Source organism: Saimiri boliviensis, chromosome 13, assembly GCF_048565385.1.
Source record: "Saimiri boliviensis isolate mSaiBol1 chromosome 13, mSaiBol1.pri, whole genome shotgun sequence".
NCBI lineage: Eukaryota > Metazoa > Chordata > Mammalia > Primates > Cebidae > Saimiri > Saimiri boliviensis.
This window is the reverse complement of record NC_133461.1, coordinates 64,153,791-65,298,934: the sequence shown is the minus strand read 5'-3', so window position 1 is coordinate 65,298,934 and position 1,145,144 is coordinate 64,153,791. Positions and strand designations below refer to the sequence as shown.

General features: G+C 40.5%; 1 protein-coding gene, 1 long non-coding RNA gene, 2 other non-coding genes and 1 pseudogene across 15 annotated transcripts; 2 read left to right on the top strand and 3 right to left on the bottom strand.

Moving 5' to 3' along the window:
• Positions 1-193,056: 193,056 nt before the first annotated feature.
• LOC101042962 (E3 ubiquitin-protein ligase COP1 pseudogene) lies at positions 193,057-195,215 on the bottom strand (annotated as a pseudogene).
• Positions 195,216-200,263: 5,048 nt separating this feature from the next.
• PTPRM (protein tyrosine phosphatase receptor type M) lies at positions 200,264-1,036,367 on the bottom strand. 12 transcript variants are annotated; one of them, XM_074383756.1, is made up of 35 exons: positions 1,035,786-1,036,367; positions 827,551-827,673; positions 713,636-713,907; positions 695,914-695,992; positions 679,927-680,042; positions 652,292-652,466; positions 646,572-646,865; positions 537,851-538,159; positions 531,072-531,181; positions 522,172-522,373; positions 519,189-519,291; positions 492,166-492,439; positions 491,091-491,127; positions 483,209-483,283; positions 461,085-461,217; positions 459,644-459,724; positions 361,190-361,341; positions 356,944-357,018; positions 356,687-356,713; positions 351,482-351,669; positions 307,060-307,147; positions 289,307-289,383; positions 286,220-286,256; positions 259,430-259,527; positions 235,074-235,190; positions 234,283-234,333; positions 230,313-230,467; positions 229,888-230,023; positions 228,129-228,278; positions 227,206-227,379; positions 226,095-226,226; positions 222,205-222,330; positions 219,690-219,853; positions 213,309-213,444; positions 200,264-201,111 (listed from the first exon to the last, which is right to left on the bottom strand). In XM_074383756.1, the coding sequence occupies exons 1-35, from the start codon at positions 1,035,856-1,035,858 to the stop codon at positions 201,058-201,060; spliced, it is 4,593 nt and encodes a 1,530-aa protein (XP_074239857.1). In that variant the 5' UTR covers positions 1,035,859-1,036,367; the 3' UTR covers positions 200,264-201,057. The 12 variants fall into 12 exon arrangements, with proteins under 12 accessions (XP_074239857.1, XP_074239859.1, XP_074239858.1 ...); XM_074383758.1 differs by lacking the exon at positions 234,283-234,333 and having other exon boundaries at positions 1,035,786-1,036,366; XM_074383757.1 differs by lacking the exon at positions 356,687-356,713 and having other exon boundaries at positions 1,035,786-1,036,366.
• Positions 616,122-616,337, bottom strand: LOC120361768 (small nucleolar RNA U3). The gene has a single exon (XR_005577887.1). It is a non-coding gene; the product is annotated as a small nucleolar RNA U3 (small nucleolar RNA).
• On the top strand, positions 958,403-958,537 carry LOC120361777 (U4 spliceosomal RNA). The gene has a single exon (XR_005577894.1). It is a non-coding gene; the product is annotated as a U4 spliceosomal RNA (small nuclear RNA).
• A 62,859-nt stretch (positions 1,036,368-1,099,226) lies between the features above and the next one.
• Positions 1,099,227-1,102,525, top strand: LOC141580943 (uncharacterized). The gene is made up of 4 exons (XR_012513368.1): positions 1,099,227-1,099,349; positions 1,100,241-1,100,476; positions 1,100,644-1,100,830; positions 1,101,532-1,102,525. It is a non-coding gene; the product is annotated as an uncharacterized LOC141580943 (long non-coding RNA).
• Positions 1,102,526-1,145,144: the final 42,619 nt, after the last annotated feature.

Genomic DNA, 1,145,144 nt, shown 5'->3' with positions numbered 1-1,145,144 from the left:
GGGAGTCAAAATTATACACAATTTTTTGCCTGCATGGGGTCAGCATTCCTATCCCTCACATTGTTCGAGAATCAACTGTAGAACTACTATGACAATATATACTGTAGTAGCAGTTATGTGAAAGTGGTCTCTTCCTTTCACAAAGTATCGAATTGTACTGCACGATTCAGTCCACAGTGCTCCAGCGCCTGGAACTGTGCCTGACACATGGTACAAGTTAGTAAATATTGGTGAAATGAATGAATTAATGAAATTTTTATAGCTATCTGTATCCAAAGATATCCATTTCATAGATGTCCATATAGAACATTTCATAGCTTATCCACAAACTTCATTGGCTCCTTGGGCTCTTAAATCTGGACATCCCATATCCTGCTTTTTCCCAAAACAAAACAAAACAAAACAAAACAAAACCCTCTCTCCTACCATTTGATAAAGTCCCCTTTTATCACTGTCTTCACTTTAACATCATCATCACCACCTAAGGTGGATGATATGGTTTGGCTGTATCTCCACCTGCTTCTCATCTTGAGTTGTAACTCCCATAATTCCCACACTTTGTAGGAGGGACCAGGCAGGAGATAATTGAATACTGTGGGTGGTTTCCCCCATACTGCTGTCATGGTAGTGAATAAGTCTTACAAGATCTGATGGTTTGATAAAGGGTTTCCCCTTCCACTGGGCTCTCATTTTTCCCTTTTGCCTGGCACCATGTGAGATGTGCCTTCTGCCATGATTGTGAGGCCTCCCCAGCCATGTGGAACTGTGAGTCCATTGAACCTCTTTTTCTTCATAAATTACCCAGTCTCAGTTATGTCTTTTACAGCAGCTGTGAAAGCAGGCTAATACAAGGGAGAAGTTTCAGGTATGACAAAGGCCAGAACCAGAGGAATATGTAGAGTAAGAAACAAAAGGTGAAGAACAGAGCTCCAGGATCACCAACATCCAAAAGGTAAGTAAGAGAATCGAAGCTGGAAAGAAAACTGAGACAGGAGGGAGAGGATACTGGAGATAGTGGGGCCATGAAAAAACAGGGCACAATTGTATTTCTCAAAGCTGGGAATGATCAAAAGAGCCCCATGTCACAGAATGGTCACATAAAATAAGTACAGGCAGTCAGAGATTTGCCAGGTAGTCAGACACCATAAAAATCATTGTTTAAGCTCAAATAGTACAAAGCGATCTTAATAACCAATGGGAAAATTATTATTATTATTTCGTGGCCTTTAAAATTTTTATCAAAACATTGAGAATGCTCCAAGTGTTGCTGTAAGTGTACATGAAGAAAAAATTCTAGTTAGTGTTTATTTAGGATACTAATATAAAATGCCAGAAACATTGGAGAATTAAGTGTTTTTTGTTTTGTTTTGTTTTTCCTGTAAAGATACTTATCAAGAATAGTTTGGGTCATGTATGGTGGCTCATACCTGTAATCATAGCACTTTGGGAGGTTGAGGTGGGAGGAACACTTGAACTCAGGAGTTCAAGACCAGCCTGGGCAAAAGAGTGAGACTTTGTCCCTATAATAACAACAACAACAACAACAAAACTATAAAGAATAATTTGAACAGTGCTTGTCTTCTTCTTGCCATATAACTTAATTCTTTCTTTCTTTATTTTGGGACAGGGTCACTCTGTTTCCCAGGCTGTAGTACAGTGGTGAGATCTCAGTTTACTGCACACTCGACCCCCCAGGCTCAAGCAATCCTTCCACTTCAGTCCCCAAGTAGCTGGGATTACAGGCATGCACCAGTACACCTGGATAATTTTTGTATTTTTAGTACAGACGGGGTTTCACCATGTTGCCCAGGCTGGTCTCAAACTCCTGAGCTCAAGCAATCCACCTGACTCAGCCTCTCAGAGTGTTGGGATTACAGGTGTGAGCCATTGTGCCCAGCCTATATAACTTACTATAAGAAGTTAACATCTTTTTTTTTTTTCTTTTTTGAGACGGAGTTTTGCTCTGTTGCCCAGGCTGGAGTACAGTGGCATGATTTCGGCTCACTGCAACCTCTGCCTCCCGGGTTCAAGCGATTCTACCTGAGACCTTCTCAGCCTCTCTAGTAGCTGGGATTTCAGTTGCGTACCACCACGCCCAGCTAATTTTTGTATTTTTAGTGGAGACAGGGTTTCACCACATGTGGCCAGGCTGGTCTCAAACTCCTGACCTCAAGTGATCTGTTCGCCTCGGCCTCCCAAAGCGCTGAGATCACAGGCGTGAACCACTGCACCCGGACTTTTTTCATCCTTTGAGCTTTCAATGTCATGAAATAGCTCTGAGGATTCCTTTAATGTTAGGTTTTTTTTTGCCTGTGCCATTTACGCAGGGCCACCTTTGTCCTTTTCATCACAGCCACTTTTCTCCTTATGATGGCGACAAGCTCGCCGTTACAGATTTCTTGATTGCACATCCAAAGCCTCCCAGTGCCAGTAAAATCACGTTTCCCACAGTCAACTATTTCCTTTACTATTCCACTTATAGTAGATTCAGATTTCACCTCCAGCATTATTACTTTTTGTTTCTTTTTATTGTTATGAAAATGATTTTGAACTCACAGACTCTCTGAAAGGATCTTAGGGACTTTGGGTCATTCTAGACCACACATGGAGACCTGCTGCTCTACGGATTGCAGTCTGCATCCTGAACTCTTCAGTCTTCTCCAAGTTCATGTTGCAGCACTGCTGGTAGCACGCAGGCCACTTGGAGCTGCATGAGTCCACCCCTCATCCTTTATGCTGACATTTTCGTATATGTTACATCTACATGTTATAAACCCCACAATACAACTGTATAGTTTTTTGCCTTCAACAGTGTGATGTGTTTTAAAGACATTAAAAAGAAAAATGTATTTTGTATTAACCTGCAAATTTATCATTCTCATTATTCCAGCCGGTAGCACTGTTCTTTCATGTGATTTCATTTCTCTTTTCTCTGAATACCTTTTTTTGTTGTTGGCACTTTTTATAGTGTAGGTCTGCTGATAACAAAATCTGTTTTCTTTGATCTGAAAATAGCTTTATTTCATCTTCGTTCTGGAAGAATGCTTTCACTGGAAAAGCATTTCTATTTGTTTATTTATTTATTTATTTATCTTCAAGACACAGTCTTGTGCTATCACCCAAGCTGGAGTACAGTGCATGATCTTGGGTCACTGCAATCTCCGCCTCCCAGGCTCCTGTGATTTTCCCACCTCAGTCTCCCGAGTAGCTGGAATTACAGGCACACACCACCACACCTGGCTAATTTTTGTTATTTTTTATAGAGATCGGGTCTCACTGTGTTGCCCAGGGTGGACTCAAACTCCTGAGCTCAAGCAATCTTCCCATATTGGCCTTCCAAAGTGCTGGGATTACAGGTGTGAGCCACGATGCCCAGCCGGGAAAAGCGTTTCTGAGTTGACTTTGTCTTTCAGCATTTTAAAGATGTTCCACCATCTTCTGGCCTATATTGTTTTTCATAAAAAAACAGTGACATTGAAAACGTTGTTCTGTGTAAGCAGTGTGTTCTTTTTCTCCGGCTGCTTTTAAAATTTTCTCTTTTTCTTTGTTTTTTAGCAGTTTGTCCATGATGTGCCACGGCATACCGTTCTTTGCTTTGAGTTTTACGGTGCTTCTTGAATCTGAAAATAGGTCTTTCACCAAAGTTGGGAAATGTTCAGCCATTATTTCTTCAAATACTTTTTTCTCCCTCATTCTCTCTCTACTCTCTTTCTGCCCCAGAGCTTCTTTTAAAGAACTTGATTCTCCTTTCAGCATGACTGCAAAGATGTCTTCTAGGATGGCCTAGCCTGGGTTCTCCAGTTCCTGTCCTTCTCAGGACCAGAGGACAATCCTGTCCACCATGGGCTGGTACACAGACCCCAGAGCACGGCCCCCCACAGCATCTCCATCCATGGCTGCCATGTGGCACATTTTGTTTCTTTGCTGCGCTTTGATCTTTGCTGGCCAGTTTCTTCTTTTGATTTTCCATTTTTGTGAAATGTCACATGGGGTTAGCACTGAAAGGCAGTGAGGCAACACTGCTACATGCTTTGCTCTCTGTGCATGAACTGAATGATTTACACAGAAATCAGTCATCATAAGACTTTGAAACAAATGGTGGTGTTGTAATAAAGAATCTAACTCTGTTTTTTTTTGTTTTTTTTTTTTTTGTTTTTTGAGATGGAGTCTCACACTGTCACCCAGGCTGGAGTGCAGTGGCACGATCTCCGCTCACTGTAACCTCTGCGTCCCAGGTTCAAGCAATTCCCCTGCCTCAGCCTTTTGAGTAGCTGGGATGCTAGGCACCCCCCACCACACACAGCTAATTTTTTGTACTTTTAGTAGAGATGGGATTTCACTGTGTTGGCCAAGCTGGTCTTGAACTCCTGACCTTGTGATCCATGTCTGGGCCTTCCAAAGTGCTTGGATTATAGGCATGAGCCACCGCACCCAGCCTAAGTCAATTTTTTTTGATGTCTGACTGCTGAAGTCTCACCTCGCCCTCTGCACCTTCTGCCCTGCATTTGGGCAAGCTGATAAGAAAGACTGTGTGCTTCTTCCTTTGGTGCTAGTGAGAGATTCAAACCATGGAAGTCTGTGCTCATGTGTAGAATCCTCCCCAGAGCACAATAAATACACCCAGCCAGTCTCCCTTCCTCCGTTCAAGCTATTTTCAAACCAGCTTGGAAGGGCTGCCCTTTCTTCCCAGAAATAACAAACCAATGTAAAGAACAAATACACCTTCTAGATGTGTGTGTGGCGTCATCAGTCTTGACATCCAAACCAAAAATTTTGGTGGGAGTCAATCCTGTTCTTCAATGTGTTCACAACAGAAATCATTGATCATTAATTATGATACACATGTTGTTAATTTATGTAGTGATCTGTGAACTAAAGAGCTAACTGGGAAGTTTGTACTTCTGCAATTACTCATAGTTAATATACCATGGTAACTGAAATCTGAAATGCTGGGGAGCTCGTGTTATTTAACTAAGCTGTGGTAACTGAAATTTCTACCTTGCAAAGAGGACTGTCCATATTTAAAACATTTATTGCAATGAGGGTTGGGAGTGAGATTGCACAAACTGAGAAAACACATGCAAAGTGAAGACCAGAGACACAGAGAAGCAAGCAGGTCTTAAGCTGGTTCCAGCCAAGATGTGTTTTAGCCATTTTCATCCCACATTTCCATAGAGACGTACCGCATTATGTGCCGTTCCTGTTGCTCTAATTATACCTTAATCCCTTTGTTCTTCCTCAAGAAAGCATATCAGAATGCCAGTGAGCAACTGCAGCAACCACTGTTGGTTATCCGTGCAACAACCACTTCCTTGTTTTTCTCCATGCTAGCAGAACCATGACTTTTGTTCAGATACCGACACTCCTCTGTGAAATCAAATGTTTCAGGCAGAGCTTGCTCAAGCATCAGGACTGGAAGCCAAATGTTGATTTTCTAAGTCAATTATTCTGATTCCATTCTCCCTATCAGTCAGTGGCTTAGGAAATGGTATATGACCACACTCTGGTCAGTGAGACATGAAGGGAATTTTTAGGAGACTAAAGGCTTCTGATAAAATGGCTAAGCTCTTTAAAAATGGCCATTTTGTAAGGCCAAGACAGGAGGAGCACTTGAGAACAGGAGCTTGAGACCAACCTGGGCAGCATAGTAAGATTCTCTCTCTACAAAAAAAAAAAAAAAAAAATGGCTGAGTGTGATCACACTCCTGTTCTCCCAGCTGCATACACCTGTACTCCCAGCTCTGGAGACTGAACGGAAGAATCACCTGAGCCTGGGAAGCTGAGGCTACAGTGAGCCATGTTCACACTACTGCAGTACAGCCTGGGTGACATGTGAGACCCCATCTCAAAATAGTAATCATAATCATTTTAAAACTACCAGGCTGGGCACAGGGGCTCATGTCTGTAATCCCAGCACTTTGGGAAGTGAATGCAGGAGAATTGCTTGAGCCCAAGAGTTCGAGACCAGGCTGGGCAATATAGTGAGACCTTGTCTCTACAAATAATTAAAAACAGGCATGGTGGCATGCATCTGTGGTCCCAGCTACTGGAGATGCTGAGGGGGCAGGATCACTTGAGCCCAGGTGGATGAGGCTACAGTGAGCCATGCTTGTGCCATGGCACTCCAGCCTGGGCAATAGAGCCAGACCCTGTCTCAATAAAAAAAAAAAAAGAAAAGAAAAGAAAAGTGAACAAAGGGAGAGATAGTCACCCCCCACCACCTTTTTTTTTTTTTTTTACCTCAGAACCTTTGTGTGCAAGGGTATAACTGTTACAGTTGCTGTTGCCATTTGCAATGTTGAGAAAAGCTAGTTAATAGTTTGTAAACAGTAGAGTAAAAAGATAAAAACCCCTCAATTTTTGATGTAGTTGTAGAGTCACTGAATTAACCAACCATGAAGTCTCCCATCTAGCGACATTCTTACCATGCAAGGTAACCAATTCTCTTCTAGGATAAGCATTTGAGTTAGGTTTTTTCATTATTTGGAGCTAAAAATGTTGTAACAGATATATGAATGCATCCTTACAAATATAATGACATCATAGAGGTAAGCTTGAATCACTCCTAATCTTTTAAAAAGAATGTAATTGGCCGGGCTTGGTGGCTCACGCCTTTAATCCCATCACTTTGGGAGGCCAAGGTGGGTAGATCACTAGGTTGGGATTTCAAGACGAGCCTGGCCAAGATGGTGAAACCCTGTCTCTACTAAAAGTACAAAAAAAAGTTAGCTGGACATGGTGGCGGGCATCTGTAGTCCCAGCTACTTGGCAGGCTGAGGCAGAGAATTGCTTGAACTTGGGACGCAGAGGTTGCAGTGAGCCAAGATCACACCACTGCACTCCAGCCTGGGTGACAGAGTGAGATTCTGTCTCAAAAAAAAGAAGATAATTGACAAATGTTGTTACTTTAGTGATCAGTAACAAGTTACTTGTGCTGTGCCTTACGTCTGATCAAGTGTTTGATAGTATTGTAGTTGAGAACTGTACTACATACTAGATATGAGGGAAGACAACAGATAGCAGCAACTAGAGAATGCTGAGTTCAATGTATCTCCCAATATTGGAAGTCAAAGTAAAATCTAGTGACTATGGCAACTGATATGAAAAAGCATCATCTATATACTTAGAGTGGATCCAGATTCGTGGGGCTCGAAGCCTTTATAATTTGGGAGTTCCTCTTCAAGAAAAGGAATTTCAAAATACAAATGCAAAACTGCCAAGAACTGTGAATGGTCTGAGATTTTGCTCTACTCACAAGCTAAATAGCCTCTCAAAGTTTCATAGATGCTAGTGAAAAACATGAGACCCCTGGGTCTGAGACAGAGACATAGGGAAGCAAGCAGCTCTCAATCTGTTTTTGCCAGGATGCAATTTATTAGTTTAGCTGGTTACTTTTTACAGTACAGCAAACCACATGCGCTTCATATCTACCTCAGTTCCTTTTGTCCCCAAGTCCCACGCGGTGACACAGGGCTGCACCCAGGTGAATGTTGCACACACAGTGGGTTTGCATCACAGCAGAGGAATCTCGAGCTTAGGAAAGCCCAGTTTTTAAAGGGACTGCAGCTAACGTGCCCAAACTGCCCAAGAGGGAGACATTGTTATACTGCTCAGTAGACAACTCTTCCCTCCATCCTGGAGGGAGACAAAATCTCTATCTTCCGAAGTTGTTTACTATGCAAACATTTCTAAAAAAATCCTCTGGAACAAAAGCAGTCAGTGCCCCTGCTCACAAGATGTGCAGAAACATGAGAGATCCATGGAGGGTTGTCTGCCAACCAAAAATTGGGTAGACAGTGAATAGTTATTTCAAATGATAAAGTAAATAACAATTTGTATATTTCAAAGAGCTAATAAAACTGCTAAACATAATTTTTGAACTTAGTAGTTGTATTAATTGCCTGGATCATTTCTATTATTATTATTATTTTTTTTTTTGAGATGGAGTTTCGCTCTTGTTGCCAGGCTGGAGTACAATGGTACAATCTCAGCTCACTGCAACCTCTGCCTCCCGGGTTCAAGCAATTCTCCTGCCTCAGCCTCCTGAGTAGCTGGGGTTTCCGGTGTCCACCACCACGCCTGGTTAATTTTTGTATTTTTAGTACAGATGGGGTTTCATCATGTTGGCTAGGCTGGTCTCAAACTCCTGACCTCAGGTAGCCTGCCTGCCTCGGCCTCCCAAAGTGCTGGGATTACAGGTCTAAGCCACTGCACCCAGCTCTTTTCTATAATATTTTTACTACATTTGCTGGTTGTATACATTTAATCATATGGCAATGATTTTGCAATATCATCTTTTATAGAGATAACCGAAATGCTGTCTTTCTTTTAGAATTGTTGATTGGTTTTTTGTTTGTTTGTTTGTTTTTAATAGAGGCAGAGTTTTGCCATGTTGGCCAGGCTGGTCTCAAACTCCTGACCTCAAGTGGTCTGCCTGCCTCGGCCTCCCAAAGTGCTGGGATTACAGGCGTGAGCCACCATGCCCGGCCGTTGATTGGATTTTGTGTGTGTGTGTGTGTGTATGACTGAGTGTTGAAATGTGTAAATCATGTCACTTCCTATTCAGACATACTCCCTGTTTATTACCTCTGCCTTAGGCTTGTGTCTACAAACATGGGAATTAGGATAGATTTTTTTCACATCATTTTCATCCCAAAAGAAAACAAAATGTACCATTGCCTATGCTTCATCATAAAGGTCATCCCTTATGGAGAGAACCCCACTTTACTTAGACATTGGTGAAGACTGATTTTCCATTTGAACTTTTATGTTCCTGTCTGATGACTGGAAGAATTTCCACAGATGAGTTTCCAGGTCCATATGCTGTTTTGCATTGCCCGCACACCTGTAGGACATGTTCCAATTGCAGTGCAGCTTCTGAACATGACCCTTTGTGTCACGGTCCTGGGTTCGTTGACACTGTGGGCAGAAAGCTGGTTCTTACCTGGAACTATTAGCAGTAATTTGACTATCCATAGAAGTGACTATGAATGACATAAGTATATTCCATTAAGCCTGAACTAAAAGTATCCACAGTTTAATTTCCCCTTAGGTCTGGCCACTCAAATCCCACCTGACACAAGCGGAAATGTAAAGACACAAGAAGAGACAGTGTCCTGAACAAATCTCAGTCAAGGTACTTTCCTACGATTTTTTTTTTTTTTTTTTTTTACATAGTCTCACTCTGTCACCCAGGCTGGAGTGCAGTGGTGCAAGCTTAGCTCACTGCAACTTCTGACTCCCGGGTTCAAGTGATTCTTCTGCCTCAGCCCCCTGAGTAGCTGGGATTATAGGCGCCCCACACCATGCCCAGCTAATTTTTTTTGTATTTTTGTAGAGATGGGGTTTTACCATGTTGGCCAGGCTGGTCTTGAACTTGTGGTCTCAAGTGGTCCCCCTGACTCAGCCTACCAAAGAATTGGGATTACAGGTGTGAGTCACCACACCTAACCCAAATCTTACAAAAATGCTTGACCACAGAGACACAGTGCTAGAACCCTGCCCAGGCCTCGGAGGGACTTCTGCAATTGCGGGGTTCTGACGCTTATGCTTCATGGCTTGTGATAAATCTGCATAGAACCAAACTTTCAGTTGCGTATTAGCCCAAATAAAGTAACCTTTCTCTCCTCATGACAGTTAAGGTGAATAAATATCTCAAATATGAATCTATAAAATGTATTTATGCTAAAAATAACTCATCTGTTTTGTAGTTGGGAAATCTATATAAGAATTCATGCTTGTTGGAAACTTGATGGAGAAGTGAAAAAGAAAAGAGGCCGGGCGTGGTGGCTCACACCTGTAATCCCAGCACTTTGGGAGGCTGAGGCTGGCAGATCACCTGAGGCCGGGAGTTTGAGACCAGCCTGACCAACATGGAAGAACCCTGTCTCTACTAAAAATGCAAAATTAGCTGGGGGTGGTGGTACATTCCTGTAATCCCAGCTACTCAGGAGGCTGAGGCAGGAGAATCGTTTGAACCCAGGAGGCGGAGGTTGCGGTGAGCCAAGGTCCTGCCATTGCACTCCAGCCTGGGCAACAGGAGCAAAACTTTGTCTCTCTCTCTCTCTCTCTCTCTCTCTCTCTCTCTCTATATATATATATATATATATATATATATATATATATAAAGAATTTTTTTGGGAGGCCAAGGCAGGAGGATCACTTCAGCCCAGGAGTTCAAGATCAACCTGGGCAAAATGGGAAAACCCCATCTCTATCAAAAATAGAAAAATTAGCTACTCAAGAGGTTGAGGTGGGAAACCCACCTGAGCCTGGGTAGTCAAGGCTGCAGTGAGCTGAGATTGTAGCAGTGCACTCTAGCCTGGGTGACAGAGTGAGACCCTGTCTCAAAAAAAAAAAAAAAATTAGTGCACAAGAAAAAGAATTTGAGGGAAGAACCGAGAGAGCAAAACCCTGGAAGAGATGGGAGGGCTCTGAGGAGATAGAAAGATGCCCCTTTTCTCAGAGGAAAGAGGGGTGGTGAGTGGTGGTCAGTAAGCTTGCAAGGAAGGAAATGGGACTGTGTGTTAAGGATACTCAAAGCCCCCAAAAACCATTATGTTATCATGTCTGTGAAGTCCCAGGGTGGCTCAAGACCCCAAGAAGGCCTAAGTCATGAAGAGGGTGTCCGTAGAGGACACAACCACTACCTCCCTGTGTGTCATTCCAAAGAAGGGACAGTAGAATTCAATATAAAAGTGAGAAGGGTGTTTGTTAGGGGTTGAATTTTGTCCTTCAAAACGATATATTAAAGTCCTAACCCCTGGCTCTTCAGAACGGAACTTCATTTGTAGGTAGGATCAACACAGATATAATTAAATTAGGACCAGGTCACACTACAGCAGGGTGGGCCCCTCATCCAGTGTGACTGGCGTCCTTCTAAGAAGGAGACCCAGAGACACAGGAGAAAACATCACGTGATGATGACAGAGGCAGAGGAGAGACTGAAGTGCTGCAGCTGAAAGCCAAGGAAATGCCAAAGTTCGCCAGCAAAACACCGGAAGCTGGGAGAGGAAAGGAAGGGTTCTTCCCTGCAGATTTCAGAGCCAGCATGGTCCTGCTGGCCCCTTGATTATGGACTTCTGGCCTCTAGAACCGAGAGAGAAAAAACGTTTGGTGTTCTTGGCATCCTTTCTGCAGTACTTTGCTGTTAGCAATTGTAGGAAACCAATAAAGGGCCAAAGAATTCCGCTGTTCGTCCTGATAATTATTCCTTGATGGAGTTCTTTCTTTACATCTCTCCCTGCCCCTCTTTTTTGGTGCCTCTGTTTTCCTGGTACTCCAGGTACAGGCTTGGTCAACTGGTTGTGTTTCTCACAACAGAATTTCTTTTCTCTCTGCCCCTGCAAACTGTTTGGTGATCATCACGAAGACCTATTCCATGTTCTGCTTTTAGGATCCAGCTCTAATGAAACCAGAGTCAGCACCTTGGAGTCCCAGAAACCAACCTGTCACTAGGCAATAGCAGTGCCTTCAAAAACAGGAAGCCTCTGTCAAGGGACACACTAGGTTCTGGGAAGGAGACTCACAGTGACGCAGTCGGGCTAAGGGAGCACCACAGACAGCAGGTTACTTGTGAAGGTCACGTGTCTTCTCCTTCTCACTGCCCCCATAATCTTTGTCAGTAGCCCGACATCTCCCTACACTTATTTATTTACTTTTTCTTTCTTTCTTTTTGTCTTTTTTCAGGTTCTCACAAAATCTAAGTATATTTATTTATTTTTGAGATGGAGTTTCGCTCTTGTTACCCAGGCTGGAGTGCAATGGCATGGTCTTGGCTTGCTGCAAACTCCACCTCCTGGGTTCAAGTGATTCTCCTGTCTCAGCCTCCCAACTAGCTGGGATTACAGGCATGCGTCACCACACCACTAATTTTTTTGTTTTTAGTAGAGATGGGGTTTTACCATGTTAGCCAGGCTGGCCTGGATCTCCTGACCTCAGGTGATCTGCCTGCCTCAGCCTCCCAAAGTGCGAGGATTATAGGCGTGAGGCACTGCGCCGAGCCCCTACACTTATTTTTTAAAAATAGGCTTGTTCCCAGAACCAGGCTGGATCTGGCTGTGTTTTCTCGAGGCCCAATAACGACAAGCAGACAAACTAGGAAAGAAGGGAATTTATTTCTGTAACGGGATTCAGGGAGAAGGCCGGAGATAATTCCATCAGACCAACTCAAAGTGTTACAATTTTCTTCGTGGTTATATTGGTTGGGGTTATGTGCCTGCATGAAGTACAGTATTTGCCCAAGTCTATTAGTAACTAATTTTGTTTCAACTAGAAGGTCACAGCCAAAAAAATGCTTGCCAAGTCCGCTTAAAAGGCCTGTCTACTCTGGTACCAGAGTGATTAGTTCTATCTTATCTTCATTACAGCTTGGGCTGGAGAGCTGCTTTAGACTCTCCGGTGAATCTATTCAAACAGCTGCCTCTGCTGCCTTGACTCAGATTCCGTCGACCCGAGATGGGCCCTGGCACTAGGAATGTCAGACCGTATCTATTATTCTGACTTGCTCCAGGTTAGAGAGAAGCTCATGCAAGGAGCCTACTGTTCATGCGTTACATTTCTAGCTTTGATGTCTGGGCGCTAATTTCCCTAAGGTTTAACTATTTGCTCAATGTTAAGGTGGCTCTGTGGAAATCTGTCTGGGTAACTGAAGTGCTATGCAGGCTTGTCATGCAGGCCTGTCTGTATGATTGTCAGAGAGAACTGGCCTGCCACAGGCTTTATTTTGTAGAGCAGTTTTAGGTTCACAGCAAAACCGAGCAGAAGGCACACACCTTCACGCATGGCAACCTCCCCCATTAGCAGCATCCACCATCAGAGGGCAATATTTCCTGCAACTGATGAACCTGCATTGATACATCATTATCACATTAGGATTTGCTCTTGCTGTTGTACTTTCTATGGGTTTGTAAACCCATAGAAATAGGCATCTATTTGTCTATTCCTTTGCTGATACCACACTCCTTGATTACTGTAGCATTATAAGTCTGAAAATTGGGTAGCTTCAGTCCTCCAACTTTGTTCTTCTCCTTTAATACTGTGTGGCTATTCTGGATCTTTTGCCTCTCTCTATAAACTTTAGAATCAGTTTGTCAATATCCACAAAATAACTTGCTGTGATTTTCATTGGGATTACATGAATTGATAGATCAAGTTGGGAAGAGCTGACATCTTGACAATATTGAGCTTTCTTATCTAGGAACATAAAGTATATCTCCATTTTAAAATTTCATATTTGATTTCATTCTTCAGAGTTTTACGGTTTTCCTCATATAGCTCTTATACATATTTTGTCAGATTTATATCTAAGTATTTAAGTATTCATTTTTTTGGAGGGAGTGCTAATGTAAATGGTACTGTGTTTTAAATTTCAAATTCTACTTGTTCTTTGCTGGTATATAGGAACATAATTCATTAAACTTTCATCCTGCAACATTGTTATCATTGCTTATTAGTTCCAAGAGTTTTTATTTTTTGTTTATTTCTTCAGATATTTTGTAGAGATGATTATGTCATTTGTGAACACAAGCGGTTTTATTTCTTCTTTCCCAATCATTTGCTTTTTGCTTCCCTTTCTTGTCTTATTGTATTAACTGGGACCTCCAGTACAAAGTTGAAAAGCAGTGGTGAGAGGGGGACATCCTTGCCTTGCTCGTGATCTCAATGGGAAAACTGTGAGCTTCTCACCATGATGTTAGCTGTAAGGTTTCTGCAGATATTTTTTTATCAGGTTGAGGAAGGTTCCCTTCTATTTCTAGTTTGCTGAGAGTGAATTATTTATTTATATATTTATTATGTATGCATGCATGTATTTAAATTGGCCAATAAAAGCTATATATATTTACCATGTACAATCATGTACAACATGTTATAAAATATGTATAATTGTGGAATGGCTGAATCTAGCTGATTAACATTACCTCATTTGTTGTTGTTGTTGTTGATTTTAATGGTGAGAACACTTAAAGTCTACTCTCGGTACTTTTCAAGAATACAGTACATAGTTACGAACTGTAGACACCATGTCATATCTAGTTTACTGACAGTTTTTTTTTTAATCAAGAATGGGTGTTGAATTTTGTAAATGCTTTCTCTGCATCTCTTAATATGATCATGCGATTTTTATTATTTAGCTTCTTGATGTGATGGATTATATTTAATTGATTTTTAATGTCACTGTTCACACATGGAGTAAATTCTACTTCATTGTGGTATATAATTCATGTCAGACATCGTTGTTTTTGATTTGCTAATATTTTGTTGAGCATTTTTTTTTTTTTTTTTTGAGATGAAGTCTCACTCTGTTGCCCAGGCTGGAGTGCAGTGGTGTGATCTTGGGTTCAAGTGATTCTCCTCCCTCAGCCTCCTGAGTAGCTGAGATTACAAGTGTGCGCCACCGCATCCAGCTACTTTTTGTACTTTTAGTAGAGATGGGGTTTCACCATGTTGGCCAGGCTGATCTTGAACCCCTTACTTCCAGTTATCTGCCTACCTTGGCCTCCCAAAGGGCTGGGATTACAGGCATGAGCCACCACACCTGGCCATTGAGCATTTTTATATCTGTATTCATGAGACATCTTGATCTGTAGTTTTTCATTCTTGTTATGTCTTTTTCTGGTTTTGGTATTAGTGTAATGCTGGACTCAGGGAATGAGTTAGAAGTAGTCTCTTTGATTATCTCTTCTGAAAAAGGTTGTAGAGAATTGGTGTAATTTCTTTCTTCAATGTGTAGTAGAATTCACCAGGGAACCCACCTCGGCCTGGTGGTTTCTGTTTTGGAACGTTATTATTTATTGATTCAGTCTTTAAAATAAATATTTAGATAGTTTATTTAGTTAGTTTATGTCTTCTTATGTGAGTTTTGGCAGGTTGTGACTTTCAAGGAATTGTTCTATTTCATTTAGGTTATCAAATTTGTGGGCACAGAGTTGTTCACAGTGTTCTTTGGTTATCCTTCTAATATCTAGGGGATTCATAGTGATTTTCCCTCTTATATTTCTGATAATAGTAATTTGTATCCTGTCTCTTATTTTCTTAGCCTGCTTATAGTTTTTACTGATCTTTTCAAAGAACCAGTTTTTGGTTTCATTGATTTTCTCCATTGATTTTCTGTTTCAATATCATTTCTGCTCCATTTAAAAAATTTATTTTCTTGTATTTACTTTGGATTTTGTTTGCTCTTCTTTTTCTAGTTTCCTATAGTGGAAGCTTCGAGAATTGATTTGAGCTCTTTCCTCTTTTCTAATATATGTATTCAATGCTATAAATTTCCCTCTAAACACTGCTTTTGCTGCATCCCACAGATTTTGGTAGATTGTGCTTTCATCTTCATTTAATTCAAACTGTTTTGAAATTTCTTCTTTGACCCATGTATTATTTAGAAGTGTGCTGTTTAATTTCCAAGTGTTTTAAGCTCTTCCAGCTCCCTTTGTTATTGATTTCCAGTTTAATTCCACTGTGGTCTGAGAACAGACATTGTGTGATATCTATTCTTTGAAATGTATTAAGATGTGTTTTATGGCTCAGCTATGGTCTATCTTGGTGACTGTTATGTTTGAGCTTGAAGAGAATGTATATTCTCTAATGCTGGATGAAGTAGTCTATTACATGTCCATAGTATCCAGTTAATTGATGATGGCGTTGCATTAACCAAGCCCTTATTTATTTTCTGCCTGCTAGATGTGTCCATTTTTTCTATTCAAATATTAACCTTTATTTTTCCTTGAAAAGTTAGGTATTTTTCCAGAAAATTACACTTAACATCATAAAATTTAGAAAATGTGAACCAGAGGGTGACCCCTAAACACCTGTGAGGATGGCCTTCAAGAGAGCAGGAGTGCTAATGATAGCATTTTGGATTTGGCATATGACATGGGAGCCTGAATATGGATTTCAATTGAAAGAAAAGGAAGCTTTGAGAAATTTGAGATCAATTCAAAATGAAAATTTAGAGAGAGAATTGCAAACTGTTTGTCTTTAACATTCACATATATAAAGACAGTATTAACATTTTTGAACCTTACATTCTGGAAAAATCACAGAGCCACTATTGCTAGAAGGGTAATTATCTTTGTGAGGAATTGTTTCACTGTCTGGAGCTGAAATCTACTTACATTATCACAAGTCAAAAGATAGAGCTGATCCTATATCCCAAGGATATGAGGTGTAACCAGGTATATAATCAGGACCTGGAGAGTCAGAAGAGGAGTGTTATGGCTAAGCTGTGCCCCCTTAAATCCAGAATGTGACTGTATTCGGAGGCTAGTCCTTTAAACAGTTGATTAAGATAGAATGAGGTCATATGGGTGGGCCTTAATCCAGTGTGACCAGTAGGTTAGGAGAGAGACATGGACAGAGGGAGGACCATGTCAGCACAATGGTGGAGGCAGCCGCCTGCAAGCCAAGGAGACAGGCTTCAGTAGAAATCAACCTGTTGACACTCTCAGACTTCCAGCTTTCAGCACCATAAGAAAATAAATGTCTGGGCCGGGCGCGGTGGCTCACGCCTGTAATCCCAGCACTTTAGGAGGCCGAGGCGGGTGGATCACGAGGTCAAGAGATCGAGACCATCCCGGTCAACATGGTGAAACCCCGTCTCTACTAAAAATACAAAAATTAGCTGGGCATGGTGGCACGTGCCTGTAGTCCCAGCTACTAGGGAGGCTGAGGCAGGAGAATTGACTGAACCCAGGAGGCGGAGGTTGTGGTGAGCCGAGATCGTGCCATTGCACTCCAGCCTGGGTAACAAGAGCGAAACTCCGTCTCAAAAAGAAAAAAAAAAAAAAAAAAAGAAAATAAATGTCTGTTGCTTAAGCCACATTGTCAGTGGTACTTTGTTACGGTGGTTATAGCAAACCAGTACACAGAGGTCACAAAGTGACAAGTCCACCTCTGTGGAGCCAGGACCCTTCTTTTCTGCCCTTCTTGGCTCATTTGTCTATCTCTCTACAAACTAGCGTTCTTTGACATGGAACACATAGGACAAAAATGGTCTCTCCAGCCTTGAGTCTAGGTGACCTCTCTCAGCTCCAGTGCCTCAAACCTGCCGTAGGAATTTCCCAGAAGAGAGAATCAGACCAACTCAGTTGGGTCAAATGTCCATCCTCATGTAATAGGACCTGTGGCAGTTGGGAGAGGAGCATCCTATGGTAGAAACATGGAGACCTGGCCTCCGGATCTGCAGGAGATGCTGGTAATGAGTGACTCACATCTGGAGGCTGGGACTAGGCAGGCATCTCAAAGGGTGATATACTACAGTTATTTTCAGCAAAACCTTAAAAAAGAAATTATATCTCAGACAAAGCTAACACAGTATGGCCTGTTTGGGCAGGACCAAACTTCTTCTATCTTCTTCCTTTCCGCTGGTTGATGGATAGCAGAATGTAACAGAGGGAGGAAATGGCTCCAGCAGCTTATTCCAAAAGGCGTGGAGACCATTAGGCAGCTAAGAAGTCAGTGATGACTTTAACCACAGTGGGAAAGAGGAGGAATGAGTGTCTCACACACAATCCTCAGCTGTTGTTTTGTGATTTTTCTTCCCTCTTGAGTACTATTATTTTATTTTAAACCCATATAAAATGCATACACATGGAATAGAATAAAAAGGAAATATCCACTGTGCTTTTTTCTGCCTTTGTCCCCTAAGAGTGGACACAGAGCCCACATAGAAATAACATTACTCTGATGTCTTTGGAAAAATTTAGGCTGGACATAGTGGCTCACGCCTGTAATGCCAGCACATTGGGAGGCCGAGGCAGGCATATCACTTGAGGTCAGAAGGTAGAGACCAGTTTCACTGTGGCCAACATGGTCTACTAAAAGTACGAAAAGTAGCTGATGTGGTGGTAGGCTCCTGTAATCCAAGCTACTTGGGAGGCTGAGGCAGAGAAATCGCTTGAACCTGGGAGGTGGAGTTTGCAGTGAGCCGAGACTGTGCTACTGCACTCCAGCCTGGGTGACAGAGTGAGACTCTGTCTCAATAAGAAAAAAGTTGGTCTAGCAAGGAAGTATACTTTTTTATAAAAGGAAAATTAGATTGGGCGCGGTGCCTCACGCCTATAATCTCAGCACTTTGGGAGGCTGAGGCAGGTGGATCACCTGAGGTCAGGAGTTCAAGGCCAGCCCAGCCAACATGGTGAAACCCTGACTCTAGTGAAAATAAAAAATTAGCTAGATGTGGGGGAGGGCATCTCTAGTCCCAGCTCTTCAGGAGGTTGAGGCAGGAGAATAGCTTGAACCCAGGAGCCAGAGGTTGCAGTGAGCCGAGGTCATGCCATTGCACTCCAACATGGGCGATACAGCTAGACTCTGTCTAGAAAAAAAAAAAAAGGCAGCTCTGACGTAACCGGTTTAATGGGTAGGGTGGAGTAGATGTGGGGAGCGAATCCAGAAAAGTGGAGAGGGGTGGTCGAGAGGGTGTGGGCGTGAGCCAGAGAGACAAAATTAGAACTGTCTGCTTCCACCTATAGGCAGAAAAGAGGGTGTAACCCATAATCGTACCATTAAAGAGAACGCTTGAAATATCTGAACATCTTTTTTAGCCCAGGGAGGAAGAACATTGTTTATACTTTAAGAAAGAAATCATAGTAGGATTGTGTGAGCATTTTTGAAGTTTTCTTTTTAACATTTTAATGTAGTTTCTAAATTGTCTACCACGAATCTGCTTTTACCATTTGAAAACAATGTGTATTTAAAAACAAAAAGAGATAATTTTGGAAGACATCACGTTTTCAAAGTTTTAGTTCTGTTTTCTGAACACTCATAACGTGTGCATTGAGCAGACATGATTCATGAGCTGCCGTTCTGAAATCATTTTATTTTATCTGTCACTATTCTTTTAAATGGATTCAGCAGGGCCAGTTTTTCCCTGTCCCTGGATAAGGACTCAGGCAGTCCTTTAACATTTCGGGTCACTGATATGTGATACACAGTGTCCCACACAGAAACAGGCATTTCCAGTCCCCTGCAATATTCTAAACTCAAGACTAGGGTAAGAGGAGGTGTCTCTCTTCCATCATTGAGGGCAGCTGCAGGTGGGGAGCCTGCTGTGAGCGGGCAGGCCAGGCAATGGGTACTTCTCTCTCTCCCTATCCAATGTTCTGCGCCTCCCCCAAACCCTCCGTTTGCTCCCCATAGTTTGCAATGCCTGCGGGGTTGCTGGTTTCGTAGGGAGTAACTGGGAGACAACAGAGGGCCGATAGGATTGAACTGTCTCTGCCACGAGTTACCTTCTTGCTCTCCAGTCCTGGCAGATGTTCACGGCCGAAGCCTTCTCTGGTGAAGGTTTGTGTGGGTTCCTCAGAGCCCTTCCTCCAGACACCCACGTAGGTGGGCACTTCCCGCTGGAAGTTCCCTAACGGGGAGAGGTGCTTCTCCTGTGGCTCACTGTGGTTTGCCCATGGCCTTGGGAATCCAGCAACGCCTGCAGCTCTGTGCCCCTCCAGCTGGCCCTCTTGGACAAGACCTAAAGTAATCCACAATGGCTTTCTCACAGGTGCAGCCCCATCGCCTCTGCCCCAGTTCCTGGGGGAGAGGCCTCCTCCCCTCAACCATCAGCAGAGCTGCCACATGGCTCACCCTTTCAATTTCTCAAATGGGAGTCACGCACCAGCCTCCTGGGCCCCCTACCACATGGGACACACAGCTGCTGCCGTCAGTGCCCCTCTTAGCAGCTTGAGGACAAGGTCTCCGCTTTTCCTTCTCGGGAGATGGGACTTAGAACCGATCAACAGCTCTCCCTAAAAAGTCCCTGCACAAATTCCTCCCATCTCCACACGTTCTGGCCTGTGATGTAGGCGAGGGTTATAGCTTCTCACCAAAGACTGTCAAAGCTAGCCTCCTTACTTGGAACCTCAGGTTAGCACATGACCTTTCTCGTCTGAGGGTCTCACCCAAAACTTCCATTTTTAAAAATGTTATTTTTATTTTTGTGTAGAGACAGTGTCTCACTCTGTTGCTCAGGCTGGGGCACATTGGCACAATTATGACTGCAGCCTCAAACTCTGGACTCAAGCGATCCTCCTGCTTTAGCCTCCCAAGTATCTGGGACCGCAGGCATGTATCACCATACCCAGCTCGGTGTTACATTTTTTGCAGAGATGGTATCTCACTATGTTGCCCAGGCTCATCTCAAGCTCCTAGGCTCAAATTATCCTCCAGCCTTGGGCTTCCATAGTGCTGGGGTTATAGGCATGAACTATTGTACATGGCTCAAAACTTCCATTTTTATATCCTATTTTGTACTACATAATACCTCCCAGAAAGCCAACTGCAGCCCCACCCAACCATAATTATTACTACATAATACATATTTTTATATTTATTATTAAATTTAATTTTAAAGAAAATAATATTACTTCATCCTTGAAAACTGTTTTTTGTTTGGAAACTTAAACAATGCAACTGTACTTTGTTTTTAGTCCATCCACTTAAAGAAATTAGGTGGTCAGATCTGGCGGTTCATTCATGCCTGTAATCCTAGCACTTTGGGAGGCTGAGGCTGGTGGATCACCTGAGGTCAGGAGTTCAAGACCAGCCTGACCAAATACGGAGAAACCCTGTTTCTACTAAAAACACAAAAATGAGCTGGGCATGGTGGCACCCTCCTGTAGTCTCAGCTACTCAGGAGGCTGAGGCAGGAGAATCGCTTGAACACAGGGGGCGGAGGTTGTAGTGAGCTGAGATCGCGCCATTGCATACCAGCCTGGGCAATAAGAGCAAAACTCCGTGGAAAGAATGAATGAAAGAATGAAAGAAAGGAGGGACGGAAGGAAGGAAGAAAGGAGGAAGGAAGGAAGGAAAGAGAGAGAAAGAAAGAGAGAAAGGGAGAGAGAGAAAGAGAGAAAGAAAGAAAAAAAAGAGAAAGGAAAGAAAGAAAAGAAAAAGAAAAGTAGGGATTGGAGGGGTTACATCACTCTACTTTAGAGTTAAAACTGGAAATGATAATATTCATTTATATAGCACTTTAGAGTTTAAATAGGAGTGTGTTCAAATTGCTTATTTCACTACTTGATTGTTCAAAATGAGGAGACATGAAAGAACTGTTAAGAAAAGATGGAGCCACAAATCAGACAAATAAGGCATCCCTTTGTGTCCGCCTCAAATCCATGAGCAAGTGAGGAAGCACACAAAGAATTTTAAAACTTTGGAAGAAGATGTGTACCTCCATCAAGATGACAGTTTTATTATTTCTCTCAAATATTCTTCCTCATTGATGATCATGCTATTTAAACATTTTTGGATTTTTCTTGTTCTTCCCTGGAAGGAGGCTTTCAAACTTGCGAAGAGTTAACCCATGCTCGCTGGTGTGAGTGGTGTGAAATGACTGCTGTCCAGTGCTTCCCACAGGCAGCCCCGAGACTGGGTGGGGCTCCCCAGGTGGGGGTTTGCGGAGAATGTCGGTGCCTAAGCCACTCCATTACCCAGACAATGCACGCTTTTTGACTTGCTGCCTTAATTTCATCTGCAAAGTGGAAAGGGACTGCTCCCCAGGGGGGTTAGTTCTTGTATTCGGGATAAAGCCTTGTTAATGATGGAACTACTGCTTTCCGTCACAAAAATAAAAGGTAACTTTAAAAATTCTTTCCACTTCCTGCTCCTCTTGCTGCTGCTGCTCCTCCTGTCCTCCCCGTCCCCCCGTCAACTTCTCCTCTCTCCTCCTCTCCCTCCCTCCCTCTCTATTTTGCTCTCTACCTAAACCTTCCTCTCCAATTTTACTAGCGCAGCAGACATCTTAGCACTTGCCTGGCGACTGAGTTATGTTTTCCCCCTTGGGGCGAAAGAATTGGCATTCATAAACCAAAGTCCTCTACCGCCCATACCAAGTTCCTCCTTGTACCTGGGCATGAGGTGCAGAGAGCCTCAGGGAGTCACCCAGCCTCTGTGAGGAAGTGGGCTAACCTTAGACCCTGTCTCCCAATGACTTCAACTCTTAGCTCTGTCTACCTGTGTAAGACATTTGATGAAAGCAAATGGGTTTCCCTCTGAGTAACGTGAGGACTGTCGAACCCTCTTAGGCCCAGAGCCCCTCAGCCGCAGTGCTGTGCTGCTTCCTGGTCTGTGTTGGGGGACACTCCCACTGTCCATCACAGCCCCCCCAACCAACGTCTGCACTCAGGCATACTCAGGCTCGCCTGGTTTCCCAGGGATACTTTGCCATTTCAGGCTTAGTAGGTGTGGTGAAATCTATCTTTGCCACATCTTTTAATGTGACCTGGATTTTTCAGACAGGATTGGGATGTTCAGGATGGTATGGCCATAGACACCGCGACTTGGATCTTTCAATACAATGTTGACTTATTGTTTAATTAGTTTCTTAGTTTTTGCAGCCAAAAAATGTTTGTTGAGTGCTTCTACCCCTTTGAGTCCTGTGCCAGCTGCTAGTAGGGGCCCAGGAAAGGGTTCCAGCCTACAGAGACTGTCAATCCCACAGAAAATCCCATGTGTCTCCTTCTGTCTCTGCCTACCAGCCTGCTAAGGATTCAGTGTACAAGATGCCTCTGGGGCTTATTCAGATCCTCTGAGCCTCACTCATAGATTGTCCAACTATAGCTGCAGCCACTGGATAGTGCAGGCTCTGACGGCTTTGTGAAGGTGCAGCCTGGTGGTGCCTTGCATCCCAACAGGCCCATGTCAAACACGTCTCACGTCTCTCCCCAGGGCTTCCTGGATGCCATCCATGGCACCTGCTTAGCACCTGTGCATTTGTAACACGAAGGGGTTAACCCCTGTGGGGCATCCTTGGCCAGTGGATGACAAGAGCTTCCTTTTTTCATTGTTTTGTCAGGACAGTAAATCAGAAGCAATATCACATCCTGGGAGATACTGCAGTGATCAGCACCACCATCAAAGATGAAGGATGTAGGAGGTGTGAGCCCCATCATATCCTGCTAAATTCTCTGGGTGGTCCCCGCATACCCCAGATGGACATGGCAGATGCCAGTGAATTATACAAACATAAACAATTGGTAGCTTATGGAACCAGCTGTGCTGGATGTGATGTCTTTATGGGAGCACATGGTCTCCTGTTTTGGCATGTGGCATGCAGCTATTGATCTGGCAAATGCATTTTTTTCAATTGTCATCAATAAAAAGTATCAAAAGCAACTTGCTTTTATAGGGAAGTACTCCAAGACTTTGTCAACTCTCCTATTCTTTGTCATAATAAAATCTATAGGAACATTGATGATCTAGACATTCCGCAAGCCACCATGCCAGTTTACTTTATTGATAGCATGCTTAGTGGACTTGCTCAGCACAAACTGGCAAGAACTCTAGATGCCCTAGTAAAACACGAGTGGCTGAGAGTGAGAGAGATAAACACCATGAATATATAAGAATCCGTTACTTTGGTAAAGATTTTAGGGATCATGTGGTCTGGACAAAGAAAGAGAAGTGGTTGCACCTTGCTTCCTCTACCAGTTAAAAAAAGACAAGGCACTTCATGAGGCTCTTCTTTGGGTTGTGGAGAGACTTGGAAATGCCACTGTCACCCATTTGTAGGGTGGCTTGGAAGGCCACCAGCTGTTCCTGTTTTTGTTTTTGTTTTGCGACAAGCTCTGGCTCTGTCACCCAGGCTGGAGTACAGTGGCTTGATCAGGGCTTACTGCAGCCTGGACCTCCCAGGCTCAAACAATCTTCTTCCCTCAGCTACCCAAGTAGTTGGGACCATAGGTGCCTGCTTGCATACCTGGTTAATTTTTAAAGCTTTTTGAATAAATGGTGTTGAGGGGACGGATCCAAGATGGCCAATTAGTAGCAGCTTAGGATTGCAGCTCCCAGTGAAAGTGTAGAGGGCTAGTGGACGTTGCACTTCCAAACGGATCTTTATTGCACACAGACCAGAAGATTCCTAGGAGGAGAAGCCCCATGGGTCACTAGCGTGGTTGTTTTGGCCAGGACGGCTGTTTTGGCTGGTGCCCCAGCATGGCAGTTCTCCGTACGAAATACAAGGGTCCAGGTGCTGTGTTAGCTGGTGATTGGAGCACTTGGGAGACAGTCGCCCATTCAATTGATAAAAAAAAGGGGACCAAAACAGGGAACTAGGCTAGGAGACTCCCAGGCAAAAAAGCGCCATGAATCTCAACGCAGCTTTCAGCTGCCGTGGTGAGTCACCACATGGGTATTCACACAGATCCCGGCACCTTTTCAACAAGTAACTGGAACACCTGGGAGACAGAGTTGACTGTTCAACTAAAAAAAATTTTTAAAAAAGGGGGCTCTGAGGCAGGGAGCCAGGTGATCAGGCTCGGCTGGTCCCACCCTCAAGAAAAAACAGCAATCAGAAATGCTCTGGATTGAGAGTTTCACAGCAAGCACAGCTAAACCCGGGATGGTCCAGCTCTGTGGAGGAGGGGCATCTGCCATTACCGAGGCAGTCCACAACTACAGAGGTAGTCTGCCATTGCTGAGGCAGCCCACTATTGCCGAAGCAGCCCGCCATTACAGAGAGATTCCACCATTACAGAGGTGGGCTGCCATTGCCGAGACAGTTCTTACCATAAACAGGACTATAAACTATATTAACTATAAATCCATATAAACAGGACTGCAGGGAAGTTCACACGGCAGCTGGGCAAAGCCCACAGCAGCTCAGCAAAGCATCTGCAGGCAAACAGTGACTAGGCTGCCACCTCACTGGACAAGGCAGCCCTGAAAAAAGGCAGCAGCACAACAGGAACTCATAATTAAAGCCCTAACTCCCTGGGACAGAGCACCTGGGGGGGAAAAAGGGAGGATTAAGAGTTCTGCTGCAGCAGACTTAAACGTACCTGCCAGCAGCTCTGAATGAATAACGGAGCTCACAGCTCAGCACTTGAGCTCCTATAAAGGATAGACTGTCTCCTCAAGCAGCTCCCTGACCCCTGTATATCCAAAGAGTCACCTCATAAAGGAGAGATCAAACTGACATCTGGTGGGTATCCTTCTGGGACAAAGATAGCAGAAGAAGAAATTGGCAGCAACTCTTACTGTTCTGTAGCTGCAGCAGGTGATCCCAAGGCAAGCAGGGCCTGGAGTGGACCTTAGCAGTCCTACAGCAGAGGGGCCTGACTGATAGAAGGAAAACTAAGAAACAAAGAAATAACTTCATCATCAACAAACTGGAAGTCCACTCAGAGACCCAATCTGAAAGTCAACAACTACAAAGATGACAGGTGGATAAATCCACAAAGATGGGAAGAAACCAGCGCAAAAAAAGATGAAAACATCCGAAATCAGAATGCCTCTTCACCTACAAGGGTTCACAACTCCTCACCAGCAAGGGAACAAGGCTGGATGGAGAATGAGTGTGATGAATTGACAGAATCAGGCTTCAGAAGGTGAGTAATAAGAAACTCTTGTGAGCGAAAAAACATGTTCTAACCCAATGCAAAGAAACTAAGAACGTGGGGGTGGGGAGGTGGGAAGAGATAGCAAGGTGAGAAATGACCGATATAGGTGAGGGGGAGGAAGGCAGCAAATCACATTGCCATGTGTGTACCTATGCAACAATCTTGCATGTTCTTCACATGTACCCCAAAACCTAAAATGCAATAAAAAAAAAGAAACTAAGAACGCTGAAAAAAGATTTGATGAAATGCTAACGAGAATAAACAACTTAGAGAGGAATATAAATGAATTGATGGAACTGAAAAACACAACATGAGAACATTGCAAAGTATGCATAAGTTTCAACAGCCAAATTGACCAAGCAGAAGAAAGGATATCAGAGGTCAAAGATCAACTCAATGAAATAAAACAAGAAGACAAGATTAGAGACAAAAGGGTAAAAAGGAATGAACAAAGTCTCCAAGAAATATGAGACTATGTGAAAAGACCCAATCTACGTTTGATAGGTGTACCTGAATGTGACGGAGAGAATCAATCCAAGCTGGAAAATACTCTTCAGGATACTATCCAGGAAAACTTCCCCAACCTAGGAAGGCAGACCAATATTCAAGTCCTGGAAATACAGACAACACTACAAAGATATTCCTCAAGAAGAGCAACCCCAAGGCACATAATTGTCAGATTTATCAGGGTTTAAATGAAGGAGAAAATGCTAAGGGAAGCCAGAGAGAAAGGTCAGGTTACCCACAAAGGGAAGCCCATCAGACTCACAGCAGACCTCTCAGCAGAAACCCTGCAAGCCAGAAGAGAGTGGGGGCTAATATTCAACATCCTTACAGAAAAGAAATTTCAACCCAGAATTTCATATCCAGCCAAACTAAGCATCATAAGTGAAGAAAAAATAAAATCCTTTGTGAACAAGCAAGTACTCAGAGATCTCATCACCACCAGGCTTGCTTTATAAGAGCTCCTGAAAGAGGCACTAAACATATAAAGGAACAACCAGTACCAGCCACTCCAAAAACATACAAAATGGTGAAGAGCATCAACACAATGAAGAAACTGCATCAACTAATGGGCAAGACAGTCAGCTAGCATCAAAATGGCAGGATCAAATTCACACATAACAATATTAACCCTAAATGTAAATGGGCTAAATGCCCCAATCAAAAGACACAAACTGGCAAATTGGATAAAAAGCCAAAACCCATCAGGGTGCTGTATCCAGGAATCCCACCTCACATGCAAGGATACACAAAGGCTCAAAATAAAGAGATGGAGGAAGATTTACCAAGCAAATGGAGAACAACAACAACAACAACAAAGCAGGAGTTGCAAATCTCATCTCAGATAATATAGACTTTAAACCAACAAAGATCAAAAGAGACAAAGAAGGACATTACATAATGGTAAAAGAATCAATGCAACAAGAAGAGCTAACGATCCTAAATGTATATGCACCCAATACAGGAGCACCCAGATACATAAAGCAAGTTCTTAATGTCTTACAAAGAGACAGATTCCCACACAATAATAGTGGGGACTTTAACACCCCATTGCCAATATTAGACAGATCAACCAGACAGAAAATCAACAAGGATATCCAGGACTTGAACTCAGACCTGGACCAAGCAAACCTAATAGACATTTACAGAATTCTCCACCCCAAATCCACAGAATGTATATTATTCTCAGCACCACATCACACCTACTCTAAAATTGACCACATAATTGGAAGTAAATCACTCCTCAGCAAATGCAGAAGAACGGAAATCATAACAAACAGTCTCTCAGACCACAGTGCAATCAAGTTAGAACTCAGAATTCAGAAACTAACTCAGAACTGCACAGCTTCATGGAAACTGAACAACTGGCTCTTGAATGTTGACTGGATGAACAATGAAATGAAGGCAGAAATAAAGATGTTCTTAGAAACCAATGAGAACGAAGACACAACATACCAGAATCTCTGGGACACATTTAAAGCAGTCTCTAGAGGAAAATATATATCAATAAATGCCCACATGAGAAGCAAGGAAAGATCTAAAATCGACACCCTATCATCAAAACTGAAAGAGCTAGAGAAGCAAGATTTAAAAAAAAAAACAACCCTCAAAATCTAGCAGAAGACAAGAAATAACTAAGATTAGAGCAGAACTGAAGGAGATAGAGACACAAAAAACCCTTCAAAAAATCAATAAATCCAGGAGCTGGTTTTTTGAAAAGACCAACAAAATAGACAGACCACTAGCCAGATTAGTAAAAAAGAAAAGAGAGAAGAATCAAACAGATGCAATAAAAAACGATAAAGGGGATATCACCACAGATTCCACAGAAATACAAACCATCATCAGGGATTATTACAAACAACTCTATGCACACAAAGTAGTAAACCTGGAAGAAATGGATAAATTCCTGGACACTTGCATCCTCCCAAGCCTAGACCAGAAAGAAGCTGAAACCCTGAATAGACCAATAACAAGGTCTAAAGTTGAGGCAGCAATTAAGAGCTTACCATCCAAAAAAAAGCCCAGGTCCAGACAGGTTCATAGCCGAATTCTACCAGACATACAAAGAGGAGCTGGTACCATTCCTTCTGAAACTATTCCAAGCAATCCAAAAAGAGGGAATCCTTCCCAAATCATTTTATGAGACCAATATCATCCTGATACCAAAACCCGGCAGAGACTCAGCAAGAAAAGAAAACTTCAGGCCAATATCCATGACGAACATAGATGCAAAAATCTTCAATAAAATACTGGCAAACCAATTGCAACAGCACATCCAAAAGCTTATCTACCATGATCAAGTAGGCTTCATTCCGGGACTGCAAGGCTGATTCAACATACGCAAGTCTATAAACGTAATTCACCACATAAACAGAACCAAAGACAAAAAACACATGATTATCTCAATTGATGCAGAGAAGGCCTTTGACAAAATTCAACAGCCCTTTATGCTAAAAACCCTCAATAAACTAGCTATTGACAGAATGTATCTCAAAATAATAAAAGCTATTTACAACAAAACAACAGCCAATATCATACTGAATGGACAAAAACTGGAAGCATTCCTTTTGAAATCTGGCACTAGACAAGGATGCCCTCTCTCACCACTCCTATTCAATGTAGTACTGGAAGTTCTAGCCAGAGCAATTAGGCAAGAAGAAGAAATAAAGAGTATTCAAATAGGAAAGGAGGAAGTCAAATTGTCTCTATTTGCAGATGACATGATTGTATATCTGGAAGACCCCATCGTCTTAGCCCAAAATCTCCTGAAACAGATAAGCAAATTCAGCAAAGTCTCAGGATACAAAACCAGCGTGCAAAAGTCACAAGCATTCCTACACACCAATAACAGACTTAAAGAGAGCCAAATCAAGAATGAACTGCCATTCACAATTTGCTACAAAGAGTATAAAATACCTAGGAATACAACTAACAAGGAATGTAAAGGACCTCTTCAAGGAGCATTACAAACCACTACTCAATGAAATAAGAGAGGACACAAACAGATGGAGAAACATTCTAAGTTCATGGTTAGGAAGAATCAATATCATGAAAATGGCCATCCTGCCCAAAGTAATTTACAGATTCAATGCTATCCCCATCAAGCTACCAATGACCGTTTTCACAGAACTGGGAAAAACCACCTTAAACTTCATATGGAACTGAAAGAGAGCCCGCTTAGCCAAGTCAATTCGAAGCAACAATAACAACAAAGCAGGAAGCATCACACTACCAGACTTCAAACTATACTACAAGGATACAGTAATCAAAACATCATGGAAATGGTACCAAAACAGAGACATAGACCAATGGAACAGAACAGAGACCTCAGAGGCAACACCACACATCTACAGCCATCTGATCTTTGACAAACCTGACAAAAACAAGGAATGGGAAAAGGAGTCCCTGTTTAATAAATGGTGTTAGGAAAACTGGCTAGCCATGTGCAGAAAGCAGAAACTGGATCCCTTCCTGTCACCTTACACTAAAATTAACTCCAGATGGATTACAGACTTAAACATAAGACCTAACACAATAAAAACCCTAGAAGAAAATCTAGGCAAAACCATTCAGGACATAGGCATAGGCAAGGACTTCATGACCAAAACACCAAAAGCATTGGCAACAAAAGCCAAAATAGACAAATGGGACCTAATCAAACTCCACAGCTTCTGCACAGCAAAAGAAACAGTCATTATAGTGAATCGGCAACCAACAGAATGGGAAAAAATTTTTCCAATCTACCCATCTGACAAAGGGCTGATATCCAGAATTTACAAAGAACTAAAACAGATTTACAAGAAACAAACAAACAAGCCCATTCAAAAGTGGGCAAAGGATATGAACAGACACTTTACAAAAGAAGACATACACGAGGCCAACAAACATGAAAAAATGCTCATCATCACTGGTCATTAGAGAAATGCAAATCAAAACTACATTGAGATACCATCTCACGCCAGTTAGAATGGCGATCATTAAAAAATCTAGTGACAACAGATGTTGGAGAGGATGTGGAGAAATAGGAACACTTTTACATGGTTGGTGGGAATGTAAATGGGTTCAACCATTGTGGAAGACAGTGTGATTCCTCAAGGAACTAGAAATAGAAATTCCATTTAACCTAGCAATCCCATTACTGGTTATGTATTCAAAGGATTATAAATCGTTCTACTACAAGGACACATGCACACGAATGTTCATTGCAGCACTGTTTACAATAGCAACAACCTGGAACCAACCCAAATGCCCATGGATGATAGACTGGACAGGGAAAATGTGGCACATATACACCATGGAATATTATGCAGCCATCAAAAACCATGAGTCTGTGTCCTCTGTAGGGACATAGATGAACCTGGAAACCATCATTCTCAGCAAACTGACACAAGAACTGAAAATCAACACCACATGTTGTCACTCATAGGTGAGTGTTGAACAATGAGAACACATGGACACAAGGAGGGGAGCATCACACACTGGGGTCTGTTGGGGGGGAAATAGGGGGAAGGGACAGCAGGGGGTGGGGAGTTGGGGAGAGATAGCATGGGAAAAAATGCCAGATACAGGTGATGGGGAGGAAGGTAACAAATCACACTGCCATGTGTGTACCTCTGCGACAATCTTGCATGTTATTCACATGTACCCCACAACCTAAAATGCAATAAAAAATTTAAAAAATTTAAAAGCTTTTTGTAAAGATTGGACCCCACTATGTTGTCCAGGCTGATCTTGAACTCCCAGGTTCAAGTGATCCTTCCACCTTGGCCTCCCAAAGTGTTGGGATTATAGACATGAGCCACCTTGCCCAGCTTAGGCCCACCAGTTTTATGTGGGGTTCATGTCAAGAGAGGGCTCTGCAGTGGGTCCCTGCTACCCTTGCATTCAGGTGATATGAGCCAGCAGAAACGAAGCTGTTGGACGTGTCTGTGGTGATGAGGAGGCTCTATGCCAAGTCCTTAGTGTTCTGAAGTCATGCCGTCCTGCAGCAGAGAACTACTTGCCCTTTGAAAAACAACTCCTAGTGTGTTCCTGGCCCTAGCAGGGACTGACTTCTCCAGAGCACCAAGTACTTCTGTGATGGAGCTGATCATCGTGAGCTGGAGATACTCACCTGTGCCATGTCAGAAGCTCTGAAGGTAATGCTGCATTCAAAGTTAGTCCTGAGCAGGCCTAGCAGAGGTGAGTATTAATTACATATACAGGTGGCCTGGAATCCCAAGGAAACAATCTGTATGGCAATGATGCCTCTGCCTCAACTCAACCCTGGGGCTTCATTGGGGATTGGGGTTGGTGGAGGGAGGAGCGTTTCCTCATGAGCTGGGAGAGGTAGACAAAATTCCATGCTGGTTCACAGATGGTTTATCATGCTATTTTGGTACTGGCCATAAATGGATTGCTGCCACTATTGGAAGTGGCCTTAAAAACAATGCTGGAAGAAATTCTTCCAGTGGTGCAAGTGGTATTCTCAATTGTACCCCTATGTGGAAAGTGGTCAGAGGTACAAGTGTCCATAGATTACTGGGCAGTGGCAAAAGGCTTGGCTGGTCAGGGGCCAGACAGGGATATGACTGGTAGACTTGAACTCCATGTAATTAATGAAATTAAATGCAAGAAACATAGATGGCCTATTTTAGAAATACCTTAACCTTGCACAAAGAGGTAAGAGCTGGTGAGGTCTATGAACTGTATACTTAGAAACGAGATCCAGGGTTTGATCCATAAGCAGTCCTGTATCATAACTGCCCGTGTGTTAGTAGAAAATTCGGCTGCCTAATATCTACTGTCAGGAAAATGAATTCCTGCTTCTGAAAAATTGTTGCATCTGCCTCAAGTGATCACTTTCCTGTAGGGTGGTAGTCAACTTGGGAGTTCATAGAACTTACAAAAGAGATTTTATTTTCTGCTTTGTGCCTGCCTATTAATAACTATTTATTTATTCCATATTTATGCATGTGTAAGAATCCCGTTTGAGACATGCTTTCTTCTTCTTTCCTTTTTTTTTCTTTTTTTTTTTTTTTCTTGAGACAGAGTTTGCCCAAGTTGGAGAGCAATGGTGCAATCTTGTCTCACAGCAACCTTCGCCTGCTGGGTTCAAGTGATTTTCCTGCCTCAGCCTCCCTAGTAGCTGAGATTACAAGGCATGTGCCACCATGCCCAGCTAGTTTTTATATTTTTAAAAGAGATGGGGTTTCACCATATTGGCCAGACTGGTCTCAAACTCCTGACCCTTCACAATCCACCTGCCTCAGCCTCCCAAAGTGCTGGGATTATAAGCATGAGCCACCACGCCTGGTGGGACACGTTTTCATGATAGTTTAGCACTAACTGTAGGCAATCTTGACTCACTTCAAATATTTTGGTGGCTACCATTATTTGCCTAAGAGTCCTGCATGCCCACATTAGCTTAAGAAGCTTGCAACACAAACAACTAGGTGTGGGTTAGAGTCTTGGTCCTGATCCAAACAAATATCAAATTAATTATTACAGCAGAAAAGTAATTACAACAGTGCAGTACTGTTACAGGGATAGATTAACAAACAGATCAGGAAAAAGTTCCCAGAAACATAGATATTGACATCTGGTTTGTGGCAGAGGTGTACCATGGAACAGTGAGGGAAAGGCTATATTTTTAAAGAACAACTCCAGGAAAATTGGGCATCCATATGGCCAGAGAATGAAATTAGGCCCCCATCTCACGCCATCCATCAGAATAAATTCCAGGTGGATTAAGGCTTATATATAAAGACAAAACTATAAAAGATTTACAAGTTTGTTTGAAAGAAAATCTTCATGATTTGTTGTACAAGACAAAAAGAGCTCTAGTCATATAGAAAAGTGCAGTAAGTTGACTACATTTAAAAAGAAGACTTTCTGTCCATCTAGAATATATAAAGAATGATCACAAATTAATAAGGAAAAGACCACCCAGGTTTTTTTTTTAAATGGGCAAAATACTTGAACAAGCATTTTACAAAAGAGGAATTCCAAATATCAGTTATCTGACGAAAAGGGGCTCAACCTCCAGTGAAATACAACTTGACACTGATCAGATGGGGAAAAGTGGAATTGCACTGCAATGCTGTCTCTGTCATAAATTCAAACACACACATAGCTCTTTCTGGACACTCAATTCTGTTTTAGAGACCCTCCATTTTAACAGCTTGGAGAATAAATCCCTGTCTTATGTTGAGATGGAAGAGGGGGAGTTTCTACTGCATAGAATCAGAAGGAGGGTTGGGATTTTTTTTGTTTTTTTGAAACGTACAACCAATTTTCCTATTTATCTCTCACTTCTAGTGGTATCTGGGCTGCAATTCCTGAGTCCTTTGGTGGCTTTTGTGCTAGCATCTTGCTTCTCAGCTTTCTCTACTGCTGGCTTAGCTAAATTTTCTTAGGTTACTGGGTCATGTATAACTCTTCCATCTGCTTCTAGTATCTAACTGTTGTCTCCTTTCCATCCTTATGGGATTATTTTCTTTTAAAAACCAAACCCAAGCCCGTTATTATCCTCTTAGTAGGATTTCAGGAGGAAGAGTATGTCTACAAATGTGCACAGATTTATTTCCTGTCTCTGAATTAATGTTATTTAGATAAGTGTTTCTAAAATAAGTTTAACAAGAATCATAACATGGAGCTGCTGATGCAGTTTGTCATGGTTAACAGAATGCAAAGAGCCGGACGAGAATAAACTTTTTTATTGATTGGTGAAAAAAGTTATCCACATCAAATAAATGAAAGCAAAATAACAAAACATAAATGGTCAATAACAATAATTAGGTTCTTCAAGTCAGAGTTGGTTGAAAAATCTCTGCATTGAAAATCTGTATAGTGTTTCCAGTGTGTAATCGCTCCCAGATACCAATTTCTAGAAATGCTCACTAGATTTTGTAGTGACATTGTAGACTTTGAGTAATTTTTTTTTCATTTTAATTTTGAGAAGCTGTGTTCCCCACAGGTGACTGAAACATACATTGCTGGCCAGGTGTGGTGGCTCAAGCCTGTAATCCCAGCACTTTGGGAGGCTGAGTTGGGCAAATCACTTGAGGTCAGAAGTTTGAGAGCAGCCTGACTAACATGGTGAAACCCTGTCTCTATTAAAAATACAAAAAAAATTACCTGGGCATGGTGACACATGCCTGTAGTCCCCTGTAGTCCCTGCTACTGGGGAGGCTGAGGCAGGAAAATCACTTGAACCCAGGAGGAAGAGGTTGCAGTGAGCAGTGACCATGCCACTGCACTCCAGCCTGAGCAACAGGAGTCTCCGTCTCAAAAAAAAAAAAAAAAAAAAAAAAAAAAGCTGCTGAAATGTATGACGTGAAAGTTCAATTTGCCTTTTTCACTTAATATTGTATATTATTTACATAGTTCCATGTCCCAACCTGTAGATCTACCTAAATTAAAATAAAATATGCCTATTCAAATAAATTTATTGATAAAATAAGAAAATCTTTACAAAATAGTATCACATGCAAAATGATGAAGCAAAATCGTATGTAGAATCATTTCCCAATTATGCAAATATATGGGTTGAGTGCATAGAGGCATTTAAAGCAATGAAAAGAAAAGAAGATAGACCAAAAAGTTTAAACAGTGGAAATTTTGTGCTAGAATGATATGGATGCATGCCTATTTCTTTATTTTTTTTCCAATAAATGTTCTATGCAAGAATAGTTTTAGATTTACAGAAAAGTCATGAAGCTGGTACAGCTTCGAGTATCCTTCATTTCCAATTTTTCTGTATTTACATCTTACAGTAGCATGGCACATTTGTTACAACGAATGAATCAATGATGATGTATTATTACTAAGTAAAGTCCAATTTTATTCAAAATTTGAAAACAAAGCAAAGCAAAAATGCTGAGAAATGTGCCTGGTAAGTTATCGCTGCAAATACATTGCAATTCTTCAACAGGGTTCATAGGCATTGGAAAATCACGGCTGGGCACGGTGGCTCATGCCTGTAATCCCAGCACTTTTGGAGGCTGAGGCGGGTGGATCACCTGAGGTCAGGAGTTTGAGGACAGACTGGTCAACATGGTGAAACGCCACCTCTGCTAAAAATTCAAAAAATTAGCCAGGTGCGGTGGCACATGCCTGTAATCCCAGCTACTCCGGAGGCTGAGACAGGAGAATTGCTTGAAGGCAGGAGAATTGCTTGAACCCAGGAGGCAGAGGTTGCAGTGAGCCAAGATGGTGCCATTGCCCTTTAGTCTGGGCAACAGAGTGAGACTCAGTCTCAAAAAAAAAAAAAGAAAAAAGAAAAAGAAAAAAATCACCCAAGTTAATTAGTTCTTCATGTCAATATTCTATTACTTTAACATTCCATGCCATGTTTATCCACCAATTTCAACTGTAAATTTAACTTAGATGTAGAAATTAATGCTTATTATAATCTTCAAATTATGAATGACTTAAAATTATAAGAACTATTACTTAGCTTTATAATATTATAAAACTTTTTTTAAGGATATTACTGTATTTAATATGAGAAAAATAATTAATTTTGAAATTTAATGTTGGGTCATAAATTGTGCAACCTGTAATCAAAATGAGTGTTCTTCCTCCTTTTTCTAGTATTTTCTACATTTGTAAAGTTGGTTTCAGTGTCAGAACACTCTGCAATTTGTTTCACCTAAATAACATATTTTTCAAAATAAATATTACTGCGTTTTTTTCTTCAAAGAACTTCTCAATTCCTTTGATGCTTTCATGGTCACTAGTACATTAAATTTTTGTTACTGCATCACTTTGCTTATAACATTCATTTTACTTAAAACATGATCCCAAATAAGTACTGAGCAAATACAACTTAAAGTAGGTATTTTTAAAAAGTGTAACTTTGGCTTGCATTCTAGAATATGCATCTTTATTTAAATTTTCAAAAATTTATATGTGGGTTAATCCGAGGCCTAATGTCATCAACCTTGCATTCCATTGAGATTTAACGACATTATCAAATTTATGCTTGGCAAATGTCTTCTCTCTCTTTTTTTTTTTCTTTTTGAGACAGGGTCTTGTTCTGTTACCCAGGGTGGAGTGCAGTGGCATGATCACAGCTCACTGCAGCCTCAACCTCCCAGGCTCAAGTGATCCCCCTGCCTCAGCCTCCCAAGACCAGGGACTACAAGTGCCACCACCATGCCTGAGTAATTTTTCATTTTTCTGTAGAGATAAAGTCTTTCTATTTTGCCCAGGTTGGGCTTGAACTCCTGGGGTCAAGTGATCCACCTACATCAGCCTCTCAAAGTGCTTACAGGTATGAGCTACCGTGTACCATCAGGTGTTTTTAATTCTTTTTTTTTTTTTTTTTTCCTTTTGTAGATAGAATCTCTCTCTGTCACCTAGGCTGGAGTGCAGTGGTGCAATCATAGGTCACTGCAGCCTTGAACTCCTGGCCTCAAGCAATCCTCCTACTTCAGCCTCCCAAGTAGCTGACACTACAGACATGAACACCACACTTGGCTTATTTTTATTTTCAATTTTTAAAGCTTTTTCTAGAGGCCTGGTGTGGTGGCTCACACCTGGAATCCCAGCACTTTGGGAGGCTGAAGCGGTTGGATCACCTGAGGTCAGGTGTTCAAGACTAGCTTGGCCAATGTGGTGAAACCCCGTCTCTACTAAAAATACAAAAATTAGCTGGGCGTGGTAGTATGTGCCTGTAACCCCAGCTACTCAGGAGGGTGAGGCAGAAAAATCACTTGAACCCAGGAGGCCAAGGTTGCAGTGAGCTGAAATCACACCACTGCACTCCAGCCTGGGTGACAGAGACCTGTGAAAAAAAAAAAAAATAGTTTATTTGAAGAGATGAGACCATGCTAGGTTACCTAGGCTGATCTTCACTGCCTGAGGGAGAAGGATCACCTGAGCCAAGGTGATAAGTCTTGAGTCTTTGAGATAGAATAAAACAACAGTTACAGACACGAAACACTACCTGGCCCAAGCATGTTCTTATGACACCCCAATATTCACAGCGAAGTAGTTGTGTAGTTCTCAGATATTAACAGAAATTTCAGTGTCACAAAAAAGTTTTTGCTGCAATGTTCACTGACATGTTTTAAAATGTGCAAATCAAGAAATATAGGATGCCCTAGAATTTTTTGAGTGGTTCTGCTCTTGCAGTCTATTTTATTTTCTAGGCATATTTATGGCCTATTAAGTATTTACTAATCCAGTTTTGGTATTAGTCTTTGAAAAATGATGTAAGTTCTCATTAGCTATGTCATCTCCTGGGCAAAATCCAACAATGTGCTCACATGCAGAATATTTGCATCTTGGAAATCCAGAAGTAAAGCAATAATTATCTGCTCTGTGTGGGTACATATGGGATTTTATCTAAAACAAATGTGTGGCATTTTACACTTCTTACCTTACCAAACTTAGTTCATTCACCACTTCTACTGCACTTTTATGTGGTTTTGTGTTTTATTCCCTAAAGTGTAATTTTCACATTGATCCTTATATTCTGTGTAAATGTTCAGTTATAATGTTATTAAATTTTACTATTGTTGCTACCAAATGGAGAAAATTGCCAGTATCCTATTTATAAAAGCTCATAATCCTCTGAGCACTAGACATCGTCTGCAGAAAAAAACTGTATTGTGTATATTGTGCAATTGCCAATATATTTTTCATTTTCTGCCCTATGGCTTAGACTGTCTTTTCCCTAAATTCCTACTTTTATTATTATTATTATTATTGAGATGGAATTTTGCTCTTGTCACCCAGGCTGGAGTGCAGTGGTGCGATCTCAGCTCATTGCAACCTCTGCCTCCCAGGTTCAAGAGATTCTACTGCCTTGGCCTCCCAAGTAGCTGGGATTACAGGTGCCCACCACTGCACCTGGCTAATTTTTGTATTTTTAGTAGAGATAGGGTTTCACCATGTTGGCCAGGCTGGTCTTGAACTCCTGACCTCACGTGTTCCACTGCCTCGGCCTTCCAAAGGCTGATATTACAGGCATGAGCCACTGTGCCTGGCCTACTTTTAAATACTTAATATTATTGAAGATGTACATTTCACTTGTTTCATGTTTACCATGCACATGTGACAATTGCTGATAATCTTTACATCCATTCTCATACTTCAGTGAACTAATTTTTTTTTTTTCCTAGAGAGTCTGCAACACAGACAATACACAGAGTCTATGGGATAGAATAAAATAAGGGATATCTAATGATATCTTTCCTCCATTTGGGAAGAACTTGTGTATAGGAAGCTTCTGAATATTTCTACCTGTACTACTTTCAGAATGTTTCTAGTAAAAGTTTTCAAAAGAGTCTGGCTTTTAATGTTCAGTCACATGTCCATGTACTTGGCTGGGCAGAAAACACATTTGGTTTAATGCATTCTCTGAAAAAAAAAATCTTCCTCTAGTTTTTCTGGATATTAATCAGTTATGATTGACATGGAATCAAAGCGTTTTATCACATGCTTCTCATCGGTGATACAGCCGTATTATAGTCTTCTCTGGAGTTGCTTCATTTTCTTACATTTTACTTGCTTTCTTCAAAGATTTACTTAATGATCAAAGTACTTGTAATCGTTTGTGGTTTTGTTTTCTGTTTTCTGACCCTGATGATTACATTTCTGTTCTTGCCATCTTGGGGGAAATGTTAAAATAGTTTAGTTTTTCATATCAGGGTTTTTTTTTCTTGAGTGTTTTTTAAAAATACTTTAAGTTCTGGGATACATAAGCAGAACATGCAGGTTTATTGCATAGGTATACATGTGCCATGCTGGTTTGCTGCACCCATCAACCAGTCATTCATGTTAGTTTTTGCCCATTCAGTATGAAATTGGCTGTGGGTTTATCATAAATAGCTCTTATTATTTTGAGATATGTTCCATCAGTGCCTAGTTTATTGAGAGTTTTTAGCATGAAGGAGTGTTGAATTTTGTTGAAGGCATTTTCTGCAACTATTGAGATAATCATGTAGTTTTTGTCATCGGTTCTGTTATGTGATGGATTACATTTATTGATTTATGTATGTTGAACCAGCCTTGCATCCCAGGGATGAAGCCAATTTGATTGTGGTGGATAAGCTTTTTGATGTGCTGCTGGATTCAGTTTGCCAGCATTTTGTTAAGGATTTTCACGTAGATGTTTATCAGGGATATTGGCTTGAATTTTTTGTTCTTGTTGTGCCTCTGCTGGGTTTTGGTATCAGGATGATGCTGACCTCATAAAATGGGTTAGGGAGGAGTCCCTCTTTTTCTATTGTTTGCAATGGTTTCAGAAGGAATGGTACTAGCTCCTCTTTGTATCTCTGGTAGAATTCGGCTGTAAATGTGTCTGGTCCTGGGCTCTGTTTTGGTTGGTAGGCTATTAGGTACTGCCTCAATTTCAGAACTTCTTTTTGTTCTATTCAGGGATTCTACTTATTCCTGGTTTAGTCTTGGGAGAGTGTTTGTATCCAAGAATTTATTCATGTCTTCTAGATTTTCTAGTTCATTTGCATAGAGGTGTTTATAGTATTCTCTGATGGTAGTTTGTATTTCTGTTGGATCAGTGGTGATGGCCCCTTTATCATTTTTTATTGTGTCTCTTTGAATCTTCTCTCTTTTCTTCTCTATTGGTCTGGCTAGTGGTCTATCTATTTTGTTAATCTTTTCAAAAAACCAGCTCCTGGAATCATTGATCTTTTTGAAGGGTTTTTTGTGTCTCTATCTCCTTCAGTTCTGATCTTAGTTATTTCTTGTCTTCTGCTAGCTCTTAAATCTGTTTGCTCTTGCTTCTCTAGTTCTTTTTATTGTGATGTTAGGATATCAATTTTCGATCTTTCCCACTTTCTCTTGTGGGTATTTAGTGCTATAAATTCTCCTCTAAACACTGTTTTAGTGTGTCCCGGAGATTCTGGTACGTTGTGCCTTTGTTCTCACTGATTTCAAAGAACATCTTTATTTCTGCCTTAATTTCATTATTTACCCAGTAGTCACTCAGGAGCAGCTTGTTCAGTTTCCATGTAGTTGTGCAATTTTGAGTGAGTTTCTTAATCCTGAGTTCTAATTTGATTGCATTGTGGTCTGAGAGACTTTGTTATGATTTTTGTGTTTTTTTTTGCATTAACTGAGGAGAGTTTTACTTCTAATTATGTGGTCAATTTTAGAATTAGTGTGATGTGATTCTGAGAGAAATGAACATTCTGCTGATTTGGGGTGGAGAGTTCTGTAGATGTCTATTATGTCTGTTTGGCCCAGAGCTGAGTTCAAGTCCTGAATATCCTTGTTAATTTTCTGTCTTGTTCATCTGTCTGATATTGACAGTGGGGTGTTAAAGTCTCCCAGTATTATTGTGTGGGAGTGTAAGTCTCTTTGTAGGTCTGTAAGAAATTGCTTTATGAATCTGGGTGCTACTGTATTGGGTGCATATATATTTAGCTCTTCTTGTTGCATTGATCCCTTTACCATTACTTAATGCCTTTCTTTCTTTTTAAAATTTTTGTTGATTTAAGGTCTGTTTTATCAGAGACTGGGATTCCCACTCTTGCTTTTTTTGGCTTTGGTAAATCTCCCTCCATCCCTTTATTTTGAGCCTATGTATGTCTTTGTATGTGAGATGGGTCTCCTGAACACAGCACACCAATGGGTCTTGACTCTATTCAATTTGCCATTCTGTCTTTTAATTGGGGCATTAGCCTGTTTACATTTAAGGTTAATATTTTTATGTGTGAATTTGATCCTATCATTATGATGCTAGCTGGTTATTTTGCCCATTAGTTGATGCAGTTTCTTCATAGTGTTGATAGTCTTTACAATTTAGTATGTTTTTGCAATGGCTGGTACTGGTCGCTTCTTTCCATATTTAGTGCTTCCTTCAGGAGCTCTTACAAGGCAGGGCTGGTGGTGACAAAATCTCTAAGCATTTGTTTGTCTGTAAAGGATTTTATTTCTCCTTCACTTATGAAGCTTAGTTTGGCTAGATATGAAATTCTGGGTTGAAAATTCTTTTCTTTAATAATGTTGAATATTGGCCCCAACTTTCTTCTGCCTTGCAGGGTTTCTGCAGAGAGATCCACTGTTATACTGATGAGCTTCTCTTTATGGGTAACCAGACCTTTCTCTCCGGCTACACTTAACATTTTTTCCCTTCATTTCAACCTTGATGTTGACACATACTGTCTTGGGGTTATTCTTCTCAAGGAGTATTTTTGTGGTGTTCTCTGAATTTCCTGAATTTGAATGTTGGCCTGTCTTACTAGGTTGGGGAAGTTCTCCTGGATAATATCCTGAAGAGTGTTTTCCAACTTGATTCCATTCTCTCTGTCACTTTCAGGTACACCAATCAAACATAGGTTTGGTCTTTTCACATAGTCCCATATTTCTTGGAGGTTTTGTTCATTTCTTTTCATTCTTTTTTCTTTAATGTTGTCTTCCTGCTTTGTTTCATTAAGTTGATCTTCAATCTCTGATATCCTTTCTTCCACTTGGTTGATTCAGTTATTGATACTTGTGTATGTTTCATGAAGTTCTTGTGCTGTGTCTTTTAGGCTCATCAGGTCGTTTATGTTTTTCTCCAAGCTGGTTATTCTAGTTGGCAATTCCTCTAACCTTTTTTCAAGGTTCTTAGCTTCCTTGCATTGTGTCGGAACATGCTCCTTTAGTTTGGAGGAGTTTGTTATTATCCACCTTCTGAAGTCTACTTTCGTCAATTCATCAAACTCATTTTTCATCAGTTTTGTTCCCTTACTGGCAAGGAGTTGTGATTCTTTGGAGGAGAAGAGGCATTCTGGTTGTTGGATTTTTCAGCCTTTTTGCCATGGTTTTCCTCATCTTTATGGATTTATCTACCTTTGGTCTTTGATGCTCGTAACCTTTGGATGGGGTTTCTGTCTGGACAGGCTTTTTATTGATGTTGATGCTATTTCTTTCTGTTTGTTAGTTTTCCTTCAACAGTCAGATCTCTCTGCTGCAGGTCTGCTGGAGTTTTTCTGGAGTCCACTCCAGACCCTGTTTGCCTGAGTATCATTAGCAGAGGCTGCAGAATAGCAAAGATTGCTGCCTGTTCCTTCCTTTGGAAGCTTTGTCCCAAAGGGGCCCCCACCAGATGCCAGCCAGAGATCTCCTGTTTGAGGGGTTTGTCAACCCCTGCTGGGAGGTGTCTACCAGTCAGGAGGAATGGGAGTCAGGGACCTACTTTGGGAGGCAGACTGTCACTTAGCAGAGTTTCAGCACTGTGCTGGGAGATCTGCTGCTCTCTTCAGAGCTGACAGGCAGGACCGTTTAAGTCAGCTGAAGCTGCGCCCACAGCTGCCCCTTCCCCCAGGTGTTTTGTCCCAGGGAGATGGGAGTTTGATCTACATGCCCTTGACTGGGGCAGCTGCCTTTCTTTCAGAGATGCCCTGCCCAGAGAGGAGGAATCTAGAGAGGCAATCTGGCTACAGCAGCTTTGTCATGCTGTGGTGGGTTTTACCCAGTCTGAACTTCCCAGTGACTTTGTTTACACTTTGAGGGTAAAACTGCCTACTCAAGCCTCAGTAATGGTGGATGCCCCTTCCCCCACCAGGCTCAAGGGTCCAGGTGAACTTCAGACTGCTGTGCTGGCAGTGAGACTTTCAAGCCAGTGGATCTTAGCTTGCTGAGCTCCATGGGGGTGGGATCCGCTGAGCTAGACCATTTGGCTCCCTGGCTTTAGTCCCCTTTCCAGGGGAGTTAAGGCTTCTCTCTCACTGGTGTTCCAAGTGCCACTGGGGTATTAAGAAAAATTCCACAGCTAGCTCAATGTCTGCCCAAACAGCCACCCAGTTTTGTGCTTGGAACCCAGGGCCCTGGTGGCATTGGCACCAGAAAGAATCTCCTGGTCTGTGGGTTGCAAAGATTGTGGGAAAAGCATGGTATCTGGGCTGGAGTGCATTGTTCCTCACAGCACAGTCCCTCACAGGTTCCCTTGGCTAGAGAAGGGAATTCCCCAGCCCCTTGCACTCCCTGGGTGAGGCGATGCCCCACCCTGCCTTGGCTTACCCTCCATGGGCTGCACCCACTGTCTAACAAGTCCCAATGAGATGAGCCACGTACTTCAGTTGGAAATGCAGAAATCACTCACCTGTGCTGGTGTCACTGGGAGCTGCAGACTGGAGCTGTTCCTATTTGGTCATCTTCATTAAACTGATAATCCTAGGTTTTTAACTTTAAGAAATAACATGTACTTAACAAACCTCTCAATTTTAACAACACTTTGTTTTTTACTAACAAGATTTTTATAACAGCAAATTAAACAATTGAAATATGAAGTATAAAGTTTAGTCAGTGTACTGATAGCAATAAGGGTTTTAAAAAGTGTTTAAGATGCTCACTGATCAGTATATCAGACCAAAAACAGCTCCTTGTTTAAAAATACATATTTATTTTAATGCATTTGATTAAAAGGTTTTGATTATTCACTGATTCCCACTTCATAAGTCAATGAAGAGTCATTATATTCTACAGTATTGGAGAAAGCCATTTTTTCTTCTATCCATCAAAAATGATCAAAGTATACTTATTTTGGTAAAACAAGATATGTTATTGGCATCTCCTAGAAAATTGTCATCATAATTATACAAACTCTCCCCCACCTGCCACACACACACACACACACACACACACACACACACTTTTTTTTTCTAGACAGAGTCTTGCTCTGTCATCCAGGCTGGAGTGCAGTGGCATGATCTCGGCTCACTGCAACCTCAACCTCCCGGGTTCCAGTGATTCTCGTGCCTCAGTCTCTCAAGTGGCTAGGATTACACACATGTGCCACCATGCCCAGCTAATTTTTGTATTTTTATTAGAGGTATGTTTCACCATGTTGGCCAGGCTGGTCTTAAACTCCTGGCCTCAAGTGATACACCCGCCTTTGCCTCCCAAACAGCTAGGATTACAGACATGAGACACTGTGCCCAGCTTAAATTGCTCATTTTTAAGTGAATAAAGATGTAATATTAAAAATCTGCAATGATAAAGACTATCTCATGTGAATGATTCTCTCCTTATATGTGGCGTTCTTGTGCAGTGCACAGCCTGAACATTCTGCTCTTACCTTCTAGGTCCACTCATAGGGATTTTCTGGATACCTTTCTTCTCACAAGGGAGATTCTAAGGAGAACTTGGGTTTCCCTCTGCCTAATAACAGTCATTTCCTCCAGATTTGAAAATAAGAAGTGAGCAGTTTATAGATAGAAAGTAGGCAGATATCCTCTGACCTTGAGTTATAATATGTGTCACCTGCATGTTCTAAACTCTCCCCTCACATGGGTTGGTCTCAAAGAGGAGGTGGTGAGGAGGATCAAACAGGGAGCCCAAATGCTTGCCTTTTTCCTCTTTCCTCTCCCTTTCTCTCTCTTTTCTGTGGTTCTGTGAGTCCAATAGAGGCAGGGTGCTCTCTTATTCCCTGCACCATATCCTGCCTCTTCTAACCACCGAGGCTTCGAGGTTGCCAGCTTCCCAGGCATGAGAGAAGGTCTAGATCTTGTCACTGTGGCCTTGAGATGGGAGCTAAAGGAATATAGTCAGCCTTATCCAGCATCTGGCTAGCAAGGCCCACAGCTGGCCCTCCTGTGCGGAGGAGGCCTCAGGGGCTGCAGTGGGGCATGACTTAGAAACAAGTCTCAGGGCGTCAGTGTAGTATCCCTGCTGTTCAGTATCTTCAGAGGATGAATTACGCCCTGTAATTTGGAAAGGTAAGAGCAGACCAACTTCAGTTTTGTTTTGGATCAAGACCACCTGGAATTTACACTTAAGTCATCATAAGCTTTAACATAAGTTACATATCTGGCCACTCTAATTTGTGTACCAGAAATCTGCAGGAGCTTTTAAAATGCAGAGTGGCCATCAAGTCTGGACACATCGATACTGTTATTTATCATGTGGAATACGGCAACAATAAATTATTGCTATGTATTTGACCATTGCATGTATTCCTACTGCTGCTGTAACAAGCTACCATGAACTTAGTGGCTTAAAACAATGCAGATTTATTATCTTATAGCTCTGGTGATCACAAGTCCAAAATGGGTCACACAAGGATAAAATCAAGCTGGCAGCAGGACTGTGATCCTGCTCTGGGGGAGAATTTGTTCCTTGCATTTCCCAGCTTCTAGGGGCCACCTGGATTTCTTGGCTTGTGGCCCCTTCCTTCATCTTCAAATTGCATCACCCTAACCTCTGTTTCTGCATCACATCTCCTCTTAACTTTGACCATCTTGCCTCCCTATGAGGTCCCTGCGATGACATTGGGCCAACTCAGGTTATCCAGGAAAATCTCCCCATCTCAAGATCCTGCAAATGTGTACATACCCTTGTATGACACTCGACCTCTGATCACCAGATGGGACTGCATGTGAAACTTCAGCTTGCGTGGCTCAGGTGAGGAGGCTGCCCCTCTGTAGCTGGGCCTGAGCTCCCCTTGGCTGGCCTTCCTCCCCCAACCCTGTCCTGCTTTCGTACATATCTCCCTGCAAACCGATCCCTGGTACATCACTTGCACATGAAGCTTCCTTGAAATCTACTTCTGGGGAACCTGACTTGGGCACTCTCTGACTATTTCATATGAAAACAACACATCAATAGTTAGGACAGATACATGCGTCTCAGAGAGGCAGAAGGATGTTCAGGCCAGTGACACCTGACTGTCATGCTACTCTACTTAATCATGTGTCCACAGCAGTGCAGTCCAGAAAAAACCAAAGGTAAGATAGAGGTGTGATTCCCAATTTTCTGAGAGCCACTTAGAAAAGTGAAGAGTAATAGGTGAAATTTATTTTAATGCTATTTTCCTTAACCCAATATATCCATAATAGCATTGTTTCCATGTCCTTATAAATATCAAATATTAAGGACTATTTCACATTTGATTTTTCTTATGAAGTCTTTGAAATCAGTGTATATTTTACACTCACACACACTTCATTGCAAACTAACCACATGTCAGATGCTTGGTGGCTGGTTGCAGGTGGCATGGGTCACTCTATTGGACAGGGAGGTGCTAGAGCATGAGCATGAGAATCAGAAAGAAATTCAGAAAATTAGCGAGAAGAGAAGGGTTTGGAGGTGAAGACTGCCTGTGCCACCCTAAGTGTCTGGCAGGGAGGGCATCTCGGCCACAGGATGCCTGCATTCTTCATCTCCTGCTGGGATTGCGGCTCACTGGACTTCCCTTGCCAGTGTGCCAACAGGGAGAGGCTGGCCTGCTCATAACAGCTCCCTGTGACTATTCCCATGCTTGTGAATAAGTAGCATGGTTAACTGAGCCTGTCCTTGAGAGGGCACCTACGCTTGGCATTCAGATCGTCAGGCTTCTAATCCTGCAAGGAAGAGTGCCAGCGCCTCACGGAGGAGGGCGGGTGAGCGTGCAGGGCTGCCAGTGCCTCCCCCGGTTACTGCATCTGCTTATCAGTCCTGCGCCCAGCCTTGCCCAGAGCTTGAAACATGGCCTGCTCTGCTTGGGCACTGACTTATCTAATTTCTACTGTGGCTTCACAGGCGAATGTCCTCGATTTACAGGCCCTTCAGGGTCCAGGCTTGTCTTTCTTTCTCCTACTCTTGCCTCTGAGCCTTTGCACATGCTAATCCCTTTACTTGGAAAACTGGTTTTTCTTTCCCTTGCCTTAAAACTCCAAACTATAAACAGATCTAAATATTTCCTTTTAAAAATTTGATTTAATTTTTATTTTTTATAAAAGAGATGAGATCTTGCTATGTTGCCCAAGCTGGTCTTGAATTCCTGCCCTCAAGTGATCCTCCTGCCTCAGCCTCCCAAAGTGCTAGAATTAATAGGTCTGAGCCACTGCCTCCAGCCACAGATCTAAATTTTTAAATGTTTTTTTTTTTTTTTGTATTAGAAATAAAACATCATACAAATTGTGAACAAAAGCCTCTAGCTTCCAACAATTTCTGTAGTGAAGGTGTTTTTGGCAATCCAAAACAGCTTTTGGAAATACAATGAAAAAAAAAAAAACTTTTGGCAACATGTACGTTAATTCTGAAATAAAGAAAACTCGATTGTTATCTGTACTGAGTATATAGTTTGAAGATCAAAACATGAAGCAGCCTACTGGAGCACACACTGGCACAGTGACGCCCAAAGACCCATATACGGCCAACTTAATTAGCAGAGGGCACTGGGCTCCGAGCCCAGGAGAAATTAGGCCAAAGGAAGCCACACTATGGGAAAGTAAAAACAATTCTGCAAACCAATTATGACCTCCTGCCCGAGCCATCATTAAGGCATTAACTACAGTCCTCCACCCTCGGCTGCAGCCTTCCTGTCCCCGGCCCTTTCCTGGCATCTCTGTGGCACTGATCTGCCCAGTGCCAGTGACAATTTTGCAATTTACTGACAATGGGACCTGAAGGGTTTAGTTTGTTTTTTTAAACTTATTTTTAGGTCACAATACATGAACCAGGTCTCTTATATTTTCAGAACTGGTATCAAACTGAAAAGGTGACTGACTCTAGCACAAAATATTAGGTGGTTTGTATCAGTTGATTGAGATCAATTGCTGTCCCACTCTTTGTGCAAGGGTTTTGAGGCAGTCTAATGCTTTCTATGAGGAAGACTCACAGGATTTTGAATGTCAACTCACGGTCCTCGTAGAACAGTGCTTGGAAGACAGCAGGAACCTCATCAATACATGGGTGGCTGGGTGCAAGGACAACTGTGCTCCTGAAATTCACACATTTAAGGACAACACATGGTTGACACAGGCCACTTGCTGGTGCAGTGCCACGGACTAAGGAGGAGTGGCATCTAATGAAGGCAGAGATCCTGCAAATCCCATGGCAGCCCAGGCATTCACCAGCCCTGGGCACGGTGCCTGAATGTCACGGGGCTGCCATGCCAGTGTGCTAACAGATTAGAAGTAAAGAGATGGGAGCGGACAGAAACTCTGTCTCTAGGCAGCACATTTTCAGGCCATATCAAGTAGCAAACAAGTAGAAAAATGAACCAGTAGAACCACTGGAAAAGGGACAGAGATTTGCAGTCAGAGGACCTCAAAATCTCCCTCTGCTCCCAAGGCCTCTGGCAGCTCCGTCGGTCCCTCCAACTCTGCACTTGGGTGGCTTCAGTTCTTCTCCCCACACTCCTTTGCTTCCTTTCTGCTTTAAGTAACGTTATTTCATTGCTTTAAGTCAATGTAACACATTTTTGGTAACAATATTATAAACACTAAAAATATTTTTATATTCTAATTAACGTAAGAAATATTAGCTGGGTATAGCGGCTGCCACCTGTAATCCCAGCACTTTGGGAAACTGAGGCTGGGGGATCACTTGAAATCAGGAGTTTGAGACCAGTCTGGCCAACATAGTGAAACCCCGTCTCTACTAAAAATACAAAAATTAGCTGGGTGTGATGGCGAGCGACCGTAATCCCAGCCACTTGGGAGGCTGAGGCAGGAGAATCACTTGAACCTGGGAGGTGGAGGTTGCAGTGAGCCCACTGCACTCCAGCCTGGCCAACAGTGGGAGACTTTGTCTCTCTCTCTTCATATATACATACGTACACACATACATATATATATATGCATTTTTTGGTATTTTTTATAGAGATGGGATTTATGTTATATACATACATATATACACATATATAAAAATACATATATATGTATTTATGCATATAACATAAATATATATGTATAGTATGTATGTATATAAGACATACCTCCATATATATGTATGTATATAACAAACACCTAATGACAAATGCTCAGAGTGAAGGAGGATTGAAGGAAGGGAGGAAAAAGAGGAAGAGGGTGGGACAGATGCAGAGGAAGGGAGAGAGAAAGAGAGACTTTCTTATTTAGAATTTCTGCATGTATGGGCTGTGACCGTATCTATTCACCCTCTTTAATCAGGCTTTAGTGTTTGAATAGCATCTCTGCTTCACTTCCCCCCTCTTCATCTTCTCATTCTACATTTTTTTTGTTAAAAATTATACAAAATGAGTTTGGTTAAATTATACTTTAATTTTTGATATCCTGCCTCTCCTGGTCTTTCTGCAATCAGCCCCGAAATCCTTAGATTCTGCACACTTGGTGTGACACTTTCGCCATTCATTCACTCGTATTCAGGAGGCTTTCCAGGAAGTGTTTCTTCACGTACTGTATCTGGATGAGTTTTAAAAATTCACTCAAGTCATAAACCTGTCATTTTTTAACCTTACAGTTGAAGAAGAACATTAAATATCAGCATATCAAAACTCTTGGCAGGCACAGTGGCTCATGCCTGTAATCTCAGCACTTTAGGAGGCTGAGGTGGGAAGATCACGAGGTCAAGGGATCAAGACCATCCTGGCCAATATGGTGAAACCTCATCTCTACTAAAAATACAAAAAAAAATTTAGCTGGGCATGGTGGTACATGCCTGTAGTCTCAGCTACTTGGGAGGCTGAGGCAGAAGAATCGCTTGAACCCAGGAGGCAGAGGCTGCAGTGAGCTGAGAACACGCCACTGCACCACAGCCTGGTGACAAAGTGAGACTCCATCTCAAAAACAAAAACGAAAACAAAAAATTCTTTGCCTAAGTAACTTATACTAATTTTGCCCCCTATATTAGAAATCATGCTATCCAGCCCTAGAGTGGTTCAGAATATTTGAGATCCTGTCTGCACTGCTGAGCTATATTATTGAACTGGTAGAATCATGGAACTGGCCTGTACTTGCATTAGCAGTTTGTGAAGAAACTTTTGGAAAATCACATTCCTTTTTCAACAGCTGGACAGACAAGGAAGAGCAAACAGTGTTGGTTTTGGTGCCTGAGATCTGAGTGCATTCCCTGAGGAATGGGTGTCCCTAAGGAGTTGCCAGAATGTTGGGCCCAGAATGATGGGCCAGAATGTTGACTCCATACCCTCCCAGCACCCAGACTCATTTGCACTGGAGGACCCTGAATGACAATATCCCATCAGCTGAGACTTTAATGCACATTTTCCAGCCTGTATTATGACTCACATTACAACAGTTACCTAAACAAAGATCTCGGCTCTTTCTGGATGAGTTTTCAGTGATAAACAGAATAAAATGGCATGAAACAACTCCCCTTCCTAGAGGTGTCATGTCTGTATACATGAGCTCGGATTCACCCTCTGCTCATGAGTGGTTTTGTCCAATTGTCAAGCACAGTGTCTTCTAAAAGGGACATGTGATAGTAATTGCTTTTCCACATTATCTGCCATTGACACCAAGTCACCCTCTATAGCATCCTTTGATAAAGGAATTCTTCAAGTAGTTTTTCTTTCTCCTTCTGAACATAACAATTTTCATTAACTTTAACACTACTTTTCCCAAACTTTGAAGAATCCTGTGACTTGCACCTGCTTTTGCTATGGGGAACGTGAATTTAAATGCAGTTTCAAAATGTTGTTTAACAAAACAATTGATTTTTTTTTTTCTAGAAATCATCATTGCCCAGGCACAGTGGTTTGTCTGTAATCCCAGCACTTTGGGAGTCCAAGGTGGCTGGATCATGAGGTCAAGAGTTTGAGATCAGGTTGCCTGTAATCCCAGCCACTCCGGAGGCTGAGGCAAAATAATCGCTTGAACCCAGGGGGCGGAGGTTGTAGTGAGCCAAAATTGCACCACTGCACTCCAACCTGGGTGACAGAATGAGACTCCATCTCAGGGAAAAAAAGAAAAAGAAATCATTATTTTGAGATTTTCCTATGGCAAATTCATGGAGTTTACTGAAGGGATTTCACAGGGCCTTAAAAAATGATACAACAGCTTCAGTGGTTTTGGACTTTCCTTTGGCAAAGTTTATGACAGTGACAGACTCCCAGCCATTTGCATTTTTCAGTGTTGGTCTTTTAAGCAAGACAACCCAGTTGGAGATTCACTTGTTCTAATGCATACAAATTTACTAAAGTTGTGCTCAAATTTGTTTTCACATTATTTTGAGATGTATTAGCATTATTTCCAACGCTAGTTTTTGTTTTTGTTTTTACTTTAGGTGCATACTATATCTAGTATTTCTCCCCATATTATCCCTCCCCACTCTCCTCTCTCTCCCCACCCGCCTCTGTCTCTCCCCTACCCCACCAACTGCCAATACTAGTTTTACACCTGATGAACCACTTGCAAATTACTGCTCTACATCTGTGAATTGTGAATATGAGATGCACTATGGAAAGAAATGAAATTCTTCAATTTAATGAACAGAAACAATCCAAATAGTGTGGAACTTTGTTAGCAAGGACAAGCTATAGACTGGTAGCTGAGATACCCTGACCAACAATTCTTGTAGCCAAGTGATTTTTAGACTACATGGGATTTCTTTGAAAAGTCTAATTTTACACTGAAAATTTATATTAACAACTTCTTTCCTCAATGTTGTTCTTTGAAATTGCTCAGCAGCCTGTGGAGTCACTGGTAGACTACCAGGCATGTCAGCAACCAGTGCTGAGGAACACAGCTCTGGGCCAAAGTAAGCAGCTGCCTGGCACCAGAACTCTTTAACTCCTGCTCTGCTGTGAAGACTGGAGCCCCCATGACAACACCAGCCCACTTTTTCAGCAGGTACTAAAGGCTCTACACAAGTCCTCTCAAGCATCAGCCAATCAGCAAGAACACATTCTCTCAAAAGAAACCAGACCTCAGCCAGATTCAGGAGAATGGACTATGAGCCAGGAGGACCCCATTCTCTGAGAGACTTCAATCTCTCCAAACATCAGTTCCCTCCTCTAGAAAATGCAGATCATAATGTCTCCCTAATAGGACTGTTGGGAGGAACAGACTAATTGAGATGTCAACCATCATACACCAAATACAGGGACTGGCACATACCATGGACTTCGTAATTAGTAGTTGTAACTATCTTCTATCTTTTTATTTCCCCATAGTATTTAGGAATATAGGATATCAAAAGCTGGGACACAACTCCACAGTAATAAATTTATACTTGGTAATTCCAACCCACAGGGGCAGAGGACATAGTTAAATAACCTGCAGAGGCTGGGCGCTATGGCTCATGCCCATAATCCTAGAACTTTGGGAGGCCAAGGCTGGTGGGTTGCTTGAGTCCAGGAGTTTGAGACAAGCCTGGGCAACATGGTGAAATCCCGTCTCTATAAAAAATACACACACACACACACAATTGCCAGGTGTGGCAGTTTGTGACTGTAGTCCCCAGCTACTTGTAGGCCTGAGGTGGGCCCTTGAACCCAGGAGGCAGAGGTTGCAGTGAGCCAAGATTGCGTCACTGCACTCCAGCCTGGGCAACAAAGTAAGACCCTGTCTCAAATAAGTAGTTTCCAGAAACAATACACAGAAGCCTGAGAAACAGCAGAGGCTCATAAGCCACACAACACAGAGCTCAGAGCAGTGCTTTCATTCTCCTTCAGCCTCAGAGTGAAGTTTCACCATCACGAAAAAGGCTGACCACGCTGTCTCATTTGTATGTAACTAACCAATACAGACAATCAACCCTTATTTTTTCTTTCTTAGAGATGAAGTCTTGCTCTGTTGCCCAGGCTGGGGTACAATGGCATGATCATAGCTCACTGCCATCTCCAACTCCTGGGCTCTAGCAATCCTCTCACCTCAGCCTCCCAAGTGGCTGATACTACAGGCCATGATCCTGCTTAAGGATTCTGTGTTTGCATTTCTCTGTTGCTGGTCATTTATGGTGCTGATCAGGTTCATGAGTGAAGGGGAGTATCAATAGGGAAGAAAGGAAAAGGTAGAAAAAGCACTGAGAAGGCAGGAGGAAAGTTGGAGGTGGGAGGAGATATGGGGAATTGAAGAGAGTCATTGTGAACTGGGAATTTCGTGGGTAAGATAGGAACAAGGCTGTGATGGTTGCCTTGAAATTGGGGACTTCAGGGATTTGGATGGATAAACCAGATTTTAAGGAAATGTTGCTGCTCTGTGTTATATATTTAATGTCTCTTTTTTGGGGTTTGGACTTATGTTTCTTTTCAATGTGGCATTGTGCTAAAACAGGCAGTATGGTGGATTGTAAACATTGCCACAAATTCTTCCCATTTATGTTGGAACACTCCACCACATAATTTTGCAGCTCCCCAGTCAAAAAAGAATGTCTGTGTTTTCACCTCTTGAACCTGGGCTTGGCCATGTGACTTAGTTTGGCCAATGGGACACTAGCAAACGTGTAGCACGCAGAGGCTTGCAAAGTGCATGCATATCGGAACTTGCTGCTCTTGGAGATGCTTGAACCATCACCCTCTGAAGGAGCCTGCCTAGGCTGCTAGATCAGAGGGACATAACCTGGTTTTCTCCATGAGCCCTGCTGATAGCCACTGCTGAACACATCAGTAAGGTCACTGACTGGCGACTGACAGCACGCTTTTGTGAGCACTGCTGCAATCCCACAGAGCAGAGACCAGCTGTCCCAGCAAGCTTAGCTCAAAGTGCAAATAAATTAATAGTTGTTTTAAGCTATGTTTTGAGAGTGTGTGTTATGCAGCAAAAGCTAACAGATACAGGTAGGAACAAGAATGCCAGTATTTCATAGGTTTGTTATGTGGTGGTGCTGTGTGCCTGGGGCTGAGTTAGTGCTCAACAATTAGTAGCTTATAAAAGAGCAGCTGCTGTCAACCAAACAGTGGGCCATCACTGGAGCACTGAGGCGATGTGAGTGTCCCTGGGGCACGTCGACTGCAACCTGCCTATGATGCAGGGATCTCTGACACCATGCCGAGATGGTCCTGCTGTGCCTGGTGGCTTCTTGTGGCAGAGACTCCCCTGGCTGGCCATCCCGCCTAAAGAGTTGGGATTAGTGACGTTCTGTCTGCTGTATTTAGTCAAAAGTAGCAGCATTGCAAGTGAGGAACGAATTTTATTTTCAGAGTAAACCTGAGTCAAGAGACATGAGGTGAAGGAGAAAGGCCAATATTTCTTTGAGTTCCCCTTTGCCTATACCCCATCCTCTATCCTGAAGACATCTTCTGGAGTTCTGAACTCCAGCCTCTTCCCTTGAAATGTCCCCATTAGTTAGCTGGTCTGGGGTGATTTAGGTAGCACCTATCCAAGGGTGTGAAGCCTCAGAATCTGGGTCGAAGGGGGCTAAGAAAGGAAGACCAAAGATGTGGGCATAGGAGAAGTCAAGAAAGAGGCACTGTGCCATGTGTGCAAGGTGAGAGGCCTATGGAACGAGACAAGGTGTGCTGTGATGTGTGGCAGATGCGCGTGCAGAGGAGATGCCACACTCAGTAAGTGTGCTACGGCATGATTTTCTGTGCTCAACGGACAATTTGCCATGAGCTTTGTAGCAAAAGGAAGTCGACCTGGAGTAAGGTCAACTAGTGTCCTCAAGATTAAATAGCTTATCAGTCACTCCTTCATTATTCATCAACTATTTACTGAACTCTAGGTTCTGGGGAACGCAGTGACCAAAATGTGAAAAGTATCTGAACTCATGTTCTAAAGGGGGAAGTCCACAATTAACATCTTATTACACAACATAGTTTTGGGTGCATAAAGCAGGGTGAGGGGTTGCAGAATGTTTGATGCCTCTAGATGATGGGATCAGGAAAGATCTTTCTGAGGCGATGCTGTTTGAACAGAATCTGGAATTGGTGACAGCACCTCAGGCAGAGAGTACAGTGCGTGCAAAGGCCCTGAGAGGCGATGGTGCTGCGGAGGGTAGAGTCAGTCCCTGATGGGACAGTGGTTGGTGGGAGATGCCTGCCCGTCATATACAGGTGTCCCTAGGCCATGGACAGCACCTTTACTTGGTTTACAGCAAGTGGGCTGGAAGCCTTTGAGGATAGGAAGCAGGGGAGTGACTTGATCTGATTTTCATCCCTAAAGGATTCTCTGACTGTTGCATCAGAACAGAAGACTTGGGAGGCACCTTGGAAAGACAGAGCTGGGTGTGGAAGCTAGAGCAGTGGCTCCACTGCTGGGTGATCTTGACATGTAGGTCAACCTCTCTGAGTTGCAGAGTTCTTGTCCAAACACTGGCGACAACTATTAAACCATTTTCCTCCGAGCATTGTTAAGCAATTTAGCAGACATTGTTTTGAGGCCTGGCTCTGTGCCAGGCATGTGGTGAGGCCCTGAGCTGTGTGGAGGACTGCCTAAGTGACATACATGGGCCTAGTATGCTTCTAACACACAGCAAAGTTCAAGAATGGTGACCATGCCAGTGCATTATCAGTCAGTGAGTGTTTTAGCCTGATGGAGGAAGCAGCTCTTGATGTCAGATCAAGGGCTACAATGAAGGGTCCATGTGGGTGGTCTCTGTCACTCTGGAGACCCAGGCCAAGTGCTACAGAGACCTCACAGCACTCTCACATAGTTTATTGGTGGCTCCTACCTGCCTGCCATTTTGCTTCTTAAATTCTATGATTTCTTTTTTTCTTTTTCTTTTTTTTTGAGACGGAGTTTCGCTCTTGTTACCCAGGCTGGAGTGCAATGGCGTGATCTCGGCTCACCGCAACCTCCGCCTCCTGGGTTCAGGCAATTCTCCTGCCTCAACCTCCTGAGTAGCTGGGATTACAGGCACGTGCCACCATGCCCAGCTAATTTTTTGTATTTTTAGTAGAGACGGGGTTTCACCATGTTGACCAGGATGGTCTCGATCTCTTGACCTCATGATCCACCCGCCTCAGCCTCCCAAAGTGCTGGGATTACAGGCTTGAGCCACCGCGCCCAGCCAAATTCTATGATTTTTTAAGTGACTTGCATTCATTTGCCTTGTTTTGGCATATCTTATCCTTTTTTAGACTTTGTTTTTGGTATATTAATGATTCCACTGAGTCAAAATCAACTTCCCTATAGTTTCAAATATAACTCTGCCTTGGTTTCCTCAATGTAAGGGCAGCAACAAGAGCATTTTGTGTCTTATTATTATTATTATTACTATTATTTTGAGATGAAGTTTCACTCTTGTTGCCTGGGCTGGAGTGCAATGGTATGATCTCAGCTCACTGCAAACTTTGCCTCCTGGGTTCCAAGCAATTCTCCTGCCTCAGCCTCCTGAGTAACTGAAACTACAGGCGTGTGCCACCACGCCTGGCTAAGTTTTTTGTATTTTTAGTAGAAAGGGGTTCACTATGTTGGCCAGGCTGGTCTTAAACTCCTGACCTCAGACGAACCACTTGCCTCAGCCTCCCAAAGTGCTGCGATTGTGGTTTCGATTTGTATTTTCTTCATGACTAGTGATGTTGAACATTTCTTCATGTGCCCATTGGCCATTTTACATCTTCTTTAGAGAAATGTCTATTCAGATCCTTTGTCTATTTTCTGATTGGATGGTTTTATTGTTGTTAAGTTGTAGACGTTCTTTATATATTCTGGAAGTTCTTTATATATTCCTTATCAGATGTATACTTTGCAAATATTTTATCTCATCCTGTGGGCTATCTTTTCACTCTGTTGATTGTGTCCTTTGATGCACAGAAGTGTTAAATTTTCATATAGTCCGATTTATCAATTTTTTCTTTTGTTGCCTATATTTTTGGTTTTGTATCCCCAAAATAATTTAAAAATTGTTCAACAATGCTATGAGGGAAATGGTAAAATCCAATGTCGGGAAGCTTTTCTCAAATGTTTTCTTCTAAAAACTTTATAATTTTAGATTTTACATTTAGATCTTTTAAAAAATTTTAATTAATTTTTGTATATGATGTAAGATAAGTGTCCAACTTCATTCTTTTGTATGTGGTATTCAGTTTTTCCAGCACTATTTGTTGAAAAGAGACTATTCTTTTCCCATTGAAAAGGGGAAACAAGTCTTGGCACCCTTGGGAAAATCATGTCACTGTATAATGTGTGGATTTATTTCTGGGCTTTTTAAAATTTGAACAGGTCTTGTTCTATCACTCTGACTGGAGTGCAGTGGCATGATCATGGCTCACTACAGTCTGGACCTTCTGGGCTCAAGCAATCGTCCTACCTCAGTCTCCCAAGTAGCTGGGACCACAGGCATGCACCACAACACCCAGTTAATTTTTTAATTTTTATTTTTGTAGAGACAAGGTCTTGCTAGGTTGCCCTGGCTGATCTTGTATTCCTGAGCTCAAACAATCTTCCTGCCTTGGCCTCCCAAAGTATTGGGATTACAGGTGTGAGCCACTGCGCCTGGCCTGTATATGTCTAGCTTTATGGCAGTAGCAGGTTGTTTTGATTACTGTAAATTTGTAGTAAGTTTTGAAATCAAGAAATGTGAAATCTGCAATTTTGTACTTCTTTTTCAAGATTGTTTTGGCTCTTTGGGGTCCCTTGAGACTCTATCTGAAATTTAGGATGGATTTTTCTTTTTCTGCAAAAATGTCACTGGGATTTTGGTAGAGATTGCATTGAATCTATAGACCATTTGGGTTATATTGGCATCTGAAGAATATTGTCTTCTAGGCTGTGAACACAGGATGTCTTTCCATTTATTACTGTCTTCTTTAATTTTTTTCAGCAACATTTTGTAGTTTTCAGTGTACAAGACTTTTGTTTGCTTGGCTAAGTTTATTGCTACGTATTTTACTCTTCTTAATGCTTTTGTAAATGGAATTGTTTCCTTAATTTTCTTTTTGGTTGTTAATTGCTAAAGTATACAGACAAAACTGATTTTGCATGTTGATTTTATATGCTACAATTTGGCTAAATTTGTCCATTAGTTGTAACAAGTGTGTGTATGTCTAACAAATTTTTTTTTGTAATAAAGGAATTTTATTCTATTCTTACTTTTTCAGATTTGGGGGCACATGTGCAGGTTTGTTACTTGAGTATACTTCATTCTGCTGAGGTGTGGACTTCTAATGATCCTGTCACTCAAGCAGTGAACATAGTACTTGATAGATAGTTTTTCAACCCTTTCGCCCCTCTCTCCCTCCCCCTGGCTTATTTTTAAAGCACTTTCAAAACCATCCTCTCCCTAGCTATTAGGAGGTTATACATGAATGCTCTTTGCATATAATGAATACCGAATGCAGATGTGTAGAGAATCCTGACCATGGCACACTGGCACCTGTAAAGATAGAAAAGTAGGTGATGATTGCTAAGGTGCTTTGAATCCCCAGTTACACAAAATCAAGAGTAAATGGTTGATATTCCAGGTTAAAAGTGTTGACAGAAGAGAGGTGCATTTAAGGATCTTTTCAGAGGTTTTCACTTTGCTTAGTGTTAAAATCTGACCCCTGAATAAATTTCAATTGTCCTTATGCTGGCATGTTGGAACTTCACAGAAAATGGTAAATAATGTTGAGTAAAAAATTGCTTTGATTTGCAAGATCTGCTGCCACACCATAAATGCGATATAAATAGTTTTCTAATTTAGGAAAACCAGTGAAAAGATTTTCCTGCTTGAGAAAGGCAGTTGCACCTACTGTCAAAGTAATTGAAAGGACTTACTGAAAACATCGGAACAGGAGAAGGCAGAGGTCAGAGAGTTTCTTGAGTGTCCAATTAGAGCTACAAATATAGGATGTGTGTATTGCGGCTATACATATAACTGCGAGGAAAAGGATGTGACTCAAAAAGTGAGATAACTTGCAGCTGCTTCCACTGTTTAGGGGCTTGTCCTGGGGTCAGCTCTCCCCTCTGCTGGGCCCTGTCCTCCAGGTGATAAAAGGGAAGGGAACCACATAAGCAGTTGCTGCCTATGGTGTGCAGAACCAAGACACCTTCACCTTGCCGTGCCAGGAACCCAGGACACCTACACCTGGACTCCGGAAATGTGCTCTTCAGCCCTGTCACAGATTATCTTCCCTCCAGATGGGGAGGCTGGGATTACAACAGGTGGGACCATAGGCATTTGCAACCCTGAACCTCATCAGGGTCTGTGAGGAGCAGACAGCAGAACGTAGCAGCTCTCTTGAGTACACGGATTCAGTAAGTCAAAGCCTTCCCTGTTCCTCCTTCACCTGAGGGACAGATTACTACCTAACTCCCCTCAGACCTTGCACGGCCCTGCCTGTAATTACTGTTTCCTTTAATTGCTGGTGGTTCACCTCATTATAGTCCATGAACATAATGAGAGGGTCCCATCGCCTGGCAACGAGGGATGAACAGGTTTGGGTTAGACTCTGACTCATTGTGTTCTGTTGATCAGCCTCCAGTTGTGTCTGCTCCTGGTTACCTCACTTCTGTGGTCCCAAGAATGCAAACTGCCGCCCGGTTCTGCCAGGCTCTGCTCCCCGCCTCCACTCCCCACCTCTCCTAACTCTGGCTGACCTACATAGTCTTTCCTGAGTGCACTGAAATCACTGTTTTCATTCCTGCTCATCCATCCTGATGGTTTTCCCTTTCTCAATGCAGCAGATTCCCCCTCCCAACAATATTGCGCATTTGGCATCAATTCCACTTACCTCACATGACTTTCTAGATGGTTTTATTCCTACAAAAAACAACTGATTAATATTGTTCCTGTCTGTTCATGTCATTTTACTTATATTATTATCTTACTTCTTTCTTGTGTGATTACAAATCATAAGAAAAATAACAGCACTCTGGGAGGCCAAGGTAGGAGGATCGCTTGAGTCCAGGAGTTTGAGACCAGCCTTGACAACACAGTGAGACCCCTATCTCCACAAAAAATTGAAAAATTAGCCAGGTGTCATGTTGCACACCTGTAATCCCAGCTACTAGGGGGGTTGAGGCAGGAGAGTTCCTTGAGCTCAGGAGTTCGAAGTTGCAGTGAGCTCTGTTCACACCACTGCACTCCAGCCTGGGCCACAGAGTGAGACTGTCTACATATTTAAAAAAAGAGGGGGCACCAAGATGGCCGTGAGAAGACAACACCAGAATGCAGCTCCCAGTGAATGAGACACAGAGGGCTAGAGGACTTCACGATTCCAAACGAGGTGCTGGGTTCGTTTAGCTAGGACTGATAGGTACTGAAAATAGCCCAGGGAAGAAGTCACAGGGAGAGAGCTGCCCTGGGGGGGAAATCAATACGGGGGGTGGGTCATGTCCCCACCTGAAACTCGCAGCCAGCTCGGACTGTCAGGGGGCTTCACCACCTCGGTGCTCCAATTCGGATCCCGTGCTTACCCCATCACTCCTACAAGCCACGTCCACAAGAGCCCTGCCAGACTGTAGGGTGCTGTGGGTTGTCAATGCAAATCTGAGCAGCTGCTCCCCTCCAGTGTAGCAAGTTGTCACACAGACCTGGGCGGATGTTTGGACTAACACCAACAGGATGGACCATCCCACAGAGGGAGGCAGAGTTGAAAGCAGGGAAATAGATCATAAGGCTTGGCAGGCCTCACCTCCACAGAACTCAACTTGAAGCTCTCACTGGAGAGCTTGGCAGCAAATACACCAGTTTGACCCCAATCAGGGAGATCGAGCTCTGGGAGAGACGTCATTGGGAAGGTGGGGCCAATCTCACCTGCAAACAAACCCCAGGGAAGGACCACCCATCCAACAACCTGACTGAACCTGAGAGAGTCCAGCAATGCCCTCTACAGGCCAAAAAAGATATAGCTCCAACCTCAACAGAAAAAAGTCCACTCAGACTCCTCCTGAAATCACCAACTTCAGAGATTAAAGGGAGATAAATCCACAAAGATGGGGGGCGGGGGGCGGAAATGCAAAAGGATGAAACCATCAAAGAACAGAACACCTCTTCTTCTCCCAGGGATCACAACTCCTCACCATCAAGGGAACAAAAAAAGAGAATGAATTTGATGAATTGACAGAAGTAGACTTCAGAGGTGGGTAATAACGAACTTCTCTGAGTTAAAAGACCATGTTCTAACCCAATGCAAAGAAACTAAGAACCTTGAAAAAAGGTTAGACAAAATTCTAACTAGAATAACCAGCTTAGAGAAGAACATAAACGACTTGATGGAGGAGAAAAACACAGCATGAGAACTTCACGAGGCATACACAAGTTTCAACAGCTGAGTTGATCAAGCAAAAGAAAGGATATCAGAGATAGAAGATCAAATCAATGAAATAAAAACAGAAGGCAAGATTAGAGAAAAAAGAGTGAAAAAAAAAAACGAACAAAGCCTACAAGAACTATGGGATTATGTGAAAAGACCTAATCTATGCTTGATCAGCGTACCTGAATGTGACAGGGAGAATGAATCCAAGCCGGAAAATACTCTTCAAGGTATTATCCAAGAGAACTTTCCCAACCTAACAATGCAGGCCAATGTTCAAATCCAGGAAATACAGAGAACACCACAAAGATATTCCTCAAGAAGAGCAACTCCAAGGCACATAATTGTCAGTTTCACCAGGGTTGAAATGAAGGAAAAAATCCTAAGGGCAGCCAGAGAGAAAGGTCAAGTCACCCACAAAGGAAAGACCATCAGACTTACAGAGGATCTCCCAGCAGAAACCATACAAGCTAGAAGGGAATGGGGGCCAATATTCAACATCCTTAAAGAAAATAACTTTCAACCCAGAATTTCATATCCAGCCAAACTAAGCTTCATAAGTGAAGGAGAAATAAAATCCTGTACAGACAAGCAATTGCTGAGAGATTTCATCACTATAAGATCTGCCTTACAAAAGCTACTGAAGGAAGTACTACACAGGGAATGGAAAAACCAGTACCAGCCACTGCAATAACGTACCAAATGGTAAAGAACAATGACGCAATGAAGAAGCCACTTCAACTAACGGTTAAAACAACCAGCCAGTAACAAAATGGCAGGATCAAATTTAAACATAATAATCTTAACATTGAATGTAAATGGCCTAAATGCTTCAATCAAAAGATACAGACTGGTAAACTGGATAAAAAGTCAAGACCCATCAGTGTGCTGTATTCAGGAGACCCATCTCACATGCAGAGACTCACATAGACTGAAAATAAAGGGATGGAAGAAGATTTACCAAGCAAATGGAGAGCCAAAAAAAAGCAGGGGCAGCAATCCTAGTCTCTGATAAAATGGACTTTAAACCAACAAAGATCAAAAAAGGACAAAGAAGGGCATTATATAATGGTGAAAGGATCAATGCAACAAGAAGAGCTAACTATCCTAAATATTTATGCACCCAATGCAGGAGCACCCAGATACATAAAGCAAGTTTTTATGATCTACAAAGAGACTTAGACTCCCACACAATAATAGTGGGAGACTTTAACACCCCACTGTCAGTATTAGACAGATCTGCGAGACCGAAAGTCAATGAGGATATCCAGGACTTAAAAGCAGATTTAGACCAAGTGAACCTAATAGACATTTATAGGACACGCCACCCCAAATCCACAGAACACACATTCTTCTCAGCACCCCATTGCACTTAATCAAATTAGAACTCAGGATTAAGAAAAATACTCAGAACTGCCCAATCACATGGAAACTGAACAAATTACTCCTGAATGATGAATGGATAAACAATGAAATGAAGGCAGAAATAAAACTGTTCTTCGAAACCAACAAGAATGAAGACACAACATACCAGATCCTATGGGACACATTTAAAGCAGTGTCTAGAGGGAAATTTATAGTAATAAATGACCACCCATGAGATACAAGGAAAGATCTAAAATCAACACCCTATCATCAAAATTGAAAGAGCTAGAGGAGCAAGATAAAAAAAAAAAAAAACTCAAAACCTAGCAGAAGACAAGATTTCTTCTAAGATCAGAGCAGAACTGAAGGAGAGAGAAATGCAAAAAACTCTTCAAAAAAATCAATAAATTCAGGAGCTAATTCTTTGAAAAGATCAACAAAATGGACAGACAGCTAGCTAGACAAATAAAAAAGAAAAGAGAGAAGAATCGAATAGATGCAATAAAAAACAATAAAGGGGAGATCACCACCAATTCCTTGGAAATACAAACTACCATCAGAGATTACTACACGCAACTCTATGCACATAAACCAGCAAATCTGGAAGAAATGGATAAATTCCTGGACACTTGCACACTCCCAAGACTAAGCCAAGAAGTTAAAACCCTGAATAGACCAATAACAAGGTCTGAAGTTGAGGCAGTAATTAATAGCCTACTGACCAAAAAAAGTCCAGGTCCGGATAGGTTCACAGCTGAATTCTACCAGACATACAAAGAGGAGCTGATACCATTCCTATTGAAACTATTCCAAACAATACAAAAAGAGGGAATCCTACCTAACTCTTTCTATGAGACCAACATCATCCTGATGCCAAAATCTGGCAGAGACACAACTAAAAAAGCAAACTACAGGCCAATGTCTATGATGAACATAGATGCAAAAATCAAGAAAATACTTTCAAACCAAATCCAACAGCACATCAAAAAGCTTATTCACCATGATCAAGTAGGCTTCATCCCGGGGATACAAGCCTGGTTCAACATATGCAAGTCTATAAACATAATTCACCACATAAACAGAACCAAAAACAAAAACTACATGATTATCTCAATAGATGCAGAGAAGGCCTTCAACAAAATTCAACAGCTCTTTATGCTAAAAGCTCTCAATAAACTAGGTATTGATGGAATGTATCTCAAAACAATAAAAGCTTTTTATGAGAAACCCACAGCCAATATCATACTGAATGGGCAAAAACTAGAAGCATTCCCTTTAAAAACTGGCACTAGACAAGGATGCCCTCTCTCACCACTCCTATTCAATACAGTATTGGAAGGTCTAGCCAGAGCAATTAGGCAAGAGAAAGAAATAAAGGGCATTCAATTAGGAAAAGAAGAAGTCCAATTGTCCCTATTTTCAGATGACATGATCGTATATTTAGAAGGCCCCCTCGTCTCAGCCCCAAACCTCCTTAAGCTGATAAGCAACTTCAGCAAAGTCAATGTGCAGAAATCAATGTGCAGATATAAAATCAATGTGCAGAAATCACAAGTATTCCTATACACCTATAACAGACAGAAAGCTAAATCATGAGTGAACTCCCATTTACAATTGCTACAAAGAGAATAAAATACCTAGGAATACAACTAACAAAGGATGTAAAAGATCTCTTCAAAGAGAACTACAAACCACTACTCAAGGAAATAAGGGAGGACACAAACAGATGGAAAAACATTCCATGCTCATGGTTAGGAAGAATCAATATTGTGAAAATGGCCTTACTGCCCAAAGTAATTTATAGATTTAATCAATCCCCATCAAGCTTCTTCACCATCGACCTTCACAGACTGGAAAAAACCAGTTTAAACTTAATATGGAAGAGCTCATATAGCCAAGACAATCCTAAGCAAAAAGAACAAAGCTGGAGGCATTACACTACTTGACTTCAAACTATACTACAAGGCTACAGTAATCAAAACAGCATGGTATGGTATGGGTACCAAAACAGAGATTTAGACCAGTGGAACAGAACAGAGGCCTTGGAAGGAGCACCACGCATCTACAATCATCTGATCTTTGCCAAACCTGACAAAAACAAGCAATGGGGAAAGGATTCTCTGTTTAATAAATGGTGTTGGGAAAACTGGCTAGCCATATGCAAGAAGCTGAAACTGGACCCCTTCCTTACAGCTCATACAAAAATTAACTCCAGATGGATTAAAGATTTAAACATAAGACCTAACACTATAAAAACCCTAGAAGAAAACCAAGGCAAAACCATTCAGGACATAGGCACAGGCAAGGACTTCATGACTAAAACACCAAAAGCAATGGCAGCAAAGGCCAAAATAGACAAATGGGATCTAATTAAACGTAAGAGTTTCTGCACAGCAAAAGAAACAATCATTAGAGTAAACTGGCAACCAACAGAATGGCAAAAAATTTTTGCAATCTACCCATCAGACAAAGGGCTAATATCCAGAATCCACAAAGAACTAGAGCAGATTTACAAGAAAAAAAAACAAACAAACCCATTCAAGAGTGGACGAAGGATATGAACAGACACTTTTCAAAAAAAGACAAAAACGCAGCCAACAAACATATGAAAAAATGCTGATCATAATTGGTCATTAGAGAAATGCAAATCAAAACTACATTGAGATACCATCTCACTCTAGTTAGAATGGTGATCATTAAAAAGTCTGGAGACAATGGATGTTGGAGAGGATGTGGAGAAAAAGGAACACTTTTACACTGTTGGTAGGAGTGTAAATTAGTTCAACCATTATGGAAGACAGTGTGACGATTCCTCAAGGATCTAGAAATAGAAATTCGATTTGACCCAGCAATCCCATTACTGGGTATATACCCAAAGGATTATAAATCGTTCTATTATAAAGACACATGCACACAAATGTTCATTGTGGGGCTGTTTACAATAGCAAAGACCTGAAACCAACCCAAATACCCATTGATGATAGATTGGACAAAAAAAAATGTGGCACATATACACCATGGGATAGTATGCAGCCATAAAAAACGACAAATTCATGTCCCTTGTAGAGACATGGATGAATCTATAAAGCATCATTCTCAGCAAACTGACACAAGAACAGAAAATCAAATATCACATTCATTCATAGGCAGGTGATGAACCATGAGAACACCTGGGCACAGGTAAGGGAACAACACTCACAGGGCTAGATGGGGGAGTGGAGAGGAAGAGAGGGGAGGGACAGCGATGGGTGGCAGGGAGAATGGGGAGGGATAACACCGGGAGAAATGCCTGATGTAGGCGACCGTGGTGGGGGGTGGGGATGGAGACAGAAAACCTCCATGGCATGTATGTACCTATGCAACAATCCTGCAGGATGCAGGATGTGCACATGTACCCCAGAGCCCAAATACAATTAAAAGAGAGAGAGAGAGAGAGAGAGAGAGAAATAAACTATGTAAAATATTAGCTGTCTTAATACAATTTGCCAAATGGAAAGATGCTCTTAATTACGCCAGCCAATGCATTGGGAAAGATTATCTTTTGACCGTCATAGATAACTACAACCTGCTTATTTAACCCATTATGCTAACCGTGCCACGTTTCTGTTGCTAATGCATTTCTTTTGTCTTGTTAAATATGTGGAATTTTCAAACTTAAAGGAATTTTTAAACTTAGAGTTGTGAGTACACTACACAATGATTTTTTCCTAAGCCATTTGAAAGTGATTGCCCGCGTCGTATCCCAACTCCCCCCCCACCCCGCCCACTCCCCAGTTTTTAGGATGTATGTGCTACAAGGCTATCTCCTACATAACCACACTACACCATTCCAATCAGGAAATAAAAAGACACATAACCACTATCTCATCCTCAAACCCCCTTTACATTTTGCCAATTATCCTGAGTGTTCTATACAGCAAAACGATTCAATCCAGTCTTGTATTGCCTTCTGTCCTCTCTCTCTCTCTTTCTCTCTCTCTCTCTCTCTCTTTACAAAAGCATTTTTTATTTGAGGTTAAAAAAAAAAAAAGCCTTGCTGCAAGGATTATAGTTCCAAGCAGTCGAAACTCAACTGTCAGTGGCACTATTTTGACTTTGCAGATTTCGCTTCTCCTTGGTCAGAAAAGGGTGATCAGGTTGTACTTTCTTCAGATGAGCAAAAAGGGCAAAGAAAGTGGGAAAAGAATTCCACTCTATGGATGCTGCTCTTCAGACCTGACATCAAGCTCGACAAGCCCTTGCTGGTCACTCTGCGGATCGCTGCCCCACTACCGAAGGATACAGGCCATACTATATTCGCAAGAAAACAATGAAGTGGGAAAGCCAGGTGTAGGTCACTTGAGGAAGAGCAGACATCCATAGCTTCAAACCTCTTCGTGGAATGGGTGATCCTTGGGAGAGGCTCAGCTCACCAAGGCACAGACCCTTCAGTTCCTGTTGCAGCTGAGTAAGGAGGTCATATCCTGGCTGCTCAGTTCAGTCAAAGACCTTGAAGTTCTCAGCAATGCGTTCCAGTGTCACAGATGTGGGAATCACCACCAAAGTTCCTCTGCATGAAGAACTAGATCAGAACCTGGCTATAGTTTCATTGTTCTTGGCTGCAATCCCTTTGATCCTGGGGTCCTCCAGGAGGGAAGGGTCCTTTGGCCCTGGGCCTGTCAGGAGAGCCAAGGAGTCTGTAGACGGTCACCATGCTGCCTCTGGACTGACAATACTGGGTTAACTTCTCCTGTGTTAGGGACCTACTGGTGGTGCTCAATCTGATTAACCATCACCAGCTTACATTTTAAGCCAGATTTGTTTAAGGTCCTCTCAGCCTGGAGATGGTGAAGTTGGAGATGCCAGTAGCTTTCACCAGCCCCTGGATGAGTTGTCTGATTCATCTCACAAGGAAAATTCCTTCCCAGGCTGACAGCTTGTTGGCCAGTGAATAAGGTGGAGGAGGTCCAGGGATTCAGCTCCAGGCCTCTGAGCAGCTTCCAGCAGGATCCTCTCACCAGGGACTTCTCATGGCACATGCCCCATGGCTTGCTGATTAAAGAGCCACTTGTCACCACCTGCTCCTTGAGCTGCTCCTAGTTCTCATTCCAGTGCACATGGGTACAGTCAATGTGGCAGTATCCAGTGTTGATTGCTACTTTCACAGCCTCGGCCACCTGAGCTGCAGGGGACTTCCAGGTGCTCAGCCCCAGAATGGCCATCTTGGCACCATTGTTGAGAGTGACGTGGCTGTCATGGCTGCATTGCATTACAGACCCCTGCCTGGAATGTGCCTCAGTTGTTCATCTCTTTGGTATTCTTCAGTCCCGAAAAATTTTAGTGTTTCCTCGACTTTCATTACCATGACTTTTCTTTTTGTTTTTTTGAGATAGAGTCTTGCTCTGTTGCCCAGGCTGCAGTGCAGTGGCACAATCTTGGCTCACTGCAACGTCCATTTCCTAGGTTCAAGTGATTCTCCTGCCTCAGCTTCCTGACTAGCTGAGATTACAGGCATGTCATTTTTGTATTTTTAGTAGAGACAGGGTGTCACCATGTTGGCCAGGCTGGTCTCGAACTCCTGACCTCAGGTGATACACTGGCCTTGGCCTCCCAAAGTGCTGGGATTATGGTGACCTTGACTTTTGTAGATAACAGGCTCGTTATTTGGTAGCAAGTCCCTAGATTTGTGTTGGTCTGATGTTTTCTCATGGCAAAATTCAGATGATGCCCCTTTGCAGGAGTATCATGAGTGTTGTGTTCTCACTGAGTCCTTGCATGTGACACATTTCCATTTGCCTCATTTGTGGTAACATTCACTTCCACCCCCTGATTAAGGTGGTGTCTGCCAGCTTCCCTCCCTAAAGCTATCCTTTCTTTCCCTGAGTAAATGACAAATATTTTGGGGACAGATTCTCTGATCCTTTGTAAATATCCTGTTCCTCATGAAACTTTTAAGTTACTCATTTATTTTCTTCATATCAACATGGTCCTGTGGATTGTAATGTCACTCAATAGGTTTTATCTATTGCTATCATTATCTATCTGTGAGCTTAAAAATGTCCCAGGTCTGGTGGCGAGAGACCCTTCAAGCCAGTTCTGTGTCCCTTTGCGAGGTCCTTTTGTTCCTGGAGCACTGCCTCCCTTACTGGCACCAGGAGAGACTCCAGGCTCATTTTGTGCATTCCCTGCTTTTGCCCCAGAATCAGCTACTTCTCAAGGTGCCTTGGTTCATCGTAATGGAACATGCTGTTTACAAACTAAGCTGTCGGCACCATGTGTGCTCATTGCTATTGGATGCTTGATGTTCCCAGGCCTGCCAGTGCACAGAACCCCGCCCCCCCCCCACACACACACACCACACCTGTATCTATTTCTATGTCTATCCCTCTGTACTGAAAACCTTGATATCTCCAATTCCAATCAGACAACAGTGTTCATGCTGGTTTTCTCCATTCCCACTTGTCCCACAGTGAGAAATCTGCCTCCCATTATCCTCAGCATATTGGCTTATTTGATCAGTCTCCAGGCTATACCCAATCTTCCATTATTGCCATTCCCCGGCCACCCTCCCTCTGCAGACACCCTCCTTACTCCACCAGGGAAGGTCTGCTCACCCCACACAGGTTGGTCTGATCCCTGTGCCAGGCCACCCCCCCACGGGAACCTCCTTACCCTCTGCAGGGCTCCTTTCCACCTCTCGCCATCCAGGCAGACACCTAATTTTCTTGGCTCTACCTGATGCTCTTTGAAATTTATTGTTCAGAAAGGGAAGGAATACAAGAGGGTGAGCCCAGGGCATATTAAATGTAGTGCCCACCTTCACCAAATATAAGCCTTTTTGCCATTTGGCTACCTACCCATAATCTAGAAGACAACTTCCATTGCTTACTGTTGTATTGTGGATCACTCTGGAATATTAAGGTTACCATTCTGACCAGACAATTAAACTGTCTTATATTACCTGGAAGAAACAGAAACCACCTGTGGGTCAAAAATATTGTGATGAACTGGCTCACCTTATTACAACTTTATCCTTGCAGTCCCTGCCAGCATTGCCCTTCGACTCAGGCAAAAGGACTCTCTTTCCACCTGGTCCTTCAGAGTCACCCACATCGCCCCTCCTCCAGCTATGGCCCCCAGAGGGAGTGGAGTTATGGGGTCAAGAGGATGTGCCCACTGGGGCCCATGCGTCCCTCTCCCAAGCCATGCTCTGAACACTGGGGTCCCTGGATCTCTCCACTCAAACATTCCTCGAGCCCACATCTAGGGCCTGCACCAGCCTCTCCCCAGATCAGGGTGAATGGCATACCGGGTTCATGCACACTTTAGCTGGGGGGCAGCCAAGCAACAGCTATTGGAGACAGCGGGGAAAGGCTGGATGTGCAGGTTGGAGCACCGAGACCAGGCGTCCACTGGAGCCTTTTTGGTGCAGAGCGAAGCTGAGGGTGGAAAGAGAAAGTGGGTGGCCAGTTGCCATGTTTTGGTGCAGAATTCCAAGGAAGCTGAACATTCTACATGTGAAACTGGCCTTCCAGATTGTTAGGAAGAGGGATAGATTGTCTTTATTTTCCAGCCATTAGCTTGACGTATAACTTTACTTTCTTGTTTCTCTCTCTCTCTCTCTCTCTCTCGCTCTCTCTCTCTCTTCCCCCCTTTCTCTTTCTTTTCTTCCTTCCTTCTCTGTTTTTCTTTCTTTTCTTCTCTTCTTTCTTTTTCTTTTTCTTTCTTTCACTCTTTTTCTTTCTTTCCATCTCCTCTCTCTCCCTCCCTCCCTCCCTCCCTCCCTCTCTCCCTCCCTTCCTTCTTCCTGTCTTTTAGGGACAGGGTCTCACTCTGCAGCCCAGCCTGGAGTATAGTGGTGTAATCTTGCCTCACTGCAGTCTTGACTTTCCAGGCTCAATCAATTCTCCCACCTCAGCTTCCTGAGTAGCTGGGACTACAGGTATGTACCACCACACTGGGCTAATTTTTGTATTTTTGTAGAGACGAAGTTTCACCATGTTGACCAAGCTGGTCTTGAACTCCTGGGCTCAAGCAATCCACCTGCCTTGGCCTCTCAAAGTGTTGAGATTACAGGCGTGAGCCACTGTGCCTGGCCATAACTTTCAAATATCTAGATATATAGTATATGGATCTACATTTGTATTCTTGCTCCAGGTCAGTCAAATATTATAGACAGGCCTGGCCGTTGCATGCAGTAGGTTCGCACATTGGTGAGTTTTCTTTTTTCTTTTTTTTTTTTTTTTGAGACGGAGTTTCGCCCTTGTTACCCAGGCTGGAGTGCAATGGCGCGATCTCGGCTCACCTTAACCTCCACCTCCTGGGCTCAGGCAATTCTCCTGCCTCAGCCTCCTGAGTAGCTGGGATTACAGGCACGTGCCACCATGCCCAGCTAATTTTTTGCACTTTTAGTAGAGACGGGGTTTCACCATGTTGACCAGGATGGTCTCGATCTCTCGACCTCGTGATCCACCCGCCTCGGCCTCCCAAAGTGCTGGGATTACAGGCTTGAGCCACCGCGCCCGGCGCGGTGAGTTTTCTTTATGTGCCGCACTTACACAATGTCCCTGACATTTCCTCTAACAGGGCATATTCTAACTTGCTCTCAGGTTTGTGCTATGGTTTGTGACCTATGCACTCACGAAGCTTGTTCTGGACATCCTTAGACAAACTGCCCTTGCACTCATGTCCCTCTTGCCCACCCTGGAGAGGGCTGTGCTGGAGACCTGCTGTTTGCCTGTTGTGAGGGGCTTGGAGAGTAATGATGCTCCTCAAACAGCAGTGGATTTATCGATATCTATATGCTGTACCTCACTAGTAGATCATCAAGATCATCTGAAAAAATAGCTGCCTTTCCGCATTAACATATGTCACTGTCATTTGACAATTCTTATTTTCCAGCTTTTAAAAAATGTGATAACAGCTTGCACTTATGTATTATCTCACACTTTCTAAAACACTTCACATTTACTATGTCACGGAAAATTGAATTTTTACATTAGTAACTTACTTATACCACTTGAAAAATACCTTTTTTGTGTGTGTGGTGAGATATCTGATATGTTCCTAAATTTAAGGCAATCTGCATAATCCCTTATTCTCTCTCTCTTATTTTGAGACAGGGTCTTACTCTGTGCCCCAGGTTGGAGTGCAGTAGTGCATTCATGGGTCACTACAGGCTTGACCTCCCTGGCTCCCTCGATCTTCCCACCTCAGCCCCTCAAGTAGCTAGGACTGCATGCTTGGCTAATTTTTTATTTTTTGTAGATATAGGATCTCATTATGTTGCTCAAGCTGGTCGCAAACCCCTGGGCTCAACTGATTCTCCCACCTCAGCCTCTCAAAGTGTTAGGATTACAGATACAAGCTGCTGTGCCTGGCCAATTTATATTTTTTTTGTAACTTACTGTGAATTTTTCCTAACCTTCTTTCTCATCTGTCTTTCAAAATAAAAGACAAAGGGTAATGCAGGGTTTTACCTTCTCAGAACCACTTATATCTACAGCTTTTCATCCTCTTTAAGTTCCTGCTTAAAACACAGAAGGAAACAAATGAACAAAAAAGCCCTGTGGCCTCTTCATCAGTCATCTCTTAAACCAATACCTAAAAAAAAACTTTCAGAAATTCTGTTTTGATCCCCACAACAAGCGATGTGACTCACGGCAGAGTCATTATTCACAAAGATTAGGTGAGGTTTGGTTTGGTTTGAGGAACATGATGAGACCTGAAGGCATCTTACCAATGACTTGCAGCTCATTATAATCAATACTGGAACCACAAACCAGTTCTCCTGGCTTTAACCCACTCTACCAAACTTCCAATTTTGATAACATGAGCACAAATCAGTTATAATCCCAAAGGGCTGTTACATTATTTTAATATTTCTACATTTTTTTTCTTTTACCTTCATATGAAACTGAATGTCTCTAGAACTTTGTAATCCTAAATATATCTTGGAAAGAAATCAATACATAGCAAAAATTTAGTTGACATTCATAATTCATAATTTTATTTATAATAATATAATTTAAGATATTAATTGCTTAAAAAATTCAACAGGGTCCAAATAATAATTTACAAATAGATGCAGTTATTTCTAGAAATAAATTTAAGAACAAAATTATTTATATGCAAAACTCTGCTAAAAGTGGTAAAAATAGGAACAGAAAAAGGATATTCTTTCTAAACACGTATTTGTTTTCTTCTATTTAAAAAGACATCTCAATTTTGGGCAGACAATTTTATTATAACTTTGAAAAGTGTCAGGGAATGGTGATTTGTATGAGTTCACACTACCTTTGACCATTGCAATTTCTTGGAGGTAGATTTACCTGCCCTGAGCAAAGTAAGAGAATTGACCTCAATTAAGAAACCAGAAGTTAGACAGCTGGGTGTTCCCACAGCAAGACGTGCATGGCGGTGGATACCATTTAGGAATGAATATAAATAGTCAGTATCCAAAAGACATTTCAGTTGCCTGCAAAAGGCACCAAAGCATACTTAGTTATCTTTGTGATAATAAGCCTTCAGTCTGGTTTCAAATGCATAGTTTTTTGATATACTACATTTGAAGCATATTGCAATTCTGCCTGGACTTAAACAGACAGGTCATCTTCATTTTCATTTTAGTAAAATAGCTCCCCCTAGATTTATAAAATATCGGATTAAATTAGTCTAATGAACAAGAACAAAAGAGGCCTGAACTTCTTTTATTTCTATCTCTAGTAGTTATAATTAATAAAAGGCATTAAATATGAATTTTCAAAACCCAGTTTCCTTGAATGACACATTGTCCTGCTTCATAAGTATACATGTCTGCCTTTCAGGGTGATTTCAGTGATTATTCAACAGTGAAATTGGCTAATTTTGTTTCATAAGGCTTATTTTGTAAATTTAGAGATTACATATATAATGCCTAACAGCTGGTTAATTAATTCTGGAAAAAATCAATTGATGACTCAATTATCTTAGAAACAGATTAATTTTTTTCCACATTAACCCACTGATTAAAAATCGGAAGGCACAATCTGGTCCTAAAATTGTACATCCTATTAAATTATGCAGAAAAAGGGGGTCACTTTCATCACCATTTTCACCCACTTAATAGTTTGTCCATCATGTTTTTTCCTTTTCTTTTTCTTTTTCTTTTTTTTTTTTTTTTGAGACAGAATCTTACTCTATCATCCAGGCTGGAGTGCAGTGGCGTATTCTTGGCTCACTACAACCTCTGCCTCCTGGGTTCAAGCGATTCTCCTGCTTCAGCTGCCTGAGTAGCTGGGACTACAGGTGCCCACCACCATGCCCAGCTAATTTTTTGTATTTTTAATAGAGATGGGTTACACCACGTTGATCAGGCTGGTCTCAAACCCCTGACCTCAGGTGATCCACCTGCCTCAGCCTCCCAAAGTGCTGGGATTCTAGGTGTGACCCACCGAGCCCAACCCATCCACAGTATTTTTTAATTGGATCTGGACTCTGTGTGCCTGAGCTGATCCCCCTGAAATGCCCCCCTCCTCTTGCAGACTCATGGTCTGAGCTTAGCTTCTGCCGTGAGAACACTATCCAGTGGCAGAAGGCACTAGCCAGTTGCTGTGGTATGTGAAAGTGACTGAACTCCAAGGTAGAATACTATAAAGCAGGCGTCCGCACACTTTTTACACAGGGGGCCAGTTCATTGTCCCTCAGACCGTTGGAGGGCCGCCACATACTGTGCTCCTCTCACTGACCACCAATGAAAAAGGTGCCCCTTCCTGAAGTGTGGCAGGGGGCCGGATAAATGGCCTCAGGGGGCCGCATGTAGCCCATGGGCTGTAGTTTGGGGACACCTGCCATAAAGCATTTCTAGAAGGATTCAGGACTTGTGATGGACTTCAATCACTTGTCATATGTCAAAATTAAAGAAGAAAACATCAGTGGCCACTTCATGGGAGGGTAAGTCTGAAGGTAAGAAGGTGGCAACTGTAGCCTGCCTGATGAAGGGTCAATGTAATTGAGCAGTGATGTCTGTGAGCCACTGTGGCCTGGGACATTCATAGTATTGCATAGGACATATGTATCTGCTTGAAATTCACTTTCAAGTGGCTGTTAGTGTGAAATAGTTCTGCCACCTCTGAGGCACCACTGCCAATGCTGCACGTGCTGCAGTTGTCCCTTGAGCCAGAGAGATGTTCATTTGTTATATAACTTTCTGGCTCCTTCACTGAACATGCCTAGTCCGATATTTTTCCCAGTCATATCCTGGCATTCAGTGTATAGATCCAATATCGCATGCCTTGTTCCAAAGGATCTTATTTTGTGAACTATATATATCAGTAGTTTATATTACCATACAATGTAAAAAGATCTACATATAAACAATGCAACCAACTATCCAAGTGTTAAACCAACTAAAATCTGTTAGTGATGGCTGATCACTAACAGCTCGGGATTGTAGCTCCCACTGAAAGCGCAAAGAATGAGAGGACGCCACACCTTCACATGAATTCTTGTTGCTCACGCACCAGGAGATTCCCAGCGGTGGAGCCCCACGGGTCGCCAGCGCGACTCTTGTGACCGGCGAGGCGGTTTTGCCGGCGCCTTGGAGCGACGGTTCTTGGTGCAGAGTCGGAAAAGCACCATCAATCTTAACGCCGCTGATTTGGTCGGTGCAGTGGGTTGCTCAGATTTCGGCGCTGAGAATCAGTAAGTTGGACGTCCACTCAGAAACCTAATTACAAAGACGGTGAATTCAAAGACCACAGATGGATAAATTTATAACGAAGGGAGGAAAACGGCCAAAAAAGGCTGAGAATGCCCAAGATCAGAACGCCTCTCCCTCAGCGGGGGATCACAGTTCCTCATCAGCAACGGAACAAGGCTTGATGGAGAACGAGTGTGTTCCAATTACAGAAGCAGGCTTCAAAATGTGGATAATGAGAAACTTCTGTGAATTAAAAGAACTTGTTTTAACCCAATCTAAAGCAACTAAGAACTTCGAAAAAAGATTTGACGAAATGTTAATGAGAATACACAATTTAGAGAGGAATATAAGTGAATTGATGGAGCTGAAAAACACAATAGGAGAACTTCGTGAAGTATGCACAAGTTTTAACAGCCGAATTGATCAAGCAGAAGAAAGGATATCAGAGGTCGAAGACCAACTCAATGAAATAAAACAAGAAGACAAGATTAGAGGAAAAAGGATAAAAAGGAACGAGCAAAGTCTCCAAGAAATATGGGACTATGTGAAAAGACCTAATCTACGCTTGATAGGTGTACCTGAATGTGACGAAGAGAATGAATCCAAGCTGGAAAATACGCTTCAGAACATTATTCAGGAAAATTTTCCCAGCCTAGTAAGGCAGGATAATATTCAACTCCAGGTAATACAGCGAACACCACAGAGATATTCCTCAAGAAGAGCAACTCCAAGGCACATAATCGTCAGATTCAACAGGGTTGAAATGAAGGAGAAAATACTAAGGGCAGCCAGAGAGAAAGGTCAGGTTACCCACAAAGGGAAGCCTATCAGACTTACAGCAGATCTCTCAGCAGAAACCCTACAAGCCAGAAGAGAGTGGGGGCCAATATTCAACATCCTTAAAGAAAAGAACTTTCAACCCAGAATTTCACATCCAGCCAAACTAAGCTTCACAAGTGAAGGAAAAATAAAGTTTTTTGTGAATAAGCAAGCACTCAGAGATTTCATCACCACCAGGCCTGCTTTACAAGAGCTTCTGAAAGAACCACTACACATATGAAAGGAACAAACAGTATCAACCTTTCTAAAAAAATTATCAAAAAGAGCATCAATATAATGAAGAATATACATCAACTAATGGACACAATAGCCAGCTAATGGCAGTATTAAACTCACATATATTATTATTAATTCTAAATTTAAATTGACTAAATCCCCCAATCCAAAGACAGGCAATTTGAATAAAAAACTAAGACCCATCAGTATGTTGCATCCAGATCCATCTCACATTCAAGGATACACAAAGACTCTAAACAAGGGATGGAGAAAGATTTACCAACCAAACAGAGAGCTAAAATAAATAAATAAAAAGCAGAAGTTACAATTAAGCAACAAAGATCAAAAGAAGCAAAGAAGGACATTATATAATGATAAAAGGATCAATGCAACAACAAGAAGAGCTAAAGATCCTAAATATATACGCACCCAATACAGGAATACGCAGACATACAAGACATAAAGAGACTTAGACTCCCACATAATAATAGTGGGAGACTTCAACGTTAATATTAGACAGATCAATGAGACAGAAAATTAACAACGATATTCAGGACTTGAACTCAGATCTGGAACAAGTAAATGTAATTAACATTTATAGAACTCTCCACTTTAAATATACAAAATATACACTCTTATCAGTACCACATCATATCAACTTAGAAGTGTAAAAGAAATCTTGGTTGGCTCCTTGTTTGCTATTCTCTTCCCTCATTTTCTTTCATGTCTCCATTATTAAGGACAATTATAGGCATACCCATATTTAGACTGCATTCTAGCCCAGGCAATAAAGCAATACCCCCATCCTCTCTCCCTCTTCCTCTTTCTCTTTCTTCCTCTTCTTTATTCTAAAAAAAAAAAAAAAAAAAGAAATTATCATGGAATATTTTATTGAGTAATATGATTTGGTTAGCTATTTCTCCTGTAATTATACATAATATAGGACTTACTCTTGGATTTTACTACTACATATAGGGCTATTTTAGATGTCCATGTCACTAAGGTTTTGTCATATTTGGATTATTTCCTATTATTTCCTTAAGATAATTTGCCAGAAGTGGAATTATTAAAGAGGCTCTACATTGTTAAGTTTTTGTTTCATAATGCAAAGTTGATTTACATAACTTACTGTGCTGCCAACAAGATAGGTAAAAAAAAAAAAAAAAGAAATTCACTTTCAGTTCAGCCGTGTATCAGTTAGGATCAGGCATCACTGCAGATAATAGAACACTCTCAACTAAAAAATGGCTTTTAAAACAGCAAAAGTTGATTTTTTGCCCTGGAGTTAGGTAACCAGGGCCTTTAAGTCATTAGGGACAAGCTTCATCCCGTTCACCATATCTTACTGTAAGAAGGGCTGGGAAATGTAGTCTTTTAGCTGGGTACGTATTCACTCCCAGTGGTATGCTGGTAAGCCAGCTTTCTCCTCCCCCAACCCCAAAGTGGGAGAGGGGGACGGAGAGAGAAAGAAAATCACAATTATAGCATTTGCTAATTTCTGCCATATAAATACTACCACTGTAGTTAATTTCAAGCTACCAATGGCTTAATAATTAGTTTACACAATTCCTGCAAATCTAATAATTGGCCCTTGGCAGCTGGTACAAGCTTGCTCTAGTAGACCACTGGGCTGCAATGCAAATATCAGAGTTTGGTTACTAAGGAGAAAAGGTGGGATAGCTGATGGGTAGACATCAGGCAGTCTCTGCCACAGATCCCAAATGGAACACAACTATGTGTTCTGACCAGAAGTAGGGTTAGAAACATGTGCTCCACAATTCCTGCAGAAAAAGAACACTGATTTCTGATGAAACAACATAAAAGGCAGAAGAAAACACGGGCTGGAGAGGCTGCTGATGTTTAAAGAGCTGCAGGGCCAGGAAAACCCACCCTTAGTTTAAGCCGGTGCCACAGGCAGAACATATTGGAATTCATCCCTTGAGAATGCAAAGACCCCAAATTAGATGATGAAATGGAACTCCAAGGTAGAATACCGTAAAGCAAGGCAACTGGGATCATCTGAAGAGTAGGAGAAATGGGATAACGTTTAATGATGCATCTTCCCTTTAGACGAAGGTTTCTGGGGCTTGGGGCCATGTTTTTCCTGTTCATTGTATTATTTTCGGTGTGTACCCCAATCTTTGACACCTTCATTCATTCAACAAACACTTAGGGTGCTTACCTGTGGCAGGCATTGTTCTCTGTGGTGAGGGAACAGCAGTGAACAAAACTGGCAGACGTCCTGGCCCTCGTGGAGCTTACACTCTATTCGGAAGGCAGCAGGGAGAAAATTAAATAATTTATACAGTGCTAAATGCTATGGCGATAATCAGGCAGGGAAGGAGGATTGGGAGGGTTATAAGTGCTCAGTCGTTTAAGAAAAAACATTATTTTTTAAATAATGTTTTAAAAATTATTGAGATGGGGTCTTGCTATGTTGCCCAGGCTGGTCTTAAACTCCTTTGCTCAATTGATCCTCCTGCCTTGGCCTCACAAAGTGCTGGAATTACAGGCATGAGTCACCATGCTACACATGAAAAGTGTTTTTAAACTAAATGGTGTTTTAGGTTGGGTTTCCTAGAAGCAGTTCCTGAGATTAGAACTCGTGTGCCAGTGATGTGCTAAGGATGTACTGGAGACACCAGCAGCCTCAGCGTTGAGATTGGCTATTAGTAACGTTTGGGCCAGGGTCCTCTGAAAAGCAGAGACCAAGCAAGAATTCGAGTGCCAATGTTTTATTTGGGAGGTTCGAGCCCTGAGCAGTGAGAATGAGGAGAAAGACGGAGCGAGGCGGGGAAAATGCGAAGTGATGCGCTGTCTTGCCACGTTGGTCAATGCACCCTGTGAGCTCGCAGGCAGGCCTGGGCATGTGCCCGGCGTGCTGGACCTGTCTGGAGGTTTGCACAGAGAGGCTACATGTGGAGAGGGCAGAGGGAGAGAGGGTGGGTGGGCTCCATCTGTTTACTTCTCTCCCAAATCCTCTTTCCAACTGGTCAAGACACTCCGTGGGGGCCACTGCCCCGCCTTCTGGGGCAGCACCTGGCTCCTGGAGCCTTCTCCACCTGGTGCTATGACATCGTGTGAAAACCTGGAAGGGAAAAGGCAGCCCAGCTAGCGGGGTGAAGGTGTGGGGACTGCAGAGGTGTGGCTAGACCAAGAAGAGAAAGAAGGCAGCAGCAGAAGGGAGTGAGGGGATGCCCAGCGTCCCTTTCCGACACGGCGGGCGGGCAGTCCCTGCTTGGCTGCTAACCAGCCTCGAAACCTTGGACGCGTCAACCGGCCTCTCTGAATCTAGTCTTAGCAAGAGGGTTGGGGTGGGGTGGGACAGTCTTTTGAGTCCCTTGGGCTGAAACTGTCTGTCTCTGCGGCAGTCAGCACCCTGCCAGCTCCTGGCAGCCCCTGGCGAGCTCGGAAATGGTACTGAACGCCAGGCTTTCAGCAGTCACAGCTGCTGGCAGGAAAGGGAGTCCACTGGATTTAAGCAGAGCTTTTGAGAAAGGGTAGGAGGGAGTTTTCACCCCTCTTCTTACCCCAGGGGAAGTATTTCTTTCACCCTGTGGAGGGGGAAGGAGAATTGGCTTCAATGATTTCTTTGTCCTTGGACAAATTTGCTGCTAACAGCCCTTCAGTAGTCAGCGGGGGCCCAGTCAAGTGAGTTTAAACCGAATTTACAGCATAAATAACTACAGCTAGCTGCAAAGGGAATATAACAATAATTTTTAAATCCCTCAAGTCAAAATACTGTGATGTGTTTGAATCCAATTGCCAACAAAATATAAGCACGAACTCCACATGGCCATAAGAGCAGCGGGGACTTGGGGTCGGGGTGGGAAGAATGTGGTCCCGGAGGAAACTGAGTGATCGCAGCTACATTGTGCGGCTGTTCTTGAAGTTAGACCAGAAGAAAATTATTGAAGCATCCCAACCACACATAAGGCCTGGAATCACCCTCAGCTCCACTGATGCCTGAAGGACAGATACAGGATGCTCTATAGCAAGTGCCAGCAACTTCCTTGGGCGATGCCTTTACCAGCAGGACCGCCTCCTGGCAATTCAGCTGTTCTAAGTCCGGGGCACTGCATCCCACACCTCCAGCGGCACTGTGCAAATGGTATCCAATGTGCGAGTGTGTGCTTGGCAGGGGAAAGGGGGTTATTGGTTTCCTTTTCTGTGTGTGTGTGCATGCCATTATGTTAAATTTTTGAGAATAGAATACTGAACTGCATATCTGATTACATATGTGAACACTAAACTTCATCACCTCAAAGTAGGATTGCCAAATTTAGCAAATATCAACACAGGTTTCCCAGTTAAGTTTAAATTTCAGATAAAAAGGAATAATTTTTCATCCCAGACACTGCATGGAATATAATAAAAATTATGCATTGTTAATTTAAAATTAAAATTTAACTGGGCATCCTAAATTTTATCTGACAGCCAAACCTCAAATATCACATTTTCTGCATAAAAATATTTGTGTGTGTCTATAAATACAAATATATTTTATTTTTCACACAAATGATAGCATATTGCACACACTATTCTGTGTCTTGATTGTCTTATTTAATAATACATTATACATGGCTGGGCATGGTGGCTCCTTGCCTATAATCATAACACTTTGGGAAGCTGAGGCAGGAGAATTGCTTGAGCCCAGGGGTTTGAGACCAGCCTGGGCAACATAGTGGGATCCCATCTCTACAAAATATAAAAAGTTAGCCTGGTGTGGAGCCACACACCTGTGATTCAGGCTGCCTGAGAGACTGAAGGGGAGGATTGCTTCATCGCATCACTGCACTCCAGCCTGGGCTACAGAGTGAGATCCTGTCTCAAAAAAAAAAAAAAAAAAAGATACATCATATAGATTATTCTTTATTGGTGAATGCGTATCTGCCTCATTAAAAAATTTGTTTTAGGTTTGGGGGTACATGTGAAGGTTTGTTACATAGGTAAATGTGTCACAAGGGTTTGTTACACATTTTATTACATCACCCAGGTATTAAGCTCAATACCCAATACTTATCTTTTCTGCTCCTCTCCTTTCTCCTACCCTTCCCCGTGAAGTAGACCCAGTATCTATTGTTTCTTTCTTTGTGTTCATAGGTTCTTATCATTTAGCTCCCACTTGCAAGTGAGAACATGCAGTCTTTAGTTTTCTCTTCCTGTGTTAGTTTGCTAAGGATGACAGCCTTCAGCTCCATCTGTGTTCCTGCAAAAGACATGATCTCATTCTTTTTTATGGCTGCACAATATTCCATGGTGCTCATGTACCACATTTTCTTTATCCAGTCTCTCATTGACAGGCATTTAGGTTGATTCCATGTCTTTGCTATTGTGAATAGTGCTGCGATGAACATTCACATGCGTGTGTCTTTATGGCAGAAGGCTTTACATTCCTCTGGGTACATACCCAGTAATGGGATTGCTAGGGTGAATGACAGTTCTGCTTTTAGCTCTTTGGGGAATTGCTATACTGCTTTCCGCAATGGATGAACTAACTTACACTCCCATCAATTGTGAATAAGCATTCACTTTTCTCCACAACCTCTCCAGCATGCCATTTTTTGACTTTTAATAATAGGCATTCTGACTGGTGTGAGATAATATCTCATGGTGGTTTTCGTTAGCATTTCTCTGATAACCAGTTATATTGAGCTTTTTTCATATGCTTGTTAGCTGCATGCACGTCTTCTTTTGAGAAATGTCTTTTCATGTCCTTTGTCCACTTTTTAATGGAGTTTTTGCTTTTCTCTTATAAATTTGTTAAGTTCCTTCTAGATGGTGGATAATAGACCTTCGTCAGATACACAGTTTGCAAGTATTTTCTCCCATTCTGTTGGTTGTCTTTTTACTCTGTTGATAGTTTCCTTTGCTGTGCAGAAGCTCTTAAGTTTAATTAGATCCCATTTGTCAAGTTTCGCTTTTTGTTGCAATTTCTTTTGGTGTCTTTGTCATGAAATCTTTGCCTGTTCTTATGTCCAAGATGGTATTGCCTAGGTTGTTTTCCAGGGTGTTCATAGTTTTGGGTTTTACATTCATGTCTCTAACCCATCTTGAGTTGGTTTTTGTTTATGGCATAAAGAAGAGGTCCAGTTTCAATCTTCTGCATATAGCTAGCCAGTTATCCCAATACCATTTACTGAATAGGGAGTCTTTTCCACATTGCTGGTTTTTGTCAGCTTTGTCAAAGATCACATGGTCATAGATGTGTGGCCTTATATCTGGGCTCTCTGTTCTGTTCCATTTATTTTTATTTATGTGTCTGTTTTTATACCAGTACCATGCTGTTTGGATTATTGTAGCTTTGTGTAATAGTGTAATGTGACTTCCTCTAGCTTTGTTCTTTTTGCTTAGGATTGCCTTGGCTGTTGGGGCTCTTTTTTGGTTCCATATAAATTTTAAAATAATTTTTTTCTAGTTCTGTGAAGAATGTCATTGGTAGTTTGATAGGAATAGCATTGAATCTGTAAATTGCTGGGAGAAGTATAGCCATTTTAATGATATCGATTCTTCCTATACGTAAGAAGGGGATGCTTTTCCATTTGTTTATGTCTTTCTGGTTTCTTTGAGCAGTATTTTATAATTCTCTTCATAGAGATCTTTCACCTCCCTGGTTAGCTATATTCCTAGGTATTTTTTTTGTGTGTGTGGTAGTTGTGAATGGGATTGCCTTTCTGATTTGGCTCTCAGTTTGGTTGTTGTTGGTGTATAGGAATGCTAGCGATTTTTGTACATTGATTTTGTATACTACAACTTTGCTAAAATTGTTTATCAGCTGAAGGAGCTTTTGGGTTTTCTAGGTACAGGATCACATCATCTGCAAACAGAGATAGCTTTACTTCCTATCTTCTGGTTTAGATGCCCTTTATCTGTTTCTCTTACCTGATTGCTCTGGCTAAAATTTCCAATACTATGTTGAATAGAAGTGGTGAGAAAGGGTATCCTTGTCTTGTGCTGGTTCAAGGGGAATGCTTCCAGCTTTTGCCTGTTCAGTATACTGTTGGCTGTGGGTTTGTCATATATGACTCTTATTATTTTAAGGTATATTCCTTTCATACCTAGTTCATTGACAGTTTTCGACATGAAGCAATGTTGACTTTTATCAAAAGCTTTTTCTGCATCTATTAAGATAATCATGTGGTTTTTGTCTAGTTCTGTTTATGTGATGAATCACATTGATTGATTTTTAGTATGTTGAAGCAACCTTGCATCCCAGGGAAGAAGCCTACTTGATTATGGTGGATTAGCATTTTCATGTGCTGCTGGATTTGGTTTCCAAGTATTTTGTTGAGGATTTTTGCATTGATATTCATCAAAACTATTGACCTGAAGTTTTCTTTTTTAATTGTGTCTCTGCCAAGTTTTGGTATCAAGATGATGCTGGCCTCGTAGAATGAGATGGGAAGATGTCCCTCCTTCTCAGTTTTTTGAAATAGTCTGCATAGGAATGGTACCAGCTTTACCTTGCACATCTGGTAGAATTCAATTGTAAATTCATCAGGTCCTCAACTTTTTTTGGTTGGTAGACCATTACTGATTCAACTTTTGAACTTTTTTTTTTTTTTTTTTTTTTTTTTTTTGAGGTGGAGTTTCACTCTTGTTACCCAGGCTGGAGTGCAATGGTGTGATCTTGGCTGACCACAACCTCTGCCTCCTGGGTTCAAGCAATTCTCCTGCCTCAGCCTCCTGAGTAGCTGGGACTACAGGTATGCGCCACCATGCCCAGCTAATTTTTGTATTTTTAGTAGACATGGGATTTCACCATGTTGACCAGGATGGTCTCGATCTCTTGACCTCGTGATCCACCCGCCTCAGCCTCCCAAAGTGCTGGGATTACAGGCGTGAGCCACCGTGCTCAGCTTCAAGCTTCTTATAGGTCTGTTCAGGGAATCACTTTCTTCCTGGCTCAGTCTTGAGAGAGTGTGTGTGTCCAGAAATTTATCCATCTGTTCTAGGTTTTCTAGTTTTGTATGTAGAGGTGTGCATAGCAGTTTCTGATAGTTGATTTTATTTCTATGGGGTCAGTAGTAACATTTCCTTTGTCATTTCTAATTGTGTTTATTTGGATCTTCTCTCATTTCTTCTTAATTTGTCTAGCTAGTGGCTTATCTATTTCATTAATTTTTTCAAAAAACCAACTCCTGGATTCATTGATCTTTTGCATGGTTTTTCATGTCTCAGTTTCCTTCAGTTCAGCTCTGATTTTTGTTTCTTGTCTTCCGCTAGTTTTGTGGTTGACATGTTCTTACTTTTCTAATTCTTTCAGTTGTTAAGCCAGATTGTTAATTTGAGATCTTTTAAACTTTTTGATGGGCATTTAGTGCTATGAATTTCCCTCTTAATACTGCTTTAGCTGTCCTAGAGATTCTGGTATATTGTATCTTTGTATATTGTATCTAATTATTTTCAAATAACTTCTTGTTTTCTGACTTAATTTCATTATTTACCCAAAAGTCATTCAGGAGCATGTTGTTTAATTTCCATGTAATTGTATGGTTTTATTTTCATTGTGTTGACTTCTATTTTTATTTTGCTGTGGTCTGAGAGTCTGTTTGGTATAATTTTGATTATTTCACATTTGTCAAAAGTTGTTTTATATCCAATTATGTGGTTAATTTTCTGCTTCCAGGATCTGTCTAATACTGTCAGTGGAGTGTTGAAGTCTCCCACTTTTATTTGGTGGGAGTCTATGTCTCTTTTCAGGTCTCTAAGAACTTGCTTTATGAATCTGGGTGCTCCTGTGTTGGGTTCATATATATTTAGGATAGTTAGGTTTTCTTGCTGAATTGAACCCTTTACTATTATGTAATGCTATTCCTTGTCTTTTTTGATCTCTGTTGGTGTGAAATCTATTTTGTCTGAAATTAAGATTGTAATACCTGTCTTTTTCCTGTTTTCTATTTGCTTGGCAGATTTTTCTCCATTTCTTTATTTTGACCCTATGAGTTACATTACATGTAAGATGAGCCTCTTAAAGACAGCATACCGTTGGGTCTTTCTTTAATCCAACTTGCCATTCTGTACCTTTTAAGTGGGGCATTCAGCCCACTGACATTCAAACTTAGTATTGTTATATGTAGATTTTATCCTATCATTGTGCTGTTAGCTGGTTATTATGTTGGCTGATTATTATGTTTGTGTGATTGCTTTACACTGCTTTACAGTGACACTACTTTACAGTGTGTGTTTAAGTGTGTTTTTGTATTAGCTTATAGTGGTCTTTCCTTTATATATTTAATACTCTTTTCAAGATTGTTGTAAGGCAGGTCTGGTGGTAATGAAGTCCCTCAACATTTACTTATCTGAAAATGATTTTATTTCTTCTTCACTTAGGAAGCTTAGTTTGGCTGGATATGAAATTCTTGGTTGAAACTTTTTTTCTATAAGAATATTGAATATAGGTTCCCAATCTCTTCTATTAACAGCTTGTAGGGTTTTAGCTAAGAGGTCTGCTGATAGCCTGAGGAGGATCCCTTTGTAGTTGACTCGCCCTTTTTCCCTAGCTGCCTTTAACATTCCTTCATTTTGACCTTGGAAAATTTGACAATTATGTGTCTTGGGGGTGATCTTCTTGTGTAGAATCTTGTAGGAGTTCTCTGTATTTCTTAAATTTGACTGTTGGCCTCTCTAGCAAAGTTAAGGAAATTTTCATGGTTGATATCCTGAACTATATTTTCTAAGTTGTTTGCTTTCTCCCCCTCCCTTTCAGGGATGCCAGTGATTTGTAGATTTGGTCTCTTTACATAATCCCATACTTCTTGTAGGTTTTGTTCCTTTCTTTTTATTCTTTAAAAAATTGTTTTGTCTAACTGTCTTATTTCAGAGAATCAGTCTTCAAGTTCTGAGACTCTTCCCTCAGCTTGGTTTATTCTGCTGTTAATACTAGTGATTGCATTGTGAAATTCTTGTATTGTGTTATTCAGCTCTGTCTTCTGTCAGAACCATTAGGGGTTTTTTTATGCCACCTATTTCTTCCTTCAGCTCTTGTCTCACTTTATTGTGATTCTTATTTCCCTGGATTGGGTTTTGTCATCCTCTTGAATCTCAATGACCTTTGTTCATATACATTCTATTTCTTTCATTCCTGCCAGTTTGACCTGGTTGAGGACTCTTGAAGAACTGGTTCAGTTGTTTGGAGAATATATAACACTCTGGCCATGTGAGCTACCAGAGTTCTTGTGGTTCTGGTTCTTTCTTTTCCCTGCATGCAGGTGTTCCTTTAACTGCAGTGTAGGTTGAGTACAGTCAGTAGACATTTTTTCTGGTTACTTTCACCAGGCCAAAGCTTTGCATAGGGCTTTTATTTGTTTCTTATCACTGGTTTCAGAGGGTGGTATGTTGATGAAGTATTTTTTGTGTTCAGGCTTTGGAGTGTGATCCAACAGGTGGCACTTAGGTATATTGGTCATTTGGTTGACTCTTGCTCAGTTGTGTGGCTACCCTATGTTTTCTCACCGTCACAGCTGTGTTCCCTCTCAGTGCTCTGAAAGTGTGGTTTTCTCTCTCCCTTGAGTGCTCACTGTAGATCACAACTTGGCACTCCTGGGCTTCCCACTGAAGCTCTGGGGCAATCTCAGTGTTTATGTTCCTTCCCCAGCTTAGAGGCAGGAGAAGAAGAGATCTTAGTAGTGATTATGGCCAAGGATCTTTTGCTTGACTCCTGGGGGTTCCACCCCAGAGAGATGCAGGTCAGCAATTGCTTAGGGCAGTCAGTCCTAGATGGAGGATCTGTGCCGTGGGCCCAAGCCAGGGGTTCCCTGTCTGGTGATGAGTCATGGGGTGTGTGTGGGACCTATGGGAGGCAAATTGGCCCCCTCTTCTTGGATCAGTTGCAGCTTGTTGGAGGTATAGATAAGGCACTTAAGCTCTTTGCTCATTCGTCAGTCCAAGGGCGACATGGGCAGTTCCACAGCAGAGTCAGTGGCCAAGAGGCTTTCAGTTACTCCTGGAGGGTCCTTCCAGGGAGTTGCTGAGTTGGTGCTGGCTCAATAGCTCTGGTAGCAGGTGGCTGGAGGTCCAGGCCTAGAGGACCTGCCTTGTGAGAACAGGCACATTCTATGTGGATATGGGAACAGGCACCCACAGTCTGGCCACTTTTCCATAGGGCTGCTGTGGTATGCTTGGGACCTGCTCTAGTCCCTAGTCACCTTGGGTTTTCCAGAGCCTGGAGGTGTCACCGTGAAGGCTGTGAAATAGCAAAGATATCAGTCTATCCCTTCCTCTGGGAGCATTGTCCCAGAGGTATGAACCTGTTGCCAGCCCAAAAGCATCATAGGAAGTGGCTGGAGACCCTGGTTGGGAGGTCCCACCCAATGAGGAGGAATGGAGTCAGACACCTCCTTACAGCAGCAGTCTGGCCACATTTTGGTAGAGCAGCTGTGCTGTGCTGGAGCATCCCTCCTGCCCTGGGTTGGCTCACACTCCAAAACCTGAAGGCTAGAACAGCTAAGTCACCCAAACAGCAAAGATGGTGGCCCATCCCTTCCTCTGGAAACACCATCCCAGGGGGAATTCAGATCTCTGTCAGCTGGAGAGCTGCATTGGCGCTGCCCGGAGGCCCTGCTTGGGAGGTCCTGCCAGTGAGGAAGAACAGGGTCAGGTAACCGCTTAAAGCAGCAGTCTGGCCACATTGTGGTAGAGCAGCTGTGCCATGGTGGGGCATTCTTTCTGACCCAGGTCAGCTCAAATGCTCCAAAGCCCAAAGGCTGGAATGGTTAAGGTACCTAAATAGCAAAGATAACAGCCTACCCCCCCACCCAACCGCCACCTGGGAGTTACTTCTTAGGAGGGACAATGATGCTACTGGTAGCTGGGTGGAATTCTAAACCAGTGTGTCTTACCTTGTGAGGTGCTGTGGAAGTGGAATGTGCAGGCTACTGCTATTCAGCGTCCTGGATTCAGCCTCTTTCCTAGGGGTATGTATAGGAGTCTAACCTCCCACTTTCCCAGAACTGCAGCTACTTTTGCCAGAAAGCCCAAGTATGTAAGGCTCCAGGGTCTCCATGCATGCCTAAGTGGCTGCTCTGCTGAGACTTCACGTAGCTCTGTCTGTCGGACTTAAGACGTAAGGCCTGGTGGAGTGGGTTCACAGGGTGATCTCCTGACCCAAGGGTTGCAAAGATATTTGGGAGAAGTGTGGTTTTCCAGGGTGGCTCATTCACTCACCACATCCCTGGGCTGGGGAGGATCTTCTGGCTCTGTGTTGCTTACAGGTGGGCCATTGTCCTGTCTTGCTTTTCCTCGTTATCTGTGGGTCAGGTTGTTTCCTTGATTAATCCCAGTGCAAGGACCTGGATGTTTCAGTTGAAGGTGTTGTCATTGCTTGCCCCTTCTGTTCCTCTCTGTGAGAGCCATGCACACTAATTGCTTCCAGTCAGCTGCTAAATGGATGGACTATAGACATTCAACCATCTGTATAGACACTTGCCCCCAACTTAGCATTTTCATGGTTGCCAAATAATGCAAATTTTTACATTTCTGCTCCATTCTCTGGGGCTGATCTAGGTCTCTCTTATGCTGATGGAAATGCCTTGTGGGACTTCTCTACTGTATCATTCAGCACACAGTCAGCAGCAATCATAATTGCACCCTGGAGGCCCTTCACATTCTGAGTTCATTGTGGCCTGGTTGCTCGTCAGGCATATACAGATAATATTCCAGGTCTTGTCTTCACTGCTATTTTGGGTTTAATCTATTGTCTCCTGGATTCCATGTTTTCATCTTTCTTGGTTTATACTCTCATGTTATAGGAGAACATTCTCTTGGAGTTTTCTTAGAAAGACAGTTTAAGAAGTAATAAGTCTTTGTGTGTTTGAAGATATCTATTCTGCTCATAGGTTATTGCTAGTTTGGCTGGTTATAGAATTCTTAGCTACAAATACTTTTCTCTTAGAATTTTGAAGACCTTATTCCATTATCTTCTAAATTCTAGTGTTACTATTAAGAATCCTGAGGCCATTCTCATTTGTGTTCCTTTTTCAGATAACCTATGTTTTTGGTTGTTTTTTCCTCTTTGGAAGCTAATAGAATTATTTCTTTCTGGTGATGAGAATTTTTTTTTAATTGCCTTTTTTTTTTCTTGATGGTACTGGGTTGATAATGGATACAACAATTCTAGAGATATGTATAGTTAAAGCTCATATTTTTGTATTTCTTGGATAGTTTCTTCCTAGTAATTTTCTATGTTCTCTCATTTAGAACACTTATATTGGCTTTTTTGTGTGTGTATTGAATCTCTATTTTTAAAAATCTTGTTTATTCTACTTTCCAGGAATTTTCTTAAACATTTTTATCTCTCAAACCTTTTAATGAATTTTTTAAATGTTGCATGTTTAAACATTGACTATTGTATCAATTAGCATAGGCGAGGCTATCCTGGGGCAATGACATGACAGCACAGATAAAGGTGGATGACCATAGTACATCTGACCATCTGACCATGTGTCATATTTTTAAGTAGCAAGACTGTGTTCTTGTTTTTTTTTTTTTGAGACAGAGTTTCACTCTTGTTACCCAGGCTGGAGTGCAATGGCACGATCTCGGCTCACCACAACCTCCACCTCCTGGGTTCAGGCAATTCTCATGCCTCAGCCTCCTGAGTAGCTGGGATTCCAGGCACGCGCCACCATGCCCAGCTAGTTTTTTGTATTTTTAGTAGAGACGGGGTTTCACCATGTTGACCAGGATGGTCTCGATCTCTCGATCTCGTGATCCACCCGCCTCAGCCTCCCAAAGTGCTGGGATTACAGGCTTGAACCACCGCACCCGGTCTTGTGTTCTTGTTTTTAATGCATCCATTTATTGATTTAGGGGTTTGATATCATCTTGAACCTCTCTGAGAGTATTATTTACATTTTAAAGTTTTTGCCTGCATGACTTTTGTTTCCTCTAGTTCCTTTTTTCTGTGTTTTTTTGCCTGCATGTGGCAAGCTTTCCCTGTCCTTATTGTACCCTGGTTACCCATTCAGAAATAAGAGTGAGTCACTTAGAAGCAGATGGGAAGTTGCCTAGCAGGCCTCTCTGTTGAGTGGGTGGTGGACAGCTTGTCAGGGGACCAGCAGTTATTGGTGTGTGGAGGTTGTATCAGCCCCCTTCCAGTCGGGAAATACGTGGATGCTCCAGACAGGGCCAGGGAGAGAGTTGAATAACGGGACTGTAAGGGGCCAAGGGGACCGGTGAGGGACGTGAAGGTGCTCGGTGGTGACTGCCACAGCCAGGAGCTATGACCACCTGAGATCTGGAGAGACAGAAGTTTCTGGACTCCAGTAAATGCTCCTAGCTGTGTGAGAGGGGCTTCTCAATAGGAACCATTGTCATAGGTTGGGAAATGCAGCCCTGGCTGAACTACAGCCTAGCGTGGAAAAAAGGGGAATAAATATGCCAGCCCTCTGTGGGCCCCCAGCCCAGCAGAACCCACCCTAAAGCACAGGAAGAGAACCCAAGGGGCACAGTATATGGGTCACCTCCTGGAACATGGGCACATGGGTAGAGAATGGTGGACAGCAGATCTGAGGGGCTATGGGGAGAATGTCCCGTACAGAGAGCTTTCCCTAGGGGACAGTACAGGTCTCCAGAGAAGGTCTTCTGAGAGCCTTCCAGGGCATTCTGCACACGGGGAGAGAAGGGGCTGTGAGGCCAGCTGCTCCATGTGAAGCCTTTCATCAGAGCCCCACTTTCTTCTCCAGCCTCAGCCCAGTCTCCGTGGCATGTGCTGCCCCAGCCTCTGGCTGTAGGATGGGCCACTTCCTCTTCTATGTGTGATTTGGAGCACATACTTTAGGCTGTAGCTTCTTCTCTGCTAAACCAGTTACCATTCTCTTCCAAGAATCTGTTAAAATCCCTTGATTCTGTTTACATTTCCTTTTTTCTTATTCCTCTAATTTATTTTATTAGAACATGAAATTGCTTTACATTTTTATATTTATTTTCACAGAAGGACATGTGTGAATTATTTACAGTTCTTTCACATTATCCATAATGTCCTGTACAAATATAACATAATTGATTAAAGCAACTTAAAAACAGCACTCTGGTAGTGTACCCTCAGGGGAATATATTCTAAGGACAAAAAAAGAAAATTAAGAGGCAAAGACAGTATAACCTTAGTATTGGATGCTTTTTTAAAAAATGGTGTTGGCACTTTAAAACTAAAACTCTTGGGCGTGAACTATAGATTAGCACAATGAATCAATACATCCCTGTTTTGGGAAGCAGGGTTTTCACCGTGGAAGAAGTGGAGAGAAGCTGTGGAAGAACCCTGTGTAACTGGATTTGATGCTGTGGCTTCAAACACCAGCAATACTATGTGTTCCTGCTGCGAAGTAGTGAGAAGTTTAGAAATGCGCCAAATCGTGTTCTCGCCAGAAATGTTTCAACCTAAAGATAGTCACAAGGAAAGGGAGGAATATGGAATGTGGGATGCTTTGCAGGGACTCTTCAAAGGACTCATTGTCAGGAAGAACAGAGTGAGGTGATGGGATTGTTTTAGATTAGGGAAGAATAACAAGGCGCAGCACCCAAATGCTAAAGTGTGAGCCTTGATTTCATTCTGAATTGAAAGGAAAATGAACTACAAAAAACACCAGTGGGACAATTGGGGAAACGGTGTTATATTCTTTTATTGAATTCATGTTAGTTTCCTTAGTGGTGGCAGAAGGATTGTAGCTGTGTCTAGGGGGCCTGTCGGGCACCTGTATCCTCCTTCCCAATGGTTCAGCAAGAGGGAGATATGTACAGGGAGTGACAGCATGGGAGGGGTATGGTGTTAGCAGTTAGTGGACTTGAGGCAGGCTTGCTGTATTGCTGTTTTGAAAAATCAAAATTAGGCCAAGTGAGGTGGCTCATGCCTGTAATCCCAGCACTTTGGGAGGCTGAGGTGGGTGGATCATTAAGGTCAGGAGTTCAAGACCAGCCTGACCAACATGGTGAAACCCTGTATCTACTAAAAATACAAAAATTAGCCAGGTGGAAGTGGCACATGCCTGTAATCGCAGCCACTCTGGAGGCTGAGGGAGGAGAATCACTTGAGCCTGGGAGGCAGGGGTTGCAGTAAGCCAAGATTGTGCCTGGGTGACAGAGCGAGACCCTATCTCAGTAAGAAAGAAAGAAAGAAAAAGAGAGAGAAAGAAAGAGAAAGAGAGAGAGAAAGAGAGAGAGAGAGAGAGGGAGAGAGAAAGAGGAAGGAAGGAAGAAAGAAGGAAGGAAGGAACAGAGGGAGGGAGGGAAGGAAAAATCAAAATTAAAAAAGGAATAAGTTGAGGCTGGGCATGGTGGCTCACGCCTGTAATCCCAGCACTTTGGGAGGCCAAGGTGGGTGGATCACAAGGTCAAGAGATCGAGACCATACTGGCCAACAGGGTGAAACTTTGTCTCTACTAAAAAAATACAAAAATCAGCTGGGTGTGGTGGTGCTTGCCTGTAGTCGCAGCTACTCGGTAGGCTGAGGCAGGAGAATTGCTTGAACTCGGGAGGCAGAGGTTGCAGCGAGCCAAGATTGAGCCACTGCACTCCAGCCTGGCACCTGGTGACAGAGCAAGACTCTGTCTCAAAAAAAAAAAAGGAATAAATTGTCAAAGCGTGTTGCAAAACTTCAACCTTTAGCATTTAAAAAATTCTTGTGAGAACATAGCAGTCCTTTTTTTGTTTCTGTCGAAGTGCAACTGAGCTTTGCTTTGTGACATAAATGACTGAGGCACGCTGAACGAAAGGAAGATGAGGACATCCTAGAGAAATCTCTCCCAGTGAGGAATGCAATGCGCTCTCCTCCAGGAGAATGTTTGCTCAAAAAAATGGCTGTTTTTTCTTGAGTCTTTATCCTGTCACTTCCAATGGCCAAGTACCCAAACCCAGCCACCCCAGGTCCTCTAAAGGAGGGGGTAATCAGATACTCTGTGAGAACCGGCAACCCTAAGGACGTGACTCCTCTCCTCAGTGGCACAGCTCCAGCAGAGGTTCCATCTGAAGAAAAGGCTGACTTAAGATTTGAAAACAAAACTCTTCCCAGTTGCCTGGGGAAAGAGGGGAGCTGAAAACCTGACATGGCTTTACTTCTGCTGGGCACTTAGGGGCAGACGACAGCAAGGGATGAGATCTCTCTCTCAGATACATTTTGGCAGCATCCCAGAGAAGTGAGGAAAAATAAAAGAAAGAGAAGCAATGAGACCTCCTGATGCTTGGGCTATCCGGCTGTGGGAGTAGCAGTGAAACCTGCTCTTCTAAACTTATTTCAGTCATAGGTTTTTCTACTACTTATTTCTGAGCCTCTCCCTTAAGAGGATACGCAGACAGCATGGGGTGAAGCCAGTGGCTTTTCACAGGGATCTAGAACACCGTGTGGCAGCTGACCTAGATTGCTTTCACGTCTGGATAGGTCATACATACTACACGTGTGCCACAGATAGGATGGCAGTGCGCACACATGCAGTAAACATGTTAAAAGCATGTACGCAAATGCCTTGGTTTGTTCCAGCAGAGAGACAGTTTGGGAAGTTTGACGCTCCCTCCCATCTCTGATCCTCCTGAAGGTATGCCCGCTCCCTTGTTTTTCAGAAGTGTCTGTGATGGAGCTGGTGTAGACACGTATGCCAATTTGCAGGAATAGATATGATTAAAATGTGCATGGTCATGTATGCACACCAGCTGCATGCTGATGTACACACATGTGTGTGCATCATTCAGGACCATACAGAAAGGTAAAAGTTTGTAGCTCTTGGATATTTGTCTCTTTTTGGGGTAATCTGACTCAGCACTTCCTCTTTTGATGGCAACAGTCTAGAAATGCATTCTTCCCGCCCAAAGATTAGAGGGAACAGGAAGGAAAATGTGGGGAGGGGAACTGGAGAGATGAGTAGGGGCCTGGAACTGAAGGCACTTTCACCTGTGATGGGCTGTAACGCTGTAGGGAAGAGCGAGGGACTTGGTCAAGGCTGGGTGACAGGAGGAGCCAGTCCCAGAGGGACAATTTGTTCGCCTCATCAGTTTTCCTTCCAGGAGCAGACAACGGAGGACCCTCTCTTCCGTCATCTCCGAGTTGAGTCTTTCTACGCCTCAAGGGTTGCTGTAGGCTTTCCCAGCTGGGTCCGTGCCACAGTGAGTGGGTGGGTCCCACGATGATGGAAAGATCTTGGTCTCCACATGGAAGCAGCACCTAATGGTGGGGGCTGAGGGTCATCAGCAAACAGGTGTTCGGTCTGCCTGCAGTGATGCCTTCTCATGGCTTCCACAAGGTGAGGCTGGGCTCAGAGTAGCAGGAGGCAACTCAGAACACTCTCCACATTCAAGACAGCCTTCTATCCAGCCAACAAGGCTACATCCGGGAATAGATGGACATGAGAGAGTCCTCATTTGGAACGTGCAAAGCCTCACAGAGAGATGGGGGTCAAGGAAGGAACTCTCTGGTAGTAAGTTGTTTCTCTGGAAACGCTGACCCTTTTCAAGATTACTGCGTGGTGCAGGCATGCAATTATGCTGTGTTTTGTCTTTAAAATTGTCTGTTTCAATGCTTCAAAGCATATTCTGAAAACGATTTATCACATCCAAGTTCTCTATATCCTCTTCTCATACCGTCTAAGAAAAAAAAAAGATGGAGTGGTTAGGTCATTATGTCTCTGTAGCTACTGGCAGGGCATTGGATGAAGCAATCCACAGAACTCTTGCACAAGAAGTTACTAGACCAATAGATGAGAAGATTTGTTCTGGATTGTTATCCTGTGTCTTCTGTGGAAAACTTCGTTTTTAGGGTCAACATACTGCTTTGTAAAGACAGAATGTTCCTCCCGCTTCTGCAGGAGGCGTCTTCTCTCCTATTTTCTTGCAGTGTCTGGACAGGCGTCTTCATGTCATGTGTGGATGGCCCTGGCCAGCGACAGCTGCTGTTTGCACCGCACATTAGTGTTGAACAGGGAGGAGATGTCCACATTTCCCCAAGTGAGGCTTCTCTCCCAGTCTGATTTCCCAGTGATAAGGGTGGTAATAGGAATAGTGGGAGTTCCTGCCATTTGGGAAAAGAGTTTCTCAGGCATTTATGTCTAAGTTTTAAGATAGCCAGTCATGGTGGCTGGGCTTTATCATTTTCTTGGCTGGCATTCCGAGGTGCTAAAATTGGACAATTTTGATTTCACCGTCAGCTTGTTGTGGTTTCTGGAGCTGAGCTGAAATGGCTGAACACACTTAGAATTCAAATTTGAAGAGAGAGTAAAGGTCTTCATTTTCATCATAGCCAATATCTCAAAATTCATTAGGGAAAATCTTGAAATTTAGAGATTCTCCTTTTTCCAGAAAGAGAGTGCCTCAACTTCCAAGAATTTTTTAATGAAGTTTTTAGTAGTTCACCCAGGGCAGAGTCCTATTTTCTGTATACAAGGTAGGTGAGTAATGATGAAGCCTGGCTGTTTAGGTCAACACATCTCTAATAAGGCAAGCACTAGAAACAAACATTCCACAACTCAGAAATGCAGTTATATATTGCTGTGGTTTGAACTTATGTGTCCCTCCCAAAATCCTATGTTGGAACTGAAACCCCAATGTGACCCCAACTGAAACCCCAATGTATGGAGAGGTGAGGCCTTTAGGAGGTGATTAAGTCATGAGGGCAGCACCCTCATGAATGGGATTAGTGACCTTATAAAAGGACTTCAGGGAACTAGCTAGGCCCTTTTTGCCTTACCATCCTCTGCCACGTGAGGACACAGTGCTCATCTCCTCTAGAGGACACAGCAACAAGGCATCATCTTGGAAGCAGAAACCAGGCTCTCAGCAGACATCAAACCTGCTGGTGCCTTGATCTTGGACTCGCAGCCAGCAGAACTCTGAGAAATAAATTTTTAATATTTATAAATTATCCAGTCTGTGCTTTTTTTTTTTTTTACAGGAACATGAATAGACTAAGACAAAAATATATGCCCCTGAAGGTTGAATACTTCCTGTAAAGAAGGCTTGCTGCTTTCAGCAGGCATCAGTAGGAAGTGGGACAGGAAAGGCATTCGTTTCCTAATTGCTGCTGTAACAAATCTCAACAAATGAATTGGCTGAAAGCAACAGCAGTTTACTCTTAGAGTTTTGAGGTCAGAAGTTTGAATCCATTGTAGTGGGCTAAAGTCAAGATGTTGGCAAGGCTGGCTTCTCCTGGAGGCTCCAGGGGAGAATCTGTTTCCAGGACTCTGCCAGCTGCTAGTGGCCACTGTATTATTTACCTGGTCTTTTCTTGCATCTTCAAGGTGCACTCCAATCTCTGCTTTGATAGTCACATCTTCTCCTCTGACCCTGCTTCCTCTTATAAAGAGCCCGTAATTACATCAGGCACACCCAGCTACTCCAGGATAACCCCCAAATCTCAAGAACCTTAACTTAACCACATCTATAAAGTCCCTTTTGCCATATAGCACTCATAGTTTCCAGAGATTAGGAAATAGACGTATTTGGAGGAGGGACCATTATTCAGCCCTTCACAGGAGGTAAGTGGGGCAGATCAATGGGTGACTCTGAAAAATATCCAAGACCTTGTGCCCAGCAGTTCAATCAGTCTCCTTCCCTACTTCTGGTCTTACCACCCCCATCTTAGATTGAAATTACTTTATCACACAATTCATATGTAAATATTTATCTTTTTATAAATGGAAACATTATGAATAGAACTAAGTCCTCTGACCATCTTCCACAATCCTGATCTTCTCTTCATTTCCTTCTTCCACCCCAAAGTTCAGCAATGTTCTTTGCTTGATATACATCAGATGTGTTTCTGCATGTACATACATTTATTTGTTCCCATAGAAAGCATAATCTTGTTTGTGGCTTCCCTCAGTGTAAGTGATATTGTAATGGATGTATAATTCAGCCACATGCTTTTTTCATGCACCAGTGTCTTCAAGATCTTTTTATGACAGCACATATTGGTAGACTTCATTCTTTTAAACTACTGCACAGTATTCTAAAAAATGAGTATACCATGGTGTATTAGTCTTCTTGGGCTACTGTAGTAAAGTACCAGAAACTTGGTGGCTTAAAACAACTAAAATTTATTTTCCTGAAGCTCTAGAGGCTGGAAGTCCAAAATCAAGGTGTTGGCAGGGCTGTGTTCTCCCTGACAGTTCTAGGGGACAGCCTTGCTTATTCCAGTTTCTGGTAGCCATTGGCATTCCTTGGCTTGTGGACACATCTCTCCAATCTCTGCCTCCATCTTCCCATGGCTGTCACCTCATGTGTGTCTCTGTCTTCTTCTCTTCTAAGGGCATTGCCATTGGACAATGACAAAAGGAGAAGGAGAGGGCATGCTCCTTCCCTTTAAGGGAACATCCTAAAAGTTGCATAGTCTCTTTTCACATCTCATTGGCTGAAACTCTGTCACAGGGTCACCCTTAGCTTCAGAGGAGGCTGGGAAGTGTAGCCTTTAGCTGGGTAGTGAGATTGTTATGACAAAGGCAATGCGGAATGGATGTGAGGATGACTGGTAGCCTCTGCCACCCTAAATGTTTCTCTAGTGTGAAGACCCAGAGAAGACCCAGACTGGCCATGAGGGCTCCCTTTAACTGTGGTATTGCCAAACTGTCCTCCAATGCTGCCATGTAGATTTATGCTCCCACCATCAGTATTGAGACTATCCTTTCCCATTTACTCACCAACCATTAATATAAACACATTTTCATTTTCTTGTCATTTCAATTAGCAAAATGGCATCTCATTTTTTAATGTTTTCATTTTCATGATCCCTAGTGAGGGTGAGCATTATTTCATATGTTTATTGGCTATTTTTCTTTTTTTTGGGGGATGGAGTTTTGCTCTTGTTGCTGAAGCTGAAGTGCAATGACATGATCTTGGCTCACTGCAACCTCTGCCTCCCAGATTCAAGGGATTCTCCTGCCTTAGCCTACTGAGTAGCTGGGATTACAGGCACGCGCCACCACCCCTGGCTAATTTTGAATTTTTAGTAGAGACAGGGTTTCACTATGTTGGTCCTGTTGATCCTGACCTCAAGTGATCCACCTGCCTCTGCCTCCCAAAGTGCTGGGTTTACAGGTATGAGCCATCGTGCCCAGCCTGATTGGCCGTTTCTATTTCATCTTCTCTGATTTACTTTTTCTTGTTCATTTTTCCTAGTAAATTGTTTGTCTTTTTCCAGTTTATGAGTTCTTTACAATATTCTCAGCATGAATATTTGCCTGTCGTAACTATTACAAATATTTCTCCCAATTTGTCATTTATCTTTCAATTTTGTTTAAGAATATATTTTGTCATAATAGAAATTTTAGATATGTTTTATTTTTATCATCTAAAAGCATTAATTTTAAAAAAGAAAATGTTGGTTCTAAGCTTTTTGATCTGGGAAGCTAAAAAATTCAAATATGATTGACTGAAAAGCATTATATGCCCTAGTCTAAGTAATAAGGGTGTGGAAAGCCAGCTGGTAACTTGTGGCACCATCTTACAAATCTCAAAGGCATCTGCTTCTTCCAGGTTGTCTACAGAAGGCCCTCGCCATCAGTCAAGTGAGTGACAGCTTTCTGGCAACCGTGTGCACACTCTGGCTCCTTGGGAAGCTCAGGCATGTGGCTGAGAGCAGAAGGCCTTCCCTATTACCTATTAGAGTCCATTTGGGGTGCAAGGCACTCACAAACACAGCGCCATCCAGGCGTCCAAAATTTGCTGTACCCCTTGGTTACTGAGGTATAATAAAAAAAGTGTCGGTGTCAGAGCCTATTTGGGATAAAATTAGATAGAAGAGAGTGGATCTAAGTGAACTCCCTGAAGACCCATAATCACTATCCCTAGATTGGAGGGGAAGGGGAGATTTTGGAGAGCTTAGATATTTTACACCACTTCCAGAGTGGCCATGGGTACTCAGAGCCTGCCTGGGATCTGCTTCAGAGAAAAGCTGCTCCATCTACTTTGCCCCCAGGGAGTTTGTCCTTGCTCAAGAAACCTTGTCTTTAAAGCCGCAAGAGGCCAGCTTGTGCCTACACAGAAAAGGGAATGGGTTCTCAGATCCTCTCTTGTAATGATGAAGGTGGCACATCTCTTTGGCCATGTATCTACCCCTTGTCAGACTTTTAAAGCACATGCTATTTGGATAAAATATTGACTGCAACATTATCAAGGCATCAGGCATCTGGTTCCAGGACTACCTCCCCCAATCCCCCTGGACATCTCACCACCTCTTCAACCTCCCCTTTCTCCACATAAAAAAATAATTCAGAAAACCCCTTAAAAGAAAAAAAAAACTATTTTAAAAAGAGCAATTCATGCTAGCGTGGTGGCTCGTGCCTGTAATCTGGCACTTTGGGAGGCCAAAATAGAAGGATCACTTGAGGCTAGGAGTTTTTGACCAGCCTTGGCAACATAGAAAGAGACCCCATCTCTACTAGGAAAAAAAGGAAAATTAGCCAGTTGTGGTGGTATACACATGTAGTCCCCCTTACTCAGGAGGCTGAGGTGGGAGGATCACTTGAGCCCAGGAGTTTGAATTTATACCAAGCTGATTGAACCACTGCACTCCTGCCTGGGCTGTTTACAGAGCAAGATCCTATCTTTTTTTTTTTTTAAATGGCAATGCATAGCCTCTCTCAAACAGCCTCCTCCCCATCTTTACCTACATCCAGAAAAAGAGGAGTGGCTATTTTTTCCTCTCTGTAGAATGTCAGAAAATTTCTTGCTGAAAACAGTGAACCAGGCTATGAGCTCGGGCCTCCCTAATTACTAGCAATCTAGGGACAAAGTGATTCCTAATCAAGGTGAGTATTATTTAATACATTTATTGGCCATTTCTATTTTATCTTCTTTGCTTTTCCATTTTCTCTCCTTTGTTCATTTTTTTTTTTTTTTTTGTTCTATTAGATTGTCTTTTGCTTGTAAACTGAAGCAAAAGAATTCTATCCAGTTCTCCAACCCCTAAAATAACACCCCTGTCACCTAAAGCATGTAGTGGAAATCAAGATGACATAGAAGAGATGCATACAGGGTGACTTGCAAGGGACAAGAAATAAGAGATCCAGGTTTGGGTCCGGCTTCGTTGCTTACCAACCAATCGGCTTAGCCCGCTTCCACTTCCCTTCCATGATTGAAGAGGTTTCCATTTACATTTCAGGACCGACAACATCTGCTAACACTAACTGCTCTTCATATCTGTGGGCATAAATTTGGGTATCTAGTTACTAGACTTCTTCCAAGACTGGTAAACTGTATTTTCTCTTGTTGCCCTTTCCTCTATAAAGTTTCAGACCACAGAAGTTTATAGCAGGACACCCTCCCTGCTCTGGCTCCAGGGTCCTGGCCCACCCAAGACAGAGCCCAAGCCCACCTTCCTTACACTGTCACTTGTACTGAGCTTGCTTCTTGGGGTCTGCTCCCTCCTCAGATCTGCATTCTTTTCTTGTTTTTGTTGTTGCTGTTTGTTTGAGAGAGGGTCTTGCTCTGTTGCCCAGGCTGGAGTTCAGTGGCGCCATCACTGCTCACCACTGCCTTGAACTCCTGGACTCAAGCAATCCTCCTACCTCAGCCTTCTGAGTAGCTGGGACTATAGACATGCAGTACTATTCCAGGCTAATTTTTTGAATATTTTATTTTTTGTAGTGACGAGGTCTCACTAGGTTGCCCAGGCTGATCTTGAACTCCTGGGCTCAAGTGATCAGCCTACCTCAGCCTCCCAAATTGTGGGGTCACAGGTGTGAGCCCTTGTGGCCGGACTTCACCTTGTTTATTGGCAAATGGTGATACAAGCACACATTCATGTTAGCAAGGGACTGGTTCTCCTCTTTCCTTTTTAGAGAAATCGCATATTTGGTAACATAACGACTTCTTTACAGATAAGGTCGTCTTCAGATGTTCTCTCCTTCCTGTTTCTTGACAGGAGGTACAGCTCTCCCAGGCACCAGGGCTGATGCCCAATAAAAATGGGCTTTGAGGATTCCAGCCCCAATTGGAGAAGGATCCCATGTCAGTGCTTTGCCTGGATTACCTTGGTTCTCACTATTTTTCAAATATGCAAACGGTCTCTTACGCTGAGCATGGTGATTGATTATCAGATAGCTTCCTGCAGCACAGGAGCTTGCTCAGACAAGGGACAGGCTAGAACCTCTGGGAGTTCAGAGCCCTCAGGAACAGCCCTCAAGCAGTCACAAAGATGCGCTCCTTGCCCTTCGGTGAGGGGACATTGCTGACGCATGGTCTAAACCAGGTCAGCACACTTTTCCTGTAAACAGCCAGATGGGAAATTTTTTGGTCTTTGCAGCCCATGTGGTCTCCGTCATAACTGCTCCACTCTCCCATGCTAGGACATAAGCAGCCATTGCGTGGAGAACACAGAAACAGGAGTGTGGCTCTGTTTCAGGACAACCGTATTCATGGCTCCTGAAACCTGGATTTCAGTAACTTTCATGTCATTAAATATTTTTCTTTGATTATCTCTCAACCATTTAAAAACATAAAGACCCCAGCCTGGGCAACATGGTGAAACCCCGCTCTACTAAAAATACAAAAATTAGCTGGGCATGGTGGTAGGCACCTGTAGTCCAGCTACTTCGGAGGCTGAGGCAGGAGAATCACTTGAACCCAGGAGGTGGAGATTGCAGTGAGCCGAGATTGTGCCACTGCACTCCAGCCTGGGCGACAGAGTGAGACTCTGTCTTAAAGTAAAATAAAACAAAATAAAATATAAAAACATAAAGAGCATTCTTAGCTTATAGGCTATAGAAACCCAATGGGCTGGGTTCAGCCGTAGTTTGCTGACTGCAGTCTAAATCGTCTCCCAGAGATCCCAGTGGGCTGGAGCCCTGCTTGCCAGCAGTGTAATCTGGAGTGACTGACTTCTTCTCTTCCCTGGTTTACTTTGTCTACTCTTCTGGGGTCACCTTCCAAATAAGCTATTTGCACTCAGAGCCCTCTCAGAGTCTAGTTCTGTTCTTAGACTTCTTCCCAGGCTGGTCAATTTGATTGTTTGTTTCTCCATCCCGCAAAGTTACAAACCAAGATGTCTAGAGCACGGCAACTCTATCAGTAGCTCCTGGAGCCTGGCCCTCCTGAGTCCACCTGCCCCACCCTGCTGGCTACCCCACCCTGGACTGTCACATCAAGCCAGTTTCCAAAGCGCTTGACTTTATGTTCCATTTCCTGAGGACACTTCAGTGAACAAGATCGCCCTTGTCTCACAGCTTACTGCTTTCATTCTACTAGGGATGGGAGAGGGTTAAGCCTCAATTGTAGTGCAGCGTGATAGCCAGGAAGGATGGCAGGCTCTGCCATGGGAGTCAGGGGATTTGAATCTCAGCTCGTCCTTGTAATGAGGAAGAGAACTTGCCCAAGCCTTGTTTCCTCATTTGAAGAGGAGAGAATCTGAGCTCAATCCTTATGGGGCGGGGGCAGGGGAATGAAATACACATCCAATGCCAGCATGCATTTTATTGTGGGGCACACGGTAGGGACTCAGTGATCAGAGGTGACCACTGTCATTAATAGACAAGTACTCTAGGAGCCACAATGGGAGGGTCCGTGAGGGCCAGTGTCATCATGGAAGAGGTGGCAGTGTGTGGGCAGGCTCCTGAGCAATGGCAGATGTGGATAAGGGGCCGAAGGAAAGGAGCACCTCACACAGAAAGACAGCACGAGCAAAGGCATAGCCAAGAACCCGACAGGAGGAACTTGGGTAATGAATCCAGCTTTTATCTTGGCAACAGAGGCCAAAGAAGGTGGCTCAGAAGCACCTGAGATATGCTTATTTTTTGTTAATTTTTGAGTCAGGATCTCACTCTGTTGCCCAGGCCAGAGTGCAGTGGCATGACTATAGCTCACCACAGCCTCCAACTCCTGACCTCAAGTGATCCTCCTACCTTGGCCTTCCAAAGTGTTGGAATTACAGGTATGAGCCACCATGCCTGCCCAGGGTAACACTGAACATCTGCTGAGACTCTGTGGAGATAGCAGGCCATGTTCTAAGTACTCTATGGGCCAACTCATTCATCCTTACAACAATTAGGTAAGGAAATGTTATTATATATATTTTGCAAGAAAGAGACCAAGGCTCCAGAGAGGTTATGTTGCCAGCACAGAGATTCCAATCATGTCCATCTAACTACAGCACTTCTGTTCCTACCCACTGTGCCATGATGATTCTGTAGCATGTAGAATAGAGACTGAGCTAGACTTGGGGTTCAGAGAAGCCATTCTGAAGGAAGTGACATCTATGATGAGATCTGAAGAATGAGCAGAAATCATCCCTGGGAAGGCAGACAGAACATATTCCAGACACCAGCATGTCCTGGGGTTCAAGGACAGGCTGTGAGGCTCTGGGAGTAGTGTGGTCTGGCTGCAGCATATAGAGTGTTAGAGAAGCAGGCAGGGGGATGAGAGATAAATTCACAGGCAGGAGACCAACCCATGAAGAGCCCTAGAAAGAACATTAAGGCATCTGGTGTTTATCTCAAGGCAATAGGGAAGAGTTTTGAAGAATAAAGAATAAAGATTTCTTTCAGTTTAGATTTTTCTTTTTTGAGATGGAGTTTTGCTCTTGTCACCCAGGCTGGAGTATAGTGGCAAGACTTTGGCTCACTGCAACCTCTGCCTCCTGGGTTCAAGTGATTCTCCTGCCTCAGCCTCCAGAGTAGCTAAGATTACAGGCACCCACCACCATGCTGGGATAATGTTAAATTTTTAGTAGAGACAGGGTTTCACAATGTTGGGAAGGCTGGTCTCGAACTCCTGACCTCAGGTGATCCACCTGCCTCAGCCTTCCAAAGTGCTGGAATTACAGGCATGGGCCACCGCGCCCAACCCAGTTTAGATTTTAAGACGGCTCTCTTGTTAGTGTGCAGGATGAACTGGAAAGGGGCAGAGCTGGAGACAGGAATACCAATAAGAAGGCTGCTTCAGTTCTCCCGTAACTCAAAACGCACAGGTCCTAGGTGTGCAGGTGTTATTCCTTAGAGGGAAGACATGGCCAATGATCATATTTTTTGTTACAAGATACAGTTCTGGGCTTTGGAGGGCATGGTGGTAGTCGGGGAACAATCATGTAATTACTGAAGGTCAGGGACTCCACCTCAGTTATCTCTTCTGTCACGGAGAGCCAAGCTGGGCTCCTTCCTGGCATCTCTCATCCATGAGTGCTTCTCAGCTCCCAATCCCTCTGAGCTCATCTTCTCAACTAGGACTTCAAATGTATCTCCTGACAAGCTCAAATATATGTCTTCTGAGAAATCTGTGTATATGTCTTCTGGCAAAGTCTCATCTGTGGCTACAAGGCATAGTTCAATGATGACATTTTCAACCCACAGATTCTCCGTCCTATACAGGGGGGTCTCTGGCCATGGAGGGATCTGGACTGGTCACTCTGATGTGGCACGGGAGTCTTCTGACTTCACACAGCTCCTGCAGGGGCCCTGGCCCAGCATTGTCGACCACTTCCAGGAAGTCTCCGTCTGCAAACAAGGGAAGCTGGACTGTGGCTTTGGTTCTGGCGTCACGTTAGGACTTCAACTCTGCATAGCTTACCTTGAATTTTGGCAGAAACCACGCCCTTCTTCAGAGCAAGGAAACACTCATTGGCTGTGAATGATGAAATGGCTTCACATGGGAAGTGTAGTCTCTGGAGGACTGGAAGTAGAACTGTACTTCTACTTCCTGGCATAGCCCCAGTGATGTCAGAAACCGAGTTAAAATACAGACCTCTCCCAAGGACCCTGCCCAGATAGGCATATGGAATGAGGAAATGCCACCTCTTCTTTCCTTGGGAAATCTCCACGGCAAGGAACTCTTTCACTTTGTTGGTCCGGAAGATGGTTAAGAGCTGCCTGGACTTGAATGGAAAGGGCTTGCTTGTGCCTGTTTTAGTCTCTGCAAGGACCACATTCATTATGTTGATTCTCAGTGGAATTTGCTTTTTTCCATTTGTCAGTTTTAAAGGGCAGACTTCCTAAGCCTGTGATATCAGTGATATGTATGACCTAGACAGGTCAGAGGGGCTGGCAATCTGGATTGTACCTGTGGAAGTGAGGAGGGGACGATTAGTAGCTCTGAAGGTGCAAAGGAAGACAGCAGAACCCAGGTGACATGGTTTGGCTGTGTCCCCCCACCAAATCTCATCTTGAATTGCAGCTCCCAAAATTCCCACATGTCCTGGGAGGGACCCCATGGGAGGTAATTGAACCACAGGGGCAGCTTTTACCATGCTGTTCTCATGACAGTGGATAAGTCTCATGAGATCTGTAGTTTAAAAGGGGCTGTTCCTCTGCACATGATCTCTCTTGCCTGCCGCCATGCAAGATGTGACTATACTCCTTCTTTGTCTTCCGCCATGCTTGTGAGGCCTCCCCAGCCATGTGGAACGGTAAGTCCATTAAACCTCTTTCCTTTATAAATTACCCTGTCTCCGGTATATCTTTATTAGTAGCATGAGAACGGACAAATACACCAGGTGATGGATGGGAGCTTTTCACAGAGGGACAGAGCTAACTGCAGCAATTTGGTCAGGAATATGCACTCTGTTCTCACTGTTCTCTGACCTCTGAGCTGTGGGAAGCCCCCTTTCTTGGCTGAACTGGATCTGTAGCCAGGCAGCAAGGGAGGGGGGTTGATGCCAGCCTCACAGGTCAGCTTCAGCCTCTGGGGCAGGGCACAGGGCAGAATGGAGAAGGGGTAAATGAGGGCTAGGACAAATGGAGGGTCCCGTAGAGAGGGGAGAAGTGACTTGCTTGAGGCTGAGATAGGAAGGAACAGATGTAGAAAAACAACTCAGGTCTTTAGACTTGTTTAAGTGCTCTCTCTATACCGCCGTATGGGGGCGTGAGTAAGAGCTCATCAGAGTGCTAGTGTGGCAGCAGAGACCTCTCTTGCTTAAATTCGCTTTGAAGATGAAAATTATAACACATTGCTATTCTGGCAGTGATTTTAAGAATATCTCAACGTGGTCATTTAAGCCTCAACATTCTAAAATGGAAAATAGCCCTAAGCAAGTGATGAGAGAGCCAATATTTATACAGCATGATGAGCTGGCAGCTGCCCCACCATCCATCTCTTCATCTTTCCTTTCAAGGTTTCCAATCAAAAATTAAAAATTTAAAATGATTATAAGGAAGCTTAAGTGTATGTGTCATTTTTATGGCCAATGGAAGCAATAATTCTCTCTGAGCTGGGCTATGTCTGAAGGCTACAAACTGACATGGATCCCCAAGTCTTCCTGTGCATATAAAGCTATAGTAGGATCGAAGTCAGCTGCTGCAATGGAGACCTCACTTTAACTGGGGAGAAGGACTTACCCTAAAGTAAAGTATTGGGAGTCTGACTATGTTTGACTGATTCCTAAAAACTGAAAGTGAAGCCCCATTCCTTTCAAGGGATACCTATATATAAACGTGCACCAGAAATGACCTGTGGAATTACTGCACCCAGATCAAGAACGCTCATCGCCAACGGTTTTAGGAGTAGCTGGGCAGGGTTATTGCAACTCCTGGAGAAGGAAAGAAGTTGAGAAGGCAGAATTTCCTTAATAAAATGCAGAGTATCAAGTTACACGTGAATTTCATTTAAGCAAAATATGGGGCCAGGCATGGTGACTCACACCTGCAATCACAGCACTTTGGGAGGCAGGGGCTGGAGGATAACTTGAGCCCAGGAGTTGGAGACCAGCCTGGGCAACACAGCAAGACCCTGTCACTACCACACTACAAAAAATAAAAATAAAATAAAATTAGCTGGATGTGGTGCCGCATTCCTGTAGCCCCAGCTATTCGAGAGGCTGGGGTGGGACAATCACTTTAGGCCAGGACTTGGCGGCTACTGTGAACTGTGATCATGCCACTGTGCTCCAAGCCTGGGTGACAGACAGTGAGACCCTGTCTCAAAACAAAACAAAACTACAAGTAAAAAAGAAAAATATGGAAAGCCATGAAATGGATATGGGTTGTTGCAAACTGGATCCAGGATTCCTGGGAGGTGACTGAGCCACTGAAACAAAAACACGCCACATCAGGTTGAAGGGGTAAACTGAGAAACGAAGACCAGTCTGGGGATACCAAAGTCTCCAGGTAGGAAGTGTGGCCCGTGACATCTGGTGATTAGACTTGCTACTCCCTAGCGGTGACACCTCAGGCATGTTATCTAACTAATCTAGGCTTTATTCTTGTTTGTAAAATGAATAAAAATCACTTTTTCTTTTTCTTTGCTTATCTTACTAATAACTGTAAAGATCCAATGAGATCATGGATGTGAGAGTGCTGTGCAAATTGTTTTGGGCTCACAAAACTAAGGGTTTTTTGTTTTTGTTTTTGTTTTTGTTTTTAAATTCAACTAAAATATCTTCCTCAGAAAGTGTAGAAACGTGCACGACAAGTAGGAAATTCCTTAGTGATCAAGTGTTTAGTAGCATGAGTGCAGCTCCCAGGGAGCCCTCAAATTCAAGGTTTCTTGTTATCATATGTGGTTTAGGAACATTTTCAGCAGCCAATGCACAATGCTTCTGAAATCTAAAGTAAGCAGAGACTTATTGCCTATTAGTGACAGTCTTTAGGGGCTAGGGAGCTAGGACAGATGCCCCAACTCCAGTTCCAGATGATGAAGGACTCCAGAGCTAGAATACCCTAGCAAGGCTGTTTGCATTCAAAAGAGGTGAGGCCAAGACACCTGGAAAGAGATCTAGACCCATTAGTTGGTGCAGAGTGAGAACTCTGGATGGAGGAAACAGCAGTCTCCACAGTGGATGTGGCTAGGCGGGGTAAGCCCCTGGTGTGGCTCCAGTATGGTGGACCTTGGGTACCCAGCCTTCTGCCACCTTTCCGGCTATAGCTTGCCCTGTTTCCTCAACCAACGTCCCAGCCAGTCAGTTGGTCCAATAACTGTATCCCCGATCCAGCCTTGACTGGGGACTGAGAGCCACATAGATCCCTCCCTCACCAGATGGACCCTGCCTGACGTCTACACCTGCGCAGCCTGCCTAGAGCTTCCCCACCCACAGGGGACCTTGCTTTTTGCTCTTTTAGCCTCATCTTTAATGTGAGGAATAGCAGCTCACTCACACAGAAGCTGTCCCAGAGATCAGCCTACGGAAAGGCTCGGGTTACTCTTCCCATCCCTTCTTCTAGTCTTTCCTTCCCATTTTCCGTCCAGACACTGACTGGTCTACCTTGTTGATCCACATGTGTGCTTTGCCCTCCCAAGCAGGAAACTCAGCATGAATTGGAGGCATGAGTGTTTGGAGGGAGTGTGCCGGGGTGGGCTGGGGCGCAGCTTTGCGTCTGCCACCTCCCGCCAGGAACTGGACAACAGCCGAAGCCCCAGGAGTGCTGGCAGAGGCAGGAGGCTGCCTTTGGCCAGAGGAAGCTCAGCTGACATCCCGGGAGAAGAGCGTCTCTCCTCTAAGTGAGTTTTGTGGATTTTAAGGTTTTAGGTTGCAGTCTTATCATGCCCTTAATTTAATAGAAGATTTAAAAGGCTGGTCCAACGCAAGTGTATGCTTTGCCTATCAATGTCATTAATCCAGCGTCATATTTTCAACAATGAATATATTCATTCTTCTTAGTACCAATTGTTGCAGCCCATATGGCATGTGTCTGAAGCAGGAGCACAAACAAAAAGAGAAATTATTCATTGAGACTCAATTAGGAGAAAAAAATAAAACCCATTTTTTCCTTTTTTTTTTTTTTTTTTTTTTTTGAGATGTAGTTTTGCCGGAGTGCAATGGCATGATCTCGGCTCACTGCAACCTCCGCCTCCCAGGTTCAAGTGATTCTCCTGCCTCAGCCTCCAGGGTAGCCAGGATTATAGGTACCCACCACCATGCCCAGATAAGTTTTTGTATTTTTAGCAAAGACAGGGTTTCACCATGTTTCCCAGGCTAGTCTTGAACTCCTGACCTCAAGTGATCCATCTGCCTCAGCCTCCCAAAGTGCTGGGATTACAGGCATGAGCCACTGCACCTGGCCTGAAACTCAATTTTGGATTCACATGTCCCTGTTCACAGAGATGTTTCTGCAGTCAACAATGCGTGCAAAGTACCTGGACACAGGTGGGTGATCCACTCCTCACCCTGCAGCCTGCTGGGAATGATGGTGCCATTGACTACTGTTCTCATCACTGTTGTCATCATTATTCAGAAGATAGAGCAGCATGAGAAGGACAAATGGACATGAGCTATTGAGATATGATGGATTGAGGATTAGGGGATGATCGGTATTGTCTGAATACAGCCAATTAGCAAAGACATAACAGGGCAAATCAAAGCAAGCCTTCTACCAGAAGCTTTGCTAATGAAAATATGAACACTCTTGCCCTGCCTTGAAGCTGAATTAGATTTTTAAAAAAATAAACATTGCCTCCCAAAAGAGATCTGGCAAGCTAATTACTAAGCCTGCTATAAATTTACACCTCATATAATATAACATTTCTTTTCTGCAAAGGAAAATAAAATGATTCAGTCCATGAGTAGATAGAAAAGTGAATTGGAGTTTGGCATTCACGTGAACTACAGTCATAAAATTAATGTGTGGTAAGAGCCTGGCCTTTCTGATAGCATATAAGAAAATGCACCAATAATAAATTTGCTAGAAGGATAAGCTTTTTTTCTGCCTGTAGCCCTTCTGGCTGTCACCTTGAAATGAATATTTATTAAGGGAATAAAATTAAAGCATTTTAAGTCTACTAAAGGAATGTGTTTAAGTATATATAATGACAAAAATATAATAATAAATGATGAGATGGACTGAATTTTTAAAATAATAGAATAAATCATATTCTTCAGGAAGAATGTGTTAGGAGTATGTTTTTTTGGCATCTAATCGTTCTTCATAAATCAAGATGTGAAATCAGTGAAGTAAGAGATGAACAATTTCTGGAAATGGAATCTCCACAGCTACTTCTGGACACACTCAGCGCATCGATCAACAAACCTCTGCCCGGCACATTGTCCAGGCTGGCCCCCCAGCCGATGGTGTACTAGGAGTTCCCTTACATGCCTGCTGGGGGCGACACCCTTTCTCACACTCATAACAGTGAAACAGCAAAACAACAAACATGACTAACTCCATTATTGTTTGAGTGGCCTTTATCTGTGTTTAGATACCCATTCCTGCATGTGGGCTAGGATAATTTTAGAGCACTGGGATGAAACACCACAACAACAGTTGTACAGTTTTTGAAACGAACTCTAGGATTAAAGGGGAGTATGTGAGCAACCAACTATATTTTGTTAAAGATTTTTAGGAGGAAGATGCATGGCGACCTGACCAGGAACAAAGGAATTCTCAACTTCCCTGGACCCTTGCTGGCATCCAAATGTCTATGGTCATAGGTTATGTGTTGATCCCAACACCCTCCTCTTCCCCTGTCCTGAACATAAAAGGACACTGAAATTTGTGCCGACTTGAGATGGTCTTTGTGACACCAGTCCACCATCTCCCTAGCTGGCTGGCTCTTGAATACACCTGGTTTTCCCTCAGCTAAGTCTTGTCTCTCCAGTTTGGCTTTCGAGTGGCAAGCAGTTGAACCTGAGTTTGGTTACACATTGACGGTGAAACAGCTCTAAACCACTTCCCCATACTCACGTGGCCAAAATGCCATCACCAAGAAATAGGAATGCAAAACCAAATGACCACCAAAGTTCTCTGGAATCAGGGCAGCAAGACTCAGGCAATTCCCACCAGCACCCTGACATGCATTTCCTCCCTGCGAGCAGGTTCCACCCTACAATGCCGCGGATGGACTCGGGCAGGCCATCCTGGTGCTCTTGGATCCCATCCTAGCAGACCATGGGGAGGAACAAGTTTAGGGGGATCTTCTCCCCCAGGACCTCACATCTTAGGAGCCTCTTCCCTCGACTCTCCTTAATGCCAATTGAGGACAATTTTTCTCCTTTCTTGAGCACTGTGGATAACTCTGCTGTGAAGATGGGGACCAAGTTCTGGAAGCAGAAAGGGCTTCTGCGGGTCTTGGAAGTCCTGGCACCTACATGCTCATTCCTGGGCTTGGTGGTGTGAGGCCGGAAGGCGCAGAACCCCTGTTGCCACGGGGAGCCCTGGGAACTGCACTGGAGGTTCCCTGGAAAGCCTGAGAAGGAGGGTATGGAGCTCAGACATGGATGCTGCAGGAACTGAGTCCTAGATCAAGCTATGCCTGAAACCAGAATTGATCCCTGGACTTCTTCAGTTACGTAAATCAAAACCTGCCATTGTAGGCCACAGCCAGTTACAGCAGGCTGGCCAATCAGGGTGGTCCAGCCCTATGGCCCTTTCAGTGAATTCGTTGGGATTTAGGATTTCAATTATTGGGATTGTCCACTAATTCTACATATGCTACAGCTGCTTATGATGTCATCTAGATGCATACAGAAAGTTATACACAGTAGCAGGGAAAGAGGCCAGTGGGTAACAGGAGATCTAAAAGCAGAGCCAAGAAACAGAGAGAATAAAAGACACAGACAAGGAGGGCATTAGTCTGTTAAGGCTGCTATAACAAAATTAACATATAAACAGCAGAATTTTTTTTCTCACAGCTCTGGAGGCTGGGGATTTCAAGATCCAGGTGCCAACAGACATGGTGTCTGGTGAGGGTTCATGTCCTGGTTTGTAGTTGGCTGTCCTTCCTTGGCAAAAGGAACAAGGAACGGCTCTGGGGCCTCTTTTGTTAGGGCACTAATCACATTCCTGAGGACTCCGCCCTCATGACCTCATCACCTCCCAAAAGCCCTACTTCCCGACACTATCAGCCTGGGGAGTAGGATTTCAACATGTGAGTTTTGGGAGGACACAGACATTTAAACAAAGCAGGAGAGGAGGAAAAAAGAGGGCGAGAGGAAAAGAGAAGTAATTGATATATAGTCTCTGGATCTAGTAAAAACCTCTACCTTCCCCCTCAACATTTTGGTGACAAAAGTAAGTGAATAACCCTTTTGATCTGTTATTTTAAACTGGTTTTCTGTCGCCTGCAACTGAGTTTTTACTAATAAATATGCCTCTCTTCTCACTTAGGACAGACAACTCCAGAACTGACAACTACTTGTATTTCAGACTCTGGCTGTGTCTGACACATTGTCAGTGAACAATAAATATTCAGTAACAGCAGCAACTGTTGTTTAACTATAAGCCAAGTCACGTGACTGGAACAATTGACTATTTGGGAGTTTTTGTTTAAAAAAAAACTATTTCTAGGGCTATAATAAGAATACCTAGCAACTTTATTTTTCTGTTTGATTTTCACAGGTAGGCGCTTTTTTGTTTGTTTGTTTGTTTGATCCTTAAAAAGCAATAAGCAGTTTCTCCCACCAAAAGCACAGGCAACAAAAGGAAAAAGAGATAAATTGGGCTTCACCAAAATTAAAAACTTTTGTGCATCAAAGGACACTATCAAGAAAGTGAAATGACAACCCACAGAATGGAGGAAAATATCTGCAAATCATGTATCCGATAGGGAATTAAGATCTAGATTATATAAAGAACTGCTACAGCTTAACAAGTTAAGATCTAGAATATATAAAGAACTCCTACAACTCAACAACAACAAAACAATCTTACTAGAAAGTGAGCAAAATATTTGATGTTCAACTGGTAAGTGTAATGCAAATATTATAAACTCTGAAACAAATCCCAAATCCAAAACACTTTTTTCCCCAAGCATTTCAGATAAGGGATACCCAACCTGTATATACATACCATGGAATATTATCTGTCCTTAAAAATGATTAAAATTCTTTTTTTTTTTTTTTTTGTTTTTGTTTTTGTTTTTTTTTTTGAGACTCACTCTGTTTCCCAGGCTGGAGTACAGTGGTGTGATCATGGCACATTGCAGCCTCAGCCTCCCCTGGCTCAGGTGACCCTCCCACCTCAGCCTTCTGAGTAGCTGGGACTACAGGTGCATGCCATCATGTCCAGCTAACTTTATTTTTTGTAGAGATGGAGGTCTTACCATGTTGCCCAGCCTGGTCTTGTACTCCTGGGCTAAGCAATCCACCCACCTCGACCTCCCCAAAGTACTGGGATTATAGGGGAGAGCCACTGCACCTGGCCTAACTCTGATGCATGCTACAGTGAAGATGAAGCTTGAAGACATGATGCTAAGTGAAATAAAGCCAGTCACAAAAGGACAAATTGTATGATTGCACTTGTATTCCTAGAAGAGTCAAATGCAAAGAGACAGAAAGTGGCCAAGTGGCTACCAGGAGCACAGGGCGGGGGGAATTACTATTTAATGGATACGGAGTTTCTGTTTGGGGTGATGAAAAAGTTCTGGACATGAGCAATGGTGATGATTGCACGACAATGTGAATGTGTTTCAGGGTGCTGAATTACACACTTAAAAATGGCTAAAATGGCAATTTTTATGTTATGTATATCTTATCATCCCCTCAAAAAAAAAAAGCAATTTTTTTCAAGGCATATCTATAGAGATGGATAAGTGGCTGCCTAGGGTAGGAGGTGGGGGCAGGGGTTCACAGTTGATGGGCACAGGGACTTCAGGGGTGCAATGAAAATGTCCTAAAACTGATTTAGAACAGTGATTGTACAACTCAGTAAATTTTCTAAAAATCATTGAATTCTACAGTTGAAATGAATGAATTATGTGCTATGCAAAATATCCTTCAATAAAGTTATTTTAAAAAACCAGCAATATTTCTGGAAACGCTTCTCAGAGGAATCCCAGTTCTGCGATGTGTTAACAGGAGTTCCTGAAGAAAGGAGCTGTATAGGCAGGCATGTTTGGGAAACACTGTAGGTAAAGCCTGTGGAGATATTGACAAGGCATTGAACACCACCGTCTGAGAAGGCGTGCAGGAAAGAAACCTGCTCCGCCTAACCTGGCTTCGAATCCCGAGTGCCCTTAGCATGTAGCCTTTCCTCCCCATGGCTCTTATTTACCTCCCTCCCATCCCATGTTCGACGGAACACACTTTAGTGAATGCTAATCCAGAGTTTAGCAGGAATCACTTCACTTGGCAGGCAGCTGCCCAGGATCATTTTAATTGCTCTGTCTGAGCCCCTGAAGTTGTTTACTTGGCATTGCCTGGGGTGTAACCAAAGGGAATGATTCGGCTCAGCAAGTGGGAAGCTTGCCTGAGTGCTCTGCCAGATCCTGTCTGTCTGCACCACCAAAGCCAGCAGTTTGGAGGTTGGTGAGGCACCAGACCCCTTCCACAGGGAGGAGGGAGGAAGGGGCATGGACTCAGGCAGACTTAGCCTCGGGCTTCCCTGGGGAACTGCCCAGCCCTACCACTCATTTCTGCTTCAGTAATATATAGCTCTTATTAGGAAAAGACAAACTTTTCTTAGTTTTCTTGATAGAAGGTTTGATCCAAGGTGAAATCTTAAATAGCAACTTCTAAAGGGTCTTATGAAACTCACTAGGTAGTGAAGAGCATTTCTTAAGCACCCACCATATGCCAGGCACCACCCTAGTTGTGTCCTATGTGTGTCCCTATCAACTCATGTAATCCTCTCTGCCAGCCTCTGTGGCAGGAACTGTTCCACTGTTTTGCAGGTGGCGAACATGAGGTGCAGAAGTTAAGTCACGTGCTTGGGTCGCGTAGCAAAGCCTGGGTTCAAGTCCAAGTTTGGCCTTTTCATGGCTCATGTTCTTCCCATATACACCACACGTTGAAAACTTGGTCAAACACAACTCAAGAAAATCACAGACGGTGGGAGGGAAACAAGGCGTCAAAGGTTGTATCAACAGGGCATCATTCAGCAGAAAACCCCAGCTAATGATGTGTGAATAACACTCACACTCACACACCCCATTAGGCGGTTAGGGCTGTGAGCAGGGAGTCGGTAGCCTGGGACACAAAAAGACAGGAGAAGGGCTGGACAGTACAAGCCTTCAGCTGGTAGTGTGGGAGCCCGGCCGCATCTGAGCCAGGGCAAGTCCCCTGGTGAGTCTGGAAGAGGCTGGGAGGCAACCACAGGCCCTTATCTCTCTGGCTCAGCAACTCAGAAGGCTATAATTCACAGAAAAGCCAAGAACGCCCAGTGTGGAAAGCGGCACACACTGACGTCAGCCTGTAAACAGGCCATCAGGGCTCGCCAAGCCAGGGAGAGGGTGGCGTTTCCTGCTCTGTTTCCCTGGCCAGTTCAGTGGTCCTGCTGCCCTGCAGGAGGTCATTAGTTATCTGCCCTTCCTCCAGGAGGCCAAGTTCAAAGTGATCTCAGAGCCCCGAAGTCAAATGCACCTTCCTGTCTCCCAGCAGACCAAGGTGGCTAGGCTGAGAACCACAGCTCCGGTGGTCCAGCCCCTGCACCTGCACGGTTACCACCTGTGCTCAGAGCGGGTCCCTGGGGACACCCCTAGATGGTCATGCCACTGTCATCATCTTGTGACTCTCTGTAAGTGAAAAAACTGACAGCACTTCACACAATCCGCCTCATTCAATGCACACGTCGAAACAGCTCTGATGTAGGTAGCATTGATCCCTTTTATGGAAGCAGAAACAGAACACACAGAGATCCAGCAATGTGTCTGAGTCTCAGAGCGAACAGGTGTGCAAACAAACCCAGGCCTCTGCATGGAAAACCAGCGCTCTGAGCGATTTACAGACAGGGCCAAACAAGACCATGCACTTTACTTTGTCAAGATGTTCACGTAAGATCGAACTCCAGAGCACCTGTTGCAAACGGGTTCTCAGGGTTCTCAGTGTCGGAAAGAAATCAACACAGACTATGGATTGTTTAGCAAGGTCAGTTTTACTTTCTGCAGAAAGGGAGCCGTCGCTAGCAGTCTTGCCACGAGAGTACACTGGACCAAGGGGACAGGAACGTTTATAATCTGAAACATTCACCCTACTGCTGTGTCCAGTTCCCATGGGCTGAAACACGACCTCACATTCTATGCACGACCCAATTGACTAGTAACTTAAAACTTTCCTAAACAGGCAAGCGGGGAGAGAACAAAGAAAAAGAGGAAGCTAGTCAAGAGACGATCAGGAGGGGTTTCCAAATAAGGAATGATGTGAACTATGACCTGGGCTTGCCCTGGCTTGTCCAGACGTGCCTGCATAAACTATAGCTGCTAGCGAGGTTACAGCAAGCAAGGAGTTTTAGTATCTGGAATGGCTATTCTTTAGTGTTTAAAATGAAAACTTTGAAGAACTTCTCTATCTTTTACAGCACCTAAGTCAGTTCTTACCCCTGTTTTGAGAACCGCCCATCCAGCTTCCTGGATGCTTCTGCACTAGCTCTTATGCCTACCGCGTGCTACTCACCCTGCACGAGGGTCAGCCAGTCCCAATGGGCTGGCTTGTCATGCTCTGTGGGTGGGGCCACTTCTTCAGCCCCTCATCTGTCCAAAGCTCAGATGCAGTGCTTGGCACATAGTAACTGCTTAGTAAGTACTTGCTAAACATCATGTGCTCTCATAAAGCATCCAAACAGAGGAACCAAAAGAGAAAGGTAACAGTCACCAACTGTCACAACTTCCAATCAATAGGTACCAGGAAGCCAAGTGGGCCACCAAGTCCTGGGCTTGTCCAGTCTATGAACCTTCCTCACTCCCCTGCCTTCTTGCCTTCCACAGGGGCTCCTGAGTGCTTCTGCCCGAAGACCTGGCTTTCCTACATAGCAACAGGCTATTGTGAAGGTCTTTTTAAAATGTATATACATGTGCAGCTGACCCTTGAACAACGTGGGTTTGAACCGTGCAGGTCCACTTATACATGGCTTTTTCCAGTAAAAGTTACACCGAGTGCGCCTGCCTCTCCTGCTTCTCCTGCCTCCCCATCCACCTCCTCCACCTTTCCCATCTCTGCCACTCCTGAGACAGCAGGACCAGCCCTTCCTCTTCCTCCTCCTCCTCAGCCCAACCAATGTGAAGAACAGAATGAGGATGAGAACTTTATGATGATCCACTTCCATGTAATGAATAAGAAATATATTTTTCTCTTCCTTATGATTTTCTTAATAGTATATCCAGCTTACTTTACTATAAGAATATAATATATGATGTATACAACATACAAAATGTGTATGGATCGACTATTTATGTTATCAACAAGGCTTCTGGTCAACACAGGCTCTTAGGAGCTAAGTTATTGGGAAGTGAAGTTATACTCAGATTGCTGAGTAGACTGTGGGGGGTAGGGTTGGCACCCTGACCTCCCATGTTGTTCAAGGGCCAACTGCCTAAATACCCTGTACTGTATATGCAAAATCTCTATTGCTGTCTTTTCCATACTGGAAGAGTAATACCTCATGTTCATTGTTTTTTTAAAAAAAAGTAGGGGAAGGGCCAGGCATGGTGGCTCGTGCCTTTAATCCCAGCACTTTGGGAAGCTGAGATGGGCAGATCATCTGAGGTCAGTAATTCAGGACCAGCCTGGCTAACAGGGTGATACTCTGTCTCTACTAAATACACAAAAATTAGCCGGTGGCAGGTGCCTGTAATACCAGCTACTGGGGAGGCTGAGACAGGAGAATCGCTTGAACCCAGGAGGCAGAGGTTGCCGTGAGCCAAGATAATGTTGGTGCACTCTAGCCTGGGTGACAAGAGTGAAACTCCATCTCAAAAAAAAAAAAAGTGGGGGAAAAATGGAAATAAGTACAAAGAATAAAATTCATATCACCTGCAATGCCTCCTTTGAGCAATAATGAAGGCTTTACACTCTGAAGCAGTTTTTCTCTAAGTATTTATATATAGTTATAAAAATGAGCTCATGTTCTGTTTTATAATCCTTTTTGAACCTATCGATATAGCGAATATTTTTCCATAACGTGGCATGTTCTTCTACAACCAGACTTTTTAATGTCTGCCTTTCACCATGGTGGAGATCTCCTTTGATGTTTAGTTTGCTTTTACCTTTTTCACTATCATGGAAAATTATTTAATTATCATTCTTGTAACAAAATCTACATGCAAATTAGAATATTTTCAAATAATAAATTATCAGATGAGAAATTCTTGGTTAGAAAAATTTTAAGTACAATTTTAAAATTTTTAAAGATTTACAAAAGCAACATAGTCTTATTACGTAAAATACAAGTGAAAGTTGAAGAGTCACTATTGCCCATAGTGACAGCTCTTTCAAAACAACCATGGATAATACTTTCTTTTACTTTCTCTGAGTGTTTTGGGTATGCATTTTAAAAAAAGCATTATAATCAATCACTTCCTACAATTTTGCATTTGGTGGTTTTCACCCTACGGCGTTTCCCCTATTCTTTTTGTATTCCAACTCTCAACTTCAAAGATTTTCCCAGAGGAAAACTGAGAGCTGCTTAAACACTACGGATATTTAAATAAGCGAACAATCCCTGGCCCCAGACGCTTTTGCGTAGCTTCTGCTGAATGCTTCGAATGCCAAGGAAGAGCCCAGGCCTTGGGCCTTGGCGGGAGAGCTGGAGCCCTACCCAGCCTGAAGGGCGCAGGGAGTATGGGGTGAGGGTGAGGAGGGTTCCCCATCCTGCTCAGGGGCAGCTCCTGGGAAGAGGATGTCACCTCAGGGATGAGTTGGCTCACCCAAGGCACCAGCCAGGGGCCTTCCTGCCTCCCCAAGGCTCCCTCAGCCTCGGGCATCACAGAGAGGTTGTAAAGCACTTGGGCCAGAAGGGACAGACAGAGCTGGCTGGGACCCTGAGCATATTGCAGGGAAATATTTATCCAAGAGTCATTTCCTGGTGATGTGTGTCAGGACCGCTGTAGGTACCAGGAATTCACTGGTCACAAGGTGCACAAGGGCCCCTTTCTCCTTGAGCTTATAATCTAGTGGGGGAGATGAGAAATGAGTGCACGAAAAAGAACCCTAGCATGTTCTGAGAACCCTGCCGAGAATCAAGAGCAGGTGAAGTGATAGGTGTGACCTTGGCTGAAATGACTCTCAGGCTGAAGAGCTGGCCATGAAACGATGCCAGGGAGGCCATCCCAGGCAGGGGGCAGCTGGTACAGGGCTCAGGCATGGCCAAGTTCGGAACGCTTGCAGAACAAACAGCGGGCTCCTGCAGAGAGGGCAGGGAGAGCGGAGAGTGAGGGTCACAGCACCAGAGCCAGGAGGGCTTTGCCCGCTGAGATGGGAGGTGGGACGTGCCTCAGGTAACAGGCGACTGGAGGAGGATGTGGGCAGGAGTACAGAGTGCCCTGCTGGAGTCTTCTGGCTGCTCTTCAAAGGCTTCAGAGGAGTGGATGGAGTGGATGGGCCTTCAGGAAGGCCAGTTATGGACCAGTCCAGGGTGGTAAAGGGGATGGGTAGGTTGGGACTCGGAGGATGAACAGACTGCCAGTGCGCTTAGCGGGTGTGCACCTGCTGATCCTGGGTGTGAGGTGGGAGGCAGAGGAAGAGATGGCAATCTAGGAATGTGAATTGAGTTTAGATTTAAGCAGCTATGTGGTGGGGACATAATTTACTGAACTGGAAAAAGGCGAGGGAGGAATAGAATATACCTGGGATGAAATTTCCTGCTAGTCCAGGGAGACAAAGGCTGCATTTGGATTTAAGAACATAGGAAATGAATATTTAAGAACATAGGAAATGAATATTTCTGTCTCCCCCCAAGTCTGTGGATTGGTTCACTCCCCTGCAATCACAACATGAGCATGTTTATTACTGCCATTATCAGTTAATATACTAGTAAGTGACTGGAATCTATTGAAGCACTCATTGGAACGAAACAAGGTGTAACTAATTCAATATTTTATCACTGAACATTCAGTTACTGAACAGTTTGATTGTCTTCCATTTCTCACAATAAATAACTACTAAATTAACATTTTTGTGTTAATTTCCTATGATTACCATCAGATACAGTTCCAGAAATGGAATTATTCAATTAAATTTAAGGGTACAAACTCACATACATTGCAAAGTTGTTTCCAAAGCAATCTAAACCATTAACAGAGAATATAGTGCAAGTTTCATTTTCGCCAGTAATGGGTATTCTGGTTTTTAAAAATCCCCATCCTGGACTCTGCTTCTAAGGAACCAGACTTAAAGTGTTTGTTATCAGGAGTAGTTGTAGAAGTAGACTCTAGACATAGGACTCTTGCATTGGGTCACCCACTAGCTCACCAATAGTGAGGACCCAGCACTGATGGCAGGTGGAGCAGTGTGTGGTGCTATGGCCCCTGGTATGCCAAGGCCACTGGGATACCACAGTCCCAAGTTCTCTTCAACCACATAACTAAGATCGCCCTTCCTCCAGCATGCAATAATGAATCCCTTCTTTCTGCCTAAGTCCTCACCAGAAGCACCTCTAACAGTCATCTTTCTACCAACAGCCACTTCAAGACAATCTAGGAATGCGCTTCTGCAGCCACTTCAAAGCTCTTCCAGCCTCTACCTATGACCCAGTTCCAAAGCCACATCCACATTTTTAGGTATTTGTTACAGTAGCAACCCACTTCCTAGTACCAAACTTCCAGCAGCAGCTGATAGCTAGCAGGAGACTGAGATCTCAGTCCTACAACCATAAGGACCCCAAATTCCGTCAACCCTCAGGGAGCTTGGAAGAGGACCTCCTGGTCGAAGGACCCCCAGAGCTTTAGCAAAGAAAGAGGCTTGGAAGATGACCCCCTTGGAAGAGAACTCATCCTGCTGACACCTTGACTGTATCCTGGTGAGACCCTGAACGGAGAACCCAGCCACACTGTGTTCATACTTCTGACCGGAAACTGTTGGAAATGGAGATAAAAAATGTGCATTGTTTCAAGTGCTAGTGTGTGCTCATTTCTTATGCAGCAATAGAAAGAAAACTCAGACAGGCCAGGTGTGGTGGCTCATGCCTGCAATCGCAGCACTTTAGGAGGCTGAGGCAGGAGGATCACTTGAGCCCAGGAGTTTGAGACCAGCCTGGGCAACATAGCCAGAGCCTGTCTCTACAAAAACATTTTAAAAAAATTAACAAGTGTGGTGGTGCACATCTGTAGTCCTAACCACTTGGGAGGATTGCTGGAGCCCAGGAATTTGAGGCTGCAGTGAGCTGTGATGGCACCACTGCACTCCAACCTCAGTGCCAGAGCAAGACCCTGTTCAAAAAAACAAAAACAAAAACAAGAAAACTGAGAGAGTGTTGGTGAGAAGGAAGTGAGTACTGTTGCAAGGCTCAGTACAGTTGTTTTCCTGCAGACTAGGGCTTATGGAGGAAAGGCTGTTAGAGATCTGGCTCTCTGACAGCAGTGAGAGCGATAGGCAAGTGACATCTAGAATGGGTGGTGGAACCGGGGAATGACAAGCATCAGTAGCAGCCTTGGGACCAACTGCTCCAGTAGGGCTGTAGCTTGCCCCTTAACTCACAGAGTTTTCCCAGAGTCTGGACGCTGTGGTAGGATGGGGGCTCCACAGCTGAGAAGCAGGAGGATCTGAGTGGGGCAAGAGGTGGCTTGTAGCAGGTGCTATCATGTTCTGCCAATGCCCTGGGGGCCCTTTAACCAGCTTGCTTGGTATGCCAATCTCCCAGCTGCTTTGGCTGCTGTGGCTAATGCTTTGCACTTGTGACCTTCTCCAGAGGCTTGCCCCCAAGCCATCAAAACTACCTCTCCTGTTGACCAGGCTGGAGGGCAGTGGCACCATCATGGCTCACTGTACTCTCAAACTCCTGAGCTCAAGTGGTCCTCCTGCCTCAGCCTCTTTAGTAGCTGGGACTACAGGTGTGCGCCACCACGCTCAGCTAATTTTTAAAATGTTTTTTTGTAGAGACAAGGTCTCACTATGTTGTCCAGATTGATCTTGAATTCCTGAGCTCAAGCAGTTCCTCCACCTCTACCTCCCAAAGTGCTGGGATTATAGGCATGAGCCACTGCACCTAGCCTCAAAGACACCTCTCTTCTACTGCCCTGACTTCTGCCTCTAGCAGCCCATGACCCAGGACCAAAAGGTGTAGGGATACAGATATCTCATTCACCTGCCTCAAGACTCTGTGCTAGAATTCACACTCCAGAGCAGGGTAGAGCTGAAGCTAGACTTTGTCTGACACCATGTTCTCATGTGGCTTCTTTCCCTCCCCTCCCGGGACTCCCTTACCATTTTCTCCTAAGAATACACTCTCAATATATCATAGGCTCTGTGCTAGAGAATCCAGGTTACAACAATGTCTCTTCCTCCTTTTCCTTTCCAAGTGTGAATGTTCTTAGGTGACAGATTCCTCTCCAGCCTGGACTCTCTCCTGAGTTCATGACTTAACCAGGCACTTCCCTCCTGTGACCCTGCATGGGTGTGGCTCTTCCTCTTGGGAACTGTGAGTAATAAACTCTCTTTTCAATGGCAGTTGTCTCCTGATTTGCTGGCCTCATATAGTTGAATAAAACCCAAATCCCAGGCACATTTTAAAACAATACGTTAATTCATTGAGTTCCCACAAATAACCAACCCAAGGTCACAGAGATAGTAAATGCAAAGGCAGAAAGAGAAGCCAAGTATGTCTAAGTCCAGCTCTCATATTTCCCAACAACCATTATTGTGCATATATGATACAAAGCTGCACTTAGCTAATTTGCTCTATGCAACTATTAAAAGTGTTTTATGTATATTTGATAGCAGGACTTCCGAGGCAAGTAATATACTTTCTCCAGCCCTAAACTTTCAACTTAAAATTAATTCAGCAGAGCAAAAATGAAAATGTCTTTTCTGCATTCATGGCCTGTTACTGCTGTAACAAATTATTACAAATCTAGTGACTTAGAACAACACAAATTTATTAACTTACAGCTTTGAGGTCAGAAGCCAAAAATGGGTCTTACTGGGCTGAAATTAAGATCTTTTCAGGTGTGTGTTCTTTCTGGAGGCTCCAGGGAAAAATCCATTTCCTTGCCTTTTCCAACCTCCAGCATCTTTTCACTTGTGGCCCCATCCTCCTCTTCAAAGCCAGCAATACATCCTCATCACTCCATCTCCCTCTGACTCTGACCACTGCTTCTCTCATCATATCTTCTTGCTCTCCAATCTTCCTGCCTTCCTCTCATAAGGACCCCTATGATTACATAACTCCCCATCTCAAGATCCTTACTTTAATCACGTTTCTTTTGCCACATAAAGTAACATATTCACAGGTTCTGGGAATTAGGACATGGATATCATAGGAGATCATTATTCTGCTTACCACACATTCCAAGAAAACTTTTTTTTGAAATCCAAAATGCTTTCTTAACCCAAAATTTGCTCATTATAATTTCCCTACTTCTTTTCCATTTTAATTTCACTCCTTAGAAGTATTCTTTCAGTAATTTCCCATATGTATCCAAACATAATTGATTTATTTCTCTATTTCTACCAAATGACAGTATATGATACCCAATATTTTTCTTACTTAAAAAAAAAATTGGCTGAGAATGATGGCTTACCCCATAATCCCAACATTTTGGGAGGCTGAAGCAAGCAGATAACTTGATGTCAGGAGTTTGAGACCAGCCTGGGCAACATGGTGAGATCCCCACCTTTTCTAAAAATACAAAAAGTAGCCAGGGATGGTGTCATATGCCAGTGGTCAGACCTACTTGGGAGGTTGAGGCAGGAGAATCTCTTGAACCCAGGAGGTGGAGGTTGCAGTGAGCTGAGTTTGTGCCACTGCACTCTAGCCTGGGTGACAGAGTGAGTCTCTGTCTCAAAAAAAGTTAATATATGATATAGTTTAGATATTTGTCCCCTGTAAATCTCATGTTGAAATCTGATTTCCAGTGTTGGAGGTGGGGCCTAGTGGGAGGTGTCTGGGTCATAGGGGTGGCTCTCTCAAGAATAGCTTGGTGCCATCTCCATGGTAATGAGTTAGTTCTCAACCTATTAGTTTTTACAGGAGCTGGGTGTTTAAAAGAATGTGGGCCCCTTCCCTGTCTTTCTTCCTCCCTCTCTTACCTTGTGATGGCCTGTTCCTCTCCCGCTCACCATGACTGGAAGCTTCCTGAGGACTCACCAGAAGCAGATGCTGGTGCCATGCTTCCTGTACAGCCTGCAGAATCGTGAGCCAAATAAACCTCTTTTCTTTATAAATTACCTAGCCCCAGGTATTTCTTTATAACAACACACATGGACTAAGACAATACAGCTGAGATTTTTCCATGTTACCATATGTAGATTACCTTGTTCTTTTCAATGGTATACAAATTTCCATTTAATGGATGCACCATGAATATATTTAATCAACTCCTTATGGACACTGAGGTTGTGAGATGGACACCATTGGTTGCCTTCCTAACATCATCCCTTCCCTCCTTCCATTCAAACTTCCATTCTAAGTGTGTTAAATTATTTACCTCTTCCCCCAGCTCCAGAAGGGAAGACTGACTAACTTAAGCACTGTAGAACCTGCTTTACCCAGGTGATAGCTGTTGTCTGGGAATGTATACCTAACCTAGGCTGATCAATTAGACTGAAGATTAGGGCTTAGAGTGCATACATAGATAGGGGAGAGGAGTTACACTCTGCCTTCTGTCTTCTTCATCTCCCCTCTAGAGAGACACCAGGAAATGTGCAACCACCTTGCAACTGTGAGAAGAGGTGCTGATCCCAGAAATGACAGAGCTGAGCCAGGAAAGACCTAGCTCCTTGGGGGCAGCTTTGAGTTGTTTCCCATACCACTTCCAGGCTTCTAACCTCTGGACCAGGCGTCCCCAAACTATGGCCCTCGGGCCACATGTGGCCCCCTGAGGCCATTTATCCGGCCCCCCACCACACTTCAGGAAGGGGCACCTCTTTCATTGGTGGTCAGTGAGAGGAGCACAGTATGTGGCGGCCCTCCAATGGTCTGAGGGACAGTGAACTGGCCCCCTGTGTAAAAAGTTTGGGGACGCCTGCTCTGGACTTAGAGTTATATGACAGACCGACTTTACTATTTTCTTAAGCTAGTTGGAATCACAGTTTCTGAAACTTTTGTAGCCAACTGGTATAAGACTTAATCAGTTTATATTTGTAAAATGCCTAGAATGATGCTTAGTACATAGTAAGCACTACATCAATGTCTGTTGAATAAATAAATAATACAGGTTGGTTTTTTACCTTTCTTCTATTACAAGTAATTCTATCATAAAACTCCTGTACATATATCTTTGCACATTTCTACCAGAATAAATATAGGCTAAATGATCAGAAGAGAAATTGCTGGATCAAAGGGTGTCTGAATTCTAAATAGGAATGGATATTGACAAATAGTCCTCCAAAGAAGTTGCTGGATTTACACATCCACCAGTAGAGTATAAAAGTCTTTATTTTCATATGCTTTCATCAACAAGTCAGATTATCAAGGCTTTTAATATTTGCTAATACAATAAGTTAAAAATGGTAAATTATTGTTTTATGTTGAATTTCTGAAGTTGTGATGGTATATCCTTTTTATTTGTATTGGTGATCTGTATTTCCTTTTTTAAATCACCATTTATAAATTATAGTTTCAAATAATCAGGACCAACTAATTTTCAATATATTTAATTATGTAAAAAATAAAACATCTATATGTTAAAAAGCCAACAAAATACAACCATTAAATACAGAATATAAAAGACAGTCTCTGAACAGGAAAAAATCATTGTAATATACATGAAAATTGATAATATAAATATCTTGTATAAATCAATAAGAAAAAATAAACACTCAACTTTAAAACAGGCAGAGAGTATAAACATTTTGTAGAATTCAAATAACCAATAACTACATGACTCACTAAAACTCATTAAAAGATCAAAATGAGATAATCATCATTCAGCTATCAAATTTTTTTCTTATAATTCTGTATTAGTCTATTCTTGTACTGCTATAAAGAAATGCCCAAGAAGGGGTAATTTACAAAGAAAAGAGGTTTGATTGGCTCATGGTTCTGCAGTCTGCAAAGAAAACAGTGGCTTCTGCTTCTGGGGAGGCCTCCGGAAACTTACAATCATAGCAGATGGCAAAGGGGAAGCAGGCATATCTTACATGGCCAGAGCAGGAGCAAGAGAAAGGGCAGGGAGGTGTCACACATCTTTAAACAACCAGATCCCAAGAGAACTCACTGCCATGATGACAACACCAAGGAGGGTTGTGCCAAACCCTTCACAAGAAACCGCCCTGATGATCCCTTCACCTTCCACCAGGCCCCATCTCCAGCATTGGGGATTACATTTCAACATAAGATTTGGGTGGGGACACAGATCCAAATCATATCAAATTCTTAGTGTTACAAGAATTCTGAGGTACAGAAACTTTCATACACACTGGTAGAGTATGAATTGGACTACTCTTAGGTAATACTTAACTTGCCTTTAAAATGTGGGTAACCAAGGATATTGGGGACAGTAAAAAACACAGTGGAAAACACACATCATTATACATTTGTCCAAATCCATAGAAAGTACAATACCAAGAGTGAACCCTAATGTAAAGTAGGAACCTGGGGTGATGATGATGTGTCCATATAGGTAATCAATTATAACAAATGCAGCACCCTGGGGGTGAACCTAAAACTGTTCTAGAAGATAGTCTATTAATTAAAAAGAACTTCAATGTGTGAAACATACTCAGATGTACCCATTCTACTTACAGAAATTTTCCTTAAGGAAGTTATCAGAGATGTAAACAAGCTTCTTATGTACAGATTATTCACTGCACCATTATTGTAACTGGAAAAAATACACACTCAATGTTCAGTAATCTGGGAATGTTAAGTAAACGCTGTTGTGGCTATATTAAGTAAATGCTGGTGTGGAAATACTATGTAGAAGTTAATACTCATAAGCAGACAATGAAATTACAAAAGAGCTTGTTCATGATCTATTAAGGGGAAAAGGTCACAGGCAGTACTAACAATGGGATCTCAATGTTGTGTGTATGGGGTGGACTATGTTTGTGCTGTGGAGGGCACAAGCAGCCACAGAGAAAAAGACTGTGAGTGTGCACATGAAACGTTTACCATGGCCATCTCCAGGTGATCTGATTGCAGATGATCTTCATTTCCTTTTGTACTTTTGTATCATTTCCATTTTATTTTATAAAGATCATGAAATATATCATTTCTCCAATCAGTAAAGCTATTCAAAGTATTTTCTATTATATTAGTAATTTTTGTATAACTTGTAGTATTCTAGTTTGCAAGAAACTAAAATAATGCTGAACAATTTTATGCAACAGAAGTTGGATATTAATTCTTTAAAAAGAATATCAGTTATTTGCATGAAAATACACTCATTTATATCAGCTTCTGATAGATTGTTGGAAGACTCACTAATCCTCATTTTGGAGTGGGAAACTATATATTATTCTGCTGGACATAATATAGCTGAGGTTGTTTTTGAATAAATAATTACAACTGCACTTTGTAGTGTCTGAAAAAAAATCTCAATTAAAGTTTCTTTTTTCACAGTCACAAATGATTAGTTGAGACTCACAGTAAGAGGACTTTCCTGAAGCTATCGGGTCATGTTTTTTAGAAACATGCAATTTGGAAATTAAAATGATCTTGTTCATTTTCGTTTAGGTAGCAGTTTTAAAAATTAAATTGTTTAAGATGAAAGTGCATGAGTAAGCACCATGTCTTCTTTTTAATCCTATTGTTGTTTCTAAATTTACTTCTAATATACAAAGAAGCTGGAAATTAGCCTGATACCCAATGGGGCAGAAAACTTACTTATCTTGATGAGAAAAAGAAAGAGGCAGGGGAAGCGGCCCAATTTTACATTTAAAAAATGACAGCAACTTGCTTGCTGTATGAATGACTCCATTTGGGCCTGGACTCACCTTTTGAGTTTCATGCTTTCATATTCACTGCCCACTTTTCTCTGAACGTGGGCAAACTTTGCCCTGAGCTTATGTTTGGTACTGAAGAATTATTAGTGTTTTTATTATTATTACCATTTATTTATTTAGACACAGGGTCTTGCTCTGCTGCCCAGGCTGGAGTGCAGCGGTGTGATCATGGCTTATTGCAGCCTCTAGCTCCTGGGTTCCAGTGATCCTCCTGCCTCAGCCTCCTGAGCAGCTGGGACTACAGGTGCATGACACCATTCCATGCTAATTTTTTAAAAAAATTTTTTATAGAGACAGGGATCTCACTATGTTGCCCAGGCTTGTCTCAAACTTCTGGCCTCAAGTGATCCTTGCATCTCGGGCTCCCAAAGTGCTGGAATTATAGGTGTGAGTCCCTGCATCTGACCCCCTGAAGAATTACTGAGTCACAAGTAAGCTTCTCTAATGGCCTTCTTCAGAAGGGATGATGTTTTCTATCATTAACTGTTTCTCTATGTGTCACAAACACATTCCACCACAGAGTTAACCACCAAGCTGTGAAATCAAATCTTCAATTTCCAATGGTTTTAATGGACAAGGTCTTTCTTTAGAAAACCTTTCCTTGGAGTTTGGAGTAGCTGATGATTTAACTGTGTCACTGTCCTTACAGAGGAAGTCATTTCCTGGTTGCCGAAGGCTGGGTTTTAGGTAATAGTTGTAGTCTTCGTCCCTACCAGACACGCTCCACAAGTTGAGGGAAAACTTGAGTCATTTAAGTCTGAACAGGTATTCTACTGCTTTGCCCACCTTCCTCCAGAGTGCTAAAAGAACAGGAACGATTAGGGTCTTTCTCGTCTACCTGACCTCTGAAAGCTGGGGCTCCTCAAGGCTCAGGCGGTCCAGAGCCATCTTCTCTTTTCTTCCCATACTTTCTTCCCATATGATTGCTTAAGTCCCCCTGAATTTATGTATCAACTTCGTGCTGCTGTCTCAAGTCCATGCATTTTAGCCTAGATCTCTACTCTGAGATATGAGTCAACAGGTCCAACTCCTGGAAAGAGACTGGCCTAGACCAAGTGTTGGAATGAAGGCTGGTGGGGTGCGGGAGGGGTAGATTGAGATGATTTTATTCAGCCTTTTGATTTCCCAGAGGAGTATCCTGAAACCCCCAGGGTTCAGGGTTATGTCCATTTGGTGTTCTCAGACAACTTCCTGTTGTATCTGTCTGAAACACTGCAATTGATCTTGCATGTCTTAAAAATCTCTTTATTTCCCCCCAAATCACCTCTCCATGACCCAGCTTTGCCTCTGACAGTAACTGGCACCATGAGTTTCCACTTTTTTAAGCTGGAATTGAGGAGTCGCACCTGATTCCCCACTTTCATAACTAGTCCATCAGCAAGTCCTATCAGTTCTCCTCCTAAAATAAGCCTTGAATTTTCCCACTTCTTGCTATGGCCACCACCTCTACCTGGTCCAAGCCACTATGATGGAGGCCTGGACAACGGCAGTGGCCTCTTTCATCCTTGCCTTGTTCCAGCGCATCTCCCAAAAAGCAAAAACTGTGACCATCCTAAAATTAATTTGAAACCCAAGAGGACCTAAAAAAACACCACATCAGAAGCTCAAAGCCGCAGAGCTGACGGTGAACTTGCAGAGCCCAGGGGCCCCGGGGTGGTTGGAAGGCAGACTGTGAAGAGCTGATGAGGCACAGAGTTACTGCCGAGGGAGTCAGCCAGTGCCCTGTGCATAAAGCTGTGCATCAAGTTCTGGGAGCCGGAGAGCAAAGCATATGGGCAGTGGGTGCCGTCCCTCTACGGTGGCACTAGTTGCAGCCAGGACTGTGCTCTGTGAACCGAGACGTAGCCCTGAAGCCCTGAGCCTGGAATGAAAGAGTTGGATGCATGATCACTGTGGTCCTTTCCAGCTCTGTCACTCTGTCATCCTGTGACTTTAGACAAGACTTGATCTCTGTCTTGCTGCACTTCATACGGGGGCCTGTCCTGGCGGCTGGACCATCTGTGATTCAGTACGTTAGTTTTACGGAGGTCCTGGCTCACCTAATGCCCACACTGAAGTACAGTTTTTCTTTGACAATCTCTCTCCTTCCTTCTCTCCCTTTCTCTTCCTTCCTGGCAGCCTTTATCCTCCATGAAGTTGAGTGTTCAGGCTGCTGCTTGGCTGTCAAGGGCCTTCCTGATTTCGAACATGGCTCCCCACTCTAGGTGGACGAGAACTAATGTTGTAAATTTCTGTTGTTTATAAGGCACCCAGTCTATGGTATTTTGTTATAACAGTGTGACTGAACCAAGATAGCTAGCCAAGTTTCCAAATCACAAATAAGAGTAGGGTAAAAAGATTTTAGACCTACAAGATCTTAAATTTCATTCTTCATGTACTCTTCTAAGGAAGCTACTGGAAGACATCCTCCTCCAAAATAAGTGAGTGAGTCAAGAAAAGGAAGATGTGGGATTTATCCAGGAAGACAGGTATAGGGATGTCAGGGTGCCAGGAAAGCAGCCAAGGTTAGAATGGGCTGGATACCAAGAGAGAAGTCTTAAGAAAGAAATGAAAGCAATCATGCATTTGAAGAGATTGCAAGGAGATACTGTAAGTGGTAGAGAATTGAAGATAAATTAACAATACATACAAAGAAAACAAAAATGAAAATTTGTAGAAGGGACATTTAATTACTGTACCATACATGACTCAGCTTTGAACAGTATTTAATTATAATAATGTAAACCTTGATGTTGGTGTGTGTTTATGTGGGTTGGGGTAAAAAAATAAAAGAGCTATATATTCATTTTCTATAGCAGAAACCAACAAACACTATCTAAAAGTTTTTCTAAAAAGTCAAAAAACAGCAGCATTCCCATTTATTTAGAAATATGGAGGCAAAAACCAGAAAGAAAAGTTAACAGAGTGATTGCTTTCTAAGAAGTCAGAACTGGGAGTGAGGAAGGGTGGAGAGAGAGAGATGCCTCTTTTTTTTTTTTGTTATAAGCCTTATAAAACTGCTTGACTTTTTAAAGCACTTATGTACATAAAACTGCATGAAAAGGAGGAGAGGAAGAAAGAAAAAGGGGGAGGAGGGAGAGGAAAAAGAAAGAGGGAGAAGGGAAGGGCCTGATAGAGGAGCTCATATTAAGATAATTATGGTCTGAAGCAGTTTAATGAATTTTCTTTCCCAAGAGCACTCATATTTTAAAAGCTGACAAAAAACACCATTTATACTTTAACTCAAAGAAATGAATCAGGGCTGGGCACAGTGGCTCATGCCTGGAATCCCTGTACTTTAGGAGGCCAAGACGGGTGGATTGCTTGAGGCCAGGAGTTTGAGACCAGCCTGGCCAACATGGTGAAACCCTGTCTCTACAAAAATACAAAAATTACTAATAGCTGGGTGTAGCAGGAGATACCTGTAGTCCCAGCAACTCGGGAGGCTGAGGTGGGAGGATCACTTGAGCCTGGGAGTCGAGGCTACAGTAAGCCATGATTGTGCCACTGTGCTTCAGCCTGGGTGAGAATAACACCCTGTCTCAAAATAAAAAAAGAAAGAAAGAAAATAAAAGAAAGGAAAAATATCAGGCCCTGGAGTGGTTGAAAAGGGGATTATGTGTGGGAACCTCATAGTCTGAGATTACACAGTGCCTCGCAAACCACAAGCAGAACAATAGGAGGACGCTGGACTGCTGGAGGAAAGAAGAAAGTCATTCCGGCAGGCATGAGAACAACACAGCAAGGACTGCTGTGTTAACCCCCAGATCTCTGGAGGCTCCAGCAGGGCCTGAATGTCAGAAAAGGGGAGCTGAGCACAAGCTTGGGAAGCTTCAGGCGCTGCCTTGTTGACCCAAGAAGAGGAACGGAGTACAAACAGAAACAAAGCCAGAAATGACGCCCATGTGCTTATTTCTTTGGGGTGCAGTAAGTACCTATCATGAAAGGTGTGGTGTTCAAGCTCAGGACACCTCCACTACCACCAAACCCTGGCAGAGGGTTCATTGACTGAAGACAGGGTGATGATGATCTGGTCTGTGGCGGGTGGGCTTAATTCTGAATCCTTTCTTAACATCATGCATTTTATGCAACAGACACGGGTAAGGTAAATATTCTCAGATACCGTTTGTGGAAGTGCTAGTGGGTACCTGCTGTGAAAAGCAAGATGGTGATAGAGGCCTGTGAACATGTGGGTGCTCTTCGATGCCATCATTTTACTTCTGGGATTATTACCTAAAGTAATAATTCTAAATCTAAGCCAGATGTGGTGGTTCACACCTATAAACCCAGCACTTTGGGAGGCCGAGGCAGGTGGATCATCTGGGCTCAGGAGTTCAAGACCAGCCTGGTCAACATGGTAAAACCCCATCTCTACTAAAAATACAAAAATTAGCCAGGTGTAGTGGCATGTGCCTGTAATTCTAGCTACTTGGGAGGCTGAGGCAGGAGAATTACTTGAACCCAGGAGGCGGAGGTTGCAGTGAGCCGAGATCACACCATTGCACTCCAGCCTGGGTGACAGAGTAACACTCTGTCTCTCAAAAAAAAAAAAAAAAAAAAAAAATCTAGACAGATGTTTGCACAAAGACCTGCCCTGCAGCATTATGTATAATAGCAAAGAATAAGAAACAATCCCACTTTACATATTTGCTTCTCTTTCAGAAGGTTTTTTGTTGTTAGGAGATAAAATCTTGCTCCGTCGCCCAGGCTGGAGTGCCATGGTGCAATCATAGCTCACTGCTGCCTCAGACTCGTAGGCTCAAGGGATCAGTCTGTCTCAGCCTCCTGAGTAGATAGGATTACAGGTGCACACCACCGTGCCTACCCAATTAAAAAAATTTTTTGGCAGTGATGAGGTCTTAATGTTGCCTAGGCTTTAGGGATTATTTTGAATAATAAGTAAATATATGTCTGTGCATAACTTTTTGTCTATATTAGAACTGTCATGCTTTTATTAAAATGATGTTTATAAAAAGTTTGCTAACAGAGACATAATGTTAGAGGAAAAATGAAATAATGTGTCTATTTTCACAAGCCATACTTTAAACACTACTTAAAGCAGTGTATGAAGTATTAGCAGTAATAAAAATATGAGTCACTTATCTTCTTTTGAAATGTATATGTTTTCAAATTTATATAATGTACATATATTGCTTTTTAATGGAAAGTATAATTAATACTTATAAGAAAAATTCCTATAGCATCAATAGATTTATATCACTGAAATCTGGTTGCTACTATACAACCTCATGAAACATATCCCAAGGTTCCAGTACCTTCTAACATATTTAGCTACTTTTGCTTCCAAGCACCTATATCAATATTGAATTTTTAAAAATTAATCAAAAAATCCAATCTTCATAATATCTATCTGTGGATAGCTGTAGAGTTATTGTAGATCTCGTTATTCTTCAGCTTCTCTGCTAGCAGTCTCAAGCTTATCCCAAGTGTTTCAGGACGTTACTATACTATTCATTTTAAATTATTTGATAAAGATTACTAGATTTTCTCCAGGGTACATAGCAGTCATAATTAACAAACCCAGCTGTCATTCAAACTGGAACACATCAAATCAAAAGACCACAGAGCGTGTTTGCAGACAGGGCTGTGCACATCTCCCTGAAAGCAAGATAAGGCCAGGCGAAAGGGAGCCCTATAAATATTGCATCCCGGAACACTGACATTGACCTACACTGTTTGACAGAAACATTAAAACACGGAGAGATCTGACACATCCTACGGAAATGTCTTTTCCCAGAGGTAACTGGGCTTCAGGCCTTGAGAACTGTTGAAAATTCTGAAAGGTCTCATATCTATTGTTACCGTTTCCTTGTCACATGGAAAAGGCTAGACAGCTTTTTCTCCTGGCCTAGCCAGTAAATCGGTTGTGTAGGACCACGGATAGATGAACCTGTTATTCCTTAAGCTACAGATTTCCCAGAGCTCAAGTTCTTGTCAGTTCTCAGGCCTGCCCTCCTCTTTTCCTGTTCTTTTTGTATTACTCACCTCCCCCGACGCAGGAGGGCAGCGCACACACTGACAGGGTGTTGCGGGAAGGAACGGATTTTATTGATTACAAACAAGAACCTGTACCAAGCCGCGTTTTAGGTGCTGTTAGACTGAGAAAAGCCTCGTGCGGGCCTATTCCTTGTAGCTGATGTTGTGCAGAACCACAAGATGGCTCTGTAGCCACAGCAAAGCTTGTCAAGTCCCAGGCACGTTTTCTATCAGGGTATCCGCAGCTGACGGCCAAGATTCACCAGGCCTCCTGGTTATGGTCTGAGGCAGGAGTGCTGTTTCCCTGCTTCTTTAATGGTTCCTTAATTTGTAACTAGGTGACTTCAGTGTGTTAAACAGGATACTAACACAGTAGAAAAGTACATCTGTAAACATATTTTTTGACACAGTTGTTCCGAACATCACCATTTTTTTTTCTTGCAAACTTCGTGTAAATGGGGGGAAAATAAGCCGCACTTAAAATCGTGGAACAATTTTTGTCCTATAAATCCCCAAGAAGACATTTCCCAATGCAATTTTCAAAATGGGTTGGTTTCTGCTATTAACAGGCGAGAAGCACACTGTTCCCTATGCCTGATTCCATTGAAAAGCACTTAATTCAAGGCCTCCAGGGCGAAGGTAATTGGTGGGGGCTCAGGTAGCTCTCCATTTTCACTCACAGGAAACAGTGCTTTCTGGAACACACTTAGTGCAGTGCTTCGGTAATATAAGCAGTCCTGCTCGTGTGCACATTTGCTGGGTTGTTCTTGGCAAAGACACCTTCGTCCCACATCACAGCAGTGAGGTCTCACACATGTGCACTTGTTCCTGGGGAGGGGCCGGCGCCGGAGTCGGCGGAACGTGAAGCATGCCCCGACGGAGCTACGGGACTGGGGTGGGACTCGGGGGTCACCTCTCCAAAGCGAGACATGAGAAGTTCTGCAAGGCCCCAACCTACCTTCCCCACCACCTTGCCCAGGCACCAGCTTCCTCTGCAGGAAGTTGGGAGCGCATCAGATTCACAAATAGCAAAAATAAAATAGCAAGATTAGGGTGGGCATAGTGGCTCACGCCTGTAATTCCAGCACTTTGGGAGGCCGAGGCAGGCAGATCACGAGGTCAGGAGTTCAGGACCAGCCTGGGCAACATAGTGAAACTCTGTCTCTAGTAAAAATAGAAAAAAAAAAAAAAAAAAAAAAAAAAAGTAGTCTCAGCTACTTGGGAGGCTGAGGCAGGAGAATCTCTTGAACCTGGGAGGCAGAGGTTGTGGTGAACCGAGATCACACCACTGCACTCCAGCCTGGGCAACCGAGTGAGACTCGGTCTCAAAAAAAAAAAAAAAAAAAAAAAAAAGCAAGATTAGTAATCCGATGACTAGATTTACAGCCTGGGCTGGAGATGGACGGTGACACGGTGAAAACTGCCCCGGTTGATGACAGTGTGCAGGCAGGATGGAGGACCGTTGGGTTGGTGAGCTCACACGAGAGAAAGCACTGGAGTAAGAGACACACCTGTCACCCAGCCCTCCACACACACACACTTAGCACCTGAAGGAATTATTTCAAAAACTGTCCTATAGCACCTCAGAACCTCCGAAAGATACAGAGGATGAGGATTCGTCATAGCAGCTGGGGTCATTAGAGACAGGGCAAGTTCATTTCTAAATGAAGCATTGGACCCCAGCCAGCCCTGCATGTGGTGCAAAGGAGAGAGAAATGAAGCCAGGGGTTGGGCTCTCTGATGGGCCCCGTGTCTGCATTTATGCCACTTCATTTAATCTCACCACCGTCCTGCAAGGTGAGTATTATGCTGTTCATTGCAGATGAAAATATTACGTGTCACAGTGATTGTCTGCTTTGCCCAGTGTCACACAGAAAAGAGGTAAAACAATGAGGATTCTGCACCATAGACGGCAAGCCAGGATGAAGGGAGAAGAAAAACAGGAAGGGAGACCTGGAAAACAACTGAGATTGGCACTGGCAAGGGCTCCAGAGTCCAGCAGCAGCCAGACCCAGGCTGCACCACCACAGACGCGACTTGGCCTGGGAGTCCAGTGAGCCCTACCATGCCTCACACCCATGGCCAGGATCCCATTATCCGCACCCGCCATGCCTCACACCCATGGCTGAGCTCCTATTATTCTCACCTACCATGCCTCACACCCACAGCTGATTATCATTGCTCCCACTTGCAGATGAAGAAGCGAGGGCTCAGAGAGGCTAAGTAACTCTCCCAAGGCCTCATGGCAAAAGTGCTGCAGAAGTATGGCCCTAGCACCTCATCATGCTCTTTCCCGCCCTTCCCCGCTGTACTGTGCTCTCTTCATTGAAGACCTTCCACTTGCCCCTGGAAGTTTTGCTTTGCTGCACTGTCTCTGCATTTTATGCCTCTCTACCTGCTGGCTATGCCTGGAACTGGACCTCCTTTACCCTGCAATGCCTGGACAGTAGGGTCAACATTCTCCTGCTCCCCAGACCTGTACCTGAGTAGTTATCTTGACCCTATTCAAAAACCTCTGTGCACAGCATTTGCCTTTGATGGTCACTGTGCCTTGCCAACTGCTCCTCCCAAACGTCTTTGTAAGACTGTGTCCCTGGGCTCCTTGCCACACACTCTGCCTATCACAAGTCCCACACCACCCGAGACAATGACAAGCCAGCTCTCCAGCTCCCCAACTCCCCGATCCCTGATCTCCATTGGCCTTGCTGTGCGCTTCACGTCAGCCACCTGCCCCATCCTGTTCCTTCCTCACACCCATGCGACTCCAGCTCTGAGCATCCCAAATGTCACTGCTCCCTCTCAGATCTGGTCAGCCGGTGGTTCCCCAACTCTAGGGTACATCAGCATCTCCCAGGAGCCCCACTCCTGAAAGTTCTGGGTCAGCAGGCCTGGGGTAGGGCTCATGAATTTGCATTTCCAAGAAATACGCAGTACTGCTGCTGCTGCTGCTGCAGAACCACCCTTAAGAAGTGCTGCTTTGAGCTGAAGCTCAGCCCTGACTGCTTATTCCAATCACCTGGAGGGCTTTAGAAGGCAGCAAGGTCCCAGCTCCACCCTAGTCTAATTAAATCAGAATCACGGGATTTGGGCACCCCTGGAGTTTTTCAGAGCTCCTGGGAGCTCTGATGTGCAGCCAGGATGGAAACCTGCTCTAAGGATCTCCCCTGCACCGTCCCCACCATTTCTTCCTGCTATATCTGATTCTTCAGTCTCTCTCTAATCAATACCCTCAATGTCCCTGCCTTGCTTAGCAAAATCACAATCCTAGGTCAATCCAACTTCCTGCTGCTTTCACTGCTGAACCTGGGCTGCTGAACACACACAGTGCATAGACTGGGACTGTTATAAGCACGGAGTTTCCAGCCTCTGCTGAGCACTCAACGCTGCTCAACTATCCTGTGATGGGTCCCTCACCACCTCCCTACAGGCTCCTCAGCCATGGGCCTGGCACCAGACATGCCCCAACCAGGTCACAGCACCTCCGAGCCTTAGTTATCCTACCTATCAAAAGGCAAGGGCAACCACCAGGCAGAGGATGTTGCAAGGGTGAGAGAGAGTCTTACATGAGAGGAGCTCATCAACGGTCTTGTTACCATTTTGTTGTTATTGTTTTTTTAAATTGACAATAAATTGCACATATGTATGGTGTATGACATGTCATTTTGAAGTATGCATACATGTGGAAGGGCTAAAGCAAGCTAATTAACATCAGCATCATCTCATATACATTGTTTTGTGTGTGTGTGGTGAGAACATTTAACAAGTACTTGGTGGTTTTCAAGTTTACAATACATGTTGTTAACTGTGGTCATTATGATGTACACTAGACCTGGAACTCCCTCCTGTCTCACTGAAAGGTGCGTCCTTGAGCAGTCTTGTTATTATTGTGTTGGTGCTTGACACTTACTCCCAGCAGATGTTCCCACTACGAACTGCACAAATAGCCAGGAACCCCTCAATTTCTAATTTGTCTACCTCCCATGTTTGTGAAAGTGTCAGTGGAAATATTCTCTTTATTCTTCATTCCTGCCTAGGTCTATTAAATAAATAAATACCTTACCCTTCTGGAAAAGTCCAGAACCTGGGAAGAACCTCACTGTCCCTCTCTTCACTTCCTCTCTCACTTCCACCAGCAGGTAAGTATGGGAGGAGGAAGGCGACAGGGGCCCAGCCCTCTTCTCGCTTTCTCTTTGGCATCTCCAGAAAGCTGAACAGCCCTCCTTGGCCACACATAGTAAGTGGTTTCCTCTAGCACAGGATGCTGTGATCTGTGGCGTGTCCTGTGTCCTGTGCCCTGGCCAGCAATTAAGTGCTGGAGTCAGAGGGGTATGTGGGCTGGGGTGGAGAGAAGAGTGAGAGGGAAGGCCCTGGGTACAGAGGTGAAGCCAGCTCTTTCAGCAGCTTCTAATCAGAAATCAGACTGCTAGATCTCTGGCTAACTTCTTTCTTAGGTTCTAAAGGTGGAGGGAAGAAACACAGGGATGTGATTAGTTATCTTCTCCAGACACTGGAGAAGTTGCATTTCCTGGTACCTTCTCTAAGCCTGTTTTCCATCTGTGCCTGGGATCCAACCCCCACCCCCTCACTAAGGAACAAATCACACCCTCCCCCAAATGCATCTTCATCCTCTCCCTTTCCCCAGGCTCTCTCTTTACACACACACACACACACACACACACACACACACACACACACACACATATCTTTTCCCTCTTAGGAAAAAAAAAACCCAAAGACAACTTCTGTCGTTGGCTGTCCCTCTCTTGCTCTGAGACCCGGTGTCCTACTGTCTACACTCACCCTCTTGCCTCCTCCCCCTTTTCCCTCTTCCCCTCACTCCTGCTTGCAGCTGACCACGTGCTCCCCAAGGCCAGTGCTCCATGTAGCTACGACGTTTTGTCTTCCTCCATCTACAGTACTCAATACTGTTTATCAAATCCATTTTCTTGAATTTGTTTTCTTTTGAAAACTGCTTGACCACTCCCTCTCAGACCCTGCAGAAGCCTGTTCTGCCCCTTAAGCCCACGTGTTCCCCAGTAAGTGCATGTCCTTTTGGTGGCATCCGTCCTCTCCTCCTCCCACTGTTTATTTTTCCCTACACGAGTTTAGCCTATCCATGGCCTGACACCATAATGAGGATGCCCTCCTCCCAGAAAACATGCTCCAGCCCCAGGATCACAAATCCGGTTACTCTGGACAATTCTCCCTGGAGTCCCAGAGCCTCTTCAACCAGACTCCGTAAGTGGCCTTGTCGGCTCCCACCTGCTCCCCAACCCACAGACCCCAGCAAGAAACAGAAAGCTTCAGGGGTGACCGTCACTCACATCAGCATAAGATGGGATTTGAGGCTCTTCATAACTTGCTGTCCGACTAGCTTTTGGCCTCATTTCCAGCCACCCCCATATGCACCTTCACACCCTGGAAAGCGGAGCACCTGTGGTTCAGCTACAGGCCAAGCTCTTCCAGCCTGTCGTGCTCCTGTGGTTCACCCTGCCAGCCTGGGCTTCCCTCTGCAGGCTTAAGACTCGGTGTGCCATCCATCAACTCCTCTATGAAGCTTCCCTGCACCCCATTCTGCCTGGGCTAGGTGCTCCTTGTGTATTCCGGTAACACCGAGGTGCATGGATCGAGCACATCACTTAAAGCATTGTATGGTAGACTGCTGACATTGTGTATAGACTAAACTTCCCTCCCCACATACAGGGCTGTGGCTCCTTGAGATCTCTCAGCTTGGGGATTCAGTGTCCCCAGTGCCCAACACGGAGCATCGTATCAGGCAGGTGCTGAACACGTTTGGTCTCACAAATGTTTGGGTTTCACTCAAGGGCTTTGGGGGCCAGGTGGGAGTAGCACGTAACCCTGGCTCAAGACCTTGGTCTTCATTTGTGTATCCATGGGTTGGTGATCTTAAATGGGCTAGTTCGTTCCTGTCAAGTGATTAAGCAGTGGCTGGTACTCTGCATATTTTATTGTTGACAGTGTATAATCTAGAGTCCAGGGGTAAGATCTCTTTATGAAGCTGTGGAGGGGAAGTGGAGAATGGCTTTGCTCTACAGGTGGAGGGAACGGGGAAAGAGGAGGGACAGGAAGGGGCAAGGGAGAGAGGAGGATAAGGTGAACTTTGGGGACGTGAGTGAATAACATGCCTTTGTTTAATCAAGAAAAGCAGAAACTTCCATTTTTTTCTTCCCAATGCTGTAATGTGTGGGTAAAACTGTGTGTGCGTGTGTGTGTGTGTGTGTGTGTTTGTGTGAGTGTGTGTGTGTGTGTGTGTGTGTGTGTCTCAATGGCTCAGTTTGTACTCTGAGCTTTTTGGTATCAGAAAGTTGACCATGAGTCTATAATAGGATATGGCTTGTTCTTTAACTACTTAATTCTAGATTCCTCATTTATAAATCAGGAATTATAAATCTCTTTTATAGAGATACCATAAGAATTAAATTATGGTTTTAAAGGTTTTCTCAATCTCTTTTGGAAAGGTGTTATATAAGGATAAAGCATCATAGTGATATTACCATGAGTCAGCCCTATAAACCTCAATCCATGCATCTTTAAAATACATTTTAATCCTTTTTCCCACTGGCTATCATAGATGCCAGGAGAACGCTAGAATATAATGAACAATGGCGAAAATAAATAAAAACGGAGTCAAATATTGAAGCAAATTGTAAGAAGTCATTACATAGGCTCTGCTGTAAAATACATCAAAGGTACACAGAAGTTATTTTATTTTATATAATGATCACTTAGCGAATTATTTTTCAGACTAAAAACATCCCAGTACAACAACAAAAAGTAAAAGCAGCTTTCCTGTCTTAAATTCATTAGACCAACTTTCAACAGACCTTGACTGTCAGATTCAGGCATGTAGTGCTGAAATTACTGCAAATTTCAGTGATAGACTCACTTCCCTTGGTTTAAGAGGATAATTCTGAATTCTGTCAAAATACCTCCAGTTCTGTTACCGTCTCCATGAGGCTGGGCCACAAATTAGGCCATTCCCAGTTTTCCATGAGAATGGCTCATCTTATCTCACCTAGAGAGGTGGGATCTAGGAAGCCACTTGGCTCATCACTGCCAGTGACCACCCCTGAAACTTTCTTAAATGTGACAAAGTCTGTGGGCTCATCTTTTCAATCACAGCACAAAATAAGAGTAACATGCTGTTTCTAACTCCTCAGCCTTTATGGGTTTGTCAGGAGAACACCAGTGACGACTTTGGCTTTCTTCTCAGGTCATCGGGGCCACGCTCATCAACAAGGACCAAAGGAACTGGGATTATCTAGAGCAGAGTGACTCAAGAAAATGGCATAAAGATGTAAGGCAATGAAAGGGAAAGGAGAGTTTGGGAGATGCTCTGCTTTGGCATGGAGGCTGGATCTGCGTCACAGACCAGCTGCGGCGGTTGGTCAGAGGCAGCCGCCCTGACCTGGGATTTGGCCTATTAGGTGGGCTACATGACGGAAGACTGGAGCATCACAGGGCTGTGCTGTCACTAGCAACATTTGCCCGTGAACTTGCTGTCTAGGTGTGAGCTTCAGTGCGGGGAGGCATTGACGTGGTTGGCTCTGTGTCTGCACGCATGTCTCCTGTTCAGTCATAATCCCCAGTGTTGGAGGTGGGGCCTGGTGGGAGGTGGTTGGATCTTGTGGGCGGGTTTCTCATGAATGGTTGAGTGTCATTTTCTTGGTACTGTGCTCGTGAGAGTGAGCGAGTTCTCACAAGATCTGGTCATTTGAAAGTGTGTAACACCTCCCCTCCTCAGTCCTGCTCCTGCCATGTAAGACACCTGCTCCCACTTTGCCTCCCACCGTGAGTCAAATCTCCCTGAGGCCTCCCCAGAAGCAGATGCGTCCATGCTTCCGGTCCAGCCTGCAGAATGTGAGCCAATTCAACCTCTTTGCTTATAAATGACCCGAACTTCGGTATTGCTTTATAGCAATGTGAGTATGGACTAACACAGCCATTTCACTATTCATCTATTTACTCCTTCATTCCCTCAACATTATTCAGTTCTGCCCCATAAGGATTAGCTAGGAAAAAATAAAATAAAATTCAAACGCATAGGCTGTTCTGGATAAACCCAGTAGGCAGTGTTTTGTCCTGGGATCTGCTTTTTCCCTGCTGCTACAGCTCTTGCCCTCCAAAGACTCAACCTGGTTTTCCAAGATGATGATCCTGGCATTGAGGATGCAAATATTCGCAGCCCAGCGCCCTTAGCAGACCAACCTGCACATTTGAAGGTATAATATCACAGCCTCCAGCCTCTGATTAGCTTAATAAATCTAGGCTTCTGATGACTCTGAAGGAAAATGTGCTCCCGAGTACGCAGGATTATCAGTTTTCATTACCTCCTGGAGGCCGGGCGCCCATTTGAGGAAGGCTGAGCCCAGCGAAGAATTCCCTCCTGAAGAAAGGAGGTTTAAATGGCCTGACATGATTTTTGTCAGCAAAGGCTCTAGAAAAAGTCGATATGTAGCCACATCCTCAAAATAAGTACCCCTAAATTTACCAACTCATTCCTGCCCCCCTGGATAGTGATAGCTAACTGGTACCACCTCTTATCTTTCCTACTTATTCCACCACTGAAATAGCTCCATTTGAGCAAACTCCAAGTACAAATATCATCTATTCTAAAATGAAGGCCAATTTCTCAATTTTCTTTTTTTTTCCTTTCTTTTATTTTCTCTTTTTTTTTGAGACAGAGTTTCACTCTTTTTGCCCAAGCTAGAGTGCAATGGCACAATCTTGGCTCACTGCAACCTCTGCCTCCTGAGTTCAAGTGATTCTCCGGTCTCGGCCTCCCAAGAAGCTAGAATTACAGGCACGTGCCACCACACTCAGCTTATTTTCTGTTTTTAGCATAGATGGGGTTTCACTGTTGTTGGTAAGGCTGTTTCGAACTAATGACCACAAGTAATCTGCCTGCCTAAGGCCTCCTAAAGTGCTGGGATTACAGGCGTGAGCCACCATGCCTGGTCCAATTTCCCAGTTTTCTATAGAGAACAATGTGGCTTTTGTAATTAGAAAAAAATACATGAAATTTTAATGTGAAAAACGGAATAGAAGATTTCCTGATAGAACAGAGCAGGACATACTTCAATAAGCAACATGAATGTCCCTTCTAAGAATCTTACTTTTTTTAGTGATGGGGTCTTGCTATGTTGCCCAGGTTGGAGTGCGGTGGCTATTCACAGGCGCAATCCCATTACTGATCAGCACAAGACTTTTGACGTACTCCACATCTGACTTGGGCTGGTTCACTCCTCCTTAGGTGACCTGGTGGTCCTCACTCTTAGGAGGTCACCATATTGATGCCAAATTTAGTGTGGACATTCAGTCAGCACAGTACATTACAGCACAGGGCTCCCGGGCTCCAGCGGTCCTCCCACCTCAGCCTCCCAAGTAGCTGGGACTACAGGCAGGTGTCACTGCACCTGGCCCTCTCTAAGAATCTTAAAATTGCTCACTTTTTTGTCAATAGCAGCACCAGAAAGAACTGTGGTGGTTCATGCACCAGAGACAGCTGTATTGATGCCAATGGAAGGAAGTGGCACACATGCATAGCATCTGAGGAGAATGTCAGCTGAGCAGAGACCAGCCTACATTTTTATCAAAGGACGTATTATAGGTTTTCCCTTTAGATAGGTCAGGCTATTGGCAGTGACTGAGCTTCCCTAGGCTTCAAAGCAGCAGTGACTCGTTGGACCGTTCGGTTCTGCTGGTGGGAATGGCCAGGCCCACCAGCACAGGTCACAGGAAACATCCATGTGGTTTCTTTGGACAGCCAAGACTTCTCAAGCTTGGCAAGTCTTACAAGATGGCATGGGTCCACTAGGATAGCAGTATTTTTCCTTCAGGGGAGAATGGAGTTTTTGAAAATCCTCGTGGTCTGAATCAGCCTCTTTAGACTGTGGGAAAGGGTGGTTCCCTCTATACACACAGACTAACAGCTCTCCCATTTAGTGAGACCTTCCCATGCATCTACGGCTGTATATCCGTGGGACCCTCCCCAGCACGCTGTGAAACTGGTGTCCTTGTCTAGATCAACAGGTGGAAACAGACTTTCAGAAAGTAAGTGGCTAAACCAGTGATGTGCTGGTAAACCACTCCACAAATCTAAAATAAAATAAGGTGACCCTGAAATAAAATAAGGTGACCCCGATGGGCAGTGTTTGTGAATTTCCATGGTGTGATACTCCCTTCCTGGCCAACATCAACATAAGAAATACTTAACACTGGCTCACAAAAATCATGCCCTCCCCCCACTTTTTTTTTGACAAAGCCGTACTCTGTTGCTTAGGCTGGAGTGCAGTGGTGTGATGTTGGCTTGGCAAACTCTGCCTCCCGGGTTTCAGTGATTCTCCTGCCTCAGCCTCCTGAGTAGCTTGGATTATAGGTGTGCACTACCACACTGGCTAATTTTTGAGATTTTTAGTAGAGACAGGATTTTACCATGTTGGTCATGTTGGTCTTAAACTCCTGAACTCATGTGATCTGCCTCCTTCGGCCTAAAAGTCATGCATATTTAATCATCAGCTCTCCCTAGCTGATGGAGCCAGCTCCAGAATGGCATGGGCTGAGGCATGAAGGCATTTTAAATAATCCCTGGACCATACTGCTGCCCTTTAGGCAAGTATATGTGAGTTCAGAAGGGGAAAGTCCAGTATTTGGAGGAGCTCCCAGCTGGAAATATGAATGAAGGCCTAGAGAATCACTAATTCATAAGGCAAATATTTATTCTGTTTCTGCAGGTTCATCTGATAAATAAGGCTAACAGGATTTTGTCTCCTGTGAAAGGAATCTGCCTCCTGGACAGCACCCCACAGCCAGGAACAGGATGCAGGTGGCTGCCGGGCAGGGGAACAGAGGAGGCGTACGAAGAGGCCTTCTCTCCTCACTCGGCACCTTTCCCACTTCCATCCTGCGACCGCATGTTCTCTTCTGCAGAGTCAGTGTCATCTCTCAGTGTCTGAGGGTCATCCCTCTGGCTGGACTCACGGTCTTTGACAGGACTCGGAGAATCAACCCTCTGAGCACCCAGCTCAGCACCTTGCACAAAAAGTACATGCCCAAAAAGTATCTATGGACCAGTCGAAGTTCAGGTACTCATTTCAACATGCGTACTTCCAGTGCTGACAGTGGCCCAGACTGTTTTGTGATGGAATTAATTTTCCAGCTAAGAAGCATCGTGCTCAAAAAAACTCTTCACTATAATTCATGGTGGATCACAGAATTCGGACAATCCTGGCCATGAGAGAGCTTGGGTAGAGGTGACTTTACCAAGGATTTGCAAGTCCCCTGCCCAGGCTGACCCAGGAGCTCAGATGTTCTTCCCTGGGAACTACCCAGCATAGCCATAGGCAGTCCCCAGATCAGAGCCAAAGTATTCCTCATCACAGAAGCAGGAAGTCATATTCTGCAACTTGGAAGAAAGCTAATACAATTAGGACTGAAAAATTAGGGGAGAGCAGAACTCTCTAGATCCTCTGCCAACTGCTGGATCGGTTGAGCTTGGTGTTGAGGTGGGAGAATGCTGAAAACACAAGTGGCTGCAGCTGGTCTCCATAGAGATCATGGAGGAGCTTTGCCGCTGGTTCAGAAGAGAGCCCGGGAAAGGGATGCACTGATGGAATCGCAAACCCTCGAGCCCTAATGTGCCTCTGTTTCTGTGGCAGAGCCCAGGTGGCTGCATCTTGCGGGATTGGCCTGTTTCATGTCTTTTCTTACCTAGAAGATCACATTCTTCCTCCTGCTCAAATGACAAAGCTGAGCCCCCTTTGTTCTGGTGACAGCATCTCGAGCGGTGACCGAAGATGCAGAGCTGAAAGAGGGGACAAAGGCTTGTCTCTCCAGGAGACACTGTGATGTGGGAAAGTCCATTAAGCCCACATACCAAGTGGACTCTATTGCCAGGTCAAAGTGACAATTCTTACAGACAGAACCCGGCCACAGATTCTGTAACGCTTCGTCTCTCCAGCATTTCATTTGCCTCATAACCCAGTAGACAGAAATGTGGGGAAGACAGGTTAGGCTTGCCGTTCACGTGAGTCTCCTGGGATGTTAGCAAGCAGAATGCAGAACGTGGTGTTGGTGGCTCTTCCTGAGGAAAGTTAGTGATTCAGGGCAAAGCCGAGCGTTTCTTTTTTCCTGTTTGTTCTATTTAATGCTGCCAGCCCATCGTGACCCCATCGAGCGCTAGACCGCATGAGAAAGCATGCCGAATCTGGTGGGGAGGAAAGCAGCTGTGATTGAGTCATTTATCACGGGGACGACCCTCTGTCAAGGCTGGCATCCTGCCTGCCTCTGTCAGGGAAGCCGACAGGGTGCATAGAAGGGCCAGCTGCGTGTTCGCTTCTGAAAATTTCAAGTCCTTTCTGGAGACCCCATGGTGTTCTCTCTAAGCTCTTGTTCCTCTACTTTTCCTTGGGTCAGCGTTTGGATCTCACAGGGAAACAAATCATCAGTGTCTTATTTCCAATCTATTTTATCCTCTCTCCTTTCAACTTAAATGAACAATTTCAGTGACAAGCCTGTCCCCAGCACTCCCCATCAACCTGCACTCACCTTAGAACACTAGCAGCAATGCTGACCAGCTGCTCCTGGACTCACCATCACGAAGAATAAAACATAAGGCTCTGCTCCCTGACACAGACTTCCAGGCCTGAAACTTTGTGAACAGAAAGCTGCTGCATCCCAGACCCGTGACTGTGGTTTTCCCCTCCTCATTCCACAGCTGCGTGTACCTAATGGGCACTCTGGGTAGATAAATGCCCTGTGATCCAGAAGAGGCCAGTCCAGTGATAAGGCTAATATTTTAGTGTGCTGCAAGGAACGTTTAGTCACTTCTTGGTAAGCTCTCCTTTCACCTGCTGTTCTATTTTACAGTCCACTTACATCCTATTGCAATCGATAGATGCATCAGCACGTTCCGCTGCAACCAGGCACATCAGCAATCCGGGAAGTGGGATCCCAGAGGTCCCTGGCATGGCGCATTAAGCAGTGGGCCAGCAGGTTCCCTTCCGAGGAAGCTCTCCATCTCATTAGTTTCTCCCCGTACGGCAAAACTCATGGTCATCTAGGTTACAGCAATCAGGGCAGAATTGCTTGCAATTGTGATGGGAGATGCACTAGATTTCAGACTTGAGACAATGCTGTTCTGTGATCTGTGGCGCTTGAACGCAGGGCTAATGCAGAGATGGGAAGTGGGTTTATCCAGCTCAGAGGTTTTGGTTCCCACTCCTTTGTTCTGGAGGGGAAGCTGAGAAATGCTTCCAGGTGTCAGCCTCAGATCATCAACAATCCCAAGGAAGCTCTTCTCTTGGCTGAACAGCAAAACATAACATGCTCCAGGAATAAGCAGAAAATATATTTTGCTCTGCTTCAAATCCTAGTAGGGGCTTTAAAAGTCAAATAGGATTTGAGAGCCGAGAAATCTTTTTATCTGTAAAGTGAACAAACTGGGCCTGAGACTGAAACATTGCAATGCCCCTGGTGTCTGGGCGTATGTGGACGGATAAGGGATAAATTGCTTCACAAGGCTATTATTGATCTTACCATTCATTCAATTTTCAGTGGATCATTCCTTTTCTTAATTGGAAGAAAGCTGGGGAACCAAACGAGTAGATGACAGTCGGGCTTAACGTTCATGAACACAGTAATTGATTTCTACGAATTCCTCGGTTCAACTCAACACATTGAGAACGTACTAAATTGCAGCCACTGTGCTAGGTCTGAGATTGGTCCTTGAAACCTCCTGGATTATGACTTGGCAGGCAGGGGGGCAGACAGGCACTTAAACACATGATTTAAACATATGGAGAAATACGACTGTGGTGTGAACAGCTTAATCAGTCCTTATCTGGTCTGGGGCTGAGGGAGAGCCTCCTAGGTGAAGTGAGCCTTAACCTGAGTCTTGGTCTTTATCTGCAAAGGTTTCTGGTCATGGGACGGTGGCTTTCTGGAGTTGTCTAGTCACCTCTCCTACTGGAGGCAGAGCAAGTCAGCATCCCACACACTTAGCCCAGCTGCATGGAGCTGGGCACAACGGCCTCTGGAACTAGACTTTAATCAGCTGCAAGATCTGGGGCCTGGGGCTGGTGAGACAGTTCTGGAGAAAACTACAGGGAGTGTGAGGAAATATTATGAGCTATGGGAAAAGTCAGTACATCAAGACGAGACACCCACTATGCTCCGGGTAGCCTGCCTTCTTCCCAGTTAGAGCTTCCAACCTTGGGGATACGAGTGAATGCTTTGAAACCTTGAAAAGCCTCATGCAACACTTGAGAAAGAGTTTGCCTTTGAGCTTTTATAAAACATGCTTGGATGACGCCTGACCTGCTTGGCGGGGGTGGTGGAGGTATTTGGAAGTGGGGATCACTTCATCTGTCCCAGTCCAGGCTCTGCTTCTTCCTATCGTTCCTCCGTCTGGGTTTTCTGCAGAGACAGCTTCTGGGATGGAAACCTTAACCCCAGGAGGCCCGAGGGAAGGGACCCAGGGTCCAGAGCTGCCTCGCTGCAGGAAGCTGCAAAGCACATCTCAGTGGTCAGGGAGGAGCTGGAAACCATGGAGGCCTGTGGGCTGCTGATCGCTCTCCCTCAGCCTCCAAAGCCAGGGAACCGCTGAGTGTCCCCCATTCTTCCTTTGCACTATTTCTTTCAAAGGGCCAGGCCTGCACTTTCACGGAAGGGGGAGACGGCAGCAGGAAGGGGAGCAGCAGCCAGTGTGGCTGTGGTGCGCATGGGGGATGCACAGGGAGCCCAGGCTGGGGCCGGGGTTCAGGTGGATGGAGGGCAGCACCTTACATGAAACTCCCGCACATTCAACGGGAGGGAAAGAGATTATTTCTTTCCATTAGGATACTTTGGAGGCAACAAACAAAAGGCCCATCAAGTCAGTTTAAACAGCAACTGGGCTCTACTAGCCCACGCCAAGGGAGTATGGGGCTGGTCTGGCCACGCTAAGGCTTTGCTCTGCCCTCTGTGGGGCCTCACTTGTGAGCAGGGTGCCCCCAGGGAGAGGGAACGTCTATCTTTCTTTCCTTTCTCCCTCCTTCCTTCCTTCTTCCCTCCCTCCCTTCCTCCCTTACTTCCTTTCTTTCTTGCTTCCTTCCTCTCTCTCTTTCTTTCCCTTCCTTCCTTCCTTCCTTCCTTTCTTTTATATATATGAAAAAAAAACCCTGCACATATTTAATTACACAATTTGGTGAATTTGGACCCATGAAACCGTCACCATAATCAAGGTAATAAACAGATATGTTAGGCTGATCTTGCATTGTTATAAATACCCAAGACTGGGTAACGTATAAAGGAAAGAGGTTTAATTGGCTCATGGTTCTACAGTCTGTCCAAGAGGCATAGTACCAGCGTCTGCTTCTGGTGAGGCCTCAGGAAGCCTCCAATCATGACAGAAGCCGAAGGGGGAGCAGGTGTGTCACATGGCGAGCATTTGGGGGTGAGACAGTGAGTGGGGAGGTGCCACACTCTTTTAAACAACCAGACTGCATGTGAACTCCAGAGTGAGAACTCACTCACTATCACAAGGACTGCACCAAGCTGTTCACAAGAGGTTCATACCCATGACCCAAACACTCCTCACCAGGCCCACCTGAGACATTTGGGGTCGCATTTCTTTCTTTCTTTTTTTTTTTTTTTTTTGGACAGAGTCTCAATCTGTCACCAAGTTGGAGTGTAGTGGTGTAGCCTTGGCTCACTACAACCTCTGCCTCCTGGGTTCAAGCAGTTCTCTTGCCTCAGCCTCCCGAGCAGCTGGGATTACAGGCACGAGCCATCACACCTGGTTGATTTTTGTATTTTTAGTAAAGACCGAGTTTCACCATGATGGCCAAGCTGGTCTCGAACCCCTGACCTCAGGTGATCTGCCTGCCTTGGCCTCCCAAAGTGCTAGGAGTACAGGTGTGAGCCACTGCACCAGGCTCAGGTCTCATTTCAGCATGAGATTTGGAGGGGCAAACACCTAAACCATATCCACAGAGCCGTCACCTCCAAAAGCTGCCTCGTGCCCCTTGGGTTTTGTGGTTGTTCTTTGTTTTGTTTTTTGGTGTGTGTGTGGTAAAAACACGATATGAGATCTGCTCTCTCGACAGATGTTTAAGCACAGGCTTGGCCTTCCTTTCAGAGCCCTTCACGATTGTCCCACACCTCTCTAGCACCTCCTGTCACCTGGTGGCTTCCGCTCAATCTCTCTCCTCCCTGATAAGGCCGGAGATGATCATGGCCTGCATGTCCATTCAGTGACTTTCCTGGAATCCAGTCCCCACCACCCACTGCCCCTTATAGGATAACCAACAACCCCGACTTCCCTTGGCCTGAGGATATTGCCTGGATGGGGAAACTCCAGTGCTAAAACCAGGAAGGCCCCCAGGCATTGGGACAAGTGGGTCACCCTACTTCTCGATCTCCCTGACTCCAATTGCAAAGTAGACGCGAATGCCTGTCTTCCCTGTAGCCTGGACAACGGCAAACTTCACCTTCAAAGGCAGATCTTTCTGATGCTAACCCCTGCTCTTTTGACTATGTCATGCGGCTTCCTAACTGCCTGGCTCAGCTCTCAGAGCACTGAGGATGAAAGGAGATGCTGGAAGTAGATCCTCGTTTAGAAAGTCTCACACGTTGGAAGATATTCAGAACTCCCTACCATAGACTTAATCGCTGTTTTACTCAAAATGTGGGTATGATTTTAACCATATTGTTAAACTCATCCATTTTCTGTCGTGCTGAGGAAAAATGCTATATGTTGAAACTAGCAAGAGAACAGCATGAATGCTTTTGTCAGTTTATGTACTGACAACCATGTGGTCAGATTGAAAACAGGGCCTAGGCCTCAGTTCTAACACCCCCTGATAAGCAGAATGGTTGTGCCATACTAAAAAGTGTCCTTTAAGACACCCCAAAATGTGGCACTGATGTGGGTGACTTGTGTGTGAGACACAAGTCTATTAAGGAGTGCCAGCTTTTTGCCAAGAAATCCTAAGAATGCAAATAGCATGTTGCTTTACATAGAAATTGCATGTTGAAAATTTAATATCATCACACAACCCTCCTTACTTTTTCCACTCGATGATGAGGAGAATTTTTGTGCCTCCCAGTATGGGGCTGCCTACCATGGAAGGGGTTGGACATTTGTTTGTCCCATTCCTCAAAGTGATATAAAAATAGAAAAGGCAGTCAATAGGGATTGATCAATTTCAATAACATAAATAATGGTTGTAATTGCAATTGAAAGAGAAATGCTTCCCACGTTGATTAGTCTGACCCTCTGGCTACCATTAGAATGCTAATCAGAAAATAAATCCAGAGAGACAGACTCAGCCCGGCAGGTGTCCAGCTCCGCCTGGTCTTCCCCAGCCAAGCCCCTGCTCTCCCTGCCAACCCTTCTGTCTTTTGCACCATCAACTAAAACATCCCTCTGTCAAATAGGAAACATCACATTTCATTCCCCAAACCTGCTTGCTCTTTCGAAGCTCTCAGCACTGGAGAAACATCCTGGCTGGTACTGTGAACATTGCCCATGGTGATTTAAAGCACTGTGTGACCCTTGGTGGCTTGGTGAGTTGGCTACATGGCTGGATTATTATCCCCATTTTACAGATTATTGGGTAGAGACACTGAGAGGGAAGTGGCATCCCCAGCCAGCTGTCGGGAGGCAATCGTAGAAGCAAATGTGCTCCTCGAAATCCAATCTCGCAGCTGTGTCTCTGGCAGGAATTGCAAAAGCACTGTAGGGACACCTCCCCTGCTCTTCCTTCTTTTTGGGTGGCCCTCAGGGCTCCTGGGCTGCTCACTGCCTCCCCTGACCCACTCCCTGTTCCACCTGTCTCACCCAAGCCTATAGAACCACTGCTTTTGATCAGCCATTCCTATTTATTTAGTTAGTTATTTTTGAGCCAGTCTTCCTCTGTCACCCCGGCTGGAGTCAGTGGTGCAATCATGGCTCACTACAGCCCATACTTCCTGGGCTCCAGTGATCCTCCCACCTGAAGCTCCTGAGTAGCTGGGAGTACAGATGTGAGCCATCATGCCCAGCTAATTTTCATTTTTTTTTTTTTTTTTTTTTTTTTTTTTGTAGAGATAGGGTCTCACTACGTTGCCCAGGCTGGTCTCGAACTCCTGGGCTCAAGCTCTCCTCCCATCTCAGCCTCTCAAGGTGCTGGGATTATAGGCGTGAGCCACCATATCCTGTTGATTAGCCATTTCCAACTCTGCAGCTCCGTGTCCTTTTGATACTACAGTGGGCAGATCTTGGAGTCTCAGTGGCAGGGACAGAGACCAGAGGACTGACCCAGGAGGCAAAGCCTGGTGGAAACACAGTCCTATTTCCCTGCTGTGGTGAAGGCAGCACCAAAGTGCAAAGTCGCCCAAGAGAGGGGAAGCAGGTGAACTGGGAAGAGCAGACTTGCCACATGGGGGCCTCCCGCATGCCCTCTGGCTCCCTCACAAAACCTGTCCTCAGAGCTTCTAGTCATCAGGCACTGACAGCTCAAGTCCTATGGTAAAGGAACAGATCACTCAACGAGAACATTCTGCACCTCAGTAGAGGAGGGGTGCTGTGAAAAGAGAAAGGCAGGTTCCATGTTAAACGTGGGAGAGCGGGCTGGCCATGTGACAGGCAGGACTAGAGGGATGTCACCCTGGGGAACGCAGGGGCCTCCTGCCTTCCAGGTGCCCCTCAGATCTAATCCCCAACCGAACCCTGATGCTGGAAATGTTTTTCCAGGAAGCAGAAATACTGTGTGCAGAGATGAAGTACCAAGACAAGGTGTATAGTCCTTTTCAGGGACTCCATGCTGAAACATCTTCAGCTGAGTTCTAGGAGAAGTGGGAAACGTGTGGCTTCTTAATCGGTGGACAACGCCTAGGGCCTCTGGATCCATTCTTAAAGGAATGCAGAGGCTGCGTGAAAGAAGAAAAGATCCTTCTCTACCTAGTCAATTTTCCTTACATCTATTTAGCAGTCATAGTTAGTTGTGTTAAATACCATTTATGGGAGGTCATCGGTTTGGGCTCAGCTCCTGCACCAGGCCCAGCAGACCAGACCAAATGGGGTCACTCCTGTGAATTCCACACCACCAAGTAGAAACTAAGATTTTTAGCCGGCTGAGAAATTAGGGAGAGAGATAATGGTCAAATCCCCAAACAGGCCAGTTTTAACGGTATAAGGAAATTCCCTCTGCTGGAACCTCCACAAGAAAAGTAACTTTGAAACTGCCAGTCTGCAGTCCCCGGTTCCTGCTTTCCTCAGCCTGTTTCTGTCTAGAAAACCAAGCTCCTCTGCCTAGCTCTTCGGAACACTTTCTGTCTCATAGAACAAGGTGTTTCCCAACTCTAGAATCACACAGCAAAGCCAGTTAAGCTGTTCCAATTCATTGTAATGCTGTCTTTTGACAGTAGTCCTGTGTTAACATCTAAGCATTCTAACTTTTTATTAACAGCCATTTAAAATGGCCTTTTGGTCGTTTATTCAAAATTCAGTGCCTTACACATTCTGGCACCAACCAGCCGGCAGCTGACACAGACCCTCACTTGATTGCAGAGGGGCAGAGGGATCCTAGAGCGGGCAGCCGCCTACAAGTGTTACCAGACAGGGCCTTGGGAAGGGCTTTAGCTCAGGGGTGCTGGAGCTCCCCACATGCCCAGTTCGAATCACGGCTCCCTTCCAAAGATGAAGAGAGAAGACTCCCACACTGCTGTGCTTTTGAGCATTAGGCTTATGTTGAATCAGTTTTTGTTTGCTTTTCTAAACAATAAATTCTGACAGTCCCACCAATGTATGTGTCTGTCTTCATCTTTCTCAGTCTGCGTCTGAGGCCTCCGTGCCTGAGCTCATGCTTCCTCCTCGTCTTTCTCTCTTTATTTCTACCTCCCATGGCCTCAACACTCTTCTCCGTCACTCTTAACTGATCATCATATAAATATGAAATTCATTTAATCTTTTAATTTTATTTTACATATGCTTCCTAAGTTACAATAGACTAATGGAATATTTTTATTCCCTTCTATCTCAAAAAAACAAACTAAGCAAAACGCCACCAACAACCCTCCCCCTGAGCTCCAGGGTCAATGCGGCCCCGGATCAGTCTTTACCACAATGAGCCAGTAGCTTTCTAAAGTCTGCTTCTCCGCATAGGAACATCGGCTGATTAAATCTATCATGCAATCGAAAAGATTTCAGGGGTTCACAGATATGGTCATCTCCAGGAGGAACACTGCGTGTGGGAGATGTCCTCGTTCTGATGCCTCCGTGCCAAGAGGCGCTTAGAGCACCATTCTCGGAGCCCGCCTAGGACTGAGCAGTCAGCCTTCTGGGCCTGTCTCCCTCCCTGGAAAATGCCCATTTGTGACTCACTTTCCAGTTAAGCCAAGTTCCAAATGGTGCTGTGGGTAACATTTTCATGAGCCTGACAAAACTAGCAAAATTTACCTCCTCTTCTCTCCCTGCACACACATATTTATACTCCACAAAAGTTCTCAAAAGCTAAAATGGAATATTGTATACTTCACCTTCATAGTCAAGAGGTCTATTGAACATGCCCAGAGAATCCTCTCCATCATTCACTTCTGCTCTGAGAGTGGAGGGTAATTAGGTCAACTACTATGATTGATGGTGTCCCCTTTGGAGAATCACAGACTACTGTAGTGACCGTGAAAGAGTTAATTTGCTTGGAAACGTTTTCAACGGCTTAAGTTATATTCCAACATTTGCATCTAGTATTTCTATTGGTAAATGACAATTTTAAGAAAAAATACGGTTATTCAAACTTGTTAAATGTAACTTAAAGACAAATGGATTCTCAAGAGCGAAAACAGAAAAAGACCACTTTTTTTGGTAATTGGATAAATCTAAATCTTTTATAAAGAGGCAGAATTTGAAGTATATCAGGATGTGTAATGCATCTTACATTTAAAATGATTTTCTTGCAATAAGTGACAATCATGATTTGTCATGCCCAATGGGCAGAGTGGCCACTGCCATCATTTTCAGCAGTCCTCCGCATTTTTTCTGTTATAACATTGTAGAGAGAGTGTTGGATGGTTTTCTGTTGCACAGGCAGATTCTCATGAAACATGGGAAAAATGCCTACAGCTTTGATATGATTTTTTTTTGTTACTATCAAGCCAACAAAAGACAATTTTTCAGAATCATGCTTATCTATGCCTTAGATTTTGTGTGTCAAATTGCAGGAATTTCTTCCTTTCTTTCTTTCTTTTGGAGACAGAGTCTTGCAATGTCGCCTGGGCTGGAGTGCAATGCTGCAATCTTGGCTCACTGCAACCTCCGCCTCCAGGGTTCAAGCGATTCTCTGGCCTCAGCCTTCCAAGTAGCTAGGATTACAGGCACCCTCCACCATGCCCAGCTAATTTTTTGGATTTTTAGTAGAGACGGAGTTTCATCATGTTGGCCAGGCTGGTCTCAAACCTCTGACCTCATGATTTGCCCACCTTGGCCTCCCGAAGTGCTAGATTACAGGCATGAGCCACTGCACCTGGCCCTTGCAGTAATTTCTTAGCAAAGTAAAAAATATTTGCTGCTCGAAAATAACACTGGGGCGGGTTTATTTTCTTCCCTTCTAGGCAATCACTATACTTCAAATAGCCACTAGTGAATAGCATCCCTCCCCAACCTCCTGTCAGATTTTTAAAAAACTCAACATCTTCAACTAGCAGGAAATATGACAGCATACTCTGCATTTAAATTCAGGCAATGAGAAAATCTAGAATGTACATTTCATTCTGCCCAGGGCTAAGGAAAGTACCATAGCAAATCAATACATCTTCCATAAACAGAGCACTTTTTGTTTCTTTTCTAATACTCTACCATCTTGGGAAAAGGAAAATGTTCTCCTAAAGTGGTGTTGTATTAAAAAGAAATAAGGACAGGGTATTTTTAAGTGAATTCATTCCAGTGAAAGGACAGTCAATTTTTCACAGCACAGCATAGTTTTGAGGTGATCTAGAACACAGACCTCCTTCCCCGGCTCCTATTCCTGAAGTCCCACAACAAGGAAACTTAAGCAAGCTCACATTTTTTTTTAACCTGAAAAAGATTCCCCTGGCCACCTCCACTTGTCTAGGCAAGGAGTTCTAGTTTAAGGAACTAATGTAAGAATTCCAAGTTTGCTCCATGGCCACTGAGATGTTTTTCTCCTGAACGACATAGTCAGCACCACTTAAGGATATACACTGAGAGCAGAAGCCATCCCTGTCAGCAGGTAATCAGCTGCATGACCCTGATGGTGCCCATGATAGGGAGAATGTGAAAGCGGCCCGGCTGGCTCAGGAGGAGTGCTCCTTCACCCAGTGATCCAGGGTTGGGAGGGGCAGGACACCCACTGATCATCTGGACAATGCTCTCATTCAGCTCTTGGGAAGTGTGTTCTAGACCAGAGTGTCCCAAACTCTAATGTGCCTGAAATCACCCAGGGATCTTATTAACCTGCAGACTCTGATTTCATAGGTCTGAGTGGAGTCTGAGCATTTGAGGCTGCCAGGTGATGCTGATACTGCTGGATTTAGGACCACTCTTTGAGGAACAAGGTGCTAGAGATGTAAGTGCAACGTGACCACATCTACCCAAAGTGTGGCCTGCAGACAGACAGCATCAGCATCGCCGGGGAGCTGGTCAGGATGCAGGCAATCAAGCCCTGCCAGACCTATGGGGTCAGGATCTCTGCATGCAGGGTCCAGAAAGCTGTGTCTAACAAGTGATCTGGGGGATCCTTGTGTGTGATTAAACTTTGAGAAACTGCTCTAGAGCTGGGGTGCTCATGAGCTCTCAGAATGTGGTCTTCAGATGAATCATCTCTGTCTCCTAGAAGGTGATAGGGAAGTGGAACCTCAGGCTCTACCCAGGACTTTCTGAATCAGAGTCTGCATTTTAACAAGACCCCTGGTGATAGGTCTGCACATTAAAGTCTGATAAATGTTTCCCTACAGAGCTGTTCCAAAGAGTGGCAACAGCCCTGAGCATTTAGCGGGGACACACCTTAAACCTGTGGGTGGCTGCCTGCAGTGTAGACCCCTGTGTCTGCTGAGAAGGTGTTCTGCCAGCACCCATACCTCTCAGAGCTGAGTATTCCCACAAGGCAAGACCAGGCCCAAGACGGCCACCTGCGTGCTGCGCCACAGCCCCCACCAGCACCAGCATTCAGCTACCAGTCACTGGGCCTTTCATTCAGCTACCAGTTACCAGGCCTTTAGGACTGATATTTTTTCTTCTTGATTTATTGAAGAGCAATACATGTCTATTGTGGGAAATTAAAGAGTAAAGAAGAACAGTTCCCCATAATCTTGTGATCCAGAAGGATCCATCATTTACACTTCGCTATCTTTTCTTCCAGTCTTTTTTCTACATTCTCTTAGAATTCTACTTTTTGGTCACTTGATATTTTTTAGGCTTTAAAAGAGCTTCATAAACATAATTTTAATTCCTATACATGCTCAACAGAAATAGCATAAATTAATAAACTTTCTCATACTAATGTTAGACATTTGGGATGTTAAAATATTCTTTCTATACATGCAAGGAAGATCTTTATATTCATTTCTTATTTCTTTTGGATAGAGTCCTACAACTGTAATTACAGTAATTACTGTGCAAAATGGTTTTATTATTTGCAAGACTTATGTTATCTATTGCCAACTTGCTTTTCAGAAACTTTTAAGTAATTGAAATGCTCACTTGTACACCAAGGCGCCCATCTCTCCTGCCCCCACCAGCTTTGAATACTACTGTTTTTGGAATATTTGCTAATGTGATGAAAAATAATATGTTGTTGTTGCTTTCATGTTTCTTTATGTGGTGATGGGCATTTGTTCATGTCTGTAGCCAATTATGGTAGGAACAGAACTTGTAAGAGTCGTATATCCTAAGGAACTTGACTGTTTTCCATGTCTCCCCTTGAAAAACTCCCTCCACCTCTGGGCATCCTGTGGCCATGTCCAGTCTTTTTCTGTGGGTTCCTTGAACCCTCCAGAGCATGCCCTTGGGCAGTCCTATATCTACCTGGCTCTGGTCACAGGCAACTCCTTCCCAGCCTACCCAGCTGCTTACTGGCCCAGCCCCTGCAGCCCACCTCTTCCCTCAGGACTTTGCAGTTTCAGATGAATGTCAGCAGGACCCCTGATAATCCCATCAATTGCATGTGTATGCACTCCAGCGCACAGATTAGAAAAAGATGTGTGGGGTGTGCAAGGCTTGGTGAGGGGAACTGGCTGGATTTCAGCCCCCACCTACCTGTTGGCCAGGTGGCTTCATGCAGTGTCTACCAGCCCAAGAAGAGGCTCTCTCTGTGGGTTCTTTGTGAAACCTCTCATTAGGTCCGAGTGAGGAAAGCACCTCCCCTCTCCCCTAGTGCCAGCAATGCTGCCGAACAAGAAACCTGTTCTCCAACTTCTGCATTTCAACAACTTTTACTGTGAAGTGGGCACTAAGCTAAGCACCTTCTTTTGAAATGAGGAAGTTACTGAACCAGACACTCACGGAAACCTCCTGCTGCACGTGTTTGCTCTCTAGTCACTTGCTCCATTCTAAAGCCAGGTTTTCTGTCATTGTCTCTGGATGTCCCATCCCCTCCTTCCTCAGCTGTTGCTTGTGGCCTCAGAACTGGCACTAGCCCATGTCTTGCTCAGGGAAGAAGCTGCAGTGGGACTGTGACTATGCAGGTGTCTGCTTTGAGTCTGAGAAGAAGAACGAAGAGAAGAGGCAGGAGTGCTGGCTTAGGGAGAAGAACAACCAGTGAAGACAATCTACTTGTCTTGGAGTAACACCTGGAAAAATGGAGACGTCAAGAACCATCAGATCTAAATGACAGTCTCCTAAGAGAGGAGCTCAATAGCAGAGCTTCTTGCTGGTGTTAAACATCGTTAACAATCATCAGAAACGACAGCCAGTGTTCCCAACTCTGCCACCAAGCCACCACCATCTGAGAGGCATGCATCTGAGACCAGAGGATCTAATAGTGGTGAAGTCTATTCTACTGCCACTGGTAGGTAAAAAATATATGTAGACAATAGTTAGGATGATGCTTTGTTCTATACATGTAGCTTCTAAATGAATTGCCATGCTGTTTATAATCATCAACAAAAGTAACATCCTCTAAATAGCAACCTCATCAGTCTTTTGTACACATGACCCCAGGTAGGAGGCGGGTCTGCTAGGCTCCGGTGTGAGAGAAGTGGGAGAAGCTTCCTGGGGGAAACAGAGCACTCACCTTCCCGAAACCACTTTGAATGTTTATTCCAACTTTCTCCTAAAGGTGGCATCAGGTTTCTGTGTTGATGATTATATCAGAAGGCTGAGGGGGAAAAACATCTCTTCACAAACTTCCTTAACACTGAACATAAACAGTTCACTCAAGCAGCCATGAGCCTGAAATATAAGCCCAAGTCCAGAGAGAATGCCCAGAACCATGCCCACTAATGGACACAGTCTAACAACCCAACACAAAACAAGGAAACTCTTAATGGGAAGGATCAGGTAACTGAGTTGATCCTTTTGGTCACTGCATGCCAATTTCTTTCTTTATGGGAAGCAAATTTCAATCAAATAAAAAAGATATAAGTTAAGTAATGAAAGTGAACTTCGAGCCCTGTTTTTTGGCTGAATTGTACCTGGATATGAGTTCTGTAAGTGTGGATTTCCTGCATAAACCAAAATTCCTTGCAAATAAAACAATATTGTAAGTGATAACTATTTTTATCAAAAAAGAGTTCCTTATAGCAAAGTTGTTGGTTTCAAAATTTTCAACATAGTCCAGAGCTGGGTGTCTTATTTGTGTTTCACATACAGTATTGTCCGTTTTATGCTTGACAATTATAATGATTTCTATTCACTGTATAATTCTCCCTCACCAGACACAGGCATTAAGTATAACAGAGAATTATAGGAGAGCATAGTAACACAAGCAGAGTGAAAGATTCGTCAATCACAGAGTCATTGAAACCACCATCTTTGAGGAGTGTTTAAGTTCTGTGCGGAGGTGTTGGGGTCTTTTATGAAAAGCAGAGGCCCGGCCAGAAAGTCAGGATGACTACTACCCATGTCCTGAGAAAGTTACCCAAATTCACTCACCCCAGGGTATGTCCAGAGAGATGTGATCTGCAGAAACTCATGGTGTATGAGCATGGCAAGCATGGCCAAGCACTGGGAGCAGGTCTGTATGATGGCGGCAATTGCACGTCCGCCTATAACAAATGGTGTACGGGATTGTGTAAGGTGCTCCCATGGGTGAAAAGCCCAACCTTTCCATCTGACACTTGGTCAGATTTCACCCGTGCGATATAGAAGTCTCAACTGCAGAAAGACCAAAGGAATTAGGTGATAAGACATCCCAGAAGCAAATGACACATCAGAAGTAAGATACGTTTCCACCTTGACCAAATTTAATTCCAAGTCCTGAAGGCCTCGTGTAAAAGGACTTTGGACCGTTCCGAGACCTGAAGAGGGTCTGAGGAAGCCAGTCAGTCCCACAGTCTGTCTGGACCCTGGAGCAGGGAAGGGAACCTTTTTGGTCCCTAGGCCAACATCATCCCCACAGAAGGAATCACTGCTCTTTTATTCTGGACACTGGTGTATTATTCTTACAGAAACTGTGGTTACCAAACACTGTGGCTGTTTTCTGCTCCTTTTCCCTGTGGGAAGCCACTTTGCTCACGGAAGGCGGCCAAGAGGAATTCTTGCCTTTTGAAGGACGTTGGGGGCGAGGAAGGGCCATGTGACCCAGCTCTGGCCAACGGGATGAAAGGGAAGTCTGTGGTGGGAATGCTTGGGTTCCTGCTAAGAGGCAGCTTCTTCCTCTCATGCTCCAACCTTGCGTGCGTCTGGGGCAGCCGCTTGTGAATTCGAGGCAACAAACGAAAACGAAAAGAACCCAAGGCTAGCGGAGCCCAGAGATGGAGCCAGCCGAAGGCCTCGGTGACACCACTGAGCAGTTGAACCCACACCCAAGCTTCCTGATTCCAATCTTCTTGTTAAAGATTAAAATAAATTCCTCTTTAGCCAGCAGTTTGTCAGGCCTTCTGTTGTTTTTGGCTAAACACACATGTCTAAATCAATTACTAACTCTTGAAATGCTGACTTCACTTCATACATGTCTATCTCCACATAGAGAAGTACGTGGAAAGATAGAAATCAAGCCAATAACTTTGCTGGTATTGGAAGTATGGGGGAGATTAAATGTGGAGGGAGAAGATAAAACAGAAAAATAAAATACTGTTAAAGAAAATTTTTTAATTTAAAAAATTTTGAAAGAAAATTCTTTTTAATTTAAAAAATTTTTAACGAAAGTTATTTTTGATTAAAAAAATTAGAGAAAAAGTTCAAGCCAATTAAAAGTAAAAATTAAAAATTTTAAAAGAAAATAAAAGATAATAAATTACATATGATTTTATTGGTAACACTGTTGATAATGATAAAAAGTTGGAAATAATTGTTTGGCTAAAGAAGTTTGGTACTTGCAAAAAATGAAAATCTCTGAAGTCATTAACAAATGTTGATGTATATATGTTGTTAAAGGTGTGTGTGTATGTGTGTGTGATAAGTATGTATATACATATATTTTATATTTATGTTTTATAGCAACAAATATAGTAGGATCCTATGTTTACGTCTGAGTGCAGGGAAGCAGCTTGGTTGGATGGATGTGTGCCAAAATGATAATAGTGCTTTCTTGGTTGTGGTGTTTTGGGTCATTTCCCCCAACAGCTTGTTTGCCCAAATATTCTTGTTTTTCTGCATTAGCTTGTATTACTTCTATACTATGGGAAAATTAGAAAAAAAGTCAAACATGACCTCTAGACCTCTAGAAGAGAGCTTGTTCCTTCAGCAGAGTCCAAGCTCAATAGGGGCGGGGAAGAAACATGAGGGGAAGCTGTGAGTACTAGAGATGCAGTCTCTAGAACTCAGCCTCACACTGCTGAGCAGAGAAGGCCCATGCAGAGACCCCATCTAGGTACTGACCTGTCAGGGATGATGACAGGATTAATCGGATTTTAAAATTGCCAGGTAAAACTCTATTAGCTCCTTAGAGATACTCAGGATGTAAATTTAAGGTGTTATTACATTATTATGGCTTTCCCATCCTGGCTGGGGCTGCAAAATCAAGGCTATTAAATATTATAGGCCTTACATTCTATTTTTACTATCGAAGTACCAGGTAATAAATTTAAAGAGGAGAGACTGACAAGTAAGATGATCTCTTTCCTACCAATTGTAACAGTTGAGAATTCAGCTCTAAACTTTGAGAACTGTGTATCTTTTTTCCAAGGGAGAAAAATGACTTAGAAATTGAGATTCATGTAGAAGTGTTTCTGCAAAAGTGGTAAAAATAGCCTGTTTTGGAAATTTCATTCAGTGAAATTTCCCAAGGAGGGAAATTTCACTGAATGAAATTTGATGGTGGCTAGTCTTAGCTGAACTTGAATTTTTTTTCCCTGTCTCTTTCCATCAAGTCTAAGTACATATCTGTCTTTTTCTTACCTATGACTTTTAAATATTGGAGAAATATTTCTTTCCCTTTAAAGCTACTTGTTTCAAGTGAAAGCCTGAAGCTTTTTCCCCAGCATTTAATCTGTAATTTTATAGGTTAGTCTCATTTGCAGATTTTAGAAAGTGCCTTTTATTCTTCTCTAAGTGTTAAAGCAATTTAGATTAATGGGCCTCGGACTCTTTGATACTCATTTTTAAGGCATTTTAAAATCCATAGAAGATGCTACCCTTTCATATGTGGTAAGTGAAAATCTTGGCAGATGAAAGACTTTTTTTTCTTTTTGTTTTTGCACAAAAGAAATCCTTGGAGCCACAGAAAAACTACAGAGGTGAGAGGGAAAATCTTCATATTGCGGTTTTCTTTTTCCCCCACTTCGACTGCTTGAAGGAAGTAGGAAAGGATGCAGGATAAGTCCAGCTCTGCAGGCAGGGGCCAAAGGAAGACAGGCTGGCCTCATGATGACGCACAACCCACCACCTCTGTGCCTCACAATCACCACTGCTGCTCCCCAAACCAAACATTTACTGAGCATAATATTCTATGTGATAGTTCATCCATCAGCTCATGGGGACTCTATGAGCACGAACGTTATGGATGGCTCCTAAAGGGTGATGCAGGCCCCTCGAGGGTAAGCTGATTCTGAGAACCCTGAGTGGTGCTGACCGTACATGAGGCAGGTCCTCCGTGGCCCTGACTCCTGGGTAGGAGCCCCGAGCTGGGAGCACAGCACGCGGGGTAGGTATGAGACCATCTGTTCTTATCACTTTTTTTGATCAAGGCCTCTCAGATCCCCCTGATGGCCTTTGTGCTTGGAGGAAAGGAAAGGGAGGCCTTGCTAGTCTGTGGACATGGCTCCAGCTCAGGGTGCATGTATGTGTGAGTGTGTCTCTGTGTATGTGCTTGGGTTCACTGGTCTGATTTAGCAGTTGTTGAAGATGGTTATTGAGGGCAAAACAGAAAAGACTCAAAGAAGTCACATAGTGTTTTCCTGCACTTGACCACAGACTCAATCATTTTCTTATCTTTGATTGAGACAAATGCCAGGATATGGGTAGATTTCATGCCTATATGGGTGGAACATCCCTCAGCCAACACCCAAGGAGGGCTATAATAAGCCGTGAGTGGGGGGCTGCTTGCTGGAGAGGGAGAGCTCCTGAAGGGGCCATGTTTACCCCTCCTGGCTGAGGGCCTAGGGCAGGCGTCCCCAAACTATGGCCCGCAGGCCACATGTGGCCCCCTGAGGCCATTTATCCGGCCCCCCGCCGCACTTCAGGAAGAGGCACCTCTTTCATTGGTGATCAGTGAGAGGAGCACAGTATGTGGCGGCCCTCCAATGGTCTGAGGGACAGTGAACTGGTCCCCTGTGTAAAAAGTTTGGGGACGCCTGGCCTAGGGTGTCCCCCATTAGTGTCACTGTGGCTGTGACCACAGTAATGAGATTTCAGAATCAGAAAAGTTCACTCTAGAAGTTCCTGATATTAACGCCATCAGGGACATATTTTAATGTTTTTCCCTCCAAGGACATCACATTTTGAAAGATTCGGCTTATCCAATTGCACATCAGAACTAAAGTCACCTTCCAGGACCTCCAAAAAGGGAAATTAATTATAATGCATTTAATTTTGCTGGTAGGTTTTTGAATTTTAAAACGCCAAGTAATTTTTTTTTCTTTTTATGTTAATAAAAAACATGTAAAGAATTCTAGGGAGTTGAAGTCATAGCATCTGCATAAATCTGAATCGCCCAACGTATCCTCCAAAAATCAATAGACAAGAACAGGAAGGGCAGATGGGGTGATGTGAAGCCCAACTCTCAGCACAAGTGGGAGATGGAGAATTCACAATCTTTCAGCCGCTGGTGAGTGGACCAATGAACACCAAATCTCAGCAAGCCATTTTCCACATGCTGGGCTCCAGGCAGTGGAAAGCAAAGGGCGGGATGGGAAAAAGGGAACGGAGGAGAGGGGCCGCCTGGCCGTGGGTCTGAGATTGACTGAGGATAGGCTCCTACTGCAAAAATACTGAGTAAGTCAGCAGTCTCCAAATGACATCACGTCTAGGGGAGAAGCCAAAAGAAGGAAGATTCTTAGGAGGATAAGTCGTAAGTGGGAAGTTTTAGGGATCTGAAGGCAAGAGAGAAGCAAAAAAGGTTCACATAACCCCTTGCCCATGTCCCCCAAAACAAGCCACGCATTAAAGAAACCACACTTTCCTATGCTGACAGAGAGATGCCCTTAACTAGTAGTCTTGTAAGCTGGCCCATAAAATGAATAGGCAGAGCAAACTAAAAATATATAAACCTAATTTAACAACGAGAACCCCTCAGCACATCAAATTCTTCCTCCCGCAAATGATCACAAAGCCAAAGACAATTGCCGTATTACACTCAAAATTCAGTGAGATCTCATCAAACAAACACTTCAGGATAGAAAACGTCATCTTCAATCAGAAATTAAAGAGCTTAAACTAGAAAGACAAAAATAGAAAGAAATGAAAAGAGAGTTGATTGATCTCAGGAAAGAAAATGAAAAAGGCAAAATGATCTCAGGAATAAAAAATGCATTCCCAGGTGCAAAAGGGATAATAGACAAAATGAAAATTTAAGAAGTGTTGAAGAAAGGCAGGAAAGTAGCTAAAACATAAAAATAAGCTGAAGAAAGAAGAAAAAAGTTCAGAGAGAAAGCAATTGAAATGGAAGAAGCAGACAAAGTATGTAATTGAGGACCATGCAGAAGAAAAACAAAACTCTGAAACAAAGCTAATACATGAACTACTATATTGCAAGAAAACCATCTGGAGATACGAGAAAACTGAAATCTTCTCAGAGGGCCACTGAGTACCTGGAAAAAACAAAAACCATCAATTCTGAGAAATATCCCAGTGAAACTAATAGAATTTAAAGATAATGAAAAAATCCTGGCCGGGCTCAGTGGCTCACGTCTGTAATTCCAGCACTTTGGGAGGCTGCAGCAGGTGGATCACCTGAGGTAAGGAGTTCGAGGCCAGCCTGGCCAACATGATGAAACTCTGTCTCTACTAAAAATTCAAAAAATAAGCTGAGCGTGGTGGCGAGTGCTGTAATTCCAGCTACTCAGGAGGCTGAGGCAGGAAAATCGCTTGAACCTTGGAAGTGGAACTTGCAGTGAGCTGAGATCATACCACTGCACTCCAGACTGGGTAACAAGAGCAAAACTCCATCTCAAAAAATAACACAAAAGAAAAAAATTATTAATTCAAGCAAAAGGAATTAAATCACTTTCAAGGATAAGAGAATAAGACTGTCACCAGAGTTCCCAAAAACGACATACACATATGCCAACAACTGAGCAGTATTTTCAAACAGAATCATGGAAAATATGAACAAAAGATTTTATATCAAGCCAAGCTATGCTAAAAGTATGAAGGTTATAGAAAAAGAGTTTTAAACAAACAAAAATGTACAGAATTTTCTGTGAGCCTCTCTTGAGGAATCAACTACAGGACGCACTTCATTCAACCAACAGCTTCCATGATCAAAGCATCTCCCATCAGGGCCAACCTCCAACACTGAAGGTTACATTTCAACATGAAATTTGAAGAGGACAAACATCTAAAGCATCCCACATAAGAACTGTGAATTAAAAATGGGTGTTGATCTAAGCCATTAAGTATGTGATAATTTATTACATAATTAAGTATGTGAAAAAAATGCATATGCCAGATAATTGGGAAAGCTTGAGCTAGAGGTGGGAAGATTCAGTAAGGGACCGTGTGGTATTCTCTGCTCCTCTCTACAGAGTGGTTAGAACAGCACTACCTCAGCCCGAGTGCTCCTCAAATAGTCACCATGATGACGATGGCCACCACAATGACACAGGAACCTCCAGCCTGGTGTGAGATCCTCAACCTGTAGCTCTTCAGTCTGCAAAATCACTACGAATTCACCTCATCAGCCCTTCTTCCCATGTCAATAATTTCAGTAACACTCCACTAGTCAGTCAGGAAAATTCCGGAGTGTCCCTGGGTGCAGGGCCTTGTTGGAAAACATTCAGGGAGAGGGCCTGGGGAGGCTCAGAGAAATGGAGCCACCAAGGCCTCCCTGTATCTGGGGCTCTGTGTCTGTTAAGGTGGCTGCTGAAGTGTGATTTTTAATTTTAAAAAAATTACATTGATTTTTATTTATTTTGAAGTTGGATCAAAGGGAATATGTCATCAAAGATATGGGGGAGGAGTGTGCATGTTTTATGACTGCCAAAGGTCATAGGCCAACAAGTGTCAAGGATATTGCATAAGGTCTCTTCAGCTGGTCTGTGCAATGCCTTGGCTCCCACTTTGTGTGAGCTCTGCAAGACCACTGTGAAGTTCACTCAAGCGACTTTAGAGTCCTAGGCCTCAGTGTCCTCATCTGCTGCTATGGTTTGGCTGTGTCGCCACCCAAATCTCATCTTGAATTGTAGCTCCCATAATTCCCGTGTGTTGTGGGAGGGTCCTGGTGGAAGATAATTGAATCATGGGGGTGGGCCTTCCCCATGCTATTCTTCAGATAGTGAATAAGTCTCGTGAGAGCTGATGGTTTTATAAAAAGGAGTTTCCCTGCACAAGTTCTCTTGTCTGCTGCCATATGAGACATGCCTTTCACCTTCTGCCATGATTGTGAGGCTCCTCCAGCCACATGGAATTGTGAGCCCCTTTAAACCTCTTTCTTTTGTAAATTTCCCAGTCTCAGGTATATCTTTATCTGCATCATGAAAATGGACTAATACGTCTGTAAAATGGGGAGGCGGTAAAATAAAAAATTTAAGATTTTTTTTTTGATATTTAACCTCTGTGGTTTCTGTTTTTGGCCAAAATGTCACCCTCTACATCCTCATTGGTCACCAGGTCTGTTTCTGGTGTGACCAGAGGGTAGGTCCTGTATTACAGCCCCATCCTCCACTCTTTGCTGTCTCACTCATTTATAAGATCTTTCTTTGTTTCTTCTTAGTGAGCAAATAGGTAAATATCTTTGTGGCCTGGGGCAGAATCCTGACCACAAACTTGGTAGAACTGATTGTGAATTGATCTCTGGATCTCTGAGGTCTCTTCCAGCTTTCAGATTTATGACTCGTTCTTTCTGGCTATGAATGGCCAACTGTTGGTGTCAAAAATATGTTTCAGAAAGAACAAGCACTCTGGACAGTTTTAATGCTGAATTTAATGCTTGATTCTAGCTGTATAGAGCCCATTTGTAAATGTGTTTTCAATGTATCTATTTTTTTAAATTGGATCATATAAACACACATCACATATATGATGTGTGTTGAGTGCCTGGTATGCAGGCTTTCATCCCTGATGGTTTCCAAAGAGTCACTGCCACGCCATTCTGGGGAAGAACTGCACCCAGGTGGGGTTTCTTCAGAGCAATTCATTTGGGTCTGGAGATCTCCGGAGCTGAAAAGCTAAGTTGGGAAGGTCAGGCACAAAGGGCTCATGACTTCAGAAGTGACTGGTTATTAGTCAGGGTCCAACTAGGAGATCGAAATCATACAGTAATTTGAAAGTTTAATATAAAAGGTATTAACGACCTCAGATGATTACATAATGGGAGATTGCCTAGTAAAAAGTCGGGAGAACTCTAAAGACTGCAGGAATCAAAGGCATAAGAAGCAGCTATTGCTCTGGAAGCTGAGATAAAACATCTATGTAAGAGGTTCTCTGCCCCTCAGGGCTGAGGTCCAGACCTGTTGAGAGGGCGTGACAGTGACTTCACTGCTGGGAAAAGAAGTGACTGTGGTTCTGCAGTCCCTGGAATCTGATGGAAATCTGCCTTCTGGAGAAATGGGGGAAGCTGTCCATAGGGTGGAGCTGCGTTTTTTGCTGCAAAGCTGCCCTTAGGCAGGCTGGGGAGAGCAGCTGCTCCTGCTAGCCCCTGGACACGGCAGACACCAGTGCTGGAGAAGCTCCCTGCTGTTGGGGCCTGGTGAGATGCACACCAGGGCCAGAGAGAAAAAAAGCCTTTCTAATTCAGTACCCCTCCAGCGCCCTCTACTGAGAAGGAGTAACACTGCTAGCTGCAACAGGGCCCCACTCCACTTTGCAGAGCAGGCAATGAAATTTCAGTTTGGAACTGAGAGGCAATAAATTGACAACTGGCATAACTGAGTTAATTGAACTCCCATTAGTCAAGAAATTTGAGGTTCTGAAATAACGTCTTTTGCAACAACTTGGATAGAGCTGGAGGCCGTTATTCTCCACTCAGTAGTGAAGTAACACAAGAAAGAAAACCCAAAAACCATAGGTTCTCACTTCCAAGTGCAAGCTAAGCTCTGAATACACAAAGGCATGCAGAGTGATATAATGGACTTCAGAGACTTGAAAGGGGGAGGTTGAGAGGGGGCTAGGGGTAAAAAAATATATACATCAGGCACAATATGAGCTACTCAGGTGACAGGTGCACTGCAATCTCAGAATTCACTGCTATCTAACTCATCCATGTAACAAAATCCACTTGTACTCCAAAACCTATTGAAACAGAAATTAATTTTTAAAAATCATGATAAACTTTAAAAAGAAGAAGAAGAAAGGAAGAAATGTGAAGTTCTGGGAAAGGAAGAAGCACTTTTCCTTTCTCTTCCCTCCAGAAACCAGCACAAAAAGAGGAGATCAAGATCATTAACAGGATCACGGCTGCTGTGTATGGCTACCGAGTGTAAGTGCCCCATAATTCTGGGGAGTCCTTTGACAAAGACCTCATTGTGCCTGGCGCTTGGCATTGTACAGCTGTTGGCGGCCCTAGAGGTAAGTTATATATGGCAGATGAGCACCAACTGTTCCTACAGTAGGGATGGAGTTAGTGGCAGAGTAAAGACATGGTCACAAGTTCAGCACTGCGAGGCTGCAGTCATGACATCCTAGGACAGCCACTCAACCTTGGTAAGACTTTAAGCTGTGTGTTTACAGAAAAGCTACTCTCTCCAGTCCTGGTTTCTACAACTATAAAAAATAACATAGGACTTGATCATTTTTTTAGGTACTATAAACTCTAAAATGATACACCTTTGTACCTTGACTATTTATTCATCTACTCATTTATTTATTGACCCAGAGGCAGATTTACTGTGAAGTTGATGAAGTTGAAGCCTCAGGGTGCCCCACTGGCACAGGCCCCTTGCAAAGCCCTGTCTTTTATGTCTCCGTAAGTTCAAGTGGATCCTCCACATTGTGTAAGCTTCAGGTCCCACAAAACCTGGGTTCACTCATGCCTTCTCCAAAGCTTTACTAAGCACCCCTGTTCAGACACTGCACCAGGCTCAGGGTGCTAGCTCCTGCGTGAATAGCTGCACCACCTTGAGCAGCTCACTCCCTGCTCTGAGCCTTACCTTTTTCATCTGCCAAACCCAGGCTGTTGTGAGGATTCCATGAGGAAGCACGTGCAAAGGCTCTGGTTCTCAGGGGGCCCTCCAGCACAGCTAGCCTGTCCCCATCTGTCAGTGGAAGGGAAAGCTCTTGGAGAAGCTGGTTTGGGAGCCGCAGCATTTCTATGTGCAATGTACACAGGGCTGCAGGAAGCAAGATGCAGAGCCAGCACCTGGTGAATATGTCAAAGGGTCCTGGAATTAGCAGAGGACAAGGGTGGGTGGATTTGGGGGTCTGAGCACCCCAAGTTGAGGGCAACAGAAAATTCCTCAGAGGCTAATATTCCCTGTTGAGACAGGAATCCTGGAAGGAGGAATAGAAAGTGGGAGGTCAGGACACCCTGCTAAGGTGGACAGTAACCCCCTGTCGCCCTCTCATTGATGATGCATGGAGCCACACCCTCATCAAAAGAGAAGACACAGAGAGGTGGCAGCCAGAATAAAGAGGAGGCTCGGGCCAGCAGCAGTGCTTCCCAGGCACAGAGTGGGTCCCTGGGTCACCTTTTGGGTGTGAGAGGCCCTGAGAAAATATTTTGCTGGGAGTCACTGTCTGTATGAATAGTATGATTAAAATGTATTTAGAAATTCATGGGTCCATGTAAGGTCTAATGGTTGGCTAATGAAGATCTGGGATGATGGGGGGAGAAGGCCTATGTACCTAGGTATTTATTGTCTTCAGTGCACAAGAACATTCTCTGAGGTGTCCAGGCACCACCTCTCCGTGTTCTTCATTGTCACATGTGTCATTCCTGGTTAAGGTCACATCTCCATGAGACGAACGCAGTAACGCTGTCATCACTCACCACACGGTGATCTTGGGAACCTGTTTGCACTGAAACGATGTAGACCCGGGACTCTTCATGGGAGGCTGGTGCATCATCGCTCCTGCGGCTGCAGCTTCCAGGCACTGCCCCCGTGGTAAGGGTTGAATTGTGTCCCCCCCAAAAAAAGTCACTTTATTTGAAGATAGGGTCTCTACTAAGCTAAAATGAAGGCATTGGGGTGGGCCCTAATCCATTATGACTAGTGTGCATATAAAAGGGGAAATCTGGACACAGGTTCCATGTAAGGAGAACATTAGGTGAATGTGAAGATGTTCTACGTAGCTCTGAGGGCTTGGGTAAGTTAAGCTCTGCGTCCTCAGGTAAGTTACTCATTCCCTCTGAACTCCAGGTCCTAATCAAGGAAAAATCCAGAGGAATAATCTCACCGTTTAGTGCAGGGGCTGAGAGTGGACTGCCTGAGTCCGAATTCTGCTGTCACCTACTGCGGATGACATGCTGGCATGCCACCTAGCCTTTGTGGGTCTCAGTGTCCTCGTCTATAAGGATGGAAGAACAATAGTATCTATATACATGGTTTCTGAGAACTCAATAGTTAGAACAAGTAAGAACCAGACACATAGCACACAGCAAGTATGCATTTAAAAGGCGTCAGTGACTTTTACTGTTAGGTTGGGTGGTGTGCGGTATTCCAGGCGCTCTGCATGCAAGCGCTTGTCACAGTGCCTGGCGCATGGCAGGTAGGCAAAGGGTGAGCCTGGAAGGGCCTCTCACCCACCCCTCTTGTCTAACATGGTCTCCCTCCATGGGGGGGCTAGAGGGGGAGACCAGGCTCTTGAAGTGAGCTTCCCAGGGAAGATCATCAGAAGTCTAAAAAACAAATCTAGTGAGACAAAAGTAAGCAAAGAACAGAAATCGATATTCAGAAACGGCAACAAGGAGAGAAAAGCATCTACAATGTGTCAGATGAGTGGATGGGATGAGAGAAGACGGGAGATGAGGAGAGGAAAAATAAGGAGATGGGAAACCCACATAGCTGCCATCAAGGGGCCTGGAAGAGAGAGGACAGGCGAGCCGCTTGCCGCCTGCTGATTGAAGGCTGCACACTGGGTTTGCATTTTCTGTTCTGCCTGGTGAAATGGGAGGAGTTCCCTTATTCCCCTGGCAGGGCTTGCGATGGGGGTGTGGCTCAGCTCAAACCCCTATAGGGAGCATGCTGATGAACAGGTCGTGGGGAGCCTGGGCTCTGAACCACGGCAGAATCTAAGAGTGAGTGTTCACAGCTGCCAAAGCCCCAGTGGGCATGTGTTACAGGGCACTCTTTCAGCTTGGCCATCCTCAGGCTTGCATTAATCAGCTCAGTTAGACCCTCTGCCTTATTGAAAGGACAGAGGGCTTTCTGGATCCCGGGGTTCTTGCCCTAGTGTACCGGAAAAATCGGATCACATGTGGGCTTGGAGAATAAGTGCAAGGTTTTGCCGAGTGGTGGAAGTAGCTCCAGCAGATGGACAGGAACCAGAAGGGATGGAGTTGGGTAGGTGGTTTTCCCCTGGAGTTGGGCCATTCAGCAGCTGGACTCTACTCAGACATTCCCCAGCCGAATTCCATGCCATCCACATGGTTCTGCTGTCAATGGCTTGCCAAGGTCTGCCAGTGTGTTCTTCTGTCCGTGTGTTCTTCTCAACGTCCAGCTGTTCGTATGTGTGCCCACTAGGGTCTTGGGGGTTTTATAGGCACAGGATCAGAGGAGTGGTGAGCCAGGGTGGTCTTGGAAAATGCAACCTTTGGGCATGAAAACAGGAGTGCCTGTCCACACCTAGATCCATGGGCACGAGCAGGAGGGAGCCCTCATCAGGGAGCTTGCCTTTCTCTACCCAGGACTTCCCTGTCCCTTTCCCATATCACTGGAAGCTTGCATCAATTCCCTTGCCCTGGTGACCTCGCTAAGCGGGGGATAGGTGAGCCAGGAACTGGCACTTCAGAGAGAACCTGTAAGGTGGGTCTGGGGTTGGCTGCACCAGGAGGAGATGAGGATATTTGCCCACACCTGCACCTGGAGAAACTGAGTCTGTCTTTTCTCAGGAGTCGCATTAGGGAGGAGCCAGCTGGATGCAGGGGTTGGCATTGCTCTGGCCTCCCTGAAAGAGAAGCATATTCCTGCTTCTGACTTTCTCTTGTGTCATTTAGGATATAACAATATGAGCAGGTGTATCATGCCTGGCAGTGTTTTAAACGATTCACACAAATGAAACCATTTCAGTTCCTCCGCAACCCTATGAAGTAGATGACGCTCATCCCCATCGCCAGAGGGGAAACAGAGGCCCAGAGAGGGAAGTACCTGGCTGAGGTCGCTCAGTCAGCGGCAGAGCTAGAATTCAAAGCCGGTCACTGGCTCTGCACCCCTGCCTACCGCGGCCATCCTTCCTCAGGGGCACGGCCCTTTAGCTTTGTTATTGCTGTTTTTTAAAAATTGTATTAGCAGTTAATTTATTTTACACCACAATAAATTGCTTCTATTTGATGGGCAGGGAAAAGGGATTTCTGTGCCTCTGCGGTTTAGGACGATTACTTGTTTGATTGAGATTTAATGAGTGGAAATAAAAAATGCTTTGTGTATATACATTATCAGGTAATATATATTCAAAACAGGATATTCAAAGTTAAACATCTGCTAAGATACATTAATTTGTGTGGGAGCGTTATTGCCTCATTCTGATATGAATTTACTGACAATCCATCACTCTATATTTACAAATTGGCTTTGATGTTCTGAGCAGGAGCCTCCCCCCAGAATTGATGAAATGTATTATATGGCATCAGTGGGCTAAAACACCATTAACCATGAGGAAGATATGAATTGTAGCAGAGCCCTGGGTACAATGATAAAGTCGTGAGCATGTTTTCTGCTTGTTGATGGAAGAATTTATACGGGCAACCTGTCCTTTACAGTCAGCTCAGCTCGGCTCTGCCAGCTGAAGCGCCTTCCCCACTCAGAGCCCCCCAACCTCAGCTTGCTCCCCCTACTCTCAGGAATTGGATTTCAGGTCACAACACCTATGTTGTGACAACTGGGTGCACACGGAGCGTGCTGCTGTGATGTCTATCACAGCAGGCAAGCTCACGACGGAGCTAGGGGCCACCTTCCATCACCTCTAAGGTGGCAGGGCTGGGGCAGGAAGAGCCCTTTCTACCACTGCAAAAGCTGCAGGAATGCCACCCTTGTGCTCCAAAGGCACGTGGTGACCTGGTGGAGGCACAGGAGCTCTGTGGTCCAGAGTTGCCTCAACCTCTTTGCAGGAGGCACTTGGCCGCCCGGGGAGGGCCAAGAAGGAAGCTTGGGGCTGCTCTTGCTTTGCTTCCATGAGCACAGCCATGGCCAGACAAGGAAGGTTCAGAAGGTACATCCTGATTCTCTGCTTCCTGGAGACAGCACTTCCTTGGGAGGATTGACTTGGCTCCACACCTTCCTGCTCCTGAGTCAGAATAGGAATCCCCTTTTAGGGGCTTGTGGCCCCTGACCAAGCATGGAAGTAAAAGGATGTTCGAAGTTCCTTCAAGAGAAATTCCAGGCGCCTAGCTAGCCCTGAGAAGGAAACGAGTAACTTGAAACCAAGAAGATCAGAGTAGCCTAAAACAGTAGCCAAGGAAGTTGAAGTCCAGAAACGTGGACCTCCCCCCACCCCTGCCGCGGAGGACCCTAACCAAATGGATCCACTGGCAGGCAGACCTCGGATGACAGGGAGCTGAGGACTGAACTCTGACGGCCGTTCTTTCTTCTAAGTTTCTTCCTGGGGGGCTGGGATGGAGTCACTGCCTCCTTCCTCAGCCAGTTAACATTTTTTCTGCTGACCCTAAAATTTAAGGCAAACTTCACCTCCTGAACCAATAGCTAAGACCAGTGTGTACCCTCCACTTGTTGATTCACGACTGTGCCCACAGCGTCCGCTTTCCTGCGACGCACCCCTGCCTGGCAGAGCCCTTGCCCACAAGCCATTGGGGAGGCCAGGACTGAGCGAAGGCTGCTGGGCCTCCTTGCGTGGTGCCCTGCAAATAAACGTCTTACTTTCTACCGGTGCAAAAGCTCAGCGTGGCTATCTGGTTCTACTATAGCAGGTGCATGGACCCCAGCTCAGTTTGTTAACACTTGGAAGCAACAGGCCCATGCTTCTGCGCACACAGCAAGGGCGTGTGGGGCGAACGTGGCTTCTGTGAGGCCTCCTGGTGCCATAGGGCAATGTGGAGGAGCAGCAGGTTTCCTATTCCTTCCACTTAATTAATCTAGGGGAGTGTATCAAGATGGGGTTCAGAGTCAATCTTTCCTTCTTTTTTTTTTTTTGAGATGGAGTTTCGCTTTTGTTACCCAGGCTGGAGTGCAATGGCGCGATCTCGGCTTACCGCAACCTCCGCCTCCTGGGTTCAGGCAATTCTCCTGCCTCAGCCTCCTGAGTAGCTGGGATTACAGGCACACACCACCATGTCCAGCTAAATTTTTTTTTTTTTTTTTGTATATTTAGTAGAGACAGAGTTTCACTATGTTGACCAGGATGGTCTCGATCTCTTGACCTCGTGATCTACCCACCTCGGCCTCCCAAAGTGCTGGGATTATAGGCGTGAGCCACCGCGCCCAGCCTTGGAGTCAATCTTTCTACCACTAAAAGGGATTTCCCTGAGTTACTTACTTGAATGTGGAAGTGGGACATGTTCTGGTTGGTGGAGTGGAGGCTATGAGTTCTGCGGTGATCATTTACTGGCAAAATTCTAGAAGAGGGCACAGGGTTTACCTGCTGCTACAGAACAGGTTCACTTGGAATGACAGATATATCACTCATTTCCCTCATTTCCATTATAAATTTTAAACACTTGAGTTGATAGCATAACTACTATCTGTTACGTTCTTATTAAATGCTTTTCATATTGGATCCTTTAAAAATGTTTTTAGCTGCAAATGATAGAAAAGACACTTGAAATGTGGTTAAATAAAGTAATTGGCTCACGTACCTGAGTCACTGTAGGGATCAGATGTGGTTTGACAGGGGCCCTGAATTAGTTTTCCTCCTCTGTCCCCCTGATCCTCCTCCAAGGTCAGACTCTTTTCTGGGGTGGCTTCTTGGTAGCCAAGAGCTCCTGGGGTTACAGCCTTCATAGATACAGTCAGCCCTCTGTATCCACGGGTTCAGCATCCTGGAATTCAACCAAGGATCAGGAAAAAACAAAAATCAACAATTAAAAATAACAATCTAACAATGAAAAGTAATACAAATAAAAACCCAATACAGTATAGCAACTACTTACATGTCATTTACATTGCATTAGGTATTATATTACAAGTCATCGAGAGATGATTTTAAAAATACAAGAGGATTATTGCAAGTTATTTGCAAATACCACCTTATTTTATATCAGGAACTTGAGCATCTTTGATTTTGGTATCTTCAGGGGTCCTAGAACCAACCCCCAGCAGATATCAAGGGATGGCTATAAGATACCGCGGGGCAAAAAGGAATTTCGCTTCCCCAAACCATCTGAATAAGAACTGAGCTTTACTCTGACTAGACCAACCTAGGTCACATGGTTGGGATTAAGCCAATCAAGCCTGACCTGGTCAATCCCACTCAAACTCCATAGTAGCTGCACTTGGGAAGGATGCCACAGAGGCAGCTATAATTAAGAGGGTCTGCAGTGCACACACTCTCTCATTTAATCCTGCAACAACCCTGTGACATAGTGATTCCGTTCTTCCCTTCTCAGCTGAAGCAAAGTAACATGTCCAAGGTTACCCAGCTTACAAGTGAGAAAGCTTGGAGGGAATCCATGTCAGTGACTCCCCATCACATGGCATGCCTTGAGTTGCTGAGACCAGCTAGGTCATGGAGACCCCAACCTGGTGGCACTGAAGGAATGAAGAAGCAAACACAAAGATAGAGTGCAGAGTGGGATTGGTGGCTAACAGCCTTCAGAGCTGAGAGCCCTGAGTAGACTCTGATCGACGTATTTATTCTCTGTGAACAGGTGATTATTTGTAACAAGCAAGTGTTCTGTGTTTTTTCATAGAATAAAGGTAACCTAGGCAGGCAGCTGGTGCCTGTTCACTACTGATTAAAGAAACATTCTTTATGAAGAAGCAACGGGGGCAGAGTCAGAGTCCTTTGTTTAAATTACTGTTTTAACTAGTGTATGATAGGTATACATTGTTTACTGTTTTAGAATGCCCTAAACAGTTTTCTGCTTGGGACTGGCTCGGTTTTCCTTGCTTTCATTCTCAGTAAACAATGTAATCCATCACACACGTTAGGACTTGTCCCCAGCATTGAGTCTCTGTCTTATTGTCTCCCATTTTAGAGATGAGTAAGCGTGTGACAGATTGAAATTAGGGCACCTGTTGGGCAGTGTGTGGTGGAAATAGGCTGCAATTACATGGAAAGAGGCGCCAGATACAGGTGATAGGGACGGAGGCAGCAAACCACATTGCCAAGTATGTACCTATGCAACAATCTTGCATGTTCTTCACATGTACCCCAAAACCTAAAACACAATTTTATATATATATATATAATAAAATAAAATAAAATAAAATAAAAAGAGGTACTGTGAAAATAAGAAGTGGCCGAAGAAAGACTGAAGGTTGATCCAGGGGAGAAGAGCAGCAAGACCTATCAGGATGGGGCTGGGTGAGAAGGTCTGAGAGCAGAGGCCAGTGCCAGAGAATCTCTCCCTGGAATGGAAAGGCCTGGGAAGGGAGTGCCTATTGGCATTCTCAGAAAAGAAGAGAGCCACAGTATGGGAGCCCGGATGGCCTGTGCAACAGGCAAGTTAAGTCAGAGTGCTTGAATTAGATCCGGGAGCGAATGACCATATTTCTCAAAAACTAACAAATCATCAATTCTAAGATGCACCCATTTTGTGGATCACTACGAAAAGCATTTCCAATAAAGCTGAAACAATGCCTTATGTCACCTCAAACTTTTCTTTATATTTACCGAAAGATCTCTTTTTGAAATTCATAGACATGGATTTTATCATGCCACTCTTGTACTTACATAAAATTGAATAAATGAGTGAAATACATTGGTGAGGATATGTCTAAGCGCTTTCTCTATTCTGCATCTTTATGCAACTGTATGGCTCCTGTTTTGGGCTCAAAGCATGGCCCTGTGTTTCCCATAGCCATGCAGTGCAGTAGAGCTGTACGTCCCTTAGAAAGATGTTTCCGGGATTTGGTGATCTTTTAGCCTTTGGGTTGCGTTTTTAGGTGTGTGATGGACAGTTCTTTCTCACGGATCACTCTTACGGTTTCTTTCTTTGCCAGGTTCTATAAAGCCCTTGGCTATGACTTTGCAAAAACCCTATAAAATGGCAATGAGAAGTATTTGCTTCAGTGACATCAAAAGTATGCCCTGATGCTCTGTGCCCATGCTCATCACACAGACAATATTTTTTCATTTCAAGGCCAAATTATAGTGTAACATTTTTGAGGATATTTTAAAATAGCAATTAAACTCTTCATGTGTTGTCCAATAGTGCCCATTAAAGTGACAACCATATGAAATACTTTGATGAGGTAAGCACATGCTTCCTTAATGATGACGGCAGCTTTTTATACCTGTCACCTGCCTGACAGTGATCGTAAGGAATACCCTTATCAGAATCCTAAAATGTGCATCTTTCAGTGGATTCAGTATTGGCAGTTATCTGCCTTAGCATAATCAATCACGTATTTACCAAAGATGGGTGAGACCTTCCCAAGGGGAAAGAAGCAGAGACCATCAATGGGTTTAGCCTGCACATTAGAATCACCTAGGGACTTTAAAAATGCCCAGGGCTCAGGCCGCATTTCCAGAGAGTCTTAAAATGATAGGTTTGGAGTGGGGTTTCCCACATCAGAATGTTTTCAAAGCTCCCTGGGTTATTTTAAAATGCCACAAAGGTTAGATGTCAGTTGGCCATGAGGTTCCAGAGTTCCTGGGAAAGGGAAGAGTCCCCATCAGGACTGCCCTGAGCGATGGCTGCATCTCGACCAAGTGCTGCGGCAAAACCTCAGAAGGATCAATGTGGCTGCAGGCCCTTGGGAGTCCCTGACTAAGGGAGAAGGGAGATTGTCCTTGTCCCTCACTCTGTGGGATACCTGGGAGGATTGGCTGCCCCAGGCATCCCGTGCTGCACAGGCCCTGGGACAGGAGGCTTTAGGTTTTGCTCTGGAGCTCTGCCCTCTGCCAGGGACCTGGCCCCAGACACTGTGCAGTCCTGGTCTATTCCCCTCTCAGCACTTCACCCTTCTACACACACAGAGGCCTGTGTCCACCCCCAGCTGCACACACATGAGGACCCATGTCTCCCAAATGCATCACCTTCTGTAAAGATGCCTGAATATCAGGGCATCTGTCCCCCAGCACACCTCTGTACATGACATCTCAGTTGAGACTCAGCCTTCTGCTCTGTGTTAAATCCAGGCTGACTTAAATATTTCCTGCTCAGATATGGCAAATTTATCCAGACACTCCCCATCTTCAGTAGACAAGTCTGGCTGATCTGGGGCTCTTGTAGCTGAAGCTGGATGGCAGCAGTCTCCACGGCTTGTGCAACTGGAGCTGCCCTGGGGTGGAGGTCAGCTGCCACCCACTGAAGCCACTCTCTGGGCAGTGACACACATTCATGTGCAGTCAAATTGGAAACTATGGGCTCCTGGCACCCTGAATGATTCCCCATGCTGGGACAGTGGGAGAGTGTGTGTGTGAGGCTGCGTTAGGGTGGCCTGGGGCTAGAGCTGCCAGCAATCAGAATGGTCAGTGTGCAGGAGGCAGGTACAGGGAAGGATTCTCATCTGGAAGGAGGCATTTCTGACTCTTTCCCCAGCATGCTCTCCCCTGCATGTCTAGAGTCACCAATCCCCTCTGCAGCCAGAAGGAGAGTCCCACACTCAGCTCCTGGCCTCCCATGCTTTTTGGAGACACTGTGTGAATGTACTTTTTTTCTTTTTTTTTTTTTTTTTTTTTTTGTACTGTCATGTTCTACACTGGGAAAGTTCCAAACACAGACATTCCACTTTATATCATTGTCAAACTGGAAGTGATTCTGTGTTTTATTCAAGCATTTCAACCACGGTCTGATTAGAAAACTTTTGGCTTATCACTTTCTGGGAAGAAATGAATTATCTAGAGCAGAGATAAACCTGTGGTCTAAAAATGGGTCTCAGGGGTGTCCACAGAGACTGTAAAGGTCATGTTTGTGTGAGTGCCTGTATAGTTTTCAAATGGGAGCGAATTCAACACTTTCTCAGATTCTCAGATGGATCAGTGACCCCGCAGTGGTTAAGAACTCTTTCCTGTGTAGGAAAAGAGTTCACTCATTGGCTTTTGGAATTTCATCTCCCTCATTGCTCAGGTGGTTTAATAGAATTTACAAAGGGGCCACAATGGAGTCTAATGTCAGCCACTGAGGAGTAAAAATTAGAAGTAGATGAGAAAAGACCAGGTGCAGTGGCTCACACCTGTAATCCCAGCACTTCGGGAGGTCCAGGTGGGCAGATCACCTAAAGTAAGGAGTTCGAGACCAGCCTGGCCGACATGGTGAAACCCTGTCGCTACTAAAATACAAAAATTAGCTGGGTGTGGTGGTACACACCTGTAATCCCAGCTACTTGAGGGGCTGAGGCATGAGAATCACTTGAGCCTGGGAGGCGGAGGTTGTAGTGAGCGGTGATCACACCACTGCACTCCAGCTAGCCTGGGCAACAGAGCAAGACTCCATCTCAAAAAAAAAGGAGGCCAGTAATTCAATTCACAATTGCCAAAAGATGGAAACAATCCAAGTGTCTACAAATGGATGAATGAATACACAAAATGTAGTGTATGCATACAGGGAAATATTGTGCAGCCTTAAAAAGGAAGGGAATTTTGACACATGCCACAACGTAGAGGAACCTTGAGGGTAACATGCGGAGTGAAATACACCAGAAACAAAAGGACAAAGTTTACGATGGCACTTATATGAGGTACTTAGAGTAGTCACAGTCACACAGAAAGTAGAGTGGTGGTTGCCAGGGCCTGGGGGAAGGGAGTTGTTGTTTTCTGGGTACAGGGTTTCAACCTGGGAGGGTACAAACGTTCTGGAGATGGTGGTGATGGTTACACAATAATGTAAATTTATTAATGCCCCTGAACTGTGCATTTAAACTGGTAAATTTTATGTCCTGTAAAGACAATAAAGAAAAAGAAAATAAGAAAACAGACTCTGGAGGCCAATGGCAAAATACTGGAGTGCTACTCACGGGTTGCCCCTGGATTGCAAATCTGGCTCTGAGCAGCCAAGTCTCCGGCATTCCTCCTTGCAGAGCAAGGGGCTTACCTGGCTTATGAAGCAAAACACTCTGTTATAACGGCCACTTAAGTGCCAACAATTAAAACCAGTACCTATTACACGGTCATTTAGACATGTGACAATTTGCTAATGCTTTTATCAGCTAATGAGATTGGAGAGAGAAGAAGGATTATGTTCTAACTAATATATATAATTTTAAATGAGGGTAATAACCAAAAAATTGGTGCTTTATGAAATAGAGATGCTGAGATACTGTGAGGAAAAGGGGAGATGGGCAGATGGACGCAGACCCCCCAGTGAGTCAGCAGATGAGAGGAAAGCAAGCACTGTGACCCAGGTGGGTCATGCGCACCCCAAATCCAATCGGTTTCCAGCACCAGAAAAATCTCTCGGGCACTGCTAACCAGACAGGAGCTGTTAGGTCTGACGTGTGGCCTGGACAGGTGCAGCTGCCCACATGCATACCCATGAATCTCACATCCTCTTTCCAGGCTATAGCAGGCCCCAGAAAGCCTGCACGCTAGCCCTGCTGGTGGGGATTCCAGCACTGGCCTGGATCTAGCAGTGGGGTCCCTGGAGAGTGAGAATCCTTCAATGCCTGGGTTGCCAGTCCTGTAGTCCTGGTCCCCCGATGGGGTCACTAGTAGAGGCAGCTGTAGGCCGGTTGATTTCCAACATTGCCAGCTTATGCTCCTTGGAGGTGGCAGGTGGGCCTGAAATACCCTCCTAATGCAGCAGTCATCTGTCCTCCCAGGGAGGTCCCACTTAGGACGAGAAATGGCTGGAGTGCCTCCTCATGCCCTCTGCACTCCCTCCAGCCCCCGCCTCCTGACTGGACCTTCATCCTGGTTCAGTAGGTGTCTGGCTATGGCTGTGTCACAAAACTCAACCCGAGGCTCCATGGCCAAGGCCAGGGAAGGATTTCCCCACCACAGAGGAGCTGCATTCTGCTGGCCTGTGGGTAGCGGGCCCACCTGTCACTCCTAGGGAGCATGAGTGTCCGCAGGGCGTGAGCTCAGTTGCTGGAGCAGGTGACGGAGGGGCCGACACAGCCTCCCTTCCCTGAGGAGGCCCCTTCCCAGCAAAACCCTTTTCCCCACAAAACCCTGCATCTCCATCCTTCTCCAGATTCAGGCAGGAGTGCTGGGGCAGGGCAGGTGCAGCGGGCAGGGAGGGCCTGCAGGTGCTGGAGGGGCAGCTGCCATTCAGCAGGGGACTGTTAACTCTGAGCAGCTGCTGGGACCTGAGAAGGCAATGCCAAGTGTGAGTGAAGCGTCACCAGTTCCAATGCTCCCTCCAGGTGGCCAGGGGCTCCATCCAAAGGCCAGGAACACGTGGGCACCCTGTGCGTGTCACACATGTGAGGGTCTGAGCTGGCCGTGAGAAGTCCACAGTGGTTCTGTTCCACTCCGCCTCGTGACTGCTTCTGAGTCTTAAAACAATAACGGGCATCAGTATTCCATGCTGGGATTGCCAATCCTGTCCTGCGGTTTCAGGCTAGTGGATTGCCCGAGGCTGCCCTGAGTCAGGCTGGAGAGTGCTTGCTGCAGCGAAGGTACCCCCGGCATTCATCATCCACTCCCAGGCTCACTGATCTGTGCCGCCTCTGCCTTTGTCCCATGAATTAGCTGCCAATGTGCTGTCTTCCATGTGGGAGGAGGTGGAGGGAGCCACCTCCACGGAAATGTGCTGGGCAAAAACTGCCAAGGCCACACGTGTCACAAGGTAGTGGTTGGTTTTTGGTAAGGGGAGAAAAGTAAAGTAAGGAAGAATCCAGGCACGTTCTCAAAATATGCAGTATGTGAGGAACAACCTGAGTTGATGACATGCAGGAATTAAGATACAGAGATTAGATAAACTGACCAAGATCAGACAGCCCAGGAACCGGCTGCTGGCTGCTGGGACCCAGGCGGTTGGCCCCAGAGCCTCAATACCCCAGGGGTCAGTGGGCTTGCAGGTGGAGTCAGCCTGAGTTCAAATCCTGCAGCTGCCCCTGTGCAGCACTGACACCTCAGGGAAGCCCCTCTCCCTCCCAGAACATCAGTTTCTTCACCTGTAAAATGGGGCTGACTACGCTGGATTCCTGGGGTCCTTTCAGGGAGGAAATGGCACAGTCTACCATGGGGCTGATGACAAGTGGCTCCAAATCTGGTCTTCAATACACCAGGAGCAAGGGGCAACTTTCAGAAATACTTTTAATTGAGTTAGCTGTAGCAGTTACATTTTCATTCTATTATTTGTGTTAACAGAGAGGGATAAAGGGCATCTTAATGAACCAACAGCAACCCTCCATGGGCTGCCGAGCAGCATGTAGACTGGGCTGTGGCATTGCTGCTGTTTACAGGGCCCCACTGGCCGCTCTTGGCGTCCAAGGGTCGAGGGCCCTTCCAGCTCAAGTCAACACCAGCCTCCGGCAGCCCAGACACAGCAGGGAAGAGCCTGGCCCTCTCTGCCTGCCCATGGTGGTTAGTTATACTAGCTACCATTTCACTTACTGCACTTTTCATTCTATCCACGTGAATGTCCTCTTTTTTTTTTTTTTTGACAGTCTGGCTCCATCGCCCAGGCTGAAGGGCAGTGGCACGATATCTGCTCACTGCAGCCTCCACCTCCCATGTCCAAGCGATTCTCCTGCTTCAGCCTCCTGAGCAGCTGGGACTACAGGCCTATGCCACCATGCCTGGCTAATTTTTATATTTTCAGTAGAGAAGGGGTTCCACCATACTGGTCAGGCTGGTCTCGAACTCTTGACCTCTGGTGATCCACCTGCCTCAGCCTTCCAAAGTGCAGGGATTATAGGCATGAGCCACCGTGTACCCACAGTGGCTGCATTTTACATCTGCATAGCTTTTTAAATTTTCACCACAGCTTCCTATTTCATTTTGTTCCACACCACACACATCTTTGTATGTGCCTTCATACAGGTGAGGAAACTGAGGCAGGAGGGAGATCCCCAGTTGGCTGTGGCGTTTGGTTTCTTTTCTGTTTGGCAGAAGGCATGGGGTGCTTGGAAATACAGTCTCTGCTTTCTTATGGGAAGAGAATGCGGAGCGAGTCACTGTCTTGTTTTTGTCCCAAATATACTTGAGAAGCACCCAGTGAAAATGGGTTTCTAGGGATCACCATGACTTAAGTGGTCCATTTAGATTCGAACAACTAGAGAGGGCTGAGGGGCTGGCCTTGTTTCTCTTACAGGAAAAGGTGAGCAGGCTCAGGTACTCCCCAATCCCAGCAGCACCTGCTGCAGCAGTGATATCACATGGCTCCCCTAACTGAAATCTTTCATTCAGTGGGCTCCAGCTCAGGCACTGGCACAAGAGAAAGCATTGGAAGTTCATGCCAGGGTCAGAGACAGAGACCTGGTGCCAGCCCTTTCACTGCAGAAGGCTCCTTACTCTTTCCTAAAGAGAGGCATCATGGAAGAGACAGCCCCACAGAGAAGGAAAGGATTTGTAATAGGGGCTGTTACCCGGGCAGTCTGGGGTTGATGCTCACATATGCTGCCAACACAGACCCAGAAGTTTCCTGAAGGATGAGTTCCCACCGAGAGACAGGGCAGGCCCAGGGGCTGCTGTGGCCACGGTGAGCTAGGATGATCCAAACTGACCAGACGGGCTTAGAGATTTCCACGAGCAAATGTCCCATCCTGTCCCTGAGTCATCGGCGTTTCTCTTCCTGGCTGACAAAAATCCAGACACTTCAAAGTCTACCCAGGCAAATTCTCAACCCATGAGACTTACATGCAGAGGAAATCCAAGGCCCAGGGATTTTCAGACTGTTTTCCCTAGAGCCAGAGGGCCCTGCAGGGGCAAGGCTGTGACTGAAACCGGGCCTGGGGACAGTGAGGAGAGGGGACCTACTAGGGAGGCTCTTGCCAGCGCAGAAGGCCACCTGTGAGCTGTGTAGGCCTGGGGCTGGGAGATTACTCCTGTACTCTAAGGCACTGACTTCACCTGAACAAGAGGGAGAAAAGTGTTTTGTTTTATATTATTGTGCTAAAATACACATAACATAAAATTGATCATTTATACCATCTAAGTGGACACTTCCGTGGGATTAAGTAAATTCACACTGTCATGCAGCTGTCACCACCATCCATCTCCAGAACTTTTTTATCCTCCCAGAGTGAAACTCTGTACCCGTCAAACACTAAACCCTCTAGACCCACCATCCCCAGCCCCTGGTGGCCACCGTTCTATTTTCTATCTCTAGGAATGCGACTACTCTCAGGACATCATGCCAGTGGGATCAGACAGTATTTATCTTTTGTGACTGGCTCACTTCACTCAGCATAGTGCCTTCATGCTCATCCATGAAATGGCAGAAGTCACAATTTCCTTCCCTTTTAAGGCTGAATAATAATAATGCTCCATTGTATGTGTATCCCCCCACTTTAGAAATCCGTTCTTCCATCCATAGAAGCTCGGGTTGTTTCCACCTTATTGTGAATAATGCTGCTATGAACATGGGTGTGCCAGTGTGTTAGGCTGCCCTTGCATTGCTATATAGAGGAATGCCCAAGACTGGGTGATTTATAAAGAAAAGAAGTTTGATGGGCTCACAGTTCTGCAGGCTGTACAGGAAGCACGGTGCTGGCATCTGCTCAGCTTCTGGAGAGGCCTCGGGGAGCTCTGACTTATGGCAGAAGGCGAATTGGGAGCAGGCACGTCACATGGTGAAAGCAGGAGCAACGGTGGGGTCTGGGGAGGTGCCGCACACTTTTTAAACAACCATATCTCATGCGAACTCACTCACTATCTCCAGGGCAGCACCAAGGGATGAGTGATCCGTCCCCATGACCCAAACACCTCCCACCACCAGGCCCCACCTCCAGCCCTGGGATCAAATACCAACATGAGATTTGGGTGGGGATAAACATCCAAACTCTACCAACCAGTATCTGTTTGGCTCCCTGCTTTCAGTTGTTCAGGGCAAATACCCAGAAGTGCAATTGCTGGGTCAAGTGGTGCCTCTCTATTTACTGTTTCTGAGGAAGCACCACACCGTTTCCCACAGCAAGGGGACCACTCACCTTTCCAGCGGCAGCGTGGAGGGTTCCAACTCCTGTACATCTCTAGGCGCCCAGTCGGGGCTGCTCTCCCCCGACAACGTCACGGAGACGGTCACCAGACCCCTCATCTGAACCTGGCTTATGTCCTGCATGTGCGCCATCCCTACAGCATTCCCTGTGACCTGTAATTTATTCACTTCTGAGGTTTTAAAATTTCTCCTCCAACTAGATTGTTCATTCCCTGAGGGTGGGAACTGAGATTATTCTGCTCATTGTTGTCAAATAAAATACAGAATGCATACTGATGATCAAAAGAATCTCAGGCAACATTCAAGTGACCTCGAAAAATTATTCTGAGTCTGTGTTTTGCTCTAAAAAGTGAGGAGAGAATACATATCATGGGCTTATTTAAAAGTTAAGGAGAGTAGGCTGGGTGTTGTGGCTCACGCCTGTAATCCCAGCACTTTGGGAGGCTGAGGCGAGTGGATCACCTGAAGTCAGGAGTTCGGGACCAGCTTGGCCAACATGGTGAGATCCCGTCTCCACTAAAAATACAAAAATTAGCCAGGCATGGTGGCTGGCACCTGTAATCCCAGCTACCCGAGGAGGCTGAGGCAGAGAATCACTTGAACCCAGAAGTTGGAGGCTACAGTGAGCCAAGATCAGGCCAGTGCACTCCAGTCTGGGTGACAGAGTGAGACTGTCAAAAAAAAAAAAAAAAAAAGGTAGGGAGGGTAAATATGCACAAAGAACCCAATCTTGATTTGGGTATAGACAGTCGCACAAATGGAGGAGGAAAAGAAAGTAGCATTCTCACGGAGCTCGGCCTCCACTCTCCCTGCACGTGATGTTGAGGTCACTCTGCAGAGTGAAGTTGGAAAATCTCTGAACTAGCCTAAAACCCTTATTTTATAGGTGAGGAAACTCGAAGTTAGAAATAACTTTCCTCTTCCAAACGACCTCTCCACTCTATTTTCATTCTTATCAGCCGACCACCCTCAGGTTGAGATTCTGTCCTGATGACGAAAAGGAGAAAGCTGTGGCCCCTGTGGTCCAGCCCAGAGGCTGAAGATGGGCTTGAGGCCTGTGGCATGAGCCTGGGGCCCACATGGAGCCAGGACAAGCATCCCTCCAACCCCAGCAGCCTCTGCACTTGCTGACCTTGAGTGAAGGGCAGTCCTAGAATGTGCATCGGGCCACGGCTGAACTCTGCTTCCTGAAGGCCTGTTGTTGCGGGTTGAATGATGCTCCTTAAAAAGCTGCGTTGAAGTCATCACCCCAGTGCCTGTGAATGCAACCTTATTTGGAAATAAGGCCGCGTGGATGTCATTAGTTAAGATGAAGTAGGGTGAGCCCTTCATCCAATGTGACTGGTGTCCTACAAAAGGAGAAGAGACACAGAAACGCTCAGACATGCGAGGGGAGGCGGCTATGTGGTGATGGAGGCAGAGATTGAAGAGCCGCAACTGCAAACCCAGGACTCCAGGGACGGGCAGCCACACTGGAAGCTCAGAGGAGGCAGGGAAAAGGGCTGCCGACAGGGTTCAAGGGAGCAAAGGCCCTGCTCGCACCTTGACTGTGGACTTCAGCCTTTAGAGCTGAGACAATACATTTCTGTGGTTTTCAGCCTGCGCCTCTGATGCTTTGCTGTGGCAAACCCAGGAACTCAATCCACCGAGCTGCACGAGATGGTGGCCAGACCAGTACGCACGTTCAGAGCTTGCTCTGTGGGCGTTGCTTAGCTTCACTCATTCACGGTTCACACTCAAGTTGCTTGTCACATTCCAGTACTGCCTGTACTATGATTTGCAATGTATTTTTACATTGTCTCACTTTTGGATGTTAAATATATTTGAAAAGGAAAGTATATCTCTATAGCACATCAGTCTTAGAGAGAATATCTTGGTGGTTGGTGGACTCATGCTATTAGAAAGATCTGCTAATATAATCATATACCAATTTGGATAAGTTAAAGTGAAGATATGATTTTAAAAGAAATGACAACTCTGTTAGAAAAAATATTCCAATCGCAACATCAGAAACAGCATTTTTCCAACATCACAGTTCACACATGTGCCTGGGGACCCAGAGTCTGGTCTCTAACATCATGCTCCAACTAAAGAAAATAAACTGTTGAGGGTTGATATGATTTGGTTCTGGGTCCCCACCAAATCTCATGTGGAATTGTAATCCCCAGTGTTGGAGGGGCGCTGGTGGGAGGGGATTGGATCATGGGGCTGGATCCTTGGCGAATGGTTTAGCACGGTGCCGTTGGTGCTGTCTCGTGATATGCATGAGTTCTCAGGGGACTTGGTTGTTTGACGAGGGTAGCACCTCCCCCAACTGCTCTTCCTCCTGCTCCAGCCATGTGAGATGCCTCCTTACCCCTTTGCCTTCCGCCACGATTGGAAGCTTCCTGAGGCCTCCCCGGAAGCAGAATCTGCTACTTGCTGTACAGCCTGTAGATATATTTAGGGGCAAGAAAAGAATGTCAGGACAGGTAATATTAAGTATTAAAAATGGAGTGCTTTAAAGAAAGAGTGAATTTACTAGAATATGCCTCATCCTTATTCTCTCAGTACTGGGAAAGTGCTGCTGTGTATGGGTGTCTTGTTTCTTTGGTAAACACGTCTATTTAGCAGATACTGTTACGGACCAGCATGCGCAGGAAAGAGTGACCTGAAACTGGTGAATCAGCTAACATAATCTCAGCATAAAAAGGAACGGTGTCATGAACAGGAACGTGTGGATGGCAGATGGAAAGCACCCCAGCTGTTGGTCAGCCTCACTGCTCTCACACAGTAACCAGTTAAAGAGTAGTCGAAATCCCAGCACTTTGGGAGGCCGAGGTGGGTGGATCACAAGGTCAAGAGATTGAGACCATCCTGGTCAACATGGTGAAACCCCGTCTCTACTAAAAATACAAAAAAATTAGCTGAGCATGGTGGCACGTGCCTGTAATCCCAGCTACTCAGGAGGCTGAGGCAGGATAATTGCCTGAACCCAGGAGGCGGAGGTTGCGGTGAGCCGAGATCGTGCCATTGCACTCCAGCCTGGGTAACAAGAGCGGAACTCCGTCTCAAAAAAAAAAAAGAGTAGTCAAATATGCGTTGCTGGATAACAAACTGGTCAAATGTCCTTAAAAGAAGAATGAGCCAACTCCAGACTTACTCCATCTTTTCTGCAAAGGATGAAACCTCCAGATAACTCTGCTAATTATAAAGAGATACTAATAAGATACATGCCCATAAGCTTCCAATTATGCTAGTAGACCAGAATAATAAACCATAATTATTGGAAAATAAGGAGAGGTCATGTACAAAACTTAAAGATCATTTCATTCCTGGGGAAGACAGCAAGTCTCCAAAGTTACCGTCATTAAGGAAGACAGGAACATAGAAGATCCAGGGCATAACCAGTGCAGCTTCTTTGTAATAAAAAGAAGCTCATCCTGATGACCAAGCTCAGGTTTGAATCAGTTTGGTTTGTATAACTATGTCCTGATTAAAAATTAACCATTCACCCATATGAGACCTGCCAAGTCCCAGTGGGATCAAGAAAATATTCTCTTACTTTGGAGTCTGGTAACATTTGTGAAATTCCAGAAAGGTGAGAAATAGGAATTACTGAACTTATAGTTACTGAAATCTTAGGACAATGTAAAGAATGTAACAGTTGGAATATACAAAGAGAAGAGGATCAAAAAGGAACACTTATTAACGTCTTGGTATCCACATTGTTGTAACTGCTTTGGAAGTAAGGGTATCAGTCAATTTTGTAATCTATTTTTTTGTGTGTGTATAGGACCAGTTTGCATTTGAAGGGTCTTAGAACATTGAAGGCAATTAATATGTTAGAATTGAGATTTTAATTAAATGCCTAAAAGTGGTGGGTTAAGTTTGCAATCCAGGTTTTTACTGATTGGGAAAATTTGTTTTGTTAAATCCATAATTTTTTATTTATTAGTTGTAAGTATAAATATTTAGGGCAATGTTGATTAATATCTCAAAGAAGCTTAATTATCTAATAAATTCTGAAGATTAATAATTGGTACATTGCCTAAATTACAGTTACTAGTGAGCATTCCTTTCCCTGCACAAATTCCCCTTAGACACTAAGAAATCCATCATTCCTCCAAAGTGAAAAAACAGCACTTTTCCAATACAGAGTAAAAATTCAGAAGTGTTATGAAAATAAACGTTCATCTTTGCACCATCGACAATCGTCTTGTGTACCACACTTGGGGAAATACCCCATAGGTCGAAGGTTACAGAACGCGGACTATAAGGAACTTTGACCTACACCTTTAAGTTTCTAGGCTGTAAGTACCTCTCTCTGGAACCTCCTAAGGGTTGCCAGAACTAGAGCCTAAGTCAGAGGTACAGAATTACCCCCAAAATTTCACAGCTTAAAATAACAGATGTTAGTGATCTTGCACAGTTCCGAGAGCTGGGAGTCAGTGTGGTTTGGGTGATGGTTCTGGTGCAGCATTTCTCATGGAGCTGCAGTCAAGGTGGAGGCTGGGGCTCAGGTCATTGGATTGCCTGTGAATTGGAGGATCCACTTCCGACTCAGTCTGTGACTGTTGAGTCCTTGCTAGCTGTGGTTGGAGACCTCGGTTCCTCATCTGTAGGGCTTCTGCAAAGGGGCGGTCACCTCTGTGCCTTCTCATGACGTCATCATGGTATTGTACACCTTCATTCCACTTTGTCCTCCTTGTTACAATTGAGTCAATCAGTGCAGCCTAATTCAAGAACATGGAAATTAGTTTCCATATCTTGCAGGGAGGTTCAGCAAAGAATTTGTGTACCTGTTTTAAAGCCACCACCGCTCCCCCAAGCGTGAGTGCTGGACCGGAGGTAAGAGTTGGTTTTCTGATGTGAGACGCAATAAGACTGCGCAGTGGTTGCTCCCACACTTCAGATTTCCCTTTACAAAGTGTGTGTCATCTGGGTCGAGACACTGTATCACCGCAGCCATTTAAATGCCATTAGCTGGAGAAAAACAAGTGACATCGACATGCTGTCTGCTGTTTGCCTGCATTTTAAACTCCCCATCCTTTAAAACAGGTACATTTCCTTTGGTTTTCCACAATTTTTTATATCAGAATCAAGACCCGTATCTGACTCTTTTTTCCTTTCTAGCCTGGGCTTTACAGCAGTTTCTTAAGAAAGAGCAAGCATGTTTCTTTCTGGGTGTTTCAGAGTTTGTCAAAACCCAGAACAGCTTCTCCAAGTATATAGGTTTTGCCCATGCATAGAAAAGGGCCAGCAAGTCTTCTGTTTGTTGATTCTTGCCTTCGTCCACTTATTCTCCCAGTACTAATAAACACAAAGTGGCAGGTGCTGTGTGAGGCTCCGGGCCCTACGGGGCTTCAGTGTGGTGGCTGACTCAGACATTGAATGTGGATGCGGGTACACTGAGCATTAGAAAGGGGAGAAGAGTCCTAACAGACAGATCAGCATAGGCTGTGGGGCCGGGGAAGGCTCTGCAATGAGGCAGGATACATTTTGAGCTGTGGTTTCCTTTCTGTTATCACTTCCCTTTCCCCCTGGAAGCAGGAAGTGAGGCTTTCTGCATCTGAGCTTCCAGGACCTTTGCCAGTGGGAGGAGAACACACGGAAGTGGTTGTTACAGGTGTCCCCAAGGGGAGGGGGAGAGACAGGAAGAAGTTGCACGAGAGAAACAATGTCTCAGGACTGTGGAGAGAGAATGAATGAACGATGCAGCCATCTGTCTCTGCAACCCCATGTGGTGGCAGGACCCCGGAGGGGCTGGCTGGGTGGTGCACACAGAGGGCGGAGCTCTGGCCACCCAGCTGCTCCACCTTCCCAAGTGTCCTGTTTTCAGGCAGCTCCAGGAGGCAACGGAGCCTGCAGGTCCCATGACCACAAAGACTGGACAGGGGTCTCCAGGCAATCACAGACAGAGGCAGACTGAGGAACACTGACTGGACACTGGGAACTCCCTGGCATAAGACCCCGGGATTCTGTAAAATTTGGAGGATGGGTTAGAGTAAAAGTCTCAGGAAAGATGGAAATCTAATTTTCCTCCAGCCTGGCATGATAGGGCTGGAGTCAGATATAAATTGACTAGAAGAGAATTTTGAAAAAACTTACATCCCCTGTGTTTGCCGGGTAAGTCATGCCACTAAAGCCAGAGGATGGGCACGGGGAGGAGGAGAGAGGGTGGAGTTGCTTTCAAGGCTGAGGGCAGAGCATATGCCAGTGTTTTGAGATGAGAAAGAGCTGAGATGTGGAGGACCTGAAGGAGGACTGTGGCCCCTAGGAGCAGGGAGGCTTGAGTGGGATGAGGTGACTGGCCACATGAGGCTGGCTGAAGAGCCAGAGCTTCATCTCAAAGGCAATGGGAAGGCAGGAGTGGGAAGCATGGATGAGTGACAGGTTCACATTTGGCTTTCTAAAGGATCAGTCTGGGTGCAGACTGGAGGGTGGATTGGAGGAACAGGATCAAATACTAGAAGGGTTTGCCAGTCAGGTAGAGACCAGATAAGTGAGGCTTGGAAGCACCCTGCCAGTGGGATTAGAGAGATCAGAGTGGATCTATGAGATGCTAGGAGGTTGTCTGAAAATGCTCAAGTTCCCTGATCAAGCGCCTGGGTAAATGGGGTGGGAAATACAGAGGCAGAGAGACAGACCGCACAGGGGAGAGGAAACGACCCGTACCTCCTGTCCCCGTGGCAGTTCAGAGACCATTCTTGCTCTTCAGAGTTGTCTTTTGAAGGAGGGAAATGATTATTGTTTCTCTGAATTTGGCAAAAATGGGGTGAGGATGGAGGTGGAAATATAACAGGTATGAGGGTAAACAGCTTATTTTTCCTGTGGAGTAGGGAATAAAGTCATTGCTATAGCATAGGTAGCTTGAGTGCGGAGAAGCCTTAGATTATTTGCCATGAGGAGTGCAAAAGGAAAGATGAATTTACAGCAGCAATAATACGCTCATTTGTGTTGTTTCTTTCCTAGCTGCTCTTAGCAGCTTGGTGTATCGAAGAAAGCAGTTGGATGGGTTTCTTTATTTGTTATTTGTTTTTTGTTTTTTTTTTTTTTTTTTTTATGTTTAAAGTGGGTTTCTGGTACGTAGCATATAGTTGGATCTTTCTTTTTATTCAATCTGACAGTCTCTGACTTTTAATTGGGACGTTTAGCCCATTTACATTTTAATGTGATTATTGATATAGTTGAGTTTAAATCTACCATATTGCTATTTGTTTTCTATTTGTCCCATCTGTTCTTTATTCCCTTTTCCCTCTTTTTCTGCCTTCTTTTGGATTAATTGAGTCTCTTAGATTCCATTTTATCTTTTTGTTGGTTTAGTAACCGTAACTTTTTGCTGTGTTATTACAGTGGTTGCTCTAGGGTATATGTATACATCTTAAACTTATCACTACTTACCTTCTAGTGATATTATACTTCACGTATAGTAGAAGAATCTTAGGGCAGAATACTTCAATTTTTCCCCTCCCAGCTACCATTATTATATTTTTTACTTCTGCATTATGTTATAACCTACATATTATTTTTATGTAAAAATTATCTTTTAAAAATATTTAAATAAAAAAGTATTATATATATTTTTTCATAGATCAATAACTTTTTTGTTATTTATTTGAAAGAATGTGTTTCCCTGTCACAGAAATTAGATAAGCACAAACACACCAACGCTAGCAATGTCTGTGGAGAGTGCACTGATGCTGGAGCGTTCACCAGGTAACCTATGATGACTTTGGGGAGAGACGTCACATGATATTTTCTGTTTCTTCTCTCATTGTCAGCTGCAGATGTATTTCAGTAGGATCAAGTACAATTGTACTTGAGTAAACCCTTCATACCAATTCTAGCACCATAATTGTGCCCTCGCTGTTAGCAGCAGTCAGCACATGGAACTCTCCCTCTGGTCGTGCCCTCCAGCACACGGAACTAACACATTCCTCTGCATCTTCTTTTCCGTCTTCGTCCGGAACACTTTTGACTGTATCAAACTTAAAAATGAGCAAAGTCTTAGAAAGTCCTTTATAGCACAGGTTGAGACAGTTGTTCTCACTTCTGCAGGCTATATAATCTCCATGGGAAGCAAGGCCTACAAAGTTTGTTTCATTGCTGTGACCTTTGAGGGAATGTAGGCAGTATTTCCTACATTCCACAGTGTTAGCTGGGTGTGTGTTGAGGCAGAGACAGTTTCCTCACCACTCACAAACTTTGCATAAGAGACTGCTTGTCTGTGTCCTTTGAATGCCACGATTGGCTGCTTAGTGTCATGAAGATCACAGTGGTGGACACAGTGATCTGAACAGTCAAAAGCCAAATGGCGTCTGGAAGAGGGGCTGAATTCAACACAGCACACATCAGCCTTTGTCTCAATGCTTGACACTGAGTTGTCTACCCTGGTAGATCATAGCTTCACTTCTACATCATCAGAACCCAAACCCAGGAGTTTAGGATCCATCAGATGAAACACTCCAACACCTCTTCTCATGCTCCTGTTACAGACCTTTGACCTCTTGTCTCGTGAATCCATCCCATAGGATAACAATGCCTTCATAATCACTGATAGCTAACGGGTTCTTATGGTAACTACTCTGACTGATACAGCTGATTTTGGAACTGAGGTCATTTCATTCACAGGGTAATGAATATCCACTGCATCCTGGATGACTGTGCCATATTCATAGACTTTAATCTTCATTGTTACCTCAGCAATTGCAAAATAGTCACAATTCTGGTCAAATTCAATACCAGAGACTATGCTGGCATCATTATAGAGATCACTAGGGTTTGACAATGTAGCTAAAGTTTGTACTAAATTATATTGAATAATCTTGGACAAGTATTTCTGAAATTCATCCAATTGGCTTGCAGTTCATCGGAGATATGCGACATCCTGGTACAAAAGTAATACTGCTCCAGGTCTTCAAAATGAGCAGTGGGCCATTTTCATTTTGATGCTAATGTGTTGTTATATCAAGGCTGTTTCTTGTCTAAGAACTGCCAGTGAAATTTGGATGCTGGCTATGTTCTGTGGAATCCATAATGCTACTGCATGATGCAGGAGGAGCTTCAAGTTGAGGCACTGTGCTATCCTCACTGACAGGAGAGTGTAAGTCACTCATTTTTTCCACTCTTTTAATATCCTCTTCCAAAACTCTTAGCTCCTGGAACTGTCCCAGTTGCTCTCTCTTATTTCTTCTTGCAATCTTGAGGAATTCTGTAAGACTCTGTAGTTGGGCTGTGTGTGATTCTGCTTCCAGTTGTTTCATCTTCTGTACTAGTAACTCCAACATGAGGTCGACATTGACCAAATCAAGGTTACCTTGGTCAGTTCCCCACAAATATTGAAATATTTGCCACTTATGGCCACTGGTCCTACTCACTGAGTGGTCCAATTTGAGCCTTTTTTTCTTCAGATCTTTGTTTCTGTTTGAGAATGAGCTCGTTGATCAATAAATTAGGATACAGATGATTAGTATTGTCCACAATATAGTTACACTTGGTAACCTATTATTGTCATCCAAACTATGATGAATATACTTGTAGCAAAAACTGTGGCCACATTTTGTCATGGATGCCTCTTCAATCATATCAAAGCAGATGGGGCATATGAAGTCATGGCTGTTGCCCATACATGAGTTGATGAGCCTGTTGCAGAGGGGAGGGGCAAGGAGAGGTTGCTGCCTAGGCTAAATCTGCTGCCTCTTATACCAGCACTGGGCCTGGACACACAGCTGAGCTGGGGCAGGCCAATGGACACCCTACCCCACCACTGCCTGACATAGTAGGCACCACCAACACAGGCCACACTGGGCCCCAAGGCTGTCCAAGCTGGTGGCCTGGGCCACCCTGCCAGACAGCAGCACCACTGCTGAAGCTACCACAGTGGTGGTCATGGGGAAGAGGATAAGGACAAGGAGGCAGAAGTCACCAAAGAGGGTGAGGAGCAGGGACTTGTCTCAGTGGAGTCTGACCGAGCATGGTAGCTACCAGACATTATGACTCCCTCCCATCTGGCCAGGCACTTGGAGGAGAGGGAGCATGACCTTTGCCACCTCCCTTTTCCTCAGCGTTAGGGTATCCTGAAAATGCCTGCTGGGCCAGGAAGTGGAGAGAAAGAAGTATTTTATGTTTATCCATTTAATTACTCTTTCCAGTGCTCTTCAATCCTTTGCATAAATGCAGATTTCTATTTGAGATCATTCCCTTTATTTATTGTACCATGGGCCTTTTGGGGATGAATTCTTTCAACTTTTTTATGCTGGAGATTTTCTTTATTTTACTTTTACTTTGGAAAATATTGTTTCTGGGTATAGAATTGTTGGTTGACATTTTAAAAATTCATTCAGAACTTTAAATTGTTGTTCTACTATCTTCTCACTTTCAATGTGTTTGAAAAGTAGTCTGCTGTCATTCTTATCTTTCTCTGCACACAGTGAGTCCTTTCTGGCACCTTGTAAGATTTTCTCCTTGTCGTTGGTTATAAGCAATTTGATTATGATGTATCTTAGTAGTTTTCTTCATGTCTCTTTTTCTTGAGGGTTTTTTTTTTTTTTGAGCTTATTGGACATGTGGATTTATAATTTCCACCCAGTTTTGAAAATTTGGGACATTATTTCATCAATTATTTTTTCTGCCCCTTCTCCCCAACTTTAGTGATATTCCAATGGTTCATTCATGTTCTTTTCTTTCTTTCTTTTTTTTTTTTTTTGCCAATATTGTCTTTCTGTGTTTTATTTTAGATTGTTTTATCAATGTCTTCAAGTTTGCTAATTTTTTCTTCTTTGGTGCCTAATCTGCTGTTTATTATATTTAGTATATTTTTCTGTCTCAGGCTTTGTAGCCTTCATCTCTTAAAGTTCAATTTGGGTCTTTAAAAAAATTTTCCATGTCTTTGCCATACGTGCTAAATCTTTCCTCTTTTTGATAATCTGGATGGAATACAGTTATAAAATAACTGCTTTAATGTGCTTTTCTATTAATTCATTTGTATTATTTCTGAGTCAGTTTCATGTATTGATTTTCTGCTCATCACATGTCATGTTTTCCTGATTTTCTGTGTGCCTAGTAAGTTTGGATTGGATGCCAGACGTTGTGAATTTCACTTTCTTGGGTGTTGGATATTTTTGTGTTTTTATAAATGTTCTTGAACTCTGTTCTGAGGTGCAGTAAAGTTACTTGGAAACAGTTTGAAACTTCAGTTATTGCTATTAGACAGGCTCACAGTTGTGCTTGGCCTAGAGATAATTTTGCCCCACTGTGGAGTCAAAAACATGGTTGTCCTATCCAGTGGAAACAGGAACTATTCTGCCCTGTGTGAACTCTGAGTATTGCTTCTTCTAATCTTTTTGGGTGTTTTTTTTTTTTCTTGCTAATTTCCTCACAAGCTTGTTGTGATCAGTATGTAGCTAAAGATTTGAGGGGGACACAGAGATCTTTAGAACTCTTTCTCTATGTAGCTCTTTGTCTCATACTCTGCGCTGCAGACCTTTGCCACTTTGGCCTTTCTTTCAGTCTTATTTCCTCAAATAAGAGAAGCCTAGATCCCCCCTCTCTGTACCCATGTTCTAGAAGTTCTCTCAGGCCATAAGCTGGGGCAATTCTAGGGTTACCTAATTTGTTTCCTGTTTCTTGGAGATTGTTATCCTCCATTGCCTGATGTCCAGTATCTTGCACACCATTTTAAAAAATATATTTTTCCCAGTTATTTGTTACACTTAGGAGGGTAAATTGGTTTTTGTTACCCCAGCTTGTCTGCGATTAAAAGTCCTGTAAGAGTTTCTCTGAAATTAACCATTTGTAGAGTGGATATGAGAGAAGTATGAAGTGTCAAGGGCATTGAGAGGGTGTTAGCAAAACTGGTTAAAGGGATACATCATGGGGCTTGGGCTGTTCTGTGGGAAAGATAGGAAAGGGTGCAGCACTCAGGATTGGACTGGAAGTTTTCATAAGTACAAAGAACAAGAATAAGGGAATAAGGCAAAGACAAAGCTAGCAGTTGAAGAGGTTGGAGTCAGATTTTGGCATGTTTAAGATTTCAGAGGTCAGGCTTTTCAAGGTGGCAGGCTTCAGGGTTTGGCCATCCGCTCAAGTGGAGTATAAGGGTGGTTGTTGAAACTGATTAAATGTTTGAGATATGAAAGAATGACTTGCCTCTAAGGAAGTTTCAGAGGGGGCATTTTTTATGGAGTTTAGGGAAAGAGAGGCTTATGAATCAAGCCTGTATTAATCAAGTTTGTTTAAAATGGAATAAAGTTTCCTTAGGGCATACTACAAATGACTTGGAGCAGTGTGAGCAGTGGAAGGTGGTAGGATGGAAATGTGCAGCAGGACAGACGGGATGGTGTATGGGAGGAGCCTTGACTGGTAGGCCAGATGTTCCAGGGATGAGACTTGCTATGCTCTGGCCAACCAGCCTGAGGTGCTGGCTGATGTGAGAGGTCTGAAGCTGGCCAGTAGGTGGTGGCTAACCTCCCAGATAGCTCCAATGATCCCCATGCCCTGGTATTTGTGCCCTTATTCAGTCCCCTCCTATAATGAATAGGACTGACTTTTGAAACTATAGGATATTGTGGCAATGACAGCATATGATTTCCAAGGCTAGATCATAAAATAATTGTGGCTTCTGTCTTGTTCCTTTCTGAATCCCTGGGAGAAGCCAGTATCATGCTGTGGGGACAGTTAAGCAGCTGTGGAAGTAGCCCACATGGGGGGAAACTGAGGCCTCCCATCAACAGCCAGTCGCAATTTGCCAGGCCTATGAGTGATCTGCCTTATAAGTTTATTTCCAGCTCCAGTCAAGTTCTCAGATGACCCAACATTTTGATGGCCACCTCATGAGTGATCTTTGAGCAAGAATCATCCAACTAAATCAGTTCTGAAATGCTGACCCACAGAAATGGTGTGTTCATTATTAAGTTTACAAATTTTGAGGCAGTTTGTTATTCAACAGAAGATAACTAATGCACATTTCAGTCCTGGCACTAGGATACCTTAACAAAACCTAAAAGTGCAGGCATGAGTTTTGACCCAGTGAGTAGAGGCTGGGAGGGCCCTTTGGAGCGAATTAGAGGATCTCACACCATGGTCACTCACCTGCTGGGCCCACAGCTGCTCCACCTTCTGAGTGTGAAAACAAGATGGTTGCTGCTTCCCTTCTGCCTCTACGTCTTGCATCAAATGACCCCTGCGGCACACCCCATCTGAAAACATACAGAGAATGCAATTCTGGAAACGCTGCTCAGTCTTGCTGTGCTGACACGTTACAAAAGCATCATGAGGTGCTGCTGTGAAGCTGACTTCAGTCCCAGGCATTGAAGTGTCTGTGGGGGCGGTTCCGGATGCCACAGCAGAGGGGAACCCAGAGCACTGCAAGAAGACAGAGAAGGACTCTTGGCCAACAGGGTGGTTTCTCTTGCTTGTGAGGGGCAGAAGCTTTCTCTGTGTATTGGAAATAACAGGTCTCAACCATGCTGCGAGGCCTCGTGGGAAATCAGAAAAAGCCACAAAATGCCTGTCCCTTTCCTTCTATTACCATTTCTGCTAAGAGGCAAAATAAGTGAAAGAAAGATAAAAATCCAAGAGATTGAAAAGTCTAGAGGAAATAACTGCTCCCGTGTGAGGCCGGGGTATTACCACGCAGGGAATGACGGGGAAGTGGGCTGTGTCATTAGACTCGTGCATCTCAGGTCACTTCCTTGCCATGCTCAGATGAGCTCTTTTCACCCAGGCAGAGGGACTGGAGCCCAGAGCCAGGCTGCCACCACAGAGGGCCAAGGGCTTCCCCACACTCTCCTGGTCAGGGCCCAACTCACCCACAAAGGGTGCAGCGGTCCGTGTCTTCATCTCTATTCCTATATCCTGGAGGAATCATTTTGAAGAGGGACAGACATAAATTAGGAGCTTAGCAAAGAGAACGGGGTGGGAGGGCGAGGGGCCATTCTCCTGAGGAGTCTGCGTGTGAGGCACTGAGGGCAGACTTGAAGCTCTGCTGCAGCCAGCGCTTCCTGGGGAGGACAGGGTCCCACCCACCCCATTTAAGGAGGGTTCTAGAGAAACTGACACCAATCGGGGTGTATGGGTTGCTCAGGGTACAGTGAAGTAGTAAAGGTCTAACATGCAGATGTCCAGGTCAGTCCTCTGGGACGGCAATCTCCGCCCTTTAAGTCTTTGGCCACCAAGATCCCCAGAGCAGGCAGGAACAGTGTCCTCAAGCCTCTCCACTTCCACGGAGTGTGGCAGGCCGGAATCTGTCTCGGCACCAGCGGACTCTGCTCCTCTGCCGCAGTGAGGGTGCTGCCCCTCCAACTCCCACGGCTCTGGAGGCTTCCGGCACTTGCTGACGGGTTATTCAGTTCTTTGTTAGCTGGAGTGTCTTCACCTGTCAGGTGGGTTTCCTATCGTACCTGGGTTGTTTTGAGAGCACGTGCTACCACATGGGATGGTGCTCTGCACGGTGTCTGGCTCACAAGTGGTGTTCGACAGAGCTCTTGGTAATCATTAACACAGCCTATAACCCAAGCTAAAGGCAAGCTGCGAGGCCGCAGTGCACCTGCCTCCTGTGTCAGCGGCCGGAGCCCAGGTGGCGTGGCGCAGGAGCCCTGCGTAATCTCTCCACGTTCAGCCATCTTTCCCTTCTGGCGGGAACTTGTTCAGCTCCATGTCCTTACATGCACTCTGATTCTCTAACCCTTTAAAAACTGTTTTCTCAGCCAGTCTTAGGTTGGCCTGAGGCATGGAGAGGACAGACACTATCCCCACAAACTGAGCGGAAACAGGAAGAGGGTGCCTCAGTCAGCAAGTCCCCGCCATGGCCCCTGGCCCAGCTGCCCCACCAGGTCAGGATTCTAGCCCGGGGCAGGCTCATGGCTGCACCTGCTCGGCACCTCCACGGGCCGGTGCTCTCACTGACGAACGCCCTCTTAAAGAGCTCTCCTGTACCTGCTCCCGCAAGGTCCCAGCGCACGCTCTCCCCCGGTGCGCTGGTGTGACGGGTGCAGCCTCCACCGCCCGTGCGCTGGGACACCAGGAACACGCCACGACTGCTCACGGGTCATCATTTATTGAGTTGAGAATTCACAGAAAGTAACATCATACAGAAAATAGTTTCCAGGCCTTAAGAAAAATGATTGTCACTCACTGGGCTTCACAAAAATTTCTTTTAATGAATAAATAATTTGATGAAATCAAAAATATATACAATATAAACAAATGGAAAAGCTCTGGGTCCATGAATCTGATCGTCACGTTTTGCATTTTGTGAACCGAGACCTCCCCCAAGCTTTTCCCTTGGAAACAATACAAATCTGATAGAAACGATGACTCATACAACATCTCTTTGTTCATTACACATTTATCGGTTAGTCCTGGAAAGCTACATAAGCATATATTATGCAACATGTTAAAGTACAAATATTACCTAAAATAATATATTATCATAATGCCAGGTAGCATTCTCCACAGAACAAAAACATACACTCAGCTGGAACAATCACGAAGGATCACGGGCCACAAAATAATACTCCAAAGGTACAAATTCCTTCATAAGAATAAAGTTGTGCTCTTCGGTTGACCAGATGCCTACGCTGCTCTAGGAAGCCAGCGGCGAGGAGTACGGGACTTGGCGACTGTAGCTGTGTGTGTGTTTCTGTCAGGCAGCAGCATTACTGGGATCAGGCAGTGCAAGCAGTTTTAGAAACACTTTCTTAGGCTCTTAAAAAGAGCCAATTATGCAAAGCAAAATAAGCATATTGAGAAGTCTTCATCTCTTCTGCATAAATACCATGGAACGTCTTGGCTTTGTGGTACGAAAGGGATTGTTTGCAGAGCTGTTTACGCCATCAGCCAGAATTCAAGTATTCCAGGGCCACCTCGTAGCAGAACTTGTACTGATCCTGGAAAACAGAAGGGGAAAGTGTCAGCTCAAGAATATCTCAAAGTGCCCTAGTCTGGATGAAGTATATGGCCATCCTCACTGGGACTATCATAGTGTAGGGTCTTAAGGGGAAGATATCAATCTGGGAAGGATTTGAATTAGAAATGAATCAGAAAGTCACATTTCTGAACTCCAAATAAATTCACTGTTTGTAGATGCTCCCCACAAAGCTGGATGAAAGGTATTTTGCTACCTGTACTGGCAAGAATTCCTGGAAGGTTCTGGACACCTGGAACTCTAAATACGTTTGTCTACACATGTTTTCCAGGATATCAACACACTGAGCTTTGTGCAGGAGGGTTGGGGTAGAAGAAAAGGTAAGGAGTGCTGGAGGAAATGCCTTCGTGACATCGTTCCCAAGGCCCTTGGTACCTAGATGAGGCCTCACACATGACCCAGCTTTACCTTTGACTTTCAGTCTGTAGGAATTCCTCAATCTCATGAGAATTTCATAAGCACCTCCTGAATACCAAGCCCCTTGACTTGGTCCCTGATTTTGAGAAGTCCATGATACAGTGAGGAGGATGAAACAGGTCACCCAGTGACAACACAGGAGGTGGAATGGTCCCTAACGTGTGGTGGGCTCGGCAGAGGGCAGGTCTTCTTAGGGAGGATGGCAGTGAGACGTAGGCGAACAGCGCCTTCCCCAGAGGAGAGAACTGATGCACGGAGTGGAAGCAGCCTTGGTTTGCCCTGGACGGTCCTGGCATGATCCTTTTTCACTCTCAAAGTGCCCTAGTTTGGATAAAGTATATGGCCATCCTCACCGGGACTGGAGTTGATTAAAACAGACATTCCAGGCAGAGGCAACAGGAAAAGGAAAGGCACAGACGGGGAAATGTTCAAGACCCTCTGTGAACCACAGAGCAGTTCTTCATCAGGCAGGGAATTAATTTTTCCCTCCTTTTTTTTTTCTTTTTAAGAGATAGGGCCCTTTGTCACCCAGGCTGGAGCGTGGTGACACAATCTTAGCTCACCGCAGCCTTGAACTCCAGAGCTCAGGTGATCCTCCCACCTCAGCCTCCTGATTAGCTGGGACTGTAGGCACAAGCCACCGTGCCCAGCATGGAATTCATTTTTCTTGATCTCAGCTTTCCTGGATCATGTACCTTGGCCTGAGCAAGCCTTGAACAAGGTCCTGGCTGAGGTGTGCTCTCGGGTGGCAGGGGAGAGCATTCTGCACCTGTGTACATGGAGTATGCTGATAGAACCAGGAGTGTTCTCTGAACCCAGCAGAGGGACACAGGGCTTGAGGAGGCCTCTGCCTACCACCTGGCAGGAGCTGGGCCCTGGACAGGGCCTCAGGAACTGGAAGGCTCTCTTCTACTTCTGGAGGAGACAAGCTTTCACACACTTGAGTGAAGCTCAGCACCACTGTCTCTATCCATCACAGCCACAACCAAGGAAACATATCTATCTTTTTTTCATTTTGCCAAATTAATTGAAAATGTCCAGTATTTCTTAAATATCTCCTACCATGTCACTGAAATTTCCTTTCTTCAGCACCACTGTCTCTATCCATCACAGCCACAACCAAGGAAACATATCTATTTTTTTTCATTTTGCCAAATTAATTGAAAATGTCCAGTATTTCTTAAATATCTCCTACTATGTCACTGAAATTTCCTTTCTTCACCTACACTCGGTCCCATAAATACCTTAGTAGTCGAACCTATTTATTTGAAGACAAGGGCCACGGCTTATCCCTCTTTGTATAATGTAACAATCTCTAGCACAGAACTGACACAGTTGAGAGTCAAAGTTGGCTGCATGTATAAATGATGACAAGCCTTGGATTTAGCAGCATTTGATCCAGCTCAATACACATGTACCGCTAGAGACGGGGGATTGCATGACACACTCAGTCCTCTGGGAGGTCATGATCCAGAGGCGAAGACAGAGAACAAAGAGGTCATTTCAATCTACTGAAGGTGCCACAAGATTAACACTCAGTCGGAATAACACTCATGAGGAAGGCTTACATAAAAAGAAAATAACAGGTGTTGGTGAGGGTGTGGAGAAAGAGAACCCTCATACACATGGCTGGTGGGACTATCAAATGGTGCAGCCACTTTGGAAAATGGTCTGGCAGCTCCTCAAAAAGTTCCCATATGACCCAGCTATTCTACTACTAGGTATACACCTAAGGAAACTGAAAACGTGTATCTACACAATAACTTTGTAAACAAGTGTTCATGGCGCATTATTCATAACAGCCAAAAATGGCAAACAACTCAAATGTACATCAATAAAATGTAGCATAGCCATAAAGTGGAATATTACTTGGCTATGAAAAGGAATGAAGTACTAATACGTTCTACAACATGAATGAATTGAAGCATGGAGGAATCTGGTGAGTGAAAGAAGTCAGATTCAAAAGGGCACATATTCCTTTTTTACGAAACATCCAACATATGCAAATCTATAAAGGCTGAAAGCCGATGAGTGGTTGTCAGAGCCTGGAAGTGGGTAATGGGAGAGATTGCTAGTAGGTCTGTGATTTCTTTGAGTGGGGTTAAGGGGGTGATAGAAATGTTATACATTTGGATTGTGGTGATGATTGTATACTCTGTGAATATACTGAAAACCCGTGAATGATATACTTTAAAAGGGGATTTTTTTTTTCATCTGGGGTACATGTGCTTGTTAATTACATGGGTATTACACACGTAATGGTGGGGATTGGGCTTCTAAGGCATCATTCCCCAAATGAATGTTCACCGTGCATTACAGGGCTGGTAGGAATGTAAAACACTGAAAACTGATTACAACTGAACAATATACCCAGTAGGCAATTTTTAAACCCCCCCTCCTCCCTGCTTTTGGCGTTCCCAGTGTCTATTATTTCCATCTAAAAGGGGAAATGTTATGGTATGTAAATTACATCCCAATAAAGTTTTATTTCAAAAAAGTCACTAGTAGAAAAATGCTTATTCCATGATGTGAATCCTACCTTTAATGTGTATCAAGGGCTCAGGTGGGGCTGGAACTGGGCAGACTGACATAAGAGACATGAATCCAATTGTTCTTTGCTTTCTAGGGAGTCATGGGTCTGAGTGCTCCATGCTGACAAGGAGCCTCAGGTCCTGTGAACTGTCTCCGAGATCCTGGCCAATTCATTCCCCTCTGGTCATAAAACAGGGGGTTGGATCATCTTTAAGGTTTCCTTCCAGCTTTCTCAAATTAGAACTTTAGGACTTGGTTTGCCTTTAAAGTAAGTCTGATGACCTATGAGAAGGTGTTCCTTAAATTATCTCCTAGTGCAAATAACAAACATTTTACAGCCTGTGATTTCCCTTAACCAGACCACTTTTTCCATACACAATGCCAACAAAGGTAAAGTATTTCTTTTTAACTGGAAAAAATTATTACTTGCCCTAGGGCAAAATTATATTTCTGATTATTTCTGATTCATATTCTAGCATTTATTATTTCAGGGTTTGATACTTTTATTTTTAGAATATTTAAAAGAGATAATTTGCATTTCAAAATTCCAAAAGGCCACGTTGTCAGATCACCAGGCAGACATATTGGCTATGAAGTGCTCCCATCATTTCTGTGCTTTTGTGAATCACAGGAACAATTTTTTTTATAATGGAAATCTGCATGATCCAATCCCTTACTGCATAAAAATGATTTTATACGATCCTAAATGTGCAATTAATTTCAGTGACTACTTGGAGCCATCCTTTTAACATATTAAAATGTACCTAGTGGGGAGATGTGGCTGCTGCCTCAGGCCACAACACAGGCTGGAAACTCAGGAGGGATTTTGAGCTTCGCTGCTAAGGAGCTGCTGCTTAGAAGTCACCAAACCTGCCCTGTCTCAGGCATGACTATAATTTTCAAAACCAATTCTCCCTCTCCCGCCTTATCCTTCCTGAGCAAGCAGCCAGTCCCCATAGATTCTGTGATGACTGGTTTCTGAATCAGAAAAATAAGGGGAAAGAGAAGGAAGACCATAGATTGCTGTGTCCCCTCCCCCAAGCACCTGGGTAAATGCCTGAAATCTTCCTACAGTGGAACCTGATTACATTTGATCACCAGGTACAGGCCTGTCTTCTGCAGTTTCCTCTCTTAGCTCACTCGCTTTTGAACAGTATAATTAAGCCACATGAGCCATCCCTGTACTTCAGGGCAAAAAGGAACATTTATGCCTTGGTCCTGAGTGCTCCAATTTGGGAGACATTAGCTGGCTTCAGGCATGAAGAGGCTTCCTGAGCAGGGGCTCAGATGGGAGCCTGGCCGGGTCCTCCTCACATCCTCAGGTCAGACTGTAACCAGGGCAACCTGCTGCTATTCCTCGCCAAGGCCCCTGACATTGGCTCCGCTCCTGATCAGACTTCCTATCCGTATGAAGGGGAGAAAGCAAAATCTGCAAGGGAGCTGGAAACTGAGGTTGGCTGTTAAAAGCCACTGGCTTGCTTGGTGAGGGCATCACGAGGCCTGCACACCACCCGGCGGTGCTGGGGGCCTCCTTCAGGGGCCTGAGCCCTGCCTTTGTGCCAGCATGGGCACACCAAATACCACATCAATGGCCTCCGAAGATTCAAAGAGAACAGCCTCCACCACTGACCTAGGGTAAGCCCCTTCTCCCCACTGCACCTGCTTCTGAAACTAAGGCAGGCTCTCCGATTTTGGCTGGACCCTGTACTGACAGATCTTTCGGGCTGGAAAAATCCTTCTGCCAGGAAGGCGGGGTGGGCCCATGACTGTGGCGAGATCCCTCAGTTCAGTGTTACCAGCCAGGTCGTGGCCAACCAATCTGTGCCAAGGCGACCAGTAAATTCACATCCCTGCTCTACGGGACGGCAGCCTATCTCTGGAATGATGAGTGGGTCTTTCCTTTCATCTCTATCTTTAAAATATGCAGGTAGAACTTTCTTCACCAAAGCCCCATGCACAATCCATGCCCAATTCCTTATTGAGGCCCTGCCAAGCATAGTCACAGCCTCCCCTAGGATGGAGAGAGCAGCAGGGGGTGACTCAGGTTGGACTGAGTTCTCGCTGCAGAGAAGAATGGTTCAATCACTCAGCAAATGTTTACGGAGCAACTCCTGGGGCCAGGTGCTCGGCTGGTGCTGAGTGTGGGAGGCAAGCTGGGCAAGTGGAATCTGGGGTGGGGGAGAAGGGATGGGGTATTAGCAAAAATTATCACAAACCTTCCTCAAGAGTGCAGGAAGACTGACCATGGGAGGGTTCAAGGTGCTTGGAGTGTGGATCGGGGACCCGAGCTCACCCCTGATTCCCATTCAGCTCCTGCACTCACCACCTCAACACATGCACACACACGTGCACAGCCTGTTAGCTAGCCTGCAAATTTCACAGCGAGAGCTACTGAGGGACAGCCCATACACATCAGTTGGTGGCATAAGGGGGAGAGCTGTGGGCCCCACATTACATTTTGCAGGTGAGTCAGTTGCTGGCTTATTAAAGGGGAGGTAAGGCTGAGTCTTGAGGGTCAGTTCTAAGTTACAGAGGGGGCAACTTGAAACTGTACAGCAGGCCCGCAGATCGGGACGGGGCCTGGCTCTGGAGGGGCAGGGGGTGGACGGGCTGTGAACACAGCTGCAGTGGCACTGCAGGGAAGGGAAAGGTCTACTGACCCTGCCACACCAACTTTCTCAGCCCTGTGGAACGTTCATCCTCCCTGGCGGGGGCTCCATCTCAGAGCCTCTGGTTGAAGTGGGCTGGGGCAGGCCTGTGCACTGGTATTTCTGAAAGCTCCCCCGGGGAGGGGGGGATTCTCATATGTAGCCTGAGCTGAGTGAGAGTCTAGAGCAGACATGGTTCTCAAGCTGCGCTGCACATGAGAATCACTGGGAGCTGTCAACACTCAGCTGCTGCGGCCAGGCCCCTGACCAATTGAATCAGTCTCCGAGTGGGCCCAGGGGTCAGAATTTTTCTAAAGCTCCCAGGTGACTTCAATGAGCAGCCAGGCTTGAGAACCACTGAGGACACATTCTTTCTTTAATCCTTTTTTTTTGTGAGACCAAGTCTCACTGTGGCACGAGCTCAGCTCACTGCAACCGCCGCCTCCTGGGTCCAAGTGATTCTCCTCCCTCAGTCTCCCCACTAGCTGGGACTACAGGCATGTGCCACCAAACCTGGCTAAATTTTTTTGTATTTTTAGTAGAGATGGGGTTTCACAATGTTGCCCAGGCTGGTCTCGAACTCCTGACCTCGTGATCCACCTGCCTCAGCCTCCCAAAGTGCTGGGATTACAGGCATAAGCCACCACACCCAGACTCTTTTCTGAATCTTACAAAGCAATTGGCAGTGGGCGGGGCTGTTCCTGTTATGCCTGGTTTGAGACGAGGCTTGCACACACACTGATAGGGCTCTGTCCTATTTCCAGGTCCCCTACACTAGCCTGTGCCCGCTTTCTCCCATGGCGAGAGCACACACTGCTTTACAACCCTTTACCCTGGATTTCTCCCGGCAACTCAGTAACATATCAACCCAGCGAGGGGTTCCGACCATAACCTTCCTACTGGCCCCCACCCTTTCAGACTCCCAGGCAGGTTGGGACTGCGTGACCAGCTACATTCTATCTGAAATTTTCATCCAATGCCTTTTAGTTGTCGCTTTTTTTTTCCTTGCCTTTTCCATCTGTCATGAACCCTGAGAGCCCATTGATGTCTAGCCTCTAGGCTGGGAAACAGCTTGGGGGGCTCCTTGTGGGGTGGTTGAACATCAGCAGGCTTGGAGCTGGGAGTCGGGATTTGTATATCTGGAATTGGCTTGCATGGATGATGAAACTCTAGACTTATCTGTAAAGGGAGTGCAGCGGCAGCACCTCCCCCAGCTTTTATGAAGGTGACTGAGTATAACAAGATCACTCATGGGATGTGTTCTGTAAACAGCAGAGTCCTGTAGGCTGCTATGAACAGTATTCTTCTGTGTTGTTTTTAATGTGGCTTTTTTAAAAAATTACAGTTTTATTGAGATATAATTAATGTACCATAAAATTGGCCCCTTTAAAGGATACAGTTGTTAGATAAAATTCATGAGAGGGCACTGTTTGGATGAGGCCCCGACACACTAGACCAAACCAGCACGGAGTCCCCTGTGCTAGGTGCTGCATCCCCATCCAGCTGAACTTTGAAATAGGGCAGCTTTCCAAACATCAAGAGATGTGCGGCAACCAGTCAGAAGTGGCCTGTTTTTCCTCAGCTGCCATAATAAAGAAGTCCCTGGCCGGATTCGGTGGCTCACGCCTGTAATCCCAGCACTTTGGGAGGTCAAGGCAGGTGGGTCACGAGGTCAGGAGATCGAGACCATCCTGGCCAACATGGTGAAACCCCATCTCTACTAAAATACAAAAAAATCAGCCAGGTGTGGTGGCATGCACCTGTAGTTCCAGCTACTCAGGAGGCTGAGGCAGGGGAATTGCTTGAACCTGGTAGGCAAAGGTTGCAGCGAGCGGAGAGCATGCCACTGCACTCCAGCCTGGCATCAGAGCAAGATTCCGTCTCAAAAAAAAGTCTCCTCTGTTTTAACTCTATGATGGAAGGAAGTTTGAAACACCAATTTGCTTTTTGTTCCCTGTTTCTGCCTTCTCCAGCTCTTTTCTGCCTATAAAGCAGCCTCCTCTGCTCAGCTCATCGGAGCACCCATTCTATTTTACAGAATGACACGTTGCCGGATTCTAGGATCACTAACACAAGCCAATTAGATCTGTAAATTAAAGTTGCTGTAATTTTGTCTTTTAACACAGTTCAGTGGTTTTCAGTATATTTACAGAGTTGCCCATAATCTAAGTTTAAAGCATTTTCATCACCTCAGAAAGAAACCCTGTGCCTATCAGCAGTTACCCCTAACTCCCTACCCACCAGCCCTCAGCAACTACCACTCTTACCACTCTGCTTTCTGTCTCATGGATTTGTCTGCTCTGAACATTTCAGACAAGGAATCTTAATCTTAAAATATGTGGCCTTTTCTAACTGGCTTAATTTTTTTTTTTTTTTTTTTTTTTTTTTTTTTGAGTAGCAGTCTTACTCTGTCTCCCAGGCTAGAGTGCAGTGGCATAATCTCGCCTCATTGCAACCTCTGCCTCCTGAGTTCAAGTGATTCTCCTGTCTCAGCCTCCGAAGTAGCTGGGATTATGGGCATGTACCACCATGTACGGCTAATTTTTGTACTTTTAGTAGAGATGGGGTTTCACCATGTTGGTTGGCCAGGCTGGTCATGAACTCTTGACCTCAGGTCATCTGCCCACCTCGGCCGCCCAAAGTGTTGGGATTACAGGCATGTGCCACCACACCTAGCCAGGCTTAATATTCTTATTCCCATTTTACAGATGAGAAAACTGAGGTTTAGGGAGGACTTCTGAATCTCCAGTGAGTTCTAAGCTCCATGAGGGAGAGACCGTATCTTCTACTTCTCTTACATCATGGCCAGTGACGCTGCACATAGAACAGAGGCTGAGAAATACCTGCAGATGGCATGGAACTAAGATAAGACACAGGCCAGGCACCGTGGCTCAGGCCTGTAATCCCAGCATTTTGAGAGGCTGAGGCAGGAGGATTGCTTGAGGCCAGGAGCTTGAGACCAGCCTGAGCAACACAGCAAGACCCCATCTCTAAAAAAATAAAAATAAAGAAACAGCCAGGCATGGTGGGGCATACCCCTGTAGTCCCAGCTACTTGGGAGGCTGAGACGGGAGGATGGCTTGAGCCCAGGGGGGTTTGAGGCTGCAGTAAGCTATGATTATCCCACTGCACTCCATATTAAAGTGTGTAATTACCTGCAGAGGCAGCTTTGCCAGCCCTGCCCAAGGCATTTGGGTAAATGGTGGGGCCAGTTGCTCACTTCCTGGGCAGTGCACTAGGCTGTGGAGGGAGTCTTCCAAAGTTCCAACCACCTCCCAGGGGACACTATGTTTCTTTAGGCAAGATCTGCCCCTAAAGGCCATTTCTATGTTAAAACAGAGGCCTGGGAACTTCAGAACCATTAAGGAAGGCAAAGGTGAGAGGGGTCCTGCCAGCATGAAGAGAGGAGCTGCCGGCCTGAGGCAGCCGCTTTCCTGCAGCCGGAGTTGCTTCGAAGGAGCTCAGGTGCCAGGAGCCCTCTGAATCTAACTAGGCGAGTCGTAGGGAATCTCAGGCTGCATTGTCCCTGTCCTCCCTCTGGGGACCCAGTTCTTTGACGGGGACTTGAGGCTGGCTGAAAAGATGGATAACTTAGAAGCAGGGCTGAAAAAGGGGTCAGGAAAAATGCAGCTGCCCCTGCTGGATACAGAAAAATCTAATCTTGTATTAGAAACTATTTTGCCTCCCAGCAATCCACTGTCTTCTCTCCAGAGCCCCCAAAGCTAAAAATTTGCAGAAATACATCTTTAGGGTTTTCTGGATCTCCCCGGAGAGTACCATGCTTCAGCATGAACTGATGAATCTTCCCGCTCAGAAGCAATTTAGAAAAATCAGAGCTGCAAAGGGAGATGGAGAGAGACACAGAGCCCTTCTCTGTGCATTCACCTGCCCTGGCAGGGCGGGCAGAGCTGTAGCATTTGCCTGTTTTGAACAGGAGGGACCATGCGGGACGCAGCTGTGCATGTGATGCATGAGACCTGATAGGGTGGGTGAGGGCCTCGACTGCACCCCAGCCTGCCTCCCCACATGCTGGGAAGCACCCCCAGGGCTGTCTCGCACATACATGCTCATCATCCTCTGAAGACGCACCTGAGACGACTCAGTAGACTGCCCTTTTCAGCTGCTGGCACAACATTTTGTGCTTAGGACACACTCTGGCCTCAGGTGGCCTGTGATGCCCAATAAAACCATGCCAGACTTTATCAACCTGACCTAAGTTAATTAACTCTCTCAGCCAACACACACAGCTATTAACACCAAACTAAACAGACGCCGTATTTACAGGAAAAACCAAGTGACAACAAGTCCTATTCAGTTCTAGAAGCTTCAAACCCCCCGAAAAGAGCATGGTGACATTTTTCTCTGTCACCAGATATTATCTAATCCCTGCTAACAGTCACTGTGACAGATATGTCACACAGTTTTCTCAAGAAATCGCAAAACTTTCCTACATTTCTCAGACCCTGACCTTATCCTTCACCTGGGGCTGACCTTTGGAGAGCTGGACACTCAGGAATCCCATCTTCTCTATTAGAATGACACATAACTACACAAAGTCCTAAGTTATTACAGGACTGTGAGCTGGGACCACAAGCTCCCTTCTGGTTTAGCCACCTAAGCCTCCATTTATTTCATGAAAAATCACCCCTGTCCTGTAGCGTGCACCACTGATTTGAAAAAAGCCCCATCACTCCTGCCCATAAAACCTGGTGAGTGATGAAAGCCGCAGCCGGAGCCATTAGAGGAAAGGCCTGGAAGGGTCTGTTTCTAATGATCTGCTTAATTCAGGCCGCTGTGAGAAGGAAGTGACATTTTTTTTGATCAAGGTCAGCTGTGCCCAAGTACCAACCAGAGTCTCGAGGCTGCACACCTGTCCCTGAATTAGTGAGGTTAAATACCGCATGCAGCCACAGTCACATTATTTCACTTGTACATTTGTTTCTATCCTCTGCCAGCCCAAACTTAGGCCTCTGCCGACAGCATGGATACTCTCAGCTCAACTGCCTCCATCCTGGAAGATTGGGACTTCCCTGGTGGTAGAACTCACTACCATTCAGGTGGCGTTGCAGGGAGGGAGATGGTCCTAGTGAAGCCCCACAGCGGCCTTTCAGCTCACGCACAGGAACTCCGTTACTATGTCCAGGGCACTTAGAGCCCTTGTGCCAGGCCACTGATGGCATCATGTCCAGCAGACTCCTATGCTCTACAACCACCTTTGCGATTTCCAAAACACTTTCACATCTCTCTGCACACTGGACACCTCAATGAGCTCATGGTATCCCTTGTTTACAAAACTAAAACCTAAGGGAGTTAAGTGACTTGCTCAAGGACACTTAAATGACAAAGCTAATGTGTTTGAGGTCACCTAACTAGAATCAGTAGCAGAGTTGAGACAAGAATTTGAATGTCCATGGGCTCCCCGGAGGGTGTGTGGAGGAGAGTAGTCTGGGGAGCCTGGTCCTCTCTGCCCCTTCTAGAAGCCAACATGCTAACAGCTGATGGGTGAGAGTGTGTGCCTAGCCAAGTGTGTGTGCCGAATTCCCTGACCAGCAGCCATGTTTCTTGGAAATGGAGCAGCCCATCAGGCATGAGACATGCATGTGGGGAAAATGGATGCTCTGGAGAGTGGTTCGCGCCAAGTGGGACACATTTAGGAGCTGGCTGTCATTGGTCACTACTGTTAGCCAGCCCGGAGCACTGCTATTACGACTTCTTAAACTGCATGGGGACCACAGCTCCTTCCTCAGCTTTAGCTTGACTCTCAACTCCCTCTTTAGTCACTTTAATTTTTAACATTAACCCCAGCGCTGTGATGCTGCGGACCCAGAAACACTGGCTTTGGAGCTTGCCACACTGACCACCTCCCTCTCCTGCCCCCAAGCCATTTTCCAACCTTGGATTAGTCCTGCTGTCTCCTTCAGATCCTTCCTCCACTCACAGAGAAGTGCAAAACCCTAATCTAAAAGCTTCCTCCTTTAAGTTGTTCTACTATTCTTGAGTCACGGTGGTTGGCATTTCAACAGCTCCACATAAAAAGAGATTTCATAAAATACTCTTAAGAAAATAATTGCACATAGTCCTTTGTTTCCCATCTCCTTTAATCCTTTTCTCAGATATGGCCACTATAATTAAATGCAATATTCTGGATGTCAAACTGAAATTCACAGCTTTGATAAATATTAGGCGATTAAGCTATTTATAAAATATATAATTTGAAAATCTGGCATTTCACCTACTATGATTATTCCTTCTCCACGAAGACTAAGTGCTTAGCCACGTGGAAGGCGCTGCCAGGGAGGGAAGTTAATAAGGATGCTCACTTGTGAGTTTCAGCTATTTCCGCATTTCAAATGAGATGGAGACAAAGTCTCCCCATGAGGAACAAAGAGAGGAAGAGGCAGAAAAAGAAAGAAGGAAAAAAGCCCTACACGCAAAGTGACTACATTGTGCTTCTGAAAATGGGTCTCTTCCTCTATGCATCAGTTTCTCTGCAAAGCTGGGAGCTGGTGTGGATTCTAATGCTAACGGGGTGTCTTGGAACAGGTCAGAGGGGGTGTACTACCAGGAGGTCGACCATGTTGGGCTTGTTGTTCCTCAGCGTCTTCACAGCATGGAAGACGTCCACGGTTCTCTGGTGCCGGAGCATCTCGCAGACGATGCTGATGGCGCAGAATGTCCCACTGCGGCCTCCCCCGTTCCTGTCATGAAAAAGATCAGATGGTTCCACTGGGTTGGTCTTTACACTGCATCTCGCAAACACTAGAGGAAACAAGCTGTGGAAACCCTGGTGAACCAGTAACAACAAAGACCTCTGAGGCTGAGGGACCTCTTACCTGGGCAGATTCTTTTAATTAAAGCAAATAGAGTGAGTCATCCGCAATGTCTGGCCACAGGTCACCTGACTGGAGAGCCTTTCCCAGCTCACCTCAGCCCTGATCATTCTCTGATACAGCACTTCCTTCATCGTTATGGGCTCATGGTAGAAAATTTTCCATGAACTTCATCTAGGGTCTGCCAGGAAACTTGGTATGACAAGTATGGGTTATGTTCAAAGATGTAACTGACCTTTAAAAACATCCATTTGCATTTCATTATTTATCTATAAAACACAGAGGCTCTTTTTAAAGAAAACTTTTGACTTTGAACCCATTTTAGATGTGCAGAAATGTTGTAAAAATATCACAGAGAATTCCCTTGCATATGCAACTTCCCTGACGTGAACACCTTACATGAATACAGCACATTGCGCAAGCCAAGAACGTGGTGCCCGCACAATACTATTCACTAAACCACAGACTGTGGCCACATCTCACTGGTTCCTCCACGGACGTCCTTTTTCTGGTCCCGGATCCAATCCATTGTTGCATGCAGTTGTCCTGTCTCCTTAGTTTCCTTCCATCAGTGACACTTCCTCAGTCTTTCCTTGACCTTTGAAGAGCACGGATCGGTGATTTTGCAGAATAGAAAGAATGTAGAACGCGGAAGGAGAAAGTGGCTGTCGTCCCCAGCTGCAATCTGAGAAGTGATTACAAACTACGGCATGTAGACCATCCCTTCATTTGGGTTTGTCTGATGTCTTCTCATGACTGGAAACAAGGCCATGCATTTCAGTCAGAAGAGATGAGAGGGGATGTTTCCTCCTCCCAGCGGTTCAGGATGTCCGTCTGTCTTACTACTGGTGATGTTAACTTGCCCACTTAAGACTGTGTCTGCCAGATGTTCTCACCGTAAAGTCATCATCTTTCTCTTTGCAGTCAATAAATATCTGGAGGGAAGATATTTTGGGACTATGCAAATACCTTGTTTCTCCTCAAAGTTTTGCCCACTGATTTGAGCATCCGTTGGTCGATCTTGTCTGCAACAATTAATTATCACTGTGGTGTTTGCCTAATGGTGATTTCCTGTTTCCCTCTCTTTCAACATTCTAGCCTAAGAAAGAGCTGTCTCTTCTTCCCCATTAAATTATGTATTTGCTTATTTATTTTATGAGTTATTTCAGTGTGAACTTATACATATTAATTTTATACTATGAGCTAAAATCCAGTGGTACTAATACTGATTTTGTTCACATTGTTCCAGCTTTGGCCAGTGGGAGCTCCATCAGGTTGGCTCTTGTGTTCCTTTCTGACAAGCCCCCAATCTTTTTTGAGTATTTCTTTACTTTCTGCAACCACATGATGTTTCAGGTTCATCCTGTACTGTCCCTGCACCAACTCTACAATCATTCTCTCCTCAAGGAGATAAGGGGCCTTTTTTGTTTTTAAACACAGTATAACTATCATACCTAAAATAGTAAACATTACTGTTTTAAAATAATCAAATTTCTGGTCAGTGCTCTAATTTCCCAGATTGTTTATTACAGCTGCTTTAAAAAAAATCCACATCTAGGCAAAGTCCACATTGGAGTTGGTTGGTATGTCTTGCAAACTTATTTTAATCTGTGAGTTCATCTTTGCTCTCTCTTTTTTCTTGGGAATTGATTTGTTGAGGAAACAAGGTCATTGTCCTGTAAAGAGTGCCACATTCTAGATTTTTCTCATTTATCGGATCTCTGTGATATGATTTAACATGCTGCTTTCTAACCCTGTATTTCCTGTAAATTGGTAGGTCGTTCCAGTGCTTGATAAGAATTCAAGATTTATTATTTATACAAGGATGCTTAAAGTGTACTTTTATTAGGAAGCAAGCCAAAAATATCTGGTTGTCCCTTGTTTTGTGGTTTTAAGTGTGATCACTATGTCCAGATATCAGCTTGAGTGCCCATTATGAAATTCCAAATCAGCTTTTTAACTAAAGTATAATATATCTACAATAAAGACCATGAATGGTAAGTAGGTATCTCATGTCAATTTTTACCAATGCATACACCATGTAACCACCATTCAGAACAAGATAAAAACCATGGTTAGTCCCTAAGAGGCTCCCTCACCAATATCATCAGTATCAAAAAAGATAATCCTGTTTTTGTTTTTTTTTTTGGTTTTTTTTTGAGATGGAGTTTTGCTCTGTCACCCAGGCTGGAGTGCAGTGTCGCAATCTCGGCTTACTGCAACCTCCACCTCCCGGGTTCAAGCGATTCTGGACTACAGGCACACAGTACCACACCTGGCTAATTTTTGTATTTTTAGTAGAGATGGGGGTTTCACCATATTGGCCAGGCTGGTCTTGAACTCCTGACCTCATGATATGCCTGCCTCAGCCTCCCAAAGTACTAGGATTATAGGTGCGAGCCACTGCTCCTGGCCAAGATAATCCATTCTTAAGTCTAGCATCATCAATTGCTTTTGCCTGTTTTTCAACTTTGTGTAAACGGGACCAGTCTTCTTCTGAGACTGGGTTATTTCATTCTGTGTTGTCTATGTGAGAATCACCCATAGTGTTGTAGCGGTAGTTTATTCTTTTATATTGCTAAGAAGAATTCTGCTGAATGATTACTGTACAAGTTATCGAACAGCTGATGAATGTTTGGGCTGTTTCCAGTTTTTAAATATTACGAGTAAACCTTTGATAAGCTTATCTTTTGGTAGATGATATATTTCTGCAGTCATTTATCTAAGAACAGAAGAGCTCAGCCTCAGTGTGTGTATACGTTTAGCTTTAGTAAATGCCATCAGTTCCCAAATGGCTGTACAGTATTTACTTCCTTCTTACTGTGTATAAGAGTTCCAGTTACTCCACAGCTTCACTAACACTTGGGATTATCATTTATTTGTCTTTAAAATTTCAGCCATTCTGGTGAGTACATAGTGGCATCCGATCCTGATTTGAATATGGATTTCCCTAAAAACTAATAATGTTGAGTAACTTTGCTATGTTCATTGGCTATTTGGGACATCTTTTTTTACTTCAATGAAGTACCTGTCAAGTTTTTTGCCCATTTAATTAGCTGAGTTGTCTACCATTTTCCTTTTGGCTTGCAGTACAGCAGTTCTTAGACACTGTGGCCCAGTCCTTTGTCAGACAGATGTATTATGAAACTCTCCTCCCACCCTCTTGCTATTTCACCCTTACTGACGTGTTTTGATGAAGAGAACAGCTTAATTTTAATGAAGGTCCAATTTGTCAGTATTTCTTTTAAGGCTAGTGTTCTGTTGAACAAATCTACCTGTGGTCATGAAGATTTTCTCCTATGGTTTCTTCTAGAAGCTTTGTTGTTTCACTTTCCACTTCTGGTCTACCATCCGTCTGGAAGGGGTTTCTGTACACAGAGTGAGGGAGACCACTGTGTCCAGAGTCTTCCCCACCCGCTGCAGTGCTGTGTTGCAATCTTTGTTGTAAGTCAGGTGACGCTGAGGTGTGGATCTGTTCCTGGACTGTCTCTTCTGCTAATCGGAAGATCAGCTGTTTTCTATCCTTGCACTAACATGACACTGTTTTTCCCATCAGCTCTGTACCTAATGCTTTTAGCAGCTGTTGAAGACCATTATTTTCATCCAGAGTTGTAAAGTGTGAAATCTTATTTCTATCCATTTAATCTAGTTTTATTAGCTGGGAGACATGTATAAAGAAAAACACTCCCTATTTGCATACCTTGTGTATCTGTGGCTCAAGGAACCATCACTTCAAAGCACCTCCAAGTCTCGTCTCGGGTGGGAACTCTCCACCCACAGCCATTAGGTGGCGCTGCACTATGCTGAATGCCATGCTCTTGCCTCTGAGAGGAACACTGGAGTGTTTTCAAAGCATTCTTTCCTGGCCAATACTGGGGGATGCCAGTGTAAACTCACTTTGTTCCTTATAGCTAAAAAACCCCCTTAGATTTAGACATATAAGTGTAAACAAAAATAAACATTCTCACCAGGCCTGAGTCTCATGCCCACCTTGATGCTATGAGAGCAAGAGGCAGCTCCGCTGGTTTTAGGTTTTACATGGAATAGCAATGTCGCTGTTTAGTTCCGTGGTCACAGCTGTCTCTGGGAAGAGTGTTGTTGACAAGGTGCAGTGATTTAAGGGGTCTTTAAGTCTTCCTCGTACGCCCGTCCTGGTGCCTCAACTTCTTCTAGTCTCTAGTAACTTGGTGCTATGGGTTAAAGCACTGACCCTTTTAGAAAGCCACTAATCCCAAGGGGGGAGATGCATTACAAGTCTAGCTCCAGATGCTGGAGCTCTCCAGATGCAGGCATGGGTATCTGCAAACTCTTTTTAGTATTTTAGAAAAACCTGACATATCTGATACAAACAAACTACAATGCCAATATTCTTTGCTGGGATTGTCTCATCTCAGTGTGAGCCTTTTATTCTCACCAGAAGTTGGATCTGGATTGAAAAGAAATAAAAATAGGGATGCGGACTGCTAAGGAATTCTTTTTGTGATTTTCTTGATAGCGATTTTCTAACGCACTGGGTTCCTGAGAATAAAGGGGGATGACAGCAACTAGAGAAAGCGGAGGTTAATAAACTCCTTTTTAGAGGACAAAAGATTGGCCAAGACCATCTTAGCCATGGTGAAATCCCGTCTCTACTAAAATACAAAAAATTAGCTGGTCATGGTGGTGCGTGTCTCTAGTCCTAGTTACTCAGGAGGCTGAGGCAAGGGAATTGCTTGAACCCGCGAGATGTAGGTTGCAGTGAGCTGAGATCCTGCCACTGCACTCCAGCCTGGCAATAGAGCAAGACTCAGTCTCAAAAAACAAACAAAAAAAGATCGTAACTTCTGGTTGAGGACAAGTCTGGGTGGGTAGGTTCCCAAGGGAGTATCAGTTTCCTGCAGGATCAGCCACTACCGCGTTTTGATTGTTGAGAGGCAGGCAGAGTCCTGGGCTTCCAGGGAGACCTCCATGAAGACCTCGCAGGACTGGGGTAGGAAGCCACATTGCATCAGAGAAGGGCACTGACTGGAGAGTAACCCACACCCTGAGCCAGGCCTGTAATTTTAACTAGGCCTGATCTACCCAGAGTAAAACTTTATTTTGCCTTCAATTTAAGAGAGATCTCATTGTGTACTTCTAATGTTCTTCACTGAAAAGCAACATACGCTTATACTTTAAATTTCCACAAATTCTCTAAACGTCTTCTTAACTGCTATGACTTTTAAATTGCCTGTTCCATTAAGCCGATTCCAGCTGGTTGATTAGCTACATATCATTGCCAATGAGAAAATGCAGGTGAAAGTGCTTTGAGAAGCATGGCATTCTCTGTTCAGTGGCTCTCAACCTTATTATCTCAACACATTGAAACCACTGAGGCATTTCAAAAACACCCATGTCTGGGCCCCACTCCCAGAGATTTTGATTTAATTGGTTTGGGTGTGGCCTGGGTGTGGGCTTTTTTTTTTTTTTTTTTTCATTTAAAGCTCCCCAACATCTCAACGTGCAGGTAAGACTGGGAGCCATGTGTAGCAGGGTGCCCACATTTAGCACCTGCAAAACCTGCTGGCCTGGAAGCCCCATTTTGGGGACACTGGCTGTAACCAAATCCTCCCAATATACACATTTTCCTAAAAAGAATGTGCAAGCGCGCACACAACAGTTCCTTTAAGACCTCTGATATGATTTCCAATAGAATAATCAAGTAATGTGATGGCAAACTGGCTTTGGCTGGTGAGAAGGAGTTCTGAGTTGTAGCATTTGTTGATTTCCATGATGCAAATCCTACCATGGATGAATTCAAGTTACCAACAGTTGAAGACCCAACTCAGAAAATTCCTGAAAACGTCACAATTGGCTCTCAAGAACCAGTGATATTTTTTTTGTGGGGGAAGGGGGGCCTAATCAAAAAGGTCAGTGCTTGCATATACAGCAGTGACACACTATCCAAAATGCAAAACGTACATATCCTGCTTCCTGAAAAGCCAACTAATCTTTCACTGAGTGTCATGATCACCCCTTTACCAAGATCTCCTTATTTCTTCTCCATTTCTAGTGAAACAAAAGACAGAAATCGGAGGCGAGAGTGAGTGTGGGGTCTGGCCGTTCTGAAACCAAGAGCTGTGCCAAGCACTTACAGGCAGTGCACCACGGTGCGGCCTTCACCGCCGTTGTACTCCTCCTGCCACTTGTCCACCTGGCGAATGAGCTTCAAGAAGGACCGCTTGGACACCGGTGTGTCCCTGTACATTGGCCAGCCCAGGAACTGGAATTGCTGCACCATCCGATATCCATCTTGGGGCTACAAAGAACCAGACAACAATCAGGGAGTGGAAAGCAAACAGGCATTACTGACTGTACTGAATTCCGGTGGGCTGATGCCACCTACTTGATCTTCCCATTATTAAAGGCGAGTCCTGCCTACAAATTACCCAGGTGGCTTCTGCTGGCCTGAAGAGTTATGGTTTTTAATCTCGAGCAGTTGAAAACAACCAGGTGTTTTAAATGACAGGCCAGACAAATACGAGTGAGGCAGAATGCTTCCCATTCCGCAAAAGCCAAGAGAAAAATAACACAGCATAAGAACTGACCACATTGTAATGTTAAGTGGTAAAATAACTTCAATTACAGGTAACAGTTTTTAACCTGGAGATGTCTGTGAGCTCAGTGTGAAGACATAACATTGCTTCCTGTGAGCATAATATGGTTTTGCTTATTGATGTTGAATCTTGCTAAGATAGCAACAGTTAATTAATCCTTAGTCATAATGAAATGGAATTGCAGAATTCAAAAAAGTGTTACTTAGCTTATGGTAGAAACATAAAAACAGCTATACTATGGCCATGGCTAAATCATTTGGACTGAATCTTCTGTGGCCTTCAGTGGCATCTGACATGAGTGACACTCTCTTCTTGTCAACACGCTTTCCTCATTGGCTGGTTCTTCTCCCGCAGCAGTCCCTCCCTCTCTCTCTGCCTTAGTCTCCCCTTCTTCCAGACCTCCTGCTGACAGAAGCCCCCAGGCTCAATCCTTAGGGTGCTTCCTCTTCCTCTCATTTGATTTCATTCAGGCTCATGGCTTTAGACATCACCAGTGTCCCAAGAAGTCATAAATTCGTATCTCTGGTTCGGCCCTTTCTTGAATTTCACCCTTCTATTTTCAAAGACCCACCTGATATTCCCACTTAAGGACCTAACAATCATTCCAAACCTACTGTGTCTACAATTGAGCTCCTGATCCTCTGTCCATGATGCTCCCACCCCCAAACAATCCTGTTACACCGGCAGCCTGGACAACAGCTCAGTCAGTGTCCACTCCATCATCCTAGCTCTCAGGACAGGAACCCTGAGAGTCCCCTCCACTCCCTGGGATCATGCTGGCTCTACCTGCAAAAAAGATCAGAACCTCCCCCTTCTCACGACCTCCACTCCTGCTCTCTCGCACCTCACCCATGATGTCTTCTCCTATCACTATCATTTCTCACAGGCATTATCCCGGCAGCCTCCTGATGCCTCTCTCCTCCAGTCTATTCTCAATGCAGGTGCCAGAGTGCTCCTTTTAAAATGTAAATTACACCATAGGATTCTGGCACTCAAAACCCTGTAATGGCTCCTTATTTCCTTCAAAGCAAAAATCCAAATGCTAACAGTGACTGCCAGGCCCTTCCACCTGGGGCCTCCGAGCCACTGTTCTTCCACGTGAACTGCTCACTCCATCAGCTACTCTTGCCTCTGCTCACTGAGCCTGGGCCATGCCACCTCCTTGCCATCCTAGCACTTACATGCAAGCCCTACCCTGGGGCCTCTGTGCTGACCCTTCCTTCCGCCTGGAAAACTGCCTCTCCAGAGAGCTGTGATGCTCCCTGGCCTCCTCCGTCTTGGTTCACAGGGCGCACATGCTTACAACAGAGCTTCTCCTGCTGAGAAAGGCCCTGGCACTTTCTAACCCCCTGACTCTTTTTCCTGCAGCATTTGTCACTTCCTAACTTACTACATCCATTATTCTATCTGTTATTTATTGGCTGTTTTCTGATACCAGTTCTTTGCTTGACCAAATTTTCCCCAGGCTCCTGAACCTTCTCCTAGGCCCATCCATGACCTTCCTTGTAAAATCCAGTTTTGGCAATTTCTGCTAAGTCACTGTGGCAAGAATCCCCCACCTTCAGTATCTGATCACATTTGATATCTGATCAGGTTCCTCATCCTCCACCATCACCCAGGTATGTCTGGTCACCTTGCCTGCCTTCATCGGGAATCCCGTTAGGTCCGTTTAGCCAGAACCCATCTTACTCTTGATGCCTCCCCTTGGTAATTTTCCATCCACGTCCCCACCCTGCCTGTTGGCCATATACTCGGAGCTGAGCCCACTCTCCCTCGCCCACTGCAAGGTCCTGTGACAGAGGTCCCGGTGCCTGTTGTGATGGTCCTGAATAAAGTCTGCCTCACTGTGCTTTAATAAGTATCATTACTTTCTAAACATTGCTCCCATTAGAATGCAAACTCCGTAAGGTCAGTAATCTATGTTTTTTTTTGGTTCACTGACATATTCCAAACTCCTACAACAGTGACTGACACGGAGTGAGTACTCTAAACATTCAGTGAGTGAGAAAATAAATGAAACCATAATTGTAAGCATGATAGGCTCGTTTCTTACTCTGGCTGCATTGTAAATACGGAATATCCTGCTAATGATGTCCTCTTCTAGGTCAGCGGAGACAAATTCCACCTGGATGGGGCCGTGTCTGTGTACTCCATTTTCTGGCCAATACTGTGGACACAACTGAATTCAAAACAAAGAAACAAAGGTTAATTATCAGAGGAAATCTGTTCCTAACAGTTTGGATAAGGGTTAGTATTGACATTCAGTAATCTTTTTTTTTTTTTTTTTTCAAGAGACAGGGTCTCACTCTGTCTTCCCAGGTGGAGTGCAGTGGTGTGATCATGCCTCACTGCAGCCTTGCACTCCTGGGCTCAAGTGATCCTCGAACCTAAATCTCTCAAGTAGCTGGGACCACAGGTGTGCATTACTATCCTTGGCTAATTTTTGTATTTTGGGGGAGCCAGGGATCTCGCTACATTGCCCAGGCTGGTCTTAAACCCCTCTTCTCCAGTGATCCTTCTGCCTCGGCCTCCCAGAGTGCTGGGATTACAGGTGTGAGATGCTGTGTTTGGAGAAATCATTCAGGAATTCTGAGGACTTCACCGACTCCCTTTTTCTTTTCTTTCTCTCTTTCCTCTCAGCAATGTAGGCTTTGAGACTGCCTTTGAGGCTGACACCTCAGCTCCGCTTGTCCTTGTCCTAGGACTTTTTCCTTCATTTTCTCAGAAAGAACCTTTAGCCATGAGCAATTCTGCTTTCCAAAGAGGTCATGTGGCTGGCAGTCACCATGTGCCCTTTTGCATATTGAAAGGAACTCTCCTAAGGCCCCGGGAGAGGTGCCACCCCAGGATGTAAGGTACTCAAGATGGCTACACACCTCTTAATGCCCAAATTTCCATGCTCTGCTAGCTGGGCTTGTGTGGGGATTTAGAATCACCATCGAGAATAAGGCTATTTTGTGACAAGGTTTGGAACTGATAACATTGTTGGGTTGCATTTTCATGTTCCAGTCCAAGCCCTCACAACTCAGATCTAGCAAATCTGTTGTAATAAGACTAAATGCTTTGCTGTTTTACCTGGAAGGAGCCTAACTAAAAACCCAATTTCCTAGAGCCTCAGACTCTAGGTATTGGTAATACTGAGTAACTAGAACTTTCGCTAGAATATAAATGCACAACTCAGTGCGGCAGGAGTGGTACTGGGCATGGTGGCTTATTAACCAGCACCCTACAAAATTCCTACCCTTGGAAACAGGAAGGAAGAACTGCTAAAACCTTTTCTCTTCAAAAACCCTTCTTAAAGCCCTGAAACTTTAATAGGCATTTAAAGTTTGAAATTACACTTCCTTTGGGACTTATCCCAATGACTTTTTCTGAGTAGCATCTAACTTTTATCTTTCTCATTTAGCTGAAGGACATTTGGCCTATGGAGAGGCAATGGGACAACTACTTTATTATACAATCTGTTTCTATATTGGGCCAAGAGCAGAGGAAAAGCACCACCTAGTTTTATGCAGAATGACATGCCAGAAAGGGAGAATCCACTGGTTAAATTTCTTTTTCTAAATGATTTCTGTTTTCCAAAGGATCTAAAATCTCATTGTCAAAGATTGCAAAGGTTGATTTATACCTACGATTGTAGGATAGTTTTCAGTTAGCAGTGCGTCAACCAAAACAGCAATCTCTCTCTCTCTATCACAGAACAGTTAAGGTTGGGATTTTATAAGCAAGAACGAAAGTAGGGTAACTAAGGGTGTTTTTTTATGTTAGCTAAGCTGATAGTATTTTTTAAATTACATTTATTTATTTTTAAATAATGCGTCCATGAAATTTTTCCTTCCTCACCAGCACTTCCTGGTGACAGGTTATAAAACTGCCTTGTCAAATAATAGCATGCTGCTGTTTATTTTCTTTTTGATGCCCCAGGGTACCGACTGTTAAAATTAATAGGCATGTGATGGGGAGCCGAGATGTTAATAAAAGCTGTAACACGTACATTTGAACTGTTCTGCCCATTTTTCTACTGCACGAGCTTACTCTGCTTTCTGCTTGCTTTCTCCATTCAAGCTCCTGACCAAAAGCTCGCCGCTTACACCAAAGAAATATGAATGATGTGGGTTGTGCTTACCTCTTAGCATGCTGCATTCCATGCTCTGCCTAAGTAAACCATGTAGAAAATGGCTTAAATGGTGCATAACATGTCCATGAACCAGACTTATAAATACTTAAAATAGTTGAGTGCTATTCTTGTACAATTGCAAAGACTTTACGTTCAATGCTCAGTTTAGTGTTCACTAAAAGACTGAATCCCAGGAGCCTCTTTTCTCTCACTCTGAAAATCAGCTCTGCCTGCTGAATAGAACTGGAGTCTTTTTGTCTCTCCTGCCCACAAGCCAGCCAAGGCTTGGTTTGAATCCAGATAGTTCGGGTTGAAAATGCAGCTTTAGAATTCCAATGCAGTTGCTCAAAAAGAACACACTAGAATCACTGATGTCTTGTTCACTAATCTGAACAAAAATATCATTGCATTTCAGGATTTACATTAGGAAAAAAAAAAAAAACCACAGCGATTCGAAATAAGGAAGAAGCCATTATTCTATAAGTGTCTGTGACTTAAGATTCTAGAATTAGTGAAATTTCAGTCGTGCCACTGTAAGTTAGAAAATTGGGATCCTTGGTTCTATTCTGAGTTGGGTCTTTGAAGCTTCTCAAGTCATGGTGTCTGCTTGTCTTTACAAATGACTGTAATCTAACCTTCTCAGAGCATCAGTGGGGAAGAGTTCTAAAATATTTAAACTTCTTAAGCCAAAAGGACTGGATAAGAACAAAGATTATCATTATTATTTCATTAACCAGCTTTCAGGTGAGAACTTCGGCAATATAATGCAGTGCCTCAGACATAATTAAAAACCTTATAGAATTCAATGTCCATGCCATTTATGGATGGATGATGGCAAGAAAACAGATTATAGCAAGGAAAAATCCTGCCATCATGTCCAGTTGGGATGCTGAAATGCTTCAGACCTTTTTTTTTTTTTTTTTTTTTAAAGAAAAAGAAAGAATTTGTTGTGGCTACTGGATAGGAAATTAATTCAGTTCCAGAACAAGGTTTTTTGTAAAACATGCTAAGGTCAAATTTCCCAGAATGCCTACTGTCATGGTGGTTGTATATGATTGGTATAGGCATATCCCAAAGCAATAAATTCATCTCCTAAAGGGCCACTTGCTAATGCTTACCTAACAACTTCCTTCAAGAAAATGCGTCTAACCCCATTACTAATATTGAGTCATCACTGTCCAATCTTTCTATATTTAAGAGGAACTACGCAAAAGCCCCATTTATCATTTCAAACTTCTCTTATCTCCAAGTTCCAGTTTTATTTCACTTTAATATCTTTATCAAAGCATTGAGGAAACTAATTCGTGTGTCTTAAAATTGCTTGCCTATCTCTGCTGTCACCCTGACACTGTCACCCTGCATGACGATCTCTACATGTAGGCTCCTGGTGAGCCATGCCAGGAAGCACACAGTCACTCCAGGAATGTGATCAGCGGCTGTGTCAAATGCTATCTTCCCTTCTGCACTGTCCTCTGGTTTGCCTGCTTTGCTTTTGGCTCTGCAATGATCAGGTTCCTGCTGAGCTTTGACTCAGTCTATGACCTTGTAAACCTCCAGTGAGTATTTCCATCTTTTAGGAATGGTCCAACTTCTGGCCCTGTCTTGCCCTGTCACCTCAACCATCTATGGTTTCAACCTGTATTTCTGGTTTCAACTGACTTTCTAACCCCTAATTCCATCTGATTTTTAACCTTTGTGTTTAACATCCCCAGTTCTCAACTTCAACTAGCACCAGGGCCTGCGTTTCTCAGGTGCAAACAAACTCAGTGTGCAGACAAATCTGACCATCTGGCACTAGCTCTGACTGTAAGAAGTCCGGGTCTCACCTGGGCAGGATCCACATCATTTAGCATAACTACGGATGTGCAGTGATAATCCAGGACCAGTCTCCAAAAGTCTTTCACTGTGTTTGGCAAAGGATGCTGGGTGACTATAAAAGCTGAAGGCTGTTTATAGCTCTGCAAACACAAACAAGAATGCTCCAGAGATACTCAGGAAAATGTGAAGAGAAGAAGCTAGGTTATTTCATGCGGAAGGAAACTTGTGGCACAAAACACTCAACATGTTTAACAGTTGTCGAATTCTGTCACCATTGTCAACACCAACATAGACGAAATATAAACTTCTCTGCAGAAAAATAGCGACAAAAGTCTTGTTTTGATACCAAGAAAACTTAATTAGTATTTCTTATCAACTTTTAAAATATTTCTGGTAGAAAGGCAATATCTAATCTATACATAATTATCTTGATGGAGAAAATTTAACTTTACTTTTAAAATTAAACATAATGAAAAGTTCTGCTTTTTCTAAAACTTGGTTGCTAGCAACTTGTATGTGTGATGGTGTTCTTACTTTTGGCATAAAGAATACATGTACTTTTTACAGCTCTAAAGAGCTTCAAACAAGTTTAGGTACCTTGTATGATATGACACCAATAGAATTAACATTTTCCGTTTTTTTTTTTTTTTTTTTTTTTTAAGTACAGAACACACCCATTCACTCTTTCCATCAACTGAACAGCAACAAGTAAACAGACTGACAGGAAGTAATGAGCTGTGCTTTCCCCCATGTTAACTACAGGCTACATTACAGGAAAAGGAACTAAAATAATGCTGCAAACCTATTAACCCACTTTCCTGCCATGGTGACGTCACAGCTGTCCCCTGCTCCCTGGCCAGCAGGTTACAAGTCTCAGCATTCAGAGGGCAATTGTGCCATGTTGCATTTACTGACACTTCTGGCCTGCTGGTCTCTGAGAAACCAAGGATATCAGCCCTGACACAAAAACGCATGTGGAATCTGAAATCTATTTTTTTGTTGGAAAAAAAGTTTGTGTCTTGAAAAACCAAAGAGTGAGAGAGCAGAAGGGAAGACCCACGCCTGTTCTGCGTCCCCCGCTGCCCCAGCCATGGGCCCGCCCGGGAAGCAGGCACTCACGTCCATGAGGGCGGCGTTGATGTAGTTGCTGCTCTCCCCGTCGATGGTGATGAGGAAGGGCAGGCAGCGGTCTGGGGGCAGGATGTCCATGCACCGGTTTTTCTCATGGTTCCGGGGCAGCAGAGCGATGCTGCAGTCCTCCACTCGCAGTGTCGGCGTCACCATGTTTAGGGTCTACGTGAGAAAAGAAAGGCACAGGCGGGCAAGAAGGCTTGGCGGCGGCCTCCTCTCATGTGCAGTAATGGGAAGACACAAACTTCCTGGGGCTGACTGCAAGACCATCCCTTCCCCTCCCCTCCCCAACCCTCCAGTGTTCGAGTTTTATTTTTATCGTGTGTCGGATTTTGTCCACAGACAGCGCCCATCACACACAGGGGCCAGAGGCAGAGGCCTAAGGGCCACTGTAGGTCCACAGGATTAAGAGTCCTCAAGTCCCACTGGAGTGGGACACCTGGGGATTTGCGAGGTCAGAGGTGGGGGAAGGGTCTGGCCTTGAGTCAGGTACATTTGGACAAAATGCAAATGTGAGGAAATACAATGGAGAGCTCTTGGTCGGAAAGTCTTCTTAACACACACTTCCACGGTATGACTGAGCCATGGTTCTGCCGTGAACACGGAGTAGTGTTGGGGACTACTCAGTGTCTGCTTTCAGAGAGGAGGGGTGGAAATGGTTGTTAAACTAGTGGCTCTCACACATGCTTTTGTGTGGTGGTGATGTTGTAGATGTCTCTTGGAGCTCTGGGCTGCTGCTCAACATCCCACAGAACAGCACATGCCAGCAAGAGTTACCCAGCCCTGAATGCCAACCGTGCTGTGGAGGCTGAGGAACCTTGTGGTTCCAGGGCTCACTCAGGTGCTGACCTTGAAATCCTCCTTGAGGAGCAAGTCACTGTACAGTGCCCCTCCCTCAGGCACCAACTTACCCGGAATTCCTCTTTAATCTGGCTGGAGTTTGTCTGTGGATCCAGTTTGTTCATGTCATAATACAGAGACCTAACTTGGGAAGCAGGCACAGAGGTGTCTCCACAAAGACAGGCTTCCAGGATTGCATCGTGGATAAACACATATTGCTCCTGGAGAAGGAGATGGAATGAGTTACTAACTTTAGAAAACCAGAGGAGAAAAGAAGGTATCCATTTCAGCCTCACATCAAGAAAGTGGAGACAACTCCTCCAGAGAGAAACAGTGCAAGGGCTCGAGTGCTGGAAGGCTAGGGCACAATGTGAAAAATTATACAGATTAAACCCAATCAGAGCCAATACAAACCACCGCACATACTGCGGCGTCATGAAAACGGTGGTGAAAGACCGCTGTCATTCTGATCCTACTCACTTGTAACTCAATATTCCTCAAGTGAGGAATGAGCAGAATTTTACCTATTTATGATGAAGAGAGGATTTGCTGATCAAAATAATAGTAGAAAGAAGGTCCAGAAAAACTTGGCATTAGTATGAAGACAAGAAGTTCTGAAGCTCTGATATCGGAACATAAAAGCTAATATGATGATTATGAAAGCTCTTAGAAGTGCAGAGAGGTGTTGTCATATAGACGTTCCGTGAGTTCACAGTGTAAACATGGGGTGTCTAATTCTGATTTGGCACTGACTTTTCTTAAAATTCATTAATAGAGTCTTACCATGTTTATTATTATTTAGTTATATGAAAAGTCTAAAAAGTCTCTTATTACAGTTAATTTGGTTGATTTCTATACATAAATAGGACTTTTAATTCATTTTTTTCAACAACCTCTTATCCAACAGATTAATTCCCAAAAACAGCACACTACCACTAAACTCCTGGAAAAAGAAGATCAAAGTTAGGAAATGGGAGTGGTAACATTTGATTGACTATAAAGTACATTAAAAGATAAATTATTATGATTATTATCTTTAAAACACAGTATCCCCTTTCTAAGGAGAAGAGTGCATGAAAGCAGCATTTACGGTTTCTGGTATTTTTACGTTAGCTAAAAAAAAAAAAAAAAAGGATTAGGTTTCCCAGAGGCTTTCATAAACTTAAATGCACAATCTAAATGTAAGGACTTCTTACATCTTCTTCACCTCACTTCATGAATCATTTTCCGGGTGGTGGGTGTGAAGCCTACTCAAAACAATCAACTATGAGTAAAATATGAATGTCCTAAGAGCAGGATGTAATACTGCTCCTGAAAAATGGAAATTCCTGACATACCTTGAATTTCCACTTACAGAATTATTAGGTAGTATAGAGCACTTCTACGAAATGGGCAAATCCCCATGATGCCAGACACTGGGCAGAATTTTTAGGGTCAGGAGCCTTCTATTCTTCTCAGGACCCCGTGAGAAGAACAAAGTGCAGCGAGATAACCCTTTAGCCACTATTCTCAGGAGTGGTCTTGCTCTAGTTTCCAGCTCTGAGCATTTAACAGAGACTTTTTCGGGTCCCTTAATAGAGAAAAATGTGCAAATTTAGGTTCTTGATTCTGTTACCTGGAAAACTCCTGGCTTTCTTTGGTTTATGAAAGGAAAAACAAAAAGGAGGAAGAGAGGGATGGAGGGAGGGAGGGAGGGAGGGAAGAGGAATGCTAGGTAGATCACTTGAACAGATAATTGCTTGGATTCCTTGTGCCCTTGGCCCTGAAAGGGGGAGATGCAGGGAAGACCCCAGGGACCAAGGCCCCAGGCCAAGCGGCGAGCGGGAGTACCTCTGTTTGCACCATGTTCACCCTCCGTGACCGCAGCTCCCTGACGCAGTTGTAGATGTCTACGACCCCTTCCCTTTCAGCCATGTCCAACATGATGTCAATGACGATGAAACAGCCAGTCCTCCCTGCACCAGCACTGAATGAAAAGAGGGGTCTGTCAGTGGAGGAAGAAGGACCACACTGCCACTGCTGCTCTTTAAATTTTTTATTAGAAGAAATTTACATAATATAAAATTAAACCTCTTAAAAGGTACACTCCAGTGGCAGTTACATAATATAAATTTAAACCTCTTAAAAGGTAGACTCCAAAATGTTGTGCAGCCATCGCCACTCTGAAGTTCTAAAACATACTCATCATCCCCAAAGGTGGGCCTGCACCCATCACCCGCTGTGCTTCCTTCAGGAGGCTCTGGAGCCCTGCTTACCTGCAGTGCACCACCAGTGGGCCTGCATTGGGCGGGCTCTTGGACTTGACCTGCCGCACAAATCCCAGCAGGCCAGTGGCATGGTAGGGGACCCCATGATCCGGCCAGCCAGTGAAGTGAAACTGTCTGATCTCTCGGATTTCATGCACACCTCTCTGCAGTTGGTCAGCCACAACAAGGAAGAGAACAAGGGAAAACAAATCATAAATAAGTCAGGGTAGCTGGGGAAGTGGAAAGAGTCCCCAGGTAAAAAGTCTAGGGCCAGGAAACAGTGGACTGCTGGGGAAGGGTGCCATCCTTAGATCTTACACACAATGTGGAAGGCACTGTACCCTTACGAAGATGTCTGGGCATGAAAGGGAGATGGTGTTTGGGGAAAATGCTAATTTTCAGGTGCAATTCCAACAAATGGATGGATTGGTTGGGTTCTTTGAAATTCCTGTCTTAAAAGTAGACCTACGTTAAAAGTTTGTCTCACTTAGATCACAAGGTGTTTGGTGAGCTGAGAGTCTATAGAAAAAGAGGCACAGAAGATGGGCCTGAAGGAATTAAAGGATGTCTGTGTGCTCAATACTAATTCCGTGTTGGGGCTCTCTGGCATCCTGGAACCTCTCAGAGCAGGGAATGGAGTGGTGCACACGCACTAAGCATGCTCAGATGATGCTTGCAGGAGGAATAAGTGAGGACTCCTTTCCAAGGAGACAGGTCAGAGAATTCATTTGCATTTACAGCTCTGTTTGTTAGGTTTCTCTTTTAATGTGGGTAAATATTTAACCCATTCATCCAATTGATAGCAATCTGAGTGACTATACTGCCCCAGGCATTATGTGAGGTGCTAGGACTACAGAGATAAGTTTTCGAGTGGCCACCACAGTCCACTTGTGGGAAACAAGCATGTAAGCCAATATATACCAGGGGAATCAAAAGATATTTTTGATGGAATTCTATGCCAGGTCAGTAAATTGAGGGAGAGCTGTCTGCTGCTCAACTGGAGTGAGACGGAGACTTTACGGTTTGCTTTTGTTTTTAATTTACTTTTGTTTTGAGAATAATCAAGGTAATTTATAGCTGTTAATTTTGTTTTCTAAGTATGAGCCTATATATGAAGACTGTTTTAAAGCAAAAGACTGTTTTGAAAACAAAACCAGAATCAATTCTGCATGTACGCCTAGGATCAAATTAGACTTTCTTCCTTCTCTCACTCCATGATCATTTTCTGAACCATGTCTGCATTTGGTTTTATTGTATCTTAAAATTAAACACTATTAACCTTATCACTTTCACTATCAATCATTGTTCACACACACTAGTGAGCAAAGAAGAAATTCAGAACTTTTGTATGCTCTGAAAGACCGGAAGAGGCAAACACCTGCAGATTTTGAGATAAGACTTGTCTGGCATCCATGTGTTAATATGTCTTCATTTAATAACCCACAAATGCTGAAGCTTTATTTCTCTTTGAAAATGCCATTCTTTACCAGAGTTTAAGTGTTAAGGAACTAAGCAGTCAGGGATTCACAAATCTAAGTCAATACTGTCAACTGCTAAACTGGCTCTGTGGATCCCACAGTAGTATGGTTAGATGCTTAAGAGCCCAAATTCCTTATCACTAAAACCAAGGTAATGTTTGCCAGTCCTAAGGTCTCCATTAGAAAACATACAGCTGGGCCTGTGTCACCTTCCAAACCCCGAGAGAGATCCCCCAGCTTTCTGCATGATGAGCTGCAAAGGGCTGATTTGATTTTGGTGGTATGCGTTCCCATATAGCTTACTGACAATAAATGTTTTATTCCAAAGGGGTAAAAAGGGCATATCTTTCTCCATATCCTGGTGGTTTTTTTGGCGGGTGGGAGCAGTGGGGTGCTTCTCTAATTTTGTTAGATTTCAGTTCCCAGCATCCGCAGGTCCTGAACTACAGCTCTTAACTGATCTAAGACTCTTTCTCTGAGCAAGGTAAATATCAGTTTCTGGAATGTAGAAAACATTTCCTAAAATCAAACCCTCACCCTTGAATATGGTTGCTATTGACGAGTAGCAAAGGAAATTGCTTCTGATCCAGCTTTCATTCTTGTTCACTGGCATAGCAGTGTCTCCTTTTTTCTGTTTTGCAATGTAACATATTTGGGGAAGAACATCATAGATGTCATCAGTGATCACAGCCCAAATACCCCCCAATTTGATACTATTACCTTTTTTTCCCTTATTTTTCATTATAAAAAGCATGAATGTTATATACAAAAAAAGTGACAGTCATTTAATCTTTTTTTGACACAGGGTCTCATTCTGTTGCCCAGGCTGCAGTGCAAATCACAACCATGGTTCACTGCAAGCGATCCTCTAGCCTCAGCCTCCCAAAGTGCTGAGATTAACAGGCATGAGCCACAATACCCAATTAGTCACTAATTTTGAACCAAGTCATACAATAGTGCCTGGCCCAAAGTGGGTGCTTAGGAAATATTTGTGAAATGAACAGTCACAAAGTACATGTCCTGTCTTAGAGACAAGAGGATCATCTTCTCATGCCCTCTCTGAATCCTAGGCAGCTCCTGGGTAGCGTGAATTCAGTGGCCACTGTCAACTTTGTTTCTCCCAGGATAGGCAGGGATAGATTCACCAGACAGCCTAAATCCATGGAGACTTCTGGGGTGTTTTCCTTCTGACTCTGAGTACTGCATATTATTTAAAATCTGTTTAGCTTGGAATCCTCAGCTATGTGGGAAACAAAAGACAACAATCAGATGCAAAGCAGGAATTCACGGGTTCCAAATGGCATTGAGTCTGCTTGTTTGGCAGGGCAGAGCCCAAATCCATTTTCACCTTTAGGTCCCTTGATGCAACATGCTCTCAAAATAGAATCAGAATTGCAGGCATCTCAAAATACATGCTTACCCATTTTCTTCTTTACTTTCGAATGAGAAAGTTAAAAACCTACAAGACATGTTCTACAAAAGTACTAATGATTTGTTTTCCTTAAAGATTCCAATTGCCCAGTTAAAATCACTAACATGTCATTTTGATTTCCCCAAAGGCATTAACAACTTCCTTCTTCCTTCTATTCCCTCCGCAACCTCTTCACTGGTTTTCAAATGACTAAAATAACTGGGTATTTCAGACACATTTCTGTGCAGCTGGGAATTCAGGCGAGTACAATAAGAGGTTAAAAAAAAAAGAGCAAAGAAACAAACAACCCTTCCTTTAGCTACAGAGATGCATTTTCAGCTTCTTAGAGAGCTGACTATTGTTCAAAGAACTCCATGTTTAAGTGATGGCTTTTGGATGACTTTTTTTTAAAGAAAAAATATTGAGGGTGTTTTTATCGCTGTTTTAACGCGGTTATTCATGAATGCTCTTGCCAACAGCCATACAAAAATCCTCCATGTGTTTTTTTCCCCAATACTGCCTAAGAAGGAAAAAATTGACATCAAAGTGTGAGGTTCAGAACTTGAAGAACTGAGTCAACCAGAACTCCTCATTCTTTGAAGTCTCCAGGCTTTCTGCCTGCTTATTAAAAAAGACAGGCTAAGAAAAAAAATGCTAAATAGTATGAGAAACAGATTAAAATAAAGTCTTTCCAGCTTTGTGATTCTATGACAAATTTGGATCTGCAAACCAGGAAAGGTACTTCAAAACATCAGAGTAGATTAGCCAATAAGCAGATGTCGCAATTTCCTTGATTTCCTAAAACTGGTCTTGTTAATCTAAAAAGTGCATTTAGATGCAATGAGAATACAGAGTGGAGAGAAGGCCAAGATCCAACTCCCTAGCAATATGCCTATAACCCAAGTCTTCCAAAAATACCTGCTACTATTACATGAGTATAAGCTGAACAAATTCACACCAAGATCCCTAAGTCTAGTGCAGCTGTGCAGTGCTCAGTTATGAAGAATCAACTCTGGATAGAAAAGTCCGTGGATCTTTGGAAGGCAGAATGTTTCTCAGCCACATCACCTCCACTTTCCCCAGAGCCTACCTGTGACACTTCTCTGGATGGACTGCAGTGTGCTTCACCTCCGGCCCCTCCCTATGTCAGCAGAAAGAGGGGGAATAAGGAAATTCCCTGTTATGCCCTACAGTGCTTCCCAGAGAAGAAGCCCCATCCATGCACATGGGATGAGGCAGGGCAGAACCAAAGCAGAGCATTCACCGACCCAACACCAGAGACTACAAAAGGGGAAAACCAGTATGGCAGTGAGCATGAATGAATGCGCTGCTTCATGCAAGAGTGTCCCATGTCTAATGGAGATCACTTAGGTTTCCAGGTAGGTTACTTCTACCCGGAAAATCAATCAGTCCACATTAAACTAGAGCTTTGGAAAGCCACAAGGAAGTGAAGGATTTCAGGAGGAGTTAGGACCTGTGTCTCAACACTGATACTAACTCCCTACTGAGAAATGCATAGGGACATACACCATGAAGGAAATTTACCCAACTGGAAGGACACTTACTAAAATTTAAAAAACTTTGTTCTGTGAACAAAGAAAGAGATGGGCAGAACAATATTAACCAGAAAAAGAAAATAAACGAATAAACTTGTGGTTTACTTGCGAAATACAGATTCTTATGAAATGGGAATGATTTGTTTTAAAGATGGAACTGAGCTATTATAGAATCAGAGGGCAAATGCAATCTTGAGAAACCATCCGATAGAGCCTACCTGCATTCAGGTATGAGCTTGTGTAAAGTATCCTAGATAACTTAATGAGGCTATTATGGTACCACTAGTGTCTGACGATAGCTTTTAAAAGCAGGACGAAAACTTACCTTTTCAACAGCAAATGTTCTTATCACATATTCTGCCAGTAGTTCTGTTTCTATTAGGGTAACTTTAATGTCTTTATATATCTCTGTGTCATCTGGCCAGTATTTGCAGCATTTGACCTTTAGAAAACACAAAAGAAATTATGGGTTTAGATTTTCTTTTTGGAGTTCCCCCAAGGATGAATCACACTATGATTTATAGGGTAAAATCTGCACACAAAAACAAACACAAGTTAACTGTATACTCAAGAGCAAGGTCTTTTTTTTTTTTTTTTTTTTTTTAAATGAATGAGAGGTTCTTATGTTGCCCAGGTTGGTCTTGAACACATAGCCTCGCCTCCTCAAGCACCAGCACAACTGGCCCGAGCCACTGTGGCTCCTGCAAGGTCTATTTTTTATAGATCATCTGTGTTTTTATTTTTTCCTCAGAAGCAAACAATATTTGAGTTATGGGAGAAGTAAACCCTAGAAAAATGGTCTAAGTTTTAAAAATTGTATTTTTACCACAAACATCCCAGTTACAGTAACCATTCATTTCCTGTGCTTCTCTACTCAGAGAACAGCCTACAAAAATAAACTGTGAAGGAAGTCTACAATATTTTAGCTCTTCTTTTGAATTCTTTCTAGTTTCAGAAAGTGATTGAAAACTTTTTAGGAGGAGTGGGCAGAAAATCAGAATGAATGCTAAAGATTAGAATTATTTTTTTCTGAAGAAGGAAGTAGCTACGTCATTTTCCCAAATTAGAACTACAGATTCATTTCAATATAAGTAAATTCGATAAACTAAACTTCACAAAATACAAAACTGTCTTTCTATATCGTCTGAAGCCTCTAACTTCATCTCAGGTGGAATAAATTTGCTGGACTTGGCTTCTCCTAGCAAATCGTATTTTTTTTGGTGTGGGGGTCAGAATGTTCTTCTAGACATCAGGATGAGGGAGAACAGGCTCAGAGGCTGGGCAGGAACACCAGGCCATGCCAAGGGTTTCTCCTTGGCATCTTCTGCCTCCCCAGGATTCCTCGCAGTTTCACCTACTCCTGTCCCTGCCCTTCCATGGATGAATTTCTATTCTGTAACTCTAGCCCTGTTTCTCCATTTGGTGAATTTAATGTTTTTTGTTTGTTTTTTGTTTTGTTTTCTCTTTTAGAGACAGGGTCTTGCTCTGCCATCTAGGCTGGAGTACAGTGGTGTGATCGCAGCTCACTGTAATCTTGAACCCTTGGGCTCAAGCGATCTTCCCTCCTTAGCCTGACAAGTAACTAGGACTACAAGCATATGTCACCATGCCCAGCTAATCCTTTTATTTTTTTGAATACAAACGGGGTCTTGCTATGCTGCCCAGGTCTTGAACTCCTGGCCTCAAGCAATCCTCCTGCCTTGGCCTCAAAAAGTGTTGGGATTACAGGCATGGGCCACTGTGCCCAGCCTTCTGAATTTGATTTCTAACTTCTTTCGCGAGCATCTTCCCTTGGAGGTCCTGCCAACACTTCAAAGACCAAAAGAGACTTCTTTGCCCCATAGCCATTGCTCTCTTCCTGACTTCCTATGTGACTGCTATGATTCCCTTAATCAACCATTCCTTCTCCAAAACCCAACCATTTGCCAAGGCTAGGAGTGTCTTTGAGGTAGCTCTCAAAGTGCGTTTTCCAACTTCTTAATCCCTCTGCCACAATCCTAAATTCAGAATCTAGTGTCTTCCTGCATGGGCATTCTATGTATCCTGATACTAGAAAAAACTCTCTCAATGTATAAACCCAATGCCATTGACTTGTTCTGCTCCAGAAGCTCCTATTTTTAACTACTTTCTGAAACAAAATAAAAATTATTTGGCCAGGCATGTAAGAACCATTTTTAAAATATGGCCCCAACCAGCATTTCCAGCCTTATCTTTTACAGCTCTCTTCTCTATGCACATGTATTTTATGTTCAAGGACGTGTTTGTCCTGATCCCCAAAACATACCCCATGATCCCAGCTCCTACTTGCACCATTCCTTCTGTTTAGAATGTTCTCCTCCCATCCATTTCCTCCCAGATGAATATTTTTTGCATTCTTCAAAGTACATCTCACACGTCGGTCCCCTTCAAAGCCCCCTCCTTAGATGTGAGCTTTTTTGCTGCCCTGATGAAACATGCTTGTTCTGAGCCTGGTATGATGCCTTTCTCCCACTGTTTGACTGTAAGCTTATTCCTGGCCAGCACATAAAAGGTGCTGTTTTGCTTATTTCTGTAAACCCTGCCACATCTAATCACTGTGTTCTGTGCACACTAAATATGCAATGTATATATATAAAACTGAATTTCATGCCGAAAGTCATAAGATCAGTGTAGGAAAAAAAGTCCAAGACTAAGTTTATAAAAAGAAATCTGAGCTGAGAGCACCTCTCTCAGAATGCCAACCCCCTAAGGTGCACGGATGTTCCCCATGAGCTATGTGGCTCATTGTTATTTTAGCTGCTTCCTTGTGAAACTTTCTGGCCTTGGATTCAGTGCCCTTCCAGGGAAGCCTCATTACTTTAAGTTGGCAAGATGTAAACCAGACACGATAGGAGTTGCAGATACTGTGGAGCAGAAGACAATACCAGTCCCTGCCCTCAGTAAGTGTGTCTTTGGAATCTCCCCACACTCCATTATGGGAATATTATCTGTGACTTTATAAAGGGCTTATCTATAATATCTCAGAAATTTACATCATGGATACCTTTGCTCTATCTAAAATATCCCAGAGTAAGAGAGAGAGAGAGACCTACAATTTCTCCTTTCCCAGATGTAAAGTCAGTTGGAGCAGATAAAGTATATTTGTGGAGATGTGTAATTTGACAGTAACAATAATTTCATTTCAAGTGTGTCTAGCACCATACTTTGAAAATGTCAATTAGCCAACATGCTTATATGGGACATATTAGATTCTCCTCTATACTGGGGGACTTGTGTTTACCTTTTTGTAACTTCAGTTATGCAAGCAGAAAGTGGTGGGATAGATATAAAACTACATATATGGTATACAGGTGCACTTTAAAAATAATTACTGATGGAATAAATATACACTTCAAAAATTCATATATTTCTCTGAAAATGACAACTGAATAAAAAACACACCTGCAACGTATGTTATGCCAGGTTTATCTTACCTAATAAAAACACCGGATCAAGATTTATCTTAATAAAAATGATTTTACTAATTATAAGATGCAATTGATGTATGTTATTTTGGATGGTCACCTAGAATTCCACGTAGACTCCTTAACCTTCCTGTTCTTGAATTTTCAAAAATATGAAAGTAGGGTGCTTCAGTGCCAAAAATCGGGGACACCAAAGGCCCCTTGCATGCACTGAAAGCTCAGTTTCTTTGGGACTATTGAGAAATGCATTCCCAACGCCTTCAACTCCCTCGATTGAGCTCTATTTACATCCGAAATCCGACCCTGGGCCCTTCCGGACGGACTCTGTCCCCCTCACCCAGCTCCACGCTCTCCGGCTCCTGGTCCCCCGCGGGCCGGATGCCGTCGGGCGCCCCCGCGCGTCGGCGGCTAGCAACTTCAGCAGCGCTACCGCAGGAACAGGTGCCGCCGCTCTCCCAGGGAAGCCAGGGAACAATGAAAAGAAAACGCGCTCTGCTCTCAACCGCTCTGCACGATGCTGACTCCGCGCCGCCCGGATGCCTCCGACCCCGCGGTAGTTGGGAGGGAGGAGGTGCGGGGCCGCTTCCTTCCACAGCGCGTGCTGGGCAGGGCCCCTCCCGAGCACAGGCACCTGGAGGGGCGGGCCCAGAACAGGCGGCCCAGCCATTTCGAATCCGGTCCTCCCCATCTCATCTCCCAGAATATCCCGAAATGGTTTGCCACATCTGTTTTCAGCCTACTAAAAGCCCTTCTAAATTGGGTTTCTTTTAGTATCTTTTTAACTGCTTGGACTTGTGTCAAGTTATTATTTTGCTTAAAAAAAAAAAAAGGAAAAAGAAGAGAGAATATGCTTCGTTCTCACTGTATTTAGACTTTTCATGTCTTTAGAGTATGGGCTTGCAGTCGACTCCTGTTCTCTAAGGTCTGCATACCGAGATGCTGGAACTACTGGTTTGGAGGCGTCCGTTGGAGCCCAGGAAGCAAGAAAGTGGAGGTTCCTCTGCTCTGATCCTGCGCTTGGCTTGACTGCCTCCTGCAGCTCAGCGCTACCTGCACAGCTTCTAGGAGAAGCTGTGCCTCCCAGACATCCTAATCACGTAAGGCAGTACCTCCAGCCAGAAAGCGAGATCCGGAACCTGATCGTCTAATTACCTTAGTGCCCTGGCGCTGGTTCCATCAGGCCATCAATCAGGCAAACAGTCCTGAGCCCTGCCACCTGCTCATTACTGCTGGAGGGCGCAGGAATAGATGTGTGGTCCCTGCTCCAAAGGGGTGATGATCGTTGTTGGCTTTAAAACTCACAAACATGAAACAGCACAGAAAGTGCTGTAACTCCTTTCTAACTTCCTGAAAAAAGATCTTTGAGATGGGTCATTTTTAACCAGCAGCCCAGATAATACCCAGGTGAATTAAAGTCAGAGGATGGCTAGGGGCCAGCCTGTGGCTCCCTAGGCTGGCAGCACTGACTGTGACCTTTAGGGCATCTGACATGACTACAGCAGCCGTTATCAAACTGAAGCAGGCATGAGACTCCCTTGGAGGGATTCTGAACCAATTCAGCAGGTCTGACTTTGTGGGGCCTGAAAATGTGCACCGTGGACAAGCTCTCAGGTGACACTGTGGTGTCTGGACCACACTTTGAGCAGCAAGGATTGAGACAGCACAGCTGCAGAGTCTGGCCAGGCTGGAGTGCCAGCTCTTATGCAGTACTGACGTGAGCTTGAGGGGGTCACTGGAGTTTGCTCAACCACATCTGTAAAGAGGGCATGGCTATAGGTCCTATGGCAGAGAGTTCTAAGACTAAGTCAGTGGTTCCCAAATTTGCCTGCATGTGAAAATCACTTAGTTGAGGGGAAGGGAGGTCTTAACAAATTCTACAGCCCAGGCCATACTCTAATTAAGGCATAATTTCTGGGGTGGGTCAGGGGTGTCAGTAGTTTATTGAAGCTCCCCAGGCCATTCTGAAATGCAGATACATTTGGGAACCACTGGATTAAGTGATATAATGTGATGAAAACATTCAGCCATGTGCCCAGTTCATCCAAAAATGGAAATTGAAAAAATGAAAATTCAGACTATTAAGTGACAGTTTCATGATCTTGACCATAGGTGTCTACAGGAATTCAGAGGTCAAGGAGCCCACAGAGACCTGGAGAGAGGAGCAGGGTGTCCCGGAGAAGAGAAGGGCAGAGGTGAGTACTGACAGCTGTGCATGGCTTATGATGGTGGAAGAACGGCAAGGGGAACCTCACATGCTGATTCCTTTCTCCCTCAAACATTATTCCACAGACTGAGAAGATTTGAGAGAGAGAGAGAGAGAGAGAGAGAGAGGAAGAGAAAAGAGAGAGAGAGAGAGAGAGAGAGAGAGAGAGAGAGAGAGAGAGAGAAAGAGACAGGTTACGTCCATTTGTCTATCAGTATGGTTTGATTAACTCCTAACACAAAGAGGTAGTGTCTTGGTTTTGGGGAAGGAGATTCAAATCAAATACAGTTGTGAGGAATCCCAGAGACAGTCAATTTCTAAACACTCATTTTCAAGATCATCACAACTCTCATCCACTGAGCAGTTCCTACTTTGAACTGGACACACTGAATAGTTGCATTCTGACAATTGTGGCCTCACTCTGGGGCTGGAAGAGCATGTGATTTGCCCAGAAGAGAGCTAGCAAGGACCAGGCTGGACTTGATCCTTTTCATTCCTTGTATTTCCTCATGCTCTAGAAGGAAGAAGCAACAGGCAGGGCTAGGGAGGGCAAGTGGCTTGCTCAAGCAATAAATTAGATGGTGGTGAAGGAGAGGCTGAAACAAAGGCTGACTCCAGCTGCAGGGCCCTTTAGGAGGATGGAACTCAAGGTGCTTTATGCTTTCCTCAGTCTTATCAGGAGGCTTGGCCTCTGGAACAGAAACCAAGTAGGAAGCCTTGAAGTGACTTCAGCTGCCTTTTTGGGGACAGAAGAGGAGATGGGTGGAGGGGTGGGGCAGGAGAGCAGAATCCACGCTCTGAGACCATCATTCTCCTTTGTCCTTTAGCACAAGCTGCTGCGTTTCTGCTCTGCCTCCTGTGTCAGCAACTTTCCCTATCCGCAGGAAGCAAGCTGGGCAGAACTGAAGGTGTGTTTATGGGCATGCGCATGAGTACTCATTTCGCTAAGGAACCCATGATGAAGAGAGACTAAGACATTATCTGTTAGCTCTTAAGTCGAGGCCATGATAATGTGATCCAATTAACACAACTTTAAAGGCGAAGAAGGGAGGAAAAAGAAAAAGGCAGTTACAAATTTTGATTTGTCAAGAGTTTTAAAGAGATTCTTCTTTGTTTTAAAAGAGATATCCAAACAGAGTAACCATACTTCTATTAATAGTTGTGTTTGGGCCACTGAGAACAGGTTTGATGGATATTGGATACTGAGAGCAAAAAGACTGCCATGAAGCACAGCTACCACACGGAGCCCCGTCAAGAGCGGCTGCCAGCTTCCAAAATAACAGACTTATTGTCTCTCCAAACCTTTTGGTTTAGAGGTCTCACAGGAATAAAACATTACTCATTGAAATACACTGAGAGCACGGACTGCTCTGGTCTCAGTGTGATGGAGTAAGATGGACATGAATTTTTTTTCCACCTGCCTTGTGATATGTTGCAGCAAGTGACTTACACCCCGAGCCAGTTTTCTCATGCATGATAGGAGACAATGTTATTAACTTCTTAGGGAGGGTGTGAAGATTAGATGAGATTTTAAAAAGTGTATATACAGTTGCTGATTGAGTACCTGGCTTATCATAGCTTTCCTAGATTCTTCCTTCCAGACTGGCTTTACTTGGCAGGGTGACCTTCCTTGGGAAACATCCTTGAAGATTATGTCAAAACTGACCCTAAATCAACAGCTTCTGGAAGTCTGGATAGTTTGAGTTTGGGAAAATAACTTCATATCATAAGTAAATCCCTCTTTAATGCCTTTACACTCCTGCCTAAAGTAACCCCTACTATGCTTCTGTTTTCCAGTTGCATCTATTAATCAATGTTAGCATTTAATGGGCATACAATACACATAAGCACAAGGTCACATCTGTATCCATAATACTGGTTTTCATCAGCTGTGAAGAAACATGCAGCCTGGTCCCCTTGTGGAATTCTAAGTGTTAGCCTACAAACCACATGAGAAATCTGTCCTGTTACTTTCCTCTTTTACCTCATCTGGATAAAAACTTAATCAGAAAGCAGTATCCCTCAAACTGCAGCCAGACTTCCAAGAGACACAGTTATCTCAACTGCTTGTTCCCCATCTTATTCAAGAGATTCAACTTGACTTTCAGCTATTCCCCAAATCTAAGTTCTCCTGCCAGGGGATGGAGATTTGCCACCAGCAAGGGCAATAAACAGAGAGTATCACTTAACTACTCTACAGATTATTCTGAAATAAGAACTTCAGAAATCTTTCAAGCAATGACAACATTATTAGAATACATACATATGCCTCAAGGTACATCAGAGAGGACATTTATCAGAGTGGTACAGGATATATCTGTTGAGAAAAGAAATCCATATTTTCTTTCATTGTCAGTCTTCACATGTTTCAGGGTCACAGTATGGCTCTACGACCTTGTGCACATCACAGAACTGTCCTGGGCCTCAGTTTCCTTATAAGACTGGATCACACATTGGTGAAAATGACTCCAACTCCTAACACTATCTGATTATATGCCAGCTCACGTTAACTTTGTGGGGTACGTACTGTTATCCCTATTTTACAAACACATAGTGTAAAGCTGGGAGAGATTAAGAGACAGGAGACCTAAGAGACCAACACTGTGGCTATACTGAGGCAAACCCTGTGCTTAGCTCAGGGCTGTGGTGTTCAGGCTGTCCTGCCAGTCATTCAGACAGCCCTGAAAGCCCATGAGAAGCAGAACCCGGACTAGGCGTTGCTGGAGCTTCAGAGAGGAAGGAGACGTAGTTCTAATAGTCATGAAGAGACAGATGTTTCCTCAACTCAAGGCAGAATGTGGGGCAAGTTGACTGGTCAAGAGCACATTCCCTAGAGCCACACTGTCTGGCTTCAAAGCCAGGTCCCCTTTATTAGCTGTGTGACCTTGGGCAAGTTACCTAACCTCTCTGGGGCTCCATTTTCCCATTTTTAAAATGGGATAAGAGAATTGTTCTGAGTATCAACTCAATTCTTTTTCTTGTAAAGCACCTAGAACATGCTAGGCACAAGTTAATGTTCATTAAAAGTTTTAAAATGAAAAGCTATTGGCAGTCAGAAGCATGCTAATTCCAAAGGAAGGTACAGAAAGCTTTATAAGGGAAACTACCTTACAAATGAGACAGAAATACAGAGTGCTGTTTCTATGGGTGGATACGGAGGAGGCAGACATTCTAGACTCAGGGAGTTGGCAGAGGGCAGCTGGAGTGGTCCTGAGGCCCTAGTGGGTGGGGGCTAGGAGGGTACGATCTTCTAACAGCAGCAGGAAGCAGTCTCTGTTTTGTGACTGTCAGCTGCTTCTGAGGCCCTTCTCACTGCCCTTTGATGCTACACTTTGAAATAAAGGAAATCGCGTTGGGAAGGAAACTTTGTATTCAACAGGAGGGGCGGACACAGGAATGAATTTTCTGCAGGAGCAGCATTTTTAAAGGGTACCTAATCCCTTTGTGTAGTAGGTACATGTAATCACTACCACCACCACGGGGCTCTCTGCAGCTGAGCCAGCTGCCCTGCCTGGATGGAACTCTAAGCGCAAGGTGAGAGCTAACTGCTACAAGGGGTCTGTGAGTAGGTCGGGTAGGCACAGCTGGGAGCAGTTGATGGGGCCGGGGATCGCCCAGGACGACGTGTCAGGCAATCCCATCACCAGCTGCTTGCTTACATCCTTCACACTGCCTGAGAAGACGGTAGCAGCTTCAGGCCTGGGGTGATCAGTAGAACAGGCACATTTCAGGGGTCCAGAGGCTGGTGAGCTCAGGCACTGGGTCTCCTGTGTCTCCCAAGTTGCCAGGATGTGACCTCTCTGACTTAGTCAAGACCTGAGAAAATTCTTGAAATACACATATGATATTCTTTTCTTCTAGGTAGAAGGATAACATTTTATTTTGAAGAACTTCTGATAAAGTTTTTATAGCCTCTCTTAAAAATGAACATTTAATGCTGACATAGTGTGCTGTAACAGAAAGAAGACTGGCAGGCAGGCAGGAGGGCTTGGGGCTAATCCTAGCTGGGCTCCAATCTAGCCCTGTGATCTTGTACAAGTCACTGAACCATTCTGGTACTCAGATTTCTTTCTGCCAAAAGAGGATACAAGACCATATGATTATTAAAGGTATTCTGAGTCCTACAATTATCTGATTATGTGATTCTAGAATGTGGTTCTTCGGAAGCCTTAGGAGTCAGGAGTGTGGGTTCCAGAGTTCAAATCCTGGGTCCTACATTAACTAACTGTACAAACTTGGACTAGTTTCTTAATGTCTTTAAGTTTGTTTATTATCTGGAGAATAGTATAAAAATCATGTCTATTTCATAATCACTCTGATGAGCTAAAGACTCACCACACTGACTTACCCATAAGAAATGCCTCGTAACTGTTAGTGGAGGTCACCATTACGCCAGTGCTTCTGCTATCAAGAAGGGAACAGCTCTCAGTATAGAGCTCCAGGTGCTCCATTTATTGTGACACCCAATGCTTTATGATCTGTATCAGTATTAGGAAGACAGCGAACTTTAATTTCAGAGACATTGATCAGAGCTAAATGCCTCTGAGACAGTCTGATTTGCAGACTTGTCCCAGTTCATCTCTTTGAGGAAATAAATGGCTTTAGGGGTGAAGGAAGGGAGAAAGGAAGAGGAATTTACAAAAGACACAGGTCAATCTGAGTCTCAACACCCTCACCCTCTTCTTTAAGTTATCACAAGGAGATACTAAACCGATCAAATGGCAGAGAAGGATGGAGTGACATGACATATGACCTGCCCAATCCCGGACTGCACATCATAAGCAGTCCTAAGGGTGGGAAGTACAGTGCGACAACTGAATGGATTGAAGCTCCTACACATACACTGTTGGTTTCAGATTCTCTACCCCATAACATCAGAAAAGCATCTATTTTTGGTAGATAACAAATGTGCTATGTTACTCTAGAATAAAGACATCTGTTCACCTACAATTTTAAGTGATAAGGTTTCTGCTTCTATTTTATAGTAGATAATCTGAAGCGAAAAGATGTAAATCCAAACAGTGTCAGGTGTTGAAACATCGACTCCCCCCCACCCCGCTTCCTTTCACACCTCCTTCTGCAGCCAGTTCATCTCTGGTCTCCTGCAGTGTGTCTGTTTCAGACTGTGCTTTTTTATGTAAACTCCTAGCAAGTAATCCAGTGCAACACCTGGGCGCTAACTCGCCTCTGCTTCCTCAGCTAGTATTGGCCAAGGTGACCAATCTATTTCTGGAATTTAGCAGCGCCCCCCACAATTTTCAAATCATGTTACCCAAATGTTCCTTGTCCTGAGCCCTACAAACCTGTAATTCAGGCATAGGGAAGTAACTGACACTATCTTCCTGTCAGGTATGAACGGGGTTCTTTGCATGGATTTCACAGCAGAGGCATGTCCAGACCTGTTCCAGCTTCTCACTGCTAGAACCCCGGTCCCAGAGATGGGGAGTGGGCCTTATGCATGAGTTGCTGTCTTTCTCTGGTCTCAGACATATGGCAGGCACTTTCAGTGAAAAAGTTCTGAGGCAGTGAATTCTGGTTGTTTGTAGCCTACTGATTTAAATTTCTCCTTGTGCATTTCCTTAAGTTCTGAAACTAAAGTGGAGATACTGATGTCTTGCCACTTTGTGAATCTGAATGCAGTTGTGAAAAGGCTCCATTTAAAACCAGTTACTGGATTATTCTGTTTCTTTGGTCCTGTCCTCCTGGGAGAGGCCCCAGTGGTTACTCATATATTTACGTGGCCGGACGACCCTAAGCCTTCAGGGAAAGGCAGAGCAAGGGCTCAGATTAAAGAAGAAGATTTGGAAAGTAGAGAAAGGAAAAAATCATTCTGCCTTCAAGAAAGGACCTCATTTACTGCTCTTCAGCAAACTGTTCAAGAATAGGATATACCTGCTGTGCGCAAGGCAGGAGAAAAATTGACTTTCAAGGGCTCATGTGAGCAACAAGGAAGGAGGGCTATTGCAGCTCTGAGACTGTCCCATATTGCATCCGATGATACTGCCAGGAAACTCCAGCTGTGCACGCCCGAGCAGGTAGGAGTGTGCTGAAGCCACGCTGTGAAAGCGCTCAGGTTGTGATGCACTTGTCCTTCTGCTACACATGCAGGCTCCCTGCCCTCTGAAGCACTTTCTGGACACAAAGGCAAGTGAGCACCTGTATGTACTCCAAAGACTGTGGCAGACAAAGTTAGAGGTGACAGAGTGACACAACAGAGGCTCTAAGCCCAGGTCAGTAAAAGGGCAAAGAAACAAGAAGTCCAGGCAGAGATGCAAGTGAGCATTTTCCAGGGTCAGTCAATTATGGCAAAGCAGCAAAAGTGTCCACTGAAGGTGAGTGTCCACTGACGGGGCTCCACAAGGGTGACTAGGGAGGCAGACGCCCCAGCACAGGCGTCTCCATGGGCTCAGCTAGAGAATGTTAAAGAGCTGATCTGCACGCAGCTCTGTTACCTGGGGAGCCGGGAGAACGTGCTCAGAGCAGCACTTGTTATTCAGACCTGCAAATTTGCTTTGATCCTGTAATATCCTGCCACTGTGGTGGTATGAGAGAGGCTGACACAAAAGTGTCAGATGACTTATAGCACATAAAGAATTGTCTCTGAAGCCTAATTTGTAATTCATTGATATTTGAGTAAAAATGACTTTAGCTTTTTTTTTTTTTTTAAAGGGACATAATGGATTAGGCTGAATTACCAAGAATTTAATACAAAAGGGTTAACTGGGTAGGCTAAATGCAGGTACATCTCTGTCATTTCAAACAGGTGTGGTGACCTTCACTCACATCCTCAGTGAAAGTATTATACATGCTTGTGTGACTTTAGATTCAAGTCTCTTCTTCCAATGTAGAAGAAATCAAGGAAAGGAGGGTAGTACACAGAAATTTCCCCTGTATGAATGCAGTTATTTTGCGCCAGCTTACATGTTCCTCTGTAATTTTTCAATTCCCATCTCTCCCAAAACAGTCACCAACATTTCTCTGTGTCCAGACTTTCGGAGTTGTGCTCACAGAAGCCTATGGTCTATCAGGGAGGGCAACCTGGCAGCTGAAGGCGTGTTGTGTTGTTCCTTCTTGTGTGCAACCTCATGTAATACCTCAATGATTGGATTGTAACTGTCTTGAAGAATCCTCTTTCATTCTCTGGCTTTTGCCTAAAGCAGGCTGAGAGGTCACCTGAGACCTGCACAGACACTAGCTGCACACATACCAGGGAGCAGAACCAGCAAGAGAGATGAACAAAGACTCCAAGGGGTTAAGGTTTCTAACACAGGCAACAGCAGAGACATAGGAGGTGTGAGAAGCAGACAGGAGGAGATCCTGTCTTCCCCACAGGGAGTTCATTCATTCACGGTGACAGCTCACCCAGAATTCAGCACAAGAGAGACCATGGTCTGCACTCAGAACAAACAGCAGCTTGCTGCTTCCAACAAAGCAACGAACATTTCCAAAAGGGAGACACGGATGTGTGTGTGTGTGCATGTCCATGTGTATGCATACGCACCTGTGTGTGTGTGTGTGTGGGGGTGTCGTGTGCATACATTTGGGAAGAACCTTTGATCAGATAGATGTAGGGAATGTGAAAGATGGAAAGTAGACCTAGTCTGGTTATTCATGCAGGCGAATGTATGTGTGTGGCAGGGAATAGCTAGCCTTAAACAAAAATGTGTGTGTGCGCAAATATGTTTGTGTATGTATTTATTTGCATGAATACTATCAGAATAAGGAGGTTGGGGAGAACATATGATGTGAAGTTTTATATAAGAAACCTCATTACTCTGTTACAAAATGCGGAACTTAGTATTTAATTTAAAATATTTAATAAGCTTTCAATAAGATTGGAGAAAAAAGTTACATGGTTTTCTCCTTGCTTTAGTCTGAGTTTATGTGTTTTCTTTTAGTCTCATATTTTTCAAAATCATTACCCAATTTGTAGTCAAATAAGTGTTTCCTGGTTAAATGAAGCTGTTTTATAATTGTATATGTTTTTGTATCTCCTTTTTATACCATGGTTTATCTTTAATTAAATGGATTTGCTGTCCAAATTGAATTGATGGACATGAAATGATGATTCTCTATTGATTAAACACTTTGAGTAAAATAGCCATGTCTGTGCATAAGGAGACCTTCCAGAGGTAACAGTCACACTTGCAATTATACAGAACACAATGGGGTGTGCGTTGATATCTTCATTAAATGATTGTGAGAGTCCTCCAAAGAAGTCACATTCTCTCCAAAGACTCCCTCCCTATTGCAGGCAGAAACAGCTGCAGCTCTGCTGATCACTGGGTAAAAACACAGAAATGTGCTCGCCGGGTAGTTGATAAATTGGGGGATTGCTATAAGCAATTGAGAACTTCTGAAAAGAATATATTTCTTCAAAAATCTTAGTTTACTGTAGTTAGATTAGATTATTTTCAAAAGAAGATCTATAAATTAGAGAAGAGACTGAATATCTTTTACGGTCTGGATAAATTAAAATACAGATTGATCGATCACTGATGGAATTTGTCTCACTGGTGCCTAATCACACCACGACATTCCGTTCCAGATCCTCTACACAATTCACGTGAAACAGTGCAGAGGACATGGGAGTGGAGGGCTCTCTCCTAAGGAAGTGACGGTCCTCATGTCTTTGTCCTGAATCATTCCCCTTTAACAATCCACACTTAATCGTTTTATGCTGTTGGTGGTATTCAGAGAGGACAGAAAGCATCAAGGGCTCTGGAAGCATGTGGATTAACCAGATCTGGACGGCAGACGCTTTTGTTATTCAAATGGATCCCTCCACCAAAATGTAAGTAGCAAACAGGAAAATATCCTTCATATACACATGGAATTTTACAGTTCATTTGGATAATTCCCTTCATTGCAAGTTTGCAAAAAGTAAGGTGTGTGGTAAGAATGGGTTGGTTTTCAGTTCACCTAGAAATGCTCACAACACCCTGTTCTCCTTGGAGTCACATTCCCCTGCCGCTAGTAGTACCTGGAGGACTCTGGCTATTGGCTCTCCTGGGATTCCACCTACATGTGTCCTATGGCCACCAACTGGAGTCCCGCTTATATCTGCCCCATGCTTGCCTTCTCCTACAGAAGAGGCCTCTCCCGCTCCAGGTGAACCCCTTCACCCATGTCCCTGATGTATCCCTAAAATAGCTACTTCCCTTTTCCTCCAGCTTCTTAGCCCATGGCCTTGCTCCTTACCACACTGGGAAAACCAGTGTTACCAGGAGAGGGTGCCTTCCCAGTGTGTTTCTGTTTGGTTCAATTTCTTTAAGTGTGCCCACGCCTGTCGCTGCTCCACAGGCTCAGAGGAAAAGATGTCATCCCTTGTAAGGCTGAACGGAAGACCTGTGCTCGGGGTCCCTTCCCTCCTGGCTCCCTGGCAAACACTGTCAGCCGTCCACTTCCCAACATCAGTCTCTCCCTCTCTCCCGATTCTTTTCCTTAACACGTAAGTATTGTCAAAGGTCTTTTGCCTTATAAATATCCTTTGGCAGGAAATGCTCCTCTGTTTACAGCTGCAGTCTCTCTTTTCCCTGCACAGCTAAGTCTACACTCTGAAAAGTCTACACTCAGTCTGTGCGTCCTCATTTCCTGCTCTTGCCTCAGTGCCGCAGGCTGGCTTCAGTGCTTGCCATTTGTACTGAACGCATCATTTGGTCTGTCAACATCCATTTCATCCATTCATCCTTCCTAATGGATCCTTGACTTCCTTTTAGGGAATTACTTCTTCCCTACGGGGTGGCTTGTCAGTTATAGGACCTGGACAGCGAGGGATGAGCACATGAACCTCTGGGAGTCAGAGTTTCTATCCTTGTTATTAGCATCCTGAGCAGATGGACAAAGAGACCAGAGGGCTCATCGTCTTAGCCTCAGCGCCTTGATCAGACTCTCTGCCTGTGAGACCCAACTGGCTCACTGGCCCTCTGGAGCTGTTGCCTTCTTTCCTGCCTTCTGCAAGTCTTACTGTTCACATCAACATTTCGAGCTTCTAATATTCTTATCCCTTTTGCTGAAATCAGCCAGAAGTGATTTCTGTTGCATGCAATCAAAGAACTCTGATAGGGCATTGCCCTGAAACCACTGAGGCAAAAGGTTGCCAGTAACCTTTTCCTTGTTTGGTCTGATGGTGATTGTTCAGCCTTTGGATCACCCACTCTGTCTCTGCAGTATCTCCAGTGTGGCCCTTTCCCCTTGTCACTTCCGAATCCAAATCCTTCGGGACTTTCTGTTGTTCATGAGCTGAAGCCCAGTTCCTGATGTGGTATGTCCATGACAAGGCCTCAGTTCTCCCCATAACCCCCACCCCCATCTCCCCTGGTTCATACTGAATCGTTGCAGCTTCCCTCCAGGGTCCTGTGGTTGCCTCTGCCTGGATCACCTTCCCTCCCTCCCTCATTTGCCAATTAATTTCCATTTGCTCTCCAACTTCCTGCGCTCAGCACCAGGTACCACTTGCTCTGAGAAGCATTTATTGACAAACTCCTCCAACCTCAACTCCACAGCTGGATAAGATGCCTTTTTCATGAACTTCCACAGCATGCTGTGAAACCTTGATCACAGAATTTCATCCCTTTGCTTGACACCCTCTCCCTGTGTACAGGGACATGCTTAATTTATCTTAGCAGCCCTGGCTTTCTGTGACTCCACATTGAGTGGTATGAACGCAGCATATGCTTGTGAACTGAAGGCATCCCTTCTATCTTGTCTGTAATTTTCCTCTGTCACTTTTCCCCTTTCTTTACTTGTACATTTAGTTTGAGATTGCAGTGACATCTTCTTTTCAGATGCCCAGTGACTCTTCTCTCTATCACTAAACACATACACTCCCAGTCATTATAATCACTGTCTAGACCTTGTTCCCTTCTAGGCGCTGCTCCATCTCTCCTGTGACTCCCTGCTCCAAGATCAAACTACAGTTGCCTTTTTGCTGCCTACGTAGCCGCTGTTCCACTGCTGCTGGTTTCCTGGTTCTATCACCCCGTGGGAACTTGGTACATACCAAAAACCTCTCCAGTGCTAATGGGGGGCACTATGAAATGGAGAAGAGAGCATGGGCTTTGGAACTGGACAGACAGAAGTTTCCATTCTAGCTCCATGCCCTTGGCCAAATTATTTAACCACACCTAGACTTACGTACTTAATTTGAAAACAGGAACCTTTAAATGTACTCAGAGGGTAGCTGTGATTAAAGCAGTAGGGCTTGTGAAATATTTAGCTGGATGCCTGGCTCCATACATTCTTTCTCTCTACCTTGCTCTTGGATTACCTGGCCTTTCTGTAGCTCGTGACCTGGTTGCTGCCCCCTTCCTGTTGAAATGCTGTCTTCTCTTCATTCTCACGACCCTGGTCTCTTTGTTCTCACCCGATTTCTTCTGCAGACTCCATCCAGCTGTTCTTCCCGACTGCCCCCAGATACAGATATTCTCCATTGTTCTGTTGTGAGTCCTCTTTTCTCTCTCCACTTTCTCCCAAGAATGCTGTTCTGTTACAGTGGTTATCACTTTGCATTATACTTTTTTTTCTTTGAGACAGAGTTTCACTTTTGTTGCTCGGGCTGGAGTGCAATGGGTGCGATCTTGGCTCACTGCAACCTCCGCCTTCCAGGTTCAAGTGATTCTCCTGCCTCAGCCTCTCGAGTAGCTGGGATTATAGCTGCCTGCCACCATGCCCAGATACTTTTTTGTATTTTTAGTAGAGATGGGATTTCACCATGTTGGCCAGGCTGGCCTTGAACTTCTGACCTCAGGCGATCCACCCACCTTGGCTTCCCAAAGTGGTATGATTACAGGCGTAAGCCACAGTGCCAGGCCACATTATACTTTTTTTTGTTTGCTTTTTTGTCGAGTAGTTTTTGCCATGCCCTTTCATCTTCATATCCCCTGTGTAGCCCAAAGCCTAGCACACAGTAGATGCTTGTGAGTAAAGGGGGACTCTAACATTTCATAATTTATTTCTGTATCTCCAGCTCTCATCTCTCTTGAGCTTACTGGAAAGCACAACATTATTGCTCATTCAGCTTTTTAAACTCAGCATGTCCAAGATTAATCACATTGCCTCTCCCTATACCTGCTTTTATTTGGGGGTGTGTGGGGGTAGGCTGGAAAGAGATATCCATTCTTGGTTAAGTTTGGGCAGAAGTGTTGGGAATTTATGGGGAGTATACAGTTTGGGTGTTACGTGCAGCCTCTATGAGCTGCTGAAACGGGCTTGAGGTCTGCAGCTGCTTATGAGGTAATAGTGCTTGCAAGGCTGGTCCTCTGTCCAATCAGAGTTGCAGTGGTCTGGGTTGTGACTCAGAGCTATAGCTCCTACTGGTAGGGAGTTTGGCCATAGGAATTTAGAGGATTTGCCATGTCAGGCCCTGAACTTTCGACCTGTAGGTAACTCTGTTTCCTTAACCTTTCTGTCTTAGTTAATGATGGGCATCCATTCTGGTCTCTGAGACCACAACAGCACAAGGTGACCAGTGTGGACGCTGCTGCTGGGGCTGATATGAAAGACTGTGAATTCCCAAGCTGCAGTGCAGGCACCATGAAAAGAGGAGGCAGGTGTGCTGTTCACATGGTGTTTTTATGGCTTGGCACTGGATTGGGCTGAGTACAAAATGAAGTTTGTTTTCAAACCTGCATGATAAGAAGAGGTAGTGGGGACCAGGAGTCTGAAGATGAATGGACAAGCTGAGTTTCTGAGGTGCTTGGTTTGTGCCAGTTGTGGGACACAGAGGTAGACATAGCCAATGAGCAGTTAAACGCCCAGGTGTAACACGCAGGAGGGAGGTAAGGCTTATGTCAGCTTCAGCCCTATGACAGGTGAAAGGATGACAGAAGATCAAGACGAGGAGTGTTTGTTGAATGAGCATCAATTATTCAAAGCCTAAGACTGTAATTACACAGGTCACAAAATATCAATCTTAAATACCAGTTTATGAAAAAGGATCGATTAAAGTAACAGTGAGCACTCAAGACGGAAAACTGTCAGCAATGTCTATAAGAACAAATTCCCTCTTCCCTTTCTTATGAGTTTGATGTCTGGGAATAACTCAAAAGATTTTGTAGTAAAAATGATTACTAATATTTTTATTCTTGTAATTAACCAGTATTTTCATGCTTTTTATAAAAGAGCAACCTTGCCTCTTTCTTGCTTTCTCATTGATCCTGGGTCTGGTTGCTGTTGCAGAAAAGATGTTTTTTCCTGGATGTGAGAGGGTTACTTGGACTCTTAATATACCTTCCTTGTATGCGAATTAGAAAGTCGTTAGTTCTGACATCTAGTGTTCATCATAAACTTTTCCTTTCATGACTCTTTCGGTGAGAAGTATTGTGAAAGGAATTTTAGGGCAGGCTCCTTGGGTAGATCAATATGCAAGAATCCATGTCGGTGGTTTCTTCCCATCCCCTACTGTGATAGAGGTCCACAGCTCCGGTCCCCACTTCTCTCAGCTCCAAAACACTTTATCATCTGTTATCAGAACTATTTACAGTGACTCAACAATAATTTTCCTAAATGACTGTGAGACTTCATTTGGATTTTTAATAAACAGTCACATTCTAATGAGGTCTTCATAAAACGGACTAAATATGTTTAGAAATCATTAGCTTAAATTACCGGTGCAAAAGTCTCCTTTGGGAGTCCTGCAGATTTGGTTATAAGACTTCTGGCAGATGGAGTAGCTCAACACCACAATAGAGTTTTTGAATCTCCACACAAATGGTATAAATGGGAATGCCTGGGAAACAGGCGACTGGATTAAAAAAAAACCTAAATATCCCTCAGGTGGGTTCATTAAAGAGGAAAACAATCACAACACGTTCCAGCGCCATTTCAATGCCAGGTGTGCAGCTAGCGTCAGGTGCCAGGAAAACTGACAAGGGTCCCTTCCCAGAACAGGCGGACTAAAAGGGGAGGCATGGTGGTGACAAGGAAGTCATAGATAATGACAGGTCCTGGCAGATGTACTGGGGACCCCGCTGGAGGGAAGTGCAGCATCTGTGTCTTTTGCACCAGGTGCTGCGACAGGGAAGGTCTCCCTGCGGCTCCAGCACCAGCAATTAGGGCCGCCTAATGCAGAGCGCTTCAGGGCAAAATGGGGGGAAGCAGGTCCCCAGTTCTGCCTTAATGAATCAGCAGCAAGTCTGTGTAAACAAACACATATTCGCCTAGCTCATGCTTAATTCATGAAGGACGCACCATGCACAGTACACATCTTAAGTAGGTAGCTATTGCCCTTAAAAACCATGTCATTTTGATTTCTTGGGTTGTTTGTTGTTGTTTTTAAGCAAGGAAAATGGAGGCGCTATCTGTAAACAAAAGTGCAGGATTAATAATGGGAAACAGCCCGGAACAAGGCGAGTGCTTTTCCCACGAGGGAATATGACCTCTTGATGAAACCCCAAAATCATGCCAGACATTTCAAGGACAGGCCATCATTTCATTACTAACTGAAGTCAGGCCCATCCAAGGGGCTGATGGCAACGAGGTGTGGCCTCTTCAGAGCCTACCCATGTCCCCACAAACCTGCTAAGGATTTGAAAGGATTTCTTTTTTTAATAAGCTTACCAGACCTAAAATGATTGAGTTACTTTAAATCTACAGACAGATTTATGGGTAAAACCAGAAACCTAGTTACCACCACCCCCTTTGGCCACACCTTGTTGGAAACAAACTTTCCATGGTTATTTGTCAGAAGGAATAGTTGCAGTCATAAAAATCAACAGTGACTACCCTCAACGTGACGAGTCCAAGGGCCTGACGGAAGGAACAGCAACCACCACTGCATGGCATTTTTATTCCTTTTCTAAACCCAGGCTGTTCTGAATGAAACCTGCAAAACGTGCCATGTCGCAGACACAGTGGGCTTTGGTGTGTTATTATTACTTTTTGCTGTAGTAATTTTACAGCACAATCTTCTTTTGACTTTTCAACCAAAGAGTATGCTGTCCTCATGTTTCTTTAAAGTAAAAGGGTGTATCATATGAAATCAGCTTAACCTCTTAAGCCACTAAGTCCAGACACAGTGGTGTGTGCTTTGGAATTTCAATTAAGCAAAAAATACATGTGCCTTTATTTTTAAAAATCCAGTAACAGTTATTTAACAATTATCTACTTTTCAAAATAATTCACTTAGGGCTGTCTTGTAAGCAAGCTCCAGTGCAAATATTTAACATGTGTGTAGGTGCACAGCTTTCTGGGAGTGCAGGGATTGTGAAGGGAAGGCACACAAGAGCCGGCTCTAGGCACCTCTTTCTCCCCATCACATGTGGCTGGCCAGCAAGGATGTGTGAAGTGAATGAAGGAGTGAGATTGGAGCACAACTTTCAGGGAAGAAACACAAGCACATGAAAGAGAATGAAACATTTAGGCTACGTGAGGTGGCTCTGGTGTGCTCCTTGACACTATGGCGAGGTACTCTCTTTATTCACTTTGCTGGGCGTTTGCTCAGGGCCCTGAGCCTGGAGGGAGAGGCCACTGAGTAAGGCCATCTCTTCCTTTCAAGCAGCTTGCTTTCTGGTGGAGTTGGCTTCCCCCCTGCCCCCCAGTAGTCATTAATGTTTTCATAGTAAAAGTAGGTAGATTTGGTGTGCGGAAAAAAAGTGTCTTTTTCTTTGGTCTTAGGTTTTTTGGTTGCTGTATTATTGAGTCCTCAGAATGGGCAAGAACTTCTCTAAGCTCCGGACATGTGGAAACTCATTAAATCTTTACGCATTAAGCAGGCTGTTATGGACTGAATATTTGTGTACCCCCAAAACTCATATGGTGAAGCCCTAACCCCCAAGTGTGCCTGTTTTTGGAGACGGGCCTCCAAGGAAATCATGATGATTAAATGAGGTCATTAAGGTGGGGCCCTCACCCAACAGGATTCGTGTCTTTGTAGGAAGAGACACCACGGAGCTTGCACTCTCTCTGACAGGTGAGGTCGCAGGGAGAAGGTGGCCACATGAAAGCTAGGAAGAGGGCCCGCACCAGATACAGAATCCTGCCAGACTCGGATTGGGATTTTGCAGCCTCCAGAACAGGAAGAGAGTAAACGTCTGTTGTGTAAGTAAGCCTCCTGGCTTGTGGCATTTGGTTATGGCAGCCCAAGCTGGTGAACACACAGTACTGCTAGTTCCCTCTTTCCAGAGAGGTCCATGGAAAGAAAGGCCCAGCATCCTGTACTAGTTTGGGAAGGTGGCCCTCCCTGCCATAGCCGGCTCCGTGCCAGCTCACCTGTGTTCCCATGCTGGCACCCAGCAGAGACATCATTGAAAGAAAGAAATGGGTTTTATACTTTTAGTATATAAAATATTACTCTGGAAGTTTTTAAATTTTACATAGTAGCCCCATAGTACCGCCCCGCTTGTCTGGTCACTTATTGTATCTTTTGTCTTACAATTTTATATAAATCCTACTGTCATACATTTTCCTATCCTATTCCTTAATATGTTGTGCCTTTGGTGTCTTACATCTGGCCTTTCTGACCTGTTAGTCTATTCATATCCTCTATCTATGTGTGGCCCCTATAATTTTACCTTTTCCTATAATCTTGTCTGGTTTTGATATTGAGGCTATACTAGCCTCTTAGGATGAAATGGGGGAGCAAGCTCTCTTTTCTCTTAGTTTTTACAAGATTTATATAATTTATATATTTGCATGTATTTATACAATTTTATATATTTATACAATTTACAACATTTGAATCATCTGTTGCTTGAATATTTAGTACCTATAAATATACTTGAGTCTGGTACATTTTCATGGGTCAATTTTTAACCAGAATTCAATTTTAAAATAATTATTATCTAGTCAGAATTTCTGTTTCTTTTTGAGCCAGTTTTGGACAGTCATATTTTTCTAGAAAATTACCTAACTCATCAAACAATTCATATTACTGTATTGCAGTAAAAAATCTCTATCCTATTCCTGCTATTGGCTATGAGTGGTTTTTCTCCTTTGAGTTCTGATCTCTTGCCAGAGGTCTATTTTATTAACCTTTTCATAAAACCAGCTTTTTATTTTGTTGACCTTTATTATTGCTTCTACGGTTTTTAGTTAATAAATTTCTATTCATGCTTATTATTTCCTGTTTTCTTTCTCTGGCTTTTTCCTGTTCATCTGTCTTCTTGAATTAGATGCTTAGTTGGTCTTTCTTCTTTTCTAATAACAACATTTAAAAACTTGTATTTCGTTTTCTGGTACCATTTTATTTGTATCTGACAACTTTAATACTATAATGATACTTTGTAATTCACAATTCTAAGTATTTTCTAATTTCATTAAGTGTTTACTTTGATCCTGGAGTTGCTGGAAGTGCTTACCCCCACAGATCCTACCTAAGTGAAGATGGAGTCACTTCCTTGTCAATTCCCTGGGCTGGTGGGTGCTCTTCTCTCTTCTTCCCCGTCCCTCCTCCTCCCGCCACCTCCCCAGTTTGCCCTTTCTCCAAGGGTTTACTCTTTGTGGGTTTTGATTTTATGTGTCAGTCGACATCCAAATTCATAGCACTGTACATGTTCACATTATTTCCTGCCCTCAGTGGGCTTTAAAACCCAAGATCCAAGATCACAAAGATTGACGCTACCCACCCTCCCCCAAGACTCACATAGATCCTCCTGCCCAGGCACCTACGGGTGCATGCAAGTGCTATGATCTCTAGGATCTCTAGTCCTCACTTTGTTTCTGGACTATAGTGCTGCTGTCTTTATTAAAGGCTAATCTAAACATTTAAAAAAATTTATTTACATACTCATGTGATATACATATAAACAAATTAAAACACTCATTTATATTTTTAATCTAGAATTTCTAGATGTTTGTAGGAAGATTTTTCAGGTTAATGTGCCATTTTTGTTAGAATTGTATATATTTTCTACTTACTGAACATTCTCATTATGAGAGAATTTATAATGTGTTTCTCCTTCCTAGTTTGTGCCTCCTGAAACCTGAGAATTTTCTTTTATCATACTTTAAGTTCTGGGGTACATGTGCAGATTGTGCAGGATTTTTACATATGTATATACATGCTATGTTAGTTTGCTGCATCCTCCATCCCCGTCATCTACATTAGGTATTTCTCCTAATGTTATCCCTCCCCAATCCTCCCACTCCCTGCTATCCCTCCCCTAGCCCCACCACCCTGCAACAGGCTCCGGTGTGTGATGTTCCCTTCCCTGTGTCCATGTGTTCTCATTGTTCAACACCCACTCATGAGTGAGAACATGTGGTGTTTGATTTTCTGTTCTTGTGTCAGTTTGCTGAGAATGATGGAAACCTGAGAATCTTAAGAGATAACCCTTTTATGGCTCCTGTCCCATTATTTCAATTCTAGGATAACCTCTAGGCTGCTTTTACTGAGGGCAAATCTCATGATGCCAATTTCTCTTTGGTTAGCACAACCATGGAATTCAACTTACTGTAAATAAAGCAATTGTACTGTGTGTTTGCTCACTTTAAAATTTCACTTTGGAAATAATCCTAAAGCATATCACTACTGAGATTACAACTATATAACAGTTTCCTGGTTAAATAAAAGTAGTGCTCATAAACAGTTACTACTGACAAGGTAGCACAAGACCTTCGGAAAGATTACGCTTTCTATTCTACAGGTTTGAGAAACTGAGACCCAGGAAAGGCCTATTAAGAGAAGATGCTGGAATTCTAATCTAAGGATTGAATCTAGAGCTGCACATTGTTTTTAGAGCCAATTTTCTTGAGTTTTGGAATATAGTCGTGTCTAATGCAGCACCCATTGAGTTTTGACACTCAACAATCAGCATTCATGCTTAGAGGGATTTTGGGGCACTCAATATAGCCGGATAACAACTGCTTTTAAATCTTGAGTGCCTTTCCTGTCTGTTGCTATCGCAACAAATGAAAGCAATTCAGGCTATGTTTACTGATAATTTTTAAGCAACTGGAGCAAGCAATAGGAGGAGCTGCAGTAGTTAATGTTTTGGGGAGTACACATAATACTTCAAAAGCTTGCCTCATGCCTTACTTTCTGTTACCAACTACGTGAGGAACAAAATGGCCATTTGCAGCAGACGGTCCACTCACCCTTCCCACTTCCACAAGATTGGTCACCATGATGATGCTTGCAGTGTTTTCGTGCCACACCATCCTCCAGAAGTCATAGATGGTCTCCTGCATTGGCCCTGCAGCAAAACACAACAGGGACTTTTTGTTGTTGTTGTAAGTTTCAACTGGAAAATTTCCGGGGTTTGCAAATAAATCTAATACCCACATGCAGTTCCCTCACTTTTTAGTTGGACACAGGCCTCTAGTGTCAATGCAAAAAGAAACTCTTTCTAAAACTGCGCCTATAGAAATATCAAACTTTTCATTCGTGGCTGAATTTTCTCATGTCATCAAATACCTGCATTTGAGCTCTTTTTACCCCTCTTAAACTGCTACTGTAAAAGAAAGTTATTTCTCCATCATTTAGCTATTTATCTCCATAGTTCTCAAGAGTGAAATTTTAAAAAATAGGTAACATTACTCTTTCTGCTAACAACTGGCAGATATCCCAGGGAAGTGGTATATAGAATGAAATGAGCCTCTATAGGAAAAATGTCCTCTTCTTGTTTCTAATATTTTTCTTATTCTGTGCTATCTGTCAAATTAATTCATTTTTTTCCATCTGACTTTCTATAGTAAGGGAGAGAAGTTAAGAGTTTTAAGCAGTGGCACTTCCTCTCACTGAACATAAAGATTCCTGGCAGAACGCGAACAGCCATCTACTTCCTTAGCTCTTGGGATCTGAGCATGAAAAAGCTCTTTCTTATGGTGTGGAAAAAAAGAGGGAAATATATATTACAAAAGGCCAGTGCTATAGATAGAATCAGGTCCAGTAAGCTGGAATTTAAAATTTCTTTTAATCCAGATTTTTAAAAACCCCAAACTTGACTTTATGCCCATGCATACTTGAGGATATAAATGTAACAGCAGAAATCTTTATAAGAAATGTAGCGAGGCAAGGAAATGAGAGACATGCAACTTCAAAGTCTTGAACAGTCACACGCTATATGTGAAATTATACAAATGTTCAGGCACATCCAGGACCAGAACCCAATTGTACTACAGTATCTTGACATTTCAGATTGCCAGAATTGGAGCTCAAATATTTGAATTTGAGATTTGCTTCTGCCTTTTAACTGGCTGTGTGATTTGGGGCAAGTTACTTCACCTCTATGAGTTTCAGTGTCTTTTTTCTTTATATACTGATCACAGTAACACCTCTCAAGGTTATTTTGAGGATTCTTGGAATTAACGTATACCCAGGCATTTAATAAACAGCAAAACAACAGAAGGAAAACAACGTGCATTTAAAGATGTTTATTAATGGCTGTCCTTTTGCTGTGGCCTGGACACTGAACAACAGTGACACATCCAAGGGGCCCTTCAGTCAGTCCCCATCCCTCTTGACCAATAAGCAATCTGTTCTTGTGTAATTTTTCTTTTCCTTCCTCCCTGTCCAGGCCTCCTTTTCTTCCCTCCACAACACAAATTCCTATCATTTCTCTCTTGCTGCTTCTGACTACACTGTTACGCTCCCCATAAAAGTTGACTTGGTTTCCTGATGTCTCTACATCTAATCCCTTTGGGGAAGTGCACACCACCTCCCACAAAGCTCCACCAGCCATTTTGGCCACGTCCCTTGGCATGTGCGTGCCATTCTCCTGATGTAGAGGCTGAATATTTCAGTGACTTTAATCTAAGGTTACAGAGGGGACAAGCAAACATCGGATTCCATCAATCACTACAGTTCTGGCTTGCAGAGAGGTACAGTCATTGTGTACTTAACGGCTTGTTACTTATTCACAAGGGAAAAAAAAGCACTGAGTCCATCTTTGCGCAAACAGCCCAATGTGACCCCTGAATCAAAGAGGGGCCTTCACTAGGTACACAGGCCTGTGCCACCTACTCAGAAACTTCCAGAAATAGTTCTGATGACAATGGCTCTAATGGATGAATCAGAGGTCCCAGCATCACGGTAGCTTGTGCCTGCAGGAAGAGAAAAGCCACCTCCCTTCTCAGGGTGCAACAGGGGTTTCTCAGAGACACTCTAGGCTAGAGTGTCTGCCTCCAACATATTCCTTACTCCCACTTCCTGCCAGTCGACATCCTGGGATTGCTCAGCGTAAGACCCCCTTGGAGGGGAACTCAGCCTTCTTTATTTGCTGCTGTTTTCTTAGACCTAGGAAATGCCTGGCATGCAGCAGGAGCCCAGGGAATCAATGAACGGATGGTAAGTCTGTATGCGTGTGTGTAAACCATATTATTATGACAGTGTTATATTAAACACATACTAGGTACTGAGTAATATTAAGATGTAATGTTTGTATGATTCCCTTTCTCAACTTATATTTCTAAGATTATCTGGAGAAACGTGAAAACACAGTTTTTCCTCCTCTTCTATTCATGGAAAGGTGACACAGTCTGCAAGTATTTCTTCAGAAGGAGCATGATTATCACTTTCTCCTCAAAGCACGGCTTTGGAGTGATCTGTATAGTGCTGTTCCCAAGCACTATACAGATAACTCCTCTCAGTTTCCCTGTCCAGGGCTCTGCTTCCAGCTTAGCTCAATCCATCACCCTAGGTAATCACAGTGCAATCCTAGCTTCCCAGGGACTGTTCTCTATGGGAGGGACTGGTTCTCAACTCTAGCTGTGTATTAACATTACTGTGGAGATTTTAAAAATTCTCATGTCCTAACGCAAGAGACTGAACTGGGTTGGGGTGGGGGTTGGTCTGGGTGTGTTTTCAGATCTCTCCTATCTATAGCATCAAGGACATCAGCTCCACCTTCCAATCTAACCATCAGGTGCTCTCCTGTGGAGTTATAATTGTGAAATGCCAAATATTTGTTTATTTTGAATCTTCTGACTAGTCTAACCTTGCCTACTAGCTCTGTGAACCACGGAATCCTGTTTGCTCTGATTTAGAAGGAACTCCATTCATAATATGTCACCTGCGAACATGAACATGCCACCTCACCTTTGGGGCTGGGCATCAGTTAAGATGGCCTGGGTTTTTAAATGTTTATATAACGAAATTCACATTGTCTTGAAAATAAAGGGTGTTTATAAGCACTAGTAGCTCACGTGGCTGGTAACATACACTTACTTTCTGTGATTTTCTCATCATTGACCTACACTAAAAAAGATTAGGATACAAAAATAAACTAGGTGAAGTTCTTTTCAATGCTACAATTAGATACATGGATCCAGAAGAACAAAAAGAATTTGGTATTAAAATCTAAAAATGAAACTGAACAGAAAGATTATTCTGAAGAGATCCCAGAAAGAAAAAAAAAAGTGCAGGCAGAGACATCTCCCTGTAGTGCAGCTGGCCTTGCTCTCTCCTGTCTCCGCTCCTGCAGGTGCCAGGTGCTGTGCGGACAACGCTTGGCGGCCACTCCTTCTGCCACACATGTGGCTCCCTCCCTGACCCGGCCACTGTGGTGGCTTGACAGTAAAATTGCTCAGGGGTGGGCATTGGTGATTTGGGGCTGATGATTCAAGATACTTTTCCAAAGGTTCATTCAAATCCTGTGTGTGTATGTGTGTGTGTGTGTGTGTGTGTGTGTGTGTGTGGAAAATGGAAGAAGGAAGGCATCCAAATAAGGTTTTTAATGAAGAATGTATCAATCCTGTTTTTCTTTTCCACATATTTCAAATTATTTCCTGAGATTTCAATAAAATATTACTCAGCTACCTGTCTCCTGGCAAAATCAAAAAGTGCCCTCCAGGCCAGGGGAAGGGTAGACCTTTCTGTCACCAACAGCTACTTCATTTAGATTTGGCAGCTTTTGGCGGGGTCTGAGTGACCATGAGCCAACATCACAAATCCAAGGATGTGAGCCTAGTACATAAGGAGGCTCCTCTTAGCGCCCATACTCTTGAAGGACTGAAAGACAGGGGAACAGCATGGGAGGTCAGTATCGCTTTGCCTTTGACCTCTGACTCCCAAGATCACCGTGGATTGCTCACAGAGTGGACAAACAAATACATTCCCAAGATAAGGAACCCCAAACAGCAGGCAAGGAGCTCTGAAAAGCCTCCCTCTCTCAAGGTGTGAACAGGTGTACCTGCAAGATCGGGCATTTGATTTCCGCAGTTTCTGGCTGGGTGGGAGCCACTGTAATTGCTGTGGCGGTGCATTTACAGATGTTTGCACAATAGGCAAGACAGTTATTCCCAGCAGTTGTTCGCCCGTGGGACTACAGCACTCGAGAGGTAACATCTAGACATTTTAATAATATCTGGCCAGTAATCCATTCCATCTCCTCCAGCTGGCAGGGACACAGAGACCTCTGCTGAGAAGGAAAGGTGCAGGGGGCCACTCTTGTCTCCACCAAGCCCCGAAGGAACAAAAATAAAGGCAGAAATTTTTCTTCCAATAAAAAACATTAACCATTAGCAAGCGATGAAAAGCATAAATGAAAGACATTCAAAGATGGGCTTTATTGCATAAGATGAGTTCTCTAGTTCATGGAAACTGAGAGATATCAAAAATTATTGTTTCAACAATGTATAATATTCAAGTGATGGGTGCCTTTCAAGTAAAAGCCCACACTTCACCGCTAAGCAATATATCCATGTAACACAACTGCATTTGTACCCCTAAATCTATAAAAATGATTTCAAACCTTGATGACTTGTACCCCTTCTTTTCACATTTAAATTTCCATAAACTATATTTTCCACATTAACTAGAGCTGCTGAGGAGTCAAGGTCTCTTAAGCTCACAGTGGTATTTTTCAGTTTTTTGAAGTAAAGAAAGATAATATAAATACAAATTGGCATTCCATCATAAATAGAATAATACCTAATGTCCCTTAAACACTTACTACTTCCCAGGTCCTGCCTGAAGTAGTTTACATGTACTATTGCGTTAAATTTAGAAAACACCATCCTATGAAACAGGTCCTATTACCCCCATTTTACTGATGGAGACTGAGGCACAGGGAAGTCAAGCAAGGTGCCCAAGGTCACACAGCTAGTGAGCTATGCAGCTGAGTTTTTGAACCGGGAGTCTGACTCCATTGCATCATGCTGCTTCATTTGAACATCAAAAGCAACGCAGAAGGGCTCTAACATGCAGGTGTGTACCACACAGTCCTCACAATCCCAGCAAGAAGAAAACAGGAGAGAATCCATGTTAACCACACTGAAACCACCTCTTTAAAGCTGTTTTGATCTCAGGTCTCTTCCCTCCTTTAACACCTCCAAAGGCCTCCCACTGATACAGAATCAAATTCAACTTCATGAGCACAGCCAGCCCCCAAGCATCTCTGCTCACCCCACAGGATTACTTCAAGAGCACAGCACACCCCATTTTTCTCCCCTCCATTTCTGTCCCCTCTCCAAGTCCCAGCCACCATGACAACTCACCTACTTACCAAGTGGATGGATACAACTCCCCAAGCCCACATGGGGCCTCCCCCAAGTCCATCCCTTACCCGTCCGCCAGGGCTCATCTGTGAAGACTGTAAACCCAGTCTGTGCCTGGACCGTGTCAGGGCGCCTGCCCCTTGCTGACCACCTATCTCCCTCATACTCCTCCCCAGCGTCCTCCCACAAGAACTCCCTCTGCCGATGTGTCGATGTGTCGGTTAAAGCCTGCTTATCTCCTTGCTGGTTTCAGCTTAGCAGTCAGAAAGTCACTTCCTCCGGCCACTCTTCCAAGACCCAAGTCGAGGCTCCCTGTTTCTTCATGATGTTTAAAGTTCGTTGTTGTTCATGGAAAACACACTGGCACCACAACTAACTCGAACATCACGGTGAAGTGTGGGCTTTTAGGGCACCCATTACTTGAATATTACACATTGTTGAAATAATAATTTTTAATATCTCCCACTTTCCGTGAACCAGAGAACTCATCTTATGCAATAAAGCCCATCTTTGAATGTCTTTCATTTATGCTTTTCATCGCTTGTTTTTCATGGGTAATGTTTTTTTATTGAAATGTGGCCTCATGCCTAGCTAGCTTTGCTCCCTGATACCACTGGTCCTGGCCCCAGTGGGTGTGAGTGGCCACCCCTGCACACCGCAGTAAAGCACTCAGCCTAGTGTTAAATGCCAGGCATTCCGTGAGGAATGGTGGGGATGCAACTGTGAGTAATATACGCATGGTCTCCACCACCCAGGAGCTTGCAATTTTCTAAGGCAGAGATAACGCAAGAACAGCCTACACTCACATGTAAAGTGCAGTAAGGCAATCATCCTGAGACATTTAAACCTCGAACCTATGTAATCCCAGCTACTCAGAGGCTGAGACGGGAGGACTGCTTGAGCCCAGGAGTTTGAGACCAGCCTGTGCAACATAGTGGGAACCTGTCTCAAAAAAATTTAAAAAACTCTTCAAACTGAGCTATGCATACCCTTGGAGATACAAAAAGATGATCTAAGGCATATATGAGTAGTTCTTAAAGTATTAATTTCCAGATACTTAGTATCTATAAGAACTCTGCCAAAACTTATTTCTTAGGCAGGAGCCTCCAGCTTCCATATGCAATAGTTTTTCTTTTGTTTGTTCTTATTTTATTTTATTTTATTTTATTTATTTTATTTTTTGAGACAGAGTCTAGCTCTGTTGCCCAGGCTGGAGTGCAATGGTATGATCACGGCCCACTGTAGCCCTGACCTCCTAGATTGAAACGATCCTCCCACCTCAGCCTCCTGAGTAGCTTGGACCACAGGCACTAAGCCCAGCTAATTTTTGTATTTTTGGTAGAGATGGGGATCTCACTATGTTGCGCAGGCTGGTTTTGAACTCCTAGATTCAAGCAAACTGCCTTTCTTGTCTGCTCAAAGTGCTGTGATTACAGGCATGAGCCACAGTGCCCAGCCTCACAACAGTCTTTCATAAACTTGAAAAACCCACCTGTGTCAAATATGACCACGGGGCACTGCCCGGCTGTAAAAATCAGTATTCCTGCCCAGGTTTGGGCAGGAATACTGGCTCCAGAAACTCACTTCCCTGTCTGAACAGTTCTGTTAGGAGTAAAACTTGGTATTTTGGCTTATGTTAAGATGTTCTGAACTTAGAACCACTGAAACAGTTGAGGTTGGTAGTATTTATTACTTTTTAAAATTTCTTTTTATGAGACAGAGTCTCTCTGTCACCCCGGCTGGAGTGCAGTGGCACAATCATGGGTCATTGCAACCTCTGGCTTCCAGGTTCAAGTGATTCTCCTGCCTCAGCCTCATGAGTAGCTGGGACTACACGCATGCACCACCATGCCGGCTTAACTTTTGTGTTTTTAGTACAGACAAGGTTTCACCATGTTGGCCAGGCTGGTCTCCAACTCCTAATCTCAAATGATTCACCTGTCTCAGCCTCCCAAAGTGCTGGGATTACAGGCATCAGTGCCACGTCTGGCCATATTTATTCTTTTAAATAGAATCAGAATGCTTTTTAGGAGAGCCAAATTTTCTTGAATGAAACCCGTAAGTGAAAGTTTCATGAGTTTTGTTTCAGGTTTGATATGCTTGAATCTGTAAGGCAGTTTAAAAATGTCACATATCATAAAATATTTATTCAAATTATATCATATTGTCTCTTATTAAGAAATACAGTTACATAAACATGTGATTAAAATTTTAGGTATCAAGCTGAAATGTTTAGAGCGGGTGCATAATTTCTTCAAACTTCTTTTGCGGATACACAAGAAAAGTCTGAAGGCCAGGGTCAGTAAGTGATGGATGAGGATGCCTGTGAAGTCAAAGTCAGGAAGAGCTTAGGTCTGACTGGCGAGGCAGCAACAGGACTAGCACTGTTGAAGTCAGGCACCTGCCATGGGTCTCAAAGGATGGGGTGTGACTCCGAAGCAGGGAGAGGGGAGGGAGAGTGGGGATGGCAGGAGCCACTTGTTGCCACTTGGGAGGGGAAGGGGACTCCCATGAAGCCAACTTGTAGGAAATGTAAAATTTTGTAAGATTTGCAAGTTCTGATTTTAGGAACGGAAGACGATGATGACAGATACTAAAAAACACGACTAAGGAAATTTCCAGTTTTAGAATCAAAGCTTGAGCAAGTCAGAGGAAGAAAACAGAGGAAGAAGTGTCTGGTTGTCTTAACAGACTCTGGGGAGCAGGGGGCACCTGTACTGCAAGGAGGTTTCATCAGGTGTGGGCTCAGCCTTAGGTGTGACCAGGTGTCAACAGGCAAGGTTGAATGAAGTGGGCCTAGGGGAGCCGGGAACAGTGGGCTGAGAGAAATGGTAAACTGAGCCCAGCTATCCATAGCCAAGTCCAAAGGCTCCCACTGAGCTCTCTTGCATATTCCAGAGAGATGCCAGTGTCCAGAGGAGAAGGGTCTACTCTTTCCATTGAACAAAACAAATCCTAAGAAACAGAATATGTCGAATGTGAACAGTAAAGAAAAGTGAAGAAAAAGATCATGGCCTGTATTATTAAGGAGAGGGAAAATTTAAACATTTTATAATTTTACAATTATCGTGGCAAGAACAGATCCCTGGGCATCCAAAAGGTTGGTGGAGATCTGCAGCAGAAATGTCCAGGTGGTGATGGGTCGGGAATCCAAAGGACAGCAGCAATGTGGCTGCAGGTGATGGCTCAGCACAGGGAGAGCCTGGGACAGGAAGGTGAGAGCTCTCGCAGGGCAGGGGGCAGACACTAAGCTGGCCTTCTGTGACTGGCATGGCCAGCGTGGGCTCCAAGGCTCCCCAGTGTGGCAATGAGGCTCAGGTGGGCTCAGGAACCAGGAGATTGGTGGATGGGCTGACCTCTTGATTCCAACCAGGGAAGACTGGACTGTACTAGGAAGACAGTGTTAAAATCATGGGGGACTCTTGCTGTCCCTAAGGCTCTGTCAGCAATAAAAGAAGCTGAAGCTTCTCGGCTGGAATGAAGGGAACCCAGGACAAGGGTGTTGTGGACAAATAAATAGGTACAGCTAGACAGTCCCCTCAGGCAGGGCTGTATGCTGCTCTTTATATGCAGGATCTCATTATTCCCCACCACAGTGGTGTGAGGCAGGAGCCCTACTCCAGCACAAGAAACAGGCTTAGCAGATGAAGTGCCTTTGTTAGAGCTTGCGGGAAATAGAAAAGTTCCTCTTCAAAGTTTCCTTTCTTGTTTAAGAAAAATCGTGTTAGAAATAATAGTTTTGTTTTCTTGAGACAGAATCGCCAGGCTGGAGTGCAGTGGCACAATCTTGGCTCAATGCAACCTCTGCCCCCACCCGGGTTCAAGTATTTCTCCTGCCTCAGCCTCCAGAATAGATGGGACTATAGGCATGCACCACCATGCCCAGCTAATTTTTGTATTTTAGTAGAGATGGGGTTTTACCATGTTGACCAGGATGGTCTCAATCTCTTGACCTCATGATCTGCCCGCCTTTTTTCAAAGCCTTCTTGCTTTTTGCTAGTAGCTCTTTGTTAAGCCCTATCCAATGTAGCTGTTAGACATGCTTACAGGCACGTAGTACATTCTGCGCCCTTGTACTTAAGATGATCTGTACGTACTCACAGGCATGTCCCAGCTCGCAGCCTATGCCCCTTCCTCATTTGGACTCCCTTTTTGTTCTCCATTGCTTTTATCTGTTTAGAAAAGTTTTAAGTTGTTAGTCAATCAGGTTTTAGTTTAGATTGTGAGGTCAGGCTCCAGTCAATTGAGATCAGATGCAGCAGTAAGGACGACCCCAAACGCATAAGAGAGAAACATGTCAGCTGTCCACTTTCCTTTGTTGGTTTACTCTATGGCAAGATTGCTAACGGGGGTACCCTTTCTGCAGGAAGTAAAAAAGAATTGCTTTGCTGAGAGATCCTTTATCCCAGTACTGATTTTTTTCTTTGCAGCATCAAAAATTTACACATAACAGAGCTGCACAGTCAGTATGTGGCAAAGCTGGGATTCCAATCCAGGTCAGCTGAGCAACACTGTTCTGACTACAGAACGAACTGAACTGCCCGAGACCGGGGCCCCTGTTGGAGCGTGTCACTGGAATGTTTGTTTCTAGTGTGGTCCTGGGACCTGAAGGAGGGAGTGTGTGGTAGGGGTACACATCAAATGGCAGAAGTGCAAAGGGAAGGGGAGGGACCTTAAGGCAAAGCAGCTGCCGGAAACCTGGGCTGCCCCCTCAGGCACTGGCAGCCAGTTCCCTCCATCAGCAATGAGGCGGGACTTGAAGGTGGAAGACGATGAGCCTGAGAGTCAGGCATTTATTTTAAAGCTCTTGCTACATGAATAAAAGTAGTCCTAAATTTTTGATCCATGATTGCTCCTGTTGTCGTTGGCAATAATCTATAATAGGGGTTATGAAGTCAGTTACTCAATGTTTAGAGAACTAGGTGCCCCTTCAGTGGTTCTCTAAGTTTTTATTATAAAGCTTTATGTGATTTTTCAACACGATGTTTCCATAACACTTAAGACTATAATTTTACATTGAGTAACTTTTCGTTTTTACAGTAGTGAGATGTAAATGGTAAAATATGCCACCATGCTTTACAGACTGAATCCGCCTCGTGTGTTACAGAAGTGGTAACAGTGACACAGAAAATAACTTGGCTTCAGCATTAATAATCTTTTAATATCACTTATTTGATAGCTGCATTTGCTCTCCCCTGAGGCTACTTATGTTAAAATCTTGGAATTTTTATCAATAACGTTTTGTTTCAGCTGCAGAAAAGGAAAAGCAAAGTTGAGATGGGTGGGACAAGGGATGTGATATGCTCATTTTCCTGAACCGCTAAGAGTATCCCAAGAAAATTACCATTGAAAAGAAACAATAGAAATCAGCTAATGAACTACAAGCAAACACACTAAGAATTGTTCTACGATGGGGAAAACTGGGAAATATTTTATTTAACCTAAAATCAAAAATACAACTGGCCTGTTAAAACAGCATTTTCTATGAATAACTCTCACATGAAACACTCTTTATGTCTAGAATTACAGGGTTAGACATGTTCACTGATCCACTGGAATTTTAATTTGGTGACAGTAAAAGAAGAGAAAAGCTATAATAAAATATATCGTTGTATAAGTAGTGTTCAAAGTAATGACTTAAATAATAAATGTTAAATAGTGTTTTCAGTTAATAAATTCCAGTGGTGCCACACAATGACACATCTCTTCTCAACTGGAGTAGGTTTTCCTGTGACAAGTCTTTTCCCTTTACCTGGCCCTCTCTGGTTGGCAGGTACTTGCCATTTGCCCAATTTCTTCTAAATTGACTTGCAGGTATGTGCTCTTCTTATATGTAAATCAGGCATACACTTTCTTTTGTATCCATGATTAGCCTATTCCTCAACACATAACCCATATATTGATGCTTACATTTCACTCATCCCATTCTCCAAAATTCTCCTTTCAGATTGAAATAAGAAAATGTGACAATATAAACTATGTGACTATTTGTGGCTTTCTCTACATAATTAGTTTCATGGAATGTTTGCTTCTGGGTATATTTCTAGAACATATGAAATCCTGATTGGACACCAAAAGGTTATGTCCAATTTAATTAAGAGAAAATAGGTATAAACCAAACATTAACAGACAGGTTGTAAATAAACACTAAAATAGTCTAGGAAACCTCTGTCTATAACAGGCGTCCCCAAACTATGGCCCGAGGGCCGCATGAGGCCCCCTGAGGCCATTTATCTGGCCCCCCACCGCACTTCAGGAAGGGGCACCTCTTTCATTGGTGGTCAGTGAGAGGAGCACAGTACGTGGCGGCCCTCCAACGGTCTGAGGGACAGTGAACTGGGCCCCTGTATAAAAAGTTTGGGGACGCCTGGTCTATAATATGCTATAACCCTTCAACCATCATCTCTTTTCTGGTTAATAATCTTTTCTTTTAATCATGTATTTGATTAAAATGATTACAAAATGTTTAAAAATACATAAAGGATAATTACATATTAGATATTTAATATGTCTTAATAAAGGTAAATTCAATCAATAATTATTTTCTTCCTAAGAAACACAAGGAACTTACTATGTTTTAATTTCATGTTTACCTTCCCATTTTCCAAATTATTGTTGTCTAGAACTTAGTTCTAATATGAGTTTATCACACCTTGATTTGTTACGATTCTAATTCCTTTATTCTAAGTTTTGCACACCTTCATGGTTTTTATTTTGGTTTTCCTGAATTTATTTTTACTAGGATAAAGTTCATGCATTTCCACACTACTTTTATGTCTCCAGTTATAGCAAAAATAGATAAAGAAGTATTTTTTTGAGAAAAGTCAGTTGAAAACAAAATGACTCAAGTGTTCTGAGCACTTCCGTTTCTCTATCCAGAATTCCAAGATCTTTAAATAAGAAAATGAATGAAATATTAGTGGCTTTGAGACCTCATTTTGTCATCTCTTAAAGAGGTTTTCTTTTTTCTTAAAAACATTTTAAAGTTAACGTGAATGAGGCATAGAGCAGAAAATCAGACACCGCATATTCTCACTCATAGGCGGGTGTTTAACAATGAGAACACATGGACACAGGGAGGGGAGCATCACACACTGGGGTCTGTCAGGGGGAAATGGGGGAGGGACGGGGGTGGGGAGGTGGGGAGAGACAGCATGGGGAGAAATGTCAGATATAGGTGAAGGGGAGGAAGGCAGCAAATCACACTGCCATGTGTGTACCTATGCAACAATCTTGCATGTTCTTCGCATGTACCCCAAAACATAAAATGCAATTAAAAATAAATAAATAAATAAATAAAAAATAATAAAAAAATAAAATAAAAATCCACAAGATCATCCTTAAAACCTTAAAAGAGATAATTTCTGATGTACATACATACATGAGATGGGTAGATGCAAAGAACGTGATTTGCTCATTTTCCTGAGCTGCTAAGAGTATCCCAAGAAAAAAAACCATTTAAAAGAAACAACGGAAATCATCAAATAGAAAATAAATATTTCTAACCATTTAGATATATGTGCTAACATAATTTTAAATAAAAATGTAAAAATAAGGCATTTAAAAAACACCCATGGTTGCTTTCATACCACGTATACCATATGATGATTTAAATCACAATCATGGGTTTTGTAAAACAACAACAACAACAAACTCATCTATAAAAACACTGGCACACAGACTTCAAAGTGACACAAATTATCCTAAAAATTAAGAAAACTTAAAGAATACACCCTATTTGTAAAATAGAAGCAGAATAAGACTGGGCTGATCATGCTGCTAGAAAATTTGTTTTGGAAACTTGTTAATAAATTCTTGGTGAAAATTCTTAATGTCCATTTTGCTTTCCCTGTGTGAGCAGTGAGTGAGATTCTGGGCATGGGTCAGGGTGGGGAGCCACCTGCAAGTACCTGAAGCCAAGAGCATGACTGCTCACTAGTCATGACTGCTCACTAGTGTAATGTTTATGCTTTATTGCCAGCATGTAAATGTTTCACTGGGTTAATCCTTTTTTTTGTAAAGCATATAACTACCATATGGTAGTATTACCCTAAAAAGAACAATAATTCCCACAGAACTCTGCAGTCTTTTTCCTAAACTGACATCAGTACTCAGCTGCACATGCATTTCTCTATATGAAGTTGCTTTCCCAAGTGGCCTGGAGAAATTCCCTTCAGTTCAACTCACTCTATCTGCCACCTCCTTGATACAGAGCATGACTGGCATTTTTAGGCAGCTGGTCAACCTCTAGCCAAACAGAAGATGGAAGCTGCATAGCCAGCCCCATCCAACACACACAGGTTGCAGGAGTAGGCCAAGAGTGCACACCTCTCCCCTGGTCTCCCTCTTATTCCCCGCTGCCTTCTGCTTCTCTGCCATTATTATTTTCCTTCCCTGAAGATCATGTCTCTATCCTATTTTGATCTCCAGAGGCTTCTGAGTCTTCCAAAGCTCTTCGGTAAAACATTACTGTATAATTCTTATCTCAGGAACTGCTTTCAATGAAGCCTGTTAGGAAGAAACTTGTCTGAGTTTTGGAATTAAGCTGTTTTCACTCACATGTCATCTGACTTTAAGTGTGCACCAGGGAAGCCTTCAGAACACCAAGATGAAGAGCTGACACTGCTATCAGAGCTGCTCCTGCTCAATTTCTGCAAGACTTCAAAAACAGAAGGGAAATATGCTTTTCCAGCTTATGATACAGCTGTTGTCTTTCCAACCTTTGTCTGACTTCAGTTTAACAGTGAACCGTGATGGCACACTTTGTACTCTGGAGGGAGTACAGGATGTTGGTGCACACTTAAGTAGCTCCATTTGATACATCCTTCTGGAAGGAAGCATTACCAGGTGTAGGATGTATCAGCTTTTATGAAAACTACAGGAGTATACACTACACAACGGTTAAAACCTGAACTGCCTCTCTGCTATTGAGAGATATGTCTTTTGGAACACACAGAATGATAATGACAATAATAGTAACTGTAGCTAATATTTATAGAGAGGTTGCTTGGAGAGCTAGTATCTGATCCTAGGCTGTGCAACTGTAGAGTCCGTACTTTCATTAACCATTCTGCCTATTGTCCTTTAGTGGGGAGTGGAGAGTCCAGGCCTAATTACTGACATAAAACATGGTTGTATATGGAAGAAATTTTAGGGCCAAGTTGAAGAGATCTGATTGTGACTATGTTGCATAAAGCAAAGAAGTATCTATGGGTAAAACCAATAATGGGGTGGTTTGTAGCCTAGCATGACATGCTTTTGGAATTGAAATGTTCCAAAGCATTTCTGGAAACTCCATCTACCTAAAGAAACCATTATTTGAATTTTGCTCTTTTTGACTCTGTTGAGTCCTCTTCCAGAATGAGACCTCTCTAGCAGTTACGTAAACTTTTTCAGGTTGCAGTGGTATCACTGTGAAAGGGAATGCAAAGTTTTCTGTTCTTCTTAATATGGAAAACAGGTTGGGAAAGGCAGACACATCAGATTTGAGTGATGGGATACAGTTTAGGGATCCAAAGAGGATCTCTAATGTAGACAATAAAATGGGAGTAGGTGGTGTGTGGCAACAATATGCTCTACAATGCAGAGATAGAGACACTGCTTCCAGAGGGACCTTCAGTCCCTGATCCCTGAGACAGGCTGAATGGCAGTGTGCATGGGGAGCTGAAAAGAGGTGCAGGAGAAGGTGCTGTGGCCTCGGAAGGAAGGAACAGGACAGATGTCCACAGCACAGGGACGTCCTGCTGGCGGAGGTACAGAGCATTCATCAGTGTTGGTCTCCAAAGAGAATGCTCAGAAACTGAGCTTGGGTACTTGTGTGTGCCGTAAAGAGGGGAAAAAGAGAAGGCAATCAAGGAGAGAAAAAAACGAATTGCAGCCTTCAGAATGCAGGGGTTTGGTGACCCAGAGGATATGGCTGCCTTCTGTCAGGGAGAAGTACAGCAAAGGGAAAAGCCTATATTCATTTGCTTTAGGGGCTACTGCCAGAGAAATAAAAGCTTTCATTAGACTCTATCTTCCTTAATTAAACTCTTCTTAGCACACAAGTGGAATCCTCTTTTATTTAAGAAAAAAGAGAATAAATCTAATAAATGAATGAAATAGAGATAAATTGGCTCCCTAGACATAGCTCAGTGCAGGGAGTCTCAAATTTTCCATGGCAGTGAAGGGTGTTGCATCAGGAAATTTCCAGCAGCTTCCTTTGGAGTGAGAAGGCAAGAAACAAAAGTTACTGGTTATAGTCAGAAACTTTCTAAACTGTTTGCTGCTTTGAAAAACTTGTCCTAAACTATGCCCATAAATGAAAAAGAAACCTGGTGTCCAGATTCTGGAAAAGTGGTTTTAGGTCTGCACTGGGTCTTATTTTTTCATCTGCAAAATGGGGTAGGAGTGGAGGAGAAAAACAGCTTAAAGAAGTTCCCAGTCCAGGCGGAACGCCTCATGCCCATAATCCTAGCAATCTGGGAGACCGAGGTGACTGCTTGAGGCCAAGAGTTTGAAACAGCCTGAGCAACATAGCAAGACACTCTCTCTACAAACAATAAAATAAGAATTAGTCAGGCATGGTTGCTTATGCCTATAGTACTAGCTACTCAGGAGGCTGAGGCAGGAGGATCCCATGAGCCCAGGAGTTGGAGGCTGCAGTGAGTTATGATCATGACACTATATTCTAGCCTGGGTGACAAAGTGAGACCACGTCTCTTGAAAAAAATCTAAAAAATTAAAAATAAAAAAGGAGTCCCCAAATCTGTAGGTGCATTAAAATCACAAATCAGTAAGAGTTGAGTGTCATTTATGCATACCTCCACACTGTGTAATTCTGACATCACTGCTATATTCCTGACCCTGTGCTGATCCTGGCAAGTGGCAGGTACACAGACACCTTTGTGCAATTTTGAATGAACCAGGCTATAAAGGAGTAGCTTTGCCTTGTAGGGGCTTGTGGTGCTGGAGGCCCGGGGAAGCCAGTACTTTGGAAAGTACATGGGTATTAGTTTCAGCTCTTTTCTTTTAAAGGGCTTAACCTGGTAGAAAGATGTAACCTCAGATTTCTTCCTCCTGATGAATGAGGAAGAAATGTTCCCCATAGGGGAACAGGTCTATCTAAACATAAAAGGTTTCTCCTAGGTTGAATTTTGAACACGCTCTATTAAATAGGAACATTAGTCCATGTAGTTTGCAAATACTTTTGCATATGTGACTCACTTGAACTTATGTGGATGAACGTCTCTTAAATACAGTTCTGCTTTAAGTGGTGTCAACTGTTTTAATTACAAAACAAGGAAACTGGACTGTGAGCTTCTTAAAGTTTCCAACAGCTCTAAAAGATTCTATAAATTTTCTACTTCAGATGAGGAACACCTCTAAATTCCTCTTGAAGGTTTAAAAAGCATTTGTTTTAAGACATCCTATGTCTGGATGCCTGCTTAAGTACATCATTTATTTTCAAATTATTCTGTATTAACTTAGGTTCTATTATTAGAGGGCCACATTTTCCTTATAGCATCCCTAACAACATAGGTGAATGTTACCTAACATGCTTTATTTTTGACTCCATCTTTTAATTTTAACTCTTTCTTTAAATGTTTTCATTGCTAATGAGCAAGTTTACTTATAGCACAGGGATGAGAAATGTCTATGAAAGTGACCTTTTGGCTAATTGGCCACTATCTTTTGAAATTAATCTAGTGAAGAGAAACTATTGTTTAAAAGGAAGTTTCTGGATAAGCTGTTAATTACAGTTGTCTTTCTCTCTTGGAAAACCACAGATGGTTGGTAAAATGCAGGCAGGTTATGTATAAACTTGGCCTTGGTTAGCTGGAATACTTATGACAGTGACTTTCATGAGGGGGTCACTGTTTGCTTCTATAAAAATCACATTTTCTCAAAGCTTCCCTATTTAAATTTGGAAACCAGAGAATACTCCACTTCACTAGATAATACTTTAAAATTAGTCTCAAATAAGACGTAACAAGTGAATCCAAAACATAACCTACAACCCGCTGAAAATGCAGGAACAACTTTGCCAGGAAGCACAGTGTTAGCTAACACAGAATTTGCACTTGAAGTGCAAGCCTCACTGGTGCTTAGAAGAATAAAAACAAAAGTTGTTTACTGAAGGCTGAGCTTTTGATTAAAAAAAAGTTCTTTCAGTTCTACTGAGAAATAATTTCAAGTGCTCATCTCCATCTGGAGGACAGAATGCAAGAGACAAAGGCTTCTTTACAGAGCGTGCAGAAGTTACACTGACGCTCTGTGAACCCTCCACCACAAGAATGGTTTGCCCAGGAAAGTAAGTGCAGCATTCAAAGCATTATTATTTATTGCTTCAGAGGCCTGAAGGGAATTTTAAGCTGGAAAAATATAAACCATATTTGTCATTTTGAAAAATCTTTATTAAAAATATACCAGAAGTATGTGGAAGAAATGTAGATGAAAAGCAGATTGACAGCAAATAGAATGAAGTCACTACAGCAAAGTTTTAACTGTTGTGCAGTGTTTGAGGCTCTGTAAATATTTCCACACAAACCTTCACTTCCACATTTTTATTATTTTCACACAAAAGTTTGTTCCTAGCTGAAAGTATCTGGAGAGAACTTTTTAGGCTTCTCTTTTTCAAATTATGCACAAATTATAACTACAGACAAAACTGATTATATGTATGGGTCGGGGGTTGCACAAACAGGGTCAGGGTAGACCCAAGTGAAGTTAGTTTAACAAGATAGACTGTCTCTAAAGATAGGATTTGATTTACTGACATATGAAAAGAAATCCAAAGAATAGAAACTGACCAGCCTTTAACATGAAACGGAAATAGAGATGTTGGAGATAATGATGCCAAGATCCACCCCAGGAAGTAGATACTTTACCAGGTCAACATGAGCTATCCTTTCTTCCTGGCTGAAATATTCTACTGTCTAAGTTGTGTGTGTGGCAAACAGTAATCCCCAATCCATTCATTTATTCATTCATTCACTTATTGTTGTATTCTTACTGAGCTTATGCTCTATGCCAACTCACTACCAGAAAGGTGGTGCATACTTATTGAATAATGAATAAACTCTGCGACCCCTTCTTCTGATGCCCTGGTCATGATGAAGTGATCTTCTGCCTACACATCTTCTTCACACAGAATGCTCCTGCCTGATCTTGGGCAGTTCTGTCTGATGGATGCTTACACTTTTCATTGTAAATGACGATCTGGTATCTGGTTGTCTTTCTTTCTTTTTTTTTTTTTTTGCTTGAAAACTTTATTAAAATAAGGTTTAAACCTGAAAAAAGAGTGATAAGAATGCTAGCCCTTTGTGTAAAATCAGCAAGAAAAAGGAAACAGGGAGAGAAAGAGAGGAAAGGAAGGAGGGGAGGGAGGGAGGGAGGGAGAGAGAGGGAGGGAGGGAGGGCAGCATCTGGTTTTCTATATCAGTTCCTGTGGTCTTTGCCAATGTGACCTGGCATCCTCAAAGATGACACTGAGCATCTGGATCCTCAGCATAAAAGGAAAACAGTGATGGTGGTGATAAGGTCAGTGGCATGTGATAGGGGCCTATCTGGATGGCCAATTCCCCACTGGGCACAATCTCTATGAATTGCTCCAAGGCTTCTTAACTATGTACAGTTTAAGTTCATTCACATGGGAGAAATGAAAAGTTCATGTCACTAGCTTTTTAGGGGTTTACATAAGACTATTTAAATTTTGAAATGTGAGCATATGCAATTAGTAAGACCTATGCTTTTTTGTCTGAGTATATTCTCAAGGTCAGCAAAGAAGGACGTTATTTTGTAAATAGGCACTTACTAGGTATTAAAAAGAAAATGCCTTTGCTGGAGGCTATCAAAATGCTATTTCCTAGGTTATATTCCAGGATTTTTATAGTTTGAGGTTTCACATTTAATTCTTTAATTCATCTTGAGTTGATTTTTGTATATGGTATAAGGAAGGGGTCCAGTTTTACTCTTCTGCATATGGCTAACCAATTATCCCAGTACCATTTATTGAATAGGCAGTCCTTTCCCCATTGCTTGTTTTTGTCAACTTTGTCAAAGATCAGATGGTTATAGGTGTGTGGCCTTATTTCTGGGCTCTCCATTCTGTTCCATTGGTTTATGTGTATGCTTTTGTACCAGTTCCATGCTGTTTTGGTTACTCTAAGTATCGTTTCAAGTCACATAAAGTGATGCTTCCAGCTTTGTTCATTTTGCTTAGGATTGCCTTGGCTATTTGGACTCTTTTATGGTTCCATACGAATTTTAAAACAGGTTTTTCTAATTCTGTGAAGAATGTCATTGGTAGTTTGATAGGAATAGCATTAAATCTGTAAACTGCTTTGAGCAGTATGGCCATTTAAACAATATTGCTTCTTCCTCTCCATGAGCCTGAACTATTTTTTCACTGTTTGTATCATCTCTGATTTCTTGAGCAGTCTTTTGTAGTTCTCATTGTAGAGATCTTTCACCTCCTCAGATGCCAAAAGCAATTGCAACAAATACAAAAACTGACAAATAAGACCTAATTAAAGAGCTTCTGCACAACAAGAAAAACTATCAAGGGAGCAAACAGACAAACCTACCGAATGGGAGAAAATAATTTCAAACTATGAATTCAACAAAGGTCTAATATCCAGAGTCTATAAGAAAGTTAAGCAAATTAACAAGCAATAACCAAATAACCCCATTAAAAAGTGGGCAAAGGACAGGAGCAGACATACTTGAAAAGAAGGCACCATGTGGCCAGCAAGTATATGGAAAATGCCCAACATCATTAATCGTTAGAGAAATGCATATTAAAACTGCAATGAGATACCATCTCACATCAAGCAGAATGGCTATTATTAAAAAGAAAAAATAAGAGATGTTGGAGAGGTTGCGGAGAAGATGGGCTGCTTTGTAAATTAGTTCAGTCATTGCGGAAAGCAGTGTGGGAATTTCCCAAGGAACTTACAACAGAAGTAACACTTGACCTAGCAATCCTATTATTGGCTGTATACTCAAAGGAAAATAAATCATTCTACATGATTCATGCATGATTCAGATACATACACATGTGTGTTCGTCACAGCATTATTCATATTGGCAAACACCTGTAATCAACCAAAATGCCCATCAGCAGTAGACTGGATAAAGAAAATGTAGTACACATACATCATGGAGTACTATGCAGCCGTAAAAAGGAACGAGAGCATGTCCTTTGCAGCAATATGGTAAAGCTGAAGGCCATTATCCTAAGCAAAACATCACAGCAACAGAAAATAAAATATTGTATGTTCTCACTTATTAGAGAGAGTTAAACATTGAGAACACATGGGCACAAAGAAGGTAGCAACAGACACTGGGGCCTACTTGAGGGTTGAGGGTGGGAGGAAGGAGAGGATTAAAAAAGTACCTGTCGCGTACTATGTTTATTACGTGGGTGACAAAATAATCTGTACACCAAACCCTCATGACATGCAATTTACCTAGATAACAAAGTTACACATGTACCCCTGAACCTAAAAGTTAAAAAATAAAAAGTAGCCCCCTCCAAAAAAGAAAGTGCCCTAAGTGATTTAGAAATATTATCTTATTTAAACTGTACAATAACCCTACAGGGTAGACTATTTTCATCTTCATTTATGATGAGTGCAGAGAAGTAAAGTAACTTGTCCAAGGTCACCCAAGTTACCAATGGAGGAAACAGGGTTGGGGGTTGAGTTCAGACAATGTATTTCCAGAGTCCGTGTTCCTAATCATTAAGCTTTGCTGGGCTGTTTCTCACAAACAGTAACAGGTCACACATACATGGCATTTGCTCCATGCCAGGAACTGCTCTAAGCATTGATACATACTCACCCATGGGAGGCAGTACAGTGAGTTAGGGAGGAACATTGATGCTGGAGTTCAACGGCTGCACTTGAATCTGGCATTTGCACTTTTAGATGTGTGACTTGGAGCATGTTATTTCAAGTCTCTTTGTCTCCCTTCCTCTCATTTATAAATTGGGGACAATCACATATATGCCCCATATTTGTGGTAAACATGAAATGAGATATGTATGTGTGAGTGCTAAGAACGCTGTCTGGCGCATGATAAGGTCCTGACTATTATTACTCTTTACCAAACACCAGGGCTCTATCTTACATAAACAAAGGAGGTTCAAATACCTTTTCTGACACAGCACAAGAATCTGGACCCCAGCCTTCTGGCTGTGGTACATGTGCTATTTCTACTACATCCTGCTTTTACAAAATAGACATCAGCTGTGGGACCTGCTACTCTAGTCTCTGGTCATTGAGATAATTTTCTAATATAATTGCTAAAATTGTTGAAAAGTGAGCAAAGGCAAAAACTTTTCAGGCACAAATGCAAAATAACGCATAGACAGAAAACCCAGCCTGAGATGAACAGTAAAACCCAAACTGACCGTGGTTCAAAATACTAACGAATATAACAAAACTCTAGGGTCTTTTAGTATAAGGTTAGGCTAGTACACATTTTAGTAAGAGTTTGTTAAAGTTAGTAAAAATTTTGATGCTTTCAGGAGTGTACTTCATGTAGTTATAAACGACCTATGACATTTTGTTAACCCTAAGAAGTATGGTTTTTTAAAAAGTAGATTAATTAAGTCTATGGTTTCTGTCTTATCCCAAAATAGCTTTTAATGTTTCTGACCAAAGTGAAGTTTGTATCCTGAGGTCCACAGAATTACTGTAATTCATGAATAAAATTGTGGGGTGGGGGTAATCCATGAACAACCTTAAATGAAATTTTCTTTCTGGGGAAAGAATCTCAATATTTCATTAGTTTCAAAAGAAGTTTTGTGTCTTCCAAAGGTGAGGAACATTTGACCCTGAGTGTACAAGGCTGGGCAATTCTCTGGAAAACACTGTTGGGGGCACAAGGGTCTCCTTGTTCTCATGTGGTATGGAGTGTCTGTTTGGAGATCCTCTCTCTAGTCCTGGACTCCACCAGGTTGCTGTACAGAGCTAATGCTGATGGAGACAAAAAGAAACTGTATATGGCAAGATGAAGGCTACGGTCAGAACCCCAATCAGGTAGCCAACCCTGTTGAATGAGCAGTTCAGAAAGAAAGAAATGATGAAATGAGCATCAAGGCACCTAAACTTAAAAGAGTGATGTGTGCATCTCAACAATCTGTAGCTCAGGTTACAACATCGAAGACAATAATAGTTAACATGTGTTTTCAGACATGACTGTATCATGGAAAATTTATTTTTTTATTGTGTTGTCATGAGAAACATCATAACTTAGACAGCAGGGGCTGGATCTGGATTAACCATATGGTTGTGGAAAGTGAGCATGCAGTACATAGAGAAGAGCACGTCAGGCCTGAGCCTCTTTCTTGGGGGACCCCATGCACAGATGACTCTGGAAAATGCTCACTTACAAGTGAGGAGGGATGCTCAGGGTTGGGCAAGCCATGTCTAGAACAGACTCACAGCACTTTATTCAGTACCAGCCCTGCATGGTCTCTCCATGAGTTATCTGAATCCTGAAGTCAGTTTTAAAATTAAAACTAAACAGGAGCTGAGAGTAGTGGCTCATGCCTGTAATTCCAGTGCTTTGTGAGGCCAAGATAGGAGAATCCCACAATACCAAGAGTTTGAGACCAGCCTGGGCAACACGGGGAGACCCCAATTCTACAAAAAATAAAATAGAAAAAAATAAAATATATTAGCCAGGCATGGTGGTATGTAACTGTGGTCCTAGCTGCTTTGGAGGCTGAGTTGGGAGAATTACGTGAGCCCAGGAGTTTGATGCTTCAGTGAGCTATGATCTCACTGCTGCACTCCAGTCTGAGTCAAAGAGTGAGATCATGTCTCTAAACAAAACCAAAACCAAAATCAAAAGAACACGTATTCAGGGCCCCCGTGGCTGGCACCATGAGGCCAGCAGGTGCTCTCCCCAGTTGGTTCTTGTATGTGTGGCTTTATCCCGCTTGTAGGTCACATAGTCTCCAAGGTTGTATTTTGATTGTGAAATATGATCACTTCTGGGCAATGCTACCCACCTGCATGCTACTCTGCCCTTCACTTAAGCCTGCTTTTGAAATCTCCACTCTGCCCTGCCTGACATGCAGTAGCAGACATGACTTCCTCTCCTTTGAGCCCCTGGTTTTCTAAATCATAAATCTTGAATGTTACTGTTGTATTAATGTCTGGTCAGTCAGACATGACGAAGTTAATATTGGGTCATCACATATTAGTGGCCAGACAGAAAACAATAAAACCAAGGGGAGATAGGAAGAACATATTAATACTAAAAAAGCAACAGGTCTGGCTTGAATGGGATGCCTTCAATTTGCAGAAACATCACCTGTTATTATCAAAGGTCAAAGTCAGTTACTGCTAGAAAAATCAATAAAATTGAGGGTGGGTGGGAGGGAAGAGACCCAATAGGTAAATTTATAATATGTCCTTTGTATTGAAGGTTCTTGGTGAACATGTGTGCATTATTAACTCTTGGAAATAAAATTGGTGGTCAGCAAATTGGACCATTTGAAGAGTTTCAAAGGTTCCTGCTGTGAATATATTTTAAAGAATTATGTTAGTGCAAAACAGGAAAAACAGAGCAAGAAGACATTTAAAGATTGCATCTGCCTGTTGGTCATCATCACCCATTTTATTTTGTTGGCCTCTTGGGGGTATTAACGTTTTTTTTGTTTTTCAGCAAAGGTGATCCATGAACATATTCTACCTGTCCAAGCCAATTAGTGCAGATCATCAGTGATCTTGATTACTGGCTATCTAAGGCTATTAGTCCATTATGCTTGTGGCATATAATAGAAAGAAGATTCTAGCTTTCTCATCTGAACATCATGGTCTGAACGTATTATTATTAATATGATATGTATAGTCTTGACTGCACATTAGATTGAAAATATTCATTCATTTTCCCTCCTCTCCCTGCACCACCACCAGCAGTGATGTTGGTACTGCCCGTTTGAGAAGTCCAATCTGCAGCCCACCTTGTTGAGGGAAAGGCTGTCATGACGTGGTAAACAGGGCATTAATCAATGCCCTTCTCCATTAAGGGCAGACTGGTTGCCTACTGCAAACTGATTACATTTGCTATTTCTTATCTGCTTACAAATACATTTGCTCATTAACACTTGAATGCTGCCAGAGAGGGTTACTGAGCTATTAAATACCATTCACACGAATTCTGCAGAAACTGACTTCTCTAATGGCATTCCTCTTTAAAGAACAATCTCCTGCAGCGGGAGAGGGGCAGAGAGAATGGACAAAGGGAAGGAAGCCTGGTGAGGGGCCATGTATAGACTTGGGTGGTTTCAGTCTCTATTTTAGCTGTCTGTTTAGTCACATTAATCTAGAGGTCCTCAATATTGAAAATACGAGTAAGAACAACTTAATGTTCTTCCTGTCTATTAAAGCACAGGTTGCTAATCAAGTTATTGGAGAGGTAAGAAGCTCAGGAGTATTTTGAGATTTTTACAATCAAATTTTCACACGAATTTACAAAAACTGTTCATTTCAAATTATCATAAAACATATTCAATCTGATGTTATGATGCTTACCTTAGAACATTCTGAAGACCATTAGAATGAATTTCAAACCCCTAACAACAGGTCTCTCTAAAGGCACTGATGAATTCCATTTGGAAGCAACAGGGTTAGGAGGTGTCTAGGACCAGACTCTGACATGTGTCCCATATGTAAAAGCTCAAGCCGAGCCTACCTTCCTGAAGACCTCAGCAATCCCTATGTAGTGGGGCCTGCTTTGTGCCAGGTTCACACTGGAAACTCTACAGATGACTTTGCATCTGGCTAGCAAAGTGACCTTGGAAGGAGCCATTACCAACTTCATGTCACAGATGAGGAAAGACAATGGGAGCTCCAGCAGGTCACCTAGACCTGGGTGCAGAGTACCCCAGTGGTAATGTGAGACTGTGGACTCTGTGTGGTGCCACCCAGGTTCTTGGGGCAGCTGTGGGCTTGGGGCAGGATCAGCTTCCACAGTGGCTCCATTTCAGTCATAGCTGGAGTTTTCCACCCCAAAGCTTTGCTGTCCAATGCTGCCACAGGGAATAACCAAATGTAGCTATTTCTATCAATATGACAATTTAAAATTCAGTTCGTCATTTGTAGTAGCTGTATTTCAAGTATGCAGGAGCCACATGTGACTTGTTACTACAATACTGGACAGCACAGAGAGAGAACATTTCCACCACTGCAGAAAGTTCCACTGCACTGTGCAGATCTAAGTGTTGGAATTCTGCTCTCTGGCTACAACTGCCTCTCCTCCTAACCTATGACTCATCAATGGGACCCAGCCTCACTCCACTAGCTCCTTCCCTCTCCACATGGTTCAGTGGACACCCGACTGCTCTTCTTCCAAGCCTGGACTTTCCAACCCCAGTTATCTTGGCATCCTTGATTCCCTTGGTCATTGACTTTCTGTGTACAGCCACCCACCCCACCCCATGCCTAACCTTTGGCAGGTCACATCCTTTTGACTTCCCTGCTACTGTTCCTGGGATGTAGCCTATTGCTGCAAACAATGATCACATAATAAAATGGGGAGAACATGTGCTGTTCGGGCTTCACTGGGTCTTCTCTGCTTCTTACTCCTTCTTTAGTTCATCCCATATTGACTCACTGACTCATCCCTTAGGATGCCTCATTCTCTAAAACCTCAGCTCCCTCATGACCCCCACCCTCTGCTGATGGCCCATTTCGTAGGTTGGGAAAATCACCCAAAAACCATTGCCTTGAGCTTCCTCAACATGTCCTCTAGATTTCTTCTGTTTACTTTAGCCAAGGTGGCCCACCAACTGCTTTCCACCTGAAAGTACTAATTTCCTGTTCCCAGATCTTTGCTCATGATGTTTCCACACTTAGAAGGCCTTTTCCCAATCTCACCTCTGCCACAAAACTGTTTTTGGGTCACCCCACCTGAAAGCAACCCCTTCATGCTCCAAATTTCCCTAACATTTTATCTGTATCTGTACCTCTCACAGATGTCACCTGGTACTGTACCTACTAAAGTACATACAAGTGTATGTGTGTACACTTGTATATACATACATACTAAACACGCTAAACACAACCACTGTGAGAAAGGGGTGCTTGCTGGATTCAGCCTGGCTCCCCAGCAGGAACCAGCACAGTTCCCCGTGTAGAGAGTACCTGGTGCATATTGATTGAATGGCTATCTATATATCTACTTTTGCAAATGTCAGACTTACTCCTAATGTAGACGGATTGAATTCAATAAAGAATTGATGGACACATTTCTCCTAATGATCTCAACATGAGGTTCTAACTAAATGATGACATGACCAGAACATCTGATGGGAAGACAAAAGTGTACCTGTTGATGGCTAGAACTGTAATAAATGTGCAGTATCTTCCTGAGAGAGGGTGAAGTGGGTATAAAACGATAGGAAGTGGGCAAAAGAAACAAAGAAAGACATCAAAGTAGAAATACACTTACCTTGGGTAGCAATGTAATGATTGGGTCGATGATAACCCTAAAAATAAATAAAACAGAATATTTGATATACATAAAATCAATAAACAGCAGAGAAGTCACACGTCAACTTTGCCGAAATGAATGTGCACACAAACGCCAACAGTTTCATCACCTGAAAGTTAAATTGGCAGATGCAGCACCATTGACTTTCTCTTAGTAAGTGAAGGTACATCAAATACAACAGTTCTGATGCTTGCACCGAAGGTGTGGGTAACTTAATCATAACTGGTTATGAGATGATGGATGAACAAGAAATACTAACAACTTATGGATCCTCTGAAATAACATGAGCATTACTCTCATGAAGTGTGAACAGGGTGAGAATTTGCAACAGAATTGCATGTGTTTGGGATGTTGTTGGCAACGTGCCAAGGGTTTAACACATATTCTGTCATATTGGTATAGATAGTTATATCAATAGTGATCCTCGAAACCATACTTAAACACTGCTAATGCCATGATATGCTACTGTAGCCAGGGCCAGGAAGTTAGGGAGGCAGACGTTCTGAAACGTGTTTCATCCTCATTTCCTCTCTAAACCCTACCCGAATCTGTTCCACCCACCGTCTTCTCCTCAGCATCCTGGACGCCTCTCTCCCTCCCGCATCCCGTGGCCAATCTGCCAGCAAATCCTACTGGCTCTACCTTCAACGTAGCTCAATGGTCTCTCCAATTCTCACCTCCACGGCCACCTCTGACTCCCACAGCCACACAGCAGGCTTCTCTGCTGCCTCTCCTGCCCACCTGCAGTTCATTTCCCTCCTAGCAGCCAGATCACGTCATGCCTTTGCTCAGATCCCTCTAACGACAGCCATTCTCACTCACAGAAAAAGCCGAAGTCTTTTCAACTGTGTACCTGACCTGGTCCATGACCTCTCCCCCATATCACCGGCACCTCCCCAGGCCCCTTTACACCATGCCGATGCCGCCTTGCTTCCTTTTCTTCAAATTCGCCAGGCAAGTTCCACAAGGCCTTTGCTTGGGCCATTTCTCAGCCCAGACGCCCTTCCTCCAAGCATCTATGTAGCTCAACCCCTCGCCTTCCTTACTCACTTGCTACCTTCTCACTGGCAGTGACTACAGCCACTCGATTCAAAATTGCTATCAGTGCCTCCAGGTCTGGTGCTCTGAGTCCCCCTTTATAGCTTTAGTTTTCTCTGCAGTACATAAGACTTTCTAATTCACCATATAGAATTAACTTTTTAATTTATTGCCTATTTCTCCTAATTAAAACAGCAGCTCCACTGGGTCAGAGGTTTTTTTTTTTTGGTTTTCGTTTGAACTGTTCACGATTTTCCTGCTAGCACCTAGAAAGGTAACTAATGCATGATAAGCACTCAATAAGATCTAGTGACTAAGAGAATAAAGTGGCCCTCAGTATTGACTCTTCTCTCTTAAAATAAAATTCAAACTCGTTAATCCAGCTTTTTCATTATTTTATAGCCTTGCTCATGTAGGTGACTTCCTTGAGTGGAATGTCTTCTCTCCTGCATCTCCACTGACTCACTGGTTAAGTCTTACTGAAATTACATCCGCTATGATGCCTAATATGATCACAGTGACTCCTTCATTCAGTGGTTCATGAAACACTTACTAAGAGCTCTCTATATTCAGGCATGTGCCAGGTGCAGGGGATATAAGATGAGTAGGACACTGTTCCTGTACTCAAGGACCGGGTAAGGACTGCAGGAGCTGGCACTGCAGGGGCTGGGACTGGAGTGTGAGCAGTCCCCCCTGGAGCCTCTCAAGGGAAGGTGCGCTGCCGCTGACCTAGAGGTAAGTGGATTGGAGACTTGCATTTCAGCTTCTCAGCTTCTGAGCTGGGAGACTGTCGAGAGGAGATGACTTGTCTGGAACACCTGAGTACTTCCAGGAGATACTCACTAAACATCTGCTGATTAAAGGAGTAAGTGCAATGTGCCTTATGAAGAAATCTTGCTTTAATAAAAAATAAATGAAACCTGCAACGGGTATGGTTTTGGTTGTTATCAAAATAGCCAGGGGTCTTCATGTGATGAATGAGATATGAACTATTCTTTAAATAATCATATCCCAGTCCCCACCCACAAATCTATAAATGAAAATGTCAAATCTGTCCAATTAGCACTAAGCACAACATTCTCATAGTTATTTTCAGGTAACTTTCTTAAGAGATTGTGATGCTATTTACTTTTAGTAGCATCTGAGTAATATTCAACCAAGAAAGCAGAACAATCCATATATATACATCAATCCTGTCTATGAAAGTATTAATAGACTAAGAAATAGCGTGATAGCCAAGCATAGAGTATGCCTTTGGAACCACATGGGAGCAGAAATCTGTTTAATGTAAACTTGGGCCTTAGAGGTAACAGCAACTCTCCCTTGATTTTTCAGTCTACTTTTGATTTCATTCATTCTTTCAACTGAAAACATGCTGTCTCCTAAAGAATTTATTCTAATGTAAAACATTAAGTTAACATGATGCAGAATGAACAAAGAGGCAGTCTTCAATAATTAAACAGCCTACATATTTAATGACATGTCTTGCTTGCATTAGAAGTCCTGGTGAACAGCTGCAGACTACTTTGAAGACAACTTAAAAGTGCAGTGATGACAAGGGATTGCAAATCACCGTATTAGGAATTAGAGAGTTTTGTCCCATTAATATGCAAACAGATTTTTTAAGTGTCGAATAATACAAGTTGTTGACAAAAAAATGGAAATAACATTTTCTTAGTCCACATAAGCATGCGATGGCAAAGAAAGCACAGAATGTTACAGAGAAAGTCACAAACAAATGGGCTGCCTTGAGAAAAGGAGTGACTGTACCTTTACGGTTAAGTTCTGTGGTGTGTGGGGCAATATTCATGTGTTTGCTTTTAGATTCAGCCCAATGTATGTCCAACAATCGTACAGCAGACACAAGATCTGGTACAAGCCAGAATGGTTGAGTTTACTGAGTTTTATACTCTGATTTAATCATTATGCATTGTATATAAGTATCACATGTAGCCCCAAAATATGTACAACTATTACATATCAATAAAAAAATGATAAAATACATACGTCAATATAATTGCCATTGATATAGTCTGAGTTTGTGTCTCCTTCTATTGTCTGCAGCCTCACCCGGGAATGATCGTCTGCAAAAGGAAAGAAAGTAACAATTTATAAAAGCAATCTGGTAGGTGGCTCTGAGCCCCAGAATGTAAGCATATTACATAGAGATCACTCACATACACCCTGCTTTAAAGATAAAGAATACTTCACACCTTCTACTTCTTATTTTGCTATTAAGACTGAAATGGATTTATATTTTTTTACATTTTACAGTAAATTTCATTAACTCATTCTTTGGTCATTGATGGGTCTAAATCACTGGCAAAGGTTTGAGACTTTTACATACACTCCTGTGAACCACAAACAGAATTAGTTGGAAGTTTGAGCAACTTCACTAAATCACATACAACCCTGAGATGTTGAAGGTTTCCTGTGACACCTAGCTTGACAAATGATTATAAACTCACAGCACAGGTCTGGGATGTGCAGATATGATCCTAGCCTTAGTCACTGGTGAGTTCCTTAAGTCCTGTCTCTGTATCTGTGGGCATCAGCCAGCAAGAGCAAAGCTGTCGCCATTTACCATGTGACCACACGCCAGGCAATAAGGCCACCAAGACTCAGCCTCCTCATCTGGAGAAGGGGATGACACTATCTGCCTTAAAGTGGGCTGTGTCTAGGATTCAATGAAAACACAAATTGTCACAGAAGTACTACAGAGGATTCAGATTTATGGTATTAATTAACTAAATTATATTTAAATATTTCTTGAGTAAAAATATTTATTTGCAAATACTGCTGATATATCTCAATTATTTCCTTGAAAATGTATACTGTATTTATTTGTTACTTTAATTTTTTTTGGCAAAAACGGAGTCTAGCTATGTTGCCCAGGCTGGTTTCAAGCTCCTGGCTTCAAGCAGTTTTCCTGCCTCAACCTCACAAATGCTAGGATTATAGGTGTCACAGCACCTGGCCCCAAATCCACATTTTCAAAAGGCATGTGCTTCATATGTTGTCACTCATAAATGGAAGCTAAACTAAGAGGACACAAAGGCATAAGAATGATAACAATGAACTCTGGGGACTCGGGAAAGGTGGGAGTGGTGGAGAGGGATAAAAGACTACACATTGGGTACAGTGTACACTGCTCAGGTGATGGATGCCCTAACATCTCAGAAATCACCACTAAAGAACTCATTTCAGTAGGTTTTGGCGGGGACAGGTGGTGTTATAAACAAACAACAGCACCTGTTCCCCACAAACCTATTGAAATAAAAAATGAAAAATTTTTTAAAAAAAGAAAGGGATGTACTAACGACCCCCTAAGGGCTGAATTTTCCAGCACTGATCGTTGCTCTATCCCTGGCCCTTAGATTAGAGCCTGGAACATAGCAGGTTTACCCTCAAAATATTTTTTGAAGAAATGAAAAATGCATTTTGTTTTTTAAAAAATATGTCCTTTAAAAAGTATTTACCTAAGTTACTGTTCCCTTTAGCAGAGGGACCCTTCTTTCCAATTAAAATGTATGCTAAAACTCAGTATTCAGAATAAGTAAAAGCCAGCTGCTCTGAAAGGCAAGCACAGAGGGGCCTGATAAGAACATTTTGCAAAACTTCACTTCCAATGTTGCTGGAGCAGTGGAAGACCCTGCTTCTAAACTGCTACAGTTTTTTTCTGATGCTAACTTTACTCAACATTTCATTTGCGTTGGTCAGTGAGAAATGAAGTCCACAGCTTGAGACACAAGTCAGAAGAGCTGCAGACGATAGACCATTTTATCCCTCCCAGGTCACTGCAGCAAGTATTGGCCTGGATCCATTTCTTGAAACGCTAATGGGTGAAAGTCAAAATTTCACATTGGTTTCTGAAGTTTAACAATGTGTTGAGTAAATGTTTTGTCTGTTGTCAATAGTAAGGGCAGAAGGAAATTGGTGTCAATTTTCTAACGTTCCTTCCTGGATGGGGCTTTTCACTTCATGACAGATAGTCACATTATTTCATGTCAGTGCCTCACCATTAGTCGGGGTGCAGTAAGTTTATCTGGAATGTGGTGACAAGCTGGGCCAGAGAAGAAGAAAAGCTGAGAGGAGGTCGTGTCTTCCTGCTCTGCTCAAAGGAGACTATGGGATGCTCAAAAGAGACTACAATGAGCAAGTTCCAGGGTCGACTGTGTGGGTGAGAATTGCTGTTGGTGGGTTAGAATCCTCCACGTGTGGTTTTGGGCCAGTTACTTAATCTTTGCTTCAGTTTCCTTAGCTGTAAAATAGGGAGGAAGAGTGCCTACCTTGTGGGATTACTATGAGCATTAAAATAATACACATAAAGAGATCAGAACAAAGCCTGGTATATAGGAAGCGATGCATAGATGTCAGTTATTATTATCATGTGCCATGTAGTTGACATCCACATTTTCCTTCTTGCTGCTTTTACACACGATGTCCAAGCAGGTAACAGCAACCCCAGGAACAGACTCACTTGAAGTCAGAATGTTTCCTCAAGGCGACCTGCTTTAAGAACCAATTTCCTAGGACACATTTTGCTGCTTAAAGCCAGTGGTTCCCCATATATGCTTTGCCCCTGCTGGGGACTGGGGGAGGTGAGCTGGTACACTGGACATGTGTAGATTGTTATGGCTTTTGTGTTTCTTAGGAGAGCCAGTGCCTACACGCAACTACTGCACAGAAGGGTGCCACAAGCACTGACAATGCTATTTGAGCTTCAAGATGAAAGATGCACCCTAGAACTGAATCACGGCTACTCCACAAGGTTCAGCTTCCTGGATACTCGGGCTTTCCCTACGCAGGCTTTCAAAAGGCAGTTTACGGACCGCATTAGAACCGTCCGATCTCTAGAAGCAGGCCTGTCTTGAAGATCTATTGTACTCCCTCATCAGAATCCCCTCTCTTTTGTGTTTTATTTCTCTAAGTGCCTCAGGATGAGTGCTGCTCATTCCCAGTGATTCACCACCCATGGGCTGCTCAGGCTATCCTGGAAGGTTCTCTTTAGGGATGTCGATTTCCACCGAGACTGAATTCCTATCTCCTATCAACAGAGCCTTTGAAGTAGGCTTTTACCATCATTTCCTACAGTTCACTCAGTTTACCCCCACCCCAAAATTCACCCTGGTTGTTATTTCTCCAGATTCAATTGCCCTTGCTCCCCTCAGGATGGAGAAATCTATAAGACATAGATACAGCTGACTTCATAATAGAATGAGTTGGTTTTTGCCTTTATATGCATGGTAGTATCTTTTTTCTTCAAAATACTGATTTTATTAGATGATAATGTCTTCTGGTCAAAGATGGTGTCATATACATTCTGAACATCCCTAAGAATACCCTTCCCCAGAGCCACATTCCCAACTCCAAGAGACTCCATTCGCAGCCCAGAGGCACAGGCTGCAGTCCCATGTGCAGGAACCCTGCCTAACACACAGCAACTGAGCAACAAGGATTGACTGAACTCTTTCCCCATGCTAATGAATGGCTGGTGGGCTAAAATCACTCAAGATACCTTGAATGAGTCCATAGTTTAAAATTTTTAAGTTTAAATTTCAGTTTTTTTTTTTTTTTTTTTTTTTTTTTTGAGACAGAGTTCTGTTCTTTTTGCCCAGGCTAAAGTGCAATGGCATGATCTCAGCTCATTGCAACTTCTGCCTCCTGGGTTCAAGTGATTCTCCTGCCTTGGCCTCCTGAGTAGCTGGGATTACGGGTGCACACCATCACACTGCTAATTTTTATATTTTTAGTAGAAAGGGGGTTTTACCATGTTGGCCAGGCTGGTCTCAAATCACTAACCTCAGGTGATCCGCCTACCTTGGCCTCCCAAAGTGCTGGGATTACAGGAGTGAGCCACCATGCTCAGCCTAAATTTTAGTTTTAATACAGGCTTGTCTAATATTGTCAGAATACTGAGCTATTTCATCTTCTGGAAATCTCTTACCTACTCATTCCTGCCCATCTCTTAACTGTCCAAATTGTGCCCATTTTTCAATGTTCAACTCACATGGCCTCTCCTCAGTAAGGCCCTGTCATTTATTCAGTGTTGTTTTGAGTATCTGCTATGTGACAAACACCGTGCTAAGTACTGAGGATATGTAGTGGTAAGCAAGTTATATCCATGGTCCTTGAGTTCATGGGACTTAAGGCAATGGAAAAGACATTAAACAGTCATTGTATAAATAATGATTTAAATACGATTTTGACAAGCACAAAGTTGGAAAGGACAGAGAGCTGTGAGAGTGAATGGCATGGGTCCTAACCTACTCTGAGGAGCTGGCAAACAATTCTCTAAGAAAGAGATACTGAAGCTGAAACCATGAAGACAGAAAGAGGGGAGGGCAGAGCTCCTAAAGTTCAAGTCCAGGAGATAGTGTGTGTTCAGGCCAGGAGGTGGGAAGGATCTAGCATGTTCAGGAAACCAGAGAAGGCTGGTGTGGGGAATGTGCTGTCAGAAGCTGGGGAGAAGAGTGGTGGGAAATGAGAACAGAGAGGAGGGAAGGCCAGTTTATGATCTTCATCCTGAGCACTGTGGGAAGCCACAGGGAAGGGCATCCTTCATTTCATCAGATGCCTGCTATTGTGGAGGGTGAACTGGAACGGCTCCAGTTGGGTCGGTGGGTGTGGGGAGACAGTGGGGAGGCTACTGCAGCAGTCCTGGGGAATCAATGGTAGCTTAGCATAGAGAGAGCTAGTAGACAGGGCCGAATCTGAGGGGTATTCAGGTGGGAGGACTGACCACAATGATCAGTTCGCTTATTGTGGATAGGAAGAGGTATCATGATGACTTCCAGGATTCTGACCTGAGAAAAAGGAGAGGATGGTGCCTTTGACTAAGATGTGAACCATGGAGAAAAGCCAGCTTGCGGCTGTTGCTGGAAACTAGGAGCACAGTGTTGGATATATTTAATTTGAAATCTTTACCATCTGAATAGAGATACAGAGCAGGTGGTTGGGCATAAGTTCTCCTTCCTTAAATGTCAATAATCCTTTGATTTTACTTTTTGCCACTCTTATACATGGTTATCTATAGATATGTTTTATTTCTCCCACAGATCAAACATACTTTAGCTGGGTATAATAGCATATGTCTGCAGACCAAGCTACTTGGGAGGCCAGGGCAGGAGGAGAGCTTGAGCTCAAGAGCTCAAGACCAGCCTGGGAAACATGGCATTATTATTATTATTTTAGAGACCTTGTCACTATGAAAAATAAAAATTGAAAAAAAGAATTAGCCTAGCATGGTGGTGCACACCGCAGTCCTAGGGAGGCTGAGGCAGGAGGATTGCCTGAGCATAGTGGTTTGAGGCTGCAGTGAACTATGATTGCACCACTGCACTTGCCTGGGCAACAGAGCAAGACCCTCCCTCTATAAAAACAAAAACTATTTAAGAGCAGTTGTGTCTTATATTCATCTTTACCTCCTGTGTGCATACTTCTATGAAAATTATAGTATAAATATATATTGGTAAATATATAATCAATATACATTTATTTTTATGAGTAAGTGAGAAAAAGCCCAGCTTACAACGAGATACCATCACATATTCACTAGAAAGGCAAAACATTTAAGTCTGAACACCAAGTTCGGGTGAGGATGTGGAGTAATATGAACTCACATATGCTGCTGATGGAAATCAAAATTAGTACAGTCACTTTGGGAAACAATTTACTATTTAGTAAAGATGAAGACATCTACACCCTACAACCCAGCCATGAGGAAATGGATGCTGTGTGCATCTTGAAACATATTGAAGCAATATTGTTTATAGTAGACAAAGTATAAACAATCCAAATGTCCATCAACAGAAGGGAGATACAAATTATATTAATAAAGTGGAATGCTACTTAGTAATGAAAATGAACAAGCCACAGTTACATACAACTTAAATCATACAAACATAGCTGAACAAAAACAAAGCAATACACAGAAGAGTATATGCCAGTGCTGTCCAGTAGAACTTTCTGTGCTTATGAAAACATTCAGTACCTGTGCTCACCAGTACAAAGGCCAGACTAGTCATTGAGCAGTAAAATGTGGCTGGAGTAACAAAGGAACTGAAATTTTAATTCAATATTAATGAATTTAGATTTAAACAGTTACATGTAGCTAGTAGCTACAATAGTGGATAACACAAATATATGTTACATTTATATTAAGTTAAAAACCAGGCAAAATATAATTATATCCTCTAGATCTGTAATGTCTAATAGGGTATCTGCTAGCCACGTGGGCTAATCCTAATTGTGCTTTAAGTGTAAAATACACATCAAATTGGAAAACTTAGTATGATAAAAAGAATGTAAAATATCTCATTTATGTTTTTATACTGACTACAGGTTGAAAAGTTGACATTTAGGACTTACTAGATTTAAGGCCTATAAAAGCCTGCCACTCACACTTCTAGATGTAGCTCTCTGAACCTCTTCTGTTTCTGAGGCTGCCTGATTCATGAATTGGTCTTTGCTCAAATAAACTTAGGCTAAATTTAATTTGCCTAAAGTTTTTCTTTTAACTTAATGGCACTTAACTTAAAATGGTTAAGATGGCAAATTTTATGCTATGTATATTTTTCCAAAAATAAAAAAGTCCAGTTTTTCATCTGTCCCTTGTATAACATCTCCTCATGTTCCACGCAAGTCCCTGATATCCTAGGAAAGGGCATTCATGTACTTGCAGCCTAGAGCCCTGTGGGTTCTTTTGCTAGGCAGATTTTCCTGACATGGGTGTATTCCCTTCCCCTGATGAAATCAAGGCAGGGTTGATGGGGAACCCACCTTCAGGGTTCAAGCAATTCTCCTGTCTCAGCCTCTTGAGTAGCTGGGATTACAGGTGCCTGCCACCATGCCTGGCTAATTTTTATATTTTTAGTTGAGACAGGGTTTTACCATGTTGGCCAGGCTGGTCTCGAACTCCTTACCTAGGTGATCTGCCTGCCTTGGTCTCCCAAAGTGTTGGGATTACAGGCATGAGCCACTGCGCCTGGACTTTATAGCTTTCTAATAGAGAATAACAGTCATACATTACATAGTTTCTGAAGTATTTTTGTTTCAGTGATAAAATAGGTGAACACTGATTAGTGAATCTACCTCAAGCCCAGAAGATACCTGTTGTTAGTAGTGAGAATGGGGTTAGTCTCTAGAAGGTATCCACTTGGGGTAGAGAATGCAGGACACGTGCTCTGCCATGGAAAGTGGGCTGGTCATCACATGATTGCACTTCCTGGCTGAAACAGGTCAGCACTTCTCAAGCTAATTCCTCTGCCTTCCAGAATACAAGATATGGGAAAGTATCACCATCACCCACATTAAATCAGTGAACATAAATGCTATAGAAGTGAAATGACTGGCTCTTCCAGCCACAGAGTCCACCCTATACTCAGCTGCTTGTATGTTTAAGAATGACTCAGCACAGAAACTGCAGATTTTTATGTGTCTTCTTTTAGACAAACCTCTCAGATCACTATGGAAACAACAGATAGAGACTGTTGGGACAAATGAATCAGTATGTGGATGCCCCTCACCATATGTTCTTTCATTTACCTTGAATCAGATGCCAATTACAAAGACAAATATGTATCAACCATTCTTTTAGGAAAACTCAGTTATCCTCTTGGGGTACTCTTGAGGCTAAATCATATCAAATTTTTATGAGGAAATTCCTCATGGACATTTCTGGCATCTGGCAAATGTGGGAGTCACTGAGACAAAGAATCCAAAGAAATACCAATTGTCCACTGACAAGCCCTGTTCTGTAGGTTTGCTTTGAAGGCTTACCAGCTGGGAAGGGCCCTTTCTCAGGACCAGAGTCTAGCCATTGGGGTTGAAAGGAGGAAAAAGTTTGGAGAACTCAACCGCCTAGGCCTAAGATTTGTAAAATCCAATCAGCTTTGTGGTTAACAGCAGGTCAATTACCGACCATGAAAGCCATGGGGTCAAGACTATGAGGACCTGGTATTTCTGGGGGACACAGTCTGTTAAGTTTGAGAAGACCTGAGCTGTAGTTACTAATTACCATCTGTATTTCTCTGCCAGCATGATTTTTCCTTCATTATTCCAAAGCCATTTCACATTCACATTTTGCAGGAAATGAACCTAATAGGGGCTTTGATATCTTGGAGACCATGATTTGATGCTGACTCTACAACTTACATGCATTCTACACAAATCTGGAGTCCTGCTGAGCTTCATCTGTAAAAAGGGGTAACAATGGGCTACTTTCCTAGGAGGGCTGGGAAAACCAAGTATGGTAATGCATAGTATTATCAGGTACCTGGAACATAGTACAGTTCATTCCCCTTAAAAAAAATGCCCCCTTTTCTGTGAATTAAAGCAACATCCTTGTTGAAGTTTACCAATAAAATCTCCAAAGCACAAAGAGCCAGTATACTTGCTGGGGAGCAGCAGAGCAGGCAGAACTGAAAACTTGAAGCAGCCAATCTTTCAGGGAAGAGGAGCTGGAGGTATTTTAAAAAGGAAACAGGAGAAAGGTTTGAAGACATGCTGAATGCTCTTCAATAATGCCTACATTTTAATCTCCTGGCATCTGCTCAACAACCTATCCCTATTTCTGTATAGTGAAGCACAGAGGTTAGGATCCCAGACTCTGGAGCCAGAATCCCTGTTTCAATCCCAGTTCTGCTGCTCTGTAGATGTGTGGCCTTGGACAAGTTACCTGACCTCTCTGTGTCTCAGTTTTCCAAACTGTAAAATTGGAATAACAATACTGCCTGTATTAGACAGTTTTGTAAGGATTGAGTTAATATTAGTAGTAATCATTAGTAAGTAGCTGATATATAATAAGAAGTGAAAGTTAGCTATCATTTGTCTTATTACTGCCAATGACTTAATTCAAGACCTGATCATTTTCATCTGTGCTATTTCACTTTTGCCCCTAAATGCTTCCCTCAGTAGTGAATCCATGCTGAGTGCTGCATTTCTAAAACAGATTTTTTTCCCCCTAACACCACCTTGGTAACCATTCAATGATATAAAAAAGAAACTGATCAATGGTGAGCAAACAAGCAAAGAAATCTGATACAATCATTCAAAAAGATTACTACGTCTTTAATTTATTTACTTGGAAAGATCTCTGAGACGTATTACAGAGTGAAGAGGAGCAGGCTACAAGACAGCGTGTCTACTAAGAGTCTATTTACATGAAATAATTAAATGCATTGGTGTACGTGTAGGTATGCACTGTGGGAAAGCTGGAAGAATGAGGTTTCTGCTGGGGATAGAATCTGGAGTGATTTTTATTATCATTTTTATGACTTTATGTACTACTTTAATGGTCTAAAAGTTTCTATTATCTTTGTAATCAGAAAGAGAATAACACATCTATTCTCACTGAAGAACAAAGACAGCAAAAATAAATAAATAAAGTCAATAGCTATAAGAGACAGAAAAACAAGAAGAACGGAATGAAACAGAAAAAAAGAAAATGTTAGGGTTTGAATCTGGATGGTGAGATTCTAGGCTATGTTCCCCGTTTTCCACAGTGTACAAAGTGTCTTTAATGTGTACGAATTGGAGAAAAAGAAATCTATTTTCCATGCATGACTGGAATATGATCAAAATTAAACTTATGTTTATATCATAATCACAACTCAATGTTATCCCATCAAGAAATGTAACAAACTCTGCCACTTTGAGAAACTCCATCTGCATAAGAACTACTTGCTATTCCTCTCATAGCTCTCAAAAAAAGCCTTTACTAGATGAAACAGAGAAAAGCTGGTATTTTGGGGTAAGAAGCAGGCACATAAAGACCTTGTCACAACAAACTACTGCTTAGTTTTGAAGAACTGTAATTTGCTGAGACCCCCCCCCCCAGTCCCACCCTACCCCACCCCCAATACCACGTACACAGGCATGCATTGGACTGGGGTGATGTGAGATTGAGGGCAGGTCTATGCTCCACCCTAAGTCTCTAAAACATGGTACTTATGCCCTTTCCATTAGGGAACACTACGTTTAAAAATATCTCCAAGTAGCTTCAAATATTTTAACACTTTCATATTAAACATGACAGATATTGGCAATAGCCATGCAATTTTAACTTGTGTGTGATTAGATATTCCCACAGCAGCAGAAATGGACTTATGTCACTGATAATCTTTCACCTCTAACCAATTCTTTCTCTCTGCCACATACTGATGACATATAAGGTAAACTGGAATCACAATGATCTAAGTAACATTTGGCCTCTGAGAGAAGGCTGGAAATTCATTTTAATTACAATTGATTTTTGCAAATAGTGGCTTTGCTTCTCCCGTGGCTGCATTTAGGCCAAGGATTGAAGCTGTGCTTGTTTCAAGGTAGGATCCGCAGGAGACCCAGTGTGCCTGCAGCTCAGGAAGTGCTTGGCGCCTTAACCGGTGGAGATGCCACTGCCAGCCCTGCTTGTTTCCACCTGGGTTCCCAGCCCTGCCATGCAGGTTCTGAGCAGGAAGTTTGAGTTTGATGCCGGTGGCTCTGAGTGAACCCTCCTCTTCTGTTGGCTTCACTTGGGCCTTGCCTTGTTTTCTGACTCTTTGTTTAACCTAATCCCTGTGTCAGAGCTCTCTCTTTATTCTTCAGAATCCTGGCAGGAATTTGGTTTTATTTATCCTATGCCTTCCTAAACATATTGTGTCCATCAGCTTCTCTCTTACTCGTGCTCACCTGAATTTAATGACAAAAGCTCGCCCTGCCAGTCCATTCTTACCTTACTAAACTCTAGTTCCCTCGCTTCAAAGACACTGCTGAAGTCATTCAACTAGCAGAGGGAAGCAAACTGCTACCAAAAAAAAATATATATATATATTAGAAAAGTGAAGCCTTCAACCTGAGCAACCAAGATTGGCTCACTGGTTAGAAGAATGTGGCAGGCTGGGGTAGGTCCAAAGTTCCGGTCGCTGATTAGTCACACCTCCTGTTAGGAAACGGAGTAGGAGGGCATGATGACCCACCTCAGAAGGGACCCTGTGTCCTCAGCACTACATCAGAGTCTCTGCTGCACTATCTACAACAGGACACTAGCAGCAGCCCTTCTCTCCATGTGACAGCGCTCCCTGCTCCAGTAGAGCAGTTCTGTCTCAGGAAGGCCTGTTCTTAAAGTCCCTTTAGCTGGGTCCTGGGCTCTCTACACCCTCCTCGCTCCCTCCACAGATCACCTCCTCCTGCCAATGGCTTCTACCACCACCCATATGACTCGTGAAATGGGCCATTGGTTTATATTCGAGCTCAGACCCCTCTCTTTAGGGTTCCACAGCAGTCTACAAAACTGTCTGCCTGGCATCTCATTTGCAGGTTCCAAAAGCATCTCAATAGATCCCGAAATCAAACTCATAAGCTGCTGCTGACCTCATACCCACCTGAGCTCTCTTCCACATCTGGTTCCCTTCCAGTATTGTCCATCTGACTAAATGGCCCATTCTTCCATCTGTTTACCTGTCCAACTGTCCATCATCCATCTATCCATTCATCCTTTGGCCAGTTAGATGTGCAGGCATCATCTCTGGCTCTTCTGTCTTCCTCACCCTGTGTCCTATCCATCTTTCGGTTGGGTCCATTACTTCTTTTGAATTCATCGACTTATTTTCTTTCTAGCCAACATCATCATCATGTCACACTCGGGCTACTGGAAATTCCTCAACAACTGTCCCCTTAGAACCTATTTTTCTCTATAGTCAGATTTAAATTTTCCAATGAAATTTGATTAACACCCCCTTCCAACCCCTTTAATGAAGTTTCCCTTGTTCTTACAATAAAGATGAAAGTCCTCAACCTGCCCCAGAAGGCTCTGTACGTCTGGCTTCCACCTCCCTTCTTCCCTCCCTCCAGCTGCCACCGCCATCCCTTCAGCTCTAGCTACGAAGCCTTCCTTCAGTTCTTAACACCCAAGGGACTCCCCCACATGACGGTGTCTGTTCACATGACCCCTGCCTCCCAATTCTGTAGCATCCTACCTGCTCTGTCCCCTCTGTTTGGTTGTTTTCCATGTCCTATCCTCAGGGAGGCGTTCCCATACGTCTTCACTCAGTCCCCATGTTGTGAATTCTCATGGTACCATGCTAACTCCTTCTGTGCCCTTAACTTGAATTTTATTTTGTAATCCCTTACATCACCCCCTCCTCCACCGCAAAATCTCCCAAGACCGTGAGAGGGCAGGGGCTCTGTCAGCTCTTGCTCCTGCGGTCACCCCAGAGTCCCTGCATCTCCCACCTCTGCCCCTACTCCACCCCCACTGCTCCAGCAGCACAGGCTTTCCTGCTGTCCGGGCCACCTGGGTGGCCACACTACTCCACTTTCTCACCTGCTTCAAGTCCTGGTTGGCATCACCTCCCCTCAGGGAGGCTTTTCCTTGACCACAGTCTAAAAACATCACCCACTCTGACCCATCTCCCCTCCCTGCTTCATTTTCCCTGCTGTGCTCACCTCCTAACACAGGTGTCACACCCTGCACTCAGCGATTGTTCCTGTCCCCCCTCAAGAAGGTGTAGCATGACACCAGCACAGCATCCTGTCTGCTTTGCTCCCTGCTCTGTCGCTGACACCTAGAAGAGTGTCTGGTGTATAACAGGCACTCAGTAAATATCTGTTGAAAGAATAACTGTGGTTTGGCACAGTGCCTGGCACATGGCAGATCAATACGTACTTATTGAATAAAGAACAGAAGACAGGAAGAAGAGAGCCTGGGAAGCTACTGCAGATTCTGGCTCATTATCTCCAATTGCCAGTCCCTAGAAAGAGGAGTCGGCTGCAAGGGGGCTGCCGCTGCCTCGTTAGCAGGGAGATTTGGTGTGTGCCTTAAGCTTAGAGTTAATTATAATTAGGAACTGTTGAGAGTATTAGGAGGACTATGCTTTTGTGTGGAGGAGCGGTAATGGTGGATAGGGTGTTGGTTTGTATTTGGAAGGGACTAGCTCAGCAGATTTATAGTGTAAATAAGGGAAAAGTTAACTTACTTAAGAGCAAAAGCCAATAAACAGTTTTAAGGACCATTACAACTATTTTATATGCAAACACTGCTGCAGAACAATGAATGTGATCATTACACCACTTCTGCGTTCTTTGAAAAGCACTAACAATCTTTCTAAGATATGCTGCCTGAATCCCAATTCCTCATCCTAGTTAGTGGTGTTATCCCAAGTCCGAGACTCTAGGAAGCAGACTTCCCAGGAGTGGAACTTTACAATTACATAATTTTTAGGAGGGGGATGGTAATACTATTCACTATGCCCATAAAGAAACAGCCATTATGTACATGTGAGTCATTATGTTTGTGTGGGTCATTCTGTGCGTGCGGGTCATTATGTGTGCAAGGGTATAGGAAGCAACAGGAAACCAGAGGAAGGGCTATGCCCAGGAAAAGGCTTCAGGACACCACTAAAGGTGAGAGGAGGATTAGAAGGCTGGACAGAGAAGTCTCTTTTTGACGCTGTCCCAAGAAAGATACAAAAATAACACAACCCAGTAAAGAAATCCTAAAAGAGTACCAGGAAGGGATAGGTTGGAGGGCGGTGAGGGCTGGAAAATGTAGCCTCAGAGGTCATGGCTAAATGACAGCTGAGCACAATGCCGGGAAACGGAAGCAGAGTCCCGCCTGGGCAGAAACGGGCCACTGCACGAAGAAGTGCTCACCAGTGAGGAGCAGGATGGTTCCTGAATTACCGACCGGCTCACTGCTTGGAATCTGAGACTTCAACATGCTGATTTTTTTTTTTTTTTCATTTTAAATGAAGTAATGAATCTGCGAAACTCAAGAATAACACGGAAGTAATGAAGATGTGGGATTTTTTTTTTCGGGTAACAACGATCAGTGTTATTTTAGTGTGGCATTTCTGTTCATTTCCACAACACGTGATCTTGTCAGGAAACTCTGACATTGAGAAGGCTCACGATTCACCCAAGGTCACTGAGCCAGTATGCGGTAGGACAGGACTCCAAGCTGTTCCTCCTACCTCCAAACCCTATGTCCTTCTCTTTTGTCCGAAAGGTCTTTCTTGATCAGTCTGCCCCTCATCCACTCACCCGTCTCCTGGATGTCCCCACAATATGTTTTTCATTTATTTATGGACCTGAGATCTATTACTTCATACATGTCTTAGCCGGATCTGGCAACAGACTGCAAATTCATGGTGGTAGGAAGTAGATTTAAACCCATCCCACCTCTGACAATATTGTGTAAGACACACAAATCACATTTGATACCTATATTTGGGGTGCTGAAAAAATTGATCCTAAGTTCAGGATCCTGAAAGTTGAACATGATCTTGGAAGTAGAAATGTACCCTAGAGGGTAGGGATAAGCTGCCCTCATGGAATCTGTTCTCCACTAAAACAGGAGTCAGGAAACTACCGTTTGTGAGCCAAATCCAGCCCACTGCCTGCTTTTGAAAAAAAATTTTCCTGGAACATAGTCAGACCCATGCATTTCTGTACTGTCTGTGACTGCTTTTGCATGAAAACAGCAGAGCCAAGAAGCTGAGCTGAGACTGAGATTGGCCTGTCAAGGCTAACACAGTTACTACTGGACCCTTTACAGAAAAAAGCTTGCCAACCCCCTGCACTAAACTGTAAATGCTAGGAGGGCAGTATCCATTTGTGTTTTATTATTATCTTTTTTCTTTTTTTTTTTTTTTTAAACCTTTGGAGTCTCGCTCTGTCACCCAGGCTGGAGTGCAGTGGTGTGTTCTCAGCTCACTGTAACCTCCGCCTCCCAGGTTCAAGGGATTCTCTTGCCTCAGCCTCCTGAGTAGCTGGGATTACAGGCATGTGCCACCATGCCCAGCTAATTTTTGCCTTTTTAGTAGACACAGGGTTTCGGCTTGTCTCGAACCCCTGACCTCAAGTAATCCACCCTCCTCGGCCTTCACTATCTTCTTATAGCACTGCCTCCCACAGAGTCTGGCAAAAGAAAGGGATTAATAAATATTTATTGAATGAAGAGATGGATTACTGGACCCTTTTAAGCACATGCTCTCTGTCCAGCTATGATGAGGAATGGATAGAGGAATAGAATTCAGTGGTCCTGTGACAAATAGCTGTACATCAAATACCCACAAGGATCAAGTGGAGACAAAGTGGTCAGAATCTCTGGAGGTTTAAAGGAGAAGATCTGCTTGGAACATGGTGGGGGGCCTGCAGACATTTTCTAGAAAGGAAACCATCAATATAGGGCCATCCCCATATTTGCCTGCCTCGGCCTCCTGAGCTGGGACTGCAAGCAGAAGCCATCATGCCCAGCTATTTTTTTTTTTTTTTTTTTTTTTTTAGTAGAGACAGAGTCTTGCTTTGTTGCCAAAGCTGTTCTCCAATTACTGGCCTCAAGCAATCCTCCCACCTCAGCCTCCCAAAGTGCTAGGATTATAGGCATAAGCCACCACACCTGGTGAAAACCAAGTTAGTGGGACCAATCACCCTAGCACCCACTAGGCAGTGGTTATGACAGCTGCTCCTGGGTTGGAATCCTGCCTCCATAGCTTAGTAACTGTGAAACCCTTTACCTCTCTTTGTCCTTCAATTTCCTCAGCTATAAAATAGATACAAAAATATTACCTATTTCGTGGTGTTGTTATAGGAAGTGAGCAAGTTCATATATGCAAAGTACTTAGTGTGGGGTCTGGCATATGTAAGTGCCCAGCAAATGCTAGCTTTTTTCACTCATGATTCAAAAATATATCTCAAATGTCTCTAAGAGGAGGTATTAAACTATACACTGGGAAGAAGCGGACTCAGTGTTATACTGGGCAAAGGCCAGTGGGATCTCTCAGCATACCCAAGGCTACATCCTTTAACACTGCATTCTGTATGCTCAGCACAAGGCCACATCAGTGATGCTACAGCAATGAAGTTTAGGCTCAGCAATGTCCCTTCCTTCCACTTGGTTTGGCAAGGGGATTCCCTGTTTCACTTCCAAGAATCTCTGTGAGTTTGTTGCAGAGCTGAAGGGACTCCTGAAAAGGATCCTGTAAGCCACCAGGAGAAATCTGGATTCTTCTAACAGTGCAAAGCTTCAGTGGGCTCCCAGGGAAAATGAAGGAACTTGGAAGGGTCTAGATGGACCAAGAAACCATGTTTTCCTTCTCTGAGCCTCGAGTACTGTGTACCAGGCACTGGACTACTGCCACCGCGATGACTCTGCCTGGTTGGGTCTGTCCTGGGGGAAGGGGCACTAACCATCTCATCTCCATGACCTTTGTGTCCTCAGTGCTCGTATCAAGAAAGCATCCCACAAGTGTTGATGGAATCCACTGAGGAGTAATCAATCCTAGACCTCAGGACAGCATCTCCTACCTACAAAGGACTGTGACATGACCACTCCAGTGCTAGTAAATACAGCATGCTCTAAAACCAACCTACAAAACACATGAAGCTAGCATTTGCACCTGGCAACACTGGCGATCTGGCTTTCTTGATGGCCAGAGAGAAAGCGGCACGTGCTCAATTGGGACGTTTTGTGTCATGTGTAAGCTCCACTCTACCACCACTGCCACCCCCACCCGGCCCCACCGCTCCATTTCTTTTTCTAAAACACATTGAAATCTGTGCTAACTAGATTAGCAGCCACTAGCCTCATGGACTATGTAAATTCAAAATAGTTAAATTAAATAAAATTTTAAATCCATGTTGTCAAACTCTTGAACAGCAAAAACAAGATTCAGCTTCTCAGTTGTACGGAGACATTCCAAGTATGCAGTGTGGCGACTCCTGCGTAGCTCATGGCTACAGTCTGGGACAGCACAGACACAAAACATTTCTGCAGTCACAAGAAGTTCTGTGGGCAGCACTGCTAGAGAATCTGTGCTGTCACACTGAGCAGTGTGAACTCAGGCAAAGACAGTTTAACGGCACTTTCACAATCAATAAGGCTAATAGATCGCTTCCCTGGAATAATCAAACCGTCCAAGTCTGTTCTCTCATAAGAAATGAGACACGATGAGCGAAATGTTCTCTTGGCCTAATCTGCATTGCTCTGTTGTTTTTTAAAAATGTATGCATCTTTATAAATAGTATTAATTCTGACAGGCGACTACAGAGGGCCCAGTCAGTGCCTTGATGCAGCCATGGATGACAGATAGCAGTTTAACGTGGGGGATGGATAGTGCAAGCCCTAGGAGAAGGGGTTTCATCAATCCAGCATGCATCTCAGCATTGTTTATGGAACGTTAATGAGGCTGGGCTTGACTTAAAAACCATCCAAGACATTATGGATTGGTTACATTTGGTTTCACAGGCACTGGGAACTTCTAAGCTATAATCTTAGCTCTTTTGCTAATGAGTGTTGTGTTATGGGGAGTATCATTTAACTTCTGAGATTCAGTTTGCTGTCCTTAAAATGGGGCTGTTACTGACCTACCTAACCCAGTGTCCAGAGGATTAATGAGTTAATGTTTGCAGAGAACTCCAAGCTCCTTGCATGAAGGCATGTGGTGCATCATTATTTCCATTCATTCTCACGTAGCAGCTGGGAAGCATTAGGACTTTTATGTTTACTCCATCCAAAATGCATTTTCCTTCTCGGTATTTTAACATTACCTATGTTACCCAAACGTAAATCTAAAAGTAAAGCAGGGCCCACAGCAAGAGTACAATGATGAAGTGGGGGTATCCAGATAGTTATTCCTTTCTTTAGCATGAGTGTAACATCATTCTAGAAGGATGAAGGCGGTAATTGCACTGTAAATTTCCTCCGTATTAGCCTGTTGGTTAATCTTACCAGATGCGAAAAGGAAGTTCTACAACAGCACAATGACACTGTCGACACTTACATGCAATAATATTCCCATATCTGTTCTTCATTCTGTTCTCATCTTTCTTAGCCGAGTCCCATGGTGCAGACTGCCCTTCAAAGAAGCTCTAGAAGGAAGGCAAAGTGACACTGAGAATTACAATTTGACGCAGTGAACAGAGGGATTTTTTTTTTTTTTGAGACAGAGTTTCGCTCTTGTTACCCAGGCTGGAGTGCAATGGTGCGATCTCGGCTCACCGCAACCTCCGCCTCCTGGGCTCAGGCAATTCTCCTGCCTCAGCCTCCTGAGTAGCTGGGATTACAGGCACGCACCACCATTCCCAGCTAATTTTTTGTGTACTTTTAGTAGAGACAGGGTTTCACCATGTTGACCAGGATGGTCTCGATCTCTTGACCTCGTGATCCACCCGCCTCGGCCTCCCAAAGTGCTGGGATTACGGGCTTGAGCCACAGCGCCCGGCTGAACAGAGGGATCTTAAGAATGGATGATGGTCTTAAAAATATAGAACAAGGGTCAAGAAGGAAAGAATTTCTACAAGAATGAGATAAAGGATTATTATACTACATTATATTCTAAATATTTCAGTTAGCTTTTCCTATGCTTTGTTTTCCTTTACTTTCTTACAAATGCAGAGATGGAAGCTAAAGAGTGAACCCATAATTTCTCTGTACAACCCAGTAAAAATGGTCACATGTTCATCCCCATCCCACCTGAATATTTACTACAGAAAAGTTAACATTTCTCTCAATTTCTTAATGACATTATAATTTTTCAGTATTCTTGTAAGAGATATGATGATGTCTTCTTCTCTCTATTTCTAATTGATGAAAGATTATTTTTGGTTAAAACATGAGAGTAGGTAAAGCTGAGACGACTTCATAACTTCCAGGCTAAAATCCTGCAATAATCTCTGCCTGAGCTTTCATTTTTAATGGAGTTTAGATGTCCACTTATTTAGGGATTTGGTATTTTGATGCCTAGGGTCTTTTATCTTTAGGTTATTCATTTTTTTTATTCAAGTTGTAATGAAAATGTCCTCTACTCTCAGTGGACAAATAAAAAAATATGTGGGACTTTTATTTCCACTTTACTTCACATTACATTTTACCTTTATGTGGTCAACTATGTGAGGAGGTTATGAGAAAAGGATGCAAGTGAAGAGGATTCGGTAAAACTATTTCTTGTTTTGGCCACAGTACTCGTATACTTCCTGGCACCCACTGGGAAGGAAGAGGAAGGGAAAGAAGAGATGAAGGGAGACCAGACGAATGAGAGCACCATTCAGGAATGCTCTGCGGCCAGAGAAAATGGTGTTAGGGGCTCGTGTCCTCAGATGTGCCCCAGGGTGGCTTTCAAGTTCTCCCACAAACAGGTCTTCCTTCCTCCCCAGTCTCCACCTCATCTGTGGACTTCAGTCATCTTGGCCATTTCCACCACTTACAATATTTTGAGATTAGTCTGTTGCTAGGCAGAATGTATTTATTCCTTTTTATGAGTCCGACTCTCCTTCATGAGGTAAATTGTCGCTTAGCATGCTGCAGTAGAACACACTGCTTACAGACATCATGGGGTATCTGTGCCCCCTATGCCCAACTGTGTGCTGCACAGAATTCTGACCACTAAGTGGACAGTGCTTGGCATCCTCTGTTGTTTCTATGTCTGTCTCTGCCACCAGGCTGTGGGCTGTGTGGAATCCAATAATTAGTTACTGAATGAATAAATAATTGTGGTGTCTGGTTATAGTATGTTTTGGCTTTGTTCTCAAAATGAAGCTTTATTTCTGCAGCTTAAGTGTACCAGAGGCTCTAAGGCTTAGAAAGCCTTCCTATCCACAGCCTGCAGATTTCACTCTGGCATAGTTTGTTAAGTCCACACCTTTTCTGTGGCCTGCAGGGTATGGATACTGCTGTTACCATACTACTGAGCTGGCATCAGAGACTGGCTGGAGAAGAGCCCAGCCCCAGGTCTGTCCTGCCCTCAGGCTTCAGATCTTGTCCTCCATACATCCACCCAACAAAACAGCTGATCAACACCATTTTATAACACAACACAGAAGAGTGAAAAAATAACACTACAAACTAAGAGTTAAGAGGTTTAATCTACTCATCTTAATTTAAGGTCCCTTAGTTTTGTTCATAGGTGACACCTTATTATCATATTTAATAATTTTTACCTTTTTATCATTTCAAAAACATGGCAGGATCAGATGTACTATATATGAACGGCTGTATTAATAGACTCACACCATGCATCACTTGCTGAAGAGTGATATGGTTTGGCTGTGTCCCCACCTAAATCTCATTTTGAATTGAAGTTCCCATAATCCCCATGGGCTGTGGGAGGGACCCGGTGAGAGGTAATTAAATCACAAAGGTGATTACCTCCATGCTGTTCTCCTGATAGTGAGTTCTCATGAGATTTGATGGTTTTATAAGGGGCTTTTCCCACCCTTCACTCAGCACTCTTCCTGCTGCCACCGCATGAAGAAGGACATGTTTCCTTGCCCTTCCACCACAATTGTAAGTTTCCTGAGGCCTCCTCAGCCCAGCAGAACCATGTGTTGATTAACCTCTTTCCTTTATTTATTTATTTATTTATTTATTTATTTATTTATCTATCTTTTTGAGACGGAGTTTCGCTCTTGTTATCCAGGCTGGAGTGCAATGGCACGATCTCGGCTCACCGCAACCTCCGCCTCCTGGGTTCAGGCAATTCTCCTGCCTCAGCCTCCTGAGTAGCTGGGATTACAGGCACGCGCCACCATGCCCAGCTAGTTTTTTGTATTTTTAGTAGAGACGGGGTTTCACCATGTTGACCAGGATGGTCTCGATCTCTTGACCTCGTGATCCACCCGCCTTGGCCTCCCAAAGTGCTGGGATTACAGGCTTGAGCCACCGTGCCCGGCAACCTCTTTCCTTTATAAATTACCTGGTCTTGGTTCGTTCGTTCGTCCGTCCTTCCTTCCTTCCTTCCTTCCTCCCTCCCTCCCTCCTTTCTTTCTCTTTCTTCCTTTCTTTCTTTCTTTCTTTTTTTTAAATTTGAGGGACGGTCTTACTCTGTTACCCAGGCTAGAGTGCAGTGGCACAATCTCAGCTCACTGCAATCTCTGCCTCCCAGATTCAAACGATTCTTGTACCTCAGTCTCCCAAGTAGCTGGAATTACAGGCATGTGCCACCATGCCCAGCTAGTTTTTGTATTTTTAGTAGAGATGGGATTTCATCACGTTGGCCAGGCTGGTCTCAAATTTCTGACCTCAAGTGATTCAGCTGCCTCAGCCTCCCAAAATGCTGGGATTACAGGAGTGAGCTACCGTGCCTAGCCTCGGGTATTTCTTCATAGTGGAATGAGAATGGACTAATACCAAAAGTAAAACACTGTATGGTACAGGGCAGATACAAATAAAAACATTTTCAGGTTATTAATAAATTAATACAAATACTATCATTAAAAATTGCTAGTTAATTCCATCTAGAACAAGACCTTTACATGTTCAGGGGATTTATTCAAACATGTAACTTCTATTCTGCTATATAACATGCATTTAAAAGTAGCTTCAGGGATTTTAAAGTCAGATACTCTTTTTTTGAATAGTGTCTTTGTTACTCTATGAATGACAATAATTTTATAGTTGAGTAATAACTATGATTTGACTTCCAATAATTTAATTCTACTTTGAGTTTGTCATGATTAATTACCAATTTCACTTCCCTCTGCCTTTTCCGCCCACCTAAAAAGTTCTCAGATTTTTTTTTTTTTATAGGAAGATGGAAGAAGAAAATTGAGAGACACCTTGAAGTCTTCCAGTAAATCCGCAGCCTTAACTCATACAGAAAATGCCCCTAGGTGCCCTGAGCTTTCACATGGGGACCTGAGCCACATGACAGTCCCTGCCCTCTCTGGACACACAGAGGCTCCCTTGTGGGGAACAAAGCTCACATCACAGCTGTGTTTCTTTAGCATTTGTGTGGTTATCACAGGACTGCCAATAGCCCGTGTATTTAAAAACAGTTATTTTAGTTGTATTATTTTCATGTAATTGGTGACCAAGAAACAGACACAACCCACAAATGAAATAATAACCAATTGTACTGCATTTGAGCACTACAGTTCCCAGAATGTTTTCCTATGGATGGGGCCCAAGTGTTATTCATCTCTGACTACTTATTATGGGAGCATCAACAAATATGTGCAGATGAGTGAGTCCATCGTCTCTCCTAGTCTTCACCAGAGAAGAGTACATTAGCTGTCCCTTACAGCTAAGGGACATGAGATGAAGACAGGCACCTCAACAGCTCCTAACACAACCTATGTCAGAACTCAGTGTTTTCTGACTCTTTATCCACTGCTTTTTCTCTACCACCCTCACCCTCAATGACCTTGAGAAGAAAACAGTAGTAGTAAGTCAACTTAAATACATATGGCCAACAATTGTTTTCCATACCTAGATTATCTCTGCTTGTCTCTGAAAGAATGTCTACAACAAGAGAATATAAAAAAGTCAACTAAATTTTACTGATTACTTTTACAAAACAAGAATTTTTCTTCTCATACATGACGTGTGTTCGTTCCATGGAAGCTATTGCAGGAAAAGTTCAACTTCTTGCAATAAGACTCCCACCTTCTTCTTCAGGCATTATATGAATCACTACAAATGTCCAAATGTATTTTTTAAAAAACAAAACAAAACACAAAAACAAAATTAGAGGTGGACTGAGGAAAAGATCAGGTAACTAGTGCCTCCACAGATAAATGGCAGAGTCTCTTGACTCCATACAGATATGGTGACTGTGTCTTGCATTTTCTGTAAGTGTTGCTTATATAGCCGATTTCCCCATGGATACATTTGTATTATTAAGACCACGTGTCCTCATGCCTGGCTTAGAAAATAGGTAATATATCCATGGGAGCCCAGAGAGAAAAGGGAAGGCTTTCTAGATTGATGGCCTTGGATTTTATTTCCTTTTGTTATGGAGATTAAAAATGTTTTTTCCTAAGATGAATCCAGTTTTGAATGTTACGGCTTTTTTCTAGCATATACCTTCAAGATATCTAAGAAAATATTTACCTTACACTTTAGACTCCCTCTTGTGCCTAAAGTGAGACAAAAGTCAACTGATTAAATTTTTAGTTAGAAAATAAAACTTTAGGCTGGGCGCGGTGGCTCACACCTGTAATCCCAGCACTTTGGGAGGCCGAGGTGGGCAGATCACAAAGTCAAGAGGTCGAGACCATCCTGGCCAACATGGTGAAACCCTGTCTCTACTAAAAAATACAAAAACTAGCTGGCCATGGTGGCGCATGCCTGTAGTCCCAGCTACTCAGGAGGCTGAGGCAGGAGAATTGCCTCAACCCAGGAGGCAGAGACTGCAGTGAGCCAAGATTGTGCCACTGCATTCCAGCCTGGCACCTGGCAACAGAGCAAGACTCTGTCTCAAAAAAAAAAAAAATGAAAAAAGACAATAAAACTTTATCTGTAGCTCTGGAGCCACTGAGTATTCAGAGAAGCCATGATACGATACATGGATCTCTCAGACTGTGTGCCTCTGGTTGCTTTCCTGGCTAGCAATTCTCAGAGCAACTATAGTAACTGGGATAGAAAGACTGCCATCGGTGCCTCAGAATACTGCTTCACGTCTAGTTTGCAGCCAGGACTGCCACAGATGTGCAGCTGCAGAGGTGGCAGACATACTTCCTTTATTCTTCCTTCCCTAGAAAGACTGAGGATTCTCTAATGGCTCTGTGAGTTCACCCTACTTCCTTTTGTTTCTTTTTCTTTTTTGTAGACTGAGATGGGCATAATCGCTAATAAACGCATCAGTAAATTGTGCCTGAGGAAAATCAAGTAACATTGGGTTATGTGTAACTTTGCTATGCAATTATTCTATTATGTCCCTTTTCACATACTTTTTCTACTTTTAACTATCTTTTAATAAATCAAGCAAAGTCAATGCATGTTTTATAAGATGTTCTCCTGTGCATTTTTCTTTGGGCAAGAATAAAAGATTCTTTACCTAACTTTTACGAGGTCAAAAGTTACACGTGCTCTTTTAAAATTACATAAATTGAATTACTGAATGCTTTAAGAAGAATTCTATTCTAAACCAATATTCTTGGGAAGTAATCACCACATCATTTATATTGTAGAAAAGAAAGGTTCCTCTCAAACTTGCTTAAAAAAAAAAGACAGTCAGGTTTTGAATCCTCCCAGTGCTGATAGAAAGAAAAGAACTTTGTTCTTTGGAGAATGGATTTTCAAAGCATATGCCAACGAGTGCTTCCGGTCTCTGGGGGGAAATTTTGCTTATCTTCTACTTGCGTCTCTCTCTGCCTGAGACAAATCCCTACGTTCAAGTTTAAGCACAACCTCCAACTCCTCCTCTCTCTCTCTCGCCTCAGAGTCTTTCCTTGACAGAATTATGGGCAGGCTTGCTAAAATCAAATCTGACCAAAGCTCAGGCATAATTTTGAACAAGTGGCTCCATGAGAGAGAGCAGAAGGGATGGCTGAGAGAACCAAGGCTAAGAGCATCATTCAGCCCCTGAGGATGTCCCATCTGCAGAGCAGCAACTTAAGGACAAGTGTGGGAGACAGGCAATGACGGCCCCTGCTCCCAGCACAAGTTTTATAGCTGGGATTTTGAATATAATATGCACATTTAGGTAATATTTAGTGTTTAGGGCAGATTTTAAACATGCAGGTATAATTTAACACACTAACTATGAACTTTCTATTATGAAAAAACCACTGTATGTATTTTTGGGATTTAAGTTAATGGTCTCACTGCACCTTCTGTTAGAATTTTCATAAATATACTTATGCTTTTATTCTACTTACAATGTAATTAAAGTGTTTCCTCTGACTACCTTAGCTCATGTATACTGCAAAGAGGTAGCCGACCTGGGAGCCACTCTCAAAGAGTAATAAGTCTCCAAAACAATAAAAATGAAACCAGGCAAGCTCCAGTGAATACCAATGACTTCCCAGCTTTAAGACGCTGCACTCTCCATGGGCACAGAGCAGAAGGAAATTGAACATCCTGCATACTGTCATTTTTTTCTGAATAGAAAACATGTTTTTGTGATTCAATAACCTCCTTCCCCACCCCTCATACCACCATCATTTTCCACAGGATATAATTATACATCTCAGTTGCCCACCTCAAGAGAACATTACTCCAAAATGATGCAGTCTGTTAAAAATGCCACAGCTCCTAGATATTAAAAAAGGAGAAAAAAAAATCCTATTCAACAGAAAAGCCTCCAGAAAGAAAGGGATGCAGGTCAAGGCTGTACATAATGTGCAGTATGTTTTCAGGCAGTGCAGGGGCAAGTTTTTTAGATGCTTCTGAAATAGAATTTTTCCTCCCTTTCTCATATAATAAAATTGTGCACGTAAAATGATGAAAATTGTCACCCTGAAAGAAGGAAGATGAACTCACTGGGGCATGCAAAGTCTGTGAACTTTCTTTGTTTTCTGCTCAGACTTCTCTTCTGGTGCTTTGAAGCATCACATTTTATTAGATCCATATAAACTATTTATTGCTATAGCACTAAAGCAACTGAAGACACCTAACTTTGCCTGATGGACCACAAAGCAGACTGTCCCAGAAGTTCAGGCACAGTGGTGGCAGTGGTTGCTGGTCACTGTCATTCGCCAGTGTCCTGAACAAAGGCAGTCAAAAGGAACATGTGATGCTTCGAAAGAGAGGTGAGGATTGGTTGAAAACAAGAATCTAGACCCATGAACTAGGTTTTTAAACAAACTGGAATCTAAATGTGAACATTCCTTGATCTTTTAAAGAAGTTGCTAATCTCTGGCCACTTTTCACTGCAACTTAACACAATTTGAAATTGTGCAGAATTTTTCTATTTTGCAGGATTAAGAACACCCATCCATGATCTTGGCAATATTTATCATATAATTACCTTCCTTTACCTATTATCTCTTTCTCTTTTGATAATGGGATTGAGGTTTGCAGCCTCAAAATACATATATACAATGTTTTCATACCCCAAAACAGTCCCCATGATGTCTGACTGAGTTTTAGAATATGTTTCCTAGTCTACTGAATATTACTCTGAATGAGGGATTTTATGAGTGACTTTTCAGAGCAATGCCATCAATTTCCTGTTGATCAATACATGGCTTATGAGGTTTGTGAAGCTCTGTCACAGGTGAGCATTTTAATCCTGTTCCATAGATAAGAAGATTTAGTATCAAAGACATTGAGTGGCTCCTCTGAAATCACACAGCTGGTAAGCAGAAGAGCTGGGACCTGAGCCAAGGCCATTCCACTCTGAACTCAGTGCGCCTCCATTTGGCCACAAAGCTGGCTCAGAATCTGTGGCTTTGTGCCCACTGCATTGCACAGTGAATGTGGCATTCTGAAGTCACCCGAGCCATGGGTCTTAAGCCCCCAAGTATTTCTGGTTACCATGTTTTATGGAACGAGCCAGTTTGGTGACACAGTCCTATCACCATTTGCACAGTGATGCTTCCTGGTGATGTGAGTGTGCACACCCTGGAGGGACCCTCAATTAACTTGCCTTTCTCTTCAAATTTGCCCAATTTCCAAAGTCCCCTTTCTTTCCACCTTCAGAATCACTGCAGTAGTCAGCTCCTGCTAATGAAGTGACACAACCATCAAGGGCACTGGAGCAGAAATAAGTTGAAAACCACTGATTAAGTGGTAAGAGTGAAAAAACATATCCCTTAAGTGAGTGACAAGGGAAAAGAGTCATGAAAACAGTAACTGCAGGGTGTTCATGGCTGCTGAACATTCCATGGACAAGGCTAGTGTTCCGTGGGACCATAGAGACTGACGCTGAGAGGCGTGGGTGTCAATGGGGCGTTAATTGTAAGAAGCAGAGGGTGGGTGTTAGGGGATATTCAACCCTTTCTTGGCCTGCACTCCTCTTTTCTTTTGTTCCCTAGAAACAGTTTAATAACAGAGACCCATCCTAAGCCATGCCTGGGGCTCCCCCTTATCTGGAATGTCTTCTTGGGGCTGGGTGCCTCTGTCATCTTGCCCATGATGAAGTGCTCAGTTGCATTTCAGGGAGTCCTTGTTTCCTTGGCACCCGCCTTCAGGTGCTCTCAAGGGCTCATCACAAGAATATTTCAGCAGTTTGGAAGTCAACGGCTGCATTTCCAGATTCCTTCTTCCTGTGAGAGTCTCTGCTGCTTCTTACGGAATAAGGATGGTCCCGGAGAAGCTGGACCGAAGGGTTTCTACATGTTTAGATTTATTACATAAAACTTGGTCAAAGCTGACTTTTTTTGGAGGGGGTGGGGATGGAGGCTGGAGTGCAGTGGCACAATTTAGGCTCACAGCAACCTCCACCTCTAGGGTTCGAGCAATTCTCCTGCCTCAGCCTCCTGAGTAGCTGGGACTACAGGCACACACCACCACACCCAGCTAATTTATCTATTTTTAGTAGAGATAGGGTTTCACCATGTTGGCCAGGATGTCCTCAATCTCTTGACCTCGTAATCCACCCTAAGTGTCTAGGCCTCCCAAAGTGCTGGGATTACAGGCATGAGCCACCACACCCATCCAAAGCTGACTTTTTCCAGTTACCTATCTCTTGATACCCATGTATATCAATGAAATCAATCTTTGAAGATTCTGGAACTTGGATCTGTCCCTGTCCTCACTGCAGTGCCCTAGCAAACCCAAAGAGGCCACGGCAATTTAATAAGGTGTCAAAATAGTGATATCAATGAGCAATCTGTCACAGGTCCCCCAAAGAGGATGGCTCTGTTTTAGAGGCAGCTGAAAGTATCTGTGTTTCCAGAAGTCATGCTAGGCTTAGGTCCTGTCTCCAGGATTGCCACCCCACATTTCAGAGAGATAGCAATTTTCATTTTGCCTCTGACACAGATATTGCCAGAGTTTGGGATGCTCACACTACTCAAGAGCTGTAATTTCCTCCATCTCTGCATCTGACTTTGACAGTGAGCCTGTGCAAATACACCCAGATCCTCAGAGAGCAGCAAGAATACCTCCTTGGAAAAGGCATCATCCATCTAGAGAGCAGATAGATGTTTTTGTGGAAATTCAGCTGCTCCTTCCTTTGGAGAGCAGCCTCCGACCCATCTCTCGCCTGCATTATTGCAGTAGCTTCCTGACCGGTCTCTTTGGTACTCTACAATTTATACGCTTGATCCAGAGTGACCTGTTGAAAACGCACCAGGGTAGCTGTCACTTTCTCATTTGAAAACTGAGCAAGTCTCCCTCCTGACACCATGGCCAAGTGAAGGGTGTTAAGACTCAACACGTGTGAAGCCCAGCATGCAGCCAGTGCTCCGTCAAGGCCACCTGTTACTTTCTCATTCTAATATGAAAACCTGAGACGTTGATGACACTACATCCTTACTGACTTGACTACAAGTTTTTGTTGTCTCCATGATAATTTTTTCCAATTTTCCCCCCCAAGACTCTGTATTTCTCCTTCGCTGACTCGACACAGTATTTAGAAGTTGGGTGGAGGTTTTATTACTGTCCCTTTTTCTTTTTTTGAGCAAACACCCTCTTCCTGGTATTTCTTGGAGAGCTGTGCAGTTTAAAATGTCCTCACCTCAGAAATCACAGCACATCAACTCCACCAAATGTGACTGAAAATCTAAGGATACTTTTTGTTTTGTTTTGTTTTAGAGATGACAGGCTTGGAAATGAGTAAGTATAGCAGAAAAAGGAATTTTAATGTGAGAGTTGTGACTCTTATTTTTGACATCTATTAATTTATAAAACCTATCAGCACAATTCCCAGGCTCTTCCTGCAATACCTAAGTCATGGCGACTAAAGATCAAATTTAGAATGGATAATTCTTTTAGAAATTTAGAAAATAAGGTTAGAAATATCTTTTCAAACAGTTTAGTGAAAAATTATTACATCTCAATTTACTCTGCCAGAAAGTTCAATGCCTTTTCTTAAAAGCAAACACTTCTATGGAACATTGTAACCCAAAGTTATCTGTAGAGTCATAGAGGCTCTCCTTTTATTTAAAGACTGATTTTGTTAGTCAAATGTCATATCTTATTGAAGAATGTACATACTCTCACTTTAGATCACATGGACTCCTTCTTGTGAGGGAAGTCTTGGCAGTCAGCCTTAGTCTACAAGAATAAAGATGAGATTCTAAATAAGTAAAACAATGAGCCTGCACCAGTATGGAGTAGAAATCCTGGCATGGCGGAAGCTTCCACATGGTGCTGATCACTCATCTGCAGTCAGAAATGGGTACAGTCACCCTTGCAAATCCTGGAAGAACCAATTCACTTTTCAAAATGGAGAGCTCATCATCTCACAGTAGATCTTAGGTGAATGCCATAGTCATCTGAATCTACTCCCCTGAAATATTACTCATCTCATTAACATCCTTTGGGATTGGGAAGTTGCAATTAGCAGGTGGGAAGGAGATAATGAGAATCCCAGGCAGCAAGTGACAAAGGCAGTAACAAGAGGACTCAGCAGCAACTCATGAGGTTTTTCCAAATTTTAGTCACTCAGGTACACCTTCACCACTTCCCTCTGTTATTGAATGAATAAATTCAACTCTTGTATACGTAAATACATTTACAGTACTTGCAAATAAAATTTTACATCATTTTTGAGGCAAAGTCTCACTCTGTTGCCCAGGCTAGAGTGCAGTGGTGTGATCTCAGCTCACTGCAGCCCTTGACCTCCTGAGCTCAAGTGATCCTCCTGCCTCGGCCTCCCAAAGTGCTGGGACTACAAGTGTGATCCACCGCGACCGGCCAAGCCAAGAACTCTTACCTCAGGTAAAGATAATAGAAAAAGTTGAGACAACAAAAATGAAGGAATAGTATTCAATCCAGCCAGGCAGTGCTGTGTGACTATCTTGGAGCCTGAGGCTTCTTCTACTTTGGCTGAGAGAGGTGCAAAGAATGCTTGCCTCAAATCAAGGTTCTCTGATGAATCCAAAGCACTGAAAGACACCTAACAGGAAAGCCAATCACTCTCTCACCTGTGATTCGGCTCAGTTTATTCCCTATGAGTGGGCCTCCTAAAAATCACCTTGTACATTGTCAGTTGTTTGCATCTCACACTTGGGGAAAACTGGATTCACCATCTATCCTGGCTTAAGTGCTGCTGAGGTAAAAGAATGAGACGTAGGACCAGAAGATTCAGGCTTAAATCCCAGCTCTGATTGATTCCTAACTGTGTGACCACAGGTAAGTTACTACATTTGCTTTTTAATGTTTACAGTAGAATTTCTATAATTAAATTATTTAACAGGGTCGCTCTCTGTATTAAAACTAATGAATGTCAGTGGAAAAACCCATGTTGGCTTGCACATTTTATAAAGTGCCATTGAATTGGTATGTTATTAGTATAAGGTGTATAACTTGTAGAATGTCTATAGAATGCACAGGTCAGTAGAGTCAGAAACACATATGTCCTCCCCAGACTACAAACTCCACAAGGGAAAGGGCTGAGTCTCTCACATCCTCAGTAGCTGGCATCTACCTGGAACATATGAGGAGCTCTGTATTAGGAAAAATACATGATAATTATATATCAGAAGATTCATGCATCCTGAATGCATTCAAATTTAATATTTTTGAGGCTTGGTTCTTTAAAACTTTTTTTTTTTTTAATTTTATACCCTAGTCGAGTTTTAAATAAATTACCATCATGTTTCAGAGAGTAATACCGAAAAGAGACATTTTACATGGAGGGCATTATACTCAAAATCTTAAAAACTCCTCTAACGTTCTATAGTTAGTGTTTCTTCCCCCTTCAGAATCACAATCTGCTAAAAGGATAACAATTAGTTTAAGTGAACCAAGGTCAGAAGCTAAAAGGAAGTGGCCCAAAATTGTATTTAGAATCTGCTGATGCTTTAAAAAATGAAGAGCTGGCCCCAGTTCAAAAAAACCAGATATTGGATTAAAACCTTAGGGTCACATGGTTCAATTTTTTTTTATTTAGAACTACAAGGTTTGGGATTAAACGAAAAGTAAGATGCTTCACGCTTATTAGATGTACTGCCTTAAACCATTTTCAAGAAGGCAACAGAGTTGAAAATAAATGAAAGTAAACTCGGGGGTCAATTTTGAAATGCAAACAGCCAAGATCGAATGCCCTTGGAGGACCCACACTAGCAGAATGGACTTTCACACAATAGCTAGGTATTTTTGCTTCAGCAAAGAAAATTCCTGAAAGGGAATCTGAATTTTTTCCAGGAAACATTATAAGAAAAAGATGCAGGCTCAAATGATTTTGATTACGTAAGAATTCTTTTAGTGAAATCACAATAAATCATCAATTCAGTAATATTAATAAGAACAATGGTGGCCAGGTGTAGTGGCTTATACCTGTAATCCCAGCACTTAGGAAAGCGAGGCAGAAGGCTTGCTTGAGGCCAGGAGAAAGAACAGCCTAGGCAATACAGTCAGACCCCGCCTCTACTAAAAATAAAAAAATATTTAGCTGGGTATAGTGGTGCATGCCCATAGTTCCAGCTACTCATGCTCAGGAGGCTGAAGCAAGAGGATCTCTTCAGGTTGAGGCTAGGGTGAGTTACGATTGCACCACTGTCCTTCAGCCTGGGCAACAGAGTGAGACCCTGTCTCAAAAAATAATAATAATACTAATAATAACACAAGACAACAAATGCAGTTCTCTGTGTTCCAAATACTATGCTAAAATTTTTACCCAAAATATCCCATAGATGTAAGCCTATTAATTGACACAAATTCTTGCCTCATTTTGTCATTACAGCTGTAACTTATGCTCATGAAAAGAGACACCAGCATCTTTCAAACTTAAGGTTAACCTTATGATTAGGATCGTCACCAGTGAGTTAAAGAATCATTATGTTGGTAACTGATAACTTTGACATAAATTTTAAATTATATTAACGAATAGTTTTAAAAAAGCTTTTTATTTTGAAATAATTCTAGATTCACAGGAAGTTACAAGGACGGTATGGAGAGCTCCCATGTATTCCTCAGTTTTTCCCAACGATCACACCTCATATAACTGTACCCCAGGAAACTGAAGCTGGTCCAGTGTGTGTGTATTGTTCCATGCCATTTCATCTCAAGTGTAGATCTCCAATCAAACAGAGCTATCCCATCACCACAAAAAGCTTCCTTGTCGAACATCTGAACAGGCACCATATATTCCCTAATTCCTGGAATCCACTAGTCTTACTGTTCATCTTTATATTTCTGTAAAATTTAAGAAGGCCCTACAAATGGAATCATGAAGTACTGGCTTTTTTTTTTTCCCTGAGCACAATGCCCTTGAGATCCATCCAAGTTGCTGTCTATATCATTAGTTCATTCCTTTTGACAGCTCAGTAATACTCCACGTTATGGGTGTATCAGAGTTTGTCTAGTCATTCCCTTAGGGAGGAACAATTTGATTCTAGTTTTTGGTGATTACAAACAAAGCTGTGTGGATCTTTATTTACAGGGTTTCATGGGGATAAAAATTTTCACATCTCTGTGATAAATGTCCAGCAGTGCTACTGCTGGGTCAGGTGGTAAATCTCTTTCAGGTTTTTTTGGTTTTTTTTTGAGATGGAGTTTGGCTTTTGTTGCCCAGGCTGGAGTGCAGCAGCGTGATCTCAGCTCACTGCAACCTCTACCTCCCAGGTTCAAGCATTTCTCCAGCCTCAGCCTTCCTAGTAGTTGAGATTACAGGTGTGTGCCACCACACCCACCTAATTTTTGTAGTTTTAGTAGAGATGGGGTTTCACCATGTTGGCCAGGCTGGTCTTGTACTTCTGATCTCAGGTGATCTGTCTACCTCAGTCTCCCAAAGTGCTGGAATCACAGGTGTGAGCCACCATGCCCGGCCTCTGTTTTAGTTTTTCAAGAACTGCTTAATGATTTCCTAAAGTGGCTGTACCAGTTCATACTCCCAGCAACAGTTCAGGAGAGATACAGTGTCTCTCCATTCTCACCGGCATTTGGTATTGTCTCTGCTTTTTATTTTGGCTGCTCTAATATGTGCATGATGATACCTCATCATGGTCATAATTTTCATGTTCCTATCACCTGATCATGTTGACTTGTTGACTTCTTTTCATGTGTTTATTTGTCATCTGTACATCCTCTTTGGTGAAGTGTCTTTTATGTCTTTGCCCTTTTCAAATTGGATTTTTTAAAACTAAATTTTTAGAGTTCTTAATATTTTTTAGATATGAATCCTTTGTCTGATATGTAGTTTGTAAATATTTTCCTCCAGTCTTCAGCTTGTATTTTCATTCTCTTACACAGCAAGAGTTTTAAATTTCAATGAAGTCTAACTTCTTGATTTTCTTCTTTAATGGAGAGTGCTTTAGGTTTAATGGCTAAAAATTCTCCACCAAGCCTTGAGCCCTGAAAAAAATAACTTAAACTTGATATGAAATACTGCAAGTATCTGTAATGTCTGATAATTAAATGACTAAATTAGATGATATCTAATATTGAATAATAAACATTCAATCAGTGATCTCAGAGTTGGTATCAATACTGGCTATGTTAGGAGGCACCTTCTTCAAGGAGTCTGTGGATGTCAATCCACTTCTACCTCTAACTGAATGAAGAGGGAGGTGGCACTCATTTCTTAGGGTTATTGAAAGTTTTCTCTATCACTAGAGAAAGGTCAGGGTTGCTGAAAGAGGTGAAGTAAAAGAAGCTGCGGTTCTTTGGTTATGGTGCAGTCAAGCACCCCTGCTCTATTCCTCCGTCATCACAGCCACTAAGTTAGCTCAGACCCACAAGAGCAGTGGCCATCCTATTGCGTGGCACAGATTTTTGTCACTGTAGAACGGCCATGCTCAAGTGATTTTGGAGTCCCCAAGGTAATCCCTGCAACAAGAATCCTGCTGCAGGTGGAGGAGGAGCGACCAGGACCAAAACGCTTCTAAAGGAAGAGAGCACAGTGGAGGAGATCCCGGTGGATCTGCCAGGATGTCCAAGAGCCCAAGGCGGCACCAATAAACGCACAGGGAAGGCTGAGAAGGAGCAAGAGACACTAAAAAGTGAGGAGAGATGAAGCACAACGTCATTGTGTGTTTCAGATAAAGAGCATGACAACACTTCGCTTCTGTACCTGCTGTGTTCCAGCTCCCGTGGGATATGATGTTCCTCAAGCAGGGGACCCTTCCTTCACTTCCTTTGCAAAGTTGGTGTAACCATTACAACTCAGCTCTAATCTACCTTTTCCATGTATTTTCTACTTTCGTTTTGGTTGGTCCTTTTTCCTTCAACACTATCGTGGGTATTAATAGGTGCTACTTAAGTTTTCTTCACATATCTAATATGTGAGGTTTAATGTCATTTTTACTGGCACAATTAGACTGTGTTGCCTTAACAGGGGGCCCGTGTCCCCATTTGTAACTTCCACAGCACAGAGCTGGGCATGCTGTGTGCTTTAGGCAGCTGCAGGGTGCTTGCTGCGGAATTCCTTTAATCGCTGCACAGCCATCGTGCGTGGCCCCTCCAGAACAAGAATGTAAGGGCAGTTCTACATTGACAGAAATGTTCTAGTCTGCACTGTCTAATATGACGGCTGCTAGGTCTACCTGTGGCTATTGAGCACTTGCAACAAGGCTGGGAAGACTGAGGAACTGAATTTTAACATTTAATAGAAATTAATTATATTTAAATAGCCACAGGAGCCTTGGAGCTACCACTTTGGGCAGCTCAGGTGGTGATTCACAGGGGACCCACCAATGAGGCTGATGCCTTGCCTGGCATAACTTTGGTTGATTCTCAAATTGCAAGATCTCTCAGCATTCCTGAACAAAGAGTATGATTTCTTAGTGTACAGGCTGAACTGTGAACCCCCTACAACAAATTCATATCAATATGTTGAAGTCCTAACCCCCTGTACCTCAGAATGTGACTGTATTTGGAGACAGGGCCTTTAAAGAAGTAATTACATTAAACTAAGGTTATATGGGTGGATCCTAATCCAATATGACCTTTTAATAAAAGGTGAGTAGGGCACACAGAGACCCCGGGGCATGCATGCAGAGCTGACCACCTGCAAGTCAAGGTATGAGGAGAGGACACCAACCCTGCTGCACCTTGATCTTGAACTTCCAGCCTCCAGACTGTGAGAAAGGAACTTCCTGTTGTGTGAGCCAACCAGTCTCGCAGCCCTAGCAAACGCATACACTTCCCACTCTTAGAGATGCATCATTTCCAGTCATGGCTGCACACACATTAAATGGAAGTGGCTCTGATGTGTAACCCTGAATGCCAAGATACAAATTTAAAATGGGGAGATTTTCTTTCCAAGTGTCTGTTGTGCCTGCTGTGCCCCAGCCAGGAGCACTATCTAGAAAGCCAGATGCCTGAGCTGAGACAGTGTGGTGAGCACTGCGTTGAAGTAAACGAAGCAGAAAGCTTTCCAGGGATGTCACCTCAGGGCCAGGAGACTGCAAACTGCAGGCACGGCTCTCCCTCTGCAGGCTGAGAGTCAGTGCTGGATACACACAATCTCTGCTTCTCTGAATGTCTTCTCCACAGTGAACATTCATATGTTTTATTTCTTTTGGAGGTGTTGGTTATCACTGAGTTCTTAGTCAAGCCACAGTTCATGTGAGCAGGGAGACATTCTGTCTCACTACTATGGACCTGTGATATGCTAATTAAAACAGGCCTGCTTCTAGAGGCAGCTCCACCCCACTGCCAGATCCTTCAAGACAAAGCATCAAGTGAAAGAAAATGCAGTCCAGGGAGCTACCACAGCTGTTAACCCACTCTTCAGGTAGGGCTTACTTTGTAATGACACAGGTAGAATTAATTAAGAATATATGGGGAGCTAACAGCCAGCAGCAATCTGCAAAGTCCCAGCATTTAATTAAGGGTCAGAAAAGGCCTCTCCTTATTTCTCCAGCCCTGCCTGCTACATCAGGCCTGAGAGCTATGAAGTCTTGCGCGGATGCCGACTTCATGCCTTTTCCATTTCACGTTCCTCACTGGGGGAAGATGACCTTGGCAGAGGTCATTATTACATCGTTATTCTTTCACAATGCTCACATTTAGACCAAACTTGATGGAAGAGAACATTTTCTAGGATATATAATCTTCAAAAAAGAGGATATCACAACCTTCCAAAAGAGTCTGTCAATTGAGACATGCTTTCAAAGAGGCAGTTACAAAACCCCTTTAGAAAAAGAAGTAAACAGTGTGTGTTACACACATAAATACATGTCTGGGTGGAAAAACAAATCAAGAAAACAGGTAAACATTTCAATGAGTTTGGGCTGATTGGGATATGCAGACTTGTAGCACAGCATCCAAGGTGACCCTCCCTCTTGCCCTCTGTACCCCACACATGTGACAGTTAGATTCTGGGTTCACAAGGATGCTCTGTGCCATGACCCGTTTCTGATTTTCAGCAGCTACATGCAATTTTGCACACACCTAAGAACTTCAAATGAACTTCTAAGCAATTACATTTCCACTGAAATGTATAATGTGATCAGGTCTTTCATTTATTTATTTTTTCATTTTGCCTCTGCTTTCACTGATGACTTGCAGCAATCCCTCAATCAGAAGTGAAGGGTAAGGTTTAATGACTTCATGTATAATTTAGTTTTCTGCAAAATGCTTGCTTCTCCACTTTCCATTTTGCATAAGCTTAGGTGTAACATAGCTAGCCTAAAGTTAGAACCTGAGCAACGCCATTTTATACAAGACAAAGCTGTTTTCCAAAATTAAGTTGTAACGGCTGCCCCATTCTCTCACAGTAACTGCTGACCTTGGCTTCTGTAAATAAAACTGCTAGTTTGCTCTGCAAAATAACTACTATGTAAAGCTGCTTACCTTTGCTTATCAGTAACTGCTCTCTGTGACCTTAATGTGACAGGCAAGCAGTCCTAACCCACGCCATCCTGGCTCCTGCGACTTGTAATAAGTAACTAAGATCTGTGATTTCCACCCTACCTAGATAATGTGCAACCTAATGTTTATCTTGACTTCTGTAAACCACTTAAGTAACAATCGGAATGACAAAAGTCCCCTGGCCCTTGGAATGTCTGGAGCCCCCTCACCCTCGTCTCTGCCCAGTAGGTGATTTACAGAATCCATAGGCCCTCGAAATGTCTTAAGCCCCATCCCTGCTCCTCACCCCAACTCCCAAGGTGGTTTTTTGGGTAAAAAAAAAGTCTTGGCACCCTCCTTTCGACGCCACGGGTTGGAGAGACGCGAGTCCTCCATGGCCGCCGGCAATAAAGACCCTGTAATTTGGCATACTTTTGTCTTGGTGTTGACTTTCTATGCTTGGTCCAGTACAACATAGGAAAGCATGGGAGTGTATCAGATCTACAAGGATACCAAGGATTTATATACATTTCAGCTCTACCTTTTTATACCACAACTTCCTTCATTGGAATTGTGCACTCAAGTTAAATTAGCTGCTGTAAAATTATTAGAAAAGTTCAGCTGCGGAGACAACAGATGCTTTAACATTTTGCATTGCTCCCCAAATAAAAACCTTAAAGCAACTTTGCCTGCTGTATAGATATTATTTTTATAAATAAGCCAGGAATCCCTTCCTCATTAGATGCATTTGACATCAATTCAGATAGTTTCTTAGGCGATAGGTGGGTAGGGAGAAATAGCTATATGGTGTTGGCCAAAAAAGAGCTAAAGAAACAGTGTGTGACACCCGTTCACAGTCTGGAAATGAAATAACATTAAAGATTGAGAAACCAAAATCCTACTTTGTAGATATGCTTATGTTTTTCCATAGTTATTTTTTCCTTCTAGCCCACTTCTCTCCTCACTTGTGTACTTACAGATACACAAAACATACTGGCTTTTCCATTTAAATCATGGTTATCTGAAGTCATTAAAGGTACTTCACTGTGTTAGTAACAGAAAATATGTTTAATGTATAGCTCTTCTAGTAGCATAGCTTTAATAACCAATGGAATACCTTCCATGAATACCTTCATGTTATGAGAACATGCAATACACAGAAATACATAAGCACAGAAAACAAACTTTAAAAGAAGTGCTCATTTTCAAGTTTCATTTCTACTCTAAGATTTTTAATTAGATTATAAAGTTTATATAATTGTAATATTAACTTTTGGAAATGTGTTTATTTCTATATATCAACCATTGATAAAGAATGTCAACATCTCTTCTCCACTGTTCCTTTATGTGATCACATTGCACTTATTGCAAAAAAGTAACACGACGTTTAAGTGCAAAAGGAAAATACACTTTGCTCTCCTTTGGCTCCCTTTTATAGTGACTCTTCAGTGTTAACTCCAGAAAATTTGTGCTCAGATCTCACTTTCAACACTAGGTAAGTCTGACTTCAGCTAAAGTCAAAGTTATACAAGTAACACAAATAAAACTAAGCCACTTTACATGATGGAGCTCCTAACATCAGTATCATATAGTTGTGCCATCAGTAAACTCAATTTTCAACATTTCTACTGTTTCTTTATATCTTGGAAAAAAATTAAAAAGATTACAGCTTTGGAGCACTTTGCGAGGCCAAGAGGGGCGGATCGCTTGAGGCCAGGAGTTCAAGATCAGCCTAGCCAACATGGTGAAACCCTATCTCTACTAAAAATACAAAAATTAGCCAGGCATGATGGCGCGCACCTGTAGTCCCAGATACTCAGGAGGTTGAGGCAGGAGAATCAACTGAACCCAAGAGGTGAAAGCTGCAGTGCAACTCCACATCACTGAACTCCAGTCTGAGCAACAGAGTGAGACTATCTCCAAAAAAAAAAAAAAAAAATTTACAGTTTTGGCAAATCTCTACAAAGCATCCTTTTTTTTCTGTCATTCACAATTAGGAGAAAGTTGTCAGGCTGCATTTTGGTATCTGATGTACATAGAAGCCCTGTTCCAAACTATCCTCCACCCCTTCAGGTCTCACAGGCCCAAAGCATAGGGAGGATGAGGATGGAGATTGTATTTTTTGCTGTAAAATGGCATGAACCCCAGAGTCAGCTGTCCTGGTATTCAGATCCAAGTACCTCTCATGGGTGTGGCGACATGCAAATGGGATGGAATCCTCTAAATGTTAGTTTCCTCAAGTCTGCTGAGAGGAGGGCTGTGCTGACCCTTAAGTGAGATCACACTTGGAAGTGATTAACTCAGTGCCCAGCCCATAGTTTATAGTCAATAACATCAACTGCTGTTAGGATAATAATGTTGATTTCTCTGTCTACCACCATGAGGAAGTCCACTACCTGGTACTAAACGTTTTCAAAACCAAGAAATTATGATCAGTTGTTAAACTTCAGCATTACTGGTCTATGTTGACCTATCATATGATAATCTTGTCAAGAGCTCCTTGTTCAAAATGGGCAGTGTGGAGATCACATCAAAGAACTGAAGGCCTCCTACTTAGAGAAGATGCAGTCCAATTGTAACACTCATGAAACAGGCAGCAAACAAAGAGGTAGCAAATAGAGACTGAATTATGCTGCAGGGACTCCAACATGCTGTGAAAGTGTGGAGAAAGGAGAAATAAGTGAGGGATGGATGGGTTGGGTGAGAAGACTTCAAGGAGGAGGTAGGATTTGAGCTGGTCCTAGTGGAACCAACCTAAAGAACTTGGAAAGGTAGAGAACAGAAATGGGCTTCAAGCAGAGGCAAGTGATGCCTGCAACAAAGACAGTGGCATGGAAATGAGGGAACATGGGGGCATGATCCAAGCAAGAGGCTTTTATCATAGAGCAAAGGGATATAAGGGAGTGGGATGAAGCTCACTGATGAGGGGTTATAAACACTCAGGGCTTTAGGTCCTGTGAATTTCTAAGCACAGGGAAGTGAATAAATATTTCAATGTGACTCAGGAAAGCAAAGCCTGGTGATATAATGACTGAATTGATCAGACACTGGCAGTGATTCAAGAATGAAGGGACCCAGTTCTAGAACACAGTGAAAACACTTATTGATATATTGATGCATATGTAAAGATGTATATACAAATTGTCATTCTCGCAACAGTCCTATGAAGTAGAAATAAATCCCTTTTCTCCAGGAGAAGTTGGGCGTTTTGAGAGGTCCACCAGGAGGGAAAAGCAAACTGTAGGCAACGATAGCAGAGTGTGCCCTATGTCAGGCAGCATGAGAAAATCCTCAGGAAAAGGCTTAAGATTTCTGACCTCATTCATGCCTCAAACAGCAGAACAATCCCTTTACTTACCTATAAAGCTCTAAACACAACAGAGTTTCCTGGAATCACTGAAGTCTTTTTGTTTGTTTGTTTGTTTTTTGAGACAGGATCTTACTCTATTGCCCATGCTGGTGGTAGGTGGTACGATCACAGCTTATTGCAACCTCAAACTCCCAGGCTCAAGCAATCTTCCTACCTGACACTCCAAGTAGCTGGGACCGCAGGTGCACACTACCATGCCCAGCAAATTTTTTATGTTTTGGAGATGGGATCTCACTGTGTTGTCCAGGCTAGTCTCAAACTCCTGGGCCTCAGCGATTCCCTCCACCTTGGCCTCCTGAAGTGCTAAAATTATAACTACCATACCTGGCCCCATTGAAACCTATGCTTCTATTTTTAGCCTCTTTATAAATCAAATGGATAGAACTGAAAGAGGGATGCTTTGATTTTTATAATCCTTTTAATAACAATTTTAAAATCTAGCACTAATTTTTTATGCAGTTATTTTCTTACAGCACCTACCAATTGCAGGTTGCAGAAGAAACACATTTCCTACAGTGACTGCAGGCTGAAGGATAATCACATATGTCTCATAAATTAAGGGGAAACCCTGCTAGTGATCCTTCAACATGCAATGCTGGAATGGTATCTGATGTCAGTCAAAATCCCAGTGAATTCTTCCTCGATTAATTATGTAGGCAAGCTCTTGACAAGGACATTAGAGGGATGTTTCCTGAGGACAGAAAGCTGTGACTCTTAGCCACCCTAGCTCAAACTTTTGAACTTTGCTTAACAGAGTTCTGGTACTTATGGCTGTGCAAAGGGCTGTGTCCCTAAGGCTCTGCATGTCTAACAGAACTTCTGAGAGTCCTTGTGGAAAGAGTTTACAGGTCTAATTATTTAACAAATGCTTAGGGGGATGTCATTCTGAAAAATGGCCTACCAAGAGCAATGCCAGCAAAGCTCAGGCACTGATTAAATGGTCTTGACATAATTGCCAGTTCAGAAGAATCATGACAGCCACTACTCAAACAATTTTGGAGTGAAAACTATTGAAAAGAGTCACATGGGAAAAGGACTAGAAAAGCAATTATGAAGAATCATTTATTTATTTTATGGGAACGCTGATGTCAAATATTGGCAGTTTTTTAAAGAAGCATTAGAGTTATTTGACCAATGCAGCAGTCATAGCTAGAATGCAAACATATAAATTTAAAATTTTTATTTAGTGAAAAATAGATCAAATTCCATGTTCTGCGGCCTATCTGAGGCTCTTTAAAATGGTTAAGAGGTCAATAATATTAATGAGATCTGAAGTCCAACATGGAAATTGGATATCAAGACCCTAAACAAAGCATAAACCACTAAAAACTCCATGCAAGATTTACTACCCACCAACAAAGCACGGAACAGCATAACAGTGAGCAATACTGGTGAGCTTAATGCTCCATCTACTAGGAGAAGTACTAGCACTATCCGGTGTTTTTGGGTACAGTGACAATGGTTTCAAGCACACTGGAGCAGGTCAGTTGCCTCCCCACTGCAGAGAGCTGCAGTATCGAAATGAAAATGTTACTGGACTGCATGCTGACAGTCAGAACTAATGTTTAGAGGAATTTCCAACGGGCAGAGGAAAATGAACAAACCATATGGAGCTTTTGAGCAAGCTGTTTTTCCATCAGTTTTGAATTGTGTGGCCAGCTCCATTTTCTCCTCCTTTCTGCTCATCAGACTTACAGGACAAGTTGTATTGTTTCTAAATGCTGGCAGTCTTGAAACACAAATATAACTTATAAAAGACCCACATACACCAATGATTCCTACTGTACTGCTGAATCCCCACAACCTCTGATTCCTGAGAATATGATTTTACTGGGAGGATCTTGTTTAAAAATTAGAGCTTTTAGACAAAGCTCTGAAGGTTCAGTAGTGGAATGAAAAGAAGAAGGAATAGGAGCTGCAGGCACCTGGCTGAAGTCTAGGCTTCAGGGCAGTGACAAAGGGAGAAGATGAATGATGAGCTCAGGGCAGTACCAAAGAGGAGGTAACTGAGCAGAAGGTATGGAACATATAACCCCATCTTTCAGAACAACTGCAATTCATAGAAGGGAAATGAGTCAGCAGTCTGGGGCTCACATAAAGATCAAGACTAGAGAGATCCATGGAATCAAACGAAATTAGAGATGTTCACTCCATTTTGCATGAACTTCCTATATAGGGAAGAAAAGGTAGGGTTGGGGAGAAGCCTAAGAACAAATGGAAGAAACATGTCTTACAACATAAGGTGATAGAAATGCATTCAAATGTATCAGTAATCACAATAAACTAAAATGTACTAAGTGGAAACATGGTAGAATTTAAAGGCAAAAGCTGTCAGACTTGATTGAAATAATACAATCTAGCTATAGGTTATTTATAAGAGATACCACTAAAATAGAGGGGTTGAAAATATATTCTAGAAAAAATACTAACTAGAAGGAAACTGGCAAAGTTACATTGAAATTAGACAAAATAAACTGTAAAGAAAAACATTACTGAAGATAATACTATCAGTGCTTAATGATAAAATGTTGGATTCACTTTAAAAGATAGCAATCCTATACTTGTATTTACCTAATAGCTTCAAAATACATTACCACTTTCAACAGACTTCTTTCAGTAGCTGATAGGTTAAATAGGCAAAAATTAAGTATACAGATAATTTGAACTTTTAAAAGCTTGATCTAAAAAATATATATAAAACACTGGGCTCAATATTGTTTTTAAGAATACATAACATATTTAAGAAAACTGGCCACATAATAAGGCTCTAACTAAGGTTCACAAATTGCAATGGATTTTCTATGATTGTACATAACATAATCAAGTTGGAAATCACTAATAAAAATATAAAAATCTCCCATGCACTGAGAATTAAAACACACACTCATAAACTCACATGCTTCTAAGCAACTCATGGGTCAAATAAATCCTAATAAAAACTAAAAACTATCTAATAGCCATTGATGATAGAAATGCTCTCTGTCAAAACTGATTGGGTGCAGGACAACTGTTACTTAGAGGAAAAATCAGTACTCTCAAGTCAATGTTTATATTAGGAAAAAAGATGGCAAGTTAATGTGTTAAGCACCTCGTTTAAGAATAAGAAAATAATAAACTCAAAGAAAGTAGGAGGAAAATAAAGAACGAAATAAAAGAAATTTTAAAAAATGTAATATTAAAGATCAACAAAGTCAAAAGTTACTTCTTTGAAGACTAATAAAACTGACAAACCTCTGGCAGGACAAGGAAAAAAGACAGAAGGCACAAATGAACTAGATAGTGATGAAAAAGGAATAAAAAAACATGAGTAACATAGGTATACACATGCCATCATGGTGGTTCACTGTGTCTATCACCCTGTTATCTACATTAGGTATTTCTCCTAATGCTATCCCTCCCCAGTCCTCCCACCCCCTGCTACCTCTCCCCTAGCTCCCTAACCCCTCAGGCCCTGGTGTGCGATGTTCTCTTCCGCTTCAGTGTGTTCTCATTGTTCAACACCCACTTCCCAGAACTTAAAGTGTAATAAAAATAAATAAATAAATAAATAAATGTTTGAGATGATGGACATGCTAGTTACCCTTATCTGATCACTATACATAGTACATATAAAAATATGTACCCCATGAGTATGTAAAATTATTTAATAAAAAAAAAATATTGAAAATTAAAAAAAGAAATGAGTAGAGACAAATTAAAAGATAATAATATATTAAGAAATGTATGCTTCTAAATAAAAAAGACAAAATGTAAAAATTCATGCAAAAATATTAACTACTAAGATTAACTCAAGGAAAATGAGAAATCTGTAACAGTCCTGTTAACTGTTGAAAAAATGTAGTAATCTAAAATTTTAGCATAAGGAAAATGCCAGATCTACCCAGTTTTATAAGTGACTTTTAAACACTTAAGAGAAAGATAATTTTAAGAGAATAAAAAATACGGAATGTGATCCCATTCATCTTAAAAAGCAGGTATTATTTTAATTCTAAAATCACAATATGAAAAATGATATAATAAGGATAATTAACAGATTAGACTCACTTATGAACATCAATAAAAAGCGATCAGTTAACAGCATATATCATGACTAAGTTAGTTTTATCCCAAGAATGAAGGGTTTGCTTTTTGGTATATATAATAATATTAATTATATAAATTACATATATATTTACTTGCTATGTTAACATACCAAAGAAGGGAAATCAAAATTATTTTGTATATCAAAAAATGCTAAAAAGTATCCTATCAAATTCAATATCTATCCATGGGAAATAATACAAATAAACGAGGAATGGAAGGGAATTATCTTAACCTAATCATAACCGTTTGTTAATCAATTAAGGGTACTTGCCAACCTAAATTTTTAAAACATTTCATATAACATAAATAGTGAAAAGATGACCAGAATCAAGTTAGTTAACACATCTTATAACCTCATTTAGTTACCTTTTTTGTGTGTTTGGTGGGAACATTTAGGATCTACTTAAGTCTTAGCAAATTTCAGGTATATAATACAGTATAATTAACTATAGTCACCAAGCTGTACCATGCTGTACATTAGTTTCCCAGACCTTCTTCATCTAATAACTAAAGTTTGTACCTTTTAATCAACATTGCCATTTCCTCGAATCCCACCCCCTGGCAATTATCATTCTATTCTGTTTCTATTACCTTTTAAGATTCTACATGTAAGTAAAACCATACAGTGTTTAACTTTCTCTGACTTATTTCATTTCACATAATGTCCTCAAGGTTCATTCATGTTGTTGCAAATGGCAGGGTAGACTTCTTTTTTATGGCTGAATAATATTCCATTGTATATACATATCATAATTTCTTTATCCATTCATCTATTTATAAACGTTTAGGTTGTTTCCATGTCTTGGTTATTGTGAATAATGCTGTAATGAGCATAGGAGTCCAGATGTCTCTTTAAAGTAATTCTAATTTTAACCTTTTGAGGAATTTCCATACTGTTTTACATAACGGTGGTAACAAATTACATTCTCCCCAGCAATGCACAAGTGTCCCTTTTCCTCCAAATCCATGCCAACACTTGATTTGTCATTCTAACAGGTGTGAGGTGATATCTCATTGTGGTTTTGATTTGCATCTCCTTGATGATTAGTGATGTTGAGCACCTTTTACTATACCTATTGATTATTTGTATATTTTCCTTAGAAAAATGTATCAGGTTATTTGCTCATTTTTAAGGATTTTTTTTTTTTTTTTTTTTGCTGAGTTGTATGAATTTGTTATATATCTTGGCTGTTAACCCCCTTATCAGATATATGGTCTTCAAATATATTCTCTCAATCCGTGGGTTGCTTTTTCTCTTTGTTGATTGTTTCCTTTACTGTGCAGAAACTTTTTGCTTTGATATAAACCTTGCTACTTTTGTTTTTGTTGCTTGTGTCTTCTGTTTCATATTCAAAAAGTCATTGACTGCTTTGTAGTGGGTGCTAAAAGAACAAACAAACAGAGGAAAAAACATTGCAAAGACCAATGTCAAGGAGTATTTCCCTAGGTTTTCTTCTAAGAGTTTCATTGTTTCAGGTCTGATGTTTAAGTCTTTGAACAATTTCAAGTTAAGTTTTGTGAGTATAAGACAGGAATCGAGTTTCATTCTTTTGCATGTGGATATCCAGTTTTCCCAACATCATTTATTGAAGAGATTATCCTTTCCCCATTGGGTATTCTTGGCACTCTTATAAAATATTAGTTGATCATGTATCTGTGAGTTTATTTCTGGGCTCTTAATTCCATTCCATTGGTCTTTGTGTGTTTTTATGGTACGATCATACTATTTTGGTTACTGTAGGTAATCAAATTATGGTAGGTAGAATTATAATCAAATTATGATTATGGTAGGATCATACTATTTTGATAATTATTTTGATTATTGCAATATAGTTTGAAATCAGAGAGTATAATGTCTATGGTTTCATTCTTTCTTCAGATTGCTTTGGCTATTTGGGGTATTTTGAGGTTCCATACAAATTTTAGGATTTTTTTCCTACCTCAGTTAAAAAATGCCATTGGAATTTTGATAGAGATTGCACTGAATTTATTGGCCAGTTTGGGTAGTATTGGCATTTTAATAACATTAACTCTTCCAATCCACGAACATGGGATATCTTTCCACTTATTTGTACCTTCAATTACTTTTATAAATGTCTTCTAGTTTCCAGTTTACAGATCTTTCACCTCCACGGTTAAATTTATTCCAAGTATTTTTATTCTTTTTAATGCCATTATATGATTTTTCCTCTTATTTCATTTTCAAATAGTTTACATATAGAAGTGAAACTGATATTTGCAGGTTTATTTTGTATTACTGACTCATTTATTAGTTCTCACAGTTTCTGGTGGAGTCTCTGAGATTGTTACATATAAACAGAGACAATTTTGCTCTTCTTTTCCAATTTGGATGCCTTTAATATCTTGTTCTTGTCTAACTGCTCTGGCTAGGACTTCTAACACTATGTTGAATAGAATTGCTGAGAATGGGCATCTTCGTCTTGTTAGAAGAAAAGCTTTGAGCTTTTCATTGTTGAGTGTGTTAGCTAGAAACTTTTCATATATGGTCTTTCATATATATTGAGGTATATTCCTTCTATACACAATTTGTTGAGAGTTTTTATCATGAAAGGACGCTGAATTTTGAGAAATGCCTTTTCTACATCTATTGAGATGATCATATAATTTATATGCTTCATTCTCTTAATGTGGGGTATCATATTTATTGATTTGAATATGTTGAACCACCCTTGTACCCCAGGTACATCTGATTATGGTGTATGACCCTTTTAATGTGCTGTTGCATTTGACTTGCTAGTGTTTTGTGGGTAATTTTTGGAACTACATTCATTGAGGATACTGGTTAATTCTCTTTTCTTATAGGGTCCTTATCTGGCTTTGGATCAGGGTAATACTGGCCTTGTTAAATGAGTTAGGAAGTGTTTCTTCTTCTTCCATTTTTTTCGAAGCATTTGAGAAATACTGGCCTTAATTCTTCTTTAAATGTTTGTTAGAATTTATCAGTAAATCCATCTGGACATAAACTTTTCTCTGAGGGATATTTCTGATTAGTGATTGAATCTCCCCACTTGTTATTGCTATATTTGAATTTTCTGTTTCTTCATGAATAAGTCTAAGTGGGGGCTGTATGTTTCTAGGAATTTATCCAGTTCTTCTAGGTCATCCAGTTAGTTGACATACTTTAATCTTATCAAACCAAAAGATGTATAAGATTTATAAAGAAGATTTTGAAACTTTACTGAAAAACATTAAAGAAGATCCAAACAAATGGAGGCATAAATCATATTAATGAATAGGAACAGCCAATGTTGCCAAGAAGACAATTCGCCCAAGATTTATAAGTGCCTCCCATGCAATTTCAAATAAACCTATACAGACTGTCTGAATTGCCCATCTTTCCCCTGGACTAGTGATTCTAAAATTATGGAAACACAAAGATTTTGAGAATTAACAACATGTTTCTACAGAAGAAAGGCAAGGTAGGCCACAAAAGAGCTTACACACATTATTAGTAGGAGACAAATAATACTCTAGGAGATAAAGACGCAAAGGATATGAACAATTTACAAACGAAAATTTTCACATGGTCAGTAAACATATGAAGACATGTATAGATTCAAATGGAACAAGAAGGAAATAACTTTTTCACATATAAAATTGGCAATTTTTTTTTAAGTTTGTCATTTTAGCATTTTAGTAATGAACTGAAGTAACCATTCTTACAGAGTGCTGATGGGAATGTGAGCTGATGCCACCTTCATGAAAACAGGCTGTCAAAACAGGAGTATGTAATGAATCTTAAACATTTTATATACTTCAAACCAGTAATTTCATCTCTTGAAATGTATCTTTAGAAAGCAATGGAGGTAAATCTAAAGAGTTATTCATAGCAGTGTTCACAGCAAAGATAAAGGAAACATTTGGGATATAATATTAAGTGTAAATATAAGAAAATATTTACATTAAGATTCTAATGCCTTAAAATACTAAACAGAAAATTATTGAAAATTGATAGTGAGTTATAGGTAATTTTTCTTTTTTTAATGCTTTATTTTGAACTTTTTTTTTTAATTATCTTTTTCTTTTTAAACAAAACAACAAAATTGGGCCTGGAAAGCTTTAAAAACAAATTAAGTACTCTGTACTCTTACAACTGTTTTTCATCATTAAATAGAGAAAAAAAATAAAAGCAATCATTCTCCTTAGCCAGATAAATTGTGTTAATTGGATTTATAGTATATTCTTTTCATGTTTCAAGAAGTAAGCTTAAAATACACTTAGTAATCAGCCAAGTAAAATATTTTGGCCATAAAATTGGAAAGGAACTCAAATGCATAATTACCTAAAGCACATAAATACAATACACATAAAAACATATGTTGTATATTTATAATTAACACTGAATACATTACAATTATTCGGTATCTCATATAATTTCCCTGAAGTAAACAGAGAAAAGGTTTTCCATGTCTCCCTAATGGTCAATAATAGAAGATAAAGGGAGTGAAGAAGTTTTTTAAATCTATAGCACAATGAATAATATGGGTAAATTCTAAAATTTTTTTTCTTTTTTTTTTTTTGAGACATAGTTTTGTCCTGTCACCCAGGCTGGAGTGCAGTGGTGTGATCTTGGCTCACTGCAACTTCTGCCTCCCTGGTTGAAGAGATTCTCCTGCTTCAGCCTCCCAGGTAGCTGGGATTACAGGGGCTCACCACCACAACCAGCTAATTTTTGTATTTTTAGTAAAGACCAGTTTTGCCATATTGGCTAGGCTGGTCTCAAACTCCTGATATTGTGATCTAGCCACCTCAGCGTCCCAAAGTGCTGGGATTACACGCATGAGCCACCGTGCCTGGCCAATTTTATTATATTTCAATCATGGACATAAAACTATTTCAGAAGACACAATAGAAGAAATTGGAAAAGTCAGCATGTTCCCTTTGTGATATGACAGGTCAAAAATACGGCCTCGAATTCAATATTACTGTGGTCTGAATGATACATGTAGCAATTACACAAATTTACACACTGTAAAATTTGAAACATTATTAAGTGATTCAAAACATTTAGTTCATATATTTCCTTATCATTCATGATTCTTAAGAGCTGGGTCAGTAGGGATTAGAGACATCATGGAATCATAACCACGTTTCAGAAGCTATGAGAACTTGATACAAAAGTGTGCTAATACTATTACCATATCATCTCAATGCAGACTTCATAGTGCTTTGGAGATGGAGTCAGGGTTAGAAGTGAGAATGGGAAGAGGCTGAAATGAGGGGAGAGATAGGAGGAAAAGATAGTAAGGGCATAGCAGGATAGAAACGACCTCATTCAGAAACTTGGAATAAAATCAGAACCAGCCACAGAGAACCATAGAGGTGCCTGGGGATCATACGTGATGGCCATGTCCCCACACAGGTATCCAACAGCCAGTTGGTTTCGCCCACTGAAAAACATTTCATCCATGAGAATACGCCCATCAAACTGGAAGTCCAGCATCTCTAAGGAGACCATAGCCAGTTAGTTTCGCCCACTGAAAAACATTTCATCCATGAGAATACGCCCATCAAACTGGAAGTCCAGCATCTCTAAGGAGACCATACTACTGTTAATATCACAGACATTTCATGAGTAGTTGCTGTCACAACTGATAGAAGTTGCTCCACGAAAATTCCGTGATTTCCACAACGTTTCAGTGTTAGAGAGTTCACAGAGGGGAACCATGACCACATCTGCCTTCTGATTCCTAATCCACTATCCTTTCTATAACACAGCACTGTTCTTTGAAAAAAAAAATTGACTTTTCAACTGGTTATTTTTTGTATCATTTAACCAAAACATAAGGTGTTATTTTGGCTCTGCCAAGGGGTTAATAAGAGTGCCACTGTATTTTGTATTATTCCATTGAAAAAAGATTCATCAACTTCCAGAGAAGATTTATTAGAAAACCTTGGGCTTTCAAGCACAACTCAGGTTTACAAACTTGTCTTCTCCCTCTCTTCTCCCTTCTTTCAGCTGCAGGGTTGGCTGGTAGCCACACAATAATCCGGGAGAGCAGCACATGGAATCTGTGACTCTCAAGAGCAGCAGCTTGATTTTAGCCTAGAACTGGTCATGTCAGATGAGCCGGACTGGCGGGTACCTTCAGAATGATTTTCCTGCATTACTCAGACAATGAGAAACTAGAGCAGGGAGGAGCAATGTTGCAGTGACCTCATGTCACAGAGCTAGGACCCTGAGTGAGATTAATGGGCAGCATCTGCTGCTGCTGAGCTGCTGAAACGCACCAGAGTTGGCGCTGTCAACGGGGCCCCAGGCTGGATGGGTACTTTGCCAAAGGACAAATCGCTGTTCAAAGCAAACACAACAGCAGACAGGAAAACTAACATTCCTACCATGAAATCATGAGTCACATCAATAAAACACAAGGTTAATTTCCATAGGTCTGTGTCTCCATGGAGTTTCATACAGAAGTAATGTGCTTCAGTAGAAAGAACACAGGCTTTATGATGCTACAGCCTGCCTGCAACTCTAGACAAGACTGCTTGGGGCAAGTCACTTCAATTCTCACTCATTTTATCATCTGGAAAATGGGTTTGATAGTAACGTAACAGCATTGTCGTTAGAAGTATCTATCTCTTATGTGCCGTGTGGTGTTTTATTTTATTTACTTTTATTTTTGAGATGGGAGTCTTGCTCTGTCATCGGACTGGAGTGCAGTGGCACAATCTCAGATCTCAGTTCATTGAGACCTCTGCTTCCCCCTGTTGAAGTGATTCCCTAGTCTCAGCCTTCCGAGTAGCTGGGACCACAGGCATGTGCCACCATGGCCGGCTAATTTTTTGTATTTGAGTAAAGATGGAGTTTCACCATGTTGGCCAGAAAGGTCTTGATCTGAGCTAGTGATCTGCCAGCTCTGGCCTCCCAAAGTGCTGGGATTACAGGTGTGAGCCACCGCACCCGGCCCGGTATGTGTTCTTTGCACACTGCTGATATAGTCGGTGTTAGACAAGGGCAGGTACCCTCAACATCATCAACGTTCTAGCAGCCAAGCAAGACTTATGGAAAGTCCAACCCTCAAAGACTCACTTTCTTCTGAAATACCTTTACGAGCTGTGAAACTGTCTATGATGATACAGAGTTTCTTTTCTTGGAATAGTTATGTAATGAAATGCATTGGAGTCGCACCTAAATAATTCTACATTGCTTCTATTAGGAGTCGGCAAGAGATAGGGAAAGCCAAAGGGCTTTTCCTCCTCTCACACATTCTGCTCAGCACAAAACACTGCTATGATCAGATGTCTGGGATTTTTCCACACCAAGCAACTCTCCAGTGGACACCAACTGGTCACTTTCATTGTGACACTTTTACCTGGAGTCAAATCCTACAGGCTGAGGGCTCAGTCCCGCAAGATGGCTCCCCGCTTCAGATGCCATTCCCCAGTTGTAGGTTGTCTCCTATACTATAAATCAGGGTTCCCACGACACTCTCCTTAGGTTTAATTAATTCGCTAGCACAGCTCACAGAACTCAGGGCACACACATTTTATTATAAAGGATACAGGCAAGCAACCAGATGAAGAGGTGTAGGACTGGATACGGGGCCAGGACACCAAGCTTCCATGCCCTCCGTGGATGCTCCACCACCCAGCACCTCCATACATGCATTCAGCAGCCCAGAAGCTCATCACAGCTTGTTGTTCAAGAGCTTTTAGGGAGTGTAATCTCTAGCTGCCTCTACCCTCCTTTGCTGGAGGTGGGTGTGTGGAGCTGAAAATGTTCCAACCCTCTAATCAGTAGGTTTTCCTGGAGACCCGCCCCATCCTGAGGCTAGCTAAGGGCTCCACTCTAAGTCATCATTAGCATAAAGTTAGGTGTTAGTAAAAGATGTTCTTATCATTCATAAAATCCCAAGGGTTTTAAGAGCTCAGTGCCAGGAACCAGGGACAAAGACCAAATATATTTCATTTCTGCCACAAGGTTAAATAAGAAGTGTAAAGCAAACATGTATTAAAAATGTCTATCCTCTGCTGGGAGTGGTGGCTCACGCCTGTAATTCCAGCATTTTGGGAGGCCTAGGTGAGTGGATTACTCGAGGTCTGGAGTTCGAGACCAGCCTGGCCAACATGGTGAAACACCATCTCTACTAAAAATACAAAAATTTGCCGGGTGTGGTGGTGCATGGCTGTAGTCCCAGCTACTCAAGAGGCTGAGGCAGGAGCATCTCTTGAATCTGGCAGATGGAGATTGCAGTGAGCCCAGATTTCACCATTGTACTCTAGCCTGGGTGACAGAATGAGACTCTGTCTTAGAAACAATTTTAAAAAGTCTATACTCACATTTTAAAACATAGGTTGGTTTTCAATAAGTAAAATGACCACATGGAACATCCACCACATGCTTCCCATTTTTAGGTGATCAGTACTGATCAGGTTCAAGTTGGCCAGTACAGTGTTTTTGACTGGATACTGCTAGCCCAGTTGATCAAATATGACGATTTGTAACATCCTAAGCTTGTATTTTTTAATAGTTCTATCCATCTCTAGCATTTCCCCATGTATACGTGTGTTTAAATACACAGAAATCAATTCATCAAATATGAATTACAAAGTGTAACTACGTAGAAATCAGTTCAGCACATACACAGCACTGTTTGTCAAATATGTACTGAATAAATCAATTAATATATTGCCTACTATACTATCAGTTAATCTACTGCCTACTATATTATTCAAAAACAGAGCTGTGAGACTGGCGGGGGAACGGTTGTTTTTGATTGGGATCAGGGACAGCTTGGGGGGCAGTTACATCTGAGCTGTGTCTGATGGGATTTGATAAGTGAAGGAGGAGCGGAAGCCATGCCAGGCAGAGGCCACAACCTGCAGCATGGCCCAGAGCCCTGGAGGCCTGGAGGGTGGTGAGTTGGTAAGTACATCAGCAGAACCAGAGCACGGCTTGCATTACAATGAAAGCCTGAAATACAGGGTGAGGTCGTGACACAGAGGGCTGAACATGCTATGCGAGGTTCTTATTTTTGGAAAGAATCAATAGCATAGTTTTGAGCATCAGTTAAACATGATAATATCTACGTCTTACAAAGAAAACTGGTTGCAGAGTCCAGGACAGATCTGAAGGAGAGGGACTAGGTATCGAGGTAAGTCATGGCACAGACAAGTGATCGGGGCAGGCCTTAGGGGAGGGAAAAGAGGGAGCCACTGAAAATGGGGAGGAGAGAGAGCAATTGGAACTTGAGCCTGCTGGTGTAGAGCTGAGGGAGCGGCAGGGGCGATGGCAACCGTGAAGAATCAAGCTTGACCATGTTAGTGGGTGGTGACAGCATCAAACTAATCAAAAGCAGGACCGATACCAGACACACATAAGGTCCGCAGATGCTGGCACACAGGCGCGTTTGCTATCCCTTCTGGGCCAGGTCCTCTGAGAAGGCACTTGTGGCTAATGGCATCTGACACTAAAAGCATGTTAACAAGTGGGAAAACTGCTTAACTTCTCTCGGGTTAGATAAAGAAAACTCTAAGAAGCAGCTTCAAAATGGAAACCAGACAGTTGACAGTTGCCTAGAAGTGCTTCACACAAATTGGAAAATGTTGACTGCCATGAGTTATTATCAGAAGCAGCACAGACAGTTGTAGGAAATAACAATTTTCGATCTAATTTTCTGAAGTTTGAGGTTGTACATGATGTCATCAGAGGCAAGGGCAAAAGAAAACTGTATAAAAAATTAGCTAACGTGAAAGAGGTCCCAAAAGCAGGCGGACTGAGTAGAGCAGGCAACACATAAAACACACTTTTTTGTTGGCACATTAGAAAAAAAATAAAACTTCATCTCAAAACCAACTCTCTGTATTGCATTATTAAAAAATATGCAGAAACTTTCACCCACTAAGAAAGTACCCATCAACACACACACCTTACTTGCCCAAATAGCTTGAAGCCATCTCAAAATTTCAGAGAGAAGTGTTACCATTTTCTTACAGACCTGGCTCACCAGCACCACAATAATTAAAGGAAAAAAATCACTTGGCTGCTGCAGCCATGGGAGGCACAGCTGTGGTGATTCTTAATGCATTTGCAGTGCCTGCCAGTGCCTCCCCACCCCCAGCTCCCCATCCTTAGCCTTCAATCGTTTTGTTTTGTTTGTTTTGTATTCTGTGGGACAGAAAATAACCTGCACTGATCATGCCAATTGATTGACTCAGCTGGTGCCTCAGAATTTGAAGCGGGAACTGAAAAGCACATCTGAAAAGTGTGTGGGCTGGAGGTGAGGGAAGGGGCGCCTCCCCCTCTGGACTGCACACAGAATCTGTGAACCAGCTGTGTACAGGCAATGTTCTGTCAGCTGAGTAACACAAAGTGCCTTTGATTCCACCTGCCCCTGCTTCTTTGTGCAAAATCCAGCAAAGGGGCTGCTGTGTACCATTTTGAAAACTCTTCGACAAGTATGTGCAATTCTACCTCTGCTGACCAACTCCAAACAAGGCAGAGACCAGTGCCCAGGGTGCCCTCCTCCCACACCCTGCTGCTGGGCTGGTCTCAAAATTCCAGGGCCTGTCTTCCCCAGCTCAAGGCCTTTCCCATGGAAGAGCATCTGAAGGCAGGGAATCAGAACTGAGATCCTTGCAGAGAGCAGGTGGCTTTCTGGGAGTGTTTTTTATAGGATATGCTGGTGCTATGATTTGGATATGGTTTGTTTGTCCCCACCAAAACTCATGCTGAAATCCAGTCCCTGGTGTGGCAGTGTTGGGAGGTGGGGTCTACTGGGAGGTGTCTGGATCATGGGAGTAGATCATGAATGGGCTGGTGCCATCCTCATGGTCACGAGTGAGTCATGCTCTGGAAAAAGTGGCTTAGATACCACAAGAACAGGTTGTTACAGCGCAATTCCAGGCAAGGTGGTTCATGTCTGTAGCTCCACTACTTTAGGAGGCTGAGGTGGAAGGATTACTTGAGACCAGGAGTTCAAGACCAGCCTCAGCAACATATTGAGACTCTGTTTCTACAAAAAATAAAAAAAGTTAGCTGGGCTTGGTGGTGCGTACCTAAAGTTCCAGCTACTCAGAATTCTGAGTGGGAGGATTTCTTGAGCTGAGGAGGTCAAGGCTGTAGTGAGCTATGATCATACCACTACACTCCAGCCTGGGCAACAGAGTGAGACTCTGTCTCTTAAAAAAAAACAATTCTCCTCCTGTTTGGTCCTCTCTCACTGCATGTGTCCTCCTCTCTTTTGACTTAGCACATGGCCCTCAGCAGAAGGCAGTGCCATGCTTGTCTCCTTCCCAGCTTGCAGGACCTTTTTTCTTTACAAATGACGTAGACTCAGGTGTTCTGTTGTAGCAACATTAAATGCACAAGAACAGCTGGCTTCACTGAGGAGGCAAGCAAATAAGAGTGAGATTTTGGGCCAGGCACGGTGACTCATGCCTGTAATCCCAACACTTTAGGAGACCGAAATGGGCGGACCACCTGAAGTCAGAATTCTAGACCAGCCTGGCTAACATGGTGAAATCCCATCGCTACTAAAAATACAACATTAGCTGGGTGTGATGGCATGTGCCTGTAGCTGCAGCTACTTGGGAGTGAGTTGGGAAGATCACTTGAACCCGGGAGGCAGAGGTTGCAGTGAGCTGAGATGGTGCCGCTGCACTTCAGCCTGGGCCACAGAGCAAGACTCAGTCTCAAAAAAAACCAAAAACCAAAAAACAACAACAAAAAAACCCCGCAAGATTTTAGAGGACAGGGGAGGTATTTTGATGATAAAATATAGACAAAGGCAAAAAATAAAACATTGAGCTTGCATTTAACAAAATTAACTGTTTTACTTAGGAAATGGGAGAAGGATTGAGGGGGGATATACAACTTACATGTTTAAAAGAGACCTAAAGGGAGCTACAAGGACATGATGGTTTAAAGAAAATGTAGGCTCCTCAGAAAACTTCATAGGCTGTACCTAATCCTGAAGATTCTGGCATAATGTCTTCAATTCCCCAGTTTAAACTGACCTAAAAAAACAATCTTCATGTTCATTTATAAAATTAATCACCAGGGTTTGTGCCTCAGAAAGAGGCATAATATAAGAAAAGTAGGTGGGGGTGAGCGCAGTGGCTCACGCCTATAATCCGAGCATTTTGGGAGGCTAAGGCAGGCAGATCACCTGAGGTCAGGAGTTTGAGATCAGCTTGGCCAACATGGCGAAAACCCGTCTCTATTAAAAATACAAAAATTGATTGGGCATGGTCATGTGCCTCTGTAGTCCCAGCTTTCAGGAGGCTGATGCTTGAGAATCACTTTAATCCAGAGCTGGAGGTTACAGTGAGCTGGGATTGTGCAACTGCACTCCAGCCTGGGTGACAGAGTAAGACACTGTCTCAAAAAAAAAAAAAAAAAAAGAAGTAGGTGGGATAAAGATAATGCTTTTCTAAATATATTTATATATTTAGATATACACATGTACACACACACAGGTTTTTGTTTTGTTTTGTTTTGTTTTTTAAGAATAGGATGCAAAGAGTTACTTCAGCCTCTGAGAAATTTCAGCTCTAGTAACTGGAAATAAATGTTTGTGCCCCAGAGTGACACTATTAACTAATAAAACAGTACCATCTGTGTTTTTCAGAGCATCTCTCTTGCAGTAGCTTTCAAATGGCATCCTTTCTTTATCTTAATTTTACAGTTATAGCAAAACGTATTCTTTCAGAATAACTTGGCTGTTTTCCTACATAAGGTTGTCTTTCTGCTTGAACTCATATTGACTTAGAATCAGTTCAAAAATCGAGGCATAAACAATGTCCTTTGGGGACTACAGTGGGGGAAGGAACTCACTCCCCACTCGCACAGGGTCAGCACCACGTTGGGCCTGACATGATATTAAGCCACTTACAAGGGGTGCAGCACACCCTTGTCTAGGGCTGGGTGTCAGGGTTCAGGGCAGAGCTGCAGCATTATGGCAAATCTCCTGGTTCAACACCAGCTGAGAAAGGCCCAAAAGTCTGCATGGGGCAGGGTGGCTGAGTCTGACCTGTCTGTCCTTGAGTAAAGCACTCTCTCTTCCACTTTTCTGGGAAGCCCACAGGAATCCCGCAGGGGCTTAGCACAGACTGCCCTTTGCTTGTCAGAGGAATCAGGCAGCTTTTCTCTCACAGCAACATAAACAAACTTGCCCTTTCCACTCCGTCTTTCTCCAGAGGTCTCTGCACCACTCTCTGTTGACAACATGCCATTTTCTGTTCAATTCAGCATGTTTACTTCTTTATTGTGATTCATGTCTGAGTTTCTTTTGAATCAAATTATTTCATCTCCCTGGTGAGAGGTGCCATATGACTATCTTGTTAGAACAAAATCAAATAAAAAAATCTGCACTGAGCTCTGCTCCATCTCCTCCCCTGGCATGGTATGCTCTTGTTTGGACACACTTCTATCGGCTACTTGATCAGTAATGAATCCTTCCGGTGTTTAGGCCAACTTTGAGACACTGCTGTCTTGAAAATGATAAAGAAGAATTGGTTGAAACCTGTTCAACAGAGAGAACATCACTACTTCAAAAATATTAGACAGCGTGGACGACTGGCTTTCCCTGATATGCATAGACTGAAGAAGACCAGAAAGGCTGATGGGATGATTACACAGAGTCACAGGAACAAACAGTTATACTTTAGATTTTATCCCCAAAGATACTTCAGTACTGAAGTAATTCACTGCTTCAACAATTGTTGAAGCCAAGCATTTCTCAGCAGTTTGAATAGAAATAGAACAATAGGAATTTTCAAAATATGCTTTACCTCTCTCATTTACTTTTTTGGGGTATTACCTTTTAAGAAATTGCCTATGTATCTCATACAAATAATATTTTTATACTGAGCTGTTCAAAGTAAAGAGCTCTCCATCCAAGTATGGGAATGAGACTCAGGCTATCTGAGTCTTTCCCTCCACGCCCCCACCCCTTTTGTTTTTGAGACAGAGTCTTGCTCTGTCACCCAGGCTGCAGTGCAATGGTGCAATATCGGCTCACTGCAACCTCCGCTTCCTGGGTTCAAGCCATTCTCCTGCCTCATCCTGCTAGGTAGCTGGGACTACAGGCAAGCACCACCACGCCTGGCTAATTTTTTTTGTATTTTTAGTAGAGATGGGGTTTCACCATGATGGCCAGGCTGGTCTCAAACTCCTGATCTCAAATAATCTGCCTGCCTTGGCCTCCCAAATTGCTGGGATTACAGATGTGAGCCGCCGCACCCCTATGTCTTTCTTCCCTTTTAATGCTTCTATAATGATGTCCAAACCTCTCAGTATGACACATGAGGTGCTTTTGGTGACTGGAGACCTGACCACCCTTATCCTGCAGCCCAGTCCATCCTGGAACTCAGGCATATAGAACTCCTGCCATTTCCCCAGAGAACTCCAGTCTCCTGCTTTTGCATCTACCTGGACAGCTGTCCTCTTTCACCTTCTCCTACTCAACTCCCACTCATCTTCAAGGAGAGAAGTCATCCTTGCTCTTGGCTGGCTCAGGTGACCCCACTGGCCTTCAGAGAACCCCTGTGCATCTCTCTTTAAGAGTGTGGGGTTTGACTGGACAAACTGTAGTCACTACCCGGCTGCCTTCTCCTGCCCCATCAGCTTTCCCGTCAGGGACAAGGAGAAGCAGTTCTCCTCTGTATCCCTGGTGCCACATGCAGTGTACGGCTGGTAAAATTAAACTCTTTCCCAAATCCTACTTTGCCAAAGACACCAACGTAATCAATATTTTTTAGGAGGATTATGCCATCTAGAGTTACAGTATTCCTTAGGACTCTCCAACTTAGATATGGAAATACTATCACAGCAATAAAACATGACAACATATATTTTTAAAAATTTATTTTCTCAGTTCTTAAACTCTTAACCCATAGAATCGAATCTACCTATTTATTTGTAAGTTACTTGTTAATGGGAATTTTTGATGATATATGGTGTATGGTAAGAAAATTATCTAGCCCTGTAGATGAAGCAAAAGTACTAACCCCTTTCCATAACATGTGGCTCACTCATCCTCAGATTGCTATGCACCAGAGATGACAGAACTTTACTGAAACCTCAGTATAACAAAGTTTTCCTATAAAAAACATGGTGTCAACTTCTGCTCTTGGATCTTATTATAAGTTAGTATTTTTTTCTTCTACTAGCTAAACACTTCAAATGAACACTTACCATATGCCAGATATAATTCTAGCACCTACATTAAAATAATTTATTCCTCACAACAACCTTTTGAGGTTGATACCATAATTATTCTATTTACAGATGAGGAAACTGCTGCCCAGACAGGTTAGAGAACTTGTCCAAGGTCACACAGCTATGAAGCAGAGCTGAGTTTGACCACAGGCAGTCTAGTGCCAGAGCCTGTGTTCCAAACCACAACCTCTCAGTATCTGTTGGGTGGGATGGGCCCACTGAGAATCACAGAGACTCCCACTACACCAGTTAGCGCTCAACACTCTTGACTCTGAGCATGTGTTCATGGAAAGGATGCAGACTTTACAGCATGGAAAGAGGTCTGTTTCGTTAGATGTCTAAAAAGTAAGTGAACTTCAAAAAAATAACTGTTTAAGGATTTTCCAGATTCTCATTAGAATAACATCTCCCTGGGGCTAGAGAAAGTGGGGCATATGAGTACTTGAAGTCTGGAAGCTTTCACTCTACTACCAGTTCCCAGAAGCCTGGCTGTGCCTCCATCAAGACCAGAGCATGCCATTCTGTGACACAGGCTTCTTAAGGGGTGTCCCCTTCTCCTTGCCCCAGTACATGCACACCTGCCCACCATCACCACTCCTCACTTCCCTGTCATCTGCCCCCCTAGATGACAACATCAGCATCCCTCCGGGAAGGCGGCACAAAGGGCACGGTACTCGGTGACGGGATTATTCCTCATAGAACTGCCGGTTTCCTATTTCTCCCAATAGCTCCTTTCCATTTGTTCCTGCTTTCACCTGTGGCATATGTGTTTTGTTCATTATTTCCTTCCTTTCCTTCTTTTTTTTAAACAAATAATGGTTTTAGGCTTTAAAAGTATTCACTTTTTAGCAGTCCTCTCTGATCACAGAAGCTAAAGTGAGAAAAAGTTTTCTGAAACGTAGTTAGTGAATGCACCATTTTATTTTGGGAACTAAATTAGCAGTCAGTTATAATCTGCTTAAAATGAGTATATAATATTTCAGTTTATACTTATAAATCATATTTATTCAGAAGATCTGAATGGGAAATATTTTCTACATCTTTCAAATATGCATTGTCTACAGCACATCATAAGAAGCAGGTATTTTTAAATAGTCCATGAAAAATTGGGCTCAGGTTATTTCATGGATTGTTATTTGAGCCTAAAACTAATCTCTTTGACATTAACATCTTTAATAAACATTTGAGCAATATCTGCATTCAGAATATTGGATAGAACTTAGACATCATCCCTATTCATTAGGCTTATATTTTCTCAATAACCTAATTTTGTCTTTCATACGATATTAAGCTTTTGGAAGTCTTACTCTTAATCCTATTAATTCCTAAGCTACACTTTAAAAGTGCAGAAGGGAATGTGCAAAGGCAGTCAATTTCACTGAATTACACATTGAATCGCTAAAGCTAAATCTAAGAATTTCAGGGTTGCTAAAATGCAGAACTTCAACAGAAAATATTTTCTGGACTTCAGTCAAATCCCAGGGCATGGTGTGGATGGAATTCTCTGGCTTCACAGTCTTCTGAACTGAGGTCATTGGCAATACACCAGTACACACATGTTAGCACAGCAAAGTATTATCTATGTCTGCTTGGGACCAAAGCCTTATTCCTAAAAGAAGTGTAGCAGTGGCTCTGCCAACAGTGGTACCATGTGTTGCTTTGACTGCTGTAATGAATCTTTGATGTTCAAGTTTGGAAAAAGAGCTAAAACCAAGACAGTGCAGTATCTGGGGCATAAAATGAAGTGTTGTGAGCCTGTCTACAAGAGAAAAAAAACAGAGTTTGAAACTCACAAGCTATCCAGGTGGTAGAAACAGATTTCAAAAATACTCTAATTCCAGGCAAGATGTTTCCCAACTCTGAGCTAGTTAGACAGATACGAGATCAGAACCACATTTTAAGATTTAAAAAACATACATGTCTATATAATCCTATTTTTACTCTGAGTAAGCATGCTACTTTATTTTCATCAATGACTGCAAATTAATTTTAATAACATAAAAAAGCAATTCAACTTTTCTATTCTGCTCCCTGAGCCCCACGCCACCCACTTAAGGGAGGGCATATTTCAATCAATTAATTTTCTTTAGTTCTTGAATGACCTTCTGACAGTATTAACTAATGGTATAGGGTGTGAAAGGGGTAAGCCCTATATTATATATATTCAGAGAACATCATTGTTCCCAGAAATGTCCCTGACAGCTACCCACACAAGTGCCCAAGACAGTGGCATGCTCTCTGGGCTGGCTGGACAGTAATGGTTGTCACTGCCATGATAATAGCCAGTCCCTACACTGCTCTCTGATCTCTACCACGTGACATTGCTGATTGGTCTATAATTGCTTTAAGTGGACAGTTTCTTCCTGAGATAATGACTACAAAATCATTAGAATTTAATAGCATAATTACAGGAAAAGCCAAGGAAGGTGATCAAGAATGTGGAAGGAGACATGAACTAAAACTTAATTCTGACAGAGGGAAGAAGAAAAAAAGAGGAAAAAACAGGATGGGGAGGGGAAGAGAGCCTAGTAAATTTCTGTTTTCATTGTCTATTTATGCAGAATAAGGTAAAAGGCAAGGTGCTCTTCCTTTTTCCATGTAACGCATGTGAACTTGGTAGTAAGTTTTACTGTCAGATAAAAGTGGATCCACGGATAAAATACAGTCGGCCTTGATATTCCAGGGCTCTGCATCCGTAGATTCAATCAAATGTAGATTGAAAAGAATATACATAATATCCTTGGGACGCAAAACCCATGGATCTGGAGGACTGGTTTTTTGTACCCTCAGGTTCCACAGGGCTCACTGTGGGATTGGACATAGGCTGGGGTCCTGGAACCAGTCCCCCGGAATACCGAGGGACAACTGCACTTCGTCTCTTTCTGGCATCTCTCATAGGCTGGGGTTTCCTTTACTTTCTGATTGACTTGGGAGCACAGTACCTGGCAAGGAGTCCAAGAAGGAATGGGAAAGCCCTGGCACAGAGCTTGTGCTCACCTCGTATTCCTCCTTGAAGCCGTAGCCCTCGGCACACTTCATCTGCGTGATGTGCTGAAGGAGGTCTGCCACCCGGATGGCGGGGTGGAGCTGCCCAGTCTGGTAGGGCACGTCAGCCGGCTCCCGCTTCTTGTAAGTATGGGACTGCACCAGGCTGCTGGTATCGCTGGCCATCGTGTGGGTTTCATCTAGGAAAAGAAAGGTCAGGGAGAAAATGAGGGAGAGCCAGGGAGCTAGGTCGGCATCACCGAGAATGCTAAGAAGCTGGCTCCTGGCATCCCCTCACCTAGGGCTGCAAAATTCCCTACGATGGCTCAGCAAAAAAGAAAAGTTAAATGTTTAGAAATTTAAATGGGGTTGGCAATACTGATAGGAATGCGCAGAAATCTTTGTTTTTACAAAGCAGTCCAAACGATATATTGCTTTCACAAAGCTAATTGAGAAGAGCCCTTTAGCCTTTCAGTGCTAAAGTTTGTGAAAGTTTCAACCTGAAACTTCGTCAAGACCTGGTGCAAAACCAGTCTTGTATTCTTTGAAACATTAGTTCAGTAGTTCGTATGATGACATAAATAAACTCTGCACAAATGTTCTGTGAGCAAAATAAAAGTGCACAAAATGGTGTGGCTTATAAAGCTAGCAATGGAAATGTGGACTTAATACATGAAATCAAAGAAAAGTGGAAAAATTAAAGGGAACCTGGTTTGGGGGTAACGTTTTGATGAATCACTTTGCATGCTCCAGTATCGGAAAGCTTGACAAGATATTGTGGACCAGCACATCACACATGGAATGTTCTACAAAGGCAAACATGCAGGCCAGCACAGAGCAGCACCAGCTGGCTTCGTCAGGATCTACCAGTAAGACACACACTCCCACTCCCTCCACAACTCTTCCATGGGGCGAATCGGGGAACTTACCATTTATTGGCACTTTTAAGAAGATACATATCAGGAGAAAAAAGGAGGAGAAAAAGGAAACAGGGCATAAGCAATAGTATTGCGTGCATAATTACAGGTAGTTTTTATTTTATGCTTTCACTTTCCACTTAAGTTTTCTATTTCAGAGGTGGTCAGAGGGCAAAGCCTCAATTCTCCCATCACGTTAGGATGGAGGTGTTGAATTTAAGTACTCAGTAACAAAAAGGAGGTTAAAATTAGTATCATAATTGCTTTCATCCCCCATGAACGAAGTAATGTCTAAATAAGTCTTATTTGTATTCAACACATTTTCTCATTTAAATTTCTTGAACAAGTCAACCAAATTGTACTACAAAATTGATGTCGAAATTTGGTCAGATAAGCCTAAAGAGGCTATACTTTAATGGAGGCCTACTAGTAAATTATGTTAATGAACTGCAGAAATGGTAGCTATTAAAAATGTCTTATGCAGGAAAATGCTATTAGATTAAGAATTCCATATTCTACAGATTAGCTCATTATAACGCTGAATCCCTTTAGTGGTTTTTATGATTGAGGATGGATATTGTAAAAATACAATGCTAAAGTCACTTAAAATGAGAGTATTATAGAAATCATATAAAAGATACATTCAAGTTTTAAAAATTACCAGATTGTAATCAATAGGGAATTCAGCTACCGTTATTCAAATGTTATTTATTTTTGACTGAGAAGTTCAGCTCTGAAGAAAATTTAGTCCAAGGGTGCTTGATTAGCAGGGCCTGGTTTTGAAACCTCACTCCTATCTGCATCGCAAAGCACCTGGGGATGCATGGTATGAAAGGTGGTACACAAGTGTGTAGCTATGTTGCTGTTGCTGAAATGGCACCTGGATCACTACAACGTGGCTAAAGACACAAAGACAAAATAAAAAAGGGTGGTAAGTTGATTTTATGATTTTTGTTTCATTTGGATTTGCTTTGAAATTTAGCAATTCATATGTTCCCATTTTAACAGTCACAAATAAACCTGGAAATTTTCACATCAGATTTGCTTGCTGGCAACTGCCAACCTTTATAAACTGGGATACAGGAACCCTGCTGAAGTACTGAATCCCTTGAGCTTTGAGTTACTCCAGCAGGAAGTTCTGTTCTTTATACTAAAATAAATGGAACATTAATTAGTTTCCCCTCTGTGCCTCTCTCGTTCTCTCAGTTTTGTACCTTATGGGATGAACATAATTAACATGCCCTCCATGGTGGGCTGACCTTCTAAACTTCCCATAAATGATTTGGGTCTTTCACGTGGCTATACCAGCAACCTAGCAATGCTCTGATCCCAGGGCTAGGTATTCTTGGAAGTTTTAAATCCACAGAGCTACAATCACTGTCACTGTTTTATGTAATCATCCTGTGCTGCGTTATGCCATCCTGGCCTCATTACTAGTGTGGAACATGTCTTCAAGCATTTAAACACTACCAAGTCCATCAAAGAAGAGCCCTATTATCTAGTACATGCATATGGAAGAGGGAATAGAGGGTTTCTTGTGTGCTGTTATAAAATTGGGTCACTTATACCACTAGACATTCTTAATTTCACTAAAATTAGTGATTAATTAGTTCTAACTTAAAAAGGAATTATTACTGATAAAATATATTATTTGTCATTAATTTCCTTTATGTGTTTAAAAATCACCCATCAACAATTTTTTACTTTTTTCTTTTTTTTTCAGAGACAGGATCTTGCTCTATCACCCAGGCTGGAGGTCAGTGGCGCTATCATAGCTCACTGCAGCCCGCCTCTTGAGTGGCTGGGACTACAGGTGCATTACATCATAACCAGCTAATTTATCATTTTTTTTGAAGAGACGGGAGTCTCCCTATATTGCCAAGGCTGGTCTTGAACTCCTGCCTTCCAGCGATCCTCAAGCAATCCTGGCCTCAAGCCTTGGCCTCCCAAAGTTCTGGGATTACATGCTTGCACCATAGTGCCTGGCCTCAACATTTTTTTTAAGTTAAAAATAATGCAGAAGAGCAATTAGAAATAAATCTTCTCATTGATAGTTCTGATGGTTTTCTGAGGACTGAAAATTAATTCTACCTATATTCTTTATGCATTATCTTGAATTTTTAACAAACTAGCTGAAAAACCTTAAGCTGAAATAGATGTAGTATTTTTGAGGTAGGGTATGTTCTGTCTGCCTGTCTTTCTACCTATGTATCTATCTATCATCTATCTATCTATCCATCCATCCAACCATTTAATCATCTATATTTTTGCAAGCAAATGAAGTAAAGATGTACTCCAGCTCTATACATTAGGGCTGGGCATCTTAGCATGAGAGAGGTGAAGCTTAAAGTGCTAGAGAATTTAATTGCGTTGAGCTCTGATTCACAGCAAAACATTTCTTCTTGTCTTTGTGTAAATTGTAACTGATACTATCCCCCCAAAATCCCAGAGTAGATACGTATCTTATATTCTTATTTGGTTTCAAGTGATAACCTCACCAATCCTTATTACTCAATATATAGATTCACATTTGCACCAAGTAACATGTAAGGAATGCAGTTCCCAAGTACTGCCATTTGTGATGCTGGTACCTATATAAGCTATACATGATAACAGTTATTGGACTGTCTGGCTTATTTTTCACAAGGTACAACAGTTTTGCTACTTGAATTATCTGTCCAAGTGATTCCCTCTCAGTAAAGAAACCTAATCAACTTTAAAAGATGTCATTAATGTTCATAATAACAAAGCATCGACTTTAAAGAATGATATTTGTTTAATAAGCTTATCTTAATCCTGCTGTGAAATCTGAACATTTTCTTCCTTCTGACAATGCATGTCTTAGCCCTCCACACTCACAGCTCCCCCAAGGTCAGAACATCTACTACAGGAACCTCAGAATGAATGCCACAGCACACAAAGAAACCGCAAATCTTCGCCTATCAAAAGATTCTGCAAATGTCATTTGCATGTAGATTACATTGTTCTGGTGCCTAAGATTAGCCTGTGCCCCTCACTTAGGAAAAGAATAAAAATGCAGTTTTCTTTCCCTTTTAGTTGGTATTAAAAGTGGGAGGAGGGTTTAGTGGGCTTTGTTATCCATCAGAATGATGCAAAATTTAGAAACTCTGTTTTTATATCCATTCGTAAACTTCTTTCTTAATTCATTTATTCCTTAGGCAACAAACTTGCTTAAGCCCAGAGAACACCATTAGGAAAATAAAAATTACCTTCCATACAAAAATCGTAACAACTTAGAGAAAGAGAAGCAGAGGGGAAAAAAATTATGTTGCAAAGATATAAACCCTTGTCAAGTGAATTAGGAAGGAGAAGTTGAACAACTGAGGATGGAACTCTTGCTACAATGAATTGTTATATACCTTGAAGTCGTTTTTGTTGTGCTCCTTTTCGGAAAGGTTAGTAGTAGAAAGAGAACACAGCCGTGATACACTCGGGTTATTTATGCGTCTCAAATGCAACAGCAGCTCATGCTTGTTTGCTTATCACAGCCAGGTAATGCCATTTTTCTCCTCACCCTTCTTACATTGGACAAACGGGATTTTTTTCTGTAACCCCCTGCTGGGAATATTTCATACTTTAAATGCATTCTGCCCCACTGGGCTAACATCTTAGTTCATTTCTAGTGACATCTGACACAAAATAAACCATATGATTATAAGTGCCATCTTGTCATTTTGCTGTTCAGATCATCAGCTCCTTTGAAATTCCACTGTGTGACAGACACTTTGGAATGCTGGGGCGGGGGGGTGCCCTGAGCAGCACTGAGGATGGGTAGGGGGCCAAAACTCCATTGTGATCATTTTTCTGCATAACATTTGGGATAATTAGAAAAATGCTATTTTTTAAATTGAAGTTTTTAGTGCTTAGCAATAAGTGAAAATAATGAGAAGATATTTTCACTTTTATGACTATCACACAAGACAGAATTCGGCTCTTGGAAAGTACACAGCTGAGTGATGACACCTTGTTTTTTTCCCCTGGGATCAGATCTAACTTTAAATTCTGAACACAGAAAGGGAGAATACTGGAGCTGGGATTGTTCATTTGAACTTGTTGGTATCATTCCCAAGATACATGCAGCAAACCCCTCTTATTAATAATGACTGTTTAGAGAAATTCTTTTCTTACTTTCACCCCATGCCCCAGGCCACCCACCTCCCCCATGTCGTGCTTATAATCACTGCATTATACAGAATTAAAACTCCAATCTCCTACAGAGTGGCCGCTGACTTTCTAAATTACTCCTGCAACAAACTGTGGTAAAGGGAAATATTCTCACCTAAAATTGCAGTTGGCACAAATGGGTCTGTCATACACCGTAAGCAGGTCAATGCAGAGAAAGTAAAAAGAGAAAGAACAGTAAATGATTGATGAACAGCCCGCCCTATTTTCTGCATAGAAAGCTGTAGAAAAGCACTGGGTTACAACATCTCAAGCACAGTAAGCCCTTCAAGCACCACAGATAGCAGGGACAGGGCGGACTGATTCTGACTGCCAAGGAGAGAGCACAGAGGAGACCACGGAAAAATCTGTTACCTGGGTAATAGGAATTAGGCACCGACGTGCTCAGTGTATTTGTTTTCATTGTAAAGGATGATGGTGAGGACACAGCTGTAAATAAAAGAGAGGCTGGTCAGGGGTAGCAGACAGGTCACACACTCTGAACACAAAATGCTCTGAGACCACCCACAGCGACTCCATGCTACCCACGGTGACTCTGGGACTCAGTGATGTCTATGTGGGAAATACCATCATTCCCAGTTGTTTCTGAGTAGTTATTGATCTTCTAGAAGACAAGCAACCTTTTGTCACTTAAAGACTTTTCTTACCCCGCAAATAAAGAGAAAACCCACAACCACAGCCTCCATTTTGGATAGGAAAATTCAGACTTTACTTTGACTGCTGGCCTTTGCTTATAGAAATCTGCTCTCAGGCCAAGCTGAATTTTACAAGTAAAAGCAGAAGAATGTGTCTGCACATGGCTTTTGGAGAATATCCCCAATGTCAATGTTCCTGTAGTTTGCTAAATCCTCTCCTTCCTCATATTTGGACATGCAGAGAACATTCTACAATGCTTTATGAAAAATAAAGGTGAAGCTCCATGCATGTTCATTAGTCTTTTAAATCCTTACAAAAATGCTTTTCTTTAAAATATTCCTCTGAAATACTCAGAGGAATTAGAACCTGAATTAGAACCTTCTCTTCCTCCCTTTTATCAAGCAGGAAAGTCAATCCCATCCAATTTAGCTGATTTCATTAAAAATGGGGATTTCCTATTTTTTTTTTTTTTTTTTTTTTTTGAGACGGAGTCTCGCTCTTGTTACCCAGGCTGGAGTGCAATGGCGTGATCCCGGCTCACCGCAACCTCCGCCTCCTGGGTTCAGGCAATTCTCCTGCCTCAGCCTCCTGAGTAGCTGGGATTATAGGCATGCACCACCATGCCCAGCTAATTTTTTGTATTTTTAGTAGAGACGGGGTTTCACCATGTTGACCAGGTTGGTCTCGATCTCTTGACCTTGTGATCCACCCGCCTCGGCCTCCCAAAGTGCTGGGATTACAGGCTTGAGCCACCGCGTCCGGCCGGATTTCCTATTTTTAAGAGACATTTTAAAACTATCTTCATGGATGACAGTGCATTGGTAGAATAATTTTTTTTAAGGTAAAAAAATCCTCTTCAAATATATTAATTGATTAGTGTTTTTAAAACAGTTTAATTTTCATTAAAGTATAAAGACTTGAAAGTTGATCCAGGTGGTTAAACTGAAGTCTAAATGGTAACTCCTCTGATGTAGTCACATGATCTGTTTGATGCTGAGTTCTTGATCAGGAGACTAATATACAATTATACCATTATCTTTATGGGAAGCATGACCAAATCCCTGTGCATACTGGGTAATTATTCTGATGACATATTAATATATTTTAACTCTCCAGGAGTTAAAATACATTTAACTCTACCTGTGTTAATATTTTTAAAGTGTAGCATCAGTACATGACAGAACAAGGGCCAGAACTCAGGCTGCCTGTCATTTTACAGGTGTTTTTATAAAATAGAAACATATCATACTTATAATGCATGTTTATGGGAAGCTGCCTTGAGAAAGAGCACAATGGATGAAAATAAGAATGAAAAAAGTCAGTACCAATAAAATATGCCAGGGTCAGTGAGAATAAAGCCTTTTTATTACCTGCAGATATTTTTATGTGGTTGGCAGGATGTTCACAGCAGATATAAAATAACTGTGTTTATTTTCATCTTCCTGTTAAAATATTTTATAAATTCTTTGGTCTTTGAGTATAAAAATTAAACCCATTCCCACTACCCATATCTATTCTCCCCCTTTTACAGCATATGAAAACAGATAGTGCAACTCACACTTGCTTTGCTGGAGAGATTAATCCCCACTCTCATAACTGTGGTCATGCTTATTTTTAAATTCTCCAATTTCATTTTTCCCTTTCTCTAAAAACTGTTCACTTCACAGCTTCCAGCACTTTCTCTCAACCCCGAAAGCTCTCATGCATACCCACACTTGTCATAGGTGTGGTGCTGGCAGCCTTGTGGTCTAATGAACGTCTTTCCTGAAGCTTCCGTCCCCAGGAACTGCTGTCTTATTTCAAAGGCATCAAGAGATTATTAGGATATCTACCTTTAGGGTCACTCTCGACAGATGAGATCTGATGAGAACTCATTGTTCAAGTGGGAGGAAAAGGAAAGTCTACTGCTGTGTTCATTCTGTTGGTTTTATTGAAGGGAGGCAAAAGATCATGTCTACTGGCTGATGAGCTGTGGAAGCTCTGTTCACCTCTACAGCAGTCCTTTGTGCACGAACATTTTTGGATTTCCGCAGATACATTTACTTTCAAAAAAGTAACTACCTAATTAAACTTCCTGTCCAGAAGGGAATATTCTCTGTTGTTCAAACTTCAAATACCTAGAACTACTAAAGAAGGTTCCTGCTTTTGGGGTGAGTGATTACAAGTAACCTGACTTTTGAGGAATTTCATCATGAAGTACAGGATTTGGAACATTAATGGGAACATTAATACTGGAGAATTAGAACTATCTGTGTGGTCCCTTCCAAGGAATACCTGCTATTACAAAAATTCTAATCCTGTGTGTGATCAAAAGGACTTTTCCAATTCCAGCCCACAACAAATGCATCATAGGTTGCTTTCTTATGGCAGTTGAATAAATTATACATATGTATTTTTAAATGAAAAGCATAATATCTGCTACAAAAAAAAAAAAAAAAAAAAAGCAGAGAGGGCTGGGCGCAGTGGCTCACGCCTGTAATGCCAGCATTTTGGGAGGCTGAGGTGGGTGGATCACCTGAGATGAGGAGTTCAAGACCAGCCTGGCCAACTGGGAGAATCACTTGAACCCGGGAAGCAGAGGTTGCAGTCAGCTGAGGTTGCACCATTGCACTCCAGCCTGGGCAACAAGAGCGAAACTTGGTCTCAAAAAAGAAAAAAAAAAAAAAAAGCAGAATTCTATGAAAAAATGGAAAGGAGCTTGGGTACATTGAGACCCCACAGCTTCTATTACCTGAACTGAAAATGACTGGAAAGGGTAAAGAAAGAAGGCCAAGAATGAAAGCAACAGTGCTGCCCCGGCCACTGGTGCCAAAGCAGCGCCTGTGCATGCTCCGCTGGGCCACGTGTGCATGTAGTACAAACGGATATAGGAGGATAAAGTGGGACAACTGCAGCCACTACCAGCAGAAAAATAGAAGAGACTGAATTCCAGAGCTTAGCAGCACGTAGGAGAACGCGAGGCTCAGGGGCGGGCACGTGTGTTGACCACACTGTGATCTGGAAGAGGAGTGGAGGGGAGCTGCAGGCCCACACTGATCACAGTGAGTATCAGGACACCAGCCCACACTGTCCAAACTCCTCCCAGTCACTCCCACCCCAGATACCATTTCTGTGCTCCTCACAGCCAGAAGGCCCACCAGCCTTTACGAATATTATTATTTTTGGTAACAGGAACAGCTGCACTTTAATTCCATCCCCATGCTGACCAGCATCCTGGTTATGAGCTCGGGTCTGATATAGAAACCCCCGACCTTGAACTCACCAAAGTGTGCCCTAAACCACAGAATGAGGTACCTCCCTCTGGTTTCCGAGATGATCACCAGGGATAAAGCAACTGCTCCTTTTGTGCTTGATATAATCAATCTAATTGTTAGTTTCCTGAAATAATGCCTTCTACCTGGATCACAGGTAGCAGTATGGGAAGGCAGTAGCTGAAGTTAGTTTATGCACCTGGTGTGAAACATAAGACTTGTGAAGCTGAAAGAGAGTTTAATTTATTAATTGCCACTAATAGCCCTATAATAAAGGCAGAACCTGTCAGCTAAACAAATAAACAATTAACTTGTTACTGCCAGTTAGTGAACTGTTTTTATAACAGGCTTCCTGTTTGTAATTCCACACCTGGATAGTTTACAAATGGGATCTAAACAAGATGAGAAGCAGGTGCCTTCTTCCACTAGAGAAGGAAAGCCTCGTGTCACTGCTCTCTAAATCTTTACAGAAACTTCACTGTGGTTTTCTGGAGTCTCTGCCTGGTCCTATCACCTTTAAAACATCTCTGCTAAGCAATTCGTGGCACACAGAGTTTTCAGGATCACTGAAAATGACTGGAGAAACACATATGGCATAAAAATTCTTAGGGAAGCTTTTTTTTTTTTTTTTTCCTTTTTAATCCCCTTGTACCACCTGGCTTTCTTGGAAAACCAGGGCAATGTATTAAAAGCCAAGAAACATATGCACTTACATCTCCCATTCAGATTGTGCGTGTCCATGAATGAGAAAGCCTCATCGCAGTTTGTGCCCTGCTCAGCATAGCTCTTGTCCATTGAGTTCACCATCACAGTCATCTCCTGTCGGGTGCTGCTCATGGTCTCCTTCCGCTTCTTGGCCAGTTTCCTTAGGATAAAGAGTTCAGTTATGTAGGTATGCATTTGAATGGGATACGGAGCTTCGGCATGTATACTGACCGATGTTCAGAAATAGCATCTACTGAATTAATCTTATTCATGATGCCTTCTTTGTGGCAAGCACTCTGCCAGGCTGCAGATACAGAGATGAAAAACATGTACTATCTTCACAAAATAAACAACACCCTCAAACAACCAGAAAGACAAAACATCATTATGTTTCTCCTACTATAAGCTAGATTAAAACGACCAATGAATCTACTACAACACAATCATAATCTGCTGTTACACCCCTAGAGTTATTAAGTTTTCACTAAATTATTATCTATATCACCATATACAATGTCAAAGAGAAGACTCCCCTGAGTAAATATTTTCCAAGCAAAAATGAAATGACAGATGAGTCTAAAAGGCACATTGTTTAAAGAACAGAACTAGGCGAGGAGTCAAGAATGTGTAACTGGAGTCTGCATACAGGGGGCAGAACCTGACACAGAATCCTGCAGAGCTCAGAGAGCTTAGGCTGTAGGAGGATCAAGGGAAAGCACTGAATTCTCAGAAGGCTATGACCCTGTCCCCAAACCCAAATGAACCCAAATTTGTTCCCATTAAGCTTTGTCAATCCTTACAGAGCAGAAGATTAAAAAATGTCATGTTGCTGGGTTCCCTGCAAAGTTCAGCAGGAGTAAGACTTCATTGTTCCCTTTGAGTGGAAGAGAATGCAAAAAAGGCAGAGAGATTTCTAATTCTTTTGGAGACACAGGTTAATCCCAGATTCTGCATCCCGCTTACTGACCACCAAAAACTCATCATCTAAAATTATTGACACCAGTACAAAAGCCATTATGACTTTAAGGGAAACGAATGTAAATAAACAGGTAACACAAATTTTTGCAGATTTTACTACCAGAAGTTGTTTTATGCACCCAAGACAGACAAGATTAGAATTAGAGATGCTTAAAGAGAAGGTGCTAAACACCCACAGCACTGTAATACCAAAAACACTGTGTCCTAAAATATTTTAATTGTGCCCAAGCACCTAGCAGCATCTATGAAAGAAAACCACAACTCCTTCTAGTAAATCATCTTGACACTGATTGACCTAGAACACAGTAGAATTTAAAATGAGCCACATAATCAAAATCACAACCATATTAGATGATTGCTAATGCAATGTAAGGCACTGACAACATAAGACCATACGGATAATCTTTATTATCATTTCTAAATGCCACATAATCCAAATGCTTTCTTGCCTGTAGTTACAATAATATTTTAATTTCATACTTTGAAGGCAGAAGGGTTTCATTAATAAGTTGCCTTTTTATTGCTAAAAGTTGTTAGAAAAAAATACATTTTTAAACAGAAAAATGAAAATCACTTTTAACATCTCTGACAGTGTTAAAGTTACACAGATTTTTTTTTTTTTTTTTTTTTTGAGACAGAATGTCGCTCTTGTTACCCAGGCTGGAGTGCAATGGCACGATCTCGGCTCACCGCAACCTCCGCCTCCTGGGTTCAAGCAATTCTCCTGCCTCAGCCTCCTGAGTAGCTGGGATTACAGGCACGTGCCACCATGCCCAGCTAATTTTTTGTATTTTTAGTAGAGACAGGGTTTCACCATGTTGACCAGGATGGTCTCGATCTCTCGACCTCGTGATCCACCCGCCTCGGCCTCCCAAAGTGCTGGGATTACAGGCTTGAGCCACCGCGCCCAGCCTAGTTACACAGATTTTGAAAGGTGAGCCAGCATGACTCCTCTGGGCACTGACACCACCCCTCTCTAGCCTTGCATGGATCATGATCACCCCTCTAGGCCTCTGTCCTCCCAGCCAGCCATGCTAGTTGAGCCTGGATGTTCTCAGCACATGTTCTAGACAGAGACAGCTCCGGACTCTATCTCCATAGCTACATTTAAACAATTTTCTCTCCACTTCTGAATCTGCCATATCACTGGAAAAGCATTCTTAGGCCAGGTTTCCCCAGGAATTCTGAAGTGGAGGACTGAGATAATTAGCTCCACAATTCAGGCAAAATGCCTATTTTTGCTTGAATTTCTTTGGACTGATTCATGCCAGTAATTGCCTCAATATTCTTTTTTGTTCAGCCTGTAAAGAGAAGCATCGTGAACTTTACGAGGCTTTCCTCTCTGCCTTTTCTTGCTTGAATTCCTCTAATCCTAAAGGTTAGGAAATGATAGCCACTGCACTTCTTATGCGGTTGGCCGGGAGGGATATATGCATCAATAAACGTTATGCTTATATGGGGAAAAAAATCTCCCTTCTAATCCTCCACATGCATAAACTAATTTCAGTGATGTCACACTAATCACTCCATTGCAGATCTTTAAGCACAAAAGAAGCACAGTAAAGACGGTGAGAGCATGCTCAAATCAAACAGAGGTCCAGGCAGACACCTGCCACTTTAAGCTCATATCCATAGGACGTATGTCCATGAACCACCTTCTAAACCCAGCTCTCAATGTCTTCTGCAAGCCTGCATACATTAACCCTACACATTAGCCACCTTTTTACTTTCAGCAGATGTCACAAACACGAATGTCTCCCTGGGGCCAGGCAAGTCATGTAACCTCCCAGGTTCAAGTGATTCGCCTGCCTCAATCTCCCAAGCAGTTGAAACTATAGGTGTGCACCACCACGCCCAGCTGGTTTTTTTTTGTATTTTTAGTAGAGGCGGGGTTTCGCCATGTTGGCCAGGCTGGTCTCAAACTCCTGACCTCAGGTGATCTGTCCACCTCACAAAGTGCTGGGATTACAGGCATGAGCCACTGTGCCTGGCCATCAAATTGCTTTCAAATACACATCATCTATCACCCCTGAATTCAATATACCTCTTTGAAAAAGTTTACTATGCCTAGCTAATGCTTTATGCAAGGCTGATGACACAGGGACAGAAAGTGAGCAAGTGCTATAGGGAAAATGATGCTGACAGACCTGCTCCATGCAGCGCTGCCACAAACTTTCAATTTACAAAAAATGCAATATTTGCAAAAGAGCAATAAAGTGAAGAATAAATCAAGGCACCCTGTACAGGTCAAATGCTCTTGTCCATAATCATAGATGGCTGAAAAGAGTTACATCGAGAAAGAGACTCATCACTGTGGATAAAAAGCAGTTTCTCTCTTTTTCTTTCTCCCTCTTTTGAGCCTTGTGTTTCAGATCTTACTTTTTTCAAGTGAAAACTTGGAACACTATCAGAAAAGCTTTGCGAACTTAATGATCAAAGTCTTTTGTGTAGGAAAACTGAAGTTGAAACAATTTTCTTTGCAATCTTATATAAAAACACAGTAAATTTATTTTCCATTTTGACTTACAACAAATAGTTTGCCTAAAATATTTTAATCTCCAATCTCCAAACTTGCACTGCATGAATCTCAAAGGCCCTTAGTAATTAAAAAAAAATAAAGGTTCTTACCAACATCTATAAATAGATCATAAAAAATTAAAGAAATGACTTGGTGGTTTCTAGTCTGGCATGAGAGGAGCTGGGCATCATTTTTTTCCTAACAAGTCACAGCTGAAGAAACTGAAAATCAACAATTTTTCTTAGGTGTGTCAGAGAACTGAAGTCACAGGGCAAACCACTGCCTCTCAAATTGATGTGACCAAAACCTAAATACAGAGAATCACAACTTACCGGAGCTAAACTTCAGGGGCAAAAACCTCTGAGAGAAGCAGACTTGGCCAGGAAAACCTAAACTGTAGCTGACAAACTGCTGGAGGCTCGGTGTGGACGAGTCTCAGAGGTAATAACTCCGGGGGGAATTAGTCTTAAGGGGGCCTGCGCATTTCTGTGAGTTTTACTTCCAGGAACCCTACCAGGTTTTCACAGTGAAGGTTTAGACAAATCCCCTCAGGTGTCCAGGAAGAAGCAGTGGAAAGTAGCCACTTTGAAATACATCAGCATATGTATATTCTATTCTTTTTTTTGAGACGGAGTTTCGCTCTTGTTACCCAGGCTGGAGTGCAATGGCGCGATCTCGGCTCACCGCAACCTCCGCCTCCCGGGTTCAGGCAATTCTCCTGCCTCAGCCTCCTGAGTAGCTGGGATCACAGGCATGCGCCACCATGCCCAGCTAATTTTTTGTATTTTTAGTAGAGACGGGGTTTCACCATGTTGACCACGTTGGTCTCGATCTCTTGACCTTGTGATCCGCCCGCCTTGGCCTCCCAAAGTGCTGGGATTACAGGCTTGAGCCACCGCGCCCAGCCTGTATATTCTATTCTTAACAAAGCCTGCTCGTAAGGGAAGCTATGTTTACCAGCGCCTAACCTGCCAGTTTTCTCAGAGCCTAATTGACCTGGGGCAAGAGAAACACAACTCCAGCCCACGTTAGCCATCCTATCACAACAGTGGGGTGAGGGATACTGAGAAGTATTTGTGAAGTCCGCAGTCCAGAGGCACAGGTTCACTATCGACTAAGACCTAATCATATGACTATAGAGTGCCTCCTTTCCCCCCACACCTGACACTATGTTAATAAAGGCCTATTTACCACAGTTCCTGTTATTGAATACATCATGTATAGCTTCACGAAACACACACACACACACACACACACACACACACACACACACACTCACACAGAGCAAACAATGGAACTGGACTCCTGATATGGCAGAGGTGTTGGAATTAACAGAGTGGGAATTTAGAACAACCCACGATTAGTATGCTAAGAGCTCTAATGTCTAACAGATAAAGTAGACAGCATGCAAGGACAGATAGGTGATGTAAGCAGAGAGATGGAAATTCTAAGAAAACCAAAAAAGAAATGCTAGAGACAAAAAACACTCTAACAGAAATGAAAATGCCTGTGACAGTTCATTAGCAGACTGGAAATGGTTGAGAAAAGAATCTCTGAGCTTGAAGAGTATCTCTGTAAAAAGCTCCGAAACTGAAAAGCAAGAGAAAACAAACAAAACAAAACACACAAAACGTCAGAATATCCAAAACCATGGGGTAACTACAAAAGATGTAACTTACATGTAATAGGAATACAAGAAGGAGAAGAGAGAATGGAACAGAAGAAATGTTTGAAGCAATAATAACGATTTCCTAAAACTAATGTTTGAAGCATGTCACTTATCTTCCAAGCATTTTGGATTTTTTTCCAGCTATCTTTCTATTATTGATTTCTAATTTTACCAAATCACAGATCCAGGAAGCTCAGAGAACACCAAACAGGAAAAATGCCAAAAAATCTACACCTAGTAATATCATATTCGAATTGCAGACAATCAAAGATAAAGTCTTGAAAAAAATCCAAGGGGGAAAACCACTTACAGAGGAGCAAGAATAAAAATTACACTGTACTTCTCCTCAGAAACCATTCAAACAAGAACTAAGTGAAGTGAAATATTCAGTATGTTGAAGGAAAAAGCTGCCAATCCAGCATTATGTATCCTATGAATTTATCTCTCAAAAGTGAAGGAAAAATAAAGACTTTCTCAGATAAAATTGGGGGAATCTGCCAATAGACCTCCCTTGCATGAAATAATAAAAAGTTCTTCAGAAAGAAGAAAAATGATAGATCAGAAACTTGGCTCTACAAAGAGAAAGGAAGAACATGAGAGAAGGAATTATTAAAAGTAAAATAAAAGCTTTTTAAAAATTATTAATTGATACAGCTGAAAGAAGTGAGTTCAAAATAATAATAGCAAGAAAGTATCTGATGATCATAGCTATGGATAAGTGAAATGAGTAACAGCAATGAGATAAGAGACAGGAGAGGAAAATTGAACGCTTTTCTATTTTAAGAACTTTTACTACCTGTGAAGTGGTATAGTGTTATTTAAAGTAGACTTGGACTTGCTGTAAATGTATGTGAACTCTAGGCAGCCACTGAAAAAAGTAACAAAACATTAAACTAATAAAGTAGACAAAATGGGATAATATAAAATGCTCCATTAAAACCAAAAAAGGCAGTAAAACAGTGGGAGAAATAGGAATAAAGAAAGAATAAGAGAAGCAAATAGAAAATAGTAAAAAAAAAAAAAAAAAAAAAGATATCCAACATTATCAATAATCATTTAAATGTCAGTAGTCTAAATATACCAGTTAGGCCATACACTAGGTGGCTTAACCTATAATCCCAGCACTTGGGGAAGCCAAGGGAGGTAGATTGCTTGAACTCAGGAGTTCAAGACCACCCTGGGAAACATGGTGAAACCTGTCTCTATCCAAAATACAAAAATTAGCCAGGTGTGGTGGCAAACGCCTGTAATCCCAAGTACTTGGGAGGCTGAGCTGGTAGGATTGCTTGAGCTCAGGAGGCAGAGGTTGCAGCAAACCAAGTTTGTGCTACTTCACTCCAGCCTGGGCAACATAGTGAGTCTCCATCTCAAAAAATAAATAAATAAACAAATTAAAAGGCAGATTATCAGATTAAAAAAATTCAACTAAGTATGATCTATAAGAAACTTATTTAAATATGAAGACACACATAGTTTAAAAGTAAAGAGATGGAGAAAAATGTACCATGCTAACACTAATCAAATGAAAACTGGAATAAGCTATATTAAATTCAGAACAGACTTTAGAGCAAAAACAATGACCAGGGATAAAGAAGAACATTATATAATGATAAAAGTGTCAGTGTCTCCAAGAACACATAAACTTTTTTAACGTGTATGCACCTATAACATAGTGTCAAAATATATGAGGCAAAAAGTGATAGAATTGCAAGGAGAAATAGATGAATCCACTACTATAGTTGGAGACTTCAAACCCTCTGACAGTAATGGACAGCTCAGCAGGCAGAAAATCAGTAAGGACATGGTTGAATTCAAGAGCACCATCAATCAACTGGATATTACTGACATCTTAAGAATCCTTCATCCACCAGCAGCAGAATACACATTATATTCAAACTCACCAGGTACATTCACCAGATAGACACATCATGATCCATTAAACACAGCTTAACAAATTAAAAATAACAGAAATCATACAATGTCTGCTGTTACACCACAACAGAATTAAATTAGAAATCAGTAACAGACAAATGGCTGGAAAGATCCCTAATACTTGGAAGATAAAAGATGCATTTTAAATAAAACATAGATCAAAAAAGAAATCTCAAGAAAAATTTAAAAAATATTTTGAACTAAATGAAAATTAAAATATAAATTATCAAAATTTGTGGTAGGTAGCAAAAGTGGTGCTTAGAGTGAAATCTTTAGCAATGAATGCATATATTAGACAAAAAACATCTAAAATCAATCATCTAAGCTCCCACCTAAGGAATCTAAAAAGATAAATCTAAAGAAGGCAGAAGAAAAAAAAAATAGTACAGAAATCAATGAAATAGAAACAGAAAATCAATAGAAAAATAAAATCAACAAAACCAAAAGGTGGTACTTTGAAAAGATTAGTAAAATTGATACATCTCTAGCCAGGCTGAAAAAAAAAAGAGAGAGAGAGAAGACACAGATTACTCGTATTAGAAATGGAAGAGGGGACATTATTACAGATCCCACGGACATTAATAGAATAACAAAGAATAGTATGAACAACGTTATACCTACAAATTTGATGACCTGGTTGAAATAGACCAGTTCCTTGAAAGGTATAATCTTCTAAAACTCACCCAAGAAGGCACAGACAATCTCACTAGGCCTACAGCTATTTAAAAAATTGAATTAATAATTAATAACTTTTCAAATCATGAAGTATTAGGATCAGATGGTTTCACTGCTAAATTCTACCAAATACTTAAGGCAATCATAACAATTTTCTACCATGTCTCCCAGAACATAAATAGAGAATACTTCCTAGCTCATTCTAAAAGGCCAGTATTATCCTAACACCAAAACCAAATACATTACAAAAATGGAAAACTGCAAACCATAATTTCTCATGAAAACAGATAAAAATCTTCAACAAAGTATAGCAAATGGAATCTAACAATTTATAAAAAGAATTATACACCATGACCAAGTAGACTATATTTCAGGTATGGAAGGCTGGCTCAACATTTGAAACTCAATAAATGCAATCCATCACACTGACAGGTTATGGAAGAAAAGTCTCATGGTCATATTAATAGATGCAGAAAAAGGATTTGACAAAATCTAATACCGAGTAGTGATAAATGTTTTCAGCAAAGTAGAAACAGAGGCGAACACTCCTCAACTTGATTAAAAAAGGTCACTAAAACCTATAGCTAACATTATACTTAATGTTGAGAAAATAAAAGCTTTCCCATAAATATTAAGATCAAGGCATGAATGTCCTCTCTCACCAATACGTTTCAGTATCTTCTTGGAAGTCTTAGGTAGTTAATGCCAAAAGACAAGAAAATGAAACAAAACATCAACAGTTTAAGGAGTGAATCAGTCTTTGTTCACAGATGACATGATTGTCTGTGTAAAAAAATCCAAAGGAACCAACAAAATAAGCTCCTAGCACTAATAAGCAAATGTAGCAAGGTTGCAGGATACAAGGTTACTACACAAAAGTCACTACTTTCCTATACATCAGCAATGAACAACTGGAATTCGACATTAAAAATGTAATACCATTTTTATTAACATCTCCAGAACAGAAATAATTGGGCATAAATCTAACTAATATGTATGAAAACTCTATGAGGAAAACTGCAAAATTCTGATGAAAGAAATCAAAGAACTAAATAAATAGAAGATTTAATATTGTCCACATGTCAATTGTTCCCAAATAGATCTGCAGATTCAGTGCAATCCTAATCAAAATCCTAGTAACTTATTTAGCATTATTAACAAACTGATTCTGTGTGGAGCGGCAAAAGACTCAGAATAGCCAACACAATACTGATGAAAGAAAAGTTGGAAGATTGACACTATCTGACTTCCAGACTTACTATAAAGCTACAGTAATCAAGACAGTGTGGTGTTGGTGAAATAAGAGACAAATAGATTACTGGGACAGAACAGAGAGACCAGAAAGAAACCTACATAAATACAGTTAACTGACAAAGGAGCCAGGGTACTACAGTGGACAACAAATGGTGGTGGAACAACTAGACATCCACATGCAGAAAAATGAATCTGGACACAGGCCTTATACCCTTTATACAAATTAACTCAAAACGGACTATAGACTTAAATGTAAAATGCAAAACTATGAAACTCCTAGAAGATAAAACAGGAGAAAATCTAGATGACCTTGGGCATGGCAATGACTTTTCAGATAAAATGTTAAAGGCATAATCCATGAAAGAAATAATTGGTAAGATAGACTTCTTTCAAATTAAAAATTTCTGCTCTGTGAAAGACATTGTCAAGATAGAAACCATAAATTTGGAGAAAATATTTGTAAAAGACACATCTGGTAATGATCTGGTATCCATAATATACAAATAACTCTCAAAACTGAACAATAAGAACACAAACAATAGGATTAAAAAATGGGCGAGAGACCTTGATGCCTTACCGAAGATGTACAGATGGCAAATGAGCATATAAAAAGATGCTCTGCACCATATGTTATAAGGAAAATGCAAATGAGAACAACAAGATACCACCACACATCTGTTATAAGACCAGAATCCAAAACACTGATATCACCAACTGCTGGCAAGAATGTGGAGCAACAAGATCCCTCGTTCATTGTCGGCAGGAATGCAAAAGGATATAGCCACTGTGAGAAACATAGTGGCTTACGCCTGTAATCCCAGCACTTTGGGAGGCCAAGGTAGGCTGGTCATTTGATGTCAGGAGTTCAAAATCAGCCTGGCCAACATGGTGAAAACCCATCTCTACTAAAAATACAAAAATTAGCCAGGCGTGGGAGCACATGCCTGTAATCCCAGCTACTTGGGAGGCTGAGGCAGGAGAATCGCTTGAGCCCGGGAGGCAGAGGTTGCAGTGAGCTGAGCTCATGCCACTGCACTCCAGCCTCAGTGACACGGTGAGACTCCATCTCAAAAATAAATAAATAAAAATAAAGAAAAGAAAACCAGTTTGGCAGTTTTCTATAACAATAACAAAGTTGGAAGATTGACACTATCTAACTTCCAGACTTACTATAAAGCTACAGTAATCAAGACAGTGTGGTACTGGTGAAATAAGAGACAGATTACTGGGACAGAACAGAGAGACCAGAAAGAAACCTACATAAATACAGTCAACTGACAAAGGAGCCAGGATACTACAGTGGACAACAAATGGTGGTGGAACAACTAGACATCCACATGCAGAAAAGTGATCTGGACACAGGCCTTATACCCTTTATACAAATTAACTCAAAATGGATTATAGACCTAAATGTAGTATTTTATGATTCCAACTACGTAACACCCTGGAAGAGGCAAGACTATGGAGACAGTGAAAGGATTAGTGATTGTCAGAGGTTAATGGGAAGGGAGGATTAAAGAGGCAAAGCACAGAGAAGGTTCTGGGCTGTGATCTTATTTATCTGATACTATAATGTGGGATGCATGTCATTATAGAGTTGTCAAAACCCACAGGAGGTGCAATGGGAAGAGTGAACCCTGATGTGAACTATAGCCTTTGGGTGACAATAATGTGGCAATGTAGCCTTATGGATTATGATAAATGAGGAGACTGTGTGTGTGTGTTGGCAGGGGGGTGTAAAGAACTATATGGGAACTCTGTATTTTCTGCTCACTTATGTTGTGAAACAAAAACTGCTCTATAAATAAAGTTTATTAAACATTGCAATACAGTTCAGAAAAATAATTGGAGGCAGAAAAACCTGTCATAGCTCAAAAACTGCAAAGTAGAATAAAGGTAGGAGAGAAATGTGGGGTGACTTCAGATTAAAGGAATGGTTATTACACTTCATGCTTATTATACTCTAATATTTCCTGAATATTTCTTTTCTAGAGTAAAAATTTTAAAAAGTATTAAATAGAAATAAGGGAAATGGAAGAAAACTTCTTGGCAAGTTATTATGTTTATGATGAGTATGAATCACAACGGATAAAACACGGGGAAGAATGAACTCTTCAGCAATGGATCCTATGGGAGAGCTGCAGGACAAACTACCGCCAACTAGGAGAAGAAAGTGTCACATGGCTGGAAGGAAGAAGAAATCACTTCTCCTCCAATTTCCCGCTCTGAACCCGGTCTGAGTGGCAACTGGGGGAGGAGCAGGATGGACAGGCCCGTTTGCCATAGGTATCTGTGGATTCAATATGGATGCTGCTCACAGTCCTGGCTTACTGGCTGGCATTCTAAGTCACAGGCCATGGTTCGCCAGAGCCTGATTGCCCACACCCTCTGTGACAGATTCTCCCATGCTAGGTTATGTCAACAGATTGTCAATGAGGAAAGACTTATTAGCACTGACCCAAAGATCACCGTTGCCCATAGAAAAGATGTTTTTCAAATTATCTTCCTTTCAAATACTACACGGCATGGCAAAACTCAACAGAAAGGTAAATCACATATAGGCTAATAATGAAAGGGTAAACAGCTCTCTGGTCCTGGCTTCTACAATTAAGTGTGTGCTTAGACTTAATTAAGGGCTGCAATAGGAGCTGGAACTAAGAATAAGTGTTTATTTTCTCTTAAAGAAGAGATGAAATTATTGTTGGTTTAGTCAAACAATGCATATATTATACCAAATTACAAGATCTGGTTAAATAAACCAGAATGAATAAGAGGTTGTCACGTTAAAGATGGATCTGTAAGAATTATCAGATCATGTTGCATTTAAAGGTAAAATTTTAAGAAAAAAACATAGTGGTCTGACATTAATTATTTCAATTCAAAAGTAATTATTTCAATTCAAAAGCACTAGAACTGTAACAGTTGACAGAAACACAATATGAAAATAATAATTACAAAAATGTAGGTAGGACTTCAGACTAGCCACGCCAGGTACTTTATGTTCACTAATTATTTTAACTCTTATAACAGCCCAATGAGGAAACTGCTGCTATTATCCCTATCTTTACAGAGAAGGAAACTGAGGCACAGTGGTACTAAGCTGTCCACGGCCACGTGGCTACAGAACTTTAGACACATGACATTGCTTTCCCATGTTGAGATAAAATGATCTCTATGAATCTGTCACTGGCACCACTAGCTACACTTATGGCTGCTTATGTCTGCACACTGTCCATAAAGTTTCCAGGTTTCCAGCTGGGACTTTATAGCTGTTGATCAAGGTGAAAGTGCTCTTCTAACATCACTAACTGTACCATCACTTAAGAAGTCCACTCTCTTACAGACAACACACTATGGAAGGTGCACACTACCTACCCACTAGTCACTCTCTGTTCTTCATTCACTAGGTAACAGACATATGTTTATCACAAAAAAGTTTATTTTTTTTTTTAAGACAAGTCAGGGTTTTTTTCTTTGTTGGGCTTCTGTTTTAGAGTTTACCTCTTCACACCATAGAATGAGATCAAATGACAGGACTCTAATAGGCTGATAGGCTAAAAAGAAACCAGAGAGGAGGACTTGGATATGTATCTTCCCACCTCGCCAACTGAGAAACGGGTATGGATTTTATTCACATATCACTTTACGCTACAGCCTTATTTCAGATGACCTAGTGGTAACGACGTCATACGATGAATCACTGGTGAGTAAGGGTGTCTGCAAATGAACTTGCACCAGGGCAAAAGCAGCAAAGAGCTGTGTGGATCTCTCCAGCAAGTAACTGTCACGATCCCTTGGTACATGCGTGTATACACACATCTATTACCACGTGTACTTCACATTGGAGAGGTTCAAATAATAGTCATATTATACAACTATAAAAAAATCAGTCTTTCTCAAACTTACAAGTTGAAAATCAAGTATTTGGAAAAGGTTGGCTTTCTTTTAAAAAAGTTGAAATTACATGTATTACCATCTATGATCACCTCAAAACTATGACACAAATGTCTTGCATGATTCTGAGATAACAGTTGTTAAGTTATAATAAACAAGAGAATCATGATGATGTTATTTATGGCAACAAAATTCAAGGAATCATAAGTTAAACCAACATGTGAAAGAAAACTATATACCCAATATCCTTATATATTAAATAATTTTTATTTTTGGAACTAAAAATTTAAGAATAGAGCCCGCTATTTTCTGGAGAAGGCAAAAGTGCCTAAAGTTTTCTAACAGTAGAGCGTTCAATGGATTAAAAGGAAATATTTTCCTACTCTTTAATTTCAAAAGAATCTCTGGTCAATAAGCACTATCCTTACATACTTGGAAGCCACTGTTTTTGTTCTTAGCCAACAGGTATTTTACTATGCTCCTGGGCAAACGTCAGAAGCCAGCTGGGTGAGGACAGGGCTTTATGCATCTTCTATTCTAACATCTCTGTGGGATTGTTAGAAGGTGCCTGGCCTGTGGTAGGCGCTCACCAAACATGTGTTTGCTCTTATTCTGCTTGCCTGATTAATCTTAATACCTTATCTCTTCATCATAAAAATATATGATAAACATAATTATGCATAAGAGAGAGGCATCACAGACAGACAGACAGACAGACAGACAGACAGACACACACACACACACACTGACTGATGCACGTCTAATGACCCTGAGGGTTCCAGCTCAGTGCTTGGTGACAACTCACACATTTAATGGCTTAATCCCATGGTCTACCACTTTTCAAGTGATTGAAAGAAAAAGGCCTTGGAAGTTGAAAACACCTAACCATTTCATAGGTATATATATTTTATTTCTGAATTTTTCTTTTTCTTTTTTGAAAGAGAGTCTTGCTCTGTCACCCAGGCTGGAGTGCAGTGGCAATCTTGGCTCACTGGAACCTCTGCCTCCAGGGTTCAAGCAATTTTCCTGCCTCAGCCTCACAAGTAGCTGGGACTACAGGCACGTGCCACCATGCCCAGCTAATTTTCATATTTTGTGTTTTTTGTGTTTTTTTTTAAGTAGAGACAGGGTTTCACCATGTTGGCCAGGATGGTCTCGATCTCCTGACCTCGTGGATCTACCCGCCTCAGCCTCCCAAAATGCTAGGATTACAGGTGTTAGCCACCATGCCCAGGCTATTTCTGAATTTTTCTAAGTGATAAAGAGGAATATAAATATATACACACACACATATACATATATTTTAAAATAACTTCATTTATAATTTGAATTTAACATTATTCATATAACAATTTAACAGCCTTGGAACAAAAGCCTTTAGGTCGATCTTGAAATGTACTTAATCATTACTGTCTCTCATTACATACCTGGCTGGGCACCTTCCTTACATCCCTCGGATATCGTTCCCACCAAGGAAAAACCTGTAAGCTCTGTTTCCTCCTTTCCCTCTCATTTTCTTTTTCTTTTCTTTTTTTTTTTTGAGACAGAGTCTTGCTCGGTCGACCAGGATGGAGTGCAGTGGCATGATCTCGGCTCACTGCAACCTCTGCCTCCTGGATTTAAGTGATTCTCCTGCCTCAGCCTCTCAAGTAGCTGAGATTACAGGCACCTGCCACCATGTCCAGCAAATTTTTTTTGTATTTTATGTAGAGATGGGTTTTCACCGTGTTAGCCAGGATGGTCTCAAACTCCTTATCTCGTGATCCACACACCTCAGCCTTCCAAAGTGCTGGGACTACAGGCGTGAACCACCATGCCTGGCCTTTCCCTCTCATTTTCTGTCAGTCCCTGAGCCTGGAGCAGGAATGCTCCATGTGGATCAGTTCTACCATGTTTTCAGCTGGGCTCCCTGAACACACGCTGCAGTAAGGCCTGCACATCTGACACATTCTGCCCTCCAAAATCCACCTGTAGATAGATCCCTCCTGAAGAAACACCTTCCACTTGGGAGTAACTCACAGCTCATGTGAACACCTAACGCCATTCCCCAAACCAACTGAAGATCTTTAAACACTGAAATAAGTCAGCCATAAAAATAATAGATGTAGTATCTGTCATCCTTAGTAATATTTTGTTTAGTTTTATTTCTCACATCACGGCAATATGAATCTAGAGGGACTTGGAACCAGTGACGGTACAAGAAGTATGAAACTGGTACAATCCAGTCAAGCAAGATGGGAATAAAGTGACCTTAGTGATAGTGGCTCCCCACTCACAGCTGGCTTATGCTGCTGAATTCCACATGTGCACATTATCTGGAAGTTTAATGGCTTCAAAAATGTCACTCTGCAGCAAGATTAAATTGGTATACTGTTGATCTTCTATCAGACTATAAATATAAGTGAGAAAGAGAGGAATTTTTAATGCATGTCATATTGGAATACTACCTCCACTTTCCTCTTGATGATGTTTGTTAAACTCACTAAAAATTCTGGAACGTCTCTATCTAATAAAAACAAGGCAAGCCACTGATGTCCACGCATAGGAAAATAGGGGTCCAATAAAACTGCATATTCTGGATCCCACATTAAGCACCGACATTATAAAATCCAAGTGACCCCTTGAACGTGCAGAATTAATTATCCAAGAATCTAATAAACACAAAGGATGAAATTTTAAAAAGAACTTTCTATTCCAAGTTAAAAATATAGCTGTCCTTTGGGAGGCCAAGGTGGGTGGATCACCTGAGGTTGGAAGTTCAAGACCAGCATGACCAACATGGAGAAACCCCATCTCTCCTAAAAATACAAAATTAGCCAGGCGTGGTGGTGCATGCCTGTAATCCCCACTATTTGTGAGGCTGAGGCAGGAGAACTGCCTGAAACCCCAGGAGGCAGAGGTTGCGGTAAGGTGAGATCACGCCATTGCATTCCAGCCTGGGCAACAAGAGTGAAACTTCATGTCTGTCTGTCTGTCTCTCTCTCTGTATGTGTATATATATATACATGTATATATGCTGATTAATTTATGTTCAGGCAAATACCACCTGTTTCTCAAGAAGTCCTGGTATCTGGCACGGAAAGCAGTAACTAAGAGAAGGTTTCTTCAGGTGTGTAAATGATAGCCCAGAAAGGGATGTCCCTCGGTGGAGGACCCAGATCCCATTCACTGGGCAGAATGGTCTCCTAAAGGCGTCCACCTACTAATCTTGAAACCTGTGAACATATTTTATTAGGTTGGTGCATAAGTAATTGTGGTTTTGCCATCAAAAGTAATGAAAAAATCGTAATTACTTTTGCACCAATCTAATACATTACTTGGCAAAATGGAATTAAGGTTACTTAAAGCTAACTTTGAGAAAGGAAGATTGTCTTAAATTATCCAAGTGGGCCAGCTTATCACATGACATATTAAGAGGCAGAATGGAGTATGAAAAGCATTCAGCTTGCCCTTCCTGCCTTTAGAGATGAAGAAGAGGCCACAAGCCAAGGAATGCAGGTGGCCTTCAGAAGTGGAAAAAAGGCCAGGAAATGGATTCTCCCTTCAAGCCCCAGAAAGGAACATAGCCCTGCTGATACCTTGACTTTAGCCAAGCAAAACCTGTGTCAGACTTCTAACCTACTCAACTATGAGATAATTATGTTGTTTTAAGCCACCAGGTTTGTAGCAATTTATTTATAGCAGCAACAGGAAACTAATACAAGGTATATAGTCAAACAGTGTTCAGAATTTTAATATTTTATTACCTATATGCATTTCTGTGGGCATTTGACTAATCATTTGGCTTTTCTAAAACACCTAGCTATTAATAATTTTTACCAACAAGGCCTACATTTTCTTATTAATTTATCCTAAACAACTGTCACTTTATTGTGAAAAAAAAAATGCCTTTTTCTCCTAGGAAAAATATAAAAATCCACTTTAAAAATCTTTAGCTCTGATTTTGAATTTCTTGTTTCACAGATATAGGTCTCAAGGTGAACTAGCTATACTGCAAAACTTGAGTTACACTGGTAGTGAAAGGTTCTTACTTGTTAATAAGAATGTGGAAAGCAAATAATTTGGCCTTTAATGCTATTTATTTGTGTTTGTATGTATGTGTTGGAGGGGATACTGGGGGTTAGGTGGGAATAATGGGGAACAGAAGGGATCTTTTTTTCAAAAATTAAAATGAAGTCTCAAAAGTATAACCAAGTTGTGTTATGTCAACACAGCTGATGCATTTTCCCACACATTTGGCATTTGCTATCTTTTACAGAAACATTCATCAATCTGATAGGTGAAAAGATGGCATCTTATAATTTGTTGATTTGCATATCCTTGATTATAAGTGAGGTTTCATATCTTTTCAAATGTTATTCAGCCTACATTCCTATTCTGTAGTTGTTTATATATTATAACCCTTTTCTACTGGGTTATTTTTTGTTGATATCTACATATTAATTATATTTAGGCTACTGATACTTTGACATATAAACATTAGAAATGTTTTCTCTTAATCTATAGCTTGTTTGAAATTTTGTTTATGATATCTTATGGTATACAGAAATTTATAATTCCAATATACTCAGATGTATTAATTATGTCTATTATGATTTTAGGACTTTCCCTGCTGAGGTCATAAATATATTCTCTTATATTTCACTATATACCAATGGCCTTTCTCTTCCTAGTGGACACAGACAAAGGGGATGAGTTAGCTGTTGGCATGTCAGGGAAGCAGACAGCAGGGCTACCGATGGTGGAAGTGGCTGATGTGAGCCTAGAAGCAATTGCTGACCCACTTCAATAAGCACACCTTGTGGCCAGATTATGGTCTCTAAATACCATTTTCCAGTAAAAGAAACCAGGGTTTATTAGAGAAATGGCTGATTCCAGTCATGGGGCAGACAATACAGAAGATGAGCTGAGAACATCCTGTTGTACCATAAACTCTCCAAAGTTTTGGGGTTATGTAAAAAAAAAAAAAAAACAAAAACAAAAGACAACTTGAATGAACTCCTATTGGCCAAAGGTGAGATACTTTGAACATCCACATAGTAATTACTCTAGAATATTCAAACATATCACATATATTAAAATCACTGAATTGATGACACTACTGGTTGACTTACAAAGTCCTATGGTACCAACTGAATTCTGAAATTGGTAAATAAGAGGAATGAACTTCAGATATTCATCTTGAGTTTCCTATATGAACTGCATTTCACAGTAACCTGGCAGGTGAGTAGAGAATGGCACTTTAAATAAACAAAGAAGGAATGACAGAACTAAGATGTCATCATTTTGAAATCCCTAATAAAATAATGGATCAGGCAATCATCATCAGTAGCTTAAAAAACCATTAAGTGAAGGGCTGATGTGGTACTTTACAGTGGATGGATGAGGTGGGCAAAACTGCAACTCACTAATCAATTTCAACCTTATATGCTTCCTAATGTAATGCAATAGGTAGTACAGAACACTACTTAGGAAAGATTCTTACCAAAGTAAGAAAGCTGAATTGATTAATCCTCTAGTGCTAGCCCCAGTTCACAGGAAATGCAGATAACCAAGGGACATGTTAAATGACACCATAAGAACGAATCAGTGAGTTAAGAATGCAGAGAAATTCTACAAGATGGAGAGTTTATTCAACAAATAAGTAAGGTAGGAATGAACCATATTATTCCATATAACAAGGAATCATATATAAAAGGTTATGTAACTTGCTCTGGGTCACAAATGAATCAGGTGTGGGATAAGAATAAAAATCCAGGTTTCTGCTACTTTTATTCATTTTTTTTCCCAGTACATTCTGACCAAGATGGCTGGCTTGATAGGCTCAGAGTCAGAATCAACTTTCAAATGGGTAATCTGGTTTTTCCAAGTTTCAGTGGAGATTTGTAGAGAAATGAATTGAGATGCATATGCCATATGAAGCCATTGAAGAGACTGTTCCAAATGTATAGTTCAAAACATAACAATAAGGCTGATTTTTGAAAACAGAAAAATAGCTTCATTTGTAATTGAGTGTTTCATCCTGAAAGAGGGTTCTCCTTTTCCTCATTAACTGTCTTTCCCCTTTTCTTGTGATTGAAGAGTCACATGATTTAAATAAAAAGAGTAAACTGGAGCCTACTCAGGTGATTGCTGCATGATTCTTAGAAGCAAATAACACAGACACAAAAGACATTTCCTGAAATGTACAGCAGACTTTCAAATCATCTTTCTCTAACTAATTAGCACTGTAGAAAAATTGGGTTTCATCATTAAAGAAGCCATCTGCTGTCTGGTCAACAGTGCTGGCAACTTTCAGGAAATACCAACCCAGCAGGTATTGCACTTTCTTTTGATTTCTGAAGTGAAAAGAAAGACTCTACCATACTTCTCCCTAACCCAAGGAACTGAAACACAATGACCTAGTCTGCCTCACACAACGGATGAAGCTTTTCATTCACATCAAAGACTTAAGAGAGAACAAACACTAGGTAGAAAGTACAGGGTACTTGAAAGCTAGCCTTGTATATACTATATACACCAAGAGAAAATTCATGGTTTTGCTTAGTTTCTAAAACACCTATCGCTCCCCCCACCATATTAAACATTATGAAAGCTGACATATATTGGCATTCAACATAAACCACAATTCCTAAATTGTGTGAAGTGTTATCTTGAGCAGTCTGAACAGGTCAGAATTCTGTGGGGAGGGGACAGCAAAACTGAGCCCAAAGCATCTTCAATCAGATGCAAATTTCTCTTTCAATCATGTAACTTTGGATTGCGCTGGTGGCTGGGGATAGGCTTGTTGTACTGCAGAAGGGTCTGCCTGCTCACTTTGTCACAAGAAGAGCATTTCATTCTGCTCATGATGCTTGAATACATAATTCTTTGAAAGTAATTCTTAATCTTTTAAAAATAAATAGTTCTCTTAAAAAAATCTGTAATATTTGAGGTTGACTTAGATGAACAGAAAATAGAAAAACCTTTTGTTAGTCCATCCAACTCTAGGCCACTGACTTGACACCTCCTTATCAACATTTCATTTCGATAAGACACAAGAATTAATTCTTTACTCTTAGGATTACTACCACACAGCTATGCATTTCAGTTTATTTATAATTAGTCAACCAGTTATTTATTTATTATTTATTTATTTTTGAGATGGAGTCTCGCTCTCTTGCCCAGGCTGGAGTGCAGTAGCACAATCTCAGCTCATTGTAACCTCCACCTCCCAGGTTCAAGCAATTCTCCTGCCTCAGCCTCCCAAGTAGCTGGGACTACTGGCATGCACTACCACACCTGGCTAATTTTGTATTTTTAGTAGAGACAGGGTTTTGCCATGTTGACCAGGCTGGTCTTGAACTCCTGACCTCAGGGTGATCTGCCTGCCTCGGCCTCCCGAAGTGTTGGGATTACAGCCGTGAGCCACTGCTCTGGCCTATTACTTATTTTATTTTTAAGATGGGGTCTCACTATGTTGCCCAAGCTGGTCTCAAACTCCTGGGCTTGCAATCCTTCCGACTCAGTCTTCTGATTAGCTGTGATTAAAGGTATAAATCACCATGTCTGGCTCAACAAATGCTTAGAAAACCAAATAAAGTTTAAGTTGCCTATAGTGAAATGCTGGTGTGATTCCGTGGAAGGTCTTGGAGGTGAAGCTGAGAAGTGGGTACATAATTCTTAGACAAGGAAAGTCCTGCTGAGCAGGAGAACAATATGATGGACATTACATTTTAGGAAAACTGATTTTCCCTTTCTCTTTTCTCCTACCTCCATTAACCACTCTTCCTCATTGAGATGAAAACTTATTTCAATTACTAAATAGCAGAAATCTGAAGAGATCCTGTCCCCAGCCCCCATTATCTATCAGTTCCAGGTTTCCTTATGAAAGGCATGGAAACTTTCTAAAATCTTGGTTTGATGGACAAAGCATGTCATCTACTTTGTAGGGGGTTGATGAAGATGAAATAAGAATACATATAAAGCACACTCCCTATACCTGGTAAGGACTCAACAAATAGGAGGGAAAAATGAGACAGAAATTTTCCCTTAATTTTGTTTTAAATAGCACTGTGATTTCTTCTTCGATATCAGGATACCCATGAAATGTGTCTTTTCCACTATTCATTCTGTTAAATCAAACTAAAATCTGGCCTGAGAAAGCCTCCAGATTGCATACTTGAGTTCTTACAGATGAAACACAACCTATCTTAGTAGGTCAGTGTTAAAAGCAAATCTTTAGCCAAATTAAACTTAATAGAGTTTAATTATCAAAGAATGATTCTTGAATCAGGCAGCCTCCCAAGCCAAAGCAGGCTAAGAGACTCCAGTGTAGGCACATGATGGAAGACAATTTACGGACAGAAAAAGAGAAGTGATGTACATACAGAAAACTGAAGTGAGGTACAGAAACAATCAACTGGTTACAGTGTGGTGTCTGCCGTACTTGAACCCAGTTTGAGCAATTGGCCACCTTTGGCCAAAACTTGGTGATTGGCATAAATGGAGGTTACAGTCTGTTTACCCTTCCATTTAGGTTACAGTTCATGATGCACACAGAAGCCTGTATGTCAAACTTAAAACATGTAAGGAGGAAGGTTTAGGCTAAACTTGATTTAATATCAGCCGACTGAAAACCTAAGCTAGAAGTGTGCTTCTGTAACAATAGCTGAGCCCCAGCCAAACCAAGCACTGGACTTCATCCACTCACAGATGAACAACTGTTCAAACTGTATTCAAGTAAGTTAAATGCCATGCTGTAACCAGTCAGGCTGTTGTACCTCACTTCTGTTTTCTGTGTGTCACTTTCCTTTTTCTTTTTTTTATTATACTTAAGTTCTGAGGTACATGGGCAGAACATGCAGGTTTGTTCTGGTATACATAGGCATACACATGCCATGGTGGTTTGCTGCATCCATTACTCCCTCATCTACATTAGGTATTTCTCCTAATGCTATCCCTCCCCAATCCTCCCAACCCCTGTTATCACTCCTCTAGCCCCCCAACTCCTGACAGGGCCCAGCATGTGATGTTCCCCTCCTTGTGTCCATGTGTTCTCATTGTTCAACACCCACTTATGAGTGAGAACATGCAGTGTCTGGTTTTCTAGTCTTGTGTCAGTTTGCTGAGAATGATCGTTTCCAGCTTTATCCATGTTCCTGCAAAGAACATGAACTCATCCTTTTAATGGCTACATGGTATTCCATGGTGTATATGTGCCACATTTTCTTTGTCCAGTCTAACATCAATGGGCATTTGGGTTGGTTCCAAGTCCTTGCTATTGTGAACAGAGCCACAATAAACATAAATGTGCATCTGCCCTTATAATAGAAAGATTTATAATCCTTTGGGTATATACCCAGTAATGGGATTGCTGGGTCAAATGATATTTCTGTTTCTAGATCCTGGAGGAATCACCACACTGTGTTCCACAAAGGTTGAACTAATTTACACTCCCACCAACAGTGTAAAATCGTTCCTATTTCTCCACATCCTCTCCAGCATTTGTCGTCTCCTGATTTCTAATGATTGCCATTTTAACTGGCGTGAGATGGTATCTCACAGTGGTTTTGATTTGCATTTCTCTAATGACCAGTGATGATGAGCATTTTTTCATATGTTTGTTGGATGAACACTGATGCAAAAATCCTCAATAAAATACTGGCAAACCGAATTCAACAGCACATCAAAAAGCTTATCCATCACGATCAAGTAGGCTTCATCCCTGGGATGCAAGGCTGGTTCAACATGTGCAAATCTATAAATGTAATTCATCATATAAACAGAACCAATGACAAAAACCACATGATTATCTCAATAGATGCAGAGAAGGCCTTTGACAAAATTCAACAGCCCTTTATGTTAAAAACTCTCAATAAACTAGGTATTGATGGAACACATCTCAAAATAATAGCTATTTATGACAAACCCACAGCCAATAACATACTGAATAGGCAAAAGATGGAAGCATTCCCTTTGAAAACCAGTACAAGACAATGATGCCCTCTCTCACCATTCCTATTCAACATAGTATTGGAAGTTCTGGTCAGGGCAATCAGACAAGAAAAAGAAATAAAGCATATTCAATTAGGAAAAGGGGAAGTCAAATTGTCTCTATTTGCAGACAACATGATTGTATATTTAGAAGACACCATCATCTCAGCCCAAAATCTCCTTAAGCTGATAAGCAGCTTCAGCAAATTCTCAGGTTACAAAATCGATGTGCAAAAATTACAAGCATTCTCATACGCCAGTAACAGACAGGGAGTCAAATCATGAGTGAACTCCCATTCACAATTGCTACAAAAAGAATAAAATATCTAGGAATACGACAAACCAGGGATGTGAAGGACCCCTTCAAAGAGAACTACAAACCACTGCTCAAGGAAATAAGAGAGGATACAAACAGATAGAAAAACATTTCATACTTATGGTTAGGAAGAATCAATATCATGAAAATGGCCATACTGCCCAAAGTAATTTATAGATTCAATGCTATCTCCATCAAGCAACCATTGATTTTCTTCATAGAATTGGAAAGAAACACCTTAAACTTCATTTGGAACCAAAAAAAGGGCCCGCATAGCCAAGATAATCCTAAGCCAAAAAAAAAAAAAAAAAAAAAGCTGGAGGCATCATGCTTACCTGATTTCTGACTATACTACAAGGTTATAGTAATCAAAACAGCATGGTACTGGCACCAAAACAGAGATATAGGCCAATGCAACAGAACAGAGGACTCAGAAATAATGCCACACATCTACAACCATCTTTGACAAACCTGACAAAAACAAGCAATGGAGAACACCTATTTAATAAATGGTGTTGGGAAAACCGGCTAGCCATATGCAGAAAGCTAAAACTGGATCCCTTCCTTACACCTTATACAAAACTAAACTCTAGATGGATTGAATATTTAAACATAAAACCTAACACCATGAAAACCTTAGAAGAAAAACTAGACAATACCATTTAGGACACAGGCATGGGCAAGGACTTCATGACTAAAATATCAAAAGCAATGGCAACAGAAGTCAGTCAAAATAGACAAATAGGATCTAATTAAACTAAAGAGCTTCTGCACAGCGAAAGAAACTATCCTCAGAGTGAACCAGCAACCAACAAAATGGGAAAAAAAATTTGCAATCTACCCATCTGACAAAGGGCTAAAAATATTCAGAATTTACGAAGAACTTAAACAAATTTAGAAGAAAATCACTATCCTTTTTCTATCTATAAATTTTCTCTGGCCTCGAGGCAGCATTGGGTCTCTGAATCTGCGCTCATTCTGAGGGCTGCCTGATTCACTAATCATTTTTCCTTGCTCAATTAAACTCTGTTAAATTTAATTTGTCTAACGTTTTTCTTTTAACAATCAATTCAACATTGCATAAGCACTCCTTGTGAGCTTAGCACTGGGCTAGGTGCTTGGGATACAGGGTATTGATGACAGTCCTGGTCTCTGAGAAACTCACAGGTACTGGGATAGATGGCATGTGAAACCACCCACCACAGTGACATCAATACAGGCTCTATAAATTGCCAGGGAACACAGGGAAATGAATAAGTAAACTCTGAGCTGTAATTTGGATAATGGGTTTCTTCATGACCATTGCTCTCCTAGTCTTCCTTGACAAATCCCTCCAATTGTAGTTTGCAAAATAAACACTCTGTCAAATCTGCAATAGTTCAGTGGGAAAAAAAAGAGCGAGATAAAAAAAAAATAGTTCAAGTCTAAGTTGTGTCAAGTGCCTCTATTTTTCAAAGGCAATCACTTGACTATTATTTCATCTGATTATTCTCATTTTGTTCACTGAGATCTTACTTCATAAGGGTTTTGTACAGTCTGTTGATGAAGAAACTGCCCTCACGCTGATGGTTCTAAAGAATGATTATGAAGGAGATGTAGGGTTTAATAATATCCATTAGCACATAAATGCTTGCATTTAGTTCAAAGAAAACTTAGGTATTAAGAGCATCAATTTAATGCAATTCAATGGTAACTGAATTAAAGGTAATTCAATGGATGACCAAAGAAAACACCCTTATTACAAAGTAAACCAGCAACTGCAGTCACAGGTGCCAAAACAGTTATCCAAGAGTTAGATTAAGTCTTGGCTCTTTTTCTCAAAGGAGTCTTATTCAGGAAGAGCTACAGCTCTCCTAACTCTTTCCTAATAAGCTTTCCTCATTTAGTGGACCCACGCACTACACATTGTGCTTTACCTTGATTCTTTCCCTGACAGCTGGTTGTAAGTGGGACAGGTACACATAAAGAATGCCCCAATCCTGCTGGTGGAAGCACAAAGTATAAATTTCTTAGCCTTTTCAAAACAGCAAAAGAAAAACGGATCTTTTGGTGGGATATATGTATGTATATGTGTATTGAAAAGTAAGAGTATCTTATGACTGTTCTGTGCTATATAAAAGAACTCTGATAAATGGCTTGCATTATGTAATGTCTGCATGCTCAAAAAAGCAACTTGGTACACAGTTTGAAGGACATAAATTCAGAAGCGCTAAAAATACTTTAAAGTTCGGAAGTCATCACTCATAGTTTCCAGATTTTTTTGGTCTTGCTTTTCCCTTCTTCTCTCATATTTTATCTCCTCTTTTAGTTCTCACCATATTTCTTCAGTCATTTCATATTGAAATGTGCAATTCTTTTTAATGATCTAGTGATTGTACCATGCTGTAAAAGAAAATCCTAAGCCCCTCACTGACTTGTAGCCAAGAGGAACTCAGAAAAATCTTAAAAACCGAGTTCCTGGCTGTGATGGGAAGGTAGGTCAGATACACCTCATTATAGCACCCCCACCCCCTTTTGTAGTTTAGGTGCAATAACTGACCAGGATTAACGTCAAAATAGAGATCATTAGATTGACAAAACATACTCTTTGTAGTAATAATATACTAAATTATAAAGAATACTAAGGCAAGGGCTAAGTCATGCCGGCAAGCCACTGATTTTGCTAAACAGGTCATATTGTGGCTGACTCTGACTTAGCATGCTTATCTTAACTTAAAACATTCCTTTCTGCTAACTCCAAGTTTTTAGACAAAACTTTGTTCCTTTAACCAACTGCAAACTAAAGAATCTCTGAATTCATCTATGCCTTGTAAGCTTCCACTTCAAGATATCCCAACTTCATGGGCTAAACTAATCAATACCTTCCATGTACTGATTCATGTCTTTGCCTGTGATTCTTGCCTCCCTAAAATGTAGAATACCATCACCTGCCTGTCTAGACTTTGTCAGAACTTCTTGAGACTGTGTTTCCTTGGGCCACGGTCACTCATACGGGCTCAGAATAAGCCTCTTCCAAGTATTTTAGAATTTAGTTTTTCCATTAACAGTGCACTTCTTCCTCAGTACACTCCAAGGTAAGCATCAGAAGATTAGAACTTGCAGAAATACTGAAGCTAGAAACAATGCTTTCACTGGAAGCAAAGGGACGTCCTATGTCCTGCAAGTCTCCATGACGTACTGCATGAGGCAGTGGGGGGGCTCCATCAGTTTCCCTCCACACTCTTAGAACTCCCAGAAAGAAATCCTGGCTATGATCATTCATAGAGAGTTTCTATCTTCCTGAGTTCTAAGAACCAAAAGTCACTACTCCTTTCCGAAGAACACCTTCTGAAAAAGTAGCGGAAGAACCTAAATTCAACTTATTCTTCACGGGGCAGCACCCCAGTGTTCCATGCAAGAACTGTCAAGAGAAATCTCCAGGCAGGCACTTCTCCTTTGTGTGTGTGTGTGTTTTATACACGTGGAAGGTTCTGACAACCATTACCCATGTTTCATGCACAAAGCTAGGAAAGAAGAAGACAGAGGACAATTGAAAATCAAAAAATCTCTTTCCTTTGAGCTCTACACTGTCCCTCTCCTATGGCTCCTCAGGTCCCCACGAGAGTGCAACAGCTAATCTGCTGTTTATTCAGAACCACCTACGGAAGTTAATAGACAGTTATAAACTAATTGAGTGCCTCTGCAGTGCTGTCTCCCCATTCATCTTGCTTATTCGATTTAACTCCCTTAGTCTTCTATAAGGCACAGTGTCCCTGCTGCTCTAAACAGTCGCTTGCTGCAAGAAAGGCCCTAGAACAACAGGAAGCTAATAGTTTAACCGTTCCTCTAAATTTGTTTGACAAAACTGACATTTAGTGCATTATGTCACGTTGTTGGTAATCTGCAATTTACCCCTGGGCGTGCAGTGGATGCTCATTTTATTTACCTCTCATAGTTAAAAGCGTAATTAATATTCCACTCTGTAACAAAGATTAGAGACTTGACAAACATTGTAATTTAAATTCTCCATTATAGCAAACATTAAAATCAAACATCTTACACACACCCCACTGCATAAAGGACACGTGTAGCTGTAATTTAACTTTTTAGTTTTTAATACCACAAACTAATTTCTGCTGTCAGTTTAATGAGCTAGAAAACACAAATCTTGTTGCTCTCTGTGTGGGCACGGGCTGGGAGAGCTGAACCAATTGGAAACAGTGCACCGATTTCTTTTAAAATATATTTCTAAATGTGCCAACCAAATTGTATTTCTGTAATCTGGTAAATACAATGTGATACTATGATACAATATGATAGCATGTTAATGGTTTGTTAAAAAGTGCAAAAATACAACATTTCAAGAAAGAAAAGAAATTAACATGGCATTTTCTGAAGTAAGGGTGGTATGTGTAGTGATGTACAGAAATATACGAATACTGACCGCAAAAAAACAAAACAACACAAAGCCTCAATGGTGCATGCTGAGACTCAGCTCTGAACAAGGTGAACTTTATGATGCACATTGGTGACAGGGAGCCATCTCCAGGGCACTAAAGGTGGAACAGGGTAGCCAGCCTGCGGAAGGAGTTATCAAAGAAACAATACAACCATTCTAATTCATGCTAATTTTCACTGGAATCTCAGCTTCATCAATTTTATATGACTGATTAAAACTGCTATGTAGAATACCTTCAGGCAACTAAAATGGTTCGTTAAACAAGGAAGCTAGCTGGGAATTACCAGTAATGTAACAAATTTGTTTACAGGAATTTGATGTCTTTAGAAAGAAAGTAGGTGGAATATTTGTGTTTAAACACCCCCATCCCCATCGGAGCTGGGCGCAGGGGGAAGGAAGAAATGCCTATATCTCAGGAGCTCCTGTTCCTCTGCTATTCCTCCTTCATAACGCAGAAACTTACTGACTTGCCAACTTCTGTACAAGACTTCATTTGTCACTGCCAACTTCAATCTGTTTCAGTTATTTTACATTCAGATCCCAGGAGGAAGCGTACTCTCTGCTGCAGTTTCAGGCTAAACCAAAGATAAACTGATTCACTTTAGAAAACGAGAAGTCGGCATGTTCCAACTACACTAACATCTCACAACACAGAAGAAAGTATGTGTAAACATTATTAACCTTGCCACAGTATTAAATCAAAGAGATAGAAATTTCTAAGGAAGAGGGTTTCAAAATGGCATAAGAGTCACTCTAGACAAAGTATTTCTTTTTTTTTTTTTTTTTTTTTGAGACGGAGTTTTGCTCTTGTCACCCAGGCTGGAGTGCAATGGCGCGATCTCGGCTCACCGCAACCTCCGCCTCCTGGGTTCAGGCAATTCTCCTGCCTCAGCCTCCTGAGTAGCTGGGATTACAGGCACGCGCCACCATGCCCAGCTAATTTTTTGTATTTTTAGTAGAGACGTGGTTTCACCATGTTGACCAGGTTGGTCTCGATCTCTCGACCTTGTGATCCACCCGCCTTGGCCTCCCAAAGTGCTGGGATTACAGGCTTGAGCCACCGCGCCCGGCCGACAAAGTATTTCTATAAGCAATATGGTTCTAAAGTTCAGTACCTCCACTTTCTTTCAACCAGCATATATGCAAGAACCCTTCCTCAATAGATACTCCAGAGAGGAAAACCTTGTACTCTCTCAAGAATCCCATCAGCTTCACTGGACAAGTTACTTGATTACTCTTGCTGAATATTAATAGTATATTAGTTAATAGCATTTAAAATAAAAATCTGGCCAAAAAGAGAATCCACTTCTATGAAATACATGCAATTTCTCATAAAATGCCTAGGTATGCCCCATGGAAATAGTATGTTATCATATGACTCAGAGACAGTGTGCCAACTGGTTGGGGAAAAAGCAAAAATATTTTTTGAAAGGGGTAACCAAATGAAGGATTTGGTCTTTCAGAAAAACAAAACAAAATAGGAAAAATGATCAAAAATAAATTAAAACAGGTATATTACCACCCTCATCACAATGAATGAGAGAAAAAGCATCAACAAGAAAGGTATCAGCAGAATGTGTTTTCTTTGCCTTACAAGATGAGCAATAACAGGATTTACACATCTGAACTGCTATTACTGCTATATGTAGATATGACAGACTGTGATGCTAGAAATGAACAATTTATTTATTATTGAGATTAATTAAAATAGGATGCCATGATCCCTCTCAAATAAAAATTCTTGTTATTCAAAATTTTAGTGCACAAAAATTCGTATCTCCACATATTTGAAGTCACTGGGACAATTCCAGATACAGAGGATATGCATAAACAGACAATCCTATTGGAAAAAGTAAAAAGAGAGAGAGACAGCGAGATCTGGGGTTAGAAACAGAATGACCGGGTTTTTATGACATCTGTGAAAAGAAGGAAAAACATTTTTTTAAATTAAAGAAATACAGGTGTTTGCAACAAAATCAATTAATACAAAGGGACAGCAGAAGGGAGACAGAGAGAACTGCACTCTTCTGTGAGCAGCCCTTTGGCATGTGCTTCAGCGGAAAGGAATCACAGCTAGCGCTCAGGCTAGGGAAACCTCACTATTGACAGAGACAAGGCTGGGTGAAGTGCAGTAGGTTAAATAATGGTTACTCCAAGCCTTGATTCACTCAAAGCAGCCAAGTTACTCTGCTTCTCAAGGAACCAGATAAGAAGTACCAGTTGCCTGGTGCTGTGATCCTGTAATCCCAGCATTTCAGGAGGCCAAGGCAGGAGGATCCCTTGAGCCCAGGCGTTCTAGACTGCGAAAAAAAAAGAGTAAAACCTGGCATGTACAAAAAATGAAGAAAAAAATTTAGCTGAGCATGGTGGCATGTGCCTTTAGCTTCAGCTACTCAGGGGACTAAAATGCGAGGATCACTTGAGTACGGAAGGTTCAGGCTACAGTGAGCTGAGATCATATCATTGCACTCCTTACCTGGGCAACAGACCTTGTCTGAAAAAAAAAAAAAAAAAAAAAAAAAAAAAAAAAAAAAGCACTAGGTAGGACTTAAGGAAAGAATTAAAGCAAGTAATGAAAGAATAACTGAGTCTGAAAACCAGAATGGCTCTGAACAATTGTCTATGAGGCACATGGGAAAATGGCTCTATTTTAATAGGCATATTTCCAGAAATAAGGAAGATGTTTTTAGAAGTATCTTCATGAAATTTTGGAAAAGGCAGCTCTTGAAAAGTTTCTGCCAAGAGGAGATGGTAAATAAGAATTACTGCATAAAATTTGTTATTACTATTTTAAAATATGTTTATACAATTGATGGACTATTCACATGGTACTTCACCTTTATTGTATTATGTGGAATGAAGAGAAACTATTTTAGGGTTCTCACCGGTCACTTATTGCTATTGCTTCCCAATGTTGTTCCTCGACCATGAATTTTCCTATTCATTATTTTTCAGAACCAGTTCTGGATGTCAAGAAGGTATTTGTTAAAAGTATAACTGTTATATTTTATCCTGTTTGCTGGGGTTAATAATGTGGTCAAAATGGTGTTAGTCAAAGATAGTCAAGCTTGGTCCTATGGAAAAGTGGATTTAAATCATTTCCAAGGATGGCCAGGTGCAGTGGCTCACACCTGTAATTTGGGAGGCCAAGAGGGACAGATCACTTGAGGTAGGGAATTTGAGACTAGCCTGGCCAACATAGTGAAATCCCATCTATACTGAAAATACAAAGTAGCCAAGCATGGTGGTGGGCGTCTGTAATCCCAGCTACTCAGGAGACTGAGGCAGAAGAATCACTTGAACCTGGGAAGTGAAGGTTGCAGTGAGCCAAGGTTGTGCCACCACACTCCAGCCTGGGTAACAAAGAGAGACTGTCATAAATAAATGAATAAATAAATAAATTCATAATCAAAGTTGTTCACAATTTCATATTAGAAATACAAACCAACTACTGAAAACTTAAAAGTCTAGATTTAAAACTTCAAAGAGACAGGGTTACTACAGGTAAGAAGAAAAACCCATTAATCGATAAAACACAGAATACTATAAAATACAAAACTATTACTTAATGAAACCTAAATGTTCTTTGCCATCATGGATAGTAACTAAACCTCTTTAAAAGAACTTAACAAATGAAACTGGAAACACTAACACTCAAACTTTCAAAGCTGTGGTTCAGAAAATGCTCCCTAATACTGTCACTGTGTTGCTGTAGATACACCACCAAACAGAAGCGGACACTTACAGGAATCGAGAGTCATAACTTTTAAAATTTTTTCTAAAATTCAAAATTAGATTTCTTACCAAAAAAAAAAAGTTTTTATCATAGCTTTAGGGCTACAAGTGGTTTTTGGTTACATGGATAAAAATGAAGTCTGGGATTTCAGGGCACCTGTCACCAAAGTAGTGTACACTGTCACTTTCGGAGGTCCTGGGGGTTAGGATTTCAACATTTTTTTTTGGTGGGGGGGACACAATTAAATCCATCACAGATGTCAAAGAGACATTTCAAATTTCTCAGTCCCCAAACAAATCCCGAATTCTTAATTTATCCTTGTCTCCCACATGGACTTCATTTTCCTACAGTTTCCTTCTCAGAAAATGACAAATCCATCTTTCTAGTTGCTCAGGCTGAAAACCTCAGAGACATCCTTGATTTTTTTCTTGACACTTTAATCTGTCAGCAAACCCTGTTGGGTCCTACCTTGAAAATACATCTGAAATCTGCCCACCTCTCCCCTGCTAACACTCGGGACCAGCCACCTGAGCTGTCGGCACAGCCTCCTGTTTTGTGTCCTTGCCTCCTCCATTGCCATCTCTTGGTCTGTTCTTTTTTTTTTTTTTTTTTTTTTTTTGAGACGGAGTTTCGCTCTTGTTACCCAGGCTGGAGTGCAATGGCGCGATCTCGGCTCACCGCAACCTCCGCCTCCTGGGTTCAGGCAATTCTCCTGCCTCAGCCTCCTGAGTAGCTGGGATTACAGGCACGCTCCACCATGCCCAGCTAATTTTTTGTATTTTTAGTAGAGACGGGGTTTCACTGTGTTGACCAGGGTGGTCTCGATCTCTTGACCTCGTGATCCACCCGCCTCGGCCTCCCAAAGTGCTGGGATTACAGGCTTGAGCCACCGCGCCCGGCTTCTTGGTCTGTTCTTAACACAGTAACCACACTTAGTAGTCCTCCAAAAGGAACTGGAGACAAGTACAGAAAACGCTTCTGTTCTGCAGTAGAAAGCAGACTATGTAGCTCCTTTATTCAAAATCTTCCAGCAGGACTCCACTGCACTCAGAATAAAAGCTAAAGCCTTTTGCAACAGCCCCTACGCCCTATCTGACTTCACTGGCTTCCTCACCAGCCTGGACCTAAACTGCCAACACTGCTTCCCCCGCTTATCCTGCTCCAGCCACACGAACCCCTTGCTGTCCCCTCCCATAGCACGCATACTCATGATCTCATCTCATGCTCTCCTGTATGGACTGCCGTCTGCTCCCTCTGCCTCCAATTTCTTTCCCCTGATGACTTCAGGGCTTCCTTCCTCTTTATGAATCATGTGTTCAAGGTGCAGTGATTCACACCTGTAATCCCAGCATACTGGGAGGCCAAGGTGGGAGGAAAGCCTGTGGCTGGGAGTTCTAGACCTGCCTGGGAAACATAGTGAGATTCTGTCACTACAAAAACTTTTTTAAAAATTAGCTGAGGGTGGTAACTCACACCTGTGGTCTCAACTCGGGAGGCTGAGGTGGGAGGATCACCTGAGTCCAGGAGTTCAAATCCGCAATGAGCTATGATGGCGCCACTGCACTTAAGCCTAGGTAAAAGAGTGAGACCCTGTCTCAAAAAAAAAAAAAAAAAAAAAAAGGCCTTGCCTGTCCACTCTACTTACAAGTCTCACTTACCCCACTCCCTATGTACCTTCCCAGCTTTATTTTTCTCCACAGTACAAATGAGCTACTTATTTTCATTACATTCTCTCTCCTCCCATCAGAAAGCAAGCTCTACAAGAGAGAGATTTTGTGAATTTTGTTCTCCAAACCTTAGAACCTTGCCTGGCTTATCACAGCTGCTCATTTGGAATTTGTTAAATGAATGAAGAGACACATATTCAGCATGCACCTGTGCAGCAGCCATAGTGAGGGTGTTTATTGTGGGATGTCGATAGCTCACTTGCACTGAAATGAACTGTGCACAAGTGACGTGGCTGCACAGGAGGGCACGCACCAGGTCAAGGCCTGCAGGGCGTGAAGGAGCTCGGCTGACGGTCACAGTGCTGACCAGCCTCGTCGTTTGTCGCTCCCCGGGGTTCTAGACTCAGCGCATTTCCTCTGACCTCAGTACTTCCTGTTTCTCCTACTAGAAAGAATGCTTAAAGTTTTATTTTTTAAAAAAAAAATATAACGCCTAATTTCTGAATATTTGTTGGCAAATACATTTGTCTCAAACTGCCAGACATTTTTCCTAGCTTTACAACACACTAACGCACACACACATACACTTTTTTTTTCTTTTGATACAGAGTTTCACTCTTGTTGCCCAGGCTGGAGTGCAATGGTGTGCTCTCGGCTCACCGCAACCTCCACCTCCCAGGTTCCAGCCATTCTCCTGCCTCAGCCTCCCAGGTAGCTGGGATTACAGGCATGTGCCACCATGCCCAGCTAATTGTTTGTATTTTTAGTAGACAGTTTCTCCATGTTGGTCAGGCTAGTCTCAAACTCCCGACCTCAGGTGGTCTGCCTGCCTTGGCCTCCCAAAAGTGCTGAGATTACAGGTGTGAGCCACCCTGTCTGGCCAAACATACTTTTTTATTTAGCAACTTCATTGCTGGTCCAAGAATAATACTGGCATTTACTGATTCATAAAATGCTCTCTTTGGGAGTTCACCCTACCTACCTATTTTATATTTTCTGTCTCAATAAATTGTTAAAATACAAGAACATTTAATATAATTTTTCTAAATAATTCATTTTCATTGCATAAAATCTAAAAAATACAGAGATGATCGAAGAAAATACAAACCATTATTTTACTATTCAGAATTGCTACCACTTCAGAATATTCTTATCTAGTCTTTTATACATTTTTATTTTAAATGACATTTGGATTTTACTCTACCACTTATTTCATGATTTCTCTATGTCATAAATTCTTTTTCTGAAAACATAGGTTTTAGTGACTAAAAACACTTAATGAAATGTGTACTAACATTTCTTCATGTCACCATCATTGGAAATTTAAGTGGTGCCCAAATGTTTCACTGTCATATACAATCCTGTGACCACCAATCCTATCTATAAATCACTGCACCTGAAAATTCCCTTAGAAGAAATTCTAAGTGTATTAGAGTAACTGAGACTCATGCTTAAAAGAGTAGTAATACAAGCTATAAATTGCTCCCCCTGCACAAATTGTACCGATTTCTATTCTCAACAGAACATACACAAGGATGCCCTTTTGCACCCTAACTGAAGTTCAAAAGTTGTCAATGTGATGTGATAAATAGCATTTTAAAATTTGCATTTCGTTGCTTATTAATGAAGCTGTGCAGCTCTTAATACATATATTGATAATCTGCATCTCCTCTTTTATAAACTGATGGTTCATGTCCTTTGCCCATTTTTCTGTTAAAGCGTGTGAATTTGAACCGATTACTTTGGAAACATCCGCCATTTGTTGTTTACTAAAACATTCAGCCTTGACAAAGTCTTTTTGTGCCGCCACTCTTCTCTCTCCGCTCGTCTCACTCTGCATTTCTCTCTACTTCCGCTATTGCAATAGCCACTTCTTGGTGCATCTTCATTTCTTGTTCATCTTCCTGCATCTCCTCTTTAGGTCCATGTTAACCTCTCTTTACTCTAAACTCCAAAGCAATCATTATCCTCAACTCATCCTTTATTTTAAATTATTCTCCTTTCAATATGTGTATGTTCTTACGAGATCCATTACGTTACAAACCATTTCGCAGGCCTCACACACTGCCACCAAAGAACAGTGGTCTGAATCACTGGGCACTCCAAATATGCCATAATGCCAAAATATCAGCCCTGGCTTTAAAAATGTTAGCAATTTTCCTCTCACTAAAATACATGTTCTCTAAGAGGGAAAATGCCATCAAATATAAACAACTCTCAGATAATAGAAATTCATTATGAAACTAGATAAGATTATTTTATATTACATAGTACAAGCTGACACTATGTCCTGAGATGAACAAGTAAGTAATTATGTATGAAAGCTAGCAGTGTGTAAATGGAAATATTTCTGGCAGATATGATATCCACTGAACATGTGTTATTGGTAGTGGATGTGTCAAATTATTTTTCTAACTCAAGCATAACATTTCATTCCAAATATAACTGTATGTGGATTACAGCAATACAGCATATTGCTGTACTCTAAAATGTCAAAATATTGAAAGTTATAAAGTACATGAGCAATTAAACATATAATGAAGGAACAAAAAAGCAAACCCAAAGGACTCAGTATAGTTTATTTTTAGTGATGAAAACCATATGCATGTTTGGTATACATCTCCAAAAATGAAATCATATAAATATAACCTAAGGTCATACCTGTGTATGGAAATAATAGGGATGTTTGTTTGGAAAACTCACATAGCAGGATTTTTTTTTTGTATTGAATTGTTAAACTTCATATATTTTCCTTTTATGTGTAGAAATAGAATTTATAGCAGTGAGAAATGACTGTTTCTTTGCAGATTAAGTGAACAGTTTTTAAAGCTTTCTGTTAACGAAATGTTTTAATATTTCAGTTTTGAACTTTAGATCACATTCTTAATTTTTTTTATGATGAACATATTTTGTTCCTAAGGCTAGAACGACTGTCTAATTGTCAAGCAAATTAGATAAGCTGAAATCATTTAGCCATACAATATTTTGTTTAACAGTGTAAGAGAAACTCTATAAAGAAAATCTAAGCACTTAGCAGAAACTTAACCAGTAAAATATCATTTTATGTCTCCAAATGCATATGAAGCAAACAGAATACGGCATGTGCTGATAGCCCAAACTCTTCCCACACCCTGACCAGAAGAATCACAAACCCTGACACTAGAGAGAAGACACGAGCCTGTTAATCCTCAAAAAATTTTGTTTTTTGATGGGAAGTGTTAGGGTTTTTTTTAAGTTACCCATATACGGCTTACTTAAAAAGAAGGGCTCTCAATGCAGTCATTTTCTGTATCAAGTCCAAATGTGATTTCTGAACGCTCCTAAGTGATGCGAAGAATGGAGAAAATGGCCCTCCTAGCACACGGCTCCCCTTCTTACACTAATGGGGCTCCTTGTGGGGGCAGCTGTCATCTCCCTTTAAGTCAGAATCTGTTTTCTCCCCCAAAGCTCTGACATCAAGGTACAGTCTTCATTTTTCTTTCCTTTCCTTTGGTGTTTTCTAAGATGGCATTGTGCTTTCAAAACGAATCTTCTTTCTATTTATATTTCAATAATAAAACCTTACCAGAGTATTTCACTAAATGACTAGAGGGATTTAAAAAGAAAACAAGCCTCTTTTACTTCGAAATGTTAAGTCTCAATTCACTTCCCCACGCAGTTGAATACACACACATGAAGAAGAGGATACAATACCTCCCAAAGTATGCTAAGTGATGACAAGTAGAAGTGCCACATTTGGGGGGAAGCTAGGCTGCTGTTCATGAAACTGCAAGCAGAAGAGGTGTTCAGTAATGAGAGCAATTTCTGCCCCCCTACCCCAACCTCATTCTGCTCATGAGCCAGAGAGCTACATGGCTGAAGTCTGCAATCTCTGTTTAGATCGTTTGACATCAAGTGATTTGAATTTCTTGGGTTTATGTTTCCAAGAAATCTCAGAGAAAACAATCCTGCAGTTAGCACGTGGTTTAGCTGAATCCTGCACATACAGAACCAGTGATTTTGGAGGTCACTGGGTATACTGTTAGGATGTATTTTCCACCCTTTCCTCCACAGGGAAGGACCTAGGTGGGCCTGCCTCTCCCATTTAGTTTTCCTGACAGAGCATAAGAAAAATATTTTATTTATTAGTAGGAAGGCGAATTTAGAAACCTATCTTTTACTCGCTTAGAAGAAATAAGGAATGAAAAAATGATTCTATGTGACTTCTATTTTTCACTGAGAGAGAGAAAGAGAGAGAGAGAGTGTGTGTGTGTGTGTGTGTGTGTGTGTGGTGTTTACTCTCTCTCACACACACACTACATGCATATATACATACAGATATACACTTATTTTGCCAAACCATTTGAAAGTTGAAGACATTATGACAATTTCCCCCTAATACTTTACCATCCATGTATCACCTAGGAACAAGGAATTCTTCCATATAACTGCAGTATTATTATTCCCAAGAAATAAAACATTGATACAAAAATATTATCTAACATATATGCATATCTTCATCTTCCAAATTGTTCCAATAACATCCTTTAAAGTTTTTATTTTGCTCAAGAATCAAGGATCAAGCACCACATTGTCATCATGTTTCTTTAGTTTCTTTAACCTAAAATGGTCCCCGGCATTTCTTCCTTTAATGACACTGACCTTTTTAAAGAATGAAATCCAGTTGTTCTACAAAAACTCCAAAATCTGTGTTGTTGTTTTCTTTTCTTTTCTTTCTTTTTTTTTTTTTTTTTAAGACAGATTCTTGCTCTGTTGTACAGGCTGGAGTGCAGTGGCATGATCTTGGCTTACTGAAACCTCTGCCTCCCAGGTTCAAGGGATTCTCCTGCCTCAGCCTCAAAGCAGCTGGGACTTCAGATGCGCACCACCACGGTCAGCTAATTTTTGTATTTTTAGTAGCGATAGGGTTTCGCCATATTGGCCAGGCTGGTCTCAAACTTCTGACTTTGTGAGCCACCCACCTCAGCCTCCCAAAGTGCTGGGATTACTGGCATGAGCCACTGTGACTGACCATTGTTTTCTTTTAATACAACAAATACCCAGAAATTGACTCTGGTTTGTACCATACTTCTCTGATTTCCAGCTATTTTAACAGCCAAGGAACTCTATGGATGTCTGTTACATCGTGTTAATCTTCAAAGCCTACATTGGTGCAACCCTAGAGCTGTTTCATATCATTAAATCAGATGGGGGTCCCTCCTTGCATTTCCCAAGCATAATCTCAACTACCCATATATATGTTCAGTTATATAATTCAGTAATTACGCAGATGTAAATCAGTTTAATTCACTGTAAACAAGTAAATATATATTTATAAATTAAACTGCAAACTCATTTTTGGGAGTGATGAATGGGAAAGCCATCATAGCCCTATGTTGCCTGAGCTGAGGTTAGCAGGTCCTTCACAGAAGAAGAGACCTGTAGGGACCTATGCACTGGCTGGCAGGGAGATCAGTCCACAAGCTAGGCTGGGAAACTTTTCATATAGAAGAAAGAAAGGTCTATGGGCTCTGTATGAGGCATCAGTTATATTGTATTAAGATAAGGTAATTGCCTAGGAGGTGGGAAAGAACAGGACAATAGAGACACAGTCAAGGAGAAAAATACTTGAAAGGATGATGGTCTTAATCTGTGAAGATATAGAAAGCTGTGATGAGATAAGGAACTGAGATGGTGAACAATTTACAAGAATTATCAGCAGTATGGTAAACACAGGTGGTTCAGTGAGAAACCTGCCAATTTCTTACCATTCAAAAAACAAAAACAAAAACAAAAAAACAGAGGACAAATGACGGTAGGGAAGAAGAATTAAAAATGTAACTGAAACCAGACAGAAACATCTTAATCTTTCTCCCCTCTCTCCATTTTTTTGCATATGAAGAAAATTCTGGATGCCATAGGCAAAAGTAGACGCGCTTACTTACTGTTCTTCAGTCCTCTGGGCCTACGTTTAGCACAGAATAAACAGAAAGATGATAACTAGAATACGGCAGAGATGCCCCTCTTCTTTCTAGCACCACTTCAAAATATGCCTATTTACTAAAAAATAGGTTGGTATAATATTTTAAAATGTGACCACTAGGTGTTGCCAAGGGAGGGCTGAGAAAATGGAATTTGATTTCTGGCTAATCTCTATGTTCCACTCCCTTCTCTCAAAATAACTGTGGTATGAGATCTTAAATAATCTAGACTGAGAAACCGGAAGCTCTGCAAGTCGGGAGACATGAAGGTCAAGCCCATGGTATGCCTTACCTTGAAATTCAAGCACCAGCATAAAATCTGAACAATGCATTTAATATTCAGAATACTTTTTCCAAAGTTCTGTTTTTTATTGTATAAGGAGGAAGAAAACTTGAAAAGCAAAAGGAAGTTGACAAACATGTGGAGAAGAATCCATGATAATATGTCTGTCATGGGTTCACCGCTCCTTTAAACAGCAGAACACATCAGAAGAGATATGATGTGCTTGAAGGTGTTCCCCAATTATGTTGAAATGAAATGACAGACCATGTGCACTATTGACTGAATTGTGCCCCTCCGAATCCCTATCCTCAGTGTGATTATAGTTAGAGATGGGGTCTCTAGGAGGTAGTTAAAGTTAAATGAAATCTTTCACGTGGGCCCTAATCTGATAGGATTGGTGTCCTTATTCAAAGAAGAAAAGAACTCTCTTCTACGAGAAGGCACAGCAAGAAGGTGGCCATCCATACACCAGGAAGAGAGCCTTCACCAGAAAACAAATTGGTCAGCACTGGGATCTTAGACTCTTGGCCTCAAAAACTGTGAAAAACACATGTGCATTGTTTACTACCCAGTCTTTGGTATTTTGTTATGACAGCCTGAGCAGACTAATAAATAGAGAGATATAGTAATAGCACCATAATCTAATTTTGGTGCAGTATTCATAAATGTTTTTAAAAGGACATGAGTAATAATGAGCCATTCGCAGATTTTAAAAAAAAAATCATCACCTGGAAAAGAAACAATCATCAACATATAGGTAACTAAAGATTATATTTTAGTTTTAAAATCTTGATTGATTTATTTATTTTTTGAGATGGAGTCTTGCTCTGTCGCCCAGGCTGGGATGGACTGGTGTGATCTCAGCTCACTGCAACCTCTGCCTCCCAGGTTCGAGCAATTCTCCTGCCTCAGCCTCCCGAGTAGCTGGGATTACAGGCACCTGCCACCATGCCCAGCTAGTTTTTGTATTTTTAGTAGAGATGGGGTTTTCCTATGTTGGCCAGGCTGGTCCCAAACTCCTGATCTCAAGTGATCTGCCTTCCTCAGCTTCCCACAGTGCTGGGATTACAGGCAGGAGCCACCGTGTCTGGCTTTAAATCATGATTTTTCTAATCTCCATGTCATAGTATTATTAATCATATTAACAGAATAAAAACCTTATTTTACCATTTAGAGTAACAACACAAATATACTTTATTAAATTATTTAAAATTATAATCTATGTATTGCAGTTATGCAAAGAAATGTGTGTTTTATTTTTTAGGAATTACTCTCAGGTATTTAGGAGTAAAAAGACATTGTGTTTTTTACTTTCTCACACATATGTGAAATTTTAATAAACACAAATATGTGAAATTTTAAAAAACACACAAATGTGAAATTTTAATAACTGGGGAATCTGGGTAAAAGGTATATGGCAATTTTTTGTACTATTCTTATAACTTTTTGTGAATTTGAAATTATTTGAAAATAAAAAGTTAAAGTTAAAAGACTACAACTTGCATGATATTACTACAACTTGTAAATGTTAATGTTGTAGTCACTGGAATTAGCGATTACTGTTCACCAATGTTCGTGCTTCATGGGTCACCGCACAGGCCAGATGGGCTGCGGTGTGTTCACTTCCCCGGCACAGAGATTCCAACTTCCTCTCTCTAACACTCAAGAAAGAACAACTAGATGGAGCGGAAAGGCCTCACAGGGCCAACCCTGAGCCTGACAGGTGAAATCAAGTCAAATGTGTCAAATGTCTTGTGATTAGATGCCAGTCACTTGCCCCAGCTTTGGGTTAATCCAGCAGGGTCATACCCCCACCCTGGTTTTGCCCCACATGGCTGCTGAGTCACATCCCAGCTCCCTCCCACCTCCAAATTGTCCACTTGGGTTTCAGTGGGGACACAGCGATGGGATCACAGAGAGGTCCCTTCATTAGGGCAATGGCATCTGCCATCCCAGACACTGCTTTTAATTCCCCAAACTTGCTCTACTTTGTAACTTCTTAAGATCTTGTGACCGTAGAAGTTTATATTCAGTCCAAAGACACTGCTAGAAGGTCAGTTTCAGAGCCTCCCGAAAGCTCTGTGAGTAGTCTGTAGCCTGTAGACCAGTCATTCATCTAGTACAGGGATAGTCGTAAAGTCTCTTTTTGGGCACGAGTATCAATATTTATCATATAATATTCATATATTATTTAATAACAAGATTTTTTTTTCTATTTGGAATTGGGGCTTTGATTCAGAAAACTGGGATACAGTACTAATTTCTTTTCATTGTAATCTTTAAAAACACAGCATCAATATAGTCTGAATGAAACAAAGGTAAGAGAATCTTGCTAAGGGAGAGAAAATGCACTCTTTGGACTATGTAGGCATTGGCAGATGCAAAAATAAATCAATCACTGCTCCCTCTCCAGGGAGAATTTGTAGGATTTATTTGGGCTCATTGTTTCCCTGTAGGACAGTTGGAAATGAAATACCTTCACTTCAATGAATCTTGTCCCTGTGATGTATTACTTAAATAAATAATAAATGAATCTTTCTGGGTAACTAAGCTGTAGGCGAAAACAGAAATCCATGCTGTAGATCTTTCTTAAGGAGACCCAGAGCATTCCCTATCTTTTGTTATAGAGCTGTGCTGACCTCAGCTTTACTTCGCTTAGCCATCTGCTACTTATATCATCAAAGAGCTCCACTGACCGGCAGGTGCAGTGCACTGCCCTTTGGCAATGTTATTCACGGTGTAAACTTTCTCTTTTTCTTCCCAAGAGCTGTGAAGCCTGAGGCAGGATATGAGTGAGGAGCGCAGGCTCTGTGTCACACTGCCTGGCTGTGGGTGCCCAATCCTCTGATCACCACATCTGTTACCTTGGGCCAGTTACTTAAACTCCATGCTTCAGTTTCCTCAGCTATAACATAAGGATAATACTAGTGTCTCCTTCACTGCACTGTGGTAAGGCTAAAATGTGTTAAGGCATGTAACAGCATAAATAGCTGACACTTACAGTAATGTTAGTACTCAAGGGATTTTAGTGTTATTATTATACAGAAAATCAAGAGGATCATGCAGATGGGGGAGAGAGAACGAGAGTTTGCTGGGATGGAGCACGCATGATCGGATCTCTCTTTATCCCGATGCTGTCCACTGTACATCTGAGGAGGGTGGAGCCGGCCAGCCTCCCCGTCCAGGCTCAGGCCCCAGAGAGGCTTTTGGTGCCATCACTACATGACTTTATCTGCCCAATAATAATTGGCAACATGGACAAATTAGCCCAGCCAACCCAGTTAAATATATCGCCTTAATGATTGAGTGGTTTAGTTTATTCTGGAATCCAGCATTTTGGGGGGCTGTCGGTATCTTAGCCTGTCTAACAGGTCACTGTTACGTCCACCATGTCTAGACAAACAGAGCCAATAAGGCAGCAGTCAATCCACTGGTTGTAGCCAAAAGGATAAGGTAGAAAGCACACTTGGTTTGTCATTAAGAATGACAGATGTGGCCCTCTGCTTTACTTTCTGTTTAGATCCTCTCCTCACTACAGAACCAGCACTGAGCAGAGAGTGGAGCACAAGCAGGAGCTCCGTGAATACCTGGTGGGATGATGATCCCATCTGATTTCTTATAAATATAGAGGTATGGCTTTAATTTTAAAAAGATACAACTTCAGTTTAAAATCATGATTCAATTTCTAAAAAGGGCAAAATTTTGGCCGGGTGTGGTGGCTCATGTCTATAGTCACAGCACTTTGGGAGGCTGAAACAGGCAGACTACTTGAGCCTAGGAGTTCAAAACCAGCCTGGGCAAGATAGGAAAACCCTGTTTCTATCAAAAGTAAAACACAACAGTCAGTTGGGTGTAGTGGTACACATCTGTAGGTCCCAGCTACTTGGGAGGCTGAGGTGGGAGGATCACCTGGGCCCGGGAAGTGGAGGATGCAGTGAGCCATGTTTGTGCCACAGCACTCCAGCCAGGATGGTGGGAGTAAGACCCTGTCTCAACAACAAAAAAAGGCAAAATTTTACTTTACTGAAATGAATGCACACCATCTCTCTAGTTCATAGCCTAGCAAAAGGAACAAATCTTTCAACAGATACCCAGTTACTAAAAATTCCAGAGGGAGAGTGTTCACACAGGAGAAGGTGTGAGAGAGCAAGGGTGGCCTGTTTCTACCCATCAGACTCAGGTCACTCATCCCACCTTCTCCATGATCCCTTCGAGGCTGGGATTCCTGGAACGAGCTTCTAATGACTGGTGAAGTCCTACATGGAGTTTCAATAAGGGTGTGTGGGCTCTATTTTCCTATCAAAGAGTTAGAGAACATTATCTTGCTCAGCAATAATGACAGAAAAACTAAACTTCTCTTTCACTACGTCTGAACATTTGCCTGCTAGGACTGCTTACCCACTGCTCTGTAAGGCTTTTTGTGTGTGGTGTAAAAGAGAAAGTGCTGATGTGACTGAGAGGTATATTAGTGAAGCCACAGGACAGCATGTGGCCTGATTAATCCTATGAACTCTGCATTAACATATCACTGGAACGCAATGCAGATTATAAATTTATAAATGGTCAATACTGACTCCCAATAAACAGAAAAGCCTACTCCTAAGCAACTTCTTAATTCCGTTTCTCTTAACCTTGTCCTATGAACAGAAATTAAAGTTCTGAACTAGTGACTCATGAAATTCTAAGTGATAAAAAAGATTCTAAGTGATAAAAAGTAACAGTTTTTTAGTTTTCCTATCATTTAACTATAAAAAACTGAAGTGTTGATGACCACACTGAAATTCGTATGTAACAGTCAATTGAGTGATTATAGTGTTTCATATGTGTTTAGCTTAGTAACATGGAATCTGTATAGCACACTGTTTTCCAAGAAAAAGCAATGAGTAAATAGCAACATTCTTACCTAAAATAATACATTATAAGAACCTTAAATAATTCAACTCATTACATAGAACACTGGCCTAATGCTCATAAAGACCATGACTACGATGTTATTTAACACCTTGTTGTTCACTCACATACTCAACAAATATTTCTGAATACTTCTTATGGGCATAAACTAATCTCCTAAAACAAACCAGAATTAAATATTGCCCTTTACCTTGAAGTGCTTGAAATGAGCATTTATTTGGCTTTCTATACAGTGCACTCCCAACTGACTACCCAGAAACAGTCCAAACAGCATCCTTCCTGGTTCTTCAGTTTGCCTGTTTGATACCTTCAAGTCAGACATTTGCCCATGGTATGATACAGATAGACATCCCACCATGCACTTTGTGCAATTTTGAATTTCTAAGTGCTAGCAGACTGCTCGGAGGTGACATCAAGGTTCAAAAGAACAGTGACTTCTAACCCAAGCTCGTAATGGGGGAAGTAAGGACCATACTGTGACATATGGGAACATGTCAACATTGCACACCATTCAGAAACACCGTGACATATGGGAACATGTCAACATTGCACGTTCAGAAACATCGGCGCTGGGGTCCCTACAAATGATAACCTTTCTTACAACTGCTTTTTGACATAATCTAATGGTCTTTCTTAGCAGAGTTTGTGTCGAATTTGAAAAATAATTTGAAAGCCAGATAAAATGAGTGTTTTTCTGCCAATCCCTCTACTGGGCACTAGTCCTAGACAGCTGAATATTGTAGGCACATGCTATGTGCAAACAGGATAGTTTCTGAGTTGTGCAAAACCAGTATGCTGGTGTTCTGCTGACCTGCACAGCAACTCCATGCTGGCACAGCACTTTTCTTCGAGGAGGTAAACACTGCTCATTTCACTCTCTCCTGCTCCTATCTCTCTAACAGTGATAGCACTAAGTAACACAGGTATAGGACTTTACCTGCAAACAAAAGAAGGCATCTGACAGCTCTTGTTATATCCATAGTGACGACATTCTCTTGACCTAAGGCAGCCTAAGGCAGGCTTACCTTGGAACTTCTGAAAGGGATTAAGGTGACAGGCCCCAATCCCAGAGTTCTTAAGAAATGCTGATGCAAGAAAATCCCACAAAACTTCCTCACCGCCAGCTATCTCCAAGCCAAATTGTGGTTCACACTCTAGGGCAGGCGTCCCCAAACTTTTTACACAGGGGGCCAGTTCACTGTCCCTCAGACCGCTGGAGGGCTGCCACATACTGTGCTCCTTTCACTGACCACCAATGAAAGAGGTGCCCCTTCCTGAAGTGCGGCGGGGGGCCGGATAAATGGCCTCAGGGGGCTGCATGCGGCCCGAGGGCCATAGTTTGGGGACGCCTGCTCTAGGGGATGGCTCATTTGATAGAAGCAGATGCTCAGTAATTTTAGTTCTTTAAGGCCTTTCTGAAAGATTGTCACCACCAGCCAGCTGCTCAGAGTGCTTGAGTGGAAAGGAATACCAACTAGTAGCATGAATTTTACCTAAGTTTAGGTAAGGAGTCAACTGTATTCTTTTCATTTTTTTCTCATAATATATGAGGATTGTTTTTTTTTCCTTTATTTTTAATTCATGTAACATTTAAGGGTACATGTGCATTTTTGTTACATGGGTATACTGCATACTGGGGAAGTCTGGGCTTTCAGTGTAACCATCACTCGAACACTGTATATTGTACCCATTAAGGAATTTCTCCTTCACCCCACTCCCACTCTTCCACTAACTGGAGTCTCCAATGTCTGTTATGCCACCCTCTATGACCATATGTACACATTATTTAGCTCCCACTTTTAAGTCATAACACTTGGTATTTGACTTTTTGTGTTGAAGTTGTTTCACTAAAGATAATGGCCCTAGTTCCTTCATGCTGCTGCAAAGATGTGACTTCTTTCATTCTTTAATGGCTAAATAGTATCCCATGGTGTACAGATACCATACTTTCTTTATACAATCGTCCACTGATGGATAGGTTGACTCCATATCTTTGACTACTCCGTAAAGGTAGTGATTTTTTGTAGCTATCTTGCAGTAGGATTTTATATTTCTTTTTTACTGTTCCCTAGCTCTTTCAAAATGGTGGTGTGGGCTGAGTCCCTCCACACATCCATCCTAACAGTTGCGAAGCCTTGTTAAAGGCAGCCATCTCTGTGTTCACCTGATACTAATTTCATGTGAGATGGAACCACCAAGCGAATATATACTTAGACCCGAGGTTAGAGGTAGCCACTGAAAGCCTTGTGAAAGGTCTTTGTAACTTGCTTTCCCAGAACATTTTTTTTTTAAAAGAACTTCTCTAAGGGCTGAGAACTTGGACAATTTTGACTTAATTCCACCCTGGCTACTTTCCCAGTACTCCTGGCCAAAGTGTGGATGACAATACCACAATCCTGAGAGGTTTCTGTGCAGAATGTTGTCCTCAAGGTGAATGTTGTTTGCATGTAGAGTTCTGCCTTGGGGCAGTGGGGCCCTCAGGCGCTGGGGAGGAAGTTTCTTAGGAGAGCCTTCTTCAACGCCTGAGAAGAAAGATTTGTATGCCCAATCCTTACAATAGTAAAACAGGCAATTGCAGCTCAAATCTGACAGAACAGAGATAACCACCAAGTCTTGGGCTAACACTATATCATTCTAAGTGTATGACATCAAACAGGAGTACTCAACAATCCAGTATTTCAAAAGCAAGAAAAATAAAAAAGCAGCACAAAAATGTCATTAAGAAATAGATTTCTACATTTCCTTTGAACAGACAGGCTATGTTGGATATGTTGGATGAATATAACCACGGCTGTGCTATTTTGCTGTTCCTGTTATTTCCAGACTGCCTATGCCATAAATCACTCTGATGCTGCACTCACATCAGTAAGGCCTAATGAATGAGCACCCACAGCTACCATGGATGGAGCAGGAGCTCCTATTCATAAAGGAGGCTGCCTGTTTCCAGTGTGGATTTCAGGGCACCCCCTCAGTCCTCACATGGAGCTCTGAATACAGCGTTACTCAGTGGACAACTTTGCACACACTGGTCTTACTAGTGACAGATCCATCACTTTCTAGTGACAGTATAATAATGCTTGTTTTCCACATGTCAGCTCTTGTTTTGAACACCTCACTCATAATTTCTTTCCCACCAATCTCAAAACTCATTTGGCTAACATAACCAGTGTTCTCAGCTATCATAAGTTAACACATTTACTATAAAACCATTATAAATACAACTAGCTTTTCAAACAGTCAAGTTGCCAAGGGAGATGATTGGGATGAAGACAGAAATGCTAAGAAGAGGAGACGGCATTAAAGTTTTAGTACCAAATTAAAGATTCTAAACATATTTTGAACTGTGGTGTTTAGATACATCAAATAAGGGAGAACAATTAAAGGACAGATGACTGGAAAGAAAATTTGTTTTCACAATGGCCTCTCAAGGTCCCCTGTGTGACAGGGTGGATCTTTGTAGGAGTGTGACATTACAGAGCGTAACTAAGATAAAACAGTCAACGTCAACACAAATCAGCCATGTCAGATTAATGTGGCCTGGTGCTTTTCTTAATACGGCATCCATGAGAACTGGAAATTGAAGACCCAGTGTGTCTGAAACAATTTGGAAAATCCACAGTACTTTAATAAGACAGGCCAAGGTTCAGCAACACATAGCAGAGTGGGCTGGGGGCTGTCCCTACAGCCACTGTGCTTGGAGTGGAGACAGAGGCAGCTCTTTCTCTTTAATCCTTGGTCTATGGCCCACACTCACTCTAAGCCAGGAAGCCCTGGGTCCCTCAACACTTCCTGCATCTTAATCAAAGCAGAAGGCTGCCAGCTGTGCTCTCACTACTGTGCTCTGCTCTCTGCTCCACACATGTTGGGTCCAGGTGACACGAGCTCCCTGAGTTTCACAAGAGGCCCCTGTGGGGAGGGCATCTGGCCACAGGCTGCAGGACAGTTGATGCTCATTATAGCTGACCATAGCTCACTGGGGGAAGAAAACCCTTATGGTGTCATTTAATCATATATTTTAAAGTGCTCCGGGAGTTACAGACATTTTGTTGAATTTTATACTAGAAAGTATAAAATTGGAAAGAAGAGTAAAAACTACAAATAATCAATTTGTAAGCACCTGGAAGAGAAAAGCAGCTGTATTGCTGCTCCTTGATAGCTTTTTTCAACACAGCTTCTCATGCCGGACACCCTCCCCTCCACAGTTCGGGCAAAGGAACAGCACAGTAAGAACCTGAGTACCCTTCGCCTGGTTCCAGCAGTTGTTAACATCGGCTTTCTCTTGCTCTTTCTTGATATTTCTCTATCTATATCTAACATAGAATTTCCCCTAACCATTTGCAACTTAGTTGTAGATATTATTTCTATCCCTAAATATGACTTCAGCATGGATCTTCTCTATAACCACAATAACGTGATCGACAACTAAGAAAAACGATGATTCTACAATATCATTTAATGGGAAACATACATTCAATATACCCAACTGCCTCCCATTGCCTTCTGTAGTAGCTGCTTTATCTTTTCCTACATCCACTTTCAAGGACATGATGTGACACTGTACCACTACTGGCTTTGCTAAATAGCAAGGTATTGACTACCAGATTCTTCTATTTGTTGTTAAGGCTCAGTTTTCCATCACAAATAAGATAATTAAGTAATCTATAGGTGACACTTGAAGGTCATGTGAACATTCTGACTCCCAGGATTTCTCTTACCTGGTCATTTTGACAAACACTGACAATTCTTACATTTGATATTATATTGGGCTTTGCAAAATAGTCATTTTCTAATCTTATCATTTCTACATTTATTTCCTAGCATTACAGTATACTGTAAGGAAAAATATCCCTTATTCCTTCTATTTCTTTTTAGCATTTTTGATTTTTTAAAGTGTACCATAGATACATACATTTGTTTAAAAAATTCAGTGTGTTATAATCAATTCCTGTCATTATTCTTTGGGTAATCAAACTGTCCCTAATTTGGCCTGTGGGAGCCCTTTCACGCAGGCTCTTGTGTCCTTTTGACATAATCGCATTAGTCCTTGAGTACAACGTTGATTTTTGTCATAAAATGCTGTGGGTTCAACTGGTTTATCCTTGACCTAGATCTAAAATTCATTAGCAATTTCTTCAGAAGTCCTGGTTTCTTTTATTGGAAAGTAGCATTTAGAAAGCAAGATCAATGCTGGGAAGATGGCCGACTAAGAACAGCTCAGGACTTCAGCTCCCAGTGAAAGTGCAGAGGGTGAGTGGACACCGCATTTCCAGATGAATTTTTATTGCCGACAGACCAGGAGATACCCAGGCAGAGGGGTCACCAGTGCCGCTGTTCTGGCCGGTGCGGCTGTTTTGACCCCCGCGGGGCTGATTTGGCCATGTGGCTGCTTTGACCACGCCCTGTTGTGGCAGTTTTCTGTACAAAAGCCACTGGTCTGGGAGCCCTCTTAGCTGGTGAGCCCTGAGACGGCAGAGTTGCCCATTCATATGAAATAGCGAGCCAGGCCAGGAGATTCCTAGGCAAAAAAACTGCCAGGAGCCTTGGCACCGCTCTTTGAGCCGACTCTGTGAGTCGCAGCATGGGAAATCCCGGCGCCTTTTCAACAAGTGACTGGAACGCTGGGTCGTTCAACTTAAAAAATAAAAAAAAAGACGCTGAGTCAGGGAGCCAGGTGATCAGGCTCGGTTGGTCCCACCCCCCACCCCCAACAACAAGAACAACAACAACAAAAACAGTAATGGAAAACACTCTGGGTTGAGCGTTTCACAGCAAGCACAGCTGAACCTGGGACGGTCCGGCTCTGTGGAGGAGGGGCGTCTGCCATTACTGAGACTCTCCACCACTATGGAGGCAGGCCGCCGTTGCTGAGGCAACCCACCATTGCCGAGGCAACCTGCCACAACAGAGCATCCGCCATAACAGAGGCAGGGCCACCGTTGCCGAGGCAGTTCTAACTATGCCCATATAAACAGGACTGCAGGGAAGAGCACACGGCAGCTGGGCAGAGCCCACAGCAGCTCAGCAAAGCCTCTGCAGGCAGACAGTGGCTAGGTGGACTGGTGGGGCAGGCCTGAAAGAAAAAACAAAAAGGGCAGTAGCACAATGGAAACTCATAAAGCCCTAACTCCCCGGGACAGAGCACCTGGGAACAAAAAGCGGTTTATGAGTTCAGCAGCAGCAGACCTAAACGTACCTGCCCAGCAGCTCTGAATGAACTACGGAGCTCACAGCTCAGGACTTAAGCCCCAATAAAAGATAGACTGTCTCCTCAAGTAGCTCCCTGACCCCCATAGATCCAAAGAGTCACCTCATAAAGGAGAGAACGGACTGACAGTTGGCGAGCATCCTTCTGGGACAAAGACAGAGGAAGAGGAAACTGGCAGCAAACCTTACTGTTCTGCAGCTGCTGTAGGTGATCCCCAGGCAAGCAGGGCCTGGAGAGGACCTCAGCAGTCCTACAGCAGAGGAGCCAGACTGTTAGAAGGAAAGCTTAAAAAATAAAAAAAGAAGTAACTTCAGCATCCACAAACTAGAAGCTCACTCAGAGACCCAATCTGAAAGACAGTAACTACAAAGACAACAGGTGGATGAACCCACAAAAATGGGAAGAAACCAGCGCAAAAAAAGATGAAAACTCCCGAAACCAGAACACCTCTCCTCCTAAAAGGGATCACAACTCCTCACCAGCAAGGGAACCAGACCGGATGGAGAAGGAGTGTGATGAAATGACAGAATCAGACTTCAGAAGGTGGGTAGTAATAAAACTACAGTGAGCTAAAAGAACATGTTCTAACCCAATGCAAAGAAACTAGGAACCTTGAAAAAAGGTTGGACGAAATGCTAACAAGAATGGACAACATAGAGAGGAATATAAGTGAATTGATGGAGCTGAAAAACACAACACGAGAACTTCACGAAGCATGCATAAGTTTCAACAGCCGAATTGACCAAGCAGAAGAAAGGATATCAGAGGTCGAAGATCAACTCAATGAAATAAAAAGAGAAGGCAAGAACAGAGAAAAAAGCGCAAAAAGGAATGAACAAAATCTTAAAGAAATGTGGGACTATATGAAAAGACCTAATCTACGTTTGATAGGTGTACCTGAATGTGATGAAGAGAATGAATCCAAGCTGGAAAATACTCTTCAGGATATTATCCAGGAAAATTTCCCCAACCTAGCAAGGCAGGCCAATATTCAAATCCAGGAAATACAGAGAACACCACAAAGATATTCCTCAAGAAGAGCAACCCCAAGGCACATAATCGTCAGATTCACCAGGGTTGAAATGAAAGAGAATATGCTGAGGGCAGCCAGAGAGAAAGGTGAGGTTACCCACAAAGGGAAGCCCATTAGACTCACAGCAGATCTCTCAGCAGAAACCATACAAGCCAGAAGAGATTGGGGGCCAATATTCAACATCCTTAAAGAAAAGAACTTTCAACCCAGAATCTCCTATCCAGCCAAACTAAGCTTCATAAGTGAAGGAAAAACAAAATCCTTTGTGAACAAGCAAGTACTCAGAGATTTCATCACCACCAAACCTGCTCTACAAGAACTCCTGAAAGAGGCTCTACATGTACAAAGGAACAACCAGTACCAGCCACTCCAAAAACATACCAAATTGTAAAAGAGCATCAACACAATAAAGAATCTGCATCAACTAACCAACAAAACAGCCAGGTAGCATCAAAATGACAGTATCAAATGCACACATAACAATACTATCCCTAAATGTAAATGGACTAAATGCCCCAATCAAAAGACACAGACTGGCAAATTGGATAAAAAGCCAAATCCCATCAGTGTGCTGTATCCAGGAAACCTATTTTACATGCAAGGATACACAAAGGCTCAAAATAAAGGGATGGAGGAAGATCTACCAAGCAAATGGAGAACAACAACAACAAAAAAAAGCAGGAGTTGCAATTCTCATCTCTGATAAAATAGACTTTAAAGCAACAAAGATCAAAAGAGACAAAGAAGGACATTACATAATGGTAAAAGGATCAATGCAACAAGAAGAGCTAACGATCCTAAATATATTCGCACCCAATACAGGAGCACCCAGATACATAAGGCAAGTTCTTAATGACTTACAAAGAGACTTAGGCTCCCACACAATAATAGTGGGAAACTTTAACACCCCATTGTCAATATTAGACAGATCAACCAGACAGAAAATCAACAAGGATATCCAGGACCTGAACTCAGACCTGGAACAAGCAAACCTAATAGACATTTACAGAACTCTCCACCCCAAATCCACAGAATATATGTTCTTCTCAGCACCACATCACACCTACTCTAAAATTGAACACCTAATTGGCAATAAATCACTCCTCAGCAAATGCAAAAGAATAGAAATAATAACAGTCTCTCAGACCACAGTGCAATCGAGTTAGAACTCAGAATGCAGAAACTAACTCAGAACCGCACAGCTTCATGGAAACTGAACAACTTGCTCTTGAATGTTGACAGGATAAACAACGAAATGAAGGCAGAAATAAAGATGTTATTCGAAACCAATGAGAACGAAAACACAACATACCAGAATCACTGGGACGCATTTAAAGCAGTCTCTAGAGGGAAATATGTAGCAATCAGTGCCCATATGAGAAGAAAGGAGAGATCTAAAATTGACACCCTATCATCAAAATTGAAAGAGCTAGAGAAGCAAGATCAAAAAAACTCAAAACCTAGCAGAAGACAGGAAATAACTAAGATCAGAGCAGAACTGAAGGAAATAGAGACATAAAAAACTTCAAAAATTCAACAAATCCCGGAGCTGGTTTTTCAAAAAGATCAACAAAATAGACAGACTACCAGCCAGATTAATAAAAAAGAAAAGAGAGAATAACCAAATTGATGCAATAAAAAACGATAAAGGGGATATCACCACAGATTCCACAGAAATCCAAACCATCATCAGAGATTATTACAAACAACTCTATGCACATCAACTAGTAAACCTGGAAGAAATGGATAAATTCCTGGACACCTGCATCCTCCCAAGCCTCAACCTGGAAGAAGTCAAAACTCTGAATCGACCAATAACAAGGTCTGAAGTCGAGGCAGCAATTAAGAGCCTAACACCCAAAAAAAGCCCAGGTCCAGATGGGTTCACAGCCAAATTCTACCAGACACACAAAGAGGAGCTGGTACCATTTCTTCTGAAACTATTCCAGACAATCCAAAAAGAGGGAATCCTTCCCAAATCATTTTATGAGACCAACATCATCCTGATACCAAAACCTGGGAGAGACTCAACAAGAAAAGAAAACTTCAGGCCAATATCCATGATGAACATAGATGCAAAAATATTCAATAAAATACTGGCAAGCCAATTGCAACAGCATATCAAAAAGCTTATTAACCATGATCAAGTAGGATTCATCCCAGGGATGCAAGGCTGGTTCAACATACACAAATTCATAAATGTAATTCACCACATAAACAGAACCACATGAAAAGACAAAAACCACATGATTATCTCAATTGATGCAGAGAAGGCCTTTGACAAAATTCAACAGCCCTTTATGCTAAAAACCCTCAATAAACTAGGTATTGACAGAATGTATCTGAAAATAATCAAAGCTATTTATGACAAACCAACAGCCAATATCATACTGAATGGGCAAAAACTGGAAGCATTTCCTTTGAAATCTGACACTAGACAAGGATGCCCTCTCTCACCACTCCTATTCAATATAGTACTGGGAATTCTAGCCAGAGCAATCAGGCAAGAAAAAGAAATAAAGGGTATTCAAATAGGAAAGGAGGAAATCAAATTGTCTCTCTTTGCAGATGACATGATTGTATATTTAGTAGACCCCATCCTCTCAGCCCAAAATCTCCTGAAACTGATAAACAACTTCAGCAAAGTCTCAGGATACAAAATCAATGTGCAAAAATCACAAGCATTCTTATACACCAGTAACAGACATAAAGAGAGCCAAATCAAGAACGAACTGCCATTCAGAATTGCTCCAAAGAGAATAAAATACCTAGGAATACAACTAACAAGGAATGTAAAGGACCTCTTCAAGGAGCACTACAAGCCACTGCTCGACGAAATAAGAGAGGACACAAACAGATGGAGAAACATTCCATGTTCATGGTTAGGAAGAACCAACATCGTGAAAATGGCCATACTACCCAAAGTAATTTACAAATTCAATGCTATTCCCATCAAGCTACCAATGACCTTCTTCACAGAACTGGGAAAAAACACCTTAAACTTCATATGGAACTGAAAGAGAGCCCGCATAGCCAAGTCAATTCTAAGCAAAAAGAACAAAGCAGGAGGCATCACACTACCAGACTTGAAACTATACTACAAGGCTACAGTAATCAAAACAGCATGGTACTGGTACCAAAACAGAGATATAGACCAATGGAACAGAACAGAGGCCTCAGAGGAAATACAACATATCTACAACCATCCGATCTTCGACAAACCTGACAAAAACAAGCAATGGGGAAAGGATTCCCTGTTTAATAAATGTTGTTGTGAAAACTGGCTAGTCATGTGCAGAAAGCAGAAACAGGACCCCTTCCTGACACCTTACACCAAAATTAACTCCAGATGGATTAAAGACTTAAACATCAGACCTAACACCATAAAAACCCTAGAAGAAAATCTAGTCAAAACCATTCAGGACATAGGCGTAGGCAAGGACTTCATGACCAAAACGCCAAAAGCAATGGTAACAAAAGCCAAAATAGACAAATGGGACCTAACCAAACTCCACAGCTTCTGCACAGCAAAAGAAACAGTCAGTAGAGTGAATTGGCAACCAACAGAATGGGAAAAAATTTTTGCAGTCTACCCATCTGACAAGGGGCTGATATCCAGAATTTACAAAGAACTAAAACAGATCTACTAGAAAAAAACAAACAAGCCCATTCAAAAATGGGCGAAGGATATTAACAGACACTTTACAAAAGAAGACATACAGGAGGCCAACAAACATATGAAAAAATGCTCATCATCACTGGTCATTAGAGAAATGCAAATCAAAACCACATTGAGATACCATCTCACACCAGTTAGAATGGCGATCAATAAAAAATCTGGAGACAACAGATGCTGGAAAGGATGTGGAGAAACAGGAACACTTTTACACTGTTGGTGGGAGTGTAAATTAATTCAACCATTGTGGAAGACAATGTGACGATTCCTCAATGACCTAAAAATAGAAATCCGATTTGACCCAGCAATCCCATTACTGGGTATATATCCAAAGGATTATAAATCATTCTACTATAAGTACATATGCACGTGAATGTTCATTGCAGCACTGTTTACAATAGCAAAGACCCGGAAACTACCCAAATGCCCATCGATGATAGACTGGATAGGGAAAATGTGGTACATATACACCATGGAATATTACGCAGCCATCAAAAACAATGAGTTCGTGTCCTTTGTAGGGACATGGATGAACCTGGAAATCATCATTCTCAGCAAACTGACACAAGAGCAGAAAATCAAACACCGAATGTTCTCACTCATAGACGGATGTTGAACAATGAGAACACATGGACACAGGGAGGGGAGCACTACACACTGGGGTCCGTTGGGGGGAAATGGGGGAGGGATGGAGGGGTGGGGAGGTGGGAAGAGATAGCATGGGAAGGAATGACAGATACAGGTGAGGGGAAGGAAGGCAGCAAACCACACTGCGATGTGTGTACCTATGCAACAATCTTGCATGTTCTTCACATGTACCCCAAAACCTAAAATGCAATAAAAAAAAAAGAAAGCAAGATCTAGGTGCAATATATGCTCACTGCTACTGAAGGTACATAGCTTCTAGCTCATTCCCATGAATAAAACTGAGAATATGTATGTGGATATATATATATATACATATATATTCCTTACTTTTAAACAAAGTATTTGCATCTCTTTTCTTACAGTGATAATTTAGATTCTTAATTACATTAATATACTGGCTTATTTAATCAGTCCTACTATATGTAAAATAATTTTAGAACAATAACATCAATATTATTGATAACATAATAAATCTAAATAAAGTTTAAGATTTCATTTTAGTTTTTTGTCCTCAGACTACATCCCACAAAAATGTATAGAAAATGAGATTTCTTCAGAAGTTACTTGAAATCTTTTTTTCCCTCTAGGTTGGTAATACTGTCAATTTGCTACATAGTCAGATTCATCTGTTTCCATCTATATACAATCTGAGAGTGAGCTTGTTTCATATTTTTTATTTAATTTATTTCTGGGATATGAAAAATATTTGGTTTTAAAGTCAAAACTGTATTGAAAAATATAGTCAGAGAAGTCTCCTGTGTACCACTCGCCTTTATTCCCTCCTCCCCATTCCCCTGCCCACCCATCCCCATAGACAACCACTTTCCATTGTTTTGGGTTTATCCTTTTGGGGTGTGTGTTTGGGGGGATGTGTGTGCACACGCATTTATGTGACATAGGTGACAGACATAGACATACATTTACTCATATCCCCTTTTTCCTCACACAAAAGGCATGGCTCCATGCACAGTCATTTGCACCTTGTATTTCTCAGGCCTTTTCAGCTTGGTAGCTTCCTAGTCCCTTGGCTCTTCCACATTTTTAGCTGGCCTCTTTCCAGGAGGAAGAGATGATTTTCCTGCATGTCGCCCTCTCTGGAAATCGGTCCATTCCTGTTCAGAGAAGTCCTTCCCCATCTCTTCTGTAGCCTTGCAGTACTCTAGCGTGTGTTCCCGAGGCCCCTCAGACCCATCTGTGGTCTGCCAACCTCTGCCTTAAACTAAGTATCGAATGATATAGCCCACATTAAGAGTTTGCAGGGCACGTTACCAAGGCCGAGGCCACAGGCAGCTCAGGGTGGGTATCCCGGGCTGGCTGGGCAAGGTCATAATACAGGCTCTGTGTGACTGCAGCTTCTCTCATCAACCCTGCTAGCTTACAGCTTCCCTTTCCTACTCCATGCCCCTCCCCATTTCCCCAACCTCTTCCTCCTGGTGACTCCTTCTTGGGCAGACTTCTCCAGAGGCTCACCCCATTTCCCAACTGTGTCCTTAGTAGGCAGCAGGCTTCCAACTGATAAGATATTAATTAATCTTTCCTGTGCAGGTCTGTAACTGCTAAGGTATGACCTATCCCACCTGACATTCACTCCTCCCCAACACACAATTTTTTCCATTAAGAGGAAATTCAGACTCATTATAATGCCAGAAAAAAACTAGCCATGACAAAGTCATTTTTTTATTTATTTCCCTACATATAGTCTCTGAATTGCTACTATCTTCACTCAATAAAACCATCATCTTGTGTATTACTTTTACATTTATGCTTTGAAATCTAATTTATCTATGTATTTGAAACCTCACTTACCTATTCAATTAACTGTATTTTATATGAAATTACTATAGATAAACAGAATATAGACTTATATTTCTAAACAGGGTGAGGTAAAACATAAAACATTCAAATAAAATTAATTTAGTCCCTGATTCTTGAACACATTGTATGACCTCTGTCTTTCTGAAAGGGAAGGAAGGCTAAAACAGCCACTCAAAAAGTGATGTTAGCAGTGTAACTGTGCTATCATTTAGAAAAATGGGATAAAAGAAATGAAATCCTGTCATTTGTGGCAATATGGTTGAACTTAGAGAACATCGTGCTAAATGATGACAGGCACAGAAAGACAGATGCCTCATGACCTCACGTATATGTGGAATCTGAAAAACCCAAGCTCACAGAAGCAGGGAGAAGAGAGGTGGTTACCAGAGGCTGTGTGGGGAGGGAGGTTGGAATGATGTTGGTCAAAGGGCACAAAATTTGTTAGGAGGAATAATTTCAAGAGATTTATGATACATCATGGTGATTTTAGTTAATAACACTATATTGTATATTTGAAAACTGATGAGAGTATATTTTAAGTGTTCTCACAAAAATAAGCATAATTAGCTTGATTTAGCCATTGCACAATGCATACATATATCAAAACATCATATTGTAAATCATAAATATATATAGTTGTTATATGTTATGTAAACAGTTTTAAAAGAGCAAGTAAAAAAGTTAACTCAGTCTTATAGAGTTGTCATTGAAAATGCTGTTTTCTGTTTTGTTTGTTTGTTTGTTTGTTTGTTTGAGACGGAATCTCATTCTGTAGCCCAGGCTGGAGTACAGTAGCTCAATCTCAGCTCACTGCAACCTCTGTCTACTGGGTCTCGGTTTAAGCAATTCTCCTGCCACAGCCTCCTGAGTAGTTGGGATTACAGGCACATGCATCCATGCCCAGGTAATTTTTGTATTTTTAGTAGAGACAGGGTTTCACCATGTTGGCCAGGCTGGTCTTGAACTCTTGACCTTGTGATCCTCCCTCCTTGGCCTCCCAAAGTGCTGGGATTACAGGCATGAGCCACTGCTCCTGGCCTGAATATACATTTAAAATATAGCATTGTTTATTTTAATTTATAATCAAGTAAAGTAAAAAAGTGACTGCAGAGAAAGACTGATATATTCCTAAGAATTTTAAATGCAAACAAATTATATGTCAATAAAATAAATTTACAAACACTATCTTGTTGGATCTTGTAAGAGGGTTCCTTAACATCTCTGGTGATGGGTAACCCAGCAGTCACTCAGGTATCCCAGATGGAAGTCTTCCCTGGATATACCAGGTCAGCTGAGGAGGGAGACCTATGGGCAGTGCCAACCCCAGGCTCCTCAACAGGTAAGCCATCTTCCCCTGCACTCCACCCCAAGGGAATAAATTAATAAAAACTTCACATATCAGCTCTGAAGGATGACAATTCAGGCATTGATAAATCATTCCCCAAACTATCTAAGGCATTATTTTCACTTTGGGCTGAGGTTAAAATAAAATAGGCTTAATTAGCAGTGGGAACTTTTTTGCTTTTATAAGGTGGATCAGGCTGACAAAGCAGCTGTCCATGGAGATGGAGAGTGAACAGAGAAGGACATCAGTATGCCATTCCCCTGACCACTCAGAAGCAGCAGAACTCTCTGTGAGCTGATCTCTCCAAAAACAGGGAATGTTTCCTTTATTTACCTTTCAAACCTGAGAGTTTTTTTTTTTGGAGACAGAGTCTTGCTCTCACCCAGACTGCGGAGTATAATGGTGTCAGCATGGCTCACTGAAGCTTCAGCCTTAGGCTTAAATGATCCTGCCTCAGCCTTCTGAGTAGCTGGGACCACAGGTGCACATCACCATGCCTGGCTAATTCATTTTTTGTAGAGATGGTGTTTTGTCATGTTGTCCAGGCTGTGAACTCCTGGGCTCAGGTGATCTCCCTGCCACAGCCTCCCAAAGTGCTGGGATTATAGGTGTGAGCCACATGCCCAGCTTCAACGCTGAGATACATGAATGAAAAACATACAAAAATAATTTACACCCAGCCATCTCTGGAAAGACATTTTCTGAAAAACTGGTTGAATGTGGCCACTGTTATCTTAATGATCCAGTGGCTTATAACTTTTATGAATACCATAAAATTTCAAATATGCATGCTTTTACATCATCCCTGGTGATGCCTGGTAGGTCTTAGGTCTGCGGTGGATTCTGGATCTCTGTATTAAACATAACTCCCTTACCCCCAACACACACACACACACAAACCCCTCTAGGTTCTTCTGAAGCGTAGCCTCTCATTTTAAGAGAATTATATTTTTCTCATTAATCAAGTTACAGTGAAACTAACAAAAATTTTACAATAAAACCATCAAATTGATGGTCTTCGCCAATAAGTCATTTGCTGCCTAGCAAATTTAAATGATCAGGGCATTATTTGGCCATCGTCTTTCCAGGGCTGGGCGTAGGCAGCAGGCCTGAGCCTGAGCTCTATGTGTGTCCTGTCACAACATGGGACTAGTGGTTCAGATGGACATTTTCTCGGACATCATGGTAATGCACCACCTGCTACATACAGGAAGCGTTCAGTCTGTGCTTCATTATAGAGCAGCATTATTCACTTAGATACTTCCCGGAGAATTTGCTTCAAAATTATGGGTTGGTTCAGTATTGTAGAATGTAGCAAAATGTCGGCTGCTGCCACAGGGAAGGACTAAAGGTTTCACCTATGTACATCCTTTGTCCACAGTACAGGAGGAGCCTTTCCTCTGACACCTGATATTCAAATTTTACACACAACCATGGTTAGCTTTATGCTGAAATACATCCTTCTGGGTTTTTGTGTTGTTTTAACTTTCAAAAAATGAGATGTTACTGAACATTTCCTTTCCGCCTCTCCATTAGTATGTGAGAAACAATTAATGCAAGTTTAATTCATTTGTGAGATTTAGGAACCTACAATTTCTGACATAGTTTCTTCTGTTTATGGAATGAAATATATTTTTAGCTCATGGAATGAAAAGCTTGCATGGTTTTAAGAATGACTGGAAAGAAACAGAAAAAAATATGGTGTTTAATAAAAGCTTTGCAGTTGCCATCTGCATACCAATCTCCAAAAGGCGAATGGAATGAGCAAGATGGATTATGATGCGCCTAGTGGAGCTGCTCTTCAAGGTTAAAGCAGCTCCTGGCTGGGCGCGGTGGCTCAAGCCTGTAATCCCAGCACTTTGGGAGGACGAGGCGGGTGGATCACGAGGTCGAGAGATTGAGACCATCCTGGTCAACATGGTGAAACCCCGTCTCTACTAAAAATACAAAAAAAAAAAAAAACCAAAAAAACTAGCTGGGCGTGGTGGCACGTGCCTGTAATCCCAGCTACTCGGGAGACTGAGGCAGGAGAACTGCCTGAGCCCAGGAGGCGGAGGTTGCGGTGAGCCGAGATCGCGCCATTGCACTCCAGCCTGGGTAACAAGAGTGAAACTCCGTCTCAAAAAAAAAAAAAAAAAAAAAAAAAGCAGCTCCTAAAAAACATGACATGTGGGAATCTTATGAAGCCAACCCAAAGCCTGCACTCTCTGCAGTGGGCCAAGGTTCCAGACCCCATGGCTGCTGTCACTGCCATTCCTCCTGTACAGCTGGCTCTACCCAAGTCCCATTAATTTCACCTCTTAAATCTCCATCTCTTCCGTTGTCAACTGGTCTAGTCTCTCACCTACTCTTGCTATTGTTTCCCTGCTGATCTCTCTGAAGCCATACTGGTCTCCGTGCTGTCCATGCTGTTACCACAGAACATTTTGAACACAAATCCGATCACATCTTGCCCCGACTTAAAACACAATGGAGGTTTCTACTCCACTCAAGATGGCATGGAAAGTCTTCAACCTGCAGTCTAGGCCCAGCCCACGTCTGCCACCCCTTTGCCCACCAGGCTCTGCCCCTCTACCAGCGGCTGTTCTCTTGTTGGCCTTTCTGCAGCCCCTATCTGCACCGTATTCCCTCCCGCCACAGAACCAACACAGATGTTGCTTCCACAGCTTAGAATGCTCCACCTTCCAGTTCATCTCATTAACTCCTTTCCACCTGTAGCTATCAAGCAAATCCCTTGGTTGGGCATGGTACCTCACACCTGTAATCCCAGGACTTTGGGAGGCCTAGGAGGGTGGATCACTTGAGGCCAGGAGTTCGAGACCAGTCTGGCAAACACGGTGAGACCCCTTCTCTGCTAAAAGTACAAAAATTTGCTCAGCATGGTGGCAGGTGCCCGTAATCCCAGCTACTTGGGAGGTTGAGAGACGAGAATTGGTTGAATCTGGGAGGTGGAGGTTGTAATGAGCCAAGATCATGCCACTGCACTCCAGCTTGGGCAACAGAGAGACACTCTGTCTTAAAAAAAAAAAAAAAAATCTTCCCAAGGGAGGCCATCCTTGCCCACTCTAAGTCAATCTCTTACAAGGTTGCCAGTAGAACTACGCACTCCATTCCTTTGTTATGTGTCACGGTGCATTTGTCCATTTACCTTTGTGATTATTTTATTAGTACCTGTCTTTGCAACTCAAATGTAAGGCCTAGAAAGGTAGGAATGCCTCTGCCTCAGTTTCCCCCATGTTGCCCTGCACTGTGCCTGATGCATGAGTGCAACACAGTGGCTGGACAGACATGGTAGAGTCTCTCAGCCTTGGTTCAAATCTTAGTGCTACGTGGAAAAGGAGGTGAGAGCTGGCCAGGGAGAACAGCTGTGAGGGCCACGCACAGGAGTGTGCAGGGAACTGCTACTGTGAAAGCAGAAACAAAGCAGAAGAAAATCCTGGCAGCTGTCCACATTTCTGTCAAAAAAGGATGTTAAAATACGAAGCCACAGTCTAAAGGTGAGGTAGATCAATATATCCTGGTTAACATGGAAAGAGCCCTCAAACATATTAAGCTAAATAAAGTCACACACTATCAAGATGAGGTGACTCAGCTCACAGAAAAACAAACAAAAAACAAAATCCTTTTATTTTAAAAACCTTCTGAGTTATCTCTCTTTTTACAAATGAGATATTCTGCATAATATTCCTTTCCTATCTCTTCAGAAAATGTCCAACAAATAACAAGTAGAAGTAAGTATACCCTTTTCCAGATTTAAAAACCAGGTTCCCCCCAGAGAAGGAGACTGTTTATGGAGCGGGTAAGGGGCACCATGGGGAGACACTTCATTTTCTCACGTTATTTATGTCTGTGCTCACTGATTAATTATTATTATTTTATCTACAAATGAGCCCATTTCATGTGAGGCCTGAAACTGCCATGTACTTAGCTACTTTTTGTTTCATGTTAGTCTGATCCCAAGTAGCTTGGTGCTTCATTTTCCTTAGTTGAGAAAAACAAACAACAGAAAAGAAGTTAATGATCATTTCATTTATACGTTAACACAGTACCAATGTATTTTATTTTGTTTTTCCTCTGTAGATTCTTGCTACCCAGGAATCCTGTCTCTTCAGGTAAAGGCATTAGGCCACCAGTGGTCACATGATTTTCACACTCTATTCCATAAACCTGCCTAGAGAAATTTTTCACAAAAGGAACATATGTTTTTATGCAACTCATATACTCTCCGGGAAACATCTATGTTAACATCTATATGTTAACAAAACACACATAGATGAGTCATAAAGATGAACAACCCAAATTGCCCTGTACGGTGGCCACAGACCCAGAGCCACCTGAAGACACTGACACCCAGAGGCCCTGTGCCAGACGGAAAGGCTAGTGAGAAACCTGAATAGGGAGAAAACTACCAGGACGCAGGCTGGTCAGGGCAGAGGCCCAAGCACCACGCTGCCTGGCTCGCAACCCCACTCCTACTAGTCACAGGACCCTGGGCAAGGTGGTCAGTTTCTGTGTCTCAGTTTATGTGTGTGGAACATGGAGATCATGTGGTGACTCCTGGTGGGGCTCCTGGTGGGCCTGATGGAGTGTGGCCTGCACAGCACAGGGTACAAGAATATCCGGCCAGCCTTACCATAGAGGGCAAAGAGTTGGACCCTACAGGAGAAATGGACATCCAGATGGTCAAGTACAAATTTTAAAAGTATGTGGCCATGAAGAGAAGGATAGAAACTAGCTTAAAATACAAAAACCAAAAAACTATTAGTAATCAGATTAATGTGTTTCTTTCTCTGCATGTAAAATATACCATTGTCCATTCATTGGCAAAGTATGTTTGCTGCTAATATATCTCAAAACTGCACCATGTAACTCTTTACTCTTAAAAAAAGAAAACCAACAAGATTGTTAGATCATGCTTGGTAAAAGAAAGTGGTAGCCTTTTAAAGTCTTCATTAGAATTCAAAGCCCATGGCAAGACCCTCTCAAGTGTCTTACCTCGGCAACTGCTATCTGTGAGGTTAGCCTGGACCTAAGACCAGAGAAACAGGAGAGAGGGACAATGTAGCTGACAAATTTTAAAAATTTAAGAGCTGAAAAAAATCTAAAAAGGATTAAACATCAAAAATAAATCCTAAATATACAGGGTAAATCCTCATATAACGCTTTCCTAAAAATGATATTTGTTCTGCTTTAGGCCAGTGTTCTAGATTAGGACAAATTGTCTTCCTTAGATTCTTGGTATACAGTAAAGTAAAATAAGTCATTAAATCTTTGTCACTTGTTCGCAGCATCACATCCACATCTCAGCCTGTGATATGGGCTCAGGCTGAAGCTCCCCTTCTTTTCTCTACCCAAGGGTCCATAAACTTGCCTGCTTGAATACTGTGTCCATGCAAAGAAATGGAGGGGGCAGGTAGAACAGAAGATCTGATTGGGGTGGCAGTGTGGGTGTGGACCTGGGTGGAAACTTTGGGATGAGGATGAGGATGCAGTACAGGGAAATTCAAGTTCAAAGTGCTTACCTGGTCATGATGAAGAGGGAGACCCAGGCATCTCAGATCAACTTCCCCTTTTCATTCCTAAGACTGTAAACTGAAACCCTTTTCATATGTAATTCCTAAGACTGTAAACTGAGATGCTTTTCATATGTTAAGCTATAAACCTAAGATTCTTCCACGTGTAACATCTACAGTATAAGCCTATATAAAGAAGGAACCTTCTTTTGTCAGGGGAGGTTGGATATTAGGCAAATACGCCACATTGCTCCTGGATGAATAAACTCCTTCCTCCAATATTCTGTGTCCGAGAGATCCCTTTCCCGCGGCCGCTCCTGCTACAACTCTAGTATCTTGGAAGATGAGGAGAAAGACAGGGATAGAACAGAGAAGTCTAAGTTATCCTTCACAGACCCACAGTGGACTCCTACTCATGGGCCAGAATTGGGCACCTGTGCCCCATGTCAGATCTCCTGAGCTGGAGACAGCCTGGGGCCCAAGTGGCAGGCGGGCTCCACCTAGACCCAGGACAAATCACCTCCGAGCTTGAGGACGCAAACACCACATAATGCCCTTTGTCTACTTGTTTACTTTCGGTGTCCCCAAAACTGAGAGTTTCGTGAGGGTGGCAACTTCGGCTATTTTATTCCTCCCACTGCTTAACATGGTGCCCGGAATGTGACAGGCACTGAATACATCCAGCCCCGCTGAGGATAAACGAGCCTCCCTGAGCGGCTCCTGGAGGGTGAATGAAGGAGGAGGAGGGCAAAGAGAGCAGGAAAAAGCATCCAGGAAACCTCTCCTGAAAGCAAAATGAAGCAGATACTGTAGGACAAACAGCGCAGCACGCTTAGCTGCTCTTCCTTTATGTCATCACAAGTTCACCACCTTCCTGCCTCTTTTTTATCTCTCCCGAATGATTATGTTATGAGCAACAATGGTGATTCTGATAAGAAATTCACAGCATCACATGTTTGGAAATAAAATAAAACATAATGATTTGAGCCGTAACCGAATTTAGCGATATTTAAATAACTTGTAAGATTAAATATTTTTAATCAAGAAAAAAAGTGGCTTACTTTAGAAGGCTTTTAATGTTTAAATCCATTTAGAAGCTATGGTTTGTTTTGTTTGGGTTTTGGAAACAGAACAAAGAAAGTTTTGAAACAAAAGTAAACATCTAATTTTAAGGACTGTGTGACTACAACTTTTAACTGTAGCTGAGTCTGGGGAGATTATTAATAGTACATTGCTAAATACAACTCTTGGTGTGGCAAGATTTGTGACACACTTTGTGAAAAACAATGGGCTATCAAAGGCACATACAGCACTGTTCTTCCAACAGGGAGACAGACTGACAGTCACATACCTGTGCACGTCCACAGTGCTATACAAAAAGAGGGTCATCAGAGCAGTCACAGAACTTGGGGCAGGGGAAGATGGTAGATTATTTTACTTTTTTCTTGGCACTTTTCTTCTATGATTCAAGATTTTATAATAAACATGTATTAGCTTTCCAAAGACAAGAAGCCATCAAAGTTATAATTTAATAATGGTAATTTTATAGCTGCAGTATGTATTTTTGAGTAGAGTACAACAATGGTCTGCAAGTAGGAACCATGATGCTTTCTAAAAATAAAGATTCCTCGTTATTTTCCATTTGGCAATTCAGAGTGTGGGCTAGACATCTATATATCTGGAAAGTCTTTTAGGTAATTCTGATTTGGAAGTCAGCTTACCAAGTAAGTGCATGAGAAAAGGGTACTATCACTAATATGACATTCATCACAGGTCACTTTAGTTTAAAAATATTTAAAATGAACTCAAGTTTAGCTTGAGTAATGTCTCGATTGTTTTAAAATAAATGGGATATACGAGATTCTTGAGGAGGGAGGGTGGGGAGCAAGGGTTGAAAACCTACCTATTGGATACTATGCTCGCCACTTGGATGATGGGATTACTAGAAGCCCAAACCTCAGCATCATGCAATATACCCAAGTAACAAACCTGCACATGTACCCTCTGAAGCTAAAGTAAAAAAATAAAATAAGTAAAAATAACAATTCAGGACAGTTATCATATAAAAAAGAAATTGTTGTATATATTCAGCCACTACAAATATATTCACACTCCTCTACTCTACAGTGAACAATATGATGGGTTTATGAGGGAGTTTCCTTTCATAGTACAAAAATGGCACAGGAAAAAAAATAGTTAAATTAGAATAAAAACTAAAAACATCAAAGGCAGCTAGCTCCTAAGGTGAGCCACAGACCAGTGTAATTATAGACCCCCAATAAATGCTACTCATCTTCACCTTAAAATTGAACCGTGATATTTTAAAGAAGGGGTTTTGAGTTCCACTTTTTCTTTTTTAAGGTATTTTCTTTTTTTTTAACATACTAAAAAGCTAAATATTTTAAGAGGCCAAGAACTAAGAATTATTTTGCAACTTTTTCAGCACTGATGAAGGAAAAGTGGGTTCTGAACTTTTAACCTGGGGAAAACCTGATACAGATTTATCTTCCCTCAGAGACCCTCAGCTTGTCTGACTTACTGAGTGTCATGAGAAATCACGGGTGGAAATATTTCACAAAATGATTTTACTCCTCTAAGATGCACAAGCAGCAGAAAATGCTATCAACTCCGGCAGAAGAACAGCTGCCCAAGACAGGCGGCTTCTGGCACTTGGTCATTTGCTCCACGGAGTCTGGTTTAGCCTCATATCCTTTTTTGCCCCTCAGTCTCGGGACGGACAGCTCCTCTACTTCTAGAGGAATACAGGCTTCCAGTGAAGCTGGAAGATTTGCAGAGGTCACTGCCTTCTGTGATAGGCTCTACTCTGCCCACTGAAGTGGTCTCCTCAGAAGTTGGCTCCAGCAATTGCCACGCATTTTATGGCCTGGTTTTAGGAGACACTGTTAATTTAAACAACACTACCCAAAATAAAAAAGATGGGAGTGCACTTGGAGAAAGATGGAATTACTCTCAACTCTCACTTTTTCCTCTTTGATTATTGCTCACAGTAAAACGTCTGACATAGATTTCAAATCTCCAGAAGGGCAAATATTTCTTTTTGTTTTCTTCATTGTTATATTTGCAATGTCTAGAACAGTATCTGGCATGTAGTAGTTAAACTAAACTAAATTTTGCCTGAGTATGCCTCCATATTTGAGTCCTTTCCTAACCAACTACAACAGAACTTAGCAGTAAACTAACAGAAAGCCTAACTCAGGAGTGCCACACCAAGTAACTAGTCAGACATAAGCAGGGCAAGAGAGAGTGCCCACCCCCCCATCCAAGCCAAGAACATCAGGCGACCATCAGGTGATGGTCAGGAAGCAGTTAAATGTCTCACTAAAATAGTAATTCATCATAGCTGGCACAAGGGAATGGAGTCTCCCAGTAGACAGCAAAAACCTGAAACTGGTGATCAGCAGCTTCCTAATAAGAACTCAGGAACTGGGCAAGTGGGCTCAAGAATGTGCACTAAGAGGCAAAATGGCAAAGTTGAACTGGTATATGATCTTCCTCTAGGAACAATGAACTAAGGGAAGAAAGCCTCAAGTGAACATGCAAACAACCCCGGTAAAATGCAGCCCCTCCCAAGTGCGAGCAGGCCACTGCGCATGTAAACAGCCTACTCCAAGGGAAGAATCAGGGAGAAGTAACACAAGACCTGGAAGCATGCCAGTGTATAAAACACCCAATCAAAGGTCAAACCATGCACTTGACTCTCTCAAGTTGTCTGCCTGGTCCTTTTCCAAGTGTACTCTATTTCCTTTTGTTCCTGTTCCAATGCTTTTTAATAAACTTTCACTCATGATCTAAAACTTGCCTTAGTCACTCCCTCTGTCTTGTGCCCCGTGGTCAAATTCTTTCATCTGAGAAGGCAAGAATTGAGGCTGTTGCAGATCATTACAGATTTGCCATTGCAAACTGGTGCCACATGACTTGGATACATTCTCTAGTGGTAACATACTTTGATGCTGCATGACTCAGATATATTCCCCAGTGGTAAGGCACCTCTACACCTTGTCTTACTTAGCTGCAGGTGTTCAACCTCCACACGTTTTTCTTTTTTTTTCTCCCTTTCACTCTTCTGCTTACCAACCAACCCCAGAATGATTCCTCTTGGCCACAGTGGTTCTGCTCCCCCATGCTAACTTTTCAGGTCACCCCAACAGGTGGCTCACGTTAGCAGTCACAGTAAGTAGATAATGTCCTCATTTGCTTTCCCTACACAGGACTCACACCAGCAACATGCAGAACAAACCATTACTTCCTAACAGAAGGAAAATGACTTTTGTCTAATTCAGAGGTTATATAGGTAAAGAAGTTTTGGTAAGGAAGGTTATAAAGAAATTTTACATGAGAAAGATATTGTATGGTAAATTCTTGTCCTAAAGTAAAATGACTGGTTATTTAAAAAGAGTGATATTTAGGACAAGTCGGAAAGTCCAAGAATGGATATCAAGCACAACAGGAGTTAATTTTATAGACTAAACTAATAGAAGATTGAGATAATCCTTCCATTTAGAGCTTTTAATAATTGAGTAAAGTATTCACCTATAAACAAAATTTGAAGCTTATTTGTTTCTCTGTACCTGATTTATCCAAAATCTGGAAACTATTTGTGAGTATTTTTAACTTGTGGCAAGAAAAAGTTAACTTAGATTATTTGCATAAGTGCAGTAAGAATCTGTTTTCTTTTGCAACAGGACACAATTGGAGAAACTGGTTATTTTACCAAGGCTTTGACTGGAATGGCATGCTTTCCTTTAAGGAATCAAATTTGACTTGTAGGGACAATAAAAGTCCCTCATACCTTCTGTACACAATCCTTGTACAGTGTTTCTGACCTCTGGTAAATAAAGAATATCACTTTCTGACAGGCCTAGGAGCACAGTAAGTTATCTTGGGAGGCTAAGAGGAGAGGAATTTAACCAACTCATACAGGTATTGGATGTTACAAACTCACAGCTGGGCTTATGGCTTTAAAACATTTTATCTGAGATCCTGAAGGAAAAAAGGTCCATCAAAGGCAATTTTATTTTTTATTTTATTCATTTATTTTTTTAAGAAGGAGTCTCTCTCTGTTGCCTAGGCTAGAGTGCAGTGGCATGATCTCAGCTCACTGTAACCTGCACCTCCTAGCTTCAAGAGATTCTCCTTTCTCAGCCTCCGGAGTAGCTGGGATTACAGGCATATACCACCACACCCAGCTACATTTTTTTTTGTATTTTTAGTAGAGACAGGTTTCACCATGTTGGCCAGGCTGGTCTCAAACTCCTGACCTTAGGTGATCCACCCACCTCAGCCTCCCAAAGTGCTGGGATTACAGGTGTGAGCCACCATGCCCAGCCCATCAAAGCCAATTTAAAAAGGAGCCTAGAGGGCACATAATTATTCTTGCTGTGCTTTATGCAAATAATCAGGCCAAATATAACAAGACTAAAGCTTATTTTACAAACAAATCAGTCCCGTAATGATTTGGTTTTAATAAAAATGGAGGCTGGAGGGAGAAAAATTATGTTTCAAGAAGAATGCACTCCTGTTATTCAATTCTAGTCTCATCAGTTCTTTTTGAGTTTTTGTCTGCAGTTTAGACTAACCCTGCTATTTTTGTGAACAAACCAATGATCTCTGGCTACAGGTCAAAAGAAATAATAGGATGAGTAATGTAAAAACTTGGATTAATATTCTAATTCCAGGCACATGCTAAAATCAGCTAGCAACCCCATGCACCCAACACCTGAAACTAGTGATCAGCAGCCTCCCAATAAGATCTCAGGAGTTGGGCGAGTGGGCTCGAGCATGTGTACTAAGAGGTAAAGTGGCTGAATTTAACAAGTATGTGACCTTCTAGAAACATTCAACTAGTAAGGGAAAAATACCTCAAGTGAGTATGTGCCCAACTCCAGTAAACACACTGTGAATGTGGCCCCTCTCCAGTGCTGGTGGGCCACTTGTGCATACAAACAGCTCATCCCAAGGGAAGAATCAGGGTAGAAGAGACACAAGACCCCGGAAGCATGCCAACATATACAACCCCAGGTCTAAGGTTAAACCGTGCACTTGACCTTCTCAAGTTGCCTACATGGCCCTTTTCCAAATGTACTCTATTTACTTTCCTTCCTGCTCTAAAGCTTTTCAGTAAACTTACTCCTGCTCTAAAATTTGCCTCATTCCCTCACTCAGCTGTCCCTGGGTTGAATTCTTTCTTCTGAGGAGGCAAGAACTGAGACTGCTACCGACCCTTACTGATTTGCTGCTGCTAAGAGCAGTATACTTTTGTAACAAGTGTAACAAGTCTTAGCTAATCACAGCAGTTGAGCTTCAGTCAATCACAGGGACCAACTAATGAGATCACTTTCAAGCAAGGGAAACACTGCTGTAGCCAGCTCAGCTTTTCTGTACCTGCCTTCTGTCCCACCTTGTGAAGCCGAGCTCTGTGAACCTCTTCTGGTTCTGAGGGCTGCCAGATTTGTGAATCATTCTTTGCTCAATTAAACTCTGCTAAATTTAATTTGTCTAAAGTTTTTATTTTAACAGTAAGTTCTCAAAAATGTGCTGAATGAATAAACAAAGAGGTATGGAAATTGTAAAGAATTACTAAAGAAACTACTTACTTTACTAGTTGAATGATGAGTTGGGAAAGTGTATAGTGTGACTCCAAGAATATGCTTCTCATACTTTTATACAGATTAAAAAATACTTAAGTCATTGAGCTTGTTCCAAAAGGTATCAGTATTTGAACAAGTAATAAGAAAACACATCCCCTCAGAAAGGCAGGAGAAAACTGTGTTGATAGAAAAAATATTAAAAAAGTGAAGACATAATTAAGAAATCAGTGCACATTTTTTAAAAGGGCAGAGAAAAAGGAGGGTCAAAAGAAAGAAAAGAAGCAGATGTATTTCTGCTCCATCTGATCCAAAAATAATTAGAACTAAAACTGTCAACAGGGCTTTCAAGCCACAGTGAAGGGTATTAGTCATCAACTCTGCATGAGACTGGAGTCCTGAGAGAGTGGCAGCCTTTATTACTACCGAGGTTAACTTCCCTTTTGGAAGGTCACTGACCTTTATCTTTTTCCCTGACTGGCCTTCAGTGCTTTGCTAATCAGAGCAAAATCCTGCTTTAGTACCAACCGGGTGCACCTGAAGTTAATCTTCCCGTGACCTTTCTTCCAACCTCTCCTGCAAGTCATGTGAACGTTCAAAATACATCACAAATTGCCATCTTGTTGGGTATAATGTGCACTTTGGTTCTCTTTATTTAACAGAGAAAGCTCTTTGGGTTAAGCTTAATAATTGATAGCAATGTTCTATAATGGGAGTACTGAATCCTACATATGTATATATATATTTTTTCACACAGGGACATTGTGAATAAAGAAATCAAATTGTGTTTGTAGCTGATGAATAATTAAGGGAATGAGAGATGTGGAAGGGACTTAAGAAGTCACCAGATCCAACTCCCTGCCTCCAGGCACATCCCTCTGAAATCACTGACGATAGATAGATGGCTATTTGGCCTATTTTTTGAAATTGCAGTAGATAGAGATTACACAGACTCCCTTGTTAGCTTGTTTCCAAAAATAACTTCTATATTATGTCTAACTGTAGTCTCTCTCTCTATTATACTGCCATACAACAAGCCATTCATTAAGCGCTCCAAATACTGGATGAATTTTCCCTCAGGAAACTATTAACAGTATAAGCTCATAATTTTTTAAATTTCCCAATTTGACCTTAGATGGACTAAATCTTTAATTTTTAATACTTCGTGAATATTGCTTCTCTCAATTAGCATGCAAAACCTTTAACTCTTTAAATGCTGCTTTCTAAACCACTTTTTAGTCCTAAGAAGAGCACATGCTTGTTCTTTAGGCTTCAACATCTAAGGAATGAGAAACAAGTCAGAAAACACAGCAGCATAGGGCAGACAGTTCATAAATAAATCTACATTTTCAGCTAGAAAACCTAATTCTCCGCCTGTGAGACAATTCTCATGCTAAAACATGTAATGTTTCAAGGCAGTATCCTTGTTATAATTCTAAACTATGTGCAACCAACAAAATTACCTTCAAGGTGCCTATTGGACTCAGCACACTGAGCCAGGCCACCCTGCTTCAAGCTATTTCCCTGATATAAGCAGAACATAACCAGCTCCACTTCATTAGCTTTAAACATTTGGCCTAAGGGATTCATAGGTGAAGACTTTAAAACAAGAAAATTATATACTGCTGAATTAAACTCCCATTTAAATGCTGAAAGTTGGGAAGTGTGTATTTATAGATTGCCGGTGTGATTATATTATAGCACTGACATATTAGAAAGCAGTGCCTTCTGGAAATAAAACAAAAATAAAAACAAAATAATTATACACTGAAGCTTCTACATGAAGTTTGGAGTCTTTTTTGTCTAAAACTTCAAATATACAGCTTTAACCTCTAATTTCCTCGAGGGGTAAATATTTATTCACTCCAATTGCAGAAGTCTTCCTTAAGCACAAACATCACTTCCTTATTTTAGAGTATTGCAGGTCACTGAAAAGCTGAGTAATAATATCACAAATTGGCCGGGCGCGGTGGCTCAAGCCTGTAATCCCAGCACTTTGGGAGGCCGAGGCGGGTGGATCACGAGGTTGAGAGTTCAAGACCATCCTGATCGACATGGTGAAACCCTGTCTCTACTAAAAATACAAAAAATTAGCTGGGCATGGTGGCTCGTGCCTGTAATCCCAGCTACTCAGGAGGCTGAGGCAGGAGAATTGCCTGAACCCAGGAGGCGGAGGTTGCCGTGAGCCGAGATCGCGCCATTGCACTCCAGCCTGGGGCCTGGGTAACGAACGAAACTCCGTCTCAAAAAAAAAAAAAAAAAAAAAAAAAAATAATATCACAAATTAATTTTTCTTGGCTATAGCAAAAGAACCATAATTAGTGGCAAATCCTTTTGCTCTATTTGCATGTGCTGAGTTTTCCTTAATTAGTCTGCAGTCTAATTACAAAGCTCAATCTAGAGAAGAACTCACAGAAGCCAGTGATGCAGAAAGGAGAAGACAGCATATTCCACCTCCTGGATTTAGTGCTCCAGAATCCTATAGCAAACCAGTTGGAACAGACTCTATTTGTGAGAGCATTAGCATGTAAACGGTGTCAGCCAGAAGACACATGGCAGCAACCGGCCATGCTAATGGAAAGTAATATTGAGTTTACTAATTCAGATAAGGGTGCACAGAGTGTCTTTTCTCCAAAGCACAGGGACTGTCAGAGAGACAAATGCATGGACCATGTTGCAATTAATTTGATTCTTGTTCTTTTAAGGCTCTACTTGTAGATTTAATTAAAACTTTCACACACTGGGCACATTCAGGAAGTATGTGAGTTTAACGGCTTCTCTTGAATGAAAGCAGCAATGGAAGTTATGATTCAAACAGTAATAGGCAATCATATGACAAAGATGTTTTTAATAAGAAAGTTGTGCATTCTTACTCAGGTAGCAAGGCATATTTTTATTGTAATAAGAGATAGCAAATTGCACTTTCTCCATAGATTTTCCTTTCCTCTTACTGCAATATTATTTCTTAGCTCAATACTCCTCCACACTTGGTCAGTATTGTGAATTATCAACTACTTGGTTGATAATTCTTTCATCAAATCAGCTACATTACCAGTTCTTATGTTGTAAAACCCCAAGCCCATATGTCTTTGCTCTGCTCTTTCAGTTTTAAACTGCCTTTGCAAAAATTGTAACAGTGAGGAAATTATAACACTGAAAGAGATCTGATCTAACCAACTCCCATCTTGCCTTTAACCTGTAAACTGCTCTTAATTATTCCTAGACTTAGGCTAAGCTAACTTTGGGAGACATTTCCTTTATAGTTTAAATGACAATAACCCTTTCCCCAAACTAAACCACTTTTGTAAAGCTAATGAAAGACCACCAGGTTAGGAGGATGAAGAGCCAGAATTCTGCTAAAGTGTAGAGGAAAACGGTTACTAGCTATTATCTGGAGGTGACAAGATTTGCAACTTCCCCAATTACCTGTGGATAACACCACTACTGTAAAATCTAAGATTGGCCTCTTTTTTTTTTTTTGACAGACTCTCGCTCTGTCACCCAGGTTGGAGTGCAGTGGTATGATCTTGGTTCACTGTAACTTCCACTTCCTGGGTTCAAGAGTTTCTCCCGCCTCAGCCCCCCAAGTAGCTGGATTACAGGCATCTGCCACCACACCACATTAATTTTTGTATTTTTAATAGAGATGGGGTTTTGCCATGTTGGCCAGGTTAATCTTGAACTCCTGTCCTCAAGTGACCCACTCACCTTGGCCTCCCAGAGTGCTGGGATTACAAGGGTGAGCCACCGCACCCAGCCTAAGATTGGCCTTTTGAGATGTCTTTTGAAGTTTTTGCATTTCTGGCAACCCATGCTCCACCCAGATCCACCAACAGGTCCTGTGGCCCCACCCAGAAGCAGACTCTGTGGCCTGCCAAGCTATCCTTGAAAAACCCCAGCCTCTAAATTTCTGGAAAGGTTGATTTGAGTAACTCCGTCTCCTATGTGGCGTAGCTGACCTTGTGTCAGTTGTGTTCTTTCTTTATTGCAATGTCATCATCTTAGTGAACTGGTTTTATCTGTGCCGTAGGCAGCAAGAACCCTCTGGGCAGTTAAAAGTTTGCTTCCAAAGTCACATTTAATATTTTATTTGTTTTATAAATTGACTCACATTCTTTGTCTGAAAGCAGTACTTCTGCCCTGGCCCGATTCTAACACTCAGCATGAGCACTTGAATGAAATGAGCAAAATAGAGATGCTCTGCTGATTTTACCAAGTGTTAAGAAATATTGTGAAAATAATAATTATTCATATGCTAGTACTTACTCCTCCAGCATATATATCATTATCATTATATATGAAAATTTCAACATAATTGCTACCACCTTCCTGAAGTTTTCCAAATTCTTCCAATTGAAAGCCAGTTTTCCCTCTGAGCTTGCAAAGCCTTTACCCACACATCCTATGGTGTTTTATTAGTTTGAATCTAAAATTGCCTAGGTACATGGTTAATGGTTTCACTTAGACTATATTACTCTTGAGATTGTCTGGTTAGTCTGATATTTATTGTCTCTGCGGCACCTAGCTTAGGGCTTGGAGTAAGTAGTCATCTCAAGTATTCTTTGAATGAATCACTTTGTCTCTCTACCACTCCTGATCACTGAACTGAGTACAGTTCCTTATTAAGAATGATGAGGCCGGGTGCGGTGGCTCAAGCCTGTAATCCCAGCACTTTGGGAGGCCGAGGCGGGTGGATCACGAGGTCAAGAGATCGAGACCATCCTGGTCAACATGGTGAAACCCCGTCTCTACTAAAAATACAAAAAATTAGCTGGGCATGGTGGCGCGTGCCTGTAATCCCAGCTACTCAGGAGGTTGAGGCAGGAGAACTGCCTGAATCCAGGAGGCGGAGGTTGTGGTGAGCCGAGATCGCGCCATTGCACTCCAGCCTGGGTAACGAGCGAAACTCCGTCTCAAAAACAAAACAAACAAAAAAAAATGATGAAAACTTAAATAAGCACAAGAGAAACGTATGTGTTTGTGTGTACATATAAGTAGACATACACACACACAGTGACAGTGCCAGGTGAGTCAGTTCATCTGGGACCCTTTCAAGACTAAACCATGGTGTTTGCTGGTGAGATGGTCCTAAAGCAACAGCAGAATCAGAACCACAAATTTAGGTTTCTCTCTGCTTCAAATGGGCTGAGGTTAAGTAGAAGTTTTTTTTTTTTCTCGTGTTTACACTAACATTCTATGGTTAAGAACCTTCCCCACAATTAGGACACAAGGGATGGTGGCAGCTGGCCCACCCCCCTGGAACAGTGGTTGTTAAACATCAGTGAGGATCCCTATCACTGGGGGAACTTGTACAGATTCCTCCCATCCTGCATTCTGATTCAATATGCCTGTGGGTTTGACCAAGAAGTATGCACTGTTGTAAGTACCCCAGATGATTTTGAAACAGAGGTTCCTTGGACGATTGAGGAACATAGTTCTGGGTCTTGAAACAGTGCCTTCTGGCACAAAGATAAATTTCCCAGTGCATTAAAGACACAGCTACTAATAGGCTATGAATTGCAACAAGATCGTAAGACAAGGCTGGGATCACCTATACCTTGAATAAGTTGCAGAGAATAGTGTAAGATCTGACCACGTGGTGGACGGCATGGCGACCTCCATGAACCACATGTACACCTATGGAGGGCCTTCTGGAATCAGAAAACCTGAAATGGCTGTAAGATCATGGAAAGAGGAAGAAATGATCAACTCCTGCAGCACCTACTTAACTCGGAGACATTTTCGATTGTTTCTTATTCAGGCCTCTATTAACGAAGCCATTGGACTTTGTAACCGACCTTGGCCAACACCCTTGATGCCACACCCTACGATTCACTCCCAGCTTGGCCATCTCATGACTCCACACCCTACGACCCCCTCCCAGCTTGCAACAAACCACCCTAAACTTCTGTAACTTTTCACTGCCTCTCCCACAACCTATAAAACCAACTCCTATCCCACTGCTCTTTGGGCCTCAGCCCGCCTGCACCTAGGTAAATAAACAGCCTTGTTGCTCACACAAGGCCTGTCTGGGGGGTCTCTTCATTCAGTGTGCGTGTTTTAACAAATAGGTTAGTTTGTAAAGTTAAAAAAAACAAAAAAAACAAAAAAACGGTCAAGACTTGAAATGTTATGCAGGAATAGTGCTTTATTTGTGTCTTTGCCATCTTTTGCCTTCCACTATGATTATGAGGCCTCCCCAGCCACTTGGAACTGTGAGTCCATTAAACCTCTTTCTTTTGTAAATGCTCAGTATTGGGTATGTCTTTATGTTGCTAAAAACAAGACTACAGCAAAACCAATTGCAGATGGTCCCTCACTTAAGATGGTTTGGCTTATGATTTTCCGAAATTACGATGGTGCTAAAGCGATCCACATTCAGTACAAACTGTATTTTGAGTACCCATACAACCATTCTGCTTTTCACTTTTGGCACAGTATTCAATGTAGTTACATGAGATACTCCACACTTTATTATCAAGTAGGTTTTGTGCTAGATGATTTTCCCCAACACTAGTGTTCACAGCACATTTAAGGGAGGCTAGGCTAACCTCTGAAATTGGGTAGGGTAGGTGCAATAACTGCATTTTTTACTTATCATGGGTTGCTGGACAATAACCCCTTCAAATCTGTATAGGGCTGTTCAGAGGATTACCACTGGACAACAAGAAAGACTTGGAAAAACCTCAGCCCTATTTAGCTACCTCCAGATTCAGACAATTTTTTTTCTGGATCTCTGTCCTAGACCCAGCCTCGCATTTTAAATGAATACAGGACATGGACATTGAAACAAACACATTTACCCCCAAACTGCCATGTTTCCTCTTGGTTGTGATTCTTTTTCACTAAGGACACAACTTTTTCCCCTACTCACAGAGGTCCGAGCTGTTCACAGAGTGACATTTCCTCATTTCTCACAGTCCCACATCTATGGCAGACCAGTGGCATCTGGTTCAATATTTCATTAAATCCTCCTGAAAACTAACAGTTCAATCTATTAAAAAACTACAGTCCCTGAGCAACATAAATTACCTAGCAGGCTATGGTTGTAGCATGCCACACAGCCCATTTGCTGCTGAGACATTTATAGCTGTAGAGTTTCTGCACATTCTGGATGCAAGAAGCATAACCTTTATAAGCCTCCCTCAGACAGTAAACACTGAAACTTTTTTAAAAAGTTCTCTAACAGGAAAAGGTTATTTAGGTCCAGAATGAATGAGTTTTGTGTTTTGCCTTAATTATCCATGAATCTAATGTAGAATCTTTTCTTGGGAACATTTCAGTTTTTAGCCACTCCTACAGCCCGAGGGTCTTCCCCTTTTTTCTTAGCCCTCAGCAAAACGACTGAAGAACATTCACATGAGGCCCCATCGGAAGACTGCGCTCAACAGAAAATTTATAGCTAATTTATTTTTGCTGCAGGGCATCTGCAAATTATGTGGCAAAAGTAAGTATGAATGAATGGTTTCATTTTGGACTAGTTTTGACAATTAGTGGTCAGTTCACGCGATCTTCAACTGTGGTTGTCACTTCAAAAGTAAAAGAAGCCGGTCACCTTTGATGGCTATCAGGACCTATGGAGAAGCTATGATCTCACGGCCTTCTACTCAGTTATAATAATAACACCAGGGCCAGATACAGTTAAAGTGCCTGGACTGGCTCAGAGACTGATTCTTTAGGAATCTTCCTGCAATTTGCTCCCTTAATGAGTTTCTCCCCCTATTGTAGGCTATTAGTCTTAACATTTATTTATAAGAATACAAGAAAGGTAGGAAAATCTTTGTATATTACTTTTAAAAGCCACAAAGAGATTACCTATAGACCCAAGACTGCCTATATACAATTTAGGGATGCTTTTTTTTTCCCCTTGAGCAAGTACAATGCTAAATGCTTGGTACATAGTGAGAATGGTAAAATGAAGTTTTAATAACAACAAATGCTCAGCTCATTTACAAATTTACTGCCTGATAGTTTGAAAGAGCAAAGACTGTGACTATAATTGTGCAGCTAGCACAGCCATCAATCACACTCAGACTTTTTCTGGCCTGAGCACTTTTCTGGAGCCTCTCACAGATTAAGACTTCTCTCTTAGAGGAGCTCACCTAGCTGTACTAGAAAAACACAGACGTCCTCAAATTCATTGTGTGGACCTTGTACTGTCACTGACACGTCATGAAATTAGCATAGCTGACATCGCTCTGTTAAGCAGTCATCAAAAAAGTCACATTAAAGCAAGGTGTGCAGGAACTGTAAATTAGGATTAATAGCTGTGGGTTTTCCCCTCACCTGAAAAAAGCATTAAACCTATCCAGGTTTCTGTTTTTTCATCTATAAAATGAGAGGTTAGCAAGAGATAAACTCCGAGTCTTTCTAGCTCTTGAAATTCTTTGCATTATTTAGTTAGAACAAACTTGTGCATCAAATGCATTCCAAAAGACACAAGTGTAAAGTGAATACTTGCATACTAAAGCATGTTTCCAAATTACTTACACTACTGTTTCAGAAATGAGTGCTGACAGAAGAAAAGATGGACTCAACATTAAGGAAAAAAAGTAACACCTCAGAAAATTTTTATCTATTGAGCATATATGAATATATATGCTTGGCAGTTAAAAAACAGTCTCATCAGCAATCAGTCCATGTGATTCCTGAAGACTAAGTAAAGGTACACACATACACCATGCTAAATTCTTGCCGTGGGTGAAATTATTACCAATTCTATGAATTTTATGGAATCTCTTACTGGATGGCCATGAATTAGACAATTAAGGTTTTTTCTTCCTTGTTGTTGATAATGTTTGTTCGTCTAAATCACTGCTATCTGAAAAGGCTATGTGGAGTTACACTTTATGAAGCGTTCGGGGAATGTACTCAGCAATGGGGGAAGTAGACCTATTACTTTTAGACTTATTATCTTTATTTTCCTTCACTCCCACAATTACCGCCAGAAAAAGAAAAAGGTTTGGTCTTACTAATTTGTTAAAACATTTTTTTGCCCAAATCAACATGGTATTTTTAAAGATTAAACTTTTGGGCAGTCATTTGTTAATATGTGTCTGATATACTGCAATAGGACCTTTTAAATGCACTTTTTGAGGGGAAGAGAAAGAAAATGAATATACAATGGTTGGAGAAAATAGGACTCGGGTCTCTTTTTGCTAGCTCTGGTGTTTCTCATTGTGATATGTCGATGACATTTATCTTTTTTCACCTTCATTTGCCTTCCACACACTCACAAGATTTCTTTATCTAAGGAAACTCTCTCCTAGGAGCTTGATAAGATATTTATAGAGAAATTTAATTCTAAAGTCAAACAGGAAGGCAATATATTTAATTTATTCTATTGAGTCTTGGCAGAGCTTATGTGGATAACATTACAGTGAATCTGGATTATGGGTAAGCAAATATTCCTCTTCATAAACTATCTACCATGGCATGGAGTCTGTGCTGTAAGTGAAGGTGTGAACACACCATGAGAAGGCCCAAAAGAGGGGCATTCCATTGCAGTGATGCTTGTCACTATGTAGGTTTGAGATGGTTAAATCCTGTTCCATAAAATACATAGTAAGAGAGGAGTAGATGGTCCACAAATCAGTTTCGTTCCACAAAATTTAGCACTTTTTTTTACTATCTAAACAATCTGTGATTGTCTATTGTTTTATTTGGATCTCTTTTCTCCTCTAGTAACACAAATAATTTAGTGTTCATTCCACTTACAAAGAGAAGTCTAGAAAACAGTTATTTTAAGAAAAATGAATATGGAACTAACTTTGTTTTCTCACAAATGAAGAAGAAACCATCTACAAATTACCAAATTTAACACACTTGCTAGTGAGAGAGAAAAAAATTAAAATAAAATCAGGCGTACCACAGGCTCCAAATGTAATCTACACATTTTTGCTACCTTTAATTTTACATATTGATGATGATATTTCAAAGCATATTTTGTAAGAATTACAAAAGATGTTATAAGGTCCTGCCAGTTTCCTATTACTTTGTTTTGGATATAAAATGGCCTGGAGCTGCAAGGTTTAATGTGAAAATCAGAAGGTTTGGTATAAAACTAAGATTAGCTGTGATTAAAATGAAAACATGTCCTTGTCAAATTTATGTAAAAATACTTAACAGCTTTCGGGAACTCCTTTTCAGACTAATACTAATACTGTTGTAAAATAATGTTGAAATAAATGAAAAAAGGGACACTGATAAATATTTTTAACTAGAGTGCTAGAATCGTGCTCAGCATTGTCCAGGGTTGAGAAACAGAGACCATTTCCTGCTTAACAGAAGACAATGCTAATGAGAAATACAACTGGGAATACACAGGCAAGGGCAGAAAGCTGGGATGAAAATGAGTTTAGAGCTCTAATGCCAGCCAAAATGGCAAGGTGCAACAAATCACTGTAAAGGTTTAACATGCCACTTCCCAACACTGCTGGAAGACAATACTTATCTCAGTATCAGGGGCCACACTACATCGTCAGGGGCAAAGAACAGGAGCTGCAGTATCACATTCAACTTGCCCAACTGCTCCGATATCAGAACCACATACCAACCCTGTCTGTTTCTGAAGGAAGGGTTCACAAGCCCACAATGAGAGCCTATATTTTACTTGCTAAAGTGCAATTCCTCCTGCTGCATGGCATCTTTTTAGCTCAGAGTTGAAAATTCTTGCCTTTGGACCACAGATGTTTCCAAGAACACAAGCAAGAGACTCCTCATTAGTCTTCAGAGGTCCAATTGCAATGAAAAGGGCACTGGAGTCTGCTCCATCCACAGACGACCAGCCTTATTTACTTCTCTCAGAGTCTAACAAGTGAGCATGGAAGAAGTAATAAGAACACAGAAGAAATTTCAAGTCCCAGTCTTTGCTGTGGGTTGGAAATGATGTTAACTGTGGACTCTTGAGTCACCAAGGTGAGCCAAACCAATAAGGGTGATGCTGAGAAGCGTGGAGCCTAGCCTCCTGTGACAATGAAGTGTACACAAGGCAATAACGGGCTTTGTTTGTGGTAGTCTCTGGCCTAATGCCATGTGGTAACAGAAAGGAGGAGGGGAGGGATCACTGCATGTGGGTAAGAGAGGCTGCTGCACCACTGTGGATTTTACGACATGCATACACACCATGGGGACTTGAAAACTATCGGTGCAGGAAGGTGGCCATTCATTTGTGGCACATTTCAAGCCTACTCAGATGCTTCATATGCCAAAGGCTTCCAAAGGAGCCAGAGGCACCCATGTCTCCTCCCTGCTTCCTGACCTTAAGTGAGCAGAACCTGTGTCCAAGGGCAGCTTGGAGCCTGCGTACCTGACTCTGCATGGTGCTTCTTTCACTAAGTGGGTGAAGGGAGAGATATGAGTATCATAAAAATTCAAGTCATGGGATTTTCAGCTTCTTTCTTTCCAGCTCAATAGGTAGATATTGTGTCTATCTTTTTCTAGGTCTATTTTATTTCAACCAAAGAACCATAATGGCTCAGAGTGGCAGCTCTGGAGACCAGTGGCCTGGCATCACCCCTTGGTTCTGCTGCTTACTGACCATGCAACTTTCAACAACTTAAGTTTTCTCAGTCTTGGTTTCCTTCAGTATAAAACAGGACAAAAAGAAACAGCCCAACTGTGATCATTCTCAAAAAAAACTCACAGTAGTGCTTAGTATGAGGCAGATGCTTAACACTTAATATATATCAGCTTTTATCATCATCACCAATAAGTAATAAATAACGCAAGTGGCAAGACATTCATTCACGGATGTGTTATTATTAACTGAGAGTATTCCAGGGAAATCTGACTTTTATTCTTTATTGAGTCATTGTTATCTCTTCTGGTTAATAAACTTATTTGGAGGAAGGATGGGCTCTGTAACAGGTTTCTAACAGATGTTACACATAATAAACAAAAGCATACGTGGCTCTCACATAGGGGACACAGGCAAAATTCTACCCTCTCGGCATGGTCTTCTTCAAGGTGACAGCAACTACAGAAAAAAGGCTGCAGCCCAGAGAAAGGGGGTTGCAGGGAAAAGTGGGAAGCAAGAGTATGACGTGTTCCTTGCCTGGGTAATGACATAAAGTGAATAGGTTGGAGCCAGTCAAGCCACTTCTCGGAGCTGGTAGGAGAAACCACACAGTAGGCAGGGCACCAGGCACTCCCATAGGTAGGATCTGCTGTTGATCCACGCATTTATGCAGTGGATCAATAAATATTTCTCATGTGTCTAGTCTGCTTTGGGAAGGGGAGAGACAAAGATGATAAAGCCATGGCTTCTGCCCTGTCTGAGTTTCTAGTTCACAGAGAGCCACAAGTGTACTCTGAATGGAAAGGCTACTTAGAAACTAGAGAATAAGTCAAGATCCCTATTTAAAGCTTCATTTAACTGAGAGGGACCCGAGCCCTACGTGTCAGGTAGCAAATACTGAATTTCTTTTCTTACGTTTAAAAAATCAAGTCCATGAGGGGGAAACTGCACAATTCTGAGACCTGCACTTGGGGAGCTGCATGGATTTGATTTGAAGCACTATAAGCTTCCAGCGTGCCGGCCACATTCCTATTCTGTCTGTGGATAATTTGTGCCACCCTTACTGTTACTAGTAAATAAGATCAAAAATTGACAGCCTGGAAGCGACTGGCCTAACTCTACCCATATTTCACTCTGCCATTTCTAAAAATAATGCAGCAGAACATATTGCTTTCTTCACTTGATATTGCAAGAATCCAGGCATCACCAGTGATGTGAGCCCATGTGTTTTGGCTGGTACACGCTGCTGGCCACTTTGCCCAGCTCCGAGGTATTGTGGGAACAACTTAGGAGGTCTTTTTCAAGCAGTTTGGTTTTCTCACTCTCACCACTGTCAGTAATAGTGCTGGAATACTGCCAGTGACATGGTTCAAATGCAGCTTTGTGCATTTCTGTAGCCTCAGGTAGACATGTACCAATCACATTCGTATTCTCTTGCTATCGACTGGACAATAATTTTCGTAGCAGTCCTTGGCCTAATAGTCTAAAAGGAAAACACCTGATGACAAGCCACGTATACAAGTACCCCTGAGTGCTCTGACACTCCAAGGCTGACCACCGATTAGAATGATGAGCAGTTCCAAGAATTCAAAACCTGTCTAAATCATTCTATCAGTATTAAAACTGTTTTTTTTTTTTGAGATAGAGTCTCACTTTGTCACCAGGCTGGAGTTCAGTGGCACAATCTCGGCTCATTTCACCCTCCACATCCCAGCTTCAAACGATTCTCCTGCCTCAGCCTCCTGAATAGCTGGGATTACAGGCATGCCACCATGCCTGGGTAATTTTTCTATTTTTAGTGGAGATGGGGTTTCACCATGCTGGCCAGGATCGTCTCGATCTTTTGTAATGTGATCTGCCCTTGTGATCTGCCCACCTCTTGACCTTGTGATCTGCCCACCTTGGCCTCCCAAGTGCTGGGATTATAGGCGTGCACCACAGCACCCGGCCTTAGAACATTTTTATTGTTATAAAATACATAACTTAAAATTTACAATTTTAACTATTTTTAAGTGTATAATTCAGTAGTATTAAGTCATGCACGTAGTTGTGTAACTATCACCACTGTCTGTCTTGAGAATTTTTCATCATCCCAAACTGAAACTTCCAGCCATTAAACGTCAATTCCTCATTGCCTCCACCACACTTTCTGTCTCTATGCATTTGACTACTCTAGGTACTTCATATTAGTGGAATTATACAGTATTTGTCCTGCTGTGACTGGCTTATTTCATGTAGCATGGTGTCCTCAAGGCTGATCCTATCATAGCATGTGTCAGGGTTACCTTCCTTTGTAAGACTGAATAGTATTCCATTGTACGGAGAGAGGGCATTTTTGCTTATCCATTCATCTGTCAAAGGACACTTGGGTGCTTCTAACTTTCAGCTATTGTGAATAATACTGCTACGAACAGAGATGTACAACTATTTGTTCGAGTCTGTGGTTTCAGTTCTTTTGGTCATATACCAAGAAAGACATTTTTGTAAATAAAGGCAGTAGGGCTGCATTTCTGGGTCCCAGCACAGTACCTTTTCACTGAATGCACACCTTAAAAAGGGATTGCATGCTGCTAAAGAAAAATGTTTAACAGACTATGTTAGCCAAATCACAAAATTAACTAAATAAGAGATGTCTTGGCTAACACAGCCTCATGCAGTGAGGTCAAGTTATGATAATAAACAATGTTTTAGAATAAAAAACTCTATATTTTTCTATATTCTTCTTAGTTGCTCTCTTAACTTATGTATCTTTCATAATGGCTATTTCATTTACCTTGGCTTAACTAGATTGTTATTTGCTCAGAGCTCTGGTTTAGTCGTTGCAAGTTCCTCACATATTATCACTAAAATGAGCAATGTAACATTTGAAAGAGAAATGATTGCTGAGTGCCCTTGATTTAAATAGAAAGGGCTAAAGCTGACACAGTGGTCAGGATAGTAATTAAAGATGCTTTTTGAGAATTCAAAATTGTATAAGTCATAGAACACATGGTATTTAAATAATTATTGGTAATGTCCTTTATGCCTCTTGTGTTAGGAAAAGTACCCCAAAATCAATGGAGCATTATTACACTGTATATAATCTGATCTGTAATTTTGACCATTGAAACTGTCAACTTGTTAATGGTGCTCATTAATCAATCACCCTCTTCACATAATGAATTATCATTTTACTTAGGTACTCATAACTTTAGTTAAATTTTAATGCTGTTATTCTTTTTATCAGTGTTGATCATAAAAGTGAAAGAGGTACACAGGATAAGAACCATTTATTTATGCTGTGTTTCTTTGGTAAAATATTGTCCTCTGCACTTGGCAGAATTCCCTTGAGAGACATCACTGACAACCTGGGTATTGGCTAAGGAGGACAGGGGACATGTCCAGGGGACCTCACCACTGGCAAGCTGAGGAATGGCGATCATGTTTCTTAAAGGAACATTCAACAAACTAGACTTAATCCAGAATCAGGCAAAATTTAGAGAATCAGGCTAGCACCCTGAAAACAAATCACAGTTTTCGAAGTTAGGAAGAAGTTTTGGAACATGAATTAGAAGTTGTTTGGACATTCGAATGGACAGGTTGTTTAAGTCCAGGCACCAGCACAGCAATTAGGACAGCAGAAAATTAAATTGATTCTGAAGCTAAGCCTGTTCAACTCAGGCACTTGAGCAGTTGCCTGCCAAGGAGTGAAACTGGACTGGCTCGGCCCTTGGGAGCCAGCTGTGGTGGGGACCGTGGGGCGTGTGCACAGTGGTTGCAGGAAGGGGCTAGAGCCGGCTGAGGGCAGGTGTGTGGCTGAGGGCAGGCTGCACTAGATGTGCCCTAAGAACTCCCATATTTGTTTTGGAGAGGGAGCAGAGCATTTTTACAACTGTAGTCTGATGCCAAGACTATGTCAGCTCGCCAGGCAGTGGACTGGACACTGGGCAGTTTAGAAACTTCAGGGTCCTAGAGATTGTTTAAATTTATATTCCTTACCCCTTGAACCACATGTAAGGATGTGTGTATGGGTTGGAGGGAGGAATAGATGGATATACAGGGAAATACACTGTGTTCTTATTGTCAGGTTATAGCAGTTGATAAATCTTATTCCTCAAACCCAGCATAAAAGGATACATAAATAAATCAGCAGCCACGTGTTAGCAACAGCCCTGTTCTTATATAATCTCTGGCTCTCCTGCTTTGATCACCCGGGCTGAGGAGCTCAGTGCTCAGGATGAGGAGCCATGCTGGGGTGGGCTGGCTTCCCTCCTGGGAACCATCTGCAGGGGTGGGCACAGCCAGGGTCACCCATTCCTTTTTCCTCCACTGGTGGAGTTGTTTTCAAAGACCACAAAGACGATTCATGTGAACAGAATTTACAAAATTTAACTGTAGGTGGGTTATAGTAGCTCACACCTGTAATCTCAGCACTTTGGGGGGCTGAGGCAGGTGGATCACCTGAGGTCAGCAGTTGAAGATCAGCCTGGCTAACATGGTGAAACCCTACTTTTAATAAAAATACAAAAAATTAGCCAGGCGTGGTGGCACACACCTGTAATCCCAGCTGCTCAAGAGGCTGAGGCAGGAGAATCACTTGAACCCAGACGGCGGAGGTTGCAGTGAGCTGAGATCGCGCCATTGCACTCCAGTCTGGGCAACAAGAGGGAAATTCAGTCTCAAACAAACAAACAAACAAACAAACAAACAAAAACAAAATTTAACTGTAGTTTTATGAGAGAAAATATTCTAATAGATATTGCTATATTCGAATAGATATTGCTATCTGAGGCTCATCAAGAGTCCAGAGGACTTCCAACGCAAACCATCTGGGCGTACCACCTACAAGATAACTGACGCCTTAAATTCTCTTGGATTTCTGAGCAGGAATCAGCCATCACGAAATAGGATGCAGGCCAGTTGTGCCACGTGAAGGCATCACAGGGTACAAATGAACACATGGGTAAAGGGGTGATGTGACCAGGAAATGATCCATTGTCCTTTCCTGGTTGGTGTAAGACAACCTGTGTAGCCAGAGACATGCAAGTGATAGAAGATTTTTATCATGTGGTAATTAGCATGTCTCCTGCTTGGTTTATCTTAAAAACAGAATTAAGAATCACACATGGGTGACTGGATATCTATTTTACTTAGCCAATACATAATTTAAAAATGATTCATTGACAACCAAAAAGTTAGAACACTTAAAAAAGAAATCAAGATTTCTCCCTTCCCTCGGAGGAGACGGGAAGATTTGTGACACTGTAATATACTTGCCTGAAGCTGAAGCTGGATAGTGGGTGCCTTCTCACCAAACTCTCTGTATCAGGACCTGTACCCCGTCAGGTCAACTCTACTGGCCCCCATAGGCAGTTAGGATTTTAACCCTTAACTGTACCGTCTATGACCTTCAAGATCTGAACTCAGAGTCAATCTTAGCCCGACAAATTATTAAAGAAAAATCTTGACTATTGTGACTACAAAACTGCAACCAACAGATGCAATTACAATTAGGCAATTCTCAGCAAAGACACCCTCAGGCATCTCCATGTGTCCCCTAAGAAGCCAATACCACTCCCGCATGACAGCTACTGAGTTGAGTTAAGATTTTCAGTTTGCTCACTCATAGGCGGGTGTTGACAGTGAGAACACATGGACACAGGGAGGGAAGCACTACACACTGGGGTCTGTCAGGGGGAAATAGGGGAGGGACAGCGGGGGGGTGGGGAGTTGGGGAGAGATTCATGGGGAGAAATGCCAGATATAGGTGATGGGGAGGAAGGCAGCAAATCACACCACCATGTGTGTACCTATGCAACAATCTTGTATGTTCTTCACATGTACCCCAAAACCTAAAATGCAATAAAAAAAAAGATTTTCAGTGAATGCTATGTCACCTGTTCATGTTGAAGATCTTAATATATTTCTGAGATTTTCTTCCTTTCCTTTTTAATGAAAGTTAAACCTAAGAATTAGTCACTGATAGCTGAATCTCTCTTTAGAGAGTGGCCAATTTCTTCAAATTCTGACCGCTGACTCCAAACCTCCAAACCAGGCTTTTATACAAATCAGGTAACAGGATAAAGAACAAAGAACATCTGATAGCTCCCAATAACTAGGCACTTACACTGAGTGGCTTTTTCCTGAATTTGTTCTTATTAATGCTTGCTTTCTGGCAATGGGAACAATGAACCAATGTTTATCACAAATTTTTATCAAACACCCTTGGAGGAATAATGCCATACAATGATGGAGTGAGAGAGCTAACAGGGAGAAGGGCTGCCTGGAAATGGAAAGTCCTGAATAAATTACTGAGAGCTCAAGTCTGGCCACTGCAGATGGAAGTCTAGATATTTCTATTATAAAACCACTGAATGGAAGATGTGAAAAACTAGATATTTTAACTTAAGATGCCCACGGTATGAATAGAATTCATCCTGGTTAGTCATAGTGGTTTAATGCCTGTAATCTCAGAACTTTGGGAGGCTTAGGCAGGAGGATCACTTGAGGCCCTGAGTTCAAGACCAGCCTGGGCAACACGGAAAGACCCTGTCTCTACAACAACAACAACAACAACAACAACAACAACCAAAATTATCTGTGAGTGGTGGCGCATGTCCTAGCTACTTGGAAGGCTGAGACAAAGGATCGCTTGAACCCAGCAGTTTGAGGTTGCAGTGAGCTATGCTTGTGTCACTGTGCTCCAGCCAGGTGACAGAGCAAGATCCTATCTCCAATAAATAAATAAGTAGACAATACATGAAAGGAATAAAGTTCTCTCCGACTTCCCTTTAAAAAATTTCATCTTGAGGAGATTTATTCATTTTTTTCGAACAAAGGACTTTTTAATCTAAATTGATGTTGGTTATAAAAATGCAATGGAGTACATGATTTATAAAAAATATTTCATAGGTGGCTTAAAAATGATCGTTTAAATAAATGATAGTGATGAGCCCATTTTTCTTTGAATTAAGCTGTATCAGAATTTAAATGTACTCATATTCACTTCAACTATTTCAATATATTACGTTTTTAATTCAAAGAATTACTATTCAAACTTTAACAAAATCATACTATTACATGTAAGGAATCTGTCTGCTATAGTAACTATACTACAGAAAGATAATAAAATATCTTATAATATTATGAAACTTACATCTCTGAAAATTAAAAAAAAAAAAAAAGGAAAGCTATTCAAAGTCCAGTGTTGCACTGAAGGACCTGCATGAAAAAAGCACATTTTTCTTTACTGACAGTATACTCCATGTCTTCTATGGAAAGCACTAGACTACATGTGAGAGTAGGGTGTTGAAGATAATTAAAAAGGATCAACTCATAGCCCTTACCATGCTGTAAACTAATAGAAAAGACAGATGGTGCCCAAATCATTCAGGTGTGTGAATGCAGGGAATGTGTACAACAGTGCCAATAGGCACTGTCAGGAGTGGGGAGTAAGGAAAGCACTAAATCCCAGGTGTCCAAATTGGAATTCTGGTACTCAGGCAGGTGCTACCTAAGTCATCATGGAAACATAATAAACACTCAAATGAACACTGAGTCATCTTTAGACACGATAACATGGACTACAGTTTTGCCAAATTTTGTTTTGTTGGAATTTACTAAATGAATCCATTTTTACTTGCAGTAAAACTCACAAAAAGAGTTTCACTTTAGTCCCACACCAGTGCCATAAGGAAACAGCATATATAAATATAACAATAATAAAGACATCTTCCAGGGGATCCAATGAAGCTTTATTCACTTTTAAAAGCACAGTCTTTGAGGACAACAGGCAAAAAGCCTTTCCTATTAAAGTAAACATAGTACTTAATATAGTACTACATCTTGTAGTGCTGAGATCCATCCAAAATATTCCTCCCTTAATCAACACAGTGGCTCATCTGTATCCTTCTTAAAAATTAATTTTATGTAATTTTCTATAAATGAATCTAAATTAAAATTTGGTAACCCATTTCTCTGTTAAAAAGAAATTTAGATTCATGTTAGAAGAAGAGAGGTCATGAATCTTGCTTGATATGGTTTGGAAGATCTTTGTCCCCTCCAAATCTCAAGTTGAAATTTGATTTCGAACAATGGAAGTGGGGCTGGGTGGGAGGTGTCTGTCTGATAGGGATGGATCCCTTATGATGGTTTAGCACCATCACTGGTGATAAGTGATTCCCACTCAGTTCACGTGAACTCTGGTTGTTCCAAAGTCTGGGACATAGTCTCCCTCATTCTCTTGCTCCTGCTCTTGCCATGGGACATGCTTGCTTGTGCTTTGCCTTTTTCCATAATTGGAAGATCCCTCTCAGGTATTCCTTTCTAATAACACAAAAATGGACTAATACATTGCCCACATAAGTCAGGTTAGAAATTGGACTATTTTCTTCTTAATGGATATGGTTCCTTCCTTATACTCTTCATGGTTTTACTTACTAGTATAAAACAAAACTGGAAAGAGTTGGAGAAGTTATATTATTAGGTTTGAATTCCTGGATTCACTAACCAAGATACAGGTTTAAACAATCATCCCAAGAAAATCCTGCTCAGTTTTTATGCTCTCAGTGTTTCCCATTCCACAAACTAGAAAGTGAAGTCACATCAACATGAATCAAGACATACACCCTGTAAAGATCATGAAGCACTTGGGTGGGACTGGGAATGTCAACACACGCCATCTGGAGACATTAATTGTGAAGAATGATCAATTTTAGTAGTAATTATGCAGCCCTCTCTCAATGCCCTTCTATGAACTCTAGGACTTGAGTTTAGGATTTGAGAGACAGAGAAAGAACAAGCTTTAATAAGCTATGCCAAAGAGAGACGTTAAAAATGAGTGGAGTTATCAGGCATTAAAATGAGGAATCAGGCCGGGTGCGGTGGCTCAAGCCTGTAATCCCAGCACTTTGGGAGGCCGAGGCGGGTGGATCACAAGGTCAAGAGATCGAGATCATCCTGGTCAACATGGTGAAACCCCGTCTCTACTAAAAATACAAAACATTAGCTGGGCATGGTGGCGCATCCCTGTAATCCCAGCTACTCAGGAGGTTGAGGCAGGAGAATTGCCTGAACCCAGGAGGCGGAGGTTGCAGTGAGCCGAGATCGCACCATTGCCCTCCAGCCTGGGTAACAAGAGTGAAACTCCGTCTCAAAAAAAAAAAAATGAGGAATCAGGAGGGCAACTGTGCCCTGAGATGGCTGGTAAGAACAGCTCTGCTGATCATGGTGCAAGTTCAGGGCTAGTGCCTGGTCACAGGGCCCACAGTTCAGTTGTTCAGACTTACCCTGTCCTATTGCAATTGTAGTAGTTGAACAAGCAGCACTGAAGAGAGGCTCAGGGAGTCCATACAGATGCATGACAAGGTCTTTATGCACACTGAAGACAGGGATGCTGTCCTTTTGTTCCCACCCCAGGTGGCAGACCACTTGGCACTTTGCTGGGTCTGGAAGGTTTTAATACCTAAAGAATTTAATGCCAATGCCATGCCCATTCACAAGCATTTGGGGCTTAGAGGCTATTCCCCAGAGATGGTAGTATTGGCGCCCCAGGACCTTTGGTTTACTTATCTTCAGGGAACATTTTTTCCTATGATCCAGCCCTCCACTTAACTGAGTAGGAGCCTATGCATAAGGAATACTAGTGGCTGAGCATGTGTGAAGAATGATTATACTTTATGCTATCAGCTTTGGCACCTTCACCAAGGCATGGTCTTAAGGTAAGGAGACAATGACCTGTCTCATTCCAGGTAGCTGTGTTCCTGGCTAGCTTCATAATTAAAGAGACCCATCCTGTGTGTTTCCTTGGATATGAAGAAATGGTGCTCTCCATGGGAAAAAGAGAGAGGACCCCCTCTCAAGGGAGACAGCTCTGACCCTTGCTCTTCTCCTGTGTCTGAACACAAAGACTTTGAGGCATGTAAGCCATAAGTATTGAAACTAGAGAGGCAGCTACAGCTTGTATACTTGTATATAATGTATATTATCAGTAGAGTTAGTATTTACTGGGGCCAGCATTTTAAAGTATTGTTTTCATGCCATAACATTTTATGAAGTAAGAACTATTACTTTGCCCTTGGAATAGCTGGGGAAACGGAGGGACACCAAGCTTGGTGGCTTGTCTAAGGTCACATAGCTAGTAAGGCAGTTGTCCCCAGGGTCATCACTCTCACCATGGAAGACCCCAGCATTTGTCTCTGAGGAGGAAAGGTGCAGCTAATGCTCCCTTGCTTTATGGCTTCCTCTGAAACTTAGCAAGTTTCTCTTGTTCAGTAAACCAGACAAGAGGATACAGCATCCTCACCATTGAGAATTATCAGAAGTAAACTCAGGAGTCAACGAATGACACAAAATATACCTATTCAAAATAATTCTAAAAACACTTCTGTAAAGGAGGATACAAGAAAAGCATTTATTTAGCTATTCTCCAATGATGGCTCAAGGAAAAGAATAAGACTTGCTGGCAGAATTTCAAACATTTACAGACTTAAAGCAATGGTAAACTGCAAGAAGCTGATGACTGCATGGTGTTGTCAGCTACAGAGTACCTGAGCTTTACAGAGTAAGGTGTATGTTTGAGTTTTACTTGCCTCAGCCAGGGTAGCAGAGTAGTTAAGAGTCAGACACATTGGCTACAAGTTCCCCAACTGCTGGGTTCTTAAGCTATTATTTATCAAAGACCAGCTATGTACACAGATTATTGCATTTAATTTTTACTGTCTCCCCTATGCAGTACATATTATCATCACCACATATTACCTGTGCAAAATAGTTCAGAGATGTTAAGTAACTCATTTAAATTTATAGTGCCACAAACAGCTGGGGTTTGAGGTCAGATTTGTCAGGTTCTAAAGCCACGCCTCTTATCATTCTCTGTCACTTTACTTCTAGAAGATTAAAAAATGGTAGCTATGTTCCCCACATTAGTTTCTTAAAATAAAATCTTCTTTATAAAGAGCTCCAGGCTGGGCACGGTGGCTCACGCCTGTAATCTCAGCACTTTGGGAGACTGAGGTGGGCAGATCACAAGGGCAGGAGTTTCAGACCAGCCTGACCAACATGGTGAAACCCTGTCTCTACTAAAAATACAAAAATTAGTGGTGGCGCCCGCCCGTAATCCCAGCTACTTAGGAGGCTGAAGCAGGAGAACTGCTTGAACCTAGGAGGCAGTAGTTTGGGTGAGCAGGGATCGCATCATTGCACTCCAGCCTGGGTGACAGAGCGAAACTCCATGTCCTCCCATTAGGTTGAGTCAAGAAATAGGGGTTACTTTAGGAACTGTTCAAGTAATCACATAAAGTCCAGGTCAGAAGAGGCCTTTTCAAAGGTCAGTTTGTTCAACTTACCGTTGTACCTCAACTCTATTCAATTATCTGGAAACCTGAAGAACAGCAGCTAACTGATAGACTGAGATGACACATACATACACGTTTGTGTGCATATATGGCCTGTTCCAAGCATACCAAAGCATGTGCTAGGTAGGATCTCAGCATCTGGTTCATACTTACAGGACTGCATATTAAGGCCACATATTTTAACTAATTGCCACAAAGAAACATCTACATGTGACTTTCTCAGTGTAGTCTCAGGAAACGTGATTTTGAAATAAGAGTTTGAATAATGGATCCAGACCTGAGCTATTTTCCGCTTACAAGTCACACTTACTTATAGTGGGAAAGAAACTACCTCCTATGTAAATGGGTAGGCCAGGGGGACTATAGTTAATGTCAACTTGCTTCCAGCTGCATGCTGCAGGCATCTCTTTGAAAACAGGGCTTTCATCAAATTTTCTCTCTTATCTTTTTTGTTTCATGTCGTCTTCAGAAAAATTTCCCATTTTTATTGTGATTTTTCTTGGTAGTGCTAGTGTTGTTTGAATATTAACACTATCAAGTAGTTTGGTATAGTATTTGGTATTGTATTTGATAATACAATAGATGCCAAACATTTGATAATATGCTGCATTTGCAAAATGTGCATCATTTAAATGTCTTATGGAAAAGAGATGGAGGCATAATAGTTCAGAATTAAAATAGTTATATTTACCTATAACAGGTATTTATGTAATATAATAGCTACTGCTTGCTATTTTGCCCCAGAATGCGTAACTCTTTAATTACTTTCAATAGCTACAACTTCTGTGATTTCTATGTACCACAGTGGCTGAGACAGAAATATTACTATAATTAATACAAATGTTTAAAAACTCCTGAAAGAGCTATAGCAATTTTAGAAACAATAGTAAATACAATTAATCATGGTAAAATTGAGAGTGCTTATATACTAAATTCTGTCAAACATGTTATTGAGATAAATTATTCCTTATGAAAAATGTTAAAAATGCAGGTATTTTCATTTATACAAATATTTAATTATACATGGATGAAACATGGTAAAAAATAAATACATCCTATTCAAGTTATTTTATATTAATTTTGAGAGTACATTGCCCTGTGGTTCTGCATGAAACATTTATCTTGTAGAAATTTACCTCACACTGTTTCTTAACATTTGCTGAATCAAAATGTAAAATCCTTAAAGGAACACATAATTTGGGGGAAGGAAAATAAAAAATTGTTTTGCTTACAGAATAAAGTGAAAATAGGTGTATAAATTTCATAAAATTTTTTAAAGAAAAGAAGGTTTCAGATGATATTAGTCCAGGCAAAGGCCAAATGAATTAATATACACGAACAAAAAACCAGTCATTGTTGGCCAGGTGTGGTGGCTCACGCCTGTAATCCCAGAACTCTGGGAGGCCGAGGTGGGCAGATCACGAGGTCAGGAGTTTGAGCCCAGCCTGGACAATATGGTAAAACACTCTCTCTACCAAAAATACAAAAATCAGTTGGGTGTGGTGGTGGGCGCCAGTAATCCCAGCTCCTCGGGAGGCTGAGGCAGGAAAATCGCTTGAAACCGAAAGGTGGAGGTTACAGTGAGCTGAGATCGCACCACTGCACTCCAGCCAGGGGCAAAGAGCGAAACTCTGCCTCAGAAAAAAAAAGAAAGAAAGAAAAAACTAGTCATTGCTTTGTGATAGGTTTGTAGCACATCCTAAAATAAAGCTGATGGTCATGTAAGTTTTTAGTCATTTTTGCCTATATGTTAAATAATTCCATGTGTTAGTATGAACTGAACAGACTTCACATTTTCTGATAAAGGCCCACCTTCAGCAACTGTGATTTTTTTATAGAAAATCAATTCTTCAGAACAGAAGACAAAACAATCTTAACTAATAATTAACAATGCCTCCCAATAAAATGTCAAGCAATTATCCAGTGTTTGAATTTGCTGTCCTCCTGCTGCCAAGCTAGCAGAGAAGCTGGCCTGGTATGTGACAAGTACAGATGATGGCGGCTGGCTCATCCTCCACAGGACAGAATTCTCACTGTATTTCTAGAAGGACTGATGAATTTGTTTCACCCACACTTTCTCTTGGGCCCAGTTTGTCTTTATGACCAACAGCACATATTTGAGTTGGCCGACTCAGAATGCTGTGGTAGAGGAAACATAGGCTTTCCAGGCCATAGAGGAATGAGTGCAAAATTTTATAGCATTTGCTTCTAACTGACAAAAATAACTAATAATACACTGAAATCTATACCTGAGGCAGTTCCTTTCCTTCCTTCTCTCTCATTCCCTTTTTCCATTTCTCCACAGCTTCCCTTCTAATTGAGGTCCTCCTGTGTGAAGCTGGAAAATGTGGCTGGAAGATAAAGCACTCACCAGCCATCACCTCTGGGCTTGAACTGAACCAAGAGAGCCTGGAGAAGAGCTGCTGCAGAGGTTTAAGTAGGGAAACACAATAATAAACCACGCAGGGTAGCTTCTAGAATAGTAAATGCATAGTAGTGTCACCAGTGGCTGCTACCTACTAGGAAACCCGATACTCTGGAATTGAGAAGGGCTTCAGAGATCATCTAGTTCAGTTCTCTCAACTTACAAATGAGGAGACTAGGGCCCAGAGAAGTTCAGAATCACAGTCAGTTAAAATACAGATCTCAGAATTCCACACCTAAATTTAGTGTTCTGACCAAACAATGTGGTGATTACCTATCAATAACACTCTGATAATTTATCTGTGATTAATGTTATGCTTTAACTTTTCTGCTTAAAAAGACTACTTTTCAAATTTAGGCTTGAATTTTGGCCCCAAACCCTGGACAATTAGAAGTTTTAAGAATTTCTATGAAATGTGATAGTTTGTACAAGACTGCTCAAATCTAAAGATAACAGCAAGTTTTGTATTTATGAGCACAGCTAATTTGTCTGACAAAGAACATACTCTGTTTTTCAGAAAAAGCAAATCCAAAAGTGATACATGCTGTGAAAACAACCGTTTTAAGATTATTATCTAGTAAATAACCATGTAAATCTGACACAACTTACTGGCATTTAGTCTAAAGTTGTATCCAGGCCATATGTTGCCAAAGGCCATCTCTTCAATGCATAATTTATAACATAACCTTAGTGACTACCTGAGAGACCCAGGTAGAATAATGAATTAATATAACAGAAACAGATCCTTGGAGGATTAGTTGACATTTAGCTAGGGTCACAAGGGCAACTGGATTAGTAGTTTCAGGTTATTTCTCACAGAGAACTTGTCAGATGACAAAAAAAAAAAAAAAAAATCCAACATATTACCAGAATTTAAAATAAACCTCTTCAAAATGTGTAGTTTTGATGTCCAGGCATGGAAGGGCCTATTGTTGCTTAGGACTTACACTGAGTCATATGTTTTTAAAAAAGTACAAACTACTGGTGCCAAAAATAAGCTATCTATGTAAACACTGAGGAAGGGAATGGAAGAAGAACATCTAGGAAAGGCCGGGAACAGTGGTTCAAATGCCTGTAATCCCAGCACTTTGGGAGGTGGAGGTGGGCAGATCATGAGCCCAGGAGATCAAGACCATCCTGGCCAACATGGTGAAATCCCACTGCTACTAAAAATACAAAAATTAGCTGGGCATGGTGGCGCACGCCTGTGTAGTCCCACCTACTTGAAAGGCTGAGGCCAGAGAATCGCTGGAACCAGGAGGTGGAGGTTGCAGTGAGCTGAGATCATGCCACTGCACTCCAGCCTAGCAAAAGGGCAAGACTCCATCTTAAAAAAAAAAAAAAAAAAAAAAAAAAGAGAAAAGAAAAAAAAAGAACATCCAGAAAAAAAAAATCTGAAAGGTGAGGCACAAGATAAAGAGGAAGAAAAAAGGAAATATGAAGGGAAAAATGAAATAAAGAGATAACTAAGTGAAAAGAGAGACAGAGAGGAATAGAATGAAAATAAAAAATAAAAAATGAACATAGGAATAAAATGATGGGTGAAAAAAGAGCAAAAGAGATAAAGGGCATGTGGCAAGTGGGGAAAAAGGGTTGTAATGATGGAGACCAATGACCATGGATGTGCACAGCTGTGACAGACCTGTAACAGTCTGTCTTGGGGTTTGACTAGAACAGAAGTACAAATGGAGGGAGATGCAAAAAAGGTGTAGATACATGTATCTGTATTGGGATATTAACTCACCCTGAAATATTGCTGTTATCCAAGGTTTTACCTTCATCCTTGATATTCCTTCTTCTCATTCTACAAAAAGCCTGAGGAGCCTCCTCCAAACCTATGGCTTCAGCTCCAGAAATGTCAATGACTTGCAGACTATGGAAATTATTATTTCTAGTCCACAGCAGCACATTCAACTTCCCAGTGAACATCTCCATTTAATTTTAAAGGAGTGCTGAACTTAAAATGTGCAAAGCTAAACTCTCCATTTTTACTGTCCCCACCCCCTTTTTTCTAGTTCCTATGTTCCACATTTTGGTGAATAGAAATATCTCCACTAACTTGCCCAAACCAGGAACTACTGTAAGTTCTTTCTATATTGTCTGTTTTCTCTCCAAATGGCTACTAAAATTTAACTCTTACCTATTTCTAAAGTTGCTTCTTCTCTTCATTCTACTTGGTCTTCCTGATTTGAGCTCTCTCTCCTCCTCACTGTGTCCAATCCTAACAACAGAGTTATATTCCTAAAAATTAGATCATGTTACTACCTGCTCAAAGGCCATCAACAGTCTCAGACCCAAGGCTGACCTCCTTCCATGACCAGATCGGACTTCCTAGTCCTCTCTCTGCCAACCGCTCCATCTTTACCTTCTACCTTTCATGAACTCACTCCCACTGCACGACTACAACTGTTTTGAAACTATACAGAAAAGGAATAAGACCTACATATTGCCTCTACTTGGAAAAATTTATGCCATCGATTCTTACTATCTGTATTTTTGTACTGATTTTTATATAAATCAAAGATTTTATTATTAAGCAAGATTTTACTTGTTTCCACAAAACAAGACACTACATATGTTTCAAGTATGGGAGGTGAAGATCACTAATCTCTTCTCCCAGACTATCCCTTGGCTCTTGTAACATACAACTTTGTTTGTTTGTTTTTTGAGACAGGGTCTTGCTCTGTTCCCCAGGCTGGAGGAAAGTGGAGTGATCACAGCTCAAGTGATCCTCCCATCTCAGCCTCCCCAGTAGCTGGGACTACAGGTGTGTGCCACCATGCCCAGCTAATTTTTGTATTTATTGTAGAGACATGGTTTTGCCATGTTGCCCAGGCTGGTCTTGAACTTGTGGGCTCAAATGATCAACTGATTCACCTGCACCTGCCTCCCAAAGTGCTGGGATTACAGGCCTTGGCCGCAGTTCCCAGCCACACACAGCTTGCTCTGTAACTTGTTCTTGTACGCACTTCTCCATCTCCCAAAGTGCTGAGATTACAGGTGTTAGCTGCAGCACCCAGAGCTATAGAGACACACAACTTGCTCTATGATTTGTTCTCACAGAGCTGCTCTGCACTTTTCTGTCGGGCTATTCATGCGCATTCTCTTTCTCCTGGATGTTGTGCTGATTACTCGCCCTAGCGTGATGTCTGCATGTACACAGGCCCCATAAATTCTGTCATCATCATCATCTTCACTATAAGAAGAAGGAAAGTCTTCTCATGTCCTTGTGATTACCAAATGTCTTAATATGTTGGAAATCAGTACTAAACATTTCCTAGTAAATACATGGCTTTTAAGACTTTGCAGAGCTTTATCTACCACAGTGTGGGAAGACAGAGGATGCTTACGTAATTCTGGCATACTATGCTTTGCATATTCACACAGCATCATAGCCATTTACTCTAAATTTTTGTCCCATAACCTTCCATGCCACATGATGAAAAATGTTAACAATCACAGACTCACAGATGTGTCTAGGTTATCAAAGCCAGCTCAGTAACTGAGTATTTTCACACACACGAAATATTCCAGAAAACAATGGGATATAACTGCATTTTTGGCAACAGCTAGGAGCTCACCTTTTCTTCATTACCAACACAACTCCAAGAAATATAATAACGAACAGCAAGATGCCCGCAATGACTCCAGCAATTTTAACTGTATGGTCTGTCTGTTTCTCGGGTTCTGGGACTGGTTTTGGAGTGGCAGCACCTGAAGATGAAAGGAAACGAAAAAGGAGAGAAAGTAGGTAAGAGAGAATAAAGATGTCATATTTTAAAAAATTTTGCTGCATTTAACAGAGTAATAAGACTTATCAGAGCCAGCAGACAGACAAGCTTTGATTTTTTTAAACAGCTTTCATATGCACTGAAAGGAGCGTAATTGTTCACGTTATTCTTCAACATTTTACTAAACCATAACACAAGCTGGATAGTACATCCATGCCGGACCCTTTTCTAAGAGACTCTTCTCAAACAGTTTTTTTTTTTTCAAAAAAATGTATTTTATTATCTCTATTGGCTCCTGCTCTTTCTGCCATTTAAAAACTTAATAACACCACAATAGCTATCCTTAAGCCTTTATCCAAATTTGATTTGCTGGAACATTTTCCTCAATTATTTTTCATAAATGAAGCAGTAATTCCATAACATATTAGTCCAAACACCTGGAAAACTGAGATAAGCTCATTTGCCATGCAGTTTACCAGCAATTTTTCTTTAACACAATAGAGGTTTTCCCCCTGCCTTTGGAAATCTAAATCTAGGTCACATCTGGTAGGCAAAAGACTCCTTCTAAGCAATTTATTCACAAAGTGGGAAGCTGCTGATGATCACACCACTGGCACCCACATTTACTATCTGTTTAAATGAGATAACCAGGGTCTTACAGTGGTGGTGGCTGCCTTAGCTCCCCTTTCTCATGTCTAAAACATGAGACATGTTTGTCCTGTTTACTGTATAATGTGATGGAACGTCAAATCCATGTCTGATGAAATATACGTTTCCTCAGCTAAGTGCATTCAGGATGAAATAGGAATGTAATATTCAATTTCCTAAAAAGACTCTTTTTTAAAAGGGCTTGTACTTTTTAAATCAGAATGTGATAATGCTCTGAGCCATCACGCCACCCTTACTAGGTGACAGGTCATTCTGAGAGCAGAAACTTCATGTCCAAATTTTCCTCCTTAGAATTTTCTTTTTGTGTTGGCAAAAAATGTAATTAAAATGGTGTGTTTGTAAACCAGCTCTTTCTACTTTATGTCCAAATTTTCCACCTTAGAATTTTCTTTTTGTGTCGGTAAAAATGTAATTAAAATGGAGTGTTTGTAAACCAGCTCTTTCAACTTTGTTATGGGGTTTTCCACTCATGCGTCACCTGACTCATGAAAACCTTAGCTGTCACTACGTCTGCGCCCTTGCGCAAGGCAGATCAAGACCAGGTGGACAAACTCCAAAATGAGTCATCACTGAGAAAGGGAGTGCTTCCAGCTGTTTTGTTGTTGTTGTTTCCTTTAGGAACATGTAAATATTGTTTATTTTCAAAGTTATTTCTATTAAGATTTTATATGTGAGGCTCTGCCTCCTGAACATGGCTGTAGTCATTAGATTGACCCCAGGAAGTAAGTCAAGGTCAGGGGAATAAAGAGTTGGAAGATCATCAGTGTTTCCATGACAAAGCATATTCTAATCATATGACAGCTGCAATGACAGCAGCCATGATGCAAAAAGCACACCTTATGAAATAAAAACCCTTCTGAAGAGGGCTCTACAGGCCAATTTTATTTCCGACAATGTCAAGAGGAAGTCAATGAAAATCTCTCAAACTAGCTGTCCAGTTAAATCTTTGATGTATTAATGTTAATTATCCTTTAGGGTAATTACATCTGAAATATACCACTCCAATATTCTACTGGAACATATCATCAGGTGGTCGACCAGAAGAAAATTGTTACGTTAAATAAACTGCTAGGAAAAACCTAAAGATAAAATGCATATGTGGATCAAAAAAAATTTTTTTTAAGTTAAAAAAGCAATCCATACAAAAAGAAGTAACATTTGAAATTCACAAAATTGTAAAAAGTCTGTTTATCCATTTTGATTTTGTGTCCAATTAAAACAAACTTTTAAAATAAAATCAAATTGGTTTTATTCTTCCAAGGGTTGACATACTGGAAGCCGTTCTATTTATTTCACTATAGTTTATTTTATCTATAGTTATAGATAGCTGGTTATCCATGTATATTTCCTAAATAAAAGAGTTAAAGTATGCTTTGTAACTAAATTACATCGGTAAATGCAACACTTGGAGCCAAAAAAGTTTAGAAAAACTTATTTAACTTAGGACATTTTAATATAAAAAATAGCACAGATGTAATGCATACATTGTGAATACTCAATAGAGGAAGACCTGGCTCTACGGGAACTGGTGAATGACTCTGTTCTGCTTTGGGCCAAGGAGGAGTGGTTATCTGCAGCCTTTGTCCCCTTTAGGAAGCAGCATGCACATTGCTATGCAGCCTATGTACACTCATATTAACATTCCTTAGCACTGACTTTTAACTCATTTCACATTGCAGGTTAAGAAAATGAAATGTTCTATGATGGCCTGACAGTTGCAACGTGATGATGGTAGCAATCATGTTAAACAGGACACTGACTCAGAAAAGGTGGGAGGGCTGCCTGGGACTGGCCATCAGGTGGGTTCTAGTGTTCGGGTTTAGGACTCTACGGAAGCATCAGTGTAAACACAAACAGCCCTCTGATAACCTGATGGGTGGGTGTCACTGACTCCAGGCCCCCTGCCCATGAAGTTCCTGCCTGTGCCCTGCCCCTCTATCCCTGCCTGAAATGAATATCTTTAGGTTCTCCTTAGACAGGATACTTCTCTCTCCCCTTTTATTGCTTTGGGAACATGTGGTTCTGGTTATGACCTGTCAGCAGGCCTTGGACAGGGGATAATTTCGACAGAGTATGGTTGCAACTGATGGTAATTTATTTTTCCTCACCCAAATCTATGAATTTAACAGTATAATTTACAAACTGCTTGGCAAAAGTGTTGTTTTCATTCTATTTCCCTCTCTGTCTTGTTATTTGTTTGCCAGGTTTCTAATGGTATAAACTTTTTTCTTTTTGGCATATATTTTAATCATTTATTAAAAGGCATTTTCTCTTTTTGTGTGCATTCTGTTAGGACAGTGGTGTGCATTTAATTCTTTTTGAAGAGAATAAACTTAGAAGTGTCCATTTATCCGTGGAGACTATCCAGGCCTGCTACTGTATTACATTCATTACACTGACGAATAAGCTACATATTACAGCGAGGCTGAAAGACTGCTAGAGTCATACAGCACAATCCTCACAGATGCCCACTCCACTGACTCCTAGTGATAGCTCTGGTTATTGTTTTTATAATGGCCAAGAAAATGAAAAGGAGTGGTATTTCAGCCAAATGGCATTGCTGAAGATTTCAGATATGACATCTAGCCTGTAAGAAAAACTCAAAAGAAATAGAATGATTATCCAATGCAGTATTTAGCTGGTTTTCAACTTGGCAGAAAACAATTCGCTTTGGCCCAGTGTTCAATGTTAAATTAAATAACAGCAGCAAGCCAGGCCGAGAACACGATGTACTCAGCCACTGGCTTGCGGTCTGGGCCCAATTTTGACTACTGAACTGGCTGCACAAATTTTCCCAGAAGATCCAAGGGTACAAGCCCAGAAGGCCATGAAGGCTGTCAGTGATGTCCAGAGCTACTGACCGTGCTGCCCACAGCATGGGCTTGTTTCACCTAGAGTGACTGGGAAGTCTTCCCAAAAGGAGGGGAGTGGCAGGATCAGGAAGGGCCTCGGGGACAGCTTGGCTGCAGAACTCTGTACAGTGGTGACTAGTGCAAGGCTGACCCTGAATGTGGAGGAAAAAATCCGGCAATATTCTTAATTTATTCAACAAGTGTTTATTGAGTACCTAACTACATGCCAAGCACTGTTTAAGGAATACAGTGGTCAGCAGATGGACAAAACAAAAACTTCTGTCCTCTTGGAACTTAAATCCTTGCGGGGAAGACAGACAACAATGTAAACCAATGCTGTAGGCAGTGTCTCACTAGGCTAGCTCTAGAGAAACATCGAGGGGAGTGGGCTGGTGGGTAACGGCAAGGCAGCTGCTAGGATGGGGGTTTGGAGAAGGAATTACTAAGAAAATAACATTTGAACAGAGACCTGAAAAAGGAAATGGAGTGGGAGAGGCTGACATCCAGGGAGGAGGAAAAGGGGGAAAGGTGCAAATGAGACTGAAACCCTGAGTGTGACCGGAGCACAGTGAACTGCGGAGAAGGTGAAGCATAATTTTGGGGTAGGAACACCACCTTGGATTGCTGGAAGGACTCTCTCTGCTTGAGAAGCCATGGGAGGATTCTGAGCAGAAGAGGGACTTGATGTGGTTTATATTCAACAATACTATCCCAGCAGCCATGTGTACTGCAGGCTGTAGCCATGGTGGAGAGAGAGACTTCAGTTATGAGGCTATTACGAAGATTCAGGGAAGACAATTATGGTTTGGAATGAGAAGGCAGCAGTGCAGGTGGCAAGATGCTGTCCAACTTGAGACATGCTGTGACGGTCCAGCCATGAGTTTTGCCGACGAACTGGATGTCAGGTGTGTTAGGATAAAAACGAGGTCTCTGGCAGGAGTCACTGGAGAGACGCAGCTGCCACTGACTGACAAGGAGAGACTGTGGGAGGAGCAGATTAGGATGGATGGGTGGGCAGACCAAGAGTTTAGTTTTGGACCAATGAGGTTAGAGATACTAGATGTCCAAAAGAGATAGCAAGTAGGCACTTGGATGGATATACAAGGGAGAGACCCAGGTATAGAACATTAATTTGGAGTTGTCATCAAAAAGATAGTGATTACAGTCATGAATCAGCCTGGGAGCACTTAACAAGTGAGCAGAGGAAAGAAGGGTGGGTCAAGGAGGACAGAAATCAGCCAGAAGGAGGAGGAGGATGTCCAGGTGAATACAGACACAAGGAACATTCACAGGGAGCAGCCAGATGGGAGAAATGACAGCATCCCTGAATGCGAATGCTAATGATACAACAGAGAGGGGAAGTTGATGATGCCGGAGGGAAAGGAGCTGCCTGCTGGAGGGAAGCCCTTGTAGAGGCGCGAGGTGGGACCAGCACACAGAACCAGAAGGGATGAATTTTCACCCAGAAGAACAGCGGAAAGCCATGCATGCAGCAGCACACAGGCTCTCAGCGAAGTAAATGCGCTGGTCTGGGAGTGAAGCATTTGAACCCAAAGGTGGGGAGGGGAGTGACCAGTGGTCAGATCAGAGATATAGAAGCATGCCTGCGACACTCAAGACATTCCCTTTAAATATAAGGCATGCAGCTGTGGGCGCAGGCTAGGCGATACTGTTCATATGCTGTAGCTAATCTCGGCTTCCACAGCCTCCGAATTAACAACCCCTTATCTACTACCTTTTGTGCTCGAGGTACTGGAACCAGGCTATGCAGGGGAATTAGAGTTGAGTATGAGCCTCTTGCTTCAGGGAGTTGACCACAGTAAGCAAGGCAAGAAGCCTTACGTGTCAGAGGTGAGCTACAAAGCCCAGCTGCCAAGAGTGAAGGGAGATGAGGAAGGGCTCCTTGTCAGAGGCTGCAACAATGAAGGGCTGGAAGGAGAGGGAGGGGTTCAATGCTGGATGGGAAGAGTGCCTTGTAAGCCAGAACTAAGGGGCCTCTAGGGTTACACACTAGCTTCATGAGCAGGATCTGGGGAGGGGCTGGGAGTGGTTTGGGAGAGGGTTTGGAAATGAGGCTTTATGGTGCGATGGGTATTGCTTACTGGGTACGACAGCCTGGACTAAATTTAATAAATAACCACAAAGAATAACAGGGTGGTGCCTTGAAAACAACTGGGCAGCAATATACAGGCTCACTGAAGAAGGGAAGGGAAGGAAGTCGGGAAGCCATGGAGAAGCTAATGCCCCACCCAAGCCCGGAGCCTCCCCTGCCTGAACTGGAGGGTGGCTGAAATGAGCAGGACACAAGACACTCACAGAGGTAGTCAGCTGTGTACAGGTGACAACACCCACAATGGCTCTGGGACTACACGGCCAGCCTCCTGCTGGGGCTGTGTGTTGGGTTCAGTGTCTGAATTGAACCTGAAAAACCCCATTCACACAACATGCAAAAGGTTTCAGTGGCAAACCAAATACCACAATGTCACTCTTGGTATTTGAGGGAGAAAGAGAAAAAAAGGGGCTAAGGACAGTAACAACAGTAACTGCTGAAAAGAAACGCTGAGGAGATTGAAAAATCTTAAGAGATGAGATAGGGAGAAGAGCTAAAAGAAGAAAATAAAATGGAACCAGTGGAAATATGTAAAAATATTGTTTCTTCAAGTGTGTTTCAAAGAGCACTGGTCCCAAAAGATATTCTAAAATTTAAATTGAGTACTTAATCACTTTGTGCTAGCATTTTTATGACTTTAATGGAGTAGAGACTATTTTAATTAATTTACATTTGTGTGTGTGTGTGTGCATGCGTGCGTGTGCGTGTGCGTGTGTGTGTGTGTGTGTGTACCTATGCCAAGGTAAATTTCTATACTTTCTCTTAAAAATAGCAACATCCTTGTTTTAAAGATCATTGTGAGACAGTTCATTCGGGTCTTGCTGCCCAGAGAAGTAAAATCCCTTGCAGTCGTGTTGAGTTTTTTTCAGCTGTTCCTTCTTTACATTATACATAATCACAAACACCTCCTAGATTTTTCATTTAAATTACATATCATTGTTTTTCTTCTGGGACTGTGAAGTCAATCACACTCCTGGAATAATCTACAATCACACTTTGTTTATCCTTTGTAACCTGACTGTGCTTTTGAATTTATAACTCTTGCTCTGTCCCTAATTTCTACTGTAGGCCAAACAGCATACACAACATACAAGTAATAATCAGAAGCATAATTTTTCATATAACACTGTGATACTGGATGCTTTGATATATACCTTCTCTAAAAAAAATCTATCTACTTTTTTATTTTTATCCTAATTTCATGACAGTTACTGCTCTCATTTATTGACTGGCTGACACCCTATGGAAAAGATGATCTATCAGAGCCTTATTACTTACCATCTGGACACTAAAAGTCCACAAGAATTATTACTGTCTTTTGATGAAATAGTTTTATTTTTTCCCTTTGAATTTCTCAAATCATTATTAAGTAATAAAATAGGGAAACAAATTGTCAATAGTAAGTTATCAACTGTGTGCACTTTGAACATAAAGTGAATAATCAAGAAAGGAAGTGGGGGTGGCTGCTTCTGAAATAGATGATTCTTGAGGACGGCATAATTCAGAATGGAAGTTTCCAACCATTCACTTGAAACAACTCTGAAGGAATTAAGATGGAAACCTACTGTGTCCCTCAAATTTTCTTCCAGATTTGTATTTTAGGTCGTAGTCTAGATCTCATATTTATCTCCTAACATTTTTTTCCTGTGGGAGAAAGGATCACCACAGCTTCCTGCACAACGCAGTTGCTGTTTGCAAAAGCCCCTTAGAGCTTTTCCTGCTGCCTGAACTTTGTCATTCACCATCTCATCAAAAAGTATACCTAGTCCTAGTCTATTCTGTATGCTTGCTAGAAGTATCAATATTTCTGAGGTTCAAAAAATGTAGAGCCTAACAAATTGCATGAGATGTATGAAAGGTCTTTCACAGGGCCTAAGAGCTACACACACAGAAGGTGGCCTTTTAGAATTGTGATTAGGACTCACAGTCTTAAGAGAGAGTGAAAGTCATCTACTCTCCAGACTCTCATTTAGTAAACACACAATATCACCTCAAGCAATAAAGGGCTTTAATAAATATGGCTTATATTAATTATGGCATTCTGTTTAATATATTTTAGAACAGAGGGTCTCCAATCATAGGAAGTTTAAAACTCAGGCTGGGCCAAAGAATCATTTGGAGAGCTTTTGAAACATGCAGATGGCTGGGTTCCCCATGGATTCTGGATCAAAGGTCTGAGGTAGGACCCAGGAATCTATTTAACACCTTTGGGGATTCCCTATACAACATGAAGAAAAACCCCACTCTAGAACCATGGCTCCAAATTATGAGTGGGGGAGTTTTTCAGACTATGGCAAAATGAGAAAAAAAATGTAATCGTGTTACTATTTTTAAGACATCTCCTGATATAATAATATCTTACTTTCTCAGCAATCCAATTTCCATCATTGCACTGTTTGAAAAGATCCTTTTATACAATGAAGAGGCAAGCCTGGTGGAATCAAATCCTAGTTTATAACTAGCCACAGTATGTAGAGATTGGAAGACACTGTGAATTGTAAAGGAATTTAACATGTATTGATCAACTGCCTGCTGCTACTAAATTAGATAGGAAGGAAGAAAGGTAACCTTTTTGAAGACCTACTTTATATGCTGGGTACCTTATATAATTTTTATTTAATATTATTCCATGAAGTATAATTAATAACATTCTACAAATGAGAAAACTGAAACAACAGAAGCCATCAGGATAAACAGCTGGTCCTAACCTCAGTGAAAGAGAAGGAATGGGGCTACACCCTGAACCCAGGGTGTCTGACTGTGAAGCCTACTCCTATTTCATTGCACTACAGCGTCCCCCAATATAATACAGAAAACTCGGGTGATTATTGCTCATGCTATGGAATACAAGATTCAAGTTTAAAGTGATCTTGGTCAGTTGTAAAGAAGAGAGCCTAACAAAATAATGAAAAAGAAAAGTGCAGAACAATGCGATAAAGAACTAATAATTCTGAAAAAACAAACAAACAAACAAACAAAAACAAGAGGACAAAGGACTTCTTGGCCAAAGTGCAGAAAAGAAAGATCTGGTAATATAATCAGTACAATTCCGAAATGTACTAGAGTAAAGGCACGCACATAATCTTGGAGCATGATATACTAGTCATCATGTGGATGATGAAAAGGAATCAAAGAAAACAAACATAAATGATTGACAAGGCAGAAAAGAAGGACCACAAAGGAGAAAATGTGCCTGCTGTTGGAGCTTCCCAAGAGTAAGGATCCTTTCTCATCACCTTTGCTGTTTAGCGATTAATAGTCTCTTTAACATGGTGGGCACTTGACAAGTGTTTACTGAATAGATATTGTAAAAGATGCAGGAAGCATTTGTAAAGACAACAGTAGCCATGAGAGGTATGTGTACAGATGGAGAAAAATATTTTTGAACATATAAACTTAAAAGCAGGAATTCAAGTTCTTACAGAGAAACGCTGAGAGAGGCTTTCCCCTGTCTATGCACAATGTAGTCAGTGTTCAATAAAAGAGCAAGTAAATGAATTTTGGTTGTATTCAGTTCATAAAATGGGAATAAATTACAAAGGAGGCTTATTCTGCCCTTGGGTTAAAGAATAGTCACTTGGCACGAGACAGGTTAGTTATTACTGTCCTTCCCAATCTCTAACAAGCCTAAAAATGCTTTATTTTTCTTTTCTTCATTCTCACTGCCATGACCCTGGTCTATTTCTCTTCTGGATTTTTATACCTGACTCCAAAGTAGGCACCTTAGCTAGTGTGTTTAACATACTGTAGCCATATGGATCATCCTAATAGCTCCAATCGAGTCACTCTTTCATTAAAAAAACAAACAAACAAAAAAAAAAAAACCCATAGAGCTTCTAAATGATAATTTCAAAAGGCCTTCCATGAGATAACTCCAACCGCCTTTCCTAATATTATACCACCCATCTTTCTGAAAAACCAAATGGAAATGCCCAATTTCCCCATACCCTCAGTATTTCCCTTCCCAAGGCCTTTGCTCCTGCTGTGTAGGAGCTTTCCCTACTCAATTTGTACAGGTTTGAATCCTTCCCATCTTCAAAGGCCACACATCCCAAATACTGCTCCTAATTGCTTTGCAGAAAAGTATTCTCTCTCCTCCTGAACTTCTAGAGCACCTTGCTTCACCCCTCTTGCACAGAACTTACTATTTTCAACCTTGAATTCAGTTATTTTGGTAAATCCTTTATGTCATATACTAAACATAAATTCCTTGAGACAAAATTAGTCTTACTCATCTTTGTGGCTGTCACATGACATGGCTCATATCTTATCATGTGTCCACAGTGCATGTGACAGCATGTTTGCTGAATCAAAGATCTCTCAGGATAAAGCTCATTTTAGTTTTCCTGTCTTTCTCATTTGTACTCTTTTTTTTTCTATTTAAAGTCGTCAGACATTGGGCAATGGGCATGATGGGAAACAAAAAGGAGGAAAAAGTAGAAGTGAAAAGTGAAGAAAGACAACAAGGAATCTTATGTCATGGTCTCTCCTCCACAGATTTCCAATATTTATAGAGGGTTTATTAAGAGAGGCATCTGTGGCCACCTCTGGATGATCTTATATGAGCAAAAAGACAACATGCTAAGAAAGAAGGAAGATGTCTGAACATGAGCTTCACTGAGGATGACAAGAGATGGCTAGTGCAGAAAAGAAGGATTTTTCTTAGTATGGTGATGACAGATGAAAGTCTACTGTGGTTTGAATGCCCTCTCCAAAATTCATGTTGCAAATTTAGTTGCCATTGTAACAGTCAGCATTAAGAGGTGGAGCCCTTAAGAGGTGACTAAATGATGAGGTCAGAGTTCTCATGAGTGGATTACTGTTGTTATTGTGGGAGTGGGTTTCTGATTCAGTTTGGTCTAATTTCTGCTGTCTCATGTGCTTGCTCTGCCTTCTGTCATGAGATGACCCTATCAAATACCAGCACAATGCTCTCGGACTTCCCAGTCTCCAGAACCATGAGTCAAATAAACTTTTATTGTTTATAAATGACCCAATTTGTGGTATTCTGTTATAGCAGCAGAAAACAGACTAAGACAAAATCCTTACTAGAAAATTTGCTGGCCAAACTTTCATCAATGATAAAAAGAAACTAACAGAAATTCAGAGCATGGAAAGAAATACGAGTGGCAAAACATATTTTCAGCACTCAAAGCTGTGAAATATATATCCATCAATGAGTACAATGTTAACTGGGTACATAGCAGAGAGACATGAAGTGAGTATCTGTCAAGAATAAACTGTTATAAACTCAATACTTGTAATTAAATATAGGTCATTTGTCATGATCTTATGGAATTTGTTTTAGAAATCTTTAGCCAAAAGTTCTGCTATATAGTCATTACAATGGTCCGGGGCTCTTCAGAAAGTAGAAAAACAGAAAAGTGTCTAATAAGATGTTAGTAGGATTCAAATTATTAAAAGTAATTTTATATAATAAAATGGCTATCCCATTCCTATGAGCATTTTCTGACTTCTTTGTTACTCAGAAAGCAGAAATATAAATAATTCCCATTATTAACTCCCTAAATTGGCTAAAAGACACATGTCACTTCGATGTGGTCTTTACTTATGTGCATGTATGTGCATTTGTACATAAACATATACTAATAGCTAAAGAAATTATTCAGACATATAAGGAGAACCCAATGAATTGGTAGTTTAATCACAAAGACTTTTGTTTGGTTTTATATTAACTGCGAAGAGATATAAAATACAATCCTGAGTAAAAAAGACGAAATTAAATCACTGTAAGGACAACACCTATACCAAATCTCAGACAAAAGTTGGCATGCCTGTATGTGTTTTGACCGAGAGCTCTAACTTGAATATACTATAATTAATAATAAGCCATAATTAATAACTGCATCATTAGCAACACCAATAAGTAAATTACACATACTAAATTGAACATCAATTATACTGCTCAAGTGATGCATTGCTTGGATATTTACTAGAGTGAATGGAAAAGCTCATCAGAGATACTGATCAATACGCTAAGCAGATGCCATTTATTAACTCCTAGGCAGGTGCCAAGTTTATTTTCAAATAGTTTCTCAGAGATACTTATTCCTTTAAACAGGAAAACAGCATGTTGAAGAAAATTCATGGCTAAGACCTACTTCTAAACAAGGCCTCTCATTCCCTTGCAAATAACTTTCTATTTGTCTACTTTCATACCTAGTATCTGAAAGGTATGAAGGTTATTACATGACATAATCTATAATCCATATTAATAGAGTTCTATTAAAGTGCATCCCCCCATGCTCTCTTGAGAACTGATGTTGCTGAAGGATAAACATAAAGAAATGCATTCTCATTTAAACTAAGGATACTGAGGGACAAAGAAACCTCCAATGGCCAGGAAAGGGACCCTGGTGTTCTATTCAGTGTGCTGGGTGGCAGCGAAGTACAAAATAGGTTTTGCTCTGTTTTGGGCTATTACTATTTGAAATAAAATAGCTGTATTTGAAAATGCAGTAAGCTTTTTCATCAGCATCACCAACACCAGCATTGGTTGTCATTGCCAGCAGCAAGATAACAGCCTGAGTCATGCTGATGCTGCTTACATCCCAAAGACAGGTAAATGGAAAATATCATCAGTGGGAGATTCATTACAGGTCTTTACATGTGATAGAATAATAATGTCTCTCTCTTGCTTTGGTGCTCTTGGAGATCACAGCATCCACATGGTGTTCATGCAGATAATACCTTACAAATCATCAAGAAATCCATTCATTTTCCCAGAAGTTCAATTTGAACATCTCTGAAGAGCTACAGTGTTAACTTGGGATTGGCAGTGGCCTGTATTAAATATCGAGTCATCTTGAAAGCCTCATGGGCCATAAGACAATCCTATATTAGAGTAACAACAACAAAGCCACATAAGAAGCACCAGAACTGCTATTTCTACTGTCTTACCTTGGAGCCAGCTTTGTGCTCTACTCTATGTATGTTTTTGCACTTGATGTCTCACCATTATGAGGTAAAGAAACAGTATGCTCCCTGTTTTACAGATATGGAAGCTGAGCTGTTGAGAGATCAAGAGATTTGCCCAAGAAGCCTGGACTTGAACCCACTACTTGCTGTGTACATGCTTTCTAAACTGTGTGCATTGGGTTCCAGAGTTCCTGTGTGAACTTCCCTTTTAAAATCACAGTCAGGAAAACCGTTAAGTACACATTCCTAAGTAACATATTGGAAAACTGCCTGAGGAAGTGGGCCATGTGGGTTTGAAGATGATCTGGAGTCTATCCCTGAGGGACACTTTCCCATCATCTGTACCAGTAGGGACAGGAGAAGAAACAAATTCCAGCAGGAAGCTCAGCTTTATCCTAAGTGGCCCACTGTGAACTTGACATTTTTTTTTTAAGACTTTTGATCTCTCTAATAAAGCTTGCAAATGTTGCATTTTATTCCACAGTACATCAATTTTGACAACGAAAGTTTTTGCATTATTTATCATCAAAGAAAGTGATGTTCTCCGAAGAGGCACCGTGCTTGGGCTTGCAGCTTCATGGAGCCCTGGCTTTCCAGCCAACAAGCATTTGAGATGGGACAGCAGCTGGACAAGGGCTCTTGCTCAACAGTTCAACCATGGAGAGTGATCTCTACGGCCCTTTTCCTAAGGACAATCTCCCCAGACAGAGATTATTTAAAGAATATAGGGTAGCTAAGCTGAAAAAGCCTTGACTTGAGAATCAGAAATGAAAGCCAAATCCAAGATCCCCTCACATTAAAAACAAAAATGGCAATTCTAAGAGTAGAAGAGTAGTATGTGCATGTTGTGGATTGGGGAGGCAGGCAATATTTTTAGCATGCTAGAATCTTAGAAGCCAATTTTATTTTATTTTTCTCTTTTTGAGGCAGAGTTTCACTCTTGTTGCCCAAGCTGGAGTGTACCTTGGCTCACGGAAACCTCCGCCTCCCAGGTTCAAGTGATTCTCCTGCCTTAGCCTCCCAAGTAGCTGGGATTACAGGCATGCGCCACCATGACAGGCTAATAATTTTGTATTTTCAGTAGAGATGGGGTTTCTCCATGTTGGTCAGTCTGGTTTCGAACTCCCAACCTCAAGTGATCCACCCACGTTGGCCTCTCAAAATACTGGGATTACAGGTGTGAGCCACCAAGCCTGACCAGAAGTTAATTTTTAAAAGACTTTAGGCCTCACTCTCAGCCCACTGAAGACATGGAAGAACATGTTTCAACATCGATGCTGATGAAAAGGCAAATGAAGTGCACCTGCTCTAAGGACTGTGCTTTTTCTCCTTTCATTCACTGGCCTGAATTCTCTCTTGATTCTTTGACAAGGTTGGTGGAAGTATTTAAAACAAGAATACTTTCTCCAAAAGGGGTGTTGTTTATTCTAAATGTATCCTTGATACTTTCTCGATCTGCTGCCTCCTCTACATCCTGCTGTCTTATGATGATGAAAAATATTCTGACTTCCTTCCCATTCTGAATGGATCTAATATATTGGATTACAACCATAAATATTTTCAAATAACTCTTGCAAGTACCAGGCATTTTATAATAATTTTAATCTTAAAGTATTTATTTACAAGACAGCCTAAATCCAAAGTCAACCACAACATCAATCACATAGCAGTATAACACAGCTCTTTCCCTACAGATGCTAATGGACATCACTGGGATCTTTAAACTTAAAGCTGTCAGACAGAATTTTGATTCCTTATATTTTAAATTGTAATAATAATTTTCTAAAATAAAGGAATGAAAATCAAAATATCACAACTGGTGTCTATCAACAGTATAGCCGGTAAACAGCAACTATGTGTCTAGTTAGTTACTGGAGTAAAGAGAAAGAACTAGTGACACAGATGTTGCCATTCAGTTTTGATAAATACTTAAGAAACATTCAGGCCTTTCTCATTTGTATTAATATCAAGAATAAACTGGTTTAATTTTACTTAAAGGCTGAAATATTTCCTTATCCAAAAGGCAAGGACAATTTAACTATCAATATAAAATCTTTCATACAAAAATCTTCAAGTGTTTTTTAAACCACAAGTACTTTCTTTTTCACAGTATTTTGTATCTTCTACCAAACTCTTGGCTAATTTTGAGCTCAAAACTTTCAGTGTTCTTTTTAGATATGCAAATTAATATCAAAATTAAAAGGTAGGTTTCCTAAAATATAAAATTTCAATATATGTTGTTGAAGCCAGAAAGCTCTATGCCTTAAGCAAACAAAAGGCAGTATAAAATACTGTTTTGTTTTCCTTTATCACACTGCTGACAGAAAGGAAAAACACAAAACAATATCAAAAAGTTAAACTGTTCTTATACATTGAAAATATTTTACACAGAAATTATTGGCCAGGTGCAGTGGCTCACGCCTGTAATCCCAGCACTTTGGGAGGCCAACGTGGGTGGATAACGAGGTCAGGAGTTCAAGACCAGCCTGACCAACATGGTAAACCCCATCTCTACTAAATATACAAAAATTAACCAAGCGTGGTGGCACCTAGCTATAGTTTCAGCTACTCAGGAGGCTGAGGTGGGAGAATCACTTGAACCTGGGAGGCAAAGGTTACAGTAAGCCGAGATCACACCACAGCACTCTAGCCTGGGCAACAAGAGCAAGACTCCATCTCAAAAAAAAAAAAAAAAAAAAAAATCTTAAGTTTACATAATAAAAATGGAAAATCTTGGGAGGCCAAGGCGGGCGGATCACAAGGTCAGGAGTTCAAGACTATCCTGGCCAACATGGTGAAACCCCATCTCTACTAAAAATATGAAAAGTAGCTGGGCGTGGTGGTGCGCGCCTTATTCTCAGCTACTCCAGAGGCTAAGGCAGGAGAATCGCTTGAACCTGGAGGCAGAAGTTGCACTGAGCTGAGATCGTGCCATGGCACTCCAGTCTGGGAGAGAGAGTGAGACTTCGTCTCAAAAACTAATAATAAATAAATAAATAAATAAATAAACATGGAAAACAAATTCAGTGCAATATACAGATTTTAAAATATATCACTTCTGAAATCAAATACTTGATATTTGACTCAGTATTTCATTACAAAAAATGACAAGAAAAAAGGGACAGCATCCTCCATGGTATGCCTGTATCCTCTCACCATTTTCTTGTAGCTAGATTGTTTTATAGATGAAACTGCCACAGCAACACATAAAAGAACAAAAAAGGGCAATAAATCAACAGTGACACTACAGCCCATTAAAATGCAGTCAGCTGGTATTGCAGTAAGAATAAAATTTTACCCTCATTTTACATTCTTTCTAGCTAGAAAGGAAATTTCAGAATCCTCAAGCAGCCCTTAAAAGAGAGGCTGAAAATTAAACCACATTCTCCTCATGCCAACCCTCTATATTAACTTCCATAGCCAAAACACACAGCACATATCCCCCTGTGGCATTTAATATGAAATGCCCACAACAGTGTATATGAATTGTTAATCATCTATATTTACAGAATACTGCATGACAAAAAAAACGAGATACTAGTTAGTTGGAAAATGGTAGTTTTAAATTAGCCACTACTTTCAATCAGTTGGTTATCTGCTTAAATGAAGAGCTTAGTCATTTTTTATTTGCAAAGAAACCTAAAAAAGGCATTTTATTCCCTTAATTTTTATCCAAAATTCTCTCAAAAGGTTAAATTCAAACTTCTGACACTAAAAATGACTCTGGTATCATATAGATAGTATGAGAGAGTATGTTTTCAAGTGCAACTGAGTATGTGTTAGTTCATTACCCACTTACCATTATTACAAATAGTTTAAGATGTTGGTAAGCTCATGGAAATGGAGCATTTATTGAACTGTTTATGCTCGTCTTAACAAAGGCCCTAAATATAAGTTCCTGCAGAGCAAACAGCATACCCTACACTTCCATGAATGTTCCTCCTCTCTAACGTAGAGCTCAAAATATGGCCAGCTCTCCGAGGGGGTGAAAGTTCATCAATGGAAACAATGAATGAATGAAGGACTGCTTCTCTAGTACAGTAGAGGACAGTGCTCACAGAAAAGCTCCCTAAAGCTACATATTTCAGGGACTGAAAGCTGCAATTTTGGTTTCTGTCAGAGCTAAATTGCATGCACTCTTTGAAGGGAAGCTGACCAGAGGAGGTCTATGTATCTCTCGGTCCAGTTGCACCTGCTGAAATCCCATTCACCCTCACTGCAGTCACAGCTGGTAGTGCGACTGTAACAGGGATGTTATTTTTTTTTTAAAGAAAAGCAGTGTGGAATTTAGTTCACCCTTCAAGAGAATTTTACCTTTTGCAAATAACTTCATCCCATCCAAATATATATACATATAGCTGGACTCTGAGTGCTGTTCATATGCCAAGCACTGAGTGCCAAGCTGAAGAAAGTTTACAGATACATAAAATATGGCCCCTGGAAGGGATTCTAAGCATTCCTTTGTTATGGCTGACCCTGCCCCTTAAGTTCCCTAGCATGTGCTCCACCACACTGGCTGCAGCTGATCCATTCTCCATGACCAGCATTTACTGTATTAATTTCCTGGCTTTTATCTCTTCTATTCACATCTACTTACTCTGTTCCTTTTTTTCCAGTGTGTTGGACAGTTTTCATTTCTTATAGTTTTACTTCCATTTCTTATAATTTTACTTCTTTTGGCCTTTTTCATCTCTTCTCCAACGTTTCTGGTGTGGCTGGAGTATACAGTGCAAACCTGATCCTGTCTGTCCCCCTGAAACACTTCAACTGCTTCCCACTGCTCCTGGGATCAAGACCAGAGTCCTTAACGTAAGGTACATGGACATAGTTGCCTTGATCTTCCTGTACAACCTTACTGCTCACCCCACATATCCTTTTTGCTCTCTGCTCTCCAGCCATGATGAGCTTTCTGAAATTATTCATATCTGACCATGCTTCATCGCAGCACAGGACCTTTGTACCTGCCAGTCCTGCTACTGACTAAGCTAACATTCAGTGAACAATCCCACCATCTTCAGTCCATATACTATCCTCCTTGCTACTCAGTGTGGCTAAGATCTGATCAGTTATATCTTCTTCTTACAAATAGAGAACCGTGGGTCCACAGAAGGACAGACATTATCTACCTGCATCTTAGCTCTGCCATAGCTTACTACAGATAAAGAGAAGTTAGGATGTGAGGTGGGGTCTGACAGGTGGGAAGTAGAGAAGTGGACAGACACAGCAAGCAGAGTAGGAGAAAAACAGATAAAATTGGTGGGTGTGGGTGGGCCATTCTCTTAAAAAATCAATTAACAGTCAATCTTTTTTTTATGGCTCTTGCCGAAAGAAACGGCTGATTGAAATTACACTTCCATAAGTAGGTCGAAAAACCATAGGTTTATTTTATTTGCAATGGTAAAGTTTATTAAATTTGTGTGTGTATATATATATATATTACATATTTTGTGATTTTTCATAAAGTGACATAAAATCAGTCAAAAGAAGACAAACCAATTTCAAAATATTCTTTCCCTCAATCAAAATGTGTTTGAAATTTACTCACAATAATAAATGAAAGCTAAAAAATACCTAGGAATAAATTTATTAAGCAATGTCATCAACTGTTATTCATCCAGTCATTCAGTAAACAACTTGAAACATCTTCTGGGTGCCTGCAAGCTACACTGGGAACAAGACAGACAGACAAAGCTGTTTTATGCTTTTGTGAGTTGAGACACCTAGGGTTTGTTTGCAATGGAAAGGTCTAACGACTTAAAATATATATACATAGCATTCTCCATAGCATGTCAGAGTTGGCTGGGTTGTTAAATTATAAACAAAGTTACCTTAATTTAAAATAAATAGCCTAGATATATGTATAAAAAAGTTTTAAAAGAGAAATTCTTAGCATGTATAGCTTTCTATTTTCTTTCCAACTCATTTCTGTATTATGAACAGTGAAGCACAAGATAAATGGAAGAAAGAGACTAGGGGCGTTTCCAATTTCTAGAACTTTCTCTGTGTGTACTCCTTAGAGTAGGATTTCTGAGGTAGACAGAATCTTCATTCCAATCCGACATTCTACTCCCCTTTACTATCGCCTAAATCTAGTTAGTAACTTAGCAAAGCATTTTTTTTTAACTGTGGATGACAACTCATTAATGGGAAATGAAATCAATTTAGAAGGTAGCAACCATAATTTTTTTTAAAAATGAAAACGAATAATATAGAACAGAATACAAAAATCAAGGTATATCTTATGTATGCATTGAATAGTGTTGGAAGTACAGTTTTAAAAGTTTTTGTTGCATTTAAACTTACAGGTATGGATATGTGTATATACAGTACTGGGTGATAGTGTATTTCTTATTGATTGGGGTCAAGAAGTTTAAGCAACACTCCCTAGTCCAATAACAGGAATGCTCATGAAATGTCCTACCCTTCCACAGACTCCTTCTTTGGAACCCTGCTGACATATGGGCCATTCAATGAACTCAGTCAAGAATTATTTATGAGCACTTTTTCTCTGAGACAGAGTTTCATTCTGTCACCCAGGCTGGAGAGCAGTGGCTTGATTTCAGCTCACTGCAATCTCTGCCTCCTGGGTTCAAGCAATTCTGCTGCCTCAGCCTCCTAAGTAGCTATCATGCCTGGCACAGTCCTAGGTGCTGGGGTCAGATCACCAGGGTTCTTGTTTTCTTTGGTGTTAGAAAAGTGGGGGAGGGCCCACCTACACCAAGAGAAACCTAACGAGCAAGCACTGCATACCAGTACAAAAGGAACAGCAAGGCGAAGGACTCATGATCTCACAAAAGCTTTCCAGTGCAAGCACAGCATCAAATAGGATTTGTAGGGGCAAGATGTCAGACAAGTTAAAATAAAATGAACAAAAAAGAGCTGAAGGCACTTCAGAGCGTATACCTCCTGTATTTTCTATTGGCTTCTGGAAGGGACAGGATTGATCTACTAAACACAACTGTTCAGTGGGTCGCAGATGTAAAACATTTGGAGCTATCCCACTGGCCATTTCCTAAGCTGTTTACCACAGTGAGAAATGGTTTGAAATACAGGACCTTTGGTTCTCATGAGTTATAAAACTGCTGTCTTTTCTTAGCTTTGCTAAATAATAGGTATGATACTAATTTTCCACTCATCTGAGTATGCACATGTGTAGGTTTTGGAGTTATTAATGCAAATGTACTTGATGCCAGGGTGTCTAGGCAACCATACAAAGTAAAATTCCTGAAGAGTCAATCCATACGTGGCACATATAAGGTACTCAATAAATGTCAAATAAATGATTGAATGAATTAAGTGTCAGGCTTGCAGTCTGACTCATGAATAAATCTCTTAAAAAAGACAGTGTTACTGCTATCAAAGTTGATGGCTGATGCAAATGGAAAATGCAAAAGAAATATTACTTGAGTGTGAATTTATCTGGGTAAGATTAACCATCATTAAAACCGGCAGTAAATACTGAAGAAAGAACAAGAGTAGTTTTTTACTAGTTTTTGAGGCTTATTCTGATACTTCATCATTTTAATCCCTAATAAACCAAAGTAAATGAGGTAGATCACCTGCAGCCCTTAAGAGGAATGGCAGCCACACACTGCAGCTGTGTGTGTCCTTCAGACTAGCTCCAAAATAATGACACTCACTGGATCAGAATGCCTTATGACACGGGCTGTTTTATGAAGTATCTTCTCAATCAGGCAAGTTTTAAAGTGAAAGCTGTATTCAGAAGTGCCACTTATTTCATTCCTAGTAAACAACATGTTTCATTTGAAGTTAGTGGATTACAGGTAAAGCTTGGGAAAAGGACTACTGATTTACATTTTGTAAGTACTTGTTTTATGAGGTGGGAACAACTCATTTTTAACAATGTACATGAGTCTGCTGCCGGCTCAGATACAATGTGTGGTCACAGTTGCTGAAGGATCTCAATAACCTTCAAGATGGACTCCTAAGCCTATGCAGAGTGTCACAGGCCAGTCCTGAAATGTGAAGGTTTTAGAGTGGAGGACTTATGTTAAGAAAGACACTATCCCTCAAGTATTTTTACTCATAGGAAGAACAGTTCAGAAATCCAGGAGAAGGAATAGTCTGTAACAAGTAGAACTTTAATCAGGAAAAGAAATATCCTTAAAAGAAATGTGAAAGCAAGGAAAACAGAACTGTCAATAAATTGATAGATTTTCGGCCATGTAATAGAGAACTGAAAATATATACAGAATTCCAATGGAGAAGGAAATAGAATTATTCCATATTTCTTTACTTTATAACATCAGTCTATAATTTTCCTGAGGCTTAGTTTGCTTCATTGTCCAAAATAATAAGTTAACAACTTAAACATTTATAATTTTTTACCATGAGTTAAGCTTTACCATTTTCTTAAATGTTAGGGGACATTGCCTAGTTTCACACACAAAAAACAATGGCTGGAGTGAAAATTATATAGAAAGTAAGTCTGTGCTTCTTACTTGGATTTCATCAGACCTAGACTGTATGCAGGTGCTTCTGAAACCAGAATTTTGAGTCCTGTGCATGTAATTGTGTTAGAAATCTTGACAATGACTTGCTTCTGTTGCAGCAAAAAAGTTTGTCTTCTGGAGTTCACTAACTACTCACCTTCAATGTGAAGTAATTTACTGGACTCTTTTCCTATGTGAATGTATAGAGAAGTTACAAGGCTTTAGAGGGAAGAGTGAACAAGCTAATTTCTCTTGGTATAAAGAAGCGAAGTTCAACTCTATGACTCTAAGCCATTCAATTTTTCTAAACTTTCCTAAATTATTCAAAGCATTTGACTTGCAGATATGCCACTGTATGATTTATATAAATGCTGTGCTTTAAAACAAGGATCTATAAGGAATGCAATCAGCTCTGCAACTATTGTACATACATGCAAAGCTGTTAGAACACTGTCACCCTAAACGCCTTTGGGGGCCTTCATTTAATAAAACTGGCAGCCAACATTGTGTATAGCTAAATGTATGTGCAAACTAGACCAGGCAAGGTAAAACACGAACCTCTTGGACTCTTAAATCTCAACACCATTTTAGACTACTTTGGAAAACTAGTAATAGATCTTTACATATTTTGTTGGAAACGCTGTTTGATGTTATTGCTATTTCAAGTCCAGCAAATTTCATTTCTATATAACAGTAGGCTAGAAAGAAACATACCAACAGACCAAACACACAATGAAAACATGCAGTGGAGTTGTACTTAATGCATGGATATAAATGTGCACATAGAAGAGGCCAAGCATGTCACTTAATTTAATACAAGCAAAGGTCTGTACCAAGGTTCTGAAACACTGTAAACAGGCCTTAAGCAAAAGGAAATGTAGAGGGGAAACAAAGCTGAGAAAAATGAGCAGGAAATGGGCAAGATGACTCATCTATACTTGAACATCTGACCTGTTAGTTGGCCGTCGCCTGCAGCGGGGGCGATGCGAATGTAAGGTGTTGTAAGCTGAGTCACGATTATCGCAGCTAAGGCAAAGGAGGATTTCCAGGTCAGCATGCATGAGGGAAAAAAAAGCCAGACTGAAGCTAGGCTAGCAAGAAGAATCCCCATCAGTATATCAAATCGTCTCAACTTTGTTCTAACAACAACAAAAAGAAAAGGAAAAAAAAAGAAAAAAAAAGCATAGCAAGGTGTTGAATATTCTGAATTCTTTTCCCTTAAACAGGCTCTAGTCAGGCAGTTGGATTTCTAACTATGACACAGTTGCAAGCTTTGGCTGAGATCTTAGATAGATCAACTGAGGAAAAAAAAAGGAAAACAAAACCAAAAGCATTCACCTAAATAAAGCTGAAGACTGAGTAGTGTTTCCAGTTGAAATTGAGTGTGGTGCTTGAAGATTCATTGTTAATTCTGGTGATCCAAACTTTAGGCTTTTAGAACATATTAGGTTATTTAACATTCTGTTGTTGAAGTCACAATATCTTCTCTTTTTGCTAAATCACCTTTGTAAAGGATATTACCTTCTTTCACTAAAAACATTTTTATGTAGAAAAATCTCTCTCATAACTAAATTTCATGTAGATTTCCAATTAGGAACTTTATTTTTTCACTTTAAGAGAAGAAAATAAATGCATCTCAAAGTATTCGTTAAAAAAGAATAGAAACTATGAATTGCCTTTGCTATAGTTAACATGGCTAACATGTGAACAAAGAAATGATTATGAGTCTTGAAGCAGACCAGGCTGGCTTCTTAGTTTGCCTGCACAGCTCAGCAGTTATGTTTAAGTGGTTAACATTAATGACACACAGATATTAAAAAAAAAAAAAAAAAAAAAAAAAAAAACAGAAAATTAAAACATCAGTTCTAACATGATACAGCTGGAAAATGATGCAAAGAAAAAAATATTGGAAAATTAAGGACAGGCTTACATGAAAGATTACTAATTTACATGGAACAGCCTGGGTACTATTAGAAATGTGGCAGCGAGTAATGAAAATAGATCATCTACCATCTGCAGACAATTAAACCCAAAACTGCTGCTGCATACTATTTTGAAGTCTCCCTCTGCACCATGCAAGCAGTGCTGCTTACAACTAGACAACTGCAGCAAATGAGTTAAAAACGGTGTAATAGTCTTTCACACATTACTAATGAAAATGTTCTAGTTTTGCTAAGTAAGATTAACAAACTAACAGTTTGGTCAGAGACCCAGACAGCTCCCAATGCTTTAATGCATTGGAAAGATAATTTTCTTGATAGGACATATTATGCAATTTTGAATACTAATATAATAAACTGTATACAGTAAAATGTTATTTCTAAGATTGTTACAGAGTTGGTACCAATTCCAAGTTTTATATACATAACATTTCTGTTTGGTCATAGCCTACTGTTGCTCCAACCAATATTCCTGTGCAGTCCTGCATTATCTGTAGGAGAGTCCGACCTGTTCTCCTTTTGAGAAAAATGAAATTGTTTTATAGAAAGATAGAGCAGGCCGGTTGCCATGGCTTACAGCAGCAATCCCAGCACTTTAGGAGGCAGAACCCAAATTCCAGCACCTTGGGAGGTGGATCCCTTGAACTCAGGAGTTAGAGACCAAATGAGTAACATGGTGAAACCCCATCTCTAAAACAAACAAACAAAAAAATACAAAAATGAGTCTGGCATGGTGGCTTGTGCCTGTAGTCCCAGCTACTTGGGAGGCTGAGGCAGAAGGATTGCTTGAACACAGGAGGCAGAGGTTGCAGTAGTAAGCCGAGATCGCACCACTGCACTCCAGCCTGATCAACAGAGGAAGAAACTGTCTAAAAAAAAAAAGAAAGAAAGAAAGAAAGAAAGAAAGAAAGAAAGAAAGAGAGCACCTAATATCCAAAAAGGTAAACTATGAACAAAAAGTTACTCGAAAATAGCTATGTCAGTCAGCCATGTATTCACAAATAAAAAGGAACTCAAACTACAGTCAGAAGCTAAGTCTACCATATAAAAAGTATATTATAAATATCAGGAATGATTTTTATATGATCTCTATGTTCTGCTTTGTAAAGTGTTTATTTGTAACTATTATTTTTAATTATGAAGAAAAAATTTGATTATGCTATACATTATCTTCAAATGGGCCAGCAGGCCCACCACCTGCTTTTCCAAATAAAGTTTTATTGAAACACATGCTTAATTGTTTATGTATCGCCTATGGCCGCTCTTGCCCAGCAAGAGAAGAGCTGAGTAGTTGTGACAGAGACCAAATGGCCTACAAAGCCTCAAATATTTATTATGTGGCCCTTAACATAAAAAGTTTACTGACTTCTAACTTAAAATTTTAATAAAAATTATAATAGAGAATTATCACTAAGCTTGGAGATATTCCCTTTTATAATGAAAAAAAAATAAAGAATTTATCAGCTCCAGGTATTGTCTCCAAAGTATACAATTGGAATAAAGACAGAAATTCCAGTCTTATACTTTGAAGACAATATCTGGTGCTGATAAATGTAAGGTCCCTGTGGATTAGACTTCTAAAGGGTCATTTCCGCTACGTGCAGTGAGATCTTCTGAAACTTGCTGAGCCAGCATTTACCTGTCTACATTTTGCATGACTCCTTAAAAGATGAATTTGGATCAAGTAAATTTGGGAAGCAAAAAGCTTTTCAGGTTTCTTTTCTTTATGAACTTCTCAGGGGGCCTTAATATACTCATGATGTACATTATAAAGATCATGAAAAAATACATTTTCTCTATAAAATGTTGAATGATGAATGTTAATGTTCCTATTTCTAAATCCAAAGCATAAATAACAGCAGATTAGCATATATGAGTGGTCTTGATATATAATTTGTTTTCTCATGTATAGAATATGAGTAATTAAAAGGACTCTTAATTAGCTTTACATCTCAACAGATATTCTTTTCAGTTCTTTTATCAGCGCCCTTTCATTCTGTACCATTACGGCCTACAAAGGATGATATTTCATTGAACAAAACAATGAACAGAGAAACAGTCTGTAGAAACTTCTCAAAAAGCTTAGTGATTAAAAAAAGAAACATTCAAATTTCTGAATACAGAATTCTATCAGAACAATGGAAATCCTTCAAAGTTTCCTCAAGGTCTTCCAGCAAGGCATATTAACATTCCATTACAAATTTAAGTTCAATAAAACGCTAAACTTACAAAAAGAGTCAAATCAATACTTTTTTCATGAAAAAATTCCTTAAAATATAACATTAAAAATGATTTGTTTTCTTTTTGTTTAAGGCTTATAGTCTAATTTCTCTAATAGTTTTGGAAAAGGAATTTAGCATGTATTTACGTGAAGTTTTTGTTTTGATTTCTAGCTAAATAAAGGTGTCCTATCTTTTGATTTCCCTGGGTCACACTGGAAGAAGGAAGTGTGTTGAGTCACACATAAAATATACCAACACTAACAACAGTCAATAAGCTTTAAAAAGAATGTCCATGCATAAATCTCCTATTTATTTATTTTTTTGAGATGGAATGTCACTCTGTCATCCAGTCTGGAATGCAATGATGCAAACTCGGCTCACTTCAACCTCCGCCTCCCAGGTTCAAGTGATCTCCCTGCCTCAGCCTCCCGAACAGCTGGAATTAAAGGCATCTGCCACTGGCTAATTTTTGTATTTTTAATACAGGCAGGGTTTCACCATGTTGGCCAGGCTGGTCTTGAACTCCTGACCTCAGGTAATCCTCCTGCATCAGCCTCCCAAAGTGCTGGGATTATAGGCGTGAGCCACCATGCCCAGCCAAATCTCATAATGTTATAAGAAAGCTTAAAAATTTGTGTTGGGCAGCATTTAAAGCCATCTGGGGCTGCATGTTGCCCATGAGTCACGGGTTGTAAAAGCTTTAGCTAGACAACAGCCAAATAACACCAAGGAGAGGATTGAATTAATACACATGACTGCTCCCCATGTACCAAAACCCCCCAAAACCCCTAAGCACTTTCACAAACCTAAAATCTTCAAAATTTAAACATTTATGCATTAATTTAAAATATTTAAAATATTTATGTATCTATAGTTGAAAGTCTTGGAGATTACACCTAACGTACAGGAGGCACACAAATAGTTTTTAAATGGAAAGCAGGAAAGTTCCCAAATGGCTATACTACCATGGACAAACATGTAGTGCCATCACATTATGGAAGACTTTTATTTAATGGAAGATTAATGTAACATACATAGTGTAAACTGATTGTTACATCAATTCGAATGAATAGATCTCATTCAATGTAAGAAATCTAATTTACTAATAAGACATTTGGATTTGTTTAGTGCATTCTACCAGTTTAGAATTTATTATCAATGAAGCCTTCTCAAACTAGCTGCAAAAGAGTTTCCATCCTACTAGCTATCATGAGCCCACCATAGTGAATATGAAAGCTAAAGAACGCAAATACACTAATCACTAAAACACATTTGGACCAAGTGGTCATAAAAACATCCTACTATAAAAATGTGAATGTGACTAAAAACCAACACAATTTCATAGATGTTAAGAAATATTTAAAAGCTACTTTATTCACTCTACTATACAATTAAAAACAATCCCTTGAATTGGGCAGGTAACACATAAATATCACGTATACCTTGGTGTATGGTGTCTTTATCTTTTAACTCAAGAGAGAATATTCTGTGATGAGTTTGCCTGCAGCTCACATGTACCTATAGGAAACTCATCTAGGCGAATAAATGAAGAGGATACATAAAATACAGGCAATCCCCCCACACATATGAGGATATACAATAACACAACTTAGATTTTTTTCCTGTATAACTTTTATGAAGTTGATATTTAAGATGAGTGTCAAAATATACCTTTGCAATATGATTAAAATAATCACTACATTAAATTTATAAATAGTATGAAATATATTTTTAAGAGGCATACCCTTACTTTCAATTATAACCTAGCTCTTAGTGAAAACAAATCCACCTCCATACTTTCTCTATAAAGATACTTGTCAACAGTTGTTTCAGGAGAACATTGAAATCTTTGTACATTCAAAATGTTGCTTAGGAAAGCAATTCTGTATGTGAAAACTCAATTAAGCCATCGCACTGTGAGCAATATGTGGCAACTCACACTCAGGATGTTTGAACTCTTTTACATTTTAAACGTCTTTATGGTACCAACGCAGTTAATAGATCTTCCTATTTCTCTGTTTTGACTATGTAGTCAAGACAGAATGGCTTCCCACGTTGCAAGACAATTTCTAGTATCAATAAGGGCACATTTTCTGACTTAAAGGTGGTGAAACATTACATTGTGCTAAAAGGAGGGTTGCTAAATCTGTCCACGTAGAATTCAATAAAATAGCTCAAAACAGTGTAGTTTTGCCTGGAGGGAGAATATCTTCCAAGTTTTCCTCCTGTGCTATGATTTTATGAAACAGAAATGACAATGTTATGCAGTAAATATTAAAATTTGTTTCCCTCTTTCTCCAAAAGAGGTTCTTGGGATAGAGTTTGTTGCTGTGTAAATGTTTGCAAATGACTCAGAAAATAGGAGTGGAGAATATTTAGTCAATCAGGTCATCTGATTGCTTAATCATTCTTTGGTGAACTGGAAAACAAATTACAATACTGATGAAATCTAGCTGATAGAAGAAAATGATCCAAATCGCTATCTAATTCAATCTATTGTGGAAACAGCAAACTTGTCAGGTTTCCACATTTAATAGTGTATTATTTATATAATTATTTAACTATGTAAATGAGCATGATGACAGATATTTTGTTGTTTTCACAGTAAATTGGGCAGTGACTCAATCCTCACAAAGAGGAGGTCTGATGCTTACACTACACAATACTGTCACTGGCCAGAGGTGCTGCTGGATGAAAAGCCATGAGCAATGGTGAAAGAAACATGGGCGCTAGGAGTGTAAGCCTTGATCCCCAGATAATCAACTGAGTGACCTTGGTGAGTCATTTTTTTCTCCAAAAATACACCTTTTCCTCATCTTAAAAATAAGAATAGCAGTACCTGTTTCCTTTTTCATAGTAATGAAGAAATAAATAAGAACACATGTATGAAAGAGATTTCAAAACTTTCAGCGTGACATTGAACATTAGGCATTATAAACTAGGGGCCCGGGAACAGGATTTATTTTTTCAGACCTTAAGAGTAAGTGAAATGTGATACAAGAATATTTTGAAATTCCTGTTGTTGAGCATGGACCATAACCTGGAGATCTAAGAATGTCAATGAATACCTTGCTCAAGGGCTTCATCGTACTGTAATAATTAATAGTTGATGGCATATGGCAGTTTAGGGAATGCATAAGCAGCTATACCTTTAGCAAATATCAATTTATTCCTTTAAATAAAGTCACTTAGGTACAATATAAATATAAAAATTGAGTGTTTGAAAATTAATATAAATAGACTTTTGGATATAGAACTACAAGCCCATGAGGACAAACAAGATACAAATGCCTGGCACAAAACATGTAACTAAGGAATATTTGTTGAGTTAACACTGAATTAAAAAGTCGTGTATGGTTCACAAAATAAGAATTCAATGAGAATTTTGAAAATGCATATGTACATCATGGTATATTCAAACTATGTTCACCTGAGAGTTAAATACCAGCAAAAAGTTATTTTATCCAACACAACTCATCAAGTATGACCTGATTAAATCTTCTGCTACAGACCTAATGATGTATTTTTATCATCATCTCTAAATCAAATCAAACAGAACTTCCCACTGTACACATGGTTACTCCAATGGTCTGAAGGATTGTATTTAACTTTGAGTGTTTTAATTTTTTTTGGAGACAGAGTCTTGCTCTTTTGCTAGGCACCAGGATGGCGTGCAGTGGCACGATCTTGGCTCACTGTAACCTCTGCCTCCTGGCTTCAAACAATTCTCCTGCTTCAGACTTCCAAGTAGCTGGGACTACAGGTGCGTGCCACCATGCCCAGCTAATTTTTGTATTTTAGTAGAGACGGGATTTCACTATGTTGGCCAGGATGGTCTCAATCTCTTGACCTCATGATCAGTCCACCTCAGCCTCCCAAAGTGCTGGGATTACAGGTGTGAGCCACCGCACCTGGCTAAGTATTAATTTATACTTCCTCATTTTAAGATGACATTTTAAATTTCACAAAGCCTTTTCTTTTATACTTCCATAGTGATGGTTAAAACAACACTGTCAAGTTGACCAGATATGATAGCTTATGTTCACAAACACATGTCTGCACTTGCTTCTGTAACAGTGCTGTGTGTAAAGAGCTCAGGGTGACTTGCCCTACCCACTTCTGCAGCTCATCCTCTATCACATTCTCTCAGAGTTTTAACCAGGCTTGGGAAACAGAAGTTCCACAGTAACATAACCCGGTTAATAGGCTCAGAGAGACATGCACCACCAGTGAAAAAAGCCCAGATAGACTCCACTTTCTACTGCTATTACAACTAGATCACTGCTTAAAAATAGTGGGTGATATTTTACTCCTTTGCATATGAAGATTCACTAGATGTGGTACTACCAGGTATGACACTATGGTTTAATAAAACGTGTACTGAGATCATATAAAAATTAAATTCATTTGAAAAAAATAACTACTGAAAACTGCTTGGAACAAAGCAGTATAGCTTCTTGTTTTAAAAATTATCTATATGAGTTACACTCAGTCAATGCTAATTAGCATCAGATCCTAATACACACATGCATTCATGCATATATATATGTATATATAACACATATACACATTTATTTTCAATCAAGTTATCGTTCAAAAAGTTTTGAAACACAGGTTAAAATAAACATTAAGGAACATGAACTAGGAGAGCATCCCACAATTTCAACCTACCTTTTGTGGCCACTCGGACACAGTCTATTTTGGTTTCCTGTGTCAAATAAAGAGAGGGAAAAATCATTATTCATGTTTTATTTAAATCAAATAGAAATGTCTGTAGTTCTATTTAAATAACAGCAATAAGGAAGGATCTCACTGTCCCCAGTGTGTCTTTAAGCACACAGCAATTTTTCTTTGAACCACATTCAGATACATTTTCTGGTTCCAGTGCTGGCGATGCTGGGCACTTCCAGACCAGACCTTGCTATGTACAGCAAGGAGCTATACATAAAATGTCTCTGCCTGGTGGTCCTAGACCTCCTTCACCGGACCTGTACTTTCCCCCTGAGCAAGCAGTACTGAAGAGGTATGCTGCATCTCAGATTCCCCCCTTTCCACTGGCAAAAGTTAAGTTGACAATGATACCTAGACCTATGCTGTGAAGGAGGGACCCACTGTGGTATCTGCAAAACATTTCCTTCTGTCTAAGGAGACTTTCGAATCTTATCAGAGCTCTGGGTTGGTCTCAACAGGAAAGGGAAACAAATTCAGAAATGACTCAATGATACTTTTTATTTTGTTTCCGTCTCATCTTTCTATTTTCTCTTAGTGGAAAAAAAAAGATACTGAATTTAGTCACAGTTATAGAAAGGAGAAACTCTTATGGAACTTCTTTAGTTCCCATTTCTTTAATGGGACAGACTATGCTGAAAAGACAGATGCTGTGAATCTCCCAAAATTTTAAATGAGCTGAATATATGTGTTGGAGCTATACTGTCTTCCTGTAAAACAGTAAGCTAAGCAGAATTGCCAGCCAACTTTTGGTAACAAGAAAACTGAAAATAAAACGCATCATGTTGATGATACACTCCCCAAATCAAAAAAAAAAGAAAGAAAGAAAGAAAGATGAGTATATTCGTTTCTTTCTAAAAATTTCTCCAGACAAAAATAATTTTAGGAGAAGAAAATCACATTTGTTTACAAGTAGAAATGAAGAAAAGCATGACTTCAATTTTAACTATTATTTTACTTAATCTATGTTCACATTAACAACCCCAAATAGCCTAAGTTAAACATCTGTACAACTTACCCCATTGGCTCTACTAGCAGCTTGGAAATAAATTCTGTAGCTTTTATGGGGGAGAAGGGGAGTGTTCCAGTATCCATTGTATGTCTTATTATCACCAATTGTAAAAGGCTGTGCAGCTTGGAGGCTGTCTGCAGGGAATTCTGCAGCAAAGTAATACTGTGAGTTCAGCAGAGAAGCATTCTGGAAGTGAATTGGCACTGGGTAGCACTTTAAGATTTCTGTCGTCTTTTTAGTTCTTCGAGGACGTTCTTCCTCAACAACTATTTGATAGACACTAGAAAAACAAGAGTATCATCAATGATATTTTATGAACTGAACTGATCCACTTTGCCTTCAACTGCATGGACACAGGACACTCAAAATAAAGACCACATTGGACATAGTTGACAGTAAGTTCTTGGTATAAAACAGACTTTCCTGCAGCACTTGCTCAGTGAGAGGGAGGGTGCTTCAGTTCTTCTTCAGAACTCTCCCACTCAAAATAAAACTATTTAGTGAGAGAAACAAATTTCACCATAATTTAAAAATTTTTAATATAATCTCTACTGTTTATGTGAGCTGAAGTAGTATTTTTCTCACATGTAACAGAAGATGATTTTACAGACAACTCAGTTTATCTAATAAATAAAATTAAATTATACCAACTCTAAATTTATTCTAAAAAGCAATGCATTATTTTCTTTAATGACAACACAAGTAAAATTTTAACAAAACACAGTATGTAGTGATTCCTGTTAACTGAGGTTTATCTTTCTAGGTTTTCTTATGTTCCTTGGCCCTCACCATATTCAGTCAGTGGAAAGAGATGCATAAGAAAAGCAGAGACAAGGGACGACAGTTTCGTTTTCTTTTTTTTTTTTTTCCTTTTGACATCTTATCTTTTTATAAGTATCTTTCTTAAAAATTTATTTTGAAACTTATCCAGAAATCTTTTTTCTTTGCTACCCACTTACCCATCAGCTTAAAAAACTTATCTGAGCACATTCTCTTCTTCTCAAATTTTATTAAAAGTCTCCCTCATATAACCAAAATACCTTTTTCCAAAAATGTGTTTTTTTATCTTCATAAAATAAATGCCATATCATAGGTTATTTTTTTTAATTAAAGGCTTATTTGTTTATTTTGAGAGGGAGTCTCGCTCTGTTGCCCAGGCTGGAGAGCAGTGGCATGATCTTGGCTCACTGCATACTCCTCCTCCCAAGTTCAAGTGATTCTCCTCCCTCAGCCTCCCGAGTAGCTGGGATTACAGGCACCTGCCACCACATCTGGCTAATTTTTATATTTTTAGTAGAGACGGGTTTTTACCATGTTGGCCAGGATGGTCCTGAACTCTTGACCTCCAGTGATCCTCCCACCTTGACCTTCCAAAGTGCTGGGATTACAGATGTGAGCCACTGTGCCTAGCCTTAAAATACTTTTAATTTACTACTGATGTATTACCCATGTCATCAATTTATAAAATAGCATTACTACTCATTATTTGCAGGCTATGAGCTAAACAGTAGAAATTAGAAAAGTATTACTCTAGAGTGGTTTTAAATGAGAAAATTGATATATAACACAAATATATATGTAGTGTAGAGTAAATGATGTATATGCAATAGCTACACAAAGATGAACCAAACTATAGTAAATTATGAAGTTCTAATTGGTGGTAAATTCAGAGAAATTCAGAAAACAACAGACTACTTTTAGCTAAAATAATAGTGGAAAGATAGGTATTTCTGGCAAAAATAACTTTTTTTTTTTTATGAAAGAGGTGGAGTTAGGGAAGTACAAGGAGTGTGTGTGAGAGACAATAATCAGATAAGGATAATGTTTTGGCAGTTTTTCAGGGAGCAGAATTAATCAGAATCAGTGTATGAACATTTTGTGGACTCACAGTGATGATCTGTGATCTGCAAATAATGGGGGTATTGCTTTGTTGCCCGGGTTAGAATGCAGTCTAAATATGAGTATGCCTGTAATTGTCCTTAATAATGGAGACATGAAAGAAAATGAGGGAAGAGAATAACGAACAAGGAGCCAATCAAGATTTCGTTTAAACTTCTAAGTTGATATGATGTGGTACTGATAAGAGTGTATATTTTGTATATTTAAAGTGGAGAGTTCTATAAATGTTAATTACATTTACTTGTTCCAGATCTGAGTTCAAGTCCTGAATATCGTTGTTAATTTTCTGTCTCATTGATCTGTCTAATATTAATGTTGAAGTCTCCCACTATTATTATGTGGGAGTCTAAGTCTCTTTATAAGTCTTGTATGTCTGCGTATTCCTGTATTGGGTGCATATATATTTAGGATCTTTAGCTCTTCTTGTTGTTGCATTGATCCTTTTATCATTATATAATGTCCTTCTTTGCTTCTTTTGATCTTTGTTGCTTAATTTTAACTTCTGCTTTTTATTTATTTATTTTAGCTCTCTGTTTGGTTGGTAAATCTTTCTCCGTACCTTGTTTAGAGTCTTTGTGTATCCTTGAATGTGAGATGGATCTGGATGCAGCATACTGATGGGTTTTAGTTTTTTATTCAAATTGCCTGTCTTTGGATTGGGGGATTTAGTCAATTTAAATTTAGAATTAATAATAATATATGTGAGTTTAATACTGCCATTAGCTGGCTATTGTGTCCATTAGTTGATGTAAATTCTTCATTATATTGATACTCTTTTTGATAATTTTTTTAGAAAGGCTGATACTGTTTGTTCCTTTCTATGTGTAGTGGTTCTTTCAGAAGCTCTTGTAAAGCAGGCCTGGTGGTGATGAAATCTCTGAGTGCTTGCTTATTCACAAAAAACTTTATTTTTCCTTCACTTGTGAAGCTTAGTTTGGCTGGATATGAAATTCTGGGTTGAAAGTTCTTTTCTTTAAGGATGTTGAATATTGGCCCCCACTCTCTTCTGGCTTGTAGGGTTTCTGCTGAGAGATCTGCTGTAAGTCTGATAGGCTTCCCTTTGTGGGTAACCTGACCTTTCTCTCTGGCTGCCCTTAGTATTTTCTCCTTCATTTCAACCCTGGTGAATCTGACGATTATGTGCCTTGGAGTTGCTCTTCTTGAGGAATACCTCTGTGGTGTTCTCTGTATTACCTGGAGTTGAATATTATCCTGCCTTACTAGGCTGGGAAAATTTTCCTGAATAATGTCCTGAAGCGTATTTTCCCGCTTGGATTCATTCTCTTCGTCACATTCAGGTACACCTATCAAGCGTAGATTAGGTCTTTTCACATAGTCCCGTATTTCTTGGAGACTTTGCTCGTTCCTTTTTATCCTTTTTTCTCTAATCTTGTCTTCTTGTTTTATTTCATTGAGTTGGTCTTCGACCTCTGATATCCTTTCTTCTGCTTGATCAATTCGGCTGTTAAAACTTGTGCATACTTCACGAAGTTCTCCTATTGTGTTTTTCAGCTCCATCAATTCACTTATATTCCTCTCTAAATTGTGTATTCTTGTTAACATTTCGTCAAATCTTTTTTCAAAGTTCTTAGTTGCTTTAGATTGGGTTAAAACAAGTTCTTTTAATTCACAGAAGTTTCTCATTATCCACATTTTGAAGCCTGCTTCTGTAATTGGAACACACTCGTTCTCCATCAAGCCTTGTTCCGTTGCTGATGAGGAACTGTGATCCCCCGCTGAGGGAGAGGCGTTCTGATCTTGGGCATTCTCAGCCTTTTTTGGCCGTTTTCCTCCCTTCGTTATAAATTTATCCATCTGTGGTCTTTGAATTCACCGTCTTTGTAATTAGGTTTCTGAGTGGACGTCCAACTTACTGATTCTCAGTGCCGAAATCTGAGCAACCCACTGCACCGACCAAATCAGCGGTGTTAAGATTGATGGTGCTTTTCCGACTCTGCACCAAGAACCGTCGCTCCAAGGCGCCGGCAAAACCGCCTCGCCGGTCACAAGAGTCGAGCTGGCGACCTGTGGGACTCCTCCGCTAGGAATCTCCCGGTGCGTGAGCAACAAGAATTCATGTGAAGGTGTGGTGTCCTCTCATTTTTTGCGCTTTCAGTGGGAGCTACAATCCTGAGCTGTTAGTGATCAGCCATCTTGGATCTCTCTCCAATTTATGTTCGGGACGACAGTTTCAAAAGCCAAAGCCTTGGAGTTCCAAGTGATTAGTAGGAGTAACTCATGACAAAGCCCCTCAAATCCCATATAAGAATGGGCTGGGCATGAGCATCTTTGAAGATGCCTGCAAGGATGACCACTCAACTAAGGATTAGATCTCTGGCACCTGCTCACCCTCTTCCAATGTCTTTGAATTCTGAAGTCACCTTAAGGGAACCAGAGAGACCTTGAACTGATGGACTTCTAGAAAATTAAGATATTTATTTAATACATTTTCTAGAGTGATAAATGTCGTGTGCAGTTTTGTGGTAAAGAAAAAGTTTCTTATGCTGAGAAAAACTAAAGCCTGACAGCAGTTTCCCTGAACTGACTCCAGATTAGATTAAAAGTCCTCGGGCAGGGAGAGAGATCTTTTTCTTACTGTATCAGAAAGGCACCAGAGTTCCTAGGAATCAAGAACTGCTCAATATTAGAACCCATTAATGCCAAGAAAAAAAGCACAGAAGAGGCCTGCTTGCCAACCCCACCCATGGGGGGAATGCCTTAGAGAGGTTCCTCTCTATTCTCATGTCTGTGTGACCTTTGAGTCTATGCTCAGTGGAACCACCTGTCTTTGTGGGTACAACCATTTAGCACCGTTTATTACAGTAACGAAATGTGTGCTGCTATTCCATTGGTAATTCTGTCTAAATACAAATCAATTATTTTAGAATATCAGAGTGATTTCTCAGTATACAGGTAACCAGCAGGTTTACAGGGCAATGATAAAGTCAATTTTATCAGTGACAAAAACTTTAAACAAAGGAGTACAACTCTTATTTCCTACAAAACAGAGACTTTCTATTGGATTGAGTCATGAAAAATGCTCCACATCAGTGGATAATTCCTACATTAGTAAAGGTAAAGGGTCAAGCTCAAAATAGGAGACTAAATGCTACCTACTCCGTAGCACAGCCAGGTGACAGCTGTGAAAGAAGTCTAACCTGGAATACCATTAAAAAAAAAAAAAAAACAAAACAAAACAGTGCTAAGGAAGTGTAACCATTCTCTTGAAATTGCTTTTGTAGGGGTAAAGACAATGCACTGGTGTGGGCTCTAATCCTAATTCTGCTAAAAACGGGCTTTAAATGCATTTCAATGAGTTTGAGTCATTTTCTCCTATGAAATGGGAGAATTACGTGAATCTCTAACATGAATTTCATATACCTAGAATTTTTATTCAACTTGTAAGGACTGATCTCACAAAACAGAGTAACCAAAACAGAGTAACCATAAGAATTATTCTTTTCTTTACAAAATGATTCTCCATTTAATAAAATAATTTTTAGCATCACTTCCTTCAAAGAGCTTTTCCAGTTCATTTGCTGTATGACATGATTTTCAAAACTTTAACTTAAAAACAATTTCTGGGAAATCCATATACAAGATACAAGACAAAGCAGAAAAATAAGGATATGTGTGAAGAAAAAAAAGTTGCAGATATTCCATACTGGAAATGTGAGGCCAGGTGCCCAACACACAGATTTTATTTTTCCCCTTTTTCTAATGTGAAAAGTGAGGTCTAGAGGTGAAGTGCCATTCTACCAGGGCAGTCTGTTGAAGTAGCAGAGGTGGCAGAATGGACAGCAGAGCCTGTCAGTTGGTTAGAGTTCTCCTAACCAAGAGACCAGGCTGTGCTGGCATTCCTTACTCACAAGTCCAGTGAAGGCACTCATGGGAACCATCTGATCTGGCCTGAAGGGAATTTTCACCTGCTCCTGCAGACACAACCAACACATAAGCCAGTCTCCATCGATTTTCCACAGTCGATTTCTTTTGAGTATTGTAAAGATTCATACTTATCACATCAAGTGAATTATAGATGATAATGTTGCCTTTGGCCTCAATTCCTTCTGTCATCTGTATCTGAGTCATTAATTACTTTCAGGGAGGATGTTCTCCTGGGCTTCACAGTGACTTTAGCACCTGGCTGGTGTCCTCTAAGCACCATGATCTTCCCACCTCTCTCAGGCTGCAAAAAGCTCCCTCCTGTTATAATCCAGCTAGATAAAAAAAGCAGCACAGCTGCTCCTAGACTTTCCACGTCCCAAGATTCTAGATTCTCCTACGGCAAACATCTATTCCTTCACCATTGCCTGGACTCAAGTTTGCCACTTAAATGTGGTTCTCTTCAAGGCAATGGACTCTAGGTCACTCTCAGCAGATGTCCTATATCCTAAAACACTGAGACTCTCAATGACTCTCTCTCAAGGGCTTATAGTCTGTTCCCTCATTTTCATGTTCTCTTGCTCTGCTCCAAACTCACAAAAACATGTTTTCTGTGAAAACACAGATATTCTGTGTCCTTTTATCATTATTTTCATAAGCTTCTGAAGGAGAAGGGCAAATGTTTGATCACTTTTGTGTCTCATGACACTTTGGCTGTGAAGTACATATTTCTGAAAGCATGCTATAATCCTGAAGTTGCTTCTATTCGGTTTGGGGTATATTGCACATGCTGTGTACCAGGAGGGAGGAAGTACACTGATAGTCACAATGATGCTTTGCCTCATTAAAATTTAATGTGAAGTTTATTTTGTATTCATTTCCCAAATACACAAGAGCCAAAAGAGAAAGCAATGACCAAGGGAAATGTTTTATGGTAAGAGGATGATAGGTTTTAGTTTATCCTGGATAATCCACAATTAAATAATGAACCTAAGGGAATCAAACGCTGTGCCTCTTTGTGCTCCCCCACCTCCATCTCTCACATCCCACTCCTCTCTCTTAACCCTGCTCGTAGGCAGGATGTGTGAGTGTGTACACTGATCTATCATTTCGACAAATATTTTTTGAGTGCCTAACAGGTGTCAGGCACTGTTCTAGTTTACCTTAAACAACACAGTGTTTGACATTCTTTAATGATACAAAAATTTGCTTTGTAATATAAATATCATCTAAGTGACATTAAAAAAATTTGTTTCAAGCAGCAGTTTTATGAGGATTAGGTAAAAATTTAAGAATTAAACGACCATTTGACGGGCCTCCCTGTTAGCCAGTTGGCATCAGTTATGTTATACACTCTACTCCAGACATACTGCTTTTTAAATGGCTACCATCCACTCATCTTCAGATATATTAAAGGAAGAACTAAGTTGACTGGAGCAATTTCAAACCCAAAATGTCTTTTCATCCTTGCTCCACAAGACAAATTAGATTTGCAAGCAACCAGACCTCAAATCTATTTGCTCTTTAATAATTTAAGCGCTGAAAGGTCAAGCAGCTCTTTTCTATTCCCCTTTATCAAAGTCCAAGTACTAATGAAAAATAGCTAAATCCTATCTGCTGCCCAATTGCTGTAATTTGCTGTTTCCCTGATGGAAATTAATATATTATTAACACCCAGGTCAATAGTACCTTGACAGAATTTTACAGCTGACGTATTTTTCATCTGTACAAGTAACATCACTTTACTAATTAATTTCATAAAATTTTTCCATCTACATTCATAATCTCAAAACTAGTTTTGAAAATCTCATTGTTGGAATGGTGTTTCTAGAAAGAGTTTTAAAAAGCAAATTTCGGAGCATAGAAAACTGATCAGAAATTTCTAGCTTAATTTAAATTCTATTATCATTTTAATGGGTTGCCCATGCTGCCTTTGTTTATTAGAGTTGCACCATCCTAGTCCTGTCCTACCATTACTCTGGAATTTAAAGTAACATCAAATCTTCCTACTGCATGTGCAATATTAAAAGCACAATCCACAGTGAAGATGAATCTGCCAAAACTGTGACATCACTATATCAGAACTTTCCTATGGAATGAAATTTAATTCAAAGTTTAATTTATGTTAGGCGTTTCTATAACAAAATTCTAAGGCCTTTACCAGGAGAATGAAAAATCTGCATTTATATGGAATAGCACATGAAGTATAACCTAGAAAAGAACATCTGAACATCTTTCATCTACTTTTTTAGACTTGAAAGTTCAAATGTGATAAAATGTTTTTAGTTTTTTCCTAACTTTGAGTTCTTGGAGAGGAAGCCTCATATATATGTGAAATTGACTTAAAATTTTTTGTCCTAATTTATTTTGAAATGAGTTGTAAATCCACTTTTGTTATTCAATTATCATGTTTCTTTTCAGCCTAAGATACTAGAGGGTGACCAGTTGGTTACAGAAGGTAGGGAGGTGGGGAAGAGAAGAGAGAGAGAGAAAAGTTATGACACTTTCATTGTTGCTTTTGCTAATCCTCTAAAACAGGACTTCTGATCATTTCAGGGACTTAGAATATTGTTCATTTTATTGTATTTAATAGTGACTTTTGGCTTGATATGCAATTTTTGGTAAAACTGTCCATTCTATATGTATAAAAAGAATGGAAATTAGTATTGATGTCTTCCTGAAGATTAAATATGGGGGAAGATGAAATAAAATGAAAATATTAATTACATGCAAAGCATGAAAAATAAATGTATAACTAAGGTTTACTTCAATGCAACCACAATGAATTTATTTTCCTCTTGTTCTTTGCTATGACATTGTCTTTTCCTAAATCTGTCAGCATTTACTGAAATGACACCCTAATAGTCCAAACAATCTGGTAAAACTCAGCTCAGTTTTTAAAAGCAAGTCACCAGGTTAAAATTAGTGGAAAAAAAAATCAGAATTCAGTGTTTGTCATTAGGGCTTGGATTCCTTAGAGTCCTGCCGGTAACGCTGAGAGTAGCTGACCTGACACACTCCTGTTCATTAAATTATCAATGATAAATGGTAACTAGTTTTATACAGACAATTGGCAATGGGGAACACACCGCACAGCATAAACAGACCTGTGGGGCTGAATATTCTGTGTTAGCAACTTTAATTTCCCTTTATCTTGCTCTGATGTAGGTAAGACTGACAAGAAATTGCTGTGGAATATTTGTGAGGCAGCGCAAGCATTTTTTTTGCTCTTTCAGCTGTAACTCATAACAAGGAGCTCGCCTGGCATCAGTAAGTTACTACTGCTCTGTGGGTGTGTGTCTGTGCGCACACACCCACACTCCATTCAATATCCTGCCGCTCTGCTAGTTAGTGATAAAATCTGATATAATAAAATATTAATTACAGCTGAAAGGTTGGGTGAGAAATATGAACTCAATTACAGTCCCATATTATGAACAAAGGGCAGGGTGAAAAAAATTCTTTAGTTATGGAGGTTTGGGATAATAAAAAGAACAACTAGAACATTAGACTCAGGCTGAGAAACTCTGTAAAAGGCCACCTATCATTAATCTTCACAACAGGCACCACACTTCGAGTAAATTAGTCCTAGACAGAACATCTTTAAGAGTGATTTCTCCTGGTTTTAACAAGTGAAGACATTTTCCTTTGCATTTCCTTTTTCACATAATTTTAACACAATTTAATCATCTCAATTTCATAAACACATGACTACAAAATTATACTCCAAAATCAGTTACTATTACAAAAAGTATGTTCTCTTAAATAGCCCTGATGATTTAAACAAAAACAGAAAGTGGCTGGGTACGGTGGCTCACGCCTGTAATCCCAGCACTTTGGGAGGCCTAGGTGGGTGGATCATGAAGTCAGGAGTTCCAGACCAGCCTGACCAAGATGGAGAAACCCCATCTCTACTAAAACAAAACAAAATTATAAACAATAAGAAAAATCGGCTTGGCACCGTGGCGCATGCCTGTAGTCCCTGCTGCTCTCGAGGCTGAGGCAGTAGAATTGCTTGGACCCAGGAGGTGGACATTGCAGTGAGCTGAGATTGCACCTCTGCACTCCATCCTGGGCAACAAAGCAAGACTCTGTCTCAAAAATAAAATAAAATAAATAAAAATATATTAAGGCCGCACCAAGTATCTTCATTCTTATATGTTTTTATTATATCCCATTCAAAAATCTTTCAGTCCCAAAAAGTTCCAGTGCTTTGGGCCAGATGAGCTGGAGTAGAAATAGAGGAAGGCAGGTGTGCACAAGGGGCTGCCTGTGAGATGGCACTGACTTGGGAATCACTGTTCACAGGCAACTGGCTCCAGCTTTGCATCTCAGTCATTGACTGACCACTAAGGTCCTTCAGGCTCTAATATTTTATGACTCTAAGCACCAGATCTGGCAAGTTGTGACAGCAGCAAATGAGAAGAAAATTATTTCATTCATGTTTCCTCCATCCTTTCTTTCCAAAATATTCACCACATATCAAGCCTCATTACAAGCACAGGGGAAGAATAAAAAGAGGAATTAGGCACAGACGGTCCGTCCTTGAAAAGCCTAGTCTAAGAGTGTTAGAAATAGGTCACACCAATGAAGAACTCCTGTGTCAAGGATCTGATAAGGGTTTGTACAAAGTACAAAGTAACAGGACGCAGGGACGTATCAATCTCTACGTTAAAATCTCTTCTAGTATCTCCTATATTGAGGGCATCTGGCCTGAACCGAGTGTCCAAACGTTCTCACCCTAAAACTGCTTATGCAATGCTACCATCACCAACATTCTCCTGGAATTAAAGATAATGCAACAGCAACAAAAACAAAAAAGTCAACGTGTTTATTAATAGATCTCCAATGGAGTCTCCATTCACTCCAATTGCTTGCAAACACCCTTCATCAGTAGCATAGAAGATGGAAGGCAATAAGCTGGGCCCCACCTCAAATACTGTCCAGGTCTCGGCAGGTATGCCCCAGGAGTCCCCAGGAGTCCCCAAGAGCTACCCAAGAATGGCGGGGTCTCCCTCACTCATGAAAAGCAGGCTTCCTAGTCTTGGCTCCTCTACTAGGCACCCACATAGCCTGAGGTGAGGATGAAGAAGGAAGTACCTAAGGGTGGGCCGGGAAAGAAGCTCGGAGGCAGGCGTGGTCTTGGTCTTTTTTCTCCTCTTTCCAAAATCAGGCAAACTTGTAACTATTCTCTGCCAAGTCTATAATCATTCCTCAGGCTACAAAGGCCTTAATTTCCTGTTTTTGGTATTTCCTTGGATATCTATTTTAATCCCTAAAGTTATATCAAAATATTACATAAGTATTTTGTTGGTTTTTCTGTGTGTGTAGGGAGGGTAGTGGCAGTGGTTTGAGAGCCATCCTGGCCTTCCCTATCTACAGCAGCCTCCCTGCACAGCCTCCCACAGGTGACCTGGTATTACTGCCCTCAGAATGGGGGCCTGGGAATGAGACTGGAGGTCTGATCCAATGCACAGAATCCTTCGGAAGAGATTATGCTGAAGAAAAGCAGATGTGAAAATTAGGGGAGGGAAGGCTAGGCAGCATATTTTCATGCGCAAAAGCAAGTCTGAAATGGAGTTTGAGGGAAAGTTAAATTAAGTTTCATTGTATAAAAGCTCAAATACATCTACTCTATTATTATTATCTTCCCCTGCCATTTTTAAAGCTTCTTTTCAAAGGTTCTTAAGGAACAAACTTAGTTTCCAAAGTGAATTTTCAAAGAGATGACTGACATTGTCATCCTAGAAGCAACATTAATAAAAATGATCCTTGTTTTCTGGCAGTAAAGGAATCCAGGGTACTGTTTTGTAATACAATAAAACTCACTTAAAAGCAGGCAGGGTGGTAATAGCGGTGGTGGCGGTAGTAAGGGATGGGGCATCCTCTGCTAACCCTCAGTGTACTGACTCAGCAATAGTAAGTAAGAATAAAACCAAGCTTTATAAAAAGCAGGAATATAGACACTGAAATTTTACCACTGAATGACATTTTGATCCTATGTGTACTTCAATAAAAAAAGAAAAATTATTAGAAATCACTCTTTCCCTAAAGAATTTTAGCCACAGATAGAGCCTTTTCAAAAGGTTTGAAAACTGTGACAAAAGCGCATTTAGCCCCAAGGTTTAAGATGCTCCTGCAGTCTGCATTTCTCCAATAATAAAAGGGAAAAATTAAAAAGACACTTATAAGCATCTCAAAGTACTGATGCTTAATTTATTGATTCTCTGGAGACTAATAAAAATGGTGAAAGGAAAAAGAACATAAATACCAGCGGAAAAACACTAATTAATTTGATTAAAATCATCCAATACTCTAAAACAATTTCATTTAAGTTCTTCAAGTTCTGAAAATTACATGGCTAAACATTTAGCAAGGGCTGGGTGTGGTGTCTCATGCCTGTAGTTCTAGCACTTTAGCAAGCTGAGATAAGAGGATTGCTTGGGCCCAGGAGTTTGAGACCAACTTGTACAACATAGTGAGACCCTGCTCTATAGAAATAAGAAAAACTAGCTGGGTGCGGTGGCAAACACCTGTAAGTCCCAGCTACTCAGGAGACTGAGGTGGGAGGATCACTTGAGCCAAGGAATTTGAGGCTGCAGTGTGCTAAGATCATGCTACTGCACTCCAGCCTGGACAATGGAGTGAGATTCCATCTCTAAAACATAACAAAACAAACCAAAAACCCAAAAATGTTTCAGTTTAAAAATAATAGCAAGGAAATAATGAAGAAAACAAAAGTATTGCATCTAAGAATTAAGCAAGCAGTAGAGATAAACCTCAGAGATTCCAATGATTACAACACAGAAACAAAGGTGTAATATATTTTCTTAATAAAGGTGTATCTAGCTTAATAAGGCACTTCACATTGTTGTGCTTCAGAGATACTGAAGTTTTTATAAATTGAAGGTTTCTGGCAACCCTCCCTTGAGCAAGTCTGTCACTGCTGTTTTTTTCTGACAGCATGCACTTACTTCATGTCTCTGTGCCACATTTTGGTAATTCTTACAATATTTCAAACTTTTTCATTATTATTACATCTGTTATGGTGATCTGTGATCGGTGATCTATGATGTTACTCTTGCAATTGTTTTGGGGTGCTATAAACTGTGTCCATATACGACAGCCATCTCTCTCCCTGGCACTGGGCCTCCCTATTCCCTAACACATACCGTATTGAAATTAGAACAAATAACCATACAATGGCCTCTAAGTTTTCAAGAGAAAGGAAGAGCTGCAAGTCTCTCACTTTAAATTAAAAGCTAGAAATTATTAAGTGTAGTGAGGAAGGCATGTTAAAAGCCAAAACAGTTCAAAAGCTAGGCCTCTTGCACCAAACAGTTAGCCAAGTTGTAAATATAAAGGAAAAGTCCTTGAAGGAAATTAGAAATACCACTCCAGTGAACACACACATGAATGATAGGAAAGTGAAATGGCCTGACTGCTGATAAGGAGAAAGTCTGAGTGGTCTGCATACACTATCAAAGCAGCTTGAATGGTCTGGATAGAAGATCTAACCAGCCATTATACTCTCGTAAACCAAGCCTAGTGCAGAGCAAGACTCTAATTTTCTTCAATTCTATTTAGGCCCAGGGAAGTGCGGAAGCTGCAGAAGAAAAGTCTGAAGCTAGCAGAGGTTGGTTCATGAGGTTGAAGAAAAATGGCCTTCTTCATAACATAAAAGTGCAGTGAAGCAGCAAGTGCTGATGTAGAAGCTGCAGCTCGTTGTCCAGATCTAGATAAAGTCACTGATAAGGGTGACTACACGAAACCACAGATTTTCATTACAGATGAAAGGGCCATCTATTAGAAGCAGACACCATCTAGGACTTTCATAGATGAAGAGGAGAAGTCAACGTCTGACTTCAGTGGACAGGCTGACTCTTGTGTTAGGGGCTCTCATGTTAGCAGCTCTGCTGCTAGCAAGTTTAAGTCAAAGCCGATGCTCATTTACCATTCTAATGCCCTTCAAAATCATGCTAAATCTAGTCTGCCTGTGCTCTAGAAATGGAACAATAAAGCTTGGACAACACCACATCTGTTTACAGTATGGTTTATTGATTATTTTAAGCCCACTGTTGAGACCTACTTCTCAGAAAAAAAAAATTCGTTTCTAAATATTACTGCTCATTTGACAATGCACTTGATCACTCATGAGCTCTGATAGAGACATACATGGGATGAATGCTGCTTTCACACCTGCTAACACAACATTCATTTTGCAGCCTATGGGTCAAGGAGTCATTTCAACTTCCACGTCTCATGGAACAGACTTTGTGATGCTATACCTGCCATATATAATTATTCCTCTAATGGGTCTGGTCAAAGTCAAATGAAAGGAGTCGCTATTCCAGATGCCATTAAGAACATTTGTGATTCATGGGAGGAGGTCAAAATATTAATATTAACATGAGCTTAGAAGAAGTTGATTCTAACCCTCAAGGGTGACTTTGAGGGGTTCAACACTTCAGTGGAGGAAGTCACTGCAGATGTGGTGGAAAGAACAACTAGAATTAGAAGAGGAGCCTGAGGATGTGACTGAATTGCTGCAATCACATGATCACACCTAATGGATAAGTTGTTTCATATGGGTAAGCAAAGAAATGGTTTCTTGAGATGAAATCTACTTGTGATGAAGATTCTGTCACTGTTGAAATGACAACAAATGATTTAGAGTATTATAGCAACACAGTTGATAATGCACCAGCGAGGTTTGAGAGGACTGACTCCAATTTTGAAAAAAGTTCGACTATGGATAAAATGCTTTCCAATGCATCCCATGCTACAAAGAAATTTTTTGTGAAAGGCAAAGTCACTGATGTGGCAAATTTCATTGTCTTATTTTAGGAAATTGCCACAGTCACCCAAACCTTCAGCAACGACCACCCTGATCAGTCAGCAGTCATCCACCTCAAGGAAAGACCCTCCACCAGCAAAAAGATTATGCCTCATTGAAGGCTCAGCTGATCATCAGTACTTTTAGCAATAATGTGTTTCTTAATTAAGGTAGACACATTTCTTAAGACATAATGCTATTGCTCACTTAACAGACTACAGTATAGTATAAACATAACTTTAATATGCACTAGGAAACCAAAAATGTGTGTGACTTGCTTTATTATGGCATTCACTTTATTGTAGTGATCTGGAACTGAGCCTGCAATAACTCCAAGGCATGCCTGTACTAGAAAAGATAATAAAGAAAGGATATTACTTTGCAGAACAGTCCATGTCTGCAAAGGGAGGTAATCATGTTGGTTCTGAAGAGCCAGCAGGAAAGACATCTTCTGATCAACAAAAGTGGGGGACAAGAGAACAAGCACAACTCCCAGGAGGAGGCAAGGTCCTGACAGGTCATGTGCCCTGTGGTGAGCACAAGATTAAGTGTTACATGGGAAGCTCATGGCTTTGAGATTATAGTAAACAAGTCTGTTAACCTTCCTGAATCCCAGTTCTTTCAACTGTAAGGTGGGAATGCTGGCATCTAGCGAGGAAGCCTGCTCTGTGCCATGAGAAATTACTTCATTCAGAACCAAGCATGGGCTTGGCACATCACAGCTCCTCAATCCAAGTAATAATGATTATTCATTTTCTATTGCTGTAATTATTATTCCTCTATCACAAGCTGCTCAGAAGAATATAACTGAGGCTTAGGAATACAATACTAGGACCCAGAAAATCTCCCAAGACATGGGCAGAATAAAAGGGGCTACCGTGTCATCTATAAGTTGTTTCTGTCACTACAGAAGTCAACAATAAGAAAAGGTTTCCTATACTGAACAGATAACATCTGTGTTTGATGCTGTCTTGACTGCTTTGCTTACAGGTCACCAATTCTCCCTAATAATAATGAGGTAAAGACAATAAATCTTGGCAAATAAGAATTTAAACCCAGAAGCATCAAACTCCATGCTATGGTGGCATTTTTTATGATTCTTAACAACACTGCACTTGTACTCCCTGGAGTAAGCTGTTATCTATAAATAGTCCTACCAATAATGCCTTCTCTTACTGCTGGGATATTTTGATGGAAGAAGAGATCTAAAACATTGATGATTTTACCAAATGAATGCACAATATTAATGCCAAACACACATTTCTTACAATTTTCCTAAAAGTATCGTCAAATATGAGTTACTGTTAAAACATAGTTTCTATGCAGGTGAGAACCACAGCATATCAGGATAAAAATTAAAATGATTAGAAATTTTAACTATACTACTAAAAGCAGAGTATAATGGGAATAAAGACTGAACAACAATCTAGTCAACATTTTTAAAACAAATCAGGATGTTATAACTTTATTATCTTGAGCAATTCAGTTTGCAAATAATTTTCACTGATCATAATCCTCCTGATCAGGCTGTGAGACAGGCAAGCAGCATAGTTCATACCAATTTTACAAATGAAGAAACAGAGAATTTACAGGGTGATATAGTTTGGATATCTGTCCCTACCCAAATCTCATATTGAATGTAATTCCCAATAGGGAATTGGAGGTGGGGCCTGGTGAGAGGTGTTTGGATCATGGGGTCAGATCCCTCCCTGTTGGAGATAGACACCCACCCTGTTAGAGGTGGGACACCATCCCTGTTGGAGGTGGGATACCCACCCTGTAGGAGTTGGGATACCCACCCTGTTGGAGATGGGATATCCACCCTGTTGGAGGTGGGATACCCTCCCTGTTGGAGATGGGATACCCTCCATGTTAGAGATGAAATACCCTCCATGCTGAAGATAGAATACCCTCCATGTTGGAGATGGGATCCCTCCCTGTTGGAGATGGGACACCCTTCCTGTTGGAGGTAGGGCCTGGTGAGAGGTGTTTGGATCATGGGGTCAATCCCTCCCTGTTGGAGGTGGGATACCCTCCCTGTTGGAGATGGGGCCTGGAGACAGGTGTTTAGATCATGGGGAAGATCCTTCATGAGTGTCTTGGGCCATCTCCTTGGGGAATAAGTGATATTTTACTCTGGAGTTTGCGTGAGATCTGGTCTTTTAAAAATGTGTGGCATCTGGCTGGGTGTTGTGGCTTACACTTGTAATTGCAGTACTTGGGAGGCCAAGGTGGGCAGATGACTTGAGGTCAGGAGTTCGTGACGAGCTTGGCCAACATGGTGAAAACCTACTAAAAATACAAAATTAGCCAGGCATAGTGGTAGGTACCTGTAATCTCAGCTACTTGGTAGGCTGAGGCAGGAGAATAGCTTGAACCAATGAGGTGTAGGTTATAGTGAGCCCAGATTGTGCCACTGCACTCCAGCCTGGGTGACAGAGACTCCATCTCAAAAAAAAAATAGTGTGTGGCATCTCCCTCCTCACACTCTCTCTTGCTCCTGCTTTCCCCATGTGACATGTCTCCTGCCTCTTTACCTTCTGTCATGATTCTAAGTGGAAGATTGGAGGCTTCTGAGCCCTCCCCAGAAGCGAAGGAGATGCCAGCACCATGCTTCCTGTAAAGCCTGCAGAACGCTGAGCCAATTAAACCTCTTTTCTTTATAAATTACCCAGTCTTGGGTATCTTTATAGCAATGCAAGAATAGCTTAATACACAGGGTGACTAGGTCACACAATTAATAAATGACATAGCCTAGATTCAAACCCAAGTCTTCCGAGTCTGTGCCAAGTGTTCTCTTAATTTGTGATACTACTTTTCTAAACCATTACGTTGTATGAATTGTTTACCTCAGAGAGATTATATGTCAGTTCTTCTACTAAATAAAACTTCAGTTATTTGGAGAGAACTGGGAGGTGGAACCACTGAGCACAGCCTGCTCCATTCAAAAGCTTTTGTGTTTGCAAGAGGCAGTTTTGATGTATCCATCCACGGTAATCTGTTAACTTTCCACCATATGGGTCCATTTACTTCTCCAATGTCCCAGCCGGCCCCAGTAGTTGATCTAATATGCAAACCCAGTCATATTTCTGCCTCAGTAAAAAATTCTTCTACAGTTTGTTTAAAAATGAGAAACAAATATAAAAACAAAAAAATAAACAAGTAACTGTGAAAGGCTGTGCCTGGCACAGAACCATGATTGGAAATACAGAAGTAAAATTACAGAGGAAAGGCCTGGCTCTGAAGGAGCTGGTAGGTGGCCAGGACAAGCAGTCACCAGCCAGTGCAGTAAATCTAGGGCTGAGCTCTCTAGGAGAGCTGCAGGACACAGATGGGCAGGGGCCAGAGTGGGCACTCCGAGGAGGTGACATCTGGGGCACAGCCAGGAGGGGAGTGGAAATAGTGAGAGAAAAAGAGAAAGAGAAAGAGGCGAGAGACAGAGAGAGAGAGAGAGAGAGAGAGAGAGAGAGAGAGAGTGTGTGTGTGTGTGTGTGTGTGTGTGTAGGCAGGACAGAGAAGGGAAGGTAAAAGAGAGAAGATTCCATGAAAGAAACATCAATTACAAAATAAACAAACCCACAAAATGGCATGGAACCACCCACTATATTCTCAGGCATATATTTATAGGTGGAAGAGAGGCTGCCCCAGGAAGTGAGTAAAAGCCAGAAAAAGCCAGAGGCTTCTCCATTAGACAAAGTCTGGATTCATGCTGAGGGCAATAGGGAGACACTGATGGGTTATCAAACCAGGGAGGGAGGATCCTGCAGCCACAGTATGGAATGAATTGGAGATCAGAGAAAGACCAATATGAACTAAGACAGTGATTGTGGGGATGGAAGGCAGCGAGAAAAGGAGAGAGGAGGGTGTCATTACTCACCCCGAGAGGTGAGAAGACAAGTTTTTGCAAGAGTCAGTAGAAGACTACAAGTTGGAGTGACCTTCCTGATGGGATCTGAATTTATAGCAATGGCTTATTTGAAATAATCGTTCTCAATTACTCTTCTTACTAAAAAAAAAAAAAAAAAAAAAAAAAAAAAAAACCAAAAAACACAATAAATTGTTTCAAAGGTAAAGACAGGGTGTTCCTTCATAGTTCTGTATTCTACGGAAGGGTCATGGTATTTAACTTTCATTTAGGGATGAAAATGTAATTTAAAACTCCACTTGTTCCTGATAGGTCCCACTAGTTAAACAAAGGTCTCAGGTCTTCTTATCTATAAATGTTTCAGGTGATATTACTCCTACTGGCAAGAAAAAGATGAGGTTCATTCAATAAACATTTATTGCACTCTTAATTAGGTTAGAGGTATTGAATGATATTCAAAAACTAAATTATTAGAATCATTTTGTGATCAAATGACTTTTGCATTTCTGATTACATTTATATATGTTTTATGTAATGTTTAGCCTAGGAAAATGCTCACTCTCAACATTAAATAGGGTCATGAGTCATTTAATGACAGGGATATATTCTTAGAAGTGCCTCATTGGGCCATTCTATCTTTGTGCAGACATCCTAGGGTGCACTTACCTAGATAATACAGCCTACTACACCCTAAGGCTGTATGGTACAGTCTATTGCTTCTAGGCTACAGAGCTATATGGTATGTGACTGTACTGAATACTGTAGGCAACTGTAAAACAATGGGAAGTATCTGTAAACGTAGCTAAATGTAGAAAAGGTACAATGAAAATAAAGTATTATAATCTTACAGGACCACTGCTGTATATGCAGTCTGTTGAATGAAATGTCCTTATGCTGTGCACAACCGTATGGCACAACTATATGTAAATCTAATTAATGCTCCTGAGTGATGGCCAAACCTTGTGTGTGTGTGTTTTCAATTCTACTGACTAGGATAACCACTGTTTATGTCTCTTTAACTTCTTTTATCTTAGGCTTTTCTACCTACTGCTCTCCTACTTGGTAAACCTACCTCCTCCTCCTCAGGTTTCAGTTTAAGTAACACATTCTCAGTAAGACAGTCCTGATTCTCCTGTTGAGATTTCATCCTTCTGTCATATACTCTTAAGAGTACCCTGGACTTTTCTAGACAGCACTGATCACAACCCTAGCACAATTAATGACTTGAAGATAATAAGTGTTCAGTAGGTATCTGGTGAATGAACAAAAAATGAGTGAATAGTAGCCAACTGTCAATCCTAACATTTCCTACAACACTTTTCAATGTCATGAAGGACCAGGATGTTAACTAGGTACTAATAACTGGAAAGAACTCTTATTACTTACTGAGCAGAAAATACATTGACACAGGACAGGAAAGCACTTAAGAGGTTAAAGTAGGGATAGGAAGGAACTGGGCCATATATACATGTCAAAAGAGACATGATTACCTGGGGGAAAAAGAACACCAAAACCACCCCCTAATCTTTCTACTATCTAACAGATTGAAGAACTGAATATTAATTTAATTAAGTTGCAACCAAATACAGGTAAGCATCATAAGCATAGCACAGTATACTTAACACAAAAGTTACGGAGGAAATAGAAGCCATATTCACACTTTTGTGTACTCTGGTATTGTTACAATAAACAGCTAAATTGTGTATATTTATAAGGGCTGGTAGATAAAATGCTCTGCTGAAGAGAATGACGTAAAACAGAATTCCTTCTGTATCTGTGCCCCCATCCCTCTGCCCTCCACCAAAATAGGACGAAGCAGCAGTGTAACTTGAGGAACGTGGTCAGGGCCTCTGAGTTGGCCCTCGGTTCTAACAGTCTAGCAGGCGTCCCCGAACTTTTTACACAGGGGGCCAGTTCACTGTCCCTCAGACCGTTGGAGGGCCGCCACATACTGTGCTCCTCTCACTGACCACCAGTGAAAGACGTGCCCCTTCCTGAAGTACGGCGGGGGGCCAGATAAATGGCCTCAGGGGGCTGCATGCGGCCCGTGGGCTGTAGTTTGGGGACACCTGGTCTAGGGCTCTGAGAAGCATACCGTGTTAGTGGTCACAGATGATTTTATCAGTCTTTTAGAACTTGCAACCTTCCTCACAAAGATACGTGAAAGGGAGGCATCTATAGTCAAATCAGTCAATCTTTGTCAATATTTCCAAGATTCTCTCCCAGAAAGGCTATCAGCTTTAGCTTGGAACACCTCTAGAAGTTCATCCCTTAAACTCCCTAAATCAATAACTGTGATTAAGAAGACCCAGGGGTTCCCAAGAGCAAATGGCAGAGCAGCTTTACAATTTGTAAAGTAATATATTGTTCAGTGCAGCCATTTGCAATCTTTTAGTGCTCTGAATTTATAATTGAAATGATTTCTAATTTATTCCACTATTAACATTTAAAGATGGTCGATCTAGATAAGGGAAAAGAAACACCATGTAACTTTCTCTGCAGTCAAGGGAAAATGAGCTAGACTTTAATGTCTCCCTCCTTCCTGCTGAATGGCTTCTGTGCAGCTGGTCAGTAAGAGGGGAATGCACAACACAGCCCATCCCTCACCTCCAGGAATGTGCAAGGTGTGGCCTCCACGGTGAAAGGACACTCGAGAGCTTTCATGGTGTCTGTAGCTAATTAATTTAGAGCAAGCATTATTTAGATCTGGAAACCATATATTGATTTATTTTTACTGTTTTAAATTTTTTAAATTTAATTATAATTGAGATAGGGTCTCGATTTGTTGCCAGGGCTGGTCTTGAACTCCTAGGCTCAAGCAGTCCTCCCACCTTGTCCTCCTTAAGTGCTGGGATTACAGGCATAAGCCACCATATCTAGCCCATATATTGATTTATAATAGGCTAAGTTAAAATAAAACCACTTTCAAATTTATATTACAAAACATTTACATCTTTTGCTTTTTGAGACAAGGTCTGGCTCAGTCGTCCAAGGTGGAGTGCAATAGCATAATCACAGCTCACTACTGTCTTGACCTCCTGAGCTCAAGCAATCCTCCCACCTTGGCCTCCCAAAATGTTAGGATTACAGTCATGGGCCTCTGTGCCTGGTCAGAATATTTATGTCTTAAGGAAAACTTTGCATTGCAAGGTTTTATGCTATACATTTTTTGTTTCTCAAAATAATATTGTCATTCCAGCAGGAAAATACTATAAAGGGATAAACTTTTAAAAACAAGTGATAGAAAACATTTTCAAATCAGTATTTAACTGACTCCTCTAAACCAGGATCAAACTCTTGAACAAACCTATTCTGATTAAAAGAACAAGTTCTGGAATCTGGGGAGTAAATTCTAACATAATTATAAGGACCGAGTGGTTACAAAATGGCACGTGAATCACAAATACCTTTCTTTTATCTTTCTTTTAATAAAGTGGAAGAAAATGCATATACTTAAAGGGTGACTAGAACATTAAACTTTGCTGAGTTACATAAGTAATATGCCTCACTAGCTCTTCATACCCATGCCACATTGTGAAATTTACTATGTTGCAGACTGTTTCCTTTTAGAGTAGTTATAAGCCGAAGACCATTTTGTTTGTTTTATGGCTAAGTTTATTCAGTTAAGCTGATAATAACCACAATTAGGAAATTATTCAGGGATCAATAAGGAAACACATCCATTTTTTTCCTGAGTTATTATATAGATTTGGGGTCAGGGAAGTTTGCTAATTATTTGTAAGATCAATTCCTGAAAAACATGCCGATCCATAAATAAACAGGTAGCTCCATGCAATCAAATTTAAAATGCATCAGAGAAATACCAATTTATGTGAATTCTGTTTATGATTCCGTTGATAGAGGAAATAATTACATTTTTCATGTAAAATTAGATTTTTCATGATATTAGAATTGAATAAAATGAGACAAACAAAGGAAATTGCTGGAGGACCAGGGGTGGTCTTACGAACAGAAACGTGTAACGTGAACTATTGCTAAGGCAAGAGTCAACACTTCCATGGCAATATGTGCAAAGCATGATTTGAACTTTTAAAAAATATCAACTCATTTAGTTTTCACAAGAACCCCATGAGGCTGGCATTCTCAAAGGCTCCTTGCATGGAGAAGAGAATGGGATGTTTAGGAAGGTAGTGTTAACAGAGTGAACATCTCTTCCCTTGGACTTACAGACAGTGAGATAAACAAATGGGTTGCTGCTCTTTGAGAAAACACACACGCCTTGATTTATACTTCATAACCTTCAACTACTAAACCATAATCATTTGTATGCCAACAACCATAATTTCTGAGAAACTTTTTTAAACGAACATGCATGGTTATCTCCTGTATTTCTTTAATTTTTTTTTTTTTTTTTTTGTAGAGATAGGTCTATGTTGAGTCTCTCTATGTTCAGACTGCTCTTGAACTTCTGGGCTCAAGCAATTCTCCACCCTTAGCCTCCTGAGTAAAGGCACACACAGCCATGGCCAATTTGGAACTACAGGTATATATCCATGCTTAGCTATGTGTTCTTATTTTATTTTATTCTATTTTTTGTAGAGACAGTGTCTTGCTACATTACCCAGGCTGGTCTCAAACTCCTGGCATCAAGTGATCCTCTCACCTTTGCCTCCCAAAGTGCTGGGGCAGTCTCACTAATACTAATAATCTGTCTCTGGCTTCACTTCCACATTTGAGGTGCCCTGGTTTCCAAGTTGAACACTGCTGTGCTTTTATGAAGGGTCGTGTCCTATTAGTGAATATGCTCCTTGAATTTGCCAGGGGCACTGTGCCTCCTTGTCTCTAATGTCTATTCTGGAGGCCGAGGCAGGGGGATCACTTCAGCCTCAGAAAGTCAAGATAGCACTGAGCTACGACTGCAGCACTGCACTCTAGCCTGGGCAACAGAGGGAGAACCTGTTTCAAAAAAAGAATAAATAAATAAAAGAAAGAAAATAAAGTTTTTCGCTATCTTATTGATGAAAAAACTTTGAATCCATAAACAGAAATTAAAATTCCAGGTGCTACTATACTGGCTGGAATGATGGAATTTGTGTTCTTGGCCATCTCAGGATTTAAATAATTTTATGTGACAAAGCTAATGTCTTGATCAATAAAAAGACAACAATCATTTACATTGAGAGTTTGGTGCAATTTCAAGAATCTACATGAACCAAGCTGAGTGTTTGCAGTGAAATCAATACATGACCACCTTACTTAGTGAAGTGCATAAACAAAGTTCGACTGAATTTTCAACATCAATGAATATGGATTTTAAAAAAATCAAATCAATTGAAAAAAATGGGTTTTGGAAATCACACAATGACAGTATTTTTGAACACACAATACTGTGCAAAATCCAGGAAAGAAAACAGATGTTCACTTCCATTTCCATCCTCCTAGTATTTATCTTATCATTTGGGAAAAGCTTTCTTTTATTGCAGTTTGATTACATGTGCATTTTGCAGATTTCCAGATGTGTTCAAATGTTTTAATTTACATTATGGCTTTATATTTAGGTCCATATAATTCCCTAATCAGAGTTCTTATTTGTCTAAATATTACACGAAATTGAGAATTTTAATATACCCTATTTAGTTCAAGGGTACTATACACATTTTTTCCCCCAAACTAGTCTTTCTCGCTATATTGGTCTTCCATCTATTCTACAGATAATCAGTCCCATTATGTTATACTATATAATTCATCCCTTGAAGACAGCATTCACTTTTCTGCAAGAAAAAAAAAATCTTTTCGACAGGTGAGGTTGAAATAATTTCCTCTCTCAAATTTGTGCCAAGACAATTTACCCATTTAAGATCGGCATCCTTCCAGTAAAGATGATGTCTACAGCAAGTTTCCCTGTAATGCTTACTGAATGATATCCCATAAGGATTGGTCATGGTTCTAGGATTACAGATTTGAATAACGAACATGGATACATTTATTGATTTCAAGATGCTAACATGGGAAGAAGGTATTAGAGACTGGATGCAAAGTGTCCCTGGCAAATTCAAGGAGCATATTCACTAACACTGGATGACGTTTCAGAAAAGCAGAGCAGTACTGAACTTGGAAACACTGCTTGACAAAAACTTGGTGCTATGACAAACATAAAAGAGGGTGAGACAACACAAAGCAAAATTTTCACAGACTTAGAGAACTGGGCCTGATGAAATGATGTAACGTCTGCAGTCAAAGTTATGTATTTTGGACTCTGACAAGCATTTGGATCTGTATTTTTATAGACATAAGAACAGGAAGCCTGAGGACACCAAGTACTACTAGTAAGGAATCAAAGCCTCCAAAAAACAATTAGAAATGTGTAAAAATAAGCAACCATAAAACAATGTCTTAGTGAGGCCAATGATAGAAAAAGGAACAGTAGTTTGAGTGTGCTCGGCACTTAGTAAAGACAAGGAAAGAGGGCAGGGAAAGGGTACAGGTATATTGCCCAAAAGGAAATTATTTTGAAACAGTCTTGGCTGGTCATGGTGGCTCACACCTGCAATCCTTGCATTTTGGGAGGCCAAAATGGGCAGATCACCTGAGGTCAGGAGTTCAAGACCAGCCTGGCCAGTATGGTGAAACCCTGGTACCAAAAATACAAAAATTAGCTGGATGCAGTAGCAAATGCTTGTAATCCCAGCTATTTGGGAGACTGAGGCAGAAGAATCCTTGAACTTGGGAGGCATAGGTTGCAGTGAGCTGAGATAAGGCCACTGCATTCCAGCATGGGTGACAGAGTGAGACTGTCTCAAAAACAAACAAACAAAACTTAGTCTTAGAAAGATCTATACAAAGACGTGAATGAAAATCCAACCAAAAGGGTTTGAAAGTAAGATATAAGAACAGAAAATATCCAAAAGGTGTCCATATAAGATCAAAATACCATAGAATAACTGGCTGTTTTTGAAAAATAATTAAGCTTTCTTTCAGCTTCCTTCGGTTTGGAGGCATTAAGCTGAGTAAACTCTTATTCACATGATCGTGATTCTTTGCAGAAAACACCAAGTTCTGTCCCAATGGCCCTTTATTGCTGAGTCTGAGCAACTATTAAGTGGGTCAGAAACAAATGATGCTCCCAAGGCCATGGTCAGAGCATACATTTTCATTCGATAAAAATTCAGCTTTTAAAGTCAAAAAAAGTCTGACCCAGGGCCATGGATACACCTGAGTCTTGGAAAGCATCTCATGTGTGCTTTGGGTCCACTGGATTGGTGCAGCCTCTCAATGTCACCCACAGGGATCAACCCAGACGGCCTGGGCAATGTCAAGCACATCACTGGAAATATAGCAGGAACATGATACATGATCTCCAATTTGGAATAGGGCTTTTGTATATTTCATAGTATTCTCACAAACCACAGTTATGAACAACAAGCATAAAACCTTACATGAGCTACTGTGTTTCATAATTCTACAGTATAAACTAAAAATTGTTACAAAAATTTTTGGAGATTTTTTCAAATAAAAATTTCTGTGACTCTTCCCTAATCTAGCTTCACCGAAAACTAATACCACTCTGGTTTTACTCATGACTTTATGAACCAAGGCCTCCATATATATTTTACTGAATAGAAAGAAATCCAACTGATTGCCTTATGATACTACAGTGAAAACATAATCAAATATAGCCAGGTTTCAAAAAATTAATTAAATCAAATTCTACAAAAGGAACATGAAAACAAACCCTATAATGCCTTAGTTGTCAATGTAAATGTTTCTTCCAAGTACTCTACTCAAAGTAACAGATGACTTTGTAGGGAATCTATTCTGATAATACAAAGGTAAAACATTTAAATCCCTCTGAAACAAGTAGAAATTTCACTTATATAGATTAATGAGCTTATGACAAGTTGATATTCCAGAGTTATTCAGGCATTCTTTTGCTCTGTCTTGGAAATAATAAATTTATTTTATTCAGTCACTGTGAAAGTTACGCTTTATAATTGCTTAGCTATATAAATCATCATGGAATAAGATGCGGGCCTACATGTTGGTAATTAACTCAAATCTGTTCAACTAAAGACTTCACAATGTTCTTTCCAATCATCTGTTTTTTGTTTTTTGGTTTTTTTTTTAAAAAAAACAACTATACATCCCATATTCAATTGAGAAATTAGCCAACTTACTAAAAATTAAATGACACAAAACCCAAAGTAAACATACAAATAAAAAAAATCCAAACATCCATTCAAAGAACAGAGCTGAAAACAAAAGTGTCATCTGCCCTTGGGTAACCAAATTGCAGCAAGCAGTCACCTTTTAATTTAAAGCTACCTCCTCAAAAAACTGGGGCTTTGTTCCTTATCTTCAAAAGAACAACCCACTTGCATCAGAAGAAAACCCTTTAAACAATACTTGATCACCTTACATCAAAGCCCTTTCATTTTCCTCAGTCATTACTTTTAATTAGAGCTAATAAAGACATGGATTTACATGCAGGCTGAGATTTGCAGCAGATCCCTAGAAAACACATTGGGGGAATTAATCAACTTGATTTAGTTTTCTTCTCTAGAGCTGGCCCACCCCTCTGTTCCATACCTGACAGGTGCTCCTCTGCTGTGTGCAGGTTTCAGCATGACTGTCACGGTATTGTCAGTTTGATTCAAAGGTGTCTCGAGTTCATAAGCTGGCATAGAGGGTGCTAGGGAAAAAGGCGTACGATGGGAGACTCATTATTTCTGGTTTATCTTCTCTGTTTAGTTTCTACTTTCTTTTACAAAGAACATTAAGAATACAGTGCATTTACTTTACATTGTAGCTACCAATGACCATGAGCAAGCTTCACATATATTCCCTACCCAGAGTCCCAGGGACAGCTGTGATCAGACGGCCCATACTGCCCTCTGTGATCTTGAGTTGAAGTTGGGAGATGGTATGAGGGAGGCTTGTAAGGTTTGAATGATATTCTGTTTCCTGATTCAGATTCTGGCTAAATTAGCATAGTCATAGTCATCTTGTGAAAAATCATAGAGCTGTATACTTATAATTGGTGCACTTTTCTGTACATATGAGTTCTTCAATAAGATATTTATGCTAAAGGCATATTTAAGAATCACTGAACTTTACAGTTACTATATCTAAGTCAAGGCTTTTCATGTACCAGAGACCCATTGGGGATTTAAAGAGGACAGTGAGAGTCAGAGAGATTTATTGGAATTAATTAGTGACAATCTGTGGGCTCTCTGAAGAGCATGACAGTGGAAAACACATAGGAACTGGAGTAAGAAAGGCTTGGGTTTGACTTTTAGTTGTGTTTTGCTTTAACCAGCGTAAGAGCTTTTATACACCTCTCAAAAATGTGGGAAACTATCCCCTAAGTTTGTTATGATAATTAAAAGACAGAACAGAGAGACAGAGCCAGGCAAATATGATTCTACAAATGTTAGTTCTCCTCCCAGTGTAAATCCTATTTCTAAGGCCTTTTCCTGGCATCTTCCTTTTCTAGACTGTTAAGTCTTATATGTTAGCAACACAGCTCTCCAGTAATCACAAACAAGACAAACCATTACATGGAGCTATGATGTGGGAAGGCATACCATATTTTCACAGCCCCACAGGTAGAGACTCCCGATGAGAAAGCCAGAGGTCCTTTTTTGCAAATACAGTTTTTAAAACTGTCTCACATACAAAAAAGTTTTTTAAATAAGAGGTATGAGTTGCTTCTGAGTTCCATTTATTGAATTATCTCAGCATTAAAAATTCATTTCAATTTTCTTAAAAATTAACTCCAATTTATAACATAGAATTACATTTTGTATACAAGAGTGGTTCCCTCTCTTAGGTCCATGAAAACAGAAAATACAACCTGTAAACTGTCACTGTTTTAATGCTATAAAAATCAAATACTTATTCGTGGTGAGCTGCATAGGATAATGGAAATGTCCAAGTTTCTTGCTTTTCAATAAAATTATTTGAACTTGGCATGCTGAAAATAGTCAAAAACATTGATTACAATCTGCCAAGATTATAAGTTCCCTGAGGCCTCCTCAGCTATGCTGAACTGTAAGTCAATTAAACCTCTTTCCTTTATAAGTTACCTGGTCTCAGGTATGTTTTTATTAGCAGCATGAGAATGAACTAATACAACCATACTGATCAGAATTCTTATCTAATAAAAATAGCAAAAGTGTTATTTTATTCTAAAAAATACACTCTTTATGACAATAATCTTTGTAGTATAACGTACATGGGAGAAATTTCTTTAAACATGCTTTGAGGCGTATATATATTGGCATTTATTTCGTCTTTAAATCCCCATGGTAAATTCATGTACTAGATAATATAATCTTAATTTGTACACAGAGCTAAATTTATTTGATCAAAATCAGAGAGTTAGCCTGGCAAAATCGTAATTAGAACCTAGATTTTTTTATTTCAAGTCTAGTGGTCTTTCTTCTATCAACTCATTTTCTCCAACCTGTGTCAGTTTTCTAATCTCTAATTATTCTGACTTTCCAAAGATTTATTTTCTCTTTCCCAACTCTCCATACTGTTCCTATAAGCTAATTCTATATACAGAATATCAAGTGTATTAACTTTCAAGTCATTTGTGCTAATAAGATCTTATACAATGAAAAATTATCCCTTAAGTTATAATTGCTTAAAAACAAAATTCTAAACCCTCCCTCAAAACCTAGCCGATCACTTAGAGTACTCTACTTGTGACTATTCCTTTCCTTCAACTCCAAACAATAACTTTTATTTATACAAAATAAGGAATGAGACAAAAGATATAAAGGTCAGGCTAAATATTACTGACCTAACTATGGCTGATAACAAGAGTTAGCTCCTTCCCCCACTTCCACCCGACCTGCGCTACCCCCAAACGAAACAGTTAAAGCCAAAAATCAACACTTCCACAGTCATACCTGAAGGGGAAAAAAATGGGAAAAAAATTCATGGGAATTTTTTTATTGCTGTTATATATCCCATACCAGACGGCAGCTTAATTTCCTCTAGTCTGAAGTACAAAGACATTTTCTGCACAGTTGAACATGCCTAGAAAAATTTCTCAAATTATGTCTTTTGTTAGAGGGCATAATTGAGTCTCTAAAAGCAAAAAGGCTGGAGGCCCTCAGTGCCGTCATGTATCTGCCTCTCTCCTCAGGACCAGAAGCTACTTTTGGCAGAGGTCCCAAGGAGGCTGATCCTTCAGGAAGCAGACTCCATATGACTATCTTTCTGCTGAGCTATGGATGGTTCATTAAAGAGATTTTTCCAACATTACTGGTGTGGCAACTTGGGGTTGACAAGGGGATGAGAGTGTCTCAACAGAACCTGCCTTGTGCCCAAGTCCTCCAAGGTGCCCTGCTAAAACAATGGCCACTTCCTAACATGAGAATCTTAAGCTCCCAAATGAGTAGTACTTCATTTCATGCCACGAGTCTGAGCCTCAGGCATCCAGGGGTATTCCTCTGGATACAATGTTAGTGTGGGTGAGCTTTGCATACTTGACAATGGGAATAAAAAAGGGCAAAAATTTTACTTCTGATAAAAGACACAACTCACGAATGTAGAGTACCTGATATTTTGGTGGTGAACTGGTTTGTTGCTGGAGGCCCAAAACCCTTAGCTGTGCTAGCTCGGATGGTAAAGGAGTATGTGGTCCCCGGATACAGTCCAAAAAACAGAAAATGGGTTTCGTTTCCCAGCTTTGAAACTCTTCCACTCTGATTGGATAAATCTATTTCTGGGTCAAAGGAACTGACTGCTTTGTAGGTGATCTGCAAAAGAATAAGAAAGTGATAAAATATCTGGAGCAGATGGACTCAGATTGCATCTTTATCCAATAAACCCTTCTGATGTATGCACTGTCAGACCCTTTATGATAAGCTCCTACTCAGACTCTTGAAATCCAGTGAAAGGATGAAGGAACTCCGCCAGAGCTCTTGAGTTATTACTTTTATAGACAGGGGAACGTAAGCCAGTAGATTAGAACATACAGGATGAGTTCAGGGTTAAGCTAATGCTTTGAAGTTGCCTGCTTTCAAAATGTCATTTTGTAAAACTACATTACAATGGGTTTAAAACAAAATAAGAAAATAAACAACTAGCTCAAACAAATAAGATACTGCAAGGATAAGACCTCATCTTTAATCTAGTGGCTATAATTTGATTTAGGATTATTGTCTATTGGGAACAAGGGCACTGAAGTGTTTTTATCAATATGGGCAAGGATATCTGTTCCAAAACAAATCCTAGACAGATTCCAGTCATTCCTGACGCACAAATAGAGTAATAATTAAGGGTCATATTAATTTCTTTTCTTTAGAGCAATGTGTTCCAATAGAACTTTCTGAAATGATGGAAATGTAGCCACTAGCCACATCTGGCTACTGAGCATTTGAAAGATGATTAGTAAGACTGAGGAACTGAAAATTTTAGTTAAAATATGAATTTAAATTGCCATCTGTGATTAGTAGCTGCCATATCAGTTAGTGCAGTTCTAGAAGTGTTCATGATATTCGTTACATAACAGATATTCAAAGCATGTTGAATGAGTCTGAAGTGTTTGAAAATAAATATAACATAGGTGCTTTTAAATCCTGCCCTTCCAAATGATTTTTAAAAGAATTTCACTGAGTAGTTCATCAACTATTCAAGAACATGCACTTTAGTGGTGATTACTAACTTCTACTGGTTGTAATGACATAATTTTAAAATGTGGCATATTTGAAAGTTTTAAATTGCAAAACTGAGCATTTTTCTTGCTTTTAAATAGGTAAACTTACTTGTAATTTATGTGCATGAACACTAACACTGCCATTATACGAAGTGAAAATTGACCTTCTTTCTTCTTATATTTATACCATGTCATTACAATTAAGAAGACCTCTGAAAGAATATTTAGACTGAATCAACTAAGCTTTAGCAAGAAAACTGTTTGCTGTACATATTAATCACTGCAGTACATGACACTATCGGAGTCATGCAGAGTATCTTGTTAACCCTCTAGCAGACTTCCTCTACAAGGTTAAGGAAGTCAAGAAGAGACAAGGTCAAATCTACCTCCCAGGCAGCTGAGACAGGCACGTTCGCCACCTACTCACTGTGTGCTTATTTGGTCCTCCATTTGGATACCTGCAGAGAACACGGCAGTTCTGAGGACATGGATCTAAACCTCGACTATGACTACGTAATTGCTTCCCAATGTTTACTCACTAATTCACCCATACATTTAAAACATATTCATTGAGCCCCTCTCACGTGCCAAGCACTGTGTTCTGAGCTGGGGGGGGGGGGTCTTACACAGTGCTTCAGGAATCGTATCTTTCCTGAAGGAAGTTATCAGTCTGGTAGGGGAAGGGGAGACATGATCCAACAATTATGACAGAGTATAATTGAAATGAGGACTGACATTGTCCACTGGAGCTAGCTTAGTGTTCTCATTCACTTTATTGCCTGACTAGAAATGTTAAGGAAACATAAACGGATAGAAGAGAAAGCCCAAACTCGTTAGTTTTGTGTTTCAGAACTGCTCTCGCCATCTCCAAACTTACTTCTGAATCTGTCATACTCCTCCATTATATTCCCTTCTCTTCTGGTCAGAGGATAAAGACTAACCGCCCTACAAACACCGATGGGGCTTTTCTGACACTACTTTTGCTCATAAACTTTCACCTGCCTGGAACATGAGACAGATAGCCCTCTTTCCACATTCTCTACCTATTCAGATTCATTTACTCTATTCAAACATTGACGGACACTGACTGACACTCTGTGAGCACCATGGCCAGCAGGTAAACACACGCTCTGCTTCAGAAGCTGAGAATCTGGACTGGGTGGGAAGGAGCTGGGGAGACATCAAAACACCAAGTTCCATGGAAGAAACAAACAGGGTGCTAAAATAAGAATTGTCAGGGAGAGAGGTTATGACACAGCCTCTTAGAGTGGTTGGGGAAGGGCCCACTGAAGTGTCAGTTAAGGTGAAGAGACTTAAATTTCTGAAGCAGTCAGTCATGCTGAGAGTTTGGGGAACAGCAGGAACTAAGGCAGTGAATCAGGTGTGAGTGGGCACAGTACATGAATAGAAAGGAGGTCGGTGTGGTTCCTTGGGAGCTGGAGAAGTGGGCAGGATCATACTGTACAGTGCTTTGCACCCCAGGATAAGAAGTTTGGATACATACAAGAGGAAGCCCTTGAATATTTTTAAGCATGAAAATAAAATGATCTAATTTCCCTTATAAAGAGTTCACCTTGACTGCAGGTAGAAGGTTGATTTAATTGAGGGCAACTGAGGTAGCAGGGAGGGCACTCGGAAGTATATCAGAGTCCAGGGGTTACAGCTATAGCACAAGGGAGAGAATAGAGGGGCTTGGAACAAGGTGGGGCTGGTACAGACAGCAAGAGAGGAAAAGGACTGGGATCTCCTAGAGAAAAATGGACAGAACTCAGTGATGGACTGGATATAAGAAAAAGAGGATGAAATCAAGGATACATTCCAACTTTTGGACTTGATCAGAAGATGGTCCCATGTACTGAAAAGAATGGAATGTATGAGGAGAAATTTACAGACACGGGTGGACACATCAAGTTGGAAAAGCCCATGGCAGTCAGGTGGACACACATGTATGACATGAAGCTGAGACCGGAGGTGACTAGGCTGGAATTGAAGACTGAGGGTGATGAGCATTGAGATAATATTCAATTCTGGAATGGAGAGGGCACTAGGGAAGAAAGTTTAGAAAAAGAAGGTAGCCTGTTACCACACCCTAATGAATATAGACATTTAATACAGGATAGAGGAGGAGAAGCCAACAGAAGAGCCAGAAATGCAGGAAGAAAGTCAAAGGAGAGAAAGCTGTCATAGAAACCAAATGAAAAAAAGCAGAAAGGGAAAGAAAGAGAAAGGGAGGGAGGGAGGGAGAGAGGGAGAGACTCTCTCTCAAAATGAGACTTTTTATCCCTCTCAAAAATGAGACTGGGATAAAAAAAAGTATCCATGTATGTCCCAGTCCAGGTTCCCATTCTGCATATCTGCAAAGCCTTCCTAAACCTGGCCTAACAATCACTGGATCTACTGAATGCTTGTGTTGTGACTGTTCATACAATTCATTGGGCAATGAATCGTGGAGTGCTGTGAAATCTCTTCTTTGATCTTAAATCATGATTTAAATATGCCAGAGGAACTGGAACATTTCATGTAATTATATCTTCTTTCTGAGGAGTGGCTGATGTTTTATTCTTTTTTCTGATCCCATTGTGATCAGTAAATTTTTGGCACTATGTTCCTAAAACTACTGGGGAGAGCAGGTGTGTGCATGCATTCCTGTAAACACTCAGACAAGGGATCTTTGCTTCCCCTGCAGAGACTACCAAGGAAACCCTTTACTAAGGGACTTGCTGTTCCAGCGGTGCTGAGGGGCTTGGACTTGCCAAACATTGTGGTTGCAGAATAAGCTACAATGGGGTTCTTAGCTGGCTTCCAGACATGGCTCTTTGACAATTTGGTACAAGTTTCAGCATTTACTTTTTCACTTGATCATTCAACAAATGTTTATCAAGTGCCTATTAAGTACTTCAGTACAGCAGGAAACTCCCAGAAGGAAGTCTGGAAGCTTCTGCACTTGTACTCTGTCCCTGGCTAAAGGTCCAGGTCACTGTAATGAAGCCTCTGTAAAGAACGCTGCTGCCACAGTGTTGGATGTAGGTAATTTTACGGGATACATCAGGTCAAAAGCAAACTGAGATCTCAACATCATGTGTGAGAGTTAGATTTGGGCGAGATGGAGTAAAGTGTTGCTTCTGTCTGATGATTTCTGATTTGCAGTTAAGTGTCTGAAATCTTTCAAAATTGTCTTCTCCTCCTCTACTTAAAGCCTCAAATTCTAAACTGAAAGATTCATGGGAAACCAAGATAGAATAATGTGCAATCTTTGACTTGCATATTAAAGAAGAGGGGAATCAAAATCTTCTTGTGACTTGATGGTAATTCCAGCCAGCATAAAACACCATCCTCTAATTGAGGTTTAAGCAATTATTCTGAGAAAACAAAGAAATGAATAATTAAATCCGATTTCAGGGGAGGAAAGGAGCTAGGAGACCTCAAGAAGAAGTACAGCAGTACTTGAATAGAATACTGAAAGGAAACAGAGCTGCTATAGGAGGAGAGCGATGGGATGGCACGGGCAGAATCTAAGCAGAAGCAGGGTGTGCGATGGCTCAGAAGGCTCTTGGAGAAAAGACAATTCCATATGCATGGCTCATTGAGTTCCAGAAGAAAAATAGTGGGAGACGGCATTATGAATACAGAGTTGAATTAGATCACAGAACCCCTTAAGTATTGAAAACAAATTTCTTACCATGGCCCCTAAATTCTTATTCTCTCTACATAACCACCTATCTCAGCTGATGGTGATTAACAGCCTAGTTATCCAGGTTCAGGATTTGAACTCTAGCTTCCTGAATGTCCCCATCAGCTAGCAGATCCAGAGCATTCTACTTGTTTAAAGTGCGCAACCAAAACTGCACCTGATACTCCAGTCACACACTCATGCGTTCAGTGCCTGAGACTGGAACTCATTTCATTCTTTTCATACTTGGTTGCTGATGGGGCAGTTACTTCAACAGAGAAGGAACAGTACCTTTTCTACTATTTTCCTTTTCCATTATCTTAGACATACTAAACCTTTTTTAAAAAAATCCATGTGTTACTCTCGTGACCAGGAGTCTGGTATTTACTCACTAGAAATACATAAAGTTAGTAGGGTACAATAAAAATACTTGGACAAAATATCCTTGTGCATTGGGGATTATTACTAATAAACTTCTAGAAATAGGTTTGGCACGCAATGTTCACATTTGGATAGATTCTCCCTAATTGCCTACAAAAAATGTATGTTTCCATCAACAGGCTATGCATGTACACATTTCTCCACATCACTGATCAACACTTGATATTACAGAAACTTAAACTTCTGCAGCACTTGCTTTACTCCATTTCTTAATCATTAGGAAGGCTGGGTAGGTACTTTACCATATGCTTATGTGCTGCGTGATTTTTTTTTTTGAAGTGTTATTGTCCATTTTCTTTCCTAATAGAATGTTTTGTATTTTTCTTATTACTATGTATCAGGTCACTGTATATGAGAGCCACCAGCCTGTTGACTGCTGTAGGTGCTGAAAATAATCTCTCCAAGTCTTCGGTTTGCACTCAGACCTCCTTCATTGTGTCTTTCATCATTCAGAGGTTTAAAATTTTACATACCATCTGTCAATCTTTATTTTTAATGACTGCCGAGTTTTATATCAAGCTTAGAAAAATATATAACAAAAATGTCTTCCTATATTTTTCTTAGAGGGTTCTTCTAAGTTTAACTTTTGTGTTTAGAGCATGAATCTGGTTATTTATTTTTGTATGATGTAAGGTGAGAGTCTCAGATGGCATTTTATTCATGTAATAAAATGATGGGTTTGATAACATTTATTAAATTACATCCATTTTATATTCATTAATGAATTTGCACTACAGTGTATAACTTGGAAAATTTTGGAAGGACATGTATCTAGTTGTTAATAATAGTTACCTTCGAAAAGTAAAATTGGGAAGTGAGGATATTTTATTTTGAATACTTATGTACTTAAAGTATTCTTTCAGGGGGCAGTATTAAACTGACAACTCGACAAAATAAGAGATTTTGATAGCTATTAGGTAAAGGTATACTGAGTGCAAGAAGATGACTGATAAAATTAAATGGCTGAGATGGAGGGGTAAGTTATGAGAAGGACTTGAGCCAGAATGAAGACAAGGAAGTCAGAGAAGCAAGGCTAGTGCTGTAAGGCTGACAATGGAGTTAGAGATGTACAAAGGAGAAGGCAAGGAAGAAAACCAGAAGAATCATGTAAGGCTGTCAACTGCGTAACTCCTGGAAGAAACAATGCTGTCAGCCATTTTCAATCATTAATGCTTTTGTGTATCTTTCATAATAAGCAAAGAGAGACCTAAGAATAACCTAAACCCACAGCATACCCATGTCCAACACTGGTATGGTCAGGATGTTTGTCCCCTTCAAATCTCATGTTGAAATGTGATTCCCAATGTTGGAGGTGTTTGAGTCATGGGGGTAGATCTTTCATGAATGGCTTTGGGCCGCCCCCTTGGTGAAGGTGACTCCTTGCTCTGAGGTCACAGGAGAGCTGGTCATTTAAGAGTGTGGCACTTCCCCCACTTTGCTCTCTCTTGCTCCTGCTCTCGCAATGTGACATGCCTGGTCCCCTTCACCCTCCACCACAATCATAAAGTTCCTGAGACCCTCGCCCAGAACAGATGCAGATGCCATGCTTGTACGGTCTGCAGAAGCATGAGCCAATTAAACCTCCTTTCTTTATAAGTTTTCAAGCCTCTGGCATTTCTTTATAGCCAAGCAAGAATGGTCTAGCACAAACATCAACAATATTCCATCTGTTTTGTCTCCTTTCCTTCAAAAATTATCCCGTGTGCTGCCTTCCCTAAAGAAACACCTGTGTCATTGGTTACTAAACTTTTTTCCAACCATGGCAATTTATCTCACCTTGTTTTTACCAATATTCAAATGTGATTCCATGACAGAATACTCTGTTGCTATGGTCCCTGCTTCTTTGGGGGCAAATTGTTTTTTTTTTCTTTAGCATGATTTTGTCTCAGAAGTCTGTGATTCTTCAGAGAGGGACTGAGTCTGATTCAACATGAATCTTCAGCTTTTGGAGGAAGCTGTGTGTGCCTGTCGTAAACTCTGGCATAGGCTGGGTGAGTCATAGCTCAGAGGTACATCTCAGCTCAAGAAGAGCTGCTTTTGAGACTCCAACTAAGGCCTACCCGGAGGAAGCTAGGGACTCCCTTCCTTCACACTTGTAGAAAACGTGAGGGAAAGAGAGAAAGACTTGTTGGCCAGAAAGCTTATATTTAATCACTACAGCCTAGATCACATTTTTCTCCTTTGGTCCCTAGAAAACTCAACCAATCTGTTCTCCTTACACATATCTGATTAAAGCCCTGATTTATGACACATTAATACATTCCCATTGTAATAGTGTTTAGATCAGTGTTCAACAGGGAGGTTCTAGCTGCAGAATCAGAGAGATCAATAAGTTTTTCCTTTGAATTGTTATTATTCCCATTGTTTTCATGTTAAAGTGACTTACCACACAGAGCTATATCTCTCATGGGTTTAAAAGGAAAGACTCTTGATATTATTTTCTGTCTGTCTAGATAGAAACATGTGGCTTTTAGGACAGGTGACCTTATTGCTTGGAACTTAGAGCTGATTTCAAAGATTGTATGTTTCCTAGTTAAAAATCCTGTTACTAGGTAAAAATCCCAAAACTGCAAGACCTAAAAATGGTGATGAAGCCAAAAATAAAAACTAAAAGATTCTCATCACTGAGAAAAAAAATATGAACTTATTTGATTTGTTTACAACACTTAGCTCTATAAAAGCTGAGCCATGAATTTGCACACTATTCAATTCTTTTACAATGAAGCAGCCAATGAACAGGATCAATAACAGCACAAAATCAACTTTTTCTTTTATCTTTCTTTACTTAGCTTTGAATTAACTTTTTGTGTGTGTTTCAATACCAATTTTCAAAAATTATAAGGAAACATAAACATGAGGCTAGTAGGGCTGGGGAAGGGGTTTACCGGTGATCGCTGTCTGACAGCTCATCTGTACAGTCTTTTGTCAGTAGTTCTGAAAGGTATTCAAGCAGAGGTTCCATATGTGGATCTGCCATGATTTTTAGAAACTTTACAACATATAATTTTGTTGAATTTGCATTCGAATAAATGCTAGCTTTAAAAAACACACCTGCTTGTTTCTATGACAATAGGCATAGTGAAATGATGCTCACACAGATGTGATAATGAATGTCACCCCGTTATTGCTGTTATTTTTTTCCTTGAACAATTCATCAAATTCTTCTCTATCTATCATTCAACCATTTGATATGCCTCAGTAGACAAAACTATGTCACAGAAGTCAAAAGGATGTTTTGCTAATACTAAGAAACCAAAAGACATTATTCTATTGCTACCCCTGAGACAATTTTTACTGACCTTATTAACTGGATAATCAGTGTCTTTCTATAATTCAGTATTAAAATATTTAATAGCTAAGCAAGAATAGGGTTCTGTGGTTGTCTTATAATCAATGCACGTTTCAAAATACTTATTGTTTTTAATAAAGATAATTTTTAAATGTAACGCTGTGTCTTAACATATAACAACATACAATCTGGAAATGTCAAACTCATTGTAAAGCTAAATCCTCAAATTATACATAATTCAAAAACTTATTTTTACAATATTCTTCCATATAACAACCATTGTAACTATTGAAAGCATTAAACTTCTTAAAATATATTATGTAACTGTGCATTTTTAAATAATAGCCTATATTATCATGATAATTTCTAATAAAAATTACTAACAAACATGTATACTACCTCATATAAAGTGATTACACCATAAGTTTGAGTTGGTTCTCTCCATTGAAGAAATATCTTCTCTTCAAAGGTACTTCCTTGTATGGATTCAGTGGGAACAGCACCTGGGACTAAAGGAGGGTGGGAGGAGATAAATGTTTAAGTAATAAGCAATTAAAAAGTAGATTTTTCTAGACTTGGTAGGTTTTCACCTTCAATTGAAAGATAAGATTTTAATAGTCCACACATATACTTAAGTTTTCTTTAAAAATCTGAAACCAAAACCATTTTAGTTACACTGTCCTGATTAAAAGAACAATTTTATCACCTTTTTCTTAAAAGTTTTAATAAATTAGACAGAGCTCAGTTTCATCTATTAAATAAACGTTTTTATTCTTCCATAAGAAATGAGGAAGGATTTGAAGTGAAGAGAATTCTCACATACTCCTTGTCGGAGTGTAAACTGGTAGAACCACATTAGAAAATCATTGATTGTATGTGGTAAAGCTGAAGATGCACAGAACGTATGACCCAATGGTCCCACATGCAGGCATATTCCCTAGCAACATTCTTGCATATATGCACCAGGAGACATATACAAAAATGTTAACAAAGCAGTGATTTTTTAATAATAATAAATCAGAAACGTATCAAATGGTTAGTAAGTTATGTTATACGATAAAGTACTGAAAAGACTGAAAATAAATGACAGGTATATATCACATGGATGCAGGTTATAACCATCACACTGAATGATAAAAGCAAGCCAAAAATATATATGAACTATTGTACTGGTATATCTATTAAAATACATACAAAGTAGATGCTTATGTAGATGAAATAGCAATTTAGTCTTTAAACATTATTTTATTCGTTAATACTGTACATTATTTGAGGGAAGTTTGATGCCATTTTCAAAACTTAAAATATGTAACACCTTATAAGTTTGCAAGAAAATCTGACACAAGTGAAGATGTTACTTGCCAATTTTCTATAAAATAATATTCAGTATTATTATAAAATATTATTTATCCCATCATCATTTTAAATGTAGTTTTTTTAGTATGCTTCATGTTATATACAATTTAGTGTATTAGTATGTGTATGCTATTTACAGAATAGCTATATTGTTTATAAATATGTGTATGTTTTAGGGTGCATGATCAAACTGTTTGGTGATGAAGTGAATGACCAATAAGTGGTCAGAGAGAACTCACACATCCCAATTTCAAAACTTACTGCAAAGCTACAGTAATCAAGACAGTGTGGTGTTAGCATAAGGAGATATAGATATATAATATAATATATATATGGAATAGAACTGAGAATCCCAATACTCAAGAAGCCCTTATATTTGCAGTAAATTGATTTTTAGTAAGAGTACCAGGAAAATTCAATAAGGATAGAATAATCTTTTCAACCAATGCTACTGGTGCAACTGAATAACCACACACAAGAACAAAATTGGATTTCTAACTCCCACTGTATATAATGATTAAATCTGAATAGTTTAAAGATTTAACTGTAAGAACAAAAACTATAAAACTCTTAAATAAAGCATATATGTAAATCTTCATTACCTTTGCTCAGGGAACAATTTCTTAGACATAACACCAAAAGCAAAAGCAACCAAAGAAAATCTAGATAAACTATACATTATCAAAATGAAAACCTTTTGGGCATCAAAGGGAATTATTAAGAAAAGACAAGATACAGAATGGGAGAGGGTTTCTGCATATCACATATATGATAAGAGATTTGTAATGTAGAATATGAAAGGAACTATATTAAAACCCAATAATAAGGTAACAAATACTACAATTAGAAATGGGCAAAGGACCTGAATAAACAGTTCTCCAAAAAAGATACACAAATAGTCAATAAGCAAAGGAGAAGATACTCAGTATCATTAGCTAGAAAGAAACTGTAAATCAAAACCCCAATGAGATATCACCTCATACCCACTAGCATTACTATAATGAAAAAAACACGATAGCAAGTGTGGCAAGAAGGAAGAGTAATCAGAAACCTCATACCCTGCTGGAGGGAGGGTAAAGTCAGGCAGCTACTTTGAAAACACTTTGGCAGTGCCTCAATTGGTTAAATAGAGGTAGATTTACAACATAACCCAACAATTTCACTCCTAGATATGTACTCAGGACAAGTGAAAAAATGTCAATTGAAAAACTTGTTCATGAATATTCATAGCATTATTCATAACAGCCAAAAAGTGAAAACAACCCAAATATTTATCAAATGGTGAATGATGGACAAACATATCTCAATATGGACAAACGTATCTCAATACTTTTTAAAAAGGGGTTGGAAATAATGTTTTAGATTGTGAGAGGATACGAATAGCCTTTTAATGACTGCTAAGACTACCACAGATTGGAAAGACCGCCTAGAATTTCAAAAGGACTCATAGATAGTATGTCTTTTTTGAGATGAGGAGCTACTTTTATGTAAATGTAGAACATTTACAGTTATTCCAATTAAAGTCAAGTGTTGTTTGGCAGAAAAGAATACTGATTCGTAAGGGAGGCCTGGGTTCTGATTTAAGACTATTCAATGATTACATTATGCAATTTGAATAAATCATTGAACGTCTTTAGGTATCATTTGCCTCATTCTTAAAGTGAAATTGAATTAAGTTGATTTTTTGTTTTTTGGAAACAGGGTCTTGCTCTGTCATCTGGGCTGGAGTGCAGTGGGGCTGTCATTGCTCACTGCAGCCTCAACCTCCCAGGTTTAAGTGATCTCTCACCTCAACCTTCTGAGCAGCTGGGACCACAGGTATGCACCAGCATGCTGGCTCATTTACTTTTACTTTCTGTTGTGACGGGGTCTCACTATGTTTCCCAGGTTGGTCTCCAACTCCTAGGCTCAAGCAATCCCCTCCTGCCTTGGCCTCCCAAAGTGCTGGGATTATAGGCATGAGGCACTACACCCAACCAAGTTAATTCTAATATTCAAATCCTTAATAGCACATAAATATAAAGATAATTGTTAGTCCTATGTTGAAGAAATTTATATACGACCACATTGAAGCAACAAAAAAAATTAAAAATGACAACACTCGTGAGTTCTAAGAAAATTTGGATTCCAAGTTCCGAGACTAAAATATTCATTATAATTAGAAGTTGAACTAAAACAGGCCACGCCTCAGAACACTCGACTAAGTCTCTTCCTCCTAACCTCAACAGTGTGTATGATGAGGTCATCCTCAGTTTTCTCACAGCATCAAGATAACTAGGATGAGTGACTCTGTGACTCTATTTTGTGATAATATTTCTTTTTTTTTTTTTTTTTTTTTTTTGAGACGGAGTTTCGCTCTTGTTATCACCCAGGCTGGAGTGCAATGGCGCGATCTCAGCTCACCGCAACCTCCGCCTCCTGGGTTCAGGCAATTCTCCTGCCTCAGCCTCCTGAGTAGCTGGGATTACAGGCACGCGCCACCATGCCCAGCTAATTTTTTGTATTTTTAGTAGAGACAGGGTTTCACTATGTTGACCGGGATGGTCTCGATCTCTCGACCTCGTGATCCACCCGCCTCGGCCTCCCAAAGTGCTGGGATTACAGGCTTGAGCCACCGCGCCCAGCCGATAATATTTCTTATTTGAAAATATTAATCCATGTGCAGATGTAAAGAAGGTTATGAGTTAGAAAAAACAAATCTTCATTTCATTTAATTAGTATAAAAGAAAATACTAACTGTACTGTGACATAGAAGGTATTTAAAATCATGTTAGGCAGAGGATATCTTAGAAGGATGAACTTATTAGAATGTATTGGTGGAGACCCTGTGACAGACGGCAGTGGGATAGTTGACAGTAAACCCTAACAGGGATTCAGATAATCACTTTAAGTTAGGAAAAGACAAAATTAAAACAATATTAATAAATAATTAATAGACTATTAATGAAATTAGAGAGGACAGTACCTCACAGTAACTTAGGTCTAGTACCTATTTTTAGAAGTTCTGGGAATTAAGGATCTGGGATATAAAGCCATAATATCAAAGTTTGTACAACTTATCCCTGGGCTGTATGGGATTTTATTAACATTAAGAAAATGTAATTTTTTCACCCACACAATTTCTGATGAAATAAACTATATTTCTATAAAATTACTATACTACAATACAACTCACAATGTTCAATGAATTGTAACCTTTGGTAATGGATAAACAAAGTGATTCACCAATTCTTCTCTCTTCAGACTTGGTTTGCCAATTACTCTATTTCTTTCATCTCTCTGCCTTTTCTGAAGTCTTGTTTTGGGGGGCAGGTTAGAAATACAGCTTGAAATTAAAAATTTTCCTAATTAACGAAATGCTAGCGTGCTAGGGAAACAATAGATTTTTATTTGGAAGTAATGTATGCTCCAGCTTCAGAGACTAGCAAGATAATTGAAAGAGTGATTCTGTCCTCATGTTTTGATGGAACTTATCAGAATTCCTAGCTCATAACAGTTCTCAATTTGAAACCAATAGTGTTCAATAGGTTCATGTTTTAGCAATACATATCTGGAAATGACTGTATTTTATTTATCTCACTGATGTAACCACTGTTGTTTATTAAAACATGAATTAAATGCTTATCAACAATACTTTATTGTTTCATTTAAATACAAAGTATTTTTGGGTGTTTATTACTCAATATCATACACGTTGCCATAGAAGAAAAACAGATGATACTTCTTGTCAAGAAGTTTACAATAAAAAGAAAAAGTATATGTATATAAATAGCATAATGAGAGAGCAAGGAAGAATCATAATGAGTGGCTACAAATCATTACAACACGAAGAAAAGTCCCTCTCTGGCAGCTACAACCAGCTCTCCATGTAAATTTCTCTATCTCTAATGTAACTAAGAATTCTCATTATTCTCATTTCTCAGATCAAGAAATTGAGGGTCAGAGATTTAAGGATCTTATGAATACAAATAAGGTCAGAAGGCTGTGTGTAACATGGACTAAAGAGCTGGAGACAGCTTTGTGAAAGGACCTGAAATGTGAGGAGAGCTTCAGTGGGGAGCAGAGTGGGTGAGCCTGAGAAGCCCCCAGGAGAGGCCCTGACTGGCTGAGGAGAACAATTAGGCAACCACGAGGAGCCCAGGACGCACAGAGTAGGACAGGGACCAGCACAGGGATGGCTTTGCAGAACAAGCTGCTGTGAAGAAGTTATTCCTCGTAGAATATGAGCCAACAATATAGCAAACCTTGACAGCCAAGGCATTGGAATGAAGATTAAGTGGAAGAGCCACTGAAGACTCTTGTAGAAAGAGACCAAGATGAAAGTGTATTTTTCAGATTAGTTAGTGAGAGAGTGGGTGGCGGGAGGGACATTAGAATAGAAAAAAGCTAGACCCACAAAGAAACGGTAGAAACAATCATAGAAATTTTGGCATAAAATAATAAGGATTCGAACACAGTGGAAGTTGACAGAAAAGAACAATCTAAAACTTTGGAAGTAGAAACATCAGAAGTTAGGACAAGAGTCAATAGAGAAATGTAGGGCAGGAAGGAGCCAGTCGTGACTGGCTGACAATTTGGGCACCATCTTCTCCTCTCCTGGGAGATAAGAGAGAATTGGAAGAAACAGAGCTTCTCATGTCAACCTTGACTGAGGGGCTTCCATCAAACTTAGACTCCCTCTCAAACTACTGCTTGAGAGAAATCAGCACAAACAGGACTGGAGGGACAATAACAGAGGAAAGAGGATGTGCTGTGAGCGCCTCATTTCCTCTAGCTAATTCTGTGTTTTTCTTCTGTAGAAATATGCAGGTGGTGGGTAGGTAAAAACACTCAAAAATCCTTTTTTAGTTCTTTTAATGAAACAATAAAGTATCATTCTAAACATTTAACTCATGATGTAATCATTGGTCAAAATTACATTATCAGTTACATGAAGAAACAAAAAGCTAAACAACTACTTTTCTTAGGAATAGTCCATTCATTCATTTAATGGGCTTCCCATATTCTTTGTCACTTACTTTAATGCTTGAAAAATAATTTTTAGGTCAAATGTATGATATACTATCACTGTATTTTATGTACTATATGAATACGTTATTATACACAAGGGTTCCCTGTATCATCTGTGCAAAAGAACATTTATATCCATGCTATGAGATTCAAGACAAAACTTTACTATTTTAAGTTATTGGAGAAGTTTCCTATATATTTGCCTTTTTGATGAGTTACTGGTGACATGCATGGTTTATTTGTTAAGTAGTAATTTATTAAAGTAATATCTAGCTTCAACATTGTTCCTGTGGAGAAAAATGATCTATTTCATGACCACCAACTCAGTTTCTCAAGACTGTGTTAAAAAGCAAGGACAGCCTTTATTTCATACTGAATTTTTATCTGAACTATGAAAAATGTTTCAGAATGTGATTTAACTATATTTAGATAAGCATTTAATATAAATAACCTAATACCCAAAACAACAGTTTTTCCATCCAATTATTTTATATAAAAAATCTAATACCCAAAACAACATTTTTTCAGTCCAATGGAATAAAACTTGAATGAAGAACTATTGAGAGCAATATGGAATGATTATATACAGAAAAGTAACTATATGAGTAATAAAGAATGACATTTCTACATCTCTACTCCCTTTTCCCTCTTTCAATCAGTGCTTAAGAATAAGGAGTACAGATACATATTTGTATTGTTCAACAATGTAAGTGGTTCTTTCTTCCATCTTCACTGCAAAGATCTCAAAAGAAACAAAAGTTGCTTTTTGAAAGAACAGGTTTCACATAAACATATCATTCAAAGCTACTCACGGTCTTCATCTGTCTGCACTATGAGTTCTTGGCTTTCCTTCCGGCCCTCTGGGTTCATGAGGATCAGTTTCACGCTGACATTGGTGTATGGTGACAGGTTAGTGATCGTGTGTTGAGGGTGTGAGTTTTCTGTATCCCAGCTTACTTCTTCTCGCACTTGTTCTTGTCCTCCAACTTGGTAACAGTAGTGGACAGTGAGATTATAACTATGGCAACGAGTTACATTATATCCAAATGGCTCCCAACGGATAGTGATTTGCCGAGATTTGACCTCCACTACTTCTAGTTTTCTTGGGCCGCGCATGGGATCTATTAAGAAAATAAGACAAAAGAAAACATGAGAGAGAAGAAAGATAAAGGTTCAGGTCAAGCCCAAATGTCACATAGATTCCCACTTGTTCTCAACACCTGGTCTCCTCTTCTTCCTGGATAATAACATCCCTAAGTCTTGGTTAGGCATTTGGCTACCCAGAGTAAAGATGAAAGTTTCCATTATTTTCTTCAGACAGATGTGGCGATGTGCATAAATTCTGATGAATGGCATATAAGATGAAATGTCCAAAACAGTTTCTGAGAGGTGTTCTTAAAAGGCAGGGGTCACCATCTTTGGTCCTTCTTCTTTCCTTTTAGCTGGATGGAGCATATGATGTTTGGAGCTCAGGCAGCCATGGTGGACCATGAAGCATGCAAATGTTAAGAATTCAAAGCAATGATGAAGGAGGAGCCACGGTCTCTGATATCACAGAACTACCATACCAGCCCTGACCTTCCTATTTCCAAACATTTCATTAGGAAAAAATAAATATTATCTTATTTAAGCCTCTTTTCCTCTGGGTCTCTGATAAAATAAACCAATCTTAACACTGATACATGTGTTTTATCTTTAAATGTTAACTTATAATTACTTAATCGAAAAGCATAAGAGTAAAAGCTTGATAATTGTGCATGAAATCATACGATTAGAGAATATAAACTTCTGAGCAGAACAGGTGTTTCTGAATTTCAATGTGAATAGAATTCCACACATCTAAAGTATTTCTTGCCTATTCACAACAATTTCTTGGTATTCCTATTTTAGCCCAAGCTCAAGGTACAGTTTCAAGCTTAGAAATCTAAATGACATGGAGAGAATATAAGCATTTTGGCATGGTTTAAAATAAAATACAAACCACTGCTCAAGAAAACAAGGGAGGACACAAACACATGGAAAAACATTCCATGCTCATGAATAGGAAGAATCAATATCATGAAAATGGCCATACTGCCCAAAGTAATTTACAGATTCAATGGTATCCCCATCAAGCAACCATTGACTTTCTTTACAGAATTAGAAAAAAACTCTTTTAAATTTCATATAGAACAAAAAAAGAGCCCATATAGCCAAGACAATCATAAGCAAAAAGAACAAAGCTGGAAGCATCATGCTACCTGACTTCAAACTATATTACAAGGCTACAGTAACTAAAACAGCAAGGTACTGGTATCAAAACAGATATATAGACCAATGGAACAGAACAGAGGCCTCAGAAATAACACCAAACATCTACAACCATCTGATCTTTAACACACCTGACAAAAACAAGCAATGGAGAAATGATTGCTTATTTAATAAATGGTGCTGGGAAAACTGGCTAGCAATATGCAGAATACTGAAACTGGACGCCTTCCTTACACCTTATACAAAAATTAGTTCAAGGTGGATTAAAAACTTAAATGTAAGACCTAAAACCATAAAAACCCTGGAAGAAAACCTAGGCAATACCATTCAGAACATAGGCATGGGCAAAGACATCATGACTAAAAGATCAAAGGCAATGGCAACAAAAACCAAAATTCACAAATGGGATCTAATTAAACTCCAGAGCTTCTGCACAGCAAAAAAAAACTAACATCAGAATAAACATGCAACCTATAGAATGGGAGAAAATTTTCTCAATCTCTCCATCTGACAAAGGGCTAATATCCAGAATCTATAAGGAACTTAAAAAAAAATTACCAGAAAACAACAAACAACTTCATGAAAAAGTGGGCAAAGAATATGAACAAACAGTTCTCAAAAGAAGACATTTATGTTGCCAACAAACATATGAAAAAATGCTCATCATCACTGGTCATTAGAGAAATGCAAATCAAAACCACATTGAGATGCCATCTCACACCAGTTAGAATGGTGATCATTAAAAAAATCACGAGACAACAGATGCTGGAGAGGATGTGGAGATACAGGAACACTTTTACACTGTTGGTGGGAGTGCAAATTAGTTCAACCATTGTGGAAGACAGCGTGGCAATTCCTCAAGGATCTAGAAACAGAAATACCATTTAGTCCAGCAATCCCATGACTGGGTATATATCCAAAGGATTACAAATTATTCTACCATAAAGACACATGCACATGTATGTTTACTGCAGCACTATTCATAATAGCAAAGACTTGGAACCAACCCAAATGCCCATCAATGATAGAATGGATAAAGAAAATGTGGCACATATATACCATGGAATAGTATGTAGCCATAAAAAAGGATGAGTTCATGTCCCTTGCAGGGACATGGGTGAAGCTAAAAACCATCATTCTCAGCAGACTAACAGAAGAACAGAAAACCAAACACCACATGTTCTCACTCTTAAGTGAGAGTTGAACAATGAGAACACACTGACACAGGGAGGGGAACATCACACCTCGGGGCCTGTCACGGGGTGGGGGGCTAGAGGAGGAATAGCATTCGAAGAAATACCTAATGTCGATGACGGGTTGATGGGTACAGCAAACCACCATGGCACAGGTATACCTACGTAACAAACATGCATGTTGTGCACATGTATCCCAGAACTTACAGTATTTTTAAAAAACTGATAAAAGCTTGGGGTTAAAAAAATAAAATATATGCAGACAAAGCTTAAATTTCTTTATGAAATAATGATGAAAATAAACACTACTACATAAATAACATTTACCGAGCACTTATAATGTACCATGCACTGCTACAAAAAATTTAGTATTCAGAAGTTTAGGAAAAGCCTAACCTAAAATGTTCTGCATTGTACATCCGTAGATCATTTGATTCATAATTTTGATTTTTGCTTGTCTGAAGTGTGCTCACCAAATATGAATGTAGAGATATACAGTTGAGAAGAGACAATAAACTTGATATAAAAGCTACAGTTTATTGCACACTTACTATGTGTAAGTTGCTTTCTATATATTCCCTATTCCTTAAAACAGCCCTGTAAATATTTTTATTTCTAATATATAAAGATAAAAATTGTGACCGAGGTAGGCTCAATAACTTGATCAGGGTCAGGGTTTGCTGTGGCACTTGAATTTGGATCTGACAACTACAAATAATGCTGCTCCCACTCTACTGTTGTTCTCTACCAAACTAAAGAGAATCCGGTAAAAAGAAATCGGGATATTGAAGATACTAAGACTCTAACTGAAACATGCCCATAGAATGTACAATATCATAAAGATCCAATGTATTTAAACTTGAGACAAAGTGCTGAGAGGAATTCTTCTCCCTTTTCCTGCTAATTCATAGAAGCAAGGATCAAGGCCATATTCCCCAGTTCAGCTGTACCAGAGAGCATGTCCTGCACTTCCAGGTGCTGCAAACCTGTCTGGACTATTGTTGAAGTTCACTTATTGATTCCTATTTGTGCATAAATTTCTTGTGTCTGTTTTCTCCACCATTTATGCCATAGAGAGAACTTAAAAATCTCCCCTTTTTACCTACAACCTCTGGCAAATGAAAATGTTTAAAGTGGAATAATGTTAAATATGCAATGTAGAATTTATCAGATACCTGCTGTAATCATAAAATGGAATTAATAAAGATCATTCATGCTACCCTGTCCTGTAATAAATCTAAGAACCAAGGATGAAAATTCCACCAAGAAATCGTGAGAGGCATTCTCGTGAAATGTTCCTTATTATAAAATTAATATTTTATATTTAAATTACTTCTGTAGGGAAAATGTCATAAATAAATTATTTAGAAATAACATTGAAGGTTTTTTTTTCCAGATTAGTAACTTTTACAACTTAAAGGAAATGTCTAATTTTCTATAATGGTTCATTATTTGAATGTTCACAAAAACTTCTAGTAAGCTCCAGATCCCGTATACATAAACAGATCAACATGTGTCCCTTCTCGCTTTTCCTTCTTAATCACAGGTCTATTCATCACAGGACTGTTCTAATGCATTTTCTTAAGATTTTCATCAATTTTACTGAATAATAAAATGACTCAAGTCTTCAGATATTAGTTTAAGTAAGAAGCACAATTCTAACTTAATTTCAATGGAAAACTATTTTCCACGTATAAATAAGTCTGCATCATTCAGTATTCCTTAGCCCAGAAAATATATACTTAAATTAAGTCCCAGCATTAAAAACAAAGGCTTCTGTTTGTCTACTGGTCAAGTTTTCTTGAAACGTGCACTACTTTCCTCTGTGAGTACCTTTGAGAATTCCATCACAGTACAATTATGTCTCAAATTTCCCATACATTTGCCAAGTACTATAGCTAAGCCTAACACAAAACAATCATTTATATGACAAAGACTCTAAATTCCCTATTGTCCTAAGTGGTAATCAGACTGGAGACAGAGGCTGTATGAGGTTTAAATCTTAGATGAAAAGAGGGTGGCACTCACTGCCTTGCATCTTGACATAAAGCAAAACTACAGTCAACCAAAGCAAAACTATCTTACAAATACGCGCTTCTGCAGAATATTTTCCTTTGTGCCCTCTGTGAGCTTTTGACTATGGCCTGTAGTTCTGCTGTATCTACTAATGTGTTGCTATCAACATGGCAGGGTCAGTATCAGTGGGGATAGGAAGGGTCACATCAACATAGGATAGGGATGAAGACCTCTTTGACTCTGATTGCTAAACACTTCTCCCATTTGTCAAAAGCTTACAGGAGAAGTTGAATCAACACCATGACACAGGGACAGATGGAGTACTGTCATTTTCTCTTACCAAGGTCCAAACGCAAAGTTAAGTGAGTTGGGGAAATGTATGGTAAAGAAGATACATACAGTAACATAAATGAAATTCTGTGTGCTACCATGTACTTATGACAGCAGCCTCCTTTAATGATAGTATTGATAGGCTATGCCCAATGACTAAGGAAATCTGAAAATTGTTTTAACTCATACTAAGCAAACTGCTTTCAATGTTTCTTTTTTGTTCTGCCATTCTGCAAAGTTAAATTCTGATCCAGCAATGGATTTATAATAATTACATCTTAAGTTAGTGTTTATAATACCTTTGTTTTCAGTGTTTCTGCAGAACGATTTCCGTTAGTGTGCTGCTAACTGTGAATGAGGCATTCCACAGGGACATTTACTCTAGTGAGTTATGCTGATGATCACTAACACTCTGAAGGGCATCATTTTAGAAACATGACACACTGTAGGAAACAAATGGCAACTTCATAACCAGAAATGTGTAATTTTGGTAGGCTAACTGGAACTCACACTGCATTTCTGGGAGTAGAAGACAAACACTGCCCACAGAAATACTGGCATAGCGTTATAAGCACTCTGTGTACAATATAAATCTCTTACAGTTAGACAGGGCAATAAATTGTTTTCATGGGACCACTAGTTGTAGGAAATTTCTCCTCTTTTCTCACAATCCTGAAGATGCTACTGAGGATGGAATCGATTCCAAGGTCGTATTTCTTCACACTCACACCTGCTGGCCACACTGATGCCTCTCCACTTCCCTGAAAGGGTATCATGACAGGCCCAACTGGCATGAATCTGAGGCCAGGCAGTCCACTGTGGGCCACTGACTCATAATAAGAGATGAGAATGGCTTCCCTATGGACAAGCGCACTGGCTGTCGCACCGGAAGCTCAGTGAGCTCTTACCAACTCACCCACTGATGCCTGCAGCATTTTTCATTCTGTTCTTTTTCTGCCAGCTTGAGTCAGGCTGCCAGCAGAGAAGTCTGCCAGTGCAGTCCTGACCTCAGGGACCAGCAAGCCTACTTCTAGCCTCCAGCACTTTAGCATCCTATTTAATCAGTGATCCTGGCTCCTTCTACACTCGGTCCTGTTTTTCTATGAGTAAGGGCAAACTGACTGATAGGATCAATTTCCATTGCAAGTTCAATTCACAGCTCATTTCTTTGGAACTCTGCACTTTACCTTCTATTACTACTACAGTGCTTTTTCAGAAACTCAATTTCAGAACCTGTGAGAAATATTTGGGTGTAATTTTAGGATCCTGTCATGGATAATAAAAAACACAGATTATAACCATGCTCCTGCTAACAGGTTTCTCTTTTCTACTTCTCCTTGCACTCTACAGAGGTCCATTACAATAAAGAGAATAACAACCACAATGGCACGGTGGGCCCCTTCAGGACCTCCAGCTATTGTACTTCTGCCTCACCAGTCACACTAGAGGGTGACAAAATAATAAAGCAATAGCTCCCTTTAATTTTACTCTTTAGTGAAATTAGAGCAAAGGCCTGAGTAACTAATATCATAGTGGCCTACCTCCAAATTCAGTATTCCTAAGCAGTAATGATTCCAGGTACATGGCCTTGTTTTTAGGTGAGGTAGCTAAAGGTTTTCAACTTGTCAATGCTTTCCAGAGTTTAAACACTATCTTGTCAGTCAAGCTGAAATTGCTGGAATACAACAATCTTTCATTTACACTGCCCTACAGGCATCTATGTATTTGTGAGGTAACTGAATGAATTCAAACTTATCCCAAGAACTATATAAATTTGAATAGTTTTTTTCCTCCAGAATACTTTTCATAGATATCACATTAATAGTTTTCACATTTTATCATAATTAGAATCCAAAAATTCCCTTGGAAACAACCTGTTTTTCTTAAATAAATCATAAAATCCTATATGAGGGAGAACAGCATCTTCCAAACAAACAGGCCAAATTTCAAAAACAGTACTCATTTAAGAGAAGGAAAAAAATAGTCTTATAGACTAAATGAAGGAAAGGGAAACAATGCCAAAGTCTACGCAAAATCATTCTACTCTATTTCTTGGCTGAACATGGACATAGTTTCACGATGTCTTTCATGTTTTCTAAATGCTGGTTTGAAAGCGGCCTAAAATATAAAGGTAAGTAAGCTACTGCCCCATCTTGCTGGGAAATAGACTACTCACATAGCAACTAAACCATTTAAATTTAAATTTCCATCACATTAGAGAGCTAGAATTCCTATTCACATTTTATGGCAAATGTGCAGGATTATCTTACAGATAAAACGTCTAGGATATACACTTATGGTGAAAACCCAGCTCTCATGTAAGGGAGAACACAGTCCACAACTGACAGCCTAGATAGAGGGAGCACTCTCTAGCGGTGTTAGGTAATGCTGAAGAGCGGTGTGTACAAACACTTTGCTTAGTTCTTGGTTTGGCTTGCACATTTAATAAATAAAGTAAAAGAATACATACCGGACCCTGGGCTAGTCATCCAAGGTACCTGGTTTCAAAATAATTCCACCAAGTATTTCAGGATAATATTTTATTAAAATATATTTTATTGCACTTTAGGTTCTGGGGTAAATGGGTAAAACATGCAGGATTGTTGCATGGGTACACACATGGCAATGTGGTTTCTGCTTCCATCCTCTCGTCACCTATATCTGGCATTTCTCCCCATGTTATCCCTCCCCAACCTCTCCATCCCCAGCTGTCCCTTCCCTATTCCCCCACAACAGACCATAGTGTGTGATGCTCCCCTCCCTGTGTCCATGTGTTCTCATTGTTCAACACCTGCCTATGAGTGAGACCTTGCAGTGATTGATTTCCTGTTCTTGTGTCAGTTTGCTGAGAATGATGGTTTCCAGATTCATATATGTCCCTATAAAGGACATGAACTCATTGGTTTTCATGGATGCATAGTATTCCATGGTCTATAAGTGTCACATTTTCCTTGTCCATTCTATCATCGATGGGCATTTGGGTTGGTTCCAGGTCTTTGCTATAATAAAGAGTGATGCAATGAACATATGTGTGTATGTGTCTTCATAACAGAATGATTTATACTCCTTTGGATATACACCCAGTAATGAGATTGCTGGGTCAAATGGAATTTCTATTTCTAGGTCCTTGAGGAATGGTCACACTGTCTTCCACAATGGTTGAAATAATTTACACTCCCATCAACAGTATGGAAACGTTCCTATGTCTCCACATCCTCTTCAGCATCTGTTGTCTCCAGATTTTTTAATGATCGTCATTCTAACTGGCATGAGATGGTATCTCAATGCAGTTTTGATTTGCATTTCTCTAATGGCCAGTGATGGTGAGCTTTTTTTCATATTTTTGTTGGCCTCATAAATGTCTTCTTTTGAAGTGTCTGTTCATGTCCTTTGCCCACTTTTGAATGGGTTTGTTTGTTTTTTTCTTGTAAATCTGTTTTAGTTCTTAGTAGATTCTGGATACCAGCCCTTTGTCAGATGGGTAGACTGAAAATTTTTTACCCATTCTGTTGGTTGCCAGTTCATTCAAATGATTGTTTCTTTTGCTATACAGAAGCTCTGGAATTTAATTAAATCCCATTTGTCTATTTTGGCTTTTATTGCCAATGCTTTTAGTGTTTAAATAATGAAGTCTTTGCCAACGCTTATGACCTGAATGGTTTTGCCTAGGTTTTCTTCTAGGGTTTTTATAGTGTTAGGCCTTATGTTTAAGTCTTTAATCCATCTGGAACTAATTTAAGTGTAAGGTGTCAGGAAGGGGTCCAGTTTCTGCTTTCTGCACACTGCTAGCCAGTTTCCCTAACACCATTTATTAAACAAGGAATCCTTTCCTCATTGCTTGTTTTTGTCAGGTTATGTCAAAGATCAGATGGTTGTAGATGTGTGGCATTGCCTCCGAGGCCTCTATTCCGTTTCATTGGTCTTTATCACTGTTTTGGTACCAGTTCCATGCTATTTTGATTACTGTAGCCTTGTAGTATAGTTTAAAGTCAGGTAGCGTGATGCCTCCTGCTTTGTTATTTTTGCTTAGGATTGTCTTGGCTATGGGGGCTCTCTTTTAGTTCCATAGGAAGATTAAGGTGGTTTTTTCCAGTTCTGTGAAGAAGGTCATAGGTAGCTTGATGGGGATGGCATTGAATCTATAAGTTACTTTGGGCAGTATGGCCATTTTCACAATATTGATTCTTCCTAACCATGAGCATGGAATGTTTTTTCATCTGTTTGTGTCCTCTCTTATTTCGCTGAGCAGTGGTTTGTAGTTCTCCTTGAAGAGGGCTTTTATATCCTTTGTTGGTTATATTCCTTTATTTGAAACCAATAAAGATGTTCTTGGTTTCAAAGAACTTCTATTTCTGCCTTCATTTCATTGAGTTGCTGTATTCCTAGGTAATTTATTCTCTTTGTAACAATTGTGAATGGTATTCTTGATTCGACTCTGTTATTGGTGTACAGGAATGCTTGTGATTTCTGCACATTCATTTTGTATCCTGAGACTTTGCTGAAGTTGCTTATCAGTTTCAGGAGATTTTGGGCTGAGACGGTGGGGTCTTCTAAATATACAACCATGTCATCTGCAAATACAGACAATTCAAATTCCTCCTTTCCTAATTGAATACGCTTTATTTCTTTTTCTTGCCTGATTGCTCTGGCTAGAACTTCCAATAATATATTAAATACGAGTGGTGAGAGAGGGCAGCCTTGTCTAGTGCCAGATTTCAAAGGGAATGCTTCCAGTTTGTGCCCATTCAGTGTGATATTGGCTTTGGGTTTGTCGTATATAGCTTTTATTATTTTGAGATACATTCCCTCAATATCTAGTTTGTTGAGAGTTTTTAGCAAAGGGGCTGCTGAATTTAGTTAAAGGCCTTCTCTACATCTATTGAGATAATCATGTGGTTTTTGTCTTTGGTTTTGTTTAAGTGGTGGATTACGTTTATAGACTTGCATATGTTGAACCACTCTTGCATCCCTGGGATGAAGCCTACTTAATCGTGATGGGTAAGCTTTTTGATGTGCTGTTGCAATCAGTTTGCCAGTATTTTATTGAAGATTATTGCATCTATGTTCATCATGGATATTGGCCTGAAGTTTTCTTTTTTTGTTGAGTCTTTGCTAGGTTTTGGTATCAGGATGATGTTGGTCTCATAAAATGATATGGGAAGGATTCCCTCTTTTTGGATTATTTGGAGTAATTTCAGAATTAGTGGTACCAGCTCCACTTTGTATGTCTGGTAGAATTCGGCTGTGAACCCATCTGGACCTGGGCTTTTTTTTTGGTTAGTAGGCTATGAATTGCCCTTGTTTTTGGTCTATTCAGGATTTCAACTTCTTCCTGGTTTAGGCTTGGGAGGATGCAAGTGTCCAGGAATTTATCCATTTCTTCCAGGTTCACCAGTTTGTTTGCATAGAGTTGTTTATAGTAATCTCTGATGGTAGTTTGTATTTCCGTGGAATCAGTGATGATATACCCTTTATCATCTTTTATTACATCTGTTTGATTCTTCTCTCTTTTCTTTTTTATTAGTCTGGCTAGCGGTGTATTTTGTTGATCTTTTCAAAAAACCAGCTGCTGGATTTATTGATTTTTTGAAGGGTTTTTTGTGTCTCTATCTCGTTCAGTTCTGCTCTTAGTTATTTCTTGTCTTCCGGTAGGTTTTGTATTTTTTTGATCTTGTTCCTCTAGCTCTTTCAATTTTGATGATAGGGTGTCAATTTTAGATTTTTCTTTGCTTCTCACGTGGGCATTTATTGCTATAAATTTTCCTCTAGACACTACTTTAAATGTGTTCCAGAGATTCTGGTATGTTGTGTCTTCGTTCTTGTTGGTTTCGAAGAACATGCTTATTTTTGCCTTCATTTCATTGTTTATGCAGTCAACATTTTCCAGTTTCCATAAAGTTGTGTGGTTCTGAGTTAGTTTCTTAATCCTGAGTTCTAATTTGATTGCACTGTGGTCTGAGAGACTGTTTGTTATGATTTCCATTCTTTTTCATTTATTGAAGAGTAATTTATTTCCAATTATGTGGTTAATTTTAGAGTACGTGTGATGTGGTGCTGAGAACAGTGTATAATCTGTAGATCTGGGGTGGAGAGTTCTGTATATGTCTATTAGGTTTGCTTGGTCTAGATCTGAGTTTAAGCCCTGGATATCGTTGTTAATTTTCTGTCTTGTTGATCTGTCTAATATTGACAGTGGAGTGTTAAAGTCTCCCACTATTATTGTGTGGGAGTCTAGGTATCTTTGTAGGTCATTAAGAACTTGCTTTATGTATCTGGGTGCTCTTGTATTGGGTGTGTACAAATTTAGGATTGTTAGCTCTTCTTGTTGCATTGATCCTTTTACCATTATGTAATGCCCTTCTTTGTCTCTTTTGATCTTTCTTGGTTTAAAGCCCATTTTATCAGACTAGGATTGCAACTCCTGCTTTTTTTTGCTCTCCATTTGGTTGATAAGTCTTCCTCCTTCCCTTTACTCTTAGTCTTTGTATGTCCTTGCATGTGAGATGGGTTTCCTGAATTCAGCACACCAGCAGGACTCAACTTTTTATCCAATTTGCCAGTCTGTGTCTTTTGATTGGGGCATTTAGCCCATTTACATTTAAGGTTAATATTGCTATGTGTGAATCTGATCCTGCCATTTTGATGCTAGCTGGTTGTTTTGCCCATTACGTGATGCAGTTTCTTCATTGTGTTGATGCTTTTTACCATTTGGTACTTTTTTTGGAGTGGCTGGTACTGGTTGTTCCTTTCTATGTTTAGTGCTTCTTTCAGGAGGTCTTGTAAGGCAGGCCTGGTGGTGATGAAATCTCTCAGCAATTCCTTTTTCATAAAGGATTTTATTTTTCCTTCATTTATGAAGCTTACTTTGGTTGGATATGAAATCTAGGTTGAAAGTTCTTTTCTTTAAGGATGTTGAATATTGGCTCGCACTCTCTTCTGGCATGTAGGGTTTCTGTCGAGAGATCCACTGTGAGTCTGATGGGCTTCCCTTTGTGGGTAACCCAACCTTTCTCTCTAGTTGCCATTAGCACTTTTTCCTTCATTTTAATGCTGGTGAATCTGACAATTATGTGCCTTGGGGTTGCTCTTCTTGAGGAATATCTTTGCGGTGCTCTCTGTATTTCCTGGACTTGAATATTGGCCTGCCTTGCTAGGTTGGGGAAATTCTCCTGGATAATATCCTAAAGAGTGTTTTCCAGCTTGGATTCATTCTCTCTGTCACATTCACGTACACCTATTAAATGTAAATTAGGCCTTTTCACAAAATCTCACCTTTCTTTGAGGTTTTGTTCATTTCTTTCACTCTTTTTTTCTCTAATCTTGCCTTCTCATTTTATTTCATTGAGTTGATCTTCAGTCTCTGATATCATTTCTTCTACTTGGTTGATTTGGCTATTGAAACTTGTGTATTCTTTGCAAAGTTCTCATGTTGTGTTTTTTAACTCCATTAGGTCATTTATATTCATCTCAAAGCTGTTTATTCTCGTTAGCATTTCATCAAACCTTTTTTCAAAGTTCTTAGTTTCTCTGCATTGGGTTGGAAGATGTTCTTTTAGCTTATAGAAGTTTGTTATTACCTACCTTATGAAGCCAGTTTCCATCAGACTCATTCTCCATCCTGCTTTGTTCCCTTGCTTGTGATAAGCTGTGATCCCTTGGAGGAAGAGAGGCATTCTGGTTTGGGGTGTTTTCATCCTTTTTGCACTGGTTTTTTCCTATCTTTGTGGATTTATCTACATGTGGTCTTTGTAGTTGGTGACTTTTGGATGGGGTCTCTGAGTGGATGTCCTTTTTGTTGATGATGAAGTTATTTCTTTCTATTTTTTAGTTTTCCTTATAATAGTCAGGCCCCCTTGCTGCAGGACTGCTGGAGGTCCAGTCCAGACCCTGCTTGCCTGGGGATCACCTGCAGTGGCTACAGAACAGTAAAGGTTGCTGCCAGTTTCTTCTTCTGTTATCTTTGTCCCAGAATGATGCCTGCCTACATCAGCCTAAGATCTCCTTTATCAGGTGACTCTTTGGATACACAGGGGTCAGGGATCTGCTTGAGGAGTCAGTCTGTCCCTTATAGGAACTCAAGTGCTGAGCTGTGAGCTCTGTTGCTCTGTTCAGAGCTTCTAGACAGGTATGTTTAAGTGTGTTGCAGCAGAATTCATAATTGCCTTTTTTCCCAGGTGCCCTGTCCTGGGAAGGTGGGGCTTTATTTATAAGTTCCTGATGTGCTGCTGCCTTTTTTCAGAGCTGTCCTGCCCAGCAAGGAGGTAGCCAAGTCACAGTCTGCCAGCAGAGGCATGTCTGAGCTGCCGTGGGCTCTGCCCAGCTGCTTTGTGAACTTCCTTGTGGTTTTGTGTTTATAGAGGTATAGTTAGAACTGCGTTGGTAACAGCAGTGTGCCTCAGTAATGGTGGACTGCCTCTGTAATGACGGATTGTCTCGGTAATGGCAGACTGCCTCGGTAATGGTGGACTGCCTTGGTAGTGGTGGACTGCCTCGGTAATGGCGGATGCCCTTCCCCCAACAGAGCTGGCCCGTCCTGGGTCCAGCTGTGCTTGTGTGAAACTCTCATTTCAGATCATTACAGATTGCTAGTCTTTGTGGGGGTGGGGCCCACTTAGCCAGATCACCTGGCTCCCTGTTTCAGCCCCCTTTTTTTTTTTTTTTTTTTCAGTTAAATGGGCGGCTCTATCTCCCAGGCCTTCCAGGCACCAGCTGAAATGGCCACCCAGATTTGTGTGAGTTTTTGTGCAGAGACCCGCTGCGCCAGTTGCCGTGCTGGGAACTCCTGGGGCTTTTCAGCCTGGGAATCTCCTGGTCTGTGGGCAGCAATAACTCTTTTGGAAATGCAGTGATCACTCACCCTCTGCATTGTTCTTGACTGGGAACTGTACTCCAGAGCTGTCCCTATTTGGTCATCTTGGATCTGCCCCCTTCAGCATAAATTTTTTAGAGAATTTTTTTCAGTTTAAATTTTTAAGTAAAAAGCTTGTTGAATGCTAGAAGTTCAGACTTCATCACTATGCAATATATCTGTATTGCATGAGAGTACTTGTACCCCTAAATCTATAAAAACAGCTTTATTGAATAGAGGTTGGAAGAAGAGGGGTAGAAATTTACTGTTGATACCTTCCAAAATAAAGAAATGTGGGTATTGATAAGGTATTCAATGACATGTCATTTTATCCTCCCTGAAGATGAATAGTATAAAATAAGGTTAGAAGTGCCAGAATGGTTGAAATAAGTTTTGATTTTAAAGACAATAATTTTGTGTTGGTATTTAGGGTTTTTGAAATTTTAAATAATAAAATCTTTAAAACACATCAAAAAGTACAAAATAAAACAATCATCTGTGTATCTACGAATACCAAATGTTAACAGTTTACATTTTGTTTCAGATCACTTTTTATTAGAGAAATAAAATATTACTATGAAATTTTTCTACCTTCCTACCTACTATTCAAAGATTATTATATATTATTCCCAGACAGGTTTTTGTACTTTCATTACATATATCTAGGATGCTTAAAAATTCACAAAAATTGTACCATTTTTTGCAACATGAGATTTCATTCAATATAGCCAAGTTGAAGCTATGTTAGCTTAACTAGTGTCTAAAATTCCATTAAATAATGTATTTTACAGTATACTTATCCATTCCACTGCTGTAGAAAAGATAGCTGAGTCTACCTTTTCTCTATTACAGGTAGTGCTACTAGGAGCATCTTTGTCTATATGCCCTCTTGGTCACAGTTTTTCTTACTGCACACTAACAGTGAGACTGTTGGCTTATAGATGCTACACATCTCTAAGTATACCAAATAATAACAAACTTCTCTCCAAAAGAAAAACAATGTTCAGATGTTCTATTTTATAAAAGAGGTTGTATTTCAAGGCTATGGGCCTATACTCGCTCTGAAGGAGAGATCTTAAAAGTAATGGTTCCAGTTAAATGTAAATAAGCCAAGTTTAATGTGTGGTTAGCCTTTTTTTTTTTTTTTTTTTTTTTTCTGAAATAGTTTCACTCTTTTACCCAGGCTGGAGTGTAGTGGTCATTTCTGCTAACTGCAACCTCTGCCTTCCTGTTTCAAGTGATTCTCCTGCCTCAGCCTCCCTAGTAGCTGGGATTACAAGTGCCTGCCACCACGCCCGGCTAATTTTTGTATTTTTGGTAGAGATGGGGTTTCACTATATTGGTTAGCCAGGCTGATCTCAAACTCCTGACCTCATGATTTGCTCACCTCAGCCTCCCAAAGTGCTGAGATTACAGGTGTGAACCATTGCGCCAACCCAAATGTGTCATTATCTTATGAGTTGCATCATTTATTTGGCATAGTATTTGAAATAGAGATTTACAATACATAGAACTATTTCTTTCTTTGGCTATAGCAACTGTATTTGAGAAAGGTTTATGTTAAGAATTTCTCCTGGCAGGGTGCAGTGGCTCAGCCTGTAATCCCAGCACTTTGGGAGCACAAGGCAGGCGGATAACGAGGTCAAGAGATCGAGACCATCCTGGTCAATATGGTGAAACCCCATCTCTACTAAAATACAAAAACTAGCTGGGCATGGTGGTGCATGCCTGTAGTACTAGCTACTTGGGAGGCTGAGGCAGAAAAATTGCTTGAACCCAGGAGGAGGAGGTTGCAGTGAGCTGAGATTGCGCCACTGCATTCCAGCCTGGCGCCTGGTAACAGAGTGAGACTCTGACTCAAAAAGAAAAAAAAAGAAAAAGAAAATAATTTCTTCCAACAACCACTTATTATATCACATTATTATTGCGTTTGTATGAAAAAATAAAAATTTTAAACTCCTCAAATAAAGAATTAGATAAATTAATAAGTAAATGAACAATACATCCATAAAATAATTTTTACAATTTCTGATTACAAAAGAATGGCATATCATTTACTCTCAAGGACTCTCCCATTTGAAAACAACTAGATCCAATACAGGACAATTTTTTAAATTGCATAGGATGTTGTGTGTCTCCAGCAACACCTTACACCATGTTCCTTGTCCAAAACAAAGGGTAAGGTGGAACTGCAGTTGTTTATATCAGCACTGCCACTGAATGATTAAGCGATGGACCAGGGGCAGGGCAGCCAAATATGATGTTCCCATGCTAATCTCATACAAATAACACTGTGTAAAGTATCCAAATTTAGTACCATCTCCTGATTCTGGCAGACACAAATACAAATCTTCCATGAACAAACTTATCTGTAAATACAGGCCTCCTACTTTCACCAATAAATCCCCCCCAAATATAAGCTCCCTAGTAAAGATTATCAAAAACACAAGAATGTCCTAATGGAGAGTCAACAGAAATAAGAAACAACAGATTCCAATCATTCAAATTACCGGATTCAGAATGTAAAATTTGTGTGGCAGTTCCAAAATTAAAAGTGTAATTACAAAAATGAACATGTAATACATCACTATGAAAATGACCAATTTCAAAAACAACTAACATAACCTTTAGAAAGAATAATATTGTTGAAATAAAACAAAAACCTCAATGGATAGCAAATTAATTATGTACTGTCTAAAACTAGACAGCAAGATTGGACATAGCTTAAGAGAGAATTAGTGAAGTAGAGCATGGATCAGAGAAAATTATCTAAAATACAGCACAGAAAAACAAAAATAGGAACATAACAAAATAAGAAAGAAAGATGGAGGGCAAAATTAGAGGGTGTACCTTTGTCTAATTGGCATTCGAGAACAGGGGGAACAGAGGAGAGGCACTAACTGAAGACATAATGTCTGAGAAATTTCCAGAACCGACAATAGATATCAGACAAAAGATACAGATAGTATAACATTTACAAAAAATAGAAAAATTAGATTAATTCCACATTTAGACATAATGTAGTTAAACTATCAACACCAAAATCATCAAAGAGATCATCTCAAAAGCATCTAGAGAGAAAAAGCACATCACCTACAAAGTAATGGCAGATTGACCAAAGAGTTCTCAACAACAGTGGAAGGCAGAAAACAAAGGAACAAAATATTCAAAGTACAAAGAGAAAATATGGATATATCAGAACTATACACATAGCAACTATTATTCAAGCATCAAAACAAAATAAAGCTAATTTCAAAGAATAATACCAGAGTGAATTTACTACCAATGAACTTGTAATAAAGGATAACCCTCAAAGAGAAAAATGAATTTTGAAAGAAGGTCTGACATGCTAGAAGAAATGGTGAGCAAAGAAACATAAAAACTTATGTTTGTAAAATAACAATACTGTCTGATTTTAGAGCTTTTTATATATACATAACTAGACTGCCAACAGTCAGAGAATACACACAGGTAGGGCAATGCTCAGAGTTGCAGTGTTGTAAGATCTTTCTATCACTGGGAAAAGAAGTTTAAGATATCAACTCTAGACCTTAAGTATGCAAGGCAAACTCTCCAGGGTAATCACTATATGGACAGCCATAGGAAAATACCTTCAGTAACAAGTAACTTATCTAAAGAAAAAATGTTCTTTCAATTATGGAAAAGAAAAGAAAACGGCAAGGAATAAGGGTAGACATAGAAAAACAGAGGGAAAATTGGAAAGCAGATAGAAAAGTGTTAGACAGAAGTTCAAATATACTAGTAATGACAATACATGTAAATAAAATCTTGTCTATTAAAATGCCCAGATAATTAAAAGTAAAATCAACATCCTGCCATAACCTATTTACAAGAAACAAATCTAAGCTGTTTCACTACAACATTTTCCTGGAGGTTCTACTCAGTACAGCAAGAAATTAAAAGTATAAGAAAGAAACAAGAAAAAACAGCACTTGAATTATACATAGACAATGTGACAGGCTTGGCACAGAAGAAGGACCTACAAGTTATACAAAAATAGCAAATATTAGCAAGGTGACCAAATATAGGATTAATTTTGAAATCTTCTGTTTTTTATGTATTATCAGACTGAAATATTACTTAATTTTTTTCATTTATAACAGGATCAAATGATATAAGGAGCTTGGGAATAAATCTTACAAGACACCAATAACAGATAAAAATCCAAAACCTCATTGAAACACCTTAGTGAGGATCAAGATAATTGGAATTATACCGTATTTATGAAAGGGCAGACTCAATATGGCAAAGGTGTCAGTTCTCCCCAAGTTAATCTATAGAATCACTACCATTTCAATTAAAATCTAATTAGAGTTTTGGAGAACTGGATAAATTGATTCTAACATAAATAAAAATGTGCAAAGGTCCCCAAACAGTCAGAAACCTCCGTTAAGAAGAATGAGGTATGACAATTGGTTCTATCAGATACCAAGTGTTATTTAAAAGCTATAGTAACTACAGAGTGTGGTGTTGCTGAAAGAACAGACATGGGCTGGAACAAAAATCTTGAGTTCTATATGATAAAAGTGGACTTTCTGATTCACAAGTGGTGCTAGGAGAAGTCAATTCCTACTCTGCATCATATACAAAAATCAATTCTGACTCAATTAGAAGCATAAAAACCCAAATTTAATTTTTTTAACTAAAGAATGTAGGGGATTTTTTTTTTCTGATTACAGGGCAAAGAAATAGTTCTTAAGCACCACCTATCAATGAAAAACTCAATATTTATGCTACATCAAGAACATATTTACCAAAATGAATCATAAGAAAAGTAAAAAGCTAAATTATAAACTTATTCTTGTGAAGAAATGAAAACAACCAAACACAATAAAGAGAAAAGACATAAACAGGCATTTAATAGAAAAGTAAAAGGCAAACCACAGAATAGAAGACATTGGCAACCACTGAACACGTGAGAGATATTGATTACATACAGAACATCCACCAATCACAAGAAAAACATGACAGTTTGAAAGAAGAGTTAGTAAAAGAACAGGACTTTTAAAGAAGAGTATAATTATAGACCACAAATGTGAAAATATGCTCAAGCTTAATACTAACCTGGGAAATGTACATTAGAGTCATAGTGAATTCCATTCTATACCCATCAGATTCACAAAAATGAAAAAGTTTGGTAATACTGATTGTTGCCAGAATGTACATCAATGCAATGTGTTATACATCATTAATTGGAGTAGGAATTGGTACAGCCATTATGGAACACAACTTGGCATCAGCTTGTAAAGCTAACATTAGAATACCCTGCAAGCCAACTGTTACATTCTTAGGTATATATCCTGGCATAGTACTTCCTCGTTTAGAAGAAATTTTCAAAAAATAGTCATGCATCACCCCAAAACAACGATACATTCTAAGAAATGCATTGTTAGGTGATTTCATTATGTGAACATCACTGAGTGCACTTACTCAAACCTAGATGGTACAGCCTATTCCACACCCAGGCTATAGGGTGCCCCTAGGCTACAACAGCTTGTTACGGTACTGAATACTGCAGGCAACAGAAACAGAATGGTAACTATTTGTGTAACTAAACATAGAAATGGTACAGTGAAAGCATGGTATTACATTCATATGGGACCCCAGTTGTGTATGTGGTCTGTCATTGACCAAAATGTCATTATGCAACACATGACCCTATAAAGCTCTCTACGTCTCATACCCAGAGACTTAGATTTGTTGGGCCTGCAATGAAGCCCCAGAATATGTACCATAAGAAGCAGCCTGGCTGATTTTTGTCATCAGAGAAACTTGAGAAACAGCCTAGAGCCCGGCTATTCAAAGCAGTGTTGGTTCTCACACCAGCACAGCAGCAGCCCTTGGAAGTTTACTAGGAATGCAGATACTCAGGCCCCACTTTGCAGCTCCTGAAGCTGAATCTTCATCTGCACATTGACGCTGGAGAAGTTCTGGCTTGGAAGAGTGCTTTTTAGAGTGTAGGCTGTGTCCCTAGGTCATATCATACTGGCATTTGTTTTAATGAAAGAGAATAGAAAAAGAAACATAAAAATGCATTTTACGTTAAAATATATGAATTGTATCATGTAATAACTGTGTAACAATGAAAATATATTTTAAGCTGCATCTAAAGGGTTTGAAAAATACATTTCTAGAGAAATTCTTCCCAGTAGGCACCAGGAGACATGAGCAGAAATGTCTTTACCAGCATTATTGTCAAAAGAATAAGAAAGGAAAGCAAGGAAACAACCCAAATATTTACAGAGCCAAAAACAGATAAATATCCCCACAATGGAAAGTTAGACTCCAGTGAAAATGAATTAACTATAGCTATGAGCTATAATGCATTTCAGACACATAGCATTGAACGGAAAAAAAAAAAAAAAAAAAAAAAAAAACAAGTCCCACAGGACTACTACGAAGCAATCTTATAAAACTGAAGAACATGCAAATGGAAATGGTTTAAGAATACATACACATGTGATAAAACTATTTTAATAACAATGTAAGAAAAGAGCAAAGGAAAAATTTACATAAAAATAAAGATATTGGCTACCTCTGTCCTGGAGACACAGGGATAAAATGAGCAGAAGACTACAGTTAGGGGAAAAGGTTCTAGAAATATTCTGTTTTTAAGATGGGAAGTTGATTATTGTTATGCTGCACAATTTTTGTAGGTTACATATGTCCTTTTGTTTGTATCAAATATTGCATAACCTCAGAAAACATTATCACAGGAAAGGCATGAATATCCTAGAAGATTGTTGGCTCTTTGAGATTTCCTTCCTGGAGAACAATGTATGCTGGTTCTTCTGAGAGAAGTGCAACGGTTACTACCAGTCAGACTTAACTTAAAGGAAGCAAGATCATATGTCATTAAAGATACAGCAGTTCCACAAATACATCCATGGGATGGAGTCCTCAGACTTGAAAAGAATTACATAGCCCCATCTTTCCTAAGACACAATAATAGGCGTCATACCAGTAACATTCTTATCCCTGAAACTAGACTTTGGTTCCTAAAAGCTGAGCCTCCGACCTGAGTGCAGCCTGGCTCTGACACTTAGGGTACAGTTGTTGCTCCCCGTCCCCTCACTAAACTTCTGCATCTCATTCATGGATACTTAGCGCTAGATCTGAAATGGTCACATAAGGAGGAAGACAGCAGTCAAGAAGGTAACCACCCAAGGCCACGGCTAACCCATGTGGTACCTCCGTGCAATTAGAAAAGAGAGCTCCTTTCCTTCTTCAAGACACTTATTTTCATCTATTGGAAAACTACCATAAAAATACACAAATCTACAAGGTTTATGTTTATGTAAGTTTTATGATTAAAAAAAACATGCTTTCTACTTGATATATGTATATGCAGTGCACACTGAAAGTCCTTAGAGAATACATCTATAATTAACAATTTCAGAATTTAGGGTGAACCAGGCCTGCAAAAGTGAATGTACTAGGAGGGATGCATGTTGACAGGAATGTTGTATGAGTGTGTGGAGGCTCCGCATCTCCAGGAAACTAAAACCATTTACTCATTTCCAGACTTCAATATTCATATTCGTATTCATACTTAAACTGCATTTTCTCAAAGGTTCATATTCTAGCTACTCCTCCCTCCTCCCTATCTGTCCCTCCTGCCACTGCCAGAATGCCTTCCTGATGTGACAGTTCATCTGCATCAATTAAAAGACTTCTAATTCACGCTCTTATCATCTGACCAAAACAAAAAGTCTTCCCATCAGTAAGTCACAACTATCAAAGTGATCGCAGAACCCTTCTTGCTTTTCATACCAGTCAAGCAAATCTATCTGCTGTATTCAAATAAGGTTCTCCTGCTAAAATTAATCTCTCTGCTCACACTGATCCAATATGCATATGGTGGCAGCTGCCTTTTTATCTGCCAAAAAGTAGCCTTCAATTTCTTTCAGTCTTGGTTCAAAATAAAATCCTTTTATGACTATTTCTTCTTAGTTGCAATAAAAACTCACAGACTTGGCCAGGTGCAGTGGCTCATGCCTCTAATCCCAGCACTTTGGGAAACAAAGTGGGGTGGATCATGAGGTCAGGAGTTCGAGACCAGTCTGGCCAACATGAAATCCCGTCTCTACTAAAAATACAAAAAATTAGCCACCTGTGGTGGTGTGTGCCTATAAACCCAGCTACTCAGGAGGCTGAGGCAGGAGAATCTTGTGAACCCAGGAGGCAGAGGTTCCAGTGAGCCGAGATTGCTCCATTGCATTCCAGCCCAGGCAACAGTGCAAGATTCCCTCTCAAAAAAAAAAAAAATTAAAAAAAAAAAATTAAAAAAAAATAAAAAAAAAATAAGAAAGAAAAGAAAAGAAAAGAAAAAGAAAACACCTAAAAACAACTCACAGACTTTCATAGACTCACACGGTCAAGATCCCAGTGTGAATGTGTATGTGTATGTATATGTATTTGTGTGTGTGTGTGTGTGTGTGTGTGTGTGTTGTGTGTATTTGTGTGTTTGAGTTTATGTTTAATTATGTTTATGTCTTACTGCATTCTGTAACAATCAAGTGACATGTCTTACCTCATTAACATGAATCTTTATCCTGGAAAATGCCTACATTTGTTAATCAACATATTTGGTAAAAGGATACTAGCACAGAACAATATATAAGGAACATTCAGATCAGTTCCTTTGTCTTATAAATCAACTCTAGAAATACCTCTTTTTCTGCAGTATTTACCTATTTTCTCTGAAAAGCCCTTCCAAGTTTCTGTGTTGTGACTCACATCTGTGTTGTGCTTTTCTGCTTTAAGGAAGTCACACAGGCTCTATAAACAAGGCTTTCACTCACCACTGGAACTGTTCAGTTTTCGCCTGAGCTCCTTGGTGACATTTCCAGAGTGTAAAGATTATCACTATAGAAGGAGCACTACTGTTACACTCAAAATTAGAATCTTGAATTGTTTCTATACAGTGGAACAAACAGACTGCAATTCATCCTATAGATGAACTTTACAAGGAAACTGTTGTATGAAATAAAAATGAGACTACAGTAAAAGACTTCCTTGGTATTTATTTCAGACTATATAAAACAGGAGGAGGCAAAATGATTTTCACAGAGTTTTTCAGAACTGTCAGAAATGGGCTTGGAATGGATTTTGACCTTTTGTAACCCTCATAAAGCTATAATATCCACAAAAAGTCTTGGAAGTTTGGAACTGATATTTTACCCAGGGCAAAAGAGAACCCAAACCATTTACTCTGTGCTACAGCAGTAATGTGATTAGTGATGAAAAAAGTAAATCAAATATAATTTCAGTTTTACCTATATATAACTCTTACCTCTAGTTAATACTAAGCAGATTCATGTTATTAAAATATTTTTTACCTGTTTATAGCCCCCCATTTTGGTATTTACAATCTTCTTATGATTAGATAGTTTTCTGTTTGAAGTTGTTTACAAGTCTGTGCACATGGTTTCACAAAAGATCACACTCAACTCTGCTAGATTGATGGCTATACTGTAATTATTCTTCTGTGTTTTCATCAACAACTTGTTTTATTTTTGTTTGTTTGTTTTTAAAAAGAGTTGCTCAATTTAAAAGAGCATATGATTGACAAGTTAGTTTTTATTTAAAACCTCGGTTTTATATCCTGCTAATCTTCCAGGGAAGCTTGGGGAATGAGATGACAGAAAACCCAGTTCTCAGCACCCCACCGACAATCGGAATGGCAGGGCAGGAAGAGGTATGCTAGGAGAAGATGAACCCAGCACTTTTATTTCAGAAAGACAAAAAGAAGGAAAACACAGGGTCTAATTTGAAATTATTAATGTTCCAAATAAAACAACTTTAAAAAAAAGAGCTTGCTCCTTTAGTAAAGAGCAGTTTACTTCTCTGTTGGATTGTCTCCTTATTTTGATACCAATTTAGTTCCATTTTAGTGTCAATTTTCCCTAAATGTAGTTTTTGTGTGGGATCAACACCATTTTCCCAACAAAGTCAGATGACTTTGCAATACGTTTCTATACCTCTCAAGCCTAAGGTAACCTGAGTAAGCTCAATTTGATGATTTAAAAAATACAAAGGCAATGTAGATTTTTTTTTTCATTGTTTTCCTGGAAGCCAGGGAATTAATCATTTATTTACTGAAAATAGATGGATTAATACTCACGTATTCTGACACTCTTAGAGGCCTTTCATCTGTTCCAGAGACCTTCAAGAAGAGTCTATTACATGTATTTATGAATGGCTACCCCAAACTTCCTTTCCAAATTAACTTTGGTCTCTTGATTTTATAGCACTCAACTAGAAAAAGTTCCAGACATCCTTGATCTCCACAGTCCAACAATATGAGGAGAGTGTGGGTTGCATAGCCCCAGGAGTCCCTGGCCAATTCATCCACAAACCACACCTATTTTACCACGCTCCCCCTGGGTTATGACATTCAGCTATTATTTGGGGAGTTTGGGGAGTGCTGTTGGGATGAGGGTGATGTGGAGTTTTATAAAGCTCTTCAGGTGACTCAGAGACCACCATCATTCCACCTTGTAACAAATCTGTGAATTATAAACATGTACATACATATACTGTACTACTAATTTAACACCTAGAGTGTGACTGATATAAAACAGCACGTTTTTGTTTTTTGGTGCTATCCTATTTTTTTAAACTTGCTATTTTTGCAGGTATTACTTTCTTAAATAACAATGTAACTGTCACAAAATAAGAATTATCATATAGCTAATTCATTAAATTTATAAAAATGAATCACAGTTCACTGATGTGCATAACTTTCATTTTTAATTATGTTTATTTGCCACAAAACTTATTTTTTTTATTACGAACAAGTATGTTTCCTTGAAATGTTCCTTAGAAGTGGCTTAAAAAGTATGGAATAGATTGAATCATCTTAATAATGTAGCGCATTCACTTGCCAGCTAGTGTTCCATTTAGTTTAAAAAATGTTCATGATTCTTACCACATTGAAAATTAACTAAAAATTATCATAAGGATCCACAGCTATTAATTCTAATGGGTTACTGATATGATAAATAATTTAAAAAGTCTTAGTTTCATTCATTCTTTCTGAAGTTGAATTCTTAGGAAAGAATCAAATCTTTCAAAATTGAAAACAACTTTTATTTGGTTGTTTAGCGATCATTTGAAGTTCTAGACGCCACCTATTTATTAATACCTTGTCGCAAGAGTACATGGTGGGAAGATGAAGCAGGGAACACTCCTTGAGCAGCTGTGCGGAGGTAGTGATGCTTAGCTTTGACTTGGGCATCCAGGAGTATGGATCTGGAGGACAGCCACATAATATTAATATCTCATTTATACCTTGAATGATGCAACTGCACAAAGTTAATCTGACCACACTGGGAATACTGGGAAATGCTGGTCCCTGAAACTAGATCTTCTTGTGGGGAAGGGGAAGGCAGGGAGAATAAATGATGTCATGGAAAAAACATAATATATTCAAGCAAGGAAATCACATCAAGGAGGACCGAGAGACACACAGACTGGGGCTCTGGGGAGGGGCTGGGATAGGGAATCACACTTCTTACCTGACTGCCCCCTCACTCCCTTGCTGCAGGTTGGGAACTGATTTTAAAACATAAACACAAAAGTGCTGACAAAGGATGAATACAGGATAGAAAATAGATGCAAGATAGATACAAGATAAGTGGTATTCTCAGCTATACATTAATATGTGGAGGTTTTAGAAGGTCAGTAATAACTGTCTTCTCTTTCAGGTTTTCAACAAGAGATATGTACCTACTGATTGCAGACAAGTGAAGATTTCACTAATACCGGATTTATTACTGTATTAGTCTGTTCTCACACTGCTATGAGGAAATACCCAAGACTGGATAATTTATAAAGGAAAGAGGTTTCATTGACTCACAATTCTGGATGGTTGGGGAGGTCTCAGGAAACTTATAATCATGGCAGAAGGCACCTCTTCACAGGGTGGCAGCAGAGAGAATGAGTGCAAGCAGGGAAATGACAGGCACTTAGAAAACCATCAAGATTTCGTGAGACTCACTCACTATTATGAGAACAGCACCAGGAAAACTGCCTCCATGATCCAATTACCTCCACCTGGTACCATCCTTGAGATGTAATGATTTTAATGCAAGATGAGATTTTGGGTGGTGACACAGCAAAACCATATCAATTACTGACATAGGTGACTGAAGAAAAATAACTTGATCTGTGGAATTGCTATTACAATCATTCTTAGTTTTCCTCACTTAAGTCCTTTTTTACAACATATTTTTGAGCTATAGATAATGTGTCATAAAATCCACCCATGTAAAATGTACAATTCAATGGTTTTGGTACATTCACAGAGCTGTGTGACCATCACCACAATCTATGTTTGGAATGTTTCCAAAAAAGAGACTCCACATCCATTAGCAGTCACTTCCAATTCCCACAACTGTCACCACCTTGTGCCCTTGCAATAACTAATCCACCTCCCACGTCTACAGGTTTCCCTACTCTGGGAATTTCATATAACTGGAATCATACAATATGTGGTCTGTTGTAACTGGCTTCCTTTTACTTAGCACAATGTTCTCAAAGTTCATCCATATTGTAGCATGTAGCAGACTTCACTTATCTTTATTGCCAGGTTAATATTCCACTGGGTAGATACACCATGTTTTTTAATTCATTTATCAGTTGATGAGAACTATATGTTGTTTCCACTTTTGGCCATTATGATAAATGCTGCTATGAACACTCATGCACAAGTTTTGTTTTGAGATGGAGTCTCACTTTGTCACCCAGGCTAGAGTACAGTGGCGCAATCACAGCTGACTGAAACTTCTGCCTCCCAGGCTCAAGTGATCCTTCCTCCTTAGCCTTTGAGTAGCTGGGAGCACAGGTGCACACCATCATGTCCAGGTAATTTTTGTAATCTTTTGTTAGTGATGGAATTTCACCATGAGGCTCAGGCTGGTCTCAAATTTCTAAGCTCAAGCAATCCGCCTGCACTGGCCTCCCAAAGTGTTGAGATTACAGGTGTGAGCTACCATGCCTGGTTTATGTAGAGGTTTTGTATGGACATATGTTTTCATATATGCTAGGCATATTCTTGAGTATATAGCTAGAAGTGGAATTACTGGGTCAGATGGTAGTTCTGTTCTAACCATCTGAGGAACTGTCAAGACTGTTTTCTGAAGTGGATGTATTATTTTACATTCCTACCAGCAATATATGAGAGATTCAATTTTTCCACATCCTGGTCAACACTTGTTATTTTCCATATTCTTTGATGTAAATCCTAGTAGGTATAAAGTCGTATCTCACGATTTTGGTTTTCATTTTCTTTATTTTTTTTTATTTTGAGAGGGAGTCTTGCTCTGTCACCCAGGCTGAAGTGCAGTGGTGCGATCTCAGCTCACTGCAACCCTCGCCTCTGGAGTTCAAGTGATTCTCCCGCCTCAGCCTCCCAAGTAGCTGGGATTACAGGCATCTACCATCACACCTGACTAACTTTTGTGTTTTTAGTAGAGGCGGGTTTCACCATGTTGGCCAGGTATTTTTAGTAGAGACCAGGTTTCACCATACTGGCAAGATTGGTCTAGAACTCCTGACATCCAGTGATCTGCCCGCCTCAGCCTCCCAAAGTGCTGATATTACAAGTGTGAGCCACTGCACCTGGCCTGGTTTTCATTTTCTAACAGCTAATGAAGTTAAGTATATTTTCTTGTACACAGTGGCCATTTGTATGTATTTTTTAGAAAAACATCTACTGAAATTATTAGCCCATTTTGAAAATAGGTTATTTGTCTTTTTATCATTGAGTTTAAGAGTTAATTACATATTCTAGATACCAGTACTTTATCTCATATATAGTCTGCGAAAATTTTCTCCCATTCTTTAGGTTGCCTTTTCATTTCCTGACAATGTCCTATGAAGGATAAACATTTTACGTTTTATTTTGAGTTTACCTATTTTTATATTTGTAATTTGTGGTTTTGGTATTAGATCTAAGAACCATTGCCTAATACAAGGTTATGAAAATGTGTGCCTATGTTTTCTTCCATACAGTTTATAATTTTAGCTCCTACATCTAGGTCTCTAATCTATTTTGAGTTAGTATTTGTATATGATGTGAGATAGGTGCCCAGCTTTACTCTTTAGTACTCAGATATCCAATTGTCTCAGTGTTGATTTTTGCAGACTATTCTTTTCCCATTGAATGGTTTTGAAATCTTTGTTAAAAATCAGTTGACCATATATGTAATAAGGGTTTATTTCTAAACTCTCAGTTATATCCCATTTATCTATATGACTGACCTTTTTTTTTGTTTCGAAACAGAGTCTTGCTCTGTCATCCAGGCTTTAGTGCAGTGGCATGATGCTAGTTCACTGAAGCGTTGGCCTCCTGGACTAAAGTAGTCCTCTCACTTCAGCCTCCCAAGTAGCTGGAACTATAAGTATGCACCACCATGCCCAGCTATTTTTTTATTTTTTGTAAAGACAGGCTGTCACTATGTTGCCCAGGCTGTTCCCTAACTCCTGACCTCAAGTGATTCTTCTACCTTGGCCCTGTAAAGTGCTGGGATTACAGGCATAATATATTGATCACTGTGCCAGCATGTCTTAATTAGTGCAACTGTACAGTGAATCTACTCTTGAGTCATATTTACACATCCTCCATTCATTCCTAAATTAACTATCCCTAGGTGATCACCTAAGCAGTCTCCACTCTCACCTAGGGATGGTTAATTTACCTCTAGTTGCAGAAAAGAGCATTTGTGTCCTGAGGACAATGCCCAGAAAAAAACTGAATATCTTCAGTTTCCTTTTCAAATGTCATCTGTTCGATGAGTCATTGTTCTCACAGGAAGAAGTGAGAGCTTACCAAGATTCTCCCCTTGAACAAGCTCTTGTCAGTACCCAATGAGCTCTCTTGTTGACTAGGTCTCAACCCTGGCCTATAAAGACTTGAACAAACACTAATGCAGTTTCTAAAAGCTCAAGGCTTCATCCATAGGATGATTCTAGCCCCTCTGAAAGTATCTGCCTAAGAAAACTTCAGACCAGAAAATGTGTTGTTTGTTCCAGCAATCACATGAAGATAGGGCCCCGTCTCCCAGTCTTAGAGGGTGCAGGAGGCCAGTCTCTGCCAAAGAGTAGAAACCTAACTTCCATAAGCACCAGCTAACAAACCCAGATGGTTTCAAATGAACCAACCCTTCCTTTCGGGTTTTTTTTTTTTTTTGAGATGGAGTCTTGCTCTGTCACCAGGCTGTAGTGCAGTGGCGCAATCTTGGCTCGCTACAACCTCCGCCTCCTGGGTTCAAGCGATTCTTCTGCCTCAGCCTCCCGAGTAGCTAGGACCACAGGTGCATGCCACTATGCCTGGCTAATTTTTTTGTAGTTTTAGTAGAAACATGTTGGCCAGGATGGTCTTGATCTCTTGACCTCATGATCCGCCTGCCTCGGACTCCCAAAGTGCTGGGATTATGGGCGTGAGCCACCGTGCCCAGCCTCCCTTTCAGTTTTTTATGATTTTTCACTTCCCTGACTCTCCTGAGCCTCAGCTTACGCTCTCCCCTCCCTACTCCCTCATTCTCCTTTATAAATCCTCAATCCTCTCTGCACAAATCGAGGTTGACTTTAGATCATGTGGGACTCTTTTCCCTATTGCAATAATTATTACTGAGTAAAATCTGTCCTTGCCACTTTAACTAGTTTCCAGCTTTATTTATCTTTGATACAGAGCAAGACAAGGAAGAGTGTTGGGGAGGCAGTCCTTCCTTCTCCATGGAAGCATCAGGAGTGTAGGATAAGCATTCCTCCCAACATGGAGAACAATGTGAAAAGGAAGTAAAAAAAAAAAATACCTAATAGCATACCTCAAAAAAAAAATCAGCATCAGTACACTCAAGCCTCGTTTCTAATATAAACTCAGAATAGCAAGTATATAATAAAGACACTACCACAGGACCAAATAACTGAAAGAGGGAAGAGACATTCCAGGTGGAGTGGACCGTATCGATGAAGATATAATGTCAGGTGATCACACAGCCTGCCTGGTTAGTAGACTAAAACCGTGGCTTCAGGTTAACATTAAGAAATTCTACCAGTGACTAAGAAGCTTCCAGGCATGGACACTAGAATCTGGGGCACATACCAGATAATTACGAAGAAAGAGGGCCAGGTACTGCCATAGACAGGTATCTGGTTGCTTGGTAGGGCTGTAAGTTAGGATCCGATCTCCTCATGCATCATCAAGATAAAACAGGCTATACATGAACTAGAAACAAGGGATAGGAGCTGAGCTGTGTGTTCTCTTCAAATCTCCTCTGCAGGAGGTCAGCAAAGGGCCTGGAGACAGTACAGGATTATGCCTATGTGGTGGGCCCAGTGTGGCCAGCTGTGGGGAACAGAGGTTTGAGGACCTGGGAAACAGACACAGTAAGCAGCCTGTAGGTGGTGGAGACAGAGTGGAGAGGGAAGCCTGCAGAAAAGGTGGAGTTGGAGGGTCTGCAGGGGGAACTGTCTTGGTGTTGGATACATAAAGCCCAGACCAGGAAAAGGACAACATGAGAAAGAAACCATAGGCTATGACTGATTAGGTGGGCAGGTGTAATGCAGGAAGGTGGGACAAGGGACAGGAAAAAGACATATATAAAACTAGCTCAAACTGAAGGCAGTATTGCCAGGACAGGGGACAAAAGCAGAAGAGCTTACACTGAGAGGCCTCCCACTGCCTGCTGCTTGAGAGATCCACGAAGGACACCCGTCATGTCATTTGCACCCGGCATATCACTTACACTAGATCTGAAGCTCAAGGGTAGGGGAGAAGGAGTCGGAGGTTATGTGACTGTTCAAGCCAGCAACATAGATGGGGATCCCAAGAAAAGCATTTAAAAAGAACAGAAGGAAAATGAAAAAGACCCCATTTGCTGTAATAAGGTGTAGTTTATTTTAATTTTGTTTTTCTTTTAAGATTCTTCAAGGCATCTGCCCTCTTGTATGAAACTGACAGTAATAATATATTAAGAGCTATAATTTTTAAACCATTCATTCTTTGATGTATGCCATTTTCAGTATATTACTTTACAATACATTTTACTTAAATTTTAAATGAAGTTAAATACGTTTTTAGTCAAGTGAAGAATTTTCAACTCTAAGCTAAAGCCAACTGCTATTTAGATTTTTATATTTGGTACATATTTAATAGTTACACATTTTAGAGAATGCCTCATTTAAATTCTAATGTATTTTAATAAGCAATGAAAAAAATCACCCAGTATATATTTTTTCTTAAATTATCCCTAGTGCTTGATTACTCCTCCACAATCAAAATCATGTCTTAAATATGAATGATACAAAACAAGACTACAGCCTGAATGTCTAACACAGAGATTTTAGCTGCTTGTTTAAGATGACATACCTAGCTATTCAGTAATCACTTTATAATAACCACTTTCATTTCCAAATCTACTTAGCCATCAGCCAGCAGTGAGGAAAAAGCTGGCAGCAGTTTTTACAACTGCACATTAGTTTTACATTTCATGACAAGCTAATTCTAGAGAGTTCTAAAGAGAGACAAGCATGGGCCCTTGTGATTTTCTTTCCTTTGCATGAAGGAAACATGCGTCTAGCTGATAAATGAAAGATAAAAGAGTACAGATATATACTTTTCACTTCACTCTTATGGCAGCGACAGTTGGCCCCACTGTGCCCCAGGTGCCATGGTTCAGATCTAAGTCAACAAAGAGTAAATGGGTCTGACAATTGTTCATCTGCTGATGCCAACTCAAGCTCTTTGAATTCCAACCACAAGTGGACTTAATCATAGTATGGCCAGCTTTTCATAAGAAGTCCTGGGTGTCAATGCTGCACAAACACACTGAAGAACATTTCTTACACATCTAATAAGAAAGAAGATATAACCACATTATAGAGAAATGACAAATATGCTGGGCCTTCTTTTTTTCTTTTGGTCACACATGGTGCATCTTACCGCAGACTTACTCAAAGTGATACCTTTAATGACACCTGTGATTAACTTCAAAGCCCCCCCAAATGCCAAGTTTGTGTCTATATACCACCAAGGAGCTGAAAGAGTGAAATGGCTTTCAAGGCACTATTTAATCCAATCTATGATCCATACCTGAGCAATACTTTAAGCTCTTGGTTTATACTTTTAAGGTTGCCATGAAAATAACCTGGCAAAATGATAAACCATGGTATCAATCTTCACAGATTTTAGTAGCTCCATCCTTGAGCAAAGCCAGGCACAGATGTTGTTTACAATGTTGTACAGAAATAAATGGGATATGCTTTCATACATCAGTCTCAAGATGATGTAGGACGTTCCTATCACTGCAGTCTACTGCTGCTGACAAACTGCATTAATTCCAAGGCATTATCACCAACAATGTTAGCTAAATGGAAAATGTGAGAGAAGACTTCATTGAACCTAAGTGGCAAGACTGTATGGTCATATAAATCTATGCTAAGGAAATTTTATCTATTAATGTTGCATGGCTAAATAGCAGAGTTAATTTTTTTTCTAAATGGATAGATTCTGATAAGTGAAATCAACTAGAGCCAAGGAATATAGAATGAAATCAATTTTAGCAAGTTAACTCCCAAATGCAAGAACTGATAAATGAACAACATTCTTCAAATAAACTTTGAACTGCTCAGTGCATCTGGGCCCAGAATGAGCAGAAACATCTCTCTCATCAAGCAATTATATGTTTACTGTTGACACATCTGGCAACAAGGCACAATAGAACACAGATCTGAAAATTATAAAACTTGAGATTAAAAGATAACAAATGAAAGGAAATTCAGTTTTATTTTTTTTACGGAAACTTCTTTTTCTAGTTCAGAAGGTAAAAATACATATCACTGTTTACAAATTTGTGATTCTGTTCTTTAAATCTTACCACTGTCAAGACCTTGAACTATACCTTATTCCTTTCCCTTCAGATCAGCTTTTGATTGATTCCACATATAACTTTAATAATCGCATCCATACTGCAAGCCCAGTGCAACCATACTTTGGTCATACCCAACCATCCTACGGGAAGTAGGATTAATGCCCCTGGACCCAGGTAATCACCCAAATAGAAAAATAATTCTCAATGGGAAGACGACTAGGATGATCATAAGAACAACAGCCTTCATAATTGGCTGCCACATATCAAAACACGTGTAGATACTTCAAGAAAGCATGCCAGCCAGAACTTCTTCACTCTGCAAATGCTCAAACACAACCCACTCAGAAGACTCCACATGGGATGCATCCAATCCTTAGCTTCTGGGGAAATCATCCATGAAAGGTTTCATTTCTTCCAGATCATAAAATGACTACTTCTTTGGTAAAGCCAAGAATGAAAATAATTTTAAATGTCTAATCCTAACTTGTTCTATTAGTTTGTAATATGCTGTTTGCAATATACCTGAAAAGGTTTCTTCTTCTTTTTTTTTGAGACGGACTTTCGCTCTTGTTACCCAGGCTTGAGTGCAATGGCGCGATCTCGGCTCACTGCAACCTCTGCCTCCTGGGTTCAAGCAATTCTCCTGCCTCAGCCTCCCAAGTAGCTGGGACTACAGGTGTGTGCCACCATGCCCAGCTAATTTTTTTGTATTTTTAGTAGAGATGGGGTTTCACCATATTGACCAGCATTGTCTCGATCTCTTGACCTCGTGATCCACCCGCCTTGGCCTCCCAAAGTGCTAGGATTATAGGTGTGAGCCACCGTGCCTGCCGGTTTTTGTTTTCTTAATTGGGGTTTTCAATTATTTTTTAGCAAGGCCTGGGTATCCATGGATATAAAAAGGTCCTTCTCATAATATCAAAGGCTTAAGAACTTCTCCAGCCTTATCTATGTTGCCTGTCACCTCTAAAAATCATCTATCCTGGAAAATAATAAATAGGGATATAAAATTTTAGTTAAACATGGGCAATAACTGCAAGAGATCTACTGTACAACATAACAATTGTAGTTAATGACAGTGTGAGAGTAGATATTAAGTATTCTCACTATTAAAAAAATGATGTATGAGAGGTGATACATGTTATTTTGCTTGATGTAACCATTCCACAATGTACACACATTTCAAAGCATGTTTATACCCTAAATATACCATAAATTTTTATTTTTCAATTTAAAAATGTTTAAAATAAATAAAACCAAAAAAATGAATCTTAACAGGTATCAAATACCATATTTTAAATAATCAAGATTATCTCTACCATATTTGAATACTTATTATATAATCAAACAGTATTCTAAACAGGTGTACTTAAGTATTTTTAAGAAAACCAAGTATAAAAGGAATGATTCTAAAATAACATATAAACTTTGTGATAATATTAAGATGATTCTCCTTTAATTTTAATTAAGAAACAAATCTGAACAAGTATTATGCTGTTGAGGAGAGAAATTCAGAAATCTATAAAGGTTCCTAGAATTCTTATGAAGCTTCATTTCCTATGCATGGCTTATATGCATACAAAATAATATATAAGATTTAACAAGTATTTGCAATTTTGACAACTGCATTTTATTAACTTTCAAAGGCTGGTTTATAGTAATAAATCTGGTATATTCTAATAATGCAAGTATTAAGAATTTCTTACAGAATTATGCATTTGGTAATTACTTCTGAGTTGCATAAAATCATAAAATGCATCAGGTTTTCTCTAATATAATTCTGGCAAAAAAAAAAAACAACCCTAAAAATAGTGTCAGTTATTTACTAATATCAAGACCAATTCAAGTTGTTACAAAGGCATATTTTACTATGGATTATGCTCCTAGCAAATATCCCAATTCTAGCTGTATGCATACTTCAATCATTCTGCAGTTTCCAGAATTAAAACTGGGAGTAGGAAGTAAGACAGAGACTTGCATAATAAAAACCAAGAGGCTGGACTAAAGGGCTGCTGGAAATACTATGAACACTGTGACTGTAAGATGATTAGAAATATGGCTATATGCTAAAAACCCAAAAAGCTGGCAAGGCACAGTGGCTCACGCCTGTAATCCCAGCACTTTGGGAGGCCGAGGTGGGTGGATTACTGAGGCCAGGAATTGGAGACCAGCCTGGTCAACAAGGTGAAATCCTGTCTCTACGAAAAATACAAAAATTAGTTGGGCATGGTAGCACACAACTGTAATTCCAGCTACTTGGGATGCTGAAGCATGAGAATTGCTTGAACCTGGGAGGTGGAGGTTGCAGTGAGCCAAGACTGTACCACTGCACTCCAGCTTGGGTGACAGAGTGAGACTGTCTCAACAACAACAACAACAACAAAAACAACAACAACAACAACAACAAAATCCAAAAAGCTAATTGAGGAAAAAACAAAACCAAAACCCAGAAAGCTCATACAGAGAATGTTTTTTAAAACTGCACAGGTTCCTGTCTTCCTCCTACCCTACCCTCTCAACTGTTGCTCACTAAAACCAATGAAAATATGATTAATATGACAATTAATTTTGTTCTAAATTCCCAAGATCAAGGCCATTTCTGTGGTAAATCTGAAGATACCAGGGTTATAGCACAGTCCAGTGGAAGACAGAGATAGCCATGCGTCTCTATGCTAAAAGATTCACAAGTAATATTTGGGGAGAAATCCTAATTCACTCAATAAATAATAATTGAATATGCACCATAAATCAAGAGGTGATATAAAGATTGAAAGGCAAGCAGTTCAGTGTATATTGCTGCAGTCAAACATAAATAATTTTAATACGCCATAAGAACTGCAAAATTAGAACCGTGTTCAAGATCCAACAGTGACACACAAAGAGGAGGAAAACACCAAAATCATTAGCAGATAAACATCACTGATTAGGAGCTAACATAGAACAACATTATGGCTCCCACCTCTGCACCCTTCCACATGCTTTTTGGGCACGTGGGTTTCTCGCTAGTCAAAACTGTCTCAGACCTCCTTTTCCGCAGATTAGCAGAGTACCACCACCCAATCCGCACTCAGCCTTTAGAGAGCACCCCAGAATTAACTTAAGAAAATAAAGTCATTTAAAATTTTACAAATCGGAACTGGACTGAGAAAAAAAAAATCAGAGGATTGGAAACTAAAAGATTTGTGAAGCTAGGATATTAGAGAACGTATACTTACAGGAATTCAGATTGTTTTATTTACATATACATTTGACTCATTTCTCAAAATGAGACATTTAGTACCTCAAGAGAAATGGGTATTTCTCAATAACTGCAGTTAACTAAATATAGGCTTCTCACATCCAAGATGTTGAATCAGCAGTAGAAGAAGGAAAGTATGCTGTCTTACTAATTAAATAGTAAAATCATGTCTAAAAAAGAAAGGGAGAATTTTCAAACATCTAAAGAAGCCATTATCTGAAGCACAAAATATTTTTCCTTGCAAGTACATTTCTGAGAGTTTGGAAATTAGTAAAAGATAAAAGAAATTTATTTCCTGTAAAGTAGATGAGAAAAAGATGTGATAACTGTAACTAATGAAGGTATTAAATGTGAGGAGAGGCTACAAAGCTACTATAAGAAAAAGCACAGGAACTTGGATGAAACCTTTATTTAATCTGAGAAGATAGCCCTGCAAATGAGACTTTTCTCCTTAACTTAGACGATTTACTCAACTTCATATGTTACTTATACACAACACCCATATTTTGTCCAGATCCCTCATTTCTGGCTGAGAGACTCTTTCACTTAGGGAATGATTTCTTTCATAAAACAAGGAGCCCATAATCTCAGTTCAGAAGCAGAGGAAGTTCATTAAGTGCAAACCTTAGGACTGATAAACACCCAGTAAACAGTAACTTTCCTGCATTTAAAATTTATTCCACTATAGACATGAGAAAAACTATATTTACCTAATCACTTGTAAATACAGCCATCCTTGAGCTATGACAACACATATCCAATTTGGATAAACCCACAGTACACGTGCACTCAAGTGAGGCATCCAAATTAAGTCTTCAATGTTGCAGGAGCTCAGGTCATGGGAGGAAATGCGCACAAGTCAGAGAGTGCCTAAGAGATTTGCTGGTTCTGCGGTGGAACTGGCCTTAAATCTCACTATGGTTAACAACATCTCAAAGCATAACTTTTAATCCATGTATAGCTGAGTGACCACACATTACATTCTGTCCGCAAAAATTCATTTTTGAAGTCAAAATAATAAAGTCACTTGGGAACAAAGTACTTTTTATTTACTACTTTTGTACCTTAGCTAATCCTCCTCCCTTGAGGAATGTACATAGCTAGAGAAACTAAGTAGAAAAAGAAGTCTTTGACCTACAGCCTGGGTTCCCACTGTTTTAGTGTTAAAAAGGAATGAAGGACAATTTAGTACAACTATTTACCCAATGCATAAGTCCCTCTATAAAAATATCTAAAAGGTTACTTTGCCTTCTGTCTCAGCATGCAGTAGTTGCTGTTTGGGACAAATAAGACTGCAGAACATTTTCTATTGTGCCAGAACAGCCTCCTTGAACCAATCCATTTTTCCATTGAAACCAAACAAAATAATTTTTATCCTTCTCTTCCCCAGAGGTACCCTGACTCATTGCAAGGGGCTATCATGATCCCCCAAATTTTCTTCACATAAACACTACTGGTTGATCCAACCTTCAGCATGATGTAGCCACTCAACCTCAAACTATCCTTTTTTGTTGTATTTCAATAATATTTGGAATGTTTACTTCATTTTGGCACCTCATTCTTACTGAGACATAGGTGTTTTATCTAAGATACTCAATGAGGTATGAACTGAGGCATAATACATATGTTAATATTCTAAAATAATTTCAAGTAGCCTATTTCCTTAATCACCTTGAACCTCAATTCTTTTAAAAACAGGTTAAAACATAATTGAGATACAAAATACTGTGCATATTTAATATATACAGTGTGATGAATTTGGATATATTTATGTGCCCCTGTACCACAATCAAAGTAATAAACATATCTGTCATCTCCAAAAGTTTCCTTGTACCCCTCCAGTTTGTGTTTCTTTCTTTTGTGGAGAGAACATGTAAAATGGGATCTACCCTCTTTTTTTATTGAGACGGAGTCTTGCTCTGTTGCCCAGGCTGGAGTGCAATGGCACAATCTCGGCTCACTGAAACCTCTGCCTCCCGGGTTCAAGTGATTCTCCTGCCTCAGCCTCCTGAGTAGCTGGGATTACAGGCACATGCCACCATGCTTGACTAATTTTTTTATTTGTAGTAGAGATGGGTTTCAGCATGTTGGTCAGGCTGGTCTCGAACTCCTGACCTCATGATTCACCCTCCTCAGCCTTCCAAAGTGCTGGGATTACAAGCGTGAGCCACCGTGCCTGGCTGGGATCTACCCTCTTTTTAAAGACACAGTCGGCCCTCCATATCTGCAATTTCTGCATTTGCGGATTCAACCAACCTCGTGCCAAAAATATTGGGGGAAAAAACAGCAAAAATAATAAAATTAAAAACAATATAGTGAAACAACTCTTAACATAGCATTTACATTGTGTTGGGTATTATAAGCAATCTAGAGATGGCTTAAAGGATATAGGAGGATGTGCAAGGGTTATATGCAATTAGCATACCATTTTATAACAGGGACTTGAGGAGCTGCAGAGTTTGGTGTCCTGGTGGGGAGGAAGGAGGCAGTCTTGGAACTAATCCCCCATGCATCCTGAGGGATGATTAAACTTTGGCTGCATGATTTGCAGGTTATTTTTCTTCACAGAGAAAATAAATCTAAGAATTGTCCTCTTGTTTTTGTTCTGTTACCTCTTCATTTTATCCTGTAGATTTCAAACAGAAATGCACCTTATTTGTTCTAGATCCTTACATAAACTTTCTAAGTTGCTTCTCTGTCCCCTCCTTGCTAATGCTTACAGTCCAAAAGGCAAACCACAAAAACATGTACAAGCACAAGGACTGGAATCAGAAGACCAGGCATTGACTCATTTCCAGTTGGGTGACACCGAGCAAAGGGTAACATCTCCAAATTCCAGTTTCCTTATTTCCAAATATTGAACTCATCATTCCTTCAATGGCTATTTTAAATGAACTAAAGTCCTTCCTACTACCAGTATAGTACCTAGCACACAGAAAGTTATAATTATTCCTAGATATCTGCAACTGTTTTTCCTGTAACTTTTGATGCTGTTACAAGAACAAAGTCATTGTGCCAAATTTTGAGGTACAGATATAAAAACAAAGGAAAGCCAAAATGTGAACTACCTAAAATCTTGCTGCTACCAAATATTCAACTGAATATTTTGGGGAATATAATCTATTATTGTTTTTATGTGTAGATAATTGCACAAAATTGAAATAATTCTAAATCACATATTATAGCCCATTTTTTGTACTGATAGAAATGTTCCATGTCATCAAATATTTAAAAGAATATTATTTTAAACAGTTAGACAGTATTCTACTGAAATATACACACCATAGTTTATTTAATCAGTTCCCTACTGGTGGGCACTGAAGGTACTGGCAATTTTGAATAATATAAAATTTATTAGAGCAAATATTCTTGAAGTTCTCTTGGTCACCATGAAATTGCTCCCCCTGACATCATCCCCTTAGGATATATTTCTAGGAATAGAAATGTTCGGCCAAAAGATAGTAAATATCTAAGAATTTCACTATAAATTACCAAATGGCCCTCCAGAAAATTAATCAACTTTACACTTTCATAACAATGTATAATAGTGTCTTTTCTCTAATATTAGGTACTGAATTGTATTGAATGGTGGCCCCTAAAAAGGCATGTACCTGTCCCAGAGCCTGTGAATATGACCTAAGTTGGAAAAAGAGTCTTTGGGCATGTAATTAAGAATCTTCGAATGAAGAGAACATACTGGATTATGCAGATGGTCCATAAATCCAATGAAAAGTGTCCTTACAGAAGACACACAGGGGAGACTTGACAGACAGAAGAGGAGAAGACCACGTGAGGATGGAGGCAGAATTGAAGCAATTCAGTCACCAGTCAAGGAGCCACCAGAAGCCGGCAGATGCAATGAATCGGATCTCTCCAGGAGCTTCTGGAGGAAGCAGAGCCTTGCAGCACCTTAGTTTTGGACTCTGACCACCAGAAATCTTGCTTGAAGCCACAAAGTTTGTTGTAATTTAGTAGAGCAGTCGTGGGAAAGAAGAATGTTGCTATGGCAAATATCTAAAAATGTAGACCCACCTGTGAAATATGGTAGTGGGGAAGAGGCTGAAAAATTTTTAAGGCATAGAAAAGAAAAAGACTACATACTGCTTTGAAAAAAAAAAATGTTGTTAGAAATGTGGTAAAGACATTGCTGGTGAGGGCACAGAAGTAAATTAAGAAGATGTTACTCAAAGTCTGGAGGAAAGACAATCCCTGTTGTACACTGGCAGAAAACTTGGTGTAATTGTGTTCGGCAGTTGTGTGCAATGCAGAATTTATAAGTGATAAACTTGGAAATTTAGCTGAGATTTCCATGCCGAATTTTGAAGGTGCAGCCTGGTTTCTCCTTTCTGCTTATAACAACATGGACGTGAAAAAGAGACAAACTGAGAAAGAAACTATTAAGCCAAAGACATTAGGGCTTGATAGTTTGGAAGGTTCTGAGCTATCCAGATTGCAAAGTATGTTAAAATTAGGCTGTCTACTGTGGGGAAAGGTGCTCGGGAGAAAGGGTCAAGGGAATGGCTAGGCAGCCATTTACTAAAGGGATTATGTGTGTGTGACTCATGGACTTAACCATGTCAGCAGAAGCCAGGAATAAGAATGGGGTTATTCTCAAAAATTCCATGGAGGCCTCTCTTGTCTAATGACCTGGATCTTCTAACATGCATAGGAGACCCAGTAGGTTTATGAAAATGTTGCATCAGCACAAACACTACCAGGTTGGACAGAATTAGGACAGAGACAGGATGAGATGAAGGAAGGCTATTAGACTTCTGGAATCCTACAGGTAGAAAACAGGCTGATATTACTTGGCTGAAAATATGTACTATTGTTCAAGGAAAAGGAAAACAATCCCCAGGGCAGACCCTTGAGCCCAGGGGCAGAAGCCAGCAGAACTGTGAGCTCAGAGTGGAGCACTGGGCCACAGAGTATTATTTTTAGGCTCTGAAATATAGTGGAGTTTGTCCTGCTGAATTTCAAAATTGCTTGGGTCTTGTGGCCCCTTTATTCCTTCCAATTTTTCCTTTGTGGAATGAGATTGTCTTTCCTATGCCTGTCTCATCACTGTATCTCAGAAGCAGGTAACTTTTTTTTTTTTTTTTTTTTTTAGTTTCAGAGGTCTACAGATGAACAGGGATTTTGCCCACAGACAGATCACACCCAGAAGCTCAGCCACATCTGATTTAGATGATTTAGATGATGAAACTTGGTACTTTTGAGGTAAAGATATTTAAATGGGATTTTAGACTTAGATTTGACACTATAGTGGGTTAGGGATGTTGGGATAGTGTGACTATTTTACACATGGAATGAGGGATCACATTTTGGGATCAGATGGTGGGCTGAGTAGTGGCTCCTCAAAAGATAAGTCTGTGTCCCAAAACCTGTGAATGTGACCTAATTTGAAAAAAGAATCTTTGCACATGTGTAAACATCAAGAGATGAGGAGTTCGTCCTAGATTACATGGGTTGGCCTTAAATCCAATAATCTGCACTTTTCTGGAGACACACAAGGGATTTGAAAACCAAATGAAGTGAAGGCCACATGAAGATGGAGGCAGAGACTGGAGTGACGAAACCACTAGCCAGTGGATGGCAAGAGCCACCAGAGGCTGGAAGAAGCAAGGGATGGAATCTCCCCTAAAGCTTCTGAAAGGAGCATGGCCCTGCCAACACCTTGATTTCAGATTTCTGGCCTGCAGGCTGTGTGGGAATAAATTTCTGTTGCCTAAAGTTAGAAAGTTTGTGGCAATTTGTTACAATAACCAGTAAAAGGTTATCAGTCCATACTTTTCAATTTGATAGACATCAACAAATTTATGCAGTGATGAGCCACAGAATGATGTTTTTGCTAAATGATGTACTGTGTATAAGACAGTGGTTCCATAAGATTATAATACCATATTTTTACTGTACTGTTTCTACACAAATATTTACCATTATGTTACAGTTGCCTGCAGTATTCAGTACAGTCACATGCTGTAAATGTTTGTAGCCAAGGAGCAATGGGCTACGCCATATAGTCTGGGTGTGTAGTTGGCTCTACCATCTAGGTTTGTGGTTGTGCACTCCACGATGTTTGCACAACCATAAAATGGCTAAAGGCACATTTACACATTTCTCAGAGTATGTCCTTATTGTTATGTGAGACATGACTGTATAGTATTTACATCTGTGCTTAAAACTGGTGCTGCTTTTAAAAATGTTTAATAGGTATTTTTATCTCTATTTTCACAAATTGCCTGTTACAATTTTTTGCCCAGTTATATATATATATTATATATATATATATATTTTATTTTTTATTTATTTATTTATTTTTTTCCTCAGATGGAGTCTCACTGTGTCACCCAGGCTGGAGTGCAGTGTCATGATCTCAGGTTACTGCAACCTCCGCTTCCTGGGTTCCAGCGATTCTCCGGCCTCAGCCTCTGGAGTATCTGGGACTACAGGGGCGCACCACTACACCTGGCTAATTTTTGTATTTTTTAGTAGAAACACGGTTTCACCATATTAGCCAGGCTGGTATCAAACTCCTGACCTCATGAACCACCTGCCTTGACCTCCCAAACTGCTGGGATTACAGGCATGAGCTGCCACACCTGGCCCTATAGTATTCATTTTTAATTGATTTTTTTAAGAGCCCACAATAAACTCAAGTTATTTTTACTTCAAAATTTAAATATTTTCTCTAGGTTCTCATTTGTCCTTTTTTAAAAATAATTTTTGCGTTAATAGATGTAAAATATGTAGTCAAATTTGGCAATCTTTTATTTAATGGTTTTCAGTTGTGAGATCATGCTGAGAGGAATCTCAGGCTTCTCAGTGTCCAAGACTACAAAAAATATTTGCCTCTCCTTTTTTTAAAGTAATTCCAAGGCTTCATCTATTTCAGCTAAACCTTAATCTGTGTGGGGTTAAACATCTAACTGCATTTTTCCAAATGTAATTCTGCTGCCCCAAACCAGTTAGTAAATAACTAATTTCTGATTACCTATATAAGAAGTGCTTTTATTATATAAATTTAATATGCTTGTATATTCTGTTTTCATCCCATTGAACTGGAACATATTTAAATATGTGATGGGGCAAATCATCCTCTCCTGAATACTTCCGTTTCAATTTATTTTTTATTAGTTTCACATGCCTATAATTCTCCAAATAAACGTTAAAAATATTTGACATCTCTAAAATATAAAGGCTTCCTCCATTTATTGTAGTATTTCTAGTTAGATTTTGTCCTAGGTATTGTATATTCTTTATTGCTGCTATAAATGAAATCTTAATTACATTTTCTATGAAGATTATAGGAAAGCTAGGAATAGTAGTGGAAACAGCAATAAGAGGAAACATTATGTTGGACTAACTGTGTAACAGGCAGTTACAAGGTTTGATATATAATAATTTATTTCATATGCATAACAATCTCAATTTTTACACATAGGGAAACTGAGGAACAAATGTTAAGAGATTTCTCTAAGTTTGCATAACTGATAGGTAGTAGGGCCAGCATAAGAATCCAAGTAATGAGGCTCCAGAGTTACAGGTTTTTATACATGTTACTTTGTTACTTTGTAACTATGTATTTGCTGGACTCCTTTAACAGTTTTAATTGATTTTCAGTGGATTCTTCTACATTTTTCAGGAAGAGAATACTATGAACAACAATGACTAACAATTTTGCCCCCTTTTTTCACATTATTTTTCCCCTAATTTACTGAATGGGCAAATAATTCCCTAATACTGAATAACAGTGCATCCTTTCTATTGTAGGACAGGGATGGTTACTTGTATCTGGCAAGTGTTTTGCATGTTACCAATGTGTCTTCACTTGTTTACCCCTTGCTTCTTCTCTCTTCTTGACTAACTCAGGCCTTCATCACTCTTCACCAACTCCAGAATGAGGTCAAGCTTGACTGGCCTAGAAAAGACTGCTGATTTGCTTTGGTTCAGCAACTTCCAAATTAAATCACAGCACTCTATTACACCACTCACCACTTCGCCACACATCTGCCAGACACTTGGGAGAGTCCCTTTGAGCAGGGTAGCATGGCTACCTCTTACTCCTCTGCCTACTGTTTCCTCCTTGTGTCAGACTCCATAGTTCTGCAAACATGCCTTCATTTTAACTCTACTTCAATGTCTTTCTGTAATTCATTCACTTAGGATGCAAGAAGGAAGATACATTTTTGCCCTGAGTTTTTTGCAGAACTAGCTTGCTGTCCAGACTGCTTTGTTTCTGGCATTTTCATTAATTCCACACATATTGCATCTGACAGAATTACTGCTGTGTTTGTTGACAAGGCCCCTCTGGCCTCCAAATATCAAACGCATGATGTCCCTATCAAACTTGACACCTGTTTTTCATTCCCAGACATTGATTTTCCACCCACTAGCCAACATATTTCATAGAAAAAGCTGTTAGCACTATCTGCAAAGTATTGATTGCAGTAACACTGAAATCCCTACCTGAAAATTTACAGCCTTAATTTCCAGTAGGTTACATCAGTTATCTTCAAGTGGGTGAAGATTTAAGAGTGTGATCAGCATGTGCTAACTAAAATGTTTACTACCGAACAGCTCATACAACACTAACTTACACCAAAATTGCAATGAGAGAAATAAATATTAAGTAATTTCTTTTAAGTTTCTGAAATATCAGCTGAATGGGCAACTGTTTTCCAAAGAAGGTGTAAAATAGAAACAAAGCGTACACTCTTCCAAAAATGGAGAAAAAGTTCCAAAGGATAAAGAAAAACACAAGTATTTGACGTTGAAACTTAGGAAAATTTGGGGTAGTACACAGGCATTTTACTCTACTATTAACAGTTAAAACTCATCTTTTGTAAGATTTTATGGCACAGAATTTGTGACTTCTTTTCTTATATAAAACAAAGAATCTTTCTAAAGTTGAATAACTGTCTCATTCATCAGTCAAAATATTGAGGACCTACTATATACTTGTCACCGTACTAAGAATCTCAATTGAATCACCTCATGTTGTCCTCAGATTATTTATAAAGTTGATACTATTTCACATAGTGTTTCACAAAGTAATTAATATTTTGAGAGAAGACACCTCATTTTGAGGATCCCATCTATGTTCTACACAGAACAGAGAAAAAATAACAAAAATGGAATTGAAAGAACTTAGTATTTCAAAATGTATTATACTAAAATAGACAGATGAACTTCAAAATAAGCCCAAGGTCTAAACACTATTATCAGAACATGCACTAAGAAATGCCACTAACATGGTCACTTTGATATAGTATTACTTACATGTGGTTTTGAGCAAATTCTCATACCGAAGGACCATGGAGAGAGAAGAACTATTGGACATTCACTTGAAGTTATGTTGAGAAACCACTGTATGAGGGCCTAGGCGCTCAAATCACTTTCCACTCTATTCTGCCTACAACAACAATTACTTGTTGCCCAGCTTAAGGCCTCACACTATGTTCAATGCTGCTCGGAAAATTAAAGATGTATAAGGTACAACTTTTATGCTCAAAAAGTGTCTTCTTTTGTGGTGGGCATGAATGTAATCTACATGGACTATGTGAATAAAGATGGAATATGATGGACACACTGTACTGTACCAAGCAGTATCTTCTTTGAAGGTTCTGAGAAGAGAGACAACACAGATTGGCATCAGCTTATGTGCTTTTTAAAGATGGTGGCACCTGTGCTCTTGCTTAAAGAAATGGATTAGTCTGCACTGTTCACTTGGCAGGGGAAAAGAAGGAACATATCTGGGTAAGGGCAACATCACTAGCAAAAGGCTGCGGTGCCCAGAATGCAACTGGATCACATGGCCGAGGCATGTGGACAGGCCAGCTCAGCCACACAGACAGTCAGATCAAATAGGGATGCATGAATGTTTCAATTTCATCCTTTGGACATTGAGAAAACATCAGGAGGAAAACTCTCAATTCAGCCAGTATTTGTTGTGGGTTCACTGTGTGCCAGGCACTGAATTGATCCTGGAGATACTAAACTGAGTAAGTGTTTAAGACAGAATCTCTACTCTGAAGGAGCTCACATTGGTGGAATGACTGATATGTAAACTGCTGAGAATGACAGATGTTTATCAGGACAGTAATAGAGACACATACAAGATACAAAAGAGTATAAGGAGGGAAGGAAGGAATTCTTAGTGGGGATGTCAGGGGATAGCAGCAGGGAGCCAGTGCAGGACCATTCCCCCAAAGAGGTGACACTCAAGCTAAGACTAGAAGAATAGACACAAAGTGGCCAGGCAAGCATGGGGAGAAGTCCCACCAGTCAGGACAGGTGTGGGGGAGGGGCAATCCAGGCAGGACAGGTGTGGGGGAGAGGGTACTCTAGGCAGGACAGGTGTGCGGGAGAGGGCACTCCAAGCAGGACAGGTGTGGTGAGGGGCACTCCAGGCAAGACAGATGGGAGAGGGGCATTCCAGGCAAGACAGTTGGGAGAGGAGCACTCCAGGCAGGACACATGAGGAAGAGGCACTCCAGGTGTGGGGGAGGAGCACTCCAGGCATGATAGGTATGAGGGAGGAACTCCAGGCAGGCAGGTATGTCAGGGGGGTCAAACTGACCTTGAGGTGAGAGAATCCATATGAATGAACCAGACAGGAAGTTACAACAGCCTCCATGTAAGACATACAGGCAGTAAGCCATTGCATAGGGAAGATCCAGCCCCCGATGTGAGTGATAAAGAGAATGAAGGACCTACTGTTTCCTTGTAGGTTATTTATTTGTAGGTTATTACCTATTTAACCTATTTACTTGTATGTTATTACCCTGAAAGTAACTGTAAAATCATTTCCTGGGGTATTCGGTGAGATTAGAATGCTCTACAAGTACAAATCAAAGAGTATAAATTAAAAGTCATTGATCTTGCCAGCATTTCAGATGTTACTGCCACTATTAAAGGGCACAGTGGTGAAGGAGACACTGTCATGACTACATTCCTCATCTGCTTTGCACTTCATCTTCCTAATGTTCTCTTAGCAAATGCTATTGTTATTCAGCCAGATGATATGCTAGTGAGGCAGAAATGGACACTTCTTTTACCCAGACTACTATAATGACCCTCTAACTCCAGTTTCTGATATAGTAGGTACTTAATAAATATTAGTTTAATTAACAATTTATTGATTAAGGCAACTACTAAGTCAGGCTCTGAGAGGCAACATAGACAGTATTACACATATGGTTACACATATGGTTTTTAATAGGCAAGTCCTGGACAATGGTTCATATTGAAAATGCCCATGAATTAAAAACATGCTCAAGATGCTAGCTCTAAATAGAAAAATACACATATTGTATCTATATGTATTTAATAAATTTTCTGGGAGTGATATTAAGGGCCCAAGCATTATGCTAGCATCCACTTCATCCTTTCCAGGAAGAAAAATCAGGTTATCAGATTAGAGATCTACACACTGAAGAATGATTGCCAGGATAGATAATGAGACTGGAAGGTGTCTAGAAAGAAACAATGGGCCAGGCACAGTGGTGCACACCTATAATCCCAGCACTTTGGGAGGCCAAGGTGGGGGATCACTTGACGCCAGGAGTTCAAGACCAGCCTGGCCAACATGGTGAAATCCCATCTCTACTAAAAACACAAAAATTAGCCTGGTGTGTGACATGTGTCAGTAATCTCAGCTACTTGGGAAGTTGAAGGAGGAGAATTGCTTGAGCCTGGCGGGCAGAGGCTGCTGTGAACCAAGATTGTTATCACTGCACTCCAGCCTGGGCAACAGAGCGAGACCCCGTCTCAAAAAAGAAAAAAAAAAAAAAAGGAAAGAAACAATGAATGGTCATGTGCATAAAGGCAACTAACCATAGGGCAGTGATAGGAGATAATAGAGAAGGGATGGGGTAGATGGGGCATGGGAAAGAGACAGAAGACAGGATTTGGGGCTAGAGATGGAAGAAATGGCTGACAGATGAAAAGTGACCCAGTGATAAATTCTACTTCTTTATTTGCATTTTTAAAATATAAGACCTGCCTTTGCATTTAGTTAATCGTTTCTCTAAAACTGTAGTAAATTGATAGTTTTTCACTTGGTTCTTTAATCTTCCATACTAATTCAGCAATTATGCTCTTCTTTAAAAATCAACTTTTAAAGGCTAAGGATCTTCTTGTTTTATGTTGGTTTGTTATTTTGCTATATGAGAAGTCTCTTTAATATCTAACTGATAAACAAGTATTTTTATACACATATATATCTGGCTATGCAATATGTTAGCAGAAATGCACAGAATCCGATTGACTAGAAATCCCAAATGAAGGTTATTACCCTACAAGTGTACACGATTCCACACAAAAGAGATTCTAGAGGAATATAAAATCCTAATAACTCTCACATGCTAAAGCAGCAAGGACTTCCATTATTTTAAAGGATATGTTTCTCATTTCAGAATAAGAATTAAATATCAGGCCATCTCACTAAGTAAAAATTTAATGCAACTAGGATCACAAAATAATTGTCAATCTAATTTATTTATATTAAGATAATAAAAAGATTAAATTATAAATCACTGAAATCTTGAATGTCTAAAGCTTAAATGGATAAATCAAGACTTAATTAACTTTGACAGCATTTCAAAATGCTTTGTTAGGAGTGAATTTTGTTTTATGATTAAGGAAGGAGTATTTTCAAACTTGGGGAAATGCTCTTTATTTCATACACACAATACAGAAGAATATAAGCCAGTAAAATGGATATTTGTGTACTTATAAATATTAATAACTTGGGTGTCCGATATCTGTATTTTAAAAAGATTCTTTGAGAGAGGAAATGGTCTGTTTGTGAATATATCACCATCTCTGGAATTTAACACCTTATTGTACAAGACCACACCAAATGAATTATATATATATATATTTTTTTTTAATGACATGTTTTGCTCTATTTTAAGCATTTTTGTTTTGTTTTGTTTGTTTTTTGAGATGGAGCCTCACTGTTGCCCAGGTTAGAGTACCCAGGTACAATCTTGGCTCACTGCAACCTCCGCCTCCCAAGTTAAAGTGTTCTCCTGCCTCAGCCTCCCAAGTAGCTGGGACTACAGGCGTGTGCCACCACACTTGGCTAATTTTTTGTATTTGTAGTAGAGATGGGGTTTCCCCATGTTGGCCAGGCTGGTCTTGAACTCCTGACCTCAAGTGATCCACCTGCCTCAGTCTCCCAAAGTGTTAGGATTACAGGGATGAGCCACCGTGCCTGGCCTAAGCATATTAATATTTGAAAATATGTTAATAACTAAAATGCTGTTGAAATAATACACAACATACTAGGATTCGGCATGAAGTAAACAAAACTGCTATTATTGTTCAACGCACTTCTCTTAAGACTCTTAACACTGATTTTGTATCCTAGTTTCTTGCAGTTAACATATTCTTCTGTTGCTACAGGTGTCACTTTAATTCCTTCAACTATTCAACTTACTATTCTGGCCCAGGTCAAAGGCTTCATGGCCTTGGCTATGTCTATGAAAATGGAAAAGAGCCTGCTGTTTGATACCACCCGCTTCCACTTCTCAAAATTTATCGCTGATTACCAAAATGTTCTCAGACTTTCCAAGGAAGCAAGAAAGTCTTATAAACTACACCGAGAGGTGAGCTGAGAAATCCTGCCTCTGAATTTAAAAAAAAAAAAAAAATTATCTTCAACCCAGCACTCTGATCTAAGGGTGCCTTTCATTTGAACCCAGCAATTTGTCTAAGGAGTTTTGGGTAGGTGGATATACATTTGCTCTTCGGGCTTTGAGCTCTTGCTCAATCTTTGTCTTGATGAATCTTGTGACTGCTCAAGTATACTGGGGCTTCACAGACATTCACTGAAAAGGCACCTCTATCCTTCTGCTCTCCCTTGAAAATCTCTGACACAGGCATTTACCTGTGTAGCACACACCACTGAAGTTCTCAGGGAGTAGACTGGAAGGGCTTCATAATAGACAACTAAATACTGAAAAGAAATCCTTGGAGTTTTTATTACCTTAAAGCTCAGTCCTATCTCCTGTTATTCCTCCTATCTTCAAATCCCCGTTTTTATCTGCAATGGTTTAATTACTTTTGTTCCCTTGTCACCTGAAAACCTTTGACCTCAGGTTCTAGATCAAGACAGTTTTCCAAACAAAGTTCTCTCTCTAATATGGTATCAGCTGTTGAAATAATTCATTTCTTATGTTTCTGCTGCTGTAAATACCTCATATTATATAAAATACAGATATAACAAAAAAACACCCAACATAATTGTTAAATGAATCAACAAACACATTCCTTAAGCGTATTCACCTTTTACCAGAAGGTTTAAAGACAAGACATTGAGTAACACAAAGAAGAAACCTCTCCAGGAACCTAATCAGGCAGATTTTTAAGAGAGATGTGAGGCTCCAGTGGTCTTCTCCATCCCCCCAGTTATAAACTTTATGTCTATTAGACAAAAGAAGAGCAGCAGGAATGTCCAAAAGTTTTCAGAGCAGAGTTAATCAGTTTTTCTCATCTTCAAAAGGTATGGTCACTTAAGTCAGCTCTTTTCAAAAATGTAGACCAAATTATTACTTTGCTCTAACTGGAGAGAAACCAGAGAGGCCTGGGGATGCTCTCTCAAGCAACTTGCTACAAATGTGACATTTCTCTGAAGACCCAAAATGTTATCTAAAAAACATGCACATTTGGGGTCATGTTCCATTAAAATATGTCTAAAAAAAGAGTATTGCACATTATTTATTCCTGATTAAAACTGCTTTTCTACAAAGGCGCCTCTTCTACTGCTTAGTTCTGCATATAAAGTAAATGGCTAGGTGTGGTCACTCATGCTTGTAATCCCAGCACTTCGGGAGGCCAAAGCAGGAGGATGACTTGAGGTCAAAGCAGGAAGATCAATCCAGTCTAGGAGTTCCAAACAAGCCTGGACAACATGGTGAAACACTGTCTCTCCTAAAACTACAAAAATTAGCCAGGCGTGGTGGCATGCATCTGTAGTATCAGCTACTCAGGGGGCTGACGTGGAAGGATCACTTGAGTCTGTAAAGTCAAGGCTGCAGTGAGCCAAGATCATGCTATTGCACTCCAGCCTGGGTGACGAAGCAAGACCTGTCTCAAAAAAAAAAAAAAAAAAAGACTTGGGTTTCCAAATCTTTGGAATTCGGTGCAAGAAGTACAGACTTATGTAAGAGAGTGATTTGCTGAAACACGGACAATTTAAGACTCTGAACTGCAAAATGGTCATCTGTTTAAGTAGACTGCCTATATGTCCTGGTTTGCAATGGGTTAAGCATGTAGTCCTGGAATCACTGTTATTAGCTGAAAGCACCTTTGTTCGGATAACAAATTACATAGTCATCTTGCCAACAAGCCATGAAACTGCCACTATATTCTCAATTCACAGTCCTCTTTGAAAGAAACACCCACAGCCATGGGGCAATAAGAATGACAGCCAAAACTGAACAATCAATCAGGCCCCCACAGAAACTAATGACGGAGATCAACCGACTGATATGGCTGTCAGAAATGTGATATCTAAATTTTCAGTTACTTGAAATAAAGGAAAAAACTCAACTAACAATGTTTAAATCAATAAATAAGATGACTAACTGCTAAAAAAAAAAAAGCAGAAATTAAAGAAATGAAACCAAAACAGACCTCATATCATACCAGATATTAAAAATCATTTTTGTACTCATAATACACAGACCAATGTGAGATTTCCTAAGAGCAAGTATAGTGCCTTCACGTTTTCTGCCCCTATGAACCCATGACACCAACCTAAAGGCATCCATGTAGCCCATGATCAGTAAGTATATAACAATTTGAAGCAATTACAGGAGTATGCAGCACTCTTTCTGTTGACTAAAATACAAACTTAAAAATGCCTCATTAAAGACAGGATAAATCCAAAGACAGAAAATGGTTCACTCATAGGAGGGGTGTGTGTGTGTGTGTGTGTGTGTGTGTGTGTGTGTTCTGATAATTTACCGTTTTCAATTGGCAAAGAATTATTATTTACATTGTATATTATCCATAGCAATTTAAAAATTGTTCAATTCCAGTTGGCTTCTATAATGTTTTTTAAAAAGTATTCCTCTGCTGGCAAATGATGAGCTTCTTGAAAATTGCCTAACACTGAACTTTTTCATGTAATATTTTAAGATTCCTCTCACATTACTTAGTCCAATTCTCAGGAAGAACAATAGAACATTCTAAAATGATTTGTGTACCAATTGGCTGTGATGAACTTTAAAGAGCAAGTTTAGTAATAAGTTCTTAAGATAAAACACTTCATGCCAAGTTATGAATGCAAATTTATACTACTTAAAATGAAAACTATATCCAGTATTATTCTAAGTTGAATATAAACAATAAGACCAATATGGTCTGTTTTGAAACCAATCAGCCTATATATCTCTCTTCTACATTGGTATATGATATCAGCAACCCCTGCTCCTGAGAACACACAAGAACTTTATACAAGTACTTTATTATTATATTACCCAGGATTAATGTCCTCTCTAAATTCACTTGACGGAACTTTTAGTCTCTTTCATCAGTTTGTCCATCTCTCCCCAGCTATCAGCCCCTTTCCTTCCTGACATTTCCCTCTTTTCCTCCCTAGCGGGAGTAGCCTGGCTTATCCCATCCGTGATCCTCATTGTCACTTACAACGCCCTGGCTCTTGTCTTTCCATTGTGTCCGCAATGTGGACCTCACATTGCTATATTAGAGGGCTAACCTTACATAGTGATTTCTCGCTCCCATGTAGAAGACTTTGTAAACCACTGGGTGACTCTGAATAAAGAGAACGTTGCTGTAACAGACTGATGATACCTGGTATTCCTGGGCTGAGGTGTCCTTAGAAAGATTTCACTTCTCTTCTGACCTCTCCCATTTCCTTAGAAACTTGTCTAGTTGCTATTCTCAATGACTGCCAAACATTTTAAAACCTGACACCCATAGCAATTAATCACTGCCCAGTAAACATTAGGCATTTAAGAATCTTTAAGTGAATGACAGAGTGACTTCTTACATACTCAGGAATTTAAAGTCACTGATAAGGACAGGCTTTATTCTGTACTGCTGCAGAGGAAAGGCATGCACCATGGAGGAAGCTACAGAGGAAGGGACCTAGATCAACAGGGGTGCAGTTAGGAGCTGTCCAGCCATCACTAACTTTGCAAGGCAAGCACTTCCTAACCATACACATGATTTAATAATGGTGGGTATAGACCTGCTAAGAGTTCTGTCTAGGTGACTGTGTCTGAGTGATCTTCAGAGGTCCCTTCAAGATTTCGACTTAAGACTCATGTGCCAGGAGCTATGAAATAAGAATTATATACAAAGAGTAATGAGCAAAAATTAAGGGTAGCAGAAAAGGCTTAGAAAATGCTTCCCAAGCTTCCATGCCTTCTCTGCAGGGAGCACCCTAAATAGTTCAGTCTTGTGCTCTTACTCCTGTGGGGTGTAACAGGGTAAAATAAAGAATTATCAAGAGCAACAGAAGCGCCACATGATGGCTTCAGATATTTCTGATAAATTCACAGTGAGTCTTTTGAACTGACCCTCTCATCTACAGAAGTAAATCCCAGAGATTATTTTATTTAATGCGTTCCTGTCCCTGGTACAGTCCTCAGAAAAAAGAAAAAATGAAGGGAGGCAGAGATACTGGGGGCAGGGGCAGAAAAAAACTGCCTTAAGATAGACTTCCAAGTCCTAGGCCAGTCCGCCCTATGAGCCAGGCCTGTATTCTTTTCTTTTTTTTTTTTTTTCTTTCTATTGAATTTTATTTTTATTTTCAAATGTAACACCACGAATTTTATTCCACAAATCTATAAATGTATGTGCTCATAACATTAATGGAATTTATATTTTATCTGAAAACATCTGCTGATTAGTCACAATTTAGTAAGATGTTAGAACAAAATTAGGCCAGGCACGGTGGCTCATGTCTATAGTCCTAGCATTTTGAGAGGCTGAGATAGAAGGACTGCTTGAGCTTAGGAGTTCAACACCAACCTGGGCAACACAGTGAGGCCCTATCTCTACCAAACAGACTGGCTAAAGAAAATGTGGTACATATACACCATGAATACCATGCAGCCATAAAAAAGAATGAGATCATGTCCTTTGCAGAGACATGGTTGAAGCTAGAAGCCATCATCCCCAGGAAACTATCATAGAAATAGAAAACCAAACACCACATGTTCTCACTCAGAAGTGGGAGTTGAACAATTAGAACACATGGACACAGGGAGGGGGAACAACACACACTGGGGCCTTTTGTAGGGTGGGGGCCAAGGGGAGGAAGAGAATTAGGACAAATACCTAATGCATGTGGGGCTTAAAACCTAGATGATTGGTTCATGGGTGCAGCAAACCACAATGGCACATGGATACCTAGATATCAAACCTGTACACTCTGCACAGGTATCCTGGAACTTAAAGTAACATATATATATATATATATATATATATATATATATATATATATATATATGTATTCTTATTTTCTATGTCTCTTTTACGCTTAAGCACACATCACTTGCTTTCCATTACTTGGAGTTAAAGAAGCTTAACTAATATACCACAGCACCTACAGGACTGTTTGAAGCTGCCAAGTCATAACAACACATGCCTGGCTCAGAAAGCCTTAATTGTTACCAAGTACACAAAGTATTTTCCAACATAATTTTCTAACACAGGACATAGCAGGTCAGTCAACAGGTACTGCTACTCAGAAGACACTCAGACTCTTAACACCTTTTCTTGAAGTCTTTCTGACCGGTGCTTCCAGCCAGAATCCCATACATTCATCATCAGTTTAGTTACAACCAAGTTCCATTACTGCAGTGGAAACAAAAGGCTTGGAGTGTGCCACTGAAACTGTGTCTGCGAAACTGTGGTGAATTACAAGCGCAGGGGCTTTACAGATCGGAGTCCCACACAGAACCACCCTCAACAGTACTTCACTGAGCATGTTCAGGCTCTGTGCTCACCTCTACTGCACAGAAATGACATGAAAAATGAGTGTTGCCTGTTTTGGTGGCTGGCACTTGTTTTTTTTTTCTTTCAACATCACCAATGAACCAAATTGTCAAACAAACATGGGAGGAAAAAAACTGGAAAGAATAGTGTGCAGCACAATATCAACAGGCCATGACTGGGCAGTAAAGGCACCAAGCCAGTACTGGGAGACCAGGAAGTGAGGCAGCTGATTAAGCAGAGACACCCAAAACACTCCAGTAGCATGGAGAATATTTTATGTTTAAAAAAAATTTTTTAATTTTTCATGGATGTATAAATCCTTTGAAAGGTATTTTCACCTTGCTAAAACTTCATGTGAAAAACAATCTGGAGCACTGAGGAAGTCTTAGATATTTTTCCGCCTCAGATTTTTAATAGTCACAGGACTAGGAAAACTCTTCTTGACCACATGCATTATGCTTCAGACACAGTGTGCAGAAATCCTGGAAACGCTGTGCCTGGACTCTCTCTTCTTTACTCCATACCAACCTGCGGGCCCACAAACACTGAGCGTCCCACTAACATAACTCAAAGTAAATGAATGGTTATTTGGACAGAGGACTGCGTATATCCTCTGCCACATGCACACACACACACACAGAGAGATGAGGGTGAGGGTGCAGTTTTATTTAAGTGGAAAGTAATAAGCACAAATACTTCAGATACTTTTTGTCACAACTACTTCCATAAAAATAGCTAAGGAGCATTAATGCCAACAGTTAACGATAAATGAATGATTCATATATACTAACAGGCATCATCAAGCCTTCTTCTTGGCAGTAAAACTCTGTAAGTGTCAATTCTTGTTATCCTAAGATTTTTGAAAAGAAGTAAAAGGTCCTCATTTTTAAAATTTAATGATCAACTTTCTCAGGAGGATCTTTTCCTAAGTTACTCTGGGTTGGCAGGAATTTAACGCATGAGAACCCAAGAGTTTTGGATTAAATTTATATATTAAGTAAGTTAAATTTATATATTTAAACAAGAATATAATTATAAATTAATACTATTTATATTACATTATGAAATAATGTTAGTTTATAATTACTAAAGATAATAAAAATAAATGTTTATTATTTATATGTTTATATTTATAATGAACTTCAAGTGCATTTTACAAAGGTGAAGAACCACTCCTAACCCTCATTGTTTAATTCCAGGTAATAAAAAAAGGAAAAGAAACAAGAGGTGGATATAATTGAAGGGTTTACATTTGAAAAAAAAAACAGGAGGAAAATAAAAAGTGTTTTCTTTTCCACTGCTGCATAGTTTTAAAAACTACTGAATAAAGACTAGAGAGATGGGAGATATAAGAAATAATGACAAGCTTAGAAACATGACCAATTTCACACCATTTTGCTAACTGTGTAGAAGAACACTGCATTTTACATATGTTCCCACAAGGGCCAAAACAAAAAGAGAAATTTAGGTAGAATTTTTCTGATTGTGAATGAATTAATTTACCTCATTTAATTCTTGTGAGTCTAAGTAATGCATGCTATCAGTACTTACAGATAAAATGAATTCACCAAATTAAGTAACTTGCCCAAAGTCACTCAAATAGTAAGTGACAGTCACTCCCAAAGTCTCCCTTCCTCCTTCGCTGACCCACAGGATTGACACTGCACAACAGAGTCTCAACTCTGTTGATCCTCTGTGCAGAATGCAGTGAACTGATGACATACTCTCTGTAAAGTTTTTCTGCTGCTCTTTTTATTCAATGCTTTTCTAAGAAGTCCAAAGTCTGTCACAAGTATCACCTTATTAATCTTCACCATTTATCTGGGTATACTGGTTTGGGATGTTATTACTATTGTTACTATGGATGGGAAAATTAACCTGAGCACAAATGTCAGCAAGTGAGTGGCAGCTTGGACTGGAAGTCTTGCCACCTAATACATAATCCAGGGCCCTAGCCACTAAATCTTGCTTTTTGTGATACAGCAAAACACACAAGGCCATACTACTATTAATCTTTAATGAAACCGAATGTCAACTATAGTATTCCGAATCATCACTCAGTTTCTAGTATAATATTCAGTATATAGTCGATCCTAAGACCACACATTCATATATAAAGGTTAAAAGAAAATTCAATTTACTTTCTAAAATTACATAAATTATGTTTAACACATCACAACAATTTTACATAAGAAAGGGAAACTAATTTGCCTATTAATTTACACTTGGATAATTTTCCTCTCTTTAAGGAGCTGATTCTCTATTATTGTGGATTATTTTCCTTTCCTTAAAGAATTCTTAAAAATAATAACATCAATGTGATAAATGTTTCATTTCCTGCCCATCAGCAGCAGAAGCTCCTTCTGCCCAGAGGACAAATCGAATGCTCTGTGACAACAAGGGGTGCCTAACAAGCAACTTGAGGCTCTGCTCAAACTGGGTTCACCAAGCTGTTTCTTCTTTTTACAAATGCACAGCAAATACAGCTGCCATCTAAAAAGGTTCCTAAGGCTTCCTCCAAATACCTAATATTGTTGAACTCTATGTTGCCCAGGCTGGAGTGCTGTGGCCATTCACAGGCACAATCCTAGCACACTCCAGCCTTGAACTCCTGGGCTCCAGCAATCTTCTCTTCCTGCCTCAGTCTCCTGAGTCTCCATAAATGCCATTACTTCAGCCTGGAATACTCTCCTACTTTTCTTCTTTTCTCAAGCACAGTCTTAGTTGTCCTTCAAGGCTTGGCAGAAAGACCACCTCCTCAGCTCAACCTTTGCTGACAATACTATCAGCTTAAGCACTGGCCCATTCTCTTGGGTCATGTAATATTTTAGTCCTTCCTCTATTTAGCAAGCAGTTCCCATTTGTACCTGAGTTTCTATGCTCATTCTTTTTAAGGCTGTAAGCTCCTTGCCAGGTGGGGCCAGACTTGTTTTATCTCTGTACTTCCCAAGCATAGCTCCCTATTTAGGTCCCAGGTTTTCCATGAATGCTTCACAGATGTAGTGCAGAGATTTGAGCTATAAAGTTCTTGGGTCTAGTCAAAGCAGCCGTGACCTTTGTGATATCACCTACCTCAGCTACCTCACTTATAAAGTGGACTCATGATACCCATTCCTGAGAACTTGTTTTCCTGCCCCCAAAGCACAACTGGAAATACACTTTGTAAATTGTTTTTAGTAAAAAGTGTGTTTATACAAAACACTGAGGACCCTCTAATATTTTTATAATATACGAGTATAAAGTGTCATACCTATATGTGTATGTGTTCAAGGATAAAATGTCACATACTGTGTAAAACACTTGAAATAATTAATACATGGCACACATAATAACGTATTTGATCCCTTTCAATTAAAGACAGGCTTAAATAAATACTCTCAAGAATTAGCAAGAAATAGAGCTACCCCATTCCAATGTAATTTATAGATGAATGTAGAAAAAAATCTGTATCAGTTTATATAATAAACAGGCAAACTCTTTCCTATAACTATTACTGTATTATATAAATATTAAAACAGAAGTGTAACCAAAATCTATCAATGCATGAATATTGGTCAGCCATGTAGATGAAAGAAAATGAAGAGAAACAGAGGCATCCCCTCAAGCCTTCACTTCAGCTCTCTACTTGGAAAGTGTGATCATCTCCAGGTTATTTGTAGAACAGATAGATGTTCTTTTAAAAATAAATGCTGCATTTCTAGTAATCAAATGAAATTAACAGCAATGTTAATTATCTGTTGTCTGCCTTTTATAACTCTTGTCAACTCTCTTGTCCTTTTACTTCTGTGACCACACACTTACTTTCTGCTTTGTCCTACATCAATCTGAATGTAGAAATCAGTTTCTTTTGGATGTAACAGAAAGAATGTGTTTATACAAAGCACTGAGGACCCTCAAATATTTTTTTCTTTCTTTTTTTTTTTTTTTTTTTTGGAGACAGAGTCTTGCTCTGTCATCAAAGCTGGAGTGCAGTGATGTGATCTTGCCTCACTGCAACCTCTGCCTCCCAGGTTCAAGCAACTCTTGTGCCTCAGTCTCCCAAGTAGCTGGGATTACAGACATGTACCACCACACCTGGCTAACTTTTATATTTTCAGTAGAGATGGGGTGTCACCATGTTGGCCAGGCTGGTCTGGAACTCCTCACCTCAAGCGATCTGCCTGCCTCAGCCTCCCAAAGTGCTGGGATTACAGGTGTGAGCCACCACTCCTGGCCTCTTAAGTTTTCTTTAGGTAAGGCTAATTAGGATGTTTATATAAAATATTCACGAGCAAAAACTTGATCATCCACTTTCTTCCATCAGCCAGCAGGAGTTCAGGTTCTTGTTTCTTCATGTCTACCCATCCACCCCTTGTACCAATTATATCTTTCTCTAGTAACACAGCACTTCAGGACCACCTCAGGTTTATTCCAAAATTTCATTTCAGTGTTTATACAGGAAGAGGAATCCTAGTTAAGAGACTATACTTCTTAAAAGACATTTTAGAGACTATCTTTTGTTACTTGATATTTCAAGGTCTCATACATCTCAGGAGCTTTTCCAACTAACTTTAGCATTCACTCCAAGATTAATTCAGGTAAATGCAATTTTTTCTAACTCTAAGTGCCTAAAGAGTTGTGGAGTGTGTGTGTGTGTGTGTGTGTGTGTGTGTGTGTGTGTGTGTGTAGGGGGTAGGGAGTGCATTTTTCATTATAATTCCAATTAAAGTGATTTTAAATGACTTTAAAAATGACAAATGATAATTCTACACTTATCATGAAATTCATTAGTAATAATACACTTTCAAAGTTCAGGAGAAATTTTTCCTTCTTCAGCATTTAAGTATTTAACCATTGTTGTCACAGATCCCTCGGAAAGGTTCTGCTCTAAATTAATTTTAAAACTATTATACTAAGTATAGTAAACCCTATCAAAGTAAGCAAGGTTGTCAGTCAGAGTGGCCAGCCTTCCAGGGACTCAAGTTCTCAAGTGCCATTCAGAGTTATCGACATTCCTCTTTGTTGGATCTGAAGCTACGTTTCATATTTCGAATTGCATATGAACAGCTTTAAATGAGAAGAAGACTTTACTTAATATGAAAAAGGCAGAGATTTGAGAAGCATATTTAGTTTTTGTCATCTTCAAAATGAAATGAAATAGAAAATCTAACTAGAGAGATACAATATTTATTTTAAAACATGTGTCAACTAACTATGCTATCAGTAAGGCTTCTGGTCAACAGCAGGCCATTGCAGCATGAACAGCAATTTTTCATTTTGCCATAAGCCTGTCCTTTAGCCTTTGTGTTAGGGCAGAGGCTGGCTGGGGTCAGTGATGGAGAGAATCTGTTTCCTAATATTTTTGGTCACGCAGACATGAGATGCCCTTTCTTGCTATGACTGAGTCACTGGTAGGCTCAGTAAGCCACATGCACTCCACAAGTGTGGAGTCATTGAAAGAAGCTATTCCTGAAATTCGGTGAGCTTATCAGAATAAGTTCCACTGGCGCAGCCAAACAATACTTCCAAACACGATCAGTGAGGGACAGAGATGAGCAACCATTTTCTCTGAGATACCACGCAAATACTGGATCATGAAAAAAAAAATCCGTAATTGACAAACTCCTCTGGATTCACAGCAATGGATTATTGAAATGCAACTTAAAGAAAGAGCTGTTACAAAGGATAACCCCACTGGTTTTTCAACCCATATTTTTGGCACTAAGTATGGACATTTCACTGTATTTGGTGTGTGTGTTCACATATATGAGATACACACAAAGATATGAATGAGTGTGTATATATATATCCTTAATTTATGCTTGTTGATTTAGATCTATCTACAAATTTTCAGACAGAATGCAATATCCTTTGTACTTACATCTATTTTGTACATTATTCCTTTGTCTAATATACGCTTTTACATTTCATTTAGCAGTAAACAACTGATGCATTATGTATCCTTAGAAGGCAATTATCCTAACTGTACTAATTATCTTACAACACTTGTACTTTTTTCCTTTAGTGTGTGAGTATACAAATGTTTGCTTTATTCAAGAAAGGGAAAAATGTAGACAGAAAGGAAGTACTTTTTAACAATTCACTAATCCAGGGAAATGTCACTTCTTCAGAAACAAACAAACAAACAAAAAACCTGTGAAATAACAAAATAGGAAAAATAAGATTTTCAGTTAAAAGATTCATTACCATGAAAAAACCAAATCATTTCCTTAAAAAAGGCTTTCTAAATTGTGTTAACATTTACATGTTATTTTTTAAAGTGTAATTGCCTAAATTCCTTGATAGGTATTTTTTTTAATTGACCTAATATTAATTTTTATATTCTAAAGGTCATGAAAAAAGTTACCTAATTTCCTGAAACCGTAATTAAATAAAGCAAACCAAAATAAGACCTCATTAGTTTTACACTGTCTCTGTTAAAAAAGAGAGAGAAAAAACTGGAATTGATACTAAAAACCTTACATTTATTCATTTTAACTTGAATTTGTTGTTTATGATGAAATCTTGAGTTTTAGGATGATAATGTTTAGATATAATTTTCACTAATGGATGTAAAAGAACTCTGTACCTAAAACGTGTATTCATACTTTTTTCTTAAAAGGTCTAATTTCTTAATGCAAAGAAGTATATTCTCTGTAAGTGGAGTTTTATAACTCCTACAGGTTGATATTTTTGAAGCTATAGAAAAACTTTTACAAGCTCAAATACATTTGCTTCCCAAAATAAGCACATGATCATTTCAAATTGACCCTGTTATTCTTGAACTAATGGCAGTCCTTTCACAGTGGCCAAGAAAGGGAATGGTATGTACCCCAGGAGGCTGTGCAACTGACCCTTGAACAACATGGGATTAAACTGTACGGGTCCACCTTCATGTGGATTCTCCTTCATCTCTGGCACCTGAGACAGCCAGGCCAACCACTCCTCTCACTCTTCAGCCCACTCAAGCTAAAGACAACCAGAATGAAGATCCACTTCCAATTGATGAATAGTAAATATGTTTTCTCTGCCTTAAGCTTTTCTCAGTAACATTTTCTCTGGCTTACTGTGTCTTAAGAATATAGCATGTGAAACACATAACATACAAACTATGTGTTGATCTACTGTTTATGCTATCAGTAAGGCTTCTGGTCAACAGTAGGCCATTAGTAGTTAGGTTTTTGGGGAGCCACAAGTTAGACATGAATTTTCGACTGCAGTGCCCCAACCCCCCACATCGTTCAAGGATTAACTGTATTTCCTGAACTAAAACAGGTTGGTTCACAATGTTTTCTGAACTAAAACCAATTCTGATTGCTACAAATTGAAAATTTTTATTATTAAATACTATTTTCACACTGCTTTTTGAAGTTTTTTATGCTGGTGAAACTGAACCTGCCCTTATAAACACGAACTCCCTACGAACAGTGTTTATAACAAGATAGGGGACTTACCTAGCTGAAGTCCTCCTACACTACCCCTCCCTTCTTGACAGGAGCCCTCTGGGACAAGGCTGAGGCTGGCGAACAGCCTTTTGCTATCACACTCTTCCTCCTCCACCCTCCCCACCCTAGGAGGCCACCGCCACTCACTCTTGAGAGGTCTAGCTCTTCCGTGTGTTTTCCACTAGTCTACATTCTGGATGTTAAAAAATACACTTCATTTGAAAAATAAAAAATTCAACGAATCATGATTCCTTTTGCTAAGAAAGAGCAATTCAAAATGACAGGATTTTGACAAAATAATATGTAATATATAATACATATGTATACATATTATATTTATGTATATTATATATTGTTATATATATTGTTATATATTAATATATTATATATAATTGTTATATATTATTTTATATAAAATATATTATATATGTTACATATTATAATTATATATAATGATATAATAAATATATAAATTCATATATATAAATATATCATATATGATTGTATATTATATATAATTGTTATATACATATATAATTATATATTTATATATAATTATACATTATATATGTTATATATATAACATATATAATGATAAACCACCATCATATGTGTGATTCATCATTATACAGCACATGTCTGCATATATAACATATAATGTATGATATATTTAACATAATATACAATATAATATAATATACTAAATATATAGTATTATATATATTATATTATATAATATATATACAAATATGTACTGTATAATGATGAACCACACAAATAATGGTTGTCCCAAATGAGATGGTACATCTTATTTTTATTGTACCTGTTCTATGTTTAAATACGTTTGGATACACAAATACTTACTATTGTGTTCCCAATGCCGTCGGTATTCAGTACAGTCACGTTATTGATCTGGCAGCCCAGGAACCACAGGCAACACCATGTGAACTGGGTGTTTAGTATGCTCCACTACAGAAATGTGTGTATGTGCATGTTACAGGTGTTCATGCAGTGACAAAATAGCCTAGCAACACATTTCTCACAAGGTAACCTGTCTTTAACTGAGGCACGATTGTAATTAGAAGGCTGGAGAAAGCCAGAGGAAGGTCCTGGCAGATGCCAAGTTACCATTCTAGAGAATATCTTCACAGCCTGTCAATCTGTCACAGAAATGAAAATCCTTTAGAGTCTGAGGAAACAAAAATGGCATTTCTAAAGTAACTTTAAGTTTAAAATAAAAGCAGATGTACTGTTTTCCAAAGTTGTATGGAATCAATAAAGGAAACTATGTACTTGTGTCTCTGCATAACATCCCATTACAGAAATCACAACTACTATAAAACACTTCTAAAAATAGATATTCTAAGATTTTCTACTTCGTTTACTTCAGGATGGAACAGATAGTTATATATAAAAAATACCCATCTGATTCTAACCTATACATCTGTTCTTAAATTTTAATTCCCAAATAATTTTGTGTCTTACTATTAGTAGTAATATAAAGTAAGTTTACATTCATGTATTACAGTTCATTAAAAAAAAAAAAGTCGGGGAAAAAAGGGGGAAATAGTTTACTGTTTCCAGTTCTTGTTTCTCTCATTCATTATAGCAAAGTAAATTTACTGTATTTCCAAATGAAAGGTACACTAGGTATCATTTAGTCCAACCAACACACTTTACATAAAAGAAAAGTGAGGTGTAAAGCAAAAAGTGACTTATTTAGTCTCTTAGCTAGCTACTGGCAAAACCAGGACTCTAACTTAAGTAGGTAATTGGCTCTTTCAGGCTTCCAGGATTAAAATAAAAACGTTATGGAAGCTAAGAAGGTGGAACTGCCTTATTCATTGTCTTCCGAAGCCTCATCTTTTAGCCACATCTTTCAGAATGACAGCTAGTATCAACTGAGCACGTCACGAACCAGGCTTCATACTCCACACCTTACAGACAGCACTGTTAATTCTCACCCAGCACACAGATCAAGCTGTATTGGAGAAGTTCTTCTGTTTGCAATGTCCTTGCTCTCTCCTCCCCACTTACTTAAGAACTGTCTGCCCTTCAAAACTCAGCCTAAGTTTCCAACCCTCTGTGATGCCTTCTCCTGTGGCCTGATAACTAAAGCATCTCCTCTGCGGGCTTGAGCATAAAACTGGCTGCAAGGCAGGACCTTCAGCCACCAGATTTTGAGCCTCCTCACAGTGTTATTAAGCACTTAATGTTTACTCAGCGTTTCTCTTTCTAGACTCTGAATGCTGAGTGGTCAAGATTCAGCTCTTGTATCTTCTCATGTTCCTATGCCTGCTAAATAATATCTGTACTACAATCATGGTGTTTGGAGGGAGTGAGGTCAGTACGGATCCCTAAGCACATACATGTTTCCCTGGAGTTAAGCACGAAAGAGCTGGGCTTCCAGCAACAACACATTTCTTCAAGCAAGCCTCCAAAAAGTTTAGAGAAAAGGAAAAAAACATTCACATTCAAAGCTACAGGAACAATTCTCTGTCAACCAACCACATTATTAAAACATGTATCACCCAAAGTACAAATAAATAACATCATTAGTTATTTAAGTTTTGAACCAAGGCATTCAAGAGCTGGGATGGGGAACACTTTTTTCCTTTCATTCTTTAATTATCTATTCATAAAAACAATAAGACCTTTTATTTTAAAATATAAAACAAAAAAGTGGATTTTTCTGTTAAGATTTTTAAGCTGAAAGATCAAACTTTTCCCCGACCTTCTTTGTCAGTCTTTAATTTACCCATAGTTAGTCTTGTCAGCTGCTGTTTATTGATTTCCCAGTGATTTATTCCACATTGTGCAAAACTGAACTGCTGACCTCCTACTGTACACAGCTGATCCTCTGCAATTTTAGGGTAAGTGGTAGGAGGAAGCTGTGATATGGGGCTGGTAGCAGGGCAGCTACATTAGCATGTGATTACACAGGCGCTAACTCCAACACAATGCCACTTCAGTCGATTTTCCATTCTTCACACAGCAGCCAAACTGCAAATACTTCATAGGGATTTCAGGAATAATTTCTGCAGAAATATTTCTCAGGACTTCAAGGGACCCTAAAAAATAGGCAAAAATGTGCTGTCACTTTAAAAATAAAGACAGCAACACAAGCTGGAAGACACCTTCCAGCCCAGGCAGGAAGGCAGTTACTAAGGGGAATTCAAATGAATAGAAAAGATCGATTCCTCTCCTAACATCTTTTTCTTTTAACTATTAGATAAGAATCTCTACCTCCAAAAACAACTGCCACGTATTAAATAATTTAACATATAGTTTTCTATCCAATGTTATCATTCCCATGTTTGGAATTAAACCCTCAGTGATCAAGAGCGGATTCAGTACTGACTCTCTAACCTGGAGGCCCCTACCAGTGACTCATCCCGTTAGCTATCTCTACGCTTTTCAACGGTGGATCTCAACCATGGTGTCTCAGACACTTGATCAATTCCAGTATCTTTCTGCTTATTAAATTGGGATGAACAGTGGTCAGACAGCTCGTTTTAGATCTGTTACAACCTGATGGCTTGCTGGGCACTGTTAGGAAAGTAACTTGACTTTGCCGTGCTTTAATTTCATTTGAAAAAGAGATCAACTATTTACTGTGACTGATTCCAGAATGTTCCCTGGCTACACTTTGTAATTTGTAAAAGGCGTTAGTAAATAAGTAAGGTTTCTCTGGATTGTTTCCCAGATTTTTGAAAAGGACACGATCTGATGCATGTGATTCTCTTATGGGCCTGCAAAAAGGAAGATAATAATAATAATAATAATGATAAAGAATGTTCCAATATTAGAGATAGAATGCAGGTAGCAAGTGCTTTGAGGAGCATATATTAGTGGGGAAAACTGAAGGTAGTATTTATGTAACAAATATTTGTTCATGAAACAGGTCCATTACCCAACTCATCTGATCATAAAAACCACTAGCACTTGTGAAACTGCAGATTCCTAGGCCCTACCCCTGAGACTCAGAATCAGCAAGTGAGAGGTTGGTTTAGATAAACTGTGCAAGGCATAATCATCTGGGGGGAGTGATGCTGTTTAACACTGAGAGGGAGGAGCTCAAATCTAATTTTTCCTTTTGGACAGAGTTGACAAGTATCCTAACAGAGAAGTGAAATAGAAATTAAACTCTTAGGAATTTTGAGAACAAAATAATATTTATTTGTTATCTAACTGAGGTAATTTCCTAAAATAAGACTTTGGAGAATCTCAAATGGAGTCAAATGACTTTTCAGAGAATATCCACATTTAAATCCACAGTTAGAGGCAAAAAGTGGCCACTTTGCCTGTGCATCTTTTGTGAACCCACATGACTCTTCTGGATGACAGTAGGGAACTGCACGACTGTTCTGGATGACAGTAGGGACGATAAAGAACCACAGCACTATTTGGTGTGACTCAGAAGACCTGGTGCTTCGTTGTCAGGGACCCAGGACACCACAGCAGTTCTAAAATCTTGAATCCGTCTGGGGTTTCCATGGTTTTGGGAATACAAGATCCTCCCACTTCTACCTATGGTTTCCTGGAAACAGGGCCAGAAATATGCCAATTCCACTCCTAGGAAAAACCAAAAGATGAAAGAGAGAAGCAGGGGGAAGAAGCCTCTTTTACCTGTGCTGTTTTGTGCATGGATGTTTTGGTGCAAGTATTTTCTAACAGGGTTTGTGATAAATTATACAGGAAGGCCAGAAAGGAAGCCTCATAATGTAATACGCAAATGCTTCCTGCTAAACATTTATTATGCAAATAGGACCACTGTAACTCATGTGGATCTCACTCACAGAAACGCTGATCATGGTTATGAGTTTTTCCTGCATAGCATACATGCCCATTATTCTTAAAATGAAGTTTTATAAGGAAATTTAAATTTCACTGAGATGTCTTCAAAGTATTTATAAATGTTTACTTGGGACAGAAGATATGAGCTAGTAATCACAGAGCAGTAGCTATTAGCTATGCAAAAATAGATTTATCTTAATTACTAACCAAAACACATATCAACCTGAGCTGGCAGGCAGCAGGCTTAACAGCAGCAAGTTGGAAGGTCTCAAGCTCATTTGCTCCAACAAACCCTCACAAGGACTCCAGCAGCCTCAGGCAACCCATGAATCCCCCTTTAACCTCTTGAGCCTCTAAGTTATCCTAACGCCAAATAAATTAGGTTCCTACTTAACACGTGGAGCTCCACAGATCAGAATTTTCTGAAGGCTGTCCCCATCTCTAATATAGTTCCTAAAATTACTTTTAATAAGGAAAAAAGACTACTTATTCCACAATTAGAAATTAAAAGACTTAAAATACCAAAGACAGATTGAGGCAATATCTAAGTACAAAATGAGTGTCAGCTGTGTAATAATAGTAATAAAATGACTTTTCAGAACTGTAATCAGAGGAGGGGGAGAGAGTGAGCAGCTGAGGAACATTAGGCTCTTGGGACAGGGGAGGTCACCCCTGAGGTAATTTAAAGAAAGGCACCACTGCACAAAGAAAAATACTGCTGGATGAGGGACCAAGAGTCTTGGATATGAATCTGGGCCCTGCTATTCACCCACTGTACAATTTAAGGAGACTTCAATTTTCTGATACAGTTTACCGGTCTGTAAAATGGGCATATGTCAACCTCAACCACTGATCTGAGAATTAGATGGGATTACTTACGTGAAAGTAGTTTGAAAAAGATAAAGCTATGTATCAAAGTGAAGCAATATTTCTGCATTAGAAAGCTAGGACTAGAAAATAAAAACTTCCCAGAGATGTGACTTTGAAGAGAGTCTGTTTGCTTCCTAATAGGATAAAGACAGCAAGAGGTAATATGTGAAGATATTTCGATTATACAGGTATAAAAATCAGGTGGCTCTACTTGAGAGGACATATGAATTTTTTGGTTTCTAACACAGTTGACTTGAATATCAAAGAGCATTCCTTAATTGAGACAGACTTTTTGTTTTGTTTTGTTTTGTTTTTTGAGACAGAGTCTTTCTCTGTCACCAGGCTGGAGTGCAGGATCTCGGCTCACTGCAACCTCCAATTCCCTGATTCAAGCTATTCTCCAGCCTCAGCGTCCCAAGTAGCTGGGATTATAGGCACACTCAACCACGCCCAGCTAAGTTTTGTATTTTTAGTAGAGACAGGGTTTCACCATGTTGGCCAGGATGTTCTCAATCTCCTGAACTTGTGATCCACCCGCCTCAGCCTCCCAAAGTCCTGGGATTACAGGTGTGAGCCACCACGCTTGGCCAAGACATACATTTTTAGCAGTTTCATTGCCCTTCCTTTAAGTGTATTTTCCCATGCAACCATTCACTGGCCATGCCCAAAGGACCATTCTTTAAATAAGTTCTGAAATAAATTTAACACTTAGCTATACAAGCTTCAAACATGCTTTTGGAAAATACAATACAGTGTATGCTCATCATTTCCATAACCAGACAGCTGGCGTCTACAGAAATCCAAATTTTGTCATCTCTTACATGCACTGAAAACATATTCTTCACTGAAATGCATGGGTGAGAGAGAAGCACTGAGGGAAAGGAGTTAGCAATAAATCCAATCCTTAAGTAAATAAAAAAAAATTCAAATTTTATGTAGAAGTGGGGTGGAGGTGATTGCCTTGATCTGATTCTGTGTTTATTCCAACTTGTGGCATGAGCCACATGGTTCCCCATAAGCTCTCCTCCTGGCTCCTTCTGGTTTCATGCAGTCTACGGCAATTACTAGGTTGGTGCAAAAGTAATTGCAGTTTTTGTCATTACCAATTAGTTTTGCACCAGCCAAATAGCTGTCGAAGCATTTCTCCCTTTTCTGAGGCCATTGGCTCTCCCTCATTATGTCTTTCATCCCTCATGCCAGAGGTCAGTCATCTTCTGAACTGAATTACTGGGAGCTGCAAGCAATACTAACTTGGGCCCATCCTATCTCTGCAAACTCAGTTCCAAGCCTGTTAGAACATTTTCTTTTTTTTTTTTCAAAGTTCACTAGATAGGCAGGCAAACAGCCAGTCAAAATATGAGAACTCATGCCAAATGCTATCCATTTGAATTGCTTGAGTAATTACTCTATCCAATTCCTTATAAGGCAGGTATCAGTCACACGGTGCACATACACAATTTACATAAAAACAAAGGATAGATCCACAAATTGCAAAATTACAGTGATTCTATGGTTCCCTTTCATAAGGGACTTATCTAACATACCCTCCTCAACCCTTACTGTAAGTGGCTGCTTTCAATTTAGTTTCAAAACAATTTTCAGTTAACTCCCCATCTAAGACAGTGACTTTAAGTCGAGAAATTCAGTGCACAGCTGAGATTTTCACTCTGTCCTGTTTTCTTAGGCCCTATGAAATTCCTGAATAGGTCAGTCCACAAAGAAACATTTCCATTTCTTTTTAGAGACATGGAATTTCAACACAGACAACACTGGGCCTTGAGAAAAGTTAAACTACCTGCTTCTGAGGGCTGGAAGAGTGTGCACTCAGCTCCCACCAAAACGAGTGACTGAACTTGGTGCTCCTATAGCCAGGAAAAGGAAAGTGAATATTTATCTTCTTTCCTCCCTAAGTTTCTTTAAATAGGATGGTCACAGACAGAAGGCCAAGACGCAACACAAGAAGAACATAATTAAGGAATGCCAGCTTGTACGTAATAGGCCCTCAAATGTGTATTAAATGAAGCTGTTGAACTAATGGTGCAATTACACAGATGCAAAGAAATACACAATCTCTTAAAAGCATTAATGTCTATAATGTAATTAACTCCCAGAATTTAGTTTAGAGTTTTAAGCCACAGTTATGACTTTATTTTTGCCTAGTAATCTTCAAGATAGCATGAGGGCTGGAGCTGATTTTTACTTCATTCAGCAGATGTGATACGGTGCTCAGACCAACTTCTACAAGTGTAGACACCAGGCGATCTGGCTAAGGCACCTTCCTCTCTCTTTCTAAATCTGGGGAACAGTTCTGTTCTCTATATGGAAATAGGACGCCCAAATTTTCCAACTGTATTAGTCTGTTCTCATGCTGCTAATAAACACGTATCTGAGACTGGGTTACTTTTAAAATAAAGAGGTTTAATGAACTGACACATGGTTGGGGAGGCCTCATAATCAAGGCAGAAGGCAAAGGAGAAGCAAAGGCATATTTTGTCTTACATGGCCGTAGGTAAGAGGGAACTTGTGCAGAGGAGCCACCATTTATAAAACCACCAGATCTTATTTACCATGAGACTTATTTACTAGCATAAGAATAGTATGGGGGAAACCACCCTCATAATTCAATTATCTTCACCTGGCCCTGCCCTTGACACGTGGGGATATTACAATTCAAGGTGAGATTTGTGTGGGGACACAGCCAAATCCTATCACCAACTCTCTCAGCCATGGCAAAATGAGAAACACTTTGGGTAACAGCACAAAAGCAAATGCCAGGCTGCTCTGTCTATTTCATTGTCTTTGTTGTCCTAGTAGAGAATTTTAGAGAATTCTTTGATATTTCAGTTTTTACTCAAAATGAAATATTTGAAATTAAAAAAAAAAAAAAACAACTTCTAAAACCTGTTGGTCTCCTGAGTTGTCAAATCAGTGGGCAGAGATGCATCAGCATTTCTTGTCCTTCATCTCAGCCTAAGAATTGTAATCATGGAGAGATGTTCTGTGAAATTCACTTACTTTACCTCTGTTAGGGGATGATACTTCAATGGTTCTCAAACTTTAAAATGCATCAGAATCACCAGTAAGACTTGTTAAAACAAGATTGCTGGGTCTTGCCACTCAAGAGTTTCTGATTCAATACATCTGAGTTGGAGTCTGGGAGCCTGCATTCTCCAGGGTGCTGATGCTTGCTGGTCCAGAGACCACTCTGTGACAATCACAGACACAGGAGAATATGCAGGGCTGGTTCTCACAAAGGTGGAGAAAAAAGGGACCCCAGCTTGTCCAAGACTCATGGATCTTTTTTGTCATTGTTCTGCACTTACATACCAGACATCCAAGGATGTGACATTATGTTTTCTCTGCCTGTTGTTCTGATTTTTGCCTTGTTCCAGATCTTGCTTACTTCTAACCTACTCAGCAGTGGGTGCTGGTTGGATACTAATGAGTTAGCCTGTGTTCACATCGAATCATACCTGGCAAGGACTTGAGTTTCTACCATTCAAATGTCTTGTTCTGATGGCAGGACTTTCATTCCCTTCTGAACATTTGCTTTTAAATATTATCAAGGTTTTTAGAAACGAAAGTGAAATAACAAAACAGAAAAGCTATGCATATATGCATCTATTCGGCATCCAGACACCTAAATGTCTATTAGGCACTCGTTCCAGAGGCATTTTTCTGCCTTGGGGCAGGACTTCATAAATCTAGACAGAGCATGAATATGAGTGGATGGATTATCTGCAATTTTTCTATGATCTCATTTCACATGGCTGTCTAATGGCCAAAATAATCAGGAGGAGTTTTCCACATTTAACAATAACTCTTTTAAAAGTTCTGAAACTTAATGGCATTAGCTGAGGCAGAACTGTTCAAGGAAACCAGAGGAAAACATCAATTACGACACACAGCAGGTGCTGACAATGAATGTTGTGCTAGAAGCCATAAATCTATGTCTTAACACTGATAGAATATTATGTGTTCAGTAAGACCATTCTTATTGCCTTCTGCCTGCAGGCTTTCCAAACGCCTGACATGGCTACCTGACATTATTCAATCTTACCAGGCTAACTGCTGGAGCTCAGCAAAGAAAAGCTATCAACTGGCTTTTTATTAAGAAAGATTAGTGCAGAGAAGGGGACATGGGTTTGGGAGCCATGCAGACTTATCTACTGAATTCTTGGAATCATTTCATAAATATTGCTAGTTTGGGAATACATATCTGAGAATAACTCTATAAAGTCACAAAAGCCAGTGTGTATTTAGGCTGGTGGGGGGGCAAATAAAAAAAACAAACCTTTCACCTAGCCGTCTGGCACCAGAAAACCTTTATCTGTCTGTCAGTCCAGTCTCTCAGACCTTTCAAGCTGGATACACACCCACCCACTCACATACACCAAATTTCACTTCTCAGAAAAACCATAACTGGACAATGGCCTGTGACACACAAAACTTAGGAGGTGACAGTAATCATCCCAGCAATTCTGTCAGCAAAGACACTAGCACTTACAAGCTCAACCACACTCCATCCTGCAGTTTCTGAGAGGTCTATTGCTAACCCCTAACAGAGGACATAGGCAAGAAACGTGCCAGCCCTGCTCAGCAGAGACTTGCAACGAATCCAGACACCTCACCAATACTGTCACAGATAGCAAGAGGTGGTACAGCTGCCAGACCCCAATTTCAGGCACATGTTGAATGGAGCATTTTAGTCTGCTCTCTTTCAAAGCTGCAGTTGCTCACTCTTCTGCCTCCCATCAGACATTTCTGGTCTGTTCTAAAATGCTATTTTCACTAAACATTTTGGAAGTGGTGCTCTCTTTCCTAGGTGCCTGCAGTGTTCCACCCATGTATCTGCACCACCATTCTTTATAGAACTGGAAGTCGTTTGTTATGTTCCAAATTGAGTAGTTTATTCAAGTGCCTGCCACTGCTGGAGAAGGATACGAACAAGTCCTTAGAAAAGCACAGAAATGTTAACAATTGTAAAAACTACTTTCTTGACCTCCTATGAAGGTAGCTTGCACTGCCATCCAGAACTGATTTTTTTCTCTTTTCTTGTGACTTCATGATATATGATGTGAAATGAATGAGGCAGCCGCCATGAGGTATAACTCTATGTTTCTATCAAACACAATAAATGTAGTTTTAAAGATGCCACTTTAGACCAATGTCCATGAACACAAATATTTATTCCTAAGGGTCCTATTGTCAGCTTGATTTTAGATGGTGCTTATCTCTTTGCTTAACTAAGCACCTCTCTACAACATCAACAATTATCTTGCCATGTAAATATGAATTGAGGCTGAGCCCCGAAGTGAGAAAGCTGTTATTCAAATACACCTGTAGAAATCCAAACATACTGTTTTATATTCACTTATTGACACATAGTAAGACCATTATACATCCAAAGAGGGGAATGAACAAATTGATTGATTAATAACAGACACATGTCACCTTAATAAATGGATTTGCTGACATTTTACCTAATTGTGGACTTTTGCCTAAATAAAGCACTACATTCAACTATTTACAATTTAAATGTCAATTCCTGGCATTCATGATTGTGATAGTTGATTTTATGTGTAAGGCTGACAAGGGGAGAGGCAGCCTAGACATCTGGTGAAGGATTATTCTAGGTGTGTCTGTGAGAGTGTTTCTGGGTGCATTTAACACCTGCATCTGGGTTCTGAGCAAAGCAGACTGCCCTCCCTAATGCAGGTGGGCCTCATCCAATCAGTTGAAGGCTGAATGCAACAAAAAGGCGGTAATTCCCCTTGTCTGACCGCTTCTGAGCTCAGACATTGTTTTTTTGTCGTTGTTTTTCTTTTTGTTTTCCTGGCCTTCATACACAAATTGAATTATCAGCTCTTCCTGGGTTTTGAGCCTGCTGCCTTCACAACTGGAACTGCATCAGCACAGGCTCTTCTGGTCTCCACTTTGCCAACCACAAGTCTTGGGACTTGTCAGCCTCCATAATCATGTGGGCCAATTCTTTATAATGAGTCTCTTTGTATGTGTACATACACATACCCTATGGGTTCTGTTTCTGTGGAGAACCCTAATACAATAATTTTCCCACAGTTGAATATCCATCTATCTTGGAACCTTCTCTATTACTACTCTTTTTCTAAATAAATGCTCTATTATAATCAACATATTATATTAGATTGGTGCAAAAGTAATTGTGTTTTTTGCCATTGTCAAAAGCCACAATTACTTTTGCACCAACCTAATACCTTATCACTATCTATTAAACACTTGAAAGTCCCTCCTACAAACTGTCATTAGTACTGTCTTTTGTGCCTAGTATCCCATCCCACATGTCTCTCCTCAGAGAGGGATTTTACCTTCTTTCTGGAAAGCCCAGCTCAAGGCTTGCTTTCTCAAAGGCCCCAATCACCTAGCCTATATTGCAACTATCATCTGTATCACTGACTTGATTCCTATGGTAAGTAATGGTTGTAACATGTCATCTGGTTATAACACCGATGAGAAAAATTCAGAAATTCCCAGCCAGCACCACCATCTGTGTGAAGTGTGCATATTCTCACCACATCTGTGAGGGTTTTCTCCAGGTACCTTGGTTTCCTAACACATCCCAAAGATGTACATGACAGGTTAACGGGCTTCTCCCAAGTGTCTCAGTGTGAGTGAGTGTGGGGTTATGTGAGTGCACTCTGCAATGGAAGGGCATCCTGTCCAGGGCTGGTTCAGCCAGCTCTCCTGAGCTGCCAATATAGGCTCTGACTGCCTGTGACACTACGCAGGATAAGCAGGTTGGAAAATGAATGAATACAAATCATAAAAATTCATAAAATATACAATAATCATATAAATACACGATAAATAATGCTGTTCAGTCAGGCACAGTGGCTCACACCTGTAATCCCAGCAGTTTGGGAGGGTCAAAGTAGGCAAATCACTTGAGACCGGGAGTTTGAGACCAGCCTGACCAACATGGCAAAATCCTGTCTCTATTAAAAATACAAAAATTAGCCAAGTGTGGTGGCACATGGCTGTAATCCCAGCTACACAGGAGGCTGAGGGAGGCATGAGAATCACTTAAACCCAGGAGGTGGAGGCTGCAGTGAGCTGAGACTGTGCCACTGCACTTCAGCCTGGGTGACACAGTGAGACTGTCTCAAAAAACATTTTTAAAAAGTTGTACAAAAGTACTTGGGTGCTGCCATATTTGTAATTTTTTCACTATATGAATATTCTTTCTGTATTTAAAATATTTAATGATTTTTTTCTATTAGTTCACAAACATCTTCATGAGGAATAAAGACTTTTAATAGTGTCATGTTTTAATTTTTAAAACATTGATATAAAAATTTCACATATTTGTGGAGTACGTGTTATATTTTGATACATGTATACAATGCATAATAATCAAATCAGGGTACTGGGCCTTCCACTGCCTCAAACACTTCCCATTTCTTTGTGCTGAGAACATTCTAAATCTTCTCTTGCAGCTATTTTGAAAGATACAATAAATGATTGATAACTATAGTTATCCTACTATGCTATTAAAGACTAGAACTTATTCCTTCAAGTTAACAGTATTTTTGTACCAATTAACCAACCTCTCTCCATCCCTCCAACTCCTTACCCTTACCACCATTCTACTCTCTACCTCCAAGAGATCAACTTTTTTAGCTCCAACATGTGTAGAACCTGTAATATTTGTAATTCTGTGCCTGCCTTATTTAACATAATGTCCTCCAGGCTCATTCATGTTGCTTCAAATGACAAAACTCCATTTTTTAATGGCAGAATAATATTCTTTCGTGTATATACACTGTATTTTATTTTATCGATTCATCCACTGATGGACATTGGGTTAACTCCATATCTTCACTACTGTAAACAGAACTCAATAAATATGAGAGTGCAGATCTCTCTTCAACATACTTATTTCCTTTCTTTTCAAACATACCCAAATACCCAGCAGTGGGATTGCTGGATTATACAATAGTTCTATTTTTAATTTTTGAGGAACTTCTATATTCCTTTTCATAATGGCTGTACTAATTTATGTTCCCACCAACACTGGCATGAGAGTTCTCCTTTCTCTGCATCCTTGCCAGTATTTGTTACATTTTCCATTGGGTAATAGCCACATTAACTGTGATGAAAAGATATCTCATTGTGGTTTTGATATGCACTTCTCTAACAATTAGTGATGTTGAGCCGTTTTTCATATGCCATTTGTATGTCTGCTTTTGAGAAATGTCCATAAGGTCAGTGGCCCATTTTTTAAATCAGATTTTTGTAACTGTTGTTGAGTTGTTTGAGTTCCTTATATATTCTATATTATATTCCTAATATATAATATTCCTATTATATATTCCATATATATATATATATATATATATATATATATATATATATTAATCCCTCCTTATCTGATGGATTGCAAATAATTTCTCCCATTCCTTAGGTTGGATCTTCACTTTCTTGATTGACTCGTTTGCTATGCAGTTTTTTTAAAAACCCAAATTGTCTATTTTTGCATTGGTTCCCTGTGCTTTTGACATTTTGCCCAAAAAATATTTGCCCAGACCAATGATGTACCAAAGCAATTATCCTGCATTTTCTTTTAGTAGTTTCATAGCTTCAGTCTTAGATTTAAGTTTTTACACCATTTTGATTTGAGTTTTATACATGGTGGTGGGGGTCTAGTTTCATTATTCTACATGCAAGGATCCAGTTTTCTTAGCACTTGTATGCTCTTGAAGCCTTTACCAAAAATGAGTTGACTATAAATACATAGATTTACTACTGGGTTCTCTTCTGTTCCACTGGTCTGTGTGTCTGTTTTTATGCAGCACCACGCTGTTTTGCTTACTATAGCTCTGTAGTATATTTTCAAATCAGGTAGTATGATCCCTTTAGCCTTGTTCTTTTTTGTAAAATTGCTTTGTCTCTTCAGGGTTTCCTGTGGTTCCATATGACTATCGAGATTGTTTTTCAATTTCTGTGAAGAAAGTCATTTGTATTTTGATAGGGACTGCAATGAATCTGTGGATTGCTTCAGGTAGTACAGCCATTTTAAGAATGTTATTTAATAATTCTTCTATCTGTACACATGTAGTATCTTTTCATTTTTTGGTGTTTTCAATTCCTTTCATCCGTGTTTTGGAGGTTTCATTGTAGAAAACTTTCACTGATTTAAATTTATTCCTAGGAATTTTATTTTTTTGATAACCACTGTAAATCCAATAGGTTTCTTGATTTCATTTTCAAATTGTTTGCTGTTTATGTATAGAAATGCTACTGACTTTTGTTATGTTGATATTGTACCCTGCATCATTACTGAAATTGATTACAAGATCAAATAGCTTTTTATAGTTCTTTAGGTATTTCTAAATATAAGATCATGTCATCTGCAAACAAGGACAATTTGACTTCTGCCTTTCCAATTTTGGAGACTTTTATTTTTTTCTCTAGCTTGATTTCTCTGGCCATGACTTCCATTACTATGTTGAATAAAAGTGGTGAATATGGACATCCTTGTCTTGTTCCAGATTTTAGAGGAAAAGTTTCACATTATTCCCTGTTCTGTATGATGTTAGCTATATGTCATATATTGCCTTTATCATTTTGAGGTATGTCTCCGTTTGTTGAGAGACTTTATCATAAGGGGATATTAAATTTTATCAAAAGCTTTTTTCTGCACCTACAGATGGACATGATCATATGACTTTTGTCCTTTTTACCATTGATGTGGCATATTACATTCATTGATTTGTGTATGTTGAACCATTCTTGCATCCCTGGGATAAAAATCTCACTTGATCATGGTGTATCTTTTTTTTTTTTTAAGAAAGAAAGAGAAAAAAGAAAAAAAAAAAAGTAAATGGATAATTTCAAACATGCTTTACCTACCAAGAAAACAAAAGCTTTAGTCTCTTCACTAGCAAACCCTTCTACAAAACCTTGAAGAGAACTGAACACAACAGACTAAGCAATAACAAACTTTCTGAAAATACTACATAGAAAAAAAACCTTCAGAAATCCAGAGAAAACAAGAAATACTGGAATTAGAAAAATCATATTTGAGAGCCATGTGACAGATCAGGCAGCCCACCCCACAAAGATCCCTCCAGCAAGCAAAGAACAAAAAAACCTCTCACTTGACATGTTCTCAAAACAATCTGCCTGCTAAATGAGCTACCAACCACCCCCTTGCACAACAAAAACACTGTTCTTAGTACATAACAATAAAATGGGGAGCACTCAGACTGCATCCCCTCCATCTTACTCTCCCAAAGGAAGACAAGGACAATCATCAATGGTACATGGAAATTGCAGCAAAAGCAACACCAAGAGTCAGCGTCACGCTCAGAAGAGAACGCTGTACCTCCTCCTTATGGTTTCTAGTGCTCTACCTGTTCAGAGAAACTTCTCTAGTAATGAACTATAGAAATGATCCCTGAAATATGGTCTTTGTAACTTTTTACTGTACTGCTGGATTTACTATGTTAATATTTTGTTGGGGATTTTTACACTTACGTTCATGATGATGATGCTTGTAGTTTTCTTATTTGTCACATCCTTGTCTGGTTTTGTTATCAGGGTTATGCTTGCCTATTACAATGAGTTAGGAAGAATTCTCTCCTTTTCAAATTTTTGGAATAATTTTAGAAGAATCGGTCTCAGTTCTAATTTATAAATTTGATAGAATTCAGCAGCAAAGCCATCTGATCCTGGGCTTTTCTTTGTTGGAAGGTTTTTCATTACTGATTCAATCTCATTACTAATTTTTGGTCTGTTCAGGTTTTCTACTTCTTCTTGGTTCAACCTTCGGAGATTGTGTGTCCACGAATCTGTTGTTGTTTGGTTGTTTCTAATAGTCTATAATGATTCTTTCTATGTCTGTGGTATCAGTTGTAATGTCTCTTTTGGGTTTTTTCTGTTTTTCTCTTGGTCTAACTAAAGGTTTATCTATTTTATCTTTTCTGAAAACCAACTGTTCATTTTGTTTTCTATTTTTGTCTCCATTTCATTTAGTTCTGCTCTGATATTTATTATTTCTTTCCTTCTACTAATTTTGCATATGGTTTGTTCTTGCTTTTCTTAGTTTCTTGAGGTGTATCATTAGGTTATTTGGAATCTTTCTACTTCTTGATGTACGTATTTATGACTATAAACGTCCCTTGTAGTGCTGCTTTTGCTGAATCCCATATGTTTTGGTATATTGCCTTTCCATTTTCATTTGTTTCAATTTTTTTAAATTTCCTTCTTCATTTCTTCACTAACTCAATGATCATTCAAAAGTGTATTACATAATTTTCATATATTTTTCCCAGTTCCAACATTTCTCTTGTTACTGATTTCCAGTTTTATGCCATTGTGTTCTGATATGATACTTGAAATGATTTTGACTTTTTTATATTTATTGAAATATGTTTCATTGCCTAACATGTGGTGTAACCTGAAGAAAATCCCATGTGCTGATGAGGTATATTCTGCAGTTGTCAGATGAAAGGTTCTGTAATGTTTGCCAGGTCCATGTGGTTTGTAGAGTAGTTAAGTCCAGTATTTTTTTGCTGATTTTCTGTCTAGGTTATCTATCTAATGCTGCAGGCAAGTTTGGTGTTAAAATCCCCAACTACTATTGTAACGAAGTCTATCTCTTCCAGTAGCGCTAGTGATATTTGCTTTATATATCCGATGCACCAGTATTGGGGTGTGTATGTGTATGTAATTTATATCCTCTTGCTGAATTGATCCTTTTATAATTATGTAGTGACCTTGTCTCTTTTTATGTTTTTTGACTTAAAGTTGTAGTTTGTCTGATGTAAGTGTAGCAACTACTGCAGAGTTTTGGTTTCTTCTTGCATAAATTTTTTTTTTCTCATCTCTTCACTTTCAGTCTAATGTGTCTTTATAGGTGAGTTCAGTTTCTTGTAGTCAGGATATGGTTGGGTCTTGTTATTATTATTTTTTTTACCCATTCAGTGAGCCCATATCTTTTAATTGGGACTGTTTATATGCAAGGTTGTTATTAATAGGTGAGAACTTACACTTGTCATTTTCTTCATTGTTTTTTGTTTTGTAAATCCTTTTTTCACTTTTTTCCTCTCTGATCTTTGAGATTTGGTAGCTTTATGTAGTAATAACATTTTATTCCTTTCTGTTTCTCATTTACGTATCTTCTCTTTCAGTAAATTTTATATTGTAATGTGTTTTCATGGTGATGGATAGCATCCTTTTACTTCTAGGTGTAGCTCTCTTAAGCATTTATCTTATAGTCAGTCTGGTGGTGACAAATTCCATCAGTTTTTGTTTGTCTGGGAAAGACTTTGTATCTCCTTACATTCTGAAGGACAGCTTTGGTGAATATAGTATTCTTGGCCAGGAGTTTTTTTTTTTTTATCTTTCTTTAAGTACTTTGAATGTATCATTAAATACATGGTTTCTGCAGAGATCTGCTGTAATTTCCTTACATGTGACTTGACAATTTTCTCTATTGTTTAAAATTCTCTCTCTAACTTTTGACAGTTTAACTATAATGTGCCTCAAAGAGACTTCTGAGTTAAGTACATTCAGAGATCTTTAAGCTTCATATACTTGGATGTCTGTATCTCTTAAGATTTAAGAAACTTTTATTTATTATTCCAGATTTAATTGGTTTTTCTATGCTTTTTTCTATCCTCCTTCTGGCATTCACAATATTTGAATGTTTGTTTACTTGATGGTGTCCTATATGCCATTTAGGGTTTCTTTTTAAAATTGTTTTTTTCATTCATTTATATCTGACTGGGTTATTTCAAAAGAGCTACCTTTGAGTTTAGTAATTCTTTCTTCTACTTGATCTAATCCATTGCTGAAGGTCTCAACTGTATTTCTGTTTTATTCATTAAATTCTTCAGTGCCAGAAATCCTTTGTTATTATATGTCATTAATTATTTTTTAATTGTGAGGTGGTAGGATGGTAGGAGATGCTCATAATAACTTTTGTTTTGTAAATATGTATTGTTAACCCACCACCACTACTAACATTAACAAAGAGTCTATCCTTGGAGAAAAAAAACAACTTTTAAAAAGGCAGCATAAGGCTGGGGGCAGTGGCTCACAACTGTAATTCCAGCACTTTGGGAGGCCGAGGTGAGCAGATCATGAGGTCAGGAGATTGGGACCATCCCGACTAACACAGTGAAATCTGGTCTCTATTAAAAATACAGACAATTAGCCAGTCATGGTGACTCGCGTCTGTGGTCCCAGCTACTCAGGAGGCTAAGGCAGGAGAATCGCCAGAACCTGGGAGACAGAGGTTGCAGTGAGCTGAGATCATGCCACCTCACTCCAGTCTGGGTGACAGAGCAAGACTCTGTCTCAAAAAAAAGGAAAAGAAAAAAAGGGCAGCAAGAAGGAAGAAGGCACTTCTCTGTCTTGGTGATCAGTGTAGACTGTTTACATGTAAACCTCCTCCGTTTAAGCCTCAAGGGCAGAAGACTAAGAAATTCATCTTCATAAATCAGTGCAAATCAGCATTGTCCTCCTTTTGGGAAGAGCTCCTGAATCATAAAAACAATCCAGGTGAAACTTTCAACCCTACAATATTTTGGATGAATACTGAATAATTTTTATATTCTTATTGTTAATACTTGTAAGTAGTTATCACTCAAAAAATACTATCATTGAAACTATTTAGTATACAGCAATCTATATGTTACATTATCCAAAGTAAGTCAACATAGTCTCTTCTGATTAAAAGAATATAATCTAAAATAAACTAGCTACAATGAAGGACCCAGGAGAATCAAACCTCAGAAAATGATTCTTCCCACCGCAAAAATGAAAAGGCATTGATGCATTTTGCATGACAGTTAGTATTAGAATAGATGCAAAGAGTAAATGATCAGAAAACATCAGGAGTGGCCAGGGTGTCATGGCTCACATCTGTAATCCCAGCACTTTAGGAGGCCTAGGCAGGTGAATCGCATGAGGCCAGGAGTTCAAGATCAGCCTAGACAACATGGTAAAACTCTGTCTCTACTAAAAATACAAAAATTAGCCAGGCAAGGTGGTGCACGCCTATAATCCCAGCTACTCAGGAAGCTGAGGCACAAGAATCACTTGAACTTGGGAGGCAGAGGTTGCAGTGAGCTGAGATAGTGCTACTACATTCCAGCCTGAGCAATAGAGCGAGACTCTCTCTCAAATAAAAAATTAAAAATTAAAAAATAAAGAAAATGTAAGGAAAAAACATTATCCTGAGAAAAGAGAAAGCTTTGAAGAGCTTCACAAAAGAGAGAGCAAAGGTGAGGCCCATGAGAGGTGAAGTGAGGAGTATGAGAGCAGATCATGGCCAGTGAATAATATAGGAATCGTTTTCCTACTCTGCATACTTACAGAAAGTGTGTGGAAGTAAATGAATTCAACATGAAAAATGTTATTCAAAAGTTAAAAAAAAATGTTAATCAAGAAGAATTGAGTGGCTAGGCTAGGAAAATTGAAGTCAGTAAGGGAACAGGATGTTATCTAGCAGGATGAAGTGAAGAAATCCCATATGCATAGTGAGTAAGGAGATACAGAAGTCCTTCTTATTATGCTACATGTCCTGCTCAAGGAGTCATGGCTAAATTTTAATTCATGTTAAGAAATAAATATTAACATGTACTGTAAATAAAGCACTAGGTTAAGATGAACCAAGAGTGGTTTGGGGCTAATAATAACAATATGAAAGCAAGGTGAGTATAAATTTCAGCGGAACCCACAAGCCGCCGACACACTGCCATGGTTTGGTACAGTGATGCCATTTACTGGAAGTCATTTAATTTTTCCTGTTACTTTATTTGCAATTAGGAAATCAGGAAAAGTTAGCCACATCCATCAACACTGCTGCTCTCTCAGGCTTGTATCAGTGGTAATTAAGACAAACTTAATAGCCACAAAACAAATAAAGAATGAATTTTCAACTTGTCTATGATCAACCAGTAATAATTGACTATATATTAATAATAATGGGAAATATGTACCTAAATAAATGCACTATATTCTCTAACCTTAGCAATAGTTTTTTGCTCTGTAGGTGATTTTCCCCACTATTACAGTGAACTTGATCTCCAATCTGACATTTTCTGGGGCCTAAATCTGAAGTGTATAGAAAGACCTTAGAAATCAAACAGATATTGTACATAAATATTGATAAAACTATTCAAAATAACAAAAAGGTGGAAGCAGCCAAAATGCCCATCAACAGGAGAAAGAATAAACAAAAGGTGGTATATCCTACCAATGTAATATGACTCAGCCACCAAAAGCAAGGAAATTTTAATATATGCCACCAACATGAATCGATCTTGAAAATATCATGCTTGGTGAAGTAAGTCAGAAACACGTAGAAAACCATGGTATGATTCCACTTGTATGAGATATCTGGAATATGCAAATTCATAGAGAAAGAAAGCAGAACAAAAGTTGTCAGGGACTAGGTGGAGGGGAGAGGCAGAGGCTGTCATGTAATAGTACAGGGCTTTAGTAAGGGATGATACCAATGTTTTGGGTATAGATGGTGGTGACGGTTACACAATACAATACTGTGAATGCATTTAATGCCACTGAATTGTACGTTTACAATGGTTAAACTGAGAAATATATTAATGTATACTTTATTGTAATAAAAAATTTTAAAGACCTTTTCATTTCTTTTAATCAAAATTAGAAAGGGCCTAATTTTAAAACCATAAACTAATAAAAGGATTATGTTTATTTACCAAAAATTTCAGACCATTGAAAGCGTTTCTAAATCATTTACTTTTTTTTTTTGTTTTTGTTTGTTTGTTTGTTTTATTTTTTGAGATAGAGTCTAGCTCTGTCACCCAAACTGGAGTGCAATGGCATAATCACAGTTCACTGCAGGCTCAACCTCCCAGGCTCAAGTGATCCTTCTGAGTAACTGGGAGGACAGGTGCATGCCATCAAGCCTGGATAATTTTTTTTTTTTTTGGAGACACAGGGTCTCACTATGTTACCCAGGTCCTGGACTCCTGGGCTCAAGGGATCCTCCTGCCTCCACCTTTCAAAGCGCTGGAATTACAGGAATGAGCCACTGTGCCTGTCATCATTTACATTTTCAAAGACATATTTGTTTATGAAGATATCGAGAAAGAATGAAAAGTTTCTGTTTACTTAAAATTTCAAAATAAATCCATGAAGACTGTGAACAACAGTGAATCATAATGCTGACTCTAAGAAAATGTTTTTAACCTTTAATAATGTTTTAAAAATTAGATAATGTGATTTAATGTCTATTAAATCTACTTATATTTTATGAGTTTTCTATGAAAGCACCCCCAGGTTAATTTTAGCATCAGTCCCAGCTGTGTCCTGGAGTCTAGGGTCCCCATTCCCCATCCTCTATTCCTGTGGCCTTGGCTGGGGATGCATATGCACTGTTCTCCATTTCAGGGCACAGGTTTCCAATCCCCACCAAAACAATGCCAGCTCATTCTGGCACCAAGAGGCAATAGGAAACACTGTCCAGGCAACAGCTGGCAATCACAGATTTGAACAAGTTCCCCTGTGTTTCTCTGTATTGCTCTAAGAATGGACCAGAACCATAGAGTAGAAAATACTCCTAGGTGACCAGGTACATAAAAGTAAGGAATCTGCTTTTCTCTTTCCTGAGAAAATGAAACACATTTCAAAACCTGCAAAATGCTTTGATTCTTGTATGCATTAGTCTGGGCTGAGCTGCTTTAAACCCTGTTACGCAGTACTGAGGACTTGACTATAGGGGATCTGTTATCACATTCATTTCAAATTCTGATAAGCTCTCCAGAATTTTTCTAAAATGTTTTTAGTCCATCTATTTGAGCACTGGGCCTTAGACAGCTCTCCTTTTATCTTCAAACTTCAAAGTATAATTCTGAAATAAAGGTTTACTTTTCTGCAGAATTCTGAAAGTTTTATACTGTCAGGGACAAACGGTTAGAGATTTCTGAAATGTATCCTGACTCTGAAATAACTTTCATTTGCATCAGGGATTGTGTACACTCAAACTCTACAACTATTCCAGAGTCCACCTATCCCCTGGACACTACTTGAAGTTTACTCTTTAAATTAATTATGAAAGAATGAATAAGACCTACTATTTGATAGCACAGCAGGATGACTATCATCAATAATAATTGAATTGTACATTTTAAAATGAGTAAAATAATATAATTGGATTGTTTGTAATACAAAGAATAAATTATTGAGGGGATGGGATGGAAACTCCATTGGCTATGACGTGGTTACTATGCGTTACATGCCTGTATCAAAACATCTCATTTACCCCCACAAATGTGTATATATATATATGTGTGTATATATATATATATATATATATATATATACACACACTTTTGTGTGTATATACATACATTTGTGTGTATATGTATATATAGATAGATATTATACTTGTTTACACAAATATATTTATAAATACACATGTGTATACTAAATACCCACACAATTTGAAAATTAAAAAACCATTAAAAATATTAATCACAAAGGTAGATTTTCTAAATATTTCCCACATCTGTATAGAAATGAAATTTTTAGTTCCCTAGCAATGAAGTAGCTACATCATAGTAGAAAGAACCCGATTTGGAGTCAGAAAACATTTGGGATTGTATTGAGCTTTGTGTGATCTCTGAATAGCACTCACCCTCTTTGAAGCCAAGCTTCCCAACTTGGAAAATGATGATACTGTTATCTCCCTTGTAATCATTATGAGGATTAGACCAAAAAAAAAAATGGACGTGGCATTACCTTATAAACTCTGATGCTCTAAAGAAGGTGGTCACATTTTCTAGACTCTTCGGTGAGTATGGTGGCTTATCAGCAGTCATCACTGCCCGTGCTTTGTTAGAAACACCAGGTGCTTCATAGCATGAGGGTGCTTCCTATCTTGACCTTATTTGGAGACTATTACGTAAAGAATACTGAAACACACTGTTTTCCAGAACACACTGTGTTCTAACAATTTACATTTTCATTCATCAAGTTAACAGCATTTCAAGGCAAACTGATCAGCTACCAACCTTGATAACATCAATTTAGTATTATGGATGAAAATCTCAAATGTCTCTGGCTCTTTAGTATTAAATATTGAGTGGAAGTGGGGTTTTTATTGACAGCTTTATTACTTTGTTTTACTACTGCACGTTTTTATGTGACAGTAAAGCAGCTAAACACACATTAAATAAGTGCTGAGATAACTTGATAATGACCTTTCACAGATTATTTTCTCGACGAAGGTTAGTGGCAAAGAAGACGGGCAAATATATTACAAGTAGAAAGTAGAACTGCTCCTAGTTCTGATCGAGACATAACTAGGAGCAGTTACTTAAATGTTTAAAATATTTTCTGGGCTCCCAGGGTGTGCCAGGCATTAATGCACAAGAGAAAAAAGGTAAGATTAAGGCCTTACACAGACTGATGAGAAAGTTGGAGAGAAAAAGCATAGTTCTAGCCTATGAGACAAATGCCTATATTGAAAGTGCTATGGCATACAGAGGCAGGGCACAGACTCTGTCTGATGAGTAAGACAGGCATTCCCGTTCCTTTATTCCAATGGATCATAAGCTTTTTGGCACCAGGGTCCAGTGTTGTGGAAGACAATTTTCCCACTGACCAGTCTGGGGTGTAATTTCAAGATGAAACTATTCCACCTCAGGTTATCAGGCATTAGATTCTCATAAGGAACCTGCACCTCAGGTCATCAGGCATTAGATTCTCATAAGCATCTCTTGTACACACAGTTCATAATAGAGTTTGCACTCCTATGAAAATCAAACGCCCCTGCTGATCTGACAGGAGGCGGAGCTCAGGCAGTGATGCCTGCCTGCCCAGGGTTTACCTCCTGCTGTGTGGCCAAGTTCCTAACAGGCTGCAGATGGACGGTACCTAGTTTGCGATCAGGGGGTTGGGGACCCCTACTTTATACCGAGAAAGTATGTGTGTTTGACAAGCAAGAAAAGAGGAGGAAAAGGCATTTCTGAGAAAGTGAACAGCACTGAAGAGACACGAAGATAAGAAAGGGAATGCCAGAATCATGGCAAATGCAGATAGTACCAAATAGGAGCTATCTACAGGGCCTGGTCAGGGCCCTGAGTCATGAATTTGAGGCCTCACAGGCCTTGTAGAAGTCTCCTTACTTGTAATAACCCTCAGAGAAAGATTACCATCACACAGCATATAACAACATTTCCATCAACAACAAACCACATATACCACAGTGGTCCCATGAGAGAATACTGGAGCTGAAAACTTCCTGATGCCTAGTGACGTCTAAGCTGTCCTAAGGTCATAGCACAACACACAGTGAGGTGTTTGTGGTGATGATGCTGTAAAGAAATCTGCACTGCCAGTCATATAAAAGACTAGCACATAAGATCATATACAGTACATAACACTTGCTAATGATAATAGACAACTATGTTACTGGTTTACATATTTACTATAATATACTTTTTAATCCTTTTTTTTTTTTTTTGAGACAGAGTTTCATTCTAGTTGCCTGGGCTGGATTGCAATGGTGCAATCTCATCACAACCTCTGCCTCCAAGGTTCAAGAGTCTCCTGCCTCAACCTCCCGAGTACCTGGGGATCACTGGTATGTGCCACCACGCCCAGCTAATTTTGTATTTTTAGTAGAGACAGGGTTTCTCCATGTTGGTTCAGGCTGTTCTCAAACTCTTGACCTCAAGTGATCTGCCCACCTTGGCCTCCCAATGTGCTAGGAATGCAAGTGTGGGCCACTGCACCTGGCCTTTCATACTTATTTTACAATCTGTTCTACTTATCAAAAAAAAAAAAAGTTAACTGTGAAACACCTTCATTCAGGACCTTCAGTAGGTATCTAGCAGAAGGCCTTGTTATTCTGGGAGATGGCAACTTCATGAGTGTTACTGCCCCCTGAAGACCTTCCAGTGGGACAGGATGTGGACAGTGCTATCAGTGATCCTGACCCAGTGTAGGCCTAGACTAGTGTGTGTGTTTGTGTCTTAGGTATCACAAAAGTTTTAAAAGTTAAAAAAAAGTATAAACTTATAGAATAAGAATATAAAAATATTTTTGTACAGTTGTACAACGTGTTTGTTTTTTAAGCTAAGTGTTGTTACAAAAGAGTTAAATAATGAAAATGAATTGAAATGTTTATAAAGTACAAAAGTTTAAGCAAGCTAGGATTAAGTTATGATTAAAGACACAAATTTTAAAAAATAAATTTAGTGTAGCCTAAGTGTACAGTGTTTGTAAAGCCTACAGTAATGTTTATAGTAATGTCCTAGGCCTAGGCTTTCATATTCACTCACCACTAGCTCCCTGACACCCAGAGCAACTTCTAGTCCTGCAAGCTCCATTCATGGTGATATCCTGGACAGCTGTGCCATTTTGATCTTAGATGCCATGTTTTTACTGTACCTTTTCTATGTTTCAATGTTTAGCTACACAAATACTTACCATTGTGTTCCAAGAGTCTACAGTATTCAGTACAGTAACATGCTACACAAGTTTGCAGCCTAGGAGCCTTGGCTATACCACACACAGCCTGGGTGGGTAGCAGGCTCTGCTACGTACAATTGGGTAAGTAACACTCTATGATGTTCACACAATGACCAAATCACCTAAAGATGCATTTCTCAGAATTCAGCCCCGTTGTTTAAGGATGCATGACTGCATATAGTTAACACTCATATATTTCAGTACTGTGTCCTGGCACAGCACAATCATTCCCCTGGGGCAAGTATGGGAGCCAGAGGGTTTCAGCTGGAAGATCAGGTGGGCAAAGTATAGGGGTTGGGATAGAGAGGAGACAACCTCACACTTTAATTGATGTACGTGGCTCCATGAAGGAAAAAATAATGACCATTCATTGCTAATTAGGCACTAATGCAGGCTGAATCACATGGACTCAGTCTCCAAAATATTTGTTGAAGGCCTACTCTAGGCTAGGCGTGTGTGCATTTGTAGACAAGGCAGATATAGTTGCTGATGATTTGAGGCTTCCAATGTAGTGGTTACATTAGATATTTAAAAAATAATAAGAGAATGCACAGCTTCATCATCCAGAGACTGCTTAGGGAAAGCATCCCTGAGGAGGGGATATTTAAGTAGAGAGTGAAGAGATGGGCAAAGAAGAGTAAAGAGATGGGCAGATGGTGGGAAAGGAGGTGTGACTGAACATTCATGGTGCTTCTTAAGCAGGAAGAGAACCTTGATCTCAGGAAAATAAAAATGCTAAAGCTGTAGCTGCAAAAGCAATGAGGAAAAATGAGGGGAACTGATGGGCAGGGGGAACCAGAGCCAGACAATAGGGGAACGTGCCCCAACCAGTCATTTCCATTCCTGGAGTGCCTTCGATGGCTCAACTCAGGGACAGCAAGCAAGCCAGACAAAAGCCCCACAAGGCCGGCTCATGCTCCAGTGGAGGAAGGCAGAACAGCACATGAAATCCCAGCATCTCATATGTCCAGCTGTGAGAATAATTATGGAGAAACAGGGAGCAGGCAATGGGGAGGGGGATTAGAGAGCTGGGTATTAAGGAGTCTGTTTGCTCAGAAATGGTATGACTACATGTGCATTTATAAAAGACCTCTGATGGCTGAGCACAGTGGCTCAAACCCATGATTCCAGTGCTTTGAGAGGCAGAGGTGGCAGGACTGTTTGAGCCTAGGAGTTCGAGACCAGCCTGGGCAACATAGTGAGACCCAGTCACTACCAAAATTTTAAAAATTAGCCAGGTGTGGTGGTGTGTGCCTGTAGTCCTAGCTACCTGGGGGAACTGAGGCGGAAGGATTACTTGAGCCCAGGAGGTTGAGACTGGAGGGAGCTGCGATCACATCACTGCCCTCCAGCCTGGGTGACAGAGCAAGGCCCTGTCTCTAAAAATAATAAAAATAAAATAAAAGTAAAAGATCTCTGGCTGTAGGGTAGAGCAACTCTGGAGAGGAACAGAGGGAATATGGGTGCAACGGGGAGCCATCGTAGTGGCTGAGGCTAGGCTAGCAGCATTGCAGAGAAACCTCCCAAACACTGAAACACCTAGGAAAGAGAGTATGTGAGATTTAGTAATTGATTTAGTGCAGAGGTGAGGTAGTGAAACAAGTCAAGGGAAATTCAAGTTTCAGGACAAAATCAGTGGGCAGTTTGAAGTATTTATTCAGGTAAGAGACACTGGTAAAACAAAGTATTTTGCGGGGCTGGGAAAAAAGGCAAGGCCAAGGCGGAGAAGTAAGATGCTTGGCTGCACTATAGAGATGAGAAGTTGGAGATGCCCAGGGAATCCACGTGTGGTATCCAGGAGCCAGCACGCCAGGAGGCAGGAGCGAGAGCTGGGCTAAGGACAGAGCCCCAGAGATGCGGGCACCTGGGAGGGATCAACCTAGGGTGGGCCGGGGTGGACCCTTACCCTCAGTCCTTTTCAGGCAGAAAGAGGAAGTGTGTCCCAAGCTGCTTCACTGGAAATGCCAGTGCAGCCTGTTCCCCAGCCTCCAAGCACCATCCCAGCCTGCTCCTGTGTCCCCTCCACACTTCTGCTAGCACCCTGCAAGCTGACAAGGGAACACTTAGCACAACACAAGATGCCAGTGCCCGGGCTTTTCCAGTCTCACTTCTTGACTTCGTATTTCATTTCTGCTATTATATTCAAAATGTCATTTCCTCAGAATAAACTCCTGGGAAAAAATATGTAATGCAAATACATATTATGATGTCTGCACTACCTTCGGAAAAAGAAGGTTTAATTTAAACAAGTATTTTTCATTTGGACTAATAAATACATCATGTAACATAGTAACCATTTGTCTCAAATGAAACACCTTAGATTCATAACGTGCCCAAAAGAGATGATTAGCTTAGATCTGTGTTTATAAAAATGTTTCCAAAAGCATCCGTAAGAATTACAAATTGCCAACTATTGTAATTTCCACATCCCAAATCCCAAATGATTTTACGTACATAGAAACCTATGTTGTTGATGTCTTTAGAAGTCAATCTTAGAAACCCTAGTATTTATCCTAGAAGTGAACTTTTCTGTGTTTTATGTATACTTAGACAGGGTCAGACAAAGGTGGCCAGAACAAAGGACTCTCAGATGGCAGGTCAGTGACTTCCTCTGTTGGTTGCACACAGATCACCTGCAGAAATCATCTCTCTACCCTTCCTTTTGTTTTCAGACACTTTGGCAACAGCTATAGCTTCAATATAGCCAGCAATGAAATTAAAGGCCCAGCTTATAGATAAGGTAACCCAGGCAACATTCAATTTTCTTTGTCATGGGCCTATGGCTCAGTGAAAATACAGGTGGGCAGCCCAGAGCCAAGTGCTGTCAGCTTCCACGGTGAAGCACTGTTTTTTAAAGATTGCTATAGGCAATTCTTAGGGTGGAAAGAAATGTCTGACTTAAAAAAAAAATCACAAAACAGTATTGGAATTTATATGAAAGAACACTCTGTCACATGCTCACAGACACTTCATAATGTTTAATATCCTAACCTTAATATTATGATATAAACCTTTTTAATAATTAAAGCTGAGACTGATCATTATGGAGTAAGGGCCAGGTATAATATTGATAAAGTATAGAACAAGAGTTATGATTTCACAGTACTACAAATTCTTTATTTAAGAAAAAAGATATATGCTAAGGTAACATGTTGAACAGAGAAAGTGTTACCAACGTTTGCCTCATAAGTTAGCATGACAGGCTCACCAAGAGCTTACCTTCAGACAAAACAATTAATGCGACCACCTCACTAAGCCTAGATAGCCTCTGGGCCACGAGGCATATTTCATGGTCATATTGAGTCCATTTAGCAGTCAAGTAGAGTCCTATTTTATAATTTAAAATAAACTTCTTTGCAGCAACAAGCAAACAAAATAGAAAAATAGTGGAGATGGTCAGTTGGTTTTCCATTCTAGTTCTTAGTAGAGTTACAGCTAAGGGACCCTGACAGATACATATCTCTCAGTGTTGAACAACCCTGTCAACTTATATCTGTATGTTATATAAGACTAGAAACTCCACTTGGTTCATGTCAGTTTTATCTGGCTCTGTCTTGAAGTGAAAGATTCTTACTGTCCAATCCCATCCTTAAATCAACCCTAAGCCAGAGCTAAAGGGCAGACTGACAGAGGCTGGCTTTGTAGTGAGGCTAAAAGCAAGTGCACAGAGAGGGGCAGGCACCAGTTCTCAGATGGGGTTGGTAGCAGTGTACTGGCCAAGCACTTCTGTAAACAGACACACTGCATAACTGCACAAGTCAATTTATTAATCCCAGCCTCAGTTTCCCAGTCAACAAAATTTAAGAGTTAGAGGAAATTATGAAGAATTTTTTTTCAAGTATATTCTCTCCAGAATTGTGAGGAGTCAGATGTAATCAAGTTTCGAGCCTACAAATCTGCCTGCCACAGTTTCATGGATGCTGGCAGAAGACAGGAGACTCCTGGGCCAGAGACAAAGGACTATACTACTAATAACACAGTAAATGCATGAGCTTTGTGTTCTTGTTGGCTCCTCTTGTCCCCAAAGTCTCAAGGGGCAACAGAGAGGAATCCAAGTTGATGCTACACATGAAGTCGGTTTATAGCACAGCTAAAGAGCCCTGAGTTAGGAAAACCAAATCTTGTATTATGGGCAGTAAGCAAATCTATCCTTTGCTCCTAAGAGAGATATTATCTTTCTTATGCTGGACAATCAGAAAGCTCACCCAATGCTCCAGAGAGAGATACTCTCTATATTCCAAGGTTGTTCCTTAGACCAGAATAAAGACTATCAGTGCCTCTGCCTGCAACGTGTGTACCTGTATGAGGGACCCATGGTGAGGTGCATGGCAACATTCTCTAAACAATTCAGGTGGCCGGGTACAGTGGCCCATGCCTGTAATCGCAGCACTTTGGGAGGCCGAGGCGGGCAGATCACCTGAGGTCAGGAGTTCAAGCCTAGCCTGGCCAACATGGCAAAATCCCATCTCTACTAAAAATACAAAAATTAGCTGGGCGTGGTGGTAGCTGACTGTAATTCCAGCTACTCAGGAGGCTGAGGCAGGAGAATTGCTTGATCCCAGGAGGCAGAGGTTTCAGTGAGCTGAGATCACACCATTGCACTCCACCCTGGGCCGAAAGAGCAAAACAAAACAAAACAAAACAAACTCCAAGTATTATTAATTTTTCTTATTATAACTGGACCTAAGATGAGATCTATGCTAAGTACAAGGAATGGATTTCCAATGGATCCCCATAGTCAAATCTTCTAATAGTCCTATTAAAATCAAGCTTTTTAAAATGTTAAAATCAAGCTTTCTTTTGAAAGTTTCTTTGCAGATCTCAATTCTCACTGATAGTACTTAACAAACGAATACATTTACTCAAGATAAGAAAGAAATAAATCTTACCCATTTTCTCAGCAGTCATTCAACTATCATTATTATATTCAATTCATATCAACCTTTATACTGGCCACTGTCAGCTGCTTACTCAGCATTCATTCTCCTCTCTTCCTTCCCAGCAGCTCCCCAAATCCTTGATTTTATTCAGTGATTTAGTCTTCCACAGCTTGTGGCTCAGGGATGGCTCATTCCATCCCTAGACCCAAGGGTGAGGCTCTTTTTTTTTTTTTTTTTTTTCATAAATAAAACTTTATCTTTTAAAACAGTTTTAGGTTAACAGCAAACTTGTGTGGACAGTATGAAGATTCCCCATATTCCCCACATTTCCCTGGCTCCAAGCCTCCCACATTATCAACATACTGCACCAATGACAAATCAGCATCACACAAAGTCCAGAGTTTATATCAGGATTCACTCTTGGTGTGGTATATTCTATGGGTTTTTGGAAATTATATAATGGCATATATCGACTACTATAGTATCATACAGAATAATTTCACTACCTGAAAAAGTCCTCTGTGATCTACCTATTTATCCCTGCCTCTCCCAGCTTCTGTCAAACACTGATACTTTTACTGTATCCATAGTTTAGCCCAGGGGTCCCCAAACTTTTTACACAGGGGGCCAGTTCACTGTCCCTCAGACCATTGGAGGGCCGACACATACTGTGCTCCTCTCGCTGACCACCAATGAAAGAGGTGCCCCTTCCTGAAGTGCGGCGGGGGCTGGATAAATGGCCTCAGGGGGCTGCATGTGGCCCGCGGGCCGTAGTTTGGGGATGCCTGGTTTAGCCTTTTCCAGAATGTCATATATAGTCATGGGTTGCCTAATGACAAAGATACATTCTGAGTAAAACATCTTTAGGTGATTTCATCATTGTATGAACATCATAGAGTGCTCTTAGACAAATCTAGATGGGATAGCTTACTACACACAGAGACTATATTTTGTAGTCTACTGCTCCTAGGCCAGAGACCTATATACCATGTTACTGTACTGAATTCTGTAGGCAACTGTAACACGATGTGAGTATTTGCATATCTAAACAAAAAAAAGGTAAAGCATTATGCTATGAAATTACAATGGCTACAATGTTACTGGGTGATTTTTAGCTCCATTATAATCTTAAGGGATTACCATCTTATATGCAGACCCTCATAGACTGAAAGATTGTTATGCAGAACCTTACTGTAGTTGCAATCATACAGCTGTAGCATTATGATATTGTCATCTTTCACTTCTTAATATATATTTAAGTTTCTTCTATGAGTCTTCACGGCTTAATAGCTCATTTCTTAAATGAAAAATATTCTATGTTCTCAATGCACCATAGTTTATCCAGCCACCTACTGACCTCTTGGTTGCTTATAAGTTTTAGAAATTATGAATAAAAAGCTGCTATTAACACTGGTATGCAGGTTTCTGTGTTGACATAAGTTTTCAATTCCTTTGGGTAAATGGCAAAGGACATAACTGCTGATTGTACAGTAAGAGTATGTTTGGTCTTGCAAGAAACTGCCCAACTTTTCCAAAAGAGGCTGTACCTATTTTTATATTGTCATCAGCAACAAATGGGAGTTCCTGTTACTCCACATCCTCCCAGCATTTGATGTGTGGCAGTGTTCTGATTTTGGCCATTCTAATCGGTGTGTGGGGCAAGGATGCATCTTCATTACTGCAAATCAGTAGTTTTCAACCAGCAATATCAGCATCACTGGGGAATGTGTTAAAAATGTGGATTTCTAATCCAACCATAAACCTATTAAATCATAAATCTGATATAGGAGCCAGCCAGGATCTTTTCACAAGTCCTCCGGGTGACTCTGATGTACACTGTCATTACCGAATTACGTTAATGTTGAAGAATAAGTGCACTAAGGCAACGAATTCATGAAATTCTGCTAGTTATTATCAGTCCTTAATTGACACAAAAGATTGAAAGAAAAAATCACATTCTATGTCTGGGGAAAGACTCTTCTCTCTACATTAAATGTGAACACAGGATGTTTCCCTAGTTTCCTTTAAATGTCACCTTAACACTGCAAAGAGAGCCAGCCTGGGGTTGAGGCCAATAGACCAGAGATTTGGAAAGAGCCCATGTCCCTGGGAAGATTACTGAGACACTGAACAACAAACTGTAAAGGGTGCCTTACCTATGGACTTCCTATTAACACAGCTTAATAAATTTCCTAATTGCTAGCATATTGGGGTGTTTCTATTACTTGCAGCCCAAAACATCCTGATTAAAACAATTATTTGTGATGCTCCTGTCTGATCTAATATTTATGTTGCTGTTTAGAACCACCTCTTTACAACTGCTCTGTGAATCTCTGTAAGCTTTGCTTTATGTAAATGCGTGTACACACTGCACACCAATGGAGAACTTTAGAAACTAGAAAGCTGCGTCCAGGAGGGTAGGCGACTTGTTAGTTTTACCTACTAACTATATCCTCAAAGCCTAGGAGAATACCTCTCAGTACATTCTCAAAAATATTTGACTAAATTGTAAATGAATAAACAAATGGGGCAAACCAAAATGAGGTGTGGAGGGTATTTGACTCAGTTATGTCTATTTGGCTTTTATAGCAGCTGCCTTTTTAGCTGGTTTCTCTGTGGTCACCTGCTGCCTGCCACATTTTCAGGCACCACATTACGCAACACACAAAGGTAAGAATGGACCATTCTCCTCAAACAACATTAAAGTGGAAAGGAAATGTCCCCAGCGGCCTCCTCAGCCCTGGAGTCTTCCCCTCAAGTTTTTATTTGGCCAGAATCTCACTGCTAAAATACCTTAGTATAAAAATAATTTCTAAAAAATTCAACAAAAATGTAGAAAAATATCTTTGAAAACAAGACTAGAAAGTAAGAAGTCATTAGGAAGAAGCAATGGTTCATTTAGCAAACATAATTGCCTATCTACACATCTACCTAAACTAATAAATGTTTGAACTGATTTATATTCCGATGATTCCTTTATTGTATATTAATGAATATGGGTAGCCCTAAAATATATGATTGATAAATTTAAAGATTTCTCTATTACAAAATAAACCATAAATAAAGTCAACAGCAAATGGTAGAATAAGAGAAACATTTTGAAAACATATGACAAATAGTTAATAACCCTATTACAGAAAATAGCCCTACAAATTAAAAAGGAAAAGATTAGAAAAGCATCCTAAGGATAGAAATAGACAGTTTGCTGAGGAACAAATATAAATAGTGAATTTATATTTCATGGAAAACATGAAATGTGAATTAAAACAGTAACAAACAATTTAAAAACCAATAAACGGATTTTTATTTTTTTGAGACGGAGTTTCGCTCTTGTTACCCAGGCTGGAGTGCAATGGCGCGATCTCGGCTCACTGCAACCTCCGCCTCCCGGGTTCAGGGAATTTTCCTGCCTAAGCCTCCTGAGTAGCTGGGACTACAGGCACGCGCCACCACGCCCAGCTGATTTTTTGTATTTTTAGTAGAGACGGGGTTTCACCATGTTGACCAGGTTGGTCTCGATCTCTTGACCTCGTGATCCACCCGCCTTGGCCTCCCAAAGTGCTGGGATTACAGGCTTGAGCCACCGTGCCCGACCAATAAATGGATTTTTAAAACTTTTAAAAGATCATTAATATTTAATGCTCAAAAGCATTTGAGGACACTGACATTCTGACACCTTGCTGGTAGAGCATAACTTGATAGAACCTTGTAGAAAGGAATCTGACGGCACATCCTAAAGTCTTAAATGCATGTATCTTTGGCCCTGCAATTCTATCTTGAAACTGTAAACTTACAGAAAGAGAAATATTTGCATAAAAGATATATTTATAGATATTTACTGAAACATTCCTTTTTATTAATGCATAAAACCTGACTATCCATTCAAGAGAGGAGGGGCTAAATAAATTAGGCCATCCATATTACAAAAGAATAAACAGGTACTAGTAAGATTGGGTTATATATGTTGTATCTGGGTTATATATGTTTATAAAATATATATATTGTACCAGACTCCAGCAACTAGAGAGCTGTTCAGAGAATACTGGCAGATGTGAAATCAAGCTGATGAATAACATGTACAATATAATCCCATTTGTTAGAATTAGTAAGGGAGGGGCTGAGGACATATATTGATATTTATACACCTAAATGAGCTTAGAGATGTTGAAGGATAAACACAAACGGATTAACAATGGTGATTCCTGGCAAAGGGACTGAAAGAAAGAGAAGGGAATCTGTTACCTTCTTCATCACATACTTCTATATTTTTTGCCTTCTTATATGACATCTATGACTTCAGTGATTTTAAAAGGCCATTAACGAGATACAAACATTAACAAGTAAAATGTTATTTATCATGAATTCATTACTCAAATTAGGAGCACTATAACTGAGCTAAAGAACAGAGAAACAGCAATATGTGATATTTAGCAGAAATATATTTTAATGTGTAATTTTTCAAATGTTAATGTATTTCTAAAAATTCCTTTAGAAAGGGTTTCAACACAGACTATAAATATGTGCTTACAGTCACTTGTCTAGATCTATAAGAAAGAAATATTGCTATTTGGTCAACGGAAATATTTTACCTGAATAGTTACATTACTTCTATTACTCATTCTATAATGGTAATAACATGGATGGAGGATCAGCAATTTGGGTATCAAACAGTTCTATTATCTTTTTATTTTAATAATAGGTATAACCATGCTTCCTAATAAAATTTCTTGTATTTATAATTTAAATTCCATTTATATGAATTATTCATTTTTAAAGCATCCTATTCACTTGCAATTTATTCTAATAGGTAATTACCAGTTCTTTATATTCTTAAAATTAATTTATAAAAGTGTTACACAAAGAAACATGGCTAACCCTCATAAACTAAAATTTTGATGTATCATTATGCTTTCATAATCTGTTGTTGTCTGACAAGTTTTAGCTCTCATTTATCTCACTTCCTATTTAATTTTTAAAATCACAAGTGGCATTATCCTTACAGCTGAAGTCAGTAAGTCCTAACTGGAGGCCAGATGCCACTACGTCTCAGTAAGCCCACATTTTGTGTTAATGAGGACGAATCAACTGAGAGCTGGGTTTATAGGAAAAGAATGAATCTGGGTGTGCTGAGAGGACCATGGATAGAAGGAAGCATACAGGACATATAAGGTCAAGATAAAATCCACCTGTTTCCCAGTGCATGACAGTGGTTCCAGACACAACACATACCATACCTGGTAAGTCAAGAGTGAGTGAACTTTTCCTAAAATGTTCAGAAGACGAAGGCCATCCTAAGACTGGCTCTGCCCACTCTCAGGCCAGGGACACCAGATACAAGGTAAGTCTGGCTCAGCAGCAGCCCTTAAAGTGAACAACTTCACCTGTGTGCTTTAATTCCCTAGATCCACAGCACCAAGACCCTAGTTATCCAATCTCACTCAATACGGATCCACAGGCCTTCCTAGAGCCGTGCAAATGAGCAAAAGGGAAACTTGTTCCCCAGGACACCTCAGCCTTCTGGCTCTAAGCAAACTGCCATCAAGCTTTGAGTCCTCTGGATACACTTGGAAGTATTAGACCGAGTCGGGTGCAGTGGCGTATACCTGTAATCCTAGCACTTTGAGAGACCAAGGTGGGTGGATCACCTGAGGTCAGAAGTTCACAACCAGTCTAACATGGTGAAACCCTGTCTCTACTAAATACAAAAAAAATTATCCAGGTGTGGTGGTGCACGCCTGTACTCCTAGATACTTGGGAGGCTGAGACAGGAGAATAGCTTGTACCTGGAGGCTGCAGTGAGCCGAGATCGCAGCAATGCACGCCAGCCTAGGCAACAAGAGCAAAACTCCATCTCAAACAAACAAACAAAAAAATCCCAGAAAGATATTACAGTAAGGGCAGAACCTTCCAAAAGGTTAAGCGTCAAAAACACTCATCATGTCACTAATAATTGCAATACATCCACAACCACAGCATAATAATGTCTCACATATACATAAAGTATTTGCAATTATTCTATTTCCTGTGCCACTCTGCAGCACAGTGACCCTGGATCACTATGCTATTTTCCATCCTTACCATACCTTAAAGAGGCAAAACAAAAAGTTCTCCCAGGTTCCAGTGAACATGTGATCATTTTGTTTGATTTGGCACTACCTTGAGAATACACATACATTTTTTCTTTTGCTTAAAGTAAACTGAAACTTGTGTGTGTGTCAAATGCAACCCAGTCCATTTAGGTTAAAAATTCTACTGAAAGATTTCACCATAGGAGTGTGTATACCTGGTGGTAATAAAACTTAATTTTGTATCAGTATTTAATAATAAACCTACATAGGACTCATTCAGGAGACACCAGGTGACCAAAACACTCTGCTAACAAGTTTTCCTGCATTAGCATATGTAATTTTCACAGCAGCTTTATGAAGACAATGCTGGCACTGGTAAAACAAAACAAAACAACAAAACACCTGACCAGAATTACTAGGAAACTAGGAATAGGAAGGTTAACTCATTTGTTGAGAATTTTTTAGCCAGAACCAGCATTTGCCCACCCGAGTCAGTCAGACTGTAAAATGAAAGAAGTTTCCCAGGGAAACACTGTCTCCTCTGAATGTTCACAAAGGCAGTGACAAAAGTATAAGCCTTTATGATCATTTAAAGCAGTCAATTATGCTCCAAGTCCTTTTGAAACACATACATATGCAGTACATATAGATTATGCATAGGACCCCAGTGTAGTATAAATGCTAACATAAAGTTCATAAATAAAACCTCGCCACATTATAAATTGGATAAAGAATTAAGGCATATGCTCTAATAAAAAATTAATCGTATCATTATCAATATTTTTTTCTTGCTAAATATATAAAAGATTTGGGGGAAAATTAAGATGGCCTGGGTTTCTTTAAGAATTTTTCAAAGAAAATTTAGTAGATGTCTTCCTTTCCTAGGAGATATTGCTGTAGGATGCAGAGGCATCCTCAAACATGCCAGGGGCTGGAGGACCATGCTCACAGCTGTAGCTGGTGCTCAGTCAAGGACTCATACTAAAAACAATCATGTTTTTCCTACAGCAAATCCCCTCTGACAGGGACTGATGGCCTGTCAGAGCCCTAGAACAAGGAAGCTGGTCAAGCCTCTCACAGATAGACAAAATACAGGCTGGAATGATTCTGTGATTCTTCCTCATGTTAGATGGCTCATCAGAGGGACAGCAAGACTAGGCCACAGGCCCCCGATTGCAATCTCCAGCTCTTTCCCTTGATTTTCCTGGCCTCCTCAGTGTGTATTCAAAGCTACAAAAGAAGCCAGCTAAAAAGATTTCAAAAACAAGCCTAAAAGGAAGCTGAGGAGCACTGTTAGCACACTCATTTTTCACAGCCAAGGGGCTGACTCAACACCTTCAAGAGCTATTAGAACACTTTAAGAGTCACTGGATAACTCTATGAACAACCACCTCCATCTGCCCACACTTTTTGGAGGAGCTTCCGAACCTCTCATGCAGAATTGCTCCAACAGGTCTGTTCTATCCCCCTCCACTGCTGCTTTAGGATTCAAGCACAGGTAAAGTGCTCAATCAGTGTTTAAGGGCAGCAGAACGTGAGGTTTAGGTATCAATTTCAAAATCTCTGGGGCCTAAACACCTGTAAGGAAAGGACTGATTATATTACAATAAAAAAGGCACTGCGTTGCTGATATGTTCCTATCCTATGCACACTGTGATGTGATCCAAAGTATTTTACATCTGCAGTCTAATAGGGAAGGTACGCCTCACGCCCTTTTAATGTTCATAATTTAAAAAGGTTCTTAATGGCTTAATGTATTAAAAATTCATTAAAACATGTTGGCCTTTGGCAGAGCTGTTTTAGAATTAGAACATTTTTAATTTTTTCCCTGGTAAATAAACTTAAATTAAAAATAAATTATGCTCCATTCAATTAGGTCTTTGGCTTTTATTCCTTCTAAATAACAGCCATTGTTAAATTAGCTGCCACATGGGTACATGAGGGTCAGCCCTATAAGTCCAGATACTTATTGTAATGCCAGTGATAATTTTGTACAGAAAATACAAATCTGACTATCTTTGATTTAAGATAAAATAAATCAGGTTTCGGCAGAGTTTAATTTCAGATTATCCCCATTTCGACCAGAATGATTTCCTTTTTTCCCACAAAAAGGAACTAAAAATAATAAATGGCAGCAAGGTTGGCCTTCAGTTGAATGCAGGCATCATGCAGTTTCGGTTTCATGTAATGCCCCCCTGCCAAGGAAACTGTCACTACTCATTTTCAACATGAGAATCTCATTTAGCTGTATTTAAGACAAGTCACTCTCATGTTACCACTAGGCAAACACAGCAAATTAATATTTCAAAACCAATATGAACTTAAATCTCATGACATTTAGACTAGATCGGGTATGACAGACAGGGCATGCCATGACATAAGGCATACTGAGAGATGTTGTCAAGGTATAACATGAAAGAAAACACAGCACCATAAATCTGTAGTTAGTACAAAATTCCCAGTCAAGAATGTTGGGTCCTTACTCTGATGGAACACTAATCCTTTATTTATCCTCCATATATATGTTGCCTATATACTCCCTCCCTCCAATACCCCCAAATATTTGTTTGTTTATGTATGTTTTCTGCTCATAGAAGAACAAAGCAAGGATACAAGAAAGCTACACAAATACATCTGTTCAAGTGCAACAGTACAACTGTCATCACAAAGAATAGGAGATCCACAAAACTGCATACCACAATGGGGTCAGCCACACTGAACCTTTCACAGAGTAAAGATCGAAAGGTGAAATAACTCCAAATAGTGACAAGTATGTCTAATGTCTTGTGCCACTGAAAATACTGCAGATAAGATAGCCATAACTGCATGTTATCAAAGCATCTAAGTATAACAAAATACATTTTAACATAATACATATTCCAAGTTTTTATTATAGTTAGGTAAAAAGCTCTAACTAGGCATATACTAGGCAGATAAATACACACCTCTATGCAGACAGGTATTAAAACTCACCTCACTCTTAATCACTTAAAAGAACGGAAGTTATAAAAACACTACTACTTTTATAAAAAACATATCACATTTATAAAAGTGTGTACTTCTTACATATCACATTTATTAAAGACTTCTAACACAACACTCCTATTCCCAGCAAGCAGCAGGCTGGCGTGGATGGGATGGCCTTGCCATTCTGACAGAACACTTCTAGGATACCTGATTGTATTTGGACTTCTCAGGAACCCAGCAGTACATGCTTTACTAGTAAACATTTCCCTCGGTCATAAAGAAGGTGCATTTTTAAACTGAAAGCCAAAGTCAGGGCTTATAGACTCTAAGAGTTCACAAAGAATTACATGAAACAAATATATACAATTCAATTATCAGCATAATTAAAAAGGTACAATCACACATGTGATGACATGGATAAATCTGGAGAACATTATGCTACATGGACAAAGACAAATACTGCATGATTCCACTTATAGGAGACATCTAAATAGTTAAATCCATGGAGACAAAAAGGAGACTGGTGGTTGCCAGTGTTTGGTGAAGGGGAGTGGAGAGCTAGTGTTTAGCTGATGCAGAGTTTCATGAAAGATGCAAAGATTCTGAATGAGAACTAGTATTTGATAGCATAACAGGGTGACAAAAGTTTCACTAATAATCTCATTGTACATTTAAAAATGACAGAGTGTGACTGGATTGTTTGTAACACAAAGGATAAATGCTTCAGGTGACGGATATCCCATTTACCCTGATGTGATTATTACACATTGTATGGCTGTATCAAAATATCTCATGTACCTCATAAATATATACACCTACTATGTACTCACAGACAACAAAAAGATTCTGGAGATTGGCTGAATGTACCTAACATGATTAAACTGTACACTTAGAACTGGTTAAAATGGTAAATTTTGTTACGTGTATTTAAAGACAGTAAGATAATAAAAAACATCACGTCCTGCCTTTCTATCTCTATCCCTTCTTCTATTTTTCTTCATAACATTTATCATTATCTGACACTGTATTGCATATGCATGTGTTGTGTGTGTGTGTGTGTGTGTGTGTGTGTGTGTGTGTGTATGTGTGTGTGTATTGTTTTTAGAGACAGGGTTTTACTCTGTCAATGCTGTGGTGTAGTAGTGTTATTACAGCTCACTGTAATCTCCAACTCCTGGGTTCAAGTTATCCTCCTATCTCAGCCTTCCAAGTGGCTGGGACTGTAAGTGCATGCTACCGTGCCCAGCTAATTTTTAATTTAATTTTTGTAGTGATGAGTTTTGCTATGTTTCCCAAGCTGGCCTCAAACTCCTGGTATCAAGCAGTCCTCCTGCCTTGGCCACATGTATATATATGTTGCCTATATACTTCCTCTCTCCAATATCCCAAAACATATAAGTTCTGAAGGCAGAAATCTTGTCACTCTACCCTCAGGGCTTGGAACAGTGCCTGGAAAATAGGGATGCTCAATATATATCTTACAGATGATTTTTAAGGTACAATCATGATTTTTCAAATATTTTAATGCTAAAGACCATATTAAGTTAACCTTTGTTTTACTCTCACCAATCTTAATTGTTTAATCATTAGTTTATAATCATCCTTCATTAGCTCCTGGGCCAGTTAATTGGCAAGTCACTTAACCGCAGTTAACCTATAACCAGAATACATAAAAAGAAGTTATCTCCAACTAAAATACATAAAAAGCCCACTGTGAAAATTAATCTAACAGCATCACCCATTTCTCTGTTTCAAGTAGCTACTATTTAATTGCTTGTAAAATACAGGCTGCACATAAGATATGAAGATGTGGAATCAGGGAAGCTATGTGATTGGATCAAGGTCTCATGTGGAGAGCTTGTGCATATATTTGGAAATAATTTTCAGAAGCATAAGAAGCAAGAGTTTTTGAAGTGTGTTACGATACAATCCTTGCAGAAATCCAACCAGGTAATGAGATTGTGTCTGTAAGCCACACAGGAAAATCAATTCCATTGCACAGATGATGGGCAATAAATAGTAATCTTGCCATTTTAATACAAGAAGCTAATACAGTTTCATGGGTGTCACCAAAAATATAATAGGACAGGTGCCACTGATGCAGCACAGAAATGAAAACATAGAGCTTGGCCAAAATAAATGGATTTAACAGATGAGAACATAATGCACAACTGTGAGGAATTCTATGAGCCCACAACAGAAAACCATGTTTCTCAGATTTTAGATTTCCCAGATAAGTCATATTTCTAAAACATTGGGTAATGAGGTTGCCTGTGTCTAATTCTTCTGAATGAAAACATTAAAAGACAAAAATGTATTAAGTGGTAGTTATCTCTGATTGACCATGTGCTATATCTAAGATTTTGTTCTAGCAACTAATATGCATTAGCTCATTAAGGCTCACAACACAACAATGAAATATATATTATTATCATCACCTCTGTTTTACTGATAAGGCAACTCAGGCCCAAAGCAGTTTTTCTCTAGTCCTGTGTTTAGTGCCAGGCAGAGACAAAACTCAAACCCAGGTGGCTGCTCCCAAAGCCGGTGGTCTCAACTGCTGACTCTGGCTCTAGCACCCAAAAGCACTATTATTTCATGGATGAAGTGATATTTTAAGCCAAAAACCAGGCAGCATATCTATTTCACTGTAATAAAAACTTACCTCCCCCTTTGCTCAGATTTTTGGAAAAGTCATAACAGACCTTCACTGCCCAAAGAATGGTACTTGATAAGCATGATTATGGAGTATTTAGACAAGGATGAAATAAAAATGAAACTGAAAGACTTTCAGGATAGAAATATCCAGCAGATCATCTCATCAGAAAGAAAGCAAGAAATGAATCACAGAATTTCATACTGAAGGGATCTTCAAGGTCAACCAGCTCAATCCTCTTCTGAACACAGAAATCACTTTCTACCATGTCAGGTTATACTTTAACAAATCAGCCACAAGAAACTCACTATTCATGGTTCAGCCTTTCTTCTTCACTCCCTTCTCGGTTCTTTCCACCATTCCTCATTGGTTGAAAAAGGTTCCACACCCTTTTCTATCCTGATTGCTCTCCCCATGGGCAAAATTTATTTTGTTCTGTCTCTCTTAAAAAGCAGGAACTAGAAAAAAAGTGAGAATTATGGGAAGCCTAAACAGCACTGGTAGAGTAAGGCTATCACCTCCTTCAATATGGTCATTTTGCTTTCCTGATGCAACCTAAGATTATTTTAGATTTTTTTTTGTAGGGTATGGTAAAGCACTAACACCACAGGGATAATTAATACAACATGGGTGATATCATTATTTATTTGCCTTGAAGCCAAATCCTCGATCTCTTCTTCATATATATATATTGCTGCTAAATTGTATTACTCTAATTCCAAGCCAGTACTCTTGGCTTTTTTTTTTTTTTTTGAGACAGAGTTTCACTCTTGTTACCCAGGCTGGAGTGCCCAAACTATGGCCCGCAGGCTGCATGCGGCCCCTTGAGGCCATTTATCTGGCCCCCCGCTGCACTTCAGGAAGGGGTACCTCTTTCCTTGGTGGTCAGTGAGAGAAGCACAGTATGCGGCGGCCCTCCAACGGTCTGAGGGACAGTGAACTGACCCCCTGTGTAAAAAGTTTGGGGACACCTGCCATAGAGGAAGGATTTAGATTTATTCCTACTTATCACCCTATTAGATTCATTCACCATTTGTGCCTGGCCAACGGTATTTTCCATTAATTGCTGCAGAATGCTTCCAGTCTCTCCCAGGGTTGTGAAACCCATGACTTCCTCTTTAGGTACTCCAAATGCTGACAAACCATCTGTATAACACTTTGGAACTGATAACAAATTTTGATTCTATACTTTACAGCATCTGTCTTTTTCCCTTTAACTTCTTCCAGCTTCCCCAAATTCCACACAGATCATAAACAGTGATTATTGATATTACCTGCGGATTTTCTCAAAACCCCAGCTTAAGAAAGGGTCAACTTCAGTTCTTCCTATAGCAAGAAGTCTCATTTGACTTCACTTTCCTCACCTTTCACTTTCCTCACCCATCTAATATGCCTCCCTCTCTTCTTTCTAACTTTGACCCTCTCACCTAACATTTCCCCAGCCATTTTGTAAGGGTGACTCCATGCCAGCGCAGGGCACACCCAGACCACGCATCACGAACAGTGCCAACTGCAGGCTGCAAACAGTTAAGAGGAAAGGGTGCACTGTCATTAGGCTTCCTGGCTTAGGTGAGATTTCATACATTTAAGGCACAGTGTGAGCCTACAAATACCAATTCAAAATTGGTTTTCACTTCTTAAAAAGAACTGTCAATCTATTATAAAAAGGTACTTTGTCTCTTTCAGCATTATCCATTTACACATCATGCAGCAATATCAAAAGTCTTCCTGAAAACACAGACACATGCATTATAATCAGTGGAAATATATACAGCAATGTGTCAATAGCTGAGATGTACAGACACAAAACCAGAAGAAAAGGCAAAAATGTGTAAAAAAAAAAAAAAAAAAGGATAGGATTGGAAACATTATGTAGGTGGGGCTGCTAGTGACTAGAATCGAAACAGATCACACTCTCCAATCTAAACAATGAAATTCTAACCTGCTTTCGGAAAGAGAGAGAAACTACAGATTGCTATGCCCAAAACAGGAGTTCTTAAGATAACACTAAAGTGAAATATACCAAACTTACTTCTTACAGAGTGAGCTCAGAAGTGGACAAGAGCTCACATGCCTATACTTTCCTTATCTGTATTATGGGGATCACAGAACCTGCCCTGGAGAATTCATAAGGCAGTGGTAAAATAACTAACGAATTTGAAAGCGATTGTCTATGTTGTAGATGATATAGGCAATATTATCCGCAGCTACTGTTTTCATTGCAACAAATGATGAGATAAAATTGTTTTACAACAATAATGGAATTTACTCAACTAAATAGAGGAGATGACAAGGTTTAAAGAAGACAGGAAGAGAAAGGATTGGGAAATTCACCTTTCTCTTTAGAACCACCATTCAGGGCTGTGGGAATCACCAGTTCAAAACAGCAGGTTTTATCCAGGGACCACAGTCCCTACACAAAGGTGCCAGGAGGACACAGATATGCCGCCTGAGAAACAGATGAAAGATGTACAAAATAGCAAAGTACACAGTTTACTAACCCAGGCCAGTCCCTGTACTCAATAGCATATCCCCAGGAAAAAAAAAAAAGTACCTGTTCGCTTTTCTAACAAATACCTTTTTTAAAACACAGAATTCTCCATGAGTGTTGAACTTGTAGACATAGTAGAATACGAATTATGAAGAATATTTTTTTTAATTGGCTATAATGGTTAAGGTTTAATAATTTCTCCTACTCCTACCAGAAAGGGACTATGGTAAGCACTTTTAAAACTTAAGAAAGAAATGAAACATTGATAAATGTATTCTTATTGAATGCTACCTGAATATTTAACACCATAACAATTTATGGAATCTCCTCATCTCAGCACACAATTCAACACAGAAATTCCTCATTTACATGATAAAAGAGCATTTCAGTATCCCATTATACTGTTTCTCTCCGCTTCCTACCAGAGAGTAGCCACATAGAAACAACACAACAACCTCTAATGGGAAAACTTTCTTCAGGTTTTGATTTTTGGAAGATTTTACACATCTCTCTCCATTAACTCTACTTTACCTTAAGTTGCAGAATAGGTTTAGCACAATTAGAAATTTATAGTCTAAGAAACTAAAGACTGCACCCAGCACACAAATTATTCTTGCTTATGATACAAATAGCCCCAAGTCATTGGCCAGCAGACCCTCCATTAAACACCCATTAATGAAAACACATCTTTAAGGCTATCTCTAAGATGGAATCTGTTATTCCAGAGCCCATCTAGGCTGCAAGCACATTAACTATGAACATAAAACAAAGGGGCCAAATTAAGAGGGTCTGACCTATTAGAGGACATCATTAGAGTAGACAGTTTCTGTGAACCTCACGGACAATTCTTGTATGAACTATTGTGGTGCTTGGATTAAGAAGTATATTAAGAACAGGATAAAGGGTGAGGGCAGGCTGAGAAATACCAAGCCTCGAGGTCAATGATCCCCAAGTTCAAAGGTGTTAGTCAACTATTCACAGGATAAGGGCATTTTTCGTTCATACACAGGTTTTGACAGAGCTAGGGGAAGCATGCTAGCCATCTGATCAACCCCAGTGCTGCCAGTCAACACCTGGAAAGACAATGACAATTAGTTGCAGCATTCCTTATACTCACCAGCACACTTTGTTCTCGTCCTGAGAGCTGGCCCAGGAGAGCCAGTGCCACCCTCCCCTGGCCTGGTCAGGAGCACACTAATCTCATATTCTGTATCGGGGTCAAGGTGTCCAATTTTATAGCTTGTGGAATCGACTGGCTGCCGGTCATTCCAGCTCCCACTGGCTGTGCAGTACTCCACCTCTCGGGCGACAATGGGCCCGTCCCCATTGATGGAGTTGGCGTTCAGCTGTATCCACAGGTAGGTGGCTCCCACGGAGGCGAGCTGAGGTGGAGCAATAGGAACAGGTGGTTCTGAAAGGCAAACCAGAAAGCTGTCTTTCAGATGCTTTACTCTTCATTCTTAAAAGAGCTAAACATGCATCAACTATTAAAATGTAGAAGATATTAACATTTCAGGAATAAATTGATACAAACAATTTGTTCAGGTTAATAAGAAAAAGCATATTGATAAAGGTTTTAACAGCATTCAAAATTGTGAAATAAACCATCTTTAAACACATATGTTTGTTCAAGTAGGCATAACCCTAATTTGTTTTAGGATACCAACCATTGTGCATACTATATGCAAATTAGCATATCTGGTACTTTTTGTAATGATGAATACAGAAAATATTCTCAAGAGAAAAATGCATTAGAGTGGTGCCTGTTTTAGAATAATTGTAACAATATCTTAAATGAGTGAGCTCTCTCATTAGAGTCAGTCAGTTACCTAGATATCAAAGGAATTTTTTTTCTCTCACTAAAGTCAATTGGTGAAAGTTCTCTCAAGTATTTAAGCTCTAGCAAGCATTCATTGTCAATCTACTTATTGAGAATGTCTTCAAAATCATCAAAGGTATTAGTTTCTATATCATTAAATTGTTTCCTTATATTTATATTCCAAAGATATCATCACTTTAAAAACATGGCTGAAATTATAGTTTATCTCATCAAAATAAATCTCCAGGATGACCCATTTCCCAAAATAACAATCAAAATGGACTCAACTTGCTACAGGAGAATTGAGCATTCTGGATAATGAAGTCCACCACTGCTGCCGTTAAGGGAACTTCCAGTAATAAGTCTTACTAAAGCAGTGAATAGAAGGGAAAGCTCTGAAGCTAAGAACATACCATGCCCAGTTGATAAAACTAAGAAATCAATAGCAAACACACTTTATAACCCAAGAAAGGCCCTCTCATTGTTTAAAATCTGAGATCGACTCTTTTTCTATAGCATTGTTAATCTTATGATAAATAGTATTCCCAGTATATTAGTTAGATGCTCGTTGAAAGGCTCTCCGGGTACCAAATGAAGGTATTCCATGTGCCAGTGTCACTGTGAATGATACCACACATGATAAATGAGATCATTGCACGAAACAACATATTTCTACTTGAATAAATCTCCCTCTCAGAAAAACACAGATCTAGTGATTTTTTTTCAAGACTGTTTCCATGGGTGATTTGTGCCTTTTTGGCATGCTCTTGTTTTTAACTCCTCATTTTGCTCATACAAACGCATGGAAAAATAAAATCCACTATATCCTATTACTGACATATGCTGGTTGGCTTGCTGAAATTTCTGCTGCCCTCTTGCATGCGCTTGCATGGCAAACATAACTAATCAATCACAGCTGTGTTTCCTGCTGAAGAGGACCTCAGGGAAGCTGGCACCACATGAAGTTTGCACCTGAAATGATACTGGGTTAATTCCTAGACCAGCTAAAAACCAGCAACACTGGTTCCCTTTGTTGGGTTGGGTGTCTCAGTTCTTTTTCATATTTAAGGTGGAGTAAGTCATACCGACTTTTTTAAGTTGCTAGGGAAATCTCACTTGATTAAGTCAAAATAAGACAACAAATCGTAAATGAATTTTACTTCAGAGACTACAAACATAATGCACATTTACTAAAATAGTGTTCCTGTTATTTATAAACTGAAACTTTGTGCTCATTTTTCATTTCTTTAAACAGCTCTGCCTTAACTCATAATGATTTTAACATCAATTCATATCATTAGGCGATTCCTTGAACCAAGACATGAAATGAGCCTTTTATGGTACATCCCAAGGCATTTACGTAGCTAGGCTGAAAGAGCAGTTAATTACTTTCAAGTTGCAAATGCTAGCAAGGGTTGTTGAACTGCCATTCAAAATAAAACTCAGGGGCAAAGTCACAAAGGGTCATGAGTACACTCACTCACTCAAGACATTGTTACTAGTCTCCTAAAATAGGCAGGACTTTAGTACATTTGTTTTCTGAGAATATTTTCTATATTAATTCCCCACTGGGAATTAATATAGAAAATACCAGATGTGCTAAAGAAAAGTACCAGATATGCTAAATCAAATGAAAGATTCAACTAGAACTGGAAATAATTGGAACAGACATTCAAAAGGACTTTTGGTTTACAGAAGAATCAGTACAAAATAAGGCAACATTTACATTTTCATTTTTAGATGGAGTCTTGCTCTCTTGTCAAGGCTAGAGTGCAGTGACGCCATTGTGGTTCTACAGCCTCTGCCTCCCAGGTTCAAGTGATTCTCCAGCCTCAGCCTTCTGAGTAGCTGGGATTATAGGTATGTGCCACCATGGCTGGTTAGTTTTTATATTTCTAGTAGAGTTGGGGTTTCACCACGTTGGCCAGGCTGGTCTAGAACTCCTGACCTCAAGTGATGTGCCAACTTCAGCCTCCCAAAGTACTGGGATTACAGGCATGAACCACCACACCTGGCCAACATTTAAATTTTCAACAAATTTTCCCAAGGGAAAAGATGAAGGAAGTAAAAAAAGAAGGAGGGAGGAGAGAAGAATTTTAATCTGTACAAAGTGATAAAAAGCAATTCAAAATATTTTTTAATTCAAGTGAAAGGACACCATTAAACTAGTCCTAAATCAAGCCAGTAATGAGACTAATTACATGCACAAAGACATATATCTAATTGATACACATATGTAAATACCTGATACATCAATATGTCAATATCATATGTAACTGTATGAAATATGTTTACATATGAATATAGAAATGTAACTAAATAGGGTATTGACCTATATATGCATATAAACATGCACCATAGAGATTATATGAAATATTTGTATGTCCTTGGTTACCAACAGTGGCTAGACACGAATAAAGATGAGAGTGATGGTTAACCAACTAAAGGACTTGGTCTTTATTTGGGGGGCTGGTGGGACCTTAAAAAGTTACAAACTCTATGTACTGTAGTTTCTCCCATTTGTAAAACATTAGCACTCCAAATATTATATGGTATACAAAAAGTGTTAAGTTATACACAAGTGGTCTAAAAATGTTAGTGTATATTTTGAAGTAATTTCCTCAAGGTAATAACTTTATAAAAACTAGGAGTGTCTAGCATGTTATCTCATTTAAAAATATATGTATATACAAAACATGGCCATAAAATTATAATTGGAGAAAAACTTAAATTTCATAGTTGAGTCCTAACTGCATGCAAATTGCCATGAGCTGTGGCAGTGTGCAGAAATGGAAAGAAGTTCCTGGAAATTTTTATCACAGTGAGCCAAGATACTACTACACTGTCATAAGACAGGAAATGTGGTACAAAATATGAATAGTCCTCATTCATTCTTTCTATTTATGTTTGTTCTGGTAGACTAGAAATTTGTAATTTACTTATAACTCTCCACACATTCACTTTTCCTCATAGGCAATTTTTAGAGATACTACTAGATTTGCATCCTGCTAATCATTAACATGGGTACTGGCAGGTCACAGTGAAGCAGTGCAGCAACTGAAAGAAGAGGAAAAATAATCACAGACAACTGAACCAAGATAAAAACTAAATAATGGTAGTGATGATTATGATCATGATGAACTAGAAAATGACAAAACAGTTTGTAGGCAAACTAGTGTCCTTTTTGAACATCATGATGTCTCACTTGCCAGAGCACTTTCAACAGGGCAGGGTGTGTACAGCAAGGAAGAATCTTAGTTCTGTTACAGACATTAAACCTAAATATTAGGCTGGTTCAAGTCTCAACAAACAAAAACATGTTAAGAATCTGCTGTGGCAGATACATTATCAGAGTGGATATCTTAATGTGCATTTCCTTAGGCCAAACATCAGTCACTGCTGCAGATGATTAGTTCTCAAGGTGGACTCACTGGGAAGCACTGTCCCTCATAGGCTACATGTGACTAAGATTGGCAGTGGTAATCTCTCAACAAAGCATATGGCTGACTCATCTAGAGGTTTTATAACAGAGGCTGTGTCCCTGGATATTCTGACTCAATATGAGTGTGGCAAGAGGAGGAAGGAAAGAATAGACGGTCAGGTATTCGTATTTAAAAAAAAATTAGAAAGGTAGTTATGACAACCATTCCCCAGTGAAGACCACTGACAGACTGGACCAGAGAGAAGTTCATCCCTGTCCTCCTCTCCCTTCCCACCAAGGGCCTGTCAAGCACCCACTGCTGCCTATATACACTTGCATTTGATCTTCCTCACAGCTCTATAAAGTGAATAACATTATTATCATCTGATACTACCTCACACATAAGGAAACAGCAGCACAGTCAGGGCAAGCCACTGGCCCACATCCACATACCTAGTTCTAGAATTTGAATCCACCAATCTTTAAAGCTGCCTCCCTAGAGAAATGTGCAGATAAAAGCAATAGCACATACAAAACAGGTCAATTTTTTTTTAAGAGACAGGGTCTCACTCTGCCCAGGCTGGAGTGCAAGGGCACAATCATAGCTCACTGTAGCCTAAAACTCCTGGGTTCAGGTAATCCTCTAGCCTCAGTCTCCTGAATATTTGGGAGTATAGGCAGTGCCACCATACGTGGCAACTTTTTAAAATTATTTTTGTAGAGATGGGGGTCTCACTATGTTGCCCAAGCTGGTCTTGAAACTTCTGGCCTCAGTTTTCCAAAGTGCTGGGATTATATATGTAGAGAGATCAATTTTATGCACCATATTTAACAAATGCAAGGAAAACTTTTCTTAAAGCAGGCATCATTCTGTTCTCCTAGGAAAAACAGCAATGGCCTGCCACAGGTTGCCTAAAAATGCCTCATGGTACACCTCAAAGTCCAAATTATCCTGTCTGGGACCAAAAATTGGCTTGGTGGCTTAATGCTATCAGTTCCTCAGCCTACAAAAAACCCATTAAACAAGCTAAATAAAACTTATTTCTCCTTTCTATTTTCCCTCATCCCCCACCTTCTTAAATATAATGACTCAATTTTTCAGTCATGCAAAATATAGTAATAGAACCTAACTGGAACATTATGAATGTTAACACAGTATTATCAATATGGCTCATGTGATAGGACTGAGCATTTTTATACTGACACTGCTTCATTTTATTAACCACCCCACTATCATAAACATCCTGGCTGATGAATATTTGCATTTTAAGTGATTTTCTATCAGTAAAAAATTTTATTTCTAAAAAGAAATTTATAGGTTGTAATCTCTGTATACAGTGTTGGCAGGAGATTTTGCCAAGAGCACATTCATTGTTTTGTAAGCAACTAAATAAACATAAAATAATTTTTTCAAAAATACTGTTCACATGCAAAATTTGTACTTAAAATGCAATCCATCAAAATAGCCTGTCATCAAACCACTGTTCAGAAACAGACAAGGATTAAGTTTAAGCTTAAAAGGAATAATGAACTAACAACTACCTAACACATATCTACTTTAATAGAATATTCTGAGGTATAAAAACACATTAAATACCTTTAACTACCAGTTCTGCATAGTTTGATATTCCAACCCCTCCTTCGGTGCGAATCATGCAGCGGTACTTTCCAGCATCTCGTTTGGTGGTATTCACAACATTAAATGAAGCAATGAAGCGTCGGGAGCTGGTCACCTTGATTTCCTTCAGAGGAGCATCTCGCACATCAATGCCCTGTATCAAGCAGGGTGGGGAGGACAAAAAGCAGCACTATCAGCTGTCAGAGCAAAACAATCAAACACCCAATAGCATTTACCCATGCTATTTTCATGCAGATCTTGGTACAGTTGTTTATTACCCATGGGCAGTTGTACCAGGAGCAGGAAACTAAAATTCTGTCATGATCAACATTTTAAAGACTGAGCAATACAGCCAGGCGCAGTGGCTCACAACTGTAATCCCAGCACTTTGGGAGCTCAAGGTGGGCAGATCATCAGGTTAGGAGTTTGAGACCAGCCTGGCCAACATGGTGAAACCCTGTCTCTACTAAAAATACAATAATTAGCCAGGCCTGGTGGCAGCACCTGTAGTCTCAGCTACTCCATAAGCTGAGGCAAGAGAATCGTTTGAATGCAGGAGGCAGAGGTTGCAGTGAGCTGAGATTATGCCACTGTACTCCAGCCTAGGCGACTGAGTGAGACTCCATCTCAAAAAAATAAAAATAAAAAGACTGACAATGCAAAATTAAGTGTGCATAAATTTTTTGTTTTTGCCTCTTCAAAACATTAATTATATTAAATTAGTGCAACGGGGGAGTGAAAATACAGAAAACTTCATTACCTTGTTTTCAAACTATCAACATTTGGTCTTATAACACTTTCTCTTATTTTTATGCTTGACTAGGAAATAAAATTAGCTCACCCACTACCCTGTTACTTCTTGACCTCATTTTATAAATGAAATAATAAACAATTTATTAAGAATAATATTTAAATATGTTAGGTTTTAGAGTATTCCCTATTGAACAGGACTAAAAGAATAGTTCAACTCTTTTGATGTTCTTCCTGTGTATACAAAAACCAAGGAGAAGTAGGTTCCTAATAATTATTAAGTGACATTCATATGTAACAAGAGAGGTTCCTCTCTACATCCCATATCCCCAGGTCCACACAAAGAAGGTTCCACAGCTGGGGCAGTCTGGTGTTTTATTATCCCCATACACTAAGTAACCCTTTAGTTATGCACACTTGGAAATCCATTCTATTATTCCAATAGTTTAAAGCCTAAAAAGCAGGTTTAGAGATTTTATTTTTCTCTCTGCTGCACACGCTGTCTCTCTGTCTCCAAATATATATAAAGTTTCTCACACCAACAGTCCCCCATAGACAAATACAAATATCCAGTCCTGAAAACGTGTCTCTGTGTGTGTGTGTGTGTGTGTGTGTGTGTGTATGCGTGTGTGTTTTACAATCAGGAAAGAGGCTGTCTTTAACATGTTATAAGTATTAGTAAAAAAAAAATGGAAAAGACCTCAAGGCTAATACATGACTTTTATGCCAAGCATAATGTCCAAGCACTATGTCCATTAATCACCCAGCAACCACTCTTGGCATCCCAACCAGGTGCTATCACTGTATCAAGACACTATGATCACAATGGCAAACAAAAGAATGGTGGTGGCCGGGCTTATGGGCCTCCAGATATTGTGGTGGATAAGCTTGAAGTGAATACATAACCACAAACGATGGCCAAGGTGGTTTAGGAAAGATGAGCTGGCTAGCAGAAATCCCATTGTGAACCAGCTGCAGATACAGTGGCTGTGGGAGGCTAGTCTGAGGAAGTGACATGTGAGTTGAGATCTGAAGGGTAAACAGAAGCTAACCAGGCAAAGGGGAAGGGTGGGAAGGAAAGAGCATTCTAGCTATCAGAAACAGTACAGGAAGCTCAAGATGGTGATCAAGAGCTGCAGGTTTTGGATGAAGTTAAGGCAGCCAGTGGGGCCTGGGAGGTGTGCGGGCACCTGTGCACTCAGGGACTTGCAGGCTCTATTAATAAAATGTTTATATTCATAGCTACGAAAATGCTGGCCTACAAAAAAACAGAACTCATCTGTATTATTCAGTGATTTATATTATGCAAAGTCCTTTAAAAGCTTTTATCTTGTTATGTTTTCTCCTAAGGGACGCAAGTTTGGGAGTTAGCCTGACTAGCATGCCAAACCTATAGTGGCCATCCCGAGTGACCTACCTTCATAGAACCTCACTTTCCTAACCTGTAAAGAAGAGATGATACCACCCACTGTCAGGGTTGCTGGGAAAACTCACAGACATATGCGATGACACAGGCGTAACACCTGGCACCATGCAGCCCCTCCTGAGCTTTGGAACACCTGAGTGACGAATCCAAGGAGAAAGGCAGAGCAACTCTCAAAGTACCACCTTACTACTAACAAACCTGAAACTGCAGAATATGGCTTAAGAGTGCAGGAACAATGGGCTTGCTAATCCTGAAGCACAGAATTAAACAGACTCACCAACCCAGTCCCAGGCCACACTAGAAAACCACAAGGCCTCCCATATGTTGAGTGCTGCTGTTAAAACTCACAGGATAGAGGGACAGGGTTCCCACAGGCAGTCAGCTCCCCAAAGAAGGGGCTGGGCTAGGCATACTCAGCCCTTCCTCCCAGGCAGCTTCTGCTTGGGCAGTGAGAAGGCAGAGAGGAGTGCTGCAATAGTACAGTTCCTGCCACTTGGAAGGAAACATCAGTAGTGGGGAAGAACAGTTCCATCAACATTATCTTTAGTATTATCTGTAAAACAGTCTTGTTTATACCATAAAATGTCCTAAGTCAGAATATAAAGTCCCTCATTATGTCTGCGTGTTTTTTTCACTAAATGCCCTAAATTTGTTCTCATAGACAGCATTAAGAAGTTTAAAAATGAAACAAAACCAAATACAGCATTAATAATACAACAGGAGAAAGGTTCCAGTCTGTTTTCCATAGATACTCAGTCTCTGATTCTCACCCCACTGCAGAAAATAAGTAAATTCTAGCCCTAGGGATAATCTTAGACATGCTACTTGATAGTCTTGTTTTCAACCTAAAAAAGAACCACATCTCTGGTTTTGGAAGGGAAAAGAAATTAAGCCATAAAGGCAGATTTCATATCTGTGTTTATTAAAACAACAATGAAGAGGTCTTAGGGCTATCTATCCATTAATTTATCTGTTTACTTATGGCGTGAATCCTATAACCATAAACTTTTGTAATAATCTCCTAATGTTCTTCCTAATAGAAGCATCTCTCAAAAGAATGTTTATTCAAAAACAATTTAAAGTTTGCACTTACTGACCCCTCACAACTATTCAAGGCTGTACTGAGGGCACTTGAGTATAAGAAAGCCTCCTTTTTCACTTTATGCCTACGTTGAGAGGAATATGATTCACAGTTGTGCTGTCTTCGTGCCACAGATGTACCCTGTAAAATAACCAGCCCTGGACTCGGAGCTCCACGTACTTCTAGTGAGTCATATGGACTCTCAAGAATGAGCCTTTAAAAATTTAACTCATGTACTGAATCACATGAAAAGTCAGATTCAGCTTCATGAGAAAAAGTACATAGGGAAGAGATATCAAGTGCTAAGCAGCGATCATTTTAGCTTAGAATGTACACAGGAAGAGCAAATCACACATCTTACTCAAATCTGCAGGCCATTTTGTATTAAACCATTCACATGTGCATGGATTCAGGCATTCATTCAACCAATATTCAGTTGAGACAAGCTTTTATGGGGCACATACTCTATCATATAAGAGAGCATAAAGTTAAAAGAACCATCCCTGGACTCGGAGCTCCACGTACTTCTAGTGAGTCATATGGACTCTCAAGAATGAGCCTTTAAAAATTTAACTCATGTACTGAATCACATGAAAAGTCAGATTCAGCTTCATGAGAAAAAGTACATAGGGAAGAGATATCAAGTGCTAAGCAGCGATCATTTTAGCTTAGAATGTACACAGGAAGAGCAAATCACACATCTTACTCAAATCTGCAGGCCATTTTGTATTAAACCATTCACATGTGCATGGATTCAGGCATTCATTCAACCAATATTCAGTTGAGACAAGCTTTTATGGGGCACATACTCTATCATATAAGAGAGCATAAAGTTAAAAGAACCATCATTTACCTAATTGAGTTTATTATCTGGATAGAAATAAACAAACAAGGCAATAATTACAATACAGAGCAATGAACTACCTCCCATAGCACACAGAGGAGAAGGAGACCTGACTGGATGTCTTAGTCTGTTTTCTGTTGGTTATAACAGAATACCTAAAACTGTGTAAAGAAATTTATTTCTTTCAGTAATGGAGGCTAAGAGGCCTCAGGTCAAGTGGCCTCATCTGGTGAGGGTCTTCTTGCTGGTGAGGACTCTGCAGATTCTTGAGGCAGCAAAGGGCATCACATGGTGATGGGGCTGAGTGTGCTAGTTCAAGTCTCTCCTCCTCTTCTCAGAAAGCCACTGGTCCCTCTCCCGTGATAACCCATTAATCCACTAATCCATAAATGGATTAATCCATTATGAGAGCTCTTATATAATGACCCAATCACCTCTTAAAGGCCCCATCTTTCAATAGTGACACTGGAGATTAAATACTGATTTAATACTGGGGATTAACATTTCAACATGAGTTTTTGGGGAGACAAATATTCAAACTATGGTGCTGGGGATGGTGTCAGTGCAGGCTTTCTAGGAAGCACCGCTTGAGCACACGCTTAGGGATGTACAGAAGTTTCTTAGGCAGGAAATAAAGAGGAAAAGTCCAGTGAATAAGAGAAGCTCTCCAGAGTCAGGAGCCAAGGGAGAGCGCAGAACTGTAGGGAAAATATAGGGTCTCTATGGTGGAACTACAGGAGAACTATAAAAGAACTATAGGGAAAGTATAGGAGAAGTCTAGGGGAACTATAAGGGAAGTATAACTTATCCCATATGGCAAGAACAGAAGTGCTTCTCAGTGAAAAGGCTAGAAGGAAAAATGCAACACAGACCCCAACAAGAAATACAAAACGTTGAGGATGTTAGTGTATTCAGATGCTGGGAATGAAGGACCTTAGGGAAAGAGGTAACACAAACACCTCTGCATGTACAGTAACGGACTGGAGGAGATGGGGTGTGAGCCCAACTGATGTCAAGGGAAACTGGGTAAGTTGTTTTCAGAAATCATAGTAACAAGACACAAAGAGAGAAGACAGAGAAAGAAAGACAAGAAACCTCAAGATATCTAGAAAACAAAATCAACACAATGTGTATTCCACTACAGTAACGTCTTTCTCCTCTAGCAGACCATAAAGTCAAGGGTCGTATCTTACTCATTCTGTGTACCCAGGTGCACTCAGAAATGTCACTCTCCCTCCATCCGCCCCCAAAGGCCTTCATGTGGTAGGTATCCTGCCCTGTATCTGGAAGGCAGGAATGTCACACAAGCCACAGATAATGTGAACAAACAGGCCTGGTTCAGAGTCTCCCATTTTTTACCATCAGATCCAGCCCTGTTGTCCCCCAGTCACACTTCTGTATGACTGTCCACAAAAACACAATTTTCTCTGAGTCTTCGAGTCTTCATTTTCTGAAGGCACCTGTGTCATATAATACTTGTATTAAAGAATTTTTTATGTGTTTATCTTGTTAATCTGTCTTTTGTTACAGAGATTTCAGCCCTAGACCTTGTAATGGGTGAGGAAAAGGTGTCCCTTTGCTGCAGGACAGGTAGAGAAAGGTATGAGAGTCTTTGCCTCCACTGTCCTTTCCCCATGACAGTGACGCCTGGAGAGGCCAATGTCTTTAGAACCTTGGGTACCACTAAACATCTAGGAACTCACAGGGAACTTTTTGTTATTCTAGCACAACAAAATAATGAAAATATACATCAGGTAGAGATAGCAAAATTGTCAGCCAGATTTTGCCCAATTTTCAGAATAAGAATGGCAGCCCCACCAAGCATTGGCACTCTACATTCTTAATAGCATGACGGAAGGACCATAAAAAATGATGAGGGGTGGGCATCTGGACTGTTCTTTACCACATGAGAGTTCACTAGGAGAGAGAGACAGCCTAGAACACAATTGTTGGGAGCAAAAACCTCAGACTCCATGCAAAGCACAGTGACTGAACGTCCTGGGTTGTTAAGGAAATCACTGACCCATCTTTTGTCAACTTAGTGAAACAACCATAATGATCATGCCTGAGAGGAGATGATCTGACTGGGTTAAATACACCTCTTTATATAAAGTAAGAGTGTCTTCAAATGTGCACGTATTTCAATTTGAGTCAGCTAGAAAAAAGTACTGATAGTTATTTAAATTAGACTTACAACCTTCTTTATGAAATGGACTAACTCTAGGACTTCTAAATGAGCAGTAATTTACCAGTAAAAAGATATGTATTAAGTCTTTCAGAAATAGTTTTGCAATAATCAGAGCAATGATTGAAAGAAATTGAGGTCTGGGAAGTTAACAGCACTTGCAGCAAATTAATCAATCTCAGGTGTTTTGGAGCTGCTCTGAGTGCACAGGCATCGAAGAGCTCTGAGCCAGTCCCCCTTCCTCAGACATACAGGTGGGAATTAAATGGCACTTTTATTTCTTCAATAGCGAAAATAGTCTGTATTATCCCACTTTCAAGTACTGTATGTCCATTTGTAAGATACTGTTTGAAATTCTTACCACTGACATCACTAATAACAGCAGGATCTGGAAAAATTTTTTTAAATATCTTATGTAAGCTAAATCCAATATTAATTGAACATCTCAAATAATCTAGCCTTTATGCAGCCCACATTTTTTTATTTTAATAATTAACATAGTGTTGACCTTTGATTTCTAGACCACAACCAACTTAATCAAAATATTTATCAATTTGGAGTACTGTTCTAGAATAAGTATACTTTAATTGGCTAATGAATATACAGATAGCCAAAATAATATACAGACACCCAAAGTTGTATCATATTATTATAGGTATATTCAAGAAGAATTTGATTATGGAAGTTTAGAGCTTCATTCTGTTATCAAGACATAGCTCATTTCATGATATATTTGTAATAGCTGAATAACATTATTTAATAAACCTGTGTTTAAATTTTATCTAGAGGTTCATCCAAATAATATAGGATATAGATAATAAGTGCAGTAAGTAGAAATACTAGCAAAATTAGAAATTCTTTAGTCTTAAAACCAAATATCCAACTGTTAACTAGGCTAACTAGGCCAAATCAAACTAAGAAGCCCAACACTGATGAACATTTTCTTACATATTTAAAGGTTCAAACCTTTTCAAAGCTAGGTCTCAAGCCAGTTCACTTTTAAACTGTAATTACAGTACTCTACTATGCAGAGGGTGCCAGTGCCTGTGCTACCTAACAAACGTGACCTAAAAGACCAGGCTAGTCATTAACACTGCTGGTTAAGAACATCACTCTTAATCAGTCTATATGCCTTAAAATACACAACTCTGCTGAAAACATAGTCAAAAGAAGATAAAGATGTAAGAGAAAGGAGGTTAAAATCCCTACCGTTTTGAATTTGCATAGGAATTGTCAGCATGCACTCAGGGCACAGTTTGTCTTTAAATGTGTGTATGTGTGCATACCTAGATATCCTAGCTCTCTCCAATGAGAAGATACCCAAAATAAAAATAAACAATAAAGTAGTAATGAGCACCTCTATGCTCAGATTGTAATTTCTAATAGCCATTTCCCTTGGGGAAAGAACCAGAATTTCCTGGGAAAATGGTCAATTCTAAGTCTGAAGTAGCAAATGGAAAATATAAACCTAGAACATGTCACAACAGAAAGCAAGTAAGTTCCCTGAGATGGGCCAGGACAGGAGTCACCCATGCTGAGTAAGCCCCACTAGAGGGCTGGGGAAGATGTGAGCAGCAATGAAGACATTAAGTGCAATGGACTCAACCACACAAGTTGATGATGATGATGCTGATGATGACAACAATAATAATTATAAATGCCTTGGTCATTTTTAGGTGATGACAGCAAGTGACTGATAGAACTAGACCATTCTGCAACTCCTAAAGAATGAACCAAGGCAATAATCATCAATGACCGATCATGTTACAGGATCCTTGGGGTGTCACTTCACCACCTAGTAACAGCTGTGGCCAATGGCACATTTGCTTGAGTTTTGCTTAGGCCCACAGGCCTACTTGGCCAGGCAGGCTGCACTCAGCTGGCACTATTGGCCCGGATCCCATGTCTGCCAAGGGCAAGTGGAGAGGCACACTGGCTGTTGTGGGATGGGTAGCTCCAGGTGCTGGCCTGGGCACCAGCTCCCTGCAAGCAACTTCCATGGCTAACACTGGGGAATGTGGTGGCAATCAGTAGCTTGAGACACCAAGAACTGCAGAGCCACAAAGAGGGTGTCACACCCCTGGCTCAGGGAGCTCCCAGATCTGGGATCATTGAAAGGCTGCAGGTCTTCTCTTCTTCTCTCTTTCTTGTCATCCAAAACGTGGTAAGCAAGGAGCATGTTTCAGCTCTGCTTGTGTTATAGCTCATTCAGTCCCACCATTTGGCGTGTCCCAAATTCTTGTCCTGTATCCAGGAAGAATGAGGTACGCAGCAGTGGAGGGTGAGTAAGGCAAACAGGAGCTTTATTGAATGACAGAACAGCTCAGAGGAAACGCACAGTGGTCAGCTCCTCTCCATAGTGAGGGTGTCCGAACAAGTGTTCAACTCTCAGCAGAGAGGAGACCCTTGAGTGGGTAGGTCCTTTATGCAGGCAGGTAATCCCATTGAGTGTTTAGCTCTCGGCAGAGAGGAGACCCAGGAGTGGTCAGCTCCTCTCTGCAGGTAGGTCATCTCCAGTTGACGGCTCAGCTCTCAGGAGAGAGGAGACCCTGGAGTGGGTAGCTCCTCTCCCCAGGCAGGTTGGCCTGAGTGCTCAAGTCTGGCTGTGTCCAAGGATTTTATGAGCTTCAGAAGGAAGTGAATGCTGACTGGTTCATGGGTAGCCATGGATGTGCACAGAAAAAGCACCATAATTTCCCACTCTCAGACTGCAAGACCGACAGCCTGGCTCCCAGGTTTCAGGCCTTAAAGGTGGGGCTTCATGGGGAACTGCCCCATCTTCCCTGGAGCCTGTCTGCCTCCTGCTGTTCATGGCACCCAGGCTGTTCATGCTGAGGGGCACCTGCAGTCCAGTGCCAAGCTGCCCTCGTGCCCCGTCACCCTTCCTTACATGCACATGAGTGCTTGAAGTCAGGAAGGGGCTGAGGCAGCAGGGGGTTGGCATGTCAACAGTGCCCTGAGTGCACACACACCTGGCTGGGTTGCAGCAGCACCTGGGTTTGGCCTTAACTCTGCTCCAAAATTGGAGCAGGCACTGGGAGAGGGGAGAATCCAGGCAGTGGGAACAGGTACTTCCAAGCCTGCAAGTGCAAGGAGGTCTTCCTGAGCCCCTGAGTGTGCAGACACTCAGGTCCACAGCTGTGGCTGGGTGGCTGCAGCTGTGCCTGGGAGCGTGGGGCTCCTGCCTGATTCCAGCATCCAAGAGCACAGGGATGCTGGGTCTGCAGCCATGGCTGGGCAGCCACAGCTGCGCTCAGGGAGCATGAGGTTCCTGTGCTGCTAACTCAGCAGCAGGTGGGGCTTCCACCTGTTCTCAGTTCCTGCCCACCCCATGGAGCAGGCAGCCCCAACAACAGCCATCTCTGTCTTCCTTTCTCATAAGATAGCCTCAGATACTTGGAAGCAAGATGAGCAAGTGAACCTTCTGCCGAATATGAGAAAAGAAGGAAGGCATTCCCAGAATGTTTGGCTGGTAGGCCCAAAGGAAGCAGACCTTAAGAATAGTGGCTGATGTCTTTCTTTCTCTTCTGCCCTCCAGACTGAAACAAACTGATCCATAGTTTTAAAAGTCCAGTTTCAGACACCAGGGCCTACTTGAGGGTAGAGGGTAGGAGGAGGGTGAGAGTCAAAAAACTACCTATCAGGTAGTATGCTCACCACCTGGGTGATGAAATCATTTGCACACCAAACCCCAGCAACATAAAATCTACCCATGTACCAAACCTGCATATGTACCCTCTGAACCTAAAATAAAAGCTGAAAAGAAAAAAGTAAAAGTAAAAAGTCTGATTTCAAGTGGAGGCCAGGAGACATCAAGGTTTCTATGGAGGAAGAGGCTCTCCGCTGCCCTACCTGTTCCGGCCACATTGTGCTGCTTACATCTTTTTTTGGCTGAGTTAGATAACATCATAAAGGAAAAATTATTAATGAATTTTTTCTAGAGTATCCATAAACATGTTATATTGTTTCATCAATATAAAAGAAATCTTATTTTTAAGTAAAGGTAATCCAAAATGATACTAAGTTAAAACATACAGTATATACCTAAAGGTTTTCAGTAGCTTCAGTCTGAATGTTCAGTATGATGTTATATAAATATAGATATGGATATTTAACTGACTAAAACAATAATGGAAGTGATTTTAACTACTCAAAATTTTCTAGAGCAAATGGTTCCCATAGCAACTAAAGACAGTCGTGCTTTGTGCATCTCTAGTATTTTCTGGGATGCTAAGTGATGTTAAATTTATGCTTTAATATATATGGCATAAAATACCCAAGTTAAGCTTGCAAAGGAAACCATAATTTTCCTTCTTTTCATCTCATTTTGTGGCTTTTATATATAATAACAAAATTGTTCCAAAATACAGTTGGATTTTTGTCCTTATAATCAACAAATGAAATGAAAAGCCACCTAGAAAGGTTGACCACAAACACATATCCATAATACGAAAGCCAAGGCAACATTGCCTACATACAAAAACTATTTTAATTTTAAATTCTGATAAATATTATCATTTAAATTACTACATGATACTTATGAATTCATGATAAACTATCTACATTTTTTGCAGTACCCAAGATGCATTATGGTTAAGATAGAACATAGATAGCCTGGGTTCAAATCCAAGCTCTTGCGACTAGCAATGCACCATTGGAAAAGTCACTTTCTGAGCCTCAGTGTCTTCTTCTATAAATGGACACATAATAAAATTCCTGTAGGGATCAATTAAAAAAAATGCCTCAACATTACCTACCAGAGTACCTAGCACACAGCAGTGCTTAGTCAATGTAGTTGCAATTATTTTATTTCAAACACACCTGCTGAAGTCAGTAATATAAATACTATTCATACAATTTTTAATTTATTCATTCAGCAGTCAAATTCTATGGTATATCAGAGAAAATGTTCCCATGAAAATCATTTTAGGTTATAAAAACATCAAGGTTCCCCTCTTTTCTCTTAGAAAAGGGTCTAAAATTATCTGAGCTCAAAAACGAAATGTGAAAAATTTATTAGACTAGAGAAACACACTTTTTTCATGATTACATAGCTCATACACTGCTCGGTGGAATTCTATGTCAAATTCTCTAAAAATATATATCTATCTCTAGGCCAACAGCTAAAAAATTGTTAACTCTAAGTGAGTTTTAAAAAAAATTAAACTCCTCAAATTAAGAACGCAAATGGAATTACATTCTTTACAAAAGGCAGATGGGGTAGTTTTAATTCATCTACTACTATGACACAGGTGTTGCCATTGTGCAAACTCAAATGGAATATTCCTTATTAAAGGTATATTTCTTATATTCATGGAGCTCATGGAGAAAAATAAAGGCATATGTCTATAACTTTTAATAGAGACGCTACGGCAAGAAAGTTTTTAAAAGAAGAATTAGAAGTTTTATGACAGAAGAAAACCTAGGGAAAAAGTACAAGAAATGAAGGTTCAGGAAAGATGATATATTGACCATATTTGCTCCTAAAATTACTCTAATATATGTCTGTTTTTATTAATCAGTTTTTGCAACTCTGCATGATATTTGCTATCTGTCCTGAAGCAACAGAGACATGACTACATTCTATATATTGCTCCTCTCATCAAAGACCATCCTCTGAACAGGAGCTGTAGGCCTAAAGCAAGCATCCCAGAGAGAAATGGTTTCCTCTGTCTTGTTCTCCCGCTGTAACTACAAACTTGCTCTAAGTACAAACCTGCTTTTGATGCTCATCTGAAGGAGCTACATGATTTGTTTGGGTAGTCGGTAAGCCCCTGCATTAGTAGGTATTCATTGAGGATTTTGTTATGTGACAAGTACTAGTCTAGATGCTGGGTTGTACCAGTGTTTTTAACAGAGGATAGCAGTCCCCCCTGTTCCAGGTGAGATACATTTCAAGACCCCTAGTGGATGCCTGAAACCATGGATAGCTTCCGTCATGTCTTCCATGCACAAACGTAATGTCGTGTACATATTAACTAAGCACTTACCATGCACTGTGGCTGTAACTTCTACAGTATGAGGTACTACAGCAAAAGTAAAACAATTTTCTTTTTCCTTCTTCACAGTTTCACATACAGAAGATTCTTTCTTACTGTAGATTTTAGCAAGGAGTGCAAACAACTTTTTTCTTTCCTTATTGAGAACTTTTACCTTTCACTTAAAGGAAGCACTTTGTGCCTTCTCTTTGGCATATCCAAATTGGCATCATCACTACTCCTGTGCGTTGGGCCAGTAGGTAAGTAAAGTAAGGGTGACTTGAACATAAGCACTGTGATCCTGAGACAGCCTATCTGTCTCCTTAGTAACTACTGTGTGGGTAGTGAGATTAGATATCTGAGTAACTAACGGGTGGGTAGTGGGATTTGCTGGAAAAAGGGATGATTCATGTCCTCAATGGGACAGGATGGGACAGAGTAAGTTTTCATCGTGCTACTCAGAATCGTGTACAATCTAAAGCTTATTGATTGTTTATTTCTGGAATTTTCCATTTGACATTTTCGGACCACATTTTCATTGAACATAGGTAACAGAAACTGTGGAAGATGAAAATCTCAGATAACAGAGGACTACTTTACAGTAACATCATCTGATTTCCTTTTCTATTTGTATGAACTAATACTTATTATGGGATCATTTTAAAAGGCTATTCTGGTGCATTACTTATAATATATGCCAAGCTCTGCTTGCAAAATGGTAAAACTCTCAATTACATTATGCTATAATGGATTTTAAAGTTCTAAATTTAACACAGATAAATCACAGTAAATCTGAGACTATCAGGTTAAGAGGCTAATATTATTTGAGATGCAAGATCATTTAGTGAAGACAAATGTCCAAGAGTAAAACTTCACTCATATGTAAATAAATAGCAATATTTATACATAAATATAAAACTGTACATATATATACAGACATAAACATATTAGATACATAATACTGACATTCACTAATAAAATGGAGTTACCTATAATAAACATGAAAAACTGGATATACAACTGCACTAAAGTTTCCTACATATTCTGGGCTTCTGTTTTCTCATCGATACAAATAGAAATTTAATTTGAAGATGGCTCCAAATTCAGAAGTTACATAATTGTGTAATTAGAAAAAGTAAGATATTTTAAAATGTAGAAACCTCTAATATCTGCGAAGAGAAAGTGGTTATTTTCCAGGATTCCACTGCCCACTGCTATTCACTCAGTATGCACACATCAACCCCTGGCTTGATCAAAGATCCTGTTCATCTATTGTCGAAAAGACATCTCTCCTCCCTCTCTGACTTCTGCTCTCTGTCCTGGAGGCAGAACCTTTGTATTTCCCACCCACGCTGAATGTGATATGCTTGCTAAGTAAGAGTAAGGAATGCAGAAACCTCTACAATGATTACAAGAAATTAAAGAGTAGAAGTTACCAAAACACCAAAATGGGACCAGAGGCACGGGAAGAGAAAGGCAGTGGCCCCCATACCACAGGTCTTGTAACTGCACATGCATGAGTCATCTACAGCTTCATAGACATCAACACCAGCTAGCTTTGGTTAACACTTTAATTTACTGAAAAGCTTTATAAATATGAAATCCCGAGAGAAATAAGCAAATGTAGGGAAATAATATTTGGAATACTGAAGAAAGAACAATAAAGGTTTTAATACAAACGTACACGGTTTAAAGGTCACTGACTACATAAAACAGCAAACACAAGTTTCTTTTGTTTTGTTTTGTTTTTAAATAATTTTTTTATTGCATTTTACGTTTTGGGGTACATGTGAAGAACATGCAAGATTGTTGCATAGGTACACACGTGGCAGTGTGATTTACTGCCTTCCTCCCCATCACCTATATCTGGCATTTCTCCCATGCTATCTCTCCCCAACTCCCCACGCCCCACTGTCCCTCCCTTATTTCCCCCCAACAGACCCCAGTGTATAGTGCTCCCCTCCCTGTGTCCATGCGTTCTCATTGTTCAACACCTGCCTATGAGTGATAACATGCGGTGTTTGATTTTCTGCTCTTGTGTCAGTTTGCTGAGAATGATGGTATCCAGGTTCATCCATGTCCCTACATAGGACACGAACTCATCGTTTTTGATGGCTACATAATATTCCATGGTGTATATGTGCCACATTTTCCCTGTCCAGTCTGTCCTCGATGGGGATTTGGGTTGGTTCTAGGTCTTTGCTATTGTAAACAGTGCTGCAATGAACATTCGTGTGCATGTGTCCTTATAGTAGAATGATTTATAATCCTTTGGATATATACCCAGTAATGGGATTGCTGGGTCAAATGGGTCAATTTCTATTTCTAGGTCCTTGAGGAATTGCCACACTGTCTTCCACAATAGTTGAACTAATTTACACTCCCACCAACAGTGTAAAACTGTTCCTATTTCTCCACATCCTCTCCAGCATCTGTTGTCTCCAGATTTTTTAATGATTGCCATTCTAACTGGCGTGAGATGGTATCTCAATGTAGTTTTGATTTGCATTTCTCTAATGACCAGTGATGATGAGCATTTTTTCATATGTTTGTTGGCCTCACATATGTCTTCTTTTGTAAAGTGTCTACTCATATCCTTTGCCCATTTTTGAATGGGCTTGTTTGTTTTTTTGTAAATCTGTTTTAGTTCTTTATAAATTTTGGATCTCAGCCCTTTGTCAGATGGGTAAACTGCAGAAAATTTTTCCCATTCTGTTGGATGCCGATTCACTCTACTAACTGTTTCTTTTGCCGTGCAGAAGCTGTGGAGTTTGATTAGGTCCTATTTGTCTATTTTGGTTTTTGTTGCCAATGCTTTTGGTATTTTGGTCATGAAGTCCTTGCCTATGCCTACGTCCTGAATGGTTTTGCCTAGATTTTCTTCTAGGGTTTTTAGGGTGTTAGGTCTTATGTTTAAGTCTTTAATACACCTGGAGTTAATTTTAGTGTAATTTGTCAGGAAGGGGTCAAGTTTCTGCTTTCTCCACATGGCTAGCCAGTTTTCCCAACGCCATTTATTAAACAGGGAGTCTTTTCCCCAATGCTTGTTTTTGTCAGGCTTGTCAAAGATCAGATGGTTGTAGATATGTTGTGTTGCCTCCGAGGCCTCTGTTGTGTTCCATTGGTCTATAGCTCTGCTTTGGTACCATGCTGTTTTGATTGGTGTAGGCTTGTAGTATAGTTGGAAGTCTGGTAGTGTGATGCCTCCCACTTTGTTCTCTGCTTAGAATTGACTTAGCTACGCAAGCTCTCTTTGGGTTCCATATGAAGTTTAAGGTGTTTTTTTCCAGTTATGTGAAGAAGGTCATTGGTAGCTTGATGCAGATAACGTTGAATCTGTAAATTACTTTGGGCAGTATGGCCATTTTCACGATATTGATTCTTCCTAACCATGAGCATGGAATGTTTCTCCATCTGTTTGTGTCCTCTCTTAATTCGTTGAGCAGTGGTTTGTAGTTCTCCTTGAAGAGGTCCTTTATGTTCTTTGTTAGTTGTATTCCTAGGTATTTTATTCTCTTTGTAGCAATTGTGAATGGCAGTTCATTCTTGATTTGGCTCTCTTTAAGTCTGTTATTGGTGTATAGGAATGCTTGTGATTTTTGCACATTGATTTTGTATCCTGAGACTTTGCTGAAGTTGCTTATCAATTTCAGGAGATTTTGGGCTGAGACAATGGGGTCTTCTAAATATACAATCATGTCATCTTCAAATAGAGACAATTTGACTTCCTCCTTTCCTATTTGAATACCCTTTATTTCTTTTTCTTACCTGACTGCTCTGGCTAGTGCTCCAGTACTATATTGAATAGGAGTGGTGAAAGAGGACATCCTTGTCCAGTGCCAGATTTCAAAGGGAATGCTTCCAGTTTTTGCCCATTCAGTATGATATTGGCTATCGGTTTGTCGTAAATAGCTTTCATTATTTTGAGATACGTTCCCTCAATACCTAGTTTATTGAGGGTTTTTAGCATAAAGTGCTGTTGAATTTTGCCAAAGGCCTTCTCTGCATCAATTGAAATAATCATGTGGTTTTTGTCTTTGGTTCTGTTTATGTGGTGAATTATGTTTATAGCCTTGCGTATGTTGAACCAGCCTTGCATCCCTGGGATGAAGCCTACTTGATCATGGTGGATAAGCTTTGTGATGTGCTGTTGCAATCAGCTTGCGAGTATTTTATTGAAGATTTTTATATCTATGTTCATCATGGATATTGGCCGGAAGCTTTCTTTTTTTGTTGAGTCTCTGCCGGGTTTTGGTATCAGGATGATGTTAGTCTTCGTAAAATGATTTGGGAAGGATTCTTTCTTTTGGGATTATTTGAAATAGTGTCAGAAGGAATGGTACCAGCTCCTCTTTCTATGTCTGGTAGAATTTGGCTGTGAACCCATCTGGACCTGGGCTTTTTTTGTTGCGTGGGCTATTAATTCCTGCCTCAACTTCAGACCTTGTTATTGGTCGATTCAGGGTTTTGACTTCTTCCGGGTTTAGGTTTGGGAGGAGGCAAGTGTCCAGGAATTTATCCATTTCTTCCAGGTTTACTAGTTTAGGTGCATAGGGTTGTCTGTAATAATCTCTGATGATGGTTTGAATTTCTGTGGAATTTGTGGTAATATCCCCTTTATCGTTTTTTATTGCATCAATTTGGTTATTCTCTCTTTACTTTTTTATTAATCTGGCTAGTGGTCTATGTTGTTGATCTTTTCAAAAAACCAGCTCCTGGATTTATTGATTTTTTGAAGGGTTTTTTGTGTCTCTATCTCCTTCAGTTCTGCTCTGCTCTTAGTTATTTCTTGTCTTCTGCTAGGTTTTGAGTTTTTTTTGTTTTTGTTTTTTTGTTTTTTTGTTTTTTTTATCTTACTCCTCTAGCTCTTTCAATTTTGACGATAGTGTGTCAATTTAAGATTTCTCTTGCTTCTCATGTGGGCTCTTATTGCAATATATTTTCCTCTAGAGACTGCTTTAAATGTGTCCCAGAGATTCTGGTAGGTTGTGTCTTCATTCTCATTGGTTTCGAAGAACATCTTTATTTCTGCCTTCATTTCATTGTTTATCCAGTCAACATTCAAGAGCAAGTTGTTCAGTTTCCATGAAGCTATGCAGTTCTGACTTAGTTTTTGAATTCTGAGTCCTAACTTGATTGCACTGTGGTCTGAGAGACTGTTTGTTACGAGTTCTGTTCTTTTGCATTTGCTGAGGAGTGATTTACTTCCAATTACGTGGTAAATTTTAGAGTAGGTGTGACATCATGCTGAGAAGAATGTATATTCTGTGGATTTGGGATGGAGAGTTCTGTAAATGTCTTTTAGATTCGCTTGTTCCAGGTCTGAGTTCAAGTCCTGGATATCCTTGTTAATTTTCTGTCTGGTTGATCTAATATTGACAATGGGGTGTTAAAGTCTCCCACTATTATTGTGTGGGAGTCTAAGTCTCTTTGTAAGTCATTAAGAACTTGCCTTATGTATCTGGGTGCTCCTGTATTGGGTACATATATATTTAGGATCGTTAGCTCTTCTTGTTGATTGATCCTTTTACCATTATGTAATGTGCTTCTTTGTGTCTTTTGATCTTTGTTGCTTTAAAGTCTATTTTGTCAGAGATGAGAATTGCAACTCCTGCTTTTTTTTTTTTTTTTTTTGCTCTCCATTTGCTTGGTAAATCTTCCTCCATCCCTTTATTTTGAGCCTTTGTGTATCCTTGCATGTAAGATGGGTTTCCTGGATACAGCACACAGATGGATTTTGGCTTTTTATCCAATTTGCCAGTCTGTGTCTTTTGATTGGGGCATTTAGTCCATTTACATTTATGGTTAATATTGTTATGTGTGAATTTGATACTGCCATTTTGATGCTAGCTGGCTGTTTTGTCTGTCAGTTGATGCACATTCTTCATCGTGTAGATGTTCTTTACCATTTGGTATGTTTTTTGGAGTAGCTGGTACTGGTTGTTTCTTTATATATGTAGAGCCTCTTTCAGGAGCTCTCGTAAAGCAGGCCTGGTGCTGACAAAATCTGAGAGTACTTGCTTGTTCGCAAAGGATTTTATTTTTCCTTCACTTATGAAGCTTAGTTTGGCTGGATATGAAATTCTGGGTTGAAAGTTCTTTTCTTTAAGGATGTTGAATATTGGCTCTCACTCTTTTCTGGCTTGTAGGGTTTCTGCCGAGAGATCTGCTGTGAGTCTGATGGGCTTCTCTTTGTGGGTAACCCGACCTTTCTCTCTAGCTGCCCTTAGCATTTTCTCCTTGATTTCAACCCTGGTGAATCTGACGATTATGTGCCTTGGCGTTGCTCTTCGTGAGGAATATCTTTGTGGTGTTCTCTGTATTTCCTGGACTTGAATATTGGCCTGCCTTGCTAGGTTGGGGAAGTTTTCCTGGATAATATCCTGAAGAGTATTTTCCAGCTTGGATTCATTCTGTTCGTCACATTCAGGTACACCTATCAAACGTAGATTAGGTCTTTTCACATAGTCCCACATTTCTTGGAGACTTTGTTCATTCCTTTTTACCCTTTTTTCTCTAATCATGCCTTATTGTTATATTTCATTGAGTTGATCTTCAACCTCTGATATCCTTTCTTCTGCTTGGTCAATTCGGCTATTGAAACTTGTGCATGCTTTGCGAAGTTCTCATGTTGTGTTTTTCAGCTCCATCAATTCACTTATATTCCTTTCTAAGTTGTCCATTCTTGTTAGCATTTCATTAAATCTTTTTTCAAGGTTCTTAGTTTCTTTGCATTGGGTTAGAACATGTTCCTTTAGCTCACAGAAGTTTCTTACTACCCACCTTCTGAAGACTGATTCTGTCATTTCATCACACTCATTTTCCATCCAGCCTTGTTCCCTTGCTGGTGAGGAGTTGTGATCCCTTGTAGGAGGAGAGGTGTTCTGGTTTCAGGTGTTTTCATCCTTTTTGCGCTGGTTTCTTCCCATCTTTATGGATTTATCCACCTGTCGTCTTTGTAGTTGCTGACTTTCAGATTGGGTCTCTGAGTGGATGTTCTGTTTTTTAATAATGAAGTTATTTCTGTTTCTTAGTTTTCCTTCTAACAGTCTGGTCCCTCTATTGTAGCACTGCTGAGGTCTACTCCAGTCCCTGCTTGCCTAGGGATCACTTGCAGCAGCTGTAGAACAGCAAGGGATGCTACCAGTTTCTTCTGCTGCTTTGTCCCAGAAGGATACCCGCCAAATGTCAGTCTGATCTCTTCATTTATGAGGTGACTCTTTGAATATACAGGGGTCAGGGAGCTGCTTGAGGAGACAGTCTGTCCTTTATAGGAGCTCAAGTGCTGAGCTGTGAGCTCCATAGTTCATTCAGAGCTGCTGGGCAGGTATATTTAGGTCTGCTGTAGCAGAACTCATAAACTGCTTTTTGTTCCCACGTGCTCTGTCCCAGGGAGTTAGGGCTTTATTTATGAGTTTCCGTTGTGCTGCTGCCTTTTTTTTTTTTTTTTTGGTCAGGGCTGCCCTGCCCAACAAGGAGGCAGCCTAGTCACTGTCTGCCTGCAGAGGCTTTGCTGATCTACTGTGGGCTCTGCCCGGCTGCTGTGTGATCTTCCCTGCAGTCCTGTTTATATGGGTGTAGTTAAAACTGCCTCAACAATGGTGGCCCACCTCTGTATTGGCAGACTGTCTCTGTGGGTTGCCTTGGCAATGGCACGTTGCCTTGGCAACGGTGGGCTGTCCCAGCAATTGTAGACTGCCTCCAAAGTGGCAGAGTGTCTCAGTAAAGGAGGACGCCCCACCCCAACAGAACTAGACCAGCCCGGGTTCAGCTGCCCTTGCTGTGAAACTCTCAGTCCAGAGAGTTTCTGATTGCTGTTCTTTTGTGGGGGTGGGACTAGCCGAGCCTGATCACCTGGCTCTCTGCCTCAGAGCCTTTTTTTTTTTTTTTAGTTGAACAGTTGTCTCTGCCCCAGGCATTCCAGTCACCTGTTAAGAAGGTGCCGGAGTCTGTGTGATTTCCCGTGCGGTGACTCACTGCGCCAGCTTAAACAATGGCACTGAGATTCCCAGTGCCCTTTTTGCCCAGGAATCTCTTTGCCTGGCTCCCTGTTCAGACCCCTTTTTAATCAGATGAATGGGTGACTTCCCAGGGCTCCGATTGCCAGCTAAAAGGGCACCCGGACCAGTGTATTTTGTACGGAGAACCACTGCGCCAGGACACGGGCAAAGCAGCTGCGAGGGGCAAAGCAGCCACCCCGACCAAAACAGCTGTGTGTAGGCCAAAACAGTCGTGCTGGCGACCCATGGGGCACCTCCACCTGGGATTCTCCTGGTCTGTCGGCAGTAAAAATGTGGCGTCCACTCACCCTCTGCACTTTCACTGGGAGCTGCAATCCTGAGCTGTTCCTAAACGGCCATCTTGGTTCTATCTTGTTTTGTTTTTTAATATGAAGTCTCTTTCTGTCATCAATGCTGGGCTGCAGTGGTGCAATCGTGGCTCATTTCAAGCTCTGCCTCCCAGGTTCAAGCAATTCTCATGCCTCAGCCTCCCTAGTAGCTGGGACTGCAGGCATGTGACACAGCACCTACTTAATTTTTGTATTTTTACTAGAGATGGGGTTTCACCATGTTGGCCAGGATGATCTCAATCTCCTGACCTTGTGATCCATCCACCTCGGCCTCCCTAAGTGTTGGGATTACAGGTGTGAGCCACCACACCCAGCCACAAAACACAAAAGTATTTTTTAAAGTATAAAAGTGTACAGAATGTATAAAAAGAAAATCTCATATTCCATTTTCTCTTTTGAGTGATGTATATATGTGTATATATATATACACACACACATACACACAGTATACACATACAGACTTTGAGATGTTTTCAAAATGTGGGCTCAAAATGTGATCAAAAAGTTGATAGCAAAAATTACAGTCATATTTTGGGTGCCTGAATGATTTCCACAAATACATTTAATTTTAGTATCTCACACTGTTGCAGTCCACGTTTATAAGAATAGATTGCCATATCCGATAGCACATACAAGTATCTTCAAGAACTGCATTGAATATTCAATACAAGAAAAAAGTTTACAGATGTTGTCTTTCTATCATCTGGAGAATTTTTAAAAGTATTCTGCAGCTGTAATGATGGATGAGCTCACACACTGGGTCTTATTCTATTGTTCAGTGGTCTAGCAAAACCAATGCCACATTGGCAAACATAACCTGTGTGGTCCACAGATGAGATGAAGAAAATATAAACAGATGGGACACATCTGTTAATCATAAACATTTCTTCATTACTGTCATTGTCAGATTTATTTGTGTTATGTTATTGTGAAAGACTCTGACAGGGATTATATTTGATCTATATTTTAAACGATCAAAACTTTGGCCATTTTTCACAGGTATGGATCAATATGACATATAATACATATAAACTTTATTTTCTGTGGCCAGGATGGCACCTTGGTATTAATGATGTAATATCGTTCACACCCAAATTCTTCTAACAAAGCATATCTGCATAAGGCCTATTCACTTACCTTCCTAATACAAGAAGATGGTAGAGTGTAATTACTTAGAGGTGAAATAAAAGTAAAAAAAACTGAGTTCTATTATTGCTAGCTATGCCATTTTTCTTCGTGACCCAGGACAATCCTATACTTCCAATTCTTCCTCTATAAAACAGATAACCACCATAACATACAACCATGAATCTCTGTGCATAATGCCTATTTTGCACCTCAAAGGACTGCAATACAAGGAGTAAAAGTTATTGTAAATAGGTCAGGCATGGTGGCTCATGCCTCTAATCCCAGCACTTTGGGAGGTCAAGGCAAATGGATCGCTTGAGCCCATGAGTTTGAGACCAGGCTAGGCAACATGGTAAGAAACTGTTTCTACAAATATATATATATATATATATATATATATATATATATATATATAAAATATGTATTTATTATATATTTATATATTATGTAAATATATATTCATTATATATTTATAATATTATATTATATATTAAATACATTATATATTTATATAATATATAATTATAAATATATATATTTAATATACATTTATATATTATATTTATATATATTTATATTATATGTAAATATACATGTAATATATAATATGTAATAATATATAATAATATATCTATGGAAATATATATTATAATTATATATTTATATATTATGTTATAATTATTATATATATTTTTATATATTATATATAATTTATAATTTTTATAAATATAATATATATTATATATAATTATATATAATATATATTATATATAAATATATATAATAATTATAACATATTATATATATGATATAAATATATATTATAATATATGTTTATATATTATAATATATAATAAATGTGTTTATTCCCAGGAGGTGGAGGTGGAAGGATCATCTGAACTCAGGGGATCAAGACTGCAGTGGGCCTAGATCATGCCACTGCACTCCAGCCTGGGTGATGTGGTGAAACCCTGTCTCAAAAAATATTGTTAATGATTACATTCAAAAACACCTATGTACCCTCAAACAAAGATGTAGTATTAATTTCTAAATCTTGACTGACTCTTTAGAGAGGTTTGAATCACAGAAAAACCTCAGAATAATTTTTTTTTCTATTTTCTGCCTAAATCTCAGGATTATTTTGAGGACCCAAATGAATTTACATGCAGACAGGCCTTAGGGTATTACAACTCTAGATTAGAAAGACCTGGTCCCTAACGAAAGATTTACATCTCTCAACAACTTCTAAAGAATGGCCAGAGAAGAATGGTCAAGGGAGGCTGAGGGGTCCTGGGCAAGAGGGAGGAAGGGCTCTGCAAAATCAGCATCTGCTGGAAACCCTCATCACTATCGGAAACTGCTTTAAGCACATACAGACTAATAGAAACTATCCTTGCAGGTGAAGGACATGGGTCTTATTTCATAAGCTATTAATAAAATAAACATTTCCCCATAAAATGCCTACAAACCAGGGAAAATAAATTATTTAACAGTAAAATTATTGTAACATCACAAAGATTTGCTAACCAAATAGTGTCCTGATTCCAGGACAAAGAAAGTTTCAGGGCCGGGCGCGGTGGCTCAAGCCTGTAATCCCAGCACTTTGGGAGGCCGAGGCGGGTGGATCACGAGGTTGAGAGATCGAGACCAACCTGGTCAACATGGTGAAACCCCGTCTCTACTAAAAATACAAAAAATTAGCTGGGCATGGTGGTGTGTGCCTATAATCCCAGCTACTCAGGAGGCTGAGGCAGGAGAATTGCCTGAACCCAGGAGGCGGAGGTTGCGGTGAGCCGAGATCGCGCCATTGCACTCCAGCCTGGGTAACAAGAGCGAAACTCCGTCTCAAAAAAAAAAAAAAAAAAAAAAGAAAGTTTCAGTAAAAAAACTCAAAGTCACAACAGTTCTATCTATCTGTGTCATCTCCTTCTTGACAGTGCAATGTAGAATGCTGCAGGACAATAAACGTTCATCAAAGACAAGGGGGGTCAGAAAAGACTCAGCAAGAGACAGAGACAGGCATTAAGGGATTGATTGTGAAAACAACTACCAACAATATCATTCAAATCTAATGAGAAAAAATTCATAGATGAGTACACGGAAAATTGAACATCAGAGTCAGATTGAGGCAACTGAATACAGGTACCAGTTATATGTTATGCCTGCCTTCTTTCTTTCCTGATTTGGAATGTGTGCTGTGTTCTGCTTCACACTAGTAATTTCCAACCTTGGGTGTACAACAGAATTACTTGGAGAGTCTTTAACAAAGCACTGCATGCTGGGCCCTACCCTAGACCAATTAAATCAGAATCCAGAAACAGGCAAGACATTTGTGAAACAAAACAAAACAAAACAAAACAAAACCCTTCCAAGTGGTTCTCTAGTAGTCAAGGCTGAGAACTTTGCATTTAGACCCTTTTTATTTACCTCAAAATCCTAAACAGCCTTCTCCATACCACATGACAAATTATCTTTAAAACACAGTTCCCAGATGTGTAGGAAGTAGTGAAAGATTCCTAACCCACATAAGTGCTCAAGTTTAAGCAGGAATACACCAAGTCCAGCACATTTGCAAAAATAAAAAGAGCAAATCATGTCCTCCACAAACCCTTAAGACCTTGGGAATATCTAAGATGACTCTGTTGAGGTGAGAGCTTAGACTTAATAGAGTATTTATATTGTATTCTCTCAATAAATAGTATCATAAATACTAGGAGCAAAATATATTTTTCCATGAAAATTAAGATTTCTAGAGTTAAATCAAAGAAACAAATACTTTCAATTTTACGAGGTGTTTAATACTCTGTGGGAAATGTCAACAGAAGATGTTTGTCTCATCATTAATTACCACAGATGGCCAATCTTGATTGTGTTTAATACCAAATAGCCATTATCTGAGAAAACAATTCTGAATTCTAACATCAAGAATTTAAAACAACTGGGAAGTGGATTAAAAAGAGAAAAGAATTTAAATACTGAAAACAGTTTTCACAAGCCACAAAAAGCTCAAGTTAGTAGTTACAAAACTTTTAGAGACAAAGAAGAAAGTAAAGATGAATTTGGAATATACAATATAACCTTCTGCATACACTTCCTGGCCAGCGAAGTCTCTAACACGGATAGTAGGATATGAAAAAAAAGAGTGACACAGGACAGAGGGGTGGGGCATCTTGGCAGAGAAAAGCAACACTTTTTAAGAAGCCTCTCCAGAATGCATTCCCCATCATGAAATACATTGCTGATTAATCTTGGGACAGTACATTCAAATGTCTCCCATTTTCTCCAGAAAGAGAGCAGTAAAAATACTAATGGGCTGGGCACAGTGCCTCACATGTCTAATCTCAGCTTTTTAGGAGGCCAAAGCAGGAGGATCACTTGTGGCTAGCAGTTTGAGACCAGGCTGGACAATAAGGGAGACTCCATCTCTATAAAAATGACAAAATAATTAGTCAAGCATGGTGGCATGTGCCTGTGGTACCAGCTACTTGGGAGGCTGAGGTTAGGAGGATCACTTGATCCCAGGAGGTTGAGTGACCTGTGAAGGTACCACTGTACTGCAGCCTGGGCAAAAGAGAGAGACCCTATCTCTGAGACAAATATAGAACAAAACAAAAGACTACTGATTTACACTGCACCAATTAAAAGGAATAAAGGATGTAAAAATTACAGAGTGTCATGCAAAGTCACCCATCACAATCACGATTACACTGCAAGCCATGACAGGAGGTGGAGAGGTGGCACCTACAGAGACAAGGCTAGCATGCATGATGGAGTGCAAGCCAGTGGGGAGCACAACTGCATACACAGCAGGGTTAAAACCCGAAGGACTGTTCAATTCAGCAGCAAACTAAAAATAAATAGATAATATTTTTATTTCTTTTTTTTTGATTTTTTATTTTATTTTATTGCACTTTAGGTTCTGAGGTACATGTGCAGATCATGCAGGATTGTTGCATAGGTACATATATGGCAATGTGCTTTGCCGCCTCCATCCCCCTGTCACCTATATCTGGCATTTCTCCCCATATTATCCCTCTCCAACCTCCCTACCCCTTGCTGTCCCTCCTCTGTTCCCCCACAACAGACCCCAGCATGTGACGTTTCCCTCCCTGTGTCCATATGTTCTCATTGTTCAACACCTGCCTAACAGTGAGAACATGTGGTGTTTGTTTTTATCTTCTTGTGTCAAGTTTGCTGAGAATTATGGTTTCCATATTCATCCATGTCCCTGCAAAGGACATGAACTCATCTGTTTTTATGGCTGCATAGTCTTCCATGGTGTGTATGTGCCACATATTCCTTGTCCAGTATATCATCAATGGGCATTTGGGTTGGTTCCAGGTCTTTGCTATTGTAAACAGTGCCACAATGAACATACGTGTGCATGTGTCTTTATAATAGAATGATTTATACTCCTTTGTGTATATACCCCGTAACGGGATTGCTGGGTCAAAAGGAATTTCTATTTCTAGTCCTTGGGGAAGTATCACACTGTCTTCCACAATGGCTGAACTAATTTACACTCCCACCAACTATGTAAGAGTGTTCCTATTTCTCCACATCCTCTCCAGCATCTGTTGTCTCCAGATTTTTTAATGATCACCATTCGAACTGGCATGAGGTGATCCCTCAATGTGGTTTTGATTTGCTTTCTCTAATGACCCGTGATGATGAGCAGTTTTTCATGTTTCTTGGCCTCATATATGTCTTTTGTAAAGTGTCTATTCATGTCCTTTGCCCACTTTTGAATGGTTGTTTTTTTCTTATAAATCTGTTTCAGTTCTTTGTAGATTCTGGATATTAGCCCTTCTTCAGATGAGCAGATTGCAAAAATTTTTTCCCATTCTGTTGGTTGCCAGTTCACTCTGATGATTGTTTCTTTTGCTGTACAGAAGCTCTGGAGTTTAAATAGATCCCATTTGTCTACTTTGGCTTTTGTTGCCAATGCTTTTGGTGTTTTAGTCATGAAGTCTTGCCTATGCCTATGTCCTGAATGGTTTTGCCTAGATTTTCTTCTAGGGTTTTTATGATGTTAGATCTTACGTTTAAGCCTTTAATCCATCTGGAGTTAATTTTAGCATAAGATAATACTTTTTAAAAACGAAACCTACACAAAACAAAACAAGGAAGGATAAGGACAAAAAATCAACACCAGTCAAGATAAAGAATGAGCAGCCTCCAGATTAACCCTTAAAAGGAATAAACAAGAATGTAATTGAAGAATACTAATGGAGGGGAAAACCTCCAAACCTAGAGCTTAAAGAAGGGGGTGGCATTCTGGTTAGAAGGGACAGGTAATTTAATTCCATTCATTCTGTCAGGATTCCTGAGAGCATGGATCTATCCATGCAAGCCTCTGCCATGCAAAACACATATGGTGGAATTTGAATAATTACAAAACAAGTCACACATTTGATCATTACAGCAAAAAACATAATTTACGAACTCAAAAGTAAAATATATATTATCAATTTCTAAATTTAGCCTTATAGCTTGGAAATTCAAATGACAAAAAGGCCTATGAAGTATAGGGTGTGTGTGTGATTCTTTACATTTTTCTCAAGGGAGGACTTAGAAGAAGAGTGCTATATTTTGTAATTTAATATACTGCCCTATAAGTAAATTGACAACAAGATATTCCAAGTAACATGACTAAGCATAAGCAAAGTAAAAAAGGAGAAATTCACAAAGGGTGTATAAACAAAAATAATTAGCTTTCACAGAATACTAAGAAATCTGACTACTTATTAACAAAGAAGGAAACTCTCACTCTAGGACTTGACACTGAGTCTCTTTCTCCAGGTTTCTCCTCCAGGGTGAATGTATTCTTCTTGCTGGACTTTGATTAACTGGTGAAAATGAGTTACTGTACCTGTAACCAGAGCCTGTCTCCTACCACGGTCCTGCCGATGGCACTGCACTGGAAGGTAGCAAACCGGCCAGCGTTAACTTCCACATTCTGAATACGCAGGAAGTGGGGAGTCCTGGCTACATAAAGAAAAAGAATAAAAGATATTAAAAGTGAAGATTTGTAACTAATATATGTCTTTTTCAATCTGTCTGCAATTTTTAGGCTTTCAATTTTGTTCACCTTGGTAAAAAATAATGCTTTTGCTTATATGAGCTTTAAAGATTTCACTATAATTTTAAAAGACACCATAAAAGGTTTTGGTATGTTGTGTAAAAGAATAACAAAAAGCCAAGCATTCTGGTATAGAATGAAACAGAAAGAAGATATTTTATTGTTCCTGCTGTGCAAATTATCATAGCTCAGCAGTCTTTTGTAAGAACAGATCTGTATTAATAAAGATTATGCTGAAACCTAATTGATGTTTTGAATGAAAACATATTAGATATTTATACCCGCCACATGAAAAGAACAGTAAGAAGTTAAATGATGTTGTCAAGGAAGTTTTTTAAGCCAAGTACACAGCAGTACATAATATATATTTTACTATAACTAACTGGTATGCAGCATTACTCATGTAACATTTTTCAGCTACCAAAAGGACTATTCCTTTAGACATACTCTGTGAAATGATGCTGAGGCTGCTACAGCATGGCAATGTTTGCTGATTCTTATTTCAAATTCAAAAACCAAGAAGAACTCCAAATGGAGAACACCATTGTCTTGTAATGTACATTGCCCATATAGGACAGCTATTTAAATAAAGGATTATTCTATTTGATATGAGAAGCACAGACCAATTTCTGCATCACACTGAAAACAGGTGTCCAGGAACTAGAATGATAATTCAGGACTTAAATTTTATGACAAATTCTAATTTCAAGAAAACATTTCCTTATCATAACAATGATAGAGTGAAAGAGTAACAAAGCATGGAGGGTGAGCGCAGAAAAGGAAACAGAGGATGATCATACTTTCTGGGAGAGACAGATAAATCTGGATGATAACTAGAATACATCTGTTACCTTGCCAGCTTTCCCCCACTGCCAATGTGTCTTTAGCCATGTCTAGACAGCTTCAAAAAATGGGGCCCCAGTACTTGGTAGAAAAGATTACAAACTGATACTCAGCTAAGCCTGGGCAGAATGTAATTAGGAATGGAAGTTGAGTTACTACCAAACAACAAAGAAAAACTTAATTTAATATCATAACACACAGGAAAGCCCCATTACTAATCTGGGGCTTTATAATTTGGCGCAAAATAATTCAGACAAAGTATTCTTGATGCTCAGCATACAAAATGTCCTAAGTGACTTCCAACAAAGCAATATAAGCACAGACCACTTTTTCTTCATACTAATATATTAATATACAACTCTATGATCTCTGCTTTTCACTGACTTAATCAAATTACCCCTTGCTCAAGAATAACATCATTTTGTGGTTTTTAAAGATCTTTGTAAAAAGTCCCTAAATTGAATTTCTCTGTTAGTCTTTATTCCTGAAAAACTCAAAGACCTATTTGTTTTAGAAAATGGAACAACGTAACCTTTATTGTGTACTTATGTACCAGAAACTTTTCCACTGAGTACTGACAAATGTTCTGTGAGAGATATTTTCTCCATTTCCAAGATGGGGAACATTTGTGGGTGCTTGGCTAGTAAGTGTCAGAAGAAGAACAAACTCTGGTATATCCAGTTCCAAACCCCAGGCTTGGTTTACGAAGCCACAGTGCCTCTCCCAGACTTCCCACCATCTGTGCCTTTCCTTATCTTCATATAAGGGACATGAGCATCCCTGGATTTTTGTACTGGGGGGTGTGCTGGAAACAATCTTCCTTGGATACCAAGCGATGGCTGTATTTACTATAACCAGGATATTTGCTGTTAGAATGTAACTTACGTTTTTAATTTGGGAGTCAAAGATAACAACTGTGTAATATTCAGTCTTTCTTTGTTTACACCCAACCTTAATAAAGACATGTTGTACAGAATGAGTTATCACTTCTCCTTTGGAATTATTTTGTTCCTCAGTGTGGCTTTCTTAAGGACTTTCCATAGGTTGTTACTTCTATGCTGAGGTTAAGGGTGGGAATTTACACCTCTGTCCAAATTATATTTTGGGAGGGCCCTCCTCTGGAACCAACTGATTGCCTTTGGCTTAGAAAATAGTGTTGCTTGGTTGACTGCAAAAATGACTGCAAGAAAAAATATAATCTACCTAAGATAATACAGTTATACTTCAAATAGAAACCAGATGAAAACATACTAACCTATTAAGTACACTTTTATAAGCAAATAATCCTTCTGAAATATAAAACAATTAACATAAATGGAAGATATTAACTCATTCACAGGGTAAATAAGATAAACACTGTGGAATACAATCTCCTAGATCAGTTTTCTCCAAGAACATGCAAGTCAAACATTCTGCTAATGTTGTAAGTTTTTTCAGTAAATATTAAAGGCTTATATAATCTTCCAAACTCTTAAGATGCCTAGATTCCCCTTGTTTAGTGCTATAAATCCTAGAACCATGTTCAGGTGGCAAGCAGATTAAGGCTCATATTACTTTAAGATTTGGATTTCAGCACATTTGTGTTCAAGCATCAATACTTCCTTCAGTCCTTGACTATCTCTGAATATATGCAAAAGTTCTTAAACTTAAATCTCCACAAAATTTTTTTCTATGTAAAATACAGATTTTTAAAAGTACCTATTTTGCAGTGGTGATATAAACAATAAACAAGCTGATGCAGCCAAGGCATTCTCTGTGCCTTGTACTTAGCCCTGAAAAATGTTCCTTACTATTTCAAACAACTGATCTGTCATTGGAAACTGGAAAAGAGCCCAAGGAAAGAGCTCTACAGCCAGAAAAGTTTAGATCCCATGCTAAGCTGTATGCTCCGAGTCTTGCCATACTACTTTAATTGTAACATCAGGTGTATACCATCTTTAGAATAGAAATTTCCATCTATCTCATATTCAAAAAGAAACATTCTCTCTCTCTCTCTCTCTCTCTCTCTCTCTCAATTTATAGGCCCATTTGTCTCCTGGGTATCCTTTCAGAATGCTTTGCCAGCTTTCTTCTAAAATCTGTAGGAGATTTAAAAACTAAGTATCTTCCATGAATAACAAATAGGTTCTTAGTACAACTCTCCTATCCTCTCAGTGCTTCCATATGCTGTTGCTTCTTACTAAGAAAGAATAGAGGTTTGGGGGTATTAACTGATCTCAAATCAGCCTTTGATCCCAAAGCCAAGAATTATCATTGACCAAGATGTAAATCTTTTTGTAGATGTTTCATTATTATTGATTCTTCAAAGTCTACATAAAAATACTAGCAACAAAATCAAAGAGTAATTTGTGAGATCAAAGTGCAAACTGAAATGGAACAAGAGGACTATCTCCTAACCTCCTTTTGCTTAAACTTACATTTTAACGTAATGGCATAGGTTGAAATGTAGGGGATGTGTGCCAAACTGCCAGAATAAATAGAGTTAACATAGGGGATGCATGCCCAACTCCCAAGAATAAACAGAGTTAATATTTCTCCCTATTTGTTTTAACATATCATCACAAAAAAGGAAGCGGATTGCTACAAAAAACAACCTGGTACTGAGAACCAATATATTTTGCAAACTTTTTTTTTAATTTTACAATTGACACACAACTAAATTTCCCCATCTAGGATATCAATCATTTTTACCTATTTAGAGGTTTACCATTAGCAGCTAACTAAGTCTAGCAAGTCTATGACAGTGTAGTGCCTAATAATAACAATAAATAGCTAACATTAATTAAGTTCTTAGAATGTGGTAAGCATTGTTATAAGTTCCTTATATATGTTAACTAATGTAATCTCTATATTTACTCTGTGAGAAAAAAACATTATTATTATCTCCATTATACAAATGAGATTATAGGTCCAAAAAGGCCAAGTAATTCTTGTGATAGAAGCAGAAAATTTTTCTCTTTACATGTTTCAGGTCAAAGTTAGTTTTGTTTTCCTTAAAAGATAAGAATAGGCTTTAATGGAATAATTTTTCAAGTGGAAAAATAGATTCAACATTCTTATCAGAGAAAACTAAGGTAGCCACTACATATAAATCACTTTTAGAAGTCAACTCTATCTTAAGAATGACATTCCTTTGGAGAAATGTCCAAACTGAGCTCCTGTATGTTTAAAGTGAAAGGTCAATTCTGAGTCCATGCATCTCTCAAACAAAGCATATGAATCTGTCTTTATTTACCAGAACATAATTCTGAAAACAATTCTAATTTGTACTTTGTCACAACTGTTCTTATTTCAATCATACTGTTTAATAAATCTTCATTAAAAAACCTAAATTTGAGAGGGCAACCAATGTGTGACTACACAAATTAATAATGGAAAGATTATTTTTAAAAATAAGAACAATTTTGAATTTTAGAGGCCATATTATAAACTTTGATATTTACAGAAATTGCTGACTTATGTCCCATTGTCCAAGTACTAATACAGAACAGTCTTGGATTTTGTATTTAATTTATCCAACATATAGCACATGGATTAAATGGCTATATTATTTTATTTTTAAACTGCCATCAAAATAATGGGGCATAATTCTGTATAATTTTAAGATTTCAGAATTCAAGGCATCATATATCCAAGTTAACTTTGTATAATGTTTAATTTCCATATGGCAACATATATAAAAGATTATATATCATACCAAGGTGAGATTTATCCTAGGACTGCTAGGTTGTTTTAATGTCTTAAAATTAGTCAATATAATATGCCAGAATATAGAATGGAAACCATGTAACAATCTGATAGAGAAGATGGATTTGGTAAAACTCAACAGCATTTAATGATTAGAAAAACAAAAACAAACACTCAACAAACTAGGAAGAAAGAGGAAGTTCCTTCCTAAAAGCAAGCATTTACCAAAAAAACCACAGCCAACATCATGCTGAAAGACTTAAAGCTTTCCTCCTAAGATGAGGAAAAAGACAAGCACTTCTGTTCTTTCCACTTCTAATCAACATTGTACTGGAGGTTTTAGCCATGGCGAACTGGCAAGAAAAATAATAAAAATCACCTGGGTTGGAAAAATAGAAATCTGTATACTGTACTTGAAGATGACACAATTTTGTATGCAGAAAATCCTAAGGATCCACCAAAAAAACCCCAGTTAGAGCTAATAAGCAAGTTCATCAAGATCCTGGGATACATGATCAATACACAAAATCAACTGCATTTCTACAAGCTAGCAATGAATAATCCAAAAATGAAATTAAGAAAATGATTCTATTTAAAACAACTTCAAAATAAAATACTTAGGAATAAATTTAACAAATGAAGAAAAAATAGAACTTATACTCTGAAAACTACAGACACTATTAAAGAAAATTTTGAAAGACCTCAATAAAAGGAAAGACATCCCACATTCACAGATCAGAAAGCCTGATAATGTTAAGACAGCAATAACCCCTCACCTAAACCAGTTCAACACAATCCCTATCAATACTCCAGCTGAAATTTTTTGGCTGAAATTGGTAAGCTGATTCTCAAATTCATTTAAAAGTACAAGGGATCAAGTCCTGGATATCCTTCTTAATTTTCTGTCTTGTTGATCTGCCTAGTATTGACAGTGGGCTATTAAAGTCTCCCACTATTACTGTGTGGGAGTTTAAGTCTCTTTCTAGGTCATTAAGAACTTGCTTTATGTACCCGGGTGCTCCTGTATTGGGTGCATATATATCTAAGATAGTTAGCTCTTCTTGTTGTATTAATCCCTTTACCATTATGTAATGCCCTTCTTTGTCTCTTTTGATCTTTGTTAGTTTAAAGTCCGTTTTATCAGAGACTAGGATTGTAACCCCTACTTTGTTTTGCTCTCCATTTGCTTGGTAGATCTTCCTCCATCCCTTTATTTTGAGCCAATGTGTGTCTTTGCTTGTGAGATGGGTTTTCTGAATATAGCACACCAACGGGTCTTGACTTTTTTTTTTTTTTTTTTTTTTTTTGAGACAGAGTTTCGCTCTTGTTACCCAGGCTGGAGTGCAATGGCACGATCTCGGCTCACCGCAACCTCTGCCTCCTGGGTTCAGGCAATTCTCCTGCCTCAGCTTCCTGAGTAGCTGGGATTACAGGCACGCGCCACCATGTCCAGCTATTTTTTTGTATTTTTAGTAGAGACGGGGTTTCACCATGTTGACCAGGATGGTCTCAATCTCTTCACCTCGTGATCCACCAGCCTCGGCCTCCCAAAGTGCTGGGATTACAGGCTTGAGCCACCACTCCCGGCCCGGGTCTTGATTTTTTATCCAATTTGCCATTCTGTGTCTTTTGATTGAGGCATTTAGCCCATTTACATTTAAGGTTAATAATGTTATGTGTGAATTTGATCCTGCCATTTTGATGCTAGCTGGTTGTTTTGCCTTTAGTGGATGAAGTTCCTTCATAGTGTCAATGGTCTTTACAGTTTGGTATGTTTCTTGAACTCAGATCCGGACCAAGTGGACCTAATATGCATCTACAAAACCCTCCACCCCAAAACCACAGAATATACATTCTTCTCAGCACCCATCACACTTATTTTAAAAATGACCACATAATTGGAAGTAAAACACTTCTCAGCAAATGTGAAAGAATGGTAACCATAACAAACAGTCTCTCAGACCACAGTGCAATCAAATTAGAACTCAGAATTAAGATACTCATTCAAAGCCTGCACAACTACATCGAAACTGAACAACCTGCTCCTGCATGACAACGAATAAATAATGAAATGAAGACAGAAATAAAGATGTTCTTCAAAACCAGTGAGAACAAAGACACAATGTACCAGAATCTTTGGGACGCATTTAAAGGAGTGTCTAGAGCAGGCGTCCCCAAACTTTTTACATAGGGGGCCACTTCACTGTCCCTCAGACCGTTGGAGGGCCTCCACATACTCCTCTCACTGACCACCAATGAAAGAGGTGCCCCTTCCTGAAGTGCGGCAGGGGGGCGGATAAATGGCCTCAGGGGGCCACATGCAACCCATGGGCCGTCGTTTGGGGACGCCTGGTCTAGAGGGAAATTTATAGCACTGAATGTCCACCAGAGAAGCAAGGAAAAATATAAAATCAACATCCTAATGTCACGATTAAAAGAACTAGAGGAGCAAGATCAAACAAACTCAAAAGCCAGCAGATGGCAAGAAATACCTAAGATCAAAGCAGAACTAAAGGAGTTAGAGACACAAAAAAACCATCAAAAGTCAGTAAATCCAGGAGCTGGTTTTTTGAAAGGATCAACAAAATAAACTGCTAACCAGACTAATAAAAAAGAAAAGAGAGAAGATTCAAATAGATGCAATAAAAAATGATAAAGGGCATATCACTATCACTCCCACAGAAATACAAACTATCATCAGAGATTACTGCCAACACTTCTATGCAAAAAAAAAAAAAAAAAAAAAAAAAAACAGTAAATCTAGAAGAAATGGATAAATTCCTGGACACTTAAATCCTCCCAAGACTAAACCAGGAAGAAGCTGAATTCCTGAATACACTAATAACAAGGTCTGAAGTTGAGGCAGCAATTAATAGCCCACCAACCAAAAAAATTCCAGGACCAGATTGGTTCATAGCTGAATTCTACCAGAGATACAAAGAGGAGCTTGTACTATTCCTTCTGAAACTATTCCAAACAGTACAAAAAGGAGGAATTCTCCCTAACTCATTTTACGAGACCAACATCAACCTGATACCAAAACCTGACAGAGACGCAACTAAAAAAGAAAATTTCAGGCCAATATCTATGATGAACACTGATGCAAAAACCTTCAGTAAAATACTGGCAAACTGAATCCAACAGTAAGCACATCAAAAAGCTTATCCATCACGATCAAGTTGGCTTCATCCCAGGGATGCAAGGCTGGTTCAACAAACGCAAATCTATAAACATAATTCACCACATAAACAGAACCAAAGACAAAAACCACATGATTATCCCAATAGATGCAGAGAAGACCTTAGACAAAATTCAACAGCGCTTTACACTAAAAACTCTCAATAAACTAGGATCATATCTCAAAATAATATGAGCTATTTATGACAAACCCACAGCGAATATCATATTGAATGGGCTAAAACTGGAAGCATTCCCTTTGAAAACTGGCAGAAGACAAGGGTGCCCTCTCCCGTCACTCCTATTCAACATAGTATTGGAAATTTTGGCTAGGGCCATCAGGTAACAGAAAGAAATAAAGGGTACTTGAACAGGAAGAGAGGATGTCATATTGCTCTGTTTGCATATGACATGATTGTATATTTAGAAAAACCCCATCATCTCAGCCCCAAATCTCCTTAAGCTGATAAGCAACTTCAGCAGTCTCAGGATAATAAATCAATGTGCAAAAATCACAAGCATTCCTATACACAATAGACAGAGAGCCAAATCATGAGTGAATTCCCATTCACAACTGCTACAAAGAGAATGAAATACCTAGGTAAACAACTAACAAGGGATGTGAAGAATCTCTTCAAGAAGAACTAAAAAACACTGATCAAGGAAATAAGAGAGGACACAAACATATTTAAAAAAACATTCTATGCTCATGGTTAGGAAGAAATCAATACCGTGAAAATGGCCATACTGTCCAAAATAATTTATAGATTCAATGCTATCCCCATCAAGCTACCAATAACTTTCTTCACAGAATTGGGAAAAACCACCTTAACCTTAATTTGGAACCAAAAAAGAGCTCTCCATAGCCAAGACAATCCTAAGTAAAAAGAACAAAGCTGGAGGCATCATGGTACTTGACTTCAAACTATACTATAAGACTACCATCATCAAAACAGTATGGTACTGGCACCAAAACAGTGGTACACATATGATACAGGCCAATGGAACAGAACAGAGGCCTCAGAAAGAACACCACACAACTACAACCATCTGATCTTTGACAAACCTGACAAAAACAAGCAATTGGGAAAGGATTTCCCATTTAATAAATGGCCTTGGGAAAACTAGCTAGCCATATGCAAAAAGCTGAAACTGAATCCCTTTCAAAAAACCTTATACAAAAATTAACTCTAGATGTAGTAAAGATTTAAACATTAGGCCTAACACCATAAAAACTCGCAAGGACAAGGACTTCATGACTAAAACACCAAAAGCAATGGCAACAAAAGCCAAAATAGACAAATAGGATCTAATTAAACTTAAGAGCTTCTGCACAGCAAAAGAAACTAACATCAGAGTGAACACGCAACCTACAGAATGGGAGAAAAATTTCACAATCTATCCATCTAACAAAGCGCTAACATCCAGAATCTACAAGGAACTTAAACAAATTTAAAAGAAAAAAACAACCCCATCAAAAAGTGGGCAAATGATATGAACAGACACGTTTCAAAAGAAGACATTTATGCAGCCAACAACCATATGAAAAAAAGCTCATCATCACTGGTCATTAGAGAAATGCAAATCAAAACCTATCAGTTAAAATGGTGATCATTAAAAAATCAGAAGGCAACAGATACTTGAGAGGATGTGGAGAAAAAGGAATACTTTTACACTGTTGGTGGAAGTGTAAATTAGTTCAACCATTGTGGAAGACAGTGTGGCGATTCCTCAAGGATCTAGAAATAAAAATACCATTTGACCTAGTAATCCCATTACTGGGTAGATACCCAAAGGAGTATAAATCATTTTAGTATAAAGACACATGCACATGTATGTTTATTGCATCACTATTCACAACAGCAAAGACCTGGGACCAACCCAAATGCGCATCAATAATAGATTGGAGAAAGAAAATGTGGCACATATACATCATGGAATACTATGATGCCATAAAAAAGGTTGAGTTCATGTCCTTTGCAGGGACATGGATGAATCTGGAAACCATAATTCTCAGCAAACTGACATAAGAACAGAAAACCAAACACCACATGTTCTCACTCATAAATGGGTGTTGAACAATGAAAACACACAGACACAGGGAAGGGAACATCACACACTGGGGCCTGGAGAGTGAGGGGCATGGAGAGGAAGAGCAGGGGGTGGGGGCATTGGGGAGGGATAGCATTAGGAGAAATACCTAATGTAGATGATGGGGTGATGGATGCAGCAAACCACCACCATGGCACTTGTATACCCATGTAACAAACCTGCACGATCTGCACATGTACCCCAGAACTTAAAGTATAATTTTTTAAAAAAGGAAAAAATAATAAAGGTAGGTTTCCTAGCAAATAATAATAATAATAATAAAGCAAGGGATTCAAAATAGCCAAAACAATAATGAGAAAGGAACAAATCTGAAAGACCCACTGGTCCCAATTTCAAAATTTACTACAAAGGTACAGTAATCAAAACAGTATCATACTTGCAGAAGACCATTCATACAGGTCAACTGAATAGAGATAAGAATCCAGAAATAAGTCTTTATATTAATTAATTAATTAATTAATTTTCAACAAAGGTACCAGGGCAATTTAATAGGGAATGAACAGTATGTCAACAAATGGTGTTGGAATAAGTGCACATCCATATGCAAAAGAATGAAGTTACCCCACTTACTTATACCATATACAAATATTAACTTAAATAGCTCATAGACCTATGTGTTAGAATTGAAACTATAAAACTCTTTGGAAAAAACATAGGAAAGCTTTGTGATTGTGGATCAAATATTAGATACAATTCCAAATAACACAAGTGGAGCAAGTGATGAAAGAAAACACAGAAAATTGAACTTTATCAAAATTTAAATCTTTGTGCTGTAAAGGTTGCCGTGAAGAAAATGAGAGAGAAAAACAAACAAACAAACAAACAAACAAACCTCACAGATTCGGGGAAAATGTTTTCAAATCATATGTCTGATAAGGAAATTGTATGTAGACATAAAAAAAAAACCTCTTACAATTGAATAGTAAAAAGATAAATAATTAAAAATGGAGAAAAGATCCAAATAGACATGTCTCCCAAAAATACATATAAATGGCCAATAAGCACATGGAAAGATGCCTAACATCATTACCATCAGCTAATCCTAACTACAAACAGAAGCCACCTCAAACCCACAAGGGTGGCTGTTTTTTTTAAAGACAGAAATATTTGCAAGAATATGAAAATTTAAAATTTTCATACCCTACTCTTTGATATGGAAAATGGTGCATCCAATTTAAAAAGCAATTTCACAGTTCCTCAAAATGCTAAAAACAGTTACAAAGTGACCCAGAAATTCTGCTCCTAAGTATATTTCTAAGAGAATCATACCCAAGAGAATTGAAAACAAATACTCACAGCAGCATTATTCCTAATTATTCCCAATCTCTGGTTTTGTTGTTTCATTCTTTCCTAGCTTTGTTTGTGCATTTTGTCCAATAGCCCAAAGGGGAAAACAACCTGAATGTCCATTATCTGATGCATGATTACATAAAATGTGGTATATCAATACAGTAAAATACTATTTTGTTTTAAAAAGGAGTGAAATATTGATATACACTACAACATGGATGAACTTTGAAACATGGTAAGACAAAGAAGCCAGACACAAAGCACGTATAGTGTGACTGCATTTAAATGAATATGGAGAACAAGCAAATCTACAGGGAAAACGAGTAAATTAATGGTTGCCTGGGGCTAGAAGTGGCGGTCACAGTGAGTCGGGAGAATAGGGTCTAGAGGCAGGGAATCTAAAGCCTCTAGACCGCTGACTTCCTAGAACTAAATCAGAAGGAGAACCCCAACTTTCCATATCCAAGTGACAAAAGGACCAGAGCTACTTCCTTTGCAAGCTGCTTCCCCCAACTTTTTCTGGACAGATGAAAAATTGAAAGTACTATGACTAGTCCCCTCCCACAACCAGTCAGGCTGATCTTGAGTCAAGTTTTCATTTGCATAGGATCATAACTTTGTAACTTCACTTTAGCCTCTTGATTGATCACTTTCTGCAACCAATCAAATGTTTGCAGACGGTGGAACTTTGTAACTTCACTTCAGCCTCTGATTGGTCCCTTCCCACAACCAATTAGACTAATTATCAGTTAGTACTTTAGTTACATAGGGTGCACACCAAGTAACCAATGGGAAACCTCTAGAGGGTATTTTGAACCCCAGGAAATTCTGTCTCCAAGATCTTGAGCCACTTGCTTGGGCTGCTCCCAGCCTACGAAGTGTGCTTTCATTTTCAATAACTCTTTGCTTTTGTTGCTTCATTCTTTCCTTGCTTTATTTGTGTGTTTTGCCCAATTATTTGTGCAAGACACCAAGAACCTGGACACCCTCCATGGGTAACAAGAGAAAATGAAGAATGACTATTAATTGGTAGTGGGTCTTTGGGGGGGTGTTTAAGATATTTTAAATTTAATTATGGTGGTGGTTACGTAACTGTGAATACACTAAAAACTACTGAATTGTACACTTTAAATATGGATAAATTATGTGAGTGAGAGGTCAATAAATCTATTAAAATTATATATGGCTTTTAAGACATAAAAATACATTATCAGTACCACAAGGTAATAAGAGAAATGCCCATATATGCATAGCTCATACATAATATATTTAAAAACAGGAGACAACATTAGAAAGCTATTATAATAAAATGCTTCTTTTCTTAGCAGGATTATTGAACCAAATTCCAAATATGTTTTTAGTGTGCATACCAAATGCAAAAATTATCTGTTTATTAGAAGTGGTCGTATGCTAGAGAGCTGCTGATTCTGCACAGCCATCTCCACAATTCAGGCTGATCTTGCATCTTATTGTCACTACATTAAAGTCAATTTTATGAGCAACTGTATACTTGTATCAGAATATCTAATATTAAAAAATGTTGTAATGCCTACTCATAAACCTATATGAATCCAAATAAGAGCCTTTACAGTGAAGCAAATGAGATTCAGCAACTTTGCAGCCATTTGGAAAGCATAGTTTTAGATATAAAATATGTATGGTCCTTTAGGATTTAAATTTAACGAACATCAAAATTTCAAAATAATTGATTATTATGAAATCCTGATAAGAAATCTCATAAAATATTACCTGTAAAGCTTTCCATTTTGAGAACAAACTATTGCCTTCTTTAAAATCTTTATTTGCATGTTTTCCCCATTAACTTAGAGATTTAGGAAAAAATAACTATGGCAGAGCTATCATCAAAACCATTTAAGGCTTACAGTTCGCAACGCTGTTGTACCATACATCACCTTGGTACAGAGCCTGTTTTGCAATTCTGTGCCTCCTAACGGCAGTTTCCAAAGCCAATTAGGTACTAGCACAGGTATTCTCCAAAGGAGAGAACATAAACACCATTTCTATGGCCAGAGGAAGCTGTCTCCTATGGGAAGAATAAAACTGCATGACATTTTAGGAAGGCATTGATAAGCATGAAGTCTTTAGGTCTTTGCTGAACACAATGACTAAAATCCAGCAGAATGGAAGGGGCTACACTTGAGGAGCTATTATGTTGGCCACTGGCCAGATGTGGAAGGAGCCCAGGATATGTAAAAGAAAGCCACGTGCAACCCTGGCTGTAGCCACTGCACCTGCATTCAGTACATCCACCTTGCCGTGAGGTCTGCTTTAAGAAACATGGAGGCAGCATATGTCATTAGAGTGCTCAGCATGCAGTTACTGGATCTTTTTTTTTTAACCTCCTAGTAAGAAGTGAATCAGAGGCCATGAACTTTGTGCATATCAGAAGATCTCATGGCACTTTTGTAGCTGGAGGTTCTTACTCTAAGGATTTGGCTGAGTTCCAGCTCAGGTAATTGTATTCTGCTTCCTAAATTTGCTCTGCTGTTTCAATTAGGTACAGTCTTAATAGTTTTCCTGCCTTTTCAGGAAATGGGAGGGGACAGGGAATCTTCCTGAACTCCCCAGTCTTGCTGACAACAGAAGAAAGACAAATATAACATGACACAAAAGTAACACCTACCTTTGTAATGAACGAATGATTGCTTTATATTAACTTCAATGTTTGGCAAGCTTCAGAGCACCAAATATAGATATCAGAGAGAGCAAAACCCCTTTGATAGAATTTAGGCAACTGTGTCATGATACCGTCTTCATCAAAGGCCTTCTCTATAAAACCTACAAAGAGGGTCCTGGTGATCTACTTGAATCCATGTACTAAAAAGCTGAGCCAGTCCTGCAAATGTTTCCATTTTTATTATTGTAGATATAACCATTCTTTCACAATTTTGGATAGGGTTCATCAGGAGAGACCCATGAAATGTATAAACTAGCCAGTTTCTCTTTAATACCAGAGATCCTAAAAGCAAAGCAGGTTACCATCCCTCAGATGGCCAAAAATTTGAAGTCTGACAACACCAATTTAGATACAGGGAAAATAAAACTACCATGCATTGCTGGTGAGAATATAAACTAGTTCAGATACCGTTCATAGCATTTTGGCAGCATCCAGTAAAACTAAAAATGTGTCTGCACTACAACCCAGCAATTCAGCCTCTAAGAACACACTCCACTGAGGCTCTCACACACTGCACCAGGAGGTGCATCCACCATGCTCATGGTAGTACTATTTTAATAGAGAAAAACTGGGAGGAAACATTAAATGCTCATAAAATACTAGAAAAAATAGAAGGTAGTATATGTGATAGAACACCATGGATTAACCCCAAAAATGTAATACTAAGTAAAAAATAATTAGAATACAAAAAATGTGTATGGTTGGAAACTATTCATTAGCATTTATAAAAGGCAATCCTTGCTTTTTTGCTTTTATAAACCCATGAGGATTACGGGAAATAGCACACATGCACAGCACGCACACACCCACGCGCACACTTGCAGTGTTCAGTTACTTGGCACGGTATGTTTTTTGGTAAAAGTTGAGGCCTAGCTCCCTTGCTAGAGTGGGAAAAGCCAACAATGCACTTTCCTATTCACAGCAATTGCAAGGCATGAATGAGTACCATCTAGCTCACTCACCCTGATATCCCCCTCAGGGCTTTGCATCTAAGGCCAAAGGAGCCGACCCAGAGTCAGTGCAGAATGTCTAGGCAGGGTCATCTTTCAAGCATAAGGTGGGCACAGACACAATGCCAGCTGCCCATGTTCTCACAGCTGGCTCCCCTGCCATAGTGGTTGCTTTGGCTGCTTGCATAGCCTAACTTTGGGGGTCTGCTCATGATCTGAGTCTGGACCACAAGTGTTCTCAGGGATATCACTGTCCTCCAGTTCTCTTTCAATAAGATCCCTTTTCTGCTTCATGCAGCTACAGTCTGCTGCTGCGTCCAGACATAGAAACCATAACAGGTCCAACAACCAGCTCACCATTGTGGTGGCCCTTGCAGGGCGGGGTCTGGAGAGAAATAGATCTAGCAATCCGCACTATTTTATTTAAGAAAAAGGTTCACATACAAACATGACAAATGGTTAGTTGTTCATAGTAGATATTTTTAAAATTGTATGCTTATCACCCATTATACTTTTTTAAAGTACTAATTTTTAAAAGATGAAGAGCAGGCCATTTCTAGGGTCCCCAGGTGATTTAGGCAGGTATCTTATGTTTGACAGATCCCAGGCCTGTTTGCAGCTATAACAAATACTAAGGAACCATGCCAAAAACATACTAGACTTAGGAACAAAATGCACAGATTCTTAATACTTAACCTTGTACTCCAATTGAAAAGAGAATTCCAAAGGCCATGGCAACAATAAACAAGCTCTTCGCAAGGATGTCTGAGCATGCCAAAGAATTCCTTCATTCCCCATCCCTGACCCACACTTTAAAAAACTTAGACATACACAAACCATAGCATTTACACTAAGTATATGCTTTTGGATTTCTGGGCTGGCAAACCAAAACATACAGACCTGTCAGAGAACTTTCTTGGCAGGATGACTTCTTTGCAGGCTTTCAACCCTTCTCTTCATTCATAATGTAAATATGCCCCCAATGATGTCCCCAAATATTTACAAGTAAAGACAACTTACTACATGGATGTCCTAACACCTTCACTTCATCGATAGCGAGATAGCCTTGATGTCCAGAAGTTATCACTTCAAAAATCACCTAGAAAATTAAGAAAGATTTACATATTCATTTTGTCTGACTTTTACCAAATAGCTCCTATATATAAGACTCTTATAAATAATTTCCTTTCTTCTTTCACTAATTCATTCATTCATGTGCCTAACATCTGCTAGTCAATATTCCAGGTTTTAGACTACAAAGGTAGGTAAGACCTCACCCCAATCTTCAGGGAGGTCAACAGGTAGTGAATGGGTTAGACAGAATCCCAACTTTAAAAACCCATAGTGAAAGGATACTTCATGGGATTGCGGAGGATGACATGTACACTGTGGGAAAAGCAAGGAAGCTCACAGGCTAGTGAGTTGGCACAGATGACAACTTGATGAGTAAGCTGCCTGGGTGGGAGACAGGGACATGTTATAGAAGAGTCTCAGGGGTTCCCTCTCCAATAGTTTCAGCAAATGCAAAGGATTCCCCACACAAAGCAATACTCAAGCTTGTGAGAGATACTGAACATGAAACGAAGTCTAAAGAAGACCTTTAAGGTTACACTATATGTTAAACCCACTGCCATACCCACATTTGGATTGTGGTTGTTTTCCCTCAAGAGAAAACGTTAAGATTTAGATTGTGTTAGGCAACATTTCTGAAGTTCTGAAGGTGACTTTCTGACCACACTGGACTATGTGGGGTAGTAAGTTGAAAAATAATACAATTTGAAAAATAATAATAATAAAAATAATAATACAAGTGAAAAAAATAAGAATAAATAAAAAAATAATTTAAGTGTTATGAAGGCAGAGTGCAGGGTACTAGAGGAACATACACCAGGAGGACCTCCCATGAGGAGGTGAGAATTGGGCCAATAGCTGCAGGATGAGAAGGAACTAACAGTGTGAAGAGGACCAGGTTCAGTCTTGGGCAAATATGAAGGCCGTGAGGTGGGCGTGACCATGGCCATCAAAGGGAGAATTTGGACCTACTGCCACAAAGGTCAGTTGTGACCAGGTTGCAGAAGACTCCACTTTAGGACACAGATACCAGGAAAGATAGCCTATTAATAATGAAGTGGCTAACTGAAAATCAGATGGCAGAGCTATGAATCAAGAGGAAAATAATCTAAAAATTTCCAGTGGCAAAATCAAGCAGGCTTTAGCTATTCCTTGAACATTGGGGAAGCCAGAGAAGAGGAAAAGCCCTGCATGCCTGAAGGTTCTAAGAATGATGGACTTTACTGAGATGGTGCAGCCGCTTGAGAGAAATTAAGGCTAAAAAGAAAGAACCAGTGAAAGAGTTATCAATTTTCTTAATCTGATATATTGGCTAAAGGTGTCAGTTGTCAGGCTATCATTTAAAAGCTCCATATGAATGTTATTTTGACCTCCATTTACACACAGAATGAAAACTATCTCAGCAGGGGACAATGACTCATGATGCTAAGTCCACAACCTAACCATTGCACTCTTGGAGATTCATCCCATAGAAATGTAAACTTTCATTCACATAAAAATCTGCTCACGCCTGTAATCCCAGGATTTTGGAAGGCCAAGCCAGGCAGATTATGAGGTCAGGAGATGGAGACCATCCTGGCCAGCATGGAGAAACCCCGTCTCTACTAAACTACAAAAAAATTAGCAGAGCATGGTGGCATGTGCCTGTAGTCTCAGCTCCTCAGGAGGCTGAGGCAGGGGAATAGCTTGAACCTGGGTGGCGGAGGATGCCATGAGCAGAGATCGTGCCACTGAACTACAGCCTAGGCAACAGAGCGAGACTCCATCTCAAAAATAAAAATAAAAATCTGTGTACCTCGTGTTTATTGAAGCTTTATTCATAGTAGCCAAACAACAGAAACAGTCCAGATGTCTTTCAACTGGTAAATAATTAAATACTCTGTGGTACATACACAGCATGAAATACTACTCAGCAATAAAAAGGAACAAATTATTGATGTACCTAACGCCTTGGGTGAACCTCCAGACAACTACGCTGAGTGAAAAACATCAATCCCCAAAGATCAGGTACTCTATAATTCCATTTATGTAATAATTTGTAATGTTCAGATTTTTAAAATGGAGGACACTTTAGTGGTTGCCAGGGGCAGGAACAGAGGAAGATGAGGCAGAAGGGAGATGGGTTTGCTTACGAAAGGGTAACATCACTGCTCCTTGTGTTAGTAGAATTGTTTAGCATCTTCACTGTGGTGGGGGATACACAAACCTATTCAGGTAACAAAATTGTGCAAAGCTAATTGTACATATACACTATTCTGGCTGTGCTATTATATTATAGTTTTGTAAAATGTTAGCATTCTAGGAAATGGGGTAACATGTACACAGGGGTATCTCTATTTTTTCTTACTACTGCATGTGACTCTACAATGATTTCCATAAAAATTTCAATTTATAAAAGTAATTTTAAGTTAACATTTACTAAGCATGTATGTTACATACACTAGGAAGATATTCTAATATTTCATTAGTTCATGCAAAAAATCCATATTTTCATAGTTTCAAAAAAAGTAAAAGCTCTACATACAAAGTAATTGTCCAAAAAGTGCAATGAGTCTATTATAGATGCAATATTTAAATTCACTTTTTCGGATTCCAAATACGATGTTTTCACTTCTACACATAGCTGAAACGAAAACTTTGATTCTAGGCCTGCATTATTTTGTGTATGTGATGGATGTGAAACTGGAGAAAGCATTCAGCAGAGCCCAGAATGGAAAAGCTCACGAGGCTTCCTAGAGTACAGGGACAGAAGCCATCCCAGAAACTCTTGCTAGACTAGATGACGCTGTGCCACAATGCTATCACAATAACATGTAACACAGGGAAGAGGAAAGGCACAACAGAAAAACAGAAATGAAATAAAACTTCATCCTGTTCATAAGCTTAATGAATTGTTTCCACTGCCAATACAAGACAAAGGAAGACATGCCTGGATATTCCTGCAATGGGACCCTGCTAATTTCTCTCTCTGCTACTAGTCTATAAGAGGACAACTGAGCGTACAAAAAGAAAAGGCGTATTGAGAGCAAATAAAGGAAAAAGCATTCCTGAGGCCCTCAACACAGGCCTCCTGGATAACAGTCACATCCTACCTCCCAGGAAACAGCCACAGTTGACACTGCAGGAACCTGCAAGCTGCTCTGATGTAATGGCTACTGCAAGGGCAGCCGAGGGGTGGCTACTGATGCCACCACTATCACCTACCCAAGAGCACAGTCATTGTGGTTAGAAAAATGTATTTTGAAAACCAAACGCAGAAATGGTCATCAAACCTTCCTTCATTCCACGTACCATCCCTCTCTTCCTCCTTCCCTTATTCATTCATGCATTCATTTATTCAATGAACTCAAGGCTCTACTGACTGCCACCTCTCTGCCAGGCACTGTGATAAGTACTTGGAATTTATCATGGATAGAACAGCTGAAGACATCTTTCCTCATCAAAAGTATCTTTCACTATGAAATTTTATTTTGGTTGATCAAGTACAAGAGCTGAAGCTTCAAGCAAAAAAAAAAAAAGAATTATCCTTATTCTTTGAAGATAATGCATTAGCTTTTAGAATACAGTGTGCATGTGAGACATGCTTGTGTGGATCTACTTTTAAGTTGATCTGTATGTGTAAATTTAATCCATAGTTTTATTTAAACCTATACAGGTCCATACCCCTACCAAAGCAAAGGAGTGTGCAAAAAACGGGGCAGAGAAGATCCGAGACCTGGAAGAGCCATCTAGACTTCTCTGGATCCGTTTTTTTCATCTATCGCATCAAAGAATGGATGACTCTCAGAAATTCTACGCTAAGAAATTCTCAGTCTTTTAGTCCAAATATTTATAAAATATCTACTACATGCTCTGGAGGATCTAAACAAGGTAGACAGTTTTATAAAATGTAAGCTTTAGTTCAGGAAAAAACAAGAAACATGAATGATGAAAGAATAGAACAAGACAGCAATGGCCAAATGACAGATTCAAAAAGAAAAAAAAAGAACAGCTCATAGCAACGGGATCCTTCCCTGCCACAGAACCATGCCTCCACCTCCCCAAACAGCAGGAAACCTGTGACACAGCCACACAACCCCCAATGCAGAGCTTCAGCCTGCTAGTATCAAACTCACAGATTTCCCAGCAACTATCTGCCTACATCTATGGACTAGAGGCAGAGGGGCTCAGAAACAAGCCAATGCGACCCATATTTCCCATCAAGATGACTTGTTAACAAGGCCACAATAAAAGAATTACACACATGCTTTTATCAGCAGCTTCATTTGCTCCCCTCAGTCTTCCAAACAGAATATCAAGAGGCAAAGAAAGACAGCATCTGATTACAAGTATGTTTCCTGCCCCCTTTCAGTTTAATTAGAGATTTTAAAAAGTAAACTTCTCAAACTTGGCTAGTTCCAGCACTGACTTAAAGCTAACTGCAGAGTCAAGAAGATAAAAACACACTTTGTTGATGTGTTCATGTGTGGATGCCTACCCATACATACATACATGCAAAATTAATACATGCTATATAAACAAAAGTTTCTTAAGCCATTCATTTAAGTTGTGTCACAAGTTTGAAGCAATAACTTCTATGTTTATTAAAACCACTTTCTAGTTCTTTCTTAGAAACTTGTAAAGGGACTTATGAGTACAAATTTTATTAGCTGCTTCAATTTTACAACATGGTATACAACAGTTTCAATACTACAATTATAAAGTAAGTATGAGTTGTACTGAAGAGTTTCCTATTTTGAAAAAAATATAACTAAATGAAGCTATCTGAATATAGATCTATAGAGTGGTCTGAGATTAACTATTTTAAACACCCAATCATTGAGAGATTTGCCTTGTCTTTTTCTAACAAACAAGAGGACCAAAACACGCAACTCAGGCTGGGCACGGTGGCTCATTCCTGTAATCTTAGCACTTTGGAAGGCCAAGGTGGGCAGATCATGAGGTCAAGAGATTGAGACCATCCTAGCCAACATGGTGAAACCCCATCTCTAGTTGGGTGTGGTGGTGCAAGCCTGTAGTTCCAGTTACTCAGGAGGCTGAAGCAGGAAAATCACTTGAACCCAGGAGACAGAGGTTGCAGTGAGCCAAGATCATGCCACTGCACTCCAGCCTGGTGACAGAGCAAGACTCTGTCTCCAAACAAAAAACAAAACAAAACAAAAACCATGCAGTTCAAAAGATGAGGCTCATCTTACATAGGTTGCTTATAAACGGATTTTGAAATTCTGCTCAAGGTTTCACTGTTGTGAACTCTGGCTATCTGGTAAGTTTTCCATTATGTACGCCTTTCTAGCCAGTGCCTTTACAAGACTTCAAAAGCAAAAATAATCTTTTTCTCTTTTTGTCAAATAAGAAACTACTCCAGTAAAAATACAGATATTGCTCTAGTGAAGTATACCAAGTGTGTGTAGAACCCAGAGGAAATCATAGGAACGCTTGAAAATGCCAACATCCAGGTCAAAAAAGATTGAGGTCAGAGGAAACAGTAACATGAGAATACCAACAGTACCATTGGAAAAGGAAAAAAAGAAAGGTGTAAGAAATTGCTTTTGGGATGTGTCATGTTCACTTTTATGAAACAGAACAAAATATATTGAAAATATTCTATATTAGAAGGTTTGAATTTCTAATGGAGCTATGTACCAAGTTTTTCTCTTTAAAAAAACCAACAATTTAGTAATTAAGAAAAACTATTTATTTGTATACTTCCATATCCCAGGTATCCTTTGCATATATTACCTAATTTTCCCCCATCAATCATGTGAGGTAGGTCATATTAGCTCCCTTTCAGGGATGAGTAAGCTGACTTAGAAAGGTTAAGTAATTTTTATGAGTTCACACAAGTAGTTACAGAGTTGGGTCTAATCCTAGATCTATTTTGCTTCCAAGTCTGGACTCTTTTCATGTTGCCAAACTGCCTTACTAGCAAGTATGAGAGACTATATGTATATAGAATACATATACACACTAATACATACATATATGTCTACACACACATATCTTTTAATGCACAGATACACATGTAAAATTTTTACATCCAGATTTATAAAAAATACAGCAATTGAGAAGAGTGATATGGCATAGTTTTAATAACATCAAGTTTAATACAAGAGTTGGCAAACTACAGCCCATGGCCAAATCTGTCCCACCACCTGTTTTTATATTGCTCACAAGCTAAAGATGGCTTTTATATTTTTCACTGGTGGGAGTAAATAGAAAGAATAATATTTTATGACACATAAGAATTAAATGAAATTTAGATTTCAATGTCCATGAATAAAGCTTTATTGGAACAAGGCCATGTTCATTCATTTATGTGTTGGCTATGGCTGCTTTCATACAACAGCAGCAGAGTTGAGTAGCTGCCACAGAGAGCATCTGGCTTATAAAGCCTGAAATATTTACTATCTAGCCTCCTAGTTTTAGAGAAAACTTTCCTGCTTGACTCACCAATGCACGGTCATTACTCTGGTTAACAAGAAAGCAAATCTCAAAAGCAATACGTTATCATAGCCAAATATAATATGCCTTGTACTCCATGGGGGAGCCTCACATATCAGTAACGAAAAGACGACCCTGTCCCTGGCTTGACTTGTTTTCAATTATATTACATGTGCGTTTTTCTAAATATCCAGTTAAGTTTGTAATATCAGTATCAATTTTTAAAAATACGTATTTGCAATATACCAAAACAAAGCCAGAAAAACTAATTACTTAATAGGTCTCAAAATATTAGAAAAATTAAAATAAAAATAAACAAAACAAAACCCAACTCATTGAGAAGTCAAAAATCTTCTATAAAAACACTGAACTACTGAGAATTAGTAACACTTTAAAACCTGACCCTAAGATCTCATTTTAAACCATCTTCATTGGTGTTAGCTGAATTTGGACTAAATGGTTTCTGTTTGTTGTTTTTACTAAAACAAACATTTTTAGGAAAAATGTCTTTGCCCTATAGCCCAATCTAAACTGTAATTTTTTGAAAAGTTATGGGTCAGTCTGACAGAATCACAGAGTCATCTTATCTTATTATGAAATAATTCTGTCACAACACCGAACAATTTTATATCACTTGTTTTTGGACTTGGCTTAACAGAAAATACAGTCAATCCTCATTAGTCAAGGTTCATATTTGTGAATTTGCCTACTTCCTAAAATTTATTTGTAACCCCAAAAATCAATACTTGCAAAGCTTTCATGGCCATTTGTCGACATGCACAAAGCAGCAAAAAGTTGTGAGATGCTCAACAGGTACGTTCCTAGGTGAGGTCAGGCAGGGTACTGGTCTGTCGTCTTGCTTCAGCTTTTATACCATAAAAGACTATCCTTATCATGGTCTAGTTAGTGCCATGTTTTTCCATTTTTGTGCTTTTTTTTGGGGTCATGTTGCTTTTTAAAATGAACCCAAGTGTAGCACTTCAGGGCTGCCTAGTGCTCCTGAGGAATGAAAGGAGGCTAAGATAAGCCTTAAGGAAAAAACACACATTACAGTGCTCCAGTCAGGATGAGTTACAGTGCTGTTGCCAGGGCCATAGGTTCAAAGTTAATGAATCAACAACATAAGCAACATAAATATGGCATCTTTAAACAGAAACCCATATAAAATGAGGTTATGTATTGATCTGTGGACAAAAACATTACAAAAACATTGTGACCAGAGGCTCACAGGAACCTAACCCCGTATTCCCCATAGAAGTAGTTCAGTATTCACTAATTCGGTGTTCTCTGTTACTTTCTAGTCATAACTGCTGCAAATAACAGACGATCAACTTTATTTGTGTGATGTGGTTGACTCTGAGTCCCCATTTCAAAGCACTGTTTTGCTGATAGCTCCCAGATATTTGTGGCCCTAGGATGTAAGAAAATGTAGAATAGAGAGAATCAATATTTATTCAATCTCAACTAATAACAAAATGTTGTATCCCTACAGCCTTTGGGGACTGTGGGAAAAGCCATTTGCTTTCAGAAAGGAAACAACTGGCAAAATCAGTTGTTTAAACTGACTATTGCTCTCATTTGCTCATGAAAATCCATCCTGGGATGCTGGCCTCTGAGAGGTTTGACATCAGGCTATCCTTCAGATGTCAGCCAAACAGGAGACGGGGAAGCAGTTTAACACCACAGCTTCCCTGATCCTCCCTGCTTCAGTGAAGAGCAAAATTAGCTTTCCATGCTGCCACTTTTCCTTGCAATGTGTAAGCAAAGAAAGGGGATTTGCTTACCAACACAGACACTCACGGAGGAAAATGTGCAAGTGGACGTCATTAGTCAGTTCCCCAGAACAAAGGGGATTAAATGGCATATGTCTGTCCTCCCACATATCATCTAGTCCATCCTTCTGGTTTTGATTTAAATAAAATGCAAAGGTGGGTCACACCCATTTACAAAAACTTTATCTTGTTTGTGTCAAATGAGTTACATAAAACATACAAAGTTTCTATAATATTAAAGAGTCAAGGCAAAACCACAAAACATGTCACATTAAGAAATCAGGAGCAAAATATTCAAGCATTTGTATTTGTATTGACATGTTATCAGAAAATAAAATAAAAATCTACTTTGGGAAAGGTAAAGGCACTCAAAAGGCAGCAAAATTTGCAATGGAGCTAGTTATTGGTGCTTGCAAAACGATATTTTTAAATGACTTCACCTGTTTTTCCTAGCAATAACACAACCTTCCTCACTTTTCTTTTTGTTTCCTCCTTCCCTTTAGAGAAAAGTGTGATACGATCATAGGTCATATACTCATTCAATACCCGTGCACAGAAATTAAGTTAAAGGGGAAAAAAAAACATGACTTATAAGTCATAAAGAACAGGGCTGATACGCATGTAACAGCAGACCATGGCTGAGATAAGGATGCTAAACAACAGAAGTACTTATCCTTTATCATCACATAAGAAGTACAAGATGGTTGGTTCGGTGGCTCACTCCTGTAATCCCACACTTTGGGTGGCTGAGGTGGGTGGATCACGAGGATAAGAGATCAAGACCATCCTGGCCAACATGGTGAAACCCTAGCTCTACTAAAAATAGAAAAATTAGCTAGGCATGGTAGCATGTGCCTGTAGTCTCAGCTACTCAGGAATCTGAGACAGAAGAATCACTTGAACAAGGGAGGTAGAGGTTGCAGTGAGCCCGAGGTTACAGTGAGCCAAGATCATGCCACTGCACTCCAGCCTGGTGACAGAGTGAGACTCCGTCTCAAAAAAAAAAAAAAAAAAAAAAAAAAAAAAAAAAAAAAAAAAAAAAAAAAAAAAAAAGTACAAGATGAGAATGGAATTTAGAAATGTGGCAAGTTTTAAAAAATAATCAAAAATAAAATCTTTAAGGATGAAAATAAACCATGCAAATTGTTCTACTTCTTGAATACAGTTCTAAGTCAATATTAAACTGACAACCTAGTGTGTCCCCAGGGGTTTCTTGAAACATATTGTCTTTTTAAAGCACAAAATACAGAGTATTGGGGCACCTGCTAGACTAACTTTCCTGCTTGAGAGAGTGATATTTCACTGCCACAGCAAATTTCCCACATCCTCTAGAGGCACGAAGCAATTCAATTGTCTTGCACTTGGAATAAGAGCTACAGCCAAGGAATTTATGGAGTCAAAGTATGTTCTATTTTTCAACTGGCACATATCAGTATTTCCCAAGTATACTTCAGGGAACACTAGACTCAAGAAATACTCTGCAAAAGCCCAAATTCTGGCTCCACCTGGGCACCTACACTCACCATGTATCCTTCCTGGAGATTCAAAAACACTCCTAGCCTCTTGCATGGCCTGCAGAACTGACTCTGTTCTACTTTGTTTAACCCAGTGCCTCTTCCCATTTGGTCAATTAATGCCTCCTAACATTCCCTGGATTTGTGGAACACAACCTACAAAAGACTCAACAATTCAGCTCTAAAACACTGTCTCTTAGCAGCAAATGTATGTGGGCCTGCTGTCACTTAGCTGTGGCTTTACATGGCTTTGTAGTAAAATCAGTAGGCTGAAAGCAAATATACCAAAGAAACAGGCACTGAGGCAGCTGTGCAGGGGAATAAAGTTTGCAGTGAAATGTGAAAAGATACGTAAGATCAAGTCATCCCTATTCCCTCAACTCCTCATTTACCAGAAAAGATGTCAGACTGATAAGGGTGAATCTTGGTTTAGTGCCCCTCTCTCCTGTACAAGCTCCTTTGAGTCCTTGCTGCACAAAGAACTCCGAGCAAGGCCCAGCTGAATCCACTCCTAATCTTCTCCCAGGACCCTTCAGTATATCTAAGGCATTTGTTTTAACAAGGAGACTCTCACGAACCAACAAGGCTCTCATATTTGATAACTTTATCCTCCCACCCCCCACAGTCCCTGCCCACCCTCCCCAGCCTCACTTCCTTATAGAGAGCCATGGGGGAAGGGGATTTTCAGCTATCTATGCATTTTTTTCTCTTTTTAAAGCAACCATTTCTATTAAAGAGCACTGCCTCCCTCAGAATCACTGTCTTCTGAAAACAGAGAAGAAGGCTAAAATTCTGGGTGCAAGCAGAGGCTTCTGGGGTGCATGCAGGATTAGAATCAGAAGAAATCAATGGTTGACTCCTTTGCCTCAGGGGTGTGGAGGTGGGAAATAGGAGGCGGCAGGGACGGTGGAGGGCAGATTCAAAGCAGAGATCTTTTTCTTTTAATCAGCACAATAAAGCAAGAGGGTGAATCCATGAGGAAAAAATTACTCTTCACATGGCAAAAATGCAATGTCTAAATCAAAAGAGGCAGGTGCTCTGAGGATGGCAGGTACTCGCACTTCTCCACTGCTTCCCAACCACAGGAGGGCAGGTCCACGCAGCAGAAATTAGGAAAAACATTAAATAAGGAATTAAATATGTGTTAATCATCAAATACTTGACAATTTATGTTTTAAATAACAGTAATTAACCTGAAATTAGCTGTATTTCACGCAGGTTACCATTGTGATGTGTACCTGTGGCATACTATTTGACCATAAACAGTAGAAGCTACATAAAATGACTACTGTGGCAAAAACACTTTACTCTGCTAAGAAACTTTTCAAAACTCTATAAATGTCTAATAATGTTAATATAATGCTAGAGGAAAAAAAAATGTGAATGTAAGAGATGCCCAAAAAGACCTATCATGTTTACCAAAAGTACACAGGACACTGTGTCTAGACTGATTGAAAACTTCCCCTAGTCCAACAATTGCAAAGTTCAGACGCTGACCAAGATGAAAATTAACTCAGTATTTTGTAGCCAAAGAGAAGTGAGAAATAAACGTTCTGGAAGGAGGCCCAGGAGGTCATGAGAAGTAGCGAACTGAAGAGCCCAACACAACAGTCCCTGAATGCAACCCAGGGTCCTTGAGATGCAGTCAAACAAGTCCAGGGAAAAGTGAATTCCACGGATCCTCATAGAACCTCACCTTACACTTTTGTATGATAGCACTTCTGGAATGTTCTGATGGAAGGGAACTTGGTTCACTTTGTCTCACGCAGTGTTTCACAAAAGGATTTGTTCCTGGAAGCCTTTTTCATTTAATACCTTTTAACATTCCACTAAACACATTTAAAGCTCCTTAGCAAGGAGAAAGAAGGCACTCAACTATTAACTGGTTCCCTTTTACCATCTTCCACAAATCTTAATAATCTTAACAGTGGTTCAACAAACTACCACCACTTCTTAAGAGGCTAGCGTATCCCCAGTGTGCTTTTCCTTTCATCTTCAACCCCTGAACAGTCATTATATTTAACCCCATAATTAGGAAAGTAAGGCTCCCAAAGTTTAAATCAGTTGTCCACGCTTCTAAGTAAGTAGGGCTGATATTCAAATCCCATTCTTTGTAACACAAAGTGTATGTTCTTTTACTGGTCTCTGATGCTACTCACGTGCAAACAATTTATAATATGAAAATCCTTTCAAAGAATTCATTAATCAATTCCCATTCACATCAAAACTACTTACTAGTGTGAAACTTGCTTATAGAAATAAAGTACTATATGAATATAAAGTATTTTAACACATAAATATTTCAAGTATACGTGAACCTTATATTAATATTTTAGAATTCTAGAATCTATCCTGCAGCCTACGTAATAATTGTAGAAGCTCTGTCTAGGGGAAGCTGACTCCCTGCACCCTGAGAGAGGGTTTCTCAAAGGTGTCACCTCCTTTAGATGCCCATAGCCTATTATCTTGTCTTCAGCTTTCAGGCCTAGAAACGGCCTGAGAAGGCATCACTTGGATATTGACTTTTATGCACCATGTTCACATAAGATAATGTTACTCACATGCATCCATACACACACAATACTGGAAAAATTAATTTTTATATTTTTTGAATCAGAAAGATAATAGAAACTAGAATTACATCTTGAGGCCAGTACAGAACTCCTTATAAAGAAATCTGTATGGCAAATTATATTAAAAGTAGACAGGCTCTTGCATGACTCATATTTCTAAGAGCATCAGGCTGTAACAGCCACCTTCTCAGTACAGATGTGCTGGCCCCATGGGCTGGGGATTGGATTTGCAGCCCAAGTAAGCCCCTCCTCTGGCTCAACTTAACAACTTACTTGTTTTTTGGTTGTTTTTGTCCAGGTTTTTCTTCTGACCGTCTCTAATTAGGCTGACACCTTAGACCAGGAGTGAAAATTGGATTTGGTAGGTGTCTTCCTTTTACTTTATATTTGTGAATACGGCTTGTCCTTCTTATCCTAACTGGGAAACATCATTTAGGTCTTAATAGTGATTTTAAGGCCTGCAGTGCTTGGGAATATTCCTACTGACATTCTCTTGCCACATCTACAATGTGCCATTTACCTAATAGCTTATATTACTATTAGGGTAATGGTTTCAGTTCCTTTACTTTCAAGCAGATAAAGAGGAAATAATAAAGAAATGCTACCCTAATTCTGTCTTTAAAAATTCCAAGGCTGAGGCTTTGTTGGAGTAGTCTGGAATTATATAAACAAGTGGGTTTTCAGTAGATCTACACCCTTTACAGATATTGGTCAGGAGTTTTTAAAAACTCAGCAATACTGTATTAAAGAATCTCTACAACTCCATATTTAAATTCAAAGTATGAAGCTATTCCTAATGAAACGATCAGTGCAATGAACTCAGTGTTTGTGCACTCCCCAGGTTCATGTTGAAACCCTAACCCAACATGTGGTATTAGGAGGGGAGCTTTCGGGAGGTGATGGAGTCATGAGGGTGGAGCACTCATGATGGGAGTAGACCTTCATAAGAAGAGGTGTGAGAGCTCTTGCTTCCCTGACCTCCCCCAACTGTGTGAGGACACAGAAAGATGTCCATCTGCATCAGGAAGAGAACTTCCATTGGAATCTGACGATCCCGGCGCCCTGATATTGAACTTCGCAATCCCCAGAAATGTGAGAAATATTGTCTGTTGTTTAAGCTATACAATCTGTCATATTTTGTTACTGCAGCACAGCGGGCTAAGATAACAATGAAGCAATGAAGATATCAATTCAAAAATGAACCAAAAAGCTATGAGAATAAACTTGTAACTTAAGTTGGCAAATCATTGATTGCTCAGTAAAGTGTGAGAGATCACAGTGAAAAGTGAGAGGGCTTAAAGGTTAGGAGCAGAAGTTCACAATTAGGAAGGCAAAATATTTATCCAAAGGTACTCAAGAAAGTAGGAATTCACTGAAAATGACAATGGCCTAAAATATACAGTACCATCTTACTTTCAATGCAGTTTGGTAGTTCCTTTTTAAAGTCTGGTCTTCCAAGACTGTGTCCATAGACCACATCGTTCCTTTAATGTAGTTGACCGAGCAAAGAGCGTAAAAGGCAAAACAGAAATTCCACATCTGACTGCAGCCTAGGTCATGCTAAACCACCATACTGTGGGTCTGGAGACTGTGACTGGTCTCAAGAGAGCCCATTCTAGAGGTTTTGCATGGGCACTACTAAGGCCCAAGAGAAAAAACTCAGGGAAAAGATGAGCAGGACATATTTTCTGATCTCAACTAGGAGTGTGGTCCACTGGCCTCAATACAGCAGACACCTGGAGACTGAGGAAGAATCTAGAATAGCTCCCAGAGGGATAGTGGGAACATTCTAGGTCCCTGTCTTCCCTACTTTGGGAAAAGCTCCTCCAAAAGAAGGTTTTTAATCACATTCAGCTTCTCAGCCTAGGTCACCATAAAAAAACCCTTTGAAGCCTAGCTTGGCCAAACCCACTTCTACTGCTTGCTGTTTTTATTTTTATTTTTTTAAGACAGCATCTAGTTCTGTCTCCAGGCTGGAGTGCAATCGCACGATTTCAGTTCACTGCAACCTTCAAGCGATTCTCGTGCCTCAGCCTCCCAAGTGGCTGGGACTACAGGCGTCCATCACCATGCCCAGCTAATTTTTGCATTTTTAGTAGAGATGGGGTTTTGCCATGTTGGCCAGGCTGTTCTTGAACTCTTGGCCTCAAGCAATCCACCTGCCTCAGACTCCCAAATTGCTAGGACTAAAGGCACAAGCCACTGTGCCTGGCCACTCACTTGATTTTTAATCCTATGAAATGTGTTTCCTAGTATGTTTTAAACTACTAATTGGTCACTAGATTTACATAGAAAGAATATGTTCATTAAATAGGATATTTTCCTTCTGGGGGAAAAACTAATTTTTACTTTTTATTTTATAAATAAAAACAGTACATGTACATTGGGAAAAACTGAGAATATAACAGATGGCAAAAAAAAAAAAATCACCTGTTATCCCACTAGCTAGAGAGAGTCTAGATTCTTTCTTCCTTTTTGTCTTCTTCTTCTTGAGACAGGGTATCACTCTGTCACCCAGGCAGTAGTACAGTGGTGTGACCATGGCTCACTGAAGCCTTGACTTCCCAGGTTCAAGTGATCCTCCAGCCTCAGCTTCCTGAGTAGCTGGGACTACAGGTGAATGCCATTATGTCCTGCTAATTTCTGTATTTTTGAGTTTTTTTTTGTAGACACTGGATTTTGCCATGTTGCCCAGGCTGGTCTTAAACTCCTGGTCTCAGGTGATCATCTCACCTCAGCCTCCCAAAGTGCTGGGATTACAGGCTTGAGCCACTGTACCCAGCCAACATACCACTTTCTTATGTATTTATTTCAGAATATATTTCAATCTTTATTAGATTTTTTAAGTTTTTAAAATAGAATTTAGCATATTGCTTTATACCTCTTTAATTCATTTAACAATATAACTTTAAATGCATCATTAAATTTTCTTCCGTAATATTATTCTTAATGGCTGCAAGATAAATTTTTGTATTGAGGTAGCATAAATTAACAAATCCTCTATTGTTGTAAAAATACTGTTTCTGATTTTTCTTTGCTATAAATAAGCTGCTATGAATATTCCAGTAGTTAATGATTTGCAATTGTTCTTCATTACTTCCTTAGGATAAATTCCTAATGGTGGATTGCTAGATTTAAGCATTTCTAAATTTTCTGACACTGTTAAGACTTATTGCCACAGTATATATTCTAAAAAGAACTTAACAATTTACACATGCACTAACAGAGCTGTCCCTCTCTCTTCATTTCTGTTAAAAAATTTACTTGTCACTCATTAAATTCTAGAAATTGTTGTAGGTATATGCCTACAAAGATAAATTAAGCAAGGAATTTACAGCCCATTTATTCATCAATCCAGGGGGAGAAAAATTGGGGTTGATGGATCTTAACTCATAAATACCGAACCTGCAGAAGAGATTGCTGGATGCTGTTCATGCCCATTTTGAAGACAAGCAGCCCTTGAAAGCTCCAGCTTTCTTTCCATAAGTCTAGCCAAGCACCTCAATTAAACATGAAAAATAATCTTAGATGCATGTTCCAGTTGGCTCCTATCTGAGCCAAAGGAATTAAGAAAGAGAAAAGCAAAATATTGCAATCCTCTTTATGCCTCCTCTTAGTTAGCAATTAATTGAGTATTCTCAATACTGTTATTTTTCAAAGATGCTGTGGACAAAAAAGAAAAAGTTCTCCAAATGCCCATTGTCACTAATTTCCCACGTTGATCCTACGTCGGGATGCTCTCGTATCACAGGCATCCCCAACAGAAGGGCAGACAGGACGTGGTGTCAGGACTGCTTTGGTACCACTTCTTAACTCCCCATGGGCCTCCGCCCTTCAGTTACTTTAAACAGAACTCAAAGCAGTTACTGTGGGTCTCCACAGATCCCCCAAAATAAAAGGACAGGCCTTGTGGCAGTGCCTCTGTGACAAGGACTCAATCTACATCTGGTATTTTCTTCCCATTGCTCACATGGGTAGAAGTAGGGACCTGCCCCTCACTGGCTCATCTCTTAATGACTCATTTACTCCTGAGACCCATTTGCAGAGGGCATCTTCTTTTAGTCTCAGGTCTATGCCTCTCTGCGTCACATATGGCGTACTTAATATAGAAACTAAAATATCCAGCTGGGCACAATGGCCCATGCCTGTAATTCTAACACTTTAGGAGGCTGGGGTGGCAGGATCACTTGAGACCCGAATTTGAGATCAGCCTGGGCAACACAGCAAGACCCTGTGTCTACAAAAAAAAGTTTAAAAATTAGCCCAACAAGGTGGCATATGTCTGTGGTTCCAGCTACTTGGGAGGCTGGGGAGCAAGAATCACTGGAGCCCAGAAGTTTGAGGCTGTAGTGAACTGTGATCACAACACTGCACTCCAGCCTGGGGAATGGAGCAAGTCCCCGTCTCTAAAAAAAAAAAGAAAAGAAAATATCTTTGCAAACCCCGTAGATAACACTTCTTGCCCTGCTACAAGTGACTGCTTTTATTTTCTTAATATATGCCAGGCATAAACAAATTTTGAATTATATTTTTTACTAATTTGACAAAGCCTTAAGACACTCCTTATCAAATAGCATAGGTTTTTCTTACAGTGGTATAAAAAATTATTTACTGATTTTTTAAAATTGCAGATTTAGGAGAAACATGTGCAGGTTTGTCACCTGGGTATACTGCATGATGCTGAGGTTTGGGGGTATGATTAATCCCATCCCCCAGGTAATGAGCACAGTGCCCAAAAGTGAGTTTTTCCAATCTTGCTCCCCTCCCCGCTTTTGTATTCCCCAGTGTCTACTGCTCCCATCTTATGTCCATGTGCACCCAGTGCTTAGCTCCTGCTTATAAATAAAAACAAGCAGCATTTGGTTTTCTGTTTTTGCATTAATTCACTTGGGATAATGGCTTCCAGTTGCATCCATGTTGCTGCTAAAGACGTGATTTTTTTTATGGGTACACAGAATTCCATGGTGTGTATGTTCCACGTTTTTTAAATTCAGTCCACCACTGATGGACACCTAGGTTGATTCCATGTCTTTACTATCATAAATGGTGCACTGATAAGCATTCTACCAAAAAAACACCTGAACTCATGTCATTTATTTTTCTTTGGGTATATACCCAGTAATGGGATTGCTGGGTTGAACAGGAAGTCTATGTTCATTTCCTTGCAAAATCTCCAAGCTTCTTTACAAAAGAGCTGAACTAATTTACAAACCGAAAGTATATGATGAATGTTCCCCTGTCTCCACAACCTTGTCAACAAAAATATACCAGCATTTATTATACATTTTCTGATTATAATGAAATAACAATAATTTATATTTTTAGAAATTAGAGGTTGCTTCAAAACATGTAGTGAAAAGAAAGCACATACCTGATAAAAGTTAGGCCAGAAAGTACTAATGGCCAGTTCTGCCCTGTTCCACGTACGTGTCGGGTCTCCGGATATATTCCAGATAGGATTCCCCAGTGGCCCATTATTGACCTTCACATAGACATTGAGTAACCCCGGAGGAGAATTACTCTTGCTGGACACAAAATAGTGAAAATCAATGCAGTGGGTGTCATTTTCTTTAAGCTGAGGTAAGAGCAGGTGGGCTCTCTGCCCCTCAGGTCTCCCAGAGGCATTCACCAGCATGAAAGAACCTGCAAAAACAAAATCAGAGAGAGTCATACCCTGAAACACGACTCTCCGGTTATCTCTGAAAACCTACCATCATTTACATCATTTACATGGATTCGCAATGCAATTCCATGTCTTACTTAAGCTTAAACTGCCATTTCCTTCATTCCTATTTCATATATTACCTCCTCTTCCTCCTACCACCCACATATGTTCTCAAGGGTACACATAACATTAATGAAAAATTCCCTGGATGTTACTATAATTTGACTTCTAAATAACAGAAATGTAGTGTAATGTTTGTAGACTTGCCCTAATCAATCTAACAGTCAGGAGTCACAGGTGACTATTTACATTAAAAATTAAAATTCTATATTTAAAATTCATGCCCTTATTCACACCAGCCATGTTTCAAGTGCTCAAAAGCTGCATGTGACAAGTCGCTACCACACTGGGCAGCACAGATAGAGAGCATCTCCATCCACCAGAAAGTTCTGCTGGACAGCACTGTCCTATCATGCTAGCATTGCTCAGTAATCACTCTGTATAACCTAGAGAAAGACAACAGATTAGGTGGGCAGTGAATCTTAGGGTCATGATATTGACCCCATCATGTTCCCTGCTGTCAATGTAATAGGTTCCTCTTGTACTTCAGCAACAGTGCCCCACCCTCATTGCTGGAACAACTGAGGTCCCCCTCACAGTGAAGGTGTTCTCACAAAAGGTGATGACTTACGCAATCACTGCCCCAACTGGAGGAGAATCTTTCTAAGTCGTCTCATGAGCTCTTTGGATCTTGACCCCAATGACCCTAACCTACCCATTAGTGTTGAGGAGCTTCCAGATGGCGCTAACCTACCCATGAATGTTAAGGAACTTCAACCTTTCCAGATACCTGAGCACTTGAGCCTTCCCCATATAAATTTTATATTTCACATGGTAAAAAATAAAAGCAAAATGTTCTAAGATAAAGGGAAAATAGGTTATCATAGGTCGGCTTTAGCACAGAGAAAAAAATGTATTGAAATTCTAAGGAGAAAGTACATCTGAACTTGGAGTATAAAAATGAAAAAATAAAAATACTATACAGATGAGATATCCTCATTGTGAATCATACTGTTCAAGGTGTGCATATATATATGTTAACAGGTATTTTACTGTCTACCTACACCTATCCAAAAACACACAAACACAGTACTAGAAAATGCATGGAATTGCTGTCTTGTTTACATGCTGTGATATCCTCAACAGGAAGACCACCTTTTTATAGTAATTCCCAAAGAATTACTTGGAATTACTCTGTAATTCCCAAGGAATTAGTGGGAAAGTATTATGGTAGCTACCTTTACAGCTATGAGATGAGCCAAGTTTAACGCCACTTACAATAAACAGGAACAGGGTCACAGAGAGATCAGAAGCAGTTTATCTAGGTTTTAGGATGAGTTAGTGGACAAACCAGAACTTTGAGCCTCTGAGTTTCCAGCCCATTATTCACCCTGCCACACTCCAATAACCTCATGTTTCTTCATGTACTTTTTGAACACATATGAAAAAAAAAAACCTTCCATAGCAGTGAAGGGAAATTATAGTAGGTATTTTAAGACAGAACAATTTTTAAAGCAATGTATGTTATACACCTAGAAATACAAAAGCCAAGCCACATGGGAATCTATCTATGAAACATAACTTACCTATGAAATATATTTCAGCATTAAGGAAAAATTTCAACTGTGATTTAAGAAAGACAGGCAGAGAAAGAACAAATGACAAGAGAGTATCATTGAAATAATTCAGGTTATTACTGTTTGTTTACAAATGTAAAAAAAAATCTTCAAAACATGTAGGGTTGATGAACCCCATCACAAATCCAGAGTAGGACATTGGTGTGTATGAGATACAGATTGTGTTTTTCTGCTCTTAGTAAAATAAAAGCTGATTTATGCCAGATTCTATCACTGGGGGCTCTGTTATCTACAACACAGTTACCACATATATTCTTACTGATGGGGCTGAGGCATGACACGTTCTTGAGATCACCTCTGAATGACCAGAACCTTTAGTATGGCCATATTGCCAACAATATTGTTTCTTTCATTGTTCCCATTACTTAAGCTTGGGCAACCATGGGTGGAAAGCATGGTAATATACACAGGATGGCAAAACATGTGTTGCCCACATCCTGTGAAGCACTCAAAGGAGTCTCCTTTCATACATTTACGTAAACTAGGTACCTTTCTACCATTAGCGTTCAGGAAATCATCCAGTTTTCCAAAACTGCTATTTTCCTAGCTACACAGCCTGCCCTCCAAAGCTTAATCCACTGTGCTCCATTCCAGAATGAAATGCTCTTACACTCTTGTGTCTAAAGTACACAAGAATTTTTATGTTTATGTCCAGGTGAAATTCAGGTATTTCTAAGTTATTTCTAAGTTATTCAGAAAATCTAAGTTATTCAAGTGATCCTAGCTTTTACAGTCCTTTCTCCTCCTTTTTTCCCTGTTTGATTTTGTGAATTTCACGAGACGCTTCTCAAGCGCAGGGGCAGGGCTTTGATGGAAATATGCAGCCTTTATGCACAGTCCTCCTCTGGCAAGGGTTCAGGTCCTCAGGAGGCATTTCTGTCTGGAATGACCCCATGGTCACTAGCACAGCTACTCTCTCCCAAATGATTTGGAAATCAATTGAGCAGCACTCAAGATTTTAACACTCATGATCTTTTAAGGAAAAGTCCCTGCCGAGCACCATCCCCTGTGGTACACTCCTCTGCAAGATTCCCTTTTTTCCTTCCTCCACAGTCTTCCGATTGGTGTATCTATGCAGCCTCTTAATTAACCATGAATGCATACAAGGCAAGTGTGACAAAGCATGACACAAAGCACAAGCCCAGCAAATGCTCCTGACTTTCATTATGATGACTTTAGCTCCTCAAACCTCCTACATGTATGGTTTTTTAAAATTATGCTTTTTTTGTTTTGTTTTTGTTTTGTTTTTGTTTTTGTTTTTGTTTTTGTTTGATACAGGGTTTCCAGACTGGAGTGCAGTAGCAGGATCACAGCTTATGGCAGCCTTAACCTCCTGTGCTCAAGTGATCCATCCTCCCATCTCAGCTTCCCAAGTAGCTGGAATCTTAGGTGTGCATCACCACACCTGGCTAAATTTTTTTATTTGTTTATTTTGTAGAGAGGGATCTTACTATGTTTCCCAGGCTGGTCTCTAACTCAGATTAATGTAGTCTTCCTGCCTCAGCCTCCCAAAGGTTAAGATTACAGGTGTGAGCCACTGTGCCCAGATGGAATTCTTTACCATTTATCTCTATTTCCCCCTGTCCACCTCACAACACTCCTGGTCCTACTGTCATTCACTTAAGTGGCAATTTTTAAGTTTCCTTTCTTTATGAGAGAAGAACAGTAGTACACTGAGATAACTCAAAACCTTCAACTCAATTAATCTTGCCCTTACATTTTTGGGAGAAGGGTATCCTTATTTCAGTGTGTGGCCATCAAGACTTAACTCACAGCTTTAAAGTACAAAAAGTGATGTTTCTGCCCACACTCATGTTTCCTGACAGTGCTGCACTATTATGTGCCAATTAGTTTACAGAAGCAAATGTGAAAGTCTAACAACCTGTAGTAAACTCACAGTTGGCAGAAGAGAGGGAAGTGATGCTTCTTAGTGATACTTCTTAGTTTGCTTTTACCACCTATGTGCTGTGAGTTATAAAGTCAATTCACCAACCAATGTTTAGAGGATTACAGAATTCAAAGCATTTATATTCAATTTTAGACTATTAAGTCTGTTTTTTAAACTATCCCTATATGGCTGAATGTTTAATTTTCACCTTCTGCTTCAATGTTTTGACTGCGAGGAAATGCATTTTCAAAGAGTAATTGGGTCTCCCTCTGTAGATACTTCCTTACCTCAATTCTTTCCTCCTACAAAAAGCATTCCAACTGGGTAAATAAACTTTAAAAAAATTGTAATTCAAATTAGCATAGAAATTCTGTTTGTGTTCAGATAACAAAACACCCTTAAGTCACTAGTATACAAGTAGAAAGTATACCATTGCAGGCAAATGAAATGAGCTCTGCATGATGGAGTCAGCTTCAAAAGGGACAGACTTTAGATGCAGACTTCGAAGCTTCTTAGTAAAAATTATTTTGGTTTCCCCAAAAAGGAAAACTCTCTTATGAGAACATGCAATGTTCACATTCTCAAATCTCTGGGTGAATTAAATTTTTCTAATCATATCCATTGGCAAATGCATTTGATGAGACTATCTTCCATCATTGTTTGTGACAGCAGTAATAAATACACAGAATTAGTTACTCCTTTCTAACCCATCATTAAAATTTGCATTGGTGTGGTTGGGGCTGTAGATTCGTCGAGGCTGAGAAAACTGCATGAATTCTCTTCCAAATGTATTTGAGAAACTTTGCAAGCAACAACAAAAAAGAATATATTCCATTATCTAGCAGGAAGAAAGATTACATGTGTTCTTCAATACTTTGGCTGACAGAGAAGCAGCATCTTACGAACTTTAAAGCTATTATAAATTATAATGAAGCCAGGCGCAGTGGCTCATGCCTGTAGTCTCAGCACTTTGGGAGGCCAAGGCGACTGAATCACAAGGTCAAGACATGGAGACCATCCTGCCCAACATGGTGAAACCCTGTCTCTACAAACAATATAAAAATTAGTGGGACATGGTGGTGTGCACCTGTAGTTCCAGGTGCACCTGGGAGGCTAAGGCAGGAGAATTGAGTGAACCCAGGAGGCAGACGTTGCAGTGAGCTGAGATCATGCCACTGTACTTCAGCCTGGCAACAGAGCTAGATTCCATCTCAAAAAAAAAAAAAAAGAAAAAAAGAAAAAAAAAAAAACTATCATGAATTAGAAAATTCACTTTTTAAACTTCTTAATTTTAGCAAAAGCATACAGATTATTGGTCTTTGCCTCCCTTTGGCTGTTTTGCCTTTATTTTTTTCTTGTATGACCATGCCTTCAAATTTGTGAATTTAGGATATGAGAGGTAAACAAAATGTTAACAAGTTCCATCACTGTAGGCATATCTCCTGACTCTAGTTTATAGTGTTATCTGTACTTCTAACCTATTCAGATACAACCAGTTAAAACAATTCAGTTCACTAGAGTAGCACTTCTCAAACAATCTATAGTGAAGAACAAGTTGTTTTTTCAAAAAAATTTCCAGTGCATCTCAGACCAATTTATATAAAATACAATTAACATGAATTGCTAGAAAAATGAAATTGTTTAGACACATACTATTACTGTCAAATTCCTACACAAATTTTCTAAAGATTTGCTATCAGTTTCTGTACTGGTCAGGGACCAGAAACAATGTGTGGGCCAGCTCTGATCTGCAGACCATACTGAACAGCATAGGCTTAAAGTTACAGCAAAAGAGTAAAGCAGTATAGCATCCTTGGCACCCAAATATACAGTTTTCCTCAACAGTAGATGAGGCAAATTGAAAGAAAAGAACGAAAAAGAAAATCCAGTTTCTTAACCCAAAGGTAAGTTATAAAGTCTAAGCCCTTTGAATATGAAAGAACATTGTAGAAGAAAATGAAGAGGGAAAGTGGGAAGCAAGGGGACACACATGGTCGTGGTGAATGGAAAGTTTGTACCCAGGCTCAGGTGCCACCATCACACTAAAAAATGCTTATTTGCATCCATTTCAGTCTGATGAAATCACAGTCTCCAAACTGCACTCACATTCTGCAGACTAGAGGTCATGCATCCTTCATAAGCTGCTGTCTCTTCTATGCCCCTCCTACAAACATGAAAAGACCTGGCTTCAAGGAAAGGAGAAACCAAGAGGTGCCAGTAGGCCACGGCATGTGGAATCACCACATACATTTGCATGTCTTAAGGAGAAGAGAAGAGAGTATGGGAGTAAAATGGGCCACCAGTGACTAGGCCAGGTGCTCCATGAACTTGATCTAATTATAACAATGAAGGTCTGAAGAAAGAAACAGCAGGGTGAACCCACCAGAAGACAAGTGAAAGCATCTGATAGAGCCAAAGGTAATTCGAAGCTTTTACCAAACTCCAAAGGCAATGCTCCTAAGACCAACATTTTTCAAACATTTTGACTGTAACTCATAATAAAAAATAATATATTGTTTGTTTCTTTATTTTCTAAGATAGAGTTTCACTCTTGTCACTCAAGCTGTAATGCAAGGGTACAATCTCAGCTCACTGCAACCTTCGCCTCCCAGGTTCAAGTCATTCTCATGCCTCAGCCTCCTGAGTAGCTAGGATTACAGGTGTGCACTACTACACCCAGCTAATTTTTGTATTTTTCGTAGAAACAGGGTTTCACCATGTTGGCCAGGGTGGTCTCAAACTCCTGCCCTCAGCTGATCGACTCTTGCCTCGGCCTCCCAAAGTGCTGTGATTACAGGCTTGAGCCACTATGCTCAGCCAGTATATTGTATTTTACATACCAGTACACATTTGTAAAGTGACGTGTCTTTATGTACATTCACCTACACACACATACTCAGGATTTCATTAAAAAAATGAAATCACTATGCTTCTAACCATGTGTATATATGCACTGCATGTACATTTTCTATTCTATTTCAATTGCATTTTGCAAAATCAATCAATCAATTAATTCTGGCTGCAACTTACAACTGACATGGCAGCCCACAAATGCTTTAAGACCATAATGCAATTCCTCCCAAAAATCAAAATCGCTGTGCTCTGCTCCCTAAGAAAAGCTTTTCTTTAATTTGTCCTTTATAATTTGATCTCATCCTCTGATTATCATAATACCAAGTTATACCCCTTCTACCACTCCCTCAGCCACTACTGACAAGGCTCCTAAAGAATATGTCTCCAGAAACTTCCTGAAATAGGGAAGAGGAAGGGCTGTGGAGAAATAAATGAACTACGGGAGCAACGCTCAAAGGGAACAAAGACTCCGCAGGGAGGTGCCACATTGCTCTAAAAATGCTTATTAGCATCCATTTCAGTCCGATGAAACCAGTCTCCAAGCTGCATTCACATTCTACAGACCAGATGTCATACATCCTAAGCTTCTGCCTCTTCTATGCCCCTTCTACAAACATGAAATACTTACTTATCAGCCACTAGGGAATAGGACAGGAATAACAAAAATTCTCTCTTCTCCCAAATGACACATTTTCTTTTCTTTTTGCCCTGTCCCTTCTTGCCTTCCTTGTGGATTCCCAACAATTACTGGAAAAGACCATTTGTTAATTGTATTAATTTTTGCCCCATTCATAATATGCTGGTGAAAACAAAGTAAGATGGCAAAAAGAAGAAATACTGTATCACAGGGAAGCTGAAGTAAAACTCTCTAACCAACTGCACATCTCTTTACTCCCTGATACGGCTTTGCTGTGTCCCCACCCAAATCTCATCTTGAATTGTAGCTTCCATAATCCCCAGGTGTCATGGGAGGGACCCAGTGGGAGGTAACTGAATCATGGGGGTGGTTACCCTTATGATGTTCTCATGACAGTAAGTGAGTTCTCATGAAATCTGATGGTTTCATAAGGGGCTTTCCCCACTTTGCTTGGCACTTCTCTCTCCTGCTACCATGTGAAAAAGGATGTGTCTGCTCTCCCTTCTGCCAGGATTGTAAGTTTCCTGAGTCCTTCCCAGCCATGCAGAACTGTGAGTCAATTATATCTCTTTCCTTTAAAAATTACTGAGCCTCAGGTATTTCTTCATAGCTGTGTGAGAATGGACTAATACACTCCTTTCACCCGGAGAGCAGCTGATGGGATCATCCTGGCAAGGACCATTCTACAAATCATGTCATTTAGTTCACGGTACTCTGTTCTCCTTGAGGGAATTCCACATCAATCTGGGTGCCACAAAATTAATAAGCACAGCTCATATACCTCAGATGTGCATACAACCTTTGCTTTAGCATATTTATATTAAATACAAAAAAGATATCCAATTGTCAATTTAGTGATTCACAGCACAACTGAATGGCTATTTTTATTATTCACAAAAGTATTGAGCTGAACAAAAATATATTATTTCACTTTTACTAGTCACTTTTAGCCATGGTAGGATTCATCTAAGCACCCATTATATATTAGGGCATTTTGAGAACTACAACAATACAAATTTGGACCTATTCCTCCAGCAAGAACTTCCCAGTTTAGTTGTAAATCATATTTTAAATTTTTTGGATTCATCACCGGAAGAATAAAAAGAGATTCACAGAATTAGCAAATCAGATCATTAAGTTCACTCACACTTACATAAGTAACATCCTGAAGTGGCTGTAAACTTTATGGTTTAGGACTGTCAATCTTAAAAGGGACTTGTGAAACACTGTTATCATTAGAGACAAAGCAGCATTGGAAGAGGCTCACAGCAAAGAGAGAGGAAACACTGGGGGTTCAATAATAAGAATATGCTCTCCTTTCATAAGAAGGAAGGTTTAATGAGAACTAAATTGTATTACAGTGTGTCATTTAGACAAAATGCTTCAGTGACTTAGGCGGAAAATACTAGGTGTGAGCTTTATAAGTAAAAAACAAACACTGAGTAAAGCAAGCACAACCTTTTAACTATCTGACGACTAATGACTGTATCTCAGGAAATGAGCCACACATACAACAATCAAGCAGTGACAGGTTGACTATTTAGAATATTCTAAAGAGACTGTTTAATTTCCCATACGTCAAGTTTTTCATTGACTGATATCTTTAGAAACGGGTTCGTTTTTGTTATAAATCTCAGAATGACACAGTCATCACAATATAAGCTTCTGCTTATTTTTTCCCCTAAATTAGTGTTGATTCAGAGATCTTTTTTTTTTTTAACATGTGAAGAAAGCCTATGCTACTCAGTATGGCCTGCAGATCAGAGATATCTGGTGATAGTTTACCAGCTAAACTATGACTTGCTTTAAGAAGAAATCGTGCAGTTAGCTTTTATATAAAATGCAGGCCAAACATAAATATTTAAAAGGTGTATCTTTGACACATTCAAACACTTGCTAGTGGTACTCAAAAGAAGCTTGTTAAATAATCCTTTCTCCTATAAAACAGTTCAAAAGACTTCAAGGGTTCTGTTGACATCCCTGATTGAGAAACCCCCATATTCCTGAAGAAGAAGCCAAAGGATGTTTCATTAGCCCAACTAGGGTCAGAAACCAGAGTTATGCAGCAATTTTCACTGCTTGATCAGAAGGTGGAAAGAAGGAATTGTCAAAACTTAACAAGGTGAGTCAATGAAGAAAATTAAATGGTTTCCACATTAAACTAACAATATGGTATCAAGTTTATAAATTATCAAAAATCAGGAACTTAAGGAATCTGTTGGATTAATTAACCAGAAAAATCATCAAAATACCAATAAATAATTAGCAAATAATATGAAAAGGCAATCTTTATTAGCAGAAATATAATTAGAACACAGATGTCTGGGAAAAGAGTTATCTTACCACTAAGAAGAGAAATTTTAAGTAAAGCAAATGCTGGGCATAATTTTAACATGGATACATTTCTTAATTACATAAACATTTCAACGCTATATGCTTGTGAGGTTCTGATGAAGCTCCTTCAAGGGTTCAAGAAAGAAAGAAGCAGGGGAGTTTATCACAACGAGCATCCCAACAGCAGAAGCCACAGAGAGAGTTCACACTCCTTGCTGAGAGCAGGCTGGCAGATAAATCTCACCTACAAAACTTGCTAGTTCTGTGACCTTATGTGACTCTCAATCTGAGTCAGTTCATCCACAAACTCAAAACCAAACAATGCCAACTTTTGAAAGACTTGGACTAAGGCAAGCAAAGTACTCCGGGCTGTGCTGGGCAGGACTTGAAGAGCTTGGTAGGAAAAGCTGGGCTCTGTAGCAAAACAACCTGAATTAGGATCGTAACTCAAGCACACGTTGTCCTTGAGCAAGTGAACTCACTCTTCTCTGAAAGTTTCCTAATCAAAGAGGTGGTTGAATAAATTAAATAAGATAAATTACATAAAATGCTTCTTACAAGAGTGACTGGTATAGAGCACATATATGTCAAATGGTTCCAGTTTTTATCCAAATGTATTTGAACTAGACAAGATAGCAGAATTCTTACTCCAAGGTAGTTTCTTACACCCATAAAATTATGTGTATTAATGATCATGTGATTACACAGGTTACCATCATCCATCTTTAAATCAGCATAACAAGGTCAGTAATACAAACCAGGCATGGTACTTGGATTTATTTTCAATATCTAAACATAAATTTTCAATTACAAATAATCATTCTAGATGCAACATGGAGCAAAAAAATCTAGTGTGATTTCAATGCTTAAATGCTACCAAGTCTGCTAAATTATAAATATACATTTTTAATTAAAAGAGCAAAATGCTACAATAATTAATGGTGATTATGAAAGCTGCTAATTATATTTATAAAACCAATGATTAAAAACTTTCAAATCATTAAATACAGAACTATATTAACAATTAATATGGGAACTAACACGTATTTGATATTTAATATGTGCCGGGCATTCTTCCAAATGTTTTACATATATGAACTCTTTTACAAATACTTACCACAGTAATCCAGTTGCCTATAGTTTTTCAATAGAGTCAGATGCTATACAGTTTGCAGCCTAGGAGCAATAGGCCATACCATATAGCCTAGGTATGGAGTAGGCTCTACCATCTCCATTTGTGTAACAGCACTCTATCATGTACAATGAAAAACTTGCTTGACCACACATGTCTCGGAATGCATCCCTGTCATTAAGCAATGCACAACTTTATTATAGGAATATACACACATACAAATATACAGGGAGAATGGCCGAGATAGAGAGAAAGAAAGAGGCAGGGAGGAAACAGTTTTTACAAACAAATTTACTGAAAAAGTGGTAAAGATGGTAAAGTCCAGGTCTTTGGCAAGAATGGTACATGTTACCAAGAGTGTTCCACTGATACCCATAGTATCCTTGGATACACCATAATATATTGAACTACTGAACAATTTACTCACTGTGGGATATGTCACTTATCATTTGTAAAGAATTTGTGGTCTTTGTTTTGTTTTATTTTGTTTGAGAAGTCTCATTCTGTCACCCAGACTGGAGTGCAGTCATGCAATCTCAGCTCACTGCAAACTCCGTCTCGTGGGTTCAGGCAATTCTCATGCCTCAGCCTCTCCAGTAGCTGGGATTACAGGTGCCCACCACCACATCCAGCTAACTTATTTCATGTTTTTAGTACCTTCAGGGTTTCATCATGTTGGCTGGGCTGATCTCAAACTCCTGTCCTCAAGTGATCCACCCACCTCAGCCTCCCAAAGTGCTGAGATTACAGGCATGAGCCACCATGCCAGGCCATTTTGCAAAGAATTTCTGAATGAAGCTTTGGGTTTTCTCTTTCTCCTAGTGTTTTCAGTTCCTCAGCTCCTTGCTGTGGGAGCTACAGTTAATTAAAATAGTTTAACTCAGTGCCTCTTGATTTATTCCCTTAGGTAGGTGGTCTACAAACAGATTCATACATGTATATTTCTATCACTGTAACTCTAAGCTTGGCTGGATGGAAAGTTATCTTTATTGAGCACACTATTTCATTTTCAGGCGTTTGTTGTTGTTGCTGTTGTTAATTCAGAACCCAGCATAACTTATTACATTTCTATTAAAACTTAGATTTAAAAACTCGTCTTTCATAGAGGTCTAAAGAGGTTTCTCTTTCTCTCTCTCTCTCTCTCTCTCTCTCTCTTTTCTTGTCTCTAGCATAATCACTTTAAAAATTTCGTTTTTCAAAAGTTTCATTTGAAATATCTTCACTTAATGATGAACTGATCGATGTACAGGGAAACAAATGTGTATTAGGGAAAATTCTTTATATTAGCTCTCAGAATATAAAAACCAGATAGCCAAGTTCTAAATATCCTTGCAAACTGTCTTGTTTATATAGAAACCCAGTTCTTTCTTTCCTTGTTTCAACTTTCCCTTTCATTAAAAAACATTAACAAAAATTATATATGCCATTTTGAAATGTCAAAAAATAAAGAATTGCAAAGGAATAATTAACTATTTCTTCCTAATTTTCACTTAACTGACCAGAAACTTATCCCATTTAAACAACAATAAATTTCCCGCAGAATACTTTTTTATACACAAATAAACATATAGATACATATATGAAGGTTTTTTTAACCTTTTCTTATTTATTCAAAGAATAATAGGCTGACAGATTCCTCTGCACCTTGTTCTGTTCCTTTACCAATAATATAACGTTGACAACTCTTCAGACCAATAAGGACACAGAGATCCTAATTTACATTTTCGACACCTGCTATGACAAAGAACATCCAGTAAATAGCCACATGAACTGTTTTCATTCTACAGTAAGACAGTCCTACAAGTCAGATTTCTCGCCAAAAGGTATATGTATTTTTAATGTTCCAGAGTTTTGATTTATTGAATATAAAATTAAGCAATTGCTCCAAACATGAAAATGGTATTTTAAAATTTATTAATGATCATGGTCAGTGGTTTATATAAAAGTGGCCCTGTTACTTCAAACAAAAGAAGACTGGCTAATGTGAAAGCAGCTTCCAACCCAAAAGAAAGGAGGTTTCGCGGCATCCTCTGTTCTAAGCATAGGCTATCATCTTGACTTCCTCTACTCCCACCTTCTGGCTGTGTTGTTGTTACTGTTGCTCTTGTAGTTACTGAACCTGTGCTAAGGGCTAGCTATGTGCCAGCCACTCTGTTAAGCACTTTACATCAATCCTTCCATTTGGTCCCTTCAGTAACCATTGAGAGAAGTACTGTTGTCATTTTATAATCAGAAGGGTTAAAAAAAAAAACTTCCTGGCCGGGCGCGGTGGCTCAAGCCTATAATACCAGCACTTCGGGAGGCCGAGGCGGGTGGATCATGAGGTCAAGAGATCGAGACCATCCTGGTCAACATGGTAAAACCCCGTCTCTACTAAAAATACAAAAAAAATCAGCTGGGCATGGTGGTGCATGCCTGTAATCCCAGCTACTCAGGAGGCTGAGGCAGAAGAATTGCCTGAACCCAGGAGGCGGAGGTTGCAGTGAGCCGAGATCGCACCATTGCACTCCAGCCTGGGTAACAAGAGCGAAACTTCATCTCAAAAAAAAAAACAAAAAAACCTCCTGGATGGGAGCGGTGGCTCATGCCTGTAATCCCAGCACCACGGGAGGCCAAGGTAGGCGGATCATGAAGTCAAAAAATCAAAACCATCCTGGCAACTATGGTGAAACCCAGTCTCTACTAGAAATACAAAAATTAGCTGGGCAAGGTGGTATATGCCTGCAGTCCTAGCTACCCAGAAGGCTGACGCAGGAGAATCGCTTGAACCCAAGAGGCAGAGGTTGCAGTGAGCCGAGATCATGCCACTGCACTCCAGCCTGGAGATAGAGTGAGACTCCATCTCACATTAAAAAAAAAAAAAAGAAAGAAAGAAAGAAACTTCCCTAAGCTCACACAGAAAAGCAGATTGTAATCCAGTCAGTCTGATTCTAGAGCTGATGACTTAGTCCAACACATAATCAGGGTTTCACAGCACATCTCAGAGTCAGATAACCAAATATTAGTGCTATATGCTCTCTGGAGAAAATTAAAAATAGAACAAGAAAAGCACACTAGCAGCTATTAGGGTCATCTTCAGCTTTGAATTACAACTCTTAAAAAGTAAAATTAGTTGATCCTCAAATTACATGAGCTATTCTCTTATCAAAAAATAAAACTTGGCTGGGTGCGGTGGCTCACTCCTGAAATCCCAGCACTTTGGGAGGCCAAGTCAGGCAGATCATAAGCTCAGGAGATAGAGACCAACCTGGCCAACATGATGAAACCCCATCTCTACTAAAAATACAAAAATTAGCTGGGCGTGGTGGTGCACACCTGTAATACCAGCTACTCGGGAAGCTGAGGCAGAAGAATCACTTGAACGAGGGAGTAGGAGGTTGCAGTGAGCCAAGAATGTGTCACTGTAATCCAGCTTGGACAACAGAGCAAGACTCTGTCTCAAAAAAATAAATAAATAACAAATAAATAAAACTTAAAACTCACTATGCTTATGATGACAGCATGGAGCCAAAACAAATTCTATTATTTTTTCTCAAATAAACAAAAGCATTAGTGACAGAATGCAAAATAAGGAGATGGAAACAAAATCCATTATTTTAAAAACTACCAATGTTCATTGAAAAACATGAATTTTAAGTAAGACATTTAATATAATATAAACAATTAAATCAACCCCTGGATCTCTTCAGAAGCCCAGTGGATAATTTTTATTCTTGTTGCTTCATAATGCAGGAAAATGATATAATAACACTCATGTGGCTTTATTTAAAAATATGATTCAAAATCAAATTATTCAAAACAGATGTCCAATTCTCTTAGCTTACACAACCCTAGAGAAGACAAACATTATCTACTAAATGCTAGTCTGACGGTCAGAAGCATATCTGTGATGACTCACAGAGGCACTTCCTACTAAGTTCACTCCATCTTCTACCTCCACAGAGTGCCCTCCACAAGTCTGTCAAGAGATGCCATGAGAACCATTTCCAACATTTGCCCCTGTATAAACGGGACTTTCATTGTTGCCAATAATGAAATGAAATGAGAAGAAATGTACAAGAATTAGTATCACTGATTATCTTGGGTATTTTTATTCAAGGCTAATTTTTCTTTCATTTAACCAATATTTTTGCAAATAACTCTTTCAAGGAATCGTTTTTAATCTCGGTGAAAAAATGAACAAGCTTAACTTGGGAAGTTTCCTTGGGAAACTTCATTCATTAACAATGTGTTAAAGTACCCATAAACACATGGGGTAGAATAGCAAAGCAATATGAATAATAAATGCACAATAATATAATTTTACAAAAGCAATAGAAAATAACAGTCATTAGAGTGAATTGGCAACCAACAGAATGGGAAAAGATTTTTGCAATCTACCGATCTAACAAAGGGCTAATATCCAGAATCTACAAAGAGCTAAAACAGATTCATAAGAAAAAAACAAACAAGCCCATTCAAAAGTGGGCAAAGAATATGAACAGACACTTTACAAAAGAAGACATAAATAAGGCCAACAAACATATGAAAAAATACTCATTATCACTGGTCATTAGAGAAATGCAAATCAAAACCACATTGAAATATCATCTCACGCCAGTTAGAATGGCAATCATTAAAAAATCTGGAGACAACAGATGCTAGAGAGGATGTGGAGAAATAGGAACACTTTTACACTGTTGGTGGGAGTGTAAATTAGTTCAACCACTGTGGAAGACAGTGTGGCAATTCCTCAAGGACCCAGAAATAGAAATTGAGCCATTTGACCCAGCAATCCCATTACTGGGTATATATCCAAAGGATTATAAATCGTTCTACTATAAGCATGCATGCACACAAATGTTCACTGCAGCACTGTTTGCAATAGCAAAGACCTGAAACCAACCCAAATGCCCATCGATGATAGACTGGACAGGGAAAATGTGGCACATATACACCATGGAATATTATGCAGCCATCAAAAACCATGAGTCTGTGTCCTCTGTAGGGACATAGATGAACCTGGAAACCATCATTCTCAGCAAACTGACACAAGAGCAGAAAATCAAACAACCTATGTTCTCACTCATAGGTGGGTGTTGAACAGTGAGAACACGTGGACACAGGGAGGGGAGCATCACACACTGGGGACTGTTGGGGGGAATTAGGGGAGGGACAGCAGAGGGTGGGGAGTTGGGGAGAGATAGCATGGGGAGAAATGCCAGATATCAGTGATGGGGAGGAAGGCAGCAAATCACATTGCCATGTGTGTACGTATGCAACAACTTTGCATATTCTTCACATGTACCCCAAAACCTAAAATGCAATTTAAAAAAAAAGAAAACGGGGGGAAAAAAAGAAAATATTAGGTGGGAATAGTAGATCAACAGTAATCAAAGCAGTGATATGAGGAAGCGGGAAGGATAAATGGGATATTTTGAGTTACAATCAAAGGATTGTTTGTCTGAATGAATATTGAGAGGCTGGGGAGCTCATGGTGTTCAAAATGATTCTTAGCCTAAATTATATAAAAGAACAGTGGTTCTTTTACACCATTTACATCATTCCAGTTTATGCTGACAACTGAAGTTTATCTACCAAAAAAGCAGAAACAGTAATTTGATACATCTGTATCACTAATGATATATAATCTCTGATATGGCAGGCACTCAATTAGTTGAATTAACTACCACAATGCATTATGAACAAAAAATAATGACAGATGCATTTTTAAATCCTTCTATGTATCTCATTGGCAGAAACACTTTTTAATTTTTTCTTCTTTATCATTTACACAATTATACTAAAAAGAGCAAACTTCAAATATTTCACAAGTGCCTCCATAATACATTCCAAATTTCTGAGCAAAAAATTCACAGTCTTACCAGTCTACAATTACAACCTTATCTACTGTGTACATGTATTAAGTAATCACTGCCCAGGCACTGTGGTAAGCACCACTGATTAAAAGTTGAGTGTAACTCAAGCACCATTCTCAAGTCAGGTGTGGCAGGAAGATAGTGATGTTGCAATGGTGTGAACACCTCCCTCATTCAGCATCCACTGAGGACCCACATAAAAGTGGCACTCAAGCTAGCTCAGGAAGGTGGGTGCTAGTGACAGCTCCTTAGAGAAAGGGAACTCTGAGCTGAGTCCTCCAGGATGAGGTGTTAGACAGGGCGCAGATGGAAAAAAGACTGGGGATCCAACATTTGTTCATTCCACAAACATTTGTGTCTGTTAACAGTGAACAGACACTGACATTGGGCATGAAAAAGACATGTTCATGGCCCCTCAGAAGCTTCCACTCTAACAGAGTAAGCAACTGTGTAATTAAGTAACTAAAATACAAAGTTGTAATTGTTATGTCAGAGATATATTCAAAGGTCAAAGTGGGAGAATGGTGCTGCTGAATAACAATGGCTCACGCAAGTTTAGGATCACCATCAGGGTAAATTAAGAACTGAAGTGGACCATCACTGAGAAACTGTAAAGCACCGCAAATGCAAACTGTGACCATCAATATCTTGGAGGATGAAGATACTTTATTCACTGTCCAAACCTTATTCACTTCATTAACTGTCAATTCTTTAGAAGGATTAACCAGTGTTCAACAGCAGAAATCAAGATGTGATTTAACCACAGGAGGAACAGCATGTCCAGTTGTTGCTGGGAATCACAGTATGGTTTTCTAGGAAAGCAACAAAAAGTAATAGCAGTTCACATTAAAATGCTTTGTTCTTTACAGCTTGGTGCTTTGCTTTTATAAAACTTCTTTCAAGAGCTGCATTGCCGCCTTAAGTGGTATTCCAGGGAGGTGAACTCCCACCTTGCACACAAACGGGTCAGATACTTCAAAACTAACCATTATTGTTGGAGTCTGAAAGCTACTTTACTGCCATGAGAGTTAGCTGCCAGAGAGATGGTTCTTTTGTAAAGTGTTTTAGAGAACATCTTTAAACCTTTACATTAGACAGAATTACTTCCATAGAGTCTACACCAGGCCCAGAGGAGAAAGCTGAACTAAAGGCAAAGAATATTTATAAATTGTTGAGAAAATATATCTTCAGGGATTTTGTATTTCAAATAAAAAATATTCAGGTGATTTACTATTTTAAAATGTCTATCATATTTTATATTGATTGGTAGGCAGTGTAATGAAGAGAGGAGAGGATGGAGTACCATCTATTTAGCGTTATGCTATCTTTCAGTTACATGGAAAATTAAGTGCTAGAGAGTACATATACCAAAACAAAAACTCTGAGCAGCCAAAACAGATGTTGTCAAATCCATGCATTTATTCAGTTGACTCAGAGCCTGTACTCAACCATAGGCACAAAAATTATGTTACCTGGTATCTGCACCTTCAGAAATTCACATGAAAGTAAGAGACTGCTAAAACAGACACCCAAGCAACAATGAGAAAACTGAGTTGCCAAAAGGGAAGACACAATAAAAGAGAGCCATGGCAAGCTGCAGCACAGCAGCCAGAAGTAGTTAGGAGCGTAAGTCACTATCCTTTAGCACATCTGCGGGAAAACACTTAGTTTTTCATCACGGCCTTAATTTACCACAAACAGGTTAATTTATGTTGATTAAGGCAGAAAGGTACCTGAAAAGAGTTTAGAATGATTTTCACTAAAAGCAGTAAAACTTCCTGATGCCATATAATAGCTAATTGCAAACCATCTTGAAGATTCAGCTATCTAGACCAACTTCATCTGCTGAAGACAAAGTCCACCACGCCACTGTGCAATTTCAACTTCAGTTTCACTTTTCATTTCAGAACCATGAACTTTCATGATAAGATTGCAAAGATTAACTTGCAGGTGGCCCAATCTCTAGCCTAACAGAAGACACTGGGGCTCTTAGCCTTTAGGATACAGGCCAGTTAGGAGCTACAGAAGAGCAACATCATGTGGTCAAACATCAAGTGAGCTGATATCCACAGCCCCAAAGAAAGTATCCAATAATTACTTGCATTAAAATATGCTCAGAAAAATCAGCACTCCTCCAAAAGCCATCAGTTTAATAATGGCCACTTTCAGACCACTTCAACAAGAAAAGATCATTGCTTTCCTTGGGAAGCTTAAAAAATCTAAAAAACTTAAAGCCTGACCATTTACCTATCCACATGAAATCGCCAAACCTCACACCAGTTAAGTCAAACCCATAGTTTATAGTCCATATCCATATTTTTTTAAAAAAGACAAGCATTTAAACAAACTGATGGTGAAATTGTGAGAACAAGTCTTATTAACAGCGTTTCTCTATCCCAAACCTAATAGAAGAAAGCTACATATGATTATAGGAAGCATCACAGAGTTCCATAGAAATCTCCTTTAGCAGGTTTGCATATATTTCATTTTTTCTGACCAAAGACTCTATTATGACTTGTCATAACCTAAGCAACCGACAGAGTTGTAGACATTCCCACGTAATTTGCCCAGGCAGGCTGCATACCAACACCTGTTGACAGGGATATCAGGATTCTGTATTAATCAGAGAAGAATCATTTCCTCTTCAGATTCAAATGAAGGTAAAATGATCTGCACATTTGTTACATTTATTGAGCAACTGCACTTAGCCTGTTCAATACCATAGGAGCAACTTTCATAGTCGTAGCAGAACCACAGCAAAATTATCAAGTTCCTTTTCCACCTTCCTTCTTCCCATTTTACTTTTCTTACCCTCCATCTCTATTTGCCTCCATTATTTGCTCAAAAATTTCTTCAATGGAAGCAGAGAAATCCCTGGGAGATGTCCATGGATAAAATTCAAGGGGTCCAGGAACATGAATGATAACAAAGTTACATCTTAAGTTTCAATACTTTCTAACTGAAATTATTAAAAATATCTGATTGTGGTATTCATATTTGAATGAGGCATTTCCTTCAAATGTAATGCAGTTGACAAACCATAATTGTGTAGTATTTGTGAATTTGTCATCACTAAAAAATGAAGAGATATTTACTTCATATCACTATGTTACATTCACTACTTTGAAATTACCTGAGTGAATAGACTTACTGTTAGATATCATTATTAGGGCACTGATAATAAAGACACCTATTATTATATGACAACTTTTGTTTTAAGATTTGGATACCTTTATTTTGAATTTAACTGGTTTCATTATAATTCTATGAAATGTAATGCATTTATGCATATCATTCTGAAAAGAGGTCTGTATACCACCAGGCTGCCAAAGGTGTACATGGCATGAAAACAATTAGGAATTCATGTTCTAAATGCTCATGTCTTTCTGCGATTCCTCTTCCCTTATGACCATGTGCATTCTAAAGTGGTTTTCAAAAAACTTAGAATTTCAGGCACCTAGGTAAGATACAAATCTTGAGAGAATTTTTCCCTAACATTTAATCAAATATAGAGCCTACACATTGATGTCTACTTTGCAGGGTGGGGGTTAAAGGGTAGGTTACTGCTTGTCTATATTAGGATTTTGGCTTCCTACTTACATGAGGGTTCTTCCTCTGTCTCTGTCTCTCTCTCTCTATCACACAAACATACACACACACACACACACACACACACACACACACACACCCCAATACCAAATAGTCTTAATTCTACTACCTCTCCCAAGAAAGGCATCCAAGATTTTGTGTAAAAAGTGGAAGACCTGTGTGCTGAGCTGTGTCTTGACCCAAGAAAGAGAAAGAATAGAAGCCTCGTAACAGAAGCTTTCAAAGTCTGATAGTTTTTAGCTTGTTTTAGGGATATTTTGCAGAGTTTTTAGGCTCATTTCAATTTACCCAAAATAAGTTATAGAAAATGCTGATTAGGTACAAGTATAAATATTTTTAAATATTATGCTGTCACTTGCAAAGTCCTGCTGCAATAACCCAGATTGCATTCAAATATTAAAGACATGAAAATCCTCAGTGAGTAATTGTTAGTCTCACTTAGTTTTCATATTACTATAAATACTGAGTGTGTTTCATTTTAATCATTATTCTGTTTACTTTATAAGCAGAATCTTAAAAGCACAAATCATACATTTTTTTAAGGGTTTTACAGAGCTGCAAACCTCTAGTTAACAAAAAATAACTTGAAGGGAAGGCAAGAAAGGTTGAGAAGTCATACATTCAGCTATGTAGAACTCATTTATTAAAGGAGTAAAGAGCCTAGGCACTAGGATTCAAAAATGAAGAGGACATGGACCAGGGAAATCACGGGCTCATCCAACAGAGGGACATGCAGTATAGCTCAAAAAAGGGAGGCACTAAGGAGGAACAAATAGTACAGGAAGTCGAATCAGAAAAGGCTTCTTCCCCAGAGGAAGGACTTTTAAAGAATGCATTTGCTTCCTGGCTAACATGGTGAAAAACCCCGTCTCTATTGAAAATACAAAAACTTAGCCGGTCATGGTGGCACATGTCTGTATTCCCAGCTACTTAGGGGACTGAGGCAGAAAAATGGCTTGAATCCAGGAGGCAGAGGTTGCAGTGAGCCGAGATCACACCACTGCACTCCAACTTGGGTGACCAAACGAAAATCTGTCTCAAAAAAAAAAAAATGCATTTGCTGTCTGTGCCAGAAAATAACTGGGATAAGTATTCAAAAGGAAAGTACTCGACAGCACTGGTCGGCATAATGCCTTTGAAATGGTAGGGGCAGAAACCAGAAAGCAAGGCATGGTCTATCAGATTTGAAAAGCTGAGACAGAGTAGGGAGTGGGCCTCTACCATGCTCAAAAGCATCTCAATTCCCGTGCAAACCTGGTGCCAATCACGGATCTTTACCTGTCAAATTCTCCTCTAACATACATCTAAGATTATTTCCCTGCATACTGGACAAACCTTGTTTTTAATGTTTCTGCTAAATAGAAGTATTAAGCATTTCTGCTAAACATAAATAATCCAGAGGAACAAGATGAATGAGAATTAAAGGTGGTGAAAGAGGCCAGCAGATGATTCCTGAGCTTGGAAAGGCTAATTAGTTCTGTGACTTCAGCAAGTGGGTTTCTCAAGTGGCATACACTAGCAGGCAATTTACCTGGGATCTGAGACTGAACAAGACAATCCCCTCCCCCACCCCTGCCAACTCTTTCCTCACTGAGCACATAGATCCATTGTTTATCCAAATCCATTTTATCTCTCCCAAACTAAAGGAAGAAAAACTTAAAAAACTGGCAGAAATACTCACAATTCAACAAGGATCAGAAAATTCTTCATAAATTTTCTCAAATATAAACCTCCGCCGGGCGCAGTGGCTCAAGCCTGTAATCCCAGCACTTTGGGAGGCCGAGGCGGGTGGATCACGAGGTCGAGAGATCGAGACCATCCTGGTCAACATGGTGAAACCCCATCTCTACTAAAAATACAAAAAACTAGCTGGGCATGGTGGCGCATGCCTGTAATCCCAGCTACTTAGGAGGCTGAGGCAGGAGAATTGCCTGAGCCCAGGAGGCGGAGGTTGCGGTGAGTCGAGATTGCGCCATTGCACTCCATCCTGGGTAACAAGAGCGAAACGCCGTCTCAAAAAATAAATAAATAAATAAATAAAATAAAATAAAATAAAATAAACCTCCAATCTACTGGCCCTCCACTTCTACTTTTGCCTAGGTTCTCTGGAAAACTGAGCCTGGGAAAACACTTTCTGGCTTCCATGTAAATGGTTGAGAGGGAGGCAGGAGGGAGGGAGACATGGCTGTGAGGCAAAAGAGGGAGGCATATGGGGCAGATTGGTTACTGACCTGCCACAGTTTTCAAAAGCACAGCAGATCAGATTAGCTGTAAAAACCACTGAATCTGCACACAGTCCACCATGGGGAAAGAATTTCTACTAGCTCTGGTCTCTAACCATCAAGGTTTATATCACAGGGTACCAACCCCCACCATTTCTGACTGATTCCCTGGTCCCTCTGGCAGCCATCCTGAAAACCTGAGTTCCCCCACAGGAGTGACATCTATTGTGCAGGCCAGGGTTATAGGAACTCCAGTGGGCATGCTTGGGCCAGAGGTACCCAGGGGTCAGTGAAGCTCAGAAGCTCATGGAAGCCCTGGGTGCCAGCCAGTAATGCTGGTTCTTGATCACAAGCGACATCAGAGTTGGACGATGGGAGTAACAATGGGCCTGGCTAGCCCAGCAGAGGTGTCCTGACTACCTGGCTGCCACTAGGAAGGATCAGGGTAGAAATCTGACCTCTGTGTATAAAGAATGCAGTAAACATCAGGGAATTTCCCTAGAGGGGTGTCAGGGAAGCAAAGCAGAAAAGGATGGCCAAGAAGATCCTGGAAGTTGAATAAACTGGGTCCAGCACAACATATATGTTAATATACATAATATATATATGTATCATATATATCTATGTATCATATATATGTATATCTAACACACATATTAAACAGCTTCAGCTGTAGATGGAACTCATTTTGCGGAGGCTTACACAAAGCTGGGAATATCAGTAGAAATTAGTGAATAAGTGAAGCTGCTCAAATTTCATTTATACATGTTTGGAATTCTTATATTTCTTGCACTTTGGGGCAAAAGCCCAGAATTCACTGCCTCAGGAAATCTGTTCTATAATTCAAGGATGCACTATTTTTTAGATAGTTGCATAATTACAGTAATGAGTAAATCAAATCATGAATTGCTTTCTTTATTGAAGACTGGCCAACCATCCACTGGGATGTCAGCTCTGGAAGGACTTGTTTATAGATATCCTTGGCATCAACACACTATCTGGCACTTAATAGGTATTCTGTAAATAAAGTCAATTCAAGAATGCAGCCTACAAGGATAGTGTGAGTCTCCCTTACAATAGCTCTAGCTCTTATTACTTCAAGATTTCTCTCCAAAACATTTCCAGGCACTAATATATGTATTTTACATATATTAACACTTCTATTAAAATATATTATATTATATTGGTAATTCTCACCACAGCAATGAAACTAGATTTTTCTCCCCAAACTAATTTTCTAAAAGACAGGGTCTCACTTGCCCAGGCTAGAGTGCAGTGGCACAATCACAGCTCATTGTAATATCAACCAACTCCTGGGCTCAAGCTATCAATCTTCCCAGCTCAGCCTCCCGAATAGCTAGAACTTCAGGCAAGCCATGATGCCTATCTAATTTAGTTTTTTTAAAATAAGGGATGGAGTCTTGCTGTGTTGCCCAGGCTGGTCTTGAACTCCAGCCTCAAGTGATCCTCCCACCTCAGCATCCCAAAGTGCTGGAATTACAGGCATGCTAGCCACCTTGTCCAGCCCAGACCTTACTTTTTAATAAAGGAAAATATAACTTTGCAGTTCTCAGTGCCATATTTTAAGGGAGCATTGGCAATCTTGTACTCTTTCAAAATGTGACCTTCCTTATTCATCACCTTTATTTATCCTATTCAATAAGAAAAATAAAATATACATAAAGATTTAAATGGGCTTTGATTTAATTGCTAGAAATACTTAGGGCCAAGAAAGAGCCTTATAACCCAAGAAATTAGAAAGATTCAAATGAAAGATTTGACCTTTCTCTCTTCTAATGGCAGTTAAGAAGAAAGCCTTATTAAAATAAGTAAGTTCTTTCTTCTCTTTGCTCTACTTTTTTAAGGATTCCATCATTTGCTTCTTTATCTTTGTCAAGAATTCTAAGAAATGAACATTATGATGTAATCTTAGCTTGATTTTCACCTGCACCTCAAATTTCTATATTCAAGGGCTTTGTTCTACCCCTCTATTGATATAGAAGAAGTTGTCTGTACACACAGCCACAAACAAGCCAAATAACAAGATTGGCAAGGTAATGGCTAAAAGAAACTGAGCCTGAGTCCCTGGATGCAGGACAGATGAATGGACCTGAGGAGTGGCGATGCCTGTACCATGCTCCGTTTCCAGGAGGGGCAAATGGAGAAGAAGACAGAACTGTCCTGTCACAGGCCCACAAGCCACAGCGATCTCACAGTGAAATGTAGACACAGGTATATTCTCATACCTCTTTCAGCAAATCACCCTGCATTTGTTGCAATTGTATTTTTTCTATACTTTTCAGCCTTTGCATGAAGATTCCTTCATGCAGAATCCCTGAAGCCAACATCCCAGTTGTACAGAAAGTTTACCTGTTAGCACTTTATTAGATTACAGTGCCAGTCAGACTGCAGGCTACCTATTTTAAAACAATTTTTAAAATTTTAATCCAGTTACTCTATTTCAAAGTTTAACAATCTAGTTTCCCAGTTGCTTAAGAGATAAAGCCCAATATCCTCAACACGGCACAGGGGACCCTTCGAACTGAGCTCAGCCCATGTACTGAGTGTGACCATCTGTCAACCTGCCTATCATGTGCCCCTCTGTACCACTTCTCAGACACAGACACCTTCCACTCATTTCCCACAGCACAGAAAAGCCAGAAACTCATTCTGCAGGATTCAAGGAGCGTTTCCCAGAAGAGATGGCATGTGAGGTGGAGCGATGACAGGGAAATAAAAGGAGAGGGAGCGGGAAGACATTCTGAAGCCATAGGTTCTCTGAAAACTAGTCTCAGGAGCAAGGGCAAGAGATGTTGGCCAGGAGATAATGCTCCCATCTTGCTCTTATCTGTGAGGCATTTGTAAGTCAGTTGTTTTTGAGATGAGTATGGCCTCTGTATAAGCACAGGGAATACTGAAACTGCCTCTTGTTGCCTGCATATACTTCAGCTGTCTACAGCTTAGATAAGGAGATGACGGTAGTGTCATTCAAAGCAGGCACACTCTCATAACCCTCTTTTTTTTCTTTTGAAACAGGGTCTTGCTCTGGTGCCCAGGCTGTAGTGCAGTGGCGTGATCATGGCTCACTGCAGCCTAGCCCTCCTGGGCTCAAGCAATCCTCTTGCCTCCACCTCCCAAGTAGCTGGGATCATAGACATATGCCACCACATCCAGCTACTTTGTTTTATTTTCTGCAAAGACAGGGCTCACTATGTTGCCCACATTGGTCTTGAACTCCTGGAGTCAGGCAATCCTCCTGTCTTAGCCCCCTAACATGCTGGGATTACAGGCATGAGCAATGGCACCTGGCCTGCTGACCTTTTCAACTGGTCTAATATGGGTATCAACAAACAAAAGTAGAGATGAGTCACTAGGTAAAATTTATGCAGCCATAGGCATTACTCAAAACATTTTTAATTTCCTCTGTTCAAATTGCTGTTATAGTTGCATTCCACATCTATGAATATGTATGTATAAAATGTGACTATGCCTTGTTTATAAATCTTTGCAATCAAGACAGGTAACTATCATTTTCAAGGACAGCATGATATAAACAAGCAAAGATAACAACAGAACAGGCTTCAGAAACCTCTTCCAATCCCATGGAAAATAGAAGTGAATATAGAACACCGGATCAGTTACTTCACTAATTGCAGATCAGATATGGCTCAATATTTTAAAGGATGAGGATGAAGAAGGCTAATTCTTACAGGGACTTTTTGACATTAAATTATCTCATAATTAAACCAAGCAAATAAGCACACGTTATCATATCCATTTTGCAGAAGCTGAGAAAAAGCAATTCATCGCAGATGGCTGTTTGATTCCCTGGCACCTTCTGTTTTTACTACTGTGACCTACTTGCTATGGGGATACTGTCTGCAGCCACATTTCTGACAATGTCAAACATCTGAATTATGCTATTAATTCTCTTTATTCTGCATCTGTGTTCACTAAGATACACAAATGTCTCCCCATGTAATTCACGTGCTAGCCAGACAAAACAGTGTCTTCTCAGAAGGAGGGTTCTGTTTTCCCACTGCCAAATAATAAACTGGAAATTAATGTCATCTAAGTCTTTTGGGCGCTTAGTTACCGAGAAGCTGATTCATATTCTTGTACCGACAAAAAGCTTACTTGGTTCTCACAAACTGCAAGGTGAGTTCGGTGCTATTAGTTCCATTTAACAAATGAAGAATTAAGATTGAGTAGAGGGTGGAGATGGAATTCAAAGGAAGGTCAGTTTCTGAGTCTTTGTAACTAGGAGGGTACCACAACCTTCTTCCTTCTTTGTGTAGGTGGCATGCCCCATGGAAGTCACAAAGAAAAGGAGCCAAGAGCACCTCTGTGATGGAGAACAATCCCATCAGACGGAGGAAAGTTAAGTGGAGATGGGAATGAGGTATTTCCCAAGCTGCAAGGCATGCTAAGCCACACACCCATGCTGGTGTCTTTATGTGAGACCATTTCTCCTTAATCATTATATGCCAGTATGTCACATAATGTCTGTAATACTGCTCAGTTACAGCCAACTTTAAGTGGATACCTCATCTCACAGCATTCTAATAATAATGTAAGAGTGTAGGTACACAGAGGGTTAGTAAGCAGGGACCATGGGAGAAGAAGAAGAAAACACATTATAGCATTAGTCATTCAAAACAGATATATTCAAGAATATCCTCATAGTAAATAGAGCTGTAAATTCTCCCTTAGGAACCTTTAAATATGAAATGTTTATCTTCCTGGGGCAGTTGGTTCACATGCTCATGCCTGAGGGTAGGAGATGCTATCTAACCTCCAAAGATATGCAGTAAAATGGTAACTTATTTAAAATTATTTGCTTGGAAACAAATCTGTCAAAGATCAAAAGTCTGGGTTGGCTGGATGAAGCAATAAGCAATGAAGCTTCTCTTTCACATCCTTTATATAACAATATATTTACACAGAAAACTTTGAGGTCATTAAAAATCCCTTTTAAGAAAAATGTGTGTCAGTTGTATTTAAAAACAAAAACAAACAAATAAAAAAATCCTAACATTTCAAAAGTTTAAAAAGTAAAAATTAAAAGTCTTCTACTCTCTCCACCCTTTAATTTCATGCCTCAGAGGTGGCCAACTGCTAAAATCTGGCATGTGCATTTTCTGATATGAGATTCATCTTTAAATAGTATTTTAAGGTTAGGGAGCAAGTCAAATAATTTCTGTTCTAGTACCTGCATTTTCAAGTACCCCTACAGCTTTCCATCTGTAATGGAGTTTCAAGTAAAATGAAATTAGGCTTCATTCCATTCCACACTAAATTTTTTTGACAATCCCTGTCAAGATTTTACATAGAAAATTGACTTGATTCTTAGAAAAGTTAAGAACCTTTTCAGAAGTGTAAAGGGGTAATATACTATATCCTCATTGTTTCTACTTTAGCCAAGAGAGGTAAGAAGAAGTATGAGACCAGAATTGCAAGTTCAGAGAACTCTTTCCCTTGTATGCTCTTATTTCTTCTGTATCTCAGCAATAAGAGTCAGAGGGCACACGGTAAAGAAGAATGACAGTTACTGGAAAAATGGTAGACAATCATTTCTACGAAAGCAACTATGTCCATCATTTCCTTTAGCTAAAGGAATTATTTTCCTTCATTTTCTTATGGTACATGAAAACTAATATCACTATTTAAATTTTCTGTTTTGTGAAACTTGGGGGGAAATCCTGAAATGTACACTAACAAATGGCCAATTCTGCAACTCTCAATTCAGCATTCTAGGTCCAACAGATAAGAGAGAATTTCATGGCTCATTTTCTCTCCAACACCTGCTCTCATTAGCTCAGCTTCTTTGAATGAAAAGACAACCAGACTGAAAATATAATTCCACTAACAATTTAGAAAATCAGTTTTCATTGAAGTTCAAAGCTGTAAACCTGATTAGAAAAAACTGCTCCCTGATTGAAGCTGTTTATCTTGGTGGACAACAGCAGTTCCAAAGAGAATCAGCTTGGTATAGAATATTAGTTTAAGCTCTTTCAAGAATAGGTTGCGTTCACATTCTATTTCTCTCTTCCAAAGGCATAAGTATTATGTCTCCATCACTTCTAATCAATGGAGATGCTCCTATTAGTCAACAACTAGCTCTTTGAGAAGAAGAGAAGATTCAGAAACCCAGTGCAATTTTCCTGATGCTCACATTTTTGATCCATGAGTGAAATATCAAAGAATAAGGCAAGGTGAGATTCTCATTCTTGCTGGTATGCTTTTATTTTTCTACCTACTTCTGAAGCCACTGTACTCTGGGGTAAGACTTCTGCTAATGGCATAGAAGCAAACAGCCTTATTACCAATTCCAGATTTTACCTGAAACTCCCAAGGAGGGACACCCAGCACCAACTTCCACTCCCCCTGCAAAAGGGAGACCAAGTCTCTTCTCTCCTACCTCAAGCTAAGCCCTACATTTCCATTGCCTCAACTATGTAACTCACATAAGGATAACAGAAAACACCACACTCCTTTGAAAGGGATTGTGGAAAGAAATGACATGGTCTGAATTTGAAATCTGCAAAAAGAAGGAATCAGTATCAATATTTTTCCAATATCTATACAAAAGGTTATCTGTTCTTTCTGGCTTTAGAAAATTAGGAGAAATACCTAATATAGAAGATGGGGGGATGGATGAAGCATAGCATGTGTATACCTATGTAACAAATCTGTACATTCTGCATGTGTACCCCAGAACTTAAAGTATAATTTTTAAAAAGAAAAAAAAAGAGAAAATTCTGTTATTCAACACAAACCACTAAAATGTTAGGCAATATGCTGTCTTTCACATATTTAAGATTATGCTGTAAGGTAGAAAATATTTAAAAGGGTTGTACTTTTCAGTTATATTGAACCTCTTATCAGTGTAAAGTTTCCTATTTATGAATACTAAGCTTTTTGCCTAAAGTCAACTTTTTAAAAGCTTAGTTCAGCTATGTCAGCTTTTCTTTTGTTTAGGCTACATAACTATCTATGTATTATTTATTTTTTATTTTTTGATTGATTGTTTGATCAACCAGGTCTGACTCTGGTTAGAGTGCAGTGGTGTGATCATAGCTCAGTGCAGCGGTGTGATCATAGCTCAGTGCAGCCTCAAACTCCCCGGCTCATAGGCTCAAGTGATTCTCCCACCTCAGTATCCTGAACAGCTGAAAATACAAGTGCATGTCACCATGCTCAGTTTACTTTTTTTTTTTTTTTTAACTTTTTTGTAAAGACAGTGTCTAGCTTTGTTGCCCAGGATGGTCTTGAACTCCTGGCCTCAGGCAATCCTCCCACCTCACCATCCTAAAGCACTGGGAATACAGGCATGACCCACCATGCTCAGCTGATATAACCTTTTATTGTGTCCTTTCCACATCTTCATATTTAAGATGTCTCTTGTAAGCAGCAAACAGACGTTTTCCTATCCTTTCTTATCTGATATAACAATCTTTGCTTTTGAAATAGAGATAATTTTATGCATTTTACTGTATTTATTCATATATTGGGGTTTGAGCTCACTATTGCGCTGTGTTATTTGTTTACCTCCCCTTTACTGCCCTCTTCTAGATTGGTGTTTTTAGTATTATAATTCCCATGCCAGTAGCTGGTTCTTTATGTATTCCTTCTCTATTCTTTTTGTGATTACTGAAGAGTTACAATATAGCTTCCTGAATTATTGAAGTTGAGTATCAGTTTGTATGTATGCCATATCCTGAAAAATCTCAAGAAACTTAAAACATTAACCCCATTTTATTTTTCTTGAGTTAACACTGCATTGCTGTCATGCATTTTAAATCTCTATGTGAGACCCAAAAAAACATTATTATTTTAAATTTTTATAGTCGATTTTTATTCAGATTTATCCCCAGTAATACTTCTTGCCACCGCTCCTCATTCCCTGCACCATCATGCTTTATATAGGATCATATTTTGCTGAAGGAACTCCTTTTAGCATTTCCTTTAGTGTGATTCTGCTGGTAATTAATTTCCTCAGAGTTTTACTTTGCTTTGTTGTTGATATAAGAGTAAATTTATTTCTCCTTCATTGGAAGCAGAATTCTGGGTTGGTGGATATTTTCTTTTCTTTTTTTTTTTTTTTTGAGACGGAGTTTTGCTCTTGTTACCCAGGCTGGAGTGCAATGGCGTGATCTCAGCTCACTGCAACTTCCGCCTCCTGGGTTCAGGCAATTCTCCTGCCTCAGCCTCCCAAGCAGCTGGGATTACAGGCATGCGCCACCATGCCCAGCTAATTTTTTTGTGTTTTTAGTAGAGACAGGGTTTCACCATGTCGACCAGGATGGTCTCAATCTCTTACCTCGTGATCCACCCGCCTCAGCCTCCCAAAGTGCTGGGATTACAGGCTTAAGCCACCGCGCCCCCCAGTGGATATTTTCTTTTCAAACTTGTAGATGTCAATCCACTGACTTGGAACTTCCATTATTTCTGCTGACAGGCTGCTGTCAGTCTTACATTGCTCCTTTGAAGGTGGAATGTATTTCTTCTCTGGCTGTTTTTAAGACTTTCTCTTGTCTTTGGTTTCCAGCAATTTGATAATAGTAGGCATAAATTTTCTTTCCATTTATCACATTTGGGTCCATAACTCTTCCTTACATTTGTGGCTTGATATTTTCAGTTTTGGAAAACCTTCAGTGATTATTTACTAAAATATTGCTTAAACTCCTCTGCCTTTGGCTTTCCTGCAGATAATCCAATTATGTGTGCTAGACCTGCCATATCATATCATATGGCTCGAACATTCTTTCCTGTGTTTTCCATTCCTTTCTTCTCTGTATTTCCAGTTAAATATTTTTTTCAGTACAAATTTTGGTTCATTATCTCTCAGCTATTCAAAATCTTCTATTAAACAACTCACTGGGTTTTAAACATAGATTTTCATTCTAGAATCTCTCTTTTCACTTTTTTATAGAATTAGTTCTCTGTAAAAGTATTCCATTTGTCATTCAATTCTCTATTTTAATCATTGTGATATTAAACTCCTTTGACCAATATTATATCAAAGTTAAATAACACCAGTATATGGATCTCCTAAGGGTTTCTATTTGTTAGTTTTTGTGTTATTGATTTTCAATTAAATAACATGTTTAGGGGTACCTGGTTATTTTTAAATGAATAACATTGTAAATAAAAAAGTTACAGAGAAAATCTGAGGCTCCAGTTAATGTTACTTTCATCCAGAGAGGATTTACTTTTGTAGCTGGCAGAGGCACAGGCTAGGAACAGATTACTTCATTCTAGTGCTTGCATGATCAGAAGCCGGGCTTCAGGCACTTTGAGAAACAGGTTCTCAGATTCACACTTATTCCTACAGTGAAACTCTTGGAGGTCCCAATAAAAGCTTGAGCTATTTTCCAGGGTGCCTTCTCCTTAACAAAATATGAATTTCACAGCTCTTTGAGTTTTCCAAAAGCTCCACTCAGCTTTTCAGCTTCCCAGAAAAGACTTTTAATTCATTAAATGCCTGAATGGGAAAAGTTGCTCATTTTCTGGGTTACTTTCGCCCTGGAATATTAACCCCACAAATCCTTGCTATTTTGTAGATCTCAATACTTTCAAATTGATATCCCTCCCCACTTCCAGATTTTCTATTTGTTCTAAATGGAGAATGGTCTGAAACAAGCAAATTGGCCACTACTGAAAATAGAATTACTAGATTATTATTTAAAAGCTCAAGAACAAAGCCCAGAATCTTAAAGCAGTATTTCATTTTCTCCTAAGTTATATACATCTTCAAATATACTTTGGGACAAAATTATTGCAAACATGCATATATAATGTAAGTTCTTATTCAAGACTGACATATTGGTACATGAATCACCCACATCTAAAGATCACCTAAGTTCAAATCTTGGCTGTTACACTCTGGATAAGTTACTCAATCTGTGCATCCATTTCAATGCTTGTAAAACAGGGATAATTTTACTACCAATGGTAGGTAGCTGTGAGGAAATAAATAAAACACATGATTATGTTTAGGAAAATACATAACATGATATGTAGTAAAACATACATGCTAGCAAACTATTATGATTACTAGTAATAAAATAAATGTCAACGTAAGTAGCATCTTACATGCCATGCTGTTTTGAAGATAGTTACGCATTTTATACTGGTGGTTTCTCTGGAGGTGGTCACTTCTGGTGACTGCCTCTCTCTCATATGTTGCTTTCAACCTATGCCAAGCAAAGACACATCTCACTGCTAATTTCTGCAGCACAACTGGTCCATTCTTTTGAATTGTTTCTCCATAGTTTCCAACAGCTCCTCATTATTTTAAAGTATTTCCAAAAAGTATACATATCCGGCTGGGCGTGGTAGCTCAAGCCTGTAAACCCAGCACTTTGGGAAGCCGAGGCGGGTGGATCACTAGTTCAAGATATCAAGACCATCCTGGTCAACATGGTGAAACCCCGTTTCTACTAAAAATACAAAAAATTAGCTGGCATGGTGGCGCGTGCCTGTAATCCCAGCTACTCAGCAAGCTGAGGCAGAAGAATTGCCTGAACCCAGGAGGCGGAGGTTGCGGTGAGCCGAGATCGCGCCATTGTACTCCAGCCTGGGTAACAAGAGCGAAACTCCATCTCAAAAAAAAAAAATTATATATATATATATATATACATATATATATATATATATATATATACACACACACATATCATACCCGCAAAGAAACATATTGACAGACAACCCAATTCCAATCATTTCATTTAAACCAAAAGACACAGATTTATAAAGTGCCTCATTGTTAATACTGGCATCCCCGGAAAAAGACATAAGCATTTATTCCTCATTCTCTACTCAAGAACTGGAGCTAGAGTTAACATCTACTTTTTAGAGATCCACTTCCATCTGAATTTTCCAGTTATACTTTATGTCAACAACTCTAAAAGAGACTAATCTAGGATTCATTCTCTTTGCTGAAGATTGCCAGGGCAGGGAATGAGCACAGGGTATAGGAAGGAGCCATGGGGAGAAGTCATTAAGCCACACACCAGCCTTCTCCAGGAGAAAAACACTTTCTTGATAACCTGAAACATTCTGAGCCCCCACTGAAACTTGAGATATTTTACCTACAGTCATACACATAGGAATTTAACCCAAAGTGAAATGAGCAAAACATCACAGTTGGCCACCGCATGAAAATTCATTTCATAGGTGAGAGGGAAAGCTAAAATCATTCTGGGTGCAACATATTCCACCAAAAAAAATTAATGAGGGAGATGCCATCTCAGATCATGCCAAATTTGCAACGTGTTCCCTTGTGGCAGGAGAGAGAAAAAGAACCAAAAACTTTCAAATCTCTAAATCAGAATAAAAGCTGAGACATAGCTGTTAGTTTATAGGAAAATTTACCACATTTTCAGTGAAATCTATTTAATTTTCCAACGTTAATGTCTAACTTTATACATTAAATTACCAACATTTTCAATGAAAATTAATTTTAGAAACAGTGGGCTTACCCTCACTGTGTAAAGCAGAAACGCTCAAAAGCAAATTTTATTTTATTTTTAAAATGTTTGTCTTTCGAGGCAGTATTCTGATCTGACACACAGGCTGGAGTAGAGAGGTTCAGCCCCCAGCTTACTACAGCCTCAAACTCTTGGACTCAAGCAATCCTCCTGTCCAAGTTTCCCAAGTAGCTGCAACTACAGGCACGTCTGATTTTTTTTTTTTTTTTTTTTTTTTTTGGTAGAGACAGGGTTTCCCCATGTTGCACAGTCTGGTCTCATGGTCTCAAACTCCTAGGCTCAAGTGGTCCTCCTGCCTCAGCCTCCCAAAATAGGGATTACAGGCATGAGCCACCAAGCCCAGCCACAAAATTTATATTTGAACAATTCCTTGTAATTCAGAACTTAATGAAAACAAAGACACTAATGACAGCAAGCCACATTTTTTTCCATGTGTAATACTGAGGTCTGTCTATTCTTGCATGCGTAAGGTTTATTAGCAACATGACCCACCACACAATTTTCATACTGTTTCATATGACTACAGAAAGGCAAAATCTCTTGTAGCTGCCTGGCCAGTCTCAACTCCAAAATGTTCAACTTATTTGAGTAAGTACGCAAATAAAAGCCTTGTCATTGTAATTTCAGTCCAGCAGACTATTAGACAATACCTCCCATGGGGAGCAAAGATACACAGTCTGGTAGGGAAGACAGTGAAGGGGAAAACTAACCCAGATGAAAGGAGGTAAATGCAATGTGACTATGGACAGCCCTTTGTCCACATATTTTGAAATGTAAATATATTTGGGTGCAAATTTAGACTCATTAAGTTTGATATGAAACTTAATGTTTTGCTCTGTCCATTTCTCCCCCAAAACAGCTCTCTGCACAGTAGTACTCATTCTCCTCTTCTGTGACAGAAAATGCCTGCTGTGTGCTTAGCGTCCACCCTCTCAAGAGGACCTCTCTGATTGCACAGCATCTGGGTCAGCCTGTCAATCATGAGAAGCAGATGCCACCAGCTGGCAAAGGAGAATTCTCCACCCTTGGTAACAGTGACTACATAATTTGGGTTTGGTAAGTGACCCTCTCTATAAGATGTGTAATATAGATGCTGAGAGAGAGAGAGAAGATCCCTCCTTTTTAATCTTTAGCTACAGGGGAAAAGCCTGAGGCTGTCAGTAGTCATCTCATGCTGCAGGAGAAACTCTGCCTGAGAATGAAGCCACAGCACAGTGAGAAGTTGAGCTCTGGAAAGGGAGACAGAGCCCAGTCGTCACTGAGCTGCTGGATCCAGCTATCCCTGAAACTAAATATTATCCACTCACAACTATACAAGCCAATAAATCCCCATTTATGATTAAGCTAGATCGGTGGACAGGCATGGTGGCTCACACTTGTAATTCCAACACTTTGGGAGGCTGAAGTGAGTGGGTTGTTTAAGCCCAGGAGTTTGAGACCAGCCTAGGCAACATAATGAAACTTGTCTCTACCAAAAATGCAAAAATTAGCCAGGTGTGGTGATACATGCCTGTAGTCATGGCTTTGCAGGAGGCTGAGGTGGGAGGATCAATTGAGTTTGGGTGGCTGAAGCTGCAATGTGCTCTGATTGCACCATGGCACTCCGGTCTGGTGAGTGAGACTCTATCTTTTTTTTTTTAAAAAAAAAAAAAAAAAAAAAAAAGTCTGATTTGTGTTTCAGAAACAACAACCAAGCAACTAGAGTAGAATACTCTTCTAAATCCAAGACTATACTCTGCTCTTTGTCAGTCAAGAGGCAACTACTAGATAACTAGCTATACATTAAAATCTAAGGGACCTTCCACAGATTCCAAGTTTCAACTACATCCTTGAACATAGTTGCTATATCCTTCAAAATACAATGATACTCTGAAATAGAGAGAGAGATCAAATAAAGGGTAGATTATCCAAGAAGTCTCAGAGATAAGATAAAATAAGAGGTGGGCAAGAACACTGAATAGGGACAGACATCACAAACCCTGGTCTGATTCGGTATCAGAATTAGGAGCCGGCAGTAACTACTCAGAATAGCTGAGCAGAGGTCTGAAGACAGCAGTTAGGCAAAAAAGTGCCTTAGAAAAGGAAAGCAGGCAGGAGTCAGTTCACTAAACATTTAGTGCGTGCCCTCTAGGGCTGTGTACTTCCCTAGGCATATCAGATAAAATTAATAAAATATGGCCTAGTCATTCAATTCATTGAGGAACCCAGAAATACAAACAGTAACAATTCTATGAGGATAACAATGACGCTGTGCATAAGTCCCTGCTACAGAAGCACGAGAGAGGCCCACCAGGCCCAGATGGAGGATGAGAAACTAACAAGCACAGCATAGGATACTGGTTGCTCAGTGACACCCTAACATCCTAGAGAAAAACAGTTCTTACTCATTATAGCAAATACAGGAAAACAGTCAAACGAGTTTGAAGTTACCTATGATTCTTCTGGAACAGAATTCATTGTTTACTCACTGTACAGCAATATAAAAATTTTCCTTTACTTAGAAATGAAAACAAATCAACCAAAAATACCACAGCTGTATGTAATGAGGGATCTCGCTCCACCACATACAAATAATTTGTCTTGCCTTCTTCCACCTCATTCTATTTCAAGCATGTGAGTGGATACTGTGATGTACAGCGCTCCTCCTCTTTAAAGACTGAAAAGCTGATGCTCCCAGATGTAGCAAACACTGCAGGCCATCGACTGTCATCCTCCAGAACTGCTTTGAATGAAGAAGAGTGTATCTGCCTGAGGTAATACACATCTAATGACTAATTAAACACTGGTGTCTAAAGACTTGACCTCCTTGCGCTGACTCGGGACAACTCTGAAAGAACGGCCAAGCTTCAGCTGTTTCAAATAGGGTTGGCAGGGGCCTTTCCTGAGCCTGTATCACAGGACTGGGCAGAGAAGAAGAAGTAAGGCTGCTTCCTTCCCTTCCCTTCACCAGATACTGACCCCAAGAGCAAACCCTAAGAGGCATACTATATACTAATCTGCATCTTGGAGTTGGCTTCCCAGGGAATCCTGCCTGCAAAGGTGTGCTCTATATATGGATACAGAGGACCACCACAGAGACTCTAGAAGGAAAGATAAGGAAGTCTTATTTCTAAATTTCCTCCACTGAAATAAGAAAGTCAAAAATAAAAAGGCATTGTCAAACTTAGAATAAACAGGGAATTTTGTCTATAACAGTGAAAAGGAGAAATCAATAGCAATAGAAAAACATTTCTAATCAGATTGTTTCATTTGTCCTGTAGAATATTTAGGTTTCAGTGTACTGAAAAATATTTACAATGTAAAACTTTGATCATATGAAAATCCTGGAAGACCTTTATGGTCATGAGAAGGTGAGGTGCTTTTCACATAAATTATTACTAGTATGGTTACAACGCTTCACAAAAAAGAGACTGAACACACAATCTAACTTACATAAAGCATAAGTTGACCTGAACATTTTTCAGGGTTTCATGTACTTCTCAAGGGTATCATATATTAATCCATCTTAGCAAATGCAAGCTCATGAAATGCAACAATTTTGAATACAATTAGCCATATTCTCATTCTTGTTCAGAAAAAAAGTAATTTTGGAATGCACACTTTTTCTGCTTTAATACTCATCTGTGATAGATAATGAATTCCTCCTAGAAACAACTCTTACTGATAAAGCTGAGGGTACAGTATAAAAGCTCTTAATAAAATCTCAGAAACATGTTAAGTCAGTGCCTCACAGAACTGTTCATTCAGATGAAAGGTTAAGGATCTTAAGGGCATAACTTATATATCCTGGCTATAAACAGTACTGTCTATAAAAACCTTAACAGGGTCCTCCCTCAGCAGAATCTCAAGGGCTTATTTCAAAGAGATTCATGAATGTGACTTCGTCTAACAAAATGAAGCTCAGTAAGATTCACAGGAGATCCAATAGGATTTTTAAGAGAATTCGTCTGACACTGCCATTAGAAACACGGCCAGTTCAGACCAAAATGGACAGAGACATAATGAAAAGAGACCTTTGGACTACAAAGAGGCTAAAAGTACAACAGGCAGAACTCAGACTGGGAAAGCTATGCAATAAAACTGGCTATTTCTTAGGGAAGAGGAGGAGTGACTCAGACAGAAGTCAAGAATTACGGAGACTCATTCCTAGGCAGTAGGACTGGGACTTAGTCAAGTAATTACATCACATTCCTAGTAGTTTTTCAGAGTTTCTATGAAATAGTGATTTCTGCATGCCTTGTTTCCACCCTTCCTGAACAGGAGGCTCTACATGAAAGTTCTCCTCTGCCTGTCCTACCACTGCATGTTAGAAGGGTGGGAGGGAGATAACTTGTCTCTTTAGTTCACAGGTCTTCAGACAAAGACCTATATTTGAGAAGTTGTGCAAAACCACAATGAAAATATCTCGTCAGTACTTGAACCTGATTTAAGGGCTGAGATGCTAGACTTTGATCTGACATCCCAATGAGGATGAGATTTACAGATCCTGGGAGAAGAAGGGAGTGCATTTTACATGTAGGAGGCATATGATATGAATTCTTATGGTAAGAGGATACTGACAGACTGTATTTTCCAATCATGGCCACACTAATATATATCTGGTCCCACATGCTCTTCCTAGAAAGTTACAGACACTCCTCTACTGAGTGGTGGGGTCTACATTCCCTTCACATGAACTTGGTGGGGGTCTTTACACCTTTGGTGTAAGTGCTGTTGTATGATGTCCAAGGCTAGGTCATGAAAGGCAGTGCAGCAGTGACCATCTGCTAATTCAGGGCACTTGCCATTGGAATCGAGTTACCATTCTGTGAAAAGTCCCAGACCACATGAAGAGGCCATATGTAGGTAATCCCACCAGCAGCTCCAGGTAGTCCCCACCTGAAAATCAACATCAATTTCTAGACTTGTGAGGGAACAAGGCTTCAGATGATTCCAGGCCCTGGCCCTTGAGACCTCTAGCTGAAGCCCCATATGTGATGAAACAGAGATAATCCATTTCCATTGTACCCTATCTGAATTCCAGACAAAAGAAACTGAGAGGCATAACAATGATTGTTGTTATGAGCCATGCAGCAGTGGATAACAAATACATATATTATACAGTACCTCAAAATACTAATGTCATACAAAATTCCATATTCCATTGTGACATGAAAATGAAAGTTGCAATGCTATGCAACGTTAATTATGCAACAGCTATTATGCAACAGCCCATTCTAGCAGGTTTGGGAAACGCTAGCCAAGACTGTCACATGTGAATTAGTACTAACTCATGAAAAGAATAATATATTAGTAAGCTAGGAGTAGGTCTTCCCCTAAAACACCTATCACAAATTCTAAAAATGCACAGAAATATTCCTTCACATGCCTTGAATAAACTTTCTACAGGGGTAATTTAAAAATGCACAATATTGACCAAAAATGCTTGTGGTCCCCTATAATAGTGATACAAAATAATAACAAATGCTTTGCTTCATGATCCTAAGTTAAAGAAAACAGCCAGCTAGTTAACAAGGGAGACTCTCAGAAAAGACAGGGCCAGTCAAATGAAAAATCCTAAAAGCTTTCTCTTATGTGGTTTTGGTTTTGTTTTTAGGAGGCAATAAAGCTTAACACTAAAACACTTGACCAATGGAGTCCAAAAATCTAGTTTCAAATCTCATGTTTGCCAGTTACAAGTTGTGTGACTTTCGCTGAGTCAACTGACCTCTATGTGCTTTTGTTTTATCTGTAAAATGGAGATTGTACAAGCCAGGTTTCTCCAGAGGAACAGAATCAAGAGCACATATATATAAGAAACATATATCTACGACATGAATCTCCAGAGGAATCTGACTCATACAATCTCCATATATATGAGAAACATACGACATAAATAAATATGTATATATTTGTTTGTACATGTACATACATATATACATATGTAGAGAAAGAGAGAGAGATTGATTGACAGTTTAAGGAAATGTTCCATGTAATTGTTGGGGCTGGCAAGTGCAAATTAAGTGGGCTGCCAAACTGGAAACTCAGGCAAGGTTTCTATGTTACAATCTTGAAAATTCCTTCTTCCTTAGGAAACCTCTGTCTCTCTTCTAAAAGCTTTCAATCAATTGAATGAGCTTACCTACATTATGGTGGGTAATTTGCTTTACTCAAAGTCTATTTATCGAAATGTTAATCTCAACTCAAGTCCACTGATTTAGATTAAATGGTTAATCACATCTAAAAATATCTTCATGGCAATAGCTGGATTTCTGTTTGACCAAACAACCGGGCACCACTACCTGGCCACGTGGACACACATTAACCATCATAAGGATAAGAAAACAGTACCTACTCATCATTGGGTGGTTGGGTGGCTTAAGTGAGTTAATACCCATAGGTGCTTAGCATAATGCCAGACAATGAAAATATGCTGAAAGCATATTAGTTATTTCTGGAATGACAACCATTTTGCCCCAAAGAGTCCTGACTTATACCTACTGTTCTCAATCAATTGTTGGTATCACCCTCATGTCTCTTCATTACGACTTACAAATTAATCTTATAAATGGGAGGTTAATTTAGCCTCATATTTTTTCGTACCTTTATGTGAAAGTGGCTCTAAAAGAAAAAGGAAGCAGACATGCTGGGTGTTTCTGGGAACATGGATCCAAGTCATCATGTTCTTCAACTCCAGGTACCCTCACCTGCTCAAGGAATTGGACCTACAGTCACATTCTGTCATACTAACTAAGTCTCTGAGTTATGAGTCAACAAGAAAAGTCAAAGAGTACCAAAACAGAGATATAGACCAATGGAACAGAACAGAGGCCTCGGAGCCAATGCCACACATCTACAACCATCTGACCTTTGACAAACCTCACAAAAGTAAGCAATGTGGAAAGGATTCCCTGTTATTAAACAGGGAATTAAATGGTGTTGGGAAAACTGACTAGCAGTGTGCAGAAAGCAGAAACTGGAACCCTTCCTGACAACTTACACTAAAATTAACTCTAGATGGATGAAAGACTTAAACATAAGACCTAACACCATAAAAACCCTAGAAGAAAACCTAGGCAAAACCATTCAGGACATAGGCATAGGCAAGGACTTCATGACTAAAACACCAAAAGCATTGGCAACAAAAGCCATAGACAAAAGGGACCTAATCAAACTCCAGAGTTTCTGTACAGCAAAAGAAACAATCAACAGAGTGAACCGGCAACCAACAGAATGGGAAAAAATTTTTGCAATCTACCCATCTGACAAAGGGCTAATATCCAGAATCTACAAAGAACTAAAACAGATTTATAAAAAACAAACAAACAAACAAACCTATCCAAAAGTGGGAGAAGGATATGAACAAACACTTTTCAAAAGAAGACATATATGATGCCAACAAACATATTAAAAAACACTGATCATCATTGATTATTAGAGAAATGCATATCAAAACCACATTGAGATACTACCTCACACCAGTTAGAATGGCAATCATTAAAAAATCTAGAGACAACAGATGCTGAAGAGGATGTGTTGAAATAGGAACACTTTTACACTGTTGGTGGGAGTGTAAACTAGTTCAACCATTGTGGAAGACAGTGTGGCACTTCCACAAGGACCTAGAAATAGAAATTCCACTTGACCCAGCAATCCCAATACTGGATATATACCCAAAGGATTATAAATCATTCTATTATAAAGACATACGCACATGTATGTTCATAGTGGCATTGTTTACAATAGCAAAGACCTGGCACCAACCGAAATGCCTATCAACAATAGACTGGACAAGGAAAATGTGGCACATATACACTATGGAATACTATGCAGCTATAAGAAATGATGAGTTTGTGTCCTTTGTAAGGACATGGATGAATCTAGAAACCATCATTCTCACCAAACTGAAACAAGAACAAAAAATCAAATACTGCATGTGCTCACTCATAGGCAGGTGTTGAACAATGAGAACACATGGACACAGGGAGGGGAGCATCACACATTGGGGTCTGTTGGGGGTACAAGGGAGGGACAGCGGGGTTGTGGGGAGGTTGGGGAGGGAGAACATGGGGAGAAATGCCAGATGGAGGTGATGGGGGAATGGAGGCAGCAAACCACATTGCCATGTGTGTACCCATGCAACAATCCTGCATGATCTGCACATGTACCCCAGAACCTAAAGTACAATTTTAAAAAACACACATACACACAAAATTTTAAAAAAAAACAGCATAAATTGTTATATTTATACTGCAAAGAATAAAACTTTCAAAATATAAGTAAGTTTTTTTTGTTCTACTACTTTCCCATGCCCCACTTCTAAGCCACGTTTCATCCTATAAAATTTCTGAACATACAGATCATAATAGCATCATACAGAATGCGCAAATCACCTAGAAAAGGCCATTCAAGCTTCAGTAGTATAAGGCATTTTATTTTCTAGTTAACTGGCTAGTTTCATGACTATGCTAATGTCAGAGTATTTAAGCAACTGTGGTGCCAGATAACCTACATATACTCTCTGAATAATCAAGTGCTAATCACTTTTCACATTAAGCAATGATTTGAACCAAAAATGTCCAAACCAGTCTGACCTGAAGTTACAAAAACAACTATTCTATTCCTGTAAGGAAGCGTTATGCAGAAGTGAAACTTTGGAACAGCCCCTGTATCTTTTCTGAATTACATATTTTTGCTTAAATTATAATCACTTGCAATTCACCATGGGCTCAGCATGGCTAGAAATTCCTTGTATACGATCTGCTTTTCAGATCAAGGAACTTAAAGCAATGCCATATGACTATAAAATGATGAGCCTAATTTTTGTACGTAGCTTCTCCAATTACTTCTATTGTGGTACTTTACAAATTACATGTTGTCCTTTCATCTCAGATCAATTTGGAACACACATACAAAAGTGAAGTCTGTCTTATACTACCAAAGTCCCACTAAAATTTATGTTAGTTTTAATATAACAAACACACATTGACCAAAGCATCTTGGATTTTCAAGGGCATGTCAAAGCAAAACAGTAGCAGCTTCTGAAGTTATACCAAAACAAATAAATTCTACAGCCAACTGTTGTACCATATGTTTCCAATGGCTTTTATTTCACATAAAGCCAATTCATCCTTTGAACAAAACACAACATCACAGGGGCTAGTCACTGAAGGCGCATTTCTGATCATTTGTCAATTTCTTGCTACAGCAAGTTCTGAAGTCTGAACAGGAAGCTGAATCCTGCCTGAAAATAATAGATACATTGCCAATGGCTTTTATAGCACAGGCCCTGCCAGAATGCTAAGAAATCCAGATTAGTTACACTGTCAGTTTTTGGAGGAAGATCTATGAAGTGATTCACACAGCACCCAGGTATGATAGCAAACAAGTGCTTCAAAATATGATACCTTCAGAGGAAGAATCTGCCTAATCACCTTATGTTATATGTGTCCTCCAATAAGTAATTTACTTCTCAACTAATCACACATTCACTTTTTTTCTTGAAAAATATCTAGAATAAAATTAAAAGTTCAGACAGGTGGCAGAGCAATTGGCAGAATAGAAGGCTCCACTGAGAGTCTTTCCTGCAAGAACACCAATTAACACTTATCTACGCTGAAAAAGCACCTTCATACAAACCAAAAATCAGGTGAGTACTCACAGTATCTGGTTTTAACTTATCTCTGAAATAGGCACTGAAGAGGTGGGGGAAACAGTCTTGGATAGCTGAGGACACCACCCCTTCCCTATCACCCTACCCTCCCACCCTCCACACTATACACACACACACACACACACACACACACACACACAGCAGCAGCAGCAGCAGCAGCAACAGCAGCGGCAACATGGTGCAGAGAGTATTTCTCTGTGCTGGGGAGAGGGAAGTATGGCAACTACGAGGCACTGAACTCAGTACTGCCTTATTACAGCAGAAAACAAAACCAGACCAAACGCAACTGATGCCCATCCATGATGGGAGCATTTAAACCAGCCCTAGGAAGAGGGGAATCACCGATGCCAACAGTCCGAATTTGAGCTGGGAAGTATTCTGGAGTCCATATCCTGGAGCCCTAAATAAACTTGAAAGGCAGTCTAGGCCACAAGGACTAGAACTCCCAAGTGAGGCCTAGTGCTGAACGGGGCCCAGAGCCAATGGACTTGGGGCCACGCAACCTACTGGGACAACACCCAGGGCAGTTAAGGAAGTACTGGCATCACCCCTGCCGTAAGCTCAGGCTGCACAGCTTGTGGCTCCAAAAGAGATCTCATCCCTCCACTTGAGCAGAGGTGGGGAAAGAGTCGGGGGGACTTTGTCTTGCATATAGGACACCAGCACAGCCACAGCAGGATAGGACACTGCTCAGAATCATTAGGTCCGCTTTCCAGCCTCTAGCTCCCAGATGACATTGTTAGACTCACCCTGGGCCAGAAGGGAACCTACTGCCTTGAACTGAAGGACCTAGTCCTGTCAGGATTCATCACCTGCTGACTGAGAGGCCAAGGGTTCTGAATAGCCAGCAGGGATGCTCAAGTGCTATGTCAAGGGCCTTGTTGAGCTTCTGAGACTTGCTAGCTTCAGGTGAGACTCAGCACATTCCCAGCTGTGGTGGCTATATGTGGCAAGACTTTTTCCACCTGAGAATGCAGAGGGAAAAAGTGAAGGGGACTTTGTCTTGTGCCTTAGGTACCACCTCGGCCACAGTCGAGTAGAGCACCAAATGGGCACTTGGGGTCAGTGATTCCAGTTCTTGACTCTTGGATGGCATTTCTGGACCTGTCCTGGGCCAGAGGGGAGCCCACAACCATGAAGAGTGAGTCCAGAAATGCTATCCAAGACTCGAGGCAGCATTCACCACAAGCTGACTAAAGGGCACTCTGGGTCTTAAGAGAGCCCTGGTGCTAGGCTGGCAGTACTCCCTATGGGCCCACAGTGGCTGTGGCCATGGGGTGAGACACGTCTGCCTTTGGAAAGAGGAGGAAGAGTGGGAATGACCACGACTTGGGGTTTGAGTGCCAGCTCAGCCACAGAACAACAGTATACCAAGCAGACATCTAAGGTTTTTGACTCAAATTCCATGCAACTAGATGGCACCTTTGGACCTGCCTGGGCCTAAGGGAGCTCACCACTCTGCAGAGAAGGAGACAGGCCTGACTGGCTTTGCCATCTGCTGACTGTAGAGCCCCAAGGCTTTGAGTAAAATTAGATGATAGCCCGGGAGTTCTCACAACAGACCCTGGGAAAGACCAAGTACTGTACTGGCTTCAGGTCTGACCCAGCACAGTTCTAGTGATGGCGGCACAGGGGTGCTTGTGTCACTCTACCCTCAGCTCCAGATGGCTCAGAACAAAGACAGAGACTCCTTTTTTGGTAAGATAAAAATTAAGGAAAGAGAACAAGAGTCTCTCTGACTAGTAATCCAGAGAATTCTTCCAGATTTTGTCCAAGACCGTTAAAGCAGCACTTCTACGATACGGTTTGGTTGTGTCCTCACCCCAATCTCATCTTGAACTGTAGTTCCCATAATCCCCTCGTGTTGTGGATCCTGGAGGCAGGTAATTAAATCAAGGGGGAAGTTACCCCATGCTGTTCTTCCCATGATAGTGAGTAAGTTCACACAAGATCTGATAGTTTTATAAGGGACTTTCCACCCTTGGTTTGGCACTTCTCTCTCCTGCCACCATGTGAAGAAGGATGTGTTTTCTTCCCCTTCCACCATAATTATAAATTTCCTGAGGCCTCCCCAGCCATGTGGTACTGTGAGTCAATTAAACCCCTTTTCTTTATAAATTACACAGTCTCAAGAGTTCTTCATAGCAGCCTGAGAACACACTAATACACTCTATGAGTCTTCTCTTCAGGAACCACAGAGTTACTGGGATTAGGGTGCCCACTAATGCAGACATAGTTAAAACTATTAACATCTAAGTCCTTCAGAATATCTGGAAAACATTCCCAAGGTAGGAACAATCCCAGACTGAGAGGAATACAATAAACACCTAACTCTTCTATGCCCAGATACAGATAAGCATATACAAGTATTAAGACCATCCAGAAAAATATGACCTTACCAAATGAACTAAATAAGATATGAGGGACCAATTCTGGGAAAACAGAAATATGTGACCTTTCAGACAGAGAATTAAAAATAGCTGTGTTGGCCAGGTGCAGTGGCTCATGCCTGTAATCCTAGCACTTTGGGAAGCCAAGGAGGGTAGATCATCTGAGGTCAGGAGTTCAAGACCAAACTGGCCAAAATGGTCAAACCCTGAGCCTACCAAAAATACAAAAATTAGCCAGGCATGATGGCATGCACCTGTAATCTCAGCTACTCAGTAGGCTGAGGCAGGGGAATCACCTGAACCTGGGAGGCAGAGGTTGCAGTGAGCTGAGATTGCACCACTGCACTCCAGCCTGGTCAACAGAGTGAGACTCTGAGAGAAAAAAAGAAAGAAAGAAAGAAAGAAAGCTGTGTTGAAGAAGCTCAAAGAAATTCAAGATAACACAGAGAAGGAATTCGGAATTCTCAGAAAAATTTAACGATAAGATTGAAATAATTAAAAAGTATCAAGCGGTATCTGCAGAGCTGAAAAATACAATTAGCATACTGAAGAATGCATCAGAGTCATCTGATAGAATAGGTCAAGCAGATGAAAGAACCAGTGAGTTTGAAGACCAACTATCTGAAAATAAGCAGTCCAAGAAAACAAAAGAAAAAACAATTTTTAAAAATGAAGCACAACTATAGGATCTAGAAAATAGCCTCAAAACAGCAAAATCTAAGAGTTACTGGCCTTAAAGGAGGTTGCTGGCCTTTAAGGAAGAGGTAGAGAAAGAGATCTGGGTAAAAAGCTTATTCAAAGCGAAAATAACAGAGAACTTCCCAAACTTAGAGAAAGATATCAATATCCAAGTACAAGAAGGCCATAGAACACCAAGCAGATTTAACCCAAATACTCCCTCAAGGCATTTAATAATCAAACTCCTGAAGCTCAAGGATAAAGGATACAAAAGCAACAAGAAAAAAGAAACATAAAATACAATGGACTTCCAATACATCTGGCAGCAAACTTTTCAGTGGAAACCTTACAGGCCAGCAGAAAGCAGCATGATATATTTAAAGTGCTGAAGGACAAACCTTTATCCTAGAACAGTATATCTTGAAAAAAATATCCTTCAAACATGAGGGGAAAAAAAAAGATAAACAAAAATTGAGGGATTTCATCAACAGCAGACTTATCCTACAAGCAATGTTAAAGGGATTACTTATTACTTCAATCAGAAAGAAAATGATATAAATGAGCAATAAATCATCTGAAGGTGCAAAACGCACTTGTAATAGTGAGTACAGAGACAGAGAAAAACACAGAATATAACACTGTAACTGTGGAGTGTAAACTACTCTTATATTAAGTAGAAAAAATAAAGCACCAATTAAAAAAAAAAAAACCTACGACTTTTCAAGACATAGTACAAGAAGATATAAATAGGAACTAAAAACATTAAAAAGGCATAAAGTATTATTAGTTTTCTTTTTGCTGGTTTATTTTTTTTATGCAAACTGTCATTATCAGCTTAAAATAATGGGATATACGATAGTATCTGCAAGGCTTACGGCAACCTTAAACCAAAACATGTACAATGTTTAAACACACACAAAAAGAAAGACGCTAAATCAGATCACCACAGAAAATCACCTTCACTAAAAGAAAGACAGGAAGGAAAGAAAGAAGGAAGAGAAGACCACAAATCAACCAGAAAACAACAAAAGGCAGAAGTAAGTCCTTACTTATCAATGATAAGATTGAATGTAAAGGACAGAACTCTCCAATCAAAAGACACAGAGTGACTACATTAATTTAAATAAGATCCAATAATTTGTTGCCTACAAGAAACACACTTCACCCATAAAGACACAGATCAACTAAAAATAAAGGGATGAATAAAGATATTCCATACCCATAGAAACCAAAAGAGAACAGGAGGATCTCTACAGAGACAAAATAGCTTTCAAGATGAAAAAAAACTTTAATAAAAGACAAAGAAGGTCACTATGTAAGGACAAAGGGGTCAATTTAGCAAGAGGATATAATGACTGTAAATATATATGGACCCAATATTGAAGCACCCAGTTATATAAAGAAAATATTATTAGAGCTAAAGAGAGACAGAGACCCCAGTACGGTAACAGATGGAGACATCAATATCCCGCTTTCAGCAAAGAAACAATGGGCTTATTCTGCATCATAGACCAAATGAACCTGGGAGATATTTATGGAACACTTCATCCAATGTCTGCAGAATGCACACTCTTTTCCTCAGCACATGGATCATTCTCAAGGAGAGACCATACATTAGGTCACAAAAGTCCTAAAATATTCAAAAAATATAAATAATATCAAGCATCTTCTCTGACCACAATATAAAACTAGAAATCAATAGTAAAAGGAATTTTGGAAACTATACAAACACATGGAAATTAAACAAAATGTTCCTGAATGACCAGTGGGTTAATGCAGAAATTAAGAAGGGAACTGAAAAATTCCGTCAACCAAATGATAATGAAAACACAACATTCAAAACCTATGGGATACAGCAAAAGCAGTATTAAAAGGAAACTTTATAGCTGTAAGTGCCTACATCAGAAAAAAGCAAAATGTCAAATGAACAATTTAAAAGTAAGAACCAATCAAATCCAAAATTAGCAGAAGAAATAATAAAAATCAGAGAATAAATGAAATTGAAATAAAGAAAATAATACCAAAGATTGTTAATCAAAAAGTTGTTTTTTTTCTGAAAAGTTAAACATTTAGCCAGACTAAAAAAAAGAAAGAGAAGATCCAAATAAATAACATCAGAGATGAAAAAGGAGGCATTACAACTGATATCACAGAAATTTTAAAAATCATTAGTAGTTACTATGAACAACTGTATGACAATTAATTGGAAAATCTAGAAGAAATGAACAAATCCCTAGACAGATAAAATCTACCAAGATTGATCCATGAAGAAATCCAAAACCTGAACAGACCAATAATGAGTAATGAGATTGAAGTTGTAATAATAAAAACTCTCACAGTAAAGGAAATACTAAAACCTGATGGCTTCACTGCTAAATTCTAAGAAACATTTAAAGATGAACTAATATCAATCCTACTCAAACCACGCTGAAAAACAGAGGTGGATGGCATGCTTCCAAACTTATTCTTTCTGGTCAATATGACCCCGATACCAAAACCAGACAAAAGTGTTGTATATATGTATAGGTATATGTATATGTACATATGTATATGTGTATATGTACATATGTGTATATATACATATATTTATACACACACACATCCCATTTATCCATGGGATGCCAGGATGGTTCAGCATATGAAAATTGATGTGACACATCATATCAGTAACATGAAGGACAAAAACCATACAATCATTTCTATTGATGCTAAAAAGTATTTGATAAAATTAACAGCCCTTCATGATTAAAAAAAATCAAAAAAACTAGGTACAGAAGGAAGATACCCCAACATAGCAAAAGCCATATATAACAGGCCCACAACAAGTATCACATTGAAGATCAGGAACATGACAAGAACTCCCACTTTCCCCACTGTTATTCAAGATAGTACTGGACTTCCATCAGGCAAGATAATTGAAATAAAGAGCATCCAAATTGGAAAGGAAGAAGTTAAATTATCCTTTTGGCAGACGATAAGACCTCATATTTAGAATAACCTAAAGACTCTACCCAAAACCTATTAGAACTCATAAACAAATTCAGTAAAGTTGCATGATTAAAAAAAATCAACCTACAAAAATCAATATGCATTTTCTTTTCTAAAGACAGTTTCACTCGTTGCCCAGGCTGGAGTGCAATAGCAAGATCTCGGCTCACTGCAACCTCTGCCTCCCGGGTTCAAGTGATTCTCCTGCTTCAGCCTCCTGAGTAGTTAAAATTACAGGCACCTGCCATCATGCCTGGCTAACTTTTGTATTTCTAATAGAGACAGGGCTTTACCATGTTGGCCAGGCTGGTCTTGAACTCCTGACTTCAGGCAATCCACCTGCCTTGGCCTCCCAAAGTGCTGGAATTACAGGCATGAGCCACTGCCCATGGCCAAAAATCAATATGCATTTCTATATGCCAACAGTGAACAATCTGAAAAAGAAATAAAAAAGTAACCCCACTTAGAAAAGTCAAAAATGAAATTAAATACCAAGGAATTAACCTAACCAAAAAGTGAAACATCTCTACAATGAAAACTATAAAACACTGTTGAAGAAATTTAAGAGGATGCTAAAAAATAAAAAAAATTCTATGTTCATGGATTAGAAGAATCAATATTGTTAAAATGTCCACAGTACCAAAGTAATCTACAGATTCAATGCAATCCTTATCAAAACACCAATGACATTCTTTACAGAAACAGAAAAATCAATCCTAACATGTATATGGAACCCCAAAAGGCCCAGAATAGCCAAAGCTATCCTAAGCAAAAAGAACAAAACTGAAGGAATCACATTACCTGACTTCAAATTATACTACAGAGCTATAGTAACCAAAACAGCATGGTACTGGCATAAAAGCAGACACAGAAATGAATGAAATAGAATAGAAAACCCAGAAACAAATCCACAAACCTACAGTAAACTCATATTTGACAAAGGTGCCAAGAACATATACTGAGTAAAAGGCAATCTCTTCAATAAATGGTGTTGGGAAAATTGGATATTTACATGCCGAAGATTGTCACTAGACCCCTATCTCTCACCATATACAAAAATCAAATCAAAATGGATTAAGGACTTCAATATAAGACCAAAAACTATAGAACTACTACAATAAAAACATCAGGGACACTCTCCAGGACATTGGCCTGGGCAAATATTTCTTGAGTAATACCTCACAAGCACTGGCGAAATGGACAAATGGGGCTACATCAAGTTAAAAAGCTTCTGCACACCAAAGAAAATAATCAACAATATGAAGAGACAACCTGCAGAATGGGAGAAAATATTCACAAACTACCCATCTGACAAAGGGCTCATAACCAGAATATATAAGAAGCTTAAACAACTCTATAGGAAAAAAATCTAATAATCTATCAGCAAAAATATTTCAATAGACACTTCTAAAAAGAAGACACAAATGGCAAACAGGTATATGAAAAGGTGTTCAACGTTACTGATCATCAGGTAACACAAATCAAAACTACAATCAGATATCGTCTCACCCCAGTTAAGATGGCTTATATCCAAAAGACACGCAATAAGCAATGCTGGCAAGGATGTGGACAAAAGGGAACCCTCACATACAGTTGGTGGAAATGTAAATAAGTACTACCACTTTGGAGAACAGTGTGAAGGTTCCTCAAAAAAGCTAAAATTACAGCTACCGTATGATCCAGCAATCCCACTGCTGCATATACCCAAAAGCAAAGAAGTCAGCATATGGAAGAGATATCTGCACTCCCGTGTTTGTTGCAGCACTCCTGACAACAGCCAAAATTTGGAAGCAACATAAGTGTCCATTAACAGAAGAATGGATAAAGAAAATGTGGTACTTATACACAAGAGAGTAAGTACTATTCAGCCATAAAAAGAATGAGATCCTGTCACCTGCAATAACATGGATGGAACTGGAGGTCATTATGATAAGTGAAACAAGTCAGGCACAGAAAAGAAACATCACATGTTCTCCATTATTTGTGGAATCTAAAAATCAAAACAATTGAACTCATGGAGATAGAGGGTGGAAGGAGGTTACAAGAGGCTTGGAAAGGCAGTGAGGGGTTACGAGGGTGGTAGAGATTGTTAATGAGTACCAAAAAAACAGACAGAGTGAATAAGACCTAGTATTTAATAGCACAATAGGATGACTACAGTCAATATGAACTTAATTGTACATTAAAAAATAAAGAGTACCTGGAATGTTCATTGGAATGTTCAGAAAATATATATATTTTTTACTGACGTAAGACTGACGTGATAAGAAAGGGAGCATTGCTCTCCAAGAGATTTATGTCAAAGTAAAATATAAATTACCTTTGGCAATATTTAAGACCATTGCTCCAGTTAACAACTGCAATCTAGCCCTTACTGAAAATAAAAAGTGTGTATTTTCCTCAAAAAATAAGTGGAGTAAGATTGTGATTGTCCAAAATGTTCATAAACCTTAAATTATCTCCATCTTAAATCATAACTCTGCCTGAATGCAATTCTGGAACATCACAAAATAAATTTAACCCCTTCTCCTCCAAATCTTATCACTGCCCTCAACATTTTTAAGTAGTGAGATGAGCATTTCAAGATAAACTCCATACCATACACCATAAACAACTAAAACGCAGAGTCTTTTCTGTTCAGTGGTTACAGAAAAATCAAACTATGCTAATCCAAAAGGGAAATATATAGGACCATGTAAATAACAAGTGCAGAGGTAAAAACGCTTTTGGGTGCGTGTTGGAGGAAGGACACAGACTTACCTCTCTATCCTTCACCTTTACCCTCCACCGGCTGCTGTCTCTTTAAACAGGATGATTGGCAGCTTCAGTGGGTCTTATGTAACCTATTCAAGGCCCTTGAGAAATACAGCATATCTCTTCCTAGCAACTATGATTCACTCTGATTGGATGAACTCAATCTTTACATAGGTAAGTCACATACTACGTAACGACATTCCTGACAACAGCAGACTGCAGGTGACACACCATACATATGATGGTGGTTGGCGCAACAGGCTATACCAGTCTAGGTGTGTAAGTACATTTTGCGATGTATGTACAATGGAATTGCCTAACAACGCATTTCTCAGAACATATCCCTGTTGTTAAGTGATGCATGTCTGTAAATGTGTACACAGGGATATGGAATTACATGGACTTGCAGTATCTAAGCTAGATTCTTACCTCTGAACAGTCACATGGCTGGGGGAAACTGAGGCTCTGATTGGCCAGCCCTGAGGAGTGTCCCACTCCTCCAGCCAGAGGTGGGGCTCCACCTGAAACACATGCCCAATAAAAGGGGTGGGCCCACAAGAAATGTGGGTTTGGGAACTGCAAGGAAAGGAATGGATATGAGAAATAAATATACTACATTACTACATTTGTTATATTAAATTTACCAAAACGATGAAGTATATTGAATTAGGTTAAACTCATAAGAGTTATAATATTTGTTAAATAAGGTAATTACCACCTGAACATTTAAAAAACGAGGATAATCAATACTCAAACACTGAAATATCTGACACACAAAAAAGGCGGGAAAAGTAAATAGACAAGTAAACAAGGGAGGAAGGGAAAAAGCAAGGGAGATTCAAATTCCCAACACAGGAGTACTGTGGTTAGGAAATCCTTTTCCAAGAAAGAGCAGTCTCATTTTTCCTAAAACAGAAATGTTTTTGGAAGTACCACATCAAAGTCTTTACCATGACCAAATGAAAGAATTGCATTTCATAAGCCTCACGTATATTAACAAGTCTTGCAAATGACCTTGCAGATCCTTTATAATACTGTGAGGTTCACAGGTCCCCTTGACTTTAAGACATCTGTAAGAGCAATCTCATAGCCATGCATTTAGTATTTCAATAATATAACACAAACTTATGTTTTATTTACTTATATATATATATATAATTTTTCAAAGGATATCCCATCTGTCTACAAACCCAGGATATAAAAATTAAATTCTAAGCCAGGCAAATATGTAATTATTATGTACATGGATACAAGTTTCCTGAAAATATTATGCACAAAAATGTCTCTAACACTTACATATGTTGTTTAGTTTATTCCTTTCAATGGAAGGGCTTTGAACCATACAATATTGTTACAAATATATCATTCTTACCATCATCTATATTAAGGCTTTCATCATTTATGATAAAAATGATGCACATAGTCCAAATGACAGATTACCCAAAAATCACTTCAATTTCAAAATACAATTTGATATTTACAGTAAATGTACATCTTTGATATTGTGGGAATTAACAGCACTGAATGTAAACTATTGGAACTCACTAGAGGCCAGACCCAAAAAAAGAGAGGAAAAAAAGTGGTTCTTTATTATAATACTTATATAATGCCATCATTTATTTGTGTAAACATTTTTATCTTTTAAAACTTTTTTTCTCATGCCTATTGCCTCACTTACCTTTTCAGGACACTAAATATATGGAGCACAGGTATTATATCAGCTCTAGGACCAGTAGGGCTAGTTCTAAAATCCAGCTTTCCTACAGCTTCTAGTAAACTGTTTCCGCATTTGAATAGAATAGTCCCTTTCACTGTAGTTCTTTCCTACTTCTCATCCCAATCTAGAAAAATACAGCATCCCTTCACAAAGATGTACTGTACAATGCACTTCCGCCACTCTCAACACAGTTTCACCTCACTCATAAATGAAGCACCTCTCTGCATCCTTTCAGCAGTGGCAGGACATACAGAGACACAGCACACATAAGGGAGCATGAGACATGGCCCTCTTGTCACTTCCAGGTTTCAGTGTGCCCTCTGAAAAACTTTTTTTGACATTAAGAATTCTAACTCATTAGTTTCCAAAACTAGTTACTCATCTGAACCATCCTGAAAGCTTTGAAATTCTAGATTCCTACATCATTTGACTTTAATAAGTATGAGACAGAACCACATATAAACATTATGCACATACTTATACACATGTACAAGCACTATTTTTTAAAAACCTCACAGATGATTTGGATTATCAGCCAGTGCTGATTCAGATCAATGTGTTAGCCACTCTCACGCTGCTCCAGATGATGAACTGCCTGTGGTCATGAGCTCTATCCGGTGCCTTTCTAAAGCCCCTGAAACATCTGCTAAATAGCCTTGTAACAATACAAGTAGAATAAGTGTGTTGACTTTCTAGCAGGTAATTAATCATGCCCACAGTTGTGAGAAAACCATGCCTCTCAACAATGATGAACCACATGTCCACTATGGATATATACATACACTGACATGAGCACATGCGCTCACATGGGAAATCAGAACACAACTAGCTCAACCATGCCAAGTGCCCTTGATAAAGATAAGACAGATTCCCTGAACATTTCGTGTGTGGTCTGATTCCATTTTGGCTTCTGTTGTACAAATCTAGGTGATCCTTTGTACTCAGTGCCCAAGATCACTGATGTGCTAGAGCGAAGGCTCTCACAGGAAGATACTAACATTATTAAACATTCACTATTTTCCAAGGGCAAAAGACAGGTAAGTCCTAGTCCTTAACCTCAAATAATTTGGTCTCAAGAGAATGGGAGAGAGTCTTATAAACCAGAGTATAGCTGTGGGGGGGTGCTACAGTGAAGGGGTGAAGATACACATGTTATTTCACCTCTACCATTATGTGAATTTTAATAGAAAATCGGGAAGGGTTACAAGGCCATAGCTATCTTTAATGAAATCAATTCAACAGCTATGAGAAGAAAAATAAGGGGCAGACAGCAGACTGGAAAGTGATGTATGATTGAGGGAAAGAACTGGGTTCATTTGTTTTTAAGATGAGGGACACAATAATTTGCCTTTCCTTATACCTGTACTAACAGGGAACATATGTTTATTTTACTTTGCTCCAAAGCAAACCCTAGTGCCCCGAACACAGTCCATACACAGTAAGACGTTTTGTTTTTGGTTTTGTTTTTGTTTTTTTTGACAGGTCCTTGCTGTCACCCAGGCTGGAGTGCAGTGGCGTCATCACAACTCACTGCAGCCTCAACCTCCTAGGCCCAAGCAATTCTCCCACCTTAGCCCCCCAAGTAGCTGAGATTACAGGCATGTACCAACAAAGCTGTCTTATTTTTTGATTTTTAAATTTTTTTATATAGAGACAGGGTCTCGTTATCTGGTCTCTAACTCCTAGCCTCAACCAATCCACCTGTCTGGGCCTCCCAAAGTGCTGGGAGTACAGGCGTGAGCCATTGCAGTGGCCCACAACACATTTTTAAATTAAAAAATGGAAGCTTCCTACTTGATCATGGTGGATGAGCTTTTTGATATGCTGTTGCAATCAGTTTGCCAGTATTTTATTGAAGATTTTTGCATCTATGTTCATCATGGATGTTGGCCTGAAATTTTCTTTTCTTGTTGAGTCTCTGCCGGGTTTTGGTATCAGGATGATGTTTGTCTCATAAAATGATTTGGGAAGGATTCCCTCTTTTTGGATTGTCTGGAATAGTTTCAGAAATCAGCTCCTCTTTGTATGTCTGGTAGAATTCGGCTGTGAACCCATCTGGACCTGGGCTTTTTTTGGGTGGTAGGCTCTTTATTGCTGCATCGACTTTAGACCTTGTTATTGGTCTATTCAGGGTTTCGGCTTCTTCCGGGTTTAGGCTTGGGAGGATGCAGGTGTCCAGGAATTTATCCATTTCTTCCAGGTTTACTAGTTTATGTGTATAGAGTTGTTTGTAATAATCTCTGATGATGGTTTGGATTTCTGTGGAATCTGTGGTGATATCCCCTTTATCATTTTTTATTGCATCTATTTGGTTATTCTCTCTTTTCTATTAACCACATTGAGATACCATCTCACACCAGTTAGAATGGCAATCATTAAAAAATCTGGAAACAACAGATGCTGGAGAGGATGTGGAGAAATAGGAACACTTTTACACTGTTGGTGAGAATGTAAATTAATTCAACCATTGTGGAAGACAGTGTGGCGATTTCGCAATGACCTAAAAATAGAAATCCCATTTGACCCAGCAATCCCATTACTGGGTATATATCCAAAGGATTATAAATCATTCTACTATAAGGACACATGCACACGAATGTTCACTGCAGCGCTGTTCACAATAGCAAAGACCTGGAACCAACCCAAATGCCCAATGATGATAGACTGGATAGGGAAAATGTGGTACATATACACCATGGAATATTACGCAGCCATCAAAAACGATGAGTTCACGTCCTTTGTAGGGACATAGATGAACCTGGAAACCATCATTCTCAGCAAACTGACACAAGAGCAGAAAATCAAACACCGCATGTTCTCACTCATAGGTGGGTGTTGAATAATGAGAACACATGGACACAGGGAGGGGAGCACTACACACTGGGGTTCGTTGGGGGGAAATGGTGGAGGGACAGGGGGGTGGGGAGGTGGGAAGAGATAGCATGGGGATAAATGACAGATACAGGCGAGGGGACGGAAGGCAGAAAACCACACTGCCATGTGTGTACCTACGCAACAATCTTGCATGTTCTTCACATATACCCCAAAACCTAAAATGCAATTAAAAAAAAAATGGAAGCTTATCTATGACCAGAAAAAGAGTAAAATAAAACACAACAAGAAGTTGTTTCTTTAGATAATACAATGGGAGTTCCTTTAATTTTGTTTGATAATTTTCTGTATTTTCCATGACGAACAAATGGCACTTTCATTATTGGAAAAGAAAGTGACACTCTTATTTCACGAGTTTCATTTGTTATAACCATAAAATATTCAGCATCTTTAAGTTCTTAGTTTCTGCTTTTCAAGAAAACAACTGAGCCTCACAATAAATGAAATTAACTATTTTACTATGTTCAGTTCACATTTTCAAAGTTAACAAAGCTTGACATCCCAGGATAGCACAACTAATAAGTTAGCCGTTCTTCATTGTGATCAGAAAGTTGTTTGAGTGGCACTGCCAGTACTACTCAGCTTATACAGAAAGAGCAAACCCTAGAAAGGCATGTTAATAGGGGACATTCCCAAAGCAAGGCTTACTATTTTGCTAATGTAGCTTCCATTGATTTAAATACTTCATCAAATATGTATTTTCTTTTTTATTTATTTATTTATTTATTTTTTTTTGAGACGGAGTCTCCCTCTGTCTCCCAGGCTGAAGTGCAGTGGTACCATCTTGGCTCACAGCAATCTCCGCCTCCCAGGTTCAAGCGATTCTCCTGCGTCAGTGCCCTGAGTGGTTGGGATTACAGGCATGTGTCACCACGCCCAGCTAATTTTTGTTATTTTTAGTAGAGATGGGGTTCTACCATGGTGGTCAGGCTGGTCTTGAACTCCTGACCTTGTGATCCGTCTGCCTTGGCCTCCCAAAGTGCTAAGATTACAGGCATGAGCCACCACACCTGGCCCAAATACGTATTTTATGCAATATAAATCTCACATATGTAGATGAAAATGTGCTAGGATAGAAGTTTTCTTAATCAACACATAGCCTGTAGCTTTCTGTGAGATAACACAGAGCAGGCTCACACAACCTATCAGAGTCTCACTCAGGGACACTGAGGTTTTGAATGCTGCTTTTGTACCTAAGCTCTCAACCAATATCAGGTTGATGGGAATGATATCCAAACGGGACAAGCTACAAGGTTGCCTGAGAGTCTCTGTTAACACATGTAAATGGCAATCCTAACTATACTTGTGGAATAAGTATGGTAAGGATTAAATGAGTTAATATATGCAAAGCTTTTATAGCAATGCCAGGCACATAGGACGCACCAACTATGTCCCATTCAATATGATTCTGGAAAAATGTAAGCTTCAAGACATCAGGGATTTCCATCTGTTCTGCTTACTACCATCTCCCTACCTCTTAACATGCAGGTGATACCGAATAAATATTTTGTGACTGAGCAAATGCTGGGGTAAGAACAGAGGCAAATGCTTGGTCTGAGGGGTTTGGGGTGGTGCTGACTTCTAGAAGATGGGAGCCTTGGGGCTTGCATGTCAGGGATAACAGAAGGAACTGCCAGCCTGTGGCACCACAGGGATCAGCCAACCTCTATGCCTGGTAAATTAAGAGTCATTTTGGCCCAATTGTCCAGCTTCCGAATCTGTGTCTTCTTCTCTTTCACATCCTTTCATATCTATCTTCCACTCCTCACAACACCTGGCTATATCCTCAGCTTTTCAAACACCTTCATTATTCCCTTAGAGCAGAAGTTGCCAAACCTTCTCAGTTCATAGTGCTCTTACCTTTCAGTGATATTTTTCTCGGTACTCCTACACCGAAAGCAAGACTTATCCATTCCGTTTATTAAATGGCTAAGTCTAAACAATCTAATAGTAGTCCTCTGCATGGTGTCCAGCTGTGTTTTCCTTGAAAACGTTAACACCTACAACATGGGGTAGTTGATACAGTACTCCAGGGAGCCTTGGCCCATAGTTTGGGAACCAGGGCCTTAGCAATTTCCTCTTTAGGACAATTGCAAATAATCTGGGAATGCTGCTTAGTTCAACCTCCTGGCTGGCTCCTGGCCACTTCTTCCTAGGCAATTTCCTCTTTTAATTGTTGGACAGAAATTCTGGTAGCAGTGATGGCCACTGCACATGAAATGCAGCAAGGCTTAATGCTAGTTGAAGTAAGAGAAAAGCAGTATCTCCAAATCTTAAGACAGACAGATGTGTTTCAGCATTTGGTGTAAATCCATAAAGAGAACCTTAAGTCTGGAAAATACGATAGAGGCTCCATGCACCCTGGGAGCCCCAGCAAGTAGCCAGCACCATGCTGAGCAGTGCTGCCTGCCCAGAGAGCCTCGCTGGGGTCAGAGTTCATGCACTAACAGCCAGGACACAAACTGGTCTTAAGTCAGCTTAGGCAAAGTACACTGGGATGGTGAGGGCTTTCTCCTTTCACCACATCCCAGAAGAAAACCATGTTTTAACCACAGTTTGGATAGCGTTTTGTTGTATTATTAATGGCAAAGCAAAGCTTTTAATCTTAGTAACTGGACAGGAAAATAAAAAATACAACTGTATTAAAAATGTATCTTGCTGATAGAAATAGTCTAGTAGTTACTAATAGAAAAAATAAGTAAATAGAAAAAGAAACAAACCCTTAATGAGGGGAAAATGAGCAATAAAAGTGATTTTATAAAATACTAAAATATCTCTTCTTACAAATAAAGAAAAGGCTACTGAGGAAAAAACACAAAAATCCAACCACATCACCACATGCACCTGCTCTTGGGCTGCCTGGTGCATGTCTGAGACCCCACAGTATTTCATGTGTCCCCTCCATGACTGGTGCACACTCTCCCGACTGGTATCGCAGAACAGTGGGACACCCTACTTCCTCTAGAGGCTTTCTCTGAACAGTGATGTCCCAAATGCAGCACAGAAAAGTGGGGCCAGCTCATGACACAGTCCAGGTAATGCTCAGGCAAGAACAATACTGCTTTGACTTCAGAAGTACTAGAATGGGAGACCATGATGAGGTCCAAATAGAGACCATGGAATTGTCTGGGAGGTGACAGTGAAAGTGGCTCAGGAGTGGGGATGGAAGATATGCACATCAGAGAAGGAAGGACAAGAGGGCACTTACTCCTGTGGCTCTTGAGCAGCCAGTGCAAGGAGCCAATAAAGACAAATCTAACCAGTGAGCAGGTTGGGCCTTGGGGCCCCTTTTGTCCAAGTATATTAGTCAGGGTTTTCTAAAGGAACAGAACAAATAGGATAGATGTACAGACGAAGGGAAGTTTATGAAGCAGTATTGACTCACACAATCACAAGGTGAAGTCCTACAATAGGCCACCTGCAAGCAGAGGGGCCAGGAAGCATGTCTGAGTCCTAAAACCTTGAAAGCAGGGAAGCAGACCCAAGGGCTCCTAGCAAATCACTGGTTTAAGTTCAATCGTGCAAAAGCCAAAGAACTTGGAGTTCAATGTTCGAGGGCAGGAAGCATCCAGCACCGGAGAAAGATGAAGACTGGAAGACTTAGCAAGTCTGCTCTTTCCAACTTCTGCCTGCTATATTCTAGCAGCGCTGACAGCTGATTAGATGCTGCCCACCCAGATGGAGGGTGAGTCTGCCTCTCCCAGTCCACTGACTCAAATGTCCATCTCCTTTGGCAGCACCCTCACAGACACACCCAGGAACAATACTTTGCATCCTTCAGGCCAATCAAGTTGATACTTAATATTAACCATCACACCAAAGCTGAATTTTTATCTGTCTGCTGGACACCCCTGCCCATAGGCATCTTTCTGTTCATGGAAGTAAATGTGTGAAATGCAGGCATTCCCCTTTCCCATGTCCCCACAATACCATCTTTCTGTTTTCTTAGTCTGTACTCATGAAGTCACCAAATAACCTTTCACCCAGGGAAACAACACAGTGTCAGCCTGCTCTATTCTGTGTCTCTGCAGGGAGTGGAGAGAAGAGAGTTTCTGCATGCGGAAGCTTTGTAAGCATCCTGGGGCCATGAAATATTAAATCCTGAATAGGGCAACAAGACTCGAATGGATACAACAAATGTGAGAAACATTAGGACAGTGGTTCTCAACCAGGGGAGACTCTTGTCTCCTAGAGGACATGTGGCAATGTCTAGACACATTTCTAGTGTCAAAAGGGGTGTGCGTCTACTGGGTAGAGGCAGGAATGCTACTGAACATCCTACACTGCACAGGATGTCACAGAGACTATACAACAAACGTTCCCGGAGAGCAAGCCTGGCCCACAGCACACAGCTGCTGCAGGAAGGGAAATGCAAAAGGCGGTGTGAAAACAAGAGAGCAAGGCTAAGAACACACTCACAAGTGTATGACATCTGGGAAGCCATGGGAGGCTGAGCATTTTAGGTGATGGAAAGAAAACAGAGTAGAGTTTGCCATTTATTTAGGTGAGTTTGGTTCAGGGTCGACAGAGGCCTCAAGAGACTTCATTCTAAGGGTTGCATTGAAAGCCAAAGCAACTTGAAAATGTTTGGCTTGCTTTAAAAAACAACAATGCAGAATAAGCTGGAGATAACACTCCTCTCCCACCCACAGAACACATCAAACAAACAGCCTGAGCAACGAAATTATACCTACAAATATTCTGTGCCCATTTTATATGCAACATTCTCTGGTGACTCTATCTATTGGCAAAATTGTAAATAACAGTCCACAAGTTCATAGTATAGAAAGTACCAATCAGACCAGAAACTCTCAGGTCAAATACAAATTAATGAGTTCAATCACTAATGTTGCCTTTTATTTTTTCCATTCACTACAAATGAAAATATATAGCTAGAAAGTGTTTTGACTCAAATAAATCACAAAGGGAGGTAAGAATATTTCCACATTATAGCCCAGGCCAGGCATTCTGAAATAGACAGGATATTTTAGAGTTTGCCTCAGTAGCACTGGATATACACATACCTCCTGTGAAACTTGATGGAGGACAAGAAGTATTGAAGCTCAGGGAGAGGTAAAGCATAGTTTAAAAGTACACATCAGGGGCAAGGTGCTGTCGGTAATATAAACGTAAATGATTACTTGAGGAAGGAAGGAAATAAAACTAAATATGGAGTCACATCTCAAACAGGTATATTTATAAAGTGGCAATACAGTAGTCCTCCCTCATCTGCTGCTTAGTTTTCCACGGTGTCAGTTACCCATGATTAAATGTGGTCCAAAAATATCATGTAGAAAACTTCAGAAATAAACAATTCATAAGTTTCAAGCTGTGCATTGTTCTAAGCAGTGTGATGAAATCTCATTCGATCTTGCTCTGTCCTGCCTGGGATATGAACCATCCCTTTGACCAGCAGATCCACGCTGTAGATAGTACCTACCCTGCCCATGAATTAGTTGGTAGCCAGCTCAGTTATCAGGCCAACTGTTAGGGCATTGCAGTGTTTGTATTCAAGGAACCCTTATTTTACTTCATAATGAACCCAAAGCACAAGACTAGTGATAATGGCATATTACTGTAATTGCTCCATTTTATTATTAATTGTTGTTCATCTCTTTCTCTGCCCAATTTATAAATTAAACATCATCATAGGTATATATGCATAGGAAAAAAACATAGTATATATAGAATTTGGTACTCACCTCGGGGGTTTCAGGTATCCACTTGGGGGTGTTGAAACATACCCCTGTGGATAAGGGGAAACTACCATATTCTTTCAAAATTCTAAGTATTTGTCTTATGAGTAAAAATCAGGGCTACTTGACATAGGCATCTTTAACACATTATCACATTAGGTAACAAGAAAGTCTTTTCCATATTTCACATGGACAATCTCTATATTTTAACTGGAGAGAGGCTGAAAAGCAACTGCCCCTGCATGGTACAGCCCACCTTGGACAAGACTGTTCACGTGCTACTCAGTAAGGTGTTGTTTAACTCCAAGGAACCCCGACTATGGGGAGTGTGGTCCCTGGTAGACTATTACGGGATTGCCTTGCTAAGACACAGAGCCAGGACGACGTCCTGGGGCTGGAAGTAAGTTCTACCAGATGGGTTTTCTCTCCATCACTAACACTGAGATCAGTCCTAGGAGGGAACGAGGAAGTGGGATTTGGATTGGGGTTACAGAAGAATTTCCTTCTCTTTCTTGATTCAGTAGCTCCACAAGGTAGGCTGACTTGTGGTGTTTTCCTGGTCCTGGGGCACAGCGGGCCAGGGCCTAGGGAAGCAGGTGGGAGCCAGCAGAAGAGCCCACGTGTAGATCTTGACCTGCTGCTTTATTGTCATGCTGCATTTCCCTCCACAGTAGCGGAGCCTCTGGCAAAGGCAGGCTGCAAATGGCAGTTTGGTCTCTGTGATATGAAGAATCAATGAGATGGGCCCAGCTGCCAGGAGAGAAGCCAAAGAGAGATGAGGTCATCATGGTGCTAGCCAGGGAAGTCACCCACAGGAGGTGGCTGTGCCCAAAGGATCATCAGCCTGGCAACATAAAAGGCCTGGAACCTTCTGGGGAAACATTTCTGAACTGAAGAGGCAAGTCTCCCCAGGGAACACACTCTGGCTGGGTGTGCCTCGAAGAGGCCAGTAAAGCTGTTTGGGTATCTGTCATCATAATTACCTCTACAGTCAAAATCAGGGTCTTGCCAACAGATTCTAACTGTTCTCTCCTCAAGAATCACACAAAAAATCAAAGTAAAGCAAGTTTGTGCAAAGCGAATAGATTTGGGGGTTACTTTCTGAAGATCTGCGAAGGCCTCATTCTAAGATAAACACCTTTTGTTCAGTTGGAGGTGCCTGTTGATTGGAATGAGCTTGGGCAGCCTGAACCCAGTTATTTAACTGACCCTCTGAGCAGAACAGGCCCTCAGCCAGGCCCTCCCTGCAGTGCACAGCCAGGGAACAGATGTATCTCTGTAGATGTACACGTGGCAGGCAGCTCCAAGGACAAAGCTTCCTGCTGCCATTCAGTATGGCATCTGGCTAAGAGAGGATGCAGCTAATATGGGAGCTGGGATACAGGTGGGCACAAAAGGTCTTGTAAGAGACCCCTCCATGTCTTTCCCGGAAGATCCTGCACAGTCTCACCCTAGCTTAAGATAAACAAAAGTATTTATTAGCAACATACTTCACAAATAGGCGTTGATGACTTCGCAAATTAACATAAGACCATCCACTTTATGTATCACTTCCATGGTTCCTGGCTGCCTCTTGGAAAAAAGTCCTGCATGGAGGCGCTGCCTCCTGTTCCAGGCCCCCTCCCCTTCAAAATGAAATGGGAAAAGTTCCTTTGTCTCCTGGGGATGTGACTTGCTTCTTCAGTGCCCCAGTGCTCAAACCTCTAGGGGAGCACACAGACAAGCAGGCTGTGGGGCTCCGACCCCACAGCAGTACCTAGGGATGAATGTTTACAGCTGAAGCCCCAGTGGCATTGGACAATGAGTGCAAGGTTTTACTGAGTGGAAGTAGCTCTCAGCAGATGGGCGAGCCAGAAGGGAGATGGTTTCCCCTGGAGGTGAGCTACTCAGGCCACTCTCAAACATCAGCAGATGGTTGCCCTGGAGTGCAGCCACTCTCCTCTGCCCTGGCCAAACTCTGCATCATTCTGTAGGTCAGTGGCATGCCAGTGTCTGTCGGTGTGCTCTTCTGCCGGGGTGCTCCCCTCAACGTCCTCTCGACATCCAGTTGCTTGTGTCTTCTTCGGCTGATGTGTTCCTTTTGACATCCAGCCACGTGTGTGTCTACCTGCTAAGGTCTCCGAGTTTTCAGAGGCACAGGATGGGGTCATGGCAGGCCAGGGTGGTCTTGTGAAATGCAACATTTGGGCGCAAAGTCAGGAGTGCCTGTCCTCACCTACATTCATGGGCACAGGCATGGGGGTGGAGTCCTAGCCAGGGGCCTACCTTCTCCTCCCAGCACTCCCCTGCCCCTCTTCCATACCGATAACATCACAGAAGTATGAAACGACTGGAAATAAATTCTCAGGCCCACTGTCTCTACCACACTGACCACCTAAACAAGTATGATACTCTTTCCTCAAATCACTGCTCAGGACTTAACTCTCCCAGGAAGCTTTGTCAAGCCTAACCTTAAAAAGAATTATACTTTTCATGCCTGAGGTTTCTAGAGCTCCTTCTATAAGCCTCTCCACCCTCTGTACTCCCATGACACATTCCTATGTATCCAGCTCTGCTGGAACATGAATTCTCCATGGGCAGAAGTATGTTCACAAGCCTCACAGAATCAACACATCCTCTCTCATTCATTTGTGCATTTGCTCCACCAGTACCACTAAGAGTGGCATTTCATATGAATTAAGCATTTCACAGGCACCTGCACAGAGTAAGTGTTTTACAGACATTTAATTTCAACCACAACTCTGTGATGCAGGCTTATTATTTCCATTTTGGGGGTGCAAAAGCTGCCCCAAGATATCATAGCTACTAAAAGCAAGCGATGATTAAACACTGTCCAAGTGCTGAAGCAGTTCTTAGAATTCACTGCATATTCCACTTCTAGGGTAGACAAATAGATGAATATAACCTGAGAGTCCAGTGGGAGGACACCAGGCATGCAAGAAGCAATTGAGTATTACAGGCACTAGGACGTTAGGCTGTATCTGGCAAGAAGAGGCGCAAAGAAGTAAGGAATTAATCTTACCATAGGATAAAGTCACAACTATTCGTGAATGACCGAACAAAGTAAAGGAAGTGAATAGTTAGATACGTTTTAAAGGTCTCATGGAGAGGCCATAACACCTAGACCTAGCCAAGGAAATTAATAATAGTTTCTCAACTACTAAGCTACTTTCCAATATAGGACTAAAAGAAAAAAAAAAAAAAACTAAATTAGTATAGAAGAGAGACTGCTGTTGTACAGAATCATATTCCCTAGAAACTAAGTGACATTTTTTCCTTCACAATGTTAGTGAAGAGCTTCCTCCAAAGAGGGTGTTGGCCAAGATAAAAGGGAAGTAATTTTGCCCTGGGGGAGGGAGGTGAATAACTTGCAAAATCCCTAGGCTGCCCTGACCCAGGGAGTGTGAGGTTAAGGACAGACACCACCTTCCCTGTGTGCCATCTGCCTTGTTGCACAGCTTTCTTTTCTGGCATGAAACATTTCTGTCATCCCTCAAAGCTAAGACAGAGAGGTCTGTAGCCTCATTCCCTTCCAACTTTTGGGAGTCTTACTCCAAGTGAAGACCAGCAGTTGGACTAAGACAGCACACAGGAACACAGCAGGCTGCCTTGGGTCTGCACATCCCAAGACGTCTGAGGATCACATGGTGCAAACGCAAGTCCAGATTTACAGTCTGACCCCAATTATCCTACCAGAGATAATGCTATCTATCATACTGTTATAGGGAAACAGAACAGCCAAAGTTCATCCCTGTACAAGCATACCTTATTTCATGGAATAGTACGATAGAAAAAGAGAACAGAAATCACTTCACATATTGAGTCATTTAAAATCTTTCCCAAAGTTAGAAACCCTTTTGTAATTATAAAAAACACATTTTACATTTTATCCAAGGTACAAGTTTGTAGTGGCCAACTGTTAATTAATTACTAGAAAAGAGCAGTAGTACAGTAATAACCCCAAATGGTATCTAATATTACATGTCCATCAACTTATTTCACACAATACATAAATATTTTAGGAGGTGCCACTGTATCTTTCCTTAATGTCAGCTTTACACTGGATTATCAATATGATCTACTGATACTCATTACAGCAATATATTATTATCACTCATAGGTAAATAAACTAACTAGAAGAAGGCCAGCGTCGGTGGCTCACGCCTGTAATCCCAACACTTTGGGAGGCCAAGGCAGGCAGATCACCTGGGGTCAGGAGTTCGAGACCACCCTGGCCAACATAGCAAAACACTATCTCTACTCAAAACACAAAAATTAGGCAGGGATAGTAGCACACATCTATAATCCCAGCTACTCAGGAGGCTGAGTAAGAAGAATCGCTGGAACCTGGGAGGCAGAGGTTGCAGTAAGTGGAGATCATGCCCCTGCCCTCCAGCCTGGACAACAGAGTAAGACTCCATCTCAAAAAAAAGCAACGAAATTAATTAATCAATTAACTAACTAGAAAAAATAAAAGGTCTTTGCTTCTCAAAGAGATGCATTTCAAATGAAATTTCAGTTATTATGCTTAATTATTATTTATCAGTCCTTAATATATCTATGTTGTTCAGATCAACCGTGTGTTATTGTTTATTGTAATGAGTCAATCAAGAAGAATTTGATTTTACAACAGAACTTTATGGTAATGAGACTTTTTTTAAGTATTCTTTTAATTTATGTGTTTATTTTAGATATAGAGTGTGAGCCATAAAAGCATTAAGAAAGCAAACACATGATATTAGAAGTAAATTCAAAGGAGGACATAAAATGAAATGACTCCAAGGAAAAGAAATGACATAGCATTTCTAAATGTTAAAGAAGGACTTGATCATGATTTAAAATGAAAATAATATGCCTCAAAGTACTAAGGAATGTAGATTCTAGATTATATCTTTAGAATAATAACACCATTTAATTTTTAAATGCCAATATTTGTAATTTATTGGAAATGACATCCTTTACTCATATTTTGCAACTTACAATTCTTAAAAGCTTTGCATGTCAATTTATAAGCATATGAGGGGAGTATATTATTTACATTATTGTTTAAAAATTCTTCTAGGCTATATGCAGGAGAAAAGTTTGAAGAAACTAGTTAGAAGATCTCTATGCCAACTGTCCATGCCATACCAACTCTGAGACTCTAGCTTCTAGGGATGACCACAACAGAGAAATATTCCTTAACCAGCAGAATACAACTTTCCAGGACTTGGTGGGGAAAACATTGTATATAATCAGATGGGTTAACTTCGTTAAGCCTAGAGTAAAGGAACTGCCAAACTTATTTTATCATAGAATTCTTTGGTTTTGATAAGGCTATTAGATCTTCCAGAGCATAAACTGGGACCCAAGGCATGTATCACTCACTTGGCACTCACTGACATACTAATCACTGCTACTGAATGTTTCATTCGGGTATGTCTTATCACACGTGTTAAATTAGACTCTCTTCAAAGGGAGAGGACAGAACATAGGTTGGTGTCCTTCAAACAATGTGAATCTTGTGCTCACTACAAGAGGGCAGCTATTTCCTTATGTTTAGGAGTTCTGTTGGTTTTGTATTAGAGCCTCATTTTGCCTTTCTTTATTGATTTTCCCTCCATGTATTAAATCTATTCCCATATGTTAAACTACAATCTCTCTGAAATCTGCTGCTTTATCAGTAACCTTTCCCTCAAATACTAGGCCTCTATTTCTTTTCTTTTCTATTGTTTTTAAAGATAGAGCCACTATATATTAATATTATTATTGCCTGGGCTAGAGTGCAGTGGCTATTCACAGGCATAATCATAGCACACTACAGCTTCAAAATCCTGGCCTCAAGGGATCTTCCCACCTCAACCTACCTAGTAGCTGGGACCACAGACATGTGCAATGATGCCTAGCTTATGCCTCTATTTCTAACTGTGTACTAGACATCTCTATGAGGAAAACATATATTAATAAGCTAGAAACATGCCCCAAACCAAATATATCACTTTACTCCACAATCAAATTCCTACCTTCACGGAACTGCTACCAAAACGTCTAGGATATAGCATAGATAGGTGCCATTGCTGCCACACAGGAGGCCAATTACTAGGACAAGGCTTTATTCTGGTACTGCAGCAGAGGAGAATGGGAGATCAGTCACAAATCCATCTCCTAAACCAACTAAAATTAGGGGTTTACATGGCAGGGAAGAAATGTAACTATGTGTAGGAAAACAGGAACCAGAAAGGGGTAAGGAAGAAGAGTTAGTCAACAGGCAGCAAGTGGTGGTTTAGGCAGCCATGTTGGGTGAGGGGCCTGGTGTCTCATTGTCCTGATGCTGTGATTTGGAATGTTTCAGTTCCTTGATATTATCTGGGAGGCTTGATGGTTGATTTCCTGAAAAAAGGAACTCAGATAAGCCTAAAATGCAATTTAAAAAAAAAAAAAAGACAAATGTAACATTCTCAAGATTTAAGACTGGGAGGGTAAATTTCTGCACTTATTTAAAAGAAACCATAAACATCAGTTCTCTGGGACAATTCGATCAGTTTCAAAACAAAAGTATAAAGTAGTGAATATTTTGCCAATGACTGAGAAAACCGTGGCAGACATGAGAATGGAGAAAAGAGGACAGGTTTGAAGGACATTATGGAGAAGGAAAATCCAAGAACGCTAACTTTATGGATAAAGAGAAAGAAGAAGCAGCTGGGGCCACTCCCCAATTCCTGGATTAAGCAACTATTCAGATGGATGGTGGTGCTCGACACATACAAGTGCCCAACTGATTTCATTTGCTATTTATAGCATCACTATTCTCCCTCTCTAGTGAATTAGATGATGCAGGTTTCCCAGAACCTGTTTTTTATGACACCTGTCCTTTTGTCTATTCAGGTGCCCACACTGAAATTGCATTCCCTCATTACCTCCTGTTGAAATACCATCCATTCTTCCAGGCCCATCTCAGAATCTTGCATAAAGTGTTTCTTATTGCCCACAGTGCAATGTAATCTGTTCCGTTTTTAAAATTTTATCCTGAGCCCTAAGTCATAATTTGACCATGGTACTTATAAGCACCACCTATCTGCTTAAGGAGGTACACCCAGCCTGGTACAGTGTGTACACACAACAGGCTCTTGCAAGTTTGTTACAGGAGGCTGCTGAGACCCTGAAAGAACAGGGATCCCCACAGAACCAGCAAACACCTCTTTCAGCACCCATTTCCACAATCCCTAGAGAAAAGTAGCTGAAAACAAATATAGCCTTACAAATTGTATAATATCAGATGTCAAGCACGGAAATGTATACACAACCACAAAGTTTAACATTTACAGAAAATGAAGACCAAGAAGGAGAAGCAGCAAATACAACCAATAATTTAAAGAATGCTTTAGTAAAATAAGTATTAAAGTGAGAGAAGATTTTGAAAGGGATCTGAAAAGAAATAGACTACCATGTTTTTTAAAGCTTATTCTGGAATTTTTAGACAACTTTTATATGAGAAAATAACACTGAGTCCAAATGAGAAAGGACACAGCTGAGGAATAAATTAGTATTCTGGAAGACAGAACCAAAGAATTATCCCAAAAGGCAATTCATCTCCCACAGGAAAAAAAAAAAAGGATGAAAAAATGTGAAAGAAAAGTTAAGACAAGCAAGAACTTAGAAGTTTTAACATACGTCCAATATGAAAAAAAAAGTTAAAGAACAAATAATTAAAAGAATATAGAGAAAGTAACAGACAAAACTAAAGAAATAAGAAAAGTGTCCAGTGTTGAAGGCAAACAGCTTCTCAGTCCTGAAGGCCCATGAAGTTCCAAGCAGGATGAATAGGAAGGTGATCCACATCTAGATGATAAATGCCCTGGAGCCAGGTCCTCTGCCTTCAACATTTGAGTATTTCTTATGTGGTTACCAAGAATGGCATTTAAAGGATATTCAATAACTGAACTGTGGCATGGATGGAAAGCCCAGAAATGAACGACACATTCTGTCTTTGAGAAACAGTCTTAACTGGCTACCAGTTCCAAGCTTTTGATCTTTGTCAGTCTCAGCAATGATTCAGCTATAAAATTTCTCCATAAGGTCATAGCACACTAACGTTAATCTACTGTATTGAGATCACAACACCCTAATGTGCATCTACTGTATTCTTACATTTACATTTTCTTTCCCTCTGCCCTTCCCCTCACTCATTGATCCCTCGTACTTTGATTTCTATGGAAGAACATGGTACTGGTATATGTTTATCTTTTACAGAACAAGAGGAGGAGATACTCTAGAAGGGAAACATCACCAAAGTGGGCATAACCTGCACACAGGGAAGTCACAGGGAGCAATTCGTCAGCATGATGTCTCACAGAGTTAGGTGGCTAAGGCACTGTTAGGTGTACATGAATAGCACAAAAAAGCTATGTCCGGTTTTAGAAATACCTTGTTGTGTGCTTCTGTACTTTAGTTCAACCTCAGACTGACAAGATCCACCAAGCACCTCTGCACGCCTGCTGCTCTGATGGTATCATTTCATGCTTCATTCACACACTGTGTAGTAGCACTTAATGCTCACTCTTCAAAGAGCTAGATCATCTAGACCCAACTTCTCCATCACAAGCAAGTGTACTTTGAACAAGTATCACTGTCAAAGGAAAAAAAACTTTCCAAGTCTCAGTTTTCAACATTCAGTGGTGAAGTTGGCAACTGGATATTTTAAATTCCAGACTGATTACACAGCTCTCCTGTGCTGCTTTGTAGAGGTTTATTTTCATACACTGCCATGAAAATCATCATACTCTGTGCCCTAGGGAAGAGAAAGAGTCCATCTTTTTATAAATAGCTGCAGGAGATTCCTAGAGCAGCTCATGCCTCTCCTGTGCTAAACCCATGGAGCTTAAGATCTAGGAGGCTCACTTTCCATTGCAAAATACCATTCATCTGCAGTCCCACAAATGTGAATGGGGCTGCTTCCAGGTACCTTCATTAGAAAGAGAAAAGCAGCTTATAAAATATGCTCCTTCTTATGGAAGGAGAGAGATAAAAGGAAGAGCAACAGCAGTGCATAGTGTATCTAAGAGAACCTATGGCCTCATCAAAACCATTTTTTAAAAATGTCAGAAGTCACTTAAAAAGCTGAAATAAGGAAAAAAGCAACACTTGAAGTGAATGATGGACAGAGAAGAACTGGAAATTTGAGGAGTGTCAGTCATTCAATAATGCCTCATTCATCTAATACTGTTATCACAGAGATAAGGTTGGGAATAAAAATACACTAAATTGAAAATGTGTTTAATTCATTTAAGGGGATTTAATTCATTTTTTCTTGATTAAGAATCAGCGCACAAGAGTTTTGATGGACATAACTATCATATAAAAGATTTCAGAACCAGAGTTCAAATTCATTCCAATGACATACCCAGGAAAACTTTACAAAAAGTAATTCCAGATATTAATCTATTCAGAGTCTCTCAGAAACAGAGGCTGATATATGTGCAAACACCACCCAAATGCCCAAATACTGGTTATATTAACCCTTTCAAGTGTTTGGAATATAAACTTTCAAAGGATCTGCTTGACTTGTATAACAGTGTCACAGAGATCCCAGCCCCATGTGTCACTCTCAGGAATACCAAAGAGCAGACAACAAATCCTCCCTCCATTTGGCATCAAGACTTCAAGTCTTCAGCTGGGCACAGTAGCTCATGCCTATAATTCCAGCACTTTGGGAGGCTGAGATGGGAGAAATGCTTGAGCTTGGGAGTTTCAGATCAGTTTGAGCAACACAGCAAGACCTCATCTCTACTAAAAATAAAAATAAAAAAATTCGCCAGGCATGGTGGTATTCCCACCATGGTATTCCCAGATACTTGAGATAGGAGAACCACTTGAGTCCCAGAGATCAAGGCTACATTGAGTTATGATTGCACCACTGAGCTGTATGCTAAGCAGCAGATGAAGACTCCATGTTGGGGTGGGGAAAGAGTTTGAGTCTCGTCTCCCAAGCATCCTGTGCAAAGCCTATGCAAAGCCCCTTGCTGGGGTTGTGCAACCAGGGCAAAATGTTCCTGATACATGGAGACAGGATATCACAGAAATATTCACTGTGCTCAATAAAAGGGTGGCTCTGATGGGAATCAGATCTGGGCTTGTTGTCATGGGCTGTTGCCACTTTACTGTGCCATGCTTGCCTTTCTGCTCCTTGCAGAAACTGTTCCATGAAACCTTATTGATTTTTGCATATTTTATTTCCTATTGGCTTATTTCATGAGGCACACTGCCTGTGCTGCAATATCACTGGTGGCCATTGGCCCAAAATTGGTTGAAAAAATTACTGGACAAAAGATAAAATAAAACAAGAATTCAATTGTTCAGAAAAATATGCGAACTGTGGATGTGCTGATTTTATTCATTTAAAATGAAGTTAAATTAATAGTGTCATTCAAAATTCTGCCTATGGCCTAGCAGAAAGAATTAAAGGTACTGAAAGGGGTTTTGGTAAAATCTGTATGTTTCAACTGAAAAAAAAAATAAATAAACAGAATGCTAGGGAGAATAACCATCTAGTTGAAGGCAAATTTATACAAAACAGGCTTAATAAATGCAACACAGTTTTAAAGGTTACACACATGAGATATTTTGCTTGAATTAATCCATAGGTTTAATGCCCCCAAGCAAACTCCAGAGAAGGTACAATTCAAATCTCTGTTTAAATCATCCTTGTCCCTCCTCCCCTCCCCTGACCCCCTCCTGCCACTACCATCCCCCCACCCCCGACCCCTGTCTCTCTTTCCCTGACACACACAAGTTACTAAGTAGGTTTCTTTCAGTAAACTAAGGCTCACGTTACTTCCATTGCAACTCTAATGCTTTATGAATCAAGCACAAATGCAAACATCCACTGCTTACACACAGGCTTTGCTCAAGAAATTCATTTGTAAGCAGACTATATAGAAATCATAATAAACGTTCTTAAGGGAGACTATGTACTTCAAGTAATCTGCATCCCCAGGCTATTTATAATGAGGGCAACATAACACACTATATCCTCAGTTAGCACAGTAACACATGTACTACAGAAACCAGCTACGAAATTAAAATGCTACCAGGGGAAAATTCAGTTTGTCTTGCATTTTGAGGACCTATCTTCATCCATACCTCAACCCCAACAAGCTAAAGGGCAGTTCCCAGGGCCTAGAGGAACAAGGACTAGAACTCCAGAAAGATGGTAGGTTGGGGCAGTGGGGACAGATGAGAAAGGCAGTGGGTAGGTGCGTGGGGGTGTTTGGCTGCTGCAGATCCTTAAGCTGGGTATTTCTGATTCTAGCTGGCTCTCTCATTCCCATGTCCCCAACCCCACTTCCAGGTTCCCACCTGCCTCCTATTATTCCAGACTTACCAAGTCCCACAGAAGCTCAGGAATAATCACTCTCTCTGGACAATCTGTTGCCAAAGAATGTAATATTGCAGATTAGCCCCTGAAACAGGAACACACCTTGAGGTTTTCTTACGAATTTTATTGCTCACATATTTAGGCATTTGGGTCTTCTGTTCCCAACCCTTTTTAATCTTCTCATTCTTTCCTCCCTAGTCTACCACCACCTTCCCCTTATCATCTTAAGCTAAGAGGAAGATAAGCATCACAGGAAGGGCTCTAGTAAAACTCATCACTGTAACACTCAAAGGGGCTCAGGTATTCAGAGCATTTAATGACAACAGGGCAGGGTGTGAGGTCAGAGGATGAGCTTATGGTAGGAAATGCACAGAAAGGAGGAGCTGGGGCCTGAGCCTAGGAGCTAAGGCCAGCAGGAGAAGTCTTGGTAACACAGAAGGGGCAGTGGCCACTTGGAAGACTGAGAAACTCCAGAGACAGAGTTATCCCCTCCCCTGCACCCTGCCTTGGAAAGGATAACACATGAGAGCACATCTGGCTGGACCAGGAGGAGCATGAGTGTGGTGGTCTGGGAGAGAAGAGTGGTCGCAGCAGCTGACCATGGAAGGCATAGGAAAGGGAGACCTATGTGACTGTGAACTTGCTGAGGGCTTCCTGTGTGACTCTTTAAATCTCACTTCTTGAACTAACTCACCCTACTCAAGAGCTGGGTGCTATTATTTGCAGATGGAAAATGGGGCACAGAGAAGCAGGGTGATTTGGTCAAGCCCTGGAGAGAAAGCTTCACTCTCTTGCCCGCCGCCTCCTACCGGCATCCTGGAGGACACCAGGTGATCTAAGGGGCTGATGACAGAGAAAGCCAGGCTAGAAGCCTCACAGCAACACTCATCAGCTCCAGGGACTGAGACTGAATCCTTAGCCTCCTCAAGTCTCAGGGTCCTTAACTGTCACATGTGGGTAATGACTGCTGAGAATTTAATTAATGGGGAGAACCTCCCAGAGCATCTGATTTAGAGCAGGTACTCTGTAATCAGCAGCTGTTATTACTGTTGTTGTTAAAATCTGGGAGTTTGTACTGCTTACGTTTCTTCCAATGAGGAGTGTGCTACAAATCAGAAGTGAACATCTTTATACTCACTGTAAATTCACTTTGAATATTACAGAATATTAGAATCACACATTAAAGAAAACTTAGGAGTTAGTTATAATACTAATAAGCTAATAAAATGTTCTCTATTTTCTCATTTCTTATATTTAGAGTTAAACTTCCTATCCAACTCATCAAAAACTTTCCTCAAGATTAGCTGAGATCTTTTGATTTTGCATATGTAACTTCAACAATTCAACCTCAGTCCTTTGTCAATAAGATTGAGCACAACAGGAAAAATCTGAAGTATGTCACCAAATTGAGGCTCATTTCCTATGACTTGAATCCAATGAAGTAATAAAAATCAGGACAACTCTTTGCTTTAATCCTCACAAAGGCAGTTTCTGTAAGAAAGGCAGGCTATGTTTTCCGTATGCAGTGAAGTTCATCCATTTATATTAAGAAGACATAGATGTCGTCTCAGAAATCACTGCCTGGAATCTCATAGAAAGTAAGTTATATTTTCCCCACTGTTAAGAACAAATCCAACTTGCCTCTCCACGGATGGAGGGGGGCCTCCTATGCCAGGACTCCCATCCCTGCTTCTCCTCTGTGCCCTCAGCCACCTCCATCTGCACCACTTCATCACATGGCTCTAATTATCCAAGGGAGTGCCAGGAAACATGGAAAGGGAAAATTGAATTCCACACTGTCAATTTTGTTTCTAGTTCACAGATTTGATGAAACAGAGACGAAGAAAGAAATACTGGCAAACACACGGTTTGGAGACTTGCCTATAATACAATCCCTCAAGCTCCATCCATCACTCATAATCAACAGGGTTCAATGTGTTATGAATATGCATAAGACACAGGGACACAGGAAGAGGCATCTTCCTTGGGACAGCAAGAAACATGTTCTACTTTATCTTTAGAGTGAGAAAAAGAAGAGCTAAGAACTCGAGGATAAAAAATATAAGGTTATGTTTGTACCACCAGGGTAAATTATGTTATCATTGGTTACCACGTAACCGATGATAACATTACACAGACTCTACCCACACTGAGTCAAATATTATGAAGTCAAAATTGCATATATTCAAATATTACACATATGTATTTCTTCAAACATACAAATGTCAGCAACACAACACAGTCACCGCATCATCACATCATGATCCCAGTCTTAGCCGATTATGCTATGTTCATCTTTTATTTCTCAACATAGTGGTGCACCTGTGTCTTCACTTGGGGGCTTCTTGGATGTTAAAACCAAAAATAACTTAGATGATAACAAAAAAAAATGCATGCAATCACATAAGTGGCACAGCTATGCTTTTTTTCATAGCTGCCTTTTTGATATTTAAGTAACTTTAATTAGACATCCAGAAGTCCCTTGTTGTGGGACATATACCATGGGCAGGAGGTGAGAGGGGTTGGATAAATAGAAGAACTTGTGGATGGGGCATGAACAAGCTTCTTAAAAACCTATACATATCAGCTAATTTAAACTTAAAGCAACAACTAAAGTGTCATGTGGATGGGGCATGAACAAGCTTCTTAAAAACCTATACATATCAGCTAATTTAAACTTAAAGCAACAACTAAAGTGTCATGTGGATGGGGCATGAACAAGCTTCTTAAAAACCTATACATATCAGCTAATTTAAACTTAAAGCAACAACTAAAGTGTCAAAGAACAGCTGAATATCCTGCATTTTGATAAACTTTAGTCAAGACACGGCAGTAGACAGCTCATCACAAATCTACTCTATATCAGCACTACAAGAAAAATAATAACATCCAACACTTCCAACTTTGAAGTGTGAGGAAGAATGAACACTTGAAAGCAGACTCAGGTTTAGCATAGAAGACAAATCCAGGACACAAAATGAGAATTGCTTATTTCATGATGGGCACCACTGCCCAAGGCCAGACTCTCAAAAAGAGCACTACTCAGGTGCCACAGATGAAGGAAATGCCCCCTGCAGCTACCCCAAAGGGAGGTGGGAAAGGTGGGGAGCCACAAACCCCTGGCACAGAACACAATGCAGTCAGGGAAAATGAGAAAAAGAACAAGAAACAAAGTTTTGTCCTCTAAAAGCAATCTTCTTCCCATAGGTTCTCCCTTCCATCACTAGCACAATTTTAGGCTTCTGTATCCTTTTACCAGCTGGTGTATTACCCTGTTCTTTGTAAACAAAGATTATAAATCCACCTCCACATTACAAAGACAACAAAAATAAGGTCATCTAAATTTAAAGAGAAAGGGAGAAAACAAATGAAGAATGTGCACCACCAGCAGCGCCTTCTCTCTTCGGAGCAGCCAGGAGTTTCTGGCCATAGCCCAGTACTGCCCAGTAACACAGAATGTGGCCTTGGCTCCATCTTTCCAGCACAATGATACCCTTTTTGCTCTTAAATCAATCTACTGACTTTTAAATTTTTTTCATTGCTATATTTTTATTTGTAGACTCTCCTTCCCCTAAATTAGGCTGTAATTAATTTTAATGAACTTAGTGTTCCTCGTAGGGTGTGGTCCTTTAGTATTTATTATCTATAATTGATTAGCTAATCTTGTTTCTGTATCTACTGACTAGCTCTCACCGAGTGGATTTTCTAATGTGCTTATAATATTTGTCTATGAGCTCATAATAATTCAGAATCCTTTATCCTCATGGAGGTCCCCTCAGTAACGTGGGTTGTGGAGACATCCCTGATGAGGTCATATGGAGTGTCCTAATTTGCAGACCAAATTTTATGTTAGTTTCTGAGCTTTGTGCTTCTACACAATGAAAATTTGGCTTATAAAACAGGAAAGAGAAAGCTAGGGCCCAGTTTCCACTGTGGGTTCAGTTCAGAGTATGTCCACTGGGACTGCCATGCCCAAGTCTCAGCCCACTTCTGGTATGCCACTAGGCTGGCAGCCTGCAGCCTCCACCTAAAACTCTAGACCCCACCACATATGTCTTCTCAAGTTACTCCCCTTGCCATTCAGTGCTGTGGGCTCCCTCTTCATTTCTGATATCTGAAGAATTCTCTTTCTTGATTTTAAGCTTGAGTATGTATTCTTAAAAACTTTTAACACTACAAATACAATGTTTTTCTAGTCTTTGATTTAAAACTGAAGGGGGCTATTCATTTGAACTGATTCTGCCATTCTGAAAAAAAGACAACCCCTCACTTAACCTCAAAACTCCCTTTTATCATTTTCATAGTAAATTTACTAAGCATTTACGCTTTTATAAAGGTTAGTACTCAGTTCTGTACACACTTTGCACAGGAAAGTATAAACCATGTCTTCTGCCCTCCAAGAAGTTACAGTCCAGACTAAAAGATAAGACAGCTGCACATGGAACAAGCAAGTACTGAGACAACAATACAATCACCAAGAGTTACTACTTTAGAAAAATTGCTTCTCAACCTGCTGTCAAAAGAAGGAGTGGGAATATAAAGCTTAACTCTCAAAACTCTTCAGGCTTTAATAGTGTTTTAGAAAGTTCTTTATCTCAATTCTGCCAAGATGGAAGTTAAAAAGCTCATAGAAAGAAGCACAGCAGGTTATTGAAGAGGTTCAGAAATCTTATAAGAAAATAAATTGTTGGTAGCAATCATTCTGGAAAGAAATGGGTAGAAATTGCTAGGGAAGAAATGATGAGCCGTGGTGAGAGTGTGAGCGTGGGGAATGAGTACAGCAGAGGCATCAGAGATAATAAGGGCAGTTTAAAAGATGTTAACAAAACAGTTATAAATGTTAAAAACAAAGCCAGAAATGGAAGTAGAAAAAGGTGGCAGATTTGGAGATTTGCTTCAAGTCATCTGCAGAGATGTGTTGATGAAGGCTGAATAGTGAACAGCAGCAACTCTGAGCAGATGAGGATAAAGATGGAGAGTGACTTCAAGTGTTTCTGTCACTTTTAACATAAATAAAGCCAATCTGGGAAATAATCACACTCTTAATATATTTTCCACTGGCTCAGAAATTGTACCCTTAAAAGAAAAAGAAATGCCCCATTTACAAATGTAAAGGCACAAATGACAGAAATGCTGGGAGCAGAATGTCATCACATACTCAATGTCTAAAGAACATGGAATGATTCTAATGAACATCTGTATTTTAATGAAGATAATGTGATGGAAAAGCATTTACTGGAAGTGAGATTGAATCTGCTGACAAGGACTGAAAGAGACAGTCAGTTGCTCAAGGGAAGAAAGTGATCTAAAATAAAAGCATGATTTTCTTTCATTATTATATAAAGTTTAATTAAATATTTCCATTTTCAAAGTCAAGCAAATGATGTCAATTACCAAAAGCCTTTATGCTGATTTTAAATGAAAATTTGACATAACATAGACATGTACATCTTAAGATTTCAAATCCAGGACCATCTGTAGAGAACAATCAGAGAATAGCAATAATATGATAGATTTTAGAACCATATAATAATAACATATAACAAAGAAATTTACACAATGTCCCCCTTTGAACAGTTTTAATTGAATTTTGGTTACAAAGCTAGGAGCCCAGCTCTCAAAACACACTGCTATTTACAGAAGCAAGCTTCTGGGGTTGCCTAAATAGCAACCATTAACTCTGTCCTCCCCAACATTACATTTAACTGGCCAGTGACTGGCTCAGAAATGAACACAGAACTCAAGGTGGTCTAGTGAGGCTCAACTCTAGGACTTCTACTTGAACTACTGCCAGCCCACCCCCACCTCCTCAGTGTTGGGGTATGTGATCCAGGAGGGTAAGGGCCCATGGCTGTTGCTGACATCTTAGTTCCACAAGGGAAGAGTCCACCCTGACCGATGAAGCAACACAGAGGAGAGCATCTGAGCCTCTGGACCCTGCTATACCTAAGGGAGTACCTTTGGAATTTTCACTTACATAAACCAGTAAATCCTCTTGTGTGAATTCAGGCTTACCTGGGTATTCACTGGATGAAAGAGTCTTCGTCCAAATATTGCTCAATATTTTGAATAGCCTGTAATCAAATTATTTTCAGAATTGCATTTTTGATGTTCTGCCTACATATAAAGACATTCTTTTTTTCCTTTACTATCTTATCTCAGATTTCAGGTTAAGCTCTGACAATTCTCAGTTAATTAGCTTCAATTTATAGTCAGTGAAGTAGGCAGGTGTTGTCAGTGAAGAGCCTCCAAATGCAGGTAGAGGAAGTTTTCAATAACTCAAATCTAATTATATTAATATTATTCTTTAACAGTCTCTCTTTTCCTTAGAATGAAACTCCATCACATTTCCCTGGCTTCCTTCTTCAGCCCCGTCTCTTCTCATCTCCTTCCCCATAGGCTAAGCTTCAGCCATGCTAAATTTATTTCAGCTCTTCATTCATACTTTGTTCTTTCATCTGCAATAGCATGCAGAATAACGGCAGCCCCAATGATGTCCATGTCTTAAACCCCAGAATGCATGAAGATGTTAAATTACATGGAAAGGGGGAATTAAATTTGCTCATCAGCTGACCTGGAGATGGGGGGATTATCCAGGTGGGCTCAACATAATTACAAGAATCCACACAAATGGCAGAGCAAGGCAGGAGGTCAGGGTTAGGGATTTAAAGATGCCCAGCTCCTGGCTTTGAAGATAAAGAAGCACAAACCAAGGACAGCAAGCAACCTTTGTAAGCTGGAAAAGGTAAGGAAACTGGCTCTCCCTGAGAGCCTCCAGAAACAATGCAGCCCTGCCGACACTCTGAGTTTAGCCCAGTGAGATGCATTTGCGGACTTCTAGTCTCTAGAACAGTAAGATAAGACATTTTTTCTTATTTTAAGCTACAGTATGTGGTAACTTGTTACAACAACAACCAGCCACTGTATTTGTCTAGAACATTCTTCCTTTGCCCATCCTCCTACCATAAATCCTTACAGTCTTGGTGGTCTCAGATTGGATATCACCCCCTTTCAGAAGCACTGTATGACCACCCATGTTAGGTTCCCCTCTTTTGTGCTTCCATAACACCCTGTATTACCCAGCATTGACTTCCCATAATTCTAATTGCCATTATACAATTAGAATTAATACTATGTTCGTCTATATCCCCAACAAACTGTAATTTCCCTAAGTTTTTTTTTTACTTTTGAATAATATTCGACACAGCAGAGTGTATGAAACATAATAGTTTTTCAATAATCGTGTGTTGAGTGATGTAATCAATAACTGAATCAAAGAATCAGTAAAAAGATGTCATACTTTCTGCAGAAATGAAATATACTAGCTTTCTTATTACAGGAAAAAACCAATTTACTAGGAAATCGGGTTCAAAAATGAAATAATCACTTGCTCACATTTATCTAGGAGTCTTTTCAAATTGCAATACAGAGTAAATACCACACATTTCTACTAATGGCAGTGGGCCAACATATTAAAGTATCAGAAAACAAGGCAGAAATAAACTACATTTCCCTTAAATGGTGATGCCAATGAGTATCTGGTGGCCTATGTCAACAGGGCTCCCCTCTGCCCCCATGTCTCAGTATAATCCTCCATGAACTAACTCAATCCAACCCACCGGAGTTCCAACAACCTTGCCTAGGTGATGTGGTATCATCTCTACCATCCTCTTCCCTTAACTTTGAAAGCTCTGAAAACATTTACTGGGTTAAATAAAACAATCCCCTGACCCAGTGGTGGCCCCTTGGAAAGAAACAGCACATTTACTCCTTTCTCCAGGGACAAAGGAAGCAGCAGCAGGACCCTGAGCAAACAGTCAGAAGGTGAAACAGGGGCTGAGTGAACCACCCAAGGTGACAATCCTTAGGAAAGGACAAGTGAAGCTTCCAAGCTGCAGCAAACTGAAAAAGGTGGGTGAGAGCCTCAGAGAAGGGAGGGGGAAGAGGAAGAAAGTTCTTCTGCCCAAAGGCTGCTATTCCTAAGAGAAGGAAGGGCATAGGACATTTCTAAATGTGCTTTCTCCACTATACTCTGCAATATAGTAAGCATTAGCTACATCTGCCTATCTAAATTTAAAATTTATTAATTAGAATTAAAACTTCAGTTCCTCAGTGATGCTAGCCAGGTTTCATGTTCAATGCTCACGTGTAACTAGTGGTTACCATACTGAACAGCACAAATAAACAATCATGCACCACACAACAGCATTTCAGCCAATGATGGATTCCATATACAAGGATAGTCCCATAAGACTAAGGGAGCTGAAAAATTCCTACTGCTTAGTGACACTGCAGTCATCCTATCATAGTCACATTGCTCAGGTGTTAATGGTGTGGCTACTGCAAAAAAAAAAAATCCATGCTGCAAGTCATGTAAAAATACAACACATACATCCTGTACAGCACAGAATATTTAATAACAGTAATAAATGACTATGTTACTGGTTTATGGATTTGCTATACTATACTATTATTGTTATTTTAGAGTGTACTCCTTCTACATATGAAAAAAAAAAAGTTAGCATATAACAGCCTCAGGCATGTCCTTCAGGAGGTATCCAGAAGAAGGCATTGTTATTCCAGGAGATGGCAAGTCTATGCTAGTTACTGCCTCTGAAGACTTTCCAGTGAGTGGGACAAGATGCAGAGATTGAAGACAGTGATATATCAATGACCAATTGTAGGCAGAGGCTAAGGTGTGCATTTGTGTCTTACTTTTTAACAAAAATGTTAAAGAAGCAAAAAAATAAAATCAATAAAATTTTTAAAAATTGAAAAAAGCTTAGAGAATAAGTATATAAAGAAAGAAAATACTTTTGTACAGCTGTATAATGTTTGTGTTTTAAGCTAAATGTTATGGCAAAAGTCAAAGTTTTTTTTTTTTTAATTACAAATTTATAAAAGAAAATCATTACAGTAGGCTAAGGTCAATTTACTACTGAAGAAAATATTTTTAAATAAATTTAGTGCAGCCTAAGTGCACAGTGTTTACAAAGGTCTACAGTAATGTCAAGTAATGTCCTAGGCCTTCCCATTCACTCACCACTCGCTCACTGACACATCCAGGGTAACTTCCAGTCCTGCGAGCTCCATTTATGGTAAGTGCCCTATAAAGCTGTGCTGCTTTTATCTTCTGTGCCATATTTTCTAAGTCTTCTTTGCTGATATATGTTTAGATACATTAATACTTATCATTGTGTTACAATTACCTACAGTATTCAGTAACACGCTATACAGGTTTTTAGCCTAGGAGCAATTGAGTATACCATATAACCAACATGTGTTACAGGCTCTACTATCTAGGTTTGTGTAAGTACCTTCCATGATGTTTGCACAAGGACAGAGTTGCCTGAACCATTCATTTCTCAGAATGTATCCCTGTTATTAAAAGACACATGACTGTATGACCAACTGTAATCTTTAAATTGGATAACTAAGACTTGGAATACTTCTTTGAAAATTCTTATTCAATTATTTGATTTGTTCATTCCGTGATACTAACTCCAACCTGTCAAACTGGTAGCCTTAAATTAACAGGAAAAACTTGCTTTCTGTTGTTTTGTATTCCATGTGATGGCTACAAATACACTTTGAAACATATTAACTATATTCTCTGATGGTCTTGCCCTCGGCCACTCCCTTTAGAGTAATAAGAGCTTACCACTGCCTCAGTATCATGCACATGGTTCCAGTGCATTGAAGGAAAAACATGAATTTATAAACAGAAGATTGATAAATACATTTTCAGACATTTCCCAGAACGTATCCCTGTGGTTAAGCAACGCATGGCTGTTAACGTTTCCACCATGACCAAAGATGACACTGGGCAGTACCACAATAGATTTAGTGTATGCTTTGGGGCTCGCCTGGCTATTTAATGTAATTGCTATCAACTTAAGCAGGGAGATTTAATGCTTTCAATGTTTGTACTAATAATATGTACACTTAATATGGGCTTGCAGTAGCTGGGGCAACTTTACTGCTTAAGATACACCTAGATTCATATTTGTAAGATGCCCAAATCCAAATATCTCACAATACTGATTAAATTTAGGGCAGGATAGTATCCTCTCATTTTCACAGATACTGCTATACCTTGTGCCCCAATTAAAGGTAAGGACAGTATAAAAAGATCTTAGTAAACACTGTAATTTAATTAATAATTAATGATACTTCATTGAAATCTTTCCTTTTAAGATAAGGAACAAAATAAGGATGCTATCTACAGATGTGAAAATTCCAAAATAATAGACAGAAAAATGTATAGAATTCATAAGTGAAGGTAACAAGCCAGGAAGATACATGTTCAATATACAAATGTAGAATACATTTCTATGTATCAGCAACAGTTAAAACGTGATTTTAAAAAAATACAACATTTATAATTCCATCAAAAAATGTCAGCTACCAACAATAAATCTAACCAAAGGTGTTCAAGGAATTATAAGGTATGTAGATTATATATATTCTTTAAAAGGTATATGTCATGCCTCAATTAGCAAGAATACAGAAGATCTAAATAAAAGGGGATATCATAATCACTGATTAAAAGATATGATATATTGCAGATATTAACCTCTCCCAAATTGATCTACAGATTTAATACAATCAGTCTTACTTTGACAAGCTGCCTTTAAGATACACATGGAAATAGGAGTAGTATTAGCTATGACTTGAATGTGTGTCTCTCTCCAAAATTCATATACCAGAACTTAACCCCCAAAGTGATGGTATGAAGTGTGGCATTTGGGAGGTGATTAGGCCCTGAAAGATCTGTTCTCATGGATAAGATTCATGTCCTTATAAAAGAGGCTTCAGAGAGCTACATCTGGCTTTTTGCCCTTCCGCCTTCTGCCACATGAGGACACAGCAGCAAGGCACTATCTTGGAAACAGTGAGCCTTCACCAGACACAAAATCTGTCAGTACCATGGTCTTAGATATCCCGGCCTCCAGAATGGGAAATATTTTTCTATTATTTATAAATTACTCAGTCTTGGGTATTTTGTTATAGCAACACAAACCGACTAAAACAGTATCTGAGTACTCTTAACATGAAAAGGGACAAGGTAGGACTTGGTCTAGCACATATTAAAACACAGCATACAACCACAGTTGTCAAGACTAGGATTGCTGGTGCAAAAATGGACAAATTAATCAATGGAATAGAATGAAGAGCCCAGATTCATAAATACATACATATATATGTTTGTGTATTTATGTTTATTTATGACGGGTACAGAACAGAGAAGAATGGTCTTTTAAATTATCTGTTGGGGAATGTGAATTTCCATATTGGAAGTTAGCAGGAAGCAAGAATAGTGTTAGGAAGACATAAGGAGACAGAGAAAGGAAAAGGAAAAATGAATTTGGCCCTTATTTCATGTTATGCACAAAAATATGGTCTAAAGAAAAATCCAATATCAGAGCTGAACTGAAGAAGATTGAGACATGAAAAACCATGCAAAGGATCAATGAATCCAGGAGCTGAATTTTTTGAAAAATATAAGATAGACTGCTGGCTATACTAATAAAGAAAGAAGAAAATATCCAAACTAATCCAATTAGAAATGACAAAGGGGATATAACCACTGACCTCACAGAAATACAAATAACCATCAAAAACTACTATGAACACCTCTATGCACACAAACTAGAAAATTTAGAAGAAATGGATGAATTCCTGGACACATATATCCTCCCAAGACAGAACCAGAAAGAAACTGAATCCCTGAAAAGACCAATAATGAGCTCCGAAATTGAATCATTAATAGCCTAAAAACAAAAAAAAAAAACAAGCCCAGGACAAGACAGATTCACAGCTGAATTCTACTAGATGTACAAATAAGAGCTGGTACCAATACTACTGAAGCTATTCCAAAAAATGGAGGAGAAAGGTCTCCTCTCTAACTCATTCTCTGAGGCCATCATCATTCTAATACCAAAACCTGGCAGAGATACTACAACAAAAAAAGAAAATTTCAGGCATATTCTTGATGAACACTGATGCAAAAATTCTCAACAAAATACTAGCAAACCAAATCCAGCAGCACATCAAAAAGCTAATCCACCGTGATCAAGCAGGCTTTATCCTTGGGATGGAAGGCTGATTCAACATATGCAAATCAATAAACGTGATTCATCATATAAACAGAATTAAAGTCAAAAACCACATAATCATCTCAACAGATGAAGAAAAGGCTTTTAATAAAATTCAACATTCCTTCGTGTTAAAAATTCTCAACAAACTAGGTACTGAAAGAACATATCTTAAAATGTAAGAGTCATCTATGACGAACCCATAGCCAACATCTTACTGAATGAGCAAAAGGTGGAAGCATTCCCCTTGAAAACCAGAACAAGACAAGGATGCCCTCTCTCACCACTCCTATTCAACAAAGTGCTGGGAGTCCTGGCCAGAGCAATCAAACAAGGGAAAGAAATAAAGGGTATCCAAATAGTAATAGAGGAAGTAAAATCAACATTGTTTGCAGATGACATTACTCTATATCTAGAAAACCAATGAGGAAAGAATTTCATAAAAGAGGAACTCTAAATGGCCATAAGCATTAATTGTCTTCAACTTACTTGTGAATAAGGGAAATATAATTTTTAACCGCAATGAGATTCTACTGCATACATATCAGCTTGGTAATTTAAATTGACAATACTCAGCACTGGAATGATGTGGGACAAGAGTAACTCTTCATCATTGTTACTGGGAATGAAAATTACTATAACCATCCTAGAGAAAAACTGTCAGTACTAAAAATAAGGCAGAAGTTACACACTCTGTACTCAACCCAGTCTTTGCATGATTATGTTCATTAGGACACACATACAAGAATATTTACAGTAGCATTATTTCGTGACAGGTAAAAACAGAAATAAGCCAAGTGTCCAGCAAGAGTAGAATGGATAAACAAAATTAGGTATATATTAAATAAATAAATACGTACACACACAGAGGAATATCATTGAGCAATATAAATAAACTAATTGCAGTCACATAAAACATTTTTGAATCTTAAACAATACTGAAAAAATAACTAAGATACAAGCTAATAGAGAGTGTATTATTCCATTCAGATAAAGTTAAAAATCAGTCAAAACTGAAATAATGTTATTGTATGCATGGATATTAAAACTATGTATGTTTAGAAAAGAAATAACATTATTAATGTAAAAGTCAAGACAGTGGTTACCTCTGGAAAGAGGAAGGCAGTTATGACTGAGAAAGGTAACTGGGGGCTTCTTAGATATGAATAGTGTTCTGTTTCTTGACCTGAGTGATCATCAAGCAAAAATCAACCTCATGACTATTTATTCATATTGTATTCACTTTCAGTATTTTATATTTCACAATAAAAATACTTTATAGAAACCAAAACTTGAATGGATCACATAAATATAAAAGATCTCACATCCAGGCACCTTGAAAATTGCACACTTTGTCTTAGACTCTCTTTAAAAATTTTAAGTAAAATACACATAAAATAACAATAATGAGTAATCATTATATATGAGACATGAGTAGCACATGGTCAGGAAGTGACTGAAGAGCAGGTCTTTAAAAAGGTACAGAATGCAAAGATATAAAAGCATTTCCTATGTCTGCTCTTATCATTATCAACAAACATTATATGGTGAAAAATGATTCACATTAGAACAAAGCACATTATCAATTTAAATTAGCATAACATAAGCAGAATTGGTATTTGTTTAATAATAAGATGTGTCACAGAATCCGAGAACACCTATAATAAGCTTAGAGATAAATAATGGATATAAGAAGTTTCAGACTAAAATAGATGTTTTCATCTTAAACATATCTCTGAAAAGGCATTGCATTCCCTACTATGACAACATGAAGGGACTATTTAATAGGTTTTTAATCTAGTTTTAGTCTAGTTTTTCTGTTAATTCATTTTTTTTTTTACTGTTTCAAAAGAACGAGTAACATGAACACTGAAATCACTCTGCCACATAATGAGCTTTAAAATATCTAGTCCGATTCCCTTATTTTACTGGTTGGTTGAGTTGTCTTCCCTTTTCTGGAAATTATATTAATGGAGTTCATCTATACATTTTTTAAACAATTTTAAAACTTCAAACCGTGATTTTGCTATGACTGCACTTGCAGTATTTTCATTTTCAAGATTGAGCAATGGATTTCTGTCTAAAATAATTAATTAAAATAAGATTAATATACTGTGCCTGAATTTTCAAAATACCATGAAATCTTACACTAATTATTTTAGTGCAAATTCAGCAAACAAATAAAACTCTTATTTAAGTAAATGTTCACACAAATCACAAAATAAGGACCTCCAGAAAAATAATAAAGAAAAAGATCATAAAGAAAACTCAAACAATTCACCTTAATTTGTCATTCTAAACACATTGGTTATTTCCTAGACACTGTATATGGTTCCATATTTTTGTAGAATGCAAAAATACAATATAGTTTTGTTATCTTACTTTCCCTTAGTTAATATTTAAACCACTTTAAATGTCAATAAATGTATATTTCTAGATCCTCTTTAAAGGTTTGTGTATTTTAACATGAAGACACACTGTACAAAGTTTAACCAATTCCAGATGACTGGACATTTATATTTATATATTATACTATTACTTACATAGTAACAACTTTTAAAATACCATAATCCTAAAGATAGAGAACACATTAAATTGTCTAAAGAGTAGTTTACATTTTGTTTCAAAAATAATATTATGCATTTCTATGACATATACAGAATAGGTAAATCAAGAGAGATAGAAAACAGCTAAGTGGCTGCTGGGAGGTGGGGAAGGGGAGAGAAAGGGAAGTGACTGCTTAATGGGCATAGGGTTTTCCATTCAGAGGCATGAGAACTGTTCTAGAACTAGATAGTGGTAATGGTTGTACAACACTTTATTTTAGCACAATAAAAAATTAATATTAGAACTGAAATACAAGCAAAAAATTTCTAAAAATAAAAATATTGCCAATACACTATGGTTCACCCATATTCCTCCAGCTTTACAAATCAAAACCCAGAACAGGTACTTGAGATACTCATTTTGAATTACATTGTTATCTTGACCAGTAGGTACTTTCAATAAACTTATTGGAGACTGGCAAATAAAAATTAGATACACAAATTCAATATTAAACATCTTGAGTTTGAAATATCTGACTAGTAGGCCACTAAGAACACAAGTGTGACTGCAGAGAAAGCTACTGGTGGTAAAAGAACAATGAAGAATATTCACAAAATATTACATTATTTAATAAATTCTTACTAATATCAAACATCAAGATTATTATGAGAAAATGGCACAAAAACTTATTATTTTTTTTTTGGAGGAGGGGGATGGAGTCTTGCTCTGTCACCAGGCTAAAGTGAAATGGTGCAGTCTCGGCTCATTGCAATCTCCACCTGCCAGGTCCAAGCGATTCTCCTGCCTCATCCTCCTGAGTAGCTGGGACTACAGGTGCCCACCACCATGCCCTGCTAATTTTTGTATTTTTAGTATAGATGGGGTTTCACCACATCAGCCGGGATGGTATCGATCTCTTGACCTCAAGATCCGCCTGCCTCAGCATCCCAGAATGCTGGGATTACAGGCATGAGTCAAGATACCTGGCCAAAACTTATTATTCTTTTAGAAAGTCTCACTCTGTCACTCGGGCTAGAGTGCAGTAGTGTGATCTTGGTTCACTGCAACCTCTGCCTCCTGGATTCAAGTGATTCTCCTGCCTCACCCTCCAAGTAGCTGGGATTACAGGCACACACCACCATGCCTGGCTACTTTTTGTATTTTTAGTAGACAGGGTTTTGTCATGTTTCCCAGGCTGGTCTTGAACTCCTGAGCTCAGGTGATCCACCTACCTCACCGTCCCAAAGTACTGGGATTACAGGCATGAGCCACTGCACCCTGCCAAAAACTTAACTTTTAAAATGCGTATTGATTGATTGGGTTTGGAGAAGCACCTTCTATTACACTGAAATAAATGATAAATATGTTTTTGAATCCTAATTCATTTACTATGGGAAACCTGGGAGAGATATTGAGGTGATTTTTTAAGATATTTTGTTTCTAACTGTGATAAAATACACAAAAAATTTACCACCTTAACCATTTTTAAGGGTACAGTTCAATCACATTAAGTATATTCACATTGTTGTGCTACCAATCTCCATGAGGTTTTTTTTTTTTTTTTTTCTTTTTGTGGAGAACGGGGTCTGGCCATATTACCTAGGCAGGTCTCGAACTCCTGGGCTCAAGCTATCCTCCTGCCTCTGCCTCCCTAAGAGCTGGGATTACAGGTGTGAGCCACCAACCTCTTGGGTATTTTATTTACCCTTTCTTATTCAAATAGCATATCACAAGCTCACTCATCTCTGTCACTAAAGTAGGACACCTCTAACCCTAGGTTACCTACAACCAGCAGACCACAAGACCTAATTAATGAATCTAATTCGAGAGTCCCAACTTGAATGGGAGAGTCCTCCCCTGCTTCAATGAAAATAGCACAAGGACGTCTGAAGTCCAGGCATATATCAAGGTTAAAAGTCAAACCCCAGTGGCTATGGGGATTCTGTAGCTGGAAGGAGTGGCCACCAAGTGCTGGCAGCAGCAGCTGCTGCAGACCCTAAATTTGAGATGAGCAGCTCTCAAGACTGTGGCTAAAGAACACACTAGCTTGCCCAGAACATTGCAGGTGTCATCCAGCCTCTTGCCATGAAAAAGACAAGCTTCTAGGAGTTCGGTGTCTCAGAGATTCTGTTGATGCTGCCATTCTCTGGGTGGTGCTTTCCCAGATTTCAAGGTCAGAGGAAGTGAGATTATGCTCAATTGAGTACTTTCAGACAACAGCCTAAAAGCCCACAAGAGTTCACATCCATCTAACTAGCTGGTAAGCCATGGTAGACTATCTAGATGATTTGCATAATTATCTCTTCAACACTGCCATCTTCAACTGCAATGTTAAAGATCCGTGAAACGTTAAAGAAACTGCAGAGTCAAAGATGAGGCTATACTGAGTGGAGGAACACCCTAATCTTAGGGAAAGAAGAGGCTGGCATTAGATGAGGGCACATTAAATGCAACAGAGAAACAAATGCAGCACCATATTAATCTCCATACAAAGCAGCAAGAGCACAGAGGACAAACAGCAAATGTCTGATGGACTTCAGGACAGGACGGGAGGCTTCACAAACCAGTGTTATTAGCAGTGACAGCAGGGAGCCAGGCAAGGCCAAGCACCTGCAAGTGCTTCAGGACAGCAGAGCAAGGTCGGGAGGGATGAGGCCATGTGCACTGATTAAAGTCCAGCCGCAGACACTCGACTCAAGTATGTTTCATCTTCATTTTAGGGAACCTAGAAACCCAGTGCTCAGGGTGAAAAAGGACAGGTAGATTAGTGGAACTGAGTCTGTTGTGGACACGTGGCATCATGAAGCACTGACCTCTATCTGGTGACCCCCAGTGGCGATGTAGCCACTGCATACGTGTCACAGATGTGAATTATAAGAAAAGTCATGATGTTCGCAATCATCTTGGTAATAACTGTTTGGTCCCTAAAAGTTACATGTGTGCTATATACATGTATCCAGAGGGAAATAAGAAAATTCCTCTTTTAGGCTGGCATGCTCAGGCTCAGTGCACCATGGGACAAGGGTCCCTTGAGATGGTCACCATATGACTGGCTAAATTAAGCCTAAGATTGTGAAGCATTGTGTAATATAGGTGTGGGGGTGAATCTGAAACAATGATGTGACTGGAAGTTGACAACAGCATCCAGAGCTGCTTAGACTCCACTGAGATAAAGAGCCATTGAGCCTCAGAAGACTGTGGCATTTGGCCTGCTTCCCTGTCCCTGGGAATGGCCCACTGTATCGGGGACACCCTCTTGGGTGACACTGCTGGTATCCTGCTCATATCTGCTGTGGAGTGAGGTGAGCTCTCACCATGCTCCCCCAAGACGAACTGGCTCCAGCAATGGCAGGGTAAGAAGTATACCCATGCCCTCCTGCCTACCCTTTTTGAGCCATGTGGTCTACGTCTGCACAGTAATGCAAGTGAGTTTTGTTTAATCTTAAAAGTTACGCATGTGTGTGTTTCTTTTCCTCAAAATTCAAAGTTAAGGGATCTGTACTATGATCTGCAGCCCAGCCTGTGACTTGTGTGAGCATAAGGGGCACCTGCCATTCACAAGCACTGGTCTCTGCAGGTTCAGCCAATCACCAGTGAACATCCATTAATGTGTATTTAAATCATCTACTTGTTACTAATCACATCTGTTAAATCTACCATCTTTGTTATTGCTGTGTGGTGTTTGAGTCCAAATTCACAAAAATGAATCTTGTTTCAAAAGTGGTTTATCCCTAGCACTTTGGGAGGCCAGGGCAGGAAGATCACTTAAGCCCAAGAGTTTGAGACCAATCTGGGCAAAATAGTGAGACTCTGTCTCTACAAAAAATTTAAAAATTAGCTGGGTGTAGTGGTGCATGCCTGCAGACCTAGCTATTTGGGAGGCTGAAACAGGAGGCCAGGAGTTCAAGATCACAGTGAGCTATAATCTTGCCATTGTATTTCAGCCTGGGTGACAGAACAAGACCCTGTCTCTCTTAAACAAAAAAAAAAAAAAAGAAGAAGAAAAAAGAAAAGAAAAAATAGTGACAAAAATAGTGATAATATCTTGGAAGCAAAACTGTGTGTGACACAAATATAAAATATAAATTAGTATGTGTTCATTCAAAAATACCTCAAAGAGTAATGGTTTCATAGAGTTTGCCAAAACAGAGAAAGTACAAATAGACATGCAAATGATGAATAGCTGAAGGTCAGAGGTACCTTGACCTGTAATGCATTTACCACAACTTTTCTGTAAACCAACTATCTACACACTCTCACAAACAATGACATGACAAAAATTTTATAAGTCTCAAAGTGGCTTCTCTGGGTACTACAATATGGATCCCCACCCCCACCCCACCTCCCCAGAACAAGCATATTAATTTCTTCTATAAACCTAAGAATGTCATTAGGAAAGAAAGAGAAGAACCCTGAGTTACAGCAGCACCATTCAAAAGTGTTCTCCTCAGAGGTTTAAAAAGCAGAAGTATAAACGATGCTTTGAGATGCTCCTGAAAACAGCTGCAAGGCTGATGAACCAGGCTATGGTCAGAGAGAAAGTAGAAGAGCTTACTGAAGGAATTCCTACATCAAAAGACATCGCTGGCCATCAGTCTAATCCCAAAATACAATGGCAAAAGAAAATCACAGGCACTCGATGGACAACAATGATAATTCACAATACCAGCCAAACCCGATTGCGCTGGTGAATCAGCTCTTAGTACATCTGGCGATCACAGGGAAAAGTTGCTCTACAACTTTGTTCTTTCAACAATAGAAGAGCATGTTTCAAATACATGTGGGCCTTGCTTTTGTAAGAAGGATGCAGACTGGGAACAGTCTTCTGAGGTTGGTGTTACTGGAGCACTGGCCAGGTTTCCGCTGAGGGAGCTGACAGCCACACCTGGCTACCACTCCACATCTGACAATAATTATTCCCTGATTTATTTTGAATGGGAACAGTTGATGCAGGACATCTTGGGGTCCAAGAGTCCATTTCAATACTATTGTGAGGTCTCTGGCATATTTAATAAAGAAATAAATACATAGATGCCAAGACAATTTTTAAGTGGTATTACTTTAAATGCTTAACATATTAACACTTCAAACAGTAAAAATTATAATGTCATATAGTTATGCTACTCACCACATAACAAAGTACACTAAAAACACTAATTCTTGGTACACTGTGAGGAGTGTGATCGAGCAGGTTTGGCAATATGATGAACATATTCTACTTTCAATCTTGCTCAGTTCATCTTTTTTGGAAGATAATGTGGAAAGTCTAAGGATGAGACTTGGGCCCTATGGTCCTCTTGTCCTCACCCTCACGCTGTGCAATACCCAGGTGGAGTTCAACATCATAATGAAATGGGAAAGGTTCCCTTGTCCGCCTCGCAGGGCATGTGACAGGGGGAGTGGCTCACTTCTTCAGTGCCCACTGCTCAAACCTCTAGGTTTGGGAGCATACAAACAGGCAGTCTGAGGGGCTCTGACACCACAGCAGTGTCTAGTGGTGAATGTTTACAGCTGAAGCCCCAGTGGGCGTGTGTTACAGGTGCTATTTTAGTTTAGCTGTCCATACGCAGCTTGTGTAAAGTCAGCTCAATTAGAACCCCTGCCTTATCACAAAGAGAGAGGGATTTCTGTATCCCAGGGTTCTTGCCTTGGTGTACCTGAAGAATCAAATCACACGTGGGATTAATGAGGGCAAGGTTTTATTGAGTGGAAGTAGCTCTCAGCAGATGGGGGAAGCCAGAAGGGAGATGTTTTCCCAAGGAGCTGGGCTGCCCAGTGGCCCGGGCTCTCCTCTGACCACCCCAACCAAACTCCTCACAATTCTGTAGGTTGATGGCGTGCCAGTGTTTGACGGTGTTCTCTTCTGCCAGCGTGCTCCCCTCAACATTGTCTCAACATCCAGCCACTTGTGTCTTCTTCCACTAATGTGTTCCTCTCAATGTCCAGCTGATTGTGTGCCTGCCTGCAAGGGTCTTGGGGTTTTCATAGGCACAGGATGGGGACATGGTGGGCCAGGGTGGTCTTGGGAAATGCAACATTTGGGCGCAAAGGCAGGAGTGCCTGTCATCACCTAGGTCCCTGATCACAGACTGGAGGTGGATGGAGCCCTCTTCAGTGACCACACCCTTCCCTTCCCAGCACTTCCCTTCCATGTCAAAAAACCTCCCAATCTTGACCCACTGTTGAATAAGTAAGAATGGGGAAAATAACCAAGTTTTAGCCAAATTTCCAAATAACCGCATTTCAAGCACACTGTGCGAGTTCGAGGAGAACTGCTTTGCTACAGTGGAACAATGTCATTTAGAAGGAAGGTAAGTGAAAACAATTTAAGAGAAAACATAAGAGAAAGTACTCCTAATTGTGAGATACGGTATTAAAATGCTAACCATAAGAAAAGAAAATGATTAATTGGACTCTGGATCAGACTTTGTCCTAAGCTCTGTACACATTATCTCATTTACTTCTTATAATAACATCATGATGTGACTCATAATCTCCCCATTTTACAGATGAATAAACTGAGGCTCAGAGAAGCCAGTAACTTGAATAAGGTCAGGTAATGAGGAGATGCTAAAGTCAGAGAGCTCTTAACAACTATGCTAACAGCTACCTTCCTATCGGGCATATGACAGAACATAACTAGAAACCACACCCTAACACTTCAATAAAATGTACAAGCCAAATGCCATCAAAATAAATAGATTCTAGGAATCTATTTATTATCTCCAAGTTGAAATATCCAAATTTCCAGCATTCAATTGTGGGACATTCCTTGATTTGGCCCTTGCAGAGTCTACAGAAAGATATCTCAAGGGCCATCCATGCAGACAACTTGTAATAAAATTTAAAGAAAATTTTATTAATATTTGGGAGGCCACGGTGGGTAAATCACTTAAGCTCAAGAGTTTAAGAACAACATGGGTAACACGGAAAGACCCCATCTCTACAAAAAAAACAAAAAAAGTAGCCAGGTGTAGTGTTGTGTGCCTGTAGTCTCAGCTACTTGGGAAGCCGAAGTGGGAGGATCCCGAAAGCTTGGGGAGGTGGAGGCTGCAGTGAGCCAAAATCATACCACTTCACTCCACTGAGGGTGATAGATTGAGACCCTGTCTCAAAACAAAAAGAAAAAAAAACCAGACTTTTACTTTTGTTAATTTAAAACATAATTTTTCAAAACTTATTTTAATATTTGTGATTGACCTTTCAAAAATTTATTATATGTCAGTCATATATAATCAATGGATAGCAAAAGTCTGAGAAATACAAGGCCAAATAACAAGGGGTATGAGCCCTGGGAAGTTAAGCAGATGTTTTCAGAGGGATGATAGACACGAGAAGCCAGGCAAAACCACCCAGCACTGAATAGAGCAAAACATAGGGAAGAGATCAGAAGAGTCACAGGCTCTTCATGCACCTTCTGGGGTTTTCCTCAATGGAAAGAGAAGCCAGAATAGTTTTTACATGCCTCTAAAATAAATCACATCTGCCCAGCACAAGTGAAAATTGAATTAAATGTAGCACACAGACCACTATGAAGAATAATCTACAAAAATTATGATGATGTCATCTCTAAGTACCTACTGGTACCAATAGCTTTAAATTATGGATTAGCATTTTGGTTTATTAAGAAGCTCCTTCAGATGTATTAAAAATCTGTTTACTTTTAGTATTGATTTTTTGATAAATATATTATCCAGAGAGGTTATATGCTGTGATTTCCCTGGAAAAGCTGACATTTATTCAATGATATTTGCTTTAGTGAATTAAGTAGCAATATATGCTCATGTATCTTTGCTCTATCTGGGAAATTATCTTATCAGGGTTAATGTAAGAGAATATTTTATGGAAATATTAGGGTACGGTTTAGTAATATAAAACTCAGGAAAATACCAGCTCCCTTAAAAAGCATGCCTTCTATCACAATTTGTTTTTTATTAATTCATTTGTTTGGTGAGTTATTTTGTATATGGATTTATTTTTTTTGACCAACTTTCATTTCCAATTATTAAGAGTTAGCAACCACTCCCATGAGCTACCTCAGGAGGTTACCTTCCTTTTTTTTTTTTTTTTTTTTTTTAGACAGAGTCTCACTCTGTCACCAGGGTTGGAGTACAGTGGCATGATTTCAGCTCACTGCAACCTCCACCTCCCCACCTTCCAGGTTCAAGAGACTCTCCTCCCTCAGTCTCCCAAGTAGCTGGGATTACAGACACCCGCCAATGCACCCAGCTCATTCTTAGTATTTTTAGTAGAGATGGGGTATCATCATGTTGGCCAGCCTGGTCTCAAACTCCTGACCTCGTGATTCGCCCGCCTTGGCATTCCAAAGTGCTGGGATTACAGGTGTGAGCCATCACGACTGGCCCTTCCTTTTCTTTTTAATTTACTACAGGAAAGTTCATCAGCTTAGAAAGCTTTGGACTGAAGAATATAAAAACCAGTAATTTTTCCCAGGTGATGAGTAGAAATAGCAATAAAAGCATGAAATGCAACAAATTGCAGGACTTTCTAAAGGGCTTCACACCAATTAACATTCTTGAAAAGTTTTATTGCATTTGTCAAAGATGAGTCTTATCTTTAACACTGGTAAACTAGATATAAGTGAATCAGGGAGGAAAGAAAAATAATCACTTAAATTAGAAGACCCCTTCAAAATAAGACTGTTAATAATCCTCTTCTCTTTGTGTCAGTGAGTATGCAGAGCCACAAGCCATAGAGGAGAGCCTCTCTACCCGCTATGCAGACCCTCAGAAATCTGTGACCAAACTTTACCCTGTTGGCCGAAAAAGGATCTGACCTCTGGGATTTACTCTGAATCCAAACATGGGCAGGAAATTGCCCGTGAAAGGCTCCCATGGGATTTAAACCTGCTTCCCTGGAGCTCAGAGGATTCTCTGTTCTGTGTTTTGCTGTAAATGTCTCTAAAGAAAATATTGTTCTTATCTACTGGGGAAGGTCAGTAATGATAATGACCTTATGAGACTCAAGAGTAAATAAGAGCTCTTAACCAGGCCAAAAAGAGGAGGAAAAGAAGTGCAAAAGAGCATATTCATTAGCTCATCTGCAAAACCTGACACTGCATCTTAACTAGAAGTCAAGCAAAGTCATCTGGGGCAGAGCAGAGGTCCCGGTGAAGGAGCAAAGAATTTCACGTCTCCATCTGCTGGGGGATTTAAGGAATTACCCAAATTTGAAAGTGTGACATGGCCTAATGTTTATCAACAATATTATTAAAGATAAATTAAATGAAAAAAGAAACTACTACCTCATTTTAGGGGTAAGAAAATGTGAATGCTCATACTATATACAACTATAGACTTTTACTACTTAAAGGCTGCAATGAAATAACACCCCATTTCTCTTTTCAGTGCCAGGGTAACCATATATGAACAAAATAGAGGCATTTTATGAAAATAAGCTGTTTCTCAGTGAAGGCAACCCTTCCCTGCACAAGCACAATTATACTTGAGAAAGGAGAATGATATATCTTCAGATTCCTAAAGATGCCAGCCAGAGCTAATGAGCAGATAGTGACTTCTCACTGTCTTGATTACATCTATCAAATCTTAGCGTTCTGAACCTGCTGGGGACTCTAGATAAGAGGCCCTTTCTAAAGTGAGTTCCAGGCTTCAAAAACCACCATAATGGGTAGCCAGTTAGCAGAAGAAACAAATCTTTAGGAGGTCTATGCCACTTCATGAATTTAATTGTTTTTTCTTCCATTCAGTGCATTATTCTAATACTGGATTTTTCTGTCAAGTAAAGCATTGGTCAACTATGCTAACTTCAGAAATCTTGTACATAGATCCTCCAAGACATTATCATTAATTATTATCATCATCATCACCATCATCATTTAAAGATAGGGTCTCACTCCATCACCACAGCTGGAGTGCAGTGGCCCAATCATGGCTCACTGCAGCCTCAACCTCCCTAGCTCAAGAAATCCTCCTGCCTCAGTCTCCCAAGTATCTGGGACTACAGACATGTGCCACCATGTCTGGCTAATGTTTTATTTTTATGTTTGTAGAGGCAGGGTCTTGCTATGTTGTCCAGACAGGTATTGAACTTCTGGGCTCAAGCAATCCTCCCACCTTGGTTTCCCAAAATGCTGGGATTACAAGTGTGAGCCACTACACCCAGCCCAAGATATTCTTTATCTGGTAGGATACGAAAACAAAGCCATTCCACAGTATATAATTCATAAGTATTCACTGGGGAAAAAAAAGAACCAAAAAGCTACAGAGGTCTTCTTCCCTCGGCTTAAATATTAACTATCTATAATAGCTGGAGAAATCTACAAAGATCATAAGATTCCCTTGGTAACCTTTCCCATGGCTATATTACTTAAAAGCTCAGAAAATGTTTATCTATGATGCCTTTCAAATATTAGCAAATTCTATTTAGAAATCATATCTTAGGAAATAAATATGTTGCCTTACATCAGGCTATTGATAGGTAAATTCACCTGTGGGATTTGCTATCCATGCACATGTAACTTCCATTAAGCAGAATTTTCAACTCTTTCAAAACATGTTTAGCCATCTTTGTATCATTTTGTCACAATACACTTCATAAAAGGGGTTGGAATTATGTCATCATTACAATATATATGACAGTTTCACCATTAAAATGCCCAGAAGCAGCACCACTGAAGGAACTTAGATCTGCTCACTCATATATAAATATGTTTAAATATTTCACTTTCTCCAACCCTCTACCATCCAGAAAGCTTACACCCAATTCCAAGTATATGAATACTACACTACTCATACTTTCATATTTTTCCAGAGCGAAATATTTCATAATCTCAACCTTCATAGAATAGTTATGTGACTTCATACAATGTAATTTTATGTGCATTATTTCATTTGATACTCTAGTAAAATAGGTATTTATTAGCATAAAGAGAGACTACTTCTCAATAAAAGGAATAAATTATTTATATTGTCTTTATTCAAAAAAAAAAGAAAATCATAACACTCAGGGATATTCTTTTGCAATGCTTCCAAAATCTTTTTCCCTTCTTTCTTTTCCTCCTCAACTTATCTTAGGCTATTACTGTAAATTATCAAAGTAGGCTCATCACTTAGCATGGCCTAGGTCAGTTGTTTTCAAAGTATCTTCCAGAGATCCCTGAAGTACCCAAGACCCTTTCAGGGAGGCTACAAGGTCAAAACTATTTTGATGATCATAAAAATACATTATTTGACTTTATTATTCTAAGTTCACTGTCAATTCTGACAGGTGTACACCATTGCTTTGATGCCCAATGGAAGAGACGCTTATGGACTCTTGTGTTTTCAAACTTCTCAGTTTTAATTTCTAATTCAGAAAATATCAGTAGATATTACCAACTCGAACAGAAGCTCTGTGGATTTTTCAAAACATTTTGAGAGTTTAAAGGGGTCCTAAGAGCAAAGAGAGAACCATTCAACAACCCCAAAATCTCAGTGGCATAACACAGCACAGTTTATTTCTCAGTCAGGCACATGTCCACTGCAGTCATCTGAGTGTGTGTGACTGTGTGGTGGGCAAGGGAAGGCATTTCTACATCTTCCTCATTCAGGCATCTGGGCTAAAAGCGTCTCAATGCTTCCATAGTCACCATGGCAGGAAAGAAGGAAGAGAACAGCTTGACTCTCATCCTGGTTCTAGCAGCTTCTGCCTGAAAGTGGCACATGTCACTTCCACTCACACTCACCAGCCAAAGCACATGGAATAACATCTAAATCAAAGGCGACAGACATGCCCAACCTTCCCATGTTTCTAGAAGGTGAAAGCTGGAAGCAACCATTCAACAACACTAACAACCACAAGGGCTATCTCTTATGACAGTTCATCGCTTCCCAGCATCTTTTCCAGAAGTTATTCATCCTCATGACTCTTCATGGGGTCTAACACCAAACACATTTCAGGAAACATGTGGAGAGATATTATTTAAATATGACACATGCAAGATCACTTATTTAAATTGGGTTTTCTCAAAACCATTGAGAACTATCAAGTGCAAAGAAAATATATTATGGTGAATTCTTGCCAAAGCTAGTACATAAAGCTATTGTATAAAGTGGGCCCTCAAAAAGTCTTTGTTTGACTGATATATAAAATCAATTATTTGTAATAATTTGTGCCATCAACAAATGTTCAATACCTTTTTATAAGAGCAAGATTCAGATCAATTCAAATAAATTAACATTGCTGCCTGAACTGACTCATCCAGCCCAAGTAACAAATTCACATGCCAGTGGTGGGTTGACCCAACCACCTATCTGCTAAAAAATACAAACTGTATCATTTTGTTTCCCAAATAACAAGCATTGACTGCAGTGTTAAAAAGGTCACTTGTCATCAGTTCACTGGTTGACCTACTGGCAAATTGCAGCCTGTCACTCCACAGTAAGCCAGGACAATCAGCAGGAACTAAGGGATGTTTTGTTTATAGAGTACAATTAGGGAGGTGATACCATTTTCACAAGGTGTGTAATAAGACGCATCTTCAATTCAACGGAGAAAAAAGACATGTCATGAGAAGGCATACAATGGTTTTCATAACTTCCAAAGATGACTACCAAAACCTCATTTATTTATACTTACTTAGAAAAGCAGTGGATCAAATCCAGTCTGTGCTTCCAAGATTTATGCCAGAATTTCAATATTTTACATTTTCTATGGATAACAGAATAAATACAAAACATATCTCTTTCAAGAAAAGATACAGAACAAGGAAATATACAATTAAGAAACAACCCTATATTACAGGACCCAAAGTATACAATTAAGGACTGGTCACTTGAAAAATAAATTTTCAGTGACACCTTCTATAAAAGTGCCACTCTATTAATATGCTATCCCACATATCCAATTAGACACTTTCTGCTGCTGTATAATCAGTTGTTTCCATTTGTCTGCCTAGCAGATAGAGCATACGACTGTCCAGCAGACAATTAATTAAATATCTATATTTATTTCTCTCTTGACCACTTAACCTTTTAAATATCACTTTAAGATATAATTCATTACAATCTCCTAGAATAAAATACCAGTTAACTATGCATTAAAGGCAACTTATTTAAAATAATGATCTCTACAATCATCTAGTGGAGTTTGCCAATAAATTCTGTATAATTTTTTCTGTGTTCAGTCCCATATTATGGCTAGGATACAAATGAATGCAAGCATGTATCCAAAAATAAAATTTAATAATTCCTTATGCATTTTTCCACAAAGTTAACCACCAAAATATCTACCAATAGGATAAGAAACTTTATATTTGAGACACTCACTGAGGCATAAAACCACAGTGAGAAGCATTTGTCCTATTTTAGAAAGTCCTAAAATTACATCCTTCAAGTTAGTGGTTCCAAATCAGTGTTACGTAGGTCCATCAGCTCTACTAAACCACTCCAATAACGACCAATGATCAACATGACGTGCTCAGAAAGTGAAGATGTGGGTCAACCTGGGCTCTGTAAATAAATATTTTCAATGCAATTTGACAGAATAGCATTTTGCCTAAAACACACTAGTGGGAAAATATTGTGTTGGCATGACACGAAGTCAGTGTACCTCAATTAATGTCTCTTGTTGCCCCACATTTATACTGCAAATTTTGCTTAGCTTCAAAAGTATAGAAAAATTAAGTAATAAATACACACTTCCCTTAGACATAACACTTATTAACATCTTACCATATTTGCACACATTCTCTCTCTCTCTAAACACATACACACTTATTTTCTGTAAACACATCCTAACACATATCTTTTAACACTTTAGCATGAATCTCCTGAGAACAAGGGTATTCTCCTACATATTCATATGCTTTTTGGTACCCACTTAGCTAACCAAATTTCCTTATTACATCTTTTCTGGATACACTCTTATCAGAAATTCTGAATTTTCCTCTACACATACTCAGTTAAATATTTTCTTCTCCCTTTGCCAGAAATCAACACTCAAACCAGCCTCTTCCTTCATGTCCTTCACCAGCCCATCACCTTGTCTGGACCTCTTCCTCTCCCCATTCCATGTACTTGGCAGTCACCAGAACTACACGCAGATTCCCAGGCAGCCTTGTGAACACCTGTGCTCCCTTCCCACCCCTCACTGCCTTTACACAGGATGTCCTTCTGTCTGGTGTTTCCACCTGTTCCAGCATCATTACTCAACTTCTCTTGCCCCTCTTGAGTGCCACCACCTCCTGGAAGCCTTCCCTTGCCCTCACCCCACTGGCCTCCATCTGAGTAGCAGCCTCCTTGGGCTCAGAGCAGCCAAATGGAGCTTCCCCCAGAGCATTCACTGCAACACCACTTCTACACTGCCTGGAAGACTATAGGCTGATGTCTCACTGCATCCTTGCGCCCGGAATGGCAACTTGCACACAGCAATGCTCAGAAAGCAGTATCAATGTCAAAATTAAAATGTAGTGACAAATCTCTAAATTTAATGTTTTATTCAGGAGAAAAGAACTGCAGTTTGGGCATACATGCAGACCAGGTGGTCTTGGTACATCTGAATAATAGGAAGGTTAGAAGTTGTATAAAAAGCTGAAACATGGCCAGGCTCGGTGACTCACTTTGGGAGGCCGAGGTGGGCAGATCGTGAAGTCAAGAGATGGAGACCATTCTGGCTAACATGCACACCTGTAGTCCCAGCTACTCGGGAGGCTGAGGCAGGGGAATTGCTTGAACCAGGGAGGCAGAGGTTGCAGTGAGCCGAGATAGAGCCATTGCACTCCAGTCTGGGTGATAGAGCAAGACTCTGCCTCAAAAAAATAAAAATATAAAGCTGAAACATGGATTTGAAAGGAAATTCATTGGTACTAGAAAAGTTTGGGGAAGCTGGTAAACTCTGGTGAGTGATGATGGTGGGTAAAGCAGTGGGATAAAAGGAGTTTTAGGAGTCACATCAGGTATTTCAGGAACTATTAGATAAAACTGGTTCCAGGTCACAGCAGGCAGCTTCAGCAGCTGGGCTGGCAGAGACTGACATACTTGGAGCAATGGTGTTGTCTAGGGTGCTTTTTCCCGGCCTTTTGACTCTGTTTTAGTTAGGTATAACAAGAATGACCCAATTGTAGGATCACCTTTCACAGTGAGAAGGAATTTCTATTTGTTCTTGGTCTTAAGGTGAACAGGTCAATCTGGGCCTAACAATTGTTTATTTAAATGTATTTGGCTCTTTGACTTCCTGAACTATGGAAAGTCTGTAAGGCCACTTTTTTATGAAGGATCCTATAATGATGTGGTCTGACAGAAGCAGAAAGAGAATACAGAGAAGCAATGCCCTAGGCCACACAGAACTTCCAAGGCCTTCCTAATCCTGGTGTCAATGTGAAGGATCTTCTAATATCACCATCCACTGGCCAGTGGGCTGAGCCAGCTAGCATAGTGATGGCCCACTCCAAACCCCTGTGACTCCACAGATCTACCCCAGGTAAAGAGAGGCCACTGAGCTGGGCACAGTGGCTTCCACCTGTAATTCCAGTGCTTTGTGAGGCCAAGGCAGAAGGATTGCTTGAGCCCAGGAGTTCAAGATCAGCCTGAGCAAGACAGTAAGACCCTGTCTCTAAACACATACACATAAAAAAAATTAAAAATTAGCCAAGCATGGTGGCATGTGCCTGTAGTCCCAGGTACTCCAGAGGCCCAAGCAGGAGGATCACTTGAGCCTAGGAGTTTGAGGCTGCAGTGAGCTATGATCATGCCAGTGCACTCCAACATAGCAACACAACAAGACTGCATTCCCAGAAATAAATAAATAAATATAATAACAATAAAAAGAGAGGCTACTGTTCTGCTACCCAGAGCCAAAGCAACAAGTCTTCCTCAGGCCTTGGACTTTCTGGTCTTTAGAGAAAATATTTTCAAAAATCAGCCCTATCTCTACCCACTAACCTCTCTTGACTCTAGGACTAAGGAAATGTCCGTGAGCATTACATCAAAACCCACTGACCCTTTCTCGACTCATATTGCCAAGATGGGCTCCTCTGTCCCCGTAAATTGGCCCTGCCCCACATGAGTCCTTTGCACTATTGAGCCCGGCAGGTGGAACACACAGGGCATGAGAGGTGAGTGAATCCTCAGTGGATATTTTCAGGAATGGTGGCATAACCTTCCCATTGCTGATCGCCCCTAGTTGTCACCTCGCCCACCTCTCACCCCTTCCACCACCAGATGCTAACTAAAAGACGTGCAACATCTGTCATGATCAGCCTATTTATTCTATTACTTGGCTTCACATAACTCTTATGATGTCATCTTGTACAATTTTACAGGAAATTTAAGCAGGAAATAAAACTATTAAAACACGAATTTATAAACACAGGCTAATTTGTATACTTTTTAGCAAATATTTAAAACACAGCTAGCCACTCTTCTTATTTCTTGTAAGCTTCCAATCTGCCAAGACAGGAATTTGGAACAAATTTAAAGGAAAACATTTGTTGAATGTTAAATATAAACTAATGAAATAAGTGGTCATACATAATATAGTGGCTGACATTGGCCCCCTTGAAATAGTGTGATATTAAAAATCAAAACATTTTTTAAAGAATTACTGCTTTAATCTCTGAAAGTCTTTTTATAGAAAAACTGAATCACTGAAAACATTATGCTGCATGAAATAAGCCAGACACAAAAGGACAGCACTGTGTGACTACACTTACATAAGCTACCTAGAGTGGCCAAATTCATAGAGACAGAAACTGGAACAGTGGTTGCCAGGGCTGGGGGAGGAGGACGGAGGAGTTAGTGTTCAATGAATACAGAGTTTCAGTTGGGGAAAGACACAGAAGTTCTGGAGAAGAATGATGGTGAAGGTTGTACAATGTGAATGCATTTATAATGCACTGAACCGTACACTTAATGGTTCAAATAGTAAATTCGATACTGTGAACATTCCACTACATTTTTTTAAAGGAGGAAACACCAAATCAGATGTGTAATTCAGCTAAAATCCTTCCTTCCTTCCTAATTAACATGAAACGGATCCTCGCCTTTGGTTCCATCACTCAGCAACTCCCTCAAGGGAAGGGTCCTCCCTAACACACCCGTTACACCCCACAAGGGCCACGATGAGGCACACGCCATCCACGCATGTGGAAATGAGGCTATACAGAGCCTGTGGCATTTCACTAAATGTCCCCCATCGGTCACTGACTTGAAATGGTTTGTTTTTTCATAATCATCTAAAGGTACTTTTTTTTTAATTTTGTAATTTTGAAACTGCTGAAAGACTACAACTCCAGTCCAATTTCTTTTGTTTTGTCTCATCATTCACCATATAACAACTGACTGTAAACTCATTCTAAGCTTCACCAAGGTGGTCTGAGTGAGACCCAGGGATGACAAATGCTCACTAGTGATTATATTACAGCTAGATGTCAGACGGGAGCCTCAGCATGGACACCTAAATGAGATATTCAAGGAAGGAGAGTAACACGGTTTTTGTTTCTTGGGTTCAGCCATGGGAATTATTCAGAATCAACAAAAAAAGGCCAAATTCAATGCCTACCTCCCAAACATCTTAAGTGTTAATTTTTATTATAAAGTTAGACTTGATTATAAAGGAAATGTGTCAGATAGAAATGATGGGGCAATAACCTAAAATCCTACTATCCAGATAAAAAATACTGTTAGACACACACAAACATGGAAACGACAGACAATGGGGACTGCCTGTGGGGGATAGTGGGATGGGGGTATGGGCTGGAAAGCTACCTATGGGGACTATGCCCACTACCTGGGTGATGGGCTCATTTGTATACCAAGCCACAGCAGCACAAAATTTACCCATTTAACAAACCTGCACATGTACCCCCTGAACCTATAATAAAAGAAGGGGGGAAAATCAATGTATTTTATTGTATGCAAATTCAATATTAACTTTTTACAAATTAAAAACAATCTTGGCTCTTAAAAAATAGGCACTGCTGCATCTAAATATATGAACATTTCACGTGGGATATTAATAGGGTTTTGAAACAAATATACTGATTAAATTTTTTAAAATACTATTAGTATTTTAATAGACTTTTTTCAGCTTTGGGTGTTTTAATCCAATCAAAAACTAGGTGAAGATTTCTATCTTCTATTTCTTACCCGCTGTCATTCAGAAGAGAAAATAAGAATTCAGCAAAAGCTGCCCAATTTCACTGAGTCAAAATTAAGCTAAGAGATTAATTCATACCAAATTGCCTCTAAGTTATTTAATAATACTAATAAAAGGAATAAATCTGCTGAATATTGTGCTGGGCTGGGTTACAGGCTAAGCTCTTGGTGTGTATTATTGGGTCTCACTGGGTCAATAACGCTCTGGAGTAGGTTTTAAATGTCTTCCCATGGCTTTCAGCGTCCTATGTGGTCTGACTCCCACCCCTTCTTCCACCAAAGCACACCATGTCCTTACCTACACTGGATCACTCGGCCTCCACAACCTCTTGACCTTGACAAGATTCAAATCTTTATTCAAAGATTCATCTTCAGAAAAAGTGTCCCTGCCTGCCATGCCCATTGCTCTCTAAGCCCTTATCCTGAGTCCTCTTCAGCCCTCTTGGCACTTCCCACCCTGACAGTCTATTTTCTCCACTTACCTGTAGACTGCCTGCCTGCTCCATGGGATTAAATCATCAAGAAGCTAGAAACTATTGCCACAGCTCTAGCACCTACAGCCAGTCCCATGGTAGTCATTCCTTGAACAGTTATTACTAATTAATATTTTACAGATGAGAGGACTAAAAGTGAGAGCTGCAGAACTTGGTGAAGGTCAACAACTACACATTTGCAGAACCAGCAGCTGACCTGGGCAGGGCCTGTAGACCCATGGCCAATAGCCTGCAGGTTCATTTCAAGCAGATCCCAATGCATGCACCTGAAATGAAAGACTAGCACCTTCACAGATGCATGTTCTCATGTGAGAAGAATATGCAAGGGTACCCCAAAGAGCAAAAGTAAAGGCTGTCATTCTCCCCTGGATACCTGGAGAAATGTTGTCAACCGCTTAGTGTCATTTATATGTACATTTATTGTTTTCTAAGGCAGGCCGATCTGAAAATACTGTGCTGCCACTTGCCTAAGATTTAGACTTTTTATCTCTTTTTTTTTTTTTAAGAAGAAAGCTAAATTTGATGCTTTCATGTGCTAGGTCTGATGAACTATATTCTGGATTACCTTTTAAATACTTACCACTAGAAAGTTACTAATAAATGTGGGAAAATGTGGTTTTCTAGCACATAATTGTAAGCCCGACCAAGAATGATCTTATCAATCTAAAAATATAAGGTAGGCTAAGAAAAGGATCTTTATTTGTTCCACTTGGTGAAAAATCTCAGGCCTCTAAAACAATACATAGCACATAGCAGGTGTTTAATAAACATTTGTTGAAAGTTGACTGATTTGAAAGAATGAATAGGATAATTAGACAACTGTCTGAATATTCTATGCCAGAAACATTTCTTACTGGAGACACACTGAAATTTAAGAGGGGAAAAGTCTTTTCAAGCCCACCGTCATCTTCTCTTCATTACACTCTAAGCCCTGAATAAGCCCCAAAGTGTGAATAAATAGGGAAGTCTTCCCTAGCACAAGGAAAATATGCCTGATAAATGTATCCAAAGAGAAAACTTCAATTACTTTGTCTGTCAATCCATCTTCCTTCCCAAATGTGAAACTGACTCTAAACAAATATATATAGTCATTTTTCTATTTTCTGGGTCATCACACAGAGTGCACACTGCTGCCCCATCCTGGCATTTCCCTCTCTGTCTTTCAAATGGGCACCTACAGCATGATTCAATTCTTAGTCACAATATCTCCATGAAAATTAGCAGCAGCAGCAGCATTCCCAATTCTCCATAGGTAAAACTAAGACATGGATTGCTAAATGAGATTTATGTACTCCCATGCAATACTACCTGGAAAAATACTGAAAGAATTACGTTTTCCCAACACTGATACCCAGTTTCACTTAATTACAGCCTTTTTAGAATTAAGAAAATTTAAGGAGACAACATAGAGTATAAATAGATGTCATGAGTATCAAACAGCTATGGTTACAAGTTATTTTTACATTTTTAATATTGTAGAAGACTTTTATTATTTAATTTATTTTATAAAGCAGGGTTATATTTTTAAGTACATAGAATCTATTAAGTATCAATTATATAGAACTGGAGCACTGAAGCACAAATATACAAAATACCACATTGTCAAACTAGGTAGGTGTTTTTACATCATAAAATGCTTCTTAATGCTTCTTAATCTATGTAATAATTATAGAATGTGATACAGTATATAAAGTGATAGAATATAACAGTACTAACAAAATATTCCAGGTTACTATTTGGAATTTAATCAAGATTCTTGTGCTCAAAGTAGTAATCCTCATGCTAAAGTTCAAGAAATTTCACCATTGTAGGCCGGGCGCAGTGGCTCACACCTGTAATCTCAGCACTCTGGTAGTCTGAGGCAGGTGGATCACCCGAGGTCAGGAGTTCAAGGTCAGCCTGGTTGATGATGAAACCCCATCTCTACAAAAAATACAAAAATTACTTGGGTGTGGTGGTGGGTGCCTGTAGTCCCAGCTTCTGTGGAGGCTGAAGTAGGAGAATCCCTTGAACCAGGGCAGGACAGAGTTGAGGGAGTGTAGAGGTTGCAGTGATCCCTGATAGCACCATCTCACTCTAGCCTGTGTGAAAAAGTAAAACTCCACCTCAAAAAAAAGTAGGGGGAGGAGATGCCAGGTGTGGTGGCTCACGCCTGTAATCTCAGCACTTTGGGAGGTGGAGGCAGACAGATCACCTGAGGTCAGGAGTTCAAGAAAAGCAACATAGAGAAACACCATCTCTACTAAAAGTACAAAAATTATCCTGGCATGGTGGCAGGCGCCTGTAATCCCTTGGGAGGCTGAGGCAGGAGGCTGAGGCTACAGTAAGCGGAGATCGTGCCATTGCACTCCAGCCTGGATGACAAAGGGAAACTGTCTCAAAAAAGAAATGAAATTTCCCCATTGCTACTAGAGAAGATCAACTGATATGAAATGAATCACTTACTCACTGATAAAAGAGAAACTAGGTTTGGCATAGTTTCACCATCAAGAAAACCATTATGGATCAGAGCTAGCAGAAAAGTTTAATTTTCTATAACAGAAATGTTCACTTGAAATACAAAAATTTGAATAGCAGTTAGTATTTTTTTTGCCCTAAATATGTATTTCCAGAGCTAACGTCACTGCTCCAGAGTAGTTATCAAGCCAGCCTGCATAATGCTCCAAACTACATTTTTTTTAATGTGGTTAAAAATAACCTCATGCATGAGGAAAACAAACCTACACACTGAAGCACTAACTTTTAAAAAGACACAGAAAAAGTAAAAAGCAAAAAATTAGAATGAAATGTTAAGTCTCTCATTGCCATAACTTTCAAATTCATCTTGATAAACAATTGTTATTATTCTTTTATAAAGACAGGGTCTTCCCATGTTGTTCAGGGTGGTCTCAAACTGCTGGACTCAAGCAACCCTCTCACCTCAGCCTCCCAAAGTGCTAGCATGACAGGCATGAGCAACCTCACCTGGCCCTTGATGAATTATTTACTTATCAGAATTCCATGAATGTGACAAAGATTTAGGTACTAAAAAATAAAGAAAATCACACCACAATGCTTTTCAAGAGATAGCAAATTTAAGAAAACAAAAGATAAAATTTCTAATAGTGTCTGTTTTTCTCAACTTCTGAAAGTGAGAGAAAATGTGAAATGTTTGTATATTAATAATTCTATGAACATAGAAAACAACAATATAAACCACGGGTCCAAAACAACAATTACATGCTGATGCCAAAATGGTCTAAGACACGCATCAGCAAAATTTTTCTGTAAAGGGCCAAAGTGTAAATATCTTAGACTTTGTAGACCAAACAGTCTCTGCTGCAAGTACTAAACATTGTCACTATACCTTGAAACCAACCACAGGCACTATTTAAACAAATGAGTGTGGCTGTGTGCCAGTAAAGCTTTACTTGTGAACATTGCATTTTGAATTTCACATCACAAAATTTTATTCTTTTTGCTTTTTTTCAGCTATTAAAATACATAACAACCACTCTTAGCTTACAAGCCACACGAAAACTAGCAGCAAACTGGATCTGACTAGCAGGACAGTTTGCCAACTCTTGGTCTAAAGTGTTACGGAACCAACCTTTATACATGAGACAAATACACATATACATGAAATAATAAAATCCAATAATATTTTACATAAAGGTAAAAAATGTGCCCTCAAAAAGCTATGGTTCTATCTGATTTTTTCCACCCATTTACCCTGAAAAATTCATAAGAATCATTTGTGTTTTAGCATGGGAAAGCCAGTTTTGGAATCTGTTTTTGAAAAGAATAAATCATATTGCACACATTAATGGAAAAGGAGAAGAAGAAAAATAAGGTAAAAACTCCTCAAACTAAGTAGCATTTAACACTTATGGCTATATATACATACTGGAAACTCAGTTTAAAAATCTAGACTTTAGGACAGTACATGCATGTTTATAAGATGCTGTTTCCTCACTTCTAACAATATTGCTTTAAGAATGTAACTCCTCACTTTGGTCGATGGGTCAGCTGGGCACATCTCCACATTCTTTTATAACAAATTGGGTTTACACTGAGAAAATGCTTTTAGAATACTTTCAGTCTATAGCACACTTAATTACATATCATTTTAGATTGGTCACTAACCATAGAATCTACCTGGGGAAAAAAGTTACAAAAATATGAAAGAATCATTTCTTATAATACTTCCTTTCCTACAATAATTACCACCAGGTTTAGTATACAATGGGGCTCAAAAACAATTCCTAATTACTAAAGTTTGCTTAATGAGTAGTAAAAAAAGAAATACCAGTACTTTCAGTTCTATATTATGGCAAAAATATTTAATCTGATGGAGCAACAATAGTTTTCTGAATTCCCATCTGCAGCCATGCACGTAAGCACAGACAGAGGGGTTGGGGAACGGCCAGTCCTTCCCTTTCCTCACTCAACTACTGACACCTCAACCACTCTCAAGTCCAAACAATGAGCTACAATCTGTTTGGGAGTGAAGGTCGAGCACACCCCTTCTGTAACTATCAGAAATAAGACAGACTTGACGAAAGTGTTACAAGACATAACACTCAGAGATCTTATGCTACAAAGGCCTAATATTAATTATCAAGTATTCTATTAGTCAACAGAAGAATAAATAATAAGAAAACATATAAATGCCTCCACGTCATTCTTCTCAAGTCAGAAGAGCCTTCAGAGGCCATATATGTACAACATCACTTCCCTTTCATTCACCTTTGTTCTTTCAATTACCTAAATGGCTGTGCCAGGATACAACTGGCTTTGATCTTTATTATTATTTTTTTAATGGCCTGTGATAGAAACCTATGCTTTTAATATTTTTAAACTTGACAGCTTAGTCTGAGATGGGCCACTGAAAAAAAGAAAAGGACAAGATGAAGAAATGATTTCTTTGGCCTCATTTATCAAAGGAGGTGAGTTATCTCATGCCAAAAATATAATCAGGAGGGCCTAGAAAAGATTCCGAAATACTTGGGCTTCTTTTTAAAAGTTAATTTTTTCAAGTGAAGTTTCAATCTAAGAACAACAATAATGAAATCAACTACCTAATGTTAAATATTTCAAATTTTTTATCAAACGAGAAGTTAATAGACAAAGCAAGAGTGAGTGCACTCTTCTGGGGCAATCTACCAGGAGTAAAGCTAAGGGCCCTCCCCACTCTCATGGCCTTAGCCCACCCAGCTCTCTGGATGCAGGCTGGATCCTCTTGAGAAGGCAGGGAAGATCGAAAAGCTATCAGGGGGAGACACTTGTTTGGGAAACGACAGCCCCACAGGAGGAGTACAGCTGTGTCTTCCTCTTCCCCTCTCCCTATCACTGACAAGAACAGAAGCAGGAACTGGAATTTGGAAAAGCAACTAAAGCTGATTTAAACAGTCATAGTCAACAGCACACACACATACAAGAGAACAGGAGAGACAGAAAAGAAGAGTGTGAGCTGCAGCTGCAAGGAAATAACCAACAGCTAGAAAAGTTTTGAAGTCCAGTGAAACCATAGTGATAAAGAGCTCAATGGATGCTCCCTTCTTTGAAGTTACATGAAGTTAAATGTGGGAAGGAGAGGGCAGGAACACAGTGGGCATCATACTGTCAAAGCTTAGTGAGAAAATTAAACTCTACTTCACATTTAAAAACTGCCTTTATAAGATTACTTACTAATGTAGGTATTCCTACACTTAGGAGCATTAATGAAAAACTTGGTATGTATTAAAAAGTATAAAAATTGTGTTGCAACTGAAATCTAAATCAGAACAACACATTTCACAGTTTGAATCCTGAATAGAGTAAACTCATCACCGAATCTGCACATCTAAAGTCCTTAAAGGGATGTCCAATGTCATAGCCTGAAAGGGGGTCCACTGCACTAATCAAGCTCTAAGCTGATTAGCATTCACCAGTCACCATCTTCCTACTTTTTGCTTCCAGTAAGAAGTAGAATTCTTTTTAATGTTCAGTGGAAGACATCTTATACTCACTAGAAAATCACTAAGCATTTCTTCAGTGCAAAGAATACCCATATTTATATATTGCCACTTTATCTTCAGAACACTTTCAAGTTCACTGGGGATTCTCCCTAGATCTCCCAGGTGCCAAGTGAGCCCCTAAGGTGGAGAAAAGTTGCCACCAAGGTCTCCTATCTGTGATGGATGGAGACTGCTATTTGGATTCCCCAACTAGAGTTCTACCCCTTAGACACATTTACCAGAAGAGATGACAATCTTTTTCTCATATCTGCTGCTTGGGAAAAGATCAAATGGGTAATTCCCACTTACGTAACTAAGGTGTACTTGCAAATAAAAGAAGGATAATCTAAACTTTAAGGGGAGAGAGAGATAAAACTCCTATAACCTGTCCTCTTGTGTCACTCTCACTAGCTAATCCTACTTTGACTGCCACTTTCAAAGACCAACACCTTCATTCATTTAACCAATATCTCATGAACACATACTATGATTAAGACTCTTGTGTTCCTCTTTATTTTAAAACAAAACTTAAAACTAAAAGCAAACCTGATGGCATCCATGGATCGGAAGTTGGTTTGATCAAAGTGTTCATTTGCTCCCAGTTGAAGTCATCATCTTCAGCTTGACTATATCCACATGTGCTATACGGCTCATCAAAGAGGCAGCCACCTAAAATGTAAGAGAATAGAAAGTAATGTAAATACCAACCAGACCTCTGGAATAAACTATGATGATTGCAGGATGCGTTAGAATTGATGCCAAACTAAATGTGACTAGGTCTTTCCTCTCAGGAGCTGTGCATCCAACACTTACTGAATCCTTGCCGAGTGCTAGTGTGCATTAACCATGCCTCACCCACAACATTGTATTACGCAGCTCTTCAAAAGCAATCTAATGTTGGTAGAAGCCAACTGAAGGTAAGATCCGGCTGGGTGTGGTGGCTCACGCCTGTAATCCCAACACTTTGGGAGGCCAAGGTGGGTGGGTCACCTGAGGTCAGGAGTTCCAGACCAGCCTGGCCAACATGGTGAAACCCCATCTCTACAAAAATACAAAAATTAGCCGGGCATGATGGCAGGTGCCTGTAAACCCAGCTATTCAGGAGGCTGAGGTGGGAGAATCGCTTGAACCTGGGAGGCGAAGGCTGCAATGAACTGAGATCATTCCATCGCACATTGATGACAGAGTGAGACTCTGCCACACACACACACAAAAAAAGAAAGACATAAGCAAATTTAAAATTCGTATTTTCCAGATGTATAGGAATTTGAAAAACTGCTCTTGCATTCAAAATGTTAAGGTAACTAACTTAAATGTCCAACATGTTTTCAATGAAGGAAAAATATTTATAATTTGTCCAAAAAAACAAAAAAAAAAATGCTTTCACCACAATCCTGGCATAAGAGTAGAGTACAATAGGCAGTATAAGCCATGGACACAGCTTGCAAAATATTATCCAAAGAACTATTCTAAATCTAACAAAGAAATAGATTTTATTTAATACTTTGAAAATTTGAGGTCTCAAAATTAAAAGAGATGATAAATTCACTTACAGTCCACACAAGTTTTAAAGGCAAAAATAAACTCAAGACTAGGCATGTGGTAAACATCTGCTTAATTCTGGTACTAGAAATGAAACTACTTAAATAAATAAACAAAGATTAATAGAAAATGCAGCATATACATAACAATTCAGCTGTTTCAGCATCAATAACATTCAGTATGTTGATGATTTTGTCCCAACCCATATCCTCTTAAATGCCTCCAGTTACTTTTTATAGTATCAGATCTTTCCTCCATGTTTCACAAGGGGAAAGTGATTAATTAAATTAATCTTAATTATGAAAATTCTAATATCCATCATATAATGCTATTAATCATATTAATTAAAAAAATTATAACTGTTTGCCAATGACAACAATTAAGTGTGCTGGTCAAGAAAACATGAATTCAAGAATATTTTTATATTATATCCACAATCTGTGTCCTGTTGGCAAGAAGATAAGTAAAACAGCCCTATTGTACAACCTCAGAGTGAAAACAGATGTTACAGGTCATCTTGTCCAACTTCTATCCAAATGCTTAGGTCAATTGTACAACTTCCCAGCCCGCCAGCCAGCCAGCCTCTGAACAGATGAGGCACTCAGAATTTTGTAAAGCATCCCGACTATGTAGAACATTCCCTCTTTAAAAGGCCCAAACTCTGCTTCTTGAAATGTATGTCCATTTATCTTTGCTCTATGCTGTGAAGAAATAGTAATTTAAAAAAAAAAAAAAAAAAAAAAACCTTAGCTTTTGCACAGGAAAGCCCATTATTTGAAAAGAGCTGTCATGTTCTAAGTCTTCACTACTTCACGCAACAGGCAAAGTATGCTTTGCTTTCCATAATTCCTGCTACTAGAAGGTTTAAAGACCCTTCAACCATCCTGGCAGCTATTCAGAATTCAACAGGCTACTGCCCTTGACCCCATTCTGTTCTTAACAGTACAGACAGGATGCTGGTCCATTCTCAGCCTCTGTGAGCCTGAAATCTCATACGGCTTTTTCACACCACTGCCATCACGTCATCTTCCTACTTTTGTAACAAGATAAACGGTTTTCTGAATTCAAACTAGGACTCTCCATTTATACTTAATTCCATCTTGTGCTTTTAGTGCATCACTCCAGCCTACAACTCTTAGTGTCATTCAATTTTGGTAATAGCCATCTCACCTAGTTTTGTGTTGTCTGCAAATCTGATGAGCATGCTTTCTACTTCTGCCTCCAAGTCTCTGATAAATAATGTTAAACAGGATAGCATCAAGGAACCTCAGACTGTCTGTCCCAGCTTTCTACCTTTGTCTTAGTTGTTAGCTCCAGACTTGATGGTGAAATTAGTGGCGCTACACACCATCTTCTCTAACACTTTTAATAATGACTTGTTTCAACCAAAGGTACAGCATTAATTCAATGTCTCACTTGACAACTGGTCATTTATATTGCCCTCTTACTAAGTTTTAACAAGTCCAGAAACAAAATGGATTTGTTTAAAATGCATAATAATTTTATTTTTTTTTATTGCATTTTAGGTTTTGGGGTACATGTGATGAACATGCAAGATTGTTGCATAGGTACACACATAGCAGTGTGGTTTGCTGCCTTCCGTCCCCTCACCTGTATCTGTCATTTCTCCCCATGCTATCTCTTCCCACCTCCCCACCCCCCACCCCTCCCCCATTTCCCCCCAACGGACCCCAGTGTGTAGTGCTCCCCTCCCTGTGTCCATATGTTCTCATTGTTCAACACCCGCCTATGAGTGAGAATATACGGTGTTTGATTTTCTGCTCTTGTGTCAGTTTGCTGAGAATGATGGTTTCCAGGTTCATCTTTGTCCCTACAAAGGATGTGAACTCATCGTTTTTGATGGCTGTGTAATATTCCATAGCGTATATGTACCACATTTTCCCTATCCAGTCTATCATCGTTGGGCATTTGGGTTGGTTCCAGGTCTTTGCTATTGTAAACAGTGCTGCAATGAACATTCGTGTGCACGTGTCCTTGTAGTAGAATGATTTATAATCCTTTGGATATATACCCAGTAATGGGATTGCTGGGTCAAATGGGATTTCTATTTTTAGGTCCTTGAGGAATCGCCACACTGTCTTCCACAATGGTTGAATTAATTTACACTCCCACCAACAGTGTAAAAGTGTTCCTATTTCTCCACATCCTCTCCAGCATCTGTTGTTTCCAGATTTTTTAATGATCGCCATTCTAACTGGTGTGAGATGGTATCTCAATGTGGTTTTGATTTGCATTTCTCTGATGACCAGTGATGATGAGCATTTTTTCAGATGTTTGTTGGCCTCCTGTATGTCTTCTTTTGTAAAGTACCTGTTCATATCCTTCGCCCATTTTTGAATGGGCTTGTTTGTTTTTTTCTTGTAGATCTGTTTTAGTTCTTTGTAAATTCTGGATATCAGCCCCTTGTCAGATGGGTAGGCTGCAAAAATTTTTTCCCATTCTGTTGGTTGCCGATTCACTCTACTGACTATTTCTTTTGCCGTGCAGAAGCTGTGGAGTTTGATTAGGTCCCATTTGTCTATTTTGGCTTTTGTTGCCATTGCTTTTGGCGTTTTGGTCATGAAGTCCTTGCCTACACCTATGTCCTGAATGGTTTTGCCTAGATTTTCTTCTAAGGTTTTTATGGTATTAGGTCTGATGTTTAAGTCTTTAATCCATCTGGAGTTAATTTTGGTGTAAGGTGTCAGGAAGGGGTCCTGTTTCTGCTTTCTGCACATGGCTAGCCAGTTTTCCCAACACCATTTATTAAACAGGGACTCCTTTCCCCATTGCTTGTTTTTGTCAGGTTTGTCGAAGATCAGATGGTTGTAGGTATGTTGTATTTCCTCTGAGGCCTCTGTTCTTTTCCATTGGTCTATATCTCTGTTTTGGTACCAGTACCATGCTGTTTTGATTACTGTAGCCTTGTAGTATAGTTTGAAGTCCAGTAGTGTGATGCCTCCTGCTTTGTTCTTTTTGCTTAGAATTGACTTGGCTATGCGGGCTCTCTTTTGGTTCCATATGAAGTTTAAGGTGTTTTTTTCCAGTTCTGTGAAGAAGGTCATTGGTAGCTTGATGGGAATAGCGTTGAATCTGTAAATTACTTTGGGCAGTATGGCCATTTTCACGATGTTGATTCTTCCTAACCATGAACATGGAATGTTTCTCCATCTGTTTGTATCCTCTCTTATTTCGTTGAGCAATGGCTTGTAGTTCTCCTTGAAGAGGTCCTTTATGTTCCTTGTTAGTTGTATTCCTAGGTACTTTATTCTCTTTGTAGCAATTGTGAATGGCAGTTCGTTCTTGATTTGGCTCTCTTGAAGTCTATTACTGGTGTATAGGAATGCTTGTGATTTTTGTACGTTGATTTTGTATCCTGAGACTTTGCTGAAGTTGTTTATCAGTTTCAGGAGATTTTGACAAAAACCACATGATTATCTCGATTGATGCAGAGAAGGCTTTTGACAAAATTCAACAACCCTTTATGCTAAAAACCCTCAATAAACTAGGTACTGATGGAACGTATCTCAAAACAATAAAAGCTATTTATGACAAACCAACAGCCAATATCATACTGAATGGGCAAAAATTGGAAGCATTCCCTTTGAAATCTGGCACTAGACAAGGATGCCCTCTCTCACCACTCCTATTCAATATAGTACTGGAATTTCTAGCCAGAGCAATCAGGCAAGAAAAAGAAATAAAGGGTATCCAAATTGGAAAGGAGGAAATCAAATTGTCTCTATTTGCAGATGACATGATTGTATATCTGGAAGACCCCATCATCTCAGCTAAAATGCATAATACTTTATAATTTAAGGTATGAAATGTTAGAAGACTGCAAACACTTATGAGAAATATTTTCCCTTGGTCGCAAACTCTAATTTTGATATAGAAAACAGCTTCAGTATTGTAGCAATAAGCCCAAATAGCAACAGCACTAATAATATTCAAAAAAAATGAAATCCTCAATTTTGTCAGAGAAGATCCCCCAGTGGAAACAGATAGCACTCAGACGAAAGTCCTACAGTGCGATCTTAAACAGTGAGAAACAGTGATAAGCATCCACAAAACAACTTAAGGCTGGCTACAGACCTGGTTTGCAAAACCACTGTTGCACTAAAACAGAACCACATATAAAGCAAAAGCATGCACATGTGGCTGAGAGCAAACCCAGAAGACTAATACAACGCTGGTGAAAGGTTATAATTTTCCCATTACACAAAGCTCTTCTTATCACTTGAAATGAAACAAATAAAGTATGATATGGTTCTTTCTGGACTCATGAAGGATTATTGAGCTACTGGAAAATGGGATCAACTATGAATTTCATATTGCCCAATAAGGATACATTTCCCTGCACACCAATTTTTAGATCCACCCCTAGCCTTTGTTCAATAGATATGGGACGCCCCCAAAATAGCAAAGATGGTTTATTGAGCTAAAATAAGATGAGATTAAAGCAAATGACATCAGAATTAAAATAACCAAGTAAAGAAAGAACAAGTAAGTTTTCAGTTTTCAGGGCAGTTTTGAGTAGTAACAAAGTGTATAGGTTCTGAGTCAAACATCAGCATATCCCATTTCTTCCACTGTTAGCTTGGTGATTTTAGAGAAATCACTTAGTCTCCCAAGTCTAGTTTCTGTATCTATAAAACAGAGATAACATGTGCCTCGTGGTATTTCTGATGGTTAAATTAGAGAGCAAATGTAAAGTCAGTGTAACAAAGTCAGATATGTTCAACCAGCACAAGTTATAATCAGTTCTTAAATCCTTACAACAAGCACTCTCAGGAGTTCATTTCATTGCAGCTAGTTAGAATATATAATTGAAAACTTTAAAGTACACTTCATGAGAAGATGAAGAGTTATGAGCACTCATATAGGTAATACCCTGTGGGTGCCTCTATTAAACATGGAAGTGCCAAGAACAGGCAGTTAGTGAGGTTCTTCAAGTAAATACTCTGGGGGACAATGAAAAAAATATGATAAGGAGGCAAAGTCCCCTGAAACACAGTAAAAAGAAGCATTTCTAAAAATACAGTCTTCTTGATTTTCTGAATAACAAAGACATATTTTGCCATCATCTAATAGAAGTAATGTCAGCCACAGACTCTACCAAGTTTTCTCCAGTAATGTCACATCTGGACTGGCTCCCAGCAGCCCATGGCTGTACTATAGTCCTCTGTCAAATCGAAGTAAATTATTTCTGCTTCATAGAGGGGAATCAGGACTAAACCAAAGTCATATACAAGATGGAGGAAAGTCGATACAAGCTGGGTGGGGTGGTGGTCTGCATCACCCATTCTCTCTCTCTCTCTCTCTCTCTCTCTCTCTCTCTCTCTCACACACACACACACACACACACACACATACACAGGTGTACATGCATGTCTCCATCATACCTTGAGAAAGGCCTTTCCTTAGCAACTTTGAATACAACACACATATTCTCGATGAAGAACAAGTTACTATACAAAATGAAGTGTCAATGGATGGCAAATACTCAGGTAACTGATGACAGTGATGATTCCTGTACTACAGGGTCTGTTCCAAGACATGCAACTCAACACAATAACATAAAAATGAAATTGATTAAACTGTTAAAACTATAAGAGGCAAGGCAAGTAGAGCAAAGAAAATGGCACTAGGACTCCACCCACCCCCCATCGAAAAAACAAGGGCACTAGAAATATGGCAAGGCCTCCACCCACCCTCCACAAGAAAGAAAAATGTCATTAAGTTCATGTACCAGATGTTATCCACAGATTTCACTTTGAGTTTTGGAGTCGCCAGTGCAAAGAAGAAATTATGACTGATTACACAATTTACAGTATCTGTAAAATAACATATTAATACTAAAACTGATAAAAGGGACTAACATTTACTCAGGACTTGTTTTTCCTCACACCAACTCTATGAGGTAGATACTATGATTCTCATTTTACAGATATGGAAACCAAGGCATAGAAGGTTACACATCGTGCCCAAGGTCTCAACGCTGGAGAGTCGTGAAGCAGATATTTGAATCCACGCATCCAGTCTTAAGGGGCTCATATTCTTAATACCACAGGATAGTATCTCCCAAACTGGAGATCCAGAAGAGACACAACTACCCTAACCCTAATGTCAGAGAGAACTGTCTACTTTCCCAGAATGCTAGGAAGAAGCAATTGCCAACTTGCCTAATTTTTTTTTCTTTAGAGAGATGAGATTTCTCTATGTTGCTGGTTTTGAACTCCTGAGTTCAAGTAATCCTCTCACCTCAGCCTCCCAAAGGGCTGGTATTAAGGCATGAGTGAGCCACCATGCACAGATACTACACATTTTAGAAATCAGAGGAAATGGAGTTGGGCCCCATATTCTCTCCTGAAAATCATAGTTTCAGAACAGAAAAGTCCATAGGCAGAGTAGTAACTCTGCTCAAAAGCGATATTGATTATAACTGTATCTTAGTCACCTTGGTATTTCTTAGAGCAGGACACATGATAAACACCCAATAAAGGTTTTTTAAAAGGACGGGTAATGAATCCCCCAAATTTCTATGCAAAATGTGGCTGTAATTATTTTGCTGGAAATTTCAAAAAAGAAACATAATATACATCCGAACAATGAAAACAATCTCAACCTTCCTCCACAAACCATCTAGCCCTGTCGTGGCACATCCCAGGATGAATCAGCTGCAAAATGTGACTCAATCAATAAACTTGTTCATTTTTCTAGTATGGTTGAAAACTATAAGCAAGTTAAATGTTAATAAAGTCTCCACAAATTACAGCTTTCGATCTACAAACGTTGAACTTTTTTTTTCCTGGCAATTATTAGATAGGAAGGCTAGTTGTCCAGAAAGGTCATTCTTGATTTATGAAAATAAAATATTGTCACTTGCATAATAGAGGATATTCATCTTTTTCTTTTCTTTCTTTGGGACAGCTGAGGATGATTCAGTTGATCCAAGAGTAATATGAAATCAGTAAGGCATAAGCTATAAAGAAAATGGCCCATTTTCACCCCAAAGGAAACCTTATGTGACCATTCTACATCCTAGTGAAGCTTCAGGTCTGGAGACAAAACAAGGGAAAACAAATTGACAAGAATTAGAGTCCACCATTTAGAGCAGCATATTAAAAATTGTGTTTTTCTTGTGACTCACAGTCATGACGTCTTGACTCAGTACATGTAAATCATTTGTACACTTTAAAAACCACATTTATCTCTACTGAGATATACAAATATTTATCATTCTGTTCTAAAAGGAGGTTCTAGATCCACTAAATTGATTTCAAGATCCTTCAAGATTCCTACTTGTATTCTTAAGGTTTTAGGGTAAGAGCCATCACCCAGGACTGTTAATTTAGCTTGAAGTTATCCATCAACACTACTTTGTGTGAGCACTGCCATGCAGTCTAATGGCAACCTGTGAGTTACAAAGTTTTCTGATATCAACAGCTACTATTTCGTGAACATAGATCATGTGCCAGTCGGATTCTGCCTAAGGCATGTCATTTACGCCTCATAACCAGTGTAAGACTTTTATCTTAATATGTCTGAATCAATTCACACATTACAAAACAAAAAACGTGCAAACATACACATATATTATCTAATTTTAATTTTAAAAAATTCTAAAGCCAAGCATCTATATTCTTTGTACCAGTTATCAATGTATGATACCTCTTAGCTCTAAAATCCAATTTTCATTTAAAAAAATGTATCCAAGCCGGGCGCGGTGGCTCAAGCCTGTAATCCCAGCACTTTGGGAGGCCGAGGCGGGCGGATCACAAGGTCAAGAGATCGAGACCATCCTGGTCAACATGGTGAAACCCCGTCTCTACTAAAATTACAAAAAATTAGCTGGGCATTGTGGCGCATGCCTGTAATCCCAGCTACTCAGGAGGCCGAGGCAGGAGAATTGCCTGAACCCAGGAGGCGGAGGTTGCGGTGAGCCGAGATCGCGCCATTGCACTCCAGCCTGGGTAACAACAGTGAAACTCCGTCTCAAAAAAAAAAAAAAAAAAAAAATGTATCCAGACAGTTTAACTATGTTTTCTATCCCAATGGGCAAGAAGGTAAAGCTTTCGTCAGTAGAGGGTACAGGAGAGATCCTGCAGGAGGAAGGGGGGCCTCCCTGAGATACCTGGCAGGCCCCTCAGCACACAATGCAGGGTCGCCCTCCAGCCTGGCTCCTTCCACAGCAGCAGCTTGCAGCTGCACAGTGCCCCAGTGGTTCTGCAGCAACTGCCTCCAGCAGAACATTCCCTATGAACAGCTTTCACATCCAACCAGAGGACACACTGCCTCTGAGTCCTGTGAGTATAGCTCAATAGTAACTCCTCTGCCATCCACTGAGCCACACAGCCTTGCCCTGGATCTCAGCAATGGAACAGTCTCCTCCTTGGAGGTCTGTCTCTGCCCCAGGCTAACGTCTGCTCCATACATCCACTATTCCTTTTTTCTTCAGCTCTCCTTAGTTTGTACTATCTCTTGTATTCTAATACTCCGTTACAGTTATTTAGGCTTTAAAAATAAATATTTCCTGTTTAAATTACTATGTTGTTTCTCTCTCCTAATTGGATCCTGATCAATACATTCTTATTTTTACAAATGGCAGTTTAGAAGCGTCAAATCATCTACCCAAAGTCACAGGAGCTTCAGTGCAGGACTAGCAATTCAAACAAGGTCTGTACTCAAAGTTCTCACACATTTTCACCAAGCTCTAGAAAGTGAGTCAACAACAATTTATGGTGCTTATATACGAATTGTTCGGTGATTTGCGTTGTAAATAAGCTCTTAAAAGTGCTGTTTCTAAGAAGCCAATAGAGGACAATCAAATGTTAATTTCATAAACTTGTAAGATACACACACATTTTGAATTGCTCTGCCTTTAAAAGGTTAAACTGACTTACATACACTAGATCATTCTTCCTGCTATAATTATAGTCCATTTAAAGTTATTTTGTAAAAAGACTGTAATACTCCTTGATGAGTTTTCTGGAACATTTTGCTCATTTGTTCCAAATACAGAATGACCCCATTTAAAGCAGCCTTTATCAAATGCAAAAAGTATGAAATGGGTCTCTCTATAGAGAAGGCAGATCAAAAAATAGTGCTACAGTGCCCCCCAAAAGAATTAATGTTATATATTTTATTTTCCTAAATTACACGAAATCTCAGATGATCCTATTTATTTCAAATTAAAAACTGTGTAGAATAAATGGCCATAAACTACACAACGCGAAGGATAAACAGAAAGTGAGATTTAATAGACATAATTATTTTAGGAGTATTAAAAAAAACTATACCAACAGAGCAGAGGTCCTGCTTTCTTCTTTTAAATCACAGTGACTTCTACATTTAACTGCCTGCCAAATAGAAGTATATAATGCTTCTTAAACTTTGACTGTGCCAGTGATGTTTAGTGAATCAGACACTAAGCATTATAGAAATGCTCTTCTACATAATTTAATCTAGCAAGCAGTTTTTACACATTGCACAGGCACTTAGATGGCTAATGCTATGCTCTATTATAAGAAGTGCTATTTGCCAATGGATATATTTTATATGATACAAAGGAAATGAGCTGTCTTGTTCTTGAAGTTTCTATGATTTATTATACTTACCCTATCTTCATTTCATATCAAGCCTTGGATTCTAATTTTTTTAAAAGGCTGAATTGCAACAAACTAAGATGTATTTTTCTTATTGTTAGTAAAATTTTCATTAATAGGCAATGGTATTATTTCTATCCCTGAATATTGTAAAGATGCAGCCAAATTACTAGGAACTTTGACTATCTCGATCTTTCCAGATACAAATAAACACCTCATAGAGCCACTATTGGATTTAATTAAACCACCTGCATGAATTGCATGCATAAATGTGAATCTATCTGAATGTAATACTGGTGCTCTTATCCTCTATACCACAACAGTGAAAACGAGAGAGTGTAAAAAATGGTTGTCTGCTTCTATCATAGAAACAGGAATAACAAATGAAAACAAAATGATGAAACAGGTGCCAGAAACGTCTCAGGAAGAAGACAATCAAACTAAATCAGTATTTATGACCTGATCTCTGAAGTCACTCATGTCCTAAGTCCCAAACTAGAGCAGTGATTCTCCAAGTGGGTCCCTGGACAAGCCACCATTACCTGGGAACTCAGAAATGCAAATTATCAGACCTCATCCCAGATCTACTGAGTCAGAACCTCTGGGTGTGGGCACCGGCAGCCAGAGCTTCGACAACTCTCCTGGTGACTCTGATGCACTCTAATGTTTGGTAATCACTGTTCTGGACCAACCTACTTAACTAGAATATTCTGGGAGCAGCCCCAGGAGGAATCCATGGGTTTAAAACAAGGCCCCATAATAATCTAATCACTGATCCGGAAAGAGAGCTCTAGAGATCAGTAGTTTGAAACATTTTTCAGAAGACATCCTTTCTTAAAAAGGTACAACTATTCTATGTGTGTTTATGTATAAATTATAATCAGGTAGTAGTACTCTACATATGCAGATTATTACAAGCATGCATATACTGACCTTTTCAAGTATTACTAGAAAATACATGTAAGTTGAAGTTCAAATCTTTTCCTCCATACATCAATGAATTGTACTGTATTCCTCAAAAAGGGTGTGAAGAAAGTGATTTGGAGATCATTGCTCTAAATAATGCTTTTCGGTCATAAAAACATCTCAGATGAAAAAGGGCAACAGAATAGCACAGCTGGATCAAAGTGTTGAATTCTTTGCTTAAACGTCATGCTAAAAAAAACCCTGATCTGTAATTTTTCTCCTAAGTAGAACTACTCGACAAGAAAAGACATCCTAGGTAGAAAACAATCCTGGTTACTGGTTAGAGATACCCAGGAAATTAATTTTTTAAGAAAAGAATTTCATTTGATGCCAGTAGCACTGCTGCCAGTTTAGTATGATTTACAAATCCATCTCTTGATGATTTTATTAGCATAAAGTCATTATCTGGGACAGCTGATAAACTCCTGAACTCACCAATATGCAGTACAGCCAAACCATGCTGTTTATTCAGCTTAAAACAGCCAGCCAACTGTTTGTTTTCACTGGATATTGATTAACCTAAACTCAACTAAATGTACTTCTCTTAATGAATATTTTTTCTACACATTATATTCATTGGGTAGAATCAAATTATAAGGAAAAAAGCAAACATAGTTTCACATACCCTCTTGGTAAAATATACATTCCAATTTCCTTCTTCTAACATTAACAATGGGGAACCCAAACAGCTGAGTGTATTTAATTGGGATCACAGACCTGAGATACAGTGAGTCCTGGATCTATCAATTACATGTGTCTTGCTCTTGGCATTTAAAAAGAATATATGCAGGCCGGGCACGGTGGCTTACATCTGTAATCCCAGCACTTTGCGAGGGCGAGGCAGGCAAATCACAAGGTCAAGAGACGGAGACTATCCTGGCCAACATATTGAAACCCTGTCTCTACTAAAACACAAAAATTAGCTGGGTGTGGTGGTGCACACCTGTAGTCCCAGCTACTCAGGAGGCTGAGGCAGAATTGCTTGAAGCCTGATGGCGGAGGTTATAGTGAGCCAAGAGTGCGCCACTCCCCTCCAGCCTGGTGCCTGGTGAAAGAGCAAGATTCTGTCTCGAAAAAAAAAAAAAAGACATGCAGTCTTCTTATCAAAGGTATGTTTAACTTACATGATCTCAATGATGAAAAGGAAGGGATGTATACTAGAGAAATCATACAGTTAGTCCAGAAGCCTAACAATCTTATGCTCCAAACATGCTGAAACTAAGAAATTAGAAATATGAACTGGTGCAACTCCACCTCCACCTAGTTAGTCTCTGTTCCTTCATTCTCCAGGCTTTGCCTCCTGTGACATTTCATTGGGGTCCAAATAATTTTAATGCTTAAAGATCAGCATTTTGCCGGGCGCGGTGGCTCAAGCCTGTAATCCCAGCACTTTGGGAGGCCGAGGCGGGTGGATCACGAGGTCGAGAGATCGAGACCATCCTGGTCAACATGGTGAAACCCCGTCTCTACTAAAAGTGCAAAAAATTAGCTGGGCATGGTGGCACGTGCCTGTAATCCCAGCTACTCAGGAGGCTGAGGCAGGAGAATTGCCTGAGCCCAGGAGGCGGAGGTTGCGGTGAGCCGAGATCGCGCCATTGCACTCCAGCCTGGGTAACAAGGGCGAAACTCCGTCTCAAAAAAAAAAAAAAAAAAAAAAAAAAAAAAAAAAAATCAGCATTTTAATTAAAGTGTGTCCAAAATCCAAATCACCGATCTAATCCTATGCTAAAATGCACAAACAGTAATCTGTTCTAATGCCAAGGGGGTGCAGGGAATGACTCTATTGGATTTACTGAGAAACAGTACACTGGTCTTCAACCCAGAAGGTTCCCTAAAGGATCTGTGGATACAATTTTGACCATGAGCAAATCTCTGAGAATTTGGGCCCTATAGAATGTATGACTCCTTTGTAATTTCTATTACCTAACTCCCAGGGAAATGGGGAAGATTGAACCTAGAAGTGTATGTGAAAGTACAGTCACTGTTACAAGGTGATGAACATCAAAGAAAGCCACAACTATGTTTGGTACATGCTAGCTGAAGCAGGAAAACAGTCACAGACATTTCTTTATCTATCTTGCCTATATTGGTTGAGTTACTGCCTCTCTGCCTGACACCTTATCCCCTAAACAACTGCTTAAATTTTTCTTTCAGTCTCCTATTCCTACCATACCACCATTTGAGTTTCAGCTCATGTTTCCATTTGATTTGACCCATTACCTCATACCTGGACTCTGCCCTCTCCAGTATATCCCAAACACTACCAGCAAGCTGAATTTTTGTAAAATACACAGCTGAAAATGCCCTGTCCCTACTTAAAAAAAAAGTAATCAGCCCCTCATTATCCATGGGATAGTACTGAAATTTTAATCATGTGACATCTGTTGTTTTTCTGATTCAACCCCAGTCTACCTCTTTATCTTCATTCCTTGCCACCGCTTCCCTTTAGTTTTATACTTGAGTAATTCCAGACTATCTGTAGATTCACCCCCAATGACCCTCCTACCCATATGCTACCCCTCCGTTCATGTGGTCCCTGCACCTGTTCATCGCCTGTTCCACCCCTACCTCAGCGTCTGGCTGGAAAACTCTTGTGCACTTTTCAAATCCCAGCTCCGACAACACCTCTCCCAGGTACCTGTTGCTGACAGCTTTACACAGATAAAATCAATGACTCCTTCCCATGTGGTAACCATCACTGCCAAATACACATGTTTTCTTGATCTCCTTATCCTACTGCAGGGCAAGGTAACTGTGGACATGCCCTTCTTCTCTATTGCACTGAGAGGTCCTTGAACAACGATAATGTTCTGTTCATCTCTGTATCCCCAGTCCTAAATAGGTGCTTGCCACTCATTAAATACTTGCTAGATTTGACAGAATTTTCTTAAGTTTTCTGTAACAAAGGTAAGAATAAAAACTGTTTACTGCTCTATCTTTATTAGAAAGGAGCACTGAAGGAAAAACATCTAATGGACTCCATACACTGAACACTCTGGCTACATCAAAGGAAGAAGAAATCCTGACTCTAGAGTTTTGCTCTTTTTATCTGACTCATGGCATCTCCCTCCTTCCCCGTCACCATCATTCCTCCTAACTAAGGACTTGTGTGCCAGGCATGATGTCAGGCACTAGGGAGGAAAGGGGAGGGGATAAGAGAAGGAACCCACAGGATGAAAAAGAAGTCCTTGTCCTCAAGGAAGACAACATGTGGAGCATGGAGGAGTTAAAAGGATAAATATGAAAAATGCTAAAAGAGCCAACAGGAAGAACAAAAACTCATCCTGAAGGTCTCTTTTTCCTACATGGGCCAGTTAAAAAAAGAAAACCAGAGAGTCAGCAGCTAAATATAAGAATCTACTAAGATATCAATGGCCCGTTATTCTAAGAATCTGCATAATAAGGCTGTTATTTGGCAGATCTCAGCATAAGTAAACAAAACACACGGACTTTACGTGCATCACACTGGAACTCTGGTTCAGTGCCTCAGTCAGTGTGTCTGCGGTTTTTGTTTTAAACATGAGAAGAATGTCAATAATTACATATTACGTGTATTTCAAATTTATGAGACATACAAGTAGTGAATACATATTCAGTGTCAAATTTCAATACTCAGGCCATAAAGAAAGCATGTTTTAATAAAAAATTATTCCTTATTAATGTTTTAAATAAGGAAGCTCGATTCCATGCAATTTTACAAGTTCTGAGAAACACTTAGCACAAAAAAACTGTGATGAATCAGTTTTCCTTCCCATACTTTTCCATGACCAGTTAGTTGCTAAAATATAGGGAACTAAAAAAAACTAACCCTTCTCAAGGTCAACAGAGCTGAGACACCTTGCTTTTTCTAATTGAGTGTTTACTCAATATTCTATTTACTTTTTAGCATGTATCATTTTACCACTGATTAAATAGAACAGGTGGGCTGAGAGAACAGCCCTGGACCAAGAGGCATATGGTCTGGGCTTCAGTCCTGCCCTTGCCTGTTTGTGGCTTTGGACAAGGCAACCAGGCGGCAGAATGGACCTAGGGTAGAAAGAATGTAGATTTGCCACCAGAAGGAGCATAGGTGAGTCCAACCCTATCTATTTACAAGCTTTTGCCATCTATTCATCTATAAAACCATCTACCTTCTAGAATGATAGAAAGATTAAATAATTCTGTATATATGTGTGTGTTTCTATCAACACATACATTATACTGTGTAACTATAGCTACGCAGGATTCACCTACCTATCTAGCTACCTAGTAAATAGTTAACTGTGGGCTTCCTTTCCTTTCTGGGTTTCAGTCCTGTCTATAAAAGATACTTAGATCACTGAGTTTTTCACCCTGTGATCCTCAGAACCCTCAGGCTCTCTGAGCCCATGAAGGCGAACCCAGCACAGGCTCTTCTAAAACCCTACTTCAACCAGATATATTCAACTTTCATTTAATTAAAAGTTGGGGTACTCTGGGCAACAGAAAGATTAGGCCACAAAAAAAGTGAATATTTAACAATAAAAATACTAGATTCTTTCAGACCTAGATTATCTCTAAGGTAATATTCCCACTCTAAGATTGCACATGCTATTATATTTTCTTCTCTTTCCTTAAATATAATAATTCTTTATCAGTAATATAATTAAGGTAGATCAGGTGGATTGTTGGCTAAGTGACTATAATAGAAAAACTAAATAAAACAATGTTAAATATATAAGCAAGAAGAATGCTGTGGCCGGGCACGATGGCTAACGCCTGTAATCCCAACGCTTTGGGAGGCCGAGGTGGGTGTACCACAGGATCAGAAGTTTGAGACCAGCCTGGCCAATATGATGAAACCCCATCTCTACTAAAAATGCAAAAAATTAGTCAGGCGTGGTGGCACGTGCCTGTAGTCCTAGCTACTCGGGAGGCTGAGGCAGGAGAATCGCTTGAACCCCGGAGGTGGAGGTTGCAGTGAGCCAAGATCAAGATCATGCCACTGTACTCCAGCCTGGGCGACAGAGTGAGACTCTGTCTCAAAAAAAAAAAAAAAGAAGGATGGCCAAGCTCAATGTTAAAGAAAAGAAGCAGTAGAAGAAGAGAAGGCAGAAGAGACCCTGGTGATATGAAGATCAGTGCTAGAGCTGGCCAGGCTCCTGGTCTACTATGAAAAAGTAAGAAACTCGAGGTCACAGGACAAGGCATCCAGGATTGTCAATCCTACATGGGCGGCAACCCATTTTAGGTGACTGTTCCTATCCCAGTCAATCCAAAATGATGACATCATATTTGCTGAAAAGATCACTGAAGAAGACCTAATATTATAGCTTCCGTAGGATTCTCCTTAACCCAACCCTCTTCGCAGCCTCTGCTTACTAATGTCTAAAATTATTTGAATAAGTTTGAATTTTTCCATCTGTAACAGAGGCTTGAAATTTAAAACTCAAAAGAACATAATATGAAAATGGCTTCATATAGCCAGTCCTCTAACCACAGCTACTCAAAAAAAAAAAAAAAAATTTATTTAGACCTATTGTGCATAGGGCCACATAAACAATCCACAAGTACAGATAACTAGATATTAGATATTTTTTATTTTATAAAGATTACATAAGAATATTAGACATATGAAAAGTGGGTGGAAAATTAAGTTTCATAAAAGAAAACAGTATCAAATTCAATGACTTTATAATATGCCTGGGATGAGCCTTATATACATCCAGAAACTATTGGGATATGTCTAATATACGAAGAGAGTGGGGCATTCTGTTTCTCAGGAAGCTTTTTAAATTTTCATATGGCTGACTTGTAAGAACCTATGGATGCTGGGTTAAGTTAACCAAAGTGTCACGGTATATTTGGTTTTAATAGTCAGAGTGGGTGATTTTATATTTGATTATCTGTGGCTTGGATCTCTCTTTGAGATATTTTTGAAATACCCTTATTGTTGGCCCTTGGCCATATTGGACACTTACCTTTAACAATATCTAACCTAGTACTGTGTATGTTGTGAATAGAGAATAAACCCTTGTGGATCGATATAATATTGACTGGGCTTAAGAAATAGTAACCCTTCATGGGGCTAGAAATTTGCCTAGAGGAGGCTTCACAGACCAGCTCAATTTCTGTAAGGTTTAAACCAATGATCAAGTGTGGTGCTTAGGAACTGCAACCCCCTGCTGAAGGACAAGCTACAGTTACCAGCTGATAGCTCTGTCTCAGTCATTACCAGGAAACATACACGATCACAGAGTCCCTCCAACAGAGTTATTACAATCCATTTGCTGCACTGAATTTGCCAGTATAAACAATATGTTCATTTTACCCTGGGATTAGGGGAGAAATGAGGGTGTGTACACCACTTTTAAGCAGTACACTTCACTGATGCAAAAATTCTTGGGTTGGGAGTGAGTAAAACCAAGTTGTATCAATCTCATTTTTCCCCATATGATCTATAAACTTCAAAGAGATGTTTATCACAGAAATACAGACAAAACCTTAACCATAGGAGGGTAAAATGTGGCATCCTTACTGATAATTAGCAATAAAGACCTTCATTCTACTGAACTTTAACATATTTTTAACTTCAGAATTAAAAAGTAAAACCCAGGGGAAACCAGATTTAATTAGGTCAGGAAAAAATGTGGACTTGAAATGTTTCCCAAAAAAACCTGTAATAGACAAATTGTTAATTGCAAGAGCCACTAAACATTGTATGTCCTTTAAACACTGAGATATTAACACAAATATAAATCCTGATTTACAAATTGGGTGGTAAGCCTTCACTTCCCTAATGTGTTTCCAGTAGGGCTCCTGAAAACACCAATTCCTATCACACAAAATGTTTCTTTAAAGGTTACTGATCTCCACCATTCCTGCCATGGTGCTGCTATTCTCATTCTGGGTTACAAGCTTTTCTCTTAGCTCAGTGATTCTGAAACTTTGGGGAGCTTATGGATCCCTTTGAGGATATGAACAGAGATACCCAGGATCTACCTCCCTAGAACAAATGTGTATCTGTGCAAATTTTATAATTCCTTGGATTATAAAGTTCTTGAAGGTAATTCAACACTCACTCAAAGTGTGCTTCACTGGCCACCTGCATCAGAATCACTGGGATAAATTACTAACACATAAATCTTGAGTATCACTCTAGATTTATGGAATCAGAATTGTTGGGAGTGCAGTTAGGGCTCTGAATTTTAGGATGCATCCCCAGTGATTATGCCATTAGTTAATGGGCAGGTTAATTATGCCACTGGTTAATGCCACAGCTCCTCTGCTGTGGCCATTTTGCTATGTCATGCACTCAAAATTCCCTGAGAAGTCCAAGCTCTTTTATCTCCCCATGACTAAAGGGCATCTTCCCCATCCTTCTGCATCCCCACCCACTCTTCACACTGGGCTTGGGATACCCCATACCCACTCCCCTGAAACCATGCACATCAAGCTTATATTCTGGAGGTACTTCTCACCTACCATCCCAATAAGCTGCTGCTCACTCATCCATTAAGACCCATTGCCACATAATGTACCAGCAACCTTCTTTCTCTATTCCTGAGTTATTCACTTTTCACTTCATCCCCACAATTGTTTCCCCTTATCACCCTATACAGTGTATATTTTTACTTGGCTTCCCAAAAACAGGTGAGCCCCGCAGGCTTACTAAAGAAACACCCACCTGCTGCTGGCTGCCCAGGAGTCACTCCCTGACTATGGTAGCAAGACTGAAGGATACCCAACTTACATTTCTACACTGGAACACAGAATCATGTCATTCTCCATGGGTGAAGCTGACTTTAGGTAACACCCAAAGTACTGTGCAAATATGGAAAACTAAGGCTGATTCATTAAAGGCAACCAGTCAATAATCAAAAACTCCGGATTCATCTGACGGCACTGTTTAGCACAGTAAGAGACACCCGACACAGAATCCTGAACCTTCAGTTTAATTTAGTCAGGAATACAGGACACCCGTGTGACCTACTATAATTCAACATTGTAACCATAAGGTGACACAGTATCAGAGAATACTAAAAGGCTATACTTCAGATTAGGAAGAACAAGGAAGAATTCACAGAGGAGAAGGCATTTAAGGTGTAGCTAGGAAGCTGGGAGAAGATCTGAGGGGAACATACAGAGTATTCCAAAGAGCCTTAACAGAGGACAGGTGGCCCGTTACGAGAAGGCCATGGTGTGTGCATGGAATAAAAGCTCACTGCAGCACAAATATTTAACACACGGCTGAAGATCAAGCTATGAAGATGGATGACAGCAGTGTAGGCCAGACTGGGGTCCACAATGGGCAGGAAGGAAACTATCACACTGCCACAGTCATGATTCCACCATGGCCAAGCATAGCAACCTGGCCAAAAAAAAAAAAAAAAAAAAGGAGGGCAAAAACATTGTCCTCACTTCACAATACAAGGGAAGCCATCCGAATGATATGACTTGCCTGCAATCCCAGAGCAGACAATGGGGGAAGTCGGACCGTTGGTTTCCTAACACCTAAAAGGCACATTTTCCTTATTGTATGTATTATCTATTGTATATATAATCATTATATACAATCATAGTGGGATGACTAGTCCATGAACGCTCCTTACATATATACCACGTAAGTAAATTGCATCTCTACTGAAAGACACACATTAGATGTCATCCTTGAATTTTATAGCCAAACAGCACTGACATCTCAATGCCACTGCAAATCCTTTATAGACTTATTAAGCAAAGATGTGATGGTAACAGAAACAAATTAATTAACAAAAGGCATGGAGAAGTGAGATTTATTTTCTCAAATTGGTATCAGAGAAAATTCCTAGTATCAACTATCAATAATTCTGCCAAACAAATCAATCCTTTACAAACTAAAGCATGCTAATTAAGCAAGAGCTCTTGGAGAGGCAATACAGTGCACTAGGCATGTTTACAGAAGAATGGAAGATGCACAGAATTAACTTCTTGTTTGCTTTTCAATCTGATCAGAAATCTAACTAGAGAAATCTAACCTAACACTGAAAGCAACCACAAGGAACCATCAAGAAAACAGACACACGGGAAGGGTGCTCAGAGATCAAAATCTCTCTTCAAAATTGAAAAGCAATGCTAATGTGCTCCAGACTCAGAATTGCTGTACTAGAAAGGAAATTAATATCAAAGCTGGAACAGCATCTACTGTTCCACTCAGTAAGATGACAACAATGAAGTTTGGCCGAACAGTATAAGGAAATACAGGAATCTGATGGAACAGAGGAAATGAAGACAAATCTTGCAAAGAATTCAAAATGGAACAAAGTTGTGCAACTTATGCCTGTACAAGTGAAACACTAGAGGGAGAACAAGTTTTGTGGTGAAAACAGTATGACCACAGCAGCCTTTCAACTTAAAAGTCCATATTCTTCAAATTCTCACCTTAGCTGCCCGCACAGCGAGCAGCAGGTAAAGAACCAGTGCAAAATAGAAAATCTGCAGAACAGCACAAATATAATTAGTATAACCTATCACTTTTTGAAGGTAGGATTTTCTAAATAAAAGGCTTAGCTATGCGTTAGACCAATGATATTTAAGAAAAGCAACCAGGAAATGAGGGCAGATTGTTTTCATCTCATTTTACAGTTTAAAAGCCAAATGACACACACAGCACAAAATAAAATTCTTATACCTGTTCTCATATCCTATTTTTGCTTCAGACCCAAATTCAGTCAGCCGCCAAGTACCTTAGTTATCCTTCCATGTGGGCCACACGTGCCCCTCTCCTCTGCTGTGGCAGGAAGACCATCCTTATCCATATCCCAAAAGCTGTGCTGCCATTTCCTCATTCCTCTTCTCATTTCCAGTCCTCCTTCTCACTGTATAAACTTCCCGACTGAACAGATCACTATATCCAACTCCTTGAAGGACCTTCAAAATAAAAAGTCAAGCTTCTTTTCCACTTTGTTAAGTCCTCTAACTTTCAGCCCTAACCTGCCAAAGTCATGTTTAATAGAGCCTACTTTGAATCTTTCTAGTTCATCTTGTTTTTTCCAGGCAATCTCTATTTTGTCTGTGTTTCTAAGGATAATTCTATCCCTTACTGCAGGGCTACATGTCCCATCACTACTACTAGTTGTTTGATTTGTCTGATTACTATCTTCAAATTCTTGGCCCCAAGTATTACAAAGTATACCCTGGTAAATTTAAATAGAAGAGAGTTTCACCCCAAGGGTCACTGATAAATGGTAAGATTAGAGAAGCATGCTCTGGCAGGGGCCTGAAGAGGAGACATGCACAGGATCAGGCCACAGCACAGTCCGCTCAGGAACACTGGACGCTCACAGCCACTCATCCAGCCTGTGCCCTTTGTAAAAGCCTCACAGTGAATCATCTCTAACTAGTTCAAAGTTCACATTCCCTGCATTAAGCTTCCAGTTGGCTGTACAGAGTCACAGATCCACATTCCAGCTGCCAGGGAGCAGACAGAGGGACTATCCAGCTCCCTGTGGCCTCCTCACAGGGAGGTAAGATCTGCCTTCCATGTGCCTTGGGATTGCCCCAAAGCATCACTGTCCATTCCTGATGCTATTTCTTGAGAGAACAGACAGTGAAATGAATAAACACCACTGCTGCAAGTATGCTATCACAGGGAGTAGGACTGCCAGTTCAATCAAAGGACTTGCTACCTCATTTTCGAGTGGCACGACTGCCTGGCAATTATTCCAGGTAATACGGAAAAGAGGCTGACATCTCAATACTTAAGAGACAATGAAGACAGGCAGGGAGGGAACGTCTTGGGAGCTAGAAGGCTGGCCTATGGCGAATGATACTGGTGTCTACTGGTTTACTCTTCACATACTCATTGTTCACCTATTTTCTTGCTCTATGTGTCCATATTTATTTTAGATCCAAGTACCTAGAAGAGGATAATTTGCATTCTATGAAATTCTGCCTATAACAAGCACACAGGAAATGTTGGATAATTGCACAGGGTCTCTTTAAACTGCTCGGTACAAGATCCAGCAGAGTGCTGTGCACATTAGGATTCTTAAAAATCATTCACTAATGACAAAAGCTGTGAGGTATATGATGAAAAGGGTAAAGAAGAAATAGAAAACCAAAACACAACCACACAACACGGACTAAGACTTAAAATGTCAACTGATCTATATTTGACAAGAAGTTCTAAAGCATTTTCGCATACTGAAAATATTAGCTTGTCATTTTGAAAAATAAACCACAATAAAAAGGAATACTGCACCCATAGAGATGTATGGGGTAGGCTTCCAGCATACACATGAAGCGTTACCCTACTGGTGCCAAAATGAAATAGGAGGAAATAGGTCAAACACGAGGAAGGGGGGAAAAGGTGAGTAAAGGCAAAAATCCAACAGTGTAGCAGGTCCCAAAATGAAATAGTGTGCAGACAACCAAAAAAATAAAATAAAATTATAAATGAAGCCAACAAAGAATGGTATAACTCCACCAAAAACATTAGCAAATATGGCCAAAACAAAATGATATAAACTAAGATTAAAATGGCAGTTGAAAGAACAGTAAATTTAACCATTTAAAACTTCTTAAAGGTGTTACAGGAAAGAAAGTCTGCAGTTATAAACTCACTCTGTTGATTCAAGCCTGTTTGTATTATATACAGTGAATTGCAAAGGAATTTGATACCTATTGATCTCTTACTATGTTGCATTGACTTAACTTACCTCAACACTCACACTCAACAACCCTACCACACAGGATGTCTGTGCTCATTTAGCTAATGGACAAACCAAGACTTGGAGGAAAAAAAATATTTCTCAAGATTATATAAGCAAGTTAATGATAGTAACTAGCACTCAAATCAAGATGTGTCTGCTTTCAAAGCTTATTTTTCACTCTTACAACATGCTGCTTGCTCTTAAAATGTAGAAAATATATGTATACATATATGTATATATAGACATACATATAATTCTGACTTTACTTTCACTCAAAATGAACGAAAATATCTACCTCTATACAGTCAAAACAATACAGACACACATAGAAAAAGGGAACCCATACCACCTCAATTTTTTTCTTTCACAAATGTGGATGCAAAGATTACCGACTAGCTCTCAATGGATGATTTACAAAACTACCAGTTTTTCCAAACATGCTCAGCCAAATACGTATGGCTAGAAAGAGACCTGTATCCCCTTCCAAACTGGATCTGGTTCTCTGCTAAATCAAAGGTTTGCAAGACTGCTCCTCCCTATCTCATTCATCACAGCATTACCAGAATCTGCCCTTCCCGGCAAATCATTAAACTCCTAAATAATTTTTTATTTTAAAGAGGGGTTTTCATAAAGAATACTTTAAAAAGTAAACAAAATAGATTTTAAGCTAGAAATCTCTATCAAAGTAACTAATAAACTTAGAAAATACATTCATTCCCAAGTGCCTAACTAAAAGGCCAAAAAGCATCTAAATACGCAGTTTTCTCTGAGTATTGTTGCTAAGACACACAAGTCTATGTTTAAACTTAATAAAATTTATAAATTAATAAAATTTAAAATTAATAAAATTCTTTAAATTTAATAAAATTTAAAATTGGTCGGACGCAGTAGCTCACGCCTGTAATCCCAGCACTTCAGAAAGTCGAGGTTGGTAAACCACCTGAGGTCAAGAGTTCAAACCAGCCTGGACAACATGTTGAAACCCTGTTTCTACTTAAAAATACAAAAAAATCAATCATTAGCCGGGCAAGGTGGCACACACCTGTAATCCCAGCTATTCAGCAGGCTAAGGAAGGAGAACTGCTTGAACCCAGGAGGCAAAGGTTGCAATGAGCTGGTATCATGCCACTGCACTCTAGCCTGGGTGACAAGAGTGAGTCTGTTTCAAAAAATAAAAATAAATAAAATCTAAAATTAACCATTACTGTCATGTTTCCTACTTTTTGAGATCATAGAATCTTTTTTAAAAAATAATATATTCAAAGCCTAGCGCACATACTTTTCAGAATGTCATACAGAATAAGCTCAAATGACATTCAGAATCGTACCTCAAAGATGATCAGATCCTGAAAACACGAACAAACATTTAGCTGAATTCAACTTGGTTTAGTAACTTAGGCAGGAAATTTGGCTAATCCATACAAGATGAGATTTTCAGTAAGAGGTGAAACCAAAAAACATTAATTCTGTATGTGTGAATTGGAAAGGAAACAGGGAGAAAAAGAAAAATAAAAAAGATGTCATTAGGCTTGGTAAATACCAGAAAGAAAAGTCATTCGGTCAACCACTTTGCATGGGCAACCAAATAAGGTCTCCCTATGTTCCCATGAAACTTGCACTTCACGTTGGAGGCACTCAGTACACTTGGCATTATTTACTCAGCGTAAAAGAAAGGACAAAAACTGAGAAAGCATTTTTTTTTCTTTCTTTTGTTGGAGACGAAGTCTCACTCTGTCACCCAGGCTGCAGTGCAATGGCATCAACTCGGCTCACTACAACCTCCACCTCCAGAGTTCAAGCAATTCTTCTGCCTCAGCCTCCCAAGTAGCTGAAACTATAGGCATACACCACCACGCTGGGCTAATTTTTATATTTTTAATAGGAATGGGGTTTCACCATATTGGCCAGGCTGGTCTCAAACTCTTGACCTCATGATCCGCCCACTTCAGCCTCCCAAAGTGATAAAGATTACAGGTGTGAGTCACTGCACCCGACTGAGAAAGCATTTTCTATTAGCTAGAGAGGAAGGTATGTGGAAATTTTTCACAGAGGAAGAATTAGGCCCTCGAGAGAGAATTGACAGACTAAAGGCTTTTGCAGTAGTTTGTGTAGGACAGATATATACTAGGTGCCTGGAAGTGTGCAGGTCTCACCGCAAAGATGAATCTCATTTAATTCTCTATCAGGACGTAGCAACACCATCAATAAAAAACTGTATAATACTTTACAAGTGAAGAAACTGGAGTTTGGAAGGAATATATTTTCTACCCAAAGTCACACAACTTGGACATGAAAAACTGGATTTTCCAGACACAGGTCTAATTTTAAAATAACATGTAGAGAACACGACTCCTGACTCCTTTTGTTTTCGAATGAGAGAACATGAAATCAATTACCTGAAATGGCATGGTCGATAAAGGTAGATTATGGCAGTGGCAATGTATTTTTTTTTTTTTTTTTGAGACAGAGTTTCACTCTTGTTACCCAGGCTGGAGTGCAATGGCGCAATCTCGGCTCACCGCAACCTCCACCTCCTGGGTTCAGGCAATTCTCCTGCCTCAGCCTCCTGAGTAGCTGGGATTACAGGCACACGCCACCATGACCAGCTAATTTTTTGTATTTTTAGTAGAGACGGGGTTTCACCATGTTGACCAGGATGGTCTCGATCTCTTGACCTTGTGATCCACCCGCCTTTGCATCCCAAAGTGCTGGGATTAGAGGCTTGAGCCACCGTGCCCGGCCAGTTGCAATGCATTGAGAAGAGTGGGAATGAAGATCAAACCAAGTTAAATACGTGGGTGGAGAGAGAAAAATCGAATGAGATTCTAACATTTTAGGCTATTTAAAACAGCAAAGTGAGTCAGGAGAGGGTCCAGTGGAAATGACTGGAGACACAACCAGCAGACAGGCAGAAATGTCACATTCACCTCAAAGCTGTGGCAGAAATAGTCTGAGTCAAGGAGCACAGGTATTCTTGGGGTGAGCAGAACAGGGCAGAAAGGTAAGCTGGGAAAAAGTGATATTGAACTTGAATGTTAGGCAAGGGCTTATCGCTGAGGCCGATACTTCCCAGTCAGTGCTTCCTGGCCTTCCCCACTGCCATGGCACATACAGAAAGCAAATATCTGTGCATCTCACTGGGGCAAGTGAATAGTCCAGTGTCTGTCCTTCCAGGGGAAGGGGGGCTTTGTGAGGTGGAGGAGGGGGGTTCATCTGGAAGCCATCGGGTGCATAGAGAGCTCTGTTCTGCCACAGGCAGCATCCTTGTCCCTGCCGCAAGGGGCACTTGCTTCCGTTTGATCATTTTTGAACTTTGATGCTCAACTCTGGATGATGAAAGGCATAACCACATTGGGAGTTCAGTTTTGTTGAAGACAGAGGCTGTGAAGGAGGCAGTTCTAGGTGGGTGTGTACTCATACAAAAAGAAGCCAAATGAAGTTACCCGTGGTCATGAGATGGCACAGTTTTTCCAGATTTGTGGGGAAAAGAATGTGTGCTGAAAGTGACCGTTACATGGGGAGGATAAAGTAGGGATGTGGCACAAGAGAGGTAAGAATGTCAGATTTCAGAGTATTTAAGGGTCTTAAATGTAAAGCAGAAAAGTTCTATTGGCTCTAATAGCCAATAAAGAGCCATTCTGAACACCTGAGTAGATACTGGTGCAAGGAATGTTATTCTGCCTGCAGCTGCACAGTATTTACCAGAACAAAAAGAAAGCGAGACTAGACATAGCCGATGAGCACCCAGGTGGTTACCAACATTTAGGATGAAGGGTTAATTCCACAAAGTACCTCAGAGGAATGTGAAAGATGTTATAAAACAGTCTTTAAAGAGCTTGATTTACCAAGAGGCTTAGAAATCACTTGAATGAAAACAGAAACTGGACTCCTTCCTGACACCTTAAACTAAAATTAACTCCAAATGGATTAAAGACTTAAACATAAGACCTAACACCATAAACACCCTAGAAGAAAATCTAGGCAAAACCATTCATGACATAGGCATAGGCAAGGACTTTACGAAAAAAAACACGAAAAGCATTGGCAACAAAAGCCAAAATAGACAAATGGGATCTAATTAAACTCCAGAGCTTCTGTACAGCAAAAGAAACAACCATTAGAGTGAACCGGCAACCAACAGAATGGAAAAAAAATTTCTGCAATCTACCCATCTGACAAAGGGCTAATATCCGGAATCTATGAAGAACTAAAACAGATTTACAAGAAAAAAACAAACCCATTCAAAAGTGGGTGAAGGGCATGAACAGACACATTTCAAAAGAAGACATATATGAGGCCAACAAATATATGAAAAACTGCTCATCATCACAGATCATTAGAGAAATGCAAATCAAAACTACACTGAGATACCAGTGTGGCGATTCCTCAAGGACCTAGAAATAGAAATTCCATTTGACCCAGCAATCCCATTACTGGGTATATATCCAAAGAAGTATAAATCGTTCTGTTATAAAGACACATGCACACGTATTTTCACTGTGGCACTGTTTACAGTAGCAAAGACCTGGAACCAACCCAAATGCCCATCGATGACAGACTGGACAAGCAAAATGTGGCACATATATGTGGGGAACGCTCCCGTGTGAGACCCCTAAAAGGCGTGAGTCTCACTATACGGTGAGTTTGATCCCAAACACAGTTTCCTACTGGAGGCAGTCGAGCTATCCGGAATATAGGAACTGAAAGATGATTGATCAGTTTCTAATATCAACCACAATATCGTTTGGGCCTAAAACTATGCCTTGCTGCTAGACCGAGTGACCCCCTACCAGCAACCAGTTCCTGCTTTTTAACCTTTTTTATGACTCTCTTTTAAGAATAAGTTTTAACCTTTTCTTTACTTACCTGACTGCCTAATGGTTTAACTGTCGATATTTGCAAAGCAAATGCCACCATAAGGGATGGCTTTGATTCCTGACTCAGAGATTCCTGAATGGGGAAATTGAGTTAAGTTGAGTTAGGAGTAGACAAAGGAGAATCCGGTTAAAGGATATTCTGATGAGCAAAACCAAAAAACTTTTCACATCTCAGTTCTAAAACAAGATCAAACCGGAGATACCTGCAGCCAGGAGGAATAATGTCTGGATGCAAACAAGCTTTGTGATTACAGGAAATTCTATTACTTTTTACAACCACTGATTGTGTATCTGACTTTTCAATTGTATAGGCCATGTAAGGTATACATTTGCATTTCCTCTTGCAACCATTGTATATCTGATTTCTCTATTGTATAGGCCATGTGAGGCATACATTTACATTCCTCTTGCTATGACGTAAACCAGAGCCAAGAAAGTGTATTTATTCCTGGCATTTGAAAAATAAAATTTGCTGTTTAGGCACAGCCTATCAGCCCTCCAGACGCCTCGCTTTCTCTTTCTCTGTCTTTATTATTTTCTCAGGCGCACTCCCTCTTCCAGGTATTGGGACCCTCTTGCAGGTCGAGAGACCCCCGGGCAGACGTGCCTACCCGTCCGGACGGTCCACGACACATATACACCATGGAATATTATGCAGCCATAAAAAATGATGAGTTTGTTTCCTTTCTAAGGACACAGATGAATCTGGAAACCATCATTCTCAGCAAACTGACACAAGAACAGAAAATCAAACAGTGCATGTTCTCATTCATAGACGGGTGTTGAACAATGAGAACACATGGACACAGGGAGGGGAACATCACATACTAGGGTCTGTTGTGGGGGACTAGAGTAGGGACAGCAGGGGGTAGGGAGCTGGGGAGGGATAACATGGGGAGAAGTGCACCAGACATAGGTGACGGGGGGATGGAGGCAGCAAACCACATTGCCATGTATGTATGTACCTATGCAACAATCCTGCATGATCTGCACATGTATCCTAGAACCTAAAGTACAATAATATATATATAAAGAAAGAAAGAAAGAAAAAGAAATAATAAATTTGTTACACTGGAGGAAAATATGACAAATAAAAAATCACTTGAATGTTCTTGTTTTAAAAAAATAAAAAAATTAGAATTTAAAAGCAAAAAAAGTACGTAAACTGAAATTTAGCTTATCAAAAACTAAACTTAAACCACGGTATTTCCTTTTACAGTAATTAAAGTGATGATAGAGAAAAATATCCTTTAATCACAACATTATCCTGTAATTCTTATTTTCCTAGCAAAACCTAGACATTATGTACTTGTAGATTTATATGGAAACCATTATCAGGTAGAATACCAAATCTTAAAACCAAAAATGAGAGCCAGGCATGGTGGCTCACGCCTATAATCTCAGCACTTTGGGAGGCCAAGGCAGGCAGATCACCTGAGGTTGCAAGTTCGAGACCAGCCTGACCAACATGAAGAAATCCCATCTCTACTAAAAATACAAAATTTGCTGGGCATGGTGGCACATGTCGGCAATCCTAGCTATTCAGGAGGCTAAGGCAGGAGAATTGCTTGAACCCAGGAGGTGGAGGTTGCAGCGAATCGAGATCACACCATCTCAAAAAAGAAGAAATGAGTAAGACCTTTGCTTAGGGAGTCAAAAAATTAAGTTAATCAACATTACGTGTCATTATAATGGTAGATAGCAGGCTTCTTAACTTATTTGCAAACACAGGCTTTTATCCAACTTGCTTAAATAAATTTTGTAAATGCTTCACAAAGCAAAGACAGGTTTGGCCTTGGAAGGCAAATAACTTCACTTAAAAACAGAATTGTTTAACTCTAGGGATTCTGCGAAGATTTTTGGTTTTTTAATATCCCTAACATGGAATTGAGAATATATATCTATACCTTATAAACCACAAAGTACTGGATCCATCCGTCATTGGAGTGAGTCTAGCAGTAAGCACTATCTTTCTGTCTGTGACCTGGTAAGCACAAACCATATACTATCTCCTTGCACCAGCTCAGACAGTTGGGAGCAAATGGGGCCAGACTGTAATTACCCTTTAAGAGGGCCCCAGTCCTACCCCGGTCAGGAAATGTACTTCCCACAGGGTCCCAAGGAATACTTTTCAAAACACACCCATAATCTCAGTTTAAATAAAACCGTTAGTGGCTTACATCTCTGCCTATTCCAAATCATACAAGAAGACCAGGAAGGCTCTGGATTGCAGGGAGAAAGGCAATTAATGAGTGATTACTATTTAAAGACCAAATACCTGTCAAAACAGCTTGACAAAAAAAAAAGTTGTTTTTTTAAACACACAACTTGCAGCAGTGCTGCCAGCAAAAACAGTGGGTGGTAATTCTGCCAGCTAAAAGGGTGCTGAAATGGGGTTGCATGAGAACAACTCTGTCCCCTCCTCCGTTCCCTTTCAGCGTGACTGAGTGGGCTACCTCCCAGGCCTATTCCTGCAGTGCCCCTTGATTCCTCATGAGGCCATTCAGGGTGTTTTTCTGGGCATGTAACTCCAAAGGCAAGCATCAGAGCAGCACAAAGACTTAAGAACATGTCACAAGTAAGTGAAGCTGCTCCTCAAACGCAGTTGTCTCACCATAAAAAAACAGACCATTTAAATTGTAATCAAGAAATATCCATGGAGGAATTCTGAAATTATACTAGAGTCGAACACTGACAAATTGGTCTAAACTTTTTACAAGAGAAAAATTTTCAGGACATTTAGTCAACACTGGGGATGGGAATGGGGGTTCCTTAAGGGCTCCCTCTCCACTAATGGGAATGGAAGGCTGTGGGTTCCTAAGTCAACCCTGTTTTTCACATTGTTCAGAGTAGCAAGGAGAACTGCAGGGGGAGACAATAAAAGATTTCTCTCATCATCACTAATGATGCTGAGATTTATACTTGGCTTTTGTCTCCTATATCAATTATGATTCAATCAGACAACGAGGGCAGGGAAACTCAAATGTCAGTGGGTTAAATAAGGTATCAAAATATTTCTCATCAAAATATATTTCGTATGCGTAAGTAGCCCAGAGCTGATTTGGCAGCCCTGCTCCACAATGTCCTTAAAGAACCCAAACCCTTCCAAGCCACGGTTCCACAGTACCTGTGATGCAGTCCTCATACTGACAGTCAGGAGGGGGCTCTGACATCCATATCCCACGCAGAAGGACAGAGGAAGGGGAGGAAGAAGGGGGCACTCCCTCCTCACAAGGAGCTTGGCGGGTGCTGTGCAAGCAGGTCCACATTCATCCTACTGCCTACAACTGTGCCATTCAACACAGGGCTACTAGCCACATGTGACTCTTTAAATTCAAAGTGACTAAACCTAAATAAAATGAAACATTCTTTTCTTAAAAACTCTAGCCACATTTCAAGTATTCAGTAGCCTTGTATGACTAATAGCTACTGTACTAGATAATACCATCTTCACAGAAAGATCTACTGGACAGTTCTGGTCTAGAGCCCACACATGGCCACATCTACTACAAAAGGGACTAGAAAATATAGTCCTTGTTGGTGGGGACCACATGTCCAAATAAAATCATACAATCCCTTCCCGTAGAAGAAGGAAATATGCTGGGGAGGAGGGAAGTTCAGTCTCTCAAACATTTTCCTGAAACCTCAAAGATGTCACCTACACAGAGATAATCCTCAAATATGAGCTTTTAAACTTTTCATACATTCCTTGCATAAAAATGGCCCCTTTGGAAATGCCGAATGTCATGTGTCAAATTCTGTTCCCATCTCATGCCCCTCCAGATTCTTAGGTTGCACTTTTAACACCTTAGGACCTCAGAATCAGGTCTTATTTAAATAGGGTCATTGCAGAAATAATTTGTTGACATGAAGTCATAATCAAGTAGGGCTGACCCTTAATCCAGTGAAACTTGTATTTTAATACAAGGTGGAATTTGGACACAGAGACTCACAGAGAACAAGAGTGTCATATGAATAAAAAGGCAGAGGCAGGGGTGATGCACCTACAAGCCAAGGAACAGCAAAGAGAGCCAGAAAAACACCAGGAGACAGGACAGAGGCATGAAACAGATTATCCCTCACAGCCCTCTCCAAAGGAACCAAGTCTTCCAATGCCTTGACTCTGGAATTCTAGTCTCCCGAACTGTGAGACGATCAATTTTTGCTGTGGAACCCACTCAGTCTTCCGGCCACCCTAGCGTACTAATATACCATATAGGATGACTGGCATATGAAACAGGAGCTCATGGAGGTTCCCTCACCTTTTCTGCCCCTCCTGCTCTCTGTTCCAGTGTGAACAGACAAGCCATGCTGGATCTCCAGAGTGCAGCTGATTCCTACTTCAGTATCCTGGACACTGCCATGCTTTGGAGTAATGCATATATCTGAGAGTGGTGTTTTGACTCCTTACATGTTTCCATACTGTTACATTTAAAGAACAAAAGTAAAACTTTAAAAAGATCCTATGCTTGTTCTAGGATCAAAAAAAGCCAGAGAAAAGCTATGAGACCGGGATTCCAAAGATAGCCAAAAATCATGACCATAAGCAATAAAAAGCAGAAGGGAAACACCCTGGGAAAAGGAAGAAAAAGCTTTCGCTGAGAGTGAGAGCAGCCCTGGGTGCTCATACCAGGAGAGACCCTGGAGTAGCAGAGACCTGCTTTACCTCTCCTCTCTCCCTGGAAGGTACACCCGACACCAGGTCACCTTCCTCCATCCACCCTTGGGGGAGAGCAAGCTGGCCACAGAACCAATCGCCATCCAGCTACCATGTGGCTGGTAAAAGAAATGTGGAAGGGGAGCGTCTTGCCATCCTACTGTCAAGGCTATGATGGGCCATGTACAATGGCTCACACCTGCAATCCCAGCACTTTGGGAGGTCAAGGCAGGAAGATCACGTGAGACTGGAGTTCAAGACCGTACTAGGCAATATAGTTAGACCCCATCTCTACAAATTAATTTTTAAAAAATAAGGCATGATGGCATGTGCCTGTGGTCCCAGCTACTTAGCAGGCTGAGACAGAGAATCCCTTGAGCCCAGGAGTTCAATGCTGCAGTGAGCTATGATACCCCCTGATATGCACTCCAGCCTGTGTGACAGGGTAAGACCCTGTCTCAAAAACAAACAAAAAGACTACAAGGGGATGAAAAGGCAGCAAGAAAAGGTGTGCCAGGTACTGCAAACAACTGAGTCTGCGATTCTATACTAAGATCACTCTACACATGGGGAGGGGGTTTTGTTGATTTAAAATACAGTACTTCAGGTCTATTTAGGGCCTCTAAAGAATTTACTAGGTTGACAAAAATTTACATAGCTGAAAATATCTGAATTATATCCTTTTTTCTTTTTTTGAAACAGGGTTTCTCCTTGGAATTCCCAACCTCAGGTGATCTGCCCGCCTAGCCCTCCCAAAGTGCTAGGATTACAGACAAGAGCCACCACACCAGCCTGTATTCATGCTTTTGAAGGATATCATCATTAGATATAGAATTCTACACTGGCAGAATTCTCGCAGGACTTCCAAAAGATCATGTCATTGTCTTCTGGATTCCATTGTTTCTATTGAGAAATTAACTGAAACTCTTACTGTTGCTTCTTTGAAGATTATATGTCTTTTTTTTTTTTTAACCCTGGTTGTTTTGGCATTTTCTCTTTGCCTTTGATTTTCAGCTATTCAACCATGATGTGCGTAAACATAGTGTTCTTTGTGGTTATCTTGTAAACATTTGTAATTTTCCCAAATTTCTGCTTAATGTCTTTTATCAATTTTGGAAATTTTCAAGGATCAACTTTTCAGACATTACCTTTATCCTCCTATTCTCTCCTCTTTTTCTGGGACTCCACTTCCATACTAGGTTATGGTCACCATGTCCATTTGTCTCATAGGCTTGTTTCTGTATTTTCCATCTGTTGTCTCTTTGACTCAGTTTGGATATTTGAGTCTGTATTTTCACTACGTTTCATATGTACCTAATCTGCTGTTTAAATCATTTTTTAATTTTAGCTATTTTACAATCTTACAATTTTCAGTGACTGATATCAAAATTCTCAGCCTTGTCTTCAAATCCTTTACCATATTAATCATAGTTATTTTAAAACACATATATCTCAATTTCTTTTTCTAGATACCCTTATATCTGTTTCTATTATCTGTATTTTCTCTTGGCTTTTGGTCACTGGTTTACCATCTCTTCTATTGCCTGGCTACTGGTGATTGGCTTCTGCCAAGTACATATGCTAGGGGCACTGGCAATCCCAGTTGACATTAATCTAATTAGTAATTGAGATGAGTCAAGCTGATCTACTTCCTATTCACCCTAACACCTAGGATGTGGCCCTTGGTATCCAAAAGCCTGAGGTGTTTACCTCTTCCTTGGCAGGCCCTAAACTTCAATTTAGTTGCCTCTCCTGGAGCCTCTGAGTCTTCTAAGAGCTCTGCTCTTTGATGTCTACTGTCGGTTACACCAAAGCTCAGGCTGAGAGGCTGAGACACGCAGTCTTGAGGAAAAAAGTGGCCCCAAATGCAGGAATCACTGCTCTGGACCTTCTGGATCATGGAACTCCTCCTTAGAAGTCCTCTCGTGACTTCAAATAGCTGGCCAGATATATGGTCCTGTTTCCTGACCATACTTAGCAAAAGGATTGACTTAAAGAGTTAGCTGTATTGCCATTGACTGATAAACTGATAAACTCTTATTTCCATTATCTTATTTAATCCTTGCAACAACCCTAAGTAGTACTATTTATTAAACCAGTATAGCAGAGAAGATGAAATGTTTAGAGAATTTGGGTAACTTACTCAAGTTCACCAGCTAATAAAAGGCTAAGAATTTGAACCCAGTTCAATAAACTTAGAGATGAATTTCTTGACCACTATATATTATTATTCCTTTGATTTCATTGTTTATATAACATAAGTGATAGACTCAGAAAACGACATGTTGGGGTTCAGACTTAGTATTCTAACTTCAGACTCTCAGCCCCAGATGGTCTCTCAACTAGACTTTAGAATTTAAATACTTAGCTTTTGTTTTTTCCTATGAGAAAATATATTTGAACTGCAAACAAATGACATTTTGAGATACAGCCCTAGCTCAGTCAAAAATAAGATAAAGTCTATGAACACAATTATCCTCATAGTAGCTCTGGGAAAAATATTGGGGGTGTCCAATACAGTTCTCATTTTTCAGACAAATAGACCAAGGGCCACAAAGAACCTAGCCTCTGGTTCATTTATTCACTCAATAAATATTTATTTACTACCTAGTATGTGCCAGGTACTGTTCTAGGCACTTGGAATATATTTTAATAAGTGAAACAACCTAAACAATAAATGTAATAAGACAATTATATAGATCTTAAAATCTTTGAGAGGAAAAACAGAACCTCAGAAAACTCTCTGAGAGCGCAGGGTATGTTGCAGTATTTTACTTTTATATAAGACTTTCTCAAATACAGTTGATAATTACTCTACCTCACTCCCACTCTATTCTTCATGAAGACATGCCTCTTTACAGAATAATTGAACCCTTTTTTCACCTGCCAATTTAGTTTCCTAGATTCTATCACCTTTCAGGGCCCTAGGACAAAAATCTCAGCACTCAATATTCATTCTGAGTAACCAGTTTGCCTTTATGACTTGAAGGAAAACACACTAATCACTCTTTTGTAACAGAATTCAGTATTCACACTGTGGCCTTTCTGAGCCTCAAATCTGTAGACATATGTGATCTAGTTTTTTCAAACCTGGTTTTACTTAGTTTTCACAAGACCTCTCTAAGAAGCTCTACTAAGTAATTCTTGAAAATCTATAGTCTGGTTTAGGCTTTCCCCAGTCAGTCCAAATAACATAAATCCACGTGTGATGCTTTCCCACTAATTGCAGAAAAGCCCAAGTCAGCAGCCTGATTTCATGGTAATCATTCCCATTTGTTTGATGAATTTTGGAGTTATTTCAGGATACTCATGAAGCCTCTTAGATAAGAGCACACTAAGCTCTGAATAACAGCTACTAAATAATGCCTTCCTACTTTTATGTAAACAAAATATTAATATTGACAATTTCCATAGATATTCTTAATCTACAATTTAAGAAACAAGCATAGATTTCTCTGTAAACTGGCTTACAGACCAAATCACATGTAAAAAATAATTAGGCTATATATAAACTTTGCCTTTTTTGTTTTATGTCCTGAATATTCAAGAAAAATTCACTGACATTAACCAACTACATGTTTAATCCTGCATTGATAAAGCCCTATGTATAATTCTTAAATAAGGCAAGAGTTCCATGTGTCTAGTTTATTAAAATACCAGGTTTTAGCAGCTTTTTTAAAAGAACATACTATTATTCAAAATTTGTCATGTAATTGTCTCTATTTCCACCACTTTAGTATTTCACAATAATTGCCCAATAAACACTTAGGAACAAACTGACAACCCACTGACATTAGCTAGAATAGAAGAATTTCTCAGACTGTTGTGAAACACTCCAAAATGCAGCAGAACAAGTACAAGAATATTAACTTTCATTTATATAACATGATACATTGTAGCATGCATTTTCACATACATTATTCCATGACATCCTCACAACAGTGTATTAAATTTGATAAGAAAGGCATTGCAATTCCCATTGTGGTAGTTGACAAAAATTAGTCAGAGAAAAGCTAAGTGACAATCAGTGGCCACACAGATAGTAGCAAGTGGTAAAACTGGATAACTGGACCTTTTCCTTTTTATTGAGAACAACTTAAAGCTTACGCATGAGCTTCTAATGGATTCAGACCAAGACTGGACTCCTTAATGGTTAGGTGGCAGCCATGCATGTTTGGCCTCTTGTCATCAGTCAGACAGGAATATGATTGCTTCTTTTACAGCATTGTTATTAACGTTAAATCAGTTAAATAAAGCACATGCAGCACCCAAGTAATGGGTAAATAATCTACGCAAATCAGTCCAATTTAATTTCCAATTTTTAAATTAAATTTTTACTTTCTGGAGAAATGATTGACAATTTTCTAAATTGAGGCTTACCGCAATCTATCTTTGGCTATTTCTCATACTTCTGGCTCGTAGGATTCAGGTACATTCTCAAGTCTGGGTTTGCAGCCAGAACTCTGACCTGCTATGCAGAATTCCAGAGTCTTCTTCAAACCAAAGGAGTTATATACTGATATATTTATTTACTTTTTACTTTTTGTAGAGATGGGGATCTCTCCCATGTTGTCCAGGCTGGTCCCGAATTCCTGAGCTCAAGTGATTCTCCCACCTCAGTCTCTCAAAGTGCTGGGATTACAAGAGTGAACCACTGTACCCAGATAGGAGTTCCTTAAAAAGATAAAACTGCATATCTGAAACATACATTTTTTTATGCACTCAATTTCCTGGCACTATAAATAAAAATGATTACCAGATGGCTGGCTGAATGACTGGAGGAATGGGTGGGAGGATACTTGTGAATGGATAGGAAAAATCCAGTGCGTCAACTATTTTGCACAATCAGATTGAAGAAAATCCCAGGAGCCTAGTCACCATAAAAGAAAATGAACTGAAAGCCCATTTCTTGGCATCCATTTATCCAAAATTCTGTGTTGAAATACTTTTTAAAGTTATTAGAAACTGACAACATATTTTTTAGTCACTATAACTTAAAATAATTCTACTTTGAATGTATATAATGCCTTAAAAATAGGAAGATGAAAATTCTACGCTGAATTCCTTACACTATGCTACTATATATGCCACCTTTTCACATGTAATTCCAACATTTAAATATCCAAGTATATCTATCTTACACCCACATTGTTTCTTCCTTTAAACTCCAGGAAATTTCAGTGAGGATCAACATGTTAATGGCCTAGGTAATTAGGTTCTAATAGATGTAATGTTTTTTACAGGACTGGGAGGAATGGAAGGTGGCACATCAGAATAACAATAGCTCTTGACAAATGGGTGCAGGGCCATCCCCATAAACAGTAATCTCCCTGCAGAAAAACTTCCTCCCCTGGGATCTTCAATTTGGCTGTTGCCTTAGAGAACTGATGAAAGCAATTACAGGACAAAGAGGCTGATTTCCCCTGCATCTGCTGAGGTGAAGCCAGTGCTAAGGTTTCATTTATACTGAAGAAATTCTTGGTTTCCTTCAGAATAGAACATCCTGAAATACGAAACTAATCTCATCAGAGGCACAGGCACCTTACCGGGATGAAAACTCCTTAAGATTTATTCGCCCAGCCTTAAAGGTTAAACAACTTATTAAGAGTTATAACAGCTTTGTCAAAAACGACCACCTTCAGTGCTTCACAGAAGCCATAGAGAAACAAAGTCCAATACCTATGTGTTTTCATTAACTGAAAATACTAGTGACTGACAAATACAAAGCATCATTAAAAATAATCAAAAAAAAATTAGGCTTGGGAAGATAAATTCCTTGATGCCCATGTTTTAAAAATAATCCTGCGGATTAACCCGCAAGTCATTTGGCCCGTTGCTCAGCCGGAAAGACAAATGCCTCCGAGTAGAATCCACTCTCCTCCTGCCCCAATGAAACCACATGCCACCTTCTGGCTACAGACCCAGGTTGCTGCCTACCACCTCGTATTCTCAGGAGCAATGCCCCACCTGTGCACAACCACATGAAAGAAGGTGTCTCATTTTGAACGCAAAACAAAGAGTTACACACATTACGATTAATTACCCATTACAAAAACGGAGGCTCAGAAAACTCGGTACTTGCTTCAGGACACACAGCCAAGCAGCTAAGCTCCAAGAGTTTACACTACACACTCACTACTGGGGAAAGAAAGCACTTTCATCTGAGGAATGTGAGCCCTGACAAACTGTGAGGCCCAGAGAAGCATTAAAATGAGAACTCAATCATGCCCTACTCCCTCCTTGAGCTATGTATTCACCTCCTGAAGCAGCTTGCTGTTGCCACAAGCAGCTATAAGTTAATCTAATAATGCCACAATGGACACTATAACCCATACTATATAGCTTAACTATGTATAGTCAATCACTAATCAAGGTTATTTCTGTAAACCCCTGAGAATTCCTAACAAACAACTTTGCATCTGCCCTTTCTATCTCCCTTTTCTGCCTTTAAAAATCCACTGTGGCCTGGCTCTATGGCTCACAACTGTAATTACAACATTTTGGGAGGCAGAGACATGAGGCCAGAAGTTTGAGACCAGCCTGGGCAATATAGCAAGATCCCATCTCTACATACGTTTTTTAAAATTTGCCAGAGTAGTGGCACACGCTTGGAGTTCCAGCTGCTGGGGAGGCTGAAACAGGACGATCATTTCAACCCAGGATTTGAGGCTGCAGTGAGCTATAATCAGATCACAGCAATCCAATCTATCCCATCTCTAAAAATAAAATAAAATGAAATAAATCCACTTGTAACTGCTGCTAATCAGAAGGTATATTCAGAGCAACTTGCCTTTATGCTGCCAGGTTGCAATCCTCAAATCCGGCCTGAAAAAACTCTTTATTTATGTTAATTTTGCTTCAGCTTCTTCCTTTAGGTCATCACCACTATGCTATACTGATTCTTCTGCATAGAACCGACTGCAATTCAGGAGGGTCACAGGCCTGCTTCAAGCTTGGAACTGAGGGGAGCGGAGGGGTGGGCACGACCAATCAATGCCCTCAAGCCATGGGAGCAGCTCAGTTCAACAGAACATCCTCTGAGGATGGAAATGTTCAGTACTGTTCCATACAGTCCCCCAGCCACATGCAGCTAATGCCACTGAAGAACTACATTTTTCACTTAATTTTTATGAGTTTAAACTTAAATTAAACAGAAAAATTTGGCTAATGGAGACTGTACTGGACAGTGCAGCCTTGGAGTTTAAGTACAGACAAAAGACATTTTCTCATGTCAATACAGGACAGGAAATACAAAGTGGTAAACACTCTGAGAGACATACAGATGGAGCTACTTTCCTTAAAAGTTCAAGGAAAAGACATTACTTATAGCTGTAGAAAATCAAAGATGATGCAACCCCACCAACACAGGTGATAGAACCAGACACATTGTCTAAGCAGAAGGAGCTGTGAAAGCAAAGGCAACGGGGCTATGTAAGCCCCAAGGAGCAGGCCCATAAGACAGTAATGAGCAGAACATGGCAAGACAAAGGATAAGAGACAAACCAGGAGAACCCAGTGACTCATAAGGTGCCTGCTGTGTCCACTCCCTACTCATCCTAAAGTTGAAAAGTGGGAAAGCAAAAGGAAAATGGTTGCTGCAAAAGTAATCACAGTTTTAGCATTATTGAAATTTGCTGTTTGATACTGAAATACATTTTTAAATAAATGTGGTTAGGTTATATATCATTTTAATGCAAATTTATCACTTCACATTGTCTTGCTAATGACTTATTACTTGCTGCTGTTTATTATGGAAATGATGTTAGACCAAAAGAAAATTTGGGCAATTTTCTTAGGGGTCTTAAAGCAGCAGACAATTCACAACATCAGCTATGCATTTGTCCCAGGAACTGCTAATGAACGTACGTGTAATGGTGGTTCAAGAAGCTTTGCAAAGGAGATGAGAGCCTTGAAGATGAGGAGCACAGTGGCTTGAAGATGAGGAGTGATGGCTGGCCATCAGAGGTTGACAATGACCAACTGAGAGCAATCATCCAAGCTGATCCTCTTACAACTACATGAGAAGTTCCCAAAGAACTCAACGTTGACCATTTTATGGTGGTTTGGCATTTGAAGCAAATAGGAAAGATGAAAAAGCTCCATAAGTGGGTACCTCATAAGCTGAGCAAAAAATTTTTTTAAAACTGTCATTTTGGAGTGTCGTCTTCTCTTATTCTACACAACAATAACAAACCATTTCTCAATTGGATTGTGATGTGCAATGAGAAAAGTGGATTTCATATGACAGCCAGTGATGACCAGCTCAGTGGCTAGACCTAGAAGAAGCTCCAAAGCACTTCCCAAAGCCAAAGTTACACCAAAAAAAGGTCATGGTCACTGTTTGGTGGTCTGCTGCCAGTCTGATCCATTACAGCTTTCTGAATGCTAGCAAAACCATTACATCTGAGGAGAATGCTCAGCAAATCAACGAGATGCACCAAAAACTGCAATGCCTGCAGCTGGCATCTGTCAACAGAAAGGGCCAGTTCTTCTCCATGGTAACACCTGACTGCATGTCACACAACCAGTGCTTCAAAAGTTGAACGAACTGGGCTATGAAGTTTTGCCTTATCTGACATATTCAGCTGACCTCTCGCCAACTGGCTACAACTTCTTCAAGCATCTAAATAACTTTTTGCAGGGAAAATACTTTTACACCAGCAGAATGCAGAAAATGCTTGCCAAGAGTTTGTTGATTTCCGAAGCATGAATTGTTATGCTACAGAAATAAACAAACTTATTTCTTGTTGGCAAAAATGTGTTGATTGTAATGGTTCCTATTTTGATTAATAAAGATGTATTTGGGCCTAGTTATAATGATTTAAAAATCATGGTCCAAAACTGCAATCACTTTTGCACCAACCTAATATAATCAAAAGAAAGGCTTTATCAATGCAAAGGAATGAATAACAAAACTTTATGCTTACGGAAAAAGATCACTCTAAGAGCAAAACATTGATAAAAATATCTTTGAGAAGCATGCATTAAAGATGGTGGAGTGAAATAAAAAATAATTAATGAATGTTACATTCATTAAGCAAAGGGAAAGCTACAGTACCCTGAACTGACCACATGAAGACAACACTGGGATAGGCCAATGAGCAGCAGACAGCCACAGCCTGGGGAGAAGGAGCAGAGCCTATCAGAAACCAGGTTTTGTTTTTCAGTGTGTCTCATTGCCACTCTGCTGGGAATGCCAGATCCCAATCATGACTTGGGCCCACATTAGTCCAAAGGTACAGAAGACAGATCTAGTACAGGACACCACCATGGACAGGCCAGGAGACAAGGGACTGGCACAGGCCCCAGCACTGAATACACAATATTCCCCAGGGCCACTAGCACCAGGCAGTGGTTACTTACAGGTATTTTAACATTTTAATAGCCAGATGCGCTGATTGAATACAAGCCCTGGAGTCTTTTGTCTAATCTATAGGAACAAACTACACCTTATTACATGGAGCAGAGAAAAAACAGGTAGACTGAGATTACATACAGGTTTCAAATTCGCTGGCAATATTTAAAGATCAAAAAGCTTCCGTTTAAAAATTCCACAGTTGGGGCCGGGCACAGTGGCTCATGCCTACAATCCCAGCGCTTTGGGAGGCTGAGGGGGGTAGATCACCTAAGGTCAGGAGTTCTAGACCAGCTGGCAAACATGGTGAAACTCAGTCTCTACTAAAAATACAAAAATTAGCTGGGCATGGTGGCACATGCCTGTAATCCCAGCTACTTAGGAGGCTGAAGCAGGAGAATCACTTGAACCTGGAAGGTAGAGGTTGCAGTGAGCCGAGATCACGCCACTGCGCTCCAGCCTGGATAACAGAGCAAGACTCCTATCCAAAAAAAAAAAAATTCCAGAGTGGGATGTTTATGAAAACTCAGAAGATCTGCCAAAACTGGACCTATATTCCTACCTGGAGCTGAGCAGTTGTGACCCCTCTTATGCCCAGCCACTTAGTGACTAATGTCACCTGTGTCTCAGCCCTGAAGTCATGTGAGTGTTGACAGAAAAAAGCCAAACTCTGTAAAATATTCAGAGAGACTTATTCTGAATCAAATGTGAATACCATGACCTGTGACATAGCCTTTGGAGGTCCTGAGAAAACGTGCCCGACATAGTTAGATTATAACTTGATTTTACACATTTTATGGAGACAAAGGGTATCAACCAATATATGTGAGGTACACATTTTGCCCAGGGTTGGGTAGGGGGAGGCAGTGTTTTGAGGTCAAAGATGGATTCAAAGATTTCCTGCTTGGCAATTGGTTAAAACAGTAAAGCTTTACCTAAAGTTGAAGACAGCAGGGAAAAAAAAAAATGCCTGGCTTTAAGATAAGGGAGGTTATGAAAGCCAAGGTTCTTGTTATGTAGATTAGATGAGGCCTCCCAGTAGCAGGCTTCAAAAAAATAGATGCTAAATGCCTCTTATAAGACCTTAAAAGGTACCCAATTATTAGTTAATCTCTTCAGGATGGGAAGGACTGCAAGGGGAAAGATGTAGTTATGTTAATAGAGATTCTTTATAGATGAAAAGAGCCATTTCAAAATATGGCAGAGAGACATAGTTTATGGTAAAATATTTCTACTTCCTTCTTTATCTGTCATGTGATGTTATACTAGAGTCAGGCTGGAATTTGGTGTCTTATTGTTACAAAGAGTTTGTTCTATCAGTCTTAAGATCTCTGTTTTAATATTTGTTTACTTTTGAGACAGAGTTTTCCTCTGTTGCCCAGGATGGAATGCAGTAGCACAATCTCCTCTCATTGCAACTTCTGCCTTCCAGGTTCAAGTTTACTTTTGAGACAGAGTCTTCCTCTGCTGCCCAGGATGGAATGCAGTGGCACAATCTCCTCTCACTGCAACTTCTGCCTTTCATGTTCAAGAGATTCTCTTGCCTCAGCCTCCCGAGTAGCTGGGATTATAGGCAGCACCCGCCATCATGCTCAGCTTATTTTTGTATTTTCCGCATAGACGGTTTCACCATGTTGGCCAGGCTGGTCTCAAACTCCTGACCTCAGGTGATCTGCCTGCCTCAGCCTCTCAAAGTGTTGAGATTATATATGTGAGCCACCATGCCCAGCCAGATCTCTGTTTTAATGTTAACGCCGTATCTAAACTCCAAAAGAGGGAAGGTACAGTGAGGTATGCCTGATCCCCACTTCCTTTCATGACCTGAAATAGTTTTTCAGGTTTCTTTGGAATCCTCTTGGCCACAGGGGGATCTATTCAGTTGGTTGGGGGGCTTAGAATTTAATTTTTGGTTAACATGGGTGTGTGACCCATCCATGGAGTTTCATCTGTCCATACTATAAAGTGGCACTGAAGCTAAAAGAGGGGCTCAAGCTGCAGCAAAAATAAATACACAGAGGAAGAGAGGTAATTGTTGGTCCTAATGAATTGAAAGTTTCATTCTTTGGAGAATTCATTTTTCCCTATGATGCCAATGAGGCTACCATGGACTAATTTGAATTGAACTTAGCAATGCCACAATATCCCCTAGAACATTAAGGCTAGTACAATTTTTTCAAGGAGTAGTAAAATTCCATGCCATTTGCTCCCCTCTTTTAATTAACATATGTAATAGACCTGTGGTCAGTTTCATATCTTCCAAAACTATAACTGATAAATTTTAAATATCAACCCTACCAGAATCCAAATTTGCCTTCCCTTTCCCAAAATGTTTATCTGTTCAAAGAATTACATGATAGCAATTCTTTGATTTAGTACTCACAACACTAGCAGGGACTTAATTATAACATTAAACTCTAAAATAGACATGAAATCATAATAACATAGACAGATCCCAGATCTATTAGATAAGCAAAAACTGAATTTAAAAGCTGAAATGTCATAGATTACAGGTGCCTACCTAGCATTTGCACTGCGTCCTCATTTGCTTTTGATGGAAATAATCTACCATCATGTTCTTTCTTTTCCTATAGATCCTCCTCCATAGTCCACTGCCCCTGACACATACACATTTAACTTGATCTCTATCCTTTGTGGTACTTGACATGAAGATTACTCATTTGTCCTCTGGGCCTATTGTCCTAGTGGGCTCAGAAATGGCTTCAGGACATTTAAAGCAAAGCTGAGGTGCTCCAGCTTTACTTTTTGATGTAGGTTTGGAACATACTGAGAGTTCTGACTCCTTCGTAAGTGTGAAATGTTTAGTGTGAAGCGCTTTCTTCTCTATGGCAGGTAAGGGTATCGATAGAGGCAAGAGACAGCCAAATCCCCTAGGATTAGGGAAGGGTACCCAGAGAATCTCCAACCTGCCCCAAAAGTGTTTACACCAGGTGTTTTGTGAAGACAAGGGAACCTGTATAGGGGGCTTGCCTGGGCATGCCCGCAGTGGACTGGAGGTCCATTTGCACTGAAGGAATGGGGTGGAGCCAGCAGGAATTTGCGCCTTATACAAAGGAAGAGTCTGGCCTTTTCAACTCTTGCACAGTGGCCCTGGTATTCAATTTGTGAGGTGGAAACCTGCTTAGAGGAGTCCTCTCTTTGCTGAAAGCATTCCTTTTGCTTAATTAATTCTGCCCTTTGATTCCTCAAGGATCTAACACCAGAAATACCATTTGACACAGCAATCCTATTACTGGGTATGTACCCAAAGGATTATAAATTGTTCTACTGTAAAGACACATGCATACGTATGTTTATTACAGCACTATTTACAATAGCAAAGACTTGGAACCAGCCCAAATGCCTATCAGTGATAGACTGGATAAAGAAAATGTGGCACATATGCACCATGGTATACTATGCAGCCATAAAAAAACAATGAGATCATGTCTTTTGCAGGGACATGGATGACGCTGGAAGCCATCATTCTCGGCAAACTAACACAGAAACAGAAAACCAAACACCGCATGTTCTCACTCAGAAGTGGGAGTTGAGCAATGAAAACACATGGACACCAGGGCTTGTTGGGGTGTTGGGGGACAAGGGAAAAGAGAGCATTAGGACAAATACCTAATGCATGCAGGACTTAAAACCTAGGTGACGGGTTGATAGGTGCAGCAAACCACCATGGTACATGTACAGCCATGTAATAAACCTGCACATTATGCACATTTACCACAGAACTTAAAATTAAAAATAAGTTAAATAAATACATAATTTCCATTCTCCTCACCCTTCAATGTGTCTATGTGCCTAATTTTTCCTAGTCATCAGACAAAAACCTAGATTTAGCTGAACTAAGGAACAAAAAGCCTGCATCAGTATTTCTGGCCTATTATTGCAGTACAATGATTCCTAAACATGTGACGTTGGCTGCATAGGGAGCCCTGGAAAAGCCTGCTAGGAAAGAACTCCCAGGTAAACCTAGGGATTCTTATAATGTGGTTCAGTTACGGAGCTCGAGAGTCCATATTGTGAGGCCAGGTAGAGTGGCTCGCACCTGAAATCTCAGGACTTTTGGAGGCCAAGGTGGGAACACCACTTGAGACCAGGAGTTTGAGACCAGCCTGGGCAATAGTGAGACTCCCTCCCTATAAAAATTTCAAAATTTAGCCAGGCATGGGTGTGCACACCTGTAATTCCAGCTACTCATGAGACTGAAGTGGGAGGATCACTTGAGACCAGAAAGCAGACACTTCAATGAGCTATCATCATGTCACTGCACTCCAGCCTGGGCAACAGAGCAAGACCCTGTCTCCAAAAAACAATTAATATTTTTAAAATAAAAAATCAAAGATTCTAGTATATTAAGATCAAATAGAATAACACAATCCTGATTTTAGCTGGACTCCTGGCTGCCCAGAATACAGACTGAATATTCCAATCTTCCTTGAAGCAATAAGTATTCTCATAACTAAGCTCTAAACAATGAATGAAATGGAAGTGCAAGTATCATGTGGCTGCATAAGACACCACCTTAGAAGCTAGCTTACATTGGCCCTTCTCGTCCTACTGTTCATCACTCACATCTTCAGGCTAGCTAAAACGAGGATGTGATGGCAACCTTCAGTTGCCACATTAGGAAGATAGGGCAAAGAAGAAACCTGTGTATTCCTTTTCCTTGAAAGAAAAATAAATTCTGCTTGTTTATATCATTCTTATTTTCTGTTTTCCATCTTGGGCTGGATCAAATCCTTTAACAAAAGATATAAGTTTTTATGCTAATAATTTCTATCAAGATGTTAGAAATTTTTTTTAATTGAATTTTCTTGCTCTCCAAAAAGAAAATTTTTTTTCTTGCTTATCCAGATTTTCAAATTAACCAAGATGGCAAGACATAACAACTTGATCAGAAAAGTTCATGAATAATTTTTTTTTTTTTTTTTTTTTTGAGACGGAGTTTCGCTCTTGTTACCCAGGCTGGAGTGCAATGGCGCGATCTCGGCTCACCGCAACCTCCGCCTCCTGGCTTCAGGCAATTCTCCTGCCTCAGCCTCCTGAGTAGCTGGGATTACAGGCACACGCCACCATGCCCAGCTAATTTTTTGTATTTTTAGTAGAGACGGGGTTTCACCATGTTGACCAGGATGGTCTCGATCTTTTGACCTCGTGATCCACCCGCCTCGGCCTCCCAAAGTGCTGGGATTACAGGCTTGAGCCACCGCGCCCAGCTATGAATAAATTTTTTATCAGTTCTCTAATGTTAAGTAGGTTGGAGAAAAGCAAGAACAGAGAGTCATCTCCTTTCCCTTACTTTCCCCATCTATTTCCTCTTGTAACTTGAAACTGATATTATCAAATTTTAAGGATCTGTTATATTATTTTGCGCCACGGTTATCCTTACCCCTCTCTCTTAATCCTAAAAGATACTGATAAGACATGAGTTTCAGAGAATCCACATAGAATCTGTACGTAAAGATACATGGTAGGATCAAAGAAAAGCTATTCTGGGAGTCAGAAATCCTGCACGTTTATCCCAGCACTACTGCAAATAACGTAGATGGCCTTGTTATAACAGTCATGTACCTCTCAGAGTCCAGTTGCCTTAGCTGTAAACTAAAGGATTAAATTATATCTTTGGGTGTCCTTCTAACTCTACTATTCTGTGATCCTAAAACAATACCTCTTAAAATGTCTGAAAGTACTCCAAATTAATACCTGCAATACCACCCAAGCTTATTTCAATTGAGAACATCTAGATTCAAGGATAAAATACTATTTTATACCATTGTATCCCAAGAATACATTTCCATTGCTATAGTACTAAACTGATATTCATTGTTACCATTAAAAACAAAACTTGGGGGCAATTTAGGACCATAAAGTCTCTAAAAGGAATTTACTGGATATTGAATGTTTTAGAACAAGTTGCAAAATTTTAAACTGATAAACAGAAAGCAACAACTTGATGAAGAAGTGTTGCTCTCTTTTAGTGTGTAAATCCTGTAAGATAAAAGTTGTTCAATACAATCTAATTTACTCTGGAGTACAGTTAAACAGATTTGATGGATGGCAGGTTATCTTGATCTTTTCCATTGGTTAAATTATGACAGATGAGGAATATTCACTGCTGAATTTCCAGACAGAGTCTGTGTTTGAACTCCCTGTCTTTATCAAGAGCTTCCAATCAACAATTGTTCTAAATCCATCTCCATCAGATCAATGTGACAGTCTGCAATTATGATAAAGGGGAAGGCCAGAAACCTTACAGAATAAGTCCCTCGATATTGTGTGTGATGTGAAGAGCAATCAACATGTCAGGGAAACAAAACTGTCTCAACGAAATCTGCATTATTTTGGACTTCAAAGTAAGCTTTTTAATCATCCCTCTCCTCAGCCAAGGAAAAATGTTTCTGGATCCATAATTACTTGTCTTTAGGGAAGGAATTTATTATGACGCTGAAGTATAGAAATCTCATACTTCATGTTTCTGAGCAATACAATCACAGATAAATGATTTTTAATTGCCTGCTCTAAATTTGAACGAAGAGTGATACAGACCAGCTAAACTGTAGATAATCCAAGAATAATCATTTGGCCTTCAGGTTACCTAAATACAGGTGTTTGTTGAGTGCAGAGTGCATTCCTTGCATTTATATTTCTAATTATGTGTGGTTTAAGGTAATACAAACACTTCTTTCCTGCCTCATGAAAACACTAATTCATAACTTGAAGAGGAACCACAGAAACTCTAAAAGTACAGGAAGACATCCTTAGGGGTAACATAGAAATGACTGGCCATTAAATACTCAAATAGCATCAGACAATATTTTATGCAACAAATTTCCAAATAAATAGGTACCCAGTGCCTGGCAGAGAAAAAGTGAACATGACATAGTTCATTTTCAGCATCAATCATCTTATGGTGACATCCTCTCAAGAATCTAGAATTAAAGATTTTTTAATGTTATCATGCATTTTAGTATGTTTAGAGGCCACTTTCACTCATAAGGGCCCATTTTGACCCTTATAAAACTGATTTTATTACTTAAGTGCCAAATGTTAATAATAACAGAACCCAAGGACTGTTAAAGTGAGGCTCCAGGTGTAACAGATTTAGAGCCAAAGCAGAATTTTTTCCACAAATATTTGATACTTGAAAGGTACTTCATATAAGCCTAACAGTTACATATAGAGTATATTTTCAATCAGGAATACACTAGAGATGAGTTCAACAGCACAGAATGTCCAAAAAGCTTTACTTCATTATTTTATCAGTAGGATAAAAATGAGATTAATATTTAAATTAATGTTAGCTTTAGATGGTTCTATATGATTAGTTTTTTTAATCCTTCAAGTCAGAAGTATCCTAAAAAATAGAAGTAACTGGGGATAAAAACTGAAGTAATAAATTCAACTGTGTGCTTTGAAATGATAAGGACAAAACACCTACCAGTGGCTCCAGAACTGACAATATGGCAGGTAAAGCTAAGAGCCCCAAAGCCATTTTTAATTGCACTACTTAAATGAATGTTACCATTTTCTTTTGACATCAACTGTACTTTGACTATATTCTTCTAAGTCTATTGTAATGATTTTTTTTTCAACTTTACTACAAATATTAATGCTATTTTAGATACAATGGAAGTTCTGTCTGTAGCAGAAAATTAAAAGAACCAGAAAGAGATAATATTCCACTCAAGAACCAGCCTAAGGCAAGACTGTATAATCTAACTCGAGAAGATCATCTATTTCACTACCCAGAGGGGGTTTCGCAAGCCCTGATTTAGGGTCACATAGCACCCTGACAAATCCCTGGGGAAAACAACATTAAGCCATAAGTGAGGACCATTTCTTTACTACTTTGATGTACATCAAAGGCCAAGGCATTCCATTCAGGAACACCTCACATAAAAAGCAGGAGGGAGCTAGTGTGGTGGCTCACATCTATAATCCCAGCATTTTGAGAGTCCAAGGCAGGAGGATCATTTGAGCCCATGAGTTTGAGACCAGCCTGGATAACAAAGCTAGATTCTGTCTCTACAAAAAATTTAAAAATTAGCCTAGTCTGGTGGTACACATCTGTGGTCCCAGCTACTCAGGAGGCTGGGTCAAGAAGACTGTTTGAGCCCAGGAAGTCAAGACTACAGTGGGCCTGCACTCCAGCCTGAACGCCAGAGAGAAACTGCATCTAAAAAAAAAAAAAAAAAAGATTGGAGGAAAATTAATTTTCAAAAAAATGATAGCTAGATTCTTGTTGATCCTTCATTTTAATTATAAAACTACATTTAAATTGAAGTAGAGCTTACAAATAGTCTACGTCGTAGATTAATTATTTCTGTTCCTATCAATTACAGTGGAGAAATGCTGCTGATAGAGGCAGGGGGCAGACAAATGCCTAGGTGGATAGGGAAGGGTTCCCAGTGAAACCTCACCTTCAAGCCTAAGATAGCCTGAAGGCTGGAAGACGGATCAGACTGCTGGTCCCAGATGAAACCCATGACCCAGAGGGAGACTGTCTGCCCCTGTTTGCCTGCCCTTTCCTAACTGATTCTTTCTGAATAATGCTTTTTAATCAATGGAATGTTGTCTTTTGGATACTACCTATGGCTTACCTGGGCATGCCCACATGAGCACTGAAGAAATGAGCCACCAGGAATTCACCCCTTATGCACGGGAGGAGCCTGGCCTATTCATCTGGTAATGGTGGCCCCAGTACTCAATTTGTGAGGTGGAAGCCTTCTTGCAGGACCCCTCTCTTTGCTGAGAGCTTTCATTCTAGTAAATAAAGTCTGCCCTCCTCACCCTTCAATGTGTCTGTGTGCCTAATTCTTCCTGATCTGGGATGGAGGCAGCAAACCACCTTGCCATGTATGTACCTATGCAACAATCCTGCATGTTTTTCACATGTACCCCAGAACCTAAAATGCAATAAAATATATATACTAAAAAAAAAAGAAAGAAACCCAGATTTAGCTGAACTAAGGAGGCAAAATCCTGCATCACTCCTAGTTTGGAATTTAAATCATTATATAAAACCAGAATTAAATATACTGAAATATTATAAGTAGGAATCAGAAGTCACTTTCTTAAATAACAAATATCTGAATGTTACTGATAATTTTTTATTACAGCACAAAATAAGTAAAACTTGAAGAACTTGGGGGAGCCTTCAAAGAATAGGACTGAGACCAGAAACAAGATGATTTGGGTCCTAATCCCAGATTTGTAATTCATACTTACTGATTCCGTGACCTTGAGTGAATTACTTTAAACTGTGATGCCCTTGATTTTAGTGCCTGAAATGGAAACTATTATAATACTACAGTTCTATTTCAGGGATTACATGAGATAACATTTGTAAAGCACCTGGCCTAGTGCCTGGCACACAGGAGATGATCCCAAATAATAGATGTTTTTCAAACACTTAGCATAATTCTTTGGGGTTAAATTTCTCACATTTGGACTTGCTGCAAGATTGCAAATGTTTAACACAGCACACAGGAAAACCTATTTATCCATTCTCAAGTTACTCCAGAAATAAAAGCCAAACACATATCCACTTTCCCACATCCAAAGTTGGGAGAAAAGATAATTTGGCTGTTTATTACAACTCTTATGTCTGCAAAACAGCTTTCCAACATAAATCCAAATTTGACAAGCCATTGGCTTGCCATAAAAAAATCAGTTTCTTGGATGTCTCTCAAAAGATTTTACTAAATACAGCTGTGAAACTTAATGACAAAGAAAAGTGGGAATGCACAACTAAGCAAATTTATCTGAATATATACACTTAAAATTATTAATGATTAATATAGAGACAACATATTTTCCTTATAAGCCAAAATAATTCAATGAAGATTAAAAAAGCAGTCTTTCAAGTTAAAGGCATCTGCTTGATAAAAAATAAACTGAAAATATAATGTATGTGTATACAAAAAAAAAAAACTGGCCTTTTCTCATAAGGATTTTTGCAGATAACAAAAGTAGAGGTGAAAGAAGCTGGTCTCATGGGTGACTCAGTTATGGTCCCTCTATTCAAAAGCCCCTTCTTACAGTATCCCTGACTATTAGTCACTCAGCCTCTACTTAAATACTGTTGGTGACAGGGAAGACATCAACTTTTCAAATCATGCATTCCATTGTTTCACAGCTCTAACTGATTAGAAGTACTTTATTAAAAATAAAACCACCAAGAAACTTCAAAGAACAACAAATCAACAGAAGTTTTTCTTATCACTGAATTATATAAAATGGGTTAACTAAAAAGCCCAGGTATTTTTATATTAAATGCTGTCAAGGCTGATATCCTAAATTTCTCACTTAAGCTCTTTCTTTGACTTTTATCTGTTATTCCATGGAATATAACAACAGTTCATTTATTTGCAAAATAATAACAGTTGCACTAAAAAGTCATGAAATCTTAAGTTGAATAAACAGAAAAGCAGTATCAAGTTCAAAGGAGTTGATACCCTCGTGTACCCAAAATAGGGAAGTCACAGTAGAGTCCAATCTGGAACACCATTCTGCAATAAGGCACAATGGTGTTATCAACAGACTTCCAAAGAATGGTCATTCTCACTCTTGAAAGATTGACAGATGGCAATATTTGAGACCCAACTGAGGAACTAAGCATATTTAGTTTGGTTAGCAGTTGAGAAAGGAGGTAGATACATCATTCATTTACTCATATACCGCTACTGAAGACCTTCTGGGTATCAGAAGTGTGCAAGTAAAAGATTACTATTCCTTCTATAATAGTTTTAAAAATAAACATAAAATGATATTATCAACAACCCACAGGATAGGAGAAAATATTTGCAAATCCTGTATCTGATAAGAGACTTTTAACTAGAATCTATAAAGAAATCTTAAAACTCAATAAGAAAGAAACGATCCAATTAAAAATGAGCAAAGGATCTGAACATATCTCAAAAAAGTTTTTGAAAGAAAATATACAAATGGCTAACATGCACATACAAAGATGCTCATCATTAGTCGTTAGAGAAATGTAACTCAAATCCGCAAGTACCACTGAAGCAGGATATTTCCCCGACCCCTTCACCGGCGGTGGGGACTGGAGTCTGTGGGCGGGGAATGGAGTTCATGGATGCTGGCATGGGTGAATTCCACTCAATGACTGCTCCAGCCCTCACAGGATGGGGAGCCCATGTGAGCAGTTGCAGGAGCCAGGGTAAGCGCTTCTGGGCACTGGTAAGAGCGAACTCTGTACCCGCCCCACAGCAGCATCTAGGGGAGAATGCCCATGACCCCTGAAGCCCCAGAGTAAGTGTAACAGTGTCCTTTTAGCTTTGCTGAGGATGGCTTAAGTATTCAGTGGAGGGTCAGTGTGACAACCTTTTGCACTCATACTTGTGGCACACACGTTCTTCTGTGGCACCCAGGAGGAATGAGGTCACATGAATGAATGGAAGATGGCAAATGCAAGGGATTTTATTCCCTGGTGAAAGTGGCTCCCAGTGGGAAGGGAGAAGAAAATGGGACAGTGCAGAAAGGTAATCTTCCTCTGGAGTCCGGCCATCCTGGCCAGAAGCCTCTCCAAAGCAACACCGTCAAACTGTCCCTCAAGTTAAGCTAGTTCTCTCCAACATCCAACCATAGTCTTGGACGTCCAGCTGCTTCTCCTCTCTCTGCTGGCAGAGCTCTAGGGTTTTTATAGGCACAGAATGGGAGGCGGGGCAGGGCCATCCGTGGTTTTGGAAAAGACAACATCAGAGCTAAAACGAGAATGTATGTTCTAACTTTGGGCTGCAGTTCCAGGCTCTTTAGCTTGAGGACAGGGACTTCACCAGGGACCCACCCTTTTCTGCCCAGAATTTCCCTGCCTCCTTTCCCTATCACCACCTCATGCCCATTGGGGTGGCTAGAAAAAAAATATGGACAATAACAAGCACTGGCAAAGATATGGAGAACTGGAAATGCTCATCTGTTAAGTCAGTGAACTGTATGGTGTGTAGATTGTATCTCAAAAAAGTTGCCTTACAAAATGATCTCCCAAAATGATACTTGGTACCATTTCATTAGGGAGACCCAAACATCAATGCTTAGAAGAATGAGAAAATGAGGTTTAGGAACAGGATAAATATGACAGTCCATCAATTAGATGTCCATCATTTAGATGTGGCAAATAACCAGAATTTGTTGCTACCAGTTCAGGAGGAAGTTGAATAAGTTTCTGAACTAGCTGCCATAGATGAAATGCCTACTGTTGAGTTAAACCATTGGCAACTGTTGAGTCCTAGGGTCAAATACAACTAGAAAATACTACCCATCTATGTAACTGATACATTTATAAAGACAAAGAGCCTGAACATTTTAACCCAACATTTATTTTTCAATAAAGGAGACAGCACTACCGTAGAAAGTAAAAATTTTCTCTTGAAAGTTTCCCTTCTTATTAAATAATAATAATAATAATAAATGTTAGAAATAATAGATTGTTTTAAAGACTTTCTTCTAAGCCTTCTTGCTTTTTGCCAATAACTCTTTTCCTATGTAGCTATTAGACATTCTGACAGGCACACAGTACATTCTATGTCCTTGGACATACGTATGTTCTTGTATTCCCCTATACATGGGAATTGCATCCATCTTACGTACCAATAATGGGATTAAAACCAAGATATTTGTGCTAGACGTGCTCACAGGCATGTCCCAGCTCACAGCCTATGCTCCTTCCTTATTTAGACTTCCTCTTTTCCTTTGTTCTCCATTGCCTTTACCTATTTACGAAAGTTTTAAGTTGTTAGCCAATAAGGTTCAATTTAGATTGTGAGGTCTAGTTCCAACCAACAGGTCAGACATAGGAGTAAGGACCCAATGCATAAGGAATAAATATGCTTGCCTTTCCTTGTTCATTGTACTCTTGTGGCAAGATAGGTATCAGGAGCACCTTCTGCAGAAAGTAAAATTGCCTTACTGAGAAAACTTTTCGTTTGAATGCTAATTTTTCCTTGTAACACCCAGGAACAAGCATTCTGTCTCTAACAACTACTATAAGAGTAATTAGTTTAAAACTAAAAATATGAGTCAGAATCCCACTGCCCTATTTAAAGTTTATTTTGAATATATGAATATATCAGGAATATATGCAGGACACAACACCTGACCCTTGAGAATCATACTTTCTGTCCTCCAGGAGTTTATACCTCACATTAAAAAAAAAAAAGAAAGAAAGGAAAAGAAAGCGGGGGGCTGGCACAGTGGTTCACGCTTGTAATCCCAGCATGCTTGGAGACCGAGGCAGGTGGCAAGGTCAGAAGTTTGAGACCAGCCTGGCCAATATGGTGAAACCCCATCTCTACTAAAAATACAAAAATTAACCAGGCGTGGTAGCAGGTGCCTGTAGTCCCAGCTACTCAGGAGGCTGAGGTATGAGAATCGAGGCAGAGGTTGTAGTGAGCCAAGATCATGCCACTGCACTCCATCTTGAGAGACAAAGCAAGACTTCATCTCCAAAAATAATAATAAAATGAAATTATTAGAGTACACAGAAGACATGTGATAGTTACGTTTCGAGAAATGGTAAATCATTAGGAATTCAGAGCAGGTCACTTTTAGAGGGTGCTGGGAGCAGGGCCTGGAGGCACAGAACACTAATTTCAATTTCAATCACTGAAAGATATTTGTAAGGAAGCCTCAGAAGCAGAACTTATAACAAGGAAAAGAGTGCAGGTTGCTGATTAGGGAAATGCAAGTAGTATAGTAAGGTGAGGAGGTGACACAGGAGGAAAAGGCAGACAAGAAAGGGTGCTCTCCTAGCCCAGCTCCCTGGGGACAGGGCCTCAGGATCCTGAACAGAAACACTGGAGTGGCACAAATAACATGCCTCAAAACCATGCCTCCTGAGGCATAACAGCAACAGGAGAGCCACCAGTTGAGAGCTTCTCCCTGAGAATGTGAATTCCAGCCTACAAGCTGGTGAGTAAAGCAAACTTCCATGGTTCTATGGAAAATTCACCCTGGAACATGGAAAGATCCAGAGCACAGAGGGCAGTGGCGGGTGCTGACAGTCTCTTGAGTTTCTCCTGTTTTCTTTGAGTTTTAAGAGTCCTTTAATATTAGGTAGATTATCCCTTTATATATGATGTGTTACAAATATTTTTTCCCAATTTATGATTCATCTTTTGGTTTTGCTTATGGTATTTTTCTTCATACAACTTTTTCTTTAAAGTTTTTATGTTGTTACTGGCAAACTGGTCAGTCTTTTATTACATCTTGGTTTCAAAGGCTTTCTTTATATCCAATTTATAAGTGAATTTATCCACATTTTATTTTAGGATTTATCTGGCTTCACTTATTTTCTTGATTTTTCTTTTTTTTTTCTTTCTGCAATTAGATGTCTGACCCAGCTGGAGTTTACGATGGTGTACAATATACAGTATGTGTCCTACTTTATATTTACCTAATGATTATCTAGGTATTCCAACACAACTTACTAAAAGTCTATTTTTTCAAATAAAAACAAATGGGCCATCAAGCCAACAAAAGACATAAAGGAACCTTAAATGCTTATTATTCAGTGAAAGAAGCCAATATGAAAAGAGTATATATTGTATTATTCCAATAATATGACATTCTGGAAAAGCCAAAACTAAAGACACAGAAAACAGATTAGTGGTTGCCAGTGATTAGAGAGACAAAAGGGTGAATAAGCAGAGCACAAAGGATTTTTAGAGCAATAAAACTTGTATCCTGTATGATACTGTAATGCTAGACACATGTCCTTACCTACTTGTCAAAACCCATAGCATATATAATACAAATGGTGAATCCTAATATAAACTATGGACTTTCATTAACAGTTATCTATCATCAGTATTGCCTATACCATTACAACAAATATAATACACAAATGCAAGATTTTAAGAATAAAGGAAAATGGGTGGGGAGAAGGAATATATAGGAACTCTACACATTTCACTCAATTATTTCTGTAAACTTGAAACTTCTTAAAAAATAAAACCAAACCAAAACAATGTAGTACTGGCATAAACACAGACATACAGAATAATGGAACAGAATAGAGCGCCCAGAAGTAAACCCTGGCATAAATGATTAATTTCTGATGAGGGTGTCAAAAACATTCAGTGGTAAATGAACAGTTTTTTCAACAAATCGAACTCAATAAACTGGATATTCACATGCAAAAATAATGAATTTTCAATCTTGCCTTATATCATAATCAAAAACAATATGACAAAATACTAGTGAACTGTATACCTTAAAAAAATATTTAAGATGGTAAACATTATGTAGCATGGGTTTTACCACAATGGTACAAAGCCTATTAATTTCTTTTTTTAATCTATCATTTCCCACTGATTTGAGAAGCCACTTTTATTACAGTGAATTCCTGTGTGTTCTTGGGTCTATTTCCTACTTTTTTTCTCTGATGACCAGTTCGTATGCTAGCACCACACTATTTCATGGCAGAGGCTCTCGAGGGTGGATATTGGAAAAAGCAAATCCCCCATTACTCTTCTATTGTCAGGTTTTCCTAGATATTTTTGTATGTTTATTTTCTCTGTGGATATTAGAATCAAATCAAGCTCAAAGTAAAACCTTGCCACTTTTATTAGTATTGAATTAAATTTATTAATTTTAAGATAGCTGGTATCTTTTGATGATGAGCTGTCTTATCCAGCAACAAATTAAAACTACCGATTTGTTCAAGTCTATTTGTGGGCCCTCCAGAAGTTTAGGGGTTTCCTTAATTTTTTAAGAGATGGGTCTTGCTATCACACCCAGGGTAGACTCAAACTCTTATGATGAAGAGATCCTCCTGTCTCAGTCTAGTGAGTAGCTGAGACTACAGATACACACCACTGCACCTAGCTTTTGATTTTTGTATGTTAATTTTATATTGTGCTATCTGATTGAATTATTTTACTGTGTGTGATTTCTCATCAATTGTTTGGATTTTCTATATATCATCTGTAAAGAGGTAGTTTCACTTTCTTATGTGTAATTCTTAAGCCTCTATTTTTCCTTGTTCAATTTCATTGGCTATTATCTCCAATGTAATATTAAACAGCAGTGAACATAGTGAGATCCTTGCCATGTTTGGAAACTTAGTAGGAATGCCTCTCTTATTTTACCATTAAGTATTATGCTGACCTAGGCCCAGCATGGTGGCTCATGCCTGTAATCCCAGCACTTTGGGAGGCCAAGGTGGGCGGATCTCGAGGTCAAGAGATCAAGATCATCCTGGTCAACACGGTGAAACCCCATCTCTACTAAGAATACAAAAATTAGCTGGGCATTGTGGCACACGCCTGTAATCCCAGCTACTTGGGAGGCTGAGGCAGGAGAATTGCTTGAACCCTGGAAGGTGGAGGTTGCGGTGAGCCGAGTGAGCCGAGTCCACACTATTGTATTCCAGCCTAGGCAACAAGAGCAAAATTCCATCTCAAAAAAAAAAAAAAAAAAAGGTATTATGCTGACCTTATCTGTAGTCTAAATATTTTATCTACATCTAATGAATTAACAATTACTATTTTATTAAGTGTGTTTTAAATTTTTTTACTGTTTTTGTTTCTTAAATTTAATAGTTTTTGGGGAACAGGTGGTATTTAATTACATGGGTAAGTTCTTCAGTGGTGATTTCTGAGATGTTGGTGCACTTGTCACCTGAGCAGTGTACACTGTACCCAATGTCTTTATCCCCACTACCCCATCCTTCCCGCCAAGTCCCCCAAGTCCATTATATCAATCTCATGCCTTTGCATCCTGATAGCTCCTACTCATAAGTTAGAACACATGATATTTGATTTTCCATTCCTGAGTTACTTCACTTAGAATAATGGCCTCCAACTCCAAATTGCTGCAAAGGCCATTATTTCATTCCATTTTATAACTGAGTAGTATTCCATGGTATATACATAGCACATTTTCTTTATCCACTCATTGGTTGATGGGCATTTATGTTGGTTCCATATTTTTACAATTGCAAATCATGCTGCTATAAACATGAATGTGCAAGTGTCGTTTCATATAATGACTTCTTTTCATTTGGGTAGATACCCAGTAGTGGGGTTGCTAGATCAAATGGTAGTTCTACCTGTAATTCTTTAGAGAATCTCCATACTGTTTCCCACAGTGGTTGTACCCGTTTACATTCCCACAAGCAGTGTAAAAGAGTTCCCTTTTACCCATATCCATGCCAACATCTATTATTTTTTAATTTTTTAAATTATGAACATTCTTGTATCTCATGTTTTTAATTTGCATTCCTCTGATAATTTGTGATGTTGAGCATTTCTTCATAAGTTTGCTGTTTGTATATCTTTTCTTTTTTTTTGAGATGGAGTTTCACTCTTCTTACCCAGGCTGGAGTGCAATGGCGCGATCTCGGCTCACCGCAACCTCCACCTCCTGGGTTCAGGCAATTCTTCTGCCTCCGCCTCCTGAGTAGCTGGGATTACAGGCACATGCCACGATGCCCAGTTAATTTTTTGTATTTTTGGTAGAGACGGGGTTTCACCATGTTGAGCAGGATGGTCTCGATCTCTTGACCTTGTGATCCACCCGCCTCGGCCTCCCAAAGTGCTGGGATTACAGGTGTGAGCCACCACGCCCAGCCTGTTTGTGTATCTTCTTTTAAGAACTGTCTATTCATGTCCTTTGCCCAGTTTTTGATGGAATTATTTGTTTTCTTTCTGTCTGATTTGAGTTCCTTGTAGATTCTGGATGTTAGTCTTTTGTCAGATGCATAGTATGCAAATATGACTGTCTCCCATTCTGTGGTTGTCTGTTTACTCTGCTGATTACTTATCTTGATGTGCAGAAGCTTTTTCATTTAATTAGTTCCCATTTTTTATTTTTGTTTTTGCTGCATTTGCTTTTGTGTTTAGTCAAAAATTCCTTACTAAAGCCAATGTCTAGAAGTTTCTCTAATGTTATTTTCTAGAATACTTATGGTTTCATGTCTTAAATTTAAGTCTTTGACCCGTATTGAGCTGATTTTTGAATAAAGTGAAAGACGAAGATCTAGTTCCATTCTTCTACATGTGGCTTACCAGTCATCCCAGCACCATTTATTGAATAGGGTATTCTTTTTTTTTTTTTTTTTTTTTTTTTTTTGGGGGGGACGGAGTTTCGCTCTTGTTACCCAGGCTGGAGTGCAATGGCGCGGTCTTGGCTCACCGCAACCTCCGCCTTCTGGGTTCAGGCAATTCTCCTGCCTCAGCCTCCTGAGTAGCTGGGATTACAGGCACGCGCCACCATGCCCAGCTAATTTTTTGTATTTTTAGTAGAGACGGGGTTTCACCTTGTTGACCAGGATGGTCTCGATCTCTTGACCTCGTGATTCACCCGCCTCAGCCTCCCAAAGTGCTGGGATTACAGGCTTGAGCCACCGCGCCCGGCGAATAGGGTATTCTTTCACCACTTTATGTATTTACATGCTTTGTCAAAGATCAGCTGGCTGTATTTGACTTTATTTCTGAGTTCTCTATTCTGTTTCATTGGTCTATGTGTCTACTTTTATACCAGTACCATGCCGTTTTGGTAACTAGAGTCTTACAGTATAATTTTAAGCATGGTAAAGTGATGCCTCCAGATTTATTCTTTTTGCTTAGTACTGCTTTTGCTATTCAGGCTCTTTTATGGTTCCATATGAATTTCAGGATTGCTTTTTCTAGTTCTGTGAAGAACGACAATGATATTAAAGCAGGATATTTCCCTGCCCCCTTCAGGGGACTTGCAACAGGGGTGCCTTGTTTACTCAGCCCACTACTCTGAACTCCTCATGGGAGGGGACACAAGTGAACAGGTGCAGGAACTGGAGTGAACAAGCAGTGGAACCAGCCAGGCGCTTCAGCACCAAGGGGATTAAACTCCATTCACTCCCACCCATTGCGTTCCACCCCTTGCAGGAGGGAATACACAGGTGAGTGGGTGCTGGAACCAGCTGGATACCTTAGTGCTGGCAGGAGCAAACTCCGTGCAGGCACCATAGGAGGGCCCAGGAGGGGTTGCCTGCAACTCCTGAAGCCCCAAAGGGTGTGTTACAGTGCTCTTTTAGCTCTGCTGTCCACAGATGGCTTAAATGTTAACAGCTCAATGAGCCCTTTGCCTTTTTGCTTGAGGTGGCTGCCCTCTGCCAGTGAGGGCAAAGGGCTAGTGTGACAGCCTTTTCTATCTGCACTCATGGCTCCTGAGCTTCTGTCCAGTGTCCAAGAAAAATGAGATCACATGGATGAACTGAAGCATGGTAAATACAGAGGATTTTATTGCCGATGAAAGCGGCTCTCAGTGGAAGGGGAGCCTAACAGGGGATGGGGCAGGTAGGTAATCTTCCCCTGAAGTCCAGCCATCTCTGGCTGGATTCTTCTCCAAAACACCATCAAGCTGTCCCTCTGAAGTCAATCTGCTTCTCTCCAATATTCAGCCATAAACCCGTCTACTGGTTGAGTCTGGGGTTTTTACAGGCACAAGATGGGGTGGGGGTGGACCACAGGTGGCTTTGGAAAGGCAACATTCAAGCAGAAAAATAGGGATATAAGTCCTCACTTTGGGCCACAGTTTCAGGCTTTTCGGTTTAACAGTGGGGTTTTGTCAGGGAACCCCATTACCTTTTCCTCCTGGAATTTCTATGCCCCCTGTTCCTATCAGTGTTTTGACGGGAACTGCATTGAATCTGTAGATTGCTTTTAGCAGTATGATCATTTTCACAATATTGATTCTACGCATCCATGGTCATGGGTGTTTCCATTTGTTGGTGTCACTTGTGATTTCCTCTGAGAGGTTTGCAGTTTTCCTTTTAGAGATATTTCATCTCCTTTGTTAAGTACAGTCTTATGTATTTTATTTTATTGGCAGCTGCTGTAAAAGGGATTGCATTCTTGATTTTATTCTCTGTTTGATTATTGTTGGTATATAGCAGTGCCACTGATATGTGTACACTGATTTTTGTATCCTGAAATTTTACTGAATTTATTTATGACATCAAGGAGCTTTTAGGATGAATCTTTAGGGTCTTCTAGGTATAAAATCATTTCATCAGCAAACAGCAGCAGTTTGACTTCCTCTTTTCCAATTTGGATGCCTTTTATTTCTTTCCCTGGTTTAACTGTTCTGGCTAGGACTTTCAGTACTATGTTGAGTAGGAGTGGTGAAAGTGGGCATCCTTGTCTTGTTCCAGTTCTCAGGGGGAATGCTTTCAACTTTTCCCCATTCAGTATGATGTTGGCTGTGGTTTTTACATAGATGGCTTTTTTTTTTTTTTTTTGAGATGGAGTTTTGCTGTTGTTACCCAGGCTGGAGCGCAATGGTGCGATCTTGGCTCACAGCAACCTCCGCCTCCTGGGTTCAGGCAATTCTCCTGCCTCAACCTCCTGAGTAGCTGGGATTACAGGTACGCGCCACCATGCCCAGCTAATTTTTTGTATTTTTAGTAGAGACGGGGTTTCACCACGTTGACCAGGATGGTCTCGATCTGTTGACCTCGTGATCCACCCGCCTCGGCCTCCCAAAGTGCTGGGATTACAGGCGTGAGCCACCACGCCCGGCCCATAGATGGCTTTTATTCCTTTGAGTTATGTTCCTTCTGTACCAGTTTTATGCAGAGTTTTATCATAAAAGGATGCCAGCTTTTGTCAAATGCTTTGTCTACATCTATTAAGATGATCATATGACTTTTTAATTCTGTTTATGTAACAGATCACATTTATTGATTTATATATGTTAAGCCATCCCTGCATCCCTGGTATGAAACCCATTTGATCATGACGTATTATCTTTTTGATATGCTGCTGGATTTGGTTAGCTAATACTTTGTTGAGAATTTTTGCACCAGTGTTCATCAGGGATATTGGTCTGTAGCTTTCTTTTTTTGTTATGTTCTTCCCTGATTTTGGTATTAGGATGATACTGGCTTCATAGAATGATTTACAGAGGATTCCTTCTTTATCTTTTGAAATAGTTTCAGTAGAATTGGTACCAATTTTCTATTGACTATCTGATAGAATTCAGCTGTGAATCCACACGGTCTTAGTCTTCTTTTTTCTTGGTAATTTTTTTTATTACTGATTTAATCTCACTGCTTGTTATTGGTCTGTTCAGAGTTTCTATTTCTTCCTGGTTTAATCTAGGAGGGTTGTATATTTCCAGGAATTTATCCACCTCCTCAAGATCTTCTAGTTTGTGCAGACAAAGGTATTCATACTAGTCTTGAATGATCTTTTGCATTTCTGTGATATTCGTTGTAATTTCTCCTATTTCATTTCTAATTGAGCTTATTTGGATCTTCTCTCTTTTTTTCTTGGTTAATCTCACTAATGACATATCAATTTTGTCCATCTTTTCAGATAACCAGCTTTTTGTTTCATCTATCTTTTGTACTTTTTAAATTTCAATTGTATTTAGTTCTGCTCTGATATTTATTATTTCTTTTCTTCTGCTGGGTTGGCGGTTAGTTTGTTCTTGTTTCTCTAGTTTTTTGAAGTGTGACATTTGGTTATCTATTTGCGTTCTTTCAAACTTTTTGATGTAGGCATTTAATACTATGAACTTTCCTCCTAGCACCACTTCTGCTGTATCCCAGAGGTTTTGATAAGTTGTGTCAGTAGTACTGTTCAGTTCAAATAATTTTTTTAATTTCCATTTTGAGTTCATTGTTAACCCAAAGATCATTCAAGAACAGATTATTTAATTTTCATTTATTTTGATAGTTTTGAGGGTTCTTTTTGAAGTTAATTTCCAGTTTTATTCCACTGTGGTCTGAGAAGATGCTTGACATGATTTCTATTTTCTTAAATTTATTGAGACTTATTTTGTGTTCTATCATATGGCCTATCTTAGAGAATGTTCCATGTGTTTTAACCCTACCTAGAACCAGAACAGATTTAGGGAGTAGTTGAAATATAAAAGTAGAATCAGCAGCAGAAGTATATTTTTTAAAGTGAGAAATTGGTGTTGAACTTTACAGCATCTATAAAAAGAATTATAATAAACATCTGAACCATAATTCCATAAATTCCATGAAGTGAACAAACTTGAATGCATTTTTCAACACTCTATAATAGTTTGGTATTATTTTTGATAAATGGTTAAATAAGCAATTTTAAGCTCCTAATTATTCTATGTAAACTATTTATTATGTTTTCTATTGTTTCTATTGTAGCTAAATCATAACTGACAGAGTATTCATATGTGCTCATCTGATAAGTAAACTAAAGAAAAAAATGAGCTGTGGAGTCTAGAGTCTACCAATATAATGTAAGCTTTAAAGTATTTGATAAAAATTCTATTTCTGTACTAAGAAGCTTGTGTTTTTTTCTCTCCCTGGAGGTCAAGAACAGCAATAGAGCGCTAATCTAAGCCTATTTTAAATAATCTACACCAGTTTCAACATTCATTATGCTCTCATTGTAAAAATGTTCAGGTGAAAAGCTCATGGCATACAACAGCAGATTGAAGGCTTTAATTCAGTGGGAGGAGGGGACACCACAAGCCAGTTGTATAAAAAGCCTTTTTAACAAAGGATGTTATTCTCTTAAAGTAGTAATCTATAGCAAATTACACAGAAAGAGATTGATTATAGTTTTCAGTCTTTTAGAAAAGGATAATTTAATATGAAGTTAAAAGCTGATTCATTTTTGCTAGAGTTTACTAGCTGTCAATTATACTCTTTATGAACCATCCACTGGGTTGATGTATAGTTAAACACAGACTGGAAAACATTATTTGGTTACAATTAAGGCTCTCAACATGATATTGTAAAAGTTGGATATGGTACCAAAAATATATATACTTGAATCTCTGTTTAATTTATATTTCTAAAATCTACATACTCACTTCATTTAAAAACCTTGCTGAATGCTTTCTAAAAGCCAATCCAAGAGCAGAATAAAGCAGCTAGGCATAAATAATCAAAAACACTTTTGAGTAGCATATTCTGCAATATTCTAGTGCTAAATTCTGGATAAAGAATATTAGAAACAGTAAATAGACAAAATGTCAACTTTTGAGATCACTGTGTCTGAACCCAGAAATGGAATATTGTGGTAGCAAGGACTTTGAAGATCACTCACTAATAAATTCAACCCTCTCCCAAAAATTGAGAAAAAAACTGAACTCAAGGAGGCTGAGTGTTTTTCTAAGCCACACACCAAGTTACTGTTAGAGCCAGAACTAGTTTTGGGCTTCCCAATCAAGTATTAATCCCACTCTATCTGCTTCTCTCCCTAAACTACAGTTAACACAAAGAATATGAACATATAAAGAATAAGACAGTATATTTTTATTTATTCATTACCCAGGCTAAAGTACAGTTGCATGATCATAGCCTACTGTAACCTCAAATTCCTGGGCTCAAGCAATACTTCCACTTCAACCTCTTGAGTAGCTGCAATGACAGGCATGCATCACTACACCCAGCTAATTTTTTAAATTATTTTTAAGAGAAGTCTCACTACGTTACACAAGTTGTTTACAAACTCCCAGCCTTAAGTGATCCCCTTGCCTCAGCCTCCCAAAGTGCTGTTATTATAGGTATGAGCCACCATACTCCTTACCCTAAATGGAGTATTTTTAGATACCTGGTACTATATGTCAATTTATATTTTGGTTAAAGACCCAGAGGTGAAGTTACATTAACTCATTTTGAAAAAGATCCTATACTGATTAAATACTTTTCTCTCCTTCATGATTCTGACTTCTATAATACAAAGATAAAAGGTTAAACCCTCAAGTAATTTAATTAACGCTTTATATTTTCCTATAAAGAGATTCCTAAAAGTTCTCTTATACATGAGGCAAGTTTTAAAAACTAATTCCATTATTATCTCTATAAGAAATTCAGGCATCAAGAGTCACTAAATATCGATATTCTTAAAATCACAGCCTTAAATGTCAAGTGTTGTCTTTGTTTCATGTCCACACCCCAACTCCCCCCTACCCGCCAATCTGAAAGTATTTTTACAAGGCTGTCCTCAAAAGAAAAAATTTCTTTCCTAGAAAGGTTAAAATGTCAAAGGGCTAAAAATTGATACTTTCTTTCCATAATTTTTAAAAAATCATAACTCACCTCTAATACTCTCATAATACTCTCAAAATTCTCAATATGCATAGAATATTTAAGTGCTAATATCATAACGTAAGTAGAAGCAACTTTCTTTCTTATTGACAAGAACAGAGTATACTTTTCATTGTGTTCCTCTGGGATAGTCCATCCCTCCATACCAGAATCTTCGCCTCCAATACCTTGTAAATTATCTTGTATTGAAAAGAGACACTTTCATCTTTTTTGGAGACAAGGTCTTGTTCTGTCATCCAGGCTGGAGTGCAGTAGTGTGATCATAGCTCACTGCAGCTTTGACCGCCCAGGTCCAAGCAACCCATTACAGCCTCCCAACTAGCTGTGATTACAGATGTGCACCACCAATCTTGGCTGATTTTTTTTTTCACAGAAGTAGGGTCTCCCTATGCTGTCCAGGCTTATGTCAACCCCTTAGGCTCAAGTGTTCTCCCATCTTGGCTCCCAAAGTTCTGAGACCACAGGTGTGAGCCATCATACCTGGCCTGAAACAGGCATCTCTTTTGAGCTATTGTAAAATCTCAATGAGAAATTAAAAACTGACCCCACCCAGAAAACCCTCTTTATTGCCAGTTGCTTGTCATTTCTCACACTCTCATGCCTGTAACATATGACTTCTATATGCCATTCTCAGATGATCTGGACCCAAAGGAATATTGGGGAAAAAACGGAAAAGGCTTTTAAGAATAGAAAATCAAAAAAAAAAAAAAACTATGTTAAAAGGTAACAAATAAGAATCATTCTCTCTCTCTCTCTCTCTCTCTCTCTCTCTCTCTTTCTATATATATATATATATATATATATATATATATATATACACACACACAGACAGACATTATGTTAAATATTATAGTATGTTATATATTATACTATAGTATATATTATATATAAAATATATAAACATATATATATAGTATGCTACTACATATATGTATCACTATAGTGCTCTTTTATCATTTGGTTTTTCAAAGAAACTGTAAGAAAAACATGAAAATTATCTAGTGGACTTGAAAACATACAAATAACTTCATCTTAGAGACAACTGCCTGTAGTTCCAGCTGTTCACAAGGCTGAGGCAGGAGAACTACTTGAGTCCAAGAATTTGAGGCCAGCTTGAGAAACATATCAAGACCCCATCTCAAAAGAAAAGAGGGAAAAAAAATAAGGGAAGGGGAAGGGGAAGGGGAAGGGGAAGAAAGAAAAGAAAAGAAAAGAAAAGAAAAGAAAAGAAAAGAAAAGAAAAGAAAAGGAAGAAATTCATCTTAATCCTTAAAATCAACAAAAAAACACTATGAACCAACACAGCTGACAGAATTCTATCACCAATACTGTAAAGTCACTGACTATATTCAATTCTACATCATAACAATTACAAGAATTTCTTTCTGTTTCTCCAACATGAGATTTCTTCTCTTCTTCTAAAACATTATAATCTAATTTTAGAAAAATTATAAAACAGAGACAAAGACGAATAATATTTTAAAACTATACAACATTAACATCTAAGTAAATTTTGAGAGAAAGAGAGAGAGGGAGATAGAAAATAAACAGAGACAGACAGACAGATAGATATTTCCAAATATTTTAGATATAGATACTTAACTTGCTTTTGTAAAAGTAGGTCATGCTATTCACAATTCGTACTTACTTTTCTTTTGATATATTTATTTCATTTAACATATTTTTTCTTATCAAATGACATGTTACTAAAATTTGTTTCTAGTAATTCTATAGTAGTTCCATTACATGAATTTAACAATTTATTTCACCAATCACCCTATGTTTTACATTTACTTTATTTTCAACTTTAAGTTCTTAAAATCGCTTGGCAGCCAAATACTTAAATATTATTTTCTTGGAATATATTACATAAGTGAAACTGCAGGTTCGAAGACCTCACATAATTTTAAGGCCTTTCTTACTTTTTCTCTAAAAATGTATGTAAACCTCCCAGCTAAGTGTAAGGTGGTTTTATGTCTCAAGATCTGTCAACAAGATTGTCTACTATGTTTTTCAATCTCCCTCAATTTGATAGATTTAAATTTAAAAAAATTAAATTTTTATCTCTGAAATAATTAGAATTGATTATATTCATGGCCTACTGATCCCATGTTCCTGTTCATGGTTTAAAATGTACTCATCCTTAATCCCCAGTGATAATTTAGCTTGACACAGAATTCTACGTCAACACGTATTTTCTCTTTGCACTTCAAATTTTGATGTCTTCTGTCATCTAATGGTACTAATAAAAAGTCTGCAGGAAGTCCATCATTTTTTGGTACTTATCTGCTTACTATCTTTGAAAGCTCATAATAGTCTCCCTCTCTCCTGAATGTGCTTTATACTACTTTTTTGTTTTCTTTTTTTTTTAGATAGGATCTGGCTTTGTCACCTAGGCTGGAGGCTGGGGTGCAGTGGTGCAATCTCAGTTTACTGCAGCCTCTATCTCCTGGACTCAAGCAATCCTCCCACTTAGCTGGGACCACAGGCATACACCACCATGCCCAGCTAATTTTTGTATTTTTTGTAGAGATGGGTTTTCACCATGTTGCCTAGGCTAATCTCAAACTCCTAGGTTACAGCAATCCACCTGCCTCAGCCTCTCAGAGTGCTGAGATTACAGGCATGAGCCATTACACCCCACCTAAATTTTTATCATGAGCTTATCTTCACCAGAAAGTTTCATTTTCCAGGAGCCTGAGAGGCATTCTTTTTTTTTTTTTTTTTTTTTTTTTTTTGAGACGGAGTTTCGCTCTTGTTACCCGGGCTGGAGTGCAATGGCGCCATCTCGGCTCACCACAACCTCCGCCTCCTGGGTTCAGGCAATTCTCCTGCCTCAGCCTCCTGAGTAGCTGGGATTACAGGCACGTGCCACCATGCCCAGCTAATTTTTTGTATTTTTAGTAGAGACGGGGTTTCACCATGTTGACCAGGTTGGTCTTGATCTCTTGACCTCATGATCCACCCGCCTCAGCCTCCCAAAGTGCTGGGATTACAGGCTTGAGCCACAGCGCCCAGCTGAGGCATTCTTTAAGAATAATTTTGTGGTTGCCTCTACCTTACCCCAATGTGACTACAGACTCTCTGATGAGGTTTTACATTGGTTTCTTAGGCCAGGGCTTCCTTAGAATACTTAGAGGAAAAATTCAATTCCAGATGCATGTATTGCAGTCTAGGAGATTCGATGCTCCCTAATTTATGTTCTTTACATCTACTGCCTAAGATTCCAGCTTCTACAGCTCATCCTTTGCCAGCAGGCAGAGTCTGGCAATCCAATCACCCTTTCCTGGCTACTGAATGTATGCAGGGTACCAAAATCTTGCTCACACTATGTTCTACAAGGCATAAAACCCCAGCACACAAAGGGTTTACTGGGTCCAGTCACCTTATCACCTAGATGGATTCAGTCTGTCTCACCACTGACAGTCTTAACTTCATTCTTGGCATTTAAAGATTTTTTTTTCCTTATTTTCAGTCTCAGATATATTTATCTTTATAAAACATTTTATCTATTATTGTCATGTTGGCATGAAAAGATAGGGACTTCCACGTTAACTGACTCTGATAGCATATTCTAACAAAGAGATTTTTAAGTAACGAAACTTGTGACACATACAAACTTTTAGAAGTCCTCATTACAGTATTCTATTACAAAGGCAGCATAATACTTTATGACAACAGTGACCCTGTAGTGCAATGGGGGAAAGGATGCTCTTTTCAATAAATGGTGCTGGATCAACTGAATGTGGAAGAAAGGCAGCTTGACCCTATCTCAGGCAATTCACAAAAATCAATTACAGATGGATTGCAAATGTAAATGTGAAAAATAAAACAACGAAGTGCTCACAGAAAATCACAGAATATCTTGGTAACCCTAGCATAGGCTAAAAAATGTTAAACAGGCCACAGAGAATGTTAGCTATTAAAAAAACAACTTATAAGTTAGACTCTATTAAAATTAACAGCTTTTGGCTAGACGCAGTGGCTCACACCTGTAATCCCAGCATTTGGGAGGCTTAGGTGGGCAGATCACCTGAGGTCAGGAGTTCGAGACCTACCTGGCCAACAGAGTGAAACTCCATCTCTACTAAAAAACACAACAATTAGCCAGATATGGTGGTGCCTGCCTGCAGTCCCAACTACTCAGGAGGCTGAGGCAGAAGAATCACTTGAACCCAGGAGGTGGAGGTTGCAGTGAGCTGAGATTGCACCACTGTACTCCAGCCTGGGTGACAGAGTGAGACTCCATCTCATAAAATAAATAAATGAATAAAATTAAATTAATAGCTTTTGTTTATCAAACAACATCATTAACAGAGTGAAAATGCAACCTAGCAAGCAGAAAAATATATCTGCAATAAATGTATCTGACAAAGAACTTCCAGATTACAAAGCAACTACCCTAATGAATATTTAAAGCAGCAGTCCCCAGCCTTTTCAGCATCAGAGACCAGTTTACTAGAAGACAATTTTTCCACGGGATGAAACTGTTCCACCTCAGATCATCAGGCAATAGTTAGATTCTCATAAGAAGCACACAACCTAGGTCCCTCATATGCACAGTTCACAACAGGGTTTGTGCTCCTGTGAGAATCTAATGCTGCCCCTGATCTGACAGGAGGCAGAGCTTAGGCAGAAATGCTCCCTTGGCCCAACACTCACATCCTGCTGTGCAGCCCAGTTCCTAACAGGCCAAGGACTGGTACCCATCCCCAACCCGGGGATTGGTGACCCCTGATTTAAAGGATAGGCTATTCAATGAAAATATGTAAAAATTTCCTTGAATAGTTACTTCACACAAAGATATCCAAATGGCCAATAATATAAGAAAGATGCTTCCCAATCATCAGGGAATTGCAAACCAGCCCCATTATGTGACAATACCACATAACCACTAGGATGGATGACAGACCAACTGTTATGTGCAAAACCAAAACACTCTTACACTGTTGAGGGAGTAGAATTTGTACAATCACATTGGAAAACTGCTTGTGTTACCGAAGTTAAACAAATGCATACTCTAAAACCTATGAATTCCACATCTAGATAAACACTCAGCAAATAATGATGGCACTAAGATCTTAGAAGCCTGTACAATAATATATTTTAAGCAATTCTCCCATAAAATGAAACATTTTGTGCTTAATGAGGTAAGTTGCCATCATCCAAGAAAATTTTATTCATGTGACACATACTCCTTTTATCATGATGCTGGATTGATAAAGTAATTATATAAATGGAGATGTTTACTAAAGTGAACTATGTAAAACAGAAATCCTAAGATTAGGATGATGAGCAAGTTGAGCCAAATAGTATTTCTCTGAAAAGCTGTTACAGGGAAAAAAAAATAAAATAAAATAAAAAATAAAAAACAAGTAAATAGAAGCTTCACCTCCAGAGCAGGGTATCTATTGCTGGATATTCAGCAGCAGCTGTGGAACTACTGTATTGGTACAGAATTTAGAAAGGGAGTATCAGTACAGGGCTAGGGAACAACAGACCACATGTGGGGTTTGGTAGTAATCTGCTATTATTCCAAGAGGCGAGTATGAAATTTTATTGTAGACATCCTCAGTTCATCCAACAAGCACACTGAACTGCTCATGTCTTCCACAGTGGCCCCTCTGTCCTTGCATGTTCCTCTGCCATACAACTCACAAACTATTTGTGCACATTTTTTTGTTAACAAATCAAACTTGACTACAATGAACCAAATTACAGTAATGTCATTCACCTTTCAGTTTTTACCAGTTGGCAGTAATTAGCACAAAAAAAGCAACCAGGAGCATTTTCTAGCACTTTATTTTCCATTCAATCAAAAACTACTAGAGAATGTAGACTGGCATGACATCCTCTACTTGCATCTAAGGACAACAACATTTACTACGCCAGGTTGGTGTAGCCTCTCTAGATTACTCTGTAAATAAACTGAATAGCAAGATTATTAGAACTATAGTACTCATAAGGATTGAACCTCTCATAGTCTGATAAGGACAACCTCACTGGCTTAAGACTCTCTATTCAACCACTGAGATGCCTTCTAAAGAAAAGAGTGAACAGTAGTAATTCAGTACTACTTCAAGAAATCTGACAATCACACAGTAGTGTTCTTTCATCACCCTCCTGGACAAGATCCCTATTAAACTCCTCAAGCATGGGTGCCAAGTTTTCAGCAAGACTGAACACTGGACCCTCAATTAATATCTGATATCTTGTTTGTTAATAGCCTTCGATTCAGGAACATAAAAAGATTTAGAGAGGACTTTCCTGAAGGGGTATATTTTAATTCTAACAAGACCAAATAGCCAGGTACCAAGGTATATAGAAACCCTCCAGATGGGTGATGGGCACAATTTTGAAAATCTCTAGCAAACTGTTTAATCTAACTAAACTAAAATCAGCTCTGGGAAGATAATGTGTTAGTAGTGATCCTTTGCCGGATTTTATTCATTTCCCTTCATGCTAACACATCCCGACATTCAATAGTGATAAAATGGCACATATGGATAATGCTGTTTGGTATATGCTAACAATCTTGGCAGGTTTCCCTTTAATAAACCACTCCAGATGTTAGTTTCAGTAATTATGCCTGACATCATTCAGCTTTAGGAATGAAATACTGCTGCTACAATTTCTTATTTGTGTTTCTATGGATCATCTGCAAACATAAAGCCTGCACAGTAGAGACAGCCCCATCGACAGGCCCTGCATAAAAACGTGCATAAACAAAAACCCAGCAATAAGACAATCAGCAAGAACTGGAAGCTATGAAAACACAGACTGCTATTCGAAGTTTTCAAATAATTCTTATATGGTACATTTGCACCTCTACAGCTAATTAAATATTTCCACATTCCTATGTATGTCTATTTCAAAATATGCCAGAAAAGTGACAAATCTGATTCAAATAATTATCTGTGATACAAATACAACAGAGTATCATACATGAAAATAAATACACTCTGGAAACCTGTTTCTAGGAAAATTAAAATTTAGATATCATGCACTAAGATTTAAGTGTACCGTTAGAATCACAGAAACATGAGATTGTTTTCATTTTCTAAAGGCCTAATTTGCAAAAAGATTTCTTATTATCTTATTAAGAAATAAAATAAGTCAAAATAGACATATAACTCAGTGTCAGGAATAGTAAGTTATGATTATTTGATTTAAAGAAGAAAAAACACTGAAAAGTCATAGCTGATAGTAGAAATGAGGCATTTTCTTGACTTTAAAATGAATCTACTTGATGAAGAATGATCAACCCAATCTTTGGGGACACTTAAATGTTCATGCTAAAATGCTGACATTAACCATCAAAAGGATTAAACTGACATCAAATGATTTCTGACATTAGAATATTGAAAGTATTAATAATGCTGTCAGTGTCATCTATGGCACCCAGAAAGAAACTTTTAAAACAATAAATTTTACAACGTAGAATTTATGCAACATTTTTAACCCACTTATCTTTAAATGATTATGAGAACAATGTCAATATTCGAATCAGAATCTACTTAATTTGTGGACAATACAAAGTGGAGACGACACCTTGACAGGAGGGTGACCATCAGTTGTGGGCCACACCACCTAAGCTACCTTAACATGCAGCCTGACACTAAGTGCCACCCTTCCTGCGAACTCTGCAGAAGCCAGTAGAGCAGATAATTCTATATGAAAGCCATCTGAGGTAGATGAAAACTGAACAAGAATACCATGTAAATAGAAAATAAACAACTATATGTCAAAAGCAGACAAGGGCATTTTTAAAGCTCTAAAATTACCGAATGATGCACAGAAAGATCGAGCAAATTGTTGTGAAATTACTGAACAGCATGTGTGGCTGAATGCATTTAAAACTTGAAGAACTGACTGCAAGACACTGTACCCCAACATCCCCAGCAAACCCATCCAAGCAGTAAGTGATTCACTGATCAGCATGAGTTGCAACAGCACAAATGATTGTGAGGCAGCCCATCTCTAGTGACTCAAAGGAACCCAAACCACAGGATGCATTGTGTTCATGTAGACAAAACCAACAGCCAACAACCAGAAAGGAGCAAAGTATTATCAAAACCAGGCTTATATCTAACACATACATTTTTCTGTCAGAAATAATATAAACAACCTGGGTTTGTAGGTTTCCTTGATAAGTGATTTTACTGGCATTATGAGCCAACCCCCCACTTATAGGAGAGGTTAGTAAACAGCAGCCTGGGGAGTGAGGCCAAGCTGTGTTCCAATTCTGACTTTGCCACTGAACAGTTATACAACGTCAGTCAGTCACACTCTCTAAACCTATGTTTCCTCATCTGCAAAATGGGGATAACAACAAGCCCTGCTTCTCGTGGTGACCGTCAGGGTTAAACGGAAATGTGTTTAGAAAAGACAGCACAGGAGCTGTCCTCAGTAAGCCTTCAATAAGACTTTGTTTCTGTTTTTTTTTACTTTTTTTAAAATTTCAATTTTAAAAATATTGTTTTACATATATTGATCCTGACCCCACATTCTCTAAAAGAGCTATAAATGTTTCATTAATACAGTCACCCATTCTTATATACTGATCCTTCTCTAGATATTTTATACGACTGTGGAAAGGAGTTTCTGGCGAGTGCGATGACTCACATCTGTAATCCCAGAACTCTGGGAGGCCTAGGTGGGTGTATCGCCTAAGGTTAGGAGTTCAAGGCCACCATGGCCAACATGGTGAAACCCTGACTCCACTAAAAATACAAAAATTAGGTAGGCATGGTGGTAGGTGCCTGTAATCCCAGCTACTCGGGAGGCTGAGGCAGAAGAATCACTTGAACCCAGGAGGCAGAGTCTGTAGTGAGCCAAGATCCCGCTGCTGCATTACAGCCTGGGCAACAGAGAAAGACTCTGTCAAAAAAAAAAAAAAGAAGAAGAAGAAGAAAAGAAATAGAGAGTTTCCTAATTTTGCTACTATTGACTCCACGTGACCAAATTCAATGGCAGTATGTTCAAAAGCATTCCTCCGTATAAGCAGTCATCATTACACACCATCAGTAATTTCTTACAACATTTCATGAAATGGAAAGTGACTTAGAAACGTGAGACACGTGGAATTTATTAAGACTAATGCACTCCCCTCCTCCATTCTAGGGCTCATGAGTCCTCAAGTTTAAAAGAAGTTGACAATACAAGGGAAAGGAAACAGAAACAGAGGTGTCATTAGGCCTGGAGAAGACCACACCACCAGAATGCAGATGACTAGGCTTCTGTGATTGCTTGTGTCACATTTGATCTGGCATGGCAGAAAGCAAAATGACTCCCTCTCCAACCTCCCCACCCCCCACTGTCCCTCACCTGCTGCCCTCCAATAGACCCCAGTGTGTGATGCTCCCCTCCCTGTGTCCATGTTTCCTCACTGTTCAACACCTGCCTATGAGTGAGAACATGCGGTGTTTGATTTTCTGCTCTTGTGTCAGTTTGCTGAGAATGATGGTTTCAAGATTCATCCTTGTCCCTACAAAGGACACAAACTCATCATTTTTTATGGCTGCATAGTATTCCATGGTGTATATGTGTCACATCTTCCTTTTCCAGTCTATCATCATTGGCATTTGTGTAGGTTCCAGGTATTTGCTATTGTAAACAATGCCACAATGAACATACGTGTGCATGTGTCTTTATAACAGAACGATTTATACTCCTTTGGATATATACTCTGTAATGGGATTGCTGGGTCAAATGGAATTTCTATTTCTAGGTCCTTGAGAAATTGCCACACTGTCTTCTACAATGGTGGAACAAATTTACACTCCCACCAACAGTGTAAAAGAATTCCTATAACTCCACATCCTCTCCAGAATCTGTTGTCTCCAGATTTTTTAGTGATCTCCATTCTAACTGGCATGGGATGGTATCTCAATGTGGTTTTGATTTGCATTTCTCTAATGACCAGTGATGATGAGCATTTTTTCATATGTTTGTTGGCCTCATGTATGTCTTCTTTAGAAAAGTGTCTGTTCATGTCCTTTGCCCACTTTTGAATGGGTTTGTTTGTTTTTTTCTTGTAAATCTGTTTTAGTTCTTTGTAGATTCCAGATATTTGCCCTTTGACAGATGGGTAGATCACAAAAATTTTTTGCCCATTCTGTTGGTTGCCAGTTCACTCTAATGATTGTTTCTTTTACTGTACAGAAGGTCTGGAGTTTAATTAGATCCCATTTGTCTATTTTGGCTTTTGTTGCCAATGCTTTTGGTGTTTTAATCATAAAGTCCTTGCCTATGCCTGTGTCCTGAATGGTTTTGCCTAGGTTTTCTTCTAAGGTTTTTATGGTGTTAGGTCTTATGCTTAAGTCTTTTTTTTTTTTTTTCTTGAGATGGAGTTTCGCTCTTGTTACCCAGGCTGGAGTGCAATGGCGTGATTTCGGCTCACCACAACCCCCGCCTCCTGGGTTCAAGCAATTCTCCTGCCTCAGTTTCCTGAGTAGCTGGGATTACAGGCACGCGCCACCATGCCCAGCTAATTTTGTATTTTTAGTAGACACGGGGTTTCACCATGTTGACCAGGATGGTCTCGATCTCTTGACCTCGTGATCCACCCTCCTTGGCCTCCCAAAGTGCTGGGATTACAGGTGTGAGCCACCACCCCCGGCTTTAAGTCGTTAATCCATCTGGAGTTAATTTTAGTGTAAGGTGTCAGGAAGGGGTCCAGTTTCTGTTTTCTGCACATGGCTAGCCAGTTTTCCCAACACCATTTCTTAAACAGGGAATTCTTGCCCTATTGCTTGCTTTTGTCAGGTTTGTCAAAGATCAGATGGTTGTAGATGTGTGGCGTTGCCTCCAAGGCCTCGGCTCTGTTCCATTGGTCTTTATCTCTGTTTTGGTACCAGTACCATGCTGTTTTATTTACTGTAACCTTGTAGTATAGTTTGAAGTCAGGTAGCATGATGCCTCCAGCTTTGTTCTTTTTGCTTAGGATTGTCTTGGCTACTTGGGTTTTCTTTTAATTTCATAGCAATATTAAGGTGGTTTTTTCCAGTTCTGTGAAGAGGGTCATAGGTAGCTTGAGGGGAGATACGCTGAATCTATAAATTACTTTGGGCAGTATGGCCATTTTCACAATATTGATTCTTCCCAACCATAAGCATGGAATATTTTTCCATCTGTTAGTGTCCTCTCTTATTTCCTTGAGCAGTGGTTTGTAGTTCTCCTTGAAGAGGCCCTTTACACCCTTCATTAGTTGTATTCCTAGGTATTTTATTCTCTTTGTAGCAGTTTTATGGGAGTTCACTCCTGATTTGGCTCTCTTTTTGTCTATTACTGGTATATAGGTATGCTTGTGATTTCTGCTCATCGATTTTGTATCCTGAGACTTTGCTGAAATTGCTTATCAGTTTCAGGAGATTTTGGGCTGAGACAATGGGGTCTTCTAAATATACAATCATGTCATCTGCAAATAGAGACAATTTGACGTCCTCCTTTCCTAATTGAATACCTTTATTTCCTTTCCTTGCCTGATTGTTCTGCTATCCACACTCTAATATACTGTTTTTTAAGAATGGTTTCATACTGTCACCCAGGCTGGAGAGCAGTGCTGCGAACTCGGCTCACTGTAGCCTCAACCTCCTGGGATCTAGCCATCCTCCCACCTCAGTCACCTGAGTAGCTTGGACTACAAGCAGGCGCACCACCACGACCAATTAATTGTTTGTTGGTTCTTTAGAAAGGGCATCTCACTATGTTGCCCAGGCTAGTCTCAAACTCCTGTGCTCAAGAGAACCTCCTGCCTCAGCGTTCCAAAGTACCAAAGTACTGGGATTACAGGCATAAGCTACCGTGCCCAGCCTCACATTATGACTTTTGAAAGCTATTTAATATCCTCAGGCTTGATCAAAGGTACCATTATTGATTTTAATATATAGTTAGGACTATGTGAGATATAATATCCCAGAAAGAAAAGGCCCCGAAATACTGAATTTGGTCTTCAACATGCCAAAGTCAGTTTTTGCAATCCACTCCTCCCATGAATATTTGTAGCTCCTATTATGAGCCAGTCTCTGTATCACTTGAGATAAGAGAAAATTAAGACAAGCTCTCTCCTCAAATACCTGGCAGTCAGAATGGGGCTAGTCTAACAGAGAATTAAATCTCAAAGTATAGACACATAATATGATTCAGGTTTTTATTCAAAGCACTGCTCACAAATGTCCATGCTTTTCCCATATGTTCAACACAAAACATTTTGGGATTTTTGCTTCCAATATTTCCAAATGCAAAAGCACTCTGATTTTTATATATTTCCCTATAAAGACATTGGTTAGAAAAAGTCGAGGTCTTAAAAATACAAAAAAGTAAAATCAAAACATTTACTGAGTAATTCTCTTTTAAAAATTACTTAGTTGAGATGTGGCATCTCAGAAATACATTCAACTCTATAGTGGAAAAAAGGCTAAATATTTTTCTGGGTTATAGGACTAAGCTTTTGAGAGCTATTATAATGGCATGATTCACATTCCATTGAAATTTCAAAAAAACCCAAATAACTCAACATACATATAATCATAATTTAATCTCTCTTTGAATCAGAAAAGAAGTATACACTTGAAGAAGGCCTGCCCTGAAGCTCAATTTTACTTCTGATAACTATGTAGCTGAAGAAATGCTAGGCTTTCCCTGAAGAGCTTTATCAAGGCAATAAGAGTTAATGAACTTTAGGTAACGACCATAATTTTAAAGTACTGAAGTATATCACTTGCAAACATTCTTCAATTTATATATGCCAGAAATATTTCCTGGCTTTCAGACTTGAAATTCTGAATAAACTTCTCTCTTGAAAACACTTATTAGCCATACAGTTCTCTAGAACCTATTAAATGTCAACTTTCATTCACTTAAAAAATACCTAAGAAGTCATGTTTGCCAAGAATAGGCCTGAGCACTTTTTAAGACATACTGTCCCTGTTTATAAGGTACTCTTACCCCTGTAAGCCATTCCAACAAATAAAAGCAAGTATAAAATAATTTGATATGTATAATAATGTAAATAACACACAAAGTAGAGCAATGGAAGAACATACAATGGTTAAATATGTAACTTGAGAGCTTACCTCAGAATCTTACTACAGTTTAAAACATGATTTCTTTCAAGAAGACCATTCCAAGCAACTAACACATTATCTTACAGAAATGCAGCTTCTACTATACGCTGGGGACCACCTGTGACTAGAGAGAGGGCCATTGTGAATCTATGTGTATTTACAGGTGCTCTTCTAGATAGGAATAGTAACAGAGAAATCCAGCTTTCCGTAGTTTCAATGACATACAGATCATCTATCACAATTTAGGGTTTGCTGCTAAATGAGATTAATTTCTGTAGCTGTTATTAAAAGGTCTTGATGGTGCCCATTTGGCAAACAGATCCCTTCTTTGATTTCTGATGATACTTTTTAAAAAAAAAAAAAGTATCCACACAATAGTCTCTTCATACAGTAAAAGGCCTAAGACATCTGAATGTAAAAGATAATATAAATAGAGCAATGAGTGATAAAGCATAATGATTTTATCACTTCATGTTTAACCCTTTGTAGGAAGCCAAATTATTCAGTAAAAACACTGAGTGTAAACCACCAATATGAACTAAGAATATTATTTTTAAAAAATTAAAAGACACTACTCATTGCCATTTTAATGAGTGCAATAAATAAAAATAAAGCTAGTGATGGTAACAAACAAGGAAAGTCCATTAATGGAGCAATTATTACTTGCTGCTTATTTTTTTTTAACAGCTCATTGTTAACGTCAAGTTCCCCTTCACCCTGCTAATTCAATTAATTATCTCATGAAAGAAAAGTACATATGAACATCCTGGTTACTTTCAGGCCTGAGATCAAGTTGATTAAAAAAATGAGCAGGAGGCCATAAGGCTTAACTGTAATGCTTGGGCAGATGTCCCTGGAATTTTAAAAGCATTTATGGAGTACTCCCTATGTATGAGGAGACCAGCATCTTTCCTAGGTGAGGAGAAAATCTAAAACCTGCCTCAAAGACAGAGATGTGGGGTGGGCGAAGGAAGGGCACTGCTACTGTGCCTCCAAGGCATCAGGCCCTGTGCGCCTGATGTGCATGAGACCTTTCCAGCCCCCTGAGTCCAATCTTGCACAGTCTGAGGTGACACTGTCTAGAACACAAGGACTTCTACAACTGCTCCTTTTTCTTTAACTTCTCTGCATTGTGACATAAAGTTTTTTGATTGATTGATACAAATATTTTTTTCAGATCCCCTCAATCAGGATATAGCTCTTTCTTCCATAAATCCCACTTACTCTATATCCAATTTATATGACATTTATATTTGAATTACCTGCATACTTACCTTTTTCTTCCATATTTTAATGAGGTACTTAAGAACAGGATGTGCCATACTCCTAGCTGAGATCCTATTTGGACTATAGGCACAAAATAAACACTTAATGAGTAACTCCTGAAATTGCTTAGAGCTAGATCAGTATGCCATTTTGCATTACTTGCTGAAACTTCCCTCACAGTCACCAGAGATGATGGCTTCTTCTGGCACTAGAGAGGCAAGAAGCCACCCAGGCCACCAGGAGCACTGTCCCCTTCTAAGGGACATCTTGACAGCAGCTCTATTTCATAAATCTTCCCTGGTTGACAAAGTCAAATTCCAGGAATAAACTTAATCCTGACAAGCTGGCCACAATCAGCTATGCTAGGTGTTCCAACAAAAGTCAAAAGTACAGAATGAGAGATGCCAGAGGGGGAATAGTTGTCACCTTACAGCAAATCCCTGGGCCTGGAAAGGGCCTGGACTCCTCTCTTCCCAACATCTTGGACATAAAATCTTCTTCCACAACTCTTCTCTCTCCATCACATGCTGACCCTGGAATACTCCTGGGATTTAGTTTTGCTCCGCACTTAACCTGTCCTCAACATTTGCAGGAATAAAGGTAGAAGCTTCAGTCCTTCAACAATTGGCAAACAATACCCAAGAAAAAGCCCCAGATATTTAAGCAGCTTTTCTGGAAGGACCACCTTGTGTATTTCCCCCACAGAATATTTCCTTCTCCATTATTCTCTCTCCTTCCTTCTAGCAGAGATTTCTTCTCTGAGGAATAAAGCTCCCTTAGAGAAGCCACAGGGACTGACAGAAGAGGGTGTGTGGCACTAAAACAAGTTCAGAAAGACAAAGAACAAACCCTGCTCCTCATTTCCACTCAGAAAGCCTAATGTAGGTCTTTCAAAAGTGCTACCCGGCTGGGAAGTAGCTTACACCAGCAGATACAGGAGAGCATGACAAAATATGACACCATATGCTCAGTGTGTCTCCATGAAGGCACTACTGGAGAATGTTTTTAATTTTTTAAAAAATCTTATAGCTCTTTGTTTACGTTCCATGCAAACACAGAAGATACATGTAGTAAAAAGTAATTTTAATCCATCTCCTTTACCATAAAATGTGAAGTACAGTGTTGCTGTCCATTAAGGAAATCATCATTCTACATGAATGTAAACATCTTCTGTTACGAACCATTATAATGTTGAGATACGCATTTGAAATGGAAACTTACATTATTCTAGGGAATAAAATTATCATCAGGAAGGTTTCCTAAAGCAACTATGGTAGCAGTAATTTTTAAATTATCATCTAACAGGCTGCTGATATCAAATAAATTAAAGTAAATCAAAATAAGATTAAATGTGTAAATAATGTATTGCTTCAACCCCACCATAGGTAAAGTCATTACATTAAAGAATTTTTATTTAAAATTGAGAACATTCACCACAATTATCATATTTGAATTTCCCTGGAGGTTTTATGCCATTATTTTATTTCCTCGCCAGACCACAATCAAATCTTAAATTTTATCTCACTCACAACAAAATCCTTTTTGCCTATTTACCAATTTGGAAATCTCACATTTTAAGTATAAAATTCTGTGCTATCAAAAGTGATGATTTGCTCTTGACAAAATTACATTATCAATATTTAAAACATTTTTTGTAATCCAATAGTAAAACTGGTCAGTGTCATTCCCAAGGCACACTTTAACATTTTACTTTAAAATGTATTACAAGATTAGTTGAGGTTATAAACTAGAAACAAAATCATTCTGAATAAGTCAGAAGCAATAACCTTATTTTATACCAATTCTTTCTACAACAGCTTACATTTGTCTTATAAAACAGTCAAAGTCTTTTTGAAACTATTACTTCTTTCAGGAGCTTTCTCTTTGATGTCATTAACTTTGGCCTCTTTTTTTATCTTCAATCTTAAATTAATTCCCTGGGAAGATTGTAGCTTGTTGGCTGGTTGGAGGGATTAAATAGAAGGGTTTATGAAGAAAAGCAGCTTTTGATACAATGCTATTACAACATGATCACTTGCCCATAAACTGTTAGATACAGAGGTTTTTTTTTCCATGTAGACACAAATGTTGTTCATTTTAAAAGCCATTATCATGCAACAAATAGAATGAGGATTATTTTTGTAGTTTATATTCACCTTACAAATAAATAATCGGTTAACATGACTCCAGGATAACAGACAATGATTTTTGGCTCCTCTGTATTTGCTTACAGATTTTTTTTTTTTTTGGGCAATCTATTTTCATCATGATATGCTAGATGGACCCTTCTTATACACTAGTGAAAGGATTTCACTGATAGTATGAAAATAACAATATGCCAGAAATATTCTAACTTAACACTAGCTGCGCAGTGAGGGGTGGGGTGTACTTTGGGGTTTCTACTATTTAAGACAGCAGTTGTGTAGCAATAAAAGACTATTGTTTAAGGCAAAAGTATTTTTTAAATTAACACTGAACACATTTTTTAGAGTAGTTTTTGAGAAAGCATTTTAAATAACAAGAGATTCTACAGTAAACATCAGCTTTTTGCTTTAGAGTTTTGCCCCCAGCATCTATTCTCTCTGGTTGGTAATAGCACTCTGGGTCCTTTTGAGGGATTCATCTCTCCACGAGGTGCAGACCTGGGGTCCTTGTCCCACAGATCTTTCTCCAAAGGACTTTGGGTCTTGACTGGCATGGTGCAAGGAAAGAGACATGATTCTATTTCATTTTCTGCAACATGCCCTGAAAAGACAGGGGAGTTGGTGGGTAGCAGATCCGGCTCCCTAAAACTACCCTCCATCTTTCTCAATCTTTATTCTGAGCCCAGTTTTCTGGCCTGCCACAGGATTCGGCCACCTTCCTCATGTCCTTATAATAAATTCCTTTTCTGCTTTAAGTGAACTGCAGTCCAATTTTATTGCTTGCAACCAAAGCATCCTAAATGATACAGGTGCCCTCTTGTGAGATTATCTCTATGATAAAGTAATGGATATTGACTCCATTTTAACCATCAGGTGCTCTTTCTAGATGAATTACAGCCTGACCTTGTCTAGTGGCTCTAAGGAATCCTTAGGAGGTAAACAAAAAAATCAATAGCCTTAGGAGAACTACTTCTAATGGTTTTGCTTTTACTGTGTAGCCCTAGGACTTGGTAACTGATCAACATGGTAATGCTACATTTGCCCATTCATACAATCAACCTTCTAACTTATGACCCACAATCTCAATTTTATTTATAGAAATTCCAGTGACTCAGTTCCATAGACTCATTCTCACAACAAAATAAGCAATTAATTAACCCATATTATGTCTTTGTCTCCCCTGTAAGACACATTAAGAGTCTGGATATAAATACAAAGCTAGAATTACAATTGCTCCTTTTCTAATATATTTACCATCATCTTTAAAAATATCTCACACCCTTTGGGGCATCAAGATACAGTGATCATACTTCAGCTAAAATTTCTGCCCACAAATCCCTTAATATCAAATGAAATTAACCATCACTACTGAAACGAGATGTTCATCAGGCCAACAAATAATGGTATAAGCCTGGGCTTGTTCCAGCACAGCTCAGACAGGGCCAGGGGCACTTGGAGGAGTTCTGAGATGACCCTGGTGGTGGGTGGAATTTAAAAAATGTACTTACCCACCCCAGATCCCACATCCCGTAGAACTTGTGACTATGATCACGTGTCACTCTCATGATTATGTTTAACATCCACTCTCATGATTATGTTTAACATCATGTGCCTATCATCATAAGCAGAACCATGACAACATGATTTTGCCATGTTGTTAGATGGCAGAGTTGACCATAAGAGTGGGAGATTTGGCTGGGCACAGTGGCTCACGCCTGTAATCCCAGCACTTTGGGAGGCCGAGGCAGGCGGATCACGAGGTCAAGAGATCAAGACCATCCTGGCCAACATCCTGAAACCACGTCTCTACTAAAAATACAAAAAAAAAAAAAAAAAAAAAAGCTGGGCATGGTGGTGTGTGCCTGTAGTCCCAGCTACTCGGGAGGCTAAGGCAGGTGAATTGCTTGAACCCAAGAGGCAGAGATTGCAGTAAGCTGAGATCCCACCACTGCACTGCAGCCTAGCGCCTGGCAACAGAGCAAGACTCTGTCTCAAAAAAAAAAAAAAAAAAGAGTGGGAGCTTCTTGGCTGGGCATGGTGGCTCACACCTGTAATCCCAGCACTTTGGGAGGCCAAGGCGGGTGGATCATGAGGTCAGGAGTCCAAGACCAGACTGGCCAACATGGTGAAACCCTGTCTCTACTAAAAAATACAAAAATTAGCTGGGCATGGTGGCTCATGCCTGTAAGCCCAGCTACCTGGGAGGCCAAGGTAGAAGAATTGCTTGAACCGGGACCCGGGAGGCGGAGGTTGCAGAGAGTCAAGATTGCACGCCACTGCACTCCAGCCTGGGTAACAGAGCAAGACTCTGTCTCAAAAAAAAAAAAAAGAATGGGAGATTCTCACTAAAACTCTTGTACACTGCTGGTGGGACTGTAAACTTGTTTTGCTATTATGGAAAACAGTAGAAACAGTAGAGAGGTTCCTCCAAAAAATTAAAACTAGAACTACCATATGATCTGACAATCCTACTTCTGTGTATTTATCAAAAAAAGAAATTGAAATCAGGATCTTGAAGAGCTATGAGCACTCCCAAATTTATTTCAGGACTATTAACAACAGCCAGGATGTAGAAACTACCCAAATGTCCACAGACAGATTAATGGATAAAGAAACTGTGGCATACACATGCAATAGATTATTATTCAGCTTTAAAGAGAAGGAAATTCTGCGATATGCAATAACATGGGTGAACCCTGGGGACATTTTGTTAAGTGAAATAAGCCAACACAAAAGGACAAATAGCATATGATTCTATTTATACAAAGCATCTAAAGTATTCAAATTCGAAGAATAGAATTATAGTTGCCAGGGTAGGGGGAGAGGGAAATGGGGAGTTGCTAATCAATAGGTATGAAGTGTCAGCTATCCAAGGTAAGTTCTAGAGATCTGCTGTACTACATTGTACCATAACCAACAAGAACACATGGTACACTCAAAAACATGTTCAAAGAGTAGATCTCATGATCCCGTTACATACTCTTACTACAAGTTATTTATTTACTTATTTTATTCATTTATTTATTTTTTTGAGATGAAGTCTCTGTCTGTCACCCAGGCTAGAATGCAGTGGTACAAAGCTCCCTGCAGCCTTTAACTCCTGGGCTCAAGGAATCCTCCTGCCTCAGCCTCCCAAATAGTTAGGACTACAGGCATGTACCACCACACCAGCCTACCATAATTGAAAAAAAAAAGAACAGGAGATTCTGATCTCTGGGTCTGACCTAATCACTGGGGCTCTTCTTAGTGGAGCGCCTTCTCAGACTGGTGCCCAGGGAAAAGTCAGAGATTTTCCACTGGATAAACCACTGCAGGCCCTGAAGAGGGAGAAAGCCACAGGAAAAGGCATGCAGATAGCCTTGAAAAGCTAAGAGCAGCCCACTGCTAATGCCAGGAAGAAAACAGGAACCTCAGGCTGACAGCTACAAGCAACTGGATTCCCCCAACAACCTGAATGAGCCTGGGGGTGCATTCTTCCCCACAGCCTCCAGGTAAAAGCTAAGTCAGGAAACACCTTGATCTAGGCTTCCTGGTACCCTGAGCAGAGCAAGTCAGCTCAGACTTCTGCCTTCAGGATCTGAGAGCTAATAAATAAGTGTTGTTTTAACTTGCTAAATTTGTGGCAATTTATTATGCAACAAAAGAAAATTAATCCATCCTTTAATCAAGAAGTTCTTGATTCATTCAAATTACTTCTCACGCCAGGATTTCTAGGTCTCTTCCCACAGAAAAGAGAGTGAGTTTTGGAAGCCATTCTGCGATTTCCTATGCCAGTCTCCCACATCCAATAAGATACTTTACTTGTCACTGAAAAGGAAGAAAGAAGAAAGGAAAGGATGGCTACAGTTAACAATTGTGATCCAGGCTGGGCGCAGGGGCTCACACCTATCATTCCACTGCTTTGGAAGGCTGAGGTGGGAGGATCCCTTCCAGCCAATAGTTTGATACCAGCCTGGGCCACAAAGCAAGACCCTGTCTCTATAAAAAAGTTTGTTTTTAAATTAGCCACGCATGGTGGCACATACCAGTAGTCCTAGCTACTAGAAAAAGGCTAAAGTGGGAGGGTGGCTTGAACCCAGGAGTTCGAAGCTACAGTAAGGCATGATTGTACTACTGTACTCCAGTCTGGGCGACAGAGTAAGACCCCATCTCAAAAACAAAAGCAAGCCAATCCAGTGCCAGGGATTTCACTGGCAGTCTTCATTAAATGTGCATGACAAAGCTGATGGAAAACTGTTCCTCCTCATTGTTTAGCTAGAGAAACTAAGCCTGATAGACATGACCTCAAATACAGGCTCAACATTACCCAGCTGCAGGTGAAAAGCAAACAAGGAACAAGTTTCTCTCTTATAAACCGGCTTTTCACTCTTAAATTTGCACTCACCCCAAAACCACTGCAGGATGCTAAACCACATAGACACTAAAAAAATATCCAGAGTAGACTTTAGTCTCAGGGCCCTCTGGCCAGCACAACTTGCACCCCCACAAAGCCCAAGACAGAGAAGAAAGAGGCAGTATCAGAGCCCCATTTAAAATTTTAAAAAATCATAAAGGACTTCCCCCAAGCCACTCCAGCAAATTATTTGTGAATCTCAAATGTTTGTGATTTCTTACAAATAAATAATGTGTAACTGTTAAGCTACATCTTTTTTTTTTTTTTTTGAGATGGAGTCTCACTCTGTTGCCCAGGCTGGGGTGCAACAGCACAATCTCGGCTCACTGCAACTCCACCTCCCAGGTTCAAGCGATTCTTCTGCCTCAGCCTTCTGAGTAGCTGGGCCTCCTAAGTACAGGCACACATCACTACAACCAGCTAATTTTTGTATTTTTAGTAGAGACAGGGTTTCACTATGTTGGTCAGTCTGGTCTCAAACTCCTGACCTCGTGATCCACCCTCCTCGGCCTCCCAAAGTGTTGGGATTACAGGTGTGAGCTACCATGCCCTGCCTAAGCTACATTTTAAAACTAACTCAAAGAGGTCATAAATTTCATCAACCCTATGATTACAACACAATGGGTCTTTTTCTTTGTCATCTCTAACAAAAAGAGCAGTTTAAATACCTTCTCCTGCTAAATGCAGACTAAGTAGACACTGTACCAATCCTATAAACAATTGTCCCATACCCTAAGAAAGCTAGAATAAACCAGATATACCCAAATAAAAGTTAAGGAGCAGAAATGAGTGAAAGTTAAGATGCTAGAGGCTTTCTTATTTATCCTCTCTTTTTCTTAAGAAAATTTACAATCTTAAAGAAATGGAATGCACAGCCAAATGATTCTAAATAAAATTGCCAGTTGGTATATTTTCTAACACTAGCTTCTTCATTAAGATGCTTCAGATACCCTCTTAGACATTCCCTTGAAATAGCTTTATTTCAAAGCTATTTTATATTTAGTCGGGTATCCTCCAGCCAGAATATTTAAATACACATGAACCAGGATAAGGCTAAAATCTAGCCTACAGGTTAAGAACTGGACTCAAGAATCTGACCAAAAGAATTGTAGTCCCAGCTCTGCAATTTACTAGCTGTGCAGTCTTGAGACCAACACATAATCTCAGCTGCTGTTCTGGAAAACAGAAATCATAATCATACCTATCCCACAGGGTTGTAGAGGTGAAATGAATAAACATACACATAGCACTAACATAGTGCTCCTATGTGCCAGACACTATTATAATTATCAGCCTTCATGAGTGTTTGGCTGTGTCATACTCACAGACTCTCATCATAGCATTGATAGTACATGAGAAGCATCCAGGAGAGACTTCCGGGGACTTTCAGGGACCCCTCTCTTTACAACCACCCAATTAAACACAAACATACTTATCTCCAGCCATAGGTATGAGAAGACTACATTTTTGATACAGAAATGAAAAAAAATTAATGTTAGAACTTCAGAGTTGTTATTAAAAGAAATGCAATTGAGAATTTAGAGAGCAGTATGGCTTTGCACTGACTACGCCTATCTATCTAGAAGTCGGCATTTAGTAATTACACCAGCAGTGCATTTGGGAACCATTTCCAAACAAAAATAAGGGTTTTTGTTGGTTTTTTTTTAAAAAATTTAACACCTCTTTAATTCCAAAACACAGGAAATAAAAGAGTGCTGAGCAGAGATACACATCAAAAAACTGATACTTTTAAAAACATCATCATAAGGAGAGGACTTGATGGCCCTTGTCACAGCCCCAACACTGATCAGGCTCCACTCGCCTTTAAATCAACAATTACACATTTTCTCATAAAGAAAAAATGCTTTAAGCCAAGCCCTATAAAGTGTGGGCTACTCGCTAGCCATGCTTGACCGTGGTAAGCTATTTAAAATTCACTGAATCTCAATTTCTTCAACAACGAAAAGGATAACATCAGTACCTTCTGAAAGTTACCTAAGGATTAAATGAGATAATGCATAACAGCTGATAAAATGGACTCATTAAGTTTATCCATTGTTATTATTCAGGGAGTTCCCAGATTCATATTAATATGTGAACTACATCACAAAAGAGAAAAATATCCTCAGAACACATTAATTCTTTTCTGCAGATGTTAATCTTAAGAAAGTTAAGGGTTTCTAAATTGTGGTATCAAACCTTTCCCAGGGGCTCAAGTGATGACCTCTGCACCATTCACCCACATTTCTCTTGACAATATAAAATATCCCACTCCATATTCCAAGACCCAAACAGCCTTCAGCTGTCAGAGAATATGGAAAATGGCGACCTCGAGGCATCTGGGCAAGTTCACTATCAAGAGTCACATGCTAAGACAGGTGTGGACAAGGGTGGGGGAAGGAAAAGTGATACCCCCACCCCATAATCCACATTTAGACAGCCCATTATGGTCATGGCCTGTGCCAATTTAAGGATTAGAAAGAATGACACAAAAATATTATGTTCATAAAGTACTTTCACCAGAAAGCTGAAAACCAGTAAGCATCTGGGCACATCTTTTTCTTTTTTCCAGTTTTCCCTATCCAAGCAAAATGAGTAACATCCAGGTAAAGCAGCAGACAAACATTTCCCACACACTTAAGTCTCTGGCCCATGAGCAATTGGACAGAGGAAGTATAAAACAATTGTAGCATGTGAAACAGTTTTCCTAGGTCTACTTGAAATGTCATCCCTTACAAACATGAGGCACTATAACGCAATCCCCCTCATCACTACATGATGACAATATATTCTTATATTGTGCTGCAATGTATTGAACATCAATCAATAAAGTTTTTACAACATACTAAGGGCCTTGGAGACAGAAACCTGCCATCTTCAATAGGGCATGCTGCTGTAAGCAAGTGGCTATTCACAATGTGGCCTTGGGCTTAAGGGACAGACATGTCATTCACACACTACACAGAATCCACGCCTGGTGCAACTGCTCCTTTGCCTGCCCCCTGCATCACATTTCATCCCTTCACACTGGAAATATTTAGCATTTATAGCTTCTGTCGATTGTATCTCAATTAAGTAAGCAAATAAAACCTATTGTCAGCCAGGCATAGTGACTCATGCCTATAGTCCCAGCACTCTGGGAGGCTGAGATGGGTGGATTGTTTTGAGTCCAGGAGCTCAAAACCAGCCTGGGCAACGTGGTGAAAACCTGTATCTCCAAAATCCAAAAACATTAGACAGGTGGTGTGGCACCTGCCTATGGTTCCAGCTACTCAGAAGACTGAGGTGGGAGGATCACCTAACCCCAGGAGTAATTTGTTTTTCAAAAAAAGTCTATTGTCAAAGTTAAAAATTACATGACAAGCTAATGAAGCACAGTCTTCCTTATTGTTTTCAACTCACGGAATCTATCAGGGATCATTATAACCTACCATAAAACTATGACTACACAAATTTTACTTATAGATCTAAGAACATTACAGTATGCCCAATTATGTATGTATTTATTCATTTATTCATTAATCTATTATTTGAGAGAATCTCACTCTGTTGCCCAGGCTGGAGTACAATGGTGCAATCTCAGCTCACTGTGACCTCTGCCTCCCGGGTTCAAGGGATTCTTGTGCCTCAGTCTCCTGAGTAACTGGGATTACAGATAAGCACCACCGCACACAGCTAATTTTTGTATTTTTAGTAGAGATGGGGTTTCACTATGCTGGCCAGGCTAGTCTCTCGAACCCATGACCTCAAGTGATCCACCCACCTCGTCCTTCCAAAGTGCTTGGATCACAGGTGTAAGCCACTGTGACCGATCCAGTATGCCCAATTATTAACCTTGATCTAAAAGTTCTTTAACAGCCATACCTAGTAACCAAACCTGGAAATATGTGAAATGCTATACATGTGAAAAAAGTGATAAAACACAGGAAGATATGTTCAGTTATTTAAACATTTAAACAGTATATCTTCTTCCTACTGGTCTAAGTTTTATTTAATGAATGCCCAAAGTTAGTAAATGCTACATATCTTGGAGGTACAGAAAGCATCAAAACACTTGACTCTATGACAAAGGCTCAAAAATGTACAGCCAAAGAAAAAGGTAACCTCATTTTTTACCTGATGGATTAGAAAAACAAAAAGATCTGAGCATCCACTACTGGTCAAGATGTGAGGAAAGGACACACCCAACATTGCTGCAGGGAGGAAGAACTGTACATCCTTTGGGGAAAGCATCTGGTGATGACTGCTTAAAATTAAAAACGCGCATTTGCTTTGACTCAGCAATCCCACTCTCAGCATAAGGATAGATGCATAGATATCTTCTGTTTAAAAAAAACTATTTGTAACAGTAGAAAATGAAAATAGTCTGAAAGCACATCAACAGGGGCACAGCTGCATAAGTCAGATATATCCATCTACAGAATATTATGCTGTAATAATCATAAGGATCAGGAACGAAGGAGATCAATAGGTACTGATCAGCAAAGATGTTCTGAAATATGAAATTAAAAAGACTTTGGTAAGTACTGGTTATGACATAATACAATTTCTCTAAAAACAAAACAGAGGGGTAGACTTCATATGTATGTACATATTTATATTTATATACCTCTGTATACAGAGAAATAAGGAGGAAAACACAAACCAAAGTGTTAACCGCATATACCGCGTAGTCCTCTGAGGGCCAGCCTCGCACTCCCTCAGGGGCCTGTCCAGGTGAGGCCACAGCATGCCTGTGCTCCCAGAGTCACTCCTCTCAGTGCTCCCGAACATAGTTCTCATACACAGAACTCCATCCCTGATGCAATCAAATCCCTTAAGCGGGTGACCATATATTTTATTATCCAGATTGGAAAACTTCTAAGAATGGAAGAAGGTGCTATGAAACATTAGCTGGGAAAGCAGGTGTCAACAGGAGCCCTAGCCCATGGTAAAGGAGACATATAGTCGCCGTACCCCAGAGTATGAGCCAGGACTGGCTAACCAACCCCTTCCTCTAGGCGACCCCTCTGTAGGAAGGGGTGCTCTTCCTTTATCTGGGACAATCACCACCCACTTTCCAGGGAACAATGTCCCAAGTCCTTCCACACTTAGATGCTCCAAGGGTCAAGTCCTTCTTTCCCACCTCCCTCATTCCACAAACATACACAGAGACCCTATGACTCCTTCATTCACTCCTTCACTCCGTAACCAAGTGCCTGCCATACACTCAGGTGTGTGGAGTACAATAGTGAGGAGTACAGAGATCCTGTTCTGTGGATCTAACATTCTGCCCGGGGCAGAGACAATAAGGAAATTATAAACAGGTATCTAACAGGATACGTGATAAGTCCCACAGAGCAATCTAGAGCAGGGTAGGGGACACAGGGAACAGGGCAAGGGAGTGGGTGCTGCTCTTTACATGGGGTGTGGGCTGTCTTCTCTGATAAGGCAGCATTTAGGCAGAGATGGAAGGAAAGGGGCACAGAGCATTTCAGGCAGGAGAAACGGCAAGACCAGCCTCCAGAGCAGGATCGGGATGTCCAGGAGTGAGCAGAAGGGAAGTTCCAGGCCTGATCATGGAAGAGGGCTCTCGGTGGGACTCAGGGAAATGTGCCCAGCCACATGTACCAAGAACTCAATCATATAGTGGGCAACACCAAAGCAGCCATGCCTTAATGGAAAACACCTCACTGGGGCCATAGGTAAGACATTCATCAACAGGAGAAATAAGAGCCTTCTAAGAGAGGTGGTCTCATCGACTCTCTTGTAAACAGTGGCCCTTATGCTTCTCTTGCTCAAGGTAAGAGGAGAAAGACACTTGAGTTCCGGTGGCTACCACTTCAGGTAAGTATTGAAACTTTATAGTTACGCTGTATCTGCTGAAACATAAGGCTGTTAAACCAGTAATCACTCGTCAGCTTTGGTCGCAAACATCTAATATTACTGCCGAAAAGTAAAATAGTTCCCTTACACAACGCCCTTGTTAATGTCCACACAATTCCCAAAAGTCATATTCAGAGAAGAATCTGGTAGGATTTCGTAAACTTTTAAGAAATATGTATACCATCAGGCGGCCCAGAGCAATTCTAGAAATAACATGTGGTTTTAAACCACTGTTGCATCAGATTTGAAACAAAAAGACTTTAAGATGGAATAGACTTTAATATTACATTCAGTCTGCCACAAAGTGTCAGCTCTAAAAAAAAGTCAGAGGAAAGGCCACTCTTTGAATCCTAAACTAAATTCCCAAATAATTTTTATCACTGGACTTAGACTTGGCTTACCAGTGACTTCACTGGCAAAACGGCAAAGCGTAGAGATTTAATCAGTTCAGAGACATCTAAGCCCCTGTCAAAGAACTAAAAACATACTTACCTTTTTGAAATATCTTCATATTCACAGAACTTTAAAAAATCTGTTATATTGTTCCAGTTTTTAAGTAATCTGGCACATGCAAGTCAGCTAAGACGTTTGTCAGTAGGATTTATGCAGTTAAGTCTTTAGACTTGGGTGTCCTAACTCTCTGATCACACACAAACACACACACACACAAACACACACACACACACACACACACACACACACACTCAGAGCTAGAATATCCTGGGTGACAGAAAACCTACCCTGGTGTGACATGGACCAACCATTTGTCCTCAACAAACTACCTGAGACATAAAATTTTGGTGAGGATTGGGGGTGAGGAGATGACAGCTGAGCTAAACACGTCAGTATTATTGATTTTGGCTTTGAGCTACTCCTTTACAGCTGTCCTTTGCAAGCTGAACACAGTGTAAGTCGGGCCAAAGGACAAGTATAAGAGAGACAGGAGGTTAAAGCTCATCAACACCCTAGAAGAAGAGACAGTTACACCCCACAATTACAACTGATCACCAGCCACCAAACTGTTTTTTCTAAATGTCAGGGCTCCACAGTGGCCAATAGAGAAGAGACGAATGACGTTTTCTAACAATTGCAACAATAAATATTTTTTATTTTCTATTAAGTAAGTACACTGTGGAAACACTTAAAAGAGTAAGCCGAGAAAAATGTCTTTGCTTTCCTGGGCTTCTAAAAGTCTAGAGTCCACTTCTTGAGAATAAGAGCCAAGTCTAAATTATATCTTTATGCCTTGGTGCCTAGCATAGTAACACCCATATAGTATAGCAATTTCACAATTAAAAAAGAAGTACTGAAAGCCCAGGCATGGTGGCTCATGCCTATAATCCCAGCACTTTGGGAGGCCAAGGTGGGCAGATCACTCCTGAGGTCAGAAGTTCAAGACCAGCCTAGCCAACATAGTGAAACCCCATCTCTACTAAAAATACAAAAATTAGCTGGGTGTAGTGACAGGTGCCTGTAATTTCAGCTACTTAGGAGGCTGAGGCAGGAGAAGTGCTTGAACCCAGGAGGCGGAGGTTTCAGTGAGCCAAGGCCACAAAATTTTTCCCGTCAACCACCAAGTTTACTACAATGCCTAATATCTCCAAAGGCTACTGTATGCAAAGGGGTCAGATGCAGAGAAAAACAGCATCAATAGAACACATCCAAGTGAGAAAGGGCTTGGGGAACTTCTGAAAACCCATCCTGAGTAGTCAATGTTTATTCTGTCCTGACATTAGTGAACTCCTGATGTTTTAGACTACCTGTTTTGGACTTAATTTTTATGTCCACTTTTGTTTCCATCTAAATACACGGGCTCTCAGTGGGCTCCTCGTGAGTTCAAGCCCTGGTCTTCATGTAGTATGCTCTGGAACAAGGGCTCTCGCACAGTGGATGCTATTCAGCTTTCCCAACTATGCCCAACACCAATTACATAGGAATCCTTCTGAGTAGGACCCACCATCAGTATTTTTTTAAACACTCCAAGTGGCTCCAATGTGCAGCTTTTCCTTAACATGTCACCATGTCCTCAGCATCTATTTCAGTTTCCAGCAAGTTATGTGAGATGATTTAAAACGCAAAGTATCTATACAACTGAAATAATGTTTTAAAAACATTAAAGAAGGAAGGCCCTAACAAAAACAAAAACCTCTGATCTAAAGACTCCGCCAACAATACCCCAAAAGAACAAAAAAATTTTCTTTGTAATGTTTACGAAGCAGGATTATTTTACTAAAACTCAATTTAGTTTAGGTTTTCTTCCAAGTTAATTCAAACTGTACTTTAAGATACAGCTTGAAAAAGTCGGGCGCGGTGGCTCACGCCTGTAATCCCAGCACTTTGGGAGGCCGAGGCGGGTGGATCACGAGGTCAAGAGATCGAGACCATCCTGGTCAACATGGTGAAACCCCATCTCTACTAAAAATACAAAAAATTAGCTGGGTATGGTGGCACATGCCGGTAATCCCAGCTACTCAGGAGGCCGAGGCAGGAGAACTGCCTGAACCCAGGAAGCGGAGGTTGCGGTGAGCCAAGACTGTGCCATTGCACTCCAGCCTGGGTAACAAGAGCAAAACTCCATCTCAAAAAAAAACGAAAAGATACAGCTTGGGTAAGCACATTGTTTCAAATCTTAGTTATTACCATGTCAACTTACAACACTCTTTACAAGAATCACAGGCTAGATCTATTAATATAACAAAAGCTTCACTTTAGGGAAAGAGTCAGGGCCTAAATTAGCCCTTCCTACTGATGTGTTTGAAACACTGGGACTGCAAGTCATTTTTTTTCCCATGAGCAAAATCATAGTGTTCAGCTTCATTTCTATTTATCTAAGGAAATAAATGAAGAGGCCAGCACGGGAGAGCTAGACGAATTTAATAGAATGCACTATGTGTATTAAATTACTGATTTTATTTCTACCAGTGTCTGATTCTCCATGTCATAGGCAAAATAGGAAAATCTCACAAGTAACTAACTTATCTAGTCTTTGTTAGAAAACTTACTTCTCCACACATTATGGGCTGCTCTATCTCTACCTAGGAAGAAGAAAGAGCTGCCTCCATAAAATTACATCTCAAACCTCAGTCCTCTCAGCATTACTGCCCACCCTTTGGTTCAACACCCCTTTGGAGTTCTCCCTCCTTCTCCATAAAGATTGCTGCAAATTCACCCCTCTCCTCTCAGTGCCTGCCCATCTTCTTCCCAACATGCTTCTCCCCGACCCCACACCACCGGGCCTTCAAGGGAACACAGAAGCCATAAGCAGCAAAACTCCTTCAGCTCCCCTCTCACAAACCTACCTATCTGAAGTACTTCCATTGCTTCCTCTAGCTCCAGTGGAAGAGGAAACCCTACTCTTGGAGTTTTGTTTCATCTTTTATGAGGATGGTTTTCATATTCAACTCCCTTTTAGAATCACCTGGGCAGTTTTTAAAATCTCAACACCAACTATGCCCAACACCAATTACATAGGAATCCTTCTGAGTAGGACCCACCATCAGTATTTTTTTAAACACTCCAAGTGGCTCCAATGTGCAGCCAAGGTTAAGAACACCCTTCTCTTTCTTTACACTCACTAGGGGTATTTAAATATGTGCAGGTCTTTCCCATCTTATAAAGCACAGCCTCCCTCAGTCCCATCTCCCCGTTCAGGTCCATCCACATCTCTCTCAGGTTCTTCATAATAAAACTTTTCAGAAGAGCTATGTGTACTCTTCTCCCCTTCCTCACGTCCACTCTGCTCGCTCCATGCTTTCTCCTGGCACGGCTTTCACCAGGCTACAAAGGCCGTGTGGCTCACCCCACTGTTCCTCACTCCGGTTGTTCCCAGTGTCCTTGACCCCTCAGCAGCGCATTTCCTGGGATTCATTTTAGTTTCGTTCCTAGTAAATAGTGTGGCCTTCTGACCTGCAAGCGCATATACATCTTTCTTTTTTATCAGCAAGGCTTTATCCTGTTATACCTCTTGATTGTTTTTGTTTCCATTTTTTACTCTCTGCCTTTGGAAAAACAAGTAGTATGTGATGAATAAGCCTTTGTCTCTCCTATCTATCATCTTCAGAGAAATCCTTTTTCTCTCATCTTTTTCACTTTGTTTTGCAGAAGTTTCTTAAGTTGATTCCTGTGTTTTCATTTGCGTTTGTTACATTTGGTGGCTTCTAATGTGACTTTCCTCTTTTTTTTGGAGATAGAATCTCGCTTTGTCGTCCAGGCTGGAGTGCACTGGCGCAATCTTGGCTCACCGCAACCTCTGCCTCCTGGGTTCAAGCCCTGCCTCAGCCTCTCAAGTAGCTGGAATTACAGGCGCCCACCACCACCACACCAGGCTATTTTTTTATTTTTAGTAGAGATGGGGTTTCAGCATCTTGGCCAGGTTTGTGTTGAACTCCTGACCTCATGATCCATCTGCCTTGGCCTCCCCAAAGTGCTGGGATTACAGGTGTGAGCCACCACGCCTGGCCGACTTTCCCCTTATGGTTTTATTTTTCTCTTTCTTTACTCGGATTAATCAGCTCACTTTCCAGCACCTGTATTTCTTCTTTTCTTTTATCATATGTATCTTTCCTTTAAACCCTGAGAAAACCCAGTTTCCATTATTCCTTTGAGGTCATGAAATACTAAGATTCTGAATTCTTCTTTTGCTTGTGAGATTATTTGTCTTCTGATGTGTATTCCACATCTAGCTTTGTCTGTGTTCCATTCTTCTGTGAACTTGTCCATCTATACCAAGGTGTGGCAGGCAGAACCAAAAGGCATTCATGCTGCAATGGAGACAACCCATCACTTTATAGGAAGAGTAGCCAGCTTCAAGTCCAGCATTAATCTCCAGTTCTCTCCACTGTAGTCATACTCTATACCCTGGGAGTATTTTACACTCAACTGTAAAACTTAAGCAGAGTTGATATAGATTAGAAAGAAGCCCCTCATGTCACAGGCCCCTGGACCGCCACCTACCTGGTTAATTTTCTCTAAATCCAGCTTCACTTTGAGAAGTCCCCCACTCTCAGGAAGCTGTCCTAGACATTAAGATGGCACTCAGTCACAGTGGTGGCCTAGGTATGCCGGCAGGTGTGCATGCAGGTTGGGCTCCGACTTCAGGTCCTCCACTCACTACACTTTTACATTCCTGGGATCCCTAGAGCTGTTTAGGTTACAACCTGCCCAAATCTACACAGAAGCTCTTTTCCTCCCACAGCTTCAAGTCATCCAGTTTTCTGTGCTGCACAACTGACCTGCACAGAGAGAGTCACCACTCTATTCTCTTTATTTTGTTAGTGAAACCATTTAATATCTATAGGCCTGACTCCTTGAGAAAACCATACCCTTCCTCAAGTTAGAGGACTAAGTAAGCTCACAGCATCCTCTCTCCTTTGGTCCAAGTTTCAATCTATTTGGCAGGTATTCTTTAAAGTGTGGTTTAAAGTTGTAGCTATTTAACAGAGCACAGCATTTTCTTCTTTGTTTCTTTATTCTTTTTGTTCCTTTTGGGGTTCCAGGCATAAAAACTGAGTAAAACTAGGTTTTTAATGGTACCCTCTTTTAACTAGGTCTTTAATTTTTAAGTAGTTTAATGTAATGTCAATAAACACTTTTCTTTTAGTAAAGCCAACCAAATACTAACTATCCCAAAAATCTTAAGTTGATTAAACCATGAAAAAAAATTAACCTGAAATTTACTATTCTAAATATTTCCAAAGACTGGAATCATTTCTAAATGACAAATTGTTATTTTTGCTAAATTTCACTGTTACCTTGCATGCAAATCACAAATGCATATTTTGCTTTCAACAGATTGACAATCCCCACAAAAAAAGCACGCCACCCATTTCAGTGACTATTCCAATGCTTGTAAAGAGCTTGTGAAGCCCATTTCTAAAAATGAGATGTTTAGAAAATGATGATTCCTAACAATGCCACAGATTATCTTCCATTTAACTGAATCCTAAATAAATTCAGGCTGAGTGCTTTGAGGAGGGAGATTCTTCCCTAAGAAATGACATTTAAAAGTTAAAAAATGTTGTTGATTCTAAATGACCACCTTCCTCTCTTACCTTTGCCTAGCAGGAAAGAGTTTTTATATACTCTACCACTTGAGCATTTTTAGACTTCAGTACAACAGCCAAAAAAGAGGTTACCATATATGATACAATTCAAATCTTATCTCCATTTATGTTTTAAGTTTCCTATTTGCTTATTTTTTTTAATTTACAAACTGTGGCTTTCTCTGCCCTAACTCATCCCCCACCTGCCATGAGCTAGCACAACCCCAGCACAACCCCAAATGCAAAATCACAAGCAACGGCAATGTCCAATCTTTATTTAATTCACTTGCAAAGGAATGGTTAGTTTTCTCTAAATCCAGTTACTTACTTTTGAAAGACGGCCTTACAAACGATAATCATGATACATCCACATTATTATATATTCCATTTATACAGCTCATGTGACGTTCTGTTTTATACTTTAAACGTTTCCTTCACAAAAAGACAGTTGCCTAGGTTTAAAACAAACCTATTTCTTTTCTAACTGAGAGGGACAAAATGAGTAACTGCTGGACTGTGACCCCTGAGAAGCCACAACTATACAGTGAAAAGGAAGAAAAGAGGCAGAAGCAGAGAAAAGGGTCTCTCAGGACCAAAGCACACATCCTGGTAATGGAGGCAATTGCAGTAAATGCAACCTGACAAGTATTCAGAGACTGGAGCAATATTCCATGAAACATTTTTAAATTCAGTTTCACACAAGTCAACTCAGTTTTGCCTGGAGATTTTACCAGACATTTAGCTGGTGTGTATATAATTACCTGTCTCTCTGAATTGGGGGTGGGGAATGAAAAACAGCACAAGGTGGTGAATGATGTTTAAAGAAAGCAATAAACTAAAGACCTGATGTGAAAGAGAGCTGAACTCAGGGACTCATTCAACAATAAACATGTTTATCTTTAACATCTTTAAGCAACATTTATTGTTTTAAATCTAAAGGTCATCAACTTTGTTTTGCTCAGAAATTTAATGACAAAAATGTAATGTTATAATATTTATTCCCAATTTTTTTTTTTTTTTTGAGACAGAGTTTTGCTCATTGCCCAGACTGGAGTGCAATGGCGCATTCTCAGCTCACTACAACCTCTGACTCCTGGGTTCAAGCAATTCTCCTGTCTCAGCCTCCCAAGTAGCCGGGATTACAGGCATGTGCCACCACGTCCGGCTAATTTTTTGTATTTTTAGTAGAGATGGGGTTTCACCACGTTGGCCAGGATGGTCTCAATCTCTTGACTTCGTGATCCACCCGCCTTGGCCTCCCAAAGTGCTGGGATTATAGGTGTGAGCCACTGCACCCAGCCCCTTATTCCCAATTTTAAGAGTTACCTTCATCATCTTATCTATCATGGGTATCAAAGACCACTGCAGAATTTTCAGTGTGCATTACAACTTCTAATCATCTTCTGTAGTTAATCAAGTTACACTTACCATACCATAAGCATCCTTGAAATATTATCTTCAGAATTCATCTGAAGTGTTTAGTAGCTAAAATTCATTGGAGAAATTATAAGATATAACTCCTATATATGTTTCAGCTCAGTTTTAAAATAATAATTTTGCAACATACAAAAAAGTGACAATATATGAATTCTTACATCAGACCTCTCTATAAAGCATCACTTTAGCAAAATAAAAACATGTCCCAGATATTTATATATTTCTCAGTTCCTATGTTCTCTGCTTCTACTGGATACATCTTTAAGGCTCCCTGACTCACCAATTATTAAATGGGTAGAAATATAATGGTTACATCTATTAATTATGTTCAGGATCATCTACAGAGTAATACACATCTTCTTTTTGTGTTCCGCAGTCTGACTTCATAACATCAAACATGCTACAATCTAATTTACAAACTGAAAACATACTTTAAATCAAACTATGTTAACAAAGAGAGAGACAATCTGTATAAGAAGTATAACAAAGAGATAAGCTTTTTATGTTATCAGGTAACTCTCTATAGTTTCGTTGTCCAATTTATCAGCCACATGTGGCTACTGAGTACTTGAAACATGGCTAGTCCAAACTGAGATGTAAGCATAAAATGTACAGCGAATTTTGAAAGTTTAGTGAAATAAGGTAAAATATCATATTAATAAATTTTATATTAATGACAGATTAAAATAATAACCATATTAAGTTAAATAAAATATATTTAAACCTTACTTTTTTAAATGTGGCTACTAGAAAATGTTAACTTAAAATTGTGGCTGGCCCAGTGCGGTGGCTCACACCTGTAATCCCAGCACTTTTGGAGTCCAAGGCAGGCGGATGACCTGAGGTCAGGAGTTCAAGACCAGCCTGGCCAACATTGTAAAACGCTGTTTTACCTAAATATACAAAAAAAAAAAAATAGTAATTAGCTGGGCATGGTGGCAGGCACTTGCAATCCCAGCTATTCAGGAGGCTAAGGCAGGAGAATCACTTGAACCCAGGAGATGGAGGTTGTTGCAAGCCAAGATCATGCCACTGCACTCCAGCCTGGGCAACAAGAGCAAAACCCCATCTCAAAAAAAAAAAAAAAAAAAAAAAAAAAAATTGTGGCTCACATTTTACTTCTATTGTATAGTGTGGTTTTATAGACTAACTTTGAAATAGTCTTATGAGGCAGTTCAACCACCCATTATAATAAAGTGACAGTATAAGAAAAAAAAATAAGGTAAAAGGTAACATGCATTCTCTCCCTAACTCTCTCATCACGTGTGCCTTGCGTGGTTGGGAAGGGAACAGCAAAGCTAACCATCAGGAAGGTTACTGAAACAAAAGATTCTAATCATTGCCTTTAGCCTTATCCCTGACATTTAACTCTTCCAAAAATTTCTTCTGCTCCACTGCTTCCTGCTGCAAAAAGTTTCCAAGCAAACCATGACCCCAATCTCCCAGGCAAGCATATCCTTTATAAATCAGCTGAGCTATGGCAATCAATGCTACTCTAGCAAATGGACAGACACAAGAAGTAAGAGTTCACAAAACCCTCTCAGTTAAAAACAAGCAGGGTTTCAACACACATGTGGCCACCCCTGCTCAACACCCAAACCACATGTGTGGCTCTTCTAGTATTGTCACTCCCACCAGGCAGAAGGCATACTTTCCAAAAGACTGGTCGCCAAGAAGCCATGGAGGGATGGATTCAGTGTTGTGACAAGCAGACTCCCCCTGCTGAATTCTCCCTAAGCCTCTGAAAGCTCCCCACTGCTTCAGTGGCTTCACATCTTCCTGCCCTTCCTTTCCTAAGACTCAGGGATAACTGGAAACCCACACTGGTCATTGACAGCATTCACAGCCTGGCAGTGTGGTGCTCTCTAACAGACCCTGGGCTAGCAGATTTAGTGTTTCCATGAAGAGTTTCAGGAAAATCAGTCATTCACTCATTCAACAAATATTTACAGAGCTCCTACTATGTGCCAGGCATTGGTCTAAGACATCTAGCACACATCAATGAGCAAAATAGACAAAGATCCCCTATTCAAGCAAAGAGGCAGACAATAAACGACAAATGGAATAAAGACAAATTATATAGTATTCTAGAAGGTGGTGAGTGCTAAGCAGAAATAAAAACAGCTCAGGGTAAGAAAGTTTTAGGGTTCTGGGCACAGGAATGGCAGTTCTGTGCAGTGGTCAGGGTACCCCTTGCTGAGGTGACATTTAGACCTAAGAGGGTGAGAAAGCAGCCATGCCAGCCTCCAGGGAGGGAGGCAGCAGAGGTCCAACTGGCAATAGGCAGCTGCGTGAGGGGCAGAGACACAGAAGGTCACAGTGGTGATAGGGGCAGGCCATGCAGAATTTAGAGGTAACTGTGAGGACTGTAGCCTCTGGAATGGCAGAGGAATGATTCACTCTGCCTTGTGTCTGTCCGAAAGGAGCGCCTGCCTACTGTTCTGAGGATTCTTCTCTCGGAGTCAAGGGGCCAAGGAGGAAATATCCAACTAAAATGTGTAAAATATGTTGAATACCACTGCAGCTGAGAGCTACATAATAACAAGCAAGACAAAGATAGGAATAATGGTGTCTGATTTGGACTGAGAGAGAAAAGGCTGTGGGTGGTGAGAGAAGTGCGGAACACCACCATTACCAGAACCCAAAACAGTGGCACTGGGACCGCTCACGCCAGAGCTGGCATGGGGGACACGGAGCAGTGTCTGCAGGCACCATGGTGGTGCGGCTCCTCACCACGCACATCCTTTGAAGAAGCACTTCTAAATAACGAGAGCTTGACTTTCCCTTTTATATGAAAGAAATCGTTCTCTAAAAGCAAATACATTACAACCACCACCATAAAAAGAAAAAATGGGAACACTATGAACCCTGGGACTTCCAACCTGATTCCACATTACTCAGAACGTGCAGCACATATGTGGACTGCCTTTCGATTACCTCTCCAAGCAGGAAAATGTGAGCATGTAAAGAAAAAAAAATTATCAGTATAAATAAACATTAATACCGAACTAATTTTCTGAGTTCTCATTTCACTGAATAATTATACCTTTGGGCTAACATGAATAATTTATTAAGTAGCATGCAGTTTATATGTAGCCTTGCAACTTTTTGCCCTCATTATGCAATCATTTGAACTCTTTCCAAGGCAAACCATGGCTGAAAAAAAAGTGACTTCCATGCAAATGTCCTTTTTCTATTAGCCTATGGATAGTTTACGAAGTGTCTCTTTAGGTTAACAAGAGCTATTCGAAAAGCTGTTTAAAAAGTCCTCTTTCTAAAATATGTTCAATAATTCATTAAAGTTCTAAAAAGCCAAACTCTCTTTTTACTTAGCTTATTACGCATACTGATCCTTAAGTCAATTTAGCTTTTAAGAAATGTAAAACCATACATTGCTTCCTGGCTTCTTCACAGTTATCAAATAAACTATAATTCAACTAGAATGCCTGTTAAAATATTATCCTCATAAAATAATTGTGTGTTAGTGCTTTGGGACCTACAGGCCCTAGGGGGTTCCATTTCATATTAAAATTGTCTTCATTTTTACCTGTTGCAATTAAGAAGCTGTTGTGTAATGAAGCATCAATACATTAATTCTTAGAGCTGACCTGTTTTGAGAAATCTTACAGAACACAGAACACTGATTATCTAGACCTGAGTGGTCGTCCTCATTTTTCCTGGGGCTTTATGTTCTGTTACATGATATCATCATAAAATGGTAATCTAATTACTACAACTATTAATTATGCTCATGATTAATTTGAAATACCTGACACAAAATGTAAATGTACAGCCAGAGACAACACAGTCTTAATGAAATCCTAACACCTGAAACTGTTTGGCATCATTATCAGTCAAGTAGCTGTGCTTAATGTCCTCTCAGCTGAGCAGAGTTGTTCCCTAGTACTGTTTACTGAAAATCTCCTTCAATACAAAACAATCAGTGTGCACCTGAATCATGGCCTGGAGCAGCACACTCACTTCCAGCATCCTCCCAGGCCATCCCTAAAATAAGATCCTCTGTTCTTGCTTTTGACTTCCTCTTAATACCTTACACCCACCCCCTGCCAAATCCCTAGTTCTCTCAAGAAGTCTGCTGATTTTCTTGGAACCTCCAAGTAAAATAAGGTTTACAACCCTTTTACAAACTGCTCTGCAAATTGTTTACGTTGGATACAGTGGGGAAAATGTTGCTTGAAGAAGATAAAAACAAAAATGCTTAGACAAAAGCAGCAGAGCCTTAGTGTGAAGACTGTATTCCTGCCATACTGACTGAGAACTGGGAAGACCAGGACAGGATGATGCGTTGGGTTTCCAGAAGGCAGCCTAGAACTGCTGGGGGTGGAATTAAATCTATACAATGTCCCTAGTGTTGGGACAAGATACTATGGAGACTCGTCAGCCACTGGTGTCTTTCTGTTACATAACTAAAAGAGAACAGTTAGCCAAGACGTAAGACTGCCTCAGTGATTATGCTAGCAAAAGCACCGTGATACCTGCTCCCTCTTCAGGTTCAATTACAATGAAAGGCGGAAGTAACCTGGATCAGAGTGTTATTAATGATGCAATTGGTTTTCCTTTACATTTGTTTTTCAGTCTCCCCCTTGCAAGCAAGAATCCAGGTCTTTGTTCTAGGAAGTGAAGACGAAGGGAACAGAAAGAGAAGAGAAAATAAAGGGAACAGGAAAAGAGGGAAAGAAAGGAAAACACAGAGGAGTAAAAGGGAAAATGTTCATGGAAGGAGGAATAAAATGCTCTTTAACCAAAACTTTCATTAATAGCTTTGCCTCTTAACAAGCTTTTTATAGAAACATTCTTTATTAAATGAAATGTATTCTAATGATATGTCTTTGAAATATTTTATAATGGCATGTCTTTTTCTTAAGATCAAAACACATCCTGTCATTTGCCATCAGTCAATTTATCTCATTGTTTGAATTTGATAGAAAATTTGCTACTTATGATTCATAGAATATTAACAAAAGTTAAATATATATATATATATATATATATATATATATATATATATATATATATATTTTGAGCTGGAGTCTCGCTCTGTCACCCAGGCTGGAGTGCAGAGGCGCAATCTCAGCTCACTGCGACCTCTGCCTCCCAGGTTCAAGCAATTCCTGCCTCAGGCTCCTGAGTAGCTGGGATTACAGGGGACTGCCATCACGCCTGGCTAATTTTTGTAATTTTAGTAGAGATGGAGTTTCACCATCTTGGCCAGGCTGGTCTTGAACTCCTGTTCTTGTGATGCACCTGCCTCAGCCTCCCGAAGTGCTGGGATTAGAGGCATTAGCTACCGCGCCTGGCCAACCTCTACATTTTTACCTCCAACCCAGACTTCCCATCCATGGACATAAGCCCATAGGTCCAGCACATGCTTCTCATCTCCACTAAGGTAGTGACATCTGAAATTTAAAATGTCTAAGCGAAATTTTTGATTTTCCCCATCACACCCCATTTCCCAAACCTGTTTTTCCCACAAACTTCTACATCTCAGTTAATGACATCTCACATCCTATCCCATCCTCATCTCACATACCATCTTACAATAGCAGATTATATTTCCAAAAAATATAGCCCCAATAATATATCCAGACATCTGTACCTTATCCCCCTGAACCTGGCTGGGTCTTTGTGATTCCCTCAATGAAAGAGCTATGTCAGAAGTGACTCTATGGTTCCCATAGCTAGATCCTAAATATGCAATGCAGCTCTGCCTGGGTCTCCCAGTAGTGGTTCCTGGAACCCAGCCACCATGCCGCAAGGAAGGCCAAGCTATGTGAAGAGCAGCATGAAGAGGCCCGAACAGAAGAAACTCTATCCTCTGGAGGCCCAGGCTGTACTCCTGGCCAACAGGCAGCACCAGCCCACTAGCCTTGGGAAAGAGTCACCTGGAAGCATCTCTTCCAGCTTTGGGCCATGGATGTGAGAACAGTGCAGGCTCCAGGGCCCTCTGCTCACAAGGGCTTATGCTCAGTGTTTAATACTCTGTGGTCACTGTTTTATTTTATCTGTGAATGTGTGTTCTTTTCAGTGAAACAATGGTGCTTGAGCTGTAGACTTGGAGCCTTAGCTCCTGCATAATCCCACATCCCCAGGACAGGTCCTCAACCACTCACTACCCACTTCCCTGGCACCCCAGCCCCACCTTGGCTCCGCCACACAGTGAGGGCTGCCTCATCTGCCCCTGGCAGAGAGACACAAAGAGGGCTGAGTACACATGCCTATGATGTTTCAGAGTGTGGCATGGTGGAGCTGTCCCATCCTGGGCTAGCAGCACCCTGATGTGTGACAGGTGACTCTGTATGGGCGAGCCCTTACCCATTCCCAACGTAGCTACCAAGGTCACCAGTCCACTGTAGGTTGGGGTGCTGGACCCAAGGTTGGGCCACTCCAGCTGTCCTGGAGCTGGTGGGAGGGGGATCTGGCAGCTAGTCCCTTGGGGGGCACTGAGGCAGGACCCCCAGGTGCCCATGAAGGTCTGCACTGCCCAGCAATTATCCCCAGCCCTAAGGGAACCCATCAATATGAGGCAAATAAAAACACTATGACATGTCCAGAAAGAGACCACAAGAAAAAGGAAAAATGTTTGCTATTTCAGTATGCCCTGCTTTTCAAACAAAAGGCGCTTCTCCTTTTCATGGTACACGAGCCCTGCTCTGGCATTCGGTTGACAGCCAGTGAAGCTAGGACGAGCCTTCCCCACAGAACCCTGCCCAGACTGCAGATCTGTAAGCATCGGAAATAGCTACTATATTCCTTTATGTCACTGAGTTTAGGGGTGGCTGATTGTGCAACAAAAGACAGCAAGAACACTAACTTTGCTGTTTCTTTTCTAACCCCTGTGCCCACACATGCTTGACTGAAGCTCCGTGAAGGCACTGATTTTGAAGGGGTTTTGATCACTGCTGTATTCCCAGTAGCTAGAACACTGCCCCACCCCACTTAGTTACCCAAGAAATGAATGAAGTCCCACTTTGATGAAACTTGATCTTTAGTTAAGGCCATAGCCTTACCTTTTAACTAGTTTAAAATACTGGCAGTAACCCGTTGGAAAGTGTGCAATGACGCTGCTGGCTGCCAGTGTGCTTGGTGAGCATGTGACGCTTTCCTCTCGTTCATGGCCTGGGGGTCCTGGGGCAAGGGCATCAAGTCAGGCCTGTGCAAGCAGGACTTGCCTTCCTTGTTCCTAACTAGTCACTTAACCCTCAGAGTCAACTGGCCCATGACCAATGTGCTGCCACACAGGCCTGTCATGAGGAGCAGAGGGGATGATACATCTATTTTACAAACACAAACAGAACAATTATTCTGTCTTAAACAAGTATTCCAGGAAATGGAAAGAGATGCAAACATGATGAAGACATGGTCCTCAGCATTATCTTTTTTGATTCTTAATTTTTGTGAATACATTATAATAGGTATCCATATTGGTAGGGATACATGAGATATTTTGATCCAGGCATATAATGTGTAATAATCACAAGAGGATAAATGGGGTATCTATCACCTCAAGCATTTATCCTTTGTGTTACAAATAATACAATTATACTTGTTATTTTTGAATGTACAGTTGAATTCCTATTGACTATAGTCACTCAGTTGTGCTATCAGATACCAGATCTTATTCATTCTTTCTGCTTTTTTGCACCCATTCACCCTCCCTCTCTCCCACTTACCACTACCTTCCCAGACTCTGGTAATCGTCGTTCTACTCTCTATTTCCATGAGTTCAACTGTTTTAACTTTTAGCTCCCACAAATAAGTGAGAGCATGTGAAGTTTGTCTTTTTGTGGCTGGCTTATTTCACTTACCATAAAGACCTCCAGTTCCATCCATATTGTTGCAAATGACAGGTTCTCATTCTTTTTCATGGCTGAATAATTCTCCACCGTGTATATATGCCATATTTTCTTTATCCATTCATCTCTTGATGGACACTTAGGATTGCTTCCAAATCTTGGCTTTTGTGAATAGTGCTGCATCTCAGCATAATCTTCTATCAAGATCATATATGTGGTCTCGATATAGTGGCTCATGCCTAGCATTTTGGGAGGCCCAGGTGAACAGAACGCTTGAGCCCAGAAGTTTGAGACCTGCCTGGGTAACATGAAGAAACCCCATCTCTATGAAAAATACAAAAAAATTTAGCCAGGCATGGTGGCACCTGACACTCACACCCACCTGTGGTCCTCACTGTTCAGAAGACAGAGGTGAGACAGTTGTCTCCCTCTTCTGGGCACATCCATTGTCACTGACTTCCCAAGAATTCTTCCCAACCATTCCCTGTGGAGAATTCAGTAAGGGATAAGGTCTTTAGAACAGCAAATTGCACTGGCAAGAATCCCACATGACCAGTTTAAATACTCTACAGGTGCAGCTGATGTGAGAAACAGAATCAATGGCAGATCTCAGAAATTTAACCACATCTGTAAGAGGAGCTTCTAAAAGCCACATCACTGCCACATTAGCTGGTATTATGAATATTCTGAGTATTACAAAGCCCAATGAAGATCCTAAAGGTCATTCCTTATGAAAAGAAAAACAGCTTTAAAAAAAAATCTGTAACTTGAACAGATCTTTTGTTTTCCCTCTTCATCATTTTGCCCTGTGCAAAAATAGTCTTATTCTTCAAAATGTATTTCTGCTGTAGCCTCAAGTGATTCATCCTGTCACTAAGCTGACATTGTCATGTTAGAAAATGCTATGTTCCTTTTTTTCTTTTTTTTCTTCTTTCTTTCTTTCTCTTTTGAGATGCAGTCTTGCTCTGTCACCCAGGCTAGAGTGCAGTGCTGGGTTCTTGGCTCACTTCTCCTGCTTCAGCCTCTTGCGTAGCTGGAACTTCAGGCACGTGCCACCATGCCCGGCTAATTCTGTAATTTTTGAGATGAGGTTTCACCATGTGTAGGTGTATAAAAGGCAAAACAGGAATTCTACATCTGACTGCAGCCTAGGTTGTGCTAAACCAGCACACTGTAACTCTGGAGGCTGTGACGGGTCTCAAGAGAGCCCATTCCAGAGGTTTTGCATGGGCACTGCCAAGGCCCAAGAGAAAAAACTCAGGGAAAAGATGAGCAGGACATACTTTCTGATCTCAACTAAGAGTGTGGCCCATTGGCCTCAATCCAGCAGATGACTGGAGGCTGAGGAAGAATCTAGAATACGTCCATAGGGGTAGTGGGAACATTCCAGATCCCTGTCTTCCCTACTTTGGGAAGGGCTCCCCCAAAAGGAAATTTTTAATCACACTCAGTTTCTCGGCCTAGGCCACCATACAAAAATCTCTTGAAGCGTAACTCGACCAAACCCATTTCTACTGCTTGCTTATTTATTTATTTTTTATGTAGTTATTTTTGAGACAGAGTCTCTCTCTGTCACCCAGGCTGGAGTTCAGTGGCATGATTTCAACTCACTGCATCCTCTGCCTCCCAGGTTCAAGTGATTCTGCTGTCCTGGCCTCGCAAGTAGCTGGGACTACAAGCATTCACCATCAAGCTAGCTAATTTTTGTATTTCTAGTAGAGACGGGGTTTCGCCATGTTGTCCAGGCTGGCCTCAAACTCCTGACCTCAAGTGATCTACTTGTCTCAGCCTCCCAAAGTGCTGGGATTATAGGTGTGAGCCAGCCACTGCACCCAGCCAGAAAATGCTACATTATGGTCGTCTTTCCTCTTCGTAAGTAAGTGTAGCACCTTCCCAGGGTCCACTTTCACCCTCCAGAAGGCTGGATGGAGAGGAAATCTTCAAGCCACACTGTCCACAGAGCCCTCTGAACCCAATAGAATGAGAACACATGACAGATGACTTTCAAATGAAAGGAGAAAGTCAAAATAACTGACTTTCTAGGAAATATCTAAGGTCTCTCCACTAGATTAGGCAAGTCTACAGACTGGGCCATTTCTTTTGGCATGAGCCTTGCCATTTACCCATTGACACTTGAGTTTTCATTGCCGGGGTTATCCCAAATGTCAAAGAAAATATGTGTCACAAATATGAAAAAGATATTCAGTGGAGCTAGTGCTATGAAGAACTACATAATACTGCTGTATTGGGAAGAACAAGCCCTTCACTGATCCAACTGCTGTTTACTGAGCATTTACTATCTGTCAAGCACTGTAGTACTTGCTGGAATGTCAGTTAAGTAAGGTAAGCCAGGCCTGTCCTCATTTGGAGCTTCCTTTCACTTCAGGAAAGGAGAGACAGGTGATAGTTAAGGTAACACATAAATAAACAAGACAACTCTAGATTGAAGGTAAGTGCCTAGGTAGAAAATCAATTGTGGTGATACTGTAGACAGTGTGGGCAGACTGGCCACCATTCATTCACTTACTCAGTAGATAGTTATTGATTTCCTAAGTGCCAGGCATTGTTACAGACACTGGGAACACAGAAATGAATTCAAAGACTCCAGAGCAAAGGTGTTCCTGAATTCATGGATTCACATTCCAGTAACAGGAGACAAACAAAAAGAAGAAAATATTTAGTATGTAAGATGGAGAATAGTCAGTGAAAAAAAGCAAAGAAAGAAGATTGTGTGTGTGTGTGTGTGTGTGTGGATCTTGGAATTTTAAATATGGTCATTAAATAAAAACTCATTAGCAACCAGAGACAACTTGAGTGGAGACCTGGATATGGAAATGCTAGCTGTCTGCAGAACTGGGGAAAGCTTCAGGCAGAGGGACAGGAAATGCAAAGACCCAGAGGTAAGAAACAAGGTTGGTGAGCTAAAAGGTTGGAAATATCATCAATGTGACTGAAGCAAAGACAACAAGAACTGGGGAATGAAAGAGGCCAGAGCAGTGACCAGCACAAAAGCAACCCCAAAGACCAAAACAAAGTGGGCAAAAGAAATGGTTTCTGCTAATATTCACCATTCAATCTATTTACCAGGAAAACCTCATGTGAGAAAAACAGCACATTCTCATGTCCCAGCATGTTCTCATTCCTCAGCTGTTTACTAAGTCAGCCAATCATTAAACCTAGGACCTACCTGAGTAAGACACTGTGTGCTACACTTTTTCTGTAAGTCATGTTGGGCTTCAGAGCCAACCTTCCATCCTTGAATAAAATGTCTTTACAAGGAGGAGAAAGCAAGCACTCAAAAGCAGGGCCTCAGACATCCAACCCCTAACAGCTGGTGACTTGAGTATAATGGAAATAAGGAAGTAGAGAGAGGCTTGTCGATTCCAGGTAAGTCTGAAGCTAAAATCCTGGAGAAATGTCTGCATCAGTCACCAATCACTCTGCTACCTCCTCTACTAAACTTGTTCGTTTTTATTGTGTGTGTGTGTGTGTGTGTGTGTGTGTGTGTGTGTGTGTGTAAATCTACTTGAATTTTAGAAAGCCACAGTGTTTTTAATAGATTCTCAGGCTTTCTAGGGATCATGCTGGTGAAAAAGAGACAAATTCTGTATAACTTCTACAATTGAGTTACCCCAGAGCATTTAAGAATGAATGGACCAGGAGAGGTTAGTCAAAGGGCACAAAGCTTCAGTTGTGCAGGATAAATGAATTCTGGGGATACAGTATAATGTACAGCACAGTGACTACAGCTGATAATACTGTATTGTATCCTTGCAATTTGCTGAGAGAGTAGATCTTAACTTTCCTTTCCACAAAAAAACAGGTAAATGTGAGGTGAGGGGTGGTTATCATTTCACAATGTATATGTGTATCAGAACATCATGGTGTACACCTTCAATATATACAATTTTTATTTGCTAGGTATACCTCAATAAAACTGGGTGGAGGGTGAATGAAAAGGTGACAACACAATGTTCTGTCCCCAAGAATGTGAGTAAAAAATCCTCACTGCTGCCTGGGAAAGACACTCCTTGATAAACAAGGCAAGTGCAAGGCAGCATGAGCAAAGCAAAAATGCAACACCTTTTCATTTCACTGCTGCCTTTTTGAGCAGTGATGCTTCATGAAAATTACAGTCCATCTTGAATGATGCCCTGCCAATTAAAATCATATGCCCCTTTCATGGCTCAGCTCGTGCAAAACCACTGTGTAATTTGAGCAGAATACAGCATATAAAATGAGTAATGGAACTTGTGTGTGTGTTCTGTCATCCTGCATTACGGCTGTGTATAGAAAATAAGATGCAAACAGTTAGTGATGAGCGAGGTGAAGGAGGAAAATGAAAATGTCAAGAGCGGGAAGAAACTGTTAAATGGCACCAACTGCCTGGGCAAGGTGTGTGTCTACTCATGTGCTGCTTGTCTCCCTCAATCTATCATCAGAAAGGACAAGCCACCTCGGGAGGAATGGCTCTCCTAAGTCAGGAGGATGGAGAGGCCCCCCATTGTGGACTGCCCACGGCAATAGCACACTTGCCCTGGACTGTCAGTTTACGGGCTTCACTGTAATCTGGCTGCTGTCAATGGCAGATCCAGAAATAGCAGCACACAGAGCGTCCTGGCCTTCAAACCTTGCCGACAATTTGGCAAAATCTAAACTCAGAGGGTAAGTATGGTGATTGGGAACATCTTTTAAAGGAACAGTCAAGGGACAGGAACACAACTATTTTATCTCAGTCTTTTGTTCAACTAAGAATCCAAATTTTAGCAAAAAGGATCACTGTATGCCAGAAAGTGTAGAACTGGTAAGAAGCAGAAAGATTCCAAAGGGAAAAGCAAAGAAAATGGAGTTACCTCTGCTTGCTAAACATCTACCTTGGCCTTATAGCACTGAAAGGGGGAAAGAGCTGGGAAAGGAAGAGGTAAATAAGACAACCAGATGACTGCACAAGATAAAGCTGCTGCTACCGCAAGCTGGCTATCCACTCTCACGAGGAGGAGGACACATTGTGAGGATGGAGAGAAGAGAAAACAATCTGCATAAACGAATCCCCTCCATGAAAGCTTTTCCTAGTTCTCTCAGAGTAAAGGAAATAACAATACTAAAGCCTAGCCTACCATCTGTTAAAAGGGTGGGGTAAAGTAAACAGATGGGCCACAGGTATAGAAGGAGCCCACCTCCAAGAAGGTTCTTTACATAGGAACTATGGGTTTTGTCAAATGCATGTCACGTATCCACCATTACAAAATCATACAGAAGGGTTACGCTATCCTAAAAACCCCTTCTGTTCTACCTTATATCTCTCTCCACCATCCCGAACCCCTGGCAACCATTGATCTTTTCTTCTTTAAATTATAGGAAAACACAAACAACATAAAATTTATGGTCTTAAGTGCATTTACATTGTTAATCAACCATCCTCACCAGAACTCCTTTCATCCCCGCAAAACGGAAACACCATACCCATTATACAGTCCCCATTCCCTTCTTTTCCTGGAACCAGAATTCTATTTTCTGTTTCCAAATCTGACTAATCTTCATGCCTCATAAAAGTGAAATCATGTGGAATTTGTATTTTTCTGATTGCCTATTTCACTTAGCACATGTCCTCAAGGTTCATTCGTGTTGTAGCATGTGTCCCTTTTAAAGCTGAATCATATGACATCAAAGGAATATACTTCATTTTGTTTATCCATTCATTCACTAATGAACACTTGGGGTTATTTTCACCTTTTAGCTATTGTGCATAATACTTCAATGAACATGTGTGTACAAATTTATTTTAGAGACTGATTTAAATTCTTTTTGGTATATATCCTGAAGTGAAATGTTGCATCCAATGTTGGATCATTCTCTTTTAGTTTTTTGAGGAACTGCCATACTGTTTCACACAAAGGTTGGACCATTTACATTTCCATCAACCATGCATAAACGTTCTGATTTCTCTACATCCTCACTAATAGTCATTAGTTTCCTTTTCCATTTCTTTTCCTTGTTCTTTTGTGAGATAATACTGATCTTTTTACTGTGTATGTAGCTTTGCCTTTTCCAAAATATGAGATAATTAGAATCATAAAAGATACAGATTTTTTCAAACTGACTTCTTTCACTTAGTAGTATGTATTTAAGATTCTTCAAAGTCTTTTGGGGGCTTGAAAACTCATTTCTTCTTAGCACTGAATAATAATCCATTGTCTCAATGTACCAGTTTATACAGTCACCTAGTGAAAGACATCTTGGTTGATTCCAACTTTTGGCAAAAATGAATAAAGCTGCTATAAACATGTGTGCAGATTTTTATGTGAACATACGTTTTCAGCTAAAACTTACGAGCACAATTGGTGGATCATATCTAAGACTATGTTTAGCTTTGTAAGAAACTGCCAGACTGTTTTCTGAAGCAGCTGTTCTATTTTGCATTCCCACCAGCAATGAATGAAGGTCCTTGCCAGCATTTGGCATTGTCAGTGTTTTAGATTTTAACCATTCTAATATGTGTATAGGTGGGGTGTGGTGGCTCATGCCTATAATCCCAGCACTTTTGGAGGCTAAGGCAGGAGGATCATCACTTAAGCCCAGGAGTTTGAGATTAGCCCGGGCAACATGATGAGATCCCATCTACAGAATGTTTTAAATTAGCCGTTGGGGAAAAAAAAAAAATCTAGAAAAACAAGTATCAAGGGAAGCAAAGGACCTATTCAAAAACTACAAAACACTGCTCAAATAAATCAGAGACATAACCAACTGGAAAAAATTCCATGCTCCTGAATACAACGAGTCAATATCATTAAAATGGCCATACTGCTCAAAGCAATTTATATAGATTCAATGCTATTCTTAGTAAACTACCATTGGCATTCTTCACAGAACTCAAAAAACCTATTTAAAATTTATATGGAACAAAAAAAGAGCCTGAATAGCCAATGCAAGCAATCCTAAGCAAAAAGAACAAAGCTAGAGGCATCATGCTACCTGACTTCAAACTATACTGAAGAGCTGCAGTAAACAAAATAGCATGGTACTGGCACAAAACCAGACATACAGACTAATGGAACAGAATAGAGAACCCAGAAATAAGGCTGTACACCTACAACTACCTGCCGTTTGACATAGCTGACAAAAGCAAGCAATGGGGAAAGGACTCCCTATTCAATAAATGGTGCTGGTATAACTGGCTAGCCATATGAAGAAGAATGAAACTTGATCCCTTCTTTACACCATATACCAAAATTAACTCAACATGGATTAAAGGCTTTAAACATAAAACTCAAAACTATAAAAACCCTGGAAGACAACTTAGCCAATATCATTCTGGACATAGGAACAGGCAAAGATTTCATTACATAAATGCAAAAAGCAAAGCAACTGCAACAAAAGCAATGGGATCTATTAATCCATTAATGCCTAATGTTCCATTATTGGAACACTAAGCTTGTGGGATTTATTTATATCCTGCTACTCAAGGTAATTGCCAAAGTCTAATTTTTCACAAAAAAAATTTTGCAGCCTCCAGCATAAATGGGTTAAACTGAAGAGTTTCTGTACAGCAAAGGAAAATATCAACAGAGTGAACAAACAACCTATCAAATGGGAGAAAAAGTTTGCAAGCTATACATCTGATAAAAGTTTAATATCCAGCATCTATAAGGAACTTAAATTTATAAGAAAAAAATGAACAATCACATTAAAAAGCAGGCAAAGGACAAGAACAGATAATTTTCAAAAAAAAGACATACATGTGGCCAAAAAGCATATGAAAAAAAAAGTTCTCAACATCACTGATCATTAAAGAAATGAAATAAAAACCACAATGAGATATCATCTCAATCCAGTCAGAATGACTACTATTAAAAAGTCAAAGAAAACTAACATCTGCTTATGAGGTTGTAGAGAAAAGAGAATGCTTATACACTGCTGGTGAGAGTGTAAATCAGTTCAACCATTGTGGAAAGCATTGTTACGATCCCTCAAAGACCTAAAAACAGAAATATCACTCAACCCAGCAATCCCATTACTGGACATATACCCAGAGGAATATAAATCATTCTACCATAAAGACACATGAATATGTATGTTCATTGCAGCACTGTTCAAAACAGCAAGGACATAGAATCTGAATGTCCATCAATGACAGGACAAAGAAAATTTAACACATGTATAACATAGAATACCAAGCAGCCATAAAAAAGAACAAGATCCTGTCCTTTGCAGGAACATGGATGGTGCTGGGGGCCATTATCCTTAGAAAACAACACAGGAACAGAAAACCAAACACCACATGTTCTCACTGATAAGTGGGAGCTAAACGATGGGAACCTGTGCACACAAAGAGAACAACATACACTGGGGTCTATGGGACAAAAGGTAGAAGGTGAGAGGAGGGAGAGGATCAGGAAAACTAACTAATGGGTACTAGGCTTAATACGTGTGTAATGAAATAATCTGTATAATAAACCTTCATGACACAAGTTCACCTATATAACAAAGCTATACATGTACCCTAGAACATAAAAGTTACATTTTAAAATAAAATTAGCTAGGTGTGGTGGTGCATGCCTGTGGTTCCGGCTACTGGGAAGGCTGAGCTGGGAGGATCACATGCGCTCAGGAGGTCAAGGGAGCAGTGGGCCATGTTCATGCCACTGCACTCCAGCCTGGGCAACAGAATGAGACCCTGTCTTAAAACAGTAATAATATTAGGCATAGTGGTATATCTGTTTTAATTTTCAATTCCCTAATGACATGTATTCCTCAAGCATTTTTTCTCATAAGCTTATTTGCCATTTTCTTTAATGAGTTATCTGTTCAGACCTTTTGCCAACTTTTTAACTCGCTTGTTTTCTTATTGTTGAATTTTAAGAGTTCTGTATTTTGGGTGTGAGCCCTTTATATGTTTTATGAACATTCTTACCTAGTCTGTGGCTTGTCTTTTCCTTCTCTTAAGGGTGTCTTTTGGAGAGCAGTTTTTAATTTTAATGAAGTCCAATTTAGCAATGTTTTCTTTCGTCAGTCAAGCTTCGTTGTATCTAAAAGTGTATTGTGAAGCTCAGTCACACAGTCTTTCTCTTCTCTTGATCGGGCACGGTGTAATTCCAGCACTTTGGGAGGCTGCGGCGGGCCACCTGAGGTCAGGAGTTAGAGACCAGCCTGGTGAAATTCCGTCTCTACTAAAAATACAGAAATTAGCCAGGTGCGGTGGCAGGAACCTGTAATCCCAGCTACCTGGGAGGCTGAGGCAGGAGAATCACTTGAACCTTGGAGGCAGAGTTTGCAGTAAGCTGAGATCGCACCTCTGCACTGCAGTCTGGGCAAGAGTGCAAGACACCATCACAAAAAAAAAAAAAAAAAAAAAGAATATTCTTATTGTCTAATTTTGTAACTTTGTACTTCAAACTGAGTTTATGATCCATTTAGAGTTGGTTCTTGTAGATGTAAGGTCAGTGTCTAGATTCCATTTTTTTATGTAGATGTTGAGTTGACACCATTTGTTGAAAGGACCCATGTGTGTTTTATAATGCTTCTTAAACCGTTTCTCCTGACAAGTATCCAGTTAATAAACGGCATGTTATAAAGTGGTTCAGTTCAGTCTGCATCATGAATCTCTGTATCTCTGTGGAAGAGCCTACAAGAGTCTTCCTTCTAGGAATAAGAACGTATGGGTTGGTGGTCACAGATCAGGATAAAGAAAAATATTGTTACCTACTTCAAAAAAACTTTTAAGGCTCTTTAATCTGAAAAATTAAGTATTTTCAAACTAAGATATCAAAATTTCCTATTATTTTTTAAGTCTTTCTGCCCAAAACCACAATAAATTATGGTCCAGGGGAGATTTGAAAGTTGTATGTTGTTTCCAAGAGATACACAATATACAAATGAGTTTTCTCATTAGGAATTTCAGAATCAGGCGAAATGATCATTGGCTTCAGACATAGTGAATTATTTGTTTTAAAGACTTTTTGTCCTTTTTTTCATAAACAATTATAGGGCTAATTAAAACCCACCTTTCATCCCAAGAATACAATTGGCCCTCAGTATCCTTGAGGATTGGTTCCAGGGCCTTTTACAGATATGAAAACCCACAAATGCTGAAGTCCTGTAGTACACCCTGCAGAACCCATTAGTACAAAAAGTCAGCCCTCCACATCTAGGAGCTTAGCATCCCCTGAATATTGTACCAGCAATCTGCAAAGATATAATGGGTTTGATAACCTCAACAAACTGAATATAGCAATAAACTGAGTCACACAATTTTTTTTGGTTTCCCAGTGTATATAAATGTTATGTTTACACTACACAATACTGCATTTTATTGTATAATAGCATTATGTCTTAAGAAAAACTATGTACATACCTTAAGTTGAAAATATGTTATTACTAATAAAAATGCTAATCATTATCTGAGCCTATGCCTAGTTATAATTTTTTTCTGGTGGAAAGTCTTGCCTCGATGGCTACTTGCTAATCAGGGTGGTAGCTGCTGAAGGTTGAGGCAACTGTGGCAATTTCTTTTTGTTTGTTTGTTTAACGTCTGCCTCCTGGGTTCAATCGATTCTCCTGCCTCAGCCTCCTAAGTGGCTGGGACTACAGGTACACACCACCATGCCCAGCCAGTTTTTGTCTTTCTACTGTTTGTTTGTTTGTTTGTTTTTCAGTAGACACAGGGATTCACCCATGTCGGCCAGGGTGGTCTCAAACTTCTGACATCAGGTGATCTGCCCACCTTGGCCTCCCAAAGTGCTGGGATTACAGGCGTGAGCCACCGTGCCCAGCCCTTTAAAAAAAAAAAATAGGGACAGGGTCTCACTCTATTACCCAGGCTGGAGTGCAGTAGCATAAACACAATTCACTGCAGCCTTGAACCCCTGAGCTCAAGCGAACCTTCTACCTCAGCCTCCAGAGGCACATGCCTAGCTGTGTTTTATTTTTTATCTTTGTAGAGATGGGAGTCTCGCTATGTTGCCCACACTGGTCTTAAACTCCTGGCCTTAATTGATCCTTTTGCCTCAGCCTCCTGAGTAGCTAGGATTACAAGCACGAGCTGTCATGCCTGGTAGATAGCATTTTACCCATAGCAGGACTCCTTTCAAAATTGCAATCAGTCCTCTCAAACCCTGCTGCTGTTCTATTAACTAAGTTTATGTAATACACTAAATCATTTGTTGTCATTTCAACAATGTTATAGCATTTTTATCACAAGTAGATGCCATCTCAAGAAACCACCTGGGTCATCCATGAGAAACAACTCTTTGCCCATTTAAGTTTTATCTTAAGATTGCAGTGGGCCAGGCATAGTAACTCACACCTATAATCCTAGCACTTTGGGAGGCTAAGGTGGGTGAATTGCTTGAGCTCAGGGGTTCAAGACCAGCCTAAGCAATATGGCAAAACCCCATCTCTTCTAAAAATACAAAAACTAGCTGGACATGGTGGCACACACCTATAGTCCAAATTACTCAGGTGGCTGAGGTGAGGGGATCACCTGAGCCCAGGAGGTTGAGGCTGCAGTGAGCCATGATCGCAGTGATCACACTTCACCACTGCACTCCAGCCTGGGTGACAGAGTGAGACTCTGTCTCAAAAAAGACAAAATTGCAGCAATTCAGTCACATCTTCAGGTTCCACTTCGAATTCTAGTTCTTTTGCTGTTTCCATACCATCTGCAGTTACTTCCTCCACTGAAGTCTTTAATTCATCAAAGTCATTCATGAGGATTGGAATCAACTTCTTCCAAACACCAGTTAATGTTATACTCCTGCTGATATTTTGACCACCTCCCATTAATTACAAATGTTTTTAATGACATCAAGAATGGTGAACCCTTTCCAGGAGGTTTTCCGCTTACTTTGCCCAGATCAATCAGAGAAATAACAATGGTAGTTATAGTTTACAAAATATATTTATTAAACAATAAGACTTGAAAGTGCAAATTACTCCTTGATCTGTGGTCTACAGAATGGATGCTGTGTTCGCAGGCATTAAAGCAAAATTAATCTTCTTGTACATCTCCAACAGAGCGCTAGTGTGACCACGTGCATTGTCAATGAGCAGTCGTATTTTGAAAGGAATCTTTTTGTCCAAGCAGTAGTTCTCAACAGTAGGTTTAAAATATTCAGTAAACCATGCTGTAAACAGATGTCTTGTCATCCAGGCTTTGTTGTTCCCTTATAGAGCACAGGCAGAGTAGATTCAGCATCATTCTTAAGGGCCCTAGGATTTTTCAAAATAGTCAATAAGCATTGGCTTCAACTTAAAGTCACCGGCTGCATTTGTCCCTAAAAAGAGAGTTAGCCTGTCCTTTGAAGCCAGGCATTGACTTCTCCTCTCGACTTACAAAAGTCCCGTCTTCTTTCATAGAAGGCTATTTGGCCTTCACTGAAAATCTATTGTTTAGTGTAGCCACCCTCATCAATTATTTCAGCTAGATCTTCTGGAAAACAGGCTGCAGATTCTACATCTGCACTTGCTGCTTCACCTTGCACTTTTATGTTCTGGAAATAGCCCCTCTCCTTAAAACTCATGGGCCAACTTCTGCTAGCTTCCAGCTTTTCTTCTGAAGCTTCTTCACCTCTTTCAATCTTCATAGAATTGAAGAGAGTTAGGGCCTTGCTCTGGATTAGGCTTTGGCTTAAGGGAAAATTGTGGTTGATTTAATCTATCAAAACCACTCAACCATCCTCCATATCAGCAATAAAACTGTTTCACTTTCTTATTCATTCACTGGAGTGGCATTTTTAATCTCCTTCATGAACTTTTCCTCTGCAATCACAGTTTGGCTAACTGGCACAAGAGGCCTAGCTTTCTGCCTGTCTCGGCTTTCAACATGCTTTCCTCACTAAGCAAAATCATTTCTAGTTTTTCATTTAAAGTGAGAGATGTGACTCTTCCTTTTCCTTAAACACTTAGAGGCCGCTGTAGGATTATTAATTGCACTAATTTTAATATTGTTGAGTCTCAGTAACAGCTCAGCAGCAGATCAGTGAAAAACACATATTTATCAATTAAGTCTGCAGTCTTACATGGGCATGGTTCATGGCATCCCAAAACAATTACAATAGTAACATCCATGATCACTAGCCACAGATCACCATAACAGACATAATAATAATGGAAAAGTTTAAAATATTGTGAGAATTACCAAAATCTGAAAAAGAGACATGAATTGGGCATATTTTCCAAATATGCTATTGGAAAAAAAAGCACCAACATACTTGCTAAATGTAGGACTGCCACAAACCTTCAATTTGTAAAAAAAAGTATATTATCTATGAAACATAATAAAGCAAAGCACAATAAAACAAAGTAAACCTATATACCAACAGTTCTCTAAGGGTAGTCCAAAGATCAGCAGCATATGCATCACCTGATGATACCTTAAAAATTTAAATTATTAGGCCCCACCCCATCTTTGGAGCTGGGGCCCAGCAATCTGTCTTTTCACAAGTCCTCCTGGCAGGTGATTCCGATGCACTGTAATGGCTGTGAATCACTGATCTATATGACCAAATCAACAACTCCTGTAGTCAAGGGAGCAGGTGTTGTTAATCACCACTTGCCAGATTTCAATCTGTTCAGAGACAGGCTCCAACAGAGCTGGCTATGGGCATGACCAGGAGACACTAGGGCAGCCTTACATATGTAGAGCAGTTCTGACTATATCAGTTTTCTTTATTAAGCTACAATTAAAGTAGAACCAAAATTTCACCATCTTCTAGGAAACGGTATCTTGACATATTCCCTCTCACTGCCCATGAAATATATACCTTTATCTAGATGGCTGCCTCGATCATAATAACTTACCTAAAAACTTTCTCACTCTAACTCTTGTAAGAATTAAGGGAGAAGCCCAGAAATATATTAGTGAGAGATGACGTCGAAAAATCTAACAAGATTTCTAGACCAGATTCTATTTCAATACATCACAGAAATAGTCTGAATTTGTCCTTATGAGATTGAGTTTTTCAATGGAATTCTTGCACTTGACAGGAGACTATTGATTCACATTTCATCAGAGTTTTGTTTGGCTGTTTTATGAGTAAGAGTTTACCCTCAGTGTGCACCTTAAAATTATTTCTCATTTAATAGGTAAATACATAAGAAGACATATATTTGAATGAATTCATTTCACCTAAATTCATTTCACATACCGCTAGTATCCCTGTTACGTGTCTCAGGAACATGTTGTTTAAGATAAACAGGGCCTGCAGTGGCCTCTGGAAGTGCTAAGATACACGGCAAAAAATAGAAAAGCATGCAAATGCTAGAGCAGAAACCCATTTCTCCTCGTCAGTGCCATTCTCCCCTCCAGTCATCCCCCATCCCCCAACAAAAAATATACAGAGATCTCTCTAGACCATTCCAACTTGGAGGAAACAGGGATGATGAAGAACACTTGTGCTCCAAATGAACACAAGCCACTCACTCAGGAAGGGCTCTCAATCTTGCACAGGCTACTCAAATAACTGCCACAGTATGAAGGAGTGGCCAGTGCCACCTAGAATCACGAACAAAGTGCTCTGAACACACCACAGGATGTGGGAGCAGTCCCTGCTCAGGTAGACAAGTCCTAAGCTTAAAGAAAAGCTCAGATTTCAGCACAGAAGGCGGCCCTGGAGCAGAGAGATGCTTATAATAAAATGGAAAACCAGGTAAGAAAAAAATCACACAAATACTGAGGTTCCCAGCTTCCTGTGGGAAGAGCAGTCCTCCATTGTATGGGAGATAAGTCAAAAACACAGCTGGGGCAAGATGGGAAGAGCCTGGAATGGCTACAATCACAACAATGGTATGCAAGTAACCTTTACAAAAGACACATTAAAGGAATAGCCACGTTTATCCATCATTATCATCTTGTCATCAGTGGTGATCTATCAATACCAGCAATGTCTATCAAAGCTCAGAGGCAAGGAGAATACCCCTTCCCAAGGGCTGGACCTGGGGCTGACAGGTGTGTGTGACTCTGCAACGGCTGCCTAAGGCCATGCTAACAAAGATCCCAGGTGCTACTCTGTGGAGACAGTAATCTCACCTGCACCGCTTATCAGTAAAGACAGGACACAGACTAGGGAGGAGAACGCATTTTTGTGAATATTGACACAGCTCACTTCAGACCTCAGGCATATGTTTACAAAAGAAACCTGATGTCTTCCAATGCATTCCAATCCCTGCTTGCAGGATCACCAAGAAAAACTGGACTTTAATAGAGATTGCCACAACCCCACAGAGATTGCCAGAAAGACTGTCCTGGCTGGCTAAAGGTTGTGGGTACACAGTTTCTCCAGGCTTGTCTTATTTTCTCATTATAAATTAATAAAATACCAACATGACTCTTGTTTTGGCAGAGACCCAATCCTGGAGGACTGACAAAACCCTGGCTACTGTTTCTCAAAAGAACAAGGGACAGACTCTGGATTCTAAGACTCTCGCAAACTCCTGAAAAGATGCCACCCTCTGAGGGGATTATCAGGGTTGCTACATGGTCTATTCTTCTACAATGTCACTCCCTGGATGGACTTCTAATTTCCCAGTGTTACAAATTCGGAAGAGAATGGCACCATCACTGGTCTTTATCTGTGTTATATATTGAATTATTATTGGTCTCACAGCCAAAATGAGTAGCATTCCATAGTGGCAGAGAAGACAGCTCACACAGATACTGCCTTTGAGTCTACACAGTTTATATTAGCATGTATGCTTTTAATGCTTTGCAAGAACCAAGGCTCATTTCCCTAGCCTACAACTGAAATGGCTTTATTTTTATAAGCCTTCTCAAAATGTCTTTTTTTTTTAATGATTAGGAAGTTACCCAAACAAAAAAACCTAAAGCTTTACCATTTTGACAAAATAGGTGGGTCACGAATCAAGTTCCTATCTCAACAATAAGGATTTTCCTGGAATTGTTGAAATGGTTACATAAGTAAAATGGAAATATGATTAAACCACGGGCATGAAAATGTGCCCGATTCTGAACTACTCCCCTAATAAATAGTGTCAAATGACATTTGTTACTTCATATAAATAACACTGAAAGGTAGATTTTACATTAATTAAATATTTGATACTTAATTATTTGCTGGTTTCACTTTAAAAACTAGAAAACTACTCCAAAGTCTAATCATATAAATTTTATAGTTTTAGGGAAAAACACATTATTTTTCTATTTAACTACTTTAATATGACAGAAATGCATAACTGAAACAGATGACAAAAGTTTTATGTAGACATATTAACTGAAATGAAATCTATGAAGCAAACATATATTGAATATTTAATAGTAAGCATTAGCACAGAAGGTCTGCTGGTCGTTCAACCTGAGGAATGATTAATTGTTTAGGTAACTGGAAAGATCATGTTTCAAAATGAAAATTGCAAAATAAATAATTTATTTTGAACTTAAATGATGTAAGTGTATATCATCTTCTAATGTATGGCAATTCTTTTCAGACACAGGTGTACTGATTAGAATTTCCACTCATTTGTCTTGCATAAACCTCAACCATTTATACTTGGTCTGATTTCCTATTTAGATTTTTTCTACTTATTTTCCAATTTGTTTTCAGCTGGCTTGCTTATCCTAGTACAATAGCATTTTTTAAATAGCTCACTTTTAGTCTTTCCAAAGGATTCATCTGAGTTTTTATAGAATAACTCTCTATTTCCCATTCATATTTCTTCAATTTTCTTGACAGAGTAATTTTGTAAATTAATTAAATTACAAATATAGTTGGCAAAAAGAGAGTTGAGATATATACAACTGACTCTTCTACACAGACGAATTGACATAAAACTCACTCTTCTACATAGTAGAACTAACATACAATTCTACTGTGTTTAGCATGGGTTGGACATCAGTTTACACGTTCTACAGAGGTCATAGAGAATTATTAGTCAAGTGTGTTAGTTAGAAATGTTTCCACAGTATATAAAGATTTTATAATTTGAAAGTAAAATAAATACAACCATCTTTCACTTTAAGTAAAGGTAATAATAGTATCAATCTAAATTTATGAACACAAATAACAGGGTGTTTAGTTTGAAAACTCATTTCTCATTTTGCAAAAAAATCTCAGAGCACCTTTAGTAAGCAGAAACCTCCAAAGTATTATTAAATATTCTACTTACGGCATTTCAATTCATGTGCAACTTTTAGGGAAAATATACTCTTAATAAGTAATACCAGCACACAAAGAAATTCCTTTGAAAAGAGAAAACATTCCCATTGCACTATTATATTTAAGTATGTGCCATCCGGTTATTGCAAGTTTTCTCCCCTTTTAACCTTTTTTTAAAACTTGATTTCATCAACATCAAATTGTTTTAATAACAGAACGATGATTTGAAATTAATGACTAAGATTATCCATTCATGAATTGTGCTGATATATACAAGCACAATGGACAAAAGAAAAAGAGATAATCTGAGTAAAAATTAACAACTTTTCTTTGGGCTGCTAAGCAAAAAGCTCAGATTATTTTGAATTGTATATTTGCTTTACTATTTAAAGAAACAGTAATTGGGATTTCACAGTCCATTGAAATCACCCAAAAAATAGAAAAGAGATTCACATAAAAAATAAATGTATCTTTCAGCTTTAAGAAACGGAGATTTTCCAGTAATGGGTTTTATTTTGTGTCATGTCAGTATATAAAGTTTTGTGTTATAAAGGATTATACTAGGGAAAAACAAAGTAAAAGTAATTGAAAGAGAGTGAGTGCCCAGCCAATACCCACTGGAGGACATGTGTTTTCAGTCATGAACATCATCATCTCATGGTTTCATAAAATAATCTTACATCTTCGTTCCTGCACCAGAGCATAAGGAATATCCTTTTTAAGAGAATAAGACAATATTTAAATTCTATAAAATAGTATACTAAATATATTCCTAAGTATTGTGAAGAAATGCGTTTTATGAAAGCTGCAGATGAAGTTCACCTTCCCATATACTATCTCCCTAAATAGAGAAACTGTATTAATGCCACAGTATTAAAAGATAAACAATACAAAGATAAATTCTTTTTTTTTTTTTTTAGTGAAGTCTCTTACTGAAGTTTTGGGCCCCTTTACTTCTCAAATACATTCAGGTTGATGTGGACACAGGTAATTAAGCCAGAAGGGTGAAAAACACTCACAGTATTCACAATAAACATTAACACAACCACACCAAATAACCACATAACAAAGTCAACATGTACGCTTTCTATAATCCACACATAATGCTGCTAGGAAAGAGGAAGTACAAAGAGGAATAACAAAAAGAAAATAAAAACTAAAAAGCAGTAGCTTTAGGCAGTCTTTCATTTCCCACATTGTGGAATAATTTTTTACATTCCCCAGATGATTTAAATAGACAAATTGGTTCTTCTGGTTGCACAGCTTCCTGACCTTAAAAAGTCCATTTTCTAACTTCTGTCTCATCCAGCTGTTGATAGGCTAATGCCACCAACCAATGTAATGAAACCTCCATGGGGTTTAGGATTAGTGTAGGAAATTGTAACAAAGTAGAATAATTAGATGTGAAGTCTGCCCAACTTTTAAGACCAAATCTTGTCTCTAAAAGCGAACAAATAGTTCTCTGGAAGGAGGTAAATGTATATTCTGTTCCTCCCAGGGTCCAATGCTGTAGAGAATTTCCCAGGGAAAAAAAACTAGAAACTCTTCTTACCTAAAACACTTCTTACGAGTTGACAGAATTTAAGGGCACTCTCTATTTTTGTACAGTTTTTCTCAGAAATATTCAATTTTCTTTCCTTTACAGAACCATGAGTCAATAGCCTAGTTTTGTTACTTGCTTGATCAATCCTGAAATATTCAGGACAAGGTCTGCCATGGAAGCAGGTAGAACACAGAGTGGTTCAAAGGTCCATTGTCTGCTCTGCCATTTATAACCAGACAGTGCTCCTAAACAAATCCCTCACAGCACTCAAGAGCACAAATTCTGACCTGAATTCGCCTTAGATCATTTACTTAACCTCTCTGGGCCTCAGTTTCCTCATCTTTAAGGTGGATTCACATTTTCAATAGCACCCACTTCACAGATGCAAGGGAAAATTAATTAGAAAATTAAGTATGTAAAGCATAATGCTGGACCCAAATGAAGTATACAATAAATGTTTCACCTATTCTTTACTGCTTCTTTCTCTGAACATAACAAGTTAATGGTTATAAATAAAAGTCTTCCATTTTAAAAGTACCTTTGATTAATCACTATGTTTTCAGTATCGTATGAAATTCTTTAAGAAAGGTTAGTGATTGCAGTTATCCATCGGAGACAGAAGTATAGCTTTGGGCAACTGCCCACTTCTTAGGATTCATGCCACCCACCCTAGTTTTACATATGGATATGATTAAGATACATACATTTGTGTTACTTATTATCTAGAAGATGTGTATTTCTTTGTGAGAGAGCTTAAACATTCTGTTAGTATGTATTAGCAATCATATCTTGATATATTAACACAGTTTCTGAATTAACTAAGTCTTTTTCTGTCTCCCTCTCTCCTCTTCTTAATATTATGGGTATTTCTGATCACATTTCTAACAATTCACTAAGGATACTTAGGAAAAATCAAATGTAAAACTTAAATACACACGTGTACATACATATATACTTACTGAACATATTTAATATTAAAGACATATTAAATCTACTGGCTGAGATGACAAGGTCCCCTGAAGAAGAAGATACAGGTTGACTGGAATGTGTGAGAACCTTTAAGCAGCTCCAAGTAGCACACACATCCAGGCCCTGAAAAAAGTTTTAGCTCTGGGACAAAGAGAAAGTTGAAAAGACCTGCATGTTGAACAGATCACAGTTTATACGTTTTCAGGAGTTATTTCCATTATCATTTTCTTAATTCTAAATTTTTAGCATATTTGTGCTTTATTCTCATCTGCATTTACCATGTCACCAACAATGAATTTGTTTTATAAACTCTAACTTCCAAAAGACTGTAGCTACAGGCTTTATGACAAGGTTTTAGAACCCCAATTTCAGGGTGCTCTAAAGTGAGAACTAAATAGACAATCTTCTCAAGTAAGAGTTAAGCACGCTCTTCATTAATCTAACTATCCTAATAAGTACTAAGGTTCTGAGGTAGACGGGATTAACTTGGGAATCTAAAAGCCAGATTCCAGCAGCAATTTTTCTGCTAAATTAGGTGAGTTTATTTCCTTTTTCTGAGACTGGCTCCTACCTTTCCCCATGGTTCTAGTGGAGCTGCCAATCACCTGTTTCCCTATCACATCCTTAAGAATAAGGATATGACCTACAGCTGTAATACCCAACCCCTAATCACACCCATTGGCTCCTGCACTTCTGACTCCAAATCCACTCCTCGATTTCCCAGTCACATATATATGTTTAAGTTTACTTAAACTGGTTTCAGTTGGGGACCCTGACACTTGCAACCAAAACCTGTGAAAAATAAACTTCCTCAAACCTCATTTTCCTCATTATCATAAAACTGCAGTAAGATGATCTTTAAAGCTCCTTTCATATACTTATTTGTTTCAAATTATATAACTATCAGATACTTTGGAATTACATATATACATACATATATATATATATATATATATATATATATATATATATATATATAAAATTAGCTAATTCAATTGGACACTGGAAGTTTCTTTCTGTAGCAAGTTCTGCCTATCTGTACTGAAACAGGAAAGAAACCAAAAACACTAATCATCAGCATAATAAATTATATAATATTTTATTAACATACTAAGATACAGGAAACTCATTTAAGTATGATTTCCCCCTCACTGCTCAGTATCTGTCACTGCCAATTACCCTTCCATTCTACCATTTATTTTTGATTACAGACCATCTCTACCCCTAAAGCCCCTACCAAATTAAGTTATTTGGAAAAGAAAAGACTAGTTATGCACTTCCTTTGAATGACTTAGAAAATGGAATTTGTTACAAGTAAAATAAAACATGATAACAAGGCTGTTTCTTTCTTTAGTAATCTACTTGGTAAGATGTGGCAATACTCTTAGGGTAAGTTTTCAAGTACAGTTATATTCTAACTAGAAGTAAAAACTATTGTAAAAAATACTGTATTTGCTCACTGGAAAAAAGCCAATGAAAATACAGCAAGAAATCATGTGCTCTACAATATCAGGATAATATCTGCTTGCTCACCTCACCATATTTATGTAAGCAGCATGTGGAATATGAACATAAAAGCATGTAGAATAGTACAAGTCAATCAAATTGAAGAAAATGCTGAAAAATGGAAATGAGATCTCTAGTTTAAATTCACCACCTGGAAAACAAGAAAATTTACAAGGTAAAACACTACAGTTTGGAGAAACAAACATGGTTAAAATTATTTAAGATGACCAACTTTTCCACTGTGAGGAAAAGAGTTTAGAATAATTATTGCCTGCAGAAAAATATTTAATTGGATTTAGAAGTGTTGTGATGAAATATGTCCTGCACCAAGTAATTAAATCAAAAGAAAATAATTTTCTAAAAGACCATAAAAAATGCATCTGCATTTCTGACTACCCAAGTTATTGCTGAATCAAGAGTAAAAAGTATTAACTGGCAGGCTCCAGCCTATCTGTTAATAAGTCTAAAATTAGCATAAGAACTAACCTAATAATACTTAAATAACAAATGCACTAAAACTATAATTCTAATTTGAAGAACTCAATATTGTGATGTAGTACGTCATGATTTTGCCTCAGAAGATGGTCTATAAAACAGTTTCAACCATTAAAAATGAACTTAGAATTCATTAAAAGACTAGTGTAGACACAAAATGTGGATGCTTTCAAACACATGTCATTAGATAAATATGTCTAAGGATTATAAATCACAGAGCAATTTATGCAACACAGGGCAGGCAGAAACATGGAGAATTCTTTTTATGACAGAGTCTGAAATCTTAATCATATGCACTGTCTTTCTCCATTTATAAAACCTTGAGCGCTAGAATAAATTACTTTATTAGGAAACATAAATTTAAAAATGAAACAAACTGGATTTATCACATGAATTTGAAATTATTAGTCTTCATCTTCTGTAAAACACTCTCCTCTTACAGATATAATGCTTTCTCAGATACTTTATTCTGGACTACTTTCTACTAATATGGCTTTGCTGGGTCTTTCTAGGAAATGTGAATATCTCAGTATTTAGGGAAGAGTAGAAGGGACATATACTCTGTAAGTGTTGAACTAATTCGTCTTTAGGTTTTCTGTTTGGTTGACTGAATGGTTTTTCATTCCCCCTCAATTCATATAAGAGCTGAAATGGCCTAAAGAAATGTTAGAATTAATAAAAGTATATAGAACTTCAAATACCTGTTTCCTGGAAAAGCTAAGAATAGTTCTTCATGCTCAGATTAATACCAAAACCCCATTAGGTAAGGTTAGTCCAAATATAAAGGTAGATTTTTGAAGTGACGTGATTCGTGTGTGGGATTATTTATTACATTAAGGAAAAGCACCAGAAAAATTTCAAAAGTAGTAAATGCATTCTGTTCTAATGAAGTCCTATGAAACACAGTACTCAATATTTGTACTCAAGTCCAAAACTGCAGTGGAACTTTGAACAAATCCATCCTGCTTATTCATGTCTGAATTCCTTTCTGAGATTTTTCAATGTGCATTAATTGGATGATTATTAAGAACCTACTAGCTTTGCGCAGTGGCAGTATCGTAGCCAATGAGGTTTAGCCGAGGCGCGATTATTGCTAATTGAAAACTTTTCCCAAGAACCTACTATATCCCCAAAGAAATGTTCATAGAGTAGGAGAAAGAAAAAGAATATAAAACATACCATGAGACATGCAAACACAATTTAAAGACACTAGATACTTTCTGGCACACAGTAGAAGCCTAATAAATATTTATTGAATGAGCAAAAAAATGAATGAGGTGGCCCCAATGCTGGTGGGTAAGAGGCAGTGGGTACACAAGGAAATGAACTTGACCTTTTCTACTGTGGAGGCTGTCCAATATAACTTCAAAGAATACCACAATATGCAATTATGACTTCCTTGTTTTATCTTGAGTATGAAGAACCCTAATGCTTTAAAGACACAAAACTATAAACAAAAAAGAAAAACATGACCAAACAAAATTTTATTGTAAAGTATGTCCTATACAATATAAAGAAAAATAAAATTTATCTTAAACTTGACAGATACAGCATTTTAGCCAAATACACATGTGCAAATGAATTACACTTTTTTTCCTTTTTTTTTTAAGTCAGGGTCTCACTCTGTCACCCAGGCTAAAGTGCCGTGGTGCAATCTCAGTTCACTACAACTTCCACCTCCTGGGTTCCAGAGAGTCTTGTGCCTCACCTTCCCTAATAGCTGGGATTACAGACGTGCACCACCATGCCTGGATAATTTTTATATTTTTGTAGAGCTGGGTTTCACCCCGTTGGTCAAGCTGGTTTCAAACTCCTGGCCTCATGTGATCTTCCTGCCTAGGCCTCCCAAAATTCTGAGATTACAGGAGTGAGCCATTGCACTCAGCCTGAATTACACTTCTAATTAACATAAATTCAGCTATATAACTGTAAAGTTACCAATTACTATGCCTGTTGCTTTCTCTTCAATGTCCTCACTCTAAATCTCCAACCCAGTTCTTTGCTTTAAATCCAACATCTCCTTCAAGGTCTTGCTTAAAATGCAACTTCTTCTCTGAAGTGCTCTCGGATCCTCCAGACTATACAGACTATTTCCCTTCTCTGAAGTCCTTTACTATGTAGCACCTCCTATGTCCTGTATTGGCCATGATGTAAGCACATCTCATCTCCCACTTCGGCTGTAGGCTTTTCCAAGAAGTCCATCTTGCTTACATTTTCTCCCCACTTATTGTCCAATGGAGGGCCATGCAATTCAGACACACACAGGATTTTTGAATCATTGTGGGAATTAATACAATTCATATAATCATGACAAGGAAGACTGGTTTTACTTAGAAGTAAATGAAATAGAACAACGATATTGTAATGGTTATATTACCTATGCATTCATAGATCTGAAAATGGCTTAACTATCAGGCAAAACACTGGGCCTTGGAAGAACCAAATGGAGGCCTGCAACTGAGCCATCCACAAAAAGCGAGCTATCTCCTCCACCTGGAACATTGTCACTTCCAGTTTGTCATCTATCCATCGAAGTATTCCTTGAATGCCTACTAGATTCCAAGCATTGCAACGGTTAATGGGTTGACTTTAAAGGACGTGATCCAGCCCAGTGCCAGCTCCCAGAGTTCAGGAGCTCACATCTTCCACGTGAAGCACCCAAGCAAATGCTTTTTGAAGGGCTCTCTTTCTCTCATGTGAGTGCACAGTCAGAAAATAGAAGCTGTTGTCTGCCCTGCAGTCTCTCATTCTCTCCAATACTCTTCCTACCTTTCCCAAACAAACGGCCAAATAAGTCATTTACCATAAATAAACTGAGTAACTAATCTTAACCAAATAGGTAACTCTATCAAATGTAGTAGAAGTAGGCATTCTATGGGTTTTATGGTACCTTAGAGGTCTCTGAACATGCTAATACATCCCCTGTTAATTTAGTAGAACTGCCTCAGCAAGTAAGCTGTAGAAGGCAAATGTGACTTCTGGTTTATCCCCCGAGACTCGTTCTGTGCCCAGTGGCTTTTCTGGGATTATTTATGGCATTAACTTGTCTGTCCTCAGAAGTTTCCGCCATGTTTGGGCTCAGTATTAAGGAATTTCAAAGCTACTTAAATTTTCAAAGCCTGTTCACAAGTTCATTATTTATTCAGTGGATAAATAATTTATCAATCCCTTACAATGTACAATATTCTCTACAATATTAGAGGACACTTAGCTAGAAAAGATGTATAAAAATAATACAAGGCAATAATATGATGAATGACAAGCCAAGAAGGACTCTGAAAAGAGAAGGTCCCTTCTTTCTGAATAATAGAAGCTGACGTTTATTGGGTGCTAACTACCTATTAAGCACATAGAACTATGCTAAGCACTTTATAGAAAATATGAGTGCATTAAATCAATTAATCTGGTGAAAGGACAGAAAGGAAATGAGACTTGGGCCCTGCATTATACAATTGCCTTAGCTATTATAATCAAAAGCATTTTGACTATAAAAATATAAAATACATGTCAATTAAACAAAAAACATAAGTCCATTTTTTTCTGTTTTCCTATACTGCTGGAAAAATATTTTAAACTCCAACATACATGAAATATACATTCCAAGTATGTGGCATAATGTTGGGGGGCACAATGCAAATTTTAAGTTTTTTCTTTTTAACTAGTGATTTCTAAATAAAAATAATCATTTTCCCTGAAAGCCTATTGTTTTTACATTTGAAGAAAAAAAAAAAAGAAATAAAAGATATGCCTGTGTGATACATTAATAATTCATTCCTTATCATCTTAGGGACATTTAATATGAAAATAACATACCCTAATTTGTTGTCATATGCATGTTATTTCTTGTTCATGTAAATAATTCATACAAGAGGAAATAATAAAAGCTTTCTACACTAATTGAGATCATTTGAAATATGAACTTAGAGCTGTTTCTATTCATAAATAAGTTGGGTAAACACAGTGTAAAAGGTGATAACTAAGGATGCAATAATAGAGTTGAAATGAAAAGAAATCCATCATCAAGGTTTTTAAGAGAATAACAAAAGAGAAAGATGTTCACAAATAACTTAAAGGTCAAATGTGATAATGCTATACAAGTGGCAGCAAAGTGTTTACTGGGAGAAATCTAAAATATTTTTCTACGGGTGGAAATCCATTTGTGCATTAAAGATAAGGAATAGACCTTTAACAAGTAAGTAAAAAGGAGGAAAGAGTTTTTCAGCATGTGCTACCTTCACAGCTATGGGAACAAAGACATAGCCATAGTATAGCTGGGTGCAGCTAGGGTTTCTGTGAGTATCAAACAGTAATGGTCTAAAGACAGGGAATTGGGCATTGTGGAGAAGACCAAATACCATGATAAAGAGCCTGAACTTCATTCTATAGGTCTGCATTTCTCAAACTGAAGAGAGGCAACAGGACAATGGAAACCAAGAGGCTGGAGATGGCAGTAAGCAAAATGGGAAAAGAAAAAAAATCCTGTTCTTTTTGGAATGAACATTCTAATGGGGGATACAGACAACGAAAACAAAAACAACAACAAGAAAAACCAGAAAGGAGCTAGAAGGAGGACATATGCTTGTGTGTTTTAGGAGCATCAGGGCCCACGGCAGGAGAAGGGATGAAGCTGTAGGAGATGAACACAGAGAAGTGCTGGGAGCAGATCACACCACACCCAGCGGGTCTTGAAAAAGATTCTGTGTTTTCCCAGGTGAAAATGGAAGACACTGGAGGCTATGTGATCAGATTCATATTTTGGAAGATCAGAGGAGACCATCATGGGGCAATGTGGAAAGAGGGAAAGTCCTAGGGAAGAATCATGCCAGCAAAGACCTGCAGGAGGGCTGGGATGGTGGCTGGAAATATTCTGAAGGTAGAATCAACAGGATTTGCTGACTGGTTGAATGTGGGCATAAGAGAAACAGCAATCAGGATAACTCCAAGTTTCTCAGCTTGAGAACTAGACAAAATATGCTGTCATTACCCCCGGGAAGACGAAGGAGGAGCATTTGGAAAGAAAGGGGGGAATCAAAGGTTCCAAGTGAGTAGTGCCTGGCCACTCTGCCAGATAGAAGGAGCAGGTCAGATTTGAAATTAGATCTGTCGAAGTGCAACGACCAAACACTATACACACAGGTGACAATATGGGGATTCTACGAGGAGTAAAGGGAAGGTGGGAGAGTTCACATGATGCTAATAACATGGAAGTCAAGTACAAGGCAAGGCTCCCTGCCGGGAATAAGGGGAAGGGAAGACATTTGAGGACCTGAAGAAACCAGAAAGGATGTGAAATATTTGCTAAACAATTCTGAGACACAGTCATCCAAAGATGAATTTGAGGAAGAGCAAAAACATGGTGACTCCTCCTAAGATTAGATAACACAACCACAGAATACATGAAAGAGAGCCCATTTCATCAAGGAATCGTTGCAAAATCTGAACCCCTTTAAATTAAGCAGCAATATGTTTCTTTCCTTGGACTCTCTTATTTTTGCAACATCTCACTAACAGAACTAAAAAGCCGACTTACACACCTCCAAAGAGTTCGTGATACAGACTGCTGCGTAGTCATGGCTCATTGTACATGGCGCTCTGAATTGAATGAAGAAAAGGGAAACATTCCTGCTTTCAGAGAATTACTGTTCTACCGTTTTTCTGCTTCAATGTGCTGTCTCAACACTGCTGCTATAATGACATAGCATGGTGTGATGCATCAGTGGCTAATCCTGAGGATTCTCTATTATCTCCTGCATTAGGATGTGCAGCATCAGAAATCTGACGGATTAATGAAAGACCGTTACTGCTAATTGCTGACATAAGACTATTTAGGGTACTGAGGCAATTGCTGAATTTTTTTAGACATTTTCACTGCTTCTCAGAGCTGTACTAATCAGGCATGCTAATTCCTACAGTAAACAGCACACAGCTTTGCTGAGAGACCATTCTAACTCTCCATCATTTCATCCCAAATACCATCCCTAAATCCGCATAATATGCCTTAGATCATTTATTGGCTGTAACATGCAGTCTATCCAGACTCCTGGAACAGTTGATGGCTGGAATTTTACACATCCCTAATTAAAACACATGTGGCCAGCTCAGGGAGCCTTTTTCAGCCACCCCAACTTAAACAGTGTCTCAGTAAAGAAAACCAAAAGCTGGGCTCACAGAATCGATACCAAGTGCTAAGGCAATGAGGTTTCTTGGAGGTGATTTGCATCACTGAAGACCTATGGACTGCCCAAATCTTAGCAGTGAAGCACAAAGAGTAGAAACACAGCCTTTGGAAGTAAACACAAGTTCTAATTCTAATTCAACCCTTATTATCTGTGTATCTTTTAGGCCAATTATGCAGTATCTCTGAGCCTCACTCTCCTCATCTCTAAAATGAGCATATAACATCATTTCTTTAAATATAAAATGTCTAGAGTAGAGCGCTGCTAGACATACAGCACAGCCATTGATCCAGAAAAATACCATGGTCTGGTTTTTGTCATAGGTGTGTCACTACAATGAAATGGATACACTAGCCAAACAGCTTCAGACAACTGGCCCCTGACATCATCTGATCAACTCTTCTTGTGCTGACTTCATACTCGAGCAACCTTCTAACTTGGCTTCCTACTTTAACTAATTAGGTCTGAGCACAATGTGCCCAGCATAGAACACTGTATCACAGATTTATCTGTAAAGTGATAAGATAGCATTTGAGTTTTTATACATCTATACCCTATGATTTTGTTTAACTTGAATGAGCACAATCAGCACAGGGTATACTGACAATCAAATTTCATAACATCCATAGTTAGTGTCACTAACTACGCCTTACTATCTGACAGATCTGTAGTGCTAGAATAATTGCAAGAAATCCTCAGACTCAAAAGAGAGGGCAGTATTAGGGAACCTACCCACCTATGGGGGAAATAGTCTGTATCTCTAGACCAGGGGTGCCCAGTTTTTTGGCTTTCCTGTCCCACAATGAAAGAAGACTAACTGTCTTGGGCCACACATAAAATATACCAACACTAACAATAGCTGGTAAACTTCTTAAAATTCGCAAAAAAAATCACAATATTTTAAGAAAGTTTATGAATTTGTGTTGGGCCACAGTCAAAGCTGTCCTGGGCTGCGGGTTGGACAAGCTTGCTCTAGACCATTATCTATTTCCCAATTTGGACTCTTTAATCCTCAACAGAACCCCCAATTAATCCCCTGGCGTATCATGAAATTAAAAAAAAAAAAAAAAAACAGCCTTGTAGTTCTGAACACAAATGTGTTATTACAGCAAAGCTAATGGGAAGAAATCTATCTTATCACAGTTACTAACTTTGAGAATCACCATTATAGAAAAGCAAGCTTATTGATTCTTTAAGAGAGGATGGACAAAAACAAAGAAAGAAATTAGCACAGGTTTTGATGAGACTGGGTAATATTTTCTCAGTGGGATTCTGTTTCAATTTAAAGCTGACAGGACATTTTGAGCTTAAAGATACTGGGTGATTTGGTTAAAATTACAGAGGATTGGATTCAAGATTACTTTGTAATCTCATGACTTTAAACCCTTCTTAATTAAAGACTTACATTTGTTTTAAATAAAACAGGACATAGATGTGTAGAACAGAGAAGCAAATCAGGATGAGGGAAAATGTTTCTGGCCGGTAGTCCCCAGGGTCTTTGAATTTAATGATACTCAATTAAAGAAGAAATCAGATCCCCGGCACAGGCTCTCACTTTCACACGGCACATAAGCCAAGCCAACCTAAGGGTCCCATGTACAAAACCACTGGCTCACGTGTCCCTACACTATATGCCTGCAACCATCCACCTTCTTAGATTACAATGCAAAATGTGCTATTAATGGTGCCTGTGTTTATCTTATCTCAAGAAGAGAAAAACAAAGCTTTAGTTTTGAAAAAATTACTTCACAAGGGTTCACTTGTATAAGAGACTGACAATGTAAATCCATCATCCTCTCAAAGATTTCTTCAGAGTTCATGATAGAAAACATTTTAAAATAACAAAGATGAAACTTTAAAAGCATTACTCCAAAGTTTTTTATTTAATTCCCCCACTTACATTTCAAAAGTAAACCAGCAAAATAGCCCAAAAGGCTACTCAGTCTTTTAAAAATGTTTAAAAACCTCCCTTCCACATTTCACTAAGTGACTGCCCTAGGTCTCTACTCATCTTCCTAACCACCTCTCTCAGGAGAGGGTCTCCATAATCACTCTCTCTGGTCCTCACCCCAACTCCATGCAGCCTCCCCGCTGCACCTAAACAGCTCTTGCTGAAGGCAAAGGGACATCCAGGCCAAGGAATCAAAGTCTGTTCTTTTCAGGTCTCACCTCTCCTCCTCTCATAACTACATCACCTTCACGAAACACCCTCCTCCCTCTTTCTGGGGGCTTCCGTGGTGACAGCCGAATCCTAGTTTTCCTCCTCTCCACCACCAGACATTGAATGTCTGGAGCCCTCTTCTAACACTCTTCCTGCTCCTTCGACAGTTTCATCCACCCCTTTGGCTCCAACCATCTGACGTCTCCTCCATTAGACATGACAGAGTGGTCATCTCAGGTACCTCAAATTCCATACATTCAAAACATTCCCAAAAACCTATTCCCTGGGTGAGTAAATGCTATCCCTCTCCACCCTGAGTACCCTCTTGACCTTATCCCCATGATCGGGTCTGTCATCCAGGCCAGCTGATTTTAGCTCCCAAAAATACCTCCTCATTTTCCCTTGTCATTCACCTGGAATACTTCAATTGTCTATTAACCAAACCACTGTTTCCCACTCTACCCCTCTCCATCCATACTTTTAAGTCCATTCTCTTCACAGCCTGAGTGATTTTTTAAAATATGATGTCTATTTTGCATGTGTGGATCTGCACATTCGTGCACGTGCCCACACACACGCAATCTGGTCACCCTATGTTTCTCTAGGCTAAAATGGTTTAATCTGTGCCTAAAATCTTTAATGCAGTTCTGCAAAACCTCCAGTTTCTGGCTCACATCTATGTGTCCACTTTTTTCTAATACAACTTGCCCTTCATTCTCTTGACTACAACCACAAAGCTGGCCTTTCAGTTCCTAAAACATTTCATACATGCTTCTCAAAAATGAGCTTCTGTACATTTGTGACCTCTGTTATACCCCACCACCCTGTACCCAGCAAACAGGTCACCTATTGCGTTGATTAAAAATTCAGATATTCAGGCCCCACCCTAAATCTAATGAATGAAAACATCTCAGGGTGACCAGAACACATCCTTTCAACAAGTGGCTGGATTATTCTGATGAGCAGGTTTGGGAAGCTGATCTAAATGATCATCTATCTAACACTTGAATCCTCTTGACCACATCCACAAGGCTAAGTTCTCTAATCTCAGCATTTAATTAGGCAATCCATCCCTTCTATGGGCAGGTTAAATAGTTATTTAATCAATTCCTTATATTGACCTGAATCTTGCCTCCCAAACCCCCTACCTACTGATCTTAGTTCAATACTATCTTATAATTGCCCTCATATAACATGATTGGCATCCCCACCTCTGAGGCTGCTTCCTTGTGTGTACTATCATTTTGAAGCATACTTGCTAATACCAATGTAAGTGGTTCCATGATAATTCTCAGTGAAGCTAACTCAATGGTTCAAAGCACTCTAAAGCAACTGACTGCACAGTGGTCACGAAACTAGCATCACATAGATGGAAATGAGCTGGAAACTGAGAACCTCACTAAGCCTTAGCTTCCTCTATAACTGGGATAATAATAGTGCCTTCTTCTTTGGGCTGAAATAAGAATTAAAACTGCTCATGTATGCACAGAAAGTACAGTGCCTATCCCATAGAAATGTACACACATGAAATGTCAGCTCCGTGAAGACAGGGTTTTGTGTCTATTTTGTTAGGCACTAGTAGCATTTAGAACAGTGTCTGACAGGGTGGACCCTCAATTATCTGTTGAGTGACTGAATTATTAACAGTCATGGACAAAACTAGAATTGAAATGTTAAAATTTCCAGTGTGGTAAAAACTGAAGCTTAGTTTTCCTTTAAATTAAAACACATTCTTGAATTGACTCTTAAAATACTAATGATTTTAACAGATTATATGATGTTTTAAACATCTCATTCTTTTAAGAAAAATGGCATAAGATAAATATGATTTACAATTACATTTTTGTACGATAGCTGCAATTTTCTGAAAGTTACATTAACATTTTAAACTTACATTTCAAAGACAGTAACTACTTTGCAATGATAGTACACTAGGGAATAACAGAAAAACATTAGTTGCATTAGTTTTAAGTAGAATCATTAAGCTACTTATCATTTTTTGTTTATGGATTGTTTTACTGCTTTGATATTAGTGTGAAAAATAATGAATGCTTCAAATACTTTTAAAAATACAGTCTGGTATACGGAAATGAACAGTGGTTCACAGAATATGTATCCTGTTGTATATATTTTTTATATTACTGAAATGGTATGTTTTTCATGTGACTATCTAAAAATTCTTCAAATTATTTTAGACAAACTAAGGTGGCTTTTTGTTTTCAAACAGGTATTTTTTATATTACTTATTGAAATGATATGTTTGTCATGTGGTCATCTAAAAATTCTTCAAATTATTTCAGACAAAATAAGGTGGCTTTCTGTTTTCAAACAGATACAGGTAGAGCTGCATACATCAGGATTTTCATTTGTGCAGGGCCTCTTATTTGCAATCAATGAAACTCCTTCTGACTCTAGTCACTGTAGCACCCCACAACACCGCATTTCCTAACTAACCCCTACTGTTGGTTTCCTTGCTGCTCCTTAGGGAGGACATTCAGGCAAGAAAAATCACCTAAACTTCAGCTCTACTCTCTACCACAAAAACTCCCTGTCTGAAATGTTGAAGGAGGCATTTAACATAGGCATGGCCAAGTACCCAACTCTCATGCCTCTGGTGCCCACCATATTTTCTCATCTTCACATTCCCTTAGCACAAGGCCTGTAAAATACATCCTAAATACTTCCTAGGATGAACTGAGCCTCACCACAGGTTGCTGGGCATTCTGTGTCCCCAATTCTCCCTCCTTCCATGCACCCTAAGGCCTAGAGTCAGGTCCTGAAACACAAGGATAAAGACCTTTACCCAAGAGATGGGTGATTCCTGGGAAGGGCCAGTTCTCTGGGAAGAAAGGATCTCACACAAGGGGCGAAGAGGACAAGAACATCGTTTCAGGACACATGCCTCAGGCCAGAGAAGAATAAACTGCTACCTTGCCTGGCTGCTGGACTAAACCAAGCCTTTGAGGGAGACAGCTATAACCCTACAAAGGAAAAGGCCTGTATCCTGAGGCCCAAAAGGATGGTAACATCTGATAACCAAAAACTGTACGGAAAATGTCCCATCCATTACTCTTAATGACAGGGCAGCTGGTTGTGTAAGTCAGTGAGGTCAGGAGTTGAGGAGAAATGGCAGGGATGGAAACAACAGCTTCCACAGGAATTCTCATTCCACCAGTATTTCAGTGTGAGTCATCCCAGAGCCTTGAGAAGAGGAAGGAGACCAGGGAAGTCCCTGTGCTTGGAGGACGAACACTAAGTCACCTGCAGGGGGATGGTGCGGAGGGGAGAGAGAGCTGAGTGTGATGCACGCCTGAGTGTGGGGGCATGGACTGGATACAATATGAAATTGTGTCAAAAATCTCCCCCAACTCCAGCCCCAGCAACAGAGCGAGACCTTGTCTCTACAAAAATTTTAAATTTTTTAAATGTTTACATAGGAGCTCCAGATACTCTGGAGTAGTCCTAGCTACTCAGGGGGTCAAGGTGGGAGGATTGTTTGAGCCCAGGAGTTCAAGGTCATAGTGGGCTATGACTGCACCACTGCACTCCAGCCTGGATGAGACAGTGAGATCCTGCCTCTAAAAAATAAATAAATAACCCAGGTAACCCCAGTGTGGAATCTGCAGCAACATGGGTCAGGCTTAGAACCCGAGAAAGGGGCACTGGAATTGTACACAAGACAACCCCACTGCTAGCCTGGCTATTTGTGAAGCTACCAGCTATGTGACTGGGAGAGGGGAGAAGGCCATACCAGTAGAAGTCACCTATATGTCCCTTCCACTCTCCACACATGTTCTTCAGGTCACCCGTGTCCAGGCTGACAGAGTCATTAAAGAAGTCCCTGATAGCAGAGTTTAGGTCCCTGTGTATGAGATTATGAAATGGAAAATATTCTCTCTGCCTAAACTCTGTCCATCATGCCTGTACTCTATGGAGTCTGCTGAAGTCCAATTTAAACCCTTTTAAATGAAGGTGGGGACCACAGTCTTTGCCAAACTCAAGTGCATGTCTCATGAAGGGAAGGGCATTTCCTATGTCATATTACCAGATTGGACAGTATCTGGAAATAATCTTGTTTAAAAGCAAGCCTAGAATGAAGTCCTGGCTTGGAGCATGCAGTTCTGAAGATGGGGCTACACAGCCTTTCTTTTTCCCAGTGAATGTCATCAGAGGGAAAGGTGCTAAAATTACAAGAGCCTAGCATTAGATGTTTTTACGAATGTTAACACATTTTAGCCTCACAGTAGGAAGTATTTTCTCTATTTTAAAAGAAAATGAAGCTGAGAGGCTTTAGCAGCTCTTTCAGCTGGATGCTGAAGGACCTGGGTTTCAAACCCAGGCTCGTGGCCCCCAACATCAAACAGTGACCACTAGTACTGGTCTCACTGCAATTTTGCCCATGACTGATGGAGACAGAGGAAGTCTATCTTGGTGATCAAACCCCCTCAGCTGGGTGCAGTGGCTCATGCCTGTAATCCCAACACTTTGGGAGGCCAAGGCAGGCAGATCACCTAACGTCAGGAGTTCAAGACCAGCTTCGCCAACATGGCAAACCCCAATCTCTATTAAAAATACAAAAATTAGCCGGGCATCATGGCAGGTGCCTATAATCACAGCTACTCAGGAGGCTGAGACAGGAGAATTGCTTAGACCCAAGAGGGGGAGGCTGCAGTGAGCCAAAATCATGCCACTGCATTCCAGTCTGGGTGACAAAGTGAGACTCTATCTTTAAAACAAACAAACAAAAAAAAAAAACCTCATACTCCCAATCTTTTCATTCAAGAAGTCATGGACAGGTGATAATGAAAAGCTTTATTTTCTATTCTCTAACCTTGCAATATAATTTCACCACAGGGCAGGGATTAGGCCATATTCTTTCTTCATTTTTAAGCCAAAAATAGCAAACTGAATCAAATAGTGTGGGAAACTTGATTTTTAAAAACATCTATTTGTATCCAATTTGGTAAGAGTTGGGAAAATTACTAGCAAGTGAAAGCAAATCAGGAAAACTGGAAACCTCTGTTTATTGATAAGCTATTAGGTTGTTTTAACTACTTTCCTATCAAGAAACAAAGGAAACAGATTTGAGATGACATTCTGGTGCTTGCTTAAAAAGACCTCTGAACTTGAAGTTTTCTTAGTCTTCTAAAAGCTTTTTTCATGAAAGCTTTTATCTTATTACTCTCCCTAAATATATACGCTCCCTGGCCACTATAGGTGCATTTCAAGCTATTGCAGAGTTTCTGTAAATTTTGTTAGAGACAAAATGTGATTCCTTTGAGTTCCTTGAAAATAGTAGCTAATGGAGGAACAGCAGAGGGAATGTGCCTGGTTACTCAGCAACACCAGCTGACATATACACCAGGACGCACACCAGGCTCGCCACACGCACACCAGGCTCCCTGTACACACACCAGGCTCGCCAAATGCACACCAGGCTCACTACACGCACACCAGGCTCGCCAAATGCACACCAGTCTCGCTACATGCACACTAGGCTCGCCACACCCACACCAGGCTCGCCACACGCACGCCAGGCTCGCCACACGCACACCAGGCTCGCCACACACACACCAGGCTTGCAACATGCACACCAGTCTCGCTACATGCACACCAGGCTCGCTACAATCACACCAGGCTCCCCACACGCACACCAGGCTCCCTACATACACACCAGGCTCACTACACACGCAGCACTGTTCTAGGAGGTCTGCACAATGCACTCATGTGGCCTTCACAACAATCTCATGTGGTAGATACCACAGCTGTCTCTATCCTATAAAAGCAGAATCTGATGACCACATACAGTAACTCATGCCTGTAATCCCAGCACTCTGGTAGGCCAAGGTAGGCAGACTGCTTGAGCTCAGGAATTCAAGATCAGCCTGGGCAACGTGGTGAAATCCCATCTCTACCCAAAAATACAAAAATTAGCTGAGTGTGGTAGCATGCACCTATAGTCCCAGCTACTTGGGAAGCTGAGGCAGGAGGATCACTTGAGCCCACAAAGTCAAGGCTGCAGTAAGCCATCAATGGCACCACTGCACTCCAGCCTGGACAACAGAGTGAGACTCTGTTAAAAAAAAAGGGGGGGGGAGTGGGGGGCGGGGAGGATAAGAAGATAGGAGGGAAGGAAGGAGGGAGGGAAGGAAGGAGGGAGGGAGGGAGGGAGGTGGGAAGGAAGGGAGGGAGAGAGGGAGGGAAAGAAAAGCAGAATCAGAGGCACAAAGAGGTTAAGAAACTTGCCCAGGATACACAAGAAAAAGGTAGAACTAGGATTCAAATCCAGTCAGTCTACAGTACTGCCATCCTCGTAGTTCAGTAGAGACTGACTGATTTCAAACTAGGTAACTGGGGTAGATGTCCCTTTAAAGATGTACTCTGACCTCACTATGAATACAGAGTTCAGACCCCTAGTCCTCATCCTTTGGGAAGCCTACAGAGTCAAGCACGGAGGATAGAAAAGGAAGAGCAGTTGCTGGAAAAAGCAGTGGCTGGGAGTTAAGGACCCACTCATTGCTATAAATATTTAGTTGTACGGCCTCAGGCAAACCACTTTACTTCAGGAGACCTTATTTTTAAAATGTAAAATGCCAGAGGCAGGGGAAAGAGGGTCTGTATAATAGTTTCCAGTATATACCTGCCTGATCCAGTTTCAGATCCACCAGTATTGGCAAGTATGTTGCATCATAATAGTTTCTGATTTTCAGTAGTCCTTCTCTCATAATTTGGTCTCACAGTTCTCTCCAAGTGTGCCCAAGGCAGAAGAGAGAACCAACAGAGACCTGGGACTTGGGCCAGAAAGTCCTGTACCCACCTCCAGAGCTGACCAGCTTGCAGGCACCAGTTTGTTTTTTAGGAGGAACAATGCCATCTACCTCACAAGGTTGTTCTGGGGGAAGTAAAGTGTCAAATTCTAGGCCTCTCACCTAAACTGTTAAGCCTCATAAAAACATTCAAGCAAAGATGCTCAAGGTAACATTATTAATAATGGAAAACTGTTAGCAGCCTAAATGCCAACAACCCAAAAAGTAAGAATATATAAATTATAGAATAGTATTAAAGTCATATGCAGCTATTAAAAATCATATTTTCCAAGACTATTTCCAAGCATGGAAAAATGCTGATGATCTTGACCACTGAAAAAGGCAGGCTATAAAAACTGCCTATATAGCTATATTCACTATTATATACAACAGTAAGTATACATGTATAATACATATATAAATGCATGGAAATGTAGAAAAATACAATTGTTTAGTTTCCTTTTAATACTTTCTGGTATTTTCTAGGTTTTTCTACAATAATGATATAAGACTCATAATCAAAAAGGGGGTTAAAAACAAAGTGATTTTAACAAACACCACATATATATTTTTCAAAAAAAGGTCAGATTTATGCTAAAAGCAAAATCATTTTAAGCAGCAAAATTGTACAGTATCACTCCAACAAGACATTACCTTAAACCAAGAAGAGTAACAGAAAAAATTATAATTTCCAAAATTTAAAATAAGCAAGTTTAACATACTAAGAATTTATAAATTTAAAAGATATCATAAAAATTTTATATGAGTTGGCCGGTCGTGGTAGCTCACGCCTGTAATCCCAGCACTTTGGGAGGCCAAGGCGAGTGGATCATGAGGTCAGGAGATCGAGACCATCCTGGCCAACATGGTGAAACCCGTCTCTACTAAAAATACAAAACTTGGCTGGGTGTGGTGGTCTATGCCTGTAATCCCAGCTGCTCGGGAGGCTGAGGCACGAGAATCACTTGAACCCAGGAGGCAGAGGTTGCAGTGAGCCAAGATCACACCACTGCACTCCAGCCTGGCAACAGAGCAAGACTCCCTCTCAAAAAAAAAAAAAAACAAGAAAGAAAGCAAGCAAAGAAAAAAGACTTTACACAAGTTTGACTGCCCAGAATTACAGAAAAATCAGAAATGGAAAGTTTTAGAAAATGATTTTTCCTCTTACGCCTGGAAAAAAAATCTTGGAGGGATTAGAGGTTCAGATGAGAACTTGACTGAACTTTGTCTTGTTTCAACCACCCCAATTTTTGTTCCCTTTTTTTCTCCTCAAAAGAAGCTAGGCCTAGTGAAGTATTTCATTCTCAACTCTCAGATTAAAAGAAAAATACAAGAGCCTAGCTTCCCCTTCTCCCCAAGCAGCATCATGTACCTGCTATCTGATGCTGAAACTGACTTGAGCAGGGATGTCATTTTCTTCTGTGTCCACCTGACTGTCCTCTCCAGCCTTGCAGGAGGGCTGCAGGCCTGATTTGAGGCTTTCCATACTGTAACCACCCTAACTCCCTAGGGTTCCACAAGACAGCATCTCTTGATGACTAACAAATCTCAGCACCATCCCAAGACAGTTCTCTAGAGTATCTTTCCTTCTAATTGTTTACAGACAACAGCCCCATTAATAGCTCTTTTTGAAAAGAGAGAACAGATAAATGACGGAGTCCAGACCAAGGGAACCCCGTATAGACTACTGGGAGCCCAGTATCAATTTCTCTCATAGCAGCATATGAGAGGCCTGACCATAAACCATGGCTGCCATGGTAAGGAGAGTGTGAGAAGGGGGAGGAAGTAGCTAGAAGCTTGAAAAATAAAGGAATAGTGCATATACACAGTACAGATTTTAGGATTCTTAAACCAAAATAAAAACAACACACTACATATTTCAGAAAATGCAAGCCATGTATTATTTATTAAAATTCCATTTTAGAACACTCTTCTCACACATCTATTAGAATGATCAAAATCTAGAACACTGACACCACCAAATGTTGGCTACAATATGGAGCAGCAGGAATCCTCATTTATCACTGGAATTAAAAATGGTACGGCCACTTAGAAGACAGCTGGGCAGTTTCTTACAAAACTAACCATGTTCTTACCACATGATCCAGCAATTACAGCTTTTGACAGTTATCCAAGGGAGCTGAAAACTTAAAAACTTACGTCCACACAAAAACCTGTACATGGATGTTTATGGCAGCTTTACACATAATTTGCCAAAACTTGGAAGCAACCAAGCTACCCTTCAGTAGGGGAATCGATAAACTGTGGTACATGCAGATGATAGAGTATTATTCAACACTAAATTAAAATGAGCTATCAAGCCACAAAAAGACATGGAGGGAATTTAAATGCACATTACTAAGTGAGAGAAGACAATCTGAAAAAGCTACATCCCAACTATATGACATTCTGGAAAAGGTAAAACTATAAATTAAAAAGTAAACTATGGAGAAAGTAACAAGATCAGTGGTTGTCAGGTGTTAGAATCAGGTGATGGATGTACAGATGGAGCACAGAGGATTTTCAGGGCACTAAAAATACCCTGTAGGATACTATAAGGGCAGATACATGCCATTATGTATTTGTCCAAACCCACAGAATATTCAACATGAAATGTGGCCCGCTAATGTAAACTGTGGCTCTGGATGGTAATGCCATGTCATGTGGGCTCACCAGCTTTAACAATGTACCACTCTGTGGGAGCTGTTAATAATGGAGGACTATATACGTGTTGAGGCAGGGCTATATGGGAACTCTAGCACCTTCTCGATTTTGCTGTGAACATAAAACTGCTCTAAAAAAATCTTTTAAAAAATAATATTCTTTTAGTCTTAATTTAACAGAGTTTCAAACATTGGTTCTTTACATCAAGGATTCTACAGTCTGAGTTCAAATCTCAGTTCAGCAATTACTAGCTATGTGATCTTGGGCAAGTTTCTTAACCCCTCTGTGCCTCTACTGCGTCATATGAGTACCTACTCACACTGTTATGAGAATTAAATGCCTTAATAAACTTAAAGGCTTCAGAACATTGTCACATACAATAAGCACTGTGTAAGTTTTAGCTGCTATTATTATTTTATACAGTTGTTTGTTGGTTTGTTGTTTGTTTGGTAGACACAGGATCTCACTAGGTTGCCGACTGGTCTCAAACTCCTGGCCTGAAGCAATCTTCCCACATCAGCCTCCCAAATCACTGGGGTTATAGGTGTGAGCAACAGCACACAGCCTATTAATATTTTATTGTTGCTGTATTACTGTTATGATCTATTTGAACTGGCCTTTGATAGGTTCAAATATTTCTGCCTCTTTCAACAATTCCTATTTAATCACACTAAGAAGTGTATGATAATGCAGTACAAAGAGTGTCCATTTTGGAATGAGAGACCCTTTGGAGCTGCTTCAGTGATATAATGTCCATGTGATGATCTGAGCACACTACTTACCTTCTGTGAGCCTCAGTTCCCCATCTATAAAATGTGCATTATATTTCCAACTTCCTGGAGTTTTGTGAAGAGTGGAAAATATTTGTGAAAAGCAGATTCTCTCAAGCACCACAATGCACCTAAGGACAATAGGTCTAGAATGTGATTCCCTAGCCACCCAGATCTGGCTCTGTGAATGCATGTTAATCTCCCTTGCTTGGCAATTAGAAGCACTTTCACTCACTCTGGGGCACAGAGTTGTCCTCATCTATGGCAGAGAAGAGGGGATTGGGAGTCCAGGCATTCAGAGTCATGTAACAAAAGGGAAGAAGTTACTTTCCATGTTTGGTTATCATAAAATTGAGAATTCTCACCCAGAAACCATGCAAAGTATAGAAACAGACTTAGCAGACACAGGCAAGAAGAGAAAAAATGTTGTATCAACCTATGGGAGACAGAGAACAAGAAACAAAACAGAAAGGCCAATGCCAGGTACAGTGGTGCCTGTGTAGCAGCCAGGGGTTTTTCTGCCCTAACTCCTGGCTACCACATCACCATGGGAATTTCTCTACTCAGCCTAAGGTAAGGAAACATCCATGGCCTGCCTGAGAGGTTTTCTGCTTGAGAAAAATCTAGTACCTTGGTCAGGCACGGTGGCTCACACCTATAATCCCAGCACTTTGGGAGGCTGAGGCAAGCAGCTCATAAGGTCAAGAGATCGAGGCCATCCTGGCCAACATGGTGAAACCCCACCTCTACTAAAAATACAAAAATTAGTTGGGCATCGTGGTGCACACCTATAGTCCCAGCTACTTGGGCAGGGGGCTGAGGGAGAAGAATTGCTTGAACCCAGGAGGCAGAGGTTGTAGTGAGCCGAGATTGCAACACCACACTCCAGCCTGGTGACAGAGCAAGATTCCATCTCAAAAAAAAAAAAAGAAAGAAAGAAAGAAAACTCTAGTACCTTATAGGTTGTATTCATTGGGGCAAGCTAAGTCATGCTGCAGTAACAATCACAAAATATCAAGGAATATATCACTGCTGTGTACCCTCCATGCCCAATGGCCATGAGCTGGGGGCTCTTTTCCACGTCATCCTAACAGTGGGGCTGAAGAATTAACTGCAAGTTTCCATGGCACAGGATGTGGTGAAACATGCACAAGCTTTCCTGCTTCTGCCCAGAAGTGACATGTAATTGGCCAAAGCAAGTCATATTGCCACACCTATGTCCAAATAAACAGGAAACTGCTATCTACGCTATGCTAAGGAGGAGAGTCCAAATATTTGGGAATATTCATACATCCGATGGGTCCTCAGCACCTGCTGCCCACCTGTTCATTAGACAACACATTCAGGACGTCTTTACTAAGATCTGAAACAGATGACAAGAGTGTGAAGCAGAAGCTTCAACAGACTACCGTTAGACAAACTGTGACTACTTCTCTCTTATGTCTTTAACAAGTGATTTTTTTTAAAGCTTAACCATTAAACAGTACAGAGCTTAAATGTTACTTAAGACCCTAAATAATCATCCCCATCCTGTATTTTAAACACATACACATGCATACACACACAAACAGCAACTGCCAACCATCTGTATTGAAAATATTCTTTGTTTTAGGAATAACACTTTTCCAGGACTAGAGTCCCCAGTGAAATGTTGCTTTACAAAGCCCAGTCGATCCCAAGTGAAAGTTCTTTCTTTCTTAGAAAATGTCATCTGTAAATGTTCCCTGGGGCCAAGCTCAAGGAGGGGCTCCAGAGTTTCTCCCAGACCTAAACCCTCTGTGAATCAAGCTTTTAGATACTCTCAACACTCCTGGCATCCAGACATTCATACAATCCTGAATTATTTATTCACCAATCTTTGCACAACTTCCTAAACACCAATGGAGACCAGGATGGTTTCAGCTATTTGATGTTACATCTTCTCAAGTGGCTAAAGAGGCTATAAAGCACCCCATTGCTTAAGCCTGCCATCTCAGTTCCATTAGCAGTAAAGACCTCTCTATTCAGACTGCTAAGTAAATCCTCCGAGAGCCCGGGGACTGTTTCATGCTTGAAAGCAACTGTTAAGAATTTGACAACAACCAAACTGTTCCTATTTAATCCTTCTCCCAAGGTAAAAAGAATTATAGGTAAACATATGCCTTCATTATTTGCTTTGCTGCATTTCAATACCCAATCCCACACAAAATTGCCAGCCAAGGATTTAATGCAATCACTTCTGTATTTCAGAGCTATTGCCTTTGCAGAATGGAAAAAGCTTAACAAGGGTTATGGAGCTGGTTAGTCAGGAACCGTATTTTGTATAGCATGCATCTTAAATGTCACGGGAGTTTGGGGTGAAGTAAAAGGCATCACAAATCAAAAGGTACAAACTATGAAAAGAAGAACGAGAAAAGGTGCTGCAGAAGTTAAGATTCTTACCTGGTTGTGAAAGATAGCAGATGTGGGCAAACGGGTTTGGGGATTTATTTTTCTTTTCCTTTCAAGTTTTTCTGTATTGCTTTTTGTTTTGAGCCTTTAGTAATTTATACGCTTGTCACATCCTCAATTTACTACTCCTACTAAAACTAATTTTATTAATACATTAAATAGAACTTCCAAACTGTGATAAATCTGGGTTAAAGTGAGAGAAATACATACTCTTTTAAAATGTATTATTCAAGAAAATAAATAATCAGTAAATCAGAATAAGGGAAATGGCAGTAATGAGAAGAAGAAAGAGGCATGAGAACTTAGTTGACTACAATATCTTTCTAAGCCATTAAGCTATGATGCTTCCCTCAGGGAACATGTTTATCTCAGTGTTTCATTCAACTGTCTATTGAAATGTGCACTATTAAGTAACCACTTCCAGAAAAGTTTTTTGAGTGAGGAGGGGCTTTGTTTTGTTTCAGAATTTTTGGCTACATATTTAACAAGTTGCATGTGAAAATAAAATGTTCTTATTAACAGTGGAACAATATTTCCAATACGGGACTGTCATCAACAAGTCAGACTCAAGGCAACATTGCAGAGAACAGATTCCAGTCCACTAGCTTCTCATGAGCCCAGTCTCTGCTGCTCCTAATTCCAACAGCTAATTCTAGCAGTCCTTTTCCTCAGAGCCAATTCACACAAAACTGAAAGTCCAGGGCAGCATTCCAGATCTCCCAGACCAAGAGTACGGAAACCAAATTGAAACCAGAATGCTCCCAATTTATTCAACAATGCAGCATTCCTCAACCTCCCACTTCCCAGACATTCTCCCAAATTAACTCATGTGGTTGATGATTATCCTCTTCTCACGAAACACTTATACCAGGAGAAGAGAGAAAGGAGAAAGAAATACTTATATTGCATTTTAAAATGTATATTTACACACACACACACATCACAGTATTTAAGCTTGGTGCAAACTATCCTTAAAATTAAGTTTTTTGCTTAAGGGTTATATTTTTTCAATTAAGCAAACAACTTCTAAATTTACTCTGGAAAACTATGTTTTTTCCCCAAAATAAAAAGACACAGTCTGATTCAATTCAGTAAATCTTTATTGTGTGTACAACAGTTGCTCCAGGGAAATAAAAAGAAAAAGGGGAGGTTATGCCTTTAAGGAGCTAACAGATTAACAGAGGAGAAAGGTGTTTAAACAACTCTAACTTCTGCAGTGTATAATGGTCATATATTGCAGCCACTAGAAAATTATCAAGCAGGGGACTTTGAAGCAAGGACCTGAACATCTAGGATGATTCTAATTATTCAAACTACAGATTGATATTTCTGTCCCATCACTTCAAGTTTCCCAAATTTCCCTTTTCCAAACTCCCTTTAAAATCATAAAATCCTCTTAGAAAAAGATCCTGTGCTCAGAATAATGAGCTCGGCACTTCCACTGACAATGGGGGTAGGTGCCTTCCAAATATGCTCCACCTCGCTGCAGTATGGGGTCCTGGATGTTCTCTACTGGAAAGAGGGCATTCTGCTGTGAATTCTACTTCTAAGGCATGTACTCAAACATATTATGTTTAATACCCTTCTGTTTTTTTGTGAATACAGAAACTCCCACTCTGTACTTCTTTTGATCAAAGAGGTGCTGACGGTGAGAACAACAGCTGGGGTCGACTAACCCAGCCCAGCCCAGCCATTCATATGTGGAAATACTAAGAAATTGAGTCCTGGGCACCAGCCAGGAGAGCAGGCCAAACGATGGGCACCAGGATCAGCTTGGCCATGCGAGTAAGCACAGGCAGATCTCCCCAGGCTGCCCACCCCAAGTGGGAAGGCAGGCAGGATAGGGACCAAAGGACAAGCACCTAAAAGCTATGCTTTCCTCACTAGCGCAAACCGGTTGCAGCTTCTTTCAAAGCGCTCCTCCAGGAAACCAACTGAGGGGTGGAAGACAATGAAGAAAGGGACCCATGAGTGATGGGTGCCCAGGTTGGTAGTGGGGAACGGACCCAGTCTCTGCAGCACAATATGGACCCTTTCTGAGAGCCAGCTACACTCAGCTAGAGAGCCTCAACCACCAAAGGGAAAGGGGTGAGTGATCCCAAGTCCTTGGGCTGCGGCGCCAGTCAGGGATGAAGTGAGATCTGTAGTAGAGCATTGTGGCATGTCTGAAACACCAGGTGTGGGTGCACTCTGGGAGTATGAGGCAGGAGCATCCTTTGGGCTCAGAGGTTCAAGACCCCCAGGGCAATACTGTGAGACCCTAACTCTACAAAAATTTTAAAAATTAGCAGTGTGTGGTGGTGATAAGTCTGTAGTCGCAGGTACTCAGGAGGCTGAGGCAGGAAGATCAACTGAACCCAAGAGGTCAAGGCTACAGTGATCAGTGATCGCACCATCACACTCCAGTCTTGGCAACAGAGTGAGACCTGTCTAAAAAAACCACCATCCTAACAGGAACCCAACTGGTCTTTCCTGATATTCCTTACATCAAGGGTCCCCAACCCCAGGCCACAGACTGCTACCAGTCATGGCTTGTTAGGAACCTAGCAGCACAGCAAGAAGTGAGAGGTGGCTAGTGAGCATTAATACCTGAACTCCACCTCCTGTCAGATCAGTGGCATTGTTAGATTCTCACAGGACCACACACCCTATTGTGAACTGTGCATGCAGGGAATCTAGGTTGCATGCTCCTAATGAGAATCTAATGCCTGATGATCTGTCACTGTCTCCCATCACCCCTAGATGGGACCATCTAGTTGCATGAAAACAAGCTCAGGGCTCCCACTGATTCTGCATTATGGTAAGCTATATATTTGTTTCATTATCTATTACAATGTAATAACAGAAATAAAGGGCACAACAAAAGTAATGCACTTGAATCATCCTGCAACCATCCCCACCCCACCCTCATCTGTGGAAAAATTGTCTTCCACGAAACTAGTCCCTGGTGCCAAAAAGGTTGAGGTTTGCCACCTTACATGAAGGGAGGGGAGGACTTCTCAAGAGACAGAAGGGCACCTGTTCCTTCTGCTGCTTCCATGTACCAGACAAGGAAGGCAGAGGCCTCCCAGACGGCAGTGATGGCTCCTCAGAGACTGGGCTGGAGAGGTACTGGGGAATGGATCTAGTCTGCAGCACAACACGGGGCCTTTCTGAGAGCCAGCTACCCTCCGCTAGACAGCCACAACCACCAAAGAGAAAGGAGCAAGTGATCCCATCCCTCTTCCTGCTACAGCCTGCCCCTACCTGCTTTTTAGCTACACTAAGAACCAACACACCTGAAGAGTGTGTATGCAAAACTAACCATGATCCTTAAGAAAATCAAACACCACAATGTTCTCACTCATAGGCAGGTGTTGAACAATGAGAACACATGGACAAAAGGAGCGAAGCATTACACACTGAGGTCTGTAGGGGGAGACTAGGGGAGGGACAGTGAGGGGTTGGAGAGGTTGGGGAGGGATAACATGGGGAGAAATGCCAGATATAGGTGATGGGGATGGAAGCAGCAAACCACATTGCCATGTATGTACCTATGCAACAATCCTGCATGTTCTTCACATGTACCCCAGAACCTAAAAAGCAATAAAATATTTTTTAAAAGAGAATAAAAAATATAGAAATGACAGTGCTTTACTGATAATAAGATCATGAAAATTTTTTTCCTGTTACAGTTCCCGAACTTTGTTTATTGTTACATTAATTGTTTAAAATAACTGTATTTAAATGATGAGGTTCTTATTTTTGGCAAAATCAAACCGGATCCCCAAATTGAAAAATTATCAGAGTTAAGCAACAAAGGATTTTGAAGATAATCTTCCTAAAAATTTTCAATTGTAACCTATGGGAACATCAAAGTAAATGTTAACATATAGAAAAAAGCCACTTGGTAAATGTTATTATAATATTGTGTGTGTTAGCCAGGGGATGGACAACAGGAAGTACAGAAGTTTAATTTTCAACTCCAAACTCACTCTAAAGAGTAAAACAGTTCAAAAAACAGATCATACCTCTTAAAAACTTGATGAAACTTGTAAAATTGTTGTTAGAATGAAGTTTATTTATAGGTTCCCTGGAGAGAAAAATAACTCTTTAACCCCATGCTTTAAGAAGCCACATTACAAGATAAACACATGCCTGTGCTCAAGACTGACAGCACATCGATCCTGCGTCAAACTCATTACCTATTTGTCAACAGCAGCTGACAATTTCTTAATGAAAAATGAACAGTATACTGAATCAGGATTTCACATTAGGAAGGGGAAGGCAACAAAATGCATCTGGATGATTTGGCTGGGAATAAAACTTATCGATTATTAACCAGATCAGCTGCCTGTAAGTGATCCAATTTTCTCTAAAGAAAAAAACAGTCCTTCAGAGTTACAACAATCTATTTTGTTCTTTTTATGATTATTTATAATTAGCTTCCTACTTCTAAGCTTGCAAGAAGCTCTAATCACCTCAAACACAAACATTCCCCTGTTCCTTAATATTCCTTGGGTACCTTAATATTCCTTCTGTTCCTTAGCTTCTAAATGATCTTTGATCACACAAAATCAAACTTCTAGTATCTTTTTCAATTTGTGAAACTGACATCCAGAGATACTTTAAATACAGCCTTCCCTATACCAGAGGCACATTGCCCTGTGTGTACTTTATTACTATGGTAACCATTTGGCCTTGGTGTTTGTACTGTTTAATGCTGAGTCTGAGTTTTATGTAAATTTCCACAATAACCCTTAAATTATTTGTACAACTAGTAGGTTTAATTTGGATTCTATTTAACACATGTTCTCTGGTTCTCCTTACAGTAAACTATTCTGGAGAGGGTGGAGAAAAAAGCATTTTCCCTACCTGTGATGTATACACAGACCCCACTCCTAAAGGAGTCAAATCAGCAGTCCCCCTACTAAATTATGAATGTGTCATTTTCTTTTTTCCAGTAACTATCTAGCAGCCCAAATAAGACTATAAATGTTAAGCCTTATAAGGAAAATTCAGGTTTCCATTCAACAGGGCATTTTCTATCTATGCAACGTTATAATTTATCTACCTGGTACAAATAAAAATCATTGTGAGTTAAACCAATTGTAAGGAACAAAAGCAATCTGCTGACCCCAGAAGGTTAATCGAACAGGGTCACCCTTTTCCTTGTACTGGAATCAACCAAGTGTTTATTACTGATGGATAACTGCATAGGCAACATGGTCCCAGCTCTCAGGGTATCTTCAATTTATTTCAAGAAACAAGATCACTAAAAGCATTATTGAGTGTGTACTGCATGAAAAAAGGGAACATGACAAAATATAATTAAGGATTAAATTGTGTAGAGTAGATGAGAGAGGAGAATGACTGGGGAGGGTATTTGAACCATCTTCAACACCTCCATGCAACATTTTTACAGGATTATTGGATGCTTTGTGTTATATTTGAATTACTACAGGAACCCAAAAAATAAGTTTGAGAGCCCTCCAATCGTCCTTTGAGGTCATAAGCAAACCCATCTTCCCAGGCATATGGGGTGATATCTGCCCTCAAGTGGATAAACATTACAGTGGTAACTAAATCACAGATGGGACACTGGTTTCCTGAGCCAGGTAGGAGGGTGACTTCTGTTACCTTCCAGGTCCTGGCCTCCTGCCTATAAAATGTTCACAGAGAGAGATGGAAGCAGAATAGGAGCTGGGAGCATGAGCGGCTGAAACACATGAAGGGAACCCTCCCTCCTACTGGATGGGAGCTAAGTACATTCCACTTTGTAAGCCCAATTAGTTACATGTTATTTTACAAAGCCTTCTTGCAGTGACTGGCCTCAGCTACACAATGCTAAAAGAAATTAAATCTTCCCTGAAGTCAAGATGAAAGAAACAGAGAAATGAGTGAGAACCTTACAGAGAAGGGCATTTAGCCTTCTCTTTCTCACATATCCCATTTTGGAGGATCTGGTTCAAACTCAATGATTTTGTGACAGCTTCACTCCCATTCACTGAAGAGCTCTCAGTCCAAACATTAAGTTGGGATTTAGATAAATGGAAGGTAGACATTTTAAAGAAGAGGTCTAATATGAAGCAAGAGTCCAAGGCTGATAAAATCAAAGTGAATTCGTGGAACAACTGAGAGACAGGTCTGACCAGCCTAGTCAAGAGATGTTGGGAAATCATGGAAAGTGCAATAAATCTGTAAGAAGAAATCAGCAAGAGGAAGGCCCAGAACCTGGACATAAATTATCTGATGCAGTAAAAAAGGAGGCCATGAAGATTTCTCAAGCAGAATAAGGAACGTGGCCCAGCATCTTCATAACAGTTCTATACACATTTTGCACATTTATGCAGAAAAGAGAGCAGAAGTAAATTGTAGCATAACAGTAGACTGCCAGTCATACCCACATGCACGTCCACACACACACACACACACACACACACACATACACACACACTGCAAATTAGTTCACTTTACTTCCTCCCCCTTCTGAAAAATGAGACAAAGCAAAAAACATGTTATTCCAAAACATGTGACAGGAACTCATGTAACCTGTGGTCTCAGTTACAGTCATGTGTCAAAGACAGGGACATGTTCTGAGAAACATATAGTTAGAAAATTTTGTAATGTGTGAACATCACAAAGTGCACTTACACAAACCTAGATGGTAGAGCCTTGTTATTAGTCCACTTTCATGCTGCTGATAAAGACATACCCAAGACTGGGCAATTTACAAAAGAAAGAGGGTTTAATGGACTTACAGTACCACATGGCTGGGTAGGCCTCACAATCATGGTGGAAGACAAGGAGGAGCAAGTCATGTCTTACCTGGATGGTGGCAGGCAAAAAGAAGCTTGTGCAGGGAAACTCTCCATCATAAGACCATTAGATTTCATGAGACTTACTCACTATCACGAAAACAGCATGGGAAAGACCTGCCCCCATGATGCAATTACCTCCCACCAGGTCCCTCCCACAACACGTGGGAATTCAAGATGAGATTTGGGTGGGGCCACAGCCTAACCATATCGAGCTTACTACAGCCCTAGGCTGCTATGGCCTATTGCTCCTAGGCTGCACACCTGTACAGCATGTGACTATACTGAATACTGTAGGTAACTGTAAGACAAGTATTTGTCTATCTAAACATAGAAAACAGAGTAAAAATATGATAGAGAAGATAAAAATTGTACACCTGTATACACATGCAGTTATCACAAATGAAGCTTGCAGGACTACAAGTTGCTCTGGATGGATCAGTGAGTGAGTGTGAGTGAATGGGACGGCCTAGGACATTACTTCATGCTGTTACAGCCTTTATAAACACAGTGCACTTAGGCTACACTAAACTTATTTTTTTGAAACATATTTTTCTTTCTTTAATAAGTTAAGCTTAGCTTACTGTGGCATTTTTGCTTTATAAATTTTAAGTTTTTAACTATTTGACTTTTGTAATAATACTTAGTTTAAAAAACACATTGTACAGCTAACAAAAAAAATGGTTTCGTTCTTTATATCCTTATTCTTTGCTCTCGTTATGTAGTTTTTTCTTTTTCTATTAAAAACTATACAAGCACACACATTAGCCTAGGCCTACACAGGGTCAGAACCATCTACATCACCATCCTCCACCTCTACATCCTGTCCCAATGGAAGGTCTTCAGGGGCAATAATAACACACATGGAGCTGTCATCTCCCAGGATAACAATGCCTTCTTCTAGATACCTCCTGAAGGACCTGCCTGAGGCTGTTAAATAATAATTTTAAATATATACTTTTAAATAATAATGTAAAAGAATACATAACCCTATAACATAGTCATTTATTATCATTATCAAGAATCATGTGCTGAACAGAATTGTGTAATACTTTTATATGACTGGCAACATAGTAGGTCTGTTTATACCAGCATCACCACAACCACAAATCATGCATTGTGCTACGACCTTCTGAAGACTATGATGTCACTGGGCAATAGGAAGTTTTTAGCTTTATTATTACTGTATGGGATTATATGTGTTAGCATATATGTGGTCCACTGTTGATCAAAACAATGCTATGCAACACATGACTATACCCCAACCTATCTTCAAGTCTGTATTTCTCAAACTTGTTCAGAAAATTTTTGAAGAAAAATAATCATCAAGGACCCAAACAATGTCTTCTTAAAGGGTTCTAGAGGACACTGATTGAAGAAACACTGACTTAACATTACAAAAAAAATTAAAAACATACTTTCATAACTGATAGAAAACACTTTAAGACATCCAGATTTTAAAGTTTAAAAATTACATGAAATTCATGTTGGCTGAGAATAATCCCAGGAACCCAAGTCTGAAAACTTCATTTAGAACTACTGTGCAAAACCAGCAATTCCTATCAAATGAGTTGTTCTTGTCAGTTTGCCCTAACTTCAAGGTCAGCATAAGCTAGTTGAAAGAGTCTTTGAGACCTTTCTTAAAATGACCATTTACCTTATCAGCTTTTCAAAATGCCCAGTAGGGGTTGTCTTGTTCTTTCCTATCCCACTCTAACTAATGGGTCTCCCTGTTGATGTCTGTAATATAATTATCACTTTCATGAAAATGCCTTTCAATACCCATTACTAACAGAATAGTTTAATTCATTTGTTTAGGACCTTCCCAAGGAAACAAAATTGCCAAAACTCTTATCATCAGCAACATGGGAAGTGTCCCTCATCAGCAGCCATCATTAGTAAAATTCTCACCATCTGGTGAGGTCAGCTTCCCCTAAACCATTAGAAATCCATGGAAACTACCTTCTTACCTCTGTGGAAATACCCTCCCTAACTCAAAGCTAATGGCCATCCCTGGGCAGTAATCAGAAACCCAAGAGCTCACAGGCTTTGGGGGATCCTCCAACAAGAGTAGATCAGAAACTGTCTTGCCCTCAACTGCAGGCATGCCTGGGAACCACACCAGCAAGTGAAGAGAAGGGGGAGTGCAATGCTTGTCAGTCCCTTGGACAGTAAATTATCTTCTTAAACTGAGATTCCATAGAAAATTGGTTGAAGACAGAGCTTGACCTTTTTTTAAAAAAGGAGAGGGGCAGTTCCTGGAATGCACCACTATTCCATGATCTTATTCTATGCAAGAGGACTCTGGTTCTCTGAAAGAAGAAATTATGCCTCAAAGTACCAGGCAGTAAGCACATAGGCCTGTCCCCTAGGCCAATGCTTCACCACAGAACTAACTATGCTACTGTCCCCCTATGCAGGTCATGGCTGTGTAGTGAGCTAGGAACTCTGTCTCATCATCCAGAATCTCCCATCATTTACAGCCATGCAAAGACAAACCACAAGGACAAACTTCACTACAACGTGAGAGGACCCAAATCTCAGACGAAAGAAAGAGGGCTGGGCAGAAAAATCTCAGAAACTCTAACTAAGGACCAGACTTATTTTTAGCTTCAAATGACATTAGCTAGAAAGTATACACTAGGAAGGAATGAACAGGCATGTGTAATCATTTAATAATAGCACAATGTACCCTGGGGAAGAAAACAGGAATTATGAAGGGCATCCCAGATAGCTGACCCTGACATCTGCCTCCACCGCCTCTGATCAGTCAACCTTATGGGGTGCACAGGGACTAGCCTGCACTTTAAGAGTTTTCCAGATGTTTCTGGAGTTGCTCTCTTCTTACATCTGTTCTAACTGGGAAAGGCTACTCTTTCATCACATCTTCCCTTATCTCATACCCCACCCCTGCTCCCAGAAAGCTCTAAAATTCTCCAGGCTGTTTCAGAGCAGACAATACTATTCTAATTCTCCAACTTCCCCAAGACAGTTGTGGGAAGTTGGATGTGGTTGTCCCTGGTCATTCCCAGTCAGCATGGCTCAAGAATGAGAGCCAAAAATGGGAGCAGCCCCCTCATGAACAAAATCAGTGTCTTTAGCTCAAAGTTCAAGGGGTTAAATGAAAAATCCAAAGGAAATCTGACACCACAGATATCCCAACACCAATTTCATTCAACTTCTCAGAGCTGAAAGGGAGCCAGGTGCTTCCTATTCTCATTTTAGAGACCTCAAAAGCTCACTGACATTAATTCCAGAGATCAATGCAGAGCTTCAAAGGAAAGAAAAAGAAAATCAGATAACCAATATAGTGGCTTCTTAATGTAATCTCACAGAACAACAGGATTCTCTTTTCCTCGGAACTCTGAGAATGTTTCATAAAAATGGAATGCAAAAAATTAATAGAAACCGTCTTTGTTCTGGACAAGCTCTATTTGAATCTGTGTGAAGTCAGGAGTGTGTAGAAGCATGCTAGCCCCAAACAAAACTTGAATCAGAAAAAAGTATTCTTTCTATCTCCAGACTATCCATGCCTCTCTTTCCCAAGTCATCTCAATACTCTCAAAGTATGTCTATCCTGCCATCTCTGAAACAGCCTACCTAGAAAGAAAGGAGTTGTTCATTCCCTTGATGTGAGTATCAGTCAACCTGATGCCTCTACCAAGAATGTTTGCCTTCCCAGCATCTTGTCTAACAGGGGAATGAAAGGCTTTAAGGTTTCACTCATTACTGTAACAGGTGGGAGAGAGATCCTATAGAGCAGGAGGGTCTGGTGCCCCTAAAAGGCCACCACACAGGCAGCTGGTAAGGCTGGAGCTGTAATAAGCTGGCTACTGCCCCACTCCATACTCTTCACCCCCACACCATTCAGGATTAAATATCAGACATCGGTGCAGGACATCATGTTCGGTGTGGGGGCCTTTGATATCCAAAGAGAGGCTGAGCAGTGCTCCAAGGAAGGCAAACCAAGGAATTAGTGGCTTACCTATGGAATCCAGGACACTTATTTTAGGAAAATGACATCTTAGCACTCGGCAGCCTAGCATGTATCATAGAGAGGGCCCCACAACCCAGTCCTCTGCCAGATCAAGCTGGCACATGCAGGAGAAATCTTTACCCCTTCAGTGGTAAGAGACCACTAGAACTGTACTCAACTGCTTAACTTATTTAACAAACATTACTAATTGCGAAGCACAAAGAGGTTAAGTAATTTATCTGAGGTCACGCAGAAAGGCCTAATGTCAAGATTTGAACCCAGAAATACGGCTCCCGAGTGCAAATTCCAGCCTAACCCTAGGCTAGGCTAGCTGCCTCCCTTACTAGGAGAGAGATATGCAGAAGAGACAACTCGGCACACCGAAGCACATCAGTTGTTCTTATAGTTTATCAACAGGCTTTTCCACATGCCAATGAGTGAAGTAAGGAACCAGCAACGGGTTGCAGTGAGAATTTCTGTAATAAACACGCTAAGCTATCTATATTCTTCACAGCTCCAGATCTCAGTTTCTGCATCATTAAAATTGTGTTGATTTAAGCTTCCTGAAGAAGCTGGTGTGAATGTTTGATGAAGTAACACCAGCAACTTTGCACGCAGGGCTTGGCACACACTGAGTACTAAATAAGCAGCAATTCTTTCTCCACCTTTCTGAAGGCATTTGTGAAGTTCCCATGAAAGCCTCCCAGGTTAGGCACCTGAGTGTCTACAAGCAGGAGAAGAGCAAATCTGATAGGGTACAAGTAAAATTCTGGGAGCCTCCAGATGACCTTGGTGGAGTCAGGCAACTTCCAACAGAGCAGTTTCCACCAAAACAAGGTAGAAGGAGTGCACGGAAAATCCAAGGCCAAGAAGATTTTTTAAATCTGCTTTTGGGGAATTCAGGGAACTGAAACTAACAACTGAACTTCCTGTAAGGCAGACTAAAGAAAACAAGACATTCCTCCCTTCCCACCCAACCAAAGCCAAAGTTTGTGTCTGGAGAAAAAGAACTAGAAAGATAATTAAGAGCAAGAGAACAGCCTAGTTATTCTTTAAACAAATACAAATTGGCCAAATAATATAAAACCACCTTGCTCACCTCCATTAAGTAGGACCTGTAAATCACCATCATGCTCTATACAGTGTGCAGTATACGTGACTGTGTGCTTACGCCATGTGTGGTATACAGGGAAATCTTTACCCTTGGATGAATTCAACAATTCAAAGTCAGCCATGAACAAAAAATCAAATATGATTTTTATCTTCTCTGCTAACTTCAGAGCCCACCCCTGGGATAAGAGGCTCTCCAAATGCACATCCCTGGGAAGGGGAGAAAGAGAAGCCAAATCCCTGCTGTCTCCTCCCCATTTGGCCCCACCCATCCAAGATCACAACTATGGAAGCAACTATGGTAAGATGCCTCTTCTTTCTGGACCTGGGCAGATCCTAAGGGTCCTCTAAATTACTAGTCCCAGGGAACAAGGAGTGGCAACCACTTGATTCTCTAGCTTTAAACTGTTCACCAGAGGAGGCTTCCTCCACACACCCAGTCTAGGCCACTAGATCCACAGGACTTTTAAAGATGGTCTGAGTCTGCCATTCAGAAAGATAACAGGTAGCAAAGTGCTGAGCAGCCACTTCCCACTTCCCGCTCTGGTCCTGCAGACCAGTAAAGGGAGTGGCTGCTTTGAGAGGGACTCCAGAAAAGCTCCCTGACTTCCCAGTTTCTCATATCCTGCTTAGGCCCAGAAACACTTCCCAAGTTTCAAGCCTCAGCCTCTTTCTGTCTATCATTCTCTGCAATGGCAGGAACCAGGCCCCACACATCACCTAATCCCATGTCAGTTCTTGGGCTGGTCCCCGGGTAGGCAAGGAGGACTTGCCTGGCAGAGCTGGACTGGGAGGGCTGGGTTGACAACACTGCAGACCCCTCCCAAATCACTAGCACAAGCCTCAGATTGCAGTATGAGGGCCTGAACATCACACCCTAAGTAAAACCAGAGCTGTCCACAACAGGTAACATTACAAATAAGTAGTGTATGGTCAACATTAACTCATCCCATACAACTGGAACTCTGCAAAATAACCAAGGAACTAATTCTTAAAATAACCAAGCCAAAATACCATTTGGCTCGATCCACAACAAGAGCTTAAAAAGACGAGCTGATTTTCACCTTGCCTCTCTTATACACCTACAGGAGAAAAGAATGTTGATGTGCTATGAACAAGAATATCTTTTTTTCCAAAAACCTTTTGCTATAAAGTATGGTACTAGAACAGAAGGGGGGCTTTGACATTTTTGCTGATTTCTTAAAAGAAAATGAGAGTGATAAATACAGCTAATTTCTAAGAATTTATCATCAAAATTTTATATAAGCACAGCCTTTCGGCTTCACAATATTTATTAATACTCCTCCAGCAAGCTTGTCCAACCTACGGCTCATAGGATGCACGCAGCCCAGGAAGGCATTGACTGTGGCCCAACACAAATTTGTAAACTTTCTTAAAACATTATGAGTTTTTTCACAATTTTTCAAAGCTCATCAGCTATCATTAGTGTTAGTATATTGTATGTGTGGCCCAAGACAATTCTTCCAACATAGCCCAGGGAAGCCAAAAGATCAGACATCTCTGCCAGAGATTAAATTGAGTTAGTAGATCCTATTAAAAAAATTCATCTGTGTTGTGCTAAAAGTTTTTCTCTGTATTCTAAGTGGTATCAATATGTCAGCATGAAGAGAGAAAATTCAAAGTCTATTTTGAGGGCCTTTAGCAGCTATATCAAATAAACTGAAAATTACTGTGTACAACCACGGAAAAATATGAGCATATTAGAACTGTTTTATCATTCCATCCAACACTAAATTAGAAGAAATAGGCCCCTTCCCACCAGCTGAAGTGCACCCCTGCTGGCTGCTGCGTGCTCTCTCCATATTTCTGAGGAGGTACGTCACCAGGTGAACAGGTCAGCTCCCGGACATCTTTCAGGAACCAAATCCTCTGTGGCTCTTTCTGTATACAGTTGCTACTGACTGTTCACTGCACTGGAAGGTAATGTCAAAATGTAATTTAAGATCTGTTTGCATCCTCCTCCGGAGTACATGCATTCTTTCCATATTCATAAATTCAGCATCACCATCAACACTTAACATTCCACAAACAAACACTACTTGCAAATTTCCCCATGCAGCCCCTACAAGGCCCACTTCAGACTCATTTGAATTGAAATGAGTATTTCCAGGTGCTGTCACTAATGCCAAGATTTCAAGGATTTCCCACAGCAGAGAATCTCAGTTTTCTAGATTATACACGTATTCCACAGGAATCAAGTATTCGTTGTTGATATTTGTGTTTTAGCAGAGCCGCAGCTACGTCCAAACTGGCCATGAACCTCCAGCCTTACCTCCTCCATCTGGCATGTGGCCAGGCAGCCACGGTGTCTCACTCTTAACCCTCCAGATCCTAAATCTGGCCCTTCAGGTCCCAAATTTAGCATGAAGCCTTGCTCAGCATGAAAAGAATTGGAACAACTCATTCACAACCTGGATCATTTTTCAGTCTCCCAAAGGGAGAGACAATTTCAGCAGATCTCAAATAAAATAATAAATGTATTGAGCTCAATTCCCAGTAACTACACTGATCAGTACATCAAATGAAAATCATTTCTTGTGTGGAAAGAAAAACAGCACATCTTATGTAATGCAATGATTTTATAAATAATTACGTTGGCATCAGAATCTGTAAGGCACTGATCTCCACTTTACAAAGGATGGGGTTAGGGAGACACAAGTCCCCGATGTTACTATAAACTGAAGCCAGTGTGTCAGACCTAAAACCCACTAAAAATCCATTCTGGCCCAAGCATGTGTATGCTGCAGAGGTCAGGGTGCCACATAGCAGCAGGGATCAATGCTCCATTGTGAATCAGGCTTAGCAGACTTCACAGGCTGCTGTGTGTTCTTGCTGTGTGCTGCAAGATCCCTGAAAAGACAAAAATCGCTAAGACAAAAACCAGGAGAGCAGGAGGTTTGCCCATTTTAAAGCCAAAGCTACCAACTGGCATTACAGAAAGGAAGTTGGAGGAACAGGCTTCAGACAGATACTCCTGACAGCAAAGCAGAGGAGAGAGAAATAGGAGGCCATCACTCAGGATGTGCCCACCAGACTCTCCCCATGGAGCAGATGTGGCTTCATATGGATCCTATAGACCTCAGCCCAGTTTAGGAAGAAGAGTCAAGGCCAGGCAGGCAAAGGTCAGGCAGATGTTAACAGGCAGGTGCCCTGCAAAAGTTAGCTTCACATCCAAATCAAACACTCACCAGAAAGATTCAAGACCAATCTCCTAAGATGGAGTTGCAAGGTAGTCTCATGGTTCTGAAATGAATCTATAGAACTAGAGAATTTAACAAATTCTATAGTTAAAACTCCATTTATTTATTTAGCATAAAATTAACTAATAGCATGAGCAAAAATCATTAAAATTATTCCAAATACATCATTCTAAGACATTTTCATAATACCTTATCTTTTTCTCTTAATATTTTTAATACCAAGAATTGAAATATATATATTACATATATATTTAAATTCATTGAAGCATTGGCAAGGTTTTTAATTCCAACCCTTTTAAGGTACCACGTTCACAGTGCAAAAAGAAATGGAACTAACTAAGTAATAGTCCCATTTAACATTTATATAATGCTCTATAGTTAATACCATGCTTTTAATAAAAACATTGTCATAGTCTTGGCAACATGGGAAGACTCCAAACCTACAAAAAATAAAATATTAGCCAGGCATGGTAGCATGTGCCTATAGTTGCAGTAACAAGGGAGGGTGTGGGAAAATCCCTTTAGCTCATGAGTTCAAGGTTACAGTGAGCTACGAAGGCACCACTGCATTCCAGCCTAGGCTACAAACTCTCAAAAAAAAAATTGCTACAATCAAACTTTCCAGATAACTCAAATATTAATGTTAAATTGAACCAAATCCAACCAAGTTCAGAGCTTCTCATTGGTCTTCTTTTCATTTGTGGTTCCTTATTAATTCCCCCTTCACAGTCCTTTTACTGTGCTAGATCGAGTCACATTCATAGAGGTGAATAACTTGCCTAAGATATTACCACCAACTTAGTGGTAGTAATTTCAACACCAAAGTCCCCACCCACCTCTGACTTGAGGCCACCTCTCTGCAGTCTTGACCACTTTCAAGCCTGTAATCCCAGCACTTTGGAAGCCCAGGGTGGGTGGATCATGAGGTCAAGAAATTGAAACCATCCTGGTCAACACAGTGAACCCTGTCTCTACTAAAAATACAAAAAAAAATTAGCTGGGTGTAGTGGCACACACCTATAGTCCCAGTTACTTAGGAGGCTAAAGCAGGAAGATCTCTTGAACCCGGGAGGCAGAGGTTGCAGTGAGCCCGTGAGCCAAGATCACGCCACTGCACACTAGCCTGGCGACAGAGCGAGGCTCCTTCTCAAAAAAGAAAAGGGCACAGACCTTGAAAGAGGCTGGAAGAGGGCCAATTCATTGCTGATTCTGCCACCAACTTGCTAAGCAGACCTTAGCAAGTTACTTAAGTGCTCCAGGCTTCAGTCCTCTTATCAGTAAAATGCACATAATGGTGGCACCTTTCTCCCAGGCCAGTGTAAGCATTTGTGTGTCATGTGTCTGGCATACCTAAGGGCTCAAGGAACTATACTGTTTCTGTAGTTATTATTATTCCCTCTCCCCTAAATATGAAAAATTTCTAGCAGTAACCAGACTACCAAATTAAATGGCACAGATTAATTCATGAAATGGGTACAATGCAACTGATATATGAGAATGTAGATTACTGTTACCTGGGTGAGGTAGGTTCAATAATGACCACCCCACTTCATCAAGTCTTAACTCTTGAAACTTGTAAAATGCTACCTTATTTGATAAAAGAGTCTTTTAAAATATGGTCAATGATCTCACAATGTGGAGATAATCCTGGATCATTCAGATAGACCCCAAATCCAATGAGAAACATCCTTAAAAGAGACATACAGAAGAGAATAAACCCAGAGGAGAAGGCGATGTGCAGACAGAGGCAGAGACTGGAGTGACGCAGCTATGAGCCCAGAAATGCCATAGGCTCGGCAGGAGTGCAGCTGCTCACACCTTGACTCCAGACCTGGCCTCCAGAACTGTGAGAGAATAAATTTCTGCAGTTGCAAGCTGGCAAGTTTGTGGTCATTTGACATAGCAGCCCCAGGAAACTAATGCACCACGGGGAGAGTAGTGACTCATATGGCAAGAAATAAAAGGGAACAGAGAAATGTCCAGAGCTAGGACTGTTCTTCCTACAGATACTGCCAGTGAGGACGAAGGCTTAACTGAAACTCAGACTTAAGATCCATGACACCGCATGCTAGAAAAACAGTAATTTGGGCCCAACAGCCAGTTTTCCGTCTCCTAAAAGGTGGACGTATTTTCCCCTACAGGGTGGAGAGATCCTTCTGCCCCAGGAAAGCCACACCACTGGGCCAGCCACTTCTGCAGCCCCAATGCAGGATCTCGAACCAAGAGAGGGGCTCCAGGGCTTAGTCACACAGGGGAGGTCTTCACAGGCTCGTGGCCTTTGAAGGACTGTTGTCTTCTCCAAATGTGAATTCAGGTTTCGTGTTTCTCAGATGGGACTGTTCTCAGTCAAGCAGTGCTCCCTAGAGATGCAAGGGCAGTTTCCTCTGAAACCCTGACAGCACCTAGAGGCCCAGGTAGAGACAAGTACAGCGCAGCAGAACTGAGAGGAGCAGTGTCTTCCTCCAGCCACCTCTTGGGCCACAGCCTGGTGTGCATCAGGGGAGCTTAGCTGTGCAGGTGGCAAAAGCACACAGTGGCACAGACAGCAGCAGCAGCAGACTCACTCGTGCAGCTAGTGAGGAAGCAGGGGAAGGGGAAGGCCTGGAGTGGAGAGACTGCTCAATGAGCAAGAGAATCAAGTCCTTCAGGGAGGGTCGGAGAGGAGCGGGTAGACAATGCACCAGGTCGTGGTCACAAGGACATGAACTTTTGAGTTACTGAAGTCAACAGAATGTATTTGATAGCCACAGACTGCTGAGGTCTGGAGACACTAAAGTCAGGAAATTCATTTGCAAGTAAAGTCAGTATAATTCAGTCAACACTTGGGTGATGCGTTAGGTGCTGGATTTGAAAGGGGAGGCAAGATTGCTGCCCTCTGGGTTTCTGGCTGTGCAGAGCTCTGTAGGATGATTATGAAAAAGCTGGTGTTGGAAATCACAGTGGTGACAATGGCTGGCCTTCCAGGCATGCTAACTACTTGACAGTCACTATTCTGAGCCCTGGATGTTTATTACCTCATTTGGTCCTTGCAACAGACTGTGAGATAGTCACTACCCTCCCTATGCTACACATGAGGCATCTCAGGCTCAGAAAGATTAAATAACTTACCCTTCAGCAAACAGCTAGAACAGGAGAAGCTAGGTTTCAAATCCAGATGGGTGGGCCCCAGAGTCCTGCTATTAACCTCTGCAGTAAGTGTGAAAAGAGAGCAGAGTCAAGCATTACAAGAATAGCCGAGAGAGAGACTGACTTTACACCAAAGCAGGGTGCGTTACAGGAGAAGAATGCAATGGCAGTGACATGCAACTAGAGAGTAAAAGGCAAGTAGAAGATCCCAGGAGCAAGGTGGATGGATCCTACCTAACACCTAGGCAAGAGAACCAGGGTGAGAGGTGAAGGTCAAGAGCAGCAAATGCACAGTGCAGAGTCCCTGGCTCCAGAGGGTGCCACAAGGCAGGAGGCTAAGAGCAGCCTTTCACCACAAACAGGCCTTTGCTTTCTCTCAAGAGAGCTTTATATAATATGGGCGGCTTTTTTAAATGGCAATATTCTCCTGGGCCCCGTGTCAGCCTCTGGAATGAAAATGTAGCAGGGTGCTGCATTTGAATTAGCACCCCCAGATGATCCTGTGAACCCCAGGATGCAGAAACTCTGCTGTAGCAACTGGGAGCATGCACAGACTTAAGCTTCAGAAACAAACGATGAGAGCTGTTCGGAGCTCTCACCGAAAGGGATTACAGCAAGGGCCCCAGCAAAAGCTGAGAGCACCTGCATTAAACAGTGGAATTTCCATATAGTACTTTTAGTAAACTTACAGTTGTGGAGACAAATTAAAGAATTATTTGAGCCTATTTAGACCTGAATGAACTCTCATAATAAAGTCCACATGCTAACTTTAGCGGTTCAGCTGTGAATTACAAATTCAACCTGTCCAGGAGTAGTGAGCCATTTTTTATTTTAAGCTTGAAAATTGCCCTGTACTAATTTTGAAGTATTTTAACTATATTTCAGAACACACATAAAACACAATGACTACATCTTATTTTCTAATAAAGACTTCAAAATTCCTTTTTTTAAACAGCTCTTAACAGTAACACTTACAAAACCTTAGAAGTGACTGAAGAATTACCTATTCTCAACAATGGCTGAGTTAAATTCCTCTAACCTGGTTGAAGCCAAGAAATTCTAAACACTTGATTAAACTACTCATGCCCCAGAAGGCCACAATGTGTTTGTGAATGACAAATATGAGAACGAAAGAGAATATCTTTATTCAGTCTAAAGTGTGATAATAATGCTTTGAGATTTGCTCAGTTCTTTAAGAATCCTTACAAAAAATACAGAGTTAATATCCTTTAGGAATGAGACTTTACTATTAAGTAAGTGGGTATGAGTCAACTTAAACTCGCTACCACACCAAGGGACACAGTTGCTTTTTTATTCTATGTTGCTTTAAAAAAAAAAAAAAGAAGAAGAAGAAGGTCAGAACTAAATTCTCAGGCCAACCAGCCAGTCAACAAAAAACAAACACTAAGATAACAGCAATGTTTAGCAGAAAAAAAAATCTAACATGAGGCAAAAGTTGAATAGGCAAAAGACACTTCTTCCAAGAAAGTGCTGACATCAACAATACTATTAATACAGCAAAGCTGAACTATGGTTGGAAACCTGTTATAAAAGGACACGCAGATTTGCACTATTTTTAAAATAATGTTACTTGGTTCTAGAAAATTCTAAATACCTAACTTCTGTCCCTGCATCCCAAAGAACTAACCATTGAACTAAGCCTGCAGAGAAGATGATCAATAAACACATGTAGATGTACTGAGTAGAGCTTAATGAATACCAACCATGTTTGTCTTAACCTCAGAATTATGCTTTGCTTTCATTCCTATGAAAGTATGTATAACTAGAAACACAATCACAAGCATTTAAGTCAGAATTCAGTTTCATAAACATAGAATCATAATTTTAAGCCACACTGTTTACTAGAAGATAATACTTAGCTATTGGGAATAAACATTTTGAGTTTTGGGAAACCAAAGATTTCCTGGGTAATTCTGAGCTCTGGAATAAGAAATACTGACCAATATATATTTAGATTAAGATAAAAAGAATTTCATTTTGTTGCAGTTTTAAATATGTAGAGTTTTTTTTTAATTGGCCTTGGTTTTATTGACAAATAATGATTTAAATTTATATATAAAACCTGCTAATTTCAAGAGGACTCTATCTATATGAACCATTTTTTAAATGTAAAACATTCAATTTTTGAAATGCAATGCATTTTTTAAATGCACTGTTTCAGGTCTGGAATACTGCAATGTTTTTCATTTTTTAAAAATATATTTTATTGCACTTTAGGTTCTAGGGCACATGTGCAAAACATGCAGGATTACTGCATAGGTACATACATGGCAATGTGGTTTGCTGCCTCCATCCCCCATCACCTATACATGGCATTTCTCCCCGTGTTATCCCTCCCTGACATCCCCACCCCCGACTGTCCCTCCCGTATTCCCCCACAACGAACCCGTGTCTGATGCTCCCCTCCCTGTGATGCTCCCCTCCCTGTGTCCATGTGTTCTCATTGTTCAATACCCAAATATGATTGAAAATATTCAGTGTTTCTTTTTCTGTTCTTGTATTAGTTTGCTGAGAATGACCAGATTCATCCATGTCACCAAAAAGCACACGAACGCATCATTTTTTATGGCTGCATGGTATTTCATGGTGTATATGTGCCACATTTTCCTTATCCAATCTATCATCAATTGGCATTCGGGTCAGTTCCAGGTCTTTGCTATTGTAAACAGTGCAACAATAAACATAGGTGTGCATGTGTCTTTATAATAGAATGATTTATAATCCTTTGGATATATACCCAGAAACGGGATTGCTGGGTCAAAGAGTAGCCTTTTCCAGTTAGAACAGATGTAAGAAGAGAGCAAAAGGAATTTCTATTTCTAGGTCCTTGAGCTGTTCCTATTCAGGCATCTTGGATCCGCCCCCGAAACACTGCACTATTGATTAATGCTAATATGAGTTACTTATAAATGGCCTGACACACGACCCTAAATTATCCATATCTGGACAGTTTTAGGGAGTAATCTTTTCACCTATCCATTATATGTATATTCTCTTTGCATATTTGAATTCTCTTTCCAACAGTGTGGTTTCTGAAATCTTTATAGGAAATCTAATGCTTACATAATTAAAACTAACACTTTACATAAAATCTGTAATACAGGCTATTAATGGATATGTGAGCTATGTATCTACACCCACTGGACATTCCATAACCCATTTAACAATTCTCCTCCCTCCCTGCCTAACCAGCTTAGTGTAGACAAGTGCAATACACAAAGAAAGAGCAGAGATGGAAACTTTATTAGTAAAAAGTGACTTTTTAAGAAACCTGCAGCTGACCTCAGGTTGTGGCAGTGGCTATCTACCTATGTCTAATTTCATCCTGCTCACACCTTCCCACTAAAATACGTAATTAAATTCTCATGCAAAAGAGAGTAGCAATACTGACTCTAGTTTAAAGTCAAGAATCTTCGACCCAAAAGGTAAAGAAATTATTAGCATCCAAGTCTGAGACCCAGCAAAGGGACCAGGAGAGAACATGAGAGAGAACAGTGTTCTCTTACCAGCCCCAATTCACTTCATACCTCAAGACCTCTGGAGGTTTTCACATGAATCAAGGCCTCTACTGCTGCTCATAAAAGTAGTCAGTCATTTCCCCTTTACCACACATGTGCACACAGTTAAATTTCTCTATGGTAAAAAATGCTATGAATTAAAAGATAAGTGAAGGCTAGCACAGTGGCTCATGCCTGTAATCCCAGCACTTTAGAAGGCCAAGGTAGGAGGATCACTTGAGGCCAGGAGTTCAAGACCAACGTGGCCATCATGGCAAAACCTGGTATCTACTAAAAATAAAAAAATTAACCTGGCAAGGTGGCATGTGCCTGTAATTCCAGCTACTGGGGAGGCTGAGGCATGAGAATTGCTTGAACCCAGGAGGCAGAGGTTGCAATGAGCCAAGATTGTGACACTTCACTGCAGCCTGGGTGACAGAGCTAGAGACTGTCTCAAAAAAAAAAAAAAGATAAATGAAGAAAGGGAAAATACTTTGAAAAGAAGGAAAGGAGTAAGTGACATTTCTACAAAGAGTTTTAACAAAACAAATCAGATAATGACTCCAGTAGGAAAAAAGCAAAGGAAAAGTCAATAAACATACAGTAGTCCCCCCTTTTACTCCAAAAATAGGTTCCAAGACCCCCAGTGGATTCCTGACACTGCAAACAGTACCAAACCCTATACATACTGTGTTTTTCCCTATATGCACATACCTTGATGAAGTTTACAAATTAGGCACAGTAAAAGATTAACAACTAACAATAAAATAAAAGAATTTCAACAATATACTGTAATATATTGTTGGTCTCTCTGGATGTGGTCTCTCTGACTACCTTACCGTACAGTACTCACTCTGCATCTTGTGATAATGTGAGATGACAAAATGCCTATAGGATAAGATGAAGTGAGGTGAAAGATAAGGCATCACAATGTAAATGGAAAATTTCAGAAGTAAACAATTCGTAAGTTGTAAAGTGCTCACTGTTCTGAGTAGCATGATGAAATCTCAGTCCCACCTGGGACGTGACTCCTCCCTATGTCCGGAGGATCCACACTGTCTACACTCCCCGTACAATGGTCACTTAGTAGCTAACTTGGTTTTCTGGTCAACTGTCACCGTATGACAGTGCCTGTGCCCAAGGCACTCATATTTCACTTTATAAGGCCCCCAAAACACAAGAGTAGAGATGTAGTAGCTTCAGACTGGGGTTGATCATGGGTAACTGAAACCTCTGAAAGCGCAACTGCAGATAAGGGGGCACTACTACACACAAATGCCTAAAAAACCTTACCAGTACTTTTTCCATCTATTTCCAAGAAAACCATCTTTTGTCAAGCAAGTGGGCAAAGACTGAAATGATTCTGGTGCCTATTGCCGGGGTGTGACTATAAGTGGGCACAATTTTTCTGGAAGGCATTTTGGTAGAGATACACTAAAATATTTATGGTGATTTGTCCTATATAAGTAATCAAACAGGCAAGCCCTCAAATGGCTTCAGCTATGCACAAATTCAAATATTCTCAGATGAACAGCAGAGTGGGGCAAATTTGCAAAAATGAAACAAGAAATAGTCATTATAATATCAATATGAAGATCATCATCTATTGCTAATAGTAAACATATTAAGATGCAGATAGAGTAACATTACTATTGGAGTCTCTGCCACCACTTTCTGCTTTTAATGTAGCCACCTGAGACTTCACTGTAGACTAAAATGCATTTGACATGCTGGGCCTCCCTTACAATGCTAAGTCTCCGAGGATGACATTACCATAAAAGCAATGTTACCAAACAACCTTCATCTCATTATTGTCCGCCTAAAAGGCTCAACATTAACTATGTTGTAACAAAATCACTGTTTGATAGACGTTCCCCCAACACTTACATTGCTAATAAAAAAAGCCATTCCATCCTCAGGTCAATCTGTCTCATTACCTAGAGGTGCATTTTGCAGCCAATTCCTCCTCAGAGGCACATCAGGAAAGCAACGATGTTGCTTCAATTCTGATACTTCATGGGCACCTTCCTAAGATTTTCCTTAGCCACAATGGCTCCCTGCACAATACCCGCTCCAAAATACCCCAGGCATGCTTCTCATGCTGGCTTCAAGGTAAATGGAAATAAAATAAAAATACTCCAGGCAAAAGCCATCCCTGCCTTCACCAATAGCAGCAGCTCTGGGATCCCAACCAAGCCCTGACTGGTCCTTAAGAAAATGGCTTGTCCTCTGTCAATGTCGGGCCTGGCATGTCACTGAAGGAGCCACGCAACGAGGGGCACATTGGCTACCAAGTTGATTCTATAACACCCTTAGCCAGAAAGACCTTGGAACTTCAAGACACTTCAAGAGTACTACTGCTGTCCCCACTGTCCAAACTCAGTCCCGGGAAGTGGGCTTTGAAGATGCTCATTTAAAAGAAGCTATTTTTACCCTGCAAGGTAGGCTGATTTGTTTCTAAATCAAATCAGCTATACACCATCTTTGCCTCCCATAAAATTGCCCTCACTGAATTGTTTTCAAGTTATTCCTTTAATTTGGAGACCAAATTTTTTAAAAGCACACATTCTGCTGCCATATTGACAAGAAAAACATTAATGAGAAGAGCATCACTCATTCCACTGTTAACCTTCTGACATAAAACCCTGAGTGGAAACCTCAGAGTAGCAACAAGGAAAATGGTTTCTCTCTGAAACAAAGGCTTCCTGCATTTCCCTCTGCAGGACAGCAGGGTAGCTTAAAACCAACAACTAATGAGTGGTATATACATTCTTCTTTTTCACCCTGATGTGAGTAATTTTCTTATCTTTTTTTTGAGACAGAGGCTCACTCTGTCTCCCATGCTGGAGTGCAATGGCGCGATCTCAGCTCACTGCAACCTCCACCTCCAGGGTACAAGCCATTCTCCCACCTCAGCCTCCCCAGTAGCTAGGATTACAGGCACGTACCACCATGCCCAACTAATTTTTGTATGTTTGTAGAAACAGGGTTTCACTGTGTTGGCCAGGCTGGTCTCAAACTCCTGACTTCAGGTGATCCACCACCCTCAGCCTCCCAAAGTGCTAGGGTTACAGGCATGAGCCATCATACCTGGCCAATTTTCTTATGATTTTATAACCCACTTCAAATAATTAAATGGAACCAACTTCACTATTGTGTCTATAAATTTGAATTTGTTACTTTTTCTAATCAAAAATGTCTACTGCTTCCTTAACATCAACAAAAACTAAACTGGGGAAGAAAGGAGGGGGTGTATAGAGTGACAAAGCTACTTAATTCTACCCTCAAGGAGCTCTCTAATCCATTTAGGGAAAATATTACATCAGACCTAAGAAGTTCTGGGTTCAAATCCCAGCTCTACCACTTACTTTCCATGAAACCTCAAATAAGTCATGTAGGTTTTCTGAATCTTAGTCTCCACATTTGCAAACTGTGGGTGTCTGGTCTTCCTCACCAAGCAGTTGAGATTTACAATGGGCAGGGTAGGCAAAGACAAGCTGAAATCTGTAAAGCATTATATCTGGGTAAGCTCTTTATGTCATTAATCCAGAGGTTCAAGGTTAAAGGCTTGCAAAGGAAAATTCCTGCAATGCCCATTTCCTCAAGCAGGGAACCAGCAGGTAGAAAGTGGACGTAAGTGATTGCTAATGCATTAATGACTGACATGTGGCAGTGACAATAAGATGCACAGATGCAATTTGACATTAATGGAGAGATTTGCCTGTGGTCATGTACATGGGGGAAGCTCCACCGCCTCTTGCCTTTAACTTGGGTATGAAATCAAACGTCAGCCAAGATTAATTAGAAGCCTGGAGTTTCATTCTACTCTGTTGATAGAAAAAGTACATTTCCATAATGTGAGGAAGCATTTATGTGGGACGCAAATCTGGCTGACATTGAGGGAAGGGCTGCTTTACTGTGAATGCTGCCTGTGTGGTGCTTATCAGGGCAATTACTTTCCGCTCAAGTGGCTTGCTTTTTAACATTTTATTATCTTAATGACAAAAAACCCTGGAAGCAATAATTATTTATTATGTTAATTCTTCAGCTTTCTTCCTGAAATTTCGGTAAGACCATTAAAAACTAGCTGTGCCCTTGAAACAAACCATGAGTTTATTAATACTCAACCAATTAAGGGGGGGAAGCAAAGTAAGAGACACTCCACACCAGCAATTGTTAACTAAGCAGTCAGTTTGCACACTTTCCTTGCCACCGATTTTATTGCAGAAAACACCCTAAATATTTAACTGACTGAAATGTGTTTCAATAATTACAAGAACCTAGAATATCAGAAAGGAACAGAAGGAACCTGCCGCCATGTCTAGAAATTTTTCTTATTCACGTTATAATGGAAGCCATTTTCCTTTTCACCTCTCATAAATATGGACACAATCTCCGAGCCTCCCTTCAGCCCAAGGTGGAAGGCCTCCAAGGCAAAAGGCTATGTTCTGGTCTGGGTTCAGCTCCCTTTCCCCAGCTCACACACTTACATGTGCACACACACCTGTGTATTTATCAATTAAACCTGGGGAATGTTGCTCTTTCTTGTCAATTTTCTCTATCAACATCATCCTTTCTTATAACACACACTCCAATACTTTACCCTCCCAATTCTAGGACCCTGCTGACTATAAAGATCACAAGGACTTCATAACAGCCCCAGGGCAAGGGAAGAGTAAACTAAGGAGACTCTTCCTCCTATGTTTCTGAGATAGCCCCAGGAAGCTCTGCACCACATAAATGGGGGTAGCCTCAGGAGACAAAAGTGATTTTCCCTCCTGCCAGTGGGCAGCAGCCTGACAGCTCTGCTTAGGACCAGGCAAGTCCTGAGAGAGTGGTAGAGGACAGAAAAGCATTTGATGACACCCTTGGGGCATCCCCATGGCTCTCCTGACCTGGTGGGTGGAATATATGATGAGTTACAGCTCCCAAAGCACTGGAATGGCAAAATTGCCTACTCTTCTCTTTACATTTTGTTCTATTTGCCCTATTTTTAACCTCCAAGCGCTCATGTCACCTGTAGAAACATGAATTATGTAAAACCTCAGAAATCATTTAGCGTCTTTATTTTTCTATTTTTCAGGTGGCTCTTAAAACCTCTGGTACCATCCAATTAAAACAAGTCTGACTGCTTATGGGTTTGAATTGGTTTTCATCCTTAACAAAACTACAGTATCTCTTACTTCAAAAATGCTAAAATATGTAATATAATGAATAACTTTAAATCAAACAATGGACGACTAAGATTTTTACTGGGAGCTCCATTACTGTTGTGATAATGCTGAGCAATAAACTTCAAAGTTTTCTGGGAACAGAATTATAAGCAACAGAACACACAGGGAGAGCCATCAGAGGTTGTTATTAATCTCTCATCACTCATTCTCTCGATCCCCACTTCTCAATGCCACAGCCAGCATCCTCAGATGCTGAATTCACCTCCCTTACATGCAGAAGGCAGCTGTCAATCACGGTTCATAAAAGTCAGTATATTTCAGACTATTTATTATCGTTCATTTTCAAAATAAACATGGTTCGATTGTATTTCCTGAAATTGTTTCCCCCTCTTTGTTTAAGCACAGACTACCTGTAGCCTGGTGTCTAAATATAAACACAAGCAACTAGAATTTAAAATCTAGCACTCTGGAGTTTTTCATTAATTCTTTATATTAACTTTTCTTTTCCCTCAAATAAAAGTAAATTGCAACAGATCTAAATAAAAATAAGTTGGCTTGTATTTTCTTCCTCTTTAATGGCATTTAAACATACAGCATGGAAGCTGTTGTATGTGCTTTAGAATACTTCTGAACTTCTGGTGGTGGGGTTTCCAGTCTGTTGTTTTATTCTGGGGAGTGGGGGACTTAGGGATATCAATTAGTAGCCCAGACTCACTTGTTAGCCTGGCTCTCCCCTACTCCCCACCTCCAACCACCGACAAGCTGCTTCTCCAGGCTCTCTGATCTAATTCTGCACAAATGCTTAATAAGGTTGCAGAGATTTAATACAATTAGGAGTGTTGCTCACAAATTAACCAATCCATTAACACTTCAGCGAAGAAACAATTCTAGAGGAAAAGCCAGCCAAATGAGGATTAGAAGACAACTGGCTAAGGATACAATCTGTTTTAAAAAACACAGGGGGATGCATTTTCACACCTACATTTTGTATGTTTTGCATTTTACACATTGCAAAGCAAAGAAAAACTGAGCTAGTTTTGTCATCTGGAAACCTTCTCCTTCCACTTTTTGGCTTCTAGAAGTAAGAAATGAGAGTCACTCTTTGCCAGTTCATACATACAAAATCATCACAGTTCCCTCGTTATTGAATTAAACACTCATGGATTCAAAACTCACATAATAGCTTTTTTTTTAAGACAGGGTTTCACCATGTTAGTCAGGCTGGTCTTGAACTTCTGACCTCAGGTGATCCGCCCGCCTTGGCCTCCAAAATGCTTGGATTACAGGCGTAAGCTACCGTGCCTGGCCCATAATAGCTATTTTAAGTAACTTTTCTCTCATCGTAAGATGTAGGATGAGAGCTATTATGTATGATGTAAAATAGCCATTTTAAGTAACTTTTCTCTGACCATAAGATGGATATATGAACCTGTTCAAGAAAGCCTGGTAGATAAAGAAAAACTGAAAGTAAAATACCAATAAATCCACTATCTATAAATAACTGCTGTTAATATTTTGGCTTGTATTCCATACATTTACACAGATTTTTTTAATAAACTTGTTAAATAAGTAGTACCAGCATAATCCTGTACAAATATTCTTGTCATCATTCTTAGTGGCTACATGGCTAATTCTATTACATGAATATACCAGGATTTAATCCATTCTCTATTGTTGGATATTTTTTTTACTTCTCTAAATAACGCCTTAATGAATATGCCTTCAGGGATTCATTATATATATCCCCTCTTATTTCCTAAGGAGACATTTTTCATATTTGGAAAAAGTTCCACTATTTTCTTTAGGTGTTCAAGGGACCATCTTTCCACCCTCCAGGTGAGCACACTCTGGAGACCTCTGTTTTGGATGAGCCACCACCCTGGGAACAGCCACTGATCAACAGATTGACCTGGAATAATCCCCCACACCATACTATCTCCTTCAGTCCTGCTCAAAGCACATTATAAATATCTTTAAGCACAAAGATTATTAAAATAATTGATAGATGCCAGTGTTATATTTCCTGAAGAAAAATCAAGGAGAAGCTTGACTTAATATTAGTAGTAAAAGGGATAAGCGTCCATTCCCTGTGCTTCCTCATTTTCCTCAGTAGTACATTACAAAAGCTTTGCTACCACTCTGTAGAACCCACTCAGGGGAAACTCATGCTCTTACATCCACTAGGGTCTGAATCAACTATTTAACCAGTGTTTACAGATCCATGTAATAAGATAACAACATCCACCCACTTTCCATTAGAGGCACGTCAGAAAGACCACCCAAGTGAAAGGGTGAATGTCAAGTACTAAGTGCTTTATGACATGCAGCACATGTTAAGCATCTCTACAGCTCTATCTGCTTCTTGTTCTTTCAAAGTTCTGCTTCCTGAAACAAGGTTCAAAGTCAGCTGGAAACTATCAAGTGTCCAACATTTAGTTACATCATGGGAAATTAATTGTTTTGCAAGATTATTTCAGGTCAAATGAGGAGTATCTGCCATTGTTTAGTGTTCATTTAATTATTAATGACTCATAAAGTCTTAACATCTAAATTATCTTTAAGTCAGAATTACCTGTCTTGAGTTCAGAAGCAGAACTCAAATCTGCTCTTGAGTTCAGTATTTGCCAAAGTCACAGATTAAGACCAGAATTGAGTTACTATATTGTAAACCAGAATGCACCTTGATTTCTGCCTGTTGGGGTGGGGGCAGAGGAGGATGTCACACTTTCAAGTGTTCACGTCCCTATCTAGAAAGATCAAAGTTACAGCCATAGGACCCAGCTCCAGCATTCCTAGTGTGAGTATGAGAGTCCCAACAGAGCCACACTCCGTGGCTATAAAAATTTAGAGGCACAGAACACTGACAGGACAAAGGGCACCCATTTCCGTGTTAGGATCAGGTAGATTCTCCTTTCCCATTTGCTGTTTTTCAACAGACCTCATAGCTGCCAAAAGGAAGCCATACCCCTAACCTGCAAACACTTCCACGCAACCACCAAAGAAACCACGTGACCTGCCGCTCTCAAGAAAGCTTTCAAACAACAGACAATCACTGGAGGGCTTCTTGTCTTTCACTGCCAAATCCATACTTAAGAGTAAAATAACACAGATGGAGCAGCTCACACCTGTAATCCCCATACTTTGGGTGGCTGAGGCTGGAAGATCACTGGAGCCCAGGAGTTCAAGACCAACCTGGGCAATATAATGAAATAATCTCTCTACAAAAAATGAAAAATCAGCCAAGCATGGTGGTGTGCACCTGTGATCCCAGCTACTCAAGAGGCTGAGGCAGGAGGATTGCTGGAGTCCAGTAGGTTGAGGCTGCAGTAAGTTGTGATCCTGCCACTGCACACCAGCCTTGGCAACAGAGCAAGAGTAAAGCAATGTACTAGAGATAGAGGGTTTTGCTCCCTGTGAGGTGTTATAAAATTAGATATATTATACAATTTAATAACCACACATCTTCCTTCAAGTGACCATGATTAAAGGAACATTTCAGAGCAGAAAAACTGACGACATTAAGGCAAAAATGACACTGGTAAGTATTAAAGAAAAAAAACTATTTGTAGGTGTTTCCAAATATAATCATTAACAATTTGTTTTTGTGAGCATATATGCTCACATCATGACATTAGCTGTCAAGAAAAGAATCTTCAAACAACAAAAAGTGTGAAGATTCCTGACACTGATTCTTTTCAGTATAATTGCAATGCTTTGCAAATTTTTCAATTTATACAATAAAACAGAAATGAGATTTAGATTTGGTGTGCATTATAAAGTAGGATCATTAAAATCTATTTTATCAAATATTTATGTAGTGATTTTTCCAATGATAGTCAGTCCTCATAAATTAACACTTTCTACCTCTTAACAAAAATATGCTAGCTGCTATAACAATTTATTTTGAGTATCATATACCTCCCTTTTATTAAATATGTAATAATTAAATATAAAGTTGGACCCTGAAGTCTTTGGAAATAAATGTGGTTATTTCTGAAAGTATATACATAATTCTTGTTTATTCTCATAACTCAAATGTCAGACTTCAGTATACAGTCATACACACTTACCAGAAAAACAGCATGTTTTTCATCAGAATCCTCACTTTATAACAGCTCATAATTTTAGGTGTCCATTATATGGCATTCCTATAAACTAATAAGAAATGAAGTTGATTCATCATAGCTTTATAACTTATAAAATATAATTAATTCTATTAAATCTACAGTGTTTTGAAATTCACTAAACTGCTTTTAGTCGTTTGTTGTATCATTTCTTTTGGCCATTTAAAAAAAATTTCCTCAAAATGCAAAAACCTATTTGAAATTAAAAACTGTGTTAAATTTTATCTAATTGAAAATACATCTGATTTGACTGACAGCTTGATAAGAACTGCTTTGTAACTGAATCACAGGATATTGTTCATTCATTGATTAGCCTAAATCTTCATCTCTTAGATTTAACTATATATATATGTGGGTGTGGGTGTGTACTTATTTATTTATATTAAAGCATCTATTGGCTTGAATTATTTTTGTTTTCCCAATGACATCTTCATATTTCTGGGTTAAACAAGGTACCTTTAAGGTAAAAAAATAACAGGTGAAATTAACAGTCATAGATGAATCTTTGCAAAGCCTCACAGTCTACTTCCCAGCAAATGAGAGGGTCCATGACTGGGCAACAAATCCTTTTGAGACTACTTAGTTTTCCAATTTTTGCTTTCAACAATTTTGAGAATGAGTTTAATTAAACTGTTGGCTAACAGGTCATTAAAAATAATTCTTGATACTACATCATGATGTGAATCTTGGCATCAAACTTGAAAAAAATTCAAAGAAGTGGCTAATCCTACCCATCCCATCTATTTATATGAACGACGATTCTCAGCACCTATTTATAGAAATGAAAAATAGAACTAGAATTAGTGTTTAATCCAGTTTAATCCAGTAAGTAATATCTATTCACAGATAAATGAACTACTTCATTGAAAGCCCAGTGGATTTCTGAAACATCTTTTTTCTTTTTTTTTTTTTTTTCGGTTGTTCTTGGTTTGTTTTCTGAAAGACATTGTTATATATATTTTTAATTAATTTATTTATTTAAATATATTTTATTGCACTTTAGGTTCTGGGGTACATGTGCAGAACACGCAGGATTGTTGCATAGGTACATACATGGCAATGTGGTTTGCTGCCTCCATCCCTGTCACCTATATGTGGCATTTCTCCCCATGTTACCCTCCCTAAATCCCTACCCTCCACTGTCCCTTCACTAGTCCCCCACAACAGACCACAGTGTGTGATGCTCCACTCTCTGTGTCCATGTGTTCACACTGTTCAACACCCACCTATGAGTGAGAACATGCAGTGTTTCTTTTTCTGTTCTTGTGTCAGTTTGCTGAGAATGATGGTTTCCAGATTCATCCATGTCGTTACAAAGGACACGAACTCCATTTTTATGGCTGCATAGTATTCCATGGTGCATATGGGCCACATTTTCCTTGTCCAGTCTATCATCGATAGGCATTTGGGTTGGTTCCGGGTCTTTGCTATTGTAAACAGTGCTGCAATGAATATTCATGTGCATGTATCTTAATAATAGAACAATCTATGATCCTTTGGATATATACCCAGAAATGGGATTCTTGGGTGAAATGGAATTTCTATTTCTAGGTCCTTGAGAAATCGCCACACTGTCTTCCACAATGGTTGAACTAATTTACACTCCCACCAACAGTGTAAAAGTGTTCCTATTTCTCCACATCCTCTCCAGCATCTGTTGTCTCCCGATTTTTTAATGATTGCCATTCTAACTGGCATGAGATGGTATCTCAATGTGGTTTTGATTTGCATTTCTCTAATGACCAGTGATGATGAGCATTTTTTCATATGTTTTTTGGCCTCATATATGTCTTCTTTTGAAAAGTGTCTGTTGATGTACTTCGCCCACTTTTGAATGGGTTTGGTTTTTTCCTGTAAATCTGTTTTAGTTCTCTGTAGATTCTGGATATTAGCCCTTGGTCAGATGGGTACATTGCTAAAATGTCTTCCCATTCTACTGGCTGCCAGTTCACTCTCATGATTGTATCTTTTGCTGTACAGAAACTCTGGAATTTAATTAGATCCCGTTTGTCTATTTTGGCTTTCGTTGCCAATGCTGTTGTTGTTTTAGTCATGAAGTCCTTGCCTATGCCTATGTCCTGAATGGTTTTGCCTAGGTTTTCTTTTAAGGTTTTTATGGTATAAGGCCTTATGTTTAAGTCTTTAATCCATCTGGAGTTAGTTTTAGTGTAAGGTATCAAGAAGGGGTCCAGTTTCTGCTTTCTGCACATGGCTAGCCAGTTTTCCCAACACCATTTACTAAACAGGGAATCCTTTCCCCATTGCTTGTTTTGTCAGGTTTATCAAAGATCAGATGGTAGATGTATGGCATTGCCTCCGAGGCCTCTGTTCTGTTCGATGGGTCTATATCTCTGTTTTGGTACCAGTACTATGCTATTTTGATTACTGTAGACTTATAGTATATTTGAAGTCAGGTAGCATGATGCCTCCAGCTTTGTTCTTTTTGCTTAGAATTGTCTTGGCTATGCAAGCGGGCTCTCTTTTGGTTCCATATGAAATTTAAGGTGGTTTTTTTCCAGTTCTGTGAAGAGGTTCACAGGTAGCTTGATGGGGATAGCGCTGAATCTATAAATTACTTTGGGCAATATGGCCATTTTCACAATATTGATTCTTCCTAACCAGGAGCATGGAATGTTTTCAATCTGTTTGTGTCCTCTTATTTCCTTGAGCAGTGGTTTGTAATTCTCCTTGAAGAGGTCCTTTGTTAGTTGTATTCCTAGGTATTTAATTCTCTTTGTAGCAGTTGTGAATGGCAGTTCGTTCTTGATTGGGTTCTCTTTAAGTCTGTTATTGGTGTATATAGATGCTTGTGATTTCTGCTCATTCATTTTGTATCCTGAGACTTTGCTGAAGTTGCTTATCAGTTTCAGGAGATTCTGGGCTGAGACTGTGGGGTCTTCTAAATATACAATCATGTCATCTGCAAATAGAGAAAATTTGACTTCCAACTTTCCTATTTGAATACCCCTTATTTCTTTTTCTTGCCTAATTGCTCTGGCTAGAACTTCCAATACTATATTGAATAGTAGTGGTGAGAGAGGATATCCTTGTCTAGTGCCAGATTTCAAAGGGAATGCTTCCAGGTTTTGCCCATTCAATATGATATTGACTGTGGGTCTGTTGTAAATAGCTTTTATTATTTTGAGATACATTCCAGTGATACCTAGTTTGTTCAGAGCTTTTAGCATAAAGGGCTGTTGAATTTTGTCAAAGGCCTTCTCTGCATCTATTGAGATAATCATGTGGTTTTTGTCTGGTTCTGTTTATGTGGTAGATTACGTTTATAGATTTGCATATGTTGAACAAGCCTTGCATCCTGGGATGAAGCCTACTTGATCGTGATGGATAAGCTTTTTGATGTGCTTTTGTACTCAGTTTGCCAATGTTTTATTGAAGATTTTTGCATCTATGTTCATCATGGATATTGGCCTGAAGTGTTCTTTTCTCATTGAGTCTCTGCTGGGTTTTATTATCAGGATGATGTTGGTCTCATAAAATGATTAGGGAAGGATTCTCTCTTTTTGGATTGTTTGGAATAGTTTCAGAAGGAATGGTACTAGCTACTCTTTGTACATCTGGTAGAACAGCTGGGAACCCATCTGGACCTGGGCTTTTTTTGGGTGGTAGGCTCTTAATTGCTGCCTCAACTTCAGCCCTTGTTATTGGTCTATTCAGGGTTTCAACTTTTTCCTGGTTTCGGCTTGGGAGGGTGCAAGTGTGTAGGAATTTATCCATTTCTTCCAGGTTTACTGGTTAATGTGCATAGAGTTGTTTGTAGTAATCTCTGATGGTAGTTTGTATTTCTGTAAAATCAGTGGTGATATCCTCTTTATCCATTTTTTATTGCATCTAATTGATTCTTCTCTCTCTTTTTTTATTAATCTGGCTAGTGGTCTGTTTATTTTGTTGATCTTTTCAAAAAAATCACCTCCTGGATTTACTGATTCTTTGAAGGGTTTTTTGTGTCTCTCTCTCCAGTTCTGCTCTGATCTTAGTTATTTCTTGTCTTATGCTAGCTTTTGAGGTTTTTTTTATCTTGCTCCTCTAGCTCTTTCAATTTGATGATAGGGTGTCAATTTTAGATCTTTCCTTGCTTCTCACATGGGCATTTATTACTATAAGTTTTCCTCTAGACACTGCTTTAAATGTGTTCCAGAGATTCTGGTATGTTGTGTCTTCATTCTCGTTGGTTTTAAAGAACATGTTTATTTCTGCCTTCATTTCATTGTTTATCCAGTCAACATTCAGAGTCGGTTGTTCAGTTTCCATGAAGTTGTGCGGTTCTGAGTTAGTTTCTTAATCCTGAGTTCTAACGTGATTGCACTGTGGTCTAAGAAACTGTTATGATTTCCATTTTTTTGCATTTGCTGAGGAGTGATTTACTTCCTATTATTTGGTCAGTTTTAGAGTAGGTGTGATGTGGTGCTGAGAAGAATGTATATTCTGTGGATTTGGGGTGGAGAGTTCTGTAGATGTCTATTACGTTTCCTTGGTCCAGATCTGAGTTCAAGTACTGGATATTCTTGCTAATTTTCTGTTTCGTTGATCTAATATTGACAGCGGAGTGTTAAAGTCTCCCACTATTATTGTGTGGGAGTCTAAGTCTCTTTGTAGGTCATTAAGAACTTACTTTATGTATCTGGGTGCTCTTGTATTGGGTGCATATATATTCAGGATCATTAGCTCTTCCTGTTGCATTGATCCTTTTACCATCATATAATGCCCTTCTTTGTCTCTCTTGATGTTTGTTGGTTTCAAGTCTATTTTTTTAGAGACTAGGATTGCAACTCCTGCTTTTTTTTTTTTTTTTTTTTTTTTTTTTTTTTTTTTTTTTGCTCTCCATTTGCTTGGTATATCTTCCTCCATCCCTTTATTTTGAGCCTATGTGTGTCCTTGCATGTGAGATGGGTTACCTGGATACAGCACACCGATAGTTTTGACTTTTTATCCAATTTGCCCATTTGTGTCTTTTTTTTGAGACAACAGTCTTGCTCTGTCACCCATGTTAGAGCACAGTGGCATGATCTCAGCTCACTACAACCTCCGCCTCCTGGGTTCAAGCAATTATCCTGCCTCAGCCTACTGAGTAGCTGGGATTACAGGCACCTACCACCTCGCCTGGCTAATTTTTATATTTTTAGTAGAGACAGGGTTTCACCATCTTCGCCCAGCTGGTCTCGAACTCCTGACCTCATGATTTACCAGCCTTGGCCTCCCAAAGTGCTGGGAATCCAGGCGTGAGCCACCGTGCCCAGCCAAGTGTGTGTCTTCTGATTAGGGCATTTAGCCCATTTACATTTAAGGTTAATACTGCTACGTGTGAATCTAATCCTGCCATTTTGATGCTAGCTGGCTGCTTTGCCCATTAGTTGACACAGTTTCTTCATTATGTCGATGCTCTTTACCATTTGGTCCGTTTTTGGAGTGGCTGGTACTGGTTGTTCCTTTCTATGTTTAGGGCTTCTTTCAGGAGCTCTTGTAAGGCAGGCCTGGTGGTGATGAAATCTCTGAGCAATTGCTTGTTCATAAAGGATTTTATTTCTCCTTTGCTTATGAAGCTTAGTTTGGCTGGATATGAAATTCTAGGTTGAAAGTTCTTTCCTTTAAGGATGTTGAATATAGGTCCCCACTCTCTTCTGGCTTGTACGGTTTCTGCCAAGAGATCCACTGTGAGTCTGATGGGCTTCACTTTGTGGGTAACCCGACCTTTCTCTCTGGCTGCCCTTAGCACTTTTTCCTTCATTTCAACCCTGATGAATCTGATGATTATGTGCCTTGGGTTTGCTCTTCTTGAGGAATATCTTTGTGGTGTTTTCTGTATTTCCTGGACTTGAATATTGGCCCGTCTTGCTAGGTTGGGGAAGTTTTCCTGGATAATATCCTGAAGAGTGTTTTCCAGCTTGGATTTATTCTCTCTGTCACATTCAGGTACACCTATCAAATGCAGATTAGGTCTTTTCACATAATCCCATATTTCTTGGAGGCTTTGTTCATTTCTTTTCACCCTTTTTTCTCTAATATTGCCTTCTCATTTTATTTCATTACGTTGATATTCAATCTCTGATATCCTTTCTTCTTCTGGGTCTATTTGGCTATTGAAACTTGTGTATGCTTTGCAAAGTTCTGGTGTTGTATTTTTCAGCTCCATTAAGTCATTTATATTATTCTCTAAGCTGTTTATTCTCATTAATATTTTGCCAAACCTTTTGTAAGATTATTAGTTTCTTTGCATTGGGTTAGAACATGTTCTTTTAGCTCAGAGAAGTTTGTTATTACCCACTTTCTATAGCCTGTTTCTGTCAATTCATCAGACTCATTCTCCATCCAGCTTGGTTCCTTTGCTGTTCATGAATTGTGATCCCTTGCAGGAGGAGAGGCATTCTGGTTTTGGGTGTTTTCATCCTTTTCGCACTGGTTTCTTCCCATATTTGTGGATTTATCTACCTGTGGTCTTTGTAGTTGGTGACTTTCAGATGGGGTCTCTGAGTGGACATTCATTTTGTTAATGATGCAGTTATTTCTGTTTTTTAGTTTTCCTTCTAACTGTCAGGCCCCTCTACTGTAACTGCTGAGGTCCACTCCAGACCCTGCTTGCCTGGAGATTACCTGTGGTGGCTGCAATTTTGCTGCCTGTTTCTTCTATTATCTTTGTCCCAGAGGGATACCTGCCAGTTGTCAGCCTTAGCTCTCCTTTGCTAGGTGTCTCTTTGGATATACGGCAGTCTAGGAACTGCTTGAGTAGACAGTCTGTCCCGTATAGGAGCTCAAGTGCTGAGCTGTGAGCTCCATTGTTCTGTTCAGAGCTGCTGGGCAGGTATGTTTAAGTCTGCCGCAGCGGAACTCATAACCACCTTTTTTTCCCAGGTGCTCTGTACTGGGAAGGTGGGGCTTTATTTATAAGTTCCTGAGGTGCCTTTTTCAGAGATGCCCTGCCCAGCAAGGAGGTAGCCTAGTCACAGTCTGCCAGCAGAGTCATTGCTGAGCTGCCACGGGCTCTGCCCAGCTGCCATGTGAACTTCCTTGCATTTTGTTTATAGAGGTATAGTTACAACTGCCTTGGTAACAGCAGTATGCCTCAGTAATGGCTGACTGTCTCTGTAATGGTGGACTACCTCAGTGATGGCAGACTGCCTCAGTAGTGGTGAACTGCCTAGGTAATGGCTAATGCCCTTCCCCCAACAGAGTTTGACTGTCCCGGGTCTAGCTGTGCTTGCTGTGAAACTCTCAATCCAGAGTGTTTCAGATTGCTGGTCTTTGTGGGGTTGGCACCCACCAAGCCAGATCACCTGGCTCCCTGTTTCAGCCCCCTTTTTTTCAGTTGAATGGGTGACTCAGGCGTTCCAGGTGCCAGTTGAAACGGCTGCCCATATTTGTGTGAGTTTTTGTGCAGAGACCCACTGTGTGAGCTGAAACAGCCATGCTGGAGATGCGTGGTGCTTTTCTGCACAGGAATCTCCTGGTCTGTGGGCAGTAAAAATTCATTTGGAAATGCGGTGATCACTCACCCTCCGTGTTCTCGCCGGGAACTGTACTCCAGAGCTGTTCCTATTCGGCCACCTTGGATTGTCACCCCCTGAAACATCTTTTCTAATAAAGTTTAACAATGTTTTGATTGCATCCTAGTGATAATTCAACTAGATAAAATCTAAAACTTAAAGCTTTATGGTCTCATAAAATTAAATACAGAATTAAAATTTCACTTTTTTACATATTTTTGTTACAGAGAAGCCTGATAAGTAATCAGTCAAAGACTTTCAAGCACATATGTGTTATAATAGGATATGATTCAAGAGAGAAAGAAAATGGTACCAGTTCAAGGAGAAAAAGAGATAAAAGTTTCTCTCAAATAAAAATTAGTTCATGTATTTTTAAATGGACAACAGAGGGTATCAAATCCCTTTGGTACTTGGGTCTTTATAATGGATACCTCTAAAAGACATTTGTACAAGTTTTTATTTTTAAATCTCAATATTTACCATAGGGCATACATTCTCTGCTTCTCAACTGTATAAACATGTCATGCAAATTTCATAGATGAACTAATCAATGTCCAAGGAATGCCCAGTTTTCAAAAATTCTGACTTTAAATTTGTATAGTGCTTTGAGTTGCTGTTTTATTTAATATTCTTTTATTGAAAATACAGGCTTTTAAGTCAGATGTCAATGCCCCACAGATCTTGGAACCGAGCCGTATCAGCTCCCTGCTCAGAAAGCCATTTCACTGGCAAGATTTCATCACGCAGTATCTAGCCCTTGTTTTGCTCCCAGCCCTGACAGTTTGGCTGGTTATATTTCAATATAATCTCCAAAATAAACAAACCTATCTGTTGACTCTGTTCTAAAAGTCACTCTCCAAACTAAAGATATCAACTTGATTAAATGCCTAAGGACTGGTGTTCCTTCCCCAGGTCCTGAGTCCTGCCAGCTCATTGCCAGTGTATTTATAATACCTTTACCATTCATTCACCCTTACTGGACTCCTGACCAACCTATCAACAGGGAAGCATACAAAAAGATCCTGGATACTGAAACAGAAGCAAGTTAAGCCCATGGTGTATGTAGAGTGATTATAAGTCTGGCTGATATAGACAAAGAACTACATACTGTGGGTTGTGGCTGAAAGGGTCAGGCTGATAAATGTTCAAATCTCAGCTCTGCCCTTACAATTTGCCTCATCTTGGCCACTTTGCTTGAGTTGATTTCCAGGCCTGTAAACTGAGGGTAATTTAGGTTGTTATGAGTATTAAATCAGATAATACATAATTAAAAAGCACTTAAGACAATGCCTAGAAATTTTAAATATTCTATGAGTATCAACTGTTCTTTTACTATTACAGGTTTACACATAAGTACTTCAGTGCTGATTAGATGTAAAGTAGATAAACGACCACTCAGTGCCTCACCAGGCGTGGTACTGGTTATGCTTTCACTTAAATTTACTCTGTATGAACAAACACTCTGTCTTGTACACATGTGCAGAGGAGAAATAGAGTGACAAGTGGCCTGGCCACTGATAATGCCACTACAAGAGGAATGGCCATGGTCCAGTGGGCTATAGTTATCTGTTTGGTTCACCACTTCCTTTTAAAACCCACCTATTACATAAGATGGAGACAGATAAAGGAAAAGAAGAAGAGGAAAAAGAGAGAGAAAGCATTGGACCTTGATATCAGGCACAGCAATAGAGCAGCAGCCAGTATTTTGAGTCATGAATCTTCCCCAATACTCAGTACTTTTCCAACTTCTGGCCAAATTCCAATCCCGCACAAAGCCATCCCTTAAATACAGCACCGAATATGATCTGCATGGAACAGAAGGGAAGAGTGCCAAGCCACCAAGTTCCAAAAGAAAAACTATTCAAACTTTGTTCCTCTCTGCAATTTCCCATCCTCTCTGCAATTTCCCAGACGTTCTCCTTTCTGCATCTACTCTAAGTTAACCACAGCCTTCAAAAACTCACTTAGAAGACATCCCATTTTAAGAGAAAAAAAATTATAAACAATTTCAAAAGACTATGTAAAAGTTTATTCAGCCCCTTCTCTCTGCATCAGACCTGAATAGTGCCTAAAGGCCTCATGGGCAGCTCCCAATGTCCATTGTCTAACTGCAAACCTCCTAGTTACCTAGCTGACCACAGGAGGGTTTTCCCTGCAGTTTTCCCATGGATTTTTCCTCCTGCACAGTTGGCCTCAAGCTCCCTTGTGAAAGCCAGCCTGGGAAATGAGCGACCTGCTCTCTCCTTTCCTAATTTCTACACTTTCCATGTCAATTTAGAAATAGAGGGCTCAACTTGCTTACCTTCAGTTTTTCTATGCGCTCCTTAAGGGCAAACACTCATCTTGGACACCCTTTTATCATCAATACTAAGCACAGGTCTGGCTCCCAGGGCCTCAGCACAGGACTTATAAATGGGTGCTCACCCACAGAAGGCACAGATACCTCTTCCGGCAGGGGGATATCATCCCACCTCATTTCACTCTCAGTACTAGGTAAACATTGTATTTAGAAAAGAATACACCACCTTGCAAACAACTCTTGAATATTCTTCCAGCCAAAAAGGATTTATCACCACTATGTTTAGTTTCAGTTTATAAAACTGAGGCATGAGAGAATAATCTTAGGGCAGGGGGCTGCCCCAAATGTAATAAACAGAATGCATTTAGAAAGTACCCCAAGAGAAAAAAAATGCCAACACAACCGCAATTTCTCACTTTTAAAGAAATAAAGAGCAACCACCTGATGACTGGTGGCTTCTTGCTGTTAACTAAAAGCCAGCCTCAGAAGACACTGGAAGGGGCAGAATGAGAAGTGTGTGTGCTGAGCAGAAGCTGAAAACCTAAGCAAAAAAGCACAACGAAGGCAGGGCTCATGTGGCCAGTACTCCATAGCTGAGAAGCAATTTTTAAAATTATTTCATCTGATCTTCATATTTATTTTAGGTAGTCAAAAAGTATTATTATAGTATCACTTTTACTTTGCTGGGCCTTGAGTCACTATGAAGAGACATGACCCAAATCACATGCTATATGGCAGCAGAACCAGACATGAGAGCTCAGATCTCCTAAATCCTAGTCCTGAGGCCTGTCTCATCCCTAACAATTGACAAAAACCTCTTTTTATCTCTATCTGACCAGGAATCTTTCCAAAAGCAGTATCTACTTATAAACTTGCATATGTTGACAATGACCATCACATCATAAATCATTTTATAATCAAATAAATCAAATAAATAAGCGAAGTACATAACCACTGCAGAGTACCATATACCAAACAGTTCTTTCCCATGGTGAATACAGGAAGACTCTACTCACTGGATTATTTTAAATCCTTCAAATACAGATATACATGTTTTCTTTACTTTGCCAAACCTCAAAACACAATGCAATTTGTTCTAAAGAAGGTGATTAACATCAGTCTCCCAAGGTTTACCACCTCCACTTGAAGTGAAAGGTCTTAAAATAAATTATTGCTGACCTTAGTGGCATTTTCCCCGTAAGACCACTAAGGCATACAGACAAGAGATTTAAAAAGAATTTTGCACCTTTCACCTTAATCAGATATTCAGATGGAAAACACAAGAAATTACAAAAACACATTTCTATCTATGAGATATGTAACCACAGAAAAGACAACATTCTGCCCTCCTCTGCTCAAGAAAAATATGAGTAATTCTCTAACCAATTAATTTCAGTCAAGTTACTAGGAAGCTAAGTATTTTTCCTTTTAATTTACTATTTCAGAGGGCTGTAAAATAGCAATAAGTACGCTGCACTTCTGGGCTGTGCCAATTTTACAATTGTTATAACATCAAAATGAGAAACTATACCCAAATACTTAAGCCACTCTTGAAAATTATAACACGTGCTTTGAACCCAACAGGAGGGACAAGAAAACAGGCTTTGGGCCCAAGAACCAGGGAGAAATGAGCACTTTGGAATCTAAAATCAGCTGTAGCCACTGTCCATGGGACAACTTGAAATGTATTGAGGCCTCACTTCCATAAACCCTAAAATACCACTGCTATCATCCTCACCTCATAGGATTACACTGGGGAAGTATACAGATGATATGTAAAGAACCTACCATGTGGCATGCAACTGTCACATTTCCTTTTCCCTTACTTCCAGGAAACCAGGAGAAATGGCAGCAAATTTATGAATTGAGACCACAAATGGAAGAAAAACTAGGGCTGGGGAAAACCATACCCTTTGGGGTTTGTAGACATAAGGGAAAAATACACCACACAGCAAGGTTATTGCCCAAGGCTATTCTGCAGTCATAGGGCTCCAATGATAATAGCAGCTATTCTGGACTGGGCACTGTGCTTTACACAGGATGACCAAGGAAGTAGAATTCATCCCCTTTTCATAGATGAAGGACTAGAGAAACTATGTGACTCTCACAGCTAGAAAATGGCACAGCCAGGTTGAGAACTCAAGTTTAATGAGGCCATTATAACCTTCAGAACTCACCCAGGGACACAAGGATTGAAAAAAGCACCTTATTTGATCTCTGAAGCAAACCCATGAATGAGAATGCCACCAATCGACTCTATTTGCAAATAAGGAAGTGAGTTCACCAGAGTTAACAACTTCATCCTTCAGATGACAGTAAGTGGTAGTGTTGGCCCTTAAGTGCAGTTCTGTCAACGCTAAACTCCTTTTTTTCTCATGCTGCCCATGATTTCCCCACTGTTCTGGAAAGTTGACCCACTTAGGGTCAACCCCTGTATAGGTCCCAATTTCCCACCTCTTTTTGTATCCCTACTCTTTATCATGCGGCTCTGCAGCTTCACATACCATGAAGTGAGGACTATTTCCCCACCCTTGATTGTAGGCTGGCCTTGTAACTGGCTTTGGCCAGGAGAAGAGGTGGAAGTGACAAGGTGCTCTTCCCAAGCATTAGCCCAGAGGTCTTGTTCACTTCTGCTCTCTCTTTGGAACAAGAGATTACATGAAGAAGAGTCCAACTGTCCCAGTTGAGGACATCCTAGACTAGCCTACAGGACAACACCAACATTTCAAGAAAGCTCAGCCAAGATCCCCGAGGAGAGACACACACATGAAGTATACCAAGCCCAACTTAGGTCAGCAGAGGCACCCAGAGAACATGAAGAATAGTAAATGGTGATTGTTTTAAGTCACTAAACAACAATAGCAAAGGGTGGTTGTTTTAAGTCACTTTGTTGCACAGCAATAGCTAACCAATGTACCTTGTTTGCCAATTTGGATAGCCTTTTTTAAAATATGTTCACATAAAACTTTGTTTAACCAAAAGATTTGTATGCATTTCTACCTACGAAAAATTTTGCTTAGTTAAAAGATTTTGATGCTTTAAAAAAATAAATTTGATACCAGGTGGGGTGTCCCATGCCTATAATCCCAACACTTTGGGAGGCTGAGGCAGGAGGATAGCTTGAGGCCATGAGTTTGAGACTAGCCTGGGCAACATAATGAGAAGCCATCTCTTAAACAAAAATTTTGTAAAGCAGCAAGGAATTGTGCTGCATGCTGCTTGAGTCCTAGCTGCTCTAGATGATGAGGTGGGAGGATCACTTGAGCCTGAGAAGTCAAGGCTACAGTGAACTATAATCATACCACTGCACTCCAGCCTGGATGACAGAGCAAGATCTTGTCTCTCAAAAAAAAAGGTAAATAAAACATGCACACATGAAAGGTACCTTTGGAGCACTGACTCAAATGATGAGATTTGAAACTCATTTATTTTCTGCCACCACCCAAAAGGATTTAATGCATTTATAATGATACATAAAATACAGCAAAATAAATTTAAATGACATGAGAAAAGTAAAGAGAAGACTAAGAATCAGGCCAGCAAAAAAGGCCAGAAATGAGGAGAGACTGCACAGATGAATGCTCTGGCAGTCTGCTTTCTGTCCAGCTACTATCAACTCTTCAACTGGTAACAGAATCTATTTTTTTCTTGGAGACCAATCACAGAAGTGATTTGTACCATGGGGAAAGAGAATCTCTCTTTCCACTAGGCTCGGAGCTGGAGGGATTCAGCCTGTAACTCCTTAGAAACATCACATAGAGAGAAAAGATGCTTAGCAAGGAAGACTTGGAATCCCGTGCCCACCTTTGGCCTTCTCTGTTGTATGTTACAAGAGTCGACAAATTCCCTGTTTGATGCAGGCCAGCTTTGACTGAGGTGTCGGTTCAATATAAAAGTTCTAATACTACAAAACATGTGTTTGAATCTGGCTTTCTAACAGCCAACAGAAAAAAGAAACTTGATGGGTTATATTACTCACTGTGTCTACGAGAAGAAACTAACTACACAGAAGAATCACACCTTTCCCTGAACCAGAAAGAAATCTCTCCAGAAGGTCATCATAGAGATTTTATATGACATAATATAACATCACTTAATAACTTCCTAACAGCCACAACACTACATTTGAAATGCTTTTTCTTAGAGCACACTTCAATACAGGAAGATGGCATCAAAGCAAAGCATAAACCAGGAAAACACTACTCTGTGTATGTATGGAGAGGGAGACATAATATGACACATGTACCCATGTTCAAATGACCTGGTTGGGAGTGGGGACAACTTTACCTTCCAAAGTCTCTGTCGATTCTCTCTCTCCGCCAAGCTTTTACTCGTAAGTGGGCGGCAGTAAGTTTGAGAATATTGTCCCTCTCAGCACGGTACATAGCACATACTTAGTGCTCAATATATGGTTATCACTTATGACTACCAGTGCTAAGCCCCTGAAATAAGGCTTATCTATGTTGTCAATATTTAAGAAGAAAGCCACAGGCCGTTAACAACCTAGGTGCTGCAGAGCCTTTGGTGGCACCTGTGAATAGCAGCTACAGTCTCAAGTACAGAGAGAAAGAGCGAACTTCGCTTATGCTAAGAGCATAGCTTAGCAGATGAAGCCTATAGCAAATGTTCAAATCATCTAAAATCTTGCAGACGGCCCTTCAACACCCACTTCTTGTTAGCAAGCAACCACATCCTGTATCAGGCACTCTCTCAGATGGGACCCAACGTTCTCGACACGTCTCCCATGCTCACCTATCAAAAATGACCCAATGATCCAAGTCTTCTTCTCTTACACTGTGCTATCTGACAGACTAATTTGAACTAAGATATAAGCTGATGACAATCCTCATACTCTTTAAGAGACTGAAGAGATCCTTGAATCAAATGTCATTTTACAAGGGAGAATCTAAAGATGTCAACTTATCGGGGTGACAGCTAGTTAGAGATGTCATATTTAAGATAACTTAATGAGACACCTCTCCTAGAGACTACATTTTGACAAGGACCTTTCTTCCTTGGCCAAAATGATAAGCTAGTAGAAATTTCAAGTGCTTTAACAGACTAATATGCCCATTTTGAGGTTTGTGAGACTTTTTAAAACTACTACAATCAAAGCACCAAGCTTTTGGTCCATGCTTATGGGGCACCTAAGACAAATTATTCCGCAGTGTTCATATGTTTCAATGAACATGAAGTCAAGGACTAAGTGCTGGAAAATAATCTTCCCAAAATACTTTGCAGATCATCTTGTCTCATGATCTTCCCTGAATGAGTCATCTCAAAATGCAGCTCAAATCTGCAAATTTAGAGATCTAAAATCATCTGTGTTCTGATTACTCCAAAATGTCTTTATTCTTTTTTTTTGAGACGGAGACTCACTCTGTCGCCCAGGCTGGAGTGCGGTGGCACCACGTTGGCTCACAGCAACCTCCATCTCCTGAGTTCAAGCAATTCTCCTGCCTCAGCCTCCCAAGTAGCTGGGATTACAGGCACCCACAACCATGCCCAGCTAATTTTTAAATATTTTTGGTAGAGATGAGGTTTCACCATGTTGGCCAGACTGGTCTTGAACTCCTGACCTTAGGTGATCCACCTGCCTTGGCCTCCCAAAGTACTGATATTACAAGCATGAACCACCATGCCCAGCCCTATTCTTTCACTATATTCTAAAAGTTTCAGACTGATGTCACATTTACTAGAGGTCACCAAGTTGCAAGGCAGATATGAAGCAGATAAATTTCTAAAATGTGCTTTGTTTCATAACTCATTTTCTCTTCTGATGCCAAAAGCTTCTGCTTTATAAAAGAAATGCTCTCTGGCCAATTATAGTTTGGTATGTAAAAATTCATTTATTATTAGTAATCCTCAGATGCTTTCTTAACACTCCTCAGAGAAGATGTGATAAATTCTGAACAAAGACAGGGTCTCTGAATCACTGTTACTCTTCTTCCAGGAGCTCTTCAACTTTAATGAGGATGAAAATCATACGAGGTATTTCTTTACCAGTTTCTGACTCTGTAGGTCTGGTGAGGCCAGGAATATGCATTTTTAACAAGTGCTTCAGGTGACTGTAATGCAGGTCTCCAGCATCCACTGCCTTCCATGGCACTGAGCAATGCTGGCTTTTCATGATGCCAATTCTGAGGTGATTATTTTGCTAATTTTGGGGAACTTTTTTCTTTTAAAACATAATGTTGATCCTGTTTATAAAAGCTATACATATATAACCACATATACATACTTCTGTGTCATATATACAACCTCCCAGCACCACAACTATCAAAGCCTTGGACCCAGAAAGGGAATACGTGAACCACATGAAATTGCCAATATTCAACCCTTTTTCACTTATGAAAGTGCAAGTTTCCTATGCTTAAATCTGTAATCTGCATGAGGATGGGGGAACAGACTGATGGACCCTTCTTAGCCTGAGCATTAATTACACATGAAGCCCTGTCACCCCAGGGGCCCCTAAATCACAGCACTGGTTGTCTGATTTAGTCTTTACAATAATCCTGCAAGGGGACTGGGCATAGCAGCTCACACCTATAATCCCAACACTTTGGGAGGCTGAGGTGGGAGGATCACTTGAACCCAGGAGTTTTGAGACCCACCTGGGCAACAAAGCAAGACCTCTCTCTCAAAAAAAAATAAATAAATAAATTAGCCAGGTATGGTGATGCACCTATGCTCCCAACTAATCAGGAGGCTGAGGTGGGAGGACTGCTTGAGCCCAGGAGTTCAAGGCTGCAGTGAGCTATAGATCATGCTACTTGTGCTCCAGGCTAGGTGACAGAGTGAGACTCTGTCTTCAAAAATAGTAAGAATCATTCTCTTCCTCCTCCTCCTGCAGGGTATTTTTAAAATGAAATAACATGCCCAAGACCTCATGGCTACTCAGAGGTAGAAGGAGAACTCAACTCCAGGAAGACCTGATGCGACCAGAGGTTACTACTGACCTTCTTTCCACAGCTCAGGGACCCCCATGGCTGATGTCACAGCCTCAGACCCCCACTGTGTCCTGTCCCTCTGTGAGCAAGGTCAGAAAGAAAAGCAGAGACCCTTTAAAAAGCCAAACATATGGGATGAAAACAATGACTGACAGAGAGACGAGGGAGAACCTCCCTCACACACACAGAGAACACAATGCCAATGGGAACCAATGACCTGACTCATTGTGGAAATTTTACACTACATTCAGTGTTCAAGATTTCAGAAGTTGAGGAAGTTGAAAACACAGTTTACGAGGTTGTTGTCAAAGTAGCCTCTTTTTATTAAGTTTTATCACTTGAGAGTATGCTACGGCTGAATGAAAAGGAACGAGAACATGCCTACTGTAATGAGGATGAGACTGATGTTATCATGATGCAGTCTGAGCTCTGTGTAGGTATAATTCATTTCATTCTATATCAGAAATAAAAGGCAGCAGAGATAATATATATTATTCCCTGTCATGGAATCTTCTTTCTTGTTATACCAGGTTCTTTTAATATACCAGTGACTAAATCAAATCCCCCTAGAGCACAGTCATGATAAATCTGCTGCATAGTAAATTTCATTTTTTAGTGATCAGTATTATATCAAAATGCTACTTTATAGCAATAACTGATTTATAAATTTTTATTATACACGATAAAAATACAGTCTTACTTTTATATATCTAATTAACAAAAGGTAACACTTTTTCCTTTAAATTTAGCAGCTGGGTCTCTACACACCTATAAATTGCTAATGGCACCAGGCACAAAACACACAGCCTGGTTCTGTTGCTAAGGTTATTTGAGATACTTAAAGTCAAACTTGACAGGACATAGAAAAAAAAACAGCCTTAAGCATAATAATTTGATTTTTTTTTCCTTCTCCAAGGGAACTTCTTTCAATCATTTCCTCATTCATTCAACAAATACTTAGTGAGTAACTACTACAAGCTAAAATGTTTAAGTAATTTGGTTTTATACATCATGAGTATTTTAGAAGGAATCCTTTAAACCACTTTATAATTGTATATCCAGATGGAATATCACACTGAGTCCATTTTAAGTCCATTTTAAGCATGTGCTTATTACATGATGTAAAGTACCTCAAGCTACTCAAACTGAGAAGAAAGAACAAATAGTATCCATCAAAAACAGACTGGGCCAGGCACAGTGGCTCAGATGGGAGGCTGAGCTGAAAAGACTGCTTGAGCCCAGGAGTTTAAGATCAGCCTGGCAATGTACCAAGACCCCGTCTCTATCAATTTTTTTTTTAATTAGCCGCACAGGGCGGCTCGGGCTTATGATCCCAGCTATTCAGGAGGCTGAGGCGGGAGGACTGCTTGAGCCCAGGAAGTCGAAGCTCATTTAATGAGCCATAAACAGTGATCCTGCCACTGCACTCCAGCCTGGGTGACAGAGCAAGACTCCTTCAGAGAAAAAAAAAAAAAAAAAAAACACACACACACACAAAGACTATACAAAGGGTGTGGTCCAATTCCTTCTCACCCTCTGTCAAAGCCTACCTTGAGCCCATTTTGATTCCACAGTTGGAAGCCCAGAGAGAAGTAATGGGGCCTGGGACTCCCAGAGTAACCCACACTAATATGCGCTGTTCTCACTGTATGCAATAAATCTGCTTTCTGCATACTGAATAGAAAGAATAAAATGAATATTCACCCATCTGAAAAACTGATGCTCTATAAGCTTTTATGCTTTGCAGCCCATAAAAAGTAAATGCTTTGCTTCTGCTTTGGCTGGTACATGTTGAAATAAATCATTCTGTTAAACAGTGGCCTTTTCTTCAGAGGGAGATGCTAAAACCTCATCAGTTTTGACAAGTCTCTGACTCCTCTTCTCTCATTCGTCTCTCCTGCAATCCTTGCTCTTTTAGCCTGCAAGGTCATTTCCAATCCCTACTGGCCCCCATGTTGAAAGGAAGCCACAGAGCCTTCTTCAGATTCTCCGCCCTGCCCTGACTTGCAACCCAAGGCCCAACACTTGTGTTTCGTATAAAGTTTTTGATGACTCATTAGTCTTCTGAGTTTTCAGCAGGAAAAATGGCTGAATCAGATTTCCAGGCAGATTTTCATGACTTCTTGTATTACATACCTAAACCCTCAATGCTGTAGAATTCATTTCTTGCAGATATAAGAAAAGTACAGACAAGCCACTTCCTAAAGATGTTACACACCTACACAGAGCCACCCAGGCCACTGCTTTTTCTGGTCTACTACAAGAAAGCCCCGAAGGTTAACATGAACCCTTACTTAGTTGGCAAATATATACTACTTCTTCCAATTTCACCACTACATGTAGACTAGCAGCAACATATGACACAGCAGAAAAAGAAGAGAAAAAAATGAGTAAGACTGTAGCAGGGGAATCTAAAGTTGTCTCTGGGTCAGTGCTGAATTTCAACAAGCCGCAGAACTACAACTTCCACTAAAGAATTCAATTTTACAATAAAGAGTTATAAATACACATGTAAGTGGATGAAAGTCCACTCTCGTGCCTTTCTTGAGCTGCCCAGGAAGCCCTCTGTGGATGGGGATGGGCCTTGCTTGGCTCAGGCAGGTGGGTTTAGGGACCGCAGCTACACCTAGTGATCAGCTGTGGATCGCAGCAGGAGCACCAGTCAACAGGAAGCACTCTTCAGCTGCTTCTCAGAAAGGCCAGCTACAAAGCCTTCAGGATCAATCTATTAAAAGACTTCATGATTACTTTTATTTACTTGTAGTGTTAAATGACAGAGATGCAACGGTTGTCTTTGGGGGTACAGAGAAATATTAGGCTCAATTTTAGGATACACATTGTCAGTACTTTAAATAAATGTCCAAGGAAAACCTTTATTTTCTATTTGGAAGTTGAATTTATTTCCAAAGTCGAAGTTTCACATTTTCACATTAGAATTCCAAATCTTACATCTATTAACTTCCAGTTCTCTCCTGAGAAATTCCCTGTTACTTTCCATTTTAGATTTTGAAACTTTTAATATATGAATAACTTTTCAAAGCGTAGTAATTATATCTTTTTTATCTTTTTCCATTACCATCCACAAAGGGGTCTTACAAACATAACTGCTCAATAAATATTTACTTGAATTAAATATTTCAATAAGCATTATTAATAAGTACTATTATTCTAATAAGCACACAGGGCTACATGCTTCTTATGACAAGCCAACGAATATCTCCTATACAAAGGATCAACCCAGGGAAATTTCCAATGCCTAACCATTACAACTAAACTTAATTGTGACATTGTGGTAAGTAAAAATATAGGAAACGTCTTTATTTATTTGAGTTTTACAACTGGCTGGATCCAGTCTCTTCCCCAGTGTCTGGCCAGAGGCAGCACAACCACATCACCATGTTGGTAGTATTAATACTAACCATATTAATCAAAAGGCTAAGCAGTAATGAATGGATGTAATATTTTTACCCCCAGTTCTCTTTCAGCTCATCAAGGGAGGCTGATAGGGCAGGCTGAGGATCTCAGTTCTTTTAGAACAAGGGTTCTCCAATTTCAGGCCACATCAGAATCCCATGGAGGGCTTGTTCTAACACAGACTGCTGGGCCTCATCCCCAGGGTTGTACATTCAGGATCAGAAGGTTTTAAGTCTAACAACTTTGAAAGTAATGCTGATGCTGCTGGCTCAAGGACAACACTTTAAAAACTCCTCTTTCAGGACAACGTTTCTTCAAGTGTGGTTACAAATCGTGACCACCCAGGGATGCTGGGAGACCCCCGTCCTGCACATCAGAATCACCATACCTGAGCCCCAGGAAGCAGCCTTTGAAATGAGGGCTCCCAAATGCTCCTCGTGGACAGCAGGTTTCAAGAAGCACAGATTTAAACCCAGCTCACCATCAATACTGGCGCAGTTTCCCAGGCCCTCCCCAGAGCCAGGTAATGTCACTGAGGCAGGATGTCATTGTGATCTACCTGCACAACTGCCACTCTTCATGGTGCCCCCTCAACTTTCCATGTGTTTCTCCTTCACAGCAAAGAGGTCATAAGGGGAGTGACCCTCCCTTGCTAGGATCTCTGGAGCTTGTCACATCCCACACCTGAGTACAGAAAACTTCTCATCCTGTTTTTGTGTTTTTCTCTCACATACTCCCAGCCCCTTAATTATGCACTGGCCTTGCCAGCTGCCACACCAATGTTGGGGGCACTGCAGAGTAGGAAGATTGGTGACTAAATCTTTCCTCCTCCCCACCCAAGGCAGCCCAACTTATTTTTCTCTGCTAGGTTTTTCGGAGCTACAGTGTAAACTCAGGCTTTCTGATGACTAAACTGAAAACCACCACGGTATTTTAGGAAGCAAAGAAGCAACATTCTCTTATAATGGAAAATTTACAGTATTTTGTACCTCTTTAAAATGTTGCATTTGTGGGTTGGAAAGACGTTAATAATTAAACCTACCCTCATTTATAAAATAAGCCTATTAACGTGCATGTTGCATTCTTAAAGATAGTTAAGCACACTAAAAAGCGGAACTGTAGGAAAGTTGGTTTTCAAAGAGAAGAATCTGAGAATTAAAGTAAAATCCATGGTGGACATCACCCCCAAGCAGAATGTTTCACTGTTGAAAAGCATAAAACTCATTAAAATGCCTGATTCCCTAAATGAAAACTAAGCCTTCGGGTATTTAGATAATACATGCTCATTCTCGAAAACTTAATAAAATTTAAAACAAAAATGAAAAGAAAACAATACTTAATGTAATACATAGTTCCTCTACCAAAATAGATACACTGTATACAGCCTGACAATTCCTAGAATGTATTACAATCCTTAGAGAATTAAGAAAAATTTAAATAAAGCTATTGACTTTTCTAGAATTGTTACAGAATTACTAAAATTCTGAAACCAACTTTTACTAAATCTAAAGGCTAGGCTAGGCTTCATTTATATAGAATATATATAATCTGAAGACGTAATTCAAATTATTTGTTCATTAAAGAAAATTCATTTTGAATTACCCAAATTATATACACACCTATCCATATATCAATATATGTCAGTAGATCATTTTCTTAAAATCTGTAAAGATAACCCTTTGAAAACATGAGAAACTTAAACCTATAATTTTCTAGATAGGAACAATTTATTATGCTCAAGCAATTCTTCTTTACATATACATAACACTAAGAATGTTATAGTAATTTCTTGGCATATTTCTTTCATGCTCACTGATTTAAATTTGAAGTATTTTCCTCATATCAATTATCAGTCTAGTGAAAGTATCTTGAAAATGTAAAATACTATGACTATAGTAATCTGAAAAAAAAACTGCTAAACAAATCTATTACCACTCTTTGTAAAGGGTGCTTTAAAATTCTGTATGTTGAAATAATTTCAGATTTATAGAAGACTTGCAAAAACAATACAAAGTGTGTAAGTACACCCTTCACCCAGCTTCCCCTAATGTTAACATCTAACATAAACAGCAGAATTTAAACTAAGAAATTAACATTGGTATCACACTACTAAATTACAGGCTTTATTTAGATTTCAGCAGTTTTCCCACAAACATCCTTAAAATATTATTTTAAAAAATTAATTTCTCCACAAGAGTCCCAAATCACAAGTTAAGGTTTAATATATTTCAACTACTACTGTAGCTGAAACAAAGAACTAAGCTTGTATTTCTATTTCTGCAAACCAAAGCTTACTTGGCAGAACTTAACACATCAAAACCATTATAAGGTAGAACTAAACACTTCATTGTATTATATATGTTGCAACTTGGCTTTTAAGAAATTGGGTCAAAGAGGAATAACTTGCCAACTCATTGGCTCCTCGCGATACAAAAGAGAATTTCTAACAAAAGTAAAATGATTTAACTTTCTTCCTCACGTCTTACTTATATACCACCTTACCAGTTACTTTTGGTGAACACTAAAGGCCAAGAAAATAGAAAGTGAACCTCTACCATTTTGCCTAACAAATTAGAAACTGTAACTATAAAAAACAATTTTTATTTATTTATTTATTTATTTTTTGAGACGGGGTTTCGCTCTTGTTACCCAGGCTGGAGTGCAATGGCGCAAATTCGGCTCACCGCAACCTCCGCCTCCTGGGTTCAGGCAATTCTCCTGCCTCAGCCCTCCTGAGTAGCTGGGATTATAGGCAGCGCCACCATGCCCAGCTAATTTTTTGTATTTTTTAGTAGAGACGGGGTTTCACCATGTTGACCAGGATGGTCTCAATCTCTTGACCTCGTGATCCACCCACCTCAGCCTCCCAACGTGCTGGGATGCCAAGGTGGAAGGATCACGAGGTCAAGAGAATGAGACCATCCTGGCTAACATGGTTAAAACCCTGTCTCTATTAAAAATAGAAGAATTAGCTGGGTGTGGTGGCATGTGCCTGCAGTCCCAGCTACTCTGAAGGCTGAGGCAGGATAATCCGTTTGAACCCAGGAGGCGAAGGTTGCAATGAGCTTAGATCACACCACTGTACTCCAGCCTGGTGACAGAATGAGACTCTGTCTCAAAATAAATAAATAAATAAATAAATAAATAAATAAATAATTGTTTAATGAAATGCTTCCAGTACGCAAAGTCATCACAGGCCCAAATCCTAGTTCTTTTCCAGTACATTTAGCATTCTATTTCTGGTGTCTGGTATCCAAATCACGTGTAGTACACCTTCTGAAATGCTTCATTAGCAATCTTAATTCCAACCCCATTCCAAAATAGGACAGGAGAGCACTGCAGAAGGCAAAGGGCAGAGTGCCTCGTGTAGACGATACCTGAATTATACAAAATTCCTTGGCTGATTATATATATAAACCCTCATGATTAGTCCATTGGGAGGCCTAAAGAGAACCCGGTATGGAAAAGGCAAGCCAATTCTAACTTTTAACAATCACTTCTCTCCCTCCATTTTATTATATATTGGTCCATTCACACACTACTTGAACATGTGCAAATGATCAGCATTCACATTAGTGATTTATTCAACAAATAGTAATGCCTGTGAAATCTAAGGATCTATGAAAAAGCCAGAAGAAAATGAAAATTGACTTTGCCCTCAAGGAGCTTACAATCTAGCTCTTTTGTTTCTAAAATGTATTCCCATGTCAAGTGAAAAGCAGTCCATTACTACAATTTCTGTAAAAAACATAAAAATGTGTCAATGTCACTCCTAGCATTCAGAATTAACTTTCTCAACATATGAAAAACAAACAAAAAAACCCACACACACCCTGATTCTCACCTGTAATCCCTAAAAGCAATATTGACAGGAACAAAAAACATTATGAAGTGAAACATATCTGATCCTTGCACATATGAAATTTGCCAACTTCACCTTTCACTTCTTTTTCTAATGAAACAGAGTCTCACTCTGTCACCCAGAATGGGGTGCAGTGGTGTGATCATAGCTCACTGCAACCTGGAACTCCTGGGCTCAAGCAATCCTCCTGCCTCGCCTCTAGAGTAGCTGGGACTACAGGCACACACCACCAAACCCAGCTAATTCAACTGCACATTTTTTAAAGTTCAACGTTTCTGAGGCATGGCTTGGATGCTGCCCTTTACCTACTAACATGCCAAGATGACTCTGGCTTTCCAAATAGAAAAGAAAACACATTTCACTTAATGGCATTAACTCAAACAAATAGATACATTTCTTCCAAATGAAAAATCAGGCTAAATTTTAGTAGAAGTCGATTTTGGCTTGATTGATCATTTACATCAGCCTTAACAAGGACATGGATCAGTACGACTGAGGCTGAAATACTTTTTGGTGGTAAGGAACCCACGGTTTAAATAAGTGATATAAATAGTTGTTTCCACCTCCTTGCACACAATTTAAAAATCCATCCAAATGATATTTGACACAGCTTAACTTTAAACAAATCTCACGCAGGGAGTTATGGATCTTAATAAAGAGAAAACCATTACTAGGGCGCTCATACTTGGCTTCTAATACTAATGAGTTACAAGGCTCTCAAATTGGCGAGCGCTACTCTATTATTCACTAATAAGAACGCAGACCAAATTCTGTATCAATATTATAATCAGACGACAGTGCATCATTGCGTTAAAACCTCTGGAGCATGTGCAATTACCAGGCAGTTAGGGAAACACAAAACTTGAAGAAAGGATATTTCTGTATTGAAGTTAATGGTTTGGATTTCAAAACCTACAGGTTCCACTCCTTCTCTGAGACCAACTGTGATCAAGGGTCCTGCAGATCAGCAACACAGGAGACACAACTAACGTACCTGTGAGTCCAGAGCTCCACCGGCCAATGGTCCTGTACCCCAAGAAAATTAAAAGGTTTCCACATACCAGAGGACCAAAGGTTTTTACTGTTTAAAATATTCTCTTTACTGTTAACCAAAATCCCCTTAATCAAATTCTTAAAAAGCCCAACTTACTCATTCAACTCACTTGTTCCCAAGCACAGAGACCTATTTTGCAAACACTAAGTTTCAGACCAAAGAGCACGCTTTTTTAATTAAAATAAAGAGAAGAACGCCCACAGCCCCCACTGCATGTGTACCTTAATGAAACTAATCTAATAAACACTAGAAAGGTGTGCACACATGGGCCAGCATTTGCGGTCCATCCACGTATGTTACATCCCAGGTATGAAAGGTGATCCTGAAGGTTGTAAACCCCTGTAACAGCGTGCTGGGTTCGGCCCCACGCCGGACCCCCGACACCGATCCACAGATCCTTTCCATGAGGGGCTCCTCTGGGCTTACAACGCCCCCGCGTTCGTGTGCAGGCACACACGCGCGCACACTCGCACGCTTGCTCGCACACCGCCAGTGCCTCTCCTTTCCGCCTGGGATACCCGGACAGCCGGGCTGGGCGAACAAGTTAACGCTGGCCCCAGCGCTCCGCTAGGGGGCTGAGGGTGGGGAGGGGGAGCCCGGCGGGGCGCAGGACCCCGGCGGCTCGGGCCTGGGGACCTGCCGGCTCCCTCCGCGGCCGCGGAGCCCTCCCGCTGGGACCGGCGAGGAACTCACACCAGGCCTCTCCGCAGACGCTGCGCGGCCGCTGGGACCTACCGGGGTCGCCAGCTGTGCTGGGCAGGGAGCGACAGGAAGGGCAGGGCACTGGGAGATCGCCACCGCCGGGGCTGCCGCCAGGTCCCAGCGATCGCTGCGGGCGCAGCCGAACACCAGCGGCCTGGGCCCGGGCACTGCTCGAGGTCGGCGGGGACAGCGCAGCACCTACGCCAGGCGGCCGGGCGGCTGTAACTCGGAACTTTAAGCAAAGTTTTTTGCTGTTCCTTTTGCAGCCGGCCAGGGACTCGGAGTGGTAGCCGCCCAACCTTGAGCACTAGCCCAGGCCGCGGAGGGACGGGGTCCGAGCTGGCGGTCCCCGCTGGGGAGCTCGCCTTCGGGGTCGGCCCGCTCCACCCGCCCGAAGACTCGGCGCCTGCCCGCCCCTCCTGTCCTTTGCCCAGAGCCTGGCTCACGAGCAAAAGCGGCGTCCCGCCTGCCGCGCCCTCCGCCCGGCCTCGACGCCAGCCTAGGGTTCTCCCACCAGGGAGCTGCCGGCGTCCCAGGCGCCCCGAGCCGGCCCGCGCGCCTCGGCGGCAGCAGACGCGGCCCCGCTTACCTGAGAACGTCTCGCCCGCCGCAGTTAGCAAAAGTCCGGCCAAAGTCGCCAGGCAAGTCCCAAGTCTCTTCATGGTGCTGAGTGCGCGCCGGGCCGCTCCGCGGCGGCGGTGGGTGGACGCGCGAGGGCGGAGGGGGCCGGGAGCTTTGGTTCGGAAGCAGCCAGGAAAGAAGGGTAAACAGCACAGCGCTGAGCAAAGCCCCCAAAGTGCCAACAGTTGCAGAAGTCCGAACTCCGGCGGCTCCCGGAGCGCGGGCACAGGGTCCTGGGTCCTTCTCCGCTGTCCCTGGCCCCACTCGGCGTCTGGCGCGGCTGTAAGAGGGAGCGGAGGGCGCGCCCGCGGTGCCAAAATCTTCCCTCGGATCCGGCGGCTGAGCTCGCCGCCTCTCGCCTTCCCCTGCCCAGGACGCGGGACCCGAGCTGCCGGCCGTGGCCGTGGCGGTGGCCGTGGCCGCGCGCGTTCCGCCCGCCGCCTCTCCACAGGCAGCCCCGAGCCCAGCCACGGGCGGCGGCGCGCCGATGGCCGAGCCCGCGCCGGCTGCGCGCGGGGCTCTTGCTCCCCGACTGACTGGCGGTGCCCCGCAGGCCGGCTGAAGGGAGCGCTCACGTCACGGCCGCCCAGCGCCGCCGCGGCCCGCTAGAGGGCGTGAGCGCCCGCGCCCCGCCGGCCCGCGCCCCGCCGCCTCCGGGAGCTCGGCTGGGGGCGGCCCCGCGGCCACCGCCACTGCTGCCGCCGAAGCGGGCGTCCGCCGCGCTGGGAGGAGCGGCCACCGTGCTCCCCCCGCCCACCTCCTCGGCCCGGCCGCGTCTTCTATTTTGGTGACTGGCTCTGGGGAGGGTGGCTGTGGAAGGGGCTGCGCCGCCGCCAGAAGTTTGTCCCGGGTCACGAGTCGCGAGTAGTTTGTGAGCTCGGCGGGGCGGGACCAGCGGCCTGCGACCCGGCGGGCGCGGCCAGGCGGCTTCGAGCCCGGCTCCGGACGGCGAAGGCACTGCACAGGGCCAGCTGCCTCCGGAGTCGTCGGGCCTGCACTCCTGGGCTGCTCCGGGGAAAGCGAGCCAGGCGATCGCGGAGGCTCCGGAGGGCTGCGGGCTCCTCTGCGCTACCGGCAGAGCTAAGTTGGCGGGCGCCCGGAGATGGCGCGGGAGCCGGGAGCGCCGAGTCCGGCGATCGCCAGCCCGCTCCCGGCCGGGCCCGCCGGGTACACGCCGCTGCCCCCGCGCCCCGGCGCCCGGAAAGCCCGGCGCTCTTCTGCCGTTCTGCCTCCTCGGCGTGCCTCGGCGTCCCGTGTGGGCCTGGAGCGAGCCGCTGGCAGTGCACGGAAAGCTGCGGTCACACCAAACCAGGGTCTGGACATAACCCTTGGTTTCTGTATCTGATGCAAAGTGCTGGGAAACGGGGGAGAAAGAAAAGTGAAGAGTGAATGAAGTAATGTCTTCAAGTATTTTAGTTTTACTATTTTGGGTCTGAGATGACTGTTTTATTAAGTGAATAAAAAAACCTTACAATGCTTCGGCAAAGAGTAAATTTTTTATTTTAATTGTAATTTTTTTTGGTAAGTGAGCCTTCTGCCTTCTAGGGAATAAGCATATTGAGCCAGCACCAACCAGACAGCTGTAAGCTCCTGGCCTGCTAACTGAACGCAATAGAAGGCTTGGGAAGAGGTTAAATTAGGAACCAAAGTAACCGAGTGACAGGGTTCTAGCAATGATTCCGGTTAGAAGGCAAACCGGTGATGCAGAGGCGCCAGGGAGTTCTCCTGCACTTCTTCCACAAGAGGGGTCTTCTGACAGCGTTCACTGCTTTCTAAAAGTGCTTATAAAGACGTAAGAAATAAATGGATTCCACACTCACGTTGACGCTGTCTCCAGTGTACACCAGAGCCAAGAAAGATACAGCTGTCATTCCTCCCAAGGCAAATTCGGGAACTAGGAAGATTTTGCCTTTCGTGTAACAAACAACATTCCTCTTATTTCAGGAACTCTACTTACTAGATACTTGCCAGACCTGCTCTTTCAAAGTCTCTTCTGTATTGGCCGGATGCAGTGGCTCACACCTGTAATCCCAGCACTTTGAGAGGCCGAGGAAGTCGAATCACGAGATCAGGAGTTCAAGACCAGCCTGGTCAACATGGTGAACCCCGTCTCTACTAAAATTACAAAGATTAGTTAGGCAGAGTGCAGCGTTCCTGTAATCCCAACTACTCAGGAGGCTGAGACAGGAGAATTGCTTGAACAGGGACAGGGAGGCAGAGGTTGCAGTGAGCCGAGATCATGCCACTGTACTCCAGCCTGGGCTACAGAGCGAGACTCTGTCTCAAAAAAAAAAAAAAAAAAAAAGTCTCTATATTAATCATTTACTTCTTAATATGTAAGGTCCTGCCAGTTCTCCCAACTATGTGCTTGTGGAGCCTTATCTTTAACTGTGAAATGACCATTGAAGTCTCAGGAAGGAAGCAATGTCTTCAAGATCAGCAAGTGAGGATGGTCAAATCTGCAACCTGAGCTTTCCAATTTGATGTACTTGTGTTCTATACTGGAGTTCATATTTGCTTTTTTTAAAAAAAAAAAAATAGTAATAGGCTTTCCAATGGAGTTTTCTGCTGATGGGAAGACAGGTGGAAGCTAAGGGGATAAAAGTTGATTTAATCACATTGCTTCAGAGTAACTTCTTTAAATAAGTGAAGAAGTTAATATTAGGGTAGGATTTCATTTGCAAAGTATATTAATTCTTTCAGCAAGTATCTACTGAGGCAATGCCATATGTCAGGCACTATACTAAGTGCTGGATGTTGTCTTAGGCTGGACTCCATAAGAAACAGACCTGGAGGTTAGGGTTTAAGTATAAGTGGTTTTGCATTGCGGAAGTGATCCCAGAAAGCACCACAAGAAAGTAAGATGGCAAGACAGAGAAAATAAAAGCAGACATCTATATAGGATGTGTTAATAAGCAGGTTACCACTGTGGGCAAGGGAAACTCAATCCCCCAGTGGCGGGACGATGGGCAGCAGGATGAAGAGGAAGGGGCTGTACTTCAGACCTGCCACTGAGGCAGTGGACAGAAATCCCTGGCAGTACTCCAACTGCTGCTGCCACTGGACTTCCCTGATAACCTCTACAAACCCTGTCCCTTCTGCCTGTTACTGAAAGCTTAGTGGGAGGGTCTGTAAATTTCAATTATCCCTGTTCTCGATCTTTGTCTTTGCAATGTTTAATTGACTCTACTCTTTGCAGCCTTCCATCAGCATTTCAAATGCCTTCTCAATTCATGACAACTACTGTTAGTTTACTCCCTCTTATAGGTAACTAGTCAGAGCAGCCTTTGAGCCTAAATGGAAGTCTTCTGCTGAAATGAATGGACTAGACTTCCTCTAAGGAAGGGATGCTATAGGAATCCTTCCAGTGGGACGTTTGCTTTGACTTGTTTTTTCAGCAGTGGAGATTTAGTTTTAACCACATTTCACTCTTGACTCGCTGGGGACAAGAGTGACATTTGCAGAATGGCTGGTCAGAGTTAGGGGTGCTCAGGTCAGCCCCTGATATTGGTAGGCTTGGGCAAGAGACAAATGCATAGCCACTACCCTATGCCTAATATTTCAAAGTTATTAATCAAGCTAACAAACTACTATATATCTTCCTACCTTGACAGATATAGCAATCAAACTGAAAGAAAAGAAAACCTATTTTATATGGCAAAAAGCAAAATATCAGCAACTGAATTATGCATATCTACCAGACATTATACATATCTAGATTTTCTTTGATAGGCTATATGGATAAGTAACAATATAAAATTGATATTTCTTTTTATTTTAGTAAAATCACTATTATCATCAAGATTTTCACTTAATTTGTGTTCCATTGACAGCAATAATTTAAAGCTTTGCTGTTCTGTTTGGTAACACCTAACAGCATTTCCAGTGTTTTGTCCCTCAGTGGCATTAGCTACATTTCAGATATTCAGTAGCTTCATGTGGCTAGAGCTACTGTATTGTACAATATGGAAAGAGAACAAGTCCATCATCATAGAAAGTGCTATTGAACAACACTGATCTGAAAGATACATGTAGTCAGGGCCTGTGAGGTGGCTTGCAGCTGTAATCACAGCAACTCAGGAGGCAGAGGCCAGAGGATCACGAGGCCAGGATCTCAAGACCAGCTAGGACAGCATGGCAAGATCCTGTCACTACAAAACAATTTTTTAAATAGTCAAGCAGGGTGGTTTATTCCTGTAGTCCCACCTACTCAGGAGGCTGAGGCTGGAGGATCATTTGAGCCTCAGAATTTGAGGTTGCAGTGAGCTGTGCACTCTACACTCCATCTGGGTAAAAAATGAGATCCCAATTCTAAATAAATAAATAAAGGATTAATGTAGTCAAATCATACGAAATATATGTACTTATACCACAAATGTAAATTACTTATATTTCAGAAAATTAGAATTATTTTCCTATAGTTGTTAAAAGTTTTCTTTCAAATGATTTAAAGTTATCTATTAGAATTAAAATGCAAAATAAAAATTGTGACACTGAATATAAACACTGAAATAAAAGTTTTTTGTTTTTTTTTTTTTGTTTTTTTTTTTTTTGAGACAGAGTTTCTCTCTTGTTACCCAGGCTGGAGTGCAATGGCGCAATCTCGGCTCACCGCAACCTCCACCTCCTGTGTTCCGGCAATTCTCCTGCCTCAGCCTCCTGAGTAGCTGGGATTACAGGCATGTGCCACCATGCCCAGCTAATTTTTTGTATTTTTAGTAGAGACGGGGGTTTCACCATGTTGACCAGGATGGTCTCGATCTCTTGACCTCGTGATCCACCCACCTCGGCCTCCCAAAGTGCTGGGATTACAGGCTTGAGCCACCACGCCCAGCCCTAAAAGTTATTGTTTAAAGTGTATGCATTTTATTTAATATTTGAAAATTTAGTTACACCTTATTAATGTGTAAATGAAACATAAACTTATTACCAATTCTAGCATTCATTGTTCACCTGGTTGCCAACATAATCAGTATTATGTTTCATGTGTTATAACTTCATATTTGCCATTTTAACAGTAATATTAATTATTTAATTTTGCAAAATATTGGCCAAATCACCATGTTCAACTATATGCAAATACCATACTGCCGTGTGACTTCTTCCAGAACCATGAATTGGAACAAAAAAAGATGCAATGAAATCGATGTTTGGCATTACTAGAAGACCCTTATTATCTTAAGACTGTATGATATGCTTGCTATCTAAAAGGAAGTTTTTGACAGTTTAGTTCATTTGACTTTTCCTTTAATCAAGCACCTCCACTATACATCATCCACATGTTTAGGAGCGTCCATCTTCCATGTCAGCGGCAACACATCCTGCAAACCTTCAAGTTGTGGGATGCAGTCACCTTTTGTTTCAAGAACAAGGGGCTGTAGGGGAGAAGTGTTTCACTGTGGCATGAATAGTGATGGTTTTGAAAGCAAAGGGTTAGGGTTATGTTTTACACAGTCTCAACACAGACCCCTACTGACAGAAGTGGCAGTATGTTCCTTAATAAATTTATTTTTACAGGTTTGTGATGCCCAGGGCAGGAGCCCATCCTGCCAGTTGGTGGGTAGAATTACTGGCTGTACTTGTGCAGTGCTGGTGCCTGGCAGCAGTAAGTCCGCTCTTGAGATTTGTCCAAACCCCATTAAAGTAGAAATGTAAATATAAAAATGAAAACTGATCTGACCATGACCCACCCTTACCTATCCAAAACATTATGTTGGATTAGGAGGTTAACCCCATGCGGAAAGTTCCTAAGCTAGCCAAAGTATTTGCCAAGAAGCATGGACAAAATGATCATTTAGATACCTCCCAAGGTCACTTAATTGTAACCGATGGAAAAGGAAAAGAAAAGATTGTCATTGTTTCCATTGCTCGTGTTTTCTTATCTAGGCCTTGCTGAAATGATTACTTCCCATTTTTAGACGCATGTTGGGATTATGAAAGTGTGTTTTGAGAGAAATGGAAAATGAAAATAAGCATTCTTATATAGGTTTCCAAAATGTTGTATTCTCTTTTGTTTACTAAGAATAGCAAGTTGTAGGAAGGAAGGAGGGAGGGAAGGGAAGAAGGGAGGGAAGAGGGAAGGGAAGAAGGAAGGAAGGGATAAAGAGAGAGACAGCTAGCACTGAATGTATAGTCCGACTTCATTTGAATCCCAACCGTGTGAGTTAAATGAGTTCATTTCCACTTCCTCACTTGTAGAAGTGGAATTATGTGTGAAAGCTCTGTGTAAACGTTGCGGCACTGAGCAAACTTGATTATTTATTATGTTGATCTCTGATTAAGCAAAGCTGGGAGTGCGTAGTGCCTCATCCCACTCCCCACCCATTTGCCCCCGTTATTCTTTCCCTCAGAGGACAGTCCAGCCAAGCACAGCAGTGGGGCCTCGGCCACGTGACATGCAGATCCCTGTCCTTGTGCATACACACCATTTGCGTTGACTTTACTTAGCTTCAGGCATGAGAGGAGCAAATAGAACTTTTCACCCAGGACTGACTTCACTTCACAGCTTCCCTCACCTTTTGAATGTGTGTATATTGAAACCAGGGAAAATGGAATGAAAATGAAAAACACATCATTAGTTTTTCACAGGGGTCAGAAGAAACCAGGTCATTTAAACTTTCACCAGCGAAGCCCTATTTCACCTGAACAAATGACAAAAAGGGAGCAGGTGCCCTTTTTTGTGGCTGTTCATATTCTACCTAAGGTCAGAACCTGTCACTGACAAAAGGCAAAGCTCATCCAAGCATCGTTCAAAGCCACTTTTGTATAAAGGCTTAAACCACTAGGATGAATTTTTTAGATGCCCCAGGAATTCCGTCTCGTGGCCTGATTAAAAGCAGAGAGGTAATAGGTTTAGTTCTTTGCGTTGCCCACATTACCCTCAGAATATAAATTAATCTCTGCATTGTTGGTACTGAGGCAGTGTATTACATATTCCCTTTTATATTATGAAGATGTTATCAGAACCTCTCACACTGTTACCATTTGTAACAATGGGAAATTCACTTAACCTCTCTGTGCTTCAGTTTCCTTATCTGTAAAACAAAGATAATCACTGTTCACACCTCACAGAGTTGTTGTGAGGATTAAACAGTAATGTAATAAGTGCTGTAATAAAATAATAGTTCCTGGCTGGGTACAGTGGCTCATGTGTATAATCCCAGCACTTTGAGAGGCCAAGGCAGGAGGATCACTTGAGCCCAGGAGTTTGTGACCAACCTGGGCAACATCGTGAGACCCTGTCTCTATAAATAAATAAATAATTAGCCGGGCATGGTTGCACACGCCTGTGGTCTCAGCTACTTGGAAGTCTGAGGTAGGAGGATCACTTGAGCCCTGAAGTCATGGCTACAGTGAGCCATGATTGCACTACTGCACTCCAGCCTGGGGGACAGAGCAAGACCTTATCTCAAAAAAAAAAAATCAATTCCTGGCACATCATTAGTGTTGTAAAAGTTGTTGCTGGCTGGGAGCATTGGCTCATGCCTGTAATCCTAACACTTTGGGAGGCCAAGGCGGGTGGATAACGAGGTCAAGAGGTTGAGACCATCCTGGCCAACATGGTAAAACCCCATCTCTACTAAAACACAAAAAAATAGGCGTGGTGGCACATGCCTGCAGTCCCAGCTACTCGAGAGGCTGAGGCAGGGGAATCCCTTGAACCGGGAGGCGTCGGTTGCAGTGAGCCAAGATCGTGCCACTGAACTCCAGCCTGATGACAGAGAGAGTCTCCGTCTCAAAAAAAAAAAAAGGTGGTTGCTGTTGATGGTATTAACTAATGATTTTTAAATTAAATCAAAGAGAACCTACCATGCACAAATTCCATGCTGGGGTTCTCTACACATGCAGATGAGTTAGAAATATCTAACGGGGCCCAGTTACCATTTAGATGGGAAGACTTTCCAGTAGATATTCCTGTCCTTTCTCATCACACTCTTCTTTCTGGGCATAATGAGTTTATATCAGCTGCCAGACTCAGCATCAGACCAGTAAAACTGCATGGTTATCATGGCAGGCCCTTACTGTTTCCTCATTTACAAAATGAGAATAACTCCCGTGCTGTCTAACTTCACTGTGTTGTAGTAGAGCCAATGACAGTGTGTGCGAAACTTCTTTATAAACAGGGAAAACCTATGCACATGGAAGGTAGTATACTGGGTCTTTAATTACTAGACAGAGCTTCTCATGAAGCTCTTTTATTTAATTTTACCAAATAGGACTGAAAGTTCACAATTTACACATAGGTCATATTTTATAAAAATCTTTTTCTGATTGGAGCTTTTACCTTTTTGCTATTTTAGGTAAAATGACTAGGTAGGTTGATAATCTCTAAAAAGTATCGTTTTAGTCACTGTAAGATCAGTAGCCAGGCAGATCTTACAAGGCAATCTCAATATACTGTACCAGAAAATATGAATATTGCAGCCATGTCTGAGCCTGTGTTCCTAGGAACAAGGAGATCCATGAAATGACCTGCTGGAGAGACCCTGCCACCAGTGGGATCCCCTCTGAAAGTTGCTTTATATACTCTGCCAGGGACAGCCCAGGTCTCCCGGTGAGTTTCTTGATCCAAGTGCGGCAGAACACCAGGACTACCAGAGCAACAGGTCACGCTGTACCCTCTCCTTCCGCTCCTGCATCCTGAACTAGGGGAAACAGCTGCCTACACAAAAGCAATCTTCTGACCAGAATAGCCCAACTGCCCTGTCCCCTGGGGACAGGAGAGCCTGGATCAGGCTTTATCCTGTCCGGAAGCAGCGTTCCACCTACCAGACCTGCAGCTGCAGCCACAGTATAGACACAGTAACTACCCGCCCACACGCTATTGGCAATGGTTTTTCAGGCTGGCTAATTGTCTGTAGAAAAAGCAAAAAGCCAATTTATAAAGATTTTATCAGAGCCCTCTGGAGGTCACAGTGCAGTCTCACTACTTTTGTTTAAGTTTCCAAGAAGTACTAGAAGAAAATGGTTTCTGCAAACTTTTAGAGCTGGGAAGTTTTAGAGATCTGCTTGGCTCACTCAGAGAGTGTGAAATGACACTTCACTGTTTGAATCACAGTCAGTTCAAAGGCACAGGCGGCAGCTCACCAAGTAGCAGCTACTTTCCATGTTAGGGTTCATTAAAGGAGAGAGCATCTGTCTTTGTGTCCCTCTTTTTGCCCAGAGCCTTTGAACTAACGTTTCATATTAGTTCTTGCGCCTTGTTTGAGACAATTATTTTCCTCAGAACATATTTTGAAGGTTCGTCGGATTTTCCAAAATTCAGGGTGGAAATTATGGTACTTTATCATGTTCCCATGGATTCCTAGTTTCGTTTTATTTCGCTTTCTTTAAAACAAATCCTTTGAAGTCGATGGGTATGTTCCTTAAAACTCAGCTTGACTAATACTATTAAGAAACGTTATGCTAACAATGTCAGTCCTACCTTAGATTAAATTATTGCAACAATGGTGTCCTAGGTCCTGTGGTCTGTAATAAGGCTGGGTTTCCAACAGAATATGAAAAAAATAAAAACATTTCAATACGAACATCAAAGAAAAGATCATCTTTAGTCTCTCTTCATCTTTGATATTTTAAAATTTCCAAATGTTGTGGTTGGAATTGACAATTTCTAGACAGTCATTACTGTCGAGATGAGACAAGCTGTACAGGAAAACATTCAAGCTTATCTCAGTATGTTTTTTAATCTAACATTTACTGAGTTCTTACTATGAACAAAGCATTTTCCTAGGGCATTAAACCTCTGAAAGACATGCACAGTTATGATGCCCATTTTAGAGAGAAGGAGACTGAGGCTTAAAGCTAGACTGACTTAGATATTATAAAGATAAGGCAGCATAATTAGGCCACGGTCACTCAGCTAGTAGTAACTGGCAGAGTTGTGATTTGTAGGCAAATATTCTAATTTCCAGAGCCCCCTTTCTTACTCAGTATTCTGTATCTTCCATTTCCATTTTGTCTCTTTTCCTACCATAAACTCACCATCAAATTGTTGTCTAACTTTCCATCCACTGGCCACATGCTACACTGATCTAACTTAGATAATGATCTAAAAGCTGCCATCTAAATTGTATTCATCCATCAAGGATGTATAAGTTAGGACTGAGATCATCTGTGGGTAACAGAAAACCCAGTTAACACTGGGGCAGAACATTGGTTAAGGGCACACTACCTATTTTCACAGTCCAGCTGTTCCACTTGCTGAGTTACTTGGGAAAACAATGGTAGTCACTGTTTAAGGTTCATATGAGGATTAATTATGAATTCGTGTAAACTGCCTAGAAGTCCTAGAAACATTTGCTGTTGTCATTATTTAAACCAATAAATGGGTTTAGTTTCTCACATTTAAAAAAAAATATATCTGAGGTAGGCAGTCCAGGTGGTGCAGCCACATCACAAAGCCAGGAAGGAGCCAGGCTCCTTCTGCCTCCCTGCTTGGACATTTCCTGCATGTCAGTTTCATTCTCTGGGTTGTAAAATGTAAGTGCCTCCTTCAGCATTCCAGACAGATCAGAGAGGAGAGGCAAGGGACAAAAATGACTTATCTGAATGGCCTTTGGCTTTTCTTCCAGAAGAAAAGGCCTCCTAACGTTTTTTTCCTACAGCTCATTAGCCACAATGATGTTCTATGGTCATTTCACTTCAGTGGAGGGGGGAAGTTTAGTCCTTCATTTTCCTCTCCAGTGGAGGAAGGCAGGGGAGAATGGGATTGGGAATATGTGTTGAGTGAACTGACCTCTAGTACCATCTAAGAGACCCATCTCAAACCAAACTGACTTGTCTTCCCCAATTATCAACATTACCAATGCCATTCTTTGGCACTAATTTTTGGTTCTCTCTGCCTTGGAACCATACTTTTGCATATGGTGGTCTCTTCTCAACCTTCAGGCTCCGGTGAATATCTTCTCCTTAGAAAAAAAATCCTCTAACCACCCATTGAATAAATGTCTCTCTCTTACTCTCTTTTTTAGAACCCTGTTTAGTTCCTTTATAATGCTTAATTCAATTTTCAGGGTGAGAGGGATAATACTTGTTGAATTCCTGGTAAACAGGGATTTCTCCCTGCCCGTGGTATACAACTATGGCCCTAGGAAGAGGGCAGGTTACTGACACCTCAGGAAGGAGAATATACTGTGGAAACTCACATCAAAGAGGATGTGGAAAACCATCCCCTTCCTCCTGCAGTAGATAACTGAAAGAAAAAAGGAAATGAAATTAGAGCTGAGGGGTCAGGCATCAATGCAGAGCTAAGAATAATGGGATTCGTGGCCCACCTCTAGAGAATAGTCTGAGAATATGGCAGAGCTCTCAAAGAAATCTCAAGTTCAACATGGTACTGATTTGACTAAGTCAGGCACAGTAATTTCATAGCTGTACAGGGCAGTAGCTAGATGTTGAACAAATGAATAAATTATTCTGAAACATCATTTTGATGGGATGTGACTACTTTGATGGGAACTGGGATCTTGGCCTCACTACCGTGTAGGTACAATGTGATGTTTTGCTTCCCTGGAAAGATGATGACCTCTTTAAGGCAGGACTGCCTTTTTCTTCTTTGCATCCCCTTTGGGGTTTCTCACTGAGGCACTTCATGGGTGCGTGTTAATTGATTGAAAAGAAGGATGAAAATTAAAATAACAGAATTAGGAAGAAGCAAAAGAGTTTAAGTCCCAAGGTTGCCTGTATTTTTCTTCAGAGTGGGCCTTATAGCTCACCAGAAAAAGAGGGATACCAGTAGATGATATAGGCAGATACTGCCTGCTCACTTCTGTGTTTCAGTACTACTTTGGGATGGAAGAGTAGCCTTGAAGGTGATAAGATTCCCAGGGGACAGCTGAGATAAGAAAACGAGTATTTAATCCTAAGCAATGGGGCTTTGTCCTTCGATCATGACTTGTATCATACACATCCTTACCAGGCAAGTAAGCTGTCTTGAAATCTTGATTGACCTTTTAGGTTTCATTTTGTTTCCCTACCAAAAGATTTACTTGGATTTTTGAAACAAAACTATTTGCTTGGTAGAAATGTAGATTTTGTAGTCCTTATTTGCTGACTTGTGAAACAATCAGAAGGATCAAATGAGATGTATATGAAACACTTAGTATGCTGTAAGGTGCTATGTGGATGAAAATTATATCTTATGAATATTAGCCATTAGCCTCTGTTTCAGACCCTCTTTATAGGAAAAGATACTGAGAGCAGAAAAGTCCAATAGTTTTTTAGGGCTTTGAGTTAAAGATGGCAGATTGAACTTTTACCTTTGCCTCCTCCTGAAAGCTTAAAATAACAATAGAAGGATAAGGGGAACTGTAATTAAGCCACAAAGACAAAGAACCCAAGAGAAGGCAACAGCAACAAACTTTTGAGAGTCAAAAAGCAGGAATATAAAAGAGTGGCAACTGACTCAACAGAGCAAGGAAAAACAAATCTGTGGCCAGCCAGCACTGGGCAGACCCAAGACATGCTCTGATCTGCACAGAAGTACCAAAGGCCTCAGGAATTGCAGCTCAAAGTGGGCTGTGACGAGGAGGATTGGTTAAATATTTTTTTTAATGTAGTAAACTGCCTTTTCCCCAAATCATCCTTTGTCCCGCTTAGCTGAAGCGAGTTGAGACCTCTTATCCACTGTGGCTGAAGATGAGAAGTTAATTCTCTGGCAAAGTTGTCACAGAAAGTGTCCCCACTTGTGCAGACTCTGGCACAACTGAGGTTGGGCATGCCCTGTTGAAAATAAGTTTACGTGACAGTGCAAGTGATGGATGTTGAAACATCTCAACCCTTCTTTCCACTCATCTCTCAGAATTCTGACAGCCTTTTACCCTCCACATAGATCAGAGATCGAGAAACAAAAAGAAATGCCATTTGGCCCAGCAATCCAATTACTGGGTATATACCCAAAGGAATATAAATCATCCTATTATAAAGATACATGCACGTGTGTGTTCATTGCAGCACTATTCACAAAAGCAAAGACACGGAATCAACCCAAATGCCCATCAATAATAGACTGTATAAAGAAAATGTGTACATATACACCATGGAATACTATGCAGCCATAAAAAGAAACAACATCATGCCCTTTGCAGGGACAAGGATGGAACTGGAAGCTGATCCTCAGCAAACTAACGCAGGAACAGAAAACCAAACACTGCATAGTCTCACTTACAAGTGTGAGCTGAACAATGAGAAAAAGTAGACACATGGTGGGGCACAACACACACTGGGGCCTGCCACGGGGATGGGGGAGGGAGAATCTCAGAAAGAATAGCTAATGGATGCTGGGCTTAATACCCAGATGATGGGTTGATTTGTGCAGCAAATCACCATGGCACATGTTTACTTATGTGACAAACCAGCACATCCTGCACATGTATACCAGAACTTAAAATAAAATTTGATGAAAAAAATAAAATAATGCCCACATTTAAATATGAGTAGAAAACCAGAGACCACTCCCCAAAGTAAACTGGGGGAAATTTCTAATAAAAAATAAATATGGCCAGGTGCAGTGGCTCATTTCTGTAATCTCAGCACTTTGGGAGGCTGAGGCAGAAGGATCACTTGAGCCCACAAGTTCGAGACCAGACTAGCCTACATATTAAGACCCCCCATCTCTAAAAAAAAATTTTTTTTAATTGGCCAGGGATGGTGGCGTATGCCTGTGGTCTTAGCTACTGAGGAGGCTGAGGTGGGAGGAGCCTCCTTGAGCCAAGGAGGTCTAGGTTGCTGTGAATCGTGATTGTGCCACAGTACTCCAGCCTTGGTGAAAGAGAGACCCTGTCTCAAACAAAAAAGTATAGAATTTTGGATACAAGAGATTCAATGTAACAGAGGCAAAAAAAAGTTCTTAGAATTATAGAATTTTTCTGCTGTGCAGAAAAGTTTGTGAAAACTGGACTGGATCAGAGGATCCATTAGAGATGTCATCAGGAAGATTAAATTGACAATACTTAATGTATTTAGACATACTGAGAGGAGATATAGATATTTGTGGGTAGAATTTGGAATGAATTGGTGGTAGGAATTAGATGATTAGAAACCTAAGGCAGCAAAAAACAAGACCATTATTAACTCTAAAATGTTAGGAAGGAAAGGAAATGTTATCACCTTAAACAATAGTATCTTAACTGTGAACAGCATTCGTTGTCATAATAATGTTAACAATAAATATTTCTCTGACCAAAAGTATCATATAACTCTATTGAGAGGACAGAAGCGTGGTGTTTCTGCAGTATGGGTGTGGAGAAGTGGTTGTGGTGAGGGGTGGTAGAAAGAAAAAGAGCTGATTTCTCATCTCCCAAGGTGGGAGTCAATGGCAAAGTCCTAAATTAACCGTATAAACATGATAGAGATGTCAATACCAAAGTAAATGGCCAACAAAGTTGAAAGTGACCATCTCTCAGAAGGGGAAATGCATATGTGTATGTGTTTGGGTGGTGGATACGGCATTCATTATTAAAGATTTTGTGTACATGTCACTTTAATACAACCATAAACTAAATTTCCTAAAAAGTCACCTAAATTGCCAAACTATATTTTTGTACAACGGGCAAAATTATAGGTTCTCACCTTGAATTTTTTCTTTGTTGGATTTTACAACTCGTCCCATTTCTAAGCACTTGAGGTACTGAATCTACAAACAAACAGTGGCCAGAATATATGTAAAAATAGAACTTTGATGTACAATCTCCTGCAACCAGCTGGGGAAGCCAAACAGTTACTATATTAACCAGCTTATGAAAGCAGCCTGCTGTAACTCTGACCTATAAGAAGTTAGACTACTTTCTCTAGCAACCAGTGCAGAAAATTAAAAAAATAACCTCTGTAGCATTCAGCCCCAAAAGCCCAGAACTTGATTAATAACTGACAGCTTTCCTAATTTTTATCCCTGCTTCCAACTTAGGACCAATCAGAGAAAGCCAAATAGACGCCCCAAACCAATCACATTGGATGCCCTGCTCCCAGTTAGCAGCCTCCAATTTCCCTGGCCAGCGGCCTCCAATCAGGGCACACCTGGAACCTGCCTTTTCTCCACTATAAAACCTTCCCACTCTTCTCCATGCCTTTAAGTCTTGGCAAAATACAAGTAATGGTGGCTAATTACCTTGCTATATATAACAAGCTCTGTATAAATATCCTTTGCTTGTTCTCATTTGCTTGGTCTTCATTTATTTCTCCATACTATTTTTAGGTATTAAAAATTTTTAAAGATTGAGAACCATTTGATTTGTCAAAAATTAATGCCCACAAAACCAGTGATCCAAGTTCAAGAAGATTTAATAGTTTCCTGAATAAAATCCTTCTATTTATCCACTCAACGTGTTGCATTCTATTTCCATGTGCAAAGTGCTACACTAGGTATTATGGAAAAGACAAAAATAAACGAGATGATTTGAGTATTTCACATAATTGGGTTTAATAGTTTCAGAGTTTCTTAAATTCAGATAATCAAAGTTATCCTAAGTTTAGGTAACTCAAAGCTGTATTCATACTTTTAAGAAAATGGAGCATAACTTTAAAACTCAAGTTGCCAAAACGAGAGATCAAGTTGTACTTTTATATTTTTTATTTTACATTTTCCTATCACATAGTCCAATTGAAGTTTTCTTATTTAACTATCTTGGCATATGTCGAAAATTTGCTTTTTCCCCCTTGAAATCTTTACTACAAATACAAATATTAAGTGTATTTCATTTACCCACTGAATTAAACTGAATTTAAAACTGAATTGCAGATGTCCCATGAAGGGGCGCATATATGATTATGGAAAATTATTCTATTGAAAATAACAGTAGTTTTTATAGCGATATAAATCTGAGAAAGCAAAATAAATTGAGGTTGGAAAAACAGATGTATTCAATAAAAAACTACTGTGTGCACGTGGTGAACTAGTCTTTAGCAAGATTCAAATAATGCAATCAGTAGGAATTTGGCTGGCCTGTGGAGTTTTCAAAGGCATGGAAGTTCGAATAATAGCTGGAAATTTGTTGTGGACACGAGGCTATTAAGCCTGTCTCCCGCTGCATTCAATATAGTGGTAAAAACTATTATTAAATAACTGATTTTATAGCAACTGTTACAATTATTTGACCAAAGTATAAATTAAAGTTTATGATGGATGCAAATGTACATCTTAAAATGTATAATACTAATTTAGGTTCCTTTCTCATTTTAAAATAACCATTCAGACGACAGAACAGTGATTACCAAAATAAGAGCAAATTAATAAGGCTGACAGGAAGACTTCTCGAAAGTGTGAAACATTAAATGTGCCTTTGCTTTTCAAACACAGAATCCTACAATTAACAGGGATCTCGTCCCTCGCTGAGTGCACACAATTCCCATTAGCGATAATGGCACTGACGCACATGAAACTCCGAGAAACAATTAAGGGGCACAGATGACGGATCTGGTCCCTAAGCCTCCTGTGTCACGTGTTGACATCCACTACACCTGGTGAGGAGGAACCGTAGCTGATTAACCCACTGATGGTCAGTCTTTCTAGCCATTGCTGCCACCTGCATCATTTCTTCCCTTGAAGCCCCTGAAATCAAACTTGTCAATTTATAAAGGACAAAATTCTTTGTTAAGTGAAATGCCTCGTACTTAGGCACAAGTAAAGCTTTTCTGGTGTAGGGAGAGGAACTGATCCCATTTTCTCTCCCTCGTTGGTTCCCTGCATCAGAATAATTTCAAACTTGGAAAGCCTTTTATCACTGAAGCTTTTTAGAAATGACAGATCCCCAGGCCCTGGCCTGTGTTTACAGTCTCTGAGGCTAGGATTTGGCAGTGCATTTCCTAAAGACCTTCATGAGATTGGGGGTTGGAGTGTGAGCAGGGTTTGAGAAGCAGTAGCACTACCCTGTAATATCTAACTCAGTAATCGGCAAAAAGTAAGCACATAATACTATTTGAGGATAGAACAATTTCAAGCAGGATTTTAAAATATTTTTAATTATATTATATGTAATATATACATAAATATGTATATTATATATAATATAGACCTATATAGTCCTGAAAAGTCTCAGGAACAACTTTACCTTTGACTCAAAGTAAACATTCATATTAATAAAATGCACACATGGGTATTCCAGAGCATTGAATTTAAATTAAAAATATTAAAAGTCCCTAAGATTGTGAATAGACCCAATGTGAGATACATATAAAACACACACACATAACGCATGTGCATGCACACATACAGTTATTTGGAAAACGAAAATTTTTAGGAGCATAGAAGAGTTGGAAGCCACTCTAGAATTCATATAATCTACACTTTTTAAAAAAAATCTATTTGACCATCATAATCATCTGGGAAGATTTGTAGAAAGATCAGTTATGAAAATCTCCTCCCTAACTACTGAATCTAAATTTCAGAGAGGGACCCTGGGACTCTGTATGGCTTAAAATTTTGAAAACACATCCCATGACTCATGTGGGAATTCTAACTTTTCTTCCCAAGTGTCCTTGTTCTTTCAGTGCTTGCTTGGATGGTGTGGCTGCCTACCATCAATCATCCGGTCACTGTCCTTTGAGCAAATCTGTCTGCCTGGTTCTCACTGAAAGCACAGTGGCAGGTATGTAGCTGAAAGAGGGCATCCTTCTCCAGGTTCTGGACTCAGTTCTACCGGAGCATCAAGATCCAGGTAACTATTTGGCAATGTTTTTTCATCTTTGGCTCATATTGATCTAGCGGTAAACCAAAAATGTTGGGTTTTGTTTTTAAAGTATTGTTAAGCCATAGTTTCCCCATCTTGTGTTTGTGAAGTTGAGTGTTAACCTGGTGCAGAGGCACTTATTGTTGGTCTTGTTAGATTTAGTTCCAGATCCAGGTTTTCAGGTTCATTTGGATTTAATCTTTTAACAATAGTTGTCGCCCTCTTCGATGGAGTTTTCACCTGGCCACACACCTGCCACATATCTAACTGTTCAGCCCAGGCTTCCCCATCTTGTTAATAGAAACTCCGTAAGAGAAGTGTGTAAAGCTGCCTTCCTTGAAATTAAATCTTGAAACCTATGTTATTTAGCATTACTCCAAACCTCTGTATCTGCAAGGTATATTTTACTTTAAATGCTCAGAATATTTTATGTGAAGAATTTAGCTGTCAATAGATACATTTCACAACTTATCTCTTTTTAAAATTTTCTTTTCATAGAAACAGCTTTACCAAAGTAAAATTTCTTATGAGATTCTTTTTTCTAAATTTCCACCAACATACACTGTCTCCTTTCGTGACAAGCTTCTAGCTGGTCCAGAGGCCACAGTGTCTGACAGTAATTTGCCAAGGTACCACATTTCAATTGCTTCAGCACATTTCAATTAGGAGACCTTTGAGGTGAGAAAGAAAAAGAAATGGAGTGGGAGTCAGGTAATGCTAAAGAAAAACAACGTCAAAGGCTGGGATAAGAAACATCTCTGGACAATGGAAAAAGGAAAAATAAACATCACAAGAATTCTCAGGAAGAACTTGACTCTACCTTCGACTCAAAGTAACTATTTGTAAAATGCACATGTGGATATTCCAGAGCTTTGGGTTTAAGTCTTTCCAAAACCCCTAAGATTATGAATGGCCCTAATGTGAGATACTTTTCTAGAAGTTTTAGTCTAATAGTGAAGATGTAATTTATATTAGGCTTTCTGTTGGCAAAAAGAAAAACAAAACAATGTCTTAAGCAAGAAAGGGAATTTACTGGCTTATTTGTAGTCCAGACACTGGCCTCACTTCAGTATGCTTGAATCCTACAATGATGTCATCAGACCCGTTTCTGTCTGTCTTGCTGATCTACTTCCTCCCTCTGCTGATCCCATTCGCTGGTGGGTACTCTCCTCTTAATAGCAATATCTCTGCAGACTCACACACTCAGAGCCCACATCCAGAGTAAAAGAAACAATATTTCCTCTCATTAATTCTGCCTAAGTATAGCTAATTGAGTAACAGTCGCCCCAAGATACCAAGTTCTAATCCTGGAACAAGCAAATGCCAAAGTGTGAGAAAAAAAGCAGTCTTCAAAGATGTGGTTACTTTAAGATTCTTGACATGGGAGATTTAGTCTGGATATTGCAGATATCCCACAAGTGCAATCACAAGTGTCTTTATAAGAGAGAGGCAGAGGGAGACTCCACACACAGAAGAGGTGGAGGCAATGTGACTATTGAGGCAGAGATAGGAGTGACGGGGCCACAAGCAAAGGAATGCCTGCAGCCACCAGAACTAGCAAGGAACAGACTCTCCCCTAGAGCCTCTGGAGGGAGCATGGCCCTCTGACAACTTGGTTTTGGCTCCATAAAACAGATTCCAGACTCCTGGCCTCTAGAAATGCAAAGGAATAATTTCAGTTACTTTATGCCACCAAGTTTGTGGTTATTTGTTGTAGCAGCCACAGGAAATCCATACACCAGGTAACGTGAATGGTGCTAATTTGACCAACCTGAGCCACAAGACTATCTCGGAGCCAGTTGCTGCTCACTGACAAGGTGGAATGGGGTTTTAGCAGGGGGAGAGGTTTCCCAAAAGGAAGACATAACTGGAAATAGATGCAGGTGGGATGAGGGGGCAAAAAAAACAAATAAAAAAACAAAAACACCCAGCATTCACTTTCCTTTTAAGAGAAAACAGAAAGGAAGTTTCAAGTTAACATTTATATGCAAGAAAATTATGACGTTACGGCACTTGAGCTTTGTGTTGCTGCGATGATGCTGTCAAGCAGCGTATGATCAGGATGCACTGAGTTGATCAGAGACCACTCGCTAAGAGCAGATTTGTTTTTATTGCTGATCACTGGAATGTCTCCAAGTCTGACACATCTCTTTTTGGAACAGTTATATATTAAGATCACACATATTATTCTAAATATAAATAAACATACTGTGTTATTAGGCTAGGGTAATAACTTGTATTTATTTTCTAACGTTCTTCACAATAATGTATAAAATAATGTGTTAACAATGTTTGCTACAGTAAAAGCTGCACCAGTTTATGGAATGAAGTCTATAGCACTGTCTACACCTCTCCTTGGATTCTAACTCGGCGGCCTCTGAAGCCTGTGCTCCAGGATGGCTCTCCTTCTTGTGTGGGCTTTGGCCTTGGGTAAGTTACACTTTCCAATGTCAGATTCTTTATGTGTAAAATGAGGATAAATGACTTTGCTGCATTTTCTTTGAGGATTATCTAAAAAAAATGGGTGACAGTATCTAGCAGGGTGCCCAGCACAAAGTAAGATGCTAGACATACTCTATTGTGAACCCATAATCCAATAAGCACAGTTTAGCTCATTATTCCCTACATTTGTCTGCTTATGCTTACCACACTGAAGCTCTTCAAATGGCTCGTTTCTACTTCCAAAGATCTACTTGTAGCTTCCAGTTGGCTTAGCATGTTGGTGTGCAGAGGAGCCTGATGTCACATGTGCACTGGACATCTTAGTATGTTCTCTCCCTTTTCAAACCTTCATAAAATGTAAAATAAGATCAGTGTCAATTCTGAACCATGCAGGGCTAACCCTGCTTATTTATTCCAAAAACGTTTTAGATGCTAATAAGATTTCTTTAATATGACCAGGCATCACAGTCCACCTCCCCAACCTGAGATGGCTCATTTGCCTTTGTTGTGAAACTGTCAGACTTTATTTTGAAGATTCAAAGTAATAGAATGTATTAGTTATTTCTCAGCTTTTTCATTATTTACTCTACAAAGCTGTAGTAGATAAGTCAGGCATAATCTCCCTTTTGGACGTTTTGCTGGAGGGAAGAGGAAAGCGAGCATCGCTTGATGCATACGGAAGAGCAGTCCCCAGTTAGGGGCACGTCAGCCTCGTCTCATGTTCCTGTGAGCCAGTGACTGCCTCTGGGCTGGTCAGCAACACAGCAGCAGCTCTCAGTTCCAAGGGACATTTGGGAAATCTCTGGCCATGTTGGACAGGTTTGCAGAGGTTGTATTACTTCATCTTTGCCCAGTAAATTTTAGAACTCAGTTGCAGAACTCTCAAAATCTTTTGATTGCTAGCCTTTGTTCTCTAATGAATATCTGCCTAGATTCAGGGTAGCTGTCATTCCAAACATTATAAACCACAACTTAAATACATTTTACTGGGCTTCAGGGACTTGGGGAGATATAGAGATTAAATACAGAGAGATGACTTTTATAGCTATAATTTAAACATTTGCTAAAATTTAAATAATGGAAGCTTACTATTTAATGAGGAATTTTATCCACTTTGTATATATAATTTATAGCTTGTTGAGTATCACAAGATCTCACTCATCCTACAGGAATACTTTGCATTCTGGAAATAGGTATGCCAAAACCCCAAAGCATTAGAACTAGTGAGATTATGAACAACTTTTCATTTCTTCTTTTTTCCTAGGCACGTTTCCTTAAAATTCTATGTTTAACAAATGTTATGTTCCTAAAATGAAGTATTTTGATTAATGCTTAAAAAAATTAAGAACTTGAAAACAGAAACACCAATTATGGATATGCAGCATAGTGTTAGCCTTTATAGGTTAAAGCTGGAAATACATCTAATAACAGAAAATCAAGTTTCATATCCATACAGTGGAATGCAATCATCCCTTACTTAATAAATATTTGCATTCATTCTTGGGGAAGGAAGGAAACACACTAAAAATTTACACAAATTTTTTCTGATTATCTTGTTTTTTCATTATTTGCTCAACAAGCCATCCTTTTGACTCATTCCAATCTTTACCAAAAACTGGTACCTTCTATCTAGAGCACAGATAGAAAGCTCACATTATAAGAAGCAAGAATGATGTTAATTAAAAGAACACCAACTTACATTATCGGGGGCTCTTCTGAAAGTCTGACATTACTACAAACAGCCAACTTGAGACTTAGATGAAAGGGTCCTTTAAATGGTGTGGAATTCATATTATGGAAGTAGGGACATTCAGAATATATCCAGAAATATTTGGAATTTGCAAATTGATGTGACTATGATAGGGTAGAATTTTCACAAGCATTTTGTATCTGAAGTTGGATAATAAAAATATGGTTCTAATAAAAAATGAGGCGAAACTCCTTCAGGACAAAACGTGATTATGTCAAGCCTTATGAATGATTGTAAAATATGGGAACTCAAGATTTAGCAAAGCAATTCCAATGGTTAAGTCCATTTCTCATGAATGAGTGATGCATTCATGCAGTTGCCAAGTGATCAACCTGATGAAAAGGACAGCTCTGCTTCCATGGAGGGTTCTCCTCAGGTTGCTGTCCTCGTACCTGGGTAGGGGAATGCCAGACTCTAGGAAATAAGTTATCCAGTGTGGTAGAAATCCAGGACCATGACTAGAGGAGCAGAATCAGCCAGTTGCAAGGCACAGATAAACACATAGCCATGGTGATTAAAGTTTGTAGATAATCTAGGCTTTGTTACTTGAAGGCAGAGTAGACCAAAGTGACAAATGTTTAAACTCTAGCCCCTTAAACACTACAAATAATGAGTGAGCAGAACTGAAAAGTTACTGAGCATAAATGGAACAAATAGTTAACGTAATATTTATTTTCTACTTAGCCTTGATGTAAAAATTAAAATTATATTAAATGTACCGATGGCAGTCAAAATTTAATGATTATAAATTTTACTTTGCCTTAGTATAGGGTTTTTTAATGTTTCTTATATTTTATCTCATTTTCGTATCAATAAACTAAGATAGGCATACACATTTATGCCATTTTTTTTATAATATGGCATGAAAATTACAATTAGATACCTCACATACTGTATCCTTGCCTTTTCCTCTTGTTCCACATGAAAAATCTAACCAGTCATCTGTGTAACCAAAACTAGGCCTCGTCATTCACCCAGAGAGAGTCTGGGGCACATATCAGAAATGGAATGTAGTTAATCTTTCTTGTTTTATCAGAGTGGTCTCTAAGCCAGCAAGCCCCTTAGGAAGGGATCGAAGTAATTCATTCACTGTGATCTTTTTAATCAAAACTAAAAGACTCGAGCTTAGAGAGAACGGCACAGAATTTTTAACCCACTCTGGCTACTCTTTACATTGTTCATATAACCTTTCTACCAACTCAGAATCTATGCCACTCCATCAGAGCTATAAGCCAGAACACCTCAGATGTGACGTAAGAGTTCATGGTAACATGAAAAAAATCTCCAAGTGTGCCATGGTTCCAAAGAGAAGCTTCTATTTAGTTCAAATATTAAAGGATATTAAACTTGGCTTCTTCAGCTACCATATCTATAAAATACACACTTCCAGGCCAGGCATGGTGGTTCATGCCTGTAATCCCAGCACCTTGGGAGGCCAAGATGGGCGGATAACTTGAGGTCAGGAGTGTGAGAACAACCTGGAGAAACTGTATCTATTAAAAACACAAAAGTTAGGCCAGGCGCAATGGCTCATGCCTGTAATCCCAGCACTTTGGGTGGCCAAGGCGGGCAGATCACACGGTCAAGAGATCGAGACCTTCTTGGCCAACATGGTGAAACTCTGTCTCTACTAAAAAACACACAAATTCATTGGGCGTGGTGGTGCACACCTGTAGTCCCAGCTACTCGGGAGGCTGAGGCAGGAGAATTGCTTGAACCTGGGAGGCGGAGGTTGCAGTGAGCCAATATCGCACCACTGCACTCCAGCCTGGCACCTGGCAACAGAGCAAGACTCTGTCTCAAAAAAATAAATTAAAAAATTAGCCAGGTGTGGTGACAAGTGCCTGTAATCCCAGCTGCTGGGGAGACTGAGGCAAGAGAATAACTTGAACCCAGTAGACAGAGGTTGCAGTTAGCTGATATCACGCCACTGCACTCCAACCTGGGCGACAGAGTGAGACTCTGTCTCAAAAAATAAAAAAAAAAAAAGAAGAAGAAAAGAAAAAGACACACTTCCATATTAACTTATCTTTTATGACTTTAGGTCATATTCTTTATTACTGAAATAGGTCCAGAATTACAGAACTGGTCCTAGGGAGGATCTTTATTTCTTCCTAAGAACAGAGTCTAGAACTCATATAGGTGCTTCTAGCTACAGACGGACAGGAACATCTTCAAGGCCTGTTTCAGGGATGAGTAACAGAGAAGCTCACAAGTCTACCACTGTGTACATCTACTTCCTCATGCTTTAGTTTTTCTCTAATCTATTGTCCACAGTCCCTTACCTTCTCTTTCCTCTCCTCTCCCACATGGCTCTGAATCAGTTTTTACATCACAGGCATAACTAGAATTAGGCCTCATTGCTGGGAATGCTTGTGACTGATTCTCCCCAAGTGATTGCTATTTTTTATTTTTACGTTATTTATTTTTTAAGACCGAGTCTTACTCTGTCACCCAGGCTGGAGTGCGGTGGCACAATCTCGGCTCATTGCAACCTCCGCCTCCTGGGTTCAAGCTCATCAGGCAGGATTGGGTTAGAGGGAAAAGCCTGTGCTCTAAAGAGGGATTGGGTGCTCCCTAACTAGGAGAGGACACCTGCTCAGGGGTCCCAGGACAAAGAGGACCTTCTTCCTATGCCCTGTGACTTCCTGGGGAAGGAGACAGAATTCTAGAGAAGCTATGTGGTATATCTGGCGGGTGGGGGGTAATGACCACAGACAATTTTCATTAGTGACACAGAGATTATAGTGTGTATTAACCATGTCTTTTAAATCTATATTTTTAATTGTTTGACATCTTGAGGCCTTGCTGACAGGAATCATCTGGAGTTTTAGGCAGAAGTCTTCTGTACAGACGGAGCCCTCATGGAGAAACTGTGCCAGGGCAGTGCAGAAGGGAAATGTGGGGTTGGAGCTTCCACACAGAGTCTCCACTGGGGCACTGTCTAATGGAGCTGTGAGAAGAGAGCCACCATCCTCCAGAGCACAGAACTGTAGATCTCGCAACAGCTTGCACCATGTGCCTGAAAAAGCTTGCCCATGAAGGAGTTGCCCAAGGCTGTGGGAACCACCCCTTGCTTCAACATGCACCAGATGTGAGACATGGAGTCAAGGGGATCATTTTGGAGCTTTAAGATTTAATGACTGCTGGGTTTCAGACTTGCATGGGACCTGCAGTCCCTTTGTTTTGGCCAATTTCTCCCATTTAGAATGGGAGCATTTATCCAATGCCTGTACTTTTATTGCATTTTGGAAGTAACTAACTTGCTTTTGATTTTACAGGCTCATTGGCAAAAGGGACTTGCCTTGCGTCAAATGAGATTTTGGGCTGTGGACTTTGGGCTGATGCTAGAATGAATTAAGACTTTCAGGGACAGTTGGGAAAGCATGATTCATTTTGAAATGTGAAAAGACATGAGATTTTGGAGGGGCCGGGACGGAATGATACGGTTTGGCTCTGTGTCCCCACCCAAATCCCATCTCACGTGTAATTTCTACATGTCAAGGGAGGGAGGTGATTGGAACATGGGGGCAGTTTCCCTCATGATTTTCTCATGATAGTGAGTGCATTCTCATGAGATCTGATTTTTTTTTTTTTTTTGAGATGGAGTTTTGTTTTGTTGCCCAGGCTGGAGCGCAATGGCATGATCCAACCTCCACCTCCTGGGTTCAAGCAATTCTCCTGCCTAAGCCTCCTGAGTAACTAGGATTATAGTCACCTGCCACCATGTTCAGCCACTTTTTTTGTATTTTTAGTAGAGATAGGTTTCACAAGGATGGCCAGGTTGGTCTCAAACTCCTGACCTCAGGAGATCCATCCACCTCAGTCTCCCAAAGTGCTGGTATTACAGGCATGAGCCACCGTGCCCAGCTAATTTGATGGTTTTATAAGTGTTCGGAAGTTCCTCCTTTGTTCTTCTCTCTAGAAGGTGCCCGCTTCCCCATCCACCATGATTATAAGTTTCCTGACACCTCTCCAGCCATGCGGAACTGAGTCAATTAAACCTTTTCCTTTATAAATTACCCAGTCTCAGGGAAGTTCTTTATAGCAGTGTGAAAACAGACTAATACACTGACCCAGCAGGGACTAACTCTCCCAGGGCTAGCCAATTCCTAGAGATAGTAAATGGCTCACCTGCAAACTTATCTTTCATATGCCAACTGTTCCCCATCATTCTGAAGCAACTGGATTGCTAAAATGGTGAGATTAGTCACAGTTACACCACCAACTATGTGACAATACAGGGCTGGAGCAAAGTTCTCCAGAAGGCTGTGTATGCCCTGAATCGGTGTCCCATATATGGTACTATTTCTCCCATAGCCAAGATTCATGGATCCAGGAATCAAGGGGTCGAAGTGGAAGTGGTACCACTCACTATCAACCCTAGCGACTCACTAGCAATTTTTTTTTCTTCCTGTTCCTGTGACATTACATTCTGCTGGCCTAGAGGTCTTAATTCCTAGAGGGAGGAATGCTGCCACCAGGAGACACAACAATTCCATTAAACTGGAAGTTAAGATTGCCATCTGGACACTTTGAGCTCCTCCTATCTCTAAGTCAGCAGGCTAAAAAGGGAGTTACAGTGTTGGCTGGAGTGATTTACCAGGACTATCAAGATGAAATCAGTCTACTATTCCACAGTGGAAGTAAGGAAAAATGTGTGGAACACAAGACATCCCTAAGAGCGTTTCTTAGTATTGCCATGCCCTGTGATTAAGGTCAATAGGAAGCTACAACAGCTCAATCCAGGTGAGCTACAAATGGCCCAGACTTTTCAGGAATGAAGGTCTGGGTCACTTCACCAGGTAAAAAACCATGACCTGCTGAGGTGCTTGCTGAAGGCAAAGGGAATACAGAATGGGTAGTAGAGTAAGGTAGTCATCAATACCAGCTGTGACTATGTGATCAGTTGTAAAAACAAGGACTGTAATTGTCATGACTATTCCTCCTTATTTTGTTAAGAACATGTTTATGCATGTATACATTTGTACTAAGAAAACATCTTAATTTTCTTTTCTTTTTCCTTTATCATGTGACATAGATTTATTGACTTCGTATCATTGTTTAAGTATTGTTAACTTTATGTAATAGCATTTGGGTTGAGGATTGGTGTGTTTCCAGTTGTACAAAGGATAGCTATATTATGTTAGGCATAATTATGACCTTATTATTGTCTTTAGCTGAATATTATGTGTTATTTCAGGAGATATGTATGGGTTCAAGTTGGCAAGGGGTGGACTTGTGATGGTTAATACTAAGTGTCAACTTAATTGGATTGAAAAATACAAAGTATTTTTCCTGGGTATGTCTGTGAGGGTGTTGCCATAGGAGATTAACATTTGAGCTCGTGGACTAGGAGAAACAGATCCACCCTCAATCTGGGTGGGCACCATCTAATCAGCTGCCAGCATGTCTAGGAGAAAAGCAGGCAGAGGAACATGGAAGGACTAGACTAGCTAAGTCTCTGGCCTCCATCTTTCTCCTGTGCTGGATGCTTCCTGCCCTCAAACATCAGCCTCCAAGTTCTTCAGCTTTTGGACTCTTGGACTTAGATCAGTGATTTGCCAGGACTCTCAGGACTTCAGCCACAGATGGAAGGCTACACTATTGGCTTCCCTACTTTTGAGGTTTTGGTACTCAAACTGGCTCCCTGCTTCTCGGCTTGCAGACGGCCTATTGTGCAACTTTGCCTTGTGATCATGTAAGTCAATTCTCCTAATAAACTCCCCTTCATATATACATCTGTCCTATTAGTTCTGTCCCTTTAGAGAACCCTGACTAATACACCAACCATCCAATCTGGAGTCTATACCTCTAACCACCTTCTTTATGGAATCTTATACTCTGGCTCATTATTCCTCTTTCTAATCACCCCAAGGCCAGGTACAAGACAACTAGGGGCAAACTTTGTGCTCCAGAGCCCTGAAATTGTTGAAACTAGAAAATTATTGGTCAAGCACGGTGGTTCACACCTGTAATTCCAGCACTTTGAGAGGCCAAGGCAGGTGGATCACAAGGTCAAGAGATTGAGACCATCCTGGCCAACATGGTGAAGCCCCGTCTCTACTAAAAATACAAAACTTAGCCAGGCATGGTTGTGGGTGAATTCCAGCTACTTGGGAGGCTGAGGCAAGGGAATCATTTGAACCTGGGAGGCAGAGGTTGCAGTGAGCCAAGATCGTACCATTGCACTCCAGCCTGGGCGACAGAGCCAGACTCAATCTAAAAAAAAGAAAGAAAGAAAATTCTTCACTTGCTTGCTCTCCCTTGCTTGTTCCTTCCCACAGAAATAACAATAAACAATAAATGCTCTTGCCCATGTTCTGTCCTCACTTCCTTTGTTTCCTGACCAGCCCTTCTGCTTCCCCTATGAGGGGTGCCATGCCTTCTGCTTCTAGGAGAAGAAAAATCTGGCATAATTGGAGACTTCAATATCCCAGTTCTTATAATGGATAGAACAATTTGGCAGAAGATTAACAGAAAATCAAAGACTTGAGCAATATTATAAGCCAACTAGACTTAGACATTGAAAGGACATTTCACCCAGCTACAGAGGGGTACAAATTCTTTTCAAGTGCAAATGTGGGATTCTCCAAGATAGACTATGTGTTAGATCATAAAACAAGCCTCAATAAATGTAAAAGGATTGAAATCATACATAGTAATATTCAATCATACATAGACATGACAATAGAGTTATATCCAAAATCAATAACAGATGGAAACCTGAGAAATTCACAAACATGTGAAAATTAAATACCCTCCTTTTCTTTGAGACAAAGTCTCACTCTGTTACCCAGGCTAAGTGCTGTGGCATGATCATGGCTCACTGCAACCTCCAACTCCCAGACTCAAGTGATCCTCCTACCTCAGCCTCCTAAATACAGATGTGTGTCACCACACCCAGCTAATTTTTTGTAGAGATGGGGTCTTGCTGTGTTGGCCAGGCTGATCCTGAACTATTGGATTCTAGTGATCCTCTTGCCTTGGCCTCTCAAAGTGCTGGGATTACAAGTGTGAATCACTACAACTGGCCTAATAATACATTTCTAAATAATCAATGGATCAAAGAAAAAATCACATGAGAAATTTATTTTCACATGGAAGAAATTAAATTTTTCATTCAATTCAAAAATAATTTGAATGAAAACCACAACATTCAAAACTTACGGCATGCAGTTAAGATAGTGCATAAAGGGAAATTTATAGCTATAAACATGTATATTTAAAACAAAAGAAAGATCTCTAGTCAACAACTTTAACATTCACCTTAAGAAAATAGAAAAAAAGAGGCCAGGCATGGTGGCTCATGCCTGTAATCCCAGCACTTTGGGAGGCCGAGGCAGGTGGATCACCTGAGGTCAGGAGTTCAAGACCAGCCTGGTCAACATGGTAAAACCCTGTCTCTATTAAAAATACAAATATTAGCCAGACGTGGTGGTGGGCGCCTGTAATCCCAGCTACTCGGGAGGCTGAAGCAGGAGAATTGCTTTAACCCAGGAGGCAGAGGTTGCAGTGAGCCGAGATCACACCACTGCACTCCAGTCAGGGTGACAAAGTGAGACTCTGTCTCAAAAAAAAAAAAAAAAAAAAAAAAAAAAAAGAAGAAGAAGAAGAAGAAGAAGAAGAAGAAAAGGAAAAAAAAATCAACAAAATTGACCAATCTTTAGCAAGACTGACTGAGATTTTTAAAAGGGAGACAGAGAAAGAGAGAAACAGAGATAGAGAGAGAAGACTCAAAGTGCTAAAATCACGAGTGAAATACAGGGTATCACTACTCTTCTTATAGAAATAAAAAGGGATTTTAAAGAAATACTAATGAACTGTATACCAAAGGAACCATGGGGTGAGTAACAATAGATGACCCAGTGGGAACCAGCATGAACAGATAATTACGGACAAGAGGGTTCCTCTTCTTATCCACACACACTTACACACCTTGACACAGTAACTTTGGAATTACCTGCTGGACAGGGCTGGTGCTTAGAGTATATATTAGGCTGAGTAACAGAAAATAAAGAATTACAGTATTCCTCCTACATTTGAGACTCATACCTACTTCATTATTTTAACATGTGAATATATAGGAAATCTCAGATAATAAAATTGAGATCACTCATAATGATAACATCTGGAGAGATAGCCATTGTTACTATTATAAATATCTACTTCTCTCCCTACTTATACATTGTATGTAGAAATACCTGATGTCATTTTCTTTTCCAGCATTCAGCTTAATTTTTATTCTAACTCTCAGTCTATGGGTAGCAAAAACAAATCTCAGCCAATTCATGGTTTCCCCCAGAGCCTGGGCTTACCTCTAAAAGTTCCAAGGAGCTTGCATGGCTTTACATTCCTACCTTCCCGGTTCTCAGCTTCTGATCTATGCAGGAATCGTGACCACAGGGTCTCTCCAGGTCTGAGTCTCTCTCAGGAACCTTGGACAGTTGGCCATGTTGCTCTGGAGTTATGGAAAATTCTTGTAGTTTTCATTCTTTCACTACAACTGTGCTGTGCTTGGAGATGGGGAAGTCATGCTCTCCACTGGCTGCTGGACCATCAGGAATGTGGCCTGGATTCCCCATCCAGATGTTTCTTCTGCTCCTGCATTTAGTGGGCATGGAAAAAGTCTGAGACCTTTCAGTTCTTCCAGCTTTGGTTCTGACTTGGGGGACACAGGTCCCTTATGATGTCAGATCTCCAAACCAGTCTAGAAGCATTATCATAATTGTTTTATTGTGTCAAAGAAGTATAATTTGTTTAACCATTCTCTTGTATATTTAGATTACATTAATCCTTTATGGTCATATATTGTGTGATCTTCAATATCTTTGTAATGAAAGCTTTATCCATATCCATTTTTAAGAGAAATTCCTAGAAGGGCAATTTATGTGTCAAAGAACATGCATATTTTAGGCTTTTATATATTTTGCCAAATCACCCTCCAAAAATGTAACAAATTACCTCTCAGCAGCAGTTAATAAGAGGATAAGAATTCTTACATCCCCATACCATAGATTTCTCAATAAATTAGCTACATAAGGCATAGCTTTGCTATATATTTACACACAATGTCTGTATGCTGTTCATGACTCCATAATAAAAAATATTCTTTGATAATTTATAATCAGTGGAGAACTACTCATATAGCTAAGGGTTGCAATAATTCTTTTAAAGCTAAAACATGAGGTTATTCTTGAAATATGTGACTAAGAGATCACTTCTTGGCAGGGCTTCAACAAATTAATGAACAGCTTTCTTTTTTCTACTATTCATTGAGTACAGAATTTTTTTAAGTCTGTAATAACTATAATTGTTGACTGTGGTGTGCAGAATGGCCCCCCAAAGAAGTTTACCCTCAGATTCCTAGATCTTGCGAGCATGCTATATTCAATGACCACAGACACTTCGTGGATAAAATTGAGGCTAGGGACTTTAAAAGAGGATGGGCGCTATTCTGAATTATCCAGGTAAGGGGAGATCAGAGAGATCTGAGAGTGAGAATGGTTAATGCCCTGTTGTTGGCTCTTGTATGTAGATGCCCACATGCAAGGACCAGTGAGACCCCCAAGAACTCAGTGAAGCCCCCAGCTGGCAGCCAGAAAGAATATGAGGATTTCAGTCCTATGACCACAAGGAACTGGATTTTGCCAACAGCTTCCAAGTGGATTCTTTCCAGAGCCTCCAAATAAGAGACCAGCCAGCTGATGCCTTAATTTCCACCTGTACTTCTTTCTGGCATATATAACTGAGGCAATACATTTGTGTTGTTTAGGCTGCTAAATTTGTAGTATTAGTTATCACAGTGGTAGGAAATTATTACATATACAGAATAAATAAATGATAAATGGTAAATTAAGTAAATGCATGAGGAAACGAGTTAAAGATGGTTTCAGAGTGGATATTATTATATGCTTTTCCAAAAGAGCAGTGGAATCACAAGTTCATTTAATCCTGAAGGTCCTTTGAATATATTGTTTCATTCTGCAGATTCATGTCAGTTGTGTTCCATCTACAGTTTCTGAAGGAGATGATTACATGAGGTAGCCACCATCTCTCCTGTTGTCAGAAGATTTATTATAGTCTTTAGTGTGCAGTGACTATTTCGTGCTTGTGATTTCCCATGATTATCATTTAAAAGATGTGAACACTTTATATCTGACACACTATTACTGTTCTTAACTGGTGAATTTAGAAATAAGCACCTACATACGTTAATTTTTTTTCCCAACAGATATTTACTAAACTCCTGCTCTATATAAATATACTTGCTCTGAGTATAGTTTTCTGCTAAGTTCTGAAACTATTACCAAAGAAATACAGATAGCTCTCAAATTAAAAACTGGTTTATATTCTAGAAGGTTTATTTCCAAGTTGCAGATTTCTCACTTAGAATATATTTTCACACACAGATCATATTAAAAACATTGACTCTGTAAATAAACCAGCCCACAAAAGTCCATTTAGCTCAAAATTTACTTGAACTGATAATAAAGGAATATAACTATATTTAAACATCTATTTTCTATGGCAAAATAAATTCAGTTTTCCAGCTCGTAATGTTAGCGGTGCAGCATCCTGCCTAGAACAACTAGTCCTTCAGCAGTGACATTAAGGATCCGAGACCACGGAGGAGATCTCTCTGTGAAACGTGAAACGTAGAGAAGACAGTACTATAGTTTTAAAAATCATATGCTCAGCCACCCTTTCGTCTTGGTTTTAGTTCTCTGTATCAGGAATGCCTGTTATCCTTATGTTGGGTCATCTTGTTCTCTCTTCCATGTCTACCGCCTTCTCTCCAGTTGCTTTTACTATATCCAGATTTTCTAATTATTATTGTTAAATCTTGCCATCTGTCATCTTAGATATTTATTTTCCTAAAAACTCTAATTGAGAGATAAATGGCACTTAGCTTCACAGAGAAGTCAGTGCTCAGATCCAGAACTGAAGTTTCCTTAACTTTTCACATGTTGTTATAATAAAGGCAATGCTACTCAGTTAGAAATTATCTGTGATCTTTAAGACACAGCACCCACATCCATGTAACATTTTTCTACTTGGAGACAAATTATATATGTGAACTGTTTTAATACTAAGATTGTTAGATAATTTAAATAAAATCATATATACAGTGAGATGGTATGGTGTAGATATAAATATCAATTACACGTAAGAGTTAATGGTATAGATAATAAATATTTCAGGAATTAGTAAAATGGGGAACTGTCTGTCCTGAATTCAAGCATTCAATAATCACTGAACACATGTGTGATTTTTTGCTTATAACTGTATTTCTTCCCTGTAAATGCCTCCTCTCTCCCCTTTTCTGTCTCTGTATGTCTAAATCTTTTCTACTTCTATGGACCAGCACATGCACACACTTTCCAGGAAGGCTTCTCTGGCCACCCATCCTTAAGTGATCTGTTCTTTCTCTCATTTCCCATAGCAATTCATTGTTACTTTTCTTATGATAAAAAAACATGAAACTGGATAGATGTGTTTAGGAAGGTGCAAGGATGGACTTTAGAAAACCAGTTGTTGAATGACTGAGGTAAGTTTAGATTTATGTAAAAGAAGGAAGAAGAGAGAACATTTTAGACATGGTGAAGATCAGAGATGACGAACAAAGAGAGAGAGGCTGGAAGTCAGAGGCTGGCTTTCTGGAAAAAGAGGGTTCCTAATGAAAATGGCAGAAGGCAAAATGTTAAAAAGAAGTTGAGGAGCAGATGGTGTAGGACCTTTCACTATGCCTCAGGGGTGAAGAGTTTGGACTTCATCCTGAAAGCAACAGGGAGCCATCGGAATGCATTGTTAAAGTGGGCATTTAGGGAAATTAATTTGGCAGCAATATGTAAGATGGATGCAGGGAGCTTATTAAAAAGATATTTTGGTAATATGAAGGTAGCAGGTACAAATTTTAAAGTTCCTACTCCCGTGGTCAACCACAACATAAATAAAACCCATAACTGTCTTATAATTCATTTATCTAGTACTGTTTCCATTGGAATTGCTGCATAAAATTTAGTCTAGTCACTTCCAGGTAAACTGAGTCCAATTCTGCATTTTCTCAGGGTTTTGAACTCCATCAATTCAAGAAGGTGTGGAGAGGGTAGGAAGGTAGGAGTGAAAGACGCTCGTTTCCGCCCTCACACTATGGTGGAGCCTGCTCCCAGAGTCCCCATCTTGTATGTCCTTTGTGTAGGACACATGAGTCGCCCCTCAGACCCGGGCTGGAGGTCAATGGAGGAAAAGGCGGCCCACACAGAACCCTCCTTGGGAGAGGTACCCTCACACGGGCTGGGAGACACTTTGTAGAGCCCTCTCTTACATAACCTGGGTCCCCTCTCAGAGGGCCACGGGGAACTTTTACACTCTGTCAACATCACTCTAGCCCTTGGGCACTAGGCAAAGGATCTATTCTGTCCTCTCTCAGGACTCAGCCTGAGGAAGCAGAAGGCAGGGCACATGCTCCCCACACACACATTTAACTCTTTTTCCCTGCCAATCCCTCCCCTCATTCCCTCTTTCCCAGCTTAGAGAGTCTTCTTTTTCTAGTCTAAGTAAGGGAGCCTTTCCTCTGGATTTAAATCTTTGAGTACTACCCAAGACCAGAGAGTTTTGAATTTAAGGCATTGCTTGCCTTTGCTGCGTTTCGCGGCTTCTGCTGGGTCCGTGGGCGTCTCCGATCTTCCTCTCTAATGGGAGAAAGGGTCTTAGGGAACAAATGAAAGAATTAGGTGAGCATAGGAGTGGGCATGGGTAATCACCTCGGTTAGTACTTTTTTTGCCACATAATAATGATTACCTAGACTGGAGAGACAAAAGAATAAGAAGGAAAAATCTATTGGACTTGGATGGAATATGAAAAGTAAGACGAGATAGAGAATTTGAAGAAAGTTTTCAAGATTTTGAGCCTGAGTGAATGGAAAAGGAATGATATTAAGGGGATAAAACGAGAATGAGAGCGAGCAAAAAACTAGGTGCATAGGTCGCCACTGAACCTGGGTAACAGAGCACACTGGGCAATACAACACTATGGAATGCACCCTGATTTTACTAAGGCTTTAAGAAAAGCAGGCTCTGGAGAAATTCCCCTGATCCAACTCACTAATGGTTTGGGAATCAGCATATCCATTCATTAATGTACCCTGGGGATTTATCTAACATGATGACTATTAGTGGTGACCACTGGGCCACTCCGATGGGAGCTGGTGCTTAGCCAATAGTTAAATGAAGTGGTTGATCAGTTAATATAGAATAAGAGCAGACAGATGATTCGGCTGTAATTAGGGGATGTCCAACTATAGAATAAGATGAACTGGTCCTAGGAATATTTCTAAGATACGTAAGTCTTTAGAATCAGAGCATTTCCTCCGCTAGAGAGCGAGTACACACTGACAAATTCTACTGTACCTTTCATTTTCTATATTCTTTATCTGTCAGTGCAAACCTCTGTCATTTCCTTATGACAGTTTGCAATTTCTTAATTTACTGCTAATCTTCCACTAGTTACATTTTAAATTGACGACTTCCCTTTTAAGGAAGCGTACTAGACCCCTTAGTGAGACTTAGAAAGCACCCTCAAATTGCTAGCAATAGGCTTGTGAATCATCTCTTGGGTGGCTTATTTCCTGGGATGATTTCTGCAGATGGCTGATCTTACCCATTTTATGTTGATTTCTGTTAGCGCTAACCCCTAAGCATGGCAATATCTGACTGTCCTGATTTTAGCTTATACATTTTTGTTGTTGCTATTCCTTAGCCTTCCTTTCTAAATTCTCATCTTTCTGGCATTTTCTAGAATTTAAAAGGAAGATGATGGGTTAGTGTTGAATTCCATGTGGGATATATTGAGAATTTGATATATATTCCATATTGAGCTAATTAGCATAAAAATGTATTAACTGTAGAGGCTTGACGGGGGTCAATACATGATACTTTTATCTTTCCTTTTTTAGTTTTTTTTTTTTTCTCCAATGAGGAATTAAGACCCAGAAATTGGGCAGATGGAGATGAAAAGAAAACTTTATTACTCTGTCCCAAGTGCTTAGAACAGTACCTGGAACATAATAGGTACTTAACACATATTTGGTGGATGAAAAAATGAATAAAAGCTAAATTGGGTTGGGCCCGTGGTGGCGCACACCTGTAATCTCAGCACTTTGGGAGGCCAAGGCAGGTGGATCATTTGAGGTCAGGAGTTCAAGACCAGCCTGGCCAACATGGTGAAACCCTGTCTCTACTAAAAATACAAAAAAAAAAAATTAGCTGGGTGTGGTGTTGGGCACCTGTAATCCCAGATACTAGGGAGGCTGAGGCAGGAGTATTGCTTTAACCTGGGAGGTGGAGGTTGTAGTGCGCCAAGATGGTGTCACTGCACTACAGCCTGAATGACAGAGTGAGACTCCATCTAAAAAAAAAACCAAAAGCTGAATGGAGAAACATAGCCTAACATAAAGTCAAATTGATTTCTTAACACTCCACTCCAGAATTAAACTCACCCATCCCCTCCTGGGCAGAACTGGACAGCCCCAGACCTCTTCTGTGGGGGTGGAATGGCCTCCTCTCTGGCCCCCTTCTGTGGCAGGTGGTGCTGAGAGAGCAAGCTAGAGCTCCCCTAGCAGGCAGCTGCGTTTCTTCCTCTCAAGGGAAGGAGTGAGTAAGAAGATGGAGAGAAGCTGGGAACATTATTCTGGGGGGAAGCCCCTCATGGAACAAGAGAGCATGGGATGAAGCTTCCTTTATAACATTCCCAGCTTTTAGCTCTTTTAAATCACGGAAATGAGTAGCTCAATGTATAATCAAACAGAAACAGCACAACATTGGGGAACATAGGTAAAAGAATTAAACAGAGAAGTTTTTTTGTGGCAAAAGACACGTAACATAAAATTCACCACCATCTTAACCATTCTTTTTTTTTTTTTTTTTTTTTTGAGACAGAGCCTGTCTCCCAGGCTGGAGTGCAGTGGCCTGATCTATGCTTCCTGAAACCTTTGCCTCCAGAGTTCAAATGATTCTCCTGCCTCAGCCTCCCAAGTAGCTGGAATTACAGGCGTGCACCACCACATCCTGGAAATTTTTGTATTTTGAGTAGAGACAGGGTTGGTCTCTAATTCCTGGCTTCAAGTGATCTGCCTCCTTTGGCCTCCAAAGTGCTGGAATTACAGGCGTGAGCCACTGGGCCCAGCCACCATTTTTTTTTTTTTTCTTTGAGACGGAGTCTCACTTTGTTGCCAGGCTGGAATTCAATGGTGCAATCTCGGCTCATGGCAACCTTCACCTTCCAGGTTGAAATGATTCTCCTGCCTCAGCCTCCCAAGTAGCTGGGACTACAGGCAGGTGCCACCACACCCAGCTAATTTTTTTTTGTATTTTAGTAGAGATGGAGTTTAACCATGTTGGCCAGGATGGTCTCGATCTCTTAACCTCATGATCTGCCCACAGCCTCCCAAAGTGCTGATATTACAGGTATAAGCCGCCCTACCCTGCCACCATTCTTAAGTATATAGTTCAGTGGTGTTACGTACCTTCATTTTCTTGTGCAACCATCACCACCATTCATCTCCAGAACTCTTTTCATACTGTACATCTGAAACTCTATACTCATTCAACAATAACTTCCTATTTCTCCCTGCCTCCAGTCCCTGGCAGCCCCCATTCTGTCTTTAAGAATTTAGCTATGACAAAAGGAGATTTTTAAAAATCAGCATTATCACAAATAAATGCTGGATTGGAGGACAAAACTTAGATGTGTGGACACAATAAGCTTAACTCTAAATAACTCTTCAGAGTTAAGTTTGCTCTACTACTTGCCAACCACAGATTCCTCCCATCCCATCTGCCTCTCCCACCCAGGCTGCTGGAAGATTGGATGGGGTCAGACCACTCTCTGGGCGGGCAGACGTTGAGGACGTGCGCAGAAAGACCTGCCCATCTCCAGGAAGATGTGACAACTCTTTATATGAAGGAGGAAAAGGGGTGAGGCCAGGAGAGGGAGAGGCCAGGAGTCTTCCTTTGATGGAAAGCCCTTCACGTGATCATAAGTTCAAAGAATTTAAGAAAATGTGGAAAAAAGACCCAGAAATTTAGTCTTCCTCTCATACTAATCACTGTCCCACCCCAAAACAGGAAATCTAAACTACAACGATTCAGGAGGACAATGGCGATTAGCTGGAAGTATATCACTGTAGCGTCAAATTTATCCACCTAAAATTAAAAATAAAAGAAACAGCCTTACCAGTCTATATTATAGACAACTTTCATATATGTTTGTTTCTAAGTTGATTTTATTTTTTTTTGGTATTACAGAAAGAGTGGATAAAAATTCTACCACTTGCTAAAGAGATGATTATCTCCAAGAAATCACTTTGTCAACCCAAAGTGAATCATTGGCCTGTGTCAGCTGCTGTCTAAATAAAATGTTAAGACATTTCCAGAAATCTGAGACAAAGCTGGGAGAGGGAGAGGGGATGAGCCAAGTAGCTTTCTCTTTCACTATTAGAACTTGCGGGCGTTTCTTTCCTAACAAGAATGGTTCCTGTTTTTTCTCAGAGTAATAGACACCCAAAATGCTTCCTAGCACTTCTTTTCTCTAGAAGTTGTTCAAAATTTTGGCTGAAGCTGAAGCCAACAAAAGATTTACTAGTAAAGGCCACTTGGTGTGGTCCTACGAAGCAGAGAACATCAACGAGGCATTTTCACTGCAAGAAGCATTGTCTCCATTGTATTAAATATCCTGCTTCTATTACCAGCACACTGAGAACAGCAGCTAATGCAGGCATTTGGGTTTTGGTTAACTGTAATTGACTGGTAATTTTTTTTTTTCTGAACACCTTCTTAAAGATTTTTTATATTTGTATAAGTCAGAATCCTGGGATAGTATTAGGTTGGAAATCTGACAGACCAGCAGTTGGATGACTGACTTTCCTGGGAAAATGCCAAATGCCTGGATCTCTCAGACAAATACTTCCAGAGGTATTTCATCAGGTCTCCCCAGGTTTTACTTCCCTCTTTGCAGACAACTGCAATATATTCAGCATTCCAAGAATCTTAAAAATAATACACATGTTGTTCAAGCTGTGATGTAAAAAAACTATTTTGCATACAGGGAGAGCTGCTCCCATGAAATCCACTTTTGCAGGCCACCCATGGTTTCACAAAAAGATATTTCTGACAAGTGGCCCTTAAATATAGTTCTTACACTTACAATACATGATATTTTGTCTTAAAACATGATATTTTGTCTTTAAACAGAAACCAGTGCTTTACACCTTGAACACTAGCCTCAGACAATAAGAGTTCTTGCCCAAGACCTACTTTAGGAAGAACCAAGTTGAATTCTTAGCTTCTCTTCTCTTAGGTGCAGGCTCTGTTCTGTTCCTTGACAATGATGCTCTGTGTCACTCTTTGTTCATTTCCCAGGATGGGAAGGAAGGAGACAGCAGAATCAGATAAGGAAGGCCCCTCTGGGTGACCCTCCTCTCATCCAAAAAGCAGTGTTCCACTTCCCTCCGCTCCCTTATTCCCCCTGCCTTAGGTCCTGCCTATTGCACTTTGAGTTACTCTTAAGAAAATCATAGAAAGTTCCGAGGGAGCTGACCTGTTGGATCCCACCAGCAGATGTATGTTGTTGCTGCTGTCCATCGGAATTTCAGAAATCTCCAAGGCAAATCTTGTAAGGCATTTTATTCTCTATAAAAGTACTGACACATTTTGTACAATTGCCCTTCTGAAAGATCTATTTCACCATTGATGGACTTTTTAAGCTGATCTGCAATTCAGCTAAATAAATAAGTAGTGAAGAAACACAGGCTCAAAACACATTACTCTTCACAGGAATCAAATTAGTGCTTTGAAAATTTCAGTTTTTAGGAGGGTATTCTTTGCCTTTATGTGGTCTACTAATCTGGGACTAAGAATCATAAATAAATTGAAGTACTACATTGAGAACATTGTTTCAGTTGAAGATATATTTTTTCCCCTGGATTTGAAGGTATTCCTTCTTTTGCATATTGTTAAAAGTTGCCATTTAATATGAATATTACACTAAGAATATCTGGGTACGTGGGTCTGGGCTACTCTCTGTTAACCATTGTTGAGGTAGATGACCTTTAGCTATGGGAAATTGGAATCGCACCAGACTCTCAGTAAAAAGAACAGCAAAACTTTGCTAGTTTACATCGTTTCTGTGCATATCAGTTTCTCTTTCTCTCTTTCTCTTTCTCTTTGTTTCTTTTTCTTTTTTTCTTTCTTTTCTTCTTTCTTTCTTGTTCTTTCTCTTTGTTTCTTTTCTTTTCTTTCTTTCTTTTTTTTTTTTTTTTTTTTTTGAGACAGGGTCTTGCTCTGTCACCTAGGCTGAACTTCCACCTCCCAGGTTCAAGTAATTCTCGTGCCTCAGCCCCACTTGTAGCTGGGACTACAGACACCTGCCACCAAGCCCAGCTGACTTTTTGGATTTTTAGTAGAGAAGAGATTTCACCATGTTGGCCAGGCTGTTCCCAAACTCCTGACCTCGAGTGATCTGCCCGCCTTGGCCCCCCACAAAGTGCTGGGATTACAGGCATAAGCCACAGCAACCGGCCCAGTTTCCTTATTTCTTTTCCTTTTCTTTTCTTTTTTTTTTTTTTTTCTTAGACCAAGTTTTGCTCTTGTCATCCAGGCTGGAGTGCAGTGGCACGATCTCAGCTCACTGCAACCTCTGTCTCCTGGATTCAAGCAATTCTCATGCTTTGGCCTCCCAATTAGCTGGGCTTACAGGTGGCTGCCACCATGTCCAGCTAATTTTCATGTTTTTGGTAGAGACAGGGTTTTACCATGTTGGCCAGGCTGATCTCAAACGCCTGACCTCAGGTGATCCACCAGCCTCAGCCCCCCAAAGTGCTGGGATTACAGGCATGAGCCACCACTCCTGGCCCAGTTTCCTCATTTCTAAAAGGGAGGATATTAGTATATTACAATAGGTGTTTCAAAAATTAAATGGTTTAAGATATGGAGAAATAGCTCAATACACAACAGAATCCAGTAAGTATTGAATTGGCACTGAATTAGGAGTTAGTTTTCCGAATGTTTCAGTGCTGGCTCTGCCACTTCCTCACAATGTGACCTTGGGACAGCTAAATAGTTTAAGCTTCAGTGTTCTCATCTGAGAAATAGAAATACAGAAATGAGATACAGTCATGCAAAATGCTTAGTGTTGTGTTGAGCTCATGGTAGATTTTTTTAAAAAATAGTTTTATTGAGATACATACAATAGACTCATGTAAAAGTGTACAATTCAATGGCTTTTAGTATCTACTCAGATCTGGGCAACCCTCAACATGGATTTTAGAACATTTTCAGACTCAAACAGAAAACCCATTCCCTTTAGCTATCACTCCTTTATTTCCCATTCCTAAATCCCAGCTCTAAGCAAACCCTAATCTACTTTCTGTCTTTATAGATTTACATGTTCTGGACATAATGTTAAGTAAAAAGATTCATTCATATTATAGCATGTATCAATACTTTCATCCTTTTCCTGGCTAAATAATATTTCATTATATGGGTATACCCCTTTTTCTTATCCATTCTCCATGCATCCATTCAGATGTTGATGAACATGTGGGTTGTTTCCATCTTTTGTCTATGATGAAAAATACTACTCTCAGCATTCATATAAGTTTTGGTGGGGCTATGTTTTCATTTATCTTAGGTATACACCTAGGAATAAAATTGCTAGGTCATATGGTAATGCTACATTTAACAGTTTAAAGAACTACCGGACTGTTTTCCAAAATGGCTGCACCATTTAATATTTTCACCAGCAGTGCACAGTTCCCTTCTCTTCCTAGTTTATTATTTTAATCATGAAAGGTGCTAGATTTTGTCAATTGTGTTTCCTGCATCTATTGAAATGATTATGTGATTTTTGTTTTTTATTCTATTAATATGAGGTATCACGTTAATTGATTTTTGAATTTTAAACCTACCTAGAACCTTTGGGATAAATCCCACTTGGTCATGATATATCATTCTTTTTATATGTCCCTGTATTTAATTTGCTGGTGTTTTGTTGATAGCGTTTGTGTTCATATTAATAAGAGATCTTGGTGTGTAGTTTTCTTGTGATGTTTCTGTCCAGTTTTGGTATCAGGCCTCATGCCAAATACTAATACTGGCCTCATAAAATGAATTGGGCAGTGTCCCATCTTTTGTTTTTTTGGGGAAACATTGATGAAGAATTGGTAATGATTTTTCTTTAAGTGTTTGGCAGAATTCAGCAGCAAGCCTATCTGGGCCTGAACTTCTATTTATGAATAATTTTCTGATTACTAATTCATTCTCTTCACTTGTACATTTGTTCAGAATGTCTATTTCTTCTTGAATCGATTTGTTTCTTGAGAAGTAGTTTATATCTTTCTAGGAATGTATCCATTGTATCTAGTTTATCTAATTTGTTGGTGTACAATTGTTGGTAGTATTACCTTATGATCCTTTCTGTCTATGTAAACTCAAAATTAATGTCCTCTCTTTTACTTCTGATTCTGGTAATTTGGGTCCTCTCTCTTTTTTGTGTTGGCTGACCCACCTAAAGGTTTGTCAATTTTGTTAGTCTTTTCAAAGAACTAATTTTTGGTTTCATTGATTTTCTCTATCTTTTTCTATTTGGCATTTCATTAATTTCTGATCTAATCCTTATTCTTTTTTCCCATCTACTTACTTTAAGTTTTATTTGCTCTTCTTTTTCCAGTGTCATAAGGTGGAATGTTAAATGTTTTTATTTGAGATCGTTCTTCTTTTTTGTTATAGGAATTTACACCTATAAGTTTCCCTCTAAGCTCTGCATTAGCTTCATTGCATATGTTTTGATATATTGTGTCTTCATTTTATTGCAAAGTGCTTTCTAATTTCCCTTATGATTTTTTTCTTTGATCCATTAGATTTTTAGAATTATTGTTTAATTTCCACATATTTGTGAGTTTCCCAAATTTTCTCCTACTGTCAATTTCTAATTTTATTCCATTGTAATTGGAGAACACACTTTATATTATTTCTATCCTTTTAAATTTAGTAAGGCTTATTTCATGGCCTAGCGTGTAGTTTATTCTAGGGAATGTCCCATGTGTACTTGGGAAGAATGTATAGTATACTCTGTTACTGGGTAGAGTGTTTTACAGATGTCTGTTTGGTCTAGTTGGTTTATAAGGCTGTTCAAGACCTTTAATTCCTTGTTGGTATTCTGCCTCATTGTTTTGCCCATAACTGAAAGTGGGATACAAAAGTCTCCAGCTATTTTTGTGGAGTTTTCTATTCCTCTCTTTCACTATAGCAGTTTTTGCTTCATGTATTTGGGGTCTCTGTTTAAGGTATATAATTTTTGTTTGAGATGGAGTTGTGCTTTGTAACCAGGCTGGAGTATAGCGGTGTGGGATCTTGGCTCACTGCAATCTCTGACTCCCTGGTTCAAGCCATTCTCCTACCTCAGCCTCCTGGGTAGCTGGGATTATAGGCACATGTCACCACACCCAGCTAATTTTTTGTATTTTTAGTAGAGATGGGGTTTCACCATGTTAGCCAGAATGGTCTCCATCTCCTGACCTCATGATCTGCCCACCTCAGCCTCCCAAAATGCTGGGATTACAGGTGTGAACCACCACACCCGGTCCATATGTAGATCATGTTTATGTCCTCTGGATTGATAATATGATAATAAAATGTCCATGCTTATCTTTTACAAATGTTTTTGTTTTGAAAGGCCAGGCGCGGTGGTTCAAGACTGTAATCCCAGCACTTTTGGAGGCCGAGGCAGGCAAATCACGAGGTGAAGAGATTGAGACCATCCCGCCCAACATATTAAAACCCCGTCTCTACTAAAAGTACAAAAATTAGCTGGGTGTGGTGGCATACATCTGTAATCCCAGCTACTCAGGAGGCTGAGGCAGGAGAATCACTTGAACCAGGGAGGCAGAGGTTGCAGTGAGCCGAGATCATGCTACCGAACTCCAGACTGATGACAGAGGCAGCGAGACTCTGTCTCTAAAAAAATAAATAAATAAATCTATTTTGACTGCTCTCTGTATAGTCGCTTGAGCCTTTTTGTGATTATCATGCTGTCTGCATATGTCTTTTTTCATCCTTGTACTTTAATCTACTTGTACCTTTGAGTCTAAAATTTGTCTCCTTGCTTTTTGGTATTTGGTTTGACATTCCTTTTTTTTCTGAGTCTGACAGTCTCTTTCATTTTACTGGATTTTAAAATCTCTTCACACTTAATGTTATCATTAATATAGCTGAATCTATGTCTGCCATTTCTTTTGTTTTTTATGTCTCATGTCTTTTTAGCTTTTCTGTCACTCCTGTACTCCTCCCTTATACAATAAGTATTTTCTAGTGTAAGACTTTAATTTCTTTAATTTTTCCATATTATATTTTAAAGTTTTTTTTTTTCTTGTGGTTGTGCTAGGGTTTATCATATACATCTTAACTTATAAAAATCACACTGGAATGACAGTGGTTTGGTAGGGCTCTATTTCTCTTTTTCCCCTAACCAGGCCCAGCAGTTAAATACTAGTAACTGCTGGTTTATTTCTCTATTGTTTTCATCAATGCCCTGGGGCATAACAAGTTAGTCTGTATCTTGAATCTCCTCTCAGTTACCTCACCACAGTCTCTGCTGTTCCTGAAAGCACACTTAGGTTTAAACTTCTTGAAGCTCTGCTGCAAATGAAGTCAGATACTTTGGGAAGAGATTAAGAGCTATCCTTTCATAACTTGCTTCTTCCAGGGAAAATCTCTAAGTCAGGACTCTGGAACGGGGGTGGGGATAATGCAACCTCTAACCCTCCTGCTCTAGGAGCTGAGCGCTTGCTGGACTGGGAGTCAGGCAGGAACTGGGAGAAGCAGCTTGCTCCCCTAGCACAGGACCACTGCCTCAAGAGGTGGAGCAAAAGAGGGCCCTAGTTTTTTCAGTGAGCTGTGTCTGAGGCGAAGTCTCATCTGGGAGTCAGGACTGGGTAGAAGAAGGGAGCCCCCACCTGTTGAGGACACTTGCCCAGGACCAAGCCTCCTCAACAGGGCAAGATGAGACAAGCTGATGTCCTCTTTCTGGGAAGAAAATCCACCAGCTGGGAGCTGGAGGGGAAAAGAACCCTGTGTTCTTGGCTGCGGTGATGTGGAGTGAGTTTCTACCTTAGCAGGGCGGAGGGAAGAGAGAAGAGCCTTGGCTCAGATACAACAGACTTCACCGTTTTTACCACATTTTCATAGATTTCTCTTAAATAGATGTTTCTCTACTTGCTCTTTGTCTTCAGAACTTTTCAGAGGCTTTAAATGGTCTTCTTTTAATGGTATGTATTTGATAAATGTAAGTTAACTTCTCTGCACCTGTGTTTCCTCACAAAAGGCTAAAAGGATCTCTAATGTCGCTTCTAGCTAACAATTGTTATTTTGGTGTTTCATAATCATTCACTGCCCTAGAAAGACTTCTTTGATCATACCCTGTTTTTTGTTTTGATGGACATAGGCATCAGCTTTTTTTCTGAATAGCAGGTAGAGTAACAGAACATGATAACAGATGATGACAAAGGAGGTTTAATGCCTTCTCTTTCCCACAATTCAGAACCTTCACAGCCCTCTAACTCTGTTTCACCGAGCTCCTCAGTGTATTTCCAAATAAATAATGACTCAGTGTTGCTCCTGGGTTTTCTCAGGAGCCATACTGGTTGGTTATTTATTCATAGTGGCAAATTCTGAAGAAAATTATGAACCATAATAGTTTTCTATAAGCATCTTTTGCCTACTCCACTACTGTCAGATTCGTTTACAACAGTACAATTAGCATGACTCCTTCCTCACCATTCAGAGGTTTAACATTATACCGACGTCTCAAAGTTATACTTCTGTGCATTTGACTTGCTGATACATTTTCTCTACACTCTGGTTTAGTGGTTTTAAGTCCTGGTCACATGCTTGTCCTCATCTCTGCTCTCCACATAACCACTGGATTAATCATTACATGATCAGCCTTGATTCTCAACAATAGGGCATCACATGTAAATTACCCGTGCTGTGTTCAGGGTTCTCTAGGTTCCTACAAAGCACTTCAAAGTTCCTACAAAGCACTTCAGAGCCCCAACCAGGTTGCTATATTACCTTTCTTGCTTCCAGATCTAATAATTCACTAGATTTTTACCTCGGAATATCAGAAAGACTACCAGCGATTATGGGCCGGGCGTGGTGGCTCAGGCCTGTAATCCCAGCACTTTGGGAGGCCGAGGCGAGTGGATCAAAAGGTCAGAGACCATCCCGGCCAACATGGTGAAACCCTGCCTCTACCAAAAATACAAAAAAAAAAAAAAAAAAAACAGCTGGGCATGGTGGTGCATGCCTGTAGTCCCAGCTACTCAGGAGACTGAGGCAGGAGAATTGCTTGAACCCAGGAGGCAGAGATTGCAGTGAGCTAAGATCACGCCACAGCACTGCACTACAACCTGGGAGACAGTGCGAGACTTCATCTCAAAAAAAGAAAAAGACTACCAGCGATTATGGACCAGGAATCTTGAGTCCCACAGGGCTGCAATTCAAGGATCCATTATGACTGAAAATGAGGGAAGATACAGAAAATAGAAGATTTATAAGCACCTGATAGAGATACAGCCTCACAAAACAAATCTGATTCAAAGAAAGAAAAAGGAGAGGAATAAGGGCCATAGAGAATAAAGAAAGAAAATACTACATCTGCTGAAAAGCTAACATTGAAAGCAAAAATCCTCCTAAATATTATAATAATTTATAAAATATTGCAAAGCAATACTTCCTGCTAGATCAAAATGAAATGCCTTGTAATATATGCCCCATGATTGCTGATCTCTGTTTATGACATTTATCTTTATGAATTCAGAGTTCATAAGGGAGAAAGGCTAAAATACTATTGGCATTATCTTGCTCCTCTTCATGAAGAGAAATGTCAATGTCAAAATAAAGATGAGGTCACCTTTTACAGATATACACTCCTTCTATATTATATTATGAAATTATAAATTTTAAGAAATCAACCTAGTTTTTAAAATGTCCAAAAAATATCTTGACTTTTATTAGTAGATAATAGAGTTGTGGCTATTCAAAATTATTCCTATTTGGTTTTAGAAAATGAATTTTGCACTGCAGGATGAATTTGTGTGCATTTGCTATTCAGGGAATTCATATCGAGTGAAATGCTGAGGCCCTTGTGAAGATCCACTCAGGAGAAATTCATAAAGTCTCCCTATTTTCCCTCTGGTTCTCTGATCAGCTCTAGTTTGAAATTCATTCATTCACTTTTTATTTGCAAAAGTTGCCATCACCTTTCAGTCTTAGGCAAAGCGCATTTGCCTTTCTAAACTTGCCCTTCTGTCTGTCAAGCTCTGAGCTTCCCTAGGGTTAGAAGAGATAAATAAGTGTCTTTTTGTTTTGTCTTGAAAAGACTTTGCTGGTCGGCAGTAAGAACCCGGAATCTCTTTCCTTCTAGGTTCTGCGGGCTGCATATATAATCAGGGAAGGTGACCAGGCAGTAAGAGAGTTCAAAGAACAGAAGGCCACTGGGAGACAGCTTCCTGCTTTTCCGGGGATGAAGAGTGGATCACTGCTCCCAGAACTGGTTTGTAACATTTGATAGATTGCTATTATGTATACGTTCAAATCCACATTTCTGGTTATAGGTCCATTTCTGCTTATCATAGGGTTTATGCCATTTCCAGTGATAGATACTCCTCTTAACCGTGAGAGAAGGAAACAGATGGATGAAGACACACTTGAGTGCATGAAATGGCAGAATCCTTCACATGGGGGCCGACTTTCTAGAGGCACTCTGACTTCAGCTAGCTGAATCCCTCACCACTTGTTAATGACCAGAATCAAAGATACTTCCCATATGCTTGAGACACACTCAGAATTAATACATAAATCCAAAGTCATTGTATGAAGGAAACACTCTACTATTCTAAGTATTGCTATGATTTCAAAACAATGAGAATACCAGTTTGATTTTCCTACTAATGGGCACCTTACCATATTTTTCCGGGCTATTTCCCATAAGCATATGCTTTTCATTTGTATCAGAAGTTCTCTCATTGACATGATCATGTCCAGTGTTCACTCCAGCTGGTTTTAAGCAATGAACCCACTGACTAACTGCATGAATAACGTTTCACTCAGGCAGAATGATGATTTCCTTTTTCTTTTTCCCTTTGCTTTTGTGACTTAAGGAGGGAAACAGTGATATACAGCTTGTGTTCCCAGTGATTGGAAATTGAAGCACATAACACAGACAGAAGCTAGGTATGACAACAGAGACAAAGGGTCTGTAAAGCATAAAGGGATCAAAGGAAAATGTTAGTGAAAAATAAATTGAAAATGAAAAGAGAGAAGTGGGCAGAAGAGGCCATAAAGGAGAGGAGCACCCTGTCTACAGTAGAGGAGAGTGGAACGTGGGGTCAGAGAGCGGTATGCTGAGGACATAGAGCGATTTAAGAGAGGCTGATGGTAACAGGCCGTTATTTTATTTTAATAGTCCATTGAGCAAATCATTCATTGAATTAGACTTACCAAATGAACACCACATATCATATTGTAATGAGGAAGAAAATGAATGTATTCAAATGAAGACTGGATCCACAAGATGAAGGAGGAAATACTTAAGATTGTAAAGATCTAAATTGCTCAGAAAAATGGAGCATGAATCAGTGTTTCCTGACTTTGCCGCTTTCAAAACTTGTCCACGTGAAGTCAAAATGGTAAACGTCTTATCTCGTAACAAATGCGGGGAAGTGATTTACCATCTTCAGTTGCTGAGGACAGATGGTTACATATCACATGGCAGGCATTATCAGGAGATAAAGTAAGAGGAACCTTACATAGCTCAGTTTGAGGAATATTACCGGAAACCTTATTTCAAAATACCAACTTACCTAAAGTCATTCCATTCTTAAAGCTTTGCTACTCTGGTTCATGATGTGTTTTCCTTTGCTGTTAGCAGGGATTGATTGACAGTGTATTAGAATAAAGTACTACACAGCAGGGAAGGGAAGGGAGAACGGAAAATGGGAGGTATAGACTTAGAAAAGTATAGAGTTTCCTAGAACTGAGGAAGGACCCTTCCCTGCAGACTCCTCTCCTGACCCCAACCGATCACACAGGCACACATAGTGTAAATTTGACAATGCCTGAAACATTTTTGGTGGATCTACTGGGAAGACGATGCTATTGGCATCTGGTGTGTAGACGGCAGAGAAGCTGTTCAACATCCAATAATGCAGGGGACACCCTCAAAAAAAAGGATGATCCAGCCTAAAATGTCAAAAGTGCCAAGGTTGAGAAAACTTGATCTCCTAATACAGTCGGGAAAATGAAAGACAAATAAATACTTCCAGTCAAATTCACAGGATCATCCATTCACTCATCCTCAAACATTTAGTGGGTTTCCCGTATTTTCCAGTGTGTTGTTAGGTACTAGGATGCAAAGATGAGATACACACAATCCCCGCCTTTAACAATTTGCCACTTTAAACAAGAATGACACCATATCTGTTAGAAACCTTCACAGCAAAGCCAGATGATTCCCGGATGTACGATCAGGGAGTGTCAAGAAATGGCAGCATTTAAGTAAACTGGTATTAATCACACCGAGGAGCAGGGAGTACTGAGGAGGGGGTTAAGGTAAGGCACAGCCAGGAAAGAGAAACCCGAGGGGCAATTCATTATGCAGAACCAGGGACAAACCCATGGTACAGGATCAGAGCAAACAAACTGAAGTGGAAAGGGTGAGAGGTTGCATTGGAAGGGCGTATGAAGCCAGATTGCATGGCATCAGAAAGTCATGGTAAGAAAGTTTTGTTGCTGTTTGTCTGCTTTTTTTGCAAAGGAAATCCATTAAAGGTTTTTTTTGAGATATAAAATATCATGATCAGAGGCATGAAGTTGAAACATTTTCCTGGCAGCATTGTGTGAGTGGTGGACCCCACTCCTTCCTGAACGGGCCCCCTGGAGAAGGAGCAGGAGCACCTGCTCTGTAAGCCCAGGCTGCCTTTTGCAGACACTGATCTTGCTGCTTATCTCCTATTTCCTTCCTTTCCTCGCTGTTAGGATTTCACTTTCATTACCAGTTTTTGAGCTGTGACTCTAGGACTTCTTAATGACAATTAATTTTGATCCTCACCTATTAGTATTAGAATCTCCTGGGAGGGTGGGGCTGCAGAGACAGGACTGAGGGACTACGAAGAGCTAAAGAATATGTTCATTATCTTGACTGTGGTGAGGGTTTTATGGTGTGTACATTTGGTAAAACTTCCAGATTGTGTGTTTTAAATAGGTGCAATTTACGTCAAGTATACTACAACAAAGTTGTTGGGGAAAAAAGAATCGCTTCTAAGGTTCTTTATAACTTAGTGTTTCTGATTATGTAAATTTGGGATGAGCCTTGAGATTTTGCATTTCTAATACATGTTGGGCAACATGGCTCTATACTGACCTTGATAAACCATTTCCCTTCCTCTTCTGCTTGGTTTCTAGATTTCCCTGTCAAGATTCCTCTTGAAGGGATCTTGGGCACATGCTGACCTTTATCAATCGCTATTTATCTCTGGTCAGTGCAGCCTGCCTTCTGCCTTCTCCCACTCCAATGCAATTGCTCCTTCAAGGATCATAGATGATACTGATCATCAGCATTTGTACAGTACTTATGTGCCAAGTTTGTTCTAAATACTTTACATGTATTTTAACTCCTGAATCCTCGTAACAGGTAATGAAATAGATACTATTGCAATCTCCACGCTGACTTCAGAGTCATGTTTTTAACTACTACTTGTCTTAATTGCACTATCAATGGCCTCTTTTTATTTGACTACTGAGAATGGGGGAAAAAAAAAAAAAAAAAAAAGAGCAGCCCCTGACATTCTGAAGCTGGCCTGGCACTTGTAACAGGATGTGCTAATTTCCTATTAGACATAAACAACCTTGCAGAATACCAACCTCAGATAAGCTTTCCTTGACAATGTGGTAAAATGAGTCAAACCAAGGCCAGTTTGTCATTTTGTTTAAAAACAGATAAAAACAAGGTCACTGTGTCACCCACAATATACCAAACCCCCTCTCCCAGCCGAAATGAGTGACTGCTATTTTACCATTACAATTTTATCCTCTTTCTAATTCTCCCTCTATACACATAAGATTTATTGAGATGTCCAATCACAGAATTGTTCTACTCCTGAAAGTACCCAGTTCAAAGTAGACACCTCATAAATCATCCAACCAAAGCCCAGATCTTATAATAGGTTTTCACGCATCTTACCAAGACACCCTATGATTTCATTGGTGTGTGTCTTCCCTGCCTGCAATAAGAGATAAGCCCAAACTTGTTCAACTCCAAGTGTCTTTCTGGTAGCCTTTGGCTGGAGGCTCTGCGCCACATGCAACTTCCCACTCCTTGAAATCCTCTTCTTCCTTGGCCTGTAGACACCATTCTCTCATGATTCTCCTGCTATTGTTTTTTTGAGATGGAATTTTGCTTTTGTGGCCCAGGCTAGAGTGCAATGACGTGATCTCGGCTCACCACAACCTCTGCCTCCCAAGTTCAAGTGATTCTCCTGCCTCAGTCTCCCGAGTAGCTGGGATTACAGATGCATGGCTAATTTTTTGCATTTTTAGTAGAGCTAGGGTTTGACTATGTTGGCCAGGCTGGTCTTGAACTCCTGACTTCGTGATCTGCCCACATCAGCCTCCCGAAGTCCTTGGATTACAGGCGTGAGCCACCACACCCGGCCTCCTCCTATTATTTTTTGACAACTTCCAATGATTTCTGCCTCCTGGTATTCATGTCCTTGTGTAATCCCTTCCCCTTGAGTGTGGGCTGGTAGTGACTTGCTTCAAATGAACAGAGTACACTGAAAACAACAGAATGTCCCTTCTGAGAGTAGGTTGCCAAGAGACTAGCTTCTGTCTTACTTGCCGTCTCTTGCTTTCCTACACACTCTTGGTGGAGCTAGGTGTCATACTGTGAGCTTCTATATGGAGAAGCCCATAGTGTCAAGAAACCCGGGTAGCCTCCCAGCCAGTGAGAAGCTAAGGCCATCAGTCCAAGCCTTGGAAGAACTGAATCCTACCAACTACCACTGGAGTTATATTGAGGTGGATCTTCCCCTCATCAAGCCTTGAGAGAACTGTGACCCTGGCTGAAACTTTAATTGGAGCCTTGGGAGAGACTTTGAAGAGAGACATCCAACTTACCTGTGCTGGATTCCTAAACCACAGAAACTTAAGACAGTAAATTTTTGTTATTTCAAGTCTCTAAGTCTTGGGATAATTTGTTATGCAGCCATAGATAACAATTACAGATCTCCATAATAGAAAGATCAATGTTTCTATAGCATAGATTTTCATTGTGTCACTGACATAAACTCTTTCACAGTTGACCACTGCCTCTGGGGTAAAGGCTGACCTGAGCTGTGATATATATCCTTTGCTTTAGTCCCAATAAACTGCTTATAGGTCTCAGAAGATTCCAAATCCATACTCTCTGTGACTTTGACTTCACTGTTGACTTTCCCTGAATGTAAGTCTTCCCAAGAGCTCCCACACTAGAATTAACTGCTCTTCCTCTGGGCTTCCAAAGCCCAGAGAAATAGAGGCAGGAAAGGTAGAGAAAACACACCCAGACATGAGGAAATAAAGAAAAGTACATTTAATAACAGAAGAAACAGCAGCTATAAGAATGAGGGCAGAAATTCATTGGCTCCACAAAGAAGGGACAGTGCACTGCAGCAAAGGGCGGGCTTACGCACAAAGGGGATGGAAGACATCCTTTCTGAGAGAATCAGTCTGATCCTTAGGTTGGGAGTTACATTTGTAGCTGCGGGGAATGATGGTAGAAGCCTTAGGTGAAAGAATGCGGTTGCTATTTTCGCCCAATCAACATAAGCAGCCTGAGGCACAGGCAGATGCCTAGAGCCCTGCTCCCATGTGGGTGCCCATCATGCAATAGCCTCTGGGTACATTTACAAATATTATTTTTAGATGTCATGTTTGGCTCTCAGAACTTTTGGCTTTCAGAGTTACTATACTCTCCACCCTTAAATTAGGTTAGGTTTCTTCCCTGCGGAATGTCGGGGTTCTATGATGAAACCATATCAACTGTGCTCAAAATTGTTATTAAATTTCCTTTTCAGGGGGTGGTTTTTATTTTTCCTGGGTGGGGTGGCCTTTTGGTCTAAAGAAATGAATAAGGAAAAAACTTTTGCTAAAGGCAGCAATGATGGGAACTATTTAACAGTATGCAAATTCAGCAGGCAGCTCCACCACTGAAAGAGAAGGGAGGGGGTTTGTTCTACCCTCAAAAAAAAGGAAATGCATTAAAATGCAGCCATTAACTGGCGGAGTATTCTAGAATTGGCAGTTACCTACTGAGATTTTGGGTTAAGTTTCTCTGGGGGCATAACAAAATTGTACATCCTCATGAGAAGCAAGAAAAGAGGAGGATTTGGAGCAGTGGAGCACAGATCTTAGCAGAGTGCAAAGAAAGGAAAGAAACACCTTCCCGACATCATTCCGATGGAAGATGGGGAAAGGCTGCCCGTGGCAGAGACAGGGAGAGCAGTTCCGCCTGCGAGGGTTAGCCAGCGGCCATGTGTTACTCATTTACCCTGCAAGAGTTTTGATGCCAGTTCAGTCAGTTTGAAAGAAGCACTCTAAGCCCTATTTAGGATGTGGGTAGTTAATTACAGTGACAATACAGTGAAAGTGAATAAGACAGCCACGTATCTGGCTGTCACTGAACCACAGATTTTTAGGACCCAGAATAGGCCTTAGCAATGATAATATTTCTTTCTTTGATCATCTAAGGTTATAAAGAGGCTTTTAAATATGAAAGGCAAGCTAATATTTTATATGGCTTATGAATTTCTTGAACTAATGTATATGAACACAGTGTTGACATTTTTGCTTTTCTTTGTATTGCTTGCCTGTTTGCCTGCCTGCCTTTCTTTTTCTCACCCCTTCTTTCCTTCTCTTCCTCTATCATCTAGGAACCATGTCAGCGTTCCCAGGAGCTGCAGGACCCCAGAGATGTTCCCAGCTGCATGATCCCAGGCATCAGCTAAGGGCAAGTCAACCTCCCTAAGGCTTTGAGTTGTGCAGCCTCCTCGGCTGCCTCAGCACATGCCTCAAAGCAGAGCCTTCCCACCCTGGAGTTCAGCCCATCAAGCCTACCACCTACCCAGCTGCCTCAGTCACCATCAGAGTCCATGTCTCAATAGCACCACCACTGGCCAGGTTGTTCTGAATATTCTCTAATCTAACCTCATTCCTATCCTTCTCCACTCTCCCAAATTATTCCAAAATGTCCCTTTGCAATTTACAGTTCATCATCAATAAAGTCCCAGTGTATCTCCAACTTCTCACCTACGTATTCCATTCCCATTCTTGCTCTAACTCAGGAGTTGGCAACCATTTTTGTAATGGGCCAGATAGTAAATATTTTAGGCTTTGCAGGCCACATCATCTCCATTATCATTGTTACTTGAAAGGTCCCAATCCAGATACTAAGAGAGGGTTCTTGTATCTTGTGCAAGAAAGCATTTGGGGGAGTCTATAAAGTGAAAGCAAGTCTATTGGAAAAGAACACAGAAGAATGGCTACTCTACAGGCAGAGCAGCCCTGAGAACAGCTGGCTGGTTATTTTTATGATTATTTCTTGATCAGATGCTAAACAAGAGGTGGATGATTCATGAGTTTTCTGAGGAAGGGGTGGGATTTTCCCAGGAACTGAGGGTTCCTCCCCTTTTTAGACCATATAGAATAATTTTCAAGTGTTGCCATGGCATCTGTAAACTGTCATGGTGCTGGTGGGAGTGTCTTTTAGCATGCTAACATGTTAAAATTAGGGTATAATGAGCAACAAACACAACCAGAGGTCACTTTCATCACCATCTTGGATTTGGTGGGTTCTGGCCAGCTTCTTCACTACCTCCTGTTTTATCGGCAGGGTGTTTGTGACCTGTATCATGTGTGACCTGCGTCTTGTGTTGACCTTCTATCTCAACCTCTGACCAAGAATGCCTAACCTTCTGAGAATGCAGCCCAGTAGATCTCAGCCTTATTTGACTGAGGGCCTATTCAAGATGGAGTCACTCTGGTCTCAACGCCTCTGACACAATAACTTAACCTTGTTTTGCTAGCACAAAAGCAGCCACAGAAAATATGTGAACAAATCAGTGTGGCTGTGTTACAATAAAATGTTATTTACAAAACCTGGGGGCGGGCCACACTTGGCCCAGGGGTGGTGGTTTCTTGATCCCTGCTCTAAGGGAAACCTGTCTACATTCCAAGGATTCTGCTTCCCACAATGTTCAGGTGAAGCTTGTTTATTTATCCTGCTTAGAAACTTCCTAGATCTGAGCTATCCATAACCAATCTCTTTGTTATCCCCTCTTATTTTTTGATGAATTGAAGACTTGAATCACTTCATTTTAAACCCTACCATCATTCTTGGAGATTCCAGAATTTAATAAGTGTTCTATCTAACACCATGGTCATTCAGTTCCTTAATCTTTTAGAGCCAATAATCTCTTATTCCACCTTACCTCAACTACCCACTCACAAAGCATGTGCTAAACCTTGTTATCATCAAGCACATTCCCAATATTATGAGTGTAAACATCTTTCTAGCAATTACCTCCTATTCTTCAGCACATCCAGTCAGCCTACCCTACGAGTTCCCTGAATTTAATGAGACCTCCGAGCCACTGGCCCCTACCTCTCTGTCATGCCCTGCTTCCTTCACATCCTCACTTCTCTCCTGGGCTTATGATCCAGCACCATAACCACTCCCCGGAAAACATGCAGAGCTCTGTTGCCTTTCTATCTCCTCACCATATTCCAACCCCGGCTAAGCCTAGATATCATCTAAATCTGTACCTGCCGCAGAGCACTTCAGTGTGGCAGCAAAGACTCACACAGCCACACTAACTGGACTCACTGGGCACAAAATACAACAGGGAGCACAACAGACTGAAATGCCTGTTCCAGTGGGGCTTTCATGATAATGAGAGAAAAATAGACAAAAGCAAGAGAAATCATTCAAATATATCATAAGTTAGAGGACAATAAATGCTAAGAATGAAGAATAAAGGGGGCAAAAAAGTAACGAAAGGAGAGGGAGATGGGAAATTTTAGAGAAGGTGGCCAGGGAAGGCCTGCTGATAAAATACCTTTCGGATGAAAACAGGAAATCAGTGCATACAAAACCATGTGTACATCTTGGGGAAGAGCATTCCAAGCTGAGAGAACATAACAGTGTAAAGGCCTTGTGATGGACGTGTGCCTGGCCCATTTGAGACACAGCAAAGAGGCCTGTGGGGCTCAAGCAGAGTGGATGAAAGGGAAGAGTGGAAAGAGATGTGATCAGAGAAGCAGAAGGACTGTAGTAGTTATTTATCACTGCATAATCAGTTACCACAAACTGGGAGGCTCAAAACAATACCCATTGGTTATGATCTTAGTTTCTATGGGTCAGGAATTCATCACAGGGCCCTTGGCTCAGGTCTCATAAGGCTGCAATCAAGATGTAGAGTGCGCTGCAGTCTCATCTGGAGACTCAACCAGGGAAGGTTGTCTTCTAAGTTCATTCATGTTGTTGGCAGAATTCACTTCCTTGCAGCTACAGAATTGAGAGCTTTAAGATTGTTATATTGGTGTCAGCCAGAGACGACATTCAGCTTCTAGAAGCTGCACAGAATTTCCTCCCACATGGCCCACTCCATAGGCAGATCACAACATGGCAGCTTGCTTTCTTAAGGCCAGTGAGAGTAAGAGAGAGAGAGAGAGAGAGAGAGAGAGAGAGAGAGAGAGAGAGAGAGAGAAAGAGAGAGAGAGAGTCTGCTAGCAAGACAGAATGTTAGATAATGTAATCAAAAGAGTAACAGCCATCACTTTGCTGTATTCCATTGGTTAGAAGGCAGTCATGGATCCCACCCATCATGAACACCAGGAGGGAGGATCATGAGGACACCTTAGAGTCTGTCTCCCATGAGGACTCAAATTGCCTAGTGATACATATGCCCTTGTAAGGACTTTGGCTTTTTCTCTGAGACAGGAAGCCATTGGAAGGCAAGGAATTCCATGCTATGATTTGTGTTTTAACAGGATCACTCTGAATGATGGTTGGAAATAGACTCCAACAGGCCAAGGACAAAAGCACAGGACCAAATAAGATGCTATTCAGGTGAAATTGGATAGGATTAAGTTTGGGGTGGTGGCCATGGAGAAGAAGCCATATTCTGAATGTTTTGAAAGCTGGGCCAACATGATTTGTTACAGATCAGATGTAGAACATGAGGAAAAATGAGGAGTCAAGGATTATCCCAGATTTTTGTCCTGAACAACTGGAAGGATGGAGTTGCAACTAACCAAGATGGGGAAGATTGCGGGAGAATATCAGGGGCCCTGTTTTGGATACATTTGTGCTGCCAGCCATTTGATGGCAGATCAGTGTACACAGCTATGCTCAGCCCTGGAAGGAGGAGTGATTTGTCTCTATTGGAACTGCCATCTATGCCAGATTTGGGTTTGCATCCCACACCTGCAGCACATCTGCAAGCATTACTAATTGAGTGCTGAGTGCTTCATTTATACACATCAGATCCTATATACCATGGTATTGCATCAGGGCAACCATGGTATTGCATCATTTATGACAAGGGGCACATGACCATGAGATACAGTGTTTCTCCTTATGCATCTCATTACTTGGAAGCAGTAAGAATGTTATAATGACATAGTAAAGATTCCAAAAGGATGTGAGCTTAGGGACGCTGTCTTCCAGGATGGAGTCTGTACATTGAGCTACTGGCTGATAAATAGTGTTATGTCTCTGATAGTTAGACTTCATGGGTCCAAGAATTAAGGGGTAAAAGTAGGATTGGCCTTTTCGTCATCATTCCCAGTGACTCACCAATCCTGCAAGTCTAAGCTCTAGTCAATTGAAAATTCTTGTTCTCAGTAGAACATTGCTTCCACCTGGGCACAGTAAGATGGCCATGGAAATTAAAGCAAGTCTAAAACCTGGACAATGTGGTCTCTTCAAGAAGAGATAATAGCAGGCAAAAGAAGTTTCTATATAAACATGGGAAGTCAATTCTGATTATCTTGAAGAGCTACTTATTGTTCCTGCTACTGTATGAGACCTGGAGGACCATATCTGAAACTCAGGAATTCATGGAGGCATCTCATAAGTGCTCCAGGATGGGTAAGTCTGTGAAAAAGTGGATCCAACGTGGACATGAGTAGATCTGAGATCTGCAAGCTACTGGCCAGCAGACGTGGGCAGTGCCCCACATCATGCCCTGTCACCCATCCTGATTGCAGCTGCAGGTGTGGCAGATAGTTCTTGTATATGTGGCAGTGTCTGATCTCCAGTGCCTTCTGCATCCCTGTTTCTCTGCCTTAGAACTTTCTCTGAGGTTGCACTAGCTTACTCAGATGAGGACATGTAGTTAGGAAAGTGAAAGGATTTAATGTCTTCAGAAGCAACCCCAGAGCAAGAGGTGATGGGACACGATAGAGAAGGTCCAGCCTTCTATGTTTTGGTGGGATACCTTTCTGCATGAGTCCTCAGGGGTTTTCTAGTGGGACATGAGCCTCAGGTCCCCAGAGCAGGGAACAATTACATACACTGCATTGGCTTTGGCTTTTACTCCTTCCCTTCCTCACAATTTCCCTCCTTAACTTTTGCCTCTCGGGATCACCACCCTAATCCAGTTTAGGTGCTAGTCCCCCCAGCCTGTGCTGTGTGGACCTCACTAACAGAGAGAGCCCTGAAGTCTGCTTAGCCTGCAGCACAGCTCCCAGGAGTCCCCTGGGGCAAGCCTAGGGCTTCCATCCCTCTGCGGACAACAGAGTCCAGGGCTCTGCCTCTTTCTAAAACCCAGTCTCTTCTTTATGTCTAAGAAATGCCCTATTCACAAGGGGTCATTTCAAAAGATAGTTTGTTGTTTTAGTTACGCAGTTCAGTGAAAATCTGCATTGATTAGAAAAAGTTTAAGACTTCTTCCCGACTAGAATTGAAATTGCACTCCCCCGACTTCCCTAGTCCTACCCCATATGGTCAAGTCAAAAGTGATTTAAAGATAAAGATACTGCTATCTTTAAATCACTTTTGACTTGAATTTGATGCAAATAAGGCAGTGCATATTCATATATTGTTTTATTACATTTATGCTAAAGTTCCTGTTTCATTTACATGGTTTCCACTCAGAATAGGCGTCTCCTAAAAGATAAGAAATAAGTTTGTAGAAGCCTCTTTGCTATGCAGTTAGATGCATATATATATATATATATATATAGAGAGAGAGAGAGAGAGAGAGAGAGAGAGAGAGAGAAAGATTTTATGTCACTGGTGAAATTGTTTCTTTCTTTACCTGAGGATGAGTGTTCCTTCTGTCCATTCAGTTAGACTATGGATAAATTCATCACACATGAAAAAGAAATCCTTTAAAATTATATGCATCTTTTCTCATCTAAATCAGTTTAGAACTATCATTTTGACAAATCTCTGAGTCTTAACAGACCTAATTTCCCAGAGGTCAAAACATGGCAGAAAGAGGAATGAGATGGAGGGCATTTGGCTAATGGCTTCACAGGCTGGAGTGGGAAAATTGAGAGCATCATATACCATGGTGACATATAGGTGCCCATCCTGTCATACTTCATCCCAGCTCAGATATCATAAAAAATGCCAGCTTTTATCAGCTCTCTAATGGATTGTTAGCAGTTCAGGCAAGGGAATGTCCCTTCTCATGATCTTTCTTTCAAAGAGCACGTTCCTTCTTAATTGTGCTCCATCTTAAGAAGAAAACTGGTTTATAGAGCAGGGCATCCTCTGATCAAAATGAAATCAATAAAGAATCAGAGGATTTTCCCCAGGGTATTACAATAGCCTCTCTAACTAAAACAGCTTCTGATAACTGACAAGGATCGTGCAGTTTTATGATCAGAGTCCTCTGCTCTGGCTCAGCTCTTCATCTTGTCTTTAAGATGTCATGCAAGGTTGCTGGCTGTCAAAAGGGAGACCAGCACCAGCCTTCACATCCAGACAGTCCTTTGGTCCACCTATGAGCACAGATTATCTGAATTAAGAATGTTGCACAGCTATTAGAAATATATTTTCCTGGCCGGGCGCGGTGGCTCAAGCCTGTAATCCCAGCACTTTGGGAGGCCGAGGCGGGTGGATCGTGAGGTCAAGAGATCGAGACCATCCTGGTCAACCTGGTGAAACCCCGTCTCTACTAAAAATACAAAAAATTAGCTGGGCATGGTGGCACGTGCCTGTAATCCCAGCTACTCAGGAGGCTGAGGCAGGAGAATTGCCTGAACCCAGGAGGCGGAGGTTGCAGTGAGCCGAGATCGCGCCATTGCACTCCAGTATGGGTAACAAGAGCGAAACTCCATCTCAAAAAAAAAAAAAAAAAAAAAAGAAATATATTTTCCTTATTATGCAACACCTTGATTGGGGTAATTAAACAACACCCAATAAAAGTCTTTTCTGTTGTCCCCCTAATTTAATGACACAGATTTATTACTTAGCAGATGAATTTATAAAACAAATATTAGGTTCATTCATTAATCAGTAGAAGGATGTGCTATTGTGCTCTTCTTAGCTTTGGCTATTAGTTACATTTAAAAATCACAAAGATTAAGGCAATGAAAAAAGACATTTCCTTGTTCAAATTTGTAAGCTCTTACAAAATCTTATCTTATCTACTGAGCCCAGGGCTGGGAAAATAACAGAAACTCAATAGTAGATATCTGAATGGATAGATGAATCAGGATGGAATCAATGCATGAGCCTGAGAAATGAGGTGGCATCATTTTGTGGTGACTTCGCCAGTTTGGAATATTTCTTCTCAGTTTAGTTACTCTGAGAATGACTGGAAGATCTTGTACTTTGAGACCATCAGCAGTTAATGAAGACACTGATATGGACAGGAGGCAAGGAAATAAATACTGGGTAGAAGAGGGCAGTTCCCTGGGAAAGGCATCACCCTCAAGCCTGGAGACCCTCAACTCTCCATGGGAACAGGCATTCCTGTTTGTGAGTCCATATGTTGCCTTTTGACCTGCCACACACCCCTATCCTGCACCGATATACACCCTAAGCCCCAGGCTTCATGAAAAGAAAAGCAGAGGAGCAGAAGAGCAGCATGGCAGAGAAGAAAAGAGGAGCGTCTGAATGCTGAGAGTAGTTTGGCTGGGGATGGTTGGAGAAGAGATTGGCCGTGGGACGGCTGAACTCCAGGAGCAGATCATCTTCTTACTCCATCCCCATTCCAGCTCCCCATCCATCCTGCTGAGAGCCACCTCCATCCAGAAATAAAATCCCCCACATTTTCCATTCTTCAATTTGTCTGTGTGACCTGATTTTTCCTGGATGCCAGACAAGGATCTGGGAACCAAGAGGTACTGATTTGGTCAATGCTTAAGCCATCTGTGGATGACAGAGCTAAAAGAGCACAGCAATACACCCACTGGGACTTTAGGAGTTGCAGGCATCCACCCCTAGACGCTACCGTGGGGCCAGAGCCCAAAAGTGCTCCCCTTGGCTCTGGCACCTGCCCGTCTGCATGCTCTCCCTCCCATAAGGGGTTGAATGCACCGTGGCCAAATAGACAAGACACACCTGTCGCATGTCCCATGAGAGAGGTCAGGGAACTCTCCCATTTCAATACTACACAGGAGATTGCTTATTGCCCTGAGATGATATTTTGAAAACTTACATTCAATATGCTCTTGAAATGAATTCTAGGAAGTCATTAAAAGAAACTGATTTATTTTTTTTTCCAAGTTAGGAAACACAAATAATATGCATATTTTTTCTATTGTATTTCTCATCTTTTTAAAAGATAAAACAAAATTCAAAAGAGCAGAATTCAGACATCACCAAATTTCTGCCCCAGCCATCACAACAACTTGTATCAGTGCATCCTTTAACTATTTTGTTACTTAGAATTCTACTAAGGTTGATGCAGGAATTCAAAGTCTTTATTGTTGGGGAATCACAATTCTCAAAACTTCAGTCCTTTTAATATTTATTCTTAATCTCAAATCCTTGTGGCTTTCTTCATTTTGGCTTAAATTACATCCATTCTTCTAATGACAGTAATCGTCCCTTATCCTCAGGGATACATATGTTCCAAGACTCTTCACAGTGAATGCCATAGTACGGTACTCTATATATTCTGGTTTTTTTTTTTCTTTTATACATGCATACCTATGATAGAATTTCACTTATAAATTAGGCATAATGCAAGATTGACAATAATAATTAATAACAAAATATAACAATTATGACAATATACTGTAATAAAAGTCATGTGAATGTGGTTTTTCTCTCTTTCTCTCTCCCTCTCTCTCTCTCAAAGTATCTTAAGACTTTCTAATGGTGGTTAACCTCAGGTAACTGAAACTGCAGAAAGCAAAACCACAGATAAGAGGGCACTACTCTTCTATGTCAACTTAGTTTTTAATTTATCCAAAAAAATGCAAAAATCTTCAACAAGTAAGTATGATCAAATAAAACATTTGATAGCATTTTAATTTTTTAAAAAAAGTTCTGGGACAGGTGTAGTGGCTCACACTGTAACCTCAGAACTTTGGGAGGCTGAGGCAGATAGATCACCTCAGGTCAGGAGATTGATACCATCCTGGCCAACACGGTGAACCCCCGTCTCTACTAAAAATAGAAAAATTAGCTAGGTGTGGTGGCGCGTGCCTGTAATCCCAGCTACTCGGGAGGCTGAGGTAGGAGAATCGCTTGAACCAGGGAGTTGGAGGTTGCAGTGAGCCTAGATCATGCTGTTGCACTTCAACCTGGCGACAGGGTGAGAATCCATGTCAAAAACAAACAAAAACCTCTGGATGTTTGTTTTTAGAAGATGATACAATTTTTGATTAAACTTCGTATCTGGTCTGATTCCATTTCCTGCAATACCCCTAAAGTTGCTTATAAACAATTTTAGGGGACCTTACATATTTTGATTGATTACTTGGTGAAGAACATCAAATATTCACCATATTATGATGATTAAAACTTACCCTGAAAAACAGCTCTTTGCTGTATGGCTCCTGTTCCAATCAGGTCTTGGTTGGCTTTGGCCATCCACATTCATTCTGCCTCCAGAATCCATAGACTACAGCCCACAGGTCAAATCTGGCGACAGTTTATTTTTGTGTGGCTTGTAAGCTAAGAACAACTTTCACATTTTTAAATGGTATAAAAGAATCCAATAAGTATTGTGGGCAGCAATAGCCGCCATTTTGTGATCTGCTCAGCCATGTTGTGGTTTGCGTTTAATGTTTCCTGCTGACAAGTTTGTCTTTGTTTCTCCCCGCCCCCCCCATAAGTTTCAGTAATGTTTCAGTTTCTGTTTCTCCCGCTGATAAGTTTCAGTAAAGTTTCAGTTTCTGTTTCCTGCTGGTAAGTTTCAGTTTTGAAACTTAGGAAGGCGGGAATTTCCCAACTGCAAGCTTCCTTTGCCCCGCCTCTCTGCCTGCGCCTATTTAAGCTGTGAGCTCAGCAACAATAAACGAGACTTGATCAGACTCCTGTCTTGTCTCCATTCTTCGTGTCTCCTGCCCATCCATCCCCACTCCCTCCCTTGGAGCGCCTGTTGTTGTCCTGCAGGTCGGGACAAAGTATTATTTTGTGATATATGACAATTATATAAAATTCAAATTTCAGTGTCCATAAAGGAAAGTTCATTTATGTATTTATTTACTTATTTTTGAGACCGAGAGTCTCGCTCTGTCGCCCAGGCTGGAGTACAGTGGTGCCATCTCGGCTCACTGCAATCTCCACCTAGCAGGTTCAAGCGATTTCCCTGCCTCAGCCTCCCGAGTAGCTGGGACTACAGGCTCCGATCACCATGCCTGGCTAATTTTTGTATTTTTAGTAGAGGCGGGATTTCACCATATTGGCCAAGGTGGTCTCAGACTCCTGACCTTGTGATCTTCCCACCTCAGCCTCCCAAAGTGCTGGAATTACTGGCGTGAGCCATTCCACCAGCCAAATAAAAGTTGTAACGGAACACAGCCAGCATATCCATTAATATTTTGTCTATGGCTGCTTACATACTACAATGCCGAGATGGGTGATTCCAACAGGGACCATCCATCTCAAAAAGCTTTAAGTGTATGTATTTAGTCCTTTTCAGAAGAAGTTCGACTACAACTGCTCAGTTCTGTTGCTTTTTTTTCAGGCAGATAATCCCATCCACCTCCCCTTGTTTGCCACCCCCAGCATTAGTTACCTTTAAGCCTGAGCTCAGCCCCTCACACTCCGTGGAGCTTTTGTTCATATCCTAAGTCCGCACTGAGTTTTCCTGTTCTTAATGCCAACAAAGCTGTTCCCAAACAGATAGGCTGCAACCCGGAACTTGTGGTAGCCAGCCCTTAAGATGGCCCCTGTGTGGTAGGGTTGGTGTTTGTGACCAGAAGAATTTGGAAAAAGTGATTGTCATTCCTGAGATTCCATTATAAAAGCACTGTTGCTTTCCTTTCGGTCTCTCTCTAGCAGAATCATGCGCAGATCTCTCTGACTGGGGAAACCATGTTGTGAGCAAACCAACCGAGAGGGCCATGTGGAGAGGAAGCCTCCTGCCAACCCCTTGCACGTGAGCTTGCAAATGGATCCTCCAGCTTGAAGTCAAGAATTCAGAGACTATGGCTGCAGCAAACAGGCTGAGAAACCCTGGCCCAGACCATCCAGCCAGGTCATCGCAGATTCCCGACCCTCAGACAGCAGATAAGAAAGTAAGTATGGCTCCCTTAAGCAGCTAATTTTGCAGTAATTTCTTATACAGCAGTAGAGAACCAACACAGACCTCGGCCAGCCTGGTATTGTCTACTGTGGCACTGTCTTTCCTCTCCGGTCTGATATTCCCAGTCTGTTTCTAATCTTTTTTTTTTTTTTTTTTTAGTTTTTGGAGGCTCACTGCAGCCTTGAACTCCTGCGCTCAAGCAAGCCCCCTGCCTCAGCCTCCCACATAGCCTGGATGACAGATGCATGCCACCACACCTGGCCATCCTCCTGCCTCGGCCTCCCAAAGCACTGAGATTACAGGCATGAGCCACCATACACACGGCTTGTTACTGGTCTTTTTTGAGGTATGCTGTTCCTTCTCTCCAAAGGCCTTGCCTCAGCTGTGGGACTTGGTTGATTGTTTTCTTCTTGACTTTGACTTTTGCTTTTCTCCTCCGCTAGAATCCAGCCTCTCCCCTTGGTTGTTCCCTGGCTGGGGCTTTAGCCTAGTGCAGGCTCCTCAGTTCTCGCCAGCCCCAGAATGGGAATTCAGTTCTAGGTTGTAGATTTCAAATGGTAAATAGCCATTGGTGTTGAGGTCTCTTGATGAATATTTTAAATAAGAAAACATGGCAAAAAATTTCCCAGAGGAAAACACTTGCTATGTGTTTTTGAATAGTCTTACCATTGTAATATCGTTGTCGCATTTTAACCTTTCACTTGAGGAAGATAAGGATTATAAGAACACGTAGAAGCACGGAGGAAATTTAGAAACGGCACAATCTGTCTGATTTATACCTGATGAAAATGAGGCCCCTGATGTTATGTGACGTTCCCAAGGTCACTCAAAGCTAAGAAAGATCATTTAAACGGAGCAAGTCTGTCAAGTGTAATGGTAGCTGAGCAAAGCTCTTTTGGGGAGATGGGTGGGGCTTCCCTGAGGACGACTATCATGTCTTTCTGTATGGGTGAGTCCTAGTCCAGTTACCACAGGCTGGACACCGAATGCAATGGACCAGCAATATGACTCTAGATGTTGTTTCTTATGTTTTTATATTACTTTTAGGTATGACACAAAGTCTGGATCAAATAGCAGCTACTTGGTTGGGCAAGGTGGCTCACGCCTGCAATCCCAACACTTTGAGAGGCCAAGGTCACCTGAGGTCAGGAGTTCGAAACCAGCTTGGCCAACATGATGCAACCCCATCTCTACTAAAAATTCAAGAATCAGCCTGGCATGGTGGTGGGCCTCTGTAATCCCAGCTACTTGGGAGGTTCATATATACACATACATGTGGCAGCTACTAGACCTGAGTGCCCAGCCTCCATAGGAAGATGTAAGAGTCTTTTCTGACAGAAGCTTAACTGTCTGTTTGAGGCAATGAATCTGCATTCCTTCTAGTGCTACACAGAGAAAATAAGGCCTAATCAACTCTGGGGAGGAAAAAATTCAAAACACGCTGACAGAATGTCTAGAAATTAGACGGAAAGTGTGCATAGTAAAAGGATTGGAAATGAAACGGGGTGGGAGAGAGGAGAGGATGCTCTAGTATTTTTATTTTATACACTTTATATTTTTGAATCATTTACACTAAGAATGCATTTGAGCATTTCTTGTATAATTTTTATAGGAGTTTATGAATTTTTACCAGAAAAGTAGGCTTACTGGTGGAAACCATTTTAGAAACTGAGTTTCTAAGTGGAATTTGTGGATGTGTGTGGCATGTATGGAACTCCAATAATTGTCCCTACCAAACAAATAAGCACGGGTTGATGATTGCTATCAAACAAGAAGAAGTCAAAGCAGCCTAGAAATCAAGCCACATGTCTTGATAGAAGTGAAAATCAAAGGCAGTAAATTCAACACAACCAATCCCAGGAGAAGAAACGGGGTTAAGTTATGGCTTAAGAGATTTGAATGAACTGTAATGAAGGGCTTCTTTATGGTAGAGCTATTAAGAGCAGGGAGGAAATTTAGTAACAGATTATTCAGGCAAACTGGGACTCTTTTCCCTTGGACATTTTACAAATGGAATTAAAAAGCACTTGTTTCTGACTAATTAGGAAGAGTTCAGCTTGCGGGTTGAATTAGTTATTTCTATTTGGTCACAGAGAAGAAAACTAATGGTGACTCTGGTAGTCACAGTCAACGTGCAATCATTTTAAAATAAAATAAATTCGCAGTGATGAATCTGTGTGTTTTAACTGCCTAAATCCTAGAAAATAAATTCAAATTTAAATGGAATATTCCTTATAAATATCTCTACTTTGTCACACACCTATGGTTCAAACTCAGATCTTCCTGTCTTTTAAATATTTTAAAACTTAGCTATAATTTTAACTTTAAAAATAATGGACACTTTTTTTTTGAGATGGGGGTGGTCTCACTATGTTGCCCAGGCTGGACTTGAACTCCTGAGTTCAAGTGATCCTCCTGCCTCAGCCTCGTGAGTAGATGGGACTATAGACCTGTACCACCACACCAAAGGACATATATTTTTGTGTGATTCAAAAAAAAAGACAGCTCCAAAAGCCACACACAAAAAAACAAGAAGTATTTCCAGCCAATAATATCCCGGAATGCTTAATACAGTAAAATCTTACTATTTTGGACTAGTTCAGAGAAAAAAAAGGATTTCATTTTAAATGATTTTAATACCTGGAGGTAAATATTATGCATAACATAAACGAGGTTTTCAAAAGTGGTTGTTTTTAATGAACCAACAAGTTATGTGACTCCAAAAATAAGTAAGGCAAGCTTGTTATTATAAATATTTTAAGCATTTTATCTTGATTAAGCTTTTAATTCATACTAACAGTAAAAGAAGACTGACTTGTTTGAGAAAATCAACCCCTGTCTACACTTAATCACATTTTTCAAATAGTGGAATCTGTACTACTGTAGTTTTACCTGCTTGTCTTCTTTCTCCCTGTGAAGTGACAATCTTGGTTTCTGACTGTCGAATTAAAAGAGGCAGAGACAAAGAAAGGAACCAGAGCAAGCACCACGCATAACTTATGCAACGAGAACAACAAACCAAATGCCAGCAATTAAATATTGAGACTAGTTTTCACACATGATAAATTATTTGGCATACATGATTTACTTTAAAATTCATCCCTCAAGAAATATATTTGTAACTTTCCAAATGCTTATATCCAGGTCAAGAAAAGCTACAAGATAAAGGAAACTTAAGTTAATCCAAATATCATATTGAAATTCTACCTTATAAGAAGTGTTAGAAATTATTTAGAATAATGCCTATATTAATTTGAGACATTTTTCAATGCTTTTTTGTACTGTGATTTTTAGTCGTGATATTAACTTTCCTGTTTAATTTGCTTTAGTTTATTTTAAATTATTAGCTCAGTGTCCATAGTAATATTTAAGGATTAAACAACCATATAAATCATAGGATTACAAATATTTAAATGTTTTGCTTTTATACTTGTATATGTTTTCTGACTTTAAAAAAAGGTAATGTGCACCTATTTTGTAATAAGAAAGAAACTGCATGTTACGGATTAAAAAAAGAATACCGATTCGGAACCTTGTACCTCTTCAGGATAGGGGAACTCACCAGCTGTGCCACACCGAAATCCTATTTTGAGAGAGATTTCGAGGATTCTGTATAACCATCTTCCCCAAGTCATGAGGTAACTAGATAGGTTGGGAAGGCTCTACACAAGAGTGGGCCCCCAGCCTTTATAGGGTATGCCTTGGAAAGCCAGAGATAGGCTGGGAAGGCTCTACACAAGAGTGGGCCCCCAGCCTTTATAGGGTATGCCTTGGAAAGCCAGAGATCACTCTTCCATTTCTCAGAGACTCCATCAGCCAGGAAAAGGAAAGATCTGGCCAGGCCTCCTCCTCCACCTCCTCCTCCTCCTCCTCCTCCTCCTCCTCCTCCTCCTCCTCCCCCTCCCCCCCTCCCCCCACCCCCTCCCCTCCCCCTCCCCCTCCCCCTCCCCCTCCTCTTGTTCCCCCTTTCTCCTCTTCCTCCTCCTCTTCCTTCTCCACCTCTTTCTCTTTCTCTTTCTACTCTTCCCCTTTTTCACCTCTTCCTCCCTTCTTGTTCTTCATGAGGAAATGAGAATAATATTTTAATTCCATTAGAAAAATAATGCAAGCAAAAAATTATATGTGTGTGTATTTCCCCATTCATGCATCTGTCTACTCATCTATCCATTTGCCCATTTATCCATGTATATTGGTTGCCTCCAGGAAAGGGAACTGGTTGGTTGCTGGGGAGCGGGGAAGATTTACTTTCCACTGTAAACCCTCTTGTACCTTTTGACTTTTCTGCCATGTTCATGTAATACCTATTCAAAAAAAAAATTCCTAAGGAAAATTACAACATGAGACAACAATTTTTTTCAGAATAATGATACAAGAAAACCAGCTAAGATGCACTTATAAGAGGACTATTGTGAGCACTTCCTTTATATGCGTAGATTTCTTTACTCCTACCAGGTGGATACTGTGAGCAGCATCTCCACTTTACAGATAGAAAATGGGAGAAACTAAGTAACTGCCCATGTACACACACAGACACACACACGCACACACACAGTTTTGTTGTTGCCAAGTAGTCTTCAGAATTAATTGTGTAAGATTACCTCTTCCCCAAGTTTGCATAAGTATGCCAGATTCCCCATACTTTCGGCAATACTTTTATATTTTAACCATTGAATAAACCAGTATTCATCAAGTTCTATTAGATATTAACCTTCTCAATCAGATTTAAACAAACAAACCAACAGAGTTGCTCAAAAGTAGTGAAATTGACTTACTAATGATTTACCTAAAGGTTTCTACTGACAACTCAGTAATGATGTTAATAGCTAGTGAAATCTTCAGTAGCAAGTCACCCAGCTAGATGGAGAAGGATGAGGGACAAAAGGTGGGTGACACTCCACTAACACACTCATACACAAGAGGCCGAGGGTCCTTTATGTGCTCCCATTGCAGCCCCTGGCTTTCTCCCATGGCACTTGTCGCTGGTTTAACATTTTTACTTGTGTGTATGATCCCTTGATTTGTGAGACTTAGAATCTAAATATCCATCTTTTGCAGTGGATCATGAGCTCCACGAGGGCAGAGCATTTTGATTTTGTTGGTCTTCTTATTCCAGCAACTGTCCCAAGGGCTTTCACAGGACTAGACAGGTGGATGAGGAATTTCAACTTCATTCTTTGTCTCCATGAAGGCTCTTTTGGTTGTAGGTGCAGAAGTCATCCCCATAATAGACAGTTACATGCCACATAGTTTGAGAAAAGGCTAAGGTCTGAGCACATTAGAACCCTCAAATTTAACTCTCCTTGGGCAGATACTATGGCTTTGTTGACAAGTGGGTTTGTCAGTATTCTTGTAACTAGCTCTCTAAGTTGGCAACTATATTCAACACTGTAGAATACTTTGCAGTATGATAACCCTTTGCTATGACTAGATATTCTTATGAGTTACTGTGACTAAAAGATCCATTACAGGCTGGTGCAGTGGCTCACACCTGTAATGCCAGCACTTTGGGAGGCAGAGGCTGGTGGATTGCTTGAGTCCAGGAGTTCAAGATCAGCTGGGACAACATGGTGAAACCCCATTTCTACAAAACTAAAATTAGCTGGGTGTGGTGGCATGCACCTGTGGTCCCAGCTACTTAGGAGGCTGAAGTGGTACTATCACCTCAGCCAGGCAGGTCAAAGCGGCAGTGAGCTGTGATCACACCCTGAACTCTAGCCTGGGCAACAGAATGAAACTCTGTCTCAAAAAAAAAAAAAAAAAAATCCATTGCCAACAGAATAAAGAATCCAGAAATAAAGCTTCACACCTGCACCAGTGCACATCTAGTCTTCAACAAAGTTAATGAAAATAAGCAATGGGGAAAGAACTCCCTATTCAATAAATGGTGCAGGGATAACTGGCTAGCCATATGCAAAAGATTGGAATTGGACCCCTACTTTTCACCATACACATAAGTCAACTCAAGATGAATTAAAGATTTTAATGTAAGACCTCATGCTGCAAGAATCCTAGAAGAAAACCTGGAGGCCACCGTTTTGGGCATCAGCCTTAACAAATAATATGCGACTAAGTCCCCAAACACAATTGCAACAAAATAAAAAACTGGCAAGAGAGAACTAATTAAACTAAAGAGCTACTGCAAAGCAAAAGCAACTATAAAAAGAGTAAACAGACAACCTACAGAATGGAAGAAAATATTTGCAAACGATGCATCCGACAAAGGTCTAATATCCAGAATCTCTAAGGAACTTAAACAATTCAATGAGCAGAAAACAACTAACCCCATTAAAAACTGGGCAAGAAACATGAATAGACATTTCTGAAAAGAAGACATACAAGTAGCCGACAAACGTGAAAAAAACTTTCCACATCACTAATCATCACAGAAATGCAAATCAAAACCATAGTGAGGAACCCGTTGCATCAGTCCGAATGGCTACTACTAAAAAATCAGAAAATGAGCCGGGCACGGTGGCTCATGCCTGCAATCCCAGTACTTTGGGAGGCTGGGGCGGGTAGATTATTTGAGATCAAGAGTTTGAGACCAGCCTGGTCAATATGGTGAAAGCCTGTCTCTACTAAAAGTACAAAAATTAGCCAGGCATAGTGGTGTGCCCCTGTAGTCCCCAATACTAGGGAGATCGAAGCAGAAGAATCGCTTGAATCCGGGAGGCAGAAGCTGCAGTGAGCTGAGATCACACCACTGCACACCAGCCTGGGCAACAGAGTGAGACTACATCTCAAAAAATAATAACAATTTAAAAATCAGAAAAACAACTGATGCTCAAGGCTGCATTGAAAAGGAAACACTTACACACTGTTGGGAATGTAAGTTAGTTCAGCCACTGTGGAAAGCCATTTGAAGATTTCTTGAAGAACTTAAAAAAGAACTACCATTGACCAAGCAATCCTATTACTTAGTATATATTCAAAAGAAAAAAAATTATTCTGCAAAAAAGACACATGGACTTGTTCATAGCAGCACTATGTACAATAGCAAAGATAAGGAATCAACATAGGTGTCCATCAACAGTGGATTTGATAAAGAAAATGTGGTACATATACTCCATGGAACACTATGCAGACATAAAAATTACAAAATTATGCCCTTTCCAGCAACTTGAATATAGCTGGAGACCACTATTCTAAGGAAATTAATGCAGGAACAGAAAATCAAATACCTTATGTTCTCATCTATGTTCTCTGCATGTTCTACATCTACGTTGATGTAAAAATGGCAACAATAGACACTGGGACTGCTAATGGGGGAAGAACGGAGGCAAGTGTTGAAAAACTAACTACTGGGTACTATGTTTAGTACTTGAGTGACAGGATCAGTTGTACCTGAAACCTCAGTATCATGCAATATACCTATGTAACCAACCTACATAAGTACCCCCGAATCTAAAATAAAAGTTAAAATTATTTTTAAAAATCCATTGCTTTTACCACGACTCCCTTCCCCACATTTCCATTTTGTGGATATAAACTTTGAGCCTAGCAGCCAGTCAAAGAAATGGAGTATAATAGTCCCCTTGCTTCTGAATGGTGAATGCTCACTGTTCCCTCCAGTATTTAGCTACTAGTAAATAGCCAGATCTTATCTTAAACTTTAAGTCTGTGCTCTCTCTTTTTTTTTTTTCCCCCAATACATACGTGTTATCCTTTAAATGTGTTTCTTGGAGTTCATGTGTTAGAAACTTAATCCCCTGTGTGACAGTGTTGGGAGGTGGGGCGTAATGAAAGGTGTTTTGGTTTTAAGGGCTCAGCCCTTAAGAATAGGTTAATGGCATTATTTAAAAGGATGGCCAGAGTGGGTTTGCTCTCTTGTACTCTTGCCCTTCCATCTTCTGTTATACAGCAAGTTGCCGCACACAAGATGCCAGCACCTTGATGTTGTAATTCCCAGCCTCCAGAACTATGAGCCAATAAATGTCTTGATTATAAATTACTCAGTCTCAGGTATTCTGTTACAGCAGCACAAAATGAACAACAACAATAGGTAATAGAAAACTCAACTCATACTGGCTTAAATATTATGATAATTAGTTAACTCACATAACTGACTTAAATGTTGGCTTAAAGTAGCACCTCAAACGTGTCATCATGGAGCTGGCTTCTTTCCATTTCTTCCCTGTCTTTCAAAATGGCAGCTTCATCTTAGAGTGGTTGCAAATCATGCTGCGATATAATTTCCAGATGCTTGCAGGACAACACATATCTCTGCTGGAGTTGTGGGGGGTGCTTTCTATTTTTTATATTAATATATCTCCCCAAGGAATAGGGGGGCCCTCATGAAAAAAGCGACTTTTCTAACTTGAACCAAAAAGTGAAGATTTTCTTTCATGATTTACCCGAGGAGTTAGAGGTAGAATCAGTACCACCAAAACCACGGGGGTTTTGGTAAATGCTGGAGAGGCTGCCACGATGCCCTTTAAGTCAGTAATAGCTGTTACAGTATTCGCTAAAGTTTACTGACCTCATCCTATTGGCCCAATATTAGCTTAACGGTTTACACATATTGTATTTTTTTAATCATTACAACAAACATGACACTTAGGCGTTATTATCTCCATTTTACAAGTGAGTAAATTGGAATATGTCCAAGTTTGTACAGGAGAAGTCCAGAGATAGACTGAGGACTTCAGTATCTAGTCCATGATTAAAACAATCTCATTACACAGTAAGAGTCATGGAAGGCTTTTGAAGGTGGTGTGGTATGTGTAAAACAATGATTTAGGGCCCTCAAAACCATCCCATTAGACCTGTAGATAAACCATCCAATTCCCTTATAACACCAATAAAACCACATTTATACTGCTGCAATGTATTCATCTTGCCCCCCTCCCACATCACCCCTATCTCTTACCCTCAAACAGGCATTTTAAAGTATGTAAAGTAATTTTTTTCACCATAATTTGCAACAAGAAGTATTAAATATGAATCCAATTTAGTTAAAAATAGGGAGAAGATACAGATAACATCCAGAGACCCCACTGTTAACTTGAAACATGAAAAGAAGCAAAACCTGAATAATCTCTCAAATTATAAGACATAATTGATTTAGTTAACACACCCTCCAGTGATTCTCTGTATTCTACTTCCTCGTGCCTATTCAGGGAGACTTTCCCTGCAATTGTAATTATTCTATCTCTTCCCTTGTTGGTTTTCCTCCTCTCTTAGATCATTCTCATCAGCACAAAATAATGCTACAATTTCTCCCACTACAAAAAGCACCTTGAACCCAGCACCCATCTTTTCCAGGAAATGATCCTTTTCTCTGCTTTCCTGTACAGCAAAACACTTTTGATAGAGTTCTGTCTTCAACCTGTTCCCAACAGGCTTTATTCTCCCTACTCCTGGGGACCTTTCTGATAAGGGTCACCAATGTCCTCTCAGTGCCAAGCCCAATGATGTGTTCTCAGTTCTCAATTGTTTTGCCTTTAGGAAACATGACATAGTGATCACTCCATCCTGCTTGAATCATATTCTTCTCTTGGCCTCCAGGAAGCCACATTCTTGGGTCTTCTCCCACCACTTCTTTTCAATTTTCTTTGCTTGTCATTCCTCATCTTCTTGACCTCAAAGTGGTAGACTGCCCTGGGACTCCATCTGATGTCAGAGTCTTTTTTTCATAGATTCATTCCCTGAGTGGTCTTGTTCACTTCTATGGCTTTAAACACCATAGGTGAGTGTCAGAGTACACCCAAGATGCTGTAAACAAAATACTTTAGGCTAGATAATTTAGAAACAATAGAAATTTATTGCTCGCCATTCTGGAGACTGGGAAGTCCAAGATCGTGACACCAGCAAACGCTGCTCCTGGTGAAGGCTCATTCTGGCTCACGGATGGTGTCTTCTCACTGAATCCTCATATAGTGGAAAAGGAAAACAAGCCCCCCCTTAGGCCCTTTTATAAAGGCACCAATCCCATTCATGAAGGTGGAGCCCTCATGACCTAATCACCTCCCCACCTGTCAATACTATCATATTGGAGAGTAAGTTCCAACATATAAATTCTGGGGAGATCATAGCAGCTGAACTCTCCCATTTATATCTTCAACCTATACCATCTCCCTGAACTCTAGATGCTATATCCAACTTCCTACCTGACATCTCCACTTGGATGTTTAACAGGCATCTTCAACTTGACATGTCTCAGAAAGAACCCTTGGTTTACTTCCCCCAAAACCTGCTTCTTCCGGGGTAATCCACAACTCATTTTTTTCAAGTTGCTCAGAAAACTTGTGAACATTTTTGGATCCCCATCTTCCCCCTCACAGCTTAAATAAAATTTATTAGGAAATTTAGCCACCTTGACCTCCAAAACACACTTCAAATATGGCCATATCTCTGTTGCTATCATCCTAGTCCAAACCATGCCATTCTTGCTTGGCTTCCTGAAACAAACTTCTCTGGTCTCTCAGCTTTTATTCTTCCTCCCCTAGTCTATACCTCACCTAAGAGCTAGAATAGATATTTTAAAATGGCACTTCTAGACATAGAATGCACCCACAGCTTCCTCACGTCAGGCAGAATCAGGTTCCCATATTTACATGGTGCATGAGAACCAATATGACTTGGCCCCTTGGTACCTCTACCACTTCAGCCTCGGTAGGCTGACCCTTGCTCATCCATCTCCAGCCTCAATGAATCCCTTGCTGGAAAGGACTCTTCTGACACATTCCTACTTCTTGTGTTTTCAGTTACAGTTCTGCTTCCTAAATGCCCTTCCCCAGATGTTCACATGGCTTACTTCTTCATTTTATTCAGATTTTGCTTGACTGTAACCTTACCAGTGTGGCCTTCTGCTCCCTCTAACTAAAATAGTCATGCCTATTCCCCCAGTCTGTTCCTCTTTATCCCCTTATCTAGTTCTCTTCTTCACCTAATGTAATTTATGGTGTCTTACTTGCTTATGTTTTGTCTCCCCTCCACCAGCATTTAAGTTCCAGGAGAGCAGGGACAGCTGTATTCCAGGAACCTAGAATAGTGTCTGCTAGGTGGTGGGTGCTTAAGATGTGTTTGCTGAAGGAATGAGTGAGGCACTTGGTAGTTATTCCCCTTTGCTTTGTGCATCTATTCAGTGACAAGTATCTGTAGATCCTTCATAAGACCATTCATATCTCTCTCTCCTTTCATTTTCATGACCACAACCTCAGTGAACTCCCCACCTGGAGGGGGATCTCCAGTCTCTGGTTTCTACTCAGTCCGCCTCTCAAATGAACCCTGAACACTGATGTAGTTAATAATCCTAAAGCCATTTTCACCTAAAGCCGATTGCACACTCTACAGTGAAATCTAATATTTGAAAAGCCCGGTTACTCCCTATTGACTGTTTTTCTTTGTTTGTTTATTGCTTGTTTTGGTTTTTGAGACAGCGTCTCATTCTGTGGCCCAGGCTGGAATGCATTGTCACAATCACAGCTCACTGCACTTGACCTCCAGGTTCAGGCGATCCTCTTGCCTCAGCTTCCCAAATAGCTAGGACTGCAGGTACGTGGCACAACACCCAACTAATTTTTAATTTTTTTTTTGTAGATACAGAGTTTTACCATGATGCCCAGGCTGATCTTGAACTCCTAGGTTCAAGTTATCCACCCACCTTGGCTTCCCAAAGTGCTGGGATTACAGGTGTGAGACACAATACCCATCCCCTATTGACTTTAATATAAGTACAAACTCCTTTATTTGATATTCAATAGACTTCATTTTCAAATATTGTTGCTTGACTTTTCCAATGCCATTTATCTTTTTGGTAGTTTTTTTTTTTTTAATAAATATTTATTTATTTATTCATGGAGCCGGAGTTCACTCTGTCACCCAGGCTGAAGTGCAGTGGTGCAATCTCGGCTCACTGCAACCTCTGCCTTCCAGGTTCAAGCAGTTCTCCTGCCTCAGCCTCCCAAGTTGCTGGGATTAAAGCTTTTTTTAGTAGAGATGGGGTTTCACCATGTTGGCCAGGATGGTCTTGAACTCCTGGCCTCAGGTGATATGTCTACCTTGGCCTCCCAAAGTGCTGGGATTACAGGTGTGAGACACTGCACCTGGCCTATGTTGTTTTAATTGACATATAATTGTACATATTTATGGGGTACAGTGTGATGTTTGGATACATGTATATATTGTGCAATGATCAAATGAGGATAATTAGCATATCTATCATCTCAAAGACTTGTCATTTCTTTGTAGTGAGTGCATTTAAACTCTTCTTTTTCAGGTATTTTGAAATAAATAATACATTATTGTTAACTATAGTCACCCTCCTGTGAAATAGAACACAAGAACTTACTTCTCCCATTTAACTGTGATGTACGCATTCACCAGCCTCTCCTCATCCTCCCCTCCTCCCCAGGCACTGCTAACCACTATTCCACTCTACTTCTATGAGATTAGCTTTTACGATTCCATGTGAGTGAGATGATGCAGTATTTGTCCTTCCGAGCTTGGCTTATTTCACTTAACATAAGGTCCACTAGGTTCATAAGTTGTTTATAGTTTTCCATTGTGTATTTATAAAATATTTCAAGCTTTATTTCCCATTTTTCTCCGTAATGAGCCTCTCTTTCCACTATCTTTGGACTATTCCAGGCCCATTGTTCATTATAGATCCTTATATTCTTGCCATAGCTTCTCCAAACTGTGGCTAAATTATAAAGCTTAGCTCAAAGTCCACCTTTTGTTAGTCCTTACAACAGCCCTTCAGCCCATCAATACCCCTCTGAAATGGAAGCCCTTCCTCTCTGTTATCACCACATTTAAAAATCCATTTATCTGTTGACTTCGGTTGACTCCATGTCTTGGCTATTATAAATAGTGCTGCAATAAATAAGGGAGTGCAAATATCTCTTCAGCATACTGATTTCAATCCTATGCAGTGGTGGGATTGTTGGATCTTTAGTTCTATCTTTAATTTTTCAAGGAAACTCCATAAAGTGTTATCCATAATGACTCTATTAATTTACATTCCCACCAACAGAGTATGAATTCCCCTTTCTCCACATCCTTATTAGCATTTTTTTGTGTGTGTTTTTGATAACAGCTTTTCTAACTGGGGTGAGATGGTGTCTCGTGGTGGTTTACATTTGCGTTTTCTGATGATTAGTGACGTTCCACTTTTTTAAATATACCTGTTGGCCATTTGCATGTCTTCTTTTGAGAAATGCTTATTCAGATATTTTGTTCATTTTAAAATTAAATTATATATTTTCTCCTTTTTTGCTATTGAGTTGCTTGAGTTTTTTATATATTCTGGATATTAACCTTTGTACAGATGCCTAGTTTGCAAATATTTTCTCCTATTCTATAAGTTGTCTCTTTGCTCTTTATTTCCTCTGCTGTGCAAAAGCTTTTTAGTTTAATATAATCCCATTTGTCTATTTTCGTTTTTATTGCCTTTGCTTTTGAGGTCCAGTTAAAAAAATCCTTGCTCGGACCAATTTCATGAAGTGTCTCTTCTATGTTTTTTTCTGGTAGTTTTGGAGTTTTGGATCTTCCATGTAAGTCTTTAATTCATTTAATTTTTGAAGTGGTAAGAGATGAGGTCTAGTTTCATTGTTCTGTATGTGAATATCCAGTTTCCCCACCACTGCTTATTGAAAAAACTGTCGTTTTCCTTTTTTTTTTTTTTTTTGAGATGGAATCTCGTTCTGTCACCCCGACTGGAGTACAGGGCATTATCTTGGCTCGCTGCAACCTCCGCCTCCCAGGTTCAAGGAATTCTCCTGTCTCAGCCCTCCGAGTAGCTGGGATTACAGGCACCTGCCACAACGCCTGGCTAATTAGGTCTTTTCCTTAATGTGTGTTCTTGGTGCCTTTATTGAAAATCAGTTGGCTGTAAGCACATGAATTTATTTCTGGATTTCCCTATTTTGTTCCATTGGTCTGTGTGTCTATACCAGGCTGTTTTGGTTACCATTCCTTTCTAGTATATTTTGAAGTCAGGTAGTGTGATACCTCCAGCTGTATTCTTTTTGCTCAAGATTACTTTGGCTCTTTGAGGTCACAAAAATACCCCAAATAGCCAAAGAAATCTTGATCTTTTGGGATATTTTGTGATTCTTTACACATTTTGGGATTGCTTTTTCTATTTCTATGAAAAATGTCATTGGTATTCTAATAGGAATTGCATTGAATCTATAGATCACTTTTTCTGGTAGACTGTTGACATAGAGCAGCACTACTGATTTTCTTAAATGCTGATTTTGTATCCTGCCACTTTACTGAATTCGTTTATTAGTTCTGTTTTCCGATGGAGTCTGAATAGGGTTTTCTATATGTAAGATCATGACATTTGCAAACAGGGAAAATTTGACTTCTTCCTTTCAAGTTTGGATGCCCTTTATATCCAATGCCAGTTATCTTCTAATCTGGTTCTGTTTTGTTCCTCCCCAGGTGGTAACAAATTGAGTTATTTGCTAACCAAATCATTTAATATGAATATTAGTCAGAATACACTAGGTTATGCTGCAATAACCAGGCTACTCCCAGATCTCAGTGGCTTAAATAGAGCAAAGGTTGGCTGGGTGTGGTGGCTCATGCCTGTAATCCCAGCACTTTGGGAGGCTGAGGCCAGAGGATCACGAGGTCAAGAGATTGAGACCATCCTGGCCAACATGGTGAAACCCTGTCTCTACTAAAAATACAAAAAGTACCTGGGCCTGGTGGTGGCTCATGCCTGTAGTCCCAGTTACTTGGGAGGCTGAGGCAGGAGAATCACTTGAATCTGGTAGGTGGAGGTTGCAATGAGCCGAGATCACAACACTGCACGCCAGCCTGGTGACAGAGTGAGACTCTATATTTAAAAAAAAAAAAAAAAAAAAAATAGAGCAAAGATTTCTTTCTCATTTGTGCCACTTACTCAGTACAGATAGGCAGGGAGCTTGTATCTCATAGACTGTCAAAGACCCAGGCTGAGAGGTGCTATAGCACCTCACATGGGCACTCTGTGGACACTGCAGGGGTATGGGGTAGGAAGGTGGAGAGCTGACTTCCGCTTTTAAAACCTCAAATCAGATGTGACACTCACGATTCACATCACGGGACACTCATGATTCCTATTCCCATCCACATGGTTCCACCTATCTGTAATGGAGCTGAGGAATGGGAGGGCACATGGCTATCAAGCAAACTTTTTACATCATGAATAACTCAGATATTTACACAAATTGGCAGTTATCTAGAATGGGCTGGAAAGTAAATATATTTTAAGCTGTATGATGTTTCCTGCAGCTGAGAGGTGTCATATAATTTGTTTGTGTGTCTACTTACTGTGATTTAATTTAAAGCGAAAGCTCAATTAAATGCCAAACCATAACAAACTTATTTTTCTGCCTTGGAGTTAAGAATCAACTGGTGTTGAATCTTGTGTACACAAAGCAACTATTTTTAAAACTTATCTGCAAAGTCTTCAAAGGTTTTCACATATTCCAAGATAACTATGAAAATCATCATCTTATTTAATACACGGCTGAAGCCTGGTTAGAAAGAAATGTCATTTTCCTAGCATCTCTTACTGGCAATTGAATGGGGAATTGTAACGCTTGGTATGTCACTCAATCTCTGCCGAAGGATTTTTAGGTCAGGAGTGCACTTCTTAGTCTCCCTGCTGAAACGACAAGATCTATAATCAGTTAATAAAATGTTTTCATGAATCAAGACTAGGGTATTTCACTCAAATATAACTGAAATAGCACAGCTTATTCCGGCTTGAAAAGATAAAGCTGTGTGCAAACTTATTATGCAATGAAGAATAGCTTCATGTTCATTGTGTTCCAACCATGCTTGGTAGACTTGCATTTGGATAAGTCAAAGTCGGAGTAAAGGCTGGGTAAAGTTTTTAAAATATAGATTTCTGGGACATAAGGCAAGTTTTTGGGAGGCACTGCTTAAGTCCTAGAGGTGTTGTTTACTATGTATCAAGCAAGCAAAATTCCTGCTCTGTGTGTGTGTGTGTGTGTGTGTGTGTGTGTGTGTGTGTTTGAGACTGGGTCTTGCTCTGTTGCCCAGGCTGGAGTGCAGTGGCGTGATCTTGGCTCACTGCAACCTCCACCTCCAGGGTTCAAGTAATCCTCCTGCCTCAGCCTCCTGAATAGCTAGGATTACAGGCATGTGCCACCATGACCTGCTAATTTTCCTATTGCCTTTTAAAGTGTAATTTTTCTGGCCAGGCATGGTGGCTTATGCCTGTGATCCCTGCACTGTTGGAGGCCGAGGTCAGCGGATTACCTGAGGTCGGGAGTTTGAGACCAGCCGGGTCAACATGACGAAACCCCGTCTCTACGAAAAATGCAAAAAATTAGCTGAACATAGTGGTGCGTCCCTGTAATCCCAGCAACTCAGGAGGCTAAGCAGGAGAATCGCTTGAGCCTAAGAGTTGGAGGTTGCAGTGAGTTGAGATCACACTACTGCACTCCAGCTTGGGCAACAAGAGCAAAACTCCATCTCAAAACAAACAAACAAACAAAAAAGTGTGATTTTTAATTGCAACTTTCAAAATACTTTTTCTTATCATGTAAGAGTAAAAAAAAAAGAAAAAAAAAAACCTTTACAATTTGTTTGTGTGACAGATAGTTGTAGTATTCCACACTTCATTTCTTCCTCTCTCTCCTCTTCTTTCTCCTGTTGTCTTTCCCTCTTTTGCTTTGGGTGTAGAGGGTTGACTTAAGCATTCATTAAACATTAACATTCATAGAAACTAGTATAACAACATACCAGAATCTCTGGGACACATTTAAAGCAGTGTCTAGAGGAAAATATATAGCAATAAATGCCCACATGAGAAGTAAGGAAAGATCTAGAATCGACTCCCTATCATCAAAATGGAAACAGCTAGAGGAGCAAGATAAAAAAAAAAAAAAAAAACTGAAAACCTAGCAGAAGACAAGAAATAACTAAGGTCAGAGCAGAACTGAAGGAGATAGAGACACAAAAAAACCTTCAAAAAAATCAATAAATCCAGGAGCTGGTTGTTTGAAAAGATCAACAAAATAGACAGACCACTAGCCAGATTAATAAAAAAGAAAAGAGAGAAGAATCAAATAGATGCAATAAAAAATGACAAAGGGGATATCACTACAGATTCCACAGAAATACAAACCACTGTCAGAGATTACTATAAACAACTCTATGCACATTAACCAGTAAACCTGGAAGAAATGGCTAAATTCCTGAACACTTGCATCCTCCCAAGCCTAAACCAGGAAGAAGTCAAAACCCTGAATAGACCAATAATAAGGGTTGAAGTGAAGGCAGCAATTAATAGCCTACCCAACTAAAAAAGCTGGAGTCCAGATGGGTTCACAGCCGAATTCTATGAGACGTACAAAGAGGAGCTGGTACCACTACTGAAACTATTCCAAACAATCCAAAAAGAAGGAATCCTTCTCAAATCATTTTATGAAACCAACATCATCCTGATACCAAAACCTGGCAGAAACTCAACAAGAAAAGAAAACTTCAGGCCAATATCCATGATGAATATAGATGCAAAATCTTCAATAAAATACTGGCAAACCGATTGCAACAGCACACCAAAAAGCTTATCCATCACAATCAAGTAGGCTTCATCCCAGGGATGCAAGGCTGGTTCAACATATGCAAGTCTATAAATGTAATTCACCACATAAACAGAACCAAAGACAAAAACCACATGATTTTCTCAATAGAGGCAGAGAAGGTCTTCGACAAAATACAATAGCCCTTTATGCTAAAATCTCTCAATAAACTAGGTATCATTAGAACATATCTCAAAGTAATAAAAGCTATTTATGACAAACCCACAGCCAATATCATACTGAATGGGCAAAAACTGGAACCATTCCCTTTGAAATCTGGCACTAGACAAGGATGCCCTCTCTCACCACTCCTATTCAATGTAGTACTGGAAGTTCTAGCCAGAGCAATCAGGCAAGAAAAAGAAATAAAGGGTATTCAAATAGGAAAGGAGGAAGTCAAATTGTCTCCATTGGCAGATGACATGATTGTATATTTGGAAGACCCCATCATCTCAGCCCAAAATCTCCTGAAACTGATAAGCAACTTCAGCAAAGTCTCAGGATACAAAATCAATGAGCAGAAATCACAAGCATTCCTATACACCAATAACAGACTTAAAGAGAGCCCAATCAAGAATGAACTGCCATTCACAATTGCTACAAAGAGAGTAAAATACCTAGGAATACAACTAACAAAGAATATAAAGGACCTCTTCAAGAACTACAAGCCACTGCCCAGTGAAATAAGAGAAGACACAAACAGATAGGGAAACATTCCATGCTCATGGTTAAGAACAGTTAATATCGTGAAAATGGCCATACTTCCCAAAGTAATCTATAGATTCAACGCTATCCCCATCAAGCTACCAATGACCTTCTTCACAGAACTGGAAAAAACCACCTTAAACTTCATATGGAACCAAAAGTGAGCCCTCATAGCCAAGTCAATTCTAAGCAAAAATAACAAAGCAGGAGGCATCACGCTATCTGACTTCAAATGATACTAAAAGGCTGCAGTAATCCAAACAGCATGGTACTGGTTCCAAAACAGAGATATAGACCAATGGAACAGAACAGAGGCCTCAGAGGCAACCCCGCACATCTACAACCATCTGATCTTTGACAAACCTGACAAAAACAAGCAATGGGGAAAGGATTCCCTGTTTAATAAATGTTGTTGGGAAAACTGGCTAGCCATGAGCAGAAAGTAGAAACTGGACCCCTTCCTGACACCTTACACTAAAATTAACTCCAGATGGATTAAAGACTTAAACATAAGACCTAAAATGATAAAAACCCCAGAAGAAAACTTAGGCAAAACCATTCAGGACATAGGTTTAGGCAAGGACTTCATTAAAAAGACATCAAAAGCATTGGCAACGAAAGCTAACATAGGCAAATGGGACCTAATTAAACTCCAGAGCTTCTGTACAGCAAAAGAAACAATGATTAGAGTGAACTGGCCACCAACAGAATGGGAAAAAATTTTTGCAGTCTACCCATCTGACAAATGACTAATATCCAGAATCTACAGAGAACTAAAACAGATTTACAAGAAAAAAAAAACAAACAAACTCACTCAAAAGTGGGCAAAGGATATGAACAGACACTTTTCAAAAGAAGACATACATGAGGCCAACAAACATGAAAAAATGCTCATCATCACTGGTCATTAGAGAAATGCAAATCAAAACTACATTGAGATACCATCTCATGCCAGTTAGAATGGTGATCATTAAAAAATCTGGAGACAGCAGATGCTGAAGAGGATATGGAGAAGTAGGAACACTTTTACACTGTTGGTGGGAGTGTTGAATTAGTTCAACCATTGTGGAAGACAGTGTGGCGATTCCTCCAGGACCTAGAAATAGAAATTGTATTTGAGCCAGCAATCCCATTACTGGGTATATATCCAAAGCATTATAAATCGTTCTATTATAAAGACACAAGCACACAAATGTTCATTGCAGCACTGTTTACAATAGCAAAGACTTGGTACCAACCCAAATGCCCATCGATGATAGACGGGACAGGGAAAATGTGGCACACATACACCATGGAATATTATGCAGTCATCAAAAATGATGAGTTCATGTCCTTTGTAGGGACATGGATGAACCTGGAAACCATCATTCTCAGCAAACTGACACAAGAACAGAAAACCAAATGCCGCATGTTCTCACTCATAGGCAGGTGTTGAACAATGAGAACACATGAACACAGGGAGGGGGACATCACACACTGGAGTGCATCGGAGGGAAATAGGGGAGGGGGGTGGGGAGTTGGGGAGAGATAGCATGGGGAGAAATGCCAGATATAGGTGAATGGGAGGAAGGCAGCAAAGCACACTGCCATGTGTGTACCTATGCAACAATCTTGCATGTTCTTCACATGTACCCCAAAACCTAAAATGCAATAAAATATATATATTTTTTAAAAGAACTATTTTAATTCATTCATTCATATAAAGCTCTTTTCTTGTTTGTTAGTGAGTTTGTTTTTATCTTAGTCTCTTTTATCAGTATATTTCATTACTCTTCCTGCTCAGTATTACAGGCAAACATTCCAATTTGATATGTACTTTCTACTTGCATGGCTTCTTGCAAAATGTGTAGTTTTTTTGTAGGAATCTTTATTTTTGAGATAAGATTTTAAGTCTCATTCTAGTTCCGACCATGTGTTGGTATGTGAACTGCCATTGGTTCTAATTGCTGCATGGTATGCCATAGCATCTGTCTGCCATGGATTACTTTCCAAGTAATGGAAACCAGGTAACCCCTTTGCCACCACCAACAATACTTCCACAAACAGCCTCACATATGTCCCCTGATGGGCATGCCTAAGACCTTTTATGATATTCACCCCAGGGAGGAGGAGTTGCACCGCACAGGACTTAACCATGTTGCACTACTCTAAAGTGGCTGTCCTGCGTCACTGTGCTGTGAAGTGTCCCTCCCCATCTTCATTAATGCTGAGGTGCCGTGGGCGCCATCATATGCACGCTGCTTGATCTTGCCTCCTGGCCTCAGTTGGTGTGACCAGAGGTCACCCCAGGCTTCAACTGGGCCAATGACTTCAATCCTAGGGCGTTAGGACCCAGGAGGGACTGATTACAGAAAGATGAAATGTTGGTGCAAGTCAGGGCACCAAGACAAACGCCCAGCTAGCTGGAGACAAGACTCTTATAAAAATTAAGAGGAGGGAGGAGGAAAGGATGAAAGGAGCAATAACAACAAAAAAAGAAAATTAGAGGGAAGCTGAAATGTGATGGATGGGAGGGGTTACAGGGCTCAGTGGATTCCTAGCTTACGGGGTGTTAAACAGGCCAGCCCCTCTCAGAAACCCGGCGTGCCCTAGCAGTTACTGCCAGAGTCATGTGGCGAGCAATGATCCCGTTTCAGCAAAACATCATCATCTCTCACGTTAAATTAATGATGTTAATTTGAATGTTATTGCTTTTGTAGTTCTGCTGGTAATTAATTTGTAAATTTGTTTTGGTTTTATAACTGTAAACGAGCCACGAGCCTAAGGAGCTTATACTTAATTTTAGATTTCTTTTATTTGAGTAGCAATGTGATAAAAAATGTATTTAAAATCAATGCTGAGAGTGTCCCTTTGTTTTGTAAGTATCTGAATTTTCCAACTCAGGTTGGAGAAGTATTGGTCAAGCCTGGTCTCATGGCACTGGATTTTGAGCTCACTTAGGGCACACCCATGTATCTGTTTGATATCTTCTTCTTAGTTTCCAACTCCCAATAGTTTTTTTGTATCCTGCTACGCCATTCAGTAGATGACTTTCCTTCCAGCCTCCTGCTTTGGTAAGTTTTGAAAAGTATGCTGTCAGTCAATGGTTCTTAGTTGGAAGCAACAAAGCCAACTCTGGCTGCTGTAAGTAGAGAAGAAAGTTATTAAAAAGCTTTTGAGTGCTTCATTGGTGCACTGGGAAGGCCACAGAACTTTGGGTGGAACAGGGAGAAGGTAGCCTGAGCAGCAGAAGGGGTGGCAGCACAAACCACTTGACAGAACCCAGCTGCGGAGGACATGGCTGCTTCTGGCACCTGGACAGCACTGCCTGCTCAGTGTCTGGCCCTGGACCGTGGACGCTGATGCTACAGTGGTGCCGGTGCTGCCCTGGAAACCCAGAGCTGTGGTGCTGCTGCCCAGCTCTGCCACCAGAAGGGATTTGCCTCAGTCACTTCTCTGAGTTCCTATCTTCTGTTCAAAGTGGGTGGAGGGCAGTGAGTCAGAGTGGTTGTGCTGGGGTCACCTACGCACATCCCAGCTGCACAGAGGCCTGGGACCCAAGTATCTGGCACTTTCAGAATCTGCTTTTGGAGGTGAGCTCTGGTTCCTCTCAGGGCTTTTTATGTAAGCAATTCTCCAAACACAAGAAGGAGGTTCACATGAGAGGTGGGGAGAGAACTGACACTCTCCATGCCTCTTATGTCTTCATCTGAGTAATTGTTTAACATGTCGAATAGGACCTCAGGATGAGGACAGCTGGAGCTGGCAGGAAGCCTTCCTCCTGTCACTCTGCCCATCTAGCTAGCTGGTGAGACAAGTCCACCCGGTGGATCCAGGCAGCATCTGAAGCTTGTCTCTGCTTTCTGCCTCATCCACAAGTCATATTTTCTCCCAAAACCCACCTTCATGAAGGGAGGAGGGGGAGAAGACAGGAGGATAATCATGTTAATTCTTGTTTGGTTTGTGTTCTTTCATCTGGCTAGATGCATTTCTAGAACCATGTAAATCAATGGATTTTTTTCATGACTGCAATAAAATTTGCCTTTATACCTGACTCCCCAAGGAATCTGAACATAAACAGAGCTTCCACAATTCACACTTCACCTCGCTCAGGCGCAATATCTTTGTTAGACTCTCTTTGATCATTTCACTTTTGATCTGCCTATTTGCTTGGAAAGAGCCATTCAAATCTGTGGCAGGCCCTTCTACAGCAAATCGGAGGAGGCCCTCTCAGGATGCACATCAGTTGTGATATTAATTTTGTGTGTCAACTTGACTGGGTTAAAGGATGCCCAGATATTGGGAAACATTACTTCTGGGCGTGTCTGTGAGAGTGTTTCCAGAAGAGATTAGCATTTGAACTGGGGGACTGAATAAAGAAGATTGCCCTCACCATTGCAAATGGGCAGCATCCAATCCCTTGAGGGCCCAAATAGAAAAAAAAATGGTGGAGGAAAGATGAATTTGTCCTCTCTGTTTGAGCTGGGGCGTCTGTCTTCTCCTGCCCTCGGACATCAGGACTTACATCCCTGCACCTCCCTGACAAGTTCCCAGGCCTCAGGTAAGGGTGAAGGTGGGAGGTGGCCAGTAGCTGGTCATCTAAAGTCAAGTTAATTTCCCCTTTGCACCAGAGAAAGGGAAAGAAGAAAGATTGCTAAGGAATAGTATTTTCTTTCACCTTCAGGAGAGAACACTCAAACAGGTGTAAAGGGAGCCCAACAAATGCTAATCAAATACATCTAAATAAGCTATTTTAAAAAACAGACAATGCTGGATTAATAAAACTTCCAAACAGCAACTGCAGTCTTAGACCCAAATCCAAGATGTCTCTTACTTTCACATGGCATGAGTTATAAATGCCAAAGTTTATATGCGGTGGGGAAGAATCCCAAGAGAGCTAAAACATGTCATAAAAATGCTTGAATTATTGCTCCTTCAGGGCTGCTTACCCAGTCGTCCTGCGGGCTGGTAAGAGGCTTCTTATTTTACGAGGCAGCTGGCAACACCCAGGGCTGAGAGAGCTCAGCTGGCATCCCCTTCTCAAGGAGGCCATATGACCCTCACAGCCACACCCTTGGGGTGGATATACAGGGCTGGGCAGCCCACCAGCCACAAGCCTTCAAGTTGAGACGTACCAGCTCCCAAACACTGAAGTAAAAGGAATGGTTGACCCACTCTCCCTCTTCCCCAAATACTTCTATGCAACCCGGAAAGGGGCATAGGGTCAATACAGGTTCATTCTAGGGATAGCCTAGGCATTTCGAAGATGAGGTGAACCACAATCTGTAGACAGATGCCCAACTAGCTGTTAGTATTAAATTATGTTTGAATGTTAAAATGTTGGCCCAAATGATTTCTGAATTAGTTTAAATAGAAATTATATATGGATTAGGCCTTTAAATGTGGATAGAGGCAGCATTGGAAAATGCCTGGTCTTTCAAGCTAGATACAAAGGCAGCTCAGCATTTGCTTGTTGCACTCAACATCAACTATAAAGGTATTTTGATAAAAAAAAAAAAAAAGCCTTTTATCCATCCTTGTTTAATGGAATTGGGAGCAAGGAGATAGGAGAGCCAAACCTCCTCAGGGTCACAACTCTCTGGTGTCAGAATAGATGGACAATTAGAATGATTATTATTTTAAATACATTATAGGCAAATTAGTTTTGTAAAAGTGAAAACACATTTGTTCTCTCTTCACAGAGATGCAGAATGAAACAGTTTGACATCAGATAATAAGAGCCAAGCCAGAATTCTTTCCTCCCAGTTATTTGGGGAGCCATCCATTCGATCTTTGTGTGTGCCTATTCATTCTAATGGCATGTATGGCTTGCTCCCATTCATTCTAAGCAGTGGAGACGGAGCTCAGGAGGGCTCTTCCAGTGTTGGTGAGATCTGGGTCCCTCTTCCTGTTTTTCTGTCAGCTCTACCAGTGACTTACAATCAGGACATTTATCCTCTTTATATGGTTTACAGAGCTGTGGTGAATCACTCAGTCTTGGATTACAGTCCCATCTACCACTGAGGAGCTGTAGACCTTGGAAAAGTATGCCCACAAGTTCCCTGTTTTATACAATGAAATTAGGAGCAGTATCTACCCTATAGTTTGGTAATTTTTTTTTTTTTGAGACAGTCTCACTCTGTTGCCCAGGCTGGAGTGCTGTGGTATAATCTTGGCTCACTGCAACCTCCACCTCCTGGGTTCAAGCAATTCTCTGCCTCAGCCTCCTGATAGCTGGGATTAAAGGTGCCAGCCACCACGCCCAGCTAATTTTTGTATTTTTAGTAGAGATGGGGTTTCCCCATCTTGGCCAGGCTGGTCTTGAACTCCTGACCTTGTGATCCACCTGCCTTGGCCTCCCAAAATGTTAGGATTACAGGCGTGAGCCACCGTGCCCGGCCAGTTTGGTAAATTATTAATAAGAGAACCCATCTAGAACACTGGCCAGTGTGCAGAGCACTTACTAAATTCTCAATCACCATCATTTACTATTATTTAAATAATTTTCTCTTATCTTGCTCTTTATTTGACCAAGTGATTGAGAAGACTTAATTATATTGATGATCATGCATTTGTGTTACAAAGGTGGAAGAGACTCAGATATTTAATGAAAAGAATGCTCTGTACTGTTTTAAATGACTCAACACAGGGACGAGTAGCACCCTCTTCTTGAAAGCAGTGCGTCAGACGATCACTATTGGAGCACATGTTTGGGATGGAACTCTGTGGCTGCTTTTGTGCAGGAGACTTTTTTTGGGTTCTGTTACTTCAACTAAGCAACAATTCAGTACTTTCCAGACCGCTCTCATGTACTATATATGGGTCTAGTCTAGTCTGAATCTTCACATTTTAATTCCAAAACATTTATTTTTCTTTCTTTGTTAAGTATGTTACCATAATAATATAATTCTGTGTGGGAAGCTGCCTTATTTATAGTTTTCTAGGAAATTTATTTAAAATTTAAAGTACGCTTTAAATTTAAATTTAAACAAAACAAAACTACATTTTGACAATACTAAAGCAAATTTTAAGAAGGATAGAAAGTGTTTTGAGGAGTGAGATGCTTTTACTTTTACTAATTTATTCCTTGGTCAAGAGATAGTTTTCAGTGATAGAGATCATGTTTAGTGTGGGAATGGTGAGAACTCTGTTAATGTGACAGTTTTAGAAACTTTCGATGTTTTTTTAACAACAGCAACAAAAACCCTCTGCTTGAAAACAAAGTGATAAATCTAAAAAAAACATTTTTAGTCCTTAGAACATTTGCATTTGTGTTTATAACTTCAGGCACATTAAGTTCTTTTAGTCTTTTGTTGTACTCTAGAAATACCTGTTTACCAGATTTCTGAATGGAGGGTCAAGTCTCTTGAGAACACACCTTTGTAAGAATATCTTCTCAATAGATGGATTTTCTTAGACTGGATTTTCGATTATGTATTTTCACGATATATGCATTTGAAGGTTCTGCAAATACACTTCCTTCTGTTAATAAAGTAATTTATTTCAATTCTGATTTTTCTCCCAAAAATATTTTGATGGCTTTCAAAAGCTTTTATTAGAGTTACAACCAAGAAAGAAAAATGAAAACCACAAGATTCAACCCAACTGTTTCTAATGTTACTGCTCTGAGCCTCCTCACCGTGGAAACAAAGAGGAAAATGAAATTAGTTACAATATTCACATTGTTTTAAAACCTAAATACCCATGAGTTGCTTATGAGGAGGACATTTTGTCCTGGCGCCAGGATCTGAGAGAAATTTCTCCCCTTGGGTCTTAGAAAAAGAAAACTATATAATATAATTTTTCTAAAGTTCAAAAGATCCCTACACTGAATGTATAATACTGAATTTTCTGTGACTGTCCTCCCATAAGTAGAAGACGATCCAAAACCACAATTCAATAAAAGCCACTCTATGAAAGGCAAGTAACCTAGGACCCACGACCATGTGAGTCCCGCTCTCCTTCCACTACGGACCGAAATCTAAATCCAGGAAGCCCTCCCAGGCAGAGCCATAAAGCCCTAAAGAGAAGAGCTGACTTACCCCAATCCACTGCAGGTGACAGAGTCAGAACAAGACACGGCTCCTTTCCATTAAGACTGAGTTAGCAGAACTCCTGGACTAACAATCGTCGCCTACAGGACGCATGATACCTTCCAGGGCAGTGCTGTCCACAGGAACATTGATGAGAACCTTCTATACTCTGTGCTGTCCATAGCCACTAGATATACATGATGTTCAGCATGTGAAATATGGAGGCTGAGAAACTGAGTGTAAATTTTCCTTGCACTTAATGAATTGAAATTTGAAAATCCATATGTGGCTATTGCCTACTTTATCCAACAAGAGGCTCCTGAGCACCATGAAGTAGGCAACACAACGTCCCCTTGCTGTGACTCTGGGCCCCCTGTGCTGCTGGGGGCTTCTCTTGGCCAGGCCTGGTGTAGGGTGGAAGAGCCAGCCATTACATCTGTCTGGATGAGAGCATGAATTGGTAATGGCCTCAGTCGGGGATGATGAAGGAGGACAAAGGCTGGGCACGTGAGATACCCAAACTTGCCCAAAGCCTATAGCAGTCACGGGGTCACTGACAGCAGTCAGAGGCCTCTGTACTCATCTTGATGTCCACAGCTGGGTGCAAGTGATGTGGTGCTCAGGCCAGGGTTTACAGTGGCAGCTCTGATGACAAGTTCAGACCCAGGGGTGTGTTTATCTCCTTTTGCTGTTCCCAGGCATGAGGTGTGGAGGCCCACAGCTGGGGACCCATATTGCCAAAGAGTAATAATGTCATGAACTCATTTTGTCATACTGCTTAGCTTGCAATTCATTACGTTTAAAGTAGAAAAACACTTTTAAAAAAGGAATACAATAAGAAGCAAACCTTATTTCACAACACAGGTCTAGTTCAGGAAAGTAAATATAAACCAGATTCCATGGTGTCTTACTCAACAACAAAACGTTTTTAAAGGGCAACAAGACAAGATGTTCTAGCATGTTCCGGTAAATGCTGAAATTTTAATCCTCAAAAGGATACAATTTGGTGATAGAGAAATAATAAGGGAATGTTTTGGAACAGTAGCAGATATTACATTTGTATTTGTTATTTTAAAATATGTAAATTTGGTATAAAAAGAATGATGATTATAACACTATTTTTTTTTTCAAAAAATTTTTTTTGTATGTACAGAAAAAGTACTTGCTCAGAAATGGGCCAATGTAATGCAATTCAAGTAAAAAGTTGGCTTATACCAAGAATTTCCCTAAATATAGTTGTGATTTTTCAGGATGATCATAAATACTAGGGTAAGAGGAAAACAATTACTCTCTTTTGCACTAATATGTTGCATTAGCTATAGAAAGTGATGTCAGATTCAAGTCTAATTACTTCTATTTCACTTCTGCTATTTTTCTTCTCACTTTATTGTTTTGTTTTCTGAGCTTCCAACCATTTCTCTAAAAATGCATATTTGTTTATCAAGTAGCAACAGAAATGATGTAAATAAATAATTCCTTAAAAATTAAATGAAGCCAGTCATGAGTCAGGTGAAACAACTAACTGCTTTCTTCTAACAGCAAGCCTATGGGGTAGGTAAAGAGACGTATTAAATATCCCTTGAATATTATGTGTACTTTACTCATGAATACCTGGCACACATTTGCACACCACATTAATGTGGCATATTCAGCCTTCAAAGGTCAGAAGCAAAAGGCTTATATTTTAGCCCATGAAAATGCAAAAGAGGATAGGTAACGGAAAGTTACATGATGATTCCTTAAGTCCTGGTGGAAGCTAATGTGGATACTGATAGGGCCATTTTTACCTCCCCTCTGACAAACAGAAGCCAAGGTCAAAAAGGAAAAGTCAAAATAGATGACAGGAGAGTCAATAGGAACAAATGTAAAGAAACTGCAGTAGTAATCCCAGCACTTTGGGAGGCTGAAGCGGGTGAATCACCTGAGGTCAGGAGTTCAAGATCAGCCTGGTCAACATGGCAAAACCCTGTCTCTACTAAAAATACAAAAATCAGCTTGGCATGGCGGCATGTGCCTGTAGTCCCAGCTACTCAGGAGGCTGAGGCAGGAGAATCACTTGAACTCGGGAGGTGGAGGTTGCAATGAGCTGAGATCGCACCATTGCACTCCAGCCTGGGCAACAGAGTCAGACTCCATCCAAAAAAAAAAAAAAAAGAAAGAAAGAAAAAGAAAAGGAAAAAAAACCCTGCAATATTGCACAGAGTCCTGTTGCTAGCATGCCAGCATCAAGCTCCCAAAGGCTTTATGAGAGTATTAGAACTACTGTCATTATTGTTAATAATCATAAACATGTACTGAGACCTTACTGAGCTGTACTGAGCTGCACAGTGTTGAAACAGCTTGTTCAATATGTGGAGGAATAAGATTCAGGCGCAGGTCTTCCTGATGCGATGTCTCCTTTCTGATGGCCACACTCTCACATGGGAAATAGATTCTTATGGCACCAGATTTCTAAGTGTCCAAGTGGCTTGAATCTAGTTACGTTTCCTGCCACTCTCACATTTTGAGGTAGGAGTTGCATAGGTTGGTTATAGACTGTTAACGCCTTCCTCTTGTTATTTGTTCTCAAGTTTCGAAGTGCGTCAGCTTTATCCATGTACTCACGATATTAAAGATTGCATTCAGGAAGTTCTTCATTCCTATTTCCTTTTCTAGATGGAAAGTCTCATTCATTTGTCTATTATTTCTGGGTGGAGATTATGCTCTCTGACATGTTCTTGAAGTACTGGAACATAGAAGTCCAGATTTGGAAAATATTTTTCTACAACAAAGATCTCAAAGCTTTGTAACATGGCTCATAAGGACTAATTACATAATAGTTTGGTAGATGTCAGGTTAATTTTTATAACTGATGGAGTACAAGCCTTGTTGCTAGGCAAACTTGGATTTGAACCCGGTTCTACCAATGAATACTCTAGGAAGTTGTTTATATTGGCTGTGCTTTGGATTCTCCTGTAAAATGGGCTAAGCATTTGTCTCATGAATGGAGGTGTGTGGTTTTCATTACATGGGAGGTGAAAAGCCCTGGTCAGTGGCGCTTATTCACTCAACAAATGACAGCCCTGTGATCCACAGCTGAAATTATGTCATGACCACTTCTGGGGAACAGAAATGGGACACAGCAGACAGAGTGGCCTCACCTTCCTCCATGCAATTCTCAGCAAACTAGTTCAGAAAGTGGTAGTCGGACAGTTCTACTTTCCTTGGGTTCTTGCAAGGCTAGGAATATCCATTGCCTTTTTACATGAAAGACACGTGTACATGGAGGACAACTTGGTCTCTTATGCAGTTCTGCCGTGTGCTTTCTCCTTCAGAATGCCGAGGGCGTTCTGTTCTGGCGTGAACGGTCAAGAAAATAATCAATGCTAGCCTGGTTTCACCCTCCCCTCTTCTGCCATAAGATATTCTCTTCCTCTGCCTGAATCCCTGTAGGATTCTTCCTTTGAAATGGAGGTTCTTACCCAAATGTGTCTTGGTGTTGATGATTCTGTATCACTTTTTCGCAGGACATAGATTTTATTTTCACGGAGAGATGGTCAGGAAACACAACATAAAGAGTACATTACAGATCAGTCTTCCTGGCTCACGCCTGTAATCCCAGCACTTTGGGAGGCTAAGGTGGGTGGATCACTTGAGGTCAGGAGTTCGAGACCAGCCTGGGCAACATGGTGAAACCCCATCTCTACTAAAAGTACAAAAAATTAGCCTGCTGTGGTGGCATGCGCCTGTAGTCCCAGCTACTCAGGAAGCTGAGGCGGGAGAATTGCTTGAAACTGGGAGGTGGAGGTTGCAGTGAGCTGAGACCGTGCCACTGCACTCCAGCCTGGACAACAGAGCAAGATTGTCCCCCCTCAAAAAAAGAAGCCACTCGAGGTGACTCACACCTGTAATCAATCCCAGCACTTTGGGAGGCCAAGGGTGGGGGATCACTAGGTCAGGAGTTCGAGACCAGCCTGGCCAATATGGTGAAACCCTGTCTCTACTAAAAATACAAAAATTAGCTGGGCATAGTGGCATGCACCTGTAGTCCCAGGTACTCAGGAGGCTGAGGCAGGGGAATCGCTTGAACCCAGGAGGCAGAGGTTGTAGTGAGCCGAGATCGCACCACTGCACTCCAGCCTGGGAGACAGAGCAAGACTCCATCTCGAAGAACAAAAAAAAGACTAAATTACATAGTGTTTGGAAAGGGGTAGGGACCTGCTGGATAGAGGTGGGATGTAATTTTCAGTAGGGTGGTTTTGGGTAGCGGTCTCTTGGAAGGGAACGTTTGAGCCTGAGTTAAAGGAGGTGAGGGTAGGAGCAAGTGCACACCCTGGAGGGCAGAAGGCTCGTGTTGCGGGAGCCACAGCTGAGGGAAGCAGTGAGAAGGTGAACTGCAGAGTGAGAGGGAAGGGGGAGCAGGGGGACGTCAGGCAGTGCAAGGGGCTGGGTCCAGCAGGATGCTGTGATCATGATGGGGGGTTCAGCTTTCTCTCTGAGTGACCTGGGAGTCATCGCAAGGGTTTGAACAGAGGAGAAACCCGATCTGACTTGTGCTGTGAAAGGAACATTCTGACAGCTGTGTTAACAATGAATTAGGTCGGGGGAAGATTCAGCTTTTCTTCAGAAACACTTTTTCTTTAAAAATCTATTATATTTTTTATTGCTTTGGTTCCATTTGATTCTGATATTCCTTTTACAAACAAGAATGACACATCTTGGGTCTCTTGGTCAGTATCTCGCCTCTGTGATCTTTACAGATGTTTACAGACAGCTGCCTTCTCATGATCTTGGGACGAGATCCCCAAATGTATTCTCTATTTAGTCATTCAACAGATAGCGACTGTGTGTGTGTGTGTGTGTGTGTGTGTGTGTGTGTGTGTGTGTGTCTAAATATATATATATTTTATTGCATTTTAGGTTTTGGGGTACATGTGAAGAACACACAAGATTGTTGCATAGGTACATACAGGACAATGTGGTTTGCTGCCCTCCTCCCCATCACCTGTATCTGAAATTTTTTCCCATGTTATCCCTCCCCAACTCCCCACCCCCTGCTGTCCCTCCTTTAGTTCCCCCTGACAGACCCCAGTGTGTGATGCTCCCCTCCCTGTACCCATGTGTTCTTGCCTATGAGTGAGAACATGTGGCATTTGATTTTCTGTTCTTGTGTCAGTTTACTGAGAATGATGGTTTCCAGGTTCATCCATGTCCCTACAAAGGACACGAACTCATCGTTTTTTATGGCTGCATAGTATTCCATGGTGTATATGTGCCACAGTTTCCCTGTCCAATCTATCATCGATGGGCATTTGGGTTGGTTCCAGGTCTTTGCTATTGTAAACAGTGCTGCAATGAACATTCGTGTGCATGTGTCCTTATAGTAGAACGATTTATAATCCTTTGGATATATACCCAGTAATGGGATTGCTGGGTCAGATGGAATTTCTATTTTTAGGTCCTTGAGGAATCGCCACACTGTCTTCCACAATGGTTGAACTAATCTACACTCCTACCAACAGTGTAAAAGTCTTCCTATGTCTCCACATTTTGTGTTTGTGACTGCTCCACAGCTGAAGGTACAGAGGGAGCAGGAAAGTGAGGACCTCTGCTCCAAAGATGCTCACGCGTCAGTAGCGATGATAGAGTGAGAGCAGATGAACACACATGAAGATCCCCTACAGCCACGGCACTACAGAGAATAGAAAGTGGGGGTGATGTTCTAGAAAAGGATGGAGGGAGGAACTTGTGATACTCAGGTCAAAGGAGATATCTCAGATCTTCGAGCTGAGACCAAAGTGACAAGAAGACACCAGCCATGCACCTAATCAGCAGAGATCAAGGGAGGCAGCAGAAAACAGGGAGACCCTGAGCGCTAGGAATGAGCTCGACGTGCTTGAGGAATGACGAGAAGGTGGGCACACAGCAAGCGAAGGAGGCAGTGCCACCGTAAGGTCAGAGAAGTAGTCAAGGAAGGAAATTGGATTTTATTTTCAGGCAAAGGTAGACATTGGAGGATTTTAAGTAGAACACGGATGTTGTCTGATTTATATTGCTGGAAGGTCAGGGTAGGGCAGGATTTCCTAAACAAGACATAGAAAGCGAACTGCAAAGGAGAAGACTTATAAATCATACTTTTTATTGTTAAAATAACTTTTTATTATTAAAATAAAAACTACCAAAAAATAAGATTTAAAAAGGGAAGAGACAAGCAATCATAAAACCAACCAATGGTTAGTATCCAGAATATATTTAAAAATTCCTACAAATCAAGAAGAAGGAAAAAATTCAATTGGGTTGAATATATCAATAGGAAAATGGAAGTCAATTCACATGAAAAAGATGCTCAAGAGGACTGGTGTTCAGGGACACGGAGATTTTAAAAGCCAAAAGATACTTTGTCATTCCCATCAGATTGGTAAAAGACGATAGACCTACCATACAACATGCTGGGAAAGATGAAGAGGAATCGGTATCGCCACACTGCTGGTGGGGGTTAGAGTAGTAAACGATATTGTGAAGAGTGTATGCAATACCAAGAAAAGTTGAAGATGCTTATTCTTTTCAACACAGAAATCCTACCACTGCATATTATCTTAAATAAAGTACTATATATGTATGCAAGGAAACACCTCAAATATGCTCATAATAGGTAGCCTTGTTTGTAATAAAAAAGAAACAAAGTGTCAATGGAAAAATAAATTGTTTTCTATATTTGGGATACCATATACAGCAGTGAGAACTTCACGAATAAGAGTCAGAGGTATCAAAGTAGATCAATTTCACAAGCATACTGTGGAGTGAAAGAAAGTTTTAGAAAAAACACTTAATAAGATACCCACAAATATAGTTTAAAACACAGAATTATTGTATGTATTGCTTAGAAATCAAGAACAAGGATAAAAATACATAGGAATGCAAGAAAATGACAAACCGAAATATAGATTAATGCCTACCTTTCATGGGGAGGAAAGGGGACCTAACTGGGGAGACATATTCAGAGCTTTCATCAATATGGGTCATGTTGTTTTAATTAAGATGCATTGTGGGCATATGTGTATAGACTGGGATTTTTTTGGTTGTTATTTTTACATACAACGTATTATCATGATATCTTTAGATACAAATAAAAACATATAAAGAAGAAAGATCCCTTAAGCTACTTGTGGAAAACGGCAAGAGAGAGTGAAAGCAGAGACAGCCAGTGGAAGGTTGACAAATACATCAATCCAGGCAAGAAATTGGGGAGATGGGGGAAAGTCAGGGTAGTGCCAACGGGACTTGATAATTAGATGCAAGGTGAGTTAAAGAGGGGAATTAGATATGACTCCTAGAATCTGGACTTGAGAAATGGAATGAATGTAGAACCACTTATGAAAAAGACTGGGATATAAGTATGTTTAGGGATGGGAAGAGATCATGAAGTTCAGTTCAAAAGATATTATATGTGTGATAGTTAGTAAACATTCAAGTCCAAATGTCAAGTTGGCATTTAGATATGAGCCAAGAGCTCAAGGAAAGGAATCGGTGCTAGAATCGGGTTTGGGAGTTGTTAACATGTAGATGGGATGATAAGACCGGGAGAGAGGTGCCAGAGTGTAAGATATCCAGGAATCATCACTAGGCATTCGTTCTGCTGTTGACCGAGAAGGTGGTTAACACAGAAACCTGAAAAGGAGCCAAGTGTCTTCAGAAGCCAAGTGATGGGATAATATCGAGAAGGGTAAGGGTTAATCCTGCTGAAGTCAAGTAAAATATGGACAGAGTAGTATCACTGTGGAAGCTGTTGGTGTCTTGGCAAGATACGCTTTGGTGTTGTGGTTGGGGCAAAATACAGACTGTGCTGAGCTCAAGAGTGAACGACAGGAAAGATGGAGAAGGACTAACCCACGTACAGGAAGCAAACAAAGTACAATGGAGGCTTCTTCTTATACCCCACTCTTTGTCTTTCCCTCCCACTTAGAGTCAAATCACGATTTTAGAGTTGGAGAATGTTCTCTCCATCACATTTTTATACTTTTACTTCATATGCATATTTACGAATTAAAATGCTTTGTGTTTAACAGTTTATACAAATGCTATCATATTTGACACATCAACATGCAACTTGACCTTTTCCACCCCATATTAAAATTTTGAGATATTGGCAACTGCAGATTAGTAGAAGAGTCACTTGTTTTTAACTGTTTTATAGTGTTCGCTGTATCAATATAGAACAATTTATTTCTTTATTCTCCTATTCGTGAATATTTAGGTGAATTTCAACTTTTGTTGTACATGATTCCTTGGACTTAACGTTCAGCATTTCTTTTGTTCTAATACCTAAAAGTTGAACCTCTGATTTCCTAGATTATAGGTGTCTTAAATGTCTGGGGCTGCCATTTAAAAATACTACAGACATCTGTAATCACTTAAACAACAGAAACTGATTTTCTTACAATTCTGGTGGCTGAGATTCTGAGATGAGAGTGTCAGCATGGCTGATGGAGGTCCTCTGCCTGGCTTGCAGACTGCTGCCTCTGGCTGTGTCCTCACATAGCTGGGGAATGAGAGAAAGACACCCACACACACCCACACACACACCAACACACACACCCCCACCCCCCCCCACACACAGATCTTTTCCTTTTATTTATTTATTTATTTATTTTTGAGATACGGTCTCACTCTGTCACCCAGGCTGGAGTGTGGTGGTGCGATTATTACTCACTGCAGCCTTGACCTCCTGGGCTTAAGCGATCCTTCCACCTCAGCCTCCAGAGTAGCTAGGACCACAGGCATGCACCACCACACCAAGCTAATTTTTAAATTTTCTGTAGAGATGGGGTGTAGAGACATTGCCCGGGGTGGTCTGGAATGCCTGGGCTCAAGAAATCCTCCTGCCTTGGCCTCCCAACGTGCTAGAATCACAGTTGTGAGCACAGCCCTTGTCTTCTTTTCTTAAAAGGTCATAGTTTATCAGATTAGAGTTCCACCCTTATGACTTCATTTAACCTAATTTAATCCTAAAGATTATGTCTCCAAATATAGTCACATATGAATGTGTGTGTGAGTGTGTGTGTGTGTGTGTGTGTGTGTGTGTGTGTGTGGCGGGGGCACAATTCAGTCCAAAGCAATAGGTTATGGAAATTTTCAGCTTTATTGGATACTGCCAAATTGCTCACCAGAGAGGTATCAATTTACACTCTCATAAAGAGTAAGAACTAAGCACGTGAAGTTGAAAATCAAGCAAAATAATACAACGTTTACGTTTTTATAATATTTTAGGTCACAAATTGATATCTGGCATTGAAATCTCATAAGACATGAATGGGAACCAAATTCCAGATTGTAAAAGCCATTAAATTACAGACTCTAAGGACCCTCATTTTTGAGAGGCACTTTCAGTGCCATCTTGTTTAACCACTGGATAATATCGGAATCCGTCGAGCTGTCCACCCAAACACCAGCCTTCAGTTAAGCATGCAAGATTTCTCAAACAGCTTTCAATCATGGAAATCAATTAACCTACGATAAATTAATTGATCAATTAAGTAAACGTAGTTTCCTCAGATAACATGGGTCATCTTAGAGTAAATGTGGGAATGCTAGTTTAGAGCACTATAGGAGTAAAACCATGCACAATATTTCAAATATACACTTTCTAAGTTCCTAGGACAAATACCACCTCATTCTGATAACATCATGTGAGAAGGCCCTGCTCAAGAAGAACTCAGGAGGTTCAGCGTTAACTTAATTGAGCCGTTGGTCCCTTTTATGATATCTTGGTTTATATGCCTGATCTCTTGCTAAGGTTCTGAGTAAATGGTCAGAACCTTGTGCACTTCTCTCCAGTAATTAGTTCTCTTGGTTTTATGGTCATTCCAACCCTCTACCTGAGATACTGGGTGCCCTCAGTACTCTAGCCCTACTTTGCCCTGTCCATCCACCCAGACTCCTGTCACCTACTCCTACTCCAGATAGCCCTCACCCACCTGCTTAGCTTCCTCTTTTTTTTTTTTTTTTTTTTTTTTGAGTCATAGTTTCACTCTTTTTGCCCAGGTTGGAGTACAGTGGCTCAATCTCAGCTCACTGCAACCTTCACCTCCCGGGTTCAAGAGATTCTTCTGCCTCAGCCTCCTGAGTAGCTAGGATTACAGGACCCCACCATGCCTGGCTAATTTTTTGTATTTTTGGTAGAGACGGGGTTTCACCATGTTTGTCAGGCTGGTCTTGAACTCCTGACCTCAAGTGATCCACGCCACCCGCCTCAGCCTCCCAAAGCGCCCGGATTACAGGCATGAGCCACAGCACCTGGCCCCTCCTTTTGCCTTCAGCGTATCCTGGCTGCCCTTTGTCTATCCCATACTTTAGCTCTACCTGCTCAACAAATACTTGTTTAGTTTCTACTTAAAGTTGTGAAGACTGAAATGAGCAAGAAATACTCACAGAAGAAGTAAATTTTGAGCTGAGCTAGAGGGATGGAAGAGGGTAGGAGCAATGAGACAGGCATTCCAGGCCAAAGAAATACCATTAGTAACAGAGACACGCCTCTGGAATGAACAGGGCATGGTAAGTTATTTGTAAAGCCAAATAAGAAGGCCAGGAACAGGTACCAGAGGGATAAACCCACTTCCAGCTGCTACCAAAAAGCACGGGTGTAGCAGGCTAGCATACATTCAACAAGTAGCTGCACCTACAGTGGCAATCAAAGCACATGCTGCCCAGGTGTGGGCAGTGCGGATTTAGCTGATGTAAGTGACAGAGAAAAGGGGTCCTGTGAGCCAGCGATGTAATACATGGTGGGGAATACTCAAGAAGGCAAGGCGGGAAAGCCAGTAGCACTAGGCAGGTCTGTGGTGAGGGAGCAGTCCTACCCACTGAGTTGGGGCTCGGGAAACAGAGCCTCAAGCCTTGGAAATGGGGGTAGGAGAGTAAAATGGAGTTCCGGGAATTGGACTTCAGTATTAGAGGTCCAGAGCACATGGCAGGAGTATTATTAGTGTGCAGCCCCCTAAGATAGACTTACATAGCTTTTTAAGATTGAGTCTGGTCCAGGGAAGATGAGGATGGCTTTAGCTACACATGGGACACAGCCGGTTGCAGCTGCCGCTGGAGTAGGGATACACTGCTGGAATGAGTCAAGTGCTATATGGAGAACAACTCTGTTCCAAGGTCTCCCAGGCCCAATCCAACCCTTAATCCTGCTTGTGAAGGGCGATATTTTTTTTTTTTTAGTTCAGGGAAGCAGTAAAAGGAGATGGATGTGAGGAAGAAGAGAAGTACGTTAGTAAATATGATTAAAGGTGGCTAGATGGAACATTTTAGAGGCCAAATTATTTTTAAAAACAGTTTGCAGTGTTTATATGCACTGCCACAATCTTACGGTTGTTTTCCAATTATTGTTCTTTGATCAGTGCAGATTTCAGTGTGAACCATATGTTATGCTTCTTAAAATATAAAAGAAGAGAAATTATGTAAGATTTGTTGACCGTTGCAAAAATGTACTAGAATCTTGACAAGTTCTTTGTGGATGTCAGCCTGCCATGCTGACTTGCATAGACAGTTGAAATTTATATATATATATATATATATATATATATTCTCATTTTATTGCCCAGGCTGGAGTGCAGTGGCATGATCACAGCTTACTGCAGCCTTGACCTCTTGGCTCAAGCAATCCTCCTGGCTTTACCTAACTGAACAGGGCTACAGGCATTCACAACCATGCCTGGCTCATTGTAAAATAACTATTGTATAGACAGCATCTCACTATGTTGCCCAGGCTGGTCTGGAAACCTTGGCCTCAAGCAATCTTTCCACCTCAGTCTTCCAAAGTGCTGGTTTAACAGGCCTGAGACACCCCACCCTACCAACAGTTCAAGATCTTAATTTAACTTAGAGGAAAATAAACTGAGAGCTTACTTAAGAAATACTGTCTATGAGTTAGACTAACTACAGAAATACTTTCTATGGGTTAGATGAACAGCTTCTTTTACCAGCACCCACCAAAGGCTGGAAGAGAGGCCACACAGAGCAGAGAGGTGTTTGCTAGGCCTTTATGGGGACAGGGCTTTGGGCATGTATCAGTCCTTTTGCTCCTTTCTACAATTCAGACATTTCAGTACCTTTAATAATAACAGTAATACAGTCTATAGTAAACCTGATGTCAGGAGTTTGAGACCAAACTGGCCAACATGGTGAAATCCATCTCTACTAAAAACTTAGCTGTGAGTCCACATAGCCAAGTCAATTCTAAGCAAAAAGAACAAAGCAGGAGGCATCACACTACTGGACTTCAAACTATACTACAAGCCTACAATAATCAAAACAGCATGGTACTGGTACCAAAACAGAGACATAGACCAATGGAACAGAACAGAGGCCTCAGAGGCACCACAACATGTATACAACCATCTGATCTTTGACAAACCTGACAAAAACTAGCAATGGGGAAAGGATTCCCTGTTTAATAAATGGTGTTGAGAAAACTGCCTAGCCATGTGCAGAAAGCAGAAACTGGACCCCTTCCTGACAAATTACACTAAAATTAACTCCAGATGGATTAAAGACTTAAACATAAGACCTAACACCATAAAAACCCTAGAAAAAAATCTAGGCAAAACCATTCAGGACTTAGCCATAGGCAAGGACTTCATGACCAAAACACCAAAAGCATTGGCAACAAAAGCCAAAATAGACAAATGGGACCTAATCAAACTCCACAGCTTCTGCACGGCAAATGAAATAGTCATTAGAGTGAATCAGCAACCAACAGAATGGGAAAAAATTTTTGCAGTCTACCCATCCGACAAAGGGCTGATATCCAGAATTTATAAAGAACTAAAACCGATTTACGAGAAAAAAAACAAGCCCATTCAAAAGTGGGCAAAGGACATGAACAGACACTTTACAAAAGAAGATATACATGAGGCCAACAAACATATGAAAAAATGCTCATCATCACTGGTCATTAGAGAAATGTAAATCAAAACTACATTGAGATACCATCTCAAGCCAGTTAGAATGGCGATCATTAAAAAATCTGGAGACAACAGATGCTGGAGAGAACAGATGCTGGAGAGGATGTGGAGAAATAGGAACACTTTTACACTGTTGGTGGGAGTGTAAATTAGTTCAACCATTGTGGAAGACAGCGTGGCGATTCCTCCAGGACCTAGAAATAGAAATTCCATTTGAGCCAGCAATCCCATTACTGGGTATATATCCAAAGGATTATAAATCATTCTACTATAAGGACACATGCACACGAATGTTCACTGCAGCACTGTTTACAATAGCAAAGACCCCAACCCAAATGTCCATTGATGATAGACTGGAAAGGGAAAATGTGGCACATTTTCCACACCATGGAATATTATGCAGTCATCAAAAATGATGAGTTCGTGTCCTTTGTAGGGACATGGATGAACCCGGAAACCATCATTCTCAGCAAACTGACACAAGAACAGAAAATCAAACACCACATGTTCTCACTCATAGGTGGGTGTTAAACAATGAGAACGCATGGACACAGGGAGGGGAACATCACACACTGGGGTCACTCAGGGGAAATAGGGGAGGGACAGTGTGGGGCAGGGCATTGGGGAGAGATAGCATGGGGAGAAATGCCAGTTATAAGTGAAGGGGAGGAACGCAGCAAATCATGCTGCCATGTTTGTACCTATGCAACAATCTTGCATGTTCTTCAAATGTACCCCAAAACCTAAAATTCAATAAAAAATAAATAAATAAATAAATAATAAAAATTAGCTGCTCTTGGTGGCAGCACCTGTAATCCCAGCTATTGGGGAGGCTGAGGCAGGAGAATTGGTTGAACCTGGGAGGCAGAGGTTGTAGTGAGCCTGGGCAACAGAGCAAGACTCTGTCTCAAAAAAGCAAAAACAAACAAAAAACCAAACAGTAATACAGTCTATAGTAATCGTCTAGACAGCAGCTTTCCCCCTAGATGTGATGATGACTGTGGTTGTCCTTTGGTGTACTCATACTTCCTCCAGAATTAAGACGAAACATTGGTAGTGATTAGGAGTCCCAAGAGTCCTTGGTGAGTGGGGCAGGCAGCGGCAGACAGGGCAGGGAGGTGTCTGCTGGGGTGCACGTGGGGTCTGGTCTCTGTGAACTGGTGATACCGGGTGCTGCCGTTAGCCCAGGCACTTCTGTGCATCTACAAAGTTGCAGTATTTTATTAACTCCAAGATGCCACCAATTGTAGAAGGTGCCATCATTGTATGTACTGGTAAGTTTAAAAGTTCCTGCCAATTCCAATTGTAAAAATCCATCAACATGAAGGCACGCTGATTTCAAAGACAGGAGCAAGTGCAAGTATAATTTGGAATTGATGAGAAATCGTACTATTCTGTGAAACCTCCTTGGAGAAAATGGACTGCAACTTTAGCACAGCACTGAACTTTTAAAGACAAAAATACAAATCATAGGAAAAGTCACATTTTAGGAAAAGCTCGCAGGCACCCTGAGAAAGAACCCACAGGGGGATGCAGGAGTCCGGGGACACACCCCAAGAAGTCCAGAGGGTTGGCACAGGGTCTGTGCTACCCTGAGAAGCATGTGTGGAAATAAAGGGCTATCACTCTGGGCTGGGGACACATTGGTCTGAAGGAGTGGAGTGCATGGCAGTGCCGTGGGTCTCTCTCCGCCATCCTGCCTGAGGGCTGGTGCAGGAGCTCACTGCATTTTGCAGCGGCTGCCCCCAGTTCTGCTGCTGTCAGTGAGATGGCAGTAGGGATGGCAGGGTCCCTGGGGTTGGGAGTAGGGAGAGGAGGGATGAAATCTTCATGCTGAGCTCAGAGTGGCTGCCTCCTGGACAGAAGTGTGAGGCCACACCTTGGAGAACCTTGGAAATGTTTAGGAGGTGAAGTGACTCCTACCCCAGGAGAGACTGGGATTCTTGCGGGCAGGCAGATGCAGACTTTGTAATTTGTGTCTCCATGTACACCCAACCTCACTGATGCCCACGTGAGAAGAGGATGATCATAAACTGGCCCCATTCTGATACAGGAGGAGCTGTAGAGATGAACTTTCTGGTATTTGAATAAACCTGAGTGGTGGATGATGTTAGTCATGGAGTCGGGCCAGGAGCACTGCGCTTCCCAGGATTCGGCGTTGCTGAGAGGGAATGTCTTAGTCTGTGCTGTGCTGCTCTAACAGAAGATCGGAGACTGGGTAATTTATAAAGAACAGACATTTGTTTCTTGCAGTTCTGGAGGGGAGTCCCAAAAGTTCAAGGTCAAGAGGCCCACATTTGGTGAGACCCACATCATCTAATGGCAGAAGGTAGACGAGAGAGAAGGAAAATAGGGATGGGGGATGGGGGAGAAGGAGCAGAGGGAGAGGAAGGAAGTGTCCAAACTCAGCCTTTTGTCAGGAACCCACTCCCAAGATGGCATTAATCTATTCACGAGGACAGAACCCTCATGACCTAATCACCTCTTAAAGGCCCGAGCTCTCTATGCTGTTGCATTAGGGATTAAGTTTCCAACACATGAGCTTTGGGAGACACATTCAAAGTGTAGCAGGGAGCAGTGGGAAAGACCCCTCAGCTTCTGTCCCCCAGCTACCGACAGAGCGCTACAGGCGAGGAGAAGTCATCTCATACGGCAGCAGTATTACTAAGCTCAGGGGTGGCCTGTCTTCCCTCAGGGGCTTGCTACAGCATCTAGAATCCTGATTAGCTTCCTTCTGTAAAATTAAATTCATTTGCACTCATGTTTGTGTGGAGAGAGCAGAAGTCTAAAGACATGGAGAGAAAGCCATTCCACCAGGGACAGTAATAACTAGTGTTTAGCACATGGGGGCTCTGGGTCAGAGTCAAGAGACACAAAGGGTGCGGACCAAGTCTGACTAATGTCTCAGTGGAGTTCCAGAAGCAGATAAGGGAGAAATGGGGGAGAGGCAATATATGAAAAATTAATGACCAAGACTTTCTCAGGACTGATAAAGCTGAATAGAAATTAGGATGTATAATTATAGAAGTAATGGAGAGACAAAAATAAAATGTGGGGGAGGCAGAATACTCTCAAACAATGCAAAAGGCCAGAAAGAAAAAAAAGCATATTTTTTGAATTAGCAATTAGAAAATCGAGACAGATTGTACAAAATAAAATGGTAGCAATGCCTGAAAATATATGATCATAATCAATGTGAGTGTATTCAATTTCCTCCAGACAAAATAAGAAAAAAACCAAGTTCTATATTGCTGATAAATCCAAATCTAGAAGACAGGGCTTCAGAAAACCATACGGCCCAGGATGGTCAAAGGCTGCACTAGGAGTGCTATTTGTATTAAATAGACCTGGAATTGTGTTTCCCAAAAGGCTCTTTTTTTATCCTAAATCATGGCTTTGAATTTCTAGATGCCCTATTTTTTTTTTTTCTGTAGTCCTGCGCTAATTTTAAACATCAACTTAAATCAGTAGCAGAGCAAAGTGAGAGCTCAGTTTCCTGATTTCTCGACAGTGCTGAGCCTGGCCTGCGATTTCTGCCCCCACTAAGGACTTGTGCAAGCAAGCATCCTGCTGCCAAAGAGAGATGGAAGGGTTTGTAACTTTTTCCAAGGTCACAAGTGGAGTTACCGGTAAATGGTTAGAACACATACTTCCTTTGAGCTTTCTTCCCAGGAGGGCACCCTCAAGGCCTCCTTCACCCACCCATATCTCAGGTGGTCTTCTCTGCTCAAGTCTGTCTGCCTGCTGGTCTGGTCCAGACGCTCAGTTCCCTTGGTTCCTCCTGTAGCCATTGCCCAGGCTTTCATCTGAAATTTACTTACCCAGTCTCCTCTCCCTCAAGGGGCGACGTGGTAACTGCTAAAGGGAATAAACTCCAAACACATTATAAGTTTCTTAGGGAGACATTTCCCCAATTAGAAAACAACTCAATACGTTTTGGTTAAGAATCTAGTCTACAAAATCCCAAGCTGGATGCCAATAATTCAGAGTAAATCAGACACTCTGGTCTCTAATGGATGAGACAAGCAAGTAAACACGTGATTCCAGGATCATCTGTCTATTTTAACAGGATAAGTGTCACAGGCAACCCTGACTTCGTGGGGGTCAAGGAAGGTTTCTCTGAAGGTTGGGTAGACCGATACTAGTCCCGGGCCTGTTAAGAACCAGGCTGCACAGGAGCAGGTGAACAGTGAGCCAGCCAGCATTACCCCCATTGCGTGCTCCTTATGAGAATCTAACTAATGTCTGATGAACAGTTTCATTCCTAAAGCCATTCCCTCCTACCACCCCGCAATCCGTGGAAAAACTGTATTCTACCAAACCAGTCCCTGGTGTCCAAAAGGCTGGGGATCACTGCTGTAGAAAACTGCATGTGTGTCTGTGAAACTTGGGTGCACAGTTGTGTGGACCAGATTTTAAAGACTTATGCTAAAGTGATAATATTTTAGATAAACAGAGTTAAATAAAAATATGATTAAAATCAATTTCACCTGTTATGTAATGTACCTATTAGAAAATTGAAAATCTGCCAGGTGTGGTGGCTCATGCCTGTAATCCCAGCACTTTGGGTGGCAAGGCAGGCAGATCACAAGGTCAGGAGTTCAAGACCAGCCTGGCCAACATGGTGAAACCCCGTCTCTACTAAAAATACAAAAATTAGCTGGGCCTGGTGGTGCATGCTCATAATCCCAGCTACTCGGGAGGCTGAGGCAGGAGAATTGCTTGAACCAGGACCCGGGAAGCAGAGGTTGCAGTGAGCCAAGATCATGCCACTGCACTCCAGCCTGGGAGACAGAGACTCGGTCTCAAAAAAAGAAAGAAAGAAAGAAGAAAAGAAAAAAGAAAAGGAAAGAAAAATTGAAAATTATATATGTGGCTTACATTGTATTTCTATTGGACAGCAATGGTTAGGCAGTGCTTAACTCTTAAACAATCAGTCAGTGTTAACTCTGATTATGTTTCAGAAAGTTTATGAGGGCAAGGCATGCATATTGTTTAGTGCTGTCTCCTGAGTAACTAAGAATGTTGGCACATTGCAGGTGGCCAACAAATCGGTGACTGATCAAGTGCAGAACAGATACAGGCACTGCTGGTTCTTGGCCAGTGTTTGTTCTCTACTGTTGCCTGGGGGCTATGTTTGCTCTTAAATATCCACAAGATCACAGTTAGCTGGTTGGGTCCGTGATTTACTTCCTTTGGGAACCGAGCATATTTACAGTTCCTCCTCCCTATTATCTCTCCCATAAGAAATGATCTCTCCCTCTTATAAAGTCATGCAACATTTTGGAAAACTATTTCTTACAAGACTTAGCCCTGCTTCCAGGTCATAGCTCCTCTGACTTATTAATGTGAGTTCCTCCAGAGCTCGCTTACTCTGATGCCCCCGTCTTCCGCATATTGCTCTGAGCAGAGCAGGTGTTCAGTATGAGTGTGTTGAACTGAAATGA

What these genes read in the sequence shown, in the direction of transcription:
- PTPRM (XM_074383756.1), bottom strand. Translation starts at nt 1,035,858, where the DNA reads ATGAAGAGACTTGGGACTTGCCTGGCGACTTTGGCCGGACTTTTGCTA. An exon ending in TCTGGCCTAACTTTTATCAG is followed by an intron (nt 695,993 to 713,635) that starts GTATGTGCTTTC and finishes TTAATTTTCTAG; the next exon opens with GTGATTTTTGAAGTGATAAC. An exon ending in AGAAGCAACTTTAGAAATAG is followed by an intron (nt 361,342 to 459,643) that starts GTAAGAGTTAAA and finishes CTTTATCCTAAG; the next exon opens with GAAACTGGCCAAGAAGCGGA.